The following is a 1,153,433-nucleotide window of genomic DNA, read 5'->3' on the forward strand; positions in this document are numbered from 1 at the left end:
AAGACGACACAGCGTAGTGGAAGAACCTTCTCTTTATTTCATAAGTCGCTTACGACGCGTTTCGCCTGACCCAGCAGGCTTGGTCACGATAAAGTTTTGTTTCAGACATACAAACATTTAAAGTGCTCAGTACTCACGTGATGCATCACGTGATTAACAAAATCATAGAGCTAAAAGAGTTATTTACATGGATTCTCTTCGTGCACAACATTAAATCAATGGAGTAATTTCCCGATGTCATTTTGGCGAAAGAGATCAAAGTGCAATATACATAAATAAAGCCTTTGTTCGAAGCGGTAAAAAACAGTGAAAGAATGGATAAGAAACAATAAATGTATCCTTTTTATGTACCCAATCCTCTGTCCCAAATAGGGACATTAACACAGTTTCTTGGAAAACTAATTCAGCCCAAGTGGGCTTTTTGATTCACCAACACCACTTCTATTGGCAGTTCATAGTCAATAATCAACATCCAAAATTAATATAATCTAAACAATACTCCCTTGTGCTCAGAAGAATCACTAGATATTCATTTAAAGAATAAAGCCCAAGTGGGCAAACCCAATTAGTTCTATTCGATAACTGTACGAACACATCTTTAAAAACAATTCTGTGTATTTCTACAACTTTTCTCCTGGAGAAAATGACCTATGCTATGCAGGAAGTCAAGTAAACCACAAAAAATGATTTTTAAAGTCATAAAACAATTCATAGGTGAGTGTACAGATCTTCTTCAATGTTCAGTCCATACGGGCTTTTTGTATTCAATTCAACTATGTACCATGACTCCAGTTTGCGAAGTTTTTTCACCCTATCCCCCCTCTCTCATTCAAGGGTACGGAATCAATTACATAGTAGGATAGACTGCTCACATTTTTATCATGGACTTTTTCGAAGTGTCGGGCGACTGGATATGACCTGTCAGCGTTTTTTATTGCCCTCAAATGTTGTAGTATCCGTTGGTGGACGGGTTTGATTGTACTACCAACATACTGTAGATTACATCCACAGCACAAAACATATATCGAAAACTCCGTTTTGCAGTCAAATTGTCCTTTGATTCTTTGTCCTTTGATTCTTTTCATTCTATTTGAGAGGCCTGGTTTATATGTACTGGTATTTTTCCCATGTTCACAAGCCTTGCATTTTCTACACTTAAGGAACCCATCCCTTCTGGCCAACCAATCACTCATTTTACTTTTTGTTTTTTTCTTTTTCAACTTAGTCAGCATAGTTTTGACTAACATCTGTTTGAAAGATCTCGCCTTTCTAAAGGTAATCAGAGGTCTGGTGGTTAGAGCAGGACCGATAATTGGGTCATTTTTAATGACATGCCAATGCCTGCTTAATATCTTCCTCACAGAACCATGCAATTTGTTGTAGTTTGTAATCAACCTGCACTCATTCACCTCCTTTTTAATCATCTTTTTGTCTTTGAAAAGAACTTCTTCTCTGGTCTTCTGTCTGACTTTGTTAAAAGATGTCTTCAGACAGTTATCACTGTACCCTCTCTGCTTGAAGCGTTGCTGTAAATCACTTAAGGCATTTTCCCTGTCTTGTGGATCGCTACAATTTCTCAAGACTCTAAGACCCTCCCCATAGGGGATGCTGTTAACCAGGCATGTTGGATGGAAGCTACTGGCATGTAGCACAGTGTTTCCAGAGGTCTCTTTCCTATATATCTTGGTTTGTATTTTACAATCCTTCACATAGACAGTAAGGTCTAAGAAGTTGACAGATTCAGTGCTAGTGGTACTAGTGAATTTGAGATTCAAACTGTTATGCTGTATTTTAGCCAGGAAGAGGTTAAGATCTAACATAGAGCCTTTCCAGACAACAAATAAGTCATCAATAAAACGACTCCAATGGAGGATGTTATTCTCCCACTCTGTTTGATACTGCTTCCGGATCACCTGCTCCTCCCACCAGCCCATATGCAAATTCGCATAGCTGGGGGCGAAGGAGGTGCCCATCGCAGTACCACAGGTTTGGTGAAACAATTCATTATTAAAGATAAAGAAATTATTCTTTAAACAGGTTGAAATCATTGACAACAACATTTGCGTATGGGCCCACAATTTAATAGGTCTTGTTCCTAAAAAGTGTCTGATGGCATTCAATCCATCGCTATGTTTAATGCTTGTGTACAATGTGGTAACATCAATTGTTACCAAAATCAGATCATCCTCCCAGGGAATGTCATAGATGGATTTCAAAAAATCCCCTGTATCCAGAATATATGAAGGCAATTGTGATACCAGGGGATTAAGGAATGAATCAATGAATTTGGAGGTGTTTTCCAACCCGCTACCCATGGCAGAAATAATTGGCCTACCCGGGGGATTGTATACATCCTTATGCACCTTCGGGAGCAAATAAAACACTGGAGTGACTGGGTTAGATATCTTCAAAAATTTCAACTCGTCATGGGTGATCAAAGATTGACTGTACCAGTTTTCTATATCTGAATTATACTGTGCATGGCTATTAAACATGATTTCTTGTTTAATCCTCACATAGCAAGCTCTGTTATTTAGTTGTTTATAGGCTTCTGATATATATTTCTGCCTATCCCAGAGCACAACGTTCCCACCCTTATCAGCATTTCGAACAATACAATTCTCAGTCTGCTTGATTTTCTCAATAAGGGTAGCCTGGGCTTTTTCTTGCTTGTTGAATTTTTTATTGCACACACTGGTACACTTTTCCAGGTTTTTTAGATCATTTACTACCAGGTCATTGAAAATGTCAATGTTGTCCCGCGCAGTATAAGGGGTGTAGCGGGATCTTGGACGAAAACCAGTCGGGTCGCTGGCATTAATAGTCAGTCCTTCAGTCCTTGCCACTTCATCTGCGTGGCTCAAAAGTTCCAAAGGTTCAGATGATCCCTGCTCCTCGCTATTCACATTCACATCATTCCCATCTGTCCCAATAGAAGGATGAAAGTCTAACATGAGGTCCATATCCTGCACATTCAATTCTCCAAATGTACTCTCATTGTTACTAGGGTTCAAGACTCCACTCATCGAGCTCGGGTTCATAGCAAAATGTTTCTTTAGTTTCAAAAGCCTAGCAAACTTGAAGATGTCGATGCGAGTTTGAACATAGTTAAACTCAGCTTCTGGGCAGAATGACAAGCCCAAGTTGAGTGTCTGCTCTTCTTCATTAGAGAGTTTTATGTCTGTCAAATTAATTATTGATGGTGATTCTTGGCTTGTCGTAGGGGTAATGGTCGGTGGCAGCTGTGCATTAGCTGTTATTCTTGATTTTGCACCTTGGCGCCTTTTGCGCCTTTGCCTTTGCCTTTTGCCCTTGGAGGTTTGGCGTAGTTTACCTTGGTTCTTGGGCGGAGGTTGAAGCGCCGGTCCTCCTGAAAAAAACCAAATTCATCAATCACAGTGGGAATCCTTTCTTCCATTTCACCACTAGGACCTTCCTCCGCTGAGGTGACTACATCCGAGCTAGGTACACTGCTCACCCCAGATTGAGCTATCTGCTGTTTCTGGGTAGCACCGCTCATTTTTAACCTCCTCACATTCTCAAACTTCTTGGCAAACGTGTAGATCTGCCCCCGATCATAGTCTTTCTTGTCCCTTATAAATTTTTGTGCCTTCCGTTCTTTAATGGAAGTAGCCAATTTTTTTATGCGTTCCCCCATCTCCTTTTTATAGAGGGTTATTGGCTCTTGTATATATATATATATATATGCACAAAAAGCGCAACTGCAACTCCGGTCTCCCAGAGACAGAAGGCAACACGAATCCCAAAGTCAAGGCAAGTTATTATTTTATTTGGCAATAGCAGCAAACGAAACTGACGCGTTTCGGGCAGTTGCCCTTTTTCACAGTCACACATTACCCATAATGCCTGGTTTTTTAAAAATGCTAGTGCACACCATGTGACTTCAATAGGCATTGAGAAAATACTACTACAGTATTTTTGTGCGTCTCTGAGTACATGGATTACATTTTCATACTCCTCATTTCTCATTTACATATGAATGTAAACATAAATATTTCTGAATAAATTCATTGGTTTGTCGCGAGATTGTATCTGCATAAATGCAAAGATAGGGTCAAGACAGTGTAATATCACTAGTGCAAAGTTAATGTGCAAAATAACGCAAGATGTAAACATTTCACTGGGTGCAAAATAGGCAATTCAGTTATAAAAGTATAAATACTTAAAAACTTCCAATACAAAATTAATTGTTATTTGTAAAAAATTGCCCTATACAAATGTTAAAATATGCAAAATTGTAAACTTCTACACTCTGTGCAAATAACGCAATATAGATACATACAATGTTAAGACCAAATAAATACTATTTACAATCCTGCAGGGACATCTATAAATGATGGCAACCCTATAAGTTCAAACCAAATGATGAGGGACATCTACTAATGATGGCAACCCAGTAATTCTCATTGATTCACAGCCCGTCTGGTAAATCTCTATGTTTTAACTTAAATGTGCTGATAACACCATAGTACATTGTATTAAACTCAAAATGGAAAGTGATGTGATCCATTCTTAATTGAGATAGCCCCCAGTGCAAAAATTATATAATAAAGGGAAGGGAAAAATGACTGGAATCAACAATGAGGGGAGGCGAGAAACTGAACAGAAAACCTACAGAACAAAAGAGCAAACAGGCGGACAGAGATATTAAAGTATAAACCCATCTGCTTGTAATTACCCAAACCAGCTTAAAGAAAATGATATAGATCTTCCGTGGTGTTAAGTCCGTTCGGTGCCTTGGTATCTAGCTCTAATATCATTATTATATGCATATCCATAGGTTATACTGTGGAGATGTGAGAGTTTATGGTCCTCAAGCCACAAAGCGGATCTCTGCATATATTCAAGAACATACCCCCTAGGTCTGGTGAGACTGAGGTTATATGCGAGGACTTATCTTCCTGGTATTTACACCGGTATTTAGAAATTATACTTCCCAACCTAGGGAGGACGGGATTGTAGCAGCTTGGGTTACAACTGGTATTTACACCGTTATTTTAACCTCGCTGCTTACTCCCCACACCTAAAGCATTGTCGCACGCATAGACTTTATGTTGTTTGAAACCCCTGGAACCTATCAAGATTAAAAAGGCAATGGGGCTCCATTGCCTAACCAAAGGGTTCCTCTCTGTCCAAAGATAACTGACTGGAACTTGTAGCGCTGCATTGATTACAATTACATGTAAGAATTAATTTTGCACATCCTTATTGCATAATCACCGTTTTTTATCAGGACATGGCTTTTTAATTATTTATAAATACAACTATTTTGCACATGTTTTTAGCTACGTAATATTTATAGCAATTAACTGTGTATTTAAGAAACGTTTAAAAAATGTATTTGTAGTGTGTTCTGTAAACTACAAAACTCTTCTGTTTCTATCGCAAGCTAACACATGTGCCTGAATTCCTAAATGTATTTAAGCCAATATCCTGTAAGAGCTGTGTCATGTGATCAAGCGCTCGTAGCAGCGCGAAACGCGTCATGACGACTAAAAACACAGAGGAATAAATAATTGTTTGCACTTACTTTTGGGTCCGTGTCCGTAATTGCAGCCTGGATTGTAGAGCGCCGATATCGGATTGCCCTGGAATATATATATATATATATATATATATATATACACACACACCCTTCATTTTACTTACATGCTCATAGACTCACTCACAGACACTCATGTACGCAGTGACAGACCCATTCCGAGACTCATACACCTACTCACAGTCCCACTCTGACACTGACACACCCACTCACAGACTCACCTAGAGACTCTTTTGCCCACTCACAGACCCACTGCCAGACTGATGCCCCCACTCACAGACCCACTCATGCACTCACTTACAAGTGCTCTCAGACACTCATGCACTCGCTGAGAGACTCACTGAGGCACCCACTCACACCCACGAGACACTAATGCACCCACTGACAGACCCATTGAGAGAGTTACTCTGCCATTAACAGACCAATTCAGAGACTTATACACCCAGTCACATACCCACTCATAAGTCTGAGACATCCACTCACAGACCCACACAGACACTGATGTACCCAGTCAAAGACCCACTTAGAGACTCAGACATCCACTCACAGACCATCTTAGACACTGATGCACTCAGTCACAGAACCATTCAGAGACTCATGCACCCAGTCACAGACCCACTCAGACACTGATACACCCACTGGCAGACCGACTTAGAGACTCAGACATATACTCAAAGACCCACTCATACACTGATGCACCCAGTCACAGGTCCATTCAGAGACTGACAACCACTCACAGATACATGTAGGCACTGATGCATCCACTCAGAGAGTCAGACATCCACTCACAGAGCCACTGAGACACTGAAGCAGCACTTTCAGACCCACTGAGAGACTCAGACAACCACTTAGACATCCAGCCAGACACTAATGCAGAGACTGAGACACCAGCTGACAGACCCACTCAGACACTGATCCTCCCACTGACAGCTCACTCATAGGGTGAGGCACCCATCAGACACTTATGCATCCACTGACAGACTGCCTCAGACACTAATTCACCCACTGACAGACCTACTGAGAAACTTAGACACACACTCACAGACCCACTCAGACATAGACACAGCCTCTCACAGAGCCAGTCAGAGACTCAGACACTCGCTGACAGAACAACTCAGAGAGTCATGCACCCAATCAAACACCTACACAGACCCTAATGCACCCAGTCACAGATTCACTCATATTCGTATGCGGCACTTAGAGACATATACAGACACTTATGAACACAGTGACAGACTAATTGATATTGTCACGTAGTGACTGATGCACTCATTCCGACACTGATACCACCAGAGACAGATACTTGCGGATCCACTCAGTGAGCCACAGTGACTGATACACCCACTCAAAGACACACTTATGCACTCAGTCACAGTTACAATACACGCTGAGATAGACACACTGAGAAAGTCATACATAGTTTTAGAGTTATTTAGATAGTCAAGTATGTGGTGTGATGGTTAGAACCAATTTGTCTGCTTTTGTTCTGATTTTTCGCGTCGCATTCGCAATCATCGCAATGTTGTAACGCATATTTTAAAAAAAGTTTATTTATAAATAAAACTGACAACATTTTGGGCACTAGGGTGGCTCTGATAAGAGTCTTTGTGTTGATTGTGTGTATATGACAGCTACATATAAGACCTGATGCACAGTTTCAGGTTGCTTAGAAACACCCTGTTGCCTACATCTGTAAAGCGAACTCCATCACTTCTCTAGATTCCATGCATGTCAAAACACAGGTAGTTGTAGATAGTAGATAGAGCCCATGTTATGGTTTCTGAGAAATGCAGAAACAGTTTTATTGACATGTTTCTTGGCTTTGTCAATTTGTGGACAGAATTGATAAGACCACTTCCATTTTTGCCTTTAGCATATGTTGGAGTATACCAGGACACTGTGAGGGAAAAGAGTCATTAATTCTGCAAAGGTGTTCTTCATTAGGAATTCCAGTCCTACCCCAGGCAATGTGCCTAAGTCCTTTCTACAACAGTGCACAAACATGAGGCTAGGGGGTTGGGAATCCACAATGCTTTTACCCAAAGGCAGCAGATGATGACTGTAACCCTCGCTGGCCACTTATATTGCACTCAGTTCAGACATTTGCTGTTTCTTAATATAGTAAAAACAGGGAGCAGCATTCCTCACTTTCAATAAGACTGCGAAGTAGCCACTAGGCAATGTGAAGTACTCCTAGTTAAACATATAGTACTTCATTTAATGGTGTCTGATGAATGAAAGCAAGAGTTGAACATTGATTACTGGAACCAGGAAGAAACACTTCTAGGCATGCAGTCATTCACACGCTCACTTTCTCTAATCTCTGTAACATGTGTTTAAATGACTGAACTCTCTTACTCTATTTGAAAGGTAGATTTAAAATTGTGGGAGCAAAATGATGAAAAAAGTTGGGGTTTTGCCTAAAAGCCATTGGCTTTTTCATCATGGAAGTACTTTTTATACAGATTTCCTCTATGAAATATTTATACTTGCTTTCCTTATGCAGGGTTTTTTAAACCAAGAACTGCTTTATATGCAAGCTTCTGGCAAGGACTGGTGAGACTATGGAGCAGGAATGACAGACATCAGACTGGTTTGGCAGAACTTCAAAGAGTACTCTGGTAGTATTTGAGATGTTCTGGAAAGTGAGTAATTGGAACAAATCCCACAGAAGCAATGGAACATGGCCTAACAAAAACCCCTAATCATGTAAAATATTGTAAATGGTCATTTTTTCAGGAACCGAAAACTGAGGGTGATAACCTTGGAGATTGGTCCAGAAAACGTGTCTCGGGTATTGTATTGTGTACTTTGCAGAAAGTGTCTGAACTGAATCGATATCAAGGCTTCCCTGTATGTTTAAGTAAATAGAAATTTCAAAACAGAGAATTTGGAATGGCATAAAACTGGCAAATCACATAAATGAATTAATAATGCAGGAGGTTGCAATACTAAAGCTCACAAAGTCATGCACAGTCAAACCTGTTAAGGAAATGCACAAAATAAATATGGAAAGATTAAAAGGTGGAACTTTTTGCCCAAAAGTTATCAGTCCCAAAAATAGCAACCCCGATTGGGGCATGTAAATGTAAACAGTGTTCATGTGTGGCATGATTTTGGGATGTCCGTTTGTGGCCATAATTACCAAGAATATTTAGATAATAGTACCATAACTCTCAACATGTTGAGTCTGTAGAAGGGTAAAGTGAGGTGAGTAGCAGATGATCCCTTACTGTCAATGGAGGCAAACTTTTTGTGTTTAATTTTTTATTAATGAGGGTTCTTAAACTAGCTAGATAAAGCATGGCATATTAGATTCCTCCCGGCAACAGTTGTTTCTTGACAAGGATGATGATCAAGATCGAGTGACTATCAAAGTACATTTCTCATGGTCCAGGTGTAGGATAATGTTCCTGTCTCAAAAGTTAAGAAGCCAAGTGATTATGGAATGGGTTAAAGCACTGGGTGAGTGCCTCAAGACAAGCGATATATGGGCCTGCTCCACCACTGGGTGCTTGAGAAGGCTTCAGATCCACAAAATGAAAATAATGGAAATAATAATGCAGTCAGAGATAAAGAAATGCCAGGTTTCTTAGTGCCATAGTCAGTTGTTCAGTGTATGAAGGAATCACGTAATCTATGTTAGATTAGTTGCTAAGGGTTTCCTTGTTGTAGAGTTGTGACGTTGCAACCCTGAGCATTTCCAATCCATCAGCAACGGAAGATGATATATTAAGATAGATAGAATTTTATTGTGTTGTGTTATTTAAAACCATCACAATATAAATATAAAAATATCAGCAATCTAGCTAAAACAAATAAAACTGTGCAACTGACACTTAATGGCATAATCCGTAGTCAAGGTACTGGCTTTGCTGCAGGTCGCGCTGCTGCTGCGCTGCTTATTTTAAAACTGCCCGTTTTGTATTTGTGTAATTTTAATTTCGTTTTCCCCTGTTTTTAGGCGCTTTGCCTGGGAACATCTTCCTGCCCTCTTACCTGCATTTAAATGAGTTAACGCACCGCCGTTTGGCGGGTCCGGGTCCCGGGGTTGGTTAGGTGGGCGCCATCTTGCCTTGGGCTATTTAGATCTTTCACGAGCGCCATCTTGGAGCGTCGTTACGCTCGGTGTGCTGATCGCCTCGCCTACTTAAGGCGGACTCGTCACCAGTAGCCTGGTCAAGGTACTGGCTTTGCTGCAGGTCGCGCTGCTGCTGCGCTGCTTATTTTAAAACTGCCCGTTTTGTATTTGTGTAATTTTAATTTAGTTTTTCCCCTGTTTTTAGGCGCTTTGCCTGGGAACATCTTCCTGCCCTCTTACCTGCATTTAAATGAGTTAACGCACCGCCGTTTGGCGGGTCCGGGTCCCGGGGTTGGTTAGGTGGGCGCCTTCTTGCCTTGGGCTATTTAGATCTTTCACGAGCGCCATCTTGGAGCGTCTTTACGCTCGGTGTGCTGATCGCCTCGCCTACTTAAAGTCGACCTCTCCCGCGCAGCGGGATCGCGCAGTGGGACGCCGTCGCTTAGCCGGAGTCGTGCCTGAGTCCTGTCCGTCTGCGCCTGTCCGCGCCAAGGACGCGCCGGGCGCGGTGGATTTCTGGTATTTTAATTCTCAGGTTCAGCTGCACGGGATTGCGCTATGATTGTATATTCTGCCGCCACACTGCGGCTCTTAGGACGTTCTGTCCCGAGATGTATACATGCACCTTTACACCCGCTCTGTGGCCCTTATCAGTGCGCCTGTGGCCAGTGGGCAGTGGGCTCTCCGGTTAAGATATGCCAGGAGGCTCTACCGGTCCCCTTGCGTAGCAACCGTCAGGCTCATGCTCTGCGTATCCTGAGCTTTAATGCGAGGTCCCTAGTTCAACACCACCAAGCCGTTAGGGACTTGATGCGAGATGAGGCCCCTGACATCGTGGCTATCACGGAAACGTGGCTGAAGGACAATGATACGGCCATTATTAATCTGGCATTTCCCTCTGATTTCTCGGTCTTCACCCTGAATCGATCGACTAGGGGAGGGGGCATCGCTCTCGCAGTGAGATCTACTCTCTCTTGTTGTTGGTCTGCCCTTAACATCGCAGGCTGCGAGAGTGCTGTCTTTAAAATTTCGGTTAACCCTCAGTTTTGCCTTTCAGGGATGGTAGTTTATCGCCCTCCGGGAAGCGAGGTGGCATTTAGGGCTGCCTTCCCTGATGCTGTTAGTTCGCTGGCGGTGGGGTGTGCCAATTTTTCTATCTTGGGGGACCTTAATTTGCATTTCGAGAATCAGAATATCCCTACGGTGTGCTGTATTCTAGCCGATCTGGAGGCTCTTCAACTCCATCAAATAGTGCGGCATCCCACACATGTAGGCGGCCATACGTTAGATCCGTTCTTTACGAACTTGACAGAGGCCACAGTTACGGCCGTAACTCCGCTCGGCTAGACGGATCACTCTTTAGTGGCCATTGATGTCCCCGTGCCGGGATTTTCTCCTTCTGCTCCAGCAAGGTTGGTCTCCACACGGTATTGGAGTAAATTGAGACTTGAGGACCTACATAGAGCCCTCGCAGCGGCGCCGTTGGGACCTCTGGAGGATGTAGATGCAGGCTACGATCGGTTCTGCTCTTGGATCACTAAGGCACTTGACTCCCTGATTCCCATCTCGACAAGGAAAATTAGTTCCCGGGAGTCAAGCCCTTGGTATGATAGTGCATTACGTGCACTCAAGGGCAGTTGTAGGCGAGCAGAGAGGGAATGGCGGAAGGTGTACGACAGCGGGAAGAAGGTCATCTACCTCGCTGCCGTTAAAACTTACCATCGTGCTATATGCCGGGCCCGGGCAGCTTTCTACGCTGCGGAGTTCGGCAATAGCCCTAATCCATCAAAAACCATCTTCAAAGTGGTAAAGGACCTTGTGGCAAAGCGGGCCTCGGCAACAACAACGAGCTCCACGGCGCATTGTGAGGCCCTTGCCCTGTTCTTTTTAGAAAAAGTTCAGAACATCTACTTAACATTCCCTGACACTAGGCCACCGGCAGGTACTCTATGTAACATCTCTGGAGATTCTCTGCTGCATGTGTTGCCCCCTTTGACATCTGAGGGATTTGACATCTTGGCTCAGCAGGTGAAATCCGGGTCGCCCGCCGATCCGCTCAAGCCAGCCCTTTTTAGAGACCAGCTGTTTATGGGTCGTACTTCTGTACTCTCCCTGATTAACATCTCGCTGGCCTCGGGTACGGTTCCAGCAAGCTGGAAGCGGGCTGTGGTTTCTCCTATTTTAAAGAAACCCTCCTTGGACCCGGAAAAGCCGGAAACCTATCAGCCTATTTCCCTGCTCCCCTGGCCGACCAAAGTCGTGGAGGCCCATGTGAACAAGGTTCTTTCCGACCACCTTACTCGAGCCAACATCCTTGACCCCACCCAGAACGGGTTCCGTGCTGGACACAGCACGGAGACCGCCCTTCTCACCATGGCTGAACATCTTCGCACAGTGATGGATGCAGGACAGACGGCGGCGCTTGTTTTATTAGATCTAAGCGCCGCCTTTGATACTGTCTCTCATCCTATCCTGTTGCACCGCCTGGAGGAGATAGGAGTGGGGGGATCCGCCCTCCAGTGGTTCCGGTCCTTCCTTGATGGTCGCTTCTTCAGCGTTGCGGTGCCACCGTTCCAGTCCAAGTTCCATCCTCTGAAACAGGGAGTGCCGCAGGGATCCTCGCTGAGCCCCACGTTGTTTAATCTATACGTGAGACCGCTAGCTGAGGTTGTCAGGCAGTGGGGTATGACCATGGTGTCATATGCCGATGACACCCAGCTAGCGGTTACGATCAGCGGGGATGCGGACCAGGATGCCCCCAGGTTTCAGAGTGGACTTAGGGCGGTGGCAAGCTGGATGAAGGCCAACTGTCTCCAGCTCAACGCGAAGAAAACCGAGATCATGATCGTCGGTAGAAGGGTGGATCTCTGGGGGGATAGGTGGTGGCCTTCGGAGCTTGGGTCGGCCCCTCTTCCGGTGACGGAATTGAAAAACTTGGGAGTGTGGATGGATCCCACTCTCAGTTTTGTGGGGCACACGAAGAAAACGGCTGCCTGCTGCTTTGGAATCCTCCGGGCTCTGCGTCCAGTCCTGAAGTTCTTCGACCCCCGCACCTGGCAGCTGGTAATACAGGCGACTGTTATATCGCACCTGGATTATGCCAGCTCTCTCCTGGTGGGCGCTAACCTGGCCGAAGTCACCCGCCTTCAGCGCGTGCAGAACGCCGCTGCCAGAGCAATTGTTGGTCTTCCCAGATCCTGCCCTGTTTCCAGTACTTTGAAAGCGTTGCACTGGTTGCCAGTCAGGGCCAGAATTCAATTCAAGGTACTGTGTTTAGCCTTCAAGATTTTAAATGGTACGGCTCCTCAAATACTTATGGACCTCCTGTCCTGGTATGTCCCCACTCGCCATCTGAGATCTTTGGGTCAAGCTCTCACTATCACTCCCAGATACAAGCTGTGCCGTGTTGGTGGTCGTTCCTTCCGGGTCAAAGCAGCCGAACTGTGGAACTCCCTTCCGGTGGAGATTCGGTTGTTGGAGGATCTTTTTTCTTTTCGTAAGGCTATTAAAACTTTCTTATTTTAACCTGGTTCCTTCTTTTTAGCTGTTGTGTTTCTTGTGGCTGTTGCGTGTTACCTTGCCATGCGCCAGGACGCCCCTTAGCTGGGGCAGCTGTGCGCAGTACAAATCCACGTAACATAACATAACATATATGTAGCAGCATTCAACTCTGTAGGGAGCCGGATCCACTAAAGTTCAAGGTGCGATAATGACCACATAAGATTAAAAGAGCCATCAAATAAAGTGAAAATAACAACCTACTCCATACACAGAAGGTTGTGGACTACCACCAGAACTATAAATTGAAAATATTTAGTGGTAAATTATTGTTAGTAAACTGCACCAAGCAAAACGTCTCTGCAGCTTGTCCAATGGCAGGCACATAGTTATAGTATATTAAGTATTCTGCAGAACATGGGAGTAACAGTGGGCCTTTTTAGTAAGAAATGGGTTGGATGCTTTACAGATGGTGTTGTGACCCTGGGCAGTAAGTCTGGCGTTATGAAGCACTTTCTGGGTAATGTGTCTGCAAACAAAGAATGAGACTGCTGTCATCACAATGCGAGTTCACTGTGTAGCTTACGATCTAGAACTGCCCTATGTGATGTTACAAAAAAAGAATCAAAACCCATAGCGTAACCTTGTATTTGCTGGGTAACTTGTGATATTGTATATTATGTAATGTATGGAATTTCAAACATGTCTAATGTTGGGAACTCCAGAGTGCCGACCAGAAAAATGGCTGCACTGCTGTGAGGCTTTTGCTGTCACAGGGTTAAATCTGCATAATCTATCTAAAAAGGTCATCTTGCTGAAGACAAGTTTCCCTCCTTGGGGTCCCTTTGCCCTTTGCCATCTGCTTACTGTGAATACACTGCAAGTCATCCAGTACATGAGTGGTTGCCCGAGAGCCAACATTGAGGCCACGTGGATGCCACGGCTGTCACCTTCTTGATAATGGTGCTCTGAGAGCTTGTGTGGACAACGTACTGCTGAAGTGCTTAGTGGGCGCCTTCAATCCCCTTTGCGTGTCCCAGCACAAGAGGAGGGGGTACTGCCTTGGAGGTAGGCCGGACCACGGTGAGAGTGTTGCGAGTCTGTGCTTTGGACCTGCGGGCACCTTTGGCTAGGAGGCCCCTTTAGAGGAGCGCTACGCAGTGAAGGCTCAATGCACCTGCTGGACCCTGTAAGGCTATGCTAGAGCTCTCTGGCAGCTAGGAGTTTGGGCCGCAGTGCCACACAACATTCGCCTTGCCACCTCTATTACCTGTGGGTGCTCTGTAGATGAAGGATCTGTTCATGCCCCCTCTGGATCAGAGACACTGGATGGGAGATGGGACCCAGATTACTCGACCCCTGGCAAAAGAGAAAACACTACATAAGGCTTGAAGCAGCAGAACAAATGGTCTCATATGCTGAAAACTAAATCAACAACAATGCTGAAACATTGCAGACCATAGAAAAGGTATTGAATGTTATTGCTTCTGAAAACCAAGACCATGAGTTGAAGTCCAGTTGTAATAATAGCCACATACTGGATATCCCGGAATCTGCAAACACAGGCAGGCTGGAAGACTGCGTAGAAAGACTGCTCCAGGCGGTTTGTGGATCTGAAGCCTTCTCACGCTCCTGGTGGTGGAAAAGGCCTATAGATCGCTTGCCTCAAGACCACCACTGGTGTCGTGACAGGAACATTGTTCTACACCTTGCCCATGAGAATTATTCTCTGTCCTTTGATGGTCACTTAATTTCCCTGTTTCCATACTTTACTGTTGCTCTACAAGAGACGGGAAGGCAATTCATCCCAGTCAAGAAACAACTGCTGAAGGATGGGATCCAATATGCTATGCAATAGCTGTCTAGATTGAGGATCCCTTTATAATACAAGCAACACATCTTTTATATCTCTCAACTGGCAGCTGAATTCCTGATGAAACTATCATGTGTCGGACCTCGACTCTGTGACCATTGATGGAGCAAGGTCTCAGAGAAAAGAGACTTGCTCGGAAGCAATCCGCTCGTTTAACTCACTAACAAGTTATTAATAAAGTTGTGTGGAAATTAATACACAATTACATAAACATGTTTGCTAGTGAAGCTTGCGTATGCCTGTACTAACGCAGATAACATTGAAGAAGGACTAATACTGCTTTAAACTGGAAATCTGTTTGCACATGCGTCAACTACATCTACGTAGGATGATGAACTAATGCTTGGAGGGAAATTCTGGTGCATGAGCAGAAGCTACTAACATGGCATCTTCAAGCATTGCATGCATGGCACCTGCCTATCTGAAAATAAAAGCTAGCTTTTTTACAAATGCTAATGCGGGGATAAGTTTGATAAATAAAAAGAGATAGAGTAGAGGTAGGTGGTATACAGTGCAAACACTTTATCTGAGAAATTAACACTTGTCTTTTGACTTTTATCATTAGTGCGTATTTGGGCCTTTCTCGCATAACTGAATGAGCTGAGTGACGCAAAGTCTGCGCATGCCCACTGAATGAAGCCATGAAGGCCATGACAAAGCAATTGAAAGGGAGCCAAGATCGAGTGCTACTTCGTGGGAACAGGATGGTGTAGAGTTCAACCATGAAGAAATCTGTTCATATTAAAGTTATAATTGTATCAACATTGTTACATTTAGCACATGGGAATATAGTTTATGAATAAAAGGTAAGGGGTTGGGTTACAAACAATGGTTTAACTGAATCTTGTGACATGTAAGCATGGACCAATCAAATTTCATATTTTCCCGATATTGAAACATTAATGGGTGGAACATGCTTGACAAGTATTCCTAACAAAGGAATACAAACATTGGAACCAGCAAAGGAATACAAGGAATCAACTAATATCTCGCTCTGTTCATGGAATGTGCACGGCTTTAGGGACATGGGCCAAGACCAAGATGCGGTATCCTTTTTAAACCAACAGCAAATAATTATGCTTCAGGAAACATGGAACATGGGGGCAACCTCAATACCTGGTTTCATTGAACATCATTGCCTGGCAGAAAGACACTCAAATTATGGCCATCCGAAAGGGGGCTTATCAACCTTCAAAACTCAAAAACTGAATTGGAAAACTGAAGAAATAGACACAGGGGCAAACTGGATCCAAGTGGCCAAGGCAACCAACAAGGAACAAACCAAAACTCTCCTCCTAATAAATGTTTATATCCACCCAGAGAGAAAGAAGCAAAATGGTAAATACATAACTCTTATAAAACTGCTAAAAGTATTGCAGAAAAGCCACACAAACGCTGAACTGGTGATCGCCGGCGATTTTAACACCAATCTTTTAGCGACCAATCGGGGGAGAAACCATAAAATATCGAACGTGCGCTGAACTTTGTCCGCAAACTAGCAGCACTCGACTTAATAATTATGAACGGTAAATCCCCGTGGGACTCGCCTCCAGTGGCAACATACCTGAGTGGAAAAATCGCTTCAACAATAGATTTTATTATAACGAGTATTAAGCAGCTCTCAGAAATAAACAGTTTCAGAATAATTAAACGAGCTGAAAGTGATCATCTGCCGTTAATATTGAATCTGAAGAATAGAACAAACTTCACCCAGAAGAATAACGCCATTACGCAGCATCCAGAAACGTTCAACCTGCGTAAAGTAAAATGGCAAGGAGAGGCTCCTGAACTTATTGAGAACAAAGTAAAGGCCTTTACTGAAACCCAAGGCCTAGTTCAAGAAAGTTGCTCACGTAAGCTCTTGGGAGCAAATGGTCGAGTTTTTACTTCAAACCTTCCCGGTTATCAAGTCACAGAGAACTTTAAATACAGTCAAAAGGGACCCATGGTTCAACCACGATCTCAAAATGCCGTCTATCCCGAGAGGGAGAAAAGGACCTAAAACAAGAAAAAATAAAGTTGCAGACACTAAGGAGTGTTTACAGAAAGAAGTTGGGAAAAGTAAAATCAGAGTACAAAGAATCAATCTGGCAGCAACTACTAATAACTAGTAAAAAACCCAATACTAGCGATTTCTGGGGGATTATTAACAGGTTAACAACGGGTCCAACACTTCAGCAACAGGCAGGAATCGGTGCAGAAATCTGGACAGACCATGTAAAGACCTTGTTCAACCAATCTAGGAGGGATTCAGAACAACAACCCCAGGGGCAACACCATGACCAAAAGGAGGCACAAGCTGGACCGAGTCATGCAACAACAACAGCCAATTCACCCCATTTAAAGTCCTCTTTCGAAGAGCAAACTCCTCTGACAAATGAGAAAGAACTAAAAATCCTCATAAAGAAATTAAAGTCAGAGGGAGCGGCTGGGCCAAACGGTATTCCAAACGCAATCTTTAGGAATAACCCAGATCTATGGTCTGAAATCCTAACACCAGTCTTCAACGAGATCTATGAAAATTCTAATATCCCAACTTCCTGGATGGGATCTGTCATTCACCCCATATATAAAAAGGGAGATCACGGTAAGCCAGGGAATTATAGATTAATCTCCTTGATTGACGTGGAAGCCAAACTATACGCCTCGTGCCTATTGAACCATCTGCAACGTTGGATGGAGGAACAAAACATCATCCCCAACTTCCAAACAGGATTCAGGCAAGGCATGGGCACTCAATCGAACCTTGCAACCCTAGCTCTCTTGACGGAACAGGCGCAAAGAAGGAAAGTCCGCCTCCTAGCCTGTTTCGTGGATATCAAATCAGTATTTGACAGAGTGAGCAGGAATCATTTATGGAGCAAACTTAAAAGATGGGGCATACCAAATGCACTCCTCACCGCCATTGTAAATTTGCACACCTACACCTGGACAAGAGTCAAGCTGGGAAACGGGTCAAGCACCACTGGAAGTATCCCAACGCAAAGTGGTCTGAAGCAAGGCTGTGTCTTGGCCCCAAGTCTATTCTGTATTTATCGGACATTGCCCGATACTTTGAAAACCCTGATTGCCACCCCCGAAACTGGCCAATAAGTCAGTCGCAATCCTCCAATATGCAGACTATACAGACCTGCTAAGCCAAACCCCAGTGGGACTACAAAGATCAATAAACAACCTGGCATCCTACCTGGATTCGAATCAGCTAGAGATAAACAAAGATAAAACCAAAATTGTTTGTCTGGTTGACAGTAGGAAATTAAAGTTCAAATGGAGGGTTAAGGGGGCCCATGTGGAAGAAATAAGTTCATACAAATATTTGGGCGTAATTATCGGGCAGGGCTCAAGTCACAAGGAACACAAAATGTCCCTCAAAGCAAAGACCCAGTCCCTGATCTATGCCTACAGAACCCTTCGTAGAAAATTGGACTGCCCTAACCATTCGCATTTGTTAAAAGTTATGGCTGCTCAAATCCAACCAAGCTTGTCATACGGTCTTATCCCCTGGTGTGGCAAAGATTTGCATTTCCAGAACGAATTGCAGTCAAAAATCTATAAAGCAGTTTTTGATTTGCCAAAATGTGCCTCACCCGCCCAGGTAAGACTGGAATTCAGGCTTCAGGACCTCAAATACAAGGAAATGTGCAACTTTATCAAATTCTGTCACACCCTCCGGTTATCCGAAGTGGACACTCTAAATAGACTCTGCTGGGATGAAGTAAGGTCACAGAACGAGCAAGAAACCCCAAACTCTTGGGGGAGCTACCTGAGTACATCTTTGGCCACTTTGGAATTCCAATCAGCATGGGACAACAAGATGGACCGAGCGTCCTTTAACAAAACTGTCAATGTTGCAAGTAAAAAGAAATCTTTATTGGAAGATAAATTTGCAATCACAAAGAGACGGCATGGATGGACAGTCATGAACTCATACAACTCTTTGAAGCCACAAACCTACTTATCTGCCAATTTTAGTTCCTTTTTGAAGATGTGCTTTCTAAAGTTCAGGATGGGGGTGCATGTCTCCAAGGATTTATCCCCCTCTTTGTTGACAGTTTTTAACTCAGAACGTTGTCGCTTAAGCGGATTCCAAAAGGAAACCTTGGCCCATTTGCTGTGCGCATGCCCAGTCATGTTAACCCAAAGGAGACAATAACTAAAGGCGATTTTTATCAACCTGAACATTCGCTCTAGCAGACAAGCAGTGATAAGGTGGCTGGAGGATTTGTCATGCATCTTGTCTTGCCGAGGAGTCAAGTTTATGAGATTAGTCAACAGCTGCCTATTGCAAGCGGACGATCTTTAATCATAATTGTATGTAACAAATTCCCATACTTTTTAAAGTGGTTGGTACATAATTTTAACTTTTTGCTGCAACTTGATCTAAATATAGTTTTAGAATGATTTTAAAATAACAGATTTTTTACACATTTGAACTGTATGGGAGTCAGAGCACAGTTGCACTTTTGTATATATGACACCTCTAGCTGTTTGAGAAGATGAAACCCTTTTATGTAGGGGGGGGGTATTGTGATGATTTTAATTAATCAAGCAATAAACATTAAACTTGAAACTTGAAACTTGGGTGGAACATGCAGAACGAAAGGTATAATTAAGATAGCTTTAGTTAGTTAGTCAGATGGAGATTTGCTGAATGCAGATGATGAAGCCTTGCAGTTTGCTGCGAGAAGCTGATGCTGTGAGAAGCTGAGTTGCTGATGAAGAGCCGATTGCAGAACCTGAAGCAGAACCTTCTATCCTAATTTAATTTGGGTTAGATTTGAAGATTGCGGAAGAATCTCGAGATGGAAGAGAGTGCCAAGAGAGGGGTGCAGCGCAACCGTTGGTATTCTAGAGAGGTCAACTATCCTGTCCTGATTCCTGTCCTGAAGTCTTTGTTTCCTAAATCTATCTCAGGGGACTCCTACCAGCCCTTTGGCCAGGGGGTTGGTCTTCCACACCATCCTTGGTAATTATACATTTCTGTTATTCGCTAATGTTCATGATCTTTTCTCTCTGTCCTCTCCCTTTCCGGCATTAATTATTGTGTGAGTCAGAGATAAATGCATTGTGTTTATTAATTGAATTTTCTCTCCTATGAAAGATGGTGACTGCACTGTATTGAGATTTTTCACATGCATTTTAAATTTTACATAAATGTTTAAAACTTTCTTGAATCTGTGGTGATTTACTTAAAGTATAGAAAAGTTAGCCTAGTGGAAGAGATGTGGCGCAGCAGCCAGGGCAACTGACGCCGGACGCTGGGGATCACGGTTCAATCCCCGGCACCGGTGGCAGGGGTCTGCCCAGCACCATGCGACTCTGGGCAATAGCTCGCTTAATCTTCCCGCTGGCCCCCAGCGCCGGGAAACCTACTACGGGTAGCTGTGCGCTTTACAAATGCAGGATTATATTGTTATTTATGTTAATTATCACCATCAACTAGTTCAACTAATGGTCCATCGACCAGAGGAAAGAACTTGTTGATCTGTGAAGGGTTAGTTGAGAAATGAACAGAGGTATTGAATAGACTAATCCTAAACAGTTTGTGAAATTTTATAAAACTTGACCCCTCAGCGGTTTAACCACTGTGAGTTTATGGGCGCAGGTGAGTATGTGGGAGTGGAGTATCTGTTGTTGGTGAACCGCTTCATCACCATGACGAGCCCAAGTCGTCGTCATTAGGACTTAGTGACACAGAGTGTTCGGTCATGTAACACAAAAATCTTGGTTGGACAGCAGGCAATTTTACCACAAAGGTAGAAATAATATATGCGTTGGTGTAATCCTAAACATCTTCATGTCCCTCTTGTTATATATCTGGCTCGGGAGTGGGCCTGGGTGATTCCTGTGTGATCTGCAATGTGCCACCAGTCATACTGGACCTCTGCTGCAATACCAATTGAAATCATACAAAGTTGAGCATTCATTTCTGGCCCCATGCTTAAACAAGCAATGTCCTGAGCAAATGGTGGGGTCCTGAAGCAGTAGAGTGGGAGAGGTGAGGGGGGAGTCACGAGGAGATTAAGGGACAGAAGGCAAGTGGCCGTGAAGTGCAGGCGGGGGTGGGGAGCAGAGCCTTTGAAGAGCCAGAGTCACGGCCTGCGGCCGTGAATAAGTGAAGTGAATAATTAGGGGAGGAGAACTGGCAGGCTAATAGGCAGAAGGCTCAGGCAAGCTCGTGCACGAGGCGTGCACTTCCCAAAATCCGCTGGAGAGCCCTTGGCCTTAAGTAGTGGTTTAGCTGCATTGGGGCTCTTTTTCCGGAATAGGAAAGGGGCGAGCCCTAAAAAGAGGGTTAGGAGGTGTTCTTCATGATGCTACTCTAGATTAATTGCCATGAGGGATTTTATACTATTATTAATTTTGCTCTATAATCAATGTTTGGTAGGAAGTGTGGGATGCATGAAGGTTTTGTGGATGCAAGGAAATGTATCTGTTGTAACCTACACTAGTATCCTGGTAGATTTGGGTCACAAGAGTATCAGGGGAGGAAGGGATGAGGTTGGGCTTTGTTCTTCTCTTTTATAGTATGGCCAACATCTTTTGATGGTCTGATATGAGTCACTTATCCAGTGAAATGTTGCATTCTGCAGCTCTGACATACATCCCTTTGTGGCATGAGTATGGGGAGCAAGTTCCTATCTTTTTTATGTGGAACATATGGGGGCTCTCAACCCTCATGAAATATGTAAGGTATTGGCTGGACACCGAAACAGTACAACCCTCCTGCAGGAGACGAACCTCACCAAATAATATTTTTTTTCAAAAAAGATGGGCTGCTCTCAGCATTGCTTCGTCGTACTCCTCTTATGATTGAAGGATGGCAGTTCTCATTACAAAAGGGATACAATTGAATCAACTTGGGTCTAAAATAGATGATCACTGCAGATACGAGATTTTGTGCGGAGTACTAGGAGGTACACATATGACAGTAGTTAATACTGAATGTCCCCAGATTTAGGCTTACCCGTAGTGGTGGTAGAACATTCACCGTTACAGCAGCCAAGCTCTGGAACAGCCTACCTCTGGACCTTAGGTTCATTGAGTCTGAGCAAGCCTTCCGACGTAAACTAAAAACTTGGCTGTTTACCAAACACTGATTAAGAGCTCTTCTGCAGCCCATGGTCTTTTTCGGATGGTTATGAACCAGGCAACCCTCTCTTGTGATAAACCTGTAATCTTAGCGCCGGGACACCCCCGCTGGAGGTAGCCGCACACTTTACAAGCTTCTTAAATAAATACATAAATAAATAAATAAATAAATAGCCAGGGTCTCAATTTAGATGATCCTGGTCTCTTCCACAAGTTGTGGGGCCAGGTCCTGCCCACCGAACCGCATACTCTGGTCTGGAACGGTGATTTTAACTGTATTCTGTATGAGCTACTTGATAAGTCCTCTAGTTTGACTGCCGGCTCCTTGAGGGCTATCCTGTTGGAACATAAACTGTTAGACACCTCATGCTGTAAACACTCCTCAGCAAGACACCTTATGTTCTGCAGTGTGCACAACATGTGGTCATGGTCTGACGTTTGGTTATCCACTGGAGGACGTGAGCTTCTGGGTGAGGGAGGTGAAACACCTGGCCCGGATACTTTCTGACCATGCTCCTCTGCTGCTCAAACTAGAAATTCAGGAGTTAACTCTATTGGACAGTGGCGCTTGGAGAAGAAGGTGCTGACAGAAACTGTTCAGCAATAAACTGAGGTTCGAAAAAATAGAATACTTTCAGCTAAATTTAGGGTTAGTGGACAGTACAAGTCGGGTCTGGGTGCCATTTAATATGATGATCAGGGGCATGCTCATGGCCAAACAAGATGGAGTAGTTAGATCACTTAGAACTCTTTTGGCTCCACTGGAGCGTGAAATCAAGGAACTGGAGTATTCGCTCACGTGAAGCACCTGCACTTCCACTCTGGAGAAGATCAGGAATAGCTATCTGAGCACTCAGAAGTTGCACCTAGGGATAGGAAGCATTGTGGCAAGTTTATAACACCATTTGCATACAGAGAGGGTGAACGCTGTGGCAGGATCTCCAGCCAATACAGTTATATGGCCTTGGACTTCCAACAGCATGATAGAAATTGACGGCCTGCTGGTTGTCCCTCACCAAAAAATACCTCAGTTTCTGACCATATTTTTAACACATTTTTACCAATTATACTCCATTGTGGGGATGCGCTCACCTGCTCAGGTAGCAGATTACTTGGAGGACACTGCACCTGACTGGCTGAGTGACCCGAATCTGAAATATATTGATCAACCATTCAGATTGGATGAAATAAAAGAAGTGATTAGTGGGCTCCCATCAGAGGCAAAGCCCAGGGCTGTGATGGGCGTCCCTCTGAGCTCGGTGAATTGTTTGCTGATATTCTTGTTACTAACCTGCTGGTTAATTATAAGGAAGCCAGCATAAAACATATTCTCACTCTGACTCTGCGAGAGGCTCTTCTCGTCGCTATTAAAAACTAGTAAGTGGGCAATCATGTGCAAATCATATTGGCTACTCTCAATTTAAATTTGAAACACTAAAATACTGGCCAAACCTAATGTTTATCGTCTATCTCTTCTTCTTCCAGACCTAGTGCTCCCTAACTAATCTGGATTAATCTCAGGTAAATCAACTGCACGCAAGCTATGTGCTCTCTTTGCTCTGTGGCTGTATTTCTTGGTGCCTCTAAGGCATTGGGGTCCTTAGAATGGGAATATCTGTTTGCTATTCTGGACAGACTCGGCATGCCTAGTGGCTTCCTAGATTGGATCTGACTGCTCCATTCCTCTCCAGGAGCCAGAGTTCGAATTAATACTATAACTTAAGCTACTATTGCTATCTCCCGTGGGACTCGGCAGGGTTGTCCCTATCGCCCATCCTTTTTGTGATAACCTAGGAGCCACTCACTGTAAAACTTCGGTAGCATTATTGGAGTCATGTCCTCTTATGTGCCAGTTGATACCTCCTTATCTCCCTCTACTCAGACTGAATGACCACATATCTGAAAGAGACAAGGGTGTGCCTTAACCAGATATTTAATTCATAAAATTTAGCATCCTCTCAAGAATCATCATAAATCTCTGATTTTTCCTCTTACAAATAAATGCTACTACATTTACTCCAGATTTCCCATTGGCATGGGATGAGGGCTCAGTTAAACATCTGACTTAATGAGTTAAATGCAAAATTAGCCTGATCATCAGGGAAAATTGTAGCGTCTCTTTTGATAAAATGGTGGATCAGATCACTGCTTTTCTTACCTCCTGTTATCACTGGCTTGGTGGGAAGCTATTATGAATCTGATAATCCTCCGTAAACTGCTCCACCTTTTTGCGAGCATCCTCCTCAATGAGTCCTTCTTTCAAGTACTTACATCCCAGATGATCAGGCTAGCACGCGCTGGAAAGCAGCCCAGGGTCGAGTGGGAAACACTGATGTTAACTTTCCACCATGGTGGGGTTGAGACACTGGACCTTGAGCTATGTACTACCTATATGCACTGGTGCACTTTGCTTACTACTGGTTTCGCCAGGCGCCCTACCAACCACAGGTTCCTGTTGCACTCAATAGTGCAGCTCCTCTGCTACTACAGTCACTGATGGGGATTCAGCCTGCCCGGCAAATGGCGTTCATAGACACCATTGACTGCACTGTCAGAGCCTGGGACAGATTGAAGGAGAGAGTCAGTCAGGACATCATATTCTCACCTCTGCTCACCTTGGAGGTTAGTGGCGGGGCATGAGACAAAGGTGACCATCCAGTTAGACCCTCTTGACCTCCAGGTATGGGGAGACCTTTATAAAAATTACAGTTTTATTGCACTTAAACAAATATTATGGTGATCCGTCCATACTCCTTTGGAATCCTTTCTATACTATCGTCTACGTAGAATGTGTGGGTCGACATTTCCAGAACTGAGAGTTCTTAAAATACTAGACAAACTCGTATCAGCGATATCCTTTGAACACTTAACATCTGTCCATAACCGATCTGCTCAGGATGAAACCCTCCTTACTGATCGTCTAGCAAGGGTCATATGGAGGAGGACAAATGTAAGGAACTTACTGACAAGGTGTAAAAGGTCTTGCACTCAAACTGGTCTGCTCTCCCTGAGCGGCAGGCTCAGCATTAGCCCCTTTAAGTTCTTACAGATATTTTATTACAACCCCAAGATCTTGTGGAAATACAGACTTAAAACAGACTTGAATTGCACTGGATCTGGTGCCCATGAAGCATACTTTCTCCACCTGGCCTGGACTTGCAGCAGTGTACAGCTATAATGGAGCAGAGTTGTGCCGGCATTGTCTACAGTGATTGGCTGTGAGGTGCTGGTAGATCCAAAGATTGTGCTGCTGGGCTGGGTTAGAGGTCCTCACACCCCACATTAAATTCACTGCTCTGGTGCTGTTGTCTGCCACGAGTCTAGTCACTATTGGAATGCTGCTGGGGCAGAGGGACAGTAAATGACTGCCACCACCCCCATCTGTGCTGCGGACAGAGAACAACAGCAGCATCAATTAAATAGTTAGCCAAGACACTCTAATAGCATTACAATGTTGTGTGGGCCACTGAAAGTTTAAGCTTAGGCAGCTAGATAAATACAATGATCACAGCTGTGTTGAGGGAAAGCACTTTTTTGTGGAAGCACACAACTTCTGCCCAATCAAAACGTACGCTTGGCTACCAACACATGGGCGGAGCCAAAGCCCTTCTCTAGTATTCCTCACATAAAATTCTGGCGACAGCTGCACTTTTAGACATGGCCATAAAAACACGTTTGATGTTTGAAATAGTCCACAGCGAGATGAGAGTTATGGTCAAGTGATTATAGTGGAGTTGTGAGGTGAGGTTAAGTCAGTACTTTAACTTGTCTTTTCCTATAGACAGAGATTTTATACTGTCGACTCTAGTGCACACTGTCATCCTTAAATGTTTTGCTGTAAATACGTTTTATTTATTTACTCACATGGCAAAATAAAGTGGGTCATAAAACTGTACACATTCCCTTAAAGCATGACGGTAGAAGTGACTTAATGGTCACAATCTAAAATCAAATAAAGCACTGAAATGACCAAATTTTGATTAGCTGCATAACCTTAATTTTCATATGATGTCACAGACAACAGCATCAGTGACATCACTTGTGACATTGCAAATCATATCAGTGATTATTACCATGTATCTGCCGATTATGGATCTTTATTCAAAAGTTCACTAGCGCTGTAAATAAAGCCATATTTTTGTTAGGGGAACTCTGAGATCAAGTGTATATAAGACCATATAATACATAAAAGGGTGAGAACAATGTCGAAGACCTATGCTATTGATTGTGGCTCCAGACGAGATAGTGTGGGATGGACAGTTAAGAGGGGGTTAAGATTCCAGAGTGGAAGGAGTAGTGACGTTTTATTTCTATAAACGTCATTACCCACTGTCCATGTTCACTGTATGTAACAAAATGTCAATATTAAAGATGTACACCCAATACCAATGATCATGTTTAGCAGGCTATGGGTAGGACATAGCTCAGGGCATGAGTCGGGGGTACACGAGGGTAGACTGCGCCCACCCCCTCTTTTCACAGGGTAGACGCCATCTCCCCGTCACAAACCTTGGTCCCACAGAAATATGCTGAACTGGTCCCGATATAATTTTCAGACACCGAGACAGGTCCAGCAGCGCCTGCACGTTGTCTGCTTTCCATTCCCTATTCAAACAACAGTGGTCCCATTAGGAAAGAATATACATAATGAATAAATATAGACTCAGTCGTAGCTATATTGATTGGGACTTGTCCAGCCGGACAGAGGTCTAGTATTTACTTGTAGTTGATTATAAGAAATGTTACACAGCAGTTCACAAAGTGGGGTACAAGCCTGCACCCTACATACAGTGACAAAACTGGAACACAAGGGCTTGTAGGCAAGAGCATGAGATTTGAAGTACCAGTAATTACACAATGTCATGGTACATCAGAACCTAACCAACACCTTTACATTAGTAGCACATATAAGTTTTGGACTTTGTATAAGGTGTTATTTGAAGTCAACGGTGTTTTGATCCGTTAACTTGATACACGGATCATCATCAGGACATAATTCCTATGTCTAACAATTGTAGCCTCAGATGCCTAGCCCAGCAGCAATGTGCAGGCAGGGAGGGGGGCCTATTATTTTCACCTCCAGCTGGGCCAAAGACAAAGGCCGAAATTAAGGGTCCATCAGGCCTCCTTTTTATTTCAATATGATCCTGGCTTGGTGCGGTCTGGAGCCTCACACTTAGATGTAAATGCAAGGGAGGCGAAACAAAGGAACACAGCTTGTTATCACCTCAGAGGTACTTAAGAGAGGCATGCTTTTGATTTTATTCAGTCCCTTTGTATGAGATATGCATGCACTGTAAGAATGTCAGATGTGTTGGTCTGTCCTAGTATGTACACAAATAACAATTTAAATACCATTATTTTATTTATTTTATAGCGCTGCTGATCCCAATGCAGAGTGTCAGAACACTTTACATAAATCATGCATATGTATAAATCCATATACAAGAAGTGTTACATAAAACAGTCATTGTTACAAGATGTAGGAGTCACATGTCCTTTAACCACATGCACGCTAGCGGTTTTCCCGCTGTGCGCTGACTTTTGCGGAAACCCGCGTTACATGACGAGCTCAGCTCGTCATGAGCGTAGAAGGGGTTAAACCTCACTCTGCTATATTAGAAGGATTCCAATTTGTGAGCTGCAAGTAACAAAAGGATCTCTGTGTTAAAAGCAGTAACCCACTTACCTGACTACATAATTTAAAATATGTCATCTGCATGTTACATGATGTACTTTGCAGGGCACACATTAGCCGTCTACTCTACTTTGATTCAAATCTGGGACGCACAGATCCCTCCAGCAAAAGTGTTAACCTCCATAGTTATTTAACCGTTATTTTTCCTTGAGATTTACTGGGCACACAAAGAACTCTGCCTTAACATCCTAAGATATTTTAAAATGTAGACTTTGGCAACAAAGAGAATTATGTCAGTGAATCTGCTCTGCTTAATTGGTTGCAATTTGTTTGTGACAGAGTTTTTAAAAAAACCAAATGTATTGATGCCCAGATTTTGCACTGTGGTTGCGCCACTTTTTTGGCACAACCCAGACGCAAAATCTAAATTGTTAATTCTCATAATGCACTTAAATATTCATGAAAGATCTGTCTGAGGTCTTAAAATCTGGTGTAGCTTCTTGTGATGTCACTCTCTGTGAGGTCACTTTCTGTGATGCCACATGTGATGCCACATGCCTGATGTCACTTGCATATTGCCTAACTTGGTTAGTCCCCCCACTTCTATTTTTTAGGACTTGTGCCCTGACATAGCTAAAGGATGGGCTCTGTTTCCAGAGTCTACAGGGTGGGGCTAAGGGGACAACCAAGTAGGCTCTTTGGAAAAGACTATTGAGTAAACCTCCTGGGCAAAGGGCAGACTGTGCATTTAAAGACTAATTGACAGGAGAAGAAGTTGGGCCCAGTGGGATTTGAGGGAAGTGATGAATGCACGGGTGGCCAAAGGCCAGGGTCTGTATCTGGATTTTGCTGCCTTTAACAAAAGTGCGAACTCTGTGACCTCTGGGGGAAAGGATGGTGAGCACGGATCCTGAATGAAGGCCAAAGCATGCTGGGCAGGTTACTGGACAGGTCATGCCCCACTGGGCTACAGGAGAATGTGACCGCTCTGTAGAGCAAGGCCTATCTTAGATTGTGAGCAGTGCATTGCAGGTAGGTATGGTTGCGTTGCTCATCATAATTAATGTTCTAGTAATGTGTAGGTTTTGCATCCTAATCACAGCATCCCTTCAACTGAGGTTTATAGGAAAATACTTCTATTTTTTTACCAAACATTTTTTCAATCATAGCTTTCTGTAGCAGGTAAGACGCCAAACGATGCGTAGTTGTAGAAAGTGAGCTTTATTAACAACAGGTGGTGCGCAGCAGCTGGCTCGTGAAACCATAGAGCAGCAACTGCCTAAACATTTAAAACACCAAACTTCTATATTCTTAAGTGGAATGCTCACAACAAGAATATCCATAGCGTGAGCATTCCAATCAGCTGAACTCATCAAGGATAGACCACTATATTATCCTCCTCCTCATAAATTAATAAAAAGTAAACAATCATCAGAGGAAAAGAGAAGAGCAACATAAGAGAAGAAAAAGAAAGAAGGAAAGAAAGAATGAGACAAAAGAGGAGAAGAAAAGAAGAAAGAGGAAAAAACAAGATTAACGAATCTACTAGGAACAGAACGTTGTCTCCCACTCCTGCGTAAACAAACAGTGTGAGAAGTTGGCATGTATATGATGTCCACTATTCTAGTGGGCACCTTGTACCAGTCCAATCGACCCTTATTGATGGTAGGTTATAAAGTCAACCTTATAGAAAGCTATCCTAGGGGTAGCAGTGGAGAGCAGCCTTCAGGCTAAAACTTGGAGACGAGTTAAGCAAGTTGTTTTACCATTTATAATCTCTTGAGTACCAAATGAAAGCACACCACACAAGGTATATATCAAATATATATGTATTTATTCTAAACACAACCCCTCTGCACTCTTTCAGAGGTCAGAGGTAAAAGTCCAATACAAGGACAATGTAGCCAAATTAAATTATGTCCATTATCGGAAACAATACACCCTTGCCATCAAACACGCTAAGAAGGACCATTTTACACAGCGCATTCAAGAGAACAGTAACTCTGCGAAGGAACTGTTTAAGATAGTGAAGGAACTGAGCAAACCTGCCGGTATCTCGCAAACACTCACCCCTATGGTCGATGCTTGTAATCGCATTAGCACCTTTTTCTCGGACAAAATTAAGAACATTTACTCAAACTTTTCCCCTCAATCAGCCAACACCAACACAGTTGAATCCCCCAACACTATGCTTGACTTGGAAACCTCAGACAACGAAATTACACCCCGTTTAGCTGATTTTGAACCACTCTCAGTGGAGGATGTTCTAACAGCTATGCAATCAGTTAAATCTGGCTCCCCTGCGGACCCATGTCCTCACTTTGTGTTCTCCAAGATTGCACCTACGCTCTGTCCTCTAATCACCCAAATTTTTAACAAATCACTCAGAACCGCCACCTTTCCTGACGTCTGGAAGCATGCTGCTGTGATCCCTCTCCTAAAGAAAGTGGGTTCCGATATTCTCAATCCTGAGAATTACAGGCCCATCTCCCAGCTTCCTTATCTCTCTAAAGTCTTAGAGAAACTGGTCAATGTTCAACTGACCAAATACCTGGAAACTAATCTTCTCCTGGACCCCTCTCAGACTGGCTTCAAAGCCAATAACAGCACCGAGGCTACGTTGCTGGCAGTGTCGGACAGTATCAGATCCTCCATAGACCAAGGAGGGGCGGTGGCACTGATACTGCTCGACCTGTCAGTAGCGTTTGACACGGTCTCCCACCATTGCCTGCTGAACATACTTCGGCACAAAGGAGTTCAATCTAATGCCCTGAATTGGCTACACTCTTTTCTGCGTAATCGCACTCAGGCCGTTCATATGGGCCAGTTCCAGTCTAGATCCACCTCCATCGACTGCGGGGTCCCGCAGGGCGCCTCGCTGAGCCTCACCCTTTTCAATGTATATATGTCATCTCAACATTGGAAAGAAGTGGGGCATTGGCATGTGCTCGTATGCGGATGACACGCAGCTGATGGTGGCCCTGGATGAGAAGCCTGAGATCATTAAAACCAAACTACAGGGTTGCCTTGCAGAAATGGCTCAGTGGATGCATTCCCACTGTTTAAAACTAAATGCAGGGAAATCCGAAATCCTTTTGTTTGGTGGTGCCAAACAAATGTGGGATGCCTCGTGGTGACCGCCCTCATTGGGTCTTGCCCCCACTCCCAAACAACATGCTAGGAATTTGGGGATTATCATGGACGACGAACTGTCAATGAAAGACCATGTGCGATCCCTCTGTGCCAAGGGTTTCGCCATCCTGAAACTCCTAGCTAGGTTGTTCCCCTGGATATCACTGGACTGCAGACGCTCAGTTACACAGGCCTTACTGGTTAGCGGTCTAGACTACGGCAACACGCTGTTTGTAGGGATGAACGAACACCTGTTCTCTCGTCTACAGGTACTGCAGAACTCGGCCGCCAAACTCATCTGTGATAAAGGCAGGTTAGACTCGGCATCAGAATGTCTGAAGACACTCCATTGGCTGCTGATGCGTCAGACGGCCGCCTTCAAACTACTCTGCCATGCCCACAGGGCCTTACACAAGACAGGCCCTATCATTCTTCAAGGAAAGATTGAATTCTATGTCCCTACTAGGAACCTACGATCAAGCCAATTAGCATTAGCAGGGACAAAACGTATCTACAGAGTCAGAACCGGCGGCCGTTCATTCTCTTACCTAGCGGCCAGGAGGTGGAACGAGCTTCCAGATGACCTTAGACATACCGCAAATTATCTCCTGTTCCGAAAAAAATTGAAAACCCACCTTTTTCCCATTTCTCAATAGGTCCCTCAGCTTCAGTTTCAGTAGTGTTCACCATGGTATTAGCGCCGTGATATCCCTTGGGATGAGTGATGCGCTCTACAAAAACCACAAATAAATAAAATAAATAAAGTAACTCAATTAGCATACGATAAGTTACACAGTATACATTTTGCCCTAGGGGCCTCACAAATCATATACAAAAACAGAGGTATAAGAACCACATGAGGTGTAGAAAGCAGGCCTAGGGCCTGTGGACTCGCTGGGGCTACTCAGGACAACCAAAGGTTAAGATGTAGGAGGCCCACGGGAGACGCGTGCAGTGTCTAAACACAGCCGTGGGTTACCATTGACTTTCTATGGGAAACTAACAAGTTACAATTTTAAAGATTAAGGGTACAAGGAGGTAAACTGCGATGGAACCCTTTTAGACTCGGACACTTGGAGAGTCAATACCCACGAGAGCACCGGAGTACTTGTGTTACCTCACTCAGGGAAGCCGGGTGCATAGGTGTCTTTTCGTGTCGGGTTTCGTCGTCGATTCCAATGGAGAGCTGCGAAGAAGTGCTGCAGGCGACCAGAGGAAAAGTGTCCTGGTGGATTCAAGGGTGGATCGGAGATGTGAAGAACCTGAAAGCAGAGGAGACAGAGTCTGGGCCACTTGTCAGTGACTAGGGTGGCGACAGAAAGATGCCACCGGATGTCGGGTGATTTCAGGTGAAAAGGTGAAGTTTGTCTCTTCAGCCATAAGGACCAGGTGGCGTCGATGACAACCAGGAGCTGGATTCGAGCTGTCCCACAAAGGATCTAGTTGACTGCTGTGTCGCTATCCGGATTGGACCCAACAAGCCTTGGCAAACGCAATCCATGCAAGATGTCGAGATTGGCTTCGATGCAGGCCAGCAAGGTCTGGGGCACTTCTCCTTTGCAGGGAAGCTGGAGCAAGCCTGGAGAAACCAGGAAAGCATAGTCATTTCAAGATTGGTCTCCTGGGGGCTCGCTAGCCAATGGACTAGGAACCTCAAAGACGCATCGAGCTGAAATGCACAAAGCGGGCCCACAGGACACTCGTGGAGTGTGGGCCTCTGAGCTTTGGTGCAAAAGGTGCTCGGGGCTGGGGCTTCAAGCATCCCAATGCACACTTCGGGATACCTCGGGAAGTCGATGCAGGTAGCAAAATGCAGGATGTCCAGGAGTTCCGGTCCCACATCTCTTGTGTCCGCCACGGGTCTCAGCTTTGCTGGGAGTGCAGGTTGGGGTCAGAGATGTCTGGAAGTCCATGTCCTGTGTCACAAATGCTTCAGGGTCCAGAGGGAGCCTCGAAAATGCAGACCAGCACAGATGCTGTTGGGACCTGTTTGAACAGGGTGGTCACTCCTTGACCACAAGGGAGATTTCTTCCATCTTCCAGTCGAAATGGAATGTCGAAGGTCCAGGATATATGTTGCAGAGTTTCGTCCAGGGTAATCTAAAGTCCTAGGGACTGGGGTTCTATACTTATGGCAAGTTTAGGGGTTGGACTAACTCTAAGGTCCCTCCTATGGGTGGACCTGGGGTGGGGTGGTTACACCCCTCCCCCTTTGTCCAGTTTCGCGCCAGAGCTGGGGCTGAGTGCCCCATCAACCGGTTTGAACTGGGAAATGCATGGAGCACCTTGGGTGCCCCAGGCAGTGTCTGGAAAGCATTCACTGAATGCAGCCCTCCCTGCTCCAATACACTAAGAGCCTGTCTGGAGATGTGCCAGCACCTCCCTGGACAGGGAACCTATTGTCCAGGCCTCCCCTGCCGCAGTTTCGTCCAGCAGCAGGAGGGCAGACTCGTGTCTGTGGTAGCAGCATCCATTTGTGATGCTGAGGCTCTGTTTAACTTTAACCGGGTAACCCAGTAACTACATGTCCTCACACTCTAGAAGGATGGAATGCTACCCCCGCCATGAGGACTGGCGTGGGGGTGGTATTCCAAAGTGTTTGACACCTTAAACGATATGTTTTGATAAAGCCAAACCAAAGTTAGCATTAACTGCAAGGATTATAATGCACTTAAGGGTATATGGTATGGCTATATCAAAGAACAGTTGTACGGAGGTGGTTCCGAAAGCTGCAGAGGGGCGCAGCTCATGCTAGGGCACCCTCTCACATAAAACCAAGAACTCTACCTCCAGGATTATCGAGGTCTGCCTTAGGAGGGACGTATAGGTGTATATGTGTCTTTATATGTATATAGATATAGGTATACTATATCTAAGTAAGGGGTGATTACACCACCTTACACAGGCTGCAAGAACAGACCTGTGGTGTCAGTTTGGAAGGCTAACCAGGGGTGGCACAATACATGCTGCAGCCATTGGTAGGCATAGGGTGCACCTATGCCCTGGGTACCTATGGTACACTAAACAGGGGCTCACAAGGGTGACCCAGTAACCAATCTGGTATGTACCTAAAGTACATGGTATCAATTTAGAGAGAGAACAGCTGGGCTGTGGGCCTGATTAGCAGGTCCACAGCCACACTAAAGTCGAAAAACCAGAGAATTGCAGCAAAAAATGGGGGTAACCATAGGAAGCAGACCCTACTCTCCTACACACAGGTGAACGAACATTAGAGGACACATTGTCAGCAACATCAGACAGTCCACAATGAACATTTTTGTTGTAAAATACCCAGACAATTTGACAACTCTGGACACACTGCACCAATGTTTGTTGTTAACCCTGAAAGCATTTCCACAAACTCTATCTACAACCATGGGATCAGAGAATTTTAAGTCTCCCTTCTTAATGTGTACAGGGACCTTCACACGTACCACATCACCAACAACCAATGTGTGAGGAACAGATCTTTTCCTGGCATCAAAATAAGATTTTTAAAAAAAATTTTTAAACCTTTATTTGTGTAGATGGTGACATACAAATACGGGCCTACAACCCAGAGGCCGGCCACGGAACAAACTGGAAGACACCAATAGCAATAAAAAGTACGGAGTGGTTACGCAATACTACACAATGCTGCAAGTCCATAATGCTAACTGAGCGTAACCCCCCGGTACAGGAACACAGAAGGTTAATTTTATATATATAAGAATAAAGGATCAGTCGTATAATAAGCGTCTTGGTGCACATGACGGGGAACAGAACCAACAACATTATAATAGGGAATCCGTAAATCAGTTATCAGAATAGTCCAAAGCGTTCAAGCCATAGATGCCCTTGCTATTCTTCTTCAGTCAGTGTCCACCCGCAACCTCATGTGCCCAAAGACAAGCAAAACATCACTCTCATGATAATCGAATCATCAATGAGACGGAAAAAGTTGCAATCACTATACAACCCAACCCGGAGAGTAAAAGAAAACGAAAATATTAGAAAAAAGGAAAGGAAAGGGGGACTCCACGTTACTGTACCCGCCCCACGGCGATAATGGCGATCAACAATCCAGACAGCAAACATTCTTAGGGGCGGGGCGGCTAAGTCAGGAAAAGCAAAAACCTGAAAGTACCATACCGTATAGGAATACCCAGACCTCCCCCCCCCCCCGGGCACTCATCCCGCGGGGATCACGCACAGCAATGGAGACCCAAGAAAAGGACACAAAAGAGCCATAGAAACAAAGAACTATCTAATAGACCCCCATCCACCCGCCCCACCCTGCACCCCTGCAGAAGGCTATGGCCTACCCCTCCCAGCAGCGTGTCTGTCGCCCTAAGCATGAACCCGAAATATAGAAAGAGATAATGTAGGGAAAGGGAAAGAAAACAGATAAAAAGGAAAAAAGGAAAGTCAGGGGGGAGGATACCATGTAACAAGGCGCACGGCCCCCGCCGCCCGCCCATACAAACATTCTAGTGTAGCCCAAAATGAAACGGGCATGGTTTTAGGTAGCCATACATATTAAGGATTCGACAAATTATCTCAGTTTGGGGCAGTCCATAAATCCGTGCATCGAACAGCAGTCATCCGGGTGAAAAAAAACCCCGGGTTCACCCCAGTCCGTTCCTAGCCATCGCCTCGATGTATGGAAAGGTAGCGGGCATAAAACAAAGCAGTGAGAAAAGGTCATGGAGCCACCGCTGGATGGCCAATGGAAGCCACCCACTGGATCTCCACCGCCGAATGCAATACAAAAGCTGTTCACGGCAGTCATGTAAATCCGTTGCAATGATCGCCAGCGATTCTTCCCGCATGCAATCCAAGCCATCGCCGCCCCCGCCAAAGTGCGGGAAACAAACAGTTACCACCTCAGGCCCATCCGCATCTCTGGGGGACGGCTCAGAAGCAATGGCGATCCCACATCGTCCTGCACACAAGAATCCCGGGCCAGCGTCACCTGCCATATCCTCAGCGCCCGTAGGACGTCGCCAATCGTGGGTTCACACTCCCCAGTGCAGGTCCCATCATGGCAGAGAGGTACATCATCAACATCCCAGGGCGTTCCACAGCGTACAGCATCAGCCGCCATTTTGTGATTGCTGCGCCGTCTTTGCGAGACCGACTCCTGGGGTGGGCTCACAAGCAGGGCCCCCGCGGGATCCCCCTCAATCATCCACACAGCAGCCTCGGTGCAAAGATGAGGGCCACCAAAAAAGAGGGACCCGCCGGCGCCAACGCTCCGCCGGAGCCACTCTCCACCACCGAGCGATGGAAGTCAGAGTGACCGAGCGAGGCAACAAGGGGGGGAGCCACCCGCACGGCGTCCCCCACACACAACTTGCCGCACCTCACCTCTGGACCACCGGACGGTAGTCCCAGCCGCGTTCAGTTGCCTCCGGCTTTTTCGCACAACGGCCTCCTCCGGTCGGCATCCATCCTCCACCCGAGGCCGCCGCCGACACCGTCTCGCCGGCTACTCGCTGAAGGCAAGGCCCCGGTCTCCACTCCACAGAGGCCGCACTTCCTGGGAGGACGCCGCTGCGGGCCCACTGATCTCCAGAGCCACCAGGACGGGTGGTAAGTGTCAGCAGACCTTCATCTGTAAAATGTTTTCGTTTCTGGGCAGGAAGGGCGGCAGGATAGATTAGTTTGGGCAGGGAGGCCGGCGGAGCCGAGCTACCGTGCGGCCATCACGATGTCGAGCTTGGCTCCTCCCCCAAAATATGATTTTTGACGTGTTTGAGCTCGAGAAATATTATCCCTTACGAGATCATCCATATCAATTACAGAATCCATTTTCACCCACTTCGACATCCACCCAGGATACACCTTGGAACACGGCTTTCTTCCTCGTAAAAGTTAAAAAGGGGACACTTTGGTAGACGAATGAGGTGTAGTACCGTAGAACTACAACATGGACCGAACAGCATTCTGAACATTGCACTTTCCAGCTAACGCCCATTGCACACAGTTGTTCAAACCCCTATTCATGCGTTCCACAGGTCCATTTGTTTGTGGGTGAAAAAGAGAGCTTTAGGAATGAGTTATTCCCCCATGTTGCAAAAATAACTCAAATTCTTGACTGACAAATTGTACTCCATTGTCGGATACAATGGTGGAAGGAAAACCTTCATGCAGAAAAATATCTTTTAGAAAATCAATAGCATTTTTTGAGTTAAGTTCAGCAATGAAACGTACTTTCAGCCATTTAGAATATTCGTCAATGGCAACAACAGAAAACCTTGAGGAAGTTGGAAGCAAACTGAAAGGACAGACAAGATCAATACCAAGGTCTTGCTGGAAGATCGGTAGGCTGAAGAGGAGGAGTTCTCAATGTAATTTTTTTTTCAGCATTGGAACACACAACACACTCACCAACAAAAACAGCAACATCCTTGTCCATTTGAGGCCACCAAAAATATTCACACAACCTTCTTTTTGTGAGTATTTTACCCAAATGCCGCTCCATGAGTTCCACTGACCAATCTAGCTCTCACCTTTTCTAGAGGAACTAGTCTTGACAGCCTACACAAATTCATCAATGTCTTCCTCATCTTGTGCTCGTACCAAAGCTGGCAAATGTTTGAAGATAGACCTTCCTTCGAAACCCAAGGAGTGTAGAAAGAGGTATGTTGTATGGTGGAATGTTGTATATGTCATGGAATGTTGGATGGGTGAACTGATTCAGTTGGTGACTGAAGGCTGAGCTGCCAGGAGGACAGCTCCTGGTGGGGCATATTTACAGAGTTACTTACTGGCCTACTTTCTATCCTGGCTTTAACATCTTACCTCTGTAACTCTGTATTACAATAAATACCTACTTGAAACCTACCACCTCTGGACCTTCCATCATTGTAACATTGGCGACGATTTGGATTACAAAACCTGCGTGGATTTTTTGTCTGTGTGGAATGTTGTATATGTCATGGAATGTTGGATGGGTGAACTGATTCCGTTGGTGACTGAAGGCTGAGCTGCCAGGAGGACAGCTCCTGGTGGGGCATATTTACAGAGTTACTTACTGGCCTACTTTCTATCCTGGCTTTAACATCTTACCTCTGTAACTCTGTATTACAATAAATACCTACTTGAAACCTACCACCTCTGGACCTTCCATCATTGTAACAAGGTATTTCTTTCTTTCTGCCCTAGAACAAAATGCACCTATTCCACCTAGATAAGTGACGAAAGCATCATACTAATTTTCCCACGAAATAGGTGAATTACCAGGCAGTTCAAGAAAAGGTGGTGATGGAGACACCGGCTGCATTGTTAATCTTAACAATATACAATTTGATGAACTGTAAATAATTTCTCTAGAATATTTTAAACCTATCTATGTGACTTGTATAATGAATACACAGTAGATATGTTTAACCACACAGGAGATATGGTAATCTTAAAGAATTCTAGTGAAAAGAAATACACAATAATGAATAAAAATGTTGCCACTTGGAAAAAGGAAAAGAAAACAAATGGATACAGAATATTCACTCATTGTAAGCTAAACACACAAAATGAGTGTCACAGTGAATACAATTCTATATAAAACGGTAATGTTCATGCAAACAAATTATGACTCATTGACACACCAGGTGTGAGTGTCACTGTTGTAAAAAAATGTGTGTTTTAATCTGAACCCAATGCGTACTATTAAACAAACTCTTAATATGACTCATTGACACGATTGATGTGTGTGTCACCATAATGATTAGACGGGTGTATAATTGTGTTGACTATATATTCAATTTGTGAAATCCGTCGTATTTTTGTTGACATGCCAGGTGTGCATGTCACCGTGTGTTTAATGCTGGTCATACAACACTTGGGCATCCAAACTTCCTCTTTTTTTTTAAGTTGGGAATTCCTTCAGTCAAACTTGTACTCCGTAACCGTTTTGGTTATAGTCTTACATTTTCTTGAAACAAAACTCCTGCAACTTTATGTGACAATCCTGGACGAACAAACTTAAACATTGGTGTCAATTTCACCAACACCAATATGGCCGCCATAGCTTCAAACGTCATGAATGACGTTCCTTCAAAACGCTGCCAAAAGTACTTGTAAAATGGCGCCTACGCTGTGAGGGTTGCGTGCGTCGAACAACTAGTAAGCCTTTCGCCATGCAATGGTTCCCATATTGACGTTACGCAAACATCGCGTTAGCTTATGCTACTTTTTTTATGACGCTTCTGCCTTACTCACAATACATTAACAATACCTCTTTGTCCAGTAATGTTGCGCAGTAGTCTCTCAGTGGTAGAAATGAATTAAACCTGACAAGGTGTTCTCCGACATTCGGAAGACATCACGACTGAAACCTGTTCCAGAAGCATGTCATGGGTTCTGCAGTCACCTGTAGATTGTCGCCATCAATAATGTAGTAGGTAAGACGCCAAACGATGTGTAGTTGTAGAAAGTTAGCTTTATTAACAACAGATGCTGCGCATGAGACGGCTCAGGAAACCATAGAGCAGCAACTGCCTAGACATTTAAAACATCAGACTCCCATATTCTTTTTTTTAAATTAAATCTGTTTATTAACAATCATCGACATAGGGGCTATTATCAAAATAAATCAATATCAGTATATAAGCATTACAATTAGAGGCAGCACATCTCAACAATATACACAGCAAGGACACTTCAAGGAGGAGGCAAATTATTGTGCAAGGTACACTTTGTGGGAGCGCAGATGTCTTCACACTATGGGTTTCACAGTGATCTTATGTGGGACCACATTCCAGGACAGGTGCGGGCCACACATCCCATCCCCCGACCAATATCAACATAAGCATGACACTTAAAAACAAGCACTCTCCACATTATACCCATTGATGACATTTCAGGAAGCCGATCATCGAGTTCAATACTTTGCGGGGGCGCAGATGTCACCTTGATATGAGTTCCTCAATGACCATTTACCGGACCATTTTCTAGGGCAGCCTACGGCAGTGTACACTGTCTTTTCCCTGATCATACACCAGTCCATACTTGTCTCCCATGCTTCTAGTGTAGGGGGTGTTGCTGCTCCCAGGCCTGAGCGATATTTCTTTTGGCAACCATGAAGCCCAAAGTGGCCCACTGTATTTGATAAGTGTCTAAGTCAGTTGGTTCCCATATGTTCACCAGGCATCTAGGTGCCTCGGGGTGAATAGAAACATTTAGGACTGTTCTAATCACCGCGTGTACCTCTCCCCAGTACCTTTGAATGAGTGTGCACTCCCATATAATGTGCATAAAGGTGCCGACTTGCCCGCATCTTCTGCGACTGTTCCCTGCCTCCACTCTTCCCATCTGCACTAGTCGAGGGCCAGTCATATACATCCTATGCAGGATTTTCAGCTGTACTAACCTTAGTCAAGCTGGAATGGCCACCACCTGAGGAGAAGATATCGCCTCCTGCCATTCCTCATCATCTATTTCTATGCCATCTGCGACCCATTTCTGTCACAATACTGAAAGGGGATCTTCCATATTATGTATCAGCTTGTTAAAGATTAAAGAGATGGTCTTGTCCGGTATGTGGCCATCCAGTATTCTATCCTTCAACGGGGAGGGTTCAGGGAGGGAAGAGCCCTTTGGGAGGAGTGAATATAGTGCATGGCTAACCTGCCTGTAGCGGAAAATCTCAGTGTCAGCCAGCAAGTGTTGAATCTGGAGAGCGGCAAATGGCTTCACCTCCCCCCACTCCAGGGAGTGCAACAGTAGGGAAAGCGTTGGATAGCGGGAAATTAAAAATTACTATTCCCACTCCAGTGAGTGCAACAGTAGGGAAAGCATTGGATAGCGTAGCAGTAAAAATTACTATTCCAACTCCAAAGAGTGCAACAGTAGGGAAAGTGTTGGATAGCTAGGGGTAAAAATTACTATTCCCACTCCAGTGACTGCAACAGTATGGTAACCATTGGATAGCGTAGAAGTAAAAATTATTATTCCAACTCCAAAGAGTGCAACAGTCGGGAAAGTGTTGGATAGCGTAGGGGTAAAAATGACTATTCCCACTCCACAGAGTGCAACAGTAGGGAAAGCATTGGATAGCGGGAAAGTAAAAATTACTATTCCCACTCCAGAGAGTGCAACAGTAGGGAAAACGTTGGATAGCGTAGGGTTAAAAATTACTATTCCCACTCCAGAAAAAGCAACAGTAGGGAAAGCGTTGGATAGTGTAGAGGTAAAAATTACTATTCCCACTCCAGTGAGTGCAACAGTAGGGAAAACGCTTGATAGCGTAGGGGTTAAAATTACTATTCCCACTCCAGAGAGTGCAACAGTAGGGAAAGCATTGGATAGTGTGGCGGTAAAAATTACTATTCCCACTCCAATGAGTACAACAGTAGGGAACATAAATACTTCATATATAAATGAAAATTAATTAAATATGGATACCAATTATTTTTTTAAAATAATTATTAGTTATTTATAACAAATTAATTAATTTCAACAAAAATAAGCAATAAATAAATTAAAAAATGAAATTATTTATAATTAAATTACTTCCCACCCTATTCCCCTAAAAACCCACTACCCACTACTGAAAAGAAATTAATACAATTAACATGATTAACATTTAATCAATTCATTAAAATTAATTACCAGTTATATTTTAATTACTTACCAATTATTAATTAATTAACAATAAATTACCAATTTTATTTTAATTAATTACCAATTAATCAATTAATTAAAATGTATTACCAATTACATTTTAAATAATTACCAATTATTAATTCATTAAAAATTAAATCAAAATAAATACCAACAAATAAATGAACATATTTAATTAATTTTATTTAAATTACTTCCCCCCCTATTCACATATAAACTCACAACCCGCAACAGAAAATAAATTAATATAATTAAAATAATTATCAATTAACCAATTAATTAAAATTAATTATCAATTTAATTTGAATTATTTACCAAATAATAATTAATCAACAATTAATTAAAAATGAATACCAATAAATAAATTAACATATTTAATTAATTATAATAAATTACTTTCCACCCTATTCCCCTATAAACCCACAACCCGCTAGAGAAAATAAATTAATATAATTAACATAATTATCAATTAATCAATTAATTAAAATGAATGACCAATTCAATTTGTATTAATTACTAATTAATAAATAATTAACAATTAATTCAAAATAAATCCCAATAAATAAATCAACATATTTTATTAATTATAATTAAATTACTTCCCACCCATTTCCCCTATAAACCCACAACCCGCTACTGATTTATATTACGCAAAAATAAAATACCATAAAATTAATTATTGAACATAAATTATAAATTAAATATACACTTTTCACACATATAGTAACATAAAAAACAACCAACCATATTGCCAAGTTCATTATTTTTACCGTCGCCTAGGTGATCACAAAAACACTTTGAAAACATCTTTATTAGTCTCGCGAACAATTTCATGTTTATGTCAGGTTTGCCTAAATAGAAAACGCGATCAAGTTAATCACACCAACGCGCAAACAGCCCGTCTACGGTTGATAAAAAACAAGTGTTTTGACGACCTAGAGTGAGAGGACGGCACTGATTGGTGGAGGTTTGAGGGCTCGTCACCAATAGGATGGCTGGATTGACCGGAACTCTATGGTTATATATATGCTATTTTCACGCATTGAAGTGAACTCGAATGCCTTGGGTTTTGTGGCCGAAGATACGTGTTGATCGGAAGAGGTCTCGAGTAAGTGTAGGCGCTTGACTCGCTGTAAAGATATATTTTTTAGAGTAACATGGAGTTTGAGTGACGGAGGTCTTAATGTTCACAGAGAATTGAGAGAGTAATACGGGTGAAATGTTTGGAGTCGGGAGAAGTGGCAGTCCCTCGGGTAAGAGAACGCTTCATTATTCCTTATGATTGTGGTTTTTTTAGAGCGTAAGGAATAGACTCGTCAGTGTTGGTTTTAATTTGTCCCCTAGGTTGAAGAACGGCAAGTTAAATTTGACTCTTGGGCCTTGTGGTGATCCCCATATAGGTATGAAATATGATAGATTAGTCTCATTTTTTTAACAAGGTTAGAGCGAATAATACACAGTTAAGTAATTAGAACTTATTGGATTTTTTAATACAGCGTTTCTGAAAAGTCAATTGCTTTCTAGCTGCAAAAGAGGGAGTGGTCCTCTATTTCAGATGTGAGTTATGAGGTGGTTATTCTTTGCTTCTTCTTTTTTCTTTAAAAAAAACACCAAGGTGACACTGGTGATGGTGGTATCTCATTCTAACATTTAACTTGAAATATGTTGTTTTGCTTTTATTGCATTGTTCATAGATGATGTCTACAATGATGTGCTTGTACACTATTATTTCTAGATTACAACGTTACCCCTGACGAAGGGACTACGAAGAAGTCCCGAAATGCATTGGGTTTTGCTGCAACTTCAAAAATACGTTGTCCTGTACAAAAATTATTTGTTGATACATTGTATATGTACCTGCTTAACAAAGAGATGTCTTTTGATTGCTAAAATTGATTTTAATTTCAACCTTTGAGAAAAAATAAAACTGTCAAGACTAACAGTTTAAAATGTATAGATTGTGATTTAATATTGTTATAATTACATAAGTAGTGCGCACCTACGTTTCGCCTAGCTTAGTTGCTAGTTGACCACATGTCTACATTAAAATTGGGAGTAAGTAGGTTTATACTCTGTTAGGTGCAGCACACATATCGTCTCATAAAAAAGAGTAAACAGATTAAAAGATTAACGCAGGTGTGCTCTAAACACAACTTTCATTATTATTCCCTTTTCAGGCTGGGCATAGGGGGAAGGAGGTTTTTTTCGTATCGAAGTTTGGGGTCTAAGGAGATGAATATTCCCAAATATTTGAATCCCGTGGTGTTGACCTGAATTGGACAATTGCGAGGCAGGGTGGGTAGACCTCCTTGTAGTCAAAAGTGTACCCACAAGGGGTTGAGAGGCACACTCTAATATTATTCCCTCTTTTAAACTATTTTGACAAGGGTGCTACACATAAAACATGTGTTGGCTCCACATGTATAAACCAAGTACGACCCGGAACAGGAAAAACCTGCTCAAGTGTGCACTGTTCCTAATGAACTAACTGTTCACAGTTTCAAACATAAATCAATTTCAATTTCAACTCATACTTAATCTAATTGTACCACAACGTCACTTTGGTTTGTACTGTTGTTTACTTCATTTTCTTTTTTTCAAAGCATGATCATATAACTTGTATTCATACTGATAATAAACTATTTAACATACAATTGCTGTGTTTCAATGATTGTCCATATAATTTGTACTCATACATATTCCCTCATTGAATATCTAACATAATAATTTTTTAATTTTGCTACTGAACCACGGTTAGTTTCTGGTCCAATGCATTTCGGAACCGAGGTTCCTTCCTCAGGGGCTGTATTCTGTAAATTAAAGAATTCAAATTACTATACGCATGTCAAAACCATTCATATTTACAGTACATGGATTTTAAAATTGTACGGGGTCTAACAATGCAATTGTCAAAAATTCATTTGCAACGTTCATGTTATGTGTAGATACATCTCTATTAACATAGTCTATCTGTTCACTTATTCACTGGATTAAATCATAAAGAACACAAAAATAGAAATGTACCTTCATCCTAAGTTTTTCAATGACAAAATCACATAAAGTTGAAATACATTGTCCTTCCAGTGTCTATCTAGACAATATTGAACAACCAGTAAATAACTCCTTGCCTATTTTGAGAAAGATTGAAGAAGAAAAGACCATATTGCATGCCAAATCATATACAATTAATGTCTCTATAATAAATAATCATGTGAAATAGAACTGCTTATGATTATCATTCAGGTAAATAAATGCCTAATATACCTATCAGTTTACACAGTAATCCAATATCTGGTAATGTAGCTTGCCTCGAAAATGCGAGGGTAGACCCTTCCTAATATTGCAGCCTCAAATGGTATTCAACGGACATATCCGCCTTTCCCTGCAACTAAATTTATTATCTACGTTAGTGTTGTATACCTACATCATTTCTCAGAGCGAAGGAATATCTATCGAGTGATGACTTACTGTGTTTTTAAGAAATGCGACTCGTAGTTAAAGCCTCGCGGCAATGCGAGTGAAGAAACTTGTCGTCAGTACTCCGCCTCTGTATTACACTTCTGGGCATGCTATAAAAATAAGCGTGAAGCTATTATCGCTTACTGCTCCAGTTATAAATATAGGTGAATTGTACCTCACCCTAGTTGCAATGTACACTTACTTGTTTGCTGTCATCTATTATATTAATGTGTGGCGCTCCGCATCAGTAGACATGAAGAGGCGTTTTACTGTGCTCTGGTTTCTTAAACGTGCTGCGCAAAATAAACAAATGCTGTTGTTACTAAACTAACGTTGCGCCATGTTAAATAAACTGTCTCCCATTTTTATGGCTGGTAACACTTACTTTGAAGCTGTCGCTTAGGGTAAACCTCATCCGTACGGTCCGCCGCCTACGGGAAGACTGTCGTTTTAGTTGCTTTTCGCGCCAAACATGTTAAACCCTAACTAGACGGATAGTAGTCATGTGAATCCTGGAATTCTGGGATATGTAGTTAATTTCTACGTGGCCGGTCTGGACCCTTTTTATATTTTCTACAACAAGATGGAACATGAGTATTAACCTTGTTCAAGACATTAGTGGCTAACGATATAATAAGCTCTGTCACAGATCGGATTGCATATGAATTCTATCACTCTTTAGTGTTAACTGAGGGCGTGCAAGAGTGTTCTAAAAATATTCACGGTGGAAACGCTCAATGAGCTACTGGGTATAATTACAATCTCTATTTTACCCTCCATTAGCTTTCGTGTGCTAAGTGTTATCAGTGTACTCTAGACATATAAGGTACTGCATATGACCTAATACATATATAATTATTCTCACTTCAAAATAAATGGCGTGCAGACATTTCTATGTTAGAAAATTTCATGCTGGTAACGCTGTAACCAAAATACCGGTGTTTGTCGTAAACCATCTTCCGTTATGTGGTTGAGTAACTGTAATTCTATGAGATATTGTCTCAAAGCAAATCAAATTTAACAGTGAGATATTATTACATAATATCAAAAGTCATGTTATCACATCCTAATATCTGAAATGTTGAAAAGACGTTCTACATAGAGTTAATGTTGCCATGATGGATACGTTTTATACAAATGGCAATGCATTCTTGTACATGTTGTTTTTACTACCGTAGTATCATACACACAATACCTTTCCTTCTATGGTGACTCTACAATTATCACTACACTTTAGTCTTTCACAGAAAACAACTCATATCGATCTTATCATTGAGACCTTTTGGCTGCATGGTTTGTAGAAACTCTATCCAGAACACTTCTTGCTGCAAAACTTTTTGGGTATTGTCAATTCCATCTGATTTCGTTACCACCTCCACTATTTGTGCCCGTAGTTGAGCTATTGTGTGATTCTCTTCTGCCCAATGAGTGGCTACCCCTGATGTTACATTTTTAAGTCTTATGGTGCTTTTATGCTCTGTTAGTCTTAATTTGAATTTTCTCTCTGTTTTGCCTACATAGGCTTTGCCACATGGGCATTTTAGACTGTAAATTATATTGGTTGTATTGCAGTCCGAGGTGTGGCGCAATTTGATCTTGGCACCTGTGATTGGATGTGTGAGGATTTTGCCAGTAATTACGTTATTGCAGTGTACGCAATTATGACATTTTTGAGTACCTTTGTATTCTATATTTTTAACTTTACTGGATCCTGTCTGTATGAATTCTTGCAGATTTCTAGCCCTCGTGTATGCAAATGTTGGTGGTTCTTGAAAAATGCCATTAAACTCAGGTTCGTTGACCAACAATTCCCATCTTTTCTTTATGATTTTCTTAATTTGAATAGATTTGTTGGAAAATTTTGAAACAAAAGTCGGGGTGTTGGAACATTTCGTGGCTCTCTTCTCAAAGAGTTCGTCCCTCTCCTTCATGTGAATTCTAGCCATATTTTTCTGTAGTATGGTTTCTGGATAGCCCCTGTTGACAAATTTCTCCTTGAATTCTTTGATTTTTTGTTCTGCAACTCCGGGATCCGAGCATATTCTTTTAATCCTGATGAACTGGGAGTATGGAAGGTTTTTCACAAGACTCCTCGGATGAAAACTTGAATGCATCGATGTACTGCAAGATCAAATTGCGCCACACCTCGGACTGCAATACAACCAATATAATTTACAGTCTAAAATGCCCATGTGGCAAAGCCTATGTAGGCAAAACAGAGAGAAAATTCAAATGAAGACTAACAGAGCATAAAAGCACCACAAGACTTAAAAATTTAACATCAGGGGTAGCCACTCATTGGGCAGAAGAGAATCACACAATAGCTCAACTACGGGCACAAATAGTGGAGGTGGTAACGAAATCAGATGGAATTGACAATACCCAAAAACTTTTGCAGCGAGAAGTGTTCTGGATAGAGTTTCTACAAACCATGCAGCCAAAAGGTCTCAATGATAAGATCGATATGAGTTGTTTTCTGTGAAAGACTAAAGTGTAGTGATAATTGTAGAGTCACCATAGAAGGAAAAGTATCATGTGTATGATACTACGGTAGTAAAAACAACATGTACAAGAATGCATTGCCATTTGTATAAAACTTATCCATCATGGCAACATTAACTCTATGTAGAACGTCTTTTCAACATTTCAGATATTAGGATGTGATAACATGACTTTTGATATTATGTAATAATATCTCACTGTTAAATTTGATTTGCTTTGAGACAATATCTCATAGAATTACTGTTACTCAACCACATAACGGAAGATGGTTTACGACAAACACCGGTATTTTGGTTACAGCGTTACCAGCATGAAATTTTCTAACATAGAAATGTCTGCACGCCATTTATTTTGAAGTGAGAATAATTATATATGTATTAGGTCATATGCAGTACCTTATATGTCTAGAGTACACTGATAACACTTAGCACACGAAAGCTAATGGAGGGTAAAATAGAGATTGCAATTAAACCCAGTAGCTCTTTGAGCGTTTCCACCGTGAATATTTTTAGAACTACTCTTGCACGCCCTCAGTTAACACTAAAGAGTGATAGAATTTATATGCAATCCGATCTGTGACAGAGCTTATTATATCGTTAGCCACTAATGTCTTGAACAAGGTTAATACTCATGTTCCATCTTGTTGTAGAAAATATAAAAAGGGTCCAGACCGGCCACGTAGAAATTAACTACATATCCCAGAATTCCAGGAGTCACATGACTACTATCCGTCTAGTTAGGGTTTAACATGTTTGGCGCGAAAAGCAACTAAAACGACAGTCTTCCCGTAGGCTGCGGACCGTACGGATGAGGTTTACCCTAAGCGACAGCTTCAAAGTAAGTGTTACAGCCATAAAAACGGGAGACAGTTTATTTAACATGGCACAACGTTAGTTTAGTAACAACAGCATTTGTTTATTTTGCGCAGCACGTTTAAGAAACCAGAGCAGAGTAAAACGCCTCTTCATGTCTACTGATGCGGAGCGCCACACATTAATATAATAGATGACAGCAAACAAGTAAGTGTACATTGCAACTAGGGTGAGTTACAATTCACCTATATTTATGACTGGAGCAGTAAGCGATAATAGCTTCACGCTTATTTTTATAGCACGCCCAGAAGTGTAATACAGAGGCGGAGTACTGACGACAAGTTTATTCACTCGCATTGCCGCGAGGCTTTAACTACGAGTCGCATTTCTTAAAAACACAGTAAGTAATCACTCGATAGATATTCCTTTGCTCTGAGAAATTATGTAGGTATACAACACTAACGTAGATAATAAATTTAGTTGCAGGGAAAGGCGGATATGTCAGTTGAATACCATTTGAGGCTACAATATTAAGAAGGGTCTACCCTCGCATTTTTGAGGTAAGCTACATTACCAGATATTGGATTACTGTGTAAACTGATAGGTATATTAGGCATTTATTTACCTGAATGATAATCATAAGCAGTTCTATTTCACATGATTATTTATTATAGAGACATTAATTGTATATGATTTGGCATGCAATATGGTCTTTTCTTCTTCAATCTTTCTAAAAATAGTCAAGGAGTTATTTACTGGTTGTTCAATATTGTCTAGATAGACACTGGAAGGACAATGTATTTCAACTTTATGTGATTTTGTCATTGAAAAACTTAGGATGAAGGTACATTTCTATTTTTGTGTTCTTTATGATGTAATCCAGTGAATAAGTGAACAGATAGACTATGTTAATAGAGATGTATCTACACATAACATGAACGTTGCAAATGAATTTTTGACAATTGCATTGTTAGACCCCGTACAATTTTAAAATCTATGTACTGTAAATATGAATGGTTTTGACATGCGTATAGTAATTTGAATTCTTTAATTTACAGAATACAGCCCCTGAGGAAGGAACCTCGGTTCCGAAATGCATTGGGCCAGAAACTAACCGTGGTTCAGTAGCAAAATTAAAAAATTATTATGTTAGATATTCAATGAGGTAATTTGTATGAGTACAAATGATATGGACAATCATTGAAACACAGCAATTGTATGTTAAATAGTTTATTATCAGTATGAATACAAGTTATATGATCATGTTTTGAAAAAAAGAAAATGAAGTAAACAACAGTACAAACCAAAGTGACGTTGTGGTACAATTAGATTAAGTATGAGTTGAAATTGAAATTGATTTATGTTTGAAACTGTGAACAGTTAGTTCATTAGGAACAGTGCACACTTGAGCAGGTTTTTCCTGTTCCGGGTCGTACTTAGACCTCCTTGTAGGACATACAGGTGGGATTTAGTCCAATTAATAGTAAATCGAGACTCCTATATTCTTAACTGGAATGCTCACAACAAGAACATCCATAGCGTGAGCATTCCAATCAGCTTAACTCATCAAGGATAGACCACTTTACTTTCTTTTACACAGTTGTAATTTTTTAATAGGTTTTAATTATGTAGTTGGGCTTCTGGCCGTAGCAAGAAAAGGCTATTCAGGTCTATTAGCAGTGCTCCTTTCGTCATGCTCTGTTTTCTGCCCTTGTGCCCCGGAGCCTTCAGCCAGGCTCTGGGCTTGGGGTGTCTCCTGTTGTCACACCCTACACCATGCTATGGTGCTCCCAGTACCAACTGCCGTTCGTTTGCAACCATTCACGCCCTGCACCCAGCCCCTGTTCTCCCTGACCAACCTCCATATACATCATGAATTGTTTACTGTTCTTCAGTACACCACTGTCCTGATAGGAAAACACACTTGCCATCTAGAAACGGGAAGTTCGGTTTGCTGTATGAAATGTTTGCTCTTGGAGGAGGGGCTTCAGTATTCCTAGGGGGCTTATTTACAAGCCCCTTGCACCCATAATGCCCTTGCGTCGCTGGTGCGTCACTTTTTACTATGTTATGGGTGACGCAATGTCCTTAAAACTAAGCCCCCTTGTTTTTTGTCTTGAACAGCGCCTCAGGACAGCACTTTCTGCAATGCAGAATTACTACTTGCTGACCCTTGTAAAAAAATACTTGGTGAATTTAATAGTGTTCCCATCATTGTTTCCAGGACTGGAGTTGTAATAGTAAATTAATTCACCTGGAATATTTGGGGTAAAGTTGTGCTTTTTTCGAAATATTCTTGTACTGGAATTAGTGTAGAAAATGTGACCTCCCAGTACCAGCCCCGCCAGCTGCTGCCCTGAGAATCTGTTTCAGGGCTGCAACCGCCTGCAGGTGTCACCAAACATGTAATGATTTGCCTCGGCACACCATTGACGAGACCTCAGAATTGTTCTGACAACGATGGTAAAGATACTGGGAAATAGATTTTCTCTCAGGTCGTGGTGTATTCATTTAAGGCTACAATATAAATGTTTGCGAATTGAACACATCTGTGCAAAATCTATTCACACCAATCCCTAAAGGATGTAAATATGCTTATATGCGTATTTAAATTATTCTTTGGATAGTTGATTTAACAGTTTGAGAAATACATTGCTTCACGCAACATTAATTGCATATGCATATTTGAGTTGCCATGCTGTTGTGGCCTTTAAAACATCAGATGTTTTACATGATGCACAATCTTTACATTTTACATTAGCAACGGATATTAACACACACGAATGACAAATACATGTTGAGTCAACGGTGACGTGTTTACGAATGCATAAAAGGACGAGCATACTTTTCAAGGTCTCCTGAAACACTGTTTGGATTTCTATCAGGGACTGGTATTATCTCAGAAAATTCAATTTCCTGTCAGTTGTGCACAAACAAGCAACTTGCCCGACAAGTAAGCAAACATTTCTACGTGACGTCTTTCGTCCAGCAGACCCCCCTTCGGGGGTGTTCACCTCTCGCTCTGGTTTCATTGCTCCATGTCTATGTTTCAGAGATCTGCAGGTGACCTGGACAAGAGAGGCCCGTCTCGTGTTTGGGTCCCTTAATTTCGGTACTACATGGCACTTGCTTTTCATTACCAAAAGGTAGTTACGCATATGAAGAGGAGGCATGCATTGCACAGTCATTTCATTTCATTTCATGAAGCTTTATTCGGTTCATAACAATTGATGACCATAAAAGCACATAGCAAAATGCAACAAGGTAAAATGCATAAGTAGCAGTAATGTTTAAAAAATCATACTTTTCCTAAAAGCCATAGATTTACAGATAAAACTTGCAGCATAAAAACATATAAAAGGGCAGTCCATATTGTATAATATACACATTGCATCCTCCACAGTACGAATACCATACCTAATAAATATTGGTTTCAAGTATGCATTCCTTACATGTTGAAACAACGAACAGATCAGCATAAAATGCATGGTGCTTTGTTTAGAATGCCCATCGCAGGGACAAGGGCCAACCGGGTGCTTTTTTTGATGTGGAAAAGCCACCAAAGCATGAGCAATACCAGCTCTCAATCTAGTTAGCACAAATCGATGCGCCGGCCTAGTTACCACACTCAGGTAATTCTGGAATCCCTCGATAACAATATATTTATTGTAAAGATTAACAGTAACGAGGGAATTGGTCACGGCTGAGCGTTTCAGAGCTCTGTAGGACTTAAGAGAGTTTTTCATGTCTTGTTTAACAAGACCTTGTGGGGGACACTGATCTAACAACAAGTTAATATCATAAATACTCAGGTAACTTTCCACAACATATTTAAGCCATGGTATCATCAGCCAGTTGTCTAAACCAAGGCAATCCCTAATGACGAGTTGATTAAATTCAGTCTCTTCCTTGAGCCAAATCGCTCGATAGAGTAGTAGAGGCCTGAGTAAGGCTAGGTCCCCCAGATATGCGACCCCTACCTCTTTGTGTATCAACTCTGTAGGGGCAGATTTAGGGAGGCACAGTAATTTCTTTATAAAGTTATTCTCTTCCCTCTGCAGGTACTCAACATTACAATAACCCCAAAGTCCCGCCCCATAGAGGGCGATGGATACACTGCGCGCCTTATAGATCTCCATCATATCCTTAATTCGCCTATCTCCCAATTTAGAGGCAAATTTGAAGATACCAAAGGAGCTTTTTCTCATTTTCGTCCTAACATTGGTTAATTCTTGCCCCCAGCTACCATCGCTGGAAAAGGTAACCCCCAGGTAGCAAAAGCTGTTAACATGCTGAACCTTTACCCCCTCTATAAAAAAGGCACAATTTTTTCCCGTCTTTGTCCCACAGGTCATAGTATGAGTTTTATTTTTATTAATCAGCATCCTCCTACTCCCAATAAAAAGTGTAAACCTGTCCATCAGGCGCTGCAAGCCAACAGGTGTTCGGGACAGAAGAACCGCGTCATCTGCGTAAAGCAGAACAGGGACACTATTACCAGCAACCTGCGGGGCATCAGCTTTAACAGATTTCAGGGCAGAATCAACCCCATTGATAAAAAGACTAAACAGCAAGGGGGCGAGGACACAACCCTGTCTGATTCCTCGTTTAACATTAAAATTTGGGGTACACTCTCCACCAACCCCAAAACGAACACATGTTTGCATCTTACTGTACAATCTTGCAAGGAAGAAAATGATTTCTTTGGGGGCGCCCATATCTAGCAGAACTGACCACAGGAGGGAATGATTTACCAGGTCGAAAGCACTGCTTAGGTCAGCAAAGCAGAGATATAAATTACCGGGCTTGGCTCTAGTATACTTGCCTATCAACAATTCTAGATTCAGGCACTGGTCTAGCGTCCCTCGCCCCCTCCTGAATCCATATTGTGAATCGGCAAGAATCCCGTTCTCATCAGCCCACTCTTCTAATCTAAGTAACAACACTCGACTCATAATTTTAACCGAGGAGTCAAGCAGGCTAATAGGCCGGTAATTACAAGGTAGAGCCTTGTCCCCCTTTTTATAAATGGGGACAATGATGGAATCACCCCAAGAAGGTGGAATCAGAGTGGTAACCGCAGCATTGAGTACCAAAGTAAGTATTGGTCCCCATAGCAACGGCTGTGCCCGGAACACATCAATTGGGACTCCATCTGGCCCCTGGGCCTTTCCACCCTTACTGGATTTGATACTATTTTCCACTTCCTTCAGGGTGATATCTAAAGGCACCACAGGCCAAGGCCTTTGGTCCTCGGGCATAATGAGATCTTCCTGAAAGATTGCCGAAAAGTGTTTCACCCACAGTCAAAGCCGTGCCAACTGGATTTTCTCTAGATCCGCATTATTCATGGGTGTTGCCACCCATCTGTAGAAAGAAATTACGGTCAACCATGGTGTATGAGGCCTCTCTGCCTTCATCAGATCCATTTGCCACATGAGAAGTGCAGCCCTACAAGGCATGAAGGACCTACTGCTCATTACTTGCAATAATAAACCATCTACTTCCTTGCCCGGCTTGACCTTCCATGCACTGGACCAGCGTGTCCTGTTAGCCTCCGAGCTATGCACACGACCCTGGCCGACAATGCTCCTCAATCCTCTCAAGGATTGCCAGCAATTCCGGCCCAGACGGGTCCTCGAGATCTCTTTGTGCCCTTGTTGCTGCTCATATCAATCAATCAATCAATCACAGATAAGTAGCAACTATGGATCCAGCAAGGAGGGCCCGACAGAGCATTTGTAGCGCTAAGGCAGCGGTCGAGGTGCTGTCTAGCTTGTGTCGCACAGTGCTAGCAAGGGTGCCTCGAAGACCATGAGCTCTTCAGCTAAGAAAGAAGAAAAGGGGATCAGGTATAAAAGTGTAGACATAGCAGGGTTGCAATGACCTTGCCCGGGGGTCCTTGCCCTAAGATGTACATGTGCAGGCCCAGGCGCAGGCCAGATTCAGGGCGGACAGTGAGCGACGCGTGTAGGCCTTCCAAGAGGAGTGCACTGCGTTACGGTGATAGGGTGTTATCTTCAGGTTCATTTTTCAGATCAAACAAGGTGACATACCAATTGTTAGCTAGGGGTCTTTACGCAGGCCTCTGCCCTGGCTCCCTCTTTTAAAAGCTTTATTCTGAGCCTCACACCCCTGTTCAAGCAGCCTGGCGCCAGGCAGATGGTGTGGGGGTGCCCTAGCTTCCATGTCATTGCTGTTGCTCTTCTAGCAAGCAGGAGAGCAAATAGGAAGCGGCGGCTGTTTTGTTCTTCTTAGACTGCATTCAATGATCCAAAATGCAGACCGGCCAACATTTCATGTTTACCAGACCAGTAATGTTGATCGGTTTGTCAATGGCTTCAGACCAGTAATTCCCTACAGCAGAATGTCTCACAACATGTGCCTGGAGGCCTGCTCAGGGTGCGGTACAGTGAGGCAAAAGATTGATTGATTGATAGCTTTATTTCGATATGCGTATATCATAAAAGCATTACACAGAAATATATAAAAAATGACATATCAGGACTCATAGGCTGTACAAACATCATAGTAAAAACAGAATAAATAGATAACTTAGTTAAGAAAAGCATTAAATCGATAAGGACAGTCTTTTGAGACGTATCAACCAAGCCCATTTTAAAAATTTAGACACAGCACAAACAATAGGGGGGGCAGTATTAGTCAATAAAATGCGTAGGGCCTCAGAATGCTTGCGAATGCCCATCTCGTTGCAGAGGGGTTTAAGCCAAACAGATCTCGGGCGCGCATAGTCTGGACAATCAAGAAGAAAGTGCGCCACAGTTTCGCAACAGTCAGAGCAAAGCGAGGCAAAAGGCGTTAGCATTTGGGAAGATTTTGTTGATTTTAAACAACATAGGGACAGATTTACAAGGCCCTTGGACATCTTTACGACACCGTTGCATCACTTCCGTGAAGCAGCGGCGTAGTACTGTGCAACATATTTACAACGTGACACATCTAGTGAGATGCGTCACGTTGTAAAGCCCTGTGCTGCATTATACCTGCGTCAGGTATAATGTATGCAGGGTGGGCGTCCTGTCGCAAGGAAGCCTCGTAAAAGTGACACAGTGAAATCTACAAGATTTCACGGAGTCACTTTTACGACACTGCTATGTCAAGACCTTATGCCTGCTTGAAACAGGTGTAATGAGTGACACAGCACAATAAGTATAGGCCGCCTGTGAGCATTGCTGGAGTTGCGTCGCGCTTACGACACGACTCCAGCAATGTGCTGCTCTTACGACAAAAGATGCGACACGCATCTGTCTATCCTTGCACCACGGTGCGCCGCATTGTAAATGCGACACATCCGTGGTGGCGCACGTTTTTTTTTACATGTCGCATCTTTATTGGCGCATCCCTGCTAATATGCAGAGATGCACCAGTCCTTGTAAATCTGCCCCATAATTTTTCACTAAGAGCATGCAGATGTGTTTTACTGGCTCTGGCAGGGCTGGCTGTTGTAAGTGGTAACATAAGGCAGTAACGTTATAACGCCACCTGGTGGTGGCACCAAATATGAGCTAAAGATCCTAGAACGTGCCATGTATGGGATGTGCCCAAGAGTCAAACTGTCATTTTGCCTGAGTACTGCACATTTTTCCACACTTCCTCTGCACTTATGTCACTTCTCTGGCTACCAACTGAGAAACAGGCCAAATTCATAAGCTTATGAATCAAGACCATTCCAACCTGATATGGATACATTGACCGGCCGAATGCACTCAACCCCCCCCCCCCCGCCCGCCACCACAAACATCCTTTTTACCTAAACATTGAAACAGTCCAACTAACTCTATTTAAAAGTATTGTCTATCAACATTCTGTTTTCGTTGTATTCAGTTTCAAGCATGTACTCCTGCCGAGTACATACTTAAAACTGAGCCCAAAGAAAACTGAATTTCTTTTAATTCCAAAACGTATTAACCCACTCATGTGGTGTGGGGGTTGGGGAGGTTCCTGAGGACTCCAGAGTTGGCAGAACGCTTCAGTCTGCTTCTCCATCATCACCACAAGGTGTGAGGGGTATTTGTGTGGGAGTAAAAGGGCAACCCAAAATTGAGACACCCCAAAATTGACGGAAATCTGATTTCCCACTATTTACTTAATCGAGACGGTATTGAAGTCTAATTTCATGAGGCAATGTATTCGTGCATTAAAGCACCTCCCAAGATCAGAAATCAGTAAATTACACAAATAAATTATTAATTGGGCCCACTCAATAATTGAGTGCTAGATCAATGGAAAGTTAAAGGGTTTTATTACAGAATTCAAAAAAAGCGTTTCAGAGTCAATGCCACGAAGGCTCTCAAAAACAGAGTTATATAGAATATGTAAAAATCTGAAAATATTCTAAGGTCTCAGTGGGCACTAAAATCAGGATAAAATCAGGACAAAAAGCAACCCTATTAGAAAAAGAAAGTCTTCTGCCTCACCGTCTAAATTGAAGGTTTTATGCACAATTGTTACATAAGAATTATTATTTCTACACATTAATAGTGGTTTGTGCAAATATCAATTTTTTTCAGCAAATCGGACCATTTGAAAAATAAACGTCACATTACCTTAACACCTAAGTACTAACCCTCTACATGAATAATTATTCAGCACCCTCTGTGCTAATATCTTCCAGAGATGCTCGAACAGAACAAGATACATTAGCAATAGCGTGTTATGTGAACTCCAAAGTCCAACGTGTACCTACTATTGCACAGACTGGAATGGGAAAATATTTGTAATATTATGTGCTTAATTTGATAATATTTTATGATATTTGTATACGTATACATATATATATATATAGTCGAGTACCTACCGTAAGCCCACCTATGGAAACACCATCCTTCACGCCTCCAGCTACCATCCCCCAAACCTAATAAATAGCATCCCCTATGCAGAATGTCTGAGAATGCGGTGAAACTGCAGTACGGACACAAACTACAAAGACTCCAAGGCTAGCTTGTTTGGCAGATTGCGCCTCAGAGGCTACCCTGAACATACACTAAAAATAGCAGAACAAAAATGCGATGTGAAGGAAAGAAAAGATTTACTTTTCTCTCACAAACCATGAACACCAAGGCCAAAACAAAACACAGAAACCCCACGCCTAATCACAGGATACAATGCCTATCAGAAACAACTTAGAAACATCATTTATAGACATTGGCCCACAGTCAGGAATGATCCTGTGATAGGGAAAAGCTGTAATAAAATTCCTCAGCTTACTTTTCGTAAAACTAAAAGTATGAAGGAAGAATTGGTAGTGAATGTCCCTGTCCTGAAGCAAAAAGAACCACCTTGGTTAAAAACAAAAAATTGTTTTTATAAATGCACTAAGTGCAAAGCATGCCAGTATGGAATGAATGTTACCAAAGTTGATGTGCCACACAGAAGAAAACCACTAGAGATATGTGCAAATTATACATGCAAGACGGACTTTGCCGTTTACGTCTTAAAATGTAGTTGTAATAAAAAATACGTGGGCAGCACTATCCATCCCGCCCACGTAAGGGTGTTACAACACCTAAGAGCTATCTCTAACAACGACCCCTCATACCCAGTGGCAAGGCACATCAATACCGTACATGGGGGAAAAGCGGAGAACATTAAGTACTTCGTGATCGACCATGTGAAGAAGAATATCGGAGGGGGGAATAGACAACTTGCCCTCCGGAGACTAGAGTCGCGGTACATCATCCTTCTGGACACTAAGGCCCCACAGGGATTGAACGCAGATGAGGCCCTTAGTGTGCGCTTATAGCCCACATAACTAGGGCAATGAAAGTAGCTTTCTATGCGAACCCGAACCCACCCCTCTGTAAGAGAAGATTAAAAATTAGCTTCACTATTACTTTTCAGCAAAGGCTGTAAGTATCATAGTAGAATAAACACAAGGTCAAAAGAGATTTTAGTGGTGGCAGCATAAGATATGGTTGGTGGGAACATTGCTTGTCATGTAAGAAAATTCAGCAAAGTATCTTACATTAGGCAAAATAACATTAATAGTTTAAAACACTATATGTCAGATTCTCACTTATAATTGCCCACATGGGCTGTATCCATGAACAATCCGGAATATGTCAAACAAATGGAGGGGTTTGTATCAATAGACATTATTTTGGGCTGAAATATGGGGCACTAGACCCTTAAGCCAATTTCCCTCCTTAGCATATGACATATGTGAGATGTACCTCTATGTTAATTACTTAGCCTACAATAAACACTGGTACCTATGTATATAGACAATATATGTATAACCCCTTCCATGCTGATGACGGCCCCCATCCGTCATGCATTACGGTGCTCGTGTGCTCATGACGGCTGGGGGCCGTCATAAAGCCATTGATTCTTTAAAAGCCTAGCACACGAACACGAGCAAAATTGGCCCAGCATGGAAGGGGATAAGTTCATACACACATGACCAATATATAAACAATGACCAACCACATATCGCGCTGAGTCACCTTGAAAGATGAAGGTGGCAGCTTCACGAGTTTCACTAGCGCTGAACCTTAACTGATAAAAGCTTAAACATTGATACAATGGAATTGAATTGTTGTCCAATATGTTTACATTATTATTGTTTTGCGCCTAATATGATTGCTATGTGCAGCGCTTTTTTAAGTGTTGCATTTAAAGTTGTAACTTTTCTGTGGCCATGGTGAAATGGTTGCTATGGCAACAATGATGCCGCCACGTAGACCAATGAGCACTTTGCATGTTTAAAAAGCACTCACTTACCTGAATTCTTTGTTGTGAGCAAGACGGTTCCATCCGTCGAAACGAGTCGAACTTTGCACTTGTGATAAAAATAAAACTTGTTCCTGAATGAGACCCCACGGTGTCAGCGCTAGTTTATGACCGTGTATACACAGGAGTGGAGAGTATATATATATATATATATATATATTGATATATATATATATATATTACCTACTGGCGGTCGCCAGTAGGTATATATAGTTAGGATTTTTTCTCTATGGAACTTTTGAAAATTCTATGTCTAATAACTTTGGCGTTTGTGGACGGAATCGGCTGAAAATTTCAGGAAAATGGCACATTTTGTTTCTGATCAGCCCCTGAAAATTTGGGGGGGTTTCGTCAAGAGGGGACCAAGAAAAAAGGGGGGTCCCAAAACGCGTTTTTCCCATTCATTTTTCCATAGGGCCTTTGGCCTCACTTTTAGCTCGAACGGCTGAATGGATTTACACGAAACTTGGCAGAATTATAGGGACTGTTAGCCCAATGTGCCTTTGCTGGGTCTCAATACATGTGCTCCAGTGGATTTTGAGAAATTAACGTTTAAAAAAACAGATATATCTGTGACAGCGTCCTAGATAGCGCACCAGATCGCGTACTTTTCGCGTAACGGAGCTTTGCGTAGCGAAGCTGATTGGCTCTCCTGTGTCTGTCAACATTCTAAACAGTCCGGTGCGGCCGCCATCTTGTCTCTCGGTAGGATCGAGAGACAAGAGGAGGAGAAAAACAAAGGAATTTAATGAAAGGGGGCAAGGTAGACTCCTCTTGACCCACTAGGAATGATGTTGGGGTTATTAAAGGGTCCCGTGGGGCAAATAATTAAAATTTGATTTTTCACGGTAGAAGCGCTTCTCGGTTCACGAACCGGGCCGCAAACTGGTAGCGAAACGGGAATTCGCCATTTTGTGTTTCGATTTAATTAAATTACTAGGTATAAGGGGGTACGGGAGACGTATCCTGACTCCTTATGTTTTCTGAGGGTGGCTGAGAAGGCTCATATATGTTGATACATGTCTTCCAGCGGCTGTGCGTGAGCTTTTTTTTTTTTTTTTGCTGCGTGACGTCTGTTAACGTTCGATTCGATGGAAATCAGGAACTGTTGACCACCATTTTGTCACTGCGAGTTAATATTTTGTTAAAAATAATTGTTATAAATTATTCCTTATTGATAAACATTGTTTGCGCCATCTTGCCTTTTTTGCAATGCCACACTTTTGTTGAGCACGGCAGCCATTTTAGATGCCTTGACCAGACCTACTCTCTGCATGCCGCCGATCCTCAGCATGGCTCCCCACCCTCGCAAGCATCTCCCCCACGCACTGGTCACCCCCGCTCTCTCTCTCATGCATGGGCCAGAAACCTCCTCCCATCTGCGCTGTTCGTGAGCGTTTTTTTTTTGCACGTGAACGGGCCTCCGCAGGTGGAGGCTCGTCTGCTGTACTGGGGCGCCCCTTTACCGTTTCAGTTGCCATTCCGCCCGCTTTTGCTACACTGTGCCTCATCCTCCATTCAGCTGGTTATCGCCCGCTCTTGCGGCTACAGCGTCTCGCTCACCATGTAGTTGAGTTGCGCCCACTCTTGCGGTGCAGCGATAGGCGGCTGCTACAGGACTCTTAAAATGGCGGACGGCTCTTCGGATTTGGGCCTGATCCACTAAAATGGCCCTGGGACACCTTGGAACTCGGATGTCCCCTGAGCCTTGAAGATTTTACAAAAGTCTTGAGGGCCCCCGACTCCTGCAGGCTTCCGGTGGGGAGCGGCTGCCATGATTGCTCGCGGAATGACCACGACGGAGCCACGAGATGGTGGTGCTCTCACGCTGACGCCAGCTTCAGTCTGAAACATCCAGAAACAAGGTGGGGCTTTCATCGTTTGGGAAAAAAAAATGTTTTAATCCAATGAAAAGTGTTATTTTTAGGTCATATGATCAAGCCCTCTATCATTAGGAAACCAAAAGTAAAATGAACCAATGAAAAGTTTTATAAACAAGTCACATGACCTGTTATGCTTACGTTACACACTGGTATAAAAAGCGTAGAAAATCCGTTGGCACGTGAGGCGGCATCAGTAGCGGACCGATGTGCGAATAGGCCGAAGGCAGCACAACGCGCCAAGATCCGGATGGCACCGAGGTGGTGTTCAGCAAGTTGCCGCACTGGTGTGGCCATCCTACAATGATGCGCCGAAAGTCGGCGTGGGGCGCCCCTTTGGCCTGTGAGGTCGCGTCAGTGTGGTATATGTCTTCTATTTCTATTGTAGTTTTCCCTTCATTTAGTCTTGTAGTTCTGTTATCTCTTTTAGATTCTTTGCTATGTAATTCAGAATCCTTTTGTTGTAACCTAGTGATCTAGATTCTACTTCAGTGAAGCGGTTGGAGCTGAACTGGAGAGATGCCTGGACTCTAGCACCAGTGGGTCTTAGTACTACTTTAAGAACAAATAACTTTAAACCTATTTCTGCCTCCTCCCGCTCTTTACAATGGCGACGAGGTTTATTAATTAATTAATGACCCACTGTGTAGCTACTCTCAAGAAAAGAAAACTTCTATTTTCAAGAAGCTCTTCGATTCGGACCTCTGCGTGGTTGTGCCGGCTACCACAGTCCTCCTCATGAAGATCTAGGCATCTAGTTTGAGATTCCCATAATTTTCACACATTTCAAGGTACTGTTACGAATTATTTATTATTTTGGATTTAAAACGGCCCTTACTTTTTCTTTTTGCCGTTGGATACTGCTCGCGCTTGCTTCATGCGCTGAAGACTCTTTGACGTCCATTCGTATTCTGAGCTCTGTGACGCTGCATGCAGTCACGTCTTCGCGTCTTGAAACGCATGAGCTCACTGAAACGCATCGTCTTCAGACGCAACGTGCGGCCATTTTGACAGCACCTTTTCAAATTTTCACGGAAGCTGTTTGTACGTTCCTATTTAAAGCGCATATTTTTTCCCATTCTTCGGCGAACAGTGATTCGCTCACCTTTCATGGAAGCAGTGTTTACGCTTCGAATTTAAAGCGCTAATCTGGTTTATTCTTCAGCGAATACAGTGATTCGCTCACTTTTTAAATTAGTGATTTGCACACTATTATTTTAAGTGCAAGTTATCTTATTTCACAGTGATTTGCACACTGTTATTTTAGCTGCAAGTTACCTATTCAGTGATTTGCACACTTATTCTACAAGTGCAAGTTTCTGTTAACTTCAGTGATTTGCACACTTTTACTACACCATTATTTTAAGTGCAAGCTATCTTCTTTTCAAGTGATTTGCACACTGTTAGTTTAGGTGCAAGTTACCAATTCAGTGATTTGCACACTTATTCTACAAGTGCAAGTTTCTGTTAACTTCAGTGATTTGCACACTTTTACTACAAGAGCAAGTTTCTATTATCTTCAGTGAATTCTATTCATTGTTCGACATGGCTTCTTCCCAAATTTGCAATCAACCTTCCATTTTCCTGCAAATTCCTGGAAAACCTAAGTTGTCTTGGAAGAAATGGTTTGAGTCCTTCGAAAACTATATTGTTGCTATTGATGGTTCTAAGTTTTCACCAGAAAGGAAAAAAGCTATTCTTTTCAGTTACTTAGGAACAGCTGCAATTGAAATTTTTAAAAATCTTGAACCTATTGCAGCACCGGGAGGTGAAGGAGATGTTTGGAATGTATTTTTAGAAGCTGTTGCCAGACTGGAAAAGCAGTTTGAAGATGAACCGAATGTCATGATCGAGAGACATGCTTTTCACAAAAGAAAACAATTGTGTGATGAGTCTGTAGAAGATTACGTGGCGGCCTTGAGGGTACTAGCTGCCAATTGTGACTTTGGAGCATTTGTTGACTTTTCTATCAGAGATCAATTTGTATTTAATTGTTTTTCAAAGAAGGTACAAGAAAGACTTTTGGCGTGCCGCAATCCTACTTTGGGAGAAGTAATTGACCTAGCCAAAGGCATTGAAAGGTCTATAGAATCTTCCAAAATTATTGAAGCTGAGTCTGTTAAAAGCGCAAGTGTTTCTTCCATTTGCTCAGTTCAAACTTGAGGGAAAAATTCTTTCAAGACAAACAGGGAGTCTGGCTTAAGCTGTTTTAGATGCGGTTCTAAATCACATTTAGCGAACTTTTCTGATTGTCCTGCACTTAAAAAGAAATGTACTAAGTGTGGTAAAAGTGGTCACTTTTCTTCATTCTGTAAAACTGTTAAAAGAAATGTAAATACTATGGTCAGTTATGTATCTAATGTTGAAAATGATATGCACAATATGATCATTACTATTTATGATGATGCATTTGATAGCTATATTAGCAGTGTCATTCTTCCCTTTAAAGCTCCTTTGGGAACTGTTTCTGTTGGAAAGGTTGAGTTTGAAGCCATGGCCGATTCTGGTTCGCCAGTAACCATTTTGTCTGACGTATTTTTCAAAGAAAATTGGAATGGTGTCAAGCTTAACATTTCTGACATAAACCCTAAGGCGTTCGGTAATTTTAAAATAAAAATGTTGGGTTTCTTTGAAGATTTTTTAAAATTTGAAACTCGACAAATTTTTACTAAAATATACGTGGCGATTGATGGAAAGAATATTGTGGGTTGGTTTGATCTTGGCAAGCTTGGTATTAACTTATGTCCAGGTTCTGATCACCCAATCCAGTTGAGAGATATGCCTGTCAGTAACATTATTTTAGAGGATGATTCTTTGTCTTCCATTCTTCACAAGCATGAAAAAGTTTTTGAGGATGTTGTTGGACAGGTAAAAGGATTTTCTCACAAGATCAAACTCAAAAAGGATGCTTTACCTGTCCAACATAAAGTTCGCATGGTACCTCTGGGAGTGAGAGACAAACTTAAAGCACATTTAGATGGCCTGTGTTCTCAAGGTATCATAGAACCTACGGACAGTTCTGAGTGGGTTTCTGCTATAGTGATCGCTCTTAAAAAAAATAATGATATTAGGCTATGTGTTGACCTTCGCTCTTTAAATAAAAATATTGTTATTGAAACCTATCCCTTGCCTAGGATACAGGAAATGTTGGCGGCTGTAAATGGGGCAAAGTTTTTCTCCATTATTTATCTTAAATCCGCCTATCATCAGGTGACTTTAGTAGAGGAGTCAAAAGATCTGACAGCCTTTATTACTCCTTTTGGTCTATATAGATTTCTGAGAATGCCTTTTGGCCTGGCGTCAGCTGCCAGCGTGTTTCAAAAGTTGATTGAGAGTCTTTTTCATGGTCTTAAAGGTGTACAGTCCTTTCAGGATGATATACTAATTTTTGCTAAGACCATTTCTGATCATAATTTAATCTTGGAAAAGGTTTTAAGCACTTTAAACAACAAGGGAATGACAGTGAGTAAGGATAAATGTAAATTTTTGGTCAGTGAAATTAATTATTTAGGCCACAAAATAACCCCTGATGGCATTTTTCCAAAAAAAGACATCATTACTAGCTTAGAAAATTGTAGCAAACCCAAAGACAAAGATACCTTGCGCACATTTCTTGGTTTGAGCGAATATTATGCCAAGTTTGTGAAGGGGTATGCCTTGGTTGTGGAGCCACTTAGATTATTACTTAAGAAAGGTGCTAAATTTGTGTGGACAGATGTTCATGATTCCGCTTTTGTGAAGGTGGTTAATCTCATTGCTAAGGCACCTGGTCTAAACACTTTTGACCCTGAAGGTGATTCTTTTGTGACTGTTGATGCCAGCACTGTTGGTTTGGGTGCGGTGTTCACTCAGATTGTTGAAGGTAAGGAACGTGTCATTTCTTTCATCTCCAGAGGTATTAGGGGTGCGGAAGCTCACTACAGCACAATTGAGAAGGAGGCCCTAGCCTGTGTGTGGGCTGTTGAAAAGTTCAAGAACTTCCTGTGGGGGAGGCCTTTTACTTTGGTAACTGATCATAAACCGCTTGTCTATATGATGGACGGCGTGAGAAGTGGTAATGCTTCTTCAAGGTTAGTTAGGTTAATTGCGAGATTACAGGAGTTCAATGTTGTCATTCAGCACATTTCTGGTGGAAAAAACATTACTGCAGATTGCTTATCCAGGTTACCCCCTGTTGATGATTTCAGTGATGAAGTTGTTGATCTGCACGAATGTGTTGTAGCTTCTGTTGACGCTTTAGAATTCTGTTGTTTTTGTGTTGAGGAGAAGGAATGGAGTCATCATTTTTCTAATGATAATGTTTTGCAGAAGGTTCAATTTTATGTTACTAATGGTTGGCCTTCTGTCAAGAATTTAGAGTTACCTCTGAGAAGCTTTGCTCAGGTCTCTGAGGAATTGTCTATTCAAAACGATTTTTTGCTAAGACAGGATTTGTTCATCCCACCTGCTGGTCTTAGAAATAGAATTATTCGGTTAGCGCATTCTGGGCATCCTGGTGTGTCTGCTACCAAGAAGCTGTTGAAGTGTCATTACTGGTGGCCTGGTTTAGATGCCTCTGTGGAAAGATTCATTGATAACTGTTCTATTTGCATCAATTCTGATAAGCACTGGAAGGTTGCTTCTGAACCGTTGTCTTTAGATAGTGGTCCTACAGGTCCTTGGCAAAGACTTTCTATTGATTTTTCTGGACCTTTTGAGTGTCTGGGTAGAGAGATGAGGTTTCTCATTGTTTTAATTGATGATTTTTCCAAGTGGATTTATTTTTCTTTTGTAGAACACCCTACCACTGATGAAGTTGTGTGTTTTTTGGACAACATTTTTAGGGTTGAGGGAGCACCTGTTTCTTTGATGTCGGACAATGGGGTCCAATTTGTTTCCAGTAAGATGCAAGTTTTTTTGAATAAGTTTGGTGTTACTGCTGTCAGAGCTCCTCTTTATAGCCCTCGCTCCAATGGTCAGGTGGAGAGGGCTAACAGATTTTTTAAGGAGGGCGTTCAGGCCGCTTTAGAGAGCAAACTTGATGTGTTGGTGTTTTTAAAGGAGAAGATTTGGAGTTACCACTTGACTCCCAATTCTTGCACTGGTATCTCTCCTTATTTTTTAATGAGAGGTAGAGAACCTAGATGCATGTTCATGCCTTTAATTGGCAATGCTAAATCTAATAAGATCAGTTTGGAGGATTCCATCATTAAGGCCAGGGACAATATTTATTCTGCTCGTTTGTCTGGTAAGGCTTGTCATGATTTGTCCCATCATTCTATGAACAAAAATGTTACTATTGGCGACTGGGTAAGAATTGTTAAACCATCTTTTACTCCCAAGGGTTCGTCTAAGTTCTCTGAATCTTTTCAAGTAGAGGACGTCACCAACTCCACTGTCTTGCTTAAGGACAATGGTTGGTGGAGCAAGAGTTCTGTGATAGTTCTTAAACCTGGCCAAGAACGTTTCTTTTCCAAATGGGAGATGGTGCCTTGTTTAATGATGTTGCTCTTTCTAATGACAATGACAATGCTTGTTCTGTTTCTGAATCTGCTCATTCCAGTGACAATGCTGAGAAATGTCTTGATCGTGTTCCTGACAGTGCCTGTTTGCCTCCCTCTGATCTTGCGGTCACTGATCTTGGGAATGATACTTCATCGAATTCCTCTGTTCTGGATGTTCCTATTTCATCTAGAAGAAATGTCAAATTGCTTAAGAAATTTTGTGATTATGTTTTAGATTAATTTTTTTTTTTGTTTTGTTTGTTTTATTTTGTTGAGAAAGGAACATGTGGTATATGTCTTCTATTTCTATTGTAGTTTTCCCTTCATTTAGTCTTGTAGTTCTGTTATCTCTTTTAGATTCTTTGCTATGTAATTCAGAATCCTTTTGTTGTAACCTAGTGATCTAGATTCTACTTCAGTGAAGCGGTTGGAGCTGAACTGGAGAGATGCCTGGACTCTAGCACCAGTGGGTCTTAGTACTACTTTAAGAATAAATAACTTTAAACCTATTTCTGCCTCCTCCCGCTCTTTACAGTCAGTCAGTGGGGGCTGTTTGAGAAAGCAATGTGATGCTGTGCGTCGCCCCCAAGATGGAGGCTCCTTGGCTGCAGTGGGGCGCCCCTTTGTGTTTCACTCGCTATACAGCTGAGTTGCGTCCGCACTTGCGGCTACAGTAGACCGAAGGCAGCACAACGCGCCGAGATCTGGATGGCACCGAGGTGGTGTCCAGCAAGTTGCCTCACTGGTGTGGCCATCCTACAATGCTGCACCGAAAGTCGGCGTGGGGTGCCCCGTTGGCTTATGAGGTGGTGTCAGTAGCGGACCGATGTGTGAATAGGTCGGAACCAGCACAAGGCGCCAAGATCCAGATGGCAAGTCCTGGATGTTGGGTGCCATAGTTGAGAGCCAAGATCCGGATGGCAAGTCCTGGATGTTGGGTGTCATAGTTGAGAGTTCTGAGCAGTGCTTGTAACACTGTCTGAAGCTTATTTGCACCTGCTGCAGCTTCACTATTGCCCTGGTGTGGCCAAAGATCGCCCATGACATAGGCGGCCGGCTCCCATGGTCCGGCGGAACTTTTTTCCTTTTCCTTTCTGCATCTTGTCCCACAATCCGTTTGACCTTTAGACACGACCAGGTCCCTGAATGTGTGCAGGGGGACGCTATTGATTGAATCAAAATGGCGGCCTCACACAAAGCTGACTCAAGCGTTGCTGGTGATGCTATACAGACAAAAAATGGTTTTCAGTTTGTACATTCTTCAGGATTTTTCCATCCAAGTCTGCTTGAGAGTTTGTAGAACAATGGCTTTAGATCTTGCCCTCCCCTCTTTTGACTGTTGGTTCTTGTTACCTATCTCTTCTGTTGTCATTTAACTGAACCTTTTTTGACTGCCGAAAGGGGTTCTGGTCCGACCGCTGGTTGGTGGAGACATTTTGACTATATCCTGGACCTGCCCGGCCTCGCCCAAAATGGCGCCGTGTGGTATATGTCTTCTATTTCTATTGTAGTTTTCCCTTCATTTAGTCTTGTAGTTCTGTTATCTCTTTTAGATTCTTTGCTATGTAATTCAGAATCCTTTTGTTGTAACCTAGTGATCTAGATTCTACTTCAGTGAAGCGGTTGGAGCTGAACTGGAGAGATGCCTGGACTCTAGCACCAGTGGGTCTTAGTACTACTTTAAGAATAAATAACTTTAAACTTATTTCTGCCTCCTCCGGCTCTTTACAATGTCTTCCATTCTTCACAAGCATGAAAAAGTTTTTGAGGATGTTGTTGGACAGGTAAAAGGATTTTCTCACAAGATCAAACTCAAAAAGGATGCTTTACCTGTCCAACATAAAGTTCGCATGGTACCTCTGGGAGTGAGAGACAAACTTAAAGCACATTTAGATGGCCTGTGTTCTCAAGGTATCATAGAACCTACGGACAGTTCTGAGTGGGTTTCTGCTATAGTGATCGCTCTTAAAAAAAATAATGATATTAGGCTATGTGTTGACCTTCGCTCTTTAAATAAAAATATTGTTATTGAAACCTATCCCTTGCCTAGGATACAGGAAATGTTGGCGGCTGTAAATGGGGCAAAGTTTTTCTCCATTATTGATCTTAAACCCGCCTATCATCAGGTGACTTTAGTAGAGGAGTCAAAAGATCTGACAGCCTTTATTACTCCTTTTGGTCTATATAGATTTCTGAGAATGCCTTTTGGCCTGGCGTCAGCTGCCAGCGTGTTTCAAAAGTTGATTGAGAGTCTTTTTCATGGTCTTAAAGGTGTACAGTCCTTTCAGGATGATATACTAATTTTTGCTAAGACCATTTCTGATCATAATTTAATCTTGAAGAAGGTTTTAAGCCCTTTAAACAACAAGGGACTGACAGTGAGTAAGGATAAATGTAAATTTTTGGTCAGTGAAATTAATTATTTAGGCCACAAAATAACCCCTGATGGCATTTTTCCAAAAAAAGACATCATTACTAGCTTAGAAAATTGTAGCAAACCCAAAGACAAAGATACCTTGCGCTCATTTCTTGGTTTGAGCGAATATTATGCCAAGTTTGTGAAGGGGTATGCCTTGGTTGTGGAGCCACTTAGATTATTACTTAAGAAAGGTGCTAAATTTGTGTGGACAGATGTTCATGATTCCGCTTTTGTGAAGGTGGTTAATCTCATTGCTAAGGCACCTGGTCTAAACACTTTTGACCCTGAAGGGGATTCTTTTGTGACTGTTGATTGCAGCACTGTTGGTTTGGGTGCGGTGTTCACTCAGTTTGTTGAAGGTAAGGAACGTGTCATTTCTTTCATCTCCAGAGGTATTAGGGGTGCGGAAGCTCACTACAGCACAATTGAGAAGGAGGCCCTAGCCTGTGTGTGGGCTGTTGAAAAGTTCAAGAACTTCCTGTGGGGGAGGCCTTTTACTTTGGTAACTGATCATAAACCGCTTGTCTATATGATGGACGGCGTGAGAAGTGGTAATGCTTCTTCAAGGTTAGTTAGGTTAATTGCGAGATTACAGGAGTTCAATTTTGTCATTCAGCACATTTCTGGTGGAAAAAACGTTACTGCAGATTGCTTATCCAGGTTACCCCCTGTTGATGATTCCAGTGATGAAGTTGCTGATCTGCACGAATGTGTTGTAGCTTCTGTTGATGCTTTAGAATTCTGTTGTTTTGGTGTTGAGGAGAAGGAATCGAGTCATCATTTTTCTAATGATAATGTTTTGCAGAAGGTTACATTTTATGTTACTAATGGTTGGCCTTCTGTCAAGAATTTAGAGTTAACTCTGAGAAGCTTTGCTCAGGTCTCTGAGGAATTGTCTATTCAAAACGATTTTTTGCTAAGACAGGATTTGTTCATCCCACCTGCCTGTCTTAGAGATAGAATTATTCGTTAGCGCATTCTGGGCATCCTGGTGTGTCTGCTACCAAGAAGCTGTTGAAGTGTCATTACTGGTGGCCTGGTTTAGATGCCTCTGTGGAAAGATTAACTGTTCTATTTGCATCAATTCTGATAAGCACTGGAAGGTTGCTTCTGAACCGTTGTCTTTAGATAGTGGTCCTACAGGTCCTTGGCAAAGACTTTCTATTGATTTTTCCGGATCTTTTGAGTGTCTGGGTAGAGAGATGAGGTTTCTCATTGTTTTAATTGATGATTTTTCCAAGTGGATTTATTTTTCTTTTGTAGAACACCCTACCACTGATGAAGTTGTGTGTTTTTTGGACAACATTTTTAGGGTTGAGGGAGCACCTGTTTCTTTGATGTCGGACAATGGGGTCCAATTTGTTTCCAGTAAGATGCAAGTTTTTTTGAATAAGTTTGGTGTTACTGCTGTCAGAGCTCCTCTTTATAGCCCTCGCTCCAATGGTCAGGTGGAGAGGGCTAACAGATTTTTTAAGGAGGGCGTTCAGGCCGCTTTAGAGAGCAAACTTGATGTGTTGGAGTTTTTAAAGGAGAAGATTTGGAGTTACCACTTGACTCCCAATTCTTGCACTGGTATCTCTCCTTATTTTTTAATGAGAGGTAGAGAACCTAGATGCATGTTCATGCCTTTAATTGGCAATGCTAAATCTAATAAGATCAGTTTGGAGGATTCCATCATTAAGGCCAGGGACAATATTTATTCTGCTCGTTTGTCTGGTAAGGCTTATCATCATTTGTCCCATCATTCTAAGAACAAAAATGTTACTATTGGCGACTGGGTAAGAATTGTTAAACCATCTTTTACTCCCAAGGGTTCGTCTAAGTTCTCTGAACCTTTTCAAGTAGAGGACGTCACCAACTCCACTGTCTTGCTTAAGGACAAGGGTTGGTGGAGCAAGAGTTCTGTGATAGTTCTTAAACCTGGCCAAGAACGTTTCTTTTCCAAAATGGAAGATGGTGCCTTGTTTAATGATGTTGCTCTTTCTAATGACAATGACAATGCTTGTTCTGTTTCCGAATCTGCTCATTCCAGTGACAATGCTGAGAAATGTCTTGATCCTGTTCCTGACAGTGCCTGTTTGCCTCCCTCTGATCTTGCGGTCACTGATCTTGGGAATGATACTTCATTGAATTCCTCTGTTCTGGATGTTCCTATTTCATCTAGAAGGAATGTCAAATTGCCTAAGAAATTTTGTGATTATGTTTTAGATTAATTTTGTTTTTTTTGTTTTGTTTGTTTTATTTTGTTGAGAAAGGAACATGTGGTATATGTCTTCTATTTCTATTGTAGTTTTCCCTTCATTTAGTCTTGTAGATCTGTTATCTCTTTTAGATTCTTTGCTATGTAATTCAGAATCTTTTTGTTGTAACCTAGTGATCTAGATTCTACTTCAGTGAAGCGGTTGGAGCTGAAATGGAGAGATGCCTGGACTCTAGCACCAGTGGGTCTTAGTACTACTTTAAGAATAAATAACTTTAAACCTATTTCTGCCTCCTCCCGCTCTTTACAGTCAGTCAATTGGGGCTGTTTGAGAACGCAATGTGATGCTGTGCGTCGCCCCCAAGATGGAGGCTCCTTGGCTGCAGTGGGGCGCCCCTTTGTGTTTCACTCGCTATCCAGCTGAGTTGCGTCCGCACTTGCGGCTACAGTAGACCGAAGGCAGCACAACGCGCCGAGATCTGGATGGCACCGAGGTGGTGTCCAGCAAGTTGCCTCACTGGTGTGGCCATCCTACAATGCTGCACCGAAAGTCGGCGTGGGGTGCCCCATTGGCTTATGAGGTGGTGTCAGTAGCGGGCCGATGTGTGAATAGGTCGGAACCAGCACAAGGCGCCAAGATCCGGATGGCAAGTCCTGGATGTTGGGTGCCATAGTTGAGAGCCAAGATCCGGATGGCAAGTCCTGGATGTTGGGTGTCATAGTTGAGAGTTCTGAGCAGTGCTTGAAACACTGTCTGAAGCTTATTTGCACCTGCTGCAGCTTCACTATTGCCCTGGTGTGGCCAAAGATCGCCCATGACATAGGCGGCCGGCTCCCATGGTCCGGCTGAACTTTTTTCCTTTTCCTTTCTGCATCTTGTCCCATAATCCGTTTGACCTTTAGACACGACCAGGTCCCTGAATGTGTGCAGGGGGACGCTATTGATTGAATCAAAATGGCGGCTTCACACAAAGCTGACTCAAGCGTTGCTGGTGATGCTACACAGACAAAAAATGGTTTTCAGTTTGTACATTCTTCAGGATTTTTCCATCCAAGTCTGCTTGAGAGTTTGTAGAACAATGGCTTTAGATCTTGCCCTCCCCTCTTTTGACTGTTGGTTCTTGTTGCCTATCTCTTCTGTTGTCATTTAACTGAACCTTTTTTGACTGCCGAAAGGGGTTCTGGTCCGACCGCTGGTTGGTGGAGACATTTTGACTATATCCTGGACCTGCCCGGCCTCGCCCAAAATGGCGCCGTGTGGTATATGTCTTCTATTTCTATTGTAGTTTTCCCTTCATTTAGTCTTGTAGTTCTGTTATCTCTTTTAGATTCTTTGCTATGTAATTCAGAATCCTTTTGTTGTAACCTAGTGATCTAGATTCTACTTCAGTGAAGCGGTTGGAGCTGAACTGGAGAGATGCCTGGACTCTAGCACCAGTGGGTCTTAGTACTACTTTAAGAATAAATAACTTTAAACTTATTTCTGCCTCCTCCCGCTCTTTACAATGGCGACGAGGTTTATTAATTAATAATGACCCACTGTGTAGCTACTCTCAAGAAAAGAAAACTTCTATTTTCAAAAAGCTCTTCGATTCGGACCTCTGCGTGGTTGTGCCGGCTACCACAGTCCTCCTCATGAAGATCTAGGCATCTAGTGTGAGATTCCCGTAATTTTCACACATTTCAAGGTACTGTTACGAATTATTTATTATTTTGGATTTAAAACGGCCCTTACTTTTTCTTTTTGCCGTTGGATACTGCTCGTGCTTGCTTCATGCGCTGAAGACTCTTTGACGTCCATTCGTATTCTGAGCTCTGTGACGCTGCATGCAGTCACGTCTTCGCGTCTTAAAACGCATGAGCTCACTGAAACGCATCGTCTTCAGACGGAACGTGCGGCCATTTTGACAGCACCTTTCCAATTTTCACGGAAGCTATTTGTACGTTCCTATTTAAAGCGCATATTTTTTCCCATTCTTCGGCAAACAGTGATTCGCTCACCTTTCATGGAAGCAGTGTTTACGCTTCGAATTTAAAGCGCTAATTTGGTTTATTCTTCAGCGAATACAGTGATTCGCTCACTTTTTAAATTAGTGATTTGCACACTATTATTTTCAGTGCAAGTTATCTTATTTCCCAGTGATTTGCACACTGTTATTTTAGCTGCAAGTTACCTATTCAGTGATTTGCACACTTATTCTACAAGTGCAAGTTTCTGTTAACTTCAGTGATTTGCACACTTTTACTACACCATTATTTTAAGTGCAAGCTATCTTCTTTTCAAGTGATTTGCACACTGTTAGTTTAGGTGCAAGTTACCAATTCAGTGATTTGCACACTTATTCTACAAGTGCAAGTTTCTGTTAACTTCAGTGATTTGCACACTTTTACTACAAGAGCAAGTTTCTATTATCTTCAGTGAATTCTATTCATTGTTCGACATGGCTTCTTCCCAAATTTGCAATCAACCTTCCATTTTCCTGCAAATTCCTGGAAAACCTAAGTTGTCTTGGAAGAAATGGTTTGAGTCCTTCGAAAACTATATTGTTGCTATTGATGGTTCTAAGTTTTCACCAGAAAGGAAAAAAGCTATTCTTTTCAGTTACTTAGGAACAGCTGCAATTGAAATTTTTAAAAATCTTGAACCTATTGCAGCACCGGGAGGTGAAGGAGATGTTTGGAATGTATTTTTAGAAGCTGTTGCCAGACTGGAAAAACAGTTTGAAGATGAACCGAATGTCATGATCGAGAGACATGCTTTTCACAAAAGAAAACAATTGTGTGATGAGTCTGTAGAAGATTACGTGGCGGCCTTGAGGGTACTAGCTGCCAATTGTGACTTTGGAGCATTTGTTGACTTTTCTATCAGAGATCAATTTGTATTTAATTGTTTTTCAAAGAAGGTACAAGAAAGACTTTTGGCGTGCCGCAATCCTACTTTGGGAGAAGTAATTGACCTAGCCAAAGGCATTGAAAGGTCTATAGAATCTTCCAAAATTATTGAAGCCGAGTCTGTTAAAAGCGCAAGTGTTTCTTCCATTTGCTCAGTTCAAACTCGAGGGAAAAATTCTTTCAAGACAAACAGGGAGTCTGGCTTAAGCTGTTTTAGATGTGGTTCTAAATCACATTTAGCGAACTTTTCTGATTGTCCTGTACTTAAAAAGAAATGTACTAAGTGTGGTAAAAGTGGTCACTTTTCTTCATTCTGTAAAACTGTTAAAAGAAATGTAAATACTACGGTCAGTTATGTATCTAATGTTGAAAATGATATGCACAATATGATCATTACTATTTATGATGATGCATTTGATAGCTATATTAGCAGTGTCATTCTTCCCTTTAAAGCTCCTTTGGGAACTGTTTCTGTTGGAAAGGTTGAGTTTGAAGCCATGGCCGATTCTGGTTCGCCAGTAACCATTTTGTCTGACGTATTTTTCAAAGAAAATTGGAATGGTGTCAAGCTTAACATTTCTGACATAAACCCTAAGGCGTTTGGTAGTTTTAAAATTAAAATGTTGGGTTTCTTTGAAGATTTTTTAAAATTTGAAACTCGCCAAATTTTTACTAAAATATACGTGGCGATTGATGGAAAGAATATTGTGGGTTGGTTTGATCTTGGCAAGCTTGGTATTAACTTATGTCCAGATTCTGATCACCCAATCCAGTTGAGAGATATGCCTGTCAGTAACGTTATTTTAGAGGATGATTCTTTGTCTTCCATTCTTCACAAGCATGAAAAAGTTTTTGAGGATGTTGTTGGACAGGTAAAAGGATTTTCTCACAAGATCAAACTCAAAAAGGATGCTTTACCTTTCCAACATAAAGTTCGCATGGTACCTCTGGGAGTGAGAGACAAACTTAAAGCACATTTAGATGGCCTGTGTTCTCAAGGTATCATAGAACCTACGGACAGTTCTGAGTGGGTTTCTGCTATAGTGATCGCTCTTAAAAAAAATAATGATATTAGGCTATGTGTTGACCTTCGCTCTTTAAATAAAAATATTGTTATTGAAACCTATCCCTTGCCTAGGATACAGGAAATGTTGGCGGCTGTAAATGGGGCAAAGTTTTTCTCCATTATTGATCTTAAATCCGCCTATCATCAGGTGACTTTAGTAGAGGAGTAAAAAGATCTGACAGCCTTTATTACTCTTTTGGTCTATATAGATTTCTGAGAATGCCTTTTGGCCTGGCGTCAGCTGCCAGCGTGTTTCAAAAGTTGATTGAGAGTCTTTTTCATGGTCTTAAAGGTGTACAGTCCTTTCAGGATGATATACTAATTTTTGCTAAGACCATTTCTGATCATAATTTAATCTTGGAGAAGGTTTTAAGCACTTTAAACAACAAGGGACTGACAGTGAGTAAGGATAAATGTAAATTTTTGGTCAGTGAAATTAATTATTTAGGCCACAAAATAACCCCTGATGGCATTTTTCCAAAAAAAGACATCATTACTAGCTTAGAAAATTGTAGCAAACCCAAAGACAAAGATACCTTGCGCTCATTTCTTGGTTTGAGCGAATATTATGCCAAGTTTGTGAAGGGGTATGCCTTGGTTGTGGAGCCACTTAGATTATTACTTAAGAAAGGTGCTAAATTTGTGTGGACAGATGTTCATGATTCCGCTTTTATGAAGGTGGTTAATCTCATTTTTAAGGCACCTGGTCTAAACACTTTTGACCCTGAAGGTGATTCTTTTGTGACTGTTGATGCCAGCACTGTTGGTTTGGGTGCGGTGTTCACTCAGATTGTTGAAGGTAAAGAACGTGTCATTTCTTTCATCTCCGGAGGTATTAGGGGTGCGGAAGCTCACTACAGCACAATTGAGAAGGAGGCCCTAGCCTGTGTGTGGGCTGTTGAAAAGTTCAAGAACTTCCTGTGGGGGAGGCCTTTTACTTTGGTAACTGATCATAAACCGCTTGTCTATATGATGGACGGCGTGAGAAGTGGTAATGCTTCTTCAAGGTTAGTTAGGTTAATTGCGAGATTACAGGAGTTCAATTTTGTCACTCAGCACATTTCTGGTGGAAAAAACGTTACTGCAGATTGCTTATCCAGGTTACCCCCTGTTGATGATTCCAGTGATGAAGTTGTTGATCTGCACGAATGTGTTGTAGCTTCTGTTGACGCTTTAGAATTCTGTTGTTTTGGTGTTGAGGAGAAGGAATGGAGTCATCATTTTTCTAATGATAGTGTTTTGCAGAAGGTTACATTTTATGTTACTAATGGTTGGCCTTCTGTCAAGAATTTAGAGTTACCTCTGAGAAGCTTTGCTCAGGTCTCTGAGGAATTGTCTATTCAAAACGATTTTTTGCTAAGACAGGATTTGTTCATCCCACCTGCTGGTCTTAGAGATAGAATTATTCGGTTAGCGCATTCTGGGCATCCTGGTGTGTCTGCTACCAAGAAGCTGTTGAAGTGTCATTACTGGTGGCCTGGTTTAGATGCCTCTGTGGAAAGATTCATTGATAACTGTTCTATTTGCATCAATTCTGATAAGCACTGGAAGGTTGCTTCTGAACCGTTGTCTTTAGATAGTGGTCCTACAGGTCCTTGGCAAAGACTTTCTATTGATTTTTCTGGACCTTTTGAGTGTCTGGGTAGAGAGATGAGGTTTCTCATTGTTTTAATTAATGATTTTTCCAAGTGGATTTATTTTTCTTTTGTAGAACACCCTACCACTGATGAAGTTGTGTGTTTTTTGGACAACATTTTTAGGGTTGAGGGAGCACCTGTTTCTTTGATGTCGGACAATGGGGTCCAATTTGTTTCCAGTAAGATGCAAGTTTTTTTGAATAAGTTTGGTGTTACTGCTGTCAGAGCTCCTCTTTATAGCCCTCGCTCCAATGGTCAGGTGGAGAGGGCTAACAGATTTTTTAAGGAGGGCGTTCAGGCCGCTTTAGAGAGCAAACTTGATGTGTTGGAGTTTTTAAAGGAGAAGATTTGGAGTTACCACTTGACTCCCAATTCTTGCACTGGTATCTCTCCTTATTTTTTAATGAGAGGTAGAGAACCTAGATGCATGTTCATGCCTTTAATTGGCAATGCTAAATCTAATAAGATCAGTTTGGAGGATTCCATCATTAAGGCCAGGGACAATATTTATTCTGCTCGTTTGTCTGGTAAGGCTTATCATCATTTGTCCCATCATTCTAAGAACAAAAATGTTACTATTGGCGACTGGGTAAGAATTGTTAAACCATCTTTTACTCCCAAGGGTTCGTCTAAGTTCTCTGAACCTTTTCAAGTAGAGGACGTCACCAACTCCACTGTCTTGCTTAAGGACAAGGGTTGGTGGAGCAAGAGTTCTGTGATAGTTCTTAAACCTGGCCAAGAACGTTTTTTTTCCAAAATGGGAGATGGTGCCTTGTTTAATGATGTTGCTCTTTCTAATGACAATGACAATGCTGGTTCTGTTTCTGAATCTGCTCATTCCAGTGACAATGCTGAGAAATGTCTTGATCCTGTTCCTGACAGTGCCTGTTTGCCTCCCTCTGAGCTTGCGGACACTGATCTTGGGAATGATACTTCATTGAATTCCTCTGTTCTGGATGTTCCTATTTCATCTAGAAGAAATGTCAAATTGCCTAAGAAATTGTGTGATTATGTTTTAGATTAATTTTTTTTTTTGTTTTGTTTGTTTTATTTTGTTGAGAAAGGAACATGTGGTATATGTCTTCTATTTCTATTGTAGTTTTCCCTTCATTTAGTCTTGTAGTTCTGTTATCTCTTTTAGATTCTTTGCTATGTAATTCAGAATCCTTTTGTTGTAACCTAGTGATCTAGATTCTACTTCAGTGAAGCGGTTGGAGCTGAACTGGAGAGATGCCTGGACTCTAGCACCAGTGGGTCTTAGTACTACTTTAAGAATAAATAACTTTAAACCTATTTCTGCCTCCTCCCGCTCTTTACACGCCGGTATAAATGGGACTCGTAACTCCTTGTTGTGTACTGGTTGAACAACCTTGATATCACGAGATACGTATGCAGTTTTGAAGCACATGGCGGGCGGGGACTAGTACTGATTGAACATTTGGACATCCTTATTGATATTAAGTGCTGATGTGTTATTGATTACTGTACTATTGTAAGTTCGAATTAACGTCACCCATGGTACTTGCCCGCAAATGTATATCTAGAAAATGTTATTGTAAGTGGCCCTGTCGTATTTTAATTACAAAATGTACGTCCACCGATTCCGCAACTGTTAGACACCTTAGTTCTTGCAACCTAATGGCCCGCTCGTTACGTTCCTCTACAGTGCAAATGTTTCCTCATCATATACGATTCCAGTTTGCTCCGTGGCCGGCCCACGTGGTTATAGGCCCGTATTTGTATACTGACATTTTCACAATAAAGGTTTTTAAAACAAAACATGGTAGTAGTATTTACATTGGTAAAGTTTTTAATTTTAGTCACTGTTTTCGAATTAGTAAAAGGCAAGTGAAATAAAGCAGTCCAATTATATGACGGATAAAAGGTATAATACGCAGGAACGCAGTTAAGATAAATGGTCAAGGGCTGTTGTGTTTTTTACTCCTGCAACATAAAGTAATCGATAAGAATCTGATATTCAGGCGTATCGGCGACTAAGACAGCAGGCCGAGCATCTTTTGCTCAACGGCTCCGTCATGGGACGAAGAAACGCCCTTTTGCTAAAAAAGGAATATATTTTACTTGCAGGACAGTTGTAAATTTTCCGGGAAAGTAAATTAGCCTGGAACATTATAACATATATGTTTAAGAAAAAATAATGTTCGAAAGCAATGAAAAGCGTAATTTTTAGGTCATATGACCAAGCCTTTCATCATTAGAATAACAAAAGTAAAATGAACCAATGAAAAGTTTTATAAACAAGTCACATGACCTGTTATGCTTACGTTACGCGCCGCGCCCCGGATCGCTTCCGGGAAGCTTCGCTTCGCGCACCGGAGCACTTCCGGGTGCGCTAACGCGGCGTGTCATATAACGCATTACGCGACAATGTAGGTCCAGAATATAGTCAAAATGTCTCCACCAATCAGCGGTCAGAACACAACCCCTTTCAGTAGTCTAAAAAGTTCTGTTAAATGACAACAGAAGGGACAGGCAACAGGAACCATCAGTCAAAGAGGGGAGGGCAAGTTCTTCCCTACCGGGTCACGTTGGGGCGCTACCGGAACTGATCGAATTGGTAGTCTACAGTGTTTCTGGATGTTTCAGACTGAAGCTGGCGTCAGCATGAGAGCACCACCATCTCGTAGCTCAGTCGTGGCCATTCCACGAGCAATCATGGCAGCCGCTCCCCACCAGAAGCCTGCGGGAGTCGGGGGCCCCCAAGACTTTTGTAGAATCTTCAAGGCTCAGGGGACGCTTTCGAGAATGCGGCCCAAGCCCTAGCAGACACGCGTCCGAGTTCCAAGGTGTCCCAGGGCCATTTTAGTGGATCACGCCCAAATCTGAAGAGCCGGCCGCCATTTTGAGAGCCTTGTGGCAGCCGCCTATCGCTGCATCGCAAGAGCGGGAGCAACTCAACTACATGGTGAGCGAGACGCTGTAGTCGCAAGAGCGGGCGGTAAACAGCTGAATGGCGGAAGAGGCACAGTGTAGCAAAAGCGGGCAGAATGGCAACTGAAACGGTAAAGGGGCGCCCCACTACAGCGTATCTTCAGGTCAAACGGATTGTGGGACAAGGTCCAGAATGGAAGAGTCATCAAAAGGCAAAAAGTTCCGCCGGACCCCGGGAGCCAGCCGCCTATGTCGGGGGCGATCTTAGGCCACACCAGGGCAACACGACTTGGGGAGGGGGCAGGAGCCAAGCGCCCCCTCCCAGTCCGCGCCACCACACCGTATGTTGAAAATCTGAAGCTATCGTTCTACAAACTCTCAACCAGCCTTGGATGGAAAAATCTTGATGAATGTACAAACTGAAAACCAGTTTTTGTCTGCATAGCATCAGCAGCAACGCTTGCTATCAGAGTTTATGAGTTTCATACTCGATCGATTGAGCTAGCCGGATCAGGCAACAAAAAGTATAAAATAGTTATGTAAATAGTTATTTAATAAAATGTTTTACCCTGTTACTTAGCTGGTGTGTTGTATATATTTATAATGTTTGCATAGAGTTTATCGTTATTTTGGGCGGGGTGGGTGGCGGAGCCGAGCTGTCTTGCAGTCCTCATGGTCTCACTATTTTCGTATTTCTCAAGAAGGGTTGTTCCTAATGTTTCTATTTTAGCGAGGTCAAAAAGAGATCCCATTAGTGGCCTACTGATTTTGCTCGATTACTTTTATTTTTTTACACGATTTTTCACTATCTGCAAAGACTAAACAGAGTATTGCGACTTTGTGCTTGTTTGTAAATAGAGAATGAACCAAAGAGAATCAATTGTAAAACAGTAAATGCTTGGATAACAATCAATCAAATGGAGAGACAAGCAGGCACAACGGATTACAACGGGGGTAAAGGCCTGCGTTAACTACCCTTCACTATCTGCAAAGAGAGAGTACTACTAAGAGAAAAGAGGGGAGGGGGGGCAGCATTCAAAGCACATCAGCGTGCATAAACACGAAAAAGTTTTTACCTATCACGTACTTGACATTTGACAGCATTTGATATTTGCTATTAAAAAACCATTGAAATTCACTGAAAAAACCATAAGTTTTAGCACATATATAGTTAGGAATTAGCATTTACAAAACCTTAATTTACTCGCACAAAACCATAGAAATTCGCATATATAGTTAGATGCAATAACTATATATCGCGCACCCGCAACCCACTGCTGATGATGTCACATATTACATCATTCATGACATGGTCAGTGACATCACTGATGACATCCCTGATGACATCTCAAATGACATCACTGATGACATCTCAAATGACAACATCCAGTGACTGTATGTTTCTGTAAAGTTAAAATATGTCTTAGATATTGAAGAATGAGTGGATGTATAACTGTTTGGATGAAGCATTTAGTAGGTGCATGACTGACTGTATGAGAGAATGATTAAATGTGTCTCACTGAGTGCATGGGTTAGTGACTAAACTGTCTTAATTTGTGCATCATTATTACTGTAGTTCTGTAAACTGCTGCATTTGTTGATCAGTAGCTATATGAGTAACTATATGGGTTATTGATTGGTTGCCCAAATATTTGTATGGGAGACTGAGTGTGTGTGTGGGGGTGGCTGAGAGGTGTGTGACTCTGTGCATAGATGTGTGAGCAGTTGATTCAGTAGATGTATGGGTTCAAAAGTGCATGTGAAAACACCTGTATGGGCGGTTGACTGTGTGCATGAGTGTATTGGTGAGTGAATGGATATCTCAGTGCTACATGTCAAAGTAACTACATATGTAAAACACAGTACATGTAAGAGTTGACATATATAAATAACTGTGCATAAGAGCCAGTGAATGTGTGAGTGGCTGTATGGATCATTGTGAACTTGTATCAGGGATTGTATAAGAGAGTAAATATGTGTTAGTATATGTTTGATTAAGTAAGGTGTGTATAACTGTATAGTTGAGGAAATGGATGTGTGATTGATTCTTTGCATGACTGACTAGGTGTGTGAGTAACTCCATGGATGAGTGACAGTCAGTGAGTGTCTGTTTACACTGATTGTATCTAAGGTTATATTAGAGTCTGAAGAGGTTCATCGTATTATCACATGAATGATATCATCAGTGATGTGATCAGTAATGTCAAATGAGATGTTATCAGTGATTTCATCAGTGATGTCATTTGAGATGTCATCAGTGATGTCATCAGTGATGTCATTTGAGATGTCATCAGTGATGTCATTTGAGATGTCATCAGTGATGTCATCAGTGATGTCACTGACCATGTCATGAATGATGTAATATGTGACATCATCAGCAGTAGGTTGCGGGTTCGCGATATATAGTTATTGCATCTAACTATATATGCGAATTTCTATGGTTTTGTGCGAGTAAATTAAGGTTTTGTAAATGCTAATCCCTAACTATATGTGGGCTAAAACCTATGGTTTTTTCAGTGGATATATATATATACGCTTGGCTGGTGGCAGCAGCCCGGCCCTCGAGGAACCTCGGACTTGTTTCTCTGACACCTCAGTCACTTGGTAGTCATTGTAAGCGCTGTAGCGCGATCTTAGCGCTAGTGCGCTCGTATTTTAAAAACTGCTTTTAATTTGTCATTTTGTATACTTTGACTTGCACTTACTGACTGGATACTATTTTCTTCTGCTACCCGCCCTGGTCCATCGCGGCTGGTGCCGTTTGTGTGGAGGGTGAGGCGAGCCACCATCTTGGGTGGAGCTGGACCGGATTTAGCGGTCTAGTTCTCCCGGGAGGCAGGCCTTAAAACACTTCCTTGCTCTGGGCCACTCGAGAACGCTTGGCTGGTGGCAGCAGCCCGGCCCTCGAGGAACCTCGGACTCGTTTCTCTGACACCTCAGTCACTTGGTAGTCATTGTAAGCGCTGTAGCGTGATCTTAGCGCTAGTGCGCTCGTATTTTAAAAACTGCTTTTAATTTGTCATTTTGTATACTTTGACTTGCACTTACTGACTGGATACTATTTTCTTCTGCTACCCGCCCTGGTCCATCGCGGCTGGTGCCGTTTGTGTGGAGGGTGAGGCGAGCCGCCATCTTGGGTGGAGCTGGACCGGATTTAGCGGTCTAGTTCTCCCGGGAGGCAGGCCTTAAAACACTTCCTTGCTCTGGGCCACTCGAGAACGCTTGGCTGGTGGCAGCAGCCCGGCCCTCGAGGAACCTCGGACTCGTTTCTCTGACACCTCAGTCACTTGGTAGTCATTGTAAGCGCTGTAGCGCGATCTTAGCGCTAGTGCACTTGTATTTTAAAAACTGTTTTTAATTTGTCATTTTGTATACTTTGACTTGCACTTACTGACTGGATACTATTTTCTTCTGCTACCCGCCCTGGTCCATCGCGGCTGGTGCCGTTTGTGTGGAGGGTGAGGCGAGCCGCCATCTTGGGTGGAGCTGGACCGGATTTAGCGGTCTAGTTCTCCCGGGAGGCAGGCCTTAAAACACTTCCTTGCTCTGGGCCACTCGAGAACGCTTGGCTGGTGGCAGCAGCCCGGCCCTCGAGGAACCTCGGACTCGTTTCTCTGACACCTCAGGCACTTGGTAGTCATTGTAAGCGCTGTAGCGCGATCTTAGCGCTAGTGCGCTCGTATTTTAAAAACTGCTTTTAATTTGTCATTTTGTATACTTTGACTTGCACTTACTGACTGGATATTATTTTCTTCTGCTACCCGCCCTGGTCCATCGCGGCTGGTGCCGTTTGTGTGGAGGGTGAGGCGAGCCGCCATCTTGGGTGGAGCTGGACCGGATTTGGCGGTCTAGTTCTCCCGGGAGGCAGGCCTTATAAACAATGTGCATACAGGAGCGCAGCGGACGAGCGCAGCGGGCGCGACGAATGCGCGCCGAAGTCGCGCATAAGTCAAGCCCGTCTGCGCCCGTCCGCGGCAGTCCGGGGCCTGGGGCCACAACCCCTGGACCAAACATTAAATACTCCTCCTCTACATTGCTGTCACTTAGACCCCCAGACAGCGCTGTACTTGCCCCGCCCGCCCATACCTTAAAATGTGCTGCCACATATGGCATTCTGAAGCCCGAATACATCCATGCCAAAACTCCCAAATATAGCTCCTCCCTGCCTTCTGCTACCCCTCATAACTCCGCGACTACTCTTAAATGCCTATACTTAAACACCAGGTCCATGGTCAAACACCACCTTGACATTTTTCTCCTGCTTCAGGCCGACCAGCCAGACTTCTTATTTCTTTCTGAAACCTGGCTCAATGAAGGATCCTTGCCTGACATCTTAGCCGCTGTCCCCTTGAATTATTATATCCTGCACGCCGACAGACCCGCCGGCAAAAGAGACGGAGGTGTCGCTGCGATCATTCGCAGCTCCCATCAAGTCTCCTCTCTACCATCTTTAGATTTAACAGGATGTGATAACCTGCTTTTTAAACTGGACACTGACTTAGGATCACTACTTCTGATCCTTCTATACCGCCCCCCTCAAACTTCGCCCACATTTACCACATCCTTTGCAGAACAACTTGCATCCCTGACTATCTCCCATGACAAAATTGTACTATTGGGAGACTTCAACCTATGGATGGACTCTATTGAGTCTGATCCTCAGGCAGCCAGTCTTAAAGAAACGCTACTGGATATGAATTTCATTCAACATATCCATCTTCCTACCCATGACAAAGGGCATAGCTTAGACCAAATCTGGTCCCAAAACATTCTTCTTGCTATTAATTCCATCATGCCCTGCATTTGGTCGGATCATTACCTGATCAATTTCACCATCACCATTGTAAGTAGCAGAAGGTCCCAACCTCAGCCAGGAGGAAAAACTAGACTGTGGAAGAATGTCGACATTCCTACCTTTATTGGATCCTTATCTTCCTCCCCTCCCTCACTCGACCAGGGCATTGATGAAATGGAAGAGGCTTTTTCAGGTTGGCTACTTCAGGCAGCCGATGTTTATGCTCCCTGCACCAACTTCCCTCGTTCCCGCCCCAACGACGCACACAGGTGGTTTACACCTGTTTTGAAAAACTTTAAGCTTGAGGTCCGTCAACTGGAGCGAAAATGGCGTACAGCCTACTTAGAGCAAGACAAGGATAACTACCGTAAAGCTCGCAGGGACTATCACAAGCTTATCCTGAAACACAAAACTGAATATTTCTCTGAAAAAATACTCAAAGCTCATCAGGGCCGTTTCTAGGTGATTAGCCGCCCTAGGCGAGAATTGAAAAATGCCGCCCCTCCCTTTTACTACCATCACTCTCTCCTCCTGTCATCCAGGCTAGAGAGGCACACCCTCTACTGCCTAACCCTTCTATGTTACTCTCATTTACTATCAGGAAACACAATCACAACAGTCACTCCTGCAAACAACCTCAACGAAAGGCCCAGGCCAGACTGTTACATTACTCATACACTCCCAGAACTATGTAAGCGGATGCCCGATAGAGCCTTGTGTTTAAATACCACTGAGGCGTCAGGTGCACCTTGTTTTCAAAACCAGAACCCACAAAAATAACAACTTGCACCATCTTCCAAGGCCAGACCTAGTGATTTAGCCTTGATTTTTTTTCCCTGAGGCACCTGAAATAGTTATCTTCTGCCATTGTATTCATTTAATAGAGGTTTTTCACAAAAATAAAAGATTTCCACGTCAGGGAGATTATAGTTTATGATGCTGCTCAAATCGGCTCTAATCAGAGACTATGGCAAGACGTTAATAAAGTTTGGCGTACAACACAGAATGAAGTGCTTCTTGACGCTGTGAATAGAAGTTATTGACAGGCTCGTGTATGGTACCGCAATGGGAATAATCCCGACCAGAATTTAAGCCAGGCAGAATGCACACTTCACCATAGTTGACAAGTGGTTCCATGTTTTGGAACACCTTCTACCAATCTCGGGTTCGTGACCACCTGTGCATTGCATTCTGGGATTTGTAGTCTTACTTTTAACAGGGTAAGCACTAACTCAAAAATCCCAGCGTGGACATTGGTCAAAACAGTCATTACGGGATGATGGTATAGGGCATGACACTACGCGAGTGATCAGTTCTTTTTTTCTACAGAGTTTTATATAGCGCGATCTTGACCTGAAAGTATTTGGTATCAGAGCGCTTTACACGAGCTCAAGTTGCATTACATCATGAGGACTCTTTCATTTTTTTCAGGCACGAACAGCCTATTATTATGACAACAGGCTCAAAGTTCACTGAGCTGCCAATATTTCACCCTAGAATTCCGAAAAAGAACAATAACCATTTTTAATAGTTCAAGACATGTTGAAGATGAAGTCAACTTAAGTGCAAATCTCTAATCATTCAGTTGTTCATCCATTAACCAGTTACCAGTAATGAAATGCATGAAGGTTATATGTGATACTTACAGGATAAGATGCAATTGGCACGCAGTTACTCTGCGCAACCTTCCAACAATGTCTTCAAAAAGGTACTGAGTGGTTAAAGTAAAATATGAATACGGGTTCAAACATAGTGCCATGATAACTTCCACATATGAGTAGCCAAGCATGAGAAGGTGCTCCGCCTCCCCTTCCCTTCCAGAATAGAACTCTGTGCAAAGCTGATGAGAAGTTCCTCCCTAAATGTTTAAACCAAGTTGACCAACTCCATTTTTTTGCAGCTCCTTGGGGCAAAAAAATCAAAGGTTCTCACACCGGCAATGGGACGTACAGAGCACCACAAAGCCCAATGCAGCGCTCCTTTAAAGGAGCCAAAGAAATCCGAAATATTAGAGTCTAACTGAAAGTGGGAATTGCCGCCCAGCAGAGAAGGAATAGGTAGAAGTTTGGTTGGCAGAGTCCATCGCCCATTTTTAATTGTGCTTTTTTCAGCAACAAAGGAGCTAGTTAAAGCCAGTACTGCAAAGAGCACACAATGCCCCGAAGGGCCCGGGTGGCTTGGCATCATTCCTAGACCCCGGGACTGGCTGTGTTCATTGTTGTGCCTTGGGCGCTGTGGTCGCGGTCTAGGGGTGGTCTAGGGGCTAAACTAAGGGAGGTGTGGGGCGGAAAGACAAATCAGGTTTTCATTAAACTCCACAGTGAATTGTTGCAGGACGAGCAAAACAATGTCATGGACCTGTAGTTTGCGTTAAAAGTAACTTCTCTAGCAGAGATGTTTGTGTGTCACTACCTGCATGGTCTTCCAAGCCATTTTGTGTGGCCCCTGACTGTGATTGGTGACACAAGAGTTCATGGTTCCAATCATTTTTCAATGCGCAGAATGAGGGGTTCTTGTTATGCATAGCTTTTCTGTGCTTTTATCATCTTTTTCCAATTCGGGGCAGGAGGATGCAGAAATGGCGGAGTTGCCAGCAGTTTTGCAACCCCTTACTCTGGATTAAAAAAACATGGCATTTTGCGCCTTCCCCTCATTTGATATAATAATCACTGCGAACTCTTCTGAGTAAAAAAGATAAAATAAAAGACTAAATGTTGGAATGCGATTCTCCAAGTGTATTAGTAGCAGTGGCCACCCAAAACCACCGTGCCTTCCTGCAGAATGTCATGAAGGGCCCCCGGGACTCCCATATCTCTCAAATATTTATTGGCCTTGGGATGAATGGGTCCCCCTTAAATGGTTGGTGACCCCTGGAGGATTGTAGGATTGGGTGTGGGCTGCTTACGCCCCTGGTTAGTTACTTGGGCACACATCAGTGACAACACAATTGGTAAGCACAAGGCTCTGGCAGTGAATCATTTTAGCTTGTCGGGTCACACTCTGTCCCTTCCTTGTTGTGCAGTCGTTCAATGGCTGCATAACTTAGCAACTGAGTTTATTTATTTCTGTTCAGTCAACAACTCTGCTCGATGTTTGGACACGGCTCTCCTCGTCTTTTCATTTTTTTATTTTCGCCCTCACCTTGTAGCAATGTTGCATTTAAGTAACCCAAAAGATGCGCTTTAAAAAATATATATATATATGGTATCCTGATGAGAAATACTAAGTTCCTCGACTTTTTGAAAAGCAATGCAGCAGTGAGAATGTGTAGAATCTAGGCTCGGGCGCTGTCACCTCGCCCTGCTCCCCCTGGCTTCAGTACAGGTAAGGAGGAAAGGAAGGCTTTCATTCACGCACCTGGAGCATGAGCTGCACGTGCACGTGTTAAACACAGGGCTCATGCGCATTAGAATGCTGTTTACAGCACACCACCTCAATGACACAATCCCGGGAGATGGACCCAAGGAGAGGGCAGTTGTTTTTATTTTCTCTGTGTAGGATGATTCTGGTAACCGCTACTTCTAGCTTTGTTGTCGTTTCTACTATTAGGCAAGACTAGGCGGCTCACTTGCTTTTCTTTCGTAGTTTCAAATTAAAATAAATGTTCCCCTTTTGCCGCCCTAGCTCTTTTGCCGCCCTAGGCGTCTGCCTAGTCTTGCCTAATGGTAGAAACGGCCCTGAAGCTCATAATAAATCCAGAGAACTGTTCAACATAGTGGAAAACCTCAGTACCAGTGACAGAACCTCCCTTCCGATAACTCCTACTCAGGAACTCTGCAATTCACTCAATTCCTTCTTTTTTAATAAAATCTGCACCATCAAACAGAGCATCCCCACCACTCAGCCCCCCCTTTTGCTCTCCGACATCTTTCACAATCCTGCCACTCTGGTTTCATACCCTCATATTGACAATGTCACCTTATCCAAGTTTCTTACCAAAGTCAAATCTGGTTCCCCTGACGACATCTGCCCTCCTTTTATCTTGAAAGAAGTAGGCACCCTCATCCCTGAGGGCTTACTTCCCTTGTTGAATGGATCACTCACTCAAGGGAAAGTCCCAAGCAACTTTAAAAAAGCCCTACTCATTCCCCTTCTAAAAAAGATAGGAGCCAACCCGTCAGACCCACTCAACTATAGGCCCATTTCTCTGTTGCCATACTGCGCCAAACTCTTGGAATCCCATGTCTGCGACAGTATCTCTACTTTCTTGGAGAAATCTGAGTACCTTGCACCTAACCAGGCCGGCTTCCGCCCTTGCCATTCAACCGAAGCAGTCATTCTCTCGGTGCAGAACTCCCTGAGGCGGAATGCGGACGAGGGGATCCACCAGGCTCTGGTGCTGTTGGACCTTTCTGCTGCGTTCGACACGGTCGACTACACCATCTTGGTCGACCGTGTCGAGCAGGCTGGCCTCAGGGGCCCGGCTCTGAGCTGGATCCGCTCGTTCATCTCTGGCCGAACTCAATCGGTTAGACTGGGCACTTTTACGGCCCCCACCATATCCACCAACTGTGGAGTGCCTCAAGGTTCTTCGTTGTCCCCCTACTTTTTTATTTGTACCTGCGTCCTCTTCTGTTTTCCCTCAGAAACGCCAAGGTAACCATCTTCAACTATGCCGATGATTTGCAGCTCATCTTCCCTCTTAACACCAAGGACTCAGTGGTAGAATTTCAAAACACCATGTCCCACATTCTGAGTTGGATGAGCTGCAATCATTTAAAACTTAACCCAGGCAAGACCGGATTGGTCTTGCCTGGACAGAGTATACATAGTTGGAATCCCAGCTTCTGGCCCTCCTGCATGGGTGCCCCTCCATCTAAGTCATCTTCGGTCAAAAGTCTGGGCATCCACATCAGTGAAGACCTTTCCTTGAAGAAACAGGTGGGAGCAGTCGTTTCCTCCAGTTTTTTTCAGCTGAAAAAATTAAAAAAATTGCATGTTTCTTTTCTTTTTCCGCTCTCACTCAGATCGTCATCTCCTTGGTTTTATCCAGACTGGACTTCTCCAATAGTCTCTATCTTGGGCTCCCAAAAGGAGAGCTTAAACGCCTCCAGTTGGTTCAGAATCAAGCAGCCAGACTTCTTCTGAACATCCCTAGAAGGTAATCAGTCAGACCTGGCCTGAAACAATTACACTGGTTGCCGGTGGAACAACGTGTGGCCTTGAAAGCGGGCTGCATTTTATTCAAATCCCTACATGACACTGGCCCCCAATTCATTAGGGACCTATTCCATAAATACAGCCCCTCCCGACATCTCCGGTCCACCCATAAATCCCTTTTGATTGTGCCGCCGTACAAGAGGAAACGTCTCGGAGGCAGCTGCTTTGACCATCTCGCAGCTGCCTTCTGGAACTCTCTCCCCCCTCATCTAAAACTAAGCGATAATCTCCTCAGTTTCAGACATCTTCTGAAGACCTGGCTCTTTTCTCAGGCACATCATTGAGCTGCTTCCTTCTATCAAATGACTGACGCGCCCTGTTCCTTCCTACAGCGCCATGAAGCCTCCGGGCGTACGAGCGCTCAATAAATGCCAGTTAACATTAACATTAACATTAACATTAACATATATATATATATATATATATATATATATATATCAATATATATCAATATATATATATATATATTCACTGAAAAAACCATTGGTTATAGACCATATATAGTTAGGGATTAGCCTTTTCAAAACCTTATTTTACTCACACAAAACCATTGAAATTTCATATATAGTTAGTTGCACTAACTATATATCGCGCACCCGCAATCCACTGCTGATGATGTCACATATTACATCATTCATGACATGGTTAGTGACATCACTGATGACATCTCAAATGACATCACTGATGACGTCATTTGAAACGAATTCGGGGGAGTCATCGATAGGGTACTGCAGAATGTCCTTAATATGTGACAAGATCTCGGCCCAGAAGGGCTTAATGATCGGGCAATCCCACCAAATGTGGCGGAAATCCCCCAGAAGGCCACAACCCCTCCAACACCTGTCTGTGGCCGCCGGGAAAATGCGATGAAGTCGAGCCGGGACCATGTACCATTGCGTTAGGGTTTTGTAATGTGCTTCCCTCAGGAGTATGGAGTGGTTAAACTGCGTCATGTCCTTCCAAAGCGCCGACCATTCTCCGTCAGTGATATCCCTCCCCACCATCTCCTCCCATTGCTCCATGTAACGTGGTCTAGGGGAAAGGGCCGAGCGGAGCAGCAGCTGATATAAAAAGGAGATAGCCCCCTTCATGGCCGAGGTCTTCAGGAGAAAGGCCTCAAAGTCGGAGAAAGGTCTCGTTGCCGCTTCTCGTACCGCGGGCGAAGTGGCCCAGTGTAGCAGTTGCAAATGCCGGTACCTTTCCCCCGGCGGCACTTGATAGTCCCGCATGCAGTTCTCAAACGTCAATGGGTCGGGGCCATGGAACAAGTGAAGCAATGCCCGGCATCCCCCCTCCCTCCAACCGTCAAAGGGGCCCTCGGTGAGCGCCGGGGGGAACTCTGGATTAAAATGCAAAGGGGTGAATGGGGATGGGAAGGTCGTCCATCTCTCGTCGCCGGCCAGTGTGTCCCAAACTTTCAGCGTAGCCCCCGTGGGGGTACTAATGTACGCGTTTACCGGGCGGTCTCGCTTCGGCTTCCACGCTAGGTCCCAGATGGACCGGCCTGCCACACTCCATGTGCAGCCAGTGTTTGTCAGAGAACTGCTGCGACCACTCCACCAGAACTCTAAGTTGGGCCGCCTTGTAGTAGAGGTGGAAGTCCGGAAGGCCTTCCCCTCCGTCATTCCGCAGGCGCCGCAGGAGTGTAAACGAAAGCCGCGCCCGACCACCTTGCCAAACAAATTTCAACATCATCGATTTGAGGTGGCTAAAAAAGGTAGAGGGCAGTGGAATAGGCAAGGCCTGGAACAGGTATAGATATTTGGGGAGAAGGACCATTTTGACAGCATGTACCCGTCCCAACCAGGACAGGAATCTAGGCTTCCATTTCTCCAGTTCCGCGCGCGATCTGGCCATGAGGGGCGGGAAGTTGGCCGCAAAGAGACCGCCTACTGTAGGAGTGAGGTGAATCCCGAGGTATAGCAGGGAGCCCGAGGCCCAGGCCAACGGCGTAGTCGCCTTCACCGGAGCCACCTCGGCTTGAGATAGGGTCAGGTTCAGGACATGCGATTTGCCATAGTTAACCTTGAAGCCGGCCACCGCCTCAAATTCCAGCAATATATCACGTACACACGGAAGGGAGTTAGCGGGGTCGGCCACCGACAAAAGAACATCATCTGCAAACAGGGTGATCTTGTGCTGTTCCCCAGTGAACGGGATGCCCTTCACCCCCTCATGCTCCCGGACTGCCAGTGCCAGAGGTTCAATGCTGAGTGCAAACAGCAAGGGCGAGAGGGGACATCCCTGCCTAGTGCCCCGCGAGTGTTGGAAGAAGGCCGACAGGTGGCCGTTCACCGCCACCCGGGAACGCGGGCTGCAGAAGTTAGCTCTCACCATCGCGATGAAGCGGTCGGAAAAGCCAAATGCCCGTAACGTGTGGAATAGAAAGCCCCAGTCCACTCGGTCGAAAGCCTTCTCCGCATCCAGCCCCACCAAGACCGCCGGGATGCGGAACCTGTCCGCCTTCGCTATAAGGTGGATGACCCTCCGGGTGTTATCATGCGTCTGGCGGCCTTTGATGAAGCCCGATTGGTCCGCATGGATAATCGACGGCAGCAGGTCTTGCAGGCGGCTCGCTAAAATAGCCGAGTAGAGCTTGGCGTCGATGTTGAGTAAGGCTATGGGGCGGTATGAGGCACACTGCTCTGGGTCCTTCCCCGGCTTCGGCAGGACCGTGATCACTGCTTCCGCCAGGGTCCCAGAATTCACCCCGGGTCCAGCCATGTCGTTAAAGAGGGCGACCAGGAAGTCACACACCTCAGTCGCATAGGTCTGGTAAAAGACAGCGGTGAACCCGTCGGGGCCGGGGGCTTTGTGTAGTTTCAGGTTTTTAATAGCCGCGAGGACCTCCTCCCTTGTGATCGGAGCCTCAAGTAAATCGTTCCAGGCCCCTGGCACCTGCGGAAGCGATAAGCGCTGTAGGAATGCACGTTGATCAGCCGCGTCCAACTCTTCCCCCGCGTACAGCGCGGCGTAGAAGCGGCCGAAGACATCAGCCTTCGCCCCGTCGCTGTGCTGGAGCACTCCTGCCAAGTCTCTAATCCCACCTACGTATTCACGCTCCCTCTTATCCTTCAATTGCCGGGCAAGGTGTCTGCCAATCTTGTTACCCCCAGAGTAGGAGAGCCGGCCCAGCCGCAACAGGGTGAGTTCAGCCCTATTCGTGTAGTGAGCCTTCAACTTGCCCCGCACTGCCGTCAGGGGACGGAGGGTCACCCTCGAGGGATTAGCTTTGTGATCCCTCTCAAGCGCGAGCACCTCTGCCTCCAGCGCTTCCCTCTCCTTCCTACGTAAGGCGTTCAATTGCGAGTTGAGGCCCAGGCACGTCCCCCTGATCGTCGCCTTAAAGGCGTCCCAGGTAGTCATTAGGGACGTGTCCGAGGGAGGGTTGCTATCAAAAAAGTCCCGGATGGCCTGACGCAAGGCCTGATGGGATACATCGTCTCGGACCACCGAGGCTGGGAAGTACCACTTCCGGTTCGCGGTGTCCGGAGGCGACCACCGAAGCGTGAGCACTAGGAGACTGTGATCCGAGACAGAAATCGGGAGAATGGCGGCATCTAAGATGTTCCCTCTAAGGGACTGGCTGAGGAAGACGTAGTCCAGACGGGAGTAGGAGTGGTGTACATGGGAAAAGAACGTAAAGTCCTTCACGGCAGGGTGAAAAAACCTCCAACCATCCACCAGCCCCATCTCTTCCACCCCCCTCTGCGTACTCCCCGAGAAGACCCCCGTGTCCGCCCTTCGTCCCCCCGAGCTGTCCATCTCCCCATCCCAGACCAAGTTATAATCACCCATCATGAACACAAGCCCTTCCGCAAAGTCCCCCACTTTCTCCAGCAGCCCCTGCAAGTACTTATTTTGGCCCGAATTAGGCAAGTAGAGCACCACAAATGTACACAACCTGCCCTGGACGTGCCCCTTGACCATCAACCACCGCCCTTCTCTATCGTTGCGGACTCCCACAGGCTGAAAATGCAACGCCGCCTTAAACATTAACGCCACCCCCCGATGCTTCGTGACAGCTGAGGACCTGTACACAATGGGGTACGCCCTGTGGCGGAGCCGCATTTCATCCTTTTGAGCTAAATGGGTTTCCTGCAGCCCCACAACATCAAGGTGATGGTCTACAAGATATTTCAGGACCTTCTGTCTCTTCTGAGGGGAATTCAAGCCCTTGACATTCCAAGTGCCTATACTAATCGGCATAATAGACACCACCCAAAGAGCTTGCTATCAGAAATACAAATGGCGCCCAACCCTCCTTCCACCCCTCCCCCCAACCACGTGCTCCCAAACGTTTCCAGAACAGTCGTAGGATCAGCCCCTCTACAGCATGGCGCGCATTCCACCACTCATTCTCTACATTCATCCCCAAAGGTCTGCCGTCACGGCCCCCCCTCCCCCACCCCAACAGTCCCCCAACCAAAACCCCCCCAAACCAACACAGAACATTGTGCAAAAATGGAAAAAAAAGTGCAAAAACCATACTCAACAAGATCAGCAGGCCGAAGTCCGTAGGAAGCCCCCAATCGAGCGACAGGCCTGAGGAATGAAACCACTATTCCCCTTGGCCGTAATCAAGGTCGTCTCCACCAGAGTACTTGTACACCCTCGATCAGAAGGCCCGAGCCTTCCCGGCGCCAATCCGCCATTTTGGGGATTACGCCGCCCCAGAGCTGAGCTGTGAAGCAGCCAACGTGGCCGAGGCCACCGAAGCGACAGCTGCCCCTCGTTCCTGCAGGCTGGTAGAAAGGTCCGGACGTTGTCTTGCAGGGGATCCGGCGGGGGAGCGCCCAACCCTGTGCCATGAGTTCGAACGGCGGCGCCGCCGAGATGGGGAGTCCGCCGTGGCCTGCGATGATGGAACATCTGCCAATCCCAAGAGCTCTTTTGCCGCCTGAAGTGTGCGTACCTGGGCCAGGCGGTTCTGCCATCTGAAAATTATTCTGAAAGGGTGCCCCCAGGAGTAGGCAATCCCCCTCTCTTTCAGGAACGCTGTGATAGGTCGGAAGTCCCTTCGTTTTTGTAAGGTAGAGGCGGCCAAGTCCTGGAACAGCTGGGGCCTATGGCCTCGAAATTGCAATGAGTCGATGGTCCTGGCCTTCCGTAGTATCCTCTCCTTGAGTTGAAAATCGTGGACGCACACCAATATGTCGGGGGGAGGGCCTCCCCCTCGCCGCGGCAAGCCCACCCGGTGCACTCTGTCCATCCGTACCTCCGTCGTGTCCGCCTCATCTAGGACCTGGAGAAACAGCTCCTGTACGTATCCCCGGAGGTCTCCCGCCTCACCGTCCCAGGGCACCGCCCGTATACGGATGTTGTTCCTACGGGAGCGGTTTTCAAGGTCTTCCGTATGCAGTTGGAGGTCCAAATTCTGCTCGGTGAGGCGGATAATATCTTGCTGGAGCATATGAACATCTGTGGCCACGCTCAGGTCCCTGTCCTCCAGGGACGCCACCCTCTCACCTATGCCGTCCACTTCCCTCCGTACATCCCGCAGGTCGGAGGCGAGCTGCGACCTAAGGTCCGATATGTCCTCCTTGATGGAGGCAAACAGCTCCGACATGAAGGCCTTCGTCACTGGAGCGTCTTCATCGGATTGCCTCGATGACCCACTCGCTCCAGGGGAGGCCGGTTGTTGGGAGGCCTTGTCCTTCCCCTGGTTTCGTTTGCGCTGCACTGTAGACATGGCGGTACACCACGCCCTGTGTCGGCTCCACGTGGGCAAGGAAAGTAGCGGGGCCTGCCGGCGGGCCAAGCTCTCGGTCCCTTCCTTCGCCTCCAGGCGTTTCCAGGCTCCCCGCCCTCAGGCACTCGACCCGTGAGCGTCTCCTGAATCCCAGACGGGAGTTCCAGGGGGCCGGTGATCTGCCGCCTCGGTCCTCCGAGCCTCCGCCACCAATGAGCGATAGAGTCACTCCCGTGCCCCGTCGCCGTCCGGCTCCGTGCAGCGACCCGGCCCTAGGTCGGAAAAGTTCAAGCAGGCCGCTGGCGCCACCCCCGAGGGGAGGCCAGTCGATGGCGGTAGCAAGGGGCCACCGGTTGTTCAGGTGTCACTACTTGGCCAGGGGTCAGTGCCCCACCTCTCCTAGGCGTGGCGGGGTATGAGCCGGGTCTCGTCGATAGAACCTCCCTCGTCCAAGCTCTGGTCCGATCAGCCGTCCGTCTGCTCAGTGCCTGCAGGCGGATCTAGGGCCCCGCCCCTCGACCACGCCGGGCCGCGATGGTTGGAAAGCCCGGGGTCTCACAGGCCGCAGGTTGCGAACGCTCTCGCAGGTGCTCCGGGGGTCACACCGCTCCGGGGACCCCGCCAACGTCCGCCGCTCTGGTAGGCGAACGTCTCCGCCACCTTAGGGGCTCGTGGGCGCCCCCAAAATCGTGCTATTAGTTGCTATGTTGGATCAGCGCCGGAGCGGCACGAAAAGGCGTCCTACTCCGCCGCCATCTTGGCCACGCCCCCCGAACTTTTTTTTTTAAACATATATATTATAATATTCCAGGCTAATGTACTTTCCCGGAAAATTTACAACTGTCCTGCAAGTAAAATATATTCCTTTTTCGAGAAAAAGGGCGTTTCTTCGTTCCATGACGGAGCCGTTGAGTAAAAGAGACTCGGCCTGCTGTCTTAGTCGCCGATACGCCTGATTATCAGATTCTTATCGATCACTTTATGTTGCAGGAGTGGAAAACACAACTGCCCTTGACCATTTATCTTTACTGCGTTCCTACGTATTATACCTTTTATCCGTCATGTAATTGGACTGCTTTATTTCACTTGCCTTTTACTGATTCGAAAACAGTGACTAAAAGTAAAAACTTTACCAATGTAAATACTACTACCATGTTTTGTTTTAAAAACCTTTATTGTGAAAATGTCAGTATACAAATACGGGCCTATAACCACGTGGGGCGGCCAAGGAGCAAACTGAAATCGTATATGATGAGGAGACATTTACATTATAGAGGAACGTAACGAGCGGGCTATTAGGTTGCAAGAACTAAGGTGTCTAACAGTTGCGGAATCGGTGGACGTACATTTTGTAATTAAATTACGACAGGGCCACTTACAAAAAAATCATCTAGATATACATTTGCGGGCAAGTACCATGGGTGACGTTAATTCGAACTTTCAATACTACAGTAATCAATAACACATCAGAACTTAATATCAATAGGGATGTCAAAATATTCAATCAATTCTCGTCCCCGCCCGCCATGAGCATTAAAACTGCATTCATATCTCGTGATATCAAAGTTGTTCAACCAGTACACAACAAGGAGTTACGAGTCCCATTTATACCGGCGCCATTTTGGGCGAGGCCGGGCAGGTCCAAGATATAGTCAAAATGTCTCCACCAACCATCGGCCAGACCAGAACCCATTTCGGCCCTTTATGCTACAAGATGGTGTCTTCCATTCAGAAAATATTGTTGGCAGCATTTTGAAAGGAAAGATAAACAGCCGTTCTCCTAGTGAGTCTCACATTGTTACATTTAGGAAGAATGTTGAAGAGTAGTATGTGGAAAATCTGAAGTCATTTTTCTACAAACTCTCAATCAGCCTTGGATGGAAAAAAAAATCCTGAAGAATGTACAAACTGAAAACCAATTTTTGTCTGTATAGCATCAACAGCAACGCTTGAGTCAGCTTTGTGTGAAGCCGCCATTTTGATTCAATCAATAACGTCCCCCTGCACACATTCAGGGACCTGGTTGTGTCTTCAGTTGAAACGGATTGTGGGACAAGAAGCAAAAAGGAAAAGGAAAAAAGTTCCGCCGGACCTCGGGAGCCGGCCGCCTATGTCATGTGCGATCTTTGGCCACACCAGGGCAATAGTGAAGCTGCAGCAGGTGCAAATAAGCTTCAGACAGTCTTACAAGCACTGCTCAGAACTCTCAACTATGGCACTCAACATCCAGGACTTGCCATTCGGATCTTGGCGCCTTGTGCTGGTTCCGACCTATTCACACATCGGTCCACTACTGACATCACCTCATAAGCCAACGGGGCACCCCACGCTGACTTTCGGCGCAGCATTGTAGGATGGCCACACCAGTGCGGCAACTTGCTGGACACCACCTCGGTGCCATCCGGATCTCGGCGCGTTCGAGTCACTGTACCGCAAGAGCGGGAGAAACTCAGCTGGACACGCCGTCTTTCGGCGCAGCATTGTAGGATGGCCACACCAGTGCGGCAATTTGCTGGACACCACCTCGGTGCCATCCGGATCTCTGCGCGTTCGAGTCACTGTACCGCAAGAGTGACCGCAACTCAGCTGGACACGCCGTCTTTCGGCGCAGCATTGTAGGATGGCCACACCAGTGCGGCAATTTGCTGGACACCACCTCGGTGCCATCCGGATCTCGGCGCGTTGTGCTGCCTTCGGCCTACTGTAGCCGCAAGTGCGGACGCAACTCAGTTGGACGGCGAGTGAAAAGATAAGGGGCGCCCCACTGCAGCCGAGGAGCCTCCATCTTGGGGGAGACGCACAGCCCCCACTGACTGACGCGACCTCACAGGCCAATGGGGCGCCCCACGCCGATTTTCGGCGCGGCATTGTAGGATAGCCACACCAGTGCAGCAACTTGCTGGACACTAACTCGGTGCCATCCAGATCTCGGCGCGTTGTGCTGCCTTCGGCCTATTCGCACATCGGTCCGCTACTGACGCCGCCTCACGTGCCAACGGATTTTCTACGCTTTTTGTAGCCCTATGCCGCATAACAGGTCATGTGACTTGTTTATAAAACTTTTCATTGGTTCATTTTACTTTTGGTTTCCTAAAGATGGAAGGCTTGGTCATATGACCTAAAAATAACACTTTTCATTGGTTTAGAATTTTTTTTTTCCCAAACGATGAAAGCCCCACCTTGTTTCTGGATGTTTCAGACTGAAGCTGGCGTCAGCATGAGAGCACCACCATCTCGTGGCTTCGTCGTGGTCATTCCGCGAGCAATCATGGCAGCCGCTCCCCACCGGAAGCCTGCAGGAGTCGAGGGCCCCCAAGACTTTTGTAGAATCTTCACGGCTGAGGGGACGCTTTCGAGAATGGAGCCCAAGCCCTAGCAGGCAAGCGTCCGAGTTCCAAGGTGTCCCAGGGCCATTTTAGTGGACCAGGCCCAAAACCGAAGAGCCGGCCGCCATTTTGAGAGTCCTGTGGCAGCCGCCTATCGCTGCACTGCAAGAGTGGGCGGAAGTCAACTACATGGTGAGCGAGACGCTGTAGCCGCAAGAGCGGGCGCAACTCAGCTGGATGGCCGCCACCTGGGGAGGCCCGTTCACGCCGCCTCCCCCACGCCCCCCCCGGGCCGCCCCACGCCAATTTTCGGAGCAGCATTGTAGGATACCAAAACCAGTGCAGCAGTTTACTGGACATCACCTGGGTGCCATCCACATCTCAGCGCGTTCTGCTGCCTTGGGACTATTCGCACTTCAGACCGCTACTGACGAGGCCTCCCCCCGCACCACCCGGGACGCCCCACGCTGTTTTTCTGAGCTGCATTGTAGGAAACCAAAAACCAGTGCGACACCCAGGTGACATCACCTGGGTGCCGTCCAGAACTCAGCACGTTGTGCTGCCTTGGGACTATTCGCACAAAAGACAGCTTCTGACCATTGTTGCTTTTTTTTGTCAAAAAATGTTTAAATGTATTTACAGTTTTTGTTGGGTTCGTTATATTTAAAAGTTAATAAAGTTTTATAATCCTACTTTGTTGGAGTGCTATATATTTTTAAAAAATCGGGTGAATGAGGCCTTGAATCGGGTTATTGTCATGTGTGGGCTTTGCAAGTGTACTGCTACAGGATCGGACATTTCAAACTCAAATGCACGTTCTTTTTCTTACCTTTCCGAAGCATGGAGCGCAATAGCAGGCAGAGAAAGGGTGATGCAAGTGTTGAACACTGCCTGGCTTGGCAAGTTGCTGGCAGTGCCCCCCCCCCCGCCCGCTTCTGAAAGAGGACACACACACACCGCCGTCCCGAGTACTTCACAGATCTTTAAAAGACCATGCGCTTGTTCATGAGGCTTAAATGGTTTATCACCCCTTCTAGAACCCCTGCATCGACCCTCTGACGTTTCCTGGAAGAATTACCACGTAACACAATACCAAGCCCTGTCACCTGAAACCCCCGAGGAATCGTGGGGCATATTATCAAGGGGGTTTATCTCCGTTTTTTTGGCTTTAAAAGCCAAGAAAGCGGAGATAAAATTATCTCCCTATTACCAAGCTGTCGCTAACACCAGTTAGTGACAGCTAAAAGGAGATAGCGACCATCTTGGGCCCCGCTTTGCATGTCAGTGATATTTATCACTAATGACATGCAAAGTGGGCGTGCCAAGATGTTAGCGACTGGAAACAGTCCCTAACATCGCTATCTCCTATTATCAACTTTTGGAGATATTTGCGCTCAGCACGAATATCTCCAAAAGCTAACACCTGCCCTGAGCAGTTCTTAGCCATGTTATCCAATGGGAGGTGGATAACATGGCTAAGAGCATTTGCTCGATAATGCATGAATATCGCTGACTTTTCAGCGATATTCATGCATTGCGGCCGTTTTTTATCGCATTTGCGATAAACCTTGCTAATAGCAAGGTTTATCTGCGATAAAAATCGCCGATGTGCGGCGATAATTTTTGTCTCTAAACAAGTTAGAGACAAAAATTATCGCTAGTTGTTGGTAATATGCCCCCGGGTTTTTGCTTGCAGAAATCGGGAGGCGGGAGACTAGCACTGAAATCAGAAGTCTCACGCCTGAATCGGGAGGGTTGGCATGTCTGGATTCTCTACAGCTGGGGCCATAAACTACATCCGCAGGGCTAGGTGATAGCCTGGGAACGGCCTGGCATCTAAAATGGCTGCCGTGCACGACAAAATTGTGGCATTGGAAAAAAGGCAAGATGGCGCAGACAATGTTTATCAATAAGGATTCATTTATAACAAAATATTTTATCACACTGACAAATTGGCGGTCAACACTTCCTGATTTCCATCGAATCGAACGTTAACAGACGTCACGCAGCAACAAAAAAAAAAAGCTCACGCACAGCCGCTGGAAGACATGTATCAACATATATGAGCCTCCTCAGCCACCCTCAGAAAACATAAGGGATCAGGATACGTCTCCCGCACCCCCTTATACCTAGTAATTTAATTAAAACAAAACACAAAATGGCGAATTCCCGTTTCGCTACCAGTTTGCGGCCCGGGAAGCGCTTCTACTGTGAAAAATCAATTTTTTTTCCCCACGGGACCCTTTAATAACCCCAACATCATTCCTAGGGGGTCAAGAGGGGAATACCTTGCCCCCTTTCATTAAATTCCCCCTTCGTTTTTCACCTCTTCTTCTCTCTCGATCCTACCGAGAGACAAGATGGCGCACGCACAGCCGCTGGAAGACATATATCAACATATATGAGCCTCCTCAGCCACCCTCAGAAAACATAAGGGATTAGGATACGTCTCCCGCACCCCCTTATACCTAGTAATTTAATTAAAACGAAGCACAAAATGGCGAATTCCCGTTTCGCTACCAGTTTGCGGCCCAGTTCGCGGCCCGTGAAGCGCTTCTACCGTGAAAAATATATATTTTTTTATTTTCCCCACGGGACCCTTTAATAACCCCAACAACATTCCTAGGGGGTCAAGAGGGGTATACCTTGCCCCCTTTCATTAAATTCCCCCTTCGTTTTTCACCTCTTCTTCTCTCTCGATCCTACCGAGAGATAAGATGGCGGCCGCTCCGGACTGTTTAGAATGTTGACAGACACCGGGGAGCCAATCAGCTTCGCATCGCAAAGTTCCGTTTCGCGAAAAGTAAGCGGACCGGAGCGCAGCCCGGAGCGCTGTTACAGATATATATCTTGTTTTGAACGTTAATATCTCAAAATCCACTGGAGCACATATATTGAGACCTAGCAAAGGCACATCGGGCTAACAGTCCCTACAATTTTGCCAAGTTTCGTGCAAATCCATTCAGCCGTTCGAGCTAAAAGTGAGGCCAATCGCCCTATGGAAATTAACATGGGGAAAACGCGTTTTGGGACCCCCCTTTTTTCTCGGCCCCCCCTTGAGGAAACCCCCCCCCAAATTTTCAGGGGCTGCTCAGAAACAAAATGTGCCATTTTCCTGAAAATTTCAGCCGATTCCGTCCACAAACGCCAAAGTTATCAGACATAGAATTTTCAAAAATCCCATAGGGAAAAAATCCTAACTATATATACCTACTGGCTTCCAGCAGGCACACATAGCACGCCGTGCCTTCCAGCTTGCAATTGCCTCGTGTCCTCGAGTCTCAGCTTCTCCTTTTAATAATCACTCCATCATGCGCCCTACGCGTTTCGAGGCCCACGCCTCTTCTTCTTGGGGCTGACAAAGAAAACAGGCTGTGTTTGCACCTTCGAAGATTTCAACTTTATTAAGTTTGAAAGCTGACGCCCTTAATGGGCGTGGCTACACGATCTTTTACAGCCAGGGTAGCTGGTTGTTGTAGTCCAGGCACAAATGTCAACAACCCTTCAGACGGGTATTCCTGGTTTCAGTAAGTTTTAAAAGTGTTTGTTAATCCCTTGAGTAGGGGGAGAGGTGGCATGATGGAGTGATTATTAAAAGGAGAAGCTGAGACTCGAGGACACGAGGCAATTATATATATATATATTTTTACTTTTCATTTGTTAATTATTGTATGTTTTTTATATATATATATAGTTATTCCAAAGAGTTGCGGTTAAATTATACCACTCGCTTTCCTCTTCAAAGAAAGAGACGGCAGTCCAAGATGAAAGAGTGTTGCCACAGTTTTTAAACATCAACAAAATACTGTTCGGTTTCTTGCATGCAGCTACACATTACTAGCAATTGCCAGTACTCGGGTTTGAACTTAATTTACTTACTGCACAGCCAAATACTAAATCATTATTTACAGCAGTACAAAATATACTTTGCACCCACAAAAATAGCTTGCTTACGTTTTTTTCTCTAATAGTATTCAGCACTTGGCCCTGACTGTAAATACACACTGATATGAGATTACTGTCTGAGCGGTAATAGAAATCGAATTATACTAGATGTTTGGGATTCCTTCGGTCTTTGCCAGCGTGTTCTATAAAAACGTAAATTACATAACAGTTTCCTTTTCCAATATGCGTGCCTCAGCCCTGAGAGGAAATGTCATTCCCATTAATCCATAAGTGCTACAGAAACCTGTGTTACAATCAATTATTGAAAAAGCCCAACAAAACGGCAGATGTGAAACCTTCCATGCAGCCTTAAAAATACCAGAGATTATAATTCTATTGATTCGCTTCCTGCAGCCAAAGTCGTTCTAAAACCATTGTTTTTTTACCTCCCCTTTATCTCAACAACGATAGTCATAAGAGGCTGGCTTTGAAATGTCACCAATACCGTAAGTTGGTCTCATCTCTCAATTACGGTGTGTATTCATAGTAAAAAATGTACATATCCTTCCATCTTCCACCGCACGCCTTCTGCCTCGGTGCCCAGCTCCAAAATGCAAAGTGTTCCTAGCAAGAGTGTTGGCTCGTGTGAAGAAAAGGTCCCTTAGGAGCACACAAGAGCTCTCCACAGTCACATTACCTTAACACCTAAGCACGAACCCACTACATGAATAATTATTCAGCACCCTCTATGCTAATAGCTTCCAGAGATGCTCGAACAGAACAAGATACATTAACAATAGCGTGTTATGTGAACTCCGAAGTCCAACGCTTTACCTACTATTGCACAGACTGGAGTGGGAATAGTAAAGTTTACCCCTCCGGAGACCAACGCTTTCCCTACTGCTGTATACATTGCGGTAGAAAAAGTATATCTATTTTTCACAGATGTTACCACTTTTTAAAATATTTGTAATATTATTATTTGTGTAATTTATTAATATTTTATGATATTTGTATAGGCATATATCTATACTACTAGTATAAAGAGAGAACAGAAACCTTTGGGCAAGGTAAACTCGGGAACCACATCGCCAATCCACACACCCAATACATTTTTGGAATCCTCAGGGTGTGTAGATGGACATAGGTGACATAAAATAAAAATAAAACGTAAATTAAAAAATTAAAATGTAAAAACAAAGTAGTCCCCTAAAACTAGCGCCGGCCCGACGTAGCGCTGACCGCGACCTAGACGTGCGTGATGACGACAGGTGGTGACGAGCGGCGAGGAGTGGCGAGGAGTGGCGGTGAAGGAGCGGTGACGAGCGGCAAGGAGTGGCGGTGAAGTCCGGAGAGCGGGTAGAGGAGCAGCGGCTCAGATAAGGCAAAGGCGAGGCGGGAGGCGGGGGGAGGCGGGAGACGGAGGCGGTCTGGTCAATGTCGGGGCGGGCGGGGGCCCGGGAGTGGCGGTGAAGTCCGGTGCGCGCCTCAGGTAAGGCGGGAGGCGGTCTAGACAATGTCGGGGCGGGCTGGGGCCCGGGCGGGAGTGCACAAAAGCCGAAAATGCTGCCCCCTTCTGCCCCGGGCAACGCCGGGGCGGGCTGCTAGTATGTATATATATTGAAATACCTCAGGCTCTCCAAACCTCATTACGGCGAAAAGAGAGTCACGAACTACAGCGGGTAAATGACATAAGATCTTTTATTTCTCACAAGTCTCCATTCTGATGCGTTTCGGATATCACGTTTGTTAACGTCATGTATATATATATATTCACTGAAAAAACCATAGGTTTCACACCAGTTATAGTTAGGAATTAGCATTAAAAAAACCTATTAAATTCACTGAAAAAACCATAGGTTTGACACCAGTTATAGTTAGCTGGAAATTTTACTGACATAAAACCATTGAAATTCCCACGTTATAGTTAGTTGGACTCACTATAACTTGCGCGCCTGCAATGCACTGCTGATGACGTCACATATTAAATCACTCATGACATGGTCAGTGACATCACTCATGACATCACTGATGACACCATCCAGTGAATGTGTGTCTTTCTGAAAAATAAATATGTTTTATATATGTATATGTAAAGGTCGATGGAAGAATAAATGTTTAAATAAGTGTCTTAATGGATGTTTTAAAAAAAATAAATTGATTGGTTAACTGGCTTATTAAGTGTATTTTAGTGAATACATATATTAGCGAGTATTGTTTAAATATTTAATTGTTTGTATCAGTGTTTCACTTTGTGTATAAGTGGCTGCATGGGTTGGTGAGTAGCTACATGTGTGTGTATATGGGTTATTAGATGTTTTTTTAGTATCAGTATGAGTGTCTATGGTTTGGTGGGGGTGTTACTTAGCACATAGATGCATCAATGACTGACTCACTGTTTGTGTGTGTTTTGAAGACAGCATATGTGCAGGACTGTATGGGTGGATGAGTGTGTATATGTGTGTGTTAGTTAGGGAATGACTGTCTCACTAGTGTCTTTATCAGTAACTACATATGTTTTAATCTAGTATATGTGAGTATTGATGTATATAAGTGAGTATATGTGAGAGTGAGAGATTGAAAGAGTTCTTGTTTAAATAAGTATGTGTTTCTATAAGTGATTGTTTAAGAGAGTAAGTATGTGTAAGTTTCCTTAGAAGTAAGGTGGTAGTGTGTGTATAGCTGTGTATGCAAATAAATGGATGTTCAATAGTTTATTTGCATGTGTGATTATGTGTGTGAGTAACTTTTGGATGACTGTCGGTGTGTAACAGGATGTATAGGTGTTTCACTACATATGATGAGTGAATATATGTATGAGTGACTATATAGAACTGTTGGTGAATGAGTGGATGTGTATATAGATGGTGGTATTACTGAATTGGTTGTTGTAACTGGTATGGGTATCTCTATTTATATGAAGATTTTAGTTTCTATTTTTGAATATGTGTTTCAAGGGTTACATTACACTGAAAGGATTTCTGTCACTGCCGGGCGAGGTGAGGCTTACCCCCACAAAAAGCTGGGTGAGTACCTTCCTTTCATTATAACTACAATTTCCACCACCAGTACTTTATGGCTAATGGGACTAGTCAAGTACAATGTATGCACGACCATGTGACAGATTGAACCTCCCTGTTTTCGAGCACTGTTTACCGTTCACCTCCTCAAGCTGAGTAGCATTATCCTTGATAATATTTCTTTTTTTACAGGGATGAAGAAATAACTTTGGAACCACACACATATGAGATATATGTCTGGTAGGGTGGTTAATAACCACTGATCCATTTTCTTCGTACTAATATATTATTTTTGTTCTCACATGAATTGATATATTTACAGTAGCACACACCATCTCCTAGGTCCTGAAGAAAGCCAGGTCATTAACCCTCTCGGCTGAAACATGTTGACCTCACCCCTAGCCAAATGATAGTAGAAAATGTTCCCAAACTATCAGGCGGTTTTTATTACATGGCATTAGGACAATCCTTAATAAACATATTTTTTGTCCTTCTAGTCATTTTTAATTATTACACTTGCACTTATCACTTGCACTGCACTCCACCGGTCCTTACACCTTGGACAAACATAGAGGCTGAGTCATCTAGAGAGTAAGAGGTCCAGTACCATTGTACATGTAGCCTGTGTACTATCTTGGCTATATGTGACCCTTCTCTCTTGGTTCTCCAGATGACGAAGTTCCGCCAAATGGGTGGGCTGATGGAAACCTTACTCTAGCCTGGGATGGGACAAGTTATGTATAACTGGTGAACTGTATGTGCTCTAACATAGGTAATTTCTGTCACCCTCTTCAGACCGTTGTTCTTCCTTTAGTCAGTTAGGTCTGTCACTCAGTCACAAGGATGGTGTCATCAGTGATGTCATGAGTGATGTCACTGACCATGTCATGAGTGATGTAATATGTGACGTCATCAGCAGTGCATTGCAGGCGCGCAAGTTATAGTGAGTCCAACTAACTATAACGTGGTAATTTCAATGGTTTTATGTCAGTAAAATTTCCAGCTAACTATAACTGGTGTCAAACCTATGGTTTTTTCAGTGAATTTAATAGGTTTTTTAAATGCTAATTCCTAACTATAACTGGTGTGAAACCTATGGTTTTTTCAGTGAATTTCATAGGTTTTTTAAATGCTAATTCCTAACTATATAAGGCCTGAAACCTATGTTTTTTCAGTGAATTTCAAAGGTTTTTTTAATGCTAATTCCTAACTATATAAGACCTGAAAGCCCACCAGGAATCTCCAGTATGCGCCAGGGGACTGCATTGCAGAGAAGTGTAATGAAGCCACGCCCCTTTTTACACCTCTCTGCAAAGCAGCCCCCGTGCATATTTGAAGAGGGGGAACTAATTCCCCTTGCATACTGGGGGCCCCTGGGAGCCAACTAGCCCACCTGGAACCTCCAGTATGCGCCAGGGGGCTGCATTGCAGAGGTGTGATGAGGCTATGCCCCTTGCTACACCTCTCTGCAACGCAGCCCCCTGCCACGTTTGCAGAGGGGGAACTAATTCCCCTTGCATACTGGGGGTCCCTGGGGGCCAACTAGCCCACCAGGAGCCTCCAGTATGCGCCAGGGGGCTGCATTGCAGAGAAGTATAATGAGGCCACACCCTTTTTTACACCTCTCTGCAACGCAGCCCCGGTGCATCTTTGAAGAGGGGGAACTAATTCCCCTTGCATACTAGGGGTCCCTGGGGGCCAACTAGCCCACCTGGAACCTCCAGTATGCGCCAGGGGGCTGCATTGCACAGAGGTGTAATGAGGCTATGCCCCTTTTTACTCCTCTCTGCAACGCAGGCCACTGGCGCGTTTGCAGAGGAGGGACTAATTCCCCTTGCATACTGGGGGTCCCTGGGTCATATCTGCCCAAACACCGATATTCCGAACGTCTGAAAATTACTTTTCTTGAGAAACATTTGGATTTGGATTATCATGTCCTATACTTTGGAATTTTTGAAAGACTGACTTTGAGGATGCTATAAATTACTCAAGTCTGCCCGAATTGTGTGGGTAAAATTGATACCTAGTCACTTTGAATAAGAATGTACTTACGTCTCGTCTAACATTTGGAAGAAATATCTAGTTATATGACAACAGGATACCGACATAACTTGAGAACGCCCTGAAGAAGTTCTGTTGTACAGAACGAAACGTTTCGGCTGGCTGTGGTACATAAACTTAAGGAAAATAAAAGCATTTGAATATACACCAAGATTCAGCGCTTCAATAAGGACTCTAAGTGATATGATTTGATTGGACTTATTGTGCAAGTGGTGCTGTGCCAAACTTTGGAATATTCTCCACTACTCTCTACCACTTACTCTCTCCTACTCCACTACTCTCTAATACTCACTCTCTACTACTCATTCTCTACTACTCTACTACTCTCTACTACTCTCTCTCTACTACTCACTCCCTACTACTCACTATCTACTACTCTCTACTACTCTCTCTACTACTCACTCTTTACTACTCACTCTCTACTATTCTCTACTACTCACTCTCTACTTCTCACTCTCTACTACTCTCTACTACTCACTCTCTACAACTCTCTACTACTCACTCTCTACTACTCACTCTACTACTCACTCTCTACTACTCACTCTACTACTCTTTCTCTACTAGTCTCTACTACTCACTCTCTACTATTCTCTACTACTCACTCTCTACTACTCTTTCTCTACTAGTCTCTACTACTCACTCTACTACTCACTCTCTACTACTCTCTACTATTCTCTCTCTGCTACTCACTCTGTACTACTCACTCTCTACTACTCACTCTCTACTACTCACTCTTTACTACTCTCTACTACTCACTCTCTACTGCTCTCTACTACTCACTCTACTACTTACTCTCTACTACTCTCTACTACTCACTCTCTACTACTCTCTACTACTCGCTCTACTATTCACTCTACTACTCTCTACTTCTCTCTCTCTGCTACTCTCTCTACTGCTCCCTACTACTCTCTACTACTCACTCTCTACTTTCTATTACTCACTCTCTACTCTCTACCTCTCTACCTCTCTCTACTTCTCTCTCTACTAGTCTCTAACTCTCTGCTGCTACCTCTCTACCTCTACCTCTCTACCTCTACCTCTCTACCTCTCTCTACATGCACACCTATACACATATATATATGCATATATATGCATATGCATTTATATATATGTATGTATATGTATGTATATATATATATATATATATACATACATATATAAACATATATAATCTGTATATCTATATAAATACAAATATAAATGCATGCATACATATACATATATGCATACAGATGCATGTTAATTACATGCAAGTTTAAAAAACACTAATAAAAGCAAAGCTAAAAAGCCACCTCATTACAAACAGAATGGCTTTAACTTAAACGAGGGCGAGATCTATTGCATGTTCAATCCTTGTTTACTTTGGTTCCATCAAGAAGGCATTCAGATGTGTCACACATTTGCCATAAATTCTGAATGTTAGCACTCTAGTTGCTCATTAGATCACTGTAGTAAAGCTACTGCTCACCAGGGAAGTCTGCTGCTGGTATTCAAAGTGCATGTTTCAGTCTGCATGTCAGAATTTTTTTAATGAAATAGAAAAGGATTTGAGAAGTCACTCAAAATGTGCCCTAATTTTTCTTTCTGCAGCACTAATCATACTTTCTATGGCAAAATATACCCCCTCATTTTGTTCCTTTTTAAATTAAATGTTTTCAGAGTTACCACTTTATTCCAATCAAGATGGCTTCAGGTGTGCCATACCTTTGTAATATGTAGGACTGTTAGCGCTCTAGTTGTTCTTTAGAACACTCTAGGACATTCTGTCATTGGGCTATACTTGGGCTACATCTGGGTGATATTTGGGCTACATTTGTGCTCTTTTGTCTCTGGTGGCCATCTTGGGAGACTGCATGTCAGAATTTTTTAATGAAATAGAAGAGGATTTGAGAAGTCATTCAAAATGTGCCCTAATTTTTCTTTCTGTAGCACTAATAATACTTTCTATGGCATAATATACCCCCTCATTTTGTTCCTTTTTAAATGGAATGTTTTAAGAGTTACCACTTTATTCCCATCACAATGGCTTCAGGTGTGCTATACCTTTGTAATAAGTAGACTGTTAGCGCTCTAGTTGTTCTTTAGAACACTCTAGGAGGCTGCAGTAGAACACAAAGGAATCAACTGACAGTCTCTGTCCTTGTTGAATGTACATGTTTTACTGATAATGTCAGACTTCATTCTCACATGACTGAGAAAGATAATGTGAATTTACAGAAAATATGCTTTCAGTTTAGCTTATAGATCCCCTTCCAAACCACTGTGGGAAAATCATGAGATATTAGTTTTCTTTCAAACATGATTCATGATATCACAGCAGAAGGCTTTTTCACATGGTAAAATCACCATAGAACACACCACAATTCCTAAAATGAGTATGGTACCATCAACAAATGATTTATAATGTAACTAAAGTCCTAAAACCCTCTATTAACTACAATGCTTTTTAATGAGGTGCTATCATGTATATTGGTCCCAAGATGGCTGCCAACACTTCTTGGATGAAGTGCTGACAGCCAATCAGATCAGATGTGTGGTTAGGCTCCGCCCAGATATTTATATTTTTTTGATCCTAAATTACTCAAAATCCACTGGAGCACATATCTTGAGACATAGCAAAGGCACATCGGGCTACCAGTCCCTACAATTTTGCCAAGTTTTGTGGAAATCCATTTAGCCGTTCGGGCTAAAAGTGAGTCTAACCGCCCTATGGAAATTAACATGGGGAAAACACGTTTTGGGACCCCCCTTTTTTCTCGGCCCCCGCTTAACGAATCCCCCCCAAACTTTTAGGGAAGGAGCGGAGCGCAGTGAGGAAAATTTAAGGAAAAATACAGGCAGATTACTCAACTGGCGCCAAAGTTATTCTGAATAGAATGTTGCAGATTTCCTATAGAAAACAATCCTAACTATAACTACCTACTGGCGACCACCAGTAAGTAATATATATATATGTGAACAAGGCTCCGTTGAGCCGAAACGTCTGTGACACTTTCTGCTTAATAAAAGTTTTAAACACCTCGAGGTCCGTGTCCGGTGTCCTGTTTTGCCGGCTGAAGAAGCAGCGCGTGCTGGAGTGATACGGCGTTCACGATATATATATATATATATATATATATATATATATATATATATATATATATATATATATATATCCAACGTAAAAAGGTTTCCCCCAAGGAAGAGCCACGAAGCAGGTAGGTACCATTTCGCTTTATTTCAGGAAGCTACAGCAGAGGTGGCCGAACAGACACCTTGAATATCCATTGCCTGACGCGTTTCATGCTCGGCAGAGCATTTCTTCAGAGGCATATTGTCCTTTACCAGCGTGTGATCTGTATTCAAATTTATTAACTCCACCTGCCCCAGTGGGCGTTGGCTCACGCTGAGCCTGATGGTACTTGCAGTGTTTATCAGTCTTTAAGATCCGTTTAACACACGCGGTTGAAATTGACACAAGTATTTCCACAGTGGGTTAGGGGAAAGTTCAACTCACGCTGTGCTGCATTTTGATGTCTCCTGAAAGCGACCTAATCTGCCAAAAGCGCCATAGTCGGGTGACTACAGCGCAGACCACATTCATGCGGCAGGGCTTCTTCCGCGGCCGGGAACAGCCGCAACAAATCCAACGTAAAAAGGTTTCCCCCAAGGAAGAGCCACGAAGCAGGTAGGTACCATTTCGCTTTATTTCAGGAAGCTACAGCAGAGGTGGCCGAACAGACACCTTGAATATCCATTGCCTGACGCGTTTCATGCTCGGCAGAGCATTTCTTCAGAGGCATATTGTCCTTTACCAGCGTGTGATCTGTATTCAAATTTATTAACTCCACCTGCCCCAGTGGGCGTTGGCTCACGCTGAGCCTGATGGTACTTGCAGTGTTTATCAGTCTTTAAGATCCGTTTAACACACGCGGTTGAAATTGACACAAGTATTTCCACAGTGGGTTAGGGGAAAGTTCAACTCACGCTGTGCTGCATTTTGATGTCTCCTGAAAGCGACCTAATCTGCCAAAAGCGCCATAGTCGGGTGACTACAGCGCAGACCACATTCATGCGGCAGGGCTTCTTCCGCGGCCGGGAACAGCCGCAACAAATCCAACGTAAAAAGGTTTCCCCCAAGGAAGAGCCACGAAGCAGGTAGGTACCATTTCGCTTTATTTCAGGAAGCTACAGCAGAGGTGGCCGAACAGACACCTTGAATATCCATTGCCTGACGCGTTTCATGCTCGGCAGAGCATTTCTTCAGAGGCATATTGTCCTTTACCAGCGTGTGATCTGTATTCAAATTTATTAACTCCACCTGCCCCAGTGGGCGTTGGCTCACGCTGAGCCTGATGGTACTTGCAGTGTTTATCAGTCTTTAAGATCCGTTTAACACACGCGGTTGAAATTGACACAAGTATTTCCACAGTGGGTTAGGGGAAAGTTCAACTCACGCTGTGCTGCATTTTGATGTCTCCTGAAAGCGACCTAATCTGCCAAAAGCGCCATAGTCGGGTGACTACAGCGCAGACCACATTCATGCGGCAGGGCTTCTTCCGCGGCCGGGAACAGCCGCAACAAATCCAACGTAAAAAGGTTTCCCCCAAGGAAGAGCCACGAAGCAGGTAGGTACCATTTCGCTTTATTTCAGGAAGCTACAGCAGAGGTGGCCGAACAGACACCTTGAATATCCATTGCCTGACGCGTTTCATGCTCGGCAGAGCATTTCTTCAGAGGCATATTGTCCTTTACCAGCGTGTGATCTGTATTCAAATTTATTAACTCCACCTGCCCCAGTGGGCGTTGGCTCACGCTGAGCCTGATGGTACTTGCAGTGTTTATCAGTCTTTAAGATCCGTTTAACACACGCGGTTGAAATTGACACAAGTATTTCCACAGTGGGTTAGGGGAAAGTTCAACTCACGCTGTGCTGCATTTTGATGTCTCCTGAAAGCGACCTAATCTGCCAAAAGCGCCATAGTCGGGTGACTACAGCGCAGACCACATTCATGCGGCAGGGCTTCTTCCGCGGCCGGGAACAGCCGCAACAAATCCAACGTAAAAAGGTTTCCCCCAAGGAAGAGCCACGAAGCAGGTAGGTACCATTTCGCTTTATTTCAGGAAGCTACAGCAGAGGTGGCCGAACAGACACCTTGAATATCCATTGCCTGACGCGTTTCATGCTCGGCAGAGCATTTCTTCAGAGGCATATTGTCCTTTACCAGCGTGTGATCTGTATTCAAATTTATTAACTCCACCTGCCCCAGTGGGCGTTGGCTCACGCTGAGCCTGATGGTACTTGCAGTGTTTATCAGTCTTTAAGATCCGTTTAACACACGCGGTTGAAATTGACACAAGTATTTCCACAGTGGGTTAGGGGAAAGTTCAACTCACGCTGTGCTGCATTTTGATGTCTCCTGAAAGCGACCTAATCTGCCAAAAGCGCCATAGTCGGGTGACTACAGCGCAGACCACATTCATGCGGCAGGGCTTCTTCCGCGGCCGGGAACAGCCGCAACAAATCCAACGTAAAAAGGTTTCCCCCAAGGAAGAGCCACGAAGCAGGTAGGTACCATTTCGCTTTATTTCAGGAAGCTACAGCAGAGGTGGCCGAACAGACACCTTGAATATCCATTGCCTGACGCGTTTCATGCTCGGCAGAGCATTTCTTCAGAGGCATATTGTCCTTTACCAGCGTGTGATCTGTATTCAAATTTATTAACTCCACCTGCCCCAGTGGGCGTTGGCTCACGCTGAGCCTGATGGTACTTGCAGTGTTTATCAGTCTTTAAGATCCGTTTAACACACGCGGTTGAAATTGACACAAGTATTTCCACAGTGGGTTAGGGGAAAGTTCAACTCACGCTGTGCTGCATTTTGATGTCTCCTGAAAGCGACCTAATCTGCCAAAAGCGCCATAGTCGGGTGACTACAGCGCAGACCACATTCATGCGGCAGGGCTTCTTCCGCGGCCGGGAACAGCCGCAACAAATCCAACGTAAAAAGGTTTCCCCCAAGGAAGAGCCACGAAGCAGGTAGGTACCATTTCGCTTTATTTCAGGAAGCTACAGCAGAGTTGGCCGAACAGACACCTTGAATATCCATTGCCTGACGCGTTTCATGCTCGGCAGAGCATTTCTTCAGAGGCATATTGTCCTTTACCAGCGTGTGATCTGTATTCAAATTTATTAACTCCACCTGCCCCAGTGGGCGTTGGCTCACGCTGAGCCTGATGGTACTTGCAGTGTTTATCAGTCTTTAAGATCCGTTTAACACACGCGGTTGAAATTGACACAAGTATTTCCACAGTGGGTTAGGGGAAAGTTCAACTCACGCTGTGCTGCATTTTGATGTCTCCTGAAAGCGACCTAATCTGCCAAAAGCGCCATAGTCGGGTGACTACAGCGCAGACCACATTCATGCGGCAGGGCTTCTTCCGCGGCCGGGAACAGCCGCAACAAATCCAACGTAAAAAGGTTTCCCCCAAGGAAGAGCCACGAAGCAGGTAGGTACCATTTCGCTTTATTTCAGGAAGCTACAGCAGAGGTGGCCGAACAGACACCTTGAATATCCATTGCCTGACGCGTTTCATGCTCGGCAGAGCATTTCTTCAGAGGCATATTGTCCTTTACCAGCGTGTGATCTGTATTCAAATTTATTAACTCCACCTGCCCCAGTGGGCGTTGGCTCACGCTGAGCCTGATGGTACTTGCAGTGTTTATCAGTCTTTAAGATCCGTTTAACACACGCGGTTGAAATTGACACAAGTATTTCCACAGTGGGTTAGGGGAAAGTTCAACTCACGCTGTGCTGCATTTTGATGTCTCCTGAAAGCGACCTAATCTGCCAAAAGCGCCATAGTCGGGTGACTACAGCGCAGACCACATTCATGCGGCAGGGCTTCTTCCGCGGCCGGGAACAGCCGCAACAAATCCAACGTAAAAAGGTTTCCCCCAAGGAAGAGCCACGAAGCAGGTAGGTACCATTTCGCTTTATTTCAGGAAGCTACAGCAGAGGTGGCCGAACAGACACCTTGAATATCCATTGCCTGACGCGTTTCATGCTCGGCAGAGCATTTCTTCAGAGGCATATTGTCCTTTACCAGCGTGTGATCTGTATTCAAATTTATTAACTCCACCTGCCCCAGTGGGCGTTGGCTCACGCTGAGCCTGATGGTACTTGCAGTGTTTATCAGTCTTTAAGATCCGTTTAACACACGCGGTTGAAATTGACACAAGTATTTCCACAGTGGGTTAGGGGAAAGTTCAACTCACGCTGTGCTGCATTTTGATGTCTCCTGAAAGCGACCTAATCTGCCAAAAGCGCCATAGTCGGGTGACTACAGCGCAGACCACATTCATGCGGCAGGGCTTCTTCCGCGGCCGGGAACAGCCGCAACAAATCCAACGTAAAAAGGTTTCCCCCAAGGAAGAGCCACGAAGCAGGTAGGTACCATTTCGCTTTATTTCAGGAAGCTACAGCAGAGGTGGCCGAACAGACACCTTGAATATCCATTGCCTGACGCGTTTCATGCTCGGCAGAGCATTTCTTCAGAGGCATATTGTCCTTTACCAGCGTGTGATCTGTATTCAAATTTATTAACTCCACCTGCCCCAGTGGGCGTTGGCTCACGCTGAGCCTGATGGTACTTGCAGTGTTTATCAGTCTTTAAGATCCGTTTAACACACGCGGTTGAAATTGACACAAGTATTTCCACAGTGGGTTAGGGGAAAGTTCAACTCACGCTGTGCTGCATTTTGATGTCTCCTGAAAGCGACCTAATCTGCCAAAAGCGCCATAGTCGGGTGACTACAGCGCAGACCACATTCATGCGGCAGGGCTTCTTCCGCGGCCGGGAACAGCCGCAACAAATCCAACGTAAAAAGGTTTCCCCCAAGGAAGAGCCACGAAGCAGGTAGGTACCATTTCGCTTTATTTCAGGAAGCTACAGCAGAGGTGGCCGAACAGACACCTTGAATATCCATTGCCTGACGCGTTTCATGCTCGGCAGAGCATTTCTTCAGAGGCATATTGTCCTTTACCAGCGTGTGATCTGTATTCAAATTTATTAACTCCACCTGCCCCAGTGGGCGTTGGCTCACGCTGAGCCTGATGGTACTTGCAGTGTTTATCAGTCTTTAAGATCCGTTTAACACACGCGGTTGAAATTGACACAAGTATTTCCACAGTGGGTTAGGGGAAAGTTCAACTCACGCTGTGCTGCATTTTGATGTCTCCTGAAAGCGACCTAATCTGCCAAAAGCGCCATAGTCGGGTGACTACAGCGCAGACCACATTCATGCGGCAGGGCTTCTTCCGCGGCCGGGAACAGCCGCAACAAATCCAACGTAAAAAGGTTTCCCCCAAGGAAGAGCCACGAAGCAGGTAGGTACCATTTCGCTTTATTTCAGGAAGCTACAGCAGAGGTGGCCGAACAGACACCTTGAATATCCATTGCCTGACGCGTTTCATGCTCGGCAGAGCATTTCTTCAGAGGCATATTGTCCTTTACCAGCGTGTGATCTGTATTCAAATTTATTAACTCCACCTGCCCCAGTGGGCGTTGGCTCACGCTGAGCCTGATGGTACTTGCAGTGTTTATCAGTCTTTAAGATCCGTTTAACACACGCGGTTGAAATTGACACAAGTATTTCCACAGTGGGTTAGGGGAAAGTTCAACTCACGCTGTGCTGCATTTTGATGTCTCCTGAAAGCGACCTAATCTGCCAAAAGCGCCATAGTCGGGTGACTACAGCGCAGACCACATTCATGCGGCAGGGCTTCTTCCGCGGCCGGGAACAGCCGCAACAAATCCAACGTAAAAAGGTTTCCCCCAAGGAAGAGCCACGAAGCAGGTAGGTACCATTTCGCTTTATTTCAGGAAGCTACAGCAGAGGTGGCCGAACAGACACCTTGAATATCCATTGCCTGACGCGTTTCATGCTCGGCAGAGCATTTCTTCAGAGGCATATTGTCCTTTACCAGCGTGTGATCTGTATTCAAATTTATTAACTCCACCTGCCCCAGTGGGCGTTGGCTCACGCTGAGCCTGATGGTACTTGCAGTGTTTATCAGTCTTTAAGATCCGTTTAACACACGCGGTTGAAATTGACACAAGTATTTCCACAGTGGGTTAGGGGAAAGTTCAACTCACGCTGTGCTGCATTTTGATGTCTCCTGAAAGCGACCTAATCTGCCAAAAGCGCCATAGTCGGGTGACTACAGCGCAGACCACATTCATGCGGCAGGGCTTCTTCCGCGGCCGGGAACAGCCGCAACAAATCCAACGTAAAAAGGTTTCCCCCAAGGAAGAGCCACGAAGCAGGTAGGTACCATTTCGCTTTATTTCAGGAAGCTACAGCAGAGGTGGCCGAACAGACACCTTGAATATCCATTGCCTGACGCGTTTCATGCTCGGCAGAGCATTTCTTCAGAGGCATATTGTCCTTTACCAGCGTGTGATCTGTATTCAAATTTATTAACTCCACCTGCCCCAGTGGGCGTTGGCTCACGCTGAGCCTGATGGTACTTGCAGTGTTTATCAGTCTTTAAGATCCGTTTAACACACGCGGTTGAAATTGACACAAGTATTTCCACAGTGGGTTAGGGGAAAGTTCAACTCACGCTGTGCTGCATTTTGATGTCTCCTGAAAGCGACCTAATCTGCCAAAAGCGCCATAGTCGGGTGACTACAGCGCAGACCACATTCATGCGGCAGGGCTTCTTCCGCGGCCGGGAACAGCCGCAACAAATCCAACGTAAAAAGGTTTCCCCCAAGGAAGAGCCACGAAGCAGGTAGGTACCATTTCGCTTTATTTCAGGAAGCTACAGCAGAGGTGGCCGAACAGACACCTTGAATATCCATTGCCTGACGCGTTTCATGCTCGGCAGAGCATTTCTTCAGAGGCATATTGTCCTTTACCAGCGTGTGATCTGTATTCAAATTTATTAACTCCACCTGCCCCAGTGGGCGTTGGCTCACGCTGAGCCTGATGGTACTTGCAGTGTTTATCAGTCTTTAAGATCCGTTTAACACACGCGGTTGAAATTGACACAAGTATTTCCACAGTGGGTTAGGGGAAAGTTCAACTCACGCTGTGCTGCATTTTGATGTCTCCTGAAAGCGACCTAATCTGCCAAAAGCGCCATAGTCGGGTGACTACAGCGCAGACCACATTCATGCGGCAGGGCTTCTTCCGCGGCCGGGAACAGCCGCAACAAATCCAACGTAAAAAGGTTTCCCCCAAGGAAGAGCCACGAAGCAGGTAGGTACCATTTCGCTTTATTTCAGGAAGCTACAGCAGAGGTGGCCGAACAGACACCTTGAATATCCATTGCCTGACGCGTTTCATGCTCGGCAGAGCATTTCTTCAGAGGCATATTGTCCTTTACCAGCGTGTGATCTGTATTCAAATTTATTAACTCCACCTGCCCCAGTGGGCGTTGGCTCACGCTGAGCCTGATGGTACTTGCAGTGTTTATCAGTCTTTAAGATCCGTTTAACACACGCGGTTGAAATTGACACAAGTATTTCCACAGTGGGTTAGGGGAAAGTTCAACTCACGCTGTGCTGCATTTTGATGTCTCCTGAAAGCGACCTAATCTGCCAAAAGCGCCATAGTCGGGTGACTACAGCGCAGACCACATTCATGCGGCAGGGCTTCTTCCGCGGCCGGGAACAGCCGCAACAAATCCAACGTAAAAAGGTTTCCCCCAAGGAAGAGCCACGAAGCAGGTAGGTACCATTTCGCTTTATTTCAGGAAGCTACAGCAGAGGTGGCCGAACAGACACCTTGAATATCCATTGCCTGACGCGTTTCATGCTCGGCAGAGCATTTCTTCAGAGGCATATTGTCCTTTACCAGCGTGTGATCTGTATTCAAATTTATTAACTCCACCTGCCCCAGTGGGCTTTGGCTCACGCTGAGCCTGATGGTACTTGCAGTGTTTATCAGTCTTTAAGATCCGTTTAACACACGCGGTTGAAATTGACACAAGTATTTCCACAGTGGGTTAGGGGAAAGTTCAACTCACGCTGTGCTGCATTTTGATGTCTCCTGAAAGCGACCTAATCTGCCAAAAGCGCCATAGTCGGGTGACTACAGCGCAGACCACATTCATGCGGCAGGGCTTCTTCCGCGGCCGGGAACAGCCGCAACAAATCCAACGTAAAAAGGTTTCCCCCAAGGAAGAGCCACGAAGCAGGTAGGTACCATTTCGCTTTATTTCAGGAAGCTACAGCAGAGGTGGCTGAACAGACACCTTGAATATCCATTGCCTGACGCGTTTCATGCTCGGCAGAGCATTTCTTCAGAGGCATATTGTCCTTTACCAGTGTGTGATCTGTATTCAAATTTATTAACTCCACCTGCCCCAGTGGGCGTTGGCTCACGCTGAGCCTGATGGTACTTGCAGTGTTTATCAGTCTTTAAGATCCGTTTAACACACGCGGTTGAAATTGACACAAGTATTTCCACAGTGGGTTAGGGGAAAGTTCAACTCACGCTGTGCTGCATTTTGATGTCTCCTGAAAGCGACCTAATCTGCCAAAAGCGCCATAGTCGGGTGACTACAGCGCAGACCACATTCATGCGGCAGGGCTTCTTCCGCGGCCGGGAACAGCCGCAACAAATCCAACGTAAAAAGGTTTCCCCCAAGGAAGAGCCACGAAGCAGGTAGGTACCATTTCGCTTTATTTCAGGAAGCTACAGCAGAGGTGGCCGAACAGACACCTTGAATATCCATTGCCTGACGCGTTTCATGCTTGGCAGAGCATTTCTTCAGAGGCATATTGTCCTTTACCAGCGTGTGATCTGTATTCAAATTTATTAACTCCACCTGCCCCAGTGGGCGTTGGCTCACGCTGAGCCTGATGGTACTTGCAGTGTTTATCAGTCTTTAAGATCCGAATACAGATCACACGCTGGTAAAGGACAATATGCCTCTGAAGAAATGCTCTGCCGAGCATGAAACGCGTCAGGCAATGGATATTCAAGGTGTCTGTTCGGCCACCTCTGCTGTAGCTTCCTGAAATAAAGCGAAATGGTACCTACCTGCTTCGTGGCTCTTCCTTGGGGGAAACCTTTTTACGTTGGATTTGTTGCGGCTGTTCCCGGCCGTGGAAGAAGCCCTGCCGCATGAATGTGGTCTGCGCTGTAGTCACCCGACTATGGCGCTTTTGGCAGATTAGGTCGCTTTCAGGAGACATCAAAATGCAGCACAGCGTGAGTTGAACTTTCCCCTAACCCACTGTGGAAATACTTGTGTCAATTTCAACCGCGTGTGTTAAACGGATCTTAAAGACTGATAAACACTGCAAGTACCATCAGGCTCAGCGTGAGCCAACGCCCACTGGGGCAGGTGGAGTTAATAAATTTGAATACAGATCACACGCTGGTAAAGGACAATATGCCTCTGAAGAAATGCTCTGCCGAGCATGAAACGCGTCAGGCAATGGATATTCAAGGTGTCTGTTCGGCCACCTCTGCTGTAGCTTCCTGAAATAAAGCGAAATGGTACCTACCTGCTTCGTGGCTCTTCCTTGGGGGAAACCTTTTTACGTTGGATTTGTTGCGGCTGTTCCCGGCCGCGGAAGAAGCCCTGCCGCATGAATGTGGTCTGCGCTGTAGTCACCCGACTATGGCGCTTTTGGCAGATTAGGTCGCTTTCAGGAGACATCAAAATGCAGCACAGCGTGAGTTGAACTTTCCCCTAACCCACTGTGGAAATACTTGTGTCAATTTCAACCGCGTGTGTTAAACGGATCTTAAAGACTGATAAACACTGCAAGTACCATCAGGCTCAGCGTGAGCCAACGCCCACTGGGGCAGGTGGAGTTAATAAATTTGAATACAGATCACACGCTGGTAAAGGACAATATGCCTCTGAAGAAATGCTCTGCCGAGCATGAAACGCGTCAGGCAATGGATATTCAAGGTGTCTGTTCGGCCACCTCTGCTGTAGCTTCCTGAAATAAAGCGAAATGGTACCTACCTGCTTCGTGGCTCTTCCTTGGGGGAAACCTTTTTACGTTGGATTTGTTGCGGCTGTTCCCGGCCGCGGAAGAAGCCCTGCCGCATGAATGTGGTCTGCGCTGTAGTCACCCGACTATGGCGCTTTTGGCAGATTAGGTCGCTTTCAGGAGACATCAAAATGCAGCACAGCGTGAGTTGAACTTTCCCCTAACCCACTGTGGAAATACTTGTGTCAATTTCAACCGCGTGTGTTAAACGGATCTTAAAGACTGATAAACACTGCAAGTACCATCAGGCTCAGCGTGAGCCAACGCCCACTGGGGCAGGTGGAGTTAATAAATTTGAATACAGATCACACGCTGGTAAAGGACAATATGCCTCTGAAGAAATGCTCTGCCGAGCATGAAACGCGTCAGGCAATGGATATTCAAGGTGTCTGTTCGGCCACCTCTGCTGTAGCTTCCTGAAATAAAGCGAAATGGTACCTACCTGCTTCGTGGCTCTTCCTTGGGGGAAACCTTTTTACGTTGGATTTGTTGCGGCTGTTCCCGGCCGCGGAAGAAGCCCTGCCGCATGAATGTGGTCTGCGCTGTAGTCACCCGACTATGGCGCTTTTGGCAGATTAGGTCGCTTTCAGGAGACATCAAAATGCAGCACAGCGTGAGTTGAACTTTCCCCTAACCCACTGTGGAAATACTTGTGTCAATTTCAACCGCGTGTGTTAAACGGATCTTAAAGACTGATAAACACTGCAAGTACCATCAGGCTCAGCGTGAGCCAACGCCCACTGGGGCAGGTGGAGTTAATAAATTTGAATACAGATCACACGCTGGTAAAGGACAATATGCCTCTGAAGAAATGCTCTGCCGAGCATGAAACGCGTCAGGCAATGGATATTCAAGGTGTCTGTTCGGCCACCTCTGCTGTAGCTTCCTGAAATAAAGCGAAATGGTACCTACCTGCTTCGTGGCTCTTCCTTGGGGGAAACCTTTTTACGTTGGATTTGTTGCGGCTGTTCCCGGCCGCGGAAGAAGCCCTGCCACATGAATGTGGTCTGCGCTGTAGTCACCCGACTATGGCGCTTTTGGCAGATTAGGTCGCTTTCAGGAGACATCAAAATGCAGCACAGCGTGAGTTGAACTTTCCCCTAACCCACTGTGGAAATACTTGTGTCAATTTCAACCGCGTGTGTTAAACGGATCTTAAAGACTGATAAACACTGCAAGTACCATCAGGCTCAGCGTGAGCCAACGCCCACTGGGGCAGGTGGAGTTAATAAATTTGAATACAGATCACACGCTGGTAAAGGACAACATGCCTCTGAAGAAATGCTCTGCCGAGCATGAAACGCGTCAGGCAATGGATATTCAAGGTGTCTGTTCGGCCACCTCTGCTGTAGCTTCCTGAAATAAAGCGAAATGGTACCTACCTGCTTCGTGGCTCTTCCTTGGGGGAAACCTTTTTACGTTGGATTTGTTGCGGCTGTTCCCGGCCGCGGAAGAAGCCCTGCCGCATGAATGTGGTCTGCGCTGTAGTCACCCGACTATGGCGCTTTTGGCAGATTAGGTCGCTTTCAGGAGACATCAAAATGCAGCACAGCGTGAGTTGAACTTTCCCCTAACCCACTGTGGAAATACTTGTGTCAATTTCAACCGCGTGTGTTAAACGGATCTTAAAGACTGATAAACACTGCAAGTACCATCAGGCTCAGCGTGAGCCAACGCCCACTGGGGCAGGTGGAGTTAATAAATTTGAATACAGATCACACGCTGGTAAAGGACAATATGCCTCTGAAGAAATGCTCTGCCGAGCATGAAACGCGTCAGGCAATGGATATTCAAGGTGTCTGTTCGGCCACCTCTGCTGTAGCTTCCTGAAATAAAGCGAAATGGTACCTACCTGCTTCGTGGCTCTTCCTTGGGGGAAACCTTTTTACGTTGGATTTGTTGCGGCTGTTCCCGGCCGCGGAAGAAGCCCTGCCGCATGAATGTGGTCTGCGCTGTAGTCACCCGACTATGGCGCTTTTGGCAGATTAGGTCGCTTTCAGGAGACATCAAAATGCAGCACAGCGTGAGTTGAACTTTCCCCTAACCCACTGTGGAAATACTTGTGTCAATTTCAACCGCGTGTGTTAAACGGATCTTAAAGACTGATAAACACTGCAAGTACCATCAGGCTCAGCGTGAGCCAACGCCCACTGGGGCAGGTGGAGTTAATAAATTTGAATACAGATCACACGCTGGTAAAGGACAATATGCCTCTGAAGAAATGCTCTGCCGAGCATGAAACGCGTCAGGCAATGGATATTCAAGGTGTCTGTTCGGCCACCTCTGCTGTAGCTTCCTGAAATAAAGCGAAATGGTACCTACCTGCTTCGTGGCTCTTCCTTGGGGGAAACCTTTTTACGTTGGATTTGTTGCGGCTGTTCCCGGCCGCGGAAGAAGCCCTGCCGCATGAATGTGGTCTGCGCTGTAGTCACCCGACTATGGCGCTTTTGGCAGATTAGGTCGCTTTCAGGAGACATCAAAATGCAGCACAGCGTGAGTTGAACTTTCCCCTAACCCACTGTGGAAATACTTGTGTCAATTTCAACCGCGTGTGTTAAACGGATCTTAAAGACTGATAAACACTGCAAGTACCATCAGGCTCAGCGTGAGCCAACGCCCACTGGGGCAGGTGGAGTTAATAAATTTGAATACAGATCACACGCTGGTAAAGGACAATATGCCTCTGAAGAAATGCTCTGCCGAGCATGAAACGCGTCAGGCAATGGATATTCAAGGTGTCTGTTCGGCCACCTCTGCTGTAGCTTCCTGAAATAAAGCGAAATGGTACCTACCTGCTTCGTGGCTCTTCCTTGGGGGAAACCTTTTTACGTTGGATTTGTTGCGGCTGTTCCCGGCCGCGGAAGAAGCCCTGCCGCATGAATGTGGTCTGCGCTGTAGTCACCCGACTATGGCGCTTTTGGCAGATTAGGTCGCTTTCAGGAGACATCAAAATGCAGCACAGCGTGAGTTGAACTTTCCCCTAACCCACTGTGGAAATACTTGTGTCAATTTCAACCGCGTGTGTTAAACGGATCTTAAAGACTGATAAACACTGCAAGTACCATCAGGCTCAGCGTGAGCCAACGCCCACTGGGGCAGGTGGAGTTAATAAATTTGAATACAGATCACACGCTGGTAAAGGACAATATGCCTCTGAAGAAATGCTCTGCCGAGCATGAAACGCGTCAGGCAATGGATATTCAAGGTGTCTGTTCGGCCACCTCTGCTGTAGCTTCCTGAAATAAAGCGAAATGGTACCTACCTGCTTCGTGGCTCTTCCTTGGGGGAAACCTTTTTACGTTGGATTTGTTGCGGCTGTTCCCGGCCGCGGAAGAAGCCCTGCCGCATGAATGTGGTCTGCGCTGTAGTCACCCGACTATGGCGCTTTTGGCAGATTAGGTCGCTTTCAGGAGACATCAAAATGCAGCACAGCGTGAGTTGAACTTTCCCCTAACCCACTGTGGAAATACTTGTGTCAATTTCAACCGCGTGTGTTAAACGGATCTTAAAGACTGATAAACACTGCAAGTACCATCAGGCTCAGCGTGAGCCAACGCCCACTGGGGCAGGTGGAGTTAATAAATTTGAATACAGATCACACGCTGGTAAAGGACAATATGCCTCTGAAGAAATGCTCTGCCGAGCATGAAACGCGTCAGGCAATGGATATTCAAGGTGTCTGTTCGGCCACCTCTGCTGTAGCTTCCTGAAATAAAGCGAAATGGTACCTACCTGCTTCGTGGCTCTTCCTTGGGGGAAACCTTTTTACGTTGGATTTGTTGCGGCTGTTCCCGGCCGCGGAAGAAGCCCTGCCGCATGAATGTGGTCTGCGCTGTAGTCACCCGACTATGGCGCTTTTGGCAGATTAGGTCGCTTTCAGGAGACATCAAAATGCAGCACAGCGTGAGTTGAACTTTCCCCTAACCCACTGTGGAAATACTTGTGTCAATTTCAACCGCGTGTGTTAAACGGATCTTAAAGACTGATAAACACTGCAAGTACCATCAGGCTCAGCGTGAGCCAACGCCCACTGGGGCAGGTGGAGTTAATAAATTTGAATACAGATCACACGCTGGTAAAGGACAATATGCCTCTGAAGAAATGCTCTGCCGAGCATGAAACGCGTCAGGCAATGGATATTCAAGGTGTCTGTTCGGCCACCTCTGCTGTAGCTTCCTGAAATAAAGCGAAATGGTACCTACCTGCTTCGTGGCTCTTCCTTGGGGGAAACCTTTTTACGTTGGATTTGTTGCGGCTGTTCCCGGCCGCGGAAGAAGCCCTGCCGCATGAATGTGGTCTGCGCTGTAGTCACCCGACTATGGCGCTTTTGGCAGATTAGGTCGCTTTCAGGAGACATCAAAATGCAGCACAGCGTGAGTTGAACTTTCCCCTAACCCACTGTGGAAATACTTGTGTCAATTTCAACCGCGTGTGTTAAACGGATCTTAAAGACTGATAAACACTGCAAGTACCATCAGGCTCAGCGTGAGCCAACGCCCACTGGGGCAGGTGGAGTTAATAAATTTGAATACAGATCACACGCTGGTAAAGGACAATATGCCTCTGAAGAAATGCTCTGCTGAGCATGAAACGCGTCAGGCAATGGATATTCAAGGTGTCTGTTCGGCCACCTCTGCTGTAGCTTCCTGAAATAAAGCGAAATGGTACCTACCTGCTTCGTGGCTCTTCCTTGGGGGAAACCTTTTTACGTTGGATTTGTTGCGGCTGTTCCCGGCCGCGGAAGAAGCCCTGCCGCATGAATGTGGTCTGCGCTGTAGTCACCCGACTATGGCGCTTTTGGCAGATTAGGTCGCTTTCAGGAGACATCAAAATGCAGCACAGCGTGAGTTGAACTTTCCCCTAACCCACTGTGGAAATACTTGTGTCAATTTCAACCGCGTGTGTTAAACGGATCTTAAAGACTGATAAACACTGCAAGTACCATCAGGCTCAGCGTGAGCCAACGCCCACTGGGGCAGGTGGAGTTAATAAATTTGAATACAGATCACACGCTGGTAAAGGACAATATGCCTCTGAAGAAATGCTCTGCCGAGCATGAAACGCGTCAGGCAATGGATATTCAAGGTGTCTGTTCGGCCACCTCTGCTGTAGCTTCCTGAAATAAAGCGAAATGGTACCTACCTGCTTCGTGGCTCTTCCTTGGGGGAAACCTTTTTACGTTGGATTTGTTGCGGCTGTTCCCGGCCGCGGAAGAAGCCCTGCCGCATGAATGTGGTCTGCGCTGTAGTCACCCGACTATGGCGCTTTTGGCAGATTAGGTCGCTTTCAGGAGACATCAAAATGCAGCACAGCGTGAGTTGAACTTTCCCCTAACCCACTGTGGAAATACTTGTGTCAATTTCAACCGCGTGTGTTAAACGGATCTTAAAGACTGATAAACACTGCAAGTACCATCAGGCTCAGCGTGAGCCAACGCCCACTGGGGCAGGTGGAGTTAATAAATTTGAATACAGATCACACGCTGGTAAAGGACAATATGCCTCTGAAGAAATGCTCTGCCGAGCATGAAACGCGTCAGGCAATGGATATTCAAGGTGTCTGTTCGGCCACCTCTGCTGTAGCTTCCTGAAATAAAGCGAAATGGTACCTACCTGCTTCGTGGCTCTTCCTTGGGGGAAACCTTTTTACGTTGGATTTGTTGCGGCTGTTCCCGGCCGCGGAAGAAGCCCTGCCGCATGAATGTGGTCTGCGCTGTAGTCACCCGACTATGGCGCTTTTGGCAGATTAGGTCGCTTTCAGGAGACATCAAAATGCAGCACAGCGTGAGTTGAACTTTCCCCTAACCCACTGTGGAAATACTTGTGTCAATTTCAACCGCGTGTGTTAAACGGATCTTAAAGACTGATAAACACTGCAAGTACCATCAGGCTCAGCGTGAGCCAACGCCCACTGGGGCAGGTGGAGTTAATAAATTTGAATACAGATCACACGCTGGTAAAGGACAATATGCCTCTGAAGAAATGCTCTGCCGAGCATGAAACGCGTCAGGCAATGGATATTCAAGGTGTCTGTTCGGCCACCTCTGCTGTAGCTTCCTGAAATAAAGCGAAATGGTACCTACCTGCTTCGTGGCTCTTCCTTGGGGGAAACCTTTTTACGTTGGATTTGTTGCGGCTGTTCCCGGCCGCGGAAGAAGCCCTGCCGCATGAATGTGGTCTGCGCTGTAGTCACCCGACTATGGCGCTTTTGGCAGATTAGGTCGCTTTCAGGAGACATCAAAATGCAGCACAGCGTGAGTTGAACTTTCCCCTAACCCACTGTGGAAATACTTGTGTCAATTTCAACCGCGTGTGTTAAACGGATCTTAAAGACTGATAAACACTGCAAGTACCATCAGGCTCAGCGTGAGCCAACGCCCACTGGGGCAGGTGGAGTTAATAAATTTGAATACAGATCACACGCTGGTAAAGGACAATATGCCTCTGAAGAAATGCTCTGCCGAGCATGAAACGCGTCAGGCAATGGATATTCAAGGTGTCTGTTCGGCCACCTCTGCTGTAGCTTCCTGAAATAAAGCGAAATGGTACCTACCTGCTTCGTGGCTCTTCCTTGGGGGAAACCTTTTTACGTTGGATTTGTTGCGGCTGTTCCCGGCCGCGGAAGAAGCCCTGCCGCATGAATGTGGTCTGCGCTGTAGTCACCCGACTATGGCGCTTTTGGCAGATTAGGTCGCTTTCAGGAGACATCAAAATGCAGCACAGCGTGAGTTGAACTTTCCCCTAACCCACTGTGGAAATACTTGTGTCAATTTCAACCGCGTGTGTTAAACGGATCTTAAAGACTGATAAACACTGCAAGTACCATCAGGCTCAGCGTGAGCCAACGCCCACTGGGGCAGGTGGAGTTAATAAATTTGAATACAGATCACACGCTGGTAAAGGACAATATGCCTCTGAAGAAATGCTCTGCCGAGCATGAAACGCGTCAGGCAATGGATATTCAAGGTGTCTGTTCGGCCACCTCTGCTGTAGCTTCCTGAAATAAAGCGAAATGGTACCTACCTGCTTCGTGGCTCTTCCTTGGGGGAAACCTTTTTACGTTGGATTTGTTGCGGCTGTTCCCGGCCGCGGAAGAAGCCCTGCCGCATGAATGTGGTCTGCGCTGTAGTCACCCGACTATGGCGCTTTTGGCAGATTAGGTCGCTTTCAGGAGACATCAAAATGCAGCACAGCGTGAGTTGAACTTTCCCCTAACCCACTGTGGAAATACTTGTGTCAATTTCAACCGCGTGTGTTAAACGGATCTTAAAGACTGATAAACACTGCAAGTACCATCAGGCTCAGCGTGAGCCAACGCCCACTGGGGCAGGTGGAGTTAATAAATTTGAATACAGATCACAAGCTGGTAAAGGACAATATGCCTCTGAAGAAATGCTCTGCCGAGCATGAAACGCGTCAGGCAATGGATATTCAAGGTGTCTGTTCGGCCACCTCTGCTGTAGCTTCCTGAAATAAAGCGAAATGGTACCTACCTGCTTCGTGGCTCTTCCTTGGGGGAAACCTTTTTACGTTGGATTTGTTGCGGCTGTTCCCGGCCGCGGAAGAAGCCCTGCCGCATGAATGTGGTCTGCGCTGTAGTCACCCGACTATGGCGCTTTTGGCAGATTAGGTCGCTTTCAGGAGACATCAAAATGCAGCACAGCGTGAGTTGAACTTTCCCCTAACCCACTGTGGAAATACTTGTGTCAATTTCAACCACGTGTGTTAAACGGATCTTAAAGACTGATAAACACTGCAAGTACCATCAGGCTCAGCGTGAGCCAACGCCCACTGGGGCAGGTGGAGTTAATAAATTTGAATACAGATCACACGCTGGTAAAGGACAATATGCCTCTGAAGAAATGCTCTGCCGAGCATGAAACGCGTCAGGCAATGGATATTCAAGGTGTCTGTTCGGCCACCTCTGCTGTAGCTTCCTGAAATAAAGCGAAATGGTACCTACCTGCTTCGTGGCTCTTCCTTGGGGGAAACCTTTTTACGTTGGATATATATATATATATATATATATATATATATATATATATATATATATATATATATATATATATATAAGAAATACTCTTTCGGAAACAACACCATGATTCGCCACATGCAGCGCAGGCATCCAATCAACTATTCTGCTGCAGAGATGAGGGAACTGGCCAGTAACCTTCCCCAATCTTCAAGCTCCACCTCCCAAAGAAATCAACCCACTCCGACGGGACCAGAGGCAAGGGAGACGATCCCTTGCATTCAGCCACGGTTTGCGGATTTCCGTATAACATGCATACATTGTGGTAAGACCATCTCCTATGGTGAACTGAGCATGAAGCTCATCGTCCTTGCTGGGGACAACCACAATGCCCCAAAAAAACCTAATTTTTTCTTATTTTTTTTTCTGCTCCAGTTGAGCCATTTTCAATTCCCTGTTTTTCGTTTATCCCCATAAAAATACCAAAAAAATATAAAATAGTTCACAAAAGCCAAAAAAGTACAATTTGTTCCAAAAACACAAAAAAAATATAAAACAACAAAAAGAAGAAAAAAAACAGTTCTTTTTAGAACTACCTCCAATTTATAAAAAAGGCTACATTTTTTAATAACTCTGTCATTCTTCTTTCCCCATGGGCCGCTCCCCGGTCCGCTACCCGGTGCGCGTACCGGGCGCTCCCCCCACGCAAATAAAAAAAACCAAAAAATTATTTTGCACCGCGGGGCCCTTTAATAGCCCCCACATCAAACCTAGGGGGTCAGGGGGGGTCTACCCTGCCCCCTTATGGTCAATTCCCCCTTTGTTTTTGCCACCTCTTGTGTCTCGATCCTACCGAGACACAAGATGGCGGCAGCTCCGGACTGTTTCGCATGTTTACAGACACCCGAGAGCCAATCAGATTTCCGTGCGCACCTGCGTGTCGCGCCGGCTGCGCTCCCCGGGGCGCGTACCGGGGCGCGGCCATAGATATATATATTTATTTTAACCTAAATTACTCAAAATTTACTGAAGCACATATCTTGAGACATAGCAAAGGCACATCGGGCTACCAGTCCCTACAATTTTGCCAAGTTTGGTGTAAATCCATTCAGCCGTTCGGGCTAAAAGTGAGGTCGACCGCCCTATGGAAATTAACATGGAGAAAACACGTTTTGGGACCCCCCTTTTATCTCGGCTCCCGCTTGACGAATCCCCCCACATTTTCAGGGAAGGAGCGGGCCACGAAGTTTGAGAAATTCGCGAAGATTCGTCCACTGGCGCCAAAGTTATTCCCAATGGAATGTTGCAGATTTCCTATGGAAAGTAGATCCTAACTATAACTACCTACTGGCGACCGCCAGTATGTAATATATATATATTCACGCTCCAAGGTTGCCCACTGATTGAGGACGCACTCAGACTGTAACCAGCTCAAAGCCCTTTATTAGGTACAAACGTGCACCAACATTCCGAATCCGTTTGGCAGCTTACATGTCGATAAGTCTGACGCGTTTCAGAGGTTGATTCCTCCTTCCTCAGAGGCTCAACAGTTCAGTGGTGTGCTTGCTTTGACACGTCCTTATTTCCACTGATGCAGTATTCGCATTGATTTCTGGGATAGGTAGTTCGTGTCAATCATTAAGCCCCTTAAGGGTGCACTCAGTGTTACTGCTGGTAACTTCCTATCCCATAAATCAATGCACATTTAGTGGATAACGTGTGTCAATTAACCTTTTCCATGCTCATGACGAGCTGAGCTCGTCATGAGGCACGGTGCTCCGGTGCTCATGACGAGCTCAGCTCGTCATGGGCTGTGGAACGCTCAGGTGCGGGGAGAATTCCCCTGCTGTGCTGAGCGTTCCACGGGAGCCAATGCACCTAGCACAGGAGCACTGTAGCTCATGGCGAGCTCAGCTCGTCATGAGCATGCGGGCACTGTGCGCGCCCCCCTCCCCCCAGCACAGCAGGGGAATTCCCCCCACAGCGAAGGGGTTAAATAAACAACCTGTGAATTCAACAGTGTTCACAAATAAGTTAAAAGTGTCGTGGTTTCACATGATCTATTTATTTTTCAGTTCTACGGCACCCAGGAACCCTTTTCTTTTTATTAGAAAGTTGACATTGGAGTTGACAGAAATAGCAGCTCGTAAGATTTTCTGATGAAACTTGCACAACAGACTGAAAGTGAGTGAAGTCAATGCCTCTACATAAAATTATAAGGGCAGGAGCATACGAAAGATATAAGCAAAAGCTCGGGAGGGGGGGAGGGATAGATAAACAATCATGCCCACCAGAGCATGACCATCCGAAGGACAATTCAGAGGTCGGTGCATGCTCTCTTTCAAATGGACAAGAGCATGCCCTTTTCAAACGTAGTACAGGGGATTCTCATTGCTTTACAAAACAAGCAGATGCGATACTTTAACAAGCTCATAACACAAATCTTAAAGGAAATCTATTCAGTGCAATGCGATTAAAGTGCCTGGCATTACAACAGAAATACAACACAAATATATTCTGCTCTTTCCTAACACAAAAAACTTGCAATTATCTGTAGAAACCTGAGCCACGACAGCGGATCTGAGGCCTGGCTTTGCTGTGAGGCGGCTGGAGCCCCGTGACTGATTGGGAGGGAAAGCCAGGAAATACACAATAAAACGAAACCAGTACAGTGCTGGTGAAATGCTAGCAGTGCTGATAGATAATTCTAATAGGTAATGTTGACAATTATTAACAAGCAACCAAGTGGGAGGCAGGGGAAGCAGCAGTAAAACAACTGTGGTGTTAAGAGGGGTGGGAGGAAGAATGCTATATTTGAATGTAAGAAGCTAGGACACTGAAGCTGAACACAGACAAACACTAACAGAGCAGGAAACCAAGAAAGAAAAGAGTCCCCCAGAGAACAGATAAGAAACGATAGTGGAGTCAGACAGTACTTAGTCCCTGCTTCATGGGAGGAATGGAAGAGAGAAAGGAGGGACAAGGAGGCAGGACTGACCACCGGCACACTGACACAAACAAATCAAATGCTGAGGGATGTCTCTAACCCAACATAAGAAATTACAAAAGGTCTCGAATGCTCAACCTAAAAACGAGCACAAGATGCAAGGCAGCTGTTCCTTTCCTCCATAGCCAGCCATTGAAGAAGGGAGAATGCCTCCAGAAACGCGTCTGGCAGACGGCTACAAGTAAAATTGCTGGGACAAGTGTGCTATGCTTCGCTGCTGCCCAAATGAATAAACAGGTGAAATCTGCAACATCGTGTGTGGCGCTTCACTTTGAGCAACCTTCATTTGGATACATATATATAGAAATTCACTGAAAAAAACATAGGCTTCAGAGGTGTTATAGTTAGCTGGACATTTCACTCGTACAAAACCATTAAAATTCCTCTGTTATAGTTAGTTGTACTCACTATAACTCGCGCGCCCGCAATCCACTGCTGATGATGTCACATATTACATAATTCATGACATGGTCAGTGACATCACTGATGTCATCACTGATGACATCTCAAATGACATCACTGATAACATCACTGATGACATCATCCAGTGACTGTGGTTTGGTTCGATATTTAAATAAGTATTATATATATAGCAATCTGCATTGAGTGGATGTATAAGTGTCTGGATGGAGGATTTAGTAGCACTATGATTGACTGTCTAAGTGACTAATTTGAAGTGTCTCACTAAATATATGTGATAGTGATTAAACTGTGTGAATATCTGTATCACCCAATATCCTGTTGTGTAAACTACTACATACGTTGGTTACTAGCTATGTGAAAGTCTATATTAGTTAATAATTAGTTAAGTGAGTATTTGCATGGGAAAGTGAATGTGTGTGGTTGGGTGGGAGGTGTGTGACTGTCCAAAGGTGTGTAAATAGTTGATTTAGTAGGTATATGAGGTTAAGACTGCATATGGAAACACTTGTTTGGATGAGTGAATCTCTTTATGGGTCTGGTGATGAGTAAATATATTTGTCAATGATACATGTCCAAGAAAGTATAAATATAAATGGCAGTGTATGTGACAGTTGTTGTTTATAAATAAGTATACGTAAGACTCAGTGATTGTATGAGTGACTGTATTGAAAACTGTGTACTTGTAATAGTGATTTTGTAACACACTAAGTATGAGTTACTATCTATATGAATAAATAAAGTGGTGTTTGTATAAGTGTGTAGCTTAGTAAATGTAAGTATGATCATTTCTTTGCATAAGTGAGTAGGATGACTGCATACGTGAATAGGATGTGTTTAGATGTAGTAATCACTGAGTGGGTTTTTAGAAACTTCTATTAGTCTCAATGGTTTCAAATATGGTACTCCATATTTTATAATGAGTGAAAGGTTTTACTAGTGTATGATGAGATGTATCAGATTGTCACGTGGATGATGTCATCAGTGATGTCATCAGTGATGTCATCAGTGATGTCACTGACCATGTCATGAATGGTGTAATATGTGACATCATCAACAGTGGATTGCAGGCGCACAAGTTATAGTGAGTACAACTAACTATAACAGAGGAATTTCAATGGTTTTGTACGAGTGAAATGTCCAGCTAACTATAACACCTCTGAAACCCATGGTTTTTTCAGTGAATTTCAAAGTTTTTTTAAATGCTAATTCCTAACTATAACAGGCCTGAAACCTATGGTTCTTTCAGTGAATTTCAAAGGTTTTTTCAATGATAATTTTTAAATGTATTAATTGTTATATCTTTTTTTCATATTGTTTTAAAAGATTTTTTTTATCTATTTTTAGCTTTTTTAGATATTTTATTTTTTAAATTACATTGCACATTTTTAATATAATATATTTTTTTTAAAGTAAAAATATTTAATTTTGATTTTTTAATATTTTTTTAATATATTTATAATGTTTTCTTTTTCCAATTATTTTGGGGCGGTCGCGCACCCAAAGCACACCTTGCTCAACTACTGCGCGGAACCTAGCCGCCATTTTAGGATTGTTGTGTAGGATCCGCGTAGGGGGTGCAATGGGTGCGTATTTCCCTGCGCGATCGCTATGTGACCCATACACGACTTCAAGCGCATACGTGACATATACGTATTACGCTACACGACGCTCGCGTGTTTCAGCATGACGTCATCTACGTGTTCAACACGGTAGGTGCGCGACTCCTGCAACATTTTTAAATGTGTAAAAAGATATGTATATGTATTTCACATAAATATTAAGGCAAGACATTATCTGAACTAATCACAAAAATAATATTCATTTAGTTTTAATAAACCTATATTATTTTTAAATGCAATTTCGCAAAGTCGCGCTGGGTGCGTGCTGTGTGTACGTACCCAACGCGGATCCCATGTGACCAAAAAAAAAGAGATTTGATTGGTTCATAACACTTCCTATTCTAACCATTAAAGAACCCCACCCACTTCAATAACTATTCTTCGACCTTCTGTAGTGTAGTTCCTATATCCCCAATAGGCTCTGCGCATTGGGATAATATATCCTATAGTTTAGACGTAGGACTGAGGTCTACTAGGTCTCTATCGAATACATTAGACTTAATTGTGAGTGCCAGCTGGCTCAGATTGCACTAGAAACTTTCTCAATTTGACAAGAAGGGATTAGTTTCTGACAACCGCATAAACATGACAACTTTGTTTCCCCAAGGTAAAATTGATCATCAGAGTTGTGGAAACAATAGTTAGATATTTCACTCAGTCAATCGTACATGCTTCGTTTCACCAGAGGTGCAGAGAAATAGAGAGACAGGTGTTTTCAATAAAAAGGTTTTATTGAATAGTCGTCTTTCTCAAGCATAAGAAATGAACTGCTACAATCGTAAAACTGGTTGTAAAATATAGTGCATATAGTATAGAGAGTAGAATAAAATAATACTGTAAGAGCATTAGATGGTTCCTAAACCATCGATAAATACATAAATAAATAACAGAGGCTAAAAAGTAGTCAACTGGTGCTTTTGAAATACGCCTACCCCGATGTACCTAACCTAAGCTTAGTGCAAGGGAAGAAGTAAGTGAGGTGTGGCATAAATGTAGTATTCTTTTGCCAAGAATCTGTCCAAGATTTCTCTTAGGGTCTAATCAGCTCTGTACCTTAGTTTGAAATGAAGAAGGTCAGGCCCAGGACTCAATTTCCCAGCAACCCGCAAGGGTAGCCTAGAAACACTGGAGCTGGATTTCTAGGCAGGAGAAAAGACAGCGTCTCCCTCAGTGCGTCTGCTGTAGGGTCAGCTTCCTTCGGCACTTGCGGTAGCAGGATGCGTCGGGCAAGTAGATAGTCAAACTGCTCCAAACCACTGTGTGTTTGCTAAGGCAAGTGTGGGCATATTTATACCTTTAAGTTGCTGAGTTTGACGTAAAGGTGGACATAATAACGTCACTAAAGACTCTCGGTTCTTTGAAAACTCCATGAGTTCTTGGACAAGTCAGTTCTTGAGCAAGGGAAAGTCCCTAGCTGCTGAAGCCGAGTTTTCCAAGAAATCGTTGTAGATTTTCAGAACTAGTGGAAGTGGCCCTGCCGTATTTGGACTGCATGAGCTATGTCTAAATATGATTATGATTCTTATGCCTATATAAGGACATAGTGATTTATACCTTCATAAGGGCATGAATCGGGAAATTTACAATAGTGTCCTAAAATGGTTTACAACACCCACTCCACGCTATTATGTTCATCTAAGAGTAAATACAGAAGCCAGAGTATGTGTTTTAACAATCCCACCCTAAAAATACATGAAATGTATTTAAAAAAATGGTCGTGCATAAAAGGAGCATTTATATAGTATGCATCTATAAGCAATGATTTCATTGTAAGCGTATGATATGCTAACCAAATGAATCACGAAATTTACATTAATGAAATAGCTCTAGGTACAGAAAAAAATATTAAGACCATCCCATAGCAGAATATACAAGTTAGTTTGATTTGTGCATTATGTCAATATTGTTTCTAGGAAGTAGTCAAAGAATTCTTTATGCAGATTACTTTGTGCCAACGTTCAGTCTGTTTTGGAAAAAAGTCAAATTAAATTGTAGTGAAATAGAGTTCCAAAACTTGAAAGCTTTTATTTAGAAAAATTGAAGGTCGAATTTCAGAGTTCCAAAAAGAACACTGTGTGATAATTCCAAAATGTATTCTCGGTGTCAGAAGAAAACAAGTCATCAAGGCTGGCAAAGAAATCGTCTACCACAGTAGATGAAAGTTCAACCACTTCATTAAGAAGGTCAATTGTACACATGTGAAGCATCGCCGTCAGCGTCAGGCTCATTAGCAATGTTCGCAGTAGATGGTATCTGTGTGCCTGTTGGTCCGCGTATCTCACCTCCAGTTGGATTTGCCGGTGAGGTCCCAATGAATGCCGTCATCAGGATTGGTAACCGTTGGGGGCAACACAACACATGATCTGTTACCGGACCCAGTAGTGCGTCAGCATCCGTTTGCATAGCCGATGGTAGGGTTAGACAGATATCTAACACGCATTCCTCTCCACAAAGCAGGCATCGTAGAACAGGTAAGATGCAATCTTGCCAGATTGGTCTGAATGACAGGAACCATGTGGTATTCAGATCTCTCAAACGAGGCAAGCCAAGGATCTGTGTTATTCTCTCACGATACCTCATGGCCTGGAACACATTCTCCATGGTGACTTGGGTATCGCTGCTGGCCGGACTTGCCATAACGGAGCAGGAGGAATAAAAACAGGATCCCTGCTACGAATCCCAAAATGAGAGGCAGGCCGCCGAAGACAGAGTGTACGAAGTTAGGAAAAATGCCCAGGACTGCTTCAAAGGGTGCTAACAGCCCCGAAAAATTGTCTTAAATACATGTGCAATACCACTGGTATCAGACATGTTAAAGATACGACCTAACATTTCTGTGAAATGTATTGGGCAGTTTGTTGATAATAATGCCTGTATCTCTGCAGAGGACCTAGACATATGCCGGGTCCCCTCTGTGCCATACCACCACTCATTCAGGACCAGAAGGTGAGAGGCCTGATAGTAGGAGAGGATGTCTGAGGTCAGCAGCCCTCCGCAATAAGTGGAAAGAAAGAATGTGCGTAGCGCCACACGCACCGCTCCACCCCCCACAGAAATTGCCCGAGCACAGAGTTCACCAACCGGAACCATTTAGGGGGGATTGGATATGGGTGATTTTGCAGTTGATATAGCAACCCGGGGAGCACCACCATTTTAAAAATTGCAGATCTGCCATAGATCGTCAGCAGCATATGCGACCAGGTCTTGAGATCTGCCCGAACTCACTCCCATACTGGTGCCGGATCCCGCTCCCAGGGCACCTCCAAGAGAAACACCCCCAGATATTTAAGGCCCCCCACCACCACCTGAAGTGTAGATGCCCAATCGCCAACACTCGACCGCTCCCCTAGCACCAACAGCGTGGACTTGCGAGGATTCATGTATAGCCCAGATGATTCCCCGAAAATCTGCATTATCCGCAGGAGGCGCGGCCCGACCTATTGAGATCAGTGAGAAAAAAAAGGACATCATCCGCATACAATGCGATCCTATCGGACATCCCTTGCGCCCACTCAAAATCACTTAGCTGTGCATCAATGCGCACCCACGCCGCTAACGGCTCCATATCCAAGGCGAATAAGTATGGCGAGAGGGGGCTACCCTGCCAGGTGCCACGCCTAACAGAAAAGCTGGAAGAGATCGCTCCCGCCACCCAAACTGACACCATCAAATCAGTGTATAAGAGTGTCAGGTAGGACAGGAAGCGAGGCCCGAGATTAAGCCGGGGCAGTAGTGCGAACAGATAGACCCAGCTCAATGAGTCGAACGCTCTGTCCATGTCGGCCAGGAGGAGCATGGCCTGTTCACCAGTCTGTCGGACCGCCGCCATTGCCATGTGCGCCCACAGAATATTGTGCCTGGTCACCCTCTGGGGCCTAAAGCCGGCCTCATCCGGGTGTACAAGCGCAGAGATATAGGGTAAGAGCCGGTTAGCCAACGCTTTGGCCAGGACTTTTGCCTCCACGTTCAGAAGGGAGTTGGGACGGTATGAGGCATGGTGCTCTGGGGGCTGGCCCGGCTTGTGAAATACCACCACTTCCACCTGCCTCCAATCCGGGGGGAGCCTACCCTGCTCCCTGGCCTCCTCCAGCACCGCCCGATAAGGAGGAGCTAGCTGCAAGTGATATTTTTGATGCATTCACTGGGTAACCCATTCGGTCCGGGAGCCTTCCCAGAGTTGAGCTCACCCAGGGCCTTGCCCAGTTCCTTATCTGTCAGTGGGAGCTACAAACGATCATGCACCTCATCGGACACAGCTTTAGGCGGCATGTCTGCTAGGAACTTGTCCACCACATATCCCGGCAGGCACTCCTTCGGGCAAAGAGGTCCACATAATACTTAGCGAAGTGCCCTTGGATCCGTAATCGGGGCTCCCGCCTCGTCGAGTATCACCGGAAGGGTCTGAGCATGGAGGGCGCCTTGACAGAGCCCATGTAGCATTTTTCCAGACTTGTCCCCCCACTGACATACTCTGCTGCGCGTTGCCAACCAGATCTGCCGTGCCTCATCCAACAAGAGGGCTGCATAGGACTGTTGCGCCAGGAGCAGCTGCCCCACCGCCTGACCCTCACCCGCCGCTCTGGCATTCAAGCGTCTCAATCTCTGACTCGGCTCGCACTAACTCCGCCCAACATCTCTTACGGGCCGCTGCACACCAGGCAATACCCACCCCGTAGGGTGAGGTTCAATGTTTCCCACAGCATCCCAGCGCTAGAAACAGATCCCACATTCCCGACAAGATAATCAGCAATAGCCTCACCCATGTGCCTCCGGTAATCTTCCAGTTGCAGGTGCCACACCGAGAGGCGCCAGAGGAATGGCTGCCGCCCCCTGCCCATCTGGAGGTCAAGGATACAGGGGAATGATCCGTGAGCCAGCGCGGAAGGATCTTCGCCGACTCCACTCTTCCAGCCATTTCTCGGGGGATTAAAATGTAGTCCAGTCTGGAGAAGGATTTGTGGACTGTTGAAAGATACGTGTATTCCCGTTTGTCCCCATGCAAGCAACACCATGTGTCCACCCAGTCCAAGCCCACCACCATGTCATGCAGTTTTGTGTAATGGCCACTGCCCGGACTTCCCCCAAACCTGAACCTATCCCTGACCACATCCAGGACATCATTCCAGTCTCCTCCCACCACTGATAGTGCGTGAGGTATGTCCGCCCATACAGTAAACAATTTCTCAACTAGCGACCACTGCAGGTGGGGCGGGGCCTGCACCAAAGGGTCCTCCCCGACCATGCCCCGGATAAACAAATATCGGCCCTGAGTATCGGCCCACTGCTTGGAATGAACTGAAGGAATTCTACGATGCACTAATATGGCCACCCCCTTGAACCCCTTGCAAATCACACGTGGAAGACTTGTTGATACCCATAGCGCTGCAAGCACAGGGCCTTAGTACCCAGTAGGTGGGTTTCTTGTAGTAAAACAACATCAGCCCTATCCCTCTTTGCCTGGCGCAAAACTGCCCCCTCTTGATTTTATCCAAGACCCTACGCACATTCCAGCTGAGAATACGGAGGGTACCCTGAGGCCCCCGGAACATCGTCAGAGCGACCCGCCATCAGGGAACGTCCAGGACCACAGCACGGGGGCAGTGCCCTGCGGACGTGCACAAAAAGTGTAAGTAACCCCTCATGGCTGTGCGACTCATGCCCAGCAAGAACGAACCCCCCCACAACAGACCCCCCACCCCCACCCCATACCTCAAGAACATTGAAGTACCTGTCGCGACAAGGTTGGCAATCGGCCCCCAACGAGGGACCGAAGGCGCCCACACCAATGGATCCCCGACTTACAGCCCATAACTCCCGGGCCCACCCCCCACAAGTACCAGACTGAAGGGGAATCCGCCCATAATGCAACTCCCTCTATCCAGCTACGTATAGCATCCATATAAGCCAAATAGGAAGAACACCCTGGCACCATCCTGACAACAAAAATAAAAAGGGTCCACTGTCTGTGGCCCAGGAGCCGGGGCTCCTCGGGCGGAGACACCACAAGACGCGGAGGGCCACTGAAATCGAGATCTTCTGATCCCCATCTGACGCGACCCTCGGGAACTTTTTGATTGCGCCTCACTCAGAGAGGAGTCCGATTCCAGTCCTGGCGGTGTGTGTACCCGCACTGTTTCATCTGTCCATTTGAATATCTCCTCCGGGGTATCAAAGAAGTGGGTGCGCGATTGGAATACCACCCGCAGGCGAGCAGGGGACAGCAAGGCATATGAGAGCTTGAGGTCTCTCAGGCGGGCTTTTGCAGCCTTGAACGACTGACGCTGCTGCTGTACTAAACATGTATAATCTGGGAATATCAAGATATGCTGATTATCGTAGAGCAGAGGTTCCTTGGCCCGGGCCTGTTTCAATATGGCATCGTGGTCATGGTACTTCAAAAGTTTTGCGATCACAGGCTGCGGGTGAGCCCCCACCGGAGGCTTCTGAATGAGAGCTCTGTGGGCTCGCTCTATCACAAAACACCGGGACATAGCATCAGGGGGGAGCAAACTTTCCAGCCACTGCGTAAGAAAGTGCTCCATGTTGCCGTTCTCGCCGCCCTCCGGAAAATCAAAGAAGCGCAGATTGTTCCACTTTGCCCGCTCCTCGGCGTCCTCAGCCTGAAGCGCCAGGCCCTTCTGAATACTTTCCATGCTTGCCACCTTGCGCTTCAGGGCCGCGATGTCGTCCTCCACACCTTAAATCCGGGTCCCTGCCTCCGTGATGCGGGACACTGCATTCCACAGATCCTGGCGCAAGAGCATGACTTCCGATCTCACTGCCCCAATTTTGGCATCCAGCATGTCCCGGGACTGAGTGATTGCTGCCATCAAGCCGCATTGTCCGACCCAGACTCCTGCTGCCCTCCGACCGCGCCTGCTCCCCAGCCCGGGACAGTGAATTTGTCGATGGGTCACCTGCAGCAGGCACCCCGCAGACACGGCTCAGGTCCGACTCGCTGTTCAGATAGGATCCTCCTCAGCAAATAAACAAAAATGGCCGGTCGCTCCCCACCGGAAAGCACCCTCGAACCAGGGCCCGCAATCCACCCGGGTAGGCCCAGACGTCTTAACCCGGGTCCTCTGAGCGGAGGGGCCTCCTCACTCCCACTGCCTCTGCTCACCCGCGGGGCACATCAGCGAACACTGTCATCAGAGCTCCTCACGGCCCGACCGACCGTCGACACAGGCCCTGCCCGGGAGAGAGGGAGATACCAACGGTCGTATGCCAGCACCCCCACGGCTCGAGTAAACCGCCGATCCCCGTCCCACGCTCCAAAAGCCAGGAGACAAGGGGAGGCCTGCTGCTCACGCCCAGAGGGGCCCCCAAGAGCCACAGCCAGGCAAACCACGCTCCACTCGCTGGACTAACCCCCAGGGGATCTGCTCTCAGCTAGGATTCCGTTGTCTCCAGTAAGCAGCCACGGGACACCGCACCAGCCCCTTTGCCACTCTCCTCCCCTGTACGGCCCAACCCGGCCTCCGCAGTACTTACTCTAGGCCAGCGCTAACTGCTAAGCCGCCACGTGGCCATCGCTGAACTTCACAGCCTCCTCCTCTATGCCACAAAGTCTCGGGGGCACACCGCAGAACCAATCCATGGGCGGGGACGCAATCTCCTCAGCGATTGCCAAGGTCCGTCCCTGTGGTCTGATATCCGATGCCTGCTTCAGAGGGAGGTGCCAGGCCCAACGGCCGAGACCCTCGCAGGCCTCCCCGCGCAGCACGGTCTCGCTGCCGATTCGCGGTTAGGTCCCAAGAGAAGGGGGGGCACTCCCAAGGGCCTCTGATAGTCAATGCCCCCAGTAGCTATATCGCAGGAAAGTGTGCCCGCTACCGGGACTCGCGGCCGCGGGCCTCCGCTCCCGCCCCGGCTGTCTTCTCCTTACCCGTGCAGCTCAGTCTGTCTCCGTGTCCGCCCCCGGCAGCAATGCACCGTCCGTGCCTCAGGACCCCCAGGGGGCCGATGCGCCCCTTGATCTCCTCCTGCGGGGGCTACTGCCAAGGGAACTCACGGGGCAGACCTCAGTTCCTGGAGATGTCGGCCAGCTACACCCGCGCCGCCGCACACCCCTCGGGGCTCACTGAACTCCACGCCCCGGCTCCACTGTCCAGCACCAGGCCGCTCCTCGTGGGGACACCAGTTCCGGTCTCCGGTCACACCAGGCAGCGGAAACCACGGCGGAGCGCCACTGCAGGCCGTAGATGCTCATACGTCTCCCCCAAGGCTTCATGTAAGCAGAGGGAGTCAGGATAAATTCAGGATAAACATCGGGCTGGACGAAGCACAGCTAACACACGTCCGCCATGCTGGCTTGCCTAGCCACGCCCCGACCTTTTGTATTTTAATGGTTTGTATATTCATTTTAGTTTGTAATTATTTTTGTAAATGTTATAAAGTAAAAAATTATTTCGATTTTTCAATATATTCAATAAATACTGCCATCGGTCATCAGCAACAAGAGTTTTTTCTTTTCTAAAACAAAACTGATTCTCGAACTTGATTCTCGATTTCCTTTTGAAAATAAATTAGTTTAGCGCAGGGCTCAGTCTTGTTGACAGAGCCCTGTACCAAACCCCAAGAGCATTGACAGGAACCACTGTGACGATGGTGCATGGCAATGCTTTAAAACAAATGACCAGTTGCTTGGCAATCTATTCTAAATCTGGCGGACGGCGCCTCCATCAGGCCGACAGAGTTATTCACTCTGTTGCCCTGGTGGAAGAACGGGCCGTCCAGCAGATTATAAATATGGCTACTAGTCCTTTAAGAAAATGTCACTCCTTGTTTTCCATTCAGAGCCACATTAAAATATCAGTACTGCCAAGCCGTCATATGTCCTGTATTGTACATTCCACTAGTCCAGGTGTTTTCAGCTAGTAAATTATACTTTTCTTTTTTTCTATAATAAGTATGGACTTCCAATTTCTAGCATGCAAATTGGATTTGGCTAAAAAGCCATGACTGGCTAAGACAGAGTCCTTGGTAGCTATGAACCTCACACATTTACCAAGTTTAGGTGCATCAACATTCTGGTACTTTGTGTGATACATCAATACACAAGTTCATTTAGTAGTGATTTCAGTTCTGCTCTGTCTCTCTTTCTTTAGATATAATTGCCCATTTTTGGCATGAACCAGACACAGTCCTCACAAGCAGTACTGTCTGTATTGCCCTGACCTGCATTTAGTGCTGACAATCATCAACAGCAAACACTTTTAGGACCACGGCTCTATGCATAAAATAAGTATCCACATTGTCCAGTTGGATCACTCTCACAGGCTGAATGGGACATAGATATCTCCGTGTTTGCTGATGGCAGGTTGAGTGAAATCTTGAATGTGCATCCCATCCGTAGACCTGCGATCTTTTGCACTGTGACTGACAGCTGCGGGGAATGAGATTTTGATACCTTTTCTGATTACTTAGATACCTATCTCATTCATCCAATTTTGGATCGATTATTGACTGTCATTGAGTAAAAGGCAAACCCACATAAGTTAGATCAACCCCATAAACTGACGCAACTCTGAAGAATCACTTACGACTAATAAAGTTTAAAAAGTTTAATATAAAACCAATGTCAATTGCATATACAATCCTCTCAGGATAAGATTCAACAAGTATACAGGAACTAAAAGGAACATAAATTCCCTAAAGAATCTCAGTCTACAAAAGAAAACGATTAAAACCAATTCCAGAATCAACAAATTGAATAACATAGACACAAAGTGGATCTGTTGCGTCATCTAAAAGAAGATAAAACAAATTAAATCTGTCCCTACTCTATACTAAGTGACATCCCTACTTCGCAAGTTCTTTACCTAAAAAGGTGTCAGCAGTTTGACTTCCAAAGAAGTTCAAACTCTCTTAGTTTCTGATGGAATTCTATTTCGAGAAGCAGTACCCTTTCTGCCTACCCATCCGCTCTCTAAGGATCCTCGGCCTATTGCTCTCTTGCGCTCTGCTCTCTCTCTCTGATCTTCTGTTCTGCGCTAACTTCTCCCCGGGGTGCTGTCCCTAAATACAAAATCACAGTATGGGTGGAACGCCCACTTGACGCCCACCACGTACACATTTCACGTGATCTCATTCTGGGTTTTTCCATAGCTTCATCTCGTCGCGTCGTCCGTTAAGTTGACCTTGCTTCTTAGGCGTCATCTTGCTGGTAACCTCATGACATTCCAGTTGACACTTTCAGAGCAAAGTCTATCACCTCAGCAGAACTCTATTCATTCGTGTTGTGATTGTAACCTCGTTTGGTCCTGTGAACAGTCACTTCGTAACAAGACCCCAAATTCCAAGCGTCCCTTATCTCACTTAAGCCATAAACTTCGTCCAGCATTGTCACTTTAATTTAACAAGACCTTTGACTCTTGTCTCGCACGTACAGATCAAGGCTATCCCCCTCTTCCTGAGAGACCACTAAATTACATGTAGTGGACTACACTCTTGCGAACGCTTGGTCCGTTAGGTTAAAATCACATATGACCACACTATTCTAAAATTCCTACAAACTCCTTTACACAGTATGACTTTTAACACACTTATATATATAATCGAATTAGCACACTATTGATTATACTTGAATTCATGTTACATAAAATACAACGTTATACTCTCGTTTCTTACACAGTGCTATATAGTCTGCACATTTCTTCACTTTACATTACACCGCTTTCTCCGTCTAATGATTACATACATATATTCAGTTTAGCACGTTCTACTGTTCTTAAGCATTTTCACATTTCTATATTAGCCCAACCTATGTATACGGGCCTTTCTAGTTCTAATGCACATTCTAGAATAAATACAGATACATCTCTTATTATTAAGTTACATCGGCTAACTTTACGCTACAAGTGCTACTTCACGTTACAACTTCTAACTTTATGCGATATGCTTGTAAATATGGTACGGACATATGTTTCATTCAAATTGCGCTCTCTCAGTTCCCCCTTTTGATGACCTCTAGGGGTCATCACTAATTTCAATTTGAATGACACTTTACACAGAACTAGTTACAAGGTTCCCTCTTTTTATCGTTTCGAGAGCTCTTAAACTTTTATACTGTTGATCTTGTAAAGCAGCAAATCTCCTTTCTTGCTCTCTCATGGACCTTTGTAACCGGTTTGACCTATACCATTTGTACAGTTTCACTAAACCCAACAATGTGATTATGCAAATTAATATTATTAAAACAGGTTTCACTATGTACCAAATAACGCTTTTACCAAGATTGGCAAACCAACTTCCAACCTTTCCCATTCCATGACCTACTTTCTCCCAAACATTTACTTTTGTTAAATCTTCGATTTCTTGATGTATCTCTGTAATGTTCCGTATAACCTTCTCAAGTGGTTTTGAATTGTCTGGAATGTAAGTACAACATTCCTGGACCTTCAAAGCCTTGCAGACTCCGCCCTCTTTCGCTATCAGAACATCTAAAGCAAGACGGTTCTGAAGAACCATTGCCCTAATCGACTGCATCTCTCCTTCTACTAGCATCAATGACCTTGCAGTACTTGCAGACAATCTATCCACAACTGTAGCTAGTCTCCTGATCTTAACATCATTAAGTATTAAACCTAAAAGAGGAAACATTGCTCCAAATATGTCTCCAACTACTTCAGCATCTCCTACTTCCCTTTTCGCTCTTTTCGAAGCCTTTCCTTCTATTATCTCTAAATCCTTTGCATGATATATTTTGGGGAAGACAATTGCCAAATAACACGAACCATACCAATTGTCAGGCAGTTTTACATAGGCATTTCTTCCACATACAAAATATACATTAGGAATCGCTTGCATCCCTTTCATGAAATCCTTTGTATAATACTCTAACCGAAAAGCATGTTCGCAATTAACTTCACCTACAAATACACTCTCATAATATGTCGTGCTTCGAGTTAAACATAACTTTCCTTTCTGCGTTCTATCCAAAGCTATTGGACCATTGCTACCCTTCTTTTTGTGTGCTTTTTCTTCTTCGGTCCAATCAGTTTTCCACTGTCCTGACATTTTTAGAATCTTCTGCCTCCTGTACCGGTCATCTACTTGTCCAATAAACTTCTTCTCAATCTCTGACACCTTGCAAGTCAGATTATTTCTGCATGCATATGAAGTATCTAATGTATCCCAAGGAAGAAAGAATTTTGCTAACCTATCTTCCTTTTTGTGATAGTCCCACTTGTTCATTTGTTTATAATTCGGGACTTCAGGCAGTACCGAATCATAATTTGAAAAGTAGTACTCAAACCCTTCTCTACCATAAAATATACTAAGCAATAAACTACATGTTATCCCATATGTCAGTGGGAGGTGATGATATCTGATGCCTTCATCTACGGAAGCCGGCAATTGCATGCAAACATAACAATCTTTGGCCTCCATGGCATCAATATACTCATATAATAGCTTGGCATATGCGTTTGATCTAAAATTTCCCTGCGACTCGTCTACATGTAACCTACGAGCTTCATCTGCCAGTAACGCCTTTTCACGAATTACATTGCTCTCCTCCTTCTTCCCAACAAGAGCAGGTTTCAAAGTCGTTACAGGCTTTACATCTGTTGTCTCTTTTACGCTTGTATGTCCTACTATGTATGATATGGTAACTACTGTAATAATGAGAAAAATTACTACTGCTATTAGTGTACCTACTATGCATTTGGCTTTTCGGTTTGGGTTGCCATTCTCCATGTTATCAAAACAGCGTAGCTCTTTCTTTTTCGAGGAAAAGTTTTCCTTTTCAGATCCTTGTTGCTTTATTTGATTTTCTCAGTCTGTGAAGCGCTCTTAATCAATAAAAGTCTCTTTTTCACAACAATGTCCTTTATTTTTTTAGCAACAGACAACCCTAAACCTTCTCCGTCCTCTAAATGTAATCCCTAATTTGATTCTTCTTTCCACTCGGCGCTAGGTTATCTTCTTCTTTATAGCTTAATTATAAAAAGTCTCTATGCATCTACAACAGTTCTTTCAAAGATCAGTAACTCCTCAGACTCGATTCCAGGAGTCAACATCCATATTTCCACTGTCACAATTTGATCGAGATTGATCACTTGCACTTCTCTCACTCTCCCAGATCTCTGTCTCCAGGACATCTGCTAGATAAGTCCATTCTGGGGTGGCGTATCTTCTGCAGGGCACACGTACCCTTCTTGATCTTCTCGGACTCTCAGAGCCTGAATCTGTAGCTTCTTCGTCTAGTTCCGAATCTTCAGAGATCGGGACAAGGGTTCTCTCTGAATTTGCTCTCAAGCTTGACCTTCTCCTTCTTTCCGGCCAACTAGCTTCTCCATTCCTTGTCCTCCTGCTCCTTGTTCTTGGACTCGTCTCTTGATCACTTACAGCTTGTTCGGTATCTGACTCGAACTCCCAGCTGTTTTCTTCTTCTGAGGCAACTTCGGTCTCACTGGTGTCCTGACCGTCATCAGCCTGTTCCGACACAGGCTCAGCCTCTTCGATCACCTCTACAGCTTGACTTTCCCTCTCTGTGGCTTCTCCGCTTTCCGCTGGATTTTCATCCGAGAGAGGAGCTGTTTCTTCCAGAGGTGCTGGAACTCTTCGGGTGTGTGAGGCGTGTATCCAGTTGGGCAAACCTCCACACTTTACTGCAGTGTTCGTAACTAGTATGACTTGGAATGGTCCACGCCAACGCACATCTAGACAGTTCTTCCTGACATGCTTCTTCACCAGGACCCAGTCCCCCGGACACAGGTCATGGCACAAGTCTTGTGCTGATGGAACCTCTGCAGCCTGGACCTGGAGGGACACAGAATGAATGGCATCAGATAGTCCCTTGCAGTAGTCCAAGATCAAATCGTCTGTGATGTTCAACAATGCTGCAGTCGGAACCGATGGTAGTCTCATAGCTCTCCCCATTAGCACCTCGTGTGGAGAGAGACCTGTCCTTCTATCGGGTGTGCTACGTATGCTCATAAGGACCAATGGAAGTGCATCAGGCCAACTCAGAGATGTCGATGAACAAACTTTGGCGAGTCTGGATTTTATTGTGCTGTTGATTTGTTCTACAATCCCCGAAGCTTCTGGTCGATAACTACAGTGGAGCTTCTGGTCGATACTTAAGGCTGAACATAGCATCTTCACTATTTCGCTGTTGAAATGAGTTCCTCTGTCCGATTCCAAAGAGGATGGCACCCCGAACCTCGGTATCAACTCTCTAAGCAACAATTTTGCTACTGTAAGTGTATCGCACCTACGTGTAGGGTAAGCTTCAACCCATCTAGAAAATATACAGACAATCACTAAGACGTATCTGAGTCGATTACATTTGGGCATTTCAATAAAATCCAGCTGCATTCTATTGAAAGGCCCCCCAGACCTCCCTATGTGACTCAATGTGACTGGTGTTCTTTTTCCTACGTTTAGTTGCTGACAGATAGCACAACGCTGACATACTGCTTCTGCCGCTACTCTAAACTTCGGATTGTACCACGTTTGTCTGAATACTCTCACCATGGCATCTCTACCTATGTGTGCTGGTCCATGCAATCTCCTTGCCATTGGACTAACAAGTTCGTTTGGTAAAACTGCTCTCCCATCTGCAGAAATCCAAAAATTCATCTCACTTTTGGTACAACCTGCTGTTTCCCATGCCTTTTTCTCAAAATCTGGTGCATTTTCCTGGATACACTTCAATTCGTCCCACGTATCTACAGTGTCTAACAACATAGTCAAATCAGTTCTTTCTTGTATTCCCCCCACTTCTACATTGGTGTGAGAATACCCCTGTTCCGCACAGTAATGTGCAACTTTGTCTGCGTATCGGTTTCCTTGCGACACAAAATCTGTATTCTTTGTGTGCGCGGCGCATTTGACAACCGCTATAGCTTCTGGACCTTGTAATGCTTCTAACAATAATCTCACGAATTCTCCGTTCCTAATAGGAGAACCCGAGGAGGTCATGTAACCTCTTTGAGACCACAACTGCCCATAGTCATGAACTACCCCGAAACCATACTGGCTATCGGTGTATATGGTGACTCGAATTTTGTTGCCTGCCAAACAGGCACGGGTCAAAGCAATGATTTCAGCTACCTGAGCGGAGTGTACTCCTTCCAGGCAGGCGGCTTCCACCACTCCGGTGATAGTACAAACTGCATATGCTGCTCTCAGCTGACCGATATCGTCTCTTACGCATGAACCATCGACAAAGAATATTTCATCAGGGTCAGTCAATGGCTCATCTACGATATCTGGTCTTGGTTTGGTGCATAGTTCAGTCACATCAAGGCAGTCATGATCTGTACAAATTTCATCATCAATATCATTTGGAAGTGGCATCAAAGTAGCAGGATTCAAGACAGAGCATCTCTTCAGGGTCACATTCTCAGCAGCCAATATGACTTGCTCATAGCGTGTGAGCCTGCTATTCGTCAAATGCTGAGTCTTGGTCCTGGTCATTAACAATTCCACAGAATGTGGTACGTACACCACTAACTGATGTCCCATGACCACATTTTCGCACCTTTCAATGCTGACACCCGTTGCAGCAACGGATTTGAGACATCCGGGCAACGCTGCGGCTACTGGATCTAATGTAGCCGAAAAATACGCAACTGGTCTACGCGCATTTCCGTGTATCTGGGCCAAAACTGCTAAAGCACAACCTTCCCTTTCACAGCAGTAAAGCAAGAATGGTTTTTCGTAATCAGGCATTCCCAAAGCCGGGGCACGACACAAGTCCTCCCTCAGCTGCAAAAATGCCATCAAACAATCTTTGTCCCATGGTACCGGATCACTCACCCCCTTGTGCGTCAGTTTTTGTAAAGGTTTTGCCTTCAGTGAAAAGTTTGCTATCCACTGCCGACAATAAACAACCATACCTAGAAACATCCTGACTTCTCTTTGTGTTTTAGGCGCGTTCATTTTCATGATCGCCTCTATTCTGTCTGGAGACACCTTCCGTTTTCCCTTTTCAATCCTATGGCCCAAGTATTGCACTTCGGTCAGACAATACTGCAATTTACTTGGAGACACCTTGTGTCCGTTCTCGGCCAAGTGATTTAGTAAGGTGATGGTGTCTACTTTGCAAGCTTCCTCAGTTTCTGACGCGACAAGCAGGTCGTCTATGTACTGGACCAGAACCGAGTTCATGGGCAGTACTAGACTTTCAAGATTTTTCTTCAGCAGCTGGTTAAAAATCGATGGGCTTTCTGTATACCCCTGGGGAATACGACACCATGTTAAAACTCGATTTTCCAGCTTAAAAGCAAACAGATACTGGCTTTCCTCATCTAAGGGGATTGAAAAGAAAGCCTGGCACAAGTCTATCACTGTGAACCATTCAGCTTGGAACGGTCTCTGGAATAATATCACTGATGGATTCGGTACCACTGGACAACATGAAACAACGATATTATTAATCTTTCGAAGGTCCTGCACTATTCTGTATTTCCCACTAGGCTTCTGCAAACCCATAATCGGGGAGTTACATGCACTTCCCACGATCTCCTTCAGTATTCCCTGTCTAATCATGAATTCGATCACAGGCTTTATTCCTGCAACTGTCTCCGGCGTCAACTTATATTGTGGGGTTCTTGGATACTCGGCATTGGGTTTTACCATGATCTTTACCGGTTCTACCCCTTTGATCAGACCTATTTCTTCTCCAGTAAAATCCCACACCTCAGCTGACACTGTCTCCTTCAAGTCCTGTGGAAGCTCCTCCACCGTTAGGGTAGGATATAGTTCCACGCATTCCTGCGAGTTCACAACCTTAAAATCAGCATCATCATCGTTAGTCTGCACTTCTATTCCTTCAGGTGTGCAATATATGGTGCAATTTAATTTACACAACAAATCTCTTCCTAGCAGACACACAGGGCTAGAATCACAAATCACAAACTGATGTTCATCACTGTAATTTCCTATCTTCACTGACACTGGTTCTGTCAGTGGATTCGTCATTCTCCTATTTGCGACTCCTACCACCTGAATCGTTTCTCCCGACATTGGCAGACCTGGGACTACCGCCGATCTCAAAGTAGATCGAGTGGCCCCCGTATCCACCAAAAAGGTCGTAGGACATCCAGCCACTTCAGCCTCTACGTATGGTCCTCTCTGGTCTACCTCCAGGGCTGCTCCTAGAGTACAGTCTTCTTCCCTATTCACTCGTTGTCCCGTAAGGGGATCAACGTAGTAGCATTCTTCTCCTCCTACAAACAGTGGCAGTTGTCTATAGGTTTTTCCTCCATTTGCAATGCGAGGCGGTTGAGGGAACTGAGCTCGAGGAGTCTGAGTCCCCCTTTGATAAACTTTCCCTTCGGAACCACGGTTCCCTTTACCAGGCTGTTCTGAACCTCATCCTCCTCCTGTTCTATTTCCCCCGTCTCGACATTATAGGGACACTCGCGTCTCCAATGTCCCACTTCGTTACACTGATGGCACCTCGTTGTCTTTTTCAGCGTCGCGATATCTATCCTAGGTCTCGGTTTGTCTTCCTCCTCTCTGCTTTGATTATTCTGTTTTTTCCCTAGGGTTCCTGTTCCCTGTTGTCGCTGTCCACCCTTTCCAGCCGACTGCATCTGCACCAACATCAGCTTCTCCTTAAGTTTCTTTGCTTTCGTATCTATTTCATCGCTACAGTACCTTGCATACCTCAGAATCTCATCTAAAGGTTTGTTTTGCCAACAAATCAAATGCTGTTGAATCATTAAGCTTATGTCTGATCTCAATCCCAGGACGAACTTCGACACGAACTGTCCTATGTCCTTAGGATCCATCACATCCAATCCACTGTACTGTTTGAATGCTTTCAGCAATCTCTCATAGTACTCGTGAATGGTTTCTTTAGGTTCCTGAGTTGTTCGATCTATCTTAACCCAGTCTATGTCCTGCAACGGCACCTTCTCTTTTAACCACGCAATTACCCTCTCGTACTTTTCCATGACTCTCTCTGATGGACCATTTGTCTGGGCATCCCTCTGGGGTTCACAAATAGGCCATTCGACACTAAGCTTACATGCCGTCCACAAATCTCCGGGCACTACGATATCAAACAGGGTGTTCAAGTCGACCCACAGCACCTTAGAGATCTTCACGAACCTCTCTACCTGTTTATACCACTCGACGGGGTTCTCCCTTAACTTTGGGAAAGAATTGGTAAATGCCGCTAAATCCCCCCTACTTCAGGGCACATGCACGTAGCTTCCGTTCGCGATTTCTCGCAAAGGGAAAGCTTCCATTCGCATTAGCTCTCCATCAGGGGACCTCGTAAGTGTACTCCTTCTGACGGATCCCCTCTTGGACCATCTTTCCTCCCATTTATCCAAATTCCTCCACAATCTGATACTCGAGATCAGTTCCTTTATGTGTACTTTCAGTCCAATCGTCCTACGCTCATCTAGATCCTGATCCGTGCAGTTTAACCTATGGTTACCCTGTAAAGCTTTAGTTCGTGATAAGTCTATCATATACCTATCTGCCAACTCAGATAATTTTTCATGAACTGACCTCGCTTTCCGAGTAACATCCTTAGATATAAACAGTATTTCATCCTGATCATACAGCTCTATCCTTTCCATTGGTAATGTGCCGTCTATTATTTCATCCAAATCTGACTTCAAACTGGTTACATCGAGCCGTTTTGCTTTTATCTCAGCTCTCAGTACCCCACTCCTAGGTGGTTCGTTTACATCCCTCTCACCCCCACTACGAGTCCTACGTCTGGGCACAGGTGAGTTATGAGGCGTCCTCCTTGCTTCTCTTTGTTCCCACCTCTCTAAGTCCCAAGCTTTTCCATCTTCCCTTGGGGTATGGTGGAACGATGTTCTATTCCCCATTACTGCATTCTGTCTTTTTAGCTCGACCTCTCTAGATGCGAGATAGGATCCTCCGTTCTGTTCTAACTCACTGCTATTCCCTTGCTGTCTGGTGTCACTCAATAAACGAAAAGGTCCTTCACGGCCCTCCATGTTCCCGCGATCCCGTTCGTGATCACTGGATGCATGGCGAGACCTTTCGCGACTCTCCATACTCTCGTGACTCCAATGTCGCACATTTTCGTCCGGGGCATGGTGAGTGCACCTGAAACTATTTCGGTACTCCTGCGTCTTTCGTTCTCCCTCACTAAAGATGGGGCGAGGCATCCCCCCACATCCTGTACTCTTGTCTTCACACAATTGTCTATTGCCACCGATGGTATGGCAAGTATCTCCTTTGCTTCCTTGACTCCCTCCCTCCCACTCCGGGCTGCTTTCGCCAGCTCCGCAGTGAGAGAGGATCCTGTTATCTTGATCTCTCCATTCTGCTTCTGTTTCCATTCTTTTATTCTGAGTCTCTTCGGCAGCATCCCATTCTTTCAAATACTCCCTTAATTCCTTAAAGGTTTTCGGTTTCGGTCCCCTCAGATCCATCTGTCCTCTCTGACCCCCCTGTTCTATCCAGGGATCCGTTACTGGACCCAATGGGGTACTCCGATTCCTTGGTCCTAGCAACTGCCTTTGGGAATTGATCGTATTATTCCTACTTTCCATCTCTGCCCTTTCCCTGTCCCACCATGCCTGTTCCTCCTGCTGGGCTCCCTCCGGGTTGTAGATTGACACTATAGGACCTATGGTAACAGGTACTTGTAGAGCATCTGGCAGTTGATACGACCTTGCGTACTCCGTTTCTGGCACCTTCTGGACCACGAATCTTCCTACTACTTTCTGTACGGGACTAGATTGAGGTACTTCCTCACCTTTCTTGGGATCCCACTCTGTTACTGGGAGCGGTTTATATTCCCCCCACCTAGCCCCGTCCCCTTGCTGTAGTTCGGGACTTTCGGCTTCTCTATTGTACGGAGGTGGTCTGTCCATTAATAGCCTCTCTATCAGACCATCATCCGGCTCGCTATCCTCATCTTCTTCTAGAGGTTTCTTTCCTCCCGTAGCCTCTAGCATTGGGTACAATTTGTCTGCTTCTATTTTTTGCACCCTCCACTTTTTAGCTTCATCATCCCATTTAGCATCCTGCACTGCTTTTACCGATCGTCTCACTCTTTCTTGGCGTCTATTCGAGCTCTTGTCATGTGCCGCCCTGAACCATGCACTAAGGGCTTCGAACTGTGTTGGCCTCGGTAGAGGTCTCGTTGCTAGCATTACCGCTTTCAGTTGATTCAATACTTCTAACCTAAACGTCCCGTATCTCGGAAACGTCAGTTCCTCATTTCCTTCTGTTAGCTTACTCCACTCGGAGATCCATAGTATGGAGTGTAACCCTACATTCACAGCCATATAATAAGCTGGTGTGCCTTCTGGTGGGGCTTCTTCCCCTGCATACGAGCTTCCTCTATCTCTCTTAAAGATCGCCCTTAAACGCTTAAAACACTTCATTTTCCAAAATCTACGATTTTCTTTATTTCTCTTCCTTATTTACTTCCCGATGATAAACAACCAATCCTTACGCGGCTCTCGCTGACCAGCCTATCCCAGGGCGACTCTACGCTAACCAGCCAATCCTAGCACGGCTCTACGCTGACGTCACTCGTCCCCTCTGCAGCAGTTCCCCTCCTTTCTCAGCTCGTCTCACGGTCTTGCATGCGTTTTCATTCATACACCGAAAAATGACGACTTCCGACCAAGCGATCACTTTTCTTGACTGTACGTCCACAGTCTAACTCTAATTGTCACCTCAACTGACGAGACGTCTTTCCTCTCACGTTCAGACGCTCGCCTTATCTGATAGGTTACTTACACACAGTAAACGTCCGACCAGCGTCCGTTACTCATACACTCACTCAGACATTCCCCCTATCACGGTCCTGCGGGCGATCAATGGTACCTCATGACCCCCTTTACAGCGGTAGACAATTACTCTGGGTGTTCGATACACCCGAACCACTTAAGCCCTTCTTTGGACTTAAGATTTTATCCGGTTGCGCGCGCTCACAACCTTCCCTCAATCACACTACAGGGATTCAACTCCGCTTGACATTACAACACAGGTACAACACAAAACACCGCAATCTGGCAACGCATGACCCTTATACTCACTCTCGACCGATTCTGCTGCTTTTCTCTCTCGCACCATCAGCACCTTCTTCGGCAGGGATTCTTCTTCTGGTCGTCGATGACTAGGGACCTTGGGGTAATCTAGACCTGACCTAGGTTGCCTTCCTCAAGAAGCCAACCATCTTTTTCTGCTACCAACTGCGGGGAATGAGATTTTGATACCTTTTCTGATTACTTAGATACCTATCTCATTCATCCAATTTTGGATCGATTATTGACTGTCATTGAGTAAAAGGCAAACCCACATAAGTTAGATCAACCCCATAAACTGACGCAACTCTGAAGAATCACGTACGACTGATAAAGTTTAAAAAGTTTAATATAAAACCAATGTCAATTGCATATACAATCCTCTCAGGATAAGATTCAACAAGTATCCAGGAACTAAAAGGAACATAAATTCCCTAAAGAATCTCAGTCTACAAAAGAAAACGATTAAAACCAATTCCAGAATCAACAAATTGAATAACATAGACACAAAGTGGATCTGTTGCGTCATCTAAAAGAAGATAAAACAAATTAAATCTGTCCCTACTCTATACTAAGTGACATCCCTACTTCGCAAGTTCTTTACCTAAAAAGGTGTCAGCAGTTTGACTTCCAAAGAAGTTCAAACTCTCTTAGTTTCTGATGGAATTCTATTTCGAGAAGCAGTACCCTTTCTGCCTACCCATCCGCTCTCTAAGGGTCCTCGGCCTACTGCTCTCTTGCGCTCTGCTCTCTCTCTCTGATCTTCTGTTCTGCGCTAACTTCTCCCCGGGGTGCTGTCCCTAAATACAAAATCACAGTATGGGTGGAACGCCCACTTGACGCCCACCACGTACACATTTCACGTGATCTCGTTCTGGGTTTTTCCATAGCTTCATCTCGTCGCGTCGTCCGTTAAGTTGACCTTGCTTCTTAGGCGCCATCTTCGTCATCTTGCTGGTAACCTCATGACATTCCAGTTGACACTTTCAGAGCAAAGTCTATTACCTCAGCAGAACTCTATTCATTCGTGTTGTGATTGTAACCTCGTTTGGTCCTGTGAACAGTCACTTCGTAACAAGACCCCAAATTCCAAGCGTCCCTTATCTCACTTAAGCCATAAACTTCGTCCAGCATTGTCACTTTAATTTAACAAGACCTTTGACTCTTGTCTCGCACGTACAGATCAAGGCTATCCCCCTCTTCCTGAGAGACCACTAAATTACATGTAGTGGACTACACTCTTGCGAACGCTTGGTCCGTTAGGTTAAAATCACATATGACCACACTATTCTAAAATTCCTACAAACTCCTTTACACAGTATGACTTTTAACACACTTATATATATAATCGAATTAGCAAACTATTGATTATACTTGAATTCATGTTACATAAAATACAACGTTATACTCTCGTTTCTTACACAGTGCTATATAGTCTGCACATTTCTTCACTTTACATTACACCGCTTTCTCCGTCTAATGATTACATACATATATTCAGTTTAGCACGTTCTACTGTTCTTAAGCATTTTCACATTTCTATATTAGCCCAACCTATGTATACGGGCCTTTCTAATTCTAATGCACATTCTAGAATAAATACAGATACATCTCTTATTATTAAGTTACATCGGCTAACTTTACGCTACAAGTGCTACTTCACGTTACAACTTCTAACTTTATGCGATATGCTTGTAAATATGGTACGGACATATGTTTCATTCAAATTGCGCTCTCTCACAGCCATACTCAGCCCTGGTCTCAGCCAAGACAATGGTGCCCACAACTACTCACTTACCACACACACGGGACACAGTTACTGGTAACATTGGGATGTGCTGATGCTTTCAGAGCAAGCCTATGCTACCACCCAGATGGAGTGCGACCCATCACACAGAAAAATAAAAGGTAGCTTCATTGGTTTACAGGCCCTGCTTTATATGTGACGATAGAAGCTAGGATTGGTACCCCTGTCTGTTGTGTTAATACAAGAATAGGTCTAGCTGCAAGTGGTTCCATAATACTACAAATGGGCTATTAAAAGAGGCTTGGGCAAACAGAGAGCTCTGCCACATTAGGGTTGGAAGGATTCCTCATTCTGCAGCTGATATACAGCTAGCCTTGCTGCATGTCTAGTGAGATGTAAAGGTTAGAGATGTGTTCCTGGAGTTCTGAGATTATGATTCTATCTAACCACTCCACAGGAAATTACTGTACAATAAATCTCCAAATCTCAATTGCCTGTGTATGTAAATTCAAGACGTGTTAGGAAATGAGGCCAGGGGCTTTCGCTATCAGACTGCTGATCAGTCAGTTTTCAGCACAGCTGATGCAATTCCTTTTATGACAAACTATACAAGTTTAAGAACTCTGGTTATCCACGCAGAATTCAGAATGCGCTTTATTCTGTGTTTCATTTTTACTTTTGTTTGGTTGTGTTGTGCATTTTAGGGGACATTTAGCTTTTTAGATTTTCTTCAGATTGACAGAGGGCTAAGGGCACACAAACCTGTGCAGAACGGATTGCGTTGAAGTGAAAATATGGGTCATGTGGGTGGGGGCATAGTTCTCTAGATACCCTCTATCTAGGATTGTACGCTTCTTGTCCTGGATTAGATGTTTGTTTCTCTTTTGGTTCATATTTCTGAAATATTTTGTAGGTCATGCGATATTTTTTTAAAAGTATGTCCACCCCATTGATATCTATGATTTTGTGCGTTTCACTTGTTTGTCATCTCTAGGGTTCTGTTTACCTTTTATAGATTTGCATGTCTGATTCTCACCAGCGGGCAAATTATTTTTCTAAGTGCGCCTCTCAACATATGGGGCCTTATGTATGAAGGCCTGCTACACTTTTTACTTTCACAGTTTGTGATGCTGCGGTGGTGTAAATAATGTACAATGTTGCCCCATATTTACAAAGTGATGCATCTAATCAGATGGGTCACTTTGAAAAGGCCAACGCTACATTATACCTGCGTCAGGCTTAATGTATGCAGGGTGGACGTTCCCCTCCAATAAAGAGTGGTCGAAGTGGCCTTGTGTAATCTATGAAATTTCACTGCGCCACTTCTAGGACTTAAAAGTGCCTAAAGGGTATCTACAAAAATGTTTCTGAGGCTATGCGAGGTGCAAAAGCGGGCTGAGAGCGTTGAGGGCGATGTGCCAGGTACGCTCCAACCCCCTTCCCGAGACCGATGGTGCAGTTAGCGCCATATTCTAAAGTGCAGAAACACTCCGCAATTAGGAGTATTTTTGAATGAGCAACCTGCTCTTCCCCCTTTTTTTATGCACTTTATCACTTTTTTGATTTTTTACACTTTCACGCCCCCAGGTCAGGGTGGACGATTAGAGAGTCCATGCCGCCGGGGTATAATTCTGTTCTGATGAATGCCTAGGTAAATTTAAACCACTGTTAAGGCTGAAACATGTTGACTGACTAACGTATATTCTGAATTAACCAATCCATTACCTTTGGAAGTAAATTCAGACACATAACCCTTTTATTCGTGTCCTAGGGATCAACCATTAAACATTTTTGAAGATACCCTTTAGGCACTTTTAATTTTAAACCTCACAGCACGCCCTTTTCACACAACCAGCTCTGCAGTCTTCTGGCGTCGTAGCACACCAAAGAGGCATTCAGCCTCTTTGGTGGGGCCCTATGATCAAGCATGACACTGACTAGGTCGGTGTGTGAGGGCTTTCTTTTCCACCCAAAGTGGGTGTGTGATCCCCCAGTTGCTTCGCTCGGTCTCTGTGGCTTCTTGAGACCAATTTATCCTCTCTTCTCTTGTTTATTTGCATTTAACCTGGGACTAAGAGAGTGTTCCTTAATCTCCCTGCTTCTCCTTTTGTTGTTTTGTCCTTCTGACGCATGCAAAAGAAACAATGGATGGATAGAATGCTAGACAATGCAAATATTCACCCTCAGTCACAAGGATCAGGGTTAAATCTATCATTTTTTTGCTCACCACACCACCCCAGATTGGACCCAGCCATATGCAAATCAGTCTTGACCCTGTTCCCTGCGAGACGAGACGTACCTGTGAGACGATAGACCGGTGAAACTAAAAGAAACCATCGAGTTCTATCACCCAACACTAGGACGTGAGCGGTGATCCAGCTATATAGTGATACCACGGGGAAGGAAGTGTCCCTAATTAATCAAGGTAACCACATATTTATTGAAACTTTGAGGCAAACCATAAAACTCGACCAGGAGTCGGTAGGAGCCAAAGAAACACAGATCTGCACATCCAGTCTATGTTTGCACACGAATAAAGAAGAGATTTTAGATACACTATTTATCCAACAACCAACACGAGTGGAGGAAGGTATACGAAAAGCGTAAAATATAAAGACCCACATCACAGAGTTGCGAGAAAGGAAATGGTCGTTTGAACCCGATGACCCCAAATAATAATACTGTCCTGATGAAGGTGTGACCATATCAACGGGCGACAACACTGAAACGCGTCGACACACTTTTTCTGCGCAGAATTCATAAAAACCAAGGGGAGCCTGAAGATATAGCATTGTAAAATACTGGAAATCCCCATTCAATTGTGTGAAGGTTATTTGAATCAATTAATCAGTTGCAATATTGAGTGCTCTATTGAAACTAGGGGGTTCTGTTATATGTTTTGTCCTATTAACTGATGATATATTATGTGATTACTCTTGTGGTTTGAAATGTATGTATTTTGTTCCCAAATAGGCTTTGTTTTAAATATATTGCATATATATGTTTGCTTTTTGAATAATTTGTATATTTCCAATTGTACTATGCCTTGTTTTTAACATTGAGTTTTTTAGATTATGAGATGTCTATAATTTGATGTAGTCAGTAGTTTTCAATATAATTCTTACTGACACTTTTTATGAAATATTTTAAATAAAATAGATTGTAATACGTTACATTCTAGTCTGTGATCAGTGATTGGGATGAGTTGTTTAGTGTGTATGGTAAATAAGTGAGAATAGAGCATTACATCTAGGAAATAGCTCTTGTGTCTATTAACCTTCCAGGGATAGCCCTTTTACTCTTAATGTTACAGTACCCTGTTCCCTGGAACCAGTGGGGTCCTCTCTCAGATTTTTTCACCTTGTGGGAATAGTCCAGCCTGAACTGCCAAGCCAGGTCCTCCCTGGACCGGAAACAAGCATCTAGGAACCGGTTTCAGGGCATCACCCTTTATCAGCCAGGCTAGCTTGAATCCAGCGGTGTAGTGAGCACAGGACCCACGTCTGGGCATACCCTTCCCACTTAGGGCTGCATATGCAAAAGAAACAATTTATGGAAGCAATGCTGGACAATGCAAACATTCACCCCCAGTCACAAGGATCTGGGTTAAATCCATCATTCTTTTGCTCACCGCACCACCCCAGGTTGGACCCAGCCATATGCAAATTAGTCTTGACCCTGTTCCTTGTGGGAACAGTCCAGCCTGAACTGCCAAGCCAGGCCCTCCCTGGACCAGAAACAAGCATCCTGGGACCGGTTTCAGGGTATCATCCTTCATCATCCAGGCTAACTTGTATCCAGTGGTGTGGTGAGCAAGGACCCACTTAGGGGGACATATGCAACAAAAAAAATTTGATGGACGGAATGCTGGACAATGCAAACATTCACCCCCAGTCATAAGTATCTGGGTTAAATCCATCGTTCTTTTGCTCACCACATGACCCCAGTTTGGACCCAGCCATACGCAAATCAGTCGAGATCCTGTTTCTCGTGGGAACAGTTCAGCCCGAACTGCTAAGCCAGGTCCTTCCTGGACCGGAAACAAGCAACCTGGAACCTGTTTCAGGGCATCACCATTCATCTGGGTGGCTTCAGGCTGGGCTGTTCCCATTGGTTGCAGGGTCAAGACTGATGTGCATATGGCTGGTTTCAAACTGGAATGGTATGAGGAGCAAAACAATTGATAGATTTAGGCCCAGATCTCTGTACTGGGATGAATGTATGACATTGTTCTGCATTCTGTTCATCAATTGATGTTTTTGCATGCGTTATTCTGACGCACAGCACAGTAGATGGTGCCTCAGCCTGATGCCTCTGCCTGCTTCATCATAATGCGGCGGGCGGGCCGACATTGACATGCCGTTGGTGTCAGACCCACCCACATCATAATTAGACCCTTAGTCAAGATCAATTAGAGAAGGATTAAAGGTGTCATTTGAGATAACCATGAAGGGTCCTGATGATCGAATCAAGCTTAAGTCTTTAGTCAAATAAGCTGGAAAGTATTTGCAGCTCAAATAACAGCAGATCAATAAATACATTAAGACTTCTCATTAAGAGATTTCCAAGAAAACTCAGTAAAGTGTCTCCTTTAAGAGAGTCTAGGAAAGGGGAACAGAATGAGATGCTGCTCTGAGTCTAAGGAAAGGTTGAGTGAAATGTTCTATCAATCTGCTCACTCTGCTCTCGTTTACTCTGCTCCTAGTTGAAGAACACTCACTAATATAAACATACCTTTTCTTTGTTGAAACATTAATATTATTTCTTCTTCATGTTGACCAATTAGATCTTAGCACACTCCCTGGAACAGGTTTACTCTTAATCTTTTCCAACAGAGTACAATTGTCTTTTATCCATGTTTCATTGAATGTTGAAGCACATCTGTTCTTGTTTTCCAACACATCTTCCCATGAATCAAACTCCCTGTCATCTTCATCTTTAGCGGTGAGAACTTCACTATCAGTTGTCCGAATACAACAAATGTCTGTTCATTAACTACTAAAAAGTAGCAGGGGGCTAATCTCTCTCTGTCGTCCTGGCGCAATATCCTACAAAATCCTGCAGTTTAAAATATTTTACTCACCATGTTCACTTGCCTGATGACTCCCGGCCCCTGTTCACTGCTGTTGCAGCCGGTGGGCGGCTCCAGAGTGTCTGTGGCGTTGGATGCCTGGTGGGGCTAGCTGGCTACGGCTGCTACAATCCTGAGGTGCAGCGCGGCTGGGAGCAGCTGGAGCCGGGCCCTGCCTTCGAGAGTCCGGTCAGGGCGGCGCCTCAGGCCTGCTCTGGACCTCAAGCCTGCGCCCCTGGTTGTCATCTGCTGGACCCTGCTGCAGCTGGGCCTGCTTGTGACCAGGGGCTAGTGAGGGCTTCTTGGACCCGCTCCTAAAGCTCTCTGGGGCCCTCAGTGAGGGACCCCTGCTGGGCTGGTGCCTCTGCCTGACACCGGCTGGGAAGCCTGAGGATTGTGGCAGCATTTCCTGCTGACAGTGAGTGCATGGGCCCTGGCGTGGCTGGACTGTCCTGAGTGTGACCTGCCCCTGGGCCCACCGGGTGATCTGAGTGGGGGCTACTTAACTGGCCTGAGGGCTCTGACCTTGCTGCAGCTGCACTCTCTTGGATTTGGCCATCACCTTACTTCCCATGGCCCCCTCTAGCTCTTCTGTGCCTGCCGCTTCCGGCCCTTGGCCGCTGAGGCATCTGCACAGCATTTTGCACCGACGGGGCACTCCTGGCCCATCATAGGCGCATTTCTTGAGCTGGGGCGGCGTGAAGGCCCTCATTAGATCTAGCCTCTCTTGCTGGTATCCCCTGTGTTTGCTGGGAGCGTGCGCCACTTTTACGTGAACTCTGGGCCTGGTGGTGTGTTTGGCGCAGTATTGGAGGACCATTGGGACATCATCATCATTATGGCAAAGCCAGAAAATTCCCAATTTAAGCTGCCATTTGAGCCACGCAAATCCTGTAGACAGATGGAACAGGACAAACACGCTTCCAAATCAGGGTCTGAGAGGGGCGATTCACTCAGACCCAGAAATTAAGCAAATATTGGCAGCTATGCAGAGCAGTTTGAACAAGATAGACGGAAAGATAGATTCCCTTTCCTTCCGTATGGACAGCATGAACGAGCTCCTAGACAAGCACTCCGAACACCTAGATATGGTCGAAAGAAGAGTCTCTGGCGTCGAGGACAACTTGAACTCTGCATCACTCTCCCACACTGCACAAGCAGCTAGAGTCCCTGCAGGCTAAAGCCGAAGGCCTTGAAGCACGCTCAAGGCAGAACACCAACATTGCCAAAATGGCGCTTTTCGTGGAACAATTGCTAACCACCCTGCTGGGTAGAGACTGTGTTTCCAGCATATTTGTTGTTGAGAGGGTGCACTGCTCACTGGCCCCTCGCCCAGGCAGTTATGCAGAAATAATGCAATGCGTAATGCAACAATCAGGCAGTCCTTTATGCATAAATATTGCAATGCATAATGCACAATCAGGCAGTTCGTTATGCCAAAATGATGTAATGCGTAATGCAACAATCAGGTATTTCGTAATACCAAAATTATGTAATGAATAATGCATAATGCAACAATCAGGTAGTTCGTTATGCCAAAATAAGGTACTCCGTAATGCCTCAATATGCCTCCAACACGGGTATGGTGTAAACAAAGTGTAGCTCCACACTCGCCTCGGTACTGCCAATCCTTGGCAAGTACGGGCCACGATATGAGCTTGGGCAGAGGCTTGAGCTGCGAGAATGGGAAAGGCCGAGAGCTTTCCTCCCCAGCGTTACCTAGGGGCTCGACCTCGCTCTCCTCTCCTCGCGACTTGGGCCTCCGATACAGCTTCATTGACGTTGGCAGTGGAACTCGTGCCCCCTCCCCCCGACACAAGGGTGGTTTTGGCACAGAAAGGCTCGACCGACAGTTCAGCTCCTCTGGGGATGCTGGTCAGGGCCAATGGCAAAGACGAAGATCTCAAGCTGCAACAGGGCACACGCACCCAGTGCAGTTGAAACTCCCTTGAGTTCCGGGTGCACACGATCACAGGGCAATCCTCACGAAGGTCTCAGGCTGCACCAAGCACACGCACAGTGTCGTTGAGACTCACTTGGATTCCGGGTGCACACGATCACAGGACATTTCTCACAAAGGTCTCAGACTGCACGAGGCACACGCACACAGCGTCGCTGAGCCTCACTTGGACTCCTGGTGCCCACGATCACAGGGCAATTCTTACGAGGATCTCACGCTGCAAAAAGCACACGCAAACAGCGTCACTGAGACACACTTGGTTCAGGGTGCATTCAATCACAGGGTACTCCTCAGAAAGGTTTCAGGCTGCACAAAGCACACCAATACAGCGTCGCTAAGACTCACTTGGATTCCGGGTGCACACGATCACAGGACGATCCTCACAAAGATCTCAAGCTGCACAAAGCACACGCACACAGCGTTGCTGAGACTCACTTGGACTCCTGGTGCCCACGATCACAGGGCAGTTCTTACGAGGGTCTCAGGCTGCAATCCTTTTCAGTCTTGAGCAATCAAAAATCCAGGGGCTTGAGCTCTCATAGTTATACCCCTAAATGTCTTTGAAGTCTTTGTGTTCAGGGGGGCACTGACCCCTGTCCAAACCAGTTCTGGGTGTCTCCATGCCTGTGACACCTTCTTCCTTTGATAGTAGGGGTCTGGATCCTCAATCACTAAGCAGGAGATGGAGCCATTGTTTTATGGCTGCAGCCAAGGCCTCTTCACCTCCAGGGGCTACTCCTCCCCCTACACTCCAGATGCAGGTCAGCCTGTTGCTGTCTCACCTCGTCCCACGGGTCAAGACATTCCACAGAGCCTGACACATTCAAATCCAGACAGTCAATCCACAACCAGGCAGAGACACACAGAAATGTTAAAACACAAAATCCCAGCCACTTCTAAAAGAGTGGTTTCTAAACAAACAATGCAAAAACCACCTTCACAAAAAGATGTGTTATTAAATTATGAGTTCAGACATACTAAACTTCACCTCTACATCTTAAGCCTATTGGAAGATAGGCTAGAAATATAATACACAGCCTGCCCCATTCTGTCCTATGGGCAAGATGGCCTTTCAACAGTGAAAATGAAATGGGGATTATGGTACACACCTCAGGACATGTCCTACCTTTCACATGCACTTCCCCCTATCCACGGGGGTACCCTGGAGTGGCCTACCATGGGAGTGTCTGATGTGCATAAAAAGGGAAGGGTAAGGCCTGGCAATTAGGTACAATTGTCAGGACAACAAAGCAGTTTAACAAACTGCGCGCAGACACTGTAGTGGCAGGCCTGAGTTCTCTCTTTAAGGCCACTTGTGTGAGTGGCACAGTTAATGCTGCAGGCCCACTAGTGGCATTTGATTTACCAGCCCTGGCACACATAGTGCACTTTAGTAGGGACTCTACTAGTAAGGCAAACATACCAATCATGGACAACCAATTACCATTACACTTTATACAGGGAGCACTTGCACTTTGACACTGGTCAGCCGTGGCAAAGTGCCCAAAGCATCTAAGTTGGCAACACCATGTCAGAAAAAAGGTCTAGGGGAAGGCAAAAAGGTTAGGGAACTTTAGCCAAAAAAGGCCAAGTCCAACAGGTCTCAAAATTGATTGGTCAAAATCAGTCATTTTTCCACTGACTCCGGTGACCACCCCTCCAAGATTAGATTTCTCTATGCAAACCATGGAAAGGCAATCTCCAAGCTCAAAGATGACATTTCTCAATGGATTAGGTTACCTTTTTCCCTATTAGGTCATATATCTATCATGAAAATTATCGTCCTCCCTAGGTTTCTGTTTCTATTCTTTTATAACTCTTTTTATTGAAACTTTTCCATGAATAGCAAGACACATCAATTTCCCATTTGGTACAAATGCGGTCAACAGTTACCACACATTTCTCATGCAGGTACAGTAAATGCTTCTTCCTTGTCGGCTCATCATGATGCTACTAATGTACATGGCAGTGGACTACCACAAGGATCTACTACCCTCCCATCTTGGGGCAACTGTTCGCCGGGGCCTCTCCCCTCCAAGGGCGTTGCTACGTTATTTGCCCCCCTGTGTGTTTTGAAGTTCAAGCCCGTAGTATCTGAGCCAGGGGTGACAAATCTTTGAAGAATTTACACAGACACCCCCTCATTCTGTAAGTCACCTGCTCCGCACCCATATACATATCAATCCCAGTTTTCCACTCACTGAGTGTGGGGATGTCAGGCGCACCCCATTTCGTGGTTATGTCCCTTTTGCCCACTATCATGCCTAGATTACACAGGCTAAGACTCCGACTGGGTTTCTCTATTTCGGAGGGTATCCCCAGCAACGCATATTTAGCATCCATCGGTAGCTGAGCCCCTAGGACTTCCCTTAGTTTCTTCACTATTAGAGACCAGTATTGTTGTATTCATGTGCATTCCCATAGTGTGTGTTTAAACGTGCCACTTGCAGTCAGACAGAGGAGACACACTGGAGATTCCACCATTCTCATTTTGTGAAGTCTGGACCTGGTTATGTACATTCTATGCAGTTCTGCTTCTATTCTTAAACATCCCCTTGTTGCTGCCATGCTGTATATTCGCTTCCATATGCTCGCTCATGATAAGGTTGGCCTGGGCTGGTAAGCAGCAGAGGGTTAAATGGGAGACTTTGACGTTGCCTTATTAAGCAGGAGGCCTCGGGGCTCCTGACTTGGAGCTATACTCCTGAGCGGCTCAGCCGTCCCATGCATACAGCTGGTATCATGTACCTCAGGACCTGCCGTATGTGCAGATCGAAAGAAACGATACCCTACAGCAGTCCCTCTTTGGGCTCACCATAAGACGACACAGCGTTCTTCACTCTATAAACTCGACTGTGCATGCTTGGAATAAGTTGCTGGAGCATCAAGCTGTTGCGTTGCTCTATTTGCCACTAATTCCGCTGGAGTAGTGCTCCTGGTTCCGGACAGGAATGGAAAAGGGAGTTCGCTTAAAGCATTAGGAATGCTTAAGGTTGGGGGCTGCTTTTATGATGGCGATTTTCTTGGCTGGAACGATCTGCCCAAAGAGGATCTGGTGTTCACGCCGTTAGATCAATTCCAGTACGCTAGGGTCAGGAACGCATGGCGTGAACTCCTGGGAGATGACATGCAGGAGCACCTGAATTCCCTGCACCCACGCATCTCATGCATGCAGTTTCTCCTGCTATGCTAGTGTCAACACTCTATTCGCTCTCATTAGTATACAAGTCAACACCAGGTTCCAAGGCCCGGTTGGGCTGGCAGAGTGTTCTAGGCAGGGTCCTCGACGATAAGTGCTGGAGATATTGCTGTGAAGTTACTAAACACATATCGTTAAATGGTAGGCACCATCTAATCCACTTTAAATATATAAATAGAGTTTACCACACTCCCTCTAGACTGTTCTGCTATGGGCCATGGGACACTGGCCAGTGTGCTTGCTGACCGGTATCGGAGGCTGGGTTCCTCCACTCTGCTTGGCTATGTCCAGATATTTTTAAATTCTGGAGTGAGGTGAAGAGATTTCCTCTTGTAAAGCAGTGAGCCAGACATCACCCCAAAGTCTTTGAAAGTCGTCCTGTAGCATCTAGGCTCGACTACTGAGCTCTTAAATATAGCAGCACATAGGGAGGCTGCCTGTGTGACTTCTGCGGGGGATATGTCCCAATCTCCACCTCCTTGGCACAGCTGAATAGGTGGAGGCTCCATGGCTTACAAAAAGAGAAGTGGAGAAAGAGGGCAACCCTGCCTTATGCCTCTGCCTATTGCAATTGGGTTGGAAATAAATTGTTCAAGTCTGACCCTGACTACTACATCTGTGTATGACAGTTTCATCAGTTTCATGAGGCAGGGACGAATCTAAACTTTCAGAGCACTTCATAGAGGCAATTCCATTTGAGCGTGCCAAATCATTTTTCCAGGCTGAGGACCCGAACTGCAGCCTGTGGCCATTTTGCCTGTTTCACCTCCATGACAAGGAATAGCCTTCTGATGTTATTGGAGGTACGTGTTATGTTGTGCTTTTCTTTATTACTTGTATATTGCTTTAAGGCTCGCGTTAGAGCGTGCCACCATGCAGAATGTTAATTACTGTTCTTGCATTCGTGTTCCATGCGAGGCCAGTTGAAGCCTTCCTCTGCTGCTGTTAGCTGTGCTTCCTGGCTCCACCTGTTTTATCATTTCTCTCAAATAAACCTTATGAGATACAACAGCCTCCATCTCTACTTTACAATTGGCGACGATCGGGATCGACACCCTGCATCATACAACCTTGGATTTCATTTTTTTTTTCCCCTACTCTTCATTCCTCGTCTAACAAAGAAGGAGAAAATCGCTTTACAACTTTACTAATTATTGAGCCTTCTACATTCAACGACCATCTACAGTCAACGATGCTAGCTGGTTCGTATATTTACAATTTATTGTAACTGTGACTCACTGATTTCCAGACGCCGGTTGGTTGCGCAGGCCGGCATTTTTCAATCTGATGCCGAGTTCCAAGCGCGATCTCTATACGCGCGACCACAGCCTTACGTCTGACACACGCTCTCAGTTTAATCGCGTGATGACGTACTTGCGCTAAGGTCACGTTGCGTAACCCTGCGTGGCGGCCATTTTGAGTTGGTCGAGTAAATATCGGAAAATCAGTCACCGAGACGCTGTCACCGAAGGAACTCATTAAAAAAAACAAAAAAAAAACGCACTTTATTTAAACCAGCGTTACCGAACCAGCGTTAATCTACCTTTGGCTCACAACAGATTGGACAACATTATTTCAGAAGGAGGTTAAAGATAAACAGGTGAGATTGTCGGGGCACTTGTTCCTTGTTAATCAACCAAGTGTTGTGTTTTAAAACGGGATTACTGCACAAACCCCTTGTATTGTTTATATATATATATATGGATTCTGGGGATCAACCCCAAAGTGAAGAAAGTTCTGAGGCAGTAATGGCTCAACAAAGCTTTGTCATTAGCCCCCCACAACCCTTTTGGGCTACTGGATCACAACCAGACATGAAGTGGGTGGAGTGGAAAGAGTATTTTAATAATTACATCTGTGCTATTGATGAAAATGCTAAAATGAAACCGGAGCAAAAGAAAAGAATACTTCTACATTCACTGGGTCCTAAAGGATTAAAAACATATTCACGTATGCAAAAGTTAGCTGACGCTGATTCAAGTGAATTTGACAATGCCATTGCTGATATGGATAGATATTTCGCACCTAAAGTGTGTATAGGTGTTGTGAGACACAAATTCTTCCAAAGAAAACAAAAAAAGGATGAATTGGTAGATGAATGGGTTGATGACCTTAAAAAACTTGCTATTGATTGCAAATTTGGAGACTTACATGACAAACTTATTCGAGATCAGCTGGTGATGCACAACGACAATTCTCCTATTCAAGATCGCCTTTGGGTAAATGGCGATGCACCTCTCGACGATGTACTCGCAATAATGAGGAAATCAGAAATGTCGGGAAGATGCGCTAATGTAATTAAGGATACTGTTAAAGATTCTGACAAGGCGTCATCGGCTGTCTTCAAAATCCAAGGAACACCAAAATATCAGAATAAGCAAGCTTATAACAAAAGTTTTAGTCAACCTTATAAGAACCAAGGAATGGATAACAAGTTGGAAGATAAAAAGTGTTACCGTTGTGGTAGCAAAGAACATATGGCTTACTACAAGTCATGTCCTGCCTTACGGAAAAAGTGTAGTGTTTGTGGTCTCATTGGCCATTTTAGCAAAATGTGCCGCAGGCGTACTAATATCAAATGTATTTGGAATGAGGATGAGTGTGTTGATGGAAGTAGTGATGATGAGGGTGGTTGTGTAAAGAATGTGAGAGGGAATTACATGTTGAACATTACTGAGGAAGGCAATTATATGTTGAACATTACTGATGAAGCAATGGAGGGCAAACCTATCTGTGAAGTCTCTTTTGGCGGCGTTAAAGTTAAGGTATATGCAGATTCGGGATCTCCATATACGATTGTCAACGAGGAGATATGGAAAAAGAATTTCACACAGAAAATAGGGGATAAATTAAATGCCTCAGATGTTAGTCCGGTAAGTTATACTGGTGGTAAAATTGAACTTTTAGGCTTCAGATGGCTCACCTTCATATTTAAAGGCAGGGTGACCAGGGGCAAGTTATACATTGCAAAAAAAGGACCTTCTGTTCTGGGGTGGTATGACCAGAAAAGTCTTCATATCATCTTAGACCCGAATAGCAAAGAGAAGGTGCTTGTCGTAGATGAGGGCAGCAAATTGGAAGATATTTTAAAAGATAAATTCACCAATGTTGTAAGCGGACAGTTAGGCAAGCTTAGGGGTTTTGAGCATAGAATTATGCTCAAAGGCAATGCACAACCTAAAGTGCATAAAGTTAGGCCTATTCCCCTTTTGATAAGAGATGAAGTCAAGAAGGAAATTCAGGGTCTATTAGCTAAAGGTGTCATCGAGGAGGTAGACTCTTCGGAGTGGATTAGTCCAATAGTCGTAGCGAGGAAACCCAACGGAAAAATCCGTTTATGTATTGATTTACGCCATCTTAATCAAAATATAGTGATTGAACGTTTTCCCTTGCCCAAAATTAATGAAATGGTTTCTTCCTTAAGGGGAGCGACTTGGTTTTCCACAGTAGACCTTTCCGCTGCATACCACCAGGTACTTTTGGATCCTGAGTCTAGGCATCTAACAGCCTTCATCACACCATTTGGCTGTTTCCAATTTATAAGGATGCCATTCGGCCTTGCATCAGCCGCGGCTGTATTTCAACGCCTAATGCACAGATTGTTTGGTGACATGGATGGTATTAGTTTCTTTCAGGATGATGTTCTGATTGCTGGCAATGATAAAGAGGATCATGACACCAAGTTGTGGAAAGTTTTTACCACACTTAGTTCTGCTGGTTTGACTGTTGAACTGTCTAAATGCAAATTCGGGGAAAGAAGTGTTTCATATCTTGGCCATATAATTAGTGAGGAGGGCGTCAGACCAAAAACTTCACTAATAGAGAGTATTGTCAACTCACCTGCACCTGATTCTAAAGAAGGAATCAAATCCTTTTTGGGTATGGCTGAGTATTGTGCTAAGTTCATCAAAGACTTTGCTTCAAAGGTATACAACATCAGATCCCTATTGAAGAAAAATGTAAAATTTGAATGGTCTAAAGAGTGTGAGAAAGAGTTTTCTGGAATCAAGTGGGAATTGCAAAAAGTGAGCGCCTTGTCTAGTTTTGACCCTAATCTAGAGTGTTATCTGACAACGGACGCGAGTGACAAGGGTTTGGGCGCAGTCTTATCACAGGTTGATGAGAAGGGTAAAGACAGAATAATTTTGTTTGCATCCAGAGCCCTGTCACCTGCTGAAAGCAGATACCCGATTATAGAAAGGGAAGCTTTGGCTTGCGCTTGGGCTTTAGAACATTTTCGTGCATTTGTTTGGGGGAAAATGGTTCACATTAGGACTGATCACAAACCGTTGGTCCACATTTTATCCACTGATGGCACAGCTACTGCTTCTGCCAGGTTGGCAAGGATCTCTATGCGGATGAAAGAATACATTTACGTGATCACATATGTACCTGGTAAAGACAATGTTGTCGCTGATTTCCTGTCTAGACTCCCTTCTCCTCTGGAAGAATGCATTGATGATCCTTGGGGAAACATTAGTGTAGCATTTATTCATGATTCTGGTTTCCCAGCCATTAGCAGGGAGGATTGGTTAAGAGAACACAATGCTGACAAGGAATTAGTGGAAGTCTCAAAGTTTATTTGCCACGGCTGGCCAAAAGAGAGATTTTTATCTGGCACTGTGAAGCCGTTTTGGGAGGTACGTTCTGAATTATCATTTGAGAAAGAGGTTCTACTGAGAGGGGACAGGATTGTTCCACCTTCTGGGCTGAGGAAAAAAATCTTAGAGTTATGTTACGAGGGACATTTCGGTATAGTAAGGACTAAGCTATCGGTTAAAAACTTGTTTTGGTGGCCTAAAGTTGACAGCAGTGAGGTGGAAACCTTTGTCAGAGGTTGCTCTGTTTGCAGTTCTGCAGACAAGTCTTTGAGGACTCTTAGACCAGCTATGAGTGAGGGACTCATTCCTAGCATGCCTTGGGAAACTATCGCGGTAGATATTTTTGGCCCTGTAGGTGACCCAAAGGAATATGGGCTTGTTGCCATTGATCTGTTTACCAAGTGGCCCGTAGTGAAGTTTGTGGACAGAGTGGATACTCAGACCGTGTTGAAGTTTTTGGATAAAATTTTTATTGTGGAAGGTCTACCCGTTAACATCCTAACGGACAATGGTGTACAGTTCTTGTCCAAAGTTGCCCAAGACTATTTTGCGAAATGTGGTATTACACACAAAACGACCTCTTTGTACAATCCCAGTGGGAATGGAACTGTTGAGCGTTTCAATAGAGTCATTAAGGGGATTTTGCAAGCTGCGAATTACAAAGGTTTAGATTGGAAATTGGAAATACAAAAAGCTGTATGGTCTTACAAAGTGACTTTAAATAACTGCACAGGAGTTTCCCCTTTTGTGATGATGCGTGGCAGGTTACCTAGGTGTAAATTCAACCCCGGCTGGTTATTCAAAGATAACGTCCAGCAGTGGTCACCTATTGAGGTCAAGAAAAGTTTGGAATTAGTGCATGACAAGAGCAAAGCTTACTATGATCAGCGCGATGGCGTGAAAAATGTCATTATAAAAAATGGTGATTGGGTCAGGATTAAGAAACCGTACAAGGTCTTGAAAGGTGAGAACAAATTTGATTCGCCTAAACAGGTTCTTGAAGTTCTTAGGAACTCAGTCAGGTTAAGTGACGGGAAGGTTTGGAACCTGAAAGATGTGGCTTTGGATATTTGTCAAAACCATGATGCAGATGAGATTGTGAGAGACAAACTTACTGATTTTGATTGGGTTGAGGATTACTTTCAAGGCAGCAGTTTGCAGTCTCAACTTGCGCCTAATAGTTCTCTGCCTCAATTAAGGGAGGGGGATGGGGTAACCGATTCTCCTGTTTCTCACGGTTGTCAGACAAATAAATTCTCACATAAACCTGACAATATTGAACAGGAACCCAATTCAGTTGACACTGGTCATGTGCATGATAGTGTGCCTTCCCTTCCAATTGTAACTTCCTCTTCTGTTAACAATGATGCTGTTTCAGCACCCACACTACCTGCTGTTAAAGTTTCCAATAGGACACGAGTGTTGCCTTGTTGGCTTAAGGATTATGTGAAGTAGTTTATTATTTCCCTCCTTGTTCCTTCCTCCCTTCCCTTGTTCCCTTGCCTTTTCCTTGCAGTTCCTTTTGCCTATTATTGTGAGGGGGGGGGGATGTGTTATGTTGTGCTTTTCTTTATTACTTGTATATTGCTTTAAGGCTCGCGTTAGAGCGTGCCACCATGCAGAATGTTAATTACTGTTCTTGCATTCGTGTTCCATGCGAGGCCAGTTGAAGCCTTCCTCTGCTGCTGTTAGCTGTGCTTCCTGGCTCCACCTGTTTTATCATTTCTCTCAAATAAACCTTATGAGATACAACAGCCTCCATCTCTACTTTACAGTACTTCTGCCTGAACAAAACCATTTCGGTCTTGATGGATCATCTCAGGAAGTACTGTTAGGTTTCGGTCTGCCAAGCTTTTTCTGAAAATATGGAAATCTACATTCAGAAAGCAAGAGGTCGGTATGAAGTCTGGTCAGTAGGGTCACGTTGGATTTCTGCATAGAGAATATTGTGGCCTCGGATAAAGTAGAGCAGAGCGTGCCTTTCTCCGGTGCTTCATTGTAATGTAGGATTAGCCTCGTAGCCATACCTGCCATGTATGTTTTAAATTTTTTTACAGGGTAGCCATCTTAACCAGATAATTTGCACGTTGTCAGATCTTTTATGTCTGTCTTAATCTCCTGGAGTGTGATAAGGCTATTGAGCTCTTCACAGGTATCTGTGGCTATCCATGGGATCTCCAGGTTATCAAGGGAGGTTTGTGTTGTCTCTTGCATGTGATGTGAGTCAGCACCATAGCGGTGGCTGTAGAAATTAAATAGGACCTCCCTCAATTCCCTTTGGTGAATGAACAAGTGTGCTGATTCATCTCGAAGCGTATTTTGTATCAGAGGACAGTATCCAGTCTAACAGTCATCCCTACTTGTCACCCTCAGAATTTGAGCATGCCATGTAAGATGGCACATACTTCTGGGTCAGATGCTGCACGCCTCTCTGCTTCCATATAGGTTTGCTCAACCCAAGATAAACTGTCATTAAGGGATTTGCGTCTGCCAATTTTCAATTGAATGCAGTAGCTTCGGGTTATGACCTTCAGAGCCTTCCACCCTTGTGCACTTCTGGAAGCTGAGCCATCATAGTGATTAAAAAAGTCAATGATCTGGGAGGCCATGGTGTTCTTCAACATCCCATCCTCAAGCATGGAAGCCTGCAGTCACCAGGCAGGGACTGGCGAGAGTGGTCTGTTCCATCCAAGGCATGGTACCATTGGGCTAAGATCTGAAATATAATTGCCTAAATAGTCCATCAAGATGAACTGCGGGCAAAGGGCAGCAGAGTAGACCACCCTGTCCAGGAGCACATATAAATTGTGTACTGGGAATAGAAAGAGTACAATCGAGTGGTTCTGCTATGTGCCTGCCAGACATCTGATATTACCCAGTAACCAAGCCAGTGAACCAGTATCTCAGCTGTGAGGGCAATTGATGCTCTTGGGAGTGGAGTTCGGGATCTATCTAAATTGATGTTCAGAACACTGTTGACATTTCTCCCCAGCAGCCAAGGAAAGTGTGCCTCTTCTCCAAGTGGCAAGAAAGTCCGTCAAAGAAGGCCTGCTGGTCCACGTGTGAGGCGTGTAAGTTGCCATTGACCAAAGGATCCCATCAAATTTCCTCTTGAGCAAGATGAACCTGCTCTCTGGGTTTAACACCAATGTGGCAACCACAAAGGGGGTTCCCGCTCTAATCCAAATGAAGGTTTCCCTAACATAAGTGGAATAATTTGTACTAACGACCTCTCCATGCAAGCATTTTTGGAGTCTTTCTGGGTTGTATGGGACTGCCGTAAGAGTGCTTTCGGTATACCTCTTCTTTTAGGAAGCGAGTGAACCCGGTACCATTTGGTTGGGTTATTTATTCCCCTGATATTTTAGGTGGCGAGAGTAGGCTTCCTTACTTATAGTGGTTTATAATGACTTTTTATAATGTAATTCCAAAGCAGGCACTGTGGAATCAGCCTTAATAATATGAATTCACAATCCAATAAAAAGCTGTTACTAGGTTCCAGTTGTAGGACTAGTGCCATATTAACTATAGAGTTTCAAATGACTCTTTGCATTTTAGCTTTAGGGTTCACGGATGTAGAATCAATGTTGTGTCATCATCAACAAACTGGTTTAGATCTGTATGTTTTCTGTTGATCTAGGAATCTCTCAAATTTCTACGGCCCTCATTTACAAGAAAGTGCCACAGCGCGGCACCGCAAGCTCTTTGGCTGCGCCACACTGCGTCACTTTCAAAGCACAAGGATGCAACATATTTACAACAATATGTCGCATTCCTGTGCTTTCCGCTGCCCTGGCGCACAATTAGCGGCCATGGTCCGACGCAGGCACCCTTTCACCATGGTGCAAATTTGCCTGCACCACGGGGATGTTTGTTTATGTGAAGGAAGGTGTTTCTTCCTTTACATGAACAATCTGCAATGGTTTTTTCTGTGCAGGGAGGTGGGACACCTTTCTGCACATAAACAATCAGAAGAAGTGATAACCTCATTCTATGTGTGCTGCAAAATGCAGCACACACAGAAAGAGGAAACAAGCAATGGCAAAGCCAATAAGTCTCGCCTTTGGGACCTTATAAGCGTTTAGCCATGCAACAGTTGATGTTGTTGCACCAAGGATATTGTGCTGGATAACCAAGCACTTATAAGGTCCAAACCTTAGAAATTGCTTAGGCTGGGGGTCCCAGACTTCAAATGAAGACTCATTGGGGGGCCCTGAATTCAAGTGAGGACTCAATGGGGATTCCACAGAAAGAAGCTCATTCCCTTACAAGTGACAGAAATAATAAGACTGTGGCATCGCTTCCTGCCATGTCTCTCAGAACCACGTCTCTGCGCACTGTCTACGTGCATTGCTTATGCTAATGAGTTCCCCCACTGTTTTTTTCGGACTTAGTTCTCATAATTAGGTTTTCAGTAGTGCAGTTTCATGGTTTGAAGAAGTATACTGTTACATGCTCTAATTTGTGACGGTCATGTCAGCAACAATGGCCTGGCCATAGGAGCTTTAAGTACAGTCAGTGCTGTTGATTCGAGTATTATTGGCAGCACACTGAGGGCACTATCGGCAGCCGTTGCTGTCCATATGTCTATTAATGCTCAAAACGTATTAAAAGCAAGTAAAAGTTGTGGAAACAAGTAACAACCCCCTCTACCGTTATGCTGTTCCTGTTTTGCTGCGGTGGCTGCGAGGTGATAATGGGCTGAAGGCTCTTCTTCTAATGTCTCAGGTGCAGGGATTTATATTTGACTCTATGGTCACGAGTTCAAATCCACTCAGCCTTTCATCCTTCTGAGGTCCATAAAACGAGAACCATTGCGCTGGGTAGCAATAAATATCTGGTAAATAGCGTCATTAAAACCCAATTAGTGAAGGTGCACTTTACAAAAGACACGTGTTGTATTAAAACAGCTCCTGCCTCATGCTCAAAGTCCACCTGTGCGCTGCCCTTTGCGACAAGAAAGACATCATCAAAATAAGCCATTCAGATGCGGAGCTGTATCTGTACCCCGAGCTGTAAGTTTGATTTTGAAACTTGCACAAAATAAAAGAAAAGAAGCGCTTCACCTGGCCATATGACCTTGAACTAAAGCTTTCCAAATATTAATGTGAACATTTAACGTCATTCTCTTTACAGTTACTAAAATCGAATTGATAACTAAAAAACAATGTTCCGTATCGTAGCCACGTACTTCTGGCAATAATCTTACCATTAAGTTTATTAAGGATGACATATTCAGTATGGAAAAGCTCTTGTGGTTCCTGAACCCCACTACAAACATTTAATTCAAGCCATCACTATGTATTTGTCATTCAAGAATAGGGGTGGTGGCCATCTTGCCTGAAAGCGCATTCATTTAAAAGATCTGCCATTTTTCACAATCATTGGAAGCGCTACTCATAGGTAGAGCGGGGTGTGAGGTGCCATACACTACTGGCTCTGACAGGAAGGCTTGACAGTCCGAAAAGTAATTACAATAAAAGCTTCAACTGTATCAGTGGCTAAAGATTTACAGCAAATTTCTAAGGCACTCATCATTAAAACTGTGCAAGGTGACCGCCTATAAATGCGCATCAACATGCAACATGCGTTCCAAGGTGACTCTTGTGTGTGTAGGATCAACAACCGTGCATGCTGTCGGGGAGACTGTGTTTACATCACTGCAGATTACCTGTTCGTGGTGGTTAGGAGAGAGTAACAAGCGCAGCACCTGGCACACAAAAAAACCCCAAAAAACACGCGAGTGGTGCGCGCCGTGCACGCTGCACTAATTACCAAGAAGTAGCTGTTTTCTGGAGTGGTGCGTGCTTGCGCTCACAGTCTTCACTTTTCAAGCACTGCACTCATGCTTGTGGCGCGCCGCTGCTCGCGCCCGCAAGGTGGATGCCGCCACAAGCACAAGTGTGTGCTTGAAAATGAGAAGAGCGACGGCTAAAGGCCCTCCTATGCAGGACATGCGAGCTGCGTAGGCGAGACCTAAAAATACTAGGCTGGCTGACAAGCTACAGAGTTTTGTGGCTGTTTCTGGAGACAGGTTAAATCTGTGTGCTTCCAGGCACTGGAGAGATTTGTGTGCTCTGAGAGTGTAGATCCCAATGTTATCCCAGGTGCGTACGATTCCTGAAAGTTTAATGCGATCCCGGGCTGTTTGCAGAGTTGTACACCATGATTTCTGCTGAGCACCTGCCATCCAAGAGCAGGGAGCATTAAATGAAATGAGGACATGAATGCATTTAACCGCTTGCAAACCATGAGGCTTCACAACTCGATATTTTGCGCTCAATTATTGAGGCATTGTACCAACCTTTACATTTTTAAACGGTGCATAGAGCGGTAGAAAGCAAATGCTAAACATTTTCTTATGTGGTCGGGCCCTGAGCGGGGGCCAGTTTACCTTGTGGTGGAAGGGCATTCATTGACACGCTCAGTGCGAACTCTCAGTCATCCAAGCTGGAGGGGAAGACCTGGGGCGACCACTTACAACAGAGAATTCAGCTGCCAGGACTAAGAAGTCTCCAGACGGACTTAGTCATCGAAAACTTCTTTGCGATCTTGTGGCCAGTCCTGTGTTGCAGGCTCTCTCAGGATGAGGGTGGGAACTGGTCTCTCTGCATGTCTGTGCTAGAACTGGGGGGAAAGTGCATGTGATGGATTGAGTTTTGGAATTTGGAATCCCCTTGCTACAGGGAGGGGCCAGTCGCTCCACTGAAAGATTCGATACAGGCTGCCCATCACCTCGAACTAGCGGTACTGATTAGCCTTTTTTCAGTATTAATGGAGGAAGAGAGAGGACAGGTTGCTGTCGTTGGTTGTGACGAGGCACTTTGTGACACAATTCAACACACAGCTTAATCTGATCAGCTGTGCGAGCTCTGCCAGGTGTAACGCTTTTGCTTGACAATCTCAGGCATTGTGGTAATGTGGGGACATTGTCGAAAATGTGTTATTCTAATGCGAGATGCGTGGCACTTTGGCGGGGCTGCCACACTGGTGCACATCATAACAAAAACACATTGCCAATGGCTCTTATGTAGGTAAGACCTATTGGCTTAGCCAATGCTTGTTACACCTACTCCCATCCAGAATATGACCGAGAGAAGATGTTAGTGATGGCCAGTTACAGAGTGCCTGACTGCCTCTCTTTTTTTCCCCACTAAAAACAAGCAGTGTTATCAGCATGATGCTTCTCTTGGCCAGTGCCTGGCACCTCCCTTGGAATCTGTTAAGGCACCCGGAGTTTGAAGACATCTCTTCAAATTCATTGCATGGAACTCTTCTTCGTATTCCCAAGGAAATGTAAATGTGTGAAAGCTTGAGAGCAGAAGACGGTGAAATATTTCTTGTAGCAAGTTTCATATGTTAATTTACAAAATACCAATAGGAAACAGTACTATAAATACAATAAACAGAAAAACTGTGCCATTGTCGGTCAGACCGTGTTAAGCACAAACTTTACAAACGAGAACAGCCGGGTAGAACACAGGTCCCAGATTTCCTTTACTGTGTCAGAAATGTTTTAAACGTGCCCAGCGTTTGAGGAATGTTAACCTTGGTGTTTAAAAAACACATACTTAACTGGGCGCCGCCTACATCTAATATCTTTGTATCAGTGTTCTTTGGCCGCTTGTAAATAACATAAAAATGGTTACCGTTTGAGGTAAACTTGCTATGATACCAAATTAGGAAAAAAACTTTTCTGAATGCGATCGCATATTTAATATCCTGTTGCTTAGATGTAGGCAGCTGTGCTGTTTTCCACAATTCAGAGCAGATTACAGCCATCCTCTGTTGAGGTGAGAATGAGAAATCACCATACATGTGTCCCATAATAAAAGAGATTTTACCTAGATAACCTAGGAGGGGGAAAAGGAGGGGGGTATTCACACCGTACATGGGTCTGCCTCCTTTCTCTCTCTACGCTGCCCCTTGCCCTGTACATTGCAAGGCGGCGTCTGCTGCATCTGATGGTATGCGGCTGTTGGGCTTTGTACATGCGTCTGGGTCATGAATCTGTATGTGACGTGTGACCTGTACGGGTGTCTGTTTCTACTAGTTGTTTAATTATGTCTTCTTGTGCTGCGTGAATGGCTGTGTCTCTTCTTGGTTTGTGGGAATTGATTTGTGCATGTGTAGGTCTGCGTGTCCCCAGTTGTGATAAGTAACTTGACACACAGGGATGATGTGTTAGTCCATAAAGCACGCGTCCCTGTCACGCTGGGTTTCTTCAATGGAAGAAAGGTTTGAGAAAGCATTTGCGAAGAGGTTTTTTTTTCTCTACACAGAACGCCCACGCTCGCTACCACTCCCCCTCAACACGCCCCACCCCCCAAAAAAAGCCTCAAACCCCAGCAGGGGGAGAGGGTCTTGATACTACAGCAAGCGGAGAATTTCCAATGTACAGGTATTGACGTCCTGCCCATTTTTAGCTCTGGTAATATCAACTCTCCACCTAGGATGACACAACAGGGTGATAAACAAAATGGGGTCCCTTCTTCATTTAAAGATCTAAAGATTTGGGTTTCGAAAGGGAAACGTTCGGTCTCCCAGGTACTGCCACTTCCACTTACTCAGAGTTCCTCTTTTACAGAGGATAATATTCGGTGGAATTGGCTGCATAGTGCCTTATCCACTAAGACCACAGATAACCCCAAATTGTTTCACCATCTTTAACAATCAATTGAAAATTATTTCTTGGAATGCAGCTGGGATACATAGTGGTCCAGAGAAACTCGAGTTCCTATTTTCGCTGGGAGCAAATGTGATTTGCATCCAAGAAACATGGTGCACTGATAATATTGATGTTGGGAAGGATCACTATGTATGGGAAGCGCCAGCTGCCCCTTCCAAGAAAGGTCATGCCAAAGGGGGAATTGCTTGTTTACTATCTAATAAATTGCATTGGAGATTCTCTCACTATATTGACCCAAGTAACCTCTTTCAAGCTATAACAATAGCAAATCTCCCCAGTTATCTAAAGAAGCCCTCTGTTGTAATTATTAACGTGTATATTCCTCCAGAAGAGCGTTTTAACGTTTTATTGAAGCATGTATTCCAGTATATTCGTCAGATTAAAAATGTTGCACTCCCACCTGAAGTTATTCTAGTAGGAGACTTGAACTGTAAAATTTCTAATGCTAGTCTGAATCTTTTTAGAAATAAATCCAAAGAAGAGGCACATTTTATACCACAAGCCCTCTTTCCAGATAAAATAGTAACTAATAAAAGAGGGAAGGTGCTGCTTGAAGAATTATCGGCAGTTGAGGGGCTTATTCTAAATGGGAGATTTCCCTCCGATGTTCCTGCGGAATTCACTCATAAGTCCCCTTTTAGTGCCTCTATTCTCGATTATGCGATCTCGGACTATGACATTTTTTCTTGTATCCAGGATCTCATGATAGTTCCCACAACTTTGAGTGACCATAGCATAATTCTTATAACTATTTCTTTAAAAACACCGCCCACTGTTTCATGGTCTCTTAATAGTAATGATGCTACTTTTCATGCATCCTCGGGTAGATGTTTTTGGAACCCTACTGCCATTATAGGTGTGCATGCCACTCTATGTAAAACTATATTAGAACTAAATGACTGGCATGGTTCGGAAATTGTTAACTTTGAAAAATGTATGCGGAATGTCATCTTAGATGTAAAAAAGGCTAGCTGTCGTAGGAAAAGGGTAGTTTTTCCTTGTGCATTGCATATCCTGAATAAGGAAATAAATAAATTAGTCCGAGAGCAATTCTTAGGCAGATCAGGTGAATTGGAAAAAGAAATATCAAGGTTAAAAAGAAAGAGAGTTAGACTAAAAGCGAGAATAAAAAAGGAGAAGGAAGATACAGTTTGGATTAACCTGAGGGAAGCAGTTGCGCATGGCAGGACTAGAGAATTTTGGTCCATAATTGGGAAAGGATGTGGCACTAGAATAAGTCCTTGCCCCATCCCTATAGCTGAAGAGGTATGGACCTCTTATATTCGGGAGCTTTATGCAGGGAATGGTATTTCGGCTGAAGACAGTGACCCTGATTTAACTTCTGAAGGTCTGATTAATTATCCCACAGAGGAAACAATTGAAATGGCCATAAAGAATATGCGCTCCTCCGGCGCTATGGGTCCTGACGAACTCCCCATGACGGTTCTGAAGCAGGAACCTTCGCTGTGGAGTAAAATTCTTTATCCATTGTTTAAATCCTGCTTTGATTCTAAAACGGTGCCTGCATCCTGGAGGGGGAGTATTCTGGTCCCTATTTTTAAGAAGGGAACTAGGGATAGCCCCAGTAATTATCGTCTGATAGCTCTCCTTGACTCAATCGGAAAGGTCTTTGTGAAATGCCTTCTAAATTTACTTTCCGACTGGGTTGAGGAGAACAATATTCTGCCATTCGAACAAACTGGATTCCGTGGAGGGCATGGCACCTTAGACAACCTCACCACCTTACATGTGATATCAGATAAATATACGCGGGTGAGAGGGGGGGTGGTGTACGCTGCTTTTATCGATTTCTCCACGGCGTTCGATAAAGTGGATCGTAGAACGCTGTGGAGAAAACGAGCAGCTCTCGGTTTACCATCTTACCTATTAGATCTGGTTCGTACACTTCATACGGAAACCTGGTGCAGTGTTCTACAAGGGGGCGAAAGGGGTCTCTCCCACCGAATCCCATCTTTGAATGGCCTCAAACAAGGCTGTCTCTTGGCTCCTCTTCTGTTTTCTTTATATACTGTGGACCTGCCTGCTGCCTTGTCTGTTTGTGAGGGTATTGCTCCAGTGATAGGCGGGACCCCTATCTCTTGTTTGATGTATGCCGATGATATTCTTGTTTTAGATTTAACTCCCAAAGGTCTCGCTAATCGGCTGCAAGTTCTTCATGCTTTTGCTGTTTCCCATTTCATGAAGATTAATATAACGAAAAGTAAAATTATGTGCATAGCCGGGAAAAAGAAGTGCCGTTCTGAAAATTTTGGATGGTATATCGGTGGCCAAAAACTAGAGGTTGTTAAATCTCATACTTTTTTAGGGAAAATCATTGCGGCCAATCTGAGTGAGAGGCCCCACATCGAGCATAGTACACGCAAAGCCCTCGCCCATGGCAGGGGTTTAAATTCCCTCTATCTTGCCACCGGAAAAAGGCATTTCGCCTGTTTACTGGAGGTGTATAGGGCTAAGATTCCCGCTACGATACTATACGGTATTGAACTTATAGAGTTGAAGCAGTGGGACTTTTGTCACAAAACTGAAGGGAAACTCTTAAGATCCCTATCTTCCCTGAATACCGCGTGCTCTCTGGCAGCTTGTAGGCTCGATTTCGGTCTTAGGAGCAGCTGGGTACAGGGAGTATGCGCCCTGGTAAGATGGGTGGCTTGCCTGGCTAGAGCTGAACCGGGGACAATGAGAGCCCTCCTTAAAAAAGAATTACTGGGCAATTTTAAAGAGTTCTCACAACTTGTAAGGAACTTTAGAAGAGCGGTGACTCTCTTAAAGTTAGACGAAAGTGCTCTGTTCCTGCACTCAACAACACAGCTAAAACTCCTGCTAAAACAGGCGTCGTGGGAACTATGCTTTCAGACAGATAAGAATACAATACAAGGAAAAGGGGGTTGTGATTTTCTCCTTAACTCTTATTCCATTAAGTTGGCCCAACCCTATGCTATTTGGAATCTGCCACACGGCGTACGTAGATTATGGTTTCTTCTACGTTATGATTTACTACCCTTAAATCTACTTTTGTCCAAATGGTACGGATCGTCTCCATTGTGTAATTTTTGTAATCTGAGTATTCAAGATCATATGCATGTCTTGTTGATTTGCCCTGCACTCCGTTCATTGCGGCTCAAATGGTTAAAACCAATATGTCTCCGTCTCGGCATCTCTAATGTGATTATTTTTCTGCAATCTTTATACTGGCCTCCTAATGAAATGTTTTGCTTCCATATTTTTAATTTTTTTAAAGGTTTCTTAGCTATTTATTAATATGTTATTGGAGAGGTCTGACACTGTCTTGGTTTGCATTTCTGTCAATGGATGTTATTTGATTTATATGTGTTTATTGAATGTTATTTTTTGGTATGTACTTGCTCTGTAATTAAACTGTGAATTTTATGTGGCCCTCGTTGAGAGCCAAAACATAATAAAATAAAATTGAATTGAATTGAGAGGGTCTGCGCGATTCCCTTGCGGGACCGTGCAGCAAGACGTGATGATTGCGACCATATGGCGCCGCGCGCTCCTCCAAGAGAATCGCCAGACGTGCACGCGTTGCCATTGCAAGCAATGCAACGTGTGCACGTTTTTGCCCCCAAAGCTGTGGCGATTGCTAAAGGTCTCGCTCCTAAGCAGCGCATGTGCACTGCATAGGCGAGATCTAAAAACCGTGGAGAAAGGAATACATTTCTCATCGTTGGGCCTCCCTACGCCTCCCAGGGGGAGACACAGCATTCAGACGCATTTCTAGGTTTACGATTTCTCATAAATCTGGAAATGTCTCAGGTTCCATGGGTGTTCCGTGGGGACACCCACAGTAACACACATGGATCGCCCCTTTCACGCAAAGTGCTGCGTGTAAAGGGGCCATATTTACAAGGCACTACAAAAATAGGAGTCTAGAGGGAAAGACAAACAGAACTAGGACGCCCTCCACTCTGTAAGCTAATCAACAACACCAGTCCTAGTTCTTATGGCAATATTCATTTACTGGACTGTAAACATCCATGGTCGAAATTCGTTATCCAAGGGATCTCTTTAGTCTCAAGATAATCCTAAGATGTTTCAATCTACCGCCTCTTTAAAACAACAACCTCTCTGATCTATACAGACAGGACAGCACAAACAAAAAATGTGTGAAAAGCGAGATGGCACCTCACGGGCGCACCACCAATGGGGCCCCTGGTTGGTACTCACCAGGATGGCCCTGTTCTCATCATCGGTGCCATCAAGCTAAAACAAAAGCGTGTCTCGAACCCCAAAAATAAAAAGACAGTGGATGGTGCAGTGGACACAACTTATATGTGACACAACTAACAACATGTAACATTTAACATATAAGTCACTGCGCAACTAGGACAATAAACTTTACTTTCGTTCCTTTCTTTGTTGCAAAACAGTGAACACACATATACTAAAAAAGGAGAGAGTAAATACTACCTATCGATTCACTCTCTACTTACAGCCGACATGTTTCATTGCCTTGGTTTCTATCAGGCAATTTCTTCAGGGCAATTCACTTTAAATGCCACTGCAAGAGACACTGAATCTTGGGTGCTGTAACATAAACAAACAAAAGTGTGGTCACCTGGTATCCCTCTCTATGTTCTGCATACCAAGCTATATATCAAACCACCATGCTGTATTGGTAAATAAATGAATTCCATTATTACCCTGCATGCAGTTTTGCCTCTCATACCAGTCATGAAGTTATGATAATTCGGAATCCAGCTCCCTTAGGTGAGCATGGTCCTTACTCCCCGTTAGAGAAAGTTACTGAAATGCAAAAATCACAGTGCATTCAATTATTTTAGTATTGGAGCCTTCTCCTACCTTGCGCAGTGTACACAGCCTAAATATAGTTAAGCTAGAGGTTACCGGTGTCAGAGTAGCGGTCGGCGTCCTCTCAACCCTCGAACGCCGACCGAGTGCACCTCTGCTTATTTACCGGCTTTGGGGTCGAGTTTTAGCGCACTGGGATTGATCCACGATGTTAGATGACGCGGGACTTGGCTGCCGGTTTTCAGGTTCTCTGATTGGTTCCTGAGGTCGAGTTCCGCGCACTACGATTGGTCCGCAGTGTCAGATGACACGGGACCCGGCTGCCGGTTTTCGGGTTCTGTGATTGGTCCAAGGTTACTCTAATACTGGGTGCCGGTCTTCGGGAGAAGAACGCGGCCATGTGTAAACGGACCCTTATGCCTGGAATGGAATAGAATCTGGAAGCCAAACTAGTGTGACATTATTTAATATGCGCCAATATTTTAATTAAAAATGCGCATAACTACACTTTCGATGTACGCTGGTATAGATAAACGTGCACTTTATTTGACTAATGTAGAATTTAGATGTTAGCGAATTCTACAAGATTACAGTATATTAAGGAATTGTAATTGCAGAGCCAACTGACACACTGTCCTCAGAGTGGTTGCCTATGTTAATAAGGTCTATGGGCGAAGTAGAACTGGCAAACTGTTATTGGCTAATATGGACATATCGCATGTTCAGCCTAGTCAGATAAGGTGTGGTGAATATCACATTTCTACTAAAGTGGAAATATCCAGTCTTATCAGGGAAGGTGTATTACATATCTCAATCTTAAATGTGGATGTTATAATTTTAGATGTTAATTCATAAAGGTGATTTACTTTTAATTTAAGATGGAGGGGTACCAAGAGTCAGGGGGACAGCAGACTACTGCGCTAGAAGACAGCTCCTCAGGTGGTTTAACGCAACTTGTTCCATTCCAGTAGTTCGTTCAGCCCTTTCTGTTCACTTTGCTCTTGATATATCCAGCGAGCTTCCTTGGTAATTAAGCGTCTTTCCACAGATTGCACATCGCCCATCACTCTCTCCAACACTACCCATGTAAAAGTGTGTTTATTGCGGTGGCAATGTTGCACTAACTTCGTAGTCAGTTTTCCAATCCTTATTGTACTGACATGCTCCTGGATGCGGAGTTTGATCTTGCGTGTGGTGAGTCCGATGTATTCCAATCCACACTCACATTTTAGTCTATATACCACGTTGGTTGTATTGCAGTTACTAAAGTGATTCAGTGACCAAGTGTTTCCAGATTGAAGAGTCACGGTGGTGGTTTTCTTTGTCAAGGGGCATACTGAACAACTCCCACACGGGAAGTGTCCTTTAGGGATGGTAGTGTTCTCAGCTTCTGGTCTTCCAACACTTCTGGTGTGAACCAGTTTGTCTTTCAGGTTACTTGCTCTTCGGAAGGCAAACCGTGGTGGTGGCATCTTAAAATCCGCTGTTGAAAGTAGAGACCAGTGTTTCCTAATAGACTGGCGGATCTTTGTGGCCATGGGATCATAGGTCATGACTACAGGTAGACAGTCTGACTTTTCTTTGACTTGTGTCTCTAACAAGGCTGCTCTGGGTGTATTCAAGGCTCTTTTTTGGGCTTGCTTGACTACTCTCCATGGGTAGTCACGGGCTTCCAGTTTCGAACTCAGAACTCCTGCTTGTTCCTTATATAGTTCAGTAGATGAGCAGTTTCGCCTGTACCTGATAATTCCAGGTAAAGCGAAGGCTCAAGATATGAGCCTTCGCTTTACCTGGAATTATCACCACACAAATGCGGTCTATCTTGATCTGGACATTGAGGCATTTGGAGGGGGCTTTCGAACAAGTGTGCATCAAAAGCCGACCGATAGAAATTCACTACTGTCATACCGGTCATATCATCCAAGAGCACTAAGGGACAATCTTCCTGTAGGACAATTTCTCAGGTACAGGCGAAACTGCTCATCTACTGAACTATATAAGGAACAAGCAGGAGTTCTGAGTTCGAAACTGGAAGCCCGTGACTACCCATGGAGAGTAGTCAAGCAAGCCCAAAAAAGAGCCTTGAATACACCCAGAGCAGCCTTGTTAGAGACACAAGTCAAAGAAAAGTCAGACTGTCTACCTGTAGTCATGACCTATGATCCCATGGCCACAAAGATCCGCCAGTCTATTAGGAAACACTGGTCTCTACTTTCAACAGCGGATTTTAAGATGCCACCACCACGGTTTGCCTTCCGAAGAGCAAGTAACCTGAAAGACAAACTGGTTCACACCAGAAGTGTTGGAAGACCAGAAGCTGAGAACACTACCATCCCTAAAGGACACTTCCCGTGTGGGAGTTGTTCAGTATGCCCCTTGACAAAGAAAACCACCACCGTGACTCTTCAATCTGGAAACACTTGGTCACTGAATCACTTTAGTAACTGCAATACAACCAACGTGGTATATAGACTAAAATGTGAGTGTGGATTGGAATACATCGGACTCACCACACGCAAGATCAAACTCCGCATCCAGGAGCATGTCAGTACAATAAGGATTGGAAAACTGACTACGAAGTTAGTGCAACATTGCCACCGCAATAAACACACTTTTACATGGGTAGTGTTGGAGAGAGTGATGGGCGATGTGCAATCTGTGGAAAGACGCTTAATTACCAAGGAAGCTCGCTGGATATATCAAGAGCAAAGTGAACAGAAAGGGCTGAACGAACTACTGGAATGGAACAAGTTGCGTTAAACCACCTGAGGAGCTGTCTTCTAGCGCAGTAGTCTGCTGTCCCCCTGACTCTTGGTACCCCTCCATCTTAAATTAAAAGTAAATCACCTTTATGAATTAACATCTAAAATTATAACATCCACATTTAAGATTGAGATATGTAATACACCTTCCCTGATAAGACTGGATATTTCCACTTTAGTAGAAATGTGATATTCACCACACCTTATCTGACTAGGCTGAACATGCGATATGTCCATATTAGCCAATAACAGTTTGCCAGTTCTACTTCGCCCATAGACCTTATTAACATAGGCAACCACTCTGAGGACAGTGTGTCAGTTGGCTCTGCAATTACAATTCCTTAATATACTGTAATCTTGTAGAATTCGCTAACATCTAAATTCTACATTAGTCAAATAAAGTGCACGTTTATCTATACCAGCGTACATCGAAAGTGTAGTTATGCGCATTTTTAATTAAAATATTGGCGCATATTAAATAATGTCACACTAGTTTGGCTTCCAGATTCTATTCCATTCCAGGCATAAGGGTCCGTTTACACATGGCCGCGTTCTTCTCCCGAAGACCGGCACCCAGTATTAGAGTAACCTTGGACCAATCACAGAACCCGAAAACCGGCAGCCGGGTCCCGTGTCATATGACACTGCGGACCAATCGTAGTGCGCGGAACTCGACCTCAGGAACCAATCAGAGAACCTGAAAACCGGCAGCCAAGTCCCGCGTCATCTAACATCGTGGACCAATCCCAGTGCGCTAAAACTCGACCCCAAAGCCGGTAAATAAGCAGAGGTGCACTCGGTCGGCGTTCGAGGGTTGAGAGGACGCCGACCGCTACTCTGACACCGGTAACCTCTAGCTTAACTATATTTAGGCTGTGTACACTGCGCAAGGTAGGAGAAGGCTCCAATACTAAAATAATTGAATGCACTGTGATTTTTGCATTTCAGTAACTTTCTCTAACGGGGAGTAAGGACCATGCTCACCTAAGGGAGCTGGATTCCGAATTATCATAACTTCATGACTGGTATGAGAGGCAAAACTGCATGCAGGGTAATAATGGAATTCATTTATTTACCAATACAGCATGGTGGTTTGATATATAGCTTGGTATGCAGAACATAGAGAGGGATACCAGGTGACCACACTTTTGTTTGTTTATGTTACAGCACCCAAGATTCAGTGTCTCTTGCAGTGGCATTTAAAGTGAATTGCCCTGAAGAAATTGCCTGATAGAAACCAAGGCAATGAAACATGTCGGCTGTAAGTAGAGAGTGAATCGATAGGTAGTATTTACTCTCTCCTTTTTTAGTATATGTGTGTTCACTGTTTTGCAACAAAGAAAGGAACGAAAGTAAAGTTTATTGTCCTAGTTGCGCAGTGACTTATATGTTAAATGTTACATGTTGTTAGTTGTGTCACATATAAGTTGTGTCCACTGCACCATCCACTGTCTTTTTATTTTTGGGGTTCGAGACACGCTTTTGTTTTAGCTTGATGGCACCGATGATGAGAACAGGGCCATCCTGGTGAGTACCAACCAGGGGCCCCATTGGTGGTGCGCCCGTGAGGTGCCATCTCGCTTTTCACACATTTTTTGTTTGTGCTGTCCTGTCTGTATAGATCAGAGAGGTTGTTGTTTTAAAGAGGCAGTAGATTGAAACATCTTAGGATTATCTTGAGACTAAAGAGATCCCTTGGATAACGAATTTCGACCATGGATGTTTACAGTCCAGTAAATGAATATTGCCATAAGAACTAGGACTGGTGTTGTTGATTAGCCATATTTACAAGGACAGGAAAGCCGAGCCTGGTGGCTTTTCGTGTCCTTGTAAATATGGGGCAGGAAACTGCGCCGCCGGTGCATCAGGGGCACGTCACAAATAGTGACACACCGGCAGTGCAAGAGGCTTGTACATAAGCCCCTATATGTGTAGATATGTTTGTACAAAACTCTTTTCTGCTCCCAGCGTAAAGTACTGTTGAACAGCAACCAAAATGACCAGCCCTTGCAATATTTCCCAGTTAAACATCACCACCGAAAGGTTTGTTTTAAATATTGTTTTATTGATATGCACCTAACGAACATGACAGCATCATGTCCCCGAGGAATGAATTCACAGTGCGCACTTGAAAACATTTCCCCAGTAGCCCCACCTCACTCCTTTTATTGCTCTCGTTGTACATAATAAACTGGCAATTGTTACCTGTTACAATGTCATCGGAAGTAAAAGACAATCCAGCCCCAACAAACTCCAACAGTGCATCTCACACATTGCATGTAGCACCTGCACCAGGCAGGTCCGGAACACACTGAGGTTATACATGGGTGGTAAGGTAACAGTTTCTATTCTGCTGAACTCTGTTCATTCTCCCATGTGGAGGTCCCCTGCCAGTCATCCAGAGGCCAGCCCAGACTGAATCAAGAGACCACATCCGTGCTGGGCACTCTGTTCATTCTCCCACACGGGTCTGGGATGCTGCGTAAATCATCTAGTCCTCTGCCACTGCCCATTCCAACTTATCCCTGAGCCACTCCGAGCACCTTGGGGGGGAGGACCCCAGCCATTTGATAGTGATAAATCTTTTTGCAAGTAAGAGACCCAACATCAGAAACTTCCGACTTAGTTTCCTGTTAGTGTGAGTGGGAAGCAAGCCTCACAAAACTGTATGAGTTGTAACTTGTATGCCCCAACCAGTGGCATACAAGAGGTCGGGGGGGCAATTAGTTTAGTTCTCTTCACGTGCATTGCTTGCCCTCACCAGGGCCACTTAGCCGTGCCCAGTTCTTCCGTGCCTTTTTTAGTAAACCTAGGGGATTTCTCCCCGTCGCTCTCATCGGGATGATTGTTCATTGACTTGAAACTGGGCTCTATGGAGGATAGCCTTCCCAGCTGTTTGTAGCATCTGAATCTTAATGATTTCTATGGCCCTGCAGCGGGGAGCTCGCTCCTCACGATGCCTGTTGTTACTATTGATTGTTGCCTAATATGCATATTGCATCCTCATCCTGAATTCATACTATCCTGTGCGGGAATTTCTGCTATGGCCTTGTATTTTGCTTTTGTTTTCTAGCACATTGTTTGCACCTGAATATTTCAATAAACACACTTTTGACAAAAAAGTAGTCTGTAATGGTTAAAGACACCTAGGGAGGACCACCATTGTACAATTGTGGTACTGCCCATTAACGAGAGAGGGAGATCTCTCCAAAAATGGATCGAGGCTTTGAGAGCCTCCAACACTCTACCAAAATTGAGGTCCAGAAAGGTCTGTTCTGTAAAGGCCAGTCGGACCCCAACGTAATCTATTCCTTCCATTCCCCATGGAAGAACCAAATGTGGAAGTGCCACTGTTGGAGTGTGAGTTAATCGTCCCATCTGGAGGAGCTAAGACTTTGTAATGTTAACATACAGGTCCGAGGCTTCTCCAAACCGCTTTAGGACATTGAGAAGTATAGGTATGGAATGATGTGAGCTCCTCGAATACACCAATGCTTTGTCCGCCTTTAGGGAGAGGACGTGTGACATCCCCAACTACGGCACCCCAGAGTCTCAGTACCCATTTTCCCAAGACTGCCATGGTCTCCATGGCAGTGCAAATAGGACTGGTGACATAGGACAGCCCTGGCGTGTGCCTCTGTATATTGGGAATGTGCTGGAGACTATCGCCCCTCACGTACCCTAGGTCCCAGATCTGTATAAGGTAGTTTAATCAAGGCCAAATACCTAGGGCCTAGCACTGCGCTAATAAGTACTCTCCATAGATATTTCCAGTTCACCGAATATAACCTATCACCAGCGAAAGTTACTGAATTTTATCAGGATAAAAGGCCTCATAAATAGTAGAATATCTGGATATTGGTGCATTAAGCACCAACATTACCATGTTATGCCTCATTTTTAAGAGCACAACATGCATCAGGTGATAATTATTGCATCTTTTAAATTCTGATCCTTGTGGTTTCTGATTTTAAAAGGTGGGATAATTATAGCATCTACAGCCAGGCCATTTGTAATGTGGAACTTGGTTTTCCTAATTTCCCAGAAATATTCTTATCCCTATTAAGAGTGGTGGAGTTTGCGGAGTTCCGCGCAAAGGGACAAAAAAACTCAGGGTCCGGCGAGCGTCGTACTGTGTTACCTCGCGCCGTTTGCAATGATTTTTAGTGCTGGGTGTTTGTCCCCCACTGTAAAATCAGAGCGAACAGCATCTTGCATAGTGTAAGAGGGCACCGCTTCTTTCTGCTGCTCGATTAGAAGTTCTACTTGAGCGGAACTTCCTAAACGTGAACATAAGCTTTCTCGACACGAGCGATATCGATCATCAGCAACCGCCCGTGTTGAGAAATCTTGCTTGGAAGTGGTCTAGCGTTGGATTTTCCTCGCTTACGCTCACCAACTTACTGTTGGCAAACGCGAGTGAGGAAAAACTCGGCTTCGCTATGTAAAGTGGAGTTTTTCGGAACTCCATTTGCTCCGCGGAGTGCGAAAAACTATGCAAACTCCCGCGAACTGAGCTATTTTAGAAACTGCTCAAAATTTTTATTGGAAAGAGGCACTCATCAAGTTGCTGTAATAATACAACATTTTTATATGCATTTTTGAGTTCCTCATGCAAAAGCAGATAAAGATAATAGCACAGGATGATACAGAAAACACTATTAGTACGAAGGAAGAAGTATGGCACCATAAGATCTATTATCAGCCAAAGGATTATCAAAAGAAAGCTAACATAAAGCTTTCAATGATGTACAAGGCAATGCAGGGAGAGAGAGAAACCCTGCAGACTTCATAAATTGGCATTTCAAGCATAATTCATACGCTTGCCAATGTTGTGCAGAGAAAGCACTAAGCCTAGTGGTACGTAGGAATATCATGTAACAGTCACAAATTCGCTTTAATCTAGTTCTAGGGACCCTACGTATTTACTTAAAACATTCTCCAATTTTGTTAGGAGTGTTTAAGTTATTGCATATATATTTTGCTCTCTTTTCAAATCTGTGCTCTGTGACCTATCGTTTACTTGTTTACTACTTATACCAAGACTCTGGATATAAATTAAACTTCTGTAAAAGTAAGGACTTCCACATAGCCAAAATGTGTTCGAAAGGTTATGGTAGAAACCTGGGGAACAAAGGATCTTCTACAGGTATTAAATATTTAGGTGCAGATTTATCTCCAGACCCTGCTAAATCAGTGACCTTTACTTTCAAAGATATCATAAGAAAGATCAAATCATATTGTGAAAAATGGTCTAGTTGTAATCTTACCCTGTGGGGTAATGCACTTGGGTACCAAAAAGAGTTAATATCAGTGTTTAGGATAGGCGGTGAATTTCTATGACAACACTTAAAAAAGTTGAATATTTTTGGGATTTAATAAAGAATATAGGAAAAAGGGTTGATTTAGTTTGCCTGTTTAGATGGATGTAAAGCAACTTTTATTACAACGCAAATGATAAAAACGTTTTTAAATGGCTGGGCAACACATGTAGTTGGATGGGGATATAATAAATTCATTTAAAACTGTGAATATGTGTGCATTACTGAACATAGATTAAAGGTACCTCAACATTAAATTGAATATGTCCATGTTGTAAAAATAAACCTCTGAAATAGTCATACAGCCAAATAATTTCAACAAGTATTTATGTAGATTCTACAATCTTGGTACACTCAGCATTCAGATAAAAATTCTGTGTGGCATTGGGACCTCCTGGAATAAGACTGAAATAATCAAACTGGATCAAACATTTCAATAGAAGACCAGTATTGTGTAACTAAATATCTTTCTTTGGAAAATAGAAAACAGCGTCACCACATCTAAGCTGGTTTTGGTCTTATACCATTGCGTCCTTTACTAGTGAAAAAGGAGTAATTGTCTGCATTTTTCAAAGTCACATGTTACACACACACATGTCCTTGGTGCATGTGTGTGCACAACATGTGCATAAATTGTAATTTCAGGGGTGCAGCAGGGTATCCTTTTGGAACCCTTGCACCCTTGAAATTGCATGCGCAATTTGCAAGTACCTATTGGGTACTCTCAAATTGCGCATGCAATTCCCATTCATTCGTATGGACCTCTGGGCATATAGGAATGAATGGGAATCAATTCCTTAATTGTGAGTCGCAATTTGCGAGTCGCAATTAAGGAATTTGTAGGAATCGCAATTTTTTTGGAGATTTCTACATGCATAGGCAATTGCGATTCTTTAATTGCAATTCCTTAAAAATCGTGATTGCCTTTTTTGATGCATGTGCACCTATACCACTTCACAAGTAATGACTGACAGACATGGATCAATATTGGTCTTGTAAAACCCTTCTTAGCGATTTGATACAAATGGTATATGAATGTCAAAGGATAGATAGATTCTGGAACCATCACATAGAAGGATCATCTTTGGTGCTAGGAACAGAGGTCATAATTTCTTACAAAACTAAGGGCCTAATTTAGATGTTGGCAGATGGGCTACTCTGGCATGGCAGATATCGCATCCACCTAATTACAAGCACATTATATCCAATGGCACTTGTGATAAGGTGGCAGGATATTCATTACGTTTGTGACATAGCACTGGTCCTTCAACCTCTAAATTAGGCCCTAATTTTTGGGGTTATGGTGATAATCAGGAATTCTTAAAGGGATTTTTCTTTCTGCAAACGTGTAATATTTAATGAAGAAGAGTAGTTAAAGCATGAGGAAGAGTAAGTTCTCTTTAATATAAATGAACAGCGTTTGGATGTCTGCTCACATGTAGCCCATGAGAAATGTCTGTTTCAAAGAAGAGGAACTGACTGCATCCTTATATGTGTATGGAATGAATGTCTTAAATTGAATATAGACTAATATTATTTAGACTATTGTTTACTCTTCCTTCTCCCCTCATCTTTTTCTTTTTCTTGTGTTACTCTTGTCTACCTCATAACAGAAGTTACGGCGTTTCAATGAAGGTACTGGAGTTTTTAAATTAACCTATGTTCTTGTTTATTATACTTCTGTATGCACAGCTCCCTTTTACTTACTATAAAGTGGTACATATGCAATTACTGATTTGGAACTTCTTAATTTAACAACATTGTACAATGTAAAACTTTGTTTTCACTCTACTTTTTACTTATTTTAATAACTTGTAATATGTTGAAACACAAACAAAAAACAGAATCTAAAGAAAATCAAACATCAAGACTGTTCATCAGCAATATAAATGTGGTTAGTCAATTTTCACTGATTGTATCAAAGCATTTGATTAGGCAGAAATGTTGGGGCTAATCCATCTGTTGGGAAACAAACCTTCTGTTAATCAGTTTGTGTCCTATTTGTAACAGGCAAGCCTGTTACATAACTGTGTCTGTCATACACAGGCTGGATACTGTGTTCCATGCAGGGTTCATTTAAAAGTTGCTGCAAAATGTCACTTCTTATAGATTTTCCCTGAACTTTATTGTGTTAGTTTAGGTTTTTTACTCAACCTTAGTGTGCTCATTTCAAATAATTTACTTTTGTATGTTACATTCCATCCTGCACTGTCCCACTGCTTTCTGCTGTAACTTTTCTTTCTTGTGGGCACCTGACCTGACAGCACATAGGTCCGCCTGACATGGGTGTTTTCTCTTCCTTTTTAGAAATAAAGGAGGGATTCAACATGCTGCATCTGGATAGTCATGGCAACTGAGACGTGCTTTGTCTTAGAAAACCATGTTAGATATATTGCCAAGTAAAATGTGAAGTTTCCAGCTGAATTTCTATTTGGGTTTAAATTATTGTTATACAATGAACAATTATTGAGGCAAAATTATTACAAAACATCATTTGGGGGTAAAAGAATCACACCATCTAATGAATCTTGCCCTGACTGGCTAAATGTACATTTCAGGATGATGTAATTAAAATGTGTATGCTGGGGATTGCGTGATACACTTATCAATACTACACTGTTCACAAATTTACTTCTGAGCAGAAGGGCATCCAATTTGTATGCTCTGTGCTGGTGTGCATCTCAGTGGTATTGGCAGTGGAATTCAAAATAGTGCTTCTTACAATAGAAGGCTAATATTTAATTTAGTACTGAACGGAGGTGGCCCTTATGATCCTCTTACACAACTATTTTAGTGATCCTAATTCTACATAAACACAACATGTCACTATCACTAAAGAGAAACTCTTTTAAAAATTCAGACTACTGTTTCCGGAGGGAATACATGTCAAGCCAACTTGTACACACATGGTCAACAGAAATATTACACTCTTATTCAGTTAAGCAATATAAATATTTTCAGCCACCTTTATTGAACGTTTCAGAAAAAAAGTTTTATATTTCTAATTGTTACAAGTATCATTTTAAGAGATGTCCACTGTGCAAATCACGTTAAATTCACATTGTGTGAAAGATATTTGCTCCATATTAAATGATTAAAAAACACATAATTTGTCATTAAATTTATTATACAAATGTAAAACATATATACAAATATCCGTTTAGCGGCACTTCTTCAGCAGACGCATTGTAATATTTTTGACGGCCAGCATTGTTTCTGTGCAAGTTGGTTTAATAAGAGATTCAGGAAGTAGAAAGCCATAATGTCCAGTGTCACGCAATTCAAATGCAAATGAATATGGAATCCCATTCTTGTACGCCCAATCCATTGAACTGCCAGAACTCACATCTGAAACAAAATGGATGTGTTGGAATTTATTGCATGAATTACATTTCATCATCAGAGTGGCCTGTGTGGAAAACAATAGTCTAATTCACAAAGCCTTTTTCTGTGTGTAAGTGTCTCTCATTTGTTGAAATTGAGGAATAATTTAGAGTGGAATAGTAGTGGAAAATCAATTAATTTGTGGAGGAAGTGCTAAATTTGGAAGTGAATCCACTGCAGAATTCTTTCCACTATACTACTATTATGAGGAACAGGCCTGCCTGTGAATTGTCGTCTTGATTTAGCATTTATAAGGAATCTGATGATTCTCTGTTACTCTCAAATCTAAATCAGACACTCAATTGCACCTTAGTGTAGTCACAACAACTCAATGAAAAAGCTTTGTAAAGCAGGCCCAAAATTATTAGCGCATTTAGAACTAAGTTCATATCAATGAGGACTCTAAAGATCATGACACACTAAAAACATAGAAAAGCTTAATGTTATCTTGTTTTATATGTTGTACCTTACACTTATTCCTAAGTATAACACCCATCAAGCATTGCTAGTACAATCAGAAGTAGCTTAATATTTACAAATGTCTCTGTATTTTAGAATACATAGGTTAGGCGTCAGAGGTGTTACTGTACTTACCAATGTTTAGGAATCTGATCCAACATTGTTTTAAAAATGCAAGAACATATATTTTGAGATTGAGCTGAACATAAGGATATTTGTGTTATATAAAGCAAATCAGTCATTCTTGAGAAATATACTTTTGCAATTTACATTCACCTTGATTTAGTAGGCCTCTGCCTCTAAAGCATTTGCCAAGGGGCTTGAATTGAATATCTTCAGCACATGCTTAAAAGGCCAAATCCAACCACATGCCATATTTAGAAACTATTAGCATTCCAATATTGTGAATTGTTTTTAAGGTGTTTGTTAGGGCAAGGCCTGACAATGAACAAGCAGTTTGGATGATTAGCAACTCTCTGTCACCGAGCTGTGCCTTTCTATACGACATGGAGAGATTCAGCTTCCTGCCTACAAGCAGAGTGTGGACACAAGGTTCATAACACACTATTATTTTCAGCTCGGACACTGTCAAAATTATAATCTGTCATCAGAGTAACGGCAGAAGTCAAAAGCTGCAACTCTTCCCCATAACTTGTGAATTTCATTGTTTTTTGGGGTTTAATTCATAACCATAGTTGTGCTTTAACTCTTAAAAAAATAGACTTTATTTATAACATTTTCAAAATAATCATATACAAACAAATTACCCATTACATGGGTTAAGGCACATTAAATAGTGTTACCAGTGGAAGGTGAGCATTCAAAATTGTATAGTACAGAAACATCATTCCCTCATGGATTACAGCTGTAGTTAAAGATAGATAACAGTCCAGCATTATCGTTGGAGTTCTGCAAGCATTCCATGGTGTTGTGAGGCTCGCATGTATTTACGGTGCACATTTAAGGGGTGGTGTTGTTGTCGTGTGCTAGAAGGTAGTCCCGCAGTGACTGCCAGATATCCTCAGGTCTGGAGATGGGAGGTTGGAGTGTAGAATAGATTTTGCTCATAGAGTTGCAAGTGACTGCGTTTGTTATCCAAGCCTAAAATGTCGGCCTGATGCTGTTACTCCAATGTAGCACTATCTCCCATTTAGCGAGTAATAGTGCAATGGCCCGTGTCTGCGCACCAATTTTGGAATGTTTGCCACAAAGCCTAAAGAGCGCTAGGAAGGGGTCAGAGAGGAGTGCAATGTCAATCATTAGTCAGAGGTGCTTGAATATAGTGCTCCAATATTGACTAATATGTGGGCAGGACCATGTGAGGTGAGCAAAGTCGGCATCAGGGGCGTTACATTTCGGCCAGTTGGAGGATCTGTCAGGGTCTATTTTGGCGATCGTGGTGGGGATGACGTATGCCCTTTGTAAGAATTTAAAATTAAGCCGCTTATGGCGGTGATGTGGAGATATAGGGGTTGATTATGATGGAGGATTTTCCGCATCCTCCGGGCCGGCGGAAGCCACCGCTGGCCCGGAGGATGCGGAAAATCCTCTGCGGACCCACCAAAGACCCACCGCCACATTAGGATGGCTGATGGGTCCTGGTTTCAGTTCGCCGCTTTTCCTCCGCGGTTGTCTTACAACCGCGGCGGAAAAGCTGTAACATGGCTGGCGGTGTCTATCAGACACCGCCAGCCATATTAGGATAGTGTAAAAGAGATGCTTTTCCACGGCGGCTTTTCCGCCATGGGAAAGCATACAGACTTTGACTTCGGGGGCCCGTTGTGGGCCCCCTTGGTGAAGGGGTGTGGGGGGTGCACATGGGGGGTACCCATGGTACCCCCCTGCATTTGTATGCAGAAATCGGCAGGCACCGTGCGGTGCCTGCCCCTTTCTGCATGCAAATGCAATGTATGCATTTTTAACATTGCGGCGGGTGCAGCTTGAAGCTGCACCCGCCACAATGTTAAAGATAGAGGATGTGACTGCCACCCTGGCGGTCACATCCTAATCTGCACGGAGGGAACGCCGCTGCCCATGCAGATGTTCCCTCCTACTCTGGGGTCGCGGACGGACTCAAGTCCGTCCGCGATCCTAATGAGCTCCATAGTTTGGTCTGCTCACAGCAATAGTGCAATTCTTTATCCAGCCGGCACCCGCCACATTATAAATAGATCCAGTTATGTGGCTTGTGTAAACCGTATATAATCTGTATGAGAGATGATATGACCATTAGGGAAAATATCTCCCATTGTATGGAGATAAAATGTTCTAAGTGTACGTTGCACCACCAGTTCCCGGGCTGGGGATTTCCAGGGGTTATTGGCTAGTGGGAGTAGGGGGAGAACAGGGGACCCTTTCCCAGGAGTCGATTACTTTTCTGCCAAGCCATCTCGTAGGGGACAGTGTCTGTATGTCTATGGGTTCTAGCTTAATTTCACAGGGTCAAAAGGAGGAGAGAGGTGTGTCCTCAGCCTGATCCGGCTCAGGTATTGAGTAGGGTAGTCTGGCATCTGTGTGAAACCAGTTGTGTGGCTTGTGTAAACCTTGTATCATCCGTATGAGAGATGATATGACCATTTGGGAAAATATCTCCTAATGTATGGAGGTCAAATTTTCTAAGTGTACATCGCCCCACCAGTTCCCGGGTTGGGGATTTACAGGGGTTATTGGCTACTGGGAGTAGGGGGAGAACAGGGGACACTTTCCTAGGAGTCAATTACTTTTCTGCCAAGCCCAGCTCGTAGTGGACAGTGTTTGTATGTCTGCAGGCTCTAGCTTAATTCCACAGGGTTAAAAGGAAGAGAGAGGGATATCCTCTGCCTGATCCCGCTCAGGTATTGAGCAGGGTAGTCTGTGTGAAACCAGTATGACGCAAACTGGCATAATGCGGTTAAGTAATATATTTGAAAATCAAGAACCCCAAACCTGCCCCTGTCATAAGGGAGGATGAGTGTATGCCACTGAATCCTGGATCTGTGATCGGCTCAGATAAGCTATTGCAGCAATCCCCGAAGAGTGCAGAAGAAAGTATTGGTGATGGCTTTGGTGATGTTTAAAAATAAATACAAAAATTGAGGCAGAACGACCATCTTGCTGATGGATATCCGGCCAGCCATGGAGAGAGGGAGGCGCACTTGGATTGTGAGCTTCTCAATGGCCGGACCGTAGTTTAAACAAACTACCTGCTCCTTAGTTTTATTGATCATAATACCGAGATACTTGGTAGAGTTGTCGCACCATTGGAGTGGGTATTCTCAGGGCAACCTTGTGGTGACATCTGTAAGAGGAAACAACTCAGATTTTGCCCAATTGATATGGAGGCCAGAGAACCCCCCAAATAAAAAGATTTACCGTATGACAGATGTGAGAATATAAGCCGGATTAGAGTTAAATAATCAAATGTCGTACACATACATGGATATACAGAGCCAACCAGGGCAGAATCAGAGGCTACGGTGTAGATGTTTCTCCTGCAGGTGACGCACCTAATGGATCCATGGCAATTATGAATAGGAGGGGGGACGGGGGGCAACCCTGTCTCGTGCCCCCGGCTATTGTGAACGTGACAGTAATCGTGCTATTAAGCCAGAGCCCCGCTAGTGGAGCAGTGTGGAGCCCAAGTTTGTGCAGCGTCGCCTGGAGGAAAGGCCATTCCAGGGAGTCAAAAGCCTTTTCCGTGTCCAATAGCTCAAAGGTCAGGAGAGACTCGATTTAGAACTGCAAAGACTGTAAGGATATTAAAGGAGGTGGACCTGTGTGGTACAGACTCTATTTGTACAGGTGATATAATCTGAGCCATCAGTAAAGCCAATCTAGTGGCAAGTATTTTGGCCAGTATTATATTGTCAAAGTTTGGGAGGGACAGTGGATAATATGAGGCACATAGTCGGGAGTCTTTGCCAGGTTTTAACAGTAGAGTAATTACCGCTTTCTAAGTGAACGCAGTAGCACACCCTCCTCAAGGCTTTCGGAGTACATGTCCAAGAGGTGGGGGATGAGAATGGGTTTATTTGCCTTAAAAAACGCAACTCTCAGGCCATCTAAGCCAGGAGCTTTAGTGCCATCTAAGGCATCTATGGCTTGGGCGACCTCCGCAGAGATAGGTGCACCTAGAAATTGCCTTTGGGCATCAGTGATCCATACCATTGCAATTTCCACTAAATATGCTGCTCTAGCATCCTCTCTTTCCATAGCTGCTCATAATATCATTGTAGGGCCTGAGTCACATCAGAATTACTGGTAACAAGAAGCAGCTCAGATACTAATCACGGATTTCGGCTCAATTGAAGGAGTCGTGCCAGGGTGCATTCCGGGAGTTTGTTCTTTCCATATTGGCGGACAGAAAAAATGTGCCCAGGAATGTGGTCACCTTTCCAGCCAATGAACGGAATTTATTCAGTAATTTAGATCGCTGCAGCATGTCAGTATCTTTCCTTTTCCTGCATAGTGGCTTCATCTAGAGCCCTCAACTTAGCTTCCATCCGCACTATGCTGTTTCAGATATCTAAGAGGACCAAAGTGTTTGGAAATACATATTCCCTGAATATATACCTTGAAGGCTTCCCATAAGGACTGAGCCAGTATTAAATTCAGAATATTCCAATATAGAATTCACTTAGTTCAGAGCGGAATACGGTTTCCAGAAGGGAGGTGCTGGGGAAGCACCACCTCCTTTCCAATCCTGCCTAGTGGAATGCGGAGGGTCATCTTAACTGGGGAATGGTCTGAGATGGTATGAGGTAGATGTTGTATGACCTGCAACCACGGAAGAGTCACAGCTGACAAATACCAGTAATCAATGAGTGTCCACACAGAGTGAGGTGCAGAGTAGAAAGTGTATGCTGGAGTGGTGCAATGTATGCTTCAGTAAAGCAATAGGTATCTTGGATATCTTGGAATATCTTAGCAGCTTGGGTTTTGCCAACACCAGCGGCTCCTGTAGTGTCGGGTTATGTACCATATTTAAATCCTCACCTAATATGACTAAGGAAGCATTGATCCATTCCATTATGGATGAGAGCTCATGGAAGAAATCTGGACAGTCCACATTTGGAGCATATACCTTCACGAGCAATACATAGAGATCAGCTAATCGACTCTCTAATACCACATATCTACCTTCCTTATAAATGAAACTGTTAATAAGGTGGAAGGGGATGCTTCTGTTGATAAGTGTGCACACGCCCCGTGATTAGGTACTGTAATTGGAGAAAAACCTATGGGTTCCCCATGTTTGCACAAATGAAGGGATATCCTGCAAAGGCTACTAAGGTAAGCCATTACTTGTTTGCCTTTGTGGGGTTGTTTAAGCCTCTAACGATCTATGTGAGAAACATTATCTCAGCAAAGGAGGCTCTGCCCAAGGTTGTCATGAGTGATATAAAAACAATGTGATCTGCATAGTGTGACAGACGGTAATCTCAATACCTTCCAAGTCGATGTAAGAAATAATAAAAGAGAAACTTCAAACAATACCCTTCGAGACAAGGAAGCCCAACACCACCCCCCACCCACACAGAGAAACAAACAGCTCAGTGAATCCCTAATAACCAATAACAGAACAGAGTTCATGTAGGTCAAAACATGGAAAACACCTTGAGGGCGATCAACGCATCAGCAAACGAAGTCCATTAAGATACATATCTAATATATTTCAATATATGACTACAGGCTAAACAAATGTGTCCCATATGGGCTGGTGAAGTGAACAGGATGAGGATGAGCCGTTTATTGGAAGAACTTCCAGGGGCTCCAGGCCGGGGGGTCCAGTAATGGTTGAATTAGCCAGAGGAAAGGGGATCCTCTTGATGTGAGTCTTCGGAGCCAGTTGGAGCAGGGCCCGGGGACAAACACGGTGAACGTGCAACATCATGCAAGAGTTTTCAACAAAAGGAGAGCACTTCAGTTGGAGATTCAAATATTCTGGCCTTGAAATATACCTCCACACAGAGCTTGGCCAGGCATAGCATGCCATATTTAATGCCTGTTTTGCGCAAGAGGGTTTTGGTGTCTTGAAATTTATGTTGCACATCCTGTACCATCAAAGTGAAGTCGGGATATATGGAAATGGCAGCTCCTTGATGGTGTAGTGGGCCCTGTTCCCTGGCTACAGGAGCTGTAAAGGAGTACCCCTGTGTCCCTCAGACCCTGGGGGTTTATGAAATGGATGAAAAATGGTTCTGTCGGGAAAACCAATTATTTAGTGTTCTATACTGAATATGTATTAAAAAAAACACAAAGAGCATCAGAAATGGCCCCTGGCCTCTCAGATTGCCTTGAGTCTCCCCTACCCATATCTTCCTATGGCTAACAGGGCCAGCACAGGGGAATCCAAATGAGCACTGTGCGTATGCAAGAGGCGGTTCTCTGTTTCAGCAGGATGGCAAAATGTAAATGTAAATCCAGTACTTGTATAGCGCACAATTCACCCCCAAAGGGGTATCTCGGCGCTGGGGGCCGTTGGGAAGATTAAGCAAGCTATTGCCCAGAGTCGAAATGTGCTGGGTAAACCCCTGCCGCCGGAGCCAGGGGTCAAACCATGATCCCCAGCGTCCAGCGCCTGTCACCCTGGCCACGACGCCACACCTCTTCCCCTGAGCAAAGTGTTGAAAACCTTGGGGAAGGGGTCTCGTGTAGCACCTAAAGGGCAGGACACCGCAGATGGTGATTCAAGGGAGTGCTGGTCCCCACGGTACAACAGTGGTTGTCTGTCCAGGAAGTCTAGGCACCTGCTGAGTGTAATGACCAAAGCAGTATTCCTACAGTGCGTAGTATATAGCGTAGTATATAGATGGTGATTCAAGGGAGAGCCGGTCCCCACAGTACTACGGGGGTTGCATGTCCAGGAAGTCTAAACGTTTGCTGAGCGTAGTGACCTAGAGCAGTGTGCCCACAGTGCGTAGTATATAACAGCCAAGGGTCAGCCCAAGAATCCCACAGGGCCGGAGCGCAGGAACAGGGGGTCACCAGGTGCAGGAAGCGCCAATGGTGCTCACTAGCTGGGCCAATGAGGATCCGTTTGTTAGACCGCAGGCAGCGCACTCACCTCACACGTCCAGCAGAACCGGCCAGCGGTTAATCACACCAGGACATGTCCCTCCGTCCTCATATGCTCTCAATATTCAAGATGCGGCCCGCGTCACACCAATTCAGGGGCCGCAGCTGTCCCGAAGAGGAGGTCTAGCAGGGGTGTGGATCATCGCCGCCCAGCGAGTCCCCAGCTGGCCGTACAGCAGGAATATGAACAGCGGCAGCTGCTGTCCCAGCAGGACGGCCCCGCCAGTCAGGAGTACAGGCAGCTCCAATCTGATGGCCCTCGTCATTGTTGGTGTAGCCAGGGAGGGCCCAGCAGGGCTCAATAGCTCGTTCCTCAGGTTCGCCTGCGGCCCCTGTCGCCGTAGGTCATTCGTGGAGGGCTGGGCTCGTCCGCATGGCTGGATGTCCCAGCCCGGCATCTCCACATCTAGGGGTAAGGAGCAGGGGAGAGCTCACTGACAGCTCAACCAGCATCACAGGCAGTGTCGGTGCTGAGGGCTGCAGTATTTAAGCCTGAAAGCCGCGATGGTGGGCTAATGATTCCGGAGCTTCACACCTATATGCTATCTTGGTCACTGGCATGGCCACGCCCTTTGTAACTCTTTAACTAGTTTTTTTTTTTTAAATGATCTTCAAATGTTTTTGGACACATATGTTAGGTCTTATTATCAATTCCAACCATAACTTCACTTTGACAGAAGTTTTTTGCAATGAATTTCACCTTTTTTAATGGCCTTCCACAGCCATAATCCATGAAGGTATCCCCAATCCCTTTGTCCTGGCCCTGGCTTTAGTCAGGGGAACCCTGCTGTGGGCCAAGCACTATGGCCAACCCCCTTCAAGTGACCAACCCACCACAGATAAACAATCTCGACTGCGCCTGCCTGTTGGCCATGCTTAATGGGGATTGGCAGGAACACCTAGCATGCAAGTCTCTTAACTGAACCTGGACTAAACCATGGATTTACATTTTATGAGTGTACCATTTTGTGCCCTCGTACTTCAGTGATCATGGTTCTGTAATGGATGCAGTCTGACCATCCCTTCCAAGTCAGTGAACCACTTTGTCATGTGTGAATATGTATAAATACAAACAAATGTATGTATTCATACATATACATATGTAGGTGCTCAGTCAAAATATCGATTCCAAATTATCGACCAACATTAATATTGAGTTAAAAATATTGAAGGTGAAGAATATCGAGGTCAAGAATATCGTTGGACAGACTAGCGACCCTAAGGTAAGTAATATCGATTTTTTTATATCGATGTAAGTAATATCGAAGTTAGTAATATCGATATCAATTATATCGATGTTACTAATTTCGATGTTACTAATATCGATATTTGTTTGTTGTTATGTATTTTATTATGTATTTTATATGTATGTGATATATGTTTTTGTTAAGTTTTTTATTTGTTTTAAATTACATGTGTACTATTTTTTATATATTAAAAATGTTATATTTAATTTAATTTTATGTTTTAGTACTGAGCAAGTTGTGGGTTTATAGAGGAATAGGGTGGGAAGTAATTTAATTATAGTAATTTAATTATTAATCTTTAGTAATTGTAAATTAATTGTAATTAATTTTTGCGTTTAAGTTCTGTAGCAGGTTGTGGGTTTATAGGGAAATTGGGTGGGAAGTAATTTAATTGTAATTAAGTAATTATTTATTTTTAATTGATATTGATAATTATTTTATTTATATTTAAATATTAATTGGTAATTAATCCTATTAATTGCTAATTAATTTTTTTTATTGGTAATTAAGGTTTGTTATTAGTAGACATTTTTTAATTGGCAATTATTTTTTTAATTAGTAATTAAGGTTTGTTATTGGTAATTACATTTTTTAATGGGCAATTAATTTTTTTAATTGGTAATTAAGGTTTGTAATTGGTAATTAAATTTTTTAATTGGTAATTACATTTTTTATTGGTAATTATTTTTTTTAATTGGTAATTGATATTTTTAATTGTTAATTACTTTCTATTACTTGGAAATTCATTTTATTAATTGGTAAATAATTTTTCATTAAAAATATTTTTTATTTAAAAAAAAATTGTTTACCATTTTTTAATTGTTAATCAATTTTTAAATAATATGTTTTTTGTTTTGAAAAATATGTCAGTGTTCAATATTTATTATTTGGTCATTTATATTTCTAAAATATTATTTATTATTTATTTTTAATTAATTGTTAATTAATTATTCAATTTTAATTATGTTTTTAGTAATTAATAATGGGTATTTGCAAATGATGTAGAGTTATTTAAAACTTACACTTATTTTATTTACAACAATTATTTATAAGTATGTTATATTTAACTTCTATGCTATCCAATGCTTTCCCTACTTTTGCACTCTCTGGAGTTGGAATAGTAATTTTTACCCCTACGCTATCCAACGTTTTCCCTACTGTTGCACTCTCTGGAGTTGGAATAGTAATTTTTACCCCTACGCTATCCAACGCTTTCCCTACTGTTGCACTCTCTGGAGTTGGAATAATAATTTTTACCCCTACGCTATCCAACGCTTTTCCTACTGTTGCACTCTCTGGAGTTGGAATAGTAATTTTTACCCCTACGCTATCCAACGCTTTCCCTACTGTTGCACTCTCTGGAGTTGGAATAGTAATTTTTACCTCTACGCTATCCAACGTTTTCCCTACTGTTGCACTCTCTGGAGTTGGAATAGTAATTTTTACCCCTACGCTGTCCAACGTTTTCTCTACTGTTGCATTCTCTGGAGTGGGAATAGTAATTTTTACCCCTACGCTATTCAACGCTTTCCCTACCGTTGCACTCACTGGAGTTGGAATAGTAATTTTTACCCCTACGCTATCCAATGTTTTCCCTACTGTTGCACTCACTGGAGTGGGAATAGTAAATTTTACCTACCCGCTATCTAACACTTTCCCTACTGTTGTACTCTCTGGAGTTGGAATAGTAATTTTTACCCCTACGCTATCCAATGTTTTCCCTACTGTTGCACTGTTTGGAGTGGGAATAGTAATTTTTACCCCTACGCTATCCAACGCTTTCCCAACTGTTGCACTCTCTGGAGTTGGAATAGTAATTTTTACTTCAAAACATTGAGAGAGTAAGGGTATTAGTCTGTGAGGTTGGAACTCCTGGTCCCCTACTGTTATAGATAAGCAAACAAAGGAGGAGTACCCCCTGGATAGGTAGCAGAGAAACTCTGTACTTAGAGCTTAAGGCTCATTCAAAGCACAATGTGCCCAACCTTAGCAGGACAGCGCAAGTCCTTTTTGAAGACCCCTCACTCACCAACCTGGTTGGTGACATGCTTCATCACTGGGGTCCCACCCCGAAGGCCGAGTGCCAACAGGGTGTGCTTCGACACTTGGTTACAGTGGAGCGGGTTTTTTCTTTATTTATATGTGTAATAACTTTAAAAGAGGGGAAGTGGTTTAAAAAGGGTTCAAGTACTGCTCACTGCAAGAGTTTATTCCTGAGTGTTTGAACCCCATAAAAAAGTAGTGTGACACCTATGCCTAATTAGGAAGACTTTGGTGTCTAAAGACGTGTAGTGTTTTAAAAATAGCGAAAGTGTGCTATGTGATTTATTACAGAAGAAAAGAAAATAGGTCTACATGTTTCAACCATCAAATGATTATGGGTTTTCGTCAGGACCAGAAATAGTGACCTGGATGGTACGTACTTGCTAAGGTACGGCCTGCCCTCGATCACAAAGAAAAACGTGTCCACAAAATTGTGGGCCTTAACAAAAGGTCAATGGTCTTCTCCCCGGTCTGGAAGAAAAAACTTTGCGAGCGGTACAAAACCGCTACATGGGCGTCCGGGTTCCAAGAGCCCAGCTCACTTCATTTGTGGCTTCTGCTCATCGGACCGAAAACCTACTTGGTTCCTGTTCGGTACACCCCTACGCTATCCAACGTTTTCCCTACTGTTGCACTCTCTGGAGTTGAAATAGTAATATTTACCCCTACGCTATCCAATGTTTTCCCTACTGTTGCACTCTCTGGAGTTGGAATAGTAATTTTTACCCCTATGCTATCCAATGTTTTCCCTACTGTTGCACTCTCTGGAGTTGGAATAGTAATTTTTACCCCTATGCTATCCAATGTTTTCCCTATTGTTGCACTCTCTGGAGTTGAAATAGTAATATTTACCCCTACGCTATCCAATGTTTTCCCTACTGTTGCACTCTCTGGAGTTGGAATAGTAATTTTTACCCCTATGCTATCCAATGTTTTCCCTACTGTTGCACTCTCTGGAGTTGGAATAGTAATTTTTACCCCTATGCTATCCAATGTTTTCCCTATTGTTGCACTCTCTGGAGTTGGAATAGTAATTTTTACCTCTACACTTATACAACGGTTTCTCTACAATTGTGCTCTCTGGAGTGGAAATGGTAATTTTAAGTTCTATGCTATCCAACATTTTTATTAATGTTTTTTTTACTTATGGATTTTGAATAGTATTTTTATTTATTCAGTTATTTAATTTTTTTTGTATAAATGTAGATAATGTAGTATATCGTATCGTAGCGTATCGTATCGTAGGGGGAACTTATAAAGCGCGCTGACACCATGGGTTTCCTGGCGCTGGTAAAGAGTACAGAAAGCAGAGAGACTAGACAGATTGGGGAAAGAGCCAGGTTTTTAAAGACTTGCGAAAGAGGGTTAGGGAGTTGGAAATTTTGAGGGGGAGAGGGAAAGAGTTCCAAAGCTTGGGGGCCAGGTGAGCAAATCTCCGGCCTCCAGATAATATAGATATATAATTAATTTGAAAAATATTAAAGGTATATTTAATTTTTAAATGTATTAAACATAATTCTTTACTTTTTAGTTATGTTTATGTTTTATGTTTGTAAATGTATTTGTAATTTATAATATTTTTTATTAATTTATAAATTATTAAAATAAGTATTACAACTTATTGTTAAGTGCGTATATATTATATATTTTCTGTATATGTTTAATTAATGTTTTATTATTTTATATGCATTTATTAATTTTAAACATTATTAGATATTTTTAACTATGTTAATTTTATTGATTAGTGTTATTTACTTTATTTTACATTGATATTTTTACAGAAAAAAACAATATTTTTAACATCGATATTTTTGTACTTACCATGTTGTAGATAGCATGTCGATATTCTTGCCTTCGATATTTCTGCATCGATATTCCTGGAGGTCGATATTTTAATCGTCGATATTTTGTCAGTGATACACATATATATATGTATTTACACATATATGTATGTATTTACACATATACATACACACACACACATATATATATATCCAGTTATCTCTGAGCCTCAACAAGGATGTGAACAACCCTTCACGGTGGTTTCCAAAGATTCATTACTCAAGCAATGACAGGTCTACGCATTGTGGTTGTTGCCTACAACCTTGCTCACGACAGCGAGCACCGTTTTCTCTCTTTATTAAATGTATCAAATGAAATAAACACAAAAGAAGGAATTTGCGGCGGAGGTCACTCGAGGCTGGTCTGCGCCATCCTATAACGTGCAAAAAATCATATGAAAACACTGATTCCACAAATAATCTCTCCTTTTAGTCCCCCAATGCCCTCCAAAACAGTTGTAATAAATCAATGATAAAAATTACCACAGTTGGGGACAGCGCCACATTCAATAAGTAGAAAACAAATAAAACATTAAATTCTACGAATGTCTAAAACAGTGACAGATCATAATAAAATAATTACAGGGGCAAAAAGGGGGAATCACTATTTTGATCAAATCCAAAGTTCAAAATATAAGGACACCAAGGGGTCGATTCCGATTCAGGAAAAAGCGCTCTGATTAGCTGTATGGAGCGTTTCTCCCGTACGAATCATACACCTACAAGGTCCCCGTACGTACGAGCAAGTACGATCCTAACCCAAAGCGCTACTCCATACGACTCGTACCAAACACCGTACAACTAGAAAGTACATACGGATTGTATCCGGGTGACGCGGTACACTACGTCCGAGCGTAAATAGGCCGCTATATCCGGACCAGGAAGTATGACCCGTGTTGACGACACTCCGTACGACCCTTCTGCTACGGGAGCTGAAAACAGCCGTAAAAGCAGAGTCCGGCCCAAACCGCACCCCGGTACGCGACATATACAACATGAACCCCATCGTCCCTGTCATCCCAGCCCTGTACGCCTACGACCTCGTACATAGAAACTGACGACAGCGCAGACGGTGATTACAACGTACCGCAACAACCGAAGTATATCTGTACGGTGCGCCACACGCGCACATCACCATTGCAATAGTGAAACATGCCGCATATACGCCATTAATGTCGGGGTGCGGTGTGCCACACGCTAGCGCATATGACCATTGCAATAGTGATAAGTGACGCACACACGTCTGTAATGTATGTGTACGGTGCGTCACATCTGAGTGGTTGGTGGAAAAGACTCCCAGCAGTGCCTAACAGTATTGGTGGTGGGTACTGAGGACTCCCAGCAGTGCCCAGTGGTGCCCAACAGTTTAGGGGGTGGGTGCAGAGGACTCCCAGCAGTGCCAATACATAGGAGGGGTGGGTGCACAGGACTCCCAGCAGTGTACAGACAGTATGGGGGTGGGTGCACAGGACTCCCAGCAGTGCCCAGACAGTATGGTTGTGGGTGCAGAGGACTCCCAGCAGTGCCCAGACATAGGAGGGGTGGGTGCTGAGGACTCCCAGCATTGCCCAGACAGTATGGGGGTGGGTGCAGAGGAGACATGTTTTGTGGGGTTGTGCGACTAGTTTGCACCCTCCTTGTGCTGATTTAGGGGTTCGCGTGCGCTTTATTAGTGGGGTGTGTGCAGTTCGTATTTGTTGGTGCTGCTGGCTCATACGGGACGTTTTCGGGGTGTTCGCGTATGCTTTATTGAGTGGTGTACAGTTCGTATTTGTTGGTGCAGCTGGCTGATACAGGCCGTTTTCGGGGTGGGGGTTCGCGTACGATTTATTGAGGGGTGTGCGGTTCGTATTTGTTGGTGTGGCTTGCTGATATGGGTCGTTTGGGGGGGTGTTCGCGTACGCTTTATTGAGGGGTGTGCGGTTCGTATTTGTTGGTGTAGCTCGCTCATTTGCGATGTTTTCCGTACGAATCATGCTTCAAGCGCGACTACGTTTGCCAGTACAAATCGCGTACTCGGTCCCCGGTCTGGATCGTGCTTGTTTGGTCGTACGGCATGTTTACAAATCGTACGGTTTGAGGTCCAACACCATTTCGTACGGTTCTTCGATTATGGTTCGTACGGTTCGCTGATATTCGGACGTATTTTCGGGATACTGATCATACTACGCAGCTCGGACGGTCTTTTTTCATTCGTACGGAGACGGCTAGGAATACGATTCGTGCAACGTTTTTTTCTCCCGAACCGGAATAGGCCTCCAAATATGCTTATAATATCAAAATCAGGTACACAATTACTACCTTGATTGTGGCTAAATGCCACCAATATACCAACTCTTACGTGATCAACTCACCATTAAAGTGCTCAGTGCCAACCCATATGTTAAAATACAAGGATCTCAAGGAGACAACAATTCCTTCAATATTACATAATGTTCTTGCACTTAAATAGTATCCAGTATGAACTGTTATCTAGCCACATTATTTTATAATTGAACGTAAAACAATATACGCCAACTCACCTGGTTAATAGTACAAAAATAACAGGAAAGAAAAACCCAAGTGGGTGACTGTAAAATCATTATTAAACCTCAAATAGTACATAAAAATAAAGTTGACCATTCACTAATATGTGTGCTAGAACCCACTGGGTCTAATGATGAAATGTAAGTGCCCAACAATGTTGGTAAAAATGAGTGGCCTTGTAACTATCAGTGGAAACTATTTTAAAAAAACAACACCAATCCTGGAGAAAATATGTACTTATATGTCAAATGAAAGACAAATAACCATTCAAAGCGCCCAGAGGAAGCCCTGCATAGGAGTATAAGCTTTAGTAGAGGCAGGTGTATCATTCCTCATTAATGTTAAAGCAATGCAGTTCATTACTATCCAATTCCAAAATTAAAAAGGTTTCCAATTGTCATATCTACTTCTCCCTATCTCCCCTCAATGGCTCTTATGTGTTGTAAAATACATTTATGTACGGGTAGGGTGGTACTACCCACAAACAGTTTTGTACAGGAGCACTTGAGAATGTATACAACAAAGATTGATTTACAGGTAAGATTACCTTTGATCGTGATGATCTTTTTAACATGGGTATGTAGTGTGGTCAAATTCTTTCCATTCTTGCAAGCAATGCACCTGGTGCATTTTTTTTAATCCATCCTTGGGGGTAAGCCATATCTTTTTGGTGGTTTTAGCACTGAGATCACTCCTAACCAAAGCCTCAGTGATTTTGGTTTTCTGTATGTGATCTGTGGGAGTTTAGTAACAAGAGGACCTATTATAGGGTCCTCCTTAATCAGATGCCAATGCTTTTGTAAAGCCAGACCGAACTGTAGCAGGTTCAGAGTTATATGTAGTAATAAATCTGTGCGAAGAATCTTTTAAAACTTTTTTATTTGTCGCAGACTTCAGGGGGTTGAAGAGGGCCCTTTCCATGTCCTGGGATCTAGCTCTACTGAGGATGCTTTCAATATTCTTTACGAATATCCTCTCTGTATGAAACATCCCATCATCCCTGATTCAATCAGATTGTAGTCCTCTTTGATACTTCAAACCCATTTGGCTGAATAAAATTCCTCAAAGGGGATACTCCTTATTAAAAGGGTAGGATGGAAATTTCTGGCATGAAGAATAATATTCCCCGTTGTAGGTTTCCAACTTCTCACTCCCCACCTGAATTGATACATCAAGGAATTCAATGACGTCTTGCTTGTTTTGCCTATAAATCTTAAATTGAGATAATTATTGTTTAACTCTGACATAAACAGGAAGGCTGCTGTTGCAGTGCCCTGCCACAGCACAAACAGATCATCTAGGAACCTCAGCCGCATTGTAATATTTCCAGACCAATGCTTAATTTCAATACCCCCAAGCATCTGCTCCTCCCACCAACCCATATGAAAATTTGCAATGCTAGGGGAGAAGCAGGTGCCCATAACTGTGCCTCTCTGTTGCTGGAGTAACTGACTGTCACACACAAAGTTGTTTTTGGTTAAACAAAACACCACTCCATCATCTCTAAGAGCATTCTATTATGTGCTGTATAACCTATGGGTCTCATACAGAGAAAATGATGTGCAGCCCTAAGGCCATCCTGGTGTCTAATGCTGGTATATAATGTTGAAACAATTACTGTCATTAAAAGCATATATTGCTTCCATTTTTCAACACATATGTGTCTTTAAAAAAACCGCTGTGTCCTTATTGTAGGATTGGAGAGTGGTGATAATAGGGTTATAAAAATAATTGATGTATTTCGATATATTCTCAAATACACTGTTCTGTGCAGATATTATAAGTCTCCCAGGGGGCCTAATGAGATATTTATGAACCTTTGGTATCCTATAAAATACGAGTATCATCGGATGATCCTGTTCTAGAAAACAATATTCGTCCCAGCTCAAAAACTCTGGATCTCTCCAGAAATCTCCTATATATATATATATATATATATATATATATATATATAGCGGCTGAGGCTGCGAAACGCGTTGGGTGTGATCGCTTAAATAAATGTCACTTTAAATGCAGATTGGGCCTCGACTTGCTGTCTTATGAACTGTTGGAGACGGCGTTTCTGTGGTTATATATATATATATATATATATATATATATATATATCATGTATTCAAGGTCTGTTCAGGCCGAAACGTGTCATGGCGGATTGTTGGCATCAAAATATCAGTACCAGTTCTATAGGGTCAATTTTTTCCAAATCGTAAGTGAACGGTACGACGAGCAGAGTTTCTTTGATAAGATATATATATATATATATATATATATATATATATATATATATATATATATATATATATATATATACACAGTTCCTCAACAGGGGAATAATTGAGTCGCTCACCTTCCATGTTTAAAAGCATTTATTTATATATATATACTTCTCACAGTGCAAAAAAGCATGCGTGCACTCCTCACAGTGAATTACGCTTCAGTCCAATGAATTGCAAAAAAGACGATTCTTTTTTTGCATGTAGCCAAAGAAAGCACCCTAGGGTGTTTTCTGTCTTTTTGCAATTCATTGGACTGAGGCGTAATTCACTGTGAGGAGTGCACGCGTGCTTTTTTGCACTGTGAGAAGTATTGGTAACAGGGCTGCCTCTGACCCGGAGGTGGACCGCGGAATACAGTGTCCCGGCTTTCCTTCAGAGGGTGAGTAACGTTTATATATATATCTATATATATATATCTATCTATATATATATCTATATATATATATATATATATATATATATTCACTGAATAAAACATAGGTTTCACACCAGTTATAATTAGGAATTAGCATTTAAAAAACCTTTGAAATTCACTGAAAAAAACATAGGTTTCACACCAGTTATAGTTAGGAATTAGCATTTAAAAAACCTATTAAATTCACTGAAAAAACATAGGTTTCACACCAGTTATAGTTAGCTGGAAATTTTACTGACATAAAACCATTGAAATTCCCACGTTATAGTTAGCTAACGCTACGCGCCCCGGGTCATGTGACCTAAAAATAACACTTTTTATTGGTGCAGGACAGTTTTGGTTTCCAAATGATGAAAGCCCTGGTCATGTGACCTGAAATTAACACTTTTCGTTGGTTCAGGACAGTTTTTTTTCCTAATGATTAAAGCCCCCACCTTTTTCCTCATTCTCACTTTGTACTTTGAGTGAAGAAGACCTGTTGAAAGACCTCTCTGTACTTTTTTGGACTGAAAAAATGGCTTCGGTAGCAGCAGCAGCAGGGGCATCTCAGCCACCACCACCAAGAGGACCACCACAACACCACACTGGTGGAGATGAAGAAGAGGAAGAGGAGGAGGAGGAGGAGGAGGGGAGGAGGACATTCCTGCCAGAAGACAATACCCCATATAGGCCAAAGCCGCACATTGTATAGGAGTTTATTTTCCATCCCAAGTGGCCTCAAAACGGTGAATGTGCCAAAGGTGACTTGCCTAATCTGTAACATGAAACTTTCACCCTAACAAAAAATACTCATCTGGCAATAACACCATGATTTGCCACATGCAGCGCAGGCATCTCAACAACTATGCTGAGGCAGAGGTCCGAGAACTGGCCACAAACCCTCCCCAATCTTCAGCCAGCACCTCCAAAAGAAAGCAACCCACTCCATCAGGACCAGAGACAAGGGAGATGGTCCCATACATACAACCCCAGTTTGGGCAATACAAGATCACTTGTATATTTTGTGGTAAGACCATCACCTATGGTGAGCAAAGCATAAAGCTCATCAACCGTGCTGGTGACAACCACAATTGCCCCAAAAACCAATAATTTTTTCCTGATTTTCTTTGCTCCAGTTGAGCCGTTTACAATTCCCTGTTTTTTGTTTCTCCCCATAAAAATAACAAAAAAAATATAAAATTGTTCATAAAAGCCAAAAAAAGTACAAAATGTTCAAAAAAACATTAAAAAAATATAAAACAACAAAAAGAAGAAAAAAACAGTTCTTTTTAGAACTACCTCCAATTTATAAAAAAAGGCTAAATTTTTTAAAAACTCTGTCATTCTTTTTCCCTCATGGTACGCTCCCCGGTACGCTCCCCGGTGCGCGTACCGGGCGCTCCCCCCGCGCAAATCGAAAAAAAATAAAAAAATGTTGCCCCGGGGGGCCCTTTTATGGCCCCCATATCAAACCTAGGGGGTCAGGGGGGTCTACTCTGCTCCCTTTTGGTCATTTCCCCCTTTGTTTTTGCCACCTCTTGTGTCTCGATCCTACCAAGACACAAGATGGCGGCCGCTCCGGACTGTTTGGAATGTTGACAGACACCCGAGAGCCAATCAGGTTTCCGCGTGCGAACTCTTGTAGCGCGCTGGTTCGCGCCCCGGTGCGCGTACCGGGGCGAGCTTATAGATACATATATTTTTTTGAACCTAAATTACTCAAAAACCACTGGAGCACATATCTTGAAACATAGCAAAGGCACATCGGGCTACCAGTCCCTACAATTTTGCCAAGTTTGGTGGAAATCCATTCAGCCGTTAAGGCTAAAAGTGAGTTCAAGCGCCCTATGGAAATTAACATGGGGAAAACACGTTTTGGGACCCCCCTTTTTTCTCGGCCCCCGCTTGACGAATCCCCCACAAACTTTCAGGGACGGACCGGAGCGCCGTGAGGCAAATTGGAGGAAATTTTCAGGCAGATTCCTCAACCGGCGCCAAAGGTATTCACAATAGAATGTTGCTATTTCCCTATTCAAAATAATCCTAACTATAACTACCGCCAGTAGGTAATATATCTATATATCTATATATCTATATCTATATATATATCAGAGCTCCATCCAAAAGGATACGTGCACTCACGGGGTTAAACCAATTTTTATTAAAAAGCAGTCGTCTCATGAGTAAAACTGCTAAAATATGTCATCCGGTGGTTGTTTGGCTTATGAGTTCTGTTAACACTTCCCATTGGTGGGCTCACAGCCAATAGGAGGGCTACAGTTCGTATGGCCATGGTTCCCCAGCTGCGTAGCGTCCCAGCCCTCGCATCGTACCGGCAATCATATAATTCGAAAATTGCTTCCTTGATGGACAGTTGCCGGTAACAGCGTGAGGGGTTTGCACACCACGCTGATCGTGTCCTTGATGCAGTGCCTCCTAGCCCATCGTTACAGGCTAAAGTTCTAATGGCACCGGACGGGACCCCCGCCAGCCGCTGTATGAAACAGGTAAATTTTCTGCAGGCGTCGGTCACATGGTTCTGCATCCTCGGTGCTTGTAAAGCCTGCTCCCTTTTCATGGTTGGCAGGTCCATCACTTCAGCGGCGTTTCCAAGGGGCATATTAATACACAGCTCCAGGTCCCACCTTCACCGCTGAACTCCTAGGGCGGGTGCATTGTGTCAGAGGGTGGGTTCTCCTTTACAACATCACATCTACATACCTATTAAATAAGGCATGGCCCCAGGGAATGGGATCCCTGGGGCCTATAAAGGCTGCGGGAGGGGGGGAGCATGCCTCCTTCCATTTTTTATTACATTTTGCCCCAGGGGATGGGGTTCCTAGGGCCAATTAAGGATCGGGAGGGGATGTACGCACTCCTCCCCATAATATATATGTTTTGGCTTGAAGACCAACCCACTGCTGTGCCTGGGCAAAGGCTGTGTGCTGCTTGGGATTGGCCACCTGCTGGGAGTTGGAAGCATGGTCTGGCTGCAACACAGGCCCTGCTACTAACCCCAGTCCTTGCATGAGCAATGGTAGTGAGCAGCCTGAGGTAGGCTCCATCTGGGTGGCTGCCTGCGAGGAACAGGAAGCAGGGCCTTGCTGCAAGCCAGGCCATGCAGCCAACCCCACGCCAGGCAGTGTGAAGGCTGTGTGCGGCATGAATTTGCCTACCTGTAAAGATGTTGGCTGCCTCCGATTGGGTGGCCACAAGACCTGGCTGCAAGCCAGACCTTGTTGCCAACCCCCTGCTGTGTACAGCCAAGGATCGTGTGGGGTTGGCTGCCTGTGGGGGTTTGCAGCAGGCCCTGCGGACAACACCCTGCCATGGCTAGCTTTATGTATGGTGCTAAAATATTACTTTATATAAAATGCCCTAGAAATTCACTTAAAAAACAAAGGTTAAAGTAACATTATAGTTAGCGTAATAAAAAGATGTAAACAAAACCACAGAAATTCACCAGTTATATTTAGCAGAGCTAACTATAACTTGCACCTCACCCATGCACTGCTTATTTCTATCACATCATTTATGACATCTCAAATGACATCATTGGTGATATTGCTGATGACATCATCAATGAATGTCGTAGTTTGATATATATATATATATATATATATATATATATATATATATATATATATATATATATATATTCACTAAAAAACAAAGGTTAGAGGGACATTAAAGTTAGATAATAGAATTCAAAAAACCTTAGAAATTCACTGAAAAAAGCAAAGGTTAGAAGGACATTATAGTTAGACTCCGATTTCCCACATACATAACCATTAAATTCAGCAGTTATAGTTACCTGAGTTAACTATAACTTACGCTACCCCGCAATGCACTGCTTTGCTTATGACCCCACATTTTACATCACTCATGTCCTGATCAGTGACATAATTGATGACATCCCTGAACCACTTACACACCCAGTCACACCCTATACAACCTCTCATACAACCTCTCATACACATACCCATACACATACCCACTCACACACCACACACATAACATCTCTGTAACCTTTGTTTTTTTCGCGTGAATTTCTACGGTTTTTTAATGTTATTTCCTAACAATAATACCACTGTAACCTTTCGTTTTTTCAGTAAGTTTCTAAGGTTGTTTAAATTGTATTTCCTAACTGTAACCTGTAACCTTTGACAGTGGGTGTGTGCGTGACTGTATAGGTTGGTGAATGGGTGTGTGAGTGGCTCTATGGGCCGATGACGTCAATGTGAGTAGCTGTATGGTTCTGTGAGTGGGTGTGTGAGTGTCTGTATGGGGGTAAACTTTTTTTATTTAAGGAAACAGGTTCCCTACTTTTTGTGACAAGACAGCAGTCCGGGGCTGGTTAATTCTGACAGCTAAAATACTTCAGTTGAAGTGTAAGGCAGGGAGTCTCCTGGGCTGTGAAACTGGAGGAGGGAGAAATAGCTAAACAAGCCTTCTTGCCAGAATGCCTGCTGCCTGAAAGAAATGTAAATGTGCGCAACTGGGCAATCTGCAAGCGTAAAGGATGCTTGGAAGTCGGTATTCGCTTTAACTGATGGAATCACTTGAAGCTTTCTGATGACACATATTTATTCTTTCTGAGTGTTATTGCGAGGGAGTTACCAGCTGAGCTGTGAAGTGCGCGCGTTTAAAGACACTTACAAAAAAATGCACTACGTACAGTCTGAGTATTACTAAAATCTGTATTTTGGGAGCACTTTTTTATCTTAAACCCTTTTGTGCCTCTTTTAGTACCCTATCTTATACTGTAAGGCACGTTTAAAATAAAAACTTACATATTCATAGTGCTTTCTGTCACAGTCTAGGCACTCCTAACACTAAACATACACAACTCACTATTTTGCACTGCTCCAACGAGGATTACATTTGGTGGCTCTCTGGTTACACACACAGATGTCTACAGTGCATTAACTAATAGAGGTTTCATAATGTACAAAAGTGCATTTCACACTGATTAACTTAACTTACATTTAATTTTCATTTAAGCAGTGCGTTTTTTATGTGTAATTACCAAACTAAAGGTGAAAGGTGAAAGACTGATAAACGTTACAGAATATTTAGTTTTTTATCCACTCCTTTGATCCCACCCGCTCACTCACCCCCTCACCCATCACAGAATCACCATACTTTTTGTTATGCACTTCATCCACTGATTTTGGGTAAAATTAAAATAACCATCATTTTTGTGCTGACTTAAGAAACACTCACACAAAGTGCTGGATGCTGGTCCATACTTGTACCTCACACCGTATGCTGAACGAAGCGCACGTACTGCGTCAATGGCTGCAGATTCCTGCACAGTAAGAAACAACAAATCAGAATTCCCACACCTTGAATCAGCATTCACTAGGCAGTTGAAACCTAAAATTATAGGTTAATTTCGCTTTACCACTTAGTTTCATAATATTGATAGTCATATCTTTAGAAGTTCAGTTCTTTCAATAAAAGGATAATTAAGCAAGTTATATCACAAATGCAACTTAAATTTGACTAGACTTGAGTTTAACTATGGCTGTGGTACAATGTCAACTCGTAGATTTGCGGGGGAAATTCAGTGCAGATTTTCTAATTTCTTGGGAAATTCAGGAATCCATTTTCAGACATATGCTTTTTCATGGGGTTGGGTGTGAAGTACGTGTGATGGTTGCTGGCCACCTAATGAATACTCAAATCAAATCATATAAAAGATCTTTATTCGGCCAGAAGTGGCCATGAAACAAAAAACAAGGAATAAAAAAAGCAAGCAAGTGGTACAAATAAATATTAAAAATCATACAAAAGCTGTAAAGTGCAATTTGTAATTAAAACATATTTGTCGGCTGGGGGGAGGGGGATAAAGTGCCATCTAACAAACCAGTTAGTTCTTGGGCTTTGCAACAGAAATAATTCTTAAGTGTAAAACAGTGATCCTAAAATACACACGATGAGAATAAGAAAAACACGAAATTAATATAATACAAACCAGTTGATATAGCAGTGATGGTTATAAAATTGCATTCGTTTAAAAGGGGCGCTAGCTAGTGCTGCTATCAATAATGAGTTCACAATGATTAGCAAGAGTAAGCCACACCAATAGGCTACTGGTCCATTGAGTTTCTAAATCTTACTGCGGCTTTAAGAAAGGAGATGACCCTTGAACACAGTGGTGGCTCGCCGTGGGATTGCTGCAGGCGGTGGGCGGAGAGGGGCAGGGTTCAGGGTAGTGCAGTCTGACATACGACGGACAGGAGTAAGGTAAGTAATTAAGTAAATGAAAAAATTTACCTTGCGGGCGCTGCAACGCCGAGTTGGCAAGGGTGCCTGCGTTGAGGGGAGTGATTGTTTCTGTGCAGGAAGGTGTGCCTTCCTGCACATAAAAAATTTGAAATGGCGTTTTGAAACTTCTATGTGCGCTGCTTAATGCAGCACACATAGAAGTTGCAAAACATCTTTTTTTTAATGATTGTTTATGTGCAGGAAGGGTCGCCTTCCTGCACATAAACAATCAAAGGTGTTTTGCTTTTTCCAAGTATGCTGCACAATAAAGCATTTTTCCTCATTTCACCAGGGTAAGACCAGGTTTTCCCTGGTCTTAATTTTGGTGCTGCCCCATATTAACGCAACCCTTGTAAATATGGGGCAGTGTCAAAATCAATGGGTGTTGCAACACCCATTGCCCTCCCCTTTCACACGGAGTATAGAGTGAAAGCGTGCCTTATTTACAAGGCAGTGTTAAGCCACGTTAAGTGGCTTAAAGCTGCCTTGTAAATAAAGGGAAGCCCATATTGCCACAGGACCTTCTTTAAAAGTGACATTGTGGTGGCGATAGGGACTTGTAAATATGCCCCATAGAGAGGTTACATGTAGGGTAGAAAGAGATAGGAGTTGTGAGAGAGGTAAAGCTGATAGGTGAAGAAGAGGTGTAGAAAGAGGTGTGATGTAGATAGATATGGTGGTAGAGAGAGAGGTTGCAATGGGGAGAAAGTAGTGAGGTAGAGAAAGAGGTAGAGGCACAGAGGTGAGGTACATAGATATATTAAGATAGAGAGATAGAGAGAGAGGTGAGTCAGTGAGGGTGAGTTGAAATAGGGAAGCTACAGAGTGAGATGTGAGCAAGATGGGAAGGAATGATAGTGAAAAAAGATAATGTACAGAAAGAGAAGTAGTGAGAATGGAGCACAATTTTGAGAGATAAATTAGAGGAAACACGTAGAAAGAGGTGGAGTGAGGCAAAGAGGTGGGGTTGCAAAATAATTGTGAGATAAATGGAGAGGCTAGGCTGTGAGAGCATCAGTTAGGTAAAGAGAGCAGATAGTGAGAGGGGCAGTAGTGGTCGATGGTGGGAGTGCTGCCGGACAGTGAGGTGGGGTGGGGAGGGGCAGGGTGGGGAGTAGTGAACTGCGGAATACGGCCAAATACAGGTAAGTAAACATAAAAATAAATAAAACGAATTTTGTTTTGCGCACTGCATCGCATTTAGCGATGCAGTGTGCGCAACGAAATTCGTTTTATTTATTTTTATGTTTACTTACTTGTATAGTTTGGGCCCCCAATCTCTAGTAACTTTGAATTTTATTATCCATTTTCACTAACTCAGGCCCTTGGGATGCCAGACAGCATTGTATTACACATTAAACTTTTAGAAACAGGGCATACAGAAACAGCTGAATGCTCATGCTGCCCCACACTTGTCAACCAAATAGTACCAAAACAATCTTGAACATAGATTGATGAAGCCATTTCTCTCTGTGCTTGGACCTAGATGTTTATCTTGCAACTATATTTTACATGGAATTTTCAATCAAACAATCAATCAATCAGTGTTTATAAAGCGCTCTATTCACCTATTAGGCCCTCAAGGGGGTGGGTGGGAGGGGGGGGTGTAGGGTGGGGGCCCAGCTCCTTTGGGGTCATTCGAAGAGCCAGGTCTTGATGTCTTTCCTGAATTTGTCCAGTGTCGGGCTTCACCGGAGGTGGAGGTGGAGTTCATTCCATGTCTTGGCTGCAAGGTGGGTTAAGGAGATTTCACCCACCCTGTTCCTGTAGAAGCATGGGATGGTGGCTAGGGAGAGGGCGGTTGATCACAGGTTTCTCTTGGGCACGTGGAATGAGAGGCAGTTGTTGAGATATTGAGGTCCGATGTTGTGGAATTATTCTTCTTTCGACGGCGAGACAGTGGAGGTCACAGAAGTGTTGGGTGATGTGGTTGTGCCTTGGGATATCAAGGATTAGTCTGGCTGCTGCATTCTGGATGGTCTGTAGTTTGCAAAGGAGTTTCTTCTGGATTCCGGTGCAGAGGGTGTTGCGGAAGTCCAATCTGCTATTGATGAGTGACCATTTTCCTGGAGTCAGCGGGTATCCATTTGAAAGTTTTACTTAGTATATGGAGGGTGTTGAAGCATGTGGAGGAGACGGCCTTGATCTGGTGATTCATTGTGAGCGATGAGTCCAATATAATGCCGAGGCTGCGTGTATGATCTGTCGGGGTGGGTGGGCAGGTGTCAACCAATGCTGAGGGGGTGGAGCCGAGGATGAGGACTTCTGTTTTCTCTAAGTTGAGTGTCAGGCACCTGTTCTTCATCCAGGTTGCGGCGGTTTTTATCCCTTCTTAGAAGTTGTGCCTGGTGATGTTGTGCTCTTTGGTGAGGGAGAAGATGAGTTGGGTATTATCGGCATTGAAGACGAGATTGAGACCATGGTTTCTGGCAATGGTTGCGAGGGGGGCTATGTACACGTTGAAGAGAGTGGGGCTGAGGGAGGATCCTCAGGGTACTACGCATCTGGTCCCTGTTGGTTCCAAGATAAAGGGCGGTGATCTTATTTTCTCTGTTGTGCCAGTAAGAAATGAGCTTATCCCGTCTAGGGCCTTTCATTGGATGCCGGCTTTGTGGAGTTTGAGGGATAGTGTACTGTAGGAGATGGTGTCCAAGGCTACTGAAGTGTCTATTAGGATGAGGGCTGCTGTTTGGCCTTGGTTGAGAAGAGCGCGGATGCCGTCTGTGGCGGTGAGGAGAGTGGTCTCGTGCTGTGGTTGTTGCAGAATCTGAATTGGGAGGTGTCCAGGATGTTGTTGGCTTCTATGAAGGGTGTTAGCTGGGCGTTGACGGCCTTCTCGATGACCTTGGCTATGAAAAGAAGCATTGAGATGAGCCTGAAGTTCTTAAGGGTCGTTGGGTCTTCGGAGTGTTTCTTCAAGAGGGGGTTGACTTCGGCATGCTTCCAGTCATCTGGGAAAGTAAAAGTCTTGAGGTAGCAGTTGATTGTCCGGCATGGCTTGGGTGGAGTGGCTGTGGCATCCCTGTGGAAGATGTTAGGTGGTCAGGGGTCTGAAGGTGCTCCGAAGTGGATGTTCTTCAAGGTCTTTATGGTGTCTTCAGTCGTGAGTGGAGTCCACGTAAGTAGAGTCCGTTGGGTGTTGTCACTGGGGGCAGGGGTTGTGGTGGTACAGAGATCTTGGTCGTTGAAGTGATCATAGAGCGTCTTGATCTTCAGGTGACAGAAGGAGCTGAGTCTGTTGCATAGGTCTTGGTCTTGGGAGGGAGGGACGTCCGTTGTTTTGCTGTTAGGTTTGGTGAATTCCTGTATGATGGAGAAGAGTTTCTTGGTGTTGTGGATGTTGGAGAGGATTCTGTCTTGGAAGAAATTCTTGTTTGTGGCTTTGATGTGTTGGTGGTTTGTCATGGTGACTGTTTGGTAGGCGGTGCCTGATTCCAGAGTTTTGCTGTTTCTCCATGTCTTTTCCAGCCATCGTCAAGAGCTCTTGGATTCTTGGAGAACCGTTGTGAACCAGTTTGCTTTCTTGTTGTGTCGTCTTGTGGTCTTCAGGAGGGGTGCAAGTGTGTTGTTACAATTGGCGATCCATTGGTGGAGGGTGCCTCCCGCAGTGTTGGCGCCTGTCATAGTGGTGGGTGGGGTGTAGGTGAGGGCGGAGGTGAGATCCTTGTTCCAGAGTCTGCATGGGGGTGTTGTACGTGCTTGTGAGCGGTGGATTTTCTAAAAGAGAAATAGATGCAGTCCAGAGCTGTTCTGTTCTGTGGTGATGCTGTTTCCTCTGCGAAGACAGGGTCGAGTGTGTGTCTAGCTGTGTGAGTGGGGTTGAAGACAAGTTACTTCAGTCTTATGTTGGTGAGGTTCTTTAGGAGGGTGGGGGTGTTGGAGTCACTGTAGTTGTCCAGGTGGAAGTTGAGGTGTCCGAGTAGTAGCAAGCTTGTGGAGGCAAGGGCATTAGGAGTGATGAGGTCGGGGAAGGTGTTGGTGAACGGTGCACGTGGGCTGGGCGGTCTGTAAATGAGGGTTCTGTGCCCAGAAAGTCTGTGTCTCCCACTGCAGGAATGTCACAATAAGGGTGACTTGATTGATGTTTAGTGGACTACTGCACACTGCCAAAATGAGACATATGTACATAGCACTTGAAAATTTAGTTTTAATTGTTGGACATTCACAATCACATATGAATCCCGCTTCACAGTTTTTCTTTTTGCTGCAAGACTGAAAGTCACTTCCTTGAGGATTTTCTCCATTTATAGTGTGAAATCTGATCATTTTCCCCTTTAGTTCTCTTTCTAGGTCTTTTGCACTTGTTCTCCTCTCTTTATGACTATGTATTTAGATAGACAGACACCTCCAACTCTGTTGAGTAAAAGAAATTGGATGAGGCATGAGCAGTAGTGGTCTGTCCCCTGCCAAAGTAGCGGGCGGGCCAGAGAAGGGAGGTGAAGGATGTTGAGCATACAAATACAAAAAAAAAAATAATAATTTACCTGAATGCCGCCGCTGCATCACGCTCTTCCTTCTTCTTCTTCTTCTGGGCACAGGCTCCAAGAGTGCACTGCGGTCAATCATGATGCTGCGTGGAAGCAGCATCAGGATTGGCCTCAGACCTGTCATCTAGCTCTCCCAGGCAGACGATAAGCCTGTGCCTGCTCTCTGCAGCCCCAACAACGAAGCTGGGGCTGGAGAGAACTTCAGTGCGCATGACAGTTTGGCCGGCCTGAGATGGCTGGCGCACTGTAACAGTGCTCACCACTCCCCCACCAGAAGTGTCATCCCCTGGACCCGCCCCTAAGCCTCATCAGAGTCTTGGGGGAGGGTCCAGGGAGATCAAAATAAAACTATAACAAAATGGGTTAAAACCCCATTTTATTATCGTTTTATTTGAGGGTGGTGGCAAGGGGAGCGGCGCTCCTCCACCCTAATGGAGAGGCCGCCGCTGGGCATTAGACAGGAGAAGGAAAGAAAGTTAATGCGCATGTCATAGAAAGGTGAGGAACGGAGGGAGAGATTGAAATTAGGCAGAGAGATACCTAAAAATCAGAAAGATGAAAGGTAGAAAGAGAGATAAGGGTATGATTGCCAAAAAGAAATATACAGAGCGGTAGAAGAAGAGATAGGTAGAGAAAAAAGGTAGATAGTTAGGTAAGGTTTTATAGTGAGGTATATAGGAAGAGAGATTGAACAATAGCGAGAAGGAAATGTAGCAAGAGGGATAGGGGACAATCAGGGTGTGGTCTAGAGAGAAAAGGGTAAGGTAGAAAGAGAGGCGAGTTAGGGAGAAGTAGAGGTAAAGATGTTAAGGTAAACAGGTAGAGAGCTGCTATAGTTAAATCAAGAGTTGCAAGATGGAGAAAGTGAGATTGGGTAGAGAGAAGGGCAAAATGAGAAGTGAGGTACAGAAGATCAGATGATGTAAAGCGAGTAGTGAGGTCGATAGGAAGGTAGCACAGGAGAGGTGAAGGGTAGAAAGAGAAAAGATAACAAAATGAGGTGACACAGCTAAAGTAGTGAGTTTGATACAGAGGAAGAGTGTGAAATAGAGATACAGTGTTGAGGTAAACAGAGTAGTGAGGTAGAGAGATGTATACAATGTTGAAGTAAACAGAGGAGTGAGGTAAAGGGATGTATAAAGTGATGTGAGGTAGAAAGGGTGACTTGAAATAGCGGAGGCATATAGATAAATGAGAGAGAACACATATGATAGAAAACAGGTAGAGAATATGTGAAGGAGCAAAGTAATGATAGAGGTGGGGTAGAGGGAACTGATGTAGCAAGAGAGGATAGTGGAAAGGTAGTGAATACATGGTGATGTAATGAAGAGGTTAGCTAGTGAGACAGAGAGGTAGAGAGAGCAGACATAGATGAGGTAGTGAGTGAGATGTCAGTTATAGGAAGAGAGAGGGTTATTGAGATTGGTGAAGGAGAGAGTGGTAAGATAAAGGTAGGGACAGGTGAAGTATAGAAAGATAGAGCGAGAGTGAAAGAAAAGTGAGGTAAAAAGAAAGAGGAGTTTGAGAGAAAGATGAAGCCGATGGGAGAGGGTTATAGGAGGTGATAAGGAAATAGACTGGTTAAGTGGATAGAAGAGGGGTGAGGTAGAGTGTGGCTGGCAGAAGGGTAGAGATGTGATGTGTTCACACAGATTGGTAGAGGGAGAGGTGAGGTTATGAGAAAGCAGTAAAGAAAGGCAGCGTGGAAAGAGGTGTATTTAAAAGGTAGAGGTTAGGTAGAGAGATCAGAGATAGAGAGATTTAGATATGGGTGGAGTCAGAGCAGTAGCGGCTCCTCTGCCTAGGCGTAGGAGCGTTGTCCCACTGCTCACTGAGCAGTTCAGAAGGAAAAGAAAATGATATTATTGTAGAATTATTATAATTTTATTGTACCGTACTGGCTCAGTTGGTTGGGGGGCAGGGCAGGGCTGGGCTCTTCAGAGCTGGGGGAGGAGTGGTAGGCACTTTTTAAGTGCGCATGACAGTTTGGCCGGCCGTCTTGTGCCGGCCAAAAAGTTATGCATGTTCTCCACCAGGATGTACTTCACAGCCTGGGTGGAGAATATTCACAGTTTTCCATTCCCTCTCTGAGTGCCGAACCACGGTGCTCACACCAATCACAGAGCTGCTGTAAGACAGCGTCGTGATTGGCTAAGGGGTTCTGAGACGCTGTGTGCTTTCTGACCGGCTGCGGTAGAAGAGGACGGAGGAGAGGCGGCAGATGGTGGCACCCAGGTAAGTGCTTTTATTTATTTTTATCCTCCCCTTCCGCTCCCCCCCTGCCCCGCCACCTCCGTTCAGTAGCAGTCACTACTGAGTCGGAGAGAGGAGTAGACAGAGAAATGAGGTGGCGATGAGGGCAGAGAGTTAGAAATTGTTTAGCTAAAAGGACAAGAACTGCAGCAAAAAAGAGTGGCAGGGAGGTGAAATAGAGAAAGGCGAGGTAAAATAGACAGAGGGAGCTGCAGTGAAGAGTAAGACGGAAGTAGAGAGAGAAAGCATGGAATTAGCTAGGGAGAGATGATAGAACAAGAGATTGCTGAGGAGAGAAAGAGAGGTGGATTGAAAATTAGAAATTGTTGAGGTAGGGGTAGGTAAACTGAGACGGTCAGAGGTGGGTAGGCAGAGAGAGGTAGAGAGTTTGAGATAGAGAAATAGCGATGAGACAGAGAAAGACAAAACTTTCTGTCTCTTCCTTGTTGGGTGCAAAGCAGAGCGTGATGTTGACTTTGATCTTGGTGCATCTGACATGGTTGGGCAGTACAGCTCGAGAATGGATGCCAATATAGGCTGCTGAAGCCGGTGTCTACGAGGCAGTGTCAATGCAGCCAGGATGTCCCAGTATATTACAGCAGTTGGGACGGTGGCATGATGATATTGATTCCACGGGGCTCAGCTGTATTCCCCTTTTGTAAAATATTGGTGGCCCCTTAACCACCTCCGTCATGAAGCAGGTGCTCACTTCTATAGGGACGCAGATAGCTCCTTTTTAGCCTCAGAGTGAAATGGAAATATGCAAGTCTGCGTTAAGGTATGCCTAGTCCTGAACAGACTTTGTATATCTGTTAAAACTGAGCCCACCTGAGACAGAGCTCATTTTGATAACCGCTGTTATCTGCTGTGGGAAGATAAACTCTGGCCTCCTGTCTTGGGTCTGTGCCTGACCTCAGTAATGTTGGAGTCGATCTAGATATTAATTGAGAGACATTAAAGTTCAAGTGGTTACTTACAGGTTATGCAGCTCGTTTTTTAACGCTTTGCCCTGCCGATGTCCATTAAGGGGTGTGACACACCCCAGGACATTGGCATTAGCCTCAGCAAGTATTTTTCTTTTTTGGACGAGGGGGCCTCGTAGGTACTTCTCAACACACAAGATGATGGACGGACTGTTGTACAATGGCAAAACACTCACTCCCAGTCACAGGTCTGGGTTTAAACCACTGTTATTTTGCTCACCAAGCCACCCCAGTTCAGACATGCCATATGCAAATCAGTCTTGATCCTGTTCCTCATGGGAACAGTCCAGCCCGAACTGCCAAGCCATGTCTTCCCTGGACCGGAATCAAGCATCCTAGGACCGGTTTCTGGCTATCAGCCATCTTCAGCCAGGATAGCTTGACTCCAGCGGCTTAGTGAGCAGGGGACCCACGTCTGGGCATAACCTTCTCACATAGGGTGAACAGCAAAACACATAAGATGATGGACGGAATGTTGCACAATGGCAAAACATTCACCCCCAGTCACAGATCTGGGTTTAATCCATCGTTATTTTGCTCACCAAGCCACCCCAGTTCAAACATGGCCATATGCAAATCAGTCTTGACCCTGTGCCTCATAGGAACAGTCCATCCCGAACTGCCAAGCCATGTCTTCCCTGGACTGGAATCAAGCATCCTAGGACCGGTTTCTGGCTATTATCCATCTTCAGCCAGGATAGCTTGACTCCAACGGCTTAGTGAGCACGGGACCCACGGCATACCCTTCCCACATCCCACATAGTACGTCGGTACTTCTCGGCACGAGGCTCGGTCCCTTTCAAGGCCCCACCCCCTCCTTATACAGTGAGATTGTTCTGCAGATTGGCAGCTATGCTGCTGATAGTGCATCTATGTCTTACTATCGGACAGCAGGATAAAGAGGCAATTCCCAGCATAGCTGTCCTTCGGCTCCTCGGGGTCAATTACCTTCTTGTCACTCAAGCCCGGTCAAGAGTGAATGCCGTCAGCGCTGATTCCGGAGGGCATTCTTTGCATCGCAAGAAAAGGCAACCTGGCCAGGATTAGGATAGCGCGAAGCAGACTTTACTACATGGGGATAGCTCAATGTTTGTGGTGTCCCAAAACAAGTCCTATTCAGCATCTAAAACATGCCCAGGTGCTCCGGCACGTTGGCAGTCACCCGAGACGGCTGAGTGTGCATGCCGCTGCCGCCTGGCTCTCCAGTTTCCATCAGTTCTGAATTATTAAATAACCAAATTAGAACCATTGCAGTAGACACAATTGTATGCTCAGCAGCACGGAACGAGCGGCAGCGCATATCAACACGTGCTGCCAAATTATGCTTTGCTCTATGCTTGTGATGAATATACCTCCCAGATCTGTAACATGAGACACACAGTGAAAGGCTGCACTTATCTGACGCAGCTGCAGGGTTTTAGGTTTTGCTGATGATCCCTGCTCGTGCATATCATTTGGGAGGATAAAGAATTCCAGATTATGAAGACACCTGGGTACAACATCTTTGTAACACACACAAAAGCCTGATTTGTAAAACTGTTTGCATGTGAAAGTTTAAAGTATTGTGACTAGCCTTTTTTATGGTTGCAAAACCACATTTACTATTTTCAATAATTGATTTTGCAACTCGTTGAAAAGATGTTCGTGTAAGTAAACCTGTGAGCTGAGAACAGGGCTGGTAGAGAGGTGTTATAGGCTGAAAATGTAGTCTGTTTTTCTGAACATCCTCAAACTTAGAGGTTGATGGGTGTTCACACACTCCTCCACGGCCTTCTCCTACCAAGTCATTTGTTTGGGATTTAATCATGTCAAAGGCAAGAGTAAAATCCTTTCCCGGGAGTGAGGAGGAATGCAACACCAGCACAATTGGCGGATCTAACAGGCAAGGTGTTCTCTGCGTGGGCGAAAACATGAACATTAAATTAGCAAGTGAATTTTGTTGTTCTTTCACACATGAGCATATATGTAGGCTTAATCTTGTATGCAAAAATGGAATTCAGAAAAGTTATTTACCAGTATGCCTGGGATGACGAGACCCCTGCAGGTATCTAGGCATTACCTCAAAAATCTATAAAGCCAAACAAAGGGAAACCTACACACATTTGAGGTAGGAAACATGGGGGGCAGAAAACGCACTATTATAAGAATGAGGCTTTTGGGTCCGATAAGGGACTCCTGGAAAATCAAGCCATTTTGTACACACCTGTTCTTACCAACACCTTGCCTCACTATGTAGCCAATGGTACTTGGGATAAGGTTGTGGGGAACCTGCATGGTAGAAAGGTTTGGTCAGGCCTAAAACAATCACATTTCTCACTAACTGGTGTGTGCTGTTTGGTAATTGTTTTTGTCCTGGCCACAGATTAAGATGACCCATGTCTCTTGATATGGTTGCTGGACCTCTAAACGCCTTGAGCACTTTCAACCAACCCACATTCTTCACACTCTAAAGTCTGAAATGAGATTCACTGGTAACGTCATTGACTCGCTCTCCTCGTACCCATCCAACCTATTCCTGTTTTTTCACATGGGAACTTTCAGGTACCAAAAGATCCCCACAGCCTGTGGGGTCCTCCATGGTTCCACTCTGTCCTCCACAATTTTCAGTCAGTCTATCCACCCCAATCCACCTCTCCTTGGCCCTGCTTCCCTCGGAATGTATTTGCTTCAGAACCCTGTCATTGGCCTAGATTAGACCCTTACTCATGATAACAGCCTCAGAATTCGCCAATATGCTGAGAATACACAATTCTACTTACAAATCTCCTCCACTTCAGACGGCCAAAGCCTGAAACACTACCAGCACCTCAACCAGTCCTGGATGCCCGGCACCTATCTGAACCCCATCCCTATCAAGATGGAATTCCTGGTATATGCTCGCCCTAGCAGAAAATATCTTATGTGTTCTTGTGTGTGTAATGCACACACAGGAAGAGCTCTGGTTTGTTGAGCGTTGATTGCATGTGTCACTCCTCAAGCCAGGGCCGGCTTTAGGGGGGTGCGCTAGGTGTGCTTCACTGGGCGCTAACCTGGGGGGGGGGGGGCACTGGCCTGGAGGGGGGGGCACTGTGTTTAGCAATAACTTGCAATTTAGAAAAGCACCCGCTGTAGAGTTCCTTGTGCTTCCAGATTACAGGCAGCAATATTATAATGTCAAGATAACTCTTGTGATTAATGTTCCTGCTAGAGAGACAGATTGGAGTTTGTCTAGTGGCAGTTTTGACTCACCATAGTAGCACCAGGGGTTAATATACCTGCTGGGAAAAAAACAGATCGTATTTAATGTGGCTAACTGAGTGAATTAGAAAAGCCAGACTTTCCCAGCTCATTAAAACAAATGAATCATATGTGAGAGAGGGCTATGGAGATATGAGTGACACTTTCGCTGGGTGGTAGTAAGGAAATCCGAGGAGGAGGTCATGGGGCGTAAAAAGATTGTTGCACCAGGCGCCTCCAGCACTAAGACCGGCCCTGCCTCAAGCTGCACCAAGCAAGCAGTGCAACAAGCAAATAATAATCAAAACCAGCGCCTATGACATGAATCTTCACAGCTTCTAACTCCAACTTTCACCCAAGGTCAAGTCACTTAGATTCATCCTGGACAACAACTTCATCTGTCTAGAATACAGTGCCAAAAAAACACAAAGATGGCCTCTGTACTCTCTCTCTCTATCAAAGGAAAGTGAAGCTGTTCCTCCCAGGGAGTGACGTCGGAGCAGATTTTAAAACCCTTGGCCCTGGAGAAATATTATCATATCTCCCCATCCGGATACAAGCGACTGATTACTCAGTCAGTCAGTCAAAATACTTTATTTTGATAAATCAATATCATAAAAAGACAACGGTACTATACAAAATATACATTATTTACAAAAATAAAGTAAGAAAAAGAGAATTTTATAACCATTTAAAAAAAGAAATTTTCCAAAGGATTTCATAAAATTTCATAAAATCACATAAAATTACATAAAAATTACATCAACCAATTTAGTTACCCTCACTATCAATATTACAGGGTAAACTAGCATGATTTTCATTTACACCATCCTAATTCATTTAAGTACAGTTAATCCTTTTCCTGGTCCGGACAGCTCCCACTAAAAAATTAGCAACATGGAAAATAATACGATGGCTATTTAATAGTTGTAGATACAAGAGAGCAGGCTTAACTTGCAAGAACACTGCCTCTTTAAGTATAGGAACCAAAAATGTCATCCTTAATTCTGTATGATGTCCACAGAACATCAGGAAATGCATTGTGTTCTGAGTGGAAAAATTGTCGCAGCTACAAGGCATTGCATTTTCTGGGGTACTCCAATTAGGGAAGTAGCCTAGATTCAGGTGGATCAGATTAAAACGAAAGCGAGTTAGCAGGAACCTATGATAGGGGCGATTCACCATATAAAGGTAAAGTTCGGGTCCTGGTGAGTTAGCTACAATGAGATTGGCCCTTACAGTGGGTTTTCTGAGTTCTACGTCCTCTCTCTCCAGTGCCATCATCTGTGACATAGCACCCTTAATTTGTGTAATATCCCTAGATGTTATTAACTCTGGTGAGGAGAAGAGCTCTGGTCTCCCTAATTTGTAGAAGCTGTTTTTAATGTATGTCAACCACCGTATCTTACTGACATTTTCTAAAAGGAGACAATCTTTCATGATATTCCTAACTGAGCGCATTGCCTGGAGGCGCTTACCTCTGTGGGAGCATACCTTGTGGTTGAAACGGACCTCGCCGCACCCGCTTCGCGGGTGCCGCTTCGCCGCCACTCCAGAGGGGCTGGACTAGCAATCACTGTAGGGAGTGAAACTGAGCAGGACCTGGGCTGAGGGCTGCAGCAGGGCTGCGAGCGTAGCAGGGACTCAATTTCCCAGGAGTCCCTGCGAGACCGAGTGACACCTTCCGGTCCGCTCTCCCTGTTGACCCGCCCACCGCCCACTGGAGGATTCTTAAACTCTCGTCTTCCCTTCATCATAGGGACACCTATTCCTAACTGAGCGCATTGCCTGGAGGCGCTTACCTCTGTGGGAGCATACCTTGTGTTGGAAACGGACCTCGCCGCACCCGCTTCGCGGGTGCCGCTTCGCCGCCACTCCAGAGGGGCTGGACTAGCAATCACTGTAGGGAGTGAAACTGAGCAGGACCTGGGCTGAGGGCTGCAGCAGGGCTGCGAGCGTAGCAGGGACTCCATTTCCCAGGAGTCCCTGCGAGACCGAGTGACACCTTCCGGTCCGCTCTCCCTGTTGGCCCGCCCACCGCCCACTGGAGGATTCTTAAACTCTCGTCTTCCCTTCATCATCGGGACACCTATTCCTAACTGAGCGCATTGCCTGGAGGCGCTTACCTCTGTGGGAGCATACCTTGTGTTGGAAACGGACCTCGCTGCACCCGCTTCGCGGGTGCCGCTTCACCGCCACTCCAGAGGGGCTGGACTAGCAATCACTGTAGGGAGTGAAACTGAGCAGGACCTGGGCTGAGGGCTGCAGCAGGGCTGCGAGCGTAGCAGGGACTCCATTTCCCAGGAGTCCCTGCGAGACCGAGTGACACCTTCCGGTCCGCTCTCCCTGTTGGCCCGCCCACCGCCCACTGGAGGATTCTAAAACTCTCGTCTTCCCTTCATCATCGGGACACCTATTCCTAACTGAGCGCATTGCCTGGAGGCGCTTACCTCTGTGGGAGCATACCTTGTGTTGGAAACGGACCTCGCCGCCACTCCAGAGGGGCTGGACTAGCAATCCCTGTAGGGAGTGAAACTGAGCAGGACCTGGGCTGAGGGCTGCGAGCGTAGCAGGGACTCCATTTCCCAGGAGTCCCTGCGAGACCGAGTGACACCTTCTGGTCCGCTCTCCCTGTTGGCCCGCCCACCGCCCACTGGAGGATTCTTAAACTCTCGTCTTCCCTTCATCATCGGGACACCTATTCCTAACTGAGCGCATTGCCTGGAGGCGCTTACCTCTGTGGGAGCATACCTTGTGTTGGAAACGGACCTCGCCGCACCCGCTTCCTGGGTGCCGCTTCGCCGCCACTCCAGAGGGGCTGGACAAGCAATCACTGTAGGGAGTGAAACTGAGCAGGACCTGGGCTGAGGGCTGCAGCAGGGCTGCGAGCGTAGCAGGGACTCCATTTCCCAGGAGTCCCTGCGAGACCGAGTGACACCTTCCGGTCCGCTCTCCCTGTTGGCCCGCCCACCGCCCACTGGAGGATTCTTAAACTCTCGTCTTCCCTTCATCATCGGGACACCTATTCCTAACTGAGCGCATTGCCTGGAGGCGCTTACCTCTGTGGGAGCATACCTTGTGTTGGAAACGGACCTCGCCGCACCCGCTTCGGGGGTGCCGCTTCACCGCCACTCCAGAGGGGCTGGACTAGCAATCACTGTAGGGAGTGAAACTGAGCAGGACCTGGGCTGAGGGCTGCAGCAGGGCTGCGAGCGTAGCAGGGACTCCATTTCCCAGGAGTCCCTGCGAGACCGAGTGACACCTTCCGGTCCGCTCTCCCTGTTGGCCCGCCCACCGCCCACTGGAGGATTCTAAAACTCTCGTCTTCCCTTCATCATCGGGACACCTATTCCTAACTGAGCGCATTGCCTGGAGGCGCTTACCTCTGTGGGAGCATACCTTGTGTTGGAAACGGACCTCGCCGCACCCGCTTCACGGGTGCCGCTTCGCCGCCACTCCAGAGGGGCTGGACTAGCAATCCCTGTAGGGAGTGAAACTGAGCAGGACCTGGGCTGAGGGCTGCAGCAGGGCTGCGAGTGTAGCAGGGACTCCATTTCCCAGGAGTCCCTGCGAGACCGAGTGACACCTTCCGGTCCGCTCTCCCTGTTGGCCCGCCCACCGCCCACTGGAGGATTCTTAAACTCTCGTCTTCCCTTCATCATCGGGACACCTATTCCTAACTGAGCACATTGCCTGGAGGCGCTTACCTCTGTGGGAGCATACCTTGTGTTGGAAACGGACCTCGCCGCACCCGCTTCGCGGGTGCCGCTTCGCCGCCACTCCAGAGGGGCTGGACTAGCAATCACTGTAGGGAGTGAAACTGAGCAGGACCTGGGCTGAGGGCAGCAGCAGGGCTGCGAGCGTAGCAGGGACTCCATTTCCCAGGAGTCCCTGCGAGACCGAGTGACACCTTCCGGTCCGCTCTCCCTGTTGGCCCGCCCACCGCCCACTGGAGGATTCTTAAACTCTCGTCTTCCCTTCATCATCGGGACACCTATTCCTAACTGAGCGCATTGCCTGGAGGCGCTTACCTCTGTGGGAGCATACCTTGTGTTGGAAACGGACCTCGCCGCCACTCCAGAGGGGCTGGACTAGCAATCACTGTAGGGAGTGAAACTGAGCAGGACCTGGGCTGAGGGCTGCAGCAGGGCTGCGAGCGTAGCAGGGACTCCATTTCCCAGGAGTCCCTGCAAGACCGAGTGACACCTTCCGGTCCGCTCTCCCTGTTTGCCCGCCCACCGCCCACTGGAGGATTCTTAAACTCTCGTCTTCCCTTCATCATCGGGACACCTATTCCTAACTGAGCGCATTGCCTGGAGGCGCTTACCTCTGTGGGAGCATACCTTGTGTTGGAAACGGACCTCGCCGCCACTCCAGAGGGGCTGGACTAGCAATCACTGTAGGGAGTGAAACTGAGCAGGACCTGGGCTGAGGGCTGCAGCAGGGCTGCGAGCGTAGCAGGGACTCCATTTCCCAGGAGTCCCTGCAAGACCGAGTGACACCTTCCGGTCCGCTCTCCCTGTTTGCCCGCCCACCGCCCACTGGAGGATTCTTAAACTCTCGTCTTCCCTTCATCATCGGGACACCTATTCCTAACTGAGCGCATTGCCTGGAGGCGCTTACCTCTGTGGGAGCATACCTTGTGTTGGAAACGGACCTCGCCGCCACTCCAGAGGGGCTGGACTAGCAATCACTGTAGGGAGTGAAACTGAGCAGGACCTGGGCTGAGGGCTGCAGCAGGGCTGCGAGCGTAGCAGGGACTCCATTTCCCAGGAGTCCCTGCGAGACTGAGTGACACCTTCTGGTCCGCTCTCCCTGTTGGCCCGGCCACCGCCCAGAACGCCCATTATATCAAGGACCTGTTTTCCCGCAGCGCGGGACGCAGCCCGGGGCAAAGATCGGGTTAAGAGCGGGCCGTTTGAGGCCGTTCGAGGTCAGAGAGGTCTGGGCTGGGCCATTCCCCTTGGTTGGATAGTCGATTGTTGTTGCTATATTCCACCTGTGTCACACCGTCCATTCTCACACCCATTATGTGTACACGGGGTAGTCGCAGCAAAACTGCCAAGGGACTTAATAAGCCCAATGGAACCCTAGATGATTTCCTCAAAAAGACCAATCTGGCCATTGATGTGGAAATCAGTAAAATGCAACATAGGGTTTCCTTAGAATTAGAAGCTGCGCGAAAACTTTCCCTGAACCTAGCTTCCTCCAAAAAATCATCCTTAGGGAACCTTGCCTTAGCTCTAACCCCTGAGCGTGCATCTGGCCCCCGTCCATTGTTAACGCTGGTAGATATCCACCATGCTCCAACCTCTTCCCTACCTGAGCCCCTTCTGAATCCAACACTACCAACCCTAACAACCCTGGAGGAGCCAGTATCCTTCACCCCCGTAGCCGGTGTAGGCTTCCCCACCAAACCCGACTTGTCTAACCCAGCAGTAAATGCTAAAAACGTTGCCTTACAAAAGAGGAAATGCCTTGCCAGATCCACTTATGCTCGCAAAAAGGCAAAAATTGCGAGATCACAGTTTTTTAATAGTAGACGACCGTTGGGCACACATGGGGCGGGTGAAGAAACTTCTAAAACTAACATCGCCACTCTGGGCAAGGATAACGACACTGGTCCACGCAGTGTTGTACTAGATCTTACTACGGGAACCTCTCCAGATAGGATCAAGGAAGGGCCAATAGAGGGTGGGCTGAGTGTGTTGGAGAGGGATAGGAGGGGGGATGATGAATTTCTCAAAACCGTTTGGGACACATTAAAACAGCTACTTACTCCCCTGGAACTTAGACTTTCCCGAATTGAAAACAACTTACTAGAAATGGATAAGACTATAGTCACATTGGATAGTTTTAGTCTTAAACAAATGGAAGCTAGGTTTCCCCAGGGTGAGGGTTGTACCCCTTCAGGCGCAGGAGTTAGAATCCCCGGCCTTGCCCCCCCCAAGACCTAAACCCATACCCAAACCTCGTACCAAAGTCGTTAACCCCGCTGCAACTAATCAAAGTCCTACCCCTCCCAGTGCCCATCCCTCTCAGAATATAGCACCATCAAAACCAAGACCCCAAACTGTCTCACACCAGCACATCCAGTCGGCTGCCAAGAAATTACTCCCTCAGCAACCCAGTCGACCAGATTTTCGCGGTGGGTATATTGACTTGCCACCTGAGGCTGGACCTTATGCTATAGTATTAGCTGGCGTGCCCGTCCTTGGCCCGCAAACCCAAGAGAACCATTGGTCCTTAAAAAATAACGTCATCTACTGGCTAAACAAAAATAGGCAGCTCCCTAATCACCAAAGAAGTCGGGTATAATTGGTGCGCAGAGTACCATGGTCCTACTTGCAAGTCCATTGCTGGCGATTGTATAGTAGTGTCTTTCGCTGACCCCCCATACTGCTCAGCATCTCTGCTCATGGGCCTCACGTGATGATGACCCTATTGTTGTTAGACCCCTCACTTTTTTCTATCCTCCTCGACAGCAGTTTGAGACGGAGGGGTCCTGGTCAACAGTCCAAAAATCTAGACAGAGAGGACCAAGGGATGGCTGGCAAAACCAAAATAACTGGTGGCAAGGGGTTCCTACTACTAATATGTTTGGTTTTTTGGATGAGGTTGACTGACTTGGGGGGATTGATGCCTCAATACACCTTATGGAGCCAATTCCCCCTCAAGCGATTGCCCCTCACACCTTCCCAGTATCCTGTATGGATTGTTCAACCCCACGTAAAGGTCCTAGCACAACCCTGGAACATGTTAACATTCCTACTTTGATTGGGTCAGGGGCTCTGGGTTTATCAGAGACTATTCCACTCAGTGGCTCGGTAAACACAATCATGGTGGCCTCATGGAACATAGCAGGATTGAGGGGTCGCCTGGATAACGACGATTGGGTAGACTTCATTGTCACATATGACATCGTCGTTTTTCAGGAAACTTGGTCAATCGTTCCCCTATTTAGGGTAGGCTACCTGAACGACCTCAAACCAGCTAGACAGGGCCCCAGGGGTAGGGCTTCGGGAGGTCTTACTGTATGGATCAGAAACTCCCTGGGTTTCCGTGTTAAGGAAATCCTGGTGGAGAATACTGACCTCCTTTGTATTACACTGAGTAAGGATAACTGCAAGGACATCGCTCTAATTAACATCTATGCCCGAGGTTGTCAGGGCGGGAGGAAGCAACCTATCATTAACGACCTTGAGCATCTCCTGAATAAGCTCAAAGGTGATCATCTTGTCGTAGTGGCAGGTGATCTGAATTGCTCATTCGAACCCATCCTTAGTCTGGCTGAAGATGTGGGGATTGACGAAGATACTGCCTGGAATATCCCCCCGCTAGCTATAAGTAAGGGTGACAGGGGTACGGAGGCTGCCCTCCATTGGCTGGGACTCTGCCTGGAGTGGGGGCTTCGGGCAGTGAATGGCCGTACCCCATCGGATAAGCTAGGGAAACCAACCTTTGACAATGGGACTAGTGTAAGTCGTATTGACTATATACTGGTTAATATTGAATCCTGGTCACATGTGATGGATATGGTAGTAGAAACCAGACCAGAGAGTGATCACAACCCCCTCTCTTTGGGGCTCAGGATTCCCGGACTGGGTGCTCTCCAAATAGAAACAGCCTGTATAACATCTGATTTAGTCCTGTGTGATAATAGAAGATGGGTCAAATGGACTAGGGTCATAGCTGACCCTGAGCTTATTTGTAAAATAGAGGAGTTGGTCCTAGACACAAGGGACAGGATGACTGTATTATCCCCGATGGTGGAACCGATTCCCCTACCATTGATCTTCACGAGAAATGTTTCGCGGCTCTCAAAAATCTTCTTACTAGGCCATCTAAAAATAAGAAAGATAACCCTCACAAAAGATGGTGCAACAAGAATTGTAGAGAAGCCCACAGCAAACTAATAGCTGCTGTTAAAACCAGGATAACCCCTGATATTAGGAAAACTAGGCAGCTTTATAAACACACCCTTTGGGCAGCTAAGAGGGACTGGGACGATTCCTACTGGTTAGATCTCCTTAAAGCCTGTGAATCGTCCAACCAAGTAAAATTCTGGGAGATAGTTGGATGGGGCAGGGACTCGGACTCCCAAATCCCTGTAAACCATGTTTCCGCTTCTGATTGGGTGAAATTTTTCTCTGCCCAATTTAAAGATACAAACGCTGAACAGGAACTGGCAATCGAGCCTGCAGTGGGGATAATACCAATGTCTCATGGGGATAGGCTCACATTTTCCACTTCAGACACGGTATATTCCCTAGGTTCTGTCCAGTCTGGTAAAGCCCCAGGTTTAGATGCCATACCAGCGGACCTTTTTAAATTGAACCTTGATTTATGGGTTCCATACATCACAACACTAGCAAATTCTATTGCAGCAGGGGCTAGGGTACCCCAATCCTGGAAAGGTGCTGAGATACTTCCAGTATATAAGAAAGGGGATCGATCATTACCTAACAACTATCGCCCCATAAGCCTGATCGACTGTATTCAAAGAATTGTATCAAGAATGGTCCTAGCAAGAATTCAGGGGTGGATTGAGCAGAATAACATACTCTCCCCCATGCAGGCAGGGTTTAGATCAGGCACCTGCACCCTAGATCAGGTGTTCCGACTTACCATGCTGTATTGGAAGGTGGTTTTCTTGGGCGGTGGGGTTATCTATGCCGCCTTCGTTGATCTTAGGTCGGCTTTCGACTTAGTTCCTAGGGCAAAACTATGGGAAGCCCTCAGACTTATGGGGTTCCCTCTTGAACTCCTGGAACTAGTCAGGCGCTTACATGAGGATAATTTTGCCCAGGTAAGGTGGGGGAGACAGGGTCAGGTGACCAACGGCTTTCCTGTCCAACGAGGGGTGCGCCAGGGCTGCGTGTTGGCCCACACCCTGTTTCTCCTGTTTATCAACTAGGTAGTTGCATTTTTTACTAATACGCAAACAGATGCACCTACCCTGGGCGGATCAAAATATCCTATGTTAATATTCGCCGATGACACCCTGCTCCTTTCTAAGACCCGGAGCGGTTTACAGGCAGCCCTGAATAGGTTTGCTGAGTTTTGTACGAACAATGATCTGCAGATTAACGTTGACAAAACTAAATTTATGGTTTTCAACAAAAACAAACCAATCAAAAGTTCTGTTACTCTAAACGGTGCCCCAATTGAACAGGTCAAGGTTATGACATATTTGGGAGTGACTCTTGATCATCAACTGAGTTGGAATCCCCAGTTGGAGGCTCTAAAACTTAAATTTGTTCGCCTTACGGCATGCTTGCTGCAGGAACAAAAAAAATCCCTGACCAAACGCATTATACCAGCGGTAAAAATTTATGAGGCCAAGGCTAATGCTGCTACCCTGTATGGAGCTGACAAATGGGATTATAAGGACTTGTCAGCATTGACCACAGCACAGAATAGGTTTCTGCGGAACCTGGTTGGGCTTCCACAATCTTCACCAATAAAACCACTGCTCTTAGATCTAGGTTGTAGACCTTTGGACGAGATGGCGCAGTTTCGTCTTGTGGCACTCTGGCGCTGCCTCTGGACGACTCCAGAGCTTAGCCTCTTCGCCCACGAATTGGATGAGGTCAAATCATTGTGGGGTGCCCATAGAATTCCATGACTCCGGGAAGTAAAACAAACATTGTACTCAATGGGCCTCTCTGAGCTGTGGTCACATCCTGAATGCTCTAGGTTTCCATCTAAACAAGAGTTTAAGGATCTTTTCTGGGCTACAAAAAAATCCACATTGGTTATCCAGTCTTCGGACAATAGTTTAACGGGACTCTTTTTAACACACAAGGTAACACCGTCCCTTGAGCTTTATTGGGACTTGATCTGCAAGACCCTAGACCGCAAACTGTATCACCAGTTTCGGGTAGGTACACTGCCCGTCAACTCCTTTACTGCGAAGTGGGCGAAGAAAACAAGTAATAAGTGTTTTTTTTGTCCTGACCAGGTAGAAAGCATTGGTCATTTGTTTTTTGCATGTCCAGCATACCGATCTCCTCGATTGTAATGGCTGAAACCTATATGTATAACCTTGAATTGTGGGGGACATCGTGAAGCCCTGTTGAAATTACGTGACATACGAACTGAAATGTCTGTGATCTGTGTAGCCAAATTCCTGGGGTGGGTGTGGCTGATCCGTACAAAGAAATTGAAAACCCTTTTAAATTAACTGTCATATAATGTTGTGTGTTGATACATTCTTTTTTTTAAAAAAAACTTGGGGGTATTTTTGAAGTAGCTTTTTTAAGATTATGTAATGTATGTCGTCTTTTATGAATTTTATTCGAAATAAAGACAAAATGAACTGAACTGAACTGATAATATGGTTCAAGGGGATTTCCTGGTTCAGCCAGGTCTTCATGCAGCATATTAAGGGAGCCATTGTTATCATGTCAGAAATGAAGCCTGCCCCCAGCTCAGAGTGAATGGTATATGAGGGAGTGGACTGTAGCACTGCTAGAACAGTTCTCATAAATTTATTTTCAGTCACCTGTAAACAATCTGGGGCACTGTAGCCCCATATTGAGCTACCATATGTGGCAACTGCAAGGCATTTAGCTTTGTAAATCTTCATTATTGCTTCTATAGGCCTTGCCCCCAATTTTTTTGTGAAGCCCTGAAGTGCAGAAGTTGTTCTTGCAAAGGCAATGTTTCTATTTTTAAGTTGCGGGCCCCAATTCCCTCTCTCATCAAAGGTAATCCCCAGATAAGGAAATATGGGCACTCTGCAGAGTTCTTCCTCACAACAAAAAAAGGTTTTAACTTGTTTCTTCCTGGAACTCCTCCCCATGATCATGACTTGTGACTTTTTTGCATTAATTTTAAGATCCAAGGACCTCATAAAGTTCCCAAAGGCATCTAGCAGTCGTTGTAATCCAACCCCCGTCCATGAAAGAAGGACAGCGTCATCCGCGTAGAGGAGAACTGGAATACCAAGTTCCCCTATACGCAGTGTGTCAAGAGTTGCCTCCTTTAACGCCGGCTTTAGAGCATTAATATATGCCGTGAAAAGAAGGGGGGCCAGGATACACCCTTGCCTGATCCCCCTCTCTGAATTTAAATGGGTAGAACAGTGCCCCTCAGCAGTGACTCGGACCGAAGCCAATAGGCCAGAGTGTAAATCCGCTAGAAGGTTAACCAAGGCTTGGTCAAGTCCCATGTTAAGCTAGATTTGCCATAGCTTTGTCCGATTTACAAGATCAAATGCCGAGGAGAGGTCCATGAACCCCAAATACATAGACCCCTCCTTAGCTGATTACTCCTGCAGGCATGCACCTTGTTCAAAACCAGCTGCATCGTTACAAATCCCTCACAACCCGCAATCTGCCTGTCTGACTGACACACTCATCATCTGTGAAACCAGGACACCACCAGAATAGAGACAAAGAAATGTAAGAAATAAAGCAACAGGCCTTCTCAATCTATGCACCCAGTAGTTGAAGGTTTATCCATCAGAAGCGCCTGAACCCAGCTCCAATTTAGGAAAGAGTTGAAGATTCACCTCTTTGCAGTGCACTACATCACAATGCTGTAATAGTACACTTTTGCTCCCTCCAACTTAGGGCGCCATACTAAAGTATACAAACTAAGGGGCCGATTATGATGGCGGACGGACCTGAGTCCGTCCGCCACCATAGAGTAGGAGGGAACCTCCGCATGGCCTGCGGAGTTCCCTCCTGTGCAATTAGGATGTGACCGCCACCCTGGCGGTCACATCCTCTATGTTTACCATTGCGGCGGGTGCGGCTTCAAGCTGCATCCGCCGCAATGGTAAAAATGCATACTTTGCATTTGTATGCAGAAAGCGGCAGGCACCGTGCGGTGCCTGACGATTTCTGCATACAAATGCAGGGGGGTACCATAGGTACCCCCCATGTGCCCCCCCCACCCCCCCCTTCACCCAGGGGGCCCCCAACAGGCCCCCGCAGTGAAGTTACACATGCTTTTTCTCGGCGGAAAACCCGCCGCGGAAAAGCATTTTTGACAGCCCATCCTAATATGGCTGACGGTGTCTGAGAGACACCGTCACCATATTAGAGCTTTTCCGCCGCGGTTGTAAGCCAACTGCGGCGGAAAAGCTGCGGACGGAAACTAGGACCCACCAGCCATCCTAATGTGGCGGTGGGTCTTTGGTGGGTCCGCTGCGGTTTTTCCGCATCCTCTGGGCCGGCGGTGGCTTCCGCCGGCCCCGAGGATGCGGAGAAACCGCATTCCTAATCTGCCCCTAAATTGGCATGGTGTGCAAAATAAGGATGGACTAGAATGCGGCTGAGTAATTACCAGTGGCTGAGATTAATTCAAGCATTCCATCCATCACTTTTTTCCATACTTCTGAGGATTGCTGAATAACATTGCTGAAAGGAGGCCTTTGTGTCCCAGGTAGCCCAACTCAAGTGCAGCTGTCTTTCTGACTTTGCTGCATTTAGCCATGGCACAGAATATGTCTTGCAGGATATTTTGTGCCATCATGCTGCCACACGATGGTGAGCCCCATGCTGCATCATGCGCCGTTCCTCAACCCCAAGGATTCTAGTTAAGATCGGGGACATAACATGTGTGCCAGTAGTTTCAATGCAAACTCTCTTTGTCAAGATATAGCTATAGTCCTTGTTCTTGTAGCAAGGACTGACCCAAGAAATCTGAGAATCCTTCACAATGCAGAACATGTGTTAGGGTCAGTTTAGGTTGCCTGGGATTTTTTGTGGCCCTGGCTATTTGTGGGTTGTCTGACTCTGATAAGACATTGTTGTTTCCTTTTTAATGACTTTTCCCATACAGGAAGTCTAGTGATATTTCACAAGTTTTAATTTACAGTGTTTGCCTGTCCTGTTTTTTACTACTGGGGGTACTGAAATCTGGTGGTTAATTTGTTCATTTTCCCTCTCTTGCCCAGAGTTTGCTCCCTCAAAGCTGCCTCTGTGGTAACAGGACTGATATCAGGCTTCTGCAGTCATCCCTCAAATTCTACCCAATTCTTCAGGAGCTGTTTCTGAATTAAGAAGGTGGCACCATTACTTTTTGGCATTTTTACTCCTCTCAGCTTTGCCCTTGGAATTTTCAACACAGCTTGACCTTTTGTTCCTAGCAACTTCTCTGGAATACAGCCAACCAGCTTGTCCTGCAGGTAGTTTAGGGCAGTGCTGTTAGGGCATGTGTACATCAGACATGCATGTTTGAAATGAGCATGATTCTCTGCTGTGGTCAGTGAGGCAACAATTTATTTGAGAAAATAAAGACCCAAAGAGGGAGTTTGTTTTCTCCGATCAAAAAGTAAATTGCCTGATGCACAGGGAGATTTTGCCATGTGTGTGGGGGGCAAATTCACATTTTCCTTGCCTGTTTCTACCATGCCTCACATGGTGGAGATGAGCAGGGCTAGAGTGTCTCTAGCATACATATGACAATGTACATGAAGAATCTCTTGTATGTGTGCTAGCTGAACACTGTAATTGAAGAACTACAGTGGAACGAGAGAGGATCCCAATGGGGCAGTGCATGTTCCCTTCTGCATTGCCTTGATCCAATGCTTGTTGGCTCAGGCTTTGAAGAAAGGAGCAGATCCATGCTGAGGCCTACCTTTCCCTTAATAGAATCTTTCCAACAGGATCCCATGAACACAATAGCACTTCTAACCTCATGTAGAGTAGGCAGATAATTCCAGAAGAACGTGTGTCAAAGTATGGAAATGTGCTTGAGGAATACAGGTGTTTGAAATAAAAAAACAGATCAATCAGAGGTGTCTTGGATTTAAAGACAAATCGCCACACATCAATTGTACATCCCTGAAATTACCACAAGCACTCTTTTTTGGTGGACTTACCACACAGTTGAAGTTTGGAATTGTTGCATACTTGTAGGAGTATGGGTAGAGCAGCATCTGGGCATAGGCATGAAAGGACAAATAGGCTTTGATTTGCTTCCGGTGCTGACGAATGAAGAGAGCTGCTGCTTTTACTTCCGGTTCGGATTCTGGACGAGGCCCACAGTAAGTGTCATCACAAGGGTGCAAAGATGCACCTTCATCTTCAAAATGAAAACATTGCATTACAGATTAATTATGAAAAGCTTTGTCAATCTGCTCAACTCAGTGGTTTACTTTTACAAAAACACAAACTGATGCCCTTTGATCACTTTTTTTTTCCAAAGTGAGGGACTGAGTGCTGGGTTATGAGGTCCTGCACACAGGCTCCCAAATGAGACTGGTGTTTAAAGAAGGTATGCGGTTCCTATGTGAGTAGTGGGGGTGGGAGGGAAAAGACAGGTCTTTCTCCGTGATGCCCTCACACACCCCGAGAGGTGTCATGCTTCATCATAGGGCTGTTGCCCCTCGTCAGGCCGGCGCTGCAATGCTTGACGGGCTCCTGAAACTGGGGCTCTTTGTCGGGGATCTCTTGAAAATAAAGCTGTAAGGTGCGTGCGGGTGTGGGGGCTGGGTAGAGCACAGCGAGATAAAGTAGGATAAAATAGGTATAGAGCAGTCCTCTAGAATCAAAGTTTAATAAAAAGGTAGCTCTAGCCTAAATAAGAACAAGAGTGGGCCCCTATGTGGATGTTAATGTTCCTAAGGGGCAGTCTCAGTGTGGAAGGTCAGGTCGACATGTTTTGTGCCTAGTCTTGCCCCTAACGGGCCAAATGGCACTTTTTCAGGACCATTATAAAGAAAAAAGTGAATTGCGTGCACTACCGCCTGGTATTCAATTAGTGGTTGTAAATTACCAGGTGCGGTAGAGAACCCTAGTTGACGTATACTGGGGATTTGATAGACCTGTGTAGAAGGGAAAAAAAATGGGGGTGGGGGAGCGGGGAAAGGGGATTTGGGTAAACAAGTGTGACTCATTAAAGCAGCACATGTATCAACACATCATGACAAAAATGCTAGCAGCACTTAAAGACATTTCACACCATTAGTGTTGAGGCGTGGAGGTCATGTGGTTATCAAAGCGCTACTGGAGTCACTGCAAGTGAAAAGGATTTTACTCAGTGTAGCAGCACATTGTCAATGTATCATGCAAGGAACAAGTATGCTAGTAGCACTTTAGAATATTACACTCCATTAGTGGTGAGGCGTGGAGGTCATGTGGTAGCCAGAGTGCTACTAGGGCACTACAAGTGGAAGTATACCTAGGTGGTGGCAACGAGATGGCATTCACGGTAAAAGGAATTCTAAAAATTACAGTGCGCAAAAGTGCTCGGTTGATGTTTATCACAACCACAGGCAGGAGCACCAGAAAAGCTAAGTTGAGGTACTGGTATCTTACATACACCGTGCATGCCATCTCGTCGCCACAACCTCAGTATTGTTCAACTTGTAGTGCCCTAGTAGCACTCTGGCAAGACTAGGCACAAAACATGTCGACCTGACCTTCCACACTTAGACGGCCCCTCAGGAACATTGACATCCACATAGGGGCCCACTCTTGATTTTATTTAGGCTAGGGCTACCTTTTTAATAAAATTTTATTCTAGAGGGCTGCTCTATACCTATTTTATCCTACTTTATCTCACTGTGCAGTATCCAGCCCCCACACCTGCACGCACCTTACAGCTTTATCTTCGAAAATCCGCAACAAAGAGCCTCGTTTCGGGTCAGGCATTGCAGCGCCGGCCTGACGAGGGGCAACCGCCCTATGATGAAGCATGACACCTCTCGGGTGTGAGAGGGCATCACGAAGAAAGACCTGCCCTTTGATCGCTCGCATCACACGACGTAACAGACCACAGGACCATACTTGAAACTTAGGAGCATGGATGGGACTTGTAATGATAGTAACCCTAGCAATGCCAGTTGTACGTGGGACACAGCCAGTACTACCCTCCGGAAATCTGACCAGTCTGGTGGAATGTCGTGCCACCTCTAGTTCTGCTTGATGTAAAGTTGTTTATGCCTGGCTCGAGCAAAAAATAGCATGCTGAATGGGTGAGTGCAGCAAATGAGCAACGACCCTAAGCCAAAATGTGTTTGCATACATGTGTTTATGAGGTGGGGCCTGAGGTAGTCTCCTAAAATACTGTTGCAAAAGTGAGACTCAGTAGTATGTTATGAATCACACATGCCAAAGGCCACTGGAATTATGCGATCCTTTGGCCGCTGCTTTTTTGGCATAATTATGGATTTGCTGTATTTGCCCCATAATCCATCATCTGCAGCATAGTCTGCAGATTTAAAACAAAATCCAGCTCAAACAGATTGAAAGTTACTAAAAACATGGCAACATTGTTTACGCGGAGTGGAAGGCCTTTCGCAAATGTTAACTGGTCATCTATCTTTTAGTTGTGCATTTCTGTATTTGGTTGTCAAATTGTTACTATGAGGTAAAATCTTTACCCAGATAGTATTACCATGAGTTCAAATTATAAAATTATGAAGTAATACTATCAAAAAATGTCCTGCATTATGCCGCATATTTCACATTTTCTTGCCGCATAATTAAGTCACCCCTGCCATATAATTCATGTGGCCCTGCATATGCCTAACTGGATGAAGCACATTACCCAGCAAGATTATATCTTGGTGCTAATAATAATAATGATAAATAACTATTGGACACCCACCTTATTTGTTCACTTGGAGAACAGCCAGATCTGAATGTTTTTCAGAACCTGTGAAGATCTCACTTAAAAGTATGCGTAAAGACCTCATAAATTTATTCGGGCATCCAATGCATTATTTCTCTTCTGCTCAAAACTCTTTTATATTTCCATCAAACACATGTTGTTCTTAGCTGGTACCATGGAAACGGTACAGATATTTGTGTGTGACTGTCAAAATTGTTCCACCTAAAATTTTGCCACAGCAGATGAAACGTCTATCATAAATCAGATGACATAAAAAGGGTAATAATTTCACTCGAGGAGGCAGTTCTGCTGTCTATTACCGTGCTTTCAATGAATAAACTAGTTGTTGGCTTCGAAAACTACTGCACCATCAGGAAACTCTTGATAAACATGACAAAAACCAAATTACTGATAGTGAATCAATGGAAGTCTCTAAAGTCTGCTTTTAAAATCTGTGGACAGCCCTTGAGTAGAGTGCACATGACTGGCTGGTGATTCGATTCGACAAGAAGTTATATTGGACCTCACAATGGAGAAGTGTGGCTCAGGGGTTAGAGGCGGCAGACCCGGAAGCTGAGATCGGTCCTGGACCAGGGTACAATTCCCCGCCTCGGCGGGTCTTGGGCTAAAAATTCCACAGACTCGATAATTCTCGCTCTGGTGCCTTCTCAACTCACGGGTTCACACTCTGCGACTCTGGGCAATAGCTTGCTTAATCTCCACAATGGCCCCTCGCGGCGGGATGCCTGACTTTCACCTTGTGGATACCCGCTGGGGCTATCACACAGGGGAATATCAGGACGGGTTCCCTAAGCAAGCGCCGGGACACCCACTGCGGGTAGCTGTGTGCTATATAAGCTCACTTACATTTACAATTATCTTAAAGTGAAGGGTCTCTGCTTCACTAGAGCAGTGCATTGCTCGGATGTTTTCTATAAATGCAGTCGCAGACTTGTCTCACCAGCACCCCCGCCCATCAAGTGAAAGCTGTGACAGCAAGCACCTTGGGGTTCGGGCGGAACTCTGCGGATTTAAAAACCCACATGGATTTGGCAAGATGGAAAGTCAATGTCCACCTCGCCTTCTCTGCCGGGGGCAGGGGACCCTATGGATGCTCTCAGGTTGGAGCTCGGTAGGAGGCCAATCAAATCCCTCTTAGCTCTCAAATCAGGTCTATATTGGGCAGGAATCTGGAAAACCCCAACTTGGCCATCTACTGAAAAGCCATCCGCTAAATTTGGCTAAGTGACACAGTGAGTAGCTCTCCAGGAATTAAACACCTCTCATGAACTCTTCCATCTCTAGGATGCGAAGTGTACTGGAATAATCCGAAGGCATTGACGCCTTCAGTGCCGGAACTACTCGAGGACATGTTTTGGGTGTACATAAGAGCCAAAGCGGGAGGCCCCTCCACAATCCAATTCCTGACCATTAAATAGGTCACTATTTAATATATTTAGATTTGGTATCGACCGGTTAGAACTTTCACGAAAAACTGTCAAAGAATGTGTGCAGCATCAGCTGCCTGTGACACAGAGATGGCGGGAAGAATCCCTGCTCCCCTCTATGCTGCTATGCACAAAGCCTTTGCCTGCTAGGAAGGAGTACCTTGGACCGATTCGTATCAAGCATAATATAAGCACTTCAAATCAGCCCTGTCGTTTTGCCTCCCCGCTGACTTCCAGGCCCTCCTCAGCCCATACGCCCACGCTGCGTGGAGATCACCCAGGGGCATTATTTATTTTCCCCCCAGGGCTGGAGACGGCTAGCCACGGCACCCCCATGTCTCTGTCTGCACCCGGAAGAAGCTCGAAGTGGAATCCATGGAACCACAATGCTTTTGTTTCTACTGCAATTTAGCACACATCCCAAGGCTCCTTTCAACTTTTGCACCTATATGTTTAATCAAGCTATCTCCCTTTCCTTGATTTTTTCAGTCCGAACCCTCTTTTAACTGACAATCTCGGACCAGTGCTTTATAGTAACAGGACCAATAATGAATTATGTCAAGTACACTATGTCTAATTTATTCAGATTTTTTATGCATATTGTCATTCTATTAACTGCACTCACGAATGCACCGGCGCCCCATTGAGTTTATTTAGTCGAATTGTTTTTTTATTAGATCTATGCCTGTATGTTTTTATGCTGTGTAGGATGGCTTATGCATGATTAGTTGAAACAATACAAAAAGAAGAACAATATGAGGATTATATTTCAAAATGGACTGCATCACACCCTTGACATTGATGTTTAGCTGCACTCTGAATGCTTCTCGGCTCATTCAGTGAGTTTTACAGATGTTCTATTTTTGACTAGGTTACTTGTGCTCTTTGATGATGCTTGCTCTCTCCTGCCTTATTCCAGGAAGAATGACACCAAAGACATTACTGCCTTCAGGCATCCGTACTACTTTGTCCACCATATGATACCCCCAGATGCACACTAATGATTCTACAGTCCTGAAGGCGACCAGTGGATTAACAAGCCTGGGTCGAAACGTCAATTTACCATTGTACAGATTTTAAAATTCCACAACAGCTCTCTTGTTGAATGCAGTTTCTTTAAAAATCTCATTGCGAGTCGACTTGCTTTTGAAACCATTTTATCATTTTTAAATTCGGTCACTTTACCACTTTTGATAGTTTTTTCATTTTTTTTGTATCGATTACCTCGCGGTACGTACCAAATGGTCATTTGATGCTTCCTCATGCAACACTGTATGCTGAGATTCAACCACCGACTATGGTTTGGCTTTTTCTTCCTTACAGCTGCATTCATTCAGCTGACCCATCAAGTAAGTGTTGTTTAGGTTGATGTACTAAATCTGAAACCGTGTAGAACCATCATTTTTCTATTATTTCATATTTGTATGCAGGTTCCACTAGATATTTGGTTAACTGTTATTTTATATATATAAATATTTTAAAAAATGACTGGATGAAATAGTGCGCATCAGGAATAATGTGTTATAGTTATGAAATAGTTTAACACCATACGCAATATTGTACACCAGGAAGTATAGTGGCAAAAATACTGTGTATTATTATTATTATTTGGAATTTTGTATAGCGCGCGGTTACCCTCGGGCATCCCTGCGCTTTTCATGACTCCAGGGGGTAGGACTAGGAAGGCCGCATTAAGCGGGGAACAGGTGGGTCTTGAGTAGCTTCCGGAACCGCATAGTACAAGTCTCTGCACGTAGATTCAAAGGCAGCGCATTCCATAAATTGGCTGCGTTCACTGAGAATCTTCTTCCGCCTGTCCTGGCTCTTTTCACTCTGACCGTTTGTAGCAAATATTTGTGATCCGAGCGCAGGGCTCTGGTAGCCTTGTAGGGGAGCACCATATTGCCCAAGATAGGAGGTCCCTTCCCCGAAGGATTTTATGAGCCGTACAGAGGGATTTAAATTTTATCCTCTCACGTACCGGGAGCCAATGCAGCGCTCTTAGTGCCAGTTTTGCTGACTGTCTCCTAGGAATGTTCATCAGCAGCCTTGCTGCTGCGTTCTGCACTTGTTGGAGTTTATTGAGCGTTGCTTCTGGAGCGCCCAAAAAAATTGCATTGCTATAGTCCAGCCTCGAAACAATTAATCCCTGGATAAGAAGTTTCCTGGAGACCAGTGGAAGAAGATGCAAGATCTTACGGGCTGACCGGAGCAGACCAAAACAGACTCCAGCGTTTTTTTTAGCATGGGTCTTGAAAGATAAGTCTTGTTCCAGCCACACCCCCAGACTTTTGATCTCCTTTTTGGGGCTTGGGGGATCGCCAAGACAACTAGGCCAGCTGCCTGGCGGCAGGGAAGGCCCCGAATGTCCAAGCAGCATCATCTCTGTTTTGGAGCCATTCAGTTTTAATGCTGAGTTGCACATCCATGTGTGCACCTTGGACAAGCAGGAGTGAAGTAGGTCAGGTTGATTCACCAACTGGGAAAGGGCCACCACCAACTGGGTATCATCAGCATAGCTGATAATTTTAATACCAAATGGGGCCACCACATCCTCCAGCGGGGCCATATAGACGTTAAACAATGTGGGGCTCAGGGAGGAGACCTGAGGCACACCACACTGGAGGGGGATCGAGGCTGACTGTGCACTACCTTCCCAGACTTGGTAAGTTCGATGGTTCAGAAAAGACGCGAGCCACTTCAAGGCCGTCCCTGTCAGGCCTACATCTGACAGTCGCTGGAGCAGCACCTGATGGTTCACGGTGTCAAAAGCCGCACTGAGGTCCAGGAGGATCACTGCCACCGATCCTCCTGAATTCAAAATGCTCCTGGCTTCTTACACGACTGCCAGAAGGGCAGTGTCAGTGCCTTGGCCCGGCCTGAATCCCGTTTGGGAATTACGCAACAAGCCATTGGACTCCAGGAAATGTGACAGTCGCCGGTTCACCAGTCTCTCCGCGATCTTACAGAGCCCGGGCAGCAAAGAAAACAGTCTGAAGTTTGCCAGGTCAGATGGATCCAGACCAGGCTTTTTCAGAAGGGCCTTTACTACTGCTGTTTTCCAACTGGGTGGCACTAACCCCTGCGTAAAAGATGAGTTGATAAGGTCAGTTACTGGGGCGGCGATGGTAGTTGCTATCTGTTTGAGATATCTCATCGGGGCAGGATCACTAGGCGAGCCACTCTTGATGGCCCCTAGCACCTTGAGAACTTCGTCAGTGGTCACTGGTCCAAAGGCTTCAAGCTCGATTTCCACGGCACCCCGCTGTTTACCTGTGTCTAATTCCTGGGCTGGTTGGGGTTGGGAACTTACAATGTTTTCTACTTTCATGTGGAAATAGTTGGCCAGTTCCTTACATTTCTCTGGAGGACTCTCATGGTTCACTGGCGGTTCGGGGGTTTTTAAGAGATCTCTGAAAACTTTAAAGGACTCTCTAGAGGAGTTAGCGGAATTGCCAATTCTCTCCTCGAAGAACTTAGCTGTGGCGTCCCGGAGAGCGGCTTTATATCCTCTAATTGCCGCACGATACTCTTTCCAGGTTACCTCTCCCCAATCCTTTCTCCAAATCCGCTCCAGCCTCTTGCAGCCTTTCCTAAGAGTTCTTAATACCTGGGTGTCCCAAGGGGCTGAACCCACTCTCTTCTCCCTCTTCGGCATCTCTTTTTAGGGAGAATGGCGTCCAGGGAGCTGGTCAGCCAATTTTCCAGGTTCGCATCTGCAATTAATGGATCCAACACAGGGCAGGGGCAGGTAGCATCAAGATTAGCAGTCCAGCGATCTACCGGTAACCTAGACCAGGCCCTGTCGACAGAATAGATCCTAGGAGTGGCTACATCCGTTAGATCATACTGCCAATTGAGAGGAACCAGAAAATGGTCTGACCAAGGTAAAGCCAAGGGAGTCAGGGCTTTAATACGGTCCATATTAGAGAAAACTGGGTCAAGTAAATGACCCTTACAATGCGTGGCCCCTGAGTTGATTAGCCTCATCTCAAAAGCTTTCAGATCACACTGCAGGTCAAAGTAATGCACAACGAGTCAGAGTGGCCTTATTATGGACAGTTTCTCCACTCCTAGGTTTTCATTTGCCAAACTAATGCATTTTGGGTACTGTAGTCTTGTTTTCCCTTGAGACACCTGATAGCAAAGATTTGTCTATGAAAAGTTCAGAAATGGCAACAATGTTCGACATCCCTCGCCGCAGCCACATCACACCCCACCAGAGAAACCTGCACTGGCTCCCGGTCAACAAGAGGATAACCTTCATGCTCCTCACCCACGCACACAAGGCACTCCACAACACCGGACCAACGTACCTCAACAGATGACTCAGCTTCTACACCACCACCCGCCAGCTCAGCTCCGCCGCTCTCGCCCTCGCCACAGTCCCCTGCTTCTGAAGAACGACCTCCGGCAGCAGATCGTTCTCCCACCTCGCCGCCAAGATCTGGAACACCCTCCCCATGCACCTACGGCAGACCCAAGACCTGCTGACCTTCAGAAAACTCCTCAAGACCTGGTTTTTCGAGCAGTAGCAGCATTTCCCACCCCAGCGCCTTGAGGCCCTCTTAGGTGAGTAGTGCGCTTTACAAATGATATGATTGATTGAAGACACGAAGGGGTATATTTACAATAAATTGGCGAAGCGTGTCAAAAATCCAAGAAGGTTCACAACACGCTTTTTCACTTTAGAAACACAGGGCTGCACCATATTTACTAGAATATGGTGCTGTCCTGCGTTTCCCTCTGCGCATGCGCAAACTTTAACTGCCTAGCGCCAACGCCGGCACCCTTGCAGCATAGTGCAAGGGTGCCTGTGTTGAGGGGAAGATTGTTTATGTGCAGGAAGGTCCCCCTTCCTGCACATACACCATATTTTAATGCTGTTTTGTAACTTTTATGTGTGCTACTTAATACAGCACCCTTAGAAGTTGCAAAACTGCATTTAAAAAAAATATTGTTTATGTGCAGGAAGGGGGGCCTTCAAGCACATAAACAATCATAGGCAATTTGTTGGTTCTATGTGTGCTGCAAAGGCTGCACATGTGGAAACAGCAAAAACGAGGAAAAGGGAAGCATTTCTCCTCGTTTCGCATGTTGAAGACCAGGTTTTCCCTGGTCTTAATTTTGGCACTGCCTCCTATTTACGCTGCCCTTGTAAAAGGGGAAAACTTGAAAGGGTGTCTTATTTACAAGGCAACTTTAAGCCACATTAACGCTGCCTTGTAAATAAGGCGAGGCCCCTTTTGCCATCACATTACTGAACCTGACATTGTGGTTGTGATAGGAGCTTGCAAATATGCCCCGGAGAGAGGTATTCACCCTATGTAGAACACAACTGGACAAGGCCCTTCAGTATGCTGGGACATGGAATTATACCCTCAAAAGTTCTGATAAAATTCTGCTCCACACGTAACAAGGCTCACTTATAGATCAGTCTTGTTACTGTGCAGACACACTCAGAGTACTGCTGTTGACTTAACTCACTGAAAACATTACATGCCTCATTTACAACGAAATGACGCAGGGCCGCAGGCCATTTTGCTGCACCAAGCTGCGTCATTTTATAAGCTCAGGGATGAGTCATATTTACAACAATACGATGCATTCCTGTGATTTTCTCGGTGCTGGTGCACAATTGGCTGCCATATGCCAATGCAGGCACCCTTGCACCATGGTGTTAGGGTGCCTACTTTGCGCAGAGGATTCTTTTTATTCAGAAATAGGCACTTTATTTATTAGCCCTTTCCCAGCGACTCCTTGCAGATTTAACTTTATGATAGAGGTCTAATGCACCTCACCGCAGCACACTAATGGACCCAATGATGACGCTCAGTTATGTATACCTCATTAATCTTCATTCTCCTGAAGCCTGTCAGTTCACCTGTCATATGCTCTCACTCACTAAGGCCCTCCTCTGCCCTCTCATCCGCCCTAATGCCTTTCAAGCATATTTCTTCTGTGACACCCCGCTCCCTCATATCCATTTTTTCGCCCTGTGGGGCCCAGTGGCATGACGACACCTGAGTGGGACCCCCTGCAAAGTACATGGAGGCGTCCCCAGTTACTCTGGACCCAGTCATGAGGTCTCAGGACAGGGACCTGTGCACAGTACCGGAAGAGGGCCTCGGTACTCAGGGGGCCCCTGGCACCTTAGGGGCTACAGGGGCTATTGTTATGCCACTGGTGGGGCCTTTGTTGATAACTAGTAAATTGCTATGAGGCACTTGGCCAAAAGTAGAGCCAGTGTGGCAAACTTGTGCTGCATTTTTCTTCGCTTGGGTTCAGTTACAATACTCCGTAAGCAGTGCTGAATTGATTTTCCAAGTCTAATGCATGCCACTTGCGTAAGCCCTGATAGTATCTCAGGGGCAGCTCTGCCGTTATAGCAGAGGCGAGTCGCCCCACTGAAATGCCTAGAGACGAAAAATAAAATGGTAATGAAGCTAATTCATGACAATTTTATTCTTTGTGACTCCGTCCCGAACGGAGTGTCAGGACGGGTGCGGGCTGCTGCTGAATGGCAACAGCACAGATGCATTTTGGACTTGTTTAAAGTGCGCATGTCTCTTTCGCCTGCAGATTTGCGGCGGGCAGCCATGCATGCGCACTTTAAATCTCTCAACCCAGCTGTCTTAAGACAGGCATCCAGAGCTGACAGAGGCCGCTCCCTCCAATCAGGGCACTGCTGTCATGAGCATGAGAGCAGTGCCAGGATTGGCTTGGGACCTGCCCAAGAGAGATGATCATGGAGGACTTCACCTCATTGCAGGAAGGTAATTGTTTTATCTTATTTATTGCATTTTTTTACCCCACCCGGCTCACCACCCTCGGGACATGCCAGCTGCCACTGTATTATCTCCTCCCAGTACTCCAACAATATCCTACACGTTCATGTCATATGCAGTAATATTGTGGCTTGATCGTCACATATCGAAATGGTCGAAGTTCCATTGAGGTATATTTTCTTTAACCTAGTGGGTGCTAGGTACGTTTGGCGGCGTTAGTTAAATTGATCAATCGGAATCCTGCACTGCTTGCAATTGGTTACACCTGCATGCGAGTTCTTGCCCAATTTGCGTCTGTCAAGGGGAGCGCCAGGCCTCCATCGCACACTTGGCTAGCTTATTTTTATTGAGGCCCTGTCGCCCTTTGATACCTTATAAATGCGTGAGATGAGTTTCCTCTCCCTTCCGCCCTCCAAAAGCTCCTCCTTTGTAAGGTAGGACTTCTGAGTAGCTGGGACCCATGTCCAAACCTCGCTGGCTGTGTGTGTCAGTGTAGTAAATTATAGGAACTGCCAAGCCCTAACCCCACACTTCTCTTGAACCTCCTCAAAAGTTGGAAACATATCTCTTTGGTATATATCTCCCTGTGTGGGGCAACCACCATCTCTCCAGTCTACTGAGAACTTGCTATCCTGTATTCTATGGAATGGCTGTAGCGGCTCAATTGGCAGGGATCTGCTGAAGGGTGGGCACTTTTGTACTTTTTTAACAGCCAGCTTTCAGGCTCTGGCCACCAGGGGCCATATTATACATGAGGCGCATTTCCTTCATTGCATGTGGCGCACTTTTTAAAAGGTGTGTCTGGCACAATGAAGGAAAATGCGCCGTATTATGATGAATGCTCTGCCTCTAGGGAAACTGCGAACTTGCGCTGCCCTGGGGGTTGTGCATTCATGTGAAAAACAGAACGGCTGCTTTGAAGCCGCTCTGTGTTTTCACAGTGCAGGCGGCAGCCTGCCTATCACTTTGAAGGGGAAATAGAGATCCCACTGCAGGTGGGTGCAGTGAGTGACTGCACCCACCTGTAAGGGAATGTCTGGGGGTCCATGGGACCACCTTTACCCCCTCCAGAGGGCTGCCATCTAGGGGCGTACTGACTGTGTGCCTCCTGAGAGCTTCTTTGCGTCTGCATCTGTAACACGGTTCAAGTGCAGATGCAAAGGGATTTCCTCATTTGCATGAGGCACACCCCCATGCAAATGAGGGAATTCCCTCTGAAGATAGTGTTGTTGATTTCTGTGCACCAGTGCTATCGGTATTACAGAAGGGGCTACACAAGCGTCTGCGGCCACTTCTGTAATAACAAAGTGTCCGGAGGCGTAGCTACTGGATATTCTGCTGCTCGATCTGACTCTGGTGACAGGATTCTTATACAGGAGCCTCACCCATCAAAGGAAACTTGTTTTAAATTCCATCTCAATGAGGACCTTGAAAATGTACTTCCAGCTGAGGGAGTCAGATGTCTTTTCAATGTTGAGCATCACTAGGACAAAGTCCTCAGCAGAGTCTGTCAAGGCAATTACATGGTTTAGGCGTCTAATGTCTATGAGTGTATTGCTGTCCTGGATAAAGCTACATTGGTCCTCATGGACTGAGACCCTGATCCTGGTTAATAATTAGCTAATATTTTTGAAAGGATCTTTGTATTCCGATAAAACAATGGCTGTATGAACAAGTTCCACTTGATTTTTTTCAGCTTTGAGAACTGCTTTAATAATCACCCCTCTCATAGGATCTAGCAGTGTCTATCTTTTTTGCTTCTAAGTCTACCTCTAGGAGCCTGTCTACCACTGTTTCTGCATATGTTTGATATAAACTCTGAGGAAATCTATACCACCCCTCCGGAAGCCTTATCTGCAAGTAGGCAGTGAATGCAGAGAGTACCGCCTCCATACTGATTTCTAGCCCCAGTTATTCTGTTAATCTATCAATCAGCAAGTCTAATACAGTGAGTCTTGTCACTCTAGGGGATCTCCAGGTTCTGGGGTTCTGTGAGCCTCAGTCAGGTGGCCTGGCAGTCAAAGAACCAAGTCTTGAGTTTCTTCCTGAAGACTTCAAGAGAAGGGGAGGTGCAGAGGTGAAGGGGAGGTGCAGAGGTGGAGAGGGAGGTTGTTGCAGGACTTGGCGGGGAGGTAGGAGAAGGAACGACCGCTGCAGTGGCTTCGATGGACGTAGGGGATTCTGTATCCTCCCAAGGTAACTTTAGGAGCTCAAGGGAGTCCAGGTATATCTCAATCTATGATGCATCCAACACCTGTGGGCTTTCATATAGGCAGGAGAGATATACTGATGAGGTGTAATCAATGCTAGACTGCATCCTTGCTTTTGACCCATCAGGATTCAAGGTTATTATCAGTGAGGCAGGGCATTCTTTCTTAAGAAGCCAGACCAAACGATGTTATTGATTTGTCCCCCTTCCTGTGTAGTGTTTGCTTCTAGTCTGTCAGTGTACATTTATCTAGTGCATTCCAGGTGTCTGCTATGTCTCAACTATGTTCCAGTCTAGCTAACGTCTCAGTGGCATCAATAACTGAGTGTGTTTCAACCTGTCCTAACCTAGTCTCCTGCTGTGTCAGGATGCATTGTAGATGCTGCTTCATGATATTTGTTTTTGACATGTGTTTTCCCCTGAGCACTACCTTTAGATATTCTCCATCCATTGCATGGGTAGCGATAGATTCCCAGTTGTTTTTTTAGATATCCATACAGGCTTACCCTGATATCTGATGTGAAAATGGTGCCAGTGAGTACCACTGGATGTAATCGCCATACGGGCATTCGTCCCTGTCGCTCACCATAGCTTAACATTAACGGATAAGGGTCAGAAAGGAATCTGTTTAGATACTGGACTTCCCGTATCTGGGGACCAAACTCTCTAACTACTAATATATGATCTAGTCTGCTTAAAGGATTGTGAGTCAGCGATTGACAGGAGTACTGTCTGCTTGTGGGGTGTATGATTTGCCAGGTATCAATGCAGTCCAGTTTTTCCATTACCTCAGAGAGCGTGGCAGTCATCCCTGGTTTAGTATATTTCTTAGGGAGGCACCTTTTCATATTACCATCTAATACACAATTAACTTTGCCTGGCCAAAACAATGGTAAACCAATATATGTGCGAATAATTTGATACAGTGGTTCAAAGAAGTTTTTTATAGTCTGTGTTGAGGGCATACATGTTTAACATACAGACCTCCACTTCATCTAGTAACCCATGGACCACCACATCCTGATCGTTCACATCCGCACTAGAGTGCTTGTGCTGAAAGGGTACCCAGTGGTCCGGCCATATTGTGACCGGTCTAGTGTATGAAGACTGTCCATGCAATATTTTTTCGTAAAATCCTTCAGTACATGGACATTTCAAATTGTTATCTGTAGTTTTCTAGTAGGGGGAGTACTCATTTACTTATGCAGGTGTTTGTCTGAGGCATTGACATTTACAGCGAATGGATGTTTGGAAGCAGAGATGACCTGGGGGTGAAGGTGGAGATCTGGAACTCACAGTGCTGATAATACTTGGGGTGCTTTATAGGGTCCAAAAACATGAACCCTATCCCTCTGGACAAAAGTGATTCTAGACCGCTGGCAAAAAGCACTTAGACGCGTATGCTGGAATGGGCGTGTGACCTACGTGACAGACCTCTGGCATGGAAAATGGCTAAAACAAGTCAACAACTTGTGTGGCTGCTCAGGCTGGGATAATATTGGTAACTCGAAAGTGTGCGACATTTGTGAAAATTAGCACATTAAGGGCCAGATGTAGGTAGGTTATTACCGGTCGGTAACGGCCTAAATCGGCCGACACCGACCGGTAATAGCCTTTCCCTATGTAGGTGGTATATTTACTGATTCGGTAAATAACAAATCGGTATTTACCGATTCGGTATTTATCGAATCATCATTTACTGATTCGGTATTTACCGAATCGGTAAATGAGATGTAGGAAGCACTGTAAAGAGTGCTTTTGTGCTTTAAGGATTCGTTATCTACCACCAACTATTAGTTTGTGGTAAATAAGGAATTCCTGTGTAAATACAAATCTGTGCATTTACACCTGTGCCATGTGACAGACATACATGCCCTTAGGACATGTATGTATGCCATATGTGCACACAAGCACTATTCAGGGGTGCAACACGGTGTCAAAGTGACACCCTGCCACCCTTAACTATTTCCCTATTTTACCGAATCGGTAGTTACCGATTCGTTAATTGACAATCATTCCTATGGGCCCCCAGGCCCATAGGAATGAATGGCAATTACCGAATCTTAACGATTCAGTAATTTTTACTGAATTATTTCCTACATAGGATTTACCGATTCTAAAATACCGAATTGGTAAAATTCAGTATTTTAGAATTGGTAAATCCTATTTACCCACATCTAGCCCACAGTCTTTTATGAATTTATCGAATGAGTATGAATTGCACATGTCCCAATTGTATAGATTCCTACAGCTGAGGCATGCGCTTAGTAGCCATCGAGTGTCCCTGGGATATATCCTGAAATATGGCCCACTAGGTGAAAAAATGATGGGGAAGAATACGTCCATATGTCTTGTAAACAATACGCCAGGCAGACTGGTAGATGATAAAGCGGCAGTAGGGGCTGCTACCGGACTCGGGTGGTGGGGCGGGGGCAGGAGAGTGTGGAGGCGTTTTTTTTTAAACCCACTTACCTGCTACTGCCGGCCGCCCGCTGCCTCTCCTTTATCCTCTTCTTGCTGCTCTGGTCCTGCAGCATGATACAGGAAGCAGCAGGAAGCACCCGGCTCCCAGGCACCCGACAGCCAATCACGCTGTTATAGGTCTGAGCGCCGTGGATCGATGCTCAGCTGGGGAATGGGGGTGGGGGCCTGGACATGTTCTCTATGCAGGCTGTAATGCAACCTACATGGAGAATATGGGAAGTGCGCATGAATGTGTTGGGCAGCCCGAGAGGGCTGACCAAACAGTCATGTGTACTTAGGAGTGGGCAAACCACTCCTCCCCTGGTCCTCTGTCCTCTGAGCAGCCCCGACCAGAAAGCTGCCATAGCAGAAGGAAACATAAAATAGTAATAATAACGCAAGTTATTATCACTTTATGTTTCCTCGTGCGGAGCAGTGGGGTGACGCTTCTCCGCCTTCGCGGAGGAGCCGCCACTGTAAAGCGGATGTGGGCACACCTTGACAAGAGTGACTGGCGTGAGATTCATCCAAGACAATGCTCAGTCTACTACACACAGCTGCAACTGGGGAAAATGGGGAAATTCCCCTCCTCGCCGTTTCTGAGGTCCAAGGCATAGATAGGGTACATTCTAAATGTGACATGGTTCTGCCCGATGATCTAGAAACATTGATCCTGCATATCTCTGATTCCATCGAAAGTGCTCGAAATCCCTATCTCCCTTCCCCCAAAACACTGCTGCTTGAAAGAATGGTGTAGGAGGGCATCCGAAGATGTGCTGACACTGATTGCGCTGGCGGTGGCATCACACTACATGTCTCTGATGATCAAACCGGTGTAAGAATGGCTCAAAGTGCACCATTATGTTGAGATCATTATATGTGATGGGAGTTGTCCCCTCATACCTGGGGTTTCAAGACTGTGCACTTTGGAATATGTAGATAAACTATATAAAAACTATGTTGGTACATAGTCAGTACACACATGGTTAAAAACATATGATCACATTAAAAAATGCTTGTGAGACTAACAAAAGTCCGTGGTATAATACTGTGCCACTGTAGTTATCTTGTAAACGTGAAAATCAATAAATAAGCTTTTAAAAACAAGAATATCGAAAACTTTGTCAAGATGCCTCATTTATGCCTTCCGTAATTTGCTTATAAAACCGAGTGTCTGAAATCCCTGTATAAAAGATCGTCTCAAATTTAATTAACAGGTGACTTGTCACAACCTTAGTCGCCTATAATAAAGGAATGAGGCAGCTGCTCAAATGTAATAACTTATTACAGTTGAGTTCTGACGTCACCGTGCAAGCTGCCGAGCCCGGAGCCAAGGGTAAAATGCAGATCCCAGAGCATAATTAAACCTGCACTCTAAAAACACAAAGCGAAATGTGGCTTTTCTTACTTCTACTCTGCTTTTCTAGATGACGAGTGATAAGCAGAAAGGAAAGGTTCAAGGGAACGTTTATTAATTATAGGAAAAACAAAATTTCCGTTCATGTTTCTACACATTCTGAGCTACAGCCGTTTGTAACATTTGACTTGTATTTAAGCGATTCTAATATGTTTTTTCCCAACAAACACTTATCCTTGGTATCAGGTCATGTCAAGAAGCACTAGACATTTGTATGAGGGGGGACTTACCTCAGATGGCGCACGCTTTGTAAAGTTTATGACAGAAATTAACTCTTTGATCTCACCATCTGACCAAGTTTGAGCTATCCTCTCCATGTGATATTCCCACCGCTCTTTTTTTTACCAACAATTCTACTGACCTTTTAAAAGACTTGAATACTCCTTTTTTACAACAGTCAATTTTGAATGTGTATATTGCAATGATTTTAATTAATTGTGCAAATACATTTTTTACTTATTTACTTACTGCGTTTTGGTGTGTTTCATTTTCCACTAGAGATGTTAATTTTGTTTTCGTGTTTAGAAACAACCTATCTCTTTCACGTGAAAGAGCAACACACCAAGGTTTTAAGCTTTTTGTGGGTTAGGTGATGTGTGGCTGTAAGGAATAAAGAACCCCCTGCTGTACATTATAAGGATATTACAAGTTCCTTGGAGTTCCATTACCTTATATAGGAACTCCTTGATGACTTGCAATGTACACAAGGGAGTAGTTTATCTCTTATAACCTACACGTTTTAATGCAGTGGTTCCCAAACGTTTTTGACCCGTGGCCTCCTTGACCTAATTGGCAGTTGGCCGTGGCTCCCCACCATTTTTACCGGTGGGCGGGTGGCGGGGGTGAGGGGGGGGGAAAGGGGGAGTTGGTGGCGGTTGCAAGCCTGACCTTGGGAGACTTCCTGTTGTCTTCCTTAAATTAATTGGGATGTAATTAAGGTATTATAATCATATTTGTAACAAAATAAGAAGATAACAGTTTTTTAATTAAAATGTAATGTATCATATAGCTTTGTTCATGACTGTCACTTGTGGAGAGATGTTTACGTAAATGGCCACATGTGGATTTGGGATACAGTTCACTAGTGTTGAGCCTGGCGCTTTCACTTGTTTCCAGAATAGGCTTGCAGTGCCTGGAGCAGGATGCACTCTGCTTAGAAACAAGACAGTGTTCAGCGAACAATGGTCATTTATCTGCTGCTCTATACATGAGCCAAACATACCATGCACGTTGTATATGATCCGGCATTTGCTTTAAATAAATAGAAACCTGTTTAGTTTGGATTGCAGCTATGACTTGATATGTTTGAAGAACTTTATCTGTCACACATTGAAAGAACATTCTAATAAACTAAGGCCCCCATTAGAAGATTTGCAGTATTCCTGATTCAGACACAAATGAGTAATGTGCTGCTGAATTAGGGAATACAACCAGAGCACGAATAATGCATTGACCTGTTTTGTTTTCCTGCACAAAGTGGACCAGGTAAAACCAGGCAAAATGTGTGTTGCAAAAAACAACAATATTTTGAGATTTTAAGCATCGAAAAGGGAAAACATATAGTATTACAGCGTTTTCCACAATTCCGTCCTCCGGAACTTGAAGGTACCATGGCTCCTGTAATGAGTACCTAGAAGTAAAACTTTCCCCAGCAAGTTTCCATGCTAGAGATCTTCTTGGGGACTGCTTCCAGAAACAGGTCTCTTCAGGTGAGGCCAAGGCATATCCTATTCAGGTGCATCATCTGTCCTGTGTGTGTCGGATACTTAATGCTACCCAATCTTTGTTGTCACTTTCTGGGAGATTTCTCTACCTCCTATCTATGTTTCACCAAGCAGGCCTGGGTTTCCCAAAATGGAACCCAGGGCTCTCCATGTATTGTATAATCCACAGGCACACATACCCTCAGTGCATGTATAGAATCTACATACATACACTGCACAGCACTGTATCCTTCATGTACTGTTCCACTCATAGGTATACATAAGGCACACACATTTAAGAAGCATGCACTGCAAAAAAGTGCATCCTTCATGTACTGTTCCACTCATTGGTGCGTATACATCCATCATATACATTTACCATGCACGCACTGCACAGCACTACATCCTTCATGTATTGTACTACTCATAAGCACCCATATATACAGCACATGCACTCATCGTGTACAAACTGCTCAGTATTGTATTACCCCTGTACTGTGCCCATCCCAGACATACATACACCCAGTACAGATACATCGCTCCTCTGCTGTGTAGCACTTCACAACAAACCTGCGTAGGCCAAGGGTTAGTTAAGCACAAAGCAGCTGAACTTTAAAAAGTAAACGTGTAGGGCTGGCGCCAGTGACACAGGTTAAAAAGGACCTGTTCACTCCTATTGATCACTGTACGGTACGCTTCCACCGCCGTCATCATGCTGCTTAATTCCACCACTATGAGGGTAGCACTTTGGGTGCCACTCCCGGATAAACAAAACTGTAATCCGTGAGACAAGCCCATGTCATGGCGCACACGCATCATCTATGTTTGCCTATGCCAGCAAAAAAACAGCATTTGGGATCCAAGCATCAGTACAGTGGGTCACTCAGGTCAGGGGTGCACATCCATTACCATGCAGAGGACGTTTCTGTCCCAACAGACATACCTCTCAGATCAGAACACCCAAATCAACTCCTAACCCGGAGAGCTGGGGTAGTCAGATGTGTAAAACCAGCTACATTCATCAGCATTCCTGTGGCTCAATCTGGCACTGTGCCCACTACAAAATCTAACCCTTGCAATTAAATAGACCATCTCAAGAACATGGGCTTCTCTACCTTCATAGCCATTAACCATTTAATTGGTTTATTAACCATTTGCACCAGGAACAAATCAGTGTGGAACTTACGCAAGGCCCACACTATCTCAAAGCACTCCTCAATAGCCATCCAATTCTACTCTCTGTGTAGTAATCTCTTACAAATAAAGTTTACTGGACACTTTCTACATTTGTAATTCATTTGAGCCAACACAGCTGCAACTGTTTTGTCAGAGGCATCCCTCTGTCCAATAAAAGGCTGACTGTAGTCAGGTACTTTCAGTAGACGTGTAGTACATAGATCCTTCATGATTTCTTCATATGGTTTCTGACACTCCACAGTCCATGTCACTCTTCTGGGCTGCTTCTTAGAGGGCATAGCAGTCAATAATTGCCACAAAGTTCCTGTAATACAGTGTGAGCCCTAAAAAGGCACTGACTTCAGTCTGGATAGTAGGCACTTCCCACCATGTTACAGATTGAATCTTGGAATCCAACAAGCTAATTTTCCGGTTCCCAATCTCATGCTTAAGGTAGACTACAGAGTACTACCCCACCTGAAACTTGGTTGCCTTAATGCTGACTTTCACCTCCTGTATCCTAGCCAACACCTGTCCTAGGGGGTCGCAGGTGGTTATGCCATGAATTGCTGAACACCGCAAAGTTATCCAGGTAAGCCACACAGAACTCTTCCAGCCCTGCAAGAACATGATTCACCAGGTGCTGAAAAGTGGCAAGCCATTTTTTAACCCCCAAGGGCAACACCTTAGACTGATACAGACCCATTGGCATAGAAAATGCAGTCTTCTCCTTGGCATTTAGTACCAAAGCAATCTGCCAATATCAACTGGGCAAATTAAAGGTGCTCAAGTTCTCGCATCACCTAACTGATCCACAAGCTCATCCGTTCTTGGAATTGATTGGCTATCAATCTTGGCTTCCTCATTGAGGGGACGGTAGTCCACACAGAACTGAAATAAGTAGACTGTTACTTTGGTACTAGAAACACAGGGCTAGACCAAGTACTACAAGATCTCTCAATGACTCCCAGGCTCAATATTTTGGCCATGTCTGTCTTAATGCACCCCTGAACCCGGTCATACCATCTGTATATCCTGCCCTTTACTGGCAGACTTTCACCTGTGTCTAAGTCACGCACACAGATAGGTGCCAACCTTGGAGTCAGCGAAAAGAGGTTGGCAAAATGTCCCAACACCTCCCTACGGTCTCCCGGCTGCTAGGGTTTAAATTCAGGAACTAATAGAACCCCTTCAACATGCTGCTGTGCAGCAAGTTAGGAAGAGGCTCAATGTCTTCCTCTGCATCCTTTGCCATAGCCAAGGCAGTCACTGTGTAATCTGGTTGAGGTAAGGCTTCAACCAGGTCACATGGAACAACCTCTTGGGTTTCTTTGTGGCACCTGTGTTCACAACGTAGTTTACCTCAGAAACCTTCTGAACTACCTTGTATGGCCCACACCATTTGTCTCCCTTCTCCTGATATCCAGTGAGCATGGCTTTCTGGTTGTACTATTCCTTCAACAATCCTTTGCGTGAATCATGTAGTGCACCCTCAATTTCCTGAGGCCAATCACATAGTCCACCATGTCTTTTTTTGGAGGCTCTGAGGTTCTTTCCCACCCATCTCTGACTAAAGTGACAGGACCCCGCACTGGGTGTCAATACAGAAGCTAAAAGGGACTAAACCGTACACCCTTCTGTCGCCTCTCTTAGTAGGCAAATAAGAGACATGGCAGAAGAAGATGCTATCCCCTTTCTCTGAGTGCCAATCATGCTCTTCAGTGTATATTTAAACTGATCCTTCAAAACCATTGGTTTGAAGATGGTATGATGTGGAGAAGTGGTATGCCACACCAGCTTCCTCCCAAATCTCTCTCATGTAAGAGGAGATGAAGTTGATTTCCCGGACACTTTATTACCATCCATGGATATCCGACTCAAGCAAAAGATCCTCAGGAAAGCTCTTGCTACTACCCGTGCAGTCATGCTCCTCAGAGTACTGCTTCAGGGTACCAGGTGGCATGATCCACCACACCAAGGTATACTTGTTGCCTGACTATGACAATGGTTCAAATGGACCAATTAGGCCTATTCCCTCCTGCTCAAATGGAACACCTAAAGCAGGTTGAGGCACTAGCAGTGCCTTAGTCCTCCTTCCTGTCTTACCATTCATCTAACAAGTGGGACCGGTTCTACAGAACCTCTCTGTATTTATGTGCATCCCTGGCCAATAGAATAGAGGGTACAACCTCTCCTGGGTTTTTCTAATCCCTAAGTGTCCTGCTAAGGCACTTTGAGGCCAGTGACAACAGGACTTTCTGGTACACTAATGAAACCACTAGCCTCTTGGTAGTTCCTGGTTCAGGATTTGCAGGCTCACAGTAAAGTGGGCCATCCCCCCAGTCAACATAGTATTTTCTAATCACACCTTTGCTTTCCTGTTCCTGGGCTTCCTTCCACAATTCCACCAGTGTAGGGCACAACTCCTGTGCCTTGAGGAAATCTTCCAGGTAGGGGCCCCAACAGCTAGCAAATCATGCTGCTATGGAAGTGACCCAGCATCCAGCAACTAGTCCGCTTCAGGAGCCTCATCCTCCTCTCTCTCTGGAACAGAAGTGATCACCGCCACAGCCATTGCCTTCCTGGAGTCTGCCTTTTCCTGCAAACTACCTTGTCTGAGTCTCTGCAAATCAGGAATTATCCCAGCCCCACTCTGAGACTGATGTGCAGCCTGTGCTCTGGTCTCCAATCCATAAATGCTTCTGGTCCTGACTCCAAGTCAGGGGCAATCAAATAATTTCTCAAGAGATATCCAGCATCTTTCTTTTTCCCTTACCCCGACATCAAGCATGGGGCCTTGACATTGAGCTCAATCTCAACCCTGGCAAGTTGGTTCTCCATGCCTTTTCCACTGACTACCAAGCCTGTATCCTTGGTAACAGGGAGTATCTCCTCAGGCATAAGCTACTTAATCTCAACCATAGTGTGGAAGACTCCAGTATCCCTTAGGGTGGGCACTTTCCTTGCATTGATACTAAGTTCTTGCACATCCCACATCATGTTAGAATGAATGTGCTTTAGAGCACCCAGGTCCCTCTCCGAAATGTCCATAGCTACTAGGTTGAGTGCAACTGGGATCTCTCTAATATCTTAACCCATGTGTAACATTCTGGCCACCACAGGTGTTGCTGTGTCAGGATTTTTCATCGGACAATTTTTCTTAAAGTGTCCCACCTGGTGCTACTTGAAACAAGTCACCACCTTGGACTTGGAAAATCTCCTTAGTCCTCCCTTTTTTTGACGCCCATCCTGGAAGCACCATTACCATTCCTATGTTTCCTGGCGCCCTCCTTGAGTTCCATGAGAATTACCCTGACTCGTACTCTCTGGTTTACTCTCAGTCTGTGGTGAGATCTCTCCCACTTTGGCTTAGAACCTACTAGTCATTTGTGAACCCTGTTAGCTAACCACCTGTCCGCCAAAACACTAAGCTTCTCTGGATCCCTCTGTCAAATCAGACAGGTATTGCCTAAGTGGGGAAGAGTAATCCTCCTTGAGTCGCTTCGTCTCAATCAACTGGTTAAAGGAATGAAAGTCTTTGACCTCCTTACCTCTTACCCACACATTCTAATAACACAATACACCATGCTTCCAAGTTTCAAAAAGAACACCATCTGCTGTCTTGCAGTCCCGGAATCCCTACAGGTATTGAGCTGGCTTCAGCCCAAACTACCTAATGAGAGCTTTATCCATGCGCTCGAAGAAGATCTGGTCTGCCACAGGCATTCTCCCAGTGGTGGTTGTCCCTTCCAGTGACATTTGTCCCATTAAGGCAGCTGCCTTGGACACCTCATTTAAGACTTGAGCCTTACAAGTGTCTTCAAAGTTCAGACACCATCCAAAATGCCCTGACCTTCCAACATAGTCATGCACAAGATCTTTTGGAACGTTGGCCATAACTTGGTCTGAACTGGATGTAGAGTTACGTATCCCAGTTGGAGTTGTCATTGTTACCATCCTACTTTTCTCTCGCTCAAGGGCTATCCTTTGTCTTTCCAGCAAGCTTTCCTTTCCCATCTGTTTCTCCTCCTACTCTCTGTTTCCCCTCCCTTTCTCTCTGTTTGTCCTCCCTCTCTTGCAATTTCTCTTCCTGGGCCCAATCCTCTCTCTCTTGCCTCGTCTCCTCTTATTCCTGATGAGTTTGTCTTAGCTTCTCCCTCTCGAACTCTCTGAATTTCTCATCTTCCTCAGCCTTAGGGTTCTGAAATACCAACTGTAAGCTCAGGGACTCTATTAGACTCAATCCACCTAGGGGATTTACTCCAGGAATTAGTGACAGTGGTGCCGTAGAAATTCGAGGTAGTGTACTCAAATACGGTATTCTATAAACTAAGGGTGGTGAGTGTCTTGGTGAAACTCTGTAAAATGCATTAGGGGATATACTAAACATGTGTCTGGGATAGATCTGTGCAAAGGGGATCCTAGAGCCTGAGTCTACAGCACTCTTTTCTTGGGTTCCTACCATGGTTCCCTCCCCAAGGTCAGGTACAGCTTCATCCCTTTCATCCATTATCTCAAGCTGGTCCCAAATGAAATTAACAAGGCCCCCTCTGCCCCAACTACTGGGAATCTTCACGCTAAGTCCCTACATAAATTCTTTAGTTGGGCACTCAGTGCAGGTCCATTACCATGCTGAGGACTATTCTGTCCCACCAATGGGGACCTAGATTTGTTTATCCTACGGGCCATAAACCACTCCTTAATTAACTTGCAACAGATTACAGAAGGATAATGAGAGAGTATTTGGCAAGACTGGCTGACAAGTTACAGTCTTTCCAGTATCTTATAGAATATTTTCAGGGAAAAAGGAAAGTATGCATTGATCTAATGTCTAGATTACCAATTGAGGGTGGTGATTGTGAGTGTGATCAGAAAAAGAGGTAAGTACTTTTTGTTCTGTTTTTTTAATGCATGGGTAGACACTTTAAATATAATGGGCCCGATTCACAGAACTAACTTAAGACAAAATCCTAAACTTACTACTTTTGGTATTCACAGAATGCATTTAGTATTAGTAAAGTTAGAATTTTGTCTTAAGTTTGTCTTAAGTCTGTCTTAAGTCTGTCTTAAGTTTGTCTTGAGTCTGCCTTAAGTCTGTCTTAAGTGTGTCTTAGACAAACTTAAGACAGACTTAAGACAAAATCCTAACTTTACTACTACTAAATGCCTTCTGTGAATACCAAAAGTAGTAAGTTTAGGATTTTGTCTTAAGTTAGTTCTGTGAATCGGGCCCAATAAGTCCAGAAGAATGAAAGAATTCATTTTCAAAGGATAAAGTTGTTAATTGTATGCTGAAATTGTTACATGAGTGGTCTTATAAGATTCTACTTGGGTAGGGCTCTTCAGCATATTTAAGCAGAGAAAATATTGGCTAATAAAATCTATCAGCTTGGTGCTTATCCAGTTGCACAGTTGTCATATCTGCCCTATCCATGATTCTGACTATCTACCACCTAGAGCAGGCCTCCAGGGATGTTAAACCAAGATTACAACAAAGTACAATTTATATGAATTCATATCAGTCCACCTGTTGTTTTTGATACACCTTCCTGATCTGCTAACGTTTCTAAAAAAGAATGCGGTTTTCCTTTAATCTCAGCCAATGATAATTACTCTGGACCGCATTCTAGTTCATCATTATTTTGCACACCATGCCACCTAAGTTTGGATCTAGCCATATTTAAATCAATCTTGACCCTGCTCCAAAAGGAACAACCCACCTCAAACTGGTTTGCAAAATAACAGCGATTAGGATGCAGCCGCGGGTAATTACTAGTTGTTGCGATTAATTCAAGCATTCCGTCCATCATTGTTTTGTATGCTTTCATGCAAATTTCTGATATTAGGCAAAATATCTCATTATTAATGAGTGGTAAGAGTTAAAGAGAGAGTGTGAGGTAAGGAACAGTTTGTTGGAAATGTGAATAAGTTGGGCATCACAAAGATGTTGTAAGTTAAATATATAGTCAATGAATGACATTCAATTTAAGACTCTTTTAAAACTTACCGCACCATTTCACTCTCCAGTTCCGGTTGGCATCCACTCCATAACAATGAAACCTAGAATGCTTAGACCTTGTTTTCCTCCAAAAGCGATCCTAATCAAAAACAAGCAAACACTGAAAATCATTTAAAACTACCTGATTCAAATCACACAACTGCAAATATGATATTTTGAGAGCCTAGAATATATGTAGATTGAAGTCAAATTGAGAAAAATAAGCCCAACAACATTGTTGTTATGGCACTGCATATTTTGTAATACTTAAAGATTACGATGATCCAGGTGTATTTCAACAGGGTACTGCGCCCCTAGTAACAAGACTTCTTTCATTGTGAGTATTTCTTTTTCAACAGCAGAGTCATTATTCTTTCAGGTAGACAAAGAACACTTGATGTTCAACAGAATCCTCTTCCTGTTTCTAAAGGGCAGCACCCATAGCCCTGTCAAAGACATTGGTCTCTACAATGAATGGTTGACAATGATTGTGATGGTGAAAAATGGGAATGGATACAAAAGCTTTCTTCAAGTCCTTAAAAGTCTCATTGACTATAGCTGTGGGTTTGCGAAAAAGAAATAACCACCTGCGCCTGGATACCCTCCAAAGGTGACTAGCAGCACTTTATGAATCTTTTTGATTGAGTGATTGATTGACTTTTTTCGCAAAACCACTGTGGATAACAGAATTCTTCACGGTCTCAGAGGTCACCCTGACCATCTCAAGTGGAGCATTCCCTTTTCTGAACTAATGGGAGCCGAAAAAAAATTCATCAGGAAGGATCTGTTTAAAAAGAACAAGGAAAGATCCTGCAGAGTTTTAAAAGAAAGAGGCTACCCCAGTTGGGAGTTGGAAAAGGCCAACAATAGGGTAAAGCTTAAGAACAAAAAACATACATTATTTGATCACAATATGGCAAGAGAAAAGGACGAGGAGAATGATGTGAGGTTTATCACCACCTATAACAAAGAATCCAAGGCTGTAACTAAAATACTGGGAAAGAATTGCGACTTATTATTATGTGATTCCATATTGGGAAACCTGATAGGGGAAAACCCCAAGAACACTTAACTAGAGAGGGAAATCTCTGAGGGAATATCTACTACACAGTGAGTATAGAAAAAAATCTTCCCCCAGTAAAGCAGGGTTAAAGGACTTTTGCCCATGTAAAGGTTGTAAAGCATACAAAAATAGCTGTGTCACTAAACAGTACCCAACATCGTATAGAAGGGCGAGCAAACCCATCACACAATTCCACATTCGTAATTCGAACAACGTGCACTATGTCCTCATGAGCCCTTTTGACAATCGTTATATGGGTAGCACCATCCATCCTGCCAAAAAAGGTGTCCATGAACACATGAGGGCAATAGATAATGATCAATACCACCCAGTCGTAATACTTTTCAATGAATTTTACTTTGATGGCAGAAATCTTCTCAGGTTCTATGTCATTGATCAGTTAAAAGTGAACCATAGAGGTGGCAACAGAGCACTCTTATTGAGGAGAAGGGAATCAAGATATGCAATGGATTTGGAGACCAAAGCTCCTGCAGGTCTCCACATAGAGGAGGAATTAAAAGTATATTTAGGAGATTAAGTATACAATGACTGTTTCTTTGTAGAACAGCTAGCATGTTTTTAACTGGTTTTAAAACTTTGCTTTTCTATTTTTGCACACAGGAGGTGAGGAAGGGACTCTCCTTCTTTGAAGGGAGAAGCGGTGGATAGATTTTGTGACATCCCCTAACCTTTTCTTTGAGATCCACAGATGAATTGTGCCGTGACACAGGTAAGATTCTTTTGGGTTTGAGATGTGTGGGGTAAATAGAAATGTTGAGAAGTTGTGGGTGCACAAAAAATGTAGGGTGTGATATTGTGTTTGATATTATGTCTGTTTTTGGAAATTATGAAATGTGGACGTCGATACCCAATATCGATCTGGAAGAGGCAGTATGTATGATTCATGTTTTATGGTACATCCTGACTGCTATTTGGCCCACTTGGGCATCATTTGATATGATGTTTGTTTTTCAAATACTAGGAAATGTGAGGAGATCTCCTTGCTCTATCAATGCTGAGCAACTTTGCATGATTTAAATTCTTTTGTACCGTTTGACTATTATATGGCCCATTTGAGGGCAAGTTTGAGAGCCGTTCTTCTCTTCGCACACAAACTTTTATTATTTTAGCAACTTATTAATGAATAATGAACTATGTTTGAGTAACCATGTATTTTAGAGTCCGGACACTGTACAATTAATTGAGCACTGGAGTATTATGTAAGGTGGATTTACCTAGTGACACAGACCTATAATGAACCCCCTTGTTACACATCGATCTACACTATTTGTTTTCTTTTACGCACTATGAGGCAATAGTGTTCTTATATTTACCCTCCTGTTACAATAGAAGCTCTTAGAGTCAGTCAGCCTGCACATTTCTCTGTATTTTTTACTGGATGTGCATGTTCTCAATATTTCAAAGAAATGACATGATAAAATATGACGCACATAGCTATGAGCAGTATGGTAGTTCACATTTTGTTTTTAGTATGTTTATGTAAATGCACTTTTCTAACCGGGGCCTGCACATGAACAAAGCAAAATCAAAGGCGGATGATGGACGGAGTGTTTAACATTGCAAGAACTCACCCCCAGTCAATTGATCTGGGTTTAATCCATCATCATTCTTTAACTCACTCCACCACCCCAGTTCAGACAAGGCCATATGCAAATCAGTCTGACCCTGTACCTCATGGCAAAAGTCCAGCCCGAACGGCCAAGCCATGTCTTCCCTGGACCGGAAACAAGCATCCTGGGACCAGATTTTGTCTAATCAGCAGTCATCAGCCAGGCTAGTTTGAATCCAGTGGCAGAGCGAGCAAGGGACCCACGTCTGGGCTAACCCTGCCAACTTAGTGCGAACAAAGCGAAACCAAAGGGGATGATGGATGGAGTGTTGGACATTGCAAGCAATCACCCCCGTCAACTGATCTGGGTTTAATCCATCATCATGCTTTAGCTCACTCTACCACCCCAGTTCAGACATGGCCATATGCAAATCAGTCTGACCCTGCGCCCAATGGGAACAGTCCAGCACAAACTGCCAGGCCCGGTCCTCCCTGGACTGGAAACAAGCATTTGAGGACCGGTTTTGGGATTCCAGGGCTCACTTCTGAATTAAGCACAGATGCAATTCGCAGAGTTTGCGAGTTGGGGCACCCTTGGGAGAAGGCCCATACAGGGCATTATTTTTGTTGCGAGTGCAATGCATCACCCCATTGTGATATTCTTTGCCTGACATGTTGATAATGTGTGCTAATTCTTAACAGCGAGTGTCTTTATAAAATGCATTTGAATATTGGCTTACACGGACATGGGAGATCTGTGGCAGCGGGAGGTATTTTTCTTCTCATTATAGGGCCCACATTGGAATTCTTTTTGTTCAAAGTACCATTGAACTATGGCGCGATTTAATGTTTCTTTGCCTTAACTTTCAAGCATGGCTTTGCCTGTCTTCCAATTACCGTGGTATGACGATGTAGATAATAAGGCAAAAACAAGGCGGCCGCCAACACTGAGGAAGGCGTACCACTGAAAGGCGTTTGTTTGTTGTCTGTTTCATTGTGCCGATAAATCCAAAGGGGGATATTTTCCCCCAGTGAGTGCTTGTGATTTTTTTACAGAGCGCTGGATATTATATATATATATATATATATATATATATATATATATATATATATAATATATATATATATATATATATATATAGTCGCCACAGTCCGCTATATCACACGAAAGATAGACGGCACTCAAAGTCTCTTCTCCAGGTGAAAAATTATTGGCAGACCCCCCTGCCCTCTCGACAAACGCGTTTCACCACTTGGGCTTCGTCGCCCATATATATGGCTGCTTTTGAGGTATGTAAAAGAAATGCTGTGGTAAGGTGGATCTCAAAGCGCTGGCTGCCAACCGAACTTTTGTCAGCCCTGCATTCAGTGTAACCAAGCGATAACCTGTTTAAAGAATTGCATAAAGACTTTTTTAGATTGAGTTATCGAGTTGCATCTGTATATGTTAAGGTGGCCTAAGCCAAATCCAAACCTAGAAACATTTTTGTAGGGCTAAATACTCTGCAGAGGGTGTCCCAGTTCAAATGCCTTGAAAGGTGAATTGTTTACTTGTTACGAGATGACTTTTCTGGCAGTATGTGAGGGCTACTTACATCAGTCCAGCTGTAATGATACCCGTCCACGTTAAACACCGGCATGATGTAGAAATACAGCTGGTTAAGCATCTGTTTCATGGCAGGGTCTCGCTGATATGTTTCAATTGCCTAAAAAAAAACACACACAAATTAGTTAACAGGACACAGAAATACAAAGGCATATTTTCAAATTTAACAAAGGTATTTTTATGTGAGTTCACAAATACTTCACATCCCCGCACTCCTAGGAAGATGGTTGCTTGTGTAGTCTTTCAAATGCAGCATTTTCTGTGATGTATTCCAGCCTGCGACAGACAGTGATTTTGGGGCTGACTCTCAAGCAGACCTGCCAACTCACACTGCCACCGTGTGACATACGATATAGGCTACCTTCACACGGTCACCTGTTGAGGAGCCGATATGACACAGTGGAGAGAGACCAGCTGAAAATCTCTTTTTAACCGTGGATTTCCATCTCGTTTTCTGAGGCTTTGAACTGCTGAGGTCCATAAAGGGGTGTGAAAACACCCCAGGACATCAGAAACAGACTCAGCAAGCTTTTCTTGTTTTTTAGGAGGACAGGGTTTGTTGGCTGGGTGCGGCAGGGCTCTTAGGTACTTTTCAGCACAAGGCCCCACCCCCTCTACGGCCTCACCCCTGCTACACGGTGACATTTATTTTAGGTTGGCAGGTCTATAACAAGGCCTTTTTCAGGCATATGTGAGACTTAAGCAGGGGCGTGGCTTGGCTCAGTAAGATTGGGGGGGTGTGAGCTTTATATTCTTTGAGAATCAGGCTGGCCTCCACCAAACCCCCTTGAAGACCTAATGTGTGAGTAGCTTGTTTTATACCTTGTTACTCACCGCCTCATGTCTGTTACTGCCCTGATCAAGCAAACTATTTGCTCCTCAATGCTGGCTGACACCGATCCCCAATCTCTGTCTCTGTCCTGCCTAACTGTCCTACGGTGAAATACTTGTTGCAAGATACCTAGCACCATGTACATTGCACTCTATCTGAGCTGCTCCTCTCTATATACCATTTCGCACTCAACCACCCACTGGTTCCTATTTTTCTTTACCTTATTATTGCCCTTCTTATTATTTGTAAACTTTTTGGGTGCTGTATTTTATACTGTCTTGATTTGATGCGACCCTCCTTAGTTTTGATATACGCTCATGATTATTCTACGCCAGCCTCCTAACCAGGTTCCTCTGTACCAGTCCTTGCTCTTCAATATGCATCTTTTTGTATTCCTTTGCTGTTTCTCCCTCCCTTGTTCATTTTTTTTTAAAATGTTCAATAAAATCTTCTGAAATAAAAAATAAATTTTTTTTACGACAAGCAGAGTGAATGAGAAGGGACTAAGGGGCAGTCGAAAGGCAGAGGAATGCGAATTAGTAGTGTACTAAGAGAGAAAATACAATATTTTGTTAAATAACCAATAATTTTGAGGACATGGGGCGGCCCTAGGCATGTGCAAGCTGTGCACCTGCACAGGGCTGCTAAACCCCAGGGGCCGCCAAGCCAATATATATCCTTAATATATTAATCCTCTGAGGATGGATTCATATTTGCGTGGCGACCCCTGGCAGGGATTTGGAGGCCTCCGGCTCTGTTCCACTTCCAAACACCCTGACCCCCTCCCCGCCTCTTTACTGGCCTCCGCGCTCCGCCCCGCCCGGACCCCCTCTTTCAGGGCCCCTTACCTACGCTCCCTGCCCAGGGCCGCCATGAGCCTAGAGCCGCCCCTGTGAGGACTTTCAAAACAGAGAGCGAGAGTGTGTGTTTTTTTCTGTGTGTATGTAAAAATGAGTGGCGAAATCTAACTACAACTCACAATACCCGATTGACAGCACCCGTACCCAACTATCTATCAGAAAATGCATTTATTAGGGGTGATGTAACACCCCAAACACCCTCCCTGAAGCTATGCCCCTGGACGTAAAACTGGAGAAGCTGAAATATGTGACTGCATAACATTTGCAAGATTTTCAAAGGCATTTGGTCCACAAATTAAATTCCAAATGGATGTACAAAACGGGTGTTCCAGGAGAGCGTGAGCGTATTGGCAAAGCACATGAATTACACAATTCGTGAGAATTCTCACTGTAGTAATGTGTTGGGCATGCACAAACCTTAGGACATACATTTATTAGGCTTATCTGAGTGCCTAACCTACACTTAAATGGAAATGCAGATGTGCCGAAGGGCACGAGTGCATGGAGTATGTTTAAGATGTATGTGGGGAGCACACCTGGAATATTTATTTACTCGGAAGAAAAGAATCGTTTTTTTGAAAAAGTATGATCATTCTTTATTTTTCCTATCCCTAAATGTGGAAATGTGCACGTTGGGCAAATATAAACGTGTAAGCTTAAGGGGACCTGTTTATATCGCCAATGTACATAAAATGTAATTTCATTTTATTACTTATGACGCACACTGCTATCAAGACACTTTGTGGCAATAAACATCCAGCACATAGCAAATAAACTCGGCTATAGTTCAGAGCAATCAGAAACTAAAAGACTGACCACCCCTAACATCCGCCACTGTAAGAGGCGGTTTTTTCGCCTCCTACGGAGTGATGAATCATTTTCCATCAATCTGAACTTCCGCGGGGGAGTGTTCCAGATACCTGGGGACAGGCAGCAGACAGGCCACCCGCCCACATGTCTGCCTTACCAGTGGACTGTCAGCTGGTCCATTTGACAATGCAATCAGCGGGCACTGATATAGGATTTTAACGGCTCGAGAGATCTCAGATTTTGAACATGTAAAGGATGGTACAGGTGGTACAAAGGGCTCTACATCGGAGGCTCTGCAGCTCCTGCCTGAGCCCTGGGATGCAGGCAGATTTCCAAAGGTTGTGCAGCACCCTTAACACAAAGTCCTTTATCATTTGATCCATGATTATAGGATATGCAGGCGTTCCCAAGTAGAGGCTAAAGGCTGCGCCAAATGCTGTGCCTGCTGCACTGTGTAGAAAGGGCACGTTTTCTCGATGTCAATCCGTTTGAGTCATTTGTGGCCCATCTCCTGGTTGACTGCTGTTAGGCATTTCCTCGTGTTTAATGCTGCCTTGTTTGCCAGCCACATAGTAAGCCGCGTTTGTTGACACATGACAGGACACAACAGCCAAAGACAGGATCAAAGATAACAGAGGCCAGACATAGACATTGAACAGCATCAGTGAAATATATTATCCCTGAGGCCTCCTGTGGAGCACCTCCAACTTTTCTGTCAACCAGTTCACCACTACCCCCTCATGCCTATGTCTTCCAGTCACTGCAGCATTAGGCAATGGCCGGCTGGATCAAATGCGGCAGAGAAACCCAACAGGATCACTCCCATTGCATCGCTCTTGTGCAGAACCTTCTTGATTTCGACCGAGGTGGTCCCCCCGTGTGGTCTGTGTGCCCTGCCCTGGACAAACACTAGTCTGCCAGGAGTCTAGGATATTGGTTGTCTCAAGATAGCTGGAAAGATGCCTATTGATCAAATGTCCCAACTGTTTCCACTATTGGGAAGGAGAGTATTTGGTTGATTGGTGTTAGGAACAGAGCGGTCGTGGCTGTACTTCTTGGTCAAGGGGGAAACGACCCCCTGCTTCATATCAGCTGAAACCACCACCCTGGTGGCGAGGCTACTATCAAAAAGAGTAGTTACTGCCACTTAAAGATCTGCAGGTTTACTCAGCACTGTCGTGAATTGAGAGTTTGAATGGGGACCTCAACTTCTACCAAAGTATTAGAAAACGTTTCCCACAGCAGGCCCATTCATGCTTTATAAATCATGTGGGCACTGCAGAGCAGCTTGATCTGTATTGTTGTAGTATATGTCACAGATCTTTGTGGGAGAAAATGCAGCAAGCTCATCACAAATTCTTGAGACCTTGTAAGCGTCTTGCTAGACATGGCGATTTATGAACACTTTTACACTGGCAAATACTTGGTTTGGCTCACTGTGAGCTCAACTGATTTTCTTGTGTACAAAGTTAGCCTTAGCCTGCCTTAACTCATTCTTATAATGTTTGATTTGTTTCTTACAGGCGGCTTTACCCGCCCCTAGTAGTTTCACCATTGGCTACTTTCTGCTTCGCTGGTTTGCAGTTTTGTCACTCCAAGAGCATCTGAAAACCTAATAGTCTCATGCATGTATTCAATGCAACGTATTAATTAATCACAAGATGTGCCTTTATTTACATGAATCTGTGACTCTGCCCCTTTGTCTTCACATGGTATCAAGCACAGCACTGTATAGAAACAAATATATCTCTTGTAAAGTAGGTCCACAGATGCACACACAGCCAAGATGAGCATCATAGCATCTAAAATATTAAAGTACAAACACCCCCTTATTTATAACCATCTTTATTGCATGTTCTCTCGTGCCAATATCGGCGTCTAAAGGTTTTAATGACTCTGATGGTTTAAGTAGATACCTTAGAACAGGGGTCTCCAACCTTTTCTTTAATAGGAGCTACTCATGTTCAGTGAAAATCTTCCCGAACTACTAATATCATTAGCGGTGTAGTAGTTACCACATCAGAAAAGATTACGTTAGTGGTCACTATATGCATGATGACCAGCCGTGATCACCTTCGTGCTTCTGGCGTGGTTCTTAGCATTTAATTTAAAAAAATGTGGAATGCCTCTACATGGGTAATGCCCTTAGCACAAAGTTAATGAAATGAGTTAGATTTTTATAACTCAAATATAAGATTTAATATATATATATATATATATATATATATATATATATATATATATATATATATATATATATATATATATATATATATATATATATATATATATATATATATATATATATATATATATATATATATATATATTGGAAACTCAACCATTTTTCTCTAAATATTGAATTCTTAAAATACACACAATCTAATTTCAAATACGTGCGTTTCAATTTTGGAATACATACATTTAATTCAACCAAGCAAAAGCTTCTAACTTAATTCACTGGGCGGCACATACAGGAGAGCTACTTAAAAGGTAGAGAGAGAGCCATACAGTAGCTCACTGGCTACTCGTTGGAGAAGCCTGCCTTAGAAGCTGATCAGTCATTTACCTTCTGTATCAGCAATGACTTATGCTCCTGTCTGTGCAGCTCTGTGGAAAGTGCTTTACTACCTCACTTGTGCGCAACAAGTGCTTACCTTGCGTTACAGCGGTAAACAATACTCCCCTTCGTGGCTGGCTTTCCAATTTGATACCAGCAGTTAATGTGTAACATTTATAAATATTTTAGCTCACAACCTGCTGTCAGCCCAAACAACATTCTGGAAAAGTAAAATGAAGAAATGCCTTGTTATTTTAAGATTAAATTGAGTGTGAGCCAGCATACTCACGAGGGTTCAGGCTGCATTCACAAAAAACAGATGCTGCTCGGCAGAAAGCAAGTTAGTAAACCCAATGTTGTTTTGAGAGACGGTGTTATCTTCTGATGGGAAGCAGACCAGAAAGAGGTATAGTCTAAACAACAGGGAAGGCACGAACACCAATGCAGCGGAAGGTGGAAAGACCCCACCTCTCATCTTCATCATGATGATGACGATTATTGCTATTATTATTATTAGTCTCACCTTATCAAGTGCTAAAACATAAAAGGAGCTTCTAAGAACTACTCAGGTGGTAAGCATCTCATAGAATTACAGCAATCAATCAATCAATCAGGGTTTGTAAAGCGCGGCTACTCACCTGTGAGGGTCTCAAGGCGCTGTGGGGTGGGGGGCCGCAGCGGATAAGTGCTTAGTTAATCTGAAGAGCCAGGTCTTGGCTCAATGATTAAAGCGGCAGACCCTGATGCAGAGGTCTAGCCGGGGACCAGGGTTCAATTCCCCGCCTCGGCGGGTCTTGGGCTCAAAATTCCACGGACCTGATAATTCTCGCCTCGGTGCCTATTCCAATCATGGGTCCCACTCTGCAAGTCTGGGCAATAGCTTGCTTAATCTCCACAACGGCCCCCACAACGCTAAGGATGCCTGGCCTCCACCTTGGGGGTGCCCAGGAGTGGACGCCTCACAGGGAAAACCAGGATGGGTTCCACAGCGGTATTTGTACAAGCGCCTTGAGACCCTTGCGGGTGAGTAGTGCGCTATACAAGTATCAATTTACAATTTACATTTTCATGAATTGCATCAGCGTTGGTGATTTCCTGAGGTGGATGGGTAGGGTGTACCATGTCTTGGAGACGAGGTAGCAGAAGGACATTCCTCCAGTTCTTGTCTTGTGGATTTGTGAGATGGTAGCCAGGGAAGGACGGGTGAAGCGGAGGTGTCCGTTGGTTATGTGGAATGTGAGGCAGAGATTCAGGTACAAGGGTCCGGTATTGTGATGGTCTTGTATGCATCGGTGAGGAGTTTGAAGGTTATTCTTCTGTTGACTGGGAGCCAGTGGAGGTTGTGGAGGTGTTGAGTGATGTGGCTGTGCCAGGGGATGTAGAGGATTAGTCTTGCTGCAGCATCCTGGACATTCTGGAGTCTTCAGAGGAGTTTCTGGGTGATGCTGGTGTAGAGTGTGTTGCCGTAGTCAAGTCTGCTGCTGATGAGGGCATGGGTGACTGTCTTCCTGGATTTCATGGGGATCCAGCTGAAGGTCTTTTAAAGTAGGCGGAGTGTGTTGAAGCGGACTGAGGAGACGGTGCATATCTGGTGATTGCATGTGAGTGAGGAGTCCAGTACGTAGCAGGAGTTTTGTGCATGGTTTGTGGGGGTAGGGGTCTTCCTAGAGCAGAGAGCCACCAAGACTCGTTCCAAGCGGAGGGGAGGCTCAGAGGATGAGGACTTCCCTCTTGTCCAAATTGAGTTTCAGGCAGCTGTCCTTCATCCAGGCCATGACTGCTTTCATTCCTCTGTGGAAGTTGTTCCTGGCGACAGTGGGTTCTTTGGTGAGGAGGAGGATGAGCTGGGTGTCGGCAGCGTAGGAGATAATGTTGAGGCCGTGGTTCCTGACAATGGCTGCGAGGGGGTCCATGTAGACGTTGAAGAGGGTGGGGCTGAGGGAGGAGCCCTGGGGTACTCCGCAGCTGATCTCTGTCTGTTTTGAGACGTATGTTGGGAGTATAACCCTTTGTGTTCCACCAGTGAAGAAGGATCGGCTCCAGTTGAGGGCCTTGTCTCAGATACCAGCATCATGGAGTCTTGTGGGTAGGGTGCATTGGGGGACAATGCTGAAGGCTGCCGAGAGGTCTAGTAGGACGAGGGCTGCAGTTTCACCCTAGTGGAGGAGGAAGTGGATGTCGTCAGTGGCGGCAGGGGGCAGACTCTGTGCTATGATTGCTTCAGAATCCGGATTGAGAGATGTCCAGGATGTGGTTGGCTTTGGTAACGTGGGCGAGCTGGGCGTTGATGGCTTTTTCTATGACTTTGGCTGGGAAGGGGAGCAGCGAGATGGGCCTAAAGTTCTTGAGGTCTGTCAGGTGCACTGAGGGTTTCTTCAGGAGGGGGTTGATCTAGGCGTGTTTTCAGTTGTTGGGGATGGTGGCGGTCTCGAGAGGGGCAGTTGATGGTTCGGCATAGCTTGGGTGCGATGGCTGAGGCGGTTCTGTGGAAGATGCAGTGCAGGCAGGGTCTGAAGGACCTCCGGAGTGGTTGCTGTTGTACGTGGCGAGTAGGGACCAGCTGTGCAGAGTCTGTCGGGGGGGTTCGTCATGGGTAGTGGTGGTTGCTGGCGTGGTGGGGTGGTCCTGGGTGTCGAAGATGTCCTAGATAGTCTTGATCTTGTGGTAGAAGAGGTACCAAGTCTGTTGCAAATGGTGTTGGGAGGGTGGGACATCTGTGGCCTCGCTATTTGGTTTGGTGAACTCCTTGATGATGCTGAAGAGTTCTTTGCTATTGTGTGCGGTGCTGGAAATTCTGTATTGGAGGGCCCGCTTCCTTGTGGTTTTGATAAGGTGGTGGTGTGTAGTGGTGGCTGCTTTGCAGGCGGAATGGGCTTCTGGGGTTTTATTGTTCCTCCATGTCTTCTCAAGCTGTTTACAGGTGTGCCTGGAATCTTGAAGCGCAGGGGTGAACCAGCTTGTTCTTGAGGTGTTGTTTGCCAGTGGCAAGGATGTTGATGCAGTTTGCGATCTATTGGTGGAGGTTGCGTGCTGTGGTGTTGACGTCTGAGGATATAGGTGGTGTTGTGTTGTTGAGGAAGGTGGCAGCTGACCATCTGTGACTCTGTTCCAACTTCTGTGGGGTAAACGGTGGGCGTGCTGGTGTGCAGTGGGTTTGTTGAAAAAGAAGTGATGCAGTGATGGTCAGTCCAGAGGAGTTCGGGGTGTGGTTGTAGTGCTGTTTCCTGCGGCGAAGACTGGGTCGAGTGTGTGTCCTGCTGTGTGCCTGGGAGAGGCGACTAGCTGTTTAGGTCCTACATTGGTGATGTTCTCAAGGAGGGAGAAGGAGTTGGGATCGTTTTGGTTGTCCAGGTGGAAGTTGAGGTCTCCGAGTAGGATGTAGTCAGTGCATGTGAGGGCCTGGGGTGCGATGAGGTCGACAATGAAGTTGGTTAAAGAGGCGTGGGGACAAGGTGGTCTGTAGACGAGGGTGCTGCAGAAGGTAGTTTTCAGGTTGGTCTGGATCTGGAAGTGGACGTGTTCCATGTGGGTTATTGGGTCATCTGAGTGGGTGGTCAGGCGGAGAGAGCTTTTGTGGCTGATGGTGATACCTCCTCCTGGCTGGATAGGATGGTCCTTGCAGATGATCTTGTAGCCGTTGGGGATGGCGGTGGCAATGTCTGGCGCTGAGCTGGAGTTCATCCAGGTTTCCGTCAGAAAGGCAATGTCATAGAGGAGGTCCAAGATCTCTGTGGCATGTTTGTGGAGGGATTATAAGCTGAGGAGGATACACTTGAGAGGCTTGGGTGGTTTGTGGGTTGGAAGGTCGGGTGAGGGAGCCGGGGTACAGAGGTGGGTGAAGGCGAGGCAGCAGTGAAGACAGGAGAGCAGTACAGATGTAATCAAAGCTAGCAACTGAATCACTATTGAACGGAGTAGATTGACCGTGAAACTGGTTTACTCTGATCATTGAGGGAAGTGCCAGGGATCATGTAAAACAGGTGGTCCTTCTCTTAGGATCAACACAATTGAAGGCAATGATGAAATGGTTATCAAAATTAAACTAGTGTTCACTATGGTTGTCAGGGGTCTTATAACCCAAAGTCCACAAAGGAACTTAAAACGGATGATCCAGCTATCTGAATTTTTTCAAGAATGTGGCTGGATAGAGTTTAAAGCTTACTGATATTTTATGGGTGGATTTCATTGAGAAATTTGATATTTGTATATTTGAAGAAACCTGGGCTACTGCCCCAGTATTCTGGTCAGGGCGTGCGACTTTTAGTGAGGAAACCAAAACGCCTGGTGTGGGATGACCGTTGAGTGGGCTGATTTAATGAGTAACTCAGATTGGATTGCAAGGCTACAAAATTAGACATCTGTTTGCCAGGTTTGCTAGGATTAGTCATTGGCTTTGGGAAAGGCTCCTATTTTACAATATTTACAATTGTACTTCCTCTAAATGAAATCACCCTTAGTAAGTAGCCTCGAGGAATGGTTGGATAAACACACTGCCATTAAGCATGGTAACAAATACGTCATATTGGGGGGAGAATTCAACGCCACTTTGAGATGATTGACAGTGTGACTATCCTGTCTGAACATGAAGACGAAATATGTGGACTTCCACCCCCAGCAACATCCCCATTGAGAAAAGGGACAGCCAAATCACTTCAATTAGCTGACCCGACTCTGTCCCATGGCCTCATGGCCTGTAATGGTTGTACGCACTCCAGTAGAAGTGGGGTGTACACATTTAAAAAGAGACGGCTAGTTTCAGGAAAATTGATTATGTTATAATAGACATAAGCTTATGGCCTACCCTTGTAGATATGAAAGTAATCGAAAGACATGGTAGTGACTATAACACACTTTCTTTGACAATGAAAGGGGACCATGTTTCTAATATGAGTGCCCTAAACCCAACCTCAGCATGTGATGCTGCTCTGATGGTCTCAAATATTCACCATTACGTAAAATGGGCAGCCATCCAGAGGAATCAAATAGCCATGGCAGGTATATATAAAACTACGGGCACCACGCAAGAACCTTAGGAATACATTCCCTCAGTGGTGATCCCAATTGGTCGTCTACTTTTTGACAACATCTAGGAGTTCTTTCTGAAGCAATTTAAAGCTAGAATATTGGGACCATAGTCTCATTATGACTTAAGGCAACATGTCACACCATCAATGCCCTAAACCTGGAAATGTGATTACTTCTGCTTTTTCTGTCCCCAACTACTATTTGCTAATAGCCTTGCATTCAGACTATTTTCTCCTTTTCTATTTCACTTTTTATATTCTTAGTATTGCTTGATGAGAACAGATGATGTCTTAAAGTGAGGCCCACATACTTAAGCCCTGAGGGTGTCATTCAGCACACTCCAAACCTTATCTCGCACACTCTGCCTTTTAATCCCCAACAGGTTTTAGTCACTAAGTAAAGCTCAATACTCATTTCCTCCTCTACAATCCCTTCTTTCCCTACATCCTCCCTTTAGGCCACAAGAGGAAGCTCCTTTTCTGGACAATAAATATATTTGCACTGTAATACGGGACAAGGAAGTGACTCAACAACTAAGAAGAGTTTTCATTAAGATTATTCAAGGCCTAAGATGGTGGAAGGTAGAGCTGCCCTCACAATGTCTTGGTAAAATCACAATACAATTGGGACAGGAAAGTGCGAACCATGAGACAAGGGGTGTACTCCAGGAGCGCCCGTTTACTGCCATAGCTTGTGTTGCCCTCAGCCCCTACCCCCATGGGACACACAGCTCAACCTCATTCACTAAAATAGTCCCAAAAGTGATCTTTCGGGGGATAAGAGAATTTCTCAAAGACCCAGGCTTGATTTGCTATTGTAATGCTGTACCTGTTCTGTGTGAAAGCAAAGCTTGTACTGCTGCTGCCCAATCCCTCATTTGATGTAAAAAAAACATTGTAGCTCACCTACACAGAATTTTAATAGAAATTTGACAGTTTAACAAGGAAAGAACGTAACTGTCAACATAAGGGTGTATGTCCCTTAACTCCTCCCACTCCTTCTATAGTGTGTTAGCTACCTGGGTTGTACTTTTTGTTGTGTAAGAGACCGTGGGGTATATTTACAAGCCCCTATCTCCACCACAATGTCAATTTTAGTGATGTTGTGGTGGCGATAGGGGCTTCGCCTTATTTACAAGGCAGTGTTAAGCCACTTAACGCGGCTTAACTCTGCTTTGTAAATAAGGCACCCTTCCACACTATACTTAGCGTGAAATGGGGGGGGGGCAATGGGTGTTGTGGTGGGTGTTCCACCACAACACCCATTGATTTTGCCGTTGCCCCCTATTTACAAGGGTGGTGTAAATAGGAGGCAGCGCCAACATTTATTTCTCCTCGTTTTTGCTGTTTTTATGTATGCTTCTTTGTGCCTTTTTTGTTTTAATGCTTGATGTAAATTAAAAAGTGAACCCCCACAAAAAAGTTAAGCAACGTTTACTTCTGGATTTAAGTGTAAAACAAGCAGTTTCTGAAATGGGGTAGCCAACTTTGTAAAATGTTATTTGACAAGGGTTCCATTTCATGTAAAACACCTTCACCCAGTTCTGATATTTTAACCAACAGTCCTTTAAATGAAAGTGTTAAAAGCAAAACTACAAGCTCCACAATGCATTTTACTGTTGGCTGAACAGCCAGGAATGGCTGATATATCATATGTCATAATGCCACTTGGTAGAGCTCCTGACTTTTGGCACTTTCTTCTTATAAGCAATCACCAGCTAAACAGCTCAGTGGGTGTGAGGGCAGAAATTGCCACCTTTCACATACAAAATTGAGATGAAGATGATGTAATGGCCAGAGATGCCAACTTTGGAACTGGGGAACCAGGTGCGAATCTCGGTGTCAGCTCAACATCCTGTGATTTTGTGCAAATTACGGAAACTTCCCTGTGCCTAAAAAAACAAATGTGTCCTTTTGTAATGTAACTGGTTCCCATTGACCTTGCTTTGACCCATTGCTGTCATGGGCACTATACCCAGCAACACAAGCGGCGCAGCGTTTTTATCGGCACAAGTGGGGTAATGCTGGGCGGTAGGAATTCTGTGGATTCCTGAGACCTCCAGAAGTTTCCATCACATAAATCTAAGGAAAATGCGTGATTTCAGGCAAAGTTTGAGGATTACAGGGCATTCTGGGTAAGAACACGTCAAGGGATCCATGTGAGGCACTCCACCTTGGACTCCACCAGGTGTCTAGTTTTCAAAAATGAGCAGGTTTGTAAGGTTTCCCTAAGTGCCGGCTGATCTAAGGCCCAGAATCCGCAGCAATCCACCTTGCTAGAAAATGACCAATTTTGAGTGGAAAAATGTGACATATCCATGTTAGGTTTTGGCTCTTTTCCTGTTGTGGGTACTAGACCTACCCATACAAGTGAGTTACCATTTTTTATGAGGAGACTCTGGGAAATGTTGGGTAAAAGGAAAGTTGTGGCTCCTGCAGATTCCAGATCACAGAAATGTGAGGAAAATATGTCTTTTAGTCAATGTTTGATATTTAAATAATTCTGGGTAACATAACCTGGTAAGAATTATGCAAGTCACCCTACCCTGGAATCGCCTAGGTGTCTAGTTTTAAAATATGCACGTTTGCTTGGTTTCTCTGGGTGCTGGCTGAGCCAGGGCCTAACATTAATGTGGGACTACCCACATTGGAAAAAACAGGTCTGTTTTGAGTGTAAAAAGGTGATCCATCCATGTTGTGTTTTTGCCTGTTTCCTGGAGCGGGTACTAGGTCTACCCACATAAGTAAGGTACCATTTTTATCGGAAGACACATGGGAGCATAAAATACTAGGACATGTGCTATTACACATTGCATTTCATCGCATTTGTGCCTTCCAAATGTAATCCAGTGTATAAGAAAGAAGATATTTTGAAAAATACCCTCTAAATCTTATGCTAGTATGGGTACCCACAAATTCAACTACTGCTCCCAAACTCCACATCTTATGCCCATTTCAGATATACATTGGTTTTCTTGATACTAATTTTTCACTCTACTTATTTCACCATTTGAATTGGTCTATGCTCCGTACAGAATGAAAAGCCATTGTATGGTGCAGCTCAGTAGTTGACTTTCAAGTCAAGTCAAGTCAAAAACATTTATATAGCGCACTACATACCCAGAGGGTTTCAAGGCGCTTAGGGAGGGGAGGTGGATTATTTGTCAAATATCCACGTTTTAAGCTGTTTTCTGAACGCTAGGTGATTCTGGGTGAGGCGAAGGTAAGCGGGGAGTGAGTTCCATGTTTTGGCAGCCAGGTATGAGAAGGATCTGCCTCCCATGGTGGTCTTGTTGATGCGAGGTACAGTGGCGAAGGCTTGGCTGGAAGAGCGGAGTTGGCGGGAGGGGGTGTAGAAGGACAGTCGAGAGTTGAGGCAATCTGGTCCGATGTCGTAGAGTGATTTGTGTGCGTGGGTAAGCAGTCGGAAAGTGATCCTCTTATTGACGGGTAGCCAGTGGAGGTCTTTAAGGTGACCGGAGATGTGTTTGTTGCGTGGGATGTCTAAAATGAGCCTGGCTGAGGCGTTTTGGATTCGTTGTAGTTTCTTCTGGAGTTTTGCGGTGGTACCTGCGTAGAGGGTGTTTCCGTAGTCCAGACGGCTCGTGACTAGAGCGTGGGTGACTGTTTTCCTTGTTTCGGGGGGGATCCAGCGAAATGTTTTTCTGAGCATGCGAAGAATGTTAAAGCAGGAAGAGGATACGGCGCTGGCTTGTCTGTTCATTGAGAGTGAAGAATCCAGGATGACGCCAAGGTTCCGTGCGTGGTCTGTCGGGATGGGTGCATTTCCGAGGGCTTCCGGCCACCAGGAGTCGTCCCATGCAGAGGGGGATTTACCTAAGATGAGGACTTCTGTTTTGTCTGAGTTCAGTTTCAGACGGCTTTGTTTCATCCATTCGGCGACTTCTTTCATTCCTTCGTGTAGGTTGGTTTTAGCGGTGCTGGGGTCCTTGGTGAGAGATAGGATCAGTTGAGTGTCATCCGCGTAAGAGATGATGTTGAGGTTGTGTTGGCGGGCGATGGCCGCGAGGGGGCTCATGTATACGTTGAAGAGGGTGGGACTGAGTGAGGATCCTTGTGGTACGCCGCAGATGATTTCGGAGGCCTCGGACTTGAATGGTGGGAGGCGGACTCTCTGGGTTCTTCCGGTGAGGAACGAGGTGATCCATTCCAGTGCCTTACCTTGGATTCCGATGTTTCTGAGGCGTTGTAAAAGGGTGCTGTGGCAGACTGTGTCGAAGGCTGCAGAGAGGTCGAGGAGGATGAGGGCCACTGTGTCTCCATTGTCCAGTAGAGTTCGAATGTCGTCTGTTGCTGCGATGAGGGCGGTCTCAGTGCTGTGTTTGGCTCGGAAGCCAGATTGTGAGGGGTCGAGTGATTTGTTGTCTTCGAGGAAGGCGGCGAGCTGGTTGTTGACAGCTTTCTCGATGACTTTGGCCGGGAATGGAAGAAGCGAGATGGGGCGGTAGTTTTTGAGTTCGGTGGGGTCTGCTGTTGGTTTTTTCAGAAGGGCGGTGAGTTCAGCGTGTTTCCAATCTTCTGGGAAGGTAGCGGAGTTGAAGGAGCAGTTGATGACGTCTCGGAGGTGCGGAGCTATGACGGAGTCTGCTTTGTTGAAGATGTGGTGGGGGCATGGGTCTGTGGGGGATCCAGAGTGGATGGAATTCATCAGGCGGATGGTGTCCTCAGTGGAGATAGGGTTCCAGGCGTTAAGGGTGTTAACGGGGGGAAGATGGTCAGCAGATGGTAGGGTGGGTTGGCTTCCGGGTTGGTTGTCAAAGCTGTTGTGGATGTCAGCAATCTTGTTGTGGAAAAAAGAGGCTAGGGAATCGCAGAGGGTTTGAGAGGGGGTGATGTCGTTGGAGTTGGCCGAGGGGTTGGAAAATTCCTTGACGATGTTGAAAAGTTCCTTGCTGTTGTGGGCGTTGTTGTCAAGTCGATCTTTGAATGCTGTTTTCTTGGCTTTTCGGATCAGTTGGTGGTGAGTACGGATGGCGCTTTTGAAGGCGTCCTTGTTGCTGGTGGATGGGTCTTTTTTCCAGGCCTTTTCAAGGGAGCGGCACAGTTTCTTGGATTTCTTGAGGTCGTCGTTGAACCATGAGGCCTTCTTGATGCCAAGTTTGTGTTGACGTTTTTTCAGTGGTGCTAAGGTGTCGGCGGTGTTGGATAACCAAAGGGTGAGGTTGGAGGCGGCTTCGTTGGCATTAGAAGAGAGGGCTGGGGAGGTTTGAAGGAGTGATGTAGAGATCTGCTCTGTGGTGATTTTGTTCCAGTTTCTTTGTAGAGTTGGTTGGAGGTGGATGATGGGTTTCGGCTTGTTGTAGGTGAAGTGAACGCAGCTGTGGTCCGTCCAGAGGAGATCTGTAGTGTGGCTGAAGGAGACATGGTTGCTGGAGGTGAAGATGGGGTCGAGAGTGTGACCTGCGATGTGTGTGGAGGAAGTGACCAGTTGTTTGAGTCCGAGGTTGGCGAGGTTGTCTAAGAGGGTGGCGGTGTTGCGGTCGTTGCTCTTTTCAAGGTGGAAGTTGAGGTCTCCCAGAAGGATGTAGTCTCTGGAGGGGAGCGCGTGTGGGGTGATGAAGTCCGTGATGTCTTCACTGAATTTTGCGCGTGGTCCTGGTGGTCTGTAGAGGAGGGTGCCTCTGAGTGTGGTCGTGGGGTCGATGTGGATCTGGAAGTGAAGGTGTTCGGAGTTAGCGAGGTTGGCGTCGGAGCTGGTGGTGATGCGGATGGATTTCTTGTGGACGATAGCGATTCCTCCTCCTGTATGGTCGGTGCGGTCCTTGCGAGTGATCTTATAGTCTTCAGGGATAGCGATGGCGATGTCAGGGGCGGAGGAAGCGTTCATCCATGTTTCCGTTAGGAAGGCGACGTCTGGAGAGATGGTGTCTAGTAGGTTCCAAAGGTCAATGGCGTGTCTGTGGACCGAGCGGGTGTTGAGAAGGATGCATTCTAGGCGGTTGGGGTCGGGAATCTGTGTTGTGGTCGCAGCGGAGATGTTGTCGGTGTCGCTAAATTTGCAGGAGAGGCAGGAGAAAGGTCCATGGGTGTGTCCGGGAGCGGCTTGGACGCAGTTGGGGGCGCGACCGGGGTTAAGGGCTAGGAGGGTGGCGGCATCGTAGGTAACGCGGGGGGGCTGGGCAGCGCGAGGGGCAGGGGGACTGGCGCTGGATGTAATGGTACATGGCTTTTGTAAACCGAACATCGTAACAAAAAAGTTACAGATGAAAACAGTGCCATAAATGACAGGTTTTCCCTCCTCATTTTCAATGTTTCTTTAGTTAATCATTTATGGCCTGATTTAGATCTCAGCGGACAGGTTACTCCATCACAACAGTGAAGGTCATACTGTCCGCCGGAATATAAACACATAGGATATAATGGGATGTATATTTCGGCAGATGGGATGTCTGCCACCGTTGTGATGGAGTAACCCATCCGCCGAGATCTAAATCAGGCCCTTAGTTTCTTTGAGTAAATATTTAGGGATCCACACACGACTCTTTGCTGAACTTGGAAGTTTGTCTACTTTTCAGAAATGTAGAGCTTTCCTGAATCACCCATTTCTTTCACGCTCGTTTCCACCACAAGCTGGAAGCATGCTAAGAGCACAAATAAATAGAACAAATGGGCAACCTCTTTGAAAAATGGCAATAATGTGGTAAAAAACGAGTTTTTTATTCAGCTCTGCAAGTTCCCGAAAGTTCGGAAGATGATGACTTTAGCACAGCAAGCCATTCGCTGATGCAATTTTTAGTGAAAAAACAGACACTTTTATCCAGAACCCTTTTTTTCCGAATTTCCCCCCAAAATGTTACATTTTGGCTATTTTCTCAGCCACCTCCGGGGCAGTTCACAAACCCTGGGTACTTTTACTATTCCCAGGATGTTAGAAAATAAGTATGCAAAGTTGGCATGGATACCTTATATGGAAGAAAAGTTATAGAGCCCTAAATTAACGAGCTGGTCATGAGCCGCAGTAAACCCGAGTACACAGACTCCATAGCTCGTAGTATGTACTAGGGAAGTAATGTGAACCATTGGGTTTTAATGAAGACAATCATTTCTTTAGCTAAGCTGAATTTAACAACTTAAGTTCCTTCAAATATAGAAGTTTATCAGGCAACTGAATTGTTTGGAGCTGCTCCGACTAAACGTCGTTGATACAATCATAAGTTAATTGAACTATCGAAAAAATAATAATTATCTGCACACTTGCAAATATAAAAAGTCACCAAAGTAGGAGGAAATAATTTTTTGGGAACTGCACATTTTAACATGGTTATAATGGAGTTAAGATAACTGATCAACCGGAACACTTTTAGGAAACATTTCAAATAAATCTACTTAAAAAATACATCTATTATTTGTGTTCTTTTAAACTGAATGTCTATTCTAAGTTGTTCAAGCACCTGGAACGTGCTCTGCGCCACACTAAGCTACCACAGGATTCCATACTCTCTCCCAGTATTGCAGTAGTGAGGGGCATATGTACGAGGAAGTGGGCGTTACCCGTCATGGCATAACGCTTCACTCCGCCACTTCAGACATGCGGTTCTGCACCATATTTAAAAGGATATGGTGCAGCCTTGCATTTCTCCCTGCTCTGGCGCTACACTTAGCAGTGTAGAGCCAACACAGGCACCCTTGCACCATAGCGAAAGGGTGCCTGCATGCAGGGGAGGATTGTTTATGCGTAGGAAGGTGTCCCTTTCTGCACATAAACAATCCTAAAATGCCATGTTGTCACTTTTATGTGTGCTGCTTCATGCAGCACACATGAAACTCACAAAATGGCATTTTTTACAGATTGTTTATGTACAGGAAAGGGGACCTTCCTGTACATAAACAATACATGGCAGTTTGCTTTTCTATTTGTGCTGCGCAAGGCAGCACACATGGAAAAAGCAAAAACGAGGAGATACAATGCATTTCTCTTCTTTTTGCCAAGTTAAGACCAGGTTTTCCCTGGTCTTAATTTTGGCGCTGCCTCCTATGTACGCTGCCCTTGTACATAGAGAACAGCATCCAAATCAATGGGTCTTGTTGTGGAACGCCCAGTGCAACACCCGCTGCCCACCCATTTCACGCTAACCATAGCGTGAAAGGGGGCCTTATTTACAAGGCAGTGCAAAGTCAAGTGGCTTAACAGTGACTTGTAAATAAGGGTAAGCCCCTATCACCACCACAACAGCAGAAAAAGTGTCATTGTGGTGGCGATAGGTGCTTGTACATATCCCCATAAATGCCAACAAATGATCAGAATTTAAATTATGGCAGGGGTGCAAGAGGGCAAGTGAGAATGGCTGTGAGTTAAACAAGACACATATATGTTAGAAAAGCACTACTATGAAGCATCATGTAGTATCCGTAATGCAACATATTCTCCCACACCTACTCTACTACACCTCAGTGAAACAAGTACATTAAGTTTAACCTATAAATTCATTGTTACTCAGAGTTTTAAAAGACCTTCACATTAGCACCTCCTCGTGGCGATATGAAGGTAGTGCAAGAAGCTGTTTTCAGCACTTCTTAAACTGGAGGTGTTTGAAAGAGATTAAAGGCTAAATCAGAGTTACTCTGTCTCCTCCTCTCTCCCTCCCTTCAGCCTCAATAAAATCAGTTAGAAATGTCAAGGCGACTTTGCTTTTCCAGTTGTAGATCTTAAGTTGTTTTCCTCAGTGGAAAGTGGAAAATGTTTTCTTTTGTAGCTGAATGTTTTTTTTTACAACTAAAGATCCATTGTAATTTCAGACCGCATGAAAGCAACTCAAAACACATTTATATAAAGGTATCCTCTAATGTTTCGTTTTAGAATTACTTTCAGCTGCATCACTTGTTTAGTCACGCGGACCATGATCATATTAGGAAACAATATTTAGGAGCGAGAGTGATTGAGAAAACTTCAGGTATATGTTTTATGGGGCAGATTTACCAAGCCCCTTGCGCTACTTTTGCGTCACTTTTCCTATGTTTAAAGTGAGGCAAAAGTGGCGCAAGGGGCTTGTAAATCTGCCCTTATGTATTTAATGAACGATTCTATAGAGCGCCTTAAGCTATGGGATATTAGTGCACTGTGGAAGAAATTAGAAAATGGAACCACAATAGACGACCGTTTTCAAGAAACAAGGGTGCGAATCGAGGCAAGTCGAAATAAACAGCATTGTGTAGAAGACAGTAGGCTCCGTGGGGCATGGGGGTGCCTTGGTGGTCCTCTGCTGAGCCACAGGACTGTGGGAGGAGTTTGTAAGGCAGTCGCGGGGGACAATTGAAGAATGATGGTACAGCGCCTCAGGGATAGGTTTAAAGCTTTGGAGGTCTTACGTTTAGGTGTTTCCACGTACCGATAATTTTCTACCCACGGAGGAATTCTTAGCCACTTGAAGTGTTGAGAAGATTTACCAATAGCGCGTGTTGCTCATATTACACGTTCCTTTAAGTGTAGGGCTTTACAGTCGAGGCAGCTAATTTTGAAATGAATTCTCCCTTCGGTGGGAGTCGAATTATTGGTGGGTCATCCCCAGGTCATACGAGCAGCTTCACTGAGACCAAATGCAGAGCTCAGAGGCAATCTCCTGACTTTATTAGCACTGTACAAAAACAACATGTAGGCCAGTGTTGGAGAGAATATTAATCTGCATTGCACCTTTGTCGCTTGTTCTCCTTACAAGTTGATGAAGGACTTTTTGGTGCACTTCAATCCTCTTTCTGATGTTATGAAACAGAATACCGTTGGCAATTTGCCAAAATTCCCAATTATATGTCTAGTAATCAGATGAAGTTTAAAAAACTTGTATCATTAAATGGTTAACTCTATTGAAGGTTGACTTGGACAAGTGGGCCATGAAAGTTCCTCAGCTTATATCCCCTATGTTCGATAATGATTTCAATTCCAACAGCCAATCGTATCCATACTACACATTTCGAGGGTATTGTACCATTGGCGGGCCTTTCAGGAGAGCCATGGCTCTGTTAGGTGTAATAGAGTTCTGAAGTCACCCAAATAATAATCTAACACCTGAATTAGCTAAAAAAGTGCAAAGCTTGAAGACGTTCTATAGAAGTAGGTCACTTAGCCAATAGATATCTATAGAACAAACAACTTAATCAACAGATTTTATGTTGTTATAAAGAACACAAGTGTTGCATTTTTCAAGGGAAAGTGGGTTTTATAAAGCCCGATTGGCCACAGATGTGAGAGCCCATTCTCTTAAACAGCTGTAAAGATTTTGGTGCCTGGAAGCAATTGGTACTGGTGAGGTCTGTGAATGATCCCAATGTGAATGTAATATCCAACAAAAAGGGGCCAAGGTTGGAGACAGTTTTTTAAACATAGACATCATCCCATTGCTAACTATCACATGGACGGCGTGCAGGCTCCTTCCTCCACATAGGCTCACCCCTCTGCCCCTCCCTTTTCTTTTTCTTTTAAGGTTATGATGTGTTCCTTTTGTGAATTTGTATATGACTATGTTGTATAAACGCATACTTCTAGCCTCACCGGCCGATGGTTGTAGGGGAGAGTATTTGTGTATTACTTTCCTGTGAAGTTATTATTTGGAGTACCTTCCTTGTTGAACTTCTAGAAATCAATAAAAAGTCTTAAAGATAAACACAGATATTCGAAGAGCTAATTGTTAAGCTGATTCAACAGGCCAATTGCCCTGGCATGAATTGGTTATCAACTTCTGTGATGAAGCTCCAGCTTCAAGTGTGAGCTTCGCTGTCATGCCCCACTTTTATTAAGATCTCAATATAGATTTGCCTGTCTCTGAGCTGGGTTCCTTAATCTTATTGTTAGTTGTATCCATCAACAAAGAAACCCTTTGCAAGTATCTATGATTGTCCTACTTGATTGTGATGGTACATTGTGTGTCAGCTTAACATTATGACATCTTTAAGAATGAATAGCAATATATGACTTCCCATTGAGCAAGCGAGATTCAGGGAGGGCACATCTACCATTGATGAAATCATGGTTTTGTACAGTCGAGCATTCAAGGCTTTACACACAGGTCAGAACTTTTCAAATTCATTCATACTTTTCATCAAAACACCTGGTCAAAGGTAGACTATGGTAAGGAGCAGGCCAGTGTCAACAAGATCATACCTATTAATGATTTAAAGCTGGGTTGTGTGCTGGCGCCCACTACCTTTAATTGGTACCTGGCTGACATGCCCACCTGCTAGCCGTCTGCCTACATTAGGAGGATCCTTACTACCTCTTCTAATGTAAGTAGATTTTCAATACCAAAAATATCATTTTGCCTCCCCCGTTTATTAACAAGCCTTTTATCATATAGTTCCAACAATTTTTTTTATAAAAACCTAACAAAAACTAAAGTCTTGCTGTCCAGAAGAAGGAAGCTTACTTATTCCTGGTGGATCAGGGGTTACATGTTGAACAAGTAAAGTCATACAGTTATTTAGGTATTCAATATAATTGCATGCTGAATTGGGCTCAGCATCTGGCTGTCATGTCAGATCAGGTACTTTGGTCACAAGTTGGGTGAGCGAAGAATTCCGCTCCGCCGGCAGAGTTCGCAGTCATCCGCGTTCTGCGGGGATCGCTAAGTTCCGCAAAACTCAGCGAAGTGATGCGGGGTGGAGTTTTTCTCTCAAACAGCTCACCAACATTAAGTGTGCGAGTGCTCGCGAGAAAAAATCACGTGCTAGACCGCCTTCTCGCAAGATTTCTCAGTGGTGGTCGTGGCAGGTCGCAACTGCTTGTGTTGAGAAATCTGCCATTCATGTTGAGGAAGCTGCCGCTCGAGTAGAACATCTACTCGAACAGCAGAACGAAGCTGAGCCCTCTTGCGCTGCGCATAGTGCTTGCTATATGCACTGATTTTACAGTGTGGAAAAAACTCCTGGGGCTAAAAATCAGTGCGAGCAGTGCTACTTCCTAAAGTCCACTGCTTGCGGAACTCCATGGAGCGCGGCAGAGTTTTGAGTCACTTCACAGAATTTCACGGAGCAGAACTCTGCGAACTCCGCCCAGGCCTGGTCACAACTGACCGACAGCTCGTGTTTGTTTGTTTCAGGGTTTCTCATGGGAACCCCTGCTTCATGCATTAACAGGTAAACTGACCCTAATCTTGCGGTATGCTGTTTTTTCAAGTAGGGCCCATAAATCATGAGGTCTTTGGATATTGTATCTCTCTACGACTACTTTATAAGTGAACAAAAGACTCAATCAATGATTCTTTCACAGCTGGGGAGTAATACAGTGGGTTGTGTGGTTTGTAAGGGCGATCAGCGTATCCAGGTAGGTTCTGAGACACAAACAATAACCAGGGCCCAGTTTAGTCCCTCATTTGCTGACTCAGAGACTGGGTTCTTGGGACTACTGGTAAAAGGAAGCATTGATAAAACCAATAGGTTTTGCCTTGGGGTCCTATTAGCTTTGCCAATGTTTTTTAGAAATGCTGTTACAGCACCATCGAGATTCTGAGCAGCATGGCCAAAAGACAAAAAGGTACCTGTTTAAATCAGTTGCTAAATGGGAGTAGGGGATTCTGTGGGGGCAGGGGTAGACGAGGGAGGTTTGAAGAGTAGGGGATGTAAGGGAAACCTAGCTCTCACAGAGGGTGCATTGAAAGCTTCTTCCCTACCCCAGAAAAACATCAGATTAGAGCGGTGGACCAGGCTTGGCTGCAGTAGCAAGCAAAGCTGCATGCGATTCTACCGGTCCTGAATTACCAGCTGGTTCAACTGGTTCTGATGTTCCCTGAACTTGGAAATCCAGGTGTGCAGTAACACCCGGTAGACCGCTCCACCTGACCCGTAATCAGGTCCTTTATGTATATAATCTCTATTTGCAGTGAGGCCTGGTTCATGCTGTGCAAAACTATGTAAACAGATTCATGAATAATATGCTGTTGGACAGAGGGGAGATGGCTGACTAAGCTGTGTTGGTATTGGAGACAATGTTGTCTTAACAAACGCATGGGCACGCTGGGAAGTTGCCTGAGGGCCCCACGAGCATAGGGGCCCCAGGCAGACCGGAATTTAACACACATTCTGTTAACATTTTTTTAGTCCTGTCAGTGATAGTGTAGGTAAGGCCCAGTGTACACCTTTGCCTGGGGGACTATAATGCTGTTAAGACGGCAATGATTGGAGATACCTCCTATTGCAGCCATGACAATCACCCAGGATGAAATCAGGAGTGGCTCGTCAAATCTAATTTTTGGTAATTTTGACCTTGGTTTGGCTGGCACTGTAATCCAGTGTGGTATTATCAAGAGATAGAAAGAGAGCAAAGGCCTCACTTGTCCCCATGCAAATGTGTCCTACCAATCTAGCATTGAGTGCTCTGTCGGCGGGAGTACCCCGCTGCAGTACCCACCGCTCACCTTACACACTAATATTTTTTTTATTATTATTCCACATAAATATAAAAACTCTACATACATACTCTACATATATACCTCTTTTACAAACCACTGGCAAAATGCGGGGCCTATCCATTCTCTCGCGTGAATTCCACAGTCGATCCAAACAGCTTTTTTGTTTGTCCGAGTTTTACTTCCCAGCTGAAAAACATAACAGCCACCGTAAATACAGTACTTCTTTATCCAACTGATGCAGGATTAAAAATAATTGTTTTACTAGTTACTCAAAAACACACTGAAACGGTTCACCATTTATACCTGCCCCTCAGTTATTACAATCTGCATTATAAGTTACATAATTTATAACAAACAAAGCATGAACCACAACGCATACCTCTGAATGTACAATCTCTGATTCGGAGTGATCTCAAACTGCACCACAGTGTTCACAACCCATATCACAGGGCACACAAACTGTGCCATTGTATAAATCAATGCATCACAGTAGTCTGAGACCGCATCAACAAGATCCACTGTTGGCGCCACAGAAGGAGACCGGAAGTTTTCTATAAAGACTCGAAGGAGATCATAGACCATGGGGAACACCTTAATAGAGAAGACAGGGGTTGCAGAGACCAGTGTTAAGTTTTGACTTCAGTTATAAAGTTGTGACTTGAAAGAGAGGACAATACCCTTCAGTCCCATTCTGTCATCCAGACGTTCCAGAGCAGTAGAGTGATTGGCTGTCCAATGTTGCTGATTGGTCCACAAGGCCCAAGAGGCAGGAGTTGCCCTTGTTTAGTATGGAAAGTCCATCACCAACAATCTTGGCCCAGTGCACAACTATATTTCCAAGGCTGCCAGTTGTTCTGAACTCATTCTGAAACACGTTCAGGAGAAAATCTCCCACTAGGAACATTTTAGTGTCTCAGTGCAGCTTTCCAGGGTGGTCTAGAAGTTATAGCAGCAAGTTAATGCCAGAAAGAAGTGTGTGTGTTTGGGGTGGGGGTGGGGGTGGAGGGGTTGCAACAGTCCCTATGGGAGAGCTCGCCCCCTTTTCCCTAGCCACTTGTATACTAGTTATGCTAACATTGCTATTGTAAGTCATGAACCCTATCTCCCCACCGCGTACCATCCACTGTCCAAACTTTGCTGAGGAAAAGCGGTATGGACTGTGATATAGTGGACCCAAAAATAAGGTGAGTGCTGCCAATGGGCCAGTTGGCCAGCCAGGCTTGGGTCACACTAAAAGAGGAAAGAGAGCTTTAGGATCTCTGCTCTGTTTGCAGATCTGGGGATGGAGGCTCATGTGTAACAGGAGTGACAGAGCTAAGTGGGGCAGGGAGGAGAATTGACAAAGGATCTAAGAACAGCGACGAGACAGGGAAAGTGTAATGATAAAAAGTGGGAAGCAAGGCAGCGGGGCAAATAAAGTGAGTAAAGAGACTGCAATGGAGCAAGGAAAAATAAGTTAAAAAAAGAAAAAAGTGGAGAAAAAAGGGGGAAATGTAAGAAAAGGAGGTAAGGAAGGAAGCAAGCCTCAAAAATATACAGGACACGCCTTCATCATCACACTAGCAGTACTTGATTTTTTGGGGATTATTTCATGAATACCCCTTCAGAATCGCCATGAATAAATATCACTAAAAATGAAAAAAAAGTTTATGGTAAAAAATGCACCATCTGATCCTTTTTAGAAAAGAAGATATTCTTAGGAGGAGAATACCCAAACAGACCCAACAATCGCCTCCTGAGCTCTCCTAGACAATTTAATACTCAGTGGCTTCTCTCACTCAGAGTTTAAATGTATTTTTATTCTCCAGAGTTTTATATAGCACAAACTTGACCCGAAGGTATTATAGCACTTTACATGAGCATCAGCGGAGAGGTGTGGTGCAGCGGCCAGGGCAGCTGACTTTGGAACACAGGGTTCACTGTTCGATCAATAAGGAAAATACACAGCCCAGTCAAATGTAAATAATATAAGATTGTCTGTTATAACATGATTTCAGGATACTAAACATCTAATAAAAAGGACACCTCAAGAATATAGTCCTGGGTAGTATTGCATTAAATGGATGAATGGCGCTCTATCTTCACAATTTCTAATAAATATAATTCAAACATTGCTTTTCGAACTAGTATTTCCTAAGGACCATGAGTATAGGATTGATGCACAATAAATGAGGTAAGACCTCAGGCCTCAGTCCAAAGAAATAACATTTGTTTGTTGATGAGATCAGACTTCAAGATCCTGTGAGGCTCGGTACAGAGTAATAAAACTATAATGTAGATACTGATAGCTGGTTTTCTCTGGCATTGGTGTCGTGAGGCGCTGGGAAACCAAGGTCACATACGTGGGTCCCAAAAAAGTACCCTATTTTGGTGGAAGAACTCAGATCTTGATCAAAGCTATTCCTTGATGTCCTGTTTTCTCTTGGTTTTAAAATCCCTTACTGAAATACCCAAGCAAGCCCAGGCCTGATCAAGCTCACATCTGTGTGGTAGGTTCTTTAGGTATTAAGTACGATTGCATTTCTGTTTTTTTCTCGCGTTCCTCCCAGAGGAATGAGTGAACAGATGATGAACCGCTGGGTCCACTCTTTTGACATTAGCGACATACTTTGTATCTTCTCATTGTACAGCTTGTCTGTGTGGTAAGTCCAAACACGAGGCAGATAATTGTGAACGCCAGTACACTTATCTTAAAAGTGCTTCCGATGTTATTAACCCTGAGGAGTGCTAATTCCACATTATCTTTGCATGTATATACAACAAAACAATAATAAATTAGTGGAATAATCCTTGCATTTAAAACTTTTGGGACTGTAGCCAAGGAGACAGGCTTATGTTTTATATAAAAACGTTTGACTCCATTATAGCTTTTTAAAATGTTTTTAGAAGAGCATCAAGCTGGAGCTGGAGCTGCCAGTGTAGATTTGATGACTTGGCGATGCCCTGACAGTCATAGGGGGATATATGCTAGAAGCGTTAGTTATCAACGTCAGCCCAGAAGAACCTACAAAAGAGCTACCAAAAAATCAGGATTTTAGTTTTATTTAGATTCATCCTGAGATTATTTTCTTTACACTTTCTCAGGATGAAATCCAAGGGTCGATATAATCCAGTAGGAATCTTATCCAAGACAATGTGGTCGTTAGCACAGGTTAAAATTACATTGTTTTTATTGATGATCTTTAGAGGAAAGCAATTTACTGCAGCTCTTGAAGGAAATAGGCCAGCTACGTAAATATTAAGAAATGTAGGGTCCATGCACCTTCTTTGACCCCAGCGTTGGCAGGTATCCATTTTGTACATTCAGAATGATTACCAGTTTAGACTTGAACCTATGCTTTAGAGAAAAATAAAGCAACAACAGGTCAATAATCCATGCTAATATCTTCGACCGAAGTCTCTTCTCGACAAACTCTATTCAATGCATTGATAACATCTATGTAACAACAATAAACTGAGCCTCAGTATGCTCATTCCTCTATAAACAATCATACGTAATGCTATTATGCATTCCCAAGTACTATTAGGAGTTCTAAAAAAAACCTTAAAACTAGTTTAATTCCTGCCTTCTCTGCAGCCACTCCTGAATTAGCGTGTAATAAGCATTGAGTGAAGACCTTACTTTCAATGTCCAACATGGCCAGAAGGAAATACTTTTTGGCATCTTGCTCTTGTATAGTGATATTATTATGCTCCCTGTCCAGGAAGGAGGGATATTTCTGGTCTTAGCTACATAATTAACCAAAGACCCAGCCTAAATGAAAGACAGAAAGTTAATATTTAGGTTATACATTGAATCCTAACGCCTGTATTTTTTTGCTAATCGCAGTACTTTGATATCAATCAAATGAAATGATATATTGATGTTTTAACTAGGAACTAATAATGCTTTCGAAAGGATATAATGCACACAATTTTGTAACAATTTTTATTAATTGAAATAAAAAATGTATTCATTTGGTACATAATTAAATTATATTTTTTGAGGTAAACAGACAAAATATTGAGTTTAAATTATCGACCTACCAAAATATCGATGTTGAAATATCGTCATGCCAGAATATCGACAGTCAGAATATTGTTGACAAGAATATCGAGTTGAAGGTAAGAAATATCGTTTTTTTAAATATCGATGTTAAAAATATAATTTTTTTGTTAGTGTTATGTATGTTAGTATTGAATTTAAATGTATGTGTTCTATTTTTTTGTAAGTATTGCTTTTGTATTTTAATATATGTGTTACATTTTTCTAAGTTATTAAAAAATGTTTAACAACATTTTGCTTTTTAGTTCTGTCGCAGGTTGTGGGTTTATAGGGGAATAGGGTGGGAAGTAATTTAATTTTAATAAATGTATTAATACTTTTTAGAAGTTATTAATTATTATTTAATTAAATTGTGTGTTTTATTTCAGTAGCAGGTTGTGGGTTTATAGAGGGATAGGGTGGGAAGTAATTTAATTATTATTAATTCATTATTAATTTTTATTAATTTATATTGATGTATTTAATAATTTATATTGTTAATTGTGGTCATTAATTTCATATTAATGATTTATAAATTGGTTATTAATAATGATTAATTAATTGTTAAATATGTTAATTGTCTTATTTTTTAGGAGTGGGTTGTGGGTTTATAGGGGAGTGGGGTGGGGAGTAATGTAATTATAATTAATTAATTAATGTTTTTTATTCATTAATATTTATGTTTTTAATATTTAATAATGTTAAATGTGGGTATTAATTGATTATTAATTAATTATTATGTGGGTATTAATCATTAATAATTAATTAATAATTATGTTAATTGTGTCCTTTTTTAAACGTTTGTGGTGCGTTGATAGGGGAGTAGGGTGGGAAGTAATTTACTTTTAATATTTTTGTTTTATAATATTAATTTAAAATTATTTTATAGTGTTAATTGTGTGAACTAATGTATTAGTTATTGTTTTTAATGTGCTTGTTAATTGTTATTAGTTAATTAATTAATATTTTGTTAATTTTGTCATGTTTTACAATATTGGTGGTGTTGTTTATAGCGGAATATGGTGGGAGGTAAATTATTTTTGAATAATTAATTATTTGTTAATTAATGTTAATTATTTTGCTGGAGTGGGAATACTAAATTATTTGCCTCCGCTATCCAACTCTTTCCCTACTGTTGCACTCGCTGAAGTGGGAATAGTAATTTTTACCTACCCGCTATCCAACTCTTTCCCTACTTTTGCACTCACTGGAGTGGGAATAATAATCCCCCCCCCCCGCCCGCTATCCAACACTTTCCCTACGGTTGCACTCACTGGAGTGGGAATAGTATTTTTTACCCACCCGCTATCCAACACTTTCCCTACGGTTGCACTCACTGGAGTGGGAATAGTAATTTTTACTTCCCTGCTTTCCAACACTTTCCCTAATGGTGCACTCACTGTAAATGTAAATGTATGTGTCTTGTAAAGCACACTGCTGCCCTGAGGCGTCATGGCTCTGTAGACCGCTGGGGAACCCGTCCTGGCTATCCCTGTGAGATGGTCCCTACTGGGTATCTCCAAGGTGAAACCAGGCATCCCCGGCGAATGTGGGGGGCCGTTGTAGAGATGAGGCAAGCTAATGCCCAGAGTTGCCGAGTGTGATCCCTGGTTAGAGTAGGCACCGAGGCGAGAATTATCGAGTCCGCTGACCCTGGTCCATGACCCTGCCGCGTCAGGAATTGAACCCTGGTCCTGGACCGTTCTCTGCTTCCGGGTCTGCCGCCTCTAATCAGTGAGCCACACCACTCCACCTCTGGAGTGGGAATACTAATTTATACCCCGCCGCTATCCAACACTTTCCCTACTTTTGTACAAACTTATTATTTAAATAATATATATATATTTTTATTTATAATATTTATGTTACAGGTGTTTGTGTATATATATTTAATTGCATTTTTGCTATAGTTCTAATATTTTATAATTATATAAAAATATTATTTATTAATTATTTTAATGTAAATATTAATATATTAAATTGTAAATATATGTTTCTTTTTTTAAAAATAAATGTATTATTTAGAAATTTTTACATTTACAAATAAATTACAATAATTATTTTTAAGTTAATAGTAGTTTTCCTTATTTTACAATATTTCTTAACATAAAAAAAGATATATTTAACTTCGATATTTTAAACGATATATTTTTTTCAATATTTTTGTACTTAACATGTTGTAGATAGGATGTCGATATTCTGGACACCGATATTCTTGACACGATATTCTGGTAGGTCAATATTATTGTCAGCGATATTATGTCAGTGATCCATTTTGTGTCGGAGGGACCAAAAAGGTACATTAGACTTGAAAAAGTCACAGTAGGACCATTCAGGCAAGTGTCCTAGAATTGTTATGGGATTTTATAAAAAATTGTATTTCTCGTAACGTAATGGTCAAGCGATTGGTCAATTCATGAGGGAAGGGATAGGAAGTTGTCTTAGAGTTGATGCTGTATAACTAATTTATGAGTAACTACCAATCTATTTTTGCTGATAGCTAAATCAGGGCTGTATATCTTAAATGTATTGGTATCAAAAACCACACCGCAAAACAATTTGATGTTTTTTCTTTTACAGATATAGAAAAGAAGAGCCCATTTATGATCTGCCTAAATGAGTTTGGATTGGTTGGCAGCAGATTTACATGTCCTCCTGCAAGCAATGAGGGCATGCTTTGGCGGGCTTGAATTAGGACATTTGTTACAAACATGTAGTGTTTCAATGTAGACCTTGTATGTTTTGATGCATTCCTCAATAAACCAGAGTTTATGAGATGTAAAGTTTGCGTTGAGATTAGTAGCCCTACTAATTTTAGGTTTACATATTTGCCAGACAGAAACAGTGTTACACAATGCTTCCATGCCAGTTCCTCATTTTCTGCGTTTACAGTGTTTGGGCTGATTACTGACCAGCGCAAGATTTTTTCCAGGTTTACTTGCATTCAATTGATAAAAGCGTTACTGTGGATAATAGTCATCAAGAGGCTATTTGTGGATACACCTTGAGATACCTTGCATGGTGACCATGCTTACAGCCAGCCCCAGGCTGCCAATCTCTGTGTTCACTACCATTAAAAAGTTGACTATCTTTGACCTCTTTAGTAAAACCCTCATGAATCTCGGTGTGGTGGTCTTCTGGAGGGGCAGCACTTCATACAGCAGCGAAGCCTTGCATGTCTCTGAAAACTATGGTCCAACTATCGCATCCCATGCTAATTTCGACAGCATCACTGAGCATCTGGCAGGATTTGCATAAAAAGCAACTCACTGGCAGACTCTGGAAAATATATGGGGAGCAAAACCATTTCTATGCGTGCCTGACTTTGTCTAAGTCGCTCCAGCAAATAAAGCTGGCTTTTTAATTGCACACGAATGTTAATTAACTGCCAATTAGTGTTTTGCCGACAAACGGAAACCTTGATTTTTGGAGCACGAGCCTCATTGTCGGGGGCCACCGCTGAGTTTTACTGCCTGATCCAGGCATCCATGTCTTTCTCGTGCGTTAAAACCTCGTGCCCTGAGGAAAAAAACTCAGGAAAGATCCTTCAACTAGTGACTGTCGGAAAATATGCGGCAATTTATGTTGAAGTTATGTAGAGCAACTCTTGGAGGAAGAACTTTAAATAGCCAGATTAGGATGTCACGGAGGCCGTAACATTTATTTATTTTTGCGGTTTTATATAGCACGAACTAGTTCCAGTGGGTAGCAGAGCACTTGACAGGAGAAGTTTCAGACTGGGTGGCAGCAGTTTTCAGAACGACAGTAACAAGCAGTTACCTATAACCCTGTTACAAGTTTAGCAACATTCCGAAATTTTAATCCACAGTTGCATGTATATCAGTGAAGTTTGTTTCACTTTAAACAGATCCATATTTGGATTGCTACTCAAAGCAAAATTGGTCGAGATAGTCCATAAAACGACAAGCAGTAGCCCCACAGAAAAGCAACATGCGGCTTTCTCCATTCTTCCAGAAGTCAAGCTACTTCTCCAACATGTCTACTCTGGCAATTGGCACATTTCAGGATGCGACTGACCCGTGCAGTCTAGTTGCTTCATCAGAGGTGCTGGGCAAGATGATGGACTTGGGGATGAGTCTCAATTTCTTCCTAGACCGCTCATAGTTCCCCTGCTTTCGCTCGCTGGCAGCTGCATTATGTGGAATGACAGAAGTGTCCTGATGAACTTGCATGGAAATATTGGGGTTTAAGGCACACTGGCAGCCCCATGCAGGTAGACCCGACCGCCCAGTGGTAGGAGCATGGGGCACCCACAGCTGCACGTTGCTCAAGTCACCACAGGGGAGGCGAGCACGGCATCTGCACCATTCCTCCAGTCCTTCACCTGTACCCCCCGGATAACATTCGAAGCATTGTAGAGGTGTCTTCAGAGGTGAGGTGGGATGGTGGTGGAGCGGGCAGCAAAGGTGGCCTTTGTGGTCCATGCAGCTGCTACTTCCTGGGAGATGCCAAAGGGCCCCATGGCTCTCCAGGGGCAAGAGCTACCCTCCATGGATACCCAAAGCAACCACCCAGTGGACCATGTGGATGGGGGTGAGGAATGCAAAACACGACAGATATACTATAGTGTTTCCTGAAAGGTGTCAGAAACTTCCAAACACCTTTTTCACCCACTCGCAGGCATATTATTTTTTCCCGTTCAAAAAAAGAATAACTGGACATGCAACTGGACTGGGCCTGATAGATGTAATGTAGAAACACGTTAGTGATAGCAATGAGTGCTATTACATAATATTCAAATGTTTAATACCCTGTAATAAGTTTTCTATGGAACCCATTTTTCCCTGCTACATCTAATAGAAAGTTCAGAGAAACGCAGTACAGTGCTAGCATGATATTTACAATATCACTACTTAAGGAGTGTGTTTGTTGTACATTATCAGTTTCACCACTGACAACTCGTTTCACCTTCGAATAAGTTTCATATTGATGCATAAGACACCAAAGCAACTCTCTGGTTTGTGCCAAAAAAGTAGTTTTACCATGTGGCAACAAATTTTGCCCCGACAGTCTGGCCATAGGACCGCCACTCTAAGTTAAGGTATTTTATGCTAAAAGGTTGGGCCTTAAAAAGATACAATAAAGGTTTTTTGTTGATATATCGACCTTGAACTGCGCGGCAAGATGTATTATATGAATTGTGTTGTGTTTATATGCACAGCCCCTTTAAGTGCATGTGCACAGCTCATGCCAAGAATGCTCACAGTCTCCATGGAAGAATGTTCCATTTGGTCAGTTGGAAATTGGGAGGCTGGAAGCCCACCGGCAGGCTCCGCTGTTGGTGGTGTGTCATCAGGATCAATAAAAGAAGTTAAGAAACAGTGACAGCGTCTTCTTTTAACACTGGCGACGAGGGCAGGATTTTTAACACAATATCAGGACATACAAGTTCATACATCCTCTGTGCACATACTACATGCAGCTACAGTGAGGCATAGAACATTCCAAAGCACTATTCCGTTGGTTTGTTTTGTCAGGTCGGTGGTAAGTGTTCTCCCAGTGGAATCCAGAAGCGCCACGGATGTTTTACATGATTCAGACGCTATCAGGGGCCTAGTAAGTATCCTACTGAAAGGATGCAAGTAAGGGGTTTGGGATGTGGGTTTCCAGGCACCAAGGAGGATAGTAAAGACAGCTGTAACTGGGGTGCAGTGGGCCCTTCAGACTTTTGCTTCCCGGTCCCATCTGAAACCTACACTCCATCTGGGGACCTCAACCTTCCCAGGCTAGATGCCATAAGTATAGTGTGGTGGTACATGTGGTTGGTGTATTAGGGACCATAAAACACTCTGCATTGTGTGTGCTGTCCATAGAGCATGCAGGATGCAAGTCTGCATTAAATGGTGACATTCTTTTCAGGTTGCTGTTGTTTAATTTGTTCCCTGGAAGTGTATGAGTATTGTGGACTCGGGAAGAATCTACAGTTATTTCCCTGCCAAATCAATTTCCTCCTCTGTCTCTAAAATACATCTCTTCCCTGTTAGGTATATTGCTGGGAGTTCCCTAGAAATCAGAGGTTGTTGAATGAAGATGTCTGGGGACCATGTATACTCAGCATGATCCGTTGGAATCTGCTGTGTCTTCCTGCCACCCCAGACAGCCTGGGAAGGATGCAAAACGCCCTGGAATGGTACGTACTCCGAACTAGAGGAAAGTTGAGTTTTAAACGGAACCTGCTGTTTGGTTGGCCTATGGCTTCCTGCCAGTGCTCCCAAACTAGGGTAAATACTGACCACAATCTTTTTTGTCTGGACTCTAAGAAAACAACTGCAAAGCCTGAGAGTGAATATTATCTTACATAGCCTTACAGCCTGTGCAGGAGAGACCCTACAAACCCCCTTGAAAATGTCAGAGATCATGACAGTGATCCTGGAGATGGCCACAGGAAATCTCTAGGAGCTGATGGATCCTGGGGCAAATGTTTATTGCACTTATATTAATATTCTCCCTAAGCCCCCAGATTGGCAGAAATGCATTCAGAAGTAAAAAGGCAAAATATTTCAAGCCACGACTAGAGAAAGCTTAATAGTATCTCTTCCAAAGCCTGGAAGAGATGAGATGGTTAGGCCATCCTGTTGTGCTCTGTGCAATTTAAATACTGATTACAAAATACCTAGCATAGCTATAGGCAACTGGATTATCTGGCTCTTTTTATTGTTGGTCCACGGGGGCTAATGTGAGTTTATACCAGGACATAGAACCTTATTGAATACCTGGAAACTCTTCCACATATTAGAGGATACCCCAATAGATGCATCAAAGCTGGTGGTATCAGCAGCAGCTTTAGAGAAGGCGTTTGACACAATAGCCTGGAGGGATTTATTTGTAGGTCTCGCAAAATAAGATACTGGGTTCAGAAATCATCTAATGGATCACTGCGGTGCTATATGTGGGACAAGCTGCTAGTATCCGCCCTGGCAAGGTGATTTCACAGACATATACCATGGAAAGGGGGACACGCCAGTGATGCCCGGTGTCTCATATGATCTTAGCTGTACTGATGGAGCCATGCACCGATGTAATAAGTAAAGGAAAGACAGGACGCAGACAATGTTTTATTGCATATTAAACACTCAAACCCAAAATGGCATAATTGGTAATGTTTGGGAAGTTGTTTGACTTGTTGGGATCCATACACACACCACCAATCGAAAGAAGTTCTAATAGATGGGGAAACAGAACATTGCAATAGCATAGGGAACAAATATCCCATACAGAGTCAAATGTAATAACAGCCCTCAGCTCTTACAGAGTGCATTTCATCCGGTCCATCATGGGAAAAAAACACCCTAGCCAAAATGTTTTCACTTCCCTGGCCCCTGTATTACTTTACAGCTCTGCTGGTGCAATTGCTCACCTTACATTTCAAAGGCCTTGATTCTATACTTCTTGAAATATTATGGGGGCTTGGGAGACACAAAGTGGCCCTCCGCGAGATGATGAGACAGAGGAAAGTCTACGCGTTCCAGATTCTGAATTCACTAGTCTAGTAGGCTATAAGATGGCTCTCCGAAACATCATCTGAAGAAACAGAATCTTTGTTGACCCAATATTGTGTTGGATAACTATGTGTTTATTGAATATGTCTTAGAGCGCAAGAGGAAAATGCTGAGATAAATATCACAGCTTGCTATTGGTAGGTCAGTAGCGGGACAAAAACCAATATGAGAAAAGCCAATGCGCCTGACATCCCAATATTGGGACTGATCTCTTAGAATGGTCAGATAGATTGAGACAGCTGAAATTGCGGGCAGTAGTGGATGTTAGGATTGTAGGGGATTTAAATGAAACCAGGGTACTTAGACTGTTTGGGGACATCGTGCATACCTATAATATACCAGCAGGTCACTTTCTTTTATCCAGTAAGATAATTCATGCAATAAGATGGTCATGGGCAAAGGACAAGGAGAACCTTCTACACGTGCAATATTGCACTTGCTATTCTATCTGGGAGGGAGAAGGATGGTAACATTAGTGGGCCAACCATTGTTGGATAACTCGACATTTGACGTAACAGAATTTAAGGTTCGAGGGGTGAATGGAAGGAAGGGCACCACTCGAAGAAGATCCGGAATTGACATTGTAATGCAACCTGTAAAGTGTCTGGAAATGCATGATTTAAAATGACTGAATCTACTTTCCTCCATTAAACCTACCTTATTTCAAGGCGAGCGGGCGGTTCTATCATAATGTTATTTCCTCGTGCCCTAGAAGAGCACTGGACATGAGATTTTTTCATGTGGCTTGGGAACACCCATCATTAAAGAATATTGGGAATAATTTACAACATGAGTGACAGATGTGAGGAAGAACTGACGTGTTCAAGTCGGATGTATTCCTATTGTGGTTAATGCCCGGCCCTAGGAAAACTAAACCCGGTAATATATTTAAGGAGTTGGTTTTAACCCTTCTGAGGAGTCAGACAGCGATGAGTTAGAAATCCTTTAGAGCACCATAAGTCTCCAAGTGGCTGAGTGAAGTAGTACCATTAGTTGAGTTTGAAAGTGTGGCACTGCAAATGGAAAGATGAAAGCAAAGGCATCACCAGCTCAAGCACGCTTTGAAGTGTGGCAGGCCTTGCTCGCTAAAAGAGAAAGGCCCACAGAGAGTAAAGGTGAAGGGTCATGACCCAGAAATAGCAACGCCATTGGTCAACAAAGTAGACCTGCGGAAATACGTCTTGAGATGTTGACTGGCTAAGGAGCCTCGAGGACCTACGAGCCCCACTGGCCAGAAATATACTAGAAGAAACTGTTTGAAAGAGCTGTAGAAACTCAAACCAGGATAGCTAGCTACACCTTGCACCGTTGCCAATCTTACTGATGCCCCCATCAACCCAAATCCAGCTTCGCCGGGGTGTAAAGGCTGCTCTGGTTTACCCTTTGTTTTGGATATTATTAGCAGACTGATCTGATTACTTTGGTTCTGGAACCGTTAGAACATTTTCCCGGATTAACAGCTTTTAAGGTCTTAATTGGCTTCTGATTCTTAATAACATTTCTTATTTCGCTGTACGTTGGATTAAGCCTGTGGATCCACTGTGTTCTCTTGGTCCCACGAGTACCCACACGCCAGCCAAAAATGTCCTCTTTGACAAGGCAGTGCCCTCACACAGAACCAAGGACATTTGGTGAGCAACAAGGCATTGACTCCAGCCGGCACAGCCACCCTGCAAAGCCCTGGGGCGAGTTGGTTCTTTAACTGGTCCAGATACCAGTATCTGTTTACTATGCCTTGGATCTTCTCACTTCCCAGACATCTGTTGAGCAAGACATTTGTACAGCATTTGTGTAATTGCCGTTGACTCTCTGAAATCTTTTTGTTCTTGGGAGGGGCATGTTGGGGTTTGGGTGAAGAGTTCTTGGTTTTCAGATTTGCTTGCTCCGCAAGTGGTCTGTCGGTGACAGATACACACCCCTGCGCCAGCTACTCACAGTTCTAACCAGTGCCAGGTTCCTGCAATGGCTACCAGTGCTAGCGCCAACCACTACTCATCAATGGAACCATCTCAGACTGTCCCTCGGTGCAAACTCTTCACATTACCCACAAATGTTAGGTCCTTCTACTGTCTGTAGAGTCAACTTCTGAAAATGATCGCCACTGTTGTCTGTCCACACCGCACACGAGGGCCAGCTTCCCACATTGCCAACAATGTGAGCTTCTCACACTACTTACAAGTGTCAGGAAACACTTAATTCAGCCTATCAATGAATCGTTCTCTCACTGCAAGTCTTTGTCTACCTCTGACTATTCCGGGTCATACAGTGCCAGACAGCGCCTACTCCTCCCACTGCAGATGCATTCTTCTGGATGTTTCAACCTCAGGGGCAACCTCTGTCTTCCACTTTAAACTTGCCACCCCAGCTTGCAATATTGGCACAGAACTTCACGTGTCCCAGACTCACTTCTGAAACACATACACACTAGTTGTCTGCTTGTTGGTATTATTGTTGTCGGCCCTGCCTGAGTCTCCGCCCCGCTCCCGCCTTCCCAGCTCACCCTCCCTCGCCCCTCCCCTCTCACTATCTACATATGACAGTTGCTCTTGCGTGCAGCGTTCACGCGCAGCGACCGCGCCCCATTCGCGCCGAAGGTGCGCCAAAGGTAAGCCCGTCTACGCCCGTCCGCGCCTGGACCACGCCCAGCGCCAGACCCCCTGTTCCTCGTACCTCCCACCTCCCCCGCATTACTTACGATGCCACCACCCTCCTAGCCCTCAACCCCGGCCGCTCCCCCATCTGCGTCCAAGCCGCTCCTGGACATACCCATGGACCCTTCTCCTGCTACTCCTGCAAGTTCGACGGCACCAAGAACAAGAACAACTCCTCATCTACGAACACACAACAGATATCCGACCCCAACCACCTACAATGCATCCTGCTCAACACCCGCTCGGTCCACAGGCACGCCATCAACCTCTGGAATCTTCTAGACACCATCTCTCCGGACGGCGCCTTCCTAACAGAAACATGGATGAACGCCACATCAGCCCCAGACATCACCATTGCCATCCCGGAAGGCTACAAGATCATTCGCAAGGATCGTACCGGCCACACAGGAGGAGGCATCGCCATCGTCCATAAGCAATCCATCCGCATCTCAACCAGCTCAGACGTAAATCTCGCCAACTCTGAACACCTTCACTTCCAGATCCACATCGACCCCAAGACCACACTCAGAGGCACCCTCCTTTACAGGCCACCAGGACCCCGCGCACAATTTAGTGAAGACATCACGGACTTCATCACTCCACACGCGCTCCCCTCCGAGGACTACATCCTTTTGGGAGACCTCAACTTTCACCTTGAAAAGAACAACGACCGCAACACCACCACCCTTTTGGACAACCTCGCAAACCTCGGACTTAAACAACTTGTCACTACCCCCACACACATCGCAGGTCAAACACTCGACCCTATCTTCACCTCCAGCAAGCATGTCTCCTTCAGCCACACCTCAGCTCTCCTTTGGACTGACCACAGCTGCGTTCACTTCACCTACAACAGGCCCACATCCAACAACCACCCCCAACCCACTCTGCAAAGAAACTGGAACAAAATCACCATCGACCAGATCTCCTCATCGCTTCTTCAAAAGCCCCCCGCCCACTCCTCAAACCCAGACCAAGCAGCCACCAACTTCACCCAATGGTTATCCAACAGCGCCGACATCCTAGCACCACTGAAAAAATGACAAATCAAACTAGGCAGCAAGAAGGCCTCCTGGTTCAACGATGATCTTAAGAAATCCAAGAAACTCTGTCGCTCCCTCGAGAAGGCCTGGAAAAAAGACTCCACCACCAGCACCAAGGACGCCTTCAAAAACGCCACCCGCATACACCACCAATTAATCCGAAATGCCAAGAAAGCAGCCTTCAAGGACCGTCTAGATAACAACGCCCACAACAGCAAGGAATTATTCAACATCGTCAAGGAATTTACCAACCCCTCAGCCAACTCCAACGACATCACCCCCTCTCAAGCCCTCTGCGACTCCCTAGCCTCATTCTTCCACAACAAAATTGCAGACATCCACAACAGCTTCGACAACCAACCCGGAGACCAACCCACCCAATCCCCTGCAGGACCCCCACCCCCCCTGAACATCCTCAATGACTGGAAGCCAATCTCCACTGAGGACACCATCCGTCTGATGAACTCTATCCACTCAGGATCCCCCACAGACCCTTGCCCTCACCACATCTTTAACACAGCAGACTCCATTATTGCACCGCACCTCCGAGATGTCATCAACTGCTCCCTCAACTCCGCAACCTTCCCGGAAAGCTGGAAACATGCCGAACTCAGCGCCCTCCTGAAGAAAACCCACAGCTGACCCCACCGAACTCAAAAACTATCGCCCTATCTCACTCCTTCCATTCCCGGCCAAAGTCATCGAGAAAGCTGTCAACAACCAGCTCGCCGCATTCCTCGAAACCAACAAATCCCTCGACTCCTCACAGTCCGGCTTCCGAGCCAAGCACAGCACTGAAACCGCCCTCATCGCAGCAACAGACGACATTCGAACTCTACTGGACAATGGAGACACAGTCGCCCTCATCCTCCTCGACCTCTCCGCAGCCTTCGACACAGTCTGCCATAGCACCCTTCTACAGCGCCTCAAAAACATCGGAATCCAAGGAAAAGCACTGGAATGGATCACCTCGTTCCTCTCCGGAAGAACCCAGAGAGTCCGCCTTCCACCATTCAAGTCAGAGGCCACTGAAGTCATCTGCGGCGTACCTCAAGGGTCCTCACTCAGTCCCACCCTCTTCAACGTTTACATGAGCCCCCTCGCGGCCATCGCACGCCAACATTACCTCAACATCATCTCCTACTCCGACGACACTCAACTGATCCTATCACTCACCAGAGACCCTAACACGGCCAAAACCAACCTACACGAAGGAATGAAAGAAGTAGCCGAATGGATGAAGCACAGCCGTCTGAAACTGAACTCAGACAAAACAGAAGTCCTCATCTTAGGTACCTCCCCCTCCGCCTGGGACGACTCTTGGTGGCCAGAGGCCCTTGGAAAAGCCCCCATCCCGACGGACCACGCACGGAACCTGGGCGTCATCCTGGATTCCTCACTCTCGATGAACAGACAAGTCAACGCCGTTTCTTCATCTTGCTTCAACATTCTTCGCATGCTCAAAAAAACATTTTGCTGGATCCCTACCGAAACTAGAAAAACAGTCACCCACGCTCTGGTCACGAGCCGACTGGACTACGGAAACACCCTCTACGCCGGCACCACCGCAAAACTCCAGAAAAAACTACAACGCATCCAGAACGCCTCAGCCAGGCTCATATTAGACATCCAGCGTAAAGAACACATCTCTGATCACCTGAAAAACCTCCACTGGCTCCCCGTCAACAAGAGGATCACTTTCCGGCTCCTAACCCACGCACACAAAGCACTCTACGAAATCGGACCCGAATGCCTCAACACACGACTATCCTTCTACACCCCCTCCCGCCAGCTACGATCCTCCAACCAAGCCCTTGCAACTGTACCTCGCATCAACAAAACCACCATGGGAGGTAGATCCTTCTCCTACCTAGCAGTTAAAACTTGGAACTCACTTCCCACCCACCTTCGCCTTACTCAGAACCACCTAGCATTCAGAAAGCAACTCAAAACGTGGATATTCGACAAGTAACTCCCCACCCTTCTACAAGCGCCTTGAGACCCTCTGGGTATGTAGCGCGCTATATAAATCATTTGACTTGACTTGACTTGACTTGGTCGACAACTGGGCCAGCAAGTATTCCTTATAGAACTGTAACAGAAAATTTGAAGAAGTTGGGTCCTTTAGCATTTTTTTTAGTATTGGACTTCAGTTTCGATAGCCATGATTCAAGCACCTCAGCCCTCATAGTCGTCACACTTGCGATTTCTTGATCATTGCACAGCCAACTCCACAACGGTCTCACAAAAGGATATTTGCCAAGAAGGATTGCAAGATTTGTATATATCCAAGATGTGTGCAGAAGAATGCTGGGCTGTGCTAACCCATGTTCCATTTAAAAATGTCTGACGCACAGATGTTTTCAACATCTGCCCTGGCGCTAAAAATTCTGTTTGTGTGAATCTAAATACGACTCCGGACTGCTCCACATCACAAAAGCAAGCAAGTGGTAACTTGCATGAGATTTGTCCTTGAGGCACACTCTCCAGGATACATCTCTACTTATAGACAATTATTAACCGGTAAATAGTGTTACAGTTATTTTACAGAAAATATGTATACTTTAGGCGTGAGAAAATCATACGATTTTTCTTAAACCTACTGCTTGTGGCAGTTCTCATCAAGCTGTAGTATTGCACGTAAAGCCGGGTTGCGCTACCTTGTGTGACTCCAGTGGATATGATTTGTACCCTCAGTAACGCATAACATTTCCCAAGAAATACCATCGCCCATGAAAGCAGACTCAGTACAGTCGACCAACTAATCCTTCATGTAAGCTGTAGGGCTGCTTTCAGAGCACGATGGGCTGCCATAAACCAAGAATCATTCTAGGTGGGGTGGGGCCAAGAGAGAAGTTCCACGTCCTGGAACTCATTAGCTCTTGATACACCCCTAACCAGTTACTTAGGGTGGAGTAAGAACCGGGGCGAGACAGACAGAGGTCAGTTCATCTGCTATGAAAAAGTGGCTGCACAGAAAAAGTGTAATATAATATAATACAATGCAATACAATACAATACAATACAATATATTATAATATAATATAATATAATATAATATAATATAATATAATATAATTGGTATGATATGATATAATATAATATAATATATTTGTAAAGTGCAAACTGTTGTCCAAAAGGGTGTCCTAGCGCTACAACCAACTACAGATGAAAGAACATCAGTCCCAGACTTGATCAAAGATTTCCTAAAAAAAATAGATTTTAGGGAAAAGTGAGGGCATTCCAGTGTTAAGTAGACAAAAGCTCAACCCCATAACTTAATTTATTACAAAAAGAGAGTTTCACATTTATGGTTCATAGCGAAATGCAGAGAATGGCTTCCACAATATTTCTGAAATTTCGCCTGCAGCCAATGCGTGGTGAACCAGAGAGGGATTTAAACATAATTCTCTTTTCTGCAGGGAAGCAGTTGGCAGCTTCCTCTGAGGCCAAAAATTAGCCCAATCGCCATGTTTTGGAGTGATTACCGCTTGCAATGAATGCCTTTGTGGCTCTCACAAAAAGACTACTACTGCAGTCAATTCTATAATTCTACAAATAGACATAGTCTTATTATTCTGAGGAGACAATGTACGCTTGTCCTCAACACCCAGATGCGTTACCATACTTCTTGATGATGGTGTGGGCCCAACATCACCAGGCCACCAGCTCTCATACCAAGGACATGAATCTCAGACTTGTTAAGGTGTAGCGCGTTATTAAACACCTAATTAGTAGTTGCTGATAGACATTCTTTGAAGGTTGTGCAGCTCTGATCTGCATCTAAGCAAATGATAAGCAGAGTACCAACAGCAAACATCAGGAAGTGGTTCCCCTTTGCATGGATACATTGGGCGGGGGTTACATAGATGTTAAAAAGAGTTGGATTTAAAGATGAGCCCTGGGGGACTCCAGAATTAACGGGGAAGTCATCCGACAAAGATGAGCCAATCTTCACTCTTTGTGATCAGCCATGAAGCTGAAACAGAAGGCAATGTACAGCCGGCCCCAACAGCAAACTCTGGAACTCTTGAAAGCAAAACCTCATGCGAGATTCTGTAGAAGGGGCAAGAAGATCCAAGAATGCAGGGGCTGCACACCCATCCTGATTCTGTAACCATGGTAACTCCTCCACTACGACCCCAGAGTTGACTCTGTGCTGTGCATAGGTCTAAAACCTGGTTGGGCTTGGTCCAAGACAGATCATGATTTTAGAAATGAAGACAAAATGGTAGAACTTTTTAATAGGCACGGGCAAAACAGGGACTGGCCTAAACATTGCCAAACAAAACTGGGTCAGCTGACGTTTATTTTTAAATGCGTGTGTAAACAATGTGTTTCCAATGACGAAGGGCTGAAGGCGCCACTAGCTCACTCAAAGCCATGTGCAGGATACTCGCTGAACAAGGTTCGCATGAGGGTAGAGAGGGAGATCTCCCGAGAGAGAGGGTCTTGATGTTGGATAATAAAGCATCATCAGTAGGATGCACATATTCTCTGCGCTCCATCCTCGAGTGAGCCAAATTACCAGGATTGTTAGAAGCACAACACATTTTATTAATCTTGTCAAGAATAAGGATACATTATTACAGGTCCCTTTAGCATCTTGAAAATTCAAACTTAAACAACTGGGGCCTCATTTATGAAAAGTGACGCATCGCTGCGTGAAAACAGCGATGCGTCACTTTTCACTGCGCACTCCTTGCGACACCAATGATGCGTCATATTTAATGTATGACGCATCATGTCGCAAGGACTTACAGATACGTCAGTATTTCTGACGCATCTGTAAGCGCAAAAGTGACGCATTGCTGGAGTGTGTCACAAAAGTGACGCATCTCCAGCAATGTGTCCTTTCACATGGGGAAAGCCCCATGTGAAAGGGCTTGCGTCAGTCTTACGCCTGCTGTGAGGCAGGCGCACGATTTTGACGCAACAGCATCCTAAAAGTGACGCAGTGAAAGCTCATAGATTTCACTGCGTCACTATTACGAGGCTTTTTGCGGGGGAACGCCCCCTCTGCATACATTATACCTGACGCAGGTATAATGTGGCGCAGGGGTTTAAAAAGTGACACATCTACCTAGATGCGTCACTTTTTAAATATGGCGCAACAAGGCGCATGTTTTACGCCGCAGATGCGTCACAAAAAGTGACGCATCCGCAGCGCAAAACTGACGCAAGGCCTCATAAATAAGGGCCCTGGGATTTTTAAAGAAATAAAAAATCTAGAAAATATCCTTTGTCGAATTTAGTGGAGGCCTTTTGTGAGATGATGTACACTTAAAATTGTGATACATTCAGGAGACCAGTGAAAATAAACAACTTCTGACAATGAACAGGCTTGTTCATCATTTCATATTGTTATTTTAGAATTCTAGAGGGAGAGGTTGGCCATGGTGGATCGAGGAGGCGGGAATTTGTCTGCAGAAGACATGTCAGGGCGGCATCATCGGAGTGGGCAGACATATATGACTCTGGTGGGCGGCGTTTGACAAGGAGACGAGTGTCCAGATGGAAGGAAGGAGAAATAACAAGCATTTGCAATGCAATAGGTCTCGCATTAGGAAAGTTTGAGCTATTGGTATTGTAAATGACACATTTTTTATTTATGTTTTGTTTTGTTATGCTATGCTATGTTTTGTTATGTATGCTTTGTTTTGTGTTTTGCTATGTTTTGTTATGCTATGTTTTGTTATGCCATGCTTTGTTTTATGTTCTGTTATGCTATTTTTTGCTATGTTATGCTATGTTTTGTTCTGCTATGTTTTACTATACTATGCTATGCTTTATTTTGCTATGCTTTATGTTATGCTATGCTTTGTTATGTTATGCTATTCTTTGTTATGCTATGCTATGTTTTGTTGTGTTTTGTTATGCTATATTTTGTTTTGTTATGCTATGTTTTTTGTTTTGCTATCCTATGCTTTGTTTGGTTATGCTATGCTATGTTTTGCTATCCTATGTTTTTTTTGTTATGCTATACTGTGTTTTGTTATGCTATGCTATGTTTTGTTATGCTATGCTGGTGTGGGGGTGTGAGTGAGGGTGTGGGGGTATGAGGGTGTGAGGGTGAGGGATGGTGAGGGTGATTGAGGGTGTGTGAGGGTGGGGGAACCAACATGGAGGGCATACGTTGTGGGGTGAAGGAAAGCAAACTGGAGACAGCAAGAGCAGCAAGAAGCACAGGAGGAGAAAAGCAAACAGGTAGAAGAGAGCAATGTACAGCTTAGATGGAAGTGGGGAAAGAAGCACACGGGCCACAAAGCAACGCTTGGAGAGAATCACAGTCGGGCTTGTGCATCATGGAGGGGGGCAGGGGCAAAGGAAAAGGATGAGAGACAGCAACACAGAGCGTGAAGAGAGAAGAGAAGAACACTAGGGAGACAGTTGGAAAACACATGCACCAAAGCAGAAATCACTGTGATGTTAGTGGTTAGTTCAGCATTATTGAGAGACAGAATCATCCTAGAAGTGATACAACAGAAAACAGTAACGTCAAAGAGGCACGTCTATTTTTTCCCCAAATCTGTGTGTGTGCGGTTGTGTGTGTGGGGTTGTGTGTGTGGGGTTGTGTGTGTGTGTGGGGTTGTGGGTGGGGGGTTGTGTATGTGGGGTTGTGTGTGTGGTTGTCTGCATTTGTGTGGGTGTAGTTGTGTGGGTATGTGTGTGTGGGTATGTGTTTGTGTGTGTGTGGTTGTGTGTGTATGTATGGTTGTGTGTGTGTATGGTTGTGTGTGTGTGTGTGTGGTTGTGTGTGGGTGTGTGTGTGGGTGTGTGTGTGTGGTTGTGTGTGGGGGGTTGTGTGTGGGGGGTAGTGTGTGGGGGGTTGTGTGTGGGGGGTTGTGTGTGGGGGTAGTGTGTGTGGGGTTGTGTGTGGGGGGGTTGTGTGTGGGGTTTTGCGTGGGGTTTTGCGTATGTGTGGTTGTGTGTTTGTATGTGGGTGGTTGTGTGGGGGTAGTTTGTGGGGGGTAGTGTGTGGGGTGTTGTGTGTGGGGGGGTTGTGTGTGGGGGGTTGTGTGTGGGGGGGTTGTGTGTGTGGGGGTTGTGTGTGGGGTTTTGCGTGGGTTTTGCATGGGGTTTGCGTGTGTGTGGTTGTGTGTTTGTGTGTGGGGGGTTGTGTGTATGGGGTTGTGTGTGTGGGAGGTTGTGTGTGTGGGGTTGTGGGTGTGTGTGGGGTTGTTGGTGGGGGGGTTGTGCGGTGTGGGGTTGTGTTTGTGTGGGTTGTGGTTGTGTGTGTGGGTTGTGGTTGTGTGTGTTTGGGGGGTCGTGGGGGGGTGTGGGGTTGTGTGTTTGTGTGTGGGGGGTTATCTGTGTGTGTGTGTGTGTGGTTGTCTGTGTGTGTGTGGGGGGGAGTTGTGTGTGTGGGGGGTGTGAAGGGTCAGGCCTGCGGCTCGGAGAAGGGGCTCAGTTTCCCGAGGGAGGGCTACTGCCTGCTTGGCCCAGATGTTACAGTCTGCTCAAGAGTCTCTGGCACCGTCAGAGATGGAGATAACATTCGTCCTTGGGGGTAAATAGTAGGAGGCAAGTGCGGGGGGAAGAGAGGGAGGAGGGAGATCACAAACAGAGTGTGAGAAATTTAAAACAAGCCGCACAGGACTAATGCTTGACCACCATTATTTAAGATGTAAATAAAAAATAAAAACGAGTTGGCCGGGGCGTGCGGAAACACATTTATTGGGAGGGTGTATCACCCCAAACACCTTCCCCGTAGCTAAAGATGTGCCTCTCTCCCTGCAGGATCTGAAGAGACGGCTGTGTAATGGGAGGGACTGTCCGTGCTGGTTGTGAAGTCTTAGGGATGGTTCGGACAGGCTCAAACTAAAGACACATAACGTGAGTCTCCGCATGGTCTGATGACTAAAGAGTGAAACTCAGGAGAAGAAATTTCCCCAACAAAGACACACCATTACAGGCCCCGCCCCTACTGGGCACTTCGCAGCAGTCACCGTCTGGAATTCCGACAGAATTCCCCTCAGAACAGCAGGTAGCCGAGGGGCCACTGTCGGTGTGAGGAGAGTTGCCTGCCTCAACTGAAATGTATGTGCAATATCCTGAGTCACCACATCAGAATGCAAACACCACTCTCTGCAGAGGGAAGGACGTTTCCAACAACACGCACAACACAGAACAAATACTGGGCACAACACAGAAGAAATACGGGGCACAACACAGAACAAATACTGGGCGGATACCACACTCCTAACACATCCAAGGAATCATGGCCGGTGGCAGGAAGTAAGCCAAAACTGGCGAAGCTTGTGCTTGTTTAAAAGGCCCGTTATCTATGATGGGTGATGTGGGACCATTTGCAGACAGTTTAGGGCTCACAGGAGGAGGTGTCTCACAGGCCGTCAGTTACCTTTTCACATGATGCCCACAAGTGCTTGCCACAACATGCCTACGAGAGTGCCCAACAGCAGAGTTGAGCAGGATTATAGGGACCTGCAGGGTCTACCAAGGTCTCATCATCCAGGAACAGCCGAGGAGTACGAAGCTTGGGGAACGGGAAGGCCGTCGACATCATGTACATGCCATGGATTGTCCCGGACTCCGAGAGGCCTGTTGTGGGGGGAGCAGCCCTGTGTAGCGTCCTCACAGCGTATGCTTGGTGATAAAATTATGTATTTAAGTGTAAATTTGCGGTTTACCGAAAACAAATCCGCAAGTGCTCCTACAGGCACCATATTTCCAAATAAATTCAAGAGAATGTGACTGACACGTGTAAACTAAAAGCGAACCAATCAGAAATACTGACTAAAAGTCTATGCTCCATTGAAGCTACAGCATATGGTCACAGTACTCATAGCTTGGAGATGAATACAGCTGCGGTAGTGAGTGCTACACTTGCTATGCTTTTATTACACCACAGTCATCCAACGGACTGTATATGTAATGTTCGTGACAAATGTCTGAGCCTGCGGCTGCGGGGAGGCTTTCATGAAATATTCACTTAATCTCCCTGTGCCTACACAAACAAGAATAGTTGGCATTATGTGTATTTACAAACTGAACATAACTGAAAATATGGAAGTTCCAACTTTGTGAAAGACTGTTACAAGTGAGGCATTTAGTGTGGGACGTGGGTAGTTACTTGGGGTATTTGGCAATGGGTGGTGAGACGGCATACTTACCTCCCATCCGCTGGCACTGAGTGATCACATAAGAGAGTTTTAGAGAAACAACTATGGCACTCGTAAACTCTTAGTGAAAAAAGCGGCCGCGAAATGAAATTAAAAGCGGCCGCAAAATGAAATTACAAAAAAACAAGCTCTTGGCATTGCTGTGGGGAGGGGGGAAGAGAAATGCACAGCCTGGCGGCCGTGATAGTGGCTCTCGGCATTGCGAGGGGCGCATTCCTTTGAAGTGTCGGGTCTGATGCAATTATGCGAGGGGGGAAGAGAAATGCACGGCCTGGCGGCCGTGAAAGTGGCTCTCGGCATTGCGAGGGGCTCATTCCTTTGAAGTGTCAGGTCTGATGCAATTATGCGAGGCAGGCTGGTTAGGAAAGCAAATGGCAAGGGAGGGAAGCTGAGGCTTTGATGTGGGGAAATGCGCGTGCTTGTAGTCACGTGATTTCACGTGAACTGTTGAAAATCCGCACTCGGTGAAACTTTCTGGTTTCACCGCAATAGGTCTCTCTACGAGACCTAAAAACAAGACAGAGACATCTCCAACTGCCATTGAAAAATAAACAGAGCTGATAAAATACGAGGCTTAGACAGGTACTGGCATGTGGAAGGGAAACAGTTTTTTGGCAGTGTAGGTGAGGACGATATGGAAGAAAATCCCACAGGCCACGCTTGTGGTAATGCTGAGACTGTCAGTTCTTACAAAGGCACCAGCCATTGTACAGGGTAAAGGTCGTTTACAACGCGGTGTTTACACTGCACAACCTTTACCACGCTGCCATTACAACGCAAGTCATTACTACGACTTGCGCTGGATGGCGTTGTTGGTTAAGGAATATTGTAATTTTCGATTCCAACACCTTCCCTACTGTTACGTGGACTGGTGTTGGAATAGAAATTATAATAATCCTAAATCCACGCCCTCCAACGCAAGTCGTTGTAACGACTTGCATTGTAAAATCTGCGATGTAAAGTACCGCGATCAAAATGATTGCGTTGTAATATCATACATCTATTGTACAGAACAGTGCTAATAGATCCAGAATTCGGGTTAATTGCATCAATCTGTTTCTTAGGCTCTTAGGGCTTCGGAAGAATAAAACATTATAAGGAAGAGAATCAAAACAAATGCCCTACCAGAGTCCTGACAGATGTTGTATGGCACCCTTCACTGAGGGGTAGAAAGAGCCTTTTGCTAAGGACTGGAGGATACCAGCCTTCTAGGGTCTGAGTGTTTCCCAGGGTAAAAATAGGACGCAGGGCAGTGAATAATTGTTCTACTCTTCTAGGCAGTTATATAGTACTTTAAAGAACAGTTAAAGGTGCGTAATGATGCGAATAATGCCCTGTTCTTCCATACCTTTAGCACAAGTAAGGGCCTTCCTTCATAGGACTTCCCAATGGAAAACATGGAGATGAGGTCTCTGTGGGTTTTATTCATCTGGTGCATCCAGCCTTGGATCTGAAAGCACAAACCAAAAGACTCATTTATTATAAAGAATGTGTTCAAACAAATGGAGCAGAAATACATTAGGAAGGTCTTTAATAGTATTGCTTTATTTTGGCAGAGTATATGTGTTGAAGACGTGTTTAATCAGTCAAACTTACACACCAATGTATTCCTTCAGGAGTTAACTGAAAAAAGAGCAGCCCATCCACAATATAGTTGGCAAAAATGCAATGAGGCTTTTTTTTATTTTTACCAAGTAAAACTCATCATAGACAACAAATGACGATTCATTACAAAACAAGAATTCACAAAGCCATTAGGTCTCTCATATGAACCCTATTGTTTGGACAATGTTTTTTTCGCCAGATGACCGCTGTCCTTGAGTGCGCATGCAGGCACGGCTGCCATTTTGAATTGATTTTTGTTTTGCTTTCAGATTATTAGAGGACAGCTAGCATGTGTGAGTGCACAACTGAAGCAGTCAACTTTGAATGAATTTTAATAAACCAAGAGAAAAATTATTCAATGATTGCTGCCGTGCATGTACACGTATACGCGATAACCATCTTTTTACTTCACTTTTAATTGACTTGTTCAAGGTGACTGACTATCATTTTGGAAAGGTACATTCAATCAACCAATATAATTTATAGAGCGCACTACATAAGGTTAGAAGGTCTTCGGTTTGTCGTAGGATGAGGGGGAGGGTGTTCCAGGTTGTGGCGGCGCGGGGGAGAAGGATCTGCCTCTGGCTGTGGCTCTATGGTTGCGTGGGACGGTGGCCAGGGAGAGGTCTGCGGAGCAGAGTTTCCTGTTGGGTGCGTAGAAGAGTCAACTGTTTAGGTAGGCTGGGCCGGTCTTGTGGAGTACCTGGTGTGCGTGGATCAGAAGGTTGAATGAGATTCTTTTGTCGAGAGGGAGCCAATGCAGGTTCCTGAGGTGGGGGGTGATGTGGTTGCGGCGCCGGACGTCGAGGATCAGGCGTGCAGAGGCATTCTGGATTCGTGCAGTCCGTTGATGAGCTTGGTCGGTGCGCCGGCGTACAGGGCGTTTCCGTAGTCGAGTCTGCTGCTGACTAGGGCCTGGGTGACTGTTTTCCTTGTGTCTGTCTGGATCCATCTGTAGATCTTGTGGAGCATACGGAGGGTGTTGAAGCAGGTGGAGGAGACAGCGTTGACCTGTTTGGTCATGTTGAGTTTTGAGTCGAGGATTACTCCCAGGTTGCGTGCATGGTTGGTGGGTGCGGGGGGTGTCCCCAGTGACGCTGGCCACCAGGAGTCATCCCATGCTGAGGGGTTGGGCCCAAGGATGAGGATCTCCATCTTGTCTGTGTTCAGCTTAAGGTGGCTGTCCTCCATCCATTCGTCGACGGCGGCCTTCATTCCCTGGTGGAGGTTGGATTTGGCGGTGAGGGGGTCCTTGGTGAGGGAGAGGATTAGTTGTGTGTCGTCAGCGTAGGAGATTATGTTAAGGTCGTGATGTCGGGCGATGCGTGCGAGGGGCGCCATATAGACGTTGAACAGCGTCGGGCTGAGGGAGAAGCCCTGGGGGACGCCGCAGAGGATCTCGTAGGCTTTGGATCGGAACGGGGGAGGTGGACTCTCTAGGTTCTGCTGGAGAGGAAGGAGGAGGTCCAGTCCAGGGCCGTGTCTTGGAACCCTGTGTCATGGAGTCAAGTGCGTAGTGTGCTTTGCAGACGGTGTCGAAGGTGGCGGAGAGGTCCAGAATGATGAGGGCCACCGTCTCGCCGTTGTCCAGTAGGATCCTGATGTTGTCTGTGTCGGCGATGAGGGTGGTCTTGGTGCTGTGGTTGCTGCGGAATCCTGACTGGGAGGGGTCTAGGATGCTGTTGTCTTCGAAGTAGTGGGTGAGTTGGATGTTGACTATCTTCTCGATGACCTTAGCTGTGAACGGAAGCAGGGAGAGGGGCCGGAGGTTTTTGAGTTTGCTCGGGTCCGCCTTGGGTTTCTTCAGTAGGGCGTTGATCTCTGCGTGTTTCCAGCTATCAGGGAAGGTTGCGGTCTCAAAGGAGAGGTTGATGATGTTGCGCAGGTAGGGTGCAATGGAGCTGCCGGCTTTGTTGAAGATGTGGTGTGGAAAAGAGTCGGACGGCGAGCTGGAGTGGATTGTCCCAATGTTCTTGATTGCGTCTTCGGTGCTCACGTAGGCCCAGGATGTCAGGGGGTCGTGGTCAGTGGGGTGAGGTGGGTCCGGCGTGTTGGGGGCTGTTTGGGTCCTTCGGGGGTTGAAGCTGTCGTGGATGTCAGCGATCTTGCGGTGGAAGAAGGTGGCGAAGGAGTCGCACAGGGCTTGCGACGGCGGGATGTCGTTGGCATTGGAGCTGGGGTTGGAGAGTTCTTTAACGACGTTGAAGAGCTCCTTGCTGTTGTGTGCGTTGTTGTCAAGGCGGTTTTTGAAGGAGGTTCTCTTAGCTGTCCTGATGAGGCGGTGGTGGTTGCGGATGCTGTCTTTGTGGGCAGTGCGGCTGCCTGGTGACTTTTCGCTGTGCCATATGTTCTCCAGCTTTCGGCATGTGCGCTTAGACGCTAGGAGTTCCGGGATGAACCAGTTGGCTCTCTTGCTGGTGTCTTTGAGGGTTTTTTTTCAGTCAGCACATCCTCCATATTGGGAAAAACTTAGTAGGCTGGTAGCCTTGTGCCAATACTAGGCATTCAGGAAAACGTTATTTAAGAAAGCAGGGTGCAGGTGGCCCTGAGGTGGGTGAAGATGAGAACGCAGATTGCGCAGTGAGCACAGGCCCAACAGCAAACAGCACAGCAGCAGCTTTGAAGTGGGAGGCCTTCAAAAATTAAAAAAGAAGGAATAATTAAAAAGAAGAGGGTGCAGGAAAGAGAGCAATGAGAAACAAGAGACGAGCAAGCAAATAGCCTGGCAGCCGTGAGTAGCTTCTGACACTCACAGAAGCAACATTATAAAATAAAAAAAATACAAAACTAATAATAAAACTGGGGTTGAAACTGGGGTTGGGGAGCTCTTGAAGTTTTGTGAGCAGAGAGGGAGAGAGGAAAGCAATGCACTAGTACAGAGAGTAAAACCACAACTGAAAAAATAGTCCTCTCAACTCTGCATTGAAAATAAGCCTTCCAATCGGAATTGATGCAAATAAGCTATGCTCCAGTGGTGTGACAAGCACATGAATTGGAAGAAAAGCAATTGAATAAGGAGCAGGGGACGAGATAGAGAAGAATGTAATACAGTCATGAACAAGGGTGTGCAATACTTTAACATTTGAAAGTTCACCCAAAAAGATACCTCGAGAAATATACATACTTCTTGGGACCTGATGAAAAACCTTTAACATCTGTTCTTCAGGGAGGTGAGAGATACCTTACAGATGAAAGGGAAAATGAATCTCTCATTAAAGCATCCCATAAGGGGCTGACTTCAGCTCTCTCAGGAGCAATTGCCACATTGACCCTTTTACAGCAATCATAACGGTGTTCATCAACAGCAAAGCATACCGGTGGCCAAGCGGGCCAGCTGGTGCAGTTATGACTAATTATAAGGTCTAAGCTGACACCACTCATTAAGGCAGGAATCCCTTTTAAGGTAGTGCTTCTAGATTATACTGGCCTACTTCCTCCACTCATCGAGTGTAAATATGTGTTGGTGACTGTTAAAAATTGGGTTGCTGGTTTACTGGTGTATGAGCCCTGGTCAAGCAGCAAAAACAATACTAGTCAGTGCAAGAGGCAGGCAAACCCTAAATTAACCTCTGGTAGCTTGACACAGAGTTGTCCGGTTTAACTTTAGAGATGGTGTGTAAAGTATTTCTGCAATACTTCAAACAGTAAAACAGTGAAAACACCACAGAAAAGGATTCTACATCACGTTTGACAAGTAGATCTGACTTTAATAAACAAAACAAGACCAAAACAACAAAAGCCCAATTAGTAGAATTGAAGATATTGTTTTGAAAATTTATAGTGAAAAATAGCACCAAGAAGGAAAAAATTATATTGGAGCTATCTGATTGTGCAGGACCGGGACAAAGTCACAAGTTCAGGCCAACTGCAATAGATTGAGGCCTGCTATAGTGACCCAGTTATTTCTGCTGAACAGATTACCTTAAATTGGGTAGCGAAGCATTGCTTGGATCCGCCTTGAAGATGCGTTGCGCAGCAGAGGCAATGTGTCGATTATAAGATGCTGCTGTGCGAGGTCTTGTTACATTGACATTGAGGAACATGTTGAACGGGGCATGTGATGCGAAATTCGATCTCAAAGAGCAGAGGCGATGCGTAATTTCTTTTGAGCGGTAAAGCTGCAATGTGTAGTTTTAGCGCTACCGTTGATGAAAGATGCAAGGAGCCTGCACTGGGAAAAGCGTCGCGCAGCAGCGGTTCTGAAGGAGATGTGTTGGTCCGAAGATGCATTTACTAGGGCCTTTTAAGTATATTAAATATGCATATTGGGGATGATCCAATATTACCATGTTTAGGGGAGAGAGTCCAAGCACTTTAGCACTGGTTAGCAGTGGCACAGTGTGCAGAGTCCGAATATGAGCAAAAACAAGGTCAGAAAAAGTGGAAGAAAAAGACAAAATGTTGGTGGAAAGACCACCCTAAGGCTATCAGGTCTAACAGTGGCCATTGATTCATAGTCTAGATCTTTGCGGGTTTTATATTACAAAAATGCCAAAGCTTGGAACAGCATAAGGGATGTGCTGCTCTTAATGATAATAGGAACAATTCAGATATTACATGAGGACAGTGGCAAGACATTCACTGAAAAGCACTAGCTCAGTGGGGATGTGTGTGAAATTCCCTCTTTAATTTCAGCCATAAACAAACTCAATGCCAGTGAGAATGTACACAAGTGGGCCCCCTGACATCTTGGGTGTTCAGCAGTGGAAAATTCTGATTACCTAAGCCACACAAGACGCAACAACCAATTAACAATTTGCCAAGAAATGTGCTTCACAATTTAAACCAATATTCTATTTGGAATACCTACTGATCTTGACTGGGCTACTGAGTTTCAGTAAACACCTATTTCACTAGTTGCTGTATGTGGTAGACCAAATAACTATTCAAAGACATATGTGACTGTCTCAAACACCCCTCCCCCTTGAAGCTGAGGAAGATGCTAGTTTGTACCTAAGACAGCTAAATGAGTTCACGAGAAGCTACACAATAGACAGTCTTCTGGTCCAGAACAATGGAACGAGCTCAAATAATTGCTTCCCATGGTATGGGAACTGTTATACTACCACACTTGCCAGAGACTAAGCACAGTCAATGGGCATCCATTGATTTGGTGAAACCATGTAATGAGGCCAATCCTCTACAGTTGGCCACATAACTTGTTGTTTCAACTTTAGGGTCAATTTCAATTTGAGCTGCCAGCACCTGAAAGATCCGTAGTTTCTTTTCTTCCCGGAGTAACTAACTTGATTAATTTAAACAAGCATAATAACCTTTGGCTAGCCTTTAAACATACCATCAAAAGAAATGTCTGTCTACCTTGGACTTGTCAGGGCTAGCTATGTTTAGCAGTCTCCTTTGAAGCATAGCTATTGTGACTGTAAGCGAGGTTGTGTATGACATTCCCACCTTGATTACTGAGATTCAGCTGCAGTTAATTTAGAGTTACAGTCTGACTTAGGGTGTGAAGTACTGCATAGCTTGTACACCCAACAGCATACTCACTAACAAATGGCATTTACTATACAGCAACTAACTTCCAAATATTGTGCCAACCAAAACTTTTCACATGTTTCATCTTAATCTGGATGATATTATCTCACCAAGACCATATATGCCATCAAATTGGACATTAATACTGTGAAAGAAATCATTAGCCTGTGCTGCACTCAATGATGAAGATCCACATCTGATCACTAATCAGATGTTGAAACATTCCTAGCACACCAATAGAATTTCACTTATTCTGTAGATTGGTCATGGAGTAGGAGATATTGAGACACTGCTCATAGGATGGCTATACTTTGACTTGTGGTGTGGCCAACACACAATGCTCATGACATGAAGTAACACATTTTGCTTTGTTGTTAAATGGTACATATTTTTTCAGATTTGATGGCACTTGTAAACTTATCGTTGGTATTGTGTATCCTATCACATTTTTCACATAGTGTACACATTTTGTAGGTACTTATATAGTTGTATACACATAACGATATTTTTTTATAATTTTGTACATTTTTTGACACGCATTGACATAAAACATTCTAAATATTTGTTTACATATTTTTGAAATTTTTTATTTCCAAAAAAGAAAAATGTTAGACTTTTAAACATAGTAGAATATTGAATAACATTTAACGCTTTTAACATTTTTTGTTAAGATAGAGTAACATTTTTTAACGTAATTATTTTTCTCCTTTTATTTAAGTCACGATTTTACCACGTATGTATAGTGTAGTCTTTCTTTTTTTTCGTGAGGCAACAGCGTTCAGGTCAGAGGAAGGAAGTTGGATTGCATCCCTTCAGATTAAGTAAATGTTCATTTAAAGTTTCATTGTTCTAGATACTTTAGGTTTAGTGATTTCAATGTTATTTTAGGTCCTTATGTGTTCACAATTGTTTTAGGACAATAAAACATTTTATGAGTACCAATACTCATTCTCTCAAGGGTAAAATACTGGTACTTCTCTGGAGGCTTTCCCCAACGAATCCGGCATTGTATGATGTCACCCACGTCAAAGGTCCCACTAAGTAATTTTAGTGATGTCATCAGTGATGCCTGTAAGTGATCCAATTTGAGACCTATAAATGCCTTTCTCGCTTTCATCACAATATATTTTCCTGTGCACTTCTTCAGAATAGAGCAAGCTTTTTTGGTTCAGTTCATGTATAGACTCGGATGGAGTTAGTGTCTCTGGTCCATTCTTTGGCTGTACACTTCTGGTTTAATTTTTAGAGAACAAGCCTGGCAGCCTTTTAAAAGATTTTTTTAAAATGTTTGCAAAACGTGAATTTGCGCCCTGTTCAGTTTTTTTTATTGAGCATGAATTCTTTATTGAAAATGGTATTTATTATTTGTATATATGCATTGATACTTACTCTAATGTGCATTTTTTGTGCTTTTTTGATATTGAACTAAAACTAACACATGCATGCAAAAGCATGCATCTGTGTTCCCTTGCGCGTGGATGTTTTAAGGCATACGTTTTGCATTTTATTAAAGGTTTGCTTGAATTTTTTTGGGCATATGTGTCTTGCAGCTTACTCCCATTTGCTCTGTTTGCACTTTATGAATAATAAACTAGGCTAACTTACTTAGATGCCAAAATAGGCTATAGCGCATGCCCCAGTGTTCGCTTTCAAGTAGATTGTGCATCCACGTACACCAAACTTTAGGGGCCTTATTTATGAAGGCCTTGCGCCACCGTGCGTCACATTTTCCCCTCTTAAAAGTGACGCAACGGAGGCGCAAGGCCTTCATAAATAAGGCCCTAGGAGTTCTCTGCATACACAACGAGGGCTCAAAGAGGATCTCCTGTTGGCAGATGCAAAGTAGAAAGCATCAAAAACTCCACTGTAGGCCCTTGCAGCGCGTAAAAGTAGACACCATTTACAGTGCTCTTTTACTAGCTAAGTGGCTTATAATTTCATGGTGCCAACGGGTAGATTTGAGCATTAGTAAGGCAGACCTGCAATCAAACAGCAATCTCCTTCACTTACCTCCTCCAGGGAGTGGTACACTTCATAATTGTGAGATGTCACCGATCTCCGATTACGAACAGGCGCCTGGTTGCTTTGCTTTTCTATCTCCTCCTGTAGATTTTTGATGAGAACCCTATAGAAAATTGCACACGTTACAGCGAGAGATAAATGCTGACATCAATACAGAAGCACACACATGCAAATCCTTGAGTTTAAAAACACACACTTAATGCCTCCTTCAACCAATGCCTCGTATATCCTTTGTATTTGTATTCATTTTTTTCTATTTGACTTCTTAGTTCAACGATACCAATTATGGAGCATTGCCTACAGCAGACATTCACAAATGTTTTTGGCTGAAACTCCATTCCTGTTTTTTACGCACATTTCTAAGGATTTTTAAAAAAACAGAATAGATCTTTTTATCACACTATAATGTTGCATTAACCTTTGTTTTTTTCAATGAAGATCTAGTATTTTTTAAGGTAAAGTAATATTTAATCACCAAATGTAAAGCCAACCCTCGACAGGCCCAGCGGCCAAATCCCCAGCAAGAAGCCACCCCACGATGCGCATTCATTGCCTTTGCCGTGCACAGCATAATGGTGGACTTCGGGTCTAGGGACACCATTTGGAGCCAAATACAAGAAGCCTACAAGTCCCAAGGGATCCCATTCCCTGGGGTGATACCAATGAAAAAGGGATATGGGCCATGTGCTCCTTCTCCACGAGCCTCATTTGGCCCTGGGTAACCCATCCCCAATTCCTTATGTATTTTAAAGGTGAGTGGGGGCATGCGGTCCTCCCCCTGAGCTTTGTTAAGCCCTGGGGACCCAATCCTCCAGGGCTGTATTTTTTTCAAAAGGAGAGGGGGCCACAGTGGCCCCCTTCCGTGCCTTAAAACAGCCCTGGTGACCCCATTCCCCAGCCCCATTTCCCAGGCCCTGTGCTTTTTTGAAAGGGGAGGGGTTCCATGGGGCCCCCCTCCCCAAGCCTCCTTAGGCCCTGGGGACCCAATCCCACAGGGCTGTATGTTTTCAAATTGGAGAAGGGCCACTCATCCCACCCTCCCTGAGTCTATTATGGTCCTGGGGATGCCATCCCCATACACATGCACACACACACACATGTATATATATGTACACTACATACTAGCAGTCCCCAATAGGTAGTTATAGTTAGGACCTAGTTTCCATTGGAAAAGCGTTTTTCGACTTGCCAATATCTTTGGCGCCAGTTGATGAATCTCAACGAAATTTCTCCCAAAAAATGCCCCAATGATTCTTGTTGCGCATGGAAAGTTTGGAGGTGATCAGGTAGGAGTCGAAAAAAAGAGAGGGTAAAAAAGTGCGTTCCCCATATTAATTCCCATAGAGATTTTAGTTGTGACTACAGCTCGAACCTCTTGGTCCAGAAAGAACCCTTTTTGTTTCTTGGTGTAAATCTGTTAAGTAGTTTTTGAGATTTTAAAGGGAATGTAAATTTGTAAATATAGGGATGCTGATCCTCTTAGGATCCAACAGTCCCCTTGCTGAAATGTGATTGGCTGCCATCACTTCAAGCAGAAAGTGCTGGCAGCCATCTTGGGTTTGGGCTTCAGCCTAGTCCCAAAATAAAGCTTCAAAGAAAGAGTAGGGGGCGGGATAGGACTACCCTGACTCCCTAGGTCTCTTGAAGGGGTCTTGCAGGGACCTCGATTAGGGCAAATAAGAATTTAGTTTTACATTTTTCGGCATGATTCACAAAAAGTGGCTGGCTCCTGCGCTTCTCTACTATTTAGCCCCCAGGTGGGCCAGGTCCAGGGGGAATGCAGTTTACATAAAAGCTAAAGGAGTGGGGCTCACGGCGACCCCCTCCTTGGGCATTTTTATTCCCCTGGGACCACTAGCATTCTTGGGCTTATATTGTGTAACATTGGCTGTGTGGACCCCTCCGGATCCGGGAGCTGCTACCTCGATGGGGCTAATTCTAAATAAATTGTGGGGCCTTGCGGACCCTCGTGTCCCGGAGACCACCAGCTCCCCGGGGCTATATTGTGTGTAATGGAGGGCCTCATGGTCCCCTGGGTCCGGGAACCACCACCTCCCCAGGGTCAGCCCATGACGTACAAAAGAGTGGGACCGCATGGCCCCCCTCCTGGAGTGATACATGGCCCTGGGCCTACTATCCCCCAGAGCAACTTCCTGCTATGTCTCGGGCACCAACCCCTGGGACATAGCTGTTTGCTGTGACTTGCCGGGAGCTTCATCTGTTTCCCTGCCTGCTGTCAAGTGGGCAAGGAAATAGATGAAAGAATTGCTCCTGCATGGATGGAGCTGTCTTTCAGTAGCTCCCTCCGTGCAGCAGCAATGCTGGCTCCCGCAGGAGGTGGGGAGCCGGAAAGGACCACAGGGCCCTTAAGGCTTCCCAAGCAGTCCATGGGGGAAAGCAGTAGCAAAAGGCAAAATAAAGGAGAGAAATGAGCAGAAAGAGGCAGAATAAAGGTCAGCAACGAGCAGAAAGAGGAAGAATAAAGGACAGCAACGAGCGGAAGGAGGCAAAATAAAGGTCAGAAACAACCAGGAAGAGTCAGAATAAAGGTCAGAAACGAGCAGCAACAGGCAGAATAAAGGTCAGAAACGATCCGAAAGAGGCTAAATAAAGGTGTGCAATTGAGCAGAAAGAGGCATAATAAAGGTCAGAAAATGAGCAGAAAAAGCAAAATAACAGACAGAAACGAGCAGCAAGAGGCTAAACAGAAAAATTAGCAGAAAGAGGCAAAATAAAGATCAGCAACCAGCAGAAAGAGGAAGAATAAAGGACAGCAACGAGCAGAAAGAGGCAAAATAAAGGTCAGAAACGACCAGAAAGAGTAAGAATAAAGGTCAGAAACAAGCAGCAAGAGCTAAAATAAAGGTCAGAAACAAGCAGAAACAGCCAAATAGAGATCAGAAACAAGTAGAAAAAGGATAAATAAAGCTGTGAAATGAGCAGAAAGAGGTATAATAAAGTTGTGAAATGACTGAGCAGAAAGAGGCATAACAAAGGTCAGACAATGAGTAGACAAAAAGCAAAATAACGGACAGAAACGAGCAGCAAAAGGCAAAATAGAGATCCGAAAAAAGCAGAAAGTGGCAATATAAAGGGCAGGAACAAGCAGAAACGGCAAAATAGAGATCAGAAATTAGCAGAAAGAGGCAAAATCAAGTTCTGAAATGAGCAGAAAGAGACAAATAGAGATCAGAAACTAACAGAAAGAGGCTAAATAAAGGTCAGAAACAAGCAGAAAGAGGCAAAATAGACATCAGAAACGTTCAAAATAAAGGGCAGAAATTAGTGGAACGAGGCAAAATAGAGATCGGAAAATAGCAGAAAGAGACAAAATAAAGGTCAGAAACAAGCAGAAGGAGGAAAAAGAGAGTTTAGAAATGAGCAAAAAGAGGTAAAATTAAGGTCAGAAATTAACAGAAATTGGCTAAATAGAGACCAGAAACCAGCAGAAACAGGCAATCAATCAATCAATCATAGGCATTTGTAGAGCGCACTACTTACCCGGAGGGTCTCAAGGTGCTAGGGGGGGGGGTGCTGCTACTGCTCGAACAGCCAGGTCTTGAGCTTCTTCCTGAAGGCGAGGTGGTCTTGGGTCAGGCGCAGGTTGGTCGGGAGGGAGTTCCAGGTCTTGGCGGCCAGGTAGGAGAAGGACCTTCCTCCTGTCGTCGCTCTTCGGATGCGGGGGACGGCGGGGAGGGCGTGATTGGCTGATTGGAGGTGTCGTTTGGGAGCGTAGAAGTTGATGCGGTTGTTGAGGTAGCTCGGGCCTTGGTCGTGAAGGGCTTTGTGAGCGTGGGTGAGGAGACGGAAGGTGATTCTCTTGTTGACCGGGAGCCAGTGCAGGTCTCTCAGGTGTTCGGAGATGTGGCTGTGTCGTGGGACGTCGAGGATGAGTCTGGCTGAGGCGTTCTGGATCCGTTGGAGTCTCTTCTGGAGCTTGGCGGTGGTTCCGGCGTAGAGGGCGTTGCCGTAGTCCAGTTGGCTGGTGACGAGGGCCTGGGTGACCGTCTTCCTGGTCTCGGTGGGGATCCACCGGAAGATCTTCCGTAGCATGCGCAGGATGTTGAAGCACGACGAGGAGACGGCGTTGACTTGCCTGGTCATGGAAAATGGAGATCAGAAATTAAGAGAAAAAAGCAAAATAAAGTCAAGAAATAAGCAGAAAGAGGCAAAATAGAGATTATAAACAAGCAAAAAGAGGTGCCCAACGACCCCCAGGAGCCAAGGGGACTTTATACCCTAACCAACAGTGCACCAGGAGGCTTGTTTGCAGAGTGCTGGAGAAAAGGGGTGGGACCTCTAACGAGGTCCCAGCAAATACCACTGTGGAGGACTTACTGGTGACAACAATAGGGGTTCTTGGCCCCCAAAGACCCTCAGCAGCCAAGGGGATTTCATCCCCCAAGCAGTAGTGTACCAGGAGGTGCGTTTGCAGCATGGTTGAGAAAGGGGGTGGGTCCTCCGATGAGGTCTTTGCAATCCTGCTGTGGGGAACTTACTAGTGGCAACAATAGGGGTTCTTGCCCCCAAAGGGCCCTCAGCAGCCAAGGGAACTTCATCCCCCAACCAGTAGCGTGCTGGGTGGAGCGTTTGCAGAGTGGTTGAGAAAGGGGCTGGGCCTCCAATGAGGTCTCACCAATCACACCGTGGGGGTGTACTGGTGGTAACAAAAGGGGTTCTTGGCCCATAACTACTCTCAGCATCCAAGTGAACTTAATTAGGGGTGGCAGACACTGACTGAGACACTCATGCCCCCACTCACAGACCCAGTCAGATACTCAGGCACCCACTCACATACTCAGTGAGACACTCACACACTCACTCACACACGCAGTGAGACACTCATGCACTCACTCACACACTCACTCTCAAAGGTTACACGTTACAGCTAGGAAATAACAATAAAAAGTAGAAATTCACTGAAAAAAACAAAGGTTACAGGGATGTTATAGACAGCAAATAGAATTAAACAAGAACCTTAGAAATTCACTGAAAAATACAAAAGTTACAGGGACGTTATAGTTTGGAAATATAATTTTAAAAACCCATAGAAATTCACTTAAAAAACAAAGGTTACAGTCACGTTATAGTTAGGATCAGGATTTACTCATACAAAACCAGTGAAATTCAGCCGTTATAGTTTCCTGAGCTAACTATAACTTACACCCCTGCAATGCACTGCTTGAGACCCCACATATTACATTACTCATGACATGGTCAGTGACGTCACTGATGGCATCTCAAATGACATCACTGAGGCAGTGGAGAAGTGTGGCTCAACGGTTAGAGGCGGCAGACCCGGAGGCAGAGGTCGGCCCGGGACCAGAGTTCGATTCCCGACGCAGCCGGGTGCAGGACCAATGTCAGCGGGCCCGATAAATCTCGCCTCGGTGCCACTATAACCATGGGGTCCCACCCTGCAACTCTGGGCAATAGTTTGCTTAATCTCCACTCCGGCCCCATCACCGCCGGGGATGCCTGGCTGCACCTTGGGGATGCCCAGTGAAGGGACCATCTAACAGGGAAAGCCAGGACGGGTTCCCCAGTGGTACAGCGCTGGGACGCTCCAGGGTAACCACGCGCTCTATAAATCCAACATTCATTCATTCAACATTCAATCATCCAGTGAGAGTAAGTGTTTTTAAGAGTTTATGGGTGTCAAACATATATACTAATCCTCCAAAAGTTAAATTTGTATACTAGGTGCACTACTACTGAGGGATTCTACAAATAACATATATTATGTGAGTGGCTGTGTGACTGGATGTAACCTTGTGTATATGGGTATGTGAGTGACTGTACAGGTGTATAAGTGGGTGTGTGAGTAGGTGTGTGGGTGAGTGAGATGCTGCGCGAGTGGCAGTATTGGTGAGCGAGTGGTTGTTTTAGTGGCTAGGTGAGTGAATGGCAGTGTGAGTGGCTCTATCAGTGGGTAACTGGGTGTGTAGTGACTGTATGGGTGAGTTAGTGGGTGTCTGAATGGCTGTATGAATGAGTGACTGGCTGTGTAAGTGGCTGTATGGGTGAGTGAGTGGTTGTTTGAGTTGGTGTGTGAATGGCTGTATTGGAGAGTGAGTGTCTGTGTGAATGGTTGTTTGGGTGAGTGAGTGGATGTGTGAGTGCCTGTATAGATGTGTGAATCGGAATATAACTGATTATGTGGGTTAGTGTGAGTGCTTGCATGGGTGAGTAAGTGGCTGTGTTGAGAGGCTGTATGGGTGAGTGAGTGGGTGTGTGAGTGACTGTGTAGGTGAATAAGTGGGTATATGAGTAGCTGTATGGCTGAGTGGGTGGCTGTGTGAGTGGCTGTATGGGCGAGTGACTAGTTGTATGAGTAGCTATATGGTGAAGTGAATAGTTATGTCAGTGGTTGTACGAGTGAGTTAGTGGTTGTGTGAATGGTTCTATGGAGGAATGAGTGGGTATGTGGGTACTGTTAATTTTCTGTGAATGGGTATGTGAGTGGTAGTATGAATGTGTGAGTGGGCATAAAGGAGGTTTTATGGGGGTGTGAGTGGGTGGTGGTTGTATAGATAATCTCATCAGTGATGACACTGACCATGCCATGAATGATGTAAGATGTGAGTTCATTTACTTACCTATAGCTTAGTTTGGGGCGACGGGGACACTCCTAGTTGGGGATGGGCGTCAGCCATATGCAGGGGTGGAGGGAGGGAGAGGGGGGTTGAGAGCGAGGGGATTTTTTGATATTGTAATTGCATTGTGTGCCGTCATAGTTGCAATTCTTTTTCATTTTTTTTCGCATCAGGTGGCATGGCTATGATTGATCTGATTCCGCACCAGGATAATGTCTTCTGTTAAACGGGGATCGGAGATAACTGTGCACAGTTGGAATGTTAATGGTCTAGGGGATAAAAGTAAGAGGGGAATGGTGAACCAGTTGGTTAGGAGGCACTCCCCAGATGTGGTGCTACTGCAGGAGACGCACTTGGTTGATAATCATTGCATAGCCCTACACAGGGGGCATTACAAATTAGTGGCTCATGCCGGATTCACTACAGGATCTAGAGGGACGGGCATCTTAGTTAAAAACTCCTTTCCCCTGAGAATCCAGGCCACATGGGCTGATCATCGAGGCAGATACATTGGCATATCGGGGCTGTGGGAGGGGAGAACTGTTACTTTTATGTCTATATATGTTCCCCTGGGTCTGCAGTCTGACACTTTCCGGGACCTAGGTGTGATCTTCCTGACACTGCCCGTGGGCCTATTGGTGATGGGTGGTGACTTCAATGCGATGATAGATGGGGAGAGAGATAGACACCCTGCCCGAACCCTGAGGCCGTCCCAGAAGTGGCTCTCAGACTTCATAGAAACAACAGGACGTATTGATGGATGGAGGTTGAAAAACCCTAACAGCATACACCACACGCATGCATCGGCTACTCACCACACCCTCTCTAGAATAGATTATGTACTGATACCGGCGGCTCAGGCGGTGACGGTCCGGGAGGTGCAACACCTGGGACGTGGAATCTCTGACCATTCTCCGATTTGGCTCCGGGTGGAGGTCGGCTACGTGGATGTGGGTAGACTAGCCCCCATTAATGCATGGCATCTAAGGGACCCTGCCACCAAGAACGAAATAGTCATGTGTACGGAAAGGTACTTTCATGAGAGTACGGGATCTGTCGACTCTGCACAGTCCCTGTGGAAGGCGTACAAGACGGTTATTCGAGGGGAGGTCTTGTCATTAGTATCCGGGAACAAGAGGAAAAGTCGGGCCGAAGTGGACTGCGTAGAGGCAGAAGTAACCAGGATGGAGATTGAGGCTTCCAGGGATGCGACACCCGAAGGCATACACCAGTTGAAGCTCCTTCATGATGAATACAGGGACCTAGCTAGGGATACGCCCAAGGCACAACATGCGGATACTCAGAGTAGGATATATGAACATGGGGATAAAGCAGGTAAACTGATAGCGTGGCTGGAGAGAAAGGAGTTGGCGTCGAGGATGGTGCCAGAGTTGCACAACAGTGACTTGGATAGTATTACTGACCAGCAAATTAGAGCAAATGAATTCTCTACATACGTTTGTTCAGTGTATGCGTCTGCGAGGGTCTACTCGGAGACCGATAGTGCGGATATGATACATGACATTCCTATGCCCACACTGTCTGAGGATAATCGTAATTATTTAGACTCCCCTCTTACAAATGATAAAGTGGCACAGGCCATCAGAGGTGTGCACTCCGGGAAGGCCTCGGGCCCGAACAGAAACCCTATAGAGTTTTATAAACTGAGTGCGAATAGGTTTGCTCCGTTCCTTCTTGCTATGCTTGTAGAGAGTAGAGAGAGGGGTCAGACCCCTATGATCAGCGAGTAGCCAATTTTGTCGTTATCCACAAAGCGGGAAAGCCCAGGACGCTCTGCTCCTCCTACAGGCCCATTTCGCTATTTAATGCTGAGCCCAAGGTGCTGGCGAAACTCCTGGCAACGAGGCTGGTTAAGATTATTACCACCCTGGTTCACCCGGACCAGTCGGGCTTTATGCCGCGTCGAAATACGGCCCTAAACGTGCAAAGGCTACATGGTATACTGGGCGGTGCCCCGAAGATACACGAGCTGGCAGTCCTGGTGTCATTGGACGCCAGCATGGCCTTTGACAGGATTGAATGTCCCTTCCTGTTTGCAGTTTTGGGAAAGATGGGCATCGGCCCTGAGTTTATTAATTGGGTCCGTCTCTTGTATGCGGATCCCTTGGCCAGGGTGGTGGTGAACAACCATAGATGAGCTGACTTCTGTTTGGGTAGACAGGGCTGCCCCTTGTCCCCACTTCTCTTTACTCTGGCTCTTGAGCCGCTGGCGGCGTGAGTCCGGTGGGACCGTTCAATCAGAGGGCTGCATTGGACGCCGGAGTGGGAGGACAAAATCTCGCTTTACGCAGACGATATACTGCTTTACATCACCTCTCCCAGAAAATCCCTGATTTGTTTTCTCGATGTACTTGCGATATTTGGGAGGTACTCTGGTTTCGCAATTAACTGGTCGAAATCAGTGCTCTTTGTTCTTAGCGGAGATCCTCCAGTGGTTCTGAGTTCCTGTCCGTTACAAATTGAACCGGTAGGATTCCGTTACCTCGGTGTTTATGTGACGTTAGACCCGAAGCTGAGGTATGCGAATAACTTGGGCCCCCCGCTGACCCGGCTGAGAAATGATGTGGAGCGATGGAAGGCACTGCCACTCTCTCTTTTAGATAGGGCGGTGCTCTTCAAGATGATGGCACTTCCTCGTTTCCTGTATGCACTTCAAAACGAAATGGACCCTGTGCCGTTGTCCTACTTTAAGGAAATTGAGGCCCTTCAACAGCAACTTCTTTGGGAGGGCAAGCCTCGTATCGCCTTCTCTAAACTTTCTCTTTCCTGGTATGATGGGGGAATTGGTTTGCTGGATTTGCGGAAGTATTATTGCGCCTACCAGCTGGCAGCAGTTAACCACGCTATCTACGGGTCTCCCGGAGACCCCGGGTATGCGATGGACCGTGGACAAGTGCCAGGGGTTGACTTTATGAGGGTGCTGTATTCCAGGGGGGGCCGGTTTCCCCTCGCGGGACCAACGGCCCATGCAGTACTGGTATGGCATGCGGCCACTTAGCACCTTAAGTGGGATGGTAAACTCACCCTTGCGACCCCATTATGGAACTAGGAGAGATTGGGCAGCTTCTGGAAAACAAAGGGTTTTGACAAATGGGATCTTATGGGGATCTCGCAGATCAGGGACGTTTGGGGGACAGACACTGTGCTCGCATTCGGTGCTCTCCAGGAGAAGTACCAGCTACGAGAGAGTGAACGTTATCGGTATCTCCAGGTTAGACATGTCCTACTCACACATGTTCCCAGGGGCACGGCGCTCCCGGACATCTCCCCCTTGGAAGATCGAGTGTTAGATGGTTACCTCCCGGAAAAGACTATATCGTTGATATATAAAAAAACTTATCAATAATATGGGAGACCTGCTGGCTACCACTAGGGCTCAATGGGTCGCAGACGGCTTGGAACTGGATGATGAGGACTGGCGGGAGGCAGTCTCCTCCCCAAAGGTAGTGGCAATTCAAATGAGACTCAGGCTAGTGCAGTTAAAGATTCTTCACAGGTCGTATATCACGGGGCCCCAACTTGTGCATATGGGCCAGGCGGAGAGCGGGGAGTGTCGGAGGGGATGTGGGGAGATTGGAACCTTCATGCATATCTTGTGGCATTGTGCAGAAATACAGAACTACTGGGTCAAAATTCACGACAAGATGGGGGAGATGTTGGGTGTGGAGTTACCAATGGAGGCTCATAGGTGTGTCTTAAATGTCTGGGAGCCGACACACCTGAGTGCGTATAGGAGGCAGTGGGCGACCCTTGCGTGTATGATTGCAAAGCGTAACATTGCTCAGTTGTGGGGCGCTAGCCAACCGCCCAGGGTTGAGAAATGGATGGAAGACCTGGACTGGTGCATGTACAGGGAGAGGACGGTCTATATCGCTAGGGGCGGTCCTGCAAAGTGGAGGAAGGTTTGGGGAACCTAGAACAGTTACCGTGGGGATATATGTGTTCCTCCAATTGTCGGGGACGAGACGGCAGTGCATGAGTCCCTGTGATCCCTGAAATGCTATCCTGTGTGTATTATTCTGTGGTTTGGAAATTAGATGTTTGAAAACTGTGGCAGCGGTAAATGTCACCTGATGCCTTTTCTTTCTGCTTTTGTTAATAAAAAGATTTAAAAAAGAAAAAAAAAAGATGTGAGTTCATAAGCAGTGCATTGCGGATTCGTAAGTATAGTCAGGTAACTATAACTGAGGAATTTCACTGGTTTTGTACATGTGGAATCTGAGCCTAACTAACTTCCCTGTAATCTTTGAGTTTTTTTTGTGAATATCTAAGATTTTTTAAATTCTATTTCATAACTATAACGATCCTGTAACCTTTGGTTTTGTAAGTGAATTTCTAAGGTTTTTTAAATTCTATTTCCTAACTATGATGTTCATGTACCCTTTGTTTTCTTAAGCAAATTTCTATGTTTTTTAACTAGTAGTCGTGTTTGCAGAGTGGTGGAGAAAGGGGTGGGGTCTCCAACGAGCTCTCAGAAATCCTGCTGTGTTCGACTTACCAGAGGAACCAGGAGGGCTTCTGGACCCTCAGCACCCCACAGCATCCAAAAGGAATTAATTCCCCAACGAGCAGTGCATCAGGAGGCACTATGCATAGTGGTATGGAAAGGGGGCGTGACCTCTGAAGACCTCTCAGCAATTCTGCTATGTGGGACTTATTGAAGCTGGCAAGAGGGCTTGTGGGACCCCAAGGACACTCTAGAGCCAATGAGACTTCATTCCCCAACCAGCAGTGTGCCAGGTGTATTGGCAGAGTGGCAGAGAAAGGCGGTGTGGCCCCCAAAGTCCTCTTCGCAATCACGCTCTGTGAGACTTACTGGAGGTCACAGGAAGGTTTTTTGGCCCCCAAGGACCCTCAGCATCAAAGGGGACTTCATCCCCCGACCAGCAGTGCACCAGGAGGTTCATTTACAGAGTGATTGAAGAAAGGGGGCGTAGCCTACGAAGACCTCTTCGCAATACCGCTGTGTGGGACTTACTGGAGGTAACAGGAGAGCTTGTTGACCCCAGGGGCCCTCTGGAGCCAAGGGGACTTCATCCCCCAACCAGCAGTGTGCCAGGAGGTCAGAGTGGTGGAGAAAGGGGAGTGGCCTCTGAAGTCCACTCAGCAATCACACTGTGTGGGATTTACTGGAGGTAACCCCCAAGGACCCTCAGCAAACAAGGGGACTTCATTCCCCAACCAGAAGTGCACAATGAGGTGCATTTGCAGAATGGTGGAAAAAGGAGGCGTGGCCTCCGAAGACCTCTCAGCAATCCCACTTTTTGGAATTTACTGAAGGTAACAGAAGGGCTTGTTGGACCCCAAGCAACCTCTGCAGCCAAGGGGACTTGATTCCTCAACTAGTTGTGCGCCAGGAGGCGTGTTTGCAGAGTGGTGGTAAAAGAAGGTGGGGCCTTTCTCTTTCTCATGTCATGTGATCAAGCCTGCCCTTCAGTCGAAACACATTGTGATATTTGCATTAAAACTTCACGTTCTGCACTTTATACTGTTTCCTGAGAGTTTGTTTCTACTTGTTGGATTGTCTTGGCTTTACAGTCGGCCTGCTCTGCTTGCACATAAACCTTTTATTCTTCTACTACTACTTTGTCACATTACTGGATTTACTTACTACATTTTTGGCGACGTTTTGGAGAAACAGTTTGATCATGCTAGCCCATGAAGGACATTTGGGTCAAACCAGAACAAAACAAAGACTGAGAGCGAATTGGTGGTGGCCGGGTATGGATTCGGATGTCAATGTTTGGATTACTAAATGTGAAGCTTGTAAAGAGAGTGATAAACGTCTGAAAGTTGGTGTTCAGGCTTCCTCAGGACATATCTCAGATCCAGGTCAGCCTTGGCACACCATATGTTTGGATTTCATTGGGCCGATGAATAGCTTGAAAGAGAGTTTATGTTTTGGTATTGTAGTTGTGGATGTGCACACGAGATGGTTTTTTTTTTTTTGTAAATTTCTTTTTATTGTTGCATCATACGGATCATCAAGAAAAGCAGTGTGGCAATCCGGGGGGGGCGTCAACATTCCGCAACCCCCGGTTATACGCAACTTTTGAACACAGTAGCATACGTTATTTATCATGATAAGATCATTTCGTGTTCCAACTTTTCACCCCAAACCCCCCCTCCCAACTTCCACACTGAACATCCCCGGGCAACTGAGAGGCCTCTATCCGAGGTCCCCCTTCCCGCCCTTCACCTCCCCCCCCCCCCAAACAGCTCGTCCCCCATACCTCCCCCCACCCCCCGGATCTCATGTCTTCCACACCCCACATGGCAGAAGCCGCAAGCATTAGTTCGACTCATCCTCCGGGTCCTCCAGGTTCAACAGGTGCAAAACATTCGTACATGAGACCACCTCTGTGGGCCATATCGTAACCCTCAATTTCCCCCCCCCCCTCCACAGTGCACCCCCCTATTCGAGTCCGTGATAGTGCCTCCACTTGGCCCATATTTTTCGAAATTTCCTCGGGCACCCCCTCGCTTTATACGTAACCCTCTCAGCTGCCATGTACATGTCTAAGCCTCGCCTCCAGTCATCCAGATTCGGCCGTCCTGGTGCCCCCCACATTCTAGCTATATCTCTCTTGGCGACTACCAGCGCCAACAACAGGAAGATAAGTGAGTATCGTGTGACATCCACCTCAGTCGACAAGCCCAGGAGTGCCAGCCTAGGGTCCCTGGGGACGCCAACCTCCAGAACTGCTGATAATTCTGTGAAGACCTCATTCCAGTACCCCTGAATCACGGAACAACCCCAAATAATATGGTAAAAATCACCCTGAGGATGTTGGCACCTCAGGCAGGAGGCATCAGCGGCCCTCCCCATCCGGAAGAGTCGTGTCCTATCAAAGTAGGCCCTGTGGAGAACCTTGAATTGGATGAGGCGAAGCCGTGATTTGATGGCCACCTCCCTAGGGTGCATGAGGATGAGTTCCCAATCCAGGGTCTCAAACGTGCCCACATCACCCTCCCATCTCTCCCTCAAAGCCTGTAGGTCACCTAGCATATTGTTTGTCAGTGTTTTGTAGATCATGGATACCGCCCCTCTGTGTATCCGCTCCTGGAGCAGGCGCCCCTCAAGTGGTGCATACTGGGGAATGTCAGTAAGGGAGATGTTCTGTGCGCCCCACGCATGTCGCAATTGCAGGTATCGGAAGTATTGTGTGTTATGAAGACCAAAGTCCTGTTGCAGTGCCTGGAAGGTTTTCAGCTCCCCCCTCGCCACGACATCCCCGATCGTAGAGATGCCAATGTCATCCCACTGTTTGAAACCCCTCAGTTTGTGGAGTTCGGTCAGCCAGCTGCAGGACCACAGGGGGGTTTGCCGGGTGGGTCTATTTTGCCATCCCATTTTCACCGTAGCTCTACGCCACGCCGTTAGGGTGATTCTAGTTGCCGGGAGAAGCCTACGACCCCCCTTACCCCCGTATAGGAAGTGTAGCACCGTCTTTGCGCCCCATTTGGATTTTTCTAGCGCATAGGTCGGGTGATCTGCGGGGGCATGTATCCACTCGTTGACCGGGGCCAGGTGTTCAGCCCAGTAGTATGCCTCTAAGTTGGGTAGCGAGATGCCCCCGCTGTATTGGTGCCGCTGCAAAGTCGTTAGTGCCACTCTCGGTTGTTTCCCCAGCCACAGGAAGGAGCGGAGGTCAGCGTGTATTTTCGATGTAGTTGCAGCTGGCAGCGGGTAATATTCGTTTTGGAGGGCGTATAAGAATTTCGGTAAAAGGATCATTTTATACAGGGCGGCCCTGCCCAGGATGGTGAGTGGGAGTTGTCGCCATCGATCCATTTCCGCCTTCGCGGCCACCAGGATCCTGTCAATGTTAGCAGTATAGGAACGACGGGCGTCTCGGGTGATGAAAACCCCCAGATATCGGAAGCCCTCTGTGGTGTGCAGGAGCTGTTCGGGCAAGCACTCCCCTCTAGGGGCCCCCTGAGGATCGTAAATGACCGATTTGTGCCAGTTAATGGTATGGCCGGCCACTGCCCCGAAGTCTCCCAGCTCCTTAAATAGGGCAGGGATAGTCCTAGTCGGCTCCGTGATGTACAATAAAACGTCGTCAGCGTAGAGGGAGATTTTCTCCTGGTCCGCGTCCGACTCCCCCCAGTGAAACCCCCTCACGTCCCGGTTGCGTCGAATGCGAATCGCCAGGATTTCAATCGTGAGGGTGAAAAGCAGTGGGGATAGCGGGCACCCCTGTCTTGTCCCCCGCTCTATCGCAAACTCTCTGGATAGCCTTCCATTGACCCTCACCTTCGCTCTGGGGTTCGAATAGAGCAGCTTCACCCATCCTAAGAACTTAGGCCCTAACCCAAAGCGTTCGAGCGTGCCCATCAAGAAGGGCCAATGTACCGCGTCGAACGCTTTCTCCGCGTCCAGGGAGAGGAACCAGTGGGGTTCATCCCTGTCACAGACCTCCTGGAGCCAATTGTGGGTTCGCCGTAAGTTGAGTTTGGTGGCCCTATCCGGGAGAAACCCAGATTGGTCCGGGTGCACTAGATCTGGAATGACCTGTCGTAGGCGTCGCGCCAAAATAGTGGCCAACAGTTTGGTCTCGATATTAAGGAGGGAGATTGGGCGGTAGGAGGAGCACTCCTCCCTGGGTTTATCCTCCTTATAAATTGGGACTATGGTGGCTAGGGTCAAATCTGGCGGGAGCCGCCCGGCATCAAACGCCTCGACGAGCAATCCCTGCAGGTGGCGCGAGAGGAGGTCTCCCGTCCGTTTGAAAAACTCCGCCGGAAAACCGTTGGGGCCCGGCACCTTCCCAGGCTTCAAAAGCGCCAGCGCCTCCATAATTTCGTTAAGTGATAAGTCTGCCTCCAGGGTCTCACAATCCTCGGGGGTCAACTGCGGGATTTCCATATCTCCCAGATAGGCCCGCACTACCTCCGCTCCCCCTAGGTCTCTAGCCCGATAAAAATTCTCAAAGTAGGCCGCGAAGGCCTCCGCCACGGAGTCATCTGTGGACGCCCGCGCGCCCCCTTGGAGCCTGATCTCGTCCACCCACCTAGCAGCTCTCTCCCGCCTACTCAGCCAGGCCATAAGTTTCCCTGATTTGTCACCCACATCGTAAAGACGGTGTAGGGTGGCCAAAGCCTGCGTGCGTGCCTCGTTCGTTGCCAATTCCCTGTGAACCTTTTGGGCGTCGAGCAGTTTCCTAAGGTCCAACTCACTCCCCGTGCTATGGTATTCGGTCTCTAGAGACAGTATGGTCGCCTCCCCAGTTGCAATTGCCTCATCACGCTTCCTCCGAGCCTCACCCACCCTAGATTGGAAGCGATCCCTCAGGACCGTTTTCATGGCCTCCCACAACGTAACCCTGGACTGTACGGAGCCCTCATTTTCCGCCACATACACTCGGATATCCGCCCTAATACCTCCCAGAATTTCAGGCGTCTGTATGTCCCATGCCGACATGTGCCAGCGGGCCCGTCTGCCACCCCCGTCTAGCCCTATGTGTGCAAGCAGAGGTGAGTGATCTGAAATGCCCCTTGCCCTATACTCAGCCTGGTCCCCCAACGATAGCTCCTGTCTCGAGGTGAAGATGTAATCTAATCTTGAGAAGACTTTGTGTGCCCCGGAGAAGAAAGAGTATTCGGTCTGTGTGGGGTGGAGCCATCTCCAAACATCAGTGAGGCCAAGCGTGTCCATCTGACTTGCCAGTGCCGTGTCTGTTGTTACTGCATGGGTGTTGCCGGACCTATCTCGTGCCGTGCACATCACATCGTGGAAATCCCCACCTATAATTTGGACCGTATCAGCCGTGTGCAGTAGTATGTTAGTGATCTCCTGCAGTGTGCGCGCCTGAAGTTTGGGTGGGGCATAGACCGACAGTAGCGTATACCTGCGCCTCCTCCAGGTCCCCTGCACCCCCGCGTACGTCCCCTGGGGATCTAACCATGTGCGCGTGGAGGTGAAAGGGGTCGTTTTCCTGATGAGTATGGCCGTGCCCCGTGAGTCCGTGGTGTACCCCGCGTGTGCTAGTACTACGTATTGGCCCCGTGCCAGAAAAGCGCACTTGTTCCCTCTCAAATGCGTTTCCTGTAGGAAGATAATGTCTGGCGCTGTTCGTTTAATGTAGGCCGTGACCAGGCCTCTCTTGATTTTGGAGCCCAGGCCGTTCACGTTCCAAGTGAGCACCTTCACCCCGGGCCCATCTCGAGACGGTTCAGTTAGTGTACCTGCCATTGTGTTGCTCGATGTGAGAAGTGCGGCCCCCCCAGACTCCGCTGCTTGGGCCATGTGTATAGCGATAGGATAAGCGCACCCCAGGGCATGGGGCCGAGTAGTCGGGCACACATTTGCAATGATGGAACCACACCTTTCTCCAGACTTCTAAGCATGACTCCCCCCGCATCCCCCCCAAGAACAACCAAACAACATAAACAAACCCCCATCCCCCCCACCCCCACCCCACCTACGCCACCCGGCCATCCCGCCCGTGCAACCATCGACGGTTCAGGATACCAGGGAGCAAGGTCTGTCGCCCACCCTCCAAACAAAACCCACCTAGTGGGTACCTAGTTGTCCAAAGTCACGTAGCAGTACAGAGTGTTTCCACCCCTCAGAGCAAAGCAAAAAGTACCTGTGCGTCCCCGGCAGGGGGACTGCCAAAACAGATTCTCAGGTCCTTAGCCCCTCAGGAATGCGAATCTTGTGTCTCAGGATCAGTACCTTCCACGGCGTGTGGCCCACCCTGTTCCAAGTCGTGGATGGCCACGGCCAGTGGGTGGAGGGACGGTTCCGTGCGGTCTTCCGCGTCCGATGCAGACACTTCTCCCTCGTGGTCCGCGCCATTGCCAGACCCGTTCAGCAGACACCGGAATCTTGATCCCCTTTCTGGGTCCCGGGCCGCTGCGTCGCCTGCGTCTCCCGTTCTCCCACCAGCGGTACCCTGGCGCGATGGATACGGGTTCCGTTGAGATTTCCTGTCCACTCGCTGTTGGCGAGAGCGCTGCGATCCACTGCGAGCACGTTCGAAGTTAGCTGCCGCGAGCTCCTCCCGGATCCTACGACCTTCCTCTTCCGCCTCTCTCAGCAAGGGCCGTTCCTCTAGCCAGTGCCAGGCCTCCTCCGGTCGAGCAAAGAAAAGCGATTTTCCCTTATAAAGAACCTTGAGTTTGGCGGGAAAGAGAAGCATGTACGATATGTTCAGGGACCGCAACTTAGCCTTTACAGTATCATAGGAGCGCCTCTGCTTCTGCACATCCTGGCTATAATCGGGGAATATCATCACAACCGTGTTCTCAAACTTAAGTTCCCCCATTTTCCGGGCCTCCCTCAGGATAAGGTCTCTGTCCGCATAATTCAGAAATCGGGCAATTATCGGGCGGGGTCTCGCCCCCTCCGGAGGCCTAGCCAGGAGCGCCCTGTGCGCTCTCTCGATCAGGAAGCACGAAGAGAAGGGTGCCCGTGGAAACATGGTCCTGAGCCAGGAGTGGAGGAAGGCCGCCGTATCGTTCTTCTCGATTCCCTCCCTCAGGCCCACGAAGCGCAGGTTGTTTCGGCGGGCTCTGTTCTCCGCATCGTCCACCCGCCACAGTAGTTGTCTGTGGGAGGCCTGTAGTTCCGCCATATCTTTCTTCAGTGAGGAAACAGATTCCTCCGTCTCCGTAATCCTGGTCTCTGTTGCGCCCACGCGGTCCGATAAGTTCCGAAGGTCTTGACGCAGCAGTAGGACTTCTGATCCCACCTCTCCAATCTTCGTTTCAAGGGCAGCTCTGGAGTCCTGAATATCAGTCCTGGAGGCCTGGATCGCCTCCAGGAGCATGGCGGTGTCCGCATGCGTGTCCCGCGCCCCTGCGGCCATATCCTTGGGGGTCCGGGTGGTGGTGAAGGACTCAATGGACCCCTGCCTGGTGGAGCGCTGTGGCGGGTTCCCTTTACCCATTCTGAACCCCGGGGGGGGGGCCCCAATGCCCGCAGTCCGGCCGCCGGGAGACCGGCTCAGTGTTGCCCCCGAGGCTGACCCCCGGGTCTCGCCAAACTCCGCTACGATGCCCCCACCTCCGCTACTTCCAGGCGTCGCGGGCCAGGCACCTCCCCCCGAGCCAGGCCGTCACCGGGTCCCCTCGTGTCTCAGGGGGAATAGGGAGGCAAGATGACGGATTGCGCCCGTGTGGCACTGGGGTCCGGGATTCCCACTAGGGCTCCGTGTGTAGAGGTGGTGGGGGGGGGGGAGGGGGGGGACTACCACCCCACAGCCCCGTGCAGGCCCCGGCGGGACAGCGTTGCGCTCAGGCGCGAGCGCCTCTTACTTGGCTCCCGTTCCAGGGAGAGCGGTCTGCGGCCAGCAACTTCAGTCCCCGGCTCCACAGGCCCCAATCCGCCTCCGCGGTCCGTCAGCGGGGGGGGCTCCCAGGCGTCGGTCGCCGATTCTGGAGCAACCGCACTCACGCGGGAGGGGAAGCGGTCCGCCCGTCTTCGTCGCAGCCCTAGAGCCGCGTCAGCTCCGGATCCCGGCTCCGGCCGTCTCCGCCATCTTAGGCGCCTCGGGTCTCTAGGGAAGGCTCTCGAGCAAGTCGGTCTCCCCACAACGGGAGGGCAAACCGGAGGAACGTGCCTGCACCTCCTACCTCCGCCCACTCCTCCGCCGTGTTTTGTTCCGAGTTTTGTAGGCTAAGGGCATAGAAATCGCCGGATCATAAGCAGCTCTGCCGGGAGCGTTGCCGAGGCACGTCTTACTCCGCCATGCAGCTAGCCACGCCCCCCGTGCACACGAGATGGTTGATTGTTAAATTCACTAAAGACTTCACAACTTCCACTACAATTAGTGCCATGAGGTACATTTGGAGAGAGGAAAGCATACCTTTGGTTCTCTTAACAGACAATGGCACGCAACTGACATCTGATGAAATTTCTCTCCACTTGTGGAATTAGGCATAGTTGTACCTCTTTATACAACCCACAGGGTAATGGCATTTTTGAGAGAGCTAACCGATTAATTAAGGGTGCTATACAGATGGCCATCTCCATTGGGCAAGATGTAGAGTCAATGGTGTCAGAGATGCTGTGGGCTTATCTCTCAAGTGTGCATGGTGTCACAAGTAAGTCACCATTTGAAATGATGCGTGGGAGACAACCAAACACGAAGCTTGTACCTACTTGGATGAGAGACATTGTCACAAAAAAACGTATTCCTATTGATTCACCTTCTATTTCTTCTCAACAATGTGTGAACTACAAGAAGAGTCTTGATAAGAACATTTGTCCGGGAGATTGGGTCAAAATACGTTCTGGCAGACCTAGTTCCTCTACAAAATTCCTTGGTCCCTATAAGGTCAAGGTTACCTTACCGTAATGTGTGATACTAAATAATGGTGAGAAATGGAATTATAGAAGGGTGGCATTGTATCAGAAAGGTAATGATGATTTAAGTGTTAATGTCACACCTAAACGTCAGGATATTCCTGTAAGTAACACTTTCTTGTCCATGTCTGATGATGATTTTATCCACAATCCTCAGAGGAATAATGTTCCTCACAATGTGGTACATGGGGAGGTTATGCCTCTGCTTCTGGTTCTCCTTTTGTACGTCAGGTAAGGGTGTACAGAAATTGTCATCCTCCTGGTTATTTGAAAGATTACATTTGCAAATAAGATGTGTATTTCTTCTATCTCCTTTTAGTTCTGTTAGTAATATTTTATTGCCTAGGTTTTAACAATATTTTACTGGCTGGGTTTTTACAATGTTCTACTGTAACAATGTTTTACTAGCAATGTTCCACTGTCATATTTTCTTATCATTATTTCCTGTTTTTTTCCCCTTTAGTCATTTATATAAGAGAAGAGGATATGTTATGATCTTTTATGTTCATTATGGAGCGTGGAGCACTGTGTTAGTGCATTCCACATTCCAGTTGTGTGTGGATGTTCTGAACCCTGGCAGTTGCTGTCTGACTGGCCAGGGGAGAGCCACACTTTCTTTGCTCAGGATATTTTAACAAGAATAAACCTTTTATTCTTTTACTACTACTTTGTCACAATACTGGATTTACTTACTACACAAGCCAACCCATGTTAATTTCCATAGGAAATTTTGAGAAGGACTACAGCTCGAACTGCTGAACAGAATTACCCCAAATTCGGCAAAAAGGTAGAGATTGGTTCAGAAAGCAACCTTTTTTTTAAAATGGTCAAAATCCGTTCAGTAGCTTTTGAGTAATTCAAAAAATAAGAGTAAAAAAATCAATTTCCCATCGGAAACTTTGGGCAAGCCTACAGCCGAAACTAATGAACGGAATTACCCTGTATTTGGCAAAAAGGTAGTGCTTGGATCAGAAAGCGACCGTTTTTTAAATGGTGTAAATCCGTTCAGTAGTTGCTGAGAAATTGAAAAAATAAAAGTTTCGATATCTATGGCCTTGGTGGAGTTGCGACCCCTCCCGACCACGAACTTCATTCTAATTAGCTGTCAACACTCCAAACCAGGAATTGTTGGCAGCCATCTTGTGACTCGGTAGAAGCGAGTCACCAGAAAACAGAGAAACAAAGATATAAAACAAGAGAAGGGGGCAGGGTAGACACACCCTGACCCCCCTAGGCCTGATCAGGGGGTCTCAGAAAGACCCCCAGGGCCAAAAAAAGCATTTTTATGTTTTTATTTCGGCGCAATAGGCGCTGGGGTCGCGAATCCTGCCGAAATTTAAAAAAATAATAAGGCCCCTGGGTGGGCTAGGTAGCGGGGGGATTTGTTAAAAAATAATAATGTTTCGATATCTGGGGCAGTGGTGGGTTTGCGCACTGTCCTGATGCGCTTGAATGTAATTGACTGCGAGAACCACGAGCTTCACTGTTATCGGCTGCCAACACTCCAAACCAGAAGTGTTGGCAGCCATCTTGTGACTTGGTAGAACCGAGTTACAAGAAAACCGTTGAAAAAAGATTAAAAGAGAAGAAAATGGGGCAGGGTAGAAACACCATGACTTCCTAGTCGTGCTCACGGGGGTCCCACAAGGATCACCAGGCCTAAAAATTATTTTTTTCATTAAAGAAAATCCAGAATGCGCGCTGGGTGCGCGAATCCGGATGAAAAAAAAAAAGAAGCGGGGGCTGCCCCACTAAATTGAAATTAACCACGTGGTGGGCCGGTTCCCGGGGTAATCCTATAATTACATTGCAGCGGGCCTGCGGGGCCTCCGCAGCCCCGGGGACTTCCACCTTCCCGGGGAGGGCTTACGCCCCCCCAAGCCCCGGGGTTCACCCGGGGCTTTAAATAAATAGGCAGGGTGGGCTTTGCAGGCTCTCCAAAGGTCCGGGGAACACCACTTTTCCGGGGTTTTGAAAACAGCGCAGCTCCTCTGCTGGAGTCCTTGATGGCTCTGGGGACTGCCACTCCCCAGGGCCGGCTCTTGCACAACATCTAAAAAACTGTGAATACGAAGGGTGCCCGACTCTCAGCGCGGCCCCCTAGTTTGAACGCGCTGGGTGTTAAGTCTTTCAAACACCAAGGGGTATATTCTCAAGGACACATCGCAGAGTTAACGGCACTGTATCGCAACCAAAATGGTGATAAATTTACTGCAAAAAACATAAGGTGTGGAGGGTCGAGGGGATAGTTTAACGACCTGTCTACTCACGGTCGCTTGTTCAGACACACACCATCTCTAGACTTGGTCTACTCTTTTGTTGTCATGTCAAAGATACATTTACTGCACCATTCACAAGCTGGATAAAACAACCCATATCACCAGCGATAGCAGCCTCAAAAAGCATTGTCACGGATGACCCACGCAAATATTGCTAATGAGATGTAGAGTAGGCATTCCTGTGCAAAAAGCTGCGAACACATCACTTTGCAGATTTCTCAACCACCAGCAAGATCATCGAAGAGAGTACAAAACAGGCGATAAGGTGCGTTAGTAGCAGGACGTTTACACCTGCTCTGACCTGGTGTGAAGTCAGAGTACAACCTGCACCATAAAAGGGAGCCCAGCCCAGACCCAGACCTGAACGACAACAGATGCAATGGAGCCAATGATCATGCAGCTTGGACACCCAACACTGCCCGCCACCCCCCGCCACCAGCCCCTTGTGTGCCATCCCCTGCTCCCCCCCACAAACAAATGTGACAGCAACCTTAGGAAATCTGGAACGTAACAAATTGGCTGATGTTGCACGATTATAATAAAAAATATGCATTTGAGGTTGGACAAATAAGAATATCAGTCATCTATGGATTTACATATAAAACATTTTAATTTTAAACAAAACAACAAAATAACAGAAGGTACAGCCATGGCGTGTCATCCCTCGACAATTTGTGAATCACAGGATTATCACACTAGTTCAACAACAGTGCTGGCCTTCCTGCTGAGGCCCTAAAGGTCTTTAAAGTTCTGTCTACAAAGGCATGGGTAACAAGAGTACTTTAATATCATAAGTACAAGTAGTAAACCCTGCCGGGCAGCAACAATCAAATGTGGAACTCTCACTCAGCTATATTCTCTAACCCAAGGTTCCATTGAATATAGCATGCACTATATTCCACAACATATTAATCCCAATACATCACTAACAGCGTTTCGTTTTGGAGCATGCACAAGACCAAATTATGAATTTAAGTGGTGTCACATTTACACACACACACACACACACACACACACACACACGCGCACACACACATATACACACACACCTATAAATGACTCACATATATGCAACAGTATCCCCACTAGACATTTAGCCTAATGTGTCAACATTGTGCTTACTACTTCCGAAAATTAGGACGGATTAACTGTTACTATATGATATTTAGATTAGATTAAATTAGTGCCCTCTCACAATTATGAATGCAGCGACATATAGATAATAGGTACTTGACCTGTTTAGATCCAACATGGTGTCTACATTGTAATTAAGACAGAGGTGGCTTTACTGTAAACGGTTGATGTGGTGCCAACCGAGTGCATCCATAGTACGTAGTATCACAATTCAAAACCTCCTCAAGTTGGTGTCTTGAGTGAATGCCATTTGCACAAGCTGAGAGCCTGGAGGGGTACTGTTCCCTGTGGGACTTAAATATGACTTATATACCTACAAACAGGGCCATTCTATTTATGTGGTTCTGCAACCACAGCATTTTTCACATAAATATGGATTTGCCACATAATTCATCATCTGCTGTATAATATGCAGATTTTAACATAAAAAAAGTTTCTTGCACAAACAAATCAAACGTTCCTAAAAACAAAGTCCTGCCTACAAATTAGGATGTTCATACTTAAAAAAATACAATATACAATCATTTAATGCTGGCTAACTTTTTTACAGTCACAATTCGAATGAGGTTCTGGGTATGAGGATGTCTAACCTTATCTAGTGCTGAGCACTGCTACCATTATCAACACTTCCAAATTTTTTGTTGGACTTCAGCTGTATTGGCACATTTAGTAGTATGGACTTGAGGGGTAGAGATGGTATCAAATGCAAGTGGATGTTACTGTTTTCAGTTTCTATTTGTTGTGAATTGCAGTGGAGTTTTTTCATTGTTTTCCTGTTTTCAAAAATTGTTAAAATCAGTGGTTATCAGTGTTTACTCTTTTTTTCTGCAATAAAATCAGGAGGCCAGTGTTTTCTCATTGCTTATGACGAATGCTGTTCTTATTCCTTGTTATTCAATTCCTTCCCCCATTTACTACTACCGTTAATTCTACCTTTCTTCTGTCCTGCTTCGAAAAGTCTTTCTTTTTTTATCATTTTCTTGAATGGGTCCTTTGAAGTAACATTTCATCGTCCTCCACAGGAAGATAATCATTAGTGCTGAATAGTCCCACCAACATGTGGGATCACAGAGCACTTCTACCAAAAAGTAAATTTGTGTGTTACATCTTCACCTTACTTCGTGAAAGGCATCATTTTTTATGTGACACACACAAATAATTTAGCAGCCTATAAAACAGGCTATATTGGCCAATTCATTAATTTGCTTTACCAAAACTGAAAATATAGTTAAAATACATTGTTACTAGAAAACAAGCTGGTTGTATTGGCTTATTCATTAATTTTCTTTAAAAAACCGAAAATATACCTAAAATACAGGAAGGTCACTACAAAACCGAAGTCTTTCTCAAAACGTTTTGAAAGTAAGTGAAGGGAAGAGCATTGGGGCAAGGAAGCTATATAGCTGCATCTATGCTAAGTTGAAAACTGACACTGCTCCAAGCCCTCCAGTGTCCTATTCTGCCATGTCGGTGACAGACACCTCAGTTCTTTTGTTCCGGGTGCTCGTGACAGAAACTTGGAGTGCTGTGTTTGGTCTTTTATGCCTTTTTCAGTTCTCTTGAAAATCTTTACAAAGCTCTTTTAAAGCACCTTCACTCAGCGTCTTTGGATGTTTAGAATAATTACATGTCTTTTTTTGCCAGAACATATTTTTCGTTTTTCTCAAATATGCATCTTTTTTTGACATGTGTCCTACATGTGGCACGAAAATGGCTAAAACAGACTCACTTGGTCTGTATATCAAGTATCCTTTGCCTATCGGATACAGGTGGCGGCCAGCACAGGTAAGAGCGGTGTGGCGGTAGGGCGGGGCAGGGTGGGAGGAGGGGAATTAAATAAAAAAAATTAAAAAAACACTTACCTTGCATTCGCCGCACAGTCAGCGATGCGGGGAGCGGAAAAGAAGTGGTTTTATTTATTTTTTATTCCATTTTCACTATCCCGCCATATGTCGACTTCCCTCCCCCAACCCGCCCTGCCTCACCACTCTTACCTGTGCCAACCGTCACTGCTGGATACCCATGTTCCTGACAGCTACGAACACTCCAGGAATTTTTCCAGGCACACCCGGAAGGTCATGGGAAGATTTACCTTCATTGGAGAGCATAACTGCTTCAGGGCTATTTTAATTGAGATTCCTCTGACATATAATTTGGATTGCAGAGAAGAAACCATTCCTTATTTCCCTCACTTCAATGCATGTGTGCACATCATTCTCCTAAACTCAAATTTCTCTTTCCAGGAGGTATGCCCCACCCCAAGTGCAGGACGTGCATGTCTGGAGATATCTTTGCACTTTCTTATGCTTTGATTGCAGTAGTAGGTAAAAGGTTAATGGTGGGCATTTAACAGACCTTCCTCCTACTCTATACTTCAAACAAATGGCAATCATCTATGGATTGAAACTTACTAATTAGGACATGATGCATATATTGGGGGATGCTCAGTGCTCTGTTATTGAAGCCACTGCCACATTGTCTGTCCTTTATCTTAAGATAGTAAGAAGGAACGGTCTAAACCTGTATTAATATTGTTGAATGTGGGCATATACCTGCTCTTCCTTTCATCAAGTAAAACCCTTGTAAGGAGTTAATATGCACAGTGTTAGCTATTGGTACTTTGCTGCTGTAGGAGGAAGCACCTGAGGAATTTACGAAGGTTCATGATCTGCAACATGCCTTGGATCATTTGCCGAAGCAGTTCACGCCGTGAATGAGGTTTATTTTACATTGTGAGCTGGGACTATATGAATTTTTTGTTATCTTGAAAGCAGCGCCGGGGCTCTGTTGCTTGCTATGCATGAGAGATGCACGAGGCACTATATTTTTGTGTTATTTGCAGCACGCACTGTTACAATACATTTTCAATCTTGGGGAAAGAACAAGCACAGCTCAATGTGTTCCTATTAAGGGGCTTATTCTGATGCAGGTTGGAAATGCTTCCAGACCGAATCAGGTTGGAAATGGTTTCCGACCCACTTGGATCGGGAGAGTCCGACCGACCAAATACGATGCATCCGGATGCTTCCAGATACGATTTGGTTGGACTCCCATTGACTTCAACGGGAGCAGGCGCGGTGCGTCTGTTGGGGCGTGGGGGCGTAGCCCCTCCCCCGCAGCTCCCTCGGCCTCTTTGAACTTAAGTAAACTGAATCAGTTTACTTAAGTTCAAAGACGCCGAGGGAGAGAACTGTCTGAAAACCATGTCAGTCAGCATGACGTCAGACCGCCCACCCCCTTCAGAGTCTGAAGGGGTGGGCGGTCTGGCGTCATGTTGAGTGACATGATTGTCACCAGGGGCAGGCAGCAGCAACACAAGTGCGCATGAGTGGGAACGGAGGGTGAATTTTTGCACCGTGCCCACTCATGCGCACTTGTGTTTCCCTTGTTTGCGCATGCCCATTAGGAGCCCCTCGGCCTCCTAATGGGTGTGCTACGGGCAAAGATTAGCCATGCCCTAAGCCACGCTTGGCGCTGCTGGCAGTGGCAGGATTGGCTGAAGGGCTGCTGACCACTCAAGGGCAGTTCGTGAAGGCGCCAAGGGGATCAGCAGAGGTGGCGCGGACCGGCTGAGGTAAGTTTTCCTTTTTCCATATTATATTTAATTCCCTGCAGGCTGCCACCCACCCGCGCGTGAACACCCCCCCCCCCCCCCCCCCCCACGAGCGAGCCGCGATTGTACTGACCGGCAGGAGCAGAGGTGGTGCAGTGTCGGTCCCGGCGGGGTGTATCAGGGTGCGTACGGAGCAGCAGGCTTCATCCCTGGCATCCTCGCCTCAACAGCATCACCCTCTGTAGCTTACGGGCTATGGGCATCTCCACGTCCGACGTCCCAGCTGCTCCTTGCAGCTCCTATTGGTCCTCTGCCTTTGCTTGCCTTCAGATAGCGCCTGGACACCAATTAATGCAATTTCCTGCCTGCTTTGCGGCCCAGAGCACGCGCTGACCAACTTCACGAGAATGAGGGGTGCCACTTAATATTTGTGCATATCTTTCGGTTCCTCAGCCAGCCCCCGAACCATTAGCGAAGTGCACAGTAAATCTCAGATAACTAGGCGCTAGATACCTGTGGGACCTGTCTCCAAGCAGCCTGTGAAGTGCAGTGGCGCCTTTCCACTGGTACACATCGCTATATAAAAGTAACAAAAAAAAATTAAAGAGCACTATCCGGCACTCCCGGTAGTAAGGTATGTTTTATTTGAATTGTTTTAATCCCCATCTGTGACCCCCCCGCCTCCCTCCCGCAAGCATGCCGGCCGTTGCTGGCCCCCTGTCAGAGTTGCTGCCTGTACCAGATGTTAGTTGTACCGCGTTTTTCCATGTTTCTGATTTGGAAAAAAATACTACGCACGTGTGCCTGGGCTTGGACAATGCACACACTTCAGTGGTATAATGGATTGCCGGAGTTTTCTCAGCGAGGTGTGGTTCGGTTAGTTTGCAAGTGTCTGCTGCGTCCACAAGTGAAGGGTCCTGAGGGACTCCCTGAAACTCTGCTATAGTCGTCTTTTGCAGGTGCTGTATTTTCAGTAAATTGTTTGTTTCATACCCTCATGAATAAACATTTTTTTGGGGGTCATTTTATGGCTGTGAAGAAGACTTTCACAATCTACATTTGTGATTCCGGGGTACAGGCTTAAAGAGGCATGAGAAAGAGAGCACCAGGGAAAGCTGAAAGAATGGAAGAGAGAAAGAGTGCTCTACAAAGAAATGTGAGAAGGTGTGTGCGCATGTGTATGAGAGAGAAAAAGAATATCGAGCCGGGAGGTGTTAGAAGACAGTTGTGATAGAGATATGCACATGCATGAAGGAGACAGGAAAATAAAAAGAGAAAACAAGTAAGATGGTGAGAACTAAAGGTGGCCCGTAAGATAGGTGTATTAAAATTGCAGGCTGGTGAGAGACAGCTCAGAGTGAGCATGGGCGCAGAAGAGAGAAAGAGACCTATGATAGAAAGACAGACTAGAAAGAGGCAACTGAGACTGAGAGAGTTTGGAAGGATAGACAAATGGACAATATAGACTGGTGAGAGAGAGGTGCTTTCTCAAATTTGCTTGAAAATGCACCATTAGAACCCCCTGTAGGTTGGTAAAGTACGACAAGAATTTTACGCCCCGCCACTTTCAAATGTCACCAGCTGCCTCTGAACGGGAGCACATGTTCCTAATCGCATCATAATTGGGCACTGGGTCGCTCCCGATCCTATTTGGAAGGAGCAAATGCCATTAGGAGGCCTTCCTAACCGCATCAGAATCATGCCCTGGGTGGGAATGCTTTCCAACCCGCATCAGAATCAGGCCCTAAGTGTGGTCCCAGTGCTTTGTATGGGTGATGCTGCCTAGTGTCCAGCCTCGCTTTGCCACCCGAAGTTCCATGCTTCATTTTGACATGGAGACAGTACGGATACGTTGTGAACCTGTTTTACTGTAGCACATACTAGGAAATGGAGAGCAGTGGTTGCTTCCTCTTTTTTATGAATCTGTACTGCCTACAACTTATAGACTAATTCCTAGATTTTCTGAGTTCTAATATGCAATGTAGAGCCACAACATTTCTGCAAAATTGGTGGAAGAATAATTTCCGATCCTGTGCATGGACACTGATTATGTTAATGATACGGCTCATGATCCTTCTGTAAGAGGGTATGCAGCTCTTATAGGCACACATTTGGGACCATTAGGAATGAAAACCAAGAATAGGAGACAGAGCATCATGAGAGAACATTGCTTCTGAAGGCAAGAACTGGGACACTGCTTCATGGGAGGGCATGGCTTTTGAAGTCATACAGATGTGCAGTGAACTTTGTTGCCGTAACTCTAATACCTGAGCTTTCAGAAAGCAAAAAGCAAATCTCTCTCTCTCTCTCTCTCTCTCTCTCTCTCTCTCTCTCTCTCTCTCTCTCAGTGGAGGATGACAATACTGTGGTGCCACTTACTCTAGAGGAGGACCCTGCTCATAATTCAGCTGCAAACCTGGTAGCCACTTCACATTAACGTGCAGGGCAGTGAAAAGTGAAGCAAAGCCTTATAAGGTGAGCTGTACAGTCACACAACTAGAGTGGAAGTAGGTCTTAGGGATTCTTTAGTCTTATGGATAGTCATAAGGGTACATTAAATGGCATACCACGGGCCAAGTGGGCCACTGCGGGAGCATTTATTGAAAAGAGTTTAGTGGTAGAGGCTGCACTTAAACTGTATTAACAACAAAGAGCACCAAAGAAATAAAAGCTAAACAAAGCCCAGTTTTTTCTGGTTTCTACTGAAAAGGAAATATTCCATTCAAGAGTATTTTATTAGTTGTATTAGGTTTTAACTGAAAGTAAAAAACACTTAGAGGCCTATTATGATGAAAGGCCTGGAAGCCTCCAACCTTTGGTCGGAGGCTTTCCGAACCTCATCGTCGGTTTCAATTCCGACCACCGGCTGATTATGTATCAGCCGGTCGGAATGGAAAGTGGCTGGTCATTTCGGCTGGCTTTCGATGGGCTCAAGGAGCCTGTCGGCCAGTTGGAACCGACTCGTAATCCCAAAAGGCAGCCTTTCCGCCTTTAGGATTACGATGCACGGTTTCCGGCAAGGTTTCCATTCTGGCCTGTCCGACTTGGAAACCATGTCGGAAAGCGTGTTTGGGGGCCTCCGGCAGTGCCCCCTTGTGTGTCCGGTTGGAAGCCGAGGTGCCCCCGGATGATTCCTGCACCTCGTGGCAGGCACCTTGAGGTGCCAAGGTGCACGGGGTGCAGGGATGAACAACACCTCCCATTTCTCTATGGGAGCTGGTTTATGGCCGTAATGCATATTCCCATAGGGAAATGTCGACCAAACAGTGTTCAGTCGCATCCTAATGAGGCAGACAGAACAGCTGACCAGAGGTCAGTCGGCCCTGTTTACAAGACAGTGTTGGGCAGATGCAAGTCCACTCTCATCGTAATCGCCCCCTAAATATATGAGATCACTGTATATATTTGGTCACTTGTAGTCTTAATTACAGTGTAATGCACACAGTTATTGTAGAATTCTGTATTTTTGCCTAATTAAATGTACCTTATTGTGGTGTCTCCCTTACCACCAGAATGGGATTCATGGTTTGCATTTTAATTTTGATTAATAATGCTGTTGTTGGATGTTGACCATGTGCTGACTATGCCAATGTAATACATGTCAAGTATATTTTACACAATGGAACAAACTCCTATGCGAGTTATATAGGGAGCACATGAGTTACTGTTTTTAACTTTTAAAATGATATGAATGTTCATTAGTTTCAGCCCTGAGGAAGTTTATTTTGACTTTTTCTCTATGAGACAAAATATATGCTAGGTAGAAGGCAGTTGCTTTGAAATGGATATCTGGCAATTTTAATAAGCAAATGGAGTGGATCTGATTTTGGAACTGGCACATTGTGAACGTGTACTTGGATGTTCATGGTTGAAACTGTGAACTGATTAATGTACTCTTTAACTAATAACTGTAGTGTTACTTGAAATGATACTTGAATGGTGTGCATGCACCAAATGTAAGATCGTTCAGAACACCTCTGAGCTGAATATATGAATATTTCCTAGTTATTCCGCTAAAATATTCTTTGAAATATATCATGAGACACAAACATTGTGAAACACAAATACCATGTTGTCGAAAATATTGTGGGGCACAATTTAGAGGGCAGTAGCAGTTGGTAGTGGGAGTGCTGCCGGGTGGTGACATGGAGAGGGGCAGCGTGGGGGTCTAGCAAACTACGGAATACAGACAAATACAAATAAGTAAACATAAAAATAAATAAAACGAATTTCGTTGCACGCACTGCGTCGCCAAATGCAATGCAGTGCGCGCAACATAATTTCTTAAATTTATTTTTATGTTTACTTACCTGTATTTGTCCGTATTCCGTAGTTTACTAGCCCCCACCCTGCCCCTCCACACGTCACCGCCCGGCAGCACTCCCACTACCGACCGCTACTGATAGAAGGTAAGAATAATGTTTTAGCGTCTTTTTAAAAAACACAATTAACAAAGTTGCACATATTATTGTTTTTAATGAAGTAATCGAGTTTTAAGCGTTTTTTGTATTATAAATTATTATTTTAATGTTAAGTATGTTAAATATTTTTAAGGTGGTTTTGCTGTTTTTTTATTGATTTGATTATATATTTTATGCTTATCTTTTTTATGTCAATTTTTTGTCAATTTTTTGGTTTTGTAGGGAAATAGGGTGGGAAGTTTTTTTTAATATTTAATATTTATTACTTATAAAAAATATAATATGAATGTTATTATTTTAAAAATAATGTGTCTTTTTCTGTTATTAATGTAATATTTTTTTGGTTGTTGAACTTTTAAGGTAATGGTAGTAAGTATTTAAATTCTCTCTTTTTAAATGTAAACATTTTTATACATCATTTTATGTATGCTATATGTAAATTTTGCGTTTTTAGTTTTTTTTAATTTATATAAATTATATGATGTTAAGAATATTTTTAGATGTTTATGTTTAGTCCAACACAACTCCTACTGCAGCTTTCATTGGAGTGGGAATAGTAAATCTGACCCCTCCAAAGTAAATATATATAGATATGCTATGAAGGGGTTAGATTTAATTTGGAGGGGTCAGGTTTACTATTCCCACTCCAATGAAAGCTACAATTTCAAATGTATATATTTTCAAGAGAGAAGAGTTTGATACATATATATATATATATATTCAAGCGAACTCGTCCCAAAATCCACCGAGACTGCAAAAATCCTGCACAGCTACGGACAGACGAAGAGAGGAACCCAGGAATGGTGCCAAACAAGTGTGATTTTATTTCAGCTCAATCTCGCTCAGCATGCCCGCCATTACGCGTTTCGACAGTATCCACTGTCTTGATCACATGATGTGATCGCAAAGTTACATGGGATTTTATCCATTTAATCATAGACACAAAAGGTGGACTAGATTATAACCACCACATTTAAAACATAGCATTCTTTCAAAAGGGTACATGGAAACAACAAAGGGACTATCCTTATTTTTGTATAATCCAGCTCCATCTTGAATATAACCCATAGTGGGTAAATAAACTGAAGTATATACATGTGCAAATACGCAAATAAATAACATGTACAAAAAAACTTCATAAATATATACATATAAATATATAAATATACAATTCATTTAAAACCATTGTTAAATTTCATGATTTACAAGAGGACAATGTTTCACCAACCCTTTTTGAAAAAACGTTCAAAGAATATATCCCAAGTGGGAATTTCCAGTAAAGTGTCATGTGCTGTATGTAAACAAAAACTATATGTAAACACACATATTAGAAAATATCAAATTCCCATCTTGTTACAAGGAGCAGCCATCATCGCAAAAATTGCAAATAAAGAATATATTAAAAGTGATTAAGTGCAAGTATCTCAGTTTCTTTAAAAAGGGAAGAGCCCCTCCCTATTTCATTTTCATCAATCTGACAGATGTAAATACACGGCAGCAACCAAAAAATGCAAAACAATACTATTGACTGCAAATTTTGCAATTTATAAATTTGGAACAGTCCATTCTCACAACCAAACAGTATGATTAAGTCAAGTTCTAGTATAGGTACACCTTATTTTCTAAAAAGAACTACAAACAAGTGTATAGGTCCTCACTGGCGTTAAGACCTCCAGGGGCACGACTATTAAGTTCTAAGATGTACCTAGTTTCAAGTACCCTGAGCAGCCCATCCCTATTACCCCCTCTCTTCAGGGGTGGCACACAATCTATAACAAAATAGACAAGATGTTTGGGATCACTCCCGTGTACCGCCTGAAAATGGCGTGCCACAGGGTAGGCTTGTTCCTTATTGGTGATTGCCCTCAAGTGCTGCAGTATTCTCCTGTGAACCGGCAGCCGGGTACTCCCTACATACCTGAGTTCACAGGAGCACTGCAGCACATAAACGGCAAACTCTGTTTTGCAAGATAACTGTTTAGTTATCAGAACTGGATCTTCTTTGAAAGGAATGAAATAACGTGTTGTATTGTATCCGTTTTTACAGGCTTTGCAGCTGGAACATTTCAGAAACCCTTTCCTCAAATTCATAAAGGTCTTAGATATTGGGGGTTCCAGATGATTTTTCACTAGCCTGTCTGACATGGAGGTAGATTTCCTAAAGGAAAACTCTGGCCTTCTGCCCACTGAACCCCCAATGACGGGATCCCCCGTCACTAGGTTCCAGTTGCGGCTGAAAATCCGCCTGATTTCCCTATGTTGCTGGTTATAAGTAACCACGACTCTCGAGCTATCTTTGGGTACTGTATCTGACTCCATATCGTTCTTAGATTTGGGCACTAGAATCTCTGCCCTGATCAGATTATTGGCTCGTTCCATGGCCCTAGTGACCGTTTTAGCTGAATATCCACGTGCCAAGAAGCGCAGACGGCTTTCATCCATAGCTCTAGTGCACTGCCTCTCATCACTACAGATTCTTTTGATGCGAAGCATCTCCCCAAAGGGGATGCTTTGTATCAAGTGATGCGGGTGCTGACTTCCTGCGTGCAAAATAGAATTGCCAGCAGTTAGCTTTCTGTAAAGTCGTGTTGCTAATTTACCTTCATGTACATAAACTTCTATGTCAAGGAAGCATAGTTGGGTTTTACTCATGGAAGATGTAAATTCCAAGTTCAGATCATTTCTGTTTAATCTTTCTACAAATTCCTGGGCCTCCAGCAAGGTACCCTGCCAAATGAGAAAGAGGTCGTCTATATACCTCAAATAGACTGGTACATTCCTCTCCATGGTGGCCTGATGCTGTACCATGAGGACCTGTTCCTCCCACCAGCCCATGTGCAAGCACGCTAGGCTGGGAGAAAAACAGGCCCCCATAGCTACCCCTCTAACCTGCTGATATACCTGACTATTGAACAAAAAATAATTTTGCTCTAGACAAATTTTAATCATCGCAGTGAGCATGGAATTATGAGCAGAAAAATTCATAGGTCTCCTATTCAGGTAATAATTCACAGCCCTGATGCCGTCCAAATGACGTATAGACGTGTACAGGGATGTAACATCCAAACTTATGAGTATACAATTTTCATTCCAAACAAAATTGTCCAATTTTCTAATAAAATCTGAAGAATCCTGTACATAGGAGTCCAAGCCCCCAACACTGTCCTGTAAAAAATAATCTATGTAAATTGACATCTTTTCCGTGGAACTGTTAATTGCAGAAATTATAGGTCTGCCAGGAGGGGTTTGTGTGTTCTTGTGGACCTTTGGAAGTAGATAAAAAGAGGGTATAACAGGGAATTCTTTCTTCAAAAATCCTAGCTCCTCTTTGGTTATTAAATTGCCACATTTCCATGCAATTAGTTTGGCATTCTGATCTTCCCATGCCATCTTTACTGCTCCCAAATTACTCCTCCTGTAACAAGAATGGTCTTGCAATTGCCTATCCGCTTCATCTATATACATCTGGCGAGGCCACAGCACAATATTTCCACCCTTGTCCGCTTGACGGACCAGGATGGTGTTATCAGATTCAAGCTTTTTAACCAAGGTGTTGTAGCTCTGATTTAATTTATTGATCACTCCGCGTTTCTTGTTGGTGGTGATGTAGAGCTGTTTTAAATCTTTGGTTATCAAATCTTGGTATACATCTATATTGTCATGAGGCAATATGGGGAGAAATACTGATTTGGGTTTGAAAGGAGTAGTCCCCACTATTTGATCAACTCTTGATCTCACCAAAGGCAACATTGTCGAGGGGGTCATTTCCTCCTGCAATCCCCATATTTCATTAAAGTCCTCTCTGTCCCCTGCTTGCAAGGTGATTGCTTCCATATCCACTGCCCCAGGTTTCTTTTTCCTCGCCGGTTGTAATTTAAAATACTTTTTCAGTTTTAACTTTCTCACAAAACGGAAGGCATCCATCCTCGTGTCTGCATAATTAAAGTTGCACGGGGGACAATATGACAAACCAAGACTCAAAATATTGGCCTCCTTTTCCGTCAGTTTCAATGTGGACAGATTCATTATTGTGTGGGGGCTGCCGCCTGTGTTTTTGCCGTTTTCTTGCTGTTCCAGCGGTTTTTCTTTTGGCTGTTGTTTGTTTTTGGCTTTGTTGCACCATCTCCTTTCACCTCGTTTCCTGTTGGCCCTTTGGCGTTTGGACCGCCAGTCTGCCCTCTGGATCTCAATGTGTCCCGGCGATCTTGACACATGCAGCTCATTTCCTGGGCCTTGGAGAGTGCTGTAAACCCCAACGGCATACTTCTTGCCCCTTCATTTTCTGACTCACTGCCCACAGAACTCGCATCTGAAGAGGATGGAACATTCGGAACATTATCAGGCGCGGCTATACGAGTTTTTCTAGCCCTCGCCTTGATGTTTTCATAGCGCTTGGCGTATGTGAAGATTTGCCCATGTAGATAGTCCAAGCGATCCCGCTCGAATTTGTAGGCTTTACGTTTTTTTATAATATCCTCTTCCTTGCTTAATCTCGTTTGCATTTCCACTCGCATTTTGTCCGTCGCTTCACTCGTTCCCATACCTTCAATTTCCTCTTCTAATGCTTCTATTTGCGCCTGCAATTTGCAGCGGTCCGATTCCGCATATTTTACCAATATTCTCATTAGTTTTGCCGATGACTCTAGGTTTGCCTCTGCCCACTCAGTGAGCATGTCCGGGTCGGGTGTCTCATAACTAGGGGCTAAGCTGATTCGTAACCCTCTAGGAACCCGTCCTTCCTGTAGGTACATAGTTAAAGACTTGTTCTCCCACCATTTGGACTGTTCTTTGATTTTCAATTTTTCTAGCTTTCTGTAAAGGTCCCGAATTGTCGGGTTTGCATTTGTAACGGTTGCTGACCGCGTAGAGTCAGTCCCCCCAGCCGGAGGTTGTACAAACACGAGGCCGGCGGCCTCTTCTCTGCTCCGCAATACATCCGCGGACATGCTTATGCTGTAACTTTTTTGTAATTAGAGCCACACTCGTTGAAACGGAAAAGACGTTCACAAAGGCAAATTACACTTGCTGGCTCGTGAACGCCGCTCCAGGCACACTCCCCACTGGACAATCTTCCTCGCCTACCTTGCAGGATTACCGCTGTACACTTAGTCTTCTCCAAACCAAGCGCCGCGATTCCGAGAACCAAGGCAGGATTCTTCAGCGTCCGGGGGTTACAGGCGGCTAACTCCAAGCCGAAGTACGTAGAGACAGTCCCACAAGGAAACTCTCAGCTTCCCGCCGCCAAACCACTTCAAAGGGGGAGGGGTTCCTCTCGCACCAACGGAAGCCTCCAGGTGCAATGTATTCAAGCGAACTCGTCCCAAAATCCACCGAGACTGCAAAAATCCTGCACAGCTACGGACAGACGAAGAGAGGAACCCAGGAATGGTGCCAAACAAGTGTGATTTTATTTCAGCTCAATCTCGCTCAGCATGCCCGCCATTACGCGTTTCAACAGTATCCACTGTCTTGATCACATGATGTGATCGCAAAGTTACATGGGATTTTATCCATTTAATCATAGACACAAAAGGTGGACTAGATTATAACACCACATTTAAAACATAGCATTCTTTCAAAAGGGTACATGGAAACAACAAAGGGACTATCGTTATTTTTGTATAATCCAGCTCCATCTTGAATATAACCCATAGTGGGTAAATAAACTGAAGTATATACATGTGCAAATACGCAAATAAATAACATGTACAAAAAAACTTCATAAATATATACATATAAATATATAAATATACAATTCATTTAAAACCATTGTTAAATTTCATGATTTACAAGAGGACAATGTTTCACCAACCCTTTTTGAAAAAACGTTCAAATATATATAACTTGCAAGTTTTATCGTAGTAAGTAACACACGCACTCAGAAGGGTACAGCTGGTGAAGGTTTATTCCCAAAGTCACGCTACGCGTTTCAGCACCGAAATGCTTTGTTCACACGTTGTACCCTTCGGAGTGCGTGTGTTACTTACTACGGTAAAACTTGCAAGTTATTGACACTACTCGGCGGTGGGGGCCGCCGGGCTTGACACGCCACCTGACTTTGGGAATTGGTTCCCAGGAATCAACCCTCGTGCAGTATTTCCATATAGACATGTGACCAAGGCCTCTGTGGAGGCCGAAACGTTATGCTGAGGTGTGCTGTTTTCCTTATTGAATAAACACACTGCTCACCTGCATTTGGGTCTCCTCTCTTCTTCTGCGCTGATGGTATCCGGGACCGGACTCCATGCAAGAGAAAGCAGGGATTGTTGCATATATATATAATGTGTAAGACATTAATGCATTTATGCAGTCATGCCTTTTTGGCTCACTTGAGGTCTCATCCCGTGTAAATAGTGTCTATTGGGTGTATATATATTTATTGGCAATATGCTTGTATATTCATGTTTTTTACATATATATTTATATATTGGTGATTCGTTATTTATGGATATATATATTTTTATATGCATTTCTTTAAATTTGATGGTATACATGACATTGTACTTGATGTGTATTGTATATATTGTATATATTCTATATATTAATTGCTAGAAAAACTATTCGCATGACACTATTTGCACTTTACCCAATAGTTTGCATTATTGCCCAAATTTGCACTATTTATTTATTGGATTTCCCAGTGACTCCTAGTATGCATTGTTTACAACAATTATACAGCACTTGCACTTTAAGTACCAGTATTTGTATCCTGCAATATGGGCCGAAGTCAGGGATTATCCCGTGATGCGTTTTGCTTACAATCTGTCGTCTATGTCTATGATACTGCAGGACATGTGACCTTAACCTACCAATGTGTTTGCACCTCACAGAGCACTAGCACTTTAAAAATTGCCTCTTCCCTAGCATGCGTCATGTGATCAAGGCCTCTGTGAAGGCCGAAACGTCATGCTGTGGTGTGCCGCTTCCTCGAGGGAATAAAATCTATCGCTCACCTGCACCTGAGGTCTCCTCTTTTCTTCCTGTGCAGCGGTATCCAGTACAGGGCTCCGGGCGAGAGGTAGCAGGGATTGTTACATATCGTTAAAACCGGCAGAGTGCTTCGCCGGTATCTGGATGACCCCTTCTCTTGCTGGCGGCGGAACTACAGGAAGCCAAGACCTCTGCTGACCCGGAAGTCATGTGTCTTCTCCCGTTAGGGAGTAACTGTTCCAGCCCCCGGTTGCTGTCAACGCCGAGCTGATCGCGGACCTGACGAGGAGCCTGGAGAGCGTCCTGCTCTCAGTGTGTTACTTCAAGTTGGGTGACGGTGTTCTGACTTGGCATAGAATACACCGGTAAGAGAAGCGTGTGCCTGACTGCACGGTGATTTGCATTGTCAGTTTTCGCCCAAGCAGTTGTGAGAGCGCATTGTGCGCAACATTTAGCGGGGAAGCGGCATGTCGGCTGACGCACTAAGAGCAAGGGAACAGGCGGCGCTAAATGCGTTTGACGACTCCCCGGCTGGGGGGTCCTTTGAACCATCCGCATCTAATGCACCAGCTAATGAAATTGGCAGCGTTCGGGATAATTTCAAGCAACTGGAGAAGTTCATGAAAAGAGAACTCTCCAAGTGATGGGAGCACCGTTCTCTGAGTCGCTACTTAGAGGTTAACAGAATACCACGTGGTCTGCGTGTCATGCTGGCCCCCAGCTACGAGGACCCAGACCCGGAAATGCTCCGAGAATGGGCAGACTGCAACCTGGAGTCGTCGCGCAAGCTAGTCCAAATACTGGTACGCTATGCGGAGAGTGACCGGCTTAAGACACAGGCTAAAATTGAAGAGCTCAATCAGGTCATTGAAGCGGCCAGTGCGGATTGTTTGAGCGAGTGCACCAAACTTAGAAGCGATATGATGGCAAGGATACAAAAAGAAGAAGATGCAATCAGCAAAAGGAAAGCCTGGAAATTCCAACGCGACAAGGCAGATTATGCGGAAGGGCGCATTTTCACTTTTGCCAAGAAATACGATGCCATCAAAGCTTCAAGAAGACAAAAAGTTGCAGCAGCAGCAAATCGCTCCAACCAAGCACATGGAGCAGCCCAGCAGGATGACTCCTCGGAGTCCAACCTCAGTTCTAGTATTAACAGCGACTCAGATTCAAGTTTGGCGCAATCAGGAGGGCAATTGGGGTTTACCAAGCTTACGCCGGCAGAAGAACTAGACTGCATAAGGAAGGATTGGCGCGAGACCCTACGCCCGAGAACGCAATTGCACTCAGGAATAAAAGACGCAACGCCAAGCGCTACCAACGCCGCAAGGCCAAATCAAGAGGAAGAAAAAAATCAGCAGAAAAAGAAAAAGAAGAGCACAAAGAGGTGGAACAGGAAGTAAGTTTACAATCGGGAGCAAAGGACGTTGCCCCCTCCATCATTAATCTGACTGACATGGTTCTGTCGGAGGCTAAACACCGCATTTTGTCTAAAGGCCTTACATTTTGTCCTCCATGCGATCTTAACTATGCGGACACCAGAATTGACCTATATAAATTTGTCCGCAAGATTAAATTGCAGAAGCATTTTACAGGTGGAAAATCTCGCAATGCCCCGACAAGGATTGAAACAGTTAATGATGGGCTCCAAGCTCGTGATGTGCCTGGTTTGGAGGCTCTAGAATCCCTTAGACTGGAGCAGTCATCATGCCAGGAAGTTTCTGGATGTGAGCCCAACAGGGTGGGAGGGTTAACGTCTTTTAAACCACGCTCCACTTACACTCCTGTCATGCTCTATGATAACCTCGACATCTTCCATGATGCTGTAGTTAAAGACATCAAGTTGCTACATTCCAAAGTGCTCAATTCCAAACAAAGGAAATTTACACAGAATGACCAATACATGCGACTCATCCAAAAGATTCAGGCTAATGAGAATGTTATTGTTAGACAGTCTGACAAGGGAGGGAATATAGTTTTATGGCCACGAAAACTATACCTGGAAGAAGCCCTCTCTCAATTAAATGATTCGGACTGTTACAGACACAGTGACATCTCATTGATCAAAAAAGCTCAGGAAGATTTCTACTCGCTGCTCATGGGGTGGAGATCTTTTGGCTTACTGAGCATGGATGAACTTAAATATCTCAAGAACAACAATCCAGTCATGCCAGTCCTATACCTAATCCCGAAGATCCACAAGAATCCACACAAACCCCCGGGAAGACCGATTATTGCAGCTTGTGGGGGGTTATTAGAAAAAACAACTGTTTACGTGGACTCTTTCTTGCAGGAATTTGTTCAGAGTTTACCATCCTTTGTCCAAGATTCCAATGATTTTGTGAGAAAGATACAGGACATTGAGTGGGACTCGGATTTATGGCTCATTACATTAGACGTCACGTCTTTATACACTAGTATTAACCACCAAGACGGACTGCGAGCTGTTGAGTTTTACTTAGGTTTAAGACCGATTATCATGGCTGACCATAACCGCATGTTACTTTCTATGATTTCATTCTGTCTACACCATAATTTCTTTATGTTCAACAATAGATATTACCAACAAGTCAGGGGAGTGGCCATGGGGGCCTGTTTCTCTCCCAGTTATGCCTTCACATGGGCTACTGGGAGAGGCAGGTCCTCTTTGGTACACACTCTGACATTGCCAGGCGGTCTATTGTTAGATGGTATCGTTATATAGACGACGTGTTCCTAGTCTGGAAGGGCACTCGTCTAGAAGCTGAGCACTTTGTTGATTTGATAAATTGTAATGATTTCAACTTGAAGTTTACCTCAACCATTAGCAGGGACCAAGTGCATTTTCTGGGCATGACAGTTACACCAGGAGGAACCAAGCTCAAAACCAGGTTGTACCGCAAGGCAACGGCTGGGAACACAATTCTCCACGCCAGCAGCCATCATCCTGCTCATCTCATACGCAGCATCCCGTATCAGACGTCTGAGCAGCACAGAAACTCAATGTAATCTCGCTCAGCAAGCCAGCAGGTCCAGATTTTTGGCTAGGGGATACAAGGCCTCAGTAGTTGATAGGGCCATAACTAAAGCTAATGCCCTGTCCCGTAATCAAGCCTTGCAGCCCAAAGTCACCAATACGCTCACCTCCTCCCAGGACCAAAAAGTAAGATTGATTTGGGCCTACAACAGGCAACATGGGGCACTCGGGAAAATCATCTCCAAGCATTGGGGATTGGTGAAATGTGACCCAGTGATAGGTGACAAAATTCCCAACATCCCGTCTATCACATACAGGAGAGCATATTCCATGCAGAATGCCCTAGTTAAATCTAGCCCAGAAGTCCCTACAAGTAAGAACTGGTTAGGGAAGAGTAAGGGCTTCAGGAAGTGTTCTTCTTGCAAGGCATGTCAGCATGGACTGAATAAAACGGAATATGCAATCCCCTTCACCCCCAATGCACGCAAGATTAAAAAACAACTAACTTGCAAGAGTGAATATGTGGTGTATGTGCTGGAGTGTCCGTGTGCCCTGCGGTATGTTGGTAGTACCAAACTGCAGGTGCACAAAAGGATACTCCAGCACATAAGGGCCATAAACACAAGTGATCCAGCATATCCGGTGGCTCGCCACTTTAAAGAACACCATAATAATGATAGTTCCCTGGGGCGGAGCTAGCCAGCGTCGATGGCGGACGTGTGAGCTTTCGGCTCCTCGCCTAAGCCCCTAAAATATCCTGATAAACTATCCTGTCGAGTGCCAGTATAGCTGTGTGCTGGACCCTGTGACCCCCGGCACCCCCGGACCTGACCTAGTGGGCCGGAGCAGTCGCTAGCTGCAGAGGAAACGCGGCGAAGATCCGCGGGGGAGAGCGGTTGCGGACCAGGCCTGAAGCCGCGGACTGCCCTGCGGAGCAGGCCGAACGACGTCACCCGACGTGCGGCCCCGGACACTGGAGGAGACGGGGCGATCAGCGCTGAGTTCGGTGCGCTGCCACCTGGACACCCAGGAGCCCCCCACAGCCACTGCGCACCACCCCAGGGCTAACGAGACGGCACCCCCTCACAGCGACACCGCGACGGAGCAAGGTGGACACAGCGGCGAGACAGCACGGAGGGCGGAGGCTTGGGGATCACTCCGGCCGCGTGCACACCCTGAGCTACCTGGGAGCCCGCGAGTTGCGGCAATACTGCTGAAAAGGTACTGTCAGCTGCGAACCCGGAGGGGCTAGCACAGATCTGCGGAGCGCGGTGGCCAGAACAGGACGCACAGCAGCGGCGGCACCCATAACGTGACCGCCATTTTGACCCGCCTGCTCCACTCACGCCAGCACGGCTGCCGGGGGTGGCGAAGGGGCGATTGGGGCACTTCTCCCACTGCCCTGCCTAGACTGTGATGAAGTGGTTTCTCAGGGATAGAGCCCCACTGCACTGGGAGGACAACATGGGGAAAAACGATACAGCGCAGGCCAAACTATCGTTTGAACGCCGAAGGCCTAAGGGGTCTGAGCTTCCGGCGCCGGAGGCCTCCCCTAAAGGGGCAACGGCAACAGCGGCTCCTGCAGAACTTCGAGACCTGCTGGCAGCGATGGAGAAGGGCATCCAGAACAGCATAGAGGCGGTGGGCTCCAAGATAGACGCTTTGTCATACCGCATGGACCGCATGGCGGAAAGAGTAGACAAGCATGCGGAGCGCCTGGATATGGCGGAGAGATGCCTCACGGAGGCCGAGGAGGCGCAGTCCGAATGGGACAAGGACCGACAGCAATTCGGCAGGCTGCTGCAAGTGATCCGTGACAAAGCTGAAGATTTAGAAGCGCGCTCACGCAGATCGAACATTCGTATAACGGGAGTGGCAGAATCTACTCGGACTGGCAAAATGGAGCTCTACGTCGAGAACTTGCTGAAGGTACTGCTAGGGGAGGAGGCCTTCTCCCCAATGTTCATCGTGGAGCGAGCGCATCGCACTTTAGGCCCTCAACCACAGCCTGGCGCGCCCCCTCGTCCCATCATAGCAAAGCTCCTGAATTACAGGGACAGAGACACGGCTTTGCGGTTGGCTAGGGAAAAAGGAAAACTGCAGATGGAGGGCATGGACATATCGCTGTACCCCGATTTCACGGCCAAAGTGCAAGAGGAGCGCCGTCAATTTATACCACATAAGAAACAGCTGCGCGAGTTGGGACTCGACTATGCGATGCTTTACCCGGCCAAACTGAGAATTAACACTGGTGGGAAGTCGTACTTCTTCACGGACCCCAAGGAGCTGCAGAAGTCTCTGAAGACGTGGGCTAGAGAGCGCAAGGAACAACGACAGCACCACAGAGAAGATTTGGGGGCAGCTTCGAACTTGGAGGAACAGGACTGAGGTGTCGCACCCAGTATATATTGCTCCCCTTTGCGGGTGGTGAAGCTAGACTCGCTACCATGCGGACAATACGCATCCCTATAAGGTGAGCTGTAAGTTAGACACATCTGGGGACACTTGAGGTTGGATGGGTGAAGAAACTGAACTGCAGTGCGCACTAACCTGGTGATGCAGGGGATGTCTACAAGTGATGACAAGCCGTATCGAGAATTGTCAGCGGGGTCGGGTTTGGGGGGTACAGGGGAATGGGGGAACTTCGAGTAAGGCACTGGAACACATTGGGGCTGGGCTGAGGTGCAGAGCTGGTGATAAACTTTGAAACCGTTGGTGGTTCTGTGCAACCTCGGCACGCTTTGCCCCTGTGCTTTTGGCTGTGACACTCCCCAGGGAGTTGGGACTCGTATGACCTAACAGACTGAGGTTTTTGGGTTGATGGGGAATCGGTGGGGGCTCTGTCTGGCCGGGTTGGGGGTGGTCAGCTGTGGGTGGGGAGGGAACAGGGGGGAGGGGTCTGGGGTTTGGTTTGGGGGGATTGTTGTTGTTGAGATGTTGGAGGGCCCGTGGTTTGCTATGAGGAACTGGATTGGAGTGCATGCATATGAATGGAGTGGCTGGCTGGCCACCATAGGTACTGATGCCCCGGGTTATTGTATTTTCCCTGCCTCTGGAGTCACTATGATATGTTGTATATTGCGATGTCTGCTGCTGTAATGTCTGAGCGCCCACAGCCCCGTCACACGCTAAACCTGATGACCTGGAATGTGCGAGGGCTAAATGATCACCGCAAGCTGAGAAAGGTTCTGAGCTTTCTCCACAGACATCATGTTGATGTGGCCCTATTGCAAGAAACACACCTACCCGTCCGTAGTAAGCTGTTGCAGACTAGAGGGTTGGCGGGCAATATAGTGGCAGCGGGCTTCACCACTCACGCCCGTGGCGTGCTTATCTGGGCTAACCCCTCCTCGAGATTGAAACTGACCCCGGTACATGTGGGCGCAGAGGGTAGATATGTAATTGCTAGATGTGCGGGGAGAGGACTGGATCTGTTATTAGTGAATGTTTATGGTCCCAATCATGATAATCCGGAATTTTATGCCGCCCTGTCGGCCACGTGTAGGACATACACACACTCCAAAATGTTGTGGGGGGGGACTTCAACTTTGTATTTGACCCTACCAAGGATCGCTCCACGGGCCCAGTTCGAAGGCCGGTAGCATCTGCTGTCTATATGAGAGCAGAGATGACAAAGCTGGACCTAGTGGATGTGTGGCGGGACAAACACCCTATGCAGGGCGGATTCACACACTACTCGGCCTATCACAACATACATACTAGAATAGACTACTGGCTGGCCTCCTCTTCGGTCTTTGGCGCTATCAGCTCGTGTGAGATACTACCGCGCACACTTTCAGATCACTCCCCAGTCCTGATCCGTCTCTCCACTGCCAGGAAGGGGATCCCGCCCTACACTTGGCGTTTCCCACCCTATGCTCTGTTAGACGACGCCTTCCGTGGGGAGATGGCGGAAGACATAGAACGATACTTCGCCACCAATGTTAATTCGGTTGATAGCTTTTTTACGATATGGGAAGCCTTCAAAGTATATATTAGGGGAATGGCCATGTCCAAACACTCTAGCGTTTTACGCACCATTAGGCGGGAACTCTCCGACTTAGAAACAAAGCTTGCGGACTTAGAGAAACGACAGCTGGCAGCTTCCGGTAGTGATATGGGGCAAGCGCTGCCGTCTTTGCTGACGGACTACAACGCACTTGCGGACAGAGAGGTCCTTTTCATGGGCAAGTACGCCACTGCTCGAGCATACGGGGAGGGGGAGAGACCGGGGGCATTGTTGGCCCGCATGGTCAAGGGCTCCCGGAGACCTTTGGTGATAGAAGAACTGCAGACCCCGGAGGGTGATAGGGTAGCTGAGGAAGACCAGATACTGGAGACGTTTAGGCGCTACTACACGGAACTCTATCGTTCCAAGGCGGGGGGTGCGGAAACAGAAATCGACGAATACCTGGAATACATCTCGATGCCGTTCCTCAAGAACTCAGACCGGGAATTTCTGATGGCCCCGTTCCACGAAGACGAGATATTAGATGCCCTAGGCAGCATGAGGTCGGGTAGCGCCCCGGGCTCCGACGGTCTCACGGTAGGCTTTTACAAAGCGTTCAAAGATCTCCTACTCCCACACCTGATAACCCTCTTCGACTCCATCTGCGAGGATGGCGAGATGCCACTCTCCATGCGGGAAGCTTTGCTGGTTACGATCCCAAAACCGGGGAAACCCCCTGATCTCTGTGGCTCGTACAGACCGCTCAGCTTACTGAACGTAGACGCGAAATTGTACGCCAAGGTGCTGGCCAACCGGCTAGCTTTACTGGTCCCCGACCTCGTGGCACCGGAGCAATCTGGTTTCGTCCCTAGCCGGAATCTAACTTATAACATTCGAACGGTACTGGGTATGATACAGCATGTTAAACAGGAGAATCGCGCACTGGCGATTTTCCTGGATATGGAAAAGGCGTTTGACTCCGTCGAATGGCCGTTCATGATCAGAGTGTTGCGAAAACTGGGACTGGGAGAACCGTTCTTGCAGAGGATTGCGGCACCACCCCTCGGCCCGTCTTCGGATAGGAGACAGAGTTTCAGAGCCTATACACATCAGTAGGGGAACCCGACAGGGATGCTCCTTGTCACCACTGCTGTATGCGCTGGTAGCGGAGCCACTAGCATGTGCCATGCGGGAATACCATAGCCTGGAAGGTGTTAGTTTCCCTACCTACAAAATTGGTATCTCGACATACGCCGACGACACTTTACTGTACGTCCGTGACCTAGAAGCCAACTTGACCTCGATACTCAGAGAGGTGGTCCGGTTCGGAGCGCTTTCCGGACTTAGAGTGAACTGGGACAAGTCCATCGCCTTCCCCCTGACCCCAGTCACGAGGCCATTCGATATGGAATATCCCCTGCAATGGACAGACGACTCGGTAAGATACCTGGGCATCCGCCTACACACGGATCCCGAGATCCTGATACGGGACAACTACGGGGTCGCGTTTAACAAACTAGTGGACGATGTGTACGTCTGGATCAGACTCCCGCTTTCACTATTAGGAAGGATTGCCATCATAAAAATGATAGTGCTGCCCCGTTTCCTCTTCCTCTTCGTTAACATCCCGGTAGTGCTGTCGAAGGTCTTCTTCAAACGACTAACACAGGTCCTAGTCAGGCTGGCCTGGGGCGGGAAACAACCCCGAGTCAAATGGGCGACACTGACACTCCCATGCGAGATGGGGGGACTGGGGGCGCCAGACCTGGAGCGCTACTATCGAGTGGCGCAGGCGATACACTTGCACTCATGGATCCACGGAGATGCACGTACGCCACATCTCATTCTAGAGCGGCTGTTTGCTGACCCGCTCCCCCTTCCAGCCACGATCTGTCTCCCAGCGGACCGAGCGGTCGGACAGATGGACTCGCTCAAGGCGACCAACCACGCGTGGCATGCATTGATGAGGGAGCGAGGTTGTGAATTGATGTACTCCCCGCAAATGCCGGTGGCCTGGGCCCTGTAGCTAGACCCGCTTAACGAGAAGGGAGTAATAGGGCCCTAAGAGCCCTTGGCATACTAAATATGGAGGACTTGTTCTTTGAGGGTACTCTGAAAACCTGGGAACAACTCCCCCCTACCACCCCGGCTCCCTCGCTGCTACAAAGGTTCCAGTACCACAGGCTCCGATCGGCCTGCCGGGACATACTAGGCCCCTCGCTGAAGGAACCTGAGGAGATCCCTGAATTGACGTATGTTATTAAGACTAAAACGCCTACAAAACTGGTCTCAATAATCAACAAGCTAGGAATCTCGCACCAAACATTGCCTACCTCTGCTCCTAGAGCGGCGTGGGAAGCAGATCTCCAGGCCCCCATAGATGATGCTATGTGGCGCTATTGCTGCGCCAACACTCGTAAAGTTTCTCTTAATGGCAGGCACCGACTAGTGCATTTTAAATTTCTGCAGAGGGTGTATTACACCCCCGAGCGGCTACATCGCTATGGCCTACGTGCATCCTCGGAGTGTGAGCGCTGTCGAGCCCGGGTCGCTGATTTCCTTCATATGGCCTGGCTATGCCCAGGGGTAAGCTCCTTCTGGGAGGAGGTATTTGCGGAGCTAGACGGGATACTGGGGGAGACGCTGCAGAGATCCCCGTCGCTTGCACTGCTGGGCTTCTCCAAGCCACTGGCCCCCTCGTTGCGCAGGATAGTGGATGTGGCGATGCTGTTGGCCAGAAGAGTTGTGGTAACGTGCTGGATGCGTGGACCACTCCCTACCAAAACGAGATGGCTCAGGGACCTCCAATACTGCTGCACCCAAACGGAATTGTACAGCGAACTGCTGCCACCCAAAAGCAGACCGAAATCCTTCTGGGACCTCTACAAGGAATACCTACACAAGGGGGAGGGGGACAGCTCTGACACGTCAGACGTCGACGAGCTCCAGGCTCAGGAGTTGGGCGATGGTTTGGAACTGGGACAACTACCACATGAGGAGAACTGAAGATTTAAGTTTAGGAGGTGGGAGAAGGGTGGGTGCGTAAACTACACTGGGGAGACGGGCTGGGAGTGACGCGGACTACAAGGTAACATGGGTGGTGGGTGGTTATGACACACACTGAGGGCGCAACCAACATTATTAGCTTAGGGAGGATGACAGAGACTCCATCAATGCACTCGATAGCAAACGGGGAGGGCCTTGGGGTTGTTCAGGGGTAGTTTCCTTTCTGGTTTTTTCTTTTGTGTTGTTGCAAGACCGCAACGTTATATTCGCACTGTATGAATGCCGACTGTTTAAATTGCAAAGATGAGGCCTTTCAGGGTGAGATATGACTGGCGTATATTGATTTGTTCCATCACTTTGCGCCGCCGGGCCTCCGGGATGCCGGCACTCTGGCTGTGTACAGTGTTCTCCAGTATTGCCCATTGGGCCCTCACGATGTTTTGTGTGCTGTAAAGTGGAAATGCAATGTCTATTTACTTTGACTGTCGGCGATACCACAAAATAAAGGTCTTTATAACAAATGAATAATGATAGTTCCCTGCTGCGTTATTATGCGATAGACTGTGTGGGCCCTCTCAAAAGAGGTGGTGACAGAGATGGAACTCTAAGAAAATTGGAGACCAGATATATTCTGGAAATGGATAGCCGAGCCCCGGGGGGGTTGAATTCCACAGAAGATTTCTACACGTGTCTCTAAAAATACCCTTAATCGTGTAAACCTGTGGCCCTCCCCCTCTCATTAGGCTATGACCCTCCTAGCGGTATCTATACCGTACTTGTCTGGTCACGAACTGTAACGTATCCCCTCACCAACCAGTATACTTCTAGAGGTGTGGATGGTTTCAGAGTGAAGTGCAGCCTAGGCTTAGGCTGCACAAGGATGTATCAAGAGCTCAACACTTTGACCTAACGAAAATGAGAGAACTGATAGTAAAGGTTATAGAGAAAATAGCCAAAAAAATCCACATATATATATATAAAAAAACTTTCACAAAAAAACATGTACACAGTTTTTGTTCTTCTCACCACTCACCGAGATACATTTATGGTAAAAGTGAGGTCCAACCTGGAATCATAGTGTCAGCTGGAGGATGAGGGAGTTGAGGCTGCGATGGTCTACTAACCTTGCGGTGGGTTAACATCTCCTCTCCTTCCGACCCTCCAGCCTTATATAGACATATGAGCATCAGTATGTGCAATACGAATAGGGTGCTGCGACCTCGGTGTTAAGACATTAATGCATTTATGCAGTCATGCCTTTTTGGCTCACTTGAGGTCTCATCCCGTGTAAATAGTGTCTATTGGGTGTATATATATTTATTGGCAATATGCTTGTATATTCATGTTTTTTACATATATATTTATATATTGGTGATTCGTTATTTATGGATATATATATTTTTATATGCATTTCTTTAAATTTGATGGTATACATGACATTGTACTTGATGTGTATTGTATATATTGTATATATTCTATATATTAATTGCTAGAAAAACTATTCGCATGACACTATTTGCACTTTACCCAATAGTTTGCATTATTGCCCAAATTTGCACTATTTATTTATTTGATTTCCCAGTGACTCCTAGTATGCATTGTTTACAACAATTATACAGCACTTGCACTTTAAGTACCAGTATTTGTATCCTGCAATATGGGCCGAAGTCAGGGATTATCCCGTGATGCGTTTTGCTTACAATCTGTCGTCTATGTCTATGATACTGCAGGACATGTGACCTTAACCTACCAATGTGTTTGCACCTCACAGAGCACTAGCACTTTGAAAATTGCCTCTTCCCTAGCATGCGTCATGTGATCAAGGCCTCTGTGAAGGCCGAAACGTCATGCTGTGGTGTGCCGCTTCCTCGAGGGAATAAAATCTATCGCTCACCTGCACCTGAGGTCTCCTCTTTTCTTCCTGCGCAGCGGTATCCAGTACAGGGCTCCGGGCGAGAGGTAGCAGGGATTGTTACATATATATAAATATATATATATCATATACATGTAGCATAGATATATGTGCTATATATGCATAGATATGCTATATATGATATATATATGCATATTATATATAAAACTGCAAACTACATATGTGTATATATGTATTTTTTCAATATTAAATTTAAATTTAGTATAAACTATTTTTAGTATTTATTTTTGTAGTAATAATTTTTAATTAACAATTTATTATTTGTGTATCCATTTTTGTATATTTTTATTTTCAATTATATATATTATTTGAATGTAGGTTTGTTAGTTATAAATGTTTTTTATATTTGTACACAGTATGTATATATATATATATATATATATATACATATATATATATATATACGCGGAAACAGGAGAAATTTGACCGCGATCAAAGAGACTACTCCATGGGCCGGGTTCTCACGTTTGCGAGAAAATTTGATGCTCCAAGAAAAGAGCTTAACAAGAAGAGAGGACAGGCACAGACACGGAGAATAGAAACCTCGGAATCCAGCGCGACAGAAAATGAGTCCGCGGATGAAACAACAACGAGGGAAAGAGGCCAAGCAAGTACATCTGGGCTGACACCTTTTCAGGGCGAATACCAAGTAATACAGTATACATGGCTACGGGGAGGAAAGAACAAACCCCCGGAACGAGAAGAAGAAAGACAAGACGAGGAGGGGGGGGCAGCAGGCGGAAGAGGACGCGGGAGACCCAAGAGATCGAACTGGGTGAATCGCAAGAAAGTACAGTAGAAAGTATAACTGTCATAAATCTAACACCAAGAATCCTCAATGATACCGAGAAGAAAGTTCTAAGCCTAGGTCTTAGTTTCTGCCCCACCAGCCATTTAGAGTACACGCAAACGCGTATTGATCTCTTCAACTTCGTCCGAAGATTGAAATTGCACAAGTATTTTAAAACAAGACCATCCCTACAAAATGTATTAAGACCACAAGCAAGAGCGTCTGTGACGGATGCACTAAGAGGCACAGATCTACCAGCGGTGCAAATAGCACAGAGTCTAGCCTTAGAAGAATATGGCAGTCAACTCCCATCCACCTCCGAGGAGGAAACAACCAGAGCATCAACTATGGGCATCCCACAAGAAAGGGAGGAAAGCGGATACAAACTAAGATCTCATTTTAACCCGCAACTAACATTGGATGCGATAGACATATTCTCTGAGGCAATGACCAATGATCTACTAAGATTCAGAATGAAAAGTAGTAAAGATGTGAAGAGTAAAGGACACAGTAATATGGATGCAGATGAACGAAAGGCAATGTTTGATTTAATGCAAGATAAGAACGTGATAATCAAGCCTTCAGATAAAGGTGGGAACGTTGTTCTTCAAACCAGAGATAATTATTGCAAAGAGGCAATGCAACAACTCAGCAATGCAATGAACTATGAACGGTCCTCCAATGAAATGTATATGACAAGCATACAGGTATATGATACAATGATTTCGGAGTGGTACCGCAAAGACATGCTGGGCAAGGAGGAGTATTTATTCCTAAGGAGTAACAATCCAACCATCCCAACCTTCTATCACATCCCAAAGATTCATAAAAACTGCAATAATCCACCGGGCAGACCGATCATTTCATCTCAAAATAGCCTAACTGAACATCTTTCTACTTTCATAGATCACTTCCTTCATCCGCTGGTGGAGAAATTGGATTCCTATGTGAAGGATACTAAGGATTTTTTATCCAAACTTGCTAAAATTAAATGGGACTCCAATTACAGGATGCTAGTATTGGATATAGCAAGCCTGTACACTTGCATCAGTCACGAGAAAGGCATCAGAGCAGTGGAACACTACTTGAAAAAACGACAACTGAGGTTTTTAGAGCACAATCAGATGCTGGCAATCTTTGTAGAATTCTGCTTAAAAAATAACATCTTTCTATTTGAGGACGTCTACTACAGACAAGTGTCTGGAACTGCGATGGGTACTTGCTTTGCCCCCAGCTACGCGAATTTATTCGTGGGCTGGTGGGAGGAGCAAGTACCCAGGTCGCTGGAGATCGACGGTGAAAAAGGCAGTGTGATCAAGTGGTGTCGTTATATCGACGATCTGTTTATAATATGGCAAGGATCGGAACACACCGCACAAGCCTACATAGATGTCCTCAACACTAATGATATGAATCTCAAATTTAGTGGCACTATAAGTAATACTTGTGTGGAATACCTGGATTTGAAAGTATTCATTGTAGATAACAACATAGAAACAGCTCTCTTCCGCAAAAGTACAGCGGGCAACTCAATACTATATGCCACAAGTAACCATCCACCGGCATTAATACAAAGTATACCTTATGGAGAGTTGCTCAGGCTGAGGCGGAACAGTTCTAGAGATTCAGACTTCAAGATTGCAGCATCAGCATGCATCAGTAGATTCTCACAAAGAGGATATGCAATGTCAACGCTACAGAGTGCGTTACAAAAGGTGAATGCACTGAATAGATCAAATCTACTGATAGAGCGAGATCATTCTGCCAAGAAAGAACAGGGTAAATTCCGGCTGGTAACCCCCTATTCGGCGGAAGCAAATTATTTAAAACGCATGATGAGAAAGAACTGGCACATTTTAAAAACGGACAGTTGCATTAAGGATGACATTCCAAGGCACCCTTTAGTAACTTTCAAGAAATCAAGATCATTGAAAGATATGTTGGTTCAAAGTCATTTAAAGAAAGTTGAAAAGAAAACTAACAGACTCGCAGACTTAAAGGGCTTCCACCCATGTTACCATTGCAAAGCCTGTGCACATAGCAGAAGGGTAAAAAGTTATGAGATTCCGGAGATAGGGATAACAAGAACAATCAACAAATATCTCACTTGTAATACACCCTACGCAGTATATTGTCTTAAGTGCCCGTGTGGATTAATGTACATCGGGAGTACAATCAAACCCCTGAAATTGAGGATTTTAGAACATTTACGAGCAATCGACAAAAATGACCAGTCATATCCCGTGGCTCGACATTTCCAGCAGGAACACTCAAGCAATAGAAACCAACTGCAATATTTTGGGCTTGACCACATACCAGAAAATCCAAGGGGTGGTGATAGACTGCAAAGGTTGAGAAGACTGGAGTCTCGATATATTATTGATCTAATGACAAAATACCCCAAAGGCTTGAATGCGGGTGAGGAACTGGCCTCTCATATAGGCCAGTAGCAAGAAAAGAAGCTATTGTAATATACATATCTATGATGAATTAAGAACTGTAAATGTATATATATGTATAAATGTAGCTATAAGCCATCTGAAATGACTGAATCTGCGATACCTATTAGGCTTGTTGAAGCAACATACATAATATGATTTAAAACTGGTTGCAATATAGTAGTGATAAAGAGAAAGGGATTAGAACACCATGTGCAATTATGATTACGAAATATAAGTCACCGATAATGGGTTCACTTAATAGTATTCTGTTTCGTTAGACTTTGCTTTTTTGTGGAACTTCAGAAGTGTGAATTTTGAGAATAAGTAAAGATATTGTTGACTATAGTTTAAATAGTGGGACGGAACATAAATGATTCAAGGGTGACTTGCCGATCCACGGCGATATGGTCTTTAACTGGCATTTTTTGCGGCTCAGCACATTGATTTGTTAATTGTTGACATTGTGATTTAATTATGGTAATCTAATATGTGCCAGTACATAGAGGTTATGCCGATTCACGGCTGGATACCATTAAATACGAGAGTGAATTAGCGCGTAATCCTAGCGGCATTCAAACCACAAATGTCAACAATATGCCGGGATTTATTGTTAGCATTTCAGGGGCGTAATCAAGCAGGACAGCCCTTGTAGTGTAATGTGACTCGCAATATGTCGTTTACTGTTAATATCTCCAATATGGAGGAATGAATGATTGTCCCTTGTTTGTTTCGCCCAAAAATCACGTGTGCACGCTAACAAAAACATGGCGCTCACCATCAATGTTTGTGACATTGAGGAAGGCGGAGCGCCGAAACGCGTCTGTTACAAACCCGAAAATAAACTACTGAAAACGACCCCCGGAGTGCGTGGTTTCTTTCTGTGGACAAGTCTGGCAGAAACCGTGAGCTGGATATATATATATATATATAAAAATCCACAATTTCCTGGGGCCACAATTTAGACGAGGAACTAGCAACACATTTACATGATAACTAATCTAATTGGGTTCATTTAGAGTAGATATGATTGGATTTGCTCTGAGACTGATGTACTGTAAAACCTGTGTGAAACCCCCCCCCCCCTTCCCCACAAAGTCTTTTAAGACTTTTTGAACTCACTTATGTAATTGAATCACTTGTAATATATGTTTATATATATTTTTATAGGAGATATGAAAGGGAGAAGTCACATCCAACACGGTTACTTCATGGTTTCTCTATCAAATCTTTGTCACTTGAATGTAAGAGATTCTCGCCTTATATGTATATATATTTTCACCAGGTTATTGTGCACTTGTATCTGCTATTGGAAGGGGACATGTTAATTGAATTAGTTGGGGCAAATGGTCTTGAATAGTGCCAATCTGGTAATGTGAAACAAACTTTTTTCGAAACATTCGAGCAATGTAAACGGGGTCTTACTAAGAATGAAAAGAGAACTTGGTTGTAATTAAAATAGGCACTAGACCGAGGACAAATAACACACAGGTTATTGTAAAGTATGACTTTTGCAGGCTCTGAAATACAAGAGGCAATTGAATTGGAATTAGGGCTTGCATAATTATGAACCCCGTATCGCAGTACAACTATGAAGTCGTTAAAAAATTATGAACGGTTTTAATAAGTTTATGTACACAGAATTTCACAGAATTGAATTCTAAAAGACAGTAATAAGTTTGGTTGTAAGAAAGTCACAACAATGTGAAAAGATATGATAAATCTATAGAAATTACTATGATTGATGTAAATTTACTGCTTGTTTGATGAGATTCACTACATTACAAGATGGCGGCTATGTTTACGATCCTAGTCACATGACCTTACCTTTGCCTCATTTGTGTTTGTATATTACATGGCTACCATAGCAGAATTGTTTAACGTGTGATCAAGACACGAGCAGTGTCGAAATGCGTAGCGTGTAACCAGGAATAAAACAGTTGTGGTTGTAACTCCTTGAGTGCGCATTATGCTTTGAAGCAAAATTGTGGATTGATAAAAATTTCGGCTTTTGAGGTCCGCCGGACTTATGCGCCACCTGACGAGGGAGGAAAGATCCCGGAAGGACCCATCTGGTTGTTTGGAATATATATATATATATATATATATATATATATATATATATATATATATATATATATATATATATATATATATATATATATATATATATATATATATATATATATATATATATATATTCGTGCTCTGTGGGATGTCCAAAAATTGAGCAGCGCTCGAGCCACAGACAGCTTTTTCCCACTTCAAAGCTTTATTGGTTAGAGTTCGCACACCAGCATTTAAACACGCAGCGGACCGCCGCCTGACGCGTTTCGAGATTCCCTCTTCCTCAAAGGCAGCTGCGGTCACAAGGAGGCAAAATGGGCTGCAGAGTCCTTTTCAGCGCTGTCGTGGGTCCTGATTGGCCGCTCTGAATGAGACTCACGTTGCATGCTGGAATCTGCAGTCCTACTTAAATAATGCCCCACATATGTCCTGCAGTAATTAAAAGCTCGTGATGAGCCCCAGTGTGTATCACTGCATCAATCCAAAGTCTGTGCTCCACTCTGAGCCCGTATCATCTGGACTCCGTGGCCCCCTCTTTTGGAATGGCGCTCGCTCGGCGGCAGGACTACCGCATCAAGATTCGTGCTCTGTGGGATGTCCAAAAATTGAGCAGCGCTCGAGCCACAGACAGCTTTTTCCCACTTCAAAGCTTTATTGGTGAGAGTTCGCACACCGGCATTTAAACACGCAGCGGACCACCGCCTGACGCGTTTCGAGATTCCCTCTTCCTCAAAGGCCGCTGTGGTCACAAGGAGGCAAAATGGTCTGCAGAGTCCTTTTCAGCGCTGTCTTTGGATTGATGCAGTGATACACACTGGGGCTCATCACAAGCTTTTAATTACTGTTCACTGGCAAGATGACGGTACAAACAAATTCAATATGGGACAGCTGATTTAATGTGTAACTGACCCATCCTGAATTTGTTTGTACCGTCATTGTGCCAGTGAACAAGGGCAGTGAATGCTTGAAACGCGTATGGCAATTGAAGGGTCTGGAGCATTGCTGACCTCTTTGCTGCCAGTGGTAATTTGTGTGCATACCTCTCCGTGTGTGATGATTCCATGAAGGGCAACCTGTGGCAGAAATACAAAGCGGCCCATCTGGTCGTGGAAGAGTCGCAGCGGACCACCGCCTGATGCGTTTCGAGATTCCCTCTTTCTCAAAGGCCGCTGCGGTCACAAGGAGGCAAAATGGGCTGCAGAGTCCTTTTCAGCGCTGTCTTTGGATTGATGCAGTGATACACACTGGGGCTCATCACAAGCTTTTAATTACAGTTCACTGGCAAAATGACGGTACAAACAAATTCAATATGGGACAGCTGATTTAATGTGTAACTGTCACACATATTTTATGTCACTATTGTGCTCTTCTATATTACATTTTTTGATATGTTGGATTCTGCATATTCAGTTTGTAAAGTCATTTTTTGTGTCCTTTATGTTTTTTACAATTTTTTTTCTCACTAACATTTCGTTATAAAGCCATTTCCTTGCAACTAAATATCCATGCACCCAAATGTAATTGATAGTTTCATTATATTGTGAATAATTGACTGAGGTGTGTGATTTCCCTTCTTTGTGAATAATTGTGATACACTACCAAACATGTTTTTGGAACAGTTGGACAAAAAATAAATTCTCAAAATATTCTTCCACATATAGTAACATAACAATAATGACGAAGCACCCACCTCAGTCATTTCTTAATTGAATATATGCACAATTATAAATTCCGGCACTAAGCTTTGTTTCTAACCAGGTTATTGACAAAACATGACAGATCCCCTGTGGATGAAGTAAAATTACAAGGGGGAATAGTGTCTTGTACAGGCAGACGGAGTGCTGAAATTGTAAGAAGAGAAACTCACTTGTATCGGATGCTTGCTTGGTGTAGGTAAGCCAGAAGAACTTGTGAATTGTTCACTGACACATGGACATCAGTAAGGGTCCCCTCAGAGATGTAGGATATGCTGCTGGGCTGCCACAGGTCCACCTGTAGTGCAGGAACCAACCTGTAATTCACATTCATTCAATGTAGATTGCAGGCTTGTGACACACTTCCACTCATATTTATTCACTGCAACATTCACACATTTCTGTTACCAGAGAATGATTACATATTTGTTTCTAATGTCTCACTTCAAGGAACATCTTTGATAGCAACAACAACAACGTTCACAGACAAATGTTGACACCTTCATGCAAACTGATTTGGCGATTATGCATGGACTCCATTTCTTAATGTTATTGTGACACCATTTCAGAACAATACACGTGATCTCTGCCTTGTATTGTGTTCCAGAACAAACTGGGCTAAACAAAAAACTGGGGTGCAGACACTGGCTGGAATTGGTAACTGCTGGACTGTTATATTCCCCTCCCGTTACAGGTCAACTGAGAATGGGCACCATAGTGATATTTGTATCTCTCTTTTAAGGGATTAGGAGATAGCAGTTTTTTTGGAATCACAGATAGATTTTAGGTATAGTACATATGTCTGTACGAATGGTAGGCCATAGGAAAGTTAAGGTGTAAGATAGCTTAATACGCACAGTTATTAAGATGGTTATTTAGATCTTCTAGGCAAGGTTCTCTTGCACATGCGTTGCCTAACTTTGTGAAGAACACAAGGGGAAAGATGTGTATTGACACTCTTGGACATTTTCGGGAATCCCAGAGCTCAGGGGTTACTGGAATAAGTTACTTTGAATCAGATCCATTTACCACTGGTGTGCCAGGCTTATCCTCACTATTGGCCAAAGTACATCTCTTCAGCGCTTGACACTAAAACTAGCAAAGTTGAGCAGCGAAAGGCTTACTCAGGGAGGTGAAGTTGGGTTGGAGACTCTGAACTCAACAAACATGATATAGCAGTCAATCAATCAATCAATCAATCTACTTTATTTCAGTCTAGTGACTATAAAAGGGCAGATGCAATAAATACATTATGATAAATAAAACATACAGCAGTCAAATATATTATGTAAACATTATGATAAACAGTAAGCAATGTGATGAGGCTGGTAGGGGACCTCAGGGAAAACAGTTACCTCAATCAACATAAACCTCCATAGTAACCTAAAACTAGACTATAAAGGGCTCCCCGTGCCACTGGATTCAAGCTAGCCTGGCTGATGAAGGGTGACATACCCTGAAACTGGTCCCTGGGCGCTTGCTTCTGGTCCACGGAGGACCTGGCCTGGCAGTTCCTACTGGACTGTTCCCATGGGGCACAGGGTCAAGACTGATTTGCATATAGCTTGGTCCAAACTGGGGCGGCGTAGTGGGCAAAGGAACAATGGATTCAACCCAGATTTTTTGACTGGGGAGAATGTTTGCATTGTCAGCATTCTGTCCATCATTTGTTTGCTATAACACTTTTAGCCCTGAGTGGGATTAGTATGCCCAGACCTGGGTCCCTTGCTCACTTTGGGGCACATGCATCAAAGTCCGAATTTGCGATTCCTAATTTGCGATTGTTACCGAATCGCAAATAAGGAATTGCAAAACGGGATGCATGAATTAAATTGCATAAAAATTGCGATTCAGTAAAAATCACAATTTTTACCGAATCGCAAATATTATGCGAATTCCAATTTGCGATTTCGCAATTCCCATTGATTCCTACGGGCCAAAAGGCCCAAAGGAATCAATGGGAATTGTGAATTCGCAAATTGGAATTCGCAAAATGTTAATGCATTCCATGGGTGCAGGGAGGGGTCCAAAGGACCCCCCTGCACCCCTGAAATTTATTTTAAAATGGAGGTTTCACACACACATGTCCTAAGGACATGTGTGTCTGTAACATGACAGTGTTTAAAATGCTAATTTGAGCATTTTAAACATTTTTCCCAAATTACCACGAGGTTCACCCTCGTGGTAATTTGCCCCCTATAATTGCGAATTCGCATTTTTAAAAACAATCATGCATTGCTTTTAAGAAATCGCAAATTTGCGATTCCTTAAAAGCAATCGCATTTTTGGAAATCGCAAAAAATAGCGATTTTTCCAAAAATGCTTGATGCATAGTAAAAAGGTATTTAGGAATCGCAAGCGGCCGATTTTACCGAATCGCAGCGTTTGCGATTCCTAAATAGCTTGATGCATGTGGGCCTTAGCCACTGGATTCAAGCTAGCCTGGCTGATGAAGGGTGATATACCCTGAAACCGGTCCAAGGATGCTTGTTTATGGTCCAGGGAGGACCTGGCCTGGCAGGTCGGTCTGGACTGTTTCCATGGGGCTCAGGGTCAAGACTAATTTGCATATGGTCACATAAAAAGAGGCAAGAAAAAAATCAATTGTTAAAAACAATTTAGGCTATCGGTACTGAATTTGTAAGAAGTATACCTCGTACATGGTTAGCAGCAATAATGGTTACAGATTCCTTTGTATTAAACTTTTTCTTCGTATTGACCAAGCCCCACACATGAAACGTGAAACCTCAAATAGTATTGACTCTTTCGTGTCACTTTTCTACACTTCAACTTGCACAATGCAATTATCATTGTTTTGAGTATAAAAGAGTATCTGCGGCAAAAAAGCAGAAAGTGGGCCACTGTTTTCTTTGATGACGGGCAAAAGGGGCAGCTCTCTAGATCACACTCTGTTTTGCACCTTCTCAAGGTGAAGGATCTTAAGGATGGGGTGCCAGATCTGTACTGGAAATAGATAAATCTTGTCCGAATAGGTTTCAAAACTGGGCGAACATTTCTGAAGCAGGAATTGCCCTGTTAGGGACCCCTCCCTGTGCTCAACCCAGGTTCTAGTCAAAGCCGGATCCTAGTACATTTTATTTAAGAGCAACTTATCACCTTTAGTGACTTCATCTGGAATTATCAATACATTTCCCAGATTAAGCAGTTCAAACTGCTTTTTGACATGCTTCAACCATGGAGTGTTGACACGTTTATCACAATTAATCAGGTCCCTGAGTGCCTCTCTGCAAATAGTTCATTCTGAGGTAGACCCTCACTAAATATAAAAATGGTGTGAGAAGAGATACCAAGTAGATGGGGTTAAGGGCCAGATCAAATCGCAACTGAACCAATGGGGCACTTTGCGGCAAATTGAGAAGACCTTTAATAAATTTGTTCTCCTCAATGGATAGTATGGATGCATCAGTAGAGCCACACATCTCTGCCCCCTAAAGGGCAGCCCACACTGTGGTAGCTTGATAGATTTTTAGGGCTGGTGGCACGGCCCCTCCTGCCGTGGATTTGTGTTTCTTTCTGATTAAGAGTGCACACTGGTTTAGTTCAACCGTACTCTTATCTATTTGCATCCCGCATTTTAGAAAATCTGGCATTCCTTATGCCCAGAATATCAAAGTGAATGGTCTGCTCTATCAGGGAATCTTCGATTATCATTTTTCCTCTAAAGGACCTATGAGGATTAATCCCCATAAATGTGGCCTTGTTGGGGTTTATTTCTAAGCCACTGTTTTTACAGAAAGCTGCAAACGAATCCAGTTTTTTCTGCAGCCACATCCATATTATGGAAATAAGTAGAATGTCATCAGCAAACATTAGGATCGGGACAGGGACACCAGCACGTTTTGGGGTATCATGTTCAATTGCGGCATGGATGAAACATATCTTCCTGCAATCGAACTCAAATAAAACCTAGATCCTACTGTTCAGGAAAGCCGAGTGGATATGGACTAACGATTGGTGGCCGGAGGAGCTGGGAGAAGCCCCCCGCCCCAAGAATTGGGTAAAAAACCTTGGTGTGCTAATTGATTCTAAACTATCCATGGAGAAACATGTGAAAACTCTATCTGGCAAATGTTTTGGATTAATCCGTATGCTAAAGAAGATTTTCCCCTGGATCCCGCTCTCTACCAGAAAAGTCCTGTTACAGGCACTTTTAGTCAGCAGGTTTGACTATGGAAATGTCCTGCTGGTAGGGATGAGGAAAGATTTATTCGCCAAATTACAAGTCGTACAAAACACGGCTGCCCGCCTAGCTCTCAATAAACCTCCATGCACCCCCTCTGCCCCAATATTGAACGAGCTGCACTGGTTACCAATGAGGAAAAGAGTAGTCTTCAAGCTCCTTTGTTTGGTTTTCAAAGCCCTGGCTGGTCTAGGACCAGAATATCTGAGGAGAAAATTATTATGGTACACCCCAATCCGTCAGCTGAGATCTAGTGGCCATAAGACCCTCCAAATTCCTAGAGTTAAAAAGGCTAGGATGGGTGGACGTTCATTCACTCATGTTGCCCCTAAACGCACTACCAGAAGATCTACGGTTTTGTCCTACATTTATGGCCTTTAAGAACATTTTTTAAACGTGGCTATTCTAGTGTATTGACTCTTTACATGGCTGTCTGCATCACGGGCGCTGACAGATCCCTTTGGGGATGATTTGTGCGCCATATAAATAATAATAATAATTGTAGAGACACGGTTAACTGCCCCATTAATCAACACACAAATAAAGTTGGGGCAAGTACACAGCCCTGTTTGACACCCCTTCTGATGGGGATCTTTTCTGTGAGGTTGCCAACTTTGTTCCACCTTAGTAACAGTGTCGATATGCAATACTCTGAGAATCCAAAGGAGACCTCAGGAATCCATAGCTACCCAGCACCCTCCATAGCCTATCCCTAGGGACCAGATTGAAAGCTGACCGAAGATCAAGGAAGGCAACATATAAGTGTTCTTTCTTTAGGGTGACAAATTTCCAACACAGAACAATAAAACGAAAGGACTGGTCAATTGTGCTTATTTTGTTCCTGAAGCCTGCCTGTGCGTCTTCCAGGATATGGTTGTCGGCAAGCCAAGTTTGCAGCCTAGTTAGTACGTCTGCAGAAAACTTTTTAGCTGTTATCCAGTAAGCTAATAGGCCTGTAGTCTGATGGTTTGTCCCTTCCCCCATTTTTATAGATTGGGATAACAGTAGTGCCCTGTCAGGATGGTGTAATTTTGCCACACAATGGCGTTAACCAGGTGATTAAGGTAAGGGTCCCAGATCCCAGGTTTAGATAGAAACAGATCTCCTGGAATACCACCCAGTCCTGGCGCCTTTCCTTTCTTAGTTTGTTTAAGGGCATTCTCTGTTTTCCTTAGGGTAAAACAGGGGGAGTCCCTGGTTGGATGGGCCACACTCATGACGTAGGTGGAGGGTTGGGGGGGCATTAATACAATCCCAGTCTCTTGGGGCCCATCAAACTGCCCTCCTAGAGCCTCCTCCTTATAAAGTGACGTAAAGTGGGTAACCCATTTATCAGGCTGTACAACAACCTCCAGGTGATCATCAACGGTACGTGTACCGTCAGCCACTAACTTCCAGAAGGACTGAGGTTTTTGATATCAAGTGCCTCAGTAAGGTCAGCCCATTGACCCCATCTCTTTTTTGCTGCCAGCAGTGTGGACTTATACTTTTTCCTGGCCATAGATATCTCACTCCTTTCTGCTAGAGCTCCGTGTGTCATTGAGTTGGTTCCCATGGGTACATTTTGTTAGATTACTTTACTTTGACATTCTCTGAGAAAGGGTCCTTTTGGCATGGTTGATATCAGCAGATCTATGAAAGATTAGATAACTTCGCTATAGGAGCCAAAGGCTAGGGCACTCAGATCTTTCACGGGGTGCGGGAGATGGGGACACTGGTTGGCTGTGGGGGATATTATATTTAAGATGTATTAATTAGTTGGCCTGCAGCCAAAACCTTAACTGTAATGATATTAACTCAACTATTAGAGTCCGAGACTTCAGTTTGAGGCCAATGCTGTCACATGTGCTCTGCCTCAAGCTGATACATGTGACCTGTAGTATGTCTTCCCTAATTATCGATCTACATCACGTGTTTTAGCCGGTGTGTCACTTTGTTGATCCTTGAGTCAGAAGATTCAAAAGCACCTTTCAGGAGTTTGGGCACATTTAGCAAATAGATATCAATAGGCTTACAGGTGATAGGGAAAGTATTAATCAGGGTTCTTTGAGTGGAAGAGCTATGTGGAACATCCTGTATATGGCCGGGGAATATAGGTTTATTGAATGGACCACTACTATTAGACCTATACTTTTCACCATTTGAATCCCTAGGTACCCTATGGTTGCCTGTTAGGTTTTGTAATCTCAAATGTAGGGTGTTAGGTTGAGTACTTAACATGTCTCAGCAGTACGTTGTACTGTGGGAAACCTGTTGTTTGGTAGATGTCTGGGCATTGGTTAAATTAGTGACTATGTCTGATGATTTATCCATTTTCTCAATGAAGACCTTAGACAACTTTTCCTACGTTCCCCTTCAGCTATCAATTTCGCCCCTTAGTAAGTGGATTTGACTTGCAGAAACTGCTTCAATTTTGTCATTCACCAGAGAGAGATGGGGGCATAGGTGGCCAGGACTGTCTCCATTTCCAGATCTACAAGAGTGGCAAACCTGTTTGAACAGTCAACGTTCACCGTGGGGCTTAATGCACTTAGAATTTGACTCAAAGATGATGCCTGGGTTGGTGGCAAAATGTTAGTAACAGCTGGCAGCTCCGAATGAGAAGCTGAGATGCCACTGGTATTTTCCTTACCCCCCCCCCACCCCCACCTCCGTCCATCATCCCCTTTGGTATCACTTTGTTCGCCCTAAGTTGGAAAGGTATGCCCAGACGTGGGTCCCTTGCTCACTTTGCCACTGGAGTCAAGCTAGCCGGGCTGATGACGGCTAATTAGCCAGAAACCGGTCCCAGGATGCTTGTTTCCGGTCCAAGGAAGACATGGATTGGCAGTTCGGGCTGGATTGTTCCCATGAGGCACAGAATCAGACTGATTTGCATATGACCATGTCTGAACTGGGGTGGTAGAGTGAGCTAAAGAATGATGATGGGTTAAACCCAGATCGGTTGACTGGGGATGAGTGTTTGATTTGCTCAAATGCTCCGTCCATCATCCCCTTTGGTATTGCTTCATAATAAACAGATGGCATATCTCAGAGACACCTATGGGAACAGTACTCCTGGTACTCTCAGAGACAGTTGGTAATGGTGGAGTCCAAAGGCCCTTGGCCTTGCAAGAGAATCTTAGTGGGACTCAGCTGGGACTGCTCCTGCAGTTTCCTTCATTATTTGCTCAGTGCTTGTCTCTCCATGTAGGTGTGCACTTGTCCCAACCCTCCTGGGCTCCAATGTCACTGTACCTGTCTGTCCTTGTTGGAGTAGTTCAACCTAGTCAAGTTTGTCAGCAGGCAGCGGCTGAATAGGGTGCCTGTACACAAACATCTGTGCTGCCCTCCATATTGTGCATCCAGCACAAAACAGTCTCCTCTGCTTTTGTGCATCATATATTGATCTGATATTTCTTAGTCGTTTCAATCACAGTGCCCTTCTCCTTCGGGTGTTGATGCAGTTTTCCATGCATTGTGGACAGACAAGAACTCACATATTGCACTGCAGTGCAGGTTTTTCTCTATATCATATGACGGATTTGAGCTGTGACAAACTGCCAGGTCTCTCCTCAGCAACCAGTCAGCTCTCTTTTTCTGACAGCATGTCCAGGCAGCCTTTCCTGGCAGACTTATTCCATAGGCTACTAGTCCTGATCCTGACATTGCACTCTAAGCAACCTGACTACTGGTGTGGGACCCCAGGGCTCTGGTCAGGAAATCTTGGTAACTGCAGGAATCTTCGGTCCCATCTTGCAGACATCCTTTGTGTAGTTCAGGTATTCATTTACATGACAATTTATGGGCAGTTTTGCACTTTTATTTCTGTGCACACTGGTCTATGTCATAAATGGGAGCTGGCAGGCTTGGGGGACCTAGCAGTCCCCTCTCAGGAGCACACCAAAACAGAAGCACAAAGGCAATGGAGGTTGCCCCTCTTTTTTAATTCTTTATTAGTTTTCAACACAAATAGAACAGAGCGAGTCTGTGCCAAGTATGATAATGACATAGCAACACCAATTCCTCTGTTCTGTAATAATTTACATCCATTCGGCTGCACGCATATGAGGTGCATGTCTCTCGGGGATGGAACTCCCTAGCTTCATAGAGTCCCTGTCTCCTTCCATAACACTTCTTGGTTTGACCCATAAAAAATGTTGCGAGGGGGAAGCCCAGCAATTCACTTCTGAGGGCTAGACTTTCTCTCCAATTTTCAATCTTGGGTATTCCGCTCAAGTACAGCCAAACAAAATGGAAGCCAGTGTGGCATCAGCCTGAGGTGTCATACACTCTCCACATGCATTCTCTCCACACAGACGTGCGGTACATACACAGAACATTCACGTTTCACATAAATGGGCAAAGGCATCGGTTGCAGTGGCCTGGCAGAATAATTACAAACACATGAGAGGCCCAAAAAAAACACCTGGCATACTACCATAATTTTTTTTGCTGTCACCACTGTTCGTACTGTGGAGGGAAATCCATAGCAGATGCCTTGAGACACTGTCAAAGACAGATCACAAGTCAACAAACACCATATACAATGGCTCTTTCCATGGTATAACACAAACCCAACGCCAGAACTAAAGCCCATTTTAAAACACAAGAAATTTGGCCTCAACGCTCTGTTCACAAATAAAACGAAACATGCACTTGTGTGTGAGTAAAATGGTGCCAAGTGCAGCTTCTCCTCACTGCACAACTTCAGCAGAATTACAAGACTGTAATCTCTGTATTGTACCCCTGACTGACATACATTAGGCACCCATCCCAAACACCTAGGGAGAACATTTGCGGACACTTTTGTAATTTGGATGACAGAGACACCTCAGTGGCTGAAAATGACTTTCTAGCAGGAGTTATGATGTCCACACAGTCTGATGAAGGTAGATCCTTATTGAAAGCGAAATTTCACAAGAGAAAATTGTAGTAGTAATGTCAATTCTACCTCACTGTAAGGCTCCTAGAGAAGGAAAACTAAAAGGAGAATTTTAGGGAATCACTAAAATCTGTATCACATCAGTCCTGCATGTCATCTCTAAGGAAGCAGAGAAGCCAGGAAGGCTTATGTCTGAAGTCAACAGAGCGATCATAACACTGCATCCACAACTGGGCAGGGATCCCCTACTCGGCTTGAATCACAGGCCGATTTCCAAAATCACTAATCAATGTAGACACAAAGCTACTTGCGAAAGTACTGGTGAATCGCCTTATTAACATTTTATGAAGCCTGATCCATGTTTCACAGGTAGGATTTTTACCCAGCAAGACATCTAGGAAACACTTCAGGCTGTTAACCAACATCTTTTGGCAGGTCAAGACAACCCAGACATGAAAAGTGTTTGACAGGGTCAAATGGATGTTCCTGTCCGGAACCCTGTTGAGGACGGGTATAGGCATAGATTTTCTAGCGAATATGAAATGGTTTCATATGGAACCAGCAGCATGGATTGACTGTGGAGAAGTCCGATCTGGTTCATTCCATACTTGAAGTGGAACAAGACAGGGATGCACCCTCTCCACATACGGTTCTGCGTCGCCCTAGAGCCCCATCCAGACGCAGTTGTAGGACACCATCAGGGGCATAGACTTCATAGCGGGACCCGAATCTGTTTTATGCAGATGATAAATTATTTACTCTTAAAGGCCATGACACGTCCATAGTAGGGACTAATGTCGTCGATTGAAACATTTTCCACATTCTTAGAATACAAATTTAATTAGGACAAAAGTGACATTCTCCCTCTATTGAGTAGTATGACAAGGCCCTCTTCAGATGACCACTGTTTCAAATGGTTGATACCCAACTTGAATTACCAGAGAGTCCATGTCAATAAAGGCCTAGAGAATATGGCACAAGACAGCCTGCTTCATCATGCTTAAAAAAGAAAATAACTTTACGCGTTGGGCATCACTACAACTGTCGATATGGAGGAGAGTACAAGTGATAATAAATGGTGGTTGCCCCAAGGTACAATTACCTTTTGGGATTGCCACCGTACCAATTCCAGCATCCAGCCTAAAATGGCCACCTGCAGCATAAAGGATTTGTGTGACCAGACAGCAAGCGCAGGCTTAAACTTGCAAAGGTGCAAGCCTCCACCACAGCAGGAGGCTATGGGTCCCCAACATGGCGCCTTACCATAAAACAAATGAATGTTCCCAGTTATCCTACCTGACACCCTACTGCAGACAATTATGCATTAGTTATATGACTACATGAATATGAATTGAAAACATGTGGACGTGTGGCGTTGCCTGCTATGAATGCATTTTTATATCAGTATTTTAGTTGGAATTTGTCATTTTTTCTTTCTAAAAAAACCTCCTGTCTTCCTAATGAAGGTCTTATTATGTGAGTTGCTAGGAAATTGATTTAAATTGTAAAGATTTTAATTAATCACTAACACATTTTGCTGACAGAGATACATTTTTCTGACTGAGTGACTGGCAAGCAAGCCTATGTTTGTGTCTCTTTAAGATGAATGCTTGCACTAAAGAATTAATAAAAACATTTCGGCGACACAGCCCTGCTGATCCTGCTTGACATGTCTCGAGTCTGTTTTGAAACCTTAACTAGTCGCTCTTGATATCAGGTTTGATTGAGTTGGTCGGAGTGTTAATCTCAGCAGTGTCCAAGTTTTAATTTATGTTGAACAAATACACAGCAGAATTTTTTATTTGGTTCCCTCATTCATGAAATTTATAGTATGGACGGGTTCTTGGCTACGCTTACTGTTTTTCAAAATTTATGTTAAACTTTTGCATAAGGTTTTGTGTCAGCTAAGTGTAAAACTACACGTTTATGCACATAGCTCGCCTTAAAATCCACTGCCCCCTTGTCTGACAACTCAGTTTGGGTCAAAATATCTCGCAATGCATTCATGGGTGGATGTCTCACAACTGAATGAAACTGAATAGTACTAAATCTTTATTTTTGCTTTGTGCTGTTCAGACAAAGATAAAGATATTCTGGGATTTCGATGTGTTTTATCTAGGAACCCGATTCAATATTGTGACTTTATGCCCCTATACGGCTATAATCAATAATATCCCTATAATAGCATAATAATCAGATCCATATTTCAGTAAATCGCCCCTGCAGCCCAAGGCATGGCAGAAGCTACTTCCTTAGATTCCTAGAGAGCACATCGAGTTCTTTTGACACACCAAACCTCCAGCAACCTGGGAAAGCCCCGCTTGCTTTGTTTTGATTTGTAATAGAACTCCTGCGAGCATTGTAAGAAGGGCCAGTTCTTAGTGACATCTTTAAACGTCTTATGTCCAAACCTTACGTCAAACTCGGCACCTTTCAGGTATAAATATACCAACGTTGCCTTAAGCAAACACACGGTGGCGATTCTGGAGCAGAGCAGCTAATCTACTTTCCGAGAGCCCAGCAGAAGCGAGAAGCCCACGGACGATGCCCCTCCTCTTTGACGCGCTGAGAAAGACGCTGTCTTTTCTCCTGCCGAGAAAATCCAGCTCCGGCGTTTCCAGCCTACCCTTGCGGGTGACTGGGATATCGGGTCCTGAGAGGGAGATACCAGACCTCCTACATTCTATTCCCAAGGTACAGTGCTGACTAAACCCTTAGAGAGAATTCTTGAACAGATCCTTGGCAACAAACCTACTTAACTTAAACTGCTACTTACTTACTCCTTCCCACGTATTAGGCTTAGGTCAGGTACACCGGGGTAGGCGTATTTTAGAAGCACCAGTTGAGCACGTTAGCCTATGTATATATGTATATATGTTTTATCCATTTTAAAGTGTCTTATGGCTAAGAAACCATATCAATGCTTTTACAGTATTATTTCATAATACTCCTTTTACTGTACGTACTTTACTTCACAATAAGTATTGCAATTGTGGCAATTCATTTCTCTTGCATGAGAAGGAAGACTGCTCAATAAATAATACCTTTTATTGAAAACGCCCGTCTCTCTATTCTCTGCACCCTGGTGAAATTAAATATGCACAACTGACTGAGTGAAATAGCTGTCTATTGTTTCACACGACTCTAGAGATTGACTCATATTCTGAGGGAGCAAAGTTGTCATGTTTATGCGGTTGTCGGAAGCTGAATCCCTTCTTGTCTGAGCCAGGGAAGCTGATCACTTCCTATTCAGTCAAGAAAGTTTCCAGGTACCTCTGAGCTAGCTGGCGCAAACCTAAATTAAGTCTAACATAGTCAGTAGAGACCTAGAAGACCTCAGACCTACGTCTAAACTGCTGTTTATGTTATTCCAATGCGCAGGGCCTATAGGGAAAATAGGAACTACACTACATGGCGCCCAACGTTTGGTAAGGCGATAAAACTAACGCAAGACGTTAGAGTAACTCAGTCGTGCTTTTTCGCACAGACCCTTTCTCCCGTAAATACTCCCATAGATGTCTGGAGTGGGTGAAAGGTTCAAATCCGCCGGAACTTAGTGTAGGAGAGTAGGGTCTGCAATCCTATGATCACCCAGATTTTTTTGCTTTTTGTTTCACTGGTTTACGACTTTCTCTGGCTGTGGGCCTGCCAATCAGACCCACAGCCTGGCTGTTCTCTTTCTAAATTACGATATGTACCCTAGGTGCATTTACCAATTGGTACTGGGCCACCTTACCAGACCCTGTAACTCAGGGCATAGGTGTACCCAGGGCCGCCAGGGGTTGCAGCATGTATTATGCCACCCCTGGCTGGCCTCCTAAATTTGACACAACTGGCTGCATGACAGCTGGGGCGAAGTCGTGTAATCACCCTTTGCTTTAGATATAGTAGCTCTATATCTAACCATACAATGGACACCCGAGTCCCTATCAGTCACTCCTATGGCAGGCCTTGACAATCCTGAAGGCAGAGTGCATGGGCTCGCGTGAACTGTGTTCTGGCCCGAGCCGAGCCGGTTGCAGCTTGCGGAGAAAAGACCCAATGGCTGTTCCATGGTAACGCGTGCCACATCGGTAACTTCGGTGTCGCGTTATCAAGACATGTCGAGTAAGGTGTCATACGAATCGGGATGCTGCCCTCTCACCAACTCTGGCGACGAGGTTAGCATTCCGCCCTTCTAGAGGGACACGACATGTACGTAACTGTGAACCCCGGTTAAAGTTAACGAAAGCCTCAGCTCCACAAAATGGATGCTGCCACCACAGACACGAGTCTGACCTCCTGCTGCTGGGAGTCCTTCCAGCGAGGAGCGCTTGGACAAAGGGTTTCCTGTCGAGGGCGGTGTTCGCACCGTCCCAGACAGGGTTTGTGTATTCTGGGTAGGTAGGGCTTTTGCGAGAAGGTGACTGCGGAGTGGCACCCCTGTGCTCACTACGCATCTGCCGGTTAGAACCAGTTCCAGGGGCGACAGCCCTGGCCTGGGGAAAGTCCGGCAGGGGAGAGGGGTGTAACTACCCCCCTTCCTGGTCCCACCCTTAGGGCAGGACCTAGTCATGTACCCGCCCCTTTCTTTAGGATAAAGGCCGGAGCGGGGACCCTTCCAAATTAGATCATCTTTGAATCAAGAATACTTTCTACGAAAGGACTTCAAGACTCTTCTCAAGATTTCTCCCTTGTGGCTAAGGAGTAGTCACCCTGCATCAGCGGGCACCATCTAAGAACTCTGCGGTTTGCTGTAAGTCCTTCCTCAAGGAATCCGACGGCCCAGCTCGACGAGAACCGGCTTCCCTGGCACCTCTGACCTCTACCCCCGTCATCAGTTCAGCTGTGACCTGTGGGTGCGACGAGACCTCGAGGGACCGGCCATCATCAGAACCTGCACGCTCTTAAAAACCAGCACGACCATCGAGGTAACTCTCTGGTGAGTGCTCTGGGGTCCGAGAAGCCCCGACCCTGAGCCGCTCCAGCTCCGAAGTGCAGTCCCCCAGCATCTCCACGATCTGCGTGGGGCCCTTCTGCTCGCTGCTCAACACGTTGCCTGGTCACTAGCCGCTGGCTTGTGTCCTTCTGTGACGACATCCGAGAATCATCACTGCCGGTCTGGTTGCTCCAGACTGGCCCTTGCTTCCATCTTTTCGAGAAGCACCCCGGACCCTCCTGGTCCACTCAAGACGCCGACAGCGACATCCGTCGTGGGACAGCTCGCACCTCCACCGTGGTCGCCGACAACGCCTCCTGGTCCGTGAGACTGCAGAGCCTAGCGTCGCCCACTCACCTGGTCGAGGTGACGGCCAACTGGTGCCTTCCTGGTACCCTCTGACTACTGGCTAGTAGTACGAACTTGGTCCCCTCTGCTTTCAGGTTTCTTCAATCTCCGATCCAGGCTTGGATCTCTACGAACTATTCAGCACTGGTCGCCGGCCAGCAACTCCTTTTCTTCCGGCTCCTGGCTCGTCAGCAAAGACCCCGACGCCTGTAAGACTTGTGCAGCCGCAGCCCTCGTGGCTAGGTAACTCGGCATTTCAGTGCCTGCATAGCCTCCTTACTCTAGGGTCCCGAGTCCCTCGCTTCCGACTTGCCTTAAACCTTTCCGTGTCCTCGGACACTTGTTTTAACTGTGCACTTAAAGTATTTGCTAAAGAGATTTGGTTTGTGCTAAGTACCCTGTCCTCATAAAGAGTACAGGGCTGTTGTGATTCTTAATAAATATACTGTTTATTTTCATAACACTTGTGTGGTGTCCTTTCACTGGGTGTTCAAGGGGTACATGTGTGGTAAACAGCTGGCTTAACGCGCCCTCTCGAGTCTTTAGCCTTAGACTGCTCGTATCCACGCTACTAGGATAGCTGGTCTATAGGTTGACTTACAACCAAACACCATAAGGGTCATTGGAACGATACATAGCGGTCGCTAGAATAGCGAACGTTGCATATCGGGCCAACTTCTCACATTGGTGGCAGCGGTGGGATTTGAGCTTGCTGTTGTTTTACCACACGTATCCTAAGAATATCTTGTTGAAAGATCGCGCAAGTACTGTTAGTACATATAACTAAAGCTTAGAATACTCTGAGTTCTACTGAACCAGCTGTTGTAGCTCCTCAAGGCTTAGCACACCTTGGCTACAACTCTTAGCAAGGGATCAGTAGGAAAACACATAGTGTAGGTAGGTGCATCACTTACACCACACTAGAAACAGTATGTCGGGCCAAGGAGGAAACTCTGAGTCTCCCCTTGTGTCAGTTGACCCTCCACAGGTCATCCCTTCAGGATATACTGTGCTGAGCTTCAAGGAGTTAAGACGACTGTGTCACTCCCGGAAGATTCAGCAGGGGTCTAACCCCACAACGTCCTTTCTGATTGGTCTCTTGGAGACTTATGATGCCAGGAGAGCTGAGAAACTTCGTAGCTCTTCTAATCCAGAAGGAGACATGCCTCCCCTCGAGGGAACCCGAGATGATCCTGACCTCATCCACCTCGTAACTGAGAACGAAGAGGGAGAGGAGGACGAGGATGAGGATCTCTCTGGGGACGAGGCAGATAAGGGACAGGTAGAAGTCGTCAGACTAACACGGTCCAACTTAAGCAGGCACGATAGTGGTACTGGGGGAACCCCGGCGCTGCTGTCGGTTCCGCTTAACCTGGGGAATGGACGAGCCCGATCTCTGTCAAGAGACTCTGGCAGATCCCTTCATACCAACGGCTCTCACAACTCTTCTCAAAGAGGGATGACGTCCCCTCAGAGGAGAGTGTACGAAGCGAAGGAAAGGGCAGCTAATCTAAGGATCGAAAGGGAAGAACTTGCCCTGGCCAAGGAAAAGCTTGCTTTCGCTAGAGAGCAACAGTTAAGTGGGGCAATCCCCACTGGTGGCAGCAATGTACCTAGTAATAGGGAAAAGAGTTTCGATACGAAACACCTTGGGAAGATAGTGCCCCCCTTTAAACAAGGGGACGACATCCACAAATGGATTACTGCTTTGGAGAGGGCCTGCACTGTGCAAGGCGTTCCCCAGAGTCAGTGGGCAGCTATCTTGTGGCTCTCCTTTGAAGGAAAAGGAAGAGACAAGCTCCTCACCACAAGGGTAGAGGACGCTAATAATTACCACGTCTTGAAGAATACACTTGTTGAAGGGTTCGGCCTAACCACTGAGCAGTACAGGGTGCTGTTCAGGGATACCCAGAAAACGCAGGCTCAAGACTGGTCTGATTTTGTCGATTGTGCCACTAAGGCTTTTGAGGGCTGGTTGCTGGGCAGTAAGGTTACTGATTACGCAGGATTGTATAATTTGATGATGAGAGAACAAATTTTAAACAATTGTCAGAACCAGTTGTTGCATCAGCATCTTGTCGACTCGGATCTGACCTCTCCCCAAGAATTGGGAAAGAAGGCAGACAGATGGGTTCGTACGAGAGTTAAACAGAACCAGGGCCAGAATCAAGGTGGTCAGAAGAAAGCAGACCAGAAGGGTAAAGATTCTAAGGGGGAACAAAATGACCAGAAGTCTTCGACAGGTCCCCAACAACCCAAAGAGGGTGGGGGTCAGGCTCCCCAAAAGAAGAAAGAAGGCCAATCCAAAAGATGGTGCCAGTACTGTAAAAGTAAATCTCACTGGTTTAGTGAGTGCACCAAGAAAGGAGGAGGGCAGACTCCTGCCACTGCAGCCCCTAAGGCACCTGTGCCCCCTAGTACAGTCAGCAGTGGTAGTGCGCCTCCCAAGGGTTTAGTAGGGTTAACCCTGGGATCTGAGGGGCGTGACAATTTAGTTGGCACACTCACTCAGGCTGTCCTTGTCAGTACAGGGGACGCGGACGTGTCCCCTGACATAAGTCCCAATACGCTGGGCAAATACCGACAGACGCCTTTCATAAATGGAAAGATGGCTCAGGCCTATAGGGACACTTGTGCCAGCGTCACCATGGTGACGCCTAACTTTGTGGACCCTGGACAGATCATGCCAGGTACAGAATTCCTGGTGACCAATGCAAGCAATGTCACTACCAATCACAGTATGGCAATTGTAGCTTTCTCCTGGGGAGGGGTAACTGGCCAAAAGAAGGTTGTAGTTAGTCCAGACCTCCCAGTGGATTGTTTGTTGGGCAATGATTTGGAGTCGTCACAATGGTCAGAAGTGGAGCACCGGACTCACATGGAAATGTTAGGTTTGCCAGCACATGTGTTCGCTGTGACTAGGTCACAGGTCAGGAAATGCCCCACTGAACAGGTGCTGGATCCTGGAACAACGGACCAGACACCTCCCAAGAAAAAGAGCAGTAGGGTTAAGGCTGCGCCTTCCCCCTTGCCCCAGGTCGAGGATCAAGTCTCAGAGGAGGCTGACCTACAGGAATTGAGGGAAACTGAGCCTAGGGAGTTCGAACTTGATCAAGTTGAATTCTTGGGCTCAGGGGGACCCTCAAGGGAAGACCTGGGGAAGGACCAGTTAGACTGCCCTTCTCTTGAACCCCTCAGACAGCAGGCTGCTGCTGAGGCTGCTGGGAACGCCACAGGTACCCACAAGGTATACTGGGAAGATGGACTCCTGTACACTGAGTCAAGAGACCCCAAGCCTGGCATGACCAGGAGGCTGGTCGTCCCCTTGTCTCAGCGTGGTTTCCTACTTACCTTGGCCCACGAGATTCCCTTAGCAGGTCACTTAGGCCAGACGAAAACGTGGGACAGGCTTGTCTCGCACTTTCACTGGCCTCACATGAATGAGGATACCAAGGAGTTTTGCCGCTCCTGTGTCACTTGCCAAGCCAGTGGTAAGTCAGGTGGCACGACAAAGGCCCCCCTTATACCAATGCCTGTGGTGGGGGTGCCCTTTGAACGGGTGGGGATCGACATCGTCGGTCCCATGGAACCACCAACAGCATCAGGGCACAAGTTTATACTGGTGGTAGTGGATCATGCCACCAGGTACCCTGAAGCTATTCCCCTTAGGACCACTACAGCACCTGTTGTGGCAAGAGCCCTGGTTGGAGTATTCTCCAGAGTGGGCTTCCCTAAGGAGGTCGTCTCCGACAGAGGTGCAAACTTTATGTCGAGCTACTTAACTGCTATGTGGAAGGAATGTGGTGTCAACTACAAGTTCACTACACCCTATCATCCACAATGCAATGGGCTTGTTGAGAGATTCAACCGGACCCTAAAAGGGATGATTCATGGACTACCGGAAAAGCTTCGGCGTAGATGGGACGTCCTGATCCCCTGCCTCTTGTTCGCCTACAGAGAAGTCCCACAGAAGGGGGTTGGCTACAGCCCTTTTGAACTTTTGTACGGGCATCCTGTAAGGGGACCCCTGTGTTTGGTGAAGGAAGGATGGGAGAGACCTCTCAAAAAGCCGGCAACCAACATAGTGGACTATGTGCTCGGCCTCCGCTCGCGGATGGCTGAATACATGGAGAAGGCATCCGAAAACCTTAAGGCCAGCCAAGAACTCCAAAAAGCTTGGCATGACCAAAAGGCTGTCTTGACTGTTTACCAGCCCGGACAGAAGGTGTGGGTGTTGGAGCCAGTGGCCCCAGCAGCACTCAAGGACAAATGGTCCGGGCCCCACACCATCCTGGAGAAGAAGGGAGAGGTCACCTACCTGGTCGACCTGGGAACTCCCCGGAGCCCCCACAGGGTGCTTCATGTCAACAGGCTAAAAGCATATGTCGACAGGAAGGACATGAGTTTGCTCATGGCCCTAGATGAGGGACAGGAAGAGGAGAGTGACCCTCTCCCCGACCTGCTCACTCAGAATCCTGACGATGGCTCGGTAGATGGTGTTGTCTTTTGTGGCAGCCTCTCCGAACATCAACAGAGCGACTGTAAACAGGTTCTTCAGTCGTTCCGACATCTGTTTTCTCTGACACCCAGTCAGACCGATTGGTGCACCCATGAGGTCGACACTGGTGACAGCTTGCCCGTAAAGAGTAAGATCTACAGGCAGCCTGATCACGTTAGAGACTGCATCAAAAGTGAAGTGCAGAAAATGTTGGAGCTGGGAGTCATTGAACCCTCGGATAGCCCTTGGGCTAGTCCCGTAGTTCTAGTGCCGAAACCTCACACCCAGGGTGGTAAGAGAGAGATGAGGTTCTGCGTAGACTACAGGGGTCTCAATGCAGTCACTAAGACTGACGCCCACCCAATACCAAGGGCAGACGAGCTTATTGATAGGCTGGCTTCGGCCAACTACTTAAGTACGTTTGACCTGACAGCTGGGTATTGGCAAATCAGGTTAGCTGAGGACGCCAAGCCTAAAACGGCATTTTCAACCCCTGGTGGGCATTATCAGTTCGTGGTGATGCCCTTTGGTCTGAAAAATGCACCTGCCACCTTCCAACGGTTGGTGAATCACGTCCTTACTGGGCTGGATGACTTCTGTGCGGCGTATCTTGACGATATTGCTGTCTTTAGCTCCACCTGGGAGGATCACCTGGTCCACCTGCGGAAGACATTGGAGGCGCTGCAAGCAGCAGGCCTCACTATCAAGGCCACCAAGTGCCAGATAGGGCAGACACAGGTTGTATACCTGGGCCACCTTGTAGGTGGAGGTCAGGTTCAGCCACTGGAGAGCAAGATACAGTCAATCAGGGACTGGGCTCCTCCAACCACCCAGACTCAGGTTCGAGCTTTCTTGGGCCTGACTGGTTACTATAGGAAGTTTGTCAGGAACTATGGCTCCATCGTGACACCATTAAATGAACTGACAAGTAAGAAAATGCCAAAAAAGGTTCAGTGGACAGCGAACTGTCAAAAAGCATTCGATGACCTAAAGCAGGCCATGTGCACGGCGCCTATCCTCCAGAGTCCGGACTACTCCAAACCATTCATTGTCCAAACAGATGCTTCTGAGTTGGGTGTGGGAGCTGTTCTTTCTCAACTGAATTTTGATGGTCAAGACCAGCCCATTGCTTTCATAAGCAGAAGGCTGACCCCTAGAGAGAAGAATTGGTCAGCTATCGAGAGGGAGGCCTTTGCTGTGGTTTGGGCCCTGAAGAAGCTGAGGCCATACTTGTTTGGCACTCACTTCAAGATTCAGACCGACCATAAGCCCCTCTTGTGGCTAAATCAGATGAAGGGTGAAAACCCCAAACTGCTTAGGTGGTCCATTTCCCTACAGGGGATGGACTTCACAGTGGAACATAGACCTGGTACTGATCATGGCAATGCCGATGGGCTCTCCAGATATTTCCACTTAGAACAAGAAGACTCACCTGGTCAAGGTTAGCTAGTTGTTCCGACGTTTGGGGGGGGGTCATGTAGGAGAGTAGGGTCTGCAATCCTATGATCACCCAGATTTTTTTGCTTTTTGTTTCACTGGTTTACGACTTTCTCTGGCTGTGGGCCTGCCAATCAGACCCACAGCCTGGCTGTTCTCTTTCTAAATTACGATATGTACCCTAGGTGCATTTACCAATTGGTACTGGGCCACCTTACCAGACCCTGTAACTCAGGGCATAGGTGTACCCAGGGCCGCCAGGGGCTGCAGCATGTATTATGCCACCCCTGGCTGGCCTCCTAAATTTGACACAACTGGCTGCATGACAGCTGGGGCGAAGTCGTGTAATCACCCTTTGCTTTAGATATAGTAGCTCTATATCTAACCATACAATGGACACCCGAGTCCCTATCAGTCACTCCTATGGCAGGCCTTGACAATCCTGAAGGCAGAGTGCATGGGCTCGCGTGAACTGTGTTCTGGCCCGAGCCGAGCCGGTTGCAGCTTGCGGAGAAAAGACCCAATGGCTGTTCCATGGTAACGCGTGCCACATCGGTAACTTCGGTGTCGCGTTATCAAGACATGTCGAGTAAGGTGTCATACGAATCGGGATGCTGCCCTCTCACCAACTCTGGCGACGAGGTTAGCATTCCGCCCTTCTAGAGGGACACGACATGTACGTAACTGTGAACCCCGGTTAAAGTTAACGAAAGCCTCAGCTCCACAAAATGGATGCTGCCACCACAGACACGAGTCTGACCTCCTGCTGCTGGGAGTCCTTCCAGCGAGGAGCGCTTGGACAAAGGGTTTCCTGTCGAGGGCGGTGTTCACACCGTCCCAGACAGGGTTTGTGTATTCTGGGTAGGTAGGGCTTTTGCGAGAAGGTGACTGCGGAGTGGCACCCCGGTGCTCACTACGCATCTGCCGGTTAGAACCAGTTCCAGGGGCGACAGCCCTGGCCTGGGGAAAGTCCGGCAGGGGAGAGGGGTGTAACTACCCCCCTTCCTGGTCCCACCCTTAGGGCAGGACCTAGTCATGTACCCGCCCCTTTCTTTAGGATAAAGGCCGGAGCGGGGACCCTTCCAAATTAGATCATCTTTGAATCAAGAATACTTTCTACGAAAGGACTTCAAGACTCTTCTCAAGATTTCTCCCTTGTGGCTAAGGAGTAGTCACCCTGCATCAGCGGGCACCATCTAAGAACTCTGCGGTTTGCTGTAAGTCCTTCCTCAAGGAATCCGACGGCCCAGCTCGACGAGAACCGGCTTCCCTGGCACCTCTGACCTCTACCCCCGTCATCAGCTCAGCTGTGACCTGTGGGTGCGACGAGACCTCGAGGGACCGGCCATCATCAGAACCTGCACGCTCTTAAAAACCAGCACGACCATCGAGGTAACTCTCTGGTGAGTGCTCTGGGGTCCGAGAAGCCCCGACCCTGAGCCGCTCCAGCTCCGAAGTGCAGTCCCCCAGCATCTCCACGATCTGCGTGGGGCCCTTCTGCTCGCTGCTCAACACGTTGCCTGGTCACTAGCCGCTGGCTTGTGTCCTTCTGTGACGACATCCGAGAATCATCACTGCCGGTCTGGTTGCTCCAGACTGGCCCTTGCTTCCATCTTTTCGAGAAGCACCCGGACCCTCCTGGTCCACTCAAGACGCCGACAGCGACATCCGTCGTGGGACAGCTCGCACCTCCACCGTGGTCGCCGACAACGCCTCCTGGTCCGTGAGACTGCAGAGCCTAGCGTCGCCCACTCACCTGGTCGAGGTGACGGCCAACTGGTGCCTTCCTGGTACCCTCTGACTACTGGCTAGTAGTACGAACTTGGTCCCCTCTGCTTTCAGGTTTCTTCAATCTCCGATCCAGGCTTGGATCTCTACGAACTATTCAGCACTGGTCGCCGGCCAGCAACTCCTTTTCTTCCGGCTCCTGGCTCGTCAGCGAAGACCCCGACGCCTGTAAGACTTGTGCAGCCGCAGCCCTCGTGGCTAGGTAACTCGGCATTTCAGTGCCTGCATAGCCTCCTTACTCTAGGGTCCCGAGTCCCTCGCTTCCGACTTGCCTTAAACCTTTCCGTGTCCTCGGACACTTGTTTTAACTGTGCACTTAAAGTATTTGCTAAAGAGATTTGGTTTGTGCTAAGTACCCTGTCCTCATAAAGAGTACAGGGCTGTTGTGATTCTTAATAAATATACTGTTTATTTTCATAACACTTGTGTGGTGTCCTTTCACTGGGTGTTCAAGGGGTACATGTGTGGTAAACAGCTGGCTTAACGCGCCCTCTCGAGTCTTTAGCCTTAGACTGCTCGTATCCACGCTACTAGGATAGCTGGTCTATAGGTTGACTTACAACCAAACACCATAAGGGTCGTTGGAACGATACATAGCGGTCGCTAGAATAGCGAACGTTGCATATCGGGCCAACTTCTCACACTTAGTAGGAAGAGATTCCTATGTAGAGTTTCTGGTTTAGTCAACGTTGAAGGATACAGTGTTCCAAAATATTGTGCACCTAATCTTTTGTTTCCTTAAAACCTGATCTGCAACAAAAACCTTTCTGACAGTAAAAATGCCAGGGAGTGAAGACGAAAGGGAAGCAGCTAGATTAGCAACCCGACTACTAGAGGAAAACACAAGTCTCCTACAGAATGACCAGAATTCTATCCTCATTCCGGTCAATATAAGAAAAACTATAACTTTAAAACTTATAGAAAACGGACTGACATCACGAGGTGGTACAGTCATTTTCGTGATAGAGGCACACGAATATCGGCAGACAGAGGTATTCTATTCATGGATAAACTTTCCAGCGGCAAAAGCTACAACACACAAATTCCACTATTACAGAATAGAGGAGCCACCGGATGAATATACTCCTTTCGAGGATATTGAAATACCACTAAATTACCAAGAGCACCTGCTCTGGTTTAAAGGCGCCCTAAAACATAATGATCACATCACCAGGCTCGGTCTACTAGGTAGACCAGGAGCAACATGGCCGGTTCTAGCCAGCTACACACCACATCCAGACATTGAAAACATGTCAAGAGAAGAACTTTTAGCACATCTAAAATTACTAATTAAAATTCACAGACAGTTAGTCCAATATGTAAGGCGGACTGCAACAATCCAACCAGCTGTTAATATTCCACAGCTGACCCCTCATCAGGGGAACACAAATAAAATTACACCACAGAACATACAATCATGTCTGGGAAAAACACCTGCAAAACGGTAACAAATTCCATTCTGGCTAGCACAGAAAATAACTCAAATAGAGGCAGTATTCCCGAACACTACCCCTATTGAGAAACACAGGATTCTGACTATCTGCCTTCCAATGGGGGTGGTACCACATGTGGAGGACTGTGACACTTGGGGCACAGTCTTTGCTTCCATTTACACAAAAACACACGGTGTTCCGTCTCTGGCGGTAATACCAGATGTGCTAAAACAAATTCAGAATGAATACGGTCCAGAACCTGCTTTAACTCTTGGTATGAAATTACTGAAAGACTTCAAGCAGGTCTCAGCTATATTATTAGCCAACATAAAAGGAGAAGAAGCATCTGTGGCGATCCGCCAAAAGTTGAAAGAAACAGATATAACAGATCAACCAATTGAGCTTGCCAGAATCATAGAAAAATGCTATGAAGAACTAGGTAGAGATAGTTTGGGTGGGAAACCGGTAAAACCCCAACTACTTGAAAATCCTGAAAAGATATTTATTAAAAATAATCTAAACACTCCTAAGAAGAGCTGGGATGGAATTAAACAATCCACTCCCAAAGAAAAAGGTTTCCAGTCCAGAGGAAGGTCTCCTCGGCGGAGAGAAAAAACTCTGAATCGAGAACACCAGTCTCCCCAAAGGGAGCCCTCTGAAAAAAGATACAACCTTAGAAATAGGGATAATTTGAAAAAGCCTGATAGATATCAAGATATTGATACACGTCCCTCTCGATCTTTTTCGCAGAAATCGGAAAGAAGAGGACGGTCAGAACACAGGGAAGAGCACGCCAAGTCCAAAGACAAGGAACCTGCTCAAAGTAAGAAATTACAATTTCCAAAAAAGAAGGTAGCCAGTATTAAAATAATCAAACATTAACATGCCGAGGATACTGAGGACACAGCTGAAAAACGGAGAGTGGGCACAGACAATGCTAGACAGCGCAGCAGAAATCAGCATTGCTCGCAAGATCCTGATGAATCATCTGGAGACAGTGGACACGAATGAATACATTCAAGTGGAAACTGCAGATACCAGAGTTAGCGAACCTCATAAAATATACAAAATAACATTGCGTATAGAGGGAGATAAGACTAGGAAAATAAGGGGTCTGTTTTGGGATAACCTCTCAAAAGGCTATGACATCCTGTTAGCTGAGAAAGATTGGTCCCCAGAGTTTGTCAGGGAGTGCCCTCATGGCGAAGAAATTATTATGCCTGCCTTCTCAAATCATATTCCAATTCACAGAAAATATATATATGCAAGAAAATGGGCAGTAGCTCAAGCACCTGCATTATATAAGAATCATTTAGGATGGGATGAGGACTCTCCTCCCCACAAAATCCAGTTAAAATGTAATGTGTAAATGTAAATGTGGCGTATTTGTATAGCGCGAACAGTGACCCAGAGGCATCCCGGCGCTTGTACTCCTACCACAAGGGAACCCCTCCTGGCTTTTCCTTGTGGGGTGTTCACTCCTGGGAATCCCATGGTGAAACCAGGCATCCCTTGTGTATCAGGGAGCCTTTGTGGAGACTAAGCAAGCTATTGCCCAGAGTTGCAGCATGGGACACATGCTTAGAATCGGCACTGAGGCAAGAATATCCGGTCAGAGGAATTTAAGCCCAAAACCCGCCGAAGCGGGAATCGAACCCTGGTCCCTGGCCAGCGTTCTGCATCAAGGTCTGCCTCTCTAAGCATTGAGCCACACTTCTCCACATGTCTAAAATGTCAACCTACTGCACAAAGGCAGTACCCGATTAAGAAAGAAGCTAAAAAACAAGTCAGGGAGATTTTAGATCAACTTGAATACCAAGGGGTGATTGAAACATGCACCTCTCAAATGAACAATCCTTTGTTTCCTGTCTCCAAACAAAAAATACAAAACAACATTAGACATCTCTAATGGGTTCTTTTGTCAAAATATTGCACCGGAAAGCAGATACTTGACCGCTTTCTCAATAATGGGGGTCACAGAAAAATTTCTGTAGACTCCCACAGGGATTCAAGAACAGCCCAGGATTATTCTCAGCCAGAGTAACAGAGTTACTACAAATGTATGATGATGAGGCATTATCTTATGTCGATGACATCTATCTCACAGACGACGACTTGGATACTCACTTGAAAAGAGTGAACACCATAATACTTGGGTTTGCAGCAGAGGGTTACAAATTCAACTTTAAAAAGTCACGAATTGCCCATCTAACTGTCCTATTTTTAGGATACGAATTATCAAGTGAAGGCAAAAGCCTAGCAGACAACTTCTTAGAGAAGTGCGCTGTACTCCAAGCACCAAAAACGCTGAAGAACTTACAATCGATTCTAGGCATCCTGAATTTCAGAAGAACTTACATTCTAAATTATGCAGAGAGAGTTAAACCTCTCTAGAATTAATAAAACCTGATTTTAAACCAATCAACTGGACTCAAAAACACACAGAAATTTTGAGATCACTGCAAACAGACATGTTAGCTAAAACAAAATTAGAAACACGTGACAATACACGCAACCTTGTAATCCGAGTCCTCCCAGGAAGATGCGGATTCACGTACCTGACCTCTAATGAGGGAGAAACGGTAACAATAGCTTACAAATCACACTTGTACACAAAAGCTGAAATAAAATTCAGTTCAACTGAAAAAATTCTAACTGCGGTTCAGACTGCTGTAGCAAAAGAAAGGGCCCTAGCACAAGGTAAACGAATAAATATCGTTACACCTATACCTGCCCTAGAAGCGGTAACAAAAGCGAGCATTCCAAATGCTAAAGCTCTGCATCCAAGATGGATCCAATGGGTTGATTCTCTTGCTGCAACAGACGTAGTATATGAATTTGATCCTAATCTAAAAACACAAGAATTTTTACAATATGAATATGAATGTCCTCTGCCAACTGAAATTCTGCCTCTAGAACAATACGGATGTATCATATATACAGACGGATCAGCACAACCCGCAGTTGGGGGTAAACAAGCTTACAGTGCTGCATGCGCGACTGTTAAAGGTCGTTGGCACAAAGGAAAATTTAGACAACTGGTCACTAAAACGCAATCTCTAGGAGATTGTACAGCTTTGCGAGCTGAAATCAAATCTTTAAAGATGGCGCTTGAAAATGCGGAACGTGAAATCCCAACACTAATAGTGTGTGATTCGCATTTCTGCGTCAAATTTTACAATAATGATTTGCAGAACTGAGTTCAAAATGATTACAAAGACGACACAGGTGCCACAATCAAGCATAAAATGCTTTGGAAACAGGTAGTTCTTTTACAGAAAGAACTACAAAAGACTCACGTGATACACACTCTGAGTCATCAACGTGATGGCGTTCACGTTGCAGGGAATTCATTGGCTGATACAGCCACAGCGGAAGCAACTAAACCGGCTTCCGTAGCCACAAAAAAGCATTCAGAAAAATACATAGACGGGGAAACCATGCTGGTGGTAAAAACGTCTTCAAAAGGCAACTGTGCAGCACTACCTGTGAACTATCCACTCAATAAACATACATAATTGACGCGAACTCCGTTCCTTTTGCTCGAATCCCTGGAGTGGGGGATAGGGTAATTCCAAACACGAACCTGAGAGTCTTATTAATAGCAGACGCACACATGGGTGAAGGTCCAAGGCACAAACAGATGAAGTAATCTCTGACAGAATTACAATCAGAATACTGGTGGCCGGGGATGACCCTGCAACATTATAAATTTGCTAAGAGCTGTCCAGACTGCAACAGAGACCGCAGTAACGAGTCAACCGGAGTATTGCCATGGCCATTTCTGTAGTTAGCATAAGGCTATCTATACATAAAATCCAGCATCCTATTAATTCCTATTACGACTAAAATCAGTTAAATATGTGGCCCAAGCGCTCGGCTGACGCCAGAACTGTTATAAAAGATTTGCGAGTCTTTATCGGCACATACGCAATTGCCATGCTACATTCTGACCAGGGTCCTGCTTTTAGCTCTCGAGCTTATAAGGAGGCCATGACCAGCATGGGCATTGGGTTGCGGTTCTCTTGTCCCTTCCATCCTGAGGGAAACGGGTTTGTGGAAAGAAAAAACCGAGACATAAAGCAATCTATAACGGCAAAGGTATTAGGTTCGGGTGATGGGTGGGTCCAGCATTTAACAAGTGTCCAACGTAGTCTTAATAATCTGCCAAGAAATTCTCTAAAAGGTTTCAGCCCGTACGAACTATTGTTCGGAACTAGAATGTATGTTCAGGACTTGGATAGTCATGCTTCAGTGGTAGAAGATAAGAAAAAATGCTTTGACATCAAAGATCGTTTGGCTGTTTTACAGGACTTAAATGAAACAAGAAAAGCCCTGAGCAACATAAAGTTAAAACCGCAGCCAACAACCACTGAAGACACACCACCTGTCCCAGCAAGACCTGTCTGGATTCCAAAGATTGGGGATCTGGTCAGAGAGAAAATAGCGGTGAAGAAGGAATTTGGGCCTTCTTACAGAAAAGCAGTACCTGTCTAAGCAATCAACGGAACAAGATCAGTTGTACTACCGCCACTTGCTGGTAAAAAGGAGAACCAAGTTGTATCCATCGATCTGGTAAAACCACAATCATGTGGCCAATAATAAGTAGTAGGCCAAGTGAACTCCCAAGAAATAGCAGAATACCAAAATTTGCTACAATCCAAGAGGTTCAAACTGAGAGACTAATCACATTTGATAAACCTGCAGTGAATAAAAATGGACTATGCAGAAATGCCATAGAACTTGTGCCTCTTGAAACCCAAATAGAAACAGTTCATCAAGAAACACCAGTCTACAACGATGTAGCATCAGAATGTGCTAATGAAAGGCAAATTGAAAAAACAATTCCAACAATTGACAGAACTGCATCTGGCTACTTCATCAATTTCTATAACTTTTCTGAACATCAAAGCGAGCCTGAAGTAACGCCAGCAACAAAGACTTTTAAAGACAAAGCAATAGTACTCTTTTATCAACTCAAAGAAGCATATCTAAATGCACCGTTGATTGAATATTGGATTGTATCAGGGGTACTCATACTCCTACTCTGCCTAATTTTCGTTTTAATTTTAGGAAAATTTATTACAGTACAATGGACACTGCAAGTCAGAACATCCACTTAGTTCTGAAGCAACACAAGTCATCTCACATCGAGAAAAGAGAACTATCATCAGTGAATGTCACATCCATTCCAATACCCCGCTGGGTAGTTTGGGACAAAACAGATTACAAATATATGGACGGGTCGAACTCTTGAAATATCCTCATCAGTTTAAGGTTTCATTAAGTGACTTTGAAAACCAAGTACATTCTCTGATGATTGGGACTTTGAAAGCATAAATAATATGATGTCTGATTTAGTATTATCAGCAAAATTTACAGAACATGAATATTTGCAAGGTTCATCGAATTATGAACAGATGTATTGCTATACCCACTATGCAGACCACTATTTGCATAAATCTGCTCAACCTAGAAATGTTTTTAAATATAATCAATGGGAACATTGTGGAACTCCACCGAAAAGCAGTTCAAAAACATTCTATGAGAAATTCAATACTTCTCAGGGTTTAACACAAGTGATGCAGAAACATTTTATTATAAACTGTTAGATAAAACAGGGACAAAAACCATGCTGACAAATACAAAATTGATTTATTCGGAAACATTTTATGAAAAAATGATTACATTTGGTTTTGATTTCTGGAAAAACAACATTGAAACAAAAACCATCTGGGGTACAAAAGAATGGCAGGTACAAGGCCTAGAAGCATTATTTCGAGCCTGCATGATACCAGAACAAATAATGTTCTTGAATGACACCATTCAACAAACAACCTGTTTTGGCCTAGCCAAAATCAAAGATTTAAACAAACCATCTATTCCAAAGCCAATACCTGATAACACAACCAGAGATATTGAGATAGACGTATCCAAAATTTGACATCAAAATAGAACACATCCTGATTGGAAAAAGTGGTTAATCTGGCCAACAGACACAAATAAATGTCAAGATAGATTCCTGAACAAAATACAGGGGTTAAAAATGAACAGACCAGACCCTAGATACTCCCAGAGACAACATCCAGGGATAGTAACAACATACAGTGTAGGGAAACTATGCCTGGAATGGCTACACACATCCACACTGGCAGAAATTAAGCAACACTTATCTTTACTTAAAGATGGTGCTGACTTGCGCGATTTCATAATGGGACCACACAAACAGCGTCAAAAAACTTTTCATAGCGGCCAGTATATACGCTGCTTACAACGAGGCATGGAAAGTGACTCAAATTGAGACAGCAGAGAAAATACGAGAAAGTGATCGTATTAATTTGGAAAAATCACTTTCTGTTGTGGACAACGGGTTAATGACTCTGTCCTCCAGAATATATTCACTGGACAGTATTGTATCATCTGCTATCGATATAATAGATCAGGACTTGCTAATGTTACAACATGGTCAGTCCCAATTACGTTCTATTGTACACCTAGGCTGGACGTTGCAAAACCTGCGTTCAGGCTATGTGCCGTGGCGTTTAATCAACACAACGTCATTGTTCTCTATCTTTAACCTTACTGATAAACAAATCAGTTTGGCACAGAAAGGAGCAGACTTTATGATTCTGAGCATTGAAAAACTTGAGAGATTACCATTGACAATGTCAGAAAGACCTGTCATTGAATGGATAATACACGAGATTATCACAATTCCGATAACAACTTTCCAATTTAAAAAATGCCAAGAGTATGTACCAGCAGGCCAGTATGAAAGGTTGGGTAAAGGGTACATTAAGTCATCATGGAAATAACCTTATACACACACATGTTATAGTGACAAAAACCAGAATGTATTTCTTAGTGGTAATAATTGTAAACAATCACTGAGCGGTATACTTCTGTGCCAAGGTATTAATTTACATGGGGCCTGTGAGGGGACTTCAAATAACCTTTCATGCCACCAGTACGGCACACCTGCAACACAGATAGAGCCATTCTTTAGACAACTTTCTAACAGGAGTTACGTTCTAATAACAGACCACAGCTGTTGTGGCATGGTGCCAGGGAAAGCATATCTCTTGAGCGTTAGTTCCATGGTCACTTGCTGTATGCAAGCATTGTATCCAAACGGCCCTGGAGACTCAGAGGTGACGATTTGGCCTCTGTTGAATATCTCTTCTATACGAATTGATACTTTAAGCAGAATGAAGTCTGTGCTTTTACAGACAACAGTGCCCATCACGTCATCAAAAGAAACGTATGATCTTCAAGTTGCAAGGACAACGGCAGAGATACATACACTTTTATCAACTAATTGCCCCGTGCATTTCATAGAAATGCTAAGCCAAATCCTAAATATGTCAGATGCCAGTGGTATCTCGAATGTATTTAAGACAATTTTTTCGGGACTGTTAACACCTTTCGAAGCAGTCCTGGGCATCTTTCCCAATTTTGTCCATTCGGTTTTTGGTGGCCTACCACTACTTTTGGGACTCGCAGCAGGAATCTTATTTTTGACTCTTCTGCTCCGATATGGCAAGCCAAAACGCAGACATGACTCCGGCAACGATGGAAGAAACGATCCTAGCAATACGCTACCGGGACCGCATACCTAAAGTCCTTGGATTAGCCCGGCTAAGAGATCTGAACATGACCTGGTTTCTTTCATTCAGACCTATATGGCAGAACTGCATCTTACCTGTGCTTCGATGTATGCTATGCGGAGAAGAATGCGTGTTAGACACCTGTCTTACACTACAATCAGCAGTGCCAATGGATGTCGATACTTTGCTAAGTCCAGTAACGGCTCGTGCATCGTGTTGTCCCCAGGTGTTACCAATCCTGATGACGGCATTCGTTGAGACTTCTGCACTACGATTAGGTGGTGGCAGTGAAGCAAGAAATGAGAGCAACATCACCCAGGTACGACCTTCTGTGAGCATTGCTGATACTGAAATCGATGACAGCAATCATTCTCACGACTGCCTGGTAACAGCCTTTTCAATCATGGTCGAACTTTCACCTGAAGCTGTAGACTGTTTTTTTGCACATCTTTCTGAAGTCATGTTCTCCCCTGAACCAAAAGAATAACTTTTAAGCCAACCGGCACACAGCGTTCCCCTGAACTCTGAATTCGGCCTTCAGCTTTGAAAAACAAAAGCTACTGAAAACATTTGGAACTATATTTTCCCCTGAAATGAAATTATTCTTTCCAAAATTCCAAAATATCTACTTTTTTTTGGCACTTGTACTCTGCTTGAAGTAGAACTATTCATAAAGAACAGAGCTTCTATTTTTAGCTAATCTAGAGACAATATGTTACCACAGCCTCTAGCACACTCACAAGCAATTTCATTTATATGTGATGAAATAGTCCCGACCTTCTTTTCTGTAATTAAGAGACATTTCATGTGTAATTTTCGCAAATCGTTCAACTGAATATATATGCAATTTTTGAATGATTACACTGCTTAAAACGTACAGTACCTATAACGTTCCGTGTATTTCGCATACACCATTTCGAATGCAAAATGTATTTTTGGGGTGGGTTGGAATATACATGCATCTTTTTGCTTAAGTTTTTAATAATTGATGGACATAAAACCGTGGAGTGGGTGATGTGTTTTATCTAGGAACCCGATTCAATACTGTGACTTTATGCCCCTATACGGCTATAATCAATAATATCCCTATAATGGCATAATAATCAGATCCATATTTCAGTAAATCGCCCCTGCAGCACAAGGCATTGCAGAAGCTACTTCCTTAGATTCCTAGAGAACACACTGAGTTCTTTCGACACACCAAACCTCCAGCAACCTGGGAAAGCCCCGCTTGCTTTGTTTTGATTTGTAATAGAACTCCTGCGAGCACTGTAAGAACGGCCAGTTCTTAGTGACATCTTTATTGACGTCTTATGTCCAAACCTTACGTCAAACCCGGCACCTTTCAGGTATAAATATACCAACGTTGCCTTAAGCAAACACATGGTGGTGATTCTGGAGCAGAGCAGCTAATCTACTTTCCGAGAGCCCAGCAGAAGCGAGAAGCCCACGGATGCTGCCCCTCCTCTTTGACGCGCTGAGAAAGACGCTGTCTTTTCTCCTGCCGAGAAAATCCAGCTCCGGCGTTTCCAGCCTACCCTTGCGGGTGACTGGGATATCGGGTCCTAAGAGGGAGATACCAGACCTCCTACATTCTATTCCCAAGGTACAGTGCTGACTAAACCCTTAGAGAGAATTCTTGAACAGATCCTTGGCAACAAACCTACTTAACTTAAACTGCTACTTACTTACTCCTTCCCACGTATTAGGCTTAGGTCAGGTACACCGGGGTAGGCCTATTTTAGAAGCACCAGTTGAGCACGTTAGCCTATGTATATATGTATATATGTTTTATCCATTTTAAAGTGTCTTATGGCTAAGAAACCATATCAATGCTTTTACAGTATTATTTCATAATACTCCTTTTACTGTACGTACTTTACTTCACAATAAGTATTGCAATTGTGGCAATTCATTTCTCTTGCATGAGAAGGAAGACTGCTCAATAAATAATACCTTTTATTGAAAACGCCCGTCTCTCTATTCTCTGCACCCTGGTGAAATTAAATATGCACAACTGACTGAGTGAAATAGCTGTCTATTGTTTCACACGACTCTAGAGATTGACTCTTATTCTGAGGGAGCAAAGTTGTCATGTTTATGCGGTTGTCGGAAGCTGAATCCCTTCTTGTCTGAGCCAGGGAAGCTGATCACTTCCTATTCAGTCAAGAAAGTTTCCAGTGACCTCTGAGCTAGCTGGCGCAAACCTAAATTAAGTCTAACATAGTCAGTAGAGACCTAGAAGACCTCAGTCCTACGTCTAAACTGCTGTTTATGTTATTCCAATGTGCAGGGCCTATAGGGAAAATAGGAACTACACTACAATTTCTTTCTTCAGTCAAAATATGACCTTAGGGCATTATTCTGAATACAACTCTTTCAAAGGAAGAAGTGGTAAAAGAAGTTTTAAAATCCTCACACTAGGATCTACATTTTTTCTGTTATTTCTTTCTTTCCAGATGCCCATCCTAGAATAATCAGTTTCAGAGCTTCTTTTTACATAGTGCTTCATACTACACTTCTACATTTCTAAGTGACATCAGTACCTGGTGTTACTCTTACCCTATTTGATAGTACTTAATTGTCCAACCCGAGATAGACAGAAGGCTGAGTTGGCCTGGCTTGTATTCAAACGTGTATCCTATAGATCACAGCAGATCTAAGCAGGGACTGTTTAAATTGCAGAACCATCCTGCCAGCTGCCAGCTAGGATGAACAGTTGAATTGTAGTCACGCTCTATGTGATGGTATCTTGAATCATTTTCTACAATCTATAGTTGGAAATTAATTCTGCTTCTAAAAGTGTGATCAAATTAAAATAAAAGTGTATGGCTTTGTTAAAGTTACTTCCTTTTTAGGTCTCGCCTTTAGACAGCACTGGCTGTCTAACAGAAGACCTATTGTTTTCAATGTATATCACATGCTTGCAGTTAGCTTTGAGCAAGCGATTTGCCCCTAATTGGATAGCTTTGTTGTCATATATAGTATGCACTCTTGATTCTATAGTTTTGCCCACTCAGGAGGGTATTGGTCTCACAATGCTCTACCCGATGAGTTGTATCCCTCCACTGCTGCTGTGAGGGGACTCCTTTTTAGGATTGAGCCCAAGAGTGCATGCACTAGGGCATGCGTCTCGCTTGCAAGACTCTGTTGTTATCTAAAAAGGGCTTGGAGCCTTCTTGTTGCTTACCTTTTATTTGCTTGCATGGTACTCTTCTTTCCAGCTTCGTAATTCGTAAAGGCAGGCCTGGGGCACTCCACATTATTGGCTGCCTTCGCCACTTCCTTAAGTGTGGGATCACCAACCACCCACAAACTATTCCAGGTTTCTTCTTCTGTTAGTATTGACCATGAGTTGATCTTTTAAAATGTTATCTATCATAACACTAATGTTACAAGTTGTGGGTAGACTCATCAGGGCCATTAAGAATTCTTCAAAAGTCATCATTGTCCCTTTGTCTCCTTGTATAAAAATAGTATCTTATGTGATATTTATCACTGGCTTAAAGTAATTTTCTAGCCTAACATTGCCGCTTAATACTCATCGTGCTCTTCCTCCCCATCAGCTGCTTCCACTTTGTGTCCTGAATATTTCTTACACCTAAGATATTAAGCAATGCAGTAAAATGCCTTATCTACGTTTCACAGGCATTTTGAAGCCATCTATAGCATTGAGGCGTGTGAGGAAATATTTATTCCTCTCTTCCAAGGGATGGGAGGATGCCCTTTATTTTGAGGAACTTTTGTGGAGGGACAAACTGTATTTCGGTCTTTAACTCAATATTTATCTAAAAACCATAAAATTACATTACGGCAGGAGTTGTAAACAGTGGGGCACTTCCTTTAACTTAAAATAGGTAATGTTACAACTGGTATATCAGCTCTTAGAAAGGCAGACATGCAGGACAAAACAGTGTATAATAAACATGCTTGTATCATTATTCCCAAAAAGGTAGTTGGTATTTTGAAGGGTAGTGGGTTGGATGAACAATTAATGAACAATTATGTATGAAATGTTTTAATGATTTTTTAAGGCTTGAAGTTGTGTTATGTTCAGAGCAATGCAGAAATGCTTTGCTTGGAATCTGCAGTTCCAAAGCTGAACGTTTTCACTCATACCAAACTTTTAGCAGACAACATATTTATTATGGGACTCAGAGGATGGGTTTTTACATAAAAAAATCACCTAAAAAATAACTAGCAAGGAAACAACTCTTGCCTAAAAAGACTGGACCAGGTTGTTATGTTCCAGCTCCCAATGTGTCATGGGGTGTTTACGTGGTGCTCACCCTTGAGAGTCATGGTTTGTTCCTACGCGGTGTGCGTATTGATAATAAAATCAACCCCACGCCCGGCCACCCTCTGCTGTAACCTGTCTCCGCGAGGGTAGGCTGCACATTTGCCATGTTGCAGTCCCAAAGCCAGCCCAGCAGAGGCGGGCGTAGCGCCATAACAGGCCTCGCCTGGCATCCTGGTGTTACAATTAATGTGGTGAGTCCCCGGTTTCCTGCAGCACCAGCCTTGAGCCTATGACCACGTGGGCCACGGAGGACACCTGCATTGCCCACGGTGGCTATGAATGGCTGTGATCCTGACATCTATATGCCGTGAACACTGCAGCCCTGTCCCGCCCCTGCATTAGCTGCTTCCAGTGTCCAGCCAGCTCACTAGCAGGGGCAAAGCTGCTTTGGATGACCATAGGCCCTTGCCATCTCTCATCTCCTCGGCAGGGCACTAAGACTGCTCGCTCACAAGAGTGCTAAAAGCCCCAGCCAATACCGTCAAGCAGCTGTACTGCTCTCCCTGCACCCTCTGGAGTGGACTGCAGCCCTAATTCATGTCTCACCCAGAGTAACTGAGGCCCTCAGACAGGTGGCTGTGCCACCCCACCCCAAGTGGCTCCCAGCGCTCATGCTGCGAGGCACCACAGACATAGCGAGTGACCCCCCTGTATCCCTATGGTCCATATACCACAATCGCCTCAATACCAGCCATAGAGCCCTTTATGGTAGAAGGAGCGCCGTCCGGACTAGCTCAAGAAGGCAAGGACTGGGTTGAGTGCCTTAAATTTTACTTTGCGGGTGCCAAAATCGATGGTGGTCGCAAGAGCTGTCCAAAGCAAGAGAATCTCATATGGAGTCGTCACTTCACTGGTCAATTAAACCTGAACCAGTTAATATAGTCTGACCTCACCGCTGACATGAAAACAGACCCCGGAATCGGGCAAAGGCTGTGGGTATTGTGGAGGACCTCCACACAAGCTGTCAGAGTGCCCTACAAGGGGGGAGAGATGTTAAGCCTGCGTCTGCAGGTCATTAAGATCAAACCCCAGAAAGAAACAGTCCAGGCTATGGCCAGTAGCCCCGCCTCACCAGAAGACATGGATGATGACATGGAAGAACACACTGTCCGCACCGTCTTTGCAGTCGATGGATCCCGTCATCTCACTGCCTGCTCCAGCAGTGCCAACTTCTATTAGGGCCTCCAAGAGACACAGCAGCCATCAACACCAGGGCGCCCATCGAACTATTGGCAGCAGATGTATAGCACCCCCAAATCAATCCCCCGGAGCTGGAAAAGGTGATAGTAAAAGTCTTCGGGCATTGACAGGCACATCCCATACCCCTCCTCGAATGCTTCAAATCACTGGTGTCCCACAAAAATGCAAGCATTGACACAGTCATCTATGTAGCAGAGAAAGGAAATGGAATGGTGTTTAAAGGACAGACCCCTGAAGCACTCGACTTGATCTTGTTTGCCCTCGGAGTACAGGAGGAAGAACTGTCCACCATCCTTGATGAGTTCACAGACTTGCTCAAATGCATCGGCTGTCTCAAAGGTAAAGAAATAAGCCTGCATATTGACTGCTCCATTCAACCAATAGCTATACGACACCAGTGAATTACTTTCCATCTCCGGCCAAAGGTAAAGAAGAATTAGAGAATCTGGAACGTGCAGGAATAATTGAGAAGGTGACAGGCACTACCCCCTAGGTCTCGCCCATCGTCATCGCATAGAAACAGAAACAGCCAGGGGAATTCTGCATCTGTGTGGATATGAGACTCCCCAATGTTGCCATCAAAAGAGAATGCCATCTAACTCCCACAATAGACGACATCTTGGGAGAACTCAATGGAGCAAAGTAGTTCTCAAAGGTTGACCTCTGCTCAGCTACCATCAGGTAACGCTCAACAAAGATTCAAGGTATATCACTACCTTTTCCACTCATGTTGGCCTATGAAGATTTCATCACCTCAACTTTGGCATGTTAAGTGCAGCTGAATTCTTCCAGACACCATTCAGGAAATGCTGGGCGACCTACCTGGAGTCATCAATATTAGCGATGACATCCTCATACATGCCAACACAGTAGCCGAGCACCACAGACACCTCTTTGGAATCCTCTGAAGGATCAAGGAGTCTGGACTCATTCTCCATCACAACAAATTGAAGTTTCTGAAACAAATGATCAGCTTTTATGGATACACTTTTTCAGGGAAGGGATAGAACCAAATCCAGAGAAAGTCAAATGTTCAAGAAGCCCCGGCGCCCACCAACTTCTCGGTAGTACAAGCTTCCTGGGTATCGTGAATTAATGTAGGCGGTTCCTCCAAGGCCTCATGGGACTCTCCCAATCACTTCATGATCTCACCAAAACAAATGCTACCTGTACGTGGGACACCAAGCAGGAAGAGGCTTTCTGCAGGACAAAAGCTGCTCTATCCTTGGATACCACCCTGTCCTATTTCGATCCTCAGAAGCTAACCAACATGGCGGTAGATGCCAGCCCTAAAGGACTTGGATCTGTTCAATAACCAGACGAAAGTTGGACTCCCATCACATACGCAAGCCAATTGCTCATGAAGACTAAACAGCAATATTTCCAAATAGAGAAAGAAGCCATCTCCACACACTAGGCATGCAGGTATTTCCCCCTCTATGTGTATGGACACCCATTCATAGTCACAACAAACAATATGCCACTGGTAACCCTGTCCCAAGGATCTGTTTCAAAGCTGCCACCTCACATCGAAAAATGGATGTTGCAGCTACAGGAATATAACTGTAGAGTGGAATATCAACCACGTATTACCAATCCAGTTGATTATCTCTCACGCCACCCTTATGCAGCAACCTCCAAAGAAGCGAAGAGGACAAATAAAATAAAGAATATGTCTGCTATATCGAAGAACGATCCCGACCACTTTCTCTGCTGCTTAATACCCTCAGGCAAGCCACCCTAGAAGATGAATAACTCTAACCAGGAATCGCCGCAGTCCGATCCGGAGAATGGAAAACTCTGAAGACACACCTGTCACAAAGAACCCCAGAAGTCAAAAGAATCCTCGAGTCGCTATTCAATGTTCACCAAGAACTCTCAACAGATGCGAGTGGATGCCATGCTTAGAAGGCTTCATTTGGTAATCCCAAGCAGCCTCACTGAACAGGTTGTGCAACTAGCTCACATCGGCCACCAGGAAATTGTCAAGACCAAAAAAAGATTTTGCACCAAAGTATGGTTCCCGGGTATGGACAAAATGGTAGAAACAGCAGTGAAGGGCCAGCACTCACTGAGGAAGGTCCATAGCAACCTTAAGAGCGTGCCATTTTAGATTTTGGTCATCTACCAGATGGAAGACATGCCCTCGTCATTATTGATGACTTCACCAAATACCCTGAAATCAAGCTCATCGGATCGCAGTCTGCCTCTGAAGTCATGACCAAAATAAATAAGATAATCGCCACTCATGGTCTCATGCAAGTAGTACAGCAGACTGATAATGGTCCTCCCTTTCAAAGCTTTGAATATTGCAGAATACCTCCGCTCATTGGGCATCAAACATGCAAAGATAACAATGAGATGGCCACAAGCCAATAGAGAAGTGGAGAGGTTCATGCGCTCCCTAAATAAGGCTAATGCTGATAACCAACCACTGGAGAAAGCAATTTATGGATTCCTACCAGAATACAGCCAAACGCCACACTCCACTAGTGGGCAAGCTCCAAGGCACGCCAGCATGGGGTGAGTTATTAGGGACACCATTCCACATCACTCAGAATGGACCCCAGATCCCATTGACAAAGAAAGAGTACTCAAAAAAAAATCAGCCTGTGAGTCAGTGACAAGTGGAGACCCCAGCGTACGGACAACCAACTGGAAGATGCGGTGTTCGCTAACGACAGGTACACAGGGAGAAAATTCTGGTTATCTTTTGAGGGCCAAACCTGGTCAGTGAGAGGGCGCCACGGCACCATGATGACTGCCCAAAGAGGTGGTGAAGAAATCACTCGCAGCGTTTCTATTTTCAAAAAAGTCAACACTTTCAGACACTACCGACGCCTCCTCAGACACCGAACCTGAGGCGGAGCTAGAGGATAGGTTGCCTTCACCGTCAGCAGCCCCGTCCCCAGGAGGATTTCCTCCAACTCAGGAGGTGACTCAACCAGGTTCCTCCCAAGGAGGAAATAATGTGTCCGTTCCCACGACTCCAATATCCTCCAGCCAAGGAGACTACAAGAGGAACCACCTTACGAGCAAACCCAAGTTCATCCACCCACCTGGAGGACTTCCTAACTTGATGCCCCAATGGCGCCCGCCGATGCACCGCCAGCACAAGGAACTGTACCCAAAGTGTGGTACCGTTATCTGTAATGTGTCTTTACGAAGTATGATGACATGTTCTTGCTGTGTTTTGCTAAAGTTGGAGAGGAATGTACTGTTCCAACTCCCAACGTGTCACAGGGTGACTACGTGGTGCTCACCCGTGTGCGCGGGAGCAATGCTCGCGGTGGGCGTAGTGATAATAAAATTGTCTGGGGCATGGCTGGGGTTACAGCGACGCGCCGGCCAGTGACCACCAAACTGGCCTCCGTATATTATTTATTTATAGTTACGTCCGGGGCACATAATATAACAAAAGGCCAGACAGTTCACACTTGTCAGCTATGCAAGGAGTGTGAGAAAAATATCTATACATTTTAAGAAATGAAAAAACGCCGTAAAAGGATATTGCAAACCAGAATCATAGTTCTGCTATTTTATAGAGGCACTTATACTGTGACCTCGTGCCTCGAGGCGGTCACAGAACTCCCCCGTGGCTTGCAATATGCTCATAACGTTCAGCTGAGGACTTTAGCTCATAGTTATTGCCTCGTACTGAGAGGAAAATGGGGCACAATGTCACTAAAATTGTATGACAATCAAACCTTTGAATCCTTCTGCAGTCGCCGTGTGTGTGTTAGATTAACATCACCCACATCCCTCACACAAAGGCTTTCCTCCCACAGCCAGACGAGTCTTAGGAAATACGAGCGTCGAGTTAAGAGAAACGCGGTGTTTCCAGGCCCTTTGCTGGATTTATTGGTCCAGTAAATCCTCATAGCACTGAGAAAACATTTCATGCTGCAGAGTTTCCATTTTATCACAAGGAGACTTTTTTTTTACGGCGATGATGTCTTTATTTGGATAGCAAATGTTTTACATTCTAGATTTCCGGATCACACAGGTCCCTGTTTGCGTAGTAAACCGGTCACCTCTAGCCAAATGAAGTAAATGAAAACCGCTGAGCAACGCAGCATTACCCTCCTCTCAATTTAGCCATACAGTTTAATTGGTAGGCGTCTTTTACTAGTCTTCGTTTGGTCGTAATATATGAAAAGAATCCTCTTTAAAAGATGCAGCACGGCATGCCATTTCTATACTCCCTGTGCGATTCAAAAGTCTTCCCTACCCTGCGCCTGCAAGTTCACGTGTAGTGCCTTCACTGACCTCAGACGACCCGAATTTTTCCCCATCCACCGCGGCCGTAGCGGGGGCCGCTCCTTCTCCTACATGGCTGCCAAGATCTGGAACAACCTGCCCCTGCACCCCCGAACAGCACCCTCTCTGGAGGACTTCAGCAAGAGACTCAAGACCTGGCTTCAACAGAGACACAGCATCCTCAGCGCCCAGATACCCGTGGCGGGGACAGAGCTGCGCTTTGCAAAATGGTGATGATTGATTGATGGGACCTATTGAGATTCGTATTCTATTAGTGGCCTTTTAATGTCTACTTCACAGCATCGGACTGGCCTATAAGGCAAGCAGGCAGTGGCCGATGGGTTGGTCTGAGAGGTCAGTGTGTGGCCTGGATTTATGGCACTTTGTGAACCTGTTTTTACCGTTGATTTACTGATATTAAAACAAATATTGCCTGCAGCAAGCTCAAATCCATGCAGTCTCTCATACCATACAAAACAGCTATACAGCCCGTAGAACTAGATCAAAACTATTCCGTTTTCAAATCTGGACCTGTTTCTGAGCTTTTTCATTTGTTAGTGGAGGCCTCTTTATTTTGATGCCTTAACCTATTTTCTGTCCCAGGTCAACTCTGCTGCTTCACACCTGTGCCTTGCAGAGTCAGTGTCAGCTTATGTATAATTGCAGTCTTCATGACTGACACCTGCTATTCTGAGAGAAATCAGAGTAGTCAGCAAGAAGAAACAGGCTTGACCCAGTAGTACTGCTTGCACGTTTGAAACTTAATAGGACAGGTGATATTTGTTCCTTTCAAGAGGAGGGTTTGTTAGATCAAGCGGCTTCTCTGCTAAGCAAGACTTCCTGGGTTAGTGTTGGTTGATGGTCCTTTTAATGTGGTTTGGTTTAAACAAGGTGGCAGTGGATGAAGTTGAAAGGGGACGAAGAGAACCTTAGCTTCAAAGGTCTCCTGTACCGTGCTGAATCCAAACACATGGCTTCACTCCTATGTTTTTTAGAAACTTTTTGGACGTTTTAATAATATTTTGGCATACTATCAATTACTAAGTTATCGTCTATGCTTTTTTTTTAAATACAGCAATGTTGGAATACTCTCTTGGAGTCTCAAGTTTGCGCACAGCTGTACATTTACAGTGCTGAACTCAGAAACTATTTTCTAACTCCTTTCCACATTGAACATTTTCAAAGATTTACTCCTCTCAAGCTGTGGAGTAATTTCACTTCTCAGGAATAGGAAAGGGAAGACTCCCTCCCCCTAAAATAAAAAAAAATGATAATTATGTTTCTTGAAAAGAAATAAAAAGACAAAGTCACCACGTGCATTTACACAGACCCAAACCTTTTCCAGGACTACTCCTGGAAAGCGTGAATGAGTGTTGGTTTCAAATTGTGACCTGAAATAGTTTTGTGAATTCCCGAAAGGATTACATTTGATCTCTTGAAAAGTTGTAAATCTCTGGGTGAAGATTTAGTAATGTCTTTCAAAGTGGGGACCCAGGTAGCCATCATGATTCTTTTGGGGTTCGGTTGAGGACGTGCCTTTAATTTTTGTAGAGCTTAAGTAATGGGATTTGCAGCAAGTCTAACAAGCACCCCCATTGTATTGGCATGCAAGCCTCCACAAGGATGTAATATGCTCTAACAAATCCAGTTCAAACCCCATTTTCTTTTAAAACCCAGCTGCAGCCGTTTTTCTAGTTCTGGTACATAGCACGCTATTACCAACACATTTCCATTTTCAGTACTATGGTATGTTTTCTGAAAAAGTGATAATTTGTGAAACACAAAAAATGCAGACCTCTTCCCTATGGACCTTTCAATTTTTTTCTTCAGGAGCATTATGTTGTGAACTGTTTTTGGCATACCGATGAACCACGCAGTAGAACCGTTCTCCCTACGCTCCAACACAGAATGCCTATGAAATATTCCAGCACTGAGTGGTCTTGTCTATGTCTCTGAACCTTCAAGCTTGCTGACCAGAAATAGTCTCCAACTTTAACGGAGTACACTACAGCATTGTCAAAATTAATCAAATACTTTCTGGAATTTGCATTTTTATGGTCAGTCACTATGCTGAGTCGTCGCACCAATTACTTCACATGAAGCTATTGACTGTCTAACCATGAAAGTGAAGAGAGATTTAGAAATTACTACTGCCAGCAAAGGAAACAACAAACACAATCAGGGGTACTATGGGACCTGTACACAAAGGTAAACTTACAGATGAGTACATCTACATTTGTAAGTTTAATCTTACACTTTTGAGTAACTTTACTACTTTTGACTATTCACCATTTATCAATCAATCAATCAATCAGGATTTATAAAGCGCGGCTAATCATCCAACAGAGAATTCAGGCACTTGCAGACTCCGGAAGCTTATACGAATAGTAGGTCTTGAGGGCCTTTTATGAGTGAAAAGTAATTAAAATGTGCAGGCTTACATGTCTCCATCCCCTTAAAGGTGGTGGGGTCAAATTATGAGTGTAAAGTTACTACTATTTTGTTCCTCTTTCAGCTAATTTATAATCCAAACAAGGTTGATTGAGAGGACCTACCCACGACAGAGGAGTTCACCTTTCTAGGCAGTACTATCAAACATGACGGGGGCAGTCAGTGACATTAAGCGCAGACTGGACAAGGCCAGGAATGCCTTCAGGATGCTGAGCAATGAGAGAAGTTTATCTCAGAACAGCACCAGAACAAAGCTGAGACTTTCCAGGAGCTATGTTCTTTCCACACATTTGTATGGATCAGAACGCTAATGGATGCCGAAAAGCAATGTAGTGTAGTTCCTATATTCCCAATAGGCTCTGCGCATTGGAATAACATAAACAGCAGTGTAGACGTAGGACTGAGGTCTTCTAGGTCTCTACTGACTATGTTAGACTTAATTCGTTTTTGCCAGCTAGCTCAGAGGTCGCTAGAAACTTTCTCAAATGAATAGGGCGGGGTTAACTTCCCTGATTTAGACAAGAAGGGATTAGCTTCTGACAACCATATGACATGACAACTTTGCTCCCCCAGAATAAGGAGTGTATCTCCAGAGTCGTGTGGAAACAATAGACATCTGTTTCACTCAGTCAATTGTGCATGCTTAGTTCCACCAGAGTGCAGAGAAATAGAAAGACTGGCGTTTTCAATAAAAGGTGTTATTTTATTGAGCAGTCTTCTTTCTCATGCAAGAGAAATGAATTGCCACAATTGCAATACTTATCATGAAGTAAAGTGCGTACAGTAAAAGGAGCATTATAAAATAATACTGTAAAAGCATTGATATGGTTTCTTAGCCAAATTATACTTTAAAACGGATAAAATATTTACATACATAAAAACATTGACTAACACACTCAACTGGTGCTTCTAAGATACGCCTACCCCAGTGTACCTGACCTAAGCCTAATACGTGGGAAGGAGTAAGTAAGTTGCAGTTTAAAGTTAAGTTGGGTTTTTTGCCAATAATCTGAATCAAGAATTCTCTCTAAGGTTTGAATCAGCTCCGTACCTTGGTTATAGAATGAAGGAGGTCTTGTATCTCGTTTCTCAGGACTGGATCTTCCAGTAACCCGCGAGGGTGACTGGAAACACCGGAGCTGGATTTCTCAGCGTGAGAAAAGGCAGCTTCTCCAGTGTGTCAAAGGGGAGGGGCGGCTTCCTTTGGCTCTCGCATCAGCTGGGCTTCGGATAAGTAGATAGCCGCTCTGCTCCACACCACCGTGTGTTGCTTAAGGCAAGTGTTGGTATATTTATACCTGGAAGGTGCCGTGTTTGACGTAAGGTTGGACATAAGACGTCGATAAAAGATGTCACTAAGAACTGACTGTTCCTTTAGTGCTGGCAGGGGTTCAATGACAAATCAAAACAAAGACATGGGGAATTCCCAGGTTACTGAAGGTTTGGTGTGTCTAAAGAACCCGTTGTTCTCTCTAGGAATCCAATGAAGTAGCCTTGCCGTATTTGGGCTGTGTGGGCTATGGCTGAATATGGGTAAGATTCGTATGCCTTCATTAGGACATGATTTATCATAACCGCATAAGGGCATGAATCAGGAATATTTAATTAGGGTCTTAGATACATTCACAACACCCACTCCATGTATAATGTCCATCATTACTAAATACTAAGCAATATGTTGGGTGCTATCCCAACATAGTGGGATAGCACCCGTGAGCAAGAATGATTCACATAAAAAAAATGAGTTTTTCATAACATGTATCTACATTGACGGAGGAAGAACTGGTTCGGGTCATTAGCGATGTTTTTATCAGGATGAACTGAATGACATATATAGCTGTGCACATTAGTCTTGATTAAGATATGCAATGGATAAGAATACAAGCATCAAAGATTTAAAAGATTCCGTAATGTGCCGCATTGTTTCCATGTGAATAGAGGATTGTGGCAATGTAGTTTGGGTAACAGACTTTGTGAATCTAAATGCAAACATGAAATCGTGAAACACGTGGGAGGGACGGGCCTATTAAGTGAAAGTTTACAATGAGGGTGCGATTTAAATGAAGGGGATTCAATAGGATGCCATTTCTTGATTTGGGACGTAACGTAACTGGAGTGATTTTAGTGTCCATGGCAGGTATGCAGGATGTGATGACGTAGCAGGGAGGAAGACTGTTTAATAATGTGAAAGAAGTTGGGAGCATTAAAACATGAATACTTTGATTAATACAAGTAGTATGAGGAGGGAGAAAGTGGGGAGGCTACGTAGGTGTAAAGGGCATGAGTATATAAGATCGTAGATAAGCATGAAGACGCTGAATATGAGATGTATGAAGACGTTGAATAAACTTCGATGATAAAAATGTGTTAATATTCTTTGTAGAGAGAAGTGTGGGGCCCGAGAGTTGAAATTCGTTGTTTAATAAGCACTGTATGTTCATGTCAACGCGATAGGTTATTGATTACTTTGCGCATGAAGGTGGTTTGACAGAATTGGTGTCAGGTGAAAGTGATTAAACATTATGAAAATGTAGTGACACGTTAGATTAATAACAAGATTTTGATGTTAGTGCACATATGATGTTGATTATTCGTTTTTATTGTCATTTATAGTGATGAAGGGCAGTGAGGTTGCCGAAATGCATTGGAGTTTTAAAAATAAATATTGCTGAAGACGAACTTCTGCGTTATTCTTGTTTGAACTTGCGGTCTGGAGGGCACGGCTCGAACAACAGAAATCTGGAAAATGGCAGAATACACCCCACATGTGGATTAGAATTGGAATTATATAGAAAGACAGAAAAAGAAGGAGAATAAATATGGATAAAAAATGTTTAAAAGACGGATAAAAATGAGTATCGACTTAAAGCAGACTGTGAATGGCTTCATGTTGCTGTGCGACTGGTGTTGGGGTGACATGAGTTACCCCACCCTTCTTCGTGGATAGAAAGGTGCCACCGGGATAGGCATAACAGCCAGGACGCATGCATCAAAAGACTATTTTTGAATACAAAAAGGTGAATTGAGGATTACATTTACAATACAAACTGGTGTGCTTTCCACCCCCAGTTATTATTATAAGTATGTGCCACAGAAAGAAAAAGAAGAGAAAAAGAAAATAAACCTTGCCACATCCTAAACGTGCTTGTGAACAAAATTTAAATTAAAAAAAAACATAAATAACCAGCACACATAATTGTAATTACACATTTGTGTTCTTCCTAGTAGCCAGGTGTATTTTGAGCAGATAACAGCTATTTGTGTTTTAATGCACATGAGAGGTAAATGTAATTCTTGTTGGTGTAAAGAAAATTGATGATTTGTTTTGAAATACTGTAGGCTGAAGACATTGTTTTAACAAAGTTGATTAAAATAATAAAAAAACAGATCGAGAAAAGCATTTAAAAAGTAAGGTATTAGACCTCAAACCTTGGCGCTGTAGTGCAACTCTTTTCAGGCAGATGCTGTCAGTTTCCAGTAGTGGAAGTAGGCTGACCTATTGCATGCTGTATGCTGTGGCGGGGAGAAGCAAAATGCAATCTATTGTTGGATAGACCAATGGATGAACAGGTGTGATCCAAAACCCCAGTGTTAGAAATGGAGTCTCTAGATGTCAGTGGTTTGCACCCTGTCGGAGTAGGGACTCTCACTCTAGTCGGGGTAAGGGAGTCACACAGCTGAGATAACCCCTGCTCACCCCCATGGTAGCTTGGCACGAGCAGTCAGGCTTATGTCAGAGGCAATGTCTAAAGCATTTGTACATACACACACAGTAACACATTGAGAATACCACAAAATAAGTCCATACGAGTTTAGAATAAAAGTCAATAGTAATCTGAATAAAACAAGACCAAAACAGCAAAAATCCAACATACACAAGCAAAGATATCACTTTTCAAATGTTAAGCAAATGTAGTCCATAGTAATCTACAGATGTATCACCTTTTAGCACAAAGTACCTGGGATGCTTTAAAGTTCAAAGACGAAAACAGGTGGGGGGGAGGGGGGGGGGGGTGTGGGGGAGGCGCCAGAAAAGCAAAGCGATGTGTCGGTTCCTTACTCAAAGGGGAGGTGATGCATCAGTTCCTTACTGCCAGGGGAGGTGATCCGTAAGTTCCTTACTGCTATGCAGGGGAAGTAATGCTTTGGTTCCTTACTGTCAGGGGAAGTGATGTGCCAGTTCCCTCTGGAAGAGGAGGTTTTGCATTGATCTCCGGACACACGGCCTGGTCTCCTTACTGCTGGGCAGCGTTCATAAAGAAATCGGCACCCAGGGACGATGCATCGAAAATTCAGACATGCTGTTTCGATGCGGCGGCAGCGAAGCAGCCCCTGCATCGATTTCACAGCCTCAAAGCCGGTGATGTATCGATTCTTCAAGCCACGAAGCAGGAGCTGTGTCGCAGTCCGATCGGGTAACATGGACGTCAGTGACACGGTGCTTGGGATTTGGGCTGTGGTATTTTTTCAGCTGCACTGCAGGTGCTGTGTCGATTCTTCGGCCACATAGCTGTGATGAGTCAAGTTTTCAGCCACACGGCAGTGCTGTGTCTATGCATGGGGTTTTTCACCAGTTCGCAATTCCAAGGGCCCAGGAACTGGATTCGGCACCATTTGGAAAGTCGGGGTTCTCAGAAGAAGAGACCAGGCACTGGAAGGTGAAGTCTTCAATGGCCCTGAGACTTCTCAACAGGAGGCAAGCATGCACAAACCCTTGAAGAACCTTGAAAGCAGGATTCAGAATGCAAAGTCCAGTCCTTTCAGTCCCAGAACAGAAGCAGCTAGGAGCAGGCCAGCACAACAAAACAACAGGCAGAGAGTCAGTCCCTCCTACAGCTTCCAGATCTTCTTCCAGGCAGAATGTCCTTCAACCCAGAAGTGTTCAGAGTTCCAATACTTATACACCTTTCTGCCTTTGAAGTAGGCATACTTCAAAGGAAAGTCTTTGTAGTGCACAAGACCCAGCCTTTCCCTGACTTGGCTCCAGACACACTACAGGGGGTTGAGACAGTTTGTATGAGGACTGGCCCAGCCCTATTCAGTTGTCAGTGTCAACTCTTCCCACCACTCTAGCTCAGGGAGGCCCATCAGCCTGGTGATGGCCCATCCGAATATGCAAGGCACACCTCAGCTCCATTTGTGTGACTGTCTAGAGTGAAAGCACAAGACCCCAACTGTCACCAAGGCAGATGTGGATTCTATAGAGTCACAGAATGGTGAAGCAAGAAAATGCTCACTTTCTAAAAAAGCAATTTGATCTCTGATTTCGGATCTCCGGCTCAGCGCCCCAATTCACTCGGCTGAAAATAAATACTGCTTCTCACCGTGACCATCAAGTCTCCATCTCGCTAGCACGGATGGCAGCGACCTCACATGTGGACTACCGTAATTAACTTATACCACTGCAAGAGACACCTATGTCCCCTCATGAGTGGACTATCATAATTAATTCATACTTCGGCATATGACAACTTAAACGTAAAGACCGGAGACAACAGAGCTCGGGATCCCGTTATTTCTCATTCCAAGTCAGATGTCGTTCAATAAAATCTTCAAATACTAGGTGGTCACACATCTTGTCCTGATGATGATCTCAATTTCATGAGATCGAATGCCGTCGACCACAGATCAACTTGACTCCCTTTTTATTATATAAATAAATGCATAAAGGAGTCTAAGCACCTTGTTGTTTTGAATTCCTGCATGTTTCAAACCTTCTCACTTACCACTGCATGTTTTCTTCACTTATTTGTGAGCACTAGCTCATAATACACACAGAAAAATGTCTCAACAAATTGCAATGAATAAATCAATTGCATTACAACGTTAAGTATTGTCCTGCCTTTATACTTGCCTCTTGTGTATTACGTATTGTCTTAAAAAAAATCCTTAAGACCCTGGGTGATCTTAACACTCTAGGGATCATTTGGCCTAAGTGAACAACTGTTTTTCCAACAAACAAACAAAACTTTCTAAAAGGGGCATTTTCAAACATGCAATTTAACAACCAATTTCTCCAAAAGATGTATGTTTAAATTGTGAGTTCAGAGACCCAAACTCTAAATCTCTATCTGCTCCCAATGGGAAATTACACTTGAAAGTTATATCAAGGCAATCCCTATGTTACCCTATGGGAGGGATAGACCTTGCAATACTGAAAAACGAAATTAGCAGTGCTTCACTATTATGACACGTAACACACACCAGTACATGTCCTAACTTTTAACTACACTGCACCCTGCCCATGGGGCTGCCTTGGGCCTACCTTAGGGGTGACTTACTGTCATAAAAAGGGAGGGCTGGGCCTGGTAAGTGGGTGCACTTGCCAGGTCAAAATGGCAGTTCAAAACCACACACACAGACACTGCAGTGGCAGATCTGAGACATATTTGCAGTGCTGCTCGTGTGGGTGGCACAATCAGTGCTGTAGGCCCACTAGTAGCAATTGATTTAAAAGCCCTGGGCACACCTGATGCACTTTGCTATGGACTTACTAGTAAATAACATATGCTAATCATGGATAAACCAATCACCAATTTAATTTAGACAGAGAGTATATGCACTTTAGCACTGGTTAGAATTGGTAAAGTGCCAAGAGTCCTAAAGCCAACACAACAGTTCAGAACAAATAGGAGGAAGAAGGCAAAAAGTTTGGGGATAACCCTGCTAAACGGGCCAGGTCCAACACCCATAATACGTGTATATCGCTATATTTTTTTCATTTATATTTTTTATTGCACATGACTGGAGAGATTCCAGAATTAAAAAGGCGTATTTCCTTCAGACAAATTAGAACTCAAGAGTCAAAGTCTAACCTCGTTGTCTGATACCCCACTCAGTTGCAACATCATCAAGGAGATGCCGATCGAAGAGCTGATTTATCTTTTACAAGATGTAAATGCCATGAGTGTGGATGTTGTGCATGTGGTGCCATCACAAGAGCCCTGGTGGCAATGCTCCCACTTTATCATTGGCTCATTGCAAGGCAAGATGGCCTTGGACACGACAGTCAACAAAGGTGTCTGCATCCTTTTCTAATGCAAAGACATAGGGCAGAAAGGAAAATCAATGGAATTCAATCCAAACTGTCATTCACATCGAATCATCTTTTCTGTACATGCTGTATGAAGTGCTAAGCCTCCTAAGCATCAACCAACCAAATTCCGAAATCTAAAGAAGAAATGGCCTAGTCAGGACTTACACGGTCGGTGTGGAGTGAATTATTGCTCTTGGGCTCGTAAAACAGAAAGCTCACATGGTCAGAGAGACATGGTGTATGGCACAGTCTAGGGAAACCAATGTACTGTGAGAAAGAGACAGGCGGAAAAAGAGGGAGTGAGAGAAAGAGAAAGAGAGAGAGTGCACAAGAGAGAAAGACGGAGAGAGAGGAAAAGTGAAAGGAAGCGAGAGGAGACTAGGGAAGAAAGCAGGCCACAATATGTGCTGACTGAAGGAGGTTGTGCTGCACTGTACACTGCAGCGTTACATAGAATGAATATTAATGACTGGCAATAAAAGGTGAAGCACTGACCTGGATCCCTAAAGTTTCACCTAAACTGAGACTTCCATTTTAGGTCAAAAATAAAATGCACAGAATTGGAGACACATAGAGAATGTACAAAAAAACAGGTGTGCTTTTATACCTTTACAAATTCGACCGAAGCTGTGCTTCTACCTCCCACCCTATGCAGAACCCACAACCTGAACACTAGAACTGTTACATTAAAGGCCAGGGGTGTGTGGGAGGGGGGGGGGGTTGTGCAACAGAAGTGTGTGTCAGCTTTCTGTACTCTTGAGACACTTTGGTCCTGCAGAGGGAAACAACACTTACAACACAACTTTTACAACGCACTACTTTTACAACGAAACTTTTACAACGCGACATCCATTACAACGCATACCATTACAACGCAACCATTACAACGCATGTCACTACAACGCATACCACTACAACGCATGTCATTACAACACAGTCATTACAACGCATGCCATTACAATGCATACCTACACTATCCAACACTTACCCTACTGTTGCACCCCCCGGAGTTAGAATAGAAATTTTTACCCCTAAACTATCCAACACTTACCCTACTGTTGCACCCCCTGGAGTTAGAATAGTAATTTTTACCCCTACACTATCCAACACTTACCCTACTGCTGTACCCCCTGGAGTTAGAATAGTAATTTTTACCCCTACACTATCCAATACTTACCATACATGCAATGTAATGGTATGCGTTGTAATGGTATGCGTTGTAAATGTAGTATGCGTTGTAGTGGAATGCGTTGTAAAGGTAGTTTCAAAGAATTCGTTGTAATGGCATGCGTTGTAATGGAATGCGCTGTAATGGACGCTGCGGTGTAAAAAATGCGTTGTAAAGGTATGCGTTGTAAAAGTATACATTGTAACGACATACATCCCCTGCAGAAGAGTCTGCAGATGGGTGCATGTCTCCTTCTATAATACAGAATGCTCTGGTGCACATATAGTGCTGGCAAGATTACAATGGTGTGTATCCCCTTATTAGCATGGAGGTATGACCCCCCTATTGAGGGAAACTCTGCTTCTGTGCACATGAACCATATTATAGATGGGGCGCAGAGCTAATGAGATTGTCAGGAGACTTACTGACTGTGTACCACACAGAGGGTGAATCCTACCAAGGGTAAAATGGGATCCCATGGCTTCCCCCGACATTCCCCTGTAGACAGGTGCAGTCACTCATGGAACCCACCTACAGAGGGCTCTCTCATCTCTACCCCATATCAAAAGCAGGCCAGGTTACCACCTACACTGTAAAGGATGGATCAGCTGCAACAAACAGCCAGTCTGCTTTTCAGGAGCGACTCACAGTTGCCCTGCAGGAAGTGCATCATCTATAACATGGCGCTATGACCAGGACTGAGCCCAGCCCACCCACTTGCGCCCGATTTATCATATGGCCCCAGGCAGATAGCGGTCCATGTGCTGAAATGCCCAAAGTGATCTAAACTTGCCAGGAAATTAGAAGACAGCAGTGAGAACTCCACAAAACATGCTAAAGGAATAGAAAATTGAGAAAAGGTAACAAGACATAGCCAGGAGTTCATCAATTCCTGCCTTCAGAAGTGAGGCGATTGTGTGCCTACAAAGATTTCCAGCAACGTGAAATCAAACTGACCAATACCAATGGTGCTGACTTCGGATGAGGGCATCGTGTTTGCACGTATATTATGGTTTTAAAAGTACCTGCTGCAGTGTTCTTTGCCTCCAGCAATTTTCAGGTAACAATAAAAATATCAAGTTAACTCCTGTGATTAATGTTCTTTCTGGAGAGAGCTCAGAGGTTTGTCTAGTTCAAGTTTTGACTCATTTTTGGCACAGAGGGTTAATATGCAGCCTGCAAAGAACATGTACCATGCAGATCACAAAGTGCATACAATGTAAATAGGTTAATGGGTTACTGATTTTGTCAGAGAGATCCTTTTGTTAATTGCAGTTTAAGTTCAAATCAAAATATAGAACAAGGAGCTATTGACTGTCATCAAAGAGCTGCATGAACACTGCAAAGTGTAGATTAGAGCGTTATGATTTTTTTTCCTCAGTCTTTCATTATCCTAATGTTGGGGAAAGTGTTCTTTTGGATGAATATCAATTCTGATATTAAAGAGAACCCCCAACCATGGTATTACCTTTTAAATTCTGAGTTAGTGCTTCTCCAGACCAAAGTTGAATAAACTTCGATGATAAAAATGCGTTAATATTCTTTGTAGAGAGAAGTGTGGGGCCCGAGAGTTGAAATTCGTTGTTTAATAAGCACTGTATGTTCATGTCAACGCGATAGGTTATTGATTACTTTGCGCATGAAGGTGGTTTGACAGAATTGGTGTCAGGAGAAAGTGATTAAACATTATGAAAATTTAGTGACACGTTAGATTAATAACAAGATTTTGATGTTAGTGCACATATGATGTTGATTATTCGTTTTTATTGTCATTTATAGTGTTCCCTGATGAAGGGCAGTGAGGTGCCCGAAATGCATTGGATTTTTAAAAATAAATATTGCTGAAGACGAACTTCTGCGTTATTCTTGTTTGAACTTGCGGTCTGGAGGGCACGGCTCGAACAACAGAAATCTGGAAAATGGCAGAATACACCCCACATGTGGATTAGAATTGGAATTATATAGAAAGACAGAAAAAGAAGGAGAATAAATATGGATAAAAAATGTTTAAAAGACGGATAAAAATGAGTATCGACTTAAAGCAGACTGTGAATGGCTTCATGTTGCTGTGCGACTGGTGTTGGGGTGACATGAGTTACCCCACCCTTCTTCGTGGATAGAAAGGTGCCACCGGGGTAGGCATAACAGCCAGGACGCATGCATCAAAAGACTATTTTTGAATACAAAAAGGTGAATTGAGGATTACATTTACAATACAAACTGGTGTGCTTTCCACCCCCAGTTATTATTATAAGTATGTGCCACAGAAAGAAAAAGAAGAGAAAAAGAAAATAAACCATGCCACATCCTAAACGTGCTTGTGAACAAAATTTAAATAAAAAAAAACATAAATAACCAGCACACATAATTGTAATTACACATTTGTGTTCTTCCTAGTAGCCAGGTGTATTTTGAGCAGATAACAGCTATTTGTGTTTTAATGCACATGAGAGGTAAATGTAATTCTTGTTGGTGTAAAGAAAATTGATGATTTGTTTTGAAATACTGTAGGCTGAAGACATTGTTTTAACAAAGTTGATTAAAATAATAAAAAAAACAGATCGAGAAAAGCATTTAAAAAGTAAGGTATTAGACCTCAAACCTTGGCGCTGTAGTGCAACTCTTTTCAGGCAGATGCTGTCAGTTTCCAGTAGTGGAAGTAGGCTGACCTATTGCATGCTGTATGCTGTGGCGGGGAGAAGCAAAATGCAATCTATTGTTGGATAGACCAATGGATGAACAGGTGTGATCCAAAACCCCAGTGTTAGAAATGGAGTCTCTAGATGTCAGTGGTTTGCACCCTGTCCGAGTAGGGACTCTCACTCTAGTCGGGGTAAGGGAGTCACACAGCTAAGATAACCCCTGCTCACCCCCATGGTAGCTTGGCACGAGCAGTCAGGCTTATGTCAGAGGCAATGTCTAAAGCATTTGTACATACACACACAGTAACACATTGAGAATACCACAAAATAAGTCCATACGAGTTTAGAATAAAAGTCAATAGTAATCTGAATAAAACAAGACCAAAACAGCAAAAATCCAACATACACAAGCAAAGATATCACTTTTCAAATGTTAAGCAAATGTAGTCCATAGTAATCTATAGATGTATCACCTTTTAGCACAAAGTACCTGGGATGCTTTAAAGTTCAAAGACGAAAACAGGTGGGGGGGAAGGGGGGAGGGGGTGAGGCGCCAGAAAAGCAAAGCGATGTGTCGGTTCCTTACTCAAAGGGGAGGTGATGCATCAGTTCCTTACTGCCAGGGGAGGTGATCCGTAAGTTCCTTACTGCTATGCAGGGGAAGTAATGCTTTGGTTCCTTACTGTCAGGGGAAGTGATGTGCCAGTTCCCTCTGGAAGAGGAGGTTTTGCATTGATCTCCGGACACACGGCCTGGTCTCCTTACTGCTGGGCAGCGTTCATAAAGAAATCGGCACCCAGGGACGATGCATCGAAAATTCAGACATGCTGTTTCGGTGCGGCGGCAGCGAAGCAGCCCCTGCATCGATTTCACAGCCTCAAAGCCGGTGATGTATCGATTCTTCAAGCCACGAAGCAGGAGCTGTGTCGCAGTCCGATCGGGTAACATGGACGTCAGTGACACGGTGCTTGGGATTTGGGCTGTGGTATTTTTTCAGCTGCACTGCAGGTGCTGTGTCGATTCTTCGGCCACATAGCTGTGATGAGTCAAGTTTTCAGCCACACGGCAGTGCTGTGTCTATGCATGGGGTTTTTCACCAGTTCGCAATTCCAAGGGCCCAGGAACTGGATTCGGCACCATTTGGAAAGACGGGGTTCTCAGAAGAAGAGACCAGGCACTGGAAGGTGAAGTCTTCAATGGCCCTGAGACTTCTCAACAGGAGGCAAGCATGCACAAACCCTTGAAGAACCTTGAAAGCAGGATTCAGAATGCAAAGTCCAGTCCTTTCAGTCCCAGAACAGAAGCAGCTAGGAGCAGGCCAGCACAACAAAACAACAGGCAGAGAGTCAGTCCCTCCTACAGCTTCCAGATCTTCTTCCAGGCAGAATGTCCTTCAACCCAGAAGTGTTCAGAGTTCCAATACTTATACACCTTTCTGCCTTTGAAGTAGGCATACTTCAAAGGAAAGTCTTTGTAGTGCACAAGACCCAGCCTTTCCCTGACTTGGCTCCAGACACACTACAGGGGGTTGAGACAGTTTGTATGAGGACTGGCCCAGGCCTATTCAGTTGTCAGTGTCAACTCTTCCCACCACTCTAGCTCAGGGAGGCCCATCAGCCTGGTGATGGCCCATCCGAATATGCAAGGCACACCTCAGCTCCATTTGTGTGACTGTCTAGAGTGAAAGCACAAGACCCCAACTGTCACCAAGGCAGATGTGGATTCTATAGAGTCACAGAATGGTGAAGCAAGAAAATGCTCACTTTCTAAAAAAGCAATTTGATCTCTGATTTCGGATCTCCCGCTCAGCGCCCCAATTCACTCGGCTGAAAATAAATACTGCTTCTCACCGTGACCATCAAGTCTCCATCTCGCTAGCACGGACGGCAGCGACCTCACATGTGGACTACCGTAATTAACTTATACCATTGCAAGAGACACCTATGTCCCCTCATGAGTGGACTATCATAATTAATTCATACTTCGGCATATGACAACTTAAACGTAAAGACCGGAGACAACAGAGCTCGGGATCCCGTTATTTCTCATTCCAAGTCAGATGTCGTTCAATAAAGTCTTCAAATACTAGGTGCACACACATCTTGTCCTGATGATGATCTCAATTTCATGAGATCGAATGCCGTCGACCACAGATCAACTTGACTCCCTTTTTAATATATAAATAAATGCATAAAGGAGTCTAAGTACCTTGTTGTTTTGAATTCCTGCATGTTTCAAACCTTCTCACTTACCACTGCATGTTTTCTTCACTTATTTGTGAGCACTAGCTCATAATACACACAGAAAAATGTCTCAACAAATTGCAATGAATAAATCAATTGCATTACAACGTTAAGTATTGTCCTGCCTTTATACTTGCCTCTTGTGTATTACGTATTGTCTTAAAAAAAATCCTTAAGACCCTGGGTGATCTTAACACTCTAGGGATCATTTGGCCTAAGTGAACAACTGTTTTTCCAACAAACAAACAAAACTTTCTAAAAGGGGCATTTTCAAACATGCAATTTAACAACCACTTTCTCCAAAAGATGTATTTTTAAATTGTGAGTTCAGAGACCCCAAACTCTAAATCTCTATCTGCACCCAATGGGAAATTACACTTGAAAGTTACATCAAGGCAATCCCTATGTTACCCTATGGGAGGGATAGACCTTGCAATACTGAAAAACGAAATTAGCAGTGCTTCACTATTATGACACGTAACACACACCAGTACATGTCCTAACTTTTAACTACACTGCACCCTGCCCATGGGGCTGCCTTGGGCCTACCTTAGGGGTGACTTACTTTCATAAAAAGAGAGGGTTGGGCCTGGTAAGTGGGTGCACTTGCCAGGTCAAAATGGCAGTTTAAAACCACACACACAGACACTGCAGTGGCAGATCTGAGACATATTTGCAGTGCTGCTCGTGTGGGTGGCACAATCAGTGCTGTAGGCCCACTAGTAGCAATTGATTTAAAAGCCCTGGGCACACCTGATGCACTTTGCTATGGACTTACTAGTAAATAACATATGCTAATCATGGATAAACCAATCACCAATTTAATTTAGACAGAGAGTATATGCACTTTAGCACTGGTTAGAATTGGTAAAGTGCCAAGAGTCCTAAAGCCAACACAACAGTTCAGAAAAATAGGAGGAAGAAGACAAAAAGTTTGGGGATAACCCTGCTAAACGGGCCAGGTCCAACACCCATAATACGTGTATATCTCTATATTTTTTTCATTTATATTTTTTATTGCACATGACTGGAGAGATTCCAGAATTAAAAAGGCGTATTTCCTTCAGACAAATTAGAACTCAAGAGTCAAAGTCTAACCTCGTTGTCTGATACCCCACTCAGTTGCAACATCATCAAGGAGATGCCGATCGGAGAGCTGATTTATCTTTTACAAGATGTAAATGCCATGAGTGTGGATGTTGTGCATGTGGTGCCGTCACAAGAGCCCTGGTGGCAATGCTCCCACTTTATCATTGGCTCATTGCAAGGCAAGATGGCCTTGGACACGACAGTCAACAAAGGTGTCTGCATCCTTTTCTAATGCAAAGACATAGGGCAGAAAGGAAAATCAATGGAATTCAATCCAAACTGTCATTCACATCGAATCATCTTTTCTGTACATGCTGTATGAAGTGCTAAGCCTCCTAAGCCTCAACCAACCAAATTCCGAAATCTAAAGAAGAAATGGCCTAGACAGGACTTACACGGTCGGTGTGGAGTGAATTATTGCTCTTGGGCTCGTTAAACAGAAAGCTCACATGGTCAGAGAGACATGGTGTATGGCACAGTCTAGGGAAACCAATGTACTGTGAGAAAGAGACAGGCGGAAAAAGAGGGAGTGAGAGAAAGAGAAAGAGAGAGAGTGCACAAGAGAGAAAGACGGAGAGAGAGGAAAAGTGAAAGGAAGCGAGAGGAGACTAGGGAAGAAAGCAGGCCACAATATGTGCTGACTGAAGGAGGTTGTGCTGCACTGTACACTGCAGCGTTACATAGAATGAATATTAATGACTGGCAATAAAAGGTGAAGCAATGACCTGGATCCTTAAAGTTTCACCTAAACTGAGACTTCCATTTTAGGTCAAAAATAAAATGCACAGAATTGGAGACACATAGAGAATGTACAAAAAAACAGGTGTGCTTTTATACCTTTACAAATTCGACCGAAGCTGTGCTTCTACCTCCCACCCTATGCAGAACCCACAAACTGAACACTAGAACTGTTACATTAAAGGCCAGGGGTGTGTGGGAGGAGGGGGGGTTGTGCAACAGAAGTGTGTGTCAGCTTTCTGTGCTCTTGAGACACTTTGGTCCTGCAGAGGGAAACAACACTTACAACGCAACTTTTACAACGCACTACTTTTACAACAAAACTTTTACAACGCAACATCCATCACATTGCATACCATTACAACGCATGTCACTACAACGCATACCACTACAACGCATGCCATTACAACACAGTCATTACAACGCATACCATTACAACGCATACCTACACTATCCAACACTTACCCTACTGTTGCACCCCCCGGAGTTAGAATAGAAATTTTTACCCCTACACTATCCAATACTTACCCTACTGTTGCACCCCCTGGAGTTAGAATAGTAATTTTTACCCCTAAACTATCCAACACTTACCCTACTGTTGCACCCCCTGGAGTTAGAATAGTAATTTTTACCCCTACACTATCCAACACTTACCCTACTGCTGTACCCTCTGGAGTTAGAATAGTAATTTTTACCCCTACACTATCCAATACTTACCATACATGCAATGTAATGGTATGCGTTGTAATGGTATGCGTTGTAAATGTAGTATGCGTTGTAGTGGAATGCGTTGTAAAGGTAGATTCAAAGAATTCATTGTAATGGCATGCGTTGTAATGGAATGCGCTGTAATGGACGTTGCGGTGTAAAAAATGCGTTGTAAAGGTATGCGTTGTAAAAGTATACATTGTAACGACATACATCCCCTGCAGAAGAGTCTGCAGATGGGTGCATGTCTCCTTCTATAATACAGAATGCTCTGGTGCACATATAGTGCTGGCAAGATTACACTGGTGTGTATCCCCTTATTAGCATGGAGGTATGACCCCCCTATTGAGGGAAACTTTGCTTCTGTGCACATGAACCATATTATAGATGGGGCGCAGAGCTAATGAGATTGTCAGGAGACTTACTGACTGTGTACCACACAGAGGGTGAATCCTACCAAGGGTAAAATGGGATCCCATGGCTTCCCCCGACATTCCCCTGTAGACAGGTGCTGTCACTCATGGAACCCACCTACAGAGGGCTCTCTCATCTCTACCCCATATCAAAAGCAGGCCAGGTTACCACCTACACTGTAAAGGATGGATCAGCTGCAACAAACAGCCAGTCTGCTTTTCAGGAGCGACTCACAGTTGCCCTGCAGGAAGTGCATCATCTATAACATGGCGCTATGACCAGGACTGAACCCAGCCCACCCACTTGCGCCCGATTTATCATATGGCCCCAGGCAGATAGCGGTCCATGTGCTGAAATGCCCAAAGTGATCTAAACTTGCCAGGAAATTAGAAGACAGCAGTGAGAACTCCACAAAACATGCTAAAGGAATAGAAAATTGAGAAAAGGTAACAAGACATAGCCAGGAGTTCATCAATTCCTGCCTTCAGAAGTGAGGCGATTGTGTGCCTACACAGATTTCCAGCAACGTGAAATCAAACTGACCAATACCAATGGTGCTGACTTCGGATGAGGGCATCGTGTTTGCACGTATATTATGGTTTTAAAAGTACCTGCTGCAGTGTTCTTTGCCTCCAGCAATTTTCAGGTAACAATAAAAATATCAAGTTAACTCCTGTGATTAATGTTCTTTCTGGAGAGAGCTCAGAGGTTTGTCTAGTTCAAGTTTTGACTCATTTTTGGCACATAGGTTTAATATGCAGCCTGCAAAGAACGTGTACCATGCAGATGAGAGAGCGCAAATTTGAATAAAAATTATGTATGGGGCATATTTACAAGCACATTGTATAACGTAGGAATGAAACGTATATCGTAATGTGAAATTGACACTTATAGCATATAGATAACCGATGTAATCAACGTAAATATAGGAAACGTAACTATATTCACTTTAGAACATGTATTAGATTTAGAAGGCCCGTGTATGTAGTAGGCTAATATAGAGATGATGTAGAAATGCTTACGAAATGTAGAACGTGCAAAGTAGAATTCATGTACGTGTGTAACCTTAAACGTAGAAGCGGCGAGAAATGTAACATGGAGAAATGTGCAGAGAGCATACACGGCGATGTAACGGATGAAAATATAAAAGTTATACTCTATGTAGTTTGTATGTAATATAGAATGTATTCACATATATATAACTGACTTTTGCTAAATACGAAAATATAAATGTGTGTTAAAGGTTATACTGTGTAGAAGGTTTTTAAGAATGTTAGAAAGGTTTAGGTCATTTGTGATTCTAACCTGACTGACCAAGGGTTAGCAGGAGCACAGTCCAATGTATATAATTTAGCGGACTTACAGGAGTCGTAAATAGCTTGATGTGGACGTAAGACCCAAGAAGTCTAGCACTTGTTAGATTTAAGGTGACAACGCTGGACAAGGTTTATGGCCTGAACGTGATAGGAAGCGCTAAGAATTTGAGACTTGTTTTTGAATGACCATTCACAGGACCTAGAAGGTCAAAGAATAGCAGTTGTAAGTTAAAGTCTTGTTTAAGTTCATATGATTTCTGATCTGAAAGTGTCAGTTGAAGTCACCAATGAGAAGATGAAGATGACATCTAAAGAAGAAAGGTCAACTTAACGGACGGCGAAAGAGATGAAGCAATGGACGAAGCTAGAAGTTGACATCATCGGGGAAAGTCCGTGGTGGGCGTCAAGGGGCGTTCCACCCACACTGTGATTGTGTATTTTAGGGACAGCACCCCGGGGATAAGATAGCAATGAGCAATTAGCGAAGGCGAGGGCGAACAGCTCAGAGCAGAAGTCATCATAGAGGGCAAGAGCGTAGATGACTTAAGCAGATGCGCTGAGAGAGATCAGAGCGCAAGAGAGCAGTAGGCCAAGGACCCTTAAGAAGAGCGGATGGGTAGGCAGAGAGGGTACTGCTTCTTAAACTTAAGTTACCTTTAGAGGCCAAGAGAGTTTGATCTTCTTTGGAAGTCAAACTGCTGACACCTTTTTAGGTCAGGAACTAACGAAGTAGGGATGTCACATAGCATAGAGTAGGGACAGATTTAACGTGATACTTTTCTCTTACTGTAGATGACGCCAAGGAACCACTTCACATCGAAGCTTTAAATTGCTGAATGTGGAATTGATTCTGTATTCTTTTGTATACTTTGATCCCGAGAGGATTGTATTTGCATTTAACTTGACTTTTATATAAAACTTTTAAACTTTATCAGTTGTAAGTGGTTCTTCTGAGTGGCGTCCGTTAATGGGATTTGTCTAAACCTATGCAGGGGTTGTCTTTTACTCAATGACAGATACTATCGGTCCAAAATAGATGAATGAGATAAGTTATTAAATTGATCATAAATTGATATCAAAATCTCATTCCCCGCAGTTGGTAGCAGAGAAATGATGATTATCTTCTTGAGGAAGACGACCTAGGCCAGGTTTAGTTTACCCCAAGGTCCCTAGTCATCAACGACCAGAAGAAGAATTGCAGCCGAAGACGGTGCTGACGGTGCGACGAGAGAAAAGCAGCAGAATCGGTCGAGAGTGAGTATAAGGGTCATGCGTTGTAAGATTGCGGTGTTTTATGTTGTTCCAGTGTTGTAATGTCAAGCGGAGTTGAATGCCTGTAGTGTGATTGAGGGAAGGTTGTGAGCGCGCGCAACCGGATGAAATCTTAAGCTCCAGGGAAGGACTTAAGTGGTTCGGGTGTATCGAACACCCAGAGTAATTTGTCTACCATTGAAAGGGAGTCATGAGGTACCATTGATTTTCCCGACAGACCGATGATAGGGGGAGCGTATGAGTGAGTGAATGAGTAACGGACGCTGGTCGTACGTTTACTGTGTGTAAGTAACCTATCAGTTGAGGCGATCGTCTGACTGTGAGAGGGAAGACGTTTCGTCAGTTGAGGTGACAATTACAGTTAGACTGTGGCCGTACAGTCAGAGAAAAGTGATCGCTTGGACGGAAGTAGTCATTTTTCAATGTATGAATGAAAACGCATGCGAGATCGTGAGACGAGTTGAGAACGGAGGAAAACTGCTGAAGAGGAAACGAGTGACGTCAGCATAGAACCGCGCTGAGATTGGTTAGTTTGTCAGACGTCAGCGAAGAGTCGCACTGAGATAGGCCGATTAGCAAGAGCCGCGTAGGGATTGGTTGTTGGTTGTCATCGGGACGTAAACAAGGAAGAGTAAAGGAAAATTGTAGATTATTGAAAATGAAGTGTTTTAAGAGTTTAAGAGCACTCTTTAGGAGAAATAGAAGAAACTTATATGCCGGAGAGGAAGCTCCACCAGAAGGCACACCAGCTTATTATATGGCAGTGAATGTAGGCTTACACTCGATATTATGGATCTCCGAGTGGAATAAGTTAACTGAAGGGAGTAAGGAACTGACGTTTCCGAGATTCGGAACGTTTAAACTAGATGTGTTGAACCAACTAAAAGCGGTAATGCTTGCAACAAGACCTCTACCGAGGCCAACACAGTTCGAAGCACTTAGTGTATGGTTTAGAACAGCACACGAAAAGAGCGTAAAGAGGCGCCAAGAAAGAGTGAGAAGATCGGTAAGAGCAGTGCAGGATGCTAAATGGGATGAGGAAGCTAAGAAATGGAGGGTGCAAAAGATAGAAGCAGACAAACTGTTCACCATGATAGAAGCCACGGGAGAAAAGAAACCTCTAGAGGAAGAAGAGGAAAGCGAGTCAGAAGAGGATTTGATAGAGAGGCTATTGACAGATAGACCACCTCCGTACAGCGGAGGGGCCGCAAGTCCTATATTACCACGAGAGGACGGAGCTAGATGGGGGGAATATAAATCGATCCCAGTAACGGATTGGGATGCCAAGAAAGAGGAGGAAGTACCTCAATCTAGTTCCGAACAGAGAGTAGTGGGAAGATTCGTGGTCCAGAAAATGCCAGAAACGCAACATGCAAGGTCTTACCAAATGCCAGATGCTCTACAAGTACCGGTTACCATAGGCCCTATTGTGTCAATCTACAACCCAGAAGGGGTCCAACAGGAGGAACAGGCAAGATGGGACAGGGACAGGGCAGAGATGGAGAATAGGGATACCATGATGAATCCTCAGAGACAGATATTAGCACCAATGAGTCGGAGTACTCCATTAGATGCAGCAACAGGTCCCTGGGTAGAACAAGGGCGTCAAAGAGGGCCAATGGACTTAAGGGGACCAAAACCGAAAACCCATAAGGAATTAAGGGAATACCTGAAAGAATGGGATACTGCCGAAGAGGCTCGGAATAAAAGTTTAGAAACAGGAGCAGAGTGGAGAGATCAGGATAACCGGATCCTCTCTCATTGTGGAGCTGGCGAAAGCAGCCCGGAGTGGGAGAGAGGGAGCCAGGAAAGCAGAGGAAATAATTGTCCTACTAGCAGCGGCAATAGGCAAATGTGCGACGACAGGAGTACAGGGTGTGGCGAAGTGCCTCGTGTCACCTTTAGTGAAGGAGAACGAAGGACGCAGGAGTACCGTAACACTTTCAGATGCACTCACCATACCCCGGGTGAAACGGTGCAACATTGGAATCACGGGAACATGGAGAGTCGTGAAGGGTCTCGCCATGCATCCGGTGAGCGCGAGCGAAGTCATGAGAATATAGGGAGTCGCGAAACGTCTCGCCATACTTCTGGTGATCAGGATCGAGATCGCGGGAGCATGGGGAGCCATGAAGGACCTTATCGTTTATTGAGCGACACCAGACAGCAAGCGAGTTACAGTGGTTTAGAACAGAACGGTGGATCCTATCTCGTATCTGGAGAAACCGAGCCGAAACGACGAAGTGTAGGGATGGGGGATGGAGTAATGTTCCACCACCCCCCACGGGAAGATGGAAAGGCTTGGGATCTAGAGAGGTGGGAACAAAGGAATGGAAAGAGAACTCCCCATAACTCACCTGTGCTCAGGCGTAGGGCGCATAGTGGAGATAAGAGAGGTATGAGCGAACCACCTAGGACGGACATACTGAGAGCCGAAATAAAAGCCAGACGGATCGATGTAATGAGTTTGAAGTCAGACTTAGATGAAATAATTGACGGCACAGTGGCAATAGAGAGATTAGAATTGTACGCACCAGATGAAATATTATTTTTAGCCAAGGATATTACTCGGAAAGCGAGGTCAGCTCATGAAAATTTATCTAATTTGGCAAATAGATACATGATAGACCTGTCAAGAACCAAAGCTTTACAGCCCAATCATAGGCTAAATTGCACAGACCTAGATTTAGATGAACGTAGAACGATTGGACTAAGAGTACACATACGGGAACTAGTCATGTGTATCAGAATATGGAGAGATCTGGATAGATGGGAGGAAAAATGGTCTAAGAGGGGATCTGTTAGAAGAAGTACAATTGCGAAGTCCCAAGATACAGACCTAATGCGAATGGAAGCTTTCCCTTTGCGAGAAATCGCGAACGGAAACTACGTTCATGTGCCCTGGAGTAGGGGGGATTTGGCGGCATTTACCAATTCCTTCCCAAAGCTTAGAGAAAATCCCGTTGAGTGGTACAAGCAGGTAGAGAGGTTCGTGAAGATCTCTAAGGTGCTGTGGATCGATTTGAACACATTGTTCGATATCGTAGTACCCGGAGATTTGTGGACGGCATGCAAGCTTAGCGTTGAATGGCCCGCTTGCGAGCCTCCGAGAGATATTCGGACAAATGGTCCATCAGACAGAGTTATGGAAAAATACGAAAGAGTAATAACATGGCTGAAAGAGAAAGTGCCAGTACAAGACATAGACTGGGTTAAGATAGATCGAACAACTCAAGAGCCCAAAGAGACAGTTCACGAGTTCTATGAGAGGCTACTGAAAGCATTTAAGCAATACAGTGGGTTAGACGTAATGGATCCAAAGGACATAGGACAGTTTGTGTCGAAGTTTGTTCTAGGATTAAGACCAGACATAAGCCTGATGATACAACAGCATCTGATTTGTTGGCAGAACAAACCTTTAGATGAAATTCTTAGGTATGCAAGGTACTGTAGTGATGAGATAGATTCAAAGGCAAAGAAACTCAAGGAAAAGTTAATGCTGGTACAAATGCAAGCAGCTGGAAAGGGTGGACAGCGGCAACAGGGAATAGGAACGCAAGCGAAGAAACAGAATAATCAGAGCAGAGATGAGGAAGAAAGACCGAGACCGAGAATGGATATTGCGACACTGAAAAAGACAACGAGGTGTCATCAGTGTAACGAAGTGGGACATTGGAGACGCGAGTGTCCTTACAATGTTGAGACAGGGGAATTAGAACAAGAGGAGGAAGAGGTACAGAATAACGTGGTTAAGGGAGCCGCAGCCCCGAAGGGAAAGTTTATCAAAGGGGGGACTCAGACTCCTCGAGCCCCGTTTCCTCAACCACCTCGCATTTCAAATGGAGGAAAAACCTATAGACAAATGCCATTGCTTGTAGGAGGAGAGGAATGCTACTACGTTGATCCTCTTACAGGGCAACGAGTGAATAGGGAGGAAGACTGTACTCTAGGAGCAGCCCTGGAAGTAGATCAGAGAGGACCATACGTAGAGGCTGAAGTAGCTGGATGTCCTATAACGTTTTTGGTGGATACGGGGGCCACTCGATCTACGCTGAGATCAGCGGTAGTCCCAGGTTTGCCAATATCGGGAGAAACGATTCAGGTGGTAGGAGTCGCAAACAAGAGGATGACTAATCCTCTGACCGAACCAGTGTCAGTAAAGATAGGGAATTACAGTGACGAACATCAGTTTGTGATCTGTGATTCTAGTCCTGTGTGTTTGCTAGGGAGAGATTTGCTGTGTAAACTGAATTGCACAATACATTGTACACCTGAAGGAGTAGAAGTGCAGACGAATGATGAGGATGCCGATTTAAAAATTGTAAACTCGCAAGAGTGCGTGGAACTATATCCTACCTTAACAGTGGAGGAGCTTCCACAGGATTTGAGGGAGAAAGTGTCAGCTGAGGTGTGGGATTTTACTGGAGAGGAAATAGGACTGATTAAAGGAGTAGAACCAGTAAAGATCTTGGTAAGGCTCAATGCTGAGTATCCAAGAACACCGCAATACAAGTTGACACCAGAGACGATTGCAGGAATAAAGCCTGTGATCGAATCCATGATTAAACAGGGAATACTGAAGGAGATCGTGGGAAGTCCATGTAACTCCCCGATTATGGGTTTGCAGAAGCCTAGTGGAAAATACAGAATAGTGCAGGACCTTCGGAAGATTAATAATATTGTTGTCTCATGTTGTCCAGTGGTACCGAATCCATCAGTGATATTATTTCAGATACCGTTCCAAGCTGAATGGTTTACCGTGATAGATTTGTGCCAGGCTTTCTTTTCGATTCCTTTAGATGAAGAGAGCCAGTATCTTTTCGCTTTTAAGCTGGAAGATCGCGTCTTAACATGGTGTCGTATCCCTCAGGGGTATACAGAAAGCCCATCGATCTTTAACCAGTTATTAAAACGAAATCTGGAAAGTCTAGTACTGCCCAAGAATTCGGTTCTAGTCCAGTACATAGACGACCTCCTAGTTGCGTCAGAAACTGAGGAAGCTTGCAGGGAAGACACTATAACCTTGTTAAATCACTTGGCCGAGAACGGACACAAGGTGTCTCCAAGTAAATTGCAATATTGTAAGACTGAAGTGCAATACTTGGGCCATAGGATTGAAAAAGGAAAGCGGAAGGTGTCTCCAGATAGAATAGAGGCGATCATGAAAATGAACGCGCCTACAACACAAAGAGAAGTCAGGATGTTTCTAGGTATGGTCGGTTACTGTCGACAGTGGATAGCCAACTTCTCACTGAAGGCAAAACCGTTATTACAACTGACGCACAAAGGAGTAAGTGATCCGGTACCATGGGACAAAGATTGTTTGATGGCGTTTTTGCAGCTGAGGGAGGACTTATGTCGTGCCCCGGCCTTAGGAATGCCTGATTACACAAAACCATTTTTGCTCTACTGCTGCGAAAGAGAGGGATGCGCTTTAGCAGTTTTAGCTCAGATCCACGGAGATGCGCGTAGACCAGTGGCGTATTTCTCGGCTACATTAGATCCAGTAGCCGCAGGGTTGCCCGGATGTCTCAAATCCGTAGCTGCAACGGGTGTCAGCATTGAACGTTCTGAAAGCGTAGTCATGGGTCATCAGTTAGAGGTGTACGTACCACATTCTGTAGAACTGTTAATGACCAGGACTAAGACTCAGCATCTGACAAATAGCAGGCTCACACGCTACGAGCAAGTCATACTGGCTGCCGAGAATGTGACCCTAAAAAGATGCTCCGTCTTGAATCCTGCAACTTTGATGCCACTTCCGAATGAGGTGGATGATGAAAACTGTACAGATCATGACTGCCTTGATGTGACTGAACTATGCACCAAACCGAGACCCGATATTGTGGATGAACCATTGACTGACCCAGATGAAATTTTCTTTGTTGATGGTTCATGTGTAAGAGACAATGTCGGTCAGCTGAGAGCAGCTTATGCAGTTTGCACAATTACGAGGGTAATAGAAGCCGCTTGCCTGGAAGGAGTACACTCCGCTCAGGTAGCTGAAATTGTTGCTTTGACTCGTGCTTGCTTAGCGGGCGACAAACTTCGAGTCACCATATACACCGATAGCCAGTACGGTTTCGGGGTAGTTCACGATTACGGGCAGTTATGGTCTCAAAGAGGTTACATGACCTCCTCGGGTTCTCCCATTAGGAATGGAGAATTCGTGAGACTTTTGTTAGCAGCATTGCAAGGTCCAACAGCTATAGCAGTGGTCAAATGCGCTGCGCATACGAAGAACAGTGATTTTGTGTCACTAGGAAACCGCTATGCGGATGAGGTAGCGCGTTACTGCGCAGAACAGGGATATTCTCACACCGATGTAAAAGTGGGGGGAATCCAGGAAAGAACTGAATTGACTATGTTGTTAGATACTGTAGATACGTGGGATGAATTAAGAAGTGTTCAGGAAAATGCACCAGATGATGAGAAAAAGAGTTGGGAAACAGCTGGTTGTTCTAGAAGTGAGATGAATTTCTGGATATCTGCCGATGGGAGAGCAGTTTTACCAAATGAACTTGTTAGTCCAATGGCAAGGAAATTGCATGGATCAGCACACATAGGTAGAGATGCTATGGTGAGAGTATTCAGACAAACGTGGTTTAATCCCAAATTTAGAGTAGCGGCAGAAGCAGTGTGTCAGCGATGTACGATCTGTCAGCAACTAAACGTAGGAAAGAGAACACCAGTCACATTGAGTCACATTGGGAGGTCTGGGGGGCCTTTCAATAGGATGCAGCTTGACTTTATAGAAATGCCTAAATGCAATAGACTCAGATACGTTTTAGTGATTGTTTGCATATTTTCTAGATGGGTTGAGGCTTACCCTACACGTAGGTGCGATACACTTACAGTAGCAAAATTGTTACTTAGAGAGTTAATACCGAGGTTTGGGGTGCCATCCTCTTTGGAATCGGACAGAGGAACTCATTTTAACAGCGAAATAGTGAAGATGCTATGTTCAGCTTTGATTATCGATCAGAAGTTACACTGCAGCTATCGACCAGAAGCTTCAGGGATCGTAGAGCAAATCAACAGCACGATAAAATCCAGACTTGCCAAAGTTTGTTCAGCAACATCCCTGAGTTGGCCAGACGCACTTCCAGTGGTTCTTATGAGTATACGTAGCACACCGGATAGGAAAACAGGTCTCTCTCCTCATGAAGTGCTAATGGGGAGAGCCATGAGATTGCCATCGGTTCCGACTGCAGCTCTAGTGAACATCACAGACGATTTGATCTTGGACTACTGTAAGGGACTGTCTGATGCCGTTAATTCTGTGTCCCTCCAGGTCCAGGCTGCAGAGGTTCCATCAGCACAAGACTTGTGCCATGACCTGAGTCCGGGAGACTGGGTCCTGGTGAAGAAGCATGTCAGAAAGAACTGCTTAGACGTGCGTTGGAGAGGACCGTTTCAAGTTATACTTGTGACGAATACTGCAGTAAAGTGTGGAGGTCTGCCAAACTGGATACATGCCTCACACACCCGAAGAGTGCCAACACCTCTAGAAGAAACAGCTCCTCTCTCGGATGAGAATCCAGCGGAAAGCGGAGAAGCCATAGAGGGGGAAAGCCAAGCTGTGGAGGTGAGCGAAGAGGCTGAGATTGAGACGGAACAGGTCGACGAAGGTCAAGACATCAGTGAGACCGAAGTCGCCTCAGGAGAAGAAAGTAATTGGGAGTCCGACACAGATATCGAACAAACTGAGAGTGACCAAGAGACTGGTCCAAGAACAAGGAGCAGGAGGACAAAGAGAGACGAAGCCAGTTGGCCGGAGAGAAGGAAAGGGCCAAGCTCGGAAGAAAAGCAAGAAAGAACTCTTGTTCCGATCGCTGAAGAATCGGACCAGGAAGAGGAAACTACAGACTCAGGAACTGAAAGTCCAAGGAGATCGAGAAGGGTACGCGTGCCCTGCAGAAGGTACGCCACCCCAGAGTGGACTTATCTAGCAGATGTCTTGGGGACAGAAATCTGGGAGAGTGAAGAAAGTGAAAGTAATCGATCACGATCCATTTGTGGCAGTGGAGATATGGATGTTGACGCCTGGACTCGAGACTGAGGGATTATTGACTTTCACACTTCCCATACCCCCATATTTGAGTCAAATTCAAGATCTAGTGCTAAATAGGTTACAATTTCCAACATTTGGTCAGCAAATGCCAGAAGAAGAAGAAAAAGTTATTCGTTTTGAATTATTGGAAATTGTTGTGAAAGCTGCAGGTGCGAGAATAATTGTGGATGCATAAAAGACTTTTGTGTATAAGCTATAAAGAAGAAGATAACCTAGCACCGAGTGGAAAGAAGAATAAAATTAGGGATTACATTTAGAGGACGGAGAAGGGTTAGGGTTGTCTGTTGCTAAAAGAGAGAAAGACATTGTTGCGAAAAAGAGACTTAGTTAATAAAAAAGGCACTTTAAAGATTGAGAAAGCAAAGAAAGCAAACAAAGACTGGAAAAGAAAAACTTTTCGCAAAAGAAGGAGCTAAGCTGTTTTGATAACATGGAGAACGGAAACCCAAACCGAAAGGCTAGATGTATAGTAGGTACACTAATAGCAGTAGTAATTTTTCTCATAATTACAGTAGTGACAATATCATACCTAATAGGACATGAAAGTGATAAAGAAATAGCAAATGTAAAGCCTATAACGACTTTGAAACCTGCTCTTGTGGGGAAAAAGGAGGAGAGCAACGTTATACGTGAAAAGGCGTTATTGGCAGATGAAGCTCGTAGATTACACGTAGACGAGTCACAGGGAAACTTTAGGTCAAATGCATATGCTAAACTATTGTACGAGTATATCGATGCCATGGGGGCCAAGGATTGCTATGTTTGTATGCAATTGCCGGCTTCTGTAGACGAAGGCATTAGATATCATCATCTTCCATTGACTTATGGGATAACATGTAGTTTACTGCTTAGTATATTTTATGGTAGAGAAGGATTTGAGTACTACTTTTCAAATTATGATTCGGTACTGCCTGAAGTTCCGAATTATAAGCAAATGAATAAGTGGGACTATTACAAAAAGGAGGATAGACTAGCTAAATTCTTTCTTCCTTGGGATACACTAGATACATCATATGCACGCAGAAATAATCTAACTTGCAAAGTATCAGAGGTAGAGAAGAAGTTCATAGGACAAGTAGATGATAGATACAGAAGACAGAAGATTCTAAAAATGTCAGGACAGTGGAAAACGGATTGGACCGAAGAAGAGAAGGCACATAAAAAGAAAGGTAGCAATGGTCCAATAGCATTGGATAGAACGCAGAAAGGAAAGTTATGTTTAGCTCGAAGCAAGACGTATTATGAGAGTGTATTTGTAGGTGAAGTTAATTGCGAACATGCTTTTAGATTAGAGTATTATACGAAAGATTTTATGAAAGGAATGCAAGCTATTCCGAATGTGTATTTTGTATGTGGAAGAAATGCCTATGTAAAACGGCCTGACAATTGGTATGGTTCGTGTTACTTGGCAATTGTCTTCCCCAAAATATATCATGCGAAGGATTTAGCGATCATAGAAGGAAAGGCTTCGACGAGGGCGAAAAGGGAAGTAGGAGATGCGGAAGTAGTAGGAGATGTATTTGGAGCGATGTTTCCTATGTTAGGTTTAATCCTTAACGATGTTAAGATCAGGAGACTAGCTACAGTTGTAGATAGATTATCTGCAAGTACTGCAAGGTCATTAATGTTGGTAGAAGGCGAGATGCAGTCGATTAGAGCAATGGTTCTTCAGAACCGACTTGCTTTAGATGTACTGCTAGCAAAAGAAGGCGGAGTTTGTAAGACTTTGAAGGTTCAGGAATGTTGTACTTATATTCCTGATAATTCAAAACCACTTGAGAAAGTCATACAGAACATTACACAGATTCATCAAGAAAACGAAGATTTATCAAAAATAAACGTTTGGGAAAAAGTTGGTCATGGAGTAGGAAAGGTTGGGAGCTGGTTTGCTAATCTTGGTAAAAGCATAGTATGGTATATATTAAAACCTGTATTAATAGTATTAATTTGCATAATCACATTGTTAGGTTTAGTAAAATTGTATAAATGGTATAGGTCGAACCAGTTACAACGAACATGAGAGAACAAGAAAAGAGATTAGCTGTGTTACAAGATCAACAGTACAAAAGCTTAAGAGCACTCGAAACGATGAAAAGAGGGAATATCGTAACTAGTTCGGTTTAGAGATGTTATTCAAATTGCGTTTAGTGATGACTCCTAAAAGTCATCAAAGGGGGGACTGAGAGAGCGCAAATTTGAATAAAAATTATGTATGGGGCATATTTACAAGCACATTGTATAACGTAGGAATGAAACGTATATCGTAATGTGAAATTGACACTTATAGCATATAGATAACCGATGTAATCAACGTAAATATAGGAAACGTAACTATATTCACTTTAGAACATGTATTAGATTTAGAAGGCCCGTGTATGTAGTAGGCTAATATAGAGATGATGTAGAAATGCTTACGAAATGTAGAACGTGCAAAGTAGAATTCATGTATGTGTGTAACCTTCAACGTAGAAGCGGCGAGAAATGTAACATGGAGAAATGTGCAGAGAGCATACACGGCGATGTAACGGATGAAAATATAAAAGTTATACTCTATGTAGTTTGTATGTAATATAGAATGTATTCACATATATATAACTGACTTTTGCTAAATACGAAAATATAAATGTGTGTTAAAGGTTATACTGTGTAGAAGGTTTTTAAGAATGTTAGAAAGGTTTAGGTCATTTGTGATTCTAACCTGACTGACCAAGGGTTAGCAGGAGCACAGTCCAATGTATATAATTTAGCGGACTTACAGGAGTCGTAAATAGCTTGATGTGGACGTAAGAGCCAAGAAGTCTAGCACTTGTTAGATTTAAGGTGACAACGCTGGACAAGGTTTATGGCCTGAACGTGATAGGAAGCGCTAAGAATTTGAGACTTGTTTTTGAATGACCATTCACAGGACCTAGAAGGTCAAAGAATAGCAGTTGTAAGTTAAAGTCTTGTTTAAGTTCATATGATTTCTGATCTGAAAGTGTCAGTTGAAGTCACCAATGAGAAGATGAAGATGACATCTAAAGAAGAAAGGTCAACTTAACGGACGGCGAAAGAGATGAAGCAATGGACGAAGCTAGAAGTTGACATCATCGGGGAAAGTCCGTGGTGGGCGTCAAGGGGCGTTCCACCCACACTGTGATTGTGTATTTTAGGGACAGCACCCCGGGGATAAGATAGCAATGAGCAATTAGCGAAGGCGAGGGCGAACAGCTCAGAGCAGAAGTCATCATAGAGGGCAAGAGCGTAGATGACTTAAGCAGATGCGCTGAGAGAGATCAGAGCGCAAGAGAGCAGTAGGCCGAGGACCCTTAAGAAGAGCGGATGGGTAGGCAGAGAGGGTACTGCTTCTTAAACTTAAGTTACCTTTAGAGGCCAAGAGAGTTTGATCTTCTTTGGAAGTCAAACTGCTGACACCTTTTTAGGTCAGGAACTAACGAAGTAGGGATGTCACATAGCATAGAGTAGGGACAGATTTAACGTGATACTTTTCTCTTACTGTAGATGACGCCAAGGAACCACTTCACATCGAAGCTTTAAATTGCTGAATGTGGAATTGATTCTGTATTCTTTTGTATACTTTGATCCTGAGAGGATTGTATTTGCATTTAACTTGACTTTTATATAAAACTTTTAAACTTTATCAGTTGTAAGTGGTTCTTCTGAGTGGCGTCCGTTAATGGGATTTGTCTAAACCTATGCAGGGGTTGTCTTTTACTCAATGACAGATACTATCGGTCCAAAATAGATGAATGAGATAAGTTATTAAATTGATCATAAATTGATATCAAAATCTCATTCCCCGCACAGATCACAAAGTGCATACAATGTAAATAGGTTAATGGGTTACTGATTTTGTCAGAGAGATCCTTTTGTTAATTGCAGTTTAAGTTCAAATCAAAATATAGAACAAGGAGCTATTGACTGTCATCAAAGAGCTGCATGAACACTGCAAAGTGTAGATTAGAGCGTTATGATTTTTTTTCCTCAGTCTTTCATTATCCTAATGTTGGGGAAAGTGTTCTTTTGGATGGATATCAATTCTGATATTAAAGAGAACCCCCAACCATGGTATTACCTTTTAAATTCTGAGTTAGTGCTTCTCCAGACCAAAGTTGAATAAACTTCGATGATAAAAATGCGTTAATATTCTTTGTAGAGAGAAGTGTGGGGCCCGAGAGTTGAAATTCGTTGTTTAATAAGCACTGTATGTTCATGTCAACGCGATAGGTTATTGATTACTTTGCGCATGAAGGTGGTTTGACAGAATTGGTGTCAGGAGAAAGTGATTAAACATTATGAAAATTTAGTGACACGTTAGATTAATAACAAGATTTTGATGTTAGTGCACATATGATGTTGATTATTCGTTTTTATTGTCATTTATAGTGTTCCCTGATGAAGGGCAGTGAGGTGCCCGAAATGCATTGGATTTTTAAAAATAAATATTGCTGAAGACGAACTTCTGCGTTATTCTTGTTTGAACTTGCGGTCTGGAGGGCACGGCTCGAACAACAGAAATCTGGAAAATGGCAGAATACACCCCACATGTGGATTAGAATTGGAATTATATAGAAAGACAGAAAAAGAAGGAGAATAAATATGGATAAAAAATGTTTAAAAGACGGATAAAAATGAGTATCGACTTAAAGCAGACTGTGAATGGCTTCATGTTGCTGTGCGACTGGTGTTGGGGTGACATGAGTTACCCCACCCTTCTTCGTGGATAGAAAGGTGCCACCGGGATAGGCATAACAGCCAGGACGCATGCATCAAAAGACTATTTTTGAATACAAAAAGGTGAATTGAGGATTACATTTACAATACAAACTGGTGTGCTTTCCACCCCCAGTTATTATTATAAGTATGTGCCACAGAAAGAAAAAGAAGAGAAAAAGAAAATAAACCTTGCCACATCCTAAACGTGCTTGTGAACAAAATTTAAATTAAAAAAAAACATAAATAACCAGCACACATAATTGTAATTACACATTTGTGTTCTTCCTAGTAGCCAGGTGTATTTTGAGCAGATAACAGCTATTTGTGTTTTAATGCACATGAGAGGTAAATGTAATTCTTGTTGGTGTAAAGAAAATTGATGATTTGTTTTGAAATACTGTAGGCTGAAGACATTGTTTTAACAAAGTTGATTAAAATAATAAAAAAACAGATCGAGAAAAGCATTTAAAAAGTAAGGTATTAGACCTCAAACCTTGGCGCTGTAGTGCAACTCTTTTCAGGCAGATGCTGTCAGTTTCCAGTAGTGGAAGTAGGCTGACCTATTGCATGCTGTATGCTGTGGCGGGGAGAAGCAAAATGCAATCTATTGTTGGATAGACCAATGGATGAACAGGTGTGATCCAAAACCCCAGTGTTAGAAATGGAGTCTCTAGATGTCAGTGGTTTGCACCCTGTCCGAGTAGGGACTCTCACTCTAGTCGGGGTAAGGGAGTCACACAGCTAAGATAACCCCTGCTCACCCCCATGGTAGCTTGGCACGAGCAGTCAGGCTTATGTCAGAGGCAATGTCTAAAGCATTTGTACATACACACACAGTAACACATTGAGAATACCACAAAATAAGTCCATACGAGTTTAGAATAAAAGTCAATAGTAATCTGAATAAAACAAGACCAAAACAGCAAAAATCCAACATACACAAGCAAAGATATCACTTTTCAAATGTTAAGCAAATGTAGTCCATAGTAATCTATAGATGTATCACCTTTTAGCACAAAGTACCTGGGATGCTTTAAAGTTCAAAGACGAAAACAGGTGGGGGGGAAGGGGGGGGGGGGGGGGGCGAGGCGCCAGAAAAGCAAAGCGATGTGTCGGTTCCTTACTCAAAGGGGAGGTGATGCATCAGTTCCTTACTGCCAGGGGAGGTGATCCGTAAGTTCCTTACTGCTATGCAGGGGAAGTAATGCTTTGGTTCCTTACTGTCAGGGGAAGTGATGTGCCAGTTCCCTCTGGAAGAGGAGGTTTTGCATTGATCTCCGGACACACGGCCTGGTCTCCTTACTGCTGGGCAGCGTTCATAAAGAAATCGGCACCCAGGGACGATGCATCGAAAATTCAGACATGCTGTTCGATGCGGCGGCAGCGAAGCAGCCCCTGCATCGATTTCACAGCCTCAAAGCCGGTGATGTATCGATTCTTCAAGCCACGAAGCAGGAGCTGTGTCGCAGTCCGATCGGGTAACATGGACGTCAGTGACACGGTGCTTGGGATTTGGGCTGTGGTATTTTTTCAGCTGCACTGCAGGTGCTGTGTCGATTCTTCGGCCACATAGCTGTGATGAGTCAAGTTTTCAGCCACACGGCAGTGCTGTGTCTATGCATGGGGTTTTTCACCAGTTCGCAATTCCAAGGGCCCAGGAAGTGGATTCGGCACCATTTGGAAAGTCGGGGTTCTCAGAAGAAGAGACCAGGCACTGGAAGGTGAAGTCTTCAATGGCCCTGAGACTTCTCAACAGGAGGCAAGCATGCACAAACCCTTGAAGAACCTTGAAAGCAGGATTCAGAATGCAAAGTCCAGTCCTTTCAGTCCCAGAACAGAAGCAGCTAGGAGCAGGCCAGCACAACAAAACAACAGGCAGAGAGTCAGTCCCTCCTACAGCTTCCAGATCTTCTTCCAGGCAGAATGTCCTTCAACCCAGAAGTGTTCAGAGTTCCAATACTTATACACCTTTCTGCCTTTGAAGTAGGCATACTTCAAAGGAAAGTCTTTGTAGTGCACAAGACCCAGCCTTTCCCTGACTTGGCTCCAGACACACTACAGGGGGTTGAGACAGTTTGTATGAGGACTGGCCCAGCCCTATTCAGTTGTCAGTGTCAACTCTTCCCACCACTCTAGCTCAGGGAGGCCCATCAGCCTGGTGATGGCCCATCCGAATATGCAAGGCACACCTCAGCTCCATTTGTGTGACTGTCTAGAGTGAAAGCACAAGACCCCAACTGTCACCAAGGCAGATGTGGATTCTATAGAGTCACACAATGGTGAAGCAAGAAAATGCTCACTTTCTAAAAAAGCAATTTGATCTCTGACTCCGGATCTCCTGCTCAGCGCCCCAATTCACTCGGCTGAAAATAAATACTGCCTCTCAACGTGACCATCAAGTCTCCATCTCGCTAGCCCGGACGGCAGCGACCTCACATGTGGACTACCATAATTAACTTATACCACTGCAAGAGACACCTATGTCCCCTCATGAGTGGACTATCATAATTAATTCATACTTCGGCATATGACAACTTAAACGTAAAGACCGGAGACAACAGAGCTCGGGATCCCGTTATTTCTCATTCCAAGTCAGATGTCGTTCAATAAAGTCTTCAAATACTAGGTGCTCACACATCTTGTCCTGATGATGATCTCAATTTCATGAGATCGAATGCCGTCGACCACAGATCAACTTGACTCCCTTTTTATTATATAAATAAATGCATAAAGGAGTCTAAGCACCTTGTTGTTTTGAATTCCTGCATGTTTCAAACCTTCTCACTTACCACTGCATGTTTTCTTCACTTATTTGTGAGCACTAGATCATAATACAAACAGAAAAATGTCTCAACAAATTGCAATGAATAAATCAATTGCATTACAACATTAAGTATTGTCCTGCCTTTATACTTGCCTCTTGTGCATTACGTATTGTCTTAAAAAAAGTCCTTAAGACCCTGGGTGATCTTAACACTCTAGGGATCATTTGGCCTAAGTGAATAACTGTTTTTCCAACAAACAAACAAAACTTTCTAAAAGGGGCATTTTCAAACATGCAATTTAACAACCAATTTCTCCAAAAGATGTATTTTTAAATTGTGAGTTCAGAGACGCCAAACTCTAAATCTCTATCTGCTCCCAATGGGAAATTACACTTGAAAGTTATATCAAGGCAATCCCTATGGGAGGGATAGACCTTGCAATACTGAAAAACGAAATTAGCAGTGCTTCACTATTATGACACGTAACACACACCAGTACATGTCCTAACTTTTAACTACACTGCACCCTGCCCATGGGGTTTTTTTCATTTATATTTTTTATTGCACATGACTGGAGAGATTCCAGAATTAAAAAGGCGTATTTCCTTCAGACAAATTAGAACTCAAGAGTCAAAGTCTAACCTCGTTGTCTGATACCCCACTCAGTTGCAACATCATCAAGGAGATGCCGATCGAAGAGCTGATTTATCTTTTACAAGATGTAAATGCCATGAGTGTGGATGTTGTGCATGTGGTGCCATCACAAGAGCCCTGGTGGCAATGCTCCCACTTTATCATTGGCTCATTGCAAGGCAAGATGGCCTTGGACACGACAGTCAACAAAGGTGTCTGCATCCTTTTCTAATGCAAAGACATAGGGCAGAAAGGAAAATCAATGGAATTCAATCCAAACTGTCATTCACATCGAATCATCTTTTCTGTACATGCTGTATGAAGTGCTAAGCCTCCTAAGCATCAACCAACCAAATTCCGAAATCTAAAGAAGAAATGGCCTAGTCAGGACTTACACGGTCGGTGTGGAGTGAATTATTGCTCTTGGGCTCGTAAAACAGAAAGCTCACATGGTCAGAGAGACATGGTGTATGGCACAGTCTAGGGAAACCAATGTACTGTGAGAAAGAGACAGGCGGAAAAAGAGGGAGTGAGAGAAAGAGAAAGAGAGAGAGTGCACAAGAGAGAAAGACGGAGAGAGAGGAAAAGTGAAAGGAAGCGAGAGGAGACTAGGGAAGAAAGCAGGCCACAATATGTGCTGACTGAAGGAGGTTGTGCTGCACTGTACACTGCAGCGTTACATAGAATGAATATTAATGACTGGCAATAAAAGGTGAAGCACTGACCTGGATCCTTAAAGTTTCACCTAAACTGAGACTTCCATTTTAGGTCAAAAATAAAATGCACAGAATTGGAGACACATAGAGAATGTACAAAAAAACAGGTGTGCTTTTATACCTTTACAAATTCGACCGAAGCTGTGCTTCTACCTCCCACCCTATGCAGAACCCACAAACTGAACACTAGAACTGTTACATTAAAGGCCAGGGGTGTGTGGGAGGAGGGGGGGTTGTGCAACAGAAGTGTGTGTCAGCTTTCTGTGCTCTTGAGACACTTTGGTCCTGCAGAGGGAAACAACACTTACAACGCAACTTTTACAACGCACTACTTTTACAACAAAACTTTTACAACGCAACATCCATTACAACGCATACCATTACAACGCATGTCACTACAACGCATACCACTACAACGCATGCCATTACAACACAGTCATTACAACGCATACCATTACAACGCATACCTACACTATCCAACACTTACCCTACTGTTGCACCCCCTGAAGTTAGAATAGTAATTTTTACCCCTACACTATCCAATACTTACCCTACTGTTGCACCCCCTGGAGTTAGAATAGTAATTTTTACCCCTACACTATCCAACACTTACCCTACTGCTGTACCCCCTGGGGTTAGAATAGTAATTTGTACCCCTACACTATCCAACACTTACCCTATTGTTGCACCCCCTGGAGTTAGAATAGTAATTTTTACCCCTACACTATCCAACACTTACCCTACTGCTGTACCCCCTGGAGTTAGAATGGTAATTTTTACCCCTACACTATCCAACACTTACCCTACTGCTGTACCCCCTGGAGTTAGAATGGTAATTTTTACCCCTACACTATCCAACACTTACCCTACTGCTGTACCCCCTGGAGTTAGAATAGTAATTTTTACCCCTACACTATCCAATACTTACCATACATGCAATGTAATGGTATGTGTTGTAGTGGAATGCGTTGTAAAGGTAGTTTCAAAGAATTTGTTGTAATGGAATGCGCTGTAATGGACGTTGCGGTGTAAAAAATGCGTTGTAAAGGTATGCGTTGTAAAAGTATACATTGTAACGACATACATCCCCTGCAGAAGAGTCTGCAGATGGGTGCATGTCTCCTTCTATAATACAGAATGCTCTGGTGCACATATAGTGCTGGCAAGATTACACTGGTGTGTATCCCCTTATTAGCATGGAGGTATGACCCCCCTATTGAGGGAAACTTTGCTTCTGTGCACATGAACCATATTATAGATGGGGCGCAGAGCTAATGAGATTGTCAGGAGACTTACTGACTGTGTACCACACAGAGGGTGAATCCTACCAAGGGTAAAATGGGATCCCATGGCTTCCCCCGACATTCCCCTGTAGACAGGTGCAGTCACTCATGGAACCCACCTACAGAGGGCTCTCTCATCTCTACCCCATATCAAAAGCAGGCCAGGTTACCACCTACACTGTAAAGGATGGATCAGCTGCAACAAACAGCCAGTCTGCTTTTCAGGAGCGACTCACAGTTGCCCTGCAGGAAGTGCATCATCTATAACATGGCGCTCTGACCAGGTCTGAACCCAGCCCACCCACTTGCGCCCGATTTATCATATGGCCCCAGGCAGATAGCGGTCCATGTGCTGAAATGCCCAAAGCGATCTAACCTTGCCAGGAAATGAGAAGACAGCAGTGAGAACTCCACAAAACATGCTAAAGGAATAGAAAATTGAGAAAAGGTAACGACATATCAAGGAGTTCATTAATTCCTGCCTTCAGAAGTGAGGCGATTGTGTGCCTACAAATATTTCTAGCAATGTGAAAAAAAAATTACTAATATCGAGGACACTTACTAAAACCCTGGCCCTGGAGAGGGTCAAGCGTAGTCGGGGTCGCCCATGCAGTGCAAGCCCAGTCCCACCACATCTTGTAGATATTCTTGTTCAAGTTATTTTAAATGATAGCGCCAGCTCTAGGGCGGTGCAACTGGTGTAAACGTACTGTGGTGCTGACTTCAGATGAGCGCATCGTGTTTGCACGTTTATTATGGTTTTAAAATTACCTGCTGCAGTGTTCTTTGCCTCCTGCAATTTTCAGGTAACAATAAAAATATCAAGTTAACTACTGTGATTAATGTTCTTCCTGGAGAGAGCTCAGAGGCTTGTCTAGTTAAAGTGTTGACTCATTTTTGGCACAGAGGGTTAATATGCAGCCTGCAAAGAACGTGTACCCTGCAGATCATAAAGTGCATACAATGTTAATAGGTTAATGGGTTACTGATTTTGTCAGAGAGATCCTTTTGTTAATTGCAGTTTAAGTTAAAATCAAAATATAGAACAATGAGCTATTGACTGTCATCAAAGAGCTGCATGAACACTGCAAAGTGTAGATTAGAGCGTTATGATTTTTTTCCTCAGTCTTTCACTATCCTAATGTTGGGGAAAGTGTACTTTTGGATGGATATCTATTCTGATAGTAAAGAGAACCCCCAACCATGGTATTACCTTTTAAATTCTGAGTTAGTGCTTCTCCAGACCAAGCACACTTAAACTATACTTCCTAGAAGTCTGGATGACTTGTCACTCCTACCCCTTGTAGTCATGTAACATTTCTTATACGCTGATTTGCACAGCTATGATTGATTGTTTCTCTGTAGTGTGTGTTATGTAAAGTGCTCTGACACCCTACACTGGTCTGAGTGGCACTATAAAACCAATCAAATACATCTGCGAGAGAGTGGTTATGGAGACTAGGGGGGTACTGTTAAAGGATGGTGGTGAGGGAATCTGTGGTGGGGTGGTCAATGGGGAGCGCCAACAAACATTGTCGAACTGGGCGCCACCAACCGGCCCTGTGAATAATTACATTCACAACAGAGCAGAAAAGTAGCTGAAGACAGAAGTAGACAATACAGTCACTCTGAGGCTGCAGACTCCATGATTAGGTGGAGTCAAGCTGGCCCCTGTCTCAAAAGTTCACAACCTCAGAGTTATGTTTGAGTAGAGCTTAAAATTGCGCATGCGTCTCTGAACCATGGTGCACCTGGACTTCTACCACCTGAGACGTCATGGTGCTGGGGCTGCACCTCCTCTGTGTGCTCTCAAATACAACATTTATGCGCTTTCTGTTGTGTTTTACTCTTGTGTTGCGGCGTGTTATATTTTGTTCTCGTTTGTTGTATGTCTTTGTGATGCTTGTGGCATTTGGTATTCTAGAGTTTGCAGGATCTTGAGAGTATATGCAGGAAACAAGTGACCTGGCAGACAACTATAACTGCTGGAGCTATCGAAAGTTGAGAGTTCAGGTTTAATTCAGAGTTTAAGAAATAAGGCTCACTGACCAGTTCCTATTTGCCTCTCATGTCAGAGCCCTTAGTTGCTGCACATTTTCTTTTGACAGAGTTTTCATAAGTTTGCTGCAAAGATCCCAGACTGTGCAGCTTGTGTGTGATTCCAAACCTAGCGTACACATCTTGGATGGTGCCGCTGTGCACCTTTAATATGTCAGTCACTTGCTCTTGCTACTTTGTATTTGATGTGATTCAAAATACTGATAACGTTTGTTTTTAAAAAAAATACCCAAAGTATTGCCTCTTAATTTACTGACCTTGGAAACATGACTGGCTGTGTAGACCTTACAAGCAGGGATGCAGCACTTGATCTAGAAAGGACCACAATGGACAGCGCAGACTGTTTAACTTAGAAATTGGAACATTACTAGTGCCTTGAAGCAGACTGCAAATATAATGTGGCACTTTACTAAAACAACAAACCATAATCTGGCATGAAGTGAAATGTTCGCAGCAGGTTTCCAGTGTTTAGAACATTTCGGAATCTTCAGTGCTAGCCAAGCTGTTCAGTTCAGGTTATGATGGCATCTTCACTGTTGTTTTTTTTTCAATTTCTGTGTCAAATCTGAGGTGTTATCTATCTGAGCAGACTGACAACGCTGGGGCTATGTTGTACACATGTGTGGTTGAGCATGTCACAGCTGTGCGTCTGTTTTTATATGATAGCACTGCCTAAAGCACCCTCAGACACCCTGAGGAGGACTGCTTCTCTCCGTTTCTGAGCTGTGCTCTCTACAGCTTATGCACAAACCATGAGAAATGAGTTAAATGTATGCTCTCCAGACAGTGCATTCACTAGACCAAGTGCTCTTCTTTATGAGTTCCAGCAGATGGCGCAAACATATCGAGTCAGGTATGACACATTTCTGTACCTGAGAAAAACGCCTCCCAGGCCTGTCAGCCGCTCTTGGCCATTAAAGCTTCACGTGTTTCTCTGTTGAGATTATTGGGAACATCTCGATTTCCAGCTCGTCACGGATGAGCGCCCTAATGGAGCTGCGATAGTTATGTTTGTAAACTGTGCCCCACTCTGGATCGTGTTAGATCGTATTAGATGACCTCATAACTTGTATTGGTCCTCCTTTTAAAATAATTAACTGTACGTATGTTTTCAGGCTTGTTGATTACGGTAAATCGAAAATAACGAGTTATTAAATTTGAGTAATCTAGAAGTTTCTACGAAAAATCACCAGTTTTGGAGATAACATTCATAAGAAAAAAAAATATATCAAGCCAGTACTGTCTGAACCAAAATCTGTAGAACTGCTTATATGTTTATATGTTCTATTGTATTTTATATAGATTTTTTTTATGGATTTCCCATATGTGCAGAACTGTATAGTATTGGGTGGTTAAATCACATTCGAGTAAACGTATATTGGCGGCTATTACACGAGGAACTGGTGAACTATGTCTTCTAACATAAATGAAGTCAGTAATAGTCATGTAGCATTTTCTGCAGTTAAAACAGACTTCCCATGGTCTTGACAAATTCGTTTGTCTGAGCTTGCTTTTTGGCACGCCGGCAGGCTGTATGTATTGTGCTTCCGACAGGATTCGCAGGGGGTGCGAGTGGTACAAGTTGCGGACTCCGCCCTCCTGGCAGGATGCAGACGAGAGGCTTGCTTTCTGCCAAGCACGGGTCTCTGGAGTCACTGGGAGTGCGGTGGCACAGAGAGTTGGCAATCCTTGGGGGTAAAGGCAGGCCGTGAGGTTGTCTAGGAGAATGTATATGGTTAGAGTCAATCACCCATGCGGGGCCCATGCGTTTAGTGTGCTAGAAGATCCTACATATGACACAGTAGGCCTAGTTGTAGTGAGAACAGGCACCGGCTCAGCAGCGCTTGCATGCGCCGGGACTCCGGGCGGAAGAGCCCGCCTGGGACAGGGTGAGCTACGGTGTGGGAAATATGAAAGCGCCACGAATTGCTCAAGTGGCAGCTACATGTTTACGTGAATATATAAAGACGTACAGCGTTGAAAGAGTTACATACGGGTAAATATTACCTTTAACATATATATGTTTCATAAAACGACATTAAGTGCTTGCATAGGGAACCGAGGCCTGCGGTTCTGGCAGCTAATCTTGTTTCATAGCAGACGTCGGAGGGGTCCAGTCTGTAGCGCTCTAGTGCTCCGAGGGTCTCCCCTGAGCCCCGGAAGCACTACCACTATTTGTATCACCTTCTGGCCAGGCGTGGCCAGAAGGCTATAAATAAAAGGGCAAGAGTGGCACGGCACTTCCTGTCCGGACCAGCAATGCATGTGTGTGTCTACTGATTTGCATGTAGTGACATAGGCCTACATTTGTCTAAGCGGCGCCAACCGAACGTTTGGCTCCACGATCCCCACACTGGCGACGAGGGTCGGATCTGGTTGAACCAACGCGGCCCGCAGACGCCGCATGTTCAGCTCGGCACCGCTCAAGAATACCGGCAGCAGCGCCGAAGCCAGGCGGAGAAGAAAACCGGGACTGACCCGCAAAGCAGAAGAAGAAACCACCTACCGGTAAGCAGCATATGCAAGAGGCTGCGTGGTGCACCGGCGACAAGAACCCCAGGGCAGCTCGAGCGGCAAGAGACGAGACGCCGAGCTGGGAAGACTCTGCCGGTAGGCCCAGCGGTGCGCGCATGCGCCGATGAATCGAGGCAGACGCCCGAAGGAGACAAGCTCCGCGTAGGCACACGCGGTGAAAGAAGCACACGCGCACGTCACAGCGCGAAGCCCCGGGGAAGCCAAAAGAAGCTTCGCCCTGAAAACTCAGCGGGGAAACAGCCGCGCGCGCAGAGCGCGATCCAAGTAGACAAGAAAAAAACAAGCACAATCAAGGGCAAAGCAACCAAGGAACAGCATGGAGACCCACAGACTGTTCAAAAGAGGCCCTAGATCTGGCAGTTGAGAAAATACAACCGGGGGACCAGGTAACGGGCCCAGATAAGGCACAACAATAAACAAGCATAAGCAAAGGCAAGAAAGGGAAATAAGAACAAGAAGAAAGGAAAAGAAATAACACGCCAGCGCCAAGCCCAAATATGTCTCAACCCCAAGGAGGAGCAACAGGAGGAGCGCCACAAGCAGCGGCTCCAGCACAACAAGCAGGGCCCCCAGCCCAAGCGGTGGTCCCCATAGCTCAGCCTCCAGTCCCATCAGCACATTCACAGATACAAGCCCTGCCACCTTTCAGTGAGTTAATCGACCCAGGCACAGCAGCGCCACGGTGGGCAGTGTGGTTACGGCAACTCAACAACTACTTCACCGCCACCAGAGAAAAAGAGGTGAAGAGGTCACTACTACTACACTTCGGAGGCACAGAACTTTATAAACTTTTTAAACACCTGCCAAATACCGGGGTCGACACAGACTATGACGCGGCAGTTACCGCGCTGAATGCCCACTTTGATCCCCAATTGAACCCCCACTATGAGCGTTTCAAATTCCGGCAATCCAAACAAAGGGAAGGAGAAACAATGGACGCGTTCCACGCACGCCTGAGAGATCTCATAAGCACGTGCACAGAAGACGACGAAAAGAAGGAAGTAACTGTGCAACTCATTCAGGGGTGTCGCAACAAACATCTAAGAACTCTAATTCTGAGGCAACCACGAATATCCCTCGAAGAAATATTAATCCTCGCCAGATCACATGAGCTATCAGATGCCCGCGCAACCGCGATGGAAGCGGCCCTAAATCTACGCTCAGAAGCAGGAACAACGATAAACACAGAAAGGGTAGACGCAGCTCGCAACCTTGGCCGAGGAGGCAGAGGAAGATGGCCGACCAGAACGCAGCGCCGAGCGCCATGCGGATACTGCGGCAGGCAGGAGCATAATCAAGATGGCTGCCCAGCACGTGGAAAGACATGTTCCAAATGTGGAGTGCCCAACCACTTCGCGAGTGTATGCAGAGGAGGTTTTCGCGGATAAAGCTTTTCAGGAAAAAAGACAGCCACCGGAGCCATAAAGCAACTATCACTAGATGACGCCACGTCATCCTGGTCGGCCAAAACACAGCGACAGCCGCAACCACGGTTCGATGAGTCGTCCACCGAAGAGGACGATGAATGCTACTACATGTCATTTGTCAGTGAGCTGAAGAAAAGACGAAGACCTCAGCCGAAGTGCCAGATACAAATCGATGGGTCACCAGTGACCGGAGTCATCGACACAGGTGCCACAGTGAATGTAATGGGCATCCAACACTACAAGTCCCTGAAACCAAGACCAAAACTAATTCCTTCCAAGGCCTGAATCCTCACCTATGGCAGCCAAGAGCCACTCCCGTTACGAGGGAAGATGTTGGTACAGGTCAAGGCGGAGGACCAAGAGGTAATGACGACATTCCATGTGATAGACATGGAGGCAGACCTACTAGTGGGAAGCAACACGACAGAAGACCTCCGCCTTATTGCTTTTGCGAACGCAGTGAAGGCGCTCCAGACAGAAGACATATTACAAATGTTTCCCTCGTTATTTGAAGGCCTTGGAACCATCAGACGTCCACCTATCAAGCTACACATAGACCCCGCCATACAACCAGTAGCACTGAGACACCGGAGAATTCTGTTTCACCTTCGCACAGCCGTAGAGCAAGAACTGAACCAATTAGAGGCCCAAGGGGTGATTGAGAAGGTGTCTGGACCGACGCCATGGGTATCCCCCATGGTGATAGCAGAGAAACCACATCAACCTGGAAAAATCAGGATATGCATAGATATGAGAATCCCCAACAAAGCGATACGATGAGAGCGACTCCTCACGCCCACCGTAGACGACATCTTGACGGAATTGAACGGAGCCCAATGGTTCTCCAAGCTAGACCTTAACGCAGGATACCATCAGCTGAGGCTAGCGGAGGAGAGCCGTTATATAACGACCTTCTCGACACACCTGGGACTGAGAAGATACAAAAGACTAAACTTTGGAATCTCGTCCGCTGCCGAAATCTTTCAGAACACCATCAAGGAGATATTATCTGGACTTCAAGGGGTATTAGATGTCAGCGACGACATTTTAATCCACCCCAAGACGAGTGAAGAACACCATCACAGGTTGAAAGCCACACTGCAGAGACTTGCGCAGTATGGCGTAATGCTACATAAGGAAAAGTGCCAATTTTTCAAAAAATCTTTTGAATTCTTCGGCTACGTGTTTGATTCAGAAGGAGTCAAAGGGGACCCACGCAAATCACACGCCATCAAGAGCGCCCCTGCACCCACCACCGCGTCGGAAGTGAGGAGCTTCTTAGGGATGGCACAATACTGTGCAAGATTTATCCCCAATCTAGCCACGATTGCGGAACCGTTAAGGAAATTAACCAAGAAGGAAAACTCATGGAAATGGACAGAGGCCGAAGATAAAGCATTCCACCAGATCAAGACTGCCCTACTAGACAGCACCACTATGGCATATTTCAACACTGCCAAACCCACAGAAATATTAGTAGACGCTTGTCCAGTTGGCCTAGGAGCCCTAATCTCACAAGAAAACGAACCAGGAGTATGGGCCCCTCTAGCATTTTCAAGGAAGGCTCTAACGGAGTCAAGGTATTCGCAAATTGAAAGAGAAGCCCTGGCAGTTAAATGGGCCTGTAATCACTTTCACCTCTACATATCTGGACACCCCTTCAGAATGGTGACGGACCACCAGCCTCTAATACCTCTATTCGGAGGCACAGCTCCTCACCCCCCGCCGAGAATAGAGCGATGGGCAATCCAAGTTCAACAGTATCAAATGGACCTAGTTTACCGCCCAGGAGCAAGAAACCCGGCGGATTTCCTCTCACGTCACCCCTCTCTAGAAGGACATCACACCACTGAACAAGAGATTCAGACTGAAGAATTCGTGAACATGCTGTCAACCGGATCATGCCCCCGAGCCCTGACAGCAGATACCATTATCTCTCATTATGACACCGATGCGGTCATTCAACGCGTGAAGGAAGCCCTACAATCAGGCTCGTGGGAAAACTTCCGAAAGAATGTCAGTGGCTGGAACGATACAAGGGAAAAGGGTCCCAGACAAAGAACAAGTATTTACAATTTTATGTAACTATTTCAAAAAGACAAATTTTTAAATGCAACATGATTTATTTCAAAATTGCATTATTACCTTTCATTGGTTAGATTTCATCAACAATATTTCAACAAACTTTATGTATATGTGCCCACATACACAACAAGGAAGGGGGGGTGAAGTGAGGGAAAGTGTCAGGGATAAAGTAGGATTGGGGGAATAGTCAGAATCATTCGTGACAGGTATTAATCATAGCTTCACAAACAATGTTCATGTGGTTCCTTGAACCAAGGGCTACACTATTATGCTCGTATAGAGTCCAAAGATTAAATGATGCAAACCACCTAACTCTCCTTCAGCTGCTCTGGTCTAGCTTGGGGGTAGGAGTTGGTGAAGTTTATATGGTCTACGTTTTGACCCGAAAGATGCGTAGGATATTAGTCCTTACAAAAGGGGTCTTCTTCAGGACAGAATGGTTGTGGGTGGGCAACCTCCTAAAAAGTAATTAAAAAAAAAAATTTAATTAGTCCACACCAACCTTGTTATTACATACAAGGCAGGTGGTTAGTTAAAAACGTGTTGTCATATAACCACAGAACATAAAGCTCGTGGTACACACATATCTTGGGGATAAGGGTACAGAGTCGACTCACCTATCGCACAAGAGGAGAGGAACCGGGATAGATTACTGGTCCTAGATTCGCACGGGACTTGTGAATTTGTTCCTATATAGAGATTACAAGAAAGGTCATAATCAAAAGAGGTCTACTAGGTGACCACAAACTTTAGTTAATGTCACTGTCCAGTCTGTGTTGGGTGGCCCAAAAAGGGTTCCTCAGCTAAACACCGGGTAACGTAATCAATTGCACCCTCTTTACGCTGATTAGATATATCGATATACCTTACGGGCGCTTGTATGCTATTAAAACATGGGTCACTCTCAGGCGGCAGGGACCTTGTCGTATTCCAGCTGTAACCTATTGTGAAGTATGGTTGGAATTTTACTCCTTGCATCACAAAATACTGTCTGCAATGCACTTAGATTAGTTATTAAAAAAGGAACTCACATGTGCTTATACGTGCCTGAGATGCGCGTATATTCAGTGTGTTATATCAGCCTGAATGCTGCTTTTCTATGATATGCTTGTTCACAGGGTTGACTGCCCTGCAAAAAAACATACCAGTATTCAGATGTGCAGGAATAATTATTCAAATAATGTGCATATAAACATTACCGCTAATCTGGTCAGAACATACCTCCACAGGGATGATGGGGCGGTACAAATGAATCAAAGATGACACTTTAGACTGTGTAAAAATGAAAGCACAGAGGGGGAGGTTCTTCGTCTGGGCCTCTAAGGTATTACCCTAACATTGAGGAAGTTGAAAAACGGGGGAAAGAGTCAGAACAAGTTTTGCTACACACTGCATTGAAAACAATAACGCGTCAAAACAACACCAGCTCACCTCAGAATTTAGATCTGTATTGCACCAATGTGTTAGTTAAATGAGCCCTCCTGTAAAGCAAACAGGATAACAGCCCGGGTTATAATCTGTCTTTTACTAACAGATGACACAATGCCTACACCGACCTCGGTCACGGGACAGCCAATAACTCGAATCCCTCACCTGACCACACAGTGCAGGAGTCAATGTAGTTCAGCGCCCAGGTCTCACTGGCATTTCACCGCCATGTGGTCTTACTCTAAAGTTAAAGTTAAAGAAGTTTAAATATTGGGAGGATATCAGAGCAGACGAGAGGTGATATTACACAAAACTTGATAGCAAAAAAACTTTTCTTGAAAGAAGCGACGTCCTGCTCACCTCTAAAAATGAATCGGAATGCACCACTGCGTAAAATATACCAAAGCGGTCCGCCTACAAAAACAAACAAGATAAAGCCCAGGTTACTGTTTGTCTAATGCCGCCAGGCATCATATTGACTAAACGGACCTGGATCAGAACCCATCCTATCGCTCGAATCCCTCACCTGAATCACTGGTGCAGGAGTCAGTGTAGTTCATCAGGGCGTCTCGCTAGTTTCACTTGCCCTGCATACTAAGTCAACTTCCTGGTTGGAAGAAGGGGGCGGAGCCTCAGCCCGGAGTTGGAATAGAACTAGTAAACAGACTACTCTCTGCAAGCTCGACAGAAGTAGAACTAGGAAAAATGAATTTGTTGAAAAAATGGTTACATATAGCAACCCATATTTTTATAATAGAAATTTTCGGGAACTGAATAAATTTATCGCGAGGCTGCCAGTCGTATTTACGCCCAATAAAAATATGGGGCTTAGGAAAACAGACTTCGAAGAATTGATAATGGATAGGGCACGTGAGAAGACACCAGATGTATTAGTTGGATTTAAAACTTGCCTTGGCAGATGTACTTGTTGGATTTAAATAAACACAGTGTATCTAAGCACATAGTCAACAAATCATTACTCAGAGTGATAATCGTGGTCCATGAGGTACATTATGGCAGTGCGCACAAATCTCACAGGATAGTTAAAGCAAAGCCATTGTTCACTGGGAGAACCCCATAAAATTGGTAAATTATAAAGCCCAGGGGGGGCATTCAGTATTTCTAGAAATTGGATATACCATGGTTCACATTATGTATCGACATGTAATTATTGGCAGGGTGCACCAGTCTCACAGGATAGTGAAACCCAAACCATTAGTTCAATGACAGAATCAAAATGTGCAGGTTTAGTAATTCGTGGAAAATATAGTGTGGCCCACGTATTTTGAGGAATTCATGCATAATTCACCTTTATATTCAAGCATGTAATACAGCCATCATTACAAACAATCATAGAGTACACATATAAGTCGGCCTTTGTTTACAAAGGGGTGATCACCGGGTAATGCGCACAGAACTCGCAGGATAGTGAAAGGCTTTACCAAAGACCGGTAAGAGTGTCTACAGTGCATTTATCCCTCTAAGTGGTATGAACTATTGTGTTCGGAGATTAGCCAACTGTACGAAACTACTTTCCGATTCATTTAAACCCTCTGTTACGGAATTGAAAATATGGATCCACTTTAATTCTCTGATATTGAGAATACTCGATAGATCACCACCCCTGGGGCCTAGTGTCACATGTTCCAGAACAACCCATTTAAGTGTTTCGGGGGGATGGTTTTCTCTTTCACAATGTTCAACTAGCGGTGCCCCCGGTGTTTTGCATCTTATACGACTGCAATGTGCAAGAAATCTAGCTTTCACCCGTTGTTGGGTTTGACCTACGTATATCAGTTCGCAGGGGCAGATTATACCATAAATTACATTTCTAGTGTTGCAGTTTGTGTGGCTCTTGTATGTGTGATGGTGATTTTTGAATGTAAAGTCCTTTGATTGGACCGTGGAGGGACAGGCTTTGCAGCTACCACATCTAAAGTGACCGACTATGGGTGGTTGGTTCCAGCAAGAGGCCAGGGTGGGTGCCGCCGGGCACTCCAAGAACGATGATACTACGTAGTCTCTCAGACATCTAGCCTTTTTGAAGGCATGCATGGGTACATCAGTGCTTTCCAACTCGTCAGCGACTAAACCCCAATGTTTATTAATTGTCTTTTTGATTGCATGACTTTTTGTTGAGAATGTAGTAACACAGAACATGCGTTTCTCCCCTTGATCAGTGCGAGTGGATGGTTCCAGGAGAGTCTCACGGTGACTGAACCATGCCCTCTTGCGTGAGCGTTTGATCAACCGTTTGGGATAACCTCTTTCAATCAGGCGTGTCATCAATATATCAGATTGTGCCATGTAGTCTTCCTTCTTACTGCAGTTCCTCCGAACCCGAAGGAACTGACCATGAGGTAGATTGTCTCGAAGACTGCGCGGATGATGGCTTGAGTATAGTAACAACGAGTTTCGTTCTGCAGGCTTCCTGAAGAGTGTAGTGTACAAAGTCCCTTCTTCAGCTACTATGCTGATGTCCAAGAAATCAATTCTGTTATTACTTGCTTGCATTATGAATTGGATATCTGAGGACTGTAGGTTAAGCCAAGAATGAAACCCTTGCAGATCGGCCTCGTTACCGTTCCATATGATCAAAACATCATCAATATACCGCATCCACATGCGTATTTGATGTCGAAACGGGTTGCAGTTGTTCATGATGAAGGTATTTTCATAAAAGGCCATAAATAGAATTGCCAGGTCCGGGGCAAAAGCTGCCCCCATTGCCACGCCCTTGGTTTGTAAATAAAATACACTTTGGAACATAAAGAAGTTCCTCATCATTGCTATCTTTAGTAGAAGGATGATGAATCAGGTGGGTACTTGTACAGGGGCTTCGCGGCTGTCGAGGGCTACAGTAGCCACCATGAGTGCCTCCTCTTGAGGAATGCTCGTATATAGCGACACAATGTCGCACGTTACCAGTAATTCCTCTTCTGGATTGAACGGTTTGGCGTCTACCAAATTGATGACGTGTGTGGTATCTCTCAAGTAGGTGGTGGTTGCTTCTGCTAAAGGTTTTAGGAAGAAATCTACGTAACGACAGAGTGGCTCGAGGATGGACCCACACCCAGAGACGATGGGCCGTCCTGGGGGATTGTGCATGTCCTTTTGTACCTTGGGTAAGGTGTAGATAGTTGGGATACGAGGGTGTCTCTGATTCAGGTATTGATATTTGTGGTCTGTAAGGAAGCCTTGTTGGAGTCCCTCCTGTGTTACCCTTTGGATCTCTGCCGCCAGTTCTTTAGTGCGATCCGAGGTTAGCTTTTGATAACTGATGCCATCATTGAGTTGACGCCAGATCTCTTCTTTATACTTTGCAGTATCTTGGATGATGATGGCGCCACCCTTATCCGCTGGCTTCACAACAATCTTGCAGTTGGATTTCAAAGTATCCAGGGCTGCTCTTTCAGTCTTCCTGATGTTATATTTTACATACACCTTTTCGCTCAGGATCTTCTTGACCTCACTCGTAACAATGCTCTCATACGCCAATATCCGATGGCTCATTGCGTTGGCCGAGGGTACAAAAGTCGATGGTACTCGGAAACCCGTAAAGGATTTCATCTGGGATGATGGTCTATTCTTGAAGAAAAACCGTAGTCTTATTTTTCTGAAGAACTTCGAAAGTTCCATCAGTGTATTAAAACAGTTGGGTGGGGTTGTCGGAACAAATGACAGACCTTTCCCTAAGACTCCAAGTTCTTCTTCAGTAAATTGTTGGGAGGATATATTGATCACTGGTGTATTGATGTTGTTCACCACCTGTAATTCTTGCGTCTGGTCGAGCGTTCGCCGTGTTCCTCCGGTTGGAATCGGACCTGTTTCGTCGCGCGGCCTCGTCCGCTCTCGTTGTCCCATTGCATCGGTGGGCCCTGCTGGCCCCGTCCGGAGCCGCGGTTCCAGTTGTTGCCCCGTCCACGGGGTGGTCTCCATGTACCTTGTTCTAAAAAAAAATTTGGTTGGTATTGAGGACTGTACGTGTCCTGGTAGCCGTAGGATCCACTGGTACCTGCTTGGTCTGAATCTTCACCAGAGCTATAGGATGAGTCAGAGAATGTGGTTAAACGACCTCTTGATCTGCCACCTCTATAGCCGCGATTCATAAAGCGGCCCTGTTGGTCCTGTCGATAATAATCGTCGGATAAGTAAGGGTACGTTTTCTTTTTATCATAGAATTTCAAGTCTTTGGCTAATTTCTCAAGCTTTTTCTTGATGGTAGTAGTCTCAAAATCCTGTAATGTGGCTACAAGCTTAGATAGAGCCTCTTTGGAATTGGTTAGGGTGTTGTCACCAGAGATAGTTGCCTTTAATTCCGCTATCTGTTTAGTAAGAGCCAAGACCTGTTCTGCCGCAGTCTCAATCCCCAAAACCATCCAATGTCGCGAACAATTGTTCGCGACAAAGCTGAAACCTTCCCGGAATTTGGGGATATCTACAAAAATGGCGGGTTCTACTCTTACTTGCAGACCTGCAGGTATGATATTTGATTGTAGGCACTGTGCAAGAAAGTGTCCATGCAGCTTAGTACGAATTAGTTTCTTCTCTAGCCTCTCAAGCTGAGAGATTTTATCATTAAGGGTGATATCAACAATAGGTATGCTGGCTGCCAGAAAGTTGTTAGCGGGGTCATGTAGTAGTTGATCTATATAGGCTTCCGTGTAGGTGAGTGTTTCCTTATCTACCATATTTATGGATCATCAGTGGGGATTTGGAAGAGATTTAATTGAATTAAGAAAGTTGACAACACGTCAAAACCTCCACGGGGAGGTAGCGTAACCTCACCGGCCAGCGCCGGTACAGATTGTGTTACACAGGAAAGTTTAAACCCAGTAAAGTCAGGGGACCTGGGTAATTGTGCGGTACAAGGGAAAAGGGTCCCAGACAAAGAACAAGTATTTACAATTTTATGTAACTATTTCAAAAAGACAAATTTTTAAATGCAACAGGATTTATTTCAAAATTGCATTATTACCTTTCATTGGTTAGATTTCATCAACAATATTTCAACAAACTTTATGTATATGTGCCCACATACACAACAAGGAAGGGGGGGTGAAGTGAGGGAAAGTGTCAGGGATACAGTAGGATTGGGGGAATAGTCAGAATCATTCGTGACAGGTATTAATCATAGCTTCACAAACAATGTTCATGTGGTTCCTTGGGGATGGCACAATACTGTGCAAGATTTATCCCCAATCTAGCCACGATTGCGGAACCGTTAAGGAACTTAACCAAGAAGGAAAACTCATGGAATGGACAGAGGCCGAAGATAAAGCATTCCACCAGATCAAGACTGCCCTACTAGACAGCACCACTATGGCATATTTCAACACTGCCAAGCCCACAGAAATATTAGTAGACGCTTGTCCAGTTGGCCTAGGAGCCCTAATCTCACAAGAAAACGAACCAGGAGTATGGGCCCCTCTAGCATTTGCAAGCAAGGCTCTAACGGAGTCAAGGTATTCGCAAATTGAAAGAGAAGGCCTGGCAGTTAAATGGGCCTGTAATCACTTTCACCTCTACATATCTGGACACCCCTTTAGAATGGTGACGGACCACCAGCCTCTAATACCTCTATTCGGAGGCACAGGTCCTCACCCCCCGCCGAGAATAGAGCGATGGGCAATCCAAGTTCAACAGTATCAAATGGACCTAGTTTACCGCCCAGGAGCAAGAAACCCGGCGGATTTCCTCTCACGTCACCCCTCTCTAGAAGGACATCACACCACTGAACAAGAGATTCAGACTGAAGAATTCGTGAACATGCTGTCAACTGGATCATGCCCCCGAGCCCTGACAGCAGATACCATTATCTCTCATTATGACAACGATGCATTCATTCAACGCGTGAAGGAAGCCCTACAATCAGGCTCGTGGGAAAACTTCCGAAAGAATGTCAGTGGCTGGAACGAGGCGGACAGAACACGCCTGACCCAATTTTGGAGAGTACACAACGACCTAAGCTGCGCAGACAACGGACTTATACTTAGAGGTTCCCGAGTAGTAATCCCAAAGACATTGCAAGAAAGAGAGACAATATTGGCTCATGAGGGACACCAAGGCACCCGAAGGATGAAGGCCCGGATGCGCGAGAAAGTATGGTTCCCCAACCTGGAAGAAAGCATCGATGCAGTAGTACGGCAATGTCGAGCATGCCAGATAACCAGCAATCCCGACGCTCCAGCCCCAGTGATTACAGAAGACCCTGCTCCATCCCCATGGTCGTGGCTCAGTCTAGATTTTGGAAGCTTCCCAGATGGGAGAGTCACCGTAGTGTTAATCGACAGCTACACAAAATATCCCATTGTGGACCTAGCGGCGTCCACCAGCTTCACAAACATTCGCCCCATTCTCAGTAAGTCGTTCGCCATGTTCGGAGTCCCGCTCGTCATCAAAACAGATAATGGACCCCCGTTCCAGGGCAGCGATTTCAAAGAATTTCTACAAAATCTGGGCATAAAACACCATAGAATCACGCCCCAGTGGCCTCAAGCCAATGGCGAGGTGGAAAGATTTATGAGGACAATAAACAAAACTCTGCGAATAGCCACCTCGGAAGGGAGCGACCCGGAAGAAGGGCTACAGCTGTTTCTAAGAGAGTACAGAAGCACCCCACACAGCACTACGCAACGCTCACCATGGGCGCTGATGTTAGCCGGACCGAGAAGAGACTTACTCCCCATGGCAGACAACTGGACTCCAGCGACATACTCACCAGCAAATACTCAGGAGCGAAGGAAAAGGACAAACGAGAAGGCAAGTTACCAACGACGTGCTCAGACAAGAATCCTACATCTAGGAGAGACTGTATTGATCCGGACCCGAAGACCAGGAGGAAAATTCCGAACGCCGTTCGAACTAGAACCCTGGACTATCAAAGAAACAAGAGTCACAGCAATAACAGTCAGCCGGAATGGAGAAGAAGTAACCCGAAACATATCGTAGTTCAAACAAATCCGACCGACTCAGGAACAACCGAACGTCCATGAAGAATCTGCAACAAGGGAAGAAGGAAGAGTAACGGAAGAAACAAGTACACCTTCACCTATAGCTGCACCGGACGCGGCAGTTCCGTTTTCACCGGGATGCCCTCAAGAATCCACACCCACAAGAGGCAAGTGGCGATACAACCTCAGGCCCAACCCCAGGCCAAACCAAAGACAGGCGGACTTTGCATGTTGAACATCTCATTTATAACTTTTCAAAATTCCAAGTTGGGAAGGGATGTAGTGCTCTAGTGCTCCGAGGGTCTCCCCTGAGCCCCGGAAGCACTACCACTATTTGTATCACCTTCTGGCCAGACGTGGCCAGATGGCTATAAATAAAAGGGCAGGAGTGGCACAGCACTTTCTGTCCGGACCAGCAATGCGTGTGTGTGTCTACTGATTTGCATGTAGTGACATAGGCCTACATTTGTCTTAGCGGCGCCATCCGAACGTTTGGCTCCACGATCCTCACACAGTCCAATCCCCCTGTTGTATCCTGATGCAGGGCCCCTGTGCTGGCACACATGCACAGGGGCCTAGTGACGCAGCATCCGCCGGAGCTCTGCAGTAATATCCGGTTCCTTACCGGTAATATTCATTACTCTGAGTCGTAGCCCATCCCGACACAGATGAGCACATTTCTGGTATCTGCTCATCTGTGTTGGGCTGGGACGGGGAGGCATCACGAGGAGGTAATGGAGCCTCATTCCCTGTCTGACAGCCTCGAGCCACCCACCCCGAATGCCTCATTTAAGGGGCAGAATACGTCATTTCTTCTCCTGTCCAAGCTGTGTCCTGGCTGGGAGTAGGTGTCTGAAGACAAAGGGAGTGCAGCCGGATATGACCAAACCTCTCCCTGGAGTCAGAGGTTCATGATGGACAGCAAAAGTACCTTGCCACTTCACAGGTTTCCAAACGGGCCTCTCGAGACGGGAAAGAGGCGTACAATTTTATTAACTCTTGACGCGTGTAAAGTAAGTGGCTTTAGCTGAGTAGTGACACTAACCATGACTATTTGCATAATACAATCGAAAGCAAATTGTTCTTTGGAACTTCGTGTTAATATCCACCCACTCAGTGGTACATATTTAATGTAATAACACAATGGTATAATATTTACAGTGATTAAGGCGTATGCATTTTATGTTAACTCGGTTTTATTTATTCATCACTGTCCTGCAACGGATACAATGAAGCTAAATATACACCTTTTTGAGGTAAGTTATTCTGGATGTTCATTACCTGAGAATACTGAGTTTCTACAATACACAAATACTTATGCATTAAGTTGCTGACATGGCTAGTTTGGAAGTCGATGACGTTAGGATTTGTGTACCAGGTGTCCTATAAGTAACATTAACACTATAAGACCCTGTTTTTGCAAGAGGGACACCATTTCAATAACATTGTGTTGGTTTTGAATTTTGAACCAAAACGTAACCTTCTAATAATTAAGGAATTTGTGACATATCAATACACTCTTTGCTTATTTGTTTGCTTATTTGAACATTGGTCATAAGGGTACCATACCCAGATGATAATTTTGCCTGATGTTTTCAATAATTACCTATCTACGAGCTAATGCACTTACAGATCGGACAGTATACCGTTGAAATCAGTATTTGACGAGATATTAGCAAATGCACGGGCTCGGTGCTCTTAGACAATAATGGAACATTTATCGAAGTTGATGAATTGCATGATCATAATTTTGCATAATGTTAAAATTTAAATTAAGTGCTAACATAATCATTATTATATATTTTTCCATTATGTTTAAGATATCTTTTACTTTTGGCACATCCATACTTCGTGTTCTGTGAATGTCAACAGTCTATTGGGGTAAGATGTGTATTTTTAACAATTTGTTCCATTCTTAAGTCTTTTTTCATTCTTGTTTATCAAGCTGCGTTGTGTTTTGACCCTTCAACTTCAACCTTTTGTAAACCCAGAACTCTGTGTATGGTCATATGACCAAGACCCAGTAAAAGGTCAAAACGCATATTTTTTGCCATTAAAGTAACAAATTTAGCATCCCAAAACCTAAGCGGCTCAAATCGGTAAGATTCACATTTGAGCATATCTATCTATCTATCTATCTATCTATCTATCTATCTATCTATCTATCTATCTATCTATCTATCTATCTATCTATCTATCTATCTATCTATCTATCTATCTATCTATCTATCTATCTATCTATCTATCTATCTATCTATCTATCTATCTATCTATCTATCTATCTATCTATCTATCTATCTATCTATCTATCTATATATATATATATATATATATATAAGAAAAACTCGTCCCAAAACTCCAACACTGCCAGATAACACGCAGTCTCGAAAAGACGAAGAGAGGAACCCAAGGATGGTGCCAAACAAAGTGCGTTTTATTTAAGCTCAATTTTGCTCAGCATGCCCGCCATTACGCATTTCAACAGTATCCACTGTCTAGATCACACGATGTGATCGCAAAGCCACATGGGAATTTATTCACAGCATCAGTGACAAAAACGATGGACTAAAATTAACCATCTATTCAAAAACTTAATGTTTGAAAGGGTTCAAGGAAACAAACAGGGGACTAAACAAATAATATATAGTCCTACCTGGTCTTAAATACAACCCAAGTGGGTGCCTAAAAAGAAGTATATACATCTGTGCAATATCACGCAAATAAATACATATATACATATAAATTCATGAATATATACATATAAATATATGAATCATAAAAACATGATGTCAATTACATTTCTATTAAAGACTAAGTCCCAAGACCCTTAAAAAACATTTTGAAAATCGATCCCAAGTGGGAATTTCCACTAAAGTGTCAAGTGCTTTATGTAAACAGAATCTATTGTAAACATACACAGTTTTAGCTGTTAATTCCTATATAGTGGCAAGGAGCAGCCTTCTTCGCAAACTGCAAATCAAATTAATCAAAGTGCTAAGTGCAAGTAAATCATAACAAAATTATTTTAAAAAGGAAGGGGCCCCTTCCTTAAGAATTTAGTTTACTGACTGATGTTAATACACAGCTCTAACCTGAAATGCCAAAATTACTGTGAGAATCCATGTACTTTAACTTGTGGTGGCATACACTAGATGTCAAATATGTCATGCATTCAGAATAGGACGAAACCACAAGAAATGAGGAATCCGGAATTATAAACAGGTGTACAAATCCTCACTGGCGTTAAGACCACCAGGAGTACGACTATTTAATTCCAAAATATAGCGAGTCTCAAGGACCCTGAGTAGCCCATCCCTATTCCCACCTCTTTTGAGGGGTGGAACGCAATCGATGACATAATAAGTGAGGTGCCTAGGATCACTCTCATGAGTAGCCTGGAAGTGACGTGCCACCGGATAGGATTGCTCATTGTTGGAAATTGCTCTTAAGTGCTGCAGTATTCTCCTGTAAACCGGAGGTCGGGTACTTCCCACGTACCTGAGATCACAGGGGCACTGCAGCACATAAACAGCAAATTCTGTCTTGCAGGACAGCTGTTTGGTTATTAGTACAGGTTTATCCTTGAATGGAGTATTATAGCGTGTTTTGTTACATCCATTTTTACAGGCCTTGCAAATGGAACACTTCAAAAAACCTTTTCTCAAATTCATAAAGGTTTTAGATACAGGGGGTTTCAAATGGTTCTTAACCAGCCTGTCTGACATGGAGGTAGATTTTCTAAAAGAAAATTCTGGCCTTTTACCCACTGAACCACCGATGACGGGGTCCCCCGTCACCAGGTTCCAGTTGCGGCTGAAAATCCGCCAGATCTCATTGTGCTGTTGGTTATATGTTATTACTACCCTAGAGCATTCTGTGGAAGTTTCAGAAAGAATAGTTTCAGATTTTGGTTTAGGTGCCAGAATCTGTGCTCTCGACATGTTATTTGTGCGCTCAGTGGCCTTCAAGATTGTTTTCGCGGAATATCCGCGTGCCAGGAAGCGCAATTTACTTTCCTCCATTGCTCTTGCACATTTTCCCTCGTTACTACAGATTCTTTTGATGCGAAGCATCTCACCAAAGGGGATGCTCTGTATCAAGTGATGGGGATGCTGACTAGCCGCGTGCAGGATAGTGTTGCCCGCAGTCGGCTTTCTATATAACTTTGTGGCGAGATTTCCTGCATCAATGTATACCTCTATGTCTAGGAAGCATAGCTGTGATTTGCTTATAGTAGATGTAAATTCCAAGTTGAGATCATTACAATTGAGTTTCTCTACAAATTCTTGGGCCTCTAGCATGGTACCCTGCCAAATAAAAAAGAGGTTGTCTATATATCTGAAATAGACAGGGACATGACTCCTCATGATGGCCTGATGTTGCACCATGAGGCCCTGCTCCTCCCACCAGCCCATGTGCAAGCACGCCAGGCTGGGAGAAAAGCAGGCCCCCATAGCTACCCCTCTGATCTGTTGATAAACTTGGTTGTTAAACAAAAAATAATTTTGTTCTAAACAGATCCTAATCATTGCAGTAAGCATGGAGTTATGAGCAGAGCAATTCATTGACCTCCTATTTAGAAAGTAGTTAACTGCTCTAATACCGTCCATATGCCGTATAGACGTGTATAAAGACGTCACATCCAAACTCATAAGTACACAGTCTGCATTCCAATTGAAGTCACCCAATTTTCTGACAAAGTCAGATGAATCCTGCACATAGGAATCGAAATTTTTGACACTGTCCTGCAAAAAGTAGTCAATATATGTTGCCATTTTTTCAGTGGAACTGTTAATCGCTGAGATTATGGGCCTCCCGGGAGGGTTTTGTGTGTTCTTATGGACCTTCGGAAGCAAATAAAATGAAGGAATAACCGGGAATTCTTTCTTCAAAAATCCCAATTCCTCCTTTGTAATTAGATTTCCACACTTCCATGCAACCAACTTGGCATTTTGCTCCTCCCATGCCAACCTTACTGCTCCTAAATTGCTCTTTCTATAACAAGAATGATCTTGTAGTTGTTTTTCCGCTTCCTGAATATACATTTGACGAGGCCACAGTACTATGTTTCCACCCTTATCCGCTTGGCGGATCAAAATGTTGTTGTCTGATTCAAGTTTTTTCACAAGGGTATTGTAGCTCTGATTCAAATTGTTAATTACTCTATGCCTTTTGTTGGTGGTGATATATAGCTGCTTTAAATCCTTGGTAATCAGATCTTGGTACACATCAATGTTATCGTGAGGCATTATAGGGAGAAACACCGATTTTGGTTTGAAAGGAGTGACACCCGATACCTGATCAACTCTCGACCTTACCAGAGGTATCATTGTTGAGGGGTTCGTCTCCTCATGTAATCCCCATATCTCGTCAAAATCAGCTCTGTCTCCAGCTTCCAAGGAGACCGTATCTGTTTCAATTGCCCCCAATTTCTTCTTCTTCATGGGTTGCATTTTGAAATATTTTTTGAGCTTAAGTTTTCTCACAAAGCGGAAAGCATCCATTCTTGTGTCCGCATAATTGAAGTGGCATGGAGGGCAATATGAAAGGCCCAAATATATATATTTCTGCAGCTAATCCTCATCAGTTGAATCAGATTCGGGAGGCACAGCGGGGCTCATAACACCATCATCTTTATTCGTTGAACATCAGGGCATGACGAGTTTCGGAGAGTTTCCTTTATCAAACGCCCTCAATGTCCCAGTGCCTCTGTTACCAAATATATATATTCAGTGAAAAAACCAAAGGTTACAGGGACGTTATAGTTAGGCTTACATTTCACTCATACAAAACCAGAGAAATTTAGCAGTTATAGTTAGCTGAACTAACTATAACTCGTTCCCCCGCAATGCACTACTTATGACCTCACATATTACATTTCTCATGACATGGTCAGTGACATCCCTGATGACATCTGATTAACAGCACTGATGACATCATCCGGTGACTGTGAGTGTTTCTAAAAAGTGTATGAGTGTTAAATAAATATATATATATATATATATATATACACACACCTAGGTGCATTGATAAATCAGTGGGTGTATGAGTATCTGTATGGATAATTTAGTGGGTGCGTGACTGACTGTATAAGTGAGAGATTATACATGTCTAAGTGAATGTATGGGTGAGTGACTCATTTGTGTGAATGTCTGTATCAGTCTGTCAGTTGGTGTGTAAGTGGCTGTATGAGTTAGTAAGTAGGTAGGAGTGGCTGAATGGTTTACTGATAGATTGTCTGAGTACCTGTATGGGTGTATGAGTGTCTGTGTGGGTGGTTGAGGGTGTGTGTGACTGCTTGCATGGATGAGTGAGTGGGTGAGACAGTGGTTGTATGCATTCGTGAGTGCGTCTGTGAGGGGCTATATGGATGTGTCGGTGAGTGAATGGAAGTGTCAGTGGTATATAGGTAAGTAACTGCATATGTGAAATGCAGCATACAGGAGTGTTGGAGTATATAAGTGACTGTATTTGTGAGTGAGTGATTGTGAGAGTGGCTGTATTGGTGAGTGTGTGCTTGTGTCAGTGACTCTATATGTGAGTGAGTATGTGTTAATATCTGTATGAATACGTAAGTTGGTTTGTGCATACTGTATAGGTGAGTAAGTAGATGTGATTGAGCAGGTGCGTGACTAGCTCTATGGGTGACTGAGAGTGTGAGTGGCTGTATGGGTGTATGCGTGGATATATGAGGGGGGCTGTTTTAGTGAGTGAGTTGGTGTATGAGTGGCTGTATGGGTGATTGAGTTGATGTGTGTGTAGACTTATGGATTAGCCAGTGGGTGTGTACACCATGGTATGGTTGTGTCAATGGTTTTGAGAATGGTAGTTTGGAAGTTGGAGTGGGTGAATGAAAGGTTAGTGTGAGTGGGTGTGTGAGAGATTCTGTATATGATGTAATCAGTGATTTCATCCGTGATGTCACTGACCATGTCATTAGTGCTGTAATATGTGAAGTCATAAGCAGGTCATTGCGGGGACGCGATATATGGATAGCCCAGCTAACTATAAGTGCTGAATTTCTATGTTTTTGTTTGAGTGAAATGTCAGCCTAACTATAACGTCCCTGTAACCTTTATATACATACATGTATATATATATGTGTGTATATATATATATATATATATATATATATATATATATATATATATATATATATATATATATATATATATTCAATGAAAAAACCATTGGTTTTAGGCCATATATAGTTAGGGATTTGCATTTACAAAACCTTATTTTACTCGCATAAAACCATTGAAATTCCATATATAGTTATAAGCGCTAACTATATATCGCGTACCCGCAATCCACTGCTGATGATGTCACATATTACATCATTCATGACATGGTTAGTGACATCACTGATGACATCACTGATGACATCTCAAATGACATCACTGATGACATCACTGATTACAACATCCAGTGACTGTATGTTTCTGTAAAGTTAAAATATGTTTTACATATTGAAGAATGAGTGGATATATAAGTGTCTGGATGAAGGATTTACTAGGTGCATGACTGACTGATTGAGTGAGTGATTAAATGTGTCTCACTGAGTGCATCGGTTAGTGACTAAACTGTTTTAATTTGTGCATCATTATATCTGTTGTTCTACAAACTGCTGCATATGTTGATCAGTAGCTATATGAGTAACTGTATGGGTTATTGATTGGTTGTCCAAGTATTTGTATGGGAAACTGAGTGTGTGTGTATGGGTGGCTGGGAGGTGTGTGACTCTGTACATAGATGTGTGAGTAGTTGATTCACTATATGTATAGATTCAAAAGTGCATGTGCAAACAGCTGTATGGGCGGTTGACTGTGCATGAGTGTATTAGTGAGTGAATGGATATCTCAGTGCTACATGTCAAATTAAGTACATATGTAAAACACAGTACATGTGAGAGTTGACATCTATAAATAACTGTGCATAAGAGCCAGTGAATGTGTGAGTGGCTGTATGGATCATTGTGAACATGTATCAGAGATTGTATAAGAGAGTAAAGTAAATATGTGTTAGTATATGTTTGAATAAGTAAGGTGTGTATAACTGTATAGTTGAGAAAATGGAGGTGTGATTGATTTTTGGCATAACTGACTAGGTGTGTGAGTAACTCCATGGATGAGTGACAGTCTGTGACTGTCTGTTTACACTGATTGTATCTAAGGTTATATTAGAGTCTGAAGAGGGATATCATCAGTGATGTTATCAGTCATGTCAAATGAGATGTTTTCAGTGATGTCATCAGTGATGTCATTTGAGATGTCATCAGTGATGTCATCAGTGATGTCACTAACCATGTCATGAATGATGTAATATGTGACATCATCAGCAGTGGATTGCGGGTGCGCGATATATAGTTAGCGCTTATAACTATATATGGAATTTCAATGGTTTTATGCGAGTAAAATAAGGTTTTGTAAATGCAAATCCCTAACTATATATGGCCTAAAACCAATGGTTTTTTCATTGAATTTTCAAGGTTTTGTAAATGCAAATTCCTAACTATATATCCACTATAACCTATGGTTTTTTCTGTGAATTTCATTGGTTTTTTAATAGCAAATATGAAAAGCTTTAAAATGTCAAGTACGTGATAGATAAAAACATTTTCGTATTTATGCACGCTGATGTGCTTTGAACGCTGCCCCCCCCCCTCCCCTCTTTTCTCTTAGTAGTACTCTCTCTTTGCAGATAGTGAACGGTAGTTAACGCAGGCCTTTGCCCCCGTTGTAATCCGTCGTGCCTGCTTGTCTCTCCATTTGATTGATTTTGTCTCTCCATTTGATTGATTGTTATCCAAGCATTTACTGTTTTAGAATTGGTTCTCTTTGGATCATTCTCTATTTACAAACAAGCACAAAGTCGCAATACTCTGTTTAGTCTTTGCAGATAGTGAAAAATCGTGTAAAAAAATAAAAGTAATCGAGCAAAATCAGTAGGCCACTAATTGGATCTCTTTTTGACCTCGCTAAAATAGAAATATTAGGAACAACCCTTCATGAGAAATACGAAAATAGTGAGATGAACTGAGCTCCACACCATGAGGGCTGCAAGACAGCTTGACTCCGTCACCCACCCCGCCCAAAATAACGACAAACCCTATGCAAATATTAAAAATATAGACAACACACCAGCAAAGAAACAGGGTAAAACATTTTATTAAATAACTATTTACATAACTATTTTATACTTTTTATTGCCCGATCCGGCTAGCTCAGTCGATCGAGCATGAAACTCATGCACTCTGATAGCAAGCGTTGCTGCTGATGCTATGCAGACCAAAACTGGTTTTCAGTTTGTACATTTTTCTAGATTTTTCAATCCAAGGTTGGTTGACTTTGTAGAACGATGGCTTCAGATTTTCAACATACGGTGTGGTGGCGCGGACTGGGAGGGGGCGCTTCGCTCCTGCCCCCTCCCCAAGTAAGATTTTCATACGTGAAAGTACGTTAATGGTTTTGGTCCCTGAGTTGCTTCAATGTCACTGCCATTCTCAAATGGCATAAGTTCTGGATGTTGGGTGCCATAGTTAAGAGTTCTGAGCAGTGCTTGTAACACTGTCTGAAGCTTATTTCCACCTACTGCAGCTTCACTATTCTCAAAGTAAGTGAGTGTCGTTTGTGGACCTGACTGCATTTGAAAACAATGTGATATGTTACCTTCCTAAACAGCTTGACGGAGGCCCCTGAGGGGCGGTGTGCTGGCCATGGACTCGGAGAAGACGCTTGGCTCCGACACCCTCCCCAAGTCTTATAGCACTGGTGTAGCCTGAGATCGCCCCCGACATAGGCGGCCGGCTCCCGGGGTCCGGCGGAACTTTTTGCCTTTTGATGACTCTTCAATTCTGGACCTTGTCCCACAATCCGTTTGACCTGAAGACACGCTGTAGTGGGGCGCCCCTTTACCGTTTCAGTTGCCATTCCGCCCGCTTTTGCTACACTGTGCCTCTTCCGCCATTCAGCTGTTTACCGCCCGCTCTTGCGACTACAGCGTCTCGCTCATCATGTAGTTGAGTTGCTCCCGCTCTTGCGGTGCAGCGATAGGCGGCTGCCACAGGACTCTTAAAATGGCGGCCGGCTCTTCGGTTTTGGGCCTGGTCCACTAAAATGGCCCTGGGACACCTTTGAACTCGGACGCTTCCCTGATAGGGCTTGGGTCCCATTCTCGAAAGCGTCCCCTCAGCCGTGAAGATTCTACAAAAGTCTTGGGGGCCTCCGACTCCCGCAGGCTTCTGGTGGGGAGCGGCTGCCATGTCTGCTCGTGGAATGGCCACGACGGAGCTACGAGATGGAAGTGCTCTCATGCTGACGCCAGCTTTAGTCTGAAACATCCAGAAACACTGTAGACTACCAATTCGATCAGTTCCGGTAGCGCCCCAACATGACCCGGAAGAGAAGAACTTGCCCTCCCCTCTTTGACTGATGGTTCTTGTTGCCTGTCCCCTCTGTTGTCATTTAACAGAACTTTTTGGACTGCTGAAAGGGGTTGTATTCCGAACGCTGGTTGGTGGAGACATTTTGACTATATTCTTGACCTACGTTGTCACGTAATGCGTTATATGACACGCCGCGTTAGCGCACCCGGAAGTGATCCGAGGCGCGGCGCGCAGCGCGTAACGTAAGCATAACAGGTCATGTGACTTGTTAATAAAACTTTTCATTGGTTCATTTTACTTATGTTATTTTAATGATGAAAAGCTTGGTCATATGACCTAAAAATTACGCTTTTTATTGTTTTCGAACATTATTTTTTTTAAAACATATGTTATAATATTCCAGGCTAATGTACTTTCCCGGAAAATGTACAACTGTCCTGCAAGTAAAATATATTCCTTTTTCGAGAAAAAGGGCGTTTCTTCGTTCCATGACGGAGCCGTTGAGTAATAGATACTCGGCCTGCTGTCTTAGTCGCCGATACGCCTGATTATCAGATTCTTATCGATCACTTTATGTTGCAGGAGTGGAAAACACAACTGCCCTTGACCATTTATCTTTACTGCGTTCCTACATATTATACCTTTTATCCGTCATGTAATTGGACTGCTTTATTTCACTTGCCTTTTACTGATTCGAAAACAGTGACTAAAAGTAAAAACTTTACCAATGTAAATACTACTACCGTGTTTTGTTTTAAAAACCTTTATTGTGAAAATGTCAGTATACAAATACGGGCCTATAACCACGTGGGCCGGCCACGGCGCAAACTGAAATCGTATATGATGAGGAGACATTTACACTGTAGAGGAACGTAACGAGCGGGCCATTAGGTTGCAAGAACTAAGGTGTCTAACAGTTGCGGAATCGGTGGACATACATTTTGTAATTAAAATAAGACAGGGCCACTTACAATAACATTTTCTAGATATACATTTGCGGGCAAGGAGTTACGAGTCCCATTTATACCGGCGCCATTTTGGGCGAGGCCGGGCAGGTCCAAGATATAGTCAAAATGTCTCCACCAACCATCGGCCAGACCAGAATACCCTTTCGGCCCTTTATGCTACAAGATGGTGTCTTCCATTCAGAAAATATTGTTGGCAGCATTTTGAAAGGAAACAGAAACAGCCGTTCTCCTAGTGAGTTTCACATTGTTACATTTAGGAAGAATGTTGAAGAGTAGTATGTGGAAAATCTGAAGCCATTTTTCTACAAACTCTCAATCAGACTTGGATGGAAAAAAAATCCTGAAAAATGTACAAACTGAAAACCAATTTTTGTCTGTATAGCATCAACAGCAACGCTTGAGTCAGCTTTGTGTCAAGCCGCCATTTTCATTCAATCAATAGCGTCCCCCTGCACACATTCAGGGACCTGGTCGTGTCTTCAGATGAAACGGATTGTAGGAAAAGAAGCAGAAAGGAAAAGGAAAAAAGTTCCGCCGGACCTCGGGAGCCGGCCGCCTATGTCATGTGCGACCTTTGGCCACTCCAGGGCAATAGTGAAGCTGCAGCAGGTGCAAATAAGCTTCAGACAGTCTTACAAGCACTGCTCAGAACTCTCAACTATGGCACTCAACATCCAGGACTTGCCATTCGGATCTTGGCGCCTTGTGCTGGTTCCGACCTATTCACACATCGGTCCACTACTGACATCACCTCATAAGCCAACGGGGCACCCCACGCCGACTTTCGGCGCAGCATTGTAGGATGGCCACACCAGTGCGGCAACTTGCTGGACACAACCTCGGTGCCATCCGGATCTCGGCGCGTTCGACTCACTGTACCGCAAGAGTGACCGGAACTCAGCTGGACACGCCGTCTTTCGGCGCAGCATTGTAGGATGGCCACACCAGTGCGGCAATTTGCTGGACACCACCTCGGTGCCATCCGGATCTCGGCGCGTTCGAGTCACTGTACCGCAAGAGTGACCGCAACTCAGCTGGACACGCCGTCTTTCGGCGCAGCATTGTAGGATGGCCACACCAGTGCGGCAATTTGCTGGACACCACCTCGGTGCCATCCGGATCTCGGCGCGTTCGAGTCACTGTACTGCAAGAGTGACCGCAACTCAGCTGGACACGCCGTCTTTCGGCGCAGCATTGTAGGATGGCCACACCAGTGCGGCAATTTGCTGGACACCACCTCGGTGCCATCCGGATCTCGACGCGTTGTCCTGCCTTCGGCCTATTCGCACATCGGTCCGCTACTGCCGCCGCCTCACGTGCCAACGGATTTTCTACGCTTTTTCTAGCCCTATGCCGCATAACAGGTCATGTGACTTGTTTATAAAACTTTTCATTGGTTCATTTTACTTTTGGTTTCCTAAAGATGGAAGGCTTGGTCATATGACCTAAAAATAACACTTTTCATTGGTTTAGAACATTTTTTTTTCCCAAACGATGAAAGCCCCACCTTGTTTCTGGATCATTCAGACTGAAGCTGGCGTCAGCATGAGAGCACCACCATCTCGTGGCTCCGTCGTGGTCATTCCGCGAGCAATCATGGCAGCCGCTCCCCACCGAAAGCCTGCGGGAGTCGGGGGCCCCCAAGACTTTTGTAGAATCTTCACGGCTGAGGGGACGCTTTTCGAGAATGGAGCCCAAGCCCTACTAGGCAAGCGTCCGAGTTCCAAGGTGTCCCAGGGCCATTTCAGTGGACCAGGCCCAAAACCGAAGAGCCGTCCGCCATTTTAAGAGTCATGTGGCAGCCGCCTATCGCTGCACTGCAAGAGTGGGAGCAACTCAACAACATGGTGAGCGAGACGCTGTAGCCGCAAGAGCGGGCGCAACTCAGCTGGATGGCCGCCACCTGGGGAGGCCCGTTCACGCTGCCTCCCCCACGCCCCCCCCCCCCCGGGCCGCCGCACGCCAATTTTCGGAGCAGCATTGTAGGATACCAAAACCAGTGCGGCAGTTTACTGGACATCACCTGGGTGCCATCAACATCTCAGCGCGTACTGCTGCCTTGGGACTATTCGCACAACAGACCGCTACTGACGAGGCCTCCCCCCGCACCACCCGGGACGCCCCACGCCAATTTTCGGAGCAGCATTGTAGGATCCCAAAACCAGTGCGGCACCCAGGCGACATCACCTGGGTGCCGTCCAGAACTCTGCACGTTGTGCTGCCTTGGGACTATTCGCACAAAAGACAGCTTCTGACCATTGTTGCTTTTTTGGGTGAAAAATGTTTAAATGTTTTTACAGTTTTTGTTCCGTTCATTATAGTTAAAAGTTAATAAAGTTTTAAAATCTAACTTTGTTGGAGTGCTATATATGTTTTAAAAATCGGGTGAATGGGGCCTTGAATCGGGTTATTGTCATGTGTGGGCTTTGCAAGTGTACTGCTACAAGATCGGACATTTCAAACTCAAATGCACGTTCTTTTTCTTACCTTTCCGAAGCATGGAGCGCAATAGCAGGCAGAGAAAGGGTGATGCACGTGTTGAACACTGCCTGGCCTGGCAAGTTGCTGGCAGTGCCCCCCCCGCCCGCTCCTGAAAGAGGGCACACACACACCGCCGCCCCGAGTACTTCACAAATCTTTAAAAGACCATGCGCTTGTTCATGAGGCTTAAATGGTTTATCACCCCTTCTAGAACCCCTGCATCGACCCTCTGACGTTTCCTGGAAGAATTAGCACGTAACACAATACCAAGCCCTGTCAGCTGAAACCCCCGAGAAATCATGGGGCATATTATCAAGGGGGTTTATTTCCGCTTTTTTGGCTTTAAAAGCCAAAAAAAAAGAGATAAAATTATCTCCCTATTACCAAGCTGTCGCTAACACCAGTTAGTGACAGCTAAAAGGAGATAGCGACCATCTTGGGCCCCGCTTTGCATATCAGTGATATTTATCACTAACGACATGCAAAGTGGGCGTGCCAAGATTTTAGCGACTGGAAACAGTCCCTAATCATCGCTATCTCCTATTACCAACTTTTGGAGATATTCGCGCTAAGCGCGAATATCTCCAAAACCTAACACCTGCCCTGAGCAGTTTTAGCCATGTTATCCAATGGGAAGTGGATAACATGGCTAAAAGCATTTGCTGGATAATGCATGAATATCGCTGACTTTTCAACGATATTCATGCATTGCGGCCGTTTTTTATCGCATTTGCGATAAACCTTGCTAATAGCAAGGTTTATGTGCGATAAAATTCGCCGATGTGCGGCGATAATTTTTGTCTCTAAACAAGTTAGAGACAAAAATTATCGCTAGTTGTTGGTAATATGCCCCCGGGTTTTTCCTTGCAGAAATCGGGAAGCGAAAGACTAGCACTGAAATCAGTAGTCTCACGCCTGAATCGGGAGGGTTGGCATGTCTGGATACTCTACAGCTGGGGCCATAAACTACATCCGCAGGGCTAGGTGATAGCCTAGGTCCGGCCTGGACAATCGGACACAGAGGAAGAGGAGTGTCAGAGGGTGCGGTAGTGAATAGGGTGAAAGGGAGGTGTCGGGCGGGCACAGGGTGTGATTCTCAGAGAAGAGCAGCGCAGATGGGGGGAAGTATATGGCCCATGCATGAGAGAAAGAGCGGGGGTGACCAGTGCATGGGGGAGATGCTTGCGAGGGTGGGGAGCCATGCTGAGGATCGGCGGCGTGCAGAGAGTGGCCCTGGTCAAGGCATCTAAAATGGCTGCTGTGCACGACAAAATTGTGGCATTGGACAAAAACGCAAGATGGCGCAGACAATGTTTATCAATAAGGATTCATTTATAACAAAATATTTACTCGCAGTGACAAAATGGTGGTCAACACTTCCTGATTTCCATCGAATCGAACGTTAACAAACGTCACGCAGCAAAAAAAAAAAAAAAAAAAGCTCACGCACAGAGCAGTTTTTAGCCATGTTATCCAATGGAAGGTGGATAACATGGCTAAGAGCATTTGCTGGATAATGCATGAATATCGCTGACTTTTCAGCGATATTCATGCATTGTGGCCGATGTGCGGCGATAATTTTTGTCTCTAAACAATTAAAACGAAGCACAAAATGGCGAATTCCCGTTTCGCTACCAGTTTGCAGCCCAGTTCGGGGCCCGTGAAGCGCTTCTACCGTGAAAAATCATTTTTTTTTTATTTTCCCCACGGGACCCTTTAATAACCCCAACAACATTCCTAGGGGGTCAAGAGGGGTATACCTTGCCCCCTTTCAATAAATTTCCCCTTCGTTTTTCAACTCTTCTTCTCTCTCGATCCTACCGAGAGATAAGATGGCGGCCGCTCCGGACTGTTTAGAATGTTGACAGACACCGGAGAGCCAATCAGCTTTCTGCGCGCAAAGTTCCGTTTCGCGAAAAGTAAGCGGACCGGATCGCTGCCCGGAGCGCTGTTACAGATATATATCTTGTTTTGAACGTTAATTTCTCAAAAACTACTGGAGCACATATATTGAGACCTAGCAAAGGCACATCGGGCTAACAGTCCCTACAATTTTGCCAAGTTTCGTGCAAATCCATTCAGCCGTTCGAGCTAAAAGTGAGTCCAACCGCCCTATGGAAAAATGAATGGGAAAAACGCGTTTTGGGACCCCCCTTTTTTCTCGGCCCCCCCTTGACGAAACCCCACCAAATTTTCAGGGGCTGCTCAGAAACAAAATGTGCCATTTTCCTGAAAATTTCAGCCGATTCCGTCCACAAACGCCAAAGTTATTAGACATAGAATTTTCAAAAATCCCATAGGGAAAAAATCCTAACTATATATACCTACTGGCGAGACGCCAGTAGGTAATATATATATATATATATATATATATATATATATATATATATATATATATATATATATATATATATATATATATATATATATATATATATATATATATATATATATATATATATATATATATATACCTACTGGCGGTCGCCAGTAGGTAGTTATAGTTAGGATCTACTTTCCATAGGAAATCCGCAACATTCTATTGGAAATAACTTTGGCGCCGGTGGACGAATCTTCGTAAATTTCTCAAAGTTCGTGGCCCGCTCCGCCCCTTCCCTCAAAATGTGGGGGGGGGTTCATCAAGCGGGGGCCGAGATAAAAGGGGGGTCCCAAAACGTGTTTTCTCCATGTTAATTTCCATAGGGCGGTCAAACTCACTTTTAGCCCGAACGGCTGAATGGATTTCCACCAAACTGGGCAAAATTGTAGGGACTGGTACCCCGATGTGCCTTTACTATGTCTCAAGATATATGCTCCAGTGGTTTTTACGAAAATTAACTTTGAAAAAGTATATATTGGGCTACATTGGGCTATATATGTTAGAGCCCAAATGTAGCCCAATGTAGCCCAAAGATGGCCACCAGAGACAAAAAAAAACAAATGTAGCCCAAATATCAGCCAGATGTAGCCCAACTATAGCCCAATGACAGAATGTCCCAGAGTGTTCTAAAGAACAACTAGAGCACTAACAGTCTTACTTATGACAAAAGTATGGCACACCTGAAGTCATCTTGATTGGAATAAAGTGGTAACACTTAATACATTTAATTTGAAAAGGAACAAAATGAGGGGTTTCATTTTGCCATAGAAATGTTATATATATATATATATATATATATATATATATATATATATATTCACTGAAAAAACCATAGGTTTCACACCAGTTATAGTTAGGTGGAAATTTTACTCGCATAAAACCATTGAAATTCCCACGTTATAGTTAGTTGGACTGACTATAACTTGCGCGTGCAATGCACTGCTGATGACGTCACATATTACATCACTCATGACATGGTCAGTGACATCACTCATGACATCACTGATGACATCTCGAATGACATCACTGATGACATCATCCAGTGAATGTGTATCTTTCTGAAAAATAAATATTTTTTATATATGTATATTTAAAGGTTGATGGAAGAATAAAAGGGTAAATAAATGTCTAAATGGATGTTTTTTTGTGTAAAATGGATTGGTTAACTGACTTATTAAATGTATCTTAGTGAATACATATATTAGCGAGTAATGTTTAAATATTTAAATATCTGTATCTGTGTCTCACTTTGTGTATAAGTGGCTGCATGGGTTGGTGAGTAGCTACATGAGTGTGTATATGGGTTATTAGTTGTTTTTTTGAGTATCAGTATCAGTGTCTGTATGGTTCGGTGGGGGATATTACTTAGAGCACAGATGCATGAACGATTGACTCACTATTTGTATGTATTTTGAAGACAGCATGTGTTGAAGACTGTATGGGTGGATGATTGTGTGTATGGGTTGGTTAGTGAGTATGTGTTTTTATAATTGATTGTTTAAGAGAGTAAATGTGTTTCAGTTTCTGTCGAAGTATGTGTAGTGGTGTGCATATAGCAGTATAATCAAGTAAATGGTTTTTTGATAGTTTATTTGCATGTGTGAATTTGTGTGTGAGTAACTATATGGATGAGTATTAGTGTGTAACAGGATGTATAGGTGTATGAGTACATATGATGAGTAAGTACATGCATGAGTGACTATATAGAACTGTTTGTGAATAAGTGGATGTGTATGTAGATGTTGGAATTACCTAATAAGTTGTTGTGATTGGTATTGGTTTCTCCTTTTTTAAGAAAATGTTAGTTTCTATTTTTGAATGTGTGTGTCAAAGGTTATTTTATGCTGATAGGAGGTCTGCCACTTTGTCACAAGGATGTTATCATCATTGATGTCATTTGAGATGTCATCAGTGATGTCATGAGTGATGTCACTGACCATGTCATGAGTGATGTAATATGTGACGTCATCAGCAGTGCATTGCACGCGCAAGTTATAGTGAGTCCAACTAACTATAACGTGGGAATTTCAATGGTTTTATGCGAGTAAAATTTCCACCTAACTATAACTGATGTGAAACCTTTGGTTTTTTCAGTGAATATATATATATCTATTACCTACTGGCGGTCACCAGTAGGTAGTTATAGTTAGGATTGGCTAACATAGGAAATCGGCAACATTCTATTGAGAATAACTCTGGCGCTGGTTGAGGAATTTGTGTGTAATTTTCCAAAATTTTGGCCAGCTCCGCTGCGCTCCTTCCCTGAAAGTTTTTGGGGGATTCGTGAAGTGGGGGCTGAGAAAAAAGGGGGGTCCCAAAACGTGTTTTCCCCATGTTAATTTCCATAGGACGGTCTGACAAGTCTACAGCCCGAACCGCTGAACGGAATTACGCCAAACTTGGAAAAATTGTAGGGACTGGTACGCAGATGTGCCTTTGCTATGTTTGGTGAAAATTGCTTCAGTGGTTTTTATGAAAATTAACTTAAAAAACACATATATATCTATAGGCGCTCTCCGAGCGTTCACAGGTGCGCGTACCGGGGAGCGCACCCGGCACGCTACGGGAGTGAGCGAGCGGAAAGCTGATTGGCTGTCGGGTGTCTGTCAACATTATAAACAGTCCGGAGAGTCCGCCATCTTGTGTCTCGGTAGAATCGAGACACAAGAGGTGAAAAAGAAAGGGAGAAATAATTAAAAGGGGGCAGAGTAGACACCCCCTGACCCCCTAGGTTTTCTGAGGGGGGCCTAGAAGGACCTTGAAGGGCAAAAACACGTTAAAAAAATAAATAAAAATTTCGCGGGGTAAGCACTGGCGGCGCTCCCCGGTACGCTCTTCGGTACGCGCACCATGTGCGCACCCCGGGGAAAAACAGTGTCCTAAAAGTGATGCAGTCAAATCTCATAGATTTCACTGGGTCACTTCTACGACCCTTTCTTGCGTCAATATGCCCCCTTTGCATACATTACACCTGGCGCAGGTATAATGTGGCGCAGGGGTTTTATAAAGTGATGCATCTACCTAGATGCGTCACTTTGTAAATATGACTCAACAAGGTGCATTTTTTACACCACTGGTGCGCACCGGCGGCGTAAAAGTGACGCATGGCCTCACATATTCAGACAGTTTAGTCACTAACCAATGCATTCAGTAAGACACATTTAATCACTCACTCATACAGTCAGTTACGCACCTACTAAATCCTTCATCCAGACACTCATACATCCACTCATTCTTCAATATGTAAATTTTTAACTTTAACTTAATTGTATTTTAACTTTTCAGAAACACACAGACATTGGATGATGGCATCAGTGATGTCATCAGTGATATCATTTGAGATGTCATCAGTGATGTCATCAGTGATGTCACTGACCATGTCATGAATGATGTAATATGTGACATCATCAGCAGTGGATTGCGGGCGCGCGAGTTATAGTGAGTCCAACTAACTATAACGTGGGAATTTCAATGGTTTTTTATGCGTATAATGTTCAGCTAACTATAACTGGTGTGAAACCTTTGGTTTTTTCAGTGAATATATATATATATCTTCCTACTCGTTGTCCATCGAATGAGGACACTACTCCATACCCCTCCGTTTCAACATGAAACTTTATTAAGGAAACCAGCATTTTTAATCTGCTGCAAACACTCTTTCCCGACGCTTCTTCATGGGGTTTACTGACATTTCGCAGGGTCCCAAAACCCTTCCTTTTATTGTTATTTACAGGTCCTCCCCAGTGAGTATTGACACAATGGTACGCTGGGAGTCGTAGTGTTTTGAGCAATTATTCACCCTCCAGTGGGTCCTGTTTATATACATGATTGATGTACTGTGGATCCTCATGGAAAAACTCGGATTTTAAACCATGTGGATATTTTTACCTAAGGCATTTGAGTGTATTTGCATTCACTCTCCAAACAAGACATTACCATTTCAAAATGGCCGAATCCGTTACGTATGTCTTGAGGGGGCACTGTTGCTGTCCACAGCGGATACAGGATTTACAGGTGTGTGCGATTTGAGTTTAGTATATATATGTGCCTTCAAAAGGGGGTTGTTTTTGACGAGATCCTTCAGATTCGAACTTTGGACTACGCCGTTATGCGACATTGCACCAGTAAGTTAATTTGCATGTCGATGGCATATATTTGGACTATTTAATCTTGACTTATGGATACTAATCAACTTTATATTTTGTCAAATCTGCACAATTTCTGATGGGTGCACTTATCACTATCGCAAATAAATACTTTAATAAATACCTAACAGCATAACATGTCACGCTGGACTTTTCTAAATGGCTTCTGGTTTGCGTAAAATACAGCGCAACGCAAAATATCTTTTTAAAATTGCAATTTTGGGTCTTCACGACCGAGCCCCATTTAAATGCAACGTGATCGCTCCCTTATGGACAAGCCTTATGCAAGCTGCTTCGTGATTGAACCCATGTTAATGCGAGCGGCAAACAAAACTTTTTTTTATACAAAGCGATTCAAAATATTGCCCAACCATAACTGTTTGGGCTACTGTGAGCGAGCAGTACATGAGAGTGAATGGCAGGACTTTATATCAAGTTATAGACTCACGAGATTATGCCACAACGGTACCATGACATTTTCAGCCTTTGCTATCACATTGTTTTTGTGCACACTCAGATTAGCCGATTTGGCGAGATCCTAGAATATTTCGTGTGGGGTGGTGGCCTGAACTATTTCCACCTAATGTTTTGCCGGAAATGTCTCAATGGATATGAGACTTAAAGTGGTTTGTTTCTACACATGCCCTTATGAAATGTGCTTATAACAGAACAACTGGCAACATGACTTTTTTGCCTTTTGTTATCACATTGCTTTCTTGCATATTTACATTAGCCAACTTTGCGAGTTCCTAGAATATTCTGTGCGTGGTGGTGGCCTTAACTATTTCCATTTAATGTTTTGCCCGAAATTTCTGAATGGAAAGGAGACTTAAAGAGGCTTGTCTCTAAACATGCCCTTTTGAGGTTTTTTTTTATAATAGAATGACATGCCCTAATGCTTACGTGTATATTTCTATGGGCAGCTGATTCTGTTCTTCTATTTCGGTTATAGATTTGGGGTGACCATACCCTTATTGAACATTAGCGCCTACGACTTACAGTAGTGGGGCTTCCTTTTTTTCTTACTAAGGTATGTCCAGAATTATTTTTCTACCATTTTGTTGAATACTTTTAAACGATTATGAGACTAGCATAGGTCTTTCTCTATACACTTTTGCATTATAGGTTTTCAGACTTGCAAAATGAAATTATACTTTGCATTTAGTTATTGCAGTGCATATTTTACTTATAGCTGATCTGATATTATTATTTTGGTTACAGATCTTGGGTGACCATACCTTCTCGTACATCTATACCTACAATTCATAAGAGTGGTGTACTCTTTCTCACACTGAGGTATGTTGATTACCGTGAACAATAGGATTATGCACTGTTCTAAACTAATTTCCTATCCGTGAGGAATATTCCTAACAAATATAAATGCACTTCCTTTTAGAAATAATATTTTTGTCAAGGCACTCCAGCAACACACAAATTGACTTTTATGTATTGTCACTGTGGATTACATAAAAACACAAAAACAAGTATGCCTGATAAATTGGAATTCTATATGGATATAAAGTAATGTATGAATTATTCGTTTTGAAGTACTAGGAAACAATTACATAAGATAATTGCAAGTGGTTTGATACATATTTTGAAATGTTGTTTTTTGTATCATGGTTAGAATATTACAAATGATGTTTTCACTCATACATAATAACAATGTATATTTGTTGCATACAGGCCTGTTCTTTTTTGTTTCAGATGGACATATGATAGAATATGCTTTTGTTATGTATAATTTATGTCTTATCTCCTATTGGTATAATGATCTCCCTGTTTCATATTTATCAAAGAGATGTCTCCCCATGCATGAATTGCATATGCTGTATAGTTCAATCTCCACAACAAAAGTTACTCTTTTGGATGCTTTGATTGCAAATTCAACCAATGGAATTTTTTGTGGTTTGCACATATTTGTAAAATGTAGATATTAATGTTTGTTTTGTATGTGTTAAAAAAGATGTAAATATTAATGTATGTTTTATATGTATTTTATAGCCTCGAAGAAGTCCTGTTGGGACGAAACGCGCTGCGTCGGCTATGAATCTTGTATTGTGTTTTTAACAAATGAAGTCTGAAGACCTTTTTCGTTTTGCAATCATCTATTATGATATATTACTATACATCTTGAAACTGTTTTCATTTAAAGGTGTGTGCTGAGATAACTTGTTTCTGATATTATAGTGAGGTTGAGATTTTACATGCACAAAACCATAAAAATTCAACTGTATTAGTTTGAGTTATTTCAAGTAACTGTAACACGTGCACTTAGGTAACCATGCACAGTTTTCTCATCAATAATTCTGCTGCAAATGTTACAGTGATAATATCAGTGATGTCGTAGAAGATGTCATGAGTGATGTAATATCTGCAGAAAATAGCAGTGCATGGAAAGGGCACGAGTTATAGTTACCTTAGGGCACGAGTTATAGTTAAATGAAATAACTCTAATTATAATAGCTGAATTTCTATTCTATATGCATATTCCAAAGGTGTGGCATGCTTGACGTCATATTGAAGTAATAAAAAATTTACTACCTAAAGCATTTCCTTTAGAAATGATAAAAAGTGAGAGGATCTCATTCCCATAAAAAATTATGGTTAAGGCTGTACAATACTAAATTGAGGACATATTTTCTGAGTTCTCAAATCATAAACAAAGCCCTTTCAAATTATTTGTTATCTCAATGTTATTTTTATCCTGTTGATCATTTGATTATATGTTGCACTTAGGGGAGAGAATGTGGCATTACGGCTAGAGCTGCAGACTTCCCAACTGGGGAACCAGGTGTAAGTTTCGGCATCTTCTTGACATCCTGTGATTCTGGGCAAATCACTTAAGGCCTGATTATAACTTTGGAGGTGCAGGAGCTGGCTGCCATGCCACTGCCCTGCTCCCACACCACCAAAGCTCACCGCTGTCCGCCGCAGTACTTTTTGTAGTCTGGCAAGCGGTCCTTTGGCATTCCCACGGTGGTGCCTTTCAACAAGGCAGCGTAATGGGAATGTCAAAGGCTGTTGCTGCACGCATAAACTGCTTAGTCTATGCCGTGCAGGTACAGGGGGTGCATGCACACAGGGGAACACACCATCTGCCCTCCCTGCATGTATCCCAAGGCCCAAGGCACAATGGACCATGTAGGGCCCCCTTTTGTTTCCTCACCCCTGTGAAAAATGAGGTGCTGAGGAAACTCGGAATAAGCTTGGCAATGCAGCAGTAGCGCCAAGTATATTGCGGCCTCAGGACTGCCGCACCACTATACCTGGCGGGTGCAGCAGTCCCCTCACGGTCCAGCCACTGCACTTGTAATGCGGTGGTCGGACCACTGATGCTGTGGTCCACGACTGCCACTGCACCTACACCACAGGTTCAGCAGTTCTATTTTCATTCCAAGTTTGGTGTAATTCCATTCAGCTTTTTTTTCTCTGTACCAGAAACAGCGATTACTACTAGAGTTAATGTAGGAAAAGTCACTTTTTAAATCACACTTACCCTCTTGATAGATCTGCACAAATCTTGCAATGCCAAACCCAAATTGGATGAACTTGTTTTTTTGCAAAGTATCATACAGATTCAGAAACCAGCACCAAAGATATTTACAAGAAAAGGATTTAAAAGAGGCTTATAATTGTCTGCGACTATATAAAAAGCAGCTCTAGAATTTGAAAAGGAAGGGAAACATAGATATTCCTATGAATTTATTTCCAAGCCAAGGACACAAGTTCACAATACAGGGCACAGTGGTGGCGAGAGAAAGGTCAACCAACACTGCGCCTACTTAGTGTGCGTCACAGAAGAATGTTGCTCTTCGAAGGAGGCATTGTAATGCAGCACTTTAGCTCTCGCTCTTCATAGTGAGGATCAACCTCTCAGATGTTGTGATGCGTTTCTTGTGCACTCAAGAAAAATTCTGAAGGTCAGAATCTTCAGTCACAATACAGCTGGAATGTCCATTACATAACAGAATCTCATTTAAGGGAGAGGCCTCAATTAACTAAGTGCTGATATACGTGGAAATCAAATATCTTTAGGTCAATGAATGAAAAAAAAAGTATATTTCAGGAAGGTGACTGGAAGTTTGATTAAAAAAATACAGGGTCTTTTATTGAATTAAGCTCCTTCCTTTTTACAGGCGGCAATAAATTAATATACAACTCACAGGAAATGTGAAGGGTATTTTGCTTAATTTCCAGGATGATATTATGGCATTTGAGATTCCCAGGTACCTGAATCCGAATTAGCACCCGACATCAGTCGCTGCCAGCATGACTGGGCAGTGGGAGGCGGGGATTGCCCAGGGAGGGGGCTGGTTATAAAAAAAAAAAGAAAAATGTCCTTTGCCTCCGGTCGCGCATCGCATCACCGTCTCTTCTCCGAGTCCCAGGAAGTAGGCAGCCTCCCTCTCCTCCCCTAAGCCAATCACAATGCTGCAATGGCAGCGTTGTGATTGGCTTGGACACCAACCTCACAGGCATCTATGGGGAGATCGTTTTCTCCATGCAGGCGGCATGCAGCCTACATGGAGAAAACGGGAGCGTGTGTATGACTGGTTTGGTCGGCCCTGGGGCCGACTAAACAGTCAGGGCCCACAACAGTGGGCAAGCCACTCCTTCCATGCCTTGCAGCAGGACTGCCCACCCGCCCCCAACCAAACTCTTCTGCTTTCTTGCAGTGCAAGAAACAGAAACATATAATGGTATTCATAATACCATTTTATGTTTCTGCTTCTCCCACTGTGAGAAAGCAGTGGGGCGACGCTCCTCCGCCCACTTGGAGGAGCCGCCACTGCCTGACATAGAATGAGGATCTCAGTTGTCAGCTCTGTCTGTTCTCTTTCCTGAGATTGATCCCACAGTCCCATCTAATCTGCACACTGAATCAGGGAAGAGCAGCATTTCCTACAACCAACACAATTTTTTGTAGTTTCTGAGGAAGAACTCCCAGCAATCATTAAATCTAGTTGCTCATCAGGATCCCTTGATGATGTCTGTTGAGCTAAGCTTATGAAGCTCCTCAGTCCTATATCTTTATAATATACATACATATACATAGAGGGACTTTTTTTCACACCTCTTCATCCATTGTTCTGTTGTAGTGTTATTCACATTTTGTGTCCGCTCACCACAGCAAACAGCATGAGGCAAGAGGTCAGCCCACTCTATCCATTGGCTGTCTTCATTATGACTGACTGAATTTAGCTGGTGCACAATGTGACCACCCACCTGCAAAAAGTGTCATTTTAGTGCCTGGGATAGTTGGCCATTGTGCCATTTATTTTTGCACAGCCATGGGCTTTTTCCAACATATTCCATATATTTGCTTACTTCTGCAATTTCTGGGCAGTTCTTTCAGACAGGTACCAGACCAGTCGCTTCTACTTGCAGTATCCAGTCATGTGCTGGCACTACAGCGGGTGTGTCAGAATGTGATTGCCCTATCTTTGTTATTATCAAGTAGTTTCATCTTGAAAGATTAGCGCTGCTGTGATAAGAAATTGTTGGTTGTACATTAAATCAGATGCAATACAAGGCAGCAGTGTGGAAACAAGTTAGAGGCTTATTTACAAGCCCCATGAGCTTCAGGTTTTCACTTTTAATATGGGAAAAGGTGGCATAATGGCGGGCATAATGGCTTGTAAATAAGCTCTGCTAGCATCGAAGCTCGGCTTGTCAGCTACTTTAATATGCAAAATTACTTGAACTAAGAACTTGGGGGTCAAGATGGACAAGGGTCTGACGTTGAGATCTCAGATCCTTGGCTTAACCGGAACATGTTTTGGTCTCATCAAGATGCTCCGGAAGTTCCTGCCTCTACTTTCTGAGGAGCATAGGAAGATGACAGTGCAGGCCTTGATTGGCTCAAGACTGGATTATTCCAACGTCCTTTACTTGGGCCTGCCGGAATATCTATTGCAGCGGCTGCAGGTTGTCCAGAACTCGGCCGCGAGGGCCATTTATGGCCTCAATAGGTGAGCCAGTGCTGCTGGCCTCTTGCAGTCGCTCCATTGGCTGCCCATCCGGAAGCGGATAGTTTTCAAGGCCTTGACCTTGGCCTACAAGGCTCTTCATGCTGTGGGAGCAAAGTATCTCCAAAGGAGACTCACCTTCTACCACCCGGCTTGATCGCTAAGATCGGAATCTCTGTTTCTTGTGGTGGTCCCGCGAGTAAACAGGGCCCGCATTGGAGGCCGATCCTTTAGGTTGCTGGCGCCACAGATGTGGAACACTTTGCCTTTGGCGTTACGTGGTGCCACTAATCTGCTCACCTTTAGGAAGGGCCTTAAAACCTGGCTTTTTGCCCTTTAGGCCATTTACCCTGTTCCTTTGTTTCTGTTGATTTGTTTTTATATCACTGTGTTGTGTTATTCTGCTACAGGTTCTCAATAAAAGCGCCGAGACACTCTTTTTGAGTAGCCGTGCGCTATATAAAACAACATATAACATAACATAACATAACATAACATAACAAAATGTGGAGCAGAGTGCAAGGATACTCAGAAGGATACTAAGAAGCACTGTCATATTTATATATCCATTGCTTACATTTGCCGGGTGTCTGCATTGGTACCGGGATGTGCAGCATGATAACAGCACTGCCCCATCACAATGCTTCCATAATAAATATAAGGGTTAGGTGATCTGAGAGAGACAAAGTATGACAGTTCATCCCCTTCAAATTCTTGGTCCCTTGGCAGTCCTCTACTTACAGTTGAGTAGCTGGGGCTGGAGAACAGATGGGAAGAGCTCCCTCCATATGCTTCTCCATCAAGAACTGGCAAAAAGATGACAACGTAGACAGTGGCACTTATTTCTGAAGATAGGAGTGTCCATGTGTTAATGCTCGTCACCCCAGAGAGAAGGGTGCCTTGACTGATTAAGGCTACTGCGAGACACTTTCACATAAGTATGTTTACTTCCTATTTACAGTCCAGTGCCATATATTGGTAGGGCTATTTTTTAACAGTGTCCCTTTCTTGCTTGTCACTGTGCTTTCTAAGCCACTTGGCTCTGTTCCCTGTTCGTGGTGGTGGGCTAAGCCCTTTTAACTGTAAATTTGGGGACATGGAGCTGATACTGCTGCAACGCATTAAAGTTAACAGTACATGGAGAGTCTTTAAATTTATAAGTTCACAAGGTGCCAGCAGCTTATAGATTTGTATTGCCAGTCACCTCAACATCAAAATGTCAACGCATACACCACTGCTACGTAGTGCTTAATTTGAGCCACTGGTTTCCGGTGCTTGGAACCAGCACTTAATTGTCAGCTCCAGTGACAATTCACCACATGGTGGTGCTGTCTGTCACATTTTGAAATAAGCACAGCAGCACTATATTATAAGACAACATACATTTAAAATTAATAACATCTGTTGCTCACACCATTTTTAACCCCTACCATGCTCGTGACAGAACCGTTCCGTCACGAGCCTCGGGTGGGCTGTGCTGGTGATGGAATGGTTCCGTCACGGCCCGCTCGCCTGCGCTGGACGTTCTGAAGAGCGGGCGGGGCCGCGACGGAACCGTTCCGTCACAAGCACAGTTCACCCGCGGGCCGTGACGGAGCGGTTCCATCATGAGCACAGGACCGCCGCGCAGCCCCGCCTCCCCGTTAGCGCTGCTGCGGAATAGCCGCCGCAGCGAAGGGGTTAATACTTTGAGTGGCCTGGAATAGTTTGCATTGTCACACTTGTATGAGTGCAATGGTTAGTACTTGTGTTGTTCTGTCATTGGAAGCACTGGCAGGACAATAGGTGGTGCAGGGTGCAGTGGCCTCCGGAGATGGGCTCTGGTACTTACTTTTTCTACACATTAAGCACTGTTGCTATGGCTCATTTGAGCTATTTCAAACATGGCTTGACTTACATCATGTATTGTACTAGGGAAGTAATATACCGATCCAGCTTAGAAGCTGGGTATTCTTCACATGACACAAACTGAATATGAGAACCAAACTACACATATACAATGAATGTGCACCTTGCACATGTTTTAGAAAATGAAGAGGACTTTGAGTTAACGTAGTACAAGTACCTTAAAAGAGTGGTTAGATGTAAGAAATAGTAGGATATCATATATTGTGTGTCTAACTTGCCTAACAGTTGAATTTCGGAATAGATATTTGAATGATGTTGACAATATTCATAAAAACGTATTTTACACAATTACGGAATTATGAAGGAATTAATATTTTGTAACTGAATATTGATGCCTTAATAAGCTTCATTTGCACCTGTTTTTAAATTGGTAGTACATGGAGAGTCTTCATAAATACAAGTCCACCAGGCGCCAGAAGCTTACAGGGTTGTATTGCCAGTCACATCAACATCAAAAAGACAAAGCATGCACCACAGCTATGCAATGCTTAATTTGAGCAAGTGGTTTCCGGTGTTCGGCGCCTGCACTTAATTGTCAGCTCCAGCCCTTGTGACAATTCCCCACAAGGTGGCGCTGTCTGTTAAATTTTGAAAAAAGCTCAACATTAATATTCAATAAGTCAATATACATTACAAATGAATACACCTGTTGCTAACACCATTATTATTACTTCAGGTGGCTTGGAATAGTTTGAATTGTCACACTTGTAGAAGGGAGATGGTTAGTACTTGTGTTGTTCTGTCATTGGCAGCACTGGCAGTGCAATGGGTGGTCACGGGTGCAGTGGCCTCCTGAGTAAGGCTATGACGCTTATTTTTTTTTTTACACACTAAGCACTGTGTTTATGGCTCATAGAAGCTGTTTCAAACATAGATTGACCTACATCATGTATTATACTAGGGAAATAGTATACTGATCCAACTTAGAATCTGGTTATTCTTTACATGAAACATAATTTGAATATGAGAATGAGAATACACATCTAAAATGAATGTGCACCTTGCACATATTTTAGAAAATAAAAAGGACTATGAGAAAACGTATAGTACAAGCACCATAAAAGAGTGTTTAGATTTTAGAAACAGAATATTATCATATATTGTGTGCCTACCTTACCTAACAGTTGAATTTTGTATACGATTTTAAAATTATGTTGAAGAAACTCATAAAAATGTATTTTTTGCAATCATGCAATTAATATGTATAGCAACTGAATATTTATGCATTAATAAGCTTTCCCTTTCCAACTTTTAGAAATTCACTTTTCCAGAAAATCATTAAACATCTTTTAGAAACAGGCCGCATTCCCATGTCCAGCTGTAGCTTCATCAACTGTGTATGAGTAAGCCGGAAGTAAAGTAAGTCTTATAAAAATCATTGACTGCGAGTGTGTTTGGTGAAAGGAACTTTTTTCTGATGTATTATTTCATTGTCCCCTGATGATAAGGTGCTAATATTGCCACTTGTGTAAGTGGCACATCAAGTTCTGTGCTCACTTGGCATTCTGGAACTTGTAGTCCGGCATTTATAAATGTGATAGACAGAACTATAATTTCCCGTGTGCAAAGAATAAAGCAAAGACTGTTTTAGAAGCACATCTGACAGTTTTTTCCCAAGTCGCATATCTGACATGCTGTGGCACACAGAGACCTTGTTTCCATCACAGTCGAACTGTTATTCCTAATGTATTGACTAAAGGATTAATAGATTAATGCTGTTCTGACCAAGTCACCTTTGCTAATGCAACAGACTGAGTACATAATTAACATCCTCAAAATGACAAAGGTTGGCTTCAGAGCAAGTCATGCACCCATAAATCCAACTTATTTTTTAAACAAAACTAACAGTTTGTACCTATCGGTGTACGGTTACACACCAGTCGTTTTGAAGTTACAAGGTTACAGTTGGCTTATTGGGGACACGAACACACTCAAGCACAGACACATAGCACACGGCATATGTAGGCATACTCTAGAAGTGTGGTCACACGAGTCCAACGACAACAAGCGCACCTGCAACTACAATGGCAACAAACATGAACGACAAAGCTTGAAGGCCACCCACCCCCTGCACGACACACCCCACCGTCGTAGGACTATACGGGTCGAAAGCTGATGACATGCTGAATCACAGACCTACACCAGATGTATGCTCTACAATAATTGTAATAACGATGTAAAATAATAAGTGCAATGAGTAATGTACTGTTTTTCTGATCTTTTGTCTTATGAAAAAACCTAACCTCAATAAACAAAAAAGTTTGTACCTGTATAATGTAGTTTCAAAATATTTATTTTAAATAAGCAGTACTGTCTAGTAATCCCCTGCCATGTTTCACCTCTAGACCTAGATTTTTAGTCAACAGCGTTTAGTATCCTAGTTATGTCTCCTGACTGCCATAGATGTCACCAGCTTAGCTCCTCGTTCCTTCTCTGATCCTCCTGTACACTAACTAGCTCCTAGGTCAGTGTAGGGTGAGCTGACATTTCTATGGTACATGATGATGCCAATATAGAACATAACGTCAGGACAAGATGACTACATACAGCAAACTGACATTCCTACAGCACATAATGAGTTCAATATATGACGTACGTATATAATGCAACATAACTTAAGAGAACGGACTTACATAAACACAGGGCATGATGACAACAGCATAGGGCAGTCTGGCATTACCATAATGATTTTGTTATAGAGTAAGCAGATGGTACTTAGTATACCTGTCTGCAGCTTCATGTGGTAACGTTGTTGTAAACAATCTGCAACTATCAATGTTCTCATTAATTGAGTCATTCCATTCATGCATTCATTCATTCATCCCTCCATGCACTCACTACATACAGCCACACACTAACTATCCCATAAATAAAGTAGCACTTTCATGTAAAAAAATAGCCAGCTAAAATTACTTTGCCAATGCTTGTTTGATTATTGCACTCTTACTCCTGTTCAGTAGCTGCCTTCAGAATGGACGAGTTCCCCGGCCATGGTTCTGCCATTGTGTAATTCTGTCAAAGAAACCCTCACTTTCTCCAAGTAATTTGAATAATGTTGGGCCAATTCCCTCCTCACATATTTGGGTAAGATCTTGACCAAATATTTATTTTTACCCAACAGCAATTAGTTTCTCACGTGCCCATGCATCTGCAGCTGAGCCAAGGCTTAAGCAGCAAGAATGGGACATCCTAGGTATTGTGAGCACAGCACAACCCTATCCATTGGAGCCATACAAATTGAACACTGTTATCCCTGGAGTGCATTATATTTGTGGGCAAGAATCAGTTTTTCAATTGCCTGCTGATTGTGAAGGTTTTTGGTATTTAGCTTTATTGTTCCCTAAAATGTATCATGTAGATAGCATATACGCTTTAATAATGAATCCATTGCATTGACAGACGTAGTGCAATGGATGGGACACAATTAGGGACCCCACTGTCGGAGCCCTTCGGACCGCATCGTAATCGGCTGGTAGGATTCCTTTCCGACTGACCCATTTTGATGGTGTCTGTGGGAAGGGAATCCGAATCAGATTTCCAAATGGCCTCCGAGGGGCTTGGAGAGCCTGTCCGCCATTTGGAAAGCCTTCAGTAATCCCTCGTCCGGCTCTTTCCGGTCGAAGGATTACAATGGCAGATTCCCACAGCCTTTCTGTGCTGGCCTTTCCAACACAGAATGGCTTTGGGAACCTGTCCTTTGGGGACCCCCAGCAGGGCCCCAATGGATTCAAGTCCATGGAATGGTGGCTTTGATCCCTGCACCCGGTGGCAGGCACCAATCAGAATGCATGCTCCCATTGTAAAGTATAAGATTGCATCCAAACACGGTTCAATCGCTTCCTACCTGCTGGACTGGAACCGATGACAGGTGTTCGTTTGGTTCCAGTTCCCAAATGATGTCGGACGGACTCCGGTCTGTCCAACCTCATAATATGGCCCTCAGTTGGAGCTATTTTTGGTGCAATCATTCCCCTAATAGGAGTACTTCTAAATGATGAGAAAATCAGAAAACGTTCTAAAGTAGTAGATAAGTTAGCCCCTAATACATCTTGTGCTTTGTTAGCAGTCAATACAGAATTATTAGCTATTAGATCAATGGTTATACAAGATCGATTAGCTTTGGACATACTGTTGGCAAATAAAGGTGGAGTCTGTAAGATTTTAAAGGCACAACATTGCTGTTCATACATACCAGACAAAGCAAGATAAAAGAAGAATTTGCAAAAAATATTTCTGACTTAAAACCTGAAATAGAAAACTTGGAACCATGTGATTAAGGAATCTTAGGCGTTACATAACAAAAAATATATAAAGAAAAAGGCAAAGGAGAGAAGGAAATAGAAATGGAAGAAAGAAAAAGTAAGACTTACAAAGTACTTAAGGAGATGCAAACCTTTAGAGAGAAAGATAGATGACTTTGCAAAGGAAGAAGGTACACCTTAAAGATTCAATTGTGATAACATGTGATGACTATTCTAGCCATCATAGGGGGGAAGTGACAAAATGAATTTCCTAATTTTTACAAATTAAACATAGTTATCTGAAAAGTGCAGATTTCTATAATGAATAAAACATGCTTAATAAATGAAAATGTGCAGTAAGTAATCACTCTTAGACAGTAAAAGCATTCAAATTAATTACCATGTTGTTTTGACTCAAGTTAGCCTGACAACTGATGCCGTATTAAATGTCGACATTACATGTCAGGTTAAGAGGCCTGTTTTAGCATTCAACTGTTGCCATGCACAAGATGTTTTTCTCTCTCCACTGCAGATGATATAACTTTCATGAAGCCTTCTGTTACCTTGTGAATAGACATTTGTTATGTATTAGACAACTGATTGGGAGGTTCTTGCTGGGCAGAGAGCAGATGGCAGAAAAAGCGACTCGTGGGAAGAACTGTCTGAACCACAAGATGTGATTAATGAAATACAAGAACTTGATTCTGTATTCCATTGTGAAGAGGTGAGAAACTAGGGTGTTTACCTGCTCCCAGGGTTTTCAGGAAAATTGATGGTTGGTGGGAATGGGGAAATGTAAGTTTTGTTGCTAAAGATGTTTTGGTTGAATTATATTAGTGTATGCTCCTTACTTTAGTCAGAGGAAAGGAGAGGAGAGAACCTATCAGCACCCTTCCCTTTCACACTCAGAGACTAGGTACGCCTGCTGATTTATAACTAAGAAAACTTTCCAGCTTTTGCTAATTTTCCACTGCTTAAGTGCGAAGACTTCATGCCTATGCATTTTCATTTTCTCACCAGAACCCTACACTTGGGCTTGGGCTTCTGAAACTGACATTCTACCTTGCTTATTGAAGATAATTTCCTTTTGTGCCAAAACCCCCATTAATTTAGATAAGCGTTTTTCCGTTATGGAACATGTACTAAATAAATACATCAATTTGAATAGATTTGCTAATATAACCCTTTACTCGCACCAGCTCTCTTAATTTATGTGAAGCCCCAATTGAACTTCACTGTTCGTGACGCTTAATGTAAATGATTACTCTTAATCATCTCTCCTTGTCGACTAACAAAGGTCCATACAACCAATGGTGGGGGTTATTTAATGATTATACTCGACAACTGAGATACATCAATCCCCACTCCGGCATCGCCTAGGAGACATCACGAGTACAAAAGGTTTGTTATGAATCCAAATGATTCAATATGTTTGCATCTATCAAGATCTGCTGCCTAAACGTGATTCTCAGGAAGCAGATTTGCTGCTTATGTCTGGCAGGGTATGCCCAGACATGGGTCCCTAGCTCACTTTGCCACTGGATTCAAGCTAGCCTGGCTGTTGACGGCTGATTAGCCAGAAACCGGTCTCAGGATGCTTGTTTCCGGTCAGACTGATTTGCATATGGCCATGTCTGAACTGGGGTGGCGGAGTGAGCTAAAGAATGATGATGGATTAAACCCAGATCAGTTGACTGAGGGTGAGTGCTTGCAATGTTCAACACTCCGTCCATCATCCCCTTTGTTTTTGCTTTGTTTGCCCTAAGTTGGCAGGATATGCCCAGACGTGGGTTCTTTGCTCACTTTGCCACTGGATTCAAGCTAGCCTGGCAGATGACGGCTGAATAGCCAGCAACCGGTCCCAGGATGCTTGTTTCCGGTCCAGGGAAGACATGACTTGGTAGTTCGGTCTGGACTGTTTCCATGAGGCACAGGGTAAGACTGATTTGCATATGGACATTCCTGAACTGGGGTGGCGGAGTGAGCTAAAGAACGATGATGGATTAAATCCAGATCAGTTGGCTCGGGGTCAGTGCTTGCAATGTTCAACACTCCGTCTATCATCCCCTTTGGTATTTCTATGTCTGCTTCCCGACAACAGCTGTGGGATGTCTGGAGGAGAGTTATTATTAAGAAGTCAAGTGAGTAAGATGGGAATAAAGTCTTATGTTCTAATAATCTGATTTCGGTCTAGTCTACCCCTGAGACTTCAACAACACTTCCCACATGTTAATGTTTATAATAATTACCTGAGCCAGAATAGGGTTAGACAACAAACATTGTCCTAATGTAAATCAGACAGATGATGTCAATAGTGCTTGCTTAAATGGAAGAATCTGTTTACCTCAGAGATGCGGATATAATTAAAATGCAATTTTTTGTACACTTTCCACAATCTGGGTGACCCGTGCTATGTTTTTCCAACTCAACGTTTGGGAATTGCACTTTCTATTGGCAGCATGACTTCTGACTTTCTTGGGGAGTTCCCTAAATGTGCTGTGGATATGTTTCTAACATATTTTTTGTTCATTTTACTAACTGCTGTGAATAGACGCTCACTTGATTATAGGCTAGCTCTTGGTGTAAATACAATTGTTTTTAGATACTTTGCAGCATAAAAAGAAGTACACTTTTATATTTATAGTTAGAAGATGGGTAGGATCCTGGTGATTTGCTGATAATCCACAATCTCTGATTGTAATTGTGGCAGGGCTTCTTCCCTGTTAACTCATGGCTCACAAAATATGGTTGTAAGCAAATCTCTTCAGGCTTTGTGCTGGCTCTCCAAGTTAAATTGGTGCCAACAATGAAGAACTCATGTAGGAACGTTAACAACATGTAAAACCAAACCTTCAATATACCACAAAAAGGAATGTGAATTGATGTCTAACTTAATGAACACAAACAATTTCATAGCAAGGGATCATAGAAAGCAAAGCAAATACAAACAATCCTGTGCTCAAGATAGACCAACTGCACATGCACTCTAGAGCGCTGGAAAAACTAACAAAAGCCTCAATATATGTCACAAGCACCTTAAATGAATCCTCGACAACTAAATTGGCATGTGTTCACTCCAGCTTCAAAGCATTAGCAACTCCCTTCTTAAGAAGCAAGAAAAACAGGGTAATCATCTATGTAAACAGGTGGGAAAAGAAAATTCGTTAACAATTCTTCTTCATCATCTAGTTTGTCCACCACTGTCTCCTTCCAATATCTTTCCACACAGATATCTTCAGCAGATCAACGAACACATCAGCCATGGGGAAACCACAGCTATATACACGTTATATCATGCACTATTTGCTAGGAGAAATTCAGAAGGTCGGAAAGACTCCATGGTCGCTGACCAAAAACAACCAAGATTAATAAAGGGGTGTATGGTATAGGTCATGTAGCGGCCATGTGCCAACAGATTATGGGATAAAAAGCTGTTTCATGGCAAAATGCAAGAAACATGAATATATCTGCCAAACAGACTCTGCTCACTGAAAGGTGTTCTGTTTTTTAATACTGTATATACACAATATCCACAGGTAGTAGATGTTTATGAGTACAGTCAAGCAACCAAACAACATTAGGGGAGACAGCCAATATAGGGGAGATGCTTTTTCATCTTGTTTGTTTAGCACCATACTTTTGGAGGAGGTATGCACTGCTGTTTCTCTTTCAGATTATGGTAAGAAGCTACAGACTTATGGTGGAAGGTGAATCGCTGGTTCACATCTGCAGCCATTGTCACAGTTTCTTAGTATGAACCACAAATATGCAATTTGGTTGTATATGGCTGTACCACTTTACCACTTCTAAATCGTTTCATCATTACTATTATACCACATGTAACAGATCCAAACGCCACACCGTAGCTAGTTATATGTACTGTTTAATGTTAAACCTTCTATCACCAACAGCATGAGGAAATTGTGCTGGCATAGCTTGTGGCTATTTCTAATAGACATTCCAAACTTTTTGATGTGCTTCTTCTTCTTCCAGGCTTGGGCTTCGAAAAGCTGATTCAGATGCCATAATACATTTCAGACATGTGGATTTCCAATGTGCCCGTATCCAATTGACTATCAGTAGACGAAACAAAAATGATGTACCTCGTATCATTTTAGACCACCCCTGTTAAACCTGTTAGCCCCTTACACTTTGCCTTCATACCTCCTGTTGTTGCTTACTTTGTTTTTGCTGGTCTTAGGACTCTGTACACTTCACTGCTGCTAACCAGTGCTAAAGTGCATGTAATCCTTGCCTAAAACATGTTAACATTGGCTTATACCCTATTGGTATATTTAATTTAAAGTTAAGTCCCTAGTAAAGTGGCACTATCTGTGCCCAGGGTCTGTAAATTAAATGTTACTAGTGTGTATGCTCTTTAACAAAAACAACAGCAACCCATATGTCCTTGTGAACTGCATGTAGCTAAAAAGCCACAGTTCAATTGTTCACAAAGAACTCATTTAAATCCCAATTTATATTTTTCATAAGGTATTGTCTTGCAGTGATTTAAACGAAAAATAGCATATGATGTAGTCAAAATGTATTACATTGATTATTTTCTTTTAAGTTTTATTTGTTCGCTTATAGAGCGCTGGACTCGACCCCCGAAGGGGTATCTCCGCGCTTAGTTACACTAAGTAATTGACTTTAGAGAACAGATATGGCCACATATGACTTCGTATGTGTTCTCTGAAGTCAATTACTTAGTATAACTTAAAAGAAAATAATAAATGCAATACATAGTGACTACATAATATGCTACTTTGGTTTAAATCGCTGAAAGACTATGACACCTTGCGAAAAATATACATTTTGATATAAATTAGTTCCTTGTGGACTATTGTGTATGCAGCACTGATTGTGCCACCCACTCAAGTAGCCCTGTAAACATGTCTCAGGCCTGCAATTGCAGAGCTTGTGTTTGCAGCTTTAAACTTTCATCTCGACCTGGCAAAGCAAACCTTTTGCCATGCCCAAACCTTCTTTTTTTCATACATATAAGTGACCATTAGGGTAGGCCCTGGACAGCCCAGAGGGCAGGGTACAATGTATTTGAAAAGTGGTTCATGTACATTTTAACTTTACATGTCCCTGCAGTGAAAAACTCTTAAATTAATTTTTCACTACTGCAAGGGATATCTCTCCCAAAGGATAACATTGGAGTTACCTTTTTGCCTTATAAGTGTCATTTCCAAATGGGAACAGGTGACTGATTCATGTTTGGTGTCTCTAGAATTGTACTTTCAAATCCTAACTTATGGTGAAGTTGCATTTTAAATTACAATTTTGAAAATGCGACTTTTAGAAAGTTGGCATTTTCTTGTCTTAGCCATTTGGTGCCTACAGCGTGGCTCTAAGTCACATGACTATGTGTGGGTGACAGTTGGGCTTTTTGTATTCCTTCCAGACAGCCGCATACAATGGGGAGCTTGGTGCGCCTGAATGGGCCATGACTGGTGGAATGGGAGGGATGAGCTGGGCACACCCCCACTTACACTTGAATAGGCTGTGTCCTGCCTCCACACAAAGGGTTGCATACCCCACTGTGCTTAATCTGGAGCCAGGGCTCGGAAGGCAGGGCACCTATGCACTTCAAAGGCAAGCCTCTAGAAACTTCTCGCCACTTCAGAGGCACAGCAGTGTATAGATACTAGACCACAGACACCCCTACTTCAGTGCACCTCTGGACCTGTAGATGCTGTGCCAGGAAGAAGGACCACTGCTGTGAAAGAACTGCTGCCCTGCTGTGTTGACCTGAGTCTGTTACACTCTTGCCAGGGTGATAAAGACTGGACCTGCATCTCTTGAACCCAGAGTGACTCCAAGGGCTACTTAACTGGCCTCCTGATGTGAAGCCTTAGGGACATAACAGGCTTCCAACAACCTTGCACCTGCAACTGTACTCTACCCTGTGAAGTGGTACCACACCAATCTTGGCCCCTTGGAAGTGGGCTTAATGTGCTCCGCCTACCCTTGTGGATCCAGCGAAACCAACGCATCCCCTCTGCTGCACAGCACTACTGCGAGCAGAACTGATATGTCTCTGCTGCTGAAAGAATTGGACACAGATCAGCATTGCCGCTGCAACCTGCATTCCCTTTGGAACCACCTCTGCTCGACATCACCACAGGCCCTCGTATCACTTGTCGACGGCAGCATCGAAGATGATGCCAGACTCTGCATCAAAGCCTCGCAGCTCCCTGGAACCAATGCATCACCCCTCCTGCATACCACATATTTGACACAGGATTTTACATCGCAAGTCCCATCGACGGGATCCTCGATGATGCAGGGCCTCCCATTGCAGCCTCACCGCATTTTGGAACCACCACTTTGCTTCGACTGCACGACACATCTTTGACGTGGATTCTCGCAACACTCCTCAAACCAGGATTTAAGGTAGTTTGTTTAACGGGCCTAACTGGGTCCCTTTAGCTGGCCTATGCTCCATCGCGGTTAGTTTGAACTTTTGACTTTGTCCCGGTACGGTGCGACCAGATATCCACAGTTTGTGCTTTGTGCTTTCTGGCACTATCTTCACTGTAATTTTTAAACTTTAATATCTCTGGTTCTACTAATTGGATTTTTGTTGTTTTGATCTTGGTTTTTTTATTGAAGAAATTTCTATTTTTCTAACCTTGTGTTGGATCCTTTTTGTGTGGTGTTTTAACTTTATAACTGTTTTATACAAATACTTTACACATTGCCTCTAACTTAAGCCTGACTGTTCTGTGGCAAGCTACCAGCGGGTTGAGCACATGTTAATTTAGGGTTGGCTCGTGCCTCACCATGACATGGATTGTGGTTGCTGCTTAATCAGGGCTCACACCCCAGTTAACCAACAGCCCAATGTCTCACAGCCCCCACCACAGCTTATGCCAACATTTTAGAAGGGGATTATAAAATAAGAGTAGGCAAAGCGGTGGTAGGCATGATGAAGAAAACAGGTGACACAGTAACTTTAGATAATGATGCTAAAAGTCAACAAACAGCAGATTTGACAGTTTATGGTCATAAATATTATTTTATATACTGAAGTTCACTACAATTACATCAACAACAAAACTGTTGTCAAGCTAAAGCAACAGTAAGAATTCAACCCTCAATTAAAAAATGTGTTGGGCAGTAAGCTTAGCCAAATTATTGAAGAAATTCATGTTGCTTCCTGCTTACTGCTTGACTGTCCTCCCCATGATGTCCTGACCTTCATTATAATGATGGTTTACTACTTTTCCAGTGGGGTTCAAGTTCTATCCAGGATGGTCTATTTTCACTCTACTGGCAAGCCTATGTATTATTTATTTTTGTGTATTGTCAAGGTAAAAGTATTGGGTACTCATTGTTATTGCAGGATTGCCAAATTATTTCAAACCTTATTTTCCTCCCTCCATCTGCACCGGAAGAGACATCACTGGATTTTCCATCATTCATCTGCACAGAAAGTGACATCACTGGATTTCCTATCATCCGTCTGCACAAGAAGGGACATCACTACATCACTAGAAACTGACATCATTGCTTTCCTGCTAACACTGTTTTAAAAAAAAAGGATTCCAAGCAAAAGGAGTCATTTCCATCATCATTATGCACAGGCTGTAACATCAGTGGATTTCACATCGTTCATCTGCACAGAAAGTGTCATCAGTGGATTTCCCATTAGTCCAAGCTAAGCATTAACAGATTTATGTGCATGTGTAAGAAAAAGATCTTGAGACTCTTAGAATAAGTGGTAAAATCATGGAACTATGGGGTAGAGTCTGGGGGTGGCTATCTGGAAGCTTAGAAGTTTGGATGAAAGATCAAATAGAGCAGGCAGAAGTGCTAGTGAAATAGATGGTGCGGGGCTCTTTAAATTTTAGTCTCTTCAAAAGTATTAACTTTGACATCTACTACAAATGCCCATCCTGTCAATGGAAACATGAAGAGAAGAAGTTCATATCTTTTGCCCGCAAGATTAATATATATTCAAGCTTAAGGGCTTTATTACGAGTCTGGCAGTCCATGGACTGCCAGCCCCGTTAGAGCCCCATTTGGGTGTGCATGCACACCAGTACATGCACGGCATGGACTGAAGAAGTCCATGCCGTGCAGGTACGGCCTTTGACATTCCCATTGCATACCTATGAAATAGGAACCACCCTGGGTACGTCAAAGAACTGCCCACCAGACAGAAAAAACTCCTGATCTGGTGGGCGATTACTTCATTAGTTTGTCGGTGCGAAAGTGGGGCGGTCCGACTCCCGCACCCTAACTCTTAATAAGTGCCAAAGAGAGGGGGTATCACATGGAATTCAAGAGCTTTGCATGTCATTTGCAACTGAGCTGCTTGAACACACAAAGTGCATTATGCCCATTGATGGTTCCTGCTAAAACATGAGGACATAGGATTGAGTGTAGACATCAGAAGTGTACATAGAAGTACTGCCTAACAATGTATGAATAGTTCGAGCATGCAATCTGGACAGAGGTGTATGGCTTCAGGAAGGGACCCATACTAATACTGACCAGTTAGTAGTATTTCTTGGCTTAACCAAGTACTGGGTAAAATGTGTTAAGATGCTCACAGGGACCACCATACTAGGGAGTATATTTGAAAAAGGGGACAGGTCTTAATAGGACCCCTCAGTGTGCTATTTGACACAGAGAAAAAAGAGATAGTTTGACTACCTCTTTAACATTAACAATTGGTCACATAACTTCAGTAGAAGATCATTTCCTTGAGGTGGCGTATGGATGAACATAGTCACACAGGATATTATTCTTGTTGATGCTATGATAGAATAAAACATCTTTTTGCACATCCATGCAGAAGGATGAAAGCAAGTTGAGAGATAATGGAGATTGTTGTCATTATGTAAGTATTTGAATTTTTAGGACAAATGGCTTAAGACATAATTGGTACAGGTATTGAAAAGTCCATTCCCTTCCCATAGGTGATTTCCTAGTAAGCATTCCAAAATGGAGGAGGTCTATTTTGGATTCATTATTAAAAGAAGGAACCTACTTGCTAACAAATTTCTTAAAGGTCCTAGAGGTGTGAACCAAACTAAATAGAAACAAAGGACATATTAGTGATGGCCTGGATTAGATAGGGCCATATCAACTTTTTTGCAATGGATTGGATATGAACTTGACATGTGGTAAGGGATGAAACTGCACCCTTTGGTGCAATTGAAGCTATCCAAATTTCTTTGGAAGCAAATGGGCTTGGAAATCCTAGGTCCCTTCTCTATTTTTGAGTTGCCATATGCCATTGTGCTTTGTTAATTGTGAACCAGAGAATGAATTGTCTAAATCTCCAACACTAAATAGGGAACTTCTAAATGTGCCATACCCAGACTGGTACAGGTCTCATGTTTCTTGTCATATCTGAAAGGAATGTGTCTGCCCGTTTCAATCAATCAATCAATCATTTGTAAAGTGCACTACATACCCGAGAGGGTCTCAAGGCGCTGGGAAGCCAGGTCTTGAGTATCCTCCCGAAGGTCAGCAGGTCTTGGGTCTGTCGTAGGCTCAGTGGGAGGGTGTTCCATGTCTTGGCGGCGAGGTGGGAGAAGGATCTCCCGCCGGTGGTTGTTCTTCGGATGCGCAGGACGGTGGTGAGTGAGAGGTCGGCGGAGCGTAGCCGGCGGTTGGGGATGTAGAAGGAGAGCCGTCTGTTGAGGTAGGCTGGGCCGGTCTTGTGGAGTGCTTTGTGTGCGTGGATGAGGAGCTTGAAGGATATCCTCTTGTTGACGGGGAGCCAGTGCAGGTTTCTCAAGTGTGGGGTGATGTGGCCATGTCGTGCCGAGGCATTTTGGATGCGTTGCAGTCGTTTAATGAGCTTGGTCGGGGCTCCCGTGTAGAGGGGGTTTCCGTAGTCGAGTCTGCTGCTGACGAGGGCCTGGGTGACTGTCTTTCTTGTATCTGTCGGGATCCATCTGTAGATCTTGCGGAGCATGCGGAGGGTGTTGAAGCAGGAGGAGGAGATGGCGCTGACTTGCTTGGTCATTGAGAGCGTTGAGTCGAGGATGATTCCCAGGTTGCGAGTGTGGTCGGTGGGTGTCGGGGCTGCCCGCAGTGCAGTCGGGCACCAGGAGTCGTCCCAGGCTGAAGGGTTGAAGCCGAGAATGAGGACCTCCGTCTTGTCCGAGTTCAGCTTCAGACGGCTGATCTTCATCCAGTGGGCGAAGGCCTTCATTCCTTCGTGGAGGTTGCTTTGGTGGTGACGGGGTCCTTGGTGAGGGGAGGATCAGTTGAGTGTCGTTGGCGTAGGAGATTATGTTGAGGTCGTGCTGTCGGGCGACATGTGCGAGCAGGGCCATGTAGATGTTGAACAGTGTCGGGCTGAGGGAGGAACCCTGGGGTACGCCGCAGATAATCTCAGATCTCGTTTAATCTAAAGAGTGCAGTCCTGAGTGACGGCAACAAAAATATTGGCTAAGATTCAAACTGGTATGTTCCACGGATGCATTAGTCAGCCGAAACAATGCCAGAAGCCTTCTGTCAATATGTGTTCTCTATTCAGTTTATGTAAAATCTTGGCCCCCTGAGTTACCAGCCTTACTGTTTGAATCTTAGGCCTGTGACCACCCTATGCTTGAGTGTGGCATTTTCAGCCACTATCCTCTTGTGCTTCCCGTATATATGTTGCGTCCTAATGAGGACCCTACTTAAAATAACAATGCTCTGGGGTCGAGACGTCTACACATAACATATGTGCACTGTGTTTTAAAGAATTTTATGCTTAATATCAACATCCGTTTTACGGGTGTTGAATTCAGACATTCTATTGTCCCTATCAGCCACATGTATATATTTTTATACATAGCATGTACGCCCCACCAGATTGTTCAGAGGGACGCCCGGTGTACCGATGGAGAGTGCGGTGCTCCACACACCTGAGCTTCAGCCAGGTGGGGTGATGCTATTCCTTCCAACCAATTAGCATGTTGGAGGAGACTAAGCACAACCTGAAATTAAACAGGTGATATTATTTCAATTTTTTGCAGTAGCGATTTATATCTAGGTCCTGACGAAAGCCACTTATGCTGAAACATGTTGACCCTACTAGCTTGCAGATATTTTGTTAAATCTGCTAGTTCATTCTCTTGGTTTTAATGTTGGGGGATCTGAGAGAACCTATTAAAATTGCATCATTCTACTCATTTTCTACCCAATTATATATACTTTATTTTTCACCACACATTTTCTGCACTGTAATTTAGTTACCCTGATATACTTAACATTTTCGGTCCTACCTTTCACATACTTTACTAATCGCATTGGGCTGATTGTCTATCACGAAAACAACCAGTGATAGACCACACACTTTCTCCTGGAATAAGGAGAGCCCATATGATGAATAGGGCGGTACCGTGTGGGAACTGATGGGCACCTTTTCCAAATTTAGGAATTGTGTGTTGTTGGGTACACTTTCTGAACCTTTTTACTTAGTCACTTGCTTTTTGGTTAGGCTACGCTCAAGTTACCACAGTTGAACCCTTATTTTCTTTTCTGTTTGACCTACAGACATTCTTTGTTGTTATTACTAAGTTAAATTTGGGCATGTGTCTGAAAATGGGTCATTAATCTAGCCCTTAGACCCTCCACCAGTGTTTGTTTTTTGATGCACTTTTTATTCACCATATATCACTTTCACTGTGCCGTCACCTGTTAGGAGCACCTTGTATAAGTAATATACCACACTGTTGAAATCATTCATATTTTTTTAAATATGCATCCCACTGTTTTGTGGAGACACGAAAACATTGCAAACAATACTTGATTAAATTGATGTATTAAGTAATAGATTTGATATCTTCCCAACTGAGCAACATGTCACAATAGTCTGGTGGCAAAGCATGTCACTCAGTAGTCTAACATACTTTATTATATGGCCATACAGTAAGATAATCTGTTTTGTATGCTGATTAGGCTCGCCTTAGCACAATTATATGTGTCATGTTGCTTGTCCCACTAAACAGACCAACAGCAACAAGGGGTTGCTTTCTTTGAAACATTTTTCCTCTCCATAAACTCTAACCAGATCCTAAAATGAACCTATGTAATAGACCCCTAAACCTCATTTCCACTTAGACTCTTAGGAGTATCTTTGTCTTGATATGGGCATGTTTAGTTCTTTTATTAACCATTGATACCTCATTATCATTCATTTACCTGGTTAGAGGCTTCCTCGCAATGCCATTAACAGTTATAAGGTAGTCATGGTCGTCCTATTAACATATACATGCTGATACGTAATGGGGTGGACATGATCCACAAATGAATAATCAGTAGTTATTATAAAATTACTTATGGAAGTCTAGTGGATGGAAAACAAGTTAATGGTTAATGGGGGTGAGAGATTGTCAGATGGAAAAGAAAGTGACTTGATTAGAAATACTGAGTAGCCAAATTTAGAGGATGTTTTGTTAAAGTTTAGATTTATTTAGGTCAGGTTATAAGCTAGGTTTAAAACATTGTTAAGGTCATTTGCACGCTGTATTGAAGCTAAACATAATTGCTTTTGGAGTCAGGCTAAAAACATTGCTGTGTCCTGAGTATTTTGAAACCACATGGTACAATGATTATATTATGAGGTTTACATTCTCTTGGATGGACATTTTTGGGTTGGTTAAAAGGGAATGTTGAGCATATCTTTTGTCCCAGAGTCAGATCATTCTGGAGGAAAGTGTAACTATTTTTAGATAAATTTTGTAACTGTTCGTAGGTCTCATCTACTACACAGTACATGCAAAAATACTCTATGTTGCTAGGCATAGTGTTAATTTACTGTGGGATTAGAGACCGCCCATTGCTTACCACTGGTTGGTTGTCTTCATATGCTTGCTTCTTATACATTAGTTTGTGTGGGCTTTCCTTCCTCCTCTTGTGCATGTCCCACCCTGTAGCATTGATGAATTATTGTGTCCTTCCACTGCTTGCTTTTTCTAGGCTCTACTCTTTTCTTTTTGTTCAAACACTCTATGAGAGTGCATGTGTTTTCCTGCTGTTTCCCTCGTGTTCTTCTCTCCCCCCGCACTATGGGTCCGATTCACAGAACTAACTTACTACAAAATCCGAAACTTACTACCATTTTGGTTTTCACAGAATGCACATACTCATTTTGGTATTCACAGAGGGCACTTACTCATTGATTAGTAAGTGCCTTCTGTGAATACCAAAATGTGTAAGTTACTAAAAATGAGTAAGTTACTCAAAATGAGTAAGTTACTCGTTTTGTTATTCAAAGAAGGCACTTACTCATCAATGAGTAAGTGCCTTCTGTGAATACCAGAATGAGTAAGTGCATTCTGTGAATACCAAAATGAGTAAGTGCATTCTGTGAATAGCAAAATGGTACTAAGTTTAAGATTTTGTAGTACGTTAATTCTGTGAATCAGGCCCAATATGTTCCTCGCTCTGGCCCTTGCGCTTCTCCCCCATTTCTCCTGCACTGCCTTCTCGCCTGTGTGCTTTTTCCCCACCAACTTCACTTTGCTGTCTTCCGTCTGTTGGATCTCCAGCTCCTGTGATGTTTTCCCCTCTTGTACATGGAACAATAGGTCATAGTTTCACTATCTTTTGTACTAGATTCAGATCATTTTGGTGACATATCCAGTCCACACAGAGGACAAGTTAGTTTTTAGTAAGTTGGCATCCACCTCTAGACAAAGGAGAGACTAACTCAGAGCGGCTTGAGAATATTAAAAATATTTTTGTTGACTCTGGATCGGAAACCCAAAGGAGGAATTTTAAGGACAGCCGATGAATACAGTAGATGCATATGTGATGGTTCATTTAGGGTGGAAGGTGATACTTCGGGACTTTGGGAATGTAGTTTGTCATTTTTTTTAATATATGATAATCCTCAATAATACTAATGAGAACATACATCTAACCTAATGTGATATCTGCTTGAAACAAAAAATACAATGAAGTATGTACCTGGGTTTCATGGGCCAGGCCTAGCCAGTAGAAGACATATACACCAAGAATAATATAAAAATGCCAGTGAGCAGTACTTTGAGTTTTTAGCATCCAATATCTTCTTGGATATATGCGCAACAAGTTCATGTTTTCAGAATATCACATCGATGCTTGTGGAGGAAGCGTTGGATTGGTATAGAAAATAGGCCCAGGAACAAAATAAAAGCGGCCCGTTAGTAATTAGAGGGCTCAAAGAGTGTCTCATGTTTGCAGATTGGGTGAGTTTTGAACTTGTAAGTACATGCTGTATAAATGTTTTGCAAGGTGTGGAAGACTGCATGGATTTATGTTTGCTGCAGGCAATGTTTGTTTTAATATCAGGTAAATTAACAGTAAACACTGTCCCTGGAGACCTTCAAACAGGCCCAGAAACTGTCATGATCGCGCTGTGCAAAGAACTACGATTCCCGGCATGAAGCGGTCGGTAAACTACCACTCCCATGCTCCTTTGCTGTTCTCGCGAGACTTGATCGCGGAAGCATAAGGAGGAAGACTTGCAACGCTCAGCATCGGGAATTCCTCCGGTCCGAGCTGTCATTGAGGAAGCGGTTCGTTGTTGGGTGTGGTAAGGGTGCTTGCACCTGGAAACATTTACTGTCGTCTTTTGGAAACGTTAGTGGTTTCATGTTGGTGGCTTCGCTAGTCACGCTTGTTTCTGTTTGTTTTCGGGGACTGAGCCCCTTCCATGTAATGCGGATTTGTCCCGGTCGGTATTGTCGGCCGACGGAGGTAGTGGATGCTGATTAATCCACGGAACCCTTTAGAGCAATTTTCATGGTCTCTGTTTCGTTCATCAAATAACATTGAGGGGATCAGAGAGTTCTTGGCTCCCGTACTTGATTACTGAACAAGGAGCTTTACAGTAAAGGAGAACGTCCTTGTGTGATGTCAACATAGGGACTACGTCATTTGTTTATTTCCACTGTAGATGGATGGGGTATGATATGCATGGTGTTTAATCCCTCTGTCTTTTGACTCCTTTATTAACAGGGATTGATCAGGAGTGGTATTCTAATACTCTTGATCCCTGTGAAGTGTTCAAGGAGTGAGCTAGGGGTATGTTATCACTTCATTAGACAATTGGTGTTAACTATTGTGTATGCCTGCATAACAGGAGGTTACATGACACTGTTGATTTTGTATTATTGCAGCAACACCTCTATCCCATCATCTACCATCACCTGCCTCTCCCCTGAAGGATTATTTTTCTTTACAGGTATATAGAAAAGGTTAGGTGTCACTTGGAATTACTGTATGTAGAAATGCCAGAAAAGGAAAGTTATTCATGAGTTTTTGTTCTCTTTTTTGTCTTTTCCAGATCTCCCTCCCTGCAGTCCCCTTCCTTTCCTTCCTGTTTCCTAAACATCCCCCACAATATCCCTCGCTTAATCCGTTCAATGTGCTGTGCCATTACGGCATTTCCGGTCATTCGATCGATTGAGAAGTGGAACATAATCTTCAAACCGATCCCGAGGACGTCCAGCATAACAGAAACAGTCAAGAATCGGGCCCACACTTTGACTTCTCAGAACAGCTCATCTAGCACTGCCTGATTGCCCTACAGCCAGTCCGACCCGAAGTGAATGGTACCAGACTTGTAGAGTGTTTGTTAAGGTGTCATTTGTTCCTTAGAATATAAATAAATCTGAATTTTTCCAAACAGGAAAGCGGATGGTCTTTAATTCATGGGCAGCTCGCGGAAGTCAGGCTTCATTTTGGGCACATTTGGTTGAGTGTTTTGGTTCTAGGTCTATTATGATGAAGAGCAGCTGCTTACCGAATGGAGGCTTTCTTGTTGAAAGGTGTACATTTTGTGGCTTTTTAGGGTTGAGTTCCAAGAGGCAGGCTCTTTAAAGAGTAATATGGCATATGAATATTATGAGCTGTCAAGTTTCATCAGATGTTGACTCTTATTGTACTTTGAAGGTTCAATGTTTAGTGTGACTTCTCCTTTCTGGGTGTACTACAATGGAAGGAAAGGAAATGGAGAAAATAAGTAGCAATAGTATAGCCTGGGGACAGTTGTAGTTTGCATCACAGTGATGTGGGCACGGTAGGTGCATGTTGTGAGATACAGTGGCTAGTATAGTTTGCCTGTGGCTGCCTGTTGTGTTCAGAATCCACTTCTGGTGGACTGATTCCTTTTGGGGTACAGGAACCTGGGGTAAGCACAGATATTTAGTGTAAATGGTGTCTACGTCAGTTGGCTGTCTTATAAGGCGTGCTTTGGGTGAAAGCTAACACAGACCTGGGAATTTAGACCAGCCACTTCCCCCTAGCATGTGCATCAGTCTGAAGAATGTCTAGAAAGCCGTTTTCTCAGACTGAGTATATTTGGAAGGCGGTTCTGTCAATGCGTGTTTGGGCAGAAATATTGTAATCTTAAGATATTATGCCCGTGCAATACTTAATATTTCCAAATGTATTGACCCTCATGCTAGGAGCAAGATTTTACGTTCAAGGTTTGCTCACCAAGGGCCAGATGTAGGTCGCCCTATACCGGTCGGTAACGGCCAAAATTACCGAATTTTGGCCGTTACCTACCGGTATTTGGCTTATGAGATGTAAGTGGTAATTTAAGGAATCGGTAAATTACCGAATTCTTAACATACCGATTCGGTAAATTACCGAATCTGTAATGTAGGGAGTACTCAAGTTAGTGCATTCCTGAGTTAAGTATTCGGTATTTACCACCAACTACAAGTTGGTGGTAAATATCGAAAACCTTTGAAAAAGCAATTATTTTGCTTTTAAAACAGTGCGATGCGGCAGACATATATGCCCTTAGGGCATGTATGTGTGCCACATGTGCACCCATGCACTATTCAGGGGTGCAACAGGGTGTCAATGTGACACCTTGCCACCCTTGAAAATGTTCCCCCTATTACCGATTCGGTATTTACCGAATCGGGAATACTGAATGGCTTCCCATTCTTTCCTTTGGGCCTCCAGGCCTATAGGAATGAATGGAAATTACCGAATCGGTAATACCGATTCTTAATCACTGAATCCGACCGATTCGGTAACATTTACCGAATAATTATCTACATCCCATTTACCTATTCTTAAATACCGAATCGGTAAAATTCGGTATTTAAGAATAGGTAAATTGAGATTACCTACATATGGCCCTTGTGGCAAGGGTTTTGAACAGAGGTCTCTAGCAGATGAAGGACTGTTAAGCCAAGTTTAGAAAGTCAATAAACATCTGCTTCTGTGTGCAATGGACACACAGCTTACACAGGACACAGTTACAACATTGTCAAGATGCTTCTTGAACATACCTGTGACAGTGGTAAGGACTAAGGGGAATATTTACAAGGACATTGCACCACTGGAGCATCCCTTTTTACGATCCTCCGGTGGCGCAAGGCACTGCTCAATATTTACAAGACAGTGCTAAGCCACTTTGCGTGGCTTAATGCTGCCTTGTAAATATTGTACCCTTTGACACAGTTTTCTGCATAAAAGGGGAGTGCAATGGATGGGCGTTCAAATGCAGGACCCATTGTTTTTTGACACTGCCTGAGATTTACAAGAAATGGTAAATCTGAGGCTGCGCCGAAAACCAACGCCATTGAAAGGGTGGCGTTAGAATGGCACAATGAGGAGAAATACTTTTATTTCTGCGCGGTTTTTGCTCTTTCTATGTGTGCTGCAGCAGCACACATAGAAGGAGCTAATCGCCATCAATGATTGTTTATGTGCGGAAAGGTGTTCCTTCCTGCACATATACAATCGTCTCTGCAATACAGGCACCCACTCATGCCTGCGTTGATGCTAGGCAGCTTTTTTCACGCCGGCGTAGGGTTGAGCACAGGGATGCATCGTATCCTTGTAAATATGGTGCATCCCTGCGTTTTTTGAAATTACGCAGTTTAGCGCAGCATATTTGCTTGTGGCGCCACAATTTTATTGTAAATATACCCCATAATCCTCTAGCACCTTCTGCAAATCTGTTGCTTAGGTGGAAAGTAAAGAAAAGAAAGAAAAAGGAGCACAGGAAAACGTGCTGGAAACAGCTTGTGCCCATCGCATGAGCCCTGGTGGGAACAGTAAAACCTAATATAAAATTCAAAGTGCTGAGGAAGAGGAAAGGCGGGAGAGAGCGAGAGAGAGAGAGAGGCCCTCAGAGTGCCGCTTGCTGTCTAGCTTGTGTTTTAACAGACTGAGTGGCCATGCCTTACTGAGAGCACCAAACTAGTTTAGTACGGTTTTGACGTTCGCTTTGCATGGCAACGCTGTGCTCAAAAGCAAGGATGCACAAGTGCCTGTACCAGCATTAAAAAACAAATGTTGTTGATTCCGCAATCGATGCTAATTTCACTCACTCGCACACACCTTTATACAAAACTGTGGTCCACTTGGCAATAGAATGGCCATCGAAAGTGTCATCTTAAGGATTCTTGGGCTCCTGTTTAGAAAAACATTACTAAATTGCCCATTTTCCGGTGATTCAAGGCAGCATAATGCCAAATAATATTGAATTATATGTTGCACTTTTAGAAACTGGGCCATACAAAAACAGCCAAAATATTGCCTGCCCGAGGGCCCTGTGTTGAGAGGCACAGAACCAGAGGTGGAGGTAGGCCTAGCGAGCAAGAGAGTTTGAAATCGAGAAATTGCCAGAGGTGAGATAAAGATAAACTTGGAGAGAGCGATAGAGTCAGAGATAAAGAGATAGGGAAAGGCCACTTTTCCAGTGGACCCCTTGGAAGGCGGGGGGCCCTGGGCAATTGCCCATGTCTTAAAAAGTGTCCCATCAATAAAAAAATAACCATGTGAAAAAAGTAAAAAATACCCTTTCTAGAACTTATTTGTCACCACAACACGATTGATTTGCTATATCATATGTATGTCATAACTAGGAGTGCTACAGTTGAAAGTTATAGTGGACAAGGGGCAGCCATGCTGTAGTGTAACCGAACCTAACCACATGCATGCTTTGATTTGTGTGACAGGACCAATCTCCATGCAGTGGATTGGGAGGGCGGGCACCTTCTTTCCTCAAATATGCAATTCTCTAACCTTATATATTACCAAGACAGTGCTTACTTTCTGCCGGTGGACACAGGTAGGGTGCACGGCCTTATTTTTGGGGAACAGGGATTGTTTTTCCTAATGAGATTTTGACACAAAGCAAAAGACAGAAACACAGGAAAAGGGAAAAACGAAAGAGGATAACAGTGATAATGGTTGAATGCGGGGCTAAAGAAAACATGCATGTGTCAGAGAAAGTGTGGGATTACGGAAGAAAGAGTAATGAGGTGAAATCTAAAACTTAAGCAGCTGTGGCGTTCAGCAACCACAGAATGCAGAGTGACCAGAGCTTGACTCCCGAGAAAACTCTAGGCCCTTGCACTTCTTTATTTATTTTCAATACATTACACATTGAGTAAAGATCAAAGGGCCAGATGTATCAAGGCTTTTGCGACTCGCAAAGGCTGAAAATCGCAGATTTTCGGCCTTTGCGACTCGCAAACGGCCGTTTTGCGATATTTCACATGTATGAAATAATCGCAATTTATTTAATCGCAATTATTTGCGATTCCTTCTTTTGCATAGCATTTAAGGAATCGCAAATTTTGCGATTCCTTAAATGATATGTATGACACATTTTTGGTGTGCGAATTTGTGTAAAAAAATCGCATTTTACCATCAACTTGTAGTTGGTGGTAAATTGCGATTTTTTACAAAAAAGCCCTAATTGGCATTTGTAAGGGTGGCATGTGACACTCATACATGCCCATAGGGCATGTATGTGTGCCACATGCACACACATGTAGATTTGAGGGGTGCAGCAGGGTGTCTTTGAGACACCCCTGCACCCTTGAAATAATTCTCAAATTGCGATTAGCAAATTGCGAATTCGCAATTTGAGAATTACTGCACAATCATTCCTATGGGCCTCCTGGCCCATAGAAATGAATGGGAAAATTATTCCTTAATTGCGATTAGCAATTTGCTAATCGCAATTAAGGAATTTTAAAGAATCGCTAAAAAATAGCAAAATTCTACATACATACCATTTTGCACTTCTCTAATAGCGATTCCTTAACAATCGCTATTAGAGAAGTGCAAAATGGTTTCTTGATACATCTGCCCCAAAGACGCTTATCTTGCAGTATTGTGACCTCATGAAGCGCTGAACCTATCTCTCTACTTGGTCGTGAAGCTCACGGGTTAGTTAAAATATTCCGTTGGCATGCTGCCAGGGTAATTTATCTCATACAATGAGCCAAATAACAGTGTTATATTTCGTGGTAAAAAAGACAGATGTCAACTAAACGCCTCAGTATCAAATATACGAGTGCCTGAAGAAAGCAAGCGCTATGCTTGTATTCAAAGCAGTGGCAGTGCTTATGGGAGTACTAGCCACATTGTATTCTTTGGGCCATATGTATCATAGTTCCGTTTTGTGATTTCTAAATAGCGATTTTTAAGGAATCGCTATTTAGAAATCGCAAAACGGTATGTATGAAAAAAATCGCATTTTTTTGCGATTCCTTAATCTTCCTTATTTGCGAATTCGCAAGTTGCGAATTCGCAAATAAGGAATCATTTCCCATTCATTCCTATGGGCCAGGAGGCCCATAGGAATGATTGTGAAATGCATTTCATTTTGCGATTCGCAATTTGCGAATCGCAAAATGAGTTTGATTTCAAGGGTGCAGGGGTGTCTCAAGGACACCCTTTTGCACCCCTGAAATCAGCATGTGTGTGCATATGGCGCACATACATGCCCTATGGGCATGTATGTGCGTCACATGCCACATTCAAAAATGCCAATTTGTGTATTTTTACAAGAAATCGCAAATTACCACCAATTGAAAGTTGGTGGTAAATTGCGATTTCTTAAGCTTAATTCGCTATAGAAAAATGCTTCATACATAGCATTTAAGGAATCGCAAAATTGCGATTCCTTAAATGCTATAGCAAAATAAGGAATCGCAAATTTATGCGATTCCTTATGATACGATTTTTTGATACATATAAAAAAATGCAAAACAGTCTTTTGCGATTCGCAAAGGCCGGAATTCGCCGAATTCCGACCTTTGCGAATCGAAAAAGGCTTGATACATATGGCCCATTATTCCTGCTTTAACACGTGCAGTCAGTTTCAACGTCACGTCAAGTTTTGGGCACTTTACTATGCACCATTCACGGAGTTTGGGTTTTATGCATACCACCCTACCACCACCTTCTTTTCAATTCCACACTGCAGCATCTAATTCTTACTGAAACTCCAGACATCCGAATACCTGAAGAAACATACATCTCTCTTTCCATGTATACACTATAGGAGGCGCCTAATCGACGTATATATTTCCTATGAAAGCAAAAGGAGGGTGAGACCCATAATTTAGCTCCAGGCTGACTCTTTCGGCAAGATTGATTGATGTATGTCACGTGTACACAGTTACCACCTGTTGAACAGGGTTAACCTTCCAGACCCAGCAGGCCTGACAGTACTGTACTTTTCTCTGTGGATGAGCCGTGAACGTGGACCTGCCCTGGCCCATTGCCCATTCATGCCGCAGCCTGCCCACCACATCCACACCTGCCCCTGAGCACCCTGTCTCCAGTCACAACACACAAAACAGCATCTGGAGACAGACTTATGGAAATATGCGAATGTTTCGAATGCACATCGGAAGAAAGTGAAAACTGCATTTTATTGTTTTGCATTAATATTTATTTAGCGCGTTCGATGCCTCTTGGGAAACCTAAAGTACGTTCATGAGAGTTGAGTAAGTGACTACTCTGTATGCATTATGTCTCAAGCTCGGTGTAGCCCTAGCAGGACATCAGAAGCCCTTCTTTGTTTCCTGGGCACCCTCAGGTGCATGGTTGACAATGTGTTGGCTGTAGGTGGCCTATGGAGGAGAAAGATGGGTGCAGTGCTTGAGATTAACAGACTGCACTGCTGAGGGGGGCTTTGAGCAGCGCAGAAGCATGAATATAACAGAAGGGTGTAAAACATCAACAATGAAGCATATGCAAGTACTTACCATGTGGTTTTCACAAAACAAGGGTTAACATTTGTAACATGTTAGAAGAGCATTTTTACGAATATGGCTCTTTTATAAATAACATTCAGAACCTTGAAGACATTAGGCACAGATCACTTGCAATGGAAGAGAAAAAAGCAGCCTCAGAAAGCTTACTTACATTTGAGAATGAAATGCAAGTTAATAAATATGCTCAGATTCAAACAAAGAGGAAAGAGGTTGAAAATGGAAGTAGAAAGAGTAATGTGAGTTATTACCAGGTCTTGAGAAAGTTGAGGCCCCTCAAGAATGGAAATAATATATTCTTAATTCATTGAGTAAAATACTGTTGGCAGATATGGCAGGCATTGGTCGTTCCAATGGGATTAAAAAAATACACTGAGCCAGGGAACATACCCCCCTTCCCCAGCAAAGAAGCGCACAAGAAGGATTCTGAAGAGCTTGCAGAGCTACTTGTTCACAGAATATTTTTTTTTCAAGAGTGCATTAGTGTATGTTCATAAAAGATGCAGGAGTTCAGATGTTTCTTCTGAGATATATTTTTCGTAGTGTAAGCTGAGTCAACAAATGTAGTATTAAGAGTTATGGGACAGTAGTTGAAATTCAGTTGCCAGCAAGGAATTTGCCCTTAATACAGACTCCAGAATATTGTGCTAGAGAATATACTGGACGAAATATTGAAGACCAAAATATTGACAGGTCAAGTATAGATACCCAAGATTAAGTTTCATTTACTTAACTCTACATCTATGTACCATGACAATACACTTTAGCTTTTAAATTGATGGTTTTAGCAAATATACTTTGTACAAATTTACCCTTCAAGTCTCCTGGAGGCAGTCCCTTTTCACCTCCTATCGGAACGCGGTAGAAGCTTAACTCAATTCACGTTCTAAAGTCAAATAGTGTGGCTGAATTACGATCATTAAACCATATCCAAATCACGGTTTACTCTTATCAATTCTAATCGATCATTTTATAAAAATCAATATCAACGTTTTTTTTCCGATCTATGAAATATCATATTAAGGAGAATTCCTTGATGTGACCATAATGTAGCTGCCTCTTTTATCACTGCTGGATACATGGAAAGACTGGCAGCGCCTATGAAAAATTTCAGGTGAGTTTGGAATTGGGTAGAGAGCCATTAATGCTCTTCCTGGAGCATGACCAACATTTCTTCTTTACGTTTGCCCCTGTCAATGATTCTGTTTGACTTATGTATTGAACCAAGTGCCCCAAAATTTGAATGCATAGTCACATAAAAGTTTCCAATTGCAAAATTAGTTGAAGAAAATAGCCTATACGGATGATGCCTTAATAAGCTGCAAATCTTCAAGATGCTGTTAAAGGTTATGAAGAATGGCCAGAAATGTCTCGGAGAGTTCCCAGGTATAATATCATAAAGATAAGACAGAGGTGATGACAGTGTGACTAAAGGTGTCAAACCAGAGAAAATGAACTATCATGAAATGATAATTACAAGCAATTGCTGGGTTTTTTCTCCAGCTCTTTGGTCAATTCAGGTTTACTATCCCGTCAAGTACCATCGGAATGGGTACTATTGCACTGCTCAAAAGTGCTAAATTGGGCCAGGGTTGGGCCAGTCCTGATGAATATGGAAATGGCATTCCATATGCTAGGTGGATTGTTTAAGAAGGCCTGGTGATTTATTTTTTTCGGCACTTTTGTGTTTCCAGCCAGATGATGTCCTGCCTGTAGGTATGCTGAGAGCCACCAGAAATGTTGAGCTCATCAGCCTGATCGGTGGGAGGCTGGTTGTGATGGATTTGTAGGTGATGCAGTTAGTTTTGAAGATGTGTGGGTGGTATAAAAGCCAGCAGAGTTTAATCAAAGTAGGGGTAACATGGTCATATTACTTCAGTACCTTGAAGAGGCATACTGCGGTTTGTACAATGACCATAAGAGGGGCCTTTGCGGAGCCTCAGAGGCCATGGAACAGGGTATTGTCACCATCCAGATCTGAGTGTACGAGGGATTCTGTACTAGAGAGAACTAGTAGCAGGCCGTCTTGTGTTTCCTCGTGGTATGTTACTTTTTTTCTTTGGTTTTTTTTTTGTTGAGTGGGATGTTTTTTTCCACAAAGATTCTGAGTGAGTTGGTGAAAGTTGGTATACAAATCCATCAAAGTTTATTTCTTAGAGCTAGGTTTGAACTAGTTATTGCAAGGTGTTCTTGGTGAATCATAGGAGTTCTGTGTGAATGGGGTTCAGTGTCAGGTACAGGCTTCACATTCAGGTCTAGACATCCAGGTCCACCTTTTTCTGGAGCCTGTTTTTGCTGGACTTTGAGCTCTGTGCACTCTACCCATGCTAAAAAATAGTACATTGCCTCTGCTCCCCCTTTATAAACGGTGAAATTGGCTTGAAACTGATTGGTGCAATTCACTTTCGAATAAGGCCATAGTATATGGTGCAGAAATGCACCTCTGAATGGAAAGGTAAATGCCACCTGAAAATAAAGCTTCAGTCCTACCCTGTGTAGTCTGACTGTTGAAGCTTGATCCCTGCTGCACTTACCTGTGTAAATCACCATTTTGACAGGTTGGAAAACCTGATTTCAAATATTAAATAAGTTGCCCCTGAGGACTCCTTACTGCACACAAGACAGGGTGCATAATATTTAAGAGTGGAGCATGCGTGACATTAAAACTAGCATAGGTCCCCAGTGACTTGGCTCAAAATGACATAGTCACTAGGGGTGGCCGGAACGTGCTGAGTTTTACTCCACAGAATTCCAGTGAGTTACATAGAAACTCTGTGAGATTCCGCGAGTGGGCAGAATTCTGCAAGCCGCGCTGCTCGCGTTGAGCTTTCACACTGGTAACCTAACTGTAAAATCCATACAGACAGTACCACCCTCTACATCAGAGGGTGCTGCTGCTTTCTAGTGCTCCAGTAGATTTTCTACTCTTGTGGCAGCTTTCTCAACACAAATGGTCACAAACTGTCATGACTGCTCGCGTTGGGAAAATCTCGTCAGAAGGCATTCTAGTACCCAAAAATTGAACTTGAGGAATCAAATTGTCACTTGTGCTCACCAATTTAACGCTGTCAAGAACAAAATACACCATGTGGCGCTGGGCAGAGTTTTGACAGAACTCTGTGATAGTCGTGTGGTGAGAAAGTGGGCAGAACTTTGTGAACCTAGCCAGTGCAGTGGAATTTTCCACCCACCCCTAATTTTCACTGGATAGGTTGTAACTGTCTCATAGGACAAGTCAGTGTATAGATTATGAATGATTGTGGAGAAGTGTGAAAACTACTACTAAAAAATAAATCATTTCCTGGGTGTTGGGAGGTGTTTTGTTTGCTCTTGCAGGAAAACTAGTGAGGACGAACACAGGAACTTCATTAATTTGAAATAGGATGTGTTCTTTCACAAGTAAATTTAAGGAGAAACCTGGATGAAACCAACCATTTGTCCGACAAGTCAGGTTGGCACCAAACCCCATGGAAGGGAAGCTACCCCAGAACTGGTTTTGAGTGACCATAGAGGAGGGGACTGCTCATTACCCTGCCCATACCTCAGGGTAGCACACAGATTCAGCACACGGGGAAAAGAGTTTCTCCAGCTTGAATTTTCATAATAAGGTACACTGTGGGATTGTTTGCTATACAACCAATAGGAAGTGCTTCAAACGTGGGTAGGGTTTACCCTGGGAACGTTTATCCTAATGGTTAGGGAAGAGTCAGGAATCACTTCAACCCAATAGCTGGTGCCAGGCTTTAATGTGGCACCCTCAGACATCATCCTCAGAAGACTTAGATCAGAAGAGGACTGGGCCTGCTGTCTGTGACTTGAGAAGAGCTCTGAAGGACTGGACCTGCTCCCATTTATTCCCATGACAAAGAAGTGGAATCCAACAGTCAGTTGGCTGACCTCCTGTGTGGCTACAGTTACACAACAAGCTATAAGCAGCATTTTCCCTAAAGAGCCCAGCTGACCAGTGGCAACTGGACCTGGACTTTGCTGAGGGCCTCTGCCTGACACTCACATAGTCTCTAAGTATCTTTCCCTGTGGTCCTGGGGGCCATAGACGCATACTCCTGTTATTGTTTGGGCACCAGAAGAAAGTTTGTAAAGTTTTGAAAACTTTTACTCTAGAGCTCAAGAGTTTCAGCAGGACCAGCTGGAAAAATTACCTGACCAGCAATTTTACAGCATCAGATAGGATTTCAGCTTTTTTCTGCTCTTGGATCCTCATACCTTCAAAAAAGTGACAAAGTCATGTTTTGCATTGGGTCTTAGAAATGTTTCAGCGAGAAACCTCCAAAGATCTGGAGCACCAGTGGGACCAACCTACCTTAGTCATCCTGCCTTCAGTCCTGTGGCAGCATATACAGTTTCAACTCAGGGAGGACTTTATTCTTTTTATAAAGTGACAAAGTCCCATTCTGCCTTGGGATGTAGAAGAAATGTCTTCGCTTTCAATGTCCCTTTCTGAAGTGAGACTTCCAGAATTTCACCAAGAAGAATCCACGTGAGGTATCCAACCTGGCTCCATCTTAGGTGGCTTAAAATCATGCCTAAATCCAGGTCTGTTGCTTTCATATGCTATCATTGGCTCTTTGTGCTGTTGGGCAGTATTTTTATTTAAAACTTCAACATTTCAAAAGGTTAATTTATTGACTTTGAGGATTGACCATGTCAAAAAGTGTACTATTCCTATTCCTGTCTAAGTACTGTCACCCACCCAAAATATAAATCCACTTTCTTTCAGTGTTCTACCATAATATTGTGCAAATACATTGTCAATGTTTAATATCATTGCAGTAACAGTGTGATGTAATTTGTATCATGGGATATTTTATTGTAGATAAGAATATAATTTTTCTTCAATATTATTCAGCATATGGTAGTTCATTTCAAGTTTTTAAATATCATTATTTCCAATGCCAGTTGTAATATTTTTTTAGAGCATTTGATTGTATATTTATTTCATTTAATTTTTTTGCTATGTATGTCATTTCGATTTTAAATATTTTAGGAGCATATTGTAGGTTTAGTAGGAGATTTGGGTGGAGAAGTGTTTTTAATTTTTGTTAATTGTTTTAATGTTAATTTGGAATATTTTCATTTTTACATTTTACATGTTTAATTCCATTTTTATATTGTACATATTAAAACATGTTTTATATTTTTTTAATTGTGTATATATTTTAAAAAATTGAATTTGCAGTTTTTACTTACTATTATTTGTAAGAAAAATGTAAAATAATGTAATATTGTTGATATAAAAGAAATTATGTTAATTTTGAAGTTTAATATATTTTTCAGTGTCATAGTTTTGAAAAGCATTGTACAATTTCAGTTTATAAATGTTATAAATTTTATAATATTTAAATCTTTCTGTTGTGGTTTTATTTTAGAATGGTTTTTAACTATTTAAATGATTTGCTTTATTTTTAATTGGCAATTCATTTGTTTTAATGTAACTAGTTTTTTTATATATTGTGTTCCTTAAGTAAAAGTTCTTAACTGTTAGAAATTGAGTTACATTTGAATGGAAATGGCAACATTAAAGTTTCTCTAAAAGCAATGATTTTACACAGTGGGGTTAAGATTGGAGTGCGAATAGTATATCTATGCTCAAAGTTCAACACTTGCTCCAATGTTTTTAAGTTTGGAATGTGAATGGTAAAAGTAACCCTCCCAAAGCCCATCAATCTCCCCATTGTGGTTAAGTTTGGAGTGAGAATACTAAATCTAACTGCCCCAAAGTGCAAAACATTCCCCAGGGTGGTGAAGTTAGGAGTGGGGCTATTAAATATAACCTCTTCAAAAGCCCACAGGTATTCAAATATGGCTACATTTGGAGTGGGAATACTTAGAGGCCATTAACGATACGGGCCGTAAAGGCTCCTATTAAGGGCTGCATCATAATGGGTCGGTCGTATTCCTTTCTGACCGTCTCATTTTGATGGAGGTGGTAGGATAGGAATCTCACCGGTCATTCCATCTGGCTTTCGACAGGGTCCGAGAGCCTGACCGCCAGTCGGAATGCGGCCTGCAATTTCAAGGGTGGCTCTTTTCCCCCTTGGATTACAATGCACGGTTTCCGACTTGGTTTCTATACCGGTCTGTCCAATATGGAAACCATGGTGGAAAGCGTGTTAGGGGGTCCCCTATGGTGCCCCCCTGTTGATCCCTGCACCTTTTGGCAGGCGCCTTGAGGTGCCTGCCACGGGGTGCAGGGATGAACTACACCTTCCATTTCACCATGGGAGCATGCATTGCGGCCAGTTTATGCCCGTAAAGCATGCTCCAATAGTGAAATATACGAATACGACCGAAAAGTGTTTTCGGTCGCATCCTAATGGGGCGGTCGGGACCGAAGACCCGGTGTCGGTCAGTCCCATGACGGTCGGGTAGAAGTGATTCCGCCCAACAATGTAATGAGCCCCTTAATGTAATTTACAAAAGTTGTTTTTAATGTGGTTAACTTGGTAAGTTTTGAGTTAAACGTATTTATATTTATTTAATAAAATGCAAACTATTTTCTTCACATTTTTAAGCATACTTTTTAAATAAAAACACAGCTTATTGTAACAATTTTAATTGAAAACCACATTTTATTGGTTTCAAACATTTTTGGATGTTTTAGTTATAAACAAGTATTTATTTGCATAGACAATTTAGTTGGCTTTTTCATACAGTTACCTGCTTTAAAATATTTTAACAGGAAGTATATATCATTTTTATTTTTTTGTATTAAAAATACTTCAGATAAAATAGTCTTCATTTATTTTACAGCATTTGTTTATTTATGTAAATGCTACCTAAATACAATTTACAATTTAAAATGTACATTTTTTGAAAGAAGTTTTTAAAAGAGTTCTTACAAATATTTGCAATTTTTACAAATTTTGCATCTTTGTTAGTAAATATATATTTTATTGCATGCACTTATTGCATTGGTGTGTATAGTAAGAAAGTCTGAAAATCACTTCCATTATTCACCCATTTATTCAAAGTTTGCTTAATTTTGTATTTGTTTCTTGTTGCTGTTTTGTAAAGGTAAACTTAATTGGTAAGTTTAATTTTTATCTATTGTCTATAGTTAATATGTCTGAAGGTGGTATACTGTTAGGGCCAGTTTGGCACAGTTGCGCTGTTTCTCCGCCAGCAGAGCTGCACCAAACCAGCTCAAGGACCGCCGGCCATGTTGTGAGTTGAACTTGTGTATGGTGGACAGTCCTTTGTATTTCCCATGGGAGTGTCCCCCTGAATGTATCCCCACGGCAGGGATGCATGTGGCCCTGTAGGGCCCCCATTGTTCCTGCACCACCAGCCTTTTCATGGAGATTCTCCTCCCATGAAATGTCTGGCAGTGCAGGAACTCGTAATATGCTCAGCGGGACTGCGCCAGTCCCACTGAGCATGTTACATTGTCGCACACCTCAGCCACTGCATGGAAACAACTGATCCCTGGTGCAGCCGGGGGTCCTCTGCCGCAACAACTTTTCAAGTCATAATGCGGTGGATGGACCACTGCCACTGCGAGTCTGGCCATTGCAAGACCGCCAGACTCAACATCAGGCCCTTAGTAAGGTTAGTATTTGTAAGCTAATTTTTTTTAGGTTACAATTAGTATAGGACTCTGTCATAGTTGGTTGAGCTGTGTGCACCAGGCCTAATTCTGTTTCATTGTATTTATATTTTTATTAGTAAGAACGTATGTTATATATTAAAATATTTTTAGGTATTATGACTTCTATGTTAGTATTTATGTGAGGTATGTTGGTTTTGAGGGTTAGATTTTCTGCGTTGGCTTGTACAGGTTTTTATAGAAGTTACATTTAGTGTTTGCTTAGTGGATGTGTTTAGTTTTTTTACAAGGAAAATGATTGGGATTTATAACCTACTCTTTATTTTTCTTTGTATTTTTATAATTTCTTGCACTTTTTTTTCTTTTCAATATTTTTTGGGTTTCAGATCGCTGCCCCGGATTGTATATGATGGTTTTCGATGGAATTAATTTTTTTAATTTCGGTGTCTGCATTTTTTGTGCTCCAACATCTACACATTTATTTATGGTTTCTCTGTCTTTTGGAAGTCAATGTATCCAGTTCGCACTTCAGCTACAAAATCAATAGTAATCATATTTTTATATTATTATTGATTTGCTGGGTGATATTTTGTTTTATAGTATATTACTTGCTCGTAATATGCTATTTTGTCATCATGTTTATATCTTTGTGATATATTATGTACGGTTTTGGATCTGTTTGGACTTTATACTATTTTATATTAGTTGTGCTATTTGGAGGAAGTATTTGTCGCCCCTGGGTCTCTGCTATGTGGGCTGGGGGGGCACATGTGGTGCCCCCACACACATCCATGAGCAGCGTGCCAGGCACCACGTGGTGCCTGGCAAAAGGTACATGGATGTGTAAAATATGCCTTTTCAATTGCAGATTGTGCTGCGACCCATTTTTCAGGCCGTAGCACAAGCTGCAATGGGAAAAGGCATGTTTCCTACCACCGTGCTGGCATTCGCATTGGAATACCAGGAGTGCAACCGCTCACTACTAGTCTTGTGGTTCCACTTTCCCCGCGATGTCGATCCGACTCTTGATCAACTGACATCGTAATGAGACCCAATGTTTCTATTTATTTTATCATTTTTATTCAGAGCGCTACAAATATTTGCCAGTGTAATATTAAGAAAAACTGTGTAGCTTCTTGTTGTTTACATTTTTTTTTAAGTGTGAGTATTATGTTAATTTAATTTCTGGTGATTTTGTATACTATTGTTCTGGCTATTTTTTATGTAGGGTTGGTCTTGGTTGTTAGTAAACAGTAACACTTTGCTTGCTAGTATTTCGTACATTTGTTCAGTTTGGTTCAATATTTTTGGTGTCAGTTGTGTTAGGAATTGTTCTAGTTATACATCTTGGTAGCTTTGTGCTATATTGAATATTTCAAAATATTGGTAGAGTTAGCTGGCTTTTTCCAAGTGTTCATTGGAAGGTGTTATGCCACACTACCACTACATTGTTAGCTGTTACTTCTTAAAAGCTGGTGTCATCAAAAGCAGTCCTCTATGGAATGTGAAATTTGGGTTGGCTCATGCGGCCAGAGCAGTGCAGGAGACCAAGCTAAGAGGTAATAATGCCATTCCTGCGCTTAAATCCAGGCAATTAAACTTTACCCTTTTAATTTGCCGGTTAACCCAATCTTCATTCTGTTGCAGCGCGGTTCCACAGCATAGACGTTTTTCACTAAACAAGCGCAGCCTTGGACAAAAATTACACAAGGTATGTCGCCTTCAGTGATGTAAATAATTTTAATAGAAAATTGGCTTGAGGACCCTTTCCGATTAAAACAACCTTTCCCCTTTGTTTTGTAAACAGTGTCCATGGACTAGAATCACACTGCCCTGATGAGAATCCTGCAAATCCACAAACAGGATTCGAAACGCGTCAGCATTTACCTTGTATTTGATATTTAAGTTAAAGCGATTGATGCATGAAATGGGCTTTTTTCTTGAAGTATATTGATTTGTTCAGCTCGAGTGGCTAGGGGTCACATTTGAAAAGTTCTTACCCCTGAGCCCATATACTGACAATTGTGTTTTTTCTAAATGGTTACTTCATTGTCCATGTTTTTGTCACAATCATGAGCACCTTTGTGATTTAAATGTTTTCACATATTTTTGTGTTTCATTCACTTATTGTAAATATTCACATATTTGTATTGTAAACCACATATGGCTATATGTGAGGTTGATGGCGACCTTGTTCTGTGTATAAAAAGATAAGACAAACTGTGAAATCAAAGAAACAAAAGACAAAAGTGACTGTCGGGGTAAACAAATAAAGTTATGTTTATCCGTCAAACAACATTCATTGTTTCAATTAATTCTCAGAGGCTTAGGTAAAAATTCCCCGTTTTTTCAGTATAGTACTGAGGCAGAGGAACTCGCTGCAGCTTTTGGTCAAATTTCTCACTTGTGCCCATCTCCTAGGCAAGACAGAATGCCTTTCCTTGCAGACAATGGGGACAGGAATGTTGCAAAAGAACATCTTGCAACTAAAAACCACTGATACTGGCCATAGACTATGCATATTACCCACTGGACACTTTGGACAAGAGTCAATGTACATCAGTACAAAAACATAATAATCACTGGAAAAAATGTAATAGAAGTTATGATTCTTTGGCCAGAAGACAGAATAACGTATTATTAATTTTAAAAAAAACTGAAATTTCCTCAAAAACTACAGGGAAGTACTGTACATTCCCTCACGCATGATGTTACTTTTTACAAAACAAATTACATAGTCTCTAAGATCGCTGGCAAAATTATATATCACATCACCATTGACATCATCATCTATGTCAGCACTAACGGCAAAAAAATATTCTTAACTTCAGATTTGTTTCTTTATGCATCATTTGCAACATCTAGACAATGAAAAAACAACGCCAAATTCCACAAGCTGTGAGATATGGGACAGAGGGGTTGGGCACAGGACCTGATCAAACACCAGACTCTGTGCCAAGAGCTCTCTGCGCATGGCTGAGAACCGGACCCAGCTAGCTCTGGGGGATGGGGTTCCAAGCCCAAAGGGTGGTCAAGGTCGAGAAACCATACCCAGACTTTGCTGAGCACAGCCAATATCCAAATCCAAAGAGCTCCAAGAAAGAGCGGAGAACAGTTCTTTACCAACGGCCAAGTCCTCTGATCTGAGCCTCTGGGAGCGGTGAAAGACAGTGCCCAGCGTATGTGACTTTAGAACCTGGATTAATGGTGGGCTGGGTGTCTAGAGTTTACTCAACATAACCAAAAATCAGACCCAATGTGCTATAGTGGAAGGAGTAAACCGACTCTGCTTTGCAAGAACATATGCCATAATCTTTCTGTATGGGGGCTCTTTTGTTAAGTACTGGGCCTGGCTGAAGGGAGTGGATTTGGCAATTGTAAAAGTTGTCAGACTGTGAGCACTGTGGTATTCGGTTAACCAGGTCAGTGCAAGTATTTTATCATTCTGAGTCGTGACTATACACATTTTGAAAGCATTTTAATTTCATGAGCAATTTTCCAAATAGGAAATTAGATGGATACAATTGGCCTGGAATTGCACTGAAGTGCCAGGAAGGCATTACAATGCGTGGCATGCCTTATGGAAAATGTTTAGCACGCGTAACGTGTCCAGAAGGAGAGAAAGGCATATTTCACCCCACTGACGGGCACTGCATCCCCACTGAAAAGCCATATTTTTCCATTTCAGGGTTGCTCGATGGCTGATAGTCTGAACTCACAATTCAAAAGAGAAACATGCTTTGGAGACACTGCTCTGCTGTACCTGTGATCAAGCACCTTGTTCAGCTGTTTCTTTAAGTCTTACATAAGCTTGCTTGACTGTAATAATCGAACATATATGTAGAAGCCGTAACCACTGTAAACAGGCCTTTCCATCCTCCTAATTATTGATGATCTTGCCAACCTCACCTTGCATCTTTATTTATAGATTGCGACTTTTAGAAATATACATTTTCTCATTTAGTTATTTATTTGAGGAATGCACTGCTGCTATCAACCAATGATACAACATTGCTGAGCAGTGTGCTTGTCAAAATACTCTGCATTGAGAATAATTGCCCCAAAACAAATATGCTTTAGTGCTCGTAAAAGATTGCATAGGCAAGGCACTAGAGAATGATGTCCTCCATAGGAGTGCACACTACCTCAGTCCCTTTGCCCATATCTGGACAAGTGAGAACTCAGGTGACGTGACACATTCTTACACCATACTTGTCCCTAAACCGTTCATCACTATTTCAGAAATAAAATGCGGCCATTTTCTGTTTTTGTTCATATTTAAGAACATGTGTACTGAAAGTCTTTTTAACCCCTTCACTGCGGCGGCTATTCCGCCGCAGTGCTAAGGGGGCGGGGCGGCCGCGCGGCGGCCGCATGCTGGTGACGGAACGGCTCCGTCACCAGCCTCGGTTGAGCTGTGCTCATGATGGAGCGGTTCCGTCATGGCCCGCCCCGCTCAATAGAACGCTCAGCGCAGGCGCGGAATTCGCGCCGCACAGGCGTTCCGAGTGGGCCATGACGGAACCGCTCCGTCATCAGCACAGCGCACCCGCAGCTGATGACGCAGCGGTTCCGTCATCAGCGTCCAAGGGGTTAAACACTCACTGTAAAGGCTGCCATAGTTAAGAATAGTGAAGAAAAAAGGGGCGCCAGGGCTCGAATTTGAAACACCAAAACTTATTTATTCAGCTGGTGTAAACCTTCCTTTCAATGATTCAGGAGGGTGTGTATTTATCATTTTTTTAGCTTGTTCAAAATAAGCTCAATCTTTGTACAATTTTCAGAGTGAGAAAACATTCCTTAAGCTGTGGAAACAGTTTAAACACATTTTTACATCCATTACAATGCTTTCATTATATTCAAACACAAAACAAAACAGAAAAGATTTTTCATCAATTTTTACATTCAAAACTTTTTGATACATGAAATAAAGAACTGTGAATCATGTACACCTAGGCTCATTCGGGTACATTTGATTATGAGTACATTGCCCTATTCTATTTATGCGTCTCTTTTAGACAGCCAGATAGCCGACGCGTTTCCAAACCCTTCTCTCTAATCAATGGGGTTCTTCATCAGGGCTGGGCTGTGTACCTGTGGTGTAAGATTTAAGGGACATTTAGTATCTCCTTCTCTCTAAATTTATGTCATCTAATCAATAAACAGGCAAAGCCTTTACATTGATTTTACCTGGTTTCGCAATAATGTTGGGCGATGTTTTCTAGGCGGGGCATCAAGTAAAACTTAAGTTTTCACCACTACCTGGAAGACTTGAAGGTAGGTAAAAGTTGTAAGTTTTTGGGCTTCTATCTTCACTTGTTGCCTTCAACATACTTATAGAGCACTAACACTTACTTGTATGCCTGTTTGTGTGATCCTTCACTACATCAGTGTCACCATGTTTACGAATTTAGCTGCGCGTTCCGCGGTGATTATTGGTCTGTAGGGTCAGAAGTTAAATGTCAATTCATGTCCGAAAATGCTGTTGTGATTGTGTATGCGTTTATTATCTGTTCTGCTTACTTGTGCGCATTGCGGTGGGAGACCCAAGCGTTGCTATATTTGTGCCTGGTTGCGCGATTGACCACTCGACGATAATTCAAGTTTCTATGAGAAAAGAAAGGGGGGGGCACAACAATAGTTGCCGTTACTCCGCGATCATATTTCTTTTAGTTTAAAGCTTCGGTTCAGTGACCGGGGAGAAGCTTACCCTGGTCCGTATCTTTGAACGCCGCAGATTGTGTGTGTGTGCAAGATGTACTCATATGCAGATTTCAGGGGTGCAACAGGGTGTCCTTTTGACACCCTGGCACCCTTGAGATTGCATTCTCAATTTGCGATTCTCTAATTGAGAATCGCAAATTGAGAATGTCTTTCCATTCATTCCTATGGGCCTCTAGGCCCATAGGAATGAATGGACAGGTATTCCTTAATTGCGACTCGCAATTTACAAGTCGCAATTAAGGAATTTTTGGAAATTGCTATTTTTTTAGCGATTTCTACATGCATAGGCTTTTGCGATTCCTTAATTGCGATTCATTAATAATCGCAATTAAGGAATCGCAGAAGCCTACCTTGATGCATGTGCCCCTAAGTGCCTTAACAGATTAGAAAGCAAAATAAGAGCTTTAATATAAGGGAACTACAATGAAGAGGAGAAAAGAAGGGACTTCACATCCAGTTTTACAGACAACTGCAAATAGAGAGATGTTTATGGTGTTTAGATAAGAATGGATGAGAAATAGAAAGTTAGCTTGGACAGAAGGATGTAGTGTTGGTTAGAGATATATTATTGCTTCAGTCTGCATCTCAAGAGGAAACCTAGTCTTAATGTTCAGTTTGACCAAAAATGATCAAGGTTGAAAAGTGACTCCCAAAACACAGTAGAAATTGCAATAATTGCAATAAAATACATACCATGGAAAGAGTGCAGTATTGTAGAGTGCAGTGGCATTGAGAGAAGTGGTGCAGAGTAGAGTGGTGCAGAGAGCAGTGACGTAGAGTACAGTGGTGCAGAGTAGAAAAGAGTGGCGTAAAGTGCAGTGACATAGAGCGCAATGGTGCAGCTTGGCATAGCATACTGTGGCATAGGGTGATGTAGAGTGTACAGCATAGAGTGCAGTGGTGCAGAGTAGTTGGAATAGAGTGCAGTGGCGAAGAGTGCATTAGAATGAGCAAAGTGATGTTAAGTGCATTGGCGTAGAGTGCAGTGGTTTAGAGTAGAATGGTGTTGAGTTGAGTGGTGCACAGTAGAGTAGAGTGGTGCAGCGTAGAGCATAGTGTCGTAGAGTGCAGTGCCTCAGAGTTGATTGTTTCAGAGTAGTGTGAAGTGACCTAGAGTGGAGTGGTGCATGGTATAGTGCAGTGGCATAGAGTGCAGAGTTGATGGGCGTAGAGTAAGGTGTGGAGTGGGGCTGGACTTGAGTGGTGTAGGGTGCAGTGGCAAAGAGTGCAGTGGTGTAGAGTAGAGGGACATAGAGTGAAGAAGCGTAGAGAGCAGATACTAATATTTAAATGGTGCACAGCAGATTAGAGTAGTGTAGAATGTTGTGATGTACTGTGCATTGGCATAGACTGCATTGGTATAGAGTGGCGTAGAGTAGAGTGATGTGAAGCTAGTTCTCACACTGCTGACATAGAGGCATTAAACCTTAGTACATTAGAACGATTTTATCACTGCTTAGAGTGGCAGTTATTAAGATTTAATGTTTCAACATACACTTACTAGAAACATTCACCATCTCCCCTTACAACAATGCCATTAATAAATTAAGAGATAAGTAAGTTATCATGTGTGCCCTATATGTTGTCTAGTTTCTTATTGCTTTTTAAAGAAATTCTTTGTCAAAATTAGTTTACAATGCACTATCTGCACTTTTATCTTTAAATCTGTTCGGGGGGGGGCAAAATACCTCTGAACCTCCCTTATGTCAGTTAGGCTCACTTCTTAAGTCAAACGGGTCCCCTAACTTGTATGCACCACCACATTGAAAGGCCACCAGCCGCCTCTGGGCATATTCTTTGCACCTGCACCGCTGCCGTGAAGTTGGGATAGAACGCGATGTTGTAGCCTTAATATTGCATGTCGTTCTTTTCCCGTGCCACGTGGAGAACAGTTTCACGGGTGCTGTAATTGAGGGGCTTGGCTATTATGGGGCGCAGCGGTGTTCCCATAGGGGGTGCGCACACACCACCACCAGTGTAAATGACACATTTTCCGTTCCAAATATTTTGCCAAGCATGGCTTCCACAAATTGCTCCATTTTGGATGTGTTAGTGGATTACAGCACCCCAATAATCCTCAGATTGTTCAGGCGGGAGTGCACCTCAAGGTCTTCATTTTTGGCCTGAATTACCGCCAGCACTTTTTCGATGTTTAAGCATTTTGTGAATACTGACTGTAGGTCATCCTCTGTGGTCAAGCTGCGTCAATATACGTTATATGTCTACTTTAGCTGACATATGGTCCATACAGATATTTAAGATATCAATATTGCCATGAATAGATTGCAGGGTTTGCAGCATTACCAGCAGCGTGCTTTCCAACGCAGTCACACCCTGAGGTTGGGGATCCTGCTCCGGGTCTGTGAGGGGGTACGGTAGAGATAAGCTGACGTGTTGCGCCTCAAACTCGAGCGAGTTTGATGTCTATCTGCTTTCTCCATTGTCGTAACCGAGCAGAGAAGGAGAGAATTAGAGTGATCTCTGCTACAGGGCACCTCGTCGAGCCAAGCAGCTAGTGGTGTTACTTTTAGGCCTACACTCATAAAATCACCAGGAGTCACAGCATTTGCACATCCCATTGCAGCAAGACTTGTGTGGTAGGCCCAGTTAATTCTACCTAGGTGGTCAACATATATCAAATTGGTTTCATATGCTTATGGGGGTATTGGTGAGTTGAGCCCACTTTATTGTCCCCAGGGTGGGACAGTAAATGCCAGCTACTGCTGAGGCCTGTATTACCACCAGCACTTTTTCCATGTTTATGCATTTTGTGGATACTGACTGTAGGCCATCCTCTGTGGTCAAGATGCATTGCTCCGCCTACGTTATACGTTAATGTTTAGCTTAGCTGACATATGGCCCATACGGATATTTAGGGTATCAATTTTGCCATCAATAGACTGCAGGCTTTGCTGCATGGCCAACAGTGTGCTTTCCAGCACAGTCGCACCCTGAGGTCGGAGATTCTGCTCCAGGTCTGAGAGGGAGTTTGGCTGGGATTTGGTGATGCTTGTGCCTCAAACGTGAGGCGAGTGTGATGTCTATCTGCTTTCACCATCGTCGTAGCTGAGCAGGGAAGGAGAGAATTAGAGTGCTCTCTGCTCAAGGCACCTCATCAATCCAAGCAGCTAGTGGTGTTTCTGTTAGGCCCACACTCCCAAAATGACCAGGAGCTACATCATATGCACATCCCCTTGCAGTAAGACTTGTGTGGTAGGCCCAGTTAATTCCACATAGTTGGTTAGCACGTATCTAATGTATTCTATATGCTTATGGGGGGATTATCCCCATGGTGGGCAGGTGAATGCCACCTACTGCTGTGGCCCAGTGGTTCCCCAGCTACCAGCGTAGTATAATGTGCTAACCACTAATTTTCTCATACAGTCCAGCGATCAGGGCTTCCCTCTGTAAGTCCAGCTGCACCACAATCCTCCTGAGCCAACTGATGTTCCTGTGTGATTTGCTCCGTGTTAGCAACAGGGCGCCTCCCCATCCCACGTGCTTGAAGGCAGAGCAGCGAGGCCTGTTCTTGAAGTCTGCCCAGCTGTTGCCCAATCCTCTTGAGTCTGTCTCACCCAAACAATTTGTGGGTGGCCTACCCTGTTTGCTGCCCTTCTAGCAGTGGCTGTGATAAGTCTTATCAGCACCGCAGCGTCAATGTTCCCATTTTAGTAAGCGGGCAGCAGGCGGATTAGTGACTTCAGTGAGTAATCTAAGAAGGGGCGAGGAAGGTGGTTGGGCTCCCACCACCCTCAGCGTGATACAGTGCAGGACTGTCTTTACTAGTAGTGGGTGGATTTGCTGATCACAACATCTCACGCCACCCCTCAGCCTCTACACGCTAGATTACAATGCTTTTAATGACCGCAGTGTCAGTTGTCCCAGTGAGGGGCCCTTCCTTTACTCCTTCGTACCTGTATTTTTGGTGGTGCAGCTCCATGGCAGTCTGCCACGGCCCCACCTCTCTCCAGGGGCTTGCAGTCAGCCCACCTCGCTTTCACAGCCTCGTGAGCCCTGCTAAGGTGGCATTGGAGCCAGCAGTCATTCACCTCACTAGCCTGCAGTGCATTTGTCATGCAACTGCCATTTTGATTTCAGATCTGCTGACATGCAGCAGGCTCCCATGGGTCTGTTAGTTTGCATTTCAGTGCCACACACCACTTTTTTAGGGTGCGCTGAACACCAGCATCTCCTTGCACAGCATATATGCGTTGGTTGGGGAGAATGGATGCCAGATGTCAGGATTATTGGTGGATTTGGATTCCTAGCCAGCAGAGCAGCCCTCTTGCTGTGGACTCACTAATGCACCCCTAAATCACAACATTTGATTAAGTATAACTAATGCATCGAGTAGTGGAATCGCTCACCCATATCACGCTTGTCAGTATCATTTTTAAACAATAGCACTATGTTCATATGACCCACATAGGTTGAAAATAGGCTTTAAAATATGCTGGTTGTGATGAGCATGTCCTGCAATATGCCATGGGATATGCTTGGTAAGCATCATACCATTGCCTGCATGCAATTTTGTTCAGGTAAACGCAAAAGAGGGAGTCATGCAACACACTTGTGAATATGTCAATTCAAAAATATAAGTGGTGCTCTCAAATTATTATTTCCATTATTGGTTTAATTTTCAAAATACAATTTTGTTCAGTGTTCAAAATAAACATAAAGAGTGAGTTATGCATTACACCACTGAATGAGTCAATTCGGAAGACATAGCAGAGGGCCTAAATTATCAATTTCATTGTGGTTTCATTTGTACAATGTAATTTTGTTCAGAGAAAAATAGGAATGCAGTTGTATTTTACAACAGCATCTATGTCATTGTTTGTTTCATTGGACATAGTCTGTCTACTATGCCCTGTTTATGTTGGTGATTGGTTGCACTACTTACTTCCGAAAGGTGATAGAAGTTACACTTGAAAAAGGCTGTAAAGCTAAAATCTGTTGTCTTTGACATGGCAATAAACATGATATTCTCACAGTGAGGAATGCCTGATATTATTTACTTGATATTAACATTGCTAAGGGCTCTGCAGCCCGGATTTTGGAACCAGTGCGATTGTGGAAGTGACCGGCAACTTGCGGCCATCGTAACTTCACACACACACATATGTTTTTCAGCAAAAGAGGTTGTGCACCCTTGGAGACTCTCTCAGTTAGCTTAAATAATCTGCTGGAAAATGTCTCAACCTTTGTAGATTTTTTTCTTTTTCCCTTTGTTAAAGACGTAAGTTCATATGTGAAGGATACAGCAGATTTCATGAGGATTATTGAGGGTATTCAGTGAGAAGACAGCTTCTTGCTGATTACTCTATAAATAACACGTCATTTATACCTGCATTTCACATGACCAAGGGCTGAGGGTGGTAGATTTTGTTCTAAAGAGCCGACCACTCAAGTACAAAGAACATAATTCTATGATTTTAGAGTTGATCTTGTTCTGCCTAAATAATAACATGTTTCTTTTTGTAGGACAGCTGTACCAACACAAGCAAGGAACCACGATGGGCACGTGCCTCGCCCACAGCTATGCAAATCTATTTTGTGGGCTGGTGGGAGATTCATGTGGCCTGGGAGGAGGAGAATAAACAATGGGTGGATAGTGTGGACTTGTGGGTACGGTACATTAATGATCTGATTTTAGTATGGAAGAGCTCCTAGAAGGCAGCCGAGAGGTACATTGAAAGCCTGAATGATAACACCCTCAATCTCCGCTTCACAAGTCAGATTAGCAACACAACAGTAATGTTTTTAGATTTAACAGTGTATGTGTAGGATGGCAGACTGCAAACAGCACTCTACATAAAACAGACAGCTAGCAATTCGATCTTACACGCCAGAAGTCAGCACCCACATAGTCTGATAAAAAGAATGCCATTTGGCAAATTTATACACATTGCTCCTCACCCATTACTTATGCGAAGCCTGAAAGGGAAGCCCTATCCAGATTTAAGTCAAGAGGGTATTATAGTAAGATACTTAATCAGGCAGCGCAGAAAGCACAACCAATCGGAAGGCAACAACCTCTGATGAAGAGTGGTAGCAGGAAGGAACAGGAAAGTGAGGTGGTGAGGCTCATTTCAGGTTTCTTGTAAAACTCTGTGCAACTTTATGACATTCTGAGGAAAAGCTGAAAGATTTTACAAACAGACCAGATTATAGGTCCTATTTACCAACAGCACCACAGGTAACCTATAGAAAAAGCACCTCCCTTAAGGATTTAATTGTACACAGTCATTTGACTGAAAAGAAGATGGAAACACCTGTGGTTACAGGTTTCTCCCCTTGCATATGCTGTAAAGCGTGTAAGCAAAGTACAAAAATAAAAGACTATGAGGTTACAGGAAGAAAGAGAAATAAGCCCATTACAAAAGTCTTAAATTGCAATTCCAGGTTTGTGGTTTATTGCTTGGTGTGCCGGTGCGATATAAAATACTTTGGAAGCACTATGCATATGGTTAAAAAAAAGAGTTCTGGAATGTTAGACCTGGCACCATTGGTGTGGGTCTCCCTTCCATTCTTCTCATTTTTCTCCTCTGTGTTTGCTGTGTTAGATGCTCTGGGTGCTGTGCCACTGCCATTTAGTGCTACAGCGCGAATGCTCCCTATTGTAAATTGACTGTATGAATTGGTATTTCCATAATTGGCTCATTTGGTTTACCTGTTAGTCCCTAGTATAGTGCCCCGTGCATGCCCAGGGCTGGTAGACAGAATACTGCTGGTGAGCCTGCAGCGCTGATTGCACCACCCACAGAAGCAGCTTGTAAAGTGTATCCCAGACCTGCCATTGCAGAGTCTGCGTGCAGTCCAGAACTGCTGTGCTGACTGTGAAGTGAACCCACTTCCCAGTCCATAAACCTTACCTTGGCATCATGTAAGTCACCCCTATGGCAGGGTGCATTGTATGTGAAAGGTAGGACATGTCTTGGTCTGTGTAGCATGTCCTGATAGTGAATTACACTCCATTTCGTTTTTTACTATTGCAAGGCTACCTGTTCCCTTCGGCCAGGATGGGCAGTTTGATTATTACATTCTGTAATCCTAATTGACCCAAGGAACATGATAGGAAAGTCGAACTTAGTATGCTTGAGCTCAGAATATTAAAGTGAATCTTTTAGTGAAGATTATTTTTATATTCTGTTTGAAAATACCACTTTTAGAAAGTAGGTATTTTCTTGCCTAAACCTTCCAGTGTGTTCTGCTGTTATATGTATTGGCTGTTCTGGAGGGACCGGGCAGGCTGAGCCCGACCTGGATTGAATAGAGAGATCTGCAGTTGGAGTATGGGGAGGGGTGACTCTTTGATCTGAGCAGGGTTCTGCCTGGCAAGGTGAATGATGGTGCCACCTACCACTGTGCGTCTGATGGCAGACCCCCTCTTCCTGAAAGGCAGGATGCAGCCTTGTAAACAAAGTCCTCCAGGACGAAACCAAACTGGTTCTGGCTGGGTTCAGGAGTTTTGTGACTTTTGAGAACAAAGACTTTTTGGGGTATAAGTATCTGTGCAAAAACCCCTACAGTGTGTGTTACTTCTGGATCTCAAGACGAACTTCTGTCTGTGTAACTAGAGGGAAAGGACTTTGAAACTTTCATCCATCTTGCCGAAGCAACTACCCAAGGACCTGATTTGAGCTTGCCTCCTGCTGAAGTCTCAGGTACATTAGACTTCACCCATCAGCTGTCTGGATTCCTATTTGAGGGGGATCCTCAGGTGAGACCGCTGTTGAGAATTCCAGTGCCTCTGCTTCTTTTGCGGGGAGCGTGGGCTGAAAGTCATCATATCGCTAGAGTGAGCCTTCGCAGCTGAGGAGCTGTTGCCATTGAGAGCCCGCTTTTGCCTGTGTTACCAAAGTTATCGTTATCGCTATTGTGGGCCGCTGCAGCTGAGGAGCTGTTGCCGCTGAGAGCCCGCATTTGCCTGTGTTACCAAAGTCATCATTATTGCTATTGTGGGCCGCTGCAGCTGGGAAGCTGTTGCCCCTGAGAGCCCGCATTTGTTGTACCACGAAAATCATCGCTATCGCTATTGTGGGCAGCTGAGGAGCTGTGCCACTGAGTGCCTGCATTTGCCGTCCTACGAGAATCATCGCTATCGCTATTGTGGGGCGCTGCAGCTGAGGAGCTGTGCCGCTGAGGGCCCGCACTAGTCACTACTTCGAGGATCTTGTTACCACCTGCGTGGGCCACTGGGTGCCCGACTTTTAGGCCCCGTCCCAGGATTATCATGAGTGCACGAAGTGGACCGCTACAGCTGGGAGCTGAGGCCGCTGCGAGTCCACCTGTCACCACTGTGGCTTCCTTGTGAGGCTGCGTGCCATGCCCCCTTTAAATGTCAGGTACATTGTGCATCACCGGGTCGTGTGGACCCCGGCCTCAAACTAAGTCCATTCCATACCCTTTTCGAGTGCCTTATTGCTTTTGAAGTGAGTCTGTAATTATGTGCATTGTGGCTCCTTGAGCGCTTTTAGCCACGCATTCAGTCTATATAAAGATAACTATTTTTTCTGTAACTACTTGTGGTGTCTGTTTGTAGCGTCTCTCCTGAGTTATTGTGTATGGTCATAAATGCTTCACACACTGCCTCTGAGATAGGTCTGTCTGCTCGTGCTACGTTACCACAGGGTTGAACAGGGGTTATCAAAGGGTGTCGCCCCCCTACTGTGACTTAGGAAGAAGGATCCCTATTTGGACCTCGGCGCCAGCCGCTGCTAACTAGAGATCCCCATTTCTAACATGGAACATATGAGTGCCATATCAAATGTAGATATATTCTATCCAGTTGCCATGCACTTCCAGACAGATCATCAGAGTGATGGAAATGTCCTACAATTTTTCTGTTGAGATCAGGCCCAAAATGATGAAAGGGGAGGAGATAGGATCCAGAAGCTAAGACTACTCAAGTCAAAGCATATTATCGAGATGCAGACCAGGATCCCAAGGGGGTTGAATAGTGAAGAGGAGTTGCTGACACACATGTACGACATACATAGGATCGATTCCACTATGGGGGACACATACTTACTAAGGGGCACCTAGTGGGTCACCATATCAATGCACATGAGAGAGATCACCAAGTCCATTCAGGACGTAATTTCCACTTGATATGTCCAATGCCAGAGTGAGGTATGAAGGCCCACATATAACATAGGTCAATATAAGACTGAACAAGCTTGGCATTGTTCGTGCAGAGCAGTACAGATTATATACATGGGTTGCATTATTATGGTAATACCATGGGCATATGATATCATAAAGTTGTGAACACACACTATGCCACATAGTACTCTGCCAGCCGTCTTGACATTGACAAAGGCCAGGTGGCGAAACGCGTTTGTCACAGTTTCTTTTGTGTAATATGGCTAATAAATGTACTAATTGAGTGATTCCTATTGAGTGTGCTGCCTTTTGATGAAAAACTGATATTAAGTGCAGACCGCCTTCACGCATTGTGGCACAGCTTATGCCGCAGCTTATGTGTCGCAGCTTATGTGGCGGAAATCAAAAAACAATATATATATATATATATATATATATATATATATATATATATATATATATATATATATATATATTACCTACTGGCGTCTCGCCAGTAGGTATATATAGTTAGGATTTTTTGTCTATGGGACTTTTGAAAATTCTATGTCTAATAACTTTGGCGTTTGTGGACGGAATCGGCTGACATTTTCAGGAAAATGGCACATTATGTTTCTGAGCAGCCCCTGAAAATTTGGGGGGGTTTCGTCAAGGGGGGGCTGAGAAAAAAGGGGGGTCCCAAAACGCGTTTTTCCCATGTTAATTTCCATAGGGCCTTTGGCCTCACTTTTAGCTCGAACGGCTGAATGGATTTGCACGAAACTTGGCAAAATTGTAGGGACTGTTAGCCCGATGTGCCTTTGCTAGGTCTCAATATATGTGCTCCAGTGGATTTTGAGAAATTAACGTTCAAAACAAGATATATATCTGTAACAGCGCTCCGGGCTGCGCTCCGGTCCGCTTACTTTTCGCGAAACGGAACTTTGCGATGCGAAGCTGATTGGCTCCCCGGTGTCTGTCAACATTCTAAACAGTCCGGAGCGGCCGCCATCTTATCTCTTGGTAGGATCGAGAGAGAAGAAGAGGTGAAAAACGAAGGGGGAATTTAATGAAAGGGGGCAAGGTATACCCCTCTTGACCCCCTAGGAATGTTGTTGGGGTTATTAAAGGGTCCCGTGGGGAAAATAAAAAAAATATATTTTTCACGGTAGAAGCGCTTCACGGGCCGCGAACTGGGCCGCAAACTGGTAGCGAAACGGGAATTCGCCATTTTGTGCTTCGTTTTAATTAAATTACTAGGTATAAGGGGGTGCGGGAGACGTATCCTAATCCCTTATGTTTTCTGAGGGTGGCTGAGGAGGCTCATATATGTTGATACATGTCTTCCAGCGGCTGTGCGTGAGCTTTTTTTTTTTTTGCTGCGTGACGTCTGTTAACGTTCGATTCGATGGAAATCAGGAAGTGTTGACCGCCAATTTGTCAGTGCGATAAAATATTTTGTTATAAATGAATCCTTATTGATAAACATTGTCTGCGCCATCTTGCCTTTTTTCCAATGCCACAATTTTGTCGTGCACGGCAGCAATTTTAGATGCCAGGCCGGGTGCAGGCTATCACCTAGCCCTGCGGATGTAGTTTATGGCCCCAGCTGTAGAGAATCCAGACATGCCAACCCTCCCGATTCAGGCGTGAGACTACTGATTTCAGTGCTAGTCTCCCGCCTCCCGATTTCTGCAAGCAAAAACCCGGGGGCATATTACCAACAACTAGCGATAATTTTTGTCTCTAACTTGTTTAGAGACAAAAATTATCGCCGCACATCGGCGATTTTTATCGCAGATAAACCTTGCTATTAGCAAGGTTTATCGCAAATGCGATAAAAAACGGCCGCAATGCATGAATATCGCTGAAAAGTCAGCGATATTCATGCATTATCGAGCAAATGCTCTTAGCCATGTTATCCACCTCCCATTGGATAACATGGCTAAGAACTGCTCAGGGCAGGTGTTAGCTTTTTGAGATATTCGCGCTTAGCGCGAATATCTCCAAAAGTTGGTAATAGGAGATAGCGATGTTAGGGACTGTTTCCAGTCGCTAACATCTTGGCACGCCCACTTTGCATGTCATTAGTGATAAATATCACTGACATGCAAAGCGGGGCCCAAGATGGTCGCTATCTCCTTTTAGCTGTCACTAACTGGTGTTAGCGACAGCTTGGTAATAGGGAGATAATTTTATCTCCGCTTTCTTGGCTTTTAAAGCCAAAAAAGCGGAGATAAACCCCTTTGATAATATGCCCCACGATTCCTCGGGGGTTTCAGCTGACAAGGCTTGGTATTGTGTTACGTGGTAATTCTTCCAGGAAACGTCAGAGGGTCGATGCAGGGGTTCTAGAAGGGGTGATAAACCATTTAAGCCTCATGAACAAGCGCATGGTCTTTTAAAGATCTGTGAAGTACTCGGGGCGGCGGTGTGTGTGTGTCCTCTTTCAGGAGCGGGCGGGGGGGGGCACTGCCAGCAACTTGCCAGGCCAGGCAGTGTTCAACACTTGCATCACCCTTTCTCTGCCTGCTATTGCGCTCCATGCTTCGGAAAGGTAAGAAAAAGAACGTGCATTTGAGTTTGAAATGTCCGATCCTGTAGCAGTACACTTGCAAAGCCCACACATGACAATAACTCGATTCAAGGCCCCATTCACCCGATTTTTTAAAAATATATAGCACTCCAACAAAGTAGGATTATAAAACTTTATTAACTTTTAAATATAACGAACGGAACAAAAACTGTAACAAACATTTAAACATTTTTGACAAAAAAAAGCAACAATGGTCAGAAGCTGTCTTTTGTGCGAATAGTCCCAAGGCAGCACAACGTGCTGAGTTCTGGACGGCACCCAGGTGATGTCACCTGGGTGCCGCACTGGTTTTTGGGATCCTACAATGCAGCTCAGAAAAACAGCGTGGGGCGTCCCGGGTGGTGCGGGGGGAGGCCTCGTCAGTAGCGGTCTGTTGTGCGAATAGTCCCAAGGCAGCAGAACGCGCTGAGATGTGGATGGCACCCAGGTGATGTCCAGTAAACTGCCGCACTGGTTTTGGTATCCTACAATGCTGCTCCGAAAATTGGCGTGGGGCGGCCCGGGGGGGGGGCGTGGGGGAGGCGGCGTGAACGGGCCTCCCCAGGTGGCGGCCATCCAGCTGAGTTGCGCCCGCTCTTGCGGCTACAGCGTCTCGCTCACCATGTAGTTGAGTTGCTCCCACTCTTGCAGTGCAGCGATAGGCGGCTGCCACAGGACTCTTAAAATGGCGGCCGGCTCTTCGGTTTTGGGCCTGGTCCACTAAAATGGCCCTGGGACACCTTGGAACTCGGACGCTTGCCTGCTAGGGCTTGGGCTCCATTCTCGAAAGCGTCCCCTCAGCCGTGAAGATTCTACAAAAGTCTTGGGGGCCCTCGACTCCTGCAGGCTTCCAGTGGGGAGCGGCTGCCATGATTGCTCGTGGAATGACCACGACGGAGCCACGAGATGGTGGTGCTCTCATGCTGACGCCAGCTTCAGTCTGAATCATCCAGAAACAAGGTGGGGCTTTCATCGTTTGGGTAAAAAAAATGTTCTAAACCAATGAAAAGTGTTATTTTTAGGTCATATGACCAAGCCTTCCATCTTTAGGAAACCAAAAGTAAAATGAACCAATGAAAAGTTTTATAAACAAGTCACATGACCTGTTATGCGGCATAGGGCTACAAAAAGCGTAGAAAATCCGTTGGCACGTGAGGCGGCGTCAGTAGCGGACCGGTGTGCGAATAGGCCGAAGGCAGCACAACGCGCCGAGATCCGGATGGCACCGAGTTAGTGTCCAGCAAGTTGCTGCACTGGTGTGGCTATCCTACAATGCTGCGCCGAAAGACGGCGTGTCCAGCTGAGTTCCGGTCACTCTTGCGGTACAGTGACTCGAACGCGCCGAGATCCGGATGGCACCGAGGTGGTGTCCAGCAAGTTGCCGCACTGGTGTGGCCATCCTACAATGCTGTGCCGAAAGTCGGCGTGGGGTGCCCCGTTGGCTTATGAGGTGATGTCAGTAGTGGACCGATGTGTGAATAGGTCGGAACCAGCACAAGGCGCCCTGCACTGTTGAGCCTTTTTCAATGCCTGTTTTTTGTTGTTTCCCCTCCATCAAAAACAAAAAAAAATATAAAACTGTGCAAAAATACAAAAAAATCAAAAAATGTTTAGAAAAGCAGTGCTTGTAAGACTGTCTGAAGCTTATTTGCACCTGCTGCAGCTTCACTATTGCCCTGGTGTGGCCAAAGATCGCCCATGACATAGGCGGCCGGCTCCCGAGGTCCGGCGGAACTTTTTTCCTTTTCCTTTCTGCTTCTTGTCCCACAATCCGTTTCACCTGAAGACACGACCAGGTCCCTGAATGTGTGCAGGGGGACGCTATTGATTGAATGAAAATGGCGGCTTGACACAAAGCTGACTCAAGCGTTGCTGTTGATGCTATACAGACAAAAATTGGTTTTCAGTTTGTACATTCTTCAGGATTTTTTTTTCCATCCAAGGCTGATTGAGAGTTTGTAGAAAAATGGCTTCAGATTTTCCACATATTACTCTTCAACATTCTTCCTAAATGTAACAATGTGAGACTCACTAGGAGAACGGCTGTTTATCTTTCCTTTCAAAATGCTGCCAACAATATTTTCTGAATGGAAGACACCATCTTGTAGCATAAAGGGCCGAAAGGGGTTCTGGTCTGGCCGATGGTTGGTGGAGACATTTTGACTATATCTTGGACCTGCCCGGCCTCGCCCAAAATGGCGCCGGTATAAATGGGACTCGTAACTCCTTGTTGTGTACTGGTTGAACAACCTTGATATCACGAGATATGAATGCAGTTTTGATGCTCATGGCGGGCGGGGACGAGAATTGATTGAATATTTCGACATCCCTATTGATATTAAGTTCTGATGTGTTATTTATTACTGTACTATTGAAAGTTCGAATTAACGTCACCCATGGTACTTGCACGCAAATGTATATCTAGATAACTTTTTTGTAAGTGGCCCTGTCGTATTTTAATTACAAAATGTACGTCCACCGATTCCGCAACTGTTAGACATCTTAGTTCTTGCAACCTAATGGCTTGCTCGTTACGTTCCTCTATAATGTAAATGTCTCCTCATCATATACGATTTCAGTTTGCTCCGTGGCCGGCCCACGTGGTTATAGGCCCGTATTTGTATACTGACATTTTCACAATAAAGGTTTTTAAAACAAAACATGGTAGTAGTATTTACATTGGTAAAGTTTTTACTTTTAGTCACTGTTTTCGAATCAGTAAAAGGCAAGTGAAATAAAGCAGTCCAATTACATGACGGATAAAAGGTATAATATGTAGGAACGCAGTAAAGATAAATGGTCAAGGGCAGTTGTGTTTTCCACTCCTGCAACATAAAGTGATCGATAAGAATCTGATAATCAGGCGTATCGGCGACTAAGACAGCAGGCAGAGTCTCTTTTACTCAACAGCTCCGTCATGGAACGAAGAAACGCCCTTTTTCTCGAAAAAGGAATATATTTTACTTGCAGGACAGTTGTAAATTTTCCGGGAAAGTACATTAGCCTGGAATATTATAACATATATGTTTAAAAAAAAATAATGTTCGAAACCAATAAAAAGCGTAATTTTTAGGTCATATGACCAAGCTTTTCATCATTAAAATAACAAAAGTAAAATGAACCACTGAAAAGTTTTATTAACAAGTCACATGACCTGTTATGCTTACGTTACGCGCTGCGCGCCGCGCCCCGGATCACTTCCGGGTGCGCTAACGCGGCGTGTCATATAACGCATTACGCGACAACGTAGGTCAAGAATATAGTTAAAATGTCTCCACCAACCAGCGTTCGGAACACAACCCCTTTCAGCAGTCCAAAAAGTTCTGTTAAATGACAACAGAGGGGACAGGCAACAAGAACCATCAGTCAAAGAGGGGAGGGCAAGTTCTTCTCTACCGGGTCATGTTGGGGCGCTACCGGAACTGATCGAATTGGTAGTCTACAGTGTTTCTGGATGTTTCAGACTAAAGCTGGCGTCAGCATGAGAGCACTACCATCTCGTAGCTCCGTCGTGGCCATTCCACGAGCAGACATGGCAGCCGCTCCCCACCAGAAGCCTGCGGGAGTCGGGGGCCCCCAAGACTTTTGTAGAATCTTCACGGCTGAGGGGACGCTTTCGAGAATGGGACCCAAGCCCTATCAGGGAAGCCTCCGAGTTCCAAGGTGTCCCAGGGCCATTTTAGTGGACCAGGCCCAAAACCGAAGAGTCGGCCGCCATTTTGAGAGTCCTGTGGCAGTCGCCTATCGCTGCACCGCAAGAGCGGGAGCAACTCAACTACATGGTGAGCGAGACGCTGTAGTCGCAAGAGCGGGCGGTAAACAGCTGAATAGCGGAAGAGGCACAGTGTAGCAAAAGCGGGCGGAATGGCAACTAAAACGGTAAAGGGGCGCCCCACTACAGAGTGTCTTCAGGTCAAACGGATTGTGGGACAAAGTCCAGAATAGAAGAGTCATCAAAAGGCAAAAAGTTCCGCCGGACCCCGGGAGCCGGCCGCCTATGTCGGGGGCGATCTCAGGCTACACCAGTGCTATAAGACTTGGGGAGGGTTCGGAGCCAAGCGTCTTCTCCGAGTCCGTGCCATCACACCGCCCCTCGGGGGCCTCCGTCAAGCGGTTTAGGGAGGTACCATATAACATTGTTTTCAAATGCAGTCAGGTCCACAAACGACCCTCACTTACTTTGAGAATAGTGAAGCTGCAGTAGGTGGAAATAAGCTTCAGACAGTCTTACAAGCACTGCTTTTCTAAACATTTTTTGATTTTTTTGTATTTTTGCAGTTTTATATTTTTTTTTTGTTTTTGATGGAGGGGAAACAACAAAAAACAGGCATTGAAAAAGGCTCAAACTCAGAACTCTGAACTATGGCACCCAACATCCAGGACTTGCCATCCGGATCTTGGCGCCTTGTGCTGCTTCCGACCTATTCACACATCGGTCCACTACTGACATCATCTCATAAACCAACGTAATGTAAATAGTTATTTAATAAAATGTTTTACCCTGTTACTTTGCTGGTGTGTTGTCTATATTTTTAATATTTGCATAGGGTTTGTCGTTATTTTGGGCGGGGTGGGTGACGGAGCCGAGCTGTCTTGCAGCCCTCATGGTGTGGAGCTCAGTTCATCTCACTATTTTCGTATTTCTCATGAAGGGTTGTTCCTAATGTTTCTATTTTAGCGAGGTCAAAAAGAGATCCAATTAGTGGCCTACTGATTTTGCTCGATTACTTTTATTTTTTTACACGATTTTTCACGATTTTTCACTATCTGCAAAGACTAAACAGAGTATTGCGACTTTGTGCTTGTTTGTAAATAGAGAATGAACCAAAGAGAATCAATTGTAAAACAGTAAATGCTTGGATAACAATAAATCAAATGGAGAGACAAGCAGGCACGACGGATTACAACGGGGGTAAAGGCCTGCGTTAACTACTCTTCACTATCTGCAAAGAGAGAGTACTACTAAGAGAAAAGAGGGGAGGGGGGCAGCGTTCAAAGCACATCAGCGTGCATAAACACGAAAAAGTTTTTACCTATCACGTACTTGACATTTTACAGCTTTTGATATTTGCTATTAAAAAAACAATGAAATTCACTGAAAAAACCATAGGTTATAGGCCATATATAGTAAGGAATTTGCATTTACAAAACCTTGAAAATTCACTGAAAAAACCATTGGTTATAGACCATATATAGTTAGGGATTAGCCTTTTCAAAACCTTATTTTACTCACACAAAACCATTGAAATTTCATATATAGTTAGTTCCACTAACTATATATCGCGCACCCGCAATCCACTGCTGATGATGTCACATATTACATCATTCATGACATGGTTAGTGACATCACTGATGACATCACTGATGACATCTCAAATGACATCACTGATGACATCTCAAATGACATCACTGATGACATCTCAAATGACATCACTGATAAAATCACTGATAACATCTCATTTGACATGACTGATCACATCACTGATGATATCATTCATGTGATAATACCATGAACCTCTTCAGACTCTAATATAACCTTAGATACAATCAGTGTAAACAGACAGTCACAGACTGTCACTCATCCATGGAGTTACTCACACACCTAGTAAGTTATGCAAAAAATCAATCACACCTCCATTTTCTCAACTATACAGTTATACACACCTTACTTATTCAAACATATACTAACACATATTTACTTTACTCTCTCATACAATCCCTGATACATGTTCACAATGATCCATACAGCCACTCACACATTCACTGGCTCTTATGCACAGTTATTTATATATGTCAACTCTCACATGTACTGTGTTTTACATATGTACTTACTTTGACATGTAGCACTGAGATATCCATTCACTCACTAATACACTCATGCACAGTCAACCGCCCATACAGCTGTTTCCACATGCACTTTTGAACCCATACATATAGTGAATCAACTACTCACACATCTATGTACAGAGTCACACACCTCCCAGCCACCCATACACACACACTCAGTTTCCCATACAAATACTTGGACAACCAATGAATAACCCATACAGTTACTCATATAGCTACTGATCAACATATGCAGCAGTTTGTAGAACAACAGATATAATGATGCACAAATTAAAACAGTTTAGTCACTAACCCATGCACTCAGTGAGACACATTTAATCACTCACTCATACAGTCAGTCATGCACCTACTAAATCCTTCATCCAGACACTTATACATCCACTCATTCTTCAATATGTAAGACATATTTTAACTTTACAGAAACATACAGTCACTGGATGTTGTCATCAGTGATGTCATCAGTGATGTCATTTGAGATGTCATCAGTGATGTCATCAGTGATGTCACTAACCATGTCATGAATGATGTAATATGTGACATCATCAGCAGTGGATTGCGGGTGCGCGATATATAGTTAGTGGAACTAACTATATATGAAATTTCAATGGTTTTGTGTGAGTAAAATAAGGTTTTGAAAAGGCTAATCCCTAACTATATATGGTCTATAACCAATGGTTTTTTCAGTGAATATATATATATATATATATTTTTTTTTTCCCAAGAAAGTCTGCTCCAGAAAAAGAAGACTTAGGCGGCACTCGAGGTACGTTATGTCAACCATTCTTTATTGTTAAACCATGGGCATGACGCGTTTCGGGGTTTACTTCCTTTATCAAATGCCCCCCTGGTTCAGTTTGCCACTGTTGCTCACAGTCCCCCTCATTTTAAAGTGTGTCCTTCCAACTTTCTCAAGTAGTGTGGGCAGCCTGGGAAACACGGCCTGGATCCGCCTCTATTTCCACAAGTGGACAACATTTCCCAGCATGCAGCGTCCATCACAAGCTGGCGGCGGTCCCAGTTATCGGTTCAATCTTACCAGGTGAGTGACCGATGTGCTGTGTAATCAGGTAGGGATTGCGGCAATTGTTCTGGCACTTACTGTTGACAATCACGGTCCTCTCCCCCTGCCTCGCACATCAATCCGTCGCGGAGCAGAGAACACAAATAAAGTAGAAGTGTTGTCCCATTCAGGTATGGACTGCGCATCCGCAGCAACATCTGATCCAGACTTCATGCGGGGTAGTCAGAAGATCTTCCATATAGCGACCCCCTTAACACTTGCGGGGGGTGCCCTCCTTACGTGCTTGCCACAGACACGTTATGTTTTCCTAAGAAAGTCTGCTCCAGAAAAAGAAGACTTAGGCGGCACTCGAGGTACGTGATGTCAACCATTCTTTATTGTTAAACCATGGGCATGACGCGTTTCGGGGTTTACTTCCTTTATCAAATGCCCCCCTGGTTCAGTTCGCCACTGTTGCTCACAGTCCCCCTCATTTTAAAGTGTGTCCTTCCCACTTTCTCAAGTAGTGTGGGCAGCCTGGGAAACACGGCCTGGATCCGCCTCTATTTCCACAAGTGGACAACATTTCCCAGCATGCAGCGTCCATCACAAGCTGGCGGCGGTCCCAGTTATCGGTGCAATCTTACCAGGTGAGTGACCGATGTGCTGTGTAATCAGGCAGGGATTGCGGCAATTGTTCTGGGCACTTACTGTTGACAATCACGGTCCTCTCCCCCTGCCTCGCACATCAATCCGTCGCGGAGCAGAGAACACAAATAAAGTAGAAGTGTTGTCCCATTCAGGTATGGACTGCGCATCCGCAGCAACATCCGATCCAGACTTCATGTGGGGCAGTCAGAAGGTCTTCGATATAGCGACCCCCTTAACACTTGCGGGGGGTGCCCTCCTTACGTGCTTGCCACAGACACGTTATGTTTTCCCAAGAAAGTCTGCTCCAGAAAAAGAAGACTTAGGCGGCACTCGAGGTACGTGATGTCAACCATTCTTTATTGTTAAACCATGGGCATGACGCGCTTCGGGGTTTACTTCCTTTATATATAAAACACACACACTTACCTTATATATATGTTACCTTGCTATGTAAAGGCATGCGTGGTAAAAGCATTGTGTGGTAATGGATGTATAGTGAAGGCACTGTGTTGTAATGCCCACATTTTAAAGGTTCTTTCCCTTGCCACAGTAGAGGGATGCTTATTACTTATTTAGCATTCATCTGCTTTGCATGTTATGCACCCAGACCACGTGGGCTATCAACAGACCCTCCAGGATTTCGCATTTTGCAATAAAATCGCAAATTCTGCACTTTTGTAAAAAGGCAGTGCTTTTTACGAAAGTGTTGGTGAAATTCAAGGAATGCGCCTGACCCCTTCTATTGGCCCCGTGGCTCTTGCACTGGGCCAATAGAAGCAGGGTCCTCACAGCAAGCAGGCGAGGTGGCGATTTGTTTACACTCGTACTGCTGTTCTTTCCTTTGAGGGGACTGCCGCTCACCTACTTGTTACCTGTGCTCTGGACTGGAGGGAGGATGGAGTATCATGATGGTGGCCAGGAGTGGAGACCAGGTAGTTTTCCTACTGATATGTTTGGGGCCGCCACACACGGGGCCCAGTGTGCGTCGGGTCCAGGGGCATTGTGTTGGGCCCGCCACATTCCCAGTGTGCGGCGGGCCCAGGGGCATTATTTTGGGGCACACAGGGCACGTGTGGGCCCTTGCAAGCATTCTGTTTTTTTTTTTAATATTGTGTTGGGCCCACCGTGTGCCCAGTGTGCGGCGGGCCCAGGGGCATTGTTTTGGGGCCTGCCGCACACAGGGCCCTTGCGGGCATTGTATAAAATAATTATGTCAGGCCGCTGTGTGCCCAGGGGCATTGTTTTGGGGCCCTCCACACACTGGGCCCTTGCGGGCATTCTGTTTTTTAATTTTATTGTTTTGAGCCCGCAGCATGCCTAGTGTGCGGTGGGCCCAGGGGCATTGTTTTGGGGCCTGCCGCACACGGAGCCCTTGCGGGCATTCTGGTTTTTTTTTTTTAATATGTTGGTCCCGCCGCGTGGCCAGTGTGCGGCGGGCCCAGGGGCATTGCATTTTTGTTTATTTTGGGGCCTGCCGCACGCTGGGCACGTGACTGGCCCAGGGGAGAATGTGGGAGGGCTGTGGTTTTTAAAGTAGCATAGTGGGGTAAGTGGCAGTGTTGTGGGCTAGGTGACATGGAAAAGGGCAGAGGAGAGGAAAGAATTTGCTGGTTCAAGAGCCATTGGGCGGTCTGGCAACTAATATATTCTTGCTGCTGCACAGCACGGGTAAGTTTTGGTTCCTGTACACTTCTGGGGAGATGAATAATGCATATGCTAAAGCGCAGAATCTTGAGGTTACCACCCATATTTGTGAAGTCCTACTTGCAATAGGTGGGAGGGCTATGCGTGGTTTTGAGATGGATTTGTGTGTAATCTTGTTGATTTCATTGTTTTTTTTGTTTTTTTTTGGGGTGGTTTAGGGGCATTTTCGGGATTTTCCGTACACACCCTTTAAGCTCCATTGCCTGCTCTCATTGTTTCCCCCCGTGAGTGCAAACACATGGTTTATGTGCTCCTACAAAGTACACTTGTACAAATTTGTTTTGGATGGTTTTAGGTTTCCCTTTCTTTGCGGGTGGCTCATTCTGCACTTTTTTTTTCCTTTTTGCTCCACCCATGCAACCTTTGTTATTTATTTTTTATTTGCAGGCACTTTGGAGCAGGGTTGGTTGTTTTTAAAAAATAATTTTTGCCTTATGTTTTTTATGCTAAACCAACCCACCTCTCTCCCACACCGCCCTCCACAGAAGACCCAAAGTTGCCTAGAGGGACCATACAAGCGCGCCATTTCACTGTAAAGGACTTGAATTTAGCGCCAGTGCATTTTTTTATCGCCGCTTCCCTAAATTTCTGAAACTTTCAGTGTAACAATTGCAATACCTTTTTTCCCCTTTGGAACGCATCAAATAACACCAAATACATTTTCAGACCAGTCTAGTGACTGCACCACACCCCCATAAAGAGGAGTCAGACTTGCCAAAAGGAACCAACAGGTGTGCCATTTCACTGCAAAGGACTTATGCCTACCTGCATGTATTTTTTTAAAAATTTTTTAAAACCTTTATTTTAGAACAGTGCACACAGCTATTCAGCCTTACATCCCGGAGGCGAGGCAGCAGAGCGGACCACAGTAAATCAACGTGCAAAAATCAGTACTTCAGAACGAATGAAGGTTAATTTTTCAAATTTTATATAACAAACGTAAGAAAGAGAAAAAGGAAAAGGAAGGAGCGCAGAAACTGGCGCATTGAGGAAGGCAATGAGATTTAAGGTACAGTGAGGCGTAATGAGGGGGCTGGTCAAGCACAGAGAACACAGTAATAATCAGTATAATAGGGATACTAGGAATGCAGGGGGAGGGAAACACAGGATAGCAGAGTACAAAGTCTCCAGTTGGAACCATAGGCTATGGCGATAAGTGTTCTTCCTGTGGAGCAGATTCTGGAGGTACGCAAATGTCACCCCTATATTCGTTCCAAGCCCCCACATTTTCTGCCACTTTTTAGGCTTACCCCTGGCAACATACACAGTCTTTTCCCGGAACATAAACCAATCCATGTTGGCCTTCCACTGTACAACCATCGGAGCCATCGTGGCTCCCCACATCTGTGCGATGTCCCGTTTCGCAACCATATTACCCAGGGTCACCCATCGGGTCTGGGCCATGTTGTGGTCCGTCGGGCCCCATATATTCAGGAGGCATCTTCTGGCTTCTGCACGCACTTCCACCCCAGTCACCTCGCTCATAATCGAGTGCACGCGTCGCCAGTAAGAAGCTATTGCATCACATTCCCATATAATGTGCATAAATGTGGCGAGGGCACCACAGCCGCGCCTACAGAGGCCATCAACAGAGGGTCCCATATGTACAAGTCTGGGGCCAGTGACGTAGACTCTGTGCAAGATTTTTAACTGCACCAGCCGAAGACGGGAAGAGATAGCGACCTCCTTAGGGGAAGAAACCGCACTCTGCCAATCCTCGTCGTCAATCTCTATCCCGTCACGCACCCACTGATCCCTCACTCCCAGGAGGAGGTCTATACGGGTATTGATAAGCTTCTTATATGTCAATGAAATGGCACTGTCTGGCATGTGGCCATCCAGTACCCTGTCCTCTAAGGGAGAACTGTCGGGAATCGCCTCACCCTCCGGCATGACGGACAATAGTGCGTGTCTCAGCTGAGCATACCGGAAAAATTCCGTTCCACCCAGCTGAAACTCTGCCTGTAACTGGGCGAAAGATTTTACCTCGCCACGCAGCAACATGTCCTCCACCCTAGAGATGCCAATCAGGTCCCACTTATCAAAGCCTTTAGTGTGCCACAGTCTACCCAGTAGGTCCGAGTCATAGAGTGGGGCCACCTTCGTTAGCCTACCCTTCCATCCCTGCGCCTTTGTAATTGCCCTCCAAATATGTACAGCAGTTTTCGTTGGACCAGACATCCGCTTGTCAAGAGACCTCGTGTAAAGTGCCCTATGATATTTCCCACCCCCCAGAAGCCACCGATCCATGGCGTACCCCGGATTGTCCACAGGACCGTAGGGGCCATGATTAATAGCTGCCAACTGGGAGGCCCAGTAATGCCTCCGCACGTCAGGCAACGCTATCCCCCCATCGTACCATGGTAGCGTAAGCTTCGTGATAGCGATGCGAGGGCGACCATCCCAAAGTAGGGCGCGTTGTAAGCTCTCGATCTCACCGAAGTATCGGGCTGGTACCGGGTCTTGAGTGTTTTGTAGGGCGTACAGGAACCTGGGCAAGGACATCATTTTGAATAACGCCGCGCGCCCAAGCAGAGAGAGCGGGAGTTTACGCCACCCCTCCACATCTCGCCGAAGGTGGAGAAGAGGGGGAAGCAAGTTATGCTCATAGCGCACTTTGGAGTTAGTGGAGATGTATATCCCTAAATATTTGAAGCCTTGGCTCGCCACCTGTATGCCGCAACCTCTCGGAAGGCGAGGTGTTCCCCCTTTTAGAACGTACAAATGTGACTTGGACCAGTTAATAACTAGACCGGAGTACTGACCGAAAAGTCGCAACACGTCACAGGCCACAATGAGGGACTTGCAGGGGGAAGTGAGGTACAGAAGAATGTCGTCTGCATACAGTGACACTCGGTCCTCGAAGTCAGGGGACCACCGGATACCATGTAGGTCGGGGTGGCTGCGTAACCAGGCCGCCAACGGTTCGAGAGCGAGTGCAAACAGGAGGGGCGACAAAGGGCAGCCCTGCCTGGTGCCCCTCTGAAGAACAAAGGGTGCTGAAACTCGACCATTGACCGCTACATTAGCCAGCGGGCCAGCGTATAGGAGTTTGACCCACCCTACAAATTCCGGGCAAAAACCAAGCTTCGCCAACACTGCCCACAGGTAACTCCACTCAAGGGAGTCGAAAGCCATCGTGGCGTCCAACGATGCCAGGACAGCCGGCTCCTCAAGTGTATGGGCCCTGGCCAGGGCACCGTGAAGTCTACGAAGGTTAAGAGCAGTGTTGCGGTGCGGAATAAAGCCCGATTGGTCCGGGTGCACTAAGTCGCCTATTTCGCTAATCAGACGATTAGCGAGCATTTTGGCTAGAATCTTAGGCTCCGCGTTTAATAGAGAATTGGGGCGATATGATCAGCACAAATCTCTTGGCTTCCCTTCCTTGTGGATAACCACAATGGTGGCCAACCTCTGGTCACGGGGAAGCATGCCAGCCTCCCGCGCCTCCAATAACTTGTTCAGCAGGTGCGGGGAAACCACATCCGGTTTGATTTTGAACAGCTCCACCGGAATACCGTTAGGGCTAGGCGCCTTGCCAGACCTCAGAGAGCGAATTGCGAGCGCAACCTCGTCCGCAGTTATGTCCCTGTCCAGATCATCTCGATCAGCCTCTGACAGGCACGGGAGATCGATCTCCGACAGGAGAGCACTCGAGTCGGCCTCAGACCGGTCCGAAACAGAGGAGTAAACGCCCTGAAAGTATTCCGAGAATGACTCAGCGATTGCGCTCGGGTCAGTAACCAACAAACCGTTGTCTCCCAGTATCTCTGGGACGACTCGACTGGCCCTCTCTTTCTTATTGAGCCAAGCTAATAGCTTGCCCGCCTTGTCACCAACATCGTAAATCCGACCCTGTTGTTCCCTACCCATAACAAGAGCAGCGTCGGTGGCAAGGTCTCGATACTCCGATTGCTTAAGGGAGAGATTATGTAGCAGCTCGGGCACGGAGCCCGCCTCCAATTGAGAGTCCAACTCCATAATCTCCGCCTCGATGCGCACCATGTCGGCGTCTCTGTCCCTGCGAGCTTCCGCAATAAGGGCAAATGCCTCACCCCGCTAGACCGTTTTAAACGCGTCCCATAAGGTAGCAGCCGATGCAACCGATCCCTCGTTCTCGGTAAAATAGAGCTCGATAGCCTTGGCCAAGAGACCACGCGTCTTTGGGTTTCGAAAGTACCACGGATTGACCACCACCGGTCGTTCCGTAACAACGATGTTAAAATCGAATAAAACCCACAACGGGGAGTGGTCCGAGATGCCCCTCGCCAAGAAGCGGGCCTCAGAGATCGCCGGTGCATGTGCAGCCAAGGCAAGAACATAATCAATCCTCGAGAGGCTACCATGTGCGCCAGAATGAAAAGAGTATTGGCTTTGGGTGGGATGTAGGAGTCTCCAGCAGTCGACCAACCCCATAGTATCAAGGAAAGTGGGAAGCCACAGTTGTGAGCTACGGAGGTCTCTAGGCGGATGTCTGTCCAAGGACCCGGAACAAACCGAATTAAAGTCACCCCCTACAATAAGCAACCCAGCTGGCAGATTCAAAATGGCGCTTCCAAGGTCCTGAAAAGTGTTGTTTTGCAGCCCCGGGGGAACATAAACCGAAACCAGAGTCAAGACGCGCCCTTCCCACCGCCCTGCGACGGCTGCATACCGCCCTCTCTCGTCCACTATAGTGGAGTCAATCTCAAAAGGGAGAGACGTGCGCACCATAACACCCGCCCCCCGGGACCCCGAAGAAAACCCCGAATGTGTCACCATCTTGAAACCCTTCCTGTTGAGCGCTCGGCATGTATTCCCCGCCAAGTGTGTCTCCTGCAAAAGAATAACATCAGGCATATGTCTTTTGAACAGTTGCAATATCACGCATCTCTTAATATGATCGCCCAAGCCATTGACATTCCAACAAAGAATTTTCAGTTTCCTACCCCCCATCGTCGCATCCCAAACCTTCGCCAGCCCCCAGAGGCCCCACCGGTGTATGAAACAAAGCAGAGCATATGACCCATTGCCTAAGAGAAAGAAGAAAGAAACAAGGAAAACACACAGAACCAACCCCCACATCGCCCCCCACCCTGCACCCCTGCAGCAGACTAAAAAGCCCTCCCAACCAGCAGTGTGCCTGTCGCCCCATAAACTAAGCTACAAAAAGACCCTAGAGGAGTAAGGAACCCTCGCAGTCCCCCCCTACCACCCTCCATGAGAGAATAGGATATAACCAGTAAAGTGCAACAGTTTGGCATTATAGGTCATAGTCAACGGTCACACCAACCGACAAGGGTAGTGCAAGAAGTACTATTCCTGAGGATCGGGGCCACCAGAGGCACCTTCAGAATGTTCCTCCTGCTCCTCGCGCCGGTGCGGCAAAGTGTCTAGCCAGTCACTCGCAGACTCAGGCATATCAAAAAACAGGGCGCGGCCATCGCGTTCAATGCGCAGTTTAGCGGGGAACAACATAGAGTATTTCAGCCCCAAGTCTCTGAGGCGCCGCTTCACCCCCGCAAAACTTTGGCGCTGTCTCTGAACAGCCCTGGTGAAGTCCGGGTAGAAATGCACATCTGCGTTTTGGAACTTGAGAGGCCCATGTCGCCTCGAAGCCTGAAGGATCGCATCTCGATCTCTGAAGTTGAATAAGCGGGCGATGATGGGTCTCGGTGCGACGCCCGTCTTCGGAGGGCCGCCCGGTATTCTATGTGCCCGCTCCACCGAGAAGAAGTGACTGAGGCCTGCTGGAGCCAGATGAGTCTTAACCAAGTCCTCGACAAAGAGGTCAGCGGCCGCTTCCTCCGCACCCTACGGTACCCCAATAATGCGCACATTCTGCCGCCTGGCACGTCCCTCGAAGTCCTCCAGCCGCCTCGAGAACAGATCATTAACCGACCGCAAGGTACAGACCTCCGCTTGCAGGTCCGAAACATCGGTCGTGAGGCTGGAAGTTTTGATATCGAGAGATTTCACTCGATCGTTCGTTTTGCCCAGGTCGGTCCTGATCAAATTGAGATCAATAGCCAGGGTGTCCACCTTATGTGCCAGGACCTCGTGTTGTTTGTGCATCTCAGTCCTGATGCCAGCGATAGCCCCCATGATGTCGCAGAGAGTGGGTTCCGACCCTTCAGGCGAGCCCGCCCGTAGGGAGTCCTTAGATTGAGCGAGAACAGTGGGCGAGGTCCTCTGCTGAGCGTACCGGTCGATCTTGTTGGTCTGGGGCTGGATCGTCTTCCTGCTGGCCCGGTTCGCCGTCCTGTCGGGATCACCCCTGCCAGCCATGTTGGGTCCGGGCAGAACAAAGGGTAGCAGTCCGATGTCGCTGTAAGCACTCAAACGGGCGCGGAGCCTCCCCGAATGTCTAGTCAACAGACGGCAACTCCGCGGCTACGTTCACTCCGCCAGCAGGTCAGAAGGCGCTCACTCAGCATATCGATCATGCTCTGCGTCGTTTCGACCGTCGGCCATCTACGGGGCAATGGTGCATCTCTGGCACGAAGTTCAACACGACGTAACTTCGCCAAGGAATGTCGGATTCGGGAACGGAATGTGGATCCCGTGTCTACGACCACTCGCCAATTGGAATCCACCACCGTGGATCAGGATTTCTCCCAGGATAAGTGCGGAGGGTTGGAGGGTCTGCGGAGCTCCGAGCTTACGCGGCCATCTTGCTTGCCCGCGAAGCTCCTCCTCCCTACCTGCATGTATTAACGCTCCATGAAAGCAACTTCGCTTCAAAAGGTTTCAGGTTCTCCTTTCTTTGTAACTGACCATGCTGTTTTAACACTGTTTGCTCAAATCCGTTTGGGGAGTGCCATTTTCCATTGCGGTTTTGTTTCAACAAGTTTTCCAGTTTTTTCCATTTGAAAGTGCTTCAGAGTTACGTGCATTTTTAATCACTGCTTCCCTACTTTCTCTTAACTTTCCATTCAACAATTGCAATGCCTTTTTTCCCCTTTGAAACACATCCAGTAACACCAAATATATTTGTAGGGGAGTTATGTGACTGCGCCACAACCCCCAGGATCTTTTGGATTCCAAGGGAGCAACAAGCCGCCAAAACAAAAGCAGGATGTAGAAGTTTCTGCAGCCTGTGAAGGCTGGGAAGCACTGATCACATCTACCTATCCATATAACCGCAGAAGATTGGGAAAGAGACTACAGTACTGTGATGCATGCTGATGGTGGAGTTCTTTTGTGCAGTGTGTTCAATGTGGCGGTGGACCACATCTGGAAACACACAGTGGATATGCAAGTGCGGTTCCAAAAACACCTGAAGCACTGTGCAGATGCTCCAGACCCTCACTCTTCACTGAAACATGCCCGTCAGATGACTGTGAACTCACTTTTCACAAAGAGTACAGCTGCCGGTTCCTCAAACCAGGCCATAATAAGTGAGTAGGTCAATGTCTGCACAGCGCTGAACATCCTCTTGAGAAAACCGCAAGTTTCTCCACAAGCAAGTATGGAATGGTGGAGTGATACCTGGAAGTCATCAGCTTCAAGAACGTTATCTCCCAGAGAGATATATAGGAGCCAAGAATGAGCTGAAAGAACAATAGCAAGATCAGAAAATCAGTGTTATATTTGATGAAACACCAGATGTTGAAGGGCGGTGTGTGTCGAATGTGTTACTGCTGTGGTCTCTGCGCAGAGTGGCCATCAGATCCACACCAACTTAGCAGACACAGGGCTTGATTGACAGAGGTAAAGTGGGACGAAAGTCTAACTTAACTACTTTCGTTATTCACAAAGAGCATTTACAACTCATAAATGCCCTTTGTGAGTACCGAAAGCCGTAAAGTTCAACTTTTGGTATTCATAAAGGACATTTACGAGCAATAAATGCCCTTTGTGAATACCAAAAGTCGTAAAGTTAGACTTTCGCCTCACTTTACCTTTGCGAATCAGGCCCACAGTGTTTTTTCTCACATTGCAATCATGGAACTGTAGCGCAAGCAGTTGTGAAGGTGCTCACAGAGTACAGCATAGTCTTTCAGGACGTTATTTCCTTTAACACAGACAATGCGGCATACATGCTCAAGGCATACAACACTGTGTTGAGAAATCTGTATACAAACTCCATACATATCACCTGTTTGGTACGCATAATGAACCTTATTGTAGAGTCGTTTAGGAAGCCTTTTATGGAGCTAAATATTTTCCTTCTGTACTTCTCGTGAAACTTTTACATGGGTGGTAGCAGAAAGAGAAGGTACCTGCACCATCTTGCTGAGAACCATGGGATGAAATCACAGATGGCACCTGAACCTTGCAGTACCCGGTGGAATTCTTGTTTTGCTGCTGTTCAATACCACTGCAAGCACTTTGAGGCCTATGCTGGGCTTGTTGAGTCTGGGACGCAACTCACAAGTCTCCCCCAGATTCCCTTGAAAATCTGCAAAGGATTTTGAACAGTGACTGAATAAACTACATTAAAGTTCAATTGGACATTGTGGCAGAATAATGTCATAACATGTTAAATCTGATGGACTTATTCCAGAGTCAGACACCGGTGACAATGAAGGTGTATGCTTATCTAGAGGACCTTCACAATTACCTCACAAACTATTCAGTCCTCACTCTGGAATCATTACAACCATTTCTAGATTCCACTGCAGGAACTGAATTAACTTTGACACAAAAAAAAGATAACCGCCCAGCTTAAGGACGCTTTTCAAAATTCTCTTGACAAGGTAGGCAAGTACATGGGGGAGGCACAACCAGGCATTGGATTCTTAAAACAAGTGTGTCTTTTCAATCCTGCATGACTCTGCATCCTGCTTAAGGACAAGAGGTCATATTCACCCATCCCTTGTTTGAGCAAAATTCCTGATCAGGAGCTTCACTTTGACTTTGCACATGTAGGATCAGAAGCAGAATAGGCATCAGTTTCTGGGGTGATGGACATTGACCTCTTTTCACCTGGGGCCGCTGACCCCATTCCAGTCTTTTCATAGCTTACAGCTGTGTACAAGGACTGTGTGACTAGTTCTGCAGATGCTGAAAGGAGCAACAGCATCTACAAAATTATTGTTTCAGACACACGACAGTCCCTCTCAGAACAATCCATCTGGGCATTATTGCTTTTGCATTATAATCAGCAGCACAATATTGGGCTAGATTTGGGATGCTTAGAAGAATTGTGCTTACTTAGCCACGATTAACACCTAAGGAGACAGGCATACATGTTCTGTGGGCATTTATTCATTAACAGGTTTATGTCCTATATGTAGCCTTTGACCCAACATAAATTGTCTAAATTGTAAATGAACAAAATATATATAGCTTCCTGTTGTAAAATAACCCACAAAAACAAGATATCTGTGTTTGTTGTAGGAAAGATTGCGAAATAAACTGCCTCAAAAAACCTTAAAATTTCCATATTTGTGCAGCTAAATTTCCAGATTTGTGCTGCTAAAATTGCCAGTTCATGCCACAATTTCCTGGGGGGTCTCTGCAAAGCACTACTTATGGGTGACTTAGTTAATGTTACATGAATGCTTTTGCCACGTCACTTTGATATGTGCTTGTTGCTACTTTTTACTACTGTTGTAAATTCTTGTAATTGCAGACTTTAAATCATGTTTCTAAAGCCCCATAGGTGGATGATGTAAGGCCGCACTGCAGCTCACATGTGATGTTTGTAATTTGTTTCACATGGGTGCCATCTGCACTGTATTACTGCAGCCTCGCAATAGAGTCAGCCTTGCCAAAACCAATTCATCACAGTTATCAGGTTTTAAGGAGCCGAACACATGCACTGGGAGGTGTTTAGATGTAACACCGTGCACTCTTCTACATCATACTAAATGCCTCCCAATGACTGTGGTGAAGTACTTACATGCATATCAATTGTCATGACTAGGTCAGTAATTGACGTGAAATGTTGATGTGGAAGATGACTGGAACACTGGATGTCATTAGATGCTTCTATGGGCGCCCTCTTTTGTGAAGGCTCAACATCTACATGTTAAAGATGGTGCTCTAATCACCTTTAAAGAAGAGTAAAGTGAAACGTAAGTTAAAAATAGAAGGATTCAGGGATACTGCAGTAGTACAGGAAACCATGACATCGTGAGCCACCTGGAAACCATCAGGTCCACCTCTGCACTATATCTGACACCTTGTGACACATGCGGGAAATCAAATCTGAGGCTGCCATCAGGGGCGCTGTGGTGGAGGAAGAGGTTACTCCCTGCCGCAACCTGGAGGTCTACACCTACACATGTGATGTGGGCCGGCGTGAGAATGTGTACCAATGTGCCGAGCAGGTCCGAAGGGAGGTGGGAGATGTATTTCTACTGCTTAACAATGCCGGCGTAGTCTCTGGCCACCACCTGCTGGAATGCCCCGACGAGCTCATCGAGAGGACTATGATGGTCAACTGTCACGCTCACTTCTGGGTAAGGATCCCCCCAGGAAAATACTGATGTATCTTGCTGGCGAACTCCTGCTTGAGGCACCCACTTGCTCGAATGTATTATGTTGCACAATAGATCATGATTTCAAGAAGTGTAGCACAAATCTTGCTCTACAGTTCACGAATCCGCTAGTGGCCAATATCTGTTGCATAAAGTGGCCTTCCACTGTGCAGCAAAATGTGTTGCTATGTTTTAGTAACAAATCGTTTGAGTTGGAAACATTGTTTTGTTAAAATGGGGTGTTGATGGTCGTGTGGCACATCCACAATTTTGCGGAAAATGCAGGAGCCACAGAATCGCTTAATTCCAGTGGCTCTACTGTAATTCACTGTCTCTGACCACCTGTGTTGTTGATGATAACAACGTTGATCTGTCATGACTGAGCCCACTGAACTTTAAGCGTGATTAGTTTACTTCCACTTTACCCACTCAAAACTCAGTCACTGAATAACAGTTTCTTTTGAACCCCCTATACATTTTATCCAAAAGTCAGTAAGTAACAAGGCGGTCCATGCTGGTGCTATTTTTTTTAACTTTTTTTTTTCTACAGGGCTTTTTTCTTTTTTCTTTATTTACTTTTTTGATTATGTATTCGGTAGTGTCCAACCCTTTGTTATTATTTAGTGCTTTTCGGGCAATGCTCTATTTGTCTTACTTCATATTCTTTTGTTTGTATCCTGTATTGGCTATAAATGGCAGAGATATTGTGAGGAGGAGGATTTAGATTAATGTTCTGATTTGTTACCTTTGCATCTAATTGTAAAGCGCTCTGATATCCTTCGGGATCAAGTTTGCGCTATATAAAACTTTATAAATAAAATAAAATAAATAAACGAAGAGGAATGAAAAAATCCTCCTACTTTTGCCAGTTTAAGGACAATGCATTCATCCTATCACACCATCCAATGGCAAGTTATTGAAAAACAGTCTGACAGCAAAGATTCCACTTCCTTTTTAAGTAATTTCAATGACAGATGACCGAAAAGAAGAACATTATGTAAAAACTCGAGGATAAAAGCGAAAATGGACTGGCTTTTGCAAGGAACTTTGGATATAGCTCCCTTAAAAAGTAACAGCTGATCTCTATTATCAACTCTGAAGAAGGCACCAAATGTCTGTGTAACAGCAGTTTCTAATCAGACATGGATGCTTCGCACTGAAAATGGAAAAGCCCGGGTACAATTTAAGACTAGTACATTTGATTGCTCCATGGAGCAACATAGTTTTGCCCTTTGAATGCAAGCTCTATATGGGTGAGGCCCTATTACAAAAGTCTTACAGTAAAGTGCTGCACAGTCCAGACATGCAAAGGGGCACCTCCACGCTGATGGATACCTACTGGCAGTGTAGTGAGTTTGCTTACACTCAGCTCTTTCTCGAATGGTGTGGCCTCTGCTCCTTCATCACCATACACACCCGACCCTGGTCATTACCGGAGAAAATCTGTCACAGTTGCACCAACACCTACTAAGGAAGAAGACAACTCTGCTGCATCAGGTTCAAGAAAAAAACACTGCTGAATATTTGGCTGGGCTCAGTACGAGGACATTCCAGATGAATTCAGACTTTTTTTTTACACACAAATCAAATCAGGGGGTGGGTCCATATCCTTCTTCACAGTGCAAACGAAAGTGAATGCCCACTGGGTAAAGATAACCAAGTGGGAGTTGCTCAAGATAATGAACAGCAATGAGCTCTGTCTTAATGTGATCAAGGAAGAACTGAGAGCCATCCATCGCACGGTGATGCAACATTTATTTATTTATTTAATGAGTTTTATATAGCGCTGGCTAGACCCGAAGGTATCAGAGCGCTTTACATGAGGAACAATAATGTTGCAATTTACAACAGTTACAAGTTACATAAGTATCAAAAAGCATTTAAAGAACATAGGGGACAAGGTAAATGCAGCAAGGAAGGGTAAGGGGATAGGGTAAAGGGGTAGGAGGAAGCTAGGACGTAGAGACGAGGGGAAAATCTGCCCAAGGTCCGGCTGGGTATGTGACAGAAGGGAGGGGTAGCCCACATCCAATCTCCTCTTTAGCTATCTGGTAGCTCCACCAGGCATCGGCCAAACCGCTTGGTCTCCACATTCTGGGGTAAGTTCCGCAGGTTCCATGTCCAAATGTGTAAACAGGTTAGGGGATAGGTTCAAGGACTGGCCAATGTCCAATTCTTGTCCCAGGGAAGTAAAACAACGTGGAGGGGACCACTATGGCAGCCATCTTGGGGTCAGGCAGGGGACTATTGACCTTAGTGTTACATTCAGCCATCCTCAATTATATCTGTTGTTCGAGGGGAGGTGATTGAAGAACAATGGAGCAGCTAGAGGCCAGAGTCAGTGTCCGCTAGTCTCTCATGGAGGAGAGAGTTGTTGTGTGGTGGCAACAAGGGAGAGAGATGGCCGCCATTTTCGTATCAGGCGGGGCACCTCCTATATCCCTCTCCTTCACAATGGGAAGTAGCTGATCTCTATAATGATGGAGCCATGAAAACGTGGTAAGTATCAGACAACTTGGATACTCTACACGCCATTAGGATTGCCTAGATAAGTGTGGTTGATACATTGATATGTGTTGGACTTAATGATCATAATGGAGGGAAGGGTGTGTGTCAAGATCAGTGCATTCTGCTGCACGTTTATCCCAGGTAACGACCTGGATAACAGCACTCTAACTCTTGCCATCCAAGCACTGCGCCATTTACAAAGAGACATGTCTGAGGCAGGAGGCACCACCGAGGAGGCATGGTATCTACACTGGCTTGCCTGGCTCCCCCGGTGGCTGACTGGACTGCGCACGCTATTGTTGCCCATTCTCATATTTGTATTGTTCTTATATGGTTTCCTACAATTGGGGGTTTCCTGCTGTAAATATGCAGTTCTCAAATTAGGTGGAATGCAAATAACTAGGAAAATAGTATAAGTCAAAACTGAAGAACAGCATGTCCCCAATAATGAGACTGTCATGAAGTATGGATTAGATAATGTAGTTGAAAATTCAGCTAGAGGGGGGAACATTGAAATTGCTAAAAACTATGCTAATGCTTATTACGGTACACTCGTATACACAAAAGAAATTGCATCACTACTATCAAATTCACCCTTCATGAGCTCTCCGTCAACCAGACTCAAAAATATGTGATTAGGCAAGCTCTGCAACATTAGCCCAGGGTAACTGATTGATAGGTCTCAGGCGGGGTGGCACGTAGCTGGCAGACAAACATGCAAAGAGGAAACTCAGGTCCATCCCCAGGTAAGTGCAGTGACACAACAATGGTCCATGGAAATTGCCCCCAGTAAAGTACGCATCCAGGGGGGGGCGTGCATTGCTATAACCCCACTTGGAGTTAGGAATACACAGTCAATCAGTACACAGCACACTCAGTACATGCAGTGATCACCCGCCTCTCATGCCAGCCATCTGGACAAATTACCTACCCACTGGCCCACATTGCGTCCACGGACGTTTGAGGCCCACCTGCTTTAGTTATCAGGGACCTTTCATTTATGGCTCCACAGGCAAGGCCCGCATTCTTTTACCAAACAAGGATCACCGGATGTACTTTTCTGGCACCCAAAACTGTATAGAAAACGCTCCACTTGATTGGACTTTGAGACACTCCTCAGACCCGTTTCTGTAAGCTGTGCTCCCAGACGAAGTGTTTAATTAAACTAACTGTATTTAGTGTAAAGATCAGTTGGCCATGGGTCTCCTGTGTTATCCATATACATAAAAAACCCATGGTGGATCGAAGGAGAATATTATATGTATGTTTATTATCACAACCACCTAATGCTCAATAACTGAATATAGTGCAATGTCCTGCTAGCTACGAGTCACATATGTTATCCATACACTGTATACCTCTTTTGTACGTAATGACAAATATCAAATGCTTGTATTCTACCTCATCTTTTTATGCTTTATACTGTATATTGTAAAGCGCTCTGATACCCTCGTGGGTCACGTTCGCGCTCTATAAAACTTTATAAATAAATAAATAAACTGTACAAACACCTCTTGTCTTTTTTTTTCATGGTAAATTCATATTGGAGCAACATGATTTTTGCACAGCTTGCACAGAGCATATGTGAAGTGATCACTGTCGATCTTTTAGCACCTTGGGAGTCTGTAGTTCTCTTGCCTTAGAAAACTATTTCCTCATTGTAGTTAAAGATAGAAATTGGACACCAAATGGGACAACATTATGATGAACACTATTCAGTAAACGATATCTAAGTGAGATAATATTTTGGTCTATGGATGTTCTGATGTACAACTGCTTTGAAGTATGTGTGCTCAGAATTTTATTCCTGAGGATTTGATTTAAACCAACCACTTCTTACCAATGAATCAGGACCTTTCCTTGACAGGAGGAATCCGGCAGTGAGCCAGGGCAGCATGTTCTCCCTCCAGATGCTCGAGCGCCAGACTAAAGATACTGCCCCGCAGCCCCAGAATGGTACACTACTAAAAAGCATGAAACCGTGCTTCCGTTCCTTGCACAAGTCAGCATGCACAATGGTGCAACCCAAGGACATCTGGAAGAGGCGCTGAAAGGCACAAGGAGAGAACAAAGCTGCAAAGAGAACCGAGAAGAAAGGCTTTTTTTCAGGCGGCGTTTAACGGCAGCTGCTTTGTGATAATGACAGACAAAGGGGTTTAGGGTGTCAGTAATAACACGATAAATGCCACGGCAGCGGGAATTATAATTAAAATGAATCGTTAGGAGAAATATGTTCTTAGCTGGCGCGCGGTAGCCAATTAAACAAAATAAGATGCTGGCGATATAAAATACATACACAGAAGCCAAGCATATCTTTAAAAATACATGTGCAGCGTCAGTTCACTACAAAGGCAGGGAGCGGGGGAATGTGGAAGTGAAAAGAATTATCCTGGCTGCAAAACAAGCAACTGACTTACTGAGAGCAGAGGCGACGCCAAAATCACAAGCCAGACAATTAAAAAACCGACAGTTTACTTTTGTTGTAAATATAAATGCAATATTCTCCATAGAAATATTATTGTGAACGGTGGTGTAAAGTGGATGATGGAGAGAGCTGTGGGGGACGGGGTTGCCACAGCAGCCCGGACAGGGGGCGCTGCAGTACAATTTCCAGACCATGTCTTTTCCACCTCCACCGTTGTGAGACACCATTGTTTACCCTGGGTGAGTGTGAGAGCAATGCTGTGCTATGGCATGTGTCAGGCACAGCTCAGGTCTATAAATACGCGTTCCGTTCCTCATGCTAAGCATGCCTCTGCCGAGGGAGCCCTTGGCTTGCGGGCGAAGACATTCAGCGACTGAGGAATCAGCAGTGGCCAGGCCTGCAACTGGCCAGAAGGGAGTTTGATAAATGAATGGCCAGAAATTGTCACCTGGGGACAACATGCTGGTTAGTTTCATATAGTGAAGTCGCTAGCTGTCAGCGGCTTTAAAATAGTAAATAAAATAACACAGCACCTCCCTGGGTGAGTCTTTCAGCCGACAGCATTGTTTTAATCTCTACTCCCTTGTGAGACTTTTTGTTATCGTTTGCCACCCTTTTCCCATAACTCTTGTGTTGCTTCAAGAAAAGGTGGTAGATTAAGGCAAGGTTATCGGGGGTGAGGGCTGTTGCCATGGAGGCAGGTAGCATCCTGTAAACAAATGCTTCTGAGACCCTGGTGCGTGCTGCCGGCCACTCATGTAACCCATTTCCTATATGAGACGTCCTCTGTGGCGCGCGGCATATTATTTTTTGTGTTGGAGGTGTCATAGTAAGAAGCTGGCAGTGAGATAACCGGAAGTGACGTGCCGGTGGTGAGATCGGTCCATACTTGGCATGTCCTTCCTGAGGCTTCATATAATCATAGATGAATTTATGAGCACAGAGGAGTCATTTTATCCACAATCGGAATACTTCAGTGTCTCAGGCTGAGGGGCAAATAAGAAGTCAATAACCCCACTTGATTAGGGTCCACAAGAACACATTTATGCAAGCTAGGGCTGTACTACACCTCCTCATATTAGAGAGTCTGGTAGTCAGTGTGGGGCTGTCCACGTTGCCCTGAGCTATTAACAGATAGAATGTTTTCAGAGTCCTGACACCACTCCCATCCACCACCAAACTAGGGAATTCCAGGATGGGCAATACTTTGTTTGTCAGAATATCGACTCCAAAAATATTGTTCTACAAGAATGTCAGAGCAAAAATATCGACAACCAAAATATCATGGAGCTAAGTATATATTGCTAAGTATTGATTTGTTGTTCTTAAGATCGTTTCTACCTTTCTTGTAGATATATATGTGTTATGTTAAAAATATTTATAGAGCGCACGTGCACCGTATGGTCTAGCGCTAGATATAGGGGGTAGCCTGCTGCTTGTTGATTCATTCATATGCCTGGGAGAACAACCACATTTTTAAGAGTCTCCTGAATTGAGGGTAACTCGATGTTAGAGGGAAGAGAGTTTCAAAGATGAGGGGCCAGGACCGCAAATCTAGATCCACCAAATCTCTTCCATTTGAATGTGGGGATCGCCAGGAGGTCAAGATGGGATGACCTCAAGTTTCAGGCGGGGGCATACCTCTGGATAAGGGTAGAAACAAATTCCGGGCATGTGCCGAGGAGGAATTTAAAGATGAAGCATCGAATCTTAAATGCACAGCGTTGTAGAGGAGTGGCGTGGTGCCATCAGCTGATGATAAATCAGGCTAGCTACCTCATTTGCACCAACTGCAATCTTCATGTTAAAAACAAAGGGAGGCCGAAGTAGAGTGAATTAGCATAATCAATGTGAGAGATGACCAAAGATATAGCAACCTGGATATGGGCTTTAGGGGTAAGGAATATGTATGCATATTCACTGAAAAAAAACAAAGACTAAAGGGACGTTATAGTTAGGTGAACATGTCAGTTAAAATATACTTTTTTAAATGAAAAAAACACTGATATTGATGGGTTATAGTTTTTTAAAATAAGTATAACTTGTGCGCTAAAGTAACTATAACTCAGGCCCTAGCCATTTACAGTGTTGTCATTAATGATGTAATTTTAGATGTTGCAGTCATGTTATCAATGATGTCACAGAACATGCCATGAGTGATGTAATATGGAAGTTAATTATCAGTGCATAGTGTGAATTATAGTTACTTTAGGACACAAGTTATAGTTACCTGAGATAGCTATAGCTAGTGAATTTCAGTGGTTTTATTTGTTTGAAACAGTATTTTTTAAATGACAGTTTCACTTAAGTATAACTTTCATTTACCATTTTGTTTTTCAGTGAATTTCTAAGGTTTAAAAAAAATGTAAAGTAAGATATTATCACAATTCCTGACTATAGCGTCACTATAACCTATGCTTTTCAGTGAATTTATCTGTTTTTTAACATTAAGTAAGTTGTGTATCACTGTGTATGGCATGTGGTTGAGTGCAGGGCCTGGCCTGTGGCCAGGGCATTTGCCTAAACGCACGTGGGTGCTCAACACACCACCGTGTAGGTCCAAAGGCCGTGGGCAACATGTGGTTAAGTGTTCATCCCCTCTGTGCACAATGGTCTGTCATAAAACAATCAAAAGGGTGTCATTTTAAGTAAGGCAGAGCTTTTAGTTTTGTCAAGGGGTGCACATGAACATATGTTAAACACACCTATTAGATTTGTCAAAAAGTCACCAATACCTATAATCAAATGTATATTTCATAAATTGACACATTGCACTGTTTAATAATAGTCAATAAATAAGTAAAAAACATTCATTAAAATAAAACATTAAACATGTATTCACGTCTTTTTTTAAAAACATTTTTCAGGCCACAAAGTGAAGCCATTGACCTAACCACAAAAGTTCCCTGCATCCAACTGAAAAGCACACTGGCCCAGTTTGAATGCTTTAAAAATATGGTTAAATCCCTGTGTTTTATTTATGTTGCCTCTGGCGGGGGGTGGGGGGGGGGGGTACTGCACCCCAACAGGCTTCCAGAACATAAAAAAACTGCTTGGTGGTGTCCCTGTCCCTTCCGGGGGCACCACTAAGATTATTAAATAGCCCTGGTAGGGCTTTATTGGGCAATCCTTCCAAGGAGCAGTTAATGTATTATTTCTTTTTTAATGTTTGAGTGACCCAGTGCCCATCCGGAGCACTCACATCATTACAATATTTCTAGGGCTGCGGGTAGGATCCCAAAAGTCACATGGCCTCTGCTTGCTCCCCAGCCAGCACCCATAACAGGTGCTGACAGGAAGCAGCAGTTTTTAAAAAGTGGATGCCCTGGAGCCTACTTTGGGCAACAACACAAAGCTAGTTATAGGGGAACACGTGGGGGAGCACAGCAGCCGCGGTGGCCCCAGCCAGCACCCTTTATGCTGATGGTGAGCCTGGCTTCTTTCCTTTGCTCCTACCCAGGTGAGGGCATCTTCTTTCTGTGCTCCTGCCTTGGCTGGAGCAAAGTTTTGTTTCATGCCCAGGAGAGTGTGGGCAGGGAAGAAAGATTAAAGTATCTGCCCACACTCTCCCAGACAATGTGTCTTGCCTACTGGACTGCGTCATATGGAATTGGGACTGTGTCTGAATTGTGAGGCCTGATGACCGTAGTGTAGGCCAGAGGTAGCGAATAGGAAGGGCCCACAGGCATGTGCATACGTTGGTGGCCCCACCGGCCTGTGTAGTGCAGGTTCAGTGGCACCACTTGTCGGCAGACTTCAATCTGTAAATACTCGTCACTAATCGAAGGGAGTGAGGTGCTGTGGTCGCTGCCATGAAGTTGGGGTCGCTGTAATTCAGGACTCAGGACACAGTTACACATGTGGGATAGGCTTGTGTTAAAGAGGGTTAGTGGGACTACGTGTCGCCGGTCTTACATATCGAAATATGCCTCACTGATCGAAGGGAATAAGGTGCTGTGGTCGCTGCCACGGACTTGGGGTCAGTGTGATTCAGGACTCAGAACACAGTTACACATGTGGGATCGGCTTGTGTTGAACAAAGTTAGTGGCAGCATGTGTCGCCGCCGTTGCATATGTCAATATGCCTCACTGATTGAAGGGAGTCTGCTGCTGTAGTTGTCTCACAGAGTTAGGGTCACTGCTATTCAGGACTCAGGACACAGTTGGAGAAGTGTGGCTCAGGGGTTAGAGGCGGCAGACCTGGAGCTTGAGTTCGGCCCTGGACTAGGGTTCAATTCCCCGTCTCGGCGGATCTTGGGCTCCAAAATTCCACGGACTCGATAATTCTCGCTCCGGTGCCTTCTCAACTCACGGGTTCACACTCTGCGACTCTGGGCAATAGCTTGCTTAATCTCCACAACGGCCCCTCGCGGTGGGATGCCTGGCTTTCACCTTGTGGATACCCTGCCAGGGTTTTCTCACAGGGGAATACCAGGACGGGTTCCCTAAGCAAGCGCGGAGATGCCCCAGGGTAAGTCGTGCGCTATATAAGTTTCATTCATTTCATTTCATTTCATTTCATTTCATCATTTCATTTCACAGTTACACATGTGGGATCGGCTTGTGTTGTAGACGGTTAGTGGCACCATGTGTCGACGGTCTTCCACAGTGTAGGTCAGAGGTAGCAGTGGGCAAGGGCCCATAGCCATGTGCATATGTTGGTGGCCCCACCGGCCTGCGTAGTACAGGTTCAGTGGCACCACGTGTCGCTGGCCTTCCATATGCAAATATCCTTCACTGATTGAAGGGAGTCTGGTGCTGTGGTCGCTGCCACGAAGTTGGGGTCACTGCCATTCAGGACTCAGGAACCAGTTACACATGTGGGATCGGCTTGCGTTGAACAGGATTAGTTGGCACCACGTGTCGCCGGTCTGTAACTCGTCATGAACTTTCCATTCATTTCAATGGAAAATGAATGTAAATATTAATGGTGCCTTAGCACTGAAGGGGTTAACAGTGTAGACCCGGAGGCAGCGGTCGGCAAAGGCTCACAGGCAGGTGACGTTGACTTGAACTGCACAGATTGGGTTCATTTGGTCTTCTTAACCCATTATAGTCTCTTGCACAATTTGCGTTGCTACTAATCTTGAATTGTGAACCGTGTAACCCCAGTGTAGGGCGCAGGCAGCCTTCAGGATGGGCTCACAGCCACGTGACGTTGAGTTGAGCTACACAGTTAGTGGCACCTGGAGCACTCAGCGTGTGCGCACCCTGAGATGATATGTGGTCTCGGCGGGCCGCACTGGGTTCAATGTCTTGCCTTGATAAGGGCATGTGGAGATGACTTATGGTGCAGTGAGTTAGTAGCACCTGAAGCACACAGCCTGTGTGCATCCTGCGATGATGCGTGGTCCCGGCGGGCCGCACTGGGAGCAACGTGTCTTGCAAACTGGACTGCATCATCTGCAATCGCCACTGCATCTGAATTGTGAGCCCTGTTGTCCGCAGTGTAGATTGAAGGCAGTAGTTAGCATAGACATTGAGGAATGTTTTTGTCACTTCTTCTTGACAAAATCTGAGGACATAGAGTACAAATCTCTATGCAATTAATAAATCAAGGCTAATTTCAAGTTGTGAACCCTGTTGTCCACAGTGTAGATCGAAGGCAGTAGTCGGTACAGACAATAGTCTGCGGTCTGTGCCGCTGGGTTTGCAGGGGGCTTTAGTGGAGAAGGGCCGCGGTCATGGCGGCAGCCATGTGCCAGGGTGAGTGCCGCCGCTCTGCAGACTCGTTGGTCTTCCCAGAAGTGAACCACACCCAGGGCCTGGCCTATTTATTCATACTCCTACGCTGAAGTGGTGTACGTTGGACCAGCCCACTCCGCTTCTGCTTCCAGGGGGGGACAACACAGCTACGTGACCAAGATCTGCCCCACTCCCTGAGGCAACATGGTTGCGCCCACTGTGCACTACATTACAAGTATCAATAGTATATCTCCACATGGAGAGGTTTGTGGTTTGCATAGTGAGGTCTGTGCAGCACATCAGCATAACACTTGGTATTGTGTGCATTAGTATTGATGGGTGACTTGCCTTCTTCATATATAGTTGGTTGCCACATCTCCCAACATTCAGCTATTGTGCGGCCATTGTATTTTGGGGTGGTCTGTTGTCCTGTTTTGCGCTGCCTCAGTGGTAGTAGCTGGGGGTGGTCCGGGAGGGAGGTTCTGGTGGTGATGATGGTGGCGCTGGGTGTTGTGGTCTTGTTGGGTGTCAGAGCTGCATGATCAGTAGCTGTATCACATGTTGGTCTTTAGATGTGGCTGTGAGTTGGGGCCAATTCACTCAGTAGATAGGCGACGTCCTTACACCAGTTAAAGGTTGATGTTAATTTGTTACTGGTAAGTCAGCTTATCGTCTGCTTTTTGGATCGCATTGCAGATTTGGCTGGTTGTTTAAAATATGGGGAAGTGGTGTTTTCGTGTTTTTTTTCCACGGGAACGCCTACTTTGCATATCATTAGCGTTGGTTGTGACTCTCATTTGTGGCGATTTTGTTGGCGGAAGGTATCGATGGAAGAGTGGTGAGAATGGGATGATAATTAAAAAACACAGAAAAAAAGATATGGTTAATGAACATTATAATTAGAAATTAGCATTTTAAAAACCTTTGAAATTCATTGAAAAAAAACATAGGTTTCTGGAACGTTATAGATAGAAATTAGCATTTAAAAAACCTTTGAAATTAACTGAAAAAACCATAGGTTTTCCAGACGTTATAGTTAGGAATTAGCATTTAAAAAACCATAGAAATTTACAGGAAAAAACATAGGTTTCAAGGTCCTTATAGTTAGTTGGGCATTTCACTCATACAAAACAATAGAAATTCCACTGTTATACTTAGTTGAGCTAACTATAACTCGCGCCCGCAATGCACTGCTGATGACATCACATATTACATAATTCATGACATGGTGAGTGACATCACTGATGACATCACTGATGACATCTCAAATGACATCACTGATTACATAACTGATGACATCATCCATGTGACAATCAGATGCACCTCATCAGACCTTAATATAACGCTTGATACACCCCCTCTAAAATAGACTATATTTTTCGAAACCATGAACACACCAATACCAGTTAGTACATATCCACTGACTAATTCCTAGGTCTACACACACATCAATTCATTCGCCCATACAGTCACTCATACATACAGTCAGCCATCAATATAGCATTATCATATCCAGTCACATATCTATACAGACACTCAGACACCGCCTCTCATTCATAGAGTTATTCACACATCTAGTCAGTAATGGAAATAATGAATCACACTTTTATTTACTCACCTGTACAGTTATACACATACCACCTCACTTATTTAAACATATACTAACACATACTTTCACTCTAATACAATAACTAATACAAGCACACACTGATCGATACAGGCACTCTCACAATCACTCACTCTCACATATAGTCATTTATACAGTCCACCCACCCACACAGACACTGAGGCACCCATACAGACAAGGAATCAATAGCCTATATAGAACCTCATTTAGCTGCTAACCAAACAATGCAACTTCTTACACACCATCTGACAACCTAAACTGTGTGAAAGTCTGTATCAGTCGCTAACACATGCATTAAGTAAGACACAATTAATCACTCACTTACACAGTCAGTCACACACTTACTTAATCATGCATCCTGACTCTTATACACCCATTCATTCTTTAATACACCTTGGCATATATATATAACATATTTACGTTTTATAGAAACACATAGTCACTGGATGATATCATCAGTGATGTCATCGGTGATGTCATTTGAGATGACATCAGTGATGTCACTGACCATGTAATGATTGATTTAATATGTGATGTCATCAGCAGTGCATTGCGGGGGCGCAAGTTATAGTTAGCTCAACTTACTATAACAGCGGAATTTCTATCGTTTTGTATGAGTGAAATGTCCAACTAACTATAACGTCCCTGAAACCTATGGTTTTTTCTATACATTTCTAAGGTTTTTTAAATGCTAATTCCTAACTATAACGTCTGTAAAACCTATGGTTTTTTCAGTGACTGAAGACGGCCATGACGGCCAGAAACGCGTCTGCCCACACATCATAAGCGCAACACGGACTGCAAGGGAAGGTGCTGTAGATTTCAATAAAAATCCTACCTGATCTGAATCCGGAGCTGTGTCCCGCTTACTTTCGATGGAGGGTGAGCAGTGATGTTCATATGTTTACGGTTGGCTGAGACCGGTGGGGCACGCACTCTCGGTCTGATGCACCGCACGACTTCAGCAAAACGAAACTTTGTAAAGTACGAGGAGTAAAAGATGCGGCGCCCCCCCAGCGAAGATATTGCCAGCAGGTGACCAGTTTTCACGACGGGGAGAGAGGAGGTAGCATTGCGCTACCTGATAAGATGAAGACACAGGTGGTGACAGAACAACACTTTCCTGGCCGCACTGCTAGGATGTATGGAGCGGTGCCAAGTGACTGGGACATTTCGGGATGTTTGGGACTCTGCTATTAAGCAGGGAAACCACACCAAACTACATATCCCAGGATGCAGTCTGCCAGGAGCTACAAGCACACACACCTGCAGCGGGGAGGTGGAGCCGTGAGACCGCCCCAGAGGGAGGGGTCCCCCCAATGAGGTGCAGGACTGTCCTAAAAGGAGTGGTCAGCGACCCAGAGCCCACACGAATTGCCAGCAGCCTGTGACAACGGCACTGAAGACGGCCATGACGGCCAGAAACGCGTCTGCCCACACATCATAAGCGCATTACGGACTGCAAGGGAAGGTGCTGGAGATTTCAATAAAAATCCTACCTGATCTGAATCCGGAGCTGTGTCCCGCTTCTTTCGATGGAGGGTGAGCAGTGGTGTTTATATGTTTACGGTTGGCTGAGACCGGTGGGGCACGCACTCTTGGTCTGGTGCACCGCACGACTTCAGCAAAACGAAACTTTGTAAAGTACGAGGAGTACAAGGTGCGGCGCCCCCCCAGCGAAGATATTGCCAGCAGGTGACCAGTTTTCGCGACGGGAAGAGAGGAGGTAGCATTGCACTACCCGATAGGATAAAGACACAGGTGGTGACTAAGCATGAGCGAATTTTGCGGATCTCGCGTTCGCGAATTTGCGGATTTTTGAACTCGCAATCCGCAAAATCCGCGAATTCTTGCGAATTTGCGGATTTTTTTTTTTTTTTGTGTTCGCAAGGATTTCTGCCAGTTCGCGAGGGTTTCGTACCAGTTCGCAATTGCGAACTTACATTTCGTCGCGCAACGGTCGCGAATTATGTTGTTTCTACGTCTGGTTCATCATCACAGGTTCCCAGCACCCTCTGTTTCACCACTGCAACCCTCTGTTACATCAATGCCACCCTCTGGTTCATCATTACTGTAGATTATGGGGGGGAAAAGCAAGCACACCATCCCTGCTTCAACTCAGATGAATTAATTTGGGGTTAGTTTATTAATGTGTCACTGTTTTAAAATTCCAGTCTGGCACCTGCTTCCTTATCTGTAATTTTGCTTTCTGTTGCAGTGCATTTTTTTTCCCCAGGACCTTCTTTGTGGCCTACTTGTAGCTATTGTATGAGCCTGCTGTGAGGGTCAGAGCAGGGTCATACAATTGTTGCAACTAGCAACTGAATTCTGGAGGGGCCCCAGTCAGGAAGCACTACCGGGAATTGTTACTAATGATGAGTTTGAACTCTTGCCCCTGCCGAGTGCTTTCACTTTTGAAAAACTCGTTTTTCTGCAATTTCGCGGGGTTCGCGGGGTGCGAACACGCGCAAGATCGGATTCGGAAGCCGCAAATTCGTGCGAATATGCAATTTGTTTTTTTTGCAGCGTGTTAGTTGGCAAGGTTTTGTGCGTTTTTGCGAGCCGCTCGTAGCGCAAGACGCGAAGTTACCCTCGCGGTCGTGCAAGGGCGCAGCCATCTTGTTTGCCTGACGTATTTCCGTTTCCGGGCGCGAAGTGTAATCTCGCAAAGTCCGCGGTTTGCCAGTACAGTCTCGCGCGTGTTCGCAAGGAAAATCTCGCGCGAACTTACCCGCGCGGTCGTGAACGGGCGCGGCCATCTTGTTTCTCATTCATTGCTATGGTTCTGGGCATGGTCTTTGTATCCTCTGTCAATCTCTGCCATCCTTTGCTTGTTTGAAGTTTTTTTTTATCTATTTTACTTATTATCTATCCCTCTATTTTTCTAGCCCTATATTTTTGTGTTTACTGCTACTTTTGGTTAATTTTAAACTACTTTTGTAAACTCTTTTCTTTTCTTCTCTTCCCTATTCTATTTTCTTTATTCCTTTCCGCCCAGACCATGGTGAAGGGAGCCGGGAAGCATCCCGAGAAGGGGAAGGGTCCCGCACCCCGTGTCCGGCTCCCGTGCGGGCGTTTGAGGGGGGAGCTAGTGATGCCACGGGAGATCTTTACCCCGGAGGAGGTGGGCCAGCTCATTTTTTATGTTCAGCGCCGCCTCCCCAGGACCATCATGGGAGGCGGCAAGATCAGTGCCGGGTACGGGGCCCGGGAGCGCCGGAAGCGGTGGGAGAAGGTGTGCCAGGCCATTTACCACCACTCTCGGGTCTGGCGCACCTACAACCAGGCCACCCACCGCTGGACGGATGTCCTGACCCGTGAGCGAGATCTGCTCGACCTCCTTGGCCTTGAGATCCCCGGGCTTGGTGAGTAGTAGTAGCTATGTCTTTACTACTATGTTTTCTCCTGCTGTGTTATTATATTGCAAATTTTTGTTTTTTTTACAAGAGCAATAATGCTGCTCATTACATTGTAGGTACATTTTATTTCAAAATCTTCTGTGCATTTCAGGTACACTGCTCTCCTTCTCAGTAGTGTTGCTACTATGCTTATTTGTTTTAGATTTTGTGTTCATTTCATTGGCCTGTGAAATTATGTATGAGTGTAGTTGAAAGAACTGCGCAATGCTACACACTAAGGTTCAGATTTTTAATTACCGGCGCATCCCTGCAAAGTTGCAGGGATGCGCCAGTAATTGTGCGTCACGCCACCATCACCCATGGTGCGCCGTATTACAATGCGGCGCGCCATGGGCCCAAAACGTCACCAAAGCGTTACGCATCTGTGCCGTAAAGGTGGCGCATTGCTGGAGTTGCGTCGCAACGATGGTGCAGCTCCATCAATTCTCTGGGGTGCCCTATCTCCCCAATGCTGCGTCAAGCCGTACGTCTGCTTCAAGCAGGCGCAGGGTTTGAGTCACGCATCATTGTCCTCAAAGTGACTGATTGAAATCTTGTAGATTTCCCTCAGCCACTTTTAGGATGCGTTCCTGCGCAGGAACGCCCTCCCTTGCGCCGGAACACCCCTATTGGCGCAGGGCTTTACAACGTGATGCATCTCCCAGATGCGTCACGTTGTTAATATACGCCGCACCATTGCGCCTCTTATGTGCTGTCGCTGCGTCACAAAAGTCACGCAACAATGGAGCAAAAGAGCCGCAAGGGCCTTATAAATCAGCCCCTACAGACTCAAGTCCAGTCCTTCCTTTGTACACATGGCGATAAGAAGAAATAGTGGTGGTGGATTAATAGTTTGAGTATTTTAATGACTGGTGAATGTAGTAGGAAACTTTAGTGTTGTCGCTGATCTTCAATCACAATGGACTTTGGCTGTCACTTTGCGTGCTGCGGACTGCTGCCTGCCAATCCTAGGCAAACCTTTTTAGTACTTTGTTTAGTGAGTTACATAGGGTAGTTTCCAATTCGACGGTCCGCAAATCAAGCAATACTAAAGTAATGACGTAGTCGACCACATGAGATTGGTCAATAATATATCCCGTGGAGTCGTTCCCTATTTGCTATTTCGCAAAAATATTTTGTTACTTTGTTAGTTCTTTTTTAAATGTTTGATTTGGTTGAGAAATAAATATCATCCATGTTTTCTGTTTTTCTTTCTTTCATGTTGTACATCAGCTTCCCCCAGGGGCAAGAGGAGGACACAGGAGGAGGAGGAGGAGGGTGCTGTTGTCGATGCAGGCCAGGACCGGGCAGTCGAGGGCTCCTTTGCTGGCCCCAGTAAGTTTTAATTTTAATATAGAGTACTTATTTTTTCCTAGCGTTCCTCATTCGATTTTTTCTAAATCGTCTTTGATCTTCTTGTAGACAGGATCTAAATTCTTATCCCTATGACTCCGTGTGGTATTACTAGATTATTCTTATTAGTCTGTCTGTGTAGCTAACTAAGATTGCACATTTGGCATTTCCATTGGACTCCCATTCTAGTCAGCAATAGCTCTATGCACTGAGTGTAGTCCTCTGGGATTGTCCATATTGTCTTTTCAAGTATTCTAAATGTTTATGCTTTGACCATTGCCAACAATAAAAAGGTGAATGACCACCACCAAGAAATAATAAGATACTACTTTACTTTTGGTTTGGATAGGACAATCCATTCTACTACTGTTGCAGGGACAAATCTGCACAAACAGAACTATGGACACTAAATAATGCATCGCTTAGCTTATCAATTATAATAGGTGCTGTAACTGTTAGACTTTCCACATACCTCAGTGATAACAGACTTTGTAGTTGAACCCCGGCCCCAATCTCCTTACTGACTAGATAGTGTGGCAGAGTCATTTAGCTCCCAAAGTCACCGATGGCAGAGGCACGGACTCATGCTTGCAAAAATTCGAAAACCTTTAGCTCATCCACTCTAGTCTGGATGACCAAAAACCACAGACTCTATTTAAGTTTAAAAGCTTTATTAAAAGTAAACACATTTATTAAATTCAAGTTTGTCATAAAAGTGAACGTGTAACTGAAAATGGAAAAGTGCTTAGTGCTGACGATTAATTGGACACATTTCTTGTGGTCGAGCCGAGCTCTCACCTGGTTTGAACTTGATCCTGCTCGTGTTCTTAGAAGTCAAGGTTCTGTCTGTTAGGAGAAAAAGTGGTGCGTGTTAAAAAGTAAAAAGCAAACATTCATCAGTTGTGCCAAAAAGTGCAGCAAGACAACAGCCTTCCCTGGAAAAAGGGACCTTTTTACTCTAGAGTAGACAGTCAAAAATTATTAAATTGTACACTTTTTTCACATTTCTTTCTTCCTCCTAGACCAAATATTATATAGTAGTGAGTGGTGTATTCTAACATTATTAAATGTACTTTGTAGGTGGAACATCTGGAGACGGGGCCAGCGCGGAGGTGGTGGCATTGGACGAGGAGGACAACTCTGGGGAGGAGGCGGTGCAAGTGCCGGAAAAGGACATGCCTGTGAGGGTTCACACGGTGGTGGCGGGCAGAGGTAAGCTATACATTCCTTAGTCATTGAGATTGAAGACTGCAGAGTGTGCTTTCTGCACGGGTGTATTATAAAAAAAGCAGGTAGTAGCCTCCTCTAAATGTACTTCGACTTAGCTGTGAAGTTTTTGGCGAGAAGAATCCCAATCAGATCTGAGGTGAACTTGATGGATGGGATGAACGAAAAGCGAAAGAAGGGTGTAAGTAAGTGTGGAAGCACGAGAAATGTAATGATGACTGGCAAAGAAGAATGATATGTGTTTGCTTGGTCCCCGAGGTGGCTGGGAAGGTAAGAAAATGGTATGGTGCATGGCTGGGTGAATGATGAAGCAAGGATGGGTGGAAGGAGAACAGCCTGGGTGGGTGAGACAGAAACTGTATGTGTGCAATATACTTTGAATGGATGGATGCCTGGATCATTCATGGTACTATCTGACTCTTAGATAGCATATGTGAATCTAGAGAGAGTAGACGGTCACTGGATGAACTAAGTGTTACTTTGAAGAGCATGTAACACCGCACCCGCACGTCCGTTCCAGTGTAGGAAAGGCAAGGAAAAGAAGTTGTAACGTTGTCCAAAGACTACCATGAATAGTAGCAGTAGTTTGTATTGCAACTGCAAGCACAGCATATATCCAGTTATTACGGTGGGCACTCCCTACCTCCCTTAATAACTTTAGTTTAGTAGTAGTACGTCATTCATGTGTGGGGGTATCACTGTTCACTCAATAATAAGCAAAGCACCTAAAGTCATCCCATATGTCATCAAATACATCCCATGTGAAGTGATAGATAATCAGATAATTTAGCTTCTTCATTTTCCTTTTCTAATACTCATTTGCACTGTAGGGTGAAAGCTAAATTAATTAAGCAGTAGCCCTTTTAACAGAGTATTCTCAGTGCCACCCGTAATAGAAAAGTAAGAGCTTCACCACCTGCATGTACTGGACCGGTACAGTAACGCAAGTCTGTCTCACTCACCATGGTGTGCGTCTGTTTTTCTCGGGTGCAAGTTCACTGCGCTGGCATTATGCCGGCTTGCATAAGATAACGTACCAATTGTCCTAAACAAGAGAGAAGAAGAAGAATAAGAGTGGTGTACTGTCATAGTCGACTGTAATAGAAGTCCATAGTGCTCGTAGAATTTGTTCCTTAAACTCCCACTAATGTTAGAGCAAGGATGAAGAAGTCGGAGGTTACATAGATACTGTCCTCAATAGTTATGCACTGTGCTTTCAATTTGCTACTTGTACTGTGACAACTTTCTGCTCAATCATTTTGTGTTAATCTTAAGGAGCATTGGTTACAGACTATGTCTTTCTTTTTTCATGTAGTTGCTCCTTCCAAATCCAAGACACCATCAAGGAGGAAGGAGCAGGCTCGAATGGCCCGGCAACGGAGGCTGGATGCCACTGTTGCTGAATATCGGCGGCTGGTGGCCCTGGAGGAGGAGGAGACGCAGTCTGGAACAACAACAACGTCCACTGGGACAGCTGCCTCCTCCTCCGTGCGGGCTGCCAGCCAGCGCAGTGCTCCAGCGGTACGGAGCCGGGCTACCAAAGCCAAACGCCACCGCCCAGCAGCAAAGAAAGCAGCTGCCCCTCACAGGAATTGCAAGGCACACCGGCGCCGCTTATCCCTCAGACTGTCCTACCTGGAGCAGGAGGTCCATAATTATAAGAACGTGGTGGAGGGCCTCCGCTTCGAACTTGCCACCCTCCGCAAGGAGCATGATGCCCTGGCTGCTAATTCCAACAGCACCCTGCCATAGTGTCCCTTGCCCCTTTTTTAGAGACTTTTGGGGGGTGGGAATTGGGAGTTGTGATTTTTGGGGACTTTTGAAGGACAATCGTTGGGGTTAGGGAGGGTCTTGCGGGAGATTCTTTTGTTAGGGCTATAAAAATATACTTTTTGAAACTTTATCTGACCATACCTGTTTTTTACTGCTTTTGAGTCTGGTGGGTGGGGGTTTAACATAACAGTAAGTTTGTTTTCCTGAATAGTCCTAGGACTTTAGTAGTACTACCGTCAATCAAATCTCTCGTCTCTCCTAATACTCCATTATACTACCTCCAACCAAACGCCTATCTTACCTGTAATTTCTGTTTGCAAGTAGGGCTAGGCCCAGGGCTGGCTCCACGGGAAACAGCAAATAAGGTTGGCAATCCTGGGCGGATAAAATTTCCTCATAGCGGTGGTACTAGTGGTGTGACACAGTGGCAGTTGCTTGCCTATGAAAAAAAGAAAATGAAATCTGGTTTGTGCTCCTGAGCAATACAAAGGTACAATACAGAATATAGCAGGTGACAGAAGTACACTAGAACAGTGCCACGTTGTAGCCTAACAAATGTTAAAGTATAACTAATTCGGTTGAAGTTCTTTGACATTAGCCATGGGTCTTTGTCAAGCAGAGTAAGAATATATCATCGGATTTCTTCACCAGCCTGTTGCTATCACCTTATCCTCCCCAGCAAGTGTGTGGATTTATTGCTGTAATTTAGTCACACATCAATCAAAACCACACAGCCCGGGGGAAGAGGGTTAGGGTTTGAAAAATGGATGGGTACGGGGGTTTTTGGGAAAGGTTTTGGGAGACAAGAAAAAGTAGCACAGCATGGACGAACAATTGTGAACATAAACAAATCTTTGGGTACAAACCTATCCATCAATCTTTGAAAGTGCATACACTACTGTAACTGCATGCATGTCAGTTAAAAGTAATTAGTACTTTCGACAACTGTGGAAGAAAGAATGCGACAGTACAGGGCGTGGGTGGAAATATTGATAACTATATTCAACATAAGGTCTCTGTAGCCAGATACCTGAGAGCCTTGCTGGTCACTATAAATCCATTCACAACAACACTCAATGGGGTTGGTCTGGAAGGTGTCAGGTTTACTCCCCGTGATCCAGTCGATGCAAATATGGTTCCACTTCCAAATGTCACCAACACCCAGAAGTGTAAACACAGGGTGTTCGAGGCATTAGGCGGGGGAGAAAAATAACAAACTAAAATAAAAAAGGTGGGATGGGTAAAGGTAGGGTCAGCAGGGAAAGGATACCTGTAACAGAAGACAAGACAGGCATCAGTGAAGTGCTGTCCTAACATACAAGGGTACTCTCATATAGTCTCACTAAATAGTCTGCAAGTCTCCCGCCTACTCATGGGAAATGTAGTTTCATAGTACGGTAGGCGCTTAGGGGCTGCGTAACCTGACAGAAGGTATAGTAGATAGAAAAGGAGAAATTGCTTTTTTTCTAGGTGTCCCCTCACTCACCAGGGTTGCCCCTTGGTGACATGCTTCATCATTGGGGCCATCCCAGTCCTCTACGGCCTGGGGCGTGCTGCGACTTGCGAATTACGTAGGAGCACTTACAAATGACTATGTGTGGTGCAGATGTGATAGTGGAGTGGACTAAGTGATGTGTTAAGGGATCAATGTAGAAGCAGAGAGAGAGCCAAGAAATGCAGTCACAGTCAGAGAAAAAGGCAAGGGATACTGTATCTATGTGGTTGTAGTGGTCCTGTTGGAAGTGGTAAGTAAGTTGCCCGCAGAAAAAAAATCCTCCTATTAGCGGCACTCCTCCATTGCAGCCGACGCTTCGTCCATCGATGTTGGTCACCAGAAGACACCCTGTCCACTGCCTGCCTGATGCTGAATTGTGGCTCGCTACTGTGAAGCCTGACTCCATCCTTTTTTCCCCATTGCAGAGACTGAAACCCGGCCTGTAATTATTCAACGAAAAACAGGAAGTGATATAATATTACAACACCACTGATAAATAAATATAAGGCATGTAGGCTGTGGAGTGCAAAAAGTCACAATTTGTTTTTCCTAGTAGACAGTACAATGTTTTTGAAAGTGCGTACTCTGAGTCACCTTTTGAAGGATGTATGGGCAAATTAATGTATCGGATCTTGCCCCTCAAGCTAGGTGTACTGTAAACTGTGTTTTAGAACAAAATTAGATCTTCCTAGCAGTGCTTCCACCCAGACCCTTACTAAAGCCAGTCGCAAAAATGTAGAAGACCCCCAATCAAATCTCAAAAAACGAGGCCTAGCAGAAAACTGGTGACAAAACTTACTTTGAAAGTAAAAGTAGGCCGAAGTACCCTAATTACCCATTACCCACCGTGGATTGCATTCAAACCACTTGCAAGCAACCAAGCAAAAGTAGCCATAGCCAGCATCGCTCCAAGACTCGAAATCCCCCCCACTCAAACACATGCAATAGAAATACTGCTAACCCTAACAAACCCTAAGTTAAGAATAGTGGCAAAGGCTTTCTTTAACTATGCCAAATCCCCCCTTTCCCACCATGGATTTTCTTCAAATGACTTGCAACCAAAATTACACATTCTCACGAGTGCTCTAAGACCCCAGAACTCAGTTTGAAAAATCTAGAACACCCCGAAACACATGCAATCCTGCTGCTAGGGCTAACCCTAACGAACCCTAAGTTACAAAAAGTGCCAAAACTAAAGGCTTTTCCGCGCGGATTTTGTCCCAACCACTTCTACCCGGTATTAGACCTTCCCAGGAATGCCCCAAGACCCGGCAACCCACCCGCCAAGAAGCGTAACACCCCCAAACAGGCCAAAAGCAAAATCTCATACTTGCAATATTTCTGGGCCTTCGGTCCAAACGCGCTGCGTAGCTAGGCCATAAGTCGGGGTTGGCACGACGGATTTCCTGAAAAGCAAATGCAATCAAGATTAGAGTGTCCCAGCAGTGCTCCCAGACCACGAAACTCACCCGCAAACAGACGGAACCCCCCCTAAGAGCACCTCAAAGGCAAGCAAGTCATCAAAAACACAAAAAAAATTCCGCCTGGGATTTGGTCCAAAACACTTTTATCCGGTATTAGAGCTTCCCAGCAATGGCCCCAGAGCCGTCAACCCAGGAGAAAACGAGTAGAAGACCCCCAAACAGCCAAAGAGCAAAAGTACAAAAATGGGGACTTAGTCACTTTTTCACAAATTTCCCAAATCACTCCGCGCGCGCTCTGCAGCTAGGCCCTAAGTCCCCTCAGCCACCATGGATTTGCTTCAAACCTCTTGCAAAGTAAAGTATATATAGCCAGCAGTGCTCCCACACCACGAAACTCACCCGCAAACACCAGGAAGCCCCCCAAACAGGCCCCCGAAAACGCTACATAGAGCAAAATGTCAGAAATAGCCCAAAAAAAAATCGGCCTGGATTTTGTCCCAACCACTTCTACCCGGTATTAGACCTTCCCAGGAATGCCCCAAGACCCGGCAACCCACCCGCCAAGAAGCATAACACCCCCAAACAGGCCAAAAGCAAAATCTCATACTTGCAATATTTCTGGGCCTTCGGTCCAAACGCGCTGCGTAGCTAGGCCATAAGTCGGGGTTGGCACGACGGATTTCCTGAAAAGCAAATGCAATCAAGATTAGAGTGTCCCAGCAGTGCTCCCAGACCACGAAACTCACCCGCAAACACCAGGAAGCCCCCCAAACAGGCCCCCGAAAACGCTACATAGAGCAAAATGTCAGAAATAGCCCAAAAAAAAATCGGCCTGGATTTAGTCCCAACCACTTCTACCCGGTATTAGACCTTCCCAGGAATGCCCCAAGACCCGGCAACCCACCCGCCAAGAAGCATAACACCCCCAAACAGGCCAAAAGCAAAATCTCATACTTGCAATATTTCTGGGCCTTCGGTCCAAACGCGCTGCGTAGCTGGGCCATAAGTCGGGGTTGGCACGACGGATTTCCTGAAAAGCAAATGCAATCAAGATTAGAGTGTCCCAGCAGTGCTCCCAGACCACGAAACTCACCCAGAAACACCAGGAAGCCCCCCAAACAGGCCCCCGAAAACGCTACATAGAGCAAAATGTCAGAAATAGCCCAAAAAAAAATCGGCCTGGATTTAGTCCCAACCACTTCTACCCGGTATTAGACCTTCCCAGGAATGCCCCAAGACCCGGCAACCCACCCGCCAAGAAGTATAACACCCCCAAACAGGCCAAAAGCAAACTCTCATACTTGCAATATTTCTGGGCCTTCGGTCCAAACGCGCTGCGTAGCTGGGCCATAAGTCGGGGTTGGCACGACGGATTTCCTGAAAAGCAAATGCAATCAAGATTAGAGTGTCCCAGCAGTGCTCCCAGACCACGAAACTCACCCGCAAACACCAGGAAGCCCCCCAAACAGGCCCCCGAAAACGCTACATAGAGCAAAATGTCAGAAATAGCCCAAAAAAAAATCGGCCTGGATTTAGTCCCAACCACTTCTACCCGGTATTAGACCTTCCCAGGAATGCCCCAAGACCCGGCAACCCACCCGCCAAGAAGTATAACACCCCCAAACAGGCCAAAAGCAAACTCTCATACTTGCAATATTTCTGGGCCTTCGGTCCAAACGCGCTGCGTAGCTGGGCCATAAGTCGGGGTTGGCACGACGGATTTCCTGAAAAGCAAATGCAATCAAGATTAGAGTGTCCCAGCAGTGCTCCCAGACCACGAAACTCACCCGCAAACACCAGGAAGCCCCCCAAACAGGCCCCCGAAAACGCTACATAGAGCAAAATGTCAGAAATAGCCCAAAAAAAAATCGGCCTGGATTTAGTCCCAACCACTTCTACCCGGTATTAGACCTTCCCAGGAATGCCCCAAGACCCGGCAACCCACCCGCCAAGAAGTATAACACCCCCAAACAGGCCAAAAGCAAACTCTCATACTTGCAATATTTCTGGGCCTTCGGTCCAAACGCGCTGCGTAGCTGGGCCATAAGTCGGGGTTGGCACGACGGATTTCCTGAAAAGCAAATGCAATCAAGATTAGAGTGTCCCAGCAATGCTCTCAGACCATGAAACTCACCCACAAACAGACGGAACCCCCCCTAAGAGCACCTCAAAGGCAAGCAAGTCATCAAAAACACAAAAAAATTTCCGCCTCGGATTTGGCACAAACCACTTTTAGTGCTTCCCAGCAATGGCCCCAGACCCGTCAACTCACCTGCAAAGAGGTAGAACAACACCCCCACAAGTGCTGAGTCTTTCTTCATTGGGCGTAAACCAGCCCTCTGCTTTGATGGAAATAGGAGTCTGGAGGAGGAGGATAGAGGAGCATGTTCTTCTGAACTTGTGAACCTGAGGAATGCAGACTGCGGCACCTTCAAATAAATTAGCAAACAAGTGAAGACAGTTCTGCTGATGGGCTTGTCTTTGTGATTATCTGATTAAAGTTTGAATTATATTAACTGTGCACAACAAAGAAAGACAGACACACAGGAATAAAAGTGAATAAGGATGAAAAAGAAAGTTATTGATTCGTTGTCTCATTTTCAGGGCTCGAAGTCGGAATCACGGTCCAGGAATAAGAATAAGGCTTCGTCATCATACTCTGCGAATTCAGCCCGGGTGAGGTCAGTGCCACCTGACAGAGTAGAAATTCCCTCATCTATGGTGCTGGCCACCTCCTCTTCATCCGGCACGCTCTCTCGTACTCTTATATCTGGTGGTATGAGGTGCTGATTCATCTTGATCATTGTTAACCTCTCCACATTTTTGGGCGAGAGGCGGCTCCGTTTGGGAGTTACAATCCCACCAGCCGCACTGAAAACCCGTTCAGAAGACACACTTGCGAGTGGGCAAGACAAGTAGTTTAAAGCCAGGTTGGTGAGCTGTGGCCACAATTCTTTTTTCCCATGCCAATACGCCAATGGGTCAGAATTAACATAGACCTCTGTGGAGTCATTCAGATAGTCCTTCACCATCGACTCAAGGTCCTCCTCCAAGGTTCCTCCACTTTGCGTAGCTCTTGCTGTGCCTCTGGCCTTTTGAGAACCAAACCCACGCAGAGCTAGCCAATCCTCTTCAGCCTCCAATGTTTCTGCTGCCTTTCGTGCAGATGATGCGGTTGCCGGTGTCTTTAACGGCTGAGAGGTCACTTGTGCCACAGCCACAGGTGCAGAAGTGGATTGTTTTGACTGGGGATGGCCTGCTGATGTACTGCCATTTCCTTCAATTTCCAGCCGTTCTGTTTCAAACTTCTTGGCTGACAAGGCTAGCCAACGTTTGTACTTTGTAACATCTTCATCAGCAAAAGGAAAGAATGCTCTGCCTGCCAGCGCCTTTTTGTAGCGTGGATCCAGAATAGTAGCACAAATGTAATGCTGTTCTGAGTGGATCTTTTGAAGACGTTCATCACCTTGTAGGAGCTCTAATAATGTCTCAGCCAGAAGCAAAGAGTCTTTCTTTTTGTCATCTTTTCGAAACACAGAACACACCTCCTTCAGTTGGTCCTCCAGCATGTACAACAATGGGATAGCTTTTCCCAAATTAGAGTCCTCCTTGCTGACTGCACGTGTGAAGACCTCAAAAGGACGAAGCATGCGTGTTAGGCTTTCAACTATGTTCCATTGCGGCCCACCCATCCTCAGCTCCTCTATACCCTCTTTCAAGAAAAATTGATCGAGTTGCGTATACTGCTCATACAGACGCTCAAGCATGTAGAAGGTTGAGTTCCAACGTGTTACCACCTCCTGGATGAGTGCTTTCACTGGCATTTGACTTTGATATAGCATGCTCCTCAGCTGCTTGCGGGCCTTAAAAGAATGCCTGAAATGCTTGCAAATTTTTCGGCAGTTGTCCAATACACTGTACGCTGCACTGCGTTTATTACCCAAGAATTTTTGGACAACCAGGTTTATACAGTGCGCCAAACACGGCACTCTGAAATAGTAACCGTCCCTCATGGCCTTAACTATATTGGAGCCATTGTCTGTGGAAACATAACCAACCTTGCGTTTTAGTGGGGACAGACAGTTAAGGACCTTTGTGTTAAAGACATCCAAAATGTTTTCTGCTGTGTGACGTTTCTCCAAACCAAACATGGCTAGTGTTGCATGTTTCCGAGCACCTTTAAAAACAATGTTAGTGTCAACACCTGAGTTTAGCTTTGCTTTAGCCCCTGAAAAAGAGACCCAGTGTGCAGTGATGCACATGTAATCAGCGCCTGCGCCACTGGTCCACATGTCTGTTGTCAGATGTATAGTGTGAACAGCACTCTTCTCCAAAGCTGCCCCAATCAACTTCAGAACATCTTCATGTAGTGCTGGAACCGCAACTCGGGCAAAATAGAACCGGCTAGGAACCTTCCATTTAGGGCAGAGCACTGTCACTAATTCTAGAAAACCAACCCCTTCTACAAAAGAAAAAGGGAGAAGGTCCAGAGCTAGCATTTTAGCCAGCTTAGTGTTATACAGACGGGTCATTGGGTGGTTGCGTTCATATTGCGCTTCTGTAAACAACATCTTTTTAATGTTGCCCTGGACCAATGATTTACGGGATGATGATGATCTCTTCGACCCAGTTACGCTCGCTGATGAACTTTTCCGCATTGATGTCTCACTCTCTCCCACACTCTTAGTGTGGCTCCCATGGGGTGTGCTGCTGACATGGGAACTGGGTGTAAGTGAAGTGTTTGAATCGTCTTCTTCTACCTCCTCGTCATCAGCAGATGACAAATCAACGTTTTCATTACGTGCAATTCCGGCTTTCTTGACCGCCTCTAGGTGCGGAAACCATTCGACAGGGTGCCTTCTCTCAAGATGACCTCTCTGGCCTCCGGTACCATAGTTAGAACCAAGCTTACCACGACTATATCGAAGCTTACAAAGGCTACAAATGGCTACGTTTTCCTTTTTTGGGCAAACACTAAAGAAGTCCCAAACTGGAGACTTGAAATGTCTTCGGGGGCCGGAGGAGGCGGCGATACTGGTGGTGGTGGTCCTGCTGCTAATGACAGATGAAGTGGAGGATGTGGATTGCCGAACTTCAGTACGTTTTGCACTTTCACCACCACGAATTGAGGTCGAGGACGAGGTGGGTACCTTCTTGCGAGGAAGAAATATGGAAGCGGTAGGTTTTGGTGTACTACTTAACTCCAAATCTAATGATTCCATTTCCATTGCCTCCTCGCCGACATCATCATCACGCTCAGCAGCTTCTCGGGATAGGGTCAAAATGTCTCTTTGCTGCATGCCCGGTGGGGCTGCAGTGACCTTTGTGATGACTGCCTCGTCGTCATCGTGAGAGGCTTCATCACCAGCAGTATCTGTCACTTCTTGTTGAGCCTCATCACACTCCATAGGTTTGAGTTTTTGGACGACCTTCCTTTTACGCTTAGGTACCGGTGGCAGATCATGGTGTGCCTCTGCCTCACTGTCAGACCGCAGTTGTCGTGGTTCCCAAGACAGATCACTTGCACCAGAACGAGGTGGGCTTGAAGAAGATGTAGACACCCCCCTTGATCTTTTCCTTGCTAGGGATGTGGAAGACAATGAATGATCATCAGGAGGAGTGGCTTCCAATGATACCTCAGCTTCATTGTCGATTTCCAAATGTGCCCCTACTTCGGGAGGAACAACTATTGTGGGCACTTGTGAACGTCCATGCACCTTTGCTTGCGCATCTCCTTTTGCTGCCTCTCCTTCCACATGTACTTGGGCGTGTACTTGCACATGGTGTTGTTGTTGCGGCTGTGGTTGTTCAACACTTGTCAGATGAGTTACAACAACCTGTGTTGATTCAGGGACATTGCTGCTACTTTCTTGCGATGAGCCAACATCACTGGTCGATGGTGATTGGAGAAGTACACTGACTGCCTCTGAAGCACTCAAGGGCTTTGACTTAAGTTGGCGTGGTGGTGGAGGCACTGAACCCAATGGAGCAGGGGTGCTGCTCTCAGGTTGGTCCCCAGCAGATCCTGCTGCTGCAGGCGTACTTTTTTTTTTGCTCCCAAAAAAAGTGGTGGGTGGCACACCAGCCTCCTTGGTAACTTGCTTCTTCTGCTCCTTACTAGCAACTTTCTTGCTAGAGGAGCTACGGAGAAGTTTCTTTGGGGCCATCTTCTTCAGAGCAGGTCAGACAGCAGGCCGCAGTTGCACGAATTGTAGAGTTGTCTGAGGCCAGACGTGACGTCGCGTGACGTTATGCTGCACACACACACCGCTGCAGGACTTCTTCCTGGCACTGGTGGTTCTCTTGAGTCTTGTGCACCTAAAAAAAATGGAAGACAGAGGAACATCAGTTCAGTTATAGAGCACAAAAAAATCGAAAAACACTGCAAAATCAGCACAATCCCAATCCATCCATGCCCTCCATAATGTTTAAATTCAAGACAACCCACAGAAAGACTAGGCCCATGCAAGACTCACTACCCCTGGGCATAAATAAAGGTTGAAAAGTAGGCAAAATGGTTGGAGGCCTAACAACAAAGCCTGCATTCAAAATGGCCACTTGCCTGCCAGCACATGGCCAGTGCCTGTAGCTGCACTCAAAATGGCCACCAGCCACATGGCATGTCCCTCCCCATGAACACCCCCAAAAATCGAAAAACACTGCAAAATCAGCACAATCCCATTCCATCCATGATGTTTAAATTCAAGACAGCCCACAGAAAGACTAGGCCCCATGCACCACTCACTACCCCTGGTCAAGGCCCCAACAACAGGTCAAAAATCGAAAAACACAAAATTTTACAAAAAAAAAAAATCGAAAAACACAGAAAAATCAGCACAATCCCAATTCATCTATGGCCTCCATGATGTTTAAATTCAAGACAACCCACAGAAATACTAGGCCCATGCAAGACTCACTACCCCTGGCATAAATAAAGGTTGAAAAGTAGGGAAAATGGTTGGAGGCCTAACAACAAAGCCTGCATTCAAAATGGCCACTTGCCTGCCAGCACATGGCAAGTGCCTGTAGCTGCACTCAAAATGGCCACCAGCCACATGGCATGTCCCTCCCCATGAACACCCCCAAAAATCGAAAAACACTGCAAAATCAGCACAATCCCATTCCATCCATGATGTTTAAATTCAAGACAGCCCACAGAAAGACTAGGCCCCATGCACCACTCACTACCCCTGGTCAAGGCCCCAACAACAGGTCAAAAATCGAAAAACACAAAATTTTACAAAAAAAAAAAATCGAAAAACACAGAAAAATCAGCACAATCCCAATTCATCTATGGCCTCCATGATGTTTAAATTCAAGACAACCCACAGAAATACTAGGCCCATGCAAGACTCACTACCCCTGGCATAAATAAAGGTTGAAAAGTAGGGAAAATGGTTGGAGGCCTAACAACAAAGCCTGCATTCAAAATGGCCACTTGCCTGCCAGCACATGGCAAGTGCCTGTAGCTGCACTCAAAATGGCCACCAGCCACATGGCATGTCCCTCCCCATGAACACCCCCAAAAATCGAAAAACACTGCAAAATCAGCACAATCCCATTCCATCCATGATGTTTAAATTCAAGACAGCCCACAGAAAGACTAGGCCCCATGCACCACTCACTACCCCTGGTCAAGGCCCCAACAACAGGTCAAAAATCGAAAAACACAAAATTTTACAAAAAAAAAAAATCGAAAAACACAGAAAAATCAGCACAATCCCAATTCATCTATGGCCTCCATGATGTTTAAATTCAAGACAACCCACAGAAATACTAGGCCCATGCAAGACTCACTACCCCTGGCATAAATAAAGGTTGAAAAGTAGGGAAAATGGTTGGAGGCCTAACAACAAAGCCTGCATTCAAAATGGCCACTTGCCTGCCAGCACATGGCAAGTGCCTGTAGCTGCACTCAAAATGGCCACCAGCCACATGGCATGTCCCTCCCCATGAACACCCCCAAAAATCGAAAAACACTGCAAAATCAGCACAATCCCATTCCATCCATGATGTTTAAATTCAAGACAGCCCACAGAAAGACTAGGCCCCATGCACCACTCACTACCCCTGGTCAAGGCCCCAACAACAGGTCAAAAATCGAAAAACACAAAATTTTACAAAAAAAAAAAATTGAAAAACACAGAAAAATCAGCACAATCCCAATTCATCTATGGCCTCCATGATGTTTAAATTCAAGACAACCCACAGAAATACTAGGCCCATGCAAGACTCACTACCCCTGGCATAAATAAAGGTTGAAAAGTAGGGAAAATGGTTGGAGGCCTAACAACAAAGCCTGCATTCAAAATGGCCACTTGCCTGCCAGCACATGGCAAGTGCCTGTAGCTGCACTCAAAATGGCCACCAGCCACATGGCATGTCCCTCCCCATGAACACCCCCAAAAATCGAAAAACACTGCAAAATCAGCACAATCCCATTCCATCCATGATGTTTAAATTCAAGACAGCCCACAGAAAGACTAGGCCCCATGCACCACTCACTACCCCTGGTCAAGGCCCCAACAACAGGTCAAAAATCGAAAAACACAAAATTTTACAAAAAAAAAAAATCGAAAAACACAGAAAAATCAGCACAATCCCAATTCATCTATGGCCTCCATGATGTTTAAATTCAAGACAACCCACAGAAATACTAGGCCCATGCAAGACTCACTACCCCTGGCATAAATAAAGGTTGAAAAGTAGGGAAAATGGTTGGAGGCCTAACAACAAAGCCTGCATTCAAAATGGCCACTTGCCTGCCAGCACATGGCAAGTGCCTGTAGCTGCACTCAAAATGGCCACCAGCCACATGGCATGTCCCTCCCCATGAACACCCCCAAAAATCGAAAAACACTGCAAAATCAGCACAATCCCATTCCATCCATGATGTTTAAATTCAAGACAGCCCACAGAAAGACTAGGCCCCATGCACCACTCACTACCCCTGGTCAAGGCCCCAACAACAGGTCAAAAATCGAAAAACACAAAATTTTACAAAAAAAAAAAATCGAAAAACACAGAAAAATCAGCACAATCCCAATTCATCTATGGCCTCCATGATGTTTAAATTCAAGACAACCCACAGAAAGAATCAGTCCACCCACCACTGAGTACCCCTGGGAAAAGGCCCCAAAACAGCCCAAAAATCGAAAATCCCAAAATTTTAGTTGCAGCAACTGTAATGCCCCAAACAAACTTACTTGTAAAATTTCTAATCCAACAGTGATCCAAAGAAAGTCAAAAAGGCCTCAAATCCAAAGATCCAGCAGCATCCACAAAAGGTAATCCTTCCAGGTCCACATCCGAATGAAAAGTGACCAGGAGATGGACAAAGCACTGGGAGGAGCCTGCTGAACAGGAACAGGAAGTTGAAGACTATGGGGCACTTCCTTCCTCCCACCCCCCTGCCCCCCTCCCCAAAATGGACTCCTCGCTAAAAAAGTGCAGGCAAATGTCAAACTAAGGAGTTATTCACATAAAAATCATCATTTCTAGAAGGTTTATGCTGCTTGCTGGTGGATTTCTTGTGCAGAATTGCAAATTTATATTTTCGCGCGCCGCATCTCAAATCTCGCAATTTGCGAAGTACCGCGAGACGTGATCTCGCCGTACTCGCGTTGACAAACTCTCGCTGGCAAGCCGCGATGACGTAATCGCGCTCGCCAATTCCCGCGGGATCACACAGCAAGATCCAAAATGGCGCAGCACTCGCAAACTATCGAAAAAAACAACTCGGCAAACGATGATAAACGCCGCGCGCCGCAAAAATTGTATCACCAACGCCGCGCGCCGCCAAAAAAATCCGCTGCGTGCGAATTTGCGGATTTTGCGGGAAATCCGCAAATCTCGCGGATTGCGGATTTCCCGAAAATCCGCAAAATCCGCGAGCGGAACGGATTTTCCGCCCACGCTTAGTGGTGACGAAACAACACTTTCCTGGTCGCACTGCTAGGATGTATGGAGCGGTGCCAAGTGACTGGGACATCTCGGGATGTTTGGGACTCCGCTATTAAGCAGGGAAACCACACCAAACTACATATCCTAGGATGAAGTCTGCCAGGAGCTACAAGCACACACACCTGCAGCGGGGAGGTGGAGCCGTGAGACCGCCCCAGAGGGAGGGGTCCCCCCCAATGAGGTGCAGGACTGTCCTAAAAGGAGTGGTAAGCGACCCAGAGCCCACACGAATTGCCAGCAGCCTGTGACAATGGCACTGAAGACAGCCATGACGGCCAGAAACGCGTCTGCCCACACATCATAAGCGCATCACGGACTGCAAGGGAAGGTGCTGTAGATTTCAATAAAAAAAACTACCTGATCTGAATCCGGAGCTGTGTCCCGCTTACTTTCGATGGAGGGTGAGCAGTGGTGTTTATATATATATATATATATATATATATCTATATCTATATATATATATATATATATATATATATATATATATATATATACATATATATATATATATATATATATATATATATATATATATATTACCTACTGGCGTCTCGCCAGTAGGTATATATAGTTAGGATTTTTTGTCTATGGGACTTTTGAAAATTCTATGTCTAATAACTTTGGCGTTTGTGGACGGAATCGGCTGAAATTTTCAGGAAAATGGCACATTCTGTTTCTGGGCAGCCCCTGAAAATTTGGGGGGGTTTCGTCAAGGGGGGGCCGAGAAAAAAGGGGGGTCCCATGTTAATTTCCATAGGGCCTTTGGCCTCACTTTTAGCTCGAACGGCTGAATGGATTTGCACGAAACTTGGCAAAATTGTAGGGACTGTTAGCCCGATGTGCCTTTGCTAGGTCTCAATATATGTGCTCCAGTGGATTTTGAGAAATTAACGTTCAAAACAAGATATATATCTGTAACAGCGCTCCGGGCTGCGCTCCGGTCCGCTTACTTTTCGCGAAACGGAACTTTGCGATGCGAAGCTGATTGGCTCTCCGGCGTCTGTCAACATTCTAAACAGTCCTGAGCGGCCGCCATCTTATCTCTCGGTAGGATCGAGAGAGAAGAAGAGGTGAAAAACGAAGGGGGAATTTAATGAAAGGGGGCAAGGTATACCCCTCTTGACCCCCTAGGAATGTTGTTGGGGTTATTAAAGGGTCCCGTGGGGAAAATAAAAAAAAATATTTTTTTCACGGTAGAAGCGCTTCACGGGCCGCAAACTGGGCCGCAAACTGGTAGCGAAACGGGAATTCGCCATTTTGTGCTTCGTTTTAATTAAATTACTAGGTATAAGGGGGTGCGGGAGACGTATCCTAATCCCTTATGTTTTCTGAGGGTGGTTGAGGAGGCTCATATATGTTGATACATGTCTTTCAGCGGCTGTGCGTGAGTTTTTTTTTTTTTTTGCTGCGTGACGTCTGTTAACGTTCGATTCGATGGAAATCAGGAAGTGTTGACCGCCAATTTGTCAGTGCGATAAAATATTTTGTTATAAATGAATTCTTATTGATAAACATTGTCTGCGCCATCTTGCCTTTTTTCCAATGCCACAATTTTGTCGTGCACGGCAGCCATTTTAGATGCCAGGCCGGTCCCAGGCTATCACCTAGCCCTGCGGATGTAGTTTATGGCCCCAGCTGTAGAGAATCCAGACATGCCAACCCTCCCGATTCAGGCGTGAGACTACTGATTTCAGTGCTAGTTTCCCGCCTCCCGATTTCTGCAAGCAAAAACCCGGGGACATATTACCAACAACTAGCGATAATTTTTGTCTCTAACTTGTTTAGAGACAAAAATTATCGCCGCACATCGGCGATTTTTATCGCAGATAAACCTTGCTATTAGCAAGGTTTATCGCGAATGCGATAAAAAACGGCCGCAATGCATGAATATCGCTGAAAAGTCAGCGATATTCATGCATTATTGAGCAAATGCTCTTAGCCATGTTATCCACCTCCCATTGGATAACATGGCTAAGAACTGCTCAGGGCAGGTGTTAGCTTTTTGAGATATTCGCGCTTAGCGCGAATATCTCCAAAAGTTGGTAATAGGAGATAGCGATGTTAGGGACTGTTTCCAGTCGCTAACATCTTGGCACGCCCACTTTGCATGTCATTAGTGATAAATATCACTGACATGCAAAGCGGGGCCCAAGATGGTCGCTATTTCCTTTTAGCTGTCACTAACTGGTGTTAGCGACAGCTTGGTAATAGGGAGATAATTTTATCTCCGCTTTCTTGGCGGAGATAAACCCCCTTGATAATATGCCCCACGATTCCTCGGGGGTTTCAGCTGACAAGGCTTGGTATTGTGTTACGTGGTAATTCTTCCAGGAAACGTCAGAGGGTCGATGCAGGGGTTCTAGAAGGGGTGATAAACCATTTAAGCCTCATGAACAAGCGCATGGTCTTTTAAAGATCTGTGAAGTACTCAGGGCGGCGGTGTGTGTGTGTCCTCTTTCAGGAGCGGGCGGGGGGGGGGGGCACTGCCAGCAACTTGCCAGGCCAGGCAGTGTTCAACACTTGCATCACCCTTTCTCTGCCTGCTATTGCGCTCCATGCTTCGGAAAGGTAAGAAAAAGAACGTGCATTTGAGTTTGAAATGTCCGATCCTGTAGCAGTACACTTGCAAAGCCCACACATGACAATAACCCGATTCAAGGCCCCATTCACCCGATTTTTTAAAAATATATAGCACTCCAACAAAGTAGGATTAGAAAACTTTATTAACTTTTAAATATAACGAACGGAACAAAAACTGTAACAAACATTTAAACATTTTTGACAAAAAAAAGCAACAATGGTCAGAAGCTGTCTTTTGTGCGAATAGTCCCAAGGCAGCACAACGTGCTGAGTTCTGGACGGCACCCAGGTGATGTCACCTGGGTGCCGCACTGGTTTTTGGGATCCTACAATGCAGCTCAGAAAAACAGCGTGGGGCGTCCCGGGTGGTGCGGGGGGAGGCCTCGTCAGTAGCGGTCTGTTGTGCGAATAGTCCCAAGGCAGCAGAACGCGCTGAGATGTGGATGGCACCCAGGTGATGTCCAGTAAACTGCCGCACTGGTTTTGGTATCCTACAATGCTGCTCCGAAAATTGGCGTGGGGCGGCTCGGGGGGGGGGCGTGGGGGAGGCGGCGTGAACGGGCCTCCCCAGGTGGCGGCCATCCAGCTGAGTTGCGCCCGCTCTCGCGGCTACAGCGTCTCGCTCACCATGTAGTTGAGTTGCTCCCACTCTTGCAGTGCAGCGATAGGCGGCTGCCACAGGACTCTTAAAATGGCGGCCGGCTCTTTGGTTTTGGGCCTGGTCCACTAAAATGGCCCTGGGACACCTTGGAACTCGGATGCTTGCCTGCTAGGGCTTGGGCTCCATTCTCGAAAGCGTCCCCTCAGCCGTGAAGATTCTACAAAAGTCTTGGGGGCCCTCGACTCCTGCAGGCTTCCGGTGGGGAGCGGCTGCCATGATTGCTCGCGGAATGACCACGACGGAGCCACGAGATGGTGGTGCTCTCATGCTGACGCCAGCTTCAGTCTGAATCATCCAGAAACAAGGTGGGGCTTTCATCGTTTGGGAAAAAAAATGTTCTAAACCAATGAAAAGTGTTATTTTTAGGTCATATGACCAAGCCTTCCATCTTTAGGAAACCAAAAGTAAAATGAACCAATGAAAAGTTTTATAAACAAGTCACATGACCTGTTATGCGGCATAGGGCTACAAAAAGCGTAGAAAATCCGTTGGCACGTGAGGCGGCGTCAGTAGCGGACCGATGTGCGAATAGGCCGAAGGCAGCACAACGCGCCGAGATCCGGATGGCACCGAGGTGGTGTCCAGCAAATTGCCGTACTGGTGTGGCCATCCTACAATGCTGCGCCGAAAGACGGCGTGTCCAGCTGAGTTTCTCCCGCTCTTGCGGTACAGTGACTCGAACGCGCCGAGATCCGGATGGCACCGAGGTTGTGTCCAGCAAGTTGCCGCACTGGTGTGGCCATCCTACAATGCTGCGCCGAAAGTCGGTGTGGGGTGCCCCGTTGGCTTATGAGGTGATGTCAGTAGTGGACCGATGTGTAAATAGGTCGGAACCAGCACAAGGCGCCAAGATCCGGATGGCAAGTCCTGGATGTTGAGTGCCATCGTTGAGAGTTCTGAGCAGTGCTTGTAAGACTGTCTGAAGCTGATTTGCACCTGCTGCAGCTTCACTATTGCCCGAGGTGGTGTCCAGCAAATTGCCGCACTGGTCTGGCCATCCTACAATGCTGCGCCGAAAGACGGCGTGTCCAGCTGAGTTTCTCCCGCTCTTGCGGTACAGTGACTCGAACGCGCCGAGATCCGGATGGCACCGAGGTTGTGTCCAGCAAGTTGCCGCACTGGTGTGGCCATCCTACAATGCTGCGCCGAAAGTCGGTGTGGGGTGCCCCGTTGGCTTATGAGGTGATGTCAGTAGTAGACCGATGTGTAAATAGGTCGGAACCAGCACAAGGCGCCAAGATCCGGATGGCAAGCCCTGGATGTTGAGTGCCATCGTTGAGAGTTCTGAGCAGTGCTTGTAAGACTGTCTGAAGCTGATTTGCACCTGCTGCAGCTTCACTATTGCCCTGGTGTGGCCAAAGATCGCCCATGACATAGGCGGCCGGCTCCCGAGGTCCGGCGGAACTTTTTTCCTTTTCCTTTCTGCTTCTTGTCCCACAATCCGTTTCACCTGAAGACACGACCAGGTCCCTGAATGTGTGCAGGGGGACGCTATTGATTGAATGAAAATGGCGGCTTGACACAAAGCTGACTCAAGCGTTGCTGTTGATGCTATACAGACAAAAATTGGTTTTCAGTTTGTACATTCTTCAGGATTTTTTTTCCATCCAAGGCTGATTGAGAGTTTGTAGAAAAATGGCTTCAGATTTTCCACATATTACTCTTCAACATTCTTCCTAAATGTAACAATGTGAGACTCACTAGGAGAACGGCTGTTTATCTTTCCTTTCAAAATGCTGCCAACAATATTTTATGAATGGAAGACACCATCTTGTAGCATAAAGGGCCGAAAGGGGTTCTGGTCTGGTCGATGGTTGGTGGAGACATTTTGACTATATATTGGGCCTGCCCGGCCTCGCCCAAAATGGCGCCGGTATAAATGGGACTCGTAACTCCTTGTTGTGTACTGGTTGAACAACCTTGATATCACGAGATATGAATGCAGTTTTGATGCTCATGGCGGGCGGGGACGAGAATTGATTGAATATTTCGACATCCCTATTGATATTAAGTTCTGATGTGTTATTGATTACTGTACTATTGAAAGTTCGAATTAACGTCACCCATGGTACTTGCACGCAAATGTATATCTAGATAACTTTTTTGTAAGTGGCCCTGTCGTATTTTAATTACAAAATGTACGTCCACCGATTCCGCAACTGTTAGACACCTTAGTTCTTGCAACCTAATGGCTCGTTCGTTACGTTCCTCTATAATGTAAATGTCTCCTCATCATATACGATTTCAGTTTGCTCCGTGGCCGGCCCACGTGGTTATAGGCCCGTATTTGTATACTGACATTTTCACAATAAAGGTTTTTAAAACAAAACATGGTAGTAGTATTTACATTGGTAAAGTTTTTACTTTTAGTCACTGTTTTCGAATCAGTAAAAGGCAAGTGAAATAAAGCAGTCCAATTACATGACGGATAAAAGGTATAATATGTAGGAACGCAGTAAAGATAAATGGTCAAGGGCAGTTGTGTTTTCCACTCCTGCAACATAAAGTGATCGATAAGAATCTGATAATCAGGCGTATCGGCGACTAAGACAGCAGGCCGAGTCTCTTTTACTCAACGGCTCCGTCATGGAACGAAGAAACGCCCTTTTTCTCGAAAAAGGAATATATTTTACTTGCAGGACAGTTGAAATTTTTCCGGGAAAGTACATTAGCCTGGAATATTATAACATATATGTTATAAAAAAAAAAGTTCGAAATCAATAAAAAGCGTATTTTTTAGGTCATATGACCAAGCTTTTCATTATTAAAATAACAAAAGTAAAATGAACCAATAAAAAGTTTTATTAACAAGTCACATGACCTGTTATGCTTACGTTACGCGCTGCGCGCCGCGCCCCGGATCACTTCCGGGTGCGCTAACGCGGCGTGTCATATAACGCATTACGCGACAACGTAGGTCAAGAATATAGTCAAAATGTCTCCACCAACCAGCGTTCGGAACACAACCCCTTTCAGCAGTCCAAAAAGTTCTGTAAAATGACAACAGAGGGGACAGGCAATAAGAACCATCAGTCAAAGAGGGGAGGGCAAGTTCTTCTCTACCGGGTCATGTTGGGGCGCTACCGGAACTGATCGAATTGGTAGTCTACAGTGTTTCTGGATGTTTCAGACTAAAGCTGGCGTCAGCATGAGAGCACTACCATCTCGTAGCTCCGTTGTGGCCATTCCACGAGCAGACATGGCAGCCGCTCCCCACCAGAAGCCTGCGGGAGTCGGGGGCCCCCAAGACTTTTGAAGAATCTTCACGGCTGAGGGGACGCTTTCGAGAATGGGACCCAAGCCCTATCAGGGAAGCGTCCGAGTTCCAAGGTGACCCAGGGCCATTTTAGTGGACCACGCCCAAATCTGAAGAGCCGGCCGCCATTTTGAGAGTCCTGTGGCAGTCGCCTATCGTTGCATCGCAAGAGCGGGAGCAACTCAACTACATGGTGAGCGAGACGCTGTAGTCGCAAGAGCGGGCGGTAAACAGCTGAATGGCGGAAGAGGCACAGTGTAGCAAAAGCGGGCGGAATGGCAACTAAAACGGTAAAGGGGCGCCCCACTACAGCGTGTCTTCAGGTCAAACGGATTGTGGGACAAGGTCCAGAATAGAAGAGTCATCAAAAGGCAAAAAGTTCCGCCGGACCCCGGGAGCCGGCCGCCTATGTCGGGGGCGATCTCAGGCTAAACCGGTGCTATAAGACTTGGGGAGGGGGTCGGAGCCAAGCGTCTTCTCCGAGTCCGTGCCATCACACCGCCCCTCGGGGGCCTCCGTCAAGCGGTTTAGGGAGGTACCATATCACATTGTTTTCAAATGCAGTCAGGTCCACAAACGACAATCACTTACTTTGAGAATAGTGAAGCTGCAGTAGGTGGAAATAAGCTTCAGACAGTGTTACAAGCGCTGCTCAGAACTCTGAACTATGGCACCCAACATCCAGAACTTATGCCATTTGAGAATGGCAGTGACATTGAAGCAACTCAGGGACCAAAACCATTAACGTACTTTCACGTATGAAAATCTTACTTGGGGAGGGGGCAGGAGCGAAGCGCCCCCTCCCAGTCCGCGCCACCACACCGTATGTTGAAAATCTGAAGCCATCGTTCTACAAACTCAACCAACCTTGGATGGAAAAATCTAGGAAAATGTACAAACTGAAAACCAGTTTTGGTCTGCATAGCATCAGTAGCAACGCTTGCTATCAGAGTGCATGAGTTTCATGCTCGATCGATTGAGCTAGCCGGATCGGGCAATAAAAAGTATAAAATAGTTATGTAAATAGTTATTTAATAAAATGTTTTACCCTGTTTCTTTGCTGGTGTGTTGTCTATATTTTTAATATTTGCATAGGGTTTGTCGTTATTTTGGGCGGGGTGGGTGACGGAGCCGAGCTGTCTTGCAGCCCTCATGGTGTGGAGCTCAGTTCATCTCACTATTTTCGTATTTCTCATGAAGGGTTGTTCCTAATATTTCTATTTTAGCGAGGTCAAAAAGAGATCCAATTAGTGGCCTACTGATTTTGCTCGATTAATTTTATTTTTTTACACGATTTTTCACTATCTGCAAAGACTAAACAGAGTATTGCGACTTTGTGCTTGTTTGTAAATAGAGAATGAACCAAAGAGAATCAATTGTAAAACAGTAAATGCTTGGATAACAATCAATCAAATGGAGAGACAAGCAGGCACGACGGATTACAACGGGGGTAAAGGCCTGCGTTAACTACTCTTCACTATCTGCAAAGAGAGAGTACTACTAAGAGAAAAGAGGGGAGGGGGGCAGCGTTCAAAGCACATCAGCGTGCATAAACACGAAAAAGTTTTTACCTATCACGTACTTGACATTTTACAGCTTTTGATATTTGCTATTAAAAAACCAATGAAATTCACTGAAAAAACCATAGGTTATAGGCCATATATAGTTAGGAATTTGCATTTACAAAACCTTGAAAATTCACTGAAAAAACCATTGGTTATAGACCATATATAGTTAGGGATTAGCCTTTTCAAAACCTTATTTTACTCACACAAAACCATTGAAATTTCATATATAGTTAGTTCCACTAACTATATATCGCGCACCCGCAATCCACTGCTGATGATGTCACATATTACATCATTCATGACATGGTTAGTGACATCACTGATGACATCACTGATGACATCTCAAATGACATCACTGATGACATCTCAAATGACATCACTGATGACATCTCAAATGACATCACTGATAAAATCACTGATAACATCTCATTTGACATGACTGATCACATCACTGATGATATCATTCATGTGATAATACCATGAACCTCTTCAGACTCTAATATAACCTTAGATACAATCAGTGTAAACAGACAGTCACAGACTGTCACTCATCCATGGAGTTACTCACACACCTAGTCAGTTATGCAAAAAATCAATCACACCTCCATTTTCTCAACTACACAGTTATACACACCTTACTTATTCAAACATATACTAACACATATTTACTTTACTCTCTTATACAATCCCTGATACATGTTCACAATGATCCATACAGCCACTCACACATTCACTGGCTCTTATGCACAGTTATTTATATATGTCAACTCTCACATGTACTGTGTTTTACATATGTACTTACTTTGACATGTAGCACTGAGATATCCATTCACTCACTAATACACTCATGCACAGTCAACCGCCCATACAGCTGTTTCCACATGCACTTTTGAACCCATACATATAGTGAATCAACTACTCACACATCTATGTACAGAGTCACACACCTCCCAGCCACCCATACACACACACTCAGTTTCCCATACAAATACTTGGACAACCAATGAATAACCCATACAGTTACTCATGTAGCTACTGATCAACATATGCAGCAGTTTGTAGAACAACAGATATAATGATGCACAAATTAAAACAGTTTAGTCACTAACCCATGCACTCAGTGAGACACATTTAATCACTCACTCATACAGTCAGTCATGCACCTACTAAATCCTTCATCCAGACACTTATACATCCACTCATTCTTCAATATGTAAGACATATTTTAACTTTACAGAAACATACAGTCACTGGATGTTGTCATCAGTGATGTCATCAGTGATGTCATTTGAGATGTCATCAGTGATGTCATCAGTGATGTCACTAACCATGTCATGAATGATGTAATATGTGACATCATCAGCAGTGGATTGCGGGTGCGCGATATATAGTTAGTGGAACTAACTATATATGAAATTTCAATGGTTTTGTGTGAGTAAAATAAGGTTTTGAAAAGGCTAATCCCTAACTATATATGGTCTATAACCAATGGTTTTTTCAGTGAATATATATATATATATATATATATATATAGATATATAGATAGATAGATAGATAGATAGATAGATAGATAGATAGATAGATAGATAGATAGATAGATAGATAGATAGATAGATAGATAGATAGATAGGTAGATAGATATATTACCTACTGGTGGTCGCCAGTAGGTAGTTATAGTTAGGATTTTTTTCAATGTTAAATCTCAAAATTCTATTTGGAATAACTTTAGCGCCGGTTGACAAATCTGTCTGAAAATTTCCTCAAAATGGCCTCGCAGCGTTCCGGTCCTTCCCTGAAAGTTTGGGGGGGATTCGTCAAGCGGGAGCAGAGATAAAAGGGGGGTCCCAAAACACGTTTTTCCCATGTTAATTTCCATAGGGCGGTCGATTTCACTTTTAGCCCGAACGGCTGAATGGATTTCCACCAAACTTGGCAAAATTGTATGGACTAGTAGCCCGATGTGCCTTTGCTATGTCTCAAGATATGTGCTCCAGTGGATTTTGAGTAATTTAGGTTAAAAAAAATATATATATCTATAGGCGCGCACCGGGAAGCGCACCAGGCGCGACACGCGACTTGCGCGCTGAAAGCTGATTGGCTCACGGGTGTCTGTAAACATTCGAAACAGTCCGGAGCGGCCGACATCTTGTGTCTCAGTAGGATCGAGACACAAGAGGTGACATAAAAAAAAGGGAGAAATTACTGTAAGGGGGCAGGGTAGACCCCCTCCTGACCCCCTAGATTTGATGTGGGGGCTAAAATAGGGTCCAGCGGGGCATTTTAAAAAAATATTTTTTTTCGATTTGCGCGGGGGGAGCGCCCGGTACGCGCACCGGGAAGCGCACCAGGGAGCGAAGCACGGGGAAAATCCAGGGCATTATTTATGAAGGCCTTCCGACAGTTTTGCGCCGCCTGTGCGTCACTTTTTGTGACGCACCAGCAGTGTAAAAAAATGCGCCTTGTTGCGCTATATTTAAAAAGTGACGCATCTAGGTAGATGGGTCACTTTTTTAAACCCTGCGCCACATTATACCTGCGTCAGGTATAATATATGCAGAGGGGGCATTCCCCCGCAAAAAGCTTCGTAATAGCGACGCAGTGAAATCTATGAGATTTCACTGCATCACTTTTAGGATGCTGTTGCGTCAAAATCTTGCGCCTGCCTCACAGCAGGTGTAAGACTGACGCAAGACCTTTCACATGGTGCTTTCCCCATGTGAAAGGACGCATTACTGGAGTTGCGTCACTTTTGTGACGCACTCCAGCAATGCGTCACTTTTGTGTTTACAGATACGTCAGAAATACTGATGTATCTGTAACTCCTTGCGACATGATTCATCATACATTAAATATGACACATCTGGAATGTCGTAAGGAGTGCGCACAGAAAAGTGACGCATCGCTGTTTTCACGCAGCGATGCGTCACTTTTCAGAAATGAGACCTCCAGTTTATTCACTGTGTCACCTCTACGACCCTTTCTTGCGTCAATACATCCCTTTTGCATACATTACACCTGACGTAGGAATAATGTGGCGCAGCGTTTACAAAGTGACGCATTTACCTAGATGCGCCACTTTGTAAATATGAATAAATAAGGTGCATTTTTTATTGGACTGATGCGTCACAAAAAGTGACGCTTTGGTGGTGTTAAAGTGACGCGTGGCTTCATAAATGAGGCCTTCTGCCTTCAACTCCAGCAATGCATCTTTTCTTACCCTTCCACACCCCTGTTCCTTTTCAACATTTTCTTTGAATATCAACATTCCCCATATTCACTCTTCTTCTCCTTACTTTCTTTCCTAACACTCACCTTCTTTCAGTCCTCCTACTTCACTTCCTTTCTCCTCTCATACCTTTCTGTTCTTTCTTACTCGTTTTCCTTTCCATTATCAATGCACTCTATTTCACTTACTCTTTTTCATTTTTTTAAGAATATAGCTCTTTGATGAGAATTGGAGGTAGTTCTGAAAAGAACTTTTTGTTTTCTTCTTTTTTCTAAACAGGAATAAAAACAGGGAATGGAAACTGCTCAACAGGAGCAAAAAAAACCAAAAGAAATTAGGGGTGGGAAGGGCAGTGATGGTTCTCCAATGCTCGAACCATGAGCTGGACACTTTGCTCCCCATAGGTGAGGAGTTGATTGCAGTATCTGCATCTCAGGACACCATGGTTAAAAGCAGGTTGAATGTTTGGCACCAGCTCCTGCGATTGCCCCCTCCCAGAAGAAGTTGCTCCTCCGGTGGATGTAGAGGCCCCATCACTGGGAACCTCTTGTGCCAGAGCCCTGACACTTTCCCGGGCAAAATTCTGGGGGTGCTTCCTCTCCACATGCCGGATCATCGTGAAGTTTCCAAATGAGTATTTTTTTAAGGGGTTACCCCGTGACAGGACTTCTTTGCAGATCCTGCACTCCACTTTTGGAGCATTCACCTTTTTTTGGTTAGGTGGTATTTTAAAAAATTTCCAAATAAAATGTTCCTTCACCTTTCGTTGAGGAGGCTCTTCATTGATGAATTCAGGTTCTTCATCACTGCTGGATTGTCTGGCAGCCATGGTAAAACCAAGAAAGATCCAGGAGCAAAAAGGCAGGTCTTGTAGTCACAAAAGTGAAAGAAGAAGTGAAGGAAATGGGTGGGGATTTCATTCTTTGTAAAAAAAACTGTTAGCAACCAATGAAAAGTGTTATTTTAAGGTCACATGACTTGACGCGCTGACACTGCGCGCACCGGAGCGCTTCCGGGTGCGCACACGCGGCGCGAACGTAGGCGCTTCCGGGGCACATACGCGGCGCGAACGTAGGCGCTTCCGGGGGCGCACACGCGGCACGAACGTAGGCGCTTCCGGGGCGCATACGCGGCGCGAACGTAGGCGCTTCTGGGGGCGCTTACGTTGCGCGCAGTGTCAGCGCGTCAAGTCATGTGACCTTAAAATAACACTTTTCATTGGTTGCTAACAGTTTTTTTTACAAAGAATGAAATCCCCACCCATTTCCTTCACTTCTTCTTTCACTTTTGTGACTACAAGACCTGCCTTTTTGCTCCTGGATCTTTCTTGGTTTCTTGGATTCCTTCAGCTTCATCTACTGGAAGGCTGCTCTATCTGGATCCTGTTCTCATCGACTCCACTCCAAGGTTTGTGAGTGTCAGGTTTATTTCCTGTTGCCTATCTTTGTATTCTCATGCCTGCCTGGAGGTTTTTTATACCTCTTGGCTTTTTCCTCCAGGTAGCATTTAGCATTTAGCGGCCCTTCAGAGAGACACCTCATGCTTTCAAGTGATATTCAGAGATGTTAGGCAACACAGTGACTACAGGATAAAATCACCCTTACATCTAGCAGCCTGAAAAGAGGAACACGTTAGACTGTTGCATCCAGCAGTGACATTGGAGTAGCTTGAAATCTCCCTTGCTTTCCTTCACAAACGGGTTCAGCTGTGCCATTGATCCTGGTTGCCGTTGTTTTAGCCGAATATCATAAGTAAGCATTCTGCATTAACCAGAATGCAATGCGGTGAACTGTGCTGGGATGAGATACCTGTGAAGACTTGGGCAGCATTTCAGCAACCCCAGGTGAAATGTCTCTGTTCTCTACTACTTCTGCTCTCTACCGAAGAAGGGCTAAACCCTGAAACAGGTGTTTAGAGATGACAGCACTACCTGCACCAACTTAGGTGAAACTCTACAGTAACTTTGAAGTAAGCCTACTGCATTTACCAGAATGCAATGGGGGGAACTGTGCTGGGATGAGAGGCAGTGTGCTACCTCCCTCGTTGTGTTTAAAAGGCTCCTTTGGGCCCATGGGCTTCCGAGCTCACCATGGATGCACCTGTGTGCCTGTGGGGTAGTACTGTGACCAGTAACTTTAAAGTAAGCATACTGCATTTAGCAGAATGCAATGGGGTGAACTGTGCTGGGATGAGAGGCAATGTGCACCCTCCTCCCTTGTATCCCAGTAAATGTGTTCAGTCTTTGGGATGGTCTAACATTAGGTCCAGTGGCAGCTGCTCCCGGCCAGTTGGAGTGTAGCAGTGGGCCAGATTTTTTTTTTAAAAGGGAAAAAAGAGCACTTACCTGCCTGCCGCCTCTCCTCCGTCCTCTGCTTCTGTGTGAACAGGAAGCACACAGACTTCCAGACTCCCCTAAGCCAATAACAATGTTGCTGTCAGCAATGTTGTGATTGGTCTGAGCGCCGTGGTTCTGGACTCAGGCAGGCAGTGGAAGCCTGTGCATATTCTTCACCCAGACTGCGTATTACAGCCCGGTGGAGAACATGCTAAGTGTGCATGACGTTTTGGCCGGCCCATGACGGTGAGCCAAACCATCATGCAAACTTAGAAAGTGCCCCAACCACTCCTCCCCTAGCTCTGTGAGCAGGCCAACCCCACCCCCGCCGAACTGCTTCAGCTTGGAAAAATAAAATTATAATAAAAGTATGTTATTATCATTTTATTTTTCCTTTTTTTGCAGTGCTGAAAACCAGCGGCGCAACGCTTCTCTTACTTAGTGGAGGAGACGCGCCTGATTTGCTCAAGTGCTTTCAAACATCTTAAATTCAAGAGTCTCAAGGATTTGTTCGTAGGGCTGGTTGCACCTGCAATTCAGTTGAAATAATACCTCAGTTTCGCCTTATGTTGCTGCCTTTTATATAAGGCTCCCTGTTTTCTGTTTTTACTGATTTTTACAGAAAAATACAGACAGAAAACCATTTATTTTCTTGTCTGTATTTATTTTTAAATGTGGATAAAAACAGAAATTGGGTTGTTTTTGAGTGATTCAAAATACTGTCAATCATTACTGCCAGGCCAATAGCTTAGCGGATTGACAGGCAAGGGGATTTAAAATATATAGGGATTTTACTAAAGAGCCTTAAACAGCAGTACATTTGCACAACCTTGATACTAAAATGTATATATTTTCTTACAAGTGCATATTTTACCACCTGAGTGTGTATGTATAATTGAAACCTGTCAGGCATTCGGGCATGAGTGCACATTAACTAGTTAAATAAACACAGAAATATACACATTTCAGCTTTATTTTTTCACAAAACCTAAAATAAATATGAATGATTACAGGTAAAATTTGCAAAAAATAAATATGGATAAATACAGATGGAAATGACAAAAATATAAATACCATAAAACCGGGAGCCCTACTTTTATATTGAATAACATGGGTAGGGCATTATTTCAGGATAATAAATCTGTGCCAATTTCATTCCTTTTACCTATTGCTAGGTCCATGCAACTTTCAATGTTTTCCTTTTATGACTGCAACATTCACAAATGGGGTCATATGGTGTGTTATACCCCATTTCCTTGTACACTATGAGGAGTACATATTTTTAGGTTTTGCCTGGCGTCTGCTGCACAGTAGCGTTCGCGCAGGCGAAATCTAATGTTAACAACAGTATGGGGCTTTGTCCCGCCTCTATCTTCCATTGGCTAGCTCCATAAATGGAGGCTAGCCATTGGACGAGATTGGCTGCCAATCACGCTTTCCCCGTCGGAACGCGATTCGGGGGCGTTTCCGTGTCTTTTTTTAAGTCCCACCCCCAACACCATCCCACTCGCCATCCCGTTGTCCGTGCCTTCTCGAAGTTCTCCCTCCCGCCCGCCCACTGCCCGTGCCTCCTCCCTCCCTCCCGCCCACTGTCTGTGTTCGATGAGTCCCGCCCCCCACACCCTCCCTCTCGCCGTCCCGTTGTTGTCCGTGCCTTCTCGAAGTTCTCCCTCCCGCCCGCCCACTGTCCGTGCCTCCTCCCTCCCGCCCGCCGTCTGTGTTCGATGAGTCCCACCCCCCACACCCTCCCTCTCGCTGTCCCGTTGTTGTCCGTGCCTTCTTAAAGTTCTCCCTCCCGCCCGCCCACTGTCCGTGCCTCCTTCCTCCCTCCCGCCCGCCCACTGTCTGTGTTCGATGCTGTAGAAAGCTATTTTCCTCATCTCGAAGCTGATGATGTCATACAGAGGTCGAAGGACGAGCGAAGGGTGGTCTGCTGAGGGGCGGGGCCTTGGCGGCTCAGCTGAAGGGGGACGACCGGTGGGGTCAGCGGAGATGATGGAGAAACAGAAACGAAGGAGGGGGCGGAGCAGGCATGAGCGGAGGCAGGAGGAGGAGGGAGGGTGATTAGCTGACGAGGCTGGTGACTGAGAGGAAGAGGAGGGTGACGCGGGAGCTCATCAGAGGAAGAGGCTGCTGCAGAGGAAGGCCCTGCCAAGCTGCTCAGGTACAGACTCGGCTGTCAGAGCCCGGGGGGGGGGTCGCAAACAACTTGGGGCTCTTGGTGGGGGTCGCGCAGTGGACAGGCAGGGTGGAGGGGATATCGAGAGAAAGGGAGGGGTGTCGTGATGAAGGCAAGGATGGCGAGGAGTGAATGGAGAGCGGTGTAGAGGGTTTGAGTGATACCGGGGCTGGAGGGAGAGTAACGGGGGGCGGAGGCTGATGGTATGGAGAGCTGGAAGCAGATGCAGGCTACAGGGAGAATTAGATCCGGCTGGGGTTAGCCGATGAATGGAGGCGTGATCGGTGCTCTGGGACACGATTTCCATTCTAGTTTATTCTTTTTCGCGGGTGCGGGGGATGGGTACATGTCAACTCTGCAGCACCGAGTGCAGCACACAGGAACTTTGCTGGTTCCTGGCTCATCGGGGGAGGGGGCCGGAAAATGTTTTAATAGTTTACAATACTGGATACCGATCCAGGACCTTGTCTTCCTCCTGCTGAACACCGACGTTTTATGTTTATTTACTTCAGGTCCGATCTCGGCAGAGGGTTTTGTTCTGCGCAGATTGGGCTTCAATGGAAGTGGAAGACCCCCCCTTCCTCAGTCCAGTCGTATGGGGCTGGAGGCCGGGGAGGGCTCAGAAGCATGACCGCTGGTGCTCGGCGGGGCAAGAGGCTCTAGAACGGGAATATTTATCTCGTTGCTTACACAATAAACAAAACATACTGTTTCATCATTTGTGAGGGCCCGACACAGAAATACAACTTTACCGACCACTTCCATAATGTAAACATGCCCAGTAATCTATTAGTCACGAGCTTGAAAGTACAGAATATAACGGCCATGGGGAGGGTTCGCCGTGTATGGAGGAACACATAGGGAGCAGCAGGGCTTTAACTGGGATGAAAAACTGGAGGTTCTCTACAAGGGGCTTGGCCAGTGTAATTAAGGGTCGTGGCTTAAAAACATATGGGATAAAAATCTGCCTTAACATAGTGTGCCACCCGACTTGTATGTTGCTGTTTCTGTCATTGTATCCTAGGTGTGTGTGGCTCTGGGTGTGTGGGTGTGTGTGGCTCTGGGTGTGTGGGTGTGTGTGGCTCTGGGTGTGTGTGGCTATGGGTGTGTGGGTGTGTGTGGCTCTGGGTGTGTGGGTGTGTGTGGCTCTGGGTGTGTGGATGTGTGTGGCTCTGGGTGTGTGGGTGGGTGTGGCTCTGGGTGTGTGTGTGTGGCTCTGGGTGTGTGTGTGGCTCTGGGGGTGTGTGTGTGTGTGTGTGTGGCTCTGGGTGTGTGGGTGTGTGTGTGGCTCTGGGTGTGGGTGTGTGTGTGTGGCTCTGGGTGTGTGTATGTGTGTGGCTGTGTGTGTGTGTGTGTGGCTCTGGGTGTGTGGGTGTGTGTGTGGCTCTGGGTGGGTGGGTGTGTGTGTGTGGCTCTGGGTGTGTGTGTGTGTGTGGCTCTGGGTGTGTGTGTGTGGCTCTGGGTGTGTGTGTGTGGCTCTGGGTGTGTGTGTGTGGCTCTGGGTGTGTGGGTGTGTGTGGCTCTGGGTGTGTGGGTCTGTTTGGCTCTGGGTGTGTGTGTGTGGCTGGCTCTGGGTGTGTGTGTGTGGTAGTAATTGCTATCTGCTGAGCTCGTCCATAGGGTACAATAGGTCTTACATTTGTGAGAGATTACGCTGTTGGCAATGTAAATGACAATGCCATTTATTTATCTGTTTTCAAATCCAACACATAAATAAAAATTTTGTCATTTACAATGCCAATAGCTCTAACTTTTGCAAAGGCGAAACCGTTGCATTCTAAATGCTTGTTTTAGCTTGTCCCCATGAAGCCGACATTGTGTTTCTTTACTGCACACAACTTTCTTCTCTTTCTCCAATTCAGGCATCTAGTCATGTGAAAGGTAGTCTTCAAGTGCTCTGACCAGACTACTTGGACAGGTGTGTATACCTCCATGGTAGATCTAAGGAAAACTAATCTGGCCTTCAACTAATTGTTTTCAAGAAAACGCTTAACAGGTAACGTATTCGAATGATAAACCTACAAATATATCTAAATATCTCAAAGAATTGGGACCTGCACTTAAAGTGATCCTAAGATCAATCAAATGGTTAGCACATTGTTTTGTGCACAGTGTTTTGTAAAATGCCTGTAGCTGATGACAGCCCCGCACTGAGGCTGTGCATTTGTGCAGATCCTTGTAAGTGTTAAAATTGATGTTATACAAGTCAGAATGTAGCCCAGCCAGCTGCTAACAAGTTTATGTTTCCTATCCTAGTTGTTGGTAAGATACAAAGTTTCATTTTGATGACTATCCGGAATTTGAATTCAACAGAGTTGGATTCCTTCTGGTGCTTTACTTCTGGGGTTGGCTACAATAAAGGAATCCTAGACTACTGGCAACTCACCTTTGATGACATCCAGCTAATATATAGTTTTCTGGTCTTTTTTAAACCAGATCGTGCTATGAGTGTGTTGCTGGTGCTCTGCGACAGCGCTGGGGATCTTAGCTAGCCGTAAGTCTCTGAAGTTCATCAGCACACTTCAGACTTGGCTTGTATCAAAAGTAGTGCACAGCTTGGTGGTAAAATAGTCCATACCTGGTGGTGGGGATGTGTCCATATGTATAGATGTTGGCGCTGAATGTCAAGACCTCTGCATGAAGGGTGTGTGCCACGGGAGGCTTGAGGGACATTCAGTGGGCACGTTTCTGTGTAGCTGACGCCACTGATGGTGATACTACGTAATAGAGTTGCACATTTTTGTAATTTGACCATAATTTACAAAATTGGGAGTTGAAAATGTAATGGTGCAAAATAACATAAGATAAAATGTATAGCATACTGCTATATAGCATATCTGGATAAATTAGCACAGACCAAAACACGGCACCAATCGTTTGCAGACTATATATTCTGGCCCTGCCTAATATTTGTTAGGCGTTTATGCCTCTGCAGATTACAATACATTTTGTTAGGCCAATGCATGTACAGATGTGAGAAAATGCTAGGAATTTTGAGACCCCTCTGGCGCCTTCTTCAGGCATTCATTGTTATGAGGATTTAGATCACAGCGTCCATTGTAGTCCTGAGCGTGGGGGCGTCTGCCTCACCAACGGTTAGTTGCCTTTTTCATCTTTTCAGATGGTTGATGACTACAGGTTATAAAAACATCACAACAGAAGCACAGGTGTGCTCACCTGAGCTTGCTTTCCACAAAATTAAGTTGCATCTTGTGTGATTTAACTGGTGCTCATGTAAAGCGCACCAATACCTTCGGGTCGAATTCGCGCTATATAAAACTACCCCAAAAAATAATCTGTTTTCGATGAGTTCTAGCCATCTGCTTTGTAAACACGTCAAGTTCCGTCCGCAGAACTGTCAGGAGCGAAGGTGAAACAGTTCTAGCTTCCAGACTGCTAGAGCGCCACCGGCATTCAGTGTTTTACTGGCTGCCACTCCTTACAACAGCTGGAAGGGTGGAGCTCAGAGTCCCCGGGGTCAAAGGTAAGGTGTCCAAAGCCCACATCAAACACTCTTGAGTTGTTCCTCCTTAAACGTTTCCCGGAGGCTTCTTTATCTCCAAGGCTGAAAGTTGTTTGGCAGGTGAAGAAGAAATGAGAAAAATGCTCAGAATGCAGATGCCCTTGACAGAGATGGAAAGCCGCATACAGATGAAGGTCACCGTGTGTTGTAATGAATGGGGATGTCAGTGGAGCGGGAGATCCAAGGCCAGGAGGGAAGGTGCCTCTGGAAACCAGGCCTGGTGACAGCTGAGGTCACAGATGAGCAGGTAGGCACAGCGGGAAGCTGAAGGGTTGCTTTGTAGGAGGGAAAACCTTTCAAACTTGGAAAAAGAAGGAGAAAAATAAAAGCTTTGATATTGTCAAAACTGAGTAGCATTGTGTTGCATGTTGCTTACTGCCGCATGCTGGGGTTAAATGCCTGCTGCAATCTGGTATAATTAGTTGCTTCTTATTGTATAGTATTGCTAGATGTTTGATGCAGCGTGAGTGATATTATTTAAAGTTCTTTCATTTGCGTTAGTAGCAGCAACAAAATGTTGTTAGGTATTTGCTGCATCAGGGTATCAGTTTATTTACATGATTGTGTCATAGTGTGCTTATCTTATTTGCTTGCTATAGCATGGCGTCATTAGTTTCTTGCTTTAGCAAAACGAAGTTTTGGTTATTGCTGCATCCTGGAGCGATCATTGGCTGGAGTAGCTAAGTGTGGTAATCTTTTTTTCAAAACAAATGTTATTTGTGTCGACATCCATATATGGCCTATACGGCCCAAATCTCTAGTACATACAGCATGATATATCTATATTGTAGTACTGATGGAGCAAGGTTGCGCACATAAACCGACGTCCTTTCAGAATAACGTCTAATACGCTAATCAATATGTTTTGTTTACTAATAATTGCACTACACAACATTTCTAGTATCTAGGGGAAGCTCACCTATGTGCTTTTACTAACTGTAATCCAAATGCACTAAAATGGCCGCCGCAACGAGGGATTTTCTACTGCCCATGCGTATGTCACACTAACGTGAATTGACATATTTCTCCGCTGGGTGGGAAACTTTTGCTTCTGCCCCTAGAACTAAGGTGGCTCCTCTATGTTTCCACATGCTAATGCTTGCATTGCTGCTTTTACTAAATTGTCAGTTCTGCTTAATTCCTAATGCTGTAGTTAAAATAAAATAATGGGAATAGAGTAGAGATAAGTGGTATACAGTGCATTCATTTATTTCTTGTTCTAAAACTGTTTCTCTTCTACTTTGCATGTATTGTACTTTGGGCCTGACATCTATTTCTGAACTCCATCTTTGGAGGAACTGCGCCTGTGCACAGAAGCTCAAACCACTGAATCATTGACATTGAAACCCGGCCAAATCTTGACTTGCTATAAGATGCGCCTGGGAAAATGAACTTTTACCCTCAAAGAGGAAGACAACTTACCAATCTTAACATACATTGTATTTGTTATTGAACCATCCATTGTCGGTGGAATAAAAGTGCATGGGAAAATAAAGTTATGGGAGGGAATATTAATTTGAATATATGGATGAGGTACCCTCATAGCTGGTATTGTGTGATGACCTCTCCTCGTCTTTTGACCAATCAAATTGAGGGAATACACAACTTGCAACATTGGGGGGTGGTACACTGCCCTGGAAAATAGTATATCTAAGGTAGGCTTAGCTAGTTAGATTGTCTGACTTTTCCGCATAGCTGACCTGTCACTGACCCAACGCACTCAATAGGCGATGGAGAGCAGAGGTGCTGGCAGAGCACTCTGTCAGAAGATTCGATAACCTAATCGGGGTTCTGGGAAGGAGTTCGATAACCCAATCAGGGTCCGACTGTTAGCAGCCGAGAGGGGTGTGACGCTGGTGTTGCACTTTAGCTGTGGGTGCCGGTCTTGACCCGCGATGGTCCTTTCCTGATCCAATTTGGTCCGTACCTGTCCTGATTGTGGTCTTCGCCTGTTCTGTCCTACTGGCTCCTGCACTATCGGGGTTCTGTCTTTTATCCCAGCCCCTGGGCAGGGTTGGTCTTCACCCCATTCTAAGTAACTATAAATTCATGGGGGTATGTCATTTGTATTGTTTTCCCTTTTCTACCCTTCCATTATATGTCAATGCTTAAAGAAAGTCTTGTTAAATAATGTCCGCATTAGTTTTGCTTTAATCATAACAAACTCTGACTGAATTAGTATGAACATCTGACACTTAAACTTTCATAGATAAAGTGTTTAAACCTTTCCCGAGTCTGTGGTTATTTTATACAGGAAAATGTTAATTGCTACCTATTTTCTTGCTAGCTCCCTTGATCCCTTAGGACTTTAGGTACCAGTGACTAGGATTGGTAAGTCAAAGGTATAGGTCCTAAAAAAGTTATTTAACTGGTTAAAGCGTAGGCTTACCTTTTCAAAATGTGTATTTTTTTATGGGCCCAGGTGAGTATGGTAAAATGAGCAAGTGAGCCCGCGCTCTATCAGTATTTCTTTGGTAGCAGCAGTATGGTTAGGGTTTAGTTAAGATAGGTAGTTAGTCGTGTTAGAATTATTGATTTATATTTTGAATTTGATTTATGTATTAACCAAACTTGTTCGTACCTGTTATATGTTTGTTTTGGAATCCCCGGGGGCAGAATATCGGGTGGTAAATGGAAGCCACACTGCAGTGAGGTCACTGGCCTATGGAAGTAAGTGCATGGTTAGGTAAAACTGGAAGCACTATTTTTGGGACTTTCTGTATAAATGTGTGAATAATTGATAGCAAAGAGTTCGCTAGTAAAACTTTGGTGTGATATCACCTAGAAAGGGTCACACTGAAGAAGTAACAGGTTCTTCTGAACTTGATTGACAGCAAAGGGGTTCGCTGGTGAAACTTTGGCCTTATATCACCTAGAAAGGGTAAGCCAGAGAGAGTAACAGGTTCTCCGATGCTTGCGTGAAAGGTAGACGGAAGGGATCTACTTGTAGTGTATGAAGCTTAAACGGAAGGGAGTTACTCGCAGTAAGTGCAAATCATCTTTCCTTTGAATTAGTCACTCAGGGACAGTGGCGAATGTTTTTACGTTGTTAATTAATGAAATGTGCATTTAAAAGTGAAAAGAATTAAGTTCTCGTATTACCTTGCAAAGAAGAGAGTCAGTCACGGAGCTGCGCTGACGTCACTTAGAACCGTGCTAGACAGCGGGTGTGCAGTTGAAGTAATACTGTAAAGGAGGGGTGAGTGCAGGAGCGTGAGAACTCGTCTCACGGGAAAAGCAGCGCAACTATTGGCAGAATTTATTTGAATTCTGATTGCAGATTGGTCATTGAAAATTAGGAAACGTGCTGGTATTGGAAGTTTTTTTTGTAAACAATTGAGTGTCTTTGCAAACAAAAGCAGCATAAAATTACATGTGGCATTTAGACCCAGCAATAATAGGAAATAGACCCGATAGGAGGTACTTAGGTTTTGCGCAAGAGCAATACTTAAGAGGAAGACCTCATATCATGTACGGAAATAAGAGAAAAATGTTGTTAATTAAGAAAGTTACAAATTTCTTTAAAAAGGATAAACTGATTAAAACCAGAAAAGGGATTATTATTCCACCACCGAATACGCCTGCATCATACATGATGGTTGAAAGGGGCTACCACACTTGTGTGTGGTTAGAGAACTGGATAGAGTACACAAAAGATGATGGTGTTTTAGCATTTCCAGAAAATGGTACTTTTAATGGTAGAATTTTGTACAATTTAAGAAAATGCATGAATGAATTAGATCCCAGACCTAGATTAACCCAGTACGAAGCATTAGAAGAATGGGAAACAGAGGCTTTTGAACGAGATAGACACAGAAGCGACAGAAATTGGAGTACATTTTATCCCAGATCTCCTAAAGAGACAAGAGAAAAGCAAATGAAACAATGGAGACAGTCCATGTTAGAGGAAGGATTGTATCCTGCATTAGCCCTAGAAGAATCATCAGAAAGTAAGAGTACAGAGAAAACGAAAAATCTAATGACTAGTGTTGATCCAGAAGATGATTATATGGAGGATTTGTTAATGAAAAATCTGCCACCTTATAATGAAGAGCTAAACCCAGTTAATCCTAGTGCTCCGTTATTAAAGCCACCTTTGGTTCCGCAAGTAATACATGAGACTTCATTAGAAAAAGTGTTACAGGAAAGGGAACGAGAAGCAATAAATAAACAGAGAAAAGAGTTAATTCAGAACATTTCACAGTTGAATACAAGTCTAGAAGCCTTAACAATTCCAGTGATTTAGGTCCTGTTGTTCCCTTATACGGAGATAGGCAGACTAGCCCTAAACCTCCCGTTCTAACTACACCTGTAGTGCAGTCAAGAAAAGAGACAATAATAGCGGATGATCAAGCAAGTGAATGTGAGTCAGAAATTTCTCTGATGGATTTACCTATACGAGAACCGGTAAGTAGCTCAGTCAGGAAAACTACACCCGCAAGTTCTAGAGTGGTGCGAATGGAAACATCCACAGGTACAAGAAGTACTAATGTAGTTACTCCGGAAGAAATTGAGAGATGGTCCAGAGAAATAGAAAAGACAAAAACACAGCTAAAAGCATAGGATATTTTTAAATTAAGAGTTGAATTGGAAGAATTGCTTGCTGGGAATGTGGGGTTAGACAGATTAAATACATTGAATGAAGAGGAATTATCGTTTATATGTCAAAGTATTACTCAAAATACAAAAACATTTAATGAAAAGTTAACAAATTTGGCCTCTGAAATGGGAATTGATATTGGTAAATCTAAAGTGTTACAGAAACCTTATCGAGCTGAATTTTCTGACAAAGATTTAGAAAATATGAATGTGTCAGGACGTAAATTGCAAATTAAGGAACTATTATCACTACTGCAAAAATGGGGTGATTTAGAAAGGTGGAAAGCTAGATGGATAAAGAAAAAGGAAGAAGCTCCAACAAAAAGCACTGTATCTGAATATGTATTGAAAGAACCAGAAATAGTAGAAAAATTGTGCCAGATGAGAGAAGTGCCAGGAGGAGGTTATGTGCATGTCCCATGGTCCCAACAGGATATTTTCTCATTTACGAATGATTTTCCAAAACTCAGAGAGAAACCTGTAGAGTGGTACCGACAAGTCGAAAGATTTGTAAAAGTCTCAAAAGTGTTGCTAAAAGATTTAGATGGGTTATTTGACATTGTTGTCCCTGTAGATTTATGGACAGAATGTAAGATTGCAGTCGATTGGCTTAATGACGAGTACCCTAGAGACCCGAAAACAGGAGCCCCATCAGATGAGGTTATAAAGAAGAATAATCAAGTAATACTGTACTTGAAAGGAAAGGTACCCCCAAAGGAAACTGACTGGACAAGAATAGACAAAACTACCCAAAATAAAGATGAATCAGTACATGCATACTATGAGCGCCTTTTACAGGTATTCAAGCAGTACAGTGGCTTGGAAAACATTGATACAAAAGACATGACACATTTTATTTACTGGTTTGTGTCACGATTAAAACCAGATATTTCGCAAATGATTAAAGATCACAAAATCAGTTGTCAGGCCAAGCCGATAGATTACATTTTAAAATGTGCAAAATACTGTGGAGATAGACAATAAACAAAAGAATTTGGAAGAAAAGGTAATGTGGGCACAAGTAAGATTAGCAGAGCAACAAGAACTCCAATTAAGCCAAATAAAAAATATTCATAACCAAGGAGATGGAAGTGGGGGTAAGCTAAGGGGAAAATTCAATAGAGATGAGGCCAAGAAAAAGTTTCCGTGTCATGGGTGTGGAAAATTGGGGCATTGGAGGAACGAGTGTAAGGCTGTACTGAATAATAATATGCAAACTAACAATTTGAATTCACAGACGCAGAATGAGGTATCGAGAAAAAAGCAACATCAGGTAATACAGAACCAGTTACCATTAGCGCCTATGCAAAATTCTGAGAGTCAAGCCCCATACAGTGTGGACACTAAAATTTGGGAAGGAAGTGGTAAAAGTGGTCACAGTGACACCACAATTTCTTTTGAGTGACACATACTTTGATGAGGACAGTTTCTGACGGTGCCTGAGAGGGGAGGACGAGGAGTGTGTACTTGGCACATCCTTGCCGGAAGATCAGTCAGGTCCATATATTGAAGGGAAAGTTGAAGGAAATTATGTTACCTTTTTATTGGACACTGGCGCTACCCATTCTACTGTAAGAACAGCAGTCGTTCCAAACCTACCCCTCTCAGGAGAAGCGATCCAAGTAGTGGGCGTTTCTAATAAACAAATTGGTACCCCAGTTACAGAACCAATGGAAGTCAGAATAGGCAATTTTAAAGAAATGCACAAGTTTGTTGTGTGTGATTCCAGTCCAGTAAACCTGTTAGGTAGAGACTTGCTGTGTAAAATGAATTGCACTATCTTTTGCACACCAAGTGGTGTTGGAATTCAAACCCCAGATGAAGATGGAATTCGTAAATTAATGTTAGCAAAACAGGAAACTGAGAATAAAAAGTTGACTCTAGAAGACTAGCCAAGAGAATTACAGCATACGGTAAATCCTAATGTGTGGGATTTCACAGGAAAGGATGTAGGATTAATGACAAATGTCGATCCAATAAAAGTGACAGTAAAAGAAGGTGCAGTTTACCCAAATATTCTACAATATAAAATGAGCCCAGAAATAAAAGCAGGAGTTGCAGCAGAAATAAAGCGACTAGTGGAAGCAGTCATTTTGCAAGAAATAATGAGCAGTCCATGTAATTCACCCATAATTGGCATAAATAAACCGAGCGGAAAATACAGGGTCATACAGGACTTCCGAAAAATGTATACAATTGTTGTCCCATGTTGTCCAGTTGTGCCAAATCCTGCTGTGATTCTGTATGAAATACCATGGGCAGCAGGTTGGTTTACTGTAATTGTTTTGTGCCATGCATTTTTCTCAATCCCATTACATCCAGATAGCAAATATATTTTCTTGTTCAAATTCGACGACCACATCTACGTTTGGAATCGTGTCACTCAGCGGTACACAGAAAGCCCATCAATATTTAATCAGACTTTGAAAAAGTGCCTAGAAACCTTGGTACTGCCTGGACACTATATAGATGACCTACTGGTGGCGTCTAAAACTCGAAATTACTCTGTTGTTGATACCATTGCTTTATTGAATCATTTAGGTGAAGGAGGACACAAAGGGGCCCATTACGATGTCGGGCGGATTGCCCCCGCCAGGCTGCAATCCGCCCGACATCCACACTCGTTTTCCCCCGCCATATTAGTATGGCGGGAGGACCTCGGCGGGCGGAAAGACCGTCCACCACTTTTCTACCCCGGTCGCCTTGCGGCCGGGGTGGAAAAGGAATAATATGGTGGCGGTGTCTATCAGACACCGCCAGCCATGTTAGGATGGGCAATTGTGGATGCCTTTCCGTGGTGGCAATGCTGCAACGGAAAGGCATGCGGAGAATCCCTGCGGGGGCCTGTTGTGGGCCCCCAGGGACTCTGGGGGGTTGGGGGTGCACATGGTACCCCCCAGCAGTTCCATGCACAGCATGGCAGGCACCGCGTGGTGCCTGCCATGCTGTGCATAGAAGTGCACATCATGCTTTCCTGCTATTGTGGCGAGCGGTGCTGAGTGCACCGCCCGCCACAATGGTAGAAATGCAGGATGCGCCTGTCACAGTGGCGGGCGCGTCCTAATGCTGGCGACGGGACCCCCGCCCTTAAGGCGGGCGGTCCCTATTACTACGAGGATGGCGGGCGGGCAAAGTCCGCCGGCCATCCTAATGAGGCCCAAAGCATCACCGGAGAAATTGCAATTTTGTACCACATCAGTGAAATATACCATGGGCAGCAGGTTGGTTTACTGTAATTGTTTTGTGACATGCATTTTTCTCAATCCCATTACATCCAGATAGCAAATATATTTTCTCGTTCAAATTCGACGACCATATCTACGTTTGGAATTGTGTCCCTCAGGGGTACACAGAAAGCCCATCAATATTTAATCAGACTTTGAAAAAGTGCCTAGAAACCTTGGGACTGCCTGGACACTATATAGATGACCTACTGGTGGCGTTTAAAACTCGAATTGACTCTGTTGTTGATACCATTGCTTTATTGAATCATTTAGGTGAAGGAGGACACAAAGGGGCTCATTACCCATTACGATGTCGGGCAGATTGCCCCCGCCAGGTTGCAATCCGCCCGACATCCACACTCGTTTTCCCCCGCCATATTAGTATGGCGGGGGGGACCTCGACAGACGGAAAGACCGTCCGCCACTTTTCCGCCCCGGTCGCCTTGCGGCCGGGGCGGAAAAGGAATAATATGGTGGCGGTGTCTATCAGACACCGCCAGCCATATTAGGATGGGCAATTGTGGATGCCTTTCCGTGGCGGCAATGCCGCAACGGAAAGGCATGCAGAGAATCCCTGCGGGGGCCCGTTACGGGCCCCCAGAGACTCCGGGGGGTTGGGGGGTGCACCTGGTAACTCCCAGCAGTTCCATGCACAGCATGGCAGGCACCGCGAGGTGCCTGCCATGCTGTGCATGGAAGTGCACATCATGCTTTCCTGCCATTGTGGCGGGCGCTGAGTGCACCGCCCGCCACAATGGTAGAAATGCAGGATGCGCCCGCCACAGTGGCGGGCGCATCCTAATGCTGGCGACGGGACCCCCGCCCTTAAGGCGGGTGGTTCCTATTACTACGAGGATGGTGGGCGGGCAAAGTCCGCCCGCCATCCTAATGAGGCCCAAAGTATCACCCGAGAAATTGCAATTTTGTACCACATCAGTGAAATATCTGGGGCACCAGATAGAGAGATGGGTTAGAAGGGTTACCTCAGAAAGAATCAGAATACACCGAAACATGGATCTACCACAAACACAGAAAGAAATCAGAAGGTTTCTCGGAGCTGTAGGTTACTGCAGGCAGTGGATTGTGGGATTTGCAGTCCTCGCAAAACCATTGATACAAATGACAAAGAAAAGAACAAAGGACCCAGTAGAATGGGATGATGAAAGCATGTCATCTTTCTTAAAATTACGAGATTGTCTGTGTTCAGCTCCAGCATTAGGGATGCCTGACTACTCAAAAGATTTTGCATTGTTTTGTGATACATGAGACAATTGTGCATTTTCAGTTCTGACCCAGGCCCATGGTCTGATGAGACGCCCTGTGGCAGATTTTTCTTCCACACTGGATCCAGTGGCATCTGCATTGCCAGGATGTCTGAAAGCAGCAGCTGCAACTTGCATGAGTCTTGAGCAAAGTGAGTCCAATATTATGGGACATCCAGTATCTGTGTATGTTTCACATGCAGTTGTGATTTTGTTAACAAGAACTAAAACCCAGTATTTGACCCCTAGTCGGCTGACTAAATATGAGCAAATTCTTTTAGGTGCAGCAAATGTGACCATTGCTAGGTGTAACATTCTGAACCCAGCAACATTATTGCCTGATTCACATTTTGCAGAAATTAAAAATGAAATCGAACATAATTGTATTGACCTTACAGAATAGTGTACCAAACCTCGCCCAGAGATAAGAGAAGAGCCATTAATAAATTCAGAACATGAGCTATTCGTAGATGGTTCATGCATGCGAAATGAGGAAAGAGGATTGAGTGCTGCTTATGCTGTATGTACTTTATGGGGTCCAGTCGAAGCATCCTATTTACCTGGAGTCAAGTCTGCACAAGTAGCCGAATAAATTGCATTGGCAAGGGCTTGCAATATTGGGAAAAATGTGGAAGTAACCGTTCATACTGATACCCAGTACGGCTATGGGGTTGTGCATGACTTTGGCCAATTCTAGATGCAAAGGGAGTTTCTGACTTTATCAGGTACTCCTATTAAAAATGGAAATTATGTGAAAGACTTGCCAGAAGCAATCCAATTACCAGAAACAGTGGCTGTGGTCAAGTGTGCTGCTCACCAATCTGGCAACGACAAAGTGACAGCAGGTAATCGATATGCTGCCCAATTAGCCCAACATTGTGCCAAACATAAAATGGCAATAAACAAGAAAATTGACTCATGTGGAAACAGCTGCCAACTTATGTTGCTTGGAAGAGTGAAATCATGGGAGGAAGTGAGAGACTTGCAAAATGATGCAGAACAAAAGATAAAGGAAGAGTGGGCAAAGATAGTTTGTCAGAGAAGGGCTGAAGATGGTGTCATTGTTTACCTTGATTGTAGGTCTGTGTTACCAGACTGTATGCTTGCTCCTATGACTAGGATGTACCACAGAGATTCTCACCTAGGGCGGGACGCCATGATTAGGTTGTTCAGGCAAACTTGGTTCAATGCGAGGTTCAGGAATGTAGCAGAGAGTCTTTGCCATAGGTGCTTAATATGTGAACAAATACATTCTGGAAAGAAAACTGTAGTGTTAACAGGAAAAATTGGAAACGTAGAAGGTCCCTTCATATGACTACAGATTGATTTTATCCAGTTACCCCCCTTGCCGAGGATTGAAGTATGTCCTTGTCACTGTCTGCCTGTTTTCAAAATGGGTGGAAGCTTACCCTACTTGCAGAAATGATAGCATCACTGTAGCTAAATTACTACTGAGGGAACTCATCCCACATTTCGGTTTTCCAGTAACAATTGAATCAGACCGAGGTAGACATTTTAATAATGAAATAATTGGTCTAATCTGTGAAGCATTTAAAATTGAGCAAAGGCTGCACTGTGCATACTGCCCAGAGGCTTCTGGAGTGGTAGAACAACTGAATGGCACAACCAAGTCAAGATTGGGAAAGATATATGAATCTACTCGATTAGATTGGCCTGATGCTTTACCTCTTCTGATGGGACTCAGAAACATCCCAGACAGAAACACAGACTTGAGTCCCCATGAGATACTCATGGGAAGAGCAATGAGCCAGGCATGGGTGCCAGGACACAAGCTGATAAATATATCTGATGACTTAGTAGTGACTTAGAACTGTCTGACCAAGTGCATTCTATCTCTCACCAGGTTGGAGAAGACACTGTCACTAATCAACTCCAGCACATGATCTGATTCCAGGTGACTGGGTTGTGATAAAGGAACATACTCGAGAATATTGCCTAGCTCTGAGGTGGGGAAAGCCACATCAAGTGATATTGGTTACCACCACAACTGTGAAGTGCAAGGGAATTCTGAATTGGATCCATGCGAGTCACAACAAAAGAGTGACTGAACCTGATGAAACAGAAGCTGAAGGTTGTGCAGCTGAGGGGTCTCAAGAAGCTGATCCCAAAGTAGTTGATGATGAACAACCGAGCACCAGTCAGGATGAATGGATTCCAGTGATTGACATTCCTGCAGATTTTGTGAGAACCAGAAGTTAAAACTATTTAGATAGACAGAGTGATAGTGAGGATGAGTCAGGAATAGAAGAATGTACTCAGATTACAGAAATCAAAGCCAATAGTAATGCTGAGGAGGAACAGATAAGGAAAGATCAATATACTAAGACATTCAAGATACCTGTCACAGCTCCAGAGTCTGAGGAGGGACAGATAGGTACTAGGGCGAAGGCTCAGGAAGAAGAAAAACAAGAGATCGAGATATCTGAGCAGGACCAGATAGGAATAGAAAAACATGTTCAGGAAGAAGAAGGCGAAGCAAATCAAAGTCAAAGTCAAATTCAGCACACTCCTGAACAAGACCAGATTAGTATCCATGCAGAAGAAACAGAAACAAGACATGGACCAAGTCAGATAGAGTGTAGCGTTTTCCTATTCAGGGGTGAAAATCTCATCCAGCTTTCATGCCTTTTCTGCAAGTAATACCCGTTTTGGAAAACGGAATCGCCTGATGAACTACAACTACCAGAAGGCCAAGGGGCAAATCAGAAGAAGGAACGGGGCGGTCTGGTTACAAGCACCTCCTACTCAATGTGAAGGTGCTTGACACTTTTCACCAGTGAGAGGAATGGCGGACGGTGTTCCCCGCCGCATTCCAGCTTGAAGAAAGAAGCCGTGTTTTCCAGAAGTGTGGCTCACTGGTTAGAGGAGGCATACCTGGAAGCAGAGGTCAGCCCGGGACCAGGGTTCAATTCCCGGCTCGGCGGGGTCTTGAGTCCTAAAATGTCCATGGACTCGACAATTCTCGCTCCGGTGCCTACTCGATTCATGGGTTCACACTCTGCGACTCTGGGCAATAGCTTGCTTAATCTCCACAACGGCCCCTCGCGGCGGGATGCCTGGCTTTCACCTTGCGGATACCCTGCCGGGGTTATCTCACAGGGGAATACCAGGACGGGTTCCCTAAGCAAGCGCTTAGAAACCGCTCGGTGATTTGCGCTATATAAATTCCTGTACATTTACATTTACAAGTGTTTTTGCCCAGAACCGTTTCCTGTTACACTTCGGCCTGTCGAAAAGTGTTCCCGCTTTGCCAGGTATCGGAAGGAGTGCGGGACCGCCTCCACCGTAATGACTTTAATGTTGTACTCCGTAGGGATTGTAGTGAGACGCTGTAATTCTAAACGCACGTTGCGCGTTTAAATATTACGCGGCCCTGCAGGCAGGAGAAATTAGCCTCTCTGTGTCTGCTCTTCCAAGACACACTACGCCCCGTGTTTTAGAGTTAATCCTGGAAGACTCGAAAGTATTTCTGTTTGCCTTGACCTATTCCAGTACTCGGACTCAGTGCGCAAGTCATCTTCTTGTTGGGATGTTCCAAGACATTCACCGGGAAGTACATTCCGACGTATGAAGGAGAGTATGATTGATTTGCATTGTTTTGTGACTTTACTATAACTATGCTAGTACGGAGTTGTGACGCTAACAACTCCCATTGCTGGATTTTGTAATTCATATAAGAGAGTGGGTACTATTGTTTTCGCACCAGTTCTGGTCTTATCGTGCCTACGATTCTGGGGAGCGTTATACCCTGGAATGATAAAGCATGCATAACTATATTTCAGTTCTCAGCGTCTGTGTTTCTGGTGAGTGCATAGAAGGATATAGTTATATGTTTACAGACATTACTTTCTTTAAGGATATTACAGTCTATTATCTTGTCTCCCTATTCTGCAGTGTGAGAGCATCCCTCCTGAGGCTTTGCAGCTACCATACCAGACTTTGCAGGGCATACAGACCATACGGCTGGTTTATTATTTTATCCGCTTCCCTTTTCCCCTGGGGCACAATTTCACGCAGTAGGATTGTCTTTCCTCTGTAGGGGGTTGTGTTACGGGAATTGGGGGGAATTATAACAGGCATCGTCTCTGCTGGTCACAAGAAAAGAGGTTAGTGGCGTTTATTTATTCTTGCGCTGCTGACGATCCTGACATAGAGAAGGATACAGAAGATGAACATATACAAATTGTGCCACAACTAAATGAGAATAAAAGAGCATTTGAAGAAAATCAAAGCACAGTGCCAGCTAAAAGACTCAGAAAGGGAGATAAGTGGCCTGGTTTTGTCAAAAGACTGAAATTTCGCCTTAAAACAATAAATGAAGAACCAGAGCAGGTAACTGAAAAACCAAGTCAGGCTGGACCATCCACAGAGCAACCGAGAAGGGGATGTCCACGATTGAAAAGACTGAATAACAAATTCAGAGGCCCTGAATGGACCTATGTCATCCTTGAAGATTTTCGAAAATTTAGAACTAAGTGATGAAAGTGATGACGAGCTGATTGATGACCCAACTGACGAAGAAGTGAGACCAACTTGAGAAAAAGGTTCACAGGTTAAAATTCTGTGGAAAAGTCTCGAAGAGGGGCTAAGTCTCCTTAGTCAAAAATGGCTGATCATACCGTCAATAGAAGACAGAAAAGAAACTGTTTAAGGACATGCTGTAGAATATGCACATGTAGTATAGTGATAGTACTCATAGTGTCGCTAGGACTGACAGTAAGACTGACAGTAGCTATTCCGAATCTAATGAGTAAAAACATGAAGAATAACACTAACATTCATAAGAAAGTAGATGCACCTGAAAAGTTAAATACACACGAAAGGATAGATAGTTTCAGACAGCAAAGGGTAGATTTAGAAGCATCAGAACACACTTGAACGTATTTGCTAACCTGTTAGCACAGTATGTAGAAGCAATGGAAATAAGTGATTGCTATGTTTGTATGAAATTACCTACATCTGTAGCCGAGGGTGTTACGTACCACCATTTGCCCCTGACATATGGTATTTCATGTAGTATTTTAGCTAGTTTATTTTATAAGAAAGGACCATTACACTATTAATATTATAATTCAGAAGTGATTTTTTCGGAACTCCCTATACGTAGTTACCTGAATCCTGTACATACTAAAAGTGACATAACTTGTTATATGGGTGAATATTTTCTAACAATAGGTACAATAGATATAGCTGAAGCACACAAGAATAATTTAACATGCATTTTACACGAAAAAGAGAAAATATTTTTAAACTTAGTTGAGAAAAGAGGATTTCCAGACAAAGGCTACAGAACAGAAACGAAAGATTCCTAAATGGGCTGAAAGTAAAGAGTTCACCTTAAATGGCAAGACTCACGGTGCTATGTTGCTAGATTTCGAAAAGAAAGGGAAACTGTCTCCACAGGGAGATAATGAATTATTATAATAATATATCCTTTGGTTCCAGTGAATGTGAACACAATTATAAGGTAATTGGCAGTTGGGGATTCAAATATGGAACTGAACCAGTATTTCCTGGAATTTATTTCATATGTGGGAACATTGGTATGGGAGTTGTTATTTTGGAATAGTATTCCCAAAGGTATATCATGTTAATAAAATCACTGGAAGCAATGAAGGAATTAATGGACTAATACGTAGTAAAAGAGCTAGTTTGTCAGACATTGTAGGTGATATATTTAGTGCATTGATACCTTCAGTGGGAGAGGTTCTGAATACTCAAAGAATCTGCAAATTGTCAACAATGGTTGATCGCTTATCGACTGACACTGCTGGAGGATTTTTAATGATCAATACTGAATTGGTTGCGATAAAATCAATAGTTTTACAAAATCGACTTGCTCTTGATACATTGTTGGCAAAAGAGGGCGGAGTCTGTAGAATGTTGAAAGCACAACATTGTTGCACTTACATACCTGACAAAAGTGTTGAAATTAAAGGGTATGTAAAGAATATTACACATCTGGAAAAGGAACTCAAACCACTGGAGGTTGATAGTGCATGGAAGAGACTTACAGATGGTCTCTCCTCTATAGGTAGTTGGTTCTCTAACGTAGGAAAAAGTTTTGTAGGTAGAATACTGATGCCAATGGTGGGAGTAACCCTGTTGATTTTAGGGATAATAATTTGTTGCAAAGATTGCAAGCATAAATAGACATATACAGTAAATAAGAAAGGAAAGAAGAGAAATATTGATGAAATTGAATTAGAAGAGTTGAATAAAAATTTGTACAAGAAAGTACAAAACTTTCACAAGAGTAATGAAAAGAAACAAAACAGAAAGTTTGAAGAAATTGAGTCGGGAGAAATGTGAAAGTTGGCATTTGTTTCATTAATTAGTGATGATATAAAATATCATCAAAGAGGGGATTGATGGAGCAAGGTTGCGCACGTAAAGTGACTTGCTTGCATTCAGTCCTCTCAGAATAACGTCTAATACGCTAATCAATATGTTTTGTTTACTAATAATTGCACCACACAACATTTCTAGTATCTAGGGGAAGCTCGCCAATGTGCTTTTACTAACTGTAATCCAAATGCACTAAAATGGCTGCCGCAACGAGGGGTTTTCTACTGCGCATGCGTATGTCACACTCACGTGACATGACGTATTTCTCCGCTGGGTGGGAAACTTTTGCTTCTGCGCCCTAGAACTAAGATGACTCCTCTATGTTTTCACATGCTAATGCATGCATTGCTGCTTTTACTAAATTGTTAGTTCTGCTTAATTCCTAATGCTGTAGTTAAAATAAAATAATGGGAATAGAGTAGAGATAAGTGGTATATAGTGCATTAATTTATTTCTTGTTCTAAAACGGTTTCTCTTCTACTTTGCATGTATCATACTTTGGGCCTGACATCTATTTCTGAACTCCATCTTTGTGAGGAAAATTAAATTTAGGCCATGTTGTGTTCCCTAGCGCGTACCCCACCGACTCCATGTACCAGCTTAAAGTGCATGTAACTTCCCTCCTGTGCCAGCTATGAAGACGCAAATACATTTGCGTCCACCGTTAACTTGTCCTCTTTCAGATCCACCATGAATGGATTATGTAGTCCGTTCCTAAGTATGCTATGCCACCGTCTCTTTGTAGTACACTTTTCATGTATTCCTTCCTGCTCTAGCAAGAGTAGGCCCTGAATTCCTGCCATCTGAACCTCTTTTGTGGCTCCTGACTCTGCCCAGGCTACCTCTGTACCCGTGAACTCTGTCCTACTTTCAGCGCGACCCCTCGCGCTCAGCTCAGCCTGCTTTCTGCCAAGACTGACTATAACCTTCGAGTTATCTGTTCCGCTCCCCGAGAATACATTCCTGCCTACTAGATCCTGTAAACATCCTCCCCAGCTGCAGAGCCAAAAGGCCGACCTGTCTTAATGCAAGTAATTCATAGCCTCTGTTGCCATGCTTCCATGGAAGGCCCCGTGCCCCACGCTTCACATGTAGACACTCAGGCGCTTATACACGCATCCACAGTTAGCATAGAACAGCTTCTGCCCTAGAGACCTTTCCGCCCAGATAGTATAGTTCCTAAACATCAGATATCAGATATGATAGAAGTACAAGTTGATCTGACATGCCAGACTTCTGTCTCTTTCCGTCAGTGTAAATGTCAAGTCCCCTGCACCCCGTCAATCACACGTCATGCAGCTGCGCGCGCATCCAAGCTTCCGATTTCTGCTGACATTGCAACATTCTGTTGGCACCACCCCTTGGTGCCACCCACTTGCGTCACCTATCAGTGACGTTTCTAGCACACACCTCTGGTTCACGCCTAGTTTACGCCTCTTGACGATGTATTAGTATCACGTGTATAATGTTATCTTGTCTTCTCTCAGCTGTTACGCCTCTTACATTGATTCTTATGGTATAAATCAAGTATATAAGCTATGTATTGTCAATAAACGGGAGCGCTCTATCCCTTCTGACACCCCTGTGGTGGTCAGAACATGATATCCTGATTCCTTTATGAGGAATAAAACCCTTAGAAACTCTAACACCACGGACTCTGTCTTTTTTCATTCCGATTGAGTTATTATTGATTAAGTACTTACCTGCATAGAAATTAAGAGAGTAAATTAATTATTTACGTCATTTTGGCGCCCGAACAGGGACCCCTCCCCCACCTCACGCGCCGGTTGGTGCGTTGCAAGCTGTGTCCCCTGCCATCAGTTAGATGGAACACACGTGTACTGGCAGGATTTCCTGCATCTCCCTCTGACCCACGGAGGTGACGAAGACTGCGATCAGTGCCCAGACGAGGCGGTGAGGAGTGCGGAGGATCCCGACCAGAGCCTAGCCGAAAGAAGCAAGGTCCGAGGTGTGAAGAGGCCCACCAGTTTTCCGAAGTTTTCCGAAGTTTCCCGAAATTTTCCGAAGTTTTCCGAAGTTCCGAGTCGAGTCCAGTCGAGTTTTCCGAGGCCTTCTGTTTCCGTGCTTCCCGGTGAGTACCGTTGCTGGGTCGTATCTAGACGGGTTTGGGTACGCAAGTCCGGTCTGCACTGTTTTTAGGCAGTGTATCTGTACTGTTTAGCAGTATATCAAGTATTCCGAATTTCTGCACTGTTTTTAGGCAGTGTATCTGTACTGTTTAGCAGTATATCTAGTATTCCGAATTTCTGCACTGTTACACCAGTGTATCCGTACTGTTGAGCAGTACATCCAGTATAGGGGGGTAGTCATCTATGTCTTCAATGTTTTTATATGATTAATGTTGTGGTATGAATGTGACTGTTTAAACGTGTATTATTGTGTTTCTCGTATAAATCTAGCTGTCAAGAGTATTAAGGAATAAGGATCTAGCATTCAGTAATAAGTAAGCAAGATGCCGTTTTTCAACAAGTTAAAACAGATAGGAACTAGGAAAGGGTTACTGGAGGAAGAAATTCCTATCCCCCCTAGGGACACTCCAGGCAATTTTATGTATCAGAAACATGGCATAGATGCCATATTATATCTAGATTTATGGGCCGATTACACCAAACACCTAGACGAAAGACACAGATGGCCTGTTACCGGAACGTGGGATGCCGAGTGCATCATGAGGGTAGAAGAAGCATTATGGAAAAAGAAAGCTAGACAATCTCAGAAGGACGCCATAGAATTTTGGCGTAAGGAATCACGTAAGCGTGCTGACAAAGCACTCCGTAGAGAAGACAGACTTAAAGAATCAGATAAAGAGCAAGAAAACGAATTAGTTACTGAAGGGATCCGAGTAAAAACAGAACAAATAGACCGTGCCCGAAATAATCTTGTAAACGGTATGTATCTTGCAGCAGATGGCACATCTGAAGCCCAATCAGAAACACCGAAAAACTTACCGACACCATTGGTTCCAACTAAAGTAATGCATAAAACTACTAAAGACATATTCCTAAATTCATATCTAGAGGATGTAGCACCAGCTTATACCAATCTGCCTGTTCGTGCCCTGCCTACTGACAGGGATGGGGGTGGCACTGCGCCCCCAGATAATGTTCCGCCAGTACCACGACAGACCTCCTCTGTTCCGCCAGCTCCGCCACTTCCCGCACTCAAGATTGACCTACCGAAACCAGTCCTACCTGATCTTACTAAACGACAAATTCAGACTCAGATCCAGACTCCGCGGAGAGATAATGCTCAAGCATCCGCCTCAGGAGGTGCGACAGCGGGTCTACAGACCCCGCCACCGACACACAGATTGCATTTAAGGGACACGCAGAATCCTTTCCAGTCTCCCCACTTATCCCGGCTTGAGGCATTTAAAGAGAAAATGTCAGTTTGCAGATATGATCCAGTACCCGGAAGAACCGATCTAATGATATTAGCATCACTACGATTAAGATCTGCCACCGATAGCTTGCTATGCTATGTAGGAATGCCGGAACGCCTCGACAGACTATATGAGTTTATACAGACAGGGAAAGACCCTGACAGTGTCAAAGATGCCATGCATAAACAGAAAGTTGACATTCAAGCACAGATATTACGATTTTTCATAAATTGTGTAATAAGAGAACGAGACAGGCCCGAGACAGACCAAAGTGAACTAGACGCATTAAACAAGTGGGGTCAAAATATAGCCGAAGGAAAGCATGATAGAGGGAATTGCATAGCCAGTATGTCCCAGAAAATTAGAAAGGCAGTATTGACTGCACACCAGGAAGGGAATGATAAAGCTTCCTCCGAGGAGGAAGAAGACCATGAAGCACCAGGAAGGTCTACAGATACTATAGCGTACGTAGGTAAGGGAAATTACCTTAGGAAAGGCATCCGTCCGGAAAGCAAGAGAGTTCTTTTCTCTGCTTTAACAAATCCGAATTCTTCTGAACATCAGTTCCAGGAAACTGATAAAAGGCTTCGAGACCGAGTGGGGTACCACGTACTCAATTCTATGGATGAACAGGAACTAGCCCGGTCAGCCGTGTTATGGGCCGAAAACCCAGACATGTATAATGATGACACATTAGTACAGACATTCTTGAACCTTTCCCCGGAAGAGCAGAAAATAGCAGGTGTATACATGATTCAGCACCTCCTCATCAAGTTCAGAAACCATCATTCTGATCCAGGTCCCTTACACGAGACATTAGAAGCACTACTCATGGATAGATGGAGAGGTTTTAGTACCAAATTAATACAAATAATTCTAGAACAACGATGTAAGTATAACACCTTCATAAGTCCCGAATATGTTCCCGCCCCGCCTCCAGAAAGGAAAACGTACCACATGCAATGCGGTGGTGGCATTGAAAGTCAGAACCCCTTACGAGAAGTACACCCAGTTATGGGTACGGACCAACGCTTGAAGCGTGTGTATGTTCACACACCACTGACTAAGTTAGAACTGTTAGAAATGAAGAAATTAGTTCCGTGCCATGATAAAGACCCTGCAGGTTTTCATAGAGAGCTTAAAGATATGTTACTGATGGGAGATTACACGTATGATGATATTATGAAAATGTTAAAAGTACTGTTGCCCACGGGCATTTACGAGAAATTAAAGGAAAAGGATTGGGAGGTGGGAGAGTCAAAGATAGCATGGGCAGAAATAGAAGACGAAGAAAGCAAACGAGTCCCAGGGGTAGGCCTTGGGGACAAGACTAAAGCATTACCAGGTTTAATAGTACAGGTTTTGCCAAGATTATTGACAACTAGAAAGGAAGATTGGGACGCAATCTCGTCCTGTAAACAGAAACAAGATGAAGATACTAGTGACTTTTATTCAAGATTCGAGAAATGTTTCATCATAAATAGTGGCCTAAAGGTTAGCAGTGAGTCATATCCACACCTTTTTGTAACAAAATTAGTAGAGAATGCCCTACCATTAGTCAAAAATAGAGTGTACAAAGTTGAAAGTACTTGGCAAGCAAATACGCCATCCCAGATGTTACAAATGTTACAATATCACCAGAACAGAATTAGGGAAGAACAAGATCAGGAACAGAAACGTATGAAAGACACGAAAATGAAAATGTTAGTAGCTCAGACGATTCCAGCCGACGGTCATAGAAAAGGTGGGGCCCAGACCAATCATTCTGCCGCTCCTGTTAAAGGGACATGTAATTATTGCAAGCAGCCAGGTCACTACGTACATGAATGTCCAGTCCTGAAACACAACATCGAGACAGGTAAAACTAAAGAAAGACCGCGTCCGCCTAGACATGAACAGGGTCATCAACAGACCTCACAGAACGAACAGCCAATGCAGAATACACAGCCTATGCATGATCAGTCCCACACAGTACAGACAGTAGCAGTACCGCAGCCACAACATGCCCAGACACAGCCCATTGCCGCAACTCGGCAAGTATCACAACAGATGTACCAGTATGCCCAGTCGGCATATCCAGATTATCCCCGTTATACATGAAACAGCCTAGGGAGGGAAAGTGATTTGCCTCTTATTGAAATTCCTGTAGATCAAGAAGGTCCTTATGTACACAGTCACGTATTAGGAAAAGACAGAAAATTTTTAATTGACACAGGGGCAAGTCGCACTACAATCAGTCACAATGAAGTCCCAGGGGCACCCCTCTCAGGCTCACAGAATGTTTCCCTTGGTTTTTCAGGACAGCCTATTGTAAATGAAGTATCAGAACCAGTACCATTAGCTGTAGGTCCATTATCTCGAGTTACAGATTTGTTACTTACGAAATCATGTCCAGAAAATCTGTTAGGAATTAAAACACTGAAGGCTCTAGGAGCTATAATATGCTGTTCCCCGGAGGGAGTCAGACTCTTTCTACGGGATTTCAAGGGTCATTATGTTTTACGTGATTTTGATGTCAGATTGAAAAATGTACCAGATCATTTATGGGCAAAAGGCCCAGCAGATGTAGGTTGTATGCATATCACTCCATATCGTGTCACACTCAAGACAGGAGTTGTTTTACCCAGAATCAGACAATACAAGTTACCACCCGATGCTGTAGTGGCTTTACTGAAAATAATTGAAGAGCTTATTGCCCAGGGAGTGGTCGTAGAGACCGACTCCAATATCTGTAATTCACCCATCATACCAATTCTTAAACGTACAGACCGCAATGCACCGCCAGTATATCGGCTGGTGATTGATCTTCGAGAACTGAACAAATGTATTGTGCCACAGTATCCTGTGGTCCCCGATATCTCTTCCCTATTGACTACTATTGATTCAGAAGCAACGTTCTTTACTGTAATCGATCTCAAGAACGCTTTCTTCAGTGTACCTATTGACCCGGAGAGCCAATATCTCTTCGGATTCAGTTTAAATGGACGAAGTTTCAAATTTTCCCGCGCACCTCAAGGATTTACAGAAAGCCCCAGCATCTATAGTCAAGCACTGAAAAGACAACTAGATTGTATCCAAATGCCAGTTAACACCGCTTTACTGCAATACGTCGATGATCTACTGATCACCGCACGAAGTGAGCCCGAATGTGAACAAGCATCTCTGACAATTTTGCATTTCCTGGCCGACAAGGGACACAAGGTGTCCCCTTCGAAGCTACAATTCTGTGTTCAGCAAGTTGTGTACTTGGGTCACTTGCTGTCCAAAGTGGGGAGACAGCTCACTCCCGATCGCATTCAGTTAATTATAAATATGCCGCGACCCCAGACACAAAAGGAAGTGCGGGCCTTCATAGGCCTCAGCTCGTACTGCAGACAATGGATTCCTCAATATGCATTTCTAGCTAAACCACTCATTCAGTTAACGACGCAGGAGGCTGCGACTTCCATTGCCCTCCCTTGGACTCAGGAACACACACAAGCCTTTGAGGAATTAAAGAAAGCTTTATGCCAAGCACCAGTTTTAGCGACACCATGTTACAGCAAACCGTTTACACTTTTTGTTACAGAACGTGACGGTACAGCATTGTCTGTCCTCACTCAAGATCAAGCAGGTTCACATAAGCCTTGCGCTTATTTTTCAAGTACATTGGATTCAGTAGCACAGGCACTCCCTGCATGTTTAAAGACAGTAGCAGCAACAGCGTTAGCAATCAGACAAAGCGACTCAATTGTTTTAGGTCATCAGTTAACAGTACAAGTTCCACATTCTGTAGAGGTTCTGTTAAACAGAACCCAGACTCAACACTTGACTATAGCACGACTTACAGGTTACGAATTGACATTATTCCAGCCACACATAGAAATCAGACGCTGCAGTATCCTGAACCCAGCAACACTGTTACCTACAGTTATGACAGATCCAGCTCCACATGATTGTATAGAGATCATTAATGCAGTAACAAAGCCCCGACGAGATTTAACAGATGTTCCATTGACAAATCCAGACCTGACACTTTATGTGGATGGTTCATGCATGAGAACAAGTACAGGAGAGTTAGTGGCCGCGTATGCCGTGACCACTGAAACTGAAGTTAAAGAAACACATCGTATTGATACACTGTCTGCTCAAGCGGCAGAGCTCATCGCTCTGACCCGAGCCTGTATTCTAGCCAAGAACAGAAATGTTAACATATACACAGATTCCCGTTATGCGTTCGGAGTCGTACACGACTTCGGCATGCTGTGGCAAGAAAGAGGTTTTCTGACCTCTCATGGTACAAAGATCCAACATGGTCCTCTCATTCAAGCACTGTTAGAAGCAATACATCTGCCTTCAGCCATATCCGTCATGAAGTGTAGAGCACATGCTAAGGCCACGGATTCTGTTTCCCAGGGTAACGACCTGGCAGATCAGACAGCAAAACATACAGCACTGACCGACACTCAGATAAATGATTCGACAAAAACAACAGATCCGACAAACTGTATGACAGTCAGGGATCCCACACTAGATGTTATCGACATTCAGACACATGCTACTCCAGAAGAAATAAAGAAATGGATCGAACTAGGAGGGATCCAGACAGATCAAGGTTGGATGACGAAGGGAAAATCGACATGGTTTCTCCCTGACTCTATGGTTCAAGTCATGATAAATACAGCACATAGTCCTGCACATCTAGGAGAGAAAGCAATGTTAGACAGTTTACAAAATCTCTGGAACAATAAACACTTACGAGCAGCCGCAAAACAGAAAGTGCGTACTTGCATGATCTGTTGTCAGTTCAATCCAGGTAAAAGCGTCCCTGTAGAGCAAGGTGGATTTCATCCTCCCGATCACCCTTTTGAAGTCCTCCAGATGGATTATATCCAGATGGACCGTTGTCGAGGATTTAAATATGTTCTCGTAGTTGTCTGTGCTCTGTCCCGCTGGACCGAAGCATACCCAGTCCCAGATTACACTGCTCCGACCACTGCCAAACAGTTGGTTCGTGAATTCTTCCCACGATACGGCCTGCCTCGTGTCGTGTACTCAGATAACGGTCAGCCATTCTCGTCTGCCTTAATGAAAGAAGTTTCCTTATTACTGGGATACCAGTGGAAGTTCCATTGTGTCCGACACCCAGAAGCCGCAGGCCTTGTTGAGAGGCATAACCAGACACTAAAGATCCGCCTTGCCAAAATATGTCAGGAAAAAGGGGTCGACTGGATAGTCGCCCTGCCAGTGGCACTATTCTATATGAGAATGGTCGCCCATTCGAGATCAGGGCTATCTCCGTACGAGGTGGTCTTTGGAAGACCACCGAATATGTGGGGGACGCCCATTCCAAAAAAGATTACTGATGTTGATTCTAATATGTTGACAGATTACCTTGCCTCCTTGATGTCTGCACTCCAATCATGTCGTTCACAGGTTGCCGCAGCCTTCCCTGACAACACTGATGTAAAGCCACATGACGTCCGTCCCGGTGATACTGTCCTCGTCCGCAACTTCGACAGGAAAAGTCCGTTGGAGCCCCGCTGGAAGTCTCCGAAGACCGTTCTTCTAACAACAAGGACGGCGGTGAAAATCGAGGGAAGAAAGGGGTGGGTACACACGAGTCATATAAAGAAATTTGCTGGACTGAAACCTGACCCAGACTCGTCCACCCCCACCAAAGACTGTGTTACCAAAGACTTTACCGAATCGCAACGAGAAAAGACTCCTCAAGAACAATATCGCATGAAATTACGATCTAGCAAGTCAGACAGTTTAATTGTTTAAGTCCTCCCCTAGGTGAATCGGTTAAATAGTTTCTGACATGTATCCCCTAGATCGAGATAGAGAGAGAGAAGCAAAGAAACGTACATATTGCAAATCACTTCGTAGTCACTGCATAGTGACACTAATAATCATGTTTATTCTCAGTATTTTAATTATTATTGCTAGTATCTTGTTACCTATCTATTATCCTATTTTCAAGCGTGAACAATCTGCTTACAATGTCTCTGCTGAACACACTTTTAGTGAGTTACCTCCTCATGAGCTTTCCTACAGACTTGCGCTGCGCAACAATACATTCATTAGTATGTTACATCATTCTCATCAAACTAACAATGCTACAAATTGCTGGATATGTGGCCGACTCCCTCCCTACCAGAATTACAAGGGAGCTCTGCCCCTTTTTCCGTACCCGTTCACTCACAATGGCTCCTGCGGAGCATGGTTTAAAATAATTAATTCTTTAGATCCCGACATTGCTGTTTTCGATGGGGGTTGGGTTTGGGGAAACTTGAACTTGGTCCTGCTAGACGTCTGTTACCCAGATAAGGAGGGACTCCCCACTAGAATAGGAACTGATCTAGAAAATGAAGTATATGGATTAGGTAATTATACAATTAGCCTTATGATTCTTACTGTCGAATCCGAAGCCACACCAGTTCTACCTATTATGTCAGTATTGCCAGTCACTGGTGAATTATGTATCAAGAAGAAAGGTTCAGTACACTTAGGTCATAGTAAATGCACTACTGTGGTCGAATTCAGTGATCATGGAAAATCGTCTTTCAAAGCTATCAGTCATTCTTACTTTGTTTGTGGTCATACCGCATACATACGTCTACCTCCAGATTGGGATGGTACCTGTTACATTGCATTCCTTCTGCCACCTGTTTTTCTAGCTCCTCCTGATTACCATAGAAATAGCAATCTAGTAAAGAATAGACCCAGAAGAGATGTCCCACTTGTCGACTACACAGAAACGGCATGGGAACAGTACACCGATTTTAATAAAGGATTCTTTTTCTTTTTAGGACCTGTCCAGAATAGTAAATTAATACGCAGATTAACTAGAACACTTGAAGCAGTAGTAAATGAAACTGCCTCCGCCTTAGGTAACCTAACAGAAGAGCAGTCCGCTATGCGGGTTGTTGTCCTTCAGAATCGTCTTGTAATTGACGTCATCTTGGCAGATAGAGGTGGAGCCTGTAAGGTCATCGGGTCAAGTTGCTGTGTTTTCATTCCACAAAACGCACCATCAGTATATCAAGCTATCACCCGTCTTCATAATATTGCAAATCAGATACATCAGAATCCAGGCACCTGGACTTGGTCCGGATGGTTCTGGACAACGTTAACAGCTTGGGGATGGAAGATCCTATCCTTCCTAGGCATTGGCCTAGTCCTTGTATTCAGTTGCTGCCTGTGCCTGCAGTGTGGGCCAGCGATTTGTGGACTGTGTGCCACTTCTTGTATTGAACATTCCAGTTTTCACTCAAAACGTAACCGAAAGAAAGAAGAACAAATGATGTTACAAGAACAGACTGATCGATTCATGAGGATCGATATTTCATGAAGGGTCCGTAGGGAACAAGGAGGGAATGAGGAAAATTAAATTTAGGCCATGTTGTGTTCCCTAGCGCGTACCCCACCGACTCCATGTACCAGCTTAAAGTGCATGTAACTTCCCTCCTGTGCCAGCTATGAAGACGCAAATACATTTGCGTCCACCGTTAACTTGTCCTCTTTCAGATCCACCATGAATGGATTATGTAGTCCGTTCCTAAGTATGCTATGCCACCGTCTCTTTGTAGTACACTTTTCATGTATTCCTTCCTGCTCTAGCAAGAGTAGGCCCTGAATTCCTGCCATCTGAACCTCTTTTGTGGCTCCTGACTCTGCCCAGGCTACCTCTGTACCCGTGAACTCTGTCCTACTTTCAGCGCGGCCCCTCGCGCTCAGCTCAGCCTGCTTTCTGCCAAGACTGACTATAACCTTCGAGTTATCTGTTCCGCTCCCCGAGAATACATTCCTGCCTACTAGATCCTGTAAACATCCTCCCCAGCTGCAGAGCCAAAAGGCCGACCTGTCTTAATGCAAGTAATTCATAGCCTCTGTTGCCATGCTTCCATGGAAGGCCCCGTGCCCCACGCTTCACATGTAGACACTCAGGCGCTTATACACGCATCCACAGTTAGCATAGAACAGCTTCTGCCCTAGAGACCTTTCCGCCCAGATAGTATAGTTCCTAAACATCAGATATCAGATATGATAGAAGTACAAGTTGATCTGACATGCCAGACTTCTGTCTCTTTCCGTCAGTGTAAATGTCAAGTCCCCTGCACCCCGTCAATCACACGTCATGCAGCTGCGCGCGCATCCAAGCTTCCGATTTCTGCTGACATTGCAACATTCTGTTGGCACCACCCCTTGGTGCCACCCACTTGCGTCACCTATCAGTGACGTTTCTAGCACACACCTCTGGTTCACGCCTAGTTTACGCCTCTTGACGATGTATTAGTATCACGTGTATAATGTTATCTTGTCTTCTCTCAGCTGTTACGCCTCTTACATTGATTCTTATGGTATAAATCAAGTATATAAGCTATGTATTGTCAATAAACGGGAGCGCTCTATCCCTTCTGACACCCCTGTGGTGGTCAGAACATGATATCCTGATTCCTTTATGAGGAATAAAACCCTTAGAAACTCTAACACCACGGACTCTGTCTTTTTTCATTCCGATTGAGTTATTATTGATTAAGTACTTACCTGCATAGAAATTAAGAGAGTAAATTAATTATTTACGTCATTTGGAGGAACTGCGCCTGTGCAGAGAAGCTCAATCCACTGAATCATTGACATTGTTGAAACCCGGCAAGAAGATGCGCTTGAGAAAATGAACTTTTACCCTCAAAGAGGAAGACAACTTACCAATCTTCGCATACATTGTATTTGTTATTAAAACATCTATTGTCGGGTGGAATAAAAGTGCATGGAAAAATAAAGTTATGGGAGGGAACAATAATTTGAATATAAACCTCATAGCTGGTATGTGTGATGACCTCTCCTCGTCTTTTGACCAATCAAATTGAGGGAATACACAACTTGCAACATTGGGGGGTGGTACACTGCCCTGGAAAATGGTATATCCAAGGTAGGCTTAGCTAGTTAGATTGTCCGACTTGTCCGAATAGCTGACCTGTCACTGACCCAACGCACTCAATAGGCAATCAAGAGCAGAGGTGCTGGCAGAGCACTCTGTCAGAAGATTCGATAACCCATTCGGGGTTTTGGGAAGGAGTTTGATAACCCAATTGCTTCAATCATAACAAACTCTGACTAAATTAGTATGAACATCTGACACTTAAACTTTCATAGATAAAGTGTTTAAACCATTCCCGGGTCTGTGGTTATTTTATTCAGAAAAATGTTAATTGCTACCTATTTTCTTGCTAACTCTCTTGATACCATAGGACTTTAGGTACCAGTGACTAGGATTGGAAAGTCAAAGGTATAGGTCCTAAAAAAGTTATTTAACTGGTTAAAGCGTGAGGCTTTCCTGTTCAAAGTGTGTATGTTTTTATGGGCCCATGTGAGTATGGTAAAACAAGCAAGTGAGCCCGCGCTCTATCAGTACCATCAACATCAATGCTTTCAGAAATAAAAAAGGAAGAAAAGAAAGAAAAGAGAACACAAAACAGAACGTTCCAACATATAACATACTGTGGGTGCCATGTCCTCAGCATGCTCCCCAATGTGTGTCTCCCCGCATCTCAGTGTCCCAAATGCTGTTGAATCATATGACTGTATCTTCACCCTCTTCATTATCGCCATGCATACTATATATACCTATTGTCCCTGGGGAGGGAGGCTCTAAATATAGGCCTCGGTTGTCTGCCCATCTCTGCCAAATATTAGGTTGTTTCTGTGGGCATGCCCAGGCTTTAAAAATAGGTATTTCCATGCCCATGCAAAAATCCACACCCTTTTTCTAAACTCCCAACAAAGGAGTGGAAGTAGCTTTCCATAGTCGGTGATATCTTGCTTCGCTAATGTAAGGTTCAAAAAAAGCAGGTGGTGCCTGTATCTATCGCCCCCACTCTCATTTGTGATGTGTAGTAGCGCCAGGCTCTGTGACTTAGGGAGATTCGAGCCCAAAATCTCAGAAAGGCAAGTTATGACCTCCTTCCAAAACCTAGTGAGTGCAGCACACAGCTAAACTGTATGTAGCAAAGTGCTGTTGCTATTGCCACAGCGTAAACATGTAGGGGATGGTATTAGACCAGCACTCCAGAGCTTATGTCTGGTAAAGTATACTTAATGCAGGTATTTGAATTAGATGAGACGCATTGGTGAAGCAATGGCTGCGCCACGTGGGATTCCAGAGCTTTGTCCCAGTCATCCTCCTCCAGCGGGTCCAGGTGTTCTTGCCAGGCCTCCCGGAGGGTATCTAGTGTAGTGGAAGTATTAGTAATAAGTGATTGATAGATCTTGGTGATTTTATGGTCGCACAGGTCTTCCATAAAAACTCTGGCCTCTGTAGGGTTGAATTCGGAAAAGGTATCAAGGTTTGTGATGTGTGGGGATAGGGTGTGTCTGAATTGGAGGTACTCATAGAACTGAGCGTATAGCATATCGTATTCTTTCTGGAGCTCTTGAAAAGATTTAAGAACCTGAACACGCATAACCACTCCCAATGTCAAAATGCCGATATCATTCCAACCCCTGAATCCGGCAAGTGCAGCCAGCAGAGGCATTAGCCCATTGTGCCAAAGAGGAGTTTCTCTTGTTAGGTAGCCCCACCATCCCATTCGTCGCAGTGACGGTCTCCAGTCCCCAAACACTACTCTTGTTGTCGGCAGCAGGGTCTGAAGTGCCGACCCCGTATGTAGATAGGTATGGAGACTCATGTCGCCCATCACCCAGCATTCTACTGTGTATGCTGGGTCGCATCTATCCCCTTACCACCACTTGTTCAGCACTAGGAGATGGGACGCAGCATGATTGAATATCAGCTGTTGCTATTCCCCCACAGTATGCTGATTGAAAACATGTTCTCAGAGCCACAAATCCATAGAAATTGCTGTAACGTCACGTTTATGTGCCAGAACCATGTGAGCGCTATTGGGTAAGGATTATCTGTAGCTGGTAGAGGAGGCGCGAGAGGAATACCATCTTAAAGACGGCAGATCTTCCTAATAGAGACAGGCATAATGTGGTTTGTTATTGGCTCTCGTGCTATGAGCTACAGTGTGATCCTGGTCGACACATATTACAGTATTGCACAGTTAGTTGTTAGTAGATGTGAAACAAAGGTAGCCTCTGGTTCCACTATGTGGAATAAGGGCCGCCAGGCAAGGCTTAGTTCCATGTCTCACAGGAATGGGCTATCGGTCTTGAGAGTGGACTAATGCATAGAAGCACTTATAGTCAATGTTTTGTAAATCCAGATACAGACTTCCAACATGTTAGTTTTGGTTTCAAAGGAACACAGACACAGGATACATGTGCTAAGGGAAGAGGTGTGGCGCACAGGTCAGGGCGACTGACGCCGGATGCTGGGGATCACGGTTCGATCCCTGGCACCTGCGGCAGGAGTCTCCCCAGCACCATGTGACTCTGGGCAATAGCTTGCTTAATCTTCCCAACGGCCCCCAGCGCCGGGACACCCATGGGTATCTGTGTGCTTTACAAATACTGGATTTACATTTAAACAATTAGTTATTCACGGAATTCATTCTGTGGGTGTACAAGTTAAAACATATACAGATCTATATTGAGAGGATGTAGCCCATCTGGATGTTCTGGACAATAGCCATGCCTTACTTACAACTTATCCTGAGACATGGATACACACATCAACTCTCATGGCTCAGCCGTGCACATGAAGCATTGGATAGCAGCGCTTCTTAGGCTGTTATTGCTACATTGCGGTAGTAACCACAACCCATCAGTCACGCTTCCCAATACCAAAACTTTAGCTTTATGTATTTTGGGCGATGCTCTGAATATATATTGAATGAGAGTAAAACCTAGGTTTATGCACAGAGGGAATAGGATTTAGTAGCCCACGGGTAGCAGTTGACCTGGTGTTACTTGGTGTTAAAATCACAATAGCCTTGGATAAGCTGCTGGAAATGAATTTGGCACCAGTATTAGGTAACATCAAGAGGGATCTGGATAGAATGGACCATTTGCACTTTATGGAAGGGGCAATGTGTTGAAAATGACCATCCTGCAGAGGGTGTTTTATATCTTTAGGACTGTCCCGTTGGAAATGAACAAACTTTGGCTGACTTGCTTGGAGAACGTTTGCTTTAGATTCTTGTGGGGATATCGGAAACCAAGGAAGGCGGACAAATATATAATTCTGCTAAGGCAGTGTGGTGGTTGGTTGGTTCCTTATTTTACATTTTACTATTGGGCATGCATGTTACAGCACATGGGCATAATTGTTTCAGATAGCTCAGGTGGTGCTAGTATGACAGAAACTCTAATAATTTATGAGTTGATCCTGGGGAGCGAAGCTAAAGGTTGCTTTGTAAAAATGTGGAGCTTGTTACTATAAGACAACCAGGTTCAAGATCTTAAAAGCAGCATACAAGGACTAGGCGCAAGTTAAACTAAAACTGGGTATCCCTAAGATCAATCTATATTCACCTATGATGACCTCGTTAATTCTCCCATTGGTGTTTCAAAATGTGATAACATCTAGATGGGCACAGAGGGGCTTTACTATTTTGAGGGATATCTATGTAGATGGATATTTTTGCTCTTTTGCTGAGCTACAAGAGGCATTTGTCTTGGCTAGTGGTGACTTTATAAACTTTTTGCAGCTTCGAGACTTTCTTTTTGGAACCATCAAAGATGCAAACAATCGTAAGGATCTCCGTGGTTGAACCAATTAGGCGAAAGAATAGGAATGGTACAATCAATGAGTTTTGATATAAGGCTTATCAGACGATGTACACCTGTAGAATTCTAAATGGGAGACCGGGGTGAGTATGGAGGGGTTTATATCCAGGAGTCATTGAACCTAGGTAATAGAGTACTTTTAATGGGCAGCTTAAGAGTCAGCATTTTAGGACGATTTTTAACTTATATCACACCCGGCAGATGTAGCAAAGTGGGGCAGTAGGTTTGGTGGCAAATGTAACAGGTATGGTTTCAAGCTTGCTGAATAACTCATATGTGTTTTTCATGCCCAAAATATGATATATTTATGCAGGACATTGGGAGGTATTTGGGGCTAATTATTGGCGGGCAGGATGGAATTTCTCTGGTGATGATGATTTAGGTGTGTTGGATAGGACGGAAGAGAATGATGCTTTCAGGCAAGAGGCATACTTACTATTTGTGGCTATGGCAATTGAAAATGGCCACCTATGTATTATGAATTCAAGTAAATGGTGTGCGCAAGGAGCACTCCTTGATTCAAGATATGTCTTGCTATTCCAATGGTGCTCCCATTTATCAGGGTTGTCAGTCCTGGGATGTAAAAGCAAGTTACGGTGGGTTGTTGGGTCCACCAAATCGGGCACTGTGCACTTAGCGCTCCGCGCTTTAGTTATACTTCACACACTTTGATTTTAGATGCTTGTTTTATTTTTGTTCTATTTCAAGCTTGTTTGTATTACTCATGTATTATTGTCATTTTTCATAATACAAGCGTATTTCAACATTTTATCATTTTTACACACATAACAAATATTTCATTGCTCTGATTTCAATTCAATTTCTACATTAAACAGTATATACATATATTACACGTAAGCCCAATGCATTTCGGCGCCGCGATGGTGCCTTCATCAGGGGCGTGTCTGGAAATCAAACATATGAGATGATGTCAGAATCTTAATGGGGGTTCATGGGGTGTGTGTAACTAAATCCTATTGTCAAGACATGGCTTGGCAGTTCGGGCTGGACTGTTCCCATGAGGCACAGGGTCAGATTGATTTGCATATAGCCATATCTGAACTGGGGTCGCAGAGTGGGCTAAAGAACGGTGATGGATTAAACCCAGATCTTTTGACAGGGTGTGAGTGTTTGATTGATTCAGATTCTCCGTCCAACACCACCCCCTTTTGTACCGCTTTTGGCCGCCATAAGTGTGGCAGGGTATGCTCAGACGTGAGACCTTGCTCACTTTGCCACTGGATTCAAGCAAGCCGGGCTGAAAACAGCTGGAATGCCAGAAACAGGTCCTCGGAAGCTTGTTTCCGGTCCAGCGAAGACATGGCTTGGCAGTTCGGGCTGGACTGTTCCCATGAGGCACAGGGTCAGACTGATTTGCATATAGCCATGTCTGAACTGGGGTGGCAGAGTGGGCTAAAGAACGGTGATGGATTAAACCCAGATCTTTTGACTGGGTGTGAGTGTTTGATTGATTCAGATGCTCCGTCCATCACCACCCCCTTTTGTACCGACATAAAATGGGAGGCCAAGGCCTTCAGGTGGCATCCTCCGCTGGCACCAAAGGATCTGTTGATCAAGGCCGCCTGGCAGCCGCCATTTTTGCCTCACAGGGTCGAGAGCCTTCCGAGGGCGTGCCAGGGACGATCCTACATCTAATGGAGCAGGTAGGCGATCTCCAGCGGTGCGCTACACCTTTCTCTGCCGAAAGGTGCTGGGTTCAGCCCCCGGGACTCTGGGGGTATAATGATTATGAATTTTAATCCTATGCTGGAGTAATTGTGAAAGATATTGATTGAAAAAATGGTTTGTATTTATGCTGATGCTTGTGAATTATATACTTATAATATGAATTGGAATCTTATGATATTATCTCTATTTTTGCTGGTAATACATTTTTGTCGGACTTATGAATTCAATATTTATATCAATATGGGTATTAGAGATCTGGGGCCCGATGTAGGTGGCCAATACCGGTCGGAAACGGCCGAATTCGGCCGTTTCCGACCGGTATTTGGCCTTTTGAGATGTAGGGGACCTTTTTTTGTCTGATTCGGTATTTTACCAATTCGGTAAAATTACCGAATTTGAAAAATACCGAATCGGTAAGTTTACCGAGTTTGAAAATTCGGGATGTAGGTGGGACTACTTTCAGTCCCACAGGCCCTTCAGATTCGGTATTTTAACACCCAAGCCAATTGGGTGTTAAAATACCGAATCCAGGTGTGCATGCACATGTGTGCATGCACACCTATGCCATGTGACAGGCAGACCTGCCCTTAGGGCATGTATGCCTGCCACATGGCACCCACGCCTGTATTGGGGGTGCCAGAGGGTGTCAAAGTGACACCCCCTGCACCCTTGATGGATTCGGTATTTACCGATTCGGTAAATACCGAATCGGTAATGCCCATTGATTCCTATGGGCTTCAAAGCCCCTAGGAAGCAATGGGCATTACCGATTCGGTATTTACCGAATCGGTAAATACCGATTTTTACCGAATCGGTAATCAAAACATCTGGATTACCTACATTTCCCCCCCTCCAATTTACCACTTCTGAAATACCGAATCGGTATGATTCGGTATTTCAGAAGTGGTAAAGTGGAGTTTACCTACATCGGGCCCCTGGTGTTTAGATTATTTAGTTGATGAATTTTATTATTTATTTAAATGTCTTTTGTGTATATTAATATTGATAAGTGATGAAATGTAAGATTAAAAGTAAGAAAAATAGTAAGAAAAATAAAAAAGTGACAGAATATGTTAGGAATGGATGGCCTGTGAAAAGTGAATTAGGAGAGTTAACGTTGTATTGGGAAATAAGGCGTGAGTTAACTTGCAATAATTTGTCTGTGATGAGAGGAGACAAATTAGTTCCGCCGAATTCATTGAGGAGGAAGATTATTTCTATATGTCACGAGGGACATTTAGGAATTGTGAAAACCAAGATTACTGATAAGAGGGTTTGCTAGTGGCTGGGTATTATCACTGAAATAGGAAGGAAAGTTAGGGAGTGTGGTGTGTGTATGTCTGCTGACAAAACCCTTAAGAAATTGAGACCTCCTATGAGTGATTTTATGTGTCCAGATGCTCCATGGTGGTGTGTGGCTGTACTTCGAGTCATCACGACACACTTAGACACACAGTTGACCCACAGTTATTCTTTTTGTAATATATATGGTGTGTGGCTGTAGACACGAAGGGACCTGTGGGGGACTGGGGAAGTACGTGGTAACTATCATGGATGTATTTTCCAAATGGCCCTATTTGAAAATCATCAGGAAATTGGATACAGACTTTGTCCTGAAGTTCTTTGATGAAGTGTTTCTGAATGAAGGCACTAATGAAGTTGTCATTAGTGATAATGGAGTGCAATTCAATTCTGACAACATGAGGAAGTACTTGGATGATTGTGGGATTGTGCACAGGACAGCTTCATTGTGCAATCTCATTGGAAAATGTATGGTAGAATGGTATAATCGAGGGCAATACATTTAGCTTGCACAAGCCATTTTTCATGGGAGATACAATAATTTAAACTCTGTTGTTTTACCATGAAGTGGATGCCACAAAGTTTTCTCCTTTTGAGTTGATGAGGGAAAGAAGAGGAATACTATCTAGATGTAAATGAAATCCAGGCTGGTTAATATCATTGGGAAATGGTTGTCAAGGGAAGTTAAGGAATATATCAGTGAAAAAATGACGAATACAAAGAGTATTATGACAAAAAACCTGGATCAAAGCATACTAGCCTTAAAGTAGGGGAATGGGTAAGGATTAAGAAGCCTGGAAAGATATCAAAGGCAGATATTATGCTCTTTGAGCCTAAAAACATAGTGAGTGTGATGAGGAACTCAGTGACATTGAAAAATTGAAAATGTTGGAACCTTAAAAGGGTAGCAACTTGTTATACACATTGTTCAGCGAACAACCCAATTGAATCCATGAAAATAAGTAAGAATAGATGGTCTTTTGTTGATGAAGAATGGGAACATAGAAGTGATGAGATAGGAACTCATTTAGAAGCGTTGTCCTACGAAGTGTAGGAGAATATGGATCAAGGAAGAGATGCAGAAAAAAGTGGTTTAAGTAAAGCTGTGGAAGGAAGACCAAAAATAACTATTGTACAATGACCTAAAGCGTTAAATATCAATGTAAATAGAGATTTTGCTGTCACAATTCATTCAGTCTAGAGCATATTTGTAAGTTGGTGTAGTACCTATTTAGAAAGGTTTATTTTAAGATTTTTTTGTATAAAGGGGAGGAGTGTAGTGTTACTTAGAATGTATGTACATTAGTGGGAGCGCGTGGAATGCATGGATGTCATAAATGTTAACTTTAGTGTTTTGATGGTTGGAGGAGGGAGTTCAGATCAGCTGTGTTTCTTATGTGCTCTGCCGAGTCACAAATAAATTTACTTCAACTTTATTAAAAGTGTAGCATACTTACTACACTGACCAATAGGGCTGGCTGTCTCAAAGGTGTTGAATGGCCTTATTCGAGTGCTGTTCTCTTTTAGGCCCGCGTCCCTGCCTAGCCAGACTGATTTGGGACTATTATATCCTCAGGAGTGCTGAAGGGAAACAGTTAACCTCACATCCTCTCATGACCTTTTTCAGGGGGGTTATTTTCAACACAAAGAGTTGCTGCTTTTAGAACACAAAGAGTGAGAGATCTAGAAAGGACATCCTCTTTGCAAATTACATCATTTAGTCAGAAACAATGTTCCATCCACACCATATGCAAAGCTCTAGAGAATTAAACGAGCAGACATGCCCCCAGCTAAGCTAAGGGAAAACATGTATACTGGCACTATAGACTCTACCACTATCCAATGCTCTGCTTATCAAATGGTGTAGCCTCTGGGAGAGTGAGTTAGAGTGGGAGGTGACTCGTAAATATTGCTGAAGATGTGTGCCAGACATTTAGTAGGCTTAAGCATGTGTGTGCCTCTACCCTTGCGTGTGTTTAAATGTTTGTGGAAGTGTAATGTTTGCTAAAGATATGAAACACCTGGCGGACTCACCCACTTTGCCTCATTGTATAGTTTTTAAAATGATAATGTTTCTGGTTGTTTGTACAGAGCTTTCTTACAATGAAAGACATATATTTAAACCGGCCCCATAAAGAAATGTTGGGTAAGTGTTTCAGAAATGGCAGTACATGTCCTGCAGACTGATTAATGTCCCCTGGCATCCCAGCTACTGCTGGACTTCATAAACCTCTTTGAAAATGGCTTGATTTAAGAGTACAAATTCACTTTTAAATGAAAAGAAGTGAATTTTCTAAGCTACCAGGGCCTGCTTTAGAGAGGTGCAACTAGTATAGCTGTACCTCAGCCGCGGCCGGCAGTGGGAGTACCTGCAGGGCGGTGACGTGGGGAGGGGGAGGGGCAGGGTGGGGGGTAGTAATGTATGGATTATGGAGTTTACCAGGTAAGTAAACATTTACATAAATAAAACGAATTTCGTTGAGTGCACTGAATCCCTAAATGCGATGCAGTGCGCGCAACAAAATTCGTTTTATTTATTTAAATGTTTACTTACCTGTGAAACTCCGTAATCCATACATTACTACCCCCCACCCTGTCCCTCCCCCTCCCCACGTCACCGCCCTGCAGGTACTCCCACTGCTGGCCGTGGCCGCTGTACCTGCTGATGAGATCAGGGGTGGGAGGGGAACTTTTGTTTAGAAATCACTTATGGGTTTAAACAGGGGCGGATTGGCAAGGCGGGCATTCGGGAATGGGCCGAAGGGCCGGTGCTTCAGTGCCCTCTGTGGGCCGTTTTTTTTCTCCCCTGTCCCAGTCCACAGAGAGTGGACTAGGAAAGGGGAGAAAAAAAACCGGCCCACAGAGTGCACGGAGACAGAGACTGAGAACATGAAAGCAGCCTCGCTGTGCGGCCAGACAGCGATTGTCAGCTGTGGGCTCTCCTTCACCCCTACCCTGCCAAGCAATGAAGCTGAGGCTGGGCTGGAAGGGGTGATTGTTTGCAATAATCGGCCTCCCTGGGGGCCAGGTGTTTCTCAGGCCTTTGAGCCATTTGCACCTCGGCCCCCTGGTGCCCATGCAGCCCAGAAACGGTGTTAGTCTTAACACCTCGCCCACAGCCCTTCACATTCAGGGCATAGTGGGCGAGGAAGAATGGGTCTTGCTGTGGGGGCCTGGTGATGTTTGGAATTTTTTTGTTTTATTTATTTATTTATGCGATTTTATATAGCACGGACTTTACCCGAAGGTGTCAGAGCGCTTCACACTAGGAACAGCAATAATACATGAGGAGAAAATGATAAGTGGACAAATTACAAAAGCAACGTTAAGTTACATGAATCAAAAGTGACAATAGTGAGCAACCAAAATACAAGAGGAGCAAACGATACATTACAGGAGGAAAAAGAGATATGTGTGCAGGTTACAAAATCGTACAAAATACAAGTAGAGGTATAATACTGCAATTAATGGCAGACACTCCAGCACAAGAACAAACGTTACGTAGGCAATGGTGGCACTTGTGCAAGTATCTAAAGCAAACAAAAGTGAGAGGTAGCAAACAGGGTGTTACAAGAGAAAAGTGACTTGTGCAAGTTACAAAAGGGTACCATACATAGGTACAAGGGTAATACTACAGTAAATGGTAAACACTCAAACTGCCAGAACACACTGGGAAGGCACTTCCCATGCACCAGCTTCACCTCAGCCTCCCCCCTGGCTACTTGGCTACCTGGCTACCTTGGATGACCCAGAAAGCTGTGTTTTGTCCTCCCCTGCCAGGACATTTTCCCAAGGCCTGGAGGGTTGATTAATTTACTAATTGCAAGGGCCTTACCTCTGTTCATGTGCTCCTGAGCTGAAGGTCTGGGGAGGGCTGAGTAGGTTAGTAATTGCAGGGGCTTTGCTGCTTTTCAGGTGCTCCTATGCTAGAGGGCTGGAATAATTTTGTGACAAAAATGGGCCTTGCTATTTTTTTTAGTTGCTCAGCATGTAGGCCATTGTCACCTTGGCCCTGTGTCGTGTGCAAGAACAGTATCCTCCCACTTTCATTCCTTGTCTGTGCAAATGGTGTTTCATGAAAGGGCACGCCCCTTGAATGTGGGCCACGCCCCTTAAATATGGGCCACGCCTCTTGAATGTGGGCCACTTTTTTCGTCAGTGCCCGGGCCGAATTATGATCCCAATCCGACCCTGGGTTTAAAACCACTTGCTGCAGAGTTCCTTATGTGTCCAGCTAATTGCAGGCAACAATAAAAAAATGTCACAATAACCCTGGTGATTAATGTACCTGCTGGAGACAGATTGGGATTTTGTCTAGTGGCAGTTTAGGTGTGCAGACAAAATATAGAGTTTTTAATGTTGAATGACAGAAATATTGAGTCCTAAATATCGTGAGTGAGAAATATCAACAGCAAGAATATCAAGGTCAAGAATTTCAATACAAGGTAAGGAATATCAATTTTAAAATATCAACATGTTTCATATCGGTTGCAAAAATATAGCTGTTAAAATATCGATTGTTTAATTAGTGTTAAATATTTTAGTAAATATTTTACATTTACGTGATGTATTTTTTGTATAATAATTGTTTATATTTTTGATAAATGTGTTAAATTTTAAGTAGTTATTAATTTTATTTTAATTGAATTTTGTGTTTTTTTGTTCTGTAGTGGGTTGTGAGTTTAAAGGGGATTTGGGGTGGGAAGTAATTTAACTATATTAATTTAATGATTATTTTGTAATTACTAATATTTAATTAATTGAGGTGTTATAGTGTTAATTGCTTAAAGCACTTTGTAATTAATTATTTATTAATTAGTTGTTAATTAATATTATTCAATTGGTAATTAATTATGGTAATCTTATAATTAATTTTAGTTGCGCGTTTTGGTGTTTATAGGCGTAAAGTGTGGGAAGTAATGTTTTTGGGATTAATTATTAATTAGTTGATAATGGATAATACTTAATTTATTGAAAATTAATTATGGGAATTGTGTAATTAATTTTAGGTGTGGATTGTGGGGTTTATTATTGTAATGGGTGGGAAGTAGTTTATTTTTTATTATTTAATAATTATTTGTTAATTAATATTAATTGATTGTAAATTAAATATGGACATTGTGTAATTACTTATAGGTGTTTGTTGTAGGGTTTATAGTGGTAAAGATTGGGAAGTAATTTGTCTGTAATTAATTAATAAATAGTTGATAATTAATATTAATTGATTATATATGGTATTTATTTTGGGAAATGTTAATTTGTTGTGTGTGGTTTTTACTCGTAAAGGGGTAAAGTGTGGGTATTAAATACATTTTACTTACTTTATAATTAGTTGTTTAATAGTAATAGTTGTTTATTTGAAAATACGTTTTAAATATGTCATTAATTATTTTACAGTTTAATGTAGGTGTGTGTTGTGAGCATTATTGGGGTAAATTGTGGGAAGTTAATTACATTTTATTCATTTTTTTTAAATTAATATTTATTTAATTGGTAATTAATTATGAAAGTATATTTTTTAATTTAGAAGTGTTTTGGGATTTGTGTGGTATTATAGGGTAGAAATACATTTAAAACAATTATGTAAAAATTTATGTTTTTGTTTGTAAATATTTTCTAGTCAAAAATATTTTTTTGTTTGAAGTTTATTTTTTATTTTGATTTATATAATTTTTTTGGTATTTGTCATATGTAATTAACATCATAATATGTTTTGGGTTTTGTATTTTTAATATTAAATATATTGTATTTTAATTTTTAACATATTTATTTCTTTATATATCTTTTCATTCTTAATATTTTTTTATGTTTTATTTTTTAACTGACTGGAGTGGGAAAAGTACATTTTATCCCACCACTATCCATTACTTTCCCTACTGTTGCACTCACTGGAGTGGGAAAAGTAAATTTTACCCCTCTGCTATCCAACACTTTCCCTACTGCTGCACTCACTGGAGTGGGAATAGTACATTTTATCCCACTGCCAACTAACACTTTCCCTACTGTTGCACTGACTGGAGTTGGAAAAGTAATCATACTAGTAGTATAGACCCAGGATTAATCCATGTGCCCAATGCCCAGAACCTGGTAAGGAAAGTGTAGTGGTTTTGAAGGACACATTTCAACATAAGCATATTGTGTATATTCAGCATGTCTTAATCAATCTCACAATTTAACTAAATGCAATCGATGCACACAAGGGCCACTCCATACACAAAAATAGGTTTGTATTATTGTATTATCATAATATTGTAATTATACAACATTAGTACATTCATGCAGTGCATGAAAGGGAGAAATGTGAAATGATATACCTGGATACATTCATAAAGTCAGGATTGTCACAACAATTATCCCACATAAAAGCTGAACTCCAAATTGTGGGTCTTTATCAGAAGGTTTTTCAAAGACATCCCTGGAGTCTTATGGAAGTTTCGACCCTTAGTACTAAAAAAAAGGTCACAGCAGTACACGAGCCATTTGTCTAACAACCTAAAATCAATTAAAAAAGAAGGCCCTGAATCAATCCCAGATAGCTGCAATTCTGTAATTAGTTTGTGATAAAGAGACGTGTTGAACTCCCGCAAGCAACAAATCCACTATATGGATGCTGCTGTTTTTGCTTCACATTTAAGATAAGCCTTCAGTAATCAATAACTGTAATAAAGGTGGACAAACAATTTGTGAGAATCTCTGATCTCTTATAACTAACTCCAATGTTTATATGCATTTGTATTATTAGACAGTGATCGCATTAGTATTCTCTGATCGATCACACCATATTCCGTGTGGCAACCAATGCTTTCAGTCCCATTTATAACAAGCATTGGCAATAACAATAGGTCTGGCTTCTAAGGAATGCTGTATGGTAAAGTAAAGCTTTACAAGTAGATATCATTGAAATGGATATGTATGTATGTGGAAGCAAAGAAATGTAAAATTATATTGGTGTAGGTTAAATGTATATTCTATATTCAACTTAAGGCCTTCACCGCCGTGTGATGTAGCAAAAACCTAAAAATATGTTCAGTGGATCTGCTTGTGAAACAAAATCAAGTTCCTAACTACACAAGTGACCTTCACTATGCTCTAAACGTTGGGTGTTAAAGGAGATTTATAGCGTTCATGTAGAAATACACTTATATATCTTGTTTTTGACGCAATACAAATGGGTGCTTGCAATAACAATGGGAGAAGAGAACACCCCACTTCTCACTGCGTAATCCGAAGATTAAGCACACTTAATAGTCACATTAATCGCAGCACACCGCTTATCACAACAGTAATGTTTGTTCTAGAAAAGCATTAAACAATCCAATAGGATCTTGAAGATTTCTTGCTTCTTTTTTAATTATTTTTCAACTCCAATCCCTTGCCAACGCGTTTCGCCGTGGTTAAACATAACCCAACGGCTTCCTCAGGGCTCGACTTTATGTCATTCTTTAATACCTCCTGGGTGGAAATGACTTCCTATCCAGTGTCCTTATTTCATTGAGGGTTCATAAAAATTGTAAAGTGCATCCGTAATCGTTCTGCGTTTTCAAAGCAGGGCGTGCAGTACAAAACGTTATCTTGGTGCCACAAATTCCGATCCCAGGCTACACTCGTCCAATCTCAATCTCGACGATCTATATCTAAAACTCTGTAACCTGCCGCCGCCTGCTATACACACATCTCCCCCTTCCGCGTTGTGTTCCACCCGAGTACAGGCGACCCAGGAGGTACTAAAGAATGACATAAAGTCGAGCTCTGACCTTCACTATGCGCCTGCACTGACCCTTCCGCATTTCAAAACACTGCTTTGGTAAGAATCAGCAGCTGCCAGTCACTGGACTGTTACAGTATATCTGTTTGAGAGGAACACCGCTCTGGGGAAAACGCAGGAAGAAGCAACCTTGTATTGTGGCTTGATTGAATCTATTTCTTTGCCTCAAAGCACTTGAATGCTCACTTTTCTAAAGCAGCCATATTGGTGTAATTGAAACATTTCCATTAAACAACATGTGCATATCACAGTGATTAATGATAATAACTACATGTTTTTGAACACAAGCATTTTCAAAAGGCCAAGCCTGCTGCACGCACCAGAACCACCAGTGGTAGATTAGGGATACCATGAACTGGGTGTGACCTAGTTAATGTCTGCAATATGTGACCAATAATTCCTACAAGCCTTCACTTGAGCCTGTTTCAGAGGACTACTCAGATGGATAGTCTTTAATTAATTAATGTCTACAATGCCATTTGGTTATCCAATCATTTAGAACGAAGTTGTGGTTGCCACACTGTGTACAGACAAAATACAGCCACGCATCACTAGAAAATAAATGAACATTAACAGAACATGACTAACATGTAATGTCAGCATTCAGGGTGTGCAATATAACCCAAAGTACCATTCCCTTGTGCACATTGTGGGTTGTGCCTGGAGTGCATCAAATAATATGCTCAAAGACGCCATGCGGTACACATCCACCATTTAGTCCTGTGAGTGTATTCTGTAAAAAATCCACCCACCTAAGTTCACTCCTTGCATCGAAGGAGTGTTGCCTCCCCTTGCTTCTAGTGTGATCACTTCCACCACTTGCCCTTTCATGCTCTCTTTCATGTGATGCACTTCTGTATAGTGTTTTACCAAACATGCCCCTCAATCCTGCAACAGATGACGCTATGATGCTGACAAATCCTTTGTTTAATCATTGGTGTTGCCTGTCCCACATACAGTTTGCCACAAGGACAAGTAATGACAGATCATATTTCTCCTGTTACAATTGGAAGATGACAATAGATATTTCGTTGATCCAACTTCAAAGACTTTGGTGTTTGTGGTAAACTTATACCCTGGCATTCCCACATTTCAACTGGCCTTTTACAGGCGGTAAGCCCCAGCTCAAAGAGATTCTGTGCCTTTTTGGTGTCTCCCTAAATGCCCATATTTCAAAGTCTCTTGTACTGTTGTCACATCTAAAAGCAGTAAGGGGGAGTTTTTGTTCCCCTTTACTGGTAATTTCCAACACGTATTAACAATTGGTTGCATGAAATTGCTCCAAGGATTCAATGTTGACACCATTATTATTAGCTCGGCTTCGTTTCTCATTTCCTTGGGTGTTAACAGGTATTCCCTAGGGTTGACCCACACTAGTTCCAAAGCCCTAGGTACAATGTTCTTGGATTATTGTTGGAAATTTGCCCTTCCTACAGAGTGTCCACAGGTGATTTTTGACTTCTGTTGCTTAACATGTTTTGGTTGTCCATAGAACTTTGTGCAATTTACCGCTGCCAACCAGAAGAAAAGTTCTTGTCCTCTCCCTTCCAAAAGTGTTAGAATTACCATAAACCTGATTGGCATATTTAACTTACTTAAAAGTCCCTAGTACAGCTGTCTTCAAACCGGGGGGGGGGGACTCAAGTGATCTCATGGGGGCACCAGAATCTGGCCAAAAGAAGCATTATGCTGATAGCAGTGCTTTGTTTTAGGCAGAAAATATGAGAGGTATCACTAATCTTTTGTCATTTATAATCTAACTGGGAGTATGTGTCAAAAGGGAATGGACTCCAAATATTCTTAAAACCCCCCACCCCCATTTCTAGTAATCACACTGTGGATATTTTTACACGTTAGTAAGGCCTGCCTGCCTGCCCAGAATATTATTTTTAGCAATCATGTATTTGATTGTATTTTTAAAACAGTAACAGAACTAAACTGCAATGTTTAAATAAGTCTAGCCATATTTAAATATTGCTAATTTAAAAGAATAATTGTAAAATATTCTGAGGGAGGCCCAGGTGATTTTTTTTCTACTGGGGGGCATGCATTAAAAGTATGAAGACCACTGCCCAAGTAAATGGTACTACATGTACCTAGGACCTGGCCTGTAACTTAAATCCTACTAGTGAGCTGCAGCACTAATTATGTCACCCACTAAAGTAGTACTATAAAATACGTCTTCGAGCCTGCCCTTGTTTTAAACCCCCATTTCAACCTGATAAATATACCTTTTGCCAGGCCTAACTCTCCCTTTATAATACTTTTAAGTTACCACCAAGGTAGGCCTTAAAGGCCCATAGGGCACAGTGTCTAAAAAGTAGGACTTGTATAGTTAATGTTTTACATGTCCTGGCATTTGTTTTTTCACTGTGGCTATGCTAGCCCTCACATAGGTCAACACTGGTGATACTATTACCTTTAATAAGTGCTAAATGTAGTTTGGGAATAACTAGAAAAATGCTTCAAGGACTCATTTTAATAGTAATTTAAAATCAAATGTGATGGTCAAGTCGGATTTTATATTACTATTTTGGAAATTACAATTTTAAAAAGTTGGCCTTTTCCTGCCTCAAATCAAAAAGTTTTCATGCGACTGTCCAGCTGTCAATGACCTCACCTCATGTGGATCCCCTGTGGTGAGATGGTTATTACTACCAGACAATGGACAAAGGGCCCCGGGGGTACAGCTGGGGACTGCTCCCTTGACTGGATGGCCTGTGGGGCTGTGCCCAGCTCCATCGTGAGCTGCAAAGGATGCCTAACTTGTCACTTGCAGATGAAGCTCACACTTAGGCCTGTCCACTTTGATTTTCTAGTCAGGGTACCACAAACCCAGCAGGGATAGAGGACCTGACCAGAACTGCTTTAAGTGGTGGACAAACACTTGTCCTCCACCCACAGGCTGGCACTTGGCATAAGAGTGGACACCAAAGATGTCTCCTCAGAATACTCCTGGACCTGTGAATAATTTGAGGAAGGGCTGCCCTACCGTCTGAAGAATCTGAAGGAAGACTGGACCTACTTTCTTTGAACCCAGGACCCCAGAAATTGCTTTAAGGGCCAATTGGCTGACCTCTATTTTGAGTTACTGTGACACAAAAAGCTTCTAAGGACCTTTCCCTTCAACTTCCCAGCTGACCAGTACCAATTGGACCTGCCTTAGACCCTTCTGCTGACCTCGGTTGGGGTGAGTCCTAACCCCCAAATGACGCACCCAGGTCGTTGACACTTGGATGGTGTCAGAGAGTATTCTTCCTGTCCCCAACCTTCAAGATTTTGTACTTATAAACTGTTTGCCAACTCTCTATCTGGAGAACAGTTAGAAACTGGGACCGATGTCAAAGCCACAGCTGTATACTTCGAATCGTTGGTTGGCCTCAACTTGCTAGATTGCCCCAATGAAGGAGATCTCACTTTGAGAAAAGTTTCTAAGTCCGAACGTAGCAGGCGTCATCAGGACTATGCTGAGCATCAACCTGTCGACTTTGAGGCCTTATTGGGCACAGAGTTCCCGCTTTCATTGACACCGCACTGGGACCCGACTCTACTGCAACCCACCGTGTTGAGCCCCGCTTCAGATCCAGCATGCAACTTGCCCAGCCAACAACTCGTCGACAAGCACTTGTTCTGCATACCATTTTCTAAGTCATAAGATAATTTTTCCACTGCATACCACTTTCTAAGTCATAAGATAATTTGTTCCCTGTATCTGCCATAACAATTTACTTTGAGCCAGTCTAGGGCAACCAGAGAACCACGATTGGTGCTTTCTGCCTTTTGGTGCTATTTTTAATTCAAACTTTCAAAATTCATATCTCCGGTTACACTAATTAGAATTTTGTCATTTAGGTATAATTTTCTTTATGAAAATATTTTCCATTTTTTAAAGTGGTTTGGTATTTTTCTTGTGTTGTGTTTTTACTTTATTACTATTGGAGTACTGTATAAATACTTTACAAATCGCCTTTTTTAAGCCTGACTGCTTAGTGCCAAGCTCCCAGAGGGGTAAGTGAAAGTTTACTACGTGACTTTAGTGGTTCACCCTGACAAGGAATGTGATTATTACTTGAAATTGGTTCTCATCCCATTCAACTACTCCTCCAGTTTCTTATAGGTTTCCTCTCTCAAGCAATTTTCCTGACAAAAATATCCACCTTATTACTACAGCATTGTCATATGCACAGAAAATGACCATAGGGCAAATTGTCCCTTAGTGCTCTGGAGCGATGACTACTGTATAGTAATAGTGAGGTTTTTTTCTGTAGGTTTTCAGAACACTGTGGTCCCCCTCTCATGTTTGACCCAGAGCTCTAGATAACTGATGTCTGTTCTGCTGTAAGTGTACGTGAATTTCAAGTCCTCATTTTAGTGGTTGAGCCAGAAGGTGAGCTCTTGCAATTCATCCATACCACACTGCCAGATCATGAAGCTATCATCTATGTATCTAAGTCTATTCCTTGGAGCGATATATTCCCTGTGTGGACTGGCAGCGCTTAGATTAGTATTGGCCTCAAACTCTGCCACTTAAAGGTTTTCTATGTCTTGTGTGAAGCATGCACCAGTGGCTACCCCTTTTATTTGTACAAACAATTCAATTTTGAACTAAACACATTTTTGTGAGTGTTAGCTCAGACACTTGAGGTATGGACTCTATGGGAATCCCATCCTCAGTCTTGCTGGATTCTAGTGTCCTACATATAATTTCTATGGCTGTCTTCTAGGGTATGTTTGTGCATAGCAACTCTATGCCAAAGGTTACCTAAATGCTGATGTCCTCATTGAATGCAACTCCCTCTACTCAGTTAATAAAATCTGTGCTGTCCCGAAAATATGATTGAATTTTGGGCACATGTGGTTTGAGAAAAACATCAACAAATTTGCATAGGGTTCCAGAACTAATCCACATCCTGAGATCATAGGTCTACCTGGTGTCCTGGCTTCTTATGTAACCAGTAGTCTAGGTTGTGGTCTATTTACATAATCATGTTCTTTCTTGTTTATGAATCCCTGGGCTAATGCTATGTCTGTTATACTCCGATCTCATCCTGTATTATATGTAGGTGGTTTTTGGATAATTTATTGTAGTATGCCTCATTCGTTAACTGTTACATTATTTCATTCTGTTCTGACACACCCTTTGTCTGCGGGTTTCCTAATGATCTAGGTTTACTCTGTGTTGCTCCAAAGAACCGTTAGGGCCATTTACTCAGATATCAGACTATTATGAGTTGTATAGTTATTCTTTTTCTCTACTGCCTTCACCTGATTCGCCTATTACAATGGCAGTCGGTAAGACTGCCTGCCTCCATCTTTTTGGGCAGGAACTGTCTCACAGTGAGTTGGCGATCGGCCCGCCCTATTAGGATACGACCGCCGTGCAGGCAGTCGTAAAATTCCTTTTTTCTACAGCTGCTAGTGCTGCGACCGAGGAAAAGGGCCTCCGCACAAGCTGCAGTGAAAAGGGTACTTTGTAAACATCCATGCCCAGTGTGCCAGGCACCATGTGGTGCCTGTCACACAGTGCATGGATGTTTTGGGGGGCACTACATGTGCACCCAGGCCACTTAGCGGTGGCCCATGGGGACCCTGGTTTGGGCCCACAAATTCCGTTTCTGTCTGCTTTATTCAAGGCAGTTGGAAAGGGGCATCCTAAACCTTATGGTGGTGCCTGTGCAGGCACTGCCTCCATTGTAGGGATAGGAGTCTGACTGCTATCCCGACAGGATCTTGGATCCTGTCGGAGGCAGCGGTCTTGCCCCAACATTACGCTCCAACCACCTGCATCGTAATGCTGTGTTGGGTGGACCGCCACCAGCGGCCTGTCAGTGTTGGGCAACCCGACATCATAATGCGGGCCTATGATTTCATAGGTAAGAATTTCAGCTGGAATGAGGTAGGAGGGGGGCCAGAGTAAGAGGAAAGGTGGAGCCTTTGTTTTAAAAGATTTGGAGCTGGACTTTTATGAAGGACAATTGTTTTATCACCCCGGTGTTTATATGTGTATCCAAGTCTATAATTTGCAAATTTGTCACTTTTATGCACTGCGCCGTCTGCACTGATGTTGAATAGCCAGAGCATTATGATAATGCCGCAATCCAAAATGATGTTTTTTTATATAGAGTGACCCTTGAGTGTGTCATATAAAAAGACAGTACTTTAAGGTTATATTTGATAATGCATTTAAAAAAGTGCTGCCTCTACTCTGTTCAAGCAACAGGGCATAAATGTGTCCTGGTTGGGATATTTTAGGAAGGCTGTGACAGAATTAGAAGTAATTAAATCATCTACCTTGCAAATTTTTAGTCAGTTGGAACCCTTTTCAGAATCTCCTACATTGTAAAACACAAACAGCATGTCAGGTCCGAGTTTAGGCACAATACAGCTTAATTATGTCTTTTATAATGGCTGAACATGTAAATAAGGAGGTGATTATGATGGCGGAAGGTCTGCCACAGCCAGCCGTGCGGTGGCGGGCCCTCTGTCAACGGACAGCAATTTTGCCCCTGCCAAATTCGGATGGTGGGGGAATTAGACTGCGACGGTGGCGGGCGCAAAGATCGCCCGCCCCGGATCTGCCACAGGCAATCGTTCTGATTTCCTGGTGGAGTGGTCAGCATCAGTTAAATGGTGGCAGTGCCTATCAGGGCCCGTCCGCCAAATTACAATGCTAGTCGCAGCCAGCTTCTCCATGGCGGGTAAACTGCCATTGAAAGGCTGGAGGGGATTTGTTTTGGGGGCCCGTTGCAGGCCCCCCTTGTGTTGGGGGAAGGGGGTGGTGAACTGGGGGGGTATTTAAACACAAAAAGTAATTTAGAAGGGGCACAGCTATTACTTTCAACAAAGTTCTGAATATATTCAATGCAAGTTCATAACTTTGGGTGCTCCCTCAGGAGGCGTGTCCGTCCATACACGTCTTCAAATAATGTAGTAATCGTGCATACATAAAATATGAATGCATCCCTGTATGAGGCACACAATAGGTTCTTCACAAACAGACTCCTCTTCAGAGTTTCTTAGAAAGTTGCACAGTTTTATTAATGATAGTCTTTTGATATTGTCATCATATCAATGCAAAAATTTCCATCATGATAGCCTCGTTCGTAATTATATAAATGATTTCACAGCTCCGATGCATTTTGGGCCTATGAGCCCTTTTTCTAGGAGCTACGTTCGCAAAGCGGGATGAATAATAGGTCGATAAGTTGAAATAAAGCTTTAAATCAAGCTAGAGGCTCGAAATCGGTCCTAGGCGATCACCTAGGACGTCGTTCACAGCGTTCATGAATACTTGCCCACCGATTTCGAGCCTCTAGCTTGATTTAAAGGCTATCATGATGGAAATATTTGCACTGATATGATGACAATATCAAAAGACTATTATTAATAAAACTGTGCAACTTTCTAAGAAACTCTGAAGAGGAGTCTGTTTGTGAAGAACCTATGGTGTGCCTGATACAGGGATGCATTCATATTTTATGTATGCACGATTGCTGCACTGGGGGGGCTACCCATGGTACCCCCATACATATTCCTGCACTACGTGGCAGGCAACGCATGGCACCTGCCACGTAGTGCAGGGAAACGCACTACATGCATTTGACACATTGCGGCGGGTGTTGCAGTCAGCAGCACCCACCGCAATGGTGAAGATGCAAAATACAACCGCCACAATGGTGGTCGTATCATGATACTACATTCGGGACAGCCGCCATACAGACGGGTGGTCCCAAGCACCACCACGATGGCGGGCGGACTCAAGTCCACCCGCCATGGTAATGACCCCCTAAGTCTTTTTGTTAAATGTGAATTCTTATCCCTTCTTGGATATACCTTCACTGCATAACATCCTATTGTGGATAAACCCCCGAACCACCAAAACAGGCAGTAATATTTGTCTGTTCAAGTATTGTATCTCTTAAGGCTATATGTAAAGGACGTAGAGGTTCATGTGTAATCATTTCTGATAAATCAGAATCTCCATCCTACTTGCACAGGTGGGCTGCTGCTTTGGAAACAAAAAAATATCAACCCAGGTGAATTATTTAGCTATTGTTTGTATGACTCTGTGACCTGGTTGCAACAACATTCTGACGAACTCTTAAAATGTAGTTTTCCCTTAAATGTGTTGAGGTGAAAACATGTGAAGTCAACATCCCATGCAATGTAAACGTTCAACACAGGAGTCGATTGAGCCAAAATCCTGCCTGGCTCCATAGTCTGCTGTGTCATGAAGGACAATAAACAGGTAACTTCAAAACGAGGCTGTTAACAGGACCTGTCTTTGTGTTCTGGAAGAAGCATTGACACCCTGCTTCTTAGAAGACTGCCCTTAACTAATGGATCTTGAGAGAAAGGGAGATAGCCCTGGAAAAAAAGCCATGCAGTATCTCACACACTGGTTCTGTTGGCTCATGGTGACATTTTTAGAGCAAAGTGCTGTGCCTCAGAATTCTAAAACCACAAGGTAGCCGCATTGTGTTGAGGTCAAAGTGTTTGGCTATAGCACCCAGTGGACACCTGTGTTACTTCCCCTAGATTGTTGAAAAGGACAAGGGCCATGTAGGCTCTTATACCACAATGAGCACCATGACCCCATGCCTAAAATATATGTGTGCGTGTTGGATTGTGGAAATGGACAGGCCTGCAAGGGCTCCCCATACAAATTCACATGTAGCACATCTACTCAGCAAAACCCACACAGTCATACACACTACACACTACCTTTATGGGTGAATGACTAGGAGGCGATATACTCCTTAGATAAATGTCTATTTGGGATGGGGTGTTGAGCCATGTGGGCAGGTGTGTTGTCTGTAAGAGGGGAGGATTGATTGATCTACGAGGGGGGTTCAACCCGGGGATTCCACATGGGACCTGGGTACTATACGGTGTAGGAAAGAAGGGTCCCAGTAGAGCTGCTATATATTTTGCTTGCATTTATTATAGAAAATTCAGACAAAAATAGCATACAGTGTCAAATTATCACAATGTATGATCCATATCATTTGGTCAAATAAAAGTGCCCCAAGAAAGGAAAGGGAGGGGGGATAGCGTGATGCTGTGCAGGAAACAGGACAGTGAGGGAATAAAGTTTGTGACAAACTTATATATTGCAATATTAATTTGGAATGCAATACAATTTAAAGGCTTCAGATCCCTGAGCCAGAGACGTTGGGGGATTATAACATATCCCAAAAGGTAAGGACTATTTCTGTTGACACCGAAAAGTTAAAAAATTATGGGGGAGTGTCAACCGAACAGAACATAAAAGTAGCCGTCGACGTTTCGACCCCACGCTACATCTGTAGGCGTTTGTCTAGCCTTACAACGGGGTCTTCATCAGGACAAGGTGGTCAAAGGAGCACTACAGTATCTGCTCAGTCCGAGCAAAACATGATTCTATTCTCATCTGTCATCAGGTGACTGTTCTGAATTTAGGGACAAGATGACGAAAGGGTCATATTCACATCAAGTGCTTGGGCTGGATCTCTATTAATACCCACTATTAGAATGAAGACGAGGCGTCACTGTGGGTCGCCTTCGGTATGCTGCATCTCTTGTCTCTTGATACACGGGGTTGAGGGCAGCAACCTTTTGCAAATTGGGAATGCACGTGGCTCTCAAAGAGGAAACGGACCCGCGTTAATCTAGAGAGCCCAAGAGGGTAGAGGTGTCCTTAGTACAGTACTCGGCGGGGCGTCATAGCGATCTGGGCAGAGTACGCCGCGTCTTAATTTTCACGATCACGGAGCACCCAGTCGCCGCTTTCCGCGTTTGCTGAAGATAAGCAAGTGAGTAAGAGGGGAGGAGCAACTGAGGTGGGACAGTATCATGCAGAGGTGGGATATTCACCAGAAAAGACATGGCAGGTCTTGCGCTTTGGCATCAATTAGTGGACAATATAGCAATTTCCTTTTGGTCTCTATGAGTAGCTCTCCACCTGTCAACCATTGATTTACTTTGCCTCGAGCTATCGTGCCCGCCTCAACCTCCCCTGAGAAGTAACACTCACTAATGAACTACTATGGAATGTATATTGGATTCTAAAATGTTCTTTCCCTCCTATTTCCAAAGGCTAACTGTGTGGAGTGTGTGCAGCCAGGTGTAAAATGTATTCCAGGAAAAACGTAACTTCAGATTGACAAAGGACTGGGTGCTTCTCTTGACATACTTACTATGGTTTGTCAGTGCCTGTGGTGACAATTTAAAATAAGATGGGGTAATATACTAACGTTTTTAATGGTGTTTTCGTTGCACAAAGTGTCAAATCATTTCACCAATGTACTTACCATTAAAAAGTAATATGGGTGCAGTGCAAAAGTGTGTTACGCCGCACTAGCACACATGCAATACTTAGTAAGTAAAATTATTTCTTGAAGGAGGGATTTGCTACCAGTGGTTTTCCAGCAATACAGAAGCGCTGGAAGTGGAGGTTGGGGGCGCTGCAGTACGCCAAAATGAGCATTCTGGAGTTCAGAAGGCGAATGAGCAATAAAGATGCCTTGACATTTTATTTTTATCTTGTCACATTTGCTGTGCATTCAAAGAAGGGGGTGAGATATTATGTTATGTCGTCTGACAAATTGCTGCTTATTCTTTTAACATGGAGGCTGGTGTTTACTTTTCTTATTGTAACTGCAAAGTTAAATGATTTTGTAAAATGAACTATGTGGCAAGCCTGGTGGGGTACAGAGAGTGTGAAGGAAAAAGCTGCAGGAAGTCAGTTTTTGTGTAACACACTTCATTTAAATTCATGTGTATGGGCAGTACAAATATTTCAAAATATATCAACAGTTAAGAAAGCACAATTGAAACACCTTTTTTGTAATTCTGGAGACTGATTGAAACAATTATTTAATAGAATCAAAACAAATCAAGGAACTTTAGTTAGTGATGTGCAAATGGTAAATATGTGCTGAAAACTGATTTCCACAAGCTATTGTTTGTGCACCATATAGTTTTATCTGTTGAAAATGTTCTGTCTGTAAACGAGAGTGCGTTACTACACCATGTTTTAGTGCTAGATTCACAACTGTGTGCAACAAAAATCACCACTGACTACATACCACATCCTTACCATGCAGAATGGGTGTGACTCATTTTCTACAACTGTTCTTTGTGTAACTGTTGGAATTTCCACAATCCAGGAATGTAACACTGATGGCAGCACCTCCACTCAAAAAACGTCTCCAGCCCATCTACATACATACCTTAGTATTTTGGGGGGTTTATGTCAATATCCTTGTTAGTTACGTGGGACTTATACACCAACCCTTTGTCCCAAAAATCCCACAGTTCAAGCTACATGGCTGAACTTTGGAATCTGCCCCTGCTTCTAAAAGCATCTGCGGTGAGGAAATGTAATGAGTTACTGAAAAACAGCAAATGGAGCTTTGAATGCCACTAATAATAATAAAAAATAAAAATAAAAATGTCTTTTGATTAGTCCCGCACGCGATCTCTTTTAGTTCTAACATACATGCCTTCCAGGTACGTGTTCTATTCCTGCATTTGTTCTCTTTATCCTCTTATGAGCATTTCCTTTTTTTCTGTAAAGTCCCTAGAAATAAATATTTTATTTTTTCATGGTGAGACTTTTAAGCCTATAGAAATATATGCAGATCCCCCATGGCAACTAGACCTACACTGTACCCTATAAGTCAGACATTTTCTCTACAATTACTGATTCTTTTTATTTAGCCTCTTTCATGTGCTTGCTTTTAATCAATCACATCTATCAACAGTAAAATCGCGTACAAAACTTTGCCATGCTTGTAAATGCCTTTCTTAGATTAAATCCGGGCAGCTACATTTGGAAAGGAGCCTAAATTGCAAAAATACATTTAATCTGTCAATAAACACTGGATGGAAGTGAACATTCATAACTACGAAGAGATTGTACTATAAATAGAAGAAATAACCTTGCTTGTAGGAACACAATAAAAGTCATATCACCAACTCCAGTGTGGAGCATGCACTCACAAGAGCACCAACAAAGCTTTGATGGTAGTGTGATGGTATTTCCCATTTCCAGAAGGATTTATGGCTCTCTACACGAGGGCATCTTAGAGCACATTAAGTAGTGCTCCTGTAATAAATACCCCCTTACAGACACTGACATAATTTGGGAATACAATGAACATATTTAGGAAATATTCATGTACAATTAGTACAAATAGAAAAGACTGCCTCCTGTTTGCTCTTTAACTAAGAGGGAATTGGATGATGATTTAGGACTGATTCACATAGGCATATAAGAGTCTGTAAAAGAGTACGCCTGTAGTAGTACTTACCGTACTCATAAATGTTTTTGTAAACCAGTTACATTATCCATTAACATTTTCAGCACCTTTGTTTTTAAATTTATTCACAGTTTCTGTTTGAGAACCTGCAGGGAAGCTACACAGAAAGGGGAAAAAGAAAAAAAAAAAAAAGGAGGAGGAACTGGGAGAGAAGATCTATCCAGACAGGCAAAGGCAGAGGGGTAAGGGAGCGAATGATTCTCAGAATTAAACTGAATTTCCAGGGGAGGGGGTGTACTGTGCAAGCATATACTGGAAATCAAACTGCAGTTAGAAAAGGCACTGGAACTCAAGCTACTGCTCCATTGGTCTCAAATTCGATTGCAATACCTACCCCATCTACCCTAACTACTACTACTACAGCGTTGTATGCAGTACTTTCTACAGCATCTACAGCATCTAGAACATCTACATTAACATCCAGTATTTCAGTGAACCTCCGGGGGAGGAAACCCTATCCTCTCATCGCTGGCAATACAAGTAATACAAGCACCACAAGAATTACAGGAACTACAGGAACCACAGGAACTACAGGAACTACAGGATACAGGCTCCTTACAGGCTCCTTACATAGTGAGCAAAACAACCATTGGAGGAAGACTTTCCACAAAGGCGGTCAGAGGAAATGTAATACAGTCTTGAAAACTCACTATTATTACAGGAGCGAGAAAAAAGCACAAAGGGGTACCCAGAGGGGGTCACAAACACCTGGAAAAAATCGGATTTGGACTGCCTCGACCTCCTCGACTGCCACAACATCCCAGTCAACTGTAACAACAACTACAACTACAACTACAACTACAACTACAACCACAACTACAACTATGGAAGGAGGAGAAGGAGGAGAAGGAAAAAAAAGAGGGGACGGAGGACAGAATTTACAGAATATTCAGAATGATCGGACAATATCAGCAGACGGTACCGTCCTAAACAAGGAAAGGATGGGTGAAGAGGGAGAACTACCACCTGGAGTGACTCCAATATGTCAGGAAGTAACATACACAGAGGCAGACAAAGAGTATGCCATAAATCAAGGAGACCCCCAAAATTCTGAAAAAACAGAAGACGAGGCGGCACCCACATTGCATATAAAGAGCAGACATAGAGGCCCTGAGACTAGAGGAGTCAGGGCAAAAGAAAAGGAAAGAGACCTGGCAAAAGACCAGGTAAGGAATGAGACTCAAGAAAAAGGTAAAATCAAAGATAAAAATGCTGAAAAAAAACTGGAAAAGGAAAAAGTTAAACGAAAAGAGAGGGAGAAAGAGAAAGAACAAGAAAAGGAGAAAGTGGCGGGTTACAATAAAGAGACTTGGGGTGCAACAGAGGAAGATGCCAAACTAGAACTAATGGCCAAAAAGGCCCAAAGGCTACACACAGACTATAAAAAATTTAAAAGCCACTGCAAAGAATACCGCCCTATCAGCAACATCCCAGCCAAGAATCTCTAACATATTCAGCCCTCTACCCAGGGATTCTTATGAAGTGCCAACTGAAAATACGCCGATTCAGAATCAGAGGCAGACTAAGAATACTGACAAGGGGAATGAAAGCTGCAAGGATTCTCAAAGCATTCCCCCAACTAATCTGGAAGAAAGACTTACTACAGGTCAAGGCGAATGCATCAATAATGCTGAACGCAATATGAGCACCACAGAGACATTGGCACCATTAGAAACGGGCACCACAACATCTAAACAAAGAGAGCAATATCAACAAATTGATCATAAGAACTTGAACCCGAAAATGATGGACTCACATTCCTTTTCGGACACTCAAACACCTTCAGCCGGGAATGAACGGCGCCCCTCTCATCACTCTCACTCCGACGATAACTCCGACTCTGATTTATACGAAACAGGGATGTCTATCTCAAGTGATTCTAGTAAAGCCAGCAACTCAAGAGAATCAAACCTACAAAGGGACACTGCATCTCTGGAGATCTCTGGGCCTAATGACTCAGGATCAGACAGCAAAATCAACTTCAAGGAAAAAGTGAAAAAAAGAAGTGGGGGAAAAAAAAAAAAAAAAAAAAAGGAACAACATTTTCTGAATGAAGAAACCACAGATCCTGGCAACAATTCGGACTACATCAAAGATAGGCCTAATTCTTCGTGCAGAAGCCCAAGGATTAAATCAGGAGAAGCGTCAGGCCACAATGTTGAAACACAAGAGAATAAAGACTTGTCTAAAAAATCAAAAGAACCCTCGCTGAGTCAAGTTCTTAGCTCGATCAAAATGTTCCATGAGGATGTGAAGAAAGACAGCCAAAGAAATCATACTGCTATTGAAAAATTACAAGGAGCAGTGAAAAAAGTAGGCAGCATTTGCTCTGAAATGTCCAAGAGAATGGTAATGGTCGAAACTCGCACTGAAAATCTTGAAACAGACGTTGTTTTGCTACAGAAAAAAGAAAAAGATCAAGATGAAATAATAAGGGATCTCATGGCCAAAGTGGAAGACCACGAAAATAGATCTAGACGAAACAATCTAAGGTTTCTTGGTATCCCAGAAAACTTTGAGGGAGAAGACGCAAGAGGGGCAATGATTAATATCTTAAGAATGTCATTTCCTGAACTGGAAGCCTGGGATTGGGAAAAGGAAATACAGCGGGCCCATCGATACCCAATGACACTAGCAAAACATCCTAACAAGCAAAACCAATATTCAAGGGCCATGCTGGTCTACTTCGGTAACTTTCTTCTCCGCAAAACAATTTATGATCTCGCGAGACCTAACACTCAACGAGAACATAAGGGGTTTAAATTCTTTGTCAGACCGGATTTCGCACACGCAACAGTGGAGCGAAGATGGAAAATGCGCCAGCTAATCGAACCCTTTCAGAAACTTGGAGCAAAAGTATATTTGCAAAACCCGGCACGCCTGAAAGTCATATACAAGAGCTCCACAAAAAGCTTTACCAGCGAAATAATGGCGGAAGACTACCTGCGTCAAATCTCAGGGACAGGATCCAGTAACCATGTGAAACAAGATGAACTTGATAAAAAGACTGAAAGTAGAAATAGATAAGCAGAATTAACTATTTTTGTTATGTATTGATTTAAAAAAAATATTCTTTAGGGAAATGTGGATAAGTAATAAGTTAGATGACCAGCTCAGGTAAATCTAAAAACTGAAACAAAACGAGATTATCCAGGCCATGATTTAAATGAAACTAGATAAGCATATTAATTATCATAAGAAAATCAGCCCAGACCACAGGGCCCGCTCTTGCGGACGTCACATCCCTGGCCGAAGCAAGACCAGGTAACCTTCAAAGGTGGTGGTGGGTGGGGGGAGGGAAAAGGGGAGGGGGGAAGGCAGGACAGGTCAGATATATTTCGGGTAAATTAGTTATGGAATGGAAAGGAAAAAACTCACATAATCAATACAAAAAAGAGATATATAGATGGGGATGCTAAAAATACTGTCATTAAACATTTGCGGTTTAAACGATATTAAAAAAAGACAGACGGTGGCAGTGGGCTTACAGTCAATGGGTGCCAACATAGTATGTCTACAAGAAACTCATATTGAAGGGTCTAAATCAAATATTTTGAAATCTCTTGGGTACAACGTGATCGGTGCAACTACACAAGCGGGTTAGAGGGGTAGCTCTCCTAGCTAAAGGTGCAGGGATTAAATTTAACAGAACACAATCTGATAAATTTGGCAGATGGGTTATTACAGAATTACAGACAGGGCAATCTTCAACAATGACCATCTGCTCAATTTACGGAAATAACAACGATGACCCCTCAGAAATCAATTACTTATCAAATGAGCTTACCAATTGGCCGCTACCAGTCATAATATGTGGTGACTTCAATATAAATCTTCCTCATAACTGGTCAACTAAAGATGATTGGCAATATCAGGGCCGAAAACCAAGAATCTTTAGAGCTATTAAACAGTTATGTATCACTCATGGGTTGGTAGATGGGTGGCAGACATCGAGTCATAATCCTAATGATCCTGGCTATACTTTCTACTCTAATCCTCACCAGACACATGCCCGGCTGGATTACTTTTTAATCTCTAACTCATTAAAATCGTTATTTAAACTAGAAGAGCTACCTCGTGTCCTTTCGGATCATAACCCCTTGATATGTACAGTTGATACAGCTTCTTTAATACAGAAACAACAAGGTTGGACATTTGATAGATCATTGCTACTTGAGAACGAATACTGCAATCACATGAGAAGCTGGATACTTGAGTTCCTAGCAATAAACAAAGGAAGTACAACTGTAAATTTTGTATGGGATGCCCTAAAAGCAGGAATTAGGGGGGAAACTATACAATATTCCTCTAGGATTAATAAACATGCTAGAGAATCTCTAAGACTGCTACAGGACGAATTAAAGAGGGTGGAAGAAGATCTTATAAGGGCGACAAGGGGCCCCTTAAATAAAGAGGAAATAGACAATATCCAGCAACAGGTTGCAATAGCCAGAGCATCAATCACAAATGAATACACCATTAAGGCAGTAAAAAAAGCTACAGCCCATCGCGAAATAATGTATGAAGTTAGCGAAACAATGGGGCAACAGTTAGCTATACAGATGAGACAGCAGACCACTCAAAATGTCATACTCGAGATCGATGACCCGACAGAAGGTAGGGTAACCAACTCAGGGAAGATCAGAGAAGCATTCTGGCGCTTTTACAGTGCACTATACACAGAGGAGGGAGAAATAGACCTAGATATGACCACCGAATATCTAGAAGCAGATACCTGCAAGCAATTAAACGTAGAAGATCAAGAAAGACTAGAAGAGCCCGCCACTCTTGATGAATTAATAAAAACAGTGAAGGATCTCTCCCGTGGGAAAGCAGCGGGACTAGATGCTATTCCATTAGAATTTTATATAACATTTCAAGACTCACTCCAAGAAATATTGTTAGATTTATGCCTATATGTATTTGGAGGAGGACAGCCTCCAAGCTCATGGTCGAGGGCAAAAATTGTGATATTCCCGAAAAAAAATAAGCCCCCGGATCAGATGGGCTCCTATTGCCCTATCACCTTAATAAATGCAGACTCAAAAATTTATTCTAAACTTCTGGCTAATCGTATTTCAACAATTATTCATAAATTTATATCTAGTATCCAACATGGCTTTATCCCCGGGAGAGAAACCCAAAATCATATACGGCGGGTAATCAGCCTTTTTGATAGTACTCAAGTAGCAGGAGACCCGATGGCACTAATATTACTCGATGCCGAGAAGGCTTTCGACAGGGTCTCCTGGCAGTTCCTCTGGCAGGCCATGTCCCGGGTGGGATTCAAACAGGTTTTTATACAGGCAATCCAAAAACTATATAACAATCCACGGGCCATGGTAATGGTTAACGGCTGCCTTTCTAAAGAATTGATAATTACGAGAGGAACTAGGCAGGGATGTCCCTGTTCCCCATTGTTGTTTGCCATTTATATTGATCCGTTTATTCGCAGACTAGAAGGCAGCAGGAATATAGCCCCTTTATCGACACAAGGCTACCTAACAAAAACCCTCGCTTATGCCGATGACATTGCCATCGCTACGTCTAATCCAAACTTGGCTATGCCTACTATTGAGTCAGAGGCCAAAATATTCGGAAAAATCTCAGGGTATGCACTAAACCAGGGGAAAACGCAGATTATTATTAATAATAACTGTGATATGACGGACTCGCGTATAACTGAATCTGCTACCTATCTAGGGGTGACCATCACATCTGACTTAGAAAAACTTGTCGATTTAAATTTGAAACCCGCACTGAATAAAATGCAGAAAGATCTCCTCCGTATTAATAATTTACACCTCTCACTGATTGGAAGGGTCAATGCACTAAAAATGGTCTATTTTCCAAAACTACTGTATTTATTTAGAGCCATTAATCTTGAAATTTCAGACCGCTGGTTTAAGACAATGGAGCGTACCTTTACAAACTTTATCTGGTCATACAAACAACCCCGCCGCTCATATAAACTGTTGACGCTACCCAAAGAAAGAGGAGGTCTAGCGCTCCCAAATCTTAGAACATACTATTGGGCAACAGTCCTGTTATATAATCAGGAACTCTTCCACCTTGAGGGGATAGAGGTAGGGGAAGTTAACGAGACCCCATCAATTCACCGGATAATACTGGGGGATAGCAGCACAGGCTATCTGTGGAGATATCTATTCGACAGCTATCATAAAAAAGTGAGATTAAAAACGCTTATAGGAGCGTTTAAGGTATGGAAATCTGTGAAAAAGATGGCAGGTTTAGGTCGTTTATCCTACTATACACCAACTCAAAACAATCCCTCCCTACCGGAAATCTTCAAAGATAGCTGCATTAATAGGTGGAATGCGCTTGGGATCACTCATCTGGGATGCTTTTTTTCCTCAGAGGGACTACACTCCTTTGGAACCTTGAGGGATAAGTTTCATCTGGAATGGAGAGACTTCTATAAGTATCTTCAGATTAGAGACTTCTTGTCCAGACATACAATGGGAGAGGGTATCATCCGCAAAATAGACATAGCTGATATGTTAAGTCACTCACAGAAAAAAGTCAAGATCGGGGAGATTTATTCTCTATTACTGAAATATTTTGCGGATGATACTCAAAAAATCACCCAGAAGTGGCAAAGTAAAATCTCAATCTCCGCCGAGGAATTTGAGCGCTCGTATGGGCTATCACAAACGATCCTTATGTCTACTAAACTTCAAACTCAATTCTATAAAATATGTTTTTTTATGTATTATACTCCGGACAAAATATCCAAATGGGGTAGTGGGAGAGGCACATGCTGTTTTCGATGCAATTTACAAAATGCGGACTGTATACATATCTTTTCTGCCTGTCCCGTCTTAACTCCTCTTAAAACAAATATTGCACGCTTTCTGACTCTGGTCCTCGGAATAACGATTAATTTATCAGATGAAACCATAGTTCTAGGTGTTACAAACCCTGCTAACCACAAAGCTGGTTGCAAATTGATTTTTATTTCGATGGCCGTAATGAGAATATGTATAGCCTCGGCTTGGCTAGATCCTATAGCCCCATCATATCAACAATGGTTTGCAAGATTGTTAGCAATTTTTAACGTAGAGATGGCGATATACAAAAACAAAGGCAGGAAGAGTCAGATTAAAGGAGAAAAAATTTGGTCTCCCTTAATAGAATGGTCTAAAATGCAATGATATATAGAGCCATAACTAGTATGTTTTGCTTTAGCCGCAACTCAACTTTGCAATCGCACGAAATTGAATGTTAATGTATTAATTTAAATTTTCCTTTTCAGAATTGTTTTGTATAGCTACTAATGATTGTCGAATTGCCAATTTCTTGCTTTCTGATCTGCTCGACCGGGGAGGGAGGGGTGGGTTTGTGTTATTTGTTGTATTGTCTTATTGTTGTAAAATCAAATAAAAATATTAGAACCTGCAGGGATAATAAATTCCCTTAACCCATCAATCCGTAAAAAAGCAAAGGGAAAAGTCTGCCTCAGATGAAGCTCTGTGATGTCACACTCTTTTGACAATCATTTTACTTGAAATTCTTCAGGATTTAGAAAAGTCACTTTATTATGTTGCTGGACAGGGGCTCGGAGTAGGTTGAATCTAACAATTACGAGGTGCTGCCTTTTTAATCGATAATTGAAGATCTCCAAACCAATCTCTTTGCTAAATGATAGTTGGAATATAAATGTTCTCCTCTTTTGGTTACAGACACTGTCTTCTGGAGGAACAGAAAATCCAAAGCTTAATTCATATACAGCACCCTAAATTAGTGTTTCATGTTACAACTCACCCTGAGGACCTCAACTGTAGTTGAACAAAAATAAGGTCAAACCTGTGGATTAAAACTACTTTTGTAAAGCCCTGTGCTATCACAAATTTGCAGGTTATCTATTTGTACCCTAAATTAGCAGCCCAAGTGTGATGTATGTGTGCCAAGCAATCTTCATAGAACCACACCGTGGAACAGCAGACCACATTTCATAATTTTTGGGTCCTGCACCTTGTCTTCGTGATATCGAGAATTAGACAAGCCAGCCTTCTCTAATGATAATGATTAGCATGCTAAAGGCTGTTGGTTAGAAAGCCAGGACTGGACAAAAGTGTCCAATTTGAAATGGGCCAGCTGACAACTCTGTTACAGTCATATAAGAAATGGCGTAGGCACAGTCTGTGTGGTGTATGGATGATATATGTGAAGCAAGATATCTACTAAAGGGTTTGGAATGCATTAGGAGATAGACATGTGACAGGAGGAAATTGTAGTACATGGCAGGAGATATGGCAATTACCAGGTGTTAAATGGAGAATGCATGCAAGTGGGTGGTGTCCATCTTTTCTTCTAGAGAGGGGACATTGGCCCCTTTAACCTGAGGCGTTGGGATGGGTGGGATGATGTTTTTTGAGCATCTCAATTGCTATACAGGGCATATAGGATACTATTCTTAAGCTGCTGCAGGGTACCTGTTTTCTGAAAGATGTTTTGAATTGCATTACTAGTATATATACAGTCTCCTACTGATCATCTTTCTATCAATAGCAAAACATTATCACCAATCACATATTAAATATTCATTGAAACGCTGTTTAAATGTACCAACTATGTTTACCAGTCATCTGTTCCAAATTTGTGTCACTTTGAGATATTTATATGCACAGAGGAGACAGGCCATTAAGGTCTTTGAAGTTCTATGGTCTCATTAGGCGTATTACTTCCTAGCAGAGGAGAGCTAGGCCAAGACGGCCACAGATGAGGCTTTCCTCTGGAATGAAATGATGAAGAACCTTGAGATCATGGATTTTCAGGATACTGCTCGAGACAATCCTATTTACAGGAGTGTTTCGCAAGGGCAGCAGGGGATTGAAATTTACTGTATGAAAATGAAAATTACCTTACAGAAATAAGAATAGTGATATATAAATTAATATGAGAATGAGGTTTAAAACAATGAAAAGATTAATTTGAGATTCATCTTGCTCTTCTTTTTCTTTTATTATCTCTCTTTTCTCTACTTTTCTTCTTAATGCCCCTTTTCTTTCACCTCACAATTCACAAAAAAGTCTGCAAAACACTTTTTCACTACAACTCCCACAATACGAGACAATGTGAATCAATGAGTAAAATAATGGCACATGACGTGCAAAATGTTTCTTATTGGCCTTTGTGAACATTGTCATCATTACCTTGATCAAGTTCTCAGTGGAGAACGAAACGCGTCAGTGTGGCTTTTCTACCTGACAAAACAATTTAAGTCCGGGAGTGCGACCTGTTTTTCCAAAGGTTAAAGTAACGTTATAGTTAGGTTAAACTTCCAGTAACAACATAACATTTTAAACGTACAAAACAAATGAAATTCATCAGTTATAATTATCACTGGTAACTATAACGTGTGCCCCAAAGTAATGATATCTCGCACCCACACTATGTACTGTTTTCTTGTCAATAATGTCATTGCAAATGTTGCAGTGCTATTACCAATCATATCATAGAAGATGTCATGAATGATGTAATTTGTGAGGTAATTAGCAGTGCAAGACGAGAGCACGAGTTATAGTTACCTTAGGGCATGAGTTATAGTTACTAGAGAGAACTATAACTGGTGAATTTCAGTGGTTTTGTATTTTTAAAATGTTAAAAACATATTTTTAAAGGGGAGGGGGTGTTCACTTCCTCTCCCCAAGTCACAAGGAGCCCGTGACCCAACACCCGGTGAATTTAAATAGAGGGAAGATCACGGCACCCCTCCCTGAGCCAGTAGTGGCACTGGGTTCCTACTCCCGTAGCCATTACTTAAATATAGCGCATGGCTCCTGCCGCCCCAGTTGGCTCCCCACATACTGCAGTAGCCGGCATTGCTCAGATCTAGTGGAACCAGCTATTTTTGCTTGCTGCCTCCAGGCAGGAGCAATCTGTGTGTCTCCTGCCCACAGGAGCATGGGCAGGGCTACAGAAGTCTTCTCCCATCTTTTAAATCTCCCACCAAGTGGGAGCAGACTTGCCTTCTATGCCCACACTCCTGCAGGCTGGAATGGCATGTTTGCCGCCACCTGGGGGAAGATTTAAAAATGCCCCCGCCAGGTGGGAGCAAACATTTGTTTCCCTGCCCCATCAACTACTGTGTCCCTGGGGTGAGCTCCCCAGGACATAGTCTGTGAGCTGGCCTCGGAGGGATAGGGGTCTTTTAAGACTCGGGAATCGGGCCGCAAGGCCCCTCCCCTTTTTTTGTGGAACTCACCCCCTTCATCAAAATATCAGCCATGGTGGATGATGCACCCGGGACTCTTAGAGGCTTGGGGAGGGAGGCCATGTGATGTCCTCCCCTAAATTATATATATGCACTGCCCCCCTCCCCAGGCTCTGTAATTCAGCTCTTTTTTTAAATAAAGAAAAGCTTTTTTGGCCGCAGGCGGTGTCCCTCTAGGGCTCTACTACCAAGCCCAAAGGGTCTAGTATCCCTACCTTACCCTCTTATATCGATTTTTACACATTTATTTAGGACTTGGTACTGAATCTCGATTCCTAAGATGGCTGCCACCACATCGTTGTTGATGTGGTGTGAGCCAATCAGATCTCTCCAAGAGATCTGTCGGCCCTGATTATCCTCCGAGGCATGATATATATATGTGTGTGTATATATATATATATATATATATATATATATATATATATATATATATATATATATATACGTTTTGAGCATTCTTCTCTCATAAATTACTGAACGGATTTACATCAAGTCACAAAAAGCTCTCTTTCTGGACCAAGAGCTAGCTTTTTGGTGTAAATCTATTCAACGGTTTGGGCTGTAGCTGTGTCTAAAATTCCTATGCAAAAATGAAATGGGGAAAGCACATCTTGGGACACCCTCTTTTACTCTGTTCCCACTTCATGGATCCCTCCCGAATCTTTCCATGCACAAACTAGTCGAAAAGTCCCACATTTTTGGAAAGTTTCTTTGAGATTCGTTAAATGGTACTAAAGTAATTAGCAATACAAAGAAGGTATTTCCTATGTAAAGACAATCCTACATATATATATACATATAAGAGAGAGAGTGGGTTAAAAAAAAAGAAAATCATGCTCAAAGGCAGCTGGATGTGGATGATATGAGAAATGATCACAATAAATGGATTAAAACAGCTGTGGATTGGTATCTAGGATATGCAGATCTTCCAAATAAACAAAAAAGCGATAGAATTTCCCCTTGGGATAGGGGACATTGATGTCACAACAAACACAAGTTGTCGCATTGGAACCGCGAGGAGTGCTACGTTTCCAAGAGGTCCACATCAATTGTAGTGCTAGACGAGGTGTGGATTTGCCCCCTTCTCTCATACATCTATACAGACCGAAGACACACACTAGCGAGGTGTAGAAGTCCAAATAAGTCAAATAAATTATAAATGTAGTGAAATTAGCTTCAGCAAGACAATGGACATACATAATAAACCATTATTGCTTTCAGTAGTTAAACTTAAAGTAGGTGCATGGCCAGCAACATGGCAGAGTAGGTGCTTTTGCTGGAGAAACCTGCAGCCCTTGGAAAATCCTACATTTATCCTGCCTTCTCAGCGGCAAATGCTAGACATTCACACTAAACGTCCGCAGTGACAGAAAGGATCCTGGGGGACACAGCCAGTGATAGGGCCACTCTTGGATGTAAATGGTGGCACAACGATTTTAGGAAGAGGGTTCCTTATCAACTCTCATAAGAGTCCTGCTTTATTAGCTGTGAAATAACATTGTCCGAGAGGATTCGGCCCACACTCGAACTGTACCAAAGAGAGCAGCCTCTTGGAGTAATTACATTAATTGTTAATGTAGACACACTGGATAATAACATATTGGAGACAAGTGCATACATCAAAGACCTTCTGCACCGGGTCTCTCAGGATTACATGTTAACTTTGTTACTTCGTAGAACAGGTGCAAAGATTTGCGATCTCTAACCCGAGACCACAACAGGGATTGTATTCTGGGTCAAGCAATGTGCCTGGCTTCACTGCTACCTGGTTGCCTTCTTCTCCTAGAAATCCAAGTGTTCTCAATTTGGTTCTACGCCATTTGGGGGCCTGTGACAATTTTTTAAGGTTTGCTGGAACCCCCCTTTGTTTGCAAAATACAACACACTTGATATTCTACCTTGACGAGCTCTTTGAAATAGCCCACTGGCCGCAGAGAACACACCGATTTGGAGTGAAGCTTCCAGAGTGCTTCACTAAAGAAGATTATTGATGAATTAATCGAATAAGACAGGCAAGTTAAACATAGGTTCAAATTGTGCTGCCGGGTAGTGCTGTTTGAAAGGGGCAATCTTTACTAAGGACATGCATGGCATGGAGATCAATTTAGCACTACACTAACCTGTACCTTACCTATAGGGATGATCCTCACTCCTAGACATCACAAGAGGATCATAAAACATTCTGAACTATTCTCAGAGTCAGCCAGAACTGCAAGAGGAAACTTTCAAGTTGTGCCTGGGACCTGTCTCTGATTCAGATATGGACACATCAGAGCTGCAGTTGATGGGTAAATGCACCTGGATATGTTAAGCACACAGGTACTCCACTATTGACACACTTGACACTCTACAAACTATAGGCTGCTGGGGAATTTACACACCACATTTTTAAAATAAAATTGACCTCATATTTTACATCTCACAGCTTAAGAAAGCACATACAAGTCCCAATGTATGTGTGATCTAGACGATGAAACTGGAGCAATGCATACCCAGATGTTTATCTTTTTGTGGTAGACAGAATAACTGAGGACTGCTTGAGGATCTACCGAAGCAGGAAGAGTTTGACACCCCAATAAAGGTATATGAATATTTGTTTTGCTTCACTTAATCCACATGATCTACAACATCGGAGTGTAAAACTATACATTTACATGTCTACAGAATGCTATATTTAGTTATATATATATATGTAATATTTAACCAGGAGGCTTTTAGATGCATGTTGTACTCAACAGAAGTCACATGAGCTGGTGGTTTTGGAAATGTGTCTTACCTTGAGTTGTTCATACATATCCTTTAGTGCATGTGCTTCCTCTTTGCTTTTTGGTACAAGTCGTATTACTTGATCACTGTTTAGGAGAAAACAGAAGCAAACATTAATTAACTACAGACCTCACACAGCTGTAAAGTATGGTCAGTAGTGGTCGGTGGTGGGAGTAGCTGCCGGGCGGTGACGTGGGGAGGGGCAGGGTGGGGGATAATAATCTATGGATTCGGAAGGATTACAGGTAAGTAAACATATAAATAAATAAAACGAATTTCGTTGCGCGCACTGCATCCCCAAATGCGATGCAGGGCACGCAACAAAATTCGTTTTTATTTATTTATATGTTTACTTACCTGTCACCCTCCGGAATCCATAGATTACTACCCCCCACCCTGCCCCTCCCCCTCCCCACGTCACCGCCCACAGCTACTACCACCACCGACTGCTACTGACTATGGTCACTTGGAGCATAATTTTGAATATGTACATAATGACTGTAGAATTAGCTTTTGATGACTGTGCCTCTATACACAAACATACATACAATACCGTAAGGTAGAATCACAGAGTGCGCCTTTCTAATGGGAGGTGCCGCAGCGGGATTCTTGACTCCCAGGCTTCAATCATTAAATAACCTCCCTCACTGGTCGTATGGACCTTTGTTCGTCAACAAGGAGAGGGACACAAGAAAGAAAAAATTATTTTCTTTTTCTTCACAAAAAAAAAGTGATTCCAACTCCAGTGAGTGTTGTGAATACTAGTCACTGACAAGCTAGTCTCTTGACCCTTGGTCCCAAGGGTTTTATGTTTACTGTAAATTTAAGGAGGGTGAGCCTGGTTTCTACTTCCCTCTTTCTCCCCCTTTGGAAAATACTTCATTTTTAACCCCCATTGTGTGCGTCCTACGGTCGTACATCAGTGGGGGCTGGGTGCAAAGCCTGCCCGGCAGGTCCTCCATGCTACCTACCGCGCCTGCAAATCCCCTACGGTGCACGGCTGCAGCCAGAGCCTGCGCTTATCCTGCAGCAGGCACTGTGCAGTTGTTTGGGCACAATGCTTGGCCTGCCTCCAACACTGCGTGCTACCTCCTGCCTTTGCTTGGCACTCATTTTAGTGTTTGGTTTTGCTTGTGCTTTTTTTAGGCTACTTTAAACGGAATGTACAGGAGAAGTCCTGTCAGCATGCCATTGACCTCAAAACCACTGTGACGAATTCTGATTATTGCGTGTCCCGTTTATTACTGAAAATCGGTTAACAGTATCCCTTATGTGGAATCCAGAAAAATCAAAAAGATTTGCACTGCTACTGAGGCCAAGACAATATTTCTAAACTACAAGGATTGTATTTTGCGGATGGAACAACTGCCAGGAATAGTATAGTGACATTTTATTTTGGAAAACAGTGCTGATACTAAGTCTAATAATACCATTCTTTAAACAGGTGAGGGCGCTACATTGGCATGAAAAGCATCAAAGTCTGGTTAAGGTACGAGCATAAAATCCACGTCATATATATGCAAGCATTGGCATAGCCCGAAAACATTTTTGCCTGTTTTTTCCCCCCAACTTCTGCCATACATGTGCGTGAAGGCAAGGCATCAATCTAGGGATGAATTTTCTTAAAGCAAAAATCCCCCTAAAATTCTAATATAGCCATCATACTGCATGCATGGCAGCCATCTTGGAATGATTAAACGCCCATTGTATAAAAAATGTCCATTTTGGCATTTTAATGTACTGTTCCACTTTGATTTACTGCCATTTTTTAATATAGTCTTTAAGCCCGCCGCAGCTAGATCTCCCAGCCATTAAAGGTCTGTAGCAGCGTTAAAGGCTTGAGCTGAAGGCGAGGCCCTTTAGCAAGGGAGCGGACCTTTAATAGCTGGTAGAGCCCGCTACGGAGGGCTCGAAGGCTATTCGAATATTCTGCCCCTAGAGGACAGAATGTTCTAATTTGTAAAACAAAGGCCCCTGGGAGCCTGAGGAGGTTGAAATCTCTTTGGGGTCCATGAGTCTTTTGTTAAACATTGGAATGTTGATGCTCCGGGCTTCTACTGGCCATTAGAAGCCAGGAGCACTCCATTGTTTTCAATGGAGCTCTCAACATTCCAGTGTTCTAACGTAAATTAAAAATAAAAAAAGTATGCCTGCTAGTATTAAAAGAAAGAAGAGAGAGGGCTCAATAATGTTCCAGCTTCTAGGGCCTTACAAGCAAATGAAAAAGCATTGTCAAAAATAAGCATTGTCAAAGCCAATAGATCTTGCCTTTGGTTCATACAAGCTTTGTCAATGCCATTTGGAAATCTGTACAGCATCGGCAAGATGCTGTGCAGCATAACCAAAAGAAACAAAAAGCAAGAACAGAGGTGGGATGATGTAACTGTAGTGACCACATTATTTTGTAGGCTTGTGCATTCATGATGACATATGCATGACTGTACGTCACGGCGCATGCACACCTAAACAAGCATTTGCAATGCAACAGGTCTCGCATTTACGAGAGTTTGAGCTATTGGCATCGTAAACGACAATAGCTTAAAGTCTCCCAAATTTGAGACTGATTGCATTGAAAAGGCTCAGCACACCATGCCACGCTTTTACATTAATGTCGGCCATGTCCTTTTCTTTGGACGAGCCGCGTCTAAAGAATGGCCGCCATTACATTGAAAGCGCAGTATGAAGCGCTATTTCAATAAAAACACATTTGTTTGTCCAGTTGACCTATGATAACCACTTGCTTAATATCTCTCAAGGGAATACAGAAGATCTCCATGAAATAGTCCTGCGTGCCTAGAGGTTAACCGTTTGTGTATGTAGTACGGCCATCTTTGTCTGCCTTTAGACACATCCAGACTCCAAGTGCATTCTGGAAGGGCTATTTGAAGGCCTGCCTCTGCCATAGTTTTGAGGAGACTGGTGTCTCAAGCAGTTGAACAGCTGGAGCAGCAGCTGTTTCTATTGGAACATTTAATGAAAGTGCTGCTAGAAGTTGGAAATGTTAGCAGCATCTGTTGGTACCTCCAAGGTATTTAGATAACACAACACACTTGATAGTTGCATAATACAAATGAACACAACATGAATTCAACAAAACCGGAAAAACAGAGCACTTCTCACCAAACAATACAATAACAGTACAAACCAGACAAAACTATGTCTGCAGTATGGGAACAAGAGTAAGGGCAGGGCAGAGAACAATACAACGAGGTAGTAAAAAACCTGGGATCAAGAGAAACAATGAGGTGAGGGAAACCAGGTAACAACGTGGGTGGGGGACTCAGTGGGATGAAGAGGGTAAAGGCAGCCATGGCATAGCAGAACCAGCAGTGAGAGTGTGAGGTTCACAGGCAGCGTAAAAGGCAAGGCAAGAGTGGCAACTCAGCGGACAGCCACAAACACCCACCGAATTAGGTGGATATGAGGCAGAAATACTCCAGTGGGGGGGAGGACACACCAGAGCTCAAGGGTGAAACAACAATCAACACCTATTGCGAAGGCACCAGGCGTGGCCCTCACCTATGTCGTGAGGGTCGGAGCAGCAGCCAGGGCCAAGAAAGACCCAAACAAGAGGCCAGGAGAGGAGCATGACCCGTTACGATCTCCACCTGACGAAGAACAGCAGTAATCAGCACAGAGGTCAAGTCTGTGTAGCCAGAGGGCGCCGGGCAGCACAGATGCAGGCCTGGAAAGGAATTATACCCGACAGCCAAGCCACAACAGACAAGGGCAGCAGGAGGTACTTCCTGCACTGATGCACCCCTGCCTCGTCCAGGATGCGTCGTCGTAGCAGCTCCGGCAAGCAGGGTGCTCCTGAATAGCTAGAGCAGGTGGAGTGGGTGATCCAACACGCTCTGTCTTTGCCCAGCTGAGGAATTATAGCAGGTAGCGTGGCACCCAGTGGGGATCAGCAACAAAGCCCGGTGGTCGGCATAGAGGTTCCACCAAGCTGGACTTTCTGGACTGCCTAGAGCCGGCGGGCGGGAGACACAACAAGCTCCAACAGACCCCAGCCTTGTTCGGTAGCTGTGTAGGCGGTGAAGCAAGTGCTGTGGCGGCCAAGAGGGGGGTCTGCACAGGGCCCTGTGGCCAGGGTGAGCGCAAATCCTGCTCAGCCCAAACTGCCTTAGAAATGGGCGAGCAAGCAGAAGGGAGCACTTAGCCCTCATCGGGATAGCTCTGTGTGACATTTCATATTTTAGGCGAGGTTGAGTGATGTTGAAGCCGCAGTAAGGGACCCTGTCCTGCGGGCAGGGGGTTGGGCACGGAAGACGTGGTGGCCGATTGGAGGGCCCTATCTCGGCGGTTTTGGCCGGGGAAGGTTCAAAAGATGGGATGCTGGGATTTATGGGCTCTCGGGCGTCCTTTGGGCATCACTCCTGTGCAGTGTCCAGAAGGGGAGTCGCATCCACCCAGCCTTGGGGGATCAGGCGCTGGCTGCGCAGGGGTGTTATACATGCTCACAGAACGAAGCATCAAGAAGACTTCGCATTTCTCCCCTGCTCACCACATCCACTGAGTTTGAGGAGCAGGACAGAAAGAGACCAGGAAAGAAAACGAGTGGTGCACGCACGTGCGCCACAGCGAACCATGGTTTCAGTTATCGCGCCCGTGTCTGGGCACGATAATTGAAACCACATGGCCTATTGGTGTCTATTATGCGCACCAAGCGCGTAATAGACACCAATAGGCCATGGGCGGAGCAATGCGCCCGCCTTTGGCCAATTGCATGCAGTCTTTTATAAAAAGACGCACACAAAGGCCAATCGGGTAGCACAAAAGGAAAAGCACACGAACAAGTATGTGCGATTCCTAGGTCAGCTACCCAAACCCCGTTTTTCCCTTACTAAATGTCTCGCACTGCGTGTGCAGTGCTGCGCACTGCAATGCTAGGCGTGAGACCTAAAAATGAAGTGGGAGCTGTTTTTTTATTTACCGATCTGTAAGGGATCTGTAAATTAAAAAATATGTGAAAGAAGCTATGCAAAAGTTATTTTTTTATAACAGAGAGGCAGGTAGAAATTTGCAGCCTGGTCCTATCCTTCTCTTAACCCCCCCCCCCCCCCCCCACTCAAAAATAAACAATTGTTTAAAAAAAAAGATGTGGGGATATAGAGAAGAGGTGGGGAGCAATGGGTGGTGGGAGGAAAAGGGGAAAAGCAGCACACAAGAGAAAGAAACATAGGGCAGGGATAAAGCACACAAGTGAAAACACAACAGTGAGTGCGAGAGAGGCAGTGTGGATGGGGGCGAAACTCATGTGAGAGAGCTTTCAACACAAGGGAGACAGGAACACAGAGCGCAGGGGCCGTTATTTGAAGGGGGAAAAAGAAAGTGAGAGTGAAAGCATGGAAAGCGCATGCACTCTCGTGGAGTGCTTAAGCAAAAAAAACAAATCTTACCTAAAAGTTCGCAGTGAAAAGATAGAAGCCAGCCAGTCAGAGACAGTAAAGAGGCTATGCTCGAGGGAAGGGGCAAACTTAAGATAGACAAGCTTGGACAAGAAAAGCCAGTTGGTTCAGGAGTAGCGTGCTTCTTGCCAAAAAAAAACACTTCAACACCTCATCAGGGGTAGGAAGCGCTTCATAAATGCACACCATTTCCCTCTTTAATCCCTCCACTATCCTTCTCAATCCAAATAACTGACTAACATATGCACCACTCAAATGCCTTTCATATTTCACTATACTAATTCATCACTAATCCTTTATGAGTTCCGGAGTAGTGTGCTTCTTGCAGAAAAAGCACCTTGCTGCCTCATCAGGGGTAGAACGCGCTATTTAAATGCAATTACAATACAATAAAACCAATCAATGGAAAGCAACGGGTTGGGTATAAGCCTCTATAAGCTTGTGCTGTCTGGCAGGCTTAACCTAAAGAAATATAATATAGAGGAGATCAGGAAGGAGCGGTGTGGGGAGCAATGGACAGAAGTGTGAGCAGGGAAGCTAGTGATTCGGTGGCAGTGGGAAGCTGCTGGCCTTTTGCACAAGTAATTGTGAAAATTTGTAAACGATTTTGAAACTAGGGGAGGGAAGAGAGGCAGGGGAGCAACTGATAATAGTGGAGAAGATGGAGATGTGGTACTGAGTGAAAAAGAGAGAGTGTGAGGAAAGCAGTCCATTACCATGGAGAGTTGAAAGACAATTAACAAGCATTTGCAATGCAATAGGTCTCGCATTAGGAAAGTTTGAACTATTGGTATTGTAAATGACAAATATTTTATTTCTGTTGGTTTTGAAAACAGTGAAATTAATAGCTTTGTCATTTACAATGCCAATAGGTATAACTTTTGCAAATGTGACACCGATAGCATTAGTAATGCAATATGTGTTGCACTTGCGAGACTTAGATGTATTGATATTACAAATAACAATGGCTTTTAAATTTTTTTTAATAATTAATACTTAAATAAAAGTTAATGTAATTTATAATGGCAATAGCTTAAACTTTTGTAAATAACTTTTGTGAAGATTATGTTCAGTGTATTTTATTGTGACGAAAATCTAAGAACAGAAGTGAAATATTAACATCTTTGTGTGACATTTGTAATAAAGCTTGAAACATTGAGAGAACATTAGCTCTTCTCCCTAGATAAAAAGGGGCCCCTCCAGAACTCAGTACGCAAACAGCTTGAAGCACCAGCCTGAGCTTCCGCAAGCAGACCACCTGTGCACCCCAGCCCAGGTTGCATTGATTATCAAGCAACTGCCTTGTTTGTGGCATTTTGAGGGTTGGAACGCATACCAAGAGTACTGCGTCCTCAAATAGCATTGCAATTATCCCCAGCAGTGGCATTATCAGTTTTACCTCTGCAGTGCCTGTGGCATGGCCTGCTTGAGACCCACTGAGACCTGTGCGATGCCCCAGACCCCCTTCCCCACCCCCAAGCCATGTGCTTGTAGTTATCCAGTCACCTCTGTGCGGATCCTAACCTGCTAGGTCTGAACTGCTGCTTTCCGAACGCAGCACCTTTGCACTATTGTGCGAGACACTTTCACTTCATGAAATCCAGCCATTGATTTGTGGAGCTTAGCAGGCAGTTGGAAGCAGATGCGCAACTAGAGCAACATTTCAGGGGGACTACTGAAAATTTAGGGGGGGGGGTAATTCTTCTCTTCCAGCAGTAGGTAAGGTGGAGATGAAGGGGTAAAAAACACAACAAAGCCCCGTTAACACGTAGATGGTCTTTTAAAGACTTGTGAAGTACTCAGAGCGGCTGCATTAGCAGTGTGGCACACAATTAGACTGTTTGGGAAGTGGTAGAGGTGAGGTGGTGTGACCGGGAGGCGGGACTGGGGGGAGCACTTAACTGCCTTCTTACTGAGAGTCGGTGTACTGGCGAATTCAGAAAATATTGTTTTATAAGTAAAGTTGAATGTGATGCTGCTGGGCTGTTTCCGATAATATATACAAGACACAGGAAATCGAGTTCTTTAACAACCATAAAGCAGCATTTAGGGCAATAGCACAGCAAATAAATTAACTCATTTGCTCAGGGTCACACACCCTGTGCAAGTTCGTATCAGGAATTTGATCTTTTGACTCTCCAAATGACTGCGCTGTGAGCCAATTCACATTTGCTTTACTGAAACAGCATCCAAGCGCTCATACAATGCACCCATGCTCGGGAAACAAACAATACCAACCCCCAAAAAATACCTGGTCTCCACGGGACGCTGCTTTCAGTCCATCTTCTCAATTTTAGGTGCATGCGGGGGTCCGAGCGAGGCCACTGCGTACGAGGTTATCAACAAAAATAAATGCTGTTGTATTAGAAGTATTTACTTTGGTTTCAGATGTATTGTGTGGTACATACACATCTGCGTAACTTTTAAACTTCTGAGACTTAAAACGGACTCCTAGATCGTAAAAAGAAATCACCGCCGCAGCCCTGCTCTGTGAAAACCGGAAGTCAGGCACTTTTGGCCGAGACGGGGGCGGGGCCTGCAATCCGGCAGGAAGTCCCGCTCGCCGCCGCCGAGGAAGAAGTGAAGCCGGCCGACTGATGGCCTCTCCGCAGCCCGGGGCTCCCATGAGTTGAGGAGAGTCCCGGGGCTGCCAACAGCAAAACAGCCAGAGTGTTGCGGGGCTCCCAGGTGCTGGAGGGAGCCCCGGAAGTGAAGTCCTGCCCCCTGGTGCCGCGACGAGATGAGACTGCCGCAGAGAGGAGCCCGATCCCCAGCAACAGCCCGGTGAGTGCCCGACCAGCGCTGCAGAGGAGACACGGAACACGCCGAAAGAGCCCGGTGAGTGGGAGGGGAGGGGGGTGTACGCGCGTGTGTCTGTGTGTGTTCGAATGTGTCTGTGTGTGTGCGCGTGGGTCTGCGTGTGTGTATGCAGTGTGTGTGTGGCTGTGTATGTGCGCATGTGTGAGTGTGGAGTGTGTTTGCGCAAGGGAATGAGGCACGAGAGGGGCACGGCGACGTGAGAGCCCACGAGGTGAAATCCGCGCTCTGCGCTCTTGCACCCTCTCGTGTCCACATTCCCAAATACGGGAAACATTAGTTGTCTTGCTGACAGCTTTCAATGCTTTTGCATTGAAAGCTAGGTCAGCTCGACCTAAAAAAGTAGTTGCCTAATGTCAGGAGTGAATGGATATAATTCTTCCAAGCAAAAGGAGAGCGGGAAACAGATCAACAAGAAGGTCATCTAGCCAAAAGAAAAGGACTGATCCAAAGTCCTCTAGAGGTCTTACTATATTATTCACAATAGGTTCTCAACAACAGGTAGCTAAAGCTGGCTGCATGCAAAACCTAAAAGATGTCCGGGTTGTGGAACAAGTTTGCTGCTAGCTTTTACCAAGTCACAGTGGGACACTGATTTGTAACAACGTTGGGGCACATTTGGCTTCCGTCATTTGCTAGTTGTAAATTGTGCAATTTAGGGCCAGATGTAGGTCGGTCGGTAACGGCCGAAAATACGATCGGTAAATAGGTGATCGCAATGTAGGGGGCATTATTTTACTGAATCGGTAAATACCGAATCGGTAATGGGCATTACCGATTCGGCATTTACCGAATCGGTAAATACCGAAATCATCCGATTCGGTATTCCAGCACATGTGGAATACCTACATGTCCACCCCATAGATTTACCGATTTTTAATTACCGAATCGGTAAAATTCGGTAATTGAAAATCGGTAAATCTATTTCACCTACATCGGGCCCTAAGTTCCCAAACATTTGTCGTTCAGCAATCATGACATGAGCAAAAGTTGAAAATTGAAAAGTGACACCATGATATGTGAGTCTACACGTGTAGTTTATTAATTAACTCGTCCCTGCAAGAAAAACCATAAGGGGCGTACTCCTTGGAAATTGACAAACTGAAAAGCACACATCAAAGAGACCACGAAGGTTAGGACAACAGCGATCCCACGGCCATATAATTAAACTACCACCATGACGGTGAGAGTTCCTAACAAAATTTCTTTGGAAAGTGTAGGGCTACATTTTACACGCTCCCTTAGTCAACTGGAAGATAGGAATATTTTAGATTTGGATGTCTTATTCGGATGAAATGATAACATTTAAAGTGTAATGCATAACTTCCCTAACTTACATCCTACCGTCTTTCTTACTGGAATGGGGTTTACTGCCATATCAGATCTTTTTCATCTGGTCACGACTGGATAATTTTAATCATCGATGACTCGGTTTGGGTATTAATTTATGTACGTTGATGAGCTCCTATTTGCCATTATGGCATTGATTTCAATTCATATCTTTTTATGTACATTTATATCCAATATATGCATTTTGGTGCCTCTGGTGGTTTTAAAATGTGTTTCATAAATTGTTTCCTATATTTTTTGTTTTTGTGTACTGCTGCTACACAAAACATCCAACATATTCCAGCTCGGACTGTACTTTGAAATGAAAACATTTCCCCAGATGAATGGATAGGTTTCAGATTTTGACATATTACAATATGGTATTTTTTTGTTACTCATATTCCTACATGGTTGTGTATGGGCAATAAAGACGTTTTTGTTCTGCACACTTGTGATTGAAAGGCAAATAATTCAAACCTTTTTCAGTAGTATGTTATTTAGGGGTGGGTGGTTAACTCCACCCCTCTGGTGGAGTTTTGCCCAGAACACGGAGTTTCTGAACAACTTAGCCAACCTCTGTGTGGCAGAGTTTTTTAGGTCTCGCCTGTCGATGCGCATGCGCATCGAGCAAGCGAGACTATGGGGGCTTATCCACTCTTTATCCAACTTGCAAGGAATCGTGGCGATTCCTTGCAGTGCACGAGAAATTTAAGCTCAATGCGCATGCGCATTGAGCTTAAAAGCGCGTGCACATGCCCCCAGCTGCCTGCCTTGACGACTCTCCCGCCCCCTCACTTCTTGATTGCACGGCCGCTAGGCCGTGCCTCCCCTACTCTCCTCCCCCCTCCCGCCTGCCTTGCCTACTCTCCCGCCCCCTCACTTCTTGATAGCACGGCCGCTAGGCCGTGCCTCCCCTACTCTCCTCCCCCCTCCTCCTCCTACTCTCCCCTGCCTGCCGTGTAGCACCTCTCCCCGCTCCGCCCCCTCCCCTGCCCGCCGTGTCAAAAGGACTCTGTTCAGTCTTTCCTGTGCCTGTCTGACCACCTTTGGTCAGTGTTAATTTTATGGCGTTCTAGTTATATTTCATGCGATCGTTTGCGTAGACGGGTTTGTTGGCTTTGATGTCTGGCGCGCGCAGTGCATTGCATTTTCTGATTTTAGCGTCGCCTTCTCCTCGCAGAGCCCTGTGTGATTTTATGGCTCAAAGGCGTTCATGCCGGGGCTCGTGTTACAGGGCTCGGAGACCGAGGAAACACACGAACCCGGTGACACGGCCTCGGAAAATAATGCTGATCAAGCAAATCGAACAAGCCCCCCCCCACCACACGTATAATAAGAAACCAGCCCGTTTAGCAGTGCGAAAGCGGGGCCAGCGACAGGATTTAATTTCCATTGGGGTGGTTGTGATATCGCTGTGGTTTTTAAGGAGTTCTTTTCTGCCATGAGTCTGTTTTACTTAGTGCGGATCTGAGTTGCAAAGCACAGACCTAGCAGGATGGCGATTGACAGTAACGACACATTCTCCACCTTTCGAGATTAATTTTCAGATGCTTTTGCAGCTGTAATCTAAGGCGCTTGATATAATTTCTTCAACATACATGTCCGTATTTATCTTAAATGCACACTGTGACTTTAGACGGGGAAGCTCGTTGGGGTGTTTCTAACCTTTACATTTGCCAGTATGCAACGAAGTCACACTTTTTGCATATTCTGTGCCCTAGTGAGCCAAGGGCATGACACTTGATGTGTAAGGTACAGTAACAATGCACTGCGGCCGCTAGCTTCATAACCGGAAGCCTTGGCGATCCCCTTGGTGGCCCGCCCCCTTGGAATGGCTCTCTTCTGTCCACTGCAAGGGATCTAACGTCGTTCGGATTCCCTAACGTGAAAGTGCAGGCCGCTGTGCGGGTGCACAACGAGCCAGCCCCTTGTGCATGCATGTGTGGCCATGCATTACTACAGCTACTCATTTGACATCCGCACTACCTGCTGCAGACATACATCAGTGTCGCCCCGCGCCCCCTTAAAGGGGGCCGAACACGTATTAATGGTGGGGGCTGCCTTAGACCGGGGCTCTCTACCCTTCTCTGTAATCAGACCTACTTCTGTGCAATGAAAGTCATACCGAGCTGCTAAAACTCAGTGTTTTTATACTGACTACATCAGACATGATTATAAGTTGCCACCCTATTCATGATTACCAGCAGTTAGTCACTCACCCTCACTCACCCTCACTCACCCTCACTCACCCTCACTCACCCTCACTCACCCTCAACCCCTCACCCACCCTCACTCACCCTCAACCCCTCACCCTCACCCTCACTCACCCTCACCCTCACTCAGCGCAACCACAGCATCTTCACTAAATATATTCAATAAACTTTAAGCTATTGGCAATATAAAATAAAATCCATTTTATTTACGTATTAATTATTAATTTATTTTTAAAGCCATTGATTTTTTTTATATCAATACATATAAGTCACATATAAGTCCCGTTAATACAAAACATGTTGCTTTACAAATGCTAGAGGTGTCACATTTACAAAAATTATAACTATTGGCTTTGTAAAGAAGAAAGCTATTGATTTAGCTATTTAGAAAAAACAACACATAAATAAAAAACAAAAAAATAAATAAGACCTATAGCTCAAACTTTACTACTGCGAGACCTATTGCATTCACCCTCAACCCCTCACCCTAACTCACCCTCACCCTCACTCACCCTCAACACCTCACTCACCCTCACCCTCACTCACCCTCAACACCTCACCCTCAACCTCAACCCCTCACCCTCACTCACCCTCACCCACCCTCACTCTCACTCACCCTCACTCTCACTCACCCTCAACCCCTCACCCTCACTCACCCTCACTCACCCTCACTCACCCTCACTCTCACTCACCCTCAACCCCTCACCCTCACTCACCCTCACTCACCCTCAACCCCTCACCCTCACTCACCCTCACCCACCCTCACCCTCACTCACCCTCAACCCCTCACCCTCACACAGTGCAATAGGTCTCAGACCATTTCAGTTAGAGCTTTAAGAAATGTTTACGGCTTTTTTTATTTGTAATTCTTTAGCATTGGCTACAGGAAACAAAAATGCTAAACATTTACAAAAAAAACCCATAAACAATTCTAAAAGCACTAACTCTAATGGTGCGAGACCTATTGCATTTCCAATGCTTGTTCTCTCATGTGGCTCGCCACCAGTAAGTTGTTGAGCACAAGCGAGAAAATGAAGTGCTAGACCGTTTCTCGGCAAGATTTCTAAACGTGGGCGTTTGGATCAGGTCAATACTGCTTGCGTTGAGAAAGCTTGCGCTCGCGGTGAGACAGCTGCCACTCTAGTAGAAAATCTATTCGAGCGGCAGAAAGAAGTAACGCCCTCTGGAGTGCTGCATGCAGCCGTTCGTGCTAATTTGCAGCATTGGACAAGCTCCCGGTGCAAAAAATCAGCACCAGCAGAGCACATGCAACAACTCCTCTGCTCCTGGAACTCCGCGGAGTCTCACAGAGATTTTGTGTAACTCCACGGAACTCCGTTGAGTAAAATTCCACGAGTTCCACCTGCCTCTAATGTTATTTAGCATTATTCGCTTTACAAGCACAGGTTTGCACATGCTGAAAGCATTGGTGCAAATTATTATACTGCTTTTACTGATTAACTTTCAGCTGTTGCTAAATTCTGTCTATTTTAGCTGATTACGAGATGCACAGTGCATCTGTTGACCTGCAAACTCCAGATCTTGAACGCTTTCATTTAAGCCTGGTTTGAACGACTGCCAGTCTCTTTATCTTCAACCGCATACACCGCTTATTCACAAACTGCAACTCATTCAATATTTTGCTGTGTGGCTTGCACTCTGCTTTATATCTGGGGATCATACTTCTACAGCCCTGACCACTATACATTGGTTGCCAGTGAATGAACATATTACATTCAAATCCCTTTGTCTTGTGTATGAAGCTATTTTCAATTCAAACCTTTTCTCTTTTGCGCTATGGTTTTTGCTGATACATTCCTTCTTCCCTCTTGAAATCTAAAGTTACATTTCTCCTCAAGGTTCTGAGGTTCTATTGTAAAGTCAAGCTTTCTCTGTAGTTGCGGCGACAGCATGGAATCCTCTCCCTCTGTACCTTAGGCAGAACCGCAGTCTTCACAATTTCAGGAAAGGCTGAAGACCTGGATTTGTCCACAAAATATGAATCCTCATGCGTTGCTGTCTGCCCTCTGCTGTGCTACTTTTTAAGTGTCATACAGTACATGCGCTGTATCTTCAAGACCTTTTGTATTCCATCAGTGGGCTTATAGACCGCCCATTGCAATCCATTGTATTATATTGTACTGCAATATTTATATAGAGCTTACCACCCCTATGTGGGGCGCTGAAGCGCTTGCTTACATAGGTGGAATGCTTCACCATGTAGAGGCTGTGTGGTTGGGAGATTCTTCTCTTTCTTTTGATCTTACTTGGGAAGTTTTTCCATGTTGTGCATGATGACCAATGAGGTGCGGTGATCATGATATGCAACGCACCGCTTAGCAGTGGGATGGATGGAGAAGTGTGAGAGACAAGAATGTAGTTTATAGATTTCAAGTAAGCTGTCAGCTTTGAACATCCTTATTATCATAGTCCAATTAGCTGGTTACTGCACTAGGTTGTCCTTCTGTGATATTTTGTATAATGCTCCTGGCTCTGAGCAGGCATATTGATTGGCTTAATTGTCACTCTCCTTTGTTTAATTCTTAGTGGTCAAATGTCTTAGGCTTCCTTCCTCTTTGTGTGTGTGTGTCCCTCATCTGGAGTATGGGCACATTATGGGTGTCCTTCCAGTGCTCATTTTTTAGGTGCTGCTTTTATTATTTGTGTTATAGCACTATACCAGAGTGTCTCTTTTTCAGCTGGCTTCCTTGTCTACTTGCCTATGTCCATGTTGTTGCCTGCACTCAACCGCCTTTTCAACCCTCCTCATCCAAGTTGTTGCTTGCTAACACCCACCATACCGCCCTTGTGTTGTTGCTTGCCCTCACCCACCTTCCTCCTTCTCCCGTAAGGTTGCTTGCCCCACCCACCCTCCTTCCCTCCCTGTGTTGTTACTTGCCTTCCTTTTCCACCCTCCTTCCCCAGTGTTGCTGCTTAACCACCCCAGTGTTTTACTTGTCCACCCTGCACTCCCTCCCTTGTGCAATTGCTTGGTCTAATAGGCCCTCCACCTCGTTATGTTGTTGCCCCCACCTGCCCCCCCTCCCCCGTGTTGTTGCTTGGCCCCAAGTGCCCTCCCTCCCCCATCTTGTTGCTTGCCCCATCTTCCCTGCCATAACAAAAAAAAGTCCTATGATCCGGCCATATCATGGCACCTTTTTTTTCCACGCCATCCGTTTTTATGTTGCCTCCCCTCAGCTCTCTGTTTTGCTTCCCACCACGTCCTCTCTCCTGCCACCAATGAAAAGCAAGTGCTATGATACAGCCAGCACTGGCCACATCATAGCGCATGTGTTTATATCTTTCAGCCTGCTGCACTTCAGCCAGGCTGCTCTCCAACATGGCTAAACATTGACAAAGCCAATAGCTCTTGTCTCATAGATAAGACCTAGTGGCTTTGCCGGTGCTTGTTATAGTTAGGTATCAAGTACTTGTTTCCCTTTTACCCAGTGCCAATATACCCCTTAGGGTGGATGCTAAACGTAGTAAATACATAACTCAAACAATCTATAGGCGAGCAAGGATTGGATATTATACATATCTGTTAGGCAAAGAAGCTGTGCTTAATGTCCTTGATTAACCCAGATCTAAGGTAGAACATTAAAATGCAGGGAAGAAGAGACTCAGGAGACCTTTGGTATTGTTGCTCATCGCTCACGTTTGCAAGTGATTACAGACCTGGTAAGCAGAAGGGAGCGTTTGGGGAAACCAGTGTATTTCAATTTGAAACTGGAAATGATGTCCTGTTTTAACATGAGGAAGCTCATATTTTAAGGAAACACACAGGCATTTTAGTGGTTTGATGTTTTGGATCTCAACAATACCATCTCATCATCTGACTGCACCAGTGACTAAAATGTTTTTATAATATATTACTTTGTGATCTGAGTAAAGAACCATAACATAATTTCAATGTTTTTTTTCTGTGATATTACTTGGTTTTGTTATGATATATTTTAGTCGTTGTCCAAAGCTTCCACACGGCGCTAGGCACAGGGCATGCTCTTCAAACATGTCCTGTGGCTAGTCATCCTGCCCCCTTATGCAACAGTGCAAGGAAATGTGATCAAGTGCAAGAGACTCTGGGCAACACACTTTTTGGCAACTCTCCAAGCCCCAGGAATGATGCAAAAAATCTTTGGCCATACCCAAAGAACCTGTGTGACACCATGCACCTAGCGCCCCTCCCAAGAAACTGGAGAACATGAGCAACCTCCATGCCCGGGGTGCCCTTGGGTGCAGTGCATCATTGTCCCTAGACCCTCTACCCCCTGATCTCACAGGGCATGGTCTCTGGTCAGAGAGATCTGGGGACAGGGCATGGCCTCCTACCGCACCCTGCATATGCAGTCCATCTGCAAAGCATGGCTTGGCTGTGCTCAGAAAGCTCTGTTCACAGGGAATAGTCTTGAGACAGCCCCTTGAGATAGCTCTTGCGCCAATTCCCCCCATCCTCAATGTCCATAGGGCAGGACAATCGGAAAGCTGTAGGAACCTCGGTGGCTATCGACCAAGGTGTGTGCCCTGTCCTCTGCTCTCATGCATTTCAGGTCCACCCGGGGAGCTCTGGCTAATGCCCTTGGTTTCCCTGACTCAAATGCCATTAGGACATGGCTAGAGGCCTTTTCCAAGTTCTAGCACAGAGTACGGCCTTCAGACATCTCTGCTTCAAGAGCCCTTAGGGCTTGGTGCCCAGTACGAACATTTGATTATAACTTTGGCTGAGTATGACGAATCCGCACAAAACACTTCAGAAAACAAAGCCAATTCACCTACGTTTGAATGTGGGAAAGATGTGTACAGTTTGGTCAAGATGGGTAAATATAGGGTAGGATAACTGAAGTTCCCTTTTACGTTGAAATATCCAGGGTAAATTCTTGGGAATCTTGAAAGTGCTCAGAAAATAAATGAGAATTGTACATTTTGTATGCACCTCCCTTACAACTTCCTCTCTTGATCAATCTGAGTGATACTTCCCAGAATGGATCAAAAGTGAATAATATTTTATATGGAAAGTTTATCAAGTTTCGTCAAATTGGGTCAAACAAGGCAAAATATATTCATAACTGCAGACAGAGTTGTATTAAAGAGAGATATAAAGATATAATGTGAAAGTATTTGTATTGTGTTGTGACCCTTGCGTAGTGCTTTATAGGAATGTGTGGTCCACTGGACAGTGGGGAAGAGGGCTTCTGTATGACTAGAGCAGTGTTTGTCTACAGTTAATAGAAGCACCATGTTTCACGCGTAAAAGACACAGCAGTGTCCACAAGTTGGTGCCACATTACGGCATGTCAGAGAAGCAGAAGAGGAGCAGGATTTGGAACATCTATTATCTATTTGCACAAATGCGTTAGTGGTAGAAGCAAGGAAAAGATTTTTACGACCAGTTTATTCACAATGTAGAATTAACTCAGTACAGGAATTGATTATTTTATGTAAAGTTCCGCCAAACGAATTTGTATGTCACAATTTTTACACATTTTTTAAACCATTTTTAAACTTATATTAGAATGAAATTTTTTAACAAAATTGTGTAAATTCGAATATTGTGTATTTAATATTTGTGGGTCTCAGTGGAGATCCAAATCAAATACAATAAACTTGAAAAAAATAAAACTTGACTTGAGAAGCAGAAGAATGTAAGGGAAGAGAGCTGCACTTGTCCTTTCATTTGGAAAACGTATTTACAAATTCACCAATTTTGCACAAACGACTGCCCTGCTGTAGTGTGTGCCCCCTTTGTTAACCGAGCACGTTTTTTTGCTGCTGTCTAGCATCTTGATAATGTATTCAAGGTGCATGGAACAGACCCTCCTTTATTGTTAATCCCCACAAAAAATTCACCACATGAGAGCAAGGGCATCGCCTCCCAGTAACACAAATAATTGTTTTGGCAGCTCAGGATAAGAGCTTTAATCAACGTCATTTTGTACCCGTGTTGTGGAAAAAGCACAATTGTTCCTATAATCATGCAGTCCCGTTTATCTTTCGCATCTGTGCTTTTTAAATACCTTCCTTCGATGTGGTTAAATGTCTTGGCCATACAAATACCAGGTTGGCAGATAATTTCCAGCACATGAAAGGGAAGCCAGCATGCCTTCGTTTAATTTTATTTTAAGATATCTACATAATGCTCACTAATAATTGACTCGTCTCTAGGTGCGTCTTAATTGCTCCTAAAGGTAAACTATGACAAAGCAAGTAGGTTTGGCTTTTGTATAGTGAAAACCTTTTGATGTGAGCAGTGTCTTATTTTGTGCCTGTAGACGTGTCAATATGAGCTGGCTGTGATTTTGTGTGGAAATAGCACACCTGTGAATCCTGAAACTTCTGTGTTCACCAGGTATGCGATTACCGCACCGTTCAGAGTTTACCTGCTTAGAACAAGGCAGTAGTATCAGAGTTTGCGCACCTGATTACAGCATCTCTGTCTCCTTTCGAGTTATTTCTCTTTTTCATTGTGCCTGATTCTTCATAAGGAAATTCAAAGAGCACAAATTGCAGAAAAGCAGTAAATTCCCCAAAAATATAATTCCGGGGTTGGGTCTTTAATATCAGTGGCGGCTCAAAGGAAAAATAAAATGTTAATAACACAATGTTATTATCATTTTATTCTTCCCTGCCAGGGCCGGACTGGGACCAAAACCGGCCCTGGCAAAGTGCTAGGCCGCCCCTATACTCCCCCCCCCCCCCATTCGGTTGGTGCCGCCGAGCGCTTGGCTAGGGCCGGTTTTCGGCCGATTTTGCTGCAAAAACGGCCCTGTAACAAAATTGGCCCCCAGGGGCTCAAAACCGGCCCACCACCTTGCGCGCACCGGGGGATTGCCCGGTGCCCGCTATGGCCAGTCCGGGCCTGTTCCCTGCTGTGGCAGCATGAGGGCGACGCTGCTCTGCTGCACACTTTCTCTGTTCTCCATGCAGGCTGCAAAAACGTCCAGGCCCCCAGTCCCCATCTGAGCGTCGAACCACGGCGCTCAGACCAATCACAGCATGGCATTGCAGCTTTGTGATTGGTTTAGGGGAGCCAATCACAATGGCAGCATTGTGATTGGCTCCATGGGAGCCTGGCTGCTTCCTGTTCTGAGGAGAGACGACGTGGGACAGAGCAGCGAGGAAGTAAGTGATTTTTTTTTTTTTTTTACATTTAGACCTCCTTACCCCCTCGCCCACCACTCCAGATCCGTGCTGGCCATCACTGAAGGTCAATAGAGGTATTAGTTCTCAGTTCGTCAAACTAATAACAGTTACAGTTCCCTGATAATGAAATGATGATCCTATTCAAACATTCTCATAAAAGTCACTGGTCTGTCTGGATGAAAGTTCAAGGACTAATTCCCAAAGTTATTTCCATTGTAACTTTTACTTCGCTACCCAAATACCTTCATTTACAAATGCAAATTACCAGGCCTGATTCCCAGAATCAGGCAGAGTGTGAATTTGCACTCGTACATCGGATTTACAATAGGGTAAGCTACACCAGTATGGCTAAATTACTTTGTGAGTGAGTCTGTTGGTTTGGTAGTTGGGTGTGGGACAGGGGCGGATTGGCAAGGCGGGCATTCGAGAATGGGCCGAAGGGCCCGTGCCTCAGTGCCCTCTGTGGGCCGTTTTTTTTCTCCCCTGTCCCAGTCCACAGAGAGTGGACTAGGAAAGGGGAGAAAAAAAACGGCCCACAGAGGGCACGGAGACAGAGACTGAGAAAATGAAAGCAGCCTCGCAGTGCGGCCAGACAGCGATTGTTAGCTGTGGGCTCTCCTTCACCCCTACCCTGCCAAGCAATCAAGCTGAGGCTGGGCTGGGGAGGGGAGATTGTTTGCAATAATCGGCCTCCCTGGGGGCCAGGTGTTTCTCAGGCCTTTGAGCCATTTGCACCTCGGCCCCCTGGCGCCCATGCAGCCCAGAAACAGTATTAGTCTTAACACCTCGCCCACAGCCCTTCACATTCAGGGCATAGTGGGCGAGGAAGAATGGGTCTTGCTGTGGGGGCCTGGTGATGTTTGGATTTTTTTTGTTTATTTATGCAATTTTATATAGCGCGGACTTTACCCGAAGGTGTCAGAGCGCTTCACACTAGGAACAGCAATAATACACGAGGAGAAAATTATAAGTGGACAAATTACAAAAGCAAACGTTAAGTTACATAAATCAAAAGTGACAATAGTGAGCAACCAAAATACAAGAGGAGCAAACGATACATTACAGGAGGAAAAAGAGATATGTGTGCAGGTTACAAAAGCGTACAAAATACAAGTAGAGGTATAATACTGCAATTAATGGCAAACACTCCAGCACAAGAACAAACGTTACGTAGGCAATGGTGGCACTTGTGCAAGTATCTAAAGCAAACAAAAGTGAGAGGTAGCAAACAGTGTGTTACAAGAGAAAAGTGACTTGTGCAAGTTACAAAAGGGTACCATACACAGGTACAAGGGTAATACTACAGTAAATGGTAAACACTCAAACTGCCAGAACACACCGGGAAGGCACTTCACATGCACCAGCTTCACCTCTGGCTATCTGGCTACCTGGCTACCTTGGATGACCCAGAAAGCTGTGTTTTGTGCTCCCCTGCCAGGACATTTTCCCAAGACCAGGAGGGTTGATTAATTTACTAATTGCAGGGGCCTTACCTCTGTTCATGTGCTCCTGAGCTGAAGGTCTGGGGAGGGCTGAGTAGGTTAGTAATAGCAGGGGCTTTGCTGCTTTTCAGGTGCTCCTGTGCTGGAGGGCTGGAATTATTTTGTGACAAAAAGGGGCCTTGCTATTTTTTTTAGTTGCTCAGCATGTAGGCCATTGTCACCTTGGCCCTGTGTCATGCGCAAGAACAGTATCCTCCCACTTTCATTCCTTGTCTGTGGAAATGCTGTTTAATGAAAGGGCACGCCCCATGAATGAGGGCCACGCCCCTTAAATATGGGCCACGCCTCTTGAATGTGGGCCACTTTTTTCGTCAGTGCCCGGGCCGAATTGTGATCCCAATCCGGCCCTGGTGTGGGAGCCCTGAGACAGGACTGATATGTTTGTGTCAGTTTTTCTCGTTCTCATTTCACAAAGAGTTTTCAACGTGTTCATTTTTGAGATCAGGACATTAAATATATATATATATTGGCTGGATTTTACCAAAAAAGTAGTAAATCGAAACATATACAGTATTCCTTGAATGTATGGAAATGTGCTCCCTTTTGGAATTCGCAAACATAGGAAGTAATTGGCTTGGAAAGCCTCGCCAGTCTCATGTTTCTAGGCATACACTGGCAATAAAACACCCAAAAAGTGATGGGATGAATGCTTGGAAATAGCTTAACACTTGGCAATCACTTGGGGTAGTATTACAGCCCATTGTTTTTCTCCCATTGTGCCACTATAGGCAGAGGACAAACTAAACAGAGAAGCTGTGCCAATCAGCACTGACCCTGTTCTTCATGGAAATAGTCCATCCCGAACTTTGGTCATCTTGCCCCTCCACTCCATTGCTTTTTAGTTGTGACATTTGAGATTTACACCCCCGAATCTCACTGACTAAGCTACGCCTCTGTAAGCAGTGGGGCACACTGGCTCTGGTGGGCAGTTTTAGGATTTGCCATAGGTAGGCAGTGTGGATAGCTGCTGCTGGGGCGAAGAGCAGAGGGTGTGCAGTGTGAGGTGCTTCAGACACACCTGATGCAGCAGCACCACCTTCACCTCTAATGTTCATCCCAAGACTAGCAGTGATTGTGGAGTTTAAATTGAAACTATTAGACCAATATATTCCTCTACTTCACCACTGCACCAATATGCTAGATGAACGATACAGGACAGCATGAGCTATATTTAGTCCTTAGCATCTTTTCAGGTGGAAATTTATAATTAGTTCTGTGTATGTTTTCTAGTTTTATCTTTACAAATAGAGTTTGTAAACATTTGTATGTTTGAAGAGAATGCTCAGCGTATGAAGCCAGTTCTTTTGTGGGTAATTATTTATGCTAGAATATTTTCAGTGCATAGATTTCATCATTTCATTCACCATCAGTTTGAATGTAACAGGATCAATGTGCCATGTTTTCACTAGTATTCACTGTGGCATGATCAATTTCAATAGAAGCACTATTTTGTGGGCTACGAAAATGTTAGGCAATTTGTCACACCTGGCCATGTGAACCATTCTGCTTGTGAGAATTCTCTACCTAACACGAGTGATTGGGGGAAGGCTAAGTGATCACTATGCTTTATTTTTGCTAAGGATATGCTAAAGAAGGGGACCCAGCTAGTATGTGAGGGTTTTGCACCACAAAATGGGACAGAGGATCACAACTAGGGCAGTATTGGGGGGTAGGCTTTCTTCAAGGGTGGAAACGTTGAGAATATTATGGGTAGGTAGTTGGACATTTACACCTTGGACCTAGACAATGGGAACACCGTGTGGGTGAGTAGTTTCCACATAATAGCCAAAACATCTCTCCAAGTACACTGGCCACAGCGCACAGCTGTGAATGGTTAACTTCAGAATGGAGATTAGTTCTTGCAGATAGGATGCGTCGGTGATTATCATGTCTTTGGCCAGGACCAAGTGATCATTGCTAGTGAGTGATCATTGCTAACTAGAGCAGGAGGGTTTTCTTTAAAGGACCGAAGACTGCGAGAGAGAGAGATCTAGTGTGGAGGGCTTCTCATTGGGACAAAAGGTAAGCTCGGAGGGTATCCATCCATCAACAGTAGTAACTGGCCTCCCCATTGAAGCTCAAAGTGATGGAAGTAACCAGATGTTCACTGTCTTGTTAAAGTGACAGGGGGAAAGATAGAATAGGAGAGAAGATAGAAGATGGGAAAGCCTTACTTGGAGTAGAGCATAGGATAAGAGAGCACACTTTAGGATTAGGGTTTGGTGTAACTCAGGTATTTCACTGTGGCATATTCAAATGGAATTAACTAAAAATTCAGTGACATTAGGCCTGATTAGGCAAGAAGTGTAATTCTGCGTTTAGAGCTGTTTCTTAATGCAAAAATGCCCCTCGCATTCAAAATGGGCGAGAGAATGCATTTTGCCCCAAGAAATAGTGCTAAATGCAACAGAACACGAATAGTGAGCATGTGTGGCCACTCTCAGTCAGTAAATGTGCTCTTGCGGGAAGATTGTTTCCCCCATATTACTCTTAATTTCATGGGCTGGTGTAATCGCATTAATATCGGCAATTCTGCATCATGCATGGATTACTGAAATTATTCCAATTACACCAGCATAATTAAAATTACACCGGGCCTACTTGAGATACCATGGCCTATGAGAGCACAGGACTACTGCATTGAGGCTTTTGCACACAGATAAGGATTGATCTGCTTTGGCCCTCATAAGTATTTGCTCATCATCATTGCAGGAGTCAGTATGGAGGGCTCTGAGAAGATTTGTGAGTAGTTTTACAAAGAAGAGAGGGAGTGGAACAAACATTCGGGACACAACATTTGAAAGGGCTGGGTGGGGAGTACATGTCTCTGAGTCAAATGACTACAGTCAGGGCAGAAGGACGTGAATCACTTGAGAGAGTCATTTTATATGCTCCCTGTTGATTGGAGATGGTGGATGAGAATGTTGCTGTCCGCCCTGTACAAGGTTGCTGGTATATTGAGTACACTCAGAATGAGGTAGTCGACATTTGCTGCCTTTAGCAGGTGATCCCTGATTTTGATAAGCGCTGTGTCTCTTACATGTCAGCAGGGCAGAGGAAGCTAGTTTGGAGTCATTGATTTTGCTAGATTGCATGTTAGACTGTACTTGAACTTACTAGATTTTCCAAGACTTCAGAGTTTCAATGTAGTCCTTATCTGGTGATTATGGTTGACAGGGTCAAATGTGGCTTTCTTATAGGTTATCAGAGAATGCTTCACTATGGTGGGTCATCGGTATACTTAAAGAAAGCTGCTTATCAAAGCTATTATTGAGACATTTCATGAGACCCAACTTCACTGTGGAGAAATATGAACAACTTTATGTCACCTTTTACAAAATAGCAAACTTTGAAATGTATTCTATAAAAACACAGTGAATGATTGTTCAAAAAAGGGATCTTTCAATATATTGAATTATAAGTGGATAGCTTTCATCAGTAGAGAAATGTTTTCATCCAGGGGTTCTTAGTGACATAAACAAGGAGTTTGAAACCCTAGCAGTCTGTCATGTCTCTCAAAACTTAAGACCGAAAAGCAACACTAGCAGTAGGAAATTGAGTTACTGATTTAAAGAGGGGGTGAAACCATACTGAAGCAGCAACAATTATTTCTTTCAGGGTGTAGTCACAAGTAACCCCAAATTAACCTGTGCTTGGCAGAAAAGCAGTCAGGCTTAACTGAGAGGCAGTGCACAAATATTTATGCAGCAATTCAAACAATAATAAAGTGAAAACACAACACAAGAAAAATCCAACAACAATTTTGAGCAATAGAGTAAAATGCAATAAATGATTTGAGACTAAAACATCCAATCAGTAGAACGGGGGATATGCAATTTCAAATATTTAAGGTAAGTATAGTGCCTAAAAGCGCAAATCGCCACTCACAGGTATCTGGTCGAGGGAGATCGGTTGAAGTTAGAAGTTCAGGCTTACTATGATGGAGCACAGGCCGGATACAGGGAGCAAGTAAGTCCTACTGAAAGAATTACCTTCCACAGTCTAGCACGAAGAGTTCAGTTAGCGGAGTAGTAGGGAAAGCATCGCTGATAATCGTCGCTGTAGCGCGAAGAGCAGGTTGACTGTCATGGATAGTCATCTCAGTAGCCCAAAGACCCTGTCGATATTGCGGATGGTCATTACTGGAGGTTCACGTCAGTGGTCACTGCGGGCTGACCATGCTGTAATTCGAAGAGCAGATCTTGTGTTTCCGATTGTTTCTGGGGATCACTGTTGCATGAAGTGTATGGTTTACCAGAGTTTTGAGTCAGTGGTTGGTGCGGTTGGTAAGATCTTGGTGCAAACAAGCCTGGTTGTGGCCGCAAAGAGCTCAACACTTCAGGATTTCGCATTTTCTTTGAGAGGGAGCTCAACTGATGCCACACCAAGGGTCCATTACCTGAGGGGCACCTATTGGGGATCAGGAGCTCACTTCAGCAGGAGGCAGCAGGACTCAGGGTAGTTCCAGTTGCAGGTCCAGAAAGCAGGTTAGCTGGGCAGATGCAAGGAGGCCTCGGAGCTCCCTGTAGCTCAGGGTGTCAGTCAGCTGACCCTTGGATTCACGTCAGCTGGGAGGAAAGGAGCGGGTCCAGTCTTCCTTTTCAGAAAGCAGGGCAGCAGAGTAGCAGTCCTTCTTACAGCAGAGCTGCACAACAGCCCTCCTGTAGTATGCACAAGTCCAGATGTGTACTAACGAGTTGGGTCTGAGGGTCTAATATTTCTACTTAGTGGCACCTTTGAAGTAGGGAATGGTTTTGGATGTTCCCACCCCCAGAGGCGTTTGGAGATTCCTGCCTCTGTGCCCTGGACCCAGCTTGCCCGGGGCATGAAAGACCAGTGTCAAACCCTTTCAGAGGGTGCTGAGGAAGAGCCTTTGTGATGTGCAGTAAAGAGGATTTTAAATTACAATTCTTTAGAGACCAAACTCATTGTTTCTATCTGCTCCCAATTGAAAGTTAACACTTGTTTAACGTAATAAGGGAACTCAATATTATCCCATGGAAGTGGCAGATCTTGCAGAAAAATGAATTTAAGAGTTTTTCATGACCAGGACATGTAAAAGTTAAAAGCACTTGTCCAACTTTCTAAATACACTGTACTTTGCCATTTGGGCTGGTTAGATCCTACCCGACGGGTGAAATATGTATTAAAAAGGAAACCTAAGGCCTGACACAAGGTTTATTTTGTTGGTTCAAAATGGCAGTTTAAAACTGGACACACAGGCTGCAATAGAAGGCCAGAGACATGGTTAAAGTGCTACCTGGGTGAGTGGCAGATGAGTCCTACATGCCTATTGGTAGCATTTAATTTATAGGCCCTGGGTGCATGTAGTACCTATTTACTGGGGACTTACAAGTAAATTAAATGTGTCAATTGGTTGTAAGCCAATTTCACCATGTTTGAACGAGAGAGCACAAGCAGTTTAGCACTGGTTTGCAGTGGTAAAGAGCGCAGAGTTCTAAAGTCCAACAAAAACTGGTTCAGAAAACAGGAAGATGAAGGCAAAGAGTTTGGGGATGACCCTGCAGCAAGTGCTGAGCCCAACACTATCCTTCTATCCATGCATGCTCCCTCATGAATCCACCTCCAGATGTAATTCATTTACCAGATATAGAAGGGGATGGAGTCATGGAGAAGGTTTTCAAATGTATCGCCCTCCCAATGACAGCACTTCTGCCTCCTCACCACCACCAAGCTACAACCTCCTGAACTTCTTTTGGTTGCCCGTTCCTGTGTATTTTTTGATTTTACAGATATTACCTAGCATTCTGTCACCCTCCTTCACATCCCTCAACTCCTGTGCCCTACCACGAGTAGGGCTGGTGCAATGCAGGGCAATGGTTTGTGAGAGAGAGCCTCCGGGACCATGGCATAGATTCTCAGTGTCTCACCGATCTGTATAAACGCACAGGACTCAGGGAGAGGGTTGGTAGGGGCACAGTATCACTGCCATCTCACTGCTTCTTTTGGGTTTGTTTGCAATCGAAAAGGCAGTGGAGAGATCAGTTCAACATCCACCGTTCCACCACCTCCTTTGAGGTTCTGCAGAGCCAGTGAAAGGGGAAAACCAGTGTCCTTCCTCACATTAGCTTTCTTCAGCTCTCCGGAGGTCAGAGACAGGTGGGCAAAGCGGGCTGATGAGAGCATCTCATGGCACTGATGTTGCAGCAATAAAAACAAGTTTTGTTTTCATTACTCTAAAGTCAAAGGAATGAATAACAGGGATCTGATCTGCTTCTACAAAAAGCACACAAAGCATAATCATTTGCTTTATAAGGTTATTTATTGTAATATGCAACAGGCAATATTGCTATTCACTTACAAAAATACAACTGACCAACATTTTAGCATTTTGATTTCTGTCGATGTATTTTGCTTTAATCATATACATCCCTCTGAAACAAATGCATAGTAAATGTAAATAGTTTTTTGTAATGTATTGTCCCGATTTTTACTTCCTTTTGTTCCCTATCTCGTTACAGTATAAAATCGCTCTGTTCCTTCTTTCTGTATTTACCAAAAATGTAATTGCTTAAACATAAGGCAACACTTCTTTTGCCAGAATGATTCCAGTCATACAGAGACACTCACCCCTAATTCGACTAGTCATCATACCTAAAACCAATGAATGCCAGTGTCCGTCAACTGATACTCTGTTCTCCACTCGCAAATAATAATTTATTTGCCAAATCTAATCTATCTGTAATTGTGCTTCTCTATTGAAGCAACCTTGATTTCCAGCTGCTATTCTGACGATCCAGTTCATTATGGTAGTGTCGTAATCAACCCCAAATAAATTAGGTTATGTCTAATCTATCACAAACTATAACATACTCCTCAAAACGCATACACACTCTGGCAGAGTATCACTGACACTGATATTGCACTAAGTAGATGATAAGTACACCCACTGTATAGGAGTACATTGATCGAGGCAAGACACTGCATGTATTTAGGGCCTGCCAGCTTGGCTGGTAGGCAGGAAATTTTAATTTTCCTTTTGCTTTATTTCCTACAGATACAGTGTGTCAGTGTATAACCATATGTATTAATTATCAGGTGTATACACATTAGGTGTTCACCTCATGGTTCAGGATTCATTAGGAGTGGAACGCACAGGGCTGGCCCTCATGTGGTTCTGAAGAAGAGCTTATAGGGGACAGCTCAAAACATGTTGACCCAATCCTAGGGACACCATACTCATTACAGTAAGGTCTTTCCCTAATATTAACCCCTGATTTTAAAACATACCGACTAGGAGCAGGAATAAAACATTAGCTCACTAGCTAGGTATTTTTAACTTATCTTTTCCACTCCACATCACTGCACCACACATCATTTCAAAACCTAGGGGGTCATTGGATGGCGGGCAGACATCATGTCGTGAAATGGGACCGCCCGCCATAAGGGCAGGGGTCCTGTGGGGGCCATTAGGATGCGCCCGCCACAGTGGCAGGCGCATCCTGCATTCCTGACATTGTGGCGGTGCCAGGAAGGCATGTTGTGCACTTCCATGCACAACATGGCAGGCACCGTGCATTGCCTGCCATGTTGTGCATGGAACTGCAGGGGGGTACCATAGGTACCCCCCATGTCCACCCCCCCAGAGTCCCTGGGAGCCCGCAACAGGCCCCCAATGGCAGAAGCTGCTTGCCTTTCCGTGGCAGCATTGCCGCCACGGAAAGGCACATCCCCGCATTCATGCTAATATGGTTGGTGGTGTCTCCTAGACGGACGTTCTTTATTAATTTGGGAGCAGGCGGTGGTTTTTAGCGGGCGGATCGCCACCGTCATACGGGCGGTGGTGATCTGCCTGCTATACAAATGAGCCCCCTAGTGTTCCCACGTAGTTCGCAAGTCGCAGCATGCCTCAATCCACAGCGGATTGAGAAAACACCAATGATGAAGCATGCCACCTAGGGGCAACCCTGGTGGGTGAGGGGACTCTGGAAAAAAAAAATTCTTTCTGAAAAGAGGGTTTTTCATACATGTTCAGTGAAATCCCTGCTCCCCCTATGGTTAGGTGTCTTGTTCCGGTATTCCGGATGTTGTGGAATTGCATTTAGTAAGGAGGGTGAACCTAACCTTAACTTCTACCTCCCTCCGTTTTTTGATTGTGACTGATATTGCACTACCATTTTGGCAAATTTGTAATTAGCTCCCAGAACCCACAATCAGGACCAGAGTAGAGATTTTCAGGGCTCCAGGCAAAATGCTATTTGACTCTGGAGCTCTTCCATGTAGACCGAAAATAAGCCATTTGCCTGTCCTTTTTGCTATTTTTTGGTCTGATCTCTAGAGGGCACCCTTCCTTACCTCGCTTTATAGTGGTGGCAGCCACACCCATATTGCCTGACTACTTGATGATGTGATCAAAAGATGAAAAACTGCCTTCTGGGAACAGATGGAATCTACATATGTGTGAAAATGTAATGCTTGTATATAGGGTGTCCGCAACCTCTATTCATTGGATCTATGGTATCTGTATGGTGTGAACCTTGAGCACCAGCGAAACCTTTTGTTGCAGAAAAAGGACCTTCAAATACATCTGGAAATAAAGCAGCCTATAAATCTAGAGAGCTTCCTGGCACCTTCTCTGCCAGCACACAGCAGGGCCGATCACAGCATGGGCACTGCAGAAGGCTGGCAGTGTTGGTTAGAATGTTTGGTAGGTGGAAAAATGCATGCCATCCTTGTTATCTTCCCTTCTCTGTGGCACAGTGATCTGTCAAGTATGGTACATTTGCATGGATGATTTATGATACGGGGAGAAGAAGGCTCCCTACCCCTAATATGGAGGGTGGAATTAGGATACTTTGATGGTCTATTTCAGGCAGTGGGCTCTGTGGAACCGCCTGCACTCCAAGGTGCCATGGTGCTGAGGGAAGTCTCAGGGGTTTAAAAGTCCTTTTTCCTGAGGCAAAGGAATCTCAATTTTGCCAGTGTTCCATTGGTGTGCCTGGGGTCCAGAATAGGATAAACAATAAACCCTGCCAAAGGCTTTGTGGTGCACTTACCTCAGTCCACACCCTAGTTAGCCCTCACAGAGGACATATAGATTTGCAAGATTGTATATAAACCCAGTACATAATATATTTATGTTTGGCAAAATGGTAGAAAAAATCATGAGTATGTTGGAAACATAAAGTGAATGATATCACAAACTGACATTACATATGCTTGTACATATTCTTTCTATGGCAAGTGCCTACGTCTGCGAGGTGCTGAATATGCTGTAAGAAGACGCTCCTTGAATGGACTTATAGTCCCTATACAAAGCAGTTTTTCCTGTTTTATAATTTCAAACTAGATAAAAAGTGTGTGAGAAGATGGTGTCGTTCTCATTGACATGTGTGACATCAGTAGTATGTAAATGTCAGTGAAAGTATGCCTATTATAGGCTTATTGACCCATCACATATGTCTCAGTTGCCTTATAATAATGAAGGAAGTACTGTATATACTGAGCAATTAATAATACATCACGTATACGGTGGACACAAGAAACATTCGAACACTATCATGATTATAGAGGATAAAGATAAAGCATAGGAATAAAGTTATAACAACACATATGATGTATCAAAGGTCATACAGCAAAGGAGATCAAACTAAACACATTAAGAAAAGACTGTACATTTGACAAACTCATAAGTCTAAACTACTCATACGTACCTGTGGGAAAATCAGGCCTTTGGTGAATGCTGACATTTAATTTTTAGGTCTTGCCTGAGACAGAGCCTGCACTGACGCTTACGAGACATTTTGCTAACTTGTGTATGTAGAGCCTGCTAGGTGCTTACAATTGATTGGCTTCACTGTCACTATCATTTGCTTGCTTCCGATTTATTAGCCTGTGCAGGCTTCGCAATCTTGACCCTACCATGTAGCATGGCCAAAGTACTTGTGCCTTTCCTCTCCTTGCATTGGAGGAACTACTTTTTCTTTTAGCTGAAGAGCTCTGTGTTAGTGCATGTGTTTGTCTCCTGCCACTGTTCAACACCTCACATACTCTAAGAGAGGTCCCTGTTTTGCTAAAAAAAGGTCAAGTAATGCCCTTATTTAGAAACCCAAGGCAGATCTAGAAGACCTGAAAACAATCTCCCGATTTGGCTGGCCTGAGACGTGTAGACCATTCCTCTGGTTGGGGTGTGGTAAATGAGCTTGAGCAAACATCATGCAATAGTGTTTCATAAAGAAGTAATCAGTGCTTAATTTGAGCCGGTGGTTTCCAGTGCTTGGCACCGGCACTTAATTGTCAACACTGGCATTTGTGACAGTCTGCCACAAGGTAGCACTGCCTGGTTAATTAGAGCTGACCACAACAACAATTAATTATTATTTCAATGTACAAAAAAAAAAGACTAATACCTGCTGACCAAGCCAATTTATAGTTTTGGAGGCCTGAAATAGTCTTAATTAGCACACATGTAAGAGTGTGATGGTTAGTAGTTGTGTTGTAACTATCACTGGCAGCATGATAGAGGCATGACTAGAGATCTGCCACTTGTTTGTGTACAAATGAAACTCTGTATGTAATGTATTGCCTTCCCATCCACAAAAGGGTGCTGTCTGTCATCTCCTTTGCCACAATTGTGCTCCATTAAGCCTTACTGCACAGCAGTCATGGCAGTGGATGACCCATTTTGCACCTCCTTCTGATTATATTTGGGAGTCGGTTCCTGATAAAACAGTTCAATCTTCTCTGCACTGCCCTATAGTAGGAGTGGTTCTGCACCAATATACCTATGGATTTTCAGTTTCATATTTGAAAATGATCTCCTGAAGCCACAGCAATCTCTTACCAGCCTCAGATATTTTCCACACAAACATACACATGCGTGCACATTTCCCCACCTGCATCTGCTGTATTATTTACACGGTGAATTGTAGGGGAGGAAAGGTCTGTGGGCACCGAGGATGCAGTATGAAGGCCACATACCACCTGGAAAGCTCTGCCAGGTTCAGGTTTTCAGGCATGCATTAGCCTATAGCCTGCTACAGTATTACATAGTGGCCATTAAAGGTCAGCTCCAGCATAAGGGAGCTGACTTTAAGGGGCAGTATAGCCCACTGTGCCGGGCGAACATCTTATTAAAACATTCCACCCCACCAATGCGATTGTTGGAAGTATAAAAGGTCTCCTGTGGAATACAGGGATTCAAAACCATCCACAGCTCAGACGCTTCTCACAGCTTCTGCTGTGTGTGTTTGACAATTAGTGCAGCATGAATGGCCACAGCCGTAACTGTCAAACTTGCACTGCAGGAGCTGTGAAAGGAGGCTGAGTACAGAGACTGACCATCTTGGCTCTCCCAAACTGCTTTTCTTTATTTGACAGAGCAGGAGCAGAGGGAGACACAGGTTCTGAGACGAATTCCTCCATCCTTCCTTCTGTGGCTCCAGTGGCACTGCAGAACACATGAAAACAGCAAAAAGCCAATGAAGGTCCCCCTTCCTGCACATAAACAATATATTTTTTTTAAATGCCATTTTGCAACATTTATTTGTGCTGCATTAAGCTGCACACATAGAAGTAACAAAACAGCATTTAAAGGTTGTTTAAATCTTTAAAAGCACGCAGTCGCAGACACCCTTGCACAATGGTGCAAGGGTGCCTGTGTTAGCGCTAGGCTCCTAAGTGTAGCACCAGCTCAGAGTGAAATGCAGGGCTGCACCATATTCTTGTAAATATGGTGCAGCTCTGCGTTTCTGAAGTGGCGGAGTGAGGCGTTAAGCCAGGAATGCTAACGCCTCACTCCACCACTTCCCTTGTAACTATGCCCCTGAGAGTCTAACGTGCCAAACTAAAACAGGAGAAAATGTAGCATTTTGAAGCAGCAAATAATAGGCCTAAGTCACTCCATTGTCTTCAATGGAGCTCTCACCATTTCAGTGTTCTAATACCTCTTAGCATTAATTAGGTCTATACAATTTCACATACAAATTTAGGGGCCGATTATGATTGCGGTTTTTCCGCATCCTCGGGGCCGGCGGAAGCCACCGCCGACCCAGAGGATGCGGAAAAACCGCAGCGGACTGACCAAGGACCCACCGCCACATTAGGATGGCTGGTGGGTCCTGGTTTCCGTCCACAGCTTTTCCGCCGCGGTCGGCTTACAACCACGGCGGAAAAGCTCTGATATGGTGACGGTGTCTCTCAGACACCGTCCGCCATATCAGGATGGGGTTTAAAAAGTGCTTTTCCGCGGCGGGTTTTCCGCCGTGGAAAAGCATACGGATCTTCACTTCGGGGGCCCGTTGCGGGGCCCCCTAGGTGAAGGGGGGGTGCACATGGGGGGTACCTATGGTACCCCCCTGCATTTGCATGCAGAAAGCGGCAGGCACCGCGCGGTGCCTGCCTCTTTCTGCATGCACATGCAATGCGTGCATTTTTAACATTGCCGCGGGTGCAGCTTGAAGCTGCACCTGCTGCAATGTTAAAAATAGAGGATGTGACCGCCAGGGTGGCGGTCACATCCTAATTGCACAGGAGGGAACTCCGCATGCCATGCGGAGGTTCCCTCCTGCTCTGGGGTCGCGGACGGACGCAAGTCCGTCCGCGATCCTAATCGACCCCTTAGTGTGAAGTTGTGGATTTTGTCTGTAGGACACTTCTGAAGCGCATAAATGCTGAAATGCATAATGCTGAAAATATGGGTAAAAGTGAATTTCTTGCACATACACTTTAGTGAAGTTAAGAGCGAAACAGTAATGTATGTATTGCATACAGAACCACTTGATGGCTATATGATAAGTGAGAGTATGTGAGTAGAATAGGGAGGGCTGTATATAGATAGTTTTTCCTCTCAGCCTCTTTGGTGTGTACCATTTATAATAAATGCACACATTTTTTGTCAATACACCTAACTGCAAATAAATATAAAAGGCAGAATTACATGAGGTATTTCCATTTCTATTTTGACAAAAGTGCTGTCAAGTCTGGTGCTGACTGACTTTAATGGAGAGCTAGATCATAGGTAGTTTATTTAATACATCTGCCTGGAAAACTCGCTTAAGTTATTGTTAGCTGTGATTGTAGGCGAGACCCATTACAGCTAAATAATATCCTGCTGTAAAAACCCATAATGTAAAATTATTGTTTGTGTCAGCAAGCACATCGAATGTCTTGATCTCAGGAAATGTAGGTTATCAAAGCATGCCATCGCTTCTTTTAAACCAAAACTAACAATTGGTGTCTTATGGGTCTACAAAAATCCATAAACTATAGTCTTCACTTTTTTGTCACCTTCCAAAGCACCATTTATCAGTCCAGGTCTGTGTTTCTGCGTCGATTTTAGGACCTGGCTCATTCCATGCTATAACAAAGACTTGACTGTTATATAAAAACATACACCCTGCACATTGCTGACTTGAATCGAGACCACATCGAGCTAAAAGTGAACATCAACGTAGAGTAAACCAGCAAGGCGTTTAAGTGCACTTAAATTCATTTTTAAAATGTTTAGTTTGAGCCTCTCAAAAGTCGGATGTACTGTGAACCGCCTGTTCTGAAGAAAATTCTGTTCAAAGTGGAGGTAGGCAGTAAGAGCGGACAGTGGGGACTATAGTTGTAAAGTAGTTCAATGCATGAATTCGAATGGAGGAGGAAAATACACCCAAACAGCCAATAGCATTCAGTGAAAGAAAAACTCCACTGGGCTGTGCTAAGACATGATTTACAAAGTCTCAATCCAATGGATGAAAATGGCTTGTTGAAGAAATCTATATGATGAAAGGGGTGGACAAAAAGATCACTCTTTGTCCCTGATTACGTTTTAGGTGTTATTTATCGCATGTGATAAATAATGATACAATGGGGTATGTTATTTATTGGGTGCTATAAATAACACCTATCATGAGTTGGTGGGGTATAACGTGGATTTTGGTGTTTAACACACCAACATCCTCATGGTACGGAAAATACCGCATGACATGCCCTCATTACATTTCTGCAAGTTTGACTTGCTGACATCTAACTCATCTGATAATTATTGTATGTGTTAAATACCTACCAACTCGTAATTCAGACCCATGTATGGACAAGTGGACAAGTGTTTACGCATGGTTTGGGATTTACCGACCACTTCGTACTCAGGGCCTTATGTATTGTTAGCAATAGAGCTGTTTGACAGCTGCACTCTCACAACCTAGAACGAAAAAAGTAGAGTTATCTGATTTTCTATTGCGAGAACCTGGATTATAAAAACGTACTCTGATAGCAAGGGTTTCCGCCGATGTGTGTACAAATTAGAACCATACAAGCAATGTTTTGGAATAGTAGTCAAACAGAAAAACCGGTTGCAAAATGAAAATGCTTTTATGTTTCTTCAAAAAATTACTCCTAAAATCAATAAGAAATGAGTACTAGGGACATATGATGTGGTGATGGCACAGTAATGCACAAATCATTGCCAAGCAGTAGCGGCTCCTGGAGGGAGTGCTGCAGGGGGGTGAGGTAGGCCAGGGGAGGGACAGGGTCGGGGGTAGTAAACTCAGGCATACGGTTGAATGGAGGCAAGTACTTAAATAAATAAATTAAATGAATTACATTGCGCACACTGTAATGCCAAATCGTTGTATTTATTTATTTATGTACTTACCTCCATTCGGCTGTATGCTGGAGTTTACTACCCCCGCCCTGCCACTCCCCTTCCCGCACCACCACCCCGCAGCGCTCCCTACAGGAGCCGCTACTGTAGCCAAGGTGCTTGGCAATGTGTAGCATAATTAAAACATCAACATATTATCAATAAAGAAACAAATAGAGGATTCTTCGGTGAATGGAGAAAAGATCATTTATTTGTCTAAAAATGCCTATTTCCACCAAAGTGTGAATTTATCGCAAGCTAAGAACCCGTGATATCAGTTGATGCTTTAACACTGGTGGCCTGTGGATCATCATCATGACAGTTCAGAAGTCCTAGGGCCTGATAGACTTTTCCCTTTCGCAAATCAGGGATGTGAAAATTGCACACCAACTGATTGACAAACATGGATTTAATTAGCCATTTGACTTTGTGCTAATTTGTTGATTAGTAAATTGCTCATTCTCAGGGGTTCATAAAAGAACAGCCTAGCGACTATTAATTAGGCCAGTCGTATTGTATGCCCCCTTTGAGTAGCTCTTAATGGTAGGATGGTGACTTGCAAGAAATAGACAGCCACTCTACCTGCATTTGCTTTCCCAAACTAGGGGGCATATTATCAAGGGGGTTTATCTCCGCTTTTTTGGCTTTAAAAGCCAATAAAGCGGAGATAAAATTATCTCCCTATTACCTAGCTGTCACTAACACCAGTTTGCTACAGCTAGTAGGAGATAGCGACCATCTTGGGCCCCGCTTTGTATGTCAGTGATATTTATCACTAATGACATGCAAAGTGGGCGTGCCAAGATGTTAGCGACTGGAAACAGTCGCTAACATCGCTATCTCCTATTACCAACTTTTGGAGATATTCGCGCTTGCGAATATCTCCAAAAGCTAACACCTGCCCCTGAGCAGTTCTTAGCCATGTTATCCAATGGTAGGTGGATAACATGGCTAAGAGCATTAGCTCGGTAATGCATGAATATTGCTTACTTTTCAGCGATATTCATGCACTTCGGCCGATTTTTATCGCTTAGGAGATATACCTTGATAATAGCAAGGTTCCTAAGCGATAAAAATCGCCGCAGCTCGGCGATAAAAATATCACCGCTAAACCAACATAGCGAAAATTATCGCTAGTTGTTGGTAATGTGCCCCATTATTTGTTTCAATAAAGCAACCTTTAAGAGAGAGGTGCTGAGCATTGTTTAGTACTCAGGATCTCTACCTTCTCCCCTCTGGCCCATCCGACAAGATTTTTAAACTGGAAACTGTCTTACGGGGATCGCTTCCTCTTTGAGAAGCAGACACAACCCCGACTTAAGAGGTGGTAACTGTTTAGTGTTTTGCAACAGCAACGTAGGTCGCAAATCATTGATACATTCCTTTGCAACTGGCAAACAGGCTATGAACACTTTTTTCACACTCAAACCCGTTTATAATTTGGAAATAATGGCAAAACCCCTTTTACCCGTAGGAAAACTCGTTAAGAGGGTTTTGTATGGAGTGTAAAGGGATTTTGCAGTCAGAAAGCCTGATTCAAAAGCTTTGTGACCAGGAAAAACTTTAGTACATAGGAAATGTAGTGATGCTGCGCACTCTATATAGTGTTTCATTAGGAAAGGTACTTCTGCTCATTGAATAGTAGATTGGATACCAAATATGAATACACTCATCTTCATAAGAACAGTATCCCATATTGGGAAATTCTTAAGGATTAAGTCCTATATCATGAAGCTCCAATATATGAAGTGAAGGAAATGACTACGCTGGAGCTCTTTTTACTGGAGACTAGACATTCAGAATTATACACACTACTACACAGAAAACAGATAAAGTAGACTGATGTACATTACTCAAAGAGAGGGCCAAGATAAAATTGAGAATGAATGCGGAATTACTAAATATAATGCTGAAAGCTATCCTATGTATAAAATTGTACACGAGCACTTGTGTATTTTACAAACATGTTAGTGATGAACATTCAGTAACCTTTAGAAAAAACAGGACATTAAGGAACATGATAACTCCCAGCAACACCATCTAGCGTGTGGATTCACAGCTGTGGTGAACACTTTTATTAGTACCCCCACCGGGTTCTAGAAATTAGGAAGTTATATTTGCTGCCACACACTGAGAATACAACTAAATCTCAACCAGAATTACAGTAACTTGCTGCCTTCAGCATAGTTCAAGTCATCAAGGTTAGATTTAACAACAGGACACTCCTTGAGCAACTTTTAATGATGGAAAGTCCATACAACGAGCAACCTAAAACGAGTATAATGTAATACTTTGTAAAGAGGTCAAGAATCAATTAGTGAAAGAATTCAGCCTAGGGAAAAGTGCTGTTCTAAAGCTTTGGTAAACACACCCTTCCTACAGAGAGATACCACAGCCACAGAATGTTATTGCTTGTACTTCTGCAATTGAATGTAGGGACTGAAATCCTAACTATAGATGGATTACCTGAATAGGTGTGATGCTTGGCAAAGACATGGGCCTTTTCAAGCATCCACCCTTCTGGTGGTGGACATTAAACTGTGGGCTTTATGCACAAAGGTAAACTTAACTTTGTGAAAATGTGCAATTGTTTTCTATTCACAAAGGAGTTTTACTAGTAGTATCTTTATGACTGCAGAGTGGCAGTTTCCGGGAGAGTTAACACGCCGGCCGAGCCTACCTTAGCTCCGCTGAGCCGTGCTGTCTGTCCTTTGTGGCTGTGGGGCGGCCGGGCTTTGCTCCGCCGCAGTCCATCTTCCTGCACTTCCGACTGGCCGGGCTTGGCTCCGCCGGTCGGGAAAACAAGAGAACTACAGCCCCCAGCAGCCTTGACGCCAGGACGCCTCCCATCCTCATCTTGCAGCGCCAGGAGGCGCATAAAGCTACGCCCACTTCCTCGTCCCACGAGGACGCGCGCGGGACGTGCCGGGCTAAGCCCGGGCAAAGGGCGGGCCCTCTGAGGCCCTCAGAGGTCGAAGAGGTCGGTCGGGTGCACACCCATAACGACCGCATTGCTCCACCTTTCAGGGTTTGTTATTGCTTTTATTTTGCGGGGATACCGGAAGGCTGTTGGCCCCGTACGACAACGCCCTTTGCTTACTGGGTTCCTCTAACAACTTAGATAATCTCATTTATTTCATTGTGTCTACCAGAGGTCCTCGAAGCAAGACAGCTGCTGGAGGGATACCCGTGACTGGACCAATAGATAACTTTATAACAAGGACTAATGATGCAATTGAACTTAGCATTTCGCTCCTTGAGCGCAGGGTCTCGCAATATCTAGCAATTGCAAAACGATCCTCCCTCAGGAGCATTACATCAACAAGAACCCCAGTTAGCGCTAATAATCCACAAACAGGTTGTATTCGCGAAACCCGAGTTGACCTCCATAGTATACCTAACGAGGTTAAGCTATCAGCATCAAATCCCTTGATTGACTCCGATCTAGAATCAAGTAGAGAATAAAAAATAAATAAGTAGAGAATTGGAAAGGACCCCAGAACTACATATTGATCTCACACCAGAAAAGGTAGTGGAAAATAGAGAGAGACAGCGAAGAGGCAGGCAAGAGGGTGCAATCCGAAAGCAAACTAAACATACGGCTCATTCTATCACCCCTGCTGTTAGAAAACGTAACGCAAAAAAAGGACAACCTAGGAAAGGCACAATTAGGCACTCAAATGCAAATGGCACAAGTCCATCCATAGACATAGTAAGCGAAGACTCTCAGGGGATCCCCCATGCGTATGTGGACAAGCCCGATGCAAAAATAGCACACAACCAACTGCTAGAAAGAATCGGCGACCTCCTTAGCATCTTTATGTCGCCGATAGAATCCAGGCTTGCCCGTATAGAAAAGCAGCTAGAGGAACTAACAGCCCACAATAAAAAAGGTTCTAGTGATGGCCTACAAATTAATGCAGGCTCTAAGACAAGTATTAGCAAATCTACATCTTCTAAAACTAAGATCACCCCTGACTCAGATACTACAACAAAACCAAAACCCAGTATTTCTTCATGCAAAGAAACTGCTACAAATAAACCAGTAGTAACTAGTAGCTCTACTCATAACACTGACATGAATAGTCATACCTCAAACACACAGCTAGGGAAGACGCACATAACTTCCCAAAGTAAAGGAAAGGCATTAAACCAAACTAGCGACCCCGCTTTAACTTTTCAAAGGGCCCGGTCGACCCACGATGCAGCTTATAACTCAAGGCAGATACCTCCGCTCATCAGTCTGTCGCCTGAATGCGGGGTCTATGTGTTGGTTTTGGTTAATGTCCCCAAACTTAGGAACGATCAAGATGAAACCCCTTCCTCACTAAAGAACAAGACCCTACACTGGTTAATTGCTAATTGCAATTTCCCAATGGAAAGTTCTGGAGAGATTATACACACCCAGAGAGTTGGATGGATAGGCCCTTTGAAGAAAAAGTTAGAGGGGGATTGTATAACTGTTAATTTTAAAAATCCACAATGGGCTGAAAAAACTCTGGCCAGAGCTCCCTCCCCCTCTACCTGGGAATTCAATACCACCCTTCTCCCTTTCGGCTATTTTTATAGACACTTGATCAGTTCACATCCCATCATGGCAAGCAACCCGATTATTCCCTTTCACGATCAATACCTGTCAACTAAAATTAATTCTCCCTTTTTTCATCAGAACTCACAATTTACTTACCCAAATGGTCCAGCACAGTGGCATCAGGGCCAAAATCACCCACATTTGATACCTCATCCTTACTTGTCCACACGCCTCAATATGAGCACAGAGACGTCCGATGGCGTCAAGTTGCTGCAGCACCAGGTAATTCCTACAGCATCCCCACTCAGAATAGATTCAGTGCACTGTCCGGGCTGGACTATAATGATTGACTGAATCACGACCAGTCCATAGGGGAAAATGTGCACACATCAAAAATAGGAGGATTCCCAATAGGAAAAAACCCAGTCACAGAGAATAAAAATATAACACTTACTCCTGGAAATCATAATTCCACTGATTCCTTGCAACATCGGTCGGGCGATCTGGATAAATCACCAACAGCCCCTTCTAAACCTAGGCCAACGAGTAACTCAATGGTTGCATCATTCCTTCCCAGTCCTAATACATCTACCTCCCAAGTACATTTCCCATACTGGAATATAGCTGGTTTATCTGCCAAACAGACAAATAATAACTTCCTGAATCAGATAAATCTGAGCAATATTATCTGCCTCCAGGAGACCTGGGCTACTGACCCCATACACATAACGGGGTACAAGACTTATTTTTCTGCAGCCACGAAATCAGCATCTGGAAGAAGCAGGGGTGGTTTAGTCACATACATTGCAAATACTCTACATAGCGAGGATATTCTTCCCCTGAAGCTAGAAGAGAATTATCAGCTAATAGAACTACTACAGAGAACTAAACAAGAGATCTATGTAATAGTAAATTTCTATAATAATCTGAATGAAAGTGACTTAATCAACCTTTTGTCAGAGATTTCTTTAGTTTTGCAAGATCTTCGAGTGAAGTACATTAAGAAGTCATGCACATTATTATGGGGTGGTGATTTTAACCTTCATCTATGTAGAAACAATAACGCCGACAAGTGTGGGATTAAATAGGATGATGGTAATAGTATAACACATTTTTCCCATTCGATTGAGGGAGAAAAAATGAATGAGATTATGATGGAATTGGAATTGGGTTTTGCTAATGAGATAAAGTCCTCCCCAGTAGCCTTTGTTCCTACATTTAATGGCAGAGGACTAGCAAGCCTGATAGACTAGGTCCTGATATCATCATGTAAGGGGCCAAACATCGAAGTCTTTAAAGTAATTAAAAACCCATTGAGCGATCATTTCCCAAACATCATTGCTTTATATGAATCAAAACCTCGCAAAGATCCTAAAATAATGAACATTTTAGACCAGCAAGAGCTGGAACTAGGATCTTTACATGGTTACACATTAAAATGGGAAAAAATCGACCAGGGAGCAACTACCGCAAAAATAGTCAGGAAAAGCCAGACAGATATAATAAACTGTCTTGCCCCCGGGACAAAATCCAAAGAGGTTCTGGCTAGTTTCAATACCATTTCTCAAAACATAAAGAAAGAACTCACCAGAACACAGAAGCGAAAAAGTCAGGCGAAAAAGGGCTGGTTCAGCCCGGCTTGCACCAAAGCGTATTCGCGGCTAAAGGAGGCTCTAACAAGGGGAAAGAGAGATAGAGGGGAGGTCGTTAGACTGAGAAAGAAATATGCGCTAGCCTTAAAAACTAGAAAGAAAGAGCTAAAAGCTGACCTATGGGACCAACTAAGTAGACGCGCAGAATTAAGAGACAGTGCAGCCTTCTGGCTAATAGTCAGATCTCCTTTTTTAACTGACAGAGAAGATTTACCATCCATAGACGTTGCGATCAGTGACAGTGAATGGGTGAACTATTTCTCAAAGTTTTTAGCAATGAAAACGTACGGAGTACGGATTATATAGATCCCCTGACCCAGGTTACCTACCCAATAGCATTGCAATTTACACATGACGAGGTACTAAAAGCAATAAAATCCTCAAAACCAGGTAAAGCTCCAAGCCCAGACGGGGTTCCAGTGGATATTTTTTTTATTTTTGTTGTTTTTTTTGTGAACCTTTATTCGTAGCACATGTGATTACAGGTATGGGCCTACAACCATCACGGCCGGCCGCTAGACAAAACCAAAACATTGCAAGCAATACGCATAGTTGTGACAGTTCGGAGCCCAGGATAATAAAATAACAGTACATAGTTTGTGAGCGGACACACCAGCTTGAATCAGGATTTAAAAGGTTCATTTTTAAATAAAGAACTAAGGAGAAGTGATGCACAGTCGCAGCCAGTCCCGCAATAGTGTGCGAATCAGGATATCAAGAACAGTAGCAATACGGGGGGCATCAGGGGATAAGATATACATAACAGGAGAAGTGGAAGCCCAACCCTATCGTATAACAAGTCTAAACCCCGCCCCTCAACTCCAAACACACCGCAGGGAACCTGGGCGACGGCACCACTAAAAAGGAAGAAAGACTAAAGGGCCATAGAAACAAATACTAATCTAACACCCATCCCGCAACTCCCCACCCTGCACACCCGCAGACGGTCATGGCCTACCCCCCATCCGCGTGCCTGTCGCCCTAATAGAACCCGAAATATAGAAGGTAGGGAAAAGGAAAAAAAGAAGAGAAAATAAGCGGAGGAGGGCCCTCATCTCTCCGCCCGGCCCCGCCCTTCACCCCTACACTTCGGAAATCCCACAAATTAAACAATACCATAAGGAAGAATAGCAAATCCCGAGCACAAAAACAATGAAATATCGGTCGAAGATACCCACTGCACCGTCCGTCAGCAATAAAGCAGATAAATTGTAAGCCACCTCATCCCTGACCCTGTCTGGCAGTAGTACCGCCCGAAGTCCTCTCGTTACTCAATGTAAAGCACAGTCCTGAGGGTCCAAACAGTATGGATGAGCCCGGACGGGGCGAAGCCATAAAAGAGCATAGTAATCCAAATCTGTCCTAATATAGATAGCAAAGATCAGGCAACAACAACGCCGGTCCCATGAACCTCCCAAAGCTGGCAAATAATAACATCATCCAGCAGAGAAGAGTCAAATAGTCTGGCCACCACCGCGACACAACCAGGCCAGTCCAAGAATGAAAACAGCGCTCCAACCCCAGCCGTCAGCCGGACATGTGTCCCAAGGATACCTCCATACGAGCAACCAAGACAGTCCGCGCGGGCACGGGAGCCCGGTCTTCAAGTGACCCAAGGTGCCCCCGAGGATCCGAAACCTCCTCCATGGACACAGCAGCAAGTCCATCGGCCGACCCCTGGAATAGGACCGTGGCCGCCATAGATGGCGAAACAGCAATGGCGTCCATCCTTGCACCCAGGTCTCGGGCATGGCAATCAATAGTCTCGTGCAAAACTGTTAGGGCAGCCAACACGTCCCAGGGTGTGAACTCCGTCGTGCATTTCGGGCATCCCGGCCCCATCCTTGCAACAGCCGCCCAACCTGGACGTGAACCGCAGAGAGGGGCACCAGCCGCCATCTTAATCCAGTCGGCCCCGTCGCTCTTCACCATATTCAGGGATCAGGCCTTACTGAAAGGGCACCGCAGGATGCGTCCCCAGGGCAAACGAACTGTGGGGCAGGGTCCATAAAGGAGAGACACCAAAAGGCTAAAGTCCCGCAGGGCCCCGGGAGTCGCCCGCCTATGTCGGGGGCAATCTTTGGCTATGCCCGGGCAACAACATTTGGGGAGGGGGCAGGAGTCAAGCGCCCCCCTCGATCCTGCGCCACCACACTGCCCCTCAAGGGTCCCCGACAAGCGGGTCAGGTCTTCACCGCTGGCAGCGGTCCTTCATATCATCGGCCCCCACCGGCAGGCTCCCCGCCGCCATCAACGGCCGTTGGTGCTGCAGCTGCGGCCGAAGGCCCCGCCTAATCAACGCCCCGGTCTCACCATCGCATGGGCCGCAGAGCAGTCGGGGAGAATTCCCAGGATCGGCGGCACGCAGGAGCTCCGGAAGCAAGCGGTAGGTGCTCATTTTCTTTCCTTTATCAAAGTATGCCTCCGTGGGTCAGGATATTCGGCAGGATAGACGTGTGGGGCGAAAGGGCTCGCGGAGCCGAGCGACTATGCGGCCATTTCGAATGCCTGCTTGGCTCCTCCCCTCCAGTGGATATTTTTAAATATGAAGTAAATTTCTGGTCCCCGCTATTGACAAACGTCCTAAACGCCACTATAGACGAGGGTTTAATAGAATCTTGGTCAACCTCGATATTGGTCCCTATATTTAAGAAAGGGGACCGAAACTGCCCATCTTGCTACCGACCTATTTCGCTCCGGGATTCGCTCGGGAAGATGGCAGGTCGGATTCTTCTCGACCGACTCCAGGAGTGGACAACTAGTCAGAATATTATTTCTTCAATACAATATGGGTTCCGAGAGGGGCTAGGCACAGTAGACCAAGCACTAAACCTGTCTCTGCTGGCAGGAAACTACATGGAGGCCAAGGGGAGTGCGCTGAATATGATGTTTGTTGATTTATCCGCAGCCTTCGACTGTGTAGTACACTCGAAGCTGTGGAAAATCATTTTAACTATGGGTGTGGACCCCCCGGTTGTGGATTTCCTACGGGAATTATACACAGGAACAACGGGGAGAGTAAGATTTGGGACGAAGGGGCAACTCACGGGAAGTTTCAGGGTGGAGAAGGGGGTCAGACAGGGATGTGTCCTGGCCCCCTTCCTATTCACTCTATATACAAATGGGCTAGAGATTGCTATGCTCGAGGGAAGTAAAGATCTCCCTTCAATCGTTCGTCGGCAGATACCAGCTCTCTTATATGCCGACGACGCGGTTATCCTAGCAAGAACTCCTGTTGAGTTGCAGCGAGCACTAGACAGATATTGTGCCTTTATGTTAAGTTTAAACCTTACCCTGAATGTAAAAAAAACGTACACAATGCACGTGGGGAAAAAAACTGCAAAGATCACAAGTATACATGTGAATGGGGAGGCACTGGACAGAACTGCAACATATCCATATCTGGGAATTGTAATTGACGAAAAATTTAAGTGGAAAGCAGCGATTAATGCAAGAAAGCTGGCTTTTTTAAGAGCAACCTCAGCACTAAAATCGTTCGCACAAAAATTGGGCAAGAGACCTCCATTAGAATAATTGAAAATATACAATGCAAAATGTGTCAGCACTGCCACGTACGGGGCTGGGCTATGGGGTCTTGCAAATGTGGTTGAACTGCCAAAAATGGAAAATTCCTTCGTAAGATATCTACTTGCAGTACCGAAGAGTTCCACCACATATGGGTGTCACCTAGAGCTGGGGATAGACTATATATCAGACATTATAAAAACTCAACCAGTAATGCTGTGGCGTCGTATTTGGGTAACTGAACAATGTCACCTAACAAGATCAATTGTGCAAGATATTAAGACACTCGACCACTGTGGGAAGATAAAATGGCTGGCATATGTCAAGGCTCTACTAACAGACCTAGGTTATGAAAATTTTTTTGCTGGACCATTAACAATAGCAGTGATTTCAAAGGCAGATTTGAAGAAAGCCTGCCTGGCACACCTGGGGCAGGTGCGCTTGTTAAAAGAGATAGGGAAACCCTCTGTCCAACAGGGTCTATTAGTTCAGACTGTTTTTTCTATTGAACCTTACTTGTTGTACAGATTAAGTCAGTTTGAAAAACTGTTGTTGACACGCTTCAGACTCAATATGTTTCATCGAATGGCATCTTTTCCCACTCAAAATGACTGGACATCAAAATCATTCCCATGCCCTTGTGACTCTGTATCGGCACAATCCACCATACATGTAATACTTTTTTGTAAGTTTTACATTATACCACAAAGGCGTTGGATACTGCCTATATTGAGAAACTGGGGCCTGCGCCAATGCCGTCCATCATATTTGGCGCTTCAGTACCTTGAAGATGAAATAGTAGCAAAAGCGATGGCATGTTTCCTTAAATTTTGTATCCGTCATCGTTTGAACCTTTGAAAAAAATCAATCATCTTTTTTACACATTAGAGGGCTGATGAAATCATTGTTAAAACTGTACGTTATGCCATGGTCATATTTTTTATGAATTGTGATTTATATGTAAACTGTGTTTTATTGTATAGTAATAACTAATATCAAATTTTAATTGATTTTTAACTGAGAAAGTGTATAAAATGTATTTTATGAACTTTTATGGTATTTCTACAATTATGAAAAACCGAATAAAGTTGGTTTTGATTTTGATTTGATTTGACTGCAGAGTCTCTGCAGGGCCGGTCCTAGCCATGGGCGGTATGGGCAGCTGCCCAGGGCCTCGCGCTCAGAGGGGCCCCGCCGCCGGCCTGCAGTTGCAGGAATAATGGAATAAATAATCATGGCATGGGGAAAAGCGATGCGCAGTGCGCACAGCACTCTCGTCGTGCTCGCACAGGGGCCGGGCCCCAGCAGGCAGTAACTAAGGCAGGGAAGGAGCAGAGGGAACTGAACACTGTCTGCGCAGTGCACATGCATGCAAACCTGACCGTGAGTGGAGGAGACAGCAGCCACAGTGTCTACTGCTCATGAGGGTGCCTCATTTGTTGCCTTGGTCACAATTGCTGCAAGGCCCAAGAGAGCCCCCTACCGTGGGCATTGCAGGGGTATACCATGGCTCTGTTACAAGGAGAGGGGCACTTCAGCCCTAGGTCTCGCAGTTATGGTATTGTGCTGCGAAGCCCAGGAGAGATGTCAATTCCGCTGGTCCTCTTACCATTAGACCAGTCTGCCACATGCAGAGAGTGAGGGCCTCCACTTTCGGTCCGGCATGGCTACAGAATGTGTGAGAGGCCAGGGAAAGATTTTTAGTCTGCCTATGTGTGCCACTTCCAGGTTTCCGGTGTTCTCATGTGACATTTTAATTAGTGAAAAATCATTTGCATTCTGGGATATGTAGTTTTGTTTGCCAATTAAAGAAGGGCTTCCCAGCCTTGGGATGTAAGTGACATTGGATAACAGGGCAGATTTGACAGTGAGCATGTATATATGATCTTATAGTTTAATGATTTAACGATTAGATTAAATAATATAATATATTTCCACTTAATATACTTTTAAAATATTCCAACTTATTTTATCAGTGCAATTATTTATATTTCTGTTAATATTGCATCAGTAAAGTTAATTCATGCACAATCACTTCAACAACGCCACAGGATTAATAGTCAATGAATAGTATTAATGTGATGTCATGCCATAGGCAAATTAGGGGGGGCCTCTCACATTCCCCTGCCCAGGGCCCCAGAAATCCTAGGACCGGCCCTGAGTCTCTGCACATAAAAACATACATGTTTACTCTTGTGAATCAGGCACTGAATGTTATAAGCGGGATTACAGACTATCCTCAGTATGTATGTATGTATGTATGTATGTATTGGTGCTTTATATAGCGCAATGACTGTCACCCTTCGGGTATCCTGGCGCTTAGACTTAGATGATACATACACAGTGTTTAGACAGTTGCATGGCTTGCAGAGAGGGCTTTAACAGGTTTTGGGAAACAGGTGCGTTTTCAAAGCCTTCTTAAAGGAAATAAAAACATCGGTGCCTAATTGAATCTAATAAACTCTCCCATATTTTTTCATTACCTAGCTTTCTCTTTGACAAAACTGAGTATAAGTAGATATATTTTTTATTTATTTATGTATTTATTTATTTATGAGTTTTTATAAAGCGCTTGATCACTCCAAAGCAGTCTCTTGGTGCTAATAATTGAAATGGAGAGGGGTATGTCTGCTGATGACTTTTAACTTCTTTATCAAAGATCCAGATTTTCAGCTCTTTCTTTCGTTTTAGAATGGTGGCCTCAGAGCATTTTTAAGGGGGATGGAATTTCAAGTAGATGCTCCGAGAGTTTCGAAGACTCAGCTTCCCCATTTCTTGAACTTGAAGCTGCGAACAAAAACATAGACCTCATCTGCAGATCTGAGAATTCGAAATGGGACATCATTTTTAAATTTCCTAGTGAGGAAATGAGGAGCTGTGTCATTGTAGACTTTGTGCATGATATTAAAAAATATATCCTGTTTTCCTATGGACAGTGAGCGCAGTTGTTTAACATGGCTGGCTACAAATTCAAGTTGTCTGAGGCCAAAAATGGTTCTCACATTGGTATTTTGAATCTTTGCAGCCTCCTGATCGATTTAATATGCAATCATAGACAGACTGAGTTGGAGAAGTAATCAGGAATGTACAAATGAGTTGGTAATCATAATCTGATGTACAAAACACTGGGGGGCTTATTTACAAGCCCCTTCCGCCGCCGGTGCGTCACTTTTTGTGACGCACAGGTGGCGCATTTTGCTGCCCCATATTTACAAGGACAGGAAAGGGCACCCTGTGTGGCTTTTCCTGTCCTTGTAAATACGACCCTTTTACACGCTGCACTTTGCATGAAAGGGGCATTCCATGGGTGTTGCGGTGGGTGTTCCCACGCAACACCCATGGAACCCAACACATTTTCAGATTTACGAGATATCGTAGACCTGGAAATGCATCTGAATGCTACGCCTCCCCAGGCACCCCAAGGGAGGCGTAAGGAGGCGCAACAAGTAGAAATCTATCCATTTCTCCTCAAATGTTCCTTTTTCTGTGCATGCTGCATTCTACAGCAGACATAGAACAAGGAAATCATCCCTGGTGATTGTTTGTGTGCAGGAAGGTGTCCCTTTGTACATTATGTAGGATATTTGAAAGGAGATCCTGTTTTGCTATGGGCAGCCAATGCAGTTTTTTTAAACATGGTTGGCTTCAAATTCAAGTTTTCTGAGTCCACAAATGGTTGTTGCTATGGTATTTTGAATCTTTTGCACCCTATTGATTGATTTAGCAGGCAATTATAGACAGACTGAGTGGAGAAGTAATCAGGATTGTACAAATGTGTTATCAATCATAACATTGTGTGCAACCACAGTATTTGTAAAACGGGTCTCAACAGGCGAATGAAAAGAAAAAAAAAAGATTTTGTGTTTGTGGTGATTTCATGGCCTAGATTCAGGTCGCTATCATGAAAGATTACAAGATTACAAAACAACATCACAGAATGAGGACATTGTCCCATTTGAAGAGGGTACTATTGGTTATGGGTAGTATGTCTGATATGGATGGAATACGTTTTAGGTAGTTCATTTTCATCTATTAATATACTACTGTCTGATAGAGGGAGACATGAGGGAGAGGTAGAGTTTTCCTCTTTTAAATTAATTAAGATATGTGTGTCATCGAAATATAAATAAGTAATTACATTAAAGCTGTTAAGAAGTTGTGCCACTGGTTGAACATATTCATTTAAAAAAAGGGGGAACAAGGAAGAAACCTGCAGGACACCCCATTATAGTAGTGAAACTGGTCAGAAGAAAGGGTCTAGTTGGATTTGCTCATTTCAGGTGCTGAGGAAAGGTTTGAGACAGGAGAAACCTTGATTTACCCGCAGTAATAAATCCAGCTAAGCAGTATCTTGTGATTTATGGTGTCAAAGAGAGTGGAGAGATCAGGGAAAATGATTACCTCAGATGCTCCATTGTTCATGATTGTTCTGAAATTGTCAGTTGCCAACAACTTATGCTGTCCAACATAGCTCTGAAGTTGTTGAGTGAATTATTCTCTTTTAACTTAGAAATATAGGGTAAGAAAGAAATTGGTCTATAGTTGGAAGAATAACTAGGATTCTGATTGACCTTCAGAATTAGTTAAACTATTGCTTGCTTTAGCTTTTTGGAGAGTCTGCGTCCAAAAAGGACATGCTAATAATGTAACAGATGTCGCCTTCAATGGTAGGCCTGGATGATTTAAGGTGGCGAGCGGGGGAGGTGTCTAGAGGAGACCCTATGGGTCTTTTAGCTATGATGAGCTTTAAACAGCTTCCTTCTGAAATGGGAATTAAAGTTAGTGTTTAGAAATGTGTTTTATGAAAGATCAAAGACTGGTTCTTTTGTGGACCAAGACGCGAATTCCAGAAGCTGAGTCCCTACGCAATCCAGAGCCCTGCAACCACTGGAACATTGCAAAAAACCCTCCAATTGACAACAATACCCAAGAGGAAGTAAGAAAACACAAATATGTCATTCCAGGGTCAGTTAAAGGTAACTGCTTCACTTCACTGTGACTAACATTTTCTAGCATTTTCTTGACTTGCCCTGGATTACCGTACTCCGACCCCTCTTATATTTGTCCTATTGGATATGACAATTTGAATATCGACCACAATTCATACAAAGCCTTGAAAAAGTCGCGAATGGCGACGAAACACGTGTCCTGGTTGGGCTCAATCAGCTGTCTACTTAACCCAGTGTTGTCCTCTGTCTATGTTTTGTGATGTCCAAACCTTAATGGCTTTCACATTCTTCATATCCATTTGTGCTCCCTTTGAGGAAATGATAAAACCCAAACACTTCACATGAAAAATACACGTTTCTAATGCTGGAAACACTTGATGTTTTTAACACGATTAACATGTTCTTCGAAGGTTATTTGAAAATATTAGTATGACATCAATGTTTTCTCGCAACACCCCACTGACAAAAAATGAAAAAGCAGCAGAAGCATTACAAAGCCCAAAGGACATCATTAAGTATTCAAAAAGAGCAAACTTGGTATGGAATGCAGTCTTCCTTTTATCACCCTCTCTTTACTGTACCAGATGGTAGCCCCCTCTATGGTCTAACTTAGTGAATATAGTGGCCTTTTTTACCTGATCCAATGGGGATGAAATTAATGGTAAGAGATAGCTGTCCTAATAGTAACATGGTCAAGAGCTCTGTAGTCTATGCACGGCCAGAGATCTCATCCCTTTTGAAGAACAAAAGACAATGGAGAGGACATCGATGAACGGGACGGACGGGTGAACCCAATTTGCTAAAGTTCATCTAAATACTTTCTAAAATGAAAATGTTCTCACTCTGTTGGGGTGTAAATCTGACTACATGGTAACTGAACCCCAGGCTGCAGATCAACCTGACAATCATAGCTCTGTGAGGGGGTAAACACTTGCCCTTTTTTCAAAAACACCCACAAACTATGATATTGCACAGGAGCCACTAATTTGTTGTTCCCCACTTTATAGTACAATTGTTCCTGCACTACAGGAGCTTCCTTCAGATAGTTTGGTTGGCAGTGAAGGGAAGGGAAGGTTACAATCCCAGAAACAAATCTATAGATGGGTTGTGCTGATATAACCCAACTAGCCTTAAGATAGCCTGAAATTGGAGGCAACTATTAAATCAAAGTAGATTGATTCCTGATGTCCATCAGCCATTTCAACATCAATGGAATGGTTTGTGATTCTACAGGCTCAAACAAAATGTATCTCCAATCTATTGTACACATATTCCCAACCTAGTTCCTAGATACAATAGGGATACCCAGTTTTTTTGGCAAAGGATACATCCATAAAGTTTGCAGTGGCACTAGAATCAATGAATAGATCAATTTAAATGCTGTTATTCATTTCCCATCCAAAACATACAGATACTTTAAAATTTTTGATCGGAAGTTCACAACTAGTTTAACCAAAATCAGACCAGAACCTTATACCCAAATCACAAGGTAATTTGGTCTCTACAATTGCTAGGGATTACGTGTTTCCCACCGACTTAGGGGCTGAGGGTACAGTCCTAGGACCTTCTTTAGGCTTACTAGTGGAATGTCATGCATTCCCACAATATAAGCATAGTCTCTTGTCTCTATGCCTTTGTCTTTCTTCATTAGTAAGTGGACCACACACTCCCTCCATTTGCATAGGTGCTGGTTCCTCTACCACCTTATTCTCAATCATTTTCTCTTGAACCTCAAATAGCCTAGCTTCAGCTCTCCCTCTGTCAGATTTTCTTTCAACCAGTCTGTGATCTAGTCTGACAACCAGGTCAATTAGATCATCTCAATCATCAAAGTGGGTCTACCACCAGAGCCAGTAAATCCTTCAATTCATCTTGCAGTACTTTATAAAACAGAGCAGCTCCCTGCTCCTTAGGCCAACCCGATTCTGCCACTAGCCCATAAAAGCTGGTCAAATACATGGTAAGATCCTTGTTTCCCTGTTTCAAATTCAACAGTTCATTATCTATAGATTGCCTTAATGTAGGTTTATTAAACAATTTCCTAATTTTGGCCTTACATTCTATGTAAAATATTTAATATTGGATCATCTCTTCCCACAAGTGGAATTGACCATGTAGCTGTGATTCCCCCAGATAGGAAAGGATGAATGTCACCTGAGACTGGTTGTTTTGAAAACACATTGGATTGGTTAAAAAGTGCAACTGGCATTGATTTAGAACACTTGCATTTTTTTGTGGGGGGGGGTCTCTTTATCGTGGAGAACTTTAGGGGCAGACCAATGTAAATGTTATGAAGGTGCTAGAGAACTGTTTCCTACTTCTCCTCACGTCTCTTTACAGTGGATAACTTTAGGGGCATGCCACTGTAAATGATATGGAGGTGGTGGAGATCCATTTCCTATGTCTCCTCACCAAGCTCCCTGCCAGTTTCCCAATGGTCCCACTTCAGTTATATCTAGGGACTCGATCTCTTGTACACAGAGTAAGGCTCAGACCCTTGTTGTACTGGAGGAGGAGCTGGTCTTCTATGGACCTTGGACCTTATCAAATGGGCTTCGTTGAAATACTAAAACTCCCTGGAGCATCCTGGATTCAGTGGTTGGGGTACATTAAATGTTTTAGATTGGTTGTGAGAACCTAGGACCCACCCAAAGACAGCATGCAGGGTATCTAAGTTTAAGCTCAAGGGGATATACTGGAGCCATGTAGACAGTGATTAACTTAGGAATAGGAGGGTGGGCGCCCTGACCACAACTTTCCTGGAGTTTGAAGACACCTACTCCTTGGAAGGGTATATGGATGCAATCGAGCCTCCAGCTGCCAGAACCCCGTGCACCAAATTTCGAATATGGACTTTGACACTTCGACATTCACTGCTAAATGGTGGACTTCTTCTTCCAGAACATAGATGAGTTGCACCTTTTGCTCTGAGGCCAATAAATCTGTAGACCATGCCTTATTCTTCAGCCCGTATTATCAAGTCTATAGGAGGTCATGGATTCTGCCACTGTGTTGCAACTTAAGTGTTAGGCAATATAGAACAGCAAAAAGGATACTAAGATCTGACCCAGCCCAACCCATTTTATTTGCTGCTGTGTTTAGATACCTGTCGTACAAGTGGAGACTCAGACAGAAAAGGGCTGCCTTGCTGTAACTAGACTAGGCCCCGGGCTTGTATGCACATTATGCTTGCATTACATGATTGGTTGCGAGTATATGATTATCATGCTGATTTTGTATCATGGATGTGGATTATTAGCAAAGTATGAATTTTAACTGATTCTGTAACATTCTGAAAGGTTGCTCTACATATGGTGCTAGTTTTATATTTTTTATGGTCTTTTTATAATCTTTTACTGAGATGATTTTGATGATTTTATTGGACTGATGTACCATAATTTATGTGCATTTATGTTCGTAATAAAGATACAGACTGAATATTTAAGGCAATCTTAGATGATTCTCCTAAGAATGTTCAGGAGGAGCCAGTGGAATGCTATGTGGAGTAAGTACCTGAATAACTCGGTTTGACACTTCCTCCCCACCTGTTGTACCCCTTCAATGCCTGTGGCATGTGCATCTAAATAAACAAAAGTAGGTGATTTTAGGATGGGTTTGATTGAACCCTTCCCACTAGAGATATTTTTCGGCCTGCCCCTGTATCCCGTGACCCACTCTGTAAATCATCTAACCATTGGGCATGATTATGTGCTTTGTTGAGATTGTTGTACAGCCTGTCTTATATTCTTGGTTTCTTCTGCAGAGAGGCTAGCACAGCAATTACATCAGCCATAGAAGAGTTCTGAGATTCCTTCTTGCTCAGAAAACAATAGTAAACCATAATTCTGTAATGACTGAGCACAACCAATGTAGAGAATATGCTGTGCAAATATTCCTGGAGCGAGACATAAAATCCAAAAGCCAAGTCCCTACGTCACTTAGAGCCCTACAATCACCAAAGAAGTGTAATAAACCTACAACTGACAACAGTACAGGGGAAAGGAGAAGTGGAGAAAACACAGACATGGTGTTCTAGAGCCCCTTCAAGGCAACTGCTTCACTTCTTGACTCTAATGATTCCTTCAATGTTCTAGGTATACCATGTGTTTGTAAACAGGTATAACAGATGATGTAGGACCTTCACAACTAATACATGAGGGGGTCTGTTATGTAAGAGCTCTCACTTTGTCACTTGTGTTTTAGAGACAGGAATCCAAAAATGCAATGTAATCCTCAAAATCTAAAGTAATACTGAATACTAAATAATACACACACTCAAGATTCTAATTCAGTGAAGCCTCAATGAAACTCGGGAATACCCAAATATGTAAAATGGAGGGACCTTTCATGAAGCGACATAGAAAAGAAATTACTTAATTCCTAATACGTCTCTCGAAAACAGAAGCAAATTACTCAAAACAAGTCTTAGAAATATTTAACTGTCACTCCTAAATGTGATATCCAATAGAATAAGGAATGCATTAACAGTCTTCTTATTCTTTGCTGACCGTACAAGTCAATAATAATTCACAGTATATTTATTTTCTAGAGTTGCTAGTCTTATTAATGTTACACTAACTGTACCAACTATGACATTAACATGGATTATCGAAAGTCCACATATTTGCATAGGTCATTTAAAACACGCACAATAATTTTAAGGATAGAAAAGGCAGTGCACATGTAAAGGTATAGTGTAAAGATAGCAAAATAGCTTTACTTAGACCTCACTCACATCATTAATGCTCTAGTGCAACTACACTACAGTGTGATGTGGTAGGGCACAAAATAGATAAGACAGTTCTTGTCTATACTACTATTATAAAGAGAGAACTGTGTCCTTTGAGCCAGGTAAACTCGAAAAGTACACCACCAATCAAAACACCCAAGACATCTTTGAAAACCTCAGGGCAAGCAGAAGGACATAGGCTATTAAAAATAAAAAATATACGTTGTTTAAAAAATGTAGAAATACAAATAAAGTAGTCCCTTGCAAGTAGCGCCGGCCGCGACGTCTGCGTGATGACATCATTTGCGCTACCCAAAACTTCCTGAACACTTCCTGAAATGGCGGCGAAGATCGCGACCTGCTGGGAGGACTGCCGTGGCCCTGCTTGCTGCTGGGCGAAGTGGCGGCCTGTGCGGGTGGGGTGCCTGGATCGGGACCGGCGGCTGAGGTAAGGATCAGGCTCTCCGGGACACGGGCGGGAGGGGTCGGGCCGGGGCGGGAGGGGAGGAGGAGGGGGGCAGGAGGTTGGCCCTGAACAATGTGGTGGCGGGCGGGGGCCGGGGCGGGAGTGCACGCAAGCCTCAAATGCTGCCCCAGCCCCTTTCTGCCCCAGGCAACGCTGGGGCGGGCTGCTAGTTTAAGATAAAGCATTTAATCGGTCTGCAAGCAACCCATGGTAGAGGAGAAGAGAAGAGGCAATGGCCACCTCCACAGTTCATCACAGAATGCTGGCAAGAGGAACCAGAGAATCCTCAGCCCATTCTATCTGTCTAGAACACAACGTGTATTTATGCAATGAACATAAAATAATCATGTGAAACATTTATACAATACATTACACTATTAAACTTTAACATACTATACACATCCCCTCTTATATCAAAAGAGAAAACAAATACTAAGCATGATCACAATCTAACAATTTAGGGCCTGATGTCGTTAGTAAGGCCTCTGAATCGGATTTGGCATTCCCGGATCCGTGTCGCAGCCCTTGTTTCCGACCACATCGTACACAGGTTTGAAGGACCATGTACGATGCAAAGATCGCATACGCATTGACTGAATTGTTTCCGGAACCGTACCCGAATCGTAGCGCAATGGAGCTGAATTCCGAAGGTGCAAGTACGATGCATGATTCGGACAGGCGCTTCGCCTCGGTCTCAGCGAGATGAAACGGCTGTTGAAATCATAATTCCGTAGCAAGCCCTCCTTCACCCAGGCCCTCTGAATCTGTCACAGGCGTGTGCCCATGAGTCCCCCCGATCCAGGCATGGCCAGTGTGGTGGACATCACAGGGTGTACGCTTTTCCCCACCCACCCCTTTTTGCTATGGGAGCTTGTGTACGCGTCCGTACATAGGCTCCCATACAGTTCCATTGGAGTCTGTGCAAACCTAGTCCGTGAGCATTCGGCTGCATCGTACTTGCTCGTTATGACTCCCAGAGCACGTTTTGCTCTGAAAGCCCTCCAGATCCGATTCGTATGGAGGGCTCGGAATCTGGCCCTTAGAAGGTAACTTTATTAGCTTAGAGCAATGAGAAGTCATATGAAGTCTACTTTGCGGAAACTGTGAACTAGCAATCTTCCCACAGTATGCTCATTTACAATGCTCCGATCATCATGAGCCTTATGCAGCAACGCAGAATTGAACTCACCAGACACATCCAAAGTACAATCTCCCATTAGATTGTCAACAACATTGGTTAAACGTTACTCAACAAAGAATAATTTATGCTTTCACTCCACATGTTTTTTGAATATTTCAGCTTGTAAACCGGCGATAAGAATGAATCGGTTCTTGTTCCACCTTCCTTTCCAAACAACAACCCCAAGCTAATCCTGACTTTTAAGACCTCCACAGAAGAGGAGAACTTAGATTCACATTTTATAATCTTGGTAAGTTTTTGATTAATACCCAACCACTAATAGGAAAATAAATATTCTTGACATGGTTTGTGGCATCAAAAAATGTTCTGTAAGGACTGTTTATGACTGGCACTGTCACATATCTCCTTAAAGGGAGAGGAACATTTCTCAATTTGTAACTGGCATAACCAGTTGGGAACCAAATTAGGCTTAGGATTCCTACCTCTAAAAAGTTTAAATGGAGAGATGCCTGGGGTGGAATGAGAAGTGGTGTGGTAAGTCCATACTTTCTCTTTCAAAAAAAGAAGTGATATCCAAACCAGAAGTTAACGTAGTTTGGATTCCCTCTTTGAGGAACCAATTAGCCCTCTCTACGAAATCTTTTGCTGCAGGACTGGACAAAGCCACCTGGATATGTCTGATATTTTGTGAGTCAAAAAATTGTTTTATCTTTTTCGAAATAAAGTGCGAACTGTGGTCCGTGACTATTTCTTTCGAAGGTCCTTAAAGAAAAAGTACTTTTTCTAAGAAACCAATTACATTCTTTGAATGCGGTGAATCTACAAAAGCAAAGTAAATCCATTTAGAGAAACAGTCCATCAGCACAATCAAAAAAGGACAATCTGAAGGTAAAAGTTGAAACGGTCCTGAAAAATCTAAAGTCAACTTGTTCCAAGGACCTTCAGGAAAAGAAACTGGAGACAAAGGCTTTTCATTGATTTTCCACTGTTTGTCTGATACAACGCAGTGTAGGTAAACATCAATTATGGATCTGATCTGAGTATCCATTTTGTGACACTAATAGAATTGTCTCTGCCTCTTGCATATGGCGGAAACTCCCAAATGCCCTATGTGAGCTATTCTAATGATTGTTTCACGGAGACCAAGAGAACGTACAAACAGCTTTTTAAGCAGATATCATTCCCAGATGCCATTTCAGATGATACATGTGCAAAACTCTGCAAGTTGTTTAGATTTTGACCACCCTTTTTGTAACATACAGCAGAACTTTCTTCAAAATAGAATCCTGACTCATAGCTACCTGGCAGTCAGTTTCCGAGATCTGTCCGTTAGTACCATGCACAGCGTCAACAATGTCAACAACACATTCTGAGTCATCTTGATCCATATTATCCTGGGATGATACTGGTAAATGTAACTGAGACAGGCAGTGTGCTTGAAAATTCCTCCCTCCTTTAATGTATTTTAAGTGCATATCGAATTCTTGTAATTTAGAAAGAAGACAAACCAACCTTGAGGAAGCATTTCCTAGACCATTACCAGACAGTAAATATACCAGAGGTTTATGGTCTCCAAACACCTCAAATGGTTTTCCCCAAATATAAGCCTTACATTTTTGAACAGTCCTAACACAGGCCTAGGCCTCACGTTCGATAGTTCTGTACTTTGTTTCTGCGAGGAAAATCATATAGCTACTTCTCTGCCTCCAACAAATTGGCCAAATATGGAACCAATGCCCTTCAAACTGGCATCCACTGAGATAAAGCTCCTACTGTGAGGATTGTAAGGTTTAAGTGCGGGGGCATTAATCACCATTTTTTAATATCATCAGACGCTTAATTGATTTCACTTGTCCATACAAATTTCACACAAATGCGGAGCAAATTACTCATAAATTGAACAAGTAAGGCATAACCCAGGATAAAGCGAGCATAATACTCACACAACCCTAGGAACAAACGCAAAGATTCTTTATCATAGGACAGTGGAGCTTTCTGAATGGCATTGAGGTTGTGAAATTTAGGTTTAATGCGCTCTGCAGTAAAGGTATCCCCTAGATATTCCACTACTTGCACCAACAAATCACTTTTTCCAAATCTAACTGTCATCCCTCTTTCTCTAAGTATTCCCAATGCTTTATCTAGGACCAAGATATGCTCTTCTTTTCCTTTAGTAAAAACTAGGATATCACCTTAGAATCCCTGCATGGAATCCAATTCAGTTCCCCAAAAAGTGTATTCATTATCTTTTGGAAAAACTGGTGGCAGATGCCAGACTAAAAGGGAGCCTTAGGTATTTAAATGCACCATGCAGCGTGACAAAAGTTTTTAAATCTTGAGATTGTTCACTCAGGTCAATTTGATGATATGCAGAGTGGAGACTGATTGTGGGAAAATACTTTGCCTCAGTAATGTTGGCTAACATCTCTTGAATGTGTAGCATGGATGACAGCCAAAAACTATATTTTGGCTTATGTCCACACATAACATTAGCTTACCTGACCTTTTCCTGGTCAATGCAACAGAGAGAAAACATTCCGAAGTTTCTGTAGGTTTATATGATCCCATCCAGGCACAACTTATTGAGTAAAACTTTGAGTTCTTTACAAACACTTAGTGAGATGGGTCTCACCTTGTGAATGACAGTACAAACATCCTTCTTTAACTTAATGAGATGTTCAAATCCTATAACATTCACAATCTCATCCTTAAACATATTGGGAACCAGGTGACCATGATTTATAGAATATTATCTTAAGCTTCAATGGCAAATATAGGTAACTCTACAAGCACAATAGTTTTTTTGTGGCCAGAGCGCAATATGATACCAAATTTGGCTTGGTCTTTCTATTCCACAATATCATGTCCTCTATCAGCCACTTATACCTTATTAAGAATTTTCAAGTATGCTTCAGAAAGAATTTTCCTTCCCAAACACTCCAAACCACCGTTAAAGAAACCCAAATGATCAATATTGAATCCCCCAAAAGCCTTGGGATTGATATAGAGCTTCTACACTTGAAAGTTCCTGGACCAATGTTTGAAGAACATGAAATACACCAAAATGGTAACTGGTGCCCCAGAATCTGCCATAACTTGAATCAGATTGTCATCTACCTTAGCCTGTATCATGCAACCTTTGATTCTTGTAAAATCCATGTCACATTAATCATCAATAATTGTACATTGTCAATTTTGTTAGTGCCCTCTTAAACACTCGCATAACATATCTTATGTTTACTGTATTCCCACTTCCTCTATACATTTGCCCACTACTTCCGCGCATAGCTTGAAAATGCCCCTGTTTCTTGCAACCATTGCACTTTTGTTCACTGCTGGACAAGAGGGATAATTAATAATGTGGGTATGAGAACGACAATGGAAACAAACCAACTGTCCTCTTTTATTTAAATTTAGCATTCACCACACAAACATCACTCACATCCATAACACACGCAACTGATGACAAACCCTTATTCCCAAATAAAGCTTTGGAAGGAATAATAGAATACTTTTGGCCACATCAATAACCTCCGACAATGTTAGATTTCTACATGTCAACAATATTTCTTTCATTTTTTTCCAAAAGCAATTAAAAACAAACTGGTCCCTAATATAGATGTCAATGAAATTCTCAAATTCACAGGTTGATGCAAGAATATGCAAAGCGGCAATGAATTCTTCCACAGTCTCATCTCTGCCCCGACTGCACTTTAAACAAGCATTAGAAATGCAATCGGGCTCGGATTTATTTGAGTTTGAGCTAATGGCATTGTAAATGCCAATGTATTGTTGCTATGTGTTATGGAGTGTGTTCATGTGGTGTGTACTGCCAGTGATCTCCTTGTGAGTGTGAGAATATTGCACCGTTACTGCCTGTGATGTCCTTCTTGTCAGTGTGAGAAGCTTGCACCTCTGCTGCCTGTGGTCTCCTTGTGAGTGTAAGAAGCTTGCACTGCTGCTGCCTGTGATGTCGTTCTTGTGAGTGGGAGAAGATTGCACCTCAGCTGCCTGTGGTCTCCTTGTGAGTGTAAGAAGCTTGCACAGCTGCTGCCTGTGATGTCCTACTCACTACTCTACTCACTACTCTACTCACTACTCTACTCACTACTCTACTCACTACTCACTACTCTGCACTCACTACTCACTACTCTACTCACTACTCTACACTCTACTCACTACTCTACTCACTACTCTACACTCACTACTCTACTCACTACTCTACTCACTACTCTACTCACTACTCTACTCACTATTCACTACTCTACTCACTACTCTGCACTCACTACTTACTACTCTGCTCACTACTCACTACTCTACTCCCTACTCTACTCCCTACTCTACTCTACTCACTACTCTACTCACTACTCTGCACTCACTACTCACTACTCTGCTCACTACTCACTACTCTACTCACTACTCTGCACTCACTACTCACTACTCTGCTCACTACTCACTACTCTGCTCACTACTCACTACTCTCCACTCACTACTCACTACTCTACTCACTACTTTCTACTCACTACTCTACTCACTACTCTACTCACTACTCACTACTCACTTCTCTACTCACTACTCTGCACTCACTACTCACTAATCTGCACTCACTACTCTACTCACTACTCTGCACTCACTACTCTACTCACTACTCTACTCACTACTCACTACTCTACTCACTACTCACTACTCTACTCACTACTCACTACTCTACTCACTACTCACTACTCTACTTACTACTCTACTCACTACTCTGCACTCACTACTCTACTCACTACTCACTTCTCTACTCACTACTCACTTCTCTACTCACTACTCTGCACTCACTACTCACTAATCTGCACTCACTACTCTACTCACTACTCTACTCACTACTCTACTCACTACTCTACTCACTACTCTACTCACTACTCTACTCACTACTCTCACTACTCTACTCACTACTCTCACTACTCTGCACTCACTACTCACTACTCTACTCACTACTCTGCACTCACTACTCTACTCACTACTCTACTCACTACTCACCTCACTAATCTACTCACTAATCTACTCACTAATCTACTCACTACTCTACTCACTATTCACTACTCTGCACTCATTACTCACTACTCTGCACTCATTACTCACTACTCTGCACTCACTACTCACTACTCTGCTCACTACTCACTGCTCTCCACTCTACTCACTACTCTACTCACTACTTTCTACTCACTACTCTACTCACTACTCACTACTCTACTCACTACTCACTTCTCTACTCACTACTCTGCACTCACTACTCACTAATCTGCACTCACTACTCTACTCACTACTCTGCACTCACTACTCACTACTCTGCTCACTACTCACTACTCTCCACTCTACTCACTACTCACTACTCTACTCACTACATGGAGAGTTTGTTCTCCCCCCACCCTCCTCCCTACTCAAAAGTGGAGGGCAACATGTCTAACAGCTCTGCACTAGTGTGGTGGCCCAGATGTGCTCCTTGGGTGCTAGAGAGCCTGCTGGGTGAAATCAGACGAACAGCTGTGGAGAGCACGGGTAGGCAAGGGACTAGTCGTAAAGTTACTGGGAAGCAGCTAGAGCTCTGCATAAGAACCTTGTTCGTAGGCAGATGGCTGACACTGGAGATGGAGGAAGTAAATATCCATGTAGATGAGTCTATTGCCATCCATTAAACATTTTTAATTCAGATTTTAATTCAATAATTTTTGCCCACAATACCACATAACTCGAGCTGCATTTTCAGACAAAATTGTGTGCACTTTTAAAAAAAATTATTATTTCATACCGAACTGTTATTATTTCATACCCTTCTTCCATATTACGGTTAAGTCCCAAATAATGGCATGCCTTGACTGGGGACTGTGGTATATATATTATTTTGGGCCTCACACTCCAGTGAAGAAATGTTTTAAACTTGTTTTCCTAAAAACATCTTTCTGGAAAGTTCAAGATGGGCCAGAATTTACCTGCTTATGTAGTTCACGAGATTTGCAGATTTGATTTTGCCGCCATGTTGAAAATGCCCCACTTGCTAACCGTGGAACCCAGGCCTATTTTTCAGATGCCCTGTGTTACCCACCATCTTGTTCAGGGCGCTCGCCCTTTCAACGCCCATTTTAAATAAAAAGTTTCATCACAGTCAGCCAAGCAGAACAGCACTACAAGCTTTGTTATCGTCTGACAATTCCTGTCATTGGAAACTACCTGGAAGATCAAAAATGTTTTACAAGGCATAATTAGTCTACGTATATAACCAGCGCTTGAAATGAAAATTTAGAAGTGTGGGTATTCAGTTATCCCGGAACACCTGTTTGCAACTGAAGAGTTTTAGTTCTCTCACTAAAAATACAGCAGCAGTGCAGTCTCTCAAACCAAAGTGGTGCGGTTACTCAGTGTCCACTCATATAAAGCAGGGTATATAACAAAACCATTGTGTATTCCAAAATTAAATCTTGCCACCATTGTGAAATCACGGCTAAAGATTCTGCTTTTTAATTACTGGAGCTAAAAACTTTCAAGATGGGCACAAGGAGCTAAAACAAATAATAACCAATGCTAATTCCAAGGCTAAAAATCTCTCCAATAGTGATTTGTGCATTGGTTATTAAAAGAGAAAGGCAATGCTCTTGTTCAGCCCCAAACAGATTGCGTCTTCGCAGCATACACAAGTCGGGTACACAAACCCTAAAAATACTGGATATGCCCCAGGCATGACCTCTGGTGGTAGGCCGGACATGCCTTACGTACTCACACATTAACATGGCGGCTTTTACAAGAAATGCAGTCCGCGCAGAGGGAGGGAATTGGCCATGGCATCAACTGCTAAATACAGCGTCCAAGCCTGTGTGGAGTGGGGTCGGCATAGATGCATTTTCAAAGCTCTTTGCAGCATTCCCCCTGCCCAAGAGCGTAGCTCCATGTCACATCACTTCACTCACCTCACAATCCTACACAGCCGCTGCTAAATGTACACCCTCTCTTAGTGAATGCAGTGTTTTTATGTGGCCTTAGTCAGAGTCGCCATAAAAGCTCACTTTAATTGCCAGCCAAATTGTGCACACAGTACCTCCTCACACAGCTGCCCACGTGGGAGTCAGTGGACCCACACAACACTATATCAGGTGGGTTACTGCTGAAGAAGGATACACAAAGTAATGAAAGTGAAAGCATAATCACTTTGCGTTTCTGAAGTAATTTAATTATAGCAGTAAAAAGAAAAAGTCTGCGACAAGTGCGCTCAAACTTCCTATCCACTACCCATACTTCCTGTTTAAATGACCCGGTGGTTTGTCACATGGTCAACCTAAAGCTCGAAAAAAAGACTGAAATGCGAAAAAAAGCTAACACGGTGCAATTCAACTCGCTGTTAACCTTCTTTCTACTGACTCATCGTGAACCCTTCAATGATAAATAAATTCACTTGTTTAACAGCGCAACATAAAGCCCAACAGATAAAACAAAAAGGAATAATGGAAAGAGACTAAGTAAAAGACCCACAGCGCAACGTGAAGCCTGACAAATGCTACAAAGAAAAACCACTTACCAAATGAAATTGCGGGGATGGCCTCGGAATACAGGGAGATGTTCTCGAGCTCACCGAAGCACCATCACGTCAGGGGGTCCAGTGTGTGCAAAGAAACAGGCCACAAGGACAAAGAAAGCAAAAGTTTAAATATGTGCACGGGCGCCATGCTCACACAAAGCGTGGTGCCTGCGCACATATATGTTAAGCACATGGCCATGGTAATACAAAAGTAATGATGAAAGTGCTCGCGCATATTAAACATATATACGCATGGCAACCAATGAAGCAGGGACCATGGCGATAAAAAAAATGCTTGTTACTAGAATGTCTGTACCGAATGAGTGTGGGCAAGGATCCGAGTTTGTGATCCGGATGAGTGAGGCTGATGAAGCCCTTTCCCGGCCTGGCATGCAGCAGCTGCGCGCTGAGCGCTGCTGAATGGTGAACGCGCCCGGCCATCTGCATTCACTTACGGAGGCACCCTGACAGCTCCTAATTATAATTAATGTACTTCTTTGCGCGAGCACGAACGAAATATGCCCAAAATGGCGGAACAAAACTACATTTACCCTATCACTTCAAGCCTATTAAAACAACACAACGAACACGAATCACTGGCCAGATGACAGAACACGCAAAGGAATGTGTGGAATTTGTCTCGGCCAAAGCCCTAGGAGATACTTCTTTTTTTCTTCTTTAACATTAGTTCTCGAAACTCCTCCCACTTTCAGTGGGGAGGAGTCCGAGCCCTAAAAAGGATGTATTTCATGCAAAACAATTGCGTCTTCAGATTATTGCCTGCAACTCCCTCATAAACAATCCAATGGACATTTTAACCACCGGGTACAGGAACTGTTGGTAAGTTGTTGAAAACTCTTTGACCCGCAATTTCTAAATTGTTAAACAGGAGATCAATTTTACGATACCCAACAGCAGCTATGGCTATGAGATCATTTTCAAAGATGCACAGCCATTGCTTCCATTTTATGCCTGGTTTCCCAGGATTTTGTAAAAATGGTGGAGGTTGAACCACATTACTGCTGGAGGCCATAATATAGTAAATATGTGATAATTAATGAAAGCAACAGGTGAATCAACAGAGAACCCACAGGAAATGTAAATTTGTCAGCGATACAAAACTATATTCGAAAAAAATGTGTCACACCCAGCATGAATTTTCCTCCAAAACGCCTCCTTCCGATCCGGCTTGTAGAGATGTGCTGATGAAACAGCCTAAGTAAAAGACATTTCTCTCTTTGCTGCTTATCATGACATTCTGATTAGCTTGCCATAGAAACAGCTGATTAAAATGGCCGCCTTAGAGTATAACAAAGGACGTCAACGCTAATGTAATGCTATGGGCCTTTCCCAACGAGCCCATTCCAATATGGCAGTCAGACGTGTGGTATGATACATTACATGTGCGACCAGAGCATGACTCAGGGAGAGAACTCCCCTTTTGGGCAGCTGGATGGCACTTTCAAACACGATCACGTCGTAGAGGTACTTGCAAAGGCGATCACATCACAGAAGTGGTCCGCTCTCTTGGGTTTCTCGCATTGCAGCTGTAGATACAAATTAAAACCACAGGTAACGGGTGACAAATTCCTCACTGCAAAGCGGTGCAGGGCCATAAAAAATATGGCAGTCTGCGGAGACTCCCTCTCTGCTTTTACTTTGCCTGCTCCAAACACACAGACTTTGAATCAGCAGCATACAAATACCACAAATCTTCTGCTCCAAATAAAGTAGCGTTGACCGTGGGGTGTAGGATATCTTGCAGTGTCTCAGCATAAAAAAATAAAAAATACCCCACTCCTGGTACCAAATTATGTGGTAGGGCACAAAAGAGCAAATATGGTTGGTTTTTAAATTAAAGGATTTAATCCATCTGCTAGCAACCCACAACAGAGAAGAAGAGAAGAGGCACTGGTCACCTCTGCAGTCCAACACAGAATGCTGCCAAAAGGAACCAGGGAATTCCCAGCCCATTCTACCTTCTAGAACACAATGATGTATTTATGCAATGAACATAAAATAAACATGGGAAACATGTACACAATAAGCTAAACTATTAAAAAATACCTCACTACACCCGGCCTAACAGAGCAGGTGCAAGAGTTGCTGTCACAAATTGCTCTTCTTGTATTTGCACCATTTAGTGGCAACCTATTTCGATGCCTTCCACCTCCTATTTTGACATCACTTTCCTCTACATCTCTCGATCTCCTATCAGCTATACAGCATTCAAGATATTCATCCCCCTCACAATAGTTTCAAAGATGACATCTTCCTTTGGAATTTTAACCACACTTGTGACACATCAATCTGGACCAAATTTTCACAACGTGCTGGCAACTGTTCGTATCACTCAGCTCATCCCCCTGCCAACCTACACGTTGGGGAACATCCTGGATCTCACTTGCATTCTGCCAAACACCACCGGCCACCATTCCCAATTCCTTCACCGAACTGATCATGTTACAATCATATCAGACCTAAATTAGACCTCGGAACAGATGTGTATTATCGGTTTTGTTCATAACACCACGTTATTATATGGGCATTCTGGGAGAGGGAGCGGAGTCATTTATTGGAAAACTGTATAGAGAACTGGTCCCTATAATGGGCTAGATGCTCCCGATCTCCCACCAAATAGCATCGGCCCAGAAGATAATACCATCACATAGAGTGATATTCCTAGGTGTCCTTCGCACTGCTGTGTGCCCCCTTGTCATAAACAAGTGGGGATCTCCCTAGATAGTCAGACTAGACAAAAACACAACTCCATGACAGAAAATTGGTTGTAAGGCGACAGCGTGGTGAAACCCAAACAGCTTAATTTTCAACAAAATGCATGTGCAGCAGTTTGGAAGGGACTAGGCGACTTCCTTAAGGTCTCCTTGTACCTGTCAGGAAAATGGCTTTATTATTTGATCCTTATGGAGTTGCAGGGCAACGTGTTTGAAAATTGACCAGTGATTCCGGCACCGCCTGGTGAGGATGTTCCATGGAAAGTGTATTTAGGAGGAAAGGAGAGGATCAAGAAACAATACCCATATGACTCAAGTGTGCTAATGGAAAGGTTTAACTTTGCGAGGTGTAAACAGAATGCAGAGGAATCTGTGAAGGAGTACATTGCAACTTTGAGGGTTTTGGCTGCCAAGTGTGATTTTGGCTACAATGTCGACACATATATACGTGACCAATTTGTATTTTATTAATTTTCTAAGAAGGTGCAGGAACGACAGTTGACCTTTTGGAATCTATCTTTGGCTGAAACAATTGATGTGGCAAAGAGCATTGAAATGTCCATTGTTACATACAAAGCTTTATCTAGTCACGTAGGGCAGCCTACGGTCAGTTGTGTTATGGAAGAAGACTTTGTTCATACAATTGGCAACAAGTCCAGCAGTAAGTTTAAGAAAGGTCAGGGACCAAGATGTGTTATTGGTGTGGTTCTCGCAATCACATTGGGAACACTCCCTACTGTCCAACGACTGGGAAAAGATGAGTCAAGAGTCGCAAGTTGGAACATTTTCAAGGGGTCTGCAAATGCGTTTTAAGTTCTAGTATAGATGGCAACACTAGTAAAGTGAAAATCAGCAATGTTTACACCGAAGATGTGGATCATGAGATGCAAGAGTGTACAAACAAATTTTATAGCTTGTTGTTGAAAGTATATTTGCCTGCTGTAGCTTAGTGCAGAGAACTCCAACCTCTTAAGTGCCCGTTGGGTTAAGCCATTATTGATGGGAGAAAAATGACTGTCATGGCGGTCTCAGGGGTGCCAGTAACAATTTTGGCAGGTCACACTTACTTTAGCTTGTGGCCTAAGTCCATGGATCTGGAATGCCCAGACATCAATCCTAGAACATTTGGTGACCAGAATATTGATCTTCTTGGTTTCTTTTGGTCATCGCTGGAGTGCCTGGGGAGATCTACAGTCACCAAGGTTTATGTTGCCATTAATTGCAGAGATATTGTGGGGGTGGAAGGATTTGACCTGGTCACAATGTGCCTATTTTATTGGGAAATTGCCTGAATGTGATGAGTGTGTGTCTGTCATACCTGTAAATGCGGGGTGTGAAGCAACCACTCAGATTGTCTCTAAGTTTCCTGAGGTCTTCAAGGATGTGGTTGGTTCAGTTCAAAGCTTTGAACATTGCATTACATTAAAGAAAGGGGCATCACCTGTCAAACACAAAGTTAGGCCAGTGCCTTTAAGTGGTAGGCAGATTTTGAAGGACTTTTTGGCCACAAGGGTTTCTGAGGAAATTATAGCACCTACAGATTCTTCTGAATGGGTATTTCTGATTGTCCTTACAAGAAGAGATCAGGGGATCTCTGGTTGTGTGGATCTGAGGTCTCTCAATAAGAGTATATTGGTGGATTGTCATCCTCTACCCCATATAGAAGAGATGCTCACGAATGTGGGAAAATCAAAAACGTTTTCCAAGATTGGCTTGCACACACATACCATCAAGTTCTCCTTAGTGAAAGTTCCCAATCACTTACCTCATTTATGACTCCATTTGGAGCTTATAAGTATATTTTCTTACCATTTGGACTTGCATTTGCGGCATGGGCTTTTAAAAAAATGATGGAGAATCTTTGGCGACATGTTGAATGTTTAGGCCTTCCAGGATGACATATTTGTTTTACAGAGACTCCTGAAGAACATATGCATGTTTTGCAAAAAGGTTTCAGTGTTTTACAGTCAAGGGGTATAACAGTCAGAGTCGAGAAATGTACACTTATGGTAGAACATGTTGAGTATCTAGGTCATGCCATCTCAGGAGAAGTCATTAAACCGAAACTTTGTAACCTGAAAGCCATCAAGACTGCCCTAACACCTTCAGACAAAAATGTATTGCATTCTTTCTTGGTGCTCTGTGAATATTATGGCAGGTTTGTTCCTGGGTATGCCTTGTCTGTGCAACCTCTTAGAGCCTTGTTCAAGAAAGGTAATAGTTTTGACTGGGACAGCCAGGTTAATAGGGCTTTCAAGGAGATTGAACAGTTAGTACTTACTGCTCCAGCTCTGCAACCTTTTGTTCCTTCTGGAAAGTCGTCCATCACAGTGGATGCCAGCCTCAGAGGACTTGTGGCTGTTTTTGGCCAGTGGGTGAAGTGGTAGGAGAATACTGCCGCTTTCCTATCTAGAGCGACTCGGAAGCAGAACGCAATTACAGCATGATTGAGAGGGAGGCTCTGGTGTGCGTGTGGGTGGTTTAGAAGTTCAACACCAACATATGGGGAACCACTTGTGACGTATACACTGACTGCAAACCTTTAGTGTACGTGTTGAGTGGTAATGTATTGCATCAGGCATCTGCTTGGTTAGTGTGGTTACTATCTAAACTGCAACAGTATGATCTAGTGGTAAAGTAAGTACAAGGAGTAAAAAAACTGAAGGGCTGATTGCTGGTCATGAATGCCATTGCCATATTTTGTATTTGAGAGAACAGACCAGGAGACAGATTGCGTGGTGGCTATGGTAGATGCCATCTCAGCGTGTGATGGCTTTATTACGGAGAATGAGTGTTCTGCGGCCATGACCAGGGATGAAGTGTTGTTGCAAGCCCTTCATAAAAGCTGGTGGGCCTTCTGAGAATGGTCTGACAGGGTAACTCAGAAGTTTTGGGCAAGTAGCTATAGAGCTATCATGTGAAAGTGACATTTGTATGAGAGCGGGTGTTTTCATTCCACCCACCGAATTGGGAAACAAGATCATCAAAATTGCATATGAAGGCTGCGTAGGGGTTTCCACCACTTACAAAATGTTAAGGCATGCATACTGGTGGCTGAGGTTGGTCAAACAAGTTTCTACCTTTGTGAATAATTGTTTGCATTGTGTACTATCTGATAAACAATGAAGAACAGCTACCAAGCCTTTGTTTATTGTCCCACTTCCTGACAAGGCTAGAGAAAAACTAGCCTTAGCCTTTTCCGCGACATTTGATTTATTACCTGCGGACAAGAGGTATTTATTGCTTGCTATTGATTACTTTTCCAAATGGATTTATTATTCATTTGTGGAAGCTGCTGACCCTCATTCAGTGGTCTCATTTTTAGGAAAACATTATTACTGACAATGGGCTACATTTTGTATCTAAGGAGATCTCTGATTTTATATGCAAACACAACATTAAACACTCTCAGGTGGTTTTAGATAGACCGGCGTCTAATGGTCTGGTGGAAAAGGCCAACCGCATCTTGAAGTGGGGTATTCAGACTGTGGTAGCAGTGAATATTGATGTTTCCCTTTTCCTGCATGAAAATGTTTGGGCTTATCTCACTCCACCTCACTCCACAACAGGCGTGTCCCCATTCACTCTTCTCAGGGGTAGGGATGCTAGAACCAAATTTATACCAGCACTTTGGCAGGAGTTGCCAAATTGCCTAGCAAAAGTGTTGATTTTACAAACATGCAACATAGAATGATGGAGAAACAGTTGTTACTCAAGAATTGTTATGACAGTAGGAAACATGTGAAGGATGAACAAGTGCATATCCATAATTGAAAAACCACATAGAGTTACTAAAAGGGAATCAACATTTTCATTGCCTGTGAAAGTGCTCAAGCCTACCAAAGCTTCTTTGTTGTTGGAAGGAAAAGGGTAGTGGAACAGGGACAGTGTGGTTCCAATCTCCATTTCGCAGGCTAATATTTTCAGGCTGGTGTATTTGGGCAGGGTCAACACCCCTGAGTCAAGCACTACGTTATCCACTGATTTTATTAAGGATATGAAGGTTCGACCTGGTAAGAATGTTGCCTCCTGTGGCTATATTGTCAGCAATACTCAAGTGGGTAAAGTGTTGTACCCCACTACCCTAATGGTTGGGGATAACGTTGAGAAGGTTGTTATTACAACTTCTGATGTGCGGAGTGCTGATAGACATGAGGTTACTGTGCTGTGGGGGAATCAGCACAAGAAGAGTGCTGCACTCGCAATGCACTGAAAGTGAAACCACTTCGAAGAAGTTCGAAGATTTAATTATTTCAAAAACCTTTTATTCTTATTCATTTTTTATTGTATTTATGTTTAGACTTTTACATTTTTGGTGGGTGCAAATGTTTTGCACGTTTTTTATGCAAGGGTGATTATTGCTTCTTTTCATTGAGGGAGAGGGGTGATGTAACATGTCATGTTCTAATGCTTGTGTGTGTGAAGTCTGTTGTTAAGATTCATTGCAGTCGTTTCTGAAACCATGATCGCATCAGGTGCCGGCCAGGTTCTGGAGCATAGGCTCGGTATCGGTTGCCTGCTTTGCCTGGGATTGAGCAGTAGCTGAATTAGTCATGGGTCCATCTTTCAATAAAGGATTTATCATTCCAATTCTGTGTGGTTCCAGTGTCCTCTGAGATGTTGAAAAGTTTGTTAGCTATTACATCTTCGCCGTTCTACACCCTCCATTCCCATACTTCTCCCTGTCCCAGGTTCTCCATTCCTACACCCCTCCCACTTCATAGCTTTCCCAGTCACAACTCTACCTGCCCACTCCAGTGCCTGCTCGCATGCCTTGCAGCCTGCATCTTTTGTCAGCTCGTAACTTTCCAGAACAATACCTCTCTCAGGTGTGTCTTTTCAAACCCTAACTTTCCCCCGTTTGCACCTGTTCCTCTCCACACCTCTCCCGGCCCCTGTCTCTCCCAGGGAGCATCTCTGCCTCCCAGTCCCACTCCTCTGCTTGCTCGCATCACTCCCAGACGGCAAAGAGCCCGCACCTACATTGACATACTTCTGGTCACACCTCTCTCTGCCCGCATTAGTGCTTGCCCATACCTTTCCCTTGCCTTTTCCGGAGGCTTCGACATTGACAAAGTCAATCGGTCCGGCCTATGACTGAAAATGCAAGCAAGACCTATTAGCTTTGCTAATGCTTGCTTCACAGAGCTGGTGTGTCTAATTATGGTAAAAAAATTCTCATCAAAAATTGGAATATTCGTTCAGAAAAACATAAAATAGAGTGCTGGCTATTGTGCACATTATTATGCTTCGTTCATGTCAGTAACAGAACCAACTGTTGTATACAGGCCAACATTAATTCTAGATTAATTACTTCAAGTTTAACATTTTGTCATTGGGTTGTACTGAAATGAATCTGCTTTTGTACAGGTGGAGTGTGCAGTGTTGTTAAAAATGCACTCTAGTAATTAGCATTTTTATCTTGTAACAATTAGTTGGACTGGATTATTTCAGACATAAAAAGTGCTTAGCCTTGTTTTTGTTGAATGAACGTTCTGAGTTCAAAAGTAAGTATGGAGGGTATTTGATTGAGAGATTAAAGTAGCTCCTTTGGAGTTTGACAGGACAGAAGAACTCCCGTCGTGAACTATGCTTTCACCCCCACAAAGCTGCACATCCCCTGCTCTATTTAGATTTGGAGGAAGAGCTTGATTTAAACTGGCAAAGCCTCAACTGGCTCCACTGGCATAAACACTTAACCTATGGGCCCTTCCACCATAGGGCAATTAGGTCACAATCAATGGTACCCAGATCTAGCTCAGTTCACTCCATACATGGACGGGTGCAGCTTATCAAGGGGATCATTTGGACCCTTTGTAAATAGCTTTAATTGAAGCAGTAACACGGAGGCAGTTGTCACTCCTGCCAGGCAACCGCATTAAGTCGGTCAGCTTAATGCGGTTGCCTGGCAGGAGTAACAACTGCCTCCGCGCCTGAATCCCAGACCTGACAACCCTGCAGAAGTGAACGTGTAATTTGACCTCACTTCGGAACCCTGATCAGCGTGACTGGCCACACAAGAGATTCACATCGAAATTAACATGATGGGACCCCTACAACACTGACTTCCGCTTAACCAGGAATCACTCCAGTTTTCGTTAGGCTGCCAACCCCCCCCTCCACCTCCCACCATAGTCCTGATGAAGACCCGCCTTGATCACACAATATCACGCATATAGGGTTGAAACGTCAACGATACCTACTGGTCCAGCTCAAGGCCCTGCTTGCAAAAATACTGAAATGGAATAGAACAGCAGGGGGATTGTATTTATATTTCTGTTTACCCTGGCCTCTTCCAAACTTGTATATATCTTAATCACCTTTTACATATCACGCACTCAAACCTGTCACTGAGCACAACATGTCACTTCATCACAACTCACTTTGACTTTCACCTTGTTGGCAGCCGTGTATAAAATTACATTATATGTGGGTATGCATAAATGATGCAATTTATATAAAATATCCCAATACCTTGAAACCCTGAATCTTTGCTTTTACTGTGTGTTTCTTGATAATGTTTTCAAATTTAACCTGTGCAGAAAATAACTTGTTTCTAAATTGAATTATATTTATAAGAAATATTTTGGTTACACCCGAAAGAACCATTGTACTTTTTGCAAGACTATACTCAGGTTCTGAGGGACAGAGGGTTACCCCATTGTTTATTGAGTGCAAAATCCAGAGGGGCATATTTATAAAGCAGTTGCGTTGCCCTTCCATCATGCAATGGTGTGCAAGGGCGACGAAAGTACTAAGTAATATTTATTACGCCATGCAAGGCCACCTTGCGTGTTTCTGCGTGTTTTGACAATCTAGAAGAACGCTATGCAGTGTAAATCTCTGCGTTGGGACACTCTGCCCCAGAGAGTCGCTCCATGGGTGGCTTGTGGGTGTTCCCATGCATTCTGCTATGGATTTTGGCACATTCCAGATTTACCTAGTGCCAGCACTTTCAAATGAAGATGCCAAATACGTCTTTTGTCCTGATGACTACCCAACCAACTAAATCATTCTATTCACCCAGCTTATTGGGTCAAAACATCAACACTGTGCAATTTTCTGGACCGTTTTCATATGATTAATACACTGCAGACAAAAATGTCTTAAAACCTTGGCTGCAGCGCGAATTCTGCTACGGTGCTGGACATTCCATTCTTGGGCATCGTTCGGACTGCCCCCAGCCATCGTGCGCACACGCCCACCGTGACTCATGTACGCCCGGGGGCAGTCATGAGCACGGAAGAGGTTAATAGAGCTGTCTCTTGTGAATAGATCATACAGACAATATTAACTTAATTTTTTTTAAAGGACCACTGCATTTGACGTCTGCTACTTACTTGCACCGCGCCGTATTAATTACTTGAGCAAAAACAACAGGTGATGGACAGAATGCAGAACATTGTCATACATTCACCCCAGTACAGAGATCTGGGCCTAAATCCATTGTTTATTTGCTCACCATGCCATTCCAGTTTGAACCCAGCCATATGCAAATCAGTCTTGAACCTGTTCCCCATGGGAACAGTCCAGCCCGAACTGCCAAGACAGGTCCTCCCTGGACTGGAAACAAGCATCCAAGTGTAGGAGAGTAGGATCTGCAATCCTATGGTCACCCCAGATTTTTGCTTTTTGCTTCACTGGTTTACGACTTTCCCTGGCTGTGGGCCTGCTAATCAGACCCACAGCCTAGCATTTCTCTCTCTAAATTGACATCCATGTACATTAGGTGCATTTACCAATTGGTAGTGGGTCACTCTTGTAAGTCCTTGTACAGTGTACCATAGGTACCCAGGGCATAAGTGAACTCAAGGCCTACCAGGGGCTGCAGCATGTATTATGCCACCCCTGGCTGGCCATCCAAATCTGACACAACTGGCTGATCAATCAGCTGGGGCAAGGTGGTGTAATCACCCTTTGCTTTAGATGTAGTATACCTATATCTAAACCTAAAATGGACACATATACTCCTATAAGTCACTCCTATGGCAGGCCTTAACAATCCTGGAGGCAGAGTGCTTGGAATTATGTGAGATAGTGCTCTGGCATGAGCTGAGCCTGTCTACAGCTTTCGGAACCAAGTCCTTTAGCTGTTTCCATGATAACCCTATACCATATACTCTTAAGTGCATTATAACCTCACGGTTATTGCTAACTTTGGCATAGCATTATCAAAACATGTTGAGTAAGGTGTCATACGAATTGGAATACTACCCCCTCGCCAATTCTGGTGATGGGGGTAGCATTCCACCCTTCTAGAGGGACACGACATGTACCTAACTGTGAACCTCGGTTAAAGTTAACTCGAGCCTCAGCATCACAAAATGGATGCTGCCACCACAGACACAAGTCTGACCTCCTGCTTCTTGGAGTCCTTCCAGCGAGGGAGGCTTGGACAAAGGGTTTCCTGCCTTGGGAGGTGCTAGCACCACCCCAGACAGGATTTTGTGTATTGTGTAGGACAGGGCTGAAAGGAATGAGACATGCCTGGGGCACACAAGGTGTCCCTGTGCATACACCGGTCCAAACCAGTTCCTGGGGTTCTCCAGCCCCAGCTCTGGTGCAAGACTGGACAAAGGATAGGGGGTGTAACCACCCCCTTTCCTGGTCCCACCCATAGGAGGGACCTGGTCGTAGTACAGCCCCCTTTAGCAGGATAAAGGTAGGAGCAGGTCCCATTCCAAATCAGATTAATCCTGAACTGAAATTCTGCAAGAAGAAACTCTGAACTTCGACTTTCTACTAAGAAGACTGAAGAAATCTCCCTTGTGGGCAAGGAGTGTCCACCCTGCACAAGCAGGCACCATCAAGCGTCCAGCGGCTTCACTTTGTTGTCTTCCCTCGAGGATCCAGACTTCAGAGCCCAACGAGACCTGGATTCCCAGACCGCTCCGACCTCTACCTACATCTGCAGCACAGCTGAGATCCGTAGGTGCGATGAGACACGTGGGACCGGCCATCTTGGAGAAACTGCACTTCGCTTCCAGCACGACTTCTGAGGTATCCTCGACCAAGTGCTTTGGGGACTGAGAAGCCCCAGGCCCGAGCAGCTCCTGCACCGAAGACCAGCCCTCCAGTATCCACGAGATCTGCATGGGGCCCTTTTGCCTGTTTGCTGCTCAATGCGTTGTCTGGTCACTTGCCGGCTGGCTAGTGACCTCCTAGACGATGATCCACAACAACAACAATGCTGGTCTGGTTGCTCCAGACTGGCCCTTGCTTCCTTCCAAAAGAGAGGCACCCCGCACCCTCCTGGTCCGCACCAGACGTCTTTTCCACTCACCGCGTGGGCTGCCTTTGCCAAGGCCTGTTGACTCCAAATCCAGATCCGACACTGCCGACTGCGAGAGCCTGCGTGGGACAGCTCGTGCCTCCATCCTGGTTGTCAAAGACACCACCTGGTCCACGTGGCTGCAGAGTTAAGCGTCCACTCTTCACCTGTTCGCGATGACAGCCTCTGGTTCCTTCCTGGTTCCACTCCAGTCACTGGCTAGTGACTTTGAACATTGTCCCCTCTGCTTTCAGGTCTTCAGCATCTCTGATCCACCCTTGGATCACACCGGACATCTTCCTCCTGGTCGCCTGCAGCCTTTTTCCTTTCAGGCTCCATAGACTTCAACGCCGGGACGCGACACGACTTCGCACCTATGCACCCGCAGCCTGTGGGTGAGGTAACAAGAGCATCTCGGTGCTCAAGGGTAGATTGACTCTCCTAGTGTCCAGATCCACAGTCGTTTTAGTCCTAACTAGTCAGGATTGTCCGTACTTACCTTTTTCTTGAACTGTACTGTCCATAGACGTTGTTACGCAACTCGCGTGTGAGTTCACACTCTGCACACGCATTCCGCGGGCCTCCTATTACTTACCTAAAGTTAGGGTAGTGTAGTCCCAGCGATCCTACAGCCTCTGGACAGCTCCATTCCTTTAATCGACTTCCTTATACCATTTACTCAGTATATGGTTTGTTGCGTCCCTAGGACAACATTAGAACTTGTGTAACGTAACGTATTTTTCGTAAGAGTCTTGTCATGTGCTTAGCCCTCTGATCTCATAAAGAGTTCAGAGGTGTTTGTTAGTTTATAAATATCTTGTTTATTTTCATAACTACCTGTGTGGTGTCCTTTCATTTGGTATTCAAGGGGTTATATGTGGTAAAACAGCTGGCTTCACATGCCAAAAGAGTTTAGCCTAAGACTGCTTTGTCCATGCTACAATTAGGATAGCTGGTTTATAAGGTTGACTTACAACCAATCACCATAAGGGTTGTTTGGACTGATACAAGGTGATCACTAGAATTAGTGAGCATCATATATCAGGCCAACTTCTCACACCAAGGACCGGTTTCGGGCTTTCAGCCCTCATCAGCCTGGATAGCTTGATTCCAGTGGCATGGAGAGCATGGGACTCACGTCTGAGCATACCCGTCCCACTGGGGGTGACAAATGCAAAAACAACAGGTGATGGACAGAATGCAGAACATTATCATACATTCACCCCAGTACTGAGATTTGGGCCTAAATCCATAGCTTTTTTGCTCACCATGCCATTCCAGTTTGAACCCAGCCATATGCAAATTAATCTTGAACCTGTGCCCCATGGGAACAGTCCAGCCCGAACTGCCAAGCCAGGTCCTCCCTGGACTGGAAACAAACATCCAAGGACCGGTTTGGGGCTTTCAGCCCTCATCATACTGGATAGGTTGATTCCAGTGGCATGGAGAGCACGGGACTCACGTCTGAGCATACCCGTCCCACTCGGGGTGACAAATGCAAAAACAACAGGTGATGGACAGAATGCAGAACATTGTCATACATTCACCCCAGTACAGAGATCTGGGCCTAAATCCACCGTTTTTTTGCTCACCATGCCATTCCAATTTGAACCCAGCCATATGCAAATCAGTCTTGAACCTGTGCACCATGGGAACAGTCCAGCCCGAACTGCCAAGCCAGGTCCTCCATGGACTGGAAACAAGCATCCAAGGACCAGTTTCGGGCATTCAGCCCTCATCAGCCTGGATAGCTTGATTCCAGTGGCATGGAGAGCACGGGACTCACGTCTGAGCATACCCGTCCCACTCGGGGTGACAAATGCAAAAACAACAGGTGATGGACAGAATGCAGAACATTGTCATACATTCACCCCAGTACAGAGATCTAGGCCTAAATCCATCGTTTTTTTGCTCACCATGCCATTCCAGTTTGAACCCAGCCATATGCAAATCAGTCTTGAACCTGTGCCCCATGGGAACAGTCCAGCCCGAACTGCCAAGCCAGGTCCTGCCTGGACTGGAAACAAGTCTGCCTTCAGTGGCGCTCCACAGTGAGTTAGGGCATGGGTGATGTAATACGCACACACGGATTTGCTGGATGGTATTACTTTTTCCTACATGGTACAAAAGCCTCATTTATTAATCTGTTAAAAGAAACAATGCTAAATTGAGCTCATTTCCCTAATGTAATTATAGTAAACTATGTGAGGATTTTGAAACAGAAATGTAGAGCTCCACTTGCATTTTAGAGGTTTTTTTTGCTACAGATTAATGTTCCCATTAAATTTACACTGTCTAGCTGGGTAGCATAAATTAATGTAATTACTTTGTGGAATGATTATGTTTGATATTCTGTTTCTTGCACAATTCAAAGAAATCTTAGCAAACTAAATTACAGTTGAATTCAGAGAGAAATCCCTATAGTTATGTCTGGGGAAATCTTCAGGGTTGAAAGCGCAAGAAACTTATGTGGAAATAAAAAGATTTGCAAGCATATGGTATCACAAAAGCGCTTTAGGCTCCAAAAGGGATATGGAAAGTCCTGTACAGATGCCGAAACAAAATTATACAATAGTGTATTTGGCATATGTTTTGCATTTGACACTGAGACAAATGAGAAAGGCCATATTACTACAATGTAAATACTGAAGAAGATGCAAAAGCTCTACGGGCCTCATATAGAGAATATGCCAGAAAGTATATTCCACAGCAAACATGGAGGAGTAGCCTGTTTGCCAAAGTCCTGTTTCTCCCACTCTATTGCGAATTACGAATCAGGCGAAACATCACGTTTCTACTAATGGAGCCTACACTGTGCAGACAATATAACTTCCAATGTGACAGAAACATTTTCTTTTTCTTTTAGAAAAGTAAACTTCTGGTTTGGAAGCTTGTGTTTGCAAAGCAAACCCGCATTTACAATGTAATGGCCTCGGCTTTGTTGAAGTTAGCTATTGGCATTGCAAATGGCATTTTTTTCATTTTTTGTTTTTTTAAAACATAAATAAATGGTATTGTCATTTTCAATGGCAATAGGTGAGCATTAGAGAGTAGTAGAGAGTATTAGCGGACACAGAGCCACACACACAGAAAGCCACACACACACACAGAGTCACACACAGAGAGCCACACACACACACAGAGCCACACACACACACACACAGAGCCACACACACAGAGCCACACACATACACACACAGAGCCACACACACACACACACAGAGCCACACACACACACACAGAGCCACACACACACACACCGAGCCACACACACACACAGAGCCACACACACACACAGACAGAGCCACACACACACACACAGACAGAGCCACGCACACACAGACAGAGCCACGCACACACGGACAGAGCCAAGCACACACAGACAGAGCCACGCACACAGAGGCACAGAAAAACCGGGATGACAGGCAGGAAACAGAGGCACAGAAAAAATGGGACGACAAGCAGGGAACAGAGGCACAGAAAAACCGGGATGACAAGCAGGGAACAGAGGCACAGAAAAAACGAAAAACCGGGATGACAAGCAGGGAACAGAGGCACAGAAAAACCGGGATGAAAAACCGGGACGACAAGCAGGGAAGAGAGGCACAGAAAAACCGGGGGAACAGAGGCACAGAAAAACCGGGATGACAAGCAGGGAACAGAGGCACAGAAAAACCGGGATGACAAGCAGGGAAGAGAGGCACAGAAAAACCGGGATGACAAGCAGGGAACAGAGGCACAGAAAAACCGGGGGAACAGAGGCACATAAAAACCGGGGAACAGAGGCACAGAAAAACCGGGATGACAAGCAGGGAGCAGAGGCACAGAAAAACCGGGATGACAAGCAGAGATCAGAGGCACAGAAAAAGCGGGATGACAAGCAGGGAACAGAGGCACAGAAAAACCGGGATGACAAGCAGTGGCACTATTGTATGCGAGGGTGAACACCTGTACAGAGCAACACAGCAAAGTGAGTGGCCTCTAGGTGCTTACGAGCGGGGCAAATACAGTCCGGCCTATTTTTATGCTTACAACACTTTTAGTCTGTGCTGTGCGATCAGCTGTTTGCAGATCCTAGTGATCTGCTCAGGATCACACAATTCTGTCAAGAAGATAGGGCAGCTAGGATCATAACTCCGCTCTGATCAGTTTTAAAAGCACAAACTTAGCCACTAGCCTGTCCAGTACTGCTTCTCCGTTGATGCCATGGGGTAGTCGTTCGGGGTGGAAAACACATTCCTTCACTCCTGGCACTGGACGAGTCTCACAGCTGGTGATACACACTCGGAGGTAACGGCAGGAGGAGGGTGGCACCACCCAGCCGCCCACAGAGCACCGAGCCCTTTCTGATCCTCCCTGGGTACCGAGTGCAGTACCACGGGGCAGCATGCAAAGTGCAAATCCGCTAGAGCCACCGGGCACCCCCTGGCTGCAACCAGCACACTGGAAGCTGTCTGTGGGCGCCAGGAGCAGTCTAGAGCCGGCAGTGTCCTGGCCATGCCTGGGCACGCAGGCGGGGAGGGGGCAGGAGAGCTGCTGTCCAGAACCCGGCAAAGCTGCAGTATGGACTCTGGGGTTAATCATGCGGGGCTTAGGCTATTTAAATGCTTGTAATTTACCCCAAGTTCAGGAGTAAATGGCCCCGGTATCTCAAGGCCATGCTGGGCACGTACGGGCCAAGATTGTTACCAGGGGAGGGGGGAGAGACCCCGCGATCAGGTGAGTGTCCCCACAGGTCTCGCTATCAAATTTATACAATCCCCGGCGGCCCGGTCTCAGAATTGCTGCCTGGGCAAGCTCCGACCCGCAGCCCATTCCCCGCCCAATGCAGCACTGCGCTAAGTATTACCTGGGGGGATTGAGGCGGGTGCTGGTGCGAGGCTCCTCCGGTCTCTGGGTTAGGTGTCTTTGAGAGCTCTGCACGGGGGAACAGAAGGGCTCCTCCTGAGTCGAGCGCAACTCTTCTCTTCGGTGTGACGCTGACATCCTGCTGGGCAACTCGTTCATCACGGCTCGCGGGCAATTTGAATCTGGTTGTTTACTCGGGACCGGCGGTGGTGATTTCAGGGGCAATCTTAAAAATGCTTCACCCGAGCCAGCTGCGGTGACGGTGGTTTCCAGTGCAATTCTTACAAAATGTTTCACTCGCGCTAGTAGCCGTGACGGTGATTTTGGGGGCAATTCTTAAAAATGTTTCACCCGCGCCAGCAGGGCCTCTCAGCTGCCAGCATGCCGGTCTCCCAGAGGAGCGCTCCCCACCACCACGTTTCTCAGAGGCAAAGCAGAAATGCCTCGGATAAACGCGCCGCCATTTTGCGACTGGGGGGCATGTTTTTTGTTGAGTGACGGATGATGTCACTGCGAGAAAGAACGCAAAAAGCACGCCCCCGAATCGGAAAAAGATGGGGTTTGAACAGAGTGACACCCCTCTCTCCAATGGCTGGCCTCCGTTTAGGAAGCCAGCCAATGGAGAATAGGGGCGGGTTCAAGCCCCCGTACTAAGAAACATGATTACTCGGCTGTGCGGCACTGCTGCGCAGTGTACGCTAGGCTGAGACCTAAAAAGGTTTCAGTGTGGGCGCATTGAAGATGGCACCTACACAGAAAGTTACACTGCCTCCATTGCACGGAGATCTACACCTGGGAAGTGAAGACACCTAAATATGGTGGCTGCTGTCCCCCAGGGCAGCAGAGAACAACCCTCCAATGCCCTGATGGAATGAAGCCTAGCTTGCAAAGGGCTAAATAAGTCCCATAAACCCTGATTACGAATGGGTCGGTTATTTCCGACCCCTGCGTAAACCCCCATTTCCACAGGAGTCAGAATTATAAACTCAATGGTATTTAGATCATCAGTTTATTTCCAGGTGTGTTAAATATCTCAGCCTTCCCTAAATTTTGTTCGGTCAAACCTGCTGGAATTTAACAGGGAAAAGTGTACCTTATTTACCATATGAAGTAATCGGAAAGAAGCTGGAACTGTAGATAAGTAAGTTACTTTATTTAAGTTAAGATGTTAAGGAGTAAGTTATAATGACAACCCCATCAGGAGCAGCTGTCCTGCTGCTCAGCCCTCACCAAAGTGACATTCACAACACACTAACATTCCATTCATCCAACATTCTACATCTCATACATACAAGCTGAGCAGCAGGAAGATATAAGAAATAACATATCTCCCTTCGTTGGGAAATTTAAAAGAATCAAATAAAACATTGACAACATGTCAAGTACAATTGGTCAGTAGATTCAATAAATTTAAACACAGCACCAGTAAGATAAAATGTGCAATATAATCAATAAACGATAGGTACCCACATACCTCACTTCACAACCAATGACACAATAATCAAACTGACGAAAGAAGACACACCCTGTCCCTTTCCATACTGACACACGCGCACAACAGTCTGAACAAGCATCAAATGCATCACATTACTTCCTGAAATAAACAACAAACCTACATCCTACATCCATATGCCACAAATCATACCAGTTGGCCAGACCAGTACAACAAGCAACACACACAAGAACAAACCTTTACACCATATATATCAGGAAACAACGTGTACACCTCTTGACAAATTAACAAGCACTCACAAAACCCATTGATACCCCAAACAACACTAGACAATCCATACACTCTCAACACAACCATTACGTGCGAGGGACACTGCCAACGCAACCTTGACGTGCGAGGCAAAACACATTCCCAACACAACCCTGACGTGAGAGGGACACTACTGCCAACGCAACCATGACGTGCGAGGCAAAACACATTCCCAACACAACCCTGACGTGTGAGGGACATTACTGCCAATGCAACCATTACGTGCGAGGCAAAACACATTCCCAACACAACCCTGACGTGTGAGGGACACTACTGCCAATGCAACCATGACGTGCGAGGCAAAACACATTCCCAACACAACCCTGACGTGTGAGGGACACTACACCAACTACCAAACTACACTAATACTGAGTGACAATACTACAGTCATCTCATACCCCCCAACCAAAGACTAATAATGAGAGACTTAACCCTACTGCAGTCACCCCATACACAACACAAACCAATGAAAGGCCTACTACTCATACATAACACCTTAATAAACCTAAACCCTGTTGTGGTGAAGTCCTGAGACCTTTGTCCCTAACATGTACTTTTGACACCATTTTTGTGTTTTCCATTGCGTTTCAAGTTCTGGGACATTTTCCTTTTTCAGTCACTTCTGGGCTCACAGACCCACCACTATCTCCTGGACCTTTGACTTTTTTCAGACACTTCTGGGCTCACAGGCCCACTACTATACAGCTTCTTCTTTATTCACAGACTCGCTGCTGTTTCTGGGACCTTTGTGCAGATCCTGTAACTACTAGCTCTGAAACCAGATTCCAAAACTTGAGCCTATTTAACTCTTCAAAACGGTTTTCATCTGTGCACCTAGCCGTTTAAAAAATGTTTTCCATGAGCACTGTTGCAGTTGTGTTTATGTTGTCAACCCTCTTGTAATCCCGTTAGCAACACATGCTAAACTGAAAACGATGACAGTACCTGTTTCTCCACACAAACAGCAAGATTAGCGCTAAATGACATTTCAAAAACAGCCTTGGCAATATCTCGACGCAGATCGACGTAGAGCCGGCTGGTTCTCGGCCATAACAAGCACTAAATCAAGACGTGCCATGCCAGCATCAGACATGAAGTGCTGTTTCGTCACAGAGGCCACCGGTGAGGTAAACCTTCAGAAAAGAAAACAGTCTCGTCTCATGCTGATTTTAAAGGAAAACGGCAACCGTTATCCAAAACCACCGAAAGACAAAAGTACATATTTCCCTTTTATTTTCCTGTTGTTTTCCACTCCTGGTATCCTGCCAAAAATCACAGCGCGGTCTCGACACTTTCCCATCACATAGGCTCACATATACATGGTATTCTTGAACTTTCTTCACCGAGGCTCGTTTTTTGCCTCCGGACACCAACAAACCAGGCAGCAGCTGTTTTTCAAGTACTTCAGACTCCGAGGCTCGATTTTACATTGGAGCCACACAGCAGTTGGCAATTTACACGGAGGCTCGATTCTACCTTGCCCCCATTTCACATGAACATTAACTGCCAGATTAGGGTTAATTGTCAACAAATACTTTGCTCCGAGGCTCGAGTTAGTGCCCCCGAACCACCAACCAATTTCCAATCTGCTGCTAATAAGCGCCTTTGGTTAAAGCTCGATTTTACTTTTGCACCATATTAAAGCTTGTAAACACTTCACTGAGGCTCGATTTTATGCCCCCGAACAACAACCAAACCAAACCACAGCTGGTAGTACGCAAATGTATCGGCAAACTTGGGTTTCAGGGCGACCGATGACCGGGTCACTGATGGGGTTTAATTGCCAGACAGCATTCAGACACACTTTTAAATACTATTAAAAGTCAATTACCTCGAGATTTCACAGTTTCCGATTTTCTATACCTTTCAAATTTCCTTTCCCAACAAGCTTTGACTTCTCTTTTCTGTTTGAGTCAAGTCTCTGTTTTGTTTCAATTTTCCTTGAATTTGCACGTACGGGTTCTTCATCAAAACATCGCCAAATGAAGTAATTGGAAAGAAGCTGGAACTGTAGATAAGTAAGTTACTTTATTTAAGTTAAGATGTTAAGTAGTGAGTTATAATGACAACCCCATCAGGAGCAGCTGTCCTGCTGCTCAGCCCTCACTCAACTGACATTCACAACACACTAACATTCCATTCATCCAACATTCTACATCTCATAAATACAAGCTGAGCAGCAGGAAGATATAAGATATAACACCATACCATGCGCATTATGGTGAGATAAGCATCAAAATGTGCATGTTATTCCCCGAAGTTAGTAATAAACCTTATCAAACCTAACACTGTTGAGGGAGGAACATGGCAGCAGCAGGCTAGCTGCCGCGATACCCCGCTCTGGGCTCTCGCGGAGCATTTGGCTTTTCGTCTGCTGAGGGCTTTACTCATGTAACAGCGTGGTTAACTTGATTCGTATCTGCGGCTATTATTCTCTAGCCCCCTTACGTAAAACATCTACACTATTGAGCCGAAAACGACTCGCTTGATTCAGGAGCCGTTAGGTCTCTCTTCACCTTTCATGCCCGTGCTTGCTGGGGGCGTGTTTCACTCTGCTCTGGCGTCCGCACTCCCGGGCGCCACTCTCATACAGCCGGCGTGGTCTTTACGGCAGGCACGGATCTCCTCTTTTTCAGCGCCTTGGAAGTGGCACCGGGCCGGCCTGGAGCATCGTCGCGGGTGGCAAGCCCACTCCTTCTGCAGAGGTGTTCTTCCTGTGGTTGCTGGGGGTGAAGGTCGAGCAGCTGTGGCGGCGGAAGGCGGGTCGGTCAGTGTGAGCACTTTTGCATCGGTTCCCACTCCGCTGGAAGTAGCAGGAGACTCCGAGGCTTCTGATCATTTGGTGAATCAGGTGAAGGGGGGCCAGGGGGTGGAGGAGGCAGAGGTAGTGGCAGCGCCTGCTCAACCTTTCCAGGAGCCGCAAGGGACTGCGGCAGGGGACTCAAAGCAGAGTATCAGCATTGTAAAAAGCACATATTTTCTAAGAAGTCAAGACTCAGCTCCACCAGAGTCAACTGTAAAATCGACCCCAGTAGTTTCTAGAAAGGGTCATAAAGGAAAGAAAACCGCTAAGTCAGGGAGTATATACCATAACCGAAGGGGCAAGACAAAATTAGATAAATCTAACTTGTTTCTCGCATCAGCTCTGGAACCCACGCAGGTTACGCAGGTCACTGGGCAGGAGGACTGGGATAATACTGCAGGAGACCCCAAATTAGTTAATTCAATCAGTGCAGCATCCACTAAATCCAGAGGCATTAATTGTGATTCTAATAAAACACCTGTTAAGCCCTCTTCTTACCTCTCTGCAGAGGCGAAGCCTAAACGATCTAAGAAATCCAAGGCGGTAAAAACAGTCTTGGATTCGGGCTCCAAGATAACACTCTCTCTGCGATCTTACTTTAAGGCAGTACCCCAGGTTCTGAGTCTTGCACAGAGTACTTATTCCTCCACCAGAGCATCCTCAGAGACAATCTCTAGTTCAATAATAACTGCTGGTATCGTCTCAGTCTCCCTAAATATGGAAGGGGAGGCTTGCAATGTCAATCAAATGGATGAGAAGGGAAGAGGTCAACCTATGGAAAACACGCGGTCTGGCAATATACCAGAAAATGTCGATAATAATGGCAGTGATAGTGTGAACACTCCTTTAAATCTTGACAAGATTCCTGATGTCCCTTCCAGTAACACAGTATTGGAGGACTCTAGTCACTCTGGTAGATGCATTAATTTTGGAGAAAACGCAAGCCTGGCATCGGAAAATTTAGAGTCAGAGAGTCAACCTCAAATACTTGAGGTTTCTTTAATTCCAGATCAGAATACTCATCCTACAATTAGCTCAGACCCCTCCTCTTCTTCTCTTCTCGGCTCAGGTACACAACTGCCGCCAGATGCCACTGCTAGTGCCTCTACCTCACCTTTAGATCTTTCTTCAGTTCTAACAATGTTTTCCAACTTGACAGCTGACATTAAACGAGGTTTTGAGGAGGCATCTAAAATCCAGAGAGAGATTAGATCATACTGTGAATCTCTGGATAGCAAAATTGATGGGCTTTTTTCAAGAACGGGGGCCCTGGAAGAAACTACAGCGGTAATGTCCATAGAGCTAGATAATGCAAAAGAGGAAATAGTGAAACTTAGAAGGGAAGATACTCTACTGGCTGAAAGAATGGAGGTCCTGGAAAATAATGCCAGGCGCTGTAATATTCGCATCTTGAATGTCCCAGAAGCAAATGAAGGTTCCAACATTAAGGATTATATTATCCAACTCCTAATAAAATCTCTAAATTTAAAATATACAGAGGCGGAGCTCAATGTAGACATTCAACAGATCCACAGGGACCCCTTCAGGCGTAATCCGCAGCGTGTAAAGCCTCGTAAGATTTTAGTGAACTTTCACACGTTTCAACTGAAGGATCACATTCTAAATTTGGCCTTAAAACAAAAATCTCTGACTGGTGATGGCTTTTCCTTTCAAGTGCGTTCTGACTTGTCAAGGACGACCCTTGACAGACAGTGGGAACTGGGTCGTAGAATGGAGGCATTCAGAAATTTGGGAGCATCAGTCCAGCTGAGTTTTCCCGCAGCATTGAAGATTATGCTTAATAATAAAATGTTCAATATACGCACAGTCCAAGCTGCAGATGAACTTCTGTTAAGTATAGGCACCTCTAAACACTGATGGTAGTGTAGTCTCAAGTCGAGAAGTTTATGGTTTATCCTTGTATGGTTGCCTATAGAGTCTATTAAAGAATAAATATACAACAACGACAAAAAAAAAAAAAAACTTAGCCCAGCGTAAACTTTTTCTAATAGAAGACAAAAATAATAGAAAATAATTTAACTTAAAAAAAAATAATAATAATAATTTAAAAATGAAGGAATAGAAAATAAGAATGGCACTTTGAAAGCACTTTAAATTCACATAAATCACTGCTAGAAAAAATAGATAAATAAATAAATAAATAAATAAAAAAATTAATACATAACAAATAGTAAACCACAAAGAGCACGAATACACGAATACTACCTCAATAACCCTTTACAGAGATACCAGTAAATACTACTTAACCAATTCGGAACTTGACCATAAAGGGCTCGACTTAAAAATAGACATTCTTAGCCCTCCAATACTCTAGTCATTAATGCCTCGCTTGAGCCTGGACAGAGTATCAGGGGTATCACAAACCGGACTTGTTCCGGTTGGTTAATTGGGGGTTCCTCAGGGGGGGGGAGGGTGGTTTTCACGGGGGGAAGGGTAAGGGAGACAAAAAATAAAATCTTTCTCATCTCTAAAATGGCGGTCGATAGCTATACAAATGAACAATGGACGAATTTTGCTTTGTTTAGTAGTACTGAGGGGTGTGAGTTGACGGGACTCTATTTCACTATTATTAGATATGTCAGCTATGACTACCATTAAGATTCTCTCCTGGAATGTTAATGGCCTGCGCACCAAACCTAGATCTAACACAATTTTACAATATATCCGTGATTTCGATGCGCAGGTCATTATTCTCCAGGAGACACACTTGGTTGAAGCTGAGATATCGGACTTGCTTAAAAAGAACAGATGGGTAGATTTATCAGTTACTACCTCTCAAACAGTTAACACTAGAGGGGTCGCCATTTTCTTTAAAAAAAACATCAAAACAAGACTTTTGAAGCAGAAGGTTGATCCTTTTGGTAGGTGGGCAATAGCATCGGTCATGATTGAGGGAACATATCTCACGTTGGTTGGGTATTATGGGCCTAACCGCGATGACCCATCTGCCCTGGCTACGATGTTCTCCGAGCTTTTACATTTTCAAGAACTTATGATAATAGCGGGGGATTTTAACATTGTACTCAATCCGCTGTTGGATAAGTCTCCTTCTGGTCGACAACTCCCTCACTCTAAATCCAGAGATCTTCTAACTAAATATATGTATCAATATGGATTTATTGACATTTGGAGGGCAAGGTCGGGCCGTAAAACTGGCTTCTCCTTCAGAAACTACAAGTACCGCCATAGATCTAGGATCGATTTTATCTTGATAAACAAAAGTTTGGATAAATCGATTAGGAATGTAACTTATTTACCATCTCACCTATCGGATCACTCAGCAATACTCCTAGACCTCGAGTTGCAGTCCCAACCCCCGACCAGGTCTTGGTCAATCGATAGATCTTTGCTTACATCCCCTGAAGATTTGGAGTATGTTAAGTTGGAGACGCAAGAATTTCTTAAAATTAATATTGGTTCTGCATGCTCCAGTATAGTTTGGGATGCTTTTAAGTGCTATTTGAGAGGCGTTATTAAGAATAAAACTTTGTTTCGTAAGAAACAGTATATCCAGGCAGTTGCATTGATAGAGGCCAATATATCAACAGCCCAATCAGAATTAGATAATCTCAACAATCCCCCAGAACATGTTATACATGCTAAACAGGAGGAACTGATTAAGCTTAAAGGGCTACTGGCTTCTGAATTAAACCAACGTATCCTGCAAAGGTGGGAAGCCAGTAAACTAGCCAATTTCGAATTTGGTGAAGGGGCGGGCAAACTATTAGCCTGGAAGTCTAGAACAGACCAGACACGAAACAACATTGATTCTATAACTACTGGCTCCGGTACAGTATCTTCGGACCCAGAAATAAGGTCAGCCTTCAAAGACTTTTTCCAGGCTATTTATCGAGAGGACAATAACATCACTCCTATTGATGTAGGAAATTGGCTGAATAAAATTTCACTACCAGTACTATCTACAGAACAAGCTGCCCTATTAGATCACCCTATAACGGTTGAAGAGGTATCAGCTGCCATACTAAACAGTAAATCTGGAAAGGCGGCGGGCCCGGATGGCCTACCGGCAGAGATATATAAACATATAGCAGCAGATATCGCTCCCTTCCTCACCAAGTTATTCAATCAAATTTTGGAAGATGGCGATTTACCCCCTACATCATGGAACAAAGCTTCTATTACGCTTATTCTGAAACCAGGGAAGGCATCCACCGCCTGCAGCTCTTATCGCCCAATTTCAGTTCTTAACGCTGACTATAAGATCTTCGCGTCTTTACTAGCCAAGAGATTAGGGCAGGTAGCCCCCGCAGTGCTACATTCTAACCAAAAGGGCTTTGTTAAAGGTCGCCAACTCCATGAGCTGATATATGGCTTAATAGGAGCGATTGATATGGCAACCAGTTCATCGCAACCCTTGGCTATTCTCACCTTGGACGCAGCCAAGGCCTTTGACAGGGTCAATTGGGTATACTTGTCGGGGGCCTTGGAAAAATTCAGCGTTGGCAGGGCCTTTCGCAGAGCGGTTGAATTACTGTACCATAGCCCATCGGCCTCAGTCTTGGTTAATGGCGGACTGTCGGAACCATTTACCATCACAAGGGGCACTCGGCAGGGTTGCCCGCTTTCCCCTCTACTTTTCGATATCTATATAGAGCCATTTGCTCAAATAATTCGTGATGATATTAACATTGTTCCATTTAAGTATAGAGATTGGGAAAAAAAAGTATCTTTTTATGCTGATGATCTTATGATCATAACCTCTGATATCAGCACAGCGTTCCCGACAGTCATAAACTTAGCTCAACAATTTGGTAACATCTCTGGCTATGAAGTTAACGCCACAAAGACTGAGGTTATGGCATGGAACAGCATAATACCGAGACTCCCAGTACAACCTTGTGACAGCATGAGATATCTAGGCATAAAAATTGTAAAAGACATTAATCTGATCGCCCATTCAAATTTTACTATGGTGGCTAAAGAATGTAGGAAACTAATGAGTTCTTGGAGACATCTTCCATTAACGCTCCTAGGTCGTTCAAACTTAGTTAAGATGTCTATCCTACCTAGGCTAACCTTTATCTTTAACAGCTTACCACTCTACTTTGATAAGAAACTGATAGCTAAGATGCAGAGCGACATTACCTCATTTGTATGGAGGAACAAGACTGCTAGAATCTCTTGGAATAAATTAAGACGTCGTAGGGAGAAGGGTGGACTAGCCGGCCCAGACATTCAGATTTATGCTTGGGCCTTTCAGCTGACACATGCCCGAATGCTACTTAAAACTCCATCAGACCAGGGTATCGGGTTAATGTTTTCAACATTATTACAATGCGAAGGTCTAAGTCAGTTGGGGTTTCTATTTAAGTTTGGAGACCCCAAATTCTTTAGGAAAATCAAGCTGAAGGTACTGCAGGGCCTAGCAAGAACCTGGTATAACCTTAGAACTACAACCAAAATAGGTTACTACTCTAACGGTGCTCCTATATGGGACCTTCCTGCTCCGCCGGGCTGGACTAAGGATGCACTGATAAGCCCACTAAAAGATGCAGGAATTTCAACATGGGGAGACTTTTTTTTTGAAGGGGAAATGCTTTCCTGGGAACATCTAGTGAGTCAGGTAGGCCCCAATCTCTCCAGACTTAAATTCTTGCAAATCTCAAGTTGGGCGCAAGCACAAAAATTGGGTTCCACACGCCTTCAACAACGACCTTTGGGAGGAAGTAGCCAACTAGAATCATGCTTACTTGACAACACACCAAAGTCTAAGGAGGTTTCCCACTTTTACAACTTAATCCTAGAGGAGATAGACGGAACATTTCACCTTCCGGTCCAGCTGTGGGGCTCTTTATTGCCTGCAGCAAATGTGAATGAACTTTGGCTAACATCTTGCAACGTTCTTTGGGATATTGTTAAACCTGCCTGGCTACGCAGAAACCATCTTTTTACCCTTCATAGGGATTATTATTCTCCCCAGAGGTTGTCCAAATTTTCAACAGGTTCACCAGTGGCTTGTCCCCGATGCGGCCAAGTCGCAGCCTCAGATGCTCATATGTTTTACGACTGCCCACTTTCAACATCTTTCTGGCAATCAATAGGCAATACATTAACATCATCAATAGGTTCTACTGTGAATATAGATCTTAGCCTGGTAATTTTTGGAGTAATGGACAAAAAACGTAGTACTAATAACAACCTCTTGTTCTACTCAATGCTGGCGGCCCGACGTGAGATCTGTAGGCGCTGGAAAGAGGTCTCTCCACCGACGTTGTGGGACTGGAGTTCTTCGATGCTTCATATATCAAAATTAGACCTTTCTAGGGCTGGAAAACCCGACAAAAGAGCTTTTTGGTTGAAACTTGACTGGTCCCAATAAAAAGAGTGTTTTTTTTTTTTTCCCCCAGTTCCAATGATTATGAAGCCATGACACACTCTCTCTGCTCTATCACCTACGTCCTTGTTTCCTTAAGGTCAATTGGTGGTTACGGCAATGGTGGAATCTGGCTAATGGCATACACTACCGAAATAGTACACAAGGGTTCGTGATTATTAGTGAAAGTGACATGACTGTAGGGTCCGGGAGCCTCCTCACTACGATCGACCCTCTACCAGTCCTGCACTGAGACAGTATGTCTTTTTCTCAAATCACATTTTTTCCCAGTCCACGGTACTATTGGGCCAGCCATGGTTGAGATGAGGAGCAAAAATAAATAAATAAATAAATAAACCTTATCAAACCTGTGGTTTTGATACTTATCTAGTGTGATAAATAGCATGTGGATTACAACATACTCAGAATCATGGCCTTAGTCTTTTAACGTTTGCTTAAAATCATTTTTGTTTTACGATTATTGAAATTATTACAAGATTTGAATTATTGCTGAGGATTTAAAAAATGCTGCATAACATTGATGGCAAAGATTACTCTAATGATGGTCATTCTGTGTAATTCACTCTTTGTTGTCTGCAGGTAAAAAAGAATTACAACTGCGTTAATGCACATCACACAACCATATATTTTGATATGATCCAGCTTGACACATCCCTGTTCTGCCATCCTGGTTGCTTTGCAGCAGCACAGATCTACAATGGTGTTTTCACATTTACACAGAGGATAAATTTGAGGGGTGCAGATCATGTGGTTGGAAACAGTGATGACTCATATGAGTTGCATGGGGATACCCAAAGAGAGTACAGATCCCCACTTTTGTTATCTACTGTTTTTCTATTTAGCACGCATAAACTTTTCTGACATAAGATATATTGCTTTAAAGAAAACAGATATATTGGAATTCTGCAATCAAGGGGCCAAATTCCCAAAGTTAAACATATACTTTTGCATTAGTTTACTGTTTCTTTTGGTATTCACAAATTCCGATTTAGTAGTAATTTTATGGCTGCGAAGACTCCGCAGTCGAGGCAGAGAACTTCACACATAAAAAAATAGGACGGGCCTATCTTTTTTATGTGTGCAGTTCTCTACAGTCATAAAGTAACTACTAAATTAGAGTTTGTGAATAACATAACAGTGTAAGTTTACGTTTGTGAATCAGACCCCATCTATCTGTCAGGGCATGCCAGGGCATGATACCCAATTAGCATGGTTGATATAGTTTCCTTTACAGAAGTGTGTTTACTGAACCTACGACTGGAGCCTCTATAATAATTCCTACTTTACTCTTCAAACAATATTTTATCAGCCTTTTATTTTTCAGCTGCTGGCTCAGCCATCTTGTGTAGAAAGGTTCTGGGCCGGGGCAATGGGAAGGAAGATAAGGACTGGCACTTCTAAGTGTGGATGTGTGTTTGGCAGGCCATCTTAGGCTGGTCAATCACACATGTGCACTTAGGTTTCTACAACCCAGCTGTATTCCACAGCTTGGTTGGAGAATCAGCACAGTGCTTGAGCGAGCGTTAAACAAACCCACTCAGGCCAATCCCCGTGCTGCTCTCATGGCCTGAGAAAAGCACAGGCATTGCACAGGGAGTCTCTGATGCTGTCCCAGTGTCTGCGGGGGCCGGGAAGAAAAAGAAGACCGAGGTGCGAGGCGGCCGTCAGCTTAAGGTAAGTCTCCTTTTTAGGTCTCGGCCTTCGCAGCGCGCATGTGCTGCAAAGGCAAATGACCTTTTGCCGTCACTTTGGCTTTTCAGCCAAGCACAGGCACGCGTTCCAAATGGCAACGCGTGCACATCAGGAGATTCACTTGCGGGAGCACGCGGCCCATCTGGTCGCAATTATCGCTCCGCGAGTGAATCGCGCCCACTCCACTCCTCTCCCCCCCCGCCGTGCGAGGTGCTCGTGTTTGTTGCTGTTCCTAATGAGGCGGAACCTTTGCCCAGATAGCGTTAATATATGTAAAGTTTTGCATTGACCAAAGTGCTGCTCTGAGGGTACCGCAGAAAAACTAAGAATATCACGGATGGAGGGGAGATGCCCAAATCCAGCCCCAACATTAGGGACTCAGTGAGAAACATGTGGGCTGAAAGGGAGTCATTTTCCACTTTCAGTTTGACTTTGTGAATAAAATGCCTTTCTATTATGTACCAAACAATGTTTTTCCCCTACTAATTCTGACTATACCACTGTCGGCTGCAGAGAGGGCTGTGCTATTTCGAAAGCCCGTTCTTTGCGGAGCATTGGCATTTTGTTTCCTTTTGCTTTAAACAAACGGTTTATAAGGCAGGCTCTGTGAGACGTGTCTTTATTGCGACAAAAACATGTCAGGGGGAAGTAAAACAAACTGTTCGGATTTTGAGATCCTGGATTTCTGCTGGAAGTCCATTGACGTCCCCTGGGGGTGGAACAATCCGTTACCACAGTGAAGGCTTTTGCAACCTGTAGGTTTTATTGCACATTGTTGTAAAGCTCAGTTTTAGTTTAACTTAATAAGGACAGCTAAGAGGAGGGCAGTCAATTAGATGGAAGCCGGACACAGACAACAGATGTTGCCCAGCAGTTGTGCCAGCTCGATGCGTCACTCGTTTTACAGACATCAGAAGGATGATGGGCACTCCTCCTCCATTCTATATATAGTTAAAGATAGCTGTGTCATTGTTGAATGAAAGATTGACGGTATTACAGTTTTACCAGGCCCAGCTAGTATAGCCCCCCCCCCCCCCTTGCCCTGCATATTGTGAAACCATATGCTGTAAAAAACACCCAGTAGTTTTTTTCTCTACTGTTGTCGAGGGGATGTTGGCTAACGGTCAGAGCTGCCGACTTTGGAGCTGGGTATTCAGGTTTCATCCTCGGCATCGGCTCAACATCTGTGATTTGGGGCAAATCACTTAAATTCCCAGTGCCTACCAAAAATGAATGTGTGCTTGTGTAACGTTACTGGTGCTCACATAAAGCACTCCAGTACCTTCGGGTCGAGTTTGCGCTATATAAATCTAAAAAAAAACTTTGCTGTTTAATTCCCACTGCAGAAGAAGAGGGACTGTCCTTACAATTTTCCGGGGTTCTCATCTCTCTAAACATCGAGGGATACTGATGGGATCACACAGGCGTTGATGGACTCGTGAAACGTCAGCCTTTGACTCTTGTGAACACAAGCCCCTTGCACCACTTTTGCGTCACTTTTAAAAAGTGGCGCAATAGTGGCGCAAGGGCCTTGTAAATCTGTCCCGGAGTACACCAGACGGGCGTCCAGTTGACCCGGAAGGATTTCCACAATATATTCATTATCGGATAATTGTACATTAACAATATGGCCAAAATACGACAGGATAGTCTGGTTTTTTTTTTTCTAAAACATTAGGACGCCTTAAGTTTCCATCCCGTTTCATAGAAGGTTTAAGACCCCTAAATCAAAAGGTGACGCAGAATTAGTTCTGGAGGGAGCATCTGAAGCCACCATAAATATTAGTAGGGGAACTCGACAGGGTGCCCTTTTTCCAGTTGATGTATTTTTTTATATTGAACCACTGTCTCGTCTTATTAGCAGTGCGGAGATTATGATAGCCAGTACAAAGATAATGTCAGCGATTACAATGTTATTATATGTGGATGGCGATGCCTCATATTTGGATCATGTATCTGAAAGCATAGCTAAAACATTTGAAGTTACAGCTGAATTTTCAAAAAATTCGAGGACAGAATTAATAAAACTATAATAAAGTAAGACTAGACGACGAATGTCAGTCAGTGGTGATGTTTAAATCCATGTGATACTTAAGAATAAAGCTAAAACGACACGTTGCTTCGATCCATACGTTTAACTATGCAACACTAATAATTATATTAGATCCAGCTTCGATGATCATAAACTAAGAAGAAAGAACAAGCATTGGCATAGCCAATAGGTCTCGACTCTGGGACCTTATAAGTGGTTAGTCATACAGCACATTGTCCTGGGTGGGCTCAGACAATTCCAGCATGGAAAGTTGTGCTGAAAAGCCAGCTGGCAGGATGGCACGAAAGAAGCGGGCAAGGGCAGTCAGATGGGCATTGCTGTTGAGCTCCAAGCTCCTTGAGGTGCTACAAATCTAGGAAGCCACAATAAAGCTACCAGTCACACTCACAGCCCCCCATCCCCAGTCACAAGTTCCAACAATGCTAAATGATAAAAGGAGTGTGGGGCTGGGCAGTGATAGAAAGGAAGGGTGCTGCTTTGGCATTTTCATGATAACTAATGTTGAAGTGGGGACAACACATCTAACATTTCTAGGGCCCTAAAAATCCCACAACAAATATTTCAGACACTAAATAAAATCCATTACATGTGATGCCTAGAGGGAGGTCTTTCCGGGGCAGTAACAATCACAACACCCTCCGATCATGAAAGGCAGAAAGTGGGTGACACTTTGGAATCTGTTGTTTAAGGACAGCCCCTCACTGAAGCAAGTAAGAGCTTTTCCCTGCATGTGAACACAAGCGCGTCAACAGTGAATACAGCTTGAGAATAAGAAATACAATAAAAAAAGCCATTTACTAAGGTCAAATTGAACACAAAGACCGAGGCTACATTAAACTTGTAGATAACAGAGTCTCTATAGATAATAAACGAGGCCTGAGGCGCTGCTGGGCCCTATTGTCTTTCAAATCTTCGATATACTAATGCGACTGATGACGCTGGGATTCCCACCTTGATTTTTACCTAACCACACACAACCAGACACGCAACCACACACACACAACCACACACACAACCAAACACACACAACCACACCTGCAGTGCACACTTTCACCAGGCACAGAGACCATCAGTCGTAGGTGCACACTTTAACCGGGCACAAACACCACCAGCCGTCAGTGCACGCTTCCACCAGGCACACACCACCAGACGTCAGTGCATGCTTTCACCAGGCACACACACACCACCAGCCGTCACTGCACACTTTCACCAGGCACACACACCACCAGCCGTCAGTGCACGCTTCCACCAGGCACACACACCACCAGCCGACAGTGCACACTTCCACCAGGCACACACACCACCAGCCATCAGTGCACAGTTTCTACAGGCACACACACCACCAGCCATCAGTGCACACATCAATTGTTAACGCATCCACAATCAACTGTTGTAGCAATCGCAGAATGGCGCACTTTACTTAAACATATTCATCTAAAGCGCAGCATGCCACCATTGCTACAAAAATAAATACACATTTCTTTGGCCTACAATTTATAGACTTTTGTTACAATTGGTGTTGCAATATTTAGCAATGCCAAATAAGTTTGAGCAAATGCTCAAACTTAATTAATGCGAGACCTATTGCATTGCAAATGCTTGTTAAAAATTATTATTAAACCTCCCCTCAGCGCTCCCCGTCCCATCCTCCCCCCAATCCCCCTTACCCGTCTCACCACTTTTTGTTTGTGGCAGCTGCCAGTCCGTTGTCATGTGTCTTGTTACTTGTTACAAAATAGATAAAGTATAGCTAGCTGCAAAGGCTTGGAAATCAGTGTATTTCTTTAGTGCATTTTGAAGCTAGAAGAGGAGAAGAGGGTGCATGTTTCAGAAGAGTTTTGTCTGTACTTTGATAGCAGGTGCCCAGATAGAGATCTTTAGCCAGGAAACTGTTTCCCCAGCAAACTTCCTGAAACAATGCTAATGTTACAGGAGCAGATTGAGGGCTTTGTAGGGCATTTCTGCAGTCACAGTGGAATGTTATTTCGAATATCAGGTTCACCACAAACTGACTTTAAACGCAAGAAACATGGAGGTTCAAGATTTTCCTTTCTTGCCCCTTCTTTTTGGAATTCTCTTCCTCTGAATATCAGAGTTGCTTCTCCCTATGCACGTTTTAGATCTCTTCTTAAAACCTATTTGTTCTGTAATGCCTTCTGCTAATATCCATGTGCTGCTAATGGTTTCCCCCTGTTTGCTCGAGCGCCAAGAAACCGCTGGGTGTTAGCTGCGCTTTAAAAGTAATTTTTACATTACATTACATTGACTATTAAACTATAAAATGTCCATGCGCATGAAACTCAAGCAGATGTCTGTTTAAATCTGGACATTATCTTTGACCCCCGAGTCTCCCTCTAAACAGGATAAACGCTGTGTTTTCATCAGACACCTTCACACTTGGACGCCAAAGGAGGGTCTACAGTTTTCTGCCTGAACTTGAACTGCTGAGAGCCCAAGAAGCCTGTTTTGGCAAAATATGATTATTGCAATTTTCCGATAAACCAATACCATTCCAATGGATAGGGTCTGTGGAATACACTCTCAATGGGAGTGAGGGGCCAGTCTACTACTAACGTAAGTAGACCTTGTGCCGACACAGACTGCAGGGAATCTTGGAAGAATTAAGGGCATGATTTAGAGTCTGGCATTCGAGTTGCTCTGTCACAAACATGACAGATATCCGGTGGACCTTATTACAAGTGCACTAGTTGTAATGCACTTGTAATAAGGTAGTTGGGCTATCCGCCTGCTTATGACGAAGTTCCCATCCTCCAAACTTTAAATAAGGCTCTTAGTCTGATACGCTACTGGTTGTATGCCAGAATATCATACATAGAATAAAGGCCTTACATAAATATCCAGTCCTGAATGCAAACATGTTGACCAATTGGATGTAGATGTTCTATTAACTCCAATGGGGCATATTTTGTAGATAGTATTTAGGATGCAAGATTTATCAGGCACTATGCAGGCAATGATCTTAGGGTACCATAGCAATCAAAGAGAACAGGAAGCAAGGACTTTTGTGAATCTCGATTGCCAGTCTTTGAAAACAGAAGACCAGTGTGTAGAACAGGGCAGTTTTACAATATGGTGTGCAAGATGGTGTTGTAATTTACAACCTGTTTTTTTTATAAGGAATTACACTGCATTTCCCGTTCCAAAATGGCCACCGCCGTTCAAGTCAGAATAGGCTCTCTAGTCTCCTCCTCAGTGTCGCTGCCTCTAATCCAACATGGCGCGCCACAACCTCGAGGATTTAACCTGAACCCCCGTGTTTCCGCCTTGTCCCTGCCATCGAGCACAACCTGGAATTTGTGACCATCGCGTCAACTGCCTAAAGAGACTCATCGGAGGTAAGCCCTCTTCCACACTCTTGCAACCGCCAGGATCTGGGCTTTGGCATCACTTAACCCCCTTCGTGCTTATTTCCCCTTAGCTCTGCTAGGAACCCCACCGTGGGTCGAAGCGCTAATTCGCCGATTCTTGGGCTAATCCTTACCCTGGACAAGCACACCCCCCCAAACTGAATCTGCTTTCATCCCTATAAGCAGGTAACTATCGTTCTTTCCCGGGGCATTCTCAACAGTTGTTGGTTCTAGTCTGCCCATCCATAGTGTCATTATTTTACTCCTCAGGCACTATTAACAGCACCCGACTCCGAGACCTTGAATACGTGGCTATTGAGACTGCGCCACTTTAAGGTTTGTTATGAGTCCCCACCACGTTCTTCGCCCGCGTTACTTTGCACCAGCCACCAGGCTGTTTTTGTCATGGCACCTACTTGCGATGCATCACTGCGCCGGTTTATACTCCTTACATGACCACAGTAATGTCGCCAAACCATCACCCCACACTCCCCTACGCCTGTCCATAACCGCAGCACCATCGGACTTTTCACAATATTTTCTGAATCGAATATTTATCGATGTTAATGTTTTTGCCGAATTAATCTGCTGGTCACACTCACTACCGGTTCAGACCGCCCTGACTTCCATCGTCTCTCCTTGAGCCATTCATTATAGTAGAGACGGAAGCGCCGGTATGTAACCTTGCAGCACTAGTAATTATCAGGGTCAATCACGGACCATTGTACATAGTAATGAAAATGCCTAGTGTATAGGTTTGGACTGTTATCGAGCACTTATTCACAATTGTACTCACTGGCACCTTGGCTCATTGACCGCCCTGACTTCCATCGTCTCTCTCTCTGTGTTTTCCAACCTAGTAGAGACGGAAGCGCCGGTCTTTCCCCGCTTTTGAGTAGTAATGTCGTCACTTTGTGTACAAACCTTGGCTGCATGGATGTAAATATCAGGTTGCTCACCATATGCTGCATGTCAAGTTGTTACCTGTATCACAATTGATTCACCTGAATCATTATTTTCCCTTTCTCCCTTTATCTTAACAGGCGTTATTATTATTCATACAACCAGGCAATTATCATTGGTCCTGATGATGATACCGCTAGTATAGGGGAATGGGATCGAAACGTCGACTTTTCACATACAGTGTCGCAATTGTACCATTGTGTTAATATATTGCTGTCACTGACGTCTTGAGCTTGCAGTACTATGTATTAAGACGCAAGCCACGTTCTGCTCCAAAAAGTTATTGCCTGAAAATCTACTTTGTTTTCTACCTTTCCCTTCAATGTTTTCTTTCCCTCATACTGGGTACAGGACTCTGCCCTCTTTATTTGTGTGTGTTTTAATTTAAAAAATGTCTTCTACATTGATCAAATAAATATTCCATGTCCGGCTGGATATTGGAATTGAACTTATAGCACTTATTGTGGTCTATAATTGAATCTGTTTCAATAACTTTTTCTAAGCTTAGGACCACTGTTCCTTATAAAAATTAGTTACCCGCGGTCTGAAGCGATCCTATCGGGTCCCCTTGTTTTGTTTAATGTAATTTACAACCTGTCCCGTTAACAAATTGAGCCTAAAATTGCAATAACGGGGAGGGGAAAATTGTTGAAGCTCTGGTTTAGATATAAAACGTTGAGGGCTCATCCACGGTGCATTACTTGCATTACCGCCATATTTAAAAGTTGAGAGTGATTTCACGCCAATTCACAATTCAATGGGTGGTAAAAACAAGTTTTTGGAAGAGCTTATGTTTAGCTATGTCTATAAAATATCAACTTTTGATCCCAGAAAGAAATCGCTTTCCCACCTAATGTTTTTGAGATTCTAGATTAATAAGGATCTGTAAAACCTTTCCAGGAGTCTAAATAACTTAGTCAATGCCAAAGGAAGTAGGAGTGTGAGAGATGCACCTCTATAAGCTAAATGTACACACATTTCAAATGTTATCAGCAACAAAGATATAAAAGTAAGACACATTCATTTTACTTTACGTGCTGCATCGAAAGTTACACCACTTCCTCTGTTTCAAATATGTGCTATTGTGATTTCACATTGACACTGTTAAAGGCCCAAAATTACTGCTTTTTGTGAGGCAAAAGTTAAGGCAGATACAATATTGCTAAATGATGCTATTCATTTTACAGACTAATGCCTATTTTAAGTTTTGCGTTAATTGTAAATATTTGTATGTGTAGAACCCAAATTCCACACCCCACTGTTTATGTGTAATATGAATGGCTCATTTGGAATATGAGCAGCACTTACACTTTTCACAAACTCTATGACTTCAGCAAGGTAAGATTGATGCCGAAAATCACAACATTTTCATCACCATTGTATGCAAATCTGATGTTGGGTTTCCTCAAGGAGGCACATGCATGGTGCTCTGACTTTGATGCATACCAGAGGTGTGTGGAACTATGGACACATTATATTGACGAATCATTTATTGTTATGATTACATCTGAAGAGTAATTGTATTAATATGTCTGACATTATAAAATTAGAATCCACAGGGACTTCAGTTTACTCACTCCATAGCCAAATGATAATATTCTTGGATCTAAATATCTTTATTATCAATCAATGTTAATCCATTGGTTCACTGACACAACATCGATGTAAAAAATATTGATGTAGTGACTTAATAACCAATATAACCTCTGTTTGCTGAATGCTGGTGGTCTAGCGGTATCAGAATTAGCCTGCATGTTTCGGCGGGCACATATTGGTCAGCATGCTCTCTTGTAAACGAGGGATTGGGAGCTTACTTAAAGGGTGGTGGCGTTAACAAAAGTATTGTCGAACCGTCGGGGGTTACCCTTTGGGACTCTTTTGTGTTCAACCAGGTGAAAGGAGAAGCTCAATTGCCAGGGAGGCAGGTACCATTGTGTAATGTGCATTTAAACTGTTGTCCACAGACACAATCATCTAAATGGCTTAAAGGAGGATGTTGAAAAACTCAACTACCTATTTTAACTATCTTTATATATCCCTGACAACATTTTTTGAAAGAGTGTAAAGTGAGTGAGAAATCATTTAAGTATCAGGAAAAAATATACAGCAAATTCACTTTTGTGGAGGAAATCGAGAACTAAAATTGAGACAACCAGAGTCATGTATCATCATGGAAAAGCATTGTAACATAATCATGCAAGTGTAATGAGACAAAAGATACAGTTTTTTTATAGATTAATTTTTAATTGATTGTGTGAAAAAATTTAAACTTTTTTAGCTGTTTAATGATTTATTATGTCCTGTTTTAAGTGTTTTATGATTGTGTGATACAACAATTGAATAAAGCTTTTTCGAACTGAACACTTAGGGGGTCATTAGGCCGCCCGCCATCCTATCAGCCTTTGGGACCGCCCGCCATAAGGGCGGGGGTCTTGTGGGGGGCATTAGGATGCGCCCGCCACTGTGGCGGGCACATCCTGCATGTTTAGCAGTGTGGCGGCTGGGGCTCTCAGCACTGCCCGCCACAATGCTAAACATGCACGAATGCATTTGCATTAACAAAGCGGCAGGTACCACGCGGCACCTGCCGCTTTAATGCAAATGCAGGGGGTACGACAGGTACCCCCCCTGTGCACCCCCACCTCTCCTTCACTCTGGGGGTCCGCAGGCCGGTGGTGGCTACCAGCCTGGCGGGATCAATCCGCCCCCCATCCTAATGACCCCCTTGGTATGTACATCAGCATGAATTGTGGCAGTATGCAAAGTCAGTATTATTAAAAATAAATGTGCCCAACAAATATCAAATGTTGTTGCATGATATGTAAACCCCAGATCTCCAAGGTCAGATGTAAAGGGAATTTTTTTATGAGTTGACAAGAAGACCAACCTAGCGGTTTTTTAGGACATCATTGCCCTTGTCTGTTTGTTACATAATGCAGCTCATTGCTTAACACTTAGTGGCACTACAGTAGAGCACTTTTGGAGATACCTTTCTTGTATTCAAATATATTGGTATTCAAACAATGTATTCCCTTCACACAGATCTCATTAATGGCAGTAGAAACAGACTCTTTTAAGCAACTAGAATGTTATTTATTTTTTCGACTATATTTTTATTGAGCATTTTCTAAACAACTGCAATCTTCTCTTGATCAACATTACTCTACACATATGTATGATTCCACTACAAGTTAGAAAGAAGCTGACAATATCACTGTAGTATAATTCAATTAATACACCATTAGGTGTGTCTGAAATAAGTAAATGAAACAACAAACCCAAGCGAGATAACCAACGGGGTGACCCTCTCTGTTATCTTCGTGTGTGTCATGGGGTGGCTGAGGTATCTTTGTGGGAGGGGGGCGGTGCTAGGAACTAGTAGCCCAGAAGTAAGCCAGATAATCGTGTGGAGTTAGCCAGATTGTATGTGGCCTTCCAGCAGATGTAGTGATCGCGATGCGCTCATCCAGTGGCGTTCCTCTGTCATATTCTATGGGCCTCTATTTCAGTGAAGCTGTGTACTACTTCTTGCCATTGCTCCACCAGGGGCTTCCTGTGTATCCCTTTGTAATCCTCTAGATGTAGGGCAATTACCTCTGCCCAGCTTTCAACATTTGCCTTCCACCGACTATGCTGTGGTACGTCTGGTAATTTGCAGTGTCGGGCTATGCGCCTACAGGCCTAGCTGCCACTAGCTGCTGGCCTTTTGTATAGGCCCAGGGGGCATTTCTCCACATTGTACAGAGCATGCCGATCTAGTGTGCGGGGCAAGTCTGCCGGGAACCTACATCCAGTAGCGAGTGATTACTGAGCATCGCCAGACCGCATGAGCGAAATCCGCGTCCACCGCGTTTATGTAACATAATGTTTAAGCGGTGGGCATAAGATCGGTGGTATGCAAGAAGTTAAACTGTGTATATTTAAAACAAGTGTGTGGGTGTGTTCCAACATCTGTTCCCAGGGAGGTTCTGGGACTACGGGGCTCATTACGATGGCGTAACAATCGCCACCGCCCGGCCGGCGTGGCAATCGTTACGCCATAATGAGAACTACCGACCGCCATATTAGGATGGCAGTTGGTATCACGGCGGACGCAACGTCCGTACGCCGCTTTTCCGCCGGTGGCAATCGTTACGATTGCCTGCCGGGCGGAGCTGGGCCACTAATATGGTTCCAGTGCCTAGCAGGCACTGTCTGCCCAATTAGGATGTGGGTGATGTATAGGCCTTTCCATGGCAGCGATGCTGCCATGGAAAGGCTGGCGGGGATTGGCTTTGGGGACCCGTTGTGGGCCCCCTCTGGAGGGAGGGGTTGCACTGGGGGGTTCCCATTGTACCCCCTGCAGTTCCCTGCATCAAGTGGCAAACACCACGTGGTGCAGGGAAATGTTGTGCATGCTCTTTTACCATTGCGGACGGTGCTGCAGCCAGCTGCACCATCCAAAAGAGTAAAAGGCCAGGATGCTCCCGCCAGTATGGTAGGCGCATCCTAATTTTGCTGGTGGGACCGCCGCACGTCTGGCGGGTGGTCCCATCATGGTTATGATGGCGGGTGGACTGATGTCCACTCGCCATCATAATGAGCCCCTAAATTTCTATGAAGCAGGCGTGCTGCCTGTGTCAGCGCTCCAAAGACCAGGATTTGAGTTTCTGGAAGGTTAGATTTATTGGTTGATTGCCAAAAGTATAATCAGCCGTAACAGCCCCCCAGTGCCACCAACTCGGCAGCTGGCCACTTCTCCATCCATCTGGCGGAGAAGAAATCCCACCAGTGATGGCACGTTTAGTGTATGATGACTAAGTTGTTTAAGTGTGTCCTTCTAACATAGGAGGGCCATGATCAACAGCTGCAACTTCTTTAGGGATGTAACTTCTTCCCCATGAGCAGAGCTGTGAGGGCGCCCTCCCGGCGCTCCTCACCAAACCACCACAGTTCTTCCACACTGGTCCCAGCCAGCCAGCGCGCCGACTACTGCCACTGCAAACTAGAAGGTTATCTTAGGAAAGCAGGAGGTGAATTAAGACCATGACCGACCAATACTTACTATTGGTTTACAACTGTCCAGAGGCAAAAAAGCTTTTGTTAGTATTAAAGAAATAGGAAAAGTTTTATTAAATTTACACTAAGCTATCTAAGATATTTGAAAGTTCATCATATTTTAAATATTTGTTCTGCTATAATAGCCACGGTGTATAAACAGACTATCCATGGCAATGTCTGTCTTCTAATGTTAGGGGCTGCATAAAATACAATTCTCATGACCTTCTATTTATAGACCACAGGTTCATGACATTTCTTAAACAAGCGATTTCTCTTCCGAAGGGAGGGACAGACCACAGCTGTAAATATGCACAATTTGTCTCAGGAATAACATCAGATTTGCATACCTTGAGTTTCTGCAAATACATCAATTTCTCGGTGAAAACAAAAATAAAGGGCTGTACGGCAGGAAACCAGAGGAAGGATGAGGGCTGTAACTGATTCTGAGGGATGTTGTTCTCTTTCATGAAATTTACATTGGTAATTTTTTGCTAACAGGGCCTGCTTATGAGTGCTCTGGAGGGTTACTTGGTATTTATTGCGCCCAAAATACGGCACAATTGGGTTCGGAATTTAACAGGTGTTATAAATACCACATATTCGAAGTTTTTAGTGACTTACATGTGTATTTTTGGTAAACAGGCGCCAGAATCTGCTTTGCCCTGTAATTATTTGGCCTTTTCCCCCATTAAGGTCTGGCAGGTTTGACCTGCCAAAATTTAACAGAAGGTGTGGCTAGTGCTGACTACCAGTGTGATACATTATGCATAATTTACACTTCAGACCCCTATGTTAACAGAAGTTTGTTCATGGGTCGGGCATATCCAGGACACACTCCCCGTCTGTTGGCTAGGGTTGATGAATAAGGCCCATTCACTCTTTTAACAGCAGTCAGTGTTCAGCTTACAGGACATGTAAATGCAGGTTATAAAAGAGGACAAAGGGCGTGTTTTGAGTAAGCATGCATTTAATATGCTACTAAAATTATAAGAAATTCACAATGTTATGATGATCAGATGTTAAAATGACCCATACATTCCCTAAAGACTGAGGTTTGGGGTTCCAAACAAAACTATTGCCAGATGGCTCAACTATGCAATTTGGTTCAGTGGACCTGGAAAGAAAGGGACAAATGATTATGCATTGAGTAGGGTACTACTGCGGGAATTCCCCTGGCCCCTTTGAGCACATAGACACTCTAACCGTATATCTCTCTGGTGATGAGAGTGACTCTCAAAATCTGGAACTAAATGGTGGTCAGAAGCAGGCTCGCTGCGTTCCCAATTGTAGGAAAGTAGGAACTGTTTTCATGGTCACCCCCACTTTTTGCTGGTGTTGTGTTTTCTGACTAGTCTGACTGGGATCCTGGTAATCAGGACCCCAGTCTCTCTGCTTCCTCCCTAAATTGGCCCATGGTGAGTACTTAGGTAACCCCCAGATTGGCTACTGGTGCACCCTGGTAAGTCCCTAGTATAAGGTACTAAGGTACCCAGGGTATGGGTACACCAGGGGTCCCCCAAGAGCACATTGATGGATTATGCCACCCATGGGAGACCACTCAAATTGGGACTACAGGCCTGACATTGCAGCCTGTGTAAGCTGGTGCTAGCACCACTTACGATAGATATAGGTTTTTATTATATCTGAGGTCACTAGACTTAACATCTATAAGTCACCCCTAAGGCCTTTCAATCCTGAAAGCAGTGTTCTTGGTTATAAGTGTGAAGGTGACCCTGCAAGAGCAGGGCACCCATGCAAAGCCCGGAGTATATTCGCCAGGTGTTGTAAGTGCGTCAGCCATTACAATACATATAGTGGCCAACTATAAACTGGCTGTAACGAACCCTGGCATGTTTGGTATCAAACATGTTGGAATCATACCCCAACACCGTAAATGGTGTTGGAGGTATGATTCCATGCACTGTGTAGCTCCTCTGGGAAGCACTGTGTGCTCCCGGTACCAGTCTTACAGAGTCTGACAGCAAACTAAGGCTGCTGCCGACCAGAGACACGATTCTGCCCTCCTGCTGCTGAGCTAAACTCAAGCAGAGGATTGTAGGACAATAGGTTTCCTGTCACAGGCAGGTGCACCACCTCCCAGACAGGACTTAGTATATTGGGCTAGGGTGGGGGCGCTTGCCAGCCCCACTAGACTGCTTTGAAGGGCACATTTGGTGCCCTCCTTGCATATTCTAGTTGGAACCAGTTCAGGGAGCCGTTTGCTCCTGCTCTGGCACAAAACTGGACAAAGGAAATGGGAGTATCCGCCCCACTGTCCAGCCCTTCCTCTGGGAGGGACCCCTGAATCGTCCCAACCCTTTCCTTAGAGTACTTAAGGGCTTACCTGTAGTTGGCTCTTCAGATTCACTGTGGCACAATATTCAGATCCAAAGACACTTCATCTTTAACTGTCTGGGCATTTTGGACTTCATTGGACTTCACTTTGGGGACCGAGACTGCATCTGTGAAGAAACCTACAGCTCCTGGTCTCGTCGTCCAGCCAGTCTTCTGCATCATCTGTGTCTGTGCTCCAAACAGGTTCTTCTCCAGGCCTATGGGCATCAAAGACACCTGAAGGAATCTCTCTTGTAGTGAAGGAGTCACCCCCCTGCATCTGCAGGTACCGCAACTAAGCTGACCAGTCTGCTGCTCCTGACGTCTCATAGACTCTGAACGGTAGCAACACAGGTGGGGGTTCTGCAACTCCCTCGAGACCTGCACTGTCTTCTCACCAAGTTTGAGGCCAGTATTTCTTGTCGGAACTGCTGGAACTTCACCCCTGTGCACCACGTCGACTTGATGCTGCCGTGTTCAGTAACTTCTATACATTCTCGCCGAGCGTCTCCGGAACTGCTCAGCTGATTTGGTAGTGATCAGGAGTTTTGTTCCCCGCACGCCGCAGGAGGACTATGGCCGCCGCGTTTGAATATCCCATTGTGGATGTGTTGTGCATTTTCCTGACCATGCGCCATTTAGCGCTTTCCTCTTGGAGACTAGATCCATTTTTTATTACCTTCCCATATCTGAACCTCTGTTCAAGCTGAGTTGGAGGACCGTCTTGTATACCTATCCTTCAGCTGTATCTATTTAAGGTTTCCGACCTTGTATGTTGAGCTTTTCGCCAACCGATTCCTTTACTGCTACTGACATACCTAGATGCCCCCTCTTCAGATGCATCTATTCTTGGGTCCCTCATTTGAATTGACCACCCTGATGAAGGTGTGACCTATATTGGGTATAACACCGAAATGCGCGTTGGCGCTGGAGAACCTCGAGCCTCCGTTTAGTTTTCACCTTCTATAACAAGAAGACACATTAATGATTACTGATTATTTGATGTTTACTATTGTATTTTGTATCATGAATATGAACAAATTTGAATTTTGATTCTACCAGAAATTATGAATTTTACTTGAGGGTGGAGAGTGTATGAGCATGTATGCATTTGTGTGTGTTGGTGTTGGTGAGTATTGAGTGTATAAAGGTGGGACCTCACATATATCTTTGTATGTTGATATGGTATCATGTCACATGTCTTTCTTATGAATTTTGATAAAATATTATAAATAATAATAAAATACATATATTTTCTCTATTCTTTCTTGGCTTATTCGTTTAGGGGAATTTGTCTGTTTGTATAGCAATGCTTTATAGAATCAGTGACTTTGTTAGCCCTTTTGTATCAGTCACTCCCCTGTCCGACCTGCCTGCCATCCGCCTTCAGGGTCCCCCTTGTGTTGTAGCAGTTACCGTGCCGACTTGCCATTGCCAAGGCTTGTTGACCATCTTCACCAGAGATCCTCAGCCTCCAAGAAGCTTCAGCCTTCAGCCTCCAACATCTCTTGCTTCCAAGGTCTTTGTCCTCACCACATACTCTGCACCGTGAGCTTGCATCATTGGTGAGCTGCTCTAGGACCTCTTATGACTCCTGTGCCTTCGCCTGTGGGTCCTCTTGAGGGTCTTCCCTGCTTCCCTGCTTGCTCGGGGCCTACTCTGACTTACCTGTTTGTGGTGAGTCCCTTTGATCTTGCTGGTCCTCATACTCCACCTTTTTCATCTTCAACGTTCGTTGCCGCTGCCTAGGCTTCTTGGTGCTCCTGCTGGACACTGACCCCCGGTTCTTGACAACTGACATGGGACAGCTCATAAACCGCTCCTGGCTCTTCCACAGTGCTACATGGTCCACACAGCTGCAGCGCCAAGGTCATGTCAACTCTCATGCATCGGTGGGCATTTGTCTTCTGTCCCTCCCGGTCACTCCTAAGTGGCATTGACTCTGTCCCCTCTGCTTGCAGGTACCGCTCTTCGTGAATCGACCCTTGGATTCTACTGGACTCTTTCACCTTCAGCAGTCATATCTTTTCTGAAGTACTCCATTATGGTCTACGGCGGTTCCCAACATCACTTCGCACCTATGCACTCGGCTTCCCTGGTGTAGGTATCCTGGCTCCCGGGGTATCCACGGGTGGGTGACTTTCCAATCTTCCATTTTTCACGGGGTTTCTTCAGAGTCGAAAGAAAGGTCCTTCTTCTTGAAAACTGCAACTGCGACTTCCCCATTGACTTGTATCGAGCACGCGGTTGTGTTCTCACTCTGCACACGGCCTCCGTCAGGTTCCTGGGTACTCACCTAGGGTGGTTCCTTGGGTCCCCAGCTCTTCTAAGTCCTCTGGGTCCAGTCTCGACTTCGGTTGTTGTTCACATTCCACTTTCTTAGTATATGGTTTGGTCTCCCCTGGAGACCACTGTGTATTTGTGCTACTTACCTGTAGTACCTGGAGAAGTGTTGCTCAATGGTTAGAGCGGCAAACCCTGATGCAGAGGTCTAGCCTGGGAACAGGGTTCAATTCCCGCCTCGGCAGGTCTTGGGCTCAATTTCCGCGGACCTGATAATTCTCGCCTCGGTGCCTATTCTAATCATGGGTCCCACTCTGTAACTCTGGGCAATAGCTTGCTTAATCTCCACAACGGCCCCAACAACGCTCGGATGCCTGGCTTCACCTTGGGGGTGCCCAGGAGTGGGCACTTCAAAGGGAAAAGCCAGGAAGGGTTCCACAGCGGTATGCGTACAAGCGCCTGAGTTACCCCTACTCGGGTCGATGCGGTGCGCTATACAAATACTAGTACATTTACATTTACATTGAAGTGTTGTGTGTATTGTGATCATATCATCGGGTAGGAGATATTTTAATGTGGTAGTGTGTGTTTATTATAAATACATATTTTGTAATGACACTTTGTGGTTCTTTTTCACTTAACCTACACTATATGATTAGTACTTTTAAAACAAGCTGCTTTACACTCCTATTGAACTAAGCCTTAAGGCTGCTCTCCACAGCTACCACTTAGAGAGCTGTCTATGGTTGCCTAAGACTACTAAGATCAACATAAGGGTTGTCTGAATTAGTGGAAGGTGCTTCACTGACATAAGTGTACACCATATACTAATCCAGCCTCCTACACCACAACCATCCACCCTGCTTTAGGTAATAAACAATTCACCCCAGTTGCTAAAGACAGTCCATTGGTGCATGGGTGCAGGTGGGTGCTGCTTTAGAGGCATGTCAAGGGGTGGGCGGGTGAATAAGTTAAAACATTTGACAAAGCTAAAAGAGACTTCGGTTTGCCATAAGAAGAGAGGTTCAGATACCTACAGGTCAAACATTGGGTCTTGCATCTGAAGGTCAAGTGTGGGCCACTAGGTCGCTCACCTCATTTAGAACTTTTTACTGAATTATGACAAAGGGCCCAGATCACCTTTCACATTAATAAGATGCTTAATTTCCCCAAATGAGATGAGACATTCTTCTATCAGAAGGCATGGGAGAAAGAGCTTCAGACAAAAATAGAAAGGAAACAATGGTGAGATACTGACAAGGGCAAATATCTTTGCAAGAAATGCAGGAGGGAAGGAGATACTGCCCAAAATACGCCCTGGGTGACCATGGAGCTCTCCTATGTTGGAGGGAGGTGGGCAGGTGGGGACAACCACCTACCTACTGTGGTCCTGCCTTTGAGGGACAGTGCTCTGGATGGATATCCTGTGGGTAACGAGAAGAGGCCCCAGCTGGCATAGTGAGTGGAAGTTACATTATTGAGAAAAGCATCAGAAACAAACTACCCACACCACTTGAGAGAAGAAAGTTAGCTTCACGCATTCACTAAGCAGCTAAGAAATATATCCTGCCCCCTGGGGGGGCCCACACACTCCCACAGACACCACATGACTCCAGAAACTGTGGCGAGCACTAGGTGTGGAATAAAATGTTCAAAACAGCTCAGGGTAAATAAAGGGAATTCAAAACTCACTGGGGCACTCTCCTCACTTATGTTTGGGAGATGGTCAGAGTAAGGCACTGGCAAAAACACCAGGTAATGGACAGAATGCAGAACAATGTCATACATTCAACCCAGTACAGAGATCTGGGCCTAAATCCATCGTTTTTTTGTTCACCATGCCATTCCAGTTTGAATGCAGCCATATGCAAATCAGTCTTGACACTGTGCCCCATGGGAACAGTCAAGCCCGAACTGCCAAGCCAGGTACTTCCTGGACTGGAAACAAGCATTCAAGGACCGGTTTCGAGCTTTCAGCCCTCATCAGCCTGGATAGCTTGATTCCAGTGGCATGGAGAGCACGGGACTCACGTCTGAGCATACCCGTCCCACTTGGGGTGACAAATGCAAAAACAACAGGTGATGGACAGAATGCAGAACAATGTCATACATTCACCCCAGTACAGAGATCCTGGCCTCACTAAGCAGCTAAGCAATATATCCTGCCCCTCTGGGGGGGCCCACACACTCCCACAGACATCACATGACTCCAGAAACTGTGGCGAGCACTAGGTGTGGAATAAAATGTACAAAACAGCTCAGGGTAATTAAAGTGAATACAAATCTCACTGGGACCCTCTCCTCCCCTACGTTTGGGAGATGGTCAGAGTACGGCACTGGCCAAAAAGGCAGCACGTCCTGCACAACTGAGAGATCTGAAACAAAATATCTACTGCGCGGCGAAAGACCAGGCAGCCATGTTTTAAAGGGGCCATGCATACTTATTCAGATGGCAGCCCTCTACCACTATCCTAGGTGAAGTGAATAATAGATATGACTCGATGTTTGGAGGGGACAGAAGAGAGAGTGGAGAGATCAGTTGAGAAATGCCACATATGAAGGGTTGACTTCCTAGTGCAGTTCCACTATCATGTCAAAATGCCAATAAAATCGTATCATTGCTAACATGACCAATACTGTAAAAAAGATATCATTACAAAATCTCTGATATGTCTATAAGCTATGTAGGAAACGAAAGGTGGAAAGGCCAGGTTTGTAAGGCACATATGAACTGCATCAAATATGGGATTGCTGTAAGGTTGGGTGGGAGGTGATTTCAAAGTCTTGGGGCACAGTAGGAGAAGCTACAGCCACCACTTGTGATTTTTCTCACCCTGCCATTGAGAAGTCCGGTAGCATGAGCAATACTAGAGGGGTACTAAGTGTCACCAGTACTAACTCGACCTCAGGAGGACGACAGCTGGTAAAAGCGCTTTTTGGGAGCGTGGTTCCGAAATTGTGAAATGTAAATTTTTTTGATACAGTTACATATTTTCATTGCTTTTGTCCAGTGTTAATTTCTTCCTCGAATCACCAGTTGACTAGAATTGCAGGTATTCTGCGGAGAAGCGCGAGAAAACCTTTGTATTTTAAGTGTATTCCTCGCTGTACACTGGGTCCTTCTTCCTAAGCATTTGCTGAATTACCATAAATCCCTGAAATTCTTTCTCGCTCAAGGACAAATAAAACATGGGCATTTCATGTACGACAACATCAAAAGAATGATGTGGTTATGAGGCCTACAGGTTACCTAGAATCAACAATGACTGGTGGCCTTCGACCAGCTAATCATTACAATTTGGCCTCCAAAACCGATCCCAACTTCATGGCACTGCTGACGTAAGGATGAAGGTCTGCTATGGGCATGCCAAACCACAAAACAACCCATTACGTATATAGGAGCTAAATCATTTATAATATGTCATGTACTGCTAGAGTTGTATCACTCATGTATAAAAGGGCACAACAAACACAATGGAAAGATTAAGAGCCTGATTTTAAATGTTATGGATGGCGTGGTGGAGAACATTACCCTCACAATCCTGATGGACTGCTGTCTGTCTAATTGAGAGACAACTGCTGGCCTATTGGCCATCTCTGTACCTTGAAGGGAACCGCAGTCATGGTGGTTCTTTCTATGGTACAAAAAGTTTGGTGGACTTTAACGGCTGCCCATCAAACAGTTAAACATTTTTTGTTTTTCGAAAATAAACCTTTAAAGCTGGAAGCAGGAGTTTGTTTTTGAAAAAACAAACATCTAATGACCCCATTGCCTTGAGAGTTTTCTCCCAGGGAGTAGGGAGTTGTTACAGTTTTTTCTGTTGCTGACCACCTGATTTTTCCTGGGAGTGATGCTCAGAAAAAATTAATATTACATTGCCCACCCTATATGCAGCGGGCAGTGCAATGTCCTTCCTCTGATGGCTTTCCTCTTTAAATGAGGCGAGTGGACCGAGAGTTTGAGAGACAGGGCACTCTGTGGCATATGGGACAGGCCGCCATGCCCGCCAAACTCTCAATCAGCCCTTAGGCATAAAGACTCCTATTTTACACCCCAAAGCTAGCAAAATCCTGGCGGTAGTGTGTGTGCCAGAAGGTTCTTCCCCAACGAATCGCCAGCTGACATCACCAAGCCAGCCACCTTACTGCCCAGAGCGCATGCCCCGGCTGCACAAGAATGTGATGCAGCTCACGAAGCACCTGGTAGGATTATACCTGCAGCGGATACAGCCTGGCAAAACTGGGGCCAGCTGACTGGCCCAATCGGTCTCAGAGTACACCCCAGGAGGAATCTGCTAATTATCGTCTCTCAGTTTCCTGCCCCCATGCTACCCTTAAAAAAGACCTAAAATGCCCCTTTATCGTGAAACATCCTCCATGTGGGCAACCCCCTAAGCATATTGAAGTTGTCAGGAAGATGCTCTCTGCTCCCATGCCCCAAACATGCAGCTTCAATAAAGTCATTGCACATATCTCTCTGTCAGAACAATAATGTAAGCTACACCTCTGTTGTGTAATAAACTGATATGAAGTATATACTAAATTCTTTATTAAAGTAATGCTATATTTATATTTCTTCACTGAGCTCTATAAAGAACACGGATACCTTCCAGGGCCTTGTTTGCACTAAACAAAACTATAAATAAATAAACATAATACAAAATATGAAGTCGTATGTACTCCACGGAATTATACAATGTTGTTCCAGTTAAAATGTTTTTTTTATGCAAAAGAGCACCTTTAAAGCTAGAAATATTTATGGGTTTGTCTTCAAAATCATTATAGTGAATGTAAATGCATTTTTGTACATAGTGAAACTTTCATGACGGCAGGAGTGGGAAAATATGGATGTGAGCGCTGGTGTAAGATTAGATTACTTTTGCTATCTGACCGAGAATAGAACACTGTTGGAGAACATCAGATACATTTCAACAGCAAGGCGTGCGAAGTGATGTATCGAAGAAACACCTTTCTGTGTCTAGTGACAAGTGCAGGCTCTGAAAAGATTTATGGTTGATGAGAAGTAGAACGCTAAAATGAGTTCTGTTATTCATATGCAGTAACTGAATGGTGAAAGGCTGGACAGGTGCTGAAATATAGTGAATGTTACACAAAGTTCACAAGAACAATAATATACATAATTAAAAGCAAGCACTGGCAACACCAGTCCGTCTGAGTTTAATGTGATAATGCATGTCATAAGCACATAAAGCCAGACAAAGAAACAAAATGTTGTTAAAGGGGGCATGGCAAACCGTGCCTTTAAGGCAGTACTGTCTTTGTTTCTGAGCCAAGTAAAGATTGGTTAGCAATGTAGCCTCATTACAATCCATCTTCAATTTCTATGAAATAGGAATAAAGCGCAGATTATAACTAAGACTTCCTTCCCCCACCAAACCTTCAGTTGATGTAGGAATAAAAACAGAAATGTATCGAAAATACACAACCTTTAATTTCTAGGGAAAGAAAAAAATATAATTAAAATAAAATACAATTCTTAACCCAGATGGAACTAGTCCCTCATACAGTTCAATGCAAGCCCTGCACTGAAGATGGAAAGATACACCCAAGGAGCCCATAGCAACAGGAGAGAGAAGAATACTATTCTCGGCTGAGCCTGATTGACAAGCACTCAAGATAATGGCTTGAAAGCATCCTATGTGTCCCTACTTCACAGACTCCCCATATTGATGATAACCACTGGACTGAGCCAGAAAAAGTAGAACAGTACATCTTGACTGTGCACTCAGTGCAGCAGAGGGGTAAATATAGAAACTCCTTTCACTATCACCGTTCCATTACTATCAGCATTCACTAAACTTTGTTCTCATAATCCAATGGGAGCCGTACATTTTTATCACTACCTCCACTAGTGACCAAATACACAGGGATATGAGGGATTGTGGTAGAAATGGGTAAGAGAGAAAACAGAGTCACATGACACTCCAGCACTCTGAATTGTCTCTTCTACTGATCAATGATGTGTATAGGATGTAATGGCTATCTACATGCAAAGCAATTTGTTAAATCGCTGGTTATGGGAGCTTCTATTCTCAAGTGTAATAGTGAATTGACATACCATAGCAATATCTCGGTGTAACCAACTCTCTGTACTTTGTTGTGGAACTAGTAATGTTTGAAAATAAAACAGACAAACAACAAGTATGTACCATAAAGGATTAAACACATCAATTAGTAAAATGAATTTTGCCAGTAAAAATGTTTTTCCTTCAATTGTTTTAGAAATATTTGAATCAAACATCCATAGATTTTAAACAGATACTTTATTGTTCCATACTTACAAAACACCCAACCCATTTCGTTCCCAGTTTATGTTGAAATAATTCAGGGCTGTAAGCAATTATAATTCAAAATTCTACTATACATTTCTGTGTAGGAAGCAGCAGGATACCATTGCAGTTCGATTCTGTTGGATTTGTAACAGTATTTTACATAAATACCTCAATAGGGAGTTTGGTTATTTATTGCTCATGGCTGCTTTTGCGTAAATTGATCAAAGCAAAGAATAAGTACATCAAACATATAAACACTAGCACTTCTCCCTATCTCAATTTTCATCACTATGCATATTCTTGTAGAAGACGATAATTTCGGCTTGACTTGTATAAAATTAAAAGATAACCAAAATTGTTAATATTGTATTGTTCCTTAATCTTGGTAATTTATATGTGCATACTAGACACTAATACCATATGTGTAGCATTCTTATGTACATGTGCAACTTAATCTAGTCTAAGATTCTTTACGGTCTTGTCACATGAAAACCCTAGTATAATGGTACAAAGTATACCCAGGGCTGTAAATTAAATGTCACTAGTGGACCGCAGCACCTACAGTGACAGTGTAAAATATGGCTCTGGCCTACAAGTGTAGCCGGACTGTAGCAGTGTAAAAACTGTAATTTGATCTGTCAAAATAAAACCTTTTGATAGGTAAAACCTCACTTTAAAATATTAATAAGTCTCCCCTATGTAAGCCTTGCCAGCCAACCAGGCAGTGTGTATGGTATTTATAGGTAGGACAGGTAAAAATGTAATGTTAATATGTCCTTACAGTGACTAGCACCCAGACGATATTTTTCATTGTGGTAGGCCTAGCTGTCCTATATAGAAAACCACAGTAAAGATTAAAAATCTTAATACTGTATCTCAGTAATAGAGCTGGCTAAAAATATAATTACACAACCATGTGTACACTTATTCAAAATCCAATTCAATGGTGAAGTAAGGTTGTTAATAAGTATTAAGGAAAAGTAAGTTACCATTTCCCAACTTGAACTTCCTGGAAGCTAAAATGTGCATTTGTTCCCCGCTTCTGACAGCCAGTAACTAGCTTTTGTTCGATGTGAAAAAGGTATGAAGTGCATCCCAAGAGCAAACAATAGGCTGACCTGAATGGGAAGAAATGACACCTCTGAACCTGACCGAATATGCAGGGCTGTGAGCATCCTGATGAGGGATAATACCCTGGAATTTGTCCAACAATGCTTGTTTCCAGTCCAGGGGGGACCTGGCCTGGCAGTTCAGGCTGGACTGCTCCCATGGGAACAGGGACAAGACTCATTTGCATATATCTCAGTCTACACTGGACGGGCATGGGGAGCAAAAAAAAAGGCCCAGATCGCTGTACTAGGGTGAATGTATGACATTGTTCTGCATTCTGACCATCAGCTGTTCTTTTTGCATTTGTCACCCCGAGTGGGACGGGTATACCCAGACATGGTTCCCTTGCTCTCCATGCCACTGGAGTCAAGCTAGCCTGGCTGATGAGGGGTGATACCCTGAAACTGGTAATTGGTTGCTTGTTTCCAGTACAGGGAGGGCCTGGCTGTTGTGGCTGGACTGTTCCCATGGGGAACAGGATCAAGACTGATTTGCATATGGCTGGGTCTAAACTGGAATGGCACTAGGAGTAAAAAAACAATGGATTTAGGCCCAGATCCCTGTACTGGGGTGAAAGTATGAGACATTTTTCTGCATTATGTCCATCAGTTGTTCTTTTTGCATTTGTCACCCCAAGTGGGACGGGTATGCACAGACATGGGTTCCGTCTTCTCCATGCCACTGGAGTCAAGCTAGCCTGGCTGATGAGGGGTGACACCCTGAAACTGTTCTTAGGATGCTTGTTTACAGTGCAGGGAGGACCTGGCCTGGCAGTTCGGACTGGACTGTTCCCACGGGGAACAGGGTCAAGACTGATTTGCATATGGCTGGGTCTAAACTGGAATGGCATTGGAAGCAAAATAACAATGGATTTAGGCCCAGATCTCAGTACTAGGGTGAATATATGACAGTGTTCTGCATTCATTCCATCAGTTGTTCTTTTACCATCTTTTGTACCTAAGACAAAGAAGGTGTACTCAAAGGGTCATATGGCGGACATCCTGTTTAAAGCTACAGGGACACCACAGGCTACAAGAAGTCTTTTCCTGCAACCACCGGCTGATCAGTGGCAACAAGCCCTGAACTGGCCACTGATGTTTGGCCTCTGTCTGACACTCTGGTAATCTCCAAGTGTCTACCCTGAGGCCCCAGGGGCTTTAGAAACATAATAATGTGGTGGATTGGGACTTAAAGGACTGAAATCAGAAGGTAAAATATTTGACCAGGACAAACCTGGTTGGTGTATCTGACCTGTGCTCCATCGCTGTCCGCATCAAATTGCACCTATGTTTCAGTCCACAACGACTATTAAACATCATTGCCACTTTATGCTTTTTATGCTTCTTGGTGTTAGTCCTACTTCAAATTCATATCTCCAATTCCCTTAGTGGATTTTTGTTATTTTGTTTATTAAGTTGTACTCTAGTTCTGTAATATGACTAGGGATATTTATTGTTTTGCATAACAACTTTTTTTTACTGTTTTGGTACTGCATAAATACTTTACACATTGCCTTCAGTTAAGTCTGTCTGCTCTGTGCCATTGCTAGCAGGGAGTCAAGTCAGGATAATTTTGTGATTGCAAAGGTTCACCCTGATAAGGGTTGTGATTGTTCCTTGAGATGGGTAGTTACTCGCACCAAGTATTAATCCAATTTCTTACATTTACCAACACTAGGTGGCATGCTTCATCATCAGGGTTGGTCTTCATCTGTAACTGTGCTTGTTACTGGCGGGCGCACCTTGAGATCTTTTTATAGTAATTTTGTGTGTGTGAGGAAGTTTTCACCTGAGGATGTCCTCATATGTCATGTAACAGGATCTGCACAGATACATTTGCATTCCTGTATTTAACTGTTCTACAAATTCAAGGTTAAAAGAACAAGACAGGAAAGGGTTTATAAGGTGCCTATCCATTCCTTTGCTGAAGGGGAATATATTTCTTCGCTTTTTATATTTGCCACTCGATAATGGGGCATTCGTCAGTACCACAAAGGCGCTTATGGGCATCTCAAGTCTAATCCGTAGTTCTGTAGCCTGATTATAAGGGTAAAAGGGTGAAATGCCAACACATAACCTGTATGCTAGGGTAACACAGGAATAAGGAAGATTCTCCAAGACTGACAGTATTTAACAAACAATGCTGAGGGAAAGTCTGGCTAGTACCCATTACAGATCTTAGAGACAGATCATTGTATTCATGTAGCCCACATCATTCAGTTCTGGCACCTCATCCCCCTTGATAAACAATAATCAGAAGCCATCCTCTCATTTGTGTCCCCTTTAAGAGGGAGACTTCCAGAGACACCGTTGATAGAGTAGAGATGTTATCATTCATCTATTTACGATAATTTTACATAGAAATGGATTATGTCACTATTTTACCTGATAATGACAAAATGTGTGTTAGGTTTCCATGTTTCAAGAAATACACCAAAAGTTCTGATTTATATACTGCATCGTAAAAGCATGCAGAATGTTAGAAGTAGATTTCTGACAACACCTAACAATCAATGAGCTGATGTGAAATTGAACATTATATTGACATATGTTCTTATGCTTAGATACATTTGGTAAATAAACAATAACAGAAAAAAATTCTATGTAAGAAAAACATTGCTTCATGTGTTAGAAAGTGGTTAATAACCCTAGAACGTGTAACATGAGTACTGACATTGACATGAAAAGTAGGTGTTACACAAGGTAGTGTAGTTCACTTCTGATGGGCCTTTAAATTCTGTATGATGTATTAACATATATAATGTGTAAAAGAGAGAAATTATTTGTGAAGTGACAGTGAGTATTAAAACTTTTTATGAGTAATTGTGAACTCATATTGAAGTGATAGTAATATGCTTAGTTGAAGAATTAATGCACTATTTTACGTATTGCGAGATTCATATTTAACACAATTTCATTGTGTATAAGCTGCATTCCATGAAGGACTTAAACTTGCTTCCTTTCCTGGTATGAACTTATGAACTTAATAGTCTGAAGCCTAAGGGAACCTTTCATGAAGTTTCTGCTTGTGTTTGAACACTCAGCCGCTCTCATTAACGTTTTTAGCTTACTTAACTTGACTTGCAACAAAAGTGTTACCTCTTAGAGCACATGCTTGGGAATGGACTGACAAGGGATGAGAGCATGAACTCGCCTGCTTCCTAATTGCTGCAACCAATCGTATGGCTAAATTACGGTGATCCTAAGTAAATTTTGGGTAATGGATTAATTCTTCCGGATTTGTATACTTTTACCTACTACATCATCTCATCCTATCGAGGGCAACCAATGGGACAGAGTGGTCTCACAAATTGGATGATGTCAAAGGGTGTAAACGTGGAATCAATGGAGTATGATTGCCTACATTTTGAACTAAGGGGCATCATCCCTTTACCCATCTTGCGGTACAGACACTGAAAATTGGGATTTCTCGAAACAATGCGAACTGTGACAAATTTATTATGTTGGCTGCCGGCTGGTATGCTAGTGCAGTGGAACTTTTTCAGTTGAAAAGGTTCGCATCAGTGCAGTTGTGGCATTAACGCTCCAGTGCAGGAAGAGGAAGATGACTGTCTCTGAACTGAAACTAGACAATTGGAATTTACTGAACTTTCCTGAAGTGTTGGTATGAAATGCAATTGATTTCCCTGTTAATTCACCTTCCTTAGGATAAAATCTCCCTCTGCTGAGGAAGATAGTTTTTTCATATCTGATTCTCGCTGAGTTCTCATATGCTTATTAAATCTGATCTAAATCAAATTTAGGTTGCATTCTAAGTAATACAAATTGATACAAATTACTCTGTTGATTCTGTCTCATTATTTGTTATGGCTAAATTCAATATGGTTTGGAGGCTAACCTAATTAGTGGTAGGTTAGTTTGGGATCCTTCACTCCATGTTTAAATGATAACAATTATCTTATTCCAGGTCCTCATATGCTAATTGGTCATCCTCTCAATTATTTTAGTCCCTTTTAGCACAGAACAAGATCCATTGGAGGCCCTTTTGAATTAGGTATTCGGTATGGTAGCTGAGGTTTAAATAGAGATTAGAGAAAATGAAACCAGTACAAATGTTCATGAGGCCCAACACATTACCACTACAACACCATTCACTTTTGTTTAAGTCTGTACATGGCATAGGAAGGGTGGACTGTGTTACTTTAATATTCCTCTCAATCCTCCCTTCAGCAGTACATACACCAGCCGCTTTATGCCATTGACTCCCATTAACTTTACCAACACTGGAGCACAGAGATGGAAATTAGCACCCCTTGTGTGAGTACTTGGTCCCAAATGAGGACTATTCTGCATATTTACTATTATTTCATTATTCTATGTTTTCCTTAAGTCAAACGTGCAGCAGAACAACTCTAATATATTTGTTAATTACCATCATTGTGGCAATAAAAGAAACTACAAAATACAAAATAGGAAAAATCTCAAAGCCTTCTGCAATAAATTAGCTGACTACTACTCCATCAACTATTTCAAACAAATTCCCATCAACATTCAACAAACTTAAATTTAAGTACCATTAAGCTTTTGTTCATAACTCAAGAAACAGATGTAATCTCAAAACTGCCACCCTACTCAACCCAATCACCAACTTCGTCGCCATTTAAGGTTTTTGAAGAAAACGTGGTTGCCTAAATGTAAACACATCCACCACCAACACTCACATAAATTGACTAGGGCCCACATGCATCAATATCGGCTTTTGCGATTTCTAAATTGCGAAAAATAGCGATTCGCAATTTAGAAATCGCAAAAGCCTATGCATGATTATTTTTTCATTTTTTATGCAATTCGGTAAAAATCGCTATTTTTACCGAATCGCATAAAAAATGCGATTTTCAAATTGCGAACTCGCAATTCCCATTCATTCCTATGGGCCAAAAGGCCCATAGGGATCAATGGGAATTGCGAATTCGCACTTTGAAAATCGCAAATCTTGATTGCATTTCAAGGGTGGTGAGGGGGGTTCAAATGAACCCCCCCTGCACCCATGAAATGTTGTTTTCACATCATGTTGCACACACACATGTCCTAAGGACATGTGTGTCCGTAACATGAATGTTTAAAAAATGCTTTTGCTGCGTTTTTAACACTTTTTGCAAATTTACCGAGTGGTTCAACCACTCGGTTAATTTAACACCCTAATTGCGAATTCGCAATTTAAAAACTAATCATGCATTGCTTTTAAGAAATCGCAAATTTGCGATTTCTTAAAAGCAATCGCAATTTTAGAAATCGCAAAAATGTTGCGATTTCTAAAATTGCTTGATGCATCTCAAAAAGCATTTTTGGAATCGCAAACGGACGATTTTAAGGAATCGCACTGTTTGCGACTCCAAAAATGCTTGATGCATGTGGGCCTAGGTTCTCTCTTATAACCCAACCACAAGAACCCTGAAATAAAATCTAGTCAGCAGAAAATTGAATTACATAAAATGTATTAATTTGATGACTACTAAATTATGGAAGAATGCAAAACATGTAAATCTTGAAATGCAAAAGTATTATTAAAGTACTGAACTGCTTTCATTTGCAGTGCAAATTATTTTGGATTAACATGCTTAGTATAGAGAAGCAAGAAGCACTTCTCTTTCTGACACAATTGATTTGGGAGTTGTCCAAAATAAATTCCTCTAAACGGCATGCCCCATCTGAGTATCCCATCTTGAATCTGTGTCAGTACAATCATGAACTACACACATGAAAGAATTCCAAAGTGCTGCCTTTAAAATATCTTGGAGAAGAATGTGTTGCATTAACTGTCTCGCCTACCCTATGAAGTATGGTGTAGGACAAATCTGAAATAGATGTCCTGTATTCTTTTAACGTATCTCAATGCAGGATGAGTATATTTGGCTAACTCAGCCTTGATCCTTACCATTTCATTGTCTTTCTTTCTCAATGTATAAAACACATTGTTGTTAATATTTACGTAGTTCTTAGACCTATCTATATAGTATTTCATTTCCGAACAGACATCGAAAGTATGCAAAGTCCGAAGGTGTGTGAAAATATAGAAATCATTACGAAAAATGTCATCTAACATGAATATTGTGACATAAATATCATTTGCAAAGATATTTTTCCATTGGGTGTAGATACTCAATTATTAACTCGAATGGGGCAATATTTTTGTAAATTATGCTCTGGACACAAACTTTCTGTCGAAAAATATGTTGGATATGATATTCTGGTCCATGATCCATACACACTATCCACATTGCTGTGAAAATGTAAAACAACTGGTGAACCTGAGATGCGGATGTCACAATATGAATTTAAAATGGAACTTGTATAACAAAGGTTGCATTTCACTAAACTTTCTAGGTGAAGTGTTGACTACTAAGATGGTCTCCTTAACTGACAGATACGCCAATGTACACTTAGGCATTGGCTCTAAAGTAGTCCATCAGTTGAGATAATATGGTATTTAAATCTCATGTTGGTAGTGTATCTATTACTAGTGGGCTCACTCTTTTCTTATGCTATCCAAGAATGTCTTAATGATGCAGATTTTTAAAAACGGATCCTTTGTTTGTGTCCTTTTCCATGTTGTAAATAGAGACCTTAATAGAGATGTGTGAGATCAATACCTATTTAATGTAGCATGTATGTAGAGATTGACTTCCACCAGAGTCCATCAGTACTGTGTAATTTCTTTTTGTTGATATTATAACATTGTAGGAGTATCTAGAGGTTGGCCTTTTATCACTGTAAATACGACCGAGCACCTAATAAATAGATTGAGGCATGCAAAATCTATGCAAGCAATTCAAATAGGTTTTCCTGAGTATGTGTGAATTGCCTTTGATTTATTTCTGATTTGTAAGGGGATTTGTAAAGAGTAGCTCACATTTACGTAAGGAAGTCTGCGTTTTGAATCTAGTACTACATATTTAGAAGCCACTGTGCTGAATTCCGTCACCCTGGGTGCAAATACATAATAATTCCCCATGTCATAATGAGAAGTTTGGGATGCACTTTCAACTTCTTTCACTGTATAATTAATTAAAGCCTCACAGACCAGACAATGGGAACTAGGAAATTTAATGTCTGAATTGCAACAATTAGGTGCCACGGTGCAGATGAAATTTCCACCCTCACTACGCATTATGTGGAGTAACAAAATGCGTAATCTAAGAGAACCCGAAGAGGTGAAAAACTTGATAGAGCTAATCAGAGATCAAGTACGCTCAGAAGAACCTCTGAGTTAAATATCCACATACAATCCTATAGATAACTTATAAACCTTAAACAATCCTATATAAACTCAAAAAAATAAAAAAAATAAAAATAAAAGTTTAAAAAAACAAATTATACTCAAGGACAAGGTATATAATAAACATGAAGGAGCTATAAACCAACCAATCAATTCATTCTTTTTAATGTACATAGATAAGAATCACGGGGATGGGAACGGGAAGCCAAAGGGGTTACGAAGATAACCAAAGGAAAAGAAGATGGAGGCTTCCCCGGGGAGGGTTACTTTGAAACACAAATTGGAAAGTATAAAACCACACGAAAAAGGGTGGGGAGCAAAATAGGGAAAAAAAACCAAAACATTCCTCATCTGCGAATAATAACAAAATTAAAACAACTGGGAGTAAAGCATAAAAAATCACAAATTGAACAGAATAAATGGGGAGTGCAAGTAGGGAGGTAAAAATCCTATCCTGGAATATATCAGAACTGGGAAAAGCGAAATAATAATACTACAAGAAACTCACTTGTTAAAGGAAGAATGGGACCAAATAATTAAGAACCTATGGTGGGTAGATACCTTAATTTGCACAACACAACAATGCAATATTAAGGGAATAGCAATAATCTTTAAAAAATCCTTAAAAGCAACTATAACCAGTTCAGAAGTGGACAGCAAAGGAAGATGGGCCACAGCAAATGCTAGAATAGGAAATTCACCCATAACCATCGCAGGTTACTATGGTCCGAACTTGGATGATGCCGATCCGTTGCGAACATTGTACTCACAACTACTACTAGCCACCTCTCCCATAATAATGGGAGGTGATTTCAATCTAGTGATGGATTTAAAACTAGACAGGTCACCACCGGGTAGGCATACCAACCTAAAAAAAATGAGACAATGGATTGGGTCTTATAAAAGGGACCTTAACCTAGTGGACATCTGGAAAAATAAAGGAGAAAAATCTCACCCGTTCACCTTGCACAACAAAAAACTGGGACACAAATCTAGGATCGACTTCTTTCTGATCAGTAGTGAATTATCAAAAACAGTGAAAAAAGTATCTCACCTGCCAGCTCACTTATCAGATCACTCAGCAGTACAACTAGAATTACAAATTACAGAGAACATAACTGAAAGGAGGTTTACAGTGGAAAGAGCTTTGCTGGAAGATGAACAAATCATAGAGGAGCTGGAAACTGAGACAAAGATCTTTTTTGAGTTAAATGCGTCAGGTACCACAGAACAAATAAAGTGGGATACTTTTAAAGCTATCATAAGGGGTAAACTCTTGAGTTTAGGGGCTCATAAAAACAAATTAGTAAAACAAGAGATCTCGGATTTGGAAAAAGAGATTAATTCCCTAGACATCGCTATATCCACGGAACAAGAAGAGGAAAAGAAACAAGAACTTCTTAACAAAAAACAGATGCAAAAAGATAAAATTGACCAAATTTTGGAAGAGAGATTACAGAAAAAATGGGACTCCAGCAAATTGGCGAAACATGAGTTTGGTGAGGGTTGCGGAAAATGGTTATCATGGAAGCTCAAAACAGATCTAGTTAAAAATAAAGTGAAAAGTATAATTCCGGATGATCAAACTATTCCTACCTCTGACGAAAACATTATCAAGCATGAATTCTGGAAATTCTTTAAGGAGTTATACACGGAAGATATAAATCCCTCAGATCAAAAGATTAACTCCTACCTGGAAGATGCAGCGCTCCTTAAACTTACAGAAAGCGAAAGAGAAGCTCTGGATAAAGAAATCCTAGAAGAAGAAGTGGCAGATGCCATTAAAAGCTTGAAAAAAGGGAAAGCAGCAGGGCCGGATGCCTTACCAAATGAATTATATATGAAACTGAAAGACTCCATACTTCCTCATATAACCAAACTAATCAATATAATTTTAAAACAACAGGAAGTTATACCAGACTCCTGGAATGATGCCATAATTACAATCATTCTGAAACCCGGTAAGAACCCTCTCAAATGCGAGTCATATCGTCCAATATCACTATTGAACGCTGACTACAAAATATTTACTAAAATAATGGCAGCTCGACTAGGGAAAGTATTATCAAAACTACTGCATTTAGATCAAAAAGAATTCATTAAAGGAAGAAATCTACATGAAGTAACACATGAGCTTCTAAGCGCAATAGATATTGCAACAAGCGAGAAAACTCCTCTTACCATACTTGCTGTTGACGCCGCAAAAGCCTTCGATAGGGTCAATTGGACCTTTCTTGAGAAAGTTATGGTCAAGAACAACCTTGGACATAACTTTATTTGTATGGTAAATCAAATCTATAAGGATCCAAGATCTAAGGTCCTAATAAACGGTAGTCTAACAGAAAACATAAAGATAACTAGAGGAACGAGACAGGGATGTCCACTTTCCCCTTTACTATTCAATTTATACATTGAACCACTAGCAAATAAGTTAAGAAACAACAACAAAATCACTCCATTCAAATATGGCATATGGGAAAAGAAAATCGCTCTCTATGCGGATGATCTAATGATTTTTACTGATGATTATTTAAAAGGTAAAGATAAAATTGAGAAAACTTTAAAGACATTTGAAAAAATCTCAGGATATCTAGTGAATCAAACAAAAACTGAGATCATGACGTGGAACACGGCCTTTCAAAGCAACTACATAAAAAATGAAATCAGATACTTAGGAATTCTAATAAATCATGACATAGAGAAAATTGCAAACAGAAATTTGAATAAAGTGGCTGGAGACGTAAGAAAACTGCTGGAGACATGGGCCTCTCTACCATTGAGCCTGATTGGGAGATCAAATATAATCAAGATGACCGTTCTGCCGAAATTTACCTTCTTATTTAATGCGATACCAATGGAGTTTGGAAAGGCGGAATTAGCTCGAGCACAGAGAGACATTACAAGCTTCATATGGGCAGCAAAAGGCACGAGGATTGCATGGAAAAAGATCAGGAGGAGCAAGAAAGATGGCGGGTTGGCCAGTCCAGACTTGGTGGAATACTGTAGAGCTTTTCAATTCAAGAGTATTAAAGTACTACTAAAAAACCATGAACATTACCCAACTTATTTGCAAGTAATCACAAAATCAGAGGATCATGCGCTGTTTAAATATGGACACCCCAAATACTTCAAAAAAATAAAACTTAAGACATTAAGAGATGCAGCAAAGATGTGGACACAAATTAGAGGCATTCTAAAAATATCATATTATAGCAAGTGGGCTCCTATTTGGGAATCCCCCGGAACTCCAGAATGCTTAAAAGACACTCTTGCACTTGCATTTAAAAGAGCCGACATCAAATACTGGGGACAAATACTAAATGGTCCTAACTTGAAAACCTGGTTAGAACTTCAAGAACTGACAAATAATACACTATCTAAATTTAAATATTATCAAATGTTAAGTTGGTCTAGAACTCTACCCAGTATAAACGGTAATGATAAATTGGAAGATGACATGATCAAAACAACGCGATCACCAAAAGAAGTAGCAAAGTGGTACTGGGCTCTGATAATGGCCAATGGCACTAACGTTAACATGGAAACCCAAATATGGGGAAAAGACATTGTAATAATGGATTTAGACATAATTTGGGAAAAATCTGTGGCTAAATGTTGGTCAACCTTGAAATCCGCGGCCTTGAAGAGGAATCATTTGTATACAATCCACCGGGCGTATTGGACACCAAAAAAACTTTCCAAATTCAAAAATGCTGGAATAAAGAAATGCCCTAAATGTGGGGAAGAAAAATCAGACGACATCCACATGTTTAAAAACTGCCCTCAATTGAAAGAATTTTGGGATCAAGTCGGTAAGACCTTGAGCACTATCCTGTCCAGACATCTAATTGTAAGTATAACTCTTACTCTTTTTGGGATTTTAGACTCAGGTAATGAAGGGGGGCTTACTAAGGAGCAGGAGAATCTCCTCTTTGTGTTGATAGTTCTTGCAAGGAGAGAAATCTGTATTAAATGGATAGGATCTTCTTGCCCAACTCATGCAGAATGGCTAAACTCGGCAATAAGAATTAACAAACTTGATAAGCTAAGAAATGTAAGCAAAAGATTTAAGTTCTGGGATAGTTTTGAAACGTACTTAAAATCCAAATAAGAACCAAACTTAAGTCCTATGATTAAAGCGAAATATCTTCTGGTGGACAAGTACGGTACTTGCCGAGTAGCCAAGCTGGCTAGCTCCCCTCGATCCAAGCCAGAAGCATTGTTATGTAACAAGTAAAGGAAACTCCTCAAAACCAATAAGAGGTCAAACTCCCCAGTCAAGAGAGATCAAGGGGCAGTGTCGGAAAAGAATAAAGAGGCAGACACCTGATACTTCGTAAACATACAGTAATCGCAAGATGAGGACAAAAAAAAAAAAAATACATGAATATTGTGACCTAAATATCATTTGCAAAGATATTTTTCCATTGGGTGTAGATACTCAATTATTAACTCGAATGGGGCAATATTTTTGTAAATTATGCTCTGGACACAAACTTTCTGTCGAAAAATATGTTGGATATGATATTCTGGTCCATGATCCATACACACTATCCACATTGCTGTGAAAATGTAAAACAACTGATGAATCTGAGATGCGGATGTCACAATATGAATTTAAAATGGAACTTGTATAGCCAAGGTTGCATTTCACTAAACTTTCTAGGTGAAGTGTTGACTACTAAGATGGTCTCCTTAACTGACAGATACGCCAATGTACACTTAGGCATTGGCTCTAAAGTAGTCCATCAGTTGAGATAATATGGTATTTAAATCTCATGTTGGTAGTGTATCTATTACTAGTGGGCTCACTCTTTTCTTATGCTATCCAAGAATGTCTTAATGATGCAGAATTTTAAAAACTGATCCTTTGTTTGTGTCCTTTTCCATGTTGAAAATAGAGACCTTAATAGAGATGTGTGAGATCAATACCTATTTAATGTAGCATGTATGTAGAGATTGACTTCCACCAGAGTCCATCAGTACTGTGTAATTTCTTTTTGTTCATATTATAACATTGTAGGAGTATCTAGAGGTTGGCCTTTTATCACTGTAAATACGACCGAGCACCTAATAAATAGATTGAGGCATGCAAAATCTATGCAAGCAATTCACATAGGTTTTCCTGAGTATGTGTGAATTGCCTTTGATTTATTTCTGATTTGTAAGGGGATTTGTAAAGAGTAGCTCACATTTACGCAAGGAAGTCTGCGTTTTGAATCTAGTACTACATATTTAGAAGCCACTGTGCTGAATTCCGTCACCCTGGGTGCAAATACATAATAATTCCCCATGTCATAATGAGAAGTTTGGGATGCACTTTCAACTTCTTTCACTGTACAATTAATGTCTCCACTATCTATGAGAACCATGTTTGTCATGCCGGTATTGGTGTGATCAGAGTCAATGTCTTTTTAAATATTCCTAAATTACTTATGGTCTTTTTACATATCCATAAACGACTTTTTTTCTATGTGATGAATTGGTAGAAAAGCATGTAAAAATGTTATGCACCCACATATCTATCAGAGTTTCTTCAGTGATGTCTTTTGTAGCACATGGATGCATGGTTTAGCATTTTCTGTTTACTCTTGGTAAAAATCAACATTTGCCTATTACTCACCTTTGAAAAAATCCTTCATATAAATTATAAATCTATTTTCCATTCACTTGCCTTAGTAATTTTGAAACTTAACTAGTCTGACACTTTGTTTTCGCTTAGTGGGACATGCTGAGCTATTAAAATGGACTCTGTCTTCTTAACTATAGCCATGGCAATGTATCTCCCACATTTCAGAATGTCAAGAATCATTGTTGAATTACTGTTAGAAATTGGGTTACTGGTTAACTGGGGTATGAGTCCTGGTCAAGCAGCAAGCACAATCCTAGTCAGGGTAAGGCAAGGCACAAGCAAACCCCACATTAACCTGTGCTCAAAACCCCTGGTAGCTAGACACAGAGCAATCACACTTAAGTTGGAGAAAATAGAGCAAAGTGTAATAAATAAAGTAAGAACAAAATTATAAAACTCCAATCAGTAGAACCATAGTTATGATTTTTAAAGAATAAACTGTAAAATAGCTCCCAAAAGCATAAAGTTCCAACCAGGGATATCTGGTTGTGCTGGACCGGGTCACAGTCAAAAGTTCAGGTGATGGAGCACGAGTCGGACAAGAGATGGTTTTGCGGCAGCTTGTGCTGATTTTCGGTGCGAGCAGTGCAGTTCTGAAGCAAATGGCCCTGTTTGAGGTCTTAAAGAGCCAAAAAGCTTGCATGTAAGAGCTCAAGAGCTGCACAAAGGGTCCAGGACCTGAGGGGCACCTCTTGGAAGCCAGGAACTCGCTGAAGACGAGTCCAGGATCTGTTAAGAAGCCTGTTATGTCCCTGAGGCTCACATCAGGAGGACAACAGACCAGCCCTTTGAGTTACTCTGGGGTCCTGGGTTCAAGATGGAGTTGCAAGTCCAGGCAAGAGGGCAACAGATCAGTACAGCAGGCCAGCGGTACCTTGTGGAGAAGCAGTCCAGCAGAGTGGCAGTTCCTGTAGCAGCACAGCAGTCCTTCTTCTTAGCAGAGTATCAACAGGTCCAGAAATGTCCTGAAGTGTTGATGTCTAAGGTCCTTCTTTTATATACAAATGTGCGTTTGAAGTGGGAAGAAGCTTCTAGAGACATGCCTTTGAAGTGCACAGAGGCCCTATATTCTCTGCTCTGGCTCCAGCCTAACTAAACGGGGTATGCAGCCCTTGTAGAGACAGGACACAGCCTAGTCAGATGTAAGTGAGGCTGGACCCAGCTCCTCCTTCCCATCATCCCAGTGATGGCCCATACACTCACATCAAAACACCTATTTTGTGAGACTGTCTAGCAGGAATACACAAACCCAACATCCACATACACCCATTCATGTGACCAGAGACTGGCTGCAGGCACCAAATGGCTAAGGCAAGAAAATTCTTCTTCACCATAAGTTAGTATGTTAAGTAGGATTCTGTGGGCACCAAACACAAATCAGTTATTTCTTCCCATTTGAAAATTACACTTATAAAATGTGATAAACCAACTACACTGTTATCATATGGGAGAGATGGGCCTTGCAGTAGTGAAGAATGAGTTTAAGAGTTTTTCACTACCGAAACATGTAAAATTTAAAAGTTCATGCCCAACTTTTCAAATACATTACACCCTGCCCTCTGGGCTGTCGAGGGCCTACCTTAGGAGTGACTTATATATATTAAAAAGGAAGGAATGGGCCTTGCAAAACGTTTAATTTGCCAGGTTGGAATATCAGGTTAAAACTGCACACACAGACTCTGAAACTGCAGGCCTGAGCCATATTTAAAGAGCTACTTAAGTGGGTAGCACTACCAGTGCTGAAGGCTCACTAGTAGCATTTGATTTACAGACCCTGGGCACATAAGGTAACACTTTACTAGAGAGTTATGAGTAAGGTAAATATGCCAATTCTGTATGTCAATTCTACCATGTTTTAAGAAGAGAGCACAAGCACTTTAGCACTGGTTAGCAGTGATAAAGAGCACCGAGTTCTAAGGCCAACAAAAGCGAATCCAGCAAAACGGGGAGGGTAAAATGCAAAAGGTTTGTGAGTACCCTGAAGAGAAGACAAGGTCTAACAATTCACTTTGTTCTCTATGAATGCCTGAAACACCATACTTGTCACAGAGCAGCAAAACCCTGAAAAAAAGGGGTTTAGAATGAAAGGACAACAACGACAAGGGTAAGGCTAGGTAATAGGTGAGCTAAGGGAGGGAATGTAAAGGAACACAAGTATAAGCTATGAGGGAAGGCAAGGAGACAAAATGAGATTGCAAATTAGTGAGCATGAAGAAGGAAGGTATGGAGAGGAGGGTTCAAGGAGAGATGAGCAGGAAAGACTACGCGCCCCCTTCTATAGAGATTGTACTATGAATAAAAATGAAGTAATCTTAAAAAAGGCATGAAAAGAGTTATTATGGATTATGCTAGATGACAACATCTGGTGGAATCACCACTAGTATGCCAAACGCACAACAAATGTAAAGTATATCAATAGAAAAGCAATAAACCGTGCTTAATCAGGGTCTCCAGTAGTCAATCAAAAAATACTCTTTGTGTAAGATTATAAATTCTATTTTATATATTCATATACTTTGTCAGTAATCAACAATCATTAGTAAACTCAATATTGGCTCATTCAAAGACCACAATTAGTATGACGTTGCTGATAGAAATCGTTGACATTATCACAACTAAATGAAGGCCCAATGCATTTCGGGAAACTCCCTTTTTCAGGGGCATTCAGTAAGAAGTTGTGTACCTATGGACAACTGCGTGTCCATGTTGGATATCTGGGAAACTGCGTAATGGAGAATGTTGTGACTTGAATCCACAACTGTGCGTATAGTTTTCACTACGGTGTGAGTCCAAACAGAAACCAAGTCGCTTGCCTCTGATGTGTAACTGATGCTTTCCTACTCAAGGCAGTTGGAAGACTTGTAATGTTTCGTAATCGAAACTTTTCGAAGTAAGTCCTCTTAAAGCTCTGTGCTTGCTGGGTCGAAAACACGCTCCAACGTTCGAAGTGTAACTTCTCGGCACCCAAACTCCACGAGGCAAGCGACTTGGTTTCTTACATTTGTTGTGCGTTTGGCATACTAGTGGTGATTCCACCAGATGTTGTTCTCTCAATAGGCTGGCTGCCTTCCAACCAAACAGCACACACACTTTGCTCAAACAGCTTAACATTAGAGTAATTCAGTATATAAGAAGGAGTGCGCAGGCAACCACTTCATTATTTTATGCTAGATGACGAAACATAGTAAGTAATGAAAACATTTAGGGACATAGTTATTGGCTGCACAATTTCCTTTGCAACTACCTCATTATGTTGGAGGCAGTCGGAAAGGAAACCTGCTGGTCGTTCTGGCTGGCTTCCAAAGGGCTCAGAGATCCCGCCCACCAGTCAGAAGCTGGTTAGTAATCTCAAGGGCGGGTCTTTCCGCCCTTGAGATTATGATCAAGGTTTCCGACATGGTTTCCATGTCAGTCTGTCCGACATGGCAACCATGTCAGAAATCTTGTTTGGGAGCCCACGGCAGGGCCCCCTTTGGTGCCAGGCCTCCTGTTGGAGGCAGATGGGGCTCCTATGGTGCCCCCCTGGTGATCCCTGCACCTCCCATTTCACTAAAGGAGCCTGCATTATGGCCGGTTTACGGCCATAATGCATGTTCACATAGTGAAATATAGGAATGCGACCGAACAGTGTTCAGTCGCATCCTAATGGGGCGGACGGGCGGGTTGGTCGGTCCCATGACAAAGTCGGTGTCGGGCGGAAGTAATTCCTCCAACATCACATATGCCCCTTAATGTCACAAAATAGACTAGGAAATGTAATTTGTAGAAGAATAAACATTAATAACAGGGTTGTTGTCACTGGGGTGTTCTGAGTGGCATCAAATAAATAATGAGAGAAAAGCTTGAGTTGTCTGTCACGTCGCTCAATACCCTGAGGGGGGAAACATTCATTTTATTGACGTTTTGCTTATTGAAAATTTTAAGGTATGTAGGTCACCTGCCTCTGCTGCCAATCTCTTTGCAGGGGTAGAGGATTTTCGGGGGACATATAGAATGAGTTCTCCCTTTCCCTCTCAAATATAAAATGAATACCACCAACCCTCATCAACTTCTGAATTAACTACTTCTCCCAACCCAGTGCTTAATTGGAGCTGGTGGTTTCCGGTGCTGGGCACTGGCAAGTAATTGCCAATACTGGTACGTATGACAGTCTTCCACATGGTGGCGCTGTTTGTCTAAGTTAAAGATGCGTACCCAACAGTTGTTTATTAATTCAATATTGAAAAGGACTTATACCTGCAGCCAAAGTCATTTTTATAGCTTTGGGGTCCTGGAATAGTCTGAAATTGTAGGAGTGTGATTGTTAGTAGTTGTGTTGGTACTGTCATTGTCAGTGCTGGCTGGGGCAATGGCTGGTGCAAACTGCAGTGCCCTCCGAGGAGGGCCCTGGCACTTCTTTTTTTCTCTTTTTCCAAATTAGCATTGTCCCAACCACAGTAAAAATCAACCTGGTCTGTCCAGACCACTCATTCAACCACCACCTTCCCGCCACTCAAACACTAAAAAAAAGCCTTGCATCATACCATCCACCTCCACCACCCCCTTCAAATATACATCTGTCACCCAAAATTGAAAAAGAAATGCCTGGACTCCTGCCAAAAGCGCCTTCTCTCTCCCTCCACATCCAATGCTGCGCCTATAGCTCTGGCATTGAGAGCAGAGAGTCGGTGCCAACCTGACTGTAGCTTTGTGACAGTTGCTGGTCATTGAGGCATGTTATTTATTCCCTGCCAATGAAGTTTGAAAAAGGTGCTCGTACTGACATCCTCTCTGACTGACAGTCTCAAAGGAACTGAAAAGATGCATCTTCTAAGCTTCTTTTAAAAACCTTCTACGGAGCGGGGCCTCCTGTGCAAAGTCACTCCGGCAGGAGGGTGGGACCTAGCACGTTGGTGGACGAGTCATCACCTTTGCCCATAGGCTCATTTTGGGGTAAGCAGAAGAGCAATAAATGTATATAATTGTAATTTATGTCAGGAATGGCTATGTATTAGATAACATGTTAAGGCTAGCCAGCTGAAATGATGTACATATTCATGCATACACATTTTTGGAGTATCGATGTAGTGAATTGAAGGACGGTTCTTATCTGCGTATTATATAATTGTACATATGACATTTTTATGTTTTTTTATGTTTGAATTAAATATGGCGGGGTTTTTACGACCCATAACCCAAAACATGGCATTGACGGGTATTTATGTTTCGGGGAGAATGGAGCGGTTGCAACGGGAGGAGGCGGGAGGTGGGGGTGGGATGGGGTTGGTTAACTAGGAGTATTTATGCAGAGGGGACTCGTAAATACCTGGCCTTATGAAAATATACATCTTCTAAGCTGTGTGCAGTGGGGTATCACAGACCTATGGTGCAAGGGAGGGTACGCTCCAGGGGGCCCCTCAGCACAGACTACTCTGGCCGGAGAGCTCCTGACTGAGCATAGAGGTGGGCCCTCCACGTACCTTGCAGGGGGGCCCTCTCAAGTTGTGTTACGCCAGTGGCTGCGTGTTATCAGTTCATCTGCTAGGTAGTGCCAAGAAGCGAATCGGTATTATTCCAGACATTTCCCATTGCATTGTAATTGCATTTATATAGCGCTTACTACCCCTGACGAGGCGTCGACGCGCTCTTTCCGCGAGTAGCATGCTACTCCGGGGGCATTAAAGGGCATTATTTCACATTAACCATTAAGACACATGAGAATCCGTGAGGGGTCCTTCTGAGAACATGAAATCCGGGTCAATGAATATTGAAAGGAAGGTAGTACCACTCTATGAGCGAGGGGATGGATGGCTAATATGTTTTCACAGCAGCATTTTGTTTGATCAATTCTCATGACAATTGGGCTAAGACAGCAAGCAAACCACATATACTCCTGCTTCACAGATGGCAATCAACACTCGAAGGACACCTTAGGGAAATTTGAACGGAACTATTGATTTTCGCTTTATTTAATCATAACCACCGAGTCATGTTAATTCAGATGGCTTCGCAATCTATCTTGCAGGCTACTTTGTTCCAAACCGTTCAGAATTGTTTTCCACACTTAAAGGGACAAAGGAAGTTATGAAACTGCAAGTCCTTTGGAGGAAGAGTGGGGATTGGATGTAACATACAACATCTCCCACATTTTAATGACGTTTTTTCTTCAAGAATGAAAGGCCTACTGTTTCAGTGGCAGAGGTGGTTATCTGCTCGGGAGTTTAGGGATGTGAATATTGGCAGGTGAATCGGTGTGTTTCAAAGGCTATATAATACATTAGATGCGTTTCATTGTGTATAAAACAGTTTTTGTCAATGGCTACACCTGTTGAACAATATGAATTGTGACAATAGTGATAGTGCTCTTCTTACAAGAAGTATAAATACATTCTTGTATTTGAGTTACCCATAAAATGTGTATTCCATGTCCATCAGTCGCAGGGCCCCGTGCTGCTCCACAAAGGCTACCGATGAGTCTGAAGACAAGACACACAAGGGACTAACCTTCCCATGGCCACCCACTCGGTGGCAACACAGGGGAGTGGGAACAGTGGGACTTATTGCTGACAGTATCAAACTGGGAAGGAGAGCATCAGGGCAAGACTCCCAAAGGGCACATATTGGAGGACTGATTACAGAAAAGAGTGTTCAAATATGCACATTTGTGCATATATGTGTATAGATGTTACATGAAGTGATGTCCCATGAAGTGACAGGAAGCAGGTGTGTGTGTGTGTCTGTGTGCGTGTGTGGGTGTGTCTGTTTGCGTGTGTGTGTCTTTCTATGAATTACCTGGGTAGGCCACAAAGGTGGTCTAAGATGCTCATAGATGCCCGTATATGACCTATTTTTGTAACAATGCATGTTAAATTAAAAAAAATTAAAAAACAATTATACGACGATAATTAAAAATGTTCATGAGGAACAGGTGTCCTCATGAACATTTTTAATTATCGTCGTATAATTGTTTTTAAATTTTTTTTTATTTAACATGCATTGTGTATTATGATTGTATGCACTTTTTTAGTCTTTTGCTACTGAGACACCATTGCAAAACTGTTAAATAAATAGCTATATGTAAAAAAAAAATCTTTTTCTCTGCTTATAATTAATCACATACTGAAGTTTGAATTATGCTTTGATCACTATGAGATTGTAATCATATATGCCGAATGTACTTACAAAAAGATCTTTGCGATACTCTTGGAAATTTGGAGGTTCTGAACATTGTGTGATTGGTATTATTACAAAAATAGGTCATATACGGGCATCTATGAGCATCTGAGACCACCTTTGTGGCCTACCCAGGGACTTCCTTTCCTCTTTCTGAATACTCTCCCCTTGTCCCAGACTCAGAACAGAAGGGGGCCTCCTTTATTTTTACTGATTTCTATGAATGACACCTTATGTTAATGTATTGTTACCCAGTGACTCAAGGCATCAATATAATAATAGCAAGCACTGACGCACCCAGTCACTTTAACTTTTGTAGACTGAAAAAACTATTGGCAAGTTTGACACATGGACAGAAGAGCTAGTCATGGGTAGCAATAGTGGTCATTTGTACTGGTGCTGCCCATGTTGTACCCATACTGTATGAAGTGAAGGTTGGTGAATACCTTTTCACTATACTAAAGCACTATGGCAGTGGTTGGCGGTGGGTGCAAGAGCTGGATGGGGTTAAAGGAAGAGAGCACAGGATCCAAGCTTCCAGTACAGGTGCAAGAGAACAGCAAGGTGCCACGGAGAGCACGAAGGGACCTCCCTGGTCCAAGAAAACAAACCTTTCAATGTCCAGAGGGGTAGAGGACTATGCACCTTCACGGGTTAGGGTAGGGGTGCACGGTCTTGGAACAGTGCAAGGTCTAGAGGGGTCAGCGAGGGAGCTGCACGCGATGCAATGGGGAGCAACGCTAGATGAATGAGGGAGCAATGCTTGGTTTGACTGGTAGAAGTGCACTGTGCAGGAGTAAAGAGCACAGGAGAATAGTAAAATGTGCATGGGAATAGTATAGGGTGCACGGGGCAGCTGGCAACATAGTGTTAAGGATCTGGGGTCTGTGAGGAGAGTGGTGTCCCGGGCATAGAGTGCATGCCCCTGCACTCTATGCAATGTAAAGTCCAAAGGGTGCAGCAGAGGGTCCAAGGAGAAAGCAGCACGTGATCTACGGGTAGTCCAAGAGGCAGCAGCACAAGGTTTGGGAGGGGTAGCAGTGCAGGGTCCAGAATGGCTGCAGCCCAGGGTCTGGGTATGGAAGTTCGGCATCTGGAGCAGACATTGTCGAGTGGCAACAACACAGGGGTGTCGCGGGTAGACACGTGGACATCACCAAATGTTTTAAGGAAACTGGTGCCTGTACTCTCAGATGAAAGAACTTCATTGATAATTCCTTCCTTGGCATTCCTGTTCCTTCCTCCTTAGTGCATTTCAAAGAAGACACCTTCCAACCACCCCGCAGCACCACAGTAAAGAGGACTGCGTCCACTCTTCAAAGAAGTATGTGAATGCAGTTCCCAATTTATGTTTTTAAACTTTATTTTCCAATTTTCTCATAGTTACGTAATACCGAAATGGTGGTTCACTGTTATACAAAGTTACATATCAGCATTCAATGTAGTCCCGTTATTACAATGATCTGCTGTCACGCCTTAGCTATTGGAGTATCTGAGCCTGCACCTGGTTGGTGTCCTAGTCACCACTGCTTATTCCTGTCTCATTTACATTCCCATGTCAGTAGGGTCCCTCCATCTAGGCCCCTCGGTAACATATGTGTGTCATTTCCGCCAGAGTGCATTAGCGTGGCCATAGAGATCAGTCCCAAAGTCATGTAGTTCCCATTCTAGCGGCTGGGACCCATCACCCCACACCCTCCGGAACCAAGCCACTCGGCAGTTGTGAGTTTGTGTCTTGTCGTCGAGATTCCACATATGCCCGATAAGGGCCCCATATGTCCCTAGTGCGAGACAAACTCGGCATGACACTGCCATATACCTCGCTGTATATGTTACAGTATGCCAAACTATGCAGCCATCCCTGCAGGGTAGGAGCCGTCCTGCGCTCCATGCTAATGTCATCAGGGCTACATAGCAAGTGGAGCTGATCAGTGACAACATCCAACAGAAAAGATGTTGGTAGAGGGTTATGTATGTGCTTTTAATGTGCCTCAGCTGAAGATTAGTGAGTAATGCTTACCCTTCAAGTCTGTAGCATGGTTCTTCCACAATCTGGATCACGATGACACCCCCCTCCCCACCTACAAATGCACTTTGGAGGTAGCAGCGTTGAGTATATTTTTTATAGGGCATTTCTAGGTCCCCCTGATTCCTCTAGCCTCTCCAGTGAGGCACAATCAGAAGGCTATTTGAATGTGCTGATTTGTTGTTAGTGGTCCTGTGAATGGTTTCTTCTTATGACTGGTCAATGCAAACTAACTGGGAGTTAAACAAGTACATCTAGAGGCAGTACTTAATTTGTGAAAGAAAGAGTGCCAGTGCCCAAAGCTCTGCTCGAAGGCCAGCGACCGATGCCAAATACCAAGGTCGATAGTCTCCAATCTACTACCAGACACTCCCTGCTCCTTTTCCTCACACTTGCATGTTCCTGCTTTCTGTTTGTGATGGTTTTGCCATCTTTTTCTTCCTCTGCTTTTCCGAACTGTGGGCCAGATGTAGGAGCCCTAATACCGGTCGGAAACGGCCGATTTCGGCCGTTTCCGACCGGTATTAGGCTTTTCAGATGTAGGGGGCCTATCGAATCGGTAATTTTACCGATTCGGTAATTTTACCGATTCGGTAAATATACCGATTCAGTAAAATACCGAATCGGTATATTTACCGAATCGGTAAATCCATATGTAGCTGACACTCCTAAGAGTGCCACAGGACCTTAGGAGTTGGTATTTTACCACACAATCCTATTGTGTGGTAAAATACAGAATTAAGGTGTGCATGCACATCTGTGCATGCACACCTGTGCCATGTGACACACAGACATGCCCTTAGGGCATGTATGTGTGCCACATGTCACACAAGCCTGTACTTGGGGTGCTAGAGGGTGTCAACGTGACACCCCCTGCACCCTTGCAGGATTCGGTATTTACCGATTCTGTAAATACCGAATCAGTATTTCCCATTGATTCCTATGGGCTTCAAGGCCCATAGGAATCAATGGGCAATACCGATTCGGTATTTACAGAATCGGTAAATACCGAATCTTTCAGATTCGGTATTCCTAAATTCGGAATTACCTAAATCTGCCCACTTTGCATTTACAGACTCTTAAATACTGATTCGGTAAAATTCGGTATTTAAGAGTCTGTAAATGGGAATTACCTACATCTAGCCCTGTGTGTTTTTCCCTCTCTTGTACTCAGGAAATATGTGATATGGGACAAATAAGTTCCAGGCGCCAAAAATAAGTCCTGGTGCCCCCCACTGGCAACCACTAGCTCAGATTAAGCTCTGCCTAGAGGTCTAGATACATGCACACTGAAGTTACCAGCATTTCAAGTCAAGTCAAGTAAAAAAAGTTATATAGCGCGCTATATACCCAGAGGGTCTCAAGGCGCTTGAAGAGGGGTGGGGAATTACTTGTCAAATATCCACGTTTTAAGTTGCTTTCTGAATGCTAGGTGGTTCTGAGTAAGGCGAAGGTAAGTGGGAAGTGAGTTCCAGGTTTTAGCTGCCAGGTAGGAGAAGGATCTACCTCCCATGGTGGTTTTGTTGATGCGAGGTACTGTGGCAAGGGCTTGGTTGAATGATCGTAGCTGGCGGGAGGGGGTGTAGAAGGACAGTCGTGTGTTGAGGCATTCGGGTCCGATTTCGTAGAGTGCTTTGTGTGCGTGGGTTAGGAGCCGGAAAGTGATCCTCTTATTGACGGGGAGCCAGTGGAGGTTTTTCAGGTGACCAGAGATATGTTCTTTACGCGGGATGCCTAATATGAGCCTGGCTGAAGCGTTCTGGATTCGTTGGAGTTTTTTCTGGAGTTTAGCGGTAGTACCGGCGTAGAGGGTGTTTCCGTAGTCCAGTCGGCTCGTGACCAGAGCGTGGGTGACCGTTTTCCTAGTTTCGGTGGGGATCCAACGAAATGTTTTTTTGAGCATGCGAAGAATGTTGAAGCAGGATGAAGAGACGGCGTTGACTTGTCTGTTCATCGAAAGTGAGGAATCCAGGATGACGCCCAGGTTCCGTGCGTGGTCCGTCGGGATGGGTGCTTTTCCAAGGGCTTCTGGCCACCAAGAGTCGTCCCAGGCAGAGGGGGAGGTACCTAAGATAAGGACTTCTGTTTTATCTGAGTTCAGTTTCAGACGGCTGTGTTTCATCCATTCGGCTACTTCTTTCATTCCTTCGTGTAGGTTAGTTTTGGCGGTGCTAGGGTCATTGGTGAGTGATAGGATCAGTTGAGTGTCATCCGCGTAGGAGATGATGTTGAGGTTGTGTTGGTGTGCGATGGCCGCGAGGGGGCTCATGTATACGTTGAAAAGGGTGGGACTGAGTGAGGACCCTTGGGGTACGCCGCAGATGACTTCAGTGGCCTCTGACATGAATGGTGGGAGGCGGACTCTCTGGGTTCTTCCGGTGAGGAACGAGGTGATCCATTCCAGTGCTTTTCCTTGTATTCCGATGTTTCTGAGGCGCTGTAGAAGGGTGCTATGGCAGACTGTGTCGAAGGCTGCGGAGAGGTCAAGGAGGATGAGGGCGACTGTGTCTCCATTGTCCAGGAGAGTTCGAATGTCGTCTGTTGCTGCGATGAGGGCGGTTTCAGTGCTGTGCTTGGCTCGGAAGCCGGATTGTGAGGAGTCGAGGGATTTGTTTGTTTCAAGGAAGGCGGCGAGCTGGTTGTTGACCGCTTTCTCGATGACTTTGGCCGGGAATGGAAGGAGCGAGATGGGGCGGTAGTTTTTGAGTTCGGTGGGGTCAGCTGTGGGTTTCTTCAGGAGGGCGCTGAGTTCGGCATGTTTCCAGCTTTCCGGGAAGGTTGCGGAGTCGAGGGAGCAGTTGATGACGTCTCGGAGGTGCGGTGCTATGATGGAGTCTGCTTTGTTAAAGATGTGGTGAGGGCATGGGTCTGTGGGGGATCCTGAGTGGATAGAGTTCATCAGACGGATGGTGTCCTCAGTGGAGATTGGCTTCCAATCATTGAGGGTGTTCAAGGGAGATGGGGGTCCTGCAGAGGGATGGGTGGGTTGGTCTTCGGGTTGGTTGTCGAAGCTGTTGTGGATGTCTGCAATTTTGAACACCAACTCACAAATGACAGAACCACTAAACATTCCTTCATTTTAACACACAAATACTGTGACTGTGAGGCACTAAAACTGCACCTGTCTATAATCTTTGATCTGTAGACATCATCTTCCACAGAGTCCATCCTTACCCATTCATGCAGGAAATGCTTGCCATTCTTATGGAGGCTAAATGGAGGCAACTATGAAGGTGTGCATCTGTGGCAGCAACACGTCAATTTTTAAACATAGAGTAAACGGTGAGACATTGTTACTTACGACATCTCAACCTCATCCCTTCATAGCCAGGAACCAGGCAATTGATGCAACAAACTAAGGAGCCTGATTACGAGTTTGGCGGTCTTACAACCTTACTGACGTGGCGGCGGTCCCAAGTGCACTGCGGAGTCGGTGGTCTCTCGACCGCCATATTACAATGTTCCCGCTGGTCCAGTGGCAAGGTTTCTGATGGCAGGGAATATGTTTCTATATGTGCTGATGCAGGTGTGTACATTTTGACTGCACAAGTGTTAAATGTACGCATATGCATGACACATGTAAAAATACTTAGTACGAGTACATTGCCATTGCTGGGGTTCGGACCATATGTGCCCAGTAAAGTCAATGGATGGCAAGTGAGAAACAGATTTACCTAGATTTCAGCACCGTCAGGGTAGTTTTCTTTGGGGTCAGGTTGCTGCTGTGTAGCGGGACCAAGGAGGAAGGGATCCACGTGGAAGACTGAAGGGAAGAAAATGAAATGGGTGAGTATGCACCCCATTTACTTCCATTCCGTCGACTTGAAGCAGGCAGTCTCACCACCACGGTCAGCTTGACGGTAAGGCATCCTGAAATTAAGATGGCGGTAACCTTGTATGTACCATCCTCTGACAGATGCTTTCCCCCTGCACCGTCACTGTGGTCTGCAAAGGGCTGGTGGCATTGGCGGTACTCTGGTGGTCTTCCCGCCAGCAACCTGCCAACATTGTAATTCAGTGGGCAGACCTTGAACTGGGCAGCGTTGAATCCAAAACACCGTTTTGACAGCGATGCCATGACCGCCAAACTCGTAGACACTTGTTTGCACCACAAGCGCCTTGAGACCCTTGCGGGTGAGTAGTGCGCTATACAAGTATCAATTTACATTTTACATTTACACCATGTTGGGCAAAAATGCACAGTGCTACATTGCATCAGACATTTCATGTCCATCCTATGAGTGAGATCAAGCTAACATGGCAGAACGGATGCATGCGATGATCCATCACAATCCTGCAGAGTGACAGAATTTGGCTTTCTTAGTTTTTCCCTCTTGTTGTGTTCTGCCTCTTGTGAAATATCTTACCTTTGGGCACAAAGCCCCATCACCACTATTATCAAGATGACAGCGGGAGGACAACAGGGTTTTTGGTCAATTTTACTGGCAATTCCAGAATCTATCTACTTGGTGAAAATGTCCATTTATTCCAGCCAATGTGGTTAGTCTGCATTGGCCAATGAGAACGGCAGAATCCTCCAGAGTGCTCTGATTTGGGAAGGTCATCGGTCATCTAGTAGAACTGCTGTGGCACAGCTTTTAAAAGCACAATCCCAAGGATTCCATGTTTGGTGTTGGGAGGAGTGGGGTCCAGATTTCACCTATTTACTGATCCTTTCCCCTATATGGTGTCCCTTCTAAGGCATGTCGCATGATGCTTGCCTGCTTGGAAGCCACTACACTCACCTAAGGTCACTTTCTTTCTCTACCCTTCCCCGGATGTTGGGCTGTAGCAATAATAATTCATTGTTGCATGGGACACATTTTATAATATACTATTAACTAGTGTTGAAAAGTTAATGGGTGCATATTTTCCACAATGAATGCAATGACATGCTTGCACAAAGTATGTTTCAGTCACAGCAAAATATGCATTTTTGCAAGACATTAGCTAAAAGTGCATTGCTGCGTCCTGTTGGCTTGCGCCGGCCATTTTAGAATGGTTGTGTGAGACAAGAAGATTCTGGAGTGAACAGTGTGAGGTGATGGTTGGCAATGAAGAAGCCGGTTAAAGAGGAAGCTCGTCTGTTCAGCTGTTGCTCTTCTCTATTTATCTTACATGGAATAAACAGGAATGCTCATCCATGCGCTCTTCATCTTTGTCTTATTTTAAGTAGGCCTGGGCGTAGGACTACGCTATGCTCGCGTAGTTTGTGCAACTACGAGCTACACGAAGTGCATGTAGTACAGTGCAAAAACGCATAGCGTACCGGGCATTTTTTGTTTGCTCGAGGTCCTCAACGTCAAGTTGGCGACCATGAGCGAGCAAAATAACATCCCGGTGAGACTTTTTCCTCGTTCGCAATCAGCAACATCAAGTTGCTGATAGCGAGCGTTTAAAATAATCCTCCCGACAAGATTCTCAACGCGGGGAGGTCAGGTTTCTTATTGCAAGTGGTCACGTATGCTCGCGACCGCTCGCGATGAGAAACTACTAGTCCGCGTTGAGGAAGCTGCTGCTCGAGTACAAATCTACTCGAGCGGCAGAAAACGACAGCTTGCACTGTGCAAGATGCGGTTTGCACTGATTGAGCAGTGCGGACAAGCATCCGTCACTGTGCAAACAGCATTTTGCACAGTGCACTACGCAGTTCACGTAGCTACGAGTAGCTTGCGTAGTGAGAAGTGCATTTCGTGTAGCTACGCGTAGCGCGACTACGCAAACTACACCCAGGGTTAATTTTCAGATCGCTGGATGTATGCATTTAAACTGGTCTGGCATATGTTTTAAAAGGATTGCTATCCCAATGAAAAATGTAATTTTGAGGCCATGACTACTGTTTACTTTACATGTTTATTTCTGGAGAATTTGCCTTCTGGAGTCACCTGTGTGTACTTGGAAACTCCATCATACAGCACATGAAGAGAGCCGGTGCAGAGTGTGTGCAATGAGAAGGCCTTACCTTGGGTTACACACAGGGCTATTCTAGCACATAGGGATCCGCTGTATCACTCAAATCCTTAAGTGCTGCTCTCTGGGATTTTCTGAAAATAGGCTTCTGCCATTACACCAATCAGTAATTAGTGGAATGGAAGCTTTACTAGAGAGAATCTCACAATGATTTGATGTATACATTACTCTGAGGCAGCCGTGGCCAGTGCAGGTACGATAGGATAGTATGGGATTTAGATTTATAGAATGCTCGAATGCCGAGGCGTCTTGGCGCTAATGTGAAAAAAGAGAAGGTCTAGCAGTAACGGTACTGGCCGATTATTCCTTAGGGAACAGCCACGTTTTTATTTGCTTTCTGAACACCAACTTGTTTGGTTGGAGTCTGAGTGTAATAGGCAGTTGGTTCCACAACCTAGCTGCACAGTGCAATAGGCTCTTTCCACCCCATCTGGCTCTGTAGACTTTAGTGGCACAAATAAGGCCAGAATTAGCTGATCTAAGACTTCTTGTAGGAATATACCAATGAAAGATTTTTCGAAGATCAGCCGCCCCTTCGCCATATAGTGTCTTATGTACCACACATAAGGCCTTACATTCCAAATGTTGCTGTATTGGAAGCCAGTGCAACAACTTAATTGCTGCAGAGGTGGGGTGACCTTTTGAGTTATTTAATAATATTCGTGCAGAAGCATTTAGTATGGTCTGCAATTTGGTCTTTTGTGCCTTGTCAATGCCTATAAATGGAGCATTGCTGTAGTCTAGGTGGGATAATACTAAGGCCACCACCACTGTTTTTCTTAACTCCTGGGGAATGAAAGGGAATACCTTCCTCAGAAGCTTCAGTATGTAGAAGCAAGTGGAGGTTACGTGGTTGATATGGGCAGCAAAACCCATTTGGTCATCAAAAATGATCCCCAAGTTCTTGACTTTGGCGGAAGGTGTTTGGTGATGGACATCCACCCGCCTCTGCCGGCCACCAGGTGTGGTTCCACTGGGTCGGACCACCACCAAACTCCATCACCTCCGTCTTATCCGTATTAATTTTGAGGTAGTTATCCAGCTCATGATATGAGTCAGACACGCATGGAATCTCGCGGCAACAGGCTCTGACTGCTTTGATACAGAGAAGATAATCTGTGTGTCATCGGCGTAAGACACAAACGAGAAACCATGCTGTCTAATGAGACTGGCTAGTGGAGTCATATAGATGTTGAACAGAGTCGGTGATAATGCCGAACACTGTGGGACTCCGCATGGCAAGTGGAAGGTTTCAGACTGTAGACTATCCCAGTGTAGAGACTGTTCCCTGTCCTCCAGGAATGAGGAGAGGAGGGATAGAGCTGCCTCCCCAATCCCCACCGCCTTCAACCTCCGCACCAACACCGTGTGATTCATGGTGTTGAATGCTGCTGATAGGTCAAGGAGGATGAGGAACGCTCTTCCCCATCCACCTGTCTCCGAATCTCTTCTGTTGCCATGACTAGCACCATCTCAGTTGAGTGACCTGACCGAAAGCCATGCTGACTTGAATCCAGCAGATTGTTAGTATCTAGGTAAGATGTCAGGTCCTGATTTATCGACCTCTCGAGGATTTTTGCTGCAATCGGCAGACACGAAATGGGTGGCAATTCTTGCCCTCCAAAGGATCAAGCGCCAGCTTTTTCAGAATGGGTCTGATACAGGCTTTTCCCAGACCAGTGGATAGTTCCCTGATTCAATCACTTGATTTAGAATGGGAGTTAGATGTCTACTAATGGCCTCGGACACCATATGTATCACAGTCGGAGGACAGGGATCCCACGGGGATCCTGGCTTGGTAGAGAGTATGGTTTTATTTACTTCAATAGGAGTAAGTGTGCTGAACATATTCAGCTGACAGTGTAGCGTTGTATCCTCCTTAGTGATAATTTGACCATTAGCGTCTCCCTGTCTTTTGTTCCGCAATTCATCATAGATCGTATGGATCTTAGTTTGAAAAGAATTCGCCATTCTGTTACAAAACGCGGAGTCAGGACTAAACCGCGTGTACTGACGTGGTTTTGATAATACTTGAGTGTTTTTGAAAAGTTCCTTGGTGGAGTTACTGGCCTCCTCTGTTTTTGCTGAATAGTAAGTAGCTTTTGCTAGTATAATAGCTCCTTTATATTGTTGTAGCAATATGTTATAGGATAGCTTATGTTCCCTCCAGTATTCAGTTCTCCAAGCACGTTCGACTTTCCTGCAAAAAGAGCGGTGGGGGAGGATTTCGACAGACGACGACGAGAGAAAATTTATTATTCATTTAAATTTCCTTCGTGGTCGTCTGTCAAATCCCCACCAAACCCGGCTCACCCGCTCTTACCTGCATGGGCTGCTGCTGCTTTGAGGTGCTGATTGGTTAGGGCCGGGCGTGTTCTAACTCATGCTAACTGGTTCCTGCCCCTCCTGCTGGCGTATGGTCTCTGGTGTTGCTGAAGGATGCCTGATGAAAATTAAACTTGACTCTTGAAGGTGATTCTGTTGAATTCTAATTTATGAGAAGCGTCCTGTCCCCTAGGGTTCACTGACTACGAATGGCAAAATAGTCAGCAAAGTACTGAAAACTTATTTGAAGTGCCTCCAGTTGGCATCAAGTCATCGCCTAATTTAGTAGCCCATCAGAGCAAGTGCTGTTAACCACTGGCCCCTGCTTTTTGTTGGTCTGACACACAAGTCAATGTGCGAAACCAGAGACTGGGCATTTCTGGTACTCTGCTCACCAATAGAAGATTGTTGGTCTTGCCCCCTAACAGACCAAAGGCCACCCTCAGTACTGAGTCAATCACCCACAGTGAATCTAAGCCAGGACCGAACTGAATTTCTGATGGTCTAAGGGAGTGCATCATCTCAATAAAAACCCGTTAGTCAAAGCAACTTGAAGAAAATATCATTTGAGGAATGCTGCATTAGAGGGAAATCATTTTTAGGACTACTGCAATCACATTAATTATAAGAACAATGGCTTACAACAGCAATTTAGAAAACAGTATGAGGTTCAATCAAAAAAGTATTTTGCCGTGCTTAATCCTTATAAGAAGAAGAAAGAAGGAAGGAAGGCTGTCTAGTGGGAGGAAAGACAGCACAGAGAGAAACAGGCAAATTGTAAGACACATAAAGGCTACAGTGAAGAGAAAGTTAAATGTTAGAAGGGAGCATCAGTGAGAACAAAAGATTATTTTGCGATAAAGAGGAGGAAGCCAAGGCTGGCAGTGAAGGGGTATCCCCTATAAGGCTAAGGGATATGATGGGAGGTTGAACACTGAATACAGCAGGGTTTCACACAGAAAGTTTTATGCTTCAAATAGGTACCCTAATATAGGCCCGGGTAATATCATACACCTTCACCTACATTACCTCCCCTACACTACACAGTAACGAGCCTTTTAAGATTGAACCTTTACCTAGTTCTAGGCCTGGGCACAGAAGGAGGGTTTGTCCTGAACAATAGAATCCTATAACTTCACCAATATATTCACATAGTATGAAGGAATATTCATAAGGGTTCTTGGAAACCAGGCAGGGGCTACACCACCTGCCTAATATCAACATACAAGGCTCATCCCATACGTCATCCTCAAATCCAACAATGGCCAATACAAGAAACAAAGGAGAAAAAGAAGCCCTAGATACTTTTTGTATAAATACAACACATCTTAGTAGTGTTAGCTAGAGGGAACCGAGACTTCCAGGCCGACACACTGACCAGAGACAATGAGGCTCCTGCATGCAGACGCTCCAGCTGACAGTAGTCAGACACATCCCTCGTGGGGTGTCCAACTCGAGATCAGGACGGGGTCCAACACTCTCTCACTACTGGTAATGAGGTTAGACTAAAACCTAGAGGGATTCTTGGCTTCACACCTACTCATATGCTAGGTACATTTAGGTAGATCTAGATAGGCATTGTAGGAGTTCGTGCTTTCTTTTACCATGCATTTTATATTCATGTATGTATTCATGATCATTGCAAGATGGTAGAACTGTACTATCATTTTATATTTACTGTACTGCTAATCATATATATCTGCTACTGTCTAATGGTTGTTGCAACACATCTACTTTACATTAGAAGAACAACTGTGCAAAAAATTCTTATTGTAACATGCCCAACTGTTTCTTCTGTGTAAAGCTCTGAGACCGAATAAGTGAGCACGAGTGACTGAACGAAAAGTAGTACATTGTTTCCACGATTCTGAGGGATCAGGGTGTCATGTTCTAAGGTTGCCAGAAACTATTCTCTCCCGGATAAGAGGAGATTATAGTGGCACTGTGAGCTAGCTAATGCAAACAGGTTAACATTTTTGGTGGGGGTGCTCAGAGCCAGTCTGTCACCAAACCCACAGTTTATGTTGTCTGCGGACTCGATAATTCTCGCCTCGGCGCCTACTCTAATCATGGGTCTAATGCTGCAACTCTGGGCAATAGCTTGCTTAATCTCCACAACGGCCCTGACAACACTGAGATGCCTGGCTTCACCTTGGGGGGGCCCAGGAAGGGGCATCTCACAGGGAGAGCCAGGAAGGGTTCCACAGCGTTATACAGCACCGGGACGCCCCGGTGATGGGCAGCTGTGTGCTTTACAAGCATACTACATTTACATTTAAAGACATTGGCAAAATCAATATCTCTGGCTAAACACTTATAAGGTCCCAAAGGTGAGACCTATTGGCTATGTCAATGCTTGTTTCCACGTACCCCAGTTTCCTTTAAGGAAAATGAGCTGCATTTAAAAAGTTGCTTCATTTAAAAGCAATCACAGACATGGTGGTCTCCAATCGTAGTGAGTTTGTGATCAACCTCATTACTATTCATGAGGTAGGTTGAGTTGCAACCCATTATGATTAGGATTTTTAAGAATTTTAAGAATTGACCTACTAGTACATATTTTGTTTCTTGAAAGTCTATGCTGGTCACAAAAAATAATACATCTGTCCTTAATTCGACCTGTTTTTTAGTTGGTTATTATTAGCATATGATATTAGTGTGTGTCACAAATGTGATTCATACTATTAGTATCAGAAGTCGCATCAGCAGCAAGAGTGTATTTTAATTGTTGCTATTTGTGTCAGTAGTATGGTGGGTAAGTGTACCATAAATCACCACAAAAAACATAACATTACTGCTGAGCCTTCATATTCTAAATTATCATATTGCTATTTTAAGTACACTTAGGACAGTATAATGTTTTGTGATAAATATGTTGTGGGTACGCTTATTCTGGGTTGTAGTTTGAGTGCAAATATGCCCCAACAGGAAAACACCGAGTCAAGGCAGTGGGCTTTACAAAAAAATTGTGACGGTACGAAGAGAGATGGTTTACTTCAAGATTTCTTTCACGGAAGATAGGCAGAATTGTCTCTTTATGCCACACATGCCAGACCCTGTACAAAACACTTACAGGATAAAAACAAGCATTGGCATAGCCACTAGGTCTCGCCTTTGGGACCTTATAAGTGTTTAGTTATCCAGCACAATATCCTTGGTGCAACAGCATCACCTGTTGCATGGCTAAACACTTATAAGGTCCCAAAGGCGAGACCTATTGGCTAGACTGTTGGCACCTCAACTATGGAACAAACTGCCTCTTTCCCTCAGGAAACTAGACAACCTGCTCTCATTTAGGAAGGGGCTTAAGACCTGGTTGTTTGGACATTAGTTCGCCTGTTTTCGGCCCAGCCTCTGCAGGTCTGTATAGCGCCGGGACACTTTGCCTGAGTAGCCGAGCGCTTTATAAGACCACCATTAACATAACATAACATGTATCATAGAAGCTTCACCCTGTAACCCCGACCACTGAACCACCAATGTAGGGAAATCAATGGCCTGCATATTACACGCTCGCCATAGCTTCAAAATGACAAAAAAATGACAAATGCTTGGCTATATAAAAGCCTCGAAATAACACAAGAGGTTGTAATATAAAGGTAACAGAGAAGGGTAGAGAGAAAAAAGTCATGATATGAGACAGGTGCAAGATGATCAAGAGTGAGTGGGAGGCAGAGGGCTTAATAGTAAGCAACTACAATGTTAAACTGGAGGGCACAGAAGTAAAAAGTCACAATATGAGACTGTAGGGAGTAAGCTTTTGAGCTAAAGGTATTTTTATGATACTTATGGTGCACTAGGTTACGCAGCAAGAGTCTTAATTATTAGTCTGGAGGGGGATTTGCCAATGATATGTTACAATATTAGACTGGTGATAACAATGGAAGATTGGTAGGGCAAGAGGAACATAAAATATGGAGCTAAGGGTTGAGGGTTTGGGAGTAAAGTCTCAATGTTGAAGTAAAGGTATCAGGAGAAGAAGGTTAACATATTAGACGTGGGGAGGTTACCAATAAGTGGCCTAGTTATGCAAGAGGCTCGGGGTATGAGGTTATGATATGAAACATGGGAGGGATTGGTCCAGCACTATATTTGATGATATTAGACTGAGAGAAAGGTTTAGGAGTTTGAGTTCACAACATGAGACAGTTTCTGCAAAACCCAAGAGTAAGAGGTTCTGCCATGAGATTGAAGGTGAGGCAACTGAGCCACCACTACAGAAACCTTACTAATCAGACCTGGACTGCTTACTGCTAACTAGAACCCAGTTGAAACACTAATGAGGAAATTGATCAAATAAAGAGTAGAGGTTGAAATGGCAATTGGGTGGAAATTCAAGGAGTACATCAATCATAAAGCATAAGAATAATGGCTGAAAGAAGGGCCACAGCTGCAGTGCCTCCCTGAATTTGCAAAATGATACATTCTGATTTGTCTGAGTGTTGTCACAACTCTGTTTTTCTGCAATCTATGTAGGCGTAGGGCCTTAGTAAGTGCCCAACTATGACGCTCACACCAATCAAGGGGCTGCTCTCATGCTGGATAATACCAGCAAGAGAGCAGCGTCTGGATTGGCGTAGGGGACCCTGCGGTATGCTGGGAGTCGAGATCAAAGAGCAGAGGCAGTAGAGCACCTACGCTGAAAAATGCAGGTAAGCATTATCTTTTCAATTCTTTTCCCCGCGCTGCACCACCATTTAAAGGGCACAGGAGCCGCAACTGAACATCACTATATGTAACGCTTTTAGAGAAAAATCATAGGATAAGAGGATGAGAAGTAAACCTTCTCGTAGCGTAAGATGAGGTAAGAGGGCGAGGAAAGAGGAGGGAAAGAGGGGGAAGTGAGAAGGGGTGTAGAGAGTGAGTTTACTGCAAAACTAATTTAGCCATTTTAATCTAACATGTTTAACATAGTGACATTGTTTTATGTTCCAATGGTACTATAATTAATTATCTAGCTGCTGCCATTCCATGACTGCTTTTTATAAGGCACAATGCTACAAATTCCTGCTGAGGTACAGGAAGCTTTTGAATGCCTGACTGTTTAAGCAAACCTTTGATTAGCCTGCACCCTCTCTCCTTTCTCTCCTAGTAGTCACAGCACCAAGAAACCCTTGGCTGGACCTCTGCTCTATAAGTTTTCCTAACATAACATTTGGTTGCACAAAAGCAATAGTGCCAAGAGCCCCGTGGGAGAGGGTGTACAATAGAAATGACACCAGTCAGTCATTATTAAGAAGGGATTTTATAGCACCAAAACATAAAATAACTTTCACAGGCAAGTCCAATCAAATTTCAAAGCTTTATTCGACAGCATGTCATAAAAGCAATTATTCATCCTAAGACTACACTATAAATACTACAAAGTTAAATTCATCATTTTTAAAAACTCATTAAACCATGGTGCTGTCACTTACAAGGATTAAGAACAATTTATAAAAAATGAGTTAAAACAATTCAATTAAACATTGGTTAAAGAATTGATCGTACATTACTCAATGTGATAAAATTCATTGGCTCGCCTCTAGGGACTGCAAGGAGCGGGTGCGTATTGTCCCGGCCCACCCTAGGAATTTTGCAACGGCTATCGCCATGGAGGGTGTGCAATCTGATGCAAGTATTATTAAAGCCTCTACAAAACTGCGTGTCCCCAGGTTTGTACACACAGGTTTTATCCACTTACGACGGGGGCTTATATAAAGGGGACATACAGCAGGTGGGGTACATTCTCAATCATATGTTTACAATAATGACATTTGTCATTCTGGTTTACCGACCATTTATAAGTAAAAGCTCTTACTGGAAGGGTAACAATTCAGAATTGAAAATACAATTTTCTTTCATAGGGCCTTTCTATAATGTCCCAGTAAGACTCACACAATGGTAGGGATTTAATATCAAGAAAACCACCAGTTAACTCTATGTTGGATCCAGTACTAAGGGCAGACAACCAAACCATGTTCCAGTACATTTTTTTCAGGGTTATCTTTGACGGGAAACTTGAGGCATTTGGGTTGACCCATAGGTATTCTAGTTCCAACTTTGTTAATAAGCCCCTTATTTCTTTGAGCCACGGGATAGAATGAAATCGATCTGCCCTAGTGAGGTCCTTCAGGGCAGTGGCATAGTGAACTAGTTCAGGAGTTGTCATGATCCGTCTCCAACATAATAAGGGACGTAACCGTGCCAAATCCTCTATTTTTTTCCTGCATAGATCATATACAAGCGGTAAAGTGGGGGTACTTTGGGGGACCCCAACTAGACGACGTAGAAACCTATTCTCTGCTAATTTTAATTGATTCAAGTTGGAAAATCCCCACAGTTCCAAACCGTACAAAGAGGCACTTATCACCTTCATGTTATATATTTCTAGGGCCGGGGTGATTGGCTTGGTCAGAGAAGCTTTATGTTTAAGGGCTATTACACCCGCCAGCTGGTGAAATTTTAAAACGGCCATATCACCGTGGTTTTTCCAGCTCATGTTACTCTGAAGGGATATTCCTAAATACCTAAAAGCCTCAACCTCAGCCTAAAATTAATTATGCCTTTGAATGTTTTCCGCTGATTCAGGGACATGAACTTGGTTTTGGAGATGTTTATCTCAAGTCCACGCATCTGGCAGAACTCTCCAAACGCATTTACTGCCTTCTGGAGCCCACTCGGAGTCCGAGAAACTATCAGCGTGTTGTCCGCAAACATGAGAACTGGCACGCGTACCCCGGCCAATACAGGAGCATCGATGGGGGAGCGGCTTAGATGGTCTACTATGCCGTTGATGTATAGGGAAAACAGTGTGGGCGCCAGGACACATCCCTGCCGAACACCACGTTCAACAGGGAATGAGTCGGTCACCTCACCCTGTGCCCCCCATCTAATTCTTGCATAGTTGTTCTCATGCAAGCGGACAAGTAACGCTAACAGTTCCGGGGCCATCCCTGCTTCAGCTAGAACACTCCAAAGTTTGGGATGGGGAACCAAATCAAAAGCTGATTTCAGGTCTACGAACACCGCATAGAGTGTCCCGTTGGTTAGGGTCACATTCCTTCAATAGAGAGCTATGAAAAAAAAGACCTGGTCAACTGAACTAGTACAGGGTCGAAACCCAGCTTGGTAAGGGGACAAAATATCTTTTTCTTCTATCCTAGATTGCAATTTGTTTTGCATTAAACGACCTATTATTTTTTGGGCCGAGTCAATAAGACTGATAGGTCTATAATTACTAGGTAGTGATTTGTCACCCTTTTTAAAAACCGGAATTATTTCCGCTCCTTTCCATGAAGTGGAGATTGGCGCACCCCTAGCCACAGAATTGGCTAACCACTCAAAATACTGACACCAAGATGAACGATCACTTAAATACACATCGGCAGGGATGCCATCCATTCCAGGGGCTCTGCCCCCTGACACACAGTCTAGCGCTAAACTGACATCTTTAATTGTGAATAGCTGACACTGATAAAAGACTGTAGGGGTAGTGAGCACTCTCCTTCGGCAAGTTTACAGGCGTATTGCGGTCTGAAGAATTCTACCCATTGGTGTTTGGCAACATTATTTTGCGGGGTTTGAGCTGTCCCTCCTCTATCCCACTTAACTATAGCCCAGAATTGCTTTTGATCCTTTGCTGTACAAGCAGTTTTCAGATCGCGCCACTGATCCTCATCCCACTGTTTTTTGGCTGCTTTCTGGGTTTTCCTAAATATCTCCCTAGCCTTTCTCACGCCTAGGATATTCCTGGATCTGAGTTCAACACTTAGGTTCTGGCGGGCTAATTTACAGGATTGGTTGTACCACCCCACCCCAGGTAGATTGTTACCGACCTTATCTGATTTTGTGGTCTTCCTAAAAATACCCTGGAGCTTAGTAAAGAAATGGGTATGAGCCTCTAGCATAATTTGGGGAAAATGTTGCTTGCTACTGTGGGTATTTATGTTTCCCACTTCTTCGATCACCACTTTTTTAAGGGCCTCCAGCTTCTCTGGACTCTCAATTAATCTGCCCCATTTAATATGGCGCAGGTTATTTGAGGCGACAATATCTAGGGTGACTTTACCGCCCCCCATGTTGGGTTCTCTAGACCCCTTTTGTTCTTCGAATTCCATACAGAGTGGGTTGTGGTCGCTTTCCAACCTGTTTTTTACTGTCATATCGATCAAACGATCCCATCCTCTGATGCCCACCAGGAAGTAATCTATTCGACTGGAAGACCTGCCACTGTCAAATGTTTTTTCCCCCTGGCGATCTGACTGGGTACGCCCATTGGCTGCTCTGAGTCCTCTCGCTAGACATAAAGCCTTAAGTTGGATAGCTACAGCTGTCCACCTTCTAAATACAGGTAGATCAAGCTGAGGGACACCCCATTTACTGTCCTCCTCAGCAGCAAGAATTTGATCCTCCTGTCCAAGTGGTTCAAAGGTTGTGTTGACATCACCTCCCACAATAATGGACAGGTGGGTTGGAAGCGTCTCAAGTTGGAGGTCAAGAGCAGAGATTACTTCTGATGTTTGACCTCCCACTACCCCCTAGCATAAATGTTAAAGATTGCCACCCCTTGGCCATTAACAAGTCAGATCGTCCCTGTTCTAATACAAAGAATCACAGAATTAGAACAGGTGGGAAAGCGGAGAGTGAACTGTTGGCCCAGGTCAAATAACATTTTGACATGACCAATAAGGAGACAATGCACTTGTGCAGTCTTTTCTGCTTGCGTTAAAAGGAATGCCCTGTAGTTCTTACATAAACATACTTGTGGCTGAATAGAAAACGCTGAAAAATGAATTTGACCTTTTAAGTGTTTTTATTATATAGAAAGTAACAACATTTCTTCATTTTGACAAGGTGAAAGTATGTTTAAGACAAACATTGGGGCGTTCCTCTATATCAAAGGGGCAACCATTTTGCAACCCCATATTCTATCTACTTATACAAATATAACATGATTTATTGTCATTGTGTAATTTCTCTTCTGCAACTGCTTCAAAATTGAATTTCTTTTTTTTTTTTGTTCCGGTGCAAAAATATTAATGTACTGATTTGGCACAGATCAGTTTGCTCTATATCCTGGTAAATAAGCAGCAACTACTGTGCAAAAGAGCATTTGCTTTTCGTTCGTCGCAGTGCAGAGTTTATGTAATTTGAGGTCACATGTACTCTCGACTCAAACAGATCAAAACCCATATCAGAGCACATAGGGATGTTTAAAGCTTGCTATACTTAGGCATAATTCAACACCCCGTGCTATGTACCTTCTTGATAGCTGTGCATTTATCTTGTTTTTACAGAGGCGTGTAAGTAACCATCTGACATTCAGAAACTTGCTCTCAATGGTTCTCATGTAGGCTCGTAGAAATTTTTAAATTCTTCATTAGAGGTTGGAGCATCTAGGAACTCGCAGCCAACCTGTTGGTTTAGGTAAAACTCGGGCAAATTTTAAGCCTGAGGTGACTTGCCTGAGGTGACATGAGCACAATTTAAAGCATGTGAAGCATGCACTAACAGCGGCACAGCTGCACCCTGAAATATAGGTGTCTCAGCGACTGGAACATGGAGCCCCGCTACTTACAATCAAAAATCGAAGAAGTTACAGTGGTGTTACTTGCTAAAAAGTCAGGACTGGCTGAACGAGTCAGTCGAGACATGGGGCCCAGTTTAACTTCACTATACAGAACTACGACAAGATAACACGCAGGGCGTGTCCAAACAAATGCAGCGGACTGGGAGGTCTCTGGAAGCGTTAGCGCCTGCCAGCCCACGTGCTCACTGATGTGGGAGACATTTACCTATTTACTTCAACTGGAACAAGGGATATTTGAAAGTTAGAAACAGGAAAAGTACTCCTGTCCCCACTTCTAGAGTGCAACAAGAGGAGGTGCAGTTGGGTTGCCTCTTTAAGACGGTCATCAGAGGGGGCTTAGCGTGACAGTGCTTGTTTCGGAGGACGGTGGGGCGTAAAGGATCGTATAAGACACCACACGTGGTCAGCTACGTAACTTAATTAGGGAGATGGCAGTTGAATGCAGATCTCCATACCTTCTGCTGCATCCTCCAGCCTTCCGGAGATATCAAAGTCTGCAGTAAAAAATGCAGCGCAACAACACCTCCTTTAGACAAGCCTGAAAGACAGCTGCGAGTGGTGTGCGCGCACGCGCCCGATATAAGGAAAAAAAGCAAAAGCGAGAGCAGTCTTCACTTTTCAAGCACTGCACTTGTGCTTGTGGCGCGCCCCTGCTTGCTCCTGCAAGGTGGATGCCGCCACAAGCACGAGGGCAGTTTTGGGAAAAAGTGAAGAGCGACGGCTAAAGGTCCTCCTAGAGCAGCACATGCGTGCTGCCTAGGCGAGACCTAACAAGGCTTAGTTTGAGTGGAGTGTGTTCATTGTTGTGTGTCCACCCAAGGAGAGCTGGTTTGTGTGGGAGCATGATGTTTTGACTTGGACAAAAAGAAAATACCGTTGCCAGTAGCAATAATTTTTCTTATAAACAATTTTATTGATTTTTCGAACAGAAGAACAAAGCCAGCAATAGTACACACAACCGGAGATCACAGCTTTACACTCATATGGCTGAATCATCACACTGCACGCAGCATTTAAAAATGCAATTATTAAGACATTAGGGGCCAGATGTAGGTGGCCATTTACCGGCCGGTAACGGCCGATTTCGGCCGTTACCGACCGGTAAATGCAAATTGAGATGTAGGGCCCTGTATTTTACAGAATCGGTAAATTTACCGATCGGTAAATTTACCGATTCTGTAAAATACCGAATCGGTATTGTATCAGATTCGGTAAAATTGATATGTAGGTGGGACTCTTCTGAGTCCCACTATCATTACAGAATCGGTATTTTACCATAAAATTCTATTTGATGGTAAAATACCGATTCCGGTGTGCATGCACATGTGTGCATGCACACCTGTGCCATATGACAGGCAGACCTGCCCTTAGGGCAGGTATGCCTGCCACATGGCACCCAAACCTTTTTTGGGGGTGCTAGAGGGTGTCAAAGTGACACCCCCTGCACCCTTGTCAAAATCGGTATTTACCGATTCGGTAAATACCGACCGGTAATGCCCCATTCATTCCTATGGGCTTCAAAGCCCATAGGAATGAATGGAGCATTACCGGTCGGTATTTACCGAATCGGTAAATACCGATTTTTACCGATTCGGTAAAAGGGAACATCTGGATTCCCTACATACCCACCCCTCACATTTACCGATTGTTAATTACCGAATCGGTAAAATTCGGTAATTTTCGGTAATTAACAATCAGTAAATGTTACTTACCTACATCTGGCCCTAGGTGAGGTACATCAATTACCCCATGGTACCCACTTGCCCCACACCCTTTAGTATTTCTTTGGGCATCCCTGTGCATTATACATGGGTTTCTCTTGTGTCGCACACCAGTCCACTCCCTCCCTCCAGGACCTGATGGTGGGTGGCGCTGTCGTTTCCATGCAGCCGCAATGTCTCACTTGGCCACCATCATGGCTGTGTTAAAGAACAATTTCTCATTGCGGGACCCGTCTTAGGTGCCATCAGCACATCCCTCTAATCCTTCTCCTCAAGTGGGCCCATCCAATCCTGCCATTGGCTTCTGAGCTGATGGAGTGTAGTGGTGGTATTATTGATTAGTGTGCGAAAAATGCGGGTGATACCCCCTTTTACCTAGGTTCCCTAACATTATCTGGGCCTCTGGCAGGTTGTATTCCGGGATCTGACTGCCATCCAGTATGTGAGAGTGAAGGGCGTGGCATAATTGTAGATACTTATAGAATTGTGAGGGATGTAGGGAGTGCCTAGATTGTAAGTCCGGGAAGGAGAGTACATGGCCTCTGGCCCACACATCCCCAAGTTTGGAAATCCCTATCAGGTCCTAGGTCTGGAAACCCTTTCAACCCTCTAACCTTGCCCAACTAATTGCCAAGCCACAAAGGTGTATCTTGGGTTGTGTCGCAGAGATGCGCGCCATGCTAAAAGTGCTGTGCGCGTCACGCCAGGTAGAGTGCATGGTATGGGGTCTCCGTAAATCATGGCCTGGATACGGGGTAAGCCTAATTCGCTCAGTTCCAGCCTATCGGCCGGATCGGACCACCCTCCGTTGAACCAATCATGGAGAATGAGAAGGCGGGTTGCCAAATAATACAAATAAAGGTTGGATTCTGGGGAGCATCTTCATTTTAAATAGGGCGACCCTCCCCAGGGGATTGAGGGGAAGTGCCTGCCATCTCCCACGATCCTCTTTCGCTTTCTTCACTAAGGGAGTGATGTTGAGGGCCCAAGCAAGGTCAGGTAACAAGGCAACCCAAATCCCCAAATATTTGAATGATTGGCGTCTAAGGGGTATTGTGGATTGCCAGTCATAACAGTCCCTTGCTAGGTGCAGGGGAACTAGGACGGACTTGCTGGGACTGAGCCGAAGACCAGGGGCCCGCTCAAAGGACTGCAGGACCTGTAGACAGCGAGGGCCTGACAGAGCTGGCTCCGCAAGGAAGATTAAGAAGTCATCAGTGTACAGTGCTATTTTGTCTGTATCTGAGTTGGGCCACTTCCAGCCTTGGATTCGGTCGTTCGATCGAATGAGGGTTTCTTGGGGCTCCATTGCTGAGGCGAAGAGGAGGGGTGAAAAGGGGCAGCTCTGCCTCGTCCCTCTGCAAACGGGGAACACCTCTGATAACACTCCGTTGACAAGCACCTGTCCCTGAGGCCGGGCATATAAGACCTTCACCATGTTGCAAAACTGTGGGCCGAACCCCATCTCTGCCAACACGCCCTCCATATATTGCCAGTCCACCGAATCAAATGCCTTCTCAAAATCGACAAAAAGGAGTGCCAAATAAGGGGTGAGTAAATAACGATGCGCCAAGGCCTGATGCAGGCAGTGGAGACGATGTCTAGACCCCCGCATGGGCATAAACCCACATTGGTCCGGGTAGATGAGCTGGGGGAGATATGGCCTCATCCGCTGGGCAAGGATGTTGGCAAAGAGTTTAATCTTGGTGTTGATGAGAGATATTGGGTGGTAATCTGCACATCGAGGTGACGGAGGTTGTGTTTTAGGAAGAACGACCATCGTGGCCAGGTCTGTCTCTGGTGGGAAGGAGCCTTTCTCGAGAACCTCTCCAAAGAGGTCTACCAGGTGGGGGACAACAATATCCCAATATGTAGCAAAGTAATCCTGTGGGAGTCCATCTGGACCTGGAGTCTTGCCCGATGAGGTACGCGTGATGGCGTCAATAATTTCTTCACGGGTTATGGGAAGTTCCAGGTCGGACATAGCGGTTGTGTTGAGGCGGGTAAGTTGAATGGTTCCTTGAAAGCAAGTCCGAAAGGGAGATTTCAGGACTTTGGGCCAAGTATAGAGTGCAGTCATTTGAGGCAAACATTTGAGCCATTGCTAAAGGGGATTGGTGAGTTAAGCCATCTTGGTCTATGATTTCGGAGATGATGCGGTTGGCCCTCGGATAGATGGCCAGCTGGTTGAGGATCTTCCCATTCTTGTCGCCCCAACCATACTCCCTGGCTATAGAGGACCTCCAGAGGAGTTTGGCAGCTTCCATGGAGAGTTGTTTAATTTCGGTCTGGAGGTGCATGAGTTGCCTCTCGTGGGTGGCATCATGATCCCGGGGGGGATTGCTCGAGGAGCAATGCCTATCCCTCTTGTATTGTGATCTGGTGGGTTTGGGCTTGTCATTGAATTTTGAGCTGACCCCGTGCAAAGACACAGTAGCTTTGCCGGCCCCCAAGGAGTGCCGGGAGAGGGGACGGTTCCCGTGTTGGTGAGAAAGTGCTGTTTTAGTTTGGTTCCAATCGGCTTGCGAAAGTCTTTGTCTTGCAAAAACCAGGCGTTCAACCGCCACATTGGACGTGCTGAGGTGGGCGTGTCCCCAGTGCTGAGGAGAACCTGTGAGTGGTCGGAGATACCTCGAGGATTAGGCAAATATCTTTATTCTTTTGCCAGTCCATGGATGGGACAAATACCACATCTATACATGCCTGCATGTGGTGCGCCGCTGATTTTTAATTTAATTTAATTTAATAACGATTTCTAAAGCGCCTGGTGACCCAAGGGCATCCCCGCGCTACAAGAATTGTGATCCTGTTGAGGGGGAGGGAGAGAGGAGAGACACTTATTGAGAGACTCTATTTAGGGAATAGGTGTGTCTTTAATTTTTTTCGAAAGACCAGGTAGTTGGGTTCAAGTCTGAGGGAGCGGGGAAGAGCGTTCCATCCAGCGGCTGCTTGAACAGAGAATCGTCGTCCTCCTGTGCGAGTCCTTTTAAATCTAGGAGTTTTGGCCAGGTTCTCGTTCTGGGATCGTAGGGATCTGGGTGCTGTGTAGGGGGTGATCATGTTGCTAAGGATCGCCGGGCCAGATCCGTTGATCAGCTTATGTGTCGTGCACATGGCCTTGAATTGCACCCTTTGGCGCACAGGGAGCCAGTGCAGAGCTTTGAGGGCCGGTTTGGCGGACATTCTGGAGGGGAGGTTGGTGAGCAGGCGTGATGTGTGTGTAAAGTGTCTGCTATGAGGGTGCCAGAGTTGCCAGGCATCACACAGACCCAGGCAGCCCACCCAGTTCATTAGGTGTTTAGCTTGGGTAATTCTGGAAGATGAGGGGGCGCCGGTAGTGTCAGTGTAGGGATCCAAGACCGCATGAAAGTCGCCTCCAATGATGGTGGTGCCCAATGTCAGGGAGAGGAGGAGGTCTGAGGTGTCTTTCAGCGTAGTCATGAGCATGGATGGGGAAATAAATAGACATAAGGTTGAGGGGTTGCCCATTTAGAGTCCCGCAAAGGGTCACATATCTACCCTGGGGTTGTAAGTTACCTGAGTGAGAACCGATAGTAGGTTACGCTTTATAAGAACGCCCACCCCCCAGGAGCCCAGGGAAAACCCTGAGTGCCACACTCTGTCATATCCATACCGTGCCAGAAAGGGGCAGTGGTTCCCCGCTAGGTGGGTTTCCTGTAGTAGGAGTGCATCCATTGTCATGCTCTGGGCATCGCGCTGGACCACGGTTCGTTTAACCCTGTCTAATAGCCCATTAACTTTCCAGGACGGTGTACGGAGGGGGGCACCAAGACTGATAGTAGTGTGTAGTCGTCATTGGTATAGAAGGGGGAGAACCCACACCACAGACCACAGCGTGTTTAGGTGGAGCTTCGCGCAGGCCGGTGACAGTGTCTGTTTTGCATGCACAACATGAAGGGCCATTATAATGTGTACTAGCGAACTCGGATTGTGCATCAATACGGCTGGTGAGCAATATGGCAATGTAACAGTGACAACTATGGAACAACTGTCCCATTCCCTCCCCCTCCCCACTCCCCCCACACCCCACCCTATACTTTGAAAACAGAAGCCTCTGTCGTCCCGAAAGTAGTAACAGTAATAACCAAACTAGAACGCTTGGGTTCGGTGACGTGGAGGACCCCTCCATATATATACGGATAAAGCAATGTCTCAGCAGGTGGACACATATATTAGAGGGGAAAAAAAGCCTGCTGCGGTGTCTTGTCCATACATCAGGGACGACACGCCTCCAGGCAGGGCCCCAAAGCTCTATGTTCCACAGGGTCTGCCGGTCGGGTCTCTGAGATTCTATGCCTCAGCATCGCATGGTTAGGAAAGACGTGCTGTGCCAGTGGCAATCAATTCAATTCAAAATTTCTTTATTCGACTGTAGATAAGTTCAGTCATAAAAGTACAGAGAAAAACACATGTATAAACAATTCATTAGTTAAAAAGATTCAGTTTAAAACAGTGGATCGCGTAGTAGCCTATCACAGCTCATGCAAATGTGAATGTACAGTTTATCAGAGACTTGTTAACCTTCCATACTTTTTCTAAAATTCAGGGCTGTTTTTAGAAAATTGCATACGTATAAAGTGCTTTCACAGTGCAACATTTTAAGATAAATTAGTGCAGGCCTTATTTGCACAAAATTCAATTTTTTAAAAAGAGGTTTTAAAAACATTTTTCGTGGTAACGTGTAATAGGAGCATATAAATAAAAAGTGCGCCAGATCTTGCGGAGACTTATTGTCGCAGCCGCAAGCTGGCAACACTTGTCCCCTATGAGCTCCACTGGGCATGGCTAGCATCAGATGGAATAAATCAAAACGAAATCTAGTCAATAAAAAGCGCTCATATCTGGAGATGGCCCAGGATAGATATGGTTCTATTTGAATACATGATTTAGTTAAGGCATGACTCATCAAGCTACCCTTCTTCAATTCGGCCTCTTCCCTAGCCAACTGTCGAGTCATTAAAAAAGTATCCTTTACAGATGTTACATTGCGCTTTGATACTAACTGTGGTGTTAAGAAGAGGTCCAACCTGCCCAGATCTTGAAGACAATTTCAAACATACTTTATCCAGGGTATCTTGAATTTCCCTTCCCAGTTGAGTGCTTCAGATAAAATGTTTTGGGTGAAAGGTATTTCATTGTTCATCCAACAATTTAACCAAGACAGGAGGGGATTTACCGCAATTTTGTCCTCTAAATAGGGCATGCCCAGTTCCTCGTGAGTGGAGAAGTTGGCCGTGCTCTTCGGTAGACATAAAACTTGTTTTATAAAATTGTTTTCAGTGGTTGCTAGATCGGCCACTGGTAAGAAGCCCCAAAGGTCACTCCCATAGCAGGCGACTGATATACTTTTGGCTTGGTATAGTTTCATCAGCGCAACCACTGGTGTGTTACCCATTTTACGAGCAAAGTCAATTATTGCAGCATTGGTCCTTATTAGATCTCCTCTCTTTTTCTTTAATGCGGGTCCCCATGTAAGTTTACTGTCAAACAATACACCAAGATATGAGAAGGTTGTTGTAGTAGGTATTTTTTCCCCATTAACAGAAAATGGGTAGGACTTTTTGGACCCAGATCCTACCTTCATGACAAATGACTTGGCATTGTTAGTACACAGGCCTCGTGAGTTCATAAAATGAAAAAAAGAGTCTAATAAAGTTTGAAGGCCAAGTGCAGTTCTGGAAATAAGGACGGCGTCATCAGCGTAGAGCAGAACAGGAACGCCCCTTTTCCTTATGTATGGGTAGTCCGTATTTGTTTTTAAAAGGTGCTCCTCTAAATCGTTAATATATAGGTTAAAAAGAAAAGGCGCTAAAATACAGCCCTGTCTAACCCCCGATTTATTTTGAAGTCTCTGGTTACTTTTAAGTCTTTGGTGTACCGCACATTTGCTTGTGTGTCGCTGTGGAGGTCGGCCAGGAAGTTGATTAGATTTTTTTCAACCCCCATTTTCAACAAGACATCCCAAAGTATACTTCTGTCAACGCAATCGAAGGCCGATGAAAGGTCCATAAAGGCCATATTTAGTGTGCCGTTTCTGGCCAAAGTGTTTTTGCCACTGATTAAGTAAAGATTCAGGCATTGGGTTATTGTAGAATGCCCTGGTCTAAAGCCGTATTGTACTGGTGACATAACTTTGTTGTTTTTGGCCCATACGGACAGCCTATTTAAGATGATCCCACCAACAACCTTGGCAACTGAGTTGATCAGGGAAATTGGCCTATAGCAGGCAGCATTGCTTCTGTCTCCTCACTCACTCACCGGAGCTTGGAACTGGTACTGTACTTTGTACTTTGTCCTGCTGTGCGAGGAATCCTCCCTCACTGTCTGCAACCTGTGCTGGCTGATTGGAGCTGACGCTCATTGAACATCGTCTCGTGGCGCTGCCTCCCCCTGACTCGCTGGTGTGAGCGTGAGCTGCACTCTGCACGCTCTGCCTGTCGCTCCCAGCTGGAGTCAGAGGGGTTGAGGCCAGGGTGTATACTGCGAGCGCACCTAGCCTGGGGGACTGCGAGGACCAGAAATCTTAGCTGAGATCAGCTGGTTCCTCTTCCCCCAGGCGAACCGCCCACGGACACGCCCCCAACGAGCTGTATATAGCTTCGTGACACCCGCTTCGCGGGCGCCACTCACCGGAGCTTGGAACTGGTGCTGTACTTTGTACTTTGTCCTGCTGTGCGAGGAATCCTCCCTCACTGTCTGCAACCTGTGCTGGCTGATTGGAGCTGACGCTCATTGAACATCGTCTCGTGGCGCTGCCTCCCCCTGACTCGCTGGTGTGAGCGTGAGCTGCACTCTGCACGCTCTGCCTGTCGCTCCCAGCTGGAGTCAGAGGGGTTGAGGCCAGGGTGTATACTGCGAGCGCACCTAGCCTGGGGGACTGCGAGGACCAGAAATCTTAGCTGAGATCAGCTGGTTCCTCTTCCCCCAGGCGAACCGCCCACGGACACGCCCCCAACGAGCTGGATATAGCTTCGTGACACCCGCTTCGCGGGCGCCACTCACCGGAGCTTGGAACTGGTGCTGTACTTTGTACTTTGTCCTGCTGTGCGAGGAATCCTCCCTCACTGTCTGCAACCTGTGCTGGCTGATTGGAGCTGACGCTCATTGAACATCGTCTCGTGGCGCTGCCTCCCCCTGACTCGCTGGTGTGAGCGTGAGCTGCACTCTGCACGCTCTGCCTGTCGCTCCCAGCTGGAGTCAGAGGGGTTGAGGCCAGGGTGTATACTGCGAGCGCACCTAGCCTGGGGGACTGCGAGGACCAGAAATCTTAGCTGAGATCAGCTGGTTCCTCTTCCCCCAGGCGAACCGCCCACGGACACGCCCCCAACGAGCTGGATATAGCTTCGTGACACCCGCTTCGCGGGTGCCACTCACCGGAGCTTGGAACTGGTGCTGTACTTTGTACTTTGCCCTGCTGTGCGAGGAATCCTCCCTCACTGTCTGCAACCTGTGCTGGCTGATTGGAGCTGACGCTCATTGAACATCGTCTCGTGGCACTGCCTCCCCCTGACTCGCTGGTGTGAGCGTGAGCTGCACTCTGCACGCTCTGCCTGTCGCTCCCAGCTGGAGTCAGAGGGGTTGAGGCCAGGATGTATACTGCGAGCGCACCTAGCCTGGGGGACTGCGAGGACCAGAAATCTTAGCTGAGATCAGCTGGTTCCTCTTCCCCCAGGCGAACCGCCCACGGACACGCCCCCAACGAAACGTATAAAAATCATCTCGCTCCCCGCGACGCGGGACGCGCGCGGGACCAAGCGCGGGGATAAGCCCGGGCAAAGGGCGGGCCGTCTAAGGCCGTCCGAGGTCGTACTAGGACGGGACGGGCCACCCTATTAAGCATCTGTTCTTGGTAAGCCAAATTTTCTTCTGACTTGTTCCCCTTACTGGAGCTAATCCTTGTTCTAAAACGACGAGGGATTAGAAATAAGCAAATACTAACAGAAATCGTGGTAACATAAAGAAATGGGGCTCAAAAAATTACGGTCCAGGACTATCTTTATGAAACGGATGGGTACGGAGGACGCTGTTCGTAAATCATCAGACAAATCAATAAAACAAGGTCGCATTACACGGACCCCGGCCATCACTGAATATTTCTCTACTCTAATATCTAAAGGTGAAATTGACAAAGAATTTCACGTGGCAGAAGAAATACCCAACTCTCTATTGCATACAGGGTTAGAAGACTGTACGCTCACCAAACTTGGGTCAAATCCAAAACTAAATTTGAGCGACATTGTTTCTGACAATATCCAAAAATCTTTCAATAACTCTAAAAAAAAAAATTCAAAACCAGGGTCATGAGGAAAATCACTTAACATCCTCAACACCAAAAAAAGGCCCTGGAAATACCTGTCATCTGGAAGATCTTTGTGCAAACAACTCCAAGATCACACAAAACCAACCTGAGTTAAAAATAACTAATAGTCCCCCTTTACAAAAAAAACAAGTACAACCTCAAACACTCGAATCATCTGTAGACCCTTTTCTCATAAAAACCAACTTCTCAGCTAACATAGCTACACCTATGTCAAAAGCCTTGTTCTCCTTACATGAAATACTTGAGTCGGTCCTTTCCTTTCTAGGGAACATATTAGAAAATTCAGACCAAACCCTGGATGTTCAAATTGGAATCCTTAAGCATCTAGTAGAGGAAAAAAAGAAAAGGAAAGAACCCCCTGAATTGGAAAAAAACCAACTGAAGTTCAACGACAATGAACAAAGGAACAATACAAGTCACCAAAACAGCGAAAGAGATACTGAAAAAAATGATTGTGGTACACAAACATCAGTAGTTTCAAAACAAAAAAAGGAGAAGCTAGTACGACAACATGAAACACCAATATTCTCCCTGAAAAAACTCTTTAAAGAAAAATCTGTTGATGATAAACAATATCCAATTTTCACAAAGGTAATGAAATCGAATATACCAAAAGATGAAGATATGGATGAAAACACCCAAAAAGTCATTTTTAACAATACATCAGAAAGCAAAAAAGGAGAAAAAATGCATAAAAATACTGAGCAAGTAGAAGGAAAAAGAAAGAGGAAAAAACCAATAAGACGTATCCATAGGAAAAAAAATCGCAAGCTAAAATTTCAAAAGTCCACATCTGTCAATAACAAACAAGAAGTACAAGAAATTGAACCTATTAAACTCGGGACTATTGGTAATACGGAATCTAGCTCAAATAAAAGAGAAGAGAAATTGAAACCATTAGATCCGGCTGCAAAGGATTTTGTCTCGTATAAAGTCCCTGAAGAATTACAACACCAAAATATGACCGAAAGTAATAACAGAGGAAAAAACCAACATGGAGCAGGAACACCATACTCCAGAACACTACAACTTGAAGAACTTTTCCCAATGGACCTAGCACCACTAAATAGAAGAAGAATCATCAATCTCCTTCACCACATCAAACCTTTAGAATCCTTGAATAGCAACGAGATAGATCTAGTAATCTTTCCACAGCAGGATAATAATAAAATAGCTACAGTAACCTTCTGGTCAAATGTTATACCTGGCATCATAATCAGTGAAAAGGAAACACTACACAAACATGGATACGACGTCTACATAAGAAGGGATCCTAACGAAAACCGATTTCCCCCAAGATATGATGAACAAATATGGAGAATCTCTAACTCTCAATGCAAAAATCCTCTGGGAGAAACTGATGTGTCCCGAGCAACATACTCAGGAATTAAGTATACAGGGAAAGACACTCTGAAGGTAAAAGTGGAAAATGGCGAAAGGCTAGTATGGCAACAAGACCCAAAGGGAAAGGAGTACAGAGAAAGCATCAGATCTTGGTCATGGGTATCTGAGAACTTGAACAGCAACAAATCCACAACATGTTCCGGACAATCTATTTAGCAATGGTCTAAAAATAATATCATGGAATATAGCGGGAAACACTAATACCAAATTGACGGAAGCCATAAGTAACCATCCGGATCTCTTAATGCTACAGGAAACCTGGGCTACAAAAACATTTTCGCAAAATAATTACTATGTGTATGACATCCCAGCCAAAGCATCCATTCGGGGCCACGCAAAGGGTGGTCTGGCCATTCTATTGAAGGTGGATTATATGTGGGCACAGGAAATTATCCAGACCAAATCACAATATCTGCAATGCTTAAAGGTCCTTCTAAAAACTCATAATGTAGCAACTAAACAACCATTCCTGCTATTCAATGTCTATGCCCCTCCGGGCAAGAACTATGATAACACTTTTCTAGTAATCATGGAATCCATTACACAAATTGTTGAAGAACAATCATGTATTCCATACATAATAGCAGGTGATCTAAACGGCAAAATTTCAAATTCAGAAATTGGTAAATGGATGCAACTTTATGAAGAGGAATTTGCCGATTTCTCAGCCCCGCAATTTCCCCAGGGTGCAAAATGTGACAAAAGAGGGAAATTACTATTATCGACACTACCTTCCCTAAGAGGCGTAATTCTGAACGGAAACATAGAAGGAGACATTCCGGCAACAAACACCAGACGGGGTAATGGAAGCGCATCCATCATTGACTATATTATTTGCAATATGAATATAATGGAGACTGTTACTCACCTAAAAATACAGTTAAGCCAAGAGAGCGATCATGCTCTGTTGATATTAAATTCTGAATGGAGGCCTCAAACAGCTACTAACAGGCAGCTAATATTTCATAGAAGTAATGTCGTGGCAGATAGTGCCCAAAGAAGAATCTTTTGGAGTTCGAAAGCACTGGACAGAATATCGACACTGATTGAACAGAATGATCTCTTATTAAAAATAATCTCGGATGACCCAATAGAAAATTTTGAACACATTATTAATGAGCTAAAAAATCTTCTATTGAACAAACTGCAAAGGGCACCTAAAGGTGTGAATTATGGAAACAATAGCCGCAATAAAAATAACACACAAAATACCCAAAATTCTATAACTAAGAAAAAATTGAACAGACTGGTACGTGCACAATATCTGAATCATTCAATGTCAATTAAGAAAGAAATAAATAAATTAAAAAACAAACTCAGAAGAGAAAAGCAAAAAATAAAAAAAGAAATTCAAGACCGTAATTGGGTGGACATACAAGAAGCTGCAAAAGATAAGAATTCCCGTAAATACTGGTCCCTTGTAGCCAAGCTAACCGGTACGAAAAAGAAGCTACAAGCGATACCTGTTACACCAAAGGACTGGGAAACTTATCTAACAGACCTATATAAAGCGAACCCGACTACCTTTGAGGTGAAAAGTTCAGAACAAGAACAAGACAAAGGAGACGTTGACCCACAAATACAAAGAGTTACAGCTATTTCAGTGGAATGGAACATAAGAAAAGCAAGGAAAACAGGAGCTTCTGGCCCAGACCAGATTCCAATAAAGATCTTCCAGGCAAACCCAAGGGAATGGAGTAAGTTGTTATCAAAATTATTTAATTACATTCTCAAAACTGGACAAATGCCTATATCTTGGCAGGGAAGTACCATCATCCCAATACACAAAAAGGGAAGTAAGACAGTCGCAGGAAATTACCGGCAAATCGCCTTAATGGATGCTGCTGGAAAAATCTTTGCAGCAGAGGTTTTACAAAGATTAAAAGATTGGGCTTTTTCACTGAACAAAATTCCAATGTTCCAATCTGGCTTCAGGCCAAAACATTCAGTTACGGATAATATTGCTATAATACAAACAATAATAGACAAATACGTAACAGGTAAATCTCAGGCGGTATACGCAGTGTTTGTAGATTATTCGACTGCGTTCGATCGAGTAGATCGACCTACTCTATGGCACAAACTCAAGGATCTTGGCATTCCAGATTTACTGCTCCAAACCATAGTGAACCTTCACACCGACACTTGGTGCCAGGTCCAAATGGGAGGCGAAAAGGGCTTGACAGAAAGGATAAAAACAGCTAACGGCCTAAAGCAAGGGTGTCTTCTGGCCCCACTACTATTCTCCCTCTATCTCAGCGACTTACCTAAGCAATTACATCAAGGCTCAAATCTGTCGCCTAAAATTGCTAAACAAAGCATACAAGTGCTACTCTACGCCGATGATATCGTGATGCTTGATCTCACTCCCTATGGTCTGCAAAAATCCCTGGACATTCTTCATGACTATTCAAAAACAAACTTCCTAATCCCTAATTTAAAAAAACCTAAAATTGTGGTTTTTACAAGGAAGAAATCTACTGTTAAATATAGTTGGAGTCTAGGAGGAGAGAAAATAGAAACAGTAAGCGAATATCCATATCTAGGCAGGATCCTCTCGAAGAATACTACAAATGGAAAACATATAGAAAATCTAATGAGGAAGTCAGACGTGCATACTGAGGCCCTTCTAAGACTATATCAAACAACTGGGAATCGACATTTCTCCTCTTTAATAAAAATATATAAGGCAAAAATTCCTCCTGTATTGTCATATGCAACAGAATACATTCCAATGAAACAATGGACCTATATGGACCGCAAAGAGGGCAAAATCCTAAAAAGGATAATGAAAGTCTCTGACTCCACACCAGTTCAAGCGTTACGTATGGAATTTTCGATCACTAGCTCCTATGCCACAGCGGTATCAAACGTAATCAGGTGGAGCTACAATCTTCTCCATGCAAAGGAGGGCACATTAAGACATTTGCTGAAACAAGAAATCTTCGAGGGAGCATTTAAAAATCAGACGTTTTAAAAAAATATGACAATTATTTTTCAAATGGCAGAGATTACCCCGGAAATGCTAAAAGGCTGGACAATCGCTCAAATGAAACTCTTCCTAAAATGCTTCACTCCAAAGTTAAGCTACGAACTAGATCACCAACACTGCAAAAAACTGTCAACATACAAATCTTTCGTAGATTCTTTGGAGTATAAACAAAATCAACCATATATTGGGTTTTCACTGACTCATGGTGCAAGGAGGACAATCACCTTGTTAAGACTGGGCATCTTACCCATCCTAACTTACACAGTAAGATGGCTGCCAGAGGGTTCCTCGATATGTCCCCTGTGTGAAGGAGGAGAACAAACCCTAGAGCACCTGTTGTTCGTGTGTCCCAACATGAAAGTAATTACTGCACGGACAAGATTCCTTGCCCCTATTTATCGATCTTGCAGAATTACCCGAGTGAGCGAACTAATAGATCTATGTAAACAGCCACCAAATGAATTTGTTTGTTTTAACTTTTATAAATTTCTTAAATCCTTTTTAACACTGTATTGATTAAAATGTGTAACTACTTCTTAAAAATTTTGTAAAATGTAAATTTGTGGTCCTCTGTTGAGTACCTATACAAATAAAAACTTTTGACTTTTTGACTTTTTTTTGCTTCTGTCTCCTTTCTTGTACACGGGTACAATAGTTGAAGCTCCCCAGGACTTTGGTGCCCCGGTAGCGGCTCCAGCATTAACCACCGCCGTGAGGATTGGGGCCCAAAAGGAGACGTTGGATTTAAATAAGTCTGGGGGAAGGCCATCTGGGCCCGGGGCCTTGTTGCTAGTTAGACAACGGATCCCCCTTTCCACTTCCTTGTCTGTGAACAACAGCGGAGCTTCTGCGGGAAGTTTGGGAGCTTGTGTTTGCCGAGTATCGTCGCTCTTAAAAATTACGCTAAAATGGGAGACCCACTCATTTTCAGGTATGCCAGTTCCGATAGTAGCAGCGTTAGGGTCATCGAACATCGGTTTGTTAATTATGCTCCAAAACTTGGAGCTGTTGCCCAGGATAGATGGATCAAGTAGAGATTCCCAGATGTTCGCCTTTATGACCTTTTTACGTGATGCCAAAGCAGATTTGTATTCAGAGCGCAAGATTTTAATTAATGTGGGATCCCTTGGTTTGTTCTTAAGAGCCGTTTTCAGTTGTCGACTGGCTCTTGAACAGGTGTGATCAAACCATCTTGGCTGTTGGTTGTTTAGTCCCTTCGATGGTACTGAGAGTAGTTGATCAACTCTTCGAGTCAGCGCAGCAAAAGCAGATAATATGAGATCCGGAGGTGTGGTGTTAGGAGTGCAGAGGGTGAGTTCTTGATCACAACTCATTTTAACGGATTCAAGTAGGGCATCACTGTTTATCGAAGTCCACTTTAATCGACGGTTACCATTGATTAGTTTTAGGACACCCGGGTCTTTGGGATTTTTGCGGAGATCAAACAGTCCATTTTTAACTTCCACAGAGATCGGGTTATGGTCGCTGTAAATACTTTCGTGGATGTTAAAATTTGTAGCTGAGTTTGCCATGTCGACAGAGAGGAGTATATGGTCTATAAAGGATCCTTGCTCTGAGCCTTTATAAGTTGGAATTTCATAAATAAAGGAGTCCTCTTTCAGGGACATTGCAATTCTCAAATCCAGACCATCTATTAGATTGTTCATGTTAGAGCCTCGTGGGCAGTGCGCAAAGTGAAGGCCTGACCTGTTACCACAACCCAAAGAGCCCAAAGTTAACAATGTCGAGTGTCCACAGATATGCGCATTAAAGTTGCCAACGATTATTTTGTTCCGTGATAGATTTGCCAAGTTATCGTAGATGTACTCATAGAGTTTGGTAATATTACATTCACCTGATGGCATTACGGAATTATAGAAGTTAACCAGAGTTAATGTTTTTTTGCTCTTTCTGAGCTCCAGAATCTGTATATTCCTATTGTCCAGTTGCTTGTTTTTTGTCTGCGACACCAGGGAGAGGCTAATGAATATTGCCAGACCCCCCTTCGCCCTTCCACTGGGTGATGGGGATGCAGGGACAAAGAAGCTTTGGAACCCCTCGATAAAAACATTATTATCGATGAGCCAAGTTTCCTGAAAGCACAGTATAGTGTAATTTCTGACAAAAGCTACCCACGTGGGATCGTTGGCTTTTGCAGCCAAACCTGCAATGTTCCATGATAGAATTTTGATGGAATTAGGGTCATTATGGGCTTTCCCTGGCTCTACGGTCGTATATAGTGGTGAGTGCAGGTGTAAGTTAGAATGACTTTTGGTATCTCTCTGGGAGTTTCTGTCACTATCTGGATGATTGGAACATGTGTTAATGGGGGGAGGGCATAGGTCAACAGTGGGAGGGACGGGTGCACCTTGTAAAGAAAAACTTACAGGGCTAAGTGTTATCGGCTCTGTTTTAGAGATGTCTAATTCTGCGTTGGGAGTGGCATAGGTGCTCTCAGAAATATCAGATTTTACTAAATTGAGAGGCACAACAGATTTTGAGTGATCGATTAAAGATCTGGAGGGTGGGACGGATGGCAGTCAATCCACCTCGTCCAGATAATCGTTGTTATAAAGGGCATCATATCTGTTTGAAATTGGGATCTCGTATAAGTTATGGGCCGAATACGGTTTTGTATATGGATAATGAACAGGTTCTGGTTTCTCATACATGGAATATGATGGATAATTATAGGTTCTACCTTCCCAGGAATGGGCGTATCGTTGCGCTTCTAAGTCCAAGGTTATCCCCTGATTGGGAACTAAGGCGGGAGCCCATTTTTGGGGATGAGTTTGAAACGCCAGGGGCCCCTCATAGCCGTAAGGGCGTTTGGGGTTATGCCTTTGACCATCAGGATTGCGTGGATAGAAGTAGCTTAATCCCATTGTGCGGATCAGACTGTTTGTGGAGGAACTCCTCCAGTTGGCGATAAATTTAGCAGCTCCTCTATCTTTGAAGCTAATCACGATACAGTCTCCCTCAGTTGATTTGTATCTTGTACCCACCCAATCTACTCTCCTGACATGAGAGATGGTCCCTGTTATGTGGGGGGGAAGTGGTCTGTGGGTGTTTAGCCATTGCATAACGTTCGGTATAGGTTTAACATCATATGCCGACGACACACAGTTGGTCCTGGAGATACACAAAAACGGAGAAGCAGTGGCAGCGAACTTTCAGGAGGGCATGAAGGCCATCAGTTCATGGATGAATCGGAATTGCTTAAAGCTAAATTCCGACAAGACGGAGGTGATGGTTTTTGGCGAACTAACTCCGTCTTGGTCATGGGTCTGGTGGCCTTCGGAACTGGGAGCTCCCCCACCACCTGTAGCCAAGGTGAAAAACTTGGGCGTGCTTTTCGATAATAAGCTTACGTTTCTTAGCCATGCCAACGCTGTGGTGTCAGCCTCCTTCTTTACCCTGAGAATGGTGAAGAAACTGCTCCCATTTCTTCCCCCAACTGCAGGTAAAACCTTAATGTCCTCCCTGGTGTTATCCAAGGTGGATTACTGCAATGGTCTATTGCTTAACGCACAAGAGCAAGTTCTGAGCAAATTACAGCTTGTCCAAAACGCTGCTGCAAGGATTCTTATGGGTATACCCAAGCACGCTTCTATCTCTCCCACAATTCGTGAGCTCCACTGGTTACCAATCAGAAGCCGGATAAAGTTTAAGGCCATGTGTATCATTCACAAGGCCTTGAACAACAATGGACCTGATTTTTTCAAAAGAGCATTCAAACTGTACAAACCCAGCCGAACACTACGTTCTTCCTCGGCCCAACAGCTCCAAATCCCATGCACAAAAAAAGTATCATGGGGAGATAGACGTTTTGTAGTGGCAGCATCAAAATTATCGAATCAGATCCCTTCCTCTGTCAAAGATCACTCCTCACTACTTTCATTTCGTAAACATCTCAAGACTTGGCTCTTTAACCAGTAAGACGTCAGTGGAACCCCTGTAATCTGCAAACTCCAGCGCCGAGACACCGAAAGGTATTTGCGCGCTTTAGAAATTTAAAAATAAATAAATGAAATAAAATAAATAACCTTGTTCTTTAACTCCTCGTAAGTTTCCCTCCTATTTTCAGCTAACTTAGGTACCCCAATCATAACTATTGTGTGGGCGTTAGACTCTGGTGGGAGATTTATATGTGTGGTCGTTCTTGTCATCCTGGGTCTAGGTTGATTTGTCCCTGGTACGTTAATGGAGATGTTCCTGGCTGGGATAATGGGATGCCTAGATGTTTCGTTATTGACTATAGTTGTGCCCAAGGGAGAACCCTCCGCAGCCCATTCACTGTCATCAGCGTCCTCGGGAATGGAGATAATCTGTGTGTTATTTGTAGGTTTGAGTACTGTCTGAACTGGGGTAGGGTCTACTTGTTGAGTTGAGGAGAAGTTGATTGCAGTTGGCGGGCCGTGTTTCTGTGTTGTGACCTGTTTAACAGCACTAGCCACTGAGTTAGTAATATTAGTATTTGTAGTTTTCGAGTTGCTAGCATTGAGAGATGTGCTGGCTGGCACAAAGGTAGAGGTTGTATTGGGAGCTTTGAGCATTTTGAGGATGCTAGATGAGACTTCATTCTGTGCTCTTTCAAATTTTCCTAGGGCCTTCTCTATGTTAACTATCCAATTGTTAATGGGATGTAAAAGGGATTTGATCAGTGTTTCAATTTCAGACAGGGATGGCATTTTGGTTGAAGATATGTGGACTATATGTCCTGTCTGCTCGTTGACCTGAATGGTTTCCGAGTTGATGTTATGATTACAAGACAGAGCCGGGTCTAAAGAAGGAGTGAGAAGGGGCCCTATTAGAGTGTTGTCATTAGGGTTCCCCTGGGTAAGTTTCTGCCACATGTCTTTAATTGAACGTTTTGGTTTGCCTACAAGATGATGGTTTTTTTTCATAAGATATTTAGCCTTGCGTTTTTTCTTAGCGCACTTCTTGTGACTTAATTGATCAAGCGTGGGCATCGGGGCGATTTGACTGGCGGGTACATGACTCTCTATTAGCTGAATTTCAGAGTCTGGGGAAGATATATGCAAGCGGTTTGTGTTATTACCGCAGTTATTTAGAATTGAAGGGCTACTCTCATTTGCGAACGTTGTAGGACACGTGATTAGGGATTTTGATGTTGTATCCTTCATGTGCGAATTTGGTAAGTCTGTAAAAGATTGCATCAATAGGGATTCTTGAGAGTTAGGACTGTCATCCATATTGCATGTGTTATTAGTGGTGTGTAGAGATAGATTTGGAAAGCACATGTCTGGCGTCAAAGAGAGACGTCTCTCTGTGTCCTGAATAGCGTCCGCCACTACACTGATAGTTTTTTGCAGCATTTTGTCAATGGCAGTTATAGTTCGTAGTGGGGTACTCACGGATTTCAGTCTCGTTGTGGATCTTGTAGCCATTGGAGTTTTCAGCGCTTTCGTCATCTTCTGGAAATGAGTGTATATCCTCCCAGCGTGTATAGATCACGTTTGGTGCCTTATGTCGGAGTATCTCCAGTGCAGTTGTTAGGGGGATGGCCCGTCCCGTCTCCTTCGTGCCCCTGAGGGCCACAGAGGGCCCGCCCTTTGCCCGGGCTTCGCCCCGCGCGCTCCCGCGCGCTCCCGCGACACGGGGGTGGCTCCGCCTTTATGCGCCGGCTGGCGCGCTTGTCTCGGCGTGTTGCGCCGCAAAGCCTGCTGGGATTTGTAGTTTTTAGATGCCCCCCTCCGCTCGGCGGCCGCTTCTCTCAATCGGTTGCGGCGGCGGGAGGGGGACACTGCAGGCTGGCTCCGTGGATCGGTAATTCAAATCCGCTTTTCCCTTTAACTCTCTTGGGCTCTTGGCAAATTCGTTGAGGTTCGTCTCACCCGCTCGGCTGGGGTGGCTCCGCCTTTATGCGCCGGCTGGCGCGCTTGTCTCGGCGTGTTGCGCCGCAAAGCCTGCTGGGATTTGTAGTTTTTAGATGCCCCCCTCCGCTCGGTGGCCGCTTCTCTCAATCGGTTGCGGCGGCAGGAGGGGGACACTGCAGGCTGGCTCCGTGGATCGGTAATTCAAATCCGCTTTTCCCTTTAACTCTCTTGGGCTCTTGGCAAATTCGTTGAGGTTCGTCTCACCCGCTCGGCTGGGGTGGCTCCGCCTTTATGCGCCGGCTGGCGCGCTTGTCTCGGCGTGTTGCGCCGCAAAGCCTGCTGGGATTTGTAGTTTTTAGATGCCCCCCTCCGCTCGGTGGCCGCTTCTCTCAATCGGTTGCGGCGGCTGGAGGGGGACACTGCAGGCTGGCTCCGTGGATCGGTAATTCAAATCCGCTTTTCCCTTTAACTCTCTTGGGCTCTTGGCAAATTCTTTGAGGTTCGTCTCACCCGCTCGGCCGGGGTGGCTCCGCCTTTATGCGCCGGCTGGCGCACTTGTCTCGGCGTGTTGCGCCGCAAAGCCTGCTGGGATTTGTAGTTTTTAGATGCCCCCCTCCGCTCGGCGGCCGCTTCTCTCAATCGGTTGCGGCGGCGGGAGGGGGACACTGCAGGCTGGCTCCGTGGATCGGTAATTCAAATCCGCTTTTCCCTTTAACTCTCTTGGGCTCTTGGCAAATTCGTTGAGGCTCGTTTCACCCGCTCGGCCGGGGTGCTCCGCCATTATGCGCCGGCTGGCGCGCTTGTCTCGGCGTGTTGCGCCGCAAAGCCTGCTGGGATTTGTAGTTTTTAGATGCCCCCCTCCGCTCGGCGGCCGCTTCTCTCAATCGGTTGCGGCGGCGGGAGGGGGACACTGCAGGCTGGCTCCGTGGATCGATAATTCAAATCCGCTTTTCCCTTTAACTCTCTTGGGCTCTTGTCAAATTCGTTGAGGTTCGTTGGCAATCATTACTATATCTGTGAACTGAGCAGTATGGCGTTTCAGTCTGAGGATCGCTGCCACTCTGTGTATCAGTGTGATCCAAACGCACAAACGTGGAATATCATAATATCATACACCCTAATTAAGCAATCTGCAAACACTGGAGCTTCTAAAAGCCATTCTGATACCGTGTGACCACTGGCCAAGAAGGAAGTTTGATATTTTATCCTGGAAGGTGCAGGGAAACATAACTCAGATGACCACAGAAATCGACAACAGACAACAAGTCACTACGGGTTCACCAAAGACCCCATGACACAATGTAGGGACTGTACCATGGTTGGTGTAAAATGTAGGCTACGCACCATTCTGACACTACAGTCCCCATTTATGGGCACATGTCACAGAGAGCCCATTTTAATACAGCCTACTGACTTTTCCAAACACCATGATGGTCTCAAGGCACAACTAAGCATGGGCGGAAAATCCGTTCCGCTCGCGGATTTTGCGGATTTTCGGTAAATTCGCAATCCGCGAACGCTCGCTAATTTACCGAAAATCCGCAAATTCGCACGCAGCGGATTTTTTTTTTCTTGGTGATACAATTTTGCACCGTGCGGCGTTCACTTACCGTCATTCAGCGTTTGCCGAGTTGTTTTTCTCGATATTTTGCGAGTGCTGCGCCATTTTGGATCTTGCTGCGGGATCCCGCAGGAGTTTGGCGAGGCATCGCGAGAGTTCGCAATTGCGAACATGTAGGTGCGGCGGGCAGCAACAATCTTGCACTCGCAAAATTACAAAATTTGCAATTCTGCACAAGAAATCCACTAGCAAGCAGCATAGACCTTCTGAAAATGATGATTTTTATCAGAATAACTCCTCAGGTTGACATTTGCTTGCACTTTTTTGGATTTGAGGCCTTTTGACTCTCTTTGGATCACTTTTGGATTAGAAATCAACTTTCATAAGTAAGTTTTTTTGGGGCATTACAGTTGCTGTTCTGCAGAAAGCACTCAGCAGGTGCAAAAGTTCACTCATCATTATGTAAAATGTAATGTAATGTAAAAAGGATTTGTAGAGCGCTGCGTTCACCGGACGGTTTCTTGGCGCTGATCACTAACCCATGAAGAGGCAGAGAGGGGAGAAAGGAGAGCATTATGTATAGACACCACGGAAAAGGTGAGTTTTTAGGAGAGACCGAAAGTGAAGGTAAGAAGAGGAGAGTCTGAGGTCTAGAGGTAGAGAGTTCCAGAGTGAGGGGGCCAGGAAGGAGAATCTAAGGCCTCCGTGCTTTTTTCGCCTGAACCTAGGTGTCTGGAGAAGGGCGTGATGGGAGGAGCGGAGGTGTCTGGGGGGGGCGTACGGATGAAGAAGAGAGGAGATGAAAGAGGGGCCGATGCCAGCCAGGGATTTATGGGTTAGGCAGCCAAGTTTGAACTTGCAGCGTTCCGACACAGGAAGCCAATGAAGGGCTTTAAGGAGGGGACGGACGCGGTGATGTTTTGGCTGACGGTAGATGAGACGGGCAGCCTGATTCTGGATTAACTGAAGTCTCTTTATTTGGTATTGCGGAATGCCTGCGTATAGGGCGTTGGCGTAGTCAATCCGGGAGATGACTAGCGCCAGCAGCGCCAAGGTGAGAGCTTCAGTGGTCAGGAAGTGAGCTATTTTCCGGATTTTTCTGAGCTGGTGGAAGCAGGAGGATACTGTGGCACTGATCTGATGGTTCATGGAAAGATCTTGTGAAATGTAGACCCCTAGGCTTTTTACTTTTTCGGCGGGACTAGGAGGGGGGCCGAGGGAAAGGGGCCAAAAGGTGGAGTTCCATGGGTTGGCTGAGCCTCCGACAAGAACGAGCTCCGTCTTGTCGGGGTTGAGCTTAAGGTGGTGAGCGCCCATCCAGTCACTGATATGGCAGAGGGTGGACTGGAAATCCTGGGCCGCTTCCTGCGAGTCAAGGTTGAAGATGAGCTGGATGTCATCTGCATAATTAAATGCAGTGACATTTCTGCCCCGGAGGGAGCGGATCAGGGGGGTAAGGTATAAATTAAAAAGGAGTGGGGACAAAGACGAGCCCTGCGGGACTCCGCAGGTGAGTTTCATCCTATCCGCCGAGAATTGGGAGATTCGAACAGATTGGTGGCGGTTCGTCAAAAAGGAACGAACCCAGTCAAGGGCCGTCCCTCCAATACCAGCCTCCTTGACACGGTCGACCAAGATGGAGTGGTCGACCGTGTCGAAGGCTGCCGACAGGTCCAGGAGGATTAAGGCTTGGCTGGCGTTAGAGTCAGCACCTCTGCGGAGTTCCTCCATTACAGAGAGAATGACCGCCTCGGTTGAGTAGGCTGGTCTGAACCCAGCCTGTTGAGGGTCCAGGAAGTTGGAGTCCTCAACGAAGGAGCTGAGGATGCTGGTGACATATGACTCAAGTACCTTGCTAAGGTAGGGAAGGAGGGAAATGGGACGGAAGTTGGCCATGATTGTAGGATCGGCGCTGGGTTTCTTCAAGATGGGTACTACTTCCGCGTTCTTAAACTGACTGGGAACCTCGCCGAGCAGAAGGGAGTTGTTCAAAAGGGCCAGTGGAGGGGTGGGACAGGCTGAGAAGGCAGCCCGGAGAATCGCGGGGGGGCAGCAATCTGTGGGGGAACCAGAGGAGACTTTTTTAAGTAGACTAATGAAGACTTCTTCTGATATCGGGGGGAACTGAGTCAAGGATTGAGGGTTGACAGAGGGTGCAGCCTCAGTTGAGGGTGCAGCCGGGGGAGTGGAGGAGATGCTGTTTTTGATTTTGATAATTTTTTCTATAAAGAAACAGTTGAGGGAGTCACAGAGTGCTTGAGACGGAAGGGGTTTGAGAGTTACCCTATCCGGGTGTGAGAGCTCGTCAACGATTGCAAAAATATCTTTTGATTTCTGTGCAGAGTTAAGGATTTTGGTGGAAAAGTAAGCAGTTTTTGCAGCTGATATGGCTAGTTTGTATTCTCCCAATAATTTTAGGAAGAGTTGTTTCTTTACAGGGTCATAGTTTCTGCGCCAGCGGCGTTCGGCCTGGCGGAGACCTAGTTTTAAGGTTTTAAGACTATCAGAAAACCATCGATGTGCGTCGTGGGGGCGCTTGGATTTTATTAGTTTAAGGGGAGCAACCTTGTCGCTGGCCTGTTCTAGCCAGTCGACTAGTGCAGCTTCTTGGGAGTCGATGGGGCCTAGAGTGACCAAAGCCGAGGGTGATAGAGAGGTGAGGAATAGGTCAAGGTCTGCTTTGTTCCAGTTGCGGCTAGGGCCTCGGCTGCGCGGGGGCGGGGGAGGAACCAGGAGGAGAAAAGAAATTAAATGGTGGTCGGACCAGTGACAAGGTGAGATCGTGAGCGACTTGATTTCAAGGTTATAGGTCCACACCTGGTCAAGGGTGTGTCCCTTGGAGTGAGTGGGTAGATGAATGTGTTGGGTACCGTTAAGCCCAGTTAAAAGATCGGTGAAAGCCAGGGATTGAGGGCTTTCATGGGTATCTGCCGGCCAGTAATTGAAGTCTCCCAGGACTAGGAGTTTAGAATTGTTGATGATGAGCTGAGAGAGCAGGTCACCAAAGTTCGAATAGAAATTGGGCATAGATTGTGGAGGACGGTAAACCAAAACGCAGGTAAGAGGGGAGACAGAAGATTCAAGTCTGATTCCCAGACAGTCCACCTGAGGGATGTTGAGGAGGGAGAGGGAAGTGAACCTGAGGGAGAGATTGATAATGGCGGCTACGCCGCCTCCTAGTTTGCCCGCAGGCCTATTGGCATGAAGTATATAATACCCTGGAGGGGTGGCTGCTAGGATGTCAGGGGAGGAGTCCTCAGTCAGCCAAGTCTCGGTTAGGAGAAGAATATCGGGTCGGTCCGAGTCTAGGAGGTGGAAGATGTCAAGTTGGTGTCTGACAAGTGAACGAGTATTAAGGTACATAACCGCTAATTCCATATTGGCGGGTGCCTGAGCAAGTGGGGGTTTAGGAGGAGAAGGATGAGCTGAGGGTTCGGAAGTGAGAAGGGACGGGAGGGACTGTAGCTCAGGAAAGGTACTCCGGGGTTGATAAATACCTAGTTGTTGCAGGCATGTGGAGCTGGTGGTATCCAGTGACCTCAGTGAATGTAGGGCAATCAAGTCCCTGGGAGTGAGGGTAGTAGATTGGGCAGAGTGACATGGCCCGGGCCCCGTCCGGTCGCGGACGGGCGCAGACGGGCTTGCCTTAGGCGCGCCTTCGGCGCGCAGACGGCGCGCCCGCTGCGCTCGTCCGCTGCGCTTCCGGTATGGACACATCCTATATGCTGGTAGAGGATTGGTGAAGGAAGGGGCGTGGCCTAAATAAGTGGGCGTGGCCTGTGCACCGCGAGGAAGGCGGCGGTTCAATCAAGCCGAGCCTCGCCCTCTGCAGCGCTGGATCCGCTGTGCAGGGGCTCGAGTGTCAGGTAAATAACAAGGATTTAAAAAGAATAGAACACAATTCAATTTTTAAAAAGAGCAGTAAGAGCGTGGCTCCCGGCTGTGCCTCAGGAGATTAGTGAAGTCCAGCAGCGCTTGTTATCAGCGCTTTAAGTATGCTGGCGAGCGGGGGGGCGTGGCCTAACTAAGTGGGCGTGGCCTGTGCACCGCGAGGAAGGCGGCGGTTCAATCAAGCCCAGCCTCGCCCTCTGCAGCGCTGGATCCGCTGTGCAGGGGCTCGAGTGTCAGGTAAATAACAAGGATTTAAAAAGAATAGAACACAATTCAATTTTTAAAAAGAGCAGTAAGAGCGTGGCTCCCGGCTGTGCCTCAGGAGATTAGTGAAGTCCAGCAGCGCTTGTTATCAGCGCTTTAAGTATGCTGGCGAGCGGGGGGGCGTGGCCTAAATAAGTGGGCGTGGCCTGTGCACCGCGAGGAAGGCGGCGGTTCAATCAAGCCCAGCCTCGCCCTCTGCAGCGCTGGATCCGCTGTGCAGGGGCTCGAGTGTCAGGTAAATAACAAGGATTTAAAAAGAATAGAACACAATTCAATTTTTAAAAAGAGCAGTAAGAGCGTGGCTCCCGGCTGTGCCTCAGGAGATTAGTGAAGTCCAGCAGCGCTTGTTATCAGCGCTTTAAGTATGCTGGCGAGCGGGGGGGCGTGGCCTAAATAAGTGGGCGTGGCCTGTGCACCGCGAGGAAGGCGGCGGTTCAATCAAGCCCAGCCTCGCCCTCTGCAGCGCTGGATCCGCTGTGCAGGGGCTCGAGTGTCAGGTAAATAACAAGGATTTAAAAAGAATAGAACACAATTCAATTTTTAAAAAGAGCAGTAAGAGCGTGGCTCCCGGCTGTGCCTCAGGAGATTAGTGAAGTCCAGCAGCGCTTGTTATCAGCGCTTTAAGTATGCTGGCGAGCGGGGGGGGGGGCGTGGCCTAAATAAGTGGGCGTGGCCTGTGCACCGCGAGGAAGGCGGCGGTTCAATCAAGCCCAGCCTCGCCCTCTGCAGCGCTGGATCCGCTGTGCAGGGGCTCGAGTGTCAGGTAAATAACAAGGATTTAAAAAGAATAGAACACAATTCAATTTTTAAAAAGAGCAGTAAGAGCGTGGCTCCCGGCTGTGCCTCAGGAGATTAGTGAAGTCCAGCAGCGCTTGTTATCAGCGCTTTAAGTATGCTGGCGAGCGGGGGGGCGTGGCCTAAATAAGTGGGCGTGGCCTGTGCACCGCGAGGAAGGCGGCGGTTCAATCAAGCCCAGCCTCGCCCTCTGCAGCGCTGGATCCGCTGTGCAGGGGCTCGAGTGTCAGGTAAATAACAAGGATTTAAAAAGAATAGAACACAATTCAATTTTTAAAAAGAGCAGTAAGAGCGTGGCTCCCGGCTGTGCCTCAGGAGATTAGTGAAGTCCAGCAGCGCTTGTTATCAGCGCTTTAAGTATGCTGGCGAGCGGGGGGGGCGTGGCCTAAATAAGTGGGCGTGGCCTGTGCACCGCGAGGAAGGCGGCGGTTCAATCAAGCCCAGCCTCGCCCTCTGCAGCGCTGGATCCGCTGTGCAGGGGCTCGAGTGTCAGGTAAATAACAAGGATTTAAAAAGAATAGAACACAATTCAATTTTTAAAAAGAGCAGTAAGAGCGTGGCTCCCGGCTGTGCCTCAGGAGATTAGTGAAGTCCAGCAGCGCTTGTTATCAGCGCTTTAAGTATGCTGGCGAGCGGGGGGGCGTGGCCTAAATAAGTGGGCGTGGCCTGTGCACCGCGAGGAAGGCGGCGGTTCAATCAAGCCCAGCCTCGCCCTCTGCAGTGCTGGATCCGCTGTGCAGGGGCTCGAGTGTCAGGTAAATAACAAGGATTTAAAAAGAATAGAACACAATTCAATTTTTAAAAAGAGCAGTAAGAGCGTGGCTCCCGGCTGTGCCTCAGGAGATTAGTGAAGTCCAGCAGCGCTTGTTATCAGCGCTTTAAGTATGCTGGCGTGCGGGGGGGGCGTGGCCTAAATAAGTGGGCGTGGCCTGTGCACCGCGAGGAAGGCGGCGGTTCAATCAAGCCCAGCCTCGCCCTCTGCAGCGCTGGATCCGCTGTGCAGGGGCTCGAGTGTCAGGTAAATAACAAGGATTTAAAAAGAATAGAACACAATTCAATTTTTAAAAAGAGCAGTAAGAGCGTGGCTCCCGGCTGTGCCTCAGGAGATTAGTGAAGTCCAGCAGCGCTTGTTATCAGCGCTTTAAGTATGCTGGCGAGCGAGTTTCAGGTCCCCATCATTAGTAACCATTCCCTGTAGTACTTCCTGAGGGCCCCCTCCAGAGTTCAGTTGCCTATGTTTGTTTGGGGCATTACAGTTGCTGTTCTGCAGAAAAACGAATTTTGCAAAACTGAAAGCACTCAGCAGGTGCAAAAGTTCAAACTCATCATTAGTAATAGTAACCGTTCCCTGTAGTGCTTCCTGACTGGGGCCCCTCCAGAGTTCAGTTGCTAGTTGCAACAATTGTATGACCCTGCTCTGACCCTCACAGCAGGCCATAGAATAGCTACAAGTAGGCCACAAAGGTCCTGGAAAAAAAATTGCACTGCAACAGAAAGCAAATTACAGATAAGGAAGCAGGTGCCAGACTGGAATTTTAAAACAGTGACACATTAATAAATCAACCCCAAATTAATTCATGTCAGTTGAAGCCGGGCAGGTGTGCTTGCTTCCCCCCCCCCCATAATCTACAGTGATGATGAACCAGAGGGTGGCATTGATGTACCAGAGGGTGGCATGGGTGAAACAGAGGGTGGCAGTCGTGAAACAGAGGGTGCTGGGAACCTGTGATGATGAACCAGACGTAGAAACAACATAGTCGCGACCGTTGCGAGCCGACAAGTAAGTTCGCAATTGCGAACTGGTACAAAACCCTCGCGAACTGGCAGAAACCCTTGCGAACACAAAAAAAACCCAAAATCTGCAAATTCGCGAGAATTCGCGGATTTTGCGGATTGCGCGTTTGCAAATACGCAAATTCGCGAACGCCAGATTCTCAAAATTCGCCCATGCTTAGGCACAACAACATCCCAGACAGGGATGTGCCAGGCATAGTGGAGACAGTAGAGAAGGGAAGCCTGCTCTGCTCCCTACACTGCCCATTGAGTGATGTGGGCCTCCTTCAGCATTGATCTATTGGATGTCTGAACAGACTAGTGATGAACATACTGAGCTCACGGTCAGGTTTCAGGTCCCCGAACGATCTGGAACAAACAGGGGAGTCATATGAGACCCATAAAATGTCTGTGCCATAATTACCCATTAGTCCGACTGTCAAAAGTTAACAGTGAGTGGGGAATAGTAACTAATTTAGGGATTAGATGAAAAATCACAACTCAAGATAAAGAATTCATACAACAGCATGAACTTGTTTTTACTGGAATAACTAAGGTGCCCGCACTATATTAAAGGAACTATGAACAAACAGGAGTGATATACAAAATGCTGCCTTAAATTGAGGGTCAGGCTCCTCTTCTCTCAATTCAGTGCAGGGCCCTGAAACTTTAGAAATACAAAATTCACTTTAGAAGGAACCTGCCTCAGGGGAAATCCAAATCTCGAGCTAGGCCATGTTACAAATGCCCTTCTGTTGTGACCAGAAGAGGCGTAGTGTAGTATCAAACAGTTTCCCCTTCTAGTGTATGTATGTGACAATCGGGTGCTGTAAGTCTAAAATTAAATAAGACCATGGGGCATATTCTCAAGGACTTATCGCCGAGTTATCTGCACTTTAGCTCCACAAAAGTGTCGAAATATTCATTGTCTCATTCTCAAGCTGGTGCAAACTGCTGAAATCGCCAGTTTTCCAGCGATAGCTTCCGCAAAAAACATCGCCACGGATGAGAGCGACAACTAAAGATAATGATATGCAGAGTAGGCGTTCAAGTGCAAAAACACATGAAAGCACCACTTTGCGATATTCTCAACGATCAGCCACATCGCCGAAGCAATACAAAAACAGGCAATAAGGCGTCTTAGCAGCAGGGAATGAACACCTGCCTCTTACTGGTGTTAAGCAGGATGACAACCTGCAGTATCAAAGGAAGCCCGGTCCATAGCTACATCGGAAGACCAACACATGTCATGGAACTGCTGATCATGCAGCTCGGAGACCCAAGAGGCCCAGAACACCCACCGCCACCACCCCCAGGCCCCCCGACCACTCCCATCCCGGACTACCACTGAGGCAGAGCAGAATAAGACAGCAGTCCTTCCGAAAACGCACCAGCCTCACAGACTTAACACCAGAGGAAGTCATTGCCTACTACAGGCTCAAAACGACAACCATCCTCCGCATCCTGACCCACATTGCCCACAGGCTGAAGGTACCAACACAGTGGACAACCAACATCCCTCCGCACACAAAGATGCTGGCTGTGCTGCACATGTTCGCCTTCCAACCAACAACCGCCAGCGTCGGGGGAGTATCAGAGCCAGCCCTTTCAAAGTTTATCACAACTGTCTTGGATGCCATCATCAGCTTGGTACCCCAGAAGACTTCACTTTCCCCATACTGCGCAGGAACAGCTGGAGACCAAGCAATACTTCTACGCCGTAGCTGGCTTCCCGCACGTGTTGGGGGTAATTGACTGCACACATGTCCTACTTGTGCCCCCTGCCAACAATGCACATAATTACCGTAACAGAAAGCACATGCATTCCATCAATGTGCAGGCAATAGTGGACCACAGGGGACTCTTCACCAACGTCGTTGCCAACTACACAGGCAGTGTGCATGATGCCTACATCTTCTGACAGTCCATCATCAACCAGCACTTCGAGGATGGCACCTACGGAAATGCACTGCTCATTGGTAAGTACCAAATGAACACACCAAACACCTCAACTCCCCAATCATGCAACTCACAACTGTGGGAATGCAAACATTACAGCATCACATGCAACATGCCAAACAACATGCCCACCTACCAGACACGACAACACAAGGAACTGTGGTAACAGGGGCCAGCCATGTAGACAAACCATCCATTTCATGGCATCTCTGCCACACAATAGCAGGATGTGGTGAGAGGTGGGCACCAAGTATGTGCGAAGGAGGCAAGTGACCCATGAATCAGAATGAACACAATGGCAAGTGAGGTGCTGATGTGCTGGACAGACTCAAGTGTGTAGAGCACAGACATGTCCATGTGGACATATACTGCTGGTGTATGTAATGCCGAAGACAGTGGACGCAACCATATTACCACAGGCAGTAGGGTAGACTTTGGACATGTAGCTATGTCATCCCTCCCTGTAAGCGTAAGCGGAGTGGGCTGGGCCAGTGTAGGAGTGGATGACCACCTTCAACGGCCAATATCAAAATGTCGTTGTCAGGCTTGTGGACATGCGAAGACAGTCATGACAATGGTGTGTCTTAGGAGTGCAAGTGATGCAACCGGGGGAGTGAGGAACAGCTGTGAGACAACATAATACACATAGATGCCGCTTATTTGCCACATGCAAGACATGTCAAACATGAATCCCAAAGCCACACACCAATATACTAATAAGCCTACCAACACAGAATGCAGAACCACCGATTGACACATCTCTCTCCCCTGTCACAGGTGATCAAGGATATGCACTCTGCTCGTGGTTGATGACACCCCGCCGAGCCCCAAACACCCAGGCCCAGCGGCAGTAAAATGTGGCCCAAAAACACACAAGGGGCATTGTGGAGCACTCATTTGGCGTGTTGAAGTCATGTTTCAGGTGCCTGGACATCACAGGTGGAAGACTCCTGCACAACTCACAAAAAGTGTGCAAGATGATCCTTGCATGTTGTGTGTTGCACAACATATGTGTACGCACCAATGCCCCATGGCTCCATGTGCCAGATGCACCGGAAGATGATGATGAGGATGAGGCAGGTGGACCACACCTCTGTGCAGCAGCAGCAGGAATAGCCCGAAGGGACACTATCATTAACAATTTCTTCTCATGAGCATGTCACATTGGGACTGTCCTTAGCAATCATGGGACAGGACAAAATGACCACAGGCACAGCATGTGCAAATAAATATATTCCAAGACACATTTCCTGTGTGCATGTCACTCCTCTGCATTAGCACATCACTCTGACAAGTGTAAGTGCAACATTTAATGCTGACAATTTCACCAATGGCAATTAGATGGTGGCAGTGTCACCTCCGTTGTTGGGATTCTGATTTCCTGCGGATTGAACAGCGTCTTCCTCTTGTTCTTCTCCTTGCCCTTCCCTGACCCAGAGGCCCCAGATTGGTTCTCCGTGGGGCTTGTGGGGTTCTCGTAGTCCTCTGTACTTGCTCCGGCTACCTCCATGGTGCTTTGCAGTTGTTTGTGTTTTTTGTTGCCGCTTTTATACTGTTTTTTGCAGCCTGACTTGTGTGGCTTGCAGGCCTGCGCTGCTTATCGCTGACTTTTTTTATCGCAGTTGGTCCCAACGCAAATTTTTTTGCATTCGGGTATGGATTTGTATCGCCGTTCCGGTTTAATGTATCGCGGACATTTGATGCGTTATGGGAAAACTATTGCTTGTTACCACTGTGTTGAGAATGTGGCTTTGACACAGTTATTTTCCCACGATAGACGGCGATATGTGAAATTGCGCTAACCTATTTTGGCGATGATTATCGCACGTTCTTGAGAATATACCCCTATGTCTCATACATTCTTCTTTAAACATGCAACACGTTCTCTCCGAATAATATACAAATAATATACAAGCAAATGCTCTGTATATTGGACACAAGAAGAAAAGGAGCTGAGAGCGACTAACAAGCGTATGCCTTACCATCTCCGTCATAATGGTCATGTTTTACATACTATTCCACTGCATAGAAAAACCATCAGTGTCCCTAACTTGTTTCCTGATGCCCCCTAAAGGCGCCCAAATGGAGAAAAAACTAATGAAAGAGTACAGCATAAAATAAAAATATTAATTTAGTTTTCCCATGAGTTCAGTGGTACGAAAGGAAACACAACTACAGTATACAAGAGATCAATAATGTCTTTTATTACCTGAGGAAGAACTATGGCTGTCACACTGCACTGAAAGACAGACAGATGTTATGAGGCTGCATGATGCCCAAGAAACCCTACTCACCTTCACTGATGGAGTTCTAGGACCAAATAGCTGCACAAGGACGAAGGCCGAGAGCTATTATAAGAGTACTGAACTCTGAAATGACTTGCAATATCCTCATAAATGTAAGGTTGAGGGTATCTTATCCCATATAATAGGTTGGTCCTAAAGTGTTGATGTTAACTATGTTTTTGCTCGGTGGTACTGTAACAGGAACAGTCTTTTGTTAAGAGCCCCGTCACAGTATAATTCAGGACATTGCCTTGGCAGCTTGTGCAGATAGTTTGGTGCACAAGGAGGTGAGTGTTCTCTCCAGACTCATGCTCTATGGAATAAAGAAAGTCAGTCATAGTAGCTATTCTTGCCTACTGGCTCTACATGAACACGAACCCCACATGAACCCCTATGGCTGTTCATCCACTCTACCACTCTCTCTCTCCAAGGGACTGGAGTGAGGGGGCTGAGTGCGCCAGCCCCTGCCGGCTCCACCCCCTTTCTCTGGAACAGTCCTCCACTGACATAGTGTAAGCACTTATCAGCCAGCATCAGCAGTGAAGGCTCCTCCACTAAGGTGGAGGAGCATTGCCCCACTACCAACAAGCATTAGAAATGCAATCGGGCTCGGATTTATTTGAGTTTGAGCTAATGGCATTGTAAATGCCAATGTATTGTTGCTATGTGTTATGGAGTGTGTTCATGTGGTGTGTACTGCCAGTGATCTCCTTGTGAGTGCGAGAATATTGCACCGTTACTGCCTGTGATGTCCTTCTTGTGAGTGTGAGAAGCTTGCACCTCTGCTGCCTGTGGTCTCCTTGTGAGTGTAAGAAGCTTGCACTGCTGCTGCCTGTGATGTCGTTCTTGTGAGTGGGAGAAGATTGCACCTCAGCTGCCTGTGGTCTCCTTGTGAGTGTAAGAAGCTTGCACAGCTGCTGCCTGTGATGTCCTACTCACTATTCTACTCACTACTCTACTCACTACTCTGCACTCACTACTCACTACTCTACTCACTACTCTGCACTCACTACTCACTACTCTACTCACTACTCTACTCACTACTCTGCACTCACTACTCACTACTCTACTCACTACTCTACTCACTACTCACTACTCTGCACTCACTACTCTGCACTCACTACTCTACTCACTACTCACTACTCTACTCACTACTCTACTCACTACTCTGCACCCACTACTCACTACTCTGCTCACTACTCACTACTCTACTCACTACTCTACTCACTACTCTACTCACTACTCTACTCACTACTCTGCTCACTACTCTCCACTCTACTCACTACTCACTACTCTACTCACTACTTTCTACTCACTACTCTACTCACTACTCACTACTCACTTCTCTACTCACTACTCTGCACTCACTACTTTACTCACTACTCTACTCACCTCACTACTCTACTCACCTCACTACTCTACTCACTACTCTACTCACTACTCACTACTCTACTCACTACTCACTACTCACTACTCTGCACTCACTACTCACTACTCACTACTCTGCACTCACTACTCACTACTCTACTCACTACTCTACTCACTACTCACTTCTCTACTCACTACTCTGCACTCACTACTTTACTCACTACTCTACTCACCTCACTACTCTACTCACTACTCTACTCACTACTCACTACTCTACTCACTACTCACTACTCGCCACTCACTACTCACTACTCTACTCCTCACTACTCTACTCCTCACTACTCACTACTCACTACTCACTACTCACTACTCACTTCTCTACTCACTACTCTGCACTCACTACTCACTACTCACCTCACTACTCACTACTCTACTCACTACTCTACTCACTACTCTGCACTCACTACTCTACTCACTACTCTACTCACTACGCACTACTCTGCCCTCACTACTCACTACTCTACTCACTACTCTACTCACTACTCTGCACCCACTACTCACTACTCTGCTCACTACTCTACTCACTACTCTGCTCACTACTCACTACTCTACTCACTACTCTCCACTCTACTCACTACTCACTACTCTACTCACTACTTTCTACTCACTACTCTACTCACTACTCACTACTCACTTCTCTACTCACTACTCTGCACTCACTACTTTACTCACTACTCTACTCACCTCACTACTCTACTCATCTCACTACTCTACTCACTACTCTACTCACTACTCACTACTCTACTCACTACTCACTACTCACTACTCTGCACTCACTACTCACTACTCTACTCACTACTCTACTCACTAGTCACTTCTCTACTCACTACTCTGCACTCACTACTTTACTCACTACTCTACTCACCTCACTACTCTACTCACTACTCACTACTCTACTCACTACTCACTACTCTACTCCTCACTACTCTACTCCTCACTACTCACTACTCACTACTCACTTCTCTACTCACTACTCTGCACTCACTACTTTACTCACTACTCTACTCACCTCACTACTCTACTCACTACTGACTACTCTACTCACTACTCTGCACTCACTACTCACTACTCACCTCACTACTCTACTCACTACTCACTACTCTACTCACTACTCACTACTCTGCACTCACTACTCACTACTCTGCACTCACTACTCACTACTCTGCACTCACTACTCACTACTCTACTCACTACTCACTACTCTACTCACTACTCACTACTCTGCACTCACTACTCTACTCACTTCTCACTACTCACTACTCACTGCTCACTACTCACTGCTCTACTCACTACTGGGTGAGGGGGTAAAGTAAAAGGGTAACAGGGAGGGGATACAGCAGAGAGACGAAGGAAAGTCTGCCCAATGTCCGGCTGGGTAGGTGACGGCTGAGGGGGAAGTCCGCAGCCCATCTCCTCAATAGCTAAGAAGGTAGCTCCACCCGGCAAAGGTCAAACACCTAGGTCTCCACAGTGCAATGGAGAGGATGGGCCGTTTCGTTGGTGGACTAGCTGTGAGGGCTCTCAGGGCACCGCTGCTCCCCTGCCTTCTTGTTGCACCTCCTGGTTCCCTAGATTCCTGAAGAGGATGGTGCTCCCGCTCAGGCTTACAGCGCTCAGAGTACTCACATGGCCATCGGTGCTGTGCCCGCTATGTCTGGGGCTCATGATAGCTGCCGACTTTGAAGCTGGGGACCAAGTTCGTGTCTTGCCTTCGGCTCAACATCCAGTGATTCTGGGCAAATCACTAAATCACTAAATCTCCCCTTGCCTACCAAAAATGCACTTGTGCTTAACTGGTACTCATAAAAAGTGCTCCAATACCTTTGGGTCATGTTTGCGCTATAAGCGTCAGTGTTGATGATTAAGTGCCGGTGCTGAGCACTTGAAACCACAGGCTGAAATTAAGCACTGAAACTTCTCCATCTGAAGACATGTTGCTCATATTTGTCTGGTGAAGTAAAAATGTGCAGGCAATATACATGGAAGGGAAAAGACGCTGTGGTAAAGACAACAGAGCCATGAGATTGGGTAAAAAAAGACAAATTAAATTAACCAGGTTGCTTGCACATGAAAAAAGTATTGCTAAAGTCAATTGGTCAGGGCCTGGCAAAATGCAATTTTTGTTCATTTTATTCGTTTTAATGGATTTATTTTTTCCAACCATATACAAAAATCAAAATATGACACAAATACAAACAGTGTGCAACAAAGAGGTAGCACAGCAACCAAGGCACATTAGTCCAGGCACCGGAGTTCACTCTTTTTCAGTTGGCTGTGCACACATGATTAGGCAAAACTATGTCCCTCAGACTGCAAGACCACCAACATATGAAGTATGCTACATTTTGTGGTGGGCAGAAACAAAATGTGACTGGTCATTTGAACAGATTAGTGGTTCGAGAATGCTGAAGGAAAGCAAGTGTGTGTGTGTGAACGCGCGCCTTTGTGTGTATACAGAGAGAGAGAGAGAGAGAGAGAGAGAGAGAGAGAGAGAGAGAGATCGTCCTTGCTATCACATTCTTTTTTATAACATGAGGCTGGCAAAATAGCTCAAACTGCCTCTACATCAGATCTAAAACCTACATGTGGCACTGCCTTCTGTACATTAATTGGTAATGTAATGTGAATAGACCTCACTGCCGTCAGAGTATCTCTGCTGAAGCACGTTTCACAACGTTTAAACTATCACGCAGGCCGCTGAAATAAAAAAGCCTCCGAGCAATTTATAACAAAAGGGCGCATATAGTTGCAGGCCGTGCTGCTAAACATTCTGGGATGTGAAATTAATTGAACAAAACAATTTGTGAGAAGGCGGAAGCTTTGAGAAACCAAGAGCTAGAAATGCAGGAAATAAGGGTTCACATATAATTATGAAGCAAAATATTTATAGTTGAGGGCACCAAGTGTACTGGTGGACTTCCATGATGCCATTTACATTTTGGTAGTAGAGGATGTATAAATGTAAACAGAACCACAAGAGAAATGCGCACGTGGGGAAAGTGATGGCATACGTTGGTTTAAGAAATTGGTGACACTTCACATCTGGTAAATTTAGAAACAATAGGTACATCCAGTGATGCGAAAGCTTAGAGAAAGATGATACAGATTTGCCCCATCAACAAAATAACACTAGTTAATAGTTTGAAATACAGACTGCACTAGTGTACAGAGAGCAAACTATCAAGATATATATTTTTTTTACAGTGAAATACATGTCTGTATCAAGCCACACTAAGAACTACGTTTATTCAAACAGTGCTATACTTTGAAGATTCGTCATGGAAAGCACACCAGTTCTGGTAAGCTTTAATTCACCACATATCAAAACAAAATAAAATGATGGGATAATACACATTTACTAACTCGACAGCCAAAACTGTAATGCTGCAAAACCATAAAACAATGGTCCAATCCATTCACTAGCGAGGTCTAACGCAGGTTTCTCCAAAAAGTAGCTCATGAGCTACCAGTGGCTCTCAAGCTACCTGCAAGTAGCTTTCTTGTGTGCAATGCAACAATTAGAAGATTTGCTAGGCAGGCTGAATTAAAATGCACAAATCAAAACTGAAAAGTATGTATTTGAAACGAAAATATGTGTATTTTCGTAGCTCATAAGCTGATGTTTTGAGAAGTGGTTCAATTTGCAAAATAAATGTATTAATTGATGTGTTCGATAACTCATCAGGCATTGGGCAGAATTATTATTAATATTATCACTTGGTTTGGTTCCAGGTGTATTGCAGCTATGGCTGGTACGCAGTATACATGTAAAGGAATTCCAAATTGCTAAAGCCGTGTTACATGACTGCTGGAAACCCCTCCTGGAGCACTAAGGCTGACAACTAACTGCTGGTAATCATGAATAGGGTGGCAGCTTTAATAATCTTGTCTGATGTAGTCAGTATAAAACACTAAGAGTTTTAGCAACTCGGTATGTATTTTCATTGCACATAAGTAGGTCTGCTTACAGAGAAGGTTAGAGACCCCCGGTCTAAGGCAGCCCCCACCAATAATACGGGTTCGGCCCGCTTTAAGGGGGCGCGGGGCGACACTGATGTATGTCTGCAGCAGGTAGTGCGGGGGTCAAGTGGTTAGCTTGTAATAATGCATGGCCACACATGCATGCACAAGGGGCTGGCTGGTTGTGCACCCGCACAGCGGCCTGCACTGTCACGTCCGGGCGCTCCAGGGAATCCGAAGGACGTTAGATCCCTTGCAGTGGACAGAAGAGGGCCATTCCAAGGGGGCGGGGATCGCCAAAGCTTCCGGTTATGAAGCTAGCGGCCGCAGTGCATTATTAATGTACCTTACACATTAAGTGTCATGCCCTTGGCTCACTAGGGCTCAGAATATGCAAAAAGTGTGACTTCGTTGCATACTGGCAAATGTAAAGGGTAGAAACACCCCAACGAACTCCCCCGTCTAAAGTCACAGTGTGCATTTAAGATAAACACGGACATGTATGCTGACGAAATGAGAACAAGCGCCTTAGATTACAGCTGCAAAAGCATATGAAAATTAATCTCGAAAGGTGGAGAATGTGTCATTACTGTCAATCGCCATCCTGCTAGGTCTGCGCTTTGCAACTCAGATCCGGCACTAAGTAAAACAGAATCACGGCAGAAAAGAACTCCTTAAAAATACAGCGATATCACAACCACCCCATTGGAAATGAAATCCTGTCGCTGCCTCGCTGGCCCCGCTTTCGCACTGTTAAACGGGCTGGCTTCTTATTATACTTTTGTGGGGGGGGGGGGGGGGGGGGCTTGTTTGATTTGCGCGATCAGCATTATTTTCCGAGGCCGTGTCACCGGGTTCAGGGCCGGCCCTAGGCATGTGCAAAGTGTGCACCTGCACAGGGCCGCCAAACCCCAGGGGCCGCCACGACGACGGACGAGGATCGGAAGGATCTGATCATCGTGGCAGTGGCGGCCCCCTGGCAGGATTTAGCGGCCTCCGGCTCCGACCCCGGCTAGCAATGGCAGCGTTGTGTTCAATCTGTTGTTATTACACTTTCACTTTGCCCAGCCAGCCAGCCAGCAGTTTGGGTCCCAGGGCCGTCACTCTTCCCTACTACCAATGACCGTATGACGTGACGGCCCTGGGACAGCCCCCCGCGCTGTGCGCAGTGCGGAACTGCACACCTTCTGACGTGTCACGGTTGGTCACGCTCCCGCCAGGGAGAGTGCGTGAGCGGTGGTGCCACTGACTGTGCGTTGTCACGTCATCCATGTGACTGTGAGAATAAAGAACATGAGTTAGGCCCCCAAGAGCGGGGCAAAGGAGTGGTGCCAGTTATGTAACCAGGGGTGGACCCTCTTCGCGCCGGCAGTAAGCATGAGCCATAATTCTGTATTTCAGTGACTCCTGTGTCATCCCTGCTGACCGGGCAGACTCGGCCCCTCATGCGTCGGTTGAAAGGCAGCCGTCAGGAGCAGTCAGTGTCTTTATGGAGGCTGGTATGGAGAAAGCAGCTGCAGGCAAGGGTGAAGATAGCGCAATGTCCGGTAGGATCTTTCCGTGTCACATGGCAGGTTCCGGGATGCTGATTTTACGACGAGTTCCTATTTTATCCCCCTCAGTCGCGCAGGAAAAGGAGGGGGAAGCAACAAACAACTTCTTCAGGGAGTCAGACACCAGGCACATGCAGCCAATACTCTTTTAGCAAACCGTGGGAGGCATTGTGACGTCATGGCAATGGACTGAAATGGAAGGGTGACGTCACAGCTTAGCTCTAGTTTTGGATCATTCAAAATGACAGAGCAAAACTAGGGCATTAGTCCACTGTGACGAGGCGGTAAACTTTTGAGGGTTAAAAGAAAAGTAACAATGTCACTTGTTTCACTCTGCCTTTCAGTGGCTCAGGCCAGGGGAAGGAAAGATGAGAGAGGAAGCATAGGCGCAGTGAACGGTAAAAGCACACATGATACATGAATTGACAAACCCCATCTGAAACAGTCGAAACATGCCAAATAGAATCACCCTTACAGCACCCCTGTCATTATGCGCATTCATCACTGATATTACTATTACTAACGGCTGAAGGAAAAAACACACCTAATGCTGACTGCTCCGTGAAGCACAGCGCTCTCTTTTACACCCTTGGACGGAGTCATGCACCTCATCACCTCTTACACGTGCAAGATCCCGGAAACTGACCCTCCATTCATTAATGGCTCAACAGCCTGCACAAAGCATCACAGGGATACTCCATTCTGACATGCTCAGTAATGTCCACCCTCGCTTATCTCCTTCCAACTTGTTAGCACAGTCCCTTCCAAAATGGCTGCAGGTCCAGGCGTCCCTAGGTAAAGGTCATCTGAGGTCAGAAGAGCCTTTACATCTTCCAAATCCTGCTCTGGTTGGATTCATGAAATACCTCTGCACTGATTCCATTCAGAGAATCCCACCTTTGTAAAATGATTGCAAACCTTGTGCTGCCCCTCTAACTAATGCGGAGGGACCCCCTCTCTGGGATGTACGGCATGCCTCTGGAGCACAATTACGCGGCCACCAACGATCATCAGAGAACACCTGTCCCGTGTCCGACTCCGAGTCTCCGGATTGCCAGGTAACTCAGTTTCATTGTTGAACATTAAAAGAAGGCGACTTCAGGCAGGATAGAATTGGTGCTCTGCAAGGTATAAGTTTAGAAACAGTGCTTTTTGCTCAGTATTTCATTATTCAAATTTTTCCCAAAAGTGTTCCTTTAAAGACGCATTAGTAGTAATTGCTTTTATACACTGTTATTAGTTTAATTACTCGTGTAGATAATTCATCTAGCATTCAGACAGTGGATGTGAAGCTCTTACATTCAGGGATTGGAAAATTCAAAACCTGCCTTCAGTCATCTTTTAAGGACTTGTGTAACCTGCACACATGTCACTTTTTCCTCCTGTAATGCACCGTGTGCAACCTCATGTATTTTGTTTGCTCACAATTGTCACTTTTGCCAATTGTAACTTAACGTTTGCTTTTGTAATTTGTTCACTTGTAATTTTCTCCTCATGTTTCATTACTGTTCCTAGCAGCGCGCGTGCCATCATTTTCGCTTTTTTTTTCCAAACAGGAAGGTTTTTTTTCAAGGGCCAACAACAATTAAAAGAATGATTTGAGCGGAAAGCTATGGTTTATGGCAAGTGTAACAATGTGTGTGATTTATATGAGTGCACAAACCATAGACTGCTTAAAAACAACAAGAAAATGGCGCCTTGTTAGAACACCACTGCTGGCATAGTTCCTTCGCCAAAACACATAACATTTCAGAGCCAACTGGATTAGGTCCTTTTTGGGGGGGGGGGGGGGGGGGGGGGCAGAGCAGATTTTTTGTAAGGAAAGGCTTCCTATCTTGGAACTCACTGGACGTGCTCCTTGTTGTTTTTGAAGCCAGCTGGGGTATTGGTACAGTGCCTCTCACCAGTCTAGGAGCAGCCGCAGGTACTGGTCAATCATCTAACGACTTTTCTGGACGTATTATTAAAACACCTTCCTGAGCTCCGCCCCATCCGGACCCCCTCTTCCGGGGCCCCCACCTACGCTCCCTGCACAGGGCCACCATGAGCCTAGAGCCGGCCCTGCCGGGTTCCCACACCCCGTACCCGCAGCAGAGAGGGGGGCATTAAAACTGCAGGGGGGGCATTAAAACTGCAGGGGAGAGGTTCCTCAGGACTGCGCTAGTTCCCACCCTATTGCCCTACACGTGCAGCATCAAATCAACTGTAACTTGTGATAATTCACCGTGAGGGGAAAACATGCAAATTTCTTCAAATCGTGTTTTCCTTGAATTTACGTGGCAGGAAGCCCAAGGGCTACACATTAACCTCGTGGCCGCTGCGCCGCAAATAAACAACACACACCCTTCCTCCAAGGAGTGGACACTGCCCCATCCGCCCCCCATACACCGTGCACAGAAATAAATGCGTCCTAAACCATCACAGTTCTTGCTGAGAACGCTGTTGCATGTTCAGCCTTCCCGTGTCTCTTAAATATATTAGCTATTTAAAAAGTACAAGTAAATGCCGTTTCCAGCCCACATTTCCAGTTCCCATGCACCTCTTTGCATCACCTGCCGATGCCAGAGATAGGCAGCCTCGAGCCCTATTCATCATTGTCTTGGATAGGGAGTGTGTTTCCTCGGTCTCCGAGCCCTGTAACACGAGCCCCGGCATGAACGCCTTTGAGCCATAAAATCACACAGGGCTCTGCGAGGAGAAGGCGACGCGAAAATCAGAAAATGCATTGCACTGCGCGCACCAGAGATCAAGGCCAACAACCCCGTCTACGCAAACGATCGCATGAAATAATAAACAAAACAGCATCGCCCAGCACGGCCCATAAACGGCGCATATAGACAGCAACGTGGTTACCTGCATTCCTCCGCAGTTCAAGTCCAGTTAAATCAACTACAGTGTGGACGAGCATGTATGAGTCATCTTCTGTGAGCCTCGCCTGCTGACAGCTCCTAATTAAGATGAATCACTCTCCCGTGCTCGTTCGCGAACAGAAAATGCCAACTCGGGCACGCGTACATTGCATACAGCCTATCACGTCAACGCTACTGAATACACAGCACAGCGAAGACGAATCACTAGGCAGATGCCAGAAAAATCTAAGGAATGTCCCAGCCGGAGTCCTTTCTGAAACTTTTTTTTTCTAAATGCTAAAGAGCTCGCAAGCTCCTCCTACACTCCGTGTAGGGGAGGCCCGAGCCCTAAAAAGCAGTGAAAGAAAGAACAAATAAAATGATAATAACTTGAGGTTATTATTCTCTGTATGTGCTCCTGCTGCACAGCTTTGCAGGGCGGGTAGGGCTGCTCTGCTCTCAGAGCAGGGAAGGACTGGTTTGCCCACTCCAAGGGAGCAATGACTGTTTGGCCGCACTTCACATGTTCTCCATGCAGGCTGCATTACAGCTTGCATAAAGAACATGCTCAGGCCCCCATTCCCTGGCTGAGCACTAATCCACGGTGCTAAGACCAGCCACAACATGGCATGGCAGAGTTGCAATTGGCTTAGGGGAGGGAGCCTGGCTGTTTATGTTCCGGCCCCGGGGAGACTTGAGCCGGTAAAGAGCAGCAGAGCAGCAAAGAGGTATGTTTATTTTCCTTCTTTTTTTTTACACTCCCCTTCCCCCCCCCCCCCCCCCCCTGCTCCACCATCCCCGATCCGTGATGCCTGCTTCTGAGCACCAGACCCCGTCTCAGGTACAGGAGAGGCTATAGACAGACCAATGAAGCAAGAAGAGGCACTGCTGCAAAGAGGAGGAACTGCCTGATGCTGTCACTCACAGGCGTCATCAATTAACAAACGAGTGGTAACCTAATTTTCTTATTACTGTTGCGCTCCGAAGTGAGCCGTACCAGGAATAAAAATACAAGGACTGGCATTTATAAAGCAGTTATGGTCTTCCACATATAATATTGCCATTCAGCATGCCTATTAAAATTTTGATTTCAGAAAACGTTTGACAAATATTTAAATGTGTGGAAACAGAGTTTGGCAATGTGTGTGATGTAATATAGATCACAATCTAGTAGCTGGGGTGGGCGGAGCTAGGTAGGCTGAGAGGAAGAGGAGGAGTGAGGACAGGATGAGGGCAGTTAGAGTAGGGACCCTGAAGGAGCAAGACGTGAATAATAAAGCACCACCATATATCACCTGTAGTGTCTGTCTGATTGATTGTCAGGACACTACAGCTGGTGACGAGGGTGGGATTAGCAGCCAGCTATCCTGAAACCCAGAAAGGAACATTGTCTGGTCCCTGGGCGTCGCGTCTAAGAGGTCGCCGAAGCGAAACGTGAGCCCCAGCATGATCGCCGTCAGAAGATCAGCGATCGAAATGTGTGCTCCGCGATCAGTGAATTGTGTGGAGTTCCCCTGATGCAGCTGAGGTAATTGCTGCCAGGGTGTCGGAGCAAAATTCTGAACCGAGCGCTGTTCGCGCCAAAAGAAACTGAAAGTGCCCGAGTGAGGTGAGGGCAGAAACGGACTGAGCGAGGGATCGGGAGCCCAACCCCGACCCTGCCGTGCTGCAGAGAACTGGAAAAAGTGCCCAGCGGTGGGAGAATCTGTCCCTGAAGGACCGGCTGAGGAGCGCGACTGAGCGCCTGAAAACCGGGGCTCGAATGCCCGTGATCGGAAAAAAACCTCACACCCGATGCGTGTGATTTGGCATGCCCCAACGAAACAAAAGTCGGGAGCCCACTCCGACTCTGCCAAGCCCCAAAGGTGGAAGGAAAGAGCCTCAGGGTGAAGGACATAGCCCCCACGAAGGTCTAATGCCCCCAAGAAGGTCTCCTGCCAAGCGCTGCTGAGCGCGGTGAAATTGGAGCACGAGTGAGCTCCGACATCGGAAAACCTCACGCCGGATGCGTGGGTTTTGGCACGCCGCCGCCGAAGGACCCTGCAAAGTAAGGCGGGAGCCCACCCCAACCTCACCTGACTGTAACAGTGACCAGAGGGAGCCAAATCTGGAGTATGCTGATCCTGGAAGCAACGGCCGGTGAGTCCTGTGTGAAGAATCGGGTCGAGTGCAGAGAGAGAAAGTAGTGCCTGCAGACAACTACGGCGGCCATCTTTGAGTCAGGCAACTTTTGGGACATCCTCCCTGTGCAAACTGTAGGCGGCCATTTTGAGGTCAGGCGAGCTGAGTTTAGCAACAAGCATTGGCGAACATAATAGAAACAAGCATTGGCAAAGATCAAACAAGCATTGGCGAAGACCAAACAAGCACTGGCGAAGGTCAAACAAGCATTGGCGAAGAACAAACAAGCACTGTCAAGAGCCAACAAACAAGCATTGGCGAGTAGAAACCAACCAGCAGTGGCGAGTAGACACCAACAAGCAGTGGCGAAAAGAAACAAACAAGCATTGTAAAAGCGAACAAACAAACATTGGCGAGAAACAGCAAACCAGCACGATCACCTACAAAGGTGATACAATAAACATTGGCCAACGCAAGTGAGGAAAAGAAACGAGCACAGATGGGTCCAAGAGGACGGTAAAAACGACAAGTGGACATCAATAATCACGAGCAAATGCAAGGAGTATAATAAGAAAACAAGCGCAAGCGAACGCAAACAACGGGTAAAGGTGACGGTGAACACACACCGAAGAGCGCAAAAGAGAGGAGCTGCTGGACAGAGCCGCACGAAGTTCAGAAGAGGGCAAGACTGCGAAAGACAGTCCCAGAAACAAGCACAACACCCACTGAAGTGACTGGATGACTTGCGCCAGTACACAGGGAACGCCCGAACGAACAAAGATGTCAAACGTGCCCAACATCACCGCGGAAAAGTTGGTAACCACCTGCCAGTAGCATGCGACTCGAAAGAAAAGGAACCTTGTGTCTAGCACAGTGCAGCTGGGTGGTGGACACTTCGGAACGCACAAAATCTAAGTGATTCACTGGCACATACTGTGATGATTGCAAAGATTATCAAAGTTCCAGCACATGACCAGACCACAGGTTTCGACTAAAGAGGATCAGCTAAGAAGACGAGTGAGCAGCCGGTGCCCTGCAAATATAATCCATCAAAATCCTTCTCTCATGGCGGGGGAAGAAGTAGCACAATGGTTCAATCCCTGCATTGAAGTACCACCCCCAGGGGTGCAGACGGATACCTGGAGTCTGTGTCTCAAACGGAACCAATGGCTGGCAACATTGGGTGACTTCCTGGACGCCAATGGTGAACAAAGAGAGAGGAAATGTCTAATGCTGCTCCTCCATTTGGTGGGTCCTGAGGGCCGATGCCCAATCAAAACATCTTCCAAAGAAGACACAGAAATCTATGAAAGACTCCAAGAGAAGCTATGTGCCTGTCTCTCCGCACAAGCGGAAGTGGATCATGAGCGCATCGCTTTCAACACAGCTCGGCAGGAACCAGGTGAACCATTGCCAAGTTTCATCATTCGGTTGCAAAACCTGGTACAAGGCTGCCACTTTAACACCTTTACGAATGAGAACGCAGTTTGACTCCGGATAATTGAAGGCTGCGCAAACCCCGACACAAAGCTCAAGATCCTGCGAGGAAATTGGTCATTAGAAGAAATCATTAGGAAGGCTGAAATTGGAATACACGTCAAGGCAAAAGACAGATCAAAAGACCTGCCTCTGAAAGCAACATATCAAGATGCCTGGACGGATAAAACTCGGAAAATGCACAAAACAAAAAGGAGAGAGAGGGAAGGCAGACCAGTGAAAAGACAACGAGAGAGACAAAGTGTTAAGGAGCACTCCGAGTCAATCAGTCAAAGGACAACCTCAAGGAGTTCTTCACCCTCAAGGTGTCATTCAAAGTCTGACGAGGAGGGAGCGTCAAGTGGGACAGATCACACTCCTGGACAAGAAGGCAACCTGCACAACAAGAGAGTAAGGAAGACAAACTGTAGAAGAAGAAATCAAAATGGTCAAAACGGGAAGTTGGCGCAGGAACATTCTTCGCCAAGTTTTGAAGATGAGTCTGAAGGAACATCCAGCAGGAGAACACATCACACCCATATCATGGGTGTCCGAGCACCAAATAAGTGGGAAGAAGAAATAGGTTGCATAAGACGAACTGACCCTCCCCAACAACGAACAGGAAAAGACCAACGCATCAATGGCACCTGGGACAACGAAGAAACTGAGAAGTCGTTGACATGTGAGAAAGGCAAAGATGGAAAACCTCAAGACCAAACACAAAGAACAAGCACGTGGTTGTTGAACAACTTCTCAAATGAAACAACGCCAAAGACAAGTCGACGAAGGCGCCCAGAGAAGCGTTTTAAAGACAACCCTGAGTCAACGAACAACGTGTCACGGCCTACTCACTTCAGACATCCATTACTCGATACACTCTCAAAGGAACGCTTCAAAAGGAGTATGGCCAGGAACTCCTCTGATTCAGAGAGCGCGTCCGTCCGATCCTGGAAGTCGACAAAAGACCTCTCTGACCCAGAAAGCATGTCTATGGCCAGGAACTCCTCTGGTTCAGAGAGCGCGTCTGTCCAATCCTGGAAGTCGACAAGAGACTTCTCTGACCCAGAGGGCCCGTCTGTTCAATCCTGTGAGTCGACCGAGTCATGGTCCCGACAACAGCCATGGCGTCAACCACCCGAACGCACCATGGAACCAAAGGACATCCTTCCCGTCAAGAGCAACACGTCACACACTAAGGACTCTGAATACTCAGTCACGCCACAAGACAACCTGTCATGTCAGTCACAAGTATATCCGGACATAGATCAGACACCGTCATCCCTGAAGGGGTCCGCAAGGCTGACTCAAAGGACCTACAAAAGTAAAACAGAGACAGTGGACCTTAGTCACCGGATGGGAAGGGACCAGCCAGTCACTCCGCAAGGAAAACTGGACGTGTCAGTAGAGAGAGATCATCATCGGATGAGAGAGAGACATGCCTTTGCACAGATGGCCCTCGAGTTCGCCAGACAACCCGAGGCCGCAAATGAGTTATCGAACCAAACCAAGACAGTCTCGTCAGATAGTACCGTACTGTCGGGTATACATGACCCAGAATTGGAGGACAGTGTTGCCCTCGACCGGACAAGACAAAAGGAAGTAAAAGTAGATGCGGGTGCTCAGAAGAGGACCAGAACATTATCCACTCATGAAAGAGACTGAGCATCTGAACCAACAGCAGTTACACCACAGGAAGGAAACATGATGACTGCGGAGTGTGAGAGTAAACAGTTCACACGCAACGTGGTCAATAATGCCCTGATTAAGACAACGGAAAGATTGACCAAAACCAAGCCCACCACTGATTCGACACTACTACAGGCTGTCCGCCGAACCGTGTGGTGGATTGAAGAATTGCGAACACTGAAGACATTAAGCTCATTTTGTTAAGAAGGGGGGAGATGTAATATAGTTGACAGTCTAGTAGCTGGGGTGGGCGGAGCTAGGTAGGCTGAGAGGAAGAGGAGGAGTGAGGACAGGATGAGGGGAGTTAGAGTAGGGACCCTGAAGGAGCAAGACGTGAATAATAAAGCACCACCATATATCACCTATAGTGTCTGTCTGATTGATTGTCAGGACACTACATGTTCATTTACAGGTGTTGTACCATTGTAATTCTTTGAATACTGGTTGAATAGCGTAGTGTTAATTATACTATTTCATAATTTTAACATTGAAATAAAAAAAGAAAACAGAAGGCTGCATTTACTGAATTGTATTTAGCTCAGATTAAGGAGAGAAAGGCTTCAGGTTCAAGACCTTTTGATTGGTTTCTGAAGATAAACTCTGAGCACATCTTTCCACAGGCTGTTTCCCATACAGTTTTTCTAGATTGTCACATAAAGTGGCCAAAGAAAACACCACAGAAGATATGATGGAGCCTTCAAAGTAATGAGAAATGGCTCTGCTTTCTGGGTGCAGTTAGCTACTAGTGCAATGAGGGCAGTATTTGTCTTTGCTGTCATTAAGCAGTCTCTCATGACAGGATATAGGTGGCTAGTAAATTTTAGTTTGAATTGTGAGCTGGAGAGGTTACCATTTTTTTTAAATCATACACTATTTCTTAGGACCCCACTGTTGCATTTGGCCTTTCAGGATTTTCTTCTCTAATAGCCAACCCATTGCCCACCTTCTTATCTTCTTTTGTCACCAAATTACCTATGCCACGTCTGCAAAAGGTCTAAATTAACTTGGTGATTGTAAGGAAGTGCCTCTTTTTGCATAATCATCCCCAAAGTTTTGGACTGATGATGATGGTTTTCCAACTCTGAGAGTGCAATGAGGTCTGTTTACCGGACCTTAGTGACAACGTTCTAATCCTTCATAATATTGTATGTTGAATTGGCTACCTCCAACTGGCATAAGTTAACTTGCTCATAAGTCTCTAAAATTTTGGTCCTATGTGTACCCAGGAACAGTAAGTTAAAGTGTCCACCCAGGGTTTCAGCACAGGTTGCAGCCCGAAGTGTGACAAAGCACAATATGGCCCCCAGCCTGCCACTGCAGATGGGAAGAGCAGTTTTTAAACTGCCAGTTCGATTTTGCCATTTAAACTTATGGCAAAGCTCCCACATCCCTTGACAATATATTTAAGTATGTCCGAAGGAAGGCCTATCGAGCACTGGGGCAGGGAGCTCTATATTATTAAGTAGGACATATATTCCCACATGTCCTAACAGTAGAAACTCTACCCAGTGGCCACATTGGAAAATACAGAGTTACACACTGACCCCTCAGCGGTGCTAACTTCTGAATGAGACCACCAAATGGGTACTCCAAGGAATCAAATGAATTGTAGCACTATACCGGACTTGATGCATAAGTAAAATTTAAAGTCACTTTTAAGGAAAGGCAACTGTTGTGAAAGTTGACAATCAGGTGCCCAATTTTGTGTGTAGCCATCTATAGTTGCTGGCCACCATACAGCTTCTGCCCTCCTGGGGAGTTGTGTAAACTACTCCCAAGCCTAGGAACAATAGAGGCCTGCCCTAGATGGAGGTATTGCATCCCCCTCGCAGGAAGCAACTCAGGGTGTTGGCCCAAAAGGCAAGCTTTATAGGAGAAGACACCCTTTGATGGGCAAATGGCAACCACACTCAAGAGAGGCAGCCTCGTTGTTAAGATAGACTGGCTGGTGGCAGGAACAGAACAGAGAGGAGAAACCAGTTCCCAAATCATTTTTTCTGTGTGAGTGTAGCCCACAGGTACCTCACCTCTAGGGTGGCTTACCACACTCCTCACAAGGAAAGAGGGATTCAGACCGTTTGAGAATAGGCAGAATAGCGCACTCTAGGATGGCTATATGCCACACATTGCTGGAAGTCATCATAAGTTGGGAGGGGCCCTGTTAGCTAATTAGCTAGTGACCACATAATTCATCAAGGGCAGTTTCTGGGCATACATATGGCCCCTGGCACCCTGATCCTCAAATCACAACTGGACTGGAGAGAGGGCCAAAGAAGGACTGCCCTGCTGATTCCTGGACCTGCAAAGAGAGGCTGTACCAACCGCTGGACTGCACCGCTGGACTGCACCTGCTGTTCCTTGGACTAGCAAACAGAGGACTGTGCCTATGGAACCTGGGTCCTAGAAAAGTCACTCCAGAGCCCAAGCTAGAAAAGGGGAACTCCAAGAGTCTGCTGATTCCCTGTTCCAGCTCCAGGGCCATAAAAGCTGAAATAGTCCGTTCCAGGATGTCAAGCAGCCAGTTTTGCAAGCTAGCCACTGACCACCGATGTCCATCCAAGTCGACAAAAAAGGAAAAAGGATGTGGCCTAAGGGCTAGGACAGCCAACCTCAAATCTGTGGTACCGGATTCAAGTCTCGCCAATGATGCTCAATAGCCAGTGATCTCCCCGTGCCCAACAAAAATGAACGTGTCCTTATGTAACGCAACTGGTGCTCATGTAAAGCGCTCTGATACCTGATAGCTTCGGGTCAAGTTCACGCTACATAAAAACTCCCCCAAAAAAAGACCACTACTCGAAGCTCATATGTTCCACTGAGTCTGCCGGACATGGGAGAGTCAGAGTGCAGGTTGGTTACCAATGAAGGACACTAGCCCTCACCAAAGCTGGACCTGCTGTGACGGAGACCACTCGCCCCGCAGGTGCTGAGCTTCTGCTGGCTCAAAGAGGACTTTGAGAGATGCTGACCCCCATGACCCAAATCGCCCCACTTCACATGTGGACCGAGGAAAAACCCCAGGAAGGACCCCGTTGATGGCCCACGAAGGACCCCATCAACTGCACAGCACCCAGAGCATCTTTCAGCATTCTGTTTCTGCAGCATCAGGACCGCTCCTTTGAGGTTTATGGCTGTCCTTGCATAAAGTGTGGAACTTGGCTTAAGACTGCTTTGGTGACCAGGCAACTGTGCAAATACTACTTATTGCCCCCCAACATTCTCCCTGTCAGTACTGGTCACCCAGTCAAGGCGGGAGAACTTAAAAACAACCCTTGAAACCTTTCCAAATTTTCCATACTTTACAGTTACCAATGCTTGCTTTGGACTTAAAAGCTAAGTTCTCGATTTTACTTAAAAATCTATATCTCTGGAATCCAATGGTGGATTTTGTTTGTTTTGGTGTTTCAAAATTCATAAAAATATAATCTATTTTTATAAATTGATTTTGGATTGCTTTCATGTGTGGCTTTCTTGTTCTGTTATTTGGTGCTTTTAAATACTTTACAATTGTTCCTTTGTCTAAGCCTTGCTGCTTGAGGTTACAGCTATCCAGAGTTGAGCAAGAGGTTTTACAGACGAGCCTGACTAGACCTAAGACAGTTTTGGCGAGTGTATTACACAGTGAGGTCGCACAACCACACCATATGATACATTACAGTCCTCACAATGATGACCTAAGCAGACACTCCCATATCAGTGGAGTGACTGCAGCTATCCTATTCCCAAAGAGAAACTTTGAAGGATCCTCCAATTTATCTCCCTAAACCCTCACTCAACCTTCAAACTAAAGTGTGAAAATGACAGTCATCCAAATATGCCAAAATGAATGCCAGCTTAACCAACCACTAAAGCACCAAGGGCCAGATGTATCAAGCATTTTTCTGGCCGCAAATGGCCTGATTCACAGAATTAGGCCGGTGCGATAGGAAAAATGCAATTTGGTATGTATGATTCCTAAATTGCAATTTGGTAACATATTACTGAATCGCAATTTGGAATTGCGAATACATGCGGATTCGGCATGTTTAGGGCGTACCTTCCAAAATCACAGTGGTGTGTAAGAATGCTAAGCGACCGAAATGCGGTTGCTTAACATTTTCATTTTGTGAATGGTTGCAAAAACGTTTTTAAGAGAAGTCAGTGATCCCAAGGACCTTTGCCTACTCTAAAAAAATGAAAAGAAAACTTTAATTTTTCTTTTTTGAACACATCTTTTTTCCTTTATAGAAAACTGGCTGCATTTGAAAAAAGTATTGCTTTATTTAGAAGCAATCACAGACATGATGGCCTGCTGATCCCATCAGGCCACTGACCCTGTGATTTAAGCGATTCCTAATGGGTCATAAATTGCGACCTACCTCATTAATATTCATGAAGTAGGTTGATTTGCGACTCACTCACTAAATGAAACGCTAATTGTGCTTTGCAGAGGAAAGCAAATCGGTAATCGCTATTCCTAATACTGGCACATCTGGCCCCAAATCTCATTTACCGGACTCACAACAGAATCAAAACAAACATCTGCAATGCAATAGGACTCACATTTGTTAAAGTGTGAGCTGTTGGCGTTGAAAATAACAATGTTTTTTACTTTTGTTTTTTTATTTCAAGTGGAGTTTTTATAGGTGTGTAGCACTATTGCCAATGGTATAAAAAAGAAAAAGTTTCAACACCATCAGCTTTAACTTTAACGCAATCGGTCTTGGATTTGTGGAGTTATTGGCATTATAAATGGCAATGTAATTTACCTAGCCATGTTGCAGGGTGCAGTACCATATGTAACCAAAAGAGGTCTCATGGTACCTCTTTTAGCAACATATGCACCCTGCAAAGTTGGGGTTATTGGCATTATAAATGGCAATGTTTTTTACCTAGTCACGTTGCAGGGTGCAGTACCATATGTGGCCAAAGAGGTCCCAACTGACCACTTTTGGCCACATATGCTACTACACCCTGCAAAGTTGGAGTTATTGGCATTATAAATGCAAAGGTTGTTACCTAGCCATGTTGCAGGGTGGTCATATAGGGTACTGCACTCTGCAGAAGATATGGAAAATCCACCCTACCCATAATACATAGCATGCAAGACAGTACCACAAGCACATTCAAATACCTATGTCCGTATATACAATTAGTAGCTTTAAAATGTGACAAAAGAATTATAATATTAATTCCAGATGTAAGACTCTACTCTGTGTGGAGCTGATGAAGGGAAATGTATAGAAGGTCTCATATAAATGTGAGATATGCTAGTGAGTAAAGTAACCACTGCCAGCCTTGCTTAGGACTAAGTGTGTGTCCTGCCTGCAGCCCTTTAAGAAAATACTGCTTTGAGGCTGTATTTAAAACCTAGGAAGTAACAACATATGTAACAGGGGGTATCCTCATGGGAGATTACAAGCAGCGACAAGGTGGTACTAAAGAAGGACTACTAACCCTATTTACCAATGAAAAGCCACCATTTATAAAGGACAGGGATAGGAGATAATTAACAAGACGGGCGGAAAGTGGGCGGACTTTATGCCCATATCCTGAATACAGAATGTCTCTAAGATACAGCGTAAGCACTGCCTAGGTAAAACCTAAAAAAGTCAAACTCTATATGCTGCATCTTTTAGAGACTCAAATGGAAGCCTGTTGGCGCATTAAATAAGTTCAATATTTTTGTCACTTCAAACAAATGTATCACCGATATTGGACCAGGCTGACCTTTGCCCAGAGACATGGCTCTTTCTACAGGTCATCTTTCAGGTGGCGTACATCAGGATGTCAAAGTCACCAGTGTGCAGAATACTGGGTACAAGTGACTTTGTTTGCAATGAGTGCACTACAAACCTCTTCAAATGACATATATAAAAAAATAAAGTAACACTGGTAACCAAATAATTCTTCTTCCTACAGGTCAATTTAGAGTTATTGATTGTCTGAGCTTCTGCTGATTCAGAAGTCTTTTTCACTGTCTGTTTCCCATTCCAAATCAACAATTTCACTGTGAAGTCAAACCATTAAAACTTGAAAATCAGTCTAAAAACATCTTAATGAGATGCTTGCATCACTTACCATCTGACAGAATATAGGACACACTATGAGGCATAGACACATGGTAATGGCGCAGCACAGTAGCAAATTTTGCACCGCCACAGTGCATCCTTTGCAAAACGCAGGAATGCGCCACATTTACAAGGATACGGCGCAGCCCTGTATTTACGCTAGCACTGGAGCAAAAAAAGCTGCCTAGAGCCTACACAGGCAACTTTGCGCCATAGTGCAAGGATGCCTGGGTTGCAGTGATGATTGTTTATGTGCAGGAAGGTGTCCCTTCCTACACATTATCTATAGTAGGGGTTGCTACCTCTATGTGTGCTGTATTCTGCAATCCCCTTGAACATATGCCCCTATTTCTGCAGCAGTGAGCGAGGAATAAATGCTGAAGGGGTGGAAAGCATAAGGGATTCTTTTCTGCCAGGGTTTTTCAGTTCCTTCAGCTGCTGGGCTCCGATTTACATACGGTGTAGTAAATTCTGGCGACGTGTTTTATAGCCTCCCGTTGCATGCCAGTTATTGCATCATGAACAAGGTGTTTGTTGAGACTACTTGTATCTGGGAGGCTCAAATTTCTGCGCAAAAATGCCTTTGTTTAGGTTACCGCCTGAATATTGCATGAAATACAATGTACCGGCAATTAGTCGCGGGTGGGTTCCCCCGCCTGCCCTGCCAGCCCATTACGTTTTGTGTGTTTGTCTTGCTTCGCTTTCCTCCGGGAAGTATAAGTGAACGGTAAAAAAAGGATTCTGCATTTATTGCTTTCGGCGTGTTTATGGAGCTCAGCTTGGCCTTCAGGGAGAACTGCAGAGCTCTTTGGGATCAGATTTCTCTCCAGAGTCATACGGGACCATTTATTCGCGACCATTTAAAAGCAATACTGAAAGCCATGATGAAGGTAAAATTACAATACAGCAGTGAACGCCAGCACGAGCGAAAGAACGGGGAGCGTGACCGCGTCTTTTTATTTGCCAGCAAATCCCAGAACTTAACATGCCTCTGGAGTGAGAGATTGACACAGAGGAAGGCGGGAAATGGCGGGCAAAGCAGAGAACCAGAACCGATGCAGGTCTGAGTAGAGCAAGCTGATGGGCAGCGTTGTCCCAAGTGAGGAAAGGTGCATCCCCAATGCCCTATCGCCTGGCGTGGGCTAGCCTCTCATGAGAAGCAGGGCATGTACGCATGCAAAGGGATTCTATGTCATAATATCGAATGAAAAACCGTGAAATACCATTAAAATCAATGTTATTGTCCAACTAGGTTTTATTGTACAGTTTTAAATGGGCTGACCTCTTCTATATCTCCCATCCCTCACATCCTCCTATAACGAAGTTTTATGCAATACACTTTTGACACAATTTGCTCTCGGTCTGCTGAAAAAATGTGTGAAAATCATTTTTGGTCATTTTTTCCTCTGAAATATGTCCTTTGTATCACGTAAAATATCAACGAAATGTCAAGACTTAGCAGCATATTTACAATGACCCTGCGCCACTTTTATGACGCTGGAGCATCACTTTTGGGACGCATCGGAGGCCCAGTGTGACACCCATATTTACAAAGCCATGTAAAGCCACCCTGTGTGCCTTTTCATTGCCGTGAAAATATGCCCCTCTTTCACACATTACTCTGTGTGAAAAAGGGCGTTGAATGGGTGTTGCAGTGGGTGTTTCCATGCAACATCCAGGTAATCTGACTCGTTCTCAGATTTACAAGGTTTTGTAAACGTGGGAATACATCAGATTTTAACTCCTAACTTCATAAGATATTTTTGTGTGGTTGCCTTGCTTACCTTTTAAAATAGCACTGTGAACATTATTGACGTGGGCATGCCACTGCTATAAACAGGAAGTGCTTTTCTAAGAGAACGAAGGCAATGATCGGGGTTAGGCAGTCATAGGTAGGTGTGTGAGGGCATGAAATGAGGATGCAATAGAAATATTGAATGGATAACTTCTGCCAGACCTGCTGATTATATCGCTTCTCTCTGAGGTCATCGAATCTGTGCCCTCGGGTTTCATGGAGGACCACACCTCCGGATAGCCGCGAGTGACAGCGGAATGCTGCCCCGCCCCCCCAACATGGTGATCGGCAAGCATCGTAAACCCACCAGCGATGTTCAGCACGGCGTTCCTGAGAGCCCGGGAGCCTGAGGGTTTTTGTGTTGCAGCTTTTTTTGTTGGTGTTGCAGCTTGAGTGGAACTCCGCCCTCTGGGGGTTCCGCGGCCGTGAGTTTGCAGAGTTTCTCGCACCGGTGCTTCCGAATGAGAAAGAGCACTTCTTCGGCAGAAAAGGGGAGTAAACGGCAGCCCCCACTGAGGTGAGGAGGGGGTGTGTGCCTTCCTGTGACGGCCTGGACAATTGTAAGAACTGTAAAAGTTGCGGGAAGGACAACGTGAGCCTGACTACAAGTGCAAAGGTGGCAGTATATGGAGGTGCTTGTGGAATAATTAGCCTCTACCTCCGCTGTGACTGCACTGCTTGTATGCAAGTCCCCTGGGGCGCAGCATTTAAAGTACTCGCACTCGTAATACCAATACCAAGCTTCACTCCTAGCTCCACTCCGCTTTAAGAACTGGTGCAACAACCCCTAGCACCTCCTAGTACCTCCATTGGTTAAATTGTAAATTGATACTTGTATAGCGCACTACTCACCTGCAAGGGTCTCAAGGCGCTTGTACGAATACCGCTGTAGAACCCATCCTGGCTTTCCCTGTGAGGCGTCCACTCCTCGGCACCCCCAAGGTGGAGGCCAGGCATCCTTAGCGCTGTGTGGGCCGTTGTGGAGATTAAGCAAGCTATTGCCCAGAGTTGCAGAGTGGGACTCCATGATTGGAATAGGCACCAAGGCGAGAATTATCAGGTCCGTGGAATTTTTGAGCCCAAGACCCGCCGAGGCGGGGAATTGAACCCTGGTCCCGGGCTAGACCTCTGCATCAGGGTCTGCCGTTCTAACCATTGAGCCACACTTCTCCACTGGGAAGAAAACATTGATTTTTTGCTTGAGAGAGGTTCAACTCATAAAGGTGCAAATGTTCAGATAAGAACTTTCCCTAACGTAATCCACAGGTGACTTTATTGTGAAGGGCAAACAACAACCTAGGTGGAACAATGGGCAAACCCCAGAAGGATGCTAGTACTGTTGCTAAATTAAATAAAGCGGAGACTGCAGCTCGCCTTAAATCTAAAGCACGCCAGGCTTGGGCAAAAAAGGCCGTACTCCAAGCCAATAAGGAAAAGGATAAGGGAAATAATTCCAGCTCCATTGATCTTAACAGCACCTCCGAGAGTTCTGAGGGGTCTTTTAGTTAGATATTAGGGACATGCTGAATTGGATTTTGGAGGAGGTCCGCGAAATGAAAAGAACACAGCAAATGGAAATCGCTGCTTTGCATCAGAGACTGGGGAAGATCGAGGAAGTGATGACCGGATTTCCCATTAGATTGCAGGAAGCTGTAGCCAGAAGCCAGAATATCAGTCTTGGAAGACCAAATGAATCTGGCTATGGGGGAGGTAAAAGAGGCGGCTAAAAGAAAGAACTACCTGGAGAACAAGCTGGAGGAGCTTGAAAATCATTCTCGGAGGTCTAACCTTCGGATTGTTGGAGTCCCGGAAGGGATAGAAGGTTCCCAGCCTCTCGCTTGGGTAAACTCATTTATCAAACAGCATGTCCTGCCTGAATTTGAGGGGGACCTCACTATTACAAGAGCCCACAGAGTCCCTGCACAACCTTTTCCAAGCTCCACGATACCAAGAACTAACTTGCTGAACTTTGCGGATTTCCGTTTAAAGGAAAGGATTTTGACAAAAGCTATCCAGCAGAGACAGTTCTTTGTTAATGAGATGAATAAGTGTTGTATATTCTCCGACATGACAGCTGTTGCTGCACGCAGGAGAGAAGAATTTGTTAACATTTTACATTTGTTTAAAGCTCAGGGCGCACAGGCATCAATCGCTCAGCAGTCCAAACTGAGGGTTTTAGTCAAAGGAAGGTTCTTTATGTTTTCAGATCTTGATGAGGCACAGGCCTTGCTAAAGGTGATTTCAGCAGGGTCTGGCGTTTAAATACTGGTGTATATATATATATATATATATATATATATATATATATATATATATATATATATATATATAGCTACCGGTAGTAATGGTAATATTTAGGGTACTCTCTCCAGAAATTTATGATGGGTTGGTTAGCAAAAGTATTACAGTTAGGCAACTGTGTATGACAGTTAATAGTTAACTTTTTGGCAAATGAAAAAAAAAAGGGGGCTCATTATATCTAGCAGGATCCAGCGCTCGAATGCAGAAATATACAGAGAATTACCAATAGAAGTGGTGATATTAAGGGTGCCCCCCAACCAGAGATACAAGCAAGGGTGGGTTAGGAAATGCACTTATTGATAGGTAACTGGCAATCGTAATTAAGAGTATCCGCTGCCATCGGTTTTTTATTAAAATCAACCTTTTGGTAAATTGTAAAGATGGTTCCTTATAACTTGTGTATAGACTCTGGCATGCACGTAGATCAACTTCTTTTATTTTTTTATTGCTGGGGGGCCCGGGAGCAGCGGGGTCACCAAGGGTGTAATTTCATGATACCCAGGCAGATAGATGGGAAGGGTGAAATGTGGATAGCATGGGTCTTAGGGTTTTTTCCACATTTCAAGGGGTGGGTATTTCCTTTTCGGGTGGGAAGGGTGGCACAGCAAAAAGAGTAAGAGCAAAAGGTACAGATATCGCACAATTGAAAGTTCGAGGTTATTTTACAATTAGAAACCTTGATAGAAACCAATAAATGTAAGATCTTATCAGTCAACGCTAATGGAATTTTAAATAAACAAAAATATGGCGCTCTTGTAAAATGGCTGATATATTTTAATCCCCAAGTGGTGTTCTTTCAGGAGACACATTTAAAATCAAACTCTCCTAAATTATTTTTACTCAGGTTTTTTTCTCATGTATTTTTTGCGTCAGCTGGCCTTGTCCTGAGAGGAGTTGCCATCTATTTCTTCAGAAAATTATCCTGATTATTTCTATAAGTCCAGAGAGATCCACAGGGAAGAAGTCTATGGGTAGTGGCTAGGTTACAGGGGAAAATCATGAATTTGATAAATTACTATGGTCCGGTCTCTGATGACATTTCCAGTCTGGTCAAAATTATTGAGCTTTTGAGGGGAGTTCCGGGGCAGCTTATTGTAGGAGGGGATTTTAATTTCATACAGGATTTAAAGAAAGACACTTCAAATAAAAATAAAAAACAACTGAAACCGAACACCAAAAGAATTATGGAAGCCTTCAAGCTAGAATATCAATTAGTAGATCCCAGGTGAAATAGCAATCCTGATAAAATTAATTTTACCTGCTATTCGCATCATTTTCGAACTGCATCTCAAATTGATTTTTTCTTATATCAAGATCTCTCCAGGTCTCGAAGATAGATAGTGGGTGTAATCCCTTCTCAGATCATGCAAAAATTGAGCTCAAAATTGTATTTGGTGGGGAGAAAAGAGAGCGGTCCAGGTGGCAGCTGGACCGTACCCTGCTCCAAGATCTGGATTGGGTGACAGGCTTTAGAGAATGGATCTCTGAATATTTCAAAATTAACGAAAATACCCCGGAGCCTTTCTCTGTGTGGAGGGGTTCAAGGTGGCAGCTCGCGGTAAGATCATTGCCTATATGGCTGCCCAGGCAAACGTTAGGAGGATTAAAATACCTGAGCTACAAACTGCAGTCGAAACAGAATATGGCCTCCAGCTCCAGCAGTATCCCAACCAACTTGAGTAGGCGAGAACAGCTTTGAGGAATTTTTTTGTATTGGAAGAAATGTGCAGTTCAAGAATGTACCAGCAAAAGGTTTATGAAGATAGCCAGCTAATAGGGAAACCTTTGGCCAATACAACAAGAAATAAACAGGAAGCGGCAACAATATTGAAGGTACTGGACCCCCAGACTGGTCTGAAAGAGGTCAATAGTGACAAGATTCCACAGATTTTTTTACAACATTTCCACCAAATTTATTCTACGGAGTATTTAGTGGGGGAAGAACTGATCCAGGATTTTTTTTTAATGTAGACATTCTTAAACTCTCAGATAACCAGATCAGTCAATTAGGATCTGATATAAATTCCACTGAAATATTGACTTCTATTAAACAGCCGGGGCAAAAGCATGTGGACAGGATGGCTTCCCCATCAAATTTGATAAAAACCTTTACAAATGAATTCTTGGCGCCTTTCAAATACCTATACAATTATATTAAACAGGGAGGTATGGTTCCCGCAACTTTCAAAGAAGCGATATTTGTGTCATTTGTTAAAAAAAATAAAAGTCTTGAGGATATTAACTCCTATAGGCCCATTAGTCTTTTGAACTCGAACTATAAGATTTTAATGAAAATATGGGCCAAACGTTTTTTATTCGCTGCCCAGGATGTAATTTATAGAGACCAGACTGGTATTATAGCAGGGAGATCTATAGCAGCTAATACTGAGTTTTTAATACAAGCCTTGGATTATTGTAACACCAACTCAACCCAAGCATGTATCATAATGGTCGATGCTGAAAAAGCATTTGACCTGGTTAATTGGACAACTCTGTTCTTTGCCCTTAGTAAATTTGGTTTTCAATCTCAGGTCATCGATATGCTACGCAATATTTATCAGGGGGCCACGGCCCAGGTATTAATTAACGCGAAACGAGCAGGATCTATAAAAGTAAACCGGGGGACTAGACAGGGTTGTCCACTTTCGCTGCTGCTTTTTACCTATTTTTATAGAACTATTAGTAATTAAAATTAGAAATAATGCTCCTATCCAAGCCCCTATTCCCCGAATGGCCAAGCTGAAACTTTTCGCAGACTAAATTATTTTGCCCGAGAAAGAAAATATGGAAATTGTATTGAGGGAATCCAGAGATTTTGAGCGAATTGGCTTTTGAAGTGGCTACAAAATAAATCCTTATAAAACGGCAGTCCATGCCCTCAACACTGATTTCAATCTTCTTCCATCTTGTTTGAGGGTCCAAGCCGCTAATCAAGACCCAATTAGATACCTAGGGATATTTTTAACCAGCAAGTACCATCAGTTATATCATCTGAATTATACAAGAATGAAAAATAAAATCAAGAGACTCTTGGATCAGTGGCTTTTACTCCCTCTTTCACTAGTGGGCAGGGTTTCATTAATTAAAATGTCGATATTAACGCTGCTTATATTTTTGTTTAGTAACGTCCCTGTACAAATTAATTCATCCTTTTTTAAAGAAATGGAGACGATGCTTAGAGGCTTTGTATGGGAGAAGAAAGAATCAAGGGTCAAGCTGTCAGTAGTGCAATTATCTATCGCTCGGGGGGGCTTAGCTTTACCTCATTTAAGAACGTATTATGAGGCTGCTTTTTTAGATATAGTGGCATTATTGATTGGATCTAAATTTATTCGAGACAGCTTCTTCTTTGATAAAATGTTACAAGGAATTGGTTCTCAAACTCAAGTTTTTTTTAAAAACCTCCAAACTTCCAAAAAAAACTAGATATAAGACCTTAAAGGAGTATGCTTTTAGACTTCAGTCCTTTTTAGGTCTCGCCTGCCGATGCGCTTGCGCATTCGAGCTGGCGAGAGATTAAGGGGCTTATCCAGAGTTTAACCAGACTGGCGATTTGATGCAGTGCATGTGCGCTTTTAGCTCAATGCACAACGGCAATGAGTTAAAATGCGCTTGCACAGCATCAAATCATCAGCTTGGTGCCGCCAGCAGCTCTTCCCGCTCCGCCCCCTGCTGCATCAAAGGCTTTACGCTCTACCTCAGCCCAGCCATTCTCCTCCCCTAATTGCCCCCTGCTGCATCAAAGGCTTTTTCACGGCCGCCAGGCCGTGTCTCCATTTTTTTTTAAACTTTCATTTGTCACACCCAATCATCTCTTTCAGGAACTCTTTAAAACAAGTTTCACCCTAGAACACACCGTTTATCTCTTCATCTGGGATCAGTTTACCCGCACTCTCACTTTAGTGCCATGAAGCCACACACTAGTATAAATGCTGTCTATAAAACTATTGTAACCCACCTCCCTGGCTATCTAGCTGAAACACTGAAGTGCGTATCATAACTGTGGCCAAACAGAGTGGCGGGAGTACATGGAACCAATCAGCAGAAATTTCTGTTTGAGAATTCAAAGATGTAATCCTGGGTTAAACGTCAATAGGGCAGGCCTACTCAATGACTGGTCTTCATAACTCAACAGCTAGTTACATTATTTCTCAGTTCATTGTCTAACTTAAATTCTCCGCTGCAGAATAATAGGAAACACACAGTTCTGGTGCAAACCTTAGAGGTAATGACCACATAATCCCAAATCCACACATGACCTGGATACAACGGTGGTGTGTGTGTTTTTCCTTTATTCTTTACAATTCAACCTTCTTTCAGGTTCAGAGCCTCCCATTTGAAAAAGTGTTTTGCTCTCTCCTTAGTGAGTTTTACTTGGATACCCAGTTCATTCACTGAACTCTAGACAGCAATCCATCCAGATCCCATTGCGACAACATCTAAAAGTGAGACCAGGAAGGGGCACACAGTGCTCTCTGGTATCAAAATGTGAGACCCTGGTCATCCTACAGGAGCTTAGATTTAGCTGAAAAATTAGGGAAATCTGCAGTACTATTCAGTTCGAGAATTGTACCAACTTCAAACTCATGGCACTACCCTACACCCACTGCTTTATGTGAATGTCTTTAAAAGACCCAGAGTATATGGGAAATATGACACTATAACGTATCGCTTATAAAATATAGCTCTGTTTCTGTTTGTTATTGTTGTACACTGATCCATCCACCGTTGGGAACTCGGTCAAAGCAAAGCACGTTGCTCAGAAAGAAATTCTTAGCAGCATTCAGAACTCAACAAATCGTCAAAAATGAATAAAATCAAGGCCATAACATATAGGGTGCACACACAGTAGAAAAAAGTCCTTAGAGCTCAACTTGATCTGTTGATTACTCTCCTTGTCTGCATACTAAGCCAAAAAGGACAGTAAACGAAGAGTAACTTCATAGTTGCGAAGTTTTCCATTGTGCCAGGGGGCACCCATACATCTGATATGGATTCTAACGCCAAGTCACCCAAGTCACACATTAGGTTCAATCTGCCAGATTGTGCTGTGGCTGCCTTTCAGTCTGCAGAATTCTAATGCACAGATGCTGTGAAATAATATCCAGAAAGCACAAGGCAGAAGGTTAGACAGGCCTTGGGAGATAATGACTATTTCACTATTATTAATCCTGTGACACGGATATGGTTACAGTGCACGGACCAGCTAATGCCAGCTGCCTTCAATTTCAGGGCACGCCGAGGGCGTTTCAATCAATGCAGGCAGGCTCAGCAAACTAGACCAAAAAACAGCCACATTTAAATGTAACACAACTTTTAAAAGCTAGCAAACAACTGTTAACTGTATAAAAGGGGAGATCCTAAACTTACAAGTAAAAGTGAAGTTTATGTATTTGAAAAATAATGATTGCCTACATTATTAAAATGCTTATCACACTGCTCCAACTCACCTAAATATTGTATTTGACAGATGGTGTTCGAACATGGTAAAAGGTTTCAGACTTCTGAACTCTTATGAGCTAACTAGTTTAAAAGGCATTGCCTAAAAACGCTGTTGAAAAATACTACAAAGCTGCAAAATAACAAATCTTTTTGGTGTGTCTAACTGGTGTTTGTTTGTTGGCAACAGGGGACCGCTCTGCCTCAGCCCAGCCATTCTCCTCCCCTAATTGCCCCCTGCTGCATCAAAGGCTTTTTCACTCACGGCCGGCAGGCCGTGCTTTCAGTTTCACGGCCGCCAGGCCATGTCTCCATTTTTTTTAAACTTTCATTTGTGTCATTTTTGCTGGCTGACTTCAGATTGTTTTGCTTCTACCGTTTCTAACTCTGACGTGAGAGACTGGACTTTGAAAGACGTTTGGAACCTGAGCGGTTCCTCTTCTGTCCAAACACGTAAGACGTCATATATAGCACCATTATCATCCTGCACCTTCCATTGATATTCTCATTAGTATTAAGTGACAGAAAATTTATTCGGAAGGACAGGTACGGAAAATGAAATCTTTCAATTGAAATAGCCAATTTGTTTTGCACAGTTATACAGTTTTATTGATAAAAATATACAGCTCATTAACGCTAAATTTTGGTAATGTAATCACCTTATTGTTCTTATTAAATATGTGTCAGCCACACTTCATAATTTCAACAAATGTGCTTTATTTGTGTTTTCTTGATTCTGATGTATTATAAACTATCTGCACAGTTCATTCACAGACATTTACATGTTGTTGTGCTTTGGGGAAAAAGGCTTTCTTTTACAGCAAGGTTGTCACATACATCCTCTCACTTCAAAGTCAGAGAGAGAAAAGTAAACAACAAGATCCCTCGGAAGAGACTGTCTGACTTTTGAGATCTGTCTTTGACTGCACAGCAAATGTGAGAACCTAAGTACAAGACGTAATGACCTGTCTACACAAAGCTAGCACATGGAAGAATACAGTAATTAGGCAATGCTTCATGGGTGAGATAAATTCACTCTGGACAACCCAAAACAACACCAGCAAATCAAAAGCATGCAAATGTGAGTTGCAAACCATAAAGCCAATAGTAAGCAATTTGTATGATGTTTTACCAAGGAAGGAAGCTTCATGGATGTCCCCAAGACACCTTTAGTAAACAAGGCAGCTGCGCTGTCTTAGGCTTAAACCTGAAAGTTACTACCAATTTTGCAACTCTGCAATGGCTCAAATGAGCCAAACTACATATGCTTCTTATTCTAGGCAGCATACAATTCACAGTCATTGATGTCGCTAAGTTCGGTCTCGTGGCAAAAGAAATGTCACAATTTGTTTTATTTGTATAGACTGTTGCATCCAACTTTGCCTCTCCTCACTCTCCCCTCCCCTCACTCTCCAATCCCTCTCTTCCCTCCCTCTCTTTCCCCTCCCTCTCTTTCCCCTCCCTCTCTTTCCCCTCTCTCCCCAATCCCCTCTCTCCTCACTACCCTCTCTCTTCACTCCCCTCTCTCTTCACTCCCCTCTCTCCTCACTCCCCTCTCTCCTCACTCCCCTCTCTCCTCTCCATCTCCCCTCTCGTCACTACACAGCTGGGAGTTTTTTTTAGGTATTCCAGAAATCCGAATACAGGATTCCACGTGACGCCCGAACCGGGTGCTCTTACTTACGCATTTTCGCCTATCACTTGTGAGGGTGAGTGTTTTGTATTTCCACGAACTTCTGTGTAACTGACACCTCTGGTTGTATAAATAGGAGTCTACCCGAATAAGTGACAGCCCTTTCTCTTCTAGTTTAATATTCCAGAGCATGTGTATCGTACACCCGGCAATCCCTTTTCTATTCTTTCTCCCTTGTCCTCTTTTTTTTTTCTTGCATTACCCAATTCCCTTTGTAGACTTATAACAGAGTCTACACACTGACCGGCCCTTTTTTTTTTTTTTTTTTCCCCCTAGCTTATTTGACACAAACAACGGAGTTTTAGACATCCGATTTAATCACATCTAATCCCAGAAACGTTGAACTCATGGTTCTACATCCACCCAGGATAATGATCTTCTCTAAATATAAACGAGGCTAAGAGCTTGTAAAAAGGAGTGCACTGAGTCTTAGACTATACCCCCCAGAGAAAAGAAAAGAAGCATTTATCCTTCTAAGTATGTGCACAATGTCAGACGCTACAACGATTGTAATTATAATTGCCATGTTTTTTTCAGATGTCTTTTTATACCATGCACTAGTCACTTGGGGTACCGTCTTTTTAAACACACAACACTTTTTTTCACTTTGTCACTTTACTTTCCTTCCGGCCAGTGTCTATAATCTGCAGGTTTTATCCAACCCCATAAAACTTTTTAGCTCACAAATGTCACCAAGTTAGTGATCTCGAGTCACATTGACACAGAGTCACTCAATGGCATGCCTGTTATCACCCTGGTTTACACAACTAAGTCACCATCGTAATATGTTCATGAATAGAACATGTTCGCAAATGTACTTTTTATGTTTCTATCCAGCCCTGAAGATTCGCAGTTTGTTCCCTGCAATGAAACACGCGTTGGCCTATGCAAAGGAACAATAAACAGAAATAACTACACCAAGAACAGAACGTTTCTGAACTGATATATGTTAACTTATGTTTATTCATTCTCGAAGTTTGACCTAAAGTTTTGATGTGCTTGATCACTTCCACCACTTCAACTGATACCAGTATTACTAAGAATTAATTGATATTGTATAGTGCAGGGGCATTGTTGTCTTGTCCCCTCTCGTCACTCTCCCCTCTCATCACTCTCCCCTCTCCTCACTCTCCCCTCTCTCCTCTCCATCTCCCCTCTCCTCATTCTCCCCTCTCTCCTTTCCATCTCACCTCTCCTCACTCTCCCCTCTCCTCACTCTCCCCTCTCCTCACTCTCCCCTCTCCTCACTTAACCCTCTCCTCACTCAACCCTCTCCTCACTCAACCCTCTCCTCACTCAACCCTCTCCTCACTCTCCCCTCTCCTTACTCTCCAATCCCTCTCTCACCTCCCTTTCTTTCCCCTCTCTCCCCAATCCCCTCTCTCCTCACTCCCCTCTCTCTTCACTCCCCTCTCTCTTCACTCCCCTCTCTCCTCACTCTCCTCTCTCCTCACTCCCCTCTCTCCTCTCCATCTCCCCTCTCCTCACTCTCCCCTCTCCTCACTCTCACCTCTCCTCACTCTCACCTCTCCTCACTCTCCCCTCTCCTCACTCAACCCTCTCCTCACTCTCCACTCTTCTCACTCTCCCCTCTCCTCACTCAACCCTCTTCTCACTCTCCCCTCTCCTCACTCTCCACTCTCCTCACTCTCCAATCTCCTCACTCTCCAATCTCCTCACTCAAACCTCTCCTCACTCAACCCTCTCCTCACTCAACCCTCTCCTCACTCTCCCCTCTCCTTACTCTCCTCTCTCCCCTCTCTTATTCTACCTCTCTTCTCCTATCTACTTACCTCTCTCCTCTCGTCCCGCTCTTCTCAGCACCACCACAGCATCACTCAGGGGCACCAAAACATCACTATGCGCCACTACAGCATCACTGAACGCCACAGCATTACTCATCGCCACCACAGCATCACTCAGCACCACACCAGCATTACTCCGCACAACTCACCATCGCCACATCATCACTCAGTGCTACCCCAGCATCACTCAGCACCACCACATTCTCACTCAGCACCACCACATTATCACTCAGCGCCACCCCAGCATCATTCAGCGCCTCTCCAGCATCACTCAGCGCCACCCCAGCATCACTCAGCGCCACCCCAGCATCACTCAGCGCCACCCCAGCATCACTCAGCGCCACCCCAGCATCACTCAGTGCAACCACAGCATCACTCAGCGCAACCACCGCATCACTCAGCACCACCACAGCATCACTGGTTCAAATATGTTCTTTCAATGTTTCAAGCTGTTTTCAAGCTTTCAAGCTTTATTACACATCACAAAAAGATGTTAATATTTACCTTCGGATCTTGGATTTTCGTCACAATAAAAAACACTGAACATAATCTTCACAAAAGTTATTTACAAAAGTTTAAGCTATTGCCATTACAAATTAAATAATTTATTTAAGTATTAATCATTTAAAAAAATTAAAAGCCATTGTTATTTGTAACATCAATACATTTAAGTTACGTAAATACAAAACATGTTGCATTACAAATGCTATAGGTGTCACATTTGCGAAAGTTATAACTATTGCCATTGTAAATGACAAAGCTATTAATTTAGCTATTTCAAAAAACATTTTTAAAAGTCATTTATAAGACCAGTAGCTCAAACTTTCCTAATGCGAGACCTATTGCATTTCCAATGCTTGTTCAAAAAGATGGGCTCACCCGGGTATGCAATAGCTGAGATTGAGAAAGTGTACCAGTCTTGGCCTCCAAATTAGAGTAAGCCATCTAACAAATTGGGAAAATTGTGGGCTACGGGAGCTAAGACACTTTGTTGTACAAAACAGGGTCGTTTCCTGCCTGGCAAGAGGTGATGGCAAGGGCTGACAACCCTAGGAGACCCATCTATTTTGAATATTTGCAAAATGTTCATTTAAAAAAAATATATATCAATGGGCTTTTTGATTCTCCAAATGAACTTGTGGTAGCCCTTTATGGGGCCAAAGTCAATGGCATAGGGAACTAGTGTAGGCTGTTACATCGCCAGGGACAAGCACCATTGATAGAAAGTCATCTGGGTAAAATAGGTCATGAGACACAATTCATTTTCTCCTTTAAGGACTGGGAAACCCCATGCCATCTAGGAAGTAAATCCCTGCTTTCCGCCAATTTGAAAAGGATGGCATTTCTATCAAAATGGCTTGCTTACTTGTCTCCGGAAGCCTTGGGGAAAAGATATCCGGAGGTCTAAAATAAGTGTTTTAGATGCCAGGCCAATAGTCAGGGCAGGTGGCACCATACTTTTTTTACCTGTCCACGGTTAGAGACCTTTTGGGAGGCAATTTTTGTGGATATAGAGCTGGCAATCGGGAAGAGAATCCAGCCCGAGGCTGAGGCGGCCTTATTTTGTGTATGTAAAGATAGAAGGATGTTAACCAAGGCTGAGAAAGTGTTTTTGTTTATTTCACGCACGGTAGCCTGTTCCTTAATCCTTCATAATTGGAAATCCAGTGATGTTCCCTCTCAACTGAAGTGGTTCAATAAAATGAAAAGGACTCGCAACTTTAAAAAAGCATATCCAAGTCGGGTGGGATCCATTAAGAAATTCGAAAAAAACTGGAAGTTCTTTGGAAACTTAGAAATGTTAAAGGGGGGAAATTGACACTTGATATTGATGTTGAAATTGTAGCAGATTTTGCGACTAAGAGCTATAGCACTTTTTTTCTGTGGTTGCGCTTTAGAAGCAATAGCACTTTTTTGGGCTGTTGCACTTTGTAATATTTGCACTTTTTCTGCTGTTGCACTTTATTGCAGGACTTTGCACATTGTCTTTTTTCTTAAATTATTGATGATGTCATTGGCTGCTACAGTTATATATCTTTTAATCTTGCTATAGAAAGAAGAAGCTATTTAAAATGTTAAAAGGTTTCAATAATTGTTTCTTTTTAATTGTAAAATGTATATCATATACCTAATGCTCTGCTCAATAAAAAATGTATGAAAAAAAAGAATCTGTGCCCTCGCTGAGCATCTCTGGCATTAGTAACTGTGCCATTTGAATTTTAAAACACATGAACGAAGACCAATCAGTCATGAGTGTGCTGCTTGGCTGGCAGGGATGGAGCCAGGAGTAAACATAGATAAGCACTTCCGGCACAAGGTGGAAACAGCCAGAACATCAGCGGCCGCTCCTCCGTTATGGCGGAGGAGCGCTGCCCTGCCTGCTGCAAGCACTGCAGACACACATTAATAAAATGGTAATAAATACAATTTTATTTTGGTCGCAGGCTCGCACTGTTACAGCTCGAGGGAAGGTGGTGGGGCTGATTCATGCGTTTGCCCTATTACTGCAACCCCTGCCTCTGAGCATGTCAGATTGACAGGCTGCCTACAGCCGGCCAAACTGACATGCTCACTTCAGCCTGCACAATCCAGGGCTGAGAAACAGCAGAAGGATTGCAGCCACAGGCCCCCAGCCGCAAAATGAGTGCTGAGGTATCTGCTCTGCAGCTTCAGGATTGGTTGGAATGATGTTGCACAAGGGAGGAAGTCCTTCCCTTTCGTGCTGCCTGCTGGATTCACCGCCAAGGAGCGAGATATTGGACGTGGCTCCATGCAACATATCTAGTGGGTTTTTTAGGAATAGCACCCCACCATATTTTAATGTTGCCAGCCGCTCCTGCAGAACATTGTGAAAAAGTGAAAATATTGCGTAAAAAATGAACATTCTGGCAGGACCTGAAAGGTTCCACACACTTCTGGTTCAGTAAGAGCTGAATTGATTGAAGCACCAGTCACTACATTACACTTTGCCTGGCAATAGCAGATGATGGGTTCTCTATGCTGGAATCGAAGTTTGCTCAGTTTGTGTTCCCGGGCCTTTTGGTTTTACACCTCTTAAATTCATTCTGGTAGTTAGGGCAGCTTGTATTACCCAGTACTTCCATTGATACTGAGCTTTGCTTGCTGCCATTCTAGATGTCATGCTCCAACTACTAACACTCCAACTCTTCCTCCCGCCATCTCTACCATTGGAGGCGGACCTTCATATTCGTGTACCAGTCCATATCCTGGTCATCTGGAGCCTTGTCTTGGTGCCACAATTTAAATACCCTAGTAAGTCATCCTACTGATACTCACAACAGATTGTTTATTGTCGTACACAAGTATGCTTATATTAGTTGGTACGTTGCCTTAAAGGTTTGCAAAAGTTGCCAGCCAGTCCACGCAGATTTAAGGTCCATGCCGCATCACTTCCACCAGCCTATGCTCCTGAGGTCAGCAGGCTGAGACGCTTACAGAGTGTTTCTTGTCTCTCCAATTCTCTTCCCCTTTTTACCACCTGCAGAGTTATTTCATATTCTGGAGTTCATTACAGATTTTATTTGAATGAAAGGTCGAGGAGTAGGGATAGCATCAGAGTGTGTGGCCAAAATTCCTGGGAAAATCCTGACAGAAAGTGACCTTCCTAACTGAAGTTTTATGAAAAATGTTACAACGTAATGAAGTTGCAAAGTTTTATTCTTTTATACATTTGCAGAAAAATTGTAACTTTTGTAACATTTTATGTTGTTAAAGCTAAACTTGCATTAAAAAATTCTGATATATTGGTGGAATAAGATTGAAAATTGTCTTGCAATGAGGGAAGCATTATCTCATACTACTGGAAGAAGAAATCTGGATGAGGGCTATAATAATAATAATAATTCCTATTTGTAAAGCACAAACATATCTTAAGGCGCTGGGGTCCGTCGGGGAGATGGAGCTATTGCCCAGAGTCTCATGATGCTGAGCTGCCGCCGGCGATCGAACCACGTGCCTTGTGCTCCAGAGTCAGCTACTCTGGCCACTGCACCACACCTCCTCGGCACCTACAAACGCACACCTGTTCCTTTATTTTGGCCATTTTGATTATTTTTTCTCAGAAATTCACTTTTAACACACCATCTAATACTTTATTAAAAATAGTCCAATGAAAAAGTCTCTCACCTACTGATAGTTGTTTTCATGGTATTTGAGGCAGCAGCAGAGCGGAGCAGGCAGAGAGCAGTGTACTGGATTTACTAGATCCGATGCATAGGGATTGAGTAGAGCATAGTAATCTCCTATGTACACCCCTCCAAACTGCAGCACGCTTTGGAGCGGTTAACAGAGTTCATCTTGTTGCCGGTGGCAAGAATGCTCAGCTGTTTGCCTACAAGCTCCTCTTTTAGAGCATTGGGATCACTCTGAGGAAATTGTAAAACATCCTTGGAGGCACACAGACTGTATAACCATAGCAAGAGACAGGGTTTTCATAAGTAGGTAGGAAAAATGGCGCCTTCCCAGGATGAAGCGCGATTCACTTGGTCAAAGTATTGAAACAGTGCATCCAGGAAGGGGTTAACCCGGAACCCCCTACCTTAAAGAAAGGAGGTCTTCAACATGTGAAAACAAGCCTGTGCACATGCCATAAGAGTAAAGCAGAGAAAGTTCTCTATCTATCACAATCCAGCAACACAGTACAGGTATATATTTTATGACACAATCACAGGTGCAAAGTTAAAATGTGTTCTTTTATTCTTCGAAGATTGCCCAGCCAACACGCGTTTTGTCTGGGTGAATAACCCAGGACTTCATCAGGACTGGAGGCAAGTGAGGGAGATCCGAGATCTCCTGCTGGTTGTACTTCCGTCCCGGCTGGGTAATAAGGGTGAGTAAAACCACAAAGTCTGGATGCGGGTTCCAGAGGTGAATGGTAATATAATACACTTCAAATGGGGATAAGGTTCATGTCACACGGATGAATTGAAATGGTTTTGATGGCACTGGTATGGTCCATCACAAGATCCGATTAGTTTGGAAACATCGAAAGGGCTGGAGAGGCTGACCAGCGAGTACGCTAGAGCAGCAAGGACGATCACAGTGTCTGGGATCGGAAGAGACACTGTTATCATCCTCGCTGCTCTAGCGTACTCGCTGGATTGTGATAGCTAGAGAACTTCCTCTGCTTTAGACTGTATAACCAACTCATGTGGCAAGCCTGCAACTGACTTTCCCCTTGGGTGTTGTGTCTTATGTTTAATCCTGCATTTTACCATTTTACACCAGTGTTGCTTCCTGGAGGGAAAGACTGCGGGTCAGATTAGGCTATAGTCTACAGCAAGGTCTCTGTTTTAAGAACGGCCTATGTTATTACAACAAACTCCACTATAACTATACTGTAATCAAGATAAATGGTGTAAGTATAATGCATAACCATGTTAAAAGCACCACAATAGTGGTCAAACAAAGGCACTGGGAAAATCATTTATGGATGGAAATCGTGAATGCATCTCTTTAGCAAGGATCCTTACCAGAGTGCCTGAAGATGGGCCAAGTGTCTCCTCTACTAAAAAAAAGTGGGCTCTGACCAGAAAGACTTGAACAACCCGACCAGTTTCCAGTCTGCCTTTCCTGGGTAAATTGTTAGAAAAAAGCCCCCATGATCAGCTTTGTGAACACATGAAGAATTTCGAACTACTAGACAAACACTAATCTGGCTTCAGGCCTGGGCACAACACAGAGGTATGCCGTATTGAATCTAGAAACATGAGTCCATTAGTAGCACTAGAGTGATAGCACTGGGCTGGAAAAAAATCCCATCAGCCCACCCATCTGGTGGAGTATCATCACGTGGGAGATGTATCATCAATCCAAATCTCGACCAATGCACCTAATAATGATGCGGAGATGGATTATAGTGATGTAAACTCAGACCACAGTGCTTCACTGGTGATGCTAATGGGGTGCAGTGCAAGTGAGAAGTTATGTGAGGAAAGTGAGGATAAAATTGACTCCAAGGACCAAAAATAAGTTTAATAGGTATGGTACTAGGGTCAAAATTAAAAATGCCAAAATAGTTTTAAATAATAACTATATAAAGGCAAGGTGTGTGGAGGTCGACATGTTTCAGCTAGATGGACTATTGGTCCAAGCTTTCTTCAGGACCAAGTGAAAACTGCGACTGCAAATCAAAATAAAAAATAAAAAATAAAAAATAGTGACTGTGTACACTATATACTCGGGAAGAAGGAGGCCCCGCTCTGTCCGTCGGTACCTCTACACCAACATCCTCCACTCCCTCTCGGATGTTGGTGTAGAGGTACCGACGGACAGAGCGGGGCCTCCTTCTTCCCGAGTGGGTGCCGGGTGAGGTGAGGCGTACTCCCACACAACGCTGGGAGATACCGCAAGACCTGGATTACCACCAGTACACATCTGGGCTCAGAGGAGCTGGTAGGATTTATCCAGTATATAGTGTACACAGTCACTATTTTTTATTTTTTATTTTGATTTGCAGTCGCAGTTTTCACTTGGTCCTGAAGAAAGCTTGGACCAATAGTCCTTCAAGCTGAAACATGTCGACCTCCACACACCTTGCCTTTATATAGTTATTATTTAAAACTATTTTGGCATTTTTAATTTTGACCCTAGTACCATACCTATTAAACTTATTTTTGGTCCTTGGAGTCAATTTTATCCTCACTTTCCTCACATAACTTCTCACTTGCACTGCACCCCATTAGCATCACCAGTGAAGCACTGTGGTCTGAGTTTACATCACTATAATCCATCTCCGCATCATTATTAGGTGCATTGGTCGAGATTAGGATTGATGATACATCTCCCACGTGACGATACTCCACCAGATGGGTGGGCTGATGGGAATTTTTTCCAGCCCAGTGCTATCACTCTAGTGCTACTAATGGACTCATGATTCTAGATTCAATACGGCACACCTACAGTCACTTGGACCAGGCTACTTCCTTTTGTTTTGTGAGTTATAGTAAGGGCGTAAGTGGTTCTGGTCGTTAAACATGCCCTGTTGACCCTCCCCACAATATTTTTCTAACAACACAGAGGTAACCATTTTAAATATCCTAGATGATATACAAACATCACTATATCAAAGCAAATCATGTCTACTAATACTTCTAGGTTTATCAGCAGCGTTTGACACGGTCGACCACAAGCGACTCAAAGAAACCCTTGAACTTAGAATGGGCCTATCAGGATCTGTTCTAAACTGATTCACCTCCTTCTTGTAGAATCGACAACAAAGAGTCAAAATTGGCACCACCCTATCTGAGGTAGCAGATATTGAGTGAGGTATTCCTCAAGGATCCAACATTTCAGCAACTCTCTTAATTCTATACATGGAACCACACACTGAAACACTTAATCAGTCAAAAATACCGTACCACCAGTATTCTGATGATACTCAGTTCTACATCAAACTCACAACTCAAGAAGATATCAGGAGACTGGATGACACCCTGAGGAAAACACAGGACTGGCTGGCACACAACCAGCTAAAACTAAATCCAATGAAAAATTAATAAATAATTTTTTCCCCTCCCCTTAGAACTTCACAACCCCAACCTTGGTCTCCTCACCTCAAATCGCTAAACTGCACCCTAACCATCTCAGACCCTGTAAAATCACTAGGCATCACACTTGATTCAAATGTAAACATCAAAGCTCACATTCAAGCAGCACCCAGAAGCGCCAACCTACATCTGCACTTTCTAAAAAAACTAAAACAATTCATGCCGCTTGTTGATCTCGAAATGGCAGTTTACTCTCTAGTGCTCTCAAGGTTGGATTATGGAAATGCAACCCTCATAAGTCTACCTAAATCCAGCCTAGCCCCATTTAAAGCAACACTAACCGCAGCAGTAAGACGTAAAACAGGCACACGTTGTTATGACCACATTTCCCCATCACTCAGGACCCTCAACTGGCTTCCATTTGAAGCCAGGACCAGCTGAAAGTGGCGTGCATAACACGCAAAGTTTGGCACAACTCTGGCCCAAAATATTTGGCGAACAGGATCAAGCTATCAGGAAGTTAAAGGAATTCCAGAACTGCTAAATCCCTTATACTAGAACCAGCCGATAAAAAAAAGGAAAACTCAAGGCCGCACATTCGATGATCAAAAAATATGGAACTCCCTAACACCTTCAACAAGACCTATTAGTTCACTCAGTCTTTTCAAGAAGGCAGTTAAAGATGTACTACTTAAAAGATTTTTGTCATAATAGAACTATCATGAAGCTGTCAACCACCTTATTATATATTGTATGGTATTGTTTTTATACTGAGCTCATCGTATGCCATAAACAGTGGATGTTAAGTAATAGCTGTTTATTATTTAGCAACTCTCATAAGCTCGCTCGTTGTACAGTGATCTGATACCTAGATGGTCATGTCCGCACTTTATAAAACATGAAAAATAAAAATAAAATAAATAAATCATGTGATAAAATTTGAAATACTTTTCATCAATGCTTAAAAGAGTTATAGGGCTAGAAAAGGGGCACGGTCACCACCGCGTCGACTCTTAATCAGCTGTAAGAAAAAATCTCTCTAGAGCAGCACACTTGCAGTTTGGAAAGATATGTTTTTAGAGGATAATGAGATTATGGATTTAAACCCTACAAGATTTTACAGGAGTCACATGATGTGAATGAAAAGAATAGAGGAGCTAATGAGGCTTGTGTTAGTAGGGGCCATAATAGTTAAGATGGTACTGTGACACAGACATACTAACGCTGACAGAAAATGTACTCAGCACAGAACACAAATCAGTTAAACAAACAACAGGTTCTCTGCAGGAGTACACCGCTGAGATGGTAGAACAAATAAGCAGAGACAATCAGAGGATTCAAATCTATGCCACCAAATGTCAACTTATTAGAGTTGTAAAGTTAGATAATAAAGTAAATTGATTAAAGTACAGCTACAGAAGCTAATTGGGCATAGCAGTCTAAATAAACAGTTGAAAAAAGAGGAGACAGCTTTGAAAATGAATGCAGAAGGTATCAAGGTGATGAAAAATAAGATGGAAGACTTGGAAAACAGATTATACAAGAGATATCTATGTTTTTTGGTATTACAGTAGGTCATGAGAATGAGAAGAACATGATTTTATTCATGGCAGATTTAATAAAATCAAATGTATTTCCAAGTGACGATTCAATATACTGGAAGACTGAAATACAGAGAGCACACCCGGTTCGCACACATGTCCCTCATGGCAGCCAAATACGAAGGAGAGTGCCAAGGTCAAGAAAACGTATTTGCCAGAGCTCATTCTATTGGGCTCCCCTGCCTCCCATCTTTTATAAGATCAGATATTGTCAGGAGATACAGATAAAAGACAATGGCAGTGTGATTTTCAGGCAAGTTAAGGGTCATGCAGAATAATAAAAGGCTTACTTTCCAAACAAGATTGGAGTCAGCTTGTAAGATTTTGTGGAAAGACGCCATACATGAGAGTTAGGAAACACACTACATGGAGGAGATGGAGAAGAAATCAATGGAGACTACAGTCCTGGTGGACAACAGCTTTCAGGGTAGGGTGTGAAACATGCTGAACCCGCCACAAGAGGTGCAGTAGATGACTTTCCGGTCAGAGAGGTTAAAGTCCTTTAAAGGGTTTTGGATGCAGAAGATCATGTCTGGTAACATCAGTTGTTTTGATTCACTGGCTTGACATTACATACCCTCACCTTTGCTGTTATTTCCATTTGTTGTTTTCCATGGCCTCTCTTCTCCTGTTTGTACTATTAACCCCTGTATTAGATTTTAGACAGACTTTCACTTTACTTCTGTCTTTTGATATTGCTCCAGTTATCTCCTGTTTTCACTTGACTTTGGATTTCTCGTTTCGATATTGCAATTATGATTTAGCTTTCCGATGGAATAAAACGCTGCTCATCTCTGCTTCTCTGGCGCGTTTCTGGGTTTGCCTCCGGCTATTTACAGCGATGCACCACCTCATACCTGGTAAGCCACCTTAAGTACTTCAATGGTACTCACTTGTTCTAAGACACATTCTTCTGTAATCTGATACTCACTGTATTATGTCCCTGTGATGCTGTGCCATCCTGTATCTCAGAAGACCGGTCCAGGTCTTTTACCAATTATCCTGCTGGAAACTAGTGTTCCTTCTTTCTCTCTAATACCACAACTACGCTTTCCCTATTTAGAAACAGGTGCTCCCTAAATTTCTGGAGTGTGAAACAGGATGTAGGACCACTTAGATGGGAAAAAGGAGGAATTAACCGTGTTGTCCTTTGGACTGAGTTGCAAAGGTTTGTGACACAGAGTACAATTGTTTTGAAAGAAGCAAGACATTCTAGCTAAAAAGCGAAATAGAATAATTGTTAGATCGTAAGAATGTCTCACTATTATCTTTCTCAGAATAATGAAATGCTATTATTTTTTTAATCTAGTAGTACCAGAGGGGGAGAGTAGCAGGAACTAGCTTTGGTATTTGACTACGAAGCAATGAGAGGGAAGTTTCCTGTCGGGATGTAGGGGGGAAAGGCCAGTGAAGAGCCACGAGAAGGAGGGCAACATGTTCTGGGTAAAAAGATATCTTCAATTAAAGAGGAGCTGGCAATTTTTTTTTAAATGTTGATAAAATAATCTGTGAATGTAATCTATCAAGCCACATAGAAATGATACAAGGTGCGGTAGAAGGAATTACACAGGTTTGACATTTTGTATTGTGCATGTAATTGGCTTAAGGAATACATTTAAAAGAGGAATGATTTTAAATTATTTAGAAATAGTGAGTTGTGACCTCATATGTTTTGTAGCGATCTATCTTAACCATTAGAGGCACAGAAGCTTCTAAATGTTTATTAAACTGGAGAAATATTTTTTTCTAGCCAAAACATGAGTATTTGAGTGTTGTCTATCTTAATCAGGCTGGTAGAGATATTAAAATCTTAGGGACTGGGTTGGTGGGTCATAGTCCAAATCCTCTTCTTGGTGCACAAAGTCAGTTCACTGTCAAAATATTGACCTACAAAATTTTCGAGACATAAATATCAACTACAAAAATATATACAACCTATACTTAAAAAGGCAAGTACAAAAACATTGAGAAAATATTGTTTTCAATAATATCGTTGTATTCTGGGCCCTATTACAATGTTGGTCAGAGTTTTCTCCGACCGACACTGTCTCGGTGTGAGAACCGACCGGCCGGATTATGATACGACCGCACATATACCGATGACAAAATATTAAAAAAGCAAACCACTTTAATTAAAATTAAAAAGTAAACAACATAAGCTTTTTTCAATGTAATAAAAATGTTTTAGAAATAAAAAGCATTAATAATTATAAATATTATTATTCTAAATAAACAAAAACATAATAATATAAATTAAAATAGTATTGAATACATTATTAAATATAAAAATTAATACATATAAAATTTCCACTACAATTCATAAAAAAACAGACAAATTCTATAGTAATAATATATAGAATTTACTACTTCCATCTCACTCAACAGTAATACAATTGTTACATTACACAAAGGTAAAATAAACTACTCTCAATATAATAAATGCAAAATTAGATAAAATATTGTATTATGGCGTACTAAAATGTACTATTCCCAGTACAATTAATATAACACGATGAAACATTTTAGATTACAGAGAGATAACATTTACTCTGCCCACTCCAATAAGTACAACAGTGGCGAAAGTGTTGGATTGCGCAGGGATTAAAATTGCTATTCCCACACCAATAGGTGCAACAGTAGGGAAAGTGTTGGATTACAAAGGTGTGGACTTTACTATACTATTCCCACTCCCCTGAGTGTAACAGTAGGGAAAGTGTTAAATTGCGGAGGGATAAACTTTATTATTCCCACTCCAAACAGTGCAAAGGTCAGCAAAGTGTTGGTTTACTGAGGACTAAAATGTAATAGTGCCACTCCAGTGAGTTCAACAGTAGGAAAAGTGTTGGATTGTGGAGGGGTGAAATGCACTATTCCCACTCCAATGAGTGCAAAAGTAGGGAAAGTGTTGGATTACAGAGGGGTGAAATGTAATACTCCCACTCCAGTCAGTGTAACAGTAGGGAAACTGTTGGATTGCGGAGGGATAACATTTATTATTTCAATACCAATAGGTGCAACAGCAGGGAAAGTGTTGTTTTGCGAATGGGTAGAATTTACCATTCCCACTCCACTGAGTGTAACAGTAGGGAAAATGTTGGATTGCGAAGGGATAACATTTACTATTCTCACTCCAATGAGTGTCAAAGTAGGGAAAGTGTTGGATTTCAGAGGGGTAACATTTAATATTCCCACTCCAGTCAGAACAACTGTAGGGGAAATGTTGGATTGCAGAGGGGCAACATTTACTATTCCCACTGCAGTCAGTGCAACAGTAAGAACGTTTTGGATTGCAGAAAGGTAAAAAATATTATTCTTACTGCAGTCAATTCTACACTAGAAACAAACAAATTCTCTGCTGCAAAACAATAAAATAATTTAAAAAACAAAACAAAAACATTAAAATATAAATATTAAAAAAACACAAATATATTTCATATCACTCAATCAATCTAATAAGCTTTATTCAATTTATATAAATCATAAATGCACAAAATACTTATTCCCTTCATAAAACATTTAGAAAGACATTAGCATCTTCAAATGATCTTGGTAATAAACATTACAAAGACCCCCCTAATTAGTTTAGTTCCATAAAAACAATTCATTACATGTACAACATACCAGCACCCCAACCATATCTCTTTCAAATTGCAATAGGTCTTTTTTTTATAAAGTTTAAAACTGCACAGCAAATACCCATTGAATCCAAAGTAAGTAAAAACCAATAACCTTCTAAATAAGAACAAGGATGTAAGGGTTTTAAAATTGGATGCAAATATCTAACTCTGAGAGACTTGTACAATGGAGAAAAGAGGATAAAGTACAAAGTGCTCTGTAGTCTAAAATGATCACAAGGACAAGGGCATTAGGTATTGGACAAGTGCATTGCTGGGGATAATGCTCCAAACAAGCATTTGCAATGCAATAGGTCTCACATTCACACGAGTTTGAGCTATTGCAATTGTAAATGGCAATGCCTTTTATTTACGGTTTGGGTTTTAAAACATAAATATAAGGCATTGTCATTTACAATACTAAAAGCTTAAACTCTCACGAATGCGAGACCTATTGCATTGCAATAATGGGCCTTCTCAACCTCTTGTTAGAATGTAAATATCAGAGAAAGAGACCGGCCTGCGACGTCTTTAAAATAGTGATAAATAGTGCAGTGAAGAAGATGTGTAAGTGTTGTAAATTACACAGACACACAGTGTCAAGTGAGAAATACATATGATCCGAGCTATAAACACTAACAAAGCGCTCCAACACCTTTCGCACTGTGTTTACACTCTTGCAGCTCAGGAGAAAGAGCTGAAGAGTGAGGCTATTTCTTGCCCTGTCCGTGATTTGAGTGTGCAGTGTGGCATTGCGTAATGTCATTGCTATCTTTGGCCTAATAAACACTCCAGCTGTAGTAGGGCCCTGGCTTCACGTCCTGGTGCAGGACGGGCTGTGCTTTATGGTGCGCATGGAGGGAGGGAGGGATGGTCTCGGCTGCAGCTCCAGTCTCGTACAGTGCCCCTGCTATTACTAGTGAGCGAGAGGCGCTGAGGTGGTGGTGGTGGTATTGGTGGTGTTATTGGTGGTAATGGTATTGGTGGTGCTGGTATTGATGGTGGTACTGGTAGTGGTGGTGTTGATATTGGTGGTGGTTGTACTGGTAGTGGTACTGGTAGTGGTGGAACTGATACTGGTGGTGGCGGTAGTGGTACTGGTGGTGGTTGTACTGGTAGTGGTACTGGTAGTGGTGGTGGTGTTGCTGATACTGGTGGTGGTGGTAGTGGTACTGGTGGTACTGGTGGTGGTAGAGGTGGGGTTACCGGTGGTATTGGTGGTACTGGTACTAGTGTTACTGGTGGTGGTGGTGCTGGGACTGGTGGTGGTGATACTGGTGGTAGTGGTACTGGTGGTGGTGGTGTTGGTACTGGCAGTGTGGGTACTAGTGGTGGTAATGGTGGTACTGGTGGTCGTCCTGGAGGTGGTGGTGGTACTGGTGGTGGTACTCGTGGTGGGGGTGGTGGTGGTACTGGTGATGGTGGGACTGTTGGTGGTACAGGTGGTAGTGGTACCAGTGGTGGTGGTGGTACTGGTGGTGATGCTGGTAGTGGTGGTGGTGGTACTGGTGGTTGGTGGTACTGGTGGTGGTGGTACTGGTCGTGGTACTGGTGGTGGTACTGGTGGTGGTGGTACTAGTGGTGGTGGTAGTACTGGTGCTACTGGTGAAGGTGGTACTGGTGGTGGTGGTACTGGTGGTGGTAGTGGTGGCGGTGGTACTGGTACTGGTGGTGGTGGTACTGGTGGTGGTTGTGGTGTCACTGGTGGAGGTGGTGTCACTGGTGGTGTTGATGGTACTGGTGGTTCTGGTGGTGGTAGTGGATCTGGTGGTGGTATTGGTGGTGGTGGTAGTGGTGGTACTGGTGGTGGTACTGGTGATGGTCCTGGTGGTGGTCCTGGTGTTGGTGGTGGTACATGTACTGGTGGTAGTGGTACTGGTGGAGGTACAGGTGGTGATACTGGTGGTGGTGGTACTGGTGGTGGTGGTGCTGGTACTGGTGATGGTGGTACTGGTACTGGTGGTGGTGGTACTGGTGGTGGTGGTGCTGGTACTGGTGATGGTGGTACTGGTGGTGGTACTGTGGTAATGGCGGTGGTAGTGGTGGTGGTGGTACTTGTGGTACTGGTGGTGGGACTGGTGATAGTACTGGTGGTGGCACTGGTGGTAATGGTGGTTATGGTGGTGGTTGTACTGGTGGCGGTGGTACTGGTGGTTGTACTGGTGGTGGTACTGGTACTGATGGTGGCAGTACTGGTGATACTGGTGCTGGGGGTGGTGGTACTGGTGGTGGTGGTACTGGTACTGGTGGTGGTGGTACTGGTAGTGGTGGTGGTGGTACTGTTAGTGGTAGTGGCGGTACTGGTAGTGTTGCTGGTAGTGGTGGTGGTGGTACTGGTAGTGGTGGTGGTGGTACTGGTAGTGGTGGGGGTGGTAGTGGTGGCGGTGGTACTGGTGGTGCTGATAGTGGACTATGACTATTTCTTCTGTGCACACTGTGCCATTCTAAGCATGGACCCCCCCCCTATGCACATCAGTCTTGGCACTGCTGAAAAGTGACTCTCAAGCTTTAGCTGCTTGCTATGCCTTACCCACTGTGCTGAAGCACAGAGTAGCATGGCACACAAGAGAAGTAGACCATAGCTCAAGCAGTGCTTAATTTGAGCCGGTGGTTTCCAGTGCTCGGCACAGGCACTTTATTGTCAACGTTGGCTCTTAATGACAGCCTGCCACATGGTGGCACTGTTTGTCTCATTTTTTGAAGAGCACAACAGCTGTTGTTTAATAAGTAAATATACATTATATTCACTAATAATTGCCAATGAATGCTATAAGAATAGGTCGGGCAGCATATATTAGTCATTGTAATGTATATTTAAAGTCTGAATTGTCACACTTGTATGAGTGTGATGGCTAGTAGTGATAGTACTGTTGTTGGCAACGATAGTGGGAGTAATGGATGGTGCGAGCTGCTGTGGCATCCTGATAAGGGCCCCTGCACTTAATTTTTTTGCAAATTAAGCACTGACAGGACAAGTGAATTACGGGGATGGCCAATGTGTGAAGTCATTCATTTTATAGCAGCATCTCTTGGTAGGAACATCTCAGTTAGGAAAACTGTTCATTTGGGGAACACAAAAAAGGAGACTGAGTCTCTTTGCCCCACCACAGCCTAGGAGAGCGATTTCTGTTATTTCTATTTTCCTGCAATTCAAGCGTCTCTTTGTACCCCTGATTGCTGCTTCCCATGGGAGCTATTGCAGTTACAAGGGCACTTCGAAATTAGAGCCTAGCTTTGCAACCACAGAATGCCCCTCCTCGTGTGGGTAACCCCCTATACTCCCAGTAAGTCCCTCCACTATATGTAATATTTGGTAGGCCACTGCAATTATGTAATTCCACGACCGATGAATTGCCCGCATGATTTGGAGTTGCTGCATTTGCCGAGTAATCCATCACCTGCTGCACAATTTACAGATTTTTAACCAAAAAATTGCTTCCTAGCTCAAACATCTTCCCAATTTCATTCTCTGTGGAAAGAATATTTGTTGGGTGCACATTCCCCATATAACAACTGAGTTCTTATAAAGAAGAATGTGCAGTGATATCTAATACAGGCGACTTCCGCCAGCCTATGAGGAAAACCGCATCCTGTCAGTAATGGGGCTTTAATCAAAGCAAAGATCGCAAGGACATCTCACCACAGATCCGGAAGAATGGCGGTGAAGACCAGGTCTGATGGGACAGTCCAGGAGCTAAGACTCGGCCAGGGAAAGGCTCTTTTTATTACTTCACTTTAAAACTTTTCTGGTGTAATTGTTCCACACGTCTTAGTTTTATTCATCAACACAATTACAATCTGCACTATTGGAAAAAAAACTCCTAATTCTCAGTCTGTACAGTGTAGTAGCTTTCATGCTTGATATATGTAATCTCCAGTCTTAACTTTATCACCACAGCCTGGTTTCCCACGCCTCACGTTAACTTCAGCGAATTGTTACACAATAAGAAATTGCATTGTTTAGTTCAGCCGGTTTTGAGTGACAATTTTTAGAGAAGAGGCAAACCATTTCTTGAAATGAAAAAAAGAATATATTGGAATTATAATAATGATCTTAATGCACTGGTCTTATTAAATGCATTAATTGGCGTCCAAGCTGCCTTCATCGGTAGGCGCCCACTTTGTATAAGCTTATCTGTGACCAGCGGGTAATGGGAACCACATGATGCGCGGCCTTGTAATGTGGTTCAGTCAGACTGTACAGGCCGCAGAGAGTCCCACATACTGCTGCAGCGCCCGGTTGTATGTCATGATAACGCGTGGTATTACCACGCGTGCCATTACAACGCAGGAATTACAACGAAAGTCGTTACAAAGACTTTCGCTGGAGGGCACTGGATAGTGGAATAGTTTAATTTTCTATTCCAACTCCAGCCCACGTTGACAGTAGGGAAGGAGTTGGATAGAAAATTAAACTATTCCCCATTCAAGAGCGCCCTCCAGCGACTTTCGTTGTTATTCCTGTGTTGTAATGGCAGTGCGGGGTAATCCCCGCGTTGTCATGGCTGTTCACCCAGCTCCCGCTAATGGGCTCAGGTGATTAGAGAGGAGCTGCTCCCAGTTATGTTCCTCTATTATTGAACATTCTGTTTCCAGGTCACAGTAAATTAAGGCGGCACTGGCATTTAGGCATTTAGGCGAGCACATACTGTTTCCTGTGAGAGACTATAGTTTGAGCAAAGGCAAGCTGGGGAGGTGTGGAAAATATAAGAATAAGCTGGGGGGGCGGGCAGATGAAATAAAAAAGCAGGGGTAAGTTACACATGAGGAGACAGCAAGAAAACATGCGCTCGGGAAGAGAGCCTAAAAGAACAAATGCTTATAATACATTTTCTGGACATTTCCTTTACCTCAGGAAAGAACGTAATCAACTTACCCAGTCGGCGAGTGGGATTTGTGTTGTTACAGCTCCCAGGGGCAGGATAGGAATGAGAGGCTGGAAGTTGCCGGCGCCAATAGCAAGTTTGTGTCATCGATTTCGGCAGCTGTGCATTACAAAAGAAATGCACGGCTGCCGTTCTCGAACCTGAAGGTACCTCGCACACCTCTGAAAAGCACAGCGCTTTGAAAAAATATATGTAAGTTCATAAGGAGCAGTAATGGCGTGCCTGCCATTCTTAAAGCAAAAAACGTGCGAAAGCTACATCAGGACAGGAGATGTACACACGCACGCCGTGCGCGTGCACATCGCCTGTCCGGGCGCGTGCCACCTCCTGTCTCCCTTCGGGACAGAAAGCGGCAGCAATAGTCTTGCAAGCGAAACGGCACATGCGCTGCATTCGCACGCGAGACCTAAAAATGGACTGAAGAAAGACGAAAGCTACTCAAATAAAACTTGTGGTGAGAGTTCCTGAGGTGAGTCAGGTAAAAACAAGGAAGGTGAGACAAAATAGTTAAATTTAAACTACTCACTGATTTTAACTGCTCCAGTGCCTGACAATGAAAGGAATTTACCCAAATTGTATAAGCATTTTTTATTATAGTTTTTGCTTGTTAGGTCTCGCCTGCGAATGCATCGCATGCGTTGCTTCGCTAGCGAGACTCTGTTGCTGCCGCTTTGGTGCTGGAAGGGTGACAGAAGGTCACACGGGCGGACAGGAGTTGTGTGCGCGCGAACAGGAGATGTGCACTCCGTTTCGCGTGCACATCTCCTGTCCCGGTGGCTGGCAGCGCGCGCTTTCACTTTCCCCCCAAACAGCAACACCTCCCCCCTGACCCCGCCCCCCCACGCACTGCGGAGACGCCACTGTTGGTATATCTGAACGACCTTAATCAGTACATGAAAAGAGAATACACATGTGATCTGATCGCCGCTCATGCAAATCGGCTCCTTCACTTTCATTTGAAGTTCCAAGCCTGTCAATGACATGTATCCGACCGCATCCCAGATAGTCTTAGCAGCCAGTGCTACTGAAATGGAGTCTCAGTGGACCATGCTTAGATTCCTGGTCAGAAAATGGAACCCTTTTAGAGCAGGCATGCTGGCTTCTGCAGTTCGCCCTTCAAGTCTGGGACAGACCTGGTGTTCACACCATGATAATGTAATGTTTAATTGAAAATGATTTTCTCTATTTGTGTAGTTGTTTAGTAAAGCGCTGACGGCTGCCTTTTAGCCGCTTCACAGCATTCCAGGGTTTGTTTACTCATATCCGGTGGGTGAGGAGATTCTGAGGTGTAAATGTTGTTGCCATTAACATCTCCAGGAAGGGAAGATTTCCAACTTGCTCAGCAAGGAGGATCAAAATAAGGGCTTCCAGCACCAAACAAGGGCTCAATAAAGTGCCTGGGAGCTCCTACCAGGTGCAAATTTAAACCTGCCTCAAAGATGGAGGAGATGCGTGCCAGTGGGGAGTACACTTGAGCAGAACATGAGGAAGTTATAAGGAGATGATCAAAAGCAGACAGCACAGCAGTCCGCATCTCATGACAACAGTTCCTGCTGCATCAGCTTTTCTTTTTATGGGGTACTGCGAAAGTTAAATCATAAACAAGCATTTGCAATGCAATAGGTCTCGCATTTACGCGAGTTTGAGCTATTCACATTGCAAATAACAATGCCTTTTATATTTGTTTTCCTTTTAAAAACTAAATAAAAGGCATTGTCACACACAATGCCAATAGCTTTAACACTTGTGACTGCAAGACCTATTGCATTGCAAATGCTTGTTGAGGCACAATTATGAGTTGATTAGAAAATTCCCTCAAACCCAGTTTCTCAAACGATTTCTTGAGATAATTAACACAAGGGTTATTTTGAGCATTTTCTTTAGAGATACAATCCTCTACTATGGATTTAGTCAAATCCAATTCAGGAGTTTATAAGATCTTGGCCCTTAGCAGTAAAGGGGCAAGACCTACTCGGTCTACTACTAGCTCTAAACCCAATTCAAGATGGTAAAAGAGCGATGAAGCAATTTTTGGGACCATCAGGAGGCGCCTAATAAAATCATTCTCAGTTGTCTGGAGCTTTGAACAATTAGCATATCCCCAGACTCCGGCCGCATAAGGGGCAATCGAGGGACACTTGGCCTTATAAAGAGTCAGCATGTTTTTAAGGGGTTTCTGGCCAAGTTGGGCAACAAAACTAAAAAGGGACTCCCCCACTCGCACCATTTGTAGGGCTCTTAAAGTGAGTAGTGGATCCAAGGATAACTGAATGTGAAGAATATTTCCCAAATAAGAGACATTTTTTACCTTCTCTATCTTGTTCCCCTGTACCATAAATACTTTAGATTTTGTTCTTTTTGTCTCACAGACGATTGCAAATTACTTTTTATGATTCGCTTTAAGGTCTAAAGAGGCCATAAATTCCACAAAGGCGTCCAAAGATTTTTGGAGGCTATTCGCTGTCCTAGAAATAGGGACTGCATCATCAACCTATAACTGAAATGCAATAAAAAATTTCCCAATTTTAGGGAAATCAAGATTTCCCAACAGGAAATAAGCCTCCAACCCATTGAGGTAAACAAGAAATGAAAACGATGCAAGAATACCTCCTTGATGGCCACCTTACATGGATAGAATCAACCAAGTCGTCTCTCCATTGGATCTGCGTAGAATCTTAACTGTAGTGTCTGAATGTAGCCTCCATAATAAAAGCACCAAAGGTGGCTCTACTCCCATTTCTCCCAGTATAGTCTGCAATTTGTCCAATTGACAGAATCAAACGCACAAGATAACTCCATGAATGCAAGATGTACTGAGCACTTCAAGGACTAAGGCACCTATTACGAGTCTGGCGACTGCCCCATTATAACCCTAGTGGTCGTGCCACCGACTCCGCCAGGGAACAGCCATGTCCTGGCGGTGGTGCAGCGGTCCAGAGTCACTTATATGCTTGGCAGGACCGCCACAGTCCCGCCAAGCATATTACGACGTACATCATCGGTACTGGTTTCATGGAGGTCTATCCTCCATGAAAACAGTGGCGGTGAAAAAAGAAAGGGGACCCTGCAGGGCCCCTTTGTGACTCACGCCTTGTAGATGCACACAGGGGGGCACAACATGTGCCCCGCTGTATACATGCACAGAAGTTTCAGCACAGCTGGAACTTCCTTTGATGTTCCCATGGCAGGCCTATTTTATAGGCACCGCCATGGGAACACCAAAGAAAAAGCCCACCAAGGACTTAAAAAGTCATAATATGGTGGGCGGTCTCCACACTGATTTGGCAGTGCGGCGGTGGGGCGGTCCCACCGATGCACCGTCAAACTCGAAACAGGGCCCTCAATGTGTATTTGCTGACAAATTGAGGCACTGTTCAACTGTGCCCATCCCATGTCTAAAACCATATTGGGTTTTTGACAGTATATGTTCAATCCTCTAGAAAATCTAAGAGAACCCTCCCCAATATCTTAACCGTAGAGTCTATTTATGATGTGGGCCTATAGCACCCTGGATAATTTTTGTCCCATTTCTTAACAAGCACTTACAATGCAATGGTTTTGCCTTTGTTAAAGTTAGAGCTATTTGCATTGCTCTTGACATTATTTTTATTTATGTTTTTTTTAACATAAATAAATGGCATTGTCATTTACAATGCCAATAGCTTAATCTCTCGCAAATGCCACACACAAACACCCACAGAGAGCCCCCCCACACACACACAGCGCCCCCCCCCCACACACGCCCACACAGAGCCCTCCACACATACACCCACACAGAGCCCCCCCCCACACAGAGCCCCCCCACACAGAGAAGAAGTATGCTACATTTAATGCGAGTCACAGGGCTTTCTACAACATCGTTGATGAGCCGTGAGACAGTAGTGACATTATAACACTCTGGCTTTAGATCTCATCCACAGAGGATACCAGACCCTTCTGGTGTGCATTAGTTATCATTCTGCGCAGTCTGTATTCGATCCATCAATCTCGGCGTCACTGGAGAGCGCGAGATACCCGGAAAAATAAACTGCGCGCGCATGACGCAGCCCCCACCTCCCAATCCTGACAGGAGCCGTTCAACACCCCCTTCGTACGCTGCGCGAGCCTCCGCAAGAGGCTGATGTGGCGTAAAACAATGCAGCATTGCAGCTCTGGTGACCCATAATAACCTCTTGGCTTGCAGGCTAGCGAGGCAGCTCAGCGGGTCAATGCGCCCACTTAAAAGAGGTCGGCGCAACCGGCATGCGAAAAATTCCAGGCCCAAAGGCCGACTCACTCATTATTTTTAATGTAGATGAAATAAGTAAACGCCCGATCAGTTTTACTGCTCGAGAGTTTGATTTTGGACTTGCTTTACAAAACCAGGGAAAGTGCGTCTATATTTATGATCGCTATTTATTGGGCGAAAAATTTTGTTTTGCTAATAAATCTGAAGCCATTTGACAGAAATATATAATTTTACAACAAACACAACCAAACTGTTGTTGTATACGCAGTGAAAGCGACCACGAGTAAGGTTACTACGCTTCAGAGCGCTGTGGAGGCAGGGTCAGAGACAAGGACCAAAAAAAAAAAACCAATTGAGTTAAATAGTATATTTTCTTGGTCTTTCTCTTAAACGTAACAGCATACAAAATAGAACACAAACACCATACGCGAGACAGGAATGTATGTTAAAGTAATCTGTGCAGATGTACTACTGTTCTAGTGGTAAAGCTTATTTGGTTAATGCGATCACTACAGAAGTCTGTCTGTGCAAACAGAGATTCACATCTTTATCTTGGTTTGTGTATAGGTGTATTTATAGTGCTAGGATGTGCTAGGATGTCCCACCCTGCGCTAGAAAGCACAGTGAATATGCAAGTCAGAATTTAAAAAATGCATTACACAAAAAGATTCCATGTTAAAGTCAAAACAAGTGCTGTCAAATGTTTATTTAGTAAAAGGCAATCGTGCTGCAGCAAGTGCACACCTTTTTCATACGTTCCAATGGAAGGGTGCACTCCAGAAATGAGCTGCAACGTCTATACAGTGCTCTAAACAGAGTAACTGTCACCATGAAGCTTTAAGTGACTCCATCAATTAAAGCTCCTGCTGGCTCCCAAGCAGCCTTTAGATCTACTGATTGCTGAACCAATTGCACACATTTGCATTTCTTTCAGGTAGCAGGCACCATGGAGAGAGAAGGGCCTGCCTGGTCCTTAGCTGTCTGTCTCCCTCATCTCCCTTTTCAGTACAAAAGAATCTCTCCTTTCCTTCTAGCCAGATGCAACTCAAGGCGGACATTGGCTAATAACCAAGATAAAAAAATCTTGGGAACGGTGGTTCATATAAATCCCACCCACTATACCCTCTGCTTGTTACGTACTGGTAAAAATTTGTAGCTGGCTAAAGCATGCATGAAGTGTGCAATACCAAAAAAAACGTTCTCCCTTAAATTCAAGACAGAAATATGGCTGCACAACATATCAACTGAGATAAAATTCCCAAATTTAAAAATTAATGGTTTGGGGAGGAAAATGGTAAAACTATCAATAAGCAGGTCACTGCCCACTCTGGTATTACCCACGGATGTACTTAAGCTTCCTATTTCCCACCCTTTGACAGAAGTGAACATCACTATACGCTTATGGCTTCTTCTTAACCACCTTTTGACAGAAGTGACCGTCACTATCGAATTAGTCCCTACTCTGGATCTCTGTCGACCTCGCCATCTAAAAGATGTAATCTGGAGTCTGCCTCCTCACAGCTTGGTCACAACCATCCCTGGCATATATAAAAATAGTTCACATTTTCCAACTCAATCCACAGGTTACATTGGCTCATGCTACAATTGTCTGTGGGCGCTGGAAGACTCAGTGGCACCTTTGCACTTCTACTTAATATAGACAACAACTCAGTGCTAGATAATATAAGCTTCATTGCTTTACTCTTCCAACAGGCTACCGTATCAACATTTTGACTAGAGACTAGCCATCTTTCCAGCTGCAATAAAACATTAGCTGCTGTGGCACATCTTCCATACATCTGTAATGTCCAAGTCGGAACCCACAGAAAGTAAACATACTACAAGAATTTCTGCCATGGTGTGATGTGTTATGGACAATTTATTGTGTTCTAGGCTACAAACATCTATTCTTACACAATGACAGAGTTCGGATGCAGCTAGAGTGTCTTGGGCGGTACCATGTGCTGAACAGCTGGGGACCAGCAATAAATAACACTTTGTACATACATTAAAAAATAACGAATTAAAAAAGAGTTTCCATTTTTTGATTGACAGGCTTTAAGAACTTCAGGGCAGATCTATTTTTTCCCCTACATGTTAGATCTGAGTGATGGGGTAAAGAAGGTGCTAAGAATCCCGGGTCCTGAATACCTTTCCAAAGTATTGGCTGCATATGCTGTTTCTTTGCTAGTTAATTACCTATCCATCTTACAGTAGTGGGACAGCTTGCAGCACGGGATATAAATCATCATCCGTTGCATGAATTATGTAAACAAATGTAACAATTATTGTACTTGACTTCACTATGATAACTGATTGTTTTCTTAGACGAAGAATACATTTTCAAGTTCCATAGTCAGTACAAAAATAACCATAATAAAACATTTTGCTACAAACCTCACATGTGATCTTACGCTTACAATCATATAACACTCACTGATTAAAACCAGACAGCTGTCCCCAAATAACATATTCCATACTACAGTCATGTTCTTAGTCTAGTGAATGAATGAATGAATGTAACATTTGTAAAGCATTCTGCACCAGAACATGGCAACCTGGCACAAAAAAACAAAAAAGTGATAGCAAATGGTCGACATAGCGAAGTGGGTTTAAATGGAAGAGAATATGTGAGATTTTAGGTAAGTCGAGAAAAAAAAGTTATGATTTGCTGGCTGGGCAGCAAGAAGGGACGGCAATCTAAGCAGCAACAACAGAAGAAGGTCAGGCAACCAGAGTGTGATCGTTTCAATCTTAGTTAGTCAAAGGAGATGATTATTCATAGACTGAACAGCAAATTCAGAATTATAGAGAGTAAAAAGTCTCTATAGATTGGAGCATGACTGAAAACAGCATTGCGGCAGCGACACAATGATTTGAAGAGGAGTTTGTGAACAGGCTGCCAATGAAAAGCTTTCTTGTGAGGAGTAATGCGGGGACGGTGTCTTAGGCCATGTATCAGCCTGGCTGCTAGGTCTTGGATGCATTCGAGCCTAGATATGGCGTGCCTAGGAAGTTGCTTCAATGTCACCCTAGGTTCACAATGTCAGCAGCAGCAGTCATGTGTACTGTGACTAACCAATGAATCTATATGACCAGACATAACGCCATCCTCTCCAGTACAATACAACAAATTCCAGGCAGCAGAGATCAGTGGCAACCGGCATAACTCGCGGGTGGCAAGGTAGGCGTGGGGTGGGGCGTCACACGGGGGGTGGGGGGTGGGGTCGCACATGTTCAGAATTAAAAAAAAAAAGTACCTTGATGCAGGGTTTCGCATCTTCTCTGCTCCCATGTCTTCTCAGCTCCTGCTCTCTGGCCTCCGGATCCGACAGGAACGGAATAAGGCAGCCAGGCTCCCTCCTGCAACTCCGGCAGCCGAGGCAGCGGTAGGGGGGCGGGAACGGGGTCAAAGACACAGAGAGCGAGGCAGCGGTAGGGGGTCAGGAACGGGAGCCGAGGCAGCGGTAGGGGGGCGGGAACGGGGCCGGGGAGACACGGAGAGCGAGGCAGCGGTAGGGGGGGGGGAGGCGGGAACGGGGTCAGAGACACAGAGAGCGAGGCAGCAGTAGGGGGCGGGAACGGGGTAGACGAGTAGACGATAAGCCACCATGGCAACAAACATGGTTATATGAGTTTAATATTTAGTAGGTGATCTGGAAAGTCACCTTGGTTTTTCATTCCCTGGGCCACCTAGATGTACTGAAAAGCTGAAGAGTGGGTCGGAAAAAATGTGTACCTCATTCACTTCTCACAATTGCAGTTTGTAGGCCTTTTAAAACTGACAGTCTAGGTGATGCTGGAAGCTCAGCTTTCCTTACAATGGGTGAAAGACCGCATTCTATAACTAGGGTTGGAAATGTCACGTCTTTAGCAAAGAAATACTATTTATAATATTTCTGATCTGTTGCAGCAATTAAAAAATAGACTTCTTTGATTGGGATAAAGTCAGACTAACCAGGTTGGGAAGCACAGTGGCAATACAGATGACAGGGCTCCCCAGCTCCTGTTCTTAACACAGTTTCTCTACAGCCCCTTAAGGATACGTTATCTCGCATTCAACAAAGTTTCAACAATTTTATGTTGTCAGGAAAACAACCCAGAGCTGCAGCCATAGACCTACAAACCAGATGACGAGTGAGGTCTGGACACCCCAGCCGTTATGCTCTTATATTATGCAGCCCAGCTAAGATACAGCAAGAATAACTGGTGATTCACGTATCAGAAAACTGCAGGTGCACAGACTTGGCAAGCACTTTGGCTCCCAAGAAACATATCATGGTGTCAGAACTCCTCTCCAGTGAAACGGGCCGTGTATTTGTCCTGGAATGGGGGGGGGGGGGGTTCATTGATAAAGCAGTGTTTACTCACTGTTGTGTCACGTATGACCCTGATAATCGGGAAGTCAGAATTCAACCCAGCATTTATGGAAGAGGACCTTTGGGAATGGTGGAAGCTGAGCTGCATGAACAACAGGGATCTGTACAACAGGGAGGGCATCACATATTTTTAACAGATCAAAATAGATTATCGGTGGGGGGCGTGCAGCTCCGTGGCTCCCGGCGAGCTGCTTTAATCCAACGTCCAAACCTGCTCAAAGTCCCGTTTTCTCCACCAAAAGGACCGCGACAGACCCGAAACAACACTAGGGTCCTACATTGAAGCCCGCCGCAGCCGTAACCTGGAGAAATGCGGCTCAAGAGATGCGCCGGTCCGGACGCCTGGCCCAAGATGGCGGCGGGGCTCTGAGAGCTAAGTCCGGAGCCGGGAGGCCTGCCGAGTAGCGGAGGCAGCGGGAGGCCAGAGCCGCCGACCGGGACACAGCGCTCAACAGCCACTGGCCCAGAAACGATGTAAGGACGGGAAGGGCATCGGCAAAGGTCCGGGGGGCACCCACGGAAGCAGAGGGCGCCAGAGGAGGGAAGGCCTGCTGTGCGAGCCGGCGCTCAGCCCGAGAGAGAGGTGAGGGTGCTCGGGGGCCCCGGCCCTGGAAGACGCGACACAGCGTGGCCCGTCCTGCACCGGAGGGACCCGCATCGCCTGGTAGTGTCTGGCCCACGTCGGTAGTGCAGAGGGTCGGGGCCTTGGAGAGCGGCCCCGGAGGCACAGAACGAAGGGAGACGCCTGAAGTGAGGGGGCTTGACATCGAGACACACACACACAGGAGAAACAGCACTGCGGGAACAGGGCGGCCCAGGCAGCGGTAGGGGGGCGGGAACGGGAGCCGAGGCAGCGGTAGGGGGCGGGAACGGGGCCGGGGAGACACGGAGAGCGGGAGAGGGGGTGGGAACCGGCAAACAAGCATTTAAAAAAGCAAGCACTCACCTGGACTTCTTCCGGGTGCCTTCAATGGCGGACTAGATTCGGGGGCGTTCCCGGCTTTTGGCTGACGTCGCGTGACGTCGCCAAAAGCCAAAAAATCTCGGGAACGCCCCCGAATCTGGTCCGGCATTGACGGACAGGCCCATCGTCCAATGGCTAGGCTCCATTTATGGAGCTAGCCAATAAATGACGGGGGCCGTTCCAAAGTACACTACAATACTCATTAGGTTTTCGCCTGCACGAAAAAGCTGCGCAGAGCGCAGCTTTCGCCAGGCAAAACCTAAAAATGGGTATTACTATTGCCTCTTTCCATGACTCTGGGAGGGGACCAACAATGGCAGCTCTGATTAAGTTTGTAATAAGAGGGGCCCGCAAGGGAACATTTTCTTTAAAATCTGGAACTGGGGCTGTAAGACGAGAGCCCAGCAAGACAGCAATCTCCACCTCTTCAACTGTAATTGATTTGCCAAATACAGTTGCTTGGGCCAAAGTAATAGCTATGATTTTCTCCGGGCCCCTTTAAGCCCTCTTTTTTTAAAAAGGATGAAAAACACCATTAAAATGCTCCACCCACATGTCCCGCAGAATAAAAGAATCAATTTTTTGAGAGGGGGCATCTACGAATGTAGAACTATTGATAACATTCAGAACTTTTTGGAGTCCTTCGTGACATTAGCTGCCTCTAGATCTTGCCATGCTCCCATCCTTAATTCAGCTTTCCTCTGCTCTAGCACTACTTTATGTGTTGTTCAAAGGCCCTTCACTACATTTTTGTCCCTCAGTGAGAACTGCAAGGCACCTTTTAGATCTTTATGAGCTTTGGAGCAGGCTTTAATTAACCAAGGTACTACTGGCTTCTCCTTTAATTGAGCACTTTTCACCATCAATTCTTTTAAGATGACAATGCATACGTTCTGAAAATCCTGAATAATGATCTACGGAGGTGACTCATGATTTAACCAACATAATATTAGATTCAAATTCTCACCGATAAGCCTATTCTCAAATGCCCTCGGACTTAACCGATCACATTTCATTCTGATTCCCTGATTTGGGTTATATTTGATTGGGATATCAGTCCCCAGCTTCTCTCAAGATCTAGTTTAAAGGAGGCAATTTGTGGGGTATGGTCACTAACACAATGTGGCATACCTTTGTGACATTCTAATAAACTAAGACATATTAAGTAGAATAAAATCAATGATGCTTGTATGGCCTCCCCTTAAATAGGTCGACATTGTCCACAACTTTCTCTAGAGCAATCATTATTTTTTTTTATATTTCAAAACATTATTTAAAATAAATACATATTATAATGTTATACACATCATAAATGATTACACACATTATTCAAATTTAAATCAAAAAAGAATTTTCATAAAAAATATTTTTATTTAAAAACTATTAACAAAACATTATTTATTTAATAATTTGATTTTAGTTACCGCCCACCATATATTCCTCCAAAACTTACAAGCAACACCTAAGTATTTACACTATTAAGAACAAACTAATTTTCAATAAATGCAAATGATTTATTATTTAATTAAATTAAATTTACTTTCCACAATATACCCCCACAAAATATACTACACACTCCTAAAATGTAATCAAAATTAATTACACAATTACTATAATAATACATTTTAATTTTATTAGTTATTATCAATTAAAAAATGGATTCAAACCTAATTAAAATGTAATTTTCTTCCTACCATATACCCCAACAAAACCCAAACCTGCACCTAAAATTTTAGTTTGAAAAATGTAATTACACAATTAACATAAATATTGATAAAGTAAATAATCATTATTAAATAAAAATATTAATATTAATTACTTAGAATTAATTTATTTCCCACCCTGCACCCCAATAAACCCCACAAACTACACTGACAATAAAACTGGGGTGACGAAGTGAGCTAAAGAACGATGATGGATTCAAACCATATCTGTGACTGGGGGTGAGTGTCTGAAAAGATTTAGCGCTCAGTCCATCATCTCTTTGAGTTTGCTTTGTTCGCCCTAAGTTGGCAGGGTAGACCCAGACGTGGGTCCCTTGCTCACTTTGCCACTGGATTCAAGCTAGCCTGGCTTATGAGGGGTGTTATCCCGAAACCATTTCCAGGATGCTTGTTTCCTGTCCAGGGAAGACCTAGCTTGGAAGTTCGGGCTGGACTGGTTCCATGAGGCACAGGGTCAAGACTGATTTGCATATAGCTGGGTCTGAACTGGGGTGGCGAAGTGAGCTAAAGAATGATGATTGATTCAACCCAGATCTGTGACTGGGGGTGAGTGTATGAAAAGTTTCAGTGCTCTGTCCATCATCCCCTTGTGTTTGCTTTACAAATTTCAAATTAAATAGTTATTTTGGATATATTATTTGTATCCTCAAAAGATTTCAAATAGCTAGATCTCTTTCATCAGATATAACGTAGAGAAAATTTTTCTAATAATAATAAATAGTTTTTACATTATCATAATTATTTTCATAATCATTTGACTTTATTAGGTTCTTTAGATACTTGTCTAATAGACTAGTGCATTGTGAGGACCATAAACCAGCAGAAAGATCTTACAATTCAAGTGATTAATATAGAACATGAATAACTGAAGTTAGCCTATTTATCTAATACAGAAGCGATTGTTAGAGTCATCTATGCAAAAAGAAGAGTTAACTTATTTGTTAAGCCTATCAATTAAAAAGATGTTTCAATCCGAAAAGATTAAATTTTATTAGTATGTGGAAAGATGTAGCCAAGAGTTACGTTAGCATATCAGCTTAAAGCTCATCAATAAAGCAGAAAGATCAGAGAGATTGCCAGTAAAGAAGGTGTAGTCTCAGGTACAAATTAAATACTGGTGGGCTTATTTACAGGCCGCTTGAGCCACCGGTGCGCCACTTTTAAAATGTGAAAAAGTGACGTATCGGTGGCACAAGGGGCTTGTTAATAAGCCCCTCAGTGTTTTTGAAGATTTGTTTTGTAATCTATATAAAATCTTTGCGAATGGGATAATATCTGAATCACGATAATCAGCACTAATAGCTATATTTAATTAGCCTGGTAAAGTCCCTCGCTAATGTTATTCCTGTCGTCCCACCTCCTTGCTCAATTGATAATAAGCTCTATGCAAAATACTTGCTGATAGACTGAGCGATGTAGTAGGAAATTGTATTTCAACTCACCAATTATTTAGTATCTACACATACTCTAGTCCATGTGGTTGTTAAAGCTTTGAAAGTGACAATACCCCTTGGTATGTTGACACAGAGATGGTGTTTGACTGCGTATACTGGAAGTATTCAAGAGATTTGCTTTTTCATTTCAGACTGCCAGAGGGCTTTGTTAAAGGGATCCGAACACATTATAACCAGCAAAAAGGTAGGGTGGTAGTTGATTGATACCTATGAAAACATTTATCATTTTTAGAGGAATGAGACAGAATTGATCCCTACCTTCACTTTTCGTTGCTCTAGCTATAGAGCCCTTATCTCAAAAACGTAGGTTAGACAATAGTATTTCTTCTTTTATTTTTAACACCTAAACATTCAATTCACACCTGACGATGACCTTGTAATTTATATCGAAAATATAGAAACAATGCTTAATGTTTAGATATTTATCAGGGTTCAAGGTTTGCTTTTTTAAGTGTGAGTTCCTGTAAAGGAGTATTTCTTTTCTTCAATTTGTCTAGAAACATCAGTGAAACATCTAGGGACGAGCATCACTAAAAACTGGAAGGTTTTGAAAAGGACCAGCATTGCTTCAGTTTTAGTTGAAACTAAACGTTTGTGTAGAGAAATTGGGCTTCCTTCATTTGACCATAATTAGAAGAATAAAAAGTAAAAATGGTGTTCATCCCCAAATGTACCTTGCTTTTTGAAGCATTGCCATGGAATTTCGAAACAACATTGTAGGAAGCTGGCTCTGTATATACTATACCAAAGTAACGTATAGTGTGCATAGTGTCCAGTGGATCCCCAGTGTCTTTACAGAGGCTAAAGTAGATACTACTAAACGCTCTCTTTTGTGATAGGGTGGTCGAGCAGTTAGGCTTATCAGAGGTCTTTGTGAAGCATTTGTTGTACAAACTCAGTCAAGAAATGATTACACACACTCAATGACAAAATACAAGACCAATTGTTTGTAAAAATATAAAGTTTTGTACAATTATTACTTAGAACCAAAGATACTTTGCTGAAGATAAATACGTTTTGTAAAATTACAGTTTTAAGCATAAAAAGTGGACACACTGCATTTCTCAAACAGTTCAATGTTAACACTACGGAGGGAAAACAATGTTGTAATTTCACTGATAAGTTCACAACTTACATTCCTGTCTTTGGGGTTTAGGACCAACACAGGACAAGTGTCAGGTAAATGTAGGGACTGCACCACCAGCAGCTTTGGGGCGGCCGGGTGCAGAGGTTAAATTCGGTCACTGGGGCCCAAGGTTAGACAATGGAGATTGGGGGCATGCAAAGAGGTGCTGGTTGAAGGTAGGTAAAATCGGAGTTGGGGTCAAACTCCAGGGGTTAGGACCAACACCGGGGGCCATGAAACAGCACTAAACACACACCCTCATTGACACAGAGGCGGACGGGTGCAAAGTGTCAATTCAGTGTCTGGCACCCAATGCAAAGCAATGGAGACTGAAGATTTCGAACAAAGGCTACAGGCTAGCACCAAGAGTCTGTACGAAGGGAACCAGTGGCTCTGGAGGTATGCTGAGGTACTGAAGAACTCAGGGAGAACATCGGTCGAGCTCCCTAAGGTCTGGGGGTTGTGGGTGCACGGGTGTCTGGACATTGGAGAAGTCTTACCGCGAGTAGGGTACCTTTTATGTCGAGGTTCAGGTGGAGTCCACGAGAGGTCACTCCGGGGTGGGCTTGAGTTCAGGACCGCTGGGTAAACGTCTTAGGACTGGTGAGCCACTTTAATGGGTGTAAAGGTAGATTTGGAAGTCTGTTTGTGTGTTTCAGCAGGTCACTGGAGCTCTTCTTGTAGGTTTCTGTCCTCAGGAGTTTTTCATCTTTAGGGAAAGCAGGCAGTCCTCCCAGGGTTGTGGAGGTTGCTAGACCTGCAGGACAAGTTGATTTTTGGTGCAGGTTTCTTCGAGGGCTGCATACAGGCTTGTAGGACTGGGGCCAAGCCAGTTGTCATCTGGAGTCTTCACTGCGGGTACGGCTCTTCGGTCCTTCTTCTTCTTTAGGTCACTATTAATCTAAGGATCAAGGTTCAAGGTGTCCCTAAATACTCAAGATAAGGGGTGTTACAGGTGATGGCAGATAATAGCTAATGGGTTACTTACCTTAAGGGTGACTACACCCTTTGTATGTCCACTTCCTTTGGGGAGGTGACGTACCCCTAATCCATATGGTTGATATCCTCACAAACAATATGGAGGATTTTCAAAGGAGGTAGTCACTTCAGCTCAGGACACCTTAGGGGTAGTCCTGGCTGAGTGGGGACACACCTCTTCTGCCTACTAATTTTCCCGCAGATCTTGCTGCTAAAAGTGGGGCTTGGTCAGGGAGGCAGGCATCTCCACTTGCTGGAGAGGTCCTGGCTAGCATAACAAAGGACAGGAAGCATTTGAAGCTCTCCGCCTTTGAATGCAGTTCCTGCTTGGAGGTAGGTGGTAAGCACCTCCACCCAGAGCAGGTTTTGTTTCTGACCTATGAGAGGTCAGAAAAATGCCTGGAAGTGGCAGGCTGGGGCAGGCCAGTCAGCCACACACTAGCAGTTGGGTAGGTTTTTGGGGGGCAGCTCGGAAGTGACATCTGAGTGCATTTATGAATGGATCCAACACTTTCATCAGTGTGGGCTCATTAATATGAGATATTTGATTCCAAACATCGTGGAATTTGGTGAAGCCATTGTGGAGCTGTGGAACTCGTATTGACAAGCTCCCAGCCCATGTACTCAGTATGACTTCACTATGCACTTATAAGGCCTAAGAATGGACTTAGACACTGTAGGAGCATACCAGCTCATGCAGTCATACAAGAGGTATAGTTCTCCCTGCCCTAGGGCTGTAAGGCCTGCTGTAGGGGTGACTTACCTATGCCTCTTGCAGTGCTGGAAAGCCCTGTATGGGTACCAGGTCAACTCTTCACTCTTAGCTGCACCAAAACACACAGGCTGCAGCGGCTGTGTGCACATGTTTGTGGAGAGGGTCTCTTAGGGTGCCATAATACATGCTGCAGCCTGTTGACACACTCTCTGGTCACAATGCCCTTGGTACCACTGGACCTTTTACAAGGGGCTTATATGTGGACCCAAGGTGTGCCAATTGTGGAAACAAAGGTAACATTTTTGGAAAGAACACAGGCACTGGGAACCCAGTGAACATTCAGTCAAAGTTGCATACAGAGTCACGTAAAAAGTGGAGGCTAACCATGTCAGAACTAGTACTTCCCTATACAAGCCCCTCCCAAAGGAAATAGGATGAGACTAACGTCTCCCAAGAGAGTCTTCATTGTCTAAGTGGAAGCACCTGGAAAGTACATGTGCATATGCATTGGCATGGACAGTCCCAGGTCTGTGTTCCACTGCACAGTCTATTACCTGTATGGAGATGGACCTCCTCAAAAGGTCTGTGGTTGGTTTGAACAAGGAAGTGATTAACAAACTGGTATGGTCTCAACTTATTCAGGGACCCGACCACAGCAAAGGCCTTTCTCTCTATGACCCTCCAACGCTGTTCCCTGGGGAGTAACCTCCTGCTAATAAAAGCAACAGGCTGGTCTTGGCCATCATCATTGGTCTGGGATAGGACCACTCCTATCCCTAGCTCAGAGGAATCAGTCTGCACAATGAACTGCTAAGAGAAGTCTAGAGCTTTGAGAAGTGGTGCTGAGCACATTGCCTCTTTCAGGGTGTCAAAAGCCTGTTGACAATTAACTGTCCAGTTTATCAGCTTGGGCATCTTCTTAGAGGTGAGTTCTGCGAGGGGTGTCACAACGGAACCCTACTCCTTCACAAACCTCCTGTAATACCCAGTCAAGCCAAGGAACGCTCTGTCTTGGGTCTGGGTTGTTGGAGCCTCCCAGTTCAAAATTGTATGGATCTTGGGTTGAAAGGGTTGAGCTTGGTCTCCACCTACAAGATGGCTCAAGGATACAACAGTTCCCTGCCCTATCTGGCATTTGTATGCCTTGATAGTTAGACCTGTAGATTTTAGGACCTGCAAAATCTTACCCAGGTAGACCAGGTGATCCTTCCAGGAGGAGCTAAAGACAGCAATATTTTCTGGATATGCTGCACTTAAGGACTCTAGCCCAGAAAGGACGTGACTCACTAACCATTTGAAGGTTGCAGGGGCATTCTTTAAGCCAAAGGGCAAAACAGTGAACTGATAATGTCCATCTGGTGTGGAAAATGCTGTTTTTTCGTTCGTTCCTGGGGTCATGCCAATCTGCCAGTACCCTGCAGTTAAGTCAAAGGTAATGAGAAATGTGGCTGCACTCAATTAGTCTATCAGCTCTGGGTATAGTGTGAGCATCTGTCTTGGTGACAGCATTGAGACCTCTGTATTTCACACAAAACCTAATTTTTCTCTTTCCACTCTCTGGGTGAGTCTTGGGGACTAAGACCACTGGGATGGATCATGGACTCTGATAGGGTTCGATAAACCCTAACTCCAGCATCTTTCTTACTTCAGCTTCAATGCTCTCCTTAACTTAGTCAGACTACTGATAGATCTTTGTTTTGACAGGCAAGCTATCCCTAGTGTCTACATCATGGGTACAGGGGTTAACAACAGACAGGCAAAAAGGAGAGCTCAGCATACTGCTGTAGGATTTGCCTGCAACCAGCCTGCTGTTCGGCAGAGAGAGTGTCTGAGTAGACAACCCCATCAAGTAACCCGTCTTTTGGACTATGAAAGAGGAGGTCAAGGACAGGTTCACTCTCTGTCTCTTGATCCGCATCAGTAACCATCAACATGGTTATATCAGCCCTGTCATAGAAAAGATTGAGGCGGTTTACATGGATCACCCTATTGGGGGTCCTGCTAGTGCCCAGGTGTACCAAGTAGGTGATCACTTTTCTTCTCAAGGATAGCATAAGGACCACTCCAGTTGTCTTGGAGGGCCCTTGGTGCCAAAGGCTCGAATACCCATACCTTTTGCCCTGGTTGGAACTCTACAATACAGCCTTTTGTTTTATTCATAGCAGAGCTTGCGGTGATCTTGGTTGGTCTCAAGGTTTTTGGAAGCTTTTTCCATGTACTCTGCCATCCTGGAACGTAGGCCTAGTACATAGTCCACAATATCCTGTATAGGTACTTGGAGAGGATTCTCCCAAACTTCCTTCACAATACAAAGTGGTCCCTTAACAGGAAGGCCAAACAGAAGTTCATAGGGGGAAACCCCTACTCCCTTCTGAGGAACCTCTCTGTAGGCAAAAAGCAGCGTTGGCAAAAGGACAGCTCCTTTTGAATATTTCAAGGAGTCCCACGATCATACCTTTTGATGTCTTGTTGAATCTCTCAACAAGGCCATAGGTTTGTAGGTGATATGGTGTAGTGAACTAATAGTTCACTCCACATTCATTCCACATGTGTTTCAGGTATACAGGCATGAAGTTGGTACCTCAGTCTGACACCACCTCCTCAGGAAACCCTACCCTGGTAAAGATACCAATGAGGGCTTTGGCCACTGAAGGGGCTATAGTAGTTCTAAGGGGAATTTCCGCAGGATACCTAATAGCATGATACACTACTACCAGCATATATTTGTTTCCTGATGCTGTGGGTGTTTCAAGTGGACCCACTATGTCCACACCTACCCTTTCAAAGAGAAACCCAACCACTGGTAGTGGAAACAAGGGGGCCTTTAGATGAACACCTGTCTTGCCACTGACTTGACAGGTGACACAGGAGCTGCCAAAGTCCTTTACTTTCTGGGACATGTTTGGCCAGTAGAAATGGCTAACTAGCCTATTCCACGTTTAGTCTAGCCAAGATGACCAGGTAGGGGGATGTCATGGGCCAATGTGAGGAGGCATTCTGTAAACTGCTGAGGCACTACTACTCGCCTAGTGTACCAGGTTTGGGATCTCTGGCCTCAGTGTAAAGGAGTCCATCATCAAAATAGGTCCTTTGGAAGTCACTGACATCTCCCTTTTCCTGTGTAGCAGCTTACTTTTTCAGACTTTTACGAGTTGTACAGGCCCTCTGTTTAAGGCAAAGCTCTTCCCTAGATGGCCCCCCTGGGCCCAGGAGCTCAACCTGGTAAGGTTCAAGATCCATAGGCTCAATTGACTCTGGGAGTGAAAAGTCCTTTCCCTGAGGAGAGGGGTCCTGAGCTTTTTTTCTGTACAGAAGCTGGTTCTCCTGTCTTCTTACCTTTCCGCTTGGAAGGTTGGGCCACGATTCCAGACTAACACACTTCTTTTTCACTCTCTGCTTGGGTTTTCACATACACCAACTCAGGGATTCCCAGCATGGTTGCATAGGTTTTCAGTTCTTACTCAGCCCATGCCAAGGTCTCTAGATCATTCCCTAGCAGACATTCAACTGGGATCTTGGAAGAGACCACAACCTGTTGCAGCCCAGTAACCTCTCCCTCTTTGGGCCAAAGGTTCCTCCATCAAACATAAATGTAGGCGAGAAAAATAGTCACTATTTGGAAGGTACAGTGAACACTGCAAACTGGTACCAAAAATGGGTGATTAGGGGCTCTGAATCAAAAGGACGGGTCACCGAATTTGTAATGCGGAGTCTAACCATAGTGTGAGGTCACCTGACTTTATATGGAGATATCATGATTTCTTGAGAGATGCTTTTTCTGACAGGCTTATCACAGTAGCCTGTACTGCACTGCTGTGTTTAGTGGTATTCTGTAAAGTTGTGGATTCATTTCTACATATAGCAAATGATCTAGCATAAAACTAGAAGGATCTGAAATGATTACAATATTTGAGGAGAGACCATTAGCCCTCCCCTGCTTGTCCCTCTAGTCCTCATTTATCTGACTAGGAAAGAAGAATAGAGATTTGTTTTTCTGTTGATGAAAATACAAATCCATATGGCACATGCACGATAGGATTTTAGGGAGGCAGTTAATCACTGTATGGGACTATTTATACAATTGTTCTTCAGATATAACCAGGTATTTATGTGGTTTGTAACTCATGGGATTCAAGATTCAAGTAAGGGGGCTAGATAGAGCCCTGCGGAACCCTGAATGGAATTGGGAAGATGCTCGAGACAGAATTTCCAATAGATGTCTCTAGGATAAGCATGACTCAAAACATTTCAAGACTTCCACGACTGCTGCTGATAGGTAGATTGAAGCAAGAAGACCTCAGTTTTCTTCATGAAAAAGCCACAGTGTCACTGATGATTTTGAGATGGGTCAGTTATGTGCGATGGTGAGCTAAGAACCAAGATTGTAATTGCCAGGAAATGTGTATTGGAGGTGAAGTTCTCAAGTTGGTATTCCACACATCTCTCAAGAAATTTTGCTAGAAAAGAAAGACCTGTAATGATTCAGCAGCTCCAGTTAAGTTCAGGGTTAGTGTCTTTATTTTTAGGAGGAATGGCCTTATCTTGCGTAATTTTCTGTACTGTATTTACATGTAATTACTGAAAATGAAGCGCTATTCAATGTTATTCCGTAAGAAGAGTAATTTGCCATGTAGTGTTATTTTCTAATTGCAAAAGTGTCCCCTCGCATCCAAAATGGACCTGAGGATCCATTTTGCAGTAAGAAATAGCGCTAAATGCAAAAGAAAATTATTAGCAGGGAAATTTGCCCTCCAAATTGCTCCCCGCATTAAGCAATATTTTCATAATGCAAAAGGCACCCTCACGTCCAAAATGGATGCGAGGATTCATGTTGCACTAAGAAAGTAGCTCTAAATACAAAACAACATGAACAGCAGTATACTCACTAATTTTGCTGTTTCTGTGCTTATTTTCTCCCCAAATTCCTCCTAATTATGCAAGCCAGATTTTTTCTGATTATTCTGCCATGATTAAAATTACTCCCAGGCCTACTTTTAAGCTGAGATGAACCAATCTATGTTCAAACAGGCATAGCACAGGGGGAGGGCCTTTGTGTGCAAGAAGGATGTTCGCTTAGTATTGTGATGGGTTAGTGTCTGTTTACCATTGCTGTGTTGGGACCTAACCCTACAAATGGACTCAGATCACCAAGTATTCTCCTTTTGTTACATAAACTAAAACTCTGGCTTAGCTCTACAAGGTTTGACTTCACACCCAAGGGGGCCACAAGTGAACTTAGTTCAATGCACCAACAATTGAATGTGAAGAAGCAGGTTGTTGTTGCCCCACACATCCCCATTCAATACATAGTTGACATGGTGTCAGTGTTTTTAGGTTACTAACAGTCCCTAAACAGGGATCCAGGGATGCACTGGTAATTTGAAAGCTCAATTTAGTTCTTTACAATATCACACACACACACTGAACTAAGAATAAGACACTTTGGGCCACATGTACGAAACATTTTTGCAGACAGAACAACCGATCAGACCATTTCAGGCTGCAGAAATGCTTTTTCAAATGTACAATTTGTGATTGTGATTCGGTATTTAGAAGGGGCGTGTTTGGGGTGTCCATTCCACTTACCAATTAGCATTGGTATGTATGAATGTTTTGAGACCGAAATGCGCGAAGTTGGTGGTAACCCAATCGCAAATGGGAAGGGGTCCACTAAGGCCCCCTTCCCCTTTGAGAATGGTTGAATTACTTTTTCAGAGCAGGCAGCGGTCCCACACACCACTACCTACTTTTTTGTTTGATACGCATCCCGTTTTCCTTTGAGGAAAAAGGGCTGCATTTTATAAAAAAGATTGCTTTATTTAAAGCAAACACAGACATGTGGTTTGTTGCCCACAGCAGGCCTCCTTCCCTGCGATTTTTGCAAATCCCAATGGGTCACAAACTAAGACCTACCTCATTATTATTCATGAAGTAGATCTATATGTGACCCACTGAGAATAGCAAAAAGTGTAAAACACACTTTAGTACATTAGTGCTTGCAATTACCATATAGCGAATCACAAAAATTTGCTATTTGATAATTGCAAACACTAATGGTAGCACATGTGGCCCTTTATGCCTAATAGTGTGTATTTCAACAGGTTTATCTTGTTGCTTAGCACTTCTAAAATAACCACACAAAATATTATTAAAACAGGACCAATGCATGTTGCAAACAACAAGAATAAAATGAAAATGTCTACCAAAGTTAAAATGGTTTCTAGTTACCTAAAACCTAGAACCAGATGTGCTAACATTAGGAGTATTGATTTCCTCATTGCGATTCTCTTAGAATTGCAATTAGGAAATTGGTATTCTTAATGTATGAAACTCTTCTGAGTTTCATTAGCGATTCCTGGGGAGTCACAAATAGACCTACCACAAGCATATTAATGAAGAAGGTGACCAATTAGGAATCAACGCCAACACAGATATGGCGGCCTGCTGAGGTCAGCAGACTACCATGTTTATGATCGTTTTTAAATAAAGCTGTCTTTTTTATTTAAATGCAACGCATTTTCCTTAAAAGAAAATTAGATGTGTTTAAAAGGAAAAAATGAAACTTTGCAGTTTTATGTTTTAAAAGTAAAAGTAAACAGTGGTCTTAAAAAATATTTGTTTTCATTGTCAAAGGGGAAGGGGTCCCTTACCCCTTCCCATTTGCGAATGGGTTACCACCTCCTTCAAGGATTCAGTAAAAAATTAATGATTTGCGAACTCGGTCGCAAAACATTCATACATCTCATTCAGATTTGATATTTGGAAGGGGCACCCTAAACATGCCCCTTTCAAATACTGTATCACAAACACAAATTGCGATTCGGTAACATGTTCATATGTAAAAGCAGTTTTGCGTTCAGAAACGTTCTGAATGGCCGTTTACAACTGCAAAAATGCTTTGTACATGTGACTTATATACGCTTTACTATGAGAGCATGTTGTGGTATAACTTGCATCTAGAGTTTCGTAGGGAGAATCAAGGTACTGCATACCTGTATACAGCAAGATGATTTAGTTATCAGTTGTTGGGAGCAAGAAAAACACACTTCAGCAGCAGCTTCTCTCCTCCTGGACTTGACTCGGTATCAGCTTCCACTGGTTTTTGCAGAAGAACAGGTCACCCTAATAGATAATGGAGGTGGCAGATCTGCTGCAAAAAGGCACGATTTCCCTCACCTGCCTCCACCCACAAGGTTTCCTCAGCAAAATTTTTTTGGTTGACAAGGCAGATGGTGGTAAACGTCCAGTGATAAACCTGAGAGTGTTCAATCAGTGGCTGGTTTACCGCCACTTCAAGATGGAGGGTCTCCATGTTCTACGCAATATCCTTTTACCTGAAGACATGGACGGTACGCTTGGATTTGAAGTACGCATACTCAACGACTCTCATTTTTCCCCCACATGACCGTTTCCTTCGGTTCACATGGAGAGACCAAGTCTATGAGTTTACAACCTTGCCTTTCTGTCTATTCTCTACTCCCTGGTGTTTCACCACAGGGTATGCTCAGACGTGAGTCCCTTGCTCACTTTGCCACTGGATTCAAGCAAGCCGGGCTGAAGACGGCTGGAATGCCAGAAACTGGTCCTCGGAATCTTGTTTCCGGTCCAGGGAAGACATGGCTTGGCAGTTCGGGCTGGACTGTTCCCATGAGGCACAGGGTCAGACTGATTTGCATTATTTGCAATGTCTGAACTGGGGTGGCAGAGTGGGCTAAAGAACGGTGATGGATTAAACCCAGATCTTTTGACTGGGTGTGAGTGTTTGATTGATTCAGATGCTCCGTCCATCACCACCCCCTTTTGTACCGCTTTTGGCCACCATAAGTGTGGCAGGGTGTGCTCAGACGTGAGTCCCTTGCTCACTTTGCCACTGGATTCAAGCAAGCCGGGCTGAAGACGGCTGGAATGCCAGAAACCGGTCCTCGGAAGCTTGTTTCCGGTCCAGGGAAGACATGGCTTGGCAGTTCGGGCTGGACTGTTCCCATGAGGCACAGGGTCAGACTGATTTGCATATTGCCATGTCTGAACTGGGGTGGCAGAGTGGGCTAAAGAACGGTGATGGATTAAACCCAGATCTTTTGACTGGGTGTGAGTGTTTGATTGATTCAGATGCTCCGTCCATCACCACCCCCTTTTGTACCGCTTTTGGCCACCATAAGTGTGGCAGGGTATGCTCAGATGTGAGTCCCTTGCTCACTTTGCCACTGGATTTAAGCAAGCCAGGCTGAAGACGGCTGGAATGCCAAAAACCGGTCCTCGGAAGCTTGTTTCTGGTGCAGGGAAGACATGGCTTGGCAGTTCGGGCTGGACTGTTCCCATGAGGCACAGGGTCAGACTGATTTGCATATTGCCATGTCTGAACTGGGGTGGCAGAGTGGGCTAAAGAACGGTGATGGATTAAACCCAGATCTTTTGACTGGGTGTGAGTGTTTGATTTGTTCAGATGCTCCGTCCATCACCACCCCCTTTTGTTTCACCAAGGTTCTCAAGCCGGTGGTGGAAATTTTAAGGCGAGGGGCTTTCACCTCATAATCTACCTCGACAATCTCCTTCTTTTGGGCAAAAGCCCGTCGCGGTTGATGCAGCAGTTAAGATGGCGGTCGACCTTCTGCAAGATTTAGGGTTCATGATCAACAAATGAAAACCTCTTCTAGTGCCATGCAAAATGACAACAGCCGCCTTCTTGTAAAGTTGTGAAGATCTATTGTCCTCTATACAGGCAATTGTTCCAGGCCCTCTCCGCCACAGAGCCCTGCAACGCCTCAAGGCTTTCCACCTCAGATGGGGCCTTCAGTACGCAGATCAGGTACCTCTGACAGAGGAGGTTGAGGTGGAAATACAATGGTGATTCTATCACAAGCTCACTGTGGGGACTCCTCTACAGGAGGAAAATGGTCCACGGATGAGCGTCAGCTCCACATCTACTGCCAAAATCTGATGGTCGGGTTGGTTGCCATACAATGTTGGACAAGGGACAGGGATTCCTGGAGCATACTCATCAAGATGGACAATGTATCAGTGGTACACTACATAAACCACCTTGGGGGTACCAAGTCTTGTTGGACCTCACTAATGAATTTTGGACCTTCTGCCTATCTCACAATATCTCGGTGTCAGTGTAGTACCTTCCAGGAGGGTCCAATGTGATAACAGATTGGTGTACCAGGGAATTATCAGACATGATTCTGTGGCAACTGCACCGCTTGGCTTTCCAGAGCATGATCAGCCCTTTAGGGCCCCCTTTTCTGGGATTCTCCAATCTATCTCCCCCCAATCCTAATATCCTGCAGCATCCCCAGGGCAATCACCTCCCATTATTCCTCCAAGGGCCCATGCCTCCCATGGCCTGGCAGAATTCTGACATCACTGGAGACTCCCTGGTCCTTTGCATGAAACTGAGGGATTACTGGCAGCAGCATGGGCTGACGGCACAAAAAAATGCTACTGATCGGCATCGGCCTGATGAGCTGGTTGGTGTCTTCGAAACAACCAGGATCCCATGGGGTGCGAAGGGGTCGCTATTGTAAACTTCTTGGTCTTCTTAGCATCACAGGGCTTGTCATATCATACTATCACTCTAATAGGTCAGCAAATCTCTGCTTGGCATGTCCTGGTTCAAGGAGTCTCTGTGGGTGAACACCCTTTGGTTTGTAAGCGAATGCGAGGGATTTGGTTGGCACTCCCTCCAGAATATAGGTACTCCACCTGAACGGATGTTGACAAGGTTTTGTGCCTTTTCCATTCTTGGTAGCAGAATTAGTATTTGTTGGGCAAGGAATTGTTGGTGAAACTCGCCATGCTTCTGTGCCTTGTGTTGTGTTAGAGAGCGTCTGACGTGCGGGCTCTGGATATTTCGGGAAGGGTCTTTACTCAGCATAGGGTCACCTTCCATTTCTCCCAGCATACCAAGTCCAATTCCAAAGTGGTGTCTTATCCTGCTTTTAACAAATCGCACAAGTTATGTGTAGTCCATTGTCTCAAGACTTGTGAGAGCATGATGGAAGGTTAACATCAATTATTAATATCTCTCAGGAAGCCTTTCAAAGCTGTCACTCCTCACGCCATAGATTTTTTGATCCGGTGGGCCATGCAAGAAGTGGGCATTGACGTCTCCCAATTTGGCACCCACTCTTTTTGAGGTGCGATGGCTTCTAAAGCTTTCTCCCTTGGGACTCGCCCTGAAAACATTATCAATGCTGCAGACTCGTCTTCGAACTCCATGTTCAAAAGGTTCTATTTCAAGCCAGTTGTTGATATGGCTTCATTTGTTGTGGATAAGGTTTGAACAAGCATAATTCTTGCCTTCGGTCCTTAGATAGAATGAAAACTTTCCTAGTAATCCTGACAGAAAGTTTCAATTCTCTTAAGGAGGTGAGGATTATTCCTGCCCAAGGTTCCTGAGATCCTTTCCCCAGCCAAGAGAGTTATAAAGTATTGGATTCTGTTTTCACTGTACATCCGCAGTCATATGGCATAAGTATTGATTTATTTATTCTTTCAAAACTACATGTCTTATTCCACTTGAGCATGTTTCTCAGAGGTATTTGCAAAGACTTGGTTTATTCTGTTACGGTATACGTCTTATCAACTTTGTATTTACTGCACGTTTAGTTCAATGTGTTGGTTGCCTTTAACTTATTCAACGTAGAAAGGTTCACAGATTCACTCTTCTTGTTCTGGATTCTTTCAGGTTCTGATGGTTCTAAAGCAGAATAACAGACAATGGTGGAAGAAGCCTGTTGCAGTCAAGAGGAAGCTATCTAGAGGGCTCTCACTTTTGTCGACATCCTGGACTGTTCATTGGTCGATTGTTGTTGGCCTCTTCCCTGTGTACCATGGGAAAGATCGTTTTTTTGAGTTATTTTGTTGAAAACTGCTGGAAAGCGCAAGGCCTCCTCAAATATTCCTCCTGAAAAGCCAGTGAGCTCTCTTGCTTGGCCTAGGATAGAGGCAGCCCCATATGACAGGCTAGTTAGAGCCAATGGTGGCTCCTCTGCTAAGGTGGATGAGCATCGCCTCACTGCCTTTTTGCAGTGAAACACAGTAATGTATGTGGTCTTGTAAAGCGCACTGCTGCCCTGAGGTGTCGTGGCGCTGTAGACCGCTGGGGAACCCGTCCTGGCTATCCCTGTGATGGTCCCTACTGGGTATCTCTAGGTGAAACCAGGCATCCCCGGCGAATGTGGGGGGCCATTGTAGAGATGAGGCAAGCTAATGCCCAGAGTTGCCGAGTGTGATCCCTGGTTATAGTAGGCACTGAGGCGAGAATTATCGGGTCCGCTGACCCTGGTCCACAACCCTGCCGCGTCGGGAATTGAACCCTGGTCCCGGGCCGTTCTCTGCTTCCAGGTCTGCCGCCTCTAACCAGTGAGCCACAACACTCCACAGAGAAAATAAAATGACTTGCGCTATTATCATTTCATTTTCTCCTACTTCCGTCAACAGCTTTACTTTGGGGCGGGGCAGAGGAGGAGTGGTAGCACCCTCCTAAAGGAACCCCTAAAGGGTCCTGTGCTCTGCGCAAGTTATCCATGCAGGCTGTGTTACAGCCTACGTGGAGAAAATGCCCAGGGCTCCAGTCAGCATCTGAGCGCCGAAACACCATGCAGACTGGTTCAGTCTCGTCTTTGATACAGAGAGAGGAGCTAAAGGAAGCAAGAGCATAAATGCAAGTGAGACTGACCCTTTTAACCACCTGTTAAGCTGTGGGGTGTAAACCCCATAGAACAATTAGCTAGGAAGGGGAGCAGGAAAACTCTCTAGTTTGAAAGCTACCATTTGTCTCCTTTCTTAACACCATTGACAATCCTCTGTCTGACCCAGTTAAAATGATCCCTGAAATGCACCAGGGGATTCTTTAAATGTTCATCTGCTGTCTGCTCTATATTCAAACCTCCATATTACATACCACCAAAGTATGTCGGTTACAAAATGGAACCCACTTTGACAACAGCCACATGTTTTATATATTTATTTATTTATCTCACTACTAAAGCGCTCTATCACCTAACAGGCATCCTGGCGCTGACATTCAGAGTGCACAATTTATGGGTATGCGCCGAGAGCTGACAACAAAACTAGACTTTGGGGAACAGCCAAATTTTTAATCTCTTCCTAAAGGGGAGAAGATCTCTGACTTGTCTCAGTTCCAGTGGAAGGTCATTCCATAGTCTGGCGGCTGATACGCCAAAGGCTCCAGTCTGGCCGAAGAGAAGCGGAACGGATGTATCAATAGCACTCTATTTGAAATCTCTACACACATGTAGCACAAGCATATGTAACATCCATGGTGTACATGGATAGGTGAAGACCCAGTGGTAGGACTCTGAGACTGATCAACCCAAATGTATTGTTTCCATGGACTAGCAAGACTGACACTTGAACAAATGCTGCAGAGATAACGTGACTTTATAATCAACTAGAACTTTTTTATGACTGTACTGATGCGGAGTAAGCCAGCAGCTCCTTGCTGTGAGTACTTCAGAACGTGACGGGAGTCCACGAATGATTAAAGAGGCGCTTGCTTTGGAGGACCCCGTAGCAACATCCAGTGGCAGCATTGACTTTGTTCATAGTACCGGAAACCATTTGGGTCTTCAGCAATGTGGCGAACAGTGCGTCCACCATTTTATATTGGTGAGTGGCTCTATGGAAATTCTCAGGGAAGGACTAACATAACTACCAGTGTGCGCACACCTTACCGGACTCACTGGTGTCACGTGAAGCTCTTGCGTAGTTATCCGCTGGCATCCTGGAACGCAAGCTGTCCCTTGACACTGTGGGAGCATGCACTCCCCTGTGTGCCGCCATCTTTGCCGCCCAATGTTGCTCTTCAGGCTGCTGTCAGCAGGAGCTGAGCAGGTACCGGAAACGTCTAAAGTGATGATTAGTCTTTGTCAGTGCTACCGCATTCCTTGTCAACGGCGGTTATAGCAATCTTGTTTTTTTTTTACATATTGACGTCACAGGAGAAACAAGAATGGCTCCGCAGGGCGAGCGGCGCGAGACATCTCCCCCTGCGGATTTCGCGTATAATGGTAGGGTCCAGGAGCGTGATATAGAGGGAGCATCAGGGCAGGTATCAGTGCGTAGTTTCTGAGGAGATTAGGCGCAGGTAGTTTAGAGAGGGGGTTTCTTCCTCTTTAGCGAAATCCGAGTTTCAGGCAGGTTAATCACTTTGGAGGTATAGAAAGGAAGGTTGGTTTAGTAAGAGAGAGTTTATTTCTCAGAATGGAAATGAGTGAACAGCTGATAGCGGCTTTGAGAGTAATCCAGCAAGAAGGGAGGGAAGACATGCTGACACAGGCGGCACTCGACGAAATGCTTCCCCGAAGCGCCCACCACAGAGACAAGCAGCAAAAGGGGTGAAGTATGCCATTGAAGCCTGTCAACCGGCTTCTGTTAAGAAACGGAATGGGAGAGCCCGTTCTTTGAGCGCTGGTGTGGATACGTCTTTGTGACCTGGTGAGACAGGAAAAGTCGTGACGGTGCGAAGAGCGACTTCCCTCACACGTCAGAAGCCAGCGAGCGACTTCGACAACAGACCGAACTCCTCTGAGGTAAATACGCTGGTGGCGGGAACATCCTCAGGAGCCGCTAACAGTAGTACACAGGTGGCTCTGAAGAGAAAAGGGAAGGAAAAGGCTATTAAGAAGGTGGCTCTTACTCAGGACAGGATGGGTGGGCAGGGGTTTCCATTACCTCCTCATCCTTTGAATTGTCTTCCTGACCGTGACGCAACGGGCATGGACCATGGACAGAACAATGTCAGTCAGAAGGTCATTATGAGAGGGCGGACGGGTTCGTTGGTGGCTTATTCCAGTGACAGCGATGACGAAGTGGTTTATGATACGCAACCCACCCGCGCCCCTCCTCTCCAACTGATTCCTATGCAGCTACTTCAGAATAGTTCGAGGCTGACTTGAACAGTTGAGTCTGGCGCACGAGAGCCGTCCTTGGCTTTAGTGGTTGGTCCCAAGGCATATAAGCAAGTTGAAGCATTTCAGGGAACACAGGATGTGAGTGATTCTGAGGTAGAGGATGAGTATTACGAGGGTACTGACATGGAAGAAGAGTGCGAACAGGAGCAAGGACATAGAACACTGTCAGCAGATCAAGAAGCCAGGCGGTGGGACACCCAATATCTGTTTCCACGTGCCCGCCCTTCACCGTATGACACACCACACACGAAGAGCGCACAGGTCGGGAGCAGAGACGGTCAGTTGCTTTGGGTCGAGCGTCCAATTTTCACTGACAACCAAGCTATGCGCCATGCTTCCACGGATGTTGTTACTACTTCACGAGTAACTCGCGACATGGCTGAGGTGCAGATGGTTAATTTACAGAACGCGCCATATGTTTATGCGGCTGCCCCTACCGTGTCACGGTATACTGAGGAGCTTGGTAAAGTATACTCCAGCGAATCCAGAGCGGATTTTTTTGCGATCAGACAGGCCTCAAGAGCGGAGTTCTGATCTGCTTTGGTCGAATTTTGATGGGGAAGTCGGGGATGGAGCTTGCCCGGGTACTAGTGGTGGGGTTCAGGTGAGGGGTGAGTTTAGTCAGACGCCAAAGGGTCAGGTCGGGAATTCAAAGAAAAGCAAAAAGAGTGTCCATTCCAAACAGAGTGTCATGGGTACGGTGGGGAAAGAGGTCGGGGTTGGGGGGGGGCAACGATTTCTTCTTTGTTGTTTCAGAGGTCAAGTGCGGACTCTTATGTGGTGAATGTGACCCCAAGAGACTATCAAGAACGGATGTCTCCAAACGAATTGCAGCGACGTGCAGGACAGCTACCATGCGGTAAGCATCAATGGTGGGCAGTGTGGGATGAGGGAAGAGATGACAGGGCGAATTTTCGAGAGTTACCTGTGGTGAAAGTTGTTGGGGGAGGGGAAGGCAGGAAAAATGTTTTGCCAGGTACTTCGGCGGTTTCTGGTACACTGCCTCCGACTAATGCAATAAACACGCGAGTTTTACCTCAGGAGTTGCCAGTTATGGCGGGAGGGAATGATCAGGATGCGGCATTGGAGCAGAGGGTAGCTATTAATGTTAGGCAGCGGCTTCCTTATATGGGGTTGGCGATGCCGTTGGGGTCCCACTTGTCGGACAAAACTAAGCAGCGAATATGGAATCACGAATTCGTAGACATATTCAAGTTGCTGCACCGAGATGTACAGGCCAAAGAGGGTTCAAAAGAGGAGGAATGGGAGTTAGCGCGACATCCCAGGGTGCCTCGTACGATTGAGAACTGGACTTCAGCCTTCCTGATATACGCAAGCATATATTGTGAAAGGTATCCAGAAAGGTCTGTTGCCCTTTACAAATACATGGACATAGTTAGGAAGGCACAGTTACACTTTGGGGGATACACTTGGCTTAACTATGACGAGGAGTTTCGAGCTCGTATTAGCATTTGTGTAGAGAAGCCTTGGGGTGACGTAGATTCGGAGCTTTGGCTTCAATGGATGTCCACATCTCATCCATCGGCTACGACACACACAGCAAGTGGCTTGCCAGTCCCCTACCGGCCCTTTCTATGGCGTCCCGCTCAATATGGAGCGGGTACATGGGGAAGAGGCTTTTCATCAGGTACAGGAGCCTGTTGGAATTATAACAGAGGAATGTGCAACAGACCATTGTGCCGTTTCAAGCACGACTGTTCCCATTGTGGGGGGCGTCATCCGCTCACGCAATGTAATTCCTCAGCGGGGGTTTCAGTGGGCACAGAGTCAGTGACCAACAGCGGTTTCCAGAGCAGGGTGGCTGGGCAGCGAGAGGTAGAGGCGCCCCTTTCCCTACTTTCCCAAAAGGCGCCTACTCCAATTAGACTGAATAGCTTGGTGCCCTGGTTGAATAGATATCACAATACTGATTCAGCATCTCGTTTGTTCTGGGGGTTTCGGGAAGGTTTCAAACTGGGATATCAGGGCCCCAGACAACAGAGGTGGGCCGACAACTTGCGTTCGGCTAAGGAGCTGCCGGAGGTGGTACGTAAAAAACTGGGAACTGAAATCGAAGCAGGTAGAATAGCGGGCCCTTTCCGGCATTGTCCTTTACCCGAATTTGATAGTGTCCCCTCTTGGAGTCATTCCCAAGAAAGCTGCTGGCTAATATAGAATGATTCAGCATCTATCCTGGCCAGAAGGGGGATCTATAAATGATTTTATATCAGAGTTGGACACATCAGTGTCTTACACAACAGTGGATGAAGCAATGGAGCTAGTGAAAGGGGGCTGAAATGGCAAAATGTGATATTCAATCTGCTTTTCGTTTGATTCCCATTCACCCTACTGATTTTGAACTGTTGGGGATGTTCTTTCAAGGACATTATTTTGTTGACAGGGTATTGCCAATGAGCTGTGCGGCCTCTTGTGCGCTCTTTGAAATGTTCAGCACATTCATACAATGGATTTTTTCTCAGACGTGTCCAGAGGGTGTCAGTTGTCATTACTTGGACGATTTCCTGTTCATAGGAAAGGCAAACACGGGACACTGTAAAAAAGCACTGACGCAATTCCAGAGGCTTGCTGAGGTTCTGGAGGTCCCTTTAGCACCAGACAAGACCGAAGGACCTGATTCAGTCATAACTTTCCTGGGCATTGAATTAGATACCACACACATGACAGCACGCCTTCCGCGGAGTAAGATTTGCGAGATCAAGGCTTTTCTCCTCACAGTTATGAACACAAATAAGATCGAGGTGAGACAGGTGCAGCGATTGTTGGGTTATTTGAACTTTGCTTGTCGAGTGGTGAGGGCGGGAAGGACGTTTTGTAGACGTCTAGGCATGGCTTTATCTGGTGCATATCTCCCACACCACAGAGTTCGAGTGACTAAAAACATCAAAGAAGATTTTCGAGTGTGGCTGTGTTTTCTGGACAATTTCAATGGCATACCTTTACATTTTGTGGATGACAATTTTGTATGGCAAGTTCAAATATATTCTGATGCTGCGGGGTCCAGTGGTTTTGGCATTTTCTGGGAAGGAAGGTGGTGCGCAGAGGGCTGGCCAGAACATTGGAAGAGTCACGGCAGAAGCATTGCTTTTCTAGAGCTTTTTCCGCTGATTGTAGCATTACTAGTGTGGGGCCAAGAATTTCGGAACAGGTCGGTGTTATTTCATGTTGATAACATGGCAGTGGTGAACCTGATAAACAACCAGAAGGCTAAAGACGTTAGAGTTTTACAATTATTGAGAATGTTCATGCTTTTAAGTTTACGCTTCAACATGATGTTCAAAGCTAGACATGTCCCAGGGATTAATAATTGCATTGCTGATGCTCTTTCCCGATTTCAGTGGCAGAAGTTCCGTGAATTGGCGCCAGGGGCAGATTCCCACAAAACGGAAGTGCCACACAACCTTTGGGCCCTAGGGGAGTGAGGATCGTTCAGCTAGTCGAGCAGTCCATTGCCCCTTCGACTAGAAGTTATGTGCAAGCATGGCAGGAGTTTTTACATTACACACGGAGTTTGGGCGGATCAGAGTCAGTGGGGAAGGTCAAAGGTAGTATTTGTGATTTTGTTTTGACTCTCATAGATAAAGGTTTGTCTCACACCACCATTGCAGGAAAGTTGTCCGTTTTATCTTTCTATGGTCAATTGTTGTGGGGTTTTGACCCGGTGGATGCCCAGTTAGTAAGAAAAATGTTGAGGGGTTTGCAGCGGGGGTCAATTGGTTTTCAGCGGCCACGAGCTCCCATCACATTTGAGTTGTTGCAGAAGTTGTTAGAACAGTTGGGGTTGTTTTGTTATGATCGTTGGGAGGTTGGGCGTTTTAGGTTAGCTATGATTTGGATGTTCTTTGGGGCTTTCAGGGTTTCTGAGTTGTTGGGAGTGGGAAGTGACAGAGGTCTATCCAGTGCAGAGATTTCAGTAAGAGAACATAGATTGGGGATATGGGTGAGGAAGTCTAAAACCGATCAGCTAGGCTGGGGTACGTGGGTTTTTCTGAACAGTAGTAGGATGGCAGACTGTTGCCCTGTGCAGGAGTGGGTTCGATTTGTCTCTAGGGACATGTTTACAACAGGCCATATTTTCAATCATGAATCTGGAGAGAAGATTACTAGTTCCCAATTTTTAGCGGTATTGAGATAGGGCTCTGACATTCTTGGGGGAAAAACCACAATTTTTTGCCACACACTCTTTTCGTATAGGGGCAGCTACAGAGGCTGGCAGGTTGGGTTTGGGTTTGGATGTACTAAAACGCATTGGCAGATGGAAGTCTAACAGTTACAAACGTTATGTGCGAAAATGACTTTGCTGTTTTGGTACCTTGATGGGTTGCGTTGGTCTAATTCTTATTTTATTTCAGGTACTGTGCGGGGTGCAAATTCTAAGTTTAAACGGCAGACCTGGATGGTAGGCCATTCGTTTGTAAAGTGGGCAGCCCTGTTTGCAGAGAAGCAGATTTACGGACGATCACTGGGTATTCCTAGTGCGCAGCACGAAGTAGTCTGGAAGGGTAAAGGAGGCATGAAGTGAGCCGATCTGTTTCCAACATTAACGCAGATGTTCCACATGCGAGGTTGTCCGGACCACCTTATCATCCATTTAGGTGAGAACGATTTGGTTAAAATGTCGGGCCTCACGCTCATTAAGCAGATGCAACTTGATTTGACGGTGCTTAGGACAAATTGGCCGACCACTCGCTTGTTTTGGACAGAGTTCATAAACAGACAATCTTGGCGACAGGCCAGGTCTCATGCAGCAGTTGAAAAGGCCAGACGGAAACTAAACAAAGCTATGAGGGTGTTTTGTAAAGTGATGAAGATTGGGGTTTTACCACACGAAAACATCTCGAGTAGCGAGAGTCATCTTTTTCAAGATGACGGGGTCCACCTGTCTCAGTTAGGCATGGCCTACTATTTAGTTGAAATCAGAGACATGCTCGCGCAAGAACTACAGGTAAATCTATGGTGCAATTCGAAGTTATGAAGGAAGTTTGTCTTATCTTGGGTGGGGCCAGGAAAACTCCTTGGTTTTCCTGGGTGGCATAAAATCCCCAGGGAGGAGAAGTCTAGAGCGGGCTCCTCCAGTTATTAGTTAGATAGGGGGAATTATACAGAACAATGGAGGGGAAAAAATGGAAAGAAAATGTTGGGGAAGTTATGATGAGTTCAATACAAGAAAAGAGATTATTTGATGGTTTCGGTATAAAGTCTAAATTTATAATGAAATGAAATAAATAAATAAATAAATGGTTTCGGTTCAACTGCCAAATTTACATGATTGATGATCTGTTGGGAAATTTATGAATATACATATCCTGAATAAAGTGGCCTTTTCTGCTATGAGAAAGCGAGTGGTCTCAATTTGTGGGCGATGGCTTCGCAGGGCGAGCGGCGCGAGACGTCTCCCCCTGCGGATTTCGCGCATAATGGTAGGGTCCAGGAGCGTGATATAGAGGGAGCGTCAGGGCAGGTATCAGTGCGTAGTTTCTGAGGAGATTAGGCGCAGGTAGTTTAAAGAGGGGGTTTCTTCCTCTTTAGCGAAATCCCACCCACCCACCCTTCTAAAAAAAAAAATAAAAAAAAAAAGAGAGAGAAACACACGATGTACTTCATGAAGTAGATGTACACGTTCTATGTGTTTGTGTATATATATATATATATATATTTCGTTAAGTCCAATGCAAACGTAGCAAGAGCGCAGCCACGCCACACAGAAAGATCGAGTAAAGCCACAGACTCCGTGCTCCTGTTGTTAGTGCATTTATTCGTGAAGAATAAACAGCCCACCAGTCGCCATGACGCGTTTCGCCTCAGCCGAGGCTTGATCACATGTCATGAGAAGGAGGAAGAAGGTACTTTTAAATAGCAGTTTAGTCACATGACTGATAGTACATCCTGTCATCGTTAAAGGGGTATACATCAAAAGGTAATGCTGGGCGCAGTGCCCTTATTAATGTCCCAAAAACCAACTATACCAATATATAAAATGCATATCAATACTGTGCATTTAAATGTGAAATGAGTCAGTTAGCATGACAAAAGTTAGTCTATACCATGAGGCAAATAAATGACGTGTTTCATCATTACAAGCAGAAAATTTCTAAAACTAATTCAGTTTATCAAAAAATATAAATCTATGTATACAAATATATAAAAAAATATGTTTCTAATTTCATATATTTACATCATATATATATATATGCGTTTGTATATCGCCAGGTTTACGAGCATGTTATTGGTGAGTATGCATAAATATAATCCTAAAATACACAAAGGACAATCACCGGTGCCAGTCAAGCCAATTATCTCTGCGATAAACAGTTGTGGAGAAAAAGTAGGCCAATATGTGGACTTTTTCCTGAAGGAATTGGTAAGCAGCCTGCCCAGCTTTGTACGTGATACTGGAGACTTTTTGGCTAAAATAGAGGACCTAGAATGGCAAAATGATATGCTGCTTATTACCTTAGATGTAGAACAACTATACACGAGTATTTCACATATTGATGGAATGAATGCAGTCTCCCATTTCCTGGGCCGTAGGCCAATTGATTTTTATGAGCACAACAAAGTGATTCTGGGGTTAATTGAATGGTGTCTGAATAATAACTATTTTTTGTTTGGCAAGGAAATCTGGAGGCAACTGAGGGGCGTGGCAGTGGGGGCCTGCTTCTACCCCAGCTATGCGTGTTTACACGTAGGCTGGTGGGAGGAGCGGGTCCTCAATGTCACGCATCAAGTGTGGGTACGAGAGAAAATTATCCGATACCTTCGCTACATTGATGATATTTTTATAGTCTGGCAAGGTAGTGAAACAGAGGCCATTGCTTTCGTAGATGTGATTAATGACAATCCTTATAATCTTAGGTTTACTTCTAGGATTAGTACTAAAAAAGCAGAATTTTTGGATGTCACGGTTTATATTGATAATCACAGCAGAGTGCAGACTACTCTTCATCGTAAAAGCACGGCGGGCAACACTACCCTCCATGCCTCCAGTTTACATCCCAGGCACACGATTCAAAGTATTCCATACGGAGAAATCCTTAGGTTAAAGAGAATATGTAGTGTTGCCTCTGACTTTGAGACCTGTGTTGATGATTTGCGTAGCCGCATGAAAGCCCGAGGCTACACAGAAAAAATGTTCAATCTAGCTCTGGTTAAATCACAGGGTAGAACACGGGCAAGTTTGTTAAGGCAAGCCTCTGAAAATATTGAAGTGCCTGATGAAACATTAGATATCATCAAACAGGAATGTCCCAGATTTATCACGGATTATAGCAGCCAACACAACAAAATAAGACAAATGATTAACCATCATTGGCCCACTGTACTAACTGACAATGTTTTGGGTAACATGCTTCCTGACAAACCCTTGGTTACCTTTCGTCGGGCACTGAGTATGGGAGCTGTGCTGGATCAAAGCAGCCCTGAGCTCAAACTGAAACCTAACTGGCTAATTAAGGAGGGATTCCGAAAATGCTCTACTTGTAGAGCTTGTAATTTCGGAATAAATAAGACACACTATAAAACTCCCTTCAGTGACACTGAGTTTCCTATTAAAGGCCAGTATACATGCAAAACAGAATATGCTGTATACGTACTGACATGTACTTGCGGCCTCAATTATGTAGGTAGCACTATACAACCAGTACATGTTAGAATTTTACAGCATATTCGGGCCATTTTACACTCAGATCCGGCTTACCCAGTGGCACGCCATTTTTTGAGCTCGCACAACAAAGACATCAATTGCTTGTCATACTATGTTGTGGCCTCAGTCCCCAAATCTAGAAGAGGAGGTAATCGGGAACTTAGACTCTGACAACTGGAGTCACGAATGATTCTCGAATATGATCGCAAGTGGCCTAACGGGCTTAACATCACAGAGGATCTTCGTCATTTCTTATGATATGGTTTATGTTGTAAATATGGAGTCTCTGCAAAAAAAGTATCAGCTCTGGATGTAACTTCCTCTAGGTAGTCAGGTTCCCTGTTACCTATTGGACCAAAAGAATATATAGGTGATTATGTGTATATATATATAGATATATATATATATATATTTTTTCAAATACAACCTAGGATAGGACTTGTCTGAATAGCTAGATATGTGGCCAGTCAAGTTTCTTGTTGGCCACCTTTTTATCAATACAGGTAGCTCCTTGCCTCCTCCAATTTTGTAAATATACACTGACTGCTATTTAATATTTTGTATACACCTTTTACTACTAAATTTTATCTGATTAGCACGTTTTTACACTGGGTGTTTTTAGCCATAAGGAATTTTACATATTGTAGTTTTAATATCGGTATCAAATGTTCTTACAGTGTTTTATGAGATACAGTAAAGGACAGTGTCCTATCTCTAACTGGTAAATTGCATTTATGCATTGAATACACAAGGTACTTTTGTGCAATATGTTGGTCCAGCACTTTATTCCCATCTCCCTTATTCCCTCACGCACTTTAATATACTCCACTTGACGCAGGCTCAGAACCAGTCAAATTTGTATATATTTGCACTTATACATTAGTCCGCCAGTCACTTTAAATACTCTATATATATGAAATGTACGGTCCTTTTTTTAATGGATTTATCCTGAAAATATGAAATTCCTATTAACTATGTTTGTGGGATCATATTGTATCATTTTTGCATAATGTTATATTTTATGGTATGTTGCCTTAAAGAATGTTTTTATAAATCAATATATACATTGCTTGCAATAATGTAAAAATTCCGTATGCAACAACACACTCCGATATATAGGAAAAGTATGTCTTTCATTTCTATGAGACTCTGACATCACGTGACTGGGCGGGTTAATTAGATGCGCACTGCATTATAAAATTAAAAAATTCTAACTGGCTCACTTGCATGTGAACAAGGGCTTTTCAAGCCCGAAACGCGTAGTGCCCTCTTGCTACCGACTATTATGCAATAAAAAGAACCTGTGAAGCGCACCTGTTGGTCCGTCTCCTCTGTTCCTGCGCTGGCCTGACCTTTGGTCTGTCTCGGAAGTGGTGTGTGGAGTTTTCGTATATATATATATATATATATATATATATATATATATATATATATATATATATATATATATATATATATATATATATATGGTTTGTCACTTCAGGATGCGTTTCCCATAACAGATGGCTTGAGGCATAAAATCCCCAGGGAGGAGAAGTCTAGAGCGGGCTCCTCCAGTTATTAGTTAGATAGGGGGAATTATACAGAACAATGGAGGGGAAAAAATGGAAAGAAAATGTTGGGGAAGTTATGATGAGTTCAATACAAGAAAAGAGATTATTTGATGGTTTCAGTATAAAGTCTAAATTTATAATGAAATGAAATAAATAAATAAATAAATGGTTTCGGTTCAACTGCCAAATTTACATGATTGATGATCTGTTGGGAAATTTATGAATATACATATCCTGAATAAAGTGGCCTTTTCTGCTATGAGAAAGCGAGTGGTCTCAATTTGTGGGCAAATTAGTTCGGCGAGAAAGAACGTTTTTTATTAAGTACAGTGTGCATTGCCGTGCTCTACGCTGCAAATGAAAGGAAACATAGGTGCACTGCTCTGTGTTTATGCAGAACACCATGCTAAATGAAAAGAGTGAAGAATGGAACTCCTCAACAACGAGTGGGAATTAAGGACATTCATCAACCATCGGCAGCTGATTTTCTCACATGGTGGGGTATGACTTGAAACTCTGTTCCATTTCAATTTTTCGTTCCAATTCCTGTTTTCCCTAAGGGAAGGAGTTTAAAGGTGAAGTCTTTCTGGTGTTGTTTCTACAATGGGCTCGGTGAGATACAGCTCATCAGTGCTTCAACAGTGATATACCGGACTATGAAATTGGAGCTGTTGTATGCATTGTTGTCATTAGTGATGCTGGTATATAGTATGCACATAAGTATTTTAAGTTACAGTGCCATGCTGCTGGCTGTTTTCCTGTCTTACTTTTAATTTCCCATGGTGTACTTCACGTCAATTATTGTGCTATGTGCTATGCAAGCTTCTGCCATGTTTTCATATGCCATGCTTATTTTTCTGCCACGTGCTATTGCGTGCCATGCTTATTCTGTTACCATGTATGCCTGCCATGTTCTTGCTGGGTGTGTTGTTGCCTATACCACGTGCCATTGCATACTGTGCTTAGTTTGCTACCATGTATGCCATGTTCTCACTGGTTGTGGTGTTGCTTACGTTGTGCTAATTTAAGGGGTCATTAGGATTGCGGATTTTCCGCATCCTCTGGGCCAGCGGAAGCCACCGCCGGCCCGGAGGATGCGGAAAATCCGCTGCGGACCCACCAAAGACCCACCGCCACATTAGGATGGCTGGTGGGTCCTGGTTTCCGTCCGCAGCTTTTCCGCCGCGGTTGGCTTACAACCGCGGCGGAAAAGCTCTAATCTGGTGACGGTGTCTCTCAGACACCGTCAGGCAGATTAGGATGGGATGTGAAACATGCTTTTCCGCGGCGGCTTTTCTGCCGTGGAAAAGCATGTGTAACTTCACTGCGGGGGCCCGTTACGGGCCCCCTAGGTGAAGGGGGGTGGGGGGTGCACATGGGGGTAACTATGGTACCCCCCTGTATTTGTATGCGGAAAGCGGCAGGCACCGCGCGGTGCCTGCCTCTTTCTGCATACAAATGCAACACCTGCATTTTTAACATTGCCGCGGGTGCAGCTTGAAGCCGCACCCGCAGCAATGTTAAAAATAGAGGATGTGACCGCCAGGGTGGCGTTCACATTCTAATTGCACAGGAGGGAACTCCGCATGCCATGCGGAGGTTCCCTCCTGCTCTGGGGTCGCGGACGGACGCAAGTCCGTCTGCGATCCTAATGAGGCCCTTAGTGAGGCTATCATTAATTTCTAGCCTTTGTGTATTGTTTGATGCTTGGAGGTGGGTCTAGATTTTTATTTACCCTGGTCTTGTAGAGTGTGTGGCTTTGCTTTTGTGGAATTCTCTTGTGTTGAAGGGTCGTGTACCCTGTGCTGTTGTTTTACCTTAGGTGAGTGTTCAAGGGTTGTGTACCCTGTGCTTTTGTTTTACCCAGGTGTGTGTTGAAGGGTTGTGTACCCTGTGCAGTTGTTTTGCCTAAGGTATGTGTTGAAGGGTTGTGTACCCTGTGCAGTTCTTTAACCTGAGGTGGGCGTTGAAGGGTTGTATACCCGATGCAGTTGTTTTACCTGAGGTGTATGTTGTAGGGCTGTGTACCCCGTGCTATTATTTTACCTTAGGTGTGTTAAAGGGTTTTGTATCCGTTGCAGTTGTTAACCTTAGGTGTGCGTTGAAGGGTTGTGCACCCTGTATAGTTGTTTTACCTTAGGTGTGTGTTGAAGAGTTGTGTACCCTGTGCGGTTCTGTAACCTAAGGTATGCGTTGAAGGGTTGTGTACCCTGTGCTGTTGTGTGCTGTATGTGGTGTGAAGAAAGGGGTGAGTGATGAGAGAGCTACACCTCAGGTGGTGTCCTCCATTCTGCCAGGCCTGCATAATATGACAGTGGTGTAATTTCAATGTATTCAACATTTTGGGACTGTGTTGATAGTCTACTATCCTGAGTTCTTTCAAATTGCAATTGTTAGACTTAAGTTGAATATGTCTCTTTCGTATTGATAATATCAATTGGTGCGTACTTCCTTTGAACCTTGTTATTAATAATAGTTTTCCCTAAGGGAAGGAGATGTGTTGTAACTTGTATTGTTGCTTTGTATCATTTCAAGAGTCACCTCTTCCTTGCTGCTCAGCCAGTGTGAAAGTAATGTGTGTGGAATGCCGGAATGCTTGATGAGGTAGTTGAAAGCTGGAGTGCCTGGTGTGGTTAACAGAGAGACAGTTGGAGTGTGTGGGCTGAGCAGCAAGGATGCTGCTCCTGGTGGAGCTGAACTCATTATCCTACTTACCATCCTGTAACTAAGCTTAATAAACCTCTTACTTATAACTAGGGTTCCCAGTTTTATGGTATTTATAATTTTGTCTTTTCTGTCTGTATTTATCCATATTTCTTTTTTGGCAATTATACCCGTATTTATCCATATTTATTTTAGGTTTTGTGGAACAATGAAGCTGAAATGTGTATTTTTCTGCATTTAATTAACCAGTAAATGTACACTCGTGCCTGAACACCTGACTGCTTTCAATGATATATACACCCACTCAGATGATAAACTACACACTTATAAGGAAAGTTGCACATTTCAGTATCAAGGTTATGCAAATCTACTTCTGTTTAATGCTCTTTACTAAAGTTCCTTTATTTGTTTAACCCCTTGCCTGTCAATCCGCACAGCTTTTGGCCTGGCACTCATGATTGACAGCATTCAGAATCATTAAAAACAACCCAATTTCCGTTTTAATCCACATTTAAAAATAAACACAAACAGAAAAATAAATGGATTTCTGTCTGTATTTATCTGTAAAAGTCAGTAGAAACAGAAAACATGGAGCCTCACTTATAACCTACCTCATGGCTACCTCTGGACCTCTTTTTGGATTGTAACACAAAGACAATTTGTCTTCCTGGGAATTCATAAATTCGGCAACCATTCTGATTACTAGTACAGCAAAATTAAGCAGAAGTATGCAAGGAGTGTAACTCAGCATTTAGTGCACAATTCACCTTTGCCTCATAAATGGACCTGATGATGCATTTTGTGCTAAGAATATATTGTGAACCTTACTAGGAAGCAACTGAGGGCTGTGATGACATGGGGGTGAAGGGTTGAGTCAGGAGATGGCCAACTAAATCGTGCACATCAAGTGGAGATTACACAAATGTAATCCACACAGTTAGGCATTCAGGAGATTAAGGGCCAGATGTACAACCATTTTTGCATGCACAAATGGGTTTGCGAACCTGTTTGCGCATGCAAAAATAGCATAGGGAATGTACAAATCCTATTTTGCGCGTTGCAATTTTTTGCAACTCGCAAAATAGGCTTTTGCGACTCCCTATTTTCCTTCCTAATAGCGAGCGCAACCCTATGTAAGAATGTTTTGTGTCCGCAATTGTGGGCACAAAACACTTTCAAATTACCACCCTCTTCAAGAGAGTGGTAATAGGGTCGCAAAAGGGAAAGAGTTCCCAGGGCACCCATTCCCCTTTGCAAACGAAGGGGAAAATATTTTTTATGGGCAGGCAGTGTTCCCCGGGACCACTGCCTGCCCTTAACAAACTAAAATGAAAACGTTTCAGTTCTTTTTTCCAATTCATCCCATTTTCCTTTAAGGAAAACGGGCTACATATAAAACAAGCATTCGCATAGCCAATAGGTCTTGCCTTTGGGACCTTATGTGTTTAGCAAGAACTTTTGGCTATGTTGTAGAGCATTGTGACTGCTGTGCATTATGTTGAAAACTTATAATAACAAGAATTTGCAATGCAATAGGTCCGCATTAGGAAAGTTTGAGCTATTGGTATTGTAAATGACACAATTTGTATTTATGTGTTGGTTTTGAAAATAGCTAAATTAATAGCTTTGTCATTTACAATGCCAATAGTTTTAACTTCCACAAATGTGACACCTATAGCACTTGGAATGCAATATGTGTTGTATTTATGTGACTTAGATGTATTGATATTACAAATAACAATGGCTTTTATTTTTTTAAAATAATTAATACTTAAATAAAAGTTATTGTAATTTATAATGGCAATAGCTTAAACTTTTGTAATTAACTTTTGTGAAGATTATGTTCAGTGTATTTTATTGTGACAAAAATCCAAGAACAGAGTGAAATATTAACATCTTTTTGTGACATTTGTAATAAAGCTTGAAACATTGAGAGAACATATTTGAACCAGTTGTTGTTGAATGGTTGCACAGATTGATGCTGTGGTGGCGACGAGTGATGCTGTGGCATTCAGTGATGCTGTGGTAGCCCATAGTGATGTTGTGGGGTCCCTGAGCGATGCTGTGGTGGTGCTGAGTGATGCTGTGGTGATGGGATAGAAGGGTAGAGTGAGTGCGATAGATAGATAGAGTGAGGGTGATAGATAGATAGAGGGAGGGTGATAGATAGAGGGAGGGCGATAGATAGAGTGAGGGTGATAGATAGCTAGATAGATAGACTGAGGGCGATAGATAGATAGAGTGAGGGTGATAGATAGACAGATAGATAGAGTGAGGGCGATCGATAGATAGATAGAGTGATGGCGATAGATAGAGTGAGGGCGATAGATAGATAGATAGATAGATAGATAGATAGATAGATAGATAGATAGATAGATAGATAGACAGAGTGAGGGCGATAGATAGATAGATGGATAGAATGAGGGTTATATATACATAGAGGTGTAGAGAGAGAGGTAGCGAGAGGGGTGTAGAGAGAGAGGGGTGTGTAGAGAGAGAGAGAGGTGTAGAGAGAGTGGGGTGTAGAGAGAGGGGTGTAGAGAGAGGGGTGTAGAGAAAGGGGTGCAGATAGAGGGGTGTGTAGAGAGAGAGGGGTGTTGAGAGAGGGGTGTAGAGAGAGGGGTGTGTAGAGAGAGAGAGAGGTGCTGAGGGAGGGGTGTAGAGAGAGGCGTGTAGAGAGAGGGGTGCAGAGAGAGGGGTGTGTAGAGAGAGAGAGAGGTGCAGAGAGAGGGGTGTGAAGAGAGGGGTGTAGAGAGAGCGGTGTATACTATAAACGAGCTCTGCCCCGGAAGCCGATGTATCTCATGTTTTTAAAGCTGTTCTTTATCTGAAACAATAGCACGTTACTGTTACCTAGCCGCAGAGCTTGTTTTATCCAGTGCTTCAACGTTGGCTTGCTAAACTCTTTTTTTATATTTGATAATTTTTTAATTAAGCAGCGTGACACGCCTCCCTTCATAATCAACAATGGCGACTGTGCGCATTTCTTTTCTTAGACGCAGCTCGCAAAACCCTAAAACCGGGCATTCAGTGATGCTGTGGTAGCCCATAGTGATGTTGTGGGGCCCCTGAGGGATGCTGTGGTGGTGCTGAGTGATGCTGTGGTGATGGGATAGAAGGATGTTGGAGTGCCTGGTTGTGTGAGAGAGAGAGAGAGACAGTTGGAGTGTGTGGGCTGAGCAGCAAGGATGCTGCTCCTGGTGGGGCTGAACTTATTATCCTTCTTACCATCCTGTAACTAAGCTTAATAAACCTCTTACTTATAACTAGCGTTCCCAGTTTTATGGTATTTATAATGTTGTCTTTTCTGTCTGTATTTATCCATATTTATTTTTTGGCAATTATACCTGTATTTATCCATATTTATTTGAGGTTTTGTGGAACAATTAAGCTGAAGTGTGTATATTTCTGGATTTAATTAACCAGTAAATGTACACTCGTGCCTGAACGCCTGACAGCTTTCAATGATATATACACCCACTCAGATGATAAACTACACACTTATAAGAAAAGTTGCACATTTTAGTATCAAGGTTATGCAAATCTTCTTCTGTTTAATGCTCTTTACTAAAGTTCCTTTATTTGTTTAACCCCTTGCCTGTCAATCCGCACAGCTTTTGGCCTGGCACTCATGATTGACAGCATTCAGAATCATTAAAAACAACCCAATTTCCGTTTTAATCCACATTTAAAAATAACCACAGACAGGAAAATAAATGCATTTCTGTCTGTATTTATCTGTAAAAGTCAGTAAAAACAGAAAACAGGGAGCCTTACTTATAACCTACCTCATGGCTACCTCTGGACCTCTTTTTGGATTGTAACACAAAGACAATTTGCCTTCCTGGGAATTCATAAATTCAGCAATCATTCTGATTCCCATTACAGCAAAATTAGGCAGAAGTATGCAAGGAGTGTAACTCAGCATTTAGTGCACAATTCACCTTTGCCTCATAAATGGACCTGATGATGCATTTTGTGCTAAGAATATATCGGGAACCTTACTAGGAAGCAACTGAGGTCTGTGATGACATGGTGGTGAATGGTTGAGTCAGGAGATGGTCTACTAAATTGTGTACATCAAGTGGAGATTACACAAATGTAATCCACACAGTTAGGCATTCTGGAGATTAAGGGCCAGTTGTACAACCATTTTTGCATGCGCGAATGGGTTTGCGAACCTGTTTGCGCATGCAGAAATAGCATAGGGAATGTACAAATCCTATTTTGCGCGTTGCACTTTTTTGCAACTCGCAAAATAGGCTTTTGCGACTCGCTATTTCCCTTAATAATAGCGAGCGCAACCCTATGTAAGAATGTTTTGTGTCCGCAATTGCGGGCACAAAACACTTTCAAATTACCACCCTCATCAAGAGGGTAGTAATAGGGTCGCAAAAGGGAAAGAGTCCCCAGGGCACCCATTCACCTTTGCAAATGAAGGGGAAAATATTTTTGATGGGCAGGCAGTGGTCCCCGGGACCACTGCCTGCCCTTAACAAACTAAAATGAAAACGTTTCATTTTTTTTTCTCCAATTCATCCCGTTTTCCTTTAAGGAAAATGGGCTACATTTAAAACAAGCATTGGCATAGCCAATAGGTCTCGCCTTTGGGACCTTATGTGTTTAGCCAGAACTTTTGGCTATGTTGTAGAGCATTGTGACTGCTGTGCATTATGTTGAAAACTTATAATAACAAGCATTTGCAATGCAATAGGTCTCCCATTAGGAAAGTTTGAGCTATTGGTATTGTAAATGACACATTTTGTATTTATGGGCCCGATTCACAGAATGAACTTAAGACTTAATCCTAAACTTACTACTATTTTGGTGTTCGCAGAATGCTCTTACTACTTTTGGTATTCACAGAATGAACTTACTACTTTTGGTATTCACAGAAGTTAGGATTTTGTCTTAAGTCTGTCTTAAGTCTGTCTTAAGTCTGTTTTAAGACTAACTTAAGACAAAATCCTAACTTCTGTGAATACCAAAAGTAGTAAGTGCATTCTGTGAATACCAAAATAGTAGTAAGTTTAGGATTGAGTCTTAAGTTAATTCTGTGAATCGGGCCCTATGTGTTGGTTTTGAAAACAGCTAAATTAATAGCTTTGCCATTTACAATGCCAATAGTTTTAACTTTCGCAAATGTGACACCTATAGCATTTGTAATGCAATATGTGTTGTATTTAACGTGACTTAGATGCATTGATATTACAAATAACAACGGCTTTTATTTTTTTTAAATAATTAATACTTAAATAAATATTAACATCTTTTTTTGACATTTGTAATAAAGCTTGAAACATTGAGAGAACATATTTGAACCAGTTGTTGTTGAATGGTTGCACAGATTGATGCTATGGTGGCGACGAGTGATGCTGTGGCGTTCAGTGATGCTGTGGTAGCCCATAGTGATGTTGTGGTTCCCCTGAGTGATGCAGTGGTGGTGCTGAGTGATGCTGTGGTGATGTGATAGATAGATAGAGTGAGTGCGATAGATAGATAAAGGGAGGGTGATAGATAGAGGGATGGCGATAGATAGATGGAGTGAGGGCGATAGATAGCTATATAAAAACATAGAGTGAGATAGATAGATAGATAGATAGATAGATAGATAGATAGATAGATAGATAGATAGATAGATAGATAGATAGATAGATAGATAGATATAGTGAGGGCAATAGATAGATAGACAGATAGATAGAGTGAGGGCGATAGATAGATAGATAGAGTGATGGCGATATATATAGTTAGTGCGATAGATAGACAGCTGGAGTGAGGGCGATAGATAGATAGATAGATAGATAGATAGATAGATAGATAGATAGATAGATAGATAGATAGATAGATAGATAGATAGATAGATAGATAGATAGATAGATAGATAGATAGTGTCACGGGGCCACCGCTGAGCTGGGGCGGGGTGAGGACTTTAACATTCATTCCTTTCCACCCCGTCCACCGGATGACTGCGGGCCCTTTAATTCGGCCTGGGCTTCCCCTGAGGCGGAGCCCTTCATCATGACGTCACCCCATGTCGACCAATCAAGCGGTTGGAAGGCGGATAAGGAAGCCTTCCCGGAACCTGTCGGGGCGAAAGCCGGTGTTGGTGAGGAGGAGACACTTCGGGAGGCGAGGACGGAGGAGAGCGGAGGACGGGAGGCGGAGTCGAAGCAGAGCAGAGCACGGGAGGCGAGGACGGAGGAGAGAGGAGGACGGGAGGCGGAGTCGAAGGAGAGCAGAGGACGGGAGGCGAGGACGGAGGAGAGCGGAGGAAGGATGGTGCGAGTCGGAATCGGAGGGGATGAAGGTACCAAGGAGCCAGGAGGCCAACGAGACCGTGAACCGCCCGGCCACGCTTCAAGGGAAGTGTGGCTAGAAAAGGTACGGGCTCGTATACGGAACGCTTGGTCATGGGAAGGGACGGGGTAAAGCTACGGGGAGGTCACGGGACTGTGCTGGTGGTGTTTTCTTTCTTTATGCTTTCTTTTTGGCTCATAACACCATTCACCTTTCTGATCTGCACACCCCCCGGGGTTTTATCACCCGAGGTCCAGTACCGGTTTAGGTGACTACTCACCCCCGTTCCCTAATTAGATATTTGGTCCGAGAACCGTACCCTAAAGCCTCTTTTTCTTTTATTTTTTGATGCCAATTTCCTGTCCGGTTGGAGGGAAGAGGAGAGGAACGCCCGAGAAGAACATCGGGATCAAGAGGCCAAGACTGCTGTCTTCATGCTTGTAATGGAGTGTCTCCTTATCCAGCAGCAATATCAATAAATATTTCGAACAAACCAGTGTCTCCAGTCGATACCTTAGTGGCCCCGTGGTGCGGCCTCACAGATAGATAGATAGATAGATAGATAGATAGATAGATAGATAGAGTGAGGGCGATAGATAGATAGAGTGAGGGCGATAGATAGATAGAGTGAGGGCGATAGATGGATAGATCGATAGATAGATAGATAGATAGATAGATAGATAGATAGATAGATAGATAGATAGATAGATAGATAGATAGATAGATAGATAGATAGAGTGAGGGCGATAGATAGATAGAGTGAGGGTGATATATAGATAGAGGTGTAGAGAGAGAGGTAGAGAGAGGGGTGTAGAGAGAGAGGGGTGTGTAGAGAGAGAGAGGTGTAGAGAGAGAGGGGGTGTAGAGAGAGAGAGGTGTAGAGAGAGAGGGGGTGTAGAGAGAGGGGTGTAGAGAGAGGAGTGCAGAGAGAGGGGTTCAGAAAGAGGGGTGTAGAGGGAGAGAGGGGTGTAGAGAGAGGGGTGTAGAGGGAGGGGTGTAGAGAGAGGGGTGCAGAGAGAGGGGTATATAGAGAGAGGGGTGTAGAGAGAGAGGTGTAGAGAGGGGGTTGTAGAGAGAGAGGGGTGTAAAGAGAGGGGTGTAGAGAGACAGGGGTGTGTAGAGTGAGAGAGAGAGGTGTAGAGAGAGAGAGGGGTGTAGAGAGAGGGGTGTAAAGAGAGGGGTGTACAGAGAGGGGTGCAGAGAGAGGGGTGTAGAGAGAGAGAAGGGTGTAGAGAGAGGGGTGTAGAGAGGGGGTGTAGAGAGAGAGGGGTGTAGAGAGAGGGGTGTAGCGAGAGAGGGGTGTAGAGAGAGTGGGGTGTAGAGGAAGTGGGGTAGAGAGAGAGGGGGTATAGAGAGAGGGGGGTGTAGAGAGAGAGGGGTGTGTAGAGAGAGGGGTGTAGAGAGAGAGGGGTGTAAAGAGAGAGGGATATAGAGAGAGAGGGGTGTAGAGAGAGAGGGGGGTGTAGAGAGAGTGGTGTAGAGAGAGAGTGGTGTGTAGAGAGGGAGAGGTGTAGAGAGAGAGGGGTGTAGAGAGAGAGGGGTGTAGAGAGAGAGAGGTGTAGAGAGAGAGGGGTGTAGAGAGAGAGAGGTGTAGAGAGAGGGGTGTAGAGAGAGGGGTGTAGAGAAAGAGGGGGTATAGAGAGAGAGGGATGTAGAGAAAGGGGTGTAGAGAGAGAGAGGTGTAGAGAGAGGGGTGTAGAGAGAGAAGGGTGTAAACATAGAGGGGTGTAGAGAGAGAGGGGTGTAGAGAGAGAGGGGGTAGAGAGAGAGCGATGTGTAGAGAGAGAGAGAGGTGTAGAGGGAGAGGGGGGTGTAGAGAGAGAGGGGTGTAGAGAGAGAGGGGGTGTAGAGAGAGTGGTGTAGAGAGAGAGAGGTGTAGAGAGAGGGATGTAGAGAGAGGGGTGTTGAGAGAGGGGTGTAGAGAGAGGGGGGTGTAGAAAGAGAGGGGGTGTAGAGAGAGAGGGGTGTAGAGAAAGAGGTGTAGAGAGAGAGGGGTGTAGAGAGAGGGGTGTAGAGAGAGGCGTGTAGAGATAGGGTTAAAGAGAGAGGGATGTAGAGAAAGAGGGGTGTAGAGAGAGAGAGGGGTGTAGAGAGAGGGGTTTAGAGAGAGGGGTGTAGAGAGAGGGGTGTGGAGAGAGAGGGGGTGTAGAGAGAGAGGGGTAAATATGGATGCAACAGAAAGAGAGAATGCATGGAAAGAAGGAAGAACTGGAGTGAATGTTTAACACCTAATCTGCCTCTTCCACAGAACTGTAAAATTCAGTGTAACGCAAACATCTTCTATTCTTGTTATTCATAACGTTTTGACTGGTGTTACTCATTCTATGATACTGACAGTGAGCATTGGTAAAGTCAATAGATCCGGCTTGTGTTAGGTGCATGCCATTGCTGTGCGATATATCTGATGCAATTTAAGAAAACTCCGGTACTAAATCGTGATCACGGGGCGCTCTGTCTCAAGAACAGGATTTTGGCTCAAATGTTTTTCGCTTTTTGGAAAGTAATTATCGCTAGGCTTTTTTAGCCACACCCCTTTTGGACACCCAGCTCCCACCTTTTTGATCCCTCTTAAAGCACTGAGAATGGGGGGAGGGCAGAGATCACCTAGAATTCTAAAAATACGTCTGCAGAAGAAGCCTTTACTTGTACATTTCTGGCTGGGCTTTATGTTGAGCAGGGTGCGTGCAGCTGGGGGCCAGCACTGGCAGTGATTGCACACTGGCATCACCATGTCTCTACAAGGCATTATATTACTGTTGGTAACTTTTGAAAAAACAAAGCACTACTTACTCACCTCATACCATGGCCCCTCCGGTCTCTTGCAAAAAGCAAAAGCACTAAATGCTCTTGTTGAATCAAAATAAGCGATTAGGAGTGTGGCATATTGTAGCCCGATTTTAGTGTTTTGCGAGCTGCATCTAAAAAAAGAAATGCGCACAGTCGCCATTGTTGATTATGAAGGGAGGCGTGTCACTTTGCTTAATAAAAAAATGATCAAATATAAAAAAAAGAGTTTAGCAAGCCAAAGTTGAGGCACTGGATAAAACAAGCTCTGCGGCTAGGTAACAGTAATGTGCTATTGTTTCAGATAAAGAACAGCTTGAAAAACATGAGCTACATCGGCTTCCGGGGCAGAGCTTGTTTATAGTATACTTCAAATCATGAAATCGCGGCATTTCCTACATTTTTAATGATGAGTCAATGCATGGGAACATCTAGTAATGTTGGGACAGAATCAATCACGTGACAAGAAAAGCTTTTCAAGGCTTGAGAAAACAGTCTAACTTGCCTCAAAACAGCCTCGAGTGTTATATGGATTTGTCGAGTCCCTACATTTTAGGGAATTCCAGTGTATTATTGAACTTGGAAATGCAGGTTTTTTGTTTTTGAGTGTAGTAAAAAGGAGAGACCCCTGCCCTGTGGCTTTTAAAGGTCGCTGCACGGACGTGTGGAGAAGAAGCTGTCCTTAAGTCGCAGGAAGAACAAGTCACTGCGAACACGCTGTGTAGCCAATGAATTAGATGTCTGCCCACAAGGCTGTAGTCAGCAGCCTGTGACGATCCCGAGAGGCTGCGAAAGCGCTGTGGAGCAAAGCCAGAAACGGTTGGGGCGGGGGAGTGGATTCATTTGAAGTCTAATGCCGAGGCTCACAGGCTGCCAAATGGTGTGCGATGCACACGCGCCCGGCGCACATGCACTGTAGGCAATCTGCTTGGAAAAGCCTTTGGGAGCATTTTTTAAAGTCCCTACTTTATATCTCGCCAAAGCATTGCTAATGCAATGGCTTAGACGAGACCTAAAAAGTGTTAAGCATTTTTGTTACCTTTACACAAACAAAGACAACATTATATACAACTGAAAAACCTGCTTAAAAAAGATTTTAACATAAAAATTGTCTTCTAGTTTTTATGTGCTTGCAGTGATGGCAACTTATTCCTGCCTGTTCTCATGCTTGTTTGTTATCATTTTTTTGTTATGGGGGATCGGGACATAAAAAACATGGGAGTGGATGTTTGAAAACAGTAATTTGATTAGAACACGAGCAGCGAACAGACACTAGTGGAGTGGTGTGGCTCACTGGTTAGAGGCGGCAGACCCGGAAGCAGAGGACGGCCTGGGACCAGGGTTCAATTCCCGACGCGGCAAGGTCGTGAACCAGGGTCAGTGGACTTGATAATTCTTGCCTCGGTGCCTACTCCAACCAGGGATCACACTCGGCAACTCTGGGCATTAGCTTGCCTCATCTCCACAACGGCCCACCACAAATGCCGGGGATGCCTGGTTTCACCTTGGAGATACCCAGGAGGGAACATCTCACAGGGAAAGCTAGGACGGGTTCCCCAGCTTTCTATAGCGCCAGGACGCCTCTGGGTAGCAGTGCGCTTTACAAGACACACACATTTACATTTACATCAACAGATGCCAGATTCAAAGGGCAGACTGACGTGATGCTTAGGAGGTGCGCTGATGCAAAATGGTGGTGGTGAATGATGTTTGGTGCTCAGGTGGTGACACTATATGGTGTGGATTGGAGGTACATTGTGGATTGTGGAGTTTTGGAGTTAAAATATGTTGTTTGGTGTGTAATTATGCGGTGTGTATTGGAAATGTGTAGAGTTGAATTGTGTCGCCTGGAACTGTGGTGTTCTGTGAAATTATGCTTAGTGAAATTGTGTCAAGGTGTGGAGTGCGTTTTGCATTAAGTGCAGAGTAATTGTGTAGCATATAATTATGTGGCACTGAGTGGTATTGTGTGGTGTGTATGTTGCATTCAGTAGAGTGTAATTATGGGGCACTGAGTGCTATTTGGAGTGTATGTTGCATTGAGTGCAGTGTAATTATATAGCACATAATTATGTGTCACTGAGTGGTGTTGTGTGGAGTGTATGTTGCATTCAGTAGAGTGTAATTATGTGGTGTGTAATATATGGCACTGAGTGGTACTTGGAGTGTGTGTTGCAATGAGTGCAGTGTAATTACGTAGCATATACGTATGTGGCACTGTGCGGTATTATGTGGAGTGTATTTATGTTGCATTACGTGGAGTGTAAGTATGAGGCGTGTAATTATATGGCACTGAGTGTTATTGTTTGGAGTTTATTTACGTTGCATTGAGAAGAGTGTAATTATGTGGCGTGTAATTATGTGGCACTGAGTGGTAATATGGTTAGTGTATGTTGTATTCAGTAGTGTAATTATGTGGCGTGGAATTATGTGGCACTGAGTTGTATTTGGAGTGTATGTTGCGTTGAGTGCAGTGTAATAATGTAGCATAAAATGATGTGGCACTGCATGGTATTTGGAGTGTATGTTGCTTTGAGTGCAGTGTAATTATGTAGCATATAATTATGTGGCACTGAGTGATATTTGGAGTGTATGTTGCGTTGAGTGCAGTGTAGTAATGTAGCATAAAATGATGTGTCACTGCGTGGTATTTGGAGTGTATGTTGCGTTGAGTGCAGTGTAATTATGTAGCATATAATTATGTGGCAGCTAGTGGTATTTGGAGTGTATGTTGCGTTGAGTGCAGTGTAATTATGTAGCATGTAATTATGTGGCACTGAGTGGTATTATGAGAGGTTATGTTGTATTCAGTAGAGTGTAATTATGCGGCATGTAATTATGTGGCACTGAGTGGTATTTGGAGTGTATGTTGCGTTGGGTGCAGTGTAGTTATGAGGCCTGTAATTATGTGGGACTGTGAGGTATTTGGAGTGTATGTTGAGTTGGGTACAGTGTAGTTATGTGACCTGTAATTATGTGGCACTGAGTGGTATTTGGAGTGTATGTTGCGTTGGGTGCAGTGTAGTGTAGTTATGTGGCCTGTAATTATGTGTCACTGAGTGGTATTTGGAGTGTATGTTGCGTTGGGTGCAGTGTAGTTATGTGGCCTGTAATTATGTGTCACTGAGTGGTATTTGGAGTGTATGTTGCGTTGGGTGCAGTGTAGTTATGTGGCCTGTAATTATGTGGCACTGAGTGGTATTTGGAGTGTATGTTGCGTTGAGTGCAGTGTAGTTATGTGGCCTGTAATTATGTGGCACTGAGTGGTAATTGGAGTGTATGTTGCGTTGAGTGCAGTGTAGTTATGTGGCCTGTAATTATGTGGCACTGAGTGGTATTTGGAGTGTAAGTTGCGTTGAGTGCAGTGTAGTTATGTGGCCTGTAATTATGTGGCACTGAGTGGTATTTGGAGTGTACGTTGCGTTGAGTGCAGTGTAGTTATGTGGCCTATAATTATGTGGCACTGAGTGGTATTTGGAGGGTATGTTGAGTTGAGTGCAGTGTAATTATAATTATGTGGCACTGAGTGGTATTTGGAGTGTATGTTGCGTTGAGTGCAGTGTAATTTTGTGGCCTATAATTATGTGGCACTGAGTGGTATTTGGAGTGCATGATGCGTTGAATGCAGTGTAATCATGTAGCCTATAATTATGTGGCACTCAGTGGTATTTGTAGTGCATGTTGCGTTGAGCACAGTGTAAACATGTAGCGTATAATTATGTGCCACTGAATGGTATTTGGAGTGCATGTTGCGTTGAGTGAAGTGTAATTATGTAGCCTGTAATTATGTGGCACTGAGTGGTATTTTGGAGTGCACGTTGCATTGAGTGCAGTGTAATTATGTAGCCTGTAATTATGTGGCACTGAGTTGTATTATGGGGAGGTAATGTATTCAGTAGAGCGTAACTGTGTGGCGTGTAATTAAGTGGCACTGAGTGGTGTTTGGAGTGCATGTTGTGTTGAGTGCAGTGTAATTATGTGGCGTGTAATTATGTGCACTGAGTGGTATTTGGAGTGCATGTTGCGGTGAGTGCAGTGTAATTATGTGACATATAATTATGTGGCACTGAGTGGTATTTGGAGTGTATGTTGCATTGAGTGCAGTGTAATTATGCAGCATATCATTTTGTGGCACTCAGTGGTATTTGGAGTGTATGTTGTGTGCAGTGTACTTATGTAGCACTGAGTAGTATTTGGAGTGTATGTTGCATGCAGTGTAATTATGTGGTGTGTAATTATGTGGCACTGGGTGGTATTTGGAGTGTATGTTGCGTTGTGTGCAATGTAAATATGTGCCGTGTAATTATGTGGCACTGAGCGGTATTTGGAGTGCATGTTGCGTTGCGTGCAGTGTAATTATTTGGCGTGTAATTATGTGGTACTGAGCGGTATTTGGAGTGCATGTTGCGTTGTGTGCAGTGCAATTATGTGGCTTGTAATTATGTGGCGCTGAGCGGTATTTAGAGTGTATGTTGCGTTGCGTGCAGTGTAATTATTAGGCGTGTAATTATGTGGTACTGAGCGGTATTTGGAGGGTATGTTGCATGCAGTGTAATTATATGGCATGTAATTATGGGGCACTGAGTGGTATTTGGAGTGTATGTTGCGTGCAGTGTAATTATGTGGCGTGTAATTATGTTCCACTGAGTGGTATTTGGAGTGTATGTTGCGTGCATTGTAATTATGTGGCGTGTAATTATGTGGCATTGAGTGGTATTTGGAGTGTATGTTGCGTGCAGTGTAATTATGTGGCGTGTAACTATGTGGCACTGAGTGGAAATTGGAGTGTATGTTGCGTTGAGTGCAGTGTAATTATGTGGCGTGTAATAATGTGTCACTGAGTGGTATTTGGAGTTTATGTTGCATGCAGTGTAATTATGTGGCGGGTAATTATGTGGCACTGAGTGGTATTTGGAGTGTATGTTGCGTGCAGTGTAATTATGTGGCGTGTAATTAAATGGCACTGAGTGGTATTTGGAGTGTATGTTGCATGCAGTGTAATTATGGGGCACCGAGTGGTATTTGGAGTGTATGTTGCGTGCAGTGTCATTTTGTGTCGTGTAATTATGTGGCACTGAGTGGTGTTTGGAATTTATGTTGCGTTGAGTGCGCGACCTAAAGCCTGTACCTAACAGGGAGGTCTCGCGAAAGGCGAGATCGATCTAGAGAGAGGTAGGTACGGAGCAGTGAGGCCTGGGAGAGGAGTCTGTACAGAGAAATAAGGCCTGCAGACGCCAGAGACAGGTGTGGAGAGAGAGGCCTGTGCAGAGCAGTGAGGCCTGGTACCCAAGAGGAGTCTGTTCCGCGCAGAGAGGCCTGTAGAAACCAGAGACCGTCCTGTAGGACGGGGTATGTGCATAGCAGTGAGGACTGCAAGCTAGGAGAGGTGCCTGTGAGGAAGAGTGCAGACGGTGCCAGCTCGAAGGACGGGCTGCACCCAGAGCAGCCTGTGCAGCTGAGAGTGCTCTGCCCCTGCCAGCCAGCGCTGGACGCCTGGACATAAATGGTCGAGGAATGGAGTGTATTTGAAGACCACAACTGGTGCACCAGATAAACAAGCAGGCATCCACTTCTGTCATTACAGCTGATCGCATCAAAAAGACAGAAGTGGATGCCTGCTTGTGCCCCGGGGGCACTGACATAAACAAACAAGCACGCTGCGCCGGGTGCTGGCAGCAGGGGGGAGGGAGAGAGGAGGGTGCCTGCGCCTGCTTCCCTTATGGGAACGAGCGCTGACACCATATGTTTGCAATTTAATTACAAACATATGGTGTCAGCACCCGAGTCCGCAAGGGAATAGCCACACGTGTCCGCATTGCCATTGAAGGCAATGGAACGCGTGCACTGTTGTGGCTTAAAAAGGGGACCAATGGCATTAGGTCTCCTCCTAGGCAGCGCATGCACGCTGCATAGGCGAGACCTAAAAAACGGATTTATTTAAAAGCAGTCCCAGACATGGTGCTCTGCTGAGCCCAGCAGGCCACAATACCTGGTCATTCCCAATGGGGTCGGAAATTGTGAGAGGCTCATTAATATTCATGAGCCTTTCTAATTGCAACCCCATTGGGAATCGCTAGCAGTGGGAAATACACTGTTAGCGCCTCACAAATTGCGAGTCGCAAAAGACTCGCAATTTGCGAGGCGCCATTTCCAGGGTGGTACATATGGCCCTATGAGCTTTGTTGAGAATCATCCGCAGGCATGCACACACACACTCAAAACCACACACACAACACACACACTCTCTCTCTCTCCCCTTTTGTGGAAGCAATGTGAGTGAAGGAAAGATCCTTAATGTCCTAAATAATCGTAATAGCTTGAATCCAAAATGTGGTTTATGCCTTACAGACAGGTTAATGTCCTAGGCATGTAATTGGTTTTAAGCCTACACATGTGGTACTGATTTGATCCCTGGCAGGTGATATATAGTTTCACATGAAAGTACATTTTCTCAGTAAACTGACTTAATGGAAGGACAAGGGAGCTGAATAAAAAAGTTAGTATGCTTATGAGCTATGTTTTTGTCTACATTTTTTTTAGAAATTATTAGCTTCTTTTTGGGAGTGCCAAAAATCCCCAGGGATACATATGGGTGTCTAGGAGAATCAAATATTTGAAAGTATACTCCTCATTAATCATACACTGATGTATTACACAGAGTCAAACATGGGCTGAACATGCATTTTCATTTTTACCCACTTTTATTTTTTCCTGCATGTTATGATATGTTACATTATGTGTATTTCCATAGGACACGACCCACCCAGGAGGGTATAATAGAACATCTTTCCATGCACAGAAATCAGTTTTCCTACACTACCTGAAAATATGTTTTTTTGGTTACTACCCTTGTCAGAGACCCTTTCAAAGGGCCATGGGAAACCCTGGGGCTACTGACCCTAACCGTTGAGCTAGGAGCCTTTTAGCCTCGATGTTCCAGGGCCTAACCTACATTGGCTCCAGAGCAACTGTGGGCCAAATACCCCTTCTGTGGTAGCTGTGGATGAACAATCAAAGGCTCCCTCATTGGGTTGGGAGGGTGAGTGTAGATACAGGTTAGTGAATTCAACTCATAACTCAAAGTGCACGCAGTAATGGCAATAATCAATGCCCAGTTAAATAATTGTTTTATATGAAAAGCAAGTATTTTATTTCTAACTCTACACATTAAAAGAAATAACTACATTTTTATGCAACAACTCAATCCCCTTGAGGTTGGAACATTAGTGTTTGTCTAGCAGATCTTTGTCCCACCCCCTTCCTTGTAATGCCGTTCAGCTTATTCTCCATTCACTGGTGGTCTCATCCTCGGAGTGCTCACTATAAGGTCTTACTCAAGAGTCCCCTTTGGCTTTACCCCCTACAGCAGCACGGAAGCATTCAACGTTTCAGCGGGTGCTGCTCATGGTACACATAGTGATACAGGGTAAAAAGAACCTGTTCATTTTTACTGATAGCTACACGGTTTGCTGCCATCACACCACTTGTGATGCTTAACTCTTGTTGAAGGCAGTAGACTCCCACCACTATGAGGGTTGTGCTTTGGGCACCTCTTCTGGTCCAACAAGAACGCAATCTGTGAGACAGGACTATGTCATGGCGCAAACACATGATCCGTGTTTGCTTATGTGTAGTTACCACAATCGTTAGCTCTAGCTGCCAAAGTTTCCTGATCTGTGACTCACTATATGCTATTCACACTCATTGGGGACCCTCTGAGCTCTCAGGTGCGTACGATTCTTATGGAAATCTGGCTCTTATCAGCTAAGCCTAATAGGAAGAAGCCCTAAGAAGCCTCCAATTCTAAGAAATGGGAGTATTATTCCAAGCCAGCTGTGTCACTAAAGCACAATCAGTGAAGAATGAAGCTATTAAAGGATGCACAATGATGTAGGGTGGAATGTACCATGTTGGTTCATGGGTACTGGGTCGTGGCAGATCTTCAGGATATCCGCATAAGATACATTTACATTAAATGAACCTCAGTGGGACTCCTATATAATCAGTGGTTAACCTGAAAGTAACTTGCATGGAGCCGAACCTCTTCGAAGTAGGTTGCACAACCCTGGCCTTGAAAATCCATAATGGCCAATACCGACTGTGGCATTTTAGGCAGCAGACAACAGTATCCAGCACTTCACTTAATACGTCGCAAATACCTACGGCATGGATTTTTACAGTATAAAATCGCAACAGCAGAACAGGCCCGCAACTTTCTTTTGCTCCCCCCATCAGAACTGATGTGTTTTAAAATTTTCCGCTTTTTTAAAGAATTTTTAAATGTTTATTAAAAAAATTAATGGGCTTGAGCTGTAGGTCTTCTAAAGTATTGTGTGAAATTATCACATATATTAGCTCTTTCTTAAACACTTTAGGCACATTAATCTGTTGCTAAAGATGATAATCAACATTTAACCCTTATTGCGTTGTAGCATATTTGTAGGATAGTCAATTTATCACGTACATCTCCTTATAAACAAGCTGCTAGTTAGTCACTTGTAAGAAAGGTCCTGGAATAGGGTATCTAACGCACTTGCAGTTTATTTAATCCATTAGCACTTTAGTTAGTACTTTGTAAAATATTTGCTGCTATTACTATTCCATGTTCATCTCCTTAAAAAAGTTTTTAACTGTATTTATAAATCGATATGTGCATATTTAATGATAACTGTACATTTTTTAACTATTGGCCGCCCAAATGCAAAGTCATTTATTAAACTAGGGTGATAGTCAAAAGTGTTTCCTATCGGATAATAAGTGTTATTGCCCGCAAGTGTACTCTAAGAGGTTTCTGTTGTCTACCGAAGTGACGTATATATTAAGGAAAATAGATTACTTACCTCTGGAAGATGTAATTTAGGAAAATTGAAGTTTTAACTTTCGTGCCTTAGAAGCTGATTTTTTCCGTCCACCGTAGTGAAGAGTTTAATGAAGAAAAAGTGATTATGTTCCATTGGGTGTAATTTAGGAAAATTGAAGTTGTGACTTGTTGTGTTTTTATTCATTGACCTGTATGAAATGCTGTTTTATTTTGTATTTTATGTGGGATTCCATGGAATTCCAAATCATAATAAAATTAATTGAATTGGTTGACAACAGTATCATAAAAAAAGCTTAGCTTATGGTACATTTTTTTTTTGTAGATTAACAAGAAGTAGATCAAAGGAGAACAGTCCAAATTGATCGGGATACTAATATGGCCTTGAATTACTCCAGTATGGCAATTTCAAAGCAAACTTAGCCGGCCCGGTTTGTCTTTCAATCACTTCAGCATGGCAATTCTAGTAAATGGGCAACCGACCCTGACGCAGGACTGTGCACAATAATTGCAGAAATGGTTCTTGTATGTTGCGGGAAAAGGACATCTGGAAGCCTTACGTATTCACATCCAGGGACAGAAAATGTAAAGCCCGTAACTCATCTGCCTTCGCAGTTACCCAAAGCAGATGACAAAAGTTTTGCTTTGATTCCCTAACTTCCATTTTTGTGCATCTGAAGTTCATTTTGTTTGGTACTGCACATTATCAGAAACCTAAAATTTTGAAATGACCCTCTGTCGTGGTTTTACCATATTACCAGAAGTCCAGAAGGGCATTATGGGACCATGCTATACAATTTCCCTCTCTTTATAAATATGTATTTGACAAGCACACGTTTATTGATGGCATTATATTTTAATACAAAACCTAAAAACAGCTGCGGGATTCAATAAGGCACACTTAAGAAAAAAACAAAATCTGAGCCATAAACATGAGCAGCTCAGAAAACCCCTTAATAAAGTACCATTCTAAAATGAACCACGTCCTAAGTAAATGAATTAGGAAAAATATGCTCTATAAAAATAAAAGACAGACCTATAAAATACATGTTTAAAAGAATATTTTTGAGGAAGGGATGCCTCATCTTAAAATATAATTTAAAGATAACATTTTTGAGGAACAGAGGCCACAACCCATAGTGAAGTCCACAAATATAAAAGTGAGTTTTTATTTCCTAGGTATTGCCATCAAATGTAGCTAGGCCCTGCATCCTGTCGGTCAAAACCTGGCCCTGTGTATGTCACTGCGACTAGAGACCAATACCAATCACATGTACCTCTTCATCATTGGTGGCATTATTTAATCTCGAGAATGTTCACAGACTTAACCTTATTGATATGTGCACAATGCATTCCGAGTACTGAGGAAAAAGCATTTTCACACCTCATCAGCGTGTGCAGTCCCTAGTAGGCTGCAGGGGTATCTTCAAATCCTATGATATTGAACATTCTGCATTTACCACCTTTAGCAGTGGTCCAGTGCCTTTTATTGCACCTCATCATAATATAAGCAGGGGAGTGTAGGTGCGAGCAATTTCAACGGGATGTATGACGTTACAACGCATACTTTTACAACGCATACCTTTACAACGCATTTTTTACAACGCAACATCTATTACAACGCATTCCATTACAACACATGCCATTACAACAAATTTTTAAAAACTACCTTTACAACCCATTCCATTACATCGCATACTACCTTTACAATGCATACCATTACAACGCATAACATTACATTGCATGTAAGGTAAGTATTGGATAGTGTAGGGGTAAAAATTACTATTCTAACTCCAGAGGGGTGCAACAGTAGGGTAAGTGTTGGATAGTGTAGGGGTAAAAATTACTATTCTAACTCCAGGGGGTGCAATAGTAGGGTAAGTGTTGGATAGTGTAGGGGTAAAAATTACTATTCTAACTCCAGGGGGTGCAACAGTAGGGTAAGTGTTGGATAGTGTAAGGGTACTATGTGTTGTAATGCTATGCGTTGTAATGGTATGCGTTGTAATGACTGCGTTGTAATGACATGCGTTGTAGTGGTATGCGGTGTAGTGTCATGCGTTGTAATGGTTGCGTTGTAATGGCATGCGTTGTAATGGATGTTGCGTTTGAAAAGTTTCGTTGTAATGGTAGTGCGTTGTAAAAGTTGCATTGTAAAGGTTGTTTCCCATTTCAACGAGTACAGACACGCAGCTGGCATGTTAGTGCCTGTCCTCCTAGCACCTTGTGGTACACAAGCACTTCTCAAAGTATTAGTGTTCACAGTTTTTAAGTTTTCACCATTAAGTATATGCGCTACCAGTGTAGTAGGTCTCAACATGTTTCATGCTAGGTGGTCATCAATGGAAGAGAGCAGTCCATGTTGGGGGTTCTTAGGATGCTGCTTTCAAGTTGCTCAAGTAAAGTCCCTACCCAAGCTAAAGTACCTACCCAAAGTGAGCTCCATTCCAGCAGCTCATTAGGTCGAAGCAAATTCTTGTGGGCATTTTGTAAACTTCCCTGTGAATACATTGCTTCCAATGCTTACTATTGACTTTGTGGTTTTTAAATCAAAGTTACTTGATTTTTATTTGGTGGCCTTATTTGTTTTATGCTGTCCAGCTTGAGTTCTTCACTCCCATGGAGCATCACCTATTTACTGTATTCTCCTGAATGCTCACTTTCTGTAAACTGACCTTTAAATATTGTTCTAATCTTGTCACATTTGCTGTGCATTCAAAGACAAAGGTCAAATGTCAGGCCCTGTCTTCCAAGGGAGTTTGGTATTTACTTTTCTTTCTCTGACTTCAAAGGAGAGAATTTATGTGACATGTTTGCTATGAAAGGAAAGGCTTTTTTCTGTCACATATCAAAAATTAAATGCCTGTGAATGGACTATGCTGATATTTCAGAATGTATCAGAATGACAAAAGTTTAAATGAAGCACTTTTTTGTAATTCTGAAGTGTAGTGGAAACAAATCTTTGAATATGATATAAAGCACATCAATATACTAAGTGATGACATTGCAACACATTATTGTTCATGCTCAGTAAAACTGTATGTCTGTGCAAATGAAATGGTCATTACATTTAAAAATATGTTCTCTTCAATGGCAGTGCACTACCACACCATGCATTCTGCACACTGCACCACTCCACTCTACAACACTCTACTCTACTCTATGCCCCTCCACTCTACAGAATGCCACTTAACTCTATAACACGCCACGCCACTCTATGAGTCTCCACACCACATGACTTCACTCTGCTCAATGCCAATCCACAACACTCCATTCCATGCCCATCCACTGTAAGACACTCTAGGGCACACCACTCTACTCTATGCCCCTCCACTCCACTTTACCCCCAATCTACCCCACTCCACTCCAATCTACCACAATCCAGTCTAATCTACCCCACTCCACTGAACCCCAATCTAAACCACTCCACTCCAAACTACACCACTCACTCCAATTAACCACAATCTGCTCTAATCTACCCCACTCCAGCCCAATCTACCGCACTCCATTCAAATCTAAACCACTCCATCCCAGTCTATCCCATGTCGAAGACACAATGCCAAAGCTAATAGTTCTTGTATAGGCGAGACCTGTTGGCTTTGACAATGCTTGTTTACTAGGTTTAGGCTACAACTATTTCAATGGGCCCCAGTGCACCCTGGTATATCCAGCTCACAAAAGTAGCAGCTCTCCCAGTTCTAAGGTTTTTGTTTTAAAGCACTACCAGTGTAGGGCACCTCTTCATGCGTTTCTTGCCAGTTGGAATTCATCAGCAGAGAGAACCAGTGCTTTCATTTGCACCGCTCTATTTTTAAAGCAGGGAGGGATAGGTGCATGGATAATGGCTCAAATCTACAAGACATACTATGAAACACATCAGGGCTGTATCATAAACAATATGTGCCGGGGATAAACTTGGATTGCAGACATCTGTTTGCGCAGGTGCTCCTTCCATGATGTATACACTTTTTCGCCAGTTCTTTATTGTGTTCTGATGCCAGATAATATTTTTTTATCAACTAGTGCAAATGTTATCAAGCTGTTACTAACTAAGCATACCTTATAAGAGAACAAGATATGTTTTTACCTTGGTGTCTGTTGAGAACCACCTCATAAACTAATAAAAAATGTTATATGAGCACTTGCACTAATTGCAACAAAGGGCCTGTGCAGAATTTTAGAACAGGCGCACAAATAACAGCCACGAGTTTGTACCTTTCTAAACGAAGGCGTGCAAACCATTTTTTGCGCATTTACGCATTGTTTATGACTTTTGACACTATCGGACACCCCTATGAAAGTAAACCAACTAAGCATATAGTAAAGATGGTCCCTAACATCCTGGTATACAATAATTGCAAATGTCCAAAGGTTTCTCGGTCGTTAGCCATCTTTATTTTTTCTTTCTCCAATAATTGCTGTCCCTGCAATACGTGGATACAGACAGATTCCATACAGAAATATGAAAGGCTGTGACCAGTCTGCCACAGGGTCACTGTTGTCATGCATAATGAGGTTCACCCTATGCAGGGTGGTCTTGATGCAAATCCTCTATGGCTGGGGTCACCGCGCAAGGCATGACCGTCCCAGGCAAAACCATAACAAGAACTCCACATTCAGGGAGAAAAAGCCCTAATTTTCAGGCCATTGATTTGAGCTTTTCATAAGGAACATCCCACTGGTTGGTGGGGAGGGGGAGGGGAGAGGGTAGAACTCCCAACCAGGCAGGCTTAGATCTCCAAATATGGCAGTCAATCCCCCTCCAAGTAGGTGGAGGTCAAAGCCTCCGGCCTTGTGGCAGGATGGTGTGCCACGGCCACCTACTGGGGTCTAAATAACCCCCTCAGTGGTTTCCCCATCAGGGCGCCTATGGAAACCCTGCACGTGACCTTCCTGCAACATGTGTAGTGAGTGGGGCTCAACACCAGCAGTATGCGAGCCTTCAGCAAACGGACTCGGGGTGCATTTATTCACTGAATCAAATGCTTGCATGCCAAGTAACAGGCGACTATGTAGTTGCCAACTAGTGTAGAATGAACACAGTTTGTCAGCCTCGAGCATCACTGTATGTATACCAACACCCGTATTTTATTTAGATTTCTGTCTATTAGGAGCCCAGGGCCTTATTTATGAAGGCCTTGCGCCGCCGGTGCGTCACTTTTAACATGGGAAAAAGTGACGCACCGATGGCGCAAGGCCTTCATAAATAAGGCCCCCAGTTTTTGTTTTGCAACTGAGTGCGAGAGAGAACCCCATGACCCTGAGAACACCGCCCTCACACGCAGGGCTTTCGGCTTATTTTCATTCACAGAGCTATTTGAGATAGGTAAAGAATCTACCTCGCGTTGGTTTTGCCAAATCCTTATGAGCGTAATCAAGATTTGCAGAATCTTGAAACCATTTATTGCTCCTAAACGTCTCCCCGTTTTGCTGATTTTCAGCAGTGTTAAGTGTAGGTTTACTGCTGGCAAAATGATGGTTAAAAGCAATGAATGAATCCTAGATTTCCATGTGCAAGACCTGTAGCTCTTACTGCTTCGGGATACTAAAAGAGCACGAACGAAGCACGCACGGAAATCTACGCCAGTCGCTCGTTCCATGCACTCCTCCAGATTATTCCGGAAAGGTGCAAGGGGGAGAAATATGGAAACATTTAACAGGAGAATGTCTGGCAAAAACGTGCGTCAGTTTATGTTTTTTAATATGTTACATTTTCCGCCTAAGGGAAAGCTACTAATCATATAGGGCAGGGACACTTTAAGGATTTTGGTGGCCCTGGGCCGATTGTATTTTGGGGTCCCCTGTTCGGAACAGTTTTGAATTTATAATCCACTTTCAGCTCTTTCATGCCCTCTTTGGTCAGGTCATTGACAGTGGACAGGGACACAGCCAAATTCTGAAGGTGTTACATCTAATATTCATAGATAGCGATGTGTGTTTTCAATATTGTAACACATCAGCAGCTCACTAATTCTACTGCAAATAATCTCTGTTGGCAACCTCCCATTTCTCATATATGAGGTCCTGATTTGATCTAAAAGAAACTTTCTTTATGGATGTTGCATGAAACATAAGCACAACATTTCCCTGCAAGGTATCTGTAATATACTTTCACACATCACTCACATCAATAAATAAATGAAAGCGAACCAGTATTTAAAACAATCTGTTGAAGAATTATTCAAAGTCATTAGGGCAAGCATTTTCAGAATAGAGTTGGCTTTATCTGGGGGCCCCCTGAAAGACTAGGGCCCTGGGCCAGGGCCTACTTTGTAAGATCGTTTGGGTTGGAAGTCTTATCCTATGCAGACGATACTCAAATTATGGTGTCCATTACCCATAATATTAGAGATGCGGCTTCTAATTTCAGGCTCTGCATGGAAGCAGTCGCTTCTTGGATGAGTTCAAACGTTCTTAAACTGAACGGTGATAAGACTGAGGTGTTGATTTTTGGCAGTAGATCGGATATCTGGTCTAGCGATTGGTGGCCAGATTCTCTGGGCGCCTGTCCCTGCCCTGTCTCACTTGGAAAAAATCTTGGCATCCTGTTGGACAATTCTCTCACCATGAGTAGGCAGGTGAGTAGGACAGTTTCCACCTGTTTCGGGATTATCAGAACTTTAAAGAAAATCTCACGCTATCTTTCACTGGATTCCCGTAAACAGGCAGTGGCTGCACTTGTGACATCCAGATTAGATTACTGTAACACCCTTTATCTGGGCATTAACAGAGGCCTGATTCAACGGCTGCAGCTAGTACAGAACGCTGGGGCCAGGCTCGTGATGAATTTGCCTAAATTCCATTCCATCTCTTCCTCTCTTAGGGTGTTACATTGGCTTCCCATTGACCGCAGGATTCTCTTTAAAACCTTATGCTTAGTTCATAAGGCTTTTTTTGGTACTGATCCAGAGGGTATTAAGACAATTTTACATCATTATACTCCCTCTAGGAAGCTTAGGTCAGCTGATGAGAATTTGCTTACAGTGCCAAGGTTCAGCAAGGTTAGGTGGGGAGGCTGTGCCTTTTCTACGGTTGCTACCAAACTCTGGAACTCCCTCCCTTATGATCTTTCCGGTCTTCCCTCTCATTTACTCTTTCGTAAAGCTTTGAAGACATGGCTTTTCACTCAGTCCACAGTGTAACATTCCCTGCCTTCCCCATGCATAGTCTGCTTTAGCGCCTTGACGCCCTTGGGCTAAGTCCGCGCTTTATAAGATCCAGTTTCGTTCATTCATTCATGCCTTAAAGCGTCTCTGATATAGGGGTGCACCAATGGTTTAAAAATTGCCAAACATTTTCCTTCGATTTTCACACCTGCTGTCTGCACTTATCTTCAGCGTTACGAAATTCTCGAGTCATTTTACACATTTTCAAAAATATCAAATAAAAATCGTGTACAAATCTACATTTCTATGTAGGGTAATGGAGTACCCTTTTCCAAACCCCTGAAAAGTTTTATAATTAATTATAAGTTTCGGCTTTTAAGAGGTGATGCAGATTCCAAGGTACAAAGAGCTGGGTAGAAGAGCCCAATACAGAAGCAACAGTGGAAATGAAAATTGAATATTTTCAATTTTAAAAGCCTGAAATTGGGGGGGCGTGGCTAAGATGGCGGCGGGGTAGGAAGTGTTTTACAGTCCCTCCGGCACCGCTCGTGCATCGCTTTGTAATTAGCCCTGCTACTGCTCATCTGTGCTGGCCGCGGGGGTCCTTCGCCTCCCTTTGCATCCCATCCTTGGGTGGGGACCCTCTTTTTGCACCCGTTGTGGCATACCGCAATCTGCAGACACGCGGCCTTGAAGCGGCAGAGGCACGGTGCCCTTGGCGGGTGAGAGCGTGTGAGAGGGCAGCTACCTGGTGTGGAAGCGGCGGTGAGGAGGAGCTGCGGCCGCTGTGTTGGAGGCGACAGCCGACTTACCTGGGTGCAGGTTAGTGCAGCACGGCGACGGAGTAGCGGAGGCGGCAGGGGCTCCGGGCGGCGGCCGCCATTTTGTCCTTCGGCGCCCCAGCTTCATCAGTGGTGGCCTGAGGTGCCTGGCTGCGCCCCTGTATGGAGGGCCCGGTGGAGCTGCCGCTGAGGCGCCGACAGCGGGAGATCGTGCTGACTGGCGGAGCTGCCTGGGCCCGATGCGGAGCAGTGAAGAGTGACCGGAGGAGGCCTGAGGGTTGAGCGGTGGGCTCTGGCGTGAGGAGGAGGCTGGTGCGCTGAGGCCGCGGCCTCGGTCCGCGTGGCGGCGGACGGCCGGGGGCCTAGCGGGAGTGCGTGACCAGCCCTCCAATCTTTCCACCCCTAGCGGGGCTGCTGGCACCTGGGCCACATGGCGAGAACCCCGAGCTTGCTGGCGGAGAGGCGGGACCCAACCCAGAGGGCAGCGGCAGTGAGGCCTGTGGAGGTGCGACAGGGGTGAGTGACCCTCATCTGAGTGGAGGGGCATGTGGCGGCGCCGGTGTGACTGGGACTTGAGCAGCCAGTTGGGAGTGGGGGATCTACAATCGGCCCGCGAATCGGTGGGCGCCATCTTGCTGGCTTAGCCCCTGCAACGAGGCCCACCTTGCCTGGCAGCTGTAAAAGCGCATGAAGGGCGTCTGTTCTTTGAGATTGCGTTTTCGCCCTGAGGTGGTGGTGGGGGCTTGGGCAGCCTCTTCGGTCCGCATATCGGCGGATGGCATAGTGGCATACCTTGGTGCCTGGGACGGCCCGGATTTGGGGTGTGGTGCTGTGGGACGAGTGGTTGGACCCCCGTTCCCCTCTGCTCCCTTTGCACCCGGGGTAGCGATTCCTGCCTGGCCTCTCAGTGGTGCTTTCTGACCACTGCTGCATTGAACGGAGCCCTGATCGGGAGGTGACCCTCTGCCCCCCCCCCCGGGGGAGATGCAGGGCCGGACTGGAGTGCAGTGTGGGCCTTCAGTTGCAACTGCTAGGGGCTGGTACCACCTTTGCCCTTTCCTAGCGCTTTGGAGTGTGGGCTCCTCTTGGACGCAGGATGGCGGCTGCCAGGGGCAAGAGGGACAAACCTCTCAAGGATCTCCTTCAGAAGGTTGCAGTGGCAGCCTGCCTCATCATCTGCAGACAAATCACCGCACTCTGAGGATCAGGAGGCGCCAGCAACCAAAGCCTTTATGTTGAACCTCTTTTCTGCCATTAAAGAAGATATCTTGGAGCTTCGCTCACAGCTCTCCTCCGATTTGCGTGAGATGCGGCGCGATGTGGACGAGGTCGGTGAGCGAGTGGCGACGTTGGAGGAACACGAACTGGGGAGCGTAGAGGACATCCACCAGCTTCAGCAAGATGTTCTTCACCTCACGGAGCAGAATTTAGAACTTCAGATGCACGCTGAGGATTAAGAGAACCAGTCCCGGCGGAACAATATTCGAATCAGGGCGGTCCCGTGGAAGGGCGAAGGGGACAACCTCCGTGAGTACGTGAAGGCTCTTTTTCGGCATGTGCTGGGTGAGGAGGAGGCCCAAGACATTCAGATTGATCGGGTTCACCGTGTTGGCCTTCCGCGGGGGGCCAGAGCTCCTCCCCCGGACATTGTAGTATGCATCTACGACTTTCAGCTTACAGAAAAGATCCTCCGGAGAGCCTGGGATCTCAACCCCATACAGTTCCGGGACCACCATCCGGCGCTTTACCAGGATCTGGCAGCCTCCACCCTTGTCAAACGTAGGGACTTTAAACCCATCACCACTCATTTGGGAGAGAAAGGCATCCCCTACTCATGGGGCCACCCGTTTAGGCTTATCTTCAAATTTAATTGCAAGCTGATCCAGGTTCAGTGGTTTGACTCGGCCTTTAAGATTTTGGGGTTGGAACGGGCCTCCTCTGCACCTGAGGGCAGCAGGTCACCTGCTAGGCGGCGCAGGCGCTCCACGGACAGGCAGCGTGTAGGGAAGCCCTCTACTTTGGCGAAACCAGATGTGTCTGCAAGTCAACTGGAGAGGGAGGCTGCTGTTACCTCCGTGGCTCTGGTAACTGATAGCACTGGGGTCGCTTAAGGCCCATTAGTTTGGCACTAGTGGGACTGGTAGCTGGCGCCGGAGGGCGATGGTTCTTCAAAGACTGTTTATTGCACTTCTATGTCCTCGGAGTTCTGTGTGTCCTGTATCAGGAATTGGAGGGGTGTTGCGGAGGCGCCATGTGCTCTTGCTATTTGAGCCTGTTCGCCGTACTGTGGCTGCTTTTGGCGAGCTCTGTGTTTTGTTTCATGTGGGATATTTCTGTGGTTGGGGTTAGGAAGGGGGATGTGTGGGGGGGATTTGGGGTTGTTTTGCGTGGGTCTGGGGTCAGAGGTTGTTTTGGGGGCTCCGCATCAGCTTTCGGGGGCATTAGGCGAGGATCCAGGGATAAATTGGGACAATGGGTACATTAGGGGCTTTGGTGATGGGTCGTGCATCAGCTACCTACTCCCTTCATTGATATGGTGGGTAGAGACCTGAAGGTAGTGAGACTCAATGTTAGGGGTCTAAATAGCCCAGTGAAGCGTGCTGCTATTCTCTCCCTCCTGGAGAATGCGGAAGGTGGTGGATGCCTATTACAGGAGACACACCTCCTTCTCTGAAGATGTCAGGCGCATGGCAGACAAGCGCTTCCCGCTCCAGCTTTGGTCCTCGGGTCCGAACAAGAAGCATGGGGTGGCCATTCTGTTTAGCGCGTGCGTGCATTGCAAAGTTATCTCCCATGTGGTGGACATTAAATGCAGATTTTTGGCTGTTCGCGTGCAATGGGGGGGAGATGAAATTCACAATAGGGTCCATTTCCGCCCCCAATGTTAAGCAGGAGGCCTTCTTGCGGGCAGCCCTCTCGCAGGTGTTGGCGTCGCCGGACGCCCTGATTCTTGTGGGTGGAGACCTGAATATTGTGACGGAGGGTGGAGTGGACAGGTCGGAGCAGAGGTCTCATCAGGCGGGAGCAATGTCACAAGGGGGGAAACAGTGGCTTCTAGAGGGTGGGTTGCATGATGTATGGCATGTTCAGCATCCCCAGGAGCGCGACTACACCTACTACTCTGCAGCCCACAAGACATACGCGCGTTTAGACCACTTCTTGGCCACTTCCTCCTTTTTACGACATCTGTCAGCAGCGGACATTGTGCCGCGCTCCTTATCAGGTCATGCTCTTATCTCTTTGGTAATTACTTTCAGTGGTGCTCGGCCATCGCCGGCTGGTTTGCGCCTTCGCGACTCAATGCTTCACTCGGAATCAGTGGTTGCGAATATACGTGACACTATTACTCACTACCTTGCCGAAAATGAGGAGGGGGATACTCCCCTTGCGTCGATCTGGGAGGCCTTGAAACTGGTGGTGCGGGGAGAATTTATAGTGCTTGCAGCAACATATTCTCGCCTGCGCAAAGAGAAGCGCGCTGAGCTGGAGTAGGAGATTAGTGGCTTGGAGGCGATCCATAAGAGGACTGGGGCTCCGAGGGTATGGAGGGAGCTGGAGACGAAATAGGGGCATGCTCAAACACCTTGACCTTGACAGGGCGGCGCATGCCTTATTGCGCTTGCGGCACAAGTTTTACCTCTGCGGGGATAAAGGGGGTAGGATTCTTGCACACTGGTTGCGGGCGCGCACTCAATTAACCACTATCCAATCCATCAGAGACTCTCAGGCAATGGAGCAAACCACTGATGCTACCATTGTGGGCGCTTTTCGCCAGTTCTATCAAATCTTATATAGGAGGGAGGAAGCGGCTTTGGGGCGAATAGTGGAGTATCTTGCGTCGTGTGGCATTACGCCCCTTTATCGGGAGTAATCCTTATCGAGGAGGTCATATCTGCTATCGCACGGTTGAAAATAGCTAAATCAACTGGGCCAGATAGCTTCTCAGCCATATTTTATAAAACTTATTGCGTGGAGCTGGCTCCTCTTTTAACCCGCCTTTATAACTCCTTCTTGATACGGGGGCAGTGACTCCATCCATGGCAGAGGCAGCAATCACGGTCATTCTCAAGCCCGGGAAGGACCCTGCCGAGTGTGGCTTGTATAGACCGATCTCGCTACTCAACATTGACACCAACTTATTCGCTGGAGTGTTGACTGCGAGGCTTAGCCCCTTACTGGATGGAGTGATTGAGCCCGATCAATCGGGATTTATCCCGACTCAGCAAGGGGGGGACAATACTAAGCGGCTACTCCACCTCATGGATCTGGTACATCGCTCTAGGATGCAGGCCTTCTTGCTCTCTATCGACGCGGAGAAGGCCTTTGACCGCGTAGATTGGGACTACCTGTTTGCGGTGCTGCGAGCTTTCGGGGTGGGGGACAATTTCCTACGATGGGTACAGTGCCTCTATGCGGCTCCTAAAGCAGCGGTGCGGGTGAATGGCTGTAAATCTGCTCTTTTTCCCATCACTAGGGGAACGCGACAGGGATGTCCCCTCTCCCCATTGCTTTTTGCGCTCTATATTGAGTCTTTTGTCCAGCGTGTTAGGTCTAATGTCGGTATCTCCGGGATCAAGTTCGGGGCGGATGCTCATGAGATTAGTCCGTATGCAGACGATGTCATCTTAGCTTTGACTAATCCTCACTCCTCTCTGCGATGTCTATCGACGGAACTCCTCGAATTCCAGAAGGTAGCAGGATTGAAAGTTAACTTTTCAAAATCACAAATCCTTAATATCTCCGTCCCTGAAGCAGACGCACTAGATTTGAGGCAGGTCTTCACTTTCCAGTGGGTACAATCGGACATTACGTACCTGGGTGTCCAATTGACCCCATCTCTTGCTAAAACGTTGTCCCTAAATTATGCGTTGCTTGTTGATCATGTTGCCAAAGCCCTTTCGGACTGGTCCCGTCTCAATTTGGCCTGGTACTGGAGTCTGGCTGCGATAAAAATGACTGTACTCCCCCGTATATTGTATCTCTTTCAAATGCTACCTTTAAGTCCCCCACCGGGTACGCTGCAGAAGCTTCAGGGGCTTCTCAATAGGTTCCTATGGAACAATAAAAGACCGCGACTAGCATTGTCTGTAGCTACTACCCCGAAGGCAGCAGGCGGGTTAGGCTTCCCCCTATTGATGGCGTACTTTCAAGGGTCCTGCCTTAGGTACATCGTAGAGTGGAATAGGCCGCTGTCGAGTAAACATTGGAACTTTATGGACCAAACGGTGACGGGTTGTAACTTCTGGGGGGAGTTGTGGTTGCCGCGCAAGCGTAGGGGAAGGGGTTTGTATACCTCCCCGGTGACTTCCCCGACGCTAAAGGCGTGGGACCAACTAGCGCAGCGTAAGGGGTGGACTACCTTCCCCTCTCCAATGACCCCTATCATGGATAACCCGGACTTTCCACCGGTATGCGCGTCCCCAGTCTTCCATCGCTGGCGAGAGGAAGGCTGTAAGAGGGTAGGCTCTCTCTTTGATCTGGATGGTCTCATTCAGTTTACCAGGTTATGTGCAGAATACTTTCAGCTGCCAAGGGCTGACGCTTTTCATCATGCACAGGTGGAGCATTGGGTGACCCAACCAGCCAACGTTGCCCTTATGTCTCGGCCATTGACAGTGTTTGAAAGATGGTTGGTCTGTAAGAAGGACGACCGGAGGGTCATCTCGGAGCTGTATGCGATGATTATACGCCACCCGCGGAAGCAGCGTACGAAAGCGCAAGTCCGCTGGGAAACGGAGCTGGGGCGGCACCTGACGGGAAAAGAGTGGGAGCATGTTTTCTATCATGCACAGCACATGGCCTCTAACACTGCGGGAACCGAGTTGGCCTATAAAGTAGCAGCCTATTGATACTATACCCCGGCGCGCGTCAAGGCTTGGGATGTCACGAAGTCAGGCCTCTGCTGGCGGGGGTGTGGGCTTTCTGGGACATTGGTGCACTTGCTCTGGTGCTGCTCCTCTGGATCAGGACCGGACTGGCCGCAGCAGGCTCCGTGCATTTCCCTGGTGGCCGGAGGGGTGAGGGACAGTGTTTGGGACGTGTTGGACGGTTTTGTCATTAGGGGCCAATTTTGCAGAACTGCTACATTATCGGTCCCCAGTAACAAAAGCGGGAGCTGTGCTTTTTACTAGCATCCCCTGCCCCAACCCCCCGCTCCCAGGGCCTGTCGAGCAGCAATCTGCCAGGGCTGTTTGCAGTTCCTAGTGCAACCATGCTTCATATTGACCTCTCATTCTGCAAATCACAGTAAAGCTAAGTGTACTGTCTGCTTTACAAAATATATTTCCAGGAAGGCACTTCTGTCTGCTGGCTAAAACTATAAACTACTTCCATCTTGTTAAGTTATGGCCCAAGACAGTGCAATATTGAGACAAAGATCTTGCTTTGACTGCTCAACCCTGCCACCCCAGGAAAGCCTGCAACTAAATAAGATGTCCTTAGCATTTCAGTAAGCTGTCAGCGGTGTCTGGTTCTGCATTACCAGGGACAGTGGCAATACTTGTGTAACAGCGTAAAAGCTGATTATTCTTTACACAACATACAACTGATTATGGCACTGAAAACTAATGTGCAATTTGCACACGTCTAGAAAAATAACAATGAAACTGAGAAAAGTCGAAGTACCAGCCCTGTAAAAGTGTGCTTGGATTTGTAGAAATAGTAGCATTTACTTGCTATGAGTATTAAATGATCATTAATGGATTAGAAAATTATCATAATGGAAAGTTATTATTGAAAATAGTTGCTATAATGGAAATGAACAAAGAACTATTATTGTAAATGAGTCTCACGCAATCTGCTAATATAAATGATGAAACCTAGCATCCTTAGCTTCTTTATTATAATGCACGATGAAGAGAAAAACGTGGTGCAAAATGTATTTGCAATGTCATATATGAATGAAACTTTCAGCAATTATGCTCAATACGATTAGGGTCTTAAATTTATTAAAACAATAACTTTTTATTAACCTATGAGAATATTTTACATCTATGCGCTTTCAAATGTTTTAGTAGTACACCACACTTAGGGCTCCATTACGATGTCGGATTGATCGCCAGTGCCATGGTGGCGGTGGCGATCCGCCCGACAGAAATGCCCGCCCGCCACCCTTTTCCCCCCACCACATTACAATGGCGGGGGGACCGCAACGGAAGGAAACACCGCCCGCCACTTTTCCGCCCCGGTCACCTTGCGGCCGGGGCGGAAAAGGAATAATATGGTGGCGGTGTCTAATAGACACCGCCAAACATATTGTGATGTGTGGTGTGCAGTACCTTTCCGCGGCGGTGATGCCGCCACGGAAAGGCATGCGGTCTTCAGTCTGGGGGCCCGCGATGTACAGGTGGGGGGTGCACATGGGGGGTACCTGAGGTACCCCCTTCATTGTCATTTGCAAAGCGGCAGGCACCGCGCGGTGCCTGCCGCTTTGCAAATTACAATGTTAAAGTGCATTTTCAGCATTGTGGCGGGCGGTGCAGAGAGCACCGCCCGCCACAATGCTGAAAATACAGGATGTGCCCGCCACTGTGGCGGGCACATCCTAATGGCACCCCCGGGACCCCCGCCCTTATGGCGGGCGGTCCCGATTTACGATGGGATGACGGGCGGGCAAAGTCTGCCCGTCATCCTAATGGACCCCTTAGGGTTGAACATTTCTATACAATAACCATTGAGAAAATTATAACTCTTTAACCATATGATATACTTATGGAATTTCGTTATGCTTGAATGTACTTGTGAGATTCATTTGCTAAATAAGAAATATTGACTTTAAATGCATTATATTGCCTCTTTCTCTTAGGTTTGCATTTTGCATGCATTATAAAGATAATCATAGATTGTTTTCAGAGCATCAGGATCTACTACTCTTGTTCTGCATAGCAATCGCAGAATTGTAAGTCTGTATGATTCTTGCTAGACTGAACTTTCTCAAAAGGTTTTGTCTCCCTTTACATTTACCTTATGGTCCTGAGGGTGGTGTATTTGAATTTGATATCTAATGTGTGTTGGCTACCAGGTAATTGACCCTTATTTGGTGGCCAACAGTTCTACATCTTACTTCTTACCCTTCACTACGATCAACAAGAACCATCAGGGGACCAATGCCTCTGAGGGAAATTGTTTAAATAGGATCACTGAAACAATATCGATGTAAAAAATATCGAGTTACAAAAATATTGAGGTAAAAATATAGAATACCAAAATATCGACCTCCTATCTCCAAACAGGTAAGTACAAAAATATCGAATCAAAAATATCGATGTAAAAAAAATAGTTAGTCAAAATATCGAATTTTTAAAAATGCTTTAAATTAATTAAAAATTAATTAAATAATAAATATAATTAACTTAAACATACTTAAACTACTTAAATAACCTTAAAATTAATAATTAATTAATATAATATTTTTTTGACACATTAATTTGTTAATACATATATATATAAACATAAGATTAATAAAATATTTACAATATTTTTACCGTAGGATAGCTGAAAGTGTAACATTTACTATAACCACTCCATTAAATGCAACAGTAGAGAAAGCATTGGATAGCATAGGGGTTAAAATTACTATTCCCACTCCAGAGAGTGCAACAGTAGGGAAAGCGTTGGATAGCGGAGGGGTAAAAATTACTATTCCCACTCGACAGAGTGCAACAGTAGGGAAAGCATTGGATAGCGTAGGGATAAAAATTACTATTCCCACTCCAAAGAGTGCAACAGTAGGGAAAGCATTGGATAGCATAGCGGTAAAAATTACTATTCCCACTCCAAAGAGTGCAACAGTAGGGAAAGCATTGGATAGCATAGCGGTAGAAATTACCATTCCCACTCCAGAAAGTGCAACAGTAGGGAAAGCGTTGGATAGCGGAAGGGTTAAAATTACTATTCCCACTCCAGAGAGTGCAACAGTAGGGAAAGTGTTGGATAGCGTAGGGGTAAAAATTACTATTCCCACTCCAGTGAGTGCAACAGTAGGGAAAGCGTTGGATAGCGTAGGGGTAAAAATTACTATTCCCACTCCAAAGACTGCAACTGTAGGCAAAGCGTTAGATAGCTGGAGGGTTAAAATTATTATTCCCACTCCAGAGAGTGCTACAGTAGGGAACGTGTTGGATAGCGTAGGGGTAAAAATTGCTATTCCCAGTCCAGAGAGTGCACAGTAGGGAAAGCGTTGGACAGCGAAGGGGTAAAAATTATTATTCCCACTCCACAGAGTGCAACAGTAGGGAAAGCGTTGGATAGCGTAGGGGTAAAAATTACTATTCCCACTCCAAAGAGTGCAACAGTAGGGAAAGCATTGGATAGCGTAGTAGTAAAAATGACTATTCCCACTCCTGGAAGTGCAACTGTAGGGAAAGCGTTGGATAGCGGGAGGGTTAAAATTACTATTCCCACTCCAGAGAGTGCAACAATAGGGAAAACGTTGGATAGCATAGGGGTAAAAATTACTATTCCCACTCCAGAGAGCGCAACAGTATAGAAAGCGTTGGATAGCGCAGGGGTAAAAATTACTATTCCCACTCCAGAGATTGCAACAGTAGGGAAAGTGTTGGATAGCGTAGGGGTAAAAATTACTATTCCCACTCCAATTAGTGCAACAGCAGGGAAAGTGTTGGATAGCGTAGGGCTAAAATTTACTATTCCCACTCCAAAGAGTGCAACAGTAGGCAAAGCGTTGGATAACGGGAGTGTTAAAATTACTATTCCCACTCCAGAGAGTGCAACAGTAGGGAAAGCATTGTATAGCGTATGGGTTAAAAATTACTATTCCTACTCCAGAGATTGCTACAGTATAGAAAGTGTTGGATAGCGAAGTGGTAAAAATTACTATTCCTACTCCAGAGAGTGCAACAGTAGGGGAAGCGTTGGATAGCGTAGGGGTAAAAATTACTATTCCCACTCCAGTGAGTGCAACTTTAGGGAAAGCGTTGGATAGCGTAGGGGTAAAAATTACTATTCCCACTCCAATGAGTGCAACAGTAGGGAAAGAATTGGATAGCGGGAGATTTAAAATTACTATTTCCACTCCAAAGAGTGCAACAGTAGGGAAAGCGTTGGACAGCGTAGGGGTAAAAATTACTATTCACACTCCAGAGAGTGCAACAGTAGAGAAAGTAAATACTTCATATATGAATAAAAATAAATTAAATATTAATAGCAAATACAAATGTATTAACAATAATTATCAATTGTATATAATATACTAATTAATCAATTAAAAATTCCCCAAAAATAATTATTACAAATAATTACCTATTAATACAAATTATTTACCAATTAACAATTAATTAATTAACAATTAAAAATGTATTATTAATTACAACAAAACAAAACCAAAAAATAAATAACAATATTTATTTATTCACAATTAAATTATTTCCCACCCTATTCCCCTATAAACCCACAACCCACTACAGAAAATAAATTAATACAATTAATGTAAAAAACAATTAAACTAATAATAAAATTAATTATCAATTATATTTTAATTATTACCAATTAACAATGTATATATCAATTAGTTCCAAATAAATACCAAAAAATAAATTTAAAAATGTAAATAATTATAATTAATTTACTTCCCACCCTATTCCCCTATAAACCCACAACCCGCTACAGAAAATACATTAATACAATTTACACAATTATCTATAATCAATTAATTAAAATGAATTACCAATTACATTTTAATTAATTACCAACTAAAAATTTAAATATCAATTAATTCAAAATAATAACTACAAATAAATACATTAAAACATTTAAATAATTAAATGTAAATTACTTCCCACCCTATTCCCCTATAAACCCACAACCCACTACAGAAAATACATTAATAAAATTAACATAATTATCAATTAAACAATTAATTAATATAATTAACAATTATATTTTAATTAATTACCAATTAATTATCAATTGACTATTAATTCTAAATAAATACCAATAAATAAATGTACATATTTAATTAATTATAATTAAATTACTTCCCACCCTATTCCCCTAGAAACCCACAACCCACTACAGAAAATACATTAATACAATTAACATAATTATCAATTAATCAATTAATTAAAATAATTAACAATTATATTTTAATTAATTACCAATTAATTATCAATTAACTATTAATTCTAAATAAATACCAATAAATAAATTAACATATTTAATTAATTATAATTAAATTACTTCCCACCCTATTCCCCTATAAACTCACAACCCGCTACAGAATTATATTACGCAAAAATTAAATACCATAAAATTAATTAATTATAATAATTTATAAAACAAATATATACTTTTCACACATATACTAAAATAAAAAATACTTAATTTTTGTTGTCTATATTCTGTCATTCTATATTTTTGTTGTCTATATTCTGTCATTCTATATTTTTGTTTTCTATATTCTGTCATTCTATATTTTTGTTGTCTATATTCTGTCATTCTATATTTTTGCTGTCTATATTCTGTCCATTCGATAATTTGTCCATTCTATAATTTTTGATTCGATATTTATGCTATTCTATTCGATATTTTTGTAGTCTATATTCTGTCCATTCGATATTGTGTCCATTCTATATTTTAAACTCAATATTATTGTAACTCGATATTTTGACTGTATACCGCTTAAATAATTAGTTTTGGCCCAGAACAGAATTAAACTGATTCTGCTGGAACATTTGTTACAAGAACTGCCTAACTGCCCTTGAGTAGTCCTGGCCCTGCAGAACTGGCCCAACGGTGTTAATTAATGCATTAAGGAGGAGCAGTTTTCAAGCTACTACAATCTAGATACAGAGTTAAAAGGGATGACTATTGAGCTGTTGAGATGCAGTAATAAGCAGGCGATAAACAAATAGATAATGCGGGGAATCAGTAGTTTACACAATTTAGCAGTCTCAAAATCCTTTGTTCAATAGCCCAGAATATGCTCTCAGCTAAGATCACGGTCATGGTTAATGTAAGTCATAGCCTGAAACACATTTTCAGGTGCAAAATTGTTGAAAATGAGAAAAATGTGCCTGGAAAGTATCTTTTTTAGAACCATTCATTAAAACTAGTAGAGGATATCCAAACTGCCCTGCAGAAGTGTCTGTACAATGTATCCTGTTTTGACTAAAGTGTGTTGACAAATTTGCTTTTAACCCATCCAACTGCCGCAATTTAGAATCAAAACAGCTGGCGGGAGAACTTAGAAGACACTGAAACTTGCTTTGTATTTCAGTGCCCTTTCTTGGAATGTTCATGAAATTTCATGCTACATTCATGATGAAAAACAACACATTAAACCAAGCCATACCTTTCGCATCTCTCATCAAGTCACGCCTTAACCTCAGGCAGACGGTCTGGATTCAAGCAAGAGTATGAGCACCACAGAGCAGCACTCCTTGTTTCAAGATTTATAACTTTTTCACTACACCATACAAAAGGTAAAATAAAGTGATTGTTGTGATACAGTCCTGTGTTCTTATCACATACTGCTAACATTTAGCTGGATTTAAGTTTTCCTTGCAATATTAAAAAAGTAGCAGCGAAAGATGTTGTGAGAGTGATTACCCAAGATTGCCCAACTTGTCCATAGTTTCCATTTTGCTCATTACTCTGCAACTGGGGTGTGAGGAGTTCTGATGGTGAGACTCAGGGACTACTCTCACCAAAGAAAACCACAGTGCTACGTAAACTGCTGTAGGAAAGTGCCACTTTTCGCCTGATAGCTGATGCACTTTGACTGAGTGTGCACTGGGTCCCTGCCAATCAGGTTCCCAGTGCCTGTGTTCTTTCTCAAAACTGTACCTTTGTTTCCACAATTGTCACATCTCTGGCTCACCTGTAAGTCATTTGTAAAAGGTACCAGTGGTACCAAGGGCCTTGTGAGCAGAGAGGGTCTCTAAGTGCTGCAGCATGTATTGTGCCACCCTTAGAGGCCCCTCACCAAACACATACATATTACCCTTGCAGACTTTGTTTTTTGGTGCAGACCAAATGTCTGAGTCAGCATGGCACACATCTCTGTGTGCCATGCCACCAATCACTTCCTGTGGCATAAGTAAGTCGCCCATCTAGAAGACCTCATGGCCCTAAGGCAGGGAGCACTATCCCAAAGTTGAGGACACAGCTGCATGAGAATGTGCCCCTACAGTGTATGTGCCATTCACAGACATTGTAAGTGCAGTGGAGCCATTATTAAGTACATGGCCTGGGAGTCTGTCATTACATACTCCACAGCTCCATGACGACTTTACTGAATGCTAAGGAGTTTGGTATCAAACTCCTCAGCATAATAAACCCAAACAGATGCTAGTGTTGGGTTTAATACAAAATGCACTCAGAGGGCTTCTTAGAGATATCCCCTGAAAAACGACTTTCTCCCTCATGTCCAGCTGTCCAGCTGACTGGTCTGCACTAGTCTGCCACACACAGGCATGCTTCTGACCCCCTGAATTGGGAGCCGATGTGCTCTTGTGGGTCAGGGACAAAGGCTGCTTAGGGTGCAGGTGCGTCACACCAACCCCTAAGCAGGAACAGCATTCAGGGTAGCGAACCTGAAGGGCTTCCTGCCCTTTGATATGCTAGCCAGATCCTCTCCAGATAATGGAGATGCTCGCCCCCTTGACTAAGCCCCAGTTTTTGAAGGCAAGGTTGGGTGGAAAATTAGTAGTCATGAGGGATGTGTCCCTTCTCTGCCGAGACCACCCCGAAGGTGCCCTGGACCGAAGTGATCCCCTGTTTAGGAAATCCTTCATCTTGAATGGAAGGAGGTGACCCAATCAGGTTAGGAGAATGCCCCCTTCCCAAAGGGAATGGACATTCTAAGGGTGTAGTCACCCTAAAGGTAAGTAGCCCACTGGCTAATATCTGTCCATCCTTGTTACGACCCTAAATTCAGTATCCTAAGCTTTGATCCTCAGATTTCTGTGACCCAAGTAGAAAAGGAAAAGAAGACGCTGTGCAGCAGAGCCTGGAAGACAACTATTGATTTGGCACCAGCCTTCTCGAAGACCCTGTGAAGAAACCAACATTTATCCCATGACCAGTGACTTCCAAGAATCCCAGGAAGACAATTCTTTAGACCAGACCAGATCTCCTGAGGACAGCGGCCCTGTCCATAAAGGAACTCCATCTTCAAGGATTCCAGATCCAGGAGGATAACGCGACCCCTGACTACTCTGCACCCAAAGCCCACGGCCCAAGTTCGAGTGGTTTACCTGTCCTGTGAAGTCATTCCAGCAATCTGGACCTCATCTCCATCGGTAAATGGCCTCTCCTTTGCCTCACAAAGACACCTGAAGCCTCAACCTGAAGGGTTCCCCCAACCATGACCAGCTCTGGTAACGTTAACCGGACACTAAAAAGCACCTCTGCATCCTCCTCCCCCAGACTCTGGGGAGCCCAGCCGATGGTACCCAGATATCCCTCAATTCTCCAACTTCCCTGCCCAGCTGGTGGTCACCTTTGGCTAGCCTCCTGGCCCGAGCCTCTTTGTGCAACCGATATTCCCCAAAGAAAAGCATTTGGCGCCCGATTCTGATTATGCACGCTGCACCCAGTCGCCCCTGTGCCGCTGGCGGTGTAGCTCTGGTGCTGCCTTGTGGCACCTCCTGTGCTGATCTTAACCCCTGGGTCTATGCCATGAAACCGTGGGTACTTACCTGCAAACCGTGCCTCTTCGAGGTACCCCCTGCCTCCATTGATTTACATTAGGCCCAGTTACCGCTGCACCAGCCGCCTCAGTGCAGTTGGTGGTGCAGTACCCACCTTGAACTGACCCTTGCCCAGTGTTAGTCTAAACCCCTGAGGACTGGAATTGTAAGTCGAGTACTTACCTGCTAATGCATAACCTTGTTTTCCTTCCATGGGATTGCATTGCATTTGCAACCTATTGCATACAAAAGTCTCTCTGTTTCTATTGCAAAGTTCTACTATGTTAAACCCATTTTAGAAAAGTATTTTAATTACTGTAAAGCATTTCCTACTGCCTTGCAAAACAATTTCATACTGCATTTGAATACTATTGCTACTTTTAATCTGTTTCCTACCTGCAACTGACTTCCTCTTGGTTCTAGAAATAAAATAACGGAGTAATAACTTTTTATACAAAACAATTGGTCTGGATGCAGTCTTTCAGTGTTTGCAATCAGGTCTTGCCTGTGTGTGTACAATAAAAGCTTAACACTACCCTCCCATAAGCCTAACTGCTCGACTACACTACCACAAATGGAGCTTTTAGTATTATCTACTTGAGCCTCTTTAAGCCTCTGGGTATTCACTGGACTCGGTGCACACTATACCTTACTTTGGTGTAGTATACGCAGATCCAGCTTCCTACACCTGCCCATACTTTAAATCCAGAGTACAAAGACAGCATATTTTGGCAAAGTGGTAAAGCCAGGATTAAACGTCAAGCTGCGTGCTATGGCTAAAACTTTCCTATGTCTAGTAGTGGAGGTTGGGTGTTTGTGAATTGCACACCTTGTTGCTGAGTCTTTGTCAAGGATTTGATAGGACTCACTACCTTAACAGAGCTTTTTTTCTACGCACTTCTAATGTTTACAAATAAGAGACTTGAAATGAAGATACAGACGAGACACATGGTGAAGTAGATGTCATTTATTCAAGGCAGATGATACAAACTCCAGCCTCTAAAGTCTAACCACCTCCAGGCTTCTTCAGGCTCCATTTAAAATCCCAACCCACACTATGGAAATGCCAACACCTACATTCTATGTTTGTACATCATAAGCATTCTACCCCAACATTCTGATTCAGCTGTCACTGACGTACAACACATGTCATTTACAGCTGTAGTGCAGGATACTACACACCTCCCTCCTTTCCAATAACAAAACACCAAAGGGAACACAACCAGTTATTACTTCTTTACCACTGCGCAAACTCCGCTGCGGTGCGGGGGTTCTATTAGGTAGGCGGGACACGTCGGCCAACGGACCTAAGCAGCACTACTGAGGTAGTGCTCGCGACGGCCATTGGCCGACGCCTGAACGCAAGAGTTTAAATATAAACAAGTACTCATAGCATGAGATATGGATCAAAATACAAAACAAACACTAAGGGGAAGAAATATTCAGTGCACCAGAATTCCATTAAATTACAGAATTCACACAAACTCATTGAGATATTGAGGTCTTCTAGAAACTCTAGAGCTTCTCCTCAATACATGTTTGTTAGCACTGTTACCACCTCTGGCGCTCACACTGTGTTCATCCTCATTACTCGCATACACTTTTACTACCCGTCCTAAATTTCAAATGGAATGGTCCTCAGTCCTCACTGCATTCTTGAAAACTTTAATGAGAGGAAAATTTGGAGCCTGTACTGAAGACACCCCCTCAGAATTTCTAATCTTAACTAAGTCACCAACCTGTACCACAGTTTTCTTTGTAGCTTTCCGAGAATTAAACCACTCCTTCCTTTCCAATACTAACTTGCGTTCCTTAAATTCTTCAACTCCTCTTACACTCAAATCATCAGCCACTTTGTCATTGACCCAAGAAGGACAGGCTAAGGTATGTGTCTTCCTTCTTTTGAATAACTCAAAGGGAGAGGACCCTGTGCTAGAATGAGGAGTTACTCTGTAATTCTTCACTTTGCATAATAATTCACTCTTCCAGCACATATTGTTCACAGTCACACACTGTATCGTCTCCTTCAGTACTTTGTTCAACCTTTCAACCATGCCATTGGTTTCAGGATGATATAATGCTGACTTGTTGTATTCAAATATCTTTATTTAGATATAACACATATATCTTTAAAACAAGATTACAAAATTCACATTGTATAGCAGCTATTCAGAAAGCAACGGAAAACACAAAACAGTCAATTAACCAGCCATAATAAAAGTAGAGGTTATCACTCTTGGGCCTCCTTATTCCATAACAATTTAAAAGAAAAAAAAAGAAAAACACAGGGTGGTAATGTTAAGAAGAGAAGATGGTTTAAAACAAGTTGTGCAAGATCACTCTTCTCTCGTCCTTTTGTGTTACACTCTTTGTCAATGGTATCATACGTATAAAGACAGCCAACATTCCTAGGCCTACTGATCATAACATTTCATTTCTTACGTTTCATTTCTTAACATTTCATTTCATCCTCCCTTAGGACAGGAATGTGTTATGGAGTGTGTTAAATAATTAAAAGGAGTGGAAGGGACGCATTAACAGGACCCCTTTTGTTTAAAATTACGGTATGCTTGCTGAATAAAGTTTGTAATTTTTATGTTTAAAACAGTATTATTGGGATTCAAAGCTACCATAATCGCTTGTCTACAGGTCCGAGCACCCAGCCTATTCCATTCAGCATTAAGTTTGCACCTACGTTCGGAATTAAGGGCTGGGCAGAGGAAGAACACATGCAACAGAGTTTCAGGTGTTTTACCGCACCCTCTGCAAGTTAGGTCTTCCGCCGTGCGTCACCAGGGAGGTAAATCTTGCAGAAATCGCCAGTCGCCCATTCTGATAGCGGTTAAGGCTGCGTTTTAAGTACAATGAGTATGTGCAGGCCAGGTAGGAGGCAGGGGCTAGCCGTCTGTACGAGTTTACAAGAGCCCAAGCATGACTGCGTTTCGAAAAGTGTGCTTTGTCCATGATGAGTGATCTCATTCTCACACATTTTTTGATCCCTATTTTAAAAGCTGTCTGGCTGGGGTTAAGGGCCCATAAATCACTTGCTGGCATTTGCTGAATTGCATCCTTAAAAAGGCAACCAAACATTCCACCTGGGTTTTTCTGGGTGATTTCTAGCCAGACTAGGGATTCTAATGTGCCTGGGTCTGCCTGCCTCAGTTTGTGACAGAGGTTCAAGTATGCCCCGATGTTGGAGGCATCGTAGTTTAATAGCCCCATCTCCAGTCTTACCTGTGCAGCAGATGCAGACTTTGGTAGCTGGAGAACCTTTTTTATAAATTTTAGTCGTATGCTGATTCAGAGCGGTGTTAATTTTTCCCCTGAATATCTCTATGCCATATTATAAAGTGGGACCAATTTTCGCTCTCATTACTTCTAGAAGAGGCAATAAAGTTGGGCCTCAGAGATTTTTTGAAAGCTTAGCTTTGACTGTGATCTCATTACGCTGTTTTATAGGATTGCATCTAGAGTCCAGGTGAACACCTAGGTATTTATACGACTGTCCTGTGGCGAGGCTTGTGTTGTTACATGACCACCCGCCACCAGCATGTCGTTTCTTACCAAGGGTACAACTTGCGTTTTCTTTAGGTTGACCTCTAGTTGGTTCGTGATTGTATAACTAAGCAATTTGTCCAGGAGCCTTTGTAACCCGACCCCCGTGAGACTAAAAAGAACAAGGTCATCGGCATACAAAAGGTTGCTTAGTCCCAGACCTCCCACCTTTGGAGGATGACTATTTGTGTCATCCAAGGTCGTCGACAGGTCCGCTATGAACAGGTTGAAGAGATGGGGGGCCAGCACACATCCCTGCTTCACGCCTCTAGTTGTCATTATTTTACGCGAGAGATGTGTGCCGGACCCCAACTTTACCCTGACCCAAGTGCGGGAATGAAGTTGGATGATTGTTTCTAATAATTTCTCTGGGATCCCCCACTTCCTTAGTTTTATGCATAAAGCCGCCCTGGGGACTCTGTCAAATGCTGATTTGAAGTCGACAAAGCAGCAAAACACTAACCTAGATGTTAAAATTACTTTGTCAACAATAGTTGATACTGCTAACAGATTGTTCCTGGTCCCTGAGTTAGCAACAAACCCTGTTTGATTCATCCGCAACAATTTGTGGTCCTTCACCCATAGCCTCAGGTCCTCCAAAAGGAGGCCTGCATAATGCTTGGCCTCGATGTCCAGAAGTGCGATGAGTCTGTAATTGTTCGGTGAGGCGTGTGATCTGATTTGTAAATTGGGTGGATTATGGTGCCCCGCCATGAATCGGGGATAGTTGCCGTTCTCAGGGCATAATTGAAGAGGTTTGTTAGTGTTCCGGACCAGAAGGCAATGTCCGATTTAAACAGGCTCTGTGGCAAGCCATTTGGGCCCGGCGCACCATCAGCTCTTGCTTTTAACATTGCTTTAGCACCCTTTCTTGTGTCATCTCGAGGTCCTTATAGGCGGGGTGTGAGCACTTGGTGAATGTACTCCGCGTAATACCAGGGCTAAAATCAGTCTCATTAGGGGTACTGCTTCCTGTGGGTCCTAGGTGTTCTGGAGACTTAAAATGGTCCAATAGGAATAATGCCCAGTCTGATTCTGTGCGGTTAATTAAGCCCCAAAATTTTCTGGAGTTTTTGCTCTTGCTCTCCCACACCAGTTTGCTCCAGAATTGGTTTTCGTGAGACCGTTTACCTTTGGTAATCGCCAGCCTGAAGGATGTTTGGGCTATTTGATAAAGCATTAAGCGATCACTGTTCCCAGGGGATTTTGCCAGTTCCCGCATGGCCTTGTTTCTAGCTTTCTTGAGAGACTTTGTCTGAGATGAAATTATAAACTGGCGAGCCTGGGTTGCCCTTTGGATCTGCTGTTTTACTGGAAAAAGGTTAGTCAGATGGGAACAGAGCATTCTCCATGTTACAGTCGGGATGGCCTCTTGCTTGGTTCCATCTCTTATGATGTCCTTGCTTACATGCAGAATGTTCGGGCCAATGTCTTTACTCCACTTAAGGCGCTTTAGGTTTTCCGTGTGTATTCCCCAACTGGTTGGGGGGGCAGATTTATGATTCGCTGGATTTGTATTGAAGGATATGAGCTGGGGCCTATGGTCACTTTCGGTTCGTGGGTAGATACGAAAGTTGGCTAAACAATGAAGCAAGGCAGCGTTGCAGACGGTATAATCCAGACAGGATAGCTTGCTACCATTAGTCCAGGACCAGTTTGGAGGGGTATCACCCGCCGACCTACCATCAATAACCAGATATCCTGCGCTGTAAAATCTCATCACACAGAGCTCGCCCAGTCCGCTTTGGGCTTGGTTGGGCGGTTTAGTTTGTATCATAGCCTCAGTGATTGGAAATAGGAAAGGCCCTCAGGCTCTGCTAGTTTCCCTTGGAATAGGTAGATATTAAAATCCCACGTGACGATACAGCCTGAATTGGGGTAGTCCGCAGCTAGATCGTTCATGATTTCCGTTAGGCGTGCCAGGTGATCTTTTTTTGTGTGTGTACTGGGGTTGATATACACATTTAAAAGGGAGAGCGGGAGCTGATTCCGCCATGAGTTAATTTTAGCCCCAAGTAGCCAGTCTTCCTCAATTGCTGACTTCTTGTGCTTAGTGTCCCTTTTTTTAAAGACTTCTTCCATCTCACGAGAGACTAATTGTAACCCGTTAACAGTTAACAAAGACTCTGGAAAACCCTCTCTCTCAAACACTTGTTCCAAAAACAGAATAACATCACATGTTTCTATGGAATTGGTAATACCAATTTCTGGCCACCTGGAAAACATGTCAATAAGTACCAAGACATACTTATCAACACTGGAACAACGAATGGGACCCAGAATATCAAAAGCAATTTCTTGCCAAGGTTCTATAGGCATTTCTCTAACTAGCATGGGTTGTACTCTACACTTGAACGTTTTCGTCCGCATTACAACACTCACCACACTCTCCCACAGCTCGTTTAACCTGGATATCCATTCCTGGCCACCAATAAATTTGTCTGAATCTCTTTTTGGTCTTTGATATCCCTGGATGACTTTCATGAGCTAAAGAGATTAACCCCTCTCTTAATGAGACTGGAGGAGTTAATCTAGTACCTCAGAACACAAGTCCATCCTGCACAGGTATGCAGATCCACATTGTTCATGTCAGCATTGGTCCAAATACTGCACAACATTTTGTAATATTTGATCCTTACTTACTTCAACTAACCACTCATCTTCTCTAATGCCACCTTCTCTTATTAAACAAACTTCTCAATATTCTTCCTCACAATCTTCATTCTCAATCACATCACCTACACTGACTAAGGGAGAACAACAGCCAGCTACCGAATTCTTAGCACCGCGATCATATTCAACATCAAAATGGAACTCTTGTAAACTAATTACCCAGCGTCTTATCTTTGCCAAAAATTCATCTAAAACCCTTTTTTTCAAAAATGTCTCTGAGTGGTTTATGGTCTGTTGTAACAACAAATTTGCAGCCCCACACAAACTTTCTTAGCTTTTGCACAGCCCAAGACACAGCCAATCCCTCCTTTTCCATGACAGAGTAATTCAGTTCCGCCCCTTTCAAGCTCCTGGAAATGAACAATATAGTTCTTTCTATGCCATTATGTCTTTGTAAAAGAACTGCTCCCAGCCCTTTGGAACTTGCATCAGACATAATTATGGATTCATGCATTGGCTCGAAACTCTGTAAACAGGATGCCTTTTTTAGTGAACTCTTAAGCGAACTAAACTCAGACACACATTCTTCATTCAACACAAAAGGAATTCCTTTCTTTAAGAGAGATCTTCTCTACAAAATTCACTATGAATTTATTATAGTATTCAGTCATCCCCAAGAATGTAACCACCTCTTCTTTCGAAGAGGGACTAACCAAATTGCCAATAGTTTCAACGAGCTTTAGTTTTGGTTCAATAATATCTGACGTTATTTTGCGACCAATGTAATTTATCTGGTCCAGATTGAATTTGCATTTGCTTGCTTTCAAAGTTATTCAACTATCTTTAAATCTTTGCAACACCTCACACACTCTTTGATTAAGAACGCTTACATGCTCACCATTAGGACATCGTCTTGATACATTTTTATCCTTGAAATTCCTTTTAACATTCTTTCCATAAAATGCTGAAAAACTGCGGTTGCTGATATTAGTCCAAAAGGTAGTGGGCACAAACTTATACGTGCCGAACGGGGTAAAAAATGACATCAAATCTTGAGACTCATGGTGTGGTTGGACTTGGTGCTATGCAGACGTGAGATCAATGGTCGTAAAACATTTTGCACCTTTTAACATAGAAAGCATCTCATTTATGTTTGGAAAAGAATAGAGATCAACAATGACACTTTTTTTTTACTCGCGTAAATCTACACAAAGGCAAACCTTGTCATCAGCTTTCCTAGCCATAACCACAGGAGTTAACCATTCAGTGGCTTCTACTTCTTCAATAGTGCTGTTACCTTTCAATTTGTCTAGTTCAGCCTTCATCTTGTCTTTAACCAGTAATGGTACCCCCGTGACCGTATTTACAAAAGGGTTGGCACCTTTTTTTAACTCTTATTTTGAGAACGTAATTCTTCAACCAGCCCAGTTTGGAGTTAAAAACTTTAGGAAATGTTCTCAAAGTCTGGCTTATTAGGCCCTACATTGTTTACTTGAACGATCAGTCTCAATCTAACCGAAGGATTTTCATTGGGGTCAAGATAGACACCAAGATCCATCTGGTTATACCAACTGATGAGAGAGTCACCTCTCTTAGAAACATACAGTTTTCCCACAACTAATCTATTTTTGAAGTGTAAAGACCCATTGAAGTAGCCCACTAACTTCATAGGTTGGCCACCATATCATTTTAGGCAAATGTCAGGTTTATACAATTTGACCTTCCCTGATAAACTTTCCTCGAAGAAAACTTTAGGTATTAACGTTATCCTGGCAGCAGAGACAAACAACATTGAAACAGAGGCCCCTTCAACTTGTACTACTTCCCAAGGACCTCCAAAACCATCACCTGATGAGCCATTAACAAGTTCACAACTGACCTCATGAATTTTTTTCTTTTGAACAATATTGTCTTTTATATTTGAGCTCCAACAACAACTTGACACATGCCCTTTCTTCCCACATTTCTTGCAGGTAGCTTTCCAAGCCACACATCCTTTAAAAATGGTATAGTGACCAAGATCACCACACCTATAACATTTCCCTGGATTTGTCTTCTTATCCTTTCCAAAGTCTTTCCGAAGAAACTGTGAAGTGTAATTATCGCTGTTTTTTCCGCACAGACACTGCTTGTGCTGTTTCTTCTTTGAAACAAGTGCTGCCCTTCTTTATCTCCTTAACACACACTTTACTATGTTCAAAACTTTTAGCAAGAGTGACCACCTCGGATAAGAAAGGGTCATCTTTTTGCCAAACGCTCTCTCTTGCTATTTCGACACAGCAACCCAACATAAACTGGTCCCGTAATCGTTCATCAATAGTGACACCAAAAGAACAAGAAGAGGCTAGTTTTCTTAACACTGATACATATTCCTCAACGGATTCACTAGACCTTTGCATTTGTTTACTAAATTGATACCGTTCCAGCACTCTTGAAACTTTTGGTAAATAATGTAAATCAATTTTTTTATACATATTTCATATTCATTTAGATTGGCACTCAACTCAGAAGGCAAATCAAGTAAGTGTTAAAAACTTCTTGACCTTCAGAGCCAAGGCAATGAAGTAACAAGGACATTTTGCGTTCTGCACTTAATGATGTTCCACAAACTCTGGCACAATTTGCGAAGCCATTCTTCAATTTCTTCCATGGAATTGAGGGTCACCAGGGTTCATGAGGAAGAAAGGTGGAGCGGGAACATTTTGCATGATAGTGCAATACAGAGTTGTCCCAAGTGTAAGAAGAAAATATGAGAAGATGGAGTAGCCTTTTACTTATAAAGATATTAAAGTTTTTCACAACTTCTTGCAGAGAAATAAGATGCCAAACATAATGTTCCAATTAAGTATCTATGATGTGCCCGTCACCGAGCAAAGCAAAAAAATAAAATAATTACTGCCACGTACAGAGAAGACTGCACCTGGCAGATATAAAGTAACTGTAGATGACACAAGTGTGCCCGCCACAGAGCAACAAATCCACTGTAACGTGACTGTCCAAGAGATATGTAAGATCTTGATAAAGAATGTTACATTGTAGCATGGATAGTAAGGAAGAAGTGTAAATGATTACACGATTGATGGGTGTTCCCATCACCAAGCGCTTAACTCTGGAAAAATGACTGAGGAATTTAAAGGTGTGCCCGTTACCGAGCACAGAGTGAAAGATCCTTGGATTTCAAGCTTCCCAACCATTCAAAATGGCCGCTATGCGTGATGACACAAACAGTCAGCTTGTTTTCGAGAATAGATGGGTTTATTTTTCAAAAACAGTTAATATGGCCACCGGGTATGATTGAGCAGCATAGGAGTCAATTTCGAAATGCGATGGGCTTGTTTAGAAGAGTCACGCTTCCAGCTCATGTCACACCGCTTTGTACAAGAGCAGGCTTGTGCTTCGTCAGCGCGCGCTCTGGATAACGGTAAGCGCTTAGGATCTTGAAATAAGCGATTTTTCTTAATTAAGAGGATATAATTACAGCAAGTATTGCGCACAGTTAGCATTGGTCTTTGAAGATCCTCATCATCTTCTAATTAGTTAAAGCACTCACCAGGTGGTTGGATGAGTTAAAGTAGAGGTAGCTTATTTTATGAGTTGGAGTGCCATCCAGTAGCGAGGTCCGCTCCGCTCCAAGTCCTCGCCAATGAAATGAAGATACAGCCGAGACACAAAGGTGAAGTAGATGTGGTTTATTCAAGATAGATGATACAAACTCCAGCCTCTGAAGTCTAGCCACCTCCAGGCTTCTTCAGGCTCGGTTTAGAATCTCAACCCACACCATGGAAATGGCAACACCTACATTCTATGTTTGAACATCATAAGCAATCTACCCCAACATTCTGATTCAGCTGTCACCTACTTGAAGCATGTCATTGGCAGCTGTAGCGCTAGATACTACAAGACTAAAGTCTTAAGGAGATTGGCTTAAGATTTTAACTTGATTTTCCAAAGGTATAACCAGCAACCATAGAAAACTTACCCCAGGGTGTGGTAGAGCGATAGCGACATATTTTTGGGGGGGAATAATTTCTTTATTGATTTTCAGCATACAAATGGCTTATTAGGCCAAATGGATTCAATTAACATTACAAACACAAATGTGCATCTTCTGAAGATCCTGTGTAAATTAAGAAGCATGAAAAAAATGCCTCCAATGCCTCCAAACCCAGCTGTGTGCTGACAACATAGCGTTAAGGAGGGTCTAACCATCTGTGGCTACATATGATTGCCGCATTCAATTGAAAGGGTAAATTTTCTCGTGTGAGGGGTGTATTCTCGCCAGTGTACTTTCTGTGTAAAAAGGGGATGAATGTATCACATTGTGGGCCATAGCAACATGTGCCTATTCCCCTAGCCACCCCTACCCCCCACAGCAGCTTAATGCATACTTCCTGGTCAGGGAAGTGGGGAGGTTTCAGAAGCTAAGTCACTGAAACAAGCCAATTGGTAGGTTTGAAAGGAGTCCAGATATCGTTGGGCCTGGAGCCAGGAGGGAGTATTTCTGCAAAGGTGGACAGCTGATCCCTGCAGTAGGTTAGATTGTTCAGCCACTCTTTACATTATCTACACGCAATCCTCTGCTTCACTAGGAGTAGGCAGAGAGCCACATATTTCCAAAAGTGGAGTTCTATGTGAAGTAGCGGTCCCAATAGGGCAATGAGTGGGAAAAGATTGACGGTGCGGCCGATCATGAGAGAGATAGCTGTAGAAACCTCTTGCCGGTATGTCTGTATGCACTGTATCACCATGCGAGGTAAAAAAAGTCTGCCCCCACCCCCCGTCATATCACAGCTGACGCAATAGTCATTAGGGCAGAGGAGATAGAGGTTGAGTCAGACAGATGTGTAATATATTCTGTGTAGAAACTTATGATGGATAATTCAAAGCTTGCTGCTAAGAACTATTCCTCCTGTCTGCAGACAGCAGTCCCACCACTGCTCATATGTGACTGGGGCACCCAGCTCCAGCCCCGATCCAGTGCATGCACATTCAGCTGCTGCCTGAGCCTCGCTCTGGGTTGTATCATATAAAATGGATATGTGGTGCTTTTGTGTGGAGGCTGAAAGTAGCGTATGCAGAGTGTCAAGAGCAGGCGACTCATCAGGGAAGCCAGGAGTAGCAGCTTTTACATTAAGGCGCAACTTGAGGCACAGGAATAAATGCAGTAGGGTCGGTTGCTCAGGTGCAAAGAATCAGTTTCTACTGATGAATGTGCCTTCTAAGTAGAGTTTGCACCAGGTAGAGAATAAAACTTTTTGGAGCAGGCTGTTTCATGTGTTACTGGGAGAGACAGATGATAGTGTAGTGGAATTGACGGGCTTCGCAATTTTCTAAGCCAGTTTGTTCCATGCCCCAGTTGTGCATGCAACAGTGGAGTCCGACAAGGCCATGGAGGGTCCAAGAGATCCCAAATAAGAGGAAGTAGGTATCGGGACCATGTAACCCTGTTCTATTGCCAGGTGAGACAAAAAGGTGGTGGGTCAGTACCAATGCACTGCATAGTGGGCCTGTGCACACAAACGGTAGAGTTCTATGCCTGGTGCTTCAAAACTCCCTCCAGAAAAAGCGCTGAATGAGTATTTCCCGTTGGAGACATGGTCGTTCCCCACCCCCCCTCCCCTCCCCCATGCTAGACTGATCAGTTGTGTTTTCAATGCCTTAATAAATATCGCCCCAGGGGGTAGGAGATATTAAGAAATAGATATGAGTTTCGGAAGCAAGACCATAAGGGATATGCATCCCGCTAGGGAGAGGGGCAACAATATTCATTGAGAAATGTGTTCTCTTTTTGTAGAGAGCAATACCATAGCTTGCTCAGATGGTTTTCTCTCTTTCACGTGACACCACTATTCCTAAGTATTTGAGCTGAGTGTCACACCATGTCAATGGGAAGTCAGGAAGGAACCGTCGTGTAGTTGGGGTGAGGGGAAATAAATTGGATTTCTCCCAAGTAATTTGAATGCCAGACAGTCCCCCCAAATGCACAAATTCATGCAGTATCCCATTCAAGCTGTCTTGTGGGTCCGTCAAGTAGTGCGTGATAACATCCACGGATAATGATACAAGCAAGTGTCTAGTGAGATAGCTAATCACAGTCACAGTGATGTTGCTAGCAGCAAGGGGCTCCGCCGCAAGAGTAAAATGCGTGGGTGAGAAGGGACACCCCTGCCAAGTGCCTTGCATGATGGGGAAGGTGGTTGAGATGTTCGCATTGATCTGCACCCTAGCTAATCGGGGAATAAAGTAGAGCAAAATGTCAGAAAAGGCTGAGGAAACCCCAAACGCCGAAGGATGATCATCAAATGATCCCATTCTAGCAAATCGAATGCCACAAATGGCTTCAAGAAAAGTCGCTACGGCTGCAATATCCAGATTGAGGCCCTAAATGAGTGAAACGAAATTCACACATTATAGGATGTGGAGGGTCTAGGGATAAAGCCCAATTGGTCTGGCCTGACCAGAAAGGACATTAGAAGGCTGAAACGATTTGCCAGTATCTTTGCATGCATTTGGCATTGCAATTAATAAGTGATAACCTGTTCCCTTGTTTAAGCTGAGTTAGAATTTTTGCTTCCCTCATAGAAGGGGAAAGCACCCCATTCTGTGCGCCTCCAAGAAGACACCCTTCAGTATCAGCAGCAACACACCAATGTACTTCTTATAAAAATCTGCAGGTAAACCGTCTAGCCCAGAGGCTTTCCTAGCTTGTAATTGCATGATTGCGTCCCTTTTTTCATCTCCCTCAAAGTCAGCTGCCAAAAACTCCCCTGTGGCATCGCTCAGCCATCCCAACTCAACCTCCTCTAGATACTTATCTACGTCCACCTCTCGCACACGTCGAGATGTGCATAAGTTTTCATAGAATGAAGACTTGTAGAATGTCCGGGGTGTCTCTCACGGCCAAATCTCAAGAATATCATTAGTGAAGCATGGCCTACGTGTCATTGCTTCTAGTGTCTGTCCTTGTCTTTCTCCTTTCCTGTACGCCCATGCACTTGCACATTTTCTGTGATATAGGCATTCTCTTTCAGCTGTCTCCTAAAATTCTGACAGAGCCTTTCTAATCTGCCCAGAAACGTTGGGGCTATCTGAGGAGCGCAACCGAGCATCCAAAAATTGGATCCTAATGTGCGCAGTTGGCTGCGAATGGAACGCAAGACACCTCCACTCTTGGCTTTACAAATGCTGAGCATCATGATCTTAAATGTTTTCCATATCATTCCCATCTCCGGGACCGAGTGCTTGTTTGTATCAAAAAAATCTATGACCTCCTGACTCAGTTCCTCACAGAATTGAGCATCGAGCAGGACTGTAGGGGAGATTCTCCACGTGGCAAATGGGGTGGGAGTATCTGGAAGACACAGCCCCATCCCAACTGGAGAGTGGACTGAGTAGGTGCGCGCCAAGTGCGTGACCCTGTGCAGTCACGCACCCTGTCCTTTAGATATACGCCAATAGTGTAGCCTAGACCAACTATTCTTTATGCCAGAATAAAAGGTACCTTCCCGCACCCTGGGGTGAATTATCCTCCAGGCGTCTAAGAGCGCATGCTCTTCCGTTATGTCACAAATATGTTGGGCAGCAGAAGTGTGGTATACAGCCTTAGCATAAGCTCAATCCAAAGGTGTATTCAATGCCAGATTAAAGTCCCCAACCCTGAGTATATGAGTGGATCGAATATCAACAAACTTCCCCCACAACCTATCAAAGAAGTTGGTATTATCTGTGTTATGCCCACAACAATAAACAATTGTCACTGTTGTAAGGGCCAAACTACCTCATAACCATGTGTATTGTCCCTGAGGGTCGTTAAGTGACCCCTGGTGGATTTACGGAGTGCCTTTGCAAAGGAGGGTAACAGGACCTCTCGAATAGGAAGAGTAAAGGGAGAATTCTTGACATGCGGCCCAACGAGCAGCAAAAGAAGAGCACACAGAGTCTACAAGGTGGGACTCCTGCAAAAGGGAAATGTGGATGCTGTGCCTTTAGGTAGGCTAGTATATGTTTCCGTTTGTGGGGGTCCCCCAGTCCGCTATTATTCCATGTTAGGCAGTTGTATCTCACGCATGCCATTGCACGCTGAGTCAGGTCAATGTCTACCATCGTGAAGGAGTGGGTAATGGACAAGCATGCCAGTCCAGAGGTCTAGACCATGAGTCCTGACAAACATTTGCCGAGGGCTGTCAACATACGATCTGTGGTGTGACCGAGGGCCGCACTGATGCCAGCAGGGTGGTGGTAGGGAGTTTGGGTGGGTCAGGGATTGTGTAAAGAGTGAAATTCTTGCCCATTTATTTAACATTTTCTTCTGATTATTAGTGCTCAGAAGCTAAACAGAAGATTGTGCTGCTGTTCACCAGGGGGGCAGCATGTAAAGGTCAACTGGGCCACAAGTTGCCCCCAGGATGTACTTTGAGTAGCACTGGTCTAGACCAATGCCAGCAGGCCGGCCAAATTCGAAGATATGCACAGCAATTCAAACAAAACAATTCCCATCCTTCCCACCTCCCACACTGGTGACCTAATCCTGCAGGTATGCATTACCCACCCTCAGTCATAACTGGTGGTAACATGAAATCATGACCCATTGTGTGAGTACAATGGATGTGGTTATAAAACATCATCAAAAACAAATAAATGAAACGAAACTAGGAAAAGTAGAGGGAGAGACAGCGTGAGTAGGTAGAAAACAGACACAGAGTGAGATCACGAGAAAGGGATGTGCTCAGAGTAACAGAGAGTTATAGTGCAGTGAGGAACAGTGAGAGCAGAGAAAAAAGGGGGTGCACACAGTAGCAGAGAGTTTAAGTGCAGTAAGGCAGAGATTGAGCACAGGAGATTATGAGGAATAAACCGTCAAATTAAACATTTATATCCAAGGTAGGGGTCTCCATAGGAGGTCAGCCAAAGAGCCAAGCGTATCCTCCTCAAGTAAACAAGGGTGTCCGGGGAGACAAGTTGCAAGTGCATCATAGAGTGTGAAACATTACAGAAGTTTAACCCCTTCCAAGCTGATGACGAGCTGGGCTCGTCATGGTGTAGCCTCCTCGTACACCGATGACGAGCCCAGCTCGTCATAAAACAATGAAATATAGCAAATCCCAGCACAGGAGGGGAATTGCCTTAGCAGCCATGGGGTTAAAGGAGAGCATATGGATGTATACTTAGAGTTGTCAATGAGTTCCTTCCTGCAAATCTTGGTGCAGCAGGATCTCCCACCATCAGGAGCATCGTGTGGGCTAGACAGTCCATTCGAGATCGGCGATACCTCTTGTGGGCCAGTGACCACAAACACATGAGTTATCAATGGAGGTCCGACAGAGGCGAGGATGGTCTTGATGTCAGAGATGAGCGACTCACGGACAGGCTAGGAATCTATTTGAGACAAATAAAGTCCCTGGCCTGCGGTGGAGTAGTAAAAATGTCTACCTTGCCATGATGAGAAATGCAGAGGTGGGCGACGTATAGCATGACATAGGGAATAATGGCAGATCTCAGCTTCTGCTTGAGGGGTGAGAACTTCCTCCAAACCTCCTGAACCGCCACAGTAAAGTCTGGGTAAAAGGCCAATGCTCTTCCTTCAAATTTTAGTGAGCAATCAGTATCAGCCCAGGGACCCTATCCCCTGGTGCCCAATAATTCCCAGTGTGAGGAGCCCACCCCCGGGACACTATTGTTCAATGCTCACTACAGTACGGGCATACCCTGCCTGCAATTTATTGAACAGAGATCTCAACTTTGGCCGCATCCGTGCAGGAGCAAAAAAAATAAGTGCTAGCTCCTACCAGCACCTAGTATGGTGCTGGCTGGAAAGGCAGCTGAGACCGAACTGGCTGCCATTGTGGGTGGCACCTACCTAGGATTAAATAAAAGGCTGTCTCCCACCAGGGTAGTTAGCGAAGCACTGGGTCTGTGGGTCTCACTCAGTGGCTCCCAACTGGCTGCCATTCTGGGGGTACTGGGTGGCACCCACCACAAATTCAAAAATCTGACTGACTCCTGCAAGGGAAGCCGGCTAGGGCTGTGGGGGCCCAGGGGCTCCCCCAAACGGCCCCTAAAGTACATTTAAAATATGGGTCTCCTGCTAGGGCTTTGGTGATGTTCCTAGAAGAGCCAGGGGCATCACCAAGCAGTTTATTTTATGTTATGTGTGTGTGGGGCTGCAAGGAGTCTCCTGGGTCATTAAATCTATGACCCCAGGAGAACTTACCATATTTATATAAATCACTTCTAGCAGACGTTTTATGCTCTTCAGTTGCAGTATAAAGTTATCATGTAGTTATTTTTATGATTGCATATTGCAGGGCAAAAAAATGATTTTTTTAAAACTCAGACACGTTTTTTTTAAACTGTCTCTGGGTTTTTCTTTTAACATTTTTAGCATACAAAATCTAATTATAGAACAATGTTAAAAGAAAGACTCATACGTTTGAGTGAATTACTAAAATATACATTTGATTAAAATCATTGCGATATTTTGGACACATTTGATAGAGTTTCTTTATATATATTGATTTTTCACTAGATGGTCAAGCAAATAACCCCACTTTTTAGGCCGAGCATTCAAGACCTCTTGTATAGACTTTATGTTATGTTATGTTATGTTAATATCATTTATAACACGCGCGGCTACTCAAGAGTGTCCAGGCACTGAAGCCAAATGATAGATGAAAGGAGCTGGACAAAGCAACACTTTTATGCAAACAGCCAAGTTTTTAGCAGTTTCCTGAATAGCCTTGGGTTAGTAGTGTTCCGTAGTGTGTTGGGCAGAGAGTTCCAGGCTTGAGCTGCCTTGAAAAAGAGGGAGCTGCCCCCCATTCGTACCAGACGGAAACGTGGGATCACTGCCAACCACTGAGAAGCTGAGCGCAGGAGTCTTTGTGGCACATAGAAGCGGAAGTGCTTCCTCAAATACGGAGGACCCAGACCATGGAGGGCTGCATGGGCCAGGATGAGGGCCTTGAATTTGACCTATTGGGCCACGGGAAGCCAGTGTTGGTCCTGCCAATAATGCTTCACACTGGTTCTTCCAGAGATGTTTAAAAGGGCTCTGGCTGCCGCATTTTGTACAACTTGCAACTTCCTCAGCTGGAAATCTGGCAGGCCTATATACAGTGTGTTGGCATACTTTAGGCACGAAAGAGTTAGTGCTCATGTGACCATTTCCTTGGCTGCCCTGGGTAGGATGGGCAGAAACTTCCTGAGAGACTTCAGTGTAACGAAACACTTTCTGGCCACTTTTTTTATTTGTGTGAAGAACCTAAGGTCCTCAACAAACCAAACACCTAGGTTTTTGACAGGCTTACCCACAGAGCTAGGTAATGGGCAGTTCGTCGTCCAGTGGGCTTCCCTAAGCTGCGGAGGAAAGGACCTATATAGAAGAACCTCTGCCTTCTCTTTGTTGCACTTCAGCTGGGCCAGGGCCAGCCATTTGAAAACTGCCGCTAGACAGGCTTTGGCCTGGACCGAAGATGCATCAGCCTCCCTCTAGCTGAAGAGGAGCTGGGTGTCTTCTGCATAAGCGATGATCTTTGCTCCTAGCTCCTCAGCAAGATGAATCAAAGGGGTGACATAAATATTAAACAGCAGAGGACTTAAGGTAGATCCCTGTGGTACTTCTGTAGACACCTTTTGTGAGACCGAAGAGGAGGGGGGAAGCCATATTTGCGGTGACCGATCTTCTAGGAATGACCGAAGCCAATTCCATGCTTGGCCCGAAATACTGATGTTGGAGAGGCGGGCAAGAAGCTGGGAGTGTGGTACTGTGTCAAAGGCGGCAGAGAGGTTCAATAAAATCAAAGCCGCTCTGCCACCAGCATCCAGACACTCTCTAATCGCTTCAGACATCTCCACCAATACCGTCTTAGTGCTATATGTAGCCCTAAACCCAGATTGAGCTGGGTGCAAAAGGCCAGATTTTTCAACAAAATTGGACAACTGTTTGAACACAGCTTTCTCACACACTTTTGCTAAAGCAGGCAGAATCGAGATGGGGCAAAAGCTAGCCGGAGAAGATATGTCCAATGTTGGCTTTTTAAGCAAGGGAAGGAGTTGTGCCTGCTTCCATTCCAAGGGTACAGTGGCTGTCTTGAGGGACATATTAATCAGGGTAATGACCTCAGGATTAACTACCTCCGCCACGGCAGCTAGCAGCCTGGCAGGACAAGGATCCACCGGAGATCCTGATTTTAGCGAATTGAGAATGTTCAGTGAATCCTGAAGAGTAATCAAAGAAAATTAGGCTAAGGAAGGAGACGAACTAGATAGGCATACACAGGGACCGGAGATATTTGTTGAGGGAAGTCCTGTCTGGCCTGTATTTTCTTGACCCAGGCTGGCCTAAATCATCTGGATTTTGTCAATGAAAAACCTAGACTGCTGTTCGCATCATGTGCCTGAGGTAGGAAGAATAATGTGCTCGGAGCATGGGGAAACCAAGCTCTGGACAATTGAAAACATTTCCTTGGCATTATTTTTGGATTGAAGAATGTGCTCCGAATAATAGCGACTTTTGGCTATACCGATAGCAGTATAGTAAGCTTTCTGAGTCATTCTAAGAGCAATTTTAGCGAGGGGGCAGTAAGCCACCCTTCAGCTTCTTTCCAACTTTTTGCAATGCTGCTTTTGCTCTTTGAGCTCACTAGAGAACCAAGGATTTGAGGGAGAGGATCTGGCTCGCTTCTGAGCGAGGGGAGGGGATATTGAGGCCACCGCCTGCGAGTTTCAGTTTGAAAAACTCTCCAAAGTTCCACCCAGATCTTTTGCGATGGGAGGTTGCGCCTCGAGCAAGGCCAAACTCAAGGCAGAAGGGTCTATTCTATGCTTGGAGTGGTGAAGCTCGCACGCGCGTTACGCTGCTGCTTTGTGCTTCGCTTAGCGCTGGACTATTTTTAAAAGAAAAACCCCGTTTTTGCATTTATTTTATTTTCTGTTATTTTACCCTGATTTTAATATTGCGCCTGCCCACACACTTGCATTCTAATTGGGCCCCCCACTTGTGTTGACAACTGGCCTGGTTTAGACACAGCGCCTGCCCACATACTTGCATTTTAATTGGGCCCCCCACCTGTTTCTTGAAACTGACCTGTCGTGTTGCTTCAGAGCAGGCAACCCGGTCGCCATCTTGGGAGTGGCGAGTACAGGACGTGCCACTGGTCAGAGCGCTCTAGCGCTCCTCACGAGCCAGGTGAGCCAAGATTTAAGGCGAGCTGATCATTTGCTCAGCCTTGGAGTGGTGAAGCACGCACGCGCGTTACGCTGCTGCTGTGTGCTTCGCTTAGCGCTGGACTATTTTTAAAAGAAAAACCCCGTTTTTGCATTTATTTTATTTTCTGTTATTTTACCCTGATTTTAATATTGCGCCTGCCCACACACTTGCATTCTAATTGGGCCCCCCACTTGTGTTGACAACTGGCCTGGTTTAGACACAGCGCCTGCCCACATACTTGCATTTTAATTGGGCCCCCCACCTGTTTCTTGAAACTGACCTGTCGTGTTGCTTCAGAGCAGGCAACCCGGTCGCCATCTTGGGAGTGGCGAGTACAGGACGTGCCACTGGTCAGAGCGCTCTAGCGCTCCTCACGAGCCAGGTGAGCCAAGATTTAAAGCTCACTACAGGCGCGCAGCGGTGACGCGCAGCGGTAGCGCCTGACTCGCGCCGGAGTCAAGCCAGAGTCCTGCCCGTCTGCGCCCGTCAGCGCTACGGCAGGGCTATGGCGGGGGATCCCGGCTCCCGCCGGATGCTATCGGCGGCGACTTTGCGCTCACTGCGTCGTAAGGTAAGAGATTGTCCTCATGGCTCTCTGGACCCTTTATGTGGGCCTTTTCAGTGCCCCACGTGTTGTTTTAATATCCCGATATCGCAGCCTATTGTTAGTTTAATGTCTAGTCCTCCTATTACCCGTGAGTTGGAGCTGACGACTGATGCCGCCAGACAACCAAGTCTTAAAATATTCCACCTGAATGTCAGGTCCCTCACCTGTCACTACCAAGATGTCCTTACCTTGATTACTGATGACAAACCGGACATATTTTTCTTTTCTGAAACTTGGTTGCATGACCAATCTACTGCTGTTATAAACTTAGCCCTCCCACCGGGATACACCATGCATTCCCTACACCGGACTACCAGAGGTGGAGGTATCGCACTTGCACTAAAATCCTGCTATTCATGTGTGTGGAAGCCCATTACTGTAGCAGGGTGCGAGAGCGCGCATTTTAATATCTCAGTGAATCCTAATTTTTCTTTATCAGGATTACTAATCTACAGGCCACCTGGCCCTGAGGGCTCCTTTTGCCATAGCCTCTTAGAGGTTGTTTCCTCTTTGGTTTTGAAATCGTCCAACTTTACGATAATTGGCGACCTGAATTTACACATGGACGCCCCCCTTTCTAATCCGGTTTCCAACTTGCTGGCTGATCTTGAAGCCTTTCAAATACATCAACTGGTGCAATCACCGACCCATATAGGTGGTCATTTGTTGGATCCTGTTCTGACGAATCTTACCACTAACATTCTTGTGCTCTCACCTAGGCCTATGGCTTGGACTGACCACTGTTTGATAGAAGCCCTTGTCACTATCCCTAATTCCTCCTACAACAATAAGACCTCAGGTCTTCTTAAGCGCCCTTGGAGAAAACTTGATTTGGAACACTTCCATCAGTTGTTGATGGAACATCATCCTCAACCCCCCTCGGAGGTCTCTCTTGGATATGACAACTTCTGCAAGTGGCTTAATCACTCCCTAGATGTGTTAATACCAGCTAGGTGGAGCAAGACTAGATCTAGCCCTTCCAGCCCATGGTATGATGAATCCCTTAGACTGCTCAAATCTACCTGTAAAAAAGCTGAACGTGCATGGCGAAAAACTTACGACGCGGACCTTAAGTCCGCCTATAGGGCCTGCACGAGAGTCTATCATCGGGCCGTCTGCTCTGCCAGAGCAGCCTTTTACTCGCGGGAGATAAAAAATAGTTCCAATCCCACGAAAGTAATTTTTAAGGTCTGCAAAGACCTTACAAGTAAACAAAATCAATCTGCCACTCTGGCAGCCTCCCTAGAGCACTGTGAGGATCTGGCGTCATTCTTCATTGAAAAGGTCGAGGCAATCTATAGGTCATTCTCCCAGTCTACCATCCAGGAGTATGACATAACACCTAAGGCTTCCTTACCACTGCTGACTATTCCCAGCCCTACGCTAGAGGAATTTAAAGCCTTGACATTAAAGGTCAAATCCGGCTCACCTGATGACCCCATGAGACCCATTCAATTCCAGGAAACTGCTGAGTGCTGCTACCCGGCCATGCACAGTCTCATTGAGCTGTCTTTTAACACCGGCTGTGTACCTAGTGCTTGGAAGCAGGCTACCATCATTCCTATTTTAAAAAAACCGGCCCTCGACCCCACTAAATCGGAACATTATCGGCCGATTTCCCTGCTTCCTTGGCTAGCGAAACTAGCAGAATCTCATGCTAACCGCATCCTGTCACTTCATCTGCAGGAAGCGAAAATACTGGATAAATCGCAGAATGGGTTCCGTGCGGGTCACAGTACCGAAACGGCTCTTCTAGCAGTGGTCGAGAACATCAGGAAAATGCTGGACCTAGGTCAAACGGCGGCACTGATCCTATTGGATCTTAGTGCCGCGTTTGACACGGTGTCCCATCAGATCCTCCTCCATCGCCTTGAGGAGGCCGGAGTTGGAGAGAGAGCACTCGAGTGGTTTCGATCTTTTCTTACTGATCGAACTTTCAAAGTATCCACTCCCCCTTTTGTTTCTGCTCCTCGTCCGATCCTGCAGGGTGTCCCACAGGGGTCGGCCCTAAGCCCTACCTTATTTAATTTGTATGTCCAACCGTTGGCTCAGGTCGCCCATAGCTTTGGTCTCTCCATGGTGTCATACGCCGATGACACGCAGCTGGCGGTGGCACTTAACGGAGAGACCAACATGGATGTTGCCTCTTTTCAGACCGCGCTAAAAGCTGTGGCGGGCTGGATGGCGAACAACCGCCTCCAACTGAATGCCTCTAAAACCGAGGTTATTATTTTTGGTAGGGAAAGTGAGCTTTGGGGCGATCAGTGGTGGCCATCTGAATTAGGCCCTGCTCCCACCCCAGTGGCTGAAGTTAGGAACCTGGGGGTGTGGTTGGATGATAAACTTTCATTCACCGCCCACACTAAACGGGTGGCCGGAACCTGTTTTGGTGCCCTTAGGTGTCTGCGACCCATTTTTAAGTACTTTGATGCTGACACGAGACAGATCATTGTCCAGGCCACAGTCTTGGCTAGATTAGATTACGCCAGCTCTTTATTCTTGGGCGTCAATCAAGCAGAACTAGTGCGCCTCCAGCGGGTGCAAAATGCGGCCGCCAGGATGTTGGTCGGTCTTCCGAAGTTTGTTTCTGTGCGTCGCACTATTCAGGATCTTCACTGGTTGCCTGTGGGGCAAAGAATTAAATTTAAAACTCTTTGCCTAACTTTTAAAATTTTGAAGTTGGCTTCCCCCCCTATTCTGTCCCAATTAATCTGTCACTATGAGCCATCCAGAGCCCTCCGATCTTCAGGGACTAATCTTGCTGTAGTGCCACGTTTTAAAAAAGTAAGGATGGGCGGACGCTCTTTTGCTGTGATGGCAGCAGCTCTCTGGAATTCCCTGCCTGCCTCCCTTCGCTCCATTCCTGATCTGCTCCCGTTCAGAAAAGCTTTGAAGACCTTTTTATTTTCTACTGCTTAGTCTTTTAGCCACTAGCTCCCGTGTTGTGTTTTTTACCTTCTCCCAAGCGCCGGGACGCCTCTTGGCTGCGGCATCCGTGCGCTTTACAAAATAAAATAACATAACATAACAAATAACACATAACAGATGGCCTGCTCTGAGAGAGGCTACTAGTTGATTTTTTCAGTCTGAATGGTCCATGAAAATTAAATCAGGAAATGGTCCGATCATGTCACCTGCAAAGGTTCTTTAACATATAACGGGAAGTTAGAGTACACCGGATCTAAGATATGACCCCCTTGGTGTGATGGTGAGCTACTCCACTGGGAGAGCTGGGCTAGGCTCAATGAGTCACAGAGCTCCCTGGTATCACTCGCCTCAGCTTGATCCAAGGGGATATTAAAATCCCCGAGAAGAACAAAGTTAGAAAATCGAAGGGTCCTGGGAACAATCCCATCCTTTAAGGCTTTCAAAAATGCCTCCCTACGTAAAGTGTGGTGAGATAATGATTGAAAAGACAAGAGCCTCTCCATCCCCAATTCCTGAGACCTCGCCCCTGTGAAGAGTCTACTAGTCCCTGAAAACAACAGCGGTACCTCCACCTCTGCCACCCTTACGATCTGCCCTGGAGATTTTCTAGCCCCTTGGAATGGCTAGTTCAATGGCCGGATTTGAGTACTCATTAAGCTACGTTTCCGTCATGAAACGTAAGTCCAGGTGAAGTCCAAGAGGAGTTCCCAAATGTCCTGGGTGTATTTGACCAATGAGCGCGCATTAATCAGTCATTTAGTATATACTTATTATATACTTATATGTGTATGCACTTTGTGGGCTCTGGAGATCAGCTCTAGGACTTGTCTGCTTCGGCTTAGCAACTTTTTTTCTGTTCAGCTGCCTCTATTTAACTGTCTTGATAGAAAACGACCAGCACAGGTCAGTAAAATACAAGAATTGCTCTCTGCTGAGGGACTTTCTTCTTTTAATTTTTCTGGCAACTGCCTCTATTTAACTTTCTTGATAGAAAACGACTAGCAGAGGTCAGTAAAATACCAGAATCACTTTAGCATATTCTAGATTCCAGTCCATAGAAATTGTTTTCCACAAGCACCCGTAGACAATAATATGTTTTTTCAAATCTTGTATTTTCAGTAATATGACCACCGAAGGCCCTGATTTTATATTCAAAACAGAGCTTTGGAGTATATCATTTCTCGCTGAAAGGCCATATTTCTCTCCATGTGTTTCCATACCTGGAGAGTCACGCAGTTTTGTGCTTACTTTCCCTCCAAGTGAAAGAACAGTAGATGTTTCAGCAACCAGGCTAATGTGCTGTATAGCTAAATACAAATAAGGCGAGACCGATTGCATTGCAAATGCTTGTTTTCCTTTCCTTAGCTCAAGAGATTCCATACTGGATTAATATCGTAAGATGGGGTTCCACGAGAAAATACATTAGAAAACATACATTTCTGCTTTAAAAAACGGAGCCAAATCCTTTTTTATGAGCAAATTCCTTCCATAATTTCAGCTGACTGGATATTATCAGAGTACCTTTTTGCTCAAACTTATGCTAACACACATTGACCCCTAACCATTATATTGGACATGTATATTTGAGTGTTAAAGCACAAATGTTTCTCTTGCAAATCAATGTATAGCCACTCAGGACCTGGTAGCATAGCTATTTCTAGCAACACGCTGTACACTGATTATTTTGACTAAATTTACATGTTGCAAGTGTTGTTCTAAGTTTAAAGATATGTAAATATAAAGCTCTCGGATACTCTCTTTTAGGGTCATGTCCACGCTATATAAAACACCAAATAAATAAATAAATAAATACCGTTGGGATTACCAAATACAAATTATATGCAGCTGTTGTAAATAATAAAATAATAGTGCTGTAAACAGAGCTAAAGAGTGTCAACTTACATGATGAAATGTTTTACCGTTAACAATTCATTCTGATAGGTTAGCTCTGGATATTAACACTCTCTCTATATATAGATGCAGGTCTAACTGGAAGGACACAAACACCAGTGCTACATATTTGCTGTTATTATTGGGTTTAAACAAAAAATATTTTGAGCACTGCTCCGGTCTGTGATCGTTGTCCCTGCTCCGCTGGTGCCACAAGCGCAAGCACCTTCGTCAGTGAGTTGCAACCAGACATCGTCCATTTGCAGGAGCAGTTTCCTGATATGACTGCAACTATTTCCTTCTTTGGAAGGAGGAATTTATAAGGTTGCTCCTGTCACTGCTGCCCTCAGTGCACAGTTTGTTCCGGTAGTCCATGTGTTGAGAGAATGAATAGATTGGCACACCCTGCTCCCACCAGGAGATAAAGCTGCTCTTTTGTTTGAGAAACCCGATGACTAAATCCATCTGGTACACATTTGTTACAAGGAATGTTTAAGGTATAAGCAATGCCACTGAGAGGTTCAAAATAAATGTCTACCAAAAATTGAGAGAAGCGCGCATACATCTTCCTAGAGGAAACTCATTTTGCTTTTGACAATGGTATTTTGTCTGATGCCCGATGGAGCTACCTTGTTTAGCTATAGGGGAGATGGGCCGTGGATTACCTCCTTGGTCGTCACCTACCCAGTCGGTCTTTAGACAGACTTCCTTTCGTCTCTCCTGTTGTCCCTTCCCTTATCCCCCCTCTCTCACCTCCCCTTCCCCCCTCCACTACTTTTCTCTCTCCTTTCTCTCCTCTCCTAATGTATTGCTTATTTTTTTGATGTAATGTGTAATTGTTGATCTTGTTCTTTTACATTGTTGAAACTCATGTAAAGCGCTCTGATACCTTCGGGTCTAGCCAGCGCTATATAAAACTCTTTAAATAAAATAAAATAAATAAATAAAGACAGGAACAAACATGGAGAGACTAAATAGGGAATCTTAATTGCTTCTGCAGAATTCAAATGAAATGTGTTAATCTAACTCGCAATGGCTTGCACTTTGACTGCCTGATTGTCCTCTGCTACCTGTGTGTGCTGCAGCAATGTCACTTGGACTGTTGACCCCGTGTGTGTACTTATATTTATTCATTATTCTGGTCTGGAGCATTTGAGATACCTACAGAGATCTGCTGTAAACAGGGCTACACATCTCGTTCTTATTTGGTCACATTTACACCCCACCCATTGATCCACATATATCCGCTCCCCACCCCACTTACCCACCCTATTGCCTCAGCCAATAATAGCACACCCACAGGCAAGAACTATTGGCATGTCCATGCCTTTTATATTCTGGTTTTGTGACTCTTTGAAAAGTCAGTATGTCTGCCTGAATGCGGCCAGGACATCGAGCCCAACCACACGCTGTGTCTGAACATTATATTGTTATCTTTTTTTTTTTTAAACAAATGAGCAGCCCCTTTTGAAAATAGCTGAACATAAGGCAGTGGGCCAGGGGGTCAGGGGATGCTTCCTTTCTTTTTTTTTTCTTACAGAACACGAGTACAGAGCCTAGGATCCAATAATGGCAGTTGCAACAGAACATTTTCTATCTGGCCCCAACTTTGGACCTGGGGGCCCATAATGGATAATGGGAGTTAAAACCTCCCTCATTCAATTGGGGGCTTTTCATTTTTTTATTTAGGTCAATGGGCAGTCCACAAATCTCAGTTTGAGCGCTCTTCTTGGACTACTGGCCACATATCTAAATTTTACCCTTTCCTATGGCAGGTAAAATCAGAAACGCTGTTCATTTTGGATCCCCCTTAATTTTCATCTTCCTTAAGGAATCAACACGAGAATTGGAATGTCGAACCCATACCAAATAAATGTCACCAGGACCCTGCAATGGCAAAAGAAGACTGTATTGAATGTTACTCGTTATGTATTTCTTATATTAAATTTTATTTTGTGGTACGTAAGCTTAAGTTCATTTTCTTCAAATTGCAGCTAAAAATTGACACTTATTGAAATGAGAATGCTTAGGTCTTGTTTACTTTTCATGAATACATTTGAAATAACATGTGAATAGGTGAGAGCCTATTCTATGGCTGCAGCATTTACTGCATGATTATGGATTTACTACATTGGCTACATAATTAGCAGAACTTTAAAAAAATGTTGTTTTTAGGTCAGTGAAAGAAAAATATACTGCCAGAATTTGTGCTACATAATTTTCATTGTTTTGCCTCATAATTTAGGTAACACTGCTGCAAAGTAACTATTACTGATCAGAGAGGGGCTTCAGATATGCCCATCAACCTAATGAAACAAGAGAAATATAACTGAACTAGACTAACGTATTAAGCTGTCCCGGGGTCGTAATGGGGTGGGAGGGACCTTGCTGTCGCACGTCTACTGTACGACACATCGGTAGGGGGAGGGATGGAAGGGAGGGTTTGGGGGAAGGGGAGAAGACGTTTTGTTCCGTACGTCCTGTTTGTCCTGTTTGTCAAGTTTGTCCAGTATGCCAGGTCCGTGTCCATACTATATCCTCAGACAGAAAGCACGGATCAATGCGCAGACCATTACCAACTAACCTGACACACACAGACAGACCACAGGCAGCCAAAGATCTCAGTAAATACACGCTTGTAAGAAAGCAACCCATTTGCCAACACAATGAATAACAAAATGAATTGCTGACTGACCTAAAGATCATCTCTCTCAACGTCAAGGGTCTGAACCACCCAATTAAAAGGAAAAAAACATTAGATTACCTAGGTAAAGACTAAGGGCGATATTATCCTCCTGCAAGAAACCAAACTCTCCTTGGAAGACGCGAGTAAGCTTAGAGCGAGATGGATAGGCCAGCTAGCCTGCTCACCAGCAATAGGCAAAAAACGAGGAGTAATCACCACAGTTAACATTAAGTCCAAGTTAACCATTGAGAATGTGCAGCACGACAACGAAGGTAGACTTCTGATCACCCAACTCAAAAGAGGAGAAGAAACAATACTAGTAACAAACATATAAGGAGACAGTGGCAGTGTCCCCGACCCGCTTGGCGAACTGACCTGGGCAGTAAAAGATTAGACAACGCTTTGTTTTTAAATAGCATTTGTAACTCAGTTGTGATATTGTGTTTATTTTAATTTGTGTGCCTTTTTAAAAATCAATACCCCCCTGCACCACACGCCATTACTGACTGCTGGAGCCGCCTCCCTGATACTCCTCGTAGGGGCCTGCAGGCACTTCCGGTCGGCCTGCACGAAGAGCGGTTAGCGCTCTAGTGATTAACTTCCTCTGGGCTATTTAGCCCTCGCAGTACCACGAGCGAGCAGCGATCGCGCGCAGCCCCGCCGAAGACCCGCCAAAGAGCTGCCCGTCTGCGCCCGTACGCGACAGGACGTGGCATAGGGGCTAGGGCCCATGCATTATGGATTCCAACATCACAGGTACTCGTTTTATTACCTATTCCGCTAGCTCCCTGCGCCAGCTACAACCCACGAAGATCTGTGATACTCGAATATCCTGTAAGCTACTTGAGGGTTGCTTCTCATGTCTACAATGTCATTTTCAATCAATTGTGGCTATAGATAGCACCCACGACAATGTAACCACATTAGCATCCCCCCTGGAACTTAAGTGTCTTCTCCTTAACGTACGGTCTCTTTCTAAACATCAACTTCAGATCTGGGATTTGATTTTTTCCCAGCAACCTGACATATGTTTTTTAACTGAAACGTGGATGAAACCCCATACAATTACTGCAATAACATTAGGGGTCCCAGCAGGTTACAAAATCATACATGTGGATAGGCCAATTAAAACAGGAGGTGGATTAGCCATCATATTTAAAGACACTTTTAAGATAACAATGTTAGAACAAAGCTCCACCCCTCTACTGGAAATCATGGTATTTAAAATTAATCTAGCAAGCAACATTTCATGGAAGGGCGCACTAATATATCGCCCACCGGGACAGAATCCAGACTTTGCTCTGTCTCTTCTGGAATTACTGGCACCCCATGTCAGGGCAAAGGAGGACTTTTTTCTCCTTGGTGATTTTAATATACATATGGATAACCCTGAAGACCCTGAAACAATTAAACTAACAGCCGATCTGTCCAACCTCGGACTAGAGATAAAAAATAGTGGTGCGACGCACATAGCGGGTCACACCCTCGACTCCATATTTTCCAATTGCACTAAAATCAGGTGCCTCCCTGCTACAGAAATCCACTGGACAGACCACTTTTTGATAGAGTTCTATCTGGCAGGACCAACCAAACAACAACCCAGAACACCACCCCCGTCTATCTATCGTCGTCAATGGCATAAAATATCAGCTGAAAATCTACGTGAACATTGGCAACAACCTCAATTCTCCGAAGGAGACTCAGCCGAAGTGGCACTGGAAAAATACAATAATTCTCTTAAACTAGCTATTGACACCCTTGCCCCGATAAAACTTCATAAGCAGTACCTCCCCACCAAACAAGAAAAGTGGTATACCCTAGACCTCAGGAAAGAAAAACAGAAATGTAGGAGGCTAGAAAAAGGCTGGAGGAAATCCAAAAATGGGCAGGAAAGGAAAATGTTTTTAGAGGCTCAGTCAAATTATTACAAAAATATAAAACTTGCAAGAAAAAATAATCTATCCCTACAACTAGCCGATGCGGGAAACTGTCCGAGGGAATTATTCAAAATCCTGCTAAGTTTTGTAAAACCGACAGCTAGTGAGAGCCCGGACGATGCCTCTCAGACGCTGTGCGATGAGATTTCTATGTTTTTTGAGGACAAAATCAATTTGATTTATAATAAAATTATCGCTTCTCAAGGCACAGAGACCCGGCTCTCCCCCCCATGTGTACCCTCTGCACATACTAAAAATACCTTTCTTACTATTCCACCAGTCAGTGATTCGGATCTCCCACTCCTCATTAACCACATGAAAACCGGCTCCCCAAATGACCACCTTCCTGCTAAAAGGGTGGCCCCTTTGATTTCCATCTTGGGACCCTCTATTCAGTCAGTTATGAATACCTCACTGGTCAAGGGACAAGTCCCAAGGGAATGGAAGATAGCGGTAGTAAACCCTATAAGGAAAAAAGAGGCCTCCCCCTGGACAGACCTTTCCAACCTCAGGCCTCTCTCCCTCCTACCCTACATCGGTAAGATAACAGAGAACCGCGTGAATACCCACCTATCAAATCACCTCGAAGCAGCAGAAGGCCTGGACCCTTCTCAATCTGGGTTCAGGCCAAACCACAGCACCGAATCGGCCCTACTAGAAGTGACCAATAACATCAGGATGACACTGGATAGTGGGGGCTCTATGATTCTGGTGCTGTTGGATTTGTCTGCTGCTTTCGACACGGTGTCTCACAAAGTGCTTCTCGACCGTCTGAGGGATGTAGGGCTGGGAGGTGTAGCCTTGTCTTGGGTGGAAAGTTTCCTCTCCTGCCGCTCTCAAGAAGTCAGGCTGGGCTCCCATAAATCCATCTCTAGGGAGCTCACCAGGGGTGTGCCACAGGGCTCATGCCTTAGCCCCACATTATTTAATGTGTATGTGGCCCCCCTGGCCGACTTAGTGAGGCCCTATGGGTTTACCCCGATATCTTACGCTGACGACACCCAGCTTCTGTTCCCTTTCAAAACTTTTACACCTGCCCTGCAAAAATCTTTTGCAGAAGGCATGAGGGCCGTGTCAAGATGGATGGCCGAGAACTGCCTACAATGCAACGTGGGCAAAACGGAAGTTTTATTGTTCGGGGAGGCGGCGACATTGTGGTCTGGGGAGTGGTGGCCCACAGAATTAGGATCAGTTCCTGTCCCGAAACAGACCGTCAAAAACTTGGGGGTGTTATTCGATCAAGCCTTGACTTTTAAACATCATGTCAACCAAGTTGCAGGCACTTGCTTCAGGGCCATTGGACTATTGAAAAGGGTGTTCCCCTACATACCTGATAGTCATAGGAAAACCCTAGTCCAGGCACTAGTGATCAGTAGATTGGACTACTGCAATGGCCTTCTTTTGTCAACTAATGAAGGCCAATTAAACAAACTGCAAGTAGTCCAAAACACGGCGGCGAGACTAGTTCTTAATGTTCCATCTAGAACTCCCTCCCGTCCTCTACTAGCTAAACTCCACTGGCTGCCAGTGCGGCAACGCACGAAGTTTAAAATTCTGTGTACCATTCAAAAATGCCTGATAGGAAAGGGCCCTAAATATTTGACTAAAGCCTTTCAACCCTATGTCCCAGACCGATCCCTGCGATCGAGCAATCTCCATTTACTACAGGTTCCTAAAATAAAAAAATCTCATCAGGGAGGTCGTGCTCTGGCACACACAGGACCTGCTTTATGGAACTCCCTTCCCCCCAAACTTAAACTCATTACCAACCACCTATCCTTTCGTAAAACCATCAAGACTCACCTTTTTACTACTAGTTAATCAGTTTATGCCTCGCTACCTCTCTAAGTGGCTAGGCACGGTATAAATCTCCTTCAACCAGCATAAGCGCGGAGATACCCCTTCGGGGATTTATTCAGGCGCTATAAAAGCACATAAATAAATATATGCACCAAACACAGACGACACAACATACTGGGAGGGGGTGACAAGAAAGAAAACTAGAGGCAAACCAGGCGAATGACATAAACATTGTAGCCGGCTCTTCAACCTAGTCCTAGACCACACTCTTGACAGACAATTAGGCTCCCAAACACGGCTTTCAGCCTCCTACAGCGTTCTGAAAAACATATGGAATAGGCTCGACCTACAACACCCAGCCAATAGAGACTACACCTTCTACTCCAACCACACAACTCCTACAGCAGAATTGACTACATCCTCATCTCAGGCTCACACACACACCTGATAGAACACACAGATATTGCAGCAAGGACGATATCAGACCACTCGTGCATCAGTCTACAGCTAACAGGCCGGCATAATGATCACACCACCCGCAGATGGCGGTTCAACAACATAACGTTAGCGAAACAGGAGAACAAAAACAAAATTGAGAAGCCATCAAGCACTACATAAAAGAAAATGACACACCGGACATAGATCCTAAATGCCTTTGGGACGCCCTTAAGGCGACCATCAGATCCACGCTGATAGAAATCAAGGCCAGAAAAGACAGGGAAGCAAGAGAACAGCTAGACCAGCTAGAAACGGACATTAAACAACTGGAAACTAAGCATATCGGGACACCTCAAACACAGCGGCCCTGGTAGAACTTGCAGGGAAGAAATACGTATTCAACAGGATTCTTATCGAAAGAGCAGGTCTGTGGATTAGAAAATACAAACAAATCAACCTCTGTGAAGCTAATAAGGCAGGAAAAATACTAGCATCATACAACAAGACACACACCCGACACAAGGAAATCCTACACACGTTCATGGAATTCTACAAAGACCTCTACACAAGAGACACCAATATTGATCAGGAGGGCAGCTCAGCCTAGCTAGACAGACCAAACCTATCCAAGATATCGGAAGAGGAAGCCAAGACACTAGGCCAAGACATAAAAATGAGTGAGATCACCTTAGCTATAAAGTCACTAAAATAAAACAAAGCCCCAGGCCCAGATGGATACACAGCACCCTTCTACGAAATGTTCCAAGACCATCTTCTCCCAGTCCTGACTAAAACCTTCAACCACAGTGCTAAAGAGCGGATAGTAACAGAAACCATGTCACAAGCCAACATAATTGTCATACCCAAAGAAGGCAAAGATGCGCAATGGCCCAAAAAACTACCGCCCCACCTCACTAATAAACCTAGATTGCTATAGTTATACGCCAAAGTGCTAGCCACAAGACTAAACAAACTACTAACACAACTGATTGGAAACACACAGGTAGGCTACATGAAAACACGCATGTCTCACGACAGCACAAGACTCCTCCATCAAGTCATAGAGCACTCCTCAAAATCACTCAACTCTGTGGCAGCAGTTACGCTAGACGCAGAAAAGGCCTTCGACAGAGTATCCTGGCACTTCCTAGAGAAGTGCATGCAGGCATACAACCTAGGAGATGGCTACACGAAGAAAGTCATGGCACTGTACAAAAACCCCAAAGCATAGATAGCTATTAATGGAAGTTCTTTGGCCCGATTTAACCTTGAGAGAGGGACAAGACAGGGTTGCCCGCTATCCCAGCTACTGTTTCTATTAGCACTCGAACCCCTGATCAGAGACACTTTGGCTAACAGCGATATAGCAGGCGTAACAATCAACAACACCACAGCCAAACTTGCTGCCTATGCGGATCACTTACTCATAATAATCGAGAATCCAGGCCAATCCATACCAGCACTCATGCAAACAATCGAAACATACGCTAACCACTCAATAGAGATAAATCAGTATGCATGCCCCTCAACATACACACAACCAGAGAGGTAATGGGGACCTCGGGGCTGGCGTGACAACCTGGGTTTGTCAAATACCTGGGTATTAAATTGGGAAAAGTCTAAGAATCACCTTAGAACAGAATGAGAAAACAACTCTGGGAAAGATCAAGGGGTTACTGGAAACTTGTTCACCCAGATTCAACACCTGGTGGGACAGAATAGACACTGTAAAGATGATGATCACTCCCATAGTTAACTATCTGGCAGGTATGCTACCCCTGGCTCTCACAGACAATTTCCACAGGAAAATATACCAAATGCTAAACAAATTTATATGGAGGGATGAGAAACCCAGAATAGGCCTCCAAAAACTGAGACTAGAGAAGAAATTGGGTGGGCTCAACGTGGCGGACCTGAGAACGTTCCAGCTAGCCTTCATAGCCAGACAGGGGATGCACTGGGTGCTCCCGAAACAGCAATGCACGCCGTTATGACTTTCCATAGAGGAAGCCATTCTAAATAACACAGGCCCACTAACACTCCTCATATCCAACAAACAAGCACTTAAGAACAACCCGATCTTAGGGATCACAAGGTATTCGCTGCTCAAAGTAGATCAGAAACTCGAAGACAGCATCAAGAACTCGCATTGTGAAACACTCTGGGCAAACCCCAAGATTAAACACAGGGGGAAACCACTCGACATAGAGTCATGGAGGAAGCTAGGTATCTTGTACCCAGCTCAACTGGAAGCCGAAGGAGAACCCTACACCTTTAACAGCCTGAAAACAAGACACAACCTCCCTGACATAGAACTGTACAATTTCCTGGCAATCAAAACAGCCTTAACAAAGTAAAAATTTGACAAACATAAACCAACAATCTTTCAGAATATGGAAACCATAAACAAGTCAGGGCACCAAATCTCACTCCTTTACAAACTCCTCTGACCTGCCTCCACCAAACTCAACGCTAAAAACACCAGCTACTGGGAAACCCAAATAGGCTCCAAACTCACGGAACAGGAGCTACAAGCCTTCTGGGCGACCCCAGTGCTGGCACAAACTAAATTCTGGCTACTCCACCAAGCATACTGGACGCCATCCCGCCTCGCTTCGATAGGTCTAAGAGACAGCGATACCAGCCTTAACTGCGGTACGGAAAGGGGGGACCTAGAGCACCTAATTTCTCACTGCACTAAAGTCAAAAACTTCTGGAAGAAGGTACTCGACTTCATAAACAAAACTTTAGGCTGTAGCTTAAAACAAACATTTGCCACAACTATCACACCACACATTACATCAGACATCGCCACGCAAGAGGACAGAAACCTCCTGGACTTCCTCTTTACGACAGCAGTCAAAACAGTGCTAACCAAATGGAAGGACACCTCCAAAGCCACATTCAAGGGGTGGCTTAACTGAGTGACCTTCCTCAGAGGAGCCGATAACACTGCACTCAGGCACACACCTTGGAGGTACCCCAACAGAGGAATGTGGTCGAAGCTAGACAAATTCCTAAACACCTACAAACCCCCATAGACAATGAATTCATGTCTAAATAAGCCAAACCAGCTCAACGCAACTTCAAGGATCCGGCGCTCTGTCACCAAATAACCACCATTCACTTTTATTTTTATGCACCAACTAGATACACGCCAAATTGCAACAAACTATGTGTTTTATGTTATATGCGAGCTAGTCTACGGGGGGTCGGACAAGCAAAGACTGATAAAACCACCATTGCTACCCTATATGACCAACTGCGAAACCTGATATATGTTATCCGTATGTCTTTTGCAATATGTAATTTATAAATACCAATACGAAATTCGAGCTCAAGTACAGGATAAACAATTTGGGGGACTGAGTTCCTTAAATAAAAGTGGGTAGGGGGCATTTTTTAATTCAGTGGTACACTTATGAGCCCAAAGCAAGTAAGGGTAGCATCACCTTTAGTCATAATCCTCTTCAATACTGTGCTTTTATGAAGACTATATGCTGCCTGCTATCCCTGTTGCTACTTTGGTTACTCAACATGATGTTATAGATGATTATTTGACGATCGAAGTTGAACCACAAAGTGGGATGAGGGGCTGCCAAATATATTTTCTCTGATTCATATGACATATCCAGCATCCAGATACACCCTAATTAATGAATAGCTTCCTTCCCCTTCTCCTGGTGGCTTGATGTATGTATCAGATATGATAAAAGGACTCCACAGAGTCTTGTCCTCAATATTAGTCCTTTTAGACTTAGATAGATCACTAATAACCCCATGCAATGTTTAACCAAGATTCTAAAGTTATTTGCATCAGTCCAGACTGCTGCAAGGGTGTGAGGATACCAGCAGTGCAGATAAACAGGAGTATCAAGATAACACTAGAAACAAATAAGCCAAGGCAACCAACCTTTAGGTGTACAGAAATGCATCCAGACTTGGAAAAGGCATCCAATTGACACAAAAAAGTGGACTAATTGTACTAGCAAGTTTAGTCCCTGAATATAATCAATTCATGACAAAAGCTTGAGAGTCAAATACATAAAATGTCCCATTTGTTACATTAAAAAGAAAGTAGAGAATAAAATAAAGGTTTAATGCTATGAATTATAGAAGTAAAACCAAAATTGGGGAATTATAACCTCAATTGTTAAAATAATTTAGCAAGATCTTGCTGTTGGTGCTGAATCCAATTAAACTCAAAGGCAAACTTCACAACAGCCATGAATTAATGGCACCAAGAACCATTTTAAGAATGGAAACACAGGGTTGGTAAACCCACCAGTTACAGCATATGACTCTCTGTAGAAGAGTATAGGTAAATTAACTGTAAGGTGTATAATAATGTAGCCACCAGAAAACCTACAGTGATGTATTTAACAGCTAAAGCATCAGTTACAACATTCACAACTCTAGGTTTAGTACTTACGTTCCCATGTGGAGATCTGCCCAATTGTCTAAACTGTGCCAGAAAACTAAGATTTTCATTGCCTAATAATTCTAAGAATGTTTAATTCAAGTGATTTAGATTTTTTGGAACAACTGAATCCAACAATTTCAAAATATAGGTTTATCTCTTCATAAAGTAAGGTTATATTACAGATGCTTGTAAACTAATATTAGATAATTCAGGTCATCTGTCTACTAAGGGGATCTATGTCCCCTTGGAAGATATGGATGCTCTTAGCAGGCTCTATCATGCAATGCAGTAATCAACATAAGCAAAGACCAGTCCATTAGGAACTAATGTGTTTCCTAAGAATATGCTAGAAGGTGCAAACAAAGGAATATCCTTGGTACAAGGCAGCAGGATAGTTAGTGATTTAACTACAGATAAATAAAATATTGATTGGAACTGGTAGCCAGAAGCTCTGGTAGTAACTCCAGGTGGTCCATATATTTGACCATGGATTTAGTAATGATATCACCTTGGTATACAGTGCCGACGGCCATGTAGGAAGGACATCATAGCCACTATCTTACCTCACTACAAACACTGCCTAGGACACCACAGAAACTTAAAATTCAACAGCAAATACAGCGAGTTGTTGAGGAGCTGAGCCCCAACTAGCCTCTAAGAACAAACAACTGAAGGAGCATTTCGCCGGGCAGCCAGATGAAAATGAACAAAAGTGAAGTGAGATTGGGGCAACTCAACAAAAAGTAATCAGTGCAGTAAGTGCTTGAAAACACCAGTATATACAAAGAAGTCCATTATATATAGTGAAAGCGCTTGTTGCCTAGGACATACAAGGGGTAAGAGCTCACAGCAATATATGAGAAACACCTCCAGGGGAGGTTTGAAGGAATAAACAGACCTAAACATAATCACAATAAAACCCATACTGACACCCCATGCATTAACCAGAAATAACACCAGGCAGCAAAGTACAAAACGAAGAGGAACCAGACCCAAGCTCTCTCAGATAAACCTGGCAACATATAATATACAAACAGTGAACGAAATGGAGGTCCCCAAGACAAATATGGAAAGAGGAAGACAGACAAGCCTACCCAGGCAAATAAAAAGAACAATAAGACAAAAGCCCCACTCATTAGAAAAGATGCAATCAAGAAAGTGATGGACAAAGTCCGGCCTCACTTGGCCAAATATATGCTCCAGCTGAATCCTTCATCAATCAATCAATCAATCAAAGACATTTATAGAGCGTGCTACATACCCGTAGGGTCTCAAGGCGCTTGGGGGAGGGGGGGTGCCGCTACTGCTCGAACAGCCAGGTCGTCAGCTTCTTCCTGAAGGAGAGGTGGTCTTGGGTCAGGCGCAGGTCGGTCGGGAGGGAGTTCCAGGTCTTGGCTGCCAGGTAGGAGAAGGACCTTCCTCCTGTAGTCGCTCTTCGGATGCGGGGGACGGCGGCGAGGGCGTGGTTGGCTGATCGGAGGTGGCGTTTGGGAGCGTAGAAGTTGATCCGGCTGTTGAGGTAGCTCGGGCCTTGGTCGTGTAGGGCTTTGTGTGCGTGGGTGAGGAGGCGGAAGGTGATTCTTTTGTTGACGGGGAGCCAGTGAAGGTCTCTTAGATGTCCGGAGATGTGGCTGGTTCGTGGGATGTCGAGGATGAGTCTGGCTATGTTAATGGCACATAATGAAACAGGAATATAAATTGAATCCATAATAGATCCTGTGGAAATACACTTGAATCTAGTGCAGGCAGGCCTGTGCAAAGTAACTGAGAGAAGCACATGAAAACAGGGCACAACTGACGTTCGGGAATTACAGAAAAAAGTGACAGAGTTGGAGCAGGTGGCAAAACGACTGAAGGTCGCAATAACATTTGCCTTGTGAGATTGCTAGAAAGGGCAGAAGGACAGCTTATAGGACAACTGATCATGCAAGAATTAAAACATGCTACTGCTCCCTGGCAAAGCTCAGAATGGTTGAGTGGAATAGGTCATTGTTCTTCACTGATCCAAAGAGAAGTCGGGAATAGATAGAAAGTACAAAACATAATAGAAAAATACCAGACAGTGTGCACCCTAGCAATAGCTCAGAATTATCAGAGGAACAAAGATCTAACACATAATCAACAGAAGATGGCACCAACAAGTTAATAAGGTATGGTAGCAGAATAGTGGTATGAAAGAATGGAACACTGATGCAAGACACAGCAAAGTCATGAACTACACGTGATGGACAATCATTGCTGGATATGCAGGATAACTAAGGCAAGGGGATTAAAAATGCCAACGCATTGTGACTAATACATCTTCCAGAAGAGGCATCATGGAGGGAGTGGAATGAAAATTAGCAACACAGAGACAGCCTGACCAGAGGCTCAGCTGCTCATAGTAAGTGAAGTGGAGAGGTGGCTGATGGCTCCTAGAGGTGACATATGTGGACATGTAGGGATTCAATGGAGATCAATACTGTACCTCATATATATTTGAGTTTTGTGTCCTCAATATTATGGAGTAACTAGTTAGGAGTTTGTTTTGGGCTTAAAAAGTGAGATGCACAGCGCTATCGTGCAGGACTATGGACAGACTCATGTTAGTTGAGCCTGCAGTATATAAAATGAGAGCTAACCCTCGCAAATGGAACAAGATCTGGCAGTCATGGAACAGATATAGAGGGGATCTATGCGAGCCTCTTCCTGAAGAGGAAGTAGATAGTTCAGGGGACGAGGAGGAGATGGATGAGTGAGATACTAGGAGGTATGGAAGAGATGGGAAGAAGATTGGGACTCGAACATCAGAGGTACTGAGTGGCCTAGGATTAGGAGGGGGTGGGATAGATGCCCGGGAACCTTGAACCGGCTAGTGACATTGAAGATACACTATTACAGTTATAAATGACTATCTGATCTTAATGAGTCTAAAGTTTTGTTAGGATATATATAAAAGTAAGACGATACATATTAAACAAACATTGTACGAACACCTTATTTAATACGCTTACAATTGCTGCCGGACCGGAAGGTTATCGGCTAAACAGCTGTGTAGGGGGGCGTGGCCAAGATGGCGGTGTGAGCAGACGTGCCTCGTTGAGCTCCCGCCGTCGGCCGCCATTTCATAGCCACTACCGCATCATTTCTGGCCCGAGTGACTCCCCCCACGATCTTCGAGAACCGCAGGAGCGCAGTGGGGCTCCCACGCACCGTGGTATCGAGAAGACCCAACAGCAAGACCCCCTAGGAGCGCAGTGCGGTCCCTGGCGGATGGGGCTGCCGGCTGCCTCGTGATCATTGGAGTCTTGGTGGGCTAGGCGCCGCCATTTTGTGAACTGGCCCTGTCCTACGCCCTATTACATGGTCCGCAGCTAGACACTCCTGCCGCTTCTCGGGGTGCGTGGACACTGGCGTGGCCTGTCCCAAAGTGCTTATAGTCCTCAGGGTTCCCCGGGAGGTGTACACAGGAGGCTTGAGTGGACACGACGGGGAGACTGGTCACCGGGCCACCGTGGCACAGGGCCTGAGCGGGGGGCCGCATCGCACTATCGACCCGGTCTGTGCTGCTTCAGCCTGCTCGGCTAGTGGGCCCGGGGAGCATGGCCACCGGCAAGGGGCGCAAAGACAGGACCATCAAGGACTTGCTCGCACCCGCCATCATGGGGAAGAAAACCGATCCTCAACCTACTGGAGCCCAAGCGCTGCTCCCTAAACGGGGGGCGGGCTCGCCGGGCACACCTCCTCAAAGCACGGACGAGACTGTCACCAGGTCCTTCTTAGAGTCTCTGTTTAGCGGATTGAGAGAGGACCTCCAACTCCTTAAGACTGAACTAAAGGATGAGATTCGAGAACTACGGCGGGATACGGACGCCATTGGGGAGCGGGTAGCTGACCTCGAGATGAAGAGCGACAGCCGTGATACCGAACTGGAGGCTCTCCAGCAAGAAATCATCCGCATCCACGATCAGCAGGTGGACTTACAAACACATGTCGAAGACTTGGAGAATCGTTCTCGAAGGCATAATATTCGTATCCGAGGAGTGCAGCATACTCCGGACACTGCGGACCTCTTTCGGTTCACGACGGGCCTTTTCAACCACATCCTCGGCCGACCGGCGGATTCCGTCATAGTTCTGGACAGGGCGAATCGGACGGGCCAGCCAAGGGTCTCTGCGGCCCTGCCGGCGGACATCTTGGTGTGTGTCCAGGACTTTCGCACCAAAGAGGAGATCCTGAACAAGGCGCGACAGCTTGACCCCATCAGGTATGGTGATCACTCGCCATCGCTCTTTCAAGACCTCGCCGCCCTCACCCTTGAAAAACGCAGGTTGTTCAGGCCGGTCACTGCTGAACTGAGGCGACTCGGCATCACCTACAGTTGGGGACACCCGTTCCGCCTAGTGTTCAAGTTGGACAATAAACTACACCAGCTGCGGTCCCTCACCGAGGCTTGCCGGTTACTGGGCATTGAGGAGCCGGATCCGGAGGGCGGCTCGCAATCCGGGAATGTCCCGGAAAATGGCTCCTCTGACAGCAGAAACGGCGACGCAGACCGCGCCGTCCACCCCAGGAGGAGATCCATAAAGGCCAAAGACCGGCGGTCGAGACGGCGGCAGCGGAATTGACATCAACGGACAACGGCTGATGGCCGGGAGCCGGGGATCCGGGTACCTGCGGGCGAGTTATGGACCGCATCGGCGGTTGACGGCGGGAGGACTTCCATTGGAGACAGACACATTCCCCGACTTTTTCCACTCATCTGTGAGAGATGAGGGACACTGTGGTACTCTGGTGGCTCGTTCTTTTATGGGTTTCGTTTTGGGGTGGTTGGGATGGGGGGTGGGGGAGGGGAGTTGGGGGCGGTGTGAGGGTAGTTCTAGTTGTGGGAGGGGGGGGTTCCAGGTCCAGGGAGTTTCGCAAGGACAGGCACTTGGGCATTTCAGGTCGTACGAGTTCACGAATGGGTATCGAGGGTCCACGTGGGTGAGCAAGTGAGAAGGGTCCGGATGATGGGTTATGGCTTCCACTGAGGTGCGCATCCTCTCACTGAACGTGAGAGGACTCAAGCACCCCATCAAACACAGGGCAGTACTCTCGTGCCTCGAACACTCACAGGCTGACATCTGTCTCCTCCAAGAGACGCACTTGCTGCAGAAGGATTGCGTACGCATGAAATCACACACATTTCCACAGCAATTTTTCTCGTCCACACCACACAAAAGAGCGGGGGTTGCTATACTGGTGGCGAGAAAGTTCCGGGGGCGAGTACTGCGACAGGGAGAAGAGATCAAGGGGAGACTCTTATCGTACCATTTCTCACTGGGGGGTTCTGACTTTACGGTCTGTTCGGCCTACGCCCCTAATGAGGGTCAGGAGAACTTCTTCCACGACGCGCTTAACATGCTGGCGGCTCGGCTGATAGACACATATTGCTGGGTGGGGACCTCAACCTAGTGTTCGACACTACCCTAGATAGGTCAGCGCAGCGCTCCACACAGGCGGGTCCTTATCGGAGGGTGGGTTGGCGCGACTGAAAAAATTGGGCATGGTGGATCTCTGGCGCAGTCTCCACCCGGGTTCCAGAGCTTACTCGTACTTCTCTAGTGCACACCGCACCTACGACAGACTCAACTACTTCCTGGCCTCTACCTTCCTCCATACACTGACCTCTGCGGTGGAGATAGGGGTTGCATCTCTCTCGGACCATGCTCCCCTGTTGGCCACTTTCCTCTTCCCACCGGTTCGGCGGCCGCCTCGGTGCTGGTGCCTGCGAGGCACACTGCTGCATCGCAAGGAAGTGCCAGGGAAAATAATAGGGGCAATCCAAGATTACCTACTACACAACACCACAGCAGACACCTCCCCAACCACGCACTGGGCGGCCCTAAAGGCAGTCCTCAGGGGGGAATTCATAGCCTTAGCTGCGGCAGAGAACAAAGCGCGCGCAGAGAAGAGGGAGGAATTGACACAGAAAGTCAGGGAGTTGGAGGGCATGCACCAGAGGACATGCGCACTGAGGATATTGCAACAGTTAACCCTGGCCATGAAACAACTGAGTGCGCTAGATCAGGACAGAGCGGAATACGCGGCGCTGAGGGTGCGCCACATGTACTACACTGGGGGGGATAGATGCGGACGGCTTTTGGGTCGGGCCCTCAGGGAGAAGCGGCAGCACCAGGCAGTGCAGGAAATCAGCCCTTTTTTATAAGAAATTCTGCATCCAGGTGGTGCCGCTACTTACCAACCTATTCAACTCTTTCTCGGAATCCGGGGCTATCACGGGGGACTTGCTGGATGCCACCATCTCCGTGATCCCTAAGCCAGGGAAAGACAAAACGGACTGCGCAGCATATAAGTCCATCTCGCTTCTCAATATCGACCTGAAGCTTTATACCAGTATCCTCGCCGCGAGGCTTGGCCCACTGATGCCGAGACTGATCGACCCGGACCAGACTGGGTTTATCTCAGAACGCCAATCTATAGATAACACCAAACGGGCACTGCACCGCATAGAAAAAGCCACGCGTACGGAGGGGGAATATATGCTGCTGTCCATCGACGCGGAGAAAGCCTTCGACCGCGTCCATTGGCCATACTTAGAGCAGGTCCTGGTGCGGACCGGCTTAGGCGTGCGCTTTCGTGCTTGGGTGCTCAATTGCTACTCTGGGCCCTCAGCGACGGTACGGGTTAACGGGTACTCCTCGCCCCGCTTCCCTATAGAACGGGGCACACGGCAAGGCTATCCCCTCTCCCCCTTATTGTTCGCCCTGTATATGGAACCCCTGGCACAGGTGGTACGACATCAAGGTTCGCGGCATCAAGATGGGAGCCTTTACGCACACCATCAGCCTGTATGCGGATGATGTCCTGCTGTCCCTCTCTTCCCCTCGAGAGTCCCTTCCTGCCTGTGCGGCTATCCTCGACACCTTTGCAGGAGTGGCTGGCTTTAAAGTGAACCTTAGCAAATCTGTGGCACTTGACCTCTCCCTAGAGGAGTCCACGAAGACATTCCTAAAAGGCCTCTTCCCCTTCCCGTGGGCGTCGGAGGCGATTCAGTATTTGGGCATACAACTGGCGCCGACCTTACGCAGTACGGTCCGCCTGAATTACGCAAAATTGAGGACCACGATAAGGTCGGAACTGGGTAGGTGGAAACACCTTCCCCTCTCGTGGCTAGGCAAAGTGGCGGCGATAAAAATGACAATTCTGCCGCAAATATTGTACTTATTCAGGGCTATCCCTATGCGGCCGCCGGAGGGGTGGATTCGTCAAATGCAGGCGGAACTGGCCAACTTCATTTGGAATGGTGGGCGCCCGCGCATGAAGCTGCGCCTGGCAATGCTGCCTCCTGAACAAGGAGGGTTGGGCCTCCCAGATCTACTCCTCTACTTCCAAGCAGCACAGTTACGTACGCTAGTGGAATGGAGTAAATGGGAATCGGAGAAGCATTGGCTCTTCCAGGACCAGGCGGTGGCGGGCCGCACATTGCAAGAAGTGCCCTTCTTGCGGCGGTGTCACAGACCCCCGAATCTATACGCCTCCTTCATCACGAGGACGCCCCTGGAAGTCTGGGATCAGGTGAGCATAAAACATGACCTGACATCCTTCCCCTCCCCGCTGACGCCTCTAGTATCCAACCCGGACTTCGGTCCCGGCATGGATGCGGGGGCTTTTGCGAAATGGGGCCCTGCGGGTTGCAGGGTACTGTCTCACATCCTTGCCGAGAAAGGAGCAATCCCCTTTGACGCCTTTCGCAGGGAATATGGTCTTCCGGAGGAGGAACGACTGCGTTATCTCCAGGTGAGACACAGGGCGCTGCAGCCCACTGTTCGATCGGGGGCGGACCGCAGACTCAGCGACTATGAATACTGGTTGCTTTCCAGGAAGAATGACCGGGGCCTAATTTCAGATCTTTACTGCATGCTCATGGGCAGATACACACACATCCACAACGTGGGACGGGCGAGGTGGGAACGGGACTTGGAGCGCGCACTGAGTAATAAAGAATGGGAAGGCATTTGTTATAGGGCCCGTCATTCCGCACACCACATGGGACTGACGGACACTCTCACTAAACTGGCTACCTATTGGTATTACACTCCCGAAAAATTGCATGAGATGGACCACACGCAGGACGCGCTCTGCTGGTGGGGCTGCGGGGGAAGAGGTACACTGTTACACTTACTGTGGGGCTGTCCTCAATTGCAGGCCTACTGGAATCAGGTGCTAGATGAGGTAGATTCACACTTGGACACCACCATCCCGAGATTCCCCGCGTATGTGCTGCTGGGCTCCCCCAATCCCATCACTTATCCCCTGCGCTCCCACAGAGGACGACTGATTGCGATAGCCCTGGGGTCGGCGACACAGAATATCCTCACTCACTGGCGCACCACACATATTCCCCCTTTTCAGGGTTGGCTGCATCGTCTCTGGTACGTCCTGGGGATGGAGAAACTATCCCTGATTGCCAAGGGGGAGGGTGACAAATATCCGGAACTGTGGCAGCCCTTCTTGACACTCTTGGCTTCCGAATTTAGAGAAGTGACCTGCCCTAGATACCTACGCCTGTTGAGGCTGTCTCAGCCGGTTGCCGCACACACTGAGGCCTGAGAGAACATTCTTGCGAGTTAGAAACACGGACCTGGAACAGGGATGGGGGGCGGGCAGGTGGGGGGGTGGCGGGGACGGGGAAGTTTCATTGCACTTTAGTTCCTTTTACCCTACTTGGACACTGATATGCTTTCTGGACATGGACTGGTATGCAGATGCCTCTACCTGGGAACGATACCCCATTACTCAATGTCACCATCGCAGGTGCTTCCTAAACGTTTTGGGGGCACCTGGGCATTGGGGCTGGTTCCACGACGCGCATGTGTCCAAGCTCTCCCTTTTCCCTTTCCCCTGTTCTATTTCTTACTTAAAAGCTGTATTGACGCTGGCTGAGCTGAATGTTGACGCCACGCCAGCCTGTGAAGCACTTTGGCATAATGTTCTGATTTTGCAGCGCAATAAACAAAGTTTATACATAAACAGCTGTGTAACAATGAAGATGTGATGATGGGTGATAGACGACGGACCTCCGGTCTGCTGGATAATGTAATGTACTATTGGCAAATGCAAATAAAGTCTTACACCAAAAAAAAAAAAAAAAGTGAGATGCACTCAGAACTTCAAGGCAGTTCCTAATTGAGTAAGTAGGCAGACTGGAAATGTGGATGTTATACCAGAGGTCTAAGAGGGAGTTGAGATGCACGCAGCGAAACACAAAAAGAATTAGGCTGCTCAAGATAAAGATAACACCCAGACATGCACTGCAGACCACAGAGGTTGGGGCTGAAGATAGAGAGAGGGAGCCTAATAGACACAATCATAGAGACTACTGTTACATGTATGACATGGGATTTAACATTAGCTACAAGAGAAGAAGATGTGCGCATTCATGTTGTCAAGAAAGGGCATCCGCTACTCTATTCTGTGTTCCTGGGATAAAAGGGACTATGAAATTGAACTGGGGAAAGAAGTATAACTAGCGAGCCTGACGACTGTTTCTGCATGGAACAGTTTTTGAGGCTTGATCAATTCTGATTTCAAAAAGGTGTCTGGCTCTCAGAAGCAGATGTCTCCATTTGGTGCATGCTATTTCATGGAAAATAATTACCATTCCAGAACAGAGAAATTGCACTCACCTGGTAATATAGAAAAATAAATTGTTTTTGAGTTGGATCAGGATGATGGAGAACTGGGGCAATGGTAAAGGAAGATTTAAAGCCTTTTACTTTTGGCATCTGGGAATTTGGTGACTTCGAGGCCAGTTTGAATCTAAAACATTTCCGATGACTCCAGAGTTCAACAAGGGCAAAGTAGATACTGTGCTTTCAAATCCCAGGTGCAGGATTATAGGAAGTAAAAATCATTAACTTCCAGTCTCAGGAAAAATCTTGAGGTTAAAAGGTGTGGACGATGTCCTATATTCAATCACTCCCTCCTCTCCAGGACTTGATTTAAGCATTTCCTTACGGCTTAATTGGCCCAACTTGACACTATTTTATCAGGTGCCCCTTTTCTCCACAGTATACCTTTAAGTCGATGTCTTTACTTTTCATTGTACGACAAAGGCATTGGTTCTTCAATTGACTCAGAAATGCTTGTTTCATCTGGCTTCAGGATGGATTACAGCCATGTTTCAGAAACAGAAAATTACTCTGTTTACCTGCATCACCTTCTTTTGTTCCTTTAAATGAAACTCAATATGTAGAGTTGTTTCGATGGCCTCATTTACTGAGGCAAGACAAGAGACATATACTGGCTCATCCTTAATTTCTTGTCTTAATCCTCATCAAAACAGAGTAAGTAGGGTTTGTTTGACCCTTTGAGTCTCCGCAGCTAAGCACCTAAATTGGGAAACACAGTCCTTCACTTCTTGGGAACCTTTCTGAATATCGCAAATTACTTTTTCTACAGAGCATTTTAGATTGGATCTACCGAACATTCTTCGGAACTTGCCTAGAAAGAGCAAATAGACATTCAATCATGGATCAGAAGCTGTCATCAAGGGCATTTCCAAAGACAAGGCATCCCCAGAAAGCCACATATTTAAGTTGTCTTGTCCAATGCAAATTGGATATGATGAAATACGAAGTGAATTGACAAGGCATCCAAGACCTCCTTTAATTTGTTTGAATTTCCATCGAAGTGCAAAGCTTTGGCCAGCACCATTGAAATACCATAAGAATTTCAGGACACCAAAGATTGTCGTATTGTGACATTCTCGCTTCTTAAAGCCTCTAGCTCAGTGCTTCATTGCTGCATAGTTTCCTGAAGACTTTGAAACTGATCCATGACTATGTAAGAAGCTTAAACTTGTTGGCATCACAATCTGGCAATCACTGGTCACATCGGGAGATCCTTAATCTTGAAGAAATTGACCTCGAAGACTGGGGGATCCCTTTTTGTAGCTACTTGCCAACTGAAGGAGAGATTTCCAGTCAGATAATTCCCAGAAAAAGAGACCACTTCTGGTAGAGGATAAAGCAGATGCACCAAAGAACCTCCAGATTAATTCCAAAAGGGTTGAACTCTGCAGAGAGGATCCAAGGATCTGAGTATGGAAGTGAAGGACAAAAGTCTAGTTACTGCCGGGGAAAAACCGAAAAAAAAACTAGGAGCGTAATTGCAACAAGAACTATTGTGACACCACTTCTAGTTGGCCTGTTTCCTTTATAACCTGCTAGGGGAAAGATAGACGCAAGAAGAAACTATCTGCCATGCTGGCTTGGGCAAAAATGCAGCCATTAAATTGAAAGGGGCACCAACTTGGATTGTGAAGTACTACTAATCTCCAAGATGGTTCCACATTGGTGGTCCCTGGTAGGGTGGCATTCCATATCCATACATTATATTCATTGATGCTCTTTGGTGTTGATGTTGTTGTTGGCCGCCTCGGCTGTCGGTGCTGGAGTTGCTGTTTGTAGAGTAGTTCCTTCTTCGGGAGGTATGGCTGTCATCCGAGGAGTTGTCTTCCACTACGGGACAGTAATCATCTTTCGGGTAAGGGTAAATCTTCTCCATGCTGAATCTGGAGATGTTTTTTTGTAGTTTTAAAATGTATGCTTGTGTAACACTACACATGATTATTAGATCTAATGTCCCAACATTTGATACTATTGTAAAAACAATGCATGGATGTTAGCCATTGGAGTGCTTGTGACTTACAGCACTAGTGTGAGACTTGAGCGTGTTATTACTACAAGTCCATGGCACCGGCACCATTCAATGTCGGTATAATCAGATAATTCCAACTGAAATTACCACCATAGTAACTGTATTCCTTGTAGCCACGTGCCTAGCACAGCGCCTCAACCGCAGCTGGTACACACACTTTTTCCCTCCCCAATTGCACCTTGGTCAGCCACTATTGTCACGATTAGCACTATCGCCAATTGCAACTTAAACAAATGAGTGCATTTTGAAAGTATTTATTGCTTTTAACCAGACCTTGGTTTTCTCCTTTTTTATTTCCTCTCTTGAGGAAATATAAATTTTTTGGTCATGTTATGTTCCCTAGCGCATACCCCACCGACTCCATGTACCAGCTTAAAGTACATGTAACTTCCCTCCTGTGCCAGCTATGAAGACGCAAATACATTTGCGTCCAACGTTAACTTGTCCTCTTTCAGATCCACCCTGAATGGATTATATAGTCCGTTCCTAAGTATGCTATGCCACCGTCTTTTTGTAGTACACTTTACATGTTTTTCCTGCTCAGGCAGAGTAGGCCCTGAATTTCTGCCATCGAGCCTCTTTTGGCTCCTGACTCTGACAGCCTCTGCCCAGGCTACCTCTGTACCCGTGAACTCTGACTTACTTCCAGCGCGGCCCCTCGCGCTCAGCTCAGCCTGCTTTCTGCCAAGACTGACTATAACCTTCAAATTATCTGTTCCGCTCCTCGAGAATGCATTCCTGCCTACTAGCTCCAGTAAACATCCTCTCCAGCTGCAGAGCCAAAGGGCCGACCTGTCTCAGTGCAAGTAAATCATAGCCCCTGTTACCATGCTTCCATGGAAGGCCTCGTGCCCCCACGCTTCTCATGCAGACACTTAGGCGCTTATACACGCATCCACAGTTAGCATAGAATAGCTTCTGCCCTAGAGACCTTTTCCGCCCTGATAGTATGGTTCCTAAACATCAGATATCAGATACGATAAAAGTACAAGTTGATCTGACATGCCAGACTTCTGTCTCTTTCCGTCAGTGTAAATGTCAAGTCCCCTGCACCCCGTCAATCACACGTCATGCAGCTGCGCGCGCATCCAAGCTTCCGATTTCTGCTGACATTGCAACAATTCTGTTAGCACCACCCCTTGGTGCCACCCACTTGCGTCACCTATCAGTGACGTTTCTAGCACACACCTCCAGTTCACGCCTCTTGACTACGTACTAGTACCACGTGTATACTGTTATCTTGTCTTCTCTCAACTGTTACGCCTCCTGCACCATTACTTATGATGTAAATTAAGTATATAAGCTATGTAATGTCAATAAAGTTTGCTCTATCCCTTCTGACACCCCTGTGGTGGTCAGAACATGATATCCTGGTCACGACCATTCCTTTATGAGGAATAAAACCCCTAAGAAACTCTAACACCACGGACTCTGTCTTTTTTCATCCGATCTGAGTTATTATTGATTAAGTACTTACCTGCATAGAAATTAAGAGAGTAAATTAATTATTTACGTCATTTTGGCGCCCGAACAGGGACCCCTCCCCCACCTCACGCGCCGGTTGGCGCATTGCAAGCTCTGTCCCCTGCCGTCAGTTAGACGGAACCTACGCGTACCGGCAGGATTTCCTGCATCTCCCTCTGACTCAAGGAGGTGACGAAGACTGCGATCAGTGCCCAGACGAGGCGGTGAGGAGTGCGGAGGATCCCGACCAGAGCCTAGCCGAAAGAAGCAAGGTCCGAGGTGTCAAGAGGCCCACCAGGTTTCCGAAGTTTTCCGAGGTTTTCCGAAGTTTTCCGAAGTACCGAGTCGAGTCCAGTCGAGTTTTCCGAGGCCTTCTGTTTCCGTGCTTCCCGGTGAGTACCATTGCTGGGTCGTATCTAGACGGGTTTGGGTACACAAGTCCGGTCTGCACTGTTTTTAGGCAGTGTATCTGTACTGTTTAGCAGTATATCTAGTATTCCGAATTTCTGCACTGTTACACCAGTGTATCTGTACTGTTGAGCAGTACATCCAGTATAGGGGGGTAGTCATCTATGTCTTAAATATCTTCTTATGTGATTAATGTCGTGGTATGAATGTGACCGTTTAATGTGCATTTTTGTGTTTCTTGTATAAAGTAACTGTAACCAGTATTAAGTAGTAAGGATTGAGTATTCAGTAATAAGTAAGCAAAATGCCGTTTTTCAACAAGTTAAAGCAGATAGGAACTAGGAAAGGGATACTGGAGGAAGAAATTCCTATTCCCCCTAGGGACACTCCAGGTAACTTTATGTACCACAAACATGGCATAGACGCCATATTATATCTAGATTTATGGGCCGATTACACCAAGCACCTAGACGAAAGACACAGATGGCCTGTTACCGGAACATGGGATGCCGAGTGCATCATGAAGGTAGAAGAAGCATTATGGAAAAAGAAAGCTAGACAATCCCAGAAAGACGCCATAGAATTCTGGCGTAAGGAATCACATAAGCGTGCTGAGAAAGCACTCCGTAGAGAGGACAGACTTAAAGAATCAGAAAAAGCCCAAGAAAATGAATTAGTTATTGAAGGAATCCGAGTAAAAACAGAACAAATAGACCGTGCCCGAAACAATCTTGTAAACGGAATGTATCTCGCGGCCGAAGGTACACCTGAGGCCCTATCAGAAATACCGAAAAACTTACCGCCACCATTAGTTCCAACTAAAGTAATGCATAAAACTACTAAAGACATATTCCTAAATTCATATTTAGAGGATGTAGCACCAGCTTACGCCAATCTGCCTGTTCGTGCCCTGCCCACTGACAGGGACGGGCGTGGCACTACGCCCCCAGATCATGTTCCGCCAGTACCGCGACAGACCTCCCCTGTTCCGCCAGCTCCGCCACTTCCCGCACCCAAGATTGACCTACCGAAACAAGTCCTACCTGATCCTACTAAACGACAAATTCAAGTTCAGATCCAGACTCCGCAGGGAGATAATGCCCAAGCATCCGTTTCAGGAGGTGCGACTGCGGGTCTTCGGACCCCGCCATTAACACGCAGATTCAATTTCAGGGACACGCAGAGTCTCCCTACGTTCCAGTCCCCCCGCCTTGACGCATTAAAGGAAAACATGTCAGTTTGCAGATATGATCCAGTACCCGGAAAAAACGATCTAATGATATTGGCATCACTACGGTTAAGATCTGCCACTGATATCTTGCTATGCTATGTAGGAATGAAGGAGCGTCTCGACAGAATATATGAGTTTGTTCAGACAGGGAAAGACCCTGACAGTATCAAGGATGCCATGGATAAACAGAAAGTTGACATTCAAGCACAGATATTACGATTTTTCATAAATTGTCTAATAAGAGAACGAGACAGGCCTGAGACAGATCAAAGTGAATTAGATGCACTAACAAAGTGGGGTCAAAATATAGCCGAAGGAAAACATGACAGGGGGGCTTGCATAGCCAGTATGTACCAGAAAATTAGAAGGGCAGTGATAACGGCACATCAGAAAGGGAATGAAAAAGTTTCCTCCGAGGAGGAAGAAGAATTTGCAGAACCAGGAAGGTCTACAGATACTATAGCGTATGTAGGTAAGGGAAACTACCTTAGGAAGGGCATCCGTCCGGAAAACAAGAGAGTTTTTCTCTCTGCTTTAACAAACCCGAATTCTTCTGAACATCAGTTCCAGGAAACTGATAAAAGGCTTCGAGACCGAATGGGGTACCATGTACTCAATTCTATGGATGAACAGGAACTAGCCCGGTCAGCCGTGTTATGGGCCGAAAACCCAGACATATATCATGATGATACGTTAGCGCAGACATTCTTGAACCTTTCCCCAGACGAGCAGAAATTAGCAGGTGTATACATGATTCAGCACCTCCTCATCAAGTATAGAAACCACCATTCCGATCCAGGTCCCTTACACGAAACATTAGAAGCACTACTCATGGATAGATGGAGAGGTTTCAGTACCAAGTTAATACAAATAATTCTAGAACAGCGGCATAAATACAACACCTTCATAAGCTCTGAATATGTTCCCGCCCCGCCTCCAGAAAGAAAAATGTACCACATGCAATGCGGTAGTGGCATTGAAAGTCAGAACCCCTTACGAGAAGTACACCCAGTTATGGGTACGGATCACGTCTTGAAGCGTGTGTATGTTCACACACCACTGACTAAGTTAGAACTGTTAGAAATGAAGAAACTAGTTCCGTGTCACGATAAAGACCCTGCAGGTTTTCACAGAGAGCTTAAAGACATGTTACTGATGGGGGATTACACGTATGATGATATTATGAAAATGTTAAAAGTACTGTTGCCCACGGGCATTTACGAGAAATTAAAGGAAAAAGATTGGGAGGTGGGGGACACAAAGATAGCATGGGCAGAAATAGAAGACGAAGAAAGCAAACGAATCCCAGGGTTAGGCCTTGGGGAAAGGACTAAAGCATTACCCGGATTAATAGTACAGGTTTTGCCAAGATTATTGACAACTAGAAAGGAAGATTGGGACGCAATCTCGTCCTGTAAACAGAAACAAGATGAAGATACTAGTGACTTCTATTCAAGATTCGAGAAATGTTTCATTATAAATAGTGGCCTACAACCAAGCAGCGAGTCATATCCACACCTTTTCGTATCAAAATTAGTCGAGAATTCCCTACCATTAGTTAAAAATAGAGTGTACAAAGTTGAAAGTACTTGGCAGGCAAATACGCCATCCCAGATGTTACAAATGTTACAATACCATCAGAACAGAATTAGAGAAGAACAAGATCAGGAACAGAAACGTATGAAAGACACGAAAATGAAAATGTTAGTAGCTCAGACGGTCCCAGCCGACGGTCAAAGAAAGGGTGGGGCCCAGACAAATCACACTACAGCTCCCGTTAAAGGGACATGTAATTATTGTAAACAGCCAGGTCATTATGTACATGAATGCCCAGTCCTGAAACATAACATCTTAACAGGTAAAACTAAAGAAAGACCGCATCCGCCTAGACACGATCAGGTCCAGCAACAGACCCCACAAAATGTACAGCCAATGCAGAGTACACAACCTATGCATGCTCCATCCCACACAGCGCAGACAGTAGCAGTACCACAGCCACAGCCCATTGCCGCGACTCAGCAAGTATCGCAACAGATGTACCAGTATGCCCAATCTGCATATCCAGATTACCCCCGATACACATGAAACAGCCTAGAGAGGGAAGGTGGTTTGCCTCTTATTGAAATTCCTGTAGATCAAGAAGGTCCTTATGTACACAGTCACGTATTGGGAAAAGACAGAAAGTTTTTAATTGACACAGGGGCAAGTCGCACTACAATCAGTCATAATGAAGTCCCAGGGGCACCCCTCTCAGGCTCGCAGAATGTTTCCCTTGGTTTTTCAGGACAGCCTATTGTAAATGAAGTATCGGAACCAGTACCATTGGCTGTGGGCCCATTATCACGAGTTACAGATTTGTTACTTACAAACTCATGCCCAGAAAATCTGTTAGGAATTAAAACACTGAAGGCTCTAGGAGCTATAATATGCTGTTCCCCGGAGGGAGTTAGACTCTTTCTACGGGATTTCAAGGGTCATTATGTTTTACGAGAATTTGATGTCAGATTGAAAAATGTACCAAATCACCTATGGGCAAAAGGCCCAGCTGACGTAGGTTGTATGCATATCACTCCATATCGTGTTACACTCAAGACAGGAGTTGTTCTACCCAGAATCAGACAATACAAGTTACCACCCGATGCTGTAGTGGCTTTACTGAAAATCATTGAAGAGCTTATTGCCCAGGGAGTGGTCGTAGAGACCGACTCCAATGTCTGTAATTCACCTATCATTCCAATTCTTAAACGTACCGACCCCAATGCACCGCCAGTATATCGGCTGGTGATTGATCTTCGAGAACTGAACAAATGCATTGTACCACAGTATCCTGTGGTCCCCGATATCTCTTCCCTATTGACTGCTATTGATTCAGAAGCAACGTTCTTTACTGTAATTGACCTCAAGAACGCTTTCTTCAGTGTACCTATTGATCCGGAGAGCCAATATCTCTTCGGATTCAGTTTAAATGGACGAAGTTTTAAATTTTCCCGCGCACCTCAAGGATTCACAGAAAGCCCCAGCATCTATAGTCAAGCACTGAAAAGACAACTAGATTGTATTCAAATGCCAGTTAACACCGCTTTACTGCAATACGTCGATGATCTACTGATCACCGCACGAAGTGAGCCCGAATGTGAACAAGCATCATTGACAGTTTTACATTTCCTGGCCGACAAGGGACACAAGGTGTCTCCTTCGAAGCTACAATTCTGTGTTCAGCAAGTTGTGTACTTGGGTCACTTGCTGTCCAAAGTGGGGAGACAGCTCACTCCCGATCGCATTCAGTTAATTGTAAACATGCCACGACCGCAGACACAAAAGGAAGTGCGGGCCTTTATAGGCCTCACCTCGTACTGCAGACAATGGATTCCTCAATATGCATTTCTAGCTAAACCACTCATCCAGTTAACAACGCAGGAGGCAGCAACGTCGATTGCCCTCCCTTGGACTCAGGAACATACACAAGCCTTTGAGGAATTAAAGAAAGCATTATGCCAAGCACCAGTTTTAGCGACACCATGTTACAGCAAACCGTTCACACTTTTTGTTACAGAACGTGATGGTACAGCATTGTCTGTCCTCACTCAAGACCAAGCAGGTTCACATAAGCCTTGCGCTTATTTTTCAAGTACATTGGATTCAGTAGCCCAGGCACTCCCTGCGTGCTTAAAGTCAGTAGCAGCAACAGCGCTAGCAATCAGACAGAGCGACTCAATTGTTTTAGGTCATCAGTTAACAGTACAAGTCCCACATTCTGTAGAGGTTCTTTTAAACAGAACCCAGACTCAACACTTGACTATAGCACGACTGACAGGTTACGAATTGACACTATTCCAGCCACACATAGAAATCAGACGCTGCAGTATCTTGAATCCAGCAACACTGTTACCTACAATTATGACAGATCCAGCTCCGCATGATTGCATAGAGATCATTAATGCAGTAACAAAGCCCCGACGAGATTTAACAGATGTTCCATTGACAAATGCAGACCTGACACTTTATGTGGATGGTTCATGTATGAGAACAAGTACAGGAGAATTAGTGGCCGCGTATGCCGTGACCACTGAAACTGAAGTTAAAGAAACACATCGTATTGATACACTGTCTGCTCAAGCGGCAGAGCTCATCGCTCTGACCCGAGCCTGTATTCTAGCCAAGAACAGAAATGTCAACATATACACTGATTCCCGTTATGCGTTCGGAGTTGTACACGACTTCGGCATGCTGTGGCAAGAACGAGGTTTCTTGACCTCTCATGGTGCCAAGATCCAACATGGACCCCTCATTCAAGAACTGTTAGAAGCAATACATCTGCCTTCAGCCATATCCGTCATGAAGTGTAAAGCACATACTAAAGTCACAGATTCTGTTTCCCAGGGTAACGACCTGGCAGATCAGACAGCAAAACATACAGCACTGACTCACACTCAGACAACTGATACAACAAAGGCAACCGAACAGACAAACTGTATGACAGTCAGGGATCCCACACTAGATGTTATCGACATTCAGACACATGCTACTCCAGAAGACATAAAGAAATGGATTGAACTAGGAGGGATCCAAACAGATCAAGGTTGGGTGACGAAGGGAAAATCTACATGGTTTCTCCCTGACTCTATGGTTCAAGTCATGATAAATACAGCACATAGCCCAGCACACCTAGGAGAGAAAGCGATGTTGGACAGTTTACAAAATCTCTGGAACAATAAACACTTACGAGCAGCCGCAAAACAGAAAGTGCGTACTTGCATGATCTGTTGTCAGTTCAATCCAGGAAAAAGCGTCCCTGTAGAGCAAGGTGGATTTCATCCTCCCGATCACCCTTTTGAAGTCCTCCAGATGGATTATATCCAGATGGACCGTTGTCGAGGATTTAAATATGTTCTCGTAGTTGTCTGTGCTCTGTCCCGCTGGACCGAAGCATACCCAGTCCCAGATTACACTGCTCCGACCACTGCCAAGCAGCTGGTTCGTGAATTCTTCCCACGATACGGCCTGCCTCGTGTCGTGTACTCAGATAACGGTCAGCCATTCTCATCTGCATTAATGAAAGAAGTTTCTTTATTACTGGGATACCAGTGGAAATTCCATTGTGTCCGACATCCCGAAGCCGCAGGCCTTGTAGAGAGGCATAACCAGACACTAAAGATCCGACTTGCCAAAATATGTCAGGAGAAAGGGGTCGATTAGATAGTCGCCCTGCCAGTGGCACTATTCTACATGAGAATGGTCGCCCATTCGAGATCAGGGCTATCCCCGTACGAGGTGGTCTTTGGCAGACCACCGAATATGTGGGGGACGCCCATTCCGAAAAAGATTACTGATGTTGATTGTAATATGTTGACAGATTACCTTGCCTCCTTGATGTCTGCACTCCAATCATGTCGTTCACAGGTTGCCGCAGCCTTCCCTGACAACACTGATGTAAAGCCACACGACGTCCGTCCTGGCGACATTGTGCTAGTTCGCAACTTCGACAGAAAGAGTCCGCTGGAGCCCCGCTGGAAGTCCCCGAAGACCGTTCTTCTCACCACAAGGACGGCCGTGAAAATCGAAGGAAGAAAGGGGTGGGTTCACACGAGTCATGTGAAAAAATTCTTTGGACTGAAACCTGATCGAGACTCGTCCACCCCCACCAAAGACTGTGTCGAACCAAAAGACTTTACAGAATCTGAACGAGAAAAAACTCCTCAAGAAAATTATCGCATGAAACTCCGATCTAGCAAGTCAGACAGTTTAATTGTTTAAGTCCTCCCCTAGGTGAATCGGTTAAATAGTTTCTGACATGTATCCCCTAGATCGAGATAGAGAGAGAGAGAGAGAAGCCAAGAAACGTACATATTGTAAATCACTTCGTAGTCACTGTATAGTGACACTATTAATCATGTTTATTCTGAGTATTTTTATTATTGTTGTCAGCATCGTTTTACCTATCTATTACCCTATTTTCAAGCGTGAACAATCTGCCTATAATGTATCTGCTGAACACACTTTTAGTGAGTTACCTCCACATGAGCTTTCCTACAGACTTGCGCTGCGCAACAATACATTCATTAGTATGCTACATCATTCTCATCAAACTAACAATGCTACAAATTGCTGGATATGTGGCCGACTCCCTCCCTACCAGAACTACAAGGGAGCTCTGCCCCTCTTTCCGTACCCATTCACTCACAATGGCTCTTGCGGAGCATGGTTTAAAATAATTAATTCCTTAGATCCTGATATTGCTGTTTTCGACGGGGGCTGGGTTTGGGGAAACCTGAACTTAGTCCTGCTCGACGTCTGTTACCCAGATAAGGAGGGACTCCCCACTAGAATAGGAACTGATCTAGAAAATGAAGTATATGGATTAGGTAACTATACAATTAGCCTTATGATTCTTACTGTTGAATCCGAAGACGCACCTGTTATACCCACTATGTCAGTATTGCCAGTTACTGGTGAATTGTGTATCAAGAAGAAAGGTTCAGTACACTTAGGTCATAGTAAATGTACTACTGTGGTCGAATTCAGCGATCGTGGAAAGTCGTCCTTTAAAGCTATCAGTCATTCCTACTTTGTTTGTGGTCATACCGCCTACATACGTCTACCTCCAGATTGGGATGGTACCTGTTACATTGCATTCCTTCTGCCACCTGTTTTCCTAGCTCCCCCTGATTACCATAGAAATACCAATTTAGTAAAGAATAGAGCCAGAAGAGGTATCCCACTTGTCGACTACACAGAGACGGCATGGGATCAGTACACCGACTTTAATAAAGGATTCTTTTTCTTTTTAGGACCTGTTCAGAATAGTAAATTAATACGTAGATTAACTAGAACACTTGAAGCAGTAGTAAATGAAACTGCCTCCGCCTTAGGTAACTTAACAGAAGAGCAGTCCGCCATGCGGGTTGTTGTCCTTCAGAATCGTCTTGTTATTGACGTCATCTTGGCAGATAGAGGTGGAGCCTGTAAGGTCATCGGGTCAAGTTGCTGTGTTTTCATACCACAAAACGCACCATCTGTATATCAAGCTATCACCCGTCTCCATAAAATTACAAATCAGATACATCAGAATCCAGGCACCTGGACTTGGTCCGGTTGGTTCTGGACAACGTTAACAGCTTGGGGATGGAAGATCCTATCCTTCCTAGGCATTGGCCTAGTCCTAGTATTCAATTGCTGCCTGTGCCTGCAGTGTGGGCCAGCGATTTGTGGACTGTGTGCCACGTCATGTATTGAACATTCCAGTTTTCTCTCAAAACGTAAACGAAAGAAAGAAGAACAAATGATGTTACAAGAACAAACTGATCGGTTTATGAGGATCGATATAGCATGAAGGGTCCGTAGGGAACAAGGAGGGAATGAGGAAATATAAATTTTTTGGTCATGTTATGTTCCCTAGCGCGTACCCCACCGACTCCATGTACCAGCTTAAAGTACATGTAACTTCCCTCCTGTGCCAGCTATGAAGACGCAAATACATTTGCGTCCAACGTTAACTTGTCCTCTTTCAGATCCACCCTGAATGGATTATATAGTCCGTTCCTAAGTATGCTATGCCACCGTCTTTTTGTAGTACACTTTACATGTTTTTCCTGCTCAGGCAGAGTAGGCCCTGAATTTCTGCCATCGAGCCTCTTTTGGCTCCTGACTCTGACAGCCTCTGCCCAGGCTACCTCTGTACCCGTGAACTCTGACTTACTTCCAGCGCGGCCCCTCGCGCTCAGCTCAGCCTGCTTTCTGCCAAGACTGACTATAACCTTCGAATTATCTGTTCCGCTCCTCGAGAATGCATTCCTGCCTACTAGCTCCAGTAAACATCCTCTCCAGCTGCAGAGCCAAAGGGCCGACCTGTCTCAGTGCAAGTAAATCATAGCCCCTGTTACCATGCTTCCATGGAAGGCCTCGTGCCCCCACGCTTCTCATGCAGACACTTAGGCGCTTATACACGCATCCACAGTTAGCATAGAATAGCTTCTGCCCTAGAGACCTTTTCCGCCCTGATAGTATGGTTCCTAAACATCAGATATCAGATACGATAAAAGTACAAGTTGATCTGACATGCCAGACTTCTGTCTCTTTCCGTCAGTGTAAATGTCAAGTCCCCTGCACCCCGTCAATCACACGTCATGCAGCTGCGCGCGCATCCAAGCTTCCGATTTCTGCTGACATTGCAACAATTCTGTTAGCACCACCCCTTGGTGCCACCCACTTGCGTCACCTATCAGTGACGTTTCTAGCACACACCTCCAGTTCACGCCTCTTGACCACGTACTAGTACCACGTGTATACTGTTATCTTGTCTTCTCTCAACTGTTACGCCTCCTGCACCATTACTTATGATGTAAATTAAGTATATAAGCTATGTAATGTCAATAAAGTTTGCTCTATCCCTTCTGACACCCCTGTGGTGGTCAGAACATGATATCCTGGTCACGACCATTCCTTTATGAGGAATAAAACCCCTAAGAAACTCTAACACCACGGACTCTGTCTTTTTTCATCCGATCTGAGTTATTATTGATTAAGTACTTACCTGCATAGAAATTAAGAGAGTAAATTAATTATTTACGTCACTCTTTCCCTTAGGTCTCACACCCTGGTATAATTTCACCTGGGTTGTTCTACTGCTACTGGTCATCAGTGATGAATATCTGAACCAGGCCTGCGGTAGTGCACTAACACAGTTATTATTATACTCTTGGTCCGTAAGAAGTGCCACCAGACCCGTTAGGGGCTAACCCGGCACGAAACATGTCGACCCATAGCACCACACTAGCCCTATAGGATCATTACATCCAGTTGGGGCCCATTACTTTTTAATTAGGCTAGCGCTCCCTGAGTATAAACTCATTAGTTTGGATGGCCCTAGACCTATTTTAATACACACACTCACTGAACTACACAGCCCACATACCCGAACTCACCCAATGGCTTCACCCCAAAAGATCTCTGCCAAAGAGCTCCTTTGTGGGTGCCGGTCGGGCATTGCAGCGCCGGCCCGACGAGGAGCAGGCCCAATGATGAAGCCTGACATCCTTCAGGGTGTGTGAGGGCACTTTTAAAAAAAGACCTTCCTTTGCCCTCCCCTCCCTTAGGAACAGTTCGATGGAGAGACAGACCCATGTCTTAGAAAAGAACGAAACCTCACTCCAAAACATGGCCAAGTTGCACTGGGAACATCTTCATTTTCTAAGGGTGGGGGATGCAAGCCAACATGCCTTGACCATGCAGGTGATACAGGCTATATCACAAGTGTGTGTGTGTGTCAATCTGCAGGGACAACACATATGCTTCAGTCAACCAATACACAACACCAACCAATAAGGCCGATCCTTTCAACTTTTTCTTGCAACCAACCACATGCAACACTCTCAAATCCACCAGCTCGTATTGAACAACAACCACAAACTTGACATACAGTGTGCCCAGTATTGTGTTTTTGGAGACTTGATTCTAGTCACTCCTGTGGCAGCCATGCTGCTGCTTTGAATATTTGATTTCTCTATACTTATTTAATTTTTTTTCTTTTCTTTTTGAAATATTTTTGTACATGATATGTTTGCAGCATTGATAGTGAAATTAGATGACATTATATTTCCTTTTTTGCTTACTTTATGTGGCACTCTAAGCATAAAATGTATTGTCTTGATATACATCTATATATATATAGATGTATATCAAAACAATATATATATATATATGTGTGTATACATATATATATATATATATATATATATATATATATATATATATATATATATATATATATATATATATACTAGCAGCCCACCCCAGCGTTGCCTGGGGCAGAAGGGGGCTGGGGGCAGCATTCCAGGCTTGCGTGCACCTTACCTCACCGCTTGCTCCCAGTCGCACAAACCCAGGCCCCCGCTCCAGTCCGACTCACTTCACCGCCCCCCACTACACCAAGCCAGTCTACACGCCCGCTGCAGTCCGCTATCCCGCTTGCTCCCAATCGCACAAACCCAGGCCCCTGCTCCAGTCCGCCTCACTTCACCGCCCCCCACTACACCAAGCCAGTCTACACGCCCCGCTGCAGTCCGCTATCCCGCTCCATTCCTCCTCACTTACCACTCCTCCCCGCGTACTTCACCGCTCCTCCCCGCGTTTCACATACCTCATGGCGCTGCAGTCTTGCTACGTTCTCGGCTCCTCCATGCGCTGTTGTCCTCCATTCCGCTCCAGCCCGCCTTACTTCACCGTTCTTCCCCGCGGTTCACGTACCTCATTCCCTCCAGTCTGGCTAAGTGTTCCGCTCCTCCCCGCGCTATTGTCCGCTCCTCCTCGCGTTCCTGTCCTCCGATGATGTCAGACTGCACGTTGTTAGCACACACGGCCGGCGCTACTTCTTAGGGACTACTTTTTTTTTATTGTTTATTTTTTAAATAACGTTTATTTTTTTTTTTTTTCATAGCCTATGTCCATCTACTGGACCCCCCCTTTCCAACGCTGCATTGGGTGTTGCGATTGGTGGAGTACTTTTCGAGTTTACCTGGCTCAAATGACACAGTTCTCTCTTTATAATAGTAGTATAGATATATATTTACTCCAAATGCTCTGCCCTTCAGTGACGCACTCCGCAGCAGGTAATTCAATTATTTATTGCTTAAAGGTCACATATTCATCCTCATTAATCACCTTGCGCCGACGCGTTTCAAAGCTGTCCGCTTTTTCCTCTGGGCGTGATGACTGATGTGGAAAAATGCTCCCCACGTGTGTTCAATCCCATTTATGCTTAGTAGCAGTTCCGGTGTCTTTTGGGATTTGTAGTTGCTTTAGTAGCACAACCATGCAGCGTGAGGTAACACAATGTCTTTGTACCCACAGTGGGTTCCACAGTTCGTCATATAATTTGAAAGGGGACACAGTGATTTATCTTGCCTTCACTGTGTGTTGAAGAGCTCTCCAGTGAGCTCCGGATTGCAATGTTTCCTTTCTTTTCGAAGCTACCTGCTGCGCCACGAACCAGGAAGGTGCCTGTCCATATTGCCCTTGTTGCTCTGCATTCTTTAGGTGGTGCGCCAGCTACGACCGAAGCCGCCGTTGGTGGGACCCGGATGGGTGTGTCTTCACTGCAAATAATATAAAAAAAAGTTTCCACTTTGTGCAATGTGGTGTGTGATCAAGACTACATCGGTAGTCGAAACGTTGCATTTTTTGGGAGGCACAAGAACCAAATAAAACATCTTGCCTGGAAAAGCGTGGGGTCTGTCTCTTCTCTCGCCGCTGTGCAGTGGAGGTTTGAAGATTTGTGCTGATATATATATATGTGATCAAGGCAGGGATCTGCCGAAACGCAACGTGGCTGACATGGTTGCACTCTTAAGCTAAATAAAAGAAAAAAGCACGAAAACTGGGTCTACCTCGTCTTTGCTGGTGTGTGGCTGCTGTTCTCATGTAGAGACGGAGGCGAGCTCTTGCAGAATATATATATATATATATATATATATATATATCACGCTCCAATTTCTTTTGGGAAACCAAAAGAACTGACTGCACTCCGTTCGCGGAAAATAAAACGAGTTTATTAATCCGTTAAGTCAAACAGGACGCGTTTCAGCTTTGCGCCTTCTTCTTGCTGTTAGGCACATCTTTCCAAAATGATCTTTTAAATAAAGTTTTCACATAAACAACGTCATCGACATCTGTAATCAACATAAATAATGCACTTTTGTATATTTGTTACAATGGTGGCCATCTTAAAGTGTGTTTTATCATCATTCCCACTATAGGAAAAAAAGAAGTGATGAAGCCGTGTATCGGCTTTTGATTTGCACAATTCATTTACAAACTAATAAAATGAAAAACCTACATTCTCATTACATTAAATTCATGTATGTGAGTAAATTCATTTATCAAAAGATTTTTTGTGTACACTATTGACAGTCAAGCCTTGGATAGGCTGAATAAATTTACTGTGCAAAATAAATTAATTCGATCTACAGGTAAGCTAGATGAGGGAGGTAGGGAATCAAAGGGTGTCACTACCCTAGATGAATTGATAATTCCTCCTCAATATTAAGGCCTAACGGTATCTTAGTTAGTAGGTCAATATATATATATATATGTGTATATATATTACCTATTGGCGATAGCCAGTAGGTATATATAGTTAGGACCTAGCTACCATAGCTCTCTGCGGGGGCCGAGAAAAAAGGGGGTTCCCAAAACGTGTTTTACCCATGTTAATTTCCATAGGACGAATAGACAAGGCTACAGTCCGAACCGCTGAATGGAATTACACCAAACTTTGCAAAATTGTAGGGACTGGTACGCAGAAGTGCCTTTTCTATATTTGGTAAAAATTGCTCCAGTGGTTTTTATGAAAATTAACTTAAAAAACACATATATATCTGGGCGGAGCTCAAGGCATGTTGAACAATGATGAACTCAAATTCCTTACATGTCGGCAACCAATTACACCGACTTTTTACCACCTGCCCAAAATACATAAAAACATCACTCGTCCACCAGGGAGACCAATTATCTCCTCCAAAGGGAGTCTCATGGAAGCAATGTCCCAGTATATAGACTATTTCTTGATTGACTTTGTGAAAACATTATCCTCGTATATCAGGGACACTACTGATTTTATATGAACCATTGCTAACATCAAATGGGAACCAGATATGTGGATGATTGTCCTAGATGTTACAGGATTGTACATATGTATTGCACACAACCAGGGCATTCAGGCAGTACAATACTTTCTCAAAAGCTGATCACTGAAATTTACCTTACACAATCAGATGCTTCTTGAATTCATTACCTTCTGTCTAAACAACAACATCTTCCTATTTCAAAAACAACATTACAGACAGATCAGAGGGATGGCGATGGGAACCTGCTTCGCCCCCAGCTACGCAAACTTTTTTGTGGGCTGGTGGGCGAAGCAGGTGGCCTGGGCCGACGACAATTCTCAATGGGTCCAATCGATTATCGGTTTGTATCGATATATCGATGATCTCTTTATCTTTTGAAAGGGCACTAAAGCTGACGCAGAAGCATACATTAAACACTTGAATGTTAACAATTTAAACTTACATTTTAGTGGTCAGTTAAGTAACAGTGAAGTTGACTTTCTAGATTTGAGAATCTCCATTAGAGAAGGTAAGATTTGTACCTCTCTATTCTGAAAAACTACAGCCGGAAACTCCATTCTGGAGGCATCTAGCTGTCATCCCAAACCTCTCAAAAACAGCATCCCCTATGGGGAACTGCTGCGTTTGAAACGGAATTGTACCTTAGAACAGGACTTTGAGACGGTGGCAAAATAATATATTGAAAGGTTTAAAAGAAGAGGATATGCAGAATCAATTCTGGAGCAAACCCTAGAGAAAGTGCGAAAAATACCACGGTTGTGTCTTTTGAAAGACTCCAAAAGGAAAGAAAAAGTTACTAAAGACACCTTACATTTTATTACTACTTTCTCCCAAGATTCTAAAAAGATTCACAAAGTTCTCTCACGCAACTGGCATATCCTTAAATCAGATTGTACCATAGGCAAGGAGATTTCTGATTTTCCGCAGATTACGTACAGACGTAATCGATCGTTCAGAGACTTACTTGTTCATAGTCATTTTGATCCTATTCCCAAAACACCAAGACTTGGAAACCTTACTGGGTTTTTTCCTTGTCACCATTGCAAGGCATGTAAAACCAGTCCTAAAATCACCCATTGTCCAATCCCTGGGCGAACCTCAACTAGAAGGATCAACAAATATATGACATGTACCACTCCTTATTGCGTACACTGTCTGGAATGCCCCTGCAAACTGCGTTATATTGGCCGTACAAAACACCCTGTCAAGAGAAGGATTTTAGAACACGCAAGAGCAATTGAACATAATGACCCTAACTATTCTGTAGCCCGGCATTTCGCTCAGAAACATCGGAGCGACCGTAGCCTCTTTCGCTTCTTCTGCCTTGACCATATTCCGTCTAAAGACCGTGGGGGGGATAGAGACCTACAGTTACATAGGTTGGAATCTAGGTTCATCATTGACCTACAAACTAAGATACCGTTAGGCCTTAATATTGAGGAGGAATTATCAATTCATCTAGGGTAGTGACACCCTTTGATTCCCTACCTCCCTCATCTAGCTTACCTGTGGATCGAATTAATTTATTTTGCACAATAAATTTATTCAGCCTATCCAAGGCTTGACTGTCAATAGTGTACACAAAAAATCTTTTGATAAATGAATTTACTCAGATACATGAATTTAATGTAATGAGAATGTAAGTTTTTCATTTTATTAGTTTGTAAATGAATTGTGCAAATCAAAAGCCGATACACGGCTTCATCACTTCTGTTTTTTCCTATAGTGGGAATGATGATAAAACACACTTTAAGATGGCCACCATTGTAACAAATATACAAAAGTGCATTATTTATGTTGATTACAGATGTCGATGACGTTGTTTATGTGAAAACTTTATTTAAAAGAACATTTTGGAAAGATGTGCCTAACAGCAAGAAGAAGGCGCAAAGCTGAAACGCGTCCTGTTTGACTTAACGGATTAATAAACTCGTTTTATTTTCCGCGAACGGAGTGCAGTCAGTTCTTTTGGTTTCCCAAAAGAAATTGGAGCGTGATATATATATATATATATATATCAGCACAAATCTTCAAACCTCCACTGCACAGCGGCGAGAGAAGAGACAGACCCCACGCTTTTCCAGGCAAGATGTTTTATTTGGTTCTTGTGCCTCCCAAAAAATGCAACGTTTCGACTACCGATGTAGTCTTGATCACACACCACATTGCACAAAGTGGAAACTTTTTTTTATATTATTTGCAGTGAAGACACACCCATCCGGGTCCCACCTCCAAACGTGAGTCACATGGTAAAACATTTAAAACAACAACGCCTTAATTAAAGGCACAGTGCATTGTAGCGCCATATTGATGTAACAATGTTGCAATACAAGGTAAAAGATATTTATGTTAGTCTGTTGACATATTTAGATGAGTTACTTTGTACCTATATTTGTATGTACAATGGCATTAAAACTGGATATTAAAATAACCGCATGAATGCGAAAATATTCATTGTGGCAGTTGACTGAGACACATAATCAGCATGAATGCTTGTTGTTAGTCGCATTAATTGCAGTATTGGTTGCGTGCAAGATATTTGTGAAGACCGTATCATTTCGTATACGGATTTAAGAATGACCGCATGAATGCGAGAAAAAACCCGTATGTCAGGATTAATCAGAACATAATAATCTGCACGACTGCAGTATAGAATACATGCCACTTCAGAGGAAGATGTGTCATAGCAATACATAATGATTGATTTAAATCGCAGTAGTGCACTATAATTTGTTGTTTGTAACCGTTATACATATTGACTTAAAACACCAAAACAGCACCTAAGTGTATTATACAATTGTAAACAAAATATAATCCCCATTTCCTATATACGACACGGTATATGTACATCTATACATTATTCATGTGTCCAAAATCATGATTATATAGGAACTATCTACATCAAAGGGTTATGTAACCCCAAGAAAAAATATTCTAAAAGTGCTCGAATAAATAACCAGTGTTGAAAAAAATCACCTAAAAAAAGATTCCAAGTGTTTGTTTGAAAAAACTGTGCTGTCAAAAAGACAAAAACAACCAGACCTTTGAAAAGAACGGACTACAGAATACCTAAAAATAGGTGCTGTTATACAGGATTTCATATATTTACACGCTATATACAATTCTATTAGTTGTGCTCACGTTTTGTCCACTATGTACATCATCATGCAGAGTAACAGTGAAAAATATGCACCCCTAAAGGAAATTGTGCAAATCTTCCGTTGCATTCAACCCATTTGGTTGTTTGCTGTCGAGCTTGATGATATATTGGGTTTCCAACCGGCGCAGCAATTTTTCACGGTCACCTCCTCGTCTGAGGGGGGCCACGGCGTCAATGACATAATAGGTTAGACATGATAAATCCCTATTGTGCCTGCTGTTAAAATGACGCGCCACTGGATATGCCCCATCGTGGTTGACTATGGCTCTAAGGTGCTGCAGTATCCTGACATGCACCTGTGCACCGGTGCTGCCCACATAACGTAGGCCGCATGTGCAAGTTAGGACATATACCGCAAACTCCGTACGGCAGTTGTAATTGCCTTGAATGGGAAAATTGGTATCAGTAAACGGAGTGCGATAGTGAGTGGTATTTTGTCCAAACTTGCATGCCCGACAGGAGGAACATTTGTGGAAGCCCTTTCTCCCAAACCACTGATCCATTCTAGGTATTTCTGGACTGGATCGTGATAGTTTACTGCGCATGCTGAACGCGCGCCTAAATGTAATGGTAGGCTTTTCGGGAGTTAAATTGCGTAACACTGCATCTGTTTTAAGGACTGCCCAATGTTTGTTGACAATGGATTTGATTTTACGGTGCTGCTGGTTGTACGTTGTTATGAGTCTGCTGGAGTTAGGGGTTGTATCGCTCGCTGTGTATATATATATATATATATATATATATATATATATATATATATATATATATACACAAACACATTTATATATATTGTTTTGATATACATCTATATATATATAGATGTATATCAAGACAATACATTTTATGCTTAGAGTGCCACATAAAGTAAGCAAAAAAGGAAATATAATGTCATCTAATTTCACTAACAATGCTGCAAACATATCATGTACAAAAATATTTCAAAAAGAAAAGAAAAAAAATTAAATAAATATAGAGTCATCAAATATTCAAAGCAGCAGCATGGCTGCCACAGGAGTGACTAGAATCAAGTCTCCAAAAACACAATACTGGGCACACTGTATGTCAAGTTTGTGGTTGTTGTTCAGGACGAGCTGGTGGATTTGGGAGTGTTGCATGTGGTTGGTTGCGAGAAAAAGTGGAAAGGATCGGCCTTATTGGTTGGTGTTGTGTATTGGTTGACTGAAGCATATGTGTTGTCCCTGCAGATTGACACACACACACTTGTGTGATATAGCCTGTATCACCTGCATGGTCAAGGCATGTCGGCTTGCATCCCCCACCCTTAGAAAATGAAGATGTTCCCAGTGCAACTTAGCCATGTTTTGGAGGGAGGTTTCCTTCTCTTCTAAGACATGGGTCTGTCTCTCCATCGAACTGTTCCTAAGGGAGGGGAGGGCAAAGGAAGGTCTTTTTTAAAAAGTGCCCTCACACACCCTGAAGGATGTCAGGCTTCATCATTGGGCCTGCTCCTCGTCGGGCCGGCGCTGCAATGCCCGACCGGCACCCACGAAGGAGCTCTTTGGCAGAGATCTTTTGGGGTGAAGCCATTGGGTGAGTTCGGGTATGTGGGCTGCGTAGTTCAGTGAGTGTGTGTATTAAAATAGGTCTAGGGCCATCCAAACGAATGAGTTTATTCTCAGGGAGCGCTAGCCTAATTAAAAAGTAATGGGCCCCAACTGGATGTAATGATCCTATAGGGCTAGTGTGGTGCTATGGGTCGACATGTTTCGTGCCGAGTTAGCCCCTAACGGGTCTGGTGGCACTTCTTCAGGACCAAGAGTATAATAATAACTGTGTTAGTGCACTCCTGCAGGCCTGGTTCAGATATTCATCACTGATGACCAGTAGCAGTAGAACAACCCAGGTGAAATTATACCAGGGTGTAAGACCTAAGGGGAAGGGAGGAAATAAAAAAGAAACCCAAGGTCTGGTTAAAAGCAATAAATACTTTCAAAATGCACTCATTTGTTTAAGTTACAATTGGCGATAGTGCTAATCGTGACAATAGTGGCTGACCAAGGTGCAATTGGGGAGGGAAAAAGTGTGTGTACCAGCTGCGGTTGAGGCGCTGTGCTAGGCACGTGACTACAAGGAATACAGTGACTAGGTGGTAATTTCGGTTGGAATTATCTGATTATACCGACATTGAATGGTGCCGGTGCCATGGACTTGTAGTAATAACATGTGCAAGTCTCACACTAGTGCTGTAAGTCACAAGCACTCCAATGGCTAACATCCATGCATTGTTTTTACAATAGTATCAAATGTTGGGACATTAGATCTAATAATCATGTGTAGTGTTACACAAGCATACATTTTAAAACTACATAAAGACATCTCCAGATTCAGCATGGAGAAGATTTACCCTTACCTGAAAGATGACTACTGTCCCGTAGTGGAAGACAACTCCTCGGATGACAGCCATACCTCCCAAAGAAGGAACTACTCTACAAACAGCAACTCCAGCACCGACAGCCGAGGCGGCCAACAACAACATCAACACCAAAGAGCATCAATGAATATAATGTATGGATATGGAATGCCACCCTACCAGGGACCACCGATGTGGAACCATCTTGGAGATTAGTAGTACTTCACAATCCAAGTTGGTGCCCCTTTCATCTTACAGGCTGCATTTTTGCCCTAGCCAGCATGGCAGATAGTTTCTTCTTGTGTCTATCTTTCCCCTAGCAGGTTATAAAGGAAACAGGCCAACTAGAAGTGGTGTCACAATAGTTCTTGTTGCCATTACGCTCCTAGTTTTTCTTTCGGGTTTTCCCCGGCAGTAACTAGACTTTTGTCCTTCACTTCCATGCTCAGATCCTTGGATCCTCTCTGCAGAGTTTGGGATTAATCTGGAGGTTCTTTGGTGCATCTGCTTTATCCTCTACTAGAAGTGGTCTCTTATTCTGGGAATTATCTGACTAGAAATCTCCCCTTCAGTTGGCAAGTAGCTACAAAAAGGGATCCTCCAGTCTTCGAGATCAATTTTTTCAAGATTAAGGAACTCCCGATGTGACCAGTGATTGCCAGATTGTGATGCCAACAAGTTTAAGCTTCTTACATAGTCATGGATCAGTTTCAAAGTCTTCAGGAAACTATGCAGCAATGAAGCACTGAGCCAGAGGCTTTAAGAAGCGAGAATGTCACAATACGACAATCTTTGGTGGCCTGAAATTCTTATGGTATTTCACTAGTGCTGGCCAAAGCTTTGCACTTCCATGGAAATTCAAACAAATTAAAGGAGGTCTTGGATGCCATGCCAATTCACTTCATATTTCATCATATCCAATTTGCATTGGACAAGACAACTTAAATATGTGGCTTTCTGGGGATGCCTTGTCTTTGGAAATGCCCTTGGTGACAGCTTCTGATCCATGATTGAATGTCTATTTGCTCTTTCTAGGCAAGTTCCGAAGAATGTTCTGTAGATCCAATCTAAAATGCTCTGTATAAAAAGTCATTTGCGATATTCAGAAAGGTTCCCAAGAAGTGAAGGACTATGTTTCCCCATTTAGGTGCTTAGCTGCGGAGACTCAAATGGTCGAACAAACCCTACTTACTCTGTTTTGATGAGGATTAAGACAAGAAATTCAGGATGAGCCAGTATATGTCTCTTGTCTTGCCTCAGTAAATGAAGCCATCGAAACAACTCTACATATTGAGTTTCATTTAAAGGAACAAAAGAAGGTGATGCAGGTAAACAGAGTAATTTTCTGTTTCTGAAACATGGCTGCAATCCATCTTGAAGCCAGATGAAACAAGCTTTTCTGAGTCAATTGAAGAACCTATGCCTTTGTCGTTCAATGAAAAGTAAAGACATTGACTTAAAGGTATACTGTGGAGAAAAGGGGCACCCGATAAAATAGTGTCATGTTGGGCCAATTAAGCCGTAAGGAAATGCTTAAATCAAGCCCTGGAGAGGAGGGAGTGATTGAATATAGGACATCTTCCACACCTTTTAACCTAAAGATTTTTTCCTGAGACTGGAAGTTAATTAATTTTACTTCCTATAATCCTGCACCTGGGATTTGAAAGCACAGTATCTTCTTTACCCTTGTTGAACTCTGGAGTCATCGGAAATGTTTTAGATTCAAACTGGCCTTGAAGTCACCAAATTCCCAGATGCCAAAAGTAAAAGGCTTTAAATCTGCCTTTACCATTGCCCCAGTTCTCCATCATCCTGAATCAACTCAAAAACAATTTATTTTTCTATATTACCAGGTGAGTGCAATTTCTCTGTTCTGGAATGGTAATTATTTTCCATGAAAAAGCATGCACCAAATGGAGACATCTGCTTCTGAGAGCCAGACACCTTTTTGAAATCAGAATTGATCAAGCCTCAAAAAGTATTCCGTGCAGAAACAGTCGTCAGGGTCGCTAGTTATACTTCTTTCCCCAGTTCAATTCATAGTCCCTTTTATCCCAGGAACACAGAATAGAGTAGCGGATGCTCTTTCTTGACAATATGAATGCGCACATCTTCTTCTCTTGTAGCTAATGTTAAATCCCATGTCATACATGTAACAGTAGTCTCTACAATTGTGTCTATTAGGCTCCCTCTCTCTATCTTCAGCCCCAACCTCTGTGGTCTGCAGTGCATGTCGGTGTAATCTTTATCTTGAGCAGCCTAATTCTTTTTGTGTTTCGCTGCGTGCATCTCAACTCCCTCTCGGACCTCTGGTATAACATCCACATTTCCAGTCTGCCTACTTACTCAATTAGGAACTGCCTTGAAGTTCTGAGTGCATCTCACTTTTTAAGCCCAAAACAAACTCATAACTAGTTACTCCATAATATTTAGGACACAAAACTCAAATATATATGAGGTACAGTATAAATCTCCATTGAATCCCTACATGTCCACATATGTCACCACTGGGAGCCATCAGACACCTCTCCACTTCACTTACTATGAGCAGCTGAGCCTCTGGTCAGGCTGTCTCTGTGTTGCTAATTTTCATTCCACTCCCTCCATGATGCCTCTTCTGGAATTTGTATTAGTCACAATACGTTGCCATTTTTAATCCCCTTGCCTTAGTTATCCTGCACATCCAGCAATGATTGTCCACCACGTGTAGTTCATGACTTTGCTGTGTCTTGCATCAGTGTTCCATTCTTTCATACCACTATTCTGCTGCCATACCTTATTAACTTGTTGGCGCCATCTTCTGTTGATTATGTGTTAGATCTTTGTTCCTCTGATAATTCTGAGCTATTGCTAGGGTGCACACTGTCTGGTATTTTTCTATTTCTATTATGTTTCTTACTTTCTATCTATTTCCGGCTTCTCTTTGGATCAGTGAAGAACAATGACCTATTCCACTCAACCATTCTGAGCTTTGCCAGGGAGCAGTAGCATGTTTTAATTCTTGCATGATCAGTTGTCCTATAAGCTGTCCTTCTGCCATTTCTAGCAATCTCACAAGGCAAATGTTATTGCGACCTTCAGTCGTTTTGCCACCTGCTCCAACTCTGTCACTTTTTTCTGTAATTCCTGAACGTCAGTTGTGCCCTGTTTTCATGTGCTTCTCTCAGTTACTTTGCACGGGTCTGCCTGTACTAGATTAAAGTGTATTTCCACAGGATCTATTATGGATTCAATTTATACTCCTGTTTAATTATGTTCCATTAACATATCCCTGATCAAGGATTCAGCTGGAGCATATATTTGGCCAAGTGAGGCGGGACTTTGTCCATCACTCTCTTGCTTGCATCTTTTCTAATGAGAGGGGCTTTTGTCTTATTGTTCTTTTTATTTGCTTGGGTGGGCTTGTCTGTCTTCCTCTTTCCATATTTGTCTTGTGGACCTCCATTTCGTTCACTGTTTGTATATTATATGTTGCCAGGTTTATCTGAGAGAGCTTGGGTCTTGTTCACCTTCGTTTTGTACTTTGCTGCCTGGTGTTATTTCTGGTTAATGAATGGGGTGTAAGTATGGGTTTTATTTTGATGATATTTAGGTCTGTTTATTCCTTCAAACCTCCCCTGGAGGTGTTTCTCATATATTGCTGTGAGCTCTTACCCCTTGTATGTCCTAGGTAACAAGCACTTTCAATATTTATAATGGACTTCTTTGTATATACTGGTGTTTTCAAGCACTTACTGCACTGATTACTTTTTGTTGAGTTGCCCCAATCTCATTTCACTTTTGTTCATTTTTATTTGGCTGCCCGGCGAAATGCTCCTTCAGGTGTTTGTTCTCAGAGGCTAGTTGTGGCTCAGCTCCTCAACAACTCGCTGTCTTTTGTTGTTGAATTTTAAGTTTCTGTGGTGTCCTAGGCAGTGTTTGTAGTGAGGTAAGATGGTGGCTATGATGTCCTTCCTACATGGCCGTCGGCACTGTATCCCAAGGTGATATCATTACTAAATTCATGGTCATGTATACGGACCACCTGGAGTTACTACCAGAGCTTCTGGCTACCAGGTCCAGTCAATATTTTATTTATCTGCAGTTAAATCACTAACTATCCTGCTGCCTTGTACCAAGGATATTTCTTTTTTTGCACCTTCTAGCATATTCTTAGGAGACACCTTAGTTTCTAATGCACTGGTCTTTGCTTATGTTGATTACTGCATTGCTTGATAGAGCCTTCTAAGAGCACCCATATCTTCCAGGGGGTCATAGATCCCCTTAGTAGACAGATGGTCTGTATTATCTAATATTAGTTTACAAGCATCTGTAATATAACCTTACTTTATGAAGAGATGTACCTATATTTTGAAATTGTTGGATTCAGTTGTTCCACACAATCTAAATCACTTGAATTAAACATTCTTAGAATTATTAGGCAATGAAAATCTTAGTTTTCTGGCACAGTTTAGACAATTGGGCAGATCTCCACATGGGAACGTAAGTCCTAAACCTAGAGTTGTGAATGTTGTAACTGATGCTTTATCTGTTAAATACATCACTGCAGGTTTTCTGGTGGCTAAATATTATACACCTTACAGTTAATTTACCTATACTCTTCTACAGAGAGTCATATGCTGTAACTGGTGGGTTTACCAACCCTGTGTTTCCATTCTTAAAATGGTTCTTGGTGCCATTAATTCATGGCTGTTGTGAAGTTTGCCTTTGAGTTTAATTGGATTCAGCACCAACAGCAAGATCTTGCTAAATTATTTTAACAATTGAGGTTATAATTCCCCAATTTTGGTTTTACTTCTATGATTCATAGCATTAAACCTTTATTTTATTCTCTACTTTCTTTTTAATGTAGCAAATGGGACATTTTATGTATTTGTCACTCAAGCTTTTGTCATGAATTGATTATATTCAGGGACTAAACTTGCTAGTACAATTAGTCTACTTTTTTGTGTCAATTGGATGCCTTTTCCAAGTCTGGATGCATTTCTGTACACCTAAACGTTGGTTGCCTTGGCTTATTTCTTTCTAGTGTTATCTTGATACTCCTGTTTATCTGTACTGCTGGTATCCTCACGCCCTTGCAGCAGTCTGGACTGATGCAAATAACTTTAGAATCTTGGTTAAACATTGCATGGGGTTATTAGTGATTTATCTAAGTCTAAAAGGACTAATATCGAGGACAAGACTCTGTGGAGTCCTTTTATCATATGATACATACATCAAGCCACCAGGAGAAGGGGAAGGAAGCTATTCATTAAATAGGGTGTATATGGATGCTGGATATGTCATATGAATCAGAGAAAATATATTTGGCAGCCCCTCATCCCACTTTGTGGTTCAACGTTATCTTCGATCGTCAAATAATCATCTATAACATCATGTTGAGTAACCAAAGTAGCAACAGGGATAGCAGGCAGCATATAGTCTTCATAAAAGCACAGTATTGAAGAGGATTGTGACTAAAGGTGATGCTACCCTTACTTGCTTTGGGCTCATGAGTGTACCACTGAATTAAAAAATGCCCCCTACCCACTTTTATTTAATGAACTCTGTCCCCCAAATTGTTTATCCTGTACTTGACCACACATCTCATCGTGAGATCTGATTGGCTGTCAGCACTTCATCCAAGAAGTGTTGGCAGCCATCTTGGGACCAATATACATGAAAGCACCTCATTAAAAAGCATTGTAGTTAATAGTTACATTATAAATCATTTGTTGATGGTACCATACTCATTTTAGGAATTGTGGTGTGTTCTAAGGGGATTTTACCATGTGAAAAAACCTTCTGCTGGGATATCATGAATCATGTTTGAAAGAAAACTATTATCTCATGCTTTTCCCACAGTGGTTGGGAAGGGGATCTATAAGCTAAACTGAATGCATATTTTCTGTAAATTCACATTATCTTTCTCAGTCATGTGAGAATAAAGCCTGACATTCTCAGTAAAACATGTACATCCAACAAGGACAGAGACTGTCAGTTGATTCCTTTGTGTTCTACTGCAGCCTCCTAGAGTGTTCTAAAGAACAACTAGAGCGCTAACAGTCCTACTTATTACAAAGATATTTGATATTTGATATTTATGGGTATTTATAGAGCGCAGACATACGCTCCGAAAGGAGCATCTTGGCGCTAGGTTAGCATGAGGCGAGTACGTGAAAGATGGAACGAGATGAAGAAACTGAAACTAGATAGCTGCCAATACAGAGGTGTCTGGTTGTTGGTACACCAAAGATATGGCACACCTGAAGCCATCTTGATTGGAATAAAGTGGTAACTCTTAAAACATTTAATTTAAAATGGAACAAAATGAGGGGGTACATTTTTGCCACAGAAAGTATGATTAGTGCTGCAGAAAAAAAATGTGGGCACATTTTGAGTGACTTCTCAAATCCTCTTCTATTTCATAAACATTTTTTGACATGCAGTCTCCCAAGATGGCCACCAGAGACAAAAGAGCCCAAATGTAGCCCAAATATTACCCAGATGTAGCCCAATGACAGAATGTCCTGGAGTGTTCTAAAGAACAACTAGAGTGCTAACAGTCTTACTTATGACAAAAGTATGGCACACCAGAAGCCATTTTGATTGGAATAAAGTGGTAAGTCTGAAAACATTTAATTTGAATAGGAACAGAATGAGGGGGTTCATTTTGCCATAGAAAGTATGATTAGTGCTTCAGAAAGAAAAATTAGGGCACATTTTGAGTGACTTCTCAAATCCTCTTCTATTTCATTAAGAAAATTCTGACATGCAGTCTCCCAAGATGGCCACCAGCGACAAAAGAGCCCAAATGTAGCCCAAATATCACCCAGATGTAGCCCAGGTATAGCCCAATGACAGAATGTCCCAGAGTGTTCTAAAGAACAACTAGAGCGCTAACAGTCTTACTTATGACAAAAGTATGGCACACCAGAAGCCATCTTGATTGGAATGAAGTGGTAAGTCTGAAAACATTTAGTTTAAAAAGGAACAAAATGAGGGGGTTCATTTGCCATAGAAAGTATGATTAGTGCTGCAGAAAGAAAAATTAGGGCAAATTTTGAGTGACTTTTTAAATCCTCTTCTATTTCATTAAACAATTCTGACATGCAGTCTCCCAAGATGGCCACCAGAGACAAAAGAGCCCAAATGTAGCCCAAATATCACCCAGATGTAGCCCAAGTATAGCCCAATGACAGAATCTCCCAGAGTGTTCTAAAAAACAACTAGAGCGCTAACAGTTCTACTTATTACAAAGGTATGGCACAACTGAAGCCATCTTGATTGGAATAAAGTGGTAACTCTTAAAACATTTAATTTAAAAAAGAACAAAATGAGGGGGTATATTTTGCCATAGAAAGTATGATTAGTGTTGCAGAAAGAAAAATCAGGGCACATTTTGAGTGACTTCTCAAATCCTCTTCTATTTCATTAAAAAATTCTGACATGCAGTCTCCCAAGATGGCCACCAGAGACAAAAGAGCCCAAATGTAGCCCAAATATCACCCAGATGTAGCCCAAGTATAGCCCAATGACAGAATGTCCCAGGGTGTTCTAAAGAACAACTAGAGCGCTAACAGTCTTACTTATGACAAAAGTATGGCACACCAGAAGCCATCTTGATTGGAATGAAGTGGTAAGTCTGAAAACATTTAATTTAAAAAGGAACAAAATGATGGGGTATATTTTGCCATAGAAAGTATGATTAGTGCTGCAGAAAGAAAAATTAGGGCACATTTTGAGTGACTTCTTAAATCCTCTTCTATTTCATTAAAAAAATTCTGACATGCAGACTGAAACATGCACTTTGAAGAACAGCAGCAGACTTCCCTGGTGAGCAGTAGCTTTACTACAGTGATCTAATGAGCAACTAGAGCGCTAACATTCAGAATTGATGGCAAATGTGTGACACATCTGAATGCCTTCTTTGTGGAACCAAAGTAAACAAGCATTGAAAATGCAATAGATCCCGCCCTCGTTTAAGTTAAAGCCATTCTGTTTGTAATGAGGTGGCTTTTTAGCTTTGCTTTTATTAGTGTTTTTAAAACTTTCATGTAAATAACATGCATATGTATGCATATATGTATGTCTATGCATGCATTTATATTTGTATTTATATAGATATGCAGATTAAATATATTTATATATGTATGTATATATATATATACACATACATATATATAAATGCATATGCATATATATGCATATATATGTGTATATGTGTGCGTGTAGAGAGAGGTAGAGAGGTAGAGGTGTAGAGGTAGAGAGGTAGAGGTAGAGAGGTAGAGGTAGAGAGGTAGAGACTAGTAGAGAGAGAAGTAGAGAGAGGTAGAGAGGTAGAGAGTAGAGAGTGAGTAATAGAGAGTAGAGAGTGAGTAGTAGAGAGTAGTAGAGAGCAGTGGAGAGAGTAGCAGAGAGTGAGTAGTAGAGTGAATAGTAGAGAGAGTAGTAGAGAGTGAGTAATAGAGTGAGTAGTAAATAGCAGTAGCAAGTGAGTAGTAGAGAGTAGTAAAGAGTGAGTAGTAGAGAGTAGTAGAGAGTGAGTAGTAGAGAGTAGTAGAAAGTGAGTAGTAGAGAGTGAGTAGTAGAGAGTAGTAGAGAGTGAGTAGCAGAGAGAGAAAATAGTAGAGAGTGGTAGAGAGTGAGTAGTAGAGTGAGTAGTAGAGTGAGTAGTAGAGAGTAGTAGAGAGAGTAGTAGAGAGTGAGTAGTAGAGAGTAGTAGAAAGTGAGTAGTAGAGTGAGTAGTAGAGAGTAGTAGAGAGAGAGTAGTAGAGAGTGAGTAGTAGAGAGTGAGAAGTAGAGAGTGAGTAGTAGAGAGTAGTAGACAGTGAGTAGTAGAGAGAGAGTAGTAGAGAGTAGGGAGTAGTAGAGAGTGAGTAGTAGAGAGTAGTAGATAGTGAGTAGTAGGGAGTGAGTAGTAGAGAGAGAGTAGTAGAGAATGAGTAGTAGAGAGTGAGTATTTGAGAGTAGTGGAGTAGTAGAGAGTAAGTAGCAGAGAGTAGTGGAGAATATTCAGAAATTTGGCAAAGCACCACTTGCACAATAAGTCCAATCAAATCATATCACTTAGAGTCCTTATTGATGCGCTGAATCTTGGTGTATATTCAAATGCTTTTATTTTCCTTAAGTTTATGTACCACAGCCAGCCGACGCGTTTCGTTCTGTACAACAGAACTTCTTCAGGGCGTTCTTATTTCCTTCAAGTTATGTCAGTATCCTGTTGTCATATAACTAGATATGTCTTCCAAATGTTAGACGAGACGTAAGAACATTCTTATTCAAAGTGCCTAGGTATCAATTTTACCCACACAATTCGGGCAGACTTGAGTAATTTATAGCATCCTCAAAGTCAGTCTTTCAAAAATTCCAAAATATAGGACATGATAATCCAAATCCAAATGTTTCTCAAGAAAAGTCATTTTCAATCGTTTGGAATATCGGCGTTTGGGCAGATATGACCCAGGGACCCCCAGTATGCAAGGGGAATTAGTCCTCCCTCTGCAAACGCGACAGTGGCCTGCGTTGCAGAGAGGTGTAAAAAGGGGTATAGCCTCATTACACCTCTGTGCAATGCAGCCCCCTGGCGCATACTTGAGGTTCCAGGTGGGCTAGTTGGCCCTCAGGGATCCCCAGTATGCAAGGGGAATTAGTTCCCCCTCTTCAAACATGCACAGGGCTGCGTTGCAGAGAGGTGTAAAAAAGGGTGTGGCCTCATTACACCTCTCAGCAAATGCAGCCCCCTAGCGCATACTGGAGGCTACTGGTGGGCTAGTTGGCCCCCAGGGACCCCCAGTATGCAAGGGGAATTAGTTCCTCCTCTGCAAACACGCCAAGGGGGTGCGCTGCAGAGGGGTGCAACAAGGGGCATAGCCTCATTACACCTCTGCAATGCAGCCCCCTGGCACATACTGGAGGTTCCACGTGGGCTAGTTGTCCCCCAGGGGCCCCCAGTATGCAAGGGGAATTAGTTCCCCCTCTTCAAACATGCACGGGGGCTGCGTTGCAGAGAGATGTAAAAAGGGGCGTGGCTTCATTACACCTCTCTGCAATGCAGTCCCCTGGCGCATACTGGAGATTCCTGGTGGGCTTTCAGGTCTTATATAGTTAGGAATTAGCATTAAAAAAACCTTTGAAATTCACTGAAAAAAACATGGGTTTCAGACCCTATATAGTTAGGAATTAGCATTTAAAAAACCTTTGAAAATTCACTCAAAAAACTATAAGATTTAGGGGTGTTAGAGTTAGCTGGACATTTCACTCATACAAAACCATTGAAATTGCTCCTATATAGTTAGTTGTACTAACTGTATTTCGCGCACCCGCAATCCACTGCTGATGATGTCACATATTACATCATTCATGACATGGTCAGTGACATCACTGATGACATCTCAAATGACATCACTGATGACATCATCCACGTGACAATCACATACATCTTTTCATACACTAGTAAAATCTTTCATCACTCTTTGTAAAATACAGAGTATCATATTTGAATCCATTGTTACAGCAATACAAGTATCTAAAAACCCACTCAGTGATTCATAGATGTATACACACATCTAATCACTTACCTATAGATTCACTCATACATGCTGTCAATGAACAATAGAACACTATCAAAAATACTTATACACCTAAATCGACATTACACACCAGCACACATCCTCTTCACATATGAAGTCATCCTACTCACTTATGCAAACAATGGATCATACTTACATATTTACTTAGCTGCACACTTATAAAAACACAACTTCATCTATTCATTTAGATAGTAAGTCATACTTAGTGAAACCAAAAGAACTGACTGCACTCCGTTCGTGGAAAATAAAACGAGTTATATATCACAGTGCCTTTATGACATATTTATACATGTATGTTCCATTGCATCAACTGGTAATGTTAAATATAGATTTTAAATATGTCTTGCAAAAAAGTGGCAGCAATATCTGGTTGAAAACCACTTTGTGTCATTTCGGCTTCGTTCTGCTACTTTACAATATTATACTATATTTGAGGAGGATGTGTGGTCTAACGGCCAGAGCTACCGACTGTGGAAAAACGAACAACAGGAGCCTCATTTATAAAAAAATGAAGCAGCACGGTGAAGCAAGCCATTTTAACCCTTTCTGTGCTGATGACGAGCTCAGCTCGTCATGCAGCACAGTGCTTGTGTGCTGATGACGAGCTGAGCTCACCATGACCACACCCATTTCTATTGTGGTCCAGCACAGGCGAGGAATATCTATAGCAGCCAAGGTGTTAAGAGCTTCATTTGAAAAGCACAGGGATGCTTCATATTAACGACAATATGATGCATCCATGTGCTTTCCCCTGGGCTGGTGCACAATTGCTACCATGCGCCAGCAAAGGCACACTTGTGTCATGTTGCAAGGGTGCCTGCATTGCAGGGATGATTGTTTTTGTGCAGGAAGGAACACATTACTGCACAAAAACAATCATTGATGCAGCATGCATAGAAAGAGTAAAACATGATGAGAAATAAAAGTATTTCTCCTTGTCGCGCCACTCCTAGGCCTCCCCTGGGGAGCTGTAGAATTCTGACGCATTCCCAGCTTTACAAAACTTTGTATATCTGGGAATGTGTCAGGTTCCATGGGTGTTGCATGTGAACACACACAGTAACGCCTACGGAACGCCCCTGTCACGCAGAGTAATGCATGAAAGGGGCCCATATTTACAAGGCCATGAAAAGTCACGCAAGGTGAATTTACCTGGCCTTGTAAATATATGCAGGCACACTGTGCTGCCTGTGCATGATAAAAAAAGTGATGCATCCGAGCGCAATGGCCTTGTAAATGAAGCCCTAGGTTCTAGTCCTGGCGAGGGCTAAACATCACCTATTCTGCCCATCCCAAAGCAGAAATGAATCTGACCTTGAATGGTGTCATATGTGTGCTCATGTAAATCACTCTACTGTTCTTGGCCAAGTGCACTCTATTAAAAAAAAGCCCTGCCCCATGTGCACTCACGCATTACTTCAGTGACAATTGCTTCACAATTTTAAAATCAAGGCGACTGAAACCACAGGGGTCTTCCAAATCGTGCACGGACCATCAGAGTTGCCAAGTATTTGCTGAACATGGTTGGGTTTCGTCCAATAAAGTACGCATTCTTCACTGATTTCATACCAAAGCTGCTAACCCTAGTATTTAATGTAATATAGTAGAGCTCCACTAGAATAATGTCTTGTCATCATTGTGTTGATTAGAATCTAACATGACACGGGTTCCCTTTTTCCAGCAACAGCCTGTTTGCCTTTGTTTACATGTGTTAATATCCTTATGAATGCTGCTTCCCTCAGATGTGATGTATACTTAAACCTTTCGTCAAGAATTTAATACCTTTTCAAGACGGGGTTAATCCACGAGTTTTGTCTGCTAAATCCTTAGGAATGTTAAGTTCTTTATTCTTTAAGCTTTGCCTCTTACACTCTTACACTTCTTAACTTTGATGCTGACACGGGTCCTTTTAGCCTTTTTGAGATTGCCAGTTTGTTTTCAATCCACATTTGGTGCCATGTAAACATTCCTCCTGATAATTCCATATGGAATGCGTGTGCCTTGGTTAAAAGCAATTCATTTTACCTAACGCCCAGTGTTGCATGGTACACTGGCGAGATTATAAATGCTTTATATGTTTATCCCAATTGTATTCTTGTATGTACTTTATCATATGGTAAAATTATAATTGCATACTTTGTCCCAACTACATTGTTGTTATTGATTTTATGCTTTCTGTGAGTATTATTTGAATGACAATGATCTTTAAAAATGTGTCTTAAAAGTAGTGTGTTGTAAATAATCACTTAGTCTTTTGTAAAGTGTTCTAAATGAACAGTCAATCTTTTGTAAAGTAAAATATTAGGAGAGATTCCACTCTGTTTCAAACACAGCCACTCTTCCCTTAAGCATGTTCAAGAAAAACCTGCCTGATGACTAAGGTTGGCAAGCATCTCTGCATCTGCCTTCTTGTTTCCTTGGTGTTACTTTTCATTTGTTTGCGCTGGCTCCCTCTTCTTTGAAATATTGTAATACCTATTGGATATTTAGGGGCCTCTTCACCAACTGCACTACTACTCATATGCTACAGAATACTATTCACATACATAGGGCCTGGGACCTCATTCTCCGCCTCTCCTACCTTTGCTGCTTGAGGGTGGTTATATTTTTGTAGTTAATGTGAGGGGGACAATGGAGAGGGGATAAAAAATATAAAATACTTATTATTAAATGGGAGGGGTTTAGGGAAATGTAAGGAAGACATAGTAACAAAAACACACACCCACAAATATTAAGACCATTTCTATTCACTACAGATCTACAGGTGTCAAAACAGGCCCATCTGTACCACACCCAAGCCTTAGAGTAAATTACGCACCACAAATGGCCCATCAGAGGTACAGCCACACATTCCTATAGAAAAAAACTGAGTCAGTGAAATAAAATGACACCAGATAGGGGAGACGGTACCGCGTGTGACGCAAGATGGCTGCCGAGCGTTACAAGTTGTTGCTCACCTGTCAAATGATGACGTATTACTGTCTGAATGGGGACATTATTTGGCTGGTGTCTTCCAGTAAGACTTTCCCACAACGTGCGGTATCTGGAGTAAGGTTTGCGGGACTTTTTCGCGTTTGTGGAGTGCGATGTGTTGTCCTACCACTTCCTTCAGTGAAACTCCTCTCTGTCTGCCATTTCTGAGAGGAGTGGTGAGGAGGCGAGCGCTTCCCTGGTCCACACCTCCCTTCCTTCAACCTGATTGCCGCCCTCTTGAAGGGATTTTCAGGTTGCCTGCTTTTGGAACTTTCTATTTTAAGATTTTAAAGGAAAAATGTCTATTTCACAGTCTGCTGCAGCAACTTTCCATTAAGGCACTATAGCAGTTATTGGTTTCTTATCTGCAAATCTTCTCATTTAAACATTACTAATTGAGACATACCTATTGCCAATATTTTACATATTATTTTAACATCTTCGAAGTTTGCATAGATAATTGACTGTTTTCATACACTGAAATATAGATTCCAAATCAGCGTCAGCTCACTAAAATAAGCAGAAGAAAGCTGGTTCACCACCGCCTACAGAGTCTAAGGTTATAAACTCACAAGAAACCCTATTGAATAAGATTTTGGAAGCAATCCAGGCTATTCATGTGAACACAGATACCATATGCTTTGACATTAAAAATATTCAGCGAGGCATTGCCTCCTTCTCTATGAAAGTAGCAGACAACGAGATTAAAATCCATGATAATACCAACACCATTTTAACTACGACTCCATGCGTCCATCAGTTTGCTTCTCTTCAGATTAAAATACTTAACTTGGAAAATAGAAATAGACAATACAATCTATGCATATTTAATGTTCCAGACACTATTGAGGGACAAAGATGTCATCTTTTCCTAGAAACTCTATTACCAAAGCTCCTAAATATTAAATATCCAGAGCATTTTGAAATTGACAAAGCACATAGAATCTCCATCAAAAACCTCATTACACTAAACCACAACAAATCATATTTAAATTTTTGAGACACCATCATCTCATTCTCATTAGGAAGGCTAGACGAGAAATCCCAAATCTTCTGAATGAGGGGAGTAAAGGCTTTATTCATAAAGACTTTGCCAAAGAGACAGTCAAAATTCGATAACAATTTTTGGACTTGCAGCCTTGAATGTGGGATGCTGGATAGGAGTATGGTCTATTTGACCCTTCTACCATGTGTATATTAAAGAAGAATGATGTTTTCAAGTCTTTCTCATCACCTTAAGACCTGATACAATTTTTTGTCCGACATGATCCCATTGTCATGAAGTCTCAACCTTCAGTGTCTACTGGCTAATGTTTATTCCCCATAATAGCTGACGTTATATTGTTCTCATGGCAGGTGTATGCAGGGTGTCTACTCTTGCTTCGTACCTTCATCTCTACTGTTACATTTGATATGAGGTTTTGATGGATGACATCCATACATGATGTTGTCTGTCATGTTTTGTCTCTTTTATATGGGCTACTTCTTTCTTTTTTCTCTCTCAGGTTTTCTATCTTTCAGTAACTTGATATGGCTCAGCCACACAAGCTGGTTTTTGTTTCTCTGAATGTTAAAGGTTTGTGCCATCCTGTTAAACAGTGAAACATTTTAGAATATTTAAAAACATGTAATGCTAATGTTTGTTTTTTACAAGAAACTCACATATCTGAGAACACTTTACATTCAATGTCTAGGGGATGGGTAGGAGATATAATTTCATCTCCAGCTGGAAAACGCAAAGATGATTTAGCTATACTTTTCGTGGTTAGTGACACCTAGCGTAGATGTCAACTCCCTGAGCACAACCTTAGAGAAACAAATAGTGTTTCTATATCATGTAATCCAAATGTCGCCAAAAAATTGAACCAAAATTGTTGTTATTTATCTCATGTTTAATTCACACGAATTTCATCAATATCCATGAAGTTCCATAGTATATGTGTATCCAAAATCAATATATGGTGATAGTATCCCAATGCATTTCGGACACATGGTCCTTCGTTTGTAACTTGGGCTATAACGTGGAGTTCTTTTCATCATTGAGACCATCTTCAGTTCACGGTGACCGCTTTATCTTTCTCTCTCCATCGAACTCATTTGGTTTAGCGTCTTATGTACATCGCAAGCTGGGCTTGTTTTATCTGTTTTACACGAGCATGGACAGTGGGATCCACTTCATTTAGTACACGTTTTTGGGCTGACTCTGCATTCACTAATTAGTACCATAGACAATAGACATGCATAACCGTTAGAACATGATTTGAATTGTTGAAACTTGCTACCCGGTGAATTATACTTAGATTGCCTCATTTTCATTTTTGTTTAGGATTCCCCTGACGAAGGACCATGTGTCCGAAATGCATTGGGATACTATCACCATATATTGATTTTGGATACACATATACTATGGAACTTCATGGATATTGATGAAATTCGTGTGAATTAAACATGAGATAAATAACAACAATTTTGGTTCAATTTTTTGGCGACATTTGGATTACATGATATAGAAACACTATTTGTTTCTCTAAGGTTGTGCTCAGGGAGTTGACATCTACGCTAGGTGTCACTAACCACGAATTGGATTCCCACACCTTCTTTGTCAGGGGGTGATATCTCTGATGCACACCACAACCTGCTTACCTTAAATTCACTGAGGAGTGCGTGACCCACACCTGAACATTAGCTATACTTTTCTCACTCAAAGCTCATACACAATTACTGACTCACCATCTTGACTCATATGGCAGATATCTTTATGCTCAAGGTAAAGTTGATAAGCACATTTTAGACTTTGTTAACATATATGCTCCTAAAATAGATGATAATTCCTTTTGGAAAAATATTACCACCAAAATAATAAAATTCCAGGTTCCGGAGTCTGCTCCATGAAGTTGTCATAGAGGGCTTTGATTTTCAAGTAAGAGCCGAGAATGTTGCAGAGGTCGTGGTTGGGAGTGACGTCTGTAGGGGCTGTGGGGCTTGGTGAATTGCCGGATGATGTTGAAGAGTTCCTTAGAGTTTGTGGAGTTGGTGAGGATTTTGTTCTGGATGAAGGTCTTCTTTTTAGATCGTATGCATTGGTGGTAGTCTGTCATGGCATTCTTGTAGGTGGTCAGGTCTGTAGTTTTGCTGTTTCTTCATCGTTTTTCAAGATGTCCGCAGGAGCCTCTCGCTTCTTGGAGGTCACCGGTGAAACAGGTGGCCATCAGGGGGCGTAATCTGTCAGTGGTGCGGAGGGGTGCAAGCTTGTCTGCGCAGTTGGTGATCCAGTGGTGTAGTTCCTTGGCTGCAGAGTTAGCGTCTGTCGAGGTGGGGGGTGGTTCGCGGCTGAGGTTGGAGTTGAGGTGATCCTCTGTGACTTTGCTCCAGTTCCTTCACGGAGAGAAGTGTACACAGTTGTGTTCCGTCCAGAGGGGCTGCGTGGTGTGGCTGAAACAAATGTTGTTCCCACCTTCAAAGATGGGGTCGAGGGTGTGTCCTTCCTTATGGGTAAAGGGTTCTGATGAGCTGTTTCAGTCCGATGTTGGCGAGGTTGTCCAGGAGGGCGGTGGAGTTGGGGTCGCTGATCTGTCTTGTAGAAGTGTGTTTTGCTTCATCAAGATTCCTCTGTGCCTTCCAGAGTTTTCTAGCAACTCTGCACTTCTCAGATGTAGCACCTGAAATGTCTAAAGCTGCAATACATGGATGGTTTTAAGGACCAATTTCACAAACACATTTCACTCTAGGACCTATGTGCTTCTTCTGATTTGGGTTTTCCTGCAATTTAGGTGTGCAAAGTAAATGTTTATTTGGACTTCATATAAGTTCTCTGAAATGGATGCTATTCTTTGGCTGTGGCACTAAAGATAGATTTTGAAAAGAGATCACATATAGTGATACTCTTCTAATCTCCCTGCCCCTCTTGGTTGAGTTTCTTGCAGTTCAAGTGTGCCTGGATTTACACATCAAAACGGACAAGTACTGGCAGCTGACAGTGACTTGGATAGAAGAAATGGCGAGTATGACAGCTTATGTTGTTCGTTGGCTGGCTAATTATTGCTATAACTTCTTCTACTGAGTAGTGGTAGGTGTGAAGACTGCATGTGACGGTAGATTTTGCACTAACTGGAAGCGATTGTCTTGTTACTCCTCTCTAGTTGTAGCCTACAATCTGGAATGTACATCCATGTGTGTATGCACTTTACCTGCTGCACTTACCTGCATAAAATTAATCCTTTTCAAACAAACAGATAGTGGGAGAACACTGCCTCACATCCCAGCACTCAGTTCGCCCCAATGCATTATAGTAAATGCTGTGCCTGATAACACTTACTTCAGTGTCAATCTTTAGTTATTCACCCTTGGTGCAGCCAGTGCTGTGCATCTCTAGACAAGTTTTTCAGAATAGTTTTTCTTTTTCAGTAGAGAGCAACACATTCTTTGGGGGGGGGGGGGCTGGAAATGCTGCCCGCAGTCTTCTCAGGTCTCTGTGCCACTCACTAGACACTAGTGCATCAGCCAGAGCTCGTCAGCTCATTAGGTCAAGGGAGCCTATCCTAGTGAACCTCTGCTACTGTGGACCCACTTGCTTGCTTGCTGCCTCATGGCGCACCTGTATTACTGAATCTGTTTGCCACCCGCATTCATTGTGCCTATCCTTGCCACCTTCTTGCCTACCTTGATTGCTGCTGACTCAGTCATCACAACATCCCATTATTCAGCCTATGCTTCATTTGCTTGCTGCCATCCTGCATCTTTCCCTTTCCTTGAATGCTACGTGCTTCTTGTTTGGTGTTCCTCAAACATATAAGAGATTCACAGTTTGCACATCTTACAGAACCGTACCTCTTGGCATCCCCAAAACCTGAACACTTCCACCAGCCTTGTTCAGCTTTTTTACAAAATCTCTGTATGTCATCAACATTTGCAAAGGACTGAACTACCACTGCTGTGTGACAATATGCATATCATTATATGACTTTGATGCCTTATCATATGTAAAATACAACTTGTCCCTAATGAGGCTGCAAGACTCTTCTGCCACCACCCGAAAGAAAGCATGACACCAGTCTTGTAAGCAGCCCACTGGCTACCTGTAGCTACCTATAGCTAGACGAGCAATGTTCAGGGCACATTCACAGAGCCTACCAAGAAAAAAGGCCACTATACCTACAAATTAAATTGAAGCGCTACAAACAAAACAGGACACTGCACTTTAGGCTAGCAGCTCGGATTGCCATACCACCTTAATATAAGAAATCCAGACAAGGCACCACTTTCTCAGTAAAAGCTGCCAAGCACTGGAACCCACTCCCAGACCAGAATCAAAGCATCCAAGAGCATTTACAATTTAAAAGAGAGGAAAAACCTTGGATACTTTCAAGGAAACTAGACAATCCCGGTATTCTGGCATAGAACCCAGTGCAATAATCACTCCTTCAAGTACAATCTTCAGTTCACAGATATGTAATAGCCCAAACAACATACTCCTCTCATGTTTGCAAACAATGTAGCAACTTTCTATGTCCAGGTAAGTTCTGATGGGCGAAACTGTATCTAGCTTAGGTATTAAATATGAATGGAAATTGATACATAACCCTCCTGGCCCTCACTAATACTGTGAACCATTCACACAAGATACATAATAATGCCTTTATAGTGCTTGGCCTTCTTACACTCACATAAGACAGAGCTGCAACAGTACCGGTCCACAGCGACAAACCAACCATCATCCCGTGAACATCTAGGAATAGCTAAAGAGATCTGCCACATACCACTGGCGTTTGGAGAACTCTAATTTAGTCAACCACTGCAGGTCCCAACTAACTACATACTGCGATAGCTTTTTGACCTATTACAACACTTCTGTAAGGGATGATTGTAAGGAAGGCCAGATCTCTAGACCACCTCTACCCCCAACCAATGCCTGCTCAGGACCATAAACATAAACACAAATCTCAAAATGGACAGCCCTGTGTGGTAACCGATTTAGAGGACTGTGGGCAGGAGAAATCCTATAAAAAGACCTATAGAACTGTTCAGAGCTGCCAGGTTTCCAAAAGCGACCAACTAGAAATCAAATCCGGAATGGGTGAAAACTTACTGAACCCACGCCGCCCTCTATTAATGTACTGTGCAATGTGCGGCTGTAGCTTGCACTAGCTAAAATAAATTACGGAGCCAGTCTACTCCGGGAGGCCCGAATTTTGCGGTCTAGTTGAAGACAAACGAAATGTAACCCGAGGCGATTGGAACTGCGCCAAGAGATACTTATATATGTAACTGATTACCCGCGATTTTCAGCTGGGACGCCGACATTAAACACCCCACAAATCAAAACTCGACATTGAAGCTAACGTTTTAGGGGACTATTTACATGTTAACATTCCATAGAGGACTTTATGTTAATTAACCCCTGTGGGCATTTTTTTCTGAATACGGCTTTTGCTTGCTGAGGAAAGCGCGGGCTTTTTACTGCTGGCTGGCACAGAGCACCGCTGTTATCTATTCCCACCCAAGCTCAGCTTGTCATAATCTGTTTACTGTATCTATGAATGGCACATTACAGGAAGGCTTCGCACGATTCTAAACCACAAGCATACTCCCGCCTTCACCTTTTTTATAGTAGCCCGTTCCTTCTTCTCAAACTCCTGGCTCTTTGCACTGATTCCTCGGTCTTTACTGACAGCTCGCGCATCTCATGCCAACTGTGGGAAAACTGACGTAGGGCCTCGTGAATCTGCAATTGACATGGGAGCCGGCACAGCATCGGAAGCCGGGAGTGAAATCCAGTTATTTTTTATTTTATTTCGTTATTTTCCCTCATGTAGGCTATGCTGGCGCGAAACACGACCACAAGAGCGTCAGAGCGCTGCACTTATACATTGCAAAACCACACAAAGGTGGGTTGTGGGCAATTCATTCATAAGAAAATAAGTAGAGTACATACGTTGATTATATTTAGGAGACGGGTGTGTAGAAACATTACCCAGTGAGCAAAATGGAGGAGCAGAATAACTCATTAAAATATACATTATGATCTAAACTAATGCCACAATCTAAGTGTGTTGAGGGGAAAAGTATGTAGACTTGGAAGGTAGGATCAAAAGAAAATGGAGGGGAGGAAGTTTCCACATAATACACAGTGTCAGGGGAATCATCATGCGGAAATGGAATTTGTGCCCAGATCAGGACTACAAATAATGTGAGTTTAGCACACTGCCAAATTGTTTTTTCATGCAAATTTTGCCAGGAAAATTCTAGGGAAATTTACATGGGTAAAGATGTTGGAAAGAGGCAAAACATGAGGGAAACTCCCATAATGCTTGAAATGCTTCATTCTGACCGTCTTTCAACACAGAATAAGCTAATAATTCTGATTTAGTGAAATACTACACACCCTGCGGTATCAGTATTTTCTGGGTGGAATTACACACCATAGTACCAAGGCACTTTTAACTAAGCCCTTAGTAGTTGCTTCATATCCTGGAGTGAGAACAGTCAGGTGAAGGACCATGGGAAGACAGTTCCAAATTCCAGGGATACTCCAGTAGTGGCTGCTACCGGATGAGAGTGGGGGTAGGGGTGAACGAATAAAATAAAATTAAAATAAACACCTACCTGGCTGGCCAGCCGCAGTCTCCTTTCTCCGTCCTCTTCTTCCTGTTTCCGCTGGCAAAAGGAAGCACCCGGGCTCCTCAGAGCCAATCACAACGCTGCAATTCAATGTTGGGATTGGTCTGAGTGCCATGGAGCAGCACTCAGACAGGGAATGGAAGGCTTTGCATGTTCCTCAACATGCTGTGCATAGCAAGCCTGGTGGGCAAGATCCAAAGTGATCAGGACTGCAGTCATGCGCACTTAAGGAGTGTAAAAACACTCCTCTTCCTGATCTGGTCAGCCTGCCCTGCCCCGAGAGCCACTGACTCAGTAGGAAAAATAAAATGATAATAACAATATATTATATTCATTTTATTTTTCCTTTGAGCAGTAGGGCAACGATGCTCCGCTTTTGAAGAGGAGCCTCCACTGGATACACCTGAAAAGGATTAGGTCAGGATTAATTTTCTCTTAAAGCCCGGGGTTTCTAATCGCAGTATCTCTGTATTGCATGGGGAACATTGCCAATCCCCAGGAAATGGACAACTTCTAAGTGAAGTATAGGGGGAGTTGGTGTGAAAAATGTTGTGCACCAGGCAGGCAGTTAGAAATACACAATGGGCCAGTGTTAGGGCACTGCGACTGGTACAGCGGCATTTGGAGCTGAATTGAGGGGGTTGGGAGGGGGAGCGTGTTTAGAAATAACTTATAGATTTAAAAGCTCCTGCTGTAGAGTTTCATCATGTAACCTGCAGTTTTCAGGCAACAATAAAACATCAATAAAACATCAAGATAAGTCAAATAATGATTACAATTCCTGCTTGAGAGAGATCAGAGTTTTGACTAGTGGCAGTTTTGGCTCATAATAACGTAGCACAGAGGGTTAATATACCTGCTGTAAACCATGCACATCACAGAACTGTATTTTATGGGGAAAGCTCGGTAGGTTATTGCTTTTGTCACTGATATCATTTTGTTACTTGCAGTTCAAAGTTACAATCCTTATATAGCACAGTGAGCTATGAACTGTCATCAAAAAGCAGCCTTCAAACTGCATGGTGTAGGTTAGAATGTTATATTTTTGCTAAAAAGTTTCTTTTGGATAAAAATATATTCTTATTTGTAAAGGCAACCCCAACTACTGTGATACTTTTTAAATCTTGAGTTTCTACTTCACCAGACCTAACACTCTTAAAATATGCTGCCTACCATTTTGGATGACGTGGTTCCTACACCTTATAATCCTCTTTATGTTATGTAACATTTCCTATAGACTCATTTACACACATATTTTTCATTGTCTCTGTGTAATGAGAGTGTGATGTGAAGTGCTCTGACACCCTATACTGGTATGACTAGCACTATTAAACAAATTAAATGCATGTCAGAGAGGGGCTAGGGAGCGATGAGGGGCACTCTTGGACGGTGGAAGTGAGGAAATCCTTGGAGCATGGGGTGTCATGTGTTTCCTGCATGGCTCATTGTAGACTTTTTACGTTAGCCTAACTGTGCGCATCGTATGCCTCGTTTTCTTTTGCACATGTTAACATATAAACATGCAAACATGCTTGCTTTTGTGCCACATTGTACTTTCACACGGAACCTGCATATGTTTTTGCGTTCTGTTTTTTTCCTGGGATTTAGTCTGAACACCACCAACAAGGAGCACAATAGTTTAAATAAATATTCTAAACTTCCGTTGTGTCTCCTGGTTATCTTCTTGTGGACAAGTACGAGTGAGAGAGCGGAAGGATGTGCACTGTTACCGCGATCTCTGAGAGGGTCATGAGTGTTGTGTTCTAGGGTGCCAAATCACTTGTTTTTCTGGTAAGATTCGGAGAGCAAGTGAGGCTCTATAGCTACTCGGATTCTGACTCATGAATACTGAGGTAGTATGGTGACTCAGGCACTACATACTGATGATCCATGATTCCAAGCGTAGTTCTGTTCCAGAGCAGAGTCCCTGCAATCTTTGGCCTGGTACTTATTTGCGGGACCCCTGAGTAACGCTTGTGCTTGTCAACAATACCCTAGCAACTTTTCCCGGATGCGTCTGTGGTGCTAGGGATTTCTCCTCCACAGTTTTTAGGCAGCACCTAGTTCTGTTGATTTTTCAAGTTTGAATATAAAAATGTTTATATACCCTGATTGTGCTACACTTTGAATCCCCTTTTGATTAGCTATGGCTCAACCCTTGGCTATTTCTATTAATTGCCGCCAAGCATTAAATCAGCATTTAATGCAACACGGAGTTCTTAATGCAGGTGCTGCTGTGATTTTTGTTATAGAAGCGGCGCCGCATTCCGCTTTGAGTTCTTTTATTCTTGGGTCACTTCCCCGGGAGTCGACGCTAATGATAATACTTTCCATAATTGTACGACACCACTGACTCCTGCTGCATATCACCAATATGCACTTACTGAAATTTCTCTTACCGTCTGGGAACACCAGACGTGGTTTAATGGCATCCTTCCCCAGGTGATTGTCAATGTCCCAATGAGCCCCTTGAGTCTTGATGGGGCCACCTTGCTGGCACTAGAGTGCTATACCCTGTATCCCAATTTAGGTCAAATACATTTACTACAAACTCAAGCTTTCTACAATGATTTTGTTGTCTTATATAGATGCATGGCCCAATTTATTGCACGCGCCTTGCTGGCTGGACCCCCTAGAGTTGCCCTGCAAGGACAACCTCAGGTGCCTGCAGGCCATTTTATTAGTCCCGTAATTGCTCATTCAGTTATGGGCAAATAATCCAAACATTGTGAAGAAATACCCTTCTGGATTGCCCAAAACATAGATAAACTTGAAGCTGTGATTCCCCTTATGGGACCACAAGACAGGCACATAATTTTGACCATGTGCGTACCCAATGGTCTGGTTCTCCCTTTAGCAGACTGCTATGCCTGGGGTGCTATTATTTGTCACAGTCTACACTCTTTGTCAGGGCACTCCCATGATGGCCATTCTGCTGAATGTCCTCAAACAGATACGGAATGAGCATGAGGCAGCACCTGCCCTCGATAAGGGGATGAAGCTTGTAGAAAATGTTCTAGTCATCTCCAAAATGATTCTTTGTAATGTTAAAGGTGAAGCAGCGTCTTTGACCAAACGCCAGGCACTTCCAACAGTGGCTGTTGTTGACTCCGAACGCGAGCTGCTTGTCATTATAGGTAAAGTATATAGATCTTTGGGACATAATAGTTTGGGAAAAAGACCTTCAGTACCACCACTTGGCAAGCCTGTTTTAGACAAGGATGCCAGACCTGCACATGAGTTTCTTAAAAAAACATTGAACAAATCAAAACAACAACAAAAACCTAGAAAATGCAGAGGCCCTCCACCCCCGGAATCCTCTGGGAGGCGATACGATTTTCATGATCGCACACAAATTAAAACTCCTGATAGGTATCAGAGTCCTAATCCTCATTCTCCTCGTTCCTTTCAGGACTCGTCTGACCGACAGTACGGCAAAGGTGGGCGATCTGATCGCAGACAAGGAGAGTACGTGCAACCGAAACAGGAAACAAAACTCTCTTCTGACGTGAAGATTAATAAAGACGATAGGCCCCCTTCCTTATAAAGATTCTTTAAAAAAAAAGAAAGTTGTAGCAATAACAGCTAAATATGCCATAGACGTTGAGAACCCTACTCCTGAACAGGAGTTTGTCGGTGACTCCCCTGGACAGCGCAGCAGAGGTCACAATAGTACGCCGTAATCTCCACTAATTTCTGGTAGCGACAGCAACTGAAACGTTTATTATAGTTGAAACCACAGACACACACATAGCCCCACCTGACAGACTATATACTTTGGATGTTTTGATTGAAGATGATGTTAAACACACCATACTCATACACATAGTTAAACACAAACTTTTGCAGTACAAAATACACATAGCATGGTACTGATTAACAGTTTTATCCCAAAAAAATAAAACTACCTTGGACATGTCAAATGTTTTTTTAGACACAATTTGGCTCTAAAGAGCTTCAACTGGTCCACGTTTAGTGCCTTTGTTTTCAGAGGTGCTACGCCAGAATTGCTATGGGGTACAAGAACTGTCCGGGAGTTTTGGAGGCACAAATTATGTTGATTTTTCATGATATCGACTCTGATGCTCTGTCCTACTTGGATGATGTCTACTTGAATGACAATGAATTAAGCTCCCATTTGGAAAGAGTGGGCTGCGTAATTTAGCAATTTCCTGAACTTGGTTACATGTTTAATTTTAGAAAATCTTACATTGCTTTTCTCAGTGTCCACGTTTTCGGATATGAACTAACTAATGAGAGAAAAAGTCTTGACCCTCATTTTCTGGAAAAGTCTGCTCAGTTGCAGTCTCCAAGTACACTTAAAAAGTTGCAGCCTCCACTAGGATTAAAACATTTTGGTAGGACATACATACCTGACTATGCCCAAAGTATTAAACATCTTTATGCCTTAGTACGCCCTGATTTTTCCTGATGTCTGAGCATACTGAAACACTCAGATCTTTGCAGTCTGAATTACTTCAAACATGACATTTACATACATGTGTCAACACTACGAACTTGGTCCTCCGGGTCTTGCCAGTTGCGATTGGATTTTCTTACGTCATCTTTAATGAAGGTGAGACGGTACCCAAAGCAAATATATCATATTTGCATTCAACTGCAGCACTGCATTTTGCTTCTACTGGAAAAATTCTCACTGCTGTTCAAATGGCAATCCTGAAGGTCCGGCCACTTATTCAAGGTAAATGCATTATTGTCGTTTCTGCAGTGCCTGCCCTAGAGGCAGTCACAAAAGCCAGTGTTTCTAATGCAAAAGCCCTCCACCCTTTTTGGATACAATGGGATACGTCCTTAACAGCTGTCAATATCAACTTTGTCTTTGACCATTCTCTGCAAACACAAAATGTTTTGCAATATGAACATGTTTATCTTTTGCCTTCTTCAATTCTGCCTCTTGACCAATGTAAGTCCATCATGTACACTGACGGATCTGCACAACCGGCAATAGGTTCCATCAGCAATGTTCTGCTGCATGTGCCATCGTTCTTGGCACTATTTCCGATGGTTTTTTTACCCTCAGACTACTTTCACTCAGTCTCTTTGAGACTGTACTGCGCAGTTAGCTGAGTTGAAGGCTTTGCTTCTTGCACTTCAAAATACCGATCCTTTATTCCCCACGCTTATAGTGTGTGATTCGTCTTACTGCCTACAGTCTTTTAATGATAATTTGCATTTTTGGAAACAAAATGACTCCTGAGATTCTAAAGGTAGCACAAACAAGCACAAACTCCTTTGGGTTAAAGTGGCAGACTTTAAGGATAAGTTGCCATAAGCTCATGTAATACATACTTTGAGTCATCAGCGTGTGGGAACAAATGCCACAGGGAATTCTCTGGCTGATGAAGCAGGCAAATCTGCAGTAGCCTCAGCTAAAATTGCAGCAGTAACCCACTCTAAAACGTGTATCGATAATGATATCTAGGCTGCCGTCAGTGGTTTTAAAAACTGCACCCCTTACCCGAAGGGTTTTCCTTCTACATATTCATAATATTTAAATGACCTAAATGTTCCTTTTGTAACTATTCCTACTGTTGGTGATTGTATGATGCCCAACCCAGACCACAGACATGATTTAATTGTAGCCGCACATGAAGGTATAGCTTCTGGGCTTGCCAGTGTGGTCCCACCATTTCACTCTTACATCTATGATATTGGTGGCAGGGTTTATACCAACAAACCAGAAAATATGTTTTAACCTGTGACATTTGTCAACAGATCAAATGTTACACTGTGTCTCGCCCACCACAGACACATCTGTTTAATTCCAATTACCCTTTTGGCTGCATTTACTTAGATCATTGTAGTCTACTGATTTCAGATACTTCATTTGAATATATTTTGGATGTAGTTGATTCTTGCTCTAGATTCCTCTGGGTTTGACCACAGCCCTTGGATGATACTCAAACTGTTATTAAAGACTTGCAAGTCTTTACCGGGACATATGTCTGTTGCACATTACACTTTGACCAAGGTTCGGCATTCGCTTCTAAAGTGTACCATAATTTGATGAAGTTCATGGGTGTGCAAGTGCATTTTTCTGCTACGTAAAGACCCGAAGGTGTGTGGAGAGAATGAACCATGACTTGAAGCAGTCCTTGGCAGCTAGAGTATTAGACACAGGGCGTAGTTGGTTGAACCATCTATATGGGGTTCAACGAGCAGTAAATAATCTCCCTTAAAGATGTCAAAGTGGGCGGACCCCCAGGATGTATAATCCAGACCTTGATGGTCCAGACATTGTGACGACTGCCACGACCTTTGATGTAAATAACCATTGTGCTGTCTTAGAGGACCTGCAAAAGTTCTGGGACACTTAACCTCACAAACATTTACCTAAGTCTCACTCTTCCACTGCTGAAGATCAAACTCCAGCTTACGGCTGGCTTCCTAAAATCGGATAATGGAATTCGGCCGAACATACTGTGCCACTGTTCCAGTCCTTGGCCTTGAAGGAACCCAAACTGTGATTTTACCACTTTTCCCTGGATATAAAGACAACGTTTTGCCTCCATTTAACATGTCAAGCTACACCATTTGACCGATACTTCATAGTAGGCCATGAATAGTAGTTCTTTCACACAAGACTTTTCTTTGCAGCCTGTGAACACCATCGATAATGATATCCCCGGCTGAAGAAGGGAGAGGCTAAGTCTTCCGCCAACAATTTCCCTGACACAATACCTGCTTTTAATATCATGTCTCTTACAACAGATGTCATTTATAATGATCCACCGTTGGCTAGTCCTTCAGAGTTGGCTTTTTAAAATCATACTGCTGAATCCCAACCTCCTGTTTTCCAGCTGAGTACCTCCGGGTACTATATGGATCACAATAATTTTTCTTCCGACAGTTCTTCTGTTTTGTACATGCCTCCAGCCCAGATTTCTGTTTTTATTTCATGGTCAAAATGCACTTATCCAGTCCCTCCTTGGCTATATGTCTGGATCATACTCTCCTTGGTTTTTTAGTTCTAGTGGATTGGATTTGTGACTGTTTTTTTCTTATTCATCAATGGCCACTATCTTCCGGAATGTTCTGTTACAGAACTGGTCGACAGGGTACGGGCCTTCTATTCTTCATCAAATAAAATGAAAAGAGACTTATCCCTGGTCAACATTTCAGCTGTTCCAGTGACCACTGGAATTGTTTGGGATAAAGTTTCAAACAGATAAATATACGTATTTTACCGGATATGATACTCCAGACCCCATGTCATAATATATTAAATTTACTCCAACACTACAAAAGAAATATATATGCTTACTCAAGCTAAGTTTATATATACTACTGTATTCATCAATCAGTTGGCCCTTTAAGGTTATGATTATTGGAAGGACACTATTGTTTTGGAATCGATTTGGGGTACAAAGTCCTATCAGATTCAGGGCACAGAAACTTTGTTTCAAGCCTGTCTGATTCCCACACAAATGATTTTCCTGAATTAAACAAGCAAGCAAACTACTTGTCTGGGATTGGCAAAGATTAAAGAAATGAATGCCCCAACCATTCCCTCTGTGGCCCATTAAGAAAATTGGCAGAGTTTTACAAATTGCACAAAAAACATTAAATAGCATGGTGTAAAATGGCACATTTAATTCTTCATTTTCAAGCTCTGGTGGGTGGTTGTTGTGGTCAGCGGACATAAATGGTTGTTATGCTCATTTTCTCAATTCCTAACCTGAGTATACGTCAAGTAGACCTGATCCCTGATACTCTCAGTCAACACTTCCTGGTGTTGTTATCACCTTTTCGGTGGGAAAGTTCCATCAATAATTGTTGTGACATTCATACTGTCTGCAGTAAAACAACATTTTTCTCTCCTGTCCGAGGACATGAACGTATCAGATTTTTTGGGGGATCAAAAATCCCTACATGCTAAAAGATTTATATATGCTACTTAGAATGAAATTTGGAAATTATCCCAAATGGAAGCTGCTGCACATTTAAGACAAATTGACCAAGATCATTTGGAAAAATTCCTAGCTGTTGTTGATAATAGTATTATTACGCTGTTATCTTATATTTACAACTTCAACTAAATTGTGTCATCTGTTATTGATATTGTGCAGAGTGATATGTCAGGACTATATCATGGTTAATGTCAGCTTAGATCTATTATGTAGTTTAGCCGGATGCTTTAAACCTTTAAAAATGGGTGCATTCCATGGCATTACTTGAATTGTACTGATTTGTTTTCACCTTTTAATTTAACATGTAAACAACAGTTGATGCCCATGAAAGATGCGACCTATACAATGCTGCATTTAAAACAATTCCCATTCACTATAGCTGAAATGCCTTTTGTGGTTTGGTTAATACACAGAGTTATTTCACTGCCTATATCAACATTTCAATATAATGCTTGCATGAAACATTTTCCTGCAGGTATATATGAACCCCTAGGTAGCATTCACACACATGAAATATGGTAACTCCCCTTAATGTACCTGTTGTGAAGGTGGAGACAAATAGGTTTTTATCACTGTGGAAGAATATGACTCTATTGTCGGACATTCACTTGTTTATAAACATGTAAAAATTCACGGCACGGGTACACTTTGCCACCTGATTTCGCTTGTTATTGAAAAGGAATCCCAGTTCCCGCAATTCATCCTTTCATTACGGTACCCTCTAACGGTAGTTATCTCATGTTTAATGTTCAAGACTGTTGCAGAATGTGGGCTGGAGTCCCACATATTTTGGTTGGTTCCCAGTTAGTCACTTGTTGCAACAATGTCTTGTTTCCCTCTTCGCATGGGATTGTAGATAGCTCAATATGGCTTTCCATTCAAACTTTGAAGGCAGACTTCAACAAACTAAGCAGACTCAAAGCATTATTGTTTTAGCAAGATGTAGCTCTTACATCTACCCGTGAGACCTTCAAATTGCAGGTGGCTAGGGCTTCTAGAGAAATACAGTCACTGGTAAACACTAACCTTCCCTTGCACTTTAGAGGATAAGTGCATCAAATATTTAATGCCTCTAGTACAGCTGGCCTTGTCCACTTTTTTAAAGTTATAAGCTCGGGCCTTGTTAGTTCTTTTCAAACCTTTTTTGGAGCAATCTCGGCTTTTATCCACTCTCTAGTGCTTTTGGAGGATTCTCAGGCCTGTTATTCCTTATTTTCTGCATTCTTGTCTTGTTCCTGCTTTTCTGCAATGGATGCTCCTTTTCTCGGTGCTCCGGAACTGGTATTTCTTCAACACTACTGTGAGCCTATGAATGAAATCTTTGGAATTTTTCTACTACAAGACCTGGATCTTGAATGGTCTTTGACATTTCGGCCTGCCTGGTTTACCTGCTTACCACCCGTGCCTTGGACTATGGACTGCTCATGAGTCCCTAAGCAACACATTTTCAGAACTGTTCTTTGGTCCTGTGACTTCAACCCTCTGTGAAGTTTGATCCTTTGGCCTATGAGGAACCATGTGCATCGACACATGGATCTTACAGGCTCTGTTAACACGGATGCAGCTGTCCCGGTCTCAGAGAGCATGTATGTTCTTTAGATCTCGTAACTTGGGCTGTGGACCAATCATTATATGTAGAGTCAGATTCCTTCATGGAGACTTTAGCCTATGAAATGGTGAGTACCATAATGGATTCCTCTGAATCACCCTGAGATGACTATTTTTCTAAATTGGCTTTTCCTTCTAATTTTAGTTTTCAGTCATTCAAATCTCTGGAATAAGGCTTTGAGTATGTTTACTTTCAGATTATATTTATTGTATTAAGTACTTTTCTAAGTGCTAATGTCCTGACCAAGGGGAGGGTGTCATGTGTATCCTGCATGGCCCAGTGTAGTCTTCCTGTTAGCCTAACTGTGCGCATTGTAGACCTCATTTTCTTTTGCACATGTTACTATATGAACACTCTTGCTTTTGTGCCACATTGTACTTTCACACAGAACATGCATATATTTCGTGCTTCTGTTCTTTTCCTGGGAATTAGTCTGAACACCACAGACAAGGTCTAACAACAATGTCCCTTGTTATTCTTTCTGGCCAGGCACTAGCACCTGCACATAACACAAGAATGCAGTGGTTGTTTATGTGTATACATTTCCTATCGTATAGATGAGAACATAAGCTGAAAAGACACATATGGAGCAAGAGTTCTGAGACAAGTACACTGCGTCTGCTGGGATGTAAAGCGTCCATCAGTGTATGCTAAGGTATGGGGTCTGCCAGTAATTCCAGCGATCTTGGATATATAATCACCCAGCTTTAGTAGCAGGGGAGGGGGAAGGGGTTTAGGTTACTCTGCCCTATAATATGACAGGGCTTGTCATGATATATGGATTATTAACCATGCTAACAGTAATCTTAGCATGCATTTGTGTACCAATTGTGTCATGTATACTGCATTTCAGAGCAAAATAGTTTAAATAAATATTCTAAACTTCCTTCGTGTCTCCTAGTTATCTTATTTTGGACTAGTATGAGTGAGCAAGTGAAAGGGTGTGTCTTGTTACTGCAATCCCCCAGAAAGTCAAGAGTGTTGTGTTTCGGGGTTTCAATTCACCTGTTTCTCTGGTATGGTTTGGGGGGCAGGGAGTCACTTTGGCTTGTTGGACTAAGACTCATGGATACTGATGTGGTATGGTGACTCAGTCCCTACATACTGATAATCTATGATTCCAAGAATAGTTCTGTTCCCGAGCAGAATCCTTGCAGCAGGGGGAGGCGGGGGCGGGTTGGAGAGGGTCACCAAAAAAGACTGTGGCACCGAGCACCACCAGCACTAAAGCTGGCTCTGATACACATCTTCCTTCAACACAAAGCCATTATAGTGAAAAAAGGACTCAGGGATATGACTTAACTGTCTGAGCTGTTGACTTTGGAACTGGGGAACTAGGGGGCTCATTAGGATAGTGGATTTTCCGCATCCTCTGGGCCTCTAAAAATAGAGGATGTGACCGCCAGGGTGGCGGTCACATCCTAATTGCGCAGGAGGGAACGCCGCAGCCCATGCGGACGTTCCCTCATCCTCGGTGATCGCGGACGGACTCAAGTCCGTCCGCGATCATAATCGGCCCCTAGGTTCGAATACACATCCTGTTATGAGCAAATCATTTAATCTTCCGGAGCCTAAAACCCCCCCAAACAAATCGTACCTTGCGCAATGTAATCTAGCACTCATGTGAAGCTCTGTGATGTCTTCGGGCCAAGTATGCACTAAATAGAACAGCAATTTTTTTTTGCTGCTGTTAATAGGACAAGTGTTATACATAAAGTTCATCCTTACATGTGGGACGCTAAATTCCAGCCCTTTGAACAAACTGTCTTTTGCGCAGTGGTCAGAATTATAAGTGGTGTGAGTTTATCACACACAATATTATGATAAAGTCCATAGTTCCCAATAATGTTCTACAGGCTAAACCTGCCTGAATTTAACAGTGGGTTAAAGACTGGCAAAACGAGAATTGTGTGCACTAAACATCAAAATCTGTATGCTATACACCATGTTCAGGTCGAAACTGTAATAGGTACTATTTATTGCACAGGATAAATGCAAAAGCCTGTAGTGTCCGATTTTATTGGATACAATATCTAGTACCCTTTTACTGGAACTCTAATTAGATTGCTCAGTGGGAGGGGGGTCCTTGAGGTGGGCTAGTCAGACTGTGGGTGTACCAGTGAGGGACATTTGTATGCCCTGAGGATTTAAAAAGCAAAAAGGAAAAAACTGTACATTTGCTACCATAGAATTACTTCTACTTCAGAAATGGAAACCAGCCATAGATTTTCAGGGCTACTCATGTTTAGCATTTAAGGATTTGGAATTTCCTCCGGATGTAAATCTCCACATACCCAAATGCTACACAGAAGGGTTTTTGCACGCTGTTCTTTTTTATTTTATTTTTAACCTTCGAGAAATAATTTCCGAAAATAACCCATTAAATATAGAGATGTTCACACCCACTTTGGAAACACACTTTTACCTACTCGTGATGGGAGTCCATTTACAATAATTATCCGGTTTGGATAGCTGCACCTGATATGTTTTAGGGTACTCATCTACTATTGTAGATAGGCTCGAGTAGCAACACAACGGGCCTGTCACTAACTCTTCATTTTCAGCATACTGGTGGAATTTCTGCATTCATGAATCCTATTTCCAGCAGCGGCCGGCATGGCACGTGGGTGAGGGGGGCAGGGTTGAGTTTCGCAAGGGGAGCTGCGGGTGGGTTGCAGGTGGTGTTGCGGGAGGTGAAATATTAAAATTTTAAAAATCTAAACTTCCCTTGAGGCCGGGCCCTGCGTCTTCTCCGCTCCTGCTCTCCTGCCTCCAAAAGGAACAGGAAGCAGACAGCCAGGCTACCTCCCCAAAGCCAATCACAACGCTGAGTTGCAGTGTAGTGATTGGTCTGAGCGCCATGACAAGGTACTCAGCCAGGGGCTGGAGGCGTGGGCATGTTCTCCATGCAGGCTGTAATGCAGCCTGCATGGAGAACAGGGAAGTGCCCATGACTGGTTTAGGCAGCCCGAGAAGGCTGACCAAACAGTCATTGCGCACTTTGGAGTGCCACTCCTCCCCATCCCTGTTGGGAGAGCAGAGCAGCCCTGCCCACCCGCCCACCACAAAGCAGCAGGACTCGTCAGGAAGCATAAAATGATAATATCTTAATGTTATTACCATTTTATGTTTCCCTTCTTTACACTGCTTGAAAGCAGTGGGGCGACGCTCCTCTGCCATAGCGGAAGAGCCGCCCTGCTTATTTCTTAGGATACAGTTCAACTAATTATGATTCTATAGCTATTTCTGTGCCCATAAGTTGAATTTAGGCATGCAAAAAGCTGTGTGAATATGACCCATACTGCTGAACACCCCCATTAAGTTTATAAACATTTAAAATGTAAGAAAAGGCAGAACAGAGATGTAAAGCAATTCTCCAAACATCATACCATTTGGTCACAAAGGGAATCCTAATTAAATTCAGCTATCTATAATGGTCGAGTGCATGGCTTGTTTGAGGCAAGGGTGAGCTGGACCCAGGCCCAGGCTTCCTTGTATCATATGGACGTGCTGAGCTTATCTACCAAATTGCTTTTAATATATATATTTTTAATTCCAAACCACTAGCACCTGTGCATTATCTCCTAACCTCTCTATAAATATTTTTACTCGCTTCCATTAGCTCATTATTTTTCCATCTTTCCCTTTTTCCCTCAAACTCTCCTTCTCTGCCTCTCATCTCCAATTTGGCAGAGAGGGTGTGTGTTCCCCAGGACCTTTGTGTTGTGTTTACCTGAGAAGGTAACCCATGCAGAACACAGGAGGGGAGGCTTTAGGCTCTCATAATTGTATGGGAAGTGTACGAAATTGTGTTATTAACTGACGTAGATCTGAGTCTGGTACCAAGGAATAAGATCACACATTTTTCAGAGTAAAACACAGTTTCAGTCATCGAAACCTGGTCTCAACCCCCCCAGTACTTGTGCCAGAGAGCAGACTGGCTTAACTTAGGAAACTTTGTAAAGTATTAGCAGTAAAAAAAAAGTCAGAGGAAAAGTAAAAAAACAACACAATTAATAATAAAATAAACAACCAATTTCTAAAAATAAAGAAACTTTGATGAGCAAAATGACAGAAATTCCAATAAGGGGAGCCAGAAATTTCAGGCCTACACGATGATGCGCAGGTCGGATACACCAAATGGGTTGTCCCAGTAATTGATTTTACCTTCTGACTTAAACTCTGAAATGGAAGTTAAAGTCCTCCAGTGGGGCAAGGTTGCAGGCTGTGTCTGCCAAAGTCCTCTCAAAGTTGGGCAGCTGTTGGATGAGGTCTTGTTTAAGCCGTTGGTTTGGGGAGCAAAAGCTCAGAATGGGAGAAGTTCAAATGTCATGGCTGCCGAGGTCCTTGCACCAGGTGGATATTTTTTGTACCTTTGTCTTGTCAATATTTCTACCTTGAGATTAAGGGCCACATTTTGAGTTGGCAAAGTAGTTACTCTATCACAAATTATCCCATCCCTCTTATAACAAGTGCCATAGGTCATAATGCACTTGTAATAAGGTGGACGTGATATCTGTTACGTTCATGATGAGAACTTGTCCACCAAACTCGAACACTAGTGCTCAGTCTTTTCTATGGAGCTTAAAAGCCTCCAGTGGGGTAATTGTGAAGCTGTGTCCCTTTAAATTCAGACAACTTTGCCGCATGGTGACACTTGGAAGTCCAAAATATTCTAAATACAATCTTCTTCAGTTTCTGGAGCAGTCTTCTTGGTAATTCCTAAGACTCCCTAGCACCTCAGAGACAGCATGTAGGTGCCAGGAATCAGTCCAGCATAGACCACCAGTAAGGTCCAGTTGCAACTGATCACCTGGGCACTTTAAGAAAAAGGGCCTCTTGAGGTCTGTTGTGACCCTGTAACCACAGAGGAGGTCAGGCTACTGACCATTGGAGTCCCCTTTACAGTCTTGAGTACAAGTGGGAGAAGGCCAAATCCTTGGGTCACATGTGTTCTGATGAGCTGTGAGTAAGGTGCTACGTTTGTTGGATGTATTAGCCAGTGGGTAAGAGCAACTTTTTTGTACTCACTAGCCAATGAGCAAAACGTCTTGTTTGCCTTCCTCAAACTATTCCACAGTGCACTATTCTAAGTAGAATACAAGATGGCAAAGCCTTTCATCCTTGGAGGGTTCTAGGGTGCCATTGAGGGGTGTGTGTGTTTAGGCAAATGAGCAGTCACCTCTCCTTAGTTACACCAAACTGGCTCTTGGACGAGCTCCCACTCTTACTAGGCTGCTGAGAAACTGGGTACGGAGAGCCCAGACCAAAGAAGGCTTCTCTCCAGGTCTCAATTACCTCTTTACTAAAAAAAGGACAGATCTAACCATGGTCCCTTTCAAGTTAATAAAGTTCTTGAACCCTCACCATCTGTCCTTGCTGGTAGAAGTTATCATTCCTCATGAAGGAAGAGTAGTGTTGGTTATGCAGCTGCCAGACTAATGCTAATTAGCTTACTGGAGACAGGGGGGTCAGGCAGATATAGTCTAATGTTTTAAAAGGCACTGTTCCTAAATATTTATTATAAATCCAACTACACCACTAAATTATACCATTAACAATTGATTAAAGGTTGATTAAACTTTATTGTTTAGTTAATTAAAACCATAACAAAAATGAACATGGAAGAAATTTTAACATTACAGTACATTAACAATTGTGTTTAAAGTATTCCTGTAGCTTGTCCATAACCAGAGATAACAGGATTATTAATTTATTCTGAACTTTGTTTTTTCTTATAGGACAAAAACAGCCCTTCACAATGAAAACAGTTTTGGGGCTAATCACTGTAGGTGCATGCCAACACTAGATTGTTGCTTGAAACTATTTTAAATACCATGCAATCTACCACATAGGCAACAAGGCATACCTAGAGGTGACTTATTTAATATATGAAAGCAGGGTTCATTCTTGACAAAAAGGGTTATTTTACCAAATATGCTTGCAGATTTAAAAGCAGCAGGAGACAGGCAACACAGTTAGGGCAGACGTCATGTATACTTTGGCAGTCCTGATAAATATTCATAAATGCTGCAAAACAATAAGGCATGCATCCGGTACCTACGCAACCTAAATAATCACGTGGTTCATGAAATGAGGCCTAACTGTGCCCCATGGACTCAGAGGGGTTTAGTATCCAGGCAGAATTTGCTCGTAGGATACCGCACTCGGTCTCACCTATGCTTCTCCCTCCTGTCCGAATTTATATTAGGTTTATTTATTTAGGTTGCGTAGGTACCGGATGCATGCCTTATTATTTTGCAGCATTTATGAATATTTTTCCATTTATTAGCTTATTTGGGCTTTTGTTAGGAGTGGAGACACAGGGATGGTCCCTGTGTAGTCCTGAGGAAGTGCTTGGGGGACGCACGAAACATGTTGGCAGACAGAAGTTGTTAGGTATACCTAAACCCATTGTCATTTAGGCACCCTACCACCAATACCCCGTTTTTAATTCTACCAACTAGGAGCTATAATAAAGTATTTGAAACTCACTAGGCAGGTATTGTTAACCATTCACATATAACCCACTCCATCACATCACAACTCTTGCACCACACATAGTCTTTTTGTTAGTGCTCCTACGTAATTCTGCAAGTCGCAGCACGCCCCAGCCCGTAGAGGACTGGTATGGCCCCTATGATGAAGCATTTCACCATGGGCAACCCTGGTGAGTGAGGGGACACCAAGAAAAAGAGCAATTCTCCTTTTCTGTTACTATATACACTATTCCGACTCCAGTGAATGTTGTGAATAGGAATATAGGTATCGGCTAGGCTCCTGATCTCTGGCAACAGAGACCATTTGTGATTAATTGATTTTTGGAGGGAGAGCCTTAGCCCCTTTTTCCCTCTACCTCCCTTTATATTTGGTTTAACTTCCAGGGAATCACACCTATAATCTCTGATACAGATTCAAGCTTGTTACACAATCCTTAGTTTTGCCCATACTGGATCATCGAAGGTCTCTAACCACAGGAATCTCCAAATTATATCCAGTTGCCCTCAAAGCATGGCTTTATAAAGTTCCCAGACTTGCTAAGAGAATACAAAAATTCAACTATATTGCCCCATTTCTAGAGCCATTGAAATGGCTAACAGTAGATGAGAACAGCTTTGAACTAGATTGCATCACACATATAGCCTTGTTTTAAGAACCTCCTACTATCTTTCGCAGAAATTATCTTGGGACATGAATTAATACTTCAACGTAAGGGCAACTGCTAATTGTAACTCCAGGATTAAAGCAGGAAAGAGCACTCAAATAATTATTTTCTTAAAGTGCACCTAAATTATGGAACTCCATCCCAACAGACATTAGGTTAGTTAGATCCTACGATATGTTTAAAAAGTGTTAGGAAGCCTTCTCTTTCAGTATCATTTCCAAGAACAAAAGACCTCTTTCTCTATGATGTAATGTCAGAAATAGACAGTCTATTTCATCCTGAGCACTTTAGTCATTCATAGTAACTGTCTCATATCATCATATTATAAACTTATTTTATTAGATTATTATGTTTTGTTACATTGATTACTTTTTCCACTGTTTACTCCAAGTTTTCCCTGTGCACAGTCCTCTGCCGCCCATTGGGAACTGTCCATGCTTTAGAAAACTGCAATTTAATGAATGAACTGGTATCACAGACTATGATATAGTCTGCACGCTCACAAGGACACCATTTCCAAAAAAACATAAGATTATGACCATCTTTTTGACAAAAAGCACAATATACTTAATTCCACTATATTTGCCCAACCCTGTTAATTACTGAATCAATAACCTAAGATTCGGGCATATTGAATACATTTGCATTTTATTGTATAAACAATCACTGCTATACTATTCGTCTGGGGTTGTATCAGTCCGCTGTGGCATTTTAAGCATTCTTTCATTCAAAGGCACTATCCAGTGTCTTGAGACCTTCTCCTTGCAGCCAAGACTCAATGAGGATTTCTCCACGCTCCTTTTTTTCCATCCTAGATAATCCCTGTTTCCACACTGAAGCTTTTCAGGATTAGTAACACAAAGGAGATTATCTTCAACATGATATCACTTTACAACGGCGGCTACATGCAACGTGGAGCCCGAGTAAAAGGAAAGTACTGTGTGACCAGTTTAAGCCCATGTCTGTCTGTTTCACTTCCGTCGAGCAGTTTAGAATACCCTGTGATGAGCCATCAGGCCCAGTACCGTATAGCAGGGCACCTCCTTTAATCCTATACCCACGGAAGGGATGTTTCAGAACTGATTTTCTCACATGCTTAGATGTCTGTCTCCCGAGGTGGTACCGAAGCAAGTGCTGTGCTGTTATGGACACTTTCTAAAGTTTTAGCCTAGTGACTTCAGCACCAGTTAGTGCAATCTATTGAAGTGTATCTTTCATAAAACTGCTTACACTCCTTTTTTGGGGGAGATTTATATAGGCGAACTTGACCCGAATATATCAAAGGGCTTTACAGACGGACACATTCGTTTTTGTTGGGCACGGGGTGATTAACGGGCACATTCATCATCGGCAATAGCATTCGCAAACGGTTCGAATCGCAATTTTCGTCCGTTTGCGAATGCAATTGACAAAATTGGGACGCATCATGTTTTTTCGCAATTTTAGAAAATCGCAATCTATGTTGCGATTTCTAAAATTGCGATTGCATTTAAGAAATCGCAATTTGAGATTTCTTAAATGCAATGCATGAACATTTTAAATTTGCGAATTCGCAAATAGGGAGAAGTAAATTACCATGAAATTGACCTTCATGGTAATTTACGAAAACTTTCAAAAATGCACAAAAGGGCATTTTTGAAAGTTTCATTTTACACACACACATGCCCTTGGGGCATGTGTGTGTGAAAAATGCACTGAAAGTTATATTTCAGGAGTGCAGGGGGGGGCCTTTGGACCCCCCCATACCCTTGAAATTGCATTTTCAATTTGCGATTCGCAAATTGCAAATCGCAAATTGAAAATGACTTCCCATTCATTCCTAGGGGCCTCTAGGCCCATAGGAATCAATGGGAAGGGATTCCTTAATTGCGATTCGCAAATTGTGAATCGCAATTAAGGAATTTTAAGAAATCGCAAAAAAAATTGTGATTTCTTAATGCATAGCCATTTTGCGATTTCTTGATTGCGATTCCTTAATTTTCGCAATTAAGAAATCACAAACGGCAACAACGATGCATGTGGCCGTACTTGATTTGCCCAGAATCACAGCATATAAGAGTCCCCGCCGAGACTCGAACCCGGTTCTCCAGCTTCGAGGTCGTCCGCTCTTATTAAGTTATTAAGTGCAAATGCATTGGTCCACTTTGGATGAATGATTTTTGCCATCTTGCAGTGGTGGCTAGCCAGCTCCTATTAGTTCAAATGCAGGCTTTGTCCTGGCAGGAAGTCATGCTTCCTGGATCCTCCGCGTTACACATGGATGCAGGCATGCAGGGCAGGTATGGTTGGAACTTGGTGCTCTTAATATGCTTCCTGATCTCTTAGCCCCTTGCATAGCATGCCCCATTTTACCACTTGGTATATTGCAGCCAGGCTGTACTTGTTCTGCGAAGCAATACTGTGGTGCTGCTGCACTGCTTTCAGTATGTAAACATAAAGAAGGTGACAATAGCCAATGAGAAATGCTAGCACACACACAGTCTTCAAATCAAAAGTCAAAACCAAATTTGCATAGTATATGTGTGCTCAATGAAACAAATAACACTATGTCATCCCACTAGTATAAAGTATATGGGAAAACAAATCCCCAAATACCAAGAATATATAAATTCAAATATCTAGAGCACCACGGAATAGAAAAGTAGATAGTCCGTCAAATAGGCAGGTCCATGTTGGTAAAATAGACTCCAAACTTTGGGACTGATGGTTCCATTCACTTTATTGAATTGTTTTGCTCTCTTGCAAATTAAACAACAGCCTCTCTCATCTACGCAATCATTGAGTAGACAAGAGAATTTTGGATACTACGACAGATTTTTGGCTTATCAGGGCATTTGCTGCAATGGATGAATTTCTCCCAGACTGACATTGTTTATGGTCGTTTGGACATGGAATACGACATTTAATTGTAGAATTGTGTGTGAACTTAGATTAGAATAGTTCACGTGCGAAGCGTTACATTTGCTAACTATACTTATCTTTCGTGGACCTCGGGGCTCCAGGATCAAGATTTTGAACCTTCCATTTGCTTTGGATATACATATATTGATTAACTACTAGAGGCTTGAAAAAGTGGTCTTGCACGACGGAACACGTGTCCGCTGTTGTTTGATTTTCAGGAAACAGAATAATTCATTAAAGTGAATGGAACCATCAGTCCCAACGTTTGGAGTTTATTTTTCCAACATGGACCTGTCTATTTCACAGACTATCTACTTTTCTATTCCGTGGTTTTCTGGTCATTTGACTTTAGGTACAGGCCTACAGTGCCTTTCGGAGCGCTGAGCCACCCTGCCCCAGCCAACCCAGACGCTTTTCTCATGCTGTTTACCATTGTTAACAGCATGAGCGCAGCATCTAGATTGGATAAGGCTGTGGGACATTGCACTCAGCGATGTCTGGCGCCAGGGTCTGGAGAACACTGAGGACGTGCTGCAGGCTAAGGTAAGTGAAACTTTTATTTTTTCTTTGTTAAATGTTTATTTTTATGAACATTCGCATAGCGCTCACCATCTTTGTATGTCATCGACCGCCACTGCTCCTTAAGCAGATGTTTACAATTCCAAGGTAATCCTAGACACCTCGGGGGACCACCCAACTGTATTGTTCTTCTCTGATTTAACATTTGCATCTTCCAAACAGAAGAAGCTAATTAGTCCATAGAGAAATGTATGTCGTTGTGGTGGACAACTCGTCAACGCTTCTTCTGTTTGGAAGATACAGATTTTGGTCCGCAGATGTGTCCAGGATTTCCACTGGCACTGAGAAAAAGAATGTTTGGTGACCTGACTCGGACAAAGGGGAAGTGTGTTTTGACCCATGTGATTGCTATCTTGAGTTAGAGAACGGATATATGGTTACCATATGCCTAAAATAAGCAACTCGGTTGTAAATATGTCTTACTGGAGACACTGTGATTGTTTAATGTGTATACCCAGTGGATTGTGGAAATCCTGGGTTGCTGTATTGTTTTGTGTTCCCCAGATGCAGTAATACTTTCCCTGTACCATGAACTACTCTTCCTCACAGACTCTACGCTACTCACCCCCAAGTTGGGATATGTATGGGCCCTTAAACCTTGTAACCTCATGTTACTCCATCACGTGGACCCTCCACTTCTTCCACTTTGGAGCTTGCACTTATCCCCAGTGCTTTATATGGTCAGGTACTACCAAGTACTGAATACCTGCATTTCTTTAATTTGGAAGGGAGAGTACCTGCACTCCTCAGAAGCAAACAGGTACTCTAAATAGTGAGTACCTGCACTTCTATATTTCCATATAAACCACTGCATATTCATCAAAGGTCCTCTGCCACTGACTTGGATTACCAGGTGCTTTCCCTGGTCCTGCACTCTGCGCTGCACTTCCCCAACTGCAAACCTGTGCTTCTTCCTTCTGCACCATATGCACCCCCTACCTAGGCCCTGCATGGCTCCTGCAGTCTCTGTGCTGCATCCTATGAATGTTATGCTGGATCCTCTTCTGCTAACCCCATATTCTATTGAAACCTGTTCTGCCCCTACTATTATGGACCCTATGTTGCCTTCTACCTCTTTGGACACTGCAGCTCCCCCTTGGTCCCAGTAACCTAAACTCTGTGATGCTCCATGCGTTCTTTGACCCAAGGCTGCTTTGGGACCTGGCCCTCTGCCTTGCTCCCTCTGGACCCAAAACTTCAGGCCCTCTTTGGACACTGCACTGCTTCCTTTCCACAGACCTCACCTGGTTCTCGTTCCTCCTTTTCCATGATAGGGCCACTTGTTTTTTTTGTGAATGAAAAAGTTACTCACTTTCACTAGCATACAACACAAGAACAGAATGGGCAGTAGCAGTGCAAGCTTCACTATATGTTAGAAATAAGTATCCTCTAAGGCTTCATATATGCAACCTCTTCTGTGTATTATTAAAGCTTGAAAAAGTATTTTTGATATAATCGATCACCTCGTGGAATATGATCACCACGCAGACCACTACAGCCCTCATGTCCGCCATCCACTCCGGAGAACCGACTGACCCCTACCCACACCATTTCTTCAAGCTCGGAACCCTAGAAATCAGTGCAGTACTCACCAACATACTTCACTCCTCCATCAACACAGCCACCTTCCCCAATGAATGGACGCACCCAGAGGTCAGCCCACTCCTGAAGAAACCCTTTGCCGACCCCAGCAAACTCACGAATTACCACCCCATCTCACTGCTTCTGTAACCCGCCATAGTCCTCAAGAAGGCCATCAACCACCAGCTCACAAACACCCAGAAGAAAACAACCTGCTCGATGCCTCCTAATCTGGCTTCTGTGCAAACCACACACCTAGACAGCCCTAATCACCGCCACTGATGATATCAGAACCCTCCTCGATCGGGGTGGAAACAGCAGCCCTGATCCTCCTCGACCTCTCAGCAACATTCAACACTGTATCCCATTGTACTCTCAACAACAGACTCAACCACATCGCCATCCAGGGAAATGCCCTCAAATGGATCGCATCCTTCCTCATGGGAAGAACTCAGAGAATCAACCAACCACCTTTCACCTCTGAACCCAAGGCCATCATCTGCAGCGTCCCCCAGGGATCATCCCTCTGCCCCCACTGTTCAACACATACATGAGACCCCTCACAGAAATCATCAGAAACCACGGACTCAACATCATATCCTATGCAAATGAAACACATCTCATCCTCTCGCTCACTGAAGACTCCTCCACCACTAGAACAAACTTCTGCAACGTCATGACCAGCGTCACCAACTGTAGACCAACTCGTTCAAGACGGAAGTGCTGATCATCGGGAACAACACCTCCCTGTGGGACAACAACTGGGAGCCCTCTGAGCTCGGACCTACCCCCACAGACCACACTCGCTACCTCAGCATAATCTTCAACAGCAAAATTATTATGAAACTCAAAATCAACATAGTTGCCTCCTCCTGCTTCCAGACCCTCTGCATGCTCCAAACCAAAAAATCTTCAAATGGATCCATGTCAGCACCAGGAAACCGTCACCCAGGTCCTCGTCACCAGCTGACTCGACTACGGGAATGCTATCTGCTCCAGCATCACCATCCAACTCCTCAAGAGACCCCAGACCATAAAGAAAGCAGCAGCCAGACTCTTCCTCAGCGTGCACCCCACACCACCCCGCGCCTCAAAAACCTCCACTGGCTCCCAGTCCAGAAGAGATGCCAGTTCAAGCTGCTGACACAAGCATACAAAGCCATACATGACCAGGGACCAGCATACATCTACAGCCACATGAACTTCCATTAAATCCCACGAGACACCTGCGCTCCACCTCTCTGGCCCTTGCTCGCACCCTCTACATCCGCCACAGTGGTGGTCGCTCCTTTTCCTACCTCGCCGCGAAGGCCTGGAATGACCTTTCCCCTCCACCTACGAACATCACCCTCCCTAACCGAATTCAGGAGAAAACTCAAGACCTGGCTCTTCGACTGAGACCAACGATACTTCAGCGCCCAGATATCCTAATGGTGAGGTGCAGAGCTTTACAAATCTAATTGATTGTTTGAATAACTGATTGATATACAAATTCCTAACAAACCTCTCTTAAGGTGGGCAATGAATGTTTGTGGCCAAGACATTCTGAAGCCAATATATGGGAGGCTGTTCCTGCAGAGCATACTGGATACATTCTGGAGTGTGTGAGCAATGCTACACTTTTGATATTTGCCCTATTTGCCCTATATTTACGTACAAAAAAATCTAAATGATAACAATGCAGTGATTATTCTGAAACCCTAACAGCACTGGGGCCCCTTCGACTAGATTGGCTAAGCCATCAGTTTTTCTTAGTCTGCCACCTGATTGTTTTAGCTTTAAACTGTTACCAATGGTATTAGTGCAGGTTAACATAAATAATGTGTCCATTTTTCTTGACAACTCCACCCTACACATTTGTGGATGGTAGTATGTCCAATCTCTGACTCAATAATTTTAATTCTGAGACAGAACTGAAAGGACTTGGAAAGCCTGTTTATGCTCTCTATCCAAATCTTCCAAAATTTCAAAGAAACCTTGGGTGCCACTGCCATTAAAATAAACCATTTGCAACTGGTTCACAAACTCTTTTTTTGCTAATACTGCTTCTGCCACCATGGCGGGGACCAATTTCAAAGAAAACTAAACAGCTATGGTGACAAGGCAGGTATCTAAGCATTTTTTGTTTCCCAAAGACAAAATCACTAAGGTTGTTGCTTTTGAAAACAAAATGCAATGCCCCAGATGCACTGGATGCACTCTCAGAACATGAGTAAAAAAAATGTGGTTCTTGTTTTTTGTTTTTGCTACCCAGTTAGTGCTTAATTTGTAAAAGAATAAATGTTGGGGCCCAAGGTTTTGCTCAGAAGCCTGTGGCTGGGTACACAGTCAAAATATCGAGTTTTAAATTTCGACCTACCAAAATATTGTGTTTGAAATATCGATGTCAAGAATATCGTTGGACAGAATATCGACTCTAAGGTAAGTAATATCGAAAAATTTTATATCGATGTAAGTAATATCGAAGTTAGTAATATCGATAGCATATATATCGATGTAACTAATTTCGATGACACTAATATCGATATTTGTATTATTTTTTTGTTTTTTATTATGTATGTGTTATATGTTTTAGTAAAGTATTTAAAATAAATTATATTATATGTGTTTTTTATTTTATATATTATTACATTTTTTTATAAGTAAATTATATGTTTTAGTACCGGAGCGGGTTGTGGGTTTATAGGGGAATAGGGTGGGAAGTAATTTAATTGTAATTAATAAAATATTTTTTTATGTAGAATTTATTTTGTAATTAATTTTTAATTGGCAATTAATTATTTTAATTGATAAATTAATTATTTAATTTGTAATTAATGTTCATTTTAATTAAATGTTATGTTTTAGTACCGGAGCGGGTTGTGGGTTTATAGGGGAATAGGGTGGGAAGTAATTTAATTGTAATTAATAAAATATTTTTTTCTGTATAATTTATTTTGTAATTATTTATTAATTGCCAAATAATTATTTTAATTGATAAATTAATTATTTAATTGGTAATTAATGTTAATTTTAATTAAATGTTATGTTTTAGTACCTGAGCGTGTTGTGGGTTTATAGGGGTATTGGGTGGAAAGTAATTTTATTGTAAATATTTAATTATTTATACATTTTTAGTTATGGTTAATTAATGTATTAAATAATTATTAATTGGTAATTAATTATTTTAATAGATAATTATTTTTTAAATTGTCAATTAATATTTGCAATTTGTAAAAAAAAAATAATAACTAGAAAAATTAATTAATTAATTGTTAAACATTTTTAAAAAAAATAATAATTTGTATAATGTATTTTAATTTTTAATATTGATTTAAATTTAAATAATATTTTATTGTTGTGATAAATAATGTATTCTTTAATATTTATTATTTGGTGAGTAATATTTAATAATTATTATTTATTGGTGTTTGTTGTTAATTTATTGTCAATTAATTATTCAAATGTTTTTATTAATTATTAATTGTTTTTTATTGATGTTGATGTATTTGAAAAATGAATTATACATTATTTCAAATATAAACATTATTTAGAAGTATGTTAAAATAAAAATCTATGTTATTAAACGCTTTCCCTACTGTTGCATCCTTTGGAGTTGGAATAGTAATTTTTCCCCCTACGCTATCCAAAGCTTTCCCTACTGTTGCACCCTTTGGAGTTGGAATAGTAATTCTTCCCCCTACGCTATCCAAAGCTTTCCCTACTGTTGCACTCTCTGGAGTGGGAATTGTAATTTTACCCCCTACACTATCCAACGCATTCCCTACTGTTGCACTCATTGGAGTGGGAATAGTAATTTTTACCTACCCGCTATCCAACGCTTTCCCTACTGTTGCACCCACTGGAGTGGGAATAGTAATTTTTACCCACCCGCTATCCAACGCTTTCCCTACTGTTGCACTCTCTGGAGTGGGAATAGTAATTTTACCCCTACACTATCCAACACTTTTCCTACTGTTGCACCCACTGGAGTGGGGATAGTAATTTTTACCCGTACGCTATCCAACGCTTTACCTACTGTTGCACTCACTGGAGTGGGAATAGTCATTTTTACCCATCCGCTATCCAACACTTTCCCTACTGTTGCACTCTCTGGAGTGGGAATAGTAATTTTAACCCCTACACTATCCAACACTTTTCCTACTGTTGCACCCACTGGAGTGGGAATAGTAATTTTTACCCGTACGCTGTCCAGCGCTTTCCCTACTGTTGCACTCACTGGAGTAGGAATAGTCATTTTTACCCACCCGCTATCCAACGCTTTCACTACTGTTGCACTCTCTGGAGTGGGAATAGTAATTTTACTCCCTATACTATCCAACGCTTTGCCTACTGTTGCACCATTTGGAGTTGGAATAGTAATTTTTACCCATACGCTATCCAACGCTTTCCCTACTGTTGCAATCACTGGAGTGGGAATAGTAATTTTTACCCACCCGCTATCCAACGCGTTCCCTACTGTTGCACTCTCTGGAGTGGGAATTGTAATTTTAACCCCTACACTATCCAACACTTTGCCTACTGTTGCACCCACTGGAGTGGGAATATTAATTTTTACCCGTACGCTATCCAACGCTTTCCCTACTGTTGCACTCACTGGAGTGGGAATAGTAATTTTTACCCACCCGCTATCCAACGCTTTTCCTGCTGTTGCACTCTCTGGAGTGGGAATAGTAATTTTACTCCCGACACTATCCAACGCTTTCCCTACTGTTGCACCCTTTGGAGTTAGAATAGTAATTTTTACCCTTAAGCTATCCAACGCTTTCCCTACTGTTGCACTCACTGGAGTTGGAATAGTAATTTATACTCTTACGCTATCCAACCTTTCTCTACTGTTGCACTCACTGGAGTGGGAATAGTAATTTTTTCTCGTACGCTATCCAACGCTTTCCCTACTGTTGCACTCACTGGAGTGGGAATAGTAATTTTTACCCAATCGCTATCCAACGCTTTCCCTACTGTTGCACTCTCTGGAGTGGGAATAGTCATTTTACCCCCTACACTATCCAACGCTTTCCCTACTGTTGCACCCTTTGGAGTTGGAATAGTAATTTTTACCCTTACGCTATCCAACGCTTTCCCTAATGTTGCACTCATTGGAGTGGGAATAGTAATTTTTTACCTATCCGCTATCCAACACTTTCCCTACTGTTGCACCCTATGGAGTTTGAATAGTAGTTTTTAGCCTTACGCTATCCAATATAATTTATATTTATTTATGTATTTTATAATATTTTTATTATGTTACATAATGTTGTGTTTAATTAATTGTTTTAATATTGAAAGTATATTTCATTGTTTTTATGTATTAAATATAAATATTTATTATTATTTATGTTATTATTTTATGAGTGTTGATGTATTTGTAATTTATAGTATTCGTTAATATTTTTAAATTAATGAAAAAAATAATAAATATTATAATTAATTAAATATATATTACATATTGTATGTTTAATTTTAATTAAATGTTTAACATTAAATATGTATTATTTATTCATTTTAAACATTCTGAAATATTTTTACATAAGTTTAAATTATATAAAAGTATTAATTACTTTATATTTCTTTTTTTATAACAAAAAAAACCGATATATTTAATTACGATATTTTTAACATCGATATTTTAGTTTCGATATTTTTGTACTTACCATGTTGTAGATAGGGTGTCGATATACTTGCCTTCGATATTCCAGCGTCGATATTTTGTCTGTCGATATCCTGTCTCTCGATATTCTGTCAGAGATTCCTGTGGCTGATGCCACCGAAAGTAGGGATGCCTAAAACCAAGTCTGCATGGTCTCAATTGCACCTCATGCCTTTATAACCCACCACCAGACACTCCCTGCTACTTGATCTCACTCTTGCAGGTTGATGCGTTCCCCTTTTGGTGTGGCTTTTCTGTCTTTCTCGTCCTCCTTCATCCCTCATGATGTTTTTACCTCTCTTGTTCTCGGTTTCTCTCATGTAGGTATCAGCATGATAGAAGGACTAGGATTGGCCTGAGAGGGCTTGTTTTCAGCTCCAACGAGGACTGGGAGGCTGCACCTGCTGTTCTCTTTAACCAGCAATGCAGCTCGAGTTGGGGAGATATCAGTGCGCATGTCGGTTTGACCGACCTCAGACAGCCGGCCAAACTGACATGCACATGACAACAGTGCTCTCCACTGCCCTCTGTGACTGTCATCTATTAGCCTGGGAAATAAAAATATAATGATCATAAACCCGTTTTATTATCATTTTGTTTTTCAATTTGTGCAGCTGCTGGCTGGGGGCTGATGCTCCACCGCCATAGTGGAGGAGCCGCCACTGGCCTCCAGGCCTCATATACAACCACTGGTTCTAACAAGCCCTGCCAGGACTCCCATGCTAGGCAGAGAATAAGTGCTCTGTATGGCAGTCACAAACAGGAAAATACGTGCAAACGTGACATTAGAGGGTCTTTCCTAAATAGGGTGGACTTCCCAAGTCCATGATAGCCAGCAATCCAGTGCTGGTGAGGGGGCATCAGATGATAGAGCCACAGGCAGCTGTTGAATCCCAAACCCAGTTCTCACCGCCTCTAAAGAAGGTGGTGGGGGGGACTGAGAGCTGGACAGACAGAATAGCAATTGCCGGTGGGTGCCTAGTTTCTAAGCAGCTTTAAAGAAGGCCAGATTTGTCAAAACTGTCCCTATTTGCTCAGGTTTTTAAACATATTTTCATATTCTGAAGATGCCTTTATTTTAAATGCAATCTCACCAATATTCTATTAAAAAGAATATTTATTTTCATAACCCTGTTTCTTTCCCTTTTGCAAATATCAGCTTTCAGTACAATTAAAGTGATGTACAATAAAAAAAATACACAAAAAAGTAAATATATAAACTAAACAAACAAAAACATATATCTGCTTCTCTTCATTTCTAAATGATGTCAAAGACTCGTCTTCTAGTCTGGACTGGGCATGTGGGTCTAGAAATGTTCTAGCATTTCTTACCCTATTAGGTGAGCAGACTATGGACTCATTTGACAGCTGAGGGATCTGCAGTCCATTCTGCCATAAGGGCATCTCCGGGGGAGCAGCACAGAGGATCTCGCGGGAAGCATCACATAGCATCTCTGAGGGAGCAGCACACAGCATCTCTAGGGGAGCAGCATACAGCATCTCTGGTGGAGAACCACACAGTATCTCTAGAGGAGCAGCGCACAGCATCTCTGAGGGAGCAGCACACAGCATCTCCGGGGGAGCAGCACACAGGATCTCGAGGGAAGCATCACATAGCATCTCCGAGGGAGCATCACATAGCATCTTTGGTGGAGCAGCACAAAGCATCTCTAGGGGAGCAGCATACAGCATCTCTGGTGGAGAACCACACAGTATCTCTGGAGGAGCAGCACACAGCATCTATGAGGGAGCAGCACACAGCATCTCCGGGGGAGCAGCACACAGGATCTCGAGGGAAGCATCACATAGCATCTCCGAGGGAGCATCACATAGCATCTTTGGTGGAGCAGCACACAGCATCTCCGAGGGAGCAGCACACACTATCTCTGGAGGAGAAGCACACAGCATCTCTGAGGGAGCAGCACACAGCATCTCAGAGGGAGCAGCACATAGCATCTCTGAGAGAGCAGCTCACAGCATCTCCGAGGGAGCATCACATAGCATCTTTGGTGGAGCAGCACACAGCATCTCTGATGGAGCAGCACAGAGCATCTGCGAGGGAGCAGCACACAGCATCTCTGGTGGAGCAGCACACAGCATCTCCGAGGGAGCATCACACAGTATCTCCGAGGAAGCATCGCATAACATCTTTGGTGGACCAGCCCACAGCATCTCCGACAGAGCAGCACACAATATTAATGGGGGGGCACAACACATCATCTCTGAAGGAGCAGCACACAGCATCTCTGGTGGAGCAACACACAATAATAACGGGGAGCACCAGCCTGTATCTCTGACAGGGCAGCACACAGGATCTCCGAGGAGAGCAGCACACAGTATCTCTGAGGGAGCAGCACATAGTATCTCTGAGAGAGCAGCACACAGCATCTCTAGGGGAGCAGCACACAGCATCTCTGGTGGAGCAGCACACAGCATCTCTGGAGGAACAGCACACAGCATCTCTGAGGGAGCACCACACAGCATCTCCAAAGGAGCAGCACACAGTATCTCTGGAGGAGCAGCACACAGCATCTCTGGAGGAGCAGCAGACAGCATCTCTGGTGGAGCACCACACAGCATCTCTGGTGGAGCTGCACACAGCATCTCTGAGGGAGCACCAAACAGGATCTCTGAGGGAGCAGCACAGAGCATCTCTGAGGGAGCAGCACACAGGATCTCCGAGGCACCAGCACACAGCATCTCCGAGGGAGCAGCACACAGGACCACCGAGGGACCAGCACACAGCATCTCCGAGGTACCAGCACACAGCATCTCCGAGGGAGCAGCACACAGGATCTCCGAGGGAGCAGCACACAGGATCTCTGAGGGAGCAGCACACAGGATCTCCGAGGAAGCGGTGTAGTATTCCCAGGTAGAACACCCATGTAGAATTGTTATGGTTCCTATGTCCCTTGGTGTTTTAACAGTAGGCGTTGGTCAGAGAGAGAGCTGTCCTCACTCAAAGCTACTCTCCACTCAGCTTCAGAAATAACATCCGGCCAACTTTTGGAATTCTCACCATTTATGTCATCAATAGAAAATGCAACATCAGAATCACTACATATGTTGCCCACCTCAAAAGTGTCCGGCAACGGTAATCTTGACATGCAATCAGCATGTACATTTAAACGACCTGGGACATACTCAACTGCACATTGAAATTCCTGCAAATTTGCAGCTAAACGTGCCAAACGAGCAGTCAGAGTCCGACCACTACCAGCTGCCAATATGTTGATTAATGGCTTGTGGTCGGTTCTTAAACGAAATTTAGTGCCCCACAAGAATTGTCTGAAATGTTGCGCAGCCCAAGTGCATGCTAACAGTTCTTTTTCAATGGTAGAGTAATTGTATTCAGCACCTCTAAGCGTTCTAGATGCATATGAAACTACATACTCCTCACCCATGTTCTTTTGCATCAATACGAAACCTACTCCAACGTTGCTTGCATCTACAGCTACTATGCAATCTTTTCCAATTTCAAAAGGTCTTAGGAAAGGAGCATTAACAATCTCTTTCTTAAGTAGTTAAAAAGCAAACTGTTGCCCTCTGTTCCACACAAATGTTTCATTTTTCTTTAACAACATTCTCAATAAATGAACTTTTGAGGCATAATATTTTACAAATTTGCTGTAGAATTCAGGGAGACCTAAAAATAATACAAGTTGTTCTTTTGTCGATGGAGCAGGAGCATTAGATATACTGTGTATATGATTAAATGTAGGTTTGATACCTTGTGAGGAAATTTCATGACCCAGATATTCCACAATACTTCGTCTGAATTTGCATTTTGACAATTTTAGAGTTAAACCTTTTCTCTGTACACATTTCAACACTCTTTCCAAATTCTTATCATGATCCTCAAAATTCTTGCCAAAGATCAAAATGTCATACTGGAAGGCGATAGCACCAGTACACCCTTCCAGGACTTCCTTCATAAGTCTTTGGAAAACCAAAGCCGCACTTGCCAGGCCAAATGGCATGCGACAAAACTGAAACATACCCTCAGGTGTAATAAAAGTTGTTAAAAATTTAGATTTCTCATGTAAAACTACTTCGTGGTAAGTACTAGCTAAATCTATGGTGGAGAAAACACAAGCACCCGACAGTGTAGAAATTAGTTTGTGAATTTGTGGTAACGGGCCTATCAATCCAGATCTCCTTATTCAAACTGCGAAGGTCCACACATAGACGAAGCTCGCCATTGCTTTTGAGGGATAAAACCACTGGCGAAACCCAGGGAGAAGATTCAGTAGGTTCAATTATTTTTTTAGCTACTAAATCCAAGAAATCCACTTTCAATTTGTCACGATAAGCTAATGGTACGTTTCTGACTATGTCTAATGGGAGTAGCGCCCTCCTTTAGAATTATTCTGTGCTGAAAATTGGTAAACTCACCTAGATTGTCAGTAAAAATTGAAGGAAACTTGCTTCTTATTTTTACTGTGAACTCATCATCCTCACAAGGTACAACATACTGCGGAGGTGATGCATTAGGATCGAGTTTGATGCCTAGTTCTTGTTTGTGAGGCCAACCAAGAATAGACGCACCTTTGGTTGCAATATACACTTTTCCTTTTATTTTCCTATTTTTGAATTCAATTTCAGACCACATAAAACCATCAAGATCAATTTTATAACCAGAGTAGCCACCTGGCTGAACATCTGCTGGTAATAATCTTGTACCCCAGAATTTGTCAAGTATATCTCTGCCAATGATGCTGTACCAAGCGCATGAGTCAATCAACATAAATATTTCTTCCCCATCTATTAAAATCTTATCGCTGGGAAAACCTTTACACCTAGTGTCCTCAACACATAGTAAACTATTAATTTCAGAAACTTGTTCAAGACTTTCATCCTCCACGAATGTCACTAAATTTACTTTCTGTGAGGATCTACACATTTTGCTAAAATGACCGGGTCTCTTGCATTTAATGCATATCTTGTTCCAAGCAGGACAACCCCTGTAGCTCCCTACTTGATCAGTTCCACTACACCTATAACACAATACTTGTTGTTTTTTCCAAAAAACATATTCTCTTTCCCAAAAGTCTCCTTTTTTGTAGAAGCGAAAGGAGATTTCTTAGAATTATGAAAATCCTTTACTATAGCCACTTCCGGGACTATTTCTTTATTTTTAACGTCTTTGCCTCTAATTTCGCTTGGCTCCAGGACACTGTGGATGTACAAGCTGTCTGGTGGAAATAAACTGATTCTTACAAGCAACGCTGATTACTGGATTACTTCAAGCAGCAGACAGGATCTCCGAGGGACCAGCACACAGCATCTCTGAGGGAGCAGCACACAGGATCTCCGAGGGTGCAGCACACAGGATTTCCGATGGAGCAGCAAACAAGATATCTGAGGGAGCAGCACACAGGATCTCCGAGGGAGCATCACATAGCATCTTTAGGTGAGCAGCACACAGCATCTCCGACGGAGCAGCACACAATATTAATGGGGGAGCACAACACAGCATCTTTGAGGGAGCACCACACAGCATCTCTAAGGGAGCAGCACACAGCATCTCTGAGGGAGCAGCACACAGTATCTACAAGGGAGCAGCACACAGTATCTCTTGGGGAACACCACGCATCATCTCTGGGGGAGCAGCACAAAGCATCTCTGGTGGAGCAACACACACCATCTCTGAGGGAGCAGCACACAGCATCTCTAAGGGAGCAACACACAGCATCTCTGAAGGAGCAGCACACAGCATCTCCAAGGGAACAGCACACAGTATCTCTCTGGGAACACCACACAGCATCTCCGAGGGAGCATCACACAATATTAATGCGGGAGCACCACACAGTATCTCTGACAGAGCAGCACACAGTATCTCAGAGGGAGCAGCACACAGATTTTTATACCTGCATACACGATATTGTCCAGCTGAGAATGAATACTTCTGAGTACTGTGTCAAATTCTGAAGAATTAAAATATGTAAGAAACTACTGATAAAACAAATGCCTTTGTAGATCATATAGTTCGGAAACTGTGATGCCAAACAAATAGTGTAGATATATTCAAACTATACGGGAGAAACTAAAATGCGGAGTTCAAATAGTGGAATTTGAGACTGATATTCAAACATTATCAAGAGATGCTTACAACTGGCAACCCAGACCTGCTCTAATTTAGTTGCTTTCCCCGCCTATTTCAAACATATCATTCGCAAACATTTTGCACTGTCTGCTCATGCTTCAGCTTTCCCTCTATGTGAGAACCTACCCTACCCCTTACTATTTAAATCACCGCCTGGGTACTTGAAAATTTGGGTTGAGCTCTTATTTTCAGACTTTTTTGTGTTATAATCTGTACATATTTCTTATAAAATTTCAGAGTGCAGAGGATTATATAGGTAGAGACAAAAAGTTCTATTGTGCCTTTTACAATCTTTGGAGGAATTCTTTGGAGTTGGAAATTTAGAACTTAGCAATACAGTTGCTTACAAGTCCCTGAAATTAATTTCACTTGCACTGTAGATTCAGACACTTAAGAGGTGTACCACTGAATGGCTCTATCAACTTTCCTCTGCTAATGAACTCCTACTCCTCCGTAATTATCATTTACTATAAGTCACTTCCGCAGGTCTCCATCAAACTCTGAAGCCAAGCCTCTGCATTTTCCTCTCTCTAACCATCTCATGACTCCCTCTGGTTGTTCAAGCTCACCAGATATATATCCTTAACGTTGCAGGGGGTGGGGGGGAGGGAGAGGGAGAGAGGGAGAGAGAGAGAGAGAGAGGGAGAGAGAGAGAGAGAGAGAGAGAGAGAGAGAGAGAGAGAGACCCCCCCCCCAAGGAAGCACTTTCATAAAGGCTATAAAAGCTGGGTGAAAACTTAGGGATGAACAGGAAGGATATGGAGACGGAGAGAGTGATAGAGAGAGAGAGAGAGAGAGAGAGAGAGAGAGAGAGAGAGAGAGAGAGAGACAGAGAGAGAGAGAGAGACCCCCCCAAGGAAGCACTTTCATAAAGGCTATAAAGGCTGGGTGAAAACTTAGGGATGAACAGGAAGGATATAGAGACGGAGAGAGTGATAGAGAGATAGAGAGAGAGAGAGAGAGAGAGAGAGAAAGAGAGAGAGACAGAGAGAGAGAGAGACCCCCCAAGGAAGCACTTTCATAAAGGCTATAAAAGCTGGGTGAAAACTTTGGGATGAACAGGAAGGATATAGAGACGGAGAGAGTGATAGAGAGAGAGGGGGAGGGAGAGAGAGAGAGAGAGAGAGAGAGAGAGAGAGAGAGAGAGAGAGAGAGAGAGAGAGAGAGAGAGAGAGAGAGAGAGAGAGAGACCCCCCCAAGGAAACACTTTCATAAAGGCTATAAAGGCTGGGTGAAAACTTAGGGATGAACAGGAAGGATAAAGAGATGGAGAGAGAGAGAGAGAGAGAGAGAGAGAGAGAGAAAGAGAGAGAGAGAGACCCCCCTCCCGCCCCCCCCCAGGAAACACTTTCATAAAGGCTATAAAGGCTGGGTGAAAACTTAGTGATGAATAGGAAGGATATAGAGATGGAGGGTTTCGGAAAGATGTGAGTAGAAAAAGGGCGTAAGCTCTAACAGAGTGAAAGATTGCAGCGGAAAGTGGTGTGAAGGAGAGATCAGGAGGGATTGAGACATTCCAAAGACCACTATCAAGCCCACGAACCTTAGCAACGATGAACTTGTAATCTCATTTTCAGAAGTGAAAATTATTGTTATATATTCACAACAAACTCCGTTTTGTTAATCATTTATCTAGTACTGCCAACGGCATGATATGCCTGGATGTAATAACAGAAAACTCAGAGAGTCACCCAACACTGGTCTGGTGGCATGCTGGTTGAAGCACAAGAGTTTAGGTCACATGTTTTAAACCATGACTGTAACAATATAAGCTACACCTCATTGAGAGGATTCCTGGTTATGCTTATTTGGCCAAGCTCCTTTTAGGGAGCCCCCACCTTTTTCATTCCACTTAACACACCGATTACCAGAGATGTTTGTACTCGCATGGAGTGGGAAAAATGTCAGGCACCCCGATTATTGGATATTGTTTACTCTACACTCTGTTACCAGTTCGAGTTTTCCTGACTCGAAGGACTGACAGCAAATGTTGGCCCATTGAGCGGAGCTGATGAAAAGGAACATAGAAAGAAAGCAGATCTGTGAGTGCGCTGGGGGATCCGAGCTTCAGAATTTTTAAGGCTATACAGAGGGCTTTAAACTCAATCCTTTGAGCCACTGGCAACCAATGAAGGCGGCGCATACTGCCAGACACCGAGCAGACTCTACGCAAGCCCAAAAGAGCTCTAACTGCGGCATTCTGAACTCTCTGTAGCCTTTGTATTTCAGCCCTGTTTGCCCCTAAGTACAAGGAGTTCACATAGTCAAGCCTAGATATAATTAATGCTTGAATAATGAGCTGTCTTTTCTGTGCGTCAAAGCAACCTAGAATGGGTTATTGCCCACAAAGTAGACCAAAACAATTGCCCGCTACCTTCTTTGTTTGTGTCTGAAAACTGAGCGAAGAGTCC

The 1,153,433-nt window shown here is 44.2% G+C and overlaps 1 protein-coding gene and 1 pseudogene across 2 annotated transcripts; one reads left to right on the plus strand and one right to left on the minus strand.

Moving 5' to 3' along the window:
- Window positions 1–195,517: 195,517 nt before the first annotated feature.
- CPA6 (carboxypeptidase A6) lies at window positions 195,518–705,450 on the minus strand. The gene is made up of 11 exons (XM_086918015.1): window positions 705,407–705,450; window positions 704,499–704,574; window positions 389,218–389,342; window positions 331,948–332,062; window positions 324,188–324,289; window positions 298,540–298,644; window positions 275,007–275,117; window positions 270,788–270,878; window positions 244,842–245,044; window positions 219,019–219,103; window positions 195,518–195,917 (listed from the first exon to the last, which is right to left on the minus strand). The coding sequence occupies exons 1-11, from the start codon at window positions 705,448–705,450 to the stop codon at window positions 195,730–195,732; spliced, it is 1,245 nt and encodes a 414-aa protein (XP_086774141.1). The 3' UTR covers window positions 195,518–195,729.
- A 273,941-nt stretch (window positions 705,451–979,391) lies between these two features.
- LOC147724292 (uncharacterized) lies at window positions 979,392–980,543 on the plus strand (annotated as a pseudogene). The gene has a single exon (XR_015310087.1). The product of XR_015310087.1 is annotated as an uncharacterized LOC147724292 (transcript).
- The last annotated feature ends 172,890 nt before the right edge of the window (window positions 980,544–1,153,433 follow it).

Source organism: Lissotriton vulgaris, chromosome 4_1 (genome assembly GCF_964263255.1).
Source record: "Lissotriton vulgaris chromosome 4_1, aLisVul1.2, whole genome shotgun sequence".
Lineage (NCBI taxonomy): Eukaryota > Metazoa > Chordata > Amphibia > Caudata > Salamandridae > Lissotriton > Lissotriton vulgaris.

Coding starts and splice junctions, on each gene's coding strand:
- CPA6 (XM_086918015.1), bottom strand. CDS start 705,450: ATGGAGGACCTGCCGGGCAGGCTTTGCACCCAGCCCCCACTGAT. Junction 298,645..324,187: donor GGCCCTTACTTGTGCTAAAG/GTATGGAAGAAC, acceptor TATGTTTTTCAG/CTGGGAAGTAAAACTCGGAC. Junction 219,104..244,841: donor TTCCAAACTTCAACTGTGTG/GTAAGTCCACCA, acceptor CTTACTGTGCAG/GAATCTGCAGCCATTGACGC.